The following is a 983,680-nucleotide window of genomic DNA, read 5'->3' on the forward strand; positions in this document are numbered from 1 at the left end:
GCAAACAAACAAACAAACATCGAGGACACAAGACACGACGTGCAGGAAGTAAAATATTAATAGCCAGCTACTAAAATAGAAGGAGGCAAAATCCAAGCACAAAACACAAAGAATCAGTATATTGGGGCCAAGGAACCAACGAGTTTTGAGGTCTCCAGAAGGGAAAGGGAAGTGGTTGGGTGGCTAAGGTTTGTGGGTGGGCACTAAGTTGAGCCACTTGCAAAGTCCTGGCTCAGACCAAACTTGGTATGCAGCCAACCGTGATGCCATCGCCCTCATCCCTCTTTCGTGGAGCTCTGGCTAAACCTCAAAACTGTGTGCGGATGCCTATTAATGTGTCATATCGTTGGAATCGTGTCTTTAGCCTATATATGGAGGTTTAACTCACTCAATTTGTGCATAGCTGGAAGCTGCGGAAAGGTTTCTTTCCGAAACTTTTGAACTAACTTCCCAGACTTGTTAACGTCTTGTTAAAATTTGTTGAATGACAAGCCTTTTGATTTTGTTCTATTTAAAAAATAATAAAATATTTTAAACAACATTTATGTTAATAACAAGAATAGCGAGCATTGTAGTCAAGATTCCCGACTAAAGGATACCAGACCCGCAATAAATTAATTAAATATATACAAATTTTTTATATACCTATTAGTAAAATCTTTTAGTGTCATAAAATTGTTCCTTTAAACAAACAGTGCTTGTATTTCGTTTTTGCTTAGAAATTTAAAATCGTTCACAAATTATTATTTGTACACAACTGGAGGTTGAGCCCATTGGCTTGAACTTTTCCATTTTCAACTTTATTTGTATAACTTGTGTTTCGATCTTTCTAAACATTTTTCAAAACTTTTTCAGCCATGTTGTTATCGCACGGTCCTTTATTTGGCGATTTTAAATATGTATGGGCATAAATTGTCATTCATTGACAACACAAGCGTTAAGCCAGGGGGCGTGGCCATTTGTCATGTTAAACGTTAAACACAAACCAAACAACGGCCAGACTATGCCATATATATTGACATATTGCCGGGCTTTAGTTTCCTGTTTTTGATACGACGGACTGGCCACCAAGCGACCGCGCCATAAAAATAATCAACATAAATTGTGAAGAGCCAAAAACTGTTGGTTGGCTGGCTGGAGGAGAAAGGGAACGGGAAGGGGGGAACAATAACAATAAAAATAATAAAGCAAAACAATGCCAGAATATTTATGGCCTCTACGAGGAAAGAGGGCCTGCTAAAAAAAAAAAAGATTGTTATGTGCCCAAATGACTGTGAAAAAAAGGGCCCCTCACCCGTTGTCTAAATATACTTTTGTCTGCGTCTGGCGGCGTAAGCAAATCAACCAACCAGCACTGGGCCAAATGCTGCACTAGGAATGGGCATCAGCAAACGAACACAAGCGTGGAAGGCACACACACACACACACAGATGTGGACTGCTTACATAGATACTCATAAGGACACTCACCCACACACAGACATCGCAATGCATCGTTAGCGCTAATGCTTGGTTACCAACAACAGTTGGTCCCCGATCTCCAAGCCTCCATATCCACTTCATATATTTTTCACATTTTTTTTGCCATTTTTATTAATAGCAAAGATTTCTTGGGATGGCTAAATTATTGTGTTGAACACTGGAGACAATAATATTCAAGTTACAACAAACATGTTTCTGTTTGTTGTCAACATTATCAAAGTTTCTTAATCACCATACACAGAGTTATAAAATATTTATATTATTAATAGCTTATCAGAACTTACGTTCTTTTAAAATTGATTTATGTTCTTTCATATTTTGTATTCTTTTTGGAGAACATGTAATCATATGGATAAAATTCAATTCACTATCAACTCCTATTTTTTTCTTACTATAACGAAACTTACATTTTAGTTGACACAAATTTAAAATTAAATTTGTTGCCTTTTAAGAATTTATAGACTGGTATATCATCAGTTACTTCTTGTTCCCAAGCATCCTGTGTATATAATGAAATAATTTAAGACAAATTTAATCATATTCAAATATTTGCTAAAGCTTATTGTTTGATCTGAATTGAGATTCAGCGAAGGTTCTGCTGGATCCTTATCTGCTGAGCTGTTAAACATGCAAAGTCACTTTGTTGAGATTGTGTGTGTGTGGGAGTGTGGTTATATGTGCAAACAAATTAAGGCAAAAGCCAAATATACGAAATATGCAAATGCTGCTGCTCTTAATGTTTGTTGCCACCTCAGCGCTGGAATGAGGAATTTTTCCTTGCGGTTTTCATTTTGATTTCAGTTACTTTTTTTATTTTGTTGTTTGTTGGCTGGCAACCTAAAAGTTTCTTTATGTAAATAAGAAATTTATTTTTATGTAAGCGCAAGCCTAAAGTTGTAAAATTGTTTCTTGCCACTGCTTTTCGCTCGGCTCTTGCCACTTTCCTCCCTTTTCCCTCGTGTCTCAGCCAGCTTCTCATCTTTTGTGGGCCGTTGCTTTATGGCCGGGTTCCTTAATTTAGTAGTTGGCTCTGAAGACGTAACTGTACATTTGGGAGTTGGCCCGCTGCTCTCTTGCTGCAATATCTTATGATTGCCGGCTGGATAATGCTTACAATTCTAGTGCTCTTTTCAGTTGCTTAACCTTTGGAGTTTAATTTACATTTTTATGCTGTCTGATTTGAGTGGCATAAGTGAATTATGTTGGTAATGAATGTGATGGCCAAAGTGACTGACAAATTGCGTGCTGTTTAAATATCCATAAGTCGTTTTAACTTGCATCATATATTTAGTTTAAATGATTGTTTGCTAAAGGAATCCAACACTAGTTTTGTTTTACAACTTTTTGTTAAGCCCAAAATAGTTTTAGCTTTCAGCTTACTAAATTATACAGTTTTAGCTTAAAATATTTAAAATGTTTTACATTAAAATATATTTTATGCTATATTTTCACATAATTCTTTTTTTTGTATTCTTACCAATACCTATTTAATATAGATATATACATATCTTCAAGCAAACCTGATAAATTCAAATTCAACTCCATTTCCTATTACTGATATAAAATTAACATGCATTCCATGCCAAAGCCACATATGCTCGAACCCATAAAATTTTGTTGCCTACTTTTTCGGGTAGCATGCACGCAAATTTCACGCAGCGAAAACAAATAGAAAACGGGGAAAAATATAATTTACAGGAAATCAATATGGAAACTGGCGAAAAATACTCAAACGCGCAATCAGGGGTAAAGGCAAAGGCAATTGGCACTTCATCACTTAAGCACCTGAAAGGCATTTTTCACTTTCAATTTCGGCGCAATGCCCCATAAAATCAAGAAAAACGCTGATAGCACGCACACAAGTGCCGGGCACCAATACCATCACATGGCCAGATCCTGTCAATCGAGCAGCTGCTGTGCAATTTACACGCACGGTAGCCAAATTGACAACCGGCTGACAACAACAACAGAAACACAAACAGGATCGACCGAGGAAAGAACCATCGAGGATTGTCAAGCAATGTACGTGTGCACTTTGGGCGCAATCATAAAAAACAATTGAAATGTAAAATATAACATTTGTTTTGCTTTTTTCTTATGCTCTACGGAAGAGGGGTATATGCCAACCAGCATTAGAAACTATGTGAAAACAAAAATGTTTTACATACTTAACAATAATAAATAAATATTTCCTATTACTCAAACAACAAAGAAATATATATTTTTTTTTTTATCTAAAATATTTAAAAACAGCTTTGTATGTATTATGCTTACTTTATTTTCAAAATAAAATTGTTTTATTATATTTAATACAAATATTTTATTTGTATTTTTTTTTTTTTTTAATATTATTTGTATTTATTCAAGAAATTTTTAAGAGGCATAATTATTTGCCTTGTATTTTAGAGTATAGTTTTTATTCGGCTTATGTTTTATTCAAACTGGGGCTGGTCTGTGGAGCCTCATATCACCTGGCAGCCAAAGATTCAGCTGGCTATGTTGTTGCTGTCGAGGCTTTTAGCAATCGCGCGTTGATTGCGTATACGACGAGTCAGCCAAATGCACACACAGCAATTTCTATTGTAAATTGCGCACATTTCTCACACAGGTTCAAACAAAAAACAACGACAAGAGCGGAAAAATATAAAAAATATAAAGGCAGGCCAAAATCGTCTTCGTCATATTTTCCGCCCAAGGCTGGCAAACAAATTTCGGTCACAGCCCTTTTGTCTTCGACTCCCGGTTATTTTTTCCTTCTTTTCGCCCGATTCCTTTCTTTTTTCTTGGCCGCCTGATGGTTTTGAGTGGCGAGGAAGTTGCGGCGACATGCTGTCAATAAATTGACAGCAATTGAAGGTTTATAAAACACTTTTTTGTCCCTATTTGGTAAAAGGTGGCGGTGAGTGTGTGACAAATATTTGACGCAAAAAACAGACCCAAAAGCAATACATTTTATGGTTAAAATGATTTTGTGCACCTTGTTTCGTAGTCTGATAATTTGAAATTTATTGGCTTTTTTTGTTAAGCTTTAAATGCGCTTTAAAAAAGTAACTTCAGTTTTTAAAGAAGGCCTAATCATATTCCCTACTGCTGCTTTTTACCCAATTTTCCAAGAATTAACCTCTTGCCTAAAATTAAAGCTTGATGTTTGTGGAAAATCAAAGAGAAGTCAAAATAACCCCCACTGGCTTTAGACACTCAAAGTCTAATAATTTTGCCTCGAAATTAACATGTCACCGCCGAGAGACATTTGTGGTAAGAGAATGGATGTTTAACAGTCAGTCTAAATGGAAGCCATGTGGATTTTAGGGGTATGTATTTACGTACCATTGTGGACTTTCGAGAAATGTTTCTGCCCCTTCTGCAAGCCCATATAATTTCGAAATATTTCCCCACTTGAACTCTACAGAAATGTTAAATGCGTTCCCCTTTTGTTCTGCGTCGGCAACATGTGGCCCATCAGCATTTTGATTGACATTATGGTAGTTTTACAGTCATCACTTGAACTTGGGCAACTTTCGGAATTGTTGGGAATATTTGGTTTTAATTTAAAGAGGTTCTCTTACTTGTTGGGAATGACATAGTATGGATTAGGAAGAAAAGTAAGCTTGAAGGATATTTATAATTGAACTGGTGCGTTGTTACTCTCATTTTTTGAAATGTCATAGTCAAAAGGTTAAGCAAAGAAATATATGAGTATTGATGAGTTAAATTGAATAAAATCGATTTTTTACTGTATCTTTTACAGGATAATTTATTTATAATTATGTGTTTTGTATGACTTTATTTTACATAAAAATTGTATTGTTTTCTTTTACAACAATTTTTTTATTACAATTTAAAAGGTTAAACTTACTGTATTTAGCTTAAAATCCTTAACCTAATTTCCTGCTAGGAAACAAAACAAAAGTTAATTGCTGGTTATAGCTCATTAAGCTTATCGAACATAGAACCTGGTAATTGGCAATTAATCTTGCATGTCTGAAAACAATTTTCATTGGTTCGGCAGTGCTTACAATTTTATTTTTCCCATCACTAATTGGCAGGCAAACAATTGAAAAAATAAAATGGAAAATAATGTAGAAAACAAATGTTGAGTGCTGGGAGTCAATGTGGATGATTAATTAAACACATAAATGACTCGGCGAATTTGCCTTTCAGTTTTAATTCATAATGAATCGGCATGAAGAGCGAGAGTGTTGTATACACATAAAATTTTGATATGTTTGGTTTTGAGGGTTCTGTTCAAAGCGCTCCATCTGCTGAATAAAACATGAGCCATGAGGTTGTTTTGAGCCTTTCGGTCTGCGAAATTGGATTCGAAACGTAAGTGGCTGCCTGCTGGCCTCCTCCTTGGCTTTGCCAAATCGATGCGAATCAGGGCCACTTCAAATTACACCTGTCCCAGACTTTTGGGCTAATCCCCCAGGCCAAGCAAACATGCACACACTCACTCGGCGAATTATTGGCAAGTCGGGCAGCAACAACGGCTTCATGGCTGTGGACACTAATCTAAGCAATTGTGTTGGGCTATTTGCATGCCTCACTCACACGCAAGGACCCTCCACCAGTGTATCTATATGCGTCGGTTGTTTGTTATATTTGCTAAACTCTTACTACAAATACAGACACAGGCACACACACACAGACCAATACGAACGCACTGGGAGCCGAGGGGCAATTACAAATGGCAAGGACCTGGTAAAAGTCCCCGCCCACCGAAAGTCATTTACATGAATATCATTTAGACGGCCCCAAAATGAGAAAGGCTATTTAAATTCCGGATTTAAAATTTACCAGTATTTATAGTTGGTTGAATTTGATCTGAAAAAGAATACGATGACATTTAAAATGTGAACAATGATTGTGCCAATTCATAATTATTAATTTAAACATGTTGCGAGGTATAATTTTAAATATTAAACATTAGGTAAATAAAACATAAACGAACTATTAATATTTAAATTCTGTTTTTAATTATTCTAATGACAAGGCATTGTCAAGACGTGAATTAAAGTGATAATTTAGCTTATAGTTTTTAGGTATATAATTGTTCAGTAGTCTTCGATGGATTACAATTACCTTTTTTTTCTAACTATGGGTTTTTTAGGAAATTGAACTTCTCAACCCAGGTACATTTTCTCCTACAAATAACTTTCTTATTAATATTTTTACGAGAAAACTATTTTTTTTTCGTTATCTATAAAATTTTGCCAGTGTGGGTAATTATTTAAATCGGTAGTTAAGATATTAAATGTGAATTGGCTTCCCGGAACAACCTTTATTACGGTTAAAGTTGGTCCTGGCAATGTTTTGGCCAGTGGCAATTGCCAAAAATCCTGCCCCCTTGGTGTTTTACACTTTCTCTCTTCGGGAATACAGCACAGGACACGGTGGTGCCTTCGGTGCTTTCTGTTGTCGCCCAGTGGTTTTGTTTGGCTCGTTGTTTAGTTGTCTCTGGCTGCTCCTGTTTGTCATTTGTTTGCAGATTTTTGTGTAGATTCTGTGGCTTCTTTGGCGCTGGCTTAGTTTATTTATTGTTCCCACACCCGCCCTGGGAAGGTCCAAAGGAAAATATGTCAAGGTGCCCCGCAGGAGAGCCGAACTTGTTGCCCCCCACCACCCAACACTTTCCACTTTCCCCATTAAGCTTGAGTAATGTTTGCAGCGGCCTTGTGGCTGGCTTCGCCTCAATTTTTTGGCAACATTGTAAGTAATGAAGACTTTAAGCTGGGTGAAATTAGCGCTGTAAAGCTGTTCTTGTGGCCTCTTGTTTATTTTTCATAATGAACTGAACACAGAGGCTTAATGCCAGGCACAGAATCTGAGTAAAATGAGAATATGGTGAAACACATGTGCATGACTTGACAGGGTAGCCTAAGAACGCCTTTGTCTACGTCCAAAAATGGTTGAAAATTATTGTTCCTGATTCATCCTACATAATGAAAAATAATCCTGTCTGCTGCTTTATGGCCAATAGAGATTAATGGCTTGACTTGTTGATTTTAAGAAGGAACAGAAATGTAAATTTAATTTTTTTCCAAAAAAAAAAACAAAATTTAAATTAAAAAAAATTTTTCTATTGTAGATTTTAAAAAATCGTGCTAAAAAAAAGCTCATTGTAGGAATTTTTCGAGCAATGCCATTTCTCCACAAAAAATAACACATTTGATCCTCTTATGCGCTCGTCTTGCACTCGAATTGCAAATGCACATTGTTTTCCCTTCGAACAAGCATTTTTGTGGCCTAGCTTTGTTTCATTTTCTCCCTACACTACCCCCATAAAACTCCATTTTATTTTACTTTGCGTTACTCCATTCTGTTGATATTTATTTTGACTGTGTGTATTTTCGCTGCTTTTGTTGCGGTTGCCCATCACCCCTTTTTTCCAGCTTTGTATTTAATTTTGTTTATGCACAACTCGAACACATATTTGAGATTTCTTCGGTTCGGTTTGGAGAACAGTTTTCCCCCATATCTGGCACTATTCAGCCGGCAGCCTTGTCTGTTGTCCTGTCATTGTCCTGGATGCTAGAGAGCTTTTCCCTCCGCTACTACTACTACTACTACTACTACTGCCTGTCGTTGTCGCTTTCCCATGTCGACGTTTATTTATGCAAATTTAATTTCCATACTAAACGCTCTCTGAGTGTAAGCGGGGTGAAAGTGTGTTTGTGTGTGAGCGCGTGAGTGTGTTTGTGCTCGAAAAATTCACTTTGCCTTGCCCATTTTGGCCTGATTTTACTTACTCTTGTTGGCTGCAGCTTCTGTGGGTGGCGCAAGTATTTTTCCGTTATTGCTTTTTATCAGCCCTGATAAGTGAAAGGGCTGTCGCTATTTTCCCCACTCTACCGCCCATCCAAGCCCTCTCCAGCCAGGCAATTTTATTACACTGCGGCGTTAAAACTGTTTGCTTGCTAATAGAAAATGATTTTTTTTGCGCCCGGCCACGCTTCTCATTTGCATGCCTTGGGCCGAGGGAGCAATGTCCTTAATTAAGTGGCAACACGACGCAGAAAAAGAGGAAAGATTCGGGCAGGAGTAAGCGCCTTGTCATATGTGCTTGTTCAGTTGAGTGCCTCAGCCATCATAAAGTTAATTTAAAATTTTCAGCATATCCAATCTACCCCTTGCCAGTTTTAGTTTTCCATTTGGTTTAGTTTGCGTTTCAAGTTTTTCCTTGTGTTTTTTCCGGTTATGCCAGGACCTTGCCAGAAATCGGTATTATGTAAATGACGCTCGGCGGCAGATAAAACATTTTAATTTTTTTTTTTGCTTCCCTCCTGGTTGGCAGTTTGAGTTATTGGCAAGCATTTATAGGAGGTTGGCATTGAAGCTCATTCCAGGATAATTCACGTCGCCCACATACATTGACCAAGGGCAGAAGTTTCCTTTCTTTTGCGACTTTTCCCATGCTCTATGCATTTTTTTGTGGCATCCCCAAATGATTCTATTTGCGTGTTGAAACTATTTTGGTCCCAGCTTAATTCTTTCGTCTAGGTGATCTCAAGAAAATTTGGTCATTTTTGTTATAGATGATATTTCCAGTTTATGAACTCATTTAAGTTTGTGTATTTGCCAAAATGTATTTTTTTAAATTTTAAATTTGGCAGACTTTATTGGCAAGGCCATTTTATTAAACTTTATAAATAGTAAACATAATTTTTTTTTAATTACAAATGTATACAACTATAGCATTAATATTTGCCATATAAATTTTTTCTTGTCAACTGTTTATATGAATGCGTTCTTGTGTATTAAACTAATTAATTGTTGAACAGTTTAAGTCATATTCATGGTATTGAATAATGAACCTGTGTTTATTCTTTGGTCTTTCTTTTAAATTATTTTGCCTTTGGTCTACAAAATTTTGAGGGTATTGAGTTAATTTTCATGAGTAATTGAAAAATCGAATTCTAAAAATGCACAAGTGCAATTTGTGAAAAAAACGTTGAGTATATATGAACTAAAAAAGTATTTCTTACAAGAATTATTCCATCAAAAATGTCTCTTATTTAATTACAAATATTCCCAGGAGGGCACTCTGTTTCAAATAGGACTGCAAAACATTGAACTTTCGGCCAGCTCTTGACCTCTCGGGCCTGGGCTAACACATGTGGCAAAGTCCGGGTCCAGACGACAGACAGCCAAGGTCTGTCTATCGCAGCATGTAGCCTCTTTACGGCACATAAGGGATACAAATTTTTTGGCAAGTGCCGAATTGCCGGCTGAATGGCAATGCAGGGAAATAAAGGACTGCGTGTGGCATTCGGGGGATTGGGTAAATAAAAATCGTTAGGACGTCAAGTGGCGGTGCGAGCATTTAGCTGGCGGGCAACTCGAAAGTTATCAACGCGCCACTTTTGCCGCTTGAATTAATTTTTTTCGAGGGGTGGTGGTGGCGAAACGGACGTCCTGCTATAACGCTAACCAAACCGGAAGCGCCAGCAGAAGCTCCTGTTTGTCCTCGCTGCCGTTGAAAGGAGCTCGGCAAAAAGGATTCCGCCGCAATTTGTTTGATGTTTGCTACGTGTTTTCAAATACTTCCCTCAGTTTCAGCTTTATCCTCTGTCCTCGTTGCTTGGTGGCGACAGTTGGTGGCCAAGTGCAGAACATATTTCATATAAAATTCTTCAAACTTTTCAGGTCAGACTTCTTTTTGTGCGACTGTGGTGGATGCGAAGAACGAAAGAAATGAGCATCCTATGGCGTCTGCACATTTATTTTTGTGTGCGGATGTTTGTCTTATAATAAACTGTGTCCCAAAAAAAGATCTGAAAATGAGCTTGCAATAAAATATATTTCCTTTCGTTTCTCTTTGCCTCTGTTAATATGATGAATATGTGGCCGTTTAAATCAATATGTGTGCATCATATTTGAGCTCTACATTTGTTGAACGTGATTATTTTTTAAACTTTAAACTCAGCAGAAGAATGGATGATACAATTAATTTTTTTTTATAACAATAAAAGACATTTATTTTTAAAAAGATACAAATTTTTAATTAAAATCGTCTTTGGCATTTCATCATTCATTTTATTAAATATGAAATAAAATTGGTTTTGCTATTTTTTTAACGAAAAGTTTACTGAACTTTGCTAGTTTGTTTATCATAAATGTATTAAGCCAAACCACGCAATAGAGCAAAGATATTAAAACCAAAATCCTTACCGAAAGAATACACTGTTTCCGTATCGTACTTGCGAAAAATAAATGGTGAGAAATTTCCATAAAATAAAAGTAAATGTAAAAAACGCACACACGCAGGAAGCGGAAATGAAGTTTATGGGTGCCCGTCTATGTGTCGGTATAAATGTGAGAGGGTGTCGGTAGGAAGTAGTAAAACCCCTAATAGAAATGAGGCGTGGCAGGGCAAGGAAAACCGCACAAAACTAATTTCCCCAAGGCGCGCTGCAAGAATAACAGGCATCTCAAATGGGAGAAACACGCCCCGGAGCAGACCAACACCATCAGCTCATTGGAGCAGGCAAGATTAGCGAGGTTTTCCGGATAGGTTGCGAATAGGGGACCTAATGGGGCGTGTTTATATATATACGATATATGAGTGGTGGCTCATCACTTGGTTTCTTTCTGTGGACCCAACAAAGTGTAGGTGTATCCCAAAAGAATTGGGAAAACAACTATAATTAAATTTGAATAACTGCACCTTTGCTTACAAATTTATTAAAGTAATAAGCAATATTAACTGTTTGAAAAATAATCAGCCAAATCTGGTTGTGTGCAATAACGCCCAGTGCTTTCATGCCCACTAGAGTTATTTATTATATAGTTTTTGATTAAAAGATTATAGAATTAATTTAAAAACCATGCATTTTACTAGCACATCATAAAATAATCTGAAATAACGCTGCGTACCCTAACTCCCACTAAAGCAATCATATTTGTTTCTCCACAAAACGGCTGTATGTATTTTGAGATCTTGGAAATGTTAAGCATTTATGAAATGTAATATGCTTAAAAATACTAAAGCATACATATGAGTCCTTAGGACTATGGTTTGTTAGCTGTAGTTAAATAAAATACAAGTTAAATTCACTACCCTTGTTTGCTTTTGAAGCCACAAGAACTTTTGCGCAATTGTTTAATTTTCCCCAACGAGTGTTTACATTCGCCCTTGCCATTTTTTCACGCCTCAAAAAGTGCGACAAAGTATAAAAAATGTGGCAGCCGCACAAAGGACACAGTTCGAGTGGCACATGTTGTATGTGCAACTGTTACTGTAAAAATATATATATATAAATTAGCAACAATTCGTCACCGACTTTGTGAGGTTTTCACCTCTCGTGCCATTTTATTTTTTTTTAGCCCCCACGCTTTGTGCGTCCTGCTCCTTACTTAAGTGTTATTAAAGCCAACGACTGATGACTGTCTGCCTCTTAGGCATAATTGTTGCTTTACTTAGACCGCCCACTTCACCGCCCATTTACCACCTACAATGCCCCTCTGAAACTGCACCTTTTACGCTTTTCCCTGTAGTTTATTTCATTTGTCTGGCACTCGGCAGCATTTTCACTTATTTTCTTTGACTCGCATTTGCTTTTGCTTTTTTTCCTCATTTTCTGGTTTCCTTGTTATTTGTTTTTTCTCTTTTTGCTTTTATGACTTTTGCCTTTTAGTGGCCTCTTAAGATGCCCAAAGTGTTTGGCAGCCCACGCCGCGTATGAGTAATGAGGAGAAATGCCGCTTGATATTACTCATTCGCCCGTTATTCCCATGTCGCTAATAACAAACACCTTTGGGGGCCTATCAAATATGTGCATTAAATGAAGTTTGGCTTGACAAATGACTCGGATTTAGTGGTCTTTAAAATAAGTTTTTACCACATAATTAGTATGATTCAAGCAGTACTACTCGGGCGCAATAAACAGGGGCAGATCAACCAATTAAGCTGTTGAAAACACATTTCAATTATGGCTTTCAACAGGCTCTTCTTCACCTGACATCCCAAATTGTGTGGCATCCTATATATGGCCGAGTGTTTGCTTTGGGTCATGTCGGGCTAATGCCAGTCACGTCATCCTCAAGACGGGGCTTATCAAGGTTCACAGCTGTTGGCTAGGGATTTAAGACTGCTGCGCCCGTATTTTGAATATTTGTTTGTTTGCCTCCGCCCCACATAAAATTACCACTTGAAATTAATTTCTCAAGAGTTCAAGAGCACATGTGACGAGAACACAAACAAGAATATTCCCTTTTCCAAACACTAGCTAGGCCAACAATATCTTGTATATTTACTTGTACACATTTTGAAAATGCGCCAGGCAGAGAGTCTGACATTATGTCGTCGCTTGTTAAATCTGTTCAATCTGTGCGTGCGATGACATGTGTTTGCGTCTAGTCCTTGTTCTTGTTTTTGCACGAGCCCGACAGCTTAGTTATGGGCAAAAATTTGCATTATATTAATAACTCAAAAGATAATTCAAGTTGCTGATGTGCAAATGCCATTAAAATTGTTTACCTCAAGCTAAATGAACCGTGTTTAGCTAGTTAGCAGTTGCATACCATAAGTTTGTTTTGCGGAAGTTTTAACGATACGGGACTTAAATCGATAATAATAATTTAATTATTTCGAGGTTTAATGATCCCAATTAATACTCTTAAAATGTTTAATTTAATAATTAGATAAGGATGTAGATGTATTTTGAAATAAAAATGTTGTGGGTACCTATACGTTCAATCCAATTGTTGATGTTATGTGTATTATACACTTTCTACTATCTGAAATATTACAACACTAGAGATGCACTTCTCAACTAGCCTACTCAAAGCACTAATTTGCTTATTCCGAATTGAATGAATTTTTCAATCATTGTGCCAATTTGTCCAATTGAAAACAAAAGCGGAGCATAAAGAAGATGGAAAAAAATGAGAAATATGGCTCGCTCTCTATTTCTCGATTTCTGGGGCATCCAAAATACGCATCGAAGCGTTTATTTATTTCATTTACCATTGAGCACTTACGTATTGCCAGCAATTTTTCTGCATCAAATGAAATTGAAGTTCCGCTGCCCTGAGTCCTGCCAAAGTCCTTGCCACGCCCCCCGATCAGAGCTATCAATATCCTAGCGTAAAAGCGGAAGAAAAGCGAGTGCGAGGCTAGGCAATCAACAAGAAATACATTTACCCTGGCATTTTCCCTACCATTTTCCCTACCATTTTCCCTTTTCCCTGCCATATTTTCCTTATAAAATCTCGCATGCCTCATTGCTGATGACGTGGGCGGGGGTGGGGAAAATTTCCGGGGTGAAGCAGTCAAAACATTTGTTCATTTCCGTTTCACGACAAAATTCATATTAGCGGCAAATTTCAGTGCCTTCAATCGGAGATTTTCGCTCAATAAACATGACTGGGCATTGGTCCATGATGATTGCTCTGCCCCATTTTCCTGCCTTTTTGTTTATTTTAACTTTGGCTGGGAGTCGGGAAATGAATTTGAAATCCAAACATTTCCATCCATACACGTTATTATTTATTAGGTATTTGTGCTGATGTTTTTATATTTATAGCATTGGGTCGAGATTTATTTTATTGCCAAGTTATTACGCATATCGGTATGATAATAAATTTTGCAGACCAGAGAAAAAGCAACAGAGAGCTGAATATGCTGGCGATGCTCAAGTGAAAGCTCTATTGAAGCGTGCCATTTCCCCAGCATTCAAGTTTTTTTTTCCCCCGAACTAGATTAAATTTTATGCATATATTTTGCTGCCATTTTGCCAATTTTACCATTTTCATTTTATGCATTTCATTTTTAGGGGTAAGCCCCTTGAATTAGTCTGGGTAATTTTGTTGCCAATTCGAGAGCTCTTCGAAAGGCAGAACTCAAGAATCTGTTGTTGATGTATATATTTATGTCCCTATGTAAGTTTATTTGTGTACTCATGCATTTCGAAGAGTTATTGCGTTTCTGAGCATTTCGGTTGGCTTTTTGGGTGTCATTGAACTTGAAGAGTGTTTTGCATTGGCTTGGTAAATCTTCCTTGAATTAAATGCACATAAAATTCCTTCTTGTCGTCTGCTTGTCGCAAAGTCCATTGTTTTCTCTCCGGCTAAAGTAATTGAAATTTGCATTGTGGCATTAGCCGAATGAAATGTTTGCATCACAAAAATTATGGCAGTTTAAATAGACTTGTTGTAGTAAAACTTTTAATAAATTAAATTTTCAACAGTGATTTTGTGTCACAACATGAGTTTATTGACATTCTGTTTGAAGTTTATTTGCTTCATTGTCTTGCTTTTATATAGGCCACAGTCGTAAAAAAATATAAATATATACAGCTAATACAAAAATTAAAAATACTTACTTTTACATATACTTTAATTTCATTAATTTTTTTAGTGTTTCGATTATTCATGATTGTTTTGCCGATATTAATGAAATTATTGCACCTAAATTCTTAAAATACGAGTGTGTTTTATATACTTGCAATTTAAATTTATTTGTTTTCAATCCTCGAATTGTTTTTTAAGACATACACTATTTAAAACAAAAACATTAAACCATATTAATAATAATTTTATACCTTACTATTTTTGTTTAATTTAAAATATTTATAAAGTGATTATGATATAAAATCCGTAGCCAAATAAGATAATTTTCGGGCTGCTGTCCAGTAGTGGTTTATATTCTAATTATTTTGGAAACTACAACCACTGGCTGGAAATCACTATCTCGATTGTGTCCCATACATAATGCAATTAATCAATGACATAAGGCCCGATTGACATACACAATGTACTTGATTGTGGACTCTCTGCCACTGAGAATGCATTTGCGGGTTCATTTAAATGTGGAACACAGTTTCCGTAGCAGAAGCCTCGTCCAGAGGACAACTAAATTTCAATTAGGTTTAAATGTAAGCACAGTAAATTGCGCAAGTGTCCACGTGGGCCAGGCTATCTATTTGAATTAGACTGCGAATGAGAATGTACGGTATTAATGCGTAATTATGCTAACAAGTCAAAGCTCCGATCTCTGACCCCGAGGGCGGGCTCTAATACGGCTAAATCAGTTTAATTATAAAAGATTAACCAGCCGGTGTCTGACAGCCAGTCGCAGTCGTTCTCTATGTGGATTTAATTGAAATGCCTCGCACAAAGTCAATTCAAACCCAATAACAATAACAATGCTGTGGCCGTTGCGGAAGTTTGTTTTCGGCAACTAATCCCAAATGATTAACGAAAATGCGCGTGAAAGTGTTGGGATCCTCGGAATGTCCTGTCCCTCGGCATTCCACTTTCTGTCTTCATTCCCAAGTATACTATAATCACATATATATAGATGGCTTAAGGCACATAATTCAATGCGGCCCGGTTTTTGTTGCCTGGTGTGTGTCAATATTGGCGAAGGGAAATGGAAAGCGTTCACAGTGTATATATATTCGTAATAGAGATGGGTGCGTGAGCGGAAGCTGGCAATCATTATGTCGGATAATCAGGCTAATGGCATTAATTCGCGGCTTGTGAATTGGGCGTTTTAGACAGAATTGATAAATGCGAGCATTGAAATAATATTCTGTTTGTGTGTGCCCTTGTACGCATGAATCACGAAATTTAAATATCTAATAACACAAATAAATTTAATTTAATGAATATCTCAAAGGAAGATAGGTTTAATAAATTGTAAAAATATCTTTGAATTCCAGTAAGCAAACATTGAACAATATTCTGAAAAGGTAATTTTAATACATATCCAAGAACTATCCCCATCTATAACTTCCACCTGAGTTTCATCGCTATTTCGTAATAGTGACAGCCTGTGTCGTCGCGCATTGTTGCGTGAATGTCGGGTAGGCGTTATACGCGTGCGGAATTCAATAAAAATTCTAATGGTTTTCTGATGATAATCCCATGGCAGTGAAAATCAAACAGCCAAGCGTTTCCCGGACAATATTTGCACTTTGGTCTGCGATTGGGTTTTGGTTTCGGTTTCGGTTTCCTGTTGCTCGTACCTCGCTCTATTTCGAGCTCCTATTTTCCTAAATATTTGCCCGCACTCCACGCTGTCAACTTGGTAGCTTCGATTGAATTTCTTTATCTCCAGCTCCACTTCATGCTTCGTTAACTGTGAATTCCTGCCAGTTCTGTGAGCATACGTTTGAGTCTGTCTCCTTTTGTTGGGCTGCACACCTTTTTTTTTTTGCTTTTCTGCCGCCTCTGTTGCTCTATAGGAAGCTTACGTATTTGTTAATACCTATATCCTCGACTGCTAGGGCTGCATAAGATTGGATTTAATCCTATTTGCCGCGTTTGCTGCTTGGTTAGCTTTTTTCATTTCGCTCGCAGCCCTCTAAAACTCCCAATCTCTCCTGTTTTTGTTATCATTTGCACTTTGACATTCTGATTGGCATTGACAATACGCTCTTTGTTTTAAACTTCAACTTTGGCTGACCCCTTTTTTTGTGTTTGAAATTGAAAAATAATATAAACAGCTTAAGATTAAAGTTTTTCCGGGGGCTTACGTTGCGTATGCGCAACTTTTCATTTGTGTTTTCGTCTGTCTGTGTTTTTAATCTAGACATACAGCCGTAGGTTGTAGACGTCTAGATGAATCCGATTAAAATGTAAATAATTTGAAAAATTAAATGAAATGTAATCACAAAATTGGGACTATTTTTGTTTTGGATGAATAATGGCAAGGGGAAAGTTAATATTTTGAATTAAACAATGCTGTTTTATTTTTGTTTTAAAAGTGTACATATTCCAACTTCACAACTTTATATATTTACTTACCACTATTTAAAAGTTAGAAAAATGATTTTCTTCCATGTATTTTTCGACTTTTTCGATTTCCAGCACCTTATGTTCAAAGATTTAAGTAAACACAACTAAAGCACAATTTTCTTCAAAAACAGTTGGCTCGATATCCGGACAACTTTCACTTGAATCTTTGGACCAAAATTGCATGTTCCGACTGTGGTTGAAAGCAGCCGTCGGCGGTGGCGAAAAGTCCACCCAAAAGTCATTAAACTTGTACTCCCAACTTTTTTCGGGGCGGGGACGTGAAAGAGCAGGCTAAAGTCAACTTTTATGCACATGGCCGACGTCAATTCGATTCAATTTCTTGGCACTAAACGCGCCAGATTGTCTGTGTGTGCGTTTATTTCCGGTTCCGGAGTTTGTCCACTTCCACACTGCGTGCAAATAGCTCAACAAATTAGCGAGAAAAGTTTACGGACGCCACAACACAGAGCAATTAAAAACACAAGTAAAACAGCAGCAGCAACAATAATTACAAAATGCTTTCGGCGAAAAGGAAAGTTTTAGTGGCTCAGTGGGTAATACTGCCACATCAGCAGGCGAGTAATAACAGTTTGGTTTCAGAATCCTGGAGCTGGAGCTGGAGCTGGAGCCGTTCCTCATATTCAATTTCGTGCAGCTTTTAATTTTAATTAGAGCCAATTAAGGGGAAATGTTCGCTGTTTCAGTCTCTCATTCGCATCCCATCCCATTTATCTCACATTTTCACCGAAAATGTGCACACGCATACACAAAACAAATTGTCCTGTGTTTTTCCTGTTGGCTCTTGGCATCTTAAGAGGGATTCTTTTAACGTATAATTGCTCTGCAAAACTACAGATTTTTCACAAAGTTTTGTCTCTCCCTCTCGGCAGCGGTGGTGTTAAAAAAGAGGGGAAAACAGACAAAAGCAGTTTCTGTGGCTTAGAAAGAAGGCAGCAAGGCGACAAAGGCGTAATACAGCAAGAAGAGAGATTGCTGCTACTGCAAATTAAAAAGGTAAACAACGAACTTAAGATGCTCTTAAGTACCATACAATTGCATTTAATTTATTTATTAAATAACTTAACTTGTGAGTCAGCAACAAATAACTTTATTCAGTAGCAAGCCACAAATTATTCATATGAATATATGGCATATTATAAATGGCTTATTTAATTAAAAAAAACGTAGCTATTGCGAACATTAAAATATTTTAAATCAATATTTACACTTACCAGCAAAAAAAAGCAAATTAATCTAAAATTAAATTAAAAAACACTAGAGTAAATGAAATTAAAATACTTTATATGATAACGATCTGCTTATCAGGATAAACTAAGCTGTGGCATACTCCATTCTGGCCTTGCATCATCGAATTGCTGGAGGCCAGGACACGAATTCGCATTTTGTGGGGCGTGTGTGTGGGTGTGCGAGTGTTTGCCTATGTTTTATGTGTGCGGTGTGTTTTGCCGGTGAGTGCCCAAAGTTAAATGGTTTTTTCATATACTATCTGTCTCTTTTGCTCGCACTTTTTCTATCTATGTCTCGCTCACTTTGTGTGCTTGTGTGGAGTGAAATGGCATTTGGTTTTCGTTGTTTACCAACAGCGACAAAAAACAAAATGCGAATGAAATTTGGATTTAAATGTGAAAATAATTAAAGCTTTTAATAAACTGATGCATCCTATTCTAATTTTTGTTTTGATTGTTAAGCAAATACAACAACTTTTTTATGAGTTCTTTATTAAACATTATCTGTCATATTAAATAAATATATCAATAAACAAAAAATCATTCAATTTGTCTGAGTGAAAAGTCAATGAAAAGTCTGTAGAAAGTCTCTGAAAAGTTGAAGTATTATGTATCCGCCGTGTTGGCCCAGGTTTAAAGAGGAGTGTTTTGTAGAAATATTTTGCCGCAGCCGCCTCATTGTGATGCATTCGTTCCCTGCCAAATCAACTGTCAAATAGTGAACGGTACTTTTGATTATCAGCCATTTTGCATACCGCCAAGGCCCTCCCCCGATTTTCCCCAACGGGCAATTGCGTGTGCTGTGTGTTTGTGCTGCCTCACCTTTGCTTTGCCTTGGGTACATTTAAATTTCCATTTGAAATTGGCAGCTGTTGGAGGGAACGGGGCGGAAAAGCGGAGCGGAAAAACAGACAGCTGTTACAATATTATTGACTCATATCGCATGCACGGCACAAGCTCACGCCAACTTCTCCAGGACACCGGAATACCAGGATACCCGGACGCATTTCGTTTTCGCTGAGATACAGAATTCGTTTATGCGCTCTCCATTTGCCGAAAATAATGTTATTGCACGCTATGATTAAGGTTAGAAAATCTATAAGTCTGGTCACTCTAAACATTGATTATTAGGTCTGGAAAATTCTAAAATAAATATATTTTTAGCATACAAAAATCTGGGATAAGATATTTTATTTTTTACTCAAAGCAATCTATTATTGGCATTTTAAATTACAACAGTTTCTTACATTCGATCAATACATCCTATTATTTTGCCCAATCTCAATATAGTATAATTTTTAAAAGCCCCTCCGCATAGTCATTTGAAACCAAAGTGAGCAAGCTGTTCCACACAGACCATCCCTTCGGATTTGCCATCGACCCAAAACCCGAGAGTTGAGTTTTGAGTGCGGCGAACTTGGCATAAAATTAAGTGCTCCATTTTAATTGAATTGATGTCGGTCGGAGAGCCAAGAACGTGTTTCAGCCTTCTGTGAAAGGTAGCTTTTGACAATCTTATGTCAATAAATGACCGGGTACTTCAGCCACATATGCTGCCAATTCTGGGGTTGGCATACCTTTTGACTTTGCTTTTTATGTTCTCCGGTCTTGGTCTGCTTTATTTCGTTTCAGGTAATCATCGGGGAACTCGACAGGCACGTCTTCGACTTGGATTCCTTTCTTTTTTTTTTTTTGATTTTATGTTCTCGGAGTGGCAACATCTGTTTGATAATGTCTGCCAAATGTTTATCACTTTCTTCGTGTTATTTTATTTTTGTACTCCTCTTCTGTTTATGCCCTTCATGAATGCATTAGCCGAGATTTACTTTAGTAGAAGGGCAGAGACGGGTCTATAAAAGTTGGAAAGAAAAGATAACTTCCATATTCGAATCAGAAAACATTTAAGGCTCATTAATAAGATTATAAAGTTGAAAGCAATGCGATGTGTACACCAGTAGATAAGCAAAGTTTGAAAAACTTGTGAGTGTTATTCTACTTAATTATTATTTGATTAAGACTTTTATTATTTTATGGCAAACAAGAAAACTTTCAAGTTTGCATGATCACAGCAATAAATGCTATTAAAACTATAAATTTTTGGTTTTAAATTGATAGTTAGAATCTTAAAGCGAACAAATAAAAATGCAAATAAGAGTGGCTATTTTGGACCATTTACGATGCCTTTATTTATAGTCTTATAGTACTCAAAATTAAATGAAACAAAATAATTGTTTAAATTGCAATTTTCAGCATCGATACCGGCAAAAAGTTGCTTCACATTTCCCATCGAATTGGGGCGATAATCGCTGGTGGCATGTGGTGCCCCCCACTTCCGATTCAGTGATACGTTGCGTTACGTAACGTTAAAGTGGCGTTTGTTGAGTACAACACGCTTGACATCATTATCGCGGCTGTCAACAGAAGCTGCTCAGCCCGAATCTGTTGATTATGTTGTTGTTTTCGTCGTTGAGGAGGTCCTGAAGTTTGCCCTCTGATTGACAACTTTCAGGGGTCTTGGTTCGAAGGTCCCCGAAACTTTTCGCCTCCGTTGTCAATTGTCACTCGAATCCAATTTAACAGACAGACACACACGTTGGGTGGCTGAAAGGGAGTCGTAAACAGCGTTTTAAAGAGCCACGCACAGCGCTGCCGAAAAAGGCATCAACATTATTGGCATCGTCATCGTTATCTGACAGTTTGCGTTCGACAAAAGTGTCAAGGCGTTAACGGTGCTCTGCCTGTAACTTGGCGGTGGCAACCCTGGCAACTGCCACAACTTTTAGCATCACGTCACGGACTCTAAATGACAAAGCAAAGTTTCGGAAAACATTAAGCTTAACTTTTACCTTAGAAACCGAAACCTTTTTTTATTGATTGTTGAATAATAAATATACTATAAATTACCCGCCTTATAATTCTGGTAGCCAAAAACATTATTGTTGAACGTTGATGCACTATAAACAGTACAAGCAAGTGGCCCAACGAAACCAAGCACGAGATTGTTACGCGCGAGCCCTTTTAGCGTAGTGTAAAATTAGATAGCTATAAAAAACTAAAACTTAGTACGGAGCAAACATGTTAAAATAATAATAATTGATCAAAAACGAGTGTATTCTGAAAAGTTTTCATAGGAAATTTTTAACTTAAAATTTTAGCAAGTAGCTGATTTAATATTTTAACATAAATTGAACTTGCCTCTTGTTTATCTCTACATCCCCTAACACAATAGAACTATTTGAAAAATCATAAACCTGACTTTGCATTTGATTTGCAGTAGTTTACTTATCTGAATAAACATTGTTATTTGAGTACAAGTTTCCTCGAATTGTGCTATGCAAATATTATACAATTTCATTTTTAGCTTTAACATTTCCCACCCAGATTAAATAACAAAGTGCTTTCCAAACCTAACTCCTCCGAGCAAGCCGCAAAAGGTAAATGAAATGTGCAATCTGTGCAAATCGGAAAATCGAAAAACTTTTAGCTCAAAAAATGTTGCCAACAACCGAACATGGCTAGCTTGTGTTTTCACGGGAATCTGTTGGAGCAGCAAATGTGTTGTTAGTCTTACAAAAAAATAAATCCGTGTTCCCCATACATAAATATTCATTTATTTTATTAAAAAAATTTTCGGCTTAGCCTCCGGTAAGGAAACCAGATTACAATCCTGAAAAGGAAATGCACAGTTCTCAAATTCCCTAAAACATATTTTTTCTGTACAATTATAATTGCGATTTTTGGCAAAGCCAAATAAAAGCGTAAGCTGTATGTTCAAGTGGCATTTCATAAATACAGAAAAATATTTCAAGCTTAAAGCATAGAAATCAAGAAAAATGAGAGTGTGAGCAGCCCATTGGGAGTCATATTGCAAAAATGTGTCAGTTTTCATGCTGGAAATTTGCATTTGGCAACGAGTTGGTCAAACTAACACCTTGCATTGTCAAATTGTATGGGAAAAATATTTTTATTTGTTGTTTAACATTTCGAAAATTTGTTTGTGCATTTGTATGTAGGAGCCTTGTCAAGAGCAGTTGAAATAGGTTGCACATTTCCATAAAATATAATTAAATGCAACTCGCCGGGGACACAAGTCTGCCAGATTTTTGTGTAAAATACCATTGGTAACTTCGAAGATTTCTTGCATATTTTGCGGTGTTGTCTCAACATATTTCGCCTGGGCTTTTATACACAATTATCGTTACGATTATTGTGCAAATGCCTCTGTCAAGTATTTCCCCAAAATAATTGCATATTTTATTGTAGATGCTGTTTGCAGCTGACAAATGCCTTTTGTGCTGTTTGTTTAATTGTAACTAATTCTAATTGGAAGCATCAACACTTGTTTTGTGCAGGCATCTTAATTAAAACACATATATATAGTGCTCCAGAGGGGGTCTGCTGCTGAAGTTTGAATGACTGCCAGCGGAGCTGTGGGAGAAATCGAGTATACGCCCCTTGAACAATTTATCTGACATTTTCGCTCGCTTTGTTTCGAGACGAACGCTCCGCCAGCAGGCAAGAGCCAAAAAGAATTCACGCTCGATTTGAAGCTCATCCTGGGTGTCTATCAGCAACAGCAGGCACACAGAGAAAGATTCGGTAACTTTCGCAAAATGAAATTCGTATAGATGGTAAGTAATTAACTTGAATGTGGGGGATTATTCCTAATCATCAAATCAAAACAAATATTTTTATAGAAAAGCCATCCGAGTTAATAACAACACAATTCTGGATGTGCCCATAAAAAATTATTATTTAAGTGTGATATAAGCGTTGGGTTATGGAATTACTTAAAATAATCCTGTCCTGGAGCTTAGTTAGCAAGTAATCTTTGATTTATGATAACTGTTTTCCAAATTTTTCTCAGTGTAGCCCTCCCAAATCGTCCTCGTTGGCGAAACTTGAATGGGCCCCATCTCAATGAACCGACCCCGAACTACTCATGCCACACTCATTTGATCTGCCCACCGACATTGGCACGGTATGTCCTGCTCTTAGGCTGACAACCCGTTTTTGGTCTTTCTGGTATTTCGTCACTAAGGAGCCCCAGAGAACCAAACCAAAAATTATTTTTACATAAACAGAGGATAGAGAGGGATAGAGCAAGGTCCTAGAATGTTCTGGCTTTTCCGGTGTTATGTCAGTCATAATCGTTCTGCTCCGCATCGCCCTATCTCCACTTGGCTGAATGGATTGGGGAGATGTTTGCCCGAGATGTTGCCCCAGGCCCAGAAAACAGGACATGGCCCAAACAATGGTTAACCAATTTAGTGGAAAGTGTGGGCGGCGAGTGTCTGAGCGTCTGTTTTGTGGTTGAAATCCGGCCATTGTTCGCAATTGATTTTAAATTAGCTTCATTTGCAGTTTGTTTGGTTGCCCATAAGTAGACTTTTAAAGGTTGCTTAAAAAGTGGCATCTGGCCTTATAAAAACTAATAAAAATGTAAGTTTTGGAAAAGATTTTGCTTGTTATTTGTACAACTAAAGCATTTTTATTTTGAGGATTAGAAAGTGAAAGGATATTGTCGATGAATGCTTGATAAAATGATTATATAGAACTTCCTCTAAAAGCTCAAAGTTTCTTTGCTTTTAAAATTTTTAAATTTAATTTACTTATTTCATCTAAATAGCAAAAGGCTTATCACTATTATCTGCCGACTTTCGTGTTACCTCTCAGATTTTTCTGCTTAACATATAATCGGATTATGGGAATTATGCATTCAAAATGCAAAAATTATGGTAGACAATGAAGTCAGACCGAGAGTAGAAAGTGCGAGACGGGACAAAGGCGACTTCGAAACGCAAATTGCATACAAATGCAGCTGATTGCAGAGCACATCTTAGAGCAGTGCTTAGTTTAATGTGTTTCCCCCGAGAACTCGACACTCCCGGAGTGAGTTGACTCGAGTTGGCTCACTTCCGGCACATTGCGACCATTTTATTTGGAAATATTTTCACCAAGCCAACTGCTGCTGTCTGTCCTTCAATCCTTTTGCTATCTCACTTACATTGAAAGAAACTTTTTTTTTGATCTAGTCTTCCAACATTTATAACAAATAAGAAATCGCATAACAAAATGTACTTTCATTATAAAGTCTTTAATGATTTCTTACGGTTTTTTAAATTGGTAAGGTGTCTTTAAATTTTCTTTTAAATTTCTGGATATAATAGTCGACTTTTTTTTGTTAACCCATGGTCTAGAACAACACTTGCTTGAAAATAAAATATAACTCTTAAGTTAAGCAATTTCTGGTATAGATTTTTTCCAGTGTATTCTCTGGGCTCGTGTTTGTTTTTCGTTCGGTTTGTTGTCAAATACTGGCCCCCAGCTAAGGAGTTGCCAATAGAGTTGCAGGGGCACCCGGACAGCTGACAAATGTGCCGGGGTTGAGCAAACAATAGATTAGCTGGGCCATCTCGATAAAAATCGTTTCGTCTCTTCTTGGGGAAATTAAATTTCCCGACTCGGTGGGAGCTGGAAAAGTTATTGAGCCAAGTTTTGGGCATAAATTCTTGAAGTGTCGCGAATAATTTGGGTTTTCTTCAATTTCGCCTAAGTGGCTGCCAAGTTCGGGACTTCCCATGGCACTTTTGAGAGCTGTTAGTGCATTCATTCATGCAGCTCGCAATTGATGTCAGGTTCTTTGACTTACGATGCTCCGCAGCGGGCTCTTTGGCGCATTCCCTTTATGAAACTCATAATTCCTATTTTCGGCCACTTCTTCGTTGCTTTCGGCAGTTTTTTGCATTTTTTCCTGGGTCCACTTTAAGTGGTGCAATGTGAAGAAAAGTGAAACAGCCTCGGTTTTGAAGAGAGTTTCAGGACCTAGAAGCCTTAAAGCAAGGCCAGCAGCAAAATTTGCATTTTCCAGCAAAACGTATTTTATATTCATTCATAATTTAAATAGATATGTACATACATAAAAGCAATGAAGGTTGTGGCAAGGAAGTGAAAATATATTCCCTGATATTATATTATCTTTATTGATCTAATTATAATTCAACGAAACCATAATTTTGAAGAAAATAAATATTCACTAAATAATTTCTTTGAGTGTTTGAGGAGAACAGCGCCTATTGAACATTTGCCAGTTGTTAAATTATACTATTACCAGTTTTGGCACGCGGCCACAGCCTTTGCATAATTTAATTACGCCAACTCTCATGCATATTTAATGTAAAAGCTTTTTAACGCCTTCCTTATTTATGTATTTTGAGCAACTAAAATTTATTCTTTGTTATTGAAATCGCGCAGAGAAAACAAGAATATTTGGACCCAGATTGTTTTCCTAACCCACTTTTTGTCGGCCCCTAATTAAGAACACTTTTCGGGCATAGCTTCTCTTTATGCCGCTTGCTCTAATTGGTGGAAATAAGTTTTTGGTCGCGTTTCCAATTTGCAGGGATCCTGTTTGAATCGGTTTTCAATTTTCCAGTATTGAATTGTGGCCTGCAGAGGCAACTTGACAGCGAATTACTCGGCAGCGGGCTGTCGTTTAGATAGGCCTACCATTTTGCCAGGGAAAATTGATAAACAGAAAGAACGCCATGCTGCCGCAAACGAATAGCCTTCTGCATCTGTTGGCGGGCATTTAAAAAGTGTTCGCGAACCAATATTGATAGCGTTTCCCATGTGGGGGCGGATCGGCCTCTATTGCTTCAATTACTGGCGAGTAAGGTCACAAAAAAAGGAAAATGCTAGCGTTGTTTGGCAACTGCGGTCAGTGGACCAGCATGGTTTGGGTTTTTGGATGCCATTGCCAGCTTTTTCCCTTTCCTGTAACTCTCTTTACATATCAATGGGCGTGGCCACTTTGAAGCAAACAACCATTCATATCCTGCAGAATTTGACTTCAAAAAAGTTAAAAACACGTTCACTACCAAACAATTCGTTAAAAAAGACTGCAAAATGTTTTTAATCGATTGAAATATATAATGGTTAATAAAAAAAACCCATTAAAATGTTTGAATAAATTGTTATAAAAACACCACATGGATTTTTATTTATATTAGTTTAAACTTTTGAAGATCGTTAATGGTTATTAAATTATATACATTAGTTAAATTAGTTATTGAACTCCTTGATTTTGTAAAAAACTAATTGGCCTATCAGCTGAACTTTTCATCATACCCTCGGCAATTAAAGGATAGCCAAAAAACCCATGGGAACATCCCAAATAATTACCACAAAATATATCCGAGGGGGTGGCAATAAAATTAAACATAATTACAACAAAGTGCCCTTTTGCCAATACAATCAATGGGTAAAACACAAAAACATGGATAAACGCGCACACAAATGGGCAAACATCAATAAAGCGGCAAAAACGAAATAATTTGGCCCGGCAAAGAAAATATTCTCGTTAAGTTTTGCATAGAAATCGAGTGGCCATTGCGGATCGTTGGCAAAAACTAAACAACAAATATAAACCAAACATAGACATATGAAATTTACTGGCGTTCCAACACAGATTCAAAGAAATGAGAGCGCAAGCGTTGCTTTTTATTAGCAAACGCGTGTTGTACCAGGCGCGTACGTGCCTCGAATTAGTTTTTTGCGATTTGAATAAAATGGTTTTGAATAAATTTGAATGCCACACCCCAACACGCACAAGTACACAACTACGAGCTCATGCTATTGTTAACTGGCCAATGGATATTCCAACTCTGGGCAAACGACATTCAATTGTCCCCGGAGGCCGTTTTGTAATTAGACAGACGATAATTGTAAAACAGAATATTTGTGTGTCCAAATGAGGTATGTTAGTTTGAGTGCAACAAAAGCTTATAAATTTCATATTTTAGGGTTATACAAATTTTGTTGTTCAAATAAGTAATTCCATTCATTTTTTTATAAGCTTTAAATACTTTTTAATAAATACTTTTTAATAATTTAATCATAGATTAATATGTCTAATTTAATTAACTTTTACAATGCAATAGAGCTATTTATTTATTTTATGAGGGGTCAGCGCACACGAAAAATCAAAATAAGTGCTTGCTAATTAACCGAAGCATAATTGGCTGACCTCTACCAAAAAATATTCGACTTAATTACACGGGCGTGACCGGGTCAAAGGTTAAGGCAGCATAGAGTGGCGACATAAAAGTCAGGAGATTAAATAAAACACACTCGTAAAATTGAAATGGAGAGGGGTCGGGGGCACCAACACAATCATAAATCTAAGTACGCGCTTGTGTGTGTGTGTCGGCATTTAGGTGAGCGTTAACAAGCCAAGGGCTTGTATAATATTTTCTAATTTCTCAATTTCCCGCACATTGACATCCGGAACTAATAAAAATAAATCGCACTTTGATATCCGCTGCGCATTGCGTTCGTTCATTTGGCTTCGTTTTCCTTTTCCCTCCCATTTTTTCAATAAACGTTACTCCCGCACTCATAAAAACGCACAAACAAAAAAAACTTAGTCACAAAATGGTTGGTTTTTAATTTAAGGAATAGATTGTTCAGAATTGAATTTAAAACTGTATAATACGTCCTAAAAGTGTCAATTTCCATATCAGCTCAAAAATTTAAAATAAAAATAAATAATTTAATAAAGAAAACAAATGTTTCTACTGGATTCTACTTTAAAGACAACATTTCATTGGATTTAATTTTTCACTTTGCAACTAAGACTGTAGTATTTATGTGGGTCTAGTTTTGCTTAGTGCATTCACATAAATGGGAAACTCTATCGGCTGTCAGTGTCGTGGCCCACTAACATTTTTATATCATTTTTCGTATTTCTTTCCATTGTTTTTCTTTTTGCTCCCCACACTTTTTTGGCCTGGCGAGTTAGCGCCAACAATAAATAAATACGCTCACATAGAATCGTGCACAAATGCACAAACATACTTTTACACACACATGGAATGATACAGTTACAGGAAATTTATAGATCTGACCGGATGTGCGTCTCTCTGGTGACAGAAACAGCGAGATAGGAGAAACAGTTGGATAGCATATACCGTATATATATTGCACTTTATGTGTGTCTATTACAGTGTACAAATAACAACAAAATGACCAACTAAATAAATAGTTTTCTAACCGCACCGAAGGAAGGCGAAGCAGGCAAACAGGAATGTGGTGGCAAACACCACTCCAATTTCATAGAAGTCGCTTTTACGGCTTTCCAATGCCCTATCATTGTATGTACTAAATTTAAGGGAACCTTTCGTTTAATAAAAGTATATCTGTGGGGGAGTGGCGAACTTAAATTGAGTCTGAGCTAAAAAGGACACAACATTCTGTCATTTATCCTGTAGCCATTTGCGTAGTAATTGCATTGCACCTGAATCAAACTCAGTTTCCCAGTTCCCGCCCCCTAAGCTCAACCCCCTTTGGGCAATTGTTCCAATCGAGCACTTTCGGACTCCTCTGCAATTGGAAAATAGAGACAACTCTGCGCTCCTGCTTTTCTGCTGATTTCCTGCTGCCGGCATCGTAAATCCTGCCGGAGGGATGGTATATATATCACCGGCCCTACAATATAAGCGACTCATGGTAAGACGAGCCAAGGCAAGCGTATTATTGCTTCAGTCTTACTTGCTGAATCTGTATCTATGTTATACACTTGGAAAATAGATATTTTATAAACTTATAAACAAATATATGTTTTGAGTAATTGTTTTTGGTACAATTAATAGTTTTAATCACTTGTGTTACATTAATAACACAGTAAAAATCATCATCACATAGGGAAATCATTTTCAGTCAATCTCGTATATCGTTTAAAGCTTATCAATAATTCAATTTAAGCCAGTTGATTTTTTTTCTCAGTGCAGCACAATAAAATTGCTCAAGTTGATGATGAGGAGCAAAACGCTGCTCATCGTGTGCGAACTCTTAGATATATATGTTTGCAGCAGGAAGAAGCAGGTCAGCAAATGCAACAAAGCTGCTTATCGCTTAACGCTCTGTGTAATGCGTTTAAACTTGATGATTGATTCTGGCCAAACGCCCCACCCCCTCCCGCTGTTGCGACCTTAAAGCCATTTGCTGCAACTTAGTGCAGATACAGATAGAAAACTGAGCCAAAGTTTCTCTGTCAAACTTTAAGGGTACTTCGCATAGTTTTGGTCCGTTTTGGGTCGGTTTGGCGCTATTCAAGTACAGAATAGGCCTTACTACGGGAAATACTTTTCCCCCCTTATACCAACAACACCCCCCTACCCATCCCTTGCAGATTTTCCCCCTGCTGGCGCCATTGTTCCATTAATTTTATGTTGTTGCCTGCGTTTTATTGACTGAAGTGTGGCCTGCTATGGCAATGGCGGCCATTGTGCCCTAAACTAAAACAAAGTACTGTTAGAAGCACTTTCTCCCGCTGTCAGTGTGTGTGTGTGTGTACTGGTTATGGCTCGTTATATGCGTGCGTGTTACTGCGCAAAGATGCCCCATAAATTTCGCGAGTTTTCGCCTTCAATTTTTTTCTCACTTTGGTTTTAATTTTTTTCTTTTTTGGTTTGTTTTGGTATATTTATTTTATTGCAGAGCAAGAATGACACAATTATTTTTTTTGCTCTAAGTTCACTTGTGGGGCAATCTTTTTTCTAAATTTTATGACTTTGGCCGCTTTTGGCCAGTAAATCAAATTGCTACCATTTCTTTTGATACCTAAATTAATTTTACGATGTCTGATGGGGCCAGTCTCTGACGACATTTTTTTCTTTTAGCTTAACTAAAGGGAAAAAGTCATTTTTGCATCTGTTGTCAGCTTATTAGCTGAAATGGCTTATAAGATCGATGAAATAAAATGGGCGGCAAAGCTTGAGAAGAGAACGACGAAATTTCCGCTGTGTGAAATTTGCAAAGAAAAACGAAGCGACAAAGTCATACATTTTTTTCATTAATGCAGACTCAAGTTACTGTGCAACTGTGAATCGAGAGAAATAAATTTCGCAGGCATTGTTTTCTTTTTTAACGAAAGTTTGTTGCACTCAGAACAGGGGTTCTCTTTATAGATAAAATCAATGAAATTGCATTAAATAAAAAATGTTGTAAAAAGCTCAAATATAATAATAAATAATAGATTAATAAAATTTTTGTTTTTACTACATAGAAGCTTGATTGTGATGTTTTCTATTGTTTTAGTGTTTAAGTATTAGTGGAGAAGGCAACAATATTGATTTCCGCCCACACAGTTCATCAGGCTTGGGGCATCCACCTTGTCATTTATTTAAAAATATTTTCGTTTATTTACAGACCTGACAAAATAGCAAGAGCACCCAAACAGCGTATTTACCTGGTAATTCAGCACTAGGGCACACAGTATTTATGGCCCAGTGCTGTAGTCAAATATTATTCCATGCACTCTTCTCACGCACGAACGAAGGGACATTTGCAGTGGTGGGAAAACGAGGCTTTTGTTTGCATATTTTTTGGCATAGCACTTAACGCCGTGGCAGCAACGCAGAGCCCAGATCCGACCACAGGTTCAACATGCCATCCCACCAAACTCCGGCCGAACAGTCCGCCGGATTCTGGATCCCGGCTTATCCCTGGCTCTCTGGTCAGTTCGGTGTGCACTTTATATACTTGCATTTTCCCATTTTCCCATTTCCACATTTAAAACGCCGCATTTCCCTCTTTGGTTTCGGTTTTTCGCATTTGGTTTATGCTCTTGTTTTTCACATTTCCATCGTGACGATGACGGGCTCAGGTAGCGTTAACACTTGTTTTAAAATTTGTTATTGGATTTCTTTTGTTCGCATTGTTTATTTATTGTGGCAGTCGGCGGAATGGAGAGTGACAAAAAGGACAGATAGTGGGGACCTCGGACTGGAAAGTCCGGAGATGGCTGACAAGTTGGTCACCCGTAGGTCGTGGGATTCCCCTTTCACCATTTATATGCTCCTTTGTTTTTTGGTCCACCCAGTAGCCCCTTTGTCACTTTGCTCTGGCTTTATCGGATTCCACGTAATATTCCCGACAAATTGAATATAATTGAGCTTGAGCTGAAAAGCGCATTAACCAAATTTAATATCATCGTCTCATTGAGGAATTAAATTTAAACGCCATATGCGCAAAAAAGAATCCCGCAAACAAAAGTTGCAATTTGATTGGAGGTGTTTAATTGGAAAAGTGTAAGCCGATTAAAACGAAAATATCCTTGTATACAGATTTCTGACGAAGTCAGCACTCATTTATGAGTGAACAGCATTTAGAAGTCGACATGCCCAAAAATTAGAAAAACTCTGTTTGCTAAAACTTTTAAATATTTATTAAATTGTTTATTTCCTAAGCTCACTATGTTTTCCTTTTATGAACTTTACTAAAAGTTTCTAAAAATAACTCAGCATGAAGTAAATATTCTTTTAGGCAAATGTTTGCCTTGGCCGTCGTCGACAATTAAACATTTTATAATTCACCTTTTTCGTATTAGGCTAATTAACTTGTCAGAAACTTTGTTTTGCTCATAATTGAAAGGACAGAACTTGTTACTTTGTCCTCGCCCACACATGGAATAGAAACGAGTACCTCGTTTGTGTTGGCCAGCAAGTAAATTAAGTTAATTACAAGCAAATGAAATATGAGTAAAGTTAGCATTCAAATGCTGCAAAGCCAACTTGAGTGTTGCCATGGTTGTGTCCTTTCTGCTCAAGCATTATATTTCGAGCATTAAACTTGAGGGGGTTCAGAGGTAGGGTCACGTTTTGCACTTCAACAACATTTTCGCTTGTTAATTTAGCTGGCCATTACAATTGCGTAAAATGGTTCTGTTGTTGCTTGTATTTAGAGCTGGCCAATGTCGTCTGGTCTGTGTTTTGGTTTTCGTAGGGTCCCTGTTTCGCCTCTGTTTCGCGGAAAAACAGGAACGGCGAACAGCTGCGAGTAATTTTAATGGGAATATTCATTCGTGCCCACAACTGAGACAAGTGGCGGTTGAAAGATTGCCGAGCACTTTCACCGGCCGCACTTAATGTAATTTAACTCGGTTAATTATGCTGGAAATTTCTAACAGCTTCTAAAATGGTTAATATCAGTTAAACGCACACTTTGATGTCGCGACGCGATTGCCAAGACTTTAGTAAACTAATTTTATACTGTCTCTGGTTTCGGCGGGCTAATTAATGTTCCTGCTGGAAGAACCAAATTCAATTAGTTAAATTTGCCAAGTATGTCAAGTATGTTGCCGGCTTTCTCAAAAAACGAATTTTTCAAAGACACTTTATTTCGATTGTATTCCTTTGACGCCCTAAGCTTTCAGATTGAGACATTCCGCATTAAAAATTAAACTAATTTCCGCAGCACCATTAAGAAAATGTCACGACCAAATTTAGACCAATTTGATTTTGGCTGCGCATTTGATCTAAAAATAATTTGATTTGCTTTATCAAGTATAAGTATTTTCCTATTTTTATACGCTTTTTGAGGCGCTTTTTCTTGTTGCTAGAAGTCAATAAATTTGAAATGAGAAGAAGGAAAGATGTATATGTATGGCACGGAGCTAATGTCTTGAGCTACTCATTTCAGATATAAAAAAATTTAAGAACGCACAATATAAAGACTTATAAACAAATTATAAATTTCACTATTAATATTAGCCATAAAATGGTAATTTACATTTTTTCTGTTATTTTTGTCAAAGTAAAATTAATTTAATGTTTTTCATTGTTATGTTCTCTTGATTTAATATTGTACCGCTAGTCCAGCGAGTCTTGCAAATTCGGGTATACTTTACAAAGCAAAACGTAGAAAGCTTGGCTTAAATAAAATACAGGTGCGTGTCGCTACAAAAAGCGAGAAATAAAAAGAGGAAATTACGGAAATCTGCATTAACCAAAAGGCATTTAGAAGCGGTGGCCACGCCCCACGCCTGCTGCAGAAATTAAAAGCAAATTTCCGACACTCGAGCGGCCTCTCTCCTATCCGTTTGGCTGTTTTATGAGCCGGCTTTAAAATCACGTTAATGATATTTACAACGGTGGCTGGGCTGTGCTGAGCTGAGCTGAGCTGCAACTCCGCAAGTGGAACGGCAGACTCACTTCGGCCCTTTGACCAGAGACGCTTCCGTTTTCCGCCCCCTCTAGACCATGGTGTTAACTGTGTGAATTTCCCGGCAAGTCATTTGCATAACAAAGTCCGCAACACAAACTCACCCGCACACTCGCACACCCACACACACAGTTGGTATTTACAACATTTAAATTAGACATTAAATTTGAAAGATGGGCTGCCAGGGAACTTTGCCCATTTCTCTCTCAGGTGTTCCCTTCATTACCGAGCCTCACATTCCCTTTTTTATATTTTTCTGCCAAATTTATTTAAGCTGCAGATAATTTTTGGTCTCGGCACTCGGCAAATGCCGCCCTTGATTTACTTATTTACTTAGCTTTTATGGCACTTAAATGACATTCCGCCTTTGTTGTTGCTTGTAATTTGGCCAGTTGTCGAGTGTTTTCTTTGGGGTCGATTACGGCGATAAGCGTAATTCCTTCTTTTTAGGCCTGAATGAGACCAGTCTATATATTAAATTATTGGCAATTACAAAAGAAGATAGCAACTGGAAAGTCAGCAAGCTTGGAAATCGTAAATACGTTTCTGGAGTTCTAGTTTAGTGTGAACATAATTCAGAGCGATTTATATGTATTGAATTGGAATTGCCATTTGGTTTCTATATTTAAAGAAAATTGATTGTGTATAGGCAGATACAAGATAAACAAAAAAACGAAGGAAAGTCAGAAGATATTATGTAAAAATTATTAAATATTTTTAGTGGAAAGATATATTTTGTAATTACAAAATTTAATTGTTTCATAAATTATATTTAATAAAAAAGGAATCCAAATTTGTTCTTAGAATTCTCAATGTAACAAAATTAGTCAAGATTTTTCTTTTAAAAATTTAATACTTAAAATTTGTACTTACATTTTGGAAAATTTGTGTGATAATACGGACCAAATAAATATCTTGAGCCTTGATTTCTCACATTTCGATTAAAGTTACCAAGTAGTTTTTGGGAGCAGTTCTATAAGTAAGACCTGCTGCATGCCCATATTCAAAATATGCCCACTTATGGCCATTAGGACTAAAAACATAACAAAGTATAAGAGCCGAAAGCGCAAATTAATTCTCATACAAAAAGTTTATCGCATCTGTCTGTTTTGGGGGAAACCCTGGGCTATACTTCTTTACTATATGGACGAAGGGGCCAGGGGGAGCGGAGAGTACTAAGGAAATCAGCACATTTGGTTTTAACGACTATGTTCCCCGGCGTTTTTTTCTCGTAACAACAAAGAATATGCTCCACTGCTGGCATATCTTCTTCTTGGTTGTTTTCATCTCGTTTTTTTATTTTTTTTGTGTCCAACCAGCTCGTTATTGTTGCTTTTTAATGTGCATTTGTTGTCGCCGGTGGGGCGGTTGGTGGTTGGGTGGTGCTATTCGGTCGCCATTTGAACATTTCAGCACTACAAAACGTCATAAGGCGAGACGCCAATATTCCTTTCAAAGGGTATGTTTGAATTTCAAAAACTTCCGAATCGAGATTTTATCCAAATATAAGCAGATTTCCATTTTGGTATTGTCGCGGTCTTAGATTATGATAGATTTCATCATAATATTTCTTGATTTAATTTCATATGCATATCCATTCGCATTCATAAGGCAATCAATCTTCGGCTTTCCTTCGGCTGGCATCCATTTCCCCTCCTTTTCCCTGTGTGGTGATGTCGGTGTCCTGTGAATTCAAGCAGCTGAGCAGCTCTTGAAATATGCAGACAGATGAGCCGGCAACAGTCATCACCCACAGCAGCAACAATGGCGGTGCGATGATGGCAAACTGTTATTATGCAAACAAATTACATGGCGGATATTTCACTGAGGAAAAGTTAATGCTTTGAACATGGGTTCAAGGAATTTATATGTAGTTGTAACATTCAGCATTATGGTTATAAAAATATTTTAATAAAGTTAAAAATTTAAAACAAATTTAATACATATGTAAAAAAAGGTTATGGTTAGATATAATATTTATTTAGTGTTCTAGTTTTTTGATAACTTCTAACATTCCAGAAACTTCTAAAAACCACTTTAAAATTTTAAAAAATATATATAAAAAAAACTTTAAAGATATGCTAGAATATTAATGCTTGGTTTTAAAAAGTAGCACAACTGTAGACCAATTTTTTTTCAGTGCCTGTAAGCATTTTTAGATCTCAACTAGAATATTCTTGCGTTCTTTTGCGTATTTGAGCAGTTATTATTTGGTCATTTCGGCGGATACTCCGACTTCGTTTATTGCCCAATGTAATTAAAATATCCAATTAGTGCGGAAAGCGATCTGCATATATGAATGCATGGAAGTGCGCTCTAGTGGCCAGGAATTTTATGAGCTCCGGCTCCTGTTGGCCACATAACTAATGACCGAGAGGACAACCCCGAGTTCGGCCAGCAACATAAATTTTCTTTTGGGTAAAATTAATAAAAATGATTGCAGTCGGTTGGCCGTCGCCTGTCCTCCTGCTCCGTACATTGAATGAATGGCGCATGCCAGCTGTTGGCCAAACACGCTTTTGATTGCCAACAACAACAGCCGGAGAGCCAGAAACTACTACAAACCAACATACCAACATGGTTGTGAGCCGGAGTCGGGCCCAAAACAAAACATCAGGAATGGAGGAGCCAGTCACCAGTTACCAGTAGCCCGTAGTCAGAGGAAAAAAAATGGTACCCGTCTTTCATCAGCGCGTGCATAACAAGCAGCTCGGCTCAAACTAAAGCTGGACACCCGCGGAATGGGCCAAAACCATGGAAAAGGAACGGGAAAGGACGCCAACGCCACTGTCCTGTCGCTCGCTTGGCTCATATGGTGAGCGATTTTGGACGGGACGGAAGACCTCTCCGCTTCGAAAACCATTTCGGATGTCCTTGGTGTCGCTTTCCTTGTGTCATGCCACAGCAAAATGACAAACAGTTCGCGGGATGTGATGCAAAGCCAAAGCAAACGCGGAAAATAAGACAAGACCAGTCAATGAGGAATGGACCAAAAAATACCCAATCTATAGTACGTATATTCTAAAAGCCTACAATAATTTAGAAAAATATTGATCCCAAATAAATTTTTTTACTTTAATGAAAGGTTTACTACAAAAAAATAATTAATGGATGTAAGTATAAAATAAAACTCTTTCTAAGCAAGTCAATTATTTTTCTAGCACAAACACAAAAAAAAAAACACACACAATAAAATTTCTGGAAGTAAACACTCTAAAAATAAGATATTTTAGATACCAATATACCCCCTAAAATATTCTTTAGCACTCTGTTTCTCCAAGGCATGACAAAAATTCCATTTGCAGAAGCCTGTCTCCAGTAAAGTCCACCCAGTCTGACAGTCTGTGAGAAATACTCAAGCTCAGCTGCTGTTTAAAGCCCCTTTTAATCCAACATGGTGGCCACAATTGCCTCGGAATTTTAGCCACTCCAACCGCATCGCAGCACCAGCGCTCAGCCACAAAAACAACCACATCGCTTATAAGCACTTCACATCTAATCAATTATGCCATCTGCACATATCGCTGGGGCTCTTAGAAAAGCACATTGGCCAATGGCCACATAACATTTAAATATGCATGAAGACTTTAAAGCACCGTCATGGATCGAGGGTTCAACGAGGGAAAAATGGAGATAACATATAGCCGTGCAGCTAAATGAAATCGTAAAGGATAGCAGCACGACCACCGTGAAATAAACAAAGCGCAAAAACAAGAAAAAACAGAGAATGGCAGCTGCAGAAGACCAAAAAGCGACAGGACACTCCAGCTGGAGTAGAATCGGGATCTGAATCTGAATCAGAATCCTGAAGAGAAATGGAAATAGAAACAGCAGCCTGGATGCGGCGGAGAAACAGGAACCAGAGCCAACATTGCACGGCTGATGGTGCGCTAATTCCGCAATTTCACTTGCCAGCCGAGAAAGCGCACAGAACACGAAGTTATCGCCTGGGGAATGCTCTTTGAAACTGGGTATTGTTAAAAAATATTAGCCATAAAATAGGACGTTTTATGTTTTGTATTTCAATCGTCTTTGCCTTAAAAACTACATTTAACAAAAGCATACAAATGTATGAACTTAAACATTTTTATAGAAGTTTCTTAATTAATTTAGAAGTTACAAAAAGTTAGGTGGAGGAATTTTCATTAATTAAATTTTTTTAAATCCATATATATTTCTAAGTAGTAATAAAAAAATGAAAACCATGTATACTTATTGGGTTAAACATTTATAGAAAATAAAGTTACAAAACTCCTATTTTCCTATGTAAACTTTCTAGTAGTTGAGTCAAATAAACCTAATAAAGAAGTAACATTTTTGGTACTCCAGAAATCAACTTCAAACGCACAAATGTGTTGAGTTCTTGCCACAACAATCACCGCACTGGAATTCATTTCTCCGGCGAACTAGAGCAACTCTCAGTGTTTGAGGGTAGGGAAATAAACAAATCTTACGCTGCAATGAAAAACGAGGCGAAACTTCTTAACGGCTGCCGTTTTCGACTGCCATTCGTCCTGCCAAATGTGCGAAAAAAAGCGGAGCAGGCGAAAAAATACGTGGCAAAACAAGCAAACAAAGGAGCCGGAAAAAAGGCGAATAAAAAGGACAAGAAAATTGTATTAGTGCGGGAGTGTGCTGGCCACATTGCAACAGATTAACGTTCTTTACTTGGCTTAAGCATTAGCAAACAGGAGCGGAAGATACAGACGGATGTGTGGAGGAAAATGGGGAAAAACTCTGCCCCAAAAGTGGACGGCGCACAAAAGTAACGTTAATTGCATTGAGGGCACACATATGTGGTCCCAGCTGCCCCCTCTTCTGGCCACTATTTCACATTTCCCTCCTTTGACATCAACAACAAATTTTAAATAAAAAAACCACCCACTCACTCGCTTGTTTGCTTTATTTACTCTTTCTGGCTGCTTGTTTCTTGTATTTATTTACATTAATTGGATTTCAATGTGTAACGAGCAGATACATCCGATATAAATTGGATACCAGTGCCTGGGAAAAGGCATTATCAAAGGCTCAAAGAGAACCCGATGGTCTTAAAGAACTTAAAAGTAAGGTGGTTGGTCCAGTGTAAGTGCGCGAGAAATATAAAGGTAATTGTATCTTTATAAATGATTTTAAGGTCTTAACAAACACATTTATTATTTTGTCTTTAAAATAAATTAATCACAGTACTCTTCGTTGAAAGCTGTACGATTTCAACCTTAAGTGCAGAAGAAAAGGTTTAAACCACTTTTAAAATCAATATCATGGCAGGACAATCCACTCAATGACGAGATTAAAACTAATGGTCTAAAATAATTAAGCAGCCTCTGCAAACTGGCTAAATCACTGGGTCCTTGTGGGCTTAGCTGAACAGATGATGTGGCCCTGCCAACCATGTTCCATGGAGCGTGTGTGTGTGTGTGTGTGTGTGTGTATGTGTGTGTGTGTGTGATTGCCAGGGCCTCCTGCTAAAAGGATATGTAGGACTTACCCTAAGTAGGGGGAAGCCGCAGCCAAGTGCAGCGGCGACACTAACAAATGAACCTTGTTCGGGGAGATGACAATGGAGAAAATCAGAGGACAGCGAGGAGCGGGAAACTCAAGCATATTGAGCGTAAAACCAGAAGATTTAAAGGTACATGCACAAAGATGATACTACTTAGACATATGTCTTTCGCCCGGCTCCCTCACAATTTATGGTAGCAAAAAGAGCAGCCAGCGAAGCATCATCAGAACTGGGCAGTGCAAGCCTTGCGCCCACCATCCATCATCTTGGCAGCTTTTGCATACCATAGACCAAGTCGAGTCCTTCGGCAGGAAAAGAAGCCAGGAGTTGGTCGAAAAGGGCAAGAGAAAGCCATTTCATTGTGCCAAGTGGCTGTTTATGATGTTGTTGCTGCCCGGAAGATATCAGTTGCCCCGGCTCAGGCCCAAAGAGCCAGTCTTGGTCCAACCAAGGCCTGGTCCAAAAACCAAGACCGAAAGTCAACTCTGGGTGTTGCCCCAAAATGTTGTTAGTTTGCCATTTTGTTGCCCCACTCTTGGCAATTTTATTGCAGGCTGCTTGGCAAGGTCTGCTCTAACTTGGGGCATTTAAACTACTGAAAACAAAGGTTAAAGCTTGTTTATAAAAAGTTTTCTTAAGCATTTAAAAAACTTGTGCATTTCTTTTATCTCCTACAGAATTTTTCTATAAGCTAAAAAAAATGCTGTAGTTAAGACATATTTCTATATTAAAACAAAAAAACAATTTTTTTGAGAATCCTTTTAGTTATATGAACTTATAGGTCAATTAGACTTATTGTTAAATTTCGACAAACAATTTTTTTGGGAGAGTCCTCTAAGTTATATGGATTACGGATTAAATGATTTCTATATTCATTTTTACTTAAACTATTTAGTTAATTAAGCTAGTTTAGATGCGAAAATATTTTCTCTTTCTTCTCAAAACAAGATGGAGTATGTTTATGAGGGCATTATTAAAATATTTCCAGGGCATATAAGCTTCGCAGCTTGATTATAAGCACTGAATCATTTTTTTGGCCACCCTCAGGGCTTAGCCAACAAATGGTTTTCTTAAATGGTTTACCATTCTCTATTTTTGCTCCTTCCAGTGCAGTTGTTGTTGCTGTTGCTGGTCTTACTGCGGCTGTTGAAAGCTTCCCTAAATAAATTTTTTTGTAGTTTACAGTTTCCGGATTTTGGTGTAAAAGACGAGCCTCAACCGAACAGAATAACAACCCGATGGTAGGTGGTAGAAAAAAAGTATCCGCTTGTTGTCCTGGCCAAAGCCAATCATCAGAAGCCTCGCCTATTTGGGCACCAGAGTCGAAAGTCCCAGACCCCAAGCTTCCTGCTTTCGTTCGCTTTAACAATGTTAATAATCTTATTTTGTGCCTCAATAGACTTTTTCCTCTTCTCGCTGGGAAAGGCCTTTGTTCGCAGGCCGAGTGCAAAAAGCGCTGCAGGGGCAAAATGTATGCATGGCATTTTATTGCATACCTTAAATGCAATTTTTGTAGCGCAATTTTTGGCGCTGCTTTTTGGGCACTTGCCCTGGGACGGCAAAAAAGAAAACCCCTTGGCCAGTGATTTTTGTGCCGTTCTGTTGGCCAATTTTTGCCTTTCTGTTGGACCGAACGAGCAGGCTTTGCCATTTTTATCATTCCGCGCAAAGTTCCAGCAACATTTGTCCTTTGCAGCCCCAGCATCCCAAATACAAATGCTTTGAGCCTTTGCAATGACAGCCGACTAGTTTTTTTCGCTGGAAACTGGCAAGCCAGTTAACGGCAATCGCTTTAAATGATTTCTTGTTTACTTTTAGGATTTGGGGAGAATTTAAAGTTTTTTTTTAAGAATTTATTATTATGTTTGTGAATCTATAACTTTAATCAATTTATGTGGTTCCAAGTTGCTTCAAATTTTTATTTGCCTTTTTATTTAATAATTAAATATGTAAATAAAATTTTAAAAAAGAAATAAGCTAGCACAAGATGAAGATAAATTCGTATATTAAATAACTTATATTTTAACTTTTCCCATTACAGTTATTAAAAGTAGCCCAATGCAATCAAACTGAATCAGAATAAAATCAAAATGGGCGAAAAAATCAAGCCACCGCTAGACAAATCCTAAGAAGGGAAAAGGCGACTAAAGTCTTTTTACCAGATGATGAAAGCATAATAGATGAAAGCGGAAGGAAATAAGAGAAAACGGAAAATCGGGAGGTATCGTATCACTGAGGGCTAACCTGGGGTCTGCCCAAATGTGTGGCGGAAAAATTATACACGAGGAATAACAAAACTCAAACAGATTACCAGAAGCATGAAACGACATGGAACGGAACTAAAGCGGGCCAAAAGTAGTAAAAAAAGAGGGAGCCGGTGAATAAATAAATAAATAAAATCAGTAGCCAGCGCTGATTTCGTTAGGAGCATCTCGTCCTTTTCCGACTGGACTGCTCCTGCTTTTGCTCCTGCTCCTGCTTTTGCTCCCACTCGGCTTTCCGGGTACAAAGCTGCAAATAAAACCCAGCCAGGCCAAACTCAAACAATAAATGGCATAGATAATGCCCTAAAATATTCAATTAGTTTATGGCCACGTTCGCCATTTACGTTTGCTCCACGGATGCTCTCGGCCTGGTCAAACTGAAAACTTTACCAGCTGGAAATTTCTAAAAATTGGAGCTCTTTTGCCCATCGTTGTTGTACCTTTTGATATATTGGGTGGGTTTTTCTGTTTGGTTTTTTGTTGTCCAGCCCTTTTAATGGGCCACCGTAAAATGAGAGAATTCGAGTGGCAGACAACAAGAGAAAAAAGAAAAATATTGAATTAAAATATTTTTATTGCCTGCTCAAGTGCAGAAGGAACATTTTCTAAATTAAAGGGCAGGCAAAAATTGAAAATAAAAATTAGATAATGGGGAAAAAGGGAAAAGACGATAGAACTTTTACAGGTCATAAACTCACATTTTTAGTATGCAATGCTGCTGATAATGATATGCTTTAAATGAGAGTCCTGAGAAAAGAAAAATAATACTTTAAGTATAAATAGCTCTTGTGGGAAAACCTTTTTGGAGGGGTTTTTAAATATTTAGGATTTAATAATGCATGTGTAATTTCCTATGAAAAACGGAATATAAGGTGAGGGCTTAAGAGGCTTAAACTTAATTTTTATTTCATTTACATATTTACCAAGCCTTTCAATCATAAAATGGCTCCTAAGATACATTTTTACTGTTGAATTTTTTAAAATTTTTTTTTAGTTGGTTTTTATAGAATTTTTTCTTTACAATTGCATTTCTTTTAAATTAAACGTTTTAGTACATTTTATTATTCTTTATTCGTCGACGAGATTAAGCCTAAGCTGGTATTTATTTAAAAGGCTTATTTCGCACAGGTTCCCTTGATCTGTTGTCAAATCTCTTACGAATCTTATGTGTCACACACACTGTCCCTCTCACTTATCACCCGGCCAGCTACAATTTGCAATCATTGTACAAAGAGGGCACTCCACTCCACTCACTAGTTATTCACGCATTTGACTGCTGTCGCAGACAAATTTGGGTTTAGCATGCACATTTGCCAAACCCCTGACAAATTAATGCACATTTGCGATATCATCTTCAATTCAAATCACGCGACATGACACAGACTTGAGCGCAGACACATGCCATTGAAAATCAAACGACAACTCATTTGATGCAGCGCCAGATGTTTTTACCTTTCCATCAAGACAACGGGGACGTTGACGTTGTCTCCGTCGTTTTTGTCCGTATTGTTTTGAGGCAACGTGTTTGCCATTGTTGCCTGCCACCCAAAACACACTCATTTGCGAGGCTCCAAGTCTACGAGTTCGCCAAATCCACGTCACAGCCTCGAAAATGCGCAACAATTCGCTCAAGTGTAAGTAAAGCCAAGAACGAGACCAGAAGAATACGTTTTCCGGAGATGAGCCTCGCAGGGAATTATCTTTTTTTTTCAGGAGAACTCGTCCCAATGGCGTCTGTGGCGCTAAAATGACAAAAACACCTTGATGGCCGCATGGCAACGGGGCAGGTGAATGCAATTTCTGGCTCCTCGGCTGCTGCTGCTGCTTTTTGGCTATGATTCTCTTACCAAAAAGGCGAGATCTCAGTCCTGCTGGCATGTAGATAAATGTTATGGAATGTTATGGCGCTCAAGGAGCCTTTAAAATGCTCATGAAATGCAAAATGTTCATAAAATTCTAAGAATATTTCAGTGATATAATCTGAGCGTTTTATGCCTTAAAATATATACTTTAATAGAAAGCAATATTGTTAACGGAATCCATAAACTACTTAAATTTTCAGCCCATCAGAAATACTTACTTCTTATTCGTCCATTTAAATAAGTTAGATAATTTTAAACTTATTTCAGGTTTTGGCGGTTCACCAGTGGATTTCACTGGATTTATAGCTCAGTGATTTTTCATATTGGCAAACTACAAATTATTGTGTCTTTGCCCGTGTACTTTTATCAAACATTTATTTCTACAAAAATTAAATACAATTATATAAAAACCTAAAATATTGTTTTGACCTTACCAAAATGTTATTATACATTCAAAATAGATTTACAAACACCGAAAGTGATAAAGCTAAAAGGATTGTTATGAAAATAGCTATATATATAAAAAACGAGCCCATATTTAGTGAGGGTATGCCACCTTCATCACCGACTTTAGGGACTTGTTTGCATTTCTGGCAACTGTTGTCGCCTGCCACGCCCCTTTGGCAGACTGAGACAATCGCATAACGTGTATAAATGCACAGTGGCATAGCTGCAGTGACTATGTGTGTGCACTTGTATGTGTGCATGTTTCTGTGTTTGTTACTGCTGTTGTATCTGTAAATGTATCTGAATCTGCAGGCAAGTCTCGGTGTCGCTGGCTCTCGGCCTTTGTGAGTGTCTGTGTTCTTCGCGAGGTGAACGCATTTGGCGCACACGTGCTTTTCTGGTATTGCCACCCCATTCTCCCCAAGCCTACCGTACTGGCAGGACTCGCTATAATGCCCAAGTGGCTGCAATGAGGCCATGGAGACCGTTTCCAAAGGATGTCGCCATTGTGAGAGGTCCTCGGGTGGACTAGGCAACACGTTGCCACCGGAGAGATAATAAGTCTGGCGTAAATTAGTTTGCCATTTTGAGTTATGAATGCGCATTTCAGCGGACTGCTCCGAGCCCAATTGTGTGTCATTGCAGAGTGCTGCGAAATGGATCAAAATGAGTTTCTAGCTAATGGATGATCAAAGCGCAAGGATTTCAAATCACTGAAACGAAATTGAGTTCAAAACAAAGACATCCATAAAATAAAGCAATTCAAATTAAACTTTACAAACTGATAAATTAGGGAATAATAACATCCTTTAATATGACAAGATCATAAGTAATAGTATAATTATATTTCTTATCTAGACAGCTCTGCTAATAATCACTTCCGTTCAAACAATCCCTTTTAATCCCATTTCTTAACGTCTGTTTGTCTTCTCAATTGGCACTGCCTAATATTTTATGCTGAGAAGAAATACGATGTACGCATAATTAAGCATTTGATGGCGCAAACACCAACACATATACCACACACACACACACACACACACACAAAGGGGCCACTGACTAATATGCCCAATCATAAAACTAATCCTCATGGCACAAGAAAAACCTCATTAAAAAGCGCATACGCAACGTTGTGTGTTGACAGACGAGAGTACATAAAACAGGCAAACAGAAGCCATGGTTAATGTGTTTGCCGGTCCGAAACCGACACTGGTTTTTGCGGCCAAGAAGTCTAACCAAGCGAAATTAACATAAATGAATTTGCAGCTGTCCAAAAGGAAACCCCATACCATTCCAAACCTCGAACCCTTGCCCTCGAAATGCGTAATGCGAAACGCGAAAGGGCCCAGACAAATGGCCAAATCACACTGACCTGCAGTTAAATGTGGCGAGACGTGTGTGCATGTGCGGGGTTAGGCATCGGGTCGGAATTAAAGATGGATGAAAACTTGTGGCACCACACCATATAAATCATTTATGCCATGCTAAGTCCAGGCCGAGAGCCTGAAGGATCCAAAGGTGCCAGGCATATTAAGTAACGTAGGGCTTGTGAGCCTGCGATTCACGCTGGCTTTAAGGCGACGACGAGGCACTAACCTACAGCAATATGAATGCGAAAAGTGTGTCAGCCGAACCCAACCAAAAAAATGAAGAGAGAGTAAAGGCCAGGACATGCGCATTTCGCCTTGCGATCCACAAACAATTCGAACTTCGGGTCGGGTCCTCACTTGGTCAATCCAAGAAATGTTTCGGAATGGCTCACGACAGCAGCATCCCAGCAGCGTCAGTCAAGCGGCGTTGCTGTTACCGAGCACAACACACACTATCCTCGACTTTTGTCAGTCAAATATATATCCTGTTCACAGAAAACCGCGAGAATTCGTCGTGATTTACCGGCAAATTTCCTGTTTGTTTTTTCCGCAATTGGTGCTAAGTCGGGTGTCCATAATTGACAGACCTGGCAGTCGAAATCGAGGCAAATCGAGGCCGAGGCGAGCCGTCGAGGGCCAACAAAGTGTGTGCTTAGTGCTTGACTTGTTACCAGAGTAGTGGGGTAGCCTTTATAAATACCCAAAAGGTAGCGGAGCTAACTGATGATTAGCTTAAGGCGTGGCTGGAAAAAAGCGACAAAAATATTCCAAAAATAGGACAACAAATCCAGTTAACTTCAAAATATTGCTAAATAAAATTACAATCAAAATAATAAAAGCCTCTTCAAAATGAAAATCAAAGGAATAAAGAAATACTGAAAACCAAAAAAAAGGGCATCAGAATATTTTAGTCTGAAGGAAAAACACAGTGTTTGCTTTCCAATCAAAGCCACAAATAACGCTTAAAAAATAAACAAATTAAACACAAGAGTTTATGTAACTATAAAAAAAAACATAAAACAAGAAGTTTTATTTTTAATTTAATAGAGGAGCGTGCATAAATGGTAAACAATAAATTAATAACTGAAATAGCCACAATAAATTCCATGTTAAACGATTAAAACGAAGTATCGGATGCCCATAAAAAACAACAAAGCACAACATAATCACAATATAAATCAAAAATTCCAACAAAGAAGCTTACACTGATAAAGGAATGCTATAACACAATTGTGCATAATTCATAATTCGCACTGAATGCCGAACAACTGATTCAAATTAATCCAAATTAGATTAAGTAAAAAAGAAAAGCATATGCTTATTAAATCAATAATAAAAACTTCATTTAATCAAGATTCATTTGACCTAAATCCATGTTATTCGGGGAAAAAAGCAATTTGATCAAAATGCAAATGGCAGGATGCACGGCAAATTTTATTGACAACAAAATGGCGGAATAGCAAATGGTAAAAATTCAAACGGCAAACGACCATAAATCGATGATACAAATGCATTAAAGTGCGCCGTATTAAAAGCCCCGTTATATACATACAAAATTGTATAACTCTGTGCACTTGTGTCATGGTGTTGGCATCGCTTAATTGAGCATGCATTAAAATAATAGCAAAATATAAATTAATCTCGTCAAAATATTCAAAAGAATGCTCACATAATTTAGACTTGTGAAACGTTTAAAGCCACTGAGCTAAAAAACGAGTGTCTATTCATGCTTAAATAAATATCAGTGTTATTGTGAGTGTTTTAATTAAATGCAAGGCATTAACAATCGGCCAACTTGGATTACCATTGGGAATACGCAGTAAAAAAAGATTCAGCTGGTAAGCTTAGATGAGAAACAACATTATTTACTTTTCATTTGGTTCAATCGAAAGAAAATAAAGAAAAACAAGTAAAAGCAAATTTTTTATTGAAAACTAATTGACTATACAGCCATGAAAATTGTGGAAAAAACGTGTAGCTGACCACTGATCAAATTGGGTTATTGAATTGTTGGTAATTCCAAGCTCATCCTCACTTTATGCAATGAATCGCAATCAAATTTTTACCCATCTATTAAACCACTATGGCTGCATAAAAGAAAAACTCCTAGTTCAGTGGCTTGTATATTATTCATTGATTTCAAAACTTATTGAAGCTGAAAAGATTTGAAAAAACAACATCATAGAAGCTTCAAGCAGCAAAGCGAGTCAGTCACATTTGATGTAATTTTCATTGATTTCCCCTTGGCATTAAAACGAAATTAATTGATTTCTAATGTTGATAAAAGTAATGTAAACAGAACACTTGACAACTTTTACGCAACGTTCCTCCCTCTTTTCACCTACAGCCCGTGTATTTTCCCATCTTTTTTCCAGCTTTTTTCAACGTTTGCCTCCTCCAATCTTGGTTGTCAAAGTTTACTTTGAGTGTTGATTTTGGGGACGAAATAGCAAGCAAGTCTACATCAGAAGAGGACTTTGTTGTGCTATTGCATGTAATTAATTTTCCAGCTCGAAGCGGTCGCGATATTCGCTGGCAGCCAGAAAAAAAGCCAGTGGAACTCTCCTATAATTAAATTAAATTTAGCCAAAAATTTTGTTATATATTGCTTAAAGGGCTAACGATCCTCATTAATTTCCCACTGGCGATTTGGGGCTTAGAACGCTTAGAATGTCACACAATAATTGGGGGCCATGAATTTTTAATTTCATGTGTTCCGTGGCATGACTAAATCCAGATAATTGCCACTATGAATATGCTTTAATATTAGATTGGATGGCAATGAGCTTTTGTCGGGAAGTTGACCTCCATGAAGGCAATGTTTTAAATATGAGAAACAGTAAGCCATCCTCATAATATTTACCAATTAACAGTTAGTCAAAAAAGTAGGCAATTTTTAATTTTTTAAATCTTAATTTGTTGTGGTTATTTAATATTTAGCCACAATATTATTTTCAATAGTCTATCCAATAATAAGGCTTTTTTATTTTCCTTATATATTTCTCACTTAAATACCTTACTATAAAATATCATACTACATATTTTGAGCATATAGCATTTAAAACCTTTGGTTGTTATTTTTTTCAAAAAAACCTTGACTTCAAACTTGCAAAATGTGAATCCTAGATACCATTGCAAATTAGAACAAATTGAAATCTAACTAAGAGCCTGCTGGAACTTAACCTATTTTATAACTTTTTTTAAAGGCAGCCAGAAGCTTCTTTCTAGTACCCGATATATTGATGTTTTCGCGTATAGACTTTCAATTGTTTTTTTTTAATTATCCCTGCATATTTTTACTAACATGAACATTTCCAACATTTTATTGCACGCAATGCTGTCTTTTCTGCTCCCATTAAGATTATCTTTTTAAATCTTACTAAGCACCGGCTTGTTGCACTAATAGTCACAGCTGTCATATGCTGCACTCGCCACCCTTTTCTTGCCCCAATCGGAAACGTGCTCGAGTGCATCACAAATACAGTGAGGTAAGCCGAGCCGGAGCAGAACCAGACGTGGCAGCAGCTCCTCCAAACCATGGCCATTACCAAGAACCGCATTTCTGCCAGCCGGCTGTGTGTGTCTGTGTTTGTCAGTTTAGATGCATTGGAAGACTCGGCGGATGCTTAATGCTTAGAACCGAACGACGTAAACAATTTGTAAGTCATGTGTAAACATCATAAGTTACTTGGCGCATTCGTTCCAATTATAAGCACTTAATGTATCACCGGGGAAAATCCATACGCCCCGTAGACACATCCGACTTACATTACGCATACGCCACGTTCGCGGGCAATAAAAACAAACAAAACACACACACATACATGCGAAGGAAGCTTTTTGAGTGCTGCTACACGGAGTTAGTTAAACAGCAGCCAAGTAATTAGATTTTTCCACATGAAGCACAGACACAGAAAAAGCGAGAGAGAGAGGGGAGAGTGCGGAAGCGAGATGGCCCATTGAGCCAAGCCGTGTGCAAATACGAGTAGTTTCAAGTGCAAATAAAGGGTCTTCTGCCATACAATTCAATTAAAAAAAAAAGCAAGACCGAAAAGAAACACAGCCGCATTCCGTTGGTGAAAAGTTTCAGCGGAAAACTTAATGCATTTAATGCGTGCGGGGCAAGCAAATGGTTTAGTGAGCAGAGCAAACTTTTGTTATTCTCGTTAAAACCGCGACATTTTCCCATCCACCCACCGGGCCAGCCCACCTGTCATAAAGTTTGCGTTGTCATACATACATTTTGCAATATGCCGCATGCCAAAATCTCTCTTGAGCAAAAGGAAAACAAAAATAATCCAACTGTAGACCTTTGGGTATTTTCTGTTTGCTTGTGTATTCGAGTTGAGCTGGTGTTGCTTCACGAAAAGTTATGCCTGAATCTCGCATGGATGTATGCTTTTCGCAACTTTATTTTCGTTTTTATCGCGCCCAACTCAAAAGCACGTGACTGCAGAGTCAGGTGGCAAGTGGGCAGAAAAAAAGAGCATAGCTTTAACCAGTGAAAATTCGACGATGGGCAAAAAGTAAATGACAAAAGAAATAATTATCTTTCCAGCCAATGTTTAATTACCCAATTGGGTTTAAAGTTTAGGTATGCAAGCCGTAATTACCAGTAAGATGCTTTTTGGCCAGACAAAGTAAGCTCCTCTAAGCTGCCACAAAAAGTATTAGAGATGGAATAAATGTGCTTTAGTTTAGCGAGACTGAAAGAGGGGAAACAATGGCAGTGGAGATGAAAAATAATCATATACAATTAAGTGGAAATTAATTAAGGAAATGAATTTGAAACTAGAATTCTTGATTTTTTTACTGCTAGTTTAAAAAGTTATTTAAGAATTAGCTGATGCTTAAATTCTAAAAGTTTCCACAAAATAATTTAAGCATTTGCTTTATTAACAACATATGCTTTGAAAAAACTATATATATATATGTGTGTGCATTATAAAGTACAAACTTAATTGTATATTTTAGCCAACATTATCAATAACTCATTATACAACGCTCGAGAATAAAAGATAACAAATGCCAGGCTCCGGGCGGAATCATGTTAAGCTCACCCATGTTTTGCATATCAGGTCCCCAACTCTTGTTCGATATGTCAGTATATAGAAAATGCATACAAGCTGCATTCGCCGCAGGTATACGCTTGTGTGCCTAGCTGGGTAAATTTTAAAGTCCAATTTATGCATATTTTAAATAATACGGGCTTTGTGCATACGCAAAGTTTATGCGACCACAGAGCAGCCAAGTTTATAGTATGCCTGCGAATAGGTGAGTCGCTGGAAGGCTTTGTGTTTTTGGCTTTGCCCCAGACTGCAGGACTCGAAGCTCCTCTTTTGAGCAGAAACTCGCTTATTCCACTTGTGCGCATGGTAGATAAAATAGCTGCATATAAATCATGTCATGACCAAGATAAAAACCGAAAATAGTCATCCTCTGTGGCAAAAAGTAAAGGGAAAATATTAAAAAAGTGATGCCGTGGACAGGGGACTCTGAAGCGAGCAGGATTTTGTTTGATTTCGACTCGAATGCATTTATAATGGTCAAGTGAAATGTATTTGCAAATATAATTGAATTACTTTCAGTGATTTCTTCTGACAGCATCGGTCAGATCTTTGAAAATAAAATATAAAATATATATTTCTTATTTTTGGCTGAGCACACAAGAAGCTTTGGAGCACTCAACATTAATTGGAGCACAAATCCATTGAAAACATTATACATTTGGTTATTTTTCTTTTTCATTTTATTTAATAGTATTGTCGAACAGAGAATAAGTATATTTTTTTTTTCTATTTTTCCATGAAAGGCAAGAGTTTTCTGGCTTGCGTAAAAAAAAATTTGATTTACAAATAGGCATTTTAAAAATGTTGTAATTATTTACTTGTGACAGAAGAGACATTTGACTTTCAAAATTTAATTCCAATCGGTACAAATACTTTGTTAAAGATTAATTTGTTGTCTTGAATTATTTTCAATTTAGCTTAGTGGGTGAAAATACCTTTATAATTCCCCTTGCGGTCATAACCACTGTGGATTCTTGCTCGTTTTCGGAATTCTACCAAGTTTGCCCCAAGTATGACGCTAATACCCAAGTAATTGTCTGCTTAGAGCTTACTGCCAATTTATTGAGATTTTTGTTTTTTTCGCCTCTATTCTCACCTGTCGCACGTAGTTTAGTGTGTCGATACTGTTTGCACTACCTGGAAATTTAGTTGGAGTTGAGTTGGAAATCCCCTGCACACATAGTTATCACGTCGCTAACTTTGCGCCCTTCAATTTTTATTATGCGATTTTATTTATTTGGATTTTGCCCAGGAGAAAGTTTTCCGGCAAAACGTCTAATGATGTTAACTGCTAACGGCTTATCCGGTGAGCGAATTAGCTCAGGCCTTAATAACTCTGACAGGGATAGCTGCCATGAACATTAAGTTACTGGATTAAGACCGTTGTGGCCTGGTTCTTTCCCAGCTCTCAGTTCCAAACATCTCTGGGGTCCGCTCTTAATAAATACCAGGCATGTGCTGAAATCAACATTTTTACTCTGGCCGAAAACTTCTCAGATGAGGGGTGCTCGACGCAATGAACTGTCTCACTCCTGCGCTTAATATATTTTTCTTCATTTAATGCCCTGTTCCTTGTGTACGAGGATATCCACCTACCCCATGTGAAATTTCAATTTTCTCGTACTCCTCCAGGAAGGGGAATGCAATTATTTTTGCACTACTTTTGCACCCACTTCACGCTGCATGTGCACGCAGATGTATATATAAATGTTTATATTACTGCACTGCAGCTTCTGGGGCCCATTGATGGTCATAAATTTTTAAACAACAGAAATTACAATTACTGGCCGCGCCAAAAGGAAAACGCAACTGCAGCAGCAGCAGCAGCGCGGGAAAATTGTGAAAATGCATAATGAAAGCAATCCATATTAAAAATATAAATCACACAATGTGACAAGGATGCGGAATGTGGAATGCTGGGCGCAGGACATATGCCGCACTCTGGGAACAATAATAATATGGCCAGCTGTCAGTCAATTCGCCTGCGGCATAAGCCCGGCAAAATAATTAATTGGCTGCATTATGGCACTCAAAGACAGGCTCAGACTCCTCGGTTCGGTAAAAGTGTTCGCAGCGTTTAAAGTGACGATATGAAGGGGAAGCCGAGCCTCACTTCCACTTCCATTTCCAATTCCACCTGTCAATGGCAATCATTCGTCGCTGTCATCGGCCATTCCCGGGCATAATTTTCAACTTATTGTGGTCGCCCAATTGGCATTCATTAAGAGCGCGTAATTGTGGGGAAAGTGGTTTGGCGCCATAATAACTATATTCGGTGATCCTGGCCACAATACCACACGAGAGGGGTGTTCTTTGGCCCGCACAGATGCACTCGAGTGGGCTGAAATGGACCCCACTTAATTGAAGCCAAAATATATTAATTCTTCTCGAAATTGAAATGAATGAGATTTGCAAACTTACTTATTTGTGTCTTTGACAATTTCAGTGTAAATAATAGAGCTGGGTTAAACCATTTATCAATAGGTCATAAATTTATGTTTTATTTCATAAATAGAGCAGTGTTTTCAAATGCTACTTAACTTATGCAAAATATGCTTCAATGGATTTTTATATTTTTGCATAAGTAAATGTTATAGCTAGTTAATTATCTTACGAAATTGGTTTAATTACAAAAAAAATAAACCAAAACCAGCCTTTAAGATACTTTTGATTTTTTCATGTATTCATGAAGCTATTACTGCTTATCTTGGGTTTTATTATTTATATATATTATATATTACAATGCAAAGTGAAAACGAAATAGGATTTATGGCTATTTTCTTAAATGTGTTTCAAAATATTTACTAAGGTATTTTAACGATTAAATTTAATACTATTATTAACTTAACTACCATTTTTATGAATAAATTTGATTTATTTCATTGGTAAAATACACAATTTGTTGTTGATATCCAGCCTTCCAGCATCTTGGGCAGCGACCCATACTTATTTATTTTGCTCCTGCCCTAGGGAATCGCTGCAGTTGCCTTGGAATGCACAACATTTCAGAGGCAAGAACAAGTAAAGTCAAGACTTAGGAGTAGAAGGAGGACCCAGGGCCAAGGATCTTAGCCTGCATTCCGAGCAGCTGTTGTGTCATTGTCGCCGGGCGGTACTCTTGTTTTTATAAGCTTTCTTGCATGTAATCAGTTAGGGATATTCATGGACATGACTATGATTTTAGTGCGCACACACAAAAAGAAAAACAAAATGGGCTGCATGTGTTCTACACGGAGAAAAATAGTTCTTCAGAAATAGGCATTGGTTGATCAGTCAATTTAATAAATAAAATATATCCGATACCTATCTGTTTTAAAATTTTGTAAATATTATCTATGTGAAGATTAATTTTTATAATACATATTCCAAAATGTCCAAACAAGCTTGGTTTTTCTTTAGGTAACTTACGACATTTTAAATTCCACCCAGTGTATTCATGTTCGGCTCAGATTTGTGCATGGTATGGCGCCAAGTCGCAGCGAGGAGTCTTCTAAAAGGAAAAAAAGAAATCCCAAGCTAAAAAACAAAAAGCCAAGGAACGCTGAAATGCCATGCAAATGCTGCTGGGCAACATAACTCAACATGATGGCCAAGGAGCGATCCACTCGTGCTGTAGTCCTCGTTCTTTGCCCATTTCCCCATATGCCGTCAACAACTTGCTTGTCCAGCTAGTCCGGCAATGGCGATATATGTGGCTGCCCGGCTTTAAGCCCATAATCAGGCGATTTGCAGGCATTAGAGATGCTTGCCGAGGACACAAGGCCGCCTGTTGTCGTATGTCAGCTTTTGTCTATGGTTGATCATTTGTTAGCCAGTGAATTTGGTTTCTAATACTCTTGAAAATGTATACGACTGTTGTGTCCAGTAGGTTCTCATGTTCAGTGGGATTACCAATGGCAGGAAACTTAAGGCAAGAAGCTTCGCTAATTCCATATTGGTTACAACACGAATTTACTAGCAGAAAAATAAATTTATTTTTAAAATATTGTTTTTAAGAGAAATATTGAAAAGTTCGACATTAAACACTTAGCTAAAAAATAAACTGAATAATATAAGAGCAATTCTAAAAATTTTAAATGGTAGTTAATTAAGACGTTAAGGTATTATATATTAAGATCATTTCTCAATTCCCTTAATTTGCTACAACTTTTTCTATGGGCAAAAAAAGTTGTCTTAAGTTTGATTTAGCACTCTCAAAATGCGCTTATGTTGTTTTCTTACTTAACTGCAGCTTTGTCTTGCGGTTTTTATTCGTCCCTTTACACTATCAACTATTTCTTATCGAGCAAACTAATCTAAGGTAGACCGAAAAAGAAAGCAAATGACCATCTATCTTCAGGCCTTATGGAAATCCGTTTTTCCTCTTTGCCCAGCTTTACTGCCACACGCACTTCTTTTTGCACTTCATTTCTCCATCTCTAATTTTACACACAAAAAAATGAATTATATTTTGGTACCAAAATTTGTTCTTAAAAAATATAAGATACGTTATATTGCTTTAATATTTATTATTAAATGTTAATGTTATATTTTATAAATAATTTATATAAATATTAACTTATTATGAATCAAATAAATATTTAATAAATAAAATAAACAATATTTAACATATTTAATACCAATTTCAACTTTCACCCAAGTGAAATTCCCTTTACCTCATCTTATTTTTTAGATTGTTTAAGGGGAAAACTAAGAAAACTGCCACATTGTCAACGATTGTTTTGTGCATCTTTTTGCCATAGTTTTCTTCGGACCATTACTAAAGAACAGGACTTTTTTATGGCTCTTCAGTGCATATGCTGACGTCTCTTGGCTGCAGCTCGGCTTTCATTACGTCTGTCCTGCACTGCACTGCCATTGCCACTGCCATTGCCCTTATTTTCTTGTTACTCTTGCTCCAAGAATTATTGCCTTTGCATACTCCGTTCCGTTTTCCGGCTTTCTGTGTTGCGCTGCGCTTTTTTTCCTATGTTTCTTGGCAATTTTTTCTGCCGGAATTATTTCCACAAAAATGACAGCTGACACTTGCGTTTAACCACACAGATTTGCTTTTAGTACGCTTTCGTGTCTCGCCCAACCCTACCCTTTTATCCCCTCCTGCGATTGCGGTCCATCTGTTTGTACGTACGTCTGAAGGCAAGTTGTAATTGTCGTTTGTATTACCAGCAAACGACGACTTGGGGCGTTGTGATTGCGGTTTCCTTCTCCACCTTACCCATCAAATGCAGCTTCCCACTGTTTTAATCCCCACCCTTTGTGGTTTTGCTCCAAATCGTTGCAAAAAAAAAATTAGAATTCCATTAAAACGACTGAGTTTGTGGGCTTTTCACCTGAATGCGCTCACAGTTGGCAAAGATTGACTTTTCTTTCGAGTAAGAGGAGAATTAAAGAATCATTTGTATTGTCGTATTTGTGTTGTTGGAAAAAAAATTATTTAAAATAACATTCTTTTTTTGAGTAATCAAAAGTGTTTCCTTGCTTATCTATGCAGGTTTGTAAATGAAACTCGTTGTTGTCCTCGGTGTTGATTATTTTGTTTCTTTTATCGCAATTGGGTTGTTGTTAATGTGTGTGCATAAATCTGCATGTTGTTGGAGTTCTGGGGATGCATTTATATGCGCCACTGACATGTTTGCTTACTTTAGCTGAAAAGCCAAACAGTTTTCAGTTGTCCTCTGAACAGAATTCTGTTCCTCATCCCGCAATCCTATTTCCCAAATCCCATTTTTACACCCCACTCTCATCAATCGCGTTTGCATGGTCCCGAAAAATATATTTCCGATGTTTCACACGGCGCATGCTGAATTTTTTGTAACTGCCACGCCCCATTTCACTTAGAACGCCCACCAGAAGGTCAGCTTGTGTTAAAAAATTTCAGCAATATATGAGAAAACATTTTTGATTTTTGAAGTATTTCGAGCACAGTTAGTTGCAAAATATTGCATAGTTTTCAGTGCTTACAATTTTTTATTTGGGAAAAGTTTGAGTGGTGTTCCATGGAAAATTCATAAATTTTTAATATCCGCATATAGTTTCCATGAGAATTTTTCAACATTTAAAAGTAATTTTAATTTTTCTCGATCTAGTCATCAATGTCAAATGTTTAAGGGTAAAAAATTAAAATTAAAAAATTATTTTAAATAATTCTTTTGAGTTAAAACTTTTAAACATTAGATTTTGTTAAATCCACCCTTTAAAATTGCTTTTGATTTGCACTTACAATGGGAAAACTTTCTAATCATCCACTCGATAATATGGCCAAAAAATGTGGGCATAAAGTCCAAGGGTAAATGGCTTAGAAAATGTTCACCAACAAAAGCCATAAATAAAAGTCACTCTGGGCCACATAAATACAGTATGGAACAAGAAGAAGGACGCCGGACCATTGATGATGACAAAGCTGACAATACGCAAATAAGATTTGGCTCAAAAATTTATTTAATTTCATTTTATTGGAAAGTCAAAGGCGAAGAAAGTCCAGACAGCCAGACGGAGTAGTTCAGGCGGCGGGGAGGAAATGGAAAATGTTTACCAGAGAGCAGCGGATCCGATGGCGAATCATTAATCTTTTTGCGCTGAATCAGCTCAAAGAGCTTTGCCCTCTTTTTTGGCGAGACGAGTGGGCTGAATAAACAAAGCAACCAATTTGATGCCAAGTCATTGGGGCAAAGGCCAACGGCAGAGGCGGAGGCAGAGGCAGACTCTTGGCCATTTGCAAATGAGTCGCCAGCATAATGACCATGAAGCTATTTGCTCGACAACAAATTGCCAACAATTTTGCACACTCCATTGACTTTGGCCTTTCCTCTTTGGCTTGTTCAATTTTCATTAATTTACTTATAATTATTTGCCGACATTTTCATATTGACTCTGACCGGTCGTCCGGCCTAAGAAAACAAGTCAAATTAAAAATTTAAACTCGAGCATGGGGGCATGAAAATTGCTTTTGTGAGTCCATGCCCATGCCCTTTTGCATCCCATGGCAGCAATAAAAAGAAAGCAATGAGAAATATGCGCCTGTTAACTTGTTCATTACCCTAATGGAGCGTTTTTCCCATGCATTCTCCTCCTTAATATTTCTTTTCTCTCACATTTGGTATCCCTTTGGACCTTTTTGCCATTGTGAAGGTCTCCCTTTCTCGAGATCTTGTCCTCCGGTTCGTTGCCCCTGTGTCGTCCCCACACTGTGTCCTTTTTGTTCCATTTTGCGGGGTGAAAGCACAGCAAGCAGTCAAGGAGCCTGTCCCGCCTTAATAGAGTGAAATTCCGCACTGTTATATATTTCATTTAAATGACATTTTAATTAATGTCAACAATTTTGCCATTGTGGCGAGTCGACGCTCTCATCATGATGCCCTGAGAACTCCTCTCTCGCTCGCCATCACTTTCAACATATTTTCTGCAGTCTTCCGCTTTAATGTGATTATTTCTAATTAGATATTTTAATTATGCGTAAGTCTTTGAGTGGTTTTTTCAAGGTCCCCTGTTCATTAAACAATGATTTCGGTGGAGATGGGCTCGTGAGCCTATTTTCTCACGCAGGTATCTTAATATATTTAAAATAAAGTATTATCTTAGACGACGATGAAAACACAATAAAATTCATGCACGTGTTCATCTGTATTTCCTGATACAATTCTCTTTGTAGCTTGTTAAAAATATTTTACCGTAAGCGTATTTCAACAGGTCAGCTCGTAATCTTATATTCAACAGCCATAACCCATGACATTTAATTCCCAGACTGCAGAATGCCCAGCCCTTTGATACTTGTATAATCCCAGATCTTTTCGAGTGTCAATTTCAAATAGAACATAAATAAAGCCAAGAGAGGATGATAAATAAAAAAGTCAAAGGAAAGTCAGCTACTAATCACAGCTTAATGTCGGTTTTAATCCCAACCAAAGTCACTGTTGACAGTCGAATGTTTGGCAAGCCGAAATCTTAAGCTCACCAAAGAAAAAGCATGCACGGAGGCTCTATAAAATGGCCCACCAGAGACCAACAAAATTCAAATGGCAAAGGAAACGAGATCCCTTACTTATTTTTCGGAAGGCCAAAAAAAAGGAACAACTTTTAGTTACAATAAATTATATGCAACAGTTTAAAAAAAGGACCAAAGAGCTAACGATGTTGTGAGCGGCGGCGGTGGCGAGTCCCCGAACGTTTTTTGTTGCCAAATAAAGCACTTGAGGGAATTGCACATAAAACGGCTGACGGATGACAGGGGAAAGAAAAGGGTTAAGGCCATCATTGGCATGTGGCGAAAAAATCGTTTCATTTGGGAAATGCCAAATACTTGCAGGTAAAAAATAGGCGACGGAATAGGGACAAATCCCAATATGCCAGGCACTTTATTGCAATCCTTTTAAACAAGTTTATCAAGCCCCCCTCGGTTTTTTCTCTTTTTTTTCTTTTTAGACATATTTGCTTGGACGCCTTCACGTGCGAATGCGGCAAACAAATGTGAGACTTTTATTTCAAACACTTGAGATTGTGTGCTTATGCGTTAGGGAGTTTTCCCCTTTCGAATCCTTTCTATTTCGGCAAATAAAATATGGAATTACTTAACGGTCATGTCAGAGCGCAGACATTTTGTGCGTCTGTCTATTTGCTGGCGGTTGCCTTTGTGCTGGATTTTATTTGTTCTGATGTGATTTGTTTAGCTTAGCAGTCCCATATGTCAGGTTGTCTTTAAACTCTCGTCGAGAGTTCCCTTCTTCGACTTTCAGTTTGGGGGATTATGCGAAAGTAAGTGCTACATGTGTCTCTCAGTTGGGGCTTTAAAAGTCATTTTCCTTGTTTGTCCAAATTGTTTTTTATCCTTTAAGCAAGCAGCTACACACGCTGCGTATGATTGATTTTTTCGCAGAAACAATTATTAGCAGCACAGTTTAAGGCGGCATTTAAAATGTTTTATTTACCTTTAAAAATATTTTTAATTGATTCGATAAAAATTAAATACATATAGCAAAAAATTATATTCAAGCTTATACATTTGTAATGAAAATATTAAGCAATAACGCAAATGAAAACTTTGCACTTATCTTGAGTAAACTTATGGACAATCTAAAATTGTGTTTGTCAAGCTCATTAAAATTTGGCACAAACTTTCGCATTTTGAGCAATAAATTTTTCTATTAAGTTTCTTCTTGTCTGACCAAATTTTGCACGCCTCATAAAGTCTCGGCGTATAAATAAAATTTTCATAAGACGACAGTGTTTCTGGAGAAGGGTTGATGCTGGGTGAAAAACTCATCAGAAATTCAGCATGCGTAGTCTTATGAAAACTTGATGCCTCCGTGATGACACTCATTGTCTTGAGTGAAAAGTGTGGCAAATGACATGAGCAAAGGCTGGGTGGAGGCCCGGCATTTTCGGCTTTCATGAATTTGGCAGAGCACCCACACATATTTTAGTCGCGGTCTTTTGTTCGTCATTCCCCCAATGCTTTTTAAACATTTGCTACACACATTTTTCATGGGCGGCAAATGACTTTCAAGTTGCCATTTCCTCCGGATTTTCCACCCATTCACCCGCCAGGTGTCCCCTGTCTCTCGCAGTGCACAAAAAAGTTTTCTAATGAAAAATTCAGCTGCTCAGTTAAAGTTTTGCTTATGAAAATGCAGCTGCCAGCCGAGGAGTGACCAGATAACTGCGAAATGGAAATAGAGTATTTGAGTATAACTTCACGAGTTGGATGCGGATGGCTTAAGCTGCTCAAACTGCCTCGAAATGCGAAATGAAAAGTAATCAAATTCTTGTTGCTCGTTTTCCGACTCGTGAAAAGGTTGAGCCAAGTTTTTACTGAACTCTAAAAAGTTCTGAATCCTAAAGGTGACATTTTGCCATAAAGATGAACGTGGAACGGTGATAACCTTGAAATAGCGAACGGAATTGTTACAGCTTAATTAATTAGGACCTCGGCTGTATTCTGTCCATTATTTTGCCATTCATTGTTTTATGCATATCTAATTTTCTTTAAATATTTTTGGTAACTCAAACTACTTTTCATTGGGGCTATTGCTGTTATGTTATTAAATACTTTTTACGAAAATGCTTATGAAAATAACCTTCCTACTTTCGCGAAACTCGATTCCTCTTTAAAAGCATTTGCCCATCGTAGTTCAAAATTAATTTTGTTTTAGTTAAGAGATGGAAAATTCATTAAAGCCCATACCACTGCCGTCCGCATAATTTATAAAGTGTCGAGCTGAAAACTGCCCACCGAGCAGCTTCAGCTTCGGCAACCGTTTCCATCTAGCAACTGGACGTCCAACCAACCGACCAACCAACCAACCAACAAATCCGTCCATTTATCCATTGAAAGTCCGGCTGCGGCCATAACAAGGCGTGACTTACAGCGTACTTGAAGGGCCAGAATGAAGCAATTTTAATTTGCTGCTCTTGGCTTGATAGTAAAACATCAGCAGTAGCAACAAGATGAAGATGAAAGCCGGAAAGAAGAAGGGGCCGTGGTAGCCCGTTCCAAAGTTTTTACAGTCAAAATGCAGTGGGTGGATCTGGATTCCAAAGTGTTGCGCTTCATAAATAAAGAGGGAGAAAAGGACCGGAGCAGAGGATGTGGTGCTGGTGGCCATGGTGGTGTTGGATGAGCGGCAAACTTATAGCTCTGTTGGCCAGTGTAAAAGCATATTTTCTGCTTTTAATTGCAATATATTCTTTTAGACAAAATGACTGATGATGGTCGAGGCGCAGTGCTAAAGTTGCCCTTCTCTCTCGTTTGCTTGCTGGCAATTGCCGTCTTTCCTCGCACAAGCGGGCAAAAATATATTGCCATGAAATTTGCAGATGGCACAGGAAACGGAAACCCAGCGGAGACAGGCATGTCTCCACACTGGCAAACTCCGTTTGACTGCTAAATGAACAAGGGAAACCCATTCTACGCTTTTCTTCGCAATTTCCCACCCGCTTTGTGCTTTTCACTTTCACAGAGCTTCAAGGCACTCGCAGTATTGCTATTCTTGGTTATTTTTGTTATTTTTTATTACGGTACTGCAAACAAATTATAAAACTGTTACAGCTAGAAAACTTTTGAATAAAATATAATAATAAAATCCTATTTTATGATGAATTTTATTCCAATTCTTGTATAGCCTTTATTTTTCAAGTGTAGAAGGCTTTCCTTCCTTCTTTCCAAGTGATACAAATAACTCTGAGATAAAGAGAGAAAGGGGGTCGGAAAAAAGGAAGGAGGGTTGCCTTTGTCTTAGCCAACGCGACCGCCATTTTGATGATGAATAAATGAAGGCCTTTGTGTTTTTTGACGTGGCCGAGGAGAATTTACCACTTTCATTTACTCGACATGCACTTCTCCGCCCGAATGGAATAATTAAAATGTGCTGCAGATCTTTATGCCTTCTTTTGAAGTTAATACATTTAATATTTATGTGCATTTCATGTTTAGTTTTTTTGTTGGAGAGCTTAAAGTGCAGCGGTTATTAGTCATGAAAGTTTTCTCCTTATTCACTCGCCTTGATATAAATTCCCTAATTTATTTCTCACTGAATCCAGAGTTATTCCCTCCCAGGAAAAAGGGGGTGATGCAATTTTCGCTGAACTGCAAAAATTGCAAATCGCTGAGAAATCTCATAATTTTTTCCCTGACCTGCTGTGAAGGCAGCGTAAATTTTATTATTGGCAATGCCAACTGCACGGTCTCCAGCAACTACAACAAAGTTTCCGCCTAAAGTTTTGGTTTTTTCCGCGCCCTATCAGGCGTTCATACACCCCCTCAATCCCCTTTTAAACAGATGATTAATGAAGCTTTGAAAAGTTGAGTGCAAATTTAATCAAGCGCACGGGCAAATCGAAACAATCGACGGAAAAAATGGCAAACTTATAATAAGCTCCAAATTGGCACAATATGCCCAGGAAAAGAGAATAGAGAATCCAATTATGTGAAGAGGGAAACTAAAACAAAAGAGCATCGGGCTTAGAAAATAAATTATGCAATAAGTAGGCCTCTGGCGCCTGTGATTTATTATTTGATTTTTGACATGTATTCGAAATGGTGGAGTGGGCCCGAATAACAAATGGGCTTATGCAAATTATTTGATTCTCATAAAACGACACTACATAATGATTGATCCTTTGAATGATAAGCCCCAAAACAAATTGAACTAAGCATAAAGCAAAATTTTTCTATCCAATAGCAAAATAGTGAAAAATAAAATCTGTTTAGATTTATTTTATTTTAATAAAATCTGTTTAGATTTATTTTATTTTAAGTAACTGTCAAGTAGCCACATAAAAAAGTATAAATGACATATTACCATTTAAATTTCTTAAAGAATTATAGTTGCTTAAATAGATATCAATTTAAATTTCATATTCTCCTTTAATTACAGTTTACTTAATTCCCTTGTCTGCGGACTTTTTAATGGTGAGTATAATATATATAAACTTAACACAGCTAATGAATAAGGATACGCACTCCTATATTTTTATACCCTTGCAGAGGGTATTATAATCTCAGTCAGAAGTTTGCAACGCAGTGAAGGAGACGTTTCCGACCCTATAAAGTATATATATTCTTGATCAGCATCACTAGTAGAGTCGATCTAGCCATGTCCGTCTGTCCGTCCGTCTGTCCGTCCGTTTATATGCAAACTAGTCTCTCAGTTTTAAAGCTATCTGCATGAAACTTTCCCAAAAGTTGTCTTTCTATTGCAGGTAGTATATAAGTCGGAACGAGCCGGATCGGACGACTATAGCATATAGCTCCCATAGGAACAATCGGAAAAATAAATGAAAAAAAATTATAACTTTTCTGTTTTTTATTTTTTTGTTTAGTTCTTCGACATTTAGTAATGGTTAAATATTTCCGATTTACGGTTTAAATTTCATCAAAGTCGGACGACTATATCATATAGCTCTCATAGGAACAATCGGAAAAATAAATGAAAAAAATTATAACTTTTCTGTTTTTTAATTTTTTGTTTAGTTCTTCGACATATAGCAATGGTTAAATATTTCAGAATTATGGTTTAAATTTTATCAAAATCGGACGTCTATATCATATAGCTCCCTTAGAAATAATAAAAATATATAAAATAACTATCAAATAGTTGAGCTGCAAATCATCATAGCTTCAATGTTTTTAAACATATACGAAAGTAAATCATAATTTTAATGTTTTCAAAAATGTTTAATTCTTGCAATAGCTGCAAGGGTATATGAACTTCGGCTTGCCGAAGTTTGCTTTCTTTCTTGTTTATACAAAAATATTTATAATGTTTTCTAAAATATTTATTTTTGAAATAATCAAGTTTTTAAAAAAAATTAAGACAAATAAAATTATATTCTGAACAAATAAATAATACAGTTTCCCTTGTAATCTTCATGAAAATTTTTTAATATTATTATTACTGTCAGCTCACAAGCCTCTAGATGTTATTTTTAATATTGCCATAATCTGATTGTACGAAAGCATCTGATTTACCTTTTCTAACATATAGTTGAACCTCAAAAGACCCCAATATTGTATTTCCTGGGAAAAATGTATGCTTTAGTTGCCGTTACTTAACCCTCTTCAAAAATAATATCTACTCTTACCTCGCAATCCAGTGTAGAAACTTCCTGTACCCTTTTCGCTGGCACGTGTTTCAAATTTGAGCAAAAATGTGCTGGCCCATAAGACGCTTTCATCTTTAAAGACAACTTCATTCATCATGCTGTCCGTTTTATATATAAATTTCATTAAACTTTCCAAGGAGGCCCCAATAATCAAGTGGCCATTTTATGCGTATTTGTTCCCTGACGTATTCATGAACGCCAACTAACGCCATCAATTTGCGAGACTTCCAGCCAGCTCGAAAATATTCTCCCCTGACAGGCGAAGCCCAACTTTTGACATTTCTTGGGCTTGGGGTGACCTGAACACTTGACAGGACCAGGACCTAGTGTTCCGATGTCCCGGTCCGTGGCCCAATTATTATGAAGATGACAACATTGACAGCATGTTGGATGTGGGGCGAGCGAGAAGCGAACTTTTAATGATACTGCTAAGGCCGCTGGCTGAGGGCCAATTAATCACTGCTGCCCAGTGTCTCCGTTTGAGTGTCACTTAATTTTTTATGATACTCCGCCTTGACTTAGCGTCAAACGTTTCACGTTCAATTGTTTTATGCCGTCTGCGCTTTGAGGTTACGAGTGGTTTCTATAAAGTGTTTTCCTCCCTGCACTCTAACCGCATTTTCCCGCCGCTCGAGCGAATTGTTGTCGAGACTTTCGAGCCATTTTGAGTGCCTGGCCAGAAAGTTTTCAGTGCTGCCCGAGAATGAAACCGTCAATTGGCCGCAAATATACGTACACATTGGGAGGAGTGAACAGAGGCAAAAATATACCAACTACGAGTAGTTTTTAATAGCCATTGAGGCCAGTTTATGCAGCAGCCACTCCCGTTCAGCATTTAACAACCACCTCCACCCTCATGGTTTGTTGCTATTATTAAATTAGTTGCGGGCGATTTGTGGTAATTAGGGTTAAATTCATTGGTTCTACGAACTCGGTGGCTAATAGTAAAGTTCTGTCACACCCTTTGGCAAATGTTTTTTAGCTTCATTTATCATTTGATTTTAAATGTCGTTAAAAATTAAATTTGTTTAGAACAATTATTAACATCACACTAATTAACAAACCACTAAATAATATGGTGGAGTGCTACAGAAGTCAAAAGGGTTTCGAAATAATAAAAATTGTGCAATGGAAAATGGAAGCGTTGTCTATCGTAATTAATCTATTGAAATTCCATATTAAAAAAAAAATAGCATACTTTAAGACACATTTATTATTGATTTCAAAGGAACCCCATGTATATTTTTGTATTTTAATTTTATTTAAGCTTCTGCCTATTTTAATAAATTAATTTTAACCAAGATGATTGCCGAGCTGCTTGGGCTTTCATAGGCATTCACCCGGGGACTAATTAAGTCGCATCACTGCATCGATTAGCTCACACTCTAATCCCCGGGAATTACACCACCATCTCCCACGCTCAGGCTTTCCGAATGATAAGGATGCATATCCGTGCAGCTGAAATCCCATCAGGTGCATAAGCCCCCTGATGCCGGCACCTTCAACCACCGAGGTCTCACTCGCCAATCTGTTCGTGCATGATGCTGAATCTTATTTGAGGCATCAGAAGCCGTATCATCATCATTTACTTATGCGAGGCACAGCGTTGCGTGGATGCATTCTGGGCATGACGCCATCTGCTGGATTCACGCGGTGTTAATAACACGTCAACGTTCGGGGCGTATACTTGATGTGTGCATGTTTGTGTGTGCGTGCGTGCGTGAGAAGGCGCATGAAGTATACGCCGTGCTGGCATCTTACACAATACTGCCGCTGGAAGAAAGCCAGTTGACAGCGGCTGCAGCTAAACGCATTTAATGGGCAACATTGTCTGCCGTCGCTGCCTCTTGCAAATTGCAATTAATTAATTGAAGTGCCGGTGGTGTTGCTTCCACATCCACATCCACCCATAAATGTCTGCACAATGCCAGCCTGCACACCGCTTAAATGGCTGTCACGTCTGCTCCTCAAGGAGCAGCCAAAAGAGCCACCCTGCAGCTCGTCTGTCTTATTTATGAGTCTTAATAGCGAACCAGCCCACACAAGTTGGGCAGGTTTTCTTAACAGGTTAAGTAGCAGTTTTCCTTGGCAAATCGAAAAGTCTAGCTGGGAGTGCCATATTGTACGCCAATTAAATTTCATTTTCAGTTTGCAGTTTAATTTCGTAGCTCCATCTTATTGAAGGTAATTCAACAGTCTCGCTCTCTCACCAATTATTAAAGATAATATGATAAGTCAATGGGTAAAATCGCAAATTAATCAGCAGTAATGAACGTATATAAAGCAAATGCTATTAATTATTATCTTACTTTTTTTATTGAATGAACGAAATATGGATAGGGAAAGGAAAATATCCAGAAAATCAGCTTTAAATGCCATTTACAGAGGCCGTCTGAAAAATAGTCAATTATTTGGTATTTCAGTAAAAGGATGCATTTCGCCGATGCCTGTTAGGTTTTACCATCGAAATCAGAGAGTCGCGAGATTTTTGCATGCGTCACGCCTTACAGCTGAATAGTTGAAATGCCACCGACATACTTGTTACTTAATTAAGAAGAAAAGGGAAACGTTTTTTATCCTCATCAGTGTATTTTTGGGCGTGTCTGTATACCCGCTCTCAAAAACAATATTTATTGTAATTTATTTGTAATGATAAAAAGAATCGAATGTCATATAAAAAAACAAAAAGCGTGCTGGTGAATCAAATTAAAATTGCACCGACATTTAATATTCATTGAAAACATTTTGCAACAACAATAATGATACACGCAATTCAGCAAACCGGCTGGCGGAATTGAATGTATATTCGAGTATATATACATATAAAATACAAATACGGGATATACACGTTTGATATGAACAACAAACCAAACTGTCGTGGACGGAATCGCAAACACATTGAGAGCCCTCAAAATCCTGAATGAATTTATTGATGGGATGTGTGGCGGGCCCATTAAGGTTAAACGGTTGGATTGAACAAATATTAGCATGAAAATGATTTACATTTTTTGCAACTGCCCCGAAGCGAATTAGATATTTAAAGGGTGCATTTCTAATTCATATTTCGTTTGAACTTTGGACAATCAAATTACATTTTTAATCTTATTCAAATTTTTATTAGTAATGAGTTGATAAATTTATCTGTGGTATATAAGATTAGATCAGCATTTATCTTGAAGAGCTTACTTGGTTTGTTCAAAGTAGTTTGTTAGTATGGTAGATAAAAAAATTTTTTTTACGAAGTCAAATTCTTTAGCCAAATTCTTACTTAATTTTTACCATAATTTTTAATTTTATACTTGTTAAGTCAATTTATTTTGAATAAAGCACTTGGAATTTTATAATTTAAATTTTATATTTGTAGTTTTCATCTTTTAAAAGGAGTTTAGTTGGAGTTTATTCAAGTTTTATTCTTGAATTGCTTTTTAAACGAACTCACTTTATTTGTTTGATTTCAATTTAATTTAACATTATTGAAAGGTTAAAAGGAAAACTCACTTCGAAAAGCGCTTTAATTCAATTACATAGCAGTTGAGAAGATTCAGTGAATTCGATTCGACTCCTTTGAACAATATATTATTAATTTAACTAAATCACTTAATAGTCAAACTAAACAGTTCTATAGGCAATTCCACACAATTTGAGACTCAATTATTTCAGTGACTTGTTCAACCAATATTATTTTCGATATTTGCGTATAAAGATGAAAATCCAAGTATAATCAGATTACTTGCCTTTTCTTAAGAAATTTTTTGCACAAACAGAAGCAACTTATGACTTTGTTCATTTGGCACGTTAAATTCTGGGCAAAAACAGAAACACACTGGGCATTTGATTTAATGCCCGTTTCTAGCACATGCTTATAAATACACATGCATCTATCAGCCCTAATTAATTTAATTAATTTACTCCTGCCAAAAATACAGGATTATACACACACACACATAAAGGACTTTCATATAGACACCTCTTTCTCATCCTGAACTTTATTCTCGATGTCTGAGCTTCATTATGATGAGTGATTGTTGCTGCTGCGAGTGTCTGCGTGTGTCGAAGATTTTTCTCAGCCGATTCTGGGGCATATATTCTTTTTCCCCAACCTTTTTTTTCTTACATGATGCTATTTTTTTCTTTTGTTCGTCTCACGTCCTTTGCGGTTTTATTAATGTGTGCTAAATGTGCCGTCTACTTATAATATACGATCTACTCATTCATATATACTTATGCACTCCAGACGCAAATGGCTTATTTTTATGGAGCCTCGTGAGCTGGAGTTCCCCCAATTCCAGATGATTTGTTTGCCCACAATGATGCCAAGGCCATCAGTGTGAAGTGTATGTTTATGTACCTCAAGTGCCAACGATTTTCGTTCTATTTTTCACAAGGACAATAACCTGATGACTATTTATTATTTTGTGCATTGGAATTGCGGTCACCAGGTGGTCTGGATAAATTGGCCAAACGGAAAAGATAGGCACTTTCAGCTAATTGAAGCTGAAAAATAGACCCATCTAAATCAAATTCTGGCCATTGATTTCCATTTTGATTTTCAATTGAGCCAATCTAATCGAATGTATTTTAAAAAGCCCAACTTTTTGGGAAACCATTTTCGGTTGCCCATTGCGTCCTCAATTTATATTCACAAATCTGCAACGAGCGACAACATTCGAAAAGCCAATTTTGTCCGCACAGCATCGAAATTTTCCGCCTGAAGCCAAACTAATACATAATTAGTTCAATTTCCGTTGTTGTCGATGACAGCGAGGCATTTTTGAAATTTTCACCCAGCTCTGCAGTGCAGCCGTCTGGATGCCTGAAAAATTCCACCAGCACTGCATTTTGTTGGAAATTTCGCCAGAAAATTTATGTAAGCTGGTTTAATTTATTCAATTAAAAGTTTGTGGTTAATGGTCCATTGAGGTTTATTGGCCAACACTCATTTACCAACTGCCACTAAAAGAGGCGTCAGTAAGAATGCATTTTACACAAAGTATTCGCCTTGTAACTCAAAAGTTTTGGGCCAAAGCGGACGCCAAAAACAAATAAACATAATGCGTCTATTTGCCACTTAATGAATTTTTGCCAGCGAGAGACAAAAACAGGCCGAGATGGCAAATGGTAAATGGCAAATGGCAAACCTGTGTCCAATGTCCTGTGTATTGTTTGGCGTCTTCATTTCTTGGCTTTTGCCAACTTGCAACTTTTAGCCAAGCAAGTGGCAAATAAAATATCGCCAGCACATCTTGAGGACATCCGGGGTAGGAAAAGAGGGTCTCTGGCGCAGAGCGGCAAAATTTTCGCTTCTGACTGCCAAGTTAAATGTAATTGTAATTTTTAATTTTAAGTGCTCTGCCAGCGACGAAAAAATAATAGAATGCGGGAAAATGTTGGGTGCTCCAGCATTACAAATGTTAATAGCGCAACACATAACTCATAGTCTTGTTGGTGTAGTCCGTGGAAAGCGGAAAAGGCATTTCCCTATCTGCATGGCTGCTCGGAATTTCTTTTAGCAAGTGAAGCATTCGCTTCAAGCAAGCGCTGCAGGTTAAAATTTTTTGCTTCAGGTAATTTATTTTTTTTGGAAAATCAGATTTATGTTTAAAGCAAATTTTTATATTTATACAATTATTGATTTTAAAGAAGATAAATTATTCTTTCGATAATACGTGAAAACTATTTAGTTTTGAAATTTATGTACTTGTCTGTCATACTATAATCTTTTCATTTGTACAGATAGTGTAATCGCTTAAATGTAACATGGTCCAAAAATAATTTAATCAATATTGATTTTTAGATATTTGAGTGATAAAAAAGCTTTAATCTCAATCAAGTTTATTAAATGACTTAGTTTAAAAAAACCCCCCAAAAATTTACAGGGAAAATCTTGTTTGTTATTACTTTTTCCCTCTTATTTTGAGTCTCAAGATAAAATTGTTATTTTATTAAATTTTGAATTGCATTTTATGTCCACTTTTTTTCTGGTGTATACATGGCACTCTGAAACCAATTTCTGAGTACTTTTTGACGGTGCACCTGGTATTAAATGAAAACGATGCCTGTCCAAAGGGAACTTGGCATCCTGCATGCTTGCGATTGTCGGTGAGGCAATATAAACTATCCGCTTCCTGTGTCCACAAACCCTTATCCCTTTCGCCACTTTTCACCCTTTGGCGTCGCTGCACTTATGCCTTTTGTGCGATACTTATGGCAGGCAGTGTATCAGAAAAGAGGTACTGTGCTGGCCATCGGTTGCCTTGCAGCATTCGCTGCAGGACAAGGCATAAATTCGGCGTTTAACGGCGCACACATGGGAACGATGCTGGTTTTTCGCGCCACTCCCCGGGGCGGGGATAGCTCCCCTCGGCCCTTTAAAAACCCCCATCCCATTTTCAGACCACCCGCACTGGCCATTGTCCGATGCTCGCATCTCGCTTTTCCAGCAATTGCAATTGTTTTCTATGGCGCCTGCATTGATGGTACGGTCATGACTTGGAGTTCAGTTATCTTAGCCATTTGCCCTCTGATTTCCACTCACATCCCCTCTTCTATCGCTTTTCCCTTCCGTTTTGATTTTAATTTTCACCCTCACAGTCGAAATGGTTGCGATTTTAATCAGCTCGGAATCGTTGATTGCCGGCCAGTTGCAGTTGCCTGTTGTTTTCACTGGCCACTTGCAGTTGATTATCGCCCTCGCACTTGCCCAGCTACTGAACGGCGAAGTGCTTTATGGCCTCCTCATTAATATTCACTGAAGCGTTAATTTATGAAGACTTAGAGGCTTTAAGATTTCGCCTGCTTTAGAGGAATGTTGGGTAGAGATTGTGCCAACATTTCATGCAGCGATGATGACCTTATCTTAAAAAGCACAAATGTTATACAAATTCATAGTAATATTAATGTTAGTTTATTATTTCACTAAAGTTTCAATAAAATTCACTAATTAAATTGCTCAGCGTTAAACAAAATCCTTTAATATGAGATTCACGTTTATTCTCCTGAATGGTTTTAGACCTTTTTGTGCCATGTTTTGAATTGTGCTAAAATCACAAAACCATTTTGCGGAGCGACAGGCTGTAAGCTCAGTTCAAATCACAGCGGCGACAATATTTCCCGGAAATATAAAAAAACACAAACAGCAATAAAAGCAAACAGATAACAAATTAAAAATCTGGCGTGTTTGCTAACACTGCGTCACATGTGGCAGGAACTGAGAATAGCTGGATGGGGCATATGGTGTGGAATACTTTGCTGGTTACATTATTATTTTGGTTTGGCCCCTGGCGGATGTGGTCGCTTAACTGCCGGGGCATAAAACTGCAAAATGCATTTGATGGAAATTTGTTCAACCCTCGTGGCCCACCGCTTCTGCCTTGGCGTCCCATCAAAGCCTCTGTTTTCCCCCAGCACCGAAAAATTCAATAAAATCCCGGCCCTTTTTGGTTTTTGTTTTGGCCTGGTCAATTTTTCTTGCTAATGATTTGGTTTCCGCACTGGCGAATGTGTGCATGCCCCACTGTGGTTTTCCTCAGTGTGTGTGTTAAATTTATGGCTTGCCAAGTGGTTAATTGTGAATGCGAATTCGCGGCTTGGGCGCTGAAATGTGGATACGCTGGTGGCTTATAAGTGAAATGGTTTGTGATTGAATAGCGGAAAGTTGCACTAGAACACTAAATCCTATGACAAAACCGCCAGAATGGCTTTTTATGGCTTTTCACAAATGAGAAAATAAAGCTGAATGTGTTTGGAGCTTCTTAATTGTATAAAGCGTACCAAAACTATGTTTATTGCATACGTTACGGAGTAAAATCAGTGCCTACGCTGTGATCCAGAAATGGCGTCAGTTGTAAGGCAGTTCCAAATATCGTTCCAGTTCTGAACGCATTAACTGTCGACTAAAGTCCACAACTAATGAGCTTTCCCAAAACACGCTGTTTTGCATAGCTTCCGCACTTAACTACTGTTCCTGTCCCTGGGTAGTGAATACTTGAATTTGTGCGGCTTGAAATTAATGGCCAGAGGGTGCTGGCGCTGCGTGTTAGTGGTGTTTGTGTGTATCGAACAAATATTCCGGTTCGATCGTGAAACGCCACCTAATGAGAAATCCTATTAAAGTACAAATTTAATCCTCTAACTAATTTCGCAAGCACGCCGGGAGCAGCACGAACATATTGGGGAGCTCCCTTGTTACTCGGCCACACCATTTTCAGAAACGACAACTGACAGTTGCTGCTGGGTATTTAGTTGCTGGCTTATTACAAACTAGTCAGTGCACTGAACGAAATATATTAAATAAAATTGAATTATTCATAATAACTATTTAAAAAAAAAGAACAAAATCTAATAACAATAAATACTAAATGCTATCTTATTTCATATTAAATGCCATTAAACACACTATGTCTGGTACAGTAGTTTCCGTAAAGACAAACTAAGTTCTCTCTAAACAATTTTTTTACAATATCAGTTCACAATTATATTGTGGGTAAAAATCCAATTGATGTCTCAAAATAAAATACAAATACAGTAAAAGTGAATACTCATATTTGTGGTAGTGTCAAACCAAACTGAAGTGAACCGAAAATATGCACAGGCGATTGAATCAATTAAAAGTTTGCCACAGAAGTACCAGAACGCTACACTAGCTGGAAAAGTGCATAGAGTATGCGGCAAGAACTTTGTGGAACCGTAAAGAGAGGTTGGCGCAGCGGACCGAAACATTTTCGACAAATTTACCCAAAAATTAACAACAAATCTCGAAGGGGGCAGCGCGGTACAGGACACGAACTTCAACTTGTGTGATAGGTAAAGTGCACAAGTTGTGGCAAATATTTTGAGCGCACTTTATAGACCAATATGCGTAGCAGTTGCCAGTCGCAAAATGCGGAAAACGCTTGGGCGGACAGCCAGTCAATTGATGTGGCTCTTGGTGATATTGCAAACTTTGCCGGCAGCTCGGGACAAGTTTTCCGCACACAGCGGAGGAATCCAGCGGAAGTGACTGACTTTTGACAAACTTCAAACGCTTAGAGAGCATTGAATTGGCATTTTTTAATTGCTCTACAGAGTTGGCAAACTTATTAAGTCGTGTGACCGATAAACTGACTGATTAACCAGGCGCTTATACAGTTCAAAGAATATATTTTTCTGATGGTGTACTCTGGGAAATATCATTTGTGCAGAGAAAAAAGTGCAAGCCAAAGTTCCATTTGATAAATTTAAATTAGGCATTAAATAAAACACAGTTTGATATGAATACAAATATAAACATAAATATGTTATAATTATTAATTATACATATTCTTTTTGACGACACAACTGGAAGTAAAGACAGTTAAACCATAAGATTTTTTCGCTGTGTAAAACCCATATAATTTGATTGGCTCACCCAGTTCATATGTAAATAAAATCCCAGACAGTGCATAGTGTCTGCTTAAATGTAATTGTTGGGAATTTTAATGAAATTGAAAGACTCCATGGTGATGCAGCTGCAGCATAAAATAAGAAGTAATTGGCATGCAATAAAAAAAACGGCTAAGAAAACCAAGAAGAACTTAGCTACGAGAGTATGGAGTGTGGCCAAAGGAAAATGGAAAACTTCACATGAGCTGGCAGTTCTCAAATCTATTTGCACTAAGTGTTCGTTAGAAAATGTTTGCATAGCAGCACTCAACGTCATTCAAAACACATGTAGATGCGTCGGGGACCCCTGAAGAGAGTTCCTTGGGCAGGGAAATTGCGTGGGAAATGGGCAAAATTCGTGAAGGGATGGAGTGTGGAGGCCTTGACTGTGCGATTTGAGTGAAGGAAATCAAAGAAAATCAATAAAAGGCAAATTGTCGTAGGAAAACAGAAATGTGCATCATTTTCACTTTATGCAAATTGCAAAATGTGTGATGAAGTCTTTCTTCCTCTCTTCCCTCCCCACCTTTTCCACTTTTCCGCCATTTCATTCCTTCTGCAATCGTCATGAATGAATACAAATACAAGTAAATGTGTACGCCCGCCCCTGCCACCGCCACGCCCCTATCCTCTGTTTGTCATGTGTAAAGGCAATGGCTGACAAAAGGCATTTGCATATTTAATGTTATTACGTTATTTTGCATGGCACACAAAAATGTATGTTTGCATGCGACCAAAACTCTCAGACATTGCGAATGCGCATATTCGTTATATTTCCCACAAATTTCACAATAATTCCCTTACAACTTTTTCGGAAGCCCCAGAACTGAAGGGAGTGAAGTGAAATCTCGTTGCCACACTTGTTCGCCATCGTCATCACCATAAATAATGCAATTATTGTCTGCTGCCAGTTTGAATTTACGCCCATTTCGAGGCTTGGCTAGTAAAGTAAATGTTGCACAGCAACGAGAGCAAAAAGTCGAGAGCGTGAAGAAATGAAAATGCCATTAAAAACACGTTTCAGATTAAAAAAGTTAGAGGCTTTTCTTCCCCGGCGTTCGCGTCATCAGTTCCCACGTGGATAACTATAAACGCAATAATCCGAGAAGGATGAAACTTAGTAACCTAGTTGTATATTTTTTTTCCATTTTGTTTTGGAAAATTACACAAGTAATTTATGTTTATTTTGTGGAGGCCATTATACTTGATACATTTCTATTCATTTCTTTATTTACTGAACGTAATCAATATAATGATTATTTAAAAACGTAAAAAAGTGATTTATTGCATATACGGTACGGTATCACAATCCATTTTATCTTTAGAAATTGTTTGTTTCCTTTAAAATTGAATTAAAATAAAAGATTATAAAGTTGGTAAAGATGGCTCCGATAATTTGTAAGCTTATAATGAAGCCTAAATACTCTCAGTTCATTTTCCAAAATCATATTTATTATAGCATACTTTGTGGAGAAATTTTCCCAATAACTTTTTCCTTTGAAAAATATAATTTACGAGTCGTCGGAATTTATGATTTTAAATTCCATATCATCATAATCAATGTTCAAAGCTTAATGTAGTAGCACACCAACACACATGCCACGCCCCCTGCCACCCCCACAGAGGCGCACAGCCATGCCGCTCCAAAGGACTAAAAGGACCCGGGGACAGCAAAAGGCAGCCCAAAGTGTGACTTCAGTCACTTGACTTGCCAGCCAGGAAACCAAGGGGCAAGTCAGCAGAGCAATGCCATGCGATGGAATCCTGGCCTACAACTGGCAGGATGTGTGAAACAAGGATTCGAATAGAGGGACGGCATGAGGGGAAGAAAGCGGGTGCAGCTGGGGGAGGCTAGCATCTTCTGGCCGACAATCATGGCAACCGCAAATCATCATAGATATTTCGAAAATTTCATTACATTGTTCGGCTGTACTGGGAAACTTGCTAAAGGTGGCAGGAGCGCTTCGTCTCCTGCCATCTCCTCCATCCCAGCCCTCCCATTGCCCCACCTAGGACCTCTCGCAATTCCCCGTACATTGTCGGAAAATTCAACCTTTCAGAGTTGTTTTTAAAGTGATTAGGTACAATTTTAAATCGTAAAAGGACACTGATTGATACTTGGCATAAGCAAGATCGAAATACATTTCAAAAAAATTAAAAATTTATTATTACAAGTATATATACTCAGATAATATTTTTAGTTTTTTTATTAATGAAAGGAATATCATGTAGGTCAAAATTTTTCATGGTTTTTTTTAAATTTGTTTTTTTTTTTAACCTGGTATAAAATATGTTTTGATGAGTTCTTAAAAAATCTTTAAAGCTAATAAATGATTTATAAAGGTGTATAAGACTATGCAATGTAAATGGGACAATCCACTTTCGTATGAATCTAATAGACTTCCAGACCGAAATCATTTTGAATGTCGCATTCTATTTCCCACCCTTGCAGCTTGGAACTTCGTAAAATAAAATTATCCAAAATAAAATTCTCAGTGCACGTGTGCACTTGTCTGAATGTTATCTACCATGCCAAATGATGTCAATGAATGGTTAGATGAGGTGTGTTTGTATGAGTCGCCGTATTATATAACTCTAGACCTACATACACACGCATAACAGTTAATGACGGTTCTGGTTCTGGAAATTCCATGGCAGGAAAAGCTCAAGTCCCCGGCAGAGTCGAGTCGAGCCGAGCCGCCTTTCATTTCCACACTTTTTCCCAAACCAGAATTTTTTCGTGCCGTTTACGTTGTTGTTTGTTTTTTTCCGGCCACCCCTCTGCTGAGCCACTGCCATCCACCCCCTTATCCGCTTGTACCAACCATTCTCGTCTATTGTCTCATTGTCTGTGCGCTCATGTATGATTTTTTATTATAAATAAGCTTGTAGGCATGTGTCAGCTAGGAGGGAAAAAGCCCTGTGTGCCAACTAAACTCTGGCCGTAATCTGAAATGGTAAGGCAACAACAACAACAACAAAAATGCCTGGCAATCATGGTGTAACTGCCAGCAACAACAACAATATAAGCAAAAACGAGAAATTGTGTTGTGACATTAAAATTTAAGATTTCAAGGAAACATTGGCCGGAATTTCATTAGATGAATGCTTGGCTTTAAAAGGAAAGCTGTTGAAATGAAACATATAAGAAATATAGCTATACGTAATGACGAAAACACATCAAAAAATTCAAATGCAAATTATATAATAAAGTTAACTTTAGAGACAAAATAAGTTTTTTTTTTAAGTGACAACTTATAGATTATGAACTATCTTTATAATCTTATGTCTAAAAGAATATTAGTAAAAATAATAACAAAATGTTTTTATATCGTTGACATATTAAATAATATGTATTAAAAATGTATATAAAAAAATATATAAATAAATCTTTGACATATTAAATTGTCATAATAAAAATTTATTAAGCAAAATTTTCTTTTTATTTTCAGATCGCTGAATTAGAGCCAACGGAACGGTAAGTAAAGCTCATAGATTACTCCACAAAAAAGAAAGCTCGTTTAATAATCCTCCATTCAGACAATCTCTTTTAATTTATTTATGAAAATGTCTTGTAGTCCATTTTCATTGTTACACACAAATCGCTTCCTTTGAAGCAATTCAAATTGAGCACCCATAAATACCTCGAGCAATTGCCGTTGGCTTGGTTGATTGTTATCTCAGCGCAAATCTGAGCATTTTAATAAAAAATAAAGACACAATCGAAGCCCACGCATGCTGCCGCATTTGTCTAACGAAAGCAATTTTGTTTTACTTAAAAATTTGCCAGCAGCAAGAACGCAACCTTTGGCTGGCACACGATTTGTATATCTAAATCGCAAACAAATCGAAAGCCGCAGACTTGTGTTTGTGGGTGTGCCTGAATATCTCTCAATTGCAAAAGTAGCCGAGAAGCAAATCCAAGGACCTTTTCCTTGGTTGAAAAAGAATACACATTGCCTAGGGCTTATTTGTCGATTGTGCGGCAATGCAACACTTTCTGCCCCAATCCCAGGTTTAAATGAATAATGGCAAGAGCAATGCCACCTGCGAGATTCCTCGCCATCTGCTGCCATCCACCAGCCCAGCCAATTTCAATTCCCTTCGCCAGCCACTCGAATCCTTCCTGGAAACTGTGGCTGCGTCATTTCCATCAGTTGATTGCCATTATGTTGTTAAGGTGAAAAGCGCAGGAACATTGTTGTTGCTGCCGCTGTGGCAGGAATATTGCGACACTTGCAACACAACACAACAAGCACAACACAAACAAAGTGCAATGAATGGTGTGCTGCCTTTGCTGTTATTGTTCTGTTGTTGAGTGGAAAATGAGTTTACACTTAAGTAAATCACTTTTGCGCTTTCATATTGACAAATGAAATTAACCTAGGGCGGACGGAGGAAATAGTACAACTTTCTCCCCGAAGCACGCACACGTAACACATTGCGTATACGCAATATCAGGCTACAACCAACCTTCCTTCCTGCATTGTTAACTTGTTTATTAGTGAGTCGGACATCCTTTCGACCTGATTCGGAAAAACCGAACCGGTGATAAAGAAAATTTGATTGCGAATTGGCAGCACAAACCTCAGAATTAAGGGGGTGGAAAAAAGGTCAGATGTTGCAGGGCTTACTCAATTTGCTGGCTAATTTAATATGCAGGCTGCAGAAAAACCTACCGAAAAGTAAAATAAAGGCACACACCGAACACATTCAGCTCTCGTAATTGGATTTTGGAAAGTTATTGTCTACAGGCCGCCGCCCCTTTCTTTATCCTTCTTTTCCATCTGTACTCGCTGCATTTGAAATATCGAAAAAGTTTCTGTATAGGAAAAGGGTTTCAAGTCCTGACTATGAGATATGCATGCTAAGTCATGGCTGACCAAGCACACGAAAGTTTTAAATGACTTTTGCTTACTCTTCGGCCCAGTAAGAATAGTACCACTCACACATCTGTATGGCACAATAACTTTCCCCATGTAAGTTTAGTTTAATTAAATATAAAAAAAAAACTAAGCTTTAAGGAGGGCCAAAATTGTCAAAACTGGCAAGTTCCACATTGCAAACAACAATTTCAATTTATGTAACATTGCACGTCGGCTACTTTTCAAATTCTTTACTTTTCTTTTTCGTCAAAGTGTATGTGTGCGCCGGAACATTTTCCGTTATTTAGACATGCAAAAAGTTTCTTCTGTCTGCTGTCCGTCTCTTCTGCAGAGCAATTATTTAGCTAATTTAACTGATTTATGATCCTTTTGACGTTTGCATTAATTTGATGCAGGAAACCTTTAAATTTATTTGCGAATCAGAGTTGGCGAAATAGCATATCTTGTTTCAAATCCAAACTCTTATGGTACTTTGAATAACTTGTCATCTGCAGAAAATTACTTTTACGTCAACAAGAAGAAGATTTCGCCACCGAAAGTTCTTGTTTACCAAACTTATGTTCGACACACACAGGGTAAATTCTTTAAGCTTTTCCGTCAGACGCATTTTACAACGACGGAAGAACGCTTGATTTTTTCAGAGCCTTGAGAATATTCCTTCTTAAAGCTTGTACCTCGTATGGTTTGTCGATTACAGGGTCGCAAAAAAATTAGGAAATCTTTAAAGCAGATTGGTTTTTAGTCGAACGTTGAGTTTTTTTTCTATTTCCAAAAAGTTATTTTGTCTTTAAAGCATATTATATATATTTGGCTTTGAAAATCTATAAACTTTATTTATAAAAAGTTCAGTCTCCCATCTTTAATTAAACTCTATCTTTTATTTATTTTATAAATAAAAAAATATATATTTTCGATTTCTAGCTAGACTTGTATTTCCTTAGGAAGCGTGTTTCATTCTGCGGCGTGTCTAGTCTTACTCGTGAAATCTTGGTTTTAACCAAACACATGCATAATGTTCATAATGAAAATGAGCGGAGTGCAGGCATAAGTTAAAGTTTTGCCAAGCACTCAAAGCAGTTACCATCCCTTTTACCTGAACCACAGCAATTTTCACCGCCCCATTTCCCAACCCGTTTAATCTTTCTCTCAGAGCTTTGAACCTGCACCTTCCGCTGTAACTCAAAAATATTTGTTGGCAGTTTGATACCGTGTGTGTGCGTTATTTCTGCTATCAGCAGCTTCCTGTTGTTAAGTTTTGCTAGACAACTTGTGTGTATATAAACTATAAACTGGGTTAGCAACTAAAAATGAGGAAAGTGAAAATTTAGTGCCACTTATTTAGAAAAATTGTAGTAAAAATCAATTCAATTTCGCAGAGCAAACATTATGCTGATGGCTCGTTGTAATCTTTCCCCACAATCCGCACAGCTCGCACAACAATGCCAAGTGATAGTAAAAATCAAATATTACAGACACAAAGCAATGCTTTGTGGAGGAGTTCGGTTCGGGTGGATAGCACTTGCCCTGGCAGGGCCGAAACAATCTGTCTTACAGAAAAGTCAATATACGCCTGGCTGGTGCATTTCTCAAGTCGGATAATATTGCGGCAAGCTTTGCATAGGGGAGAATGTGGAACAAAGAGGACAGAATTAAATGCACTCAAGAAATATAGGATATTTTCTTATTTTTAAAACGGGTTTTATAAAATAAAAATTTTGTTTACCACTGCCAAATGTTATTGTTTGCCAAGAATGATATTAAAAGTTACTTGATTAAAATCATATTAAATAATTTAACGACTACTGTTTGAACATATATTAAAAATGGGAAATAAATTGACAATTTTTTTAAGATTTTAAAAGATTTAATAAACAAATTAAAAATTTTAAGTATGGTAGAAACAAATAATTTATTTAAATGTAAAATGTTGAACATAATCATAATATATAATACAAATTTTTATAATAGTTTAAAAATTGGAAGTATTTTGTATATAATATATAAATGTATGCAAATATAATATATTTATAACTACATATTAATTTAAAATGATATAAAATACAATATTTTCTTTTCAAAATGAGAAGCAATTTTTTTATGCATTTTTTTTATTAAAACGCCCAAACAAATATTTTTTTTTGTGTTGAAAGAGTACAGAAGCTAGCAACAATCTGCAACGTCTTATTTTTTAGCCGACTGTTGCCCTCTTTACACTGTTAATCGGCTGCAAAAACAAAATGTACTCGAGTGGCAAAAGTTCCCAGCAACGGCAGCCAACTGTGAATGCAAAAACGAGCGGCCTCGGCAGGAAAAAGAGCTGGAAAGGGCACAGGATCAGGCGGCAAATCCGTTGCTGAAGGGAAGATGCCCTAATGCGGTTGCCACACATCAGTTGTTCCCTGGACGGCTTGCAGTTGTTGTTCCAGCTGCAAATTGTGGCCCAGAGTGCATAATAGCAATTCAATTTGTTCCAAAACATAAGCTTCAAAGTGACTTCAAGTTGCAAGGGATTGAACGGAGTTCTTGAACTCTGAATGGTCTAAGAGCTGTAAAAGGAAAACAAAAGCTTGGCAAACTTGAAGGAAATTTCCAAACGCCAAATATGAAAATTGTTTTGGGGGAAAAGTTCTCAAAGCCCACTACAAAATTAATTGAAAATGTATTTAAGATGTATTTAAATATTCATAAATAAAGTACATCATTGACTGCAGGTCTTATACAAAATCTTTATCAATTTATCTCCAAAAGATGAAACAGATTTCCGACCAAAAATTTTTAAAAAATTTCTCCATAATGCAAATGGAGTTTGAAACTTCTATTCAATTAGTCCAGTTTTGTCTGCTTACATACCATTTTGGTAAAAGTGAAATCATTTTTGGCAATCATAATGAATGCTTTAGCAAAATATGTAAGGTACAATAGCAACCGAGTCTGCAAAAATGTTTCCACTGAATTGCAGATACGATTTTCCAGAGCAAGTGTTGAGCTGCTTCAAAATAAACCAAGAACCGGATGGATAAATGTGCAAAAAGCTATTAGTACCTGCCGTAAATTCCACAGTTTATTGGCTCCTTCGCCCAAAGTGCAGCCAAAATATTTTGCTCTCCTTAATTGAAAATGCACTTGGCTTGGAGCCACCCAACAAAATCAACCACTCACATTCACCCACCTCGTCTCTGTCTGGAGCATTTCTAATGAGCACTTACCAATTACATACCTCCTGACAACGTTCGCAGGGCACGTGAATTCTTTTTTTACTCTGTCCTTCTTGAACAAAGTTTAGCACATACTTTGCTCTACTTTATTTCCCAATGTCCTTTTAATCAAACGGCAACTTGACCGAGCCAACGGGCCAACAACAAAGACATCCCATCGACGTCGACTCTCGGAAGGAGCATTCAGCATCGAGCATTGAACAGCAATCGATTTAGTTGGTGGACAAGCCGGAGGAAAAGCGAGTCCTGCGGGAGCTGGCGAAGAAGCAGGAGAATTTACCTCGTCGAGTGCTCTTCAAGATGCACTCATTTAATTGAGTGACCCAAAAATGAACGAGCTGCATGTTTAATTTCTCGCTCTTGTGACTCTCGAGCACTGATTGAGATCCCAGGCCAGTCGATTGCTCTTTAAATATTTAAAGAAACTCCTCTGTGAAAGGACATAAGTGGTGTCTGCCAGGAGTCACCAAAGCCACTTAAGTGGCAATAGAAGGGATGCTCTATGTTGTGTTCATTCGGGACTCATAGAATTGCATGTTAAGCGATAATTTGCAAATGGCAGTTCAAAATAATTAATTGGGCAGTTTCGGGTCGAACATATAGCTGCCAAAGAAAATATTAGAACAAAAATTCTTCACCTTCCCTGCTTATATTTATTTATATTTATATTTCAAAATTAAGAAATTTATGGACGACCTTATAACTACCTTAGAAAAATCAGAAACATTTTTCAAAAGCTACCCTGCTTATATTATCTAAGACTTAATAAATTCAAAACTACTCTACACTTGTAAAAAAAATCCTTATACTTCGTTTGTTTAAATCTTACATTTACTATTGCATTTTTCTGAATTGATTTCAATATTTGAAAATTTTATTTAAAATTAAGCTTCTGTTTTTACTACTCCATTTTTTATCAGTGTAACTATGTTTGTGGCCTTAAGTTTTCTCCTTACACCATAGAGTCTTCATATGAAAATTCCCTGCGGGATATCAGTCAGTTAGCAATTTGCCTATATTTCGCTGGCCATCGTTTCGCAGTTTCGGTGTGCTTCCATGGCCAAAATCAACATGGAGTTTTCCGCAAACAAGGCGATTGCATGTTACCAGCGAATTAATAAACCAAAAGTACACGGCCATCCAGGAGCACTCATCCACGCTGTTTCCCATGGTTCCCAAGGGCAACCACCCACTGATAGCCCCACTCCAAAAATCACATTAATGCGTGTACATAAAACCAAACTGTGATTTTCATTCCCCTCCGCCAAGGTTTCCTCTTCCTTTTTTTATACATCATGAATTTGTGCGGATCGAAGGTTAATGATATGGATACAATGGAGAGGGGCGAAAACTCAAAGTGCTTCAGCTAATTATGCGCATGTGAAAGAAGGAGGGTGGGATTTAGTTGATCTGGCCACATTAGTTGTATTATTCTAATTAGGCGACGGACAAATTAATCGTGTTGCGAAAAACCCAATGAAGTGTGGGGAACAACATACGGGTTGAGTGCAGAGAAAAGCACTTTAGAAAATGGTCAGCGATTAACACCACCAGCTGGTTTTGTGCTCGCGTTTTTTTTCCTTCAGGTAATCGCCTGCAATTTTTTCTCTTACTTCTTAAGCGATTATTGCGGTTTTTATTTGACCCTTAATGCGCAATGGATGTGTTGTTCATGGAATTGCCAGCGTTTCAATAACAATCAACTAGCACAACTCCTTTTGGCCATTAAAAGCACTTAATTTTTAATAACCACACTTAAATGGTCAGACTCAGAACTCATTGCATTTTAATGTCATTCGGACGTCCTTGTTTGAGTCAACATGCGATAAATGTGATACATTATAAGCAGAGTGTATAACGACGTTACGCGAATAGTAATAAATAAGAAAGAATAATTTCAAAATGTTTGGAAATAGCTAATAGAAGTTTATTACTGTTGTACTAGAAAAATATTTGATAATATATATTAACAGCCTCGTTCCTTAAATATAATTCCATAAAATCTTTCTTTCTGATCTTGGTGAGATAAAATCCCCCCTCGTTCAAAAAAAAACAATAATTAATAAAAGTCAAAGCCAAGAGACCTTTAACATCACAGACTGTGTATCCCAAGATACAAGTACCAGGGCATAAATCAAATCAAAGGAAAGGTTATCACGTTGATCACGTAATTGATTATGTAAGCTCTGCAGTGGGTGTGTGTTTGGGTGCTGTATGTGGGTATATAGTGTTTGGGGGCAATGCTCGTTTTTGTTCCACCAAGTGATTTCGCAATTAACAAGGAAAAAGTTAGCTGTCATTCGAGGAGCAAACGAGGGGAAGTTGGAAAAGAGGAGCACGCAATCCCCCAGCACGTGGGCATTAAAAGTCCGGACTCCGGACTCCGGACTCCGGTCTCCGAACAACGGACTACGCACTAAGGGTCCAGTCCGGTCGGATGCCATTCGGACGGTCGGAGTTTGCCATTGTTGAGGCTGCTTCTCTTTTGGGACGTGACAATAAAGCGCCGAACCGTTAAACTATTGTGCGCCATAAGGATTAATGTCATTTACATAATTCGTCCATGTGTGAGTGAGTGGGTGGTGGAAGTAGTAGATAGGACTGAAAACCCCTAAGCCGGAGCGCACGCGTCTCGGCATTTCGGCATTTTGGCATTTCAGCATTTTGGCCACTCGCACGAACAGCTGCTGCAACATGATTGAGCTTTCAAATTGCTAGACCGCTCTCAACGGTCAGATCCTCATGCTCTTACACTTAAAAAAAGGAACACATTATTGAATTCGAAGTTAGAACAAAGCCAAAAGAGTTACATATAAAGGGTTTTTTTAAGGGCTGAATGGCTATAAGTACCCTAGTTATAAGATCAATTAAAATTTCATTAATTTTATTTGTTCTGAATAAAAATATTGAGGTTTTTCCCACGCAATACATTCAATAAAATTTTAAAACAACTATTTAATCTGTAACTGTCTGTCTGTAAATAAATTTACTACTGCTGTTTTTAATAACTCAAATTAAGCAATAATTAGATGCCCAACTTAAACATAATTTTCTTTGTAGTGTATCACCCAGTAATCAGAAAGTGCGAACTAGCATCAATGGCATCTAAAATGCCTAACCAAAACCTGTGTGCTATGTGCGTTGAAGATTTGTTTAATTCGATGTCTATTTAGCTGGGATTCTCACCGAGCTTTCCCCTGTTCCCACTCGTTCGCAATCAGAATCCGCACCTGTCATTTGTTTTCCGGCCATTTTCCTCCATGGTCATAATTATCCCTCTGACTTGTGCTCATCCATGTGCGATGTGGGGACATTGGTTGGGAATTTTTCGACAATTACGGGGACAACCGCAGTGAGCAGCATAGCAGGGTTGTCCATCATCTAGTTGTAACTCCTCCCACTGCTCTGGCTCCGAAATAGTTGGGGCGTTGTCCGGGGAAAATGGCGAAAACATAAAAAATTTCGCCCCGACATTGTCAAACCACATTGGAGTCCCTTTCCCACGCATGGGTTGGGTTTTTTTTGGGTAGGATCAGAGGGGGGGTTTGCATGAGTTGCATCGCCCCCTCGATTCTGGCACATCTCAGTAGCGACAATTGCATTGGAAATTGGATTAAGCACACGCCACAAAGAATTCAACAGCAGCTGCCTGCGAAAATTTAGCTATTGGTTCGGATTTGGCGACTGACACTCAGGGTTGTCAATATTGAAAAAGAGCCTTAGTTTAACAGAAATGAACAAATTATAGAAGATCTAGAAAAATTTTATAAAACATATAGTAAATAAATCTAACATTATTTTATTTTATTTTTTTTAACAATTTATCATTATATTAAAAACTTATCTTTGAACATATGTTGAATATCAGCAGTATAGAGAAAAAAACATATTTGCAATAATAATACAAAAGTTTTTTTTTTTTAAATTATTTATGTCAAAATTGGTTTCACCTCAAAACTGGCTGTTTTTTAAAATGATAAGAAACTAAGTTCAATTTTAAATGGTTGAAATGGTTCATTTTAAAAACCACCAGTATAAATAGGGTCCCAGGCAGTTGCCTTTGCCGTGAGCTCACATATTTAGCTCGTAAAAAATGTTTGCCATGTGCTGAACAGACAGTGACTATTGCACCGCTCCGCAGGCACCACCCACTTGAAAACGAACCACCCAATCCACCCGGCACCACAATCATAAAGAATCATGGAGAGAAATTGTTGAACATAGTCGTCATATCTAGCCATAACTCATGCTTTGTCCCCTTGTTCCTCGAATCTGTCTGGAGCCCCTGCCACGCCCCCATATCTGCTGACACGCCCCCTCCTCTTCCTTAATCTGTAGTCGCATTTGAGTTTTGGGTTTGGGTTTTGGTTTCGGCTTGGGTTTGGCACTGGTTTCGTTGACGTGACATGACGCTGGAGTTTTGGCCTTGTTGGCCAATGACAATGACATGGTCATGTCTTTCGCAGAAACATGAGCTGCTGATGCTGCTCCTCACCCGTCTAGTCTGCTTTTTTTTCTTGTTCTCAGCTCCTGTCGATCCATATATATATACGGTATACATAAAGATGAACCGCACTGTATGGAGATGAAACGTGGAATGCTAAAAGCGCGTGCCTTGGCTTACACGTGTCAGTGGTCATGTCAAATGTCCGAATAAAGTGCAAGAATGCTTCGTTCCATGTGAAAATTTGAGACACTCACCATCCGGCGAGTGAATTTCGGAGTCCTGGCATTGATTTCCAACTGTTGATGAGCTCAATGGAAAAGCAATGGATAAGCTGATTGCTGACGGTTTTATTTGGTCGTCATGTACTATAGTTGAAAAACGGAGATAACGATTGCTAGTAAATGCTAAGAGCTCAGAAAAACAATTTGTGTTGGTGGCATTTAGAAGAATTTATCTGTGCAATTTATGTGGCTCCTTGTAAATTTAAGCCCTGTGGAGAAAATCGAATAAATAAAAGCATAAAAATAGAAAAAAATATTTTTAAATAATATATTAAATATGTTTTATTAAATTCTTCGAATTCATTTTCCTAACATCTGATATTCTTAATCGTGGTGTATTAATCAACAAGTTGTTGGTATATATTGCTGCAATTTCGGTTAAATAGAGCTTACCGCTAATTAGGTAACTTAATAGGTCCTGTGATGATGAGACGCCAATAAGGTCACAGATGATGATCATCACCATGATGCAGCAACTTCCGCTGGGAAATCGAGCAGTACTACAGCGAACACGTTGAGCATTAATAACTTGTGATTTATAGCACAGGATTAGCTTCACCCATCGCACGCCTCGCCTGCAGAAAATGGTGGAAAATTGCTACCAGTTCGATGAAAGTTTCCCACGAAAATGTGTGCGTGTCAGAAGAAAAGTTTTCGCGTCTAATTCGAAAGATGGGAAAAGTGTTTGATAAATGGTCTACATGATTGGCGTATGAATTTGCCTAAAGAGTTTAGTTTTTAAACCCTGTCTTGTGGATTATTTTATGGAAACAAATTGGATCTAGAGTTAAAAGAATATTTATATATATCTTGTATTGTTATTAAATTACTTTAGCATAGCATAAAATTTTTCTCGTATTCGCTGATGACTACATCTGTTATCGGTTGGGATCATTATTCGCTTTCAAGTAGCATAGCCAGAAAAATACTCTCTTAAAGCGACAAACACTTGGCATAATAACTGGCAGCATTTGCATCTATTCCAAAACATAATGACAATGTCGGTCCCCGACCCTTCACTGATTTCTAAACTGTCTTTTATTGTGCCCAGCACAAATAAAAAAAAAGAGGAAAATGGAGAAGCGAGCGTTTCCACACACGCACACAGGGGAAAACACACACTAGCATCCTTATTGTCTTTTGCGGTTGTTAGAAAACAAAACGTCAAGAAAAGTAATTCATGGCATAAAAGAGACAGGCCGCGAAAAAACAAGACGAGACTAGACTAGACTAGGTCTCAAATGCAATGTGACAAAGTTTCTTACAAAGTCTTTTATAAAAACCTCCTCATTATTTATTTTTCAAATATTAAAAAGTTATTGCAATCTAAGAAACGCTTGTAGCTTAAAAACTTGATTTGATTTTATAAAAATTGTATTTGAACATCAATTTGCAGATGACTAAAACATCTTTTAATCATGTTTGTTCATTTCACAAATTTTCAACGAGAAATGATTGGTGGTTTGATTCTAAGAATAAGGAAGTTTGCATATACAATACATATTGAAAAGTAGCAGTTGTTGTGGTTGTTTCAAATGTTTTTTATGCAAAGTAACCTCTAAATTACAATAAACTTGTTTACAATGCAAATGAGAAGGCGATAATATCAGCTCATCGGGCAGCCAAATTTAATGGCAATCATTTTGGGTCGATAAAAGACTTGTATGATATGGCATATAAACGAAACCAAAATAACAACAATGAATGCAAATTAAGCTCTACTTTTTTCTGACTTTGGTGAGCTGGGAGCAAATTTACCAGCTTTATTTAATATTTTAATTATGGCACGGCTACTGTTTAACTCATCTGCTATTTTGACTGTTTGCTTCGCAAAAATGCACGCTTTATTTTAAAAATAGGAAGAAAAATTGTGCCACACATTTATTCAATTTCGGTTTTTGTGTGCTTGCATTTATTGCATTTTTAATCGCACTTAATATTTCAGTTTGTCGCGCCTCGTGTCTGTGCTGGCATGTTGTTATTTTCTTCTGTTCAATATTTATTATGCCAATAATTTGTGCGATGCTCGCCTTTGACTGGGCTTATAATTAATCATTTACACTGGTGGTGAATAAAAATACCAACAAGTTAATGTTGCATTCCATAATTTTTTTTGTGATCTTATTAAGCCGCATACTTTTAATAAAATAAATGCATAAAGGGTAAACATTTTTTAATATTCAATTTAACTCGACTTCATTGTGACCACGAAACAGAAATTAAGACCACAAATTGGATTACTAATTAAAACACATTCGTGCACTTCTGTGAAAAAATCTGTGAAGTACAATACAAAAAAAATATTAAATATAATTTAAGAACTTTTTACAGAGAAGAAACGCAGAAAGTTTAATTTCTGATCATATCTCTACACTATAAATGCCTTAAAACACTATTTTTTCTTTTGCTTTTGTTTACCCAAGTAAGCAAGTCTAATCTTCTTGCTTTTTTCGTTTACCCTTTTACAGAGCTGGGAACAACTTAAGCTGGATTCAATAGGAAGCACAAAATCGCAATAATTGACAAATCCAGTTAAAAACTGTCCAATTCCCCAAAAATGCGAACACAAAACCGGCAGTAAAAATAACTTAAAGTCCTGAAAAAAAGAGAGCGAAATTGCCCCAGAAAATTGCATGAAATTGCAACTGGCCAACAGGAAGTGGAGAAGTGACAGCGATAACTAAGGACACAGACGGGATAAATCGGAGCGGGGTCAGTCATTTGCTGCACGATTGCCGACCCCGACTAAAGAACTGAAAGTTTAATTGCCTCTGTTATTCGAGAAAGAAGAAAGCGACCAAGAGCAAGGATACCAGTCCAGCCAAATGCAACAATTAAAATCAAAAACTTTTGGACAAGATGATGCTGCCTACGCCGTGGCGACAACAAATCCCAACTGCTGAGCGCATCCATCGACAGCTTTTCCGAGCCTAAGAGCCTGTGGAGAGTCAAGGAAGCGGCCAGCAGAGTCCTTCGAGCGAAAGAAACATACTGAGACTGAGCTACAGAGCGACAGAGAGGGGGAGAAAAGCACGCTGGCGAGTGGCGGGGCTTTTAAATCGACTGCTTCTAATTTGAATGGACTCAGCCGCATTCGACATTCAAATGCATATTTGGAAACTTTTGTTAATTGGTAAGTGCCAGTCCGTGTTATTTTATGCTTGATGAAAACGAAAACTTGACCAGTCCCAGATAGTTTCTGAAGGCGAAAATAAAAATGAAATTAGTAAAGTGAAGTGAATTTAATATTCAAAATCTTTTTCATGTTAATACAAAAATAGTAAGTAATAAAAACAGAATTTAAGTAGAGATAGTCTCAAATCTGTAGAAAAAAACTTTAAAAACTTTACACAAGATTAAATTTTTAATCAAAGTGTTGATAGAAAACAAGAAACAAGGAAATCGGGAATGCTAATTTCAAAGTTTCAACGCGTTGCAATTCTTGAACGGATAAAAGCAAAAGAAAAAATGGATAATGGATACAACGATAGCAAAATACTCTAAGAAAAAACTTTTGAATTTCCAGTGTATAAATAAAGAAGCCTGAAGTATTTCACCCCCTTCGAAATGGTTTCCAAATTTGCAACTGCCTTTAAAAAGCGTGCAAAGCATAAAAAATACTCAGCGATAGCCAACTCTTCGAATAAAGGTTTAAAAGTTTCCGCTCTCATATTTCCGTATTTTAATTTTTTCTTCGCCTTTTTCCTCTTTGTCTGTTCATATTTAACTTGGCCAAAGAGTTCTTTCTCGCCGTGTAGAACTTTTTTTTCCAAACCCAAACCCGCCGTGTAGAACTTTTTTTTCCAAACCCTTCTCTTCTTCAGCATTTCAGCAAGGCTGGTTTAAATAGTACTTTCACCTACTTTCTTCCGAGTTAAAGTTGTTGAGGGAATGCCCACGGGAATAGACTCTCCTCCATGGGAGCCATGAAGATTTTTAATTATGAAGCAACATCTCAGAAGTGAATCTCCGGGCGTTTAGTTAATGTGTATTTTTCAGGTTTATTAAAAAACCGAAGTTTGCACTACAAACCCAACTGATATATACAAGAAGCTTTACGGGTTGAGAATTAATTAAGTAAATTGCTTTAAGGTAATCAAGGTGACACTCATGTTAATTTTGAATTACCTGGGTTCTTTAATATTATTAGTTCGGAAATAATACTATTTGTACTTTAATCCATTTATTTCTTTTACTAATTTTGTAGAGCAAAAATAGATGTAGTCTGTAAAAAAGTTAACTAGTGCACAATTTTTAATTGAATTCGGGATACAAATTTCGAAAAACTGTCGAATGATTCTTAGATTGACTGACTTTTAATGTTGTTAATTGTTGAAAACAGAATCTCTCAATTCGAATTTCAATAAGTGTAAGAGGCATCCCAATTTGAAAGTAAATTTGATGCACTTGGCCAAACTTTTAGTTGCGATTGCAATCCAATAGCTTCGCCATATTAACAGGCAATCAACTTTGATTAATATCGAGCACAAAGCATTTGCCATTCGATTCAAGTTCAATATCAATTTGTGGCCCCGCCACATCCTTTTGCCAAAGCAATTGCATTTTTTTCCTTTCTTCAGGGCACTTTTGCCCCGCAAGTTGCGAACTTTGACATGGAGTCTTGCAGCACTTAATAAAGTTATTTATCTAGAGCAGAGTCTGTAGCTTAGCTCGAGGTAAAGAGCATGTGCGCTGAGGTGATTGATGACATCGATAAGTTTTTATAAATTGGAACTGCTTGGAGCGGACATTCGAGTCACTTTTTGCATAAAAGCCAGATAAGCTGACCTCAAGCTTTGACATTTCGGCAGTTATTCTAAATTGGGCATACTAAAAATCTACATGAACTGACAGAAAAAAATGGTAATCTCCCTGCCAAGCATTCCATTGCATAATTACACCAACGCCACTGATTTCGACCCCAATTAAAAGTCAACTGCACTTGAGACTTACTTTTGCTTCCAACGAGCTGACCACACACCGCCTGCGAAAAAAGAGTTCGTAGTAAAAAAACTGGGTAATATAGAAATAAAGCTGCTAAAACTTTTGCGCCAAATACTTAATGAGCGGCTCATAAAAATTCTCATATATATGCAAGTGAAGTTTGTGAGCGGGCGACGGCCAAAAACACAAATGTCAGACGCAAACAGAAACCTCAACAATTAAACTTTGACTGAGTTCAACAAACTGGCAGACCAAACTGTTTTATAATGTATAAAGGTTTTCCGGCAATTGCCAAAACAAAGTCACTGTAAATTGCACAAACAACTCGGCTAGCAGATTTATTCATGTGAACATTTGGCCAAGATCTGACTGACAAAAACTGAATTTGAGTCTTTGTGGCCCAGACGTGTGGGTTACCTTTGATAATAGCAATCGAAAAAACATTAGCAATTTTTTGGAAGTTCTTTTAAGAAATTGGGTTTGAGAATAAAGTTACGTTTTTGATTAATAAGTGTTATAACTTTACATTTTCCTGATATCATATTTGCATCAAATACCTCGTCTTTTAAAGTAATCTTATCATTGCCCTAAAAAAAATACAAAAAAACATTTTACAGCTGTAAATTTAAGGAATATCGTTTCTACCCCTAATTTTTTGTTTTTAAGCGATTATGAAAATTCTGCGAAAACATCTGGGATTGAAGGTTTATGTGAAAAATTAAGAAAACTCTCCACAAAAGCTTTATGGCAGGACTGAACGAACTGATTCTGTACAATGAAAAGCTTTTTCCTATACATTTTTCTTGTTTGACAATGTTTCGATGAGCTTTTTCTTATACGTATACAAGATTGCTCTAATTATATAATTTTGGCGATATGTCGCACTGCATATAAGACTTGAAATTTTCGAAATATATATGAACTCATGTGAATTCATGTGAACAATAAAAACAATAACAAAAAACCAATAACCAAAAAAATATATATTTTACAGCTGTTAATTTAAGGAATAGCTTTGAACCCAGAATTTTGCACAGCTTTTTCCTATAAATTTTGCTTGTTTGACAAGAACGTATAAGAATGTTTCGCAGAGCTTTTAGTAAGCCAACTGAATTCATAACTGAATTTTACAAGCACTCTTATACTTATACAACATGGTCAAGATTGCTATAATATAAAATGAGATTCCAGTTATGGAGGCTACAGCTATCCAATTCATAAAACAATCTTTCGGGAATCTGGAAAAAAGCTTATACAATTTTGTAGTCAGAAAATAAGACCTTCGCAAGGCTTTCGAAAACTACCTTTATCAAGGATATTTTCAACGTTATACAAGACGAAAAGCTTTCGAAATAAGTTATTTTCGCAACATTTTACTTAAATTGCTAAATGAAGTATTTCTTATACTTCCGAACTCCCAATATTTAAATAAAGAAAATCTTTCACATTTATAGCAAAACTATAAAGTGTTATACAAAATGTTTTAAAAGAGAACATACGAGTCAAAGAGAACCTCCAAATGGCTTGTGGGGCGGAAATTTATTTACTAAGTAATTTGACACTACCCAAACCACAATTGAAAATTTACTACATTTTAGTGTCAAGTCAACCCAATCGCAAGTGGATCATGTCTTCACACATCGCACTTAAACAGCATTATTCAATTTAGACGTCACAAATGTCACCCGTAATAGAGACAAACTCAAAAGTCAAGAAACTCGCCGAGAACTGTGGCAATAATACAAGCAAATTAGATTTTACGATGAGACAGAGTTGACAGCAGAAGGGCAGACACAGGAGAAAGCTGGGCCAACTAACCCGCAAAACCATTCAGAATGTTAGCACCAATGATAAGAGCAGCTACTGCGAGTACAAGTATGGCTCTAACTGGAGGAAAACACTGCAAACTGGTGGGGAAAGCCAGCTTAAAACTATAATTTGTAGGTTGTTGCAGTCTGGCAAAGCCACAAACAAACTTTTGTGTGCGTGCTTCACAGTGAAAAAAAAATGTAATTTATATGTGAATGAAACAAAAGTATAAAGTGTAATAGTAGTTGTCATGGCAATTACAAAAAACAAAACAGTGTATATCTTAAAACACAATTTCAAGAAAAAGACAAGATAAGACTATGATTTGCGTTTAATAAATACATTTTTTTACTATCTTGATATTTTAAAAGAGTTTTCCATATTTTCTAAATTGTTTGCTTATGTGCCTTACAGAAAATTTTATTCTTAAGCTTAAATAAAAACATTTTCAGATAAATTAAGTTATAAAGCTATTTAAAATCTGAAAATTAAACTATGGTAAAATGACAATTTCAAAGTTGGCACGAAAACATTTTTGGTGGTTCTGCAAAAGAGAAAACTTAGATCTTATTTTGTGGACGCATCATTTTTCAGTGTACCCACATGAGAGTCTGGGGCTTTTATTATTGTGGCTTCATTTGCAATGCACAAAGAGAGCGGGACAGAGTTGCGAGAGTGAGGGAGACAGAAGGAGGCGAATGCGTGGCAAGTTAGCGACCACATCTAAAATGAAAAATCTCAAGCACACACGCGCACACACACAGCTGCAGAGCTACACAGGGCAACAAAATATTGGGAAAAACAGGCGAGTTACGATCCCAAAAAGGGACAGTACTTGTGGCTTTGCCACTCACACTTACACTCACACGAGCAGTTGTTGCGGGTGCTAAAATGGCCACAGCCACAATTTGTGTTGTCACGGAGTAAATGTTGACACTTGACATAGACAAATACAAATACAAATACGCAAACACAAACACACGCACACAGGCAAAAGGAGAAAGGAGAAAGGGAGAGAGAAAGTGAAAAAAGAGTTGCTAGCTAACCCGTTAGGAGTTTGTTTTATGCTTCCGCACACTTGACATTACAATGCCATTGCACATCCTCCCCCAACGCCCATTTGTCCCATTTCTCGTCCGGCTCCTCATTTTTTTTGGCCCTCTTGTTCCGTTTTTGTAAGGGGTAGCAAGGTTATATGAAAAATGGGGAGCAAGAAGACAGAAAAAATAATCAAATTAATTGCGAGCTCTTAACTCCCCTTTTTTGTACTTGCATTCGACCCCAGACAGCATGGTCACACTAAGCAATATATGTAAAAATGGCTTGGTAACATTTGACACTCATTGAAACATTTAAAAGTTAAACTCCATATTCAATTGAATTTCTTTAAGAAATCTTAAACTTTAAATACTAATTAGTATATTGATATTCGAATGCACCTAGCTGACCCTTTGTGTATTTTAATTCATTGTTAAGGCTTTGCATATAATTTCTGAATAGTTTCGAAAAACTTAAAAAAGGGTAGGTTATATGTCTAAAAATATCAAAGCCCCACTTTGCATATTGAAAGCTCAAAAGCCTCTTCCAGGGTATCCCCCGATGACCTTTCCCTCACCCCAGATTGTTTATTTGGATAAGAATGGCTCCCTTTCCCCCTCCCACCACTTTATGGTTGTTCGTGCCTTTATTCAATTTTACTTTGACTGCTAAGCTCACTCAAGCACCCACCCATCGATCCATCCACGAGGCGTTTAGTTGGCACTACTTCAACAGGGGTACCACCCACTGCCACCCCCTATAAAACCCCTACCAAACCCTCGGGCGCCCTGTTCGTGACACTCTCTGATAGCAAATTATTACAGTCTGATGAGTTCGTCCTGCTGATGAATGAATGCCGAGCCAATAAATTAAGCTCTGGGCCAAAGAAGCTGGACCATTTTTTGTTTCCCTCCTCTCTCGATTCGTTTCGATTCTTTTTTAAGAAGTGAGGGACGAGAATCTTGTTATATCGAAAGTGTGGGTCACATCAATTTGTTTGCTTTATTTAAGTTTCTGTTTTGATAAAAATTGTTTGCATACTATGTCAAGCTAGCTGTCTTAGTGCCTCATATTTGATTGTTTGTCCATGCATTATGGACCCCTCACTTGGGTACACAATTTTGACCTAAAGATATATTTTCTATCCCACACCAAAGACTCGTTCTCAACTTAATTAAACTGCTTGAATTTGCCGAATTAACCAGGTGCATAACTAAGGTCGAAAGCAAAAGTCAAGCCGAAACCAAGGACCGCAAGTGTGCGAGCTTTCGTTTGTGCCAAAATATGTTCAAGGAAATTAATTACGCCGGTGAGAAAGCGGCTGCTTGGGGCACATACCTTATTGGCCATATAATGCGGTAAGTGGGGAAATGCATTCCAACGGCTCCAAGCGGCGACCCTCACCGCAATCCCCGCAAAATAAACTACCTTGCGGTTCAAAGTTGATGCCCGGAAACTTTTGGGAATGCCTCGCGTCCGCAAGTTAATTAAAGTGCTTTATATCCTGTTGAGGCATCCGTGCACTTGGCGGTTTATCTTCAGGTGGTTCACTTTTTGGCCATCGAAGTGCTTAACCTGTATCCCTAAATATCTTCAGATTTACCAAACCTCTTACGGAATGTTTAATATAACTGCGAGGAAATACTACATGGACTTATAGTCAAAATCGTTTGTTGTTATGTAACATAACGTATCAATTATAATATAAAAATATATAACATTTTTTTAAGAGTAATTATTATTATTCTTCTCTTAAGAAGATCTACAGCATTTCTCATAGCGGATTGATAGATTAATTGGATTACGTATACGCGGTGGTGCGTTCAAAATTCGCGACACAGACATAATTTGCGGTGGTATTAAATTGAAACGTATCGACTCCCTCAAAAGTGCCAATGTGCAACCGGCAAACAAGGCGCTGTGAAAAACTTTAATGCGACAATTTGCAGCTGCCACAAAGATGCCGAGAACAAGAGAATCAGAGAAAAACTGGAGAATCGTGGGCGGGAAGACAAAAGCCAACTGGCGGACAAGAGTTGCCGTTGGGAGAGCGAAGCGGAAGCAAAACTTGCAGGCAACTTGCTGACTCCTCTGAATGAAAATGAAGTTGAAAAGCAGACAAAGAGCCAGAGATTTGTGAGTCCAACCCGTAATGATTGCAAGAGTTTTTGATTGTGACAAGGCGCACACACACCCGATAAGTTTAGGCATATATATATATCTATATATATTCGCCTAAACGATGATAAATGTCCAGGCAGGCGACACGAATTTGTCAGGACTTAGAAAATAATTTCTGATTAAGATCTTTCTTCCTATTGTTGGAGCGGCTGCGTGCAAAGGCATAGAATCGGTGAATTATCTTGCTCTTCGGGCTGCAACATTTGTCTTTGATATCAAAATAGCTCGGGGTCAAGAGTGTTAGAACTATATTACTATTTATGCCTAGCCCCAAATCAAAATCGGAAAATGACAAGTAGCAGCTGTCAAAGCATCTGCTAAGGCTTTTATTGCCATAGCCATCGGAACTCCAGGATGTTCGTGTTCTTTTACCTGTTTGTCATTTGCGGAGGAAGTGGCAGATGACTTCCTCTGGCTGGACCACATCCTGTGCTTCCCATCTTTACCATATTTTGCATTGTTTGCTGTAACCTTTTGCATGAGTTGGGTGGTTCTTTGGACTCGCTTATTGACGTACGGAAAAACTTACAATGCTCTATTTTAATTTATCAACAAGTATAAAGCAACTTAAAAAGAACAAAAGATATATTTTTGCCAGCTTTGGAAACTTATAATTTTGGAATTTATAGCTTTGAATAATATTCTATAAATTTATTTATTATGATATTAATAAAATTTAAATTCGTTTAAATAACTTTAACTTAGTTTTAACAAAAGAGATTTCTTTGCACTCACAAAATATAAAATTTTAAAACGTATTTCGTTTACAATGAAATGATTTGTAACGTACCAGCTTGTTTTTTTTTTTTAATTAATTATTAATTTTTTCTCTCTGTGTTTGTGTATTGTCTTGCTTTGGTAGCTCCTACCATATTTCCTGATTTTCTTCTTAACCTCCCACCAGCCCTCGAGTTAAATAAGCTGGCACTTATTTAATTTTCACGTAAAGTTGATGCTTGCTGAAAAAGTTTCTCTCGGCTTTGTTTAGCAAAAGTTAAAGTTAAACTGTCTTCAGTTTTCCTGCGCATTAGAAATTCCAGTACGCAAAGTTGCCGTTCGAGTTGCTGGTGTTTTTTGTGTATTTCTAGATGCTCTTGGCAGCGGCTTCCTTTGACCCAAAGGCGGTGGATTCGGCGCCCTCATCCCCGAGGCGAAATTCCTGCGCTTTTCCATTTACTTGTGGTTGGGCATCTTTGGGGCCAAGTTTTCATTCTGCTTGCATAATTGAATTTCTTTCTGGGGTCAACAAGTTGTTAGGTCGGGAATAAATATGAAAATGATTGGTCGAGATTATGGGATTACAGGGGACTCAATTTAAGGTTCATTAAAAATTCTATTTATATATGTATGTGTTCTTTTGCTTGTGTATTATTACTATATATTTTATGAACAACTTTTACCTCATTGATATTGAACAACAATCACAAACACAACCATATTTATTTGTATTTGAATTGCTCAGAATTGCTTTCATTTCTTCGAGTTTGAAATTATTTTACAGCCGATTGATATTTCAGAAAGACCTTAAACAACAAATATTTTATGTTAATTTAAATTGTTGTTTAAAAATCTGCAGTCTGAACCTTTCTGTCCAAAAGGACGCTCTTTATCAGAGCGATCAATTTCACTGTCAAAAAAATAATACGTTTGCATTTTAGCATGTTGCTGGTATATTAAGCACTCCCTTGGTTGCATTTCAGAGGAATATTTATGTACCTACCATATTTGCCCATCACAATATTAGCATACATATTTTCTAACTATGATATGCCACATAAACATGCCAGTCGCAGGCTTTAGCCCTTGTTGCATGCCACATTTGCATTTTGCTTTTAATTTTACCGCTGCATATTTACATAGCTTCCTGGCCTCAAATGCCAGCGTGCCTGATTAGGCGTCTCATTAGATATTTTCGATAGTAAATAATGCAATTTTAAGGCTTCTATTTATGGCAATTTATGCACCTCATTATGATAGTTGAGGCGCAAATTGCAGACAGTTTTTTCCGCAATTTGTCACGTTTCCCAAAGGGAAGGGAACCCTGCTTTACCGCGTGGCCTTATCAAGGACGTCTTTGGTTGCTAACGAGTGTCAGCTGCGGCGGCGAAATCTTTGAAATTCATGTTCAGCATGCAAACGATGTCACAAAGCGCCGCCTGCAAAGATATTTGCCTTGACGAGCGTGTTTCAAGCTGGGTGAAAATTCTTTGGCAAATCGAATTCTGTCTTCGGCGGATTAGGCTTTAAGCCCTAGAAATGTGGAAATTGTGGACGAGTTTCCCAGGTTCACTGCACCCCCACGTGGAAAACGAATGTCGGCGAGAGCAGAGTCCTTTATTTCAATTCACTGTTGCATAAAACGCGGAGCAGTTAAATGCCTTGAAATAAACAACAGCTATTTCTCAGAGTGTGCGTGTTGCCAGAGACAAATAAACAACAATTCATTTGTCCGGAAAAAGGATGGATGAGAGCGAAGTGTACATGAAGAATTACTTTTAATTGGACCGCATGTTTTTTATTTAATGCAATTAAGTAGTTTTCTCGAAAATTAACAATAGATATTACAAATTTTGATTAGCATACAGCTTTCATATTAATAAATGAATTAATAACTAGTATCCTACTTTTTAAATATTTAATACAAATCAACACTGTGCTCTGGATTGAATAATTTGCCACTAATTGTTAATTCCCATTTTGTATTGTATTTTTTGAGCAGTAGATGAGCTCATTCTTATTTTTGTGAGTGCATAATAAATTCCAGTGAGGGGCATTTATTCAACGCACTCACTCATGCAGTTAGTGTGTCACTCTGCGAGCCCAGGCAACCCTGGATTAGTGCACTTTGCGGGCGACTGTACTCCCCCATCATTCATATGAGGCATCATGCCATTGGCATTTATCTTCGTTCTAAACTGTGCATTGTTCCGACTTGTTTGTGTGGGCCTTCCCTTGTCTTTTGTGGGTTGATTTGGACAGAAAATAGATGGTCAGACAGGACATGTTAATGCGTTGGACAGTTGACAGTCTACCTGAGCGCACTTTTGTCCCGAAGCCCCCTTTTAGCCATGGCGTATTGACCGCATCTTTGCCAATTTTGTAATAGTTACACTAGTTCCAGAACTCTGTTCCCATTGTCATTGTCCCCTAGTAAGTGCATGTATGAGACTGTGTAATGACAGCCCGAAGGCTTTCACTGGGAGCCTCTACAACATTTGTCCATCATATTGCCACTGGTACATTTTCCTCCCAAACTTAATTGAAATTTAGAGCTCTTGAAATTAACTTTTCAATTATGCCTCCGCAATCGAATTCAGAAACGAGCCCCCCAGCCCCTGGCTGCTTTTAATGTTTGCCAGTGCTGCATTGGCGAGTTTATAGCATGTTAAATGTGTTTTATGTTGTCAGTGTTGTCGCTGTTTCTGTAACTTACACACTGAGAGAAACGCTTTGCGAAATTAGGAATATTTATACGTATAAATTGCAAAAAATGTTGTCAAAAAAATAAATATATTAGAGTATGAGCAGCCTTAAGCTTGCAAATGGATTGAAATAAAAAATAAGAAATCTTTTTTCTATATTTCAAGTTTAAGGATTAATACAGTCACTTAACGGAAAGTTTTAGGCGGCCGAAACCTGCCTATTTGAGAAATCCAATTCGAATTTGTTTCAGTGTACCCAAAGTGATCGCCGCCAAGTCCATTACCATCCGAACTGCTTTCTGTGTATTCCGTGCTGTTTTGTTCTCTTGTTGGTGGGCAGCATGTTGACAACAACAACACCGAGTGCATACATGCCTCGTTGCAGAAATTATAGACATAAAAGCTATGCGCCTGCCATTTTCCTTCTGCTCCTGCTTCTGCTCCTGGTCGAGCACACATCCTGCTTAAATATCGTTCAACTAGGCCAGTTCTGACATGACAGTAACTTCAGCTGCAATGCCAACAACGACAACATCAGCAACAACGGCAACAACATTAACTGTTGCACTGTCCTCCTTGCAGAATGACATTCATAGGTGGTTTGAGAGAAGGGGCCAAATTCCGGGCCATACTGAGGGATAAAAATTGCATTTATGCATGTGACGTGTTGCTCGCCCCGACACGCCAGCAATTTGGTGGAGAAAAACGGGGTGAAGTGTGTAGAAATTTGCGGGTTGGACGGAAAGCGGAAGCGAAGTTTTCGGGTCTGCATCGGAGATTTTCCTGTCATTTGGCGACCGCAACGACCAGACCAGCGGCAGTAGAAACAAAATCAAGCTGCTACAAAGCAACTGACATTTTGAATGCAACGGCAAGTTGCTGTCAGAATGGTCACTTCAACCCCTTGGTGCCTAACTCCTTAGGCGTATTGACCTACAAGCAGGTATAAATTGGCAAAATAACTTGTTTGGATTGATTGTTTTGAAAGAATCAACATGGTAAAAGCAGTATTTATTTGTCAAAATTAATTAGTAAAAAAAACCTTTGAGTATGTGATCAAATTGCCTCAAGCAATTATAAATAATTTTGTATTAACATTTAATATTCTTCCTGATCAATCAAAAATATTCCTTAAAAAAAACATAAAACAAAAAATGGAAGGACCTTAAAAAAATTACACTTACCATGAAATCATAATTATTTAGCCAAATTTTTTTATTGTTTAAAGTTTTAATTTGGCTTCTTTTGTATTAAATTAAATACTTTTGAATCGCATGCAGAACTAACAAAAAAAGTTTTAAAAGAGAAGCAGCCGAAAAATACCAAAAACACATCGTTTTTGCATCAATGCTTGGTGTTTTTTGCTGTCAAGATTAAAGGCCGCCAAAACAGTTCCGAAAAAATGGCGAAAATCCACTCCAACGGCCGAATCACTTGAAGTGGACGTGGGCTGCATCAATGCAGGACGTGTAGATCTGGCGAACGCATATAAATTTCTGCCCTTTTTGGGGTCAGCGGGATAATGCCGATGGGCGTGGCAGCTGCCTCTAACGCACATGTGCCAGTAATTTACATGCATGTCTATTTGCCGGCGCTTGGAGGTCGCTGCCTGTCAGGACACTGGTGAGAAAGACAGATGGATGGCAGGGAGTGCGGAAGGCGGAGTGCGGATGGAAAACTAAGAGGAAAAGCGGGAAAAATTCGGAAAGAGCAAGAGAGAAAGGCGCAAAAAATTGGACTTGTAAAATTCGCCAGAAAGACGCCCATTGCCGATGCAAAAGGCAACCTTCAAAACAGTTGCATGCATTTTTCAATTTTAGAATGACGAGGCGATGGTTTATTTGCCACACCCCCTTTTTGCCAGTCCCCTTTTTGCCACTCCCCTCTTTTGCGCCCCACTTTTCCCGCCCTTGCATGCAGGCGTTGGTTATTCTGCTGGCTTAAAATTTCACCGCATGACATTCATCATAGAGCAGGACCGCTTCGACCCCCAGCTGTGTGGGATGGGTTAAGGCTGCCACTGCTTTTTCTCTCTGTGTATATGTGTGCATTAGATATTTGGGTTTGTTTTTGTACTTGCACAGAGTGGGGAGTGAGTGAGTGTGTGCGGATATGTGTGTGTAGCCAAAACAAACATTGCAAAATTTATGTCGTCTCATAAATTTGTAGCATAATTCTGGAACTGCTGCTACTGCCCTCCAGCCGCCACTCGAAAATGTTTGGCTGCAATTTTGTACTTCTGGCCAAGAGCAACCCAACCAGACCAGTTTCGACCCGGATTTGCCTTTGGATCAACTTGGTTTGGCCTTTGAGCCATTTGCCTCGCTTCTTTTCTCTGTTTGTTGGTCTAACGAACCGCGTAAATGCAATTTCTCGGCTTCTTTTATTTTGTTTTCCCTTCTACTTTGTTGCAGGATAAATCAAACATTTCACATATAATATTTAAGGAATTTAAATTGGAGCTTCTAAAACTTAAAAGACTCTTTTGACAAGAAGAAAATATGTTTGTCTAGAAATACAAACGGCTTTTAAATGTGTGTACACATTATTATTTTGAATTGGCAAAAAAGTTTTAAAATATATAATAATTTTTTATACAATTTATACAAAGTAGTTTTTCTAATTAAATAAAAAATAAAGGTTTTCCTTTTATTTATTTGGACAATGTATATTTTTTTGAATGCCGAAGAATATCTCAAAAATGGTTTTTAGCTTTAAGGAGATTTTTTCAAAATTCTCTAAACCCCAAACAAAGCGTCAAGCTGTAAGATCGAATCATATGAATAATTGCCGTTAATTTGACGGTGTCAAAAGCTGGAACGGATTAAAAGTTCGATAAATTGAGTGAAATATTTAAATCTCCTGCGACTGCTGCACTTCCTGCCAGCAATAAAAGTTACGTCAAGTGTCGAAGGCAGAAAAGTAGCCACAAGAGCGTTTTGCAGCGCTGACAACAAATGCCAGTCGACAAAACTTTCTGCATGCTAATCGAAGGCAGTCAAACCCAGAGAATCCATATAATCGGGCTGCAACTCGGAAGCTGGCGTCATCAATTATTTCCGGCTTCGGGGAATTCAGGGCTTAAGTCACTCGGTGTGCACCGTCGCATAAATCAGTTATTAAATTATTTGCACTGCCGGGTGGGTTAATGGCAAGAGTCACAGCTTGTGGAGTGTAATGCGCTTACGTGGAATTAGGCTAAGACCCGAAGACTTGCTTAGAAGATTGCGCATACGCAGCGTATGCCTTTAGCAGTAGCAGTAGCAGCTAAACGGGTCTTTGGCCATGTCACTTAAACAGACCCCCTGACTTATGCATATGCAAGCATGCGGGACCAGCTTAAGCAAGGTAAACCAGAATCCAGGAGCCAGGAGCCAAATCTCATGCCAGTGACAGCTAAGAAATGCAAGGGGAAACTTACCCGAGGCTGTGCATCAAGTAAAGGCATGATTTAGTAATATAAGAAAAGTGATTTTGTTGCTTCACTCAAAAATTACTTAGCAGTCAGATTATTTATTTAATTTTGATTTTAAACTTTAATTCCCATTACAAAGATATAGCAACAATACATTTATTTTAAATAAAACAAAAAAGTTAAACTTGTAATTAATTATAAAGTAACTGAGCTATTTTTTCAATAATTAAGCTACAACTTTATTTATTGACAACATATTGCCCTTAAATCGAATTAGAATTTTAGCTTTCCAATTACATGCTAAAATAGGTATTAGAAAAGAAAGCTAGCAAATAAAATATTTTCATTTCCTGCCTAATTGTTTTTTTACCTAGGGTTTTAACCATTGTGTCCTACAGTTAGTCAACAAAATGACTAGCTCTGGCTTAATAGGATTATGGTGGATAATAGTTTATTATTATCAAATTAACTTCAACAAAAGTGTTTCAAAATCTTACCGCAAACACTTTGAGCTTCAGCTCTCCAACTTTCGGCTAGAGTAAAAACTAAACCTGTGTAGTACAACCGAAATTGCGGCCCTGGCAATTATTTTTGCTGCTCTTTTGGCAAACAAAGGATGGCAAGAGTGAAAGCTACCTTCGTTCAAGCAACATCCTTCCTGAGTTACTTTCCTTTGCCGCTCAGTTGACTTGCAAAATGGCTGAAATTTCAGCAGGCAGCCAAGCGGGCCCAATTTGACCTATATGCATGCCAAAAAGGCTCAAAAGGTGGACAACACGATTTTAATAATTCATTGAAATCAACGAAACTGAAGCATTTTAATGAGTCGTTTTTTAAGCTTGCTTTGCTTATTGAATTTGCATTTTATCCATTTGTGGTTAGCATTCCGGCACTAATACCCAGATTTCAAAATTAAAAAAATAACAAATTCTTTTTGAATAATGTTGAGCAATTTGTGGCTGCGTTTTGGGCAGACAGAACTTAAGCTTTGTCATTAATTTAGCTTTGAGGTCGCCAGCCTGGTCAGCAGATTTTCAGTAGACCACAAAAAAATGGCTTTAAATCCATTTTATGACCATGGCCATTAACCGAAATTTGTTTGTCATGTGAGGCAAATGTTTACGATGATTCGCATACGGCAAATGTAACATTTTTGGGACGAGCGCTTGTAGTTTTATGGCGGACTCATTTGCCTCGAGGTGAAAGTGTAACTATTGGCCATTGAAAACTTTTTTCTTTAGGGGGAGGAAGGAAATCACGCATACGCCGGGGTAAACACAACGCTTTTGGCATTGGGCTGAAAAACTTTTTTTCGGGCTCACAACTTTGCTCATTTTAATGCTTATTAAATATGCCTGGTTAGGTTTTTAGGGAAAAACCTTTTGCAAAAAAGAGGATTGAAGGATGAATCTCGAAACAAGGATACCTAAACAAAAAGACCTTAAATAGTTTAAATTCAAAATATCTTTAAATAAATAAATACTGAAAAAACGATGAAATCAACGATTAACTTTACATTTAATTTATAAATAAAGGATCAAGATCTTAAGCCCCCAGTTTAATGAGGCATATAAACATAAATAGTTCTTTCAGTAGTTTTTGTATTCATAAGCAACAAGGGGTTATTTAAAGTTGTAGAATTCTAAAATCCAGCAAAAAATAAAACCAATATGCCATTTAATGGCTAGCGGCGACGGAGGAAAGAACGGTGGTAAAAATATAATCAAAATAGAAATTGTTGATTTTTCGTTTCGTTTCGCATACTAACGAGTTTTAAAAAGTTTAACCCACCAGCAGGCGAGCGACGCACTTGCACGCACACTCACGGTCACATTAATGTTAACCCATTCCGCCCCTTGACACATTTACTCCCAGCGCATTCGATTTCATTTTGCATTTGTGGCCCTTGTCGCTGCCTTTTTTGTGTGCCCTCGCCAACTGGCGACTCTTGTAATTTCCGCTGCGTGTTTTCCTTGTTTTTTTCTCGTCTTTCCCATCGTTTTCCCAATGTTGTAACCCTTTTTTATTTTCGCTTTTAGGCGGTCGGAGCAGCCTTCTCACAGCCATTAAGCTCCTCGAATTCCTGGGTCCGGGTCCTGGCAATTCCTGCCGCCTGCTAAACTGCTAAATGTCGCATAATTATCGTATTTCACTGGCTGTTTTTTTTCTGGGATTTTTTCGGGGCCTCCCTCCAAAGATGTCTCTCATAATTGTCTGCTCCTGTTTTTGCAAATCCCCTTTGAATATTTCATATATTTTATTGCTTTGAATTTGACAACATATTTGCGGCATTAAAAGAAATGGGTTTTTATTAATTTCGGCAGGGAAAAATATTATTGTTTACGTTCGTATAAAGGTAAATGAGTTCTCTGCAGCTAATTAGAAAGGTTTTCGAAAGGAGGAACCAGCTGAAAAGGTTTTGTTTCGCTTTGCCTTTGCGCTAATCCCTGTATTCATGCCGAATTCTAAGACCCCTTTTTATATTTCCATATCTTTGATAAATTTGGTTGGGTACACATTATCTTTGAGTCATTAAAAACTTTCAAACCACTCCAATTAATGTTGACAATAACAATTAAAATCATTTAAGCCATTCAAGCTCACTTAGGCCAACGTGTATACCATGTATTTCAACTGCAATAACCATAAACTATTTGCACAAAACTTTTCGCTTCGCGGCATCGTTAAAAGGACAACCAGTGGAGCTTCAAGTGTCCCTTTTCCAGTCTCTCTCTAAAAGCCGCAGAAACTTTTGAAAGTCCTGCACTAATCGTTTGACTCATACACACACTAACTAAAGGATAGAGTAGTCCTGGAAGTAGTAGGCAACTTTTTAGGTGCACAAAACACAATTCAAGTTTTTCGTGAAAATTATTTCTGGCTCCCCATGCAGCATGTATTATTTTCCTTCCCTTATTTTTCTTTTGGCTCCACTCCCACATTTTTGTTGGTTTTTTTCTTGTTCTTGTTTATGTCTTGGCTTTTTTTACGAGTTATCCGAGCGCAGAACAACATTTTATTGTTTTGTAACGTTTTATTTCAGCTTACACTTTTCTTTAGTTTATGTGGCCCTGCGAGCCTAAAGTTTTTCAAACAATTCCACCCAGCTGAGTTTGAAAATGATTGCTTCTTGGCTTTGTGGGCTGGGTATCATCTTTATCCCTCGTTTAGCCTAAGCGTTTTATTGTTTCTTAAATAATTATTATGCATTGTAATTACATTTAAGCATCTTATCATCGTTTAGTATCCCTGGTTTATAGGTGTTCGCTCGGGGTCTTATGTGAAAACTAACATTGTAGCCGAATCATGTGTGGTTTCATTAAAGGGATTCACCCGTTTGCCCTTCTTCCATTTCAACTTTGTGGCTACACACATATCGGTCAGAGAACAAGTGTGTGGAATGCCTTTCGGGGCTGGCTAAGTGTGAATTTAATTAGAATTTAACTGGAGAGTCATGTAGACAGCTTTTGAAGTGGGTTAATGCTGTTGAAACGATCCAAAGAAAACCCGAAATTGGGGCTCTAGCAGCTCAGTTTGATTTGACCATAATGTCTCCATTTCATGGCCAATAAATAAATGCCCAAGCCCCTAAAATCCCAGGCTCCATGGGTTGCCAAGTGCGAAAACATTGCAGCCATTTCTATTCATAAAAATAAACATATAAATGCATTTGTATCTACATGTTTATGTATTATATGAAGATAGCAGCACATAACATCACAGAGTGTCTGCGATAAGCCAACAAAACGTAGAGAAGGCGACAAATGCCAACAATGGGAGTAAAAAGTGGGAAAATAAAATCCATAAATCGCCAGACAATGCAACAGACATGGCGGAGAAAGTGGGTGAAATGTAATAAAAACACAAGTCACAAAAGCAAAAGGGACTTCATTTCTGCAGCAAAATGCAAACAGAAAAAAACATACGAAAACTGCATCTTGTAGTGGCAATTTTTGGACTATATCCATCGTTCATCTCGTTTTTATTAAAATGTGCAAAGCTCAACTCAAGTCAGGTCAGTCCGACCGGCTTAGATTCAAAAGCGAGCTAAGCTCACTCAACTGTAGTTATTGCTTCCATACTTCTATACTTCTGGCCAGATCCCCAGACCCTGGCAATATCAAAAGATGTCGAATCTGCCCGCAGACCAGCTAAAAGGACAGGACCTTACACACACACACACACACACACTTGGCCAGCCCAGCACTTGACCACATTTGAAAAGAGTTATGAATATTACAGCAAGGTCTGCACGAGAATCGTTGTTTGGGGGCTCCCCTATTTTTATGGCCCCAATGTGTAAGCGTGTGTGTATGTGTGCGGTTGAAATTGTTATTTTCTTTATTTATTTCAATTTATGAGATTTTTATATGCATGCGCACTTTTGTGGCTTCACTTTTCATGCAAGTCGAGCAGAGTATATTGCCTTCCAAATAAAGTTTTTTTTTAATCAAATTTGTTTGTAAATAACAAGGTTAGGGAAGTCGGTAAATTTATGAATATATATGAAATCCGATATCAATCTAAATGAAGGCATATTGTAGTGGAGAAGAATTAAGAAGATAGGTGATTTTCATTATACTTAACTTATTTAAAATATTTATGAGTATGAAAGTGTAGATGTAACTTGGGAAATGTTAGTTAAAGTAAATATTTGCAGTTTAAATTGCAAGACTTTTATAAAGTATTTTTAGGCTTGCCCCAATTAGAAAGTTAATAAAATTATAAAATAAATAAAATGCTTCATCGAATTTTGATGTGATTATTTTGTTTAATAACAAACCCATTTTTATGAATTGTAAGACATACGCATAAACCTTTTTTTCTGGTTTTAACAAAGTTCAAGTTCCTAACCCCTGACGAGCTAATCCATTCCCCTTTTATGTTGACTGCCAAGATGAGCTGAAAATAAATCGAAAGCCAAGTACTGCCAGAGAAGCTTAACAAATTATCACATCCATTACTTGGCAACCTTCTGAAACCATTCGGAGATTAGGAAACCCAACTGCATTTGCCACTAATTCAATTTCAAGGAACACGCGAAAAAGACAAAACTGAAAAATCGGGCGAAATATATATGTATTTCGCTGGAAAAACTAGATTAAAGCGACTGCAACTCGGTCACGAACTGCCATAAAAAGCGCAGTGAAAATGGGGAAAAGCGAAAAAAAGGGTGGTGCTATTATGGGGGGAAAGGAAAGTAGCTCAAAGACTGCCGAGAGTGTGTACTGGAGTTGATATTTGCGCATCAGTGAGCACATTGAACTGTCAATGCCAGAAAAAGGAGCAGGCGAAGAATAAGTTCCCTGGAAAATGAGGGAAAAACGGGAAAAGCGTCGCCATTGCCAATTTATCAATTGCAGTTGGCAATCGACAATTGACAACGACGAACTCCGACGACTAATGCAGCCATTGCCGTTTGACCCGAAGGTTGAGTGCTCCATAGTCATCATGTGCGTGTTGAAAAAGTAATTACAACGTGAACTGCCAACTATAAATAACAAAAGGGGGGCTTCCATGGAACGACACAGTTTTTATTGCAACTTTAAAGTGTCATTTTGGGGCATAAATATTCCCCACAAAAAGATCGCTCCCCAGTCCCCTTCCCCCCGAGAAAAGCTCCTTTTCCAACTCCAGCCTCTACGGTTTCCTCAGCCTGCATAAATCAACGTAAATGAATGCTATTTAGTTGATGGCACAGGCCAGGAAATGCGCCGCTTAGCCAAACACACTCACAAAGATGCACACGCAGGTTCTTACAAGTGTACACTCAGAAAACAATTATAGAGAGTGCTTCAAATCATTTTTATTAATTTTGAAAATAATTTTAACAATTTGACTTATATTTGCCTTATTCATTATTTGATCTCTTTAATCTTTAATCTTTAAAATTTTAAAATACAAAAAAAAAACCGCCCAAAATAAAAAAAAATAAGTTATTCATTAAATTCAGTACAATATTAAATAAATTGCTTTATTTACTTGTATTTGTTATTTATTATTTTCAAAGTACATACAACAAATTTTTCTAAAATGAGATTAAAATATTATTCTTAGTGCTAATAAAAGGCATTCAAAATATGTGTTTTTTACTCTAATAACAAATTGAATATTGTGTGTTTTGAAAGTTTTAAAAAGAGGTATTCTATCATATTTCTATCTAGCAAAAATCGAAGTATCTTAACAACTTTAAGCATACTCCTTTAATTTTATATAGATTTTTTTCGAATTGGTTGCTAATTTCTCTAAATGCACAAAACTCTTACAGCAGTCTACAACTGGTAACAGTTACAAATGCAGTCAGTGGCTGGCATTTTCCACATGCATTTCTCAAATGTGTACGGAAACCGAAGCCAAGTGCAGGCGGAGCGATGTTGCCAAGCGAAGAAAGATGGCCCAGAAAGAAGGACTGAGGCAGGCCGTGGGCTGAGATCCCAGTGTGTCTGTGTTTGGCAGTTCCGTTTGATATTAGCCAACTCTCTTCGGCGAATTTAGTAAACATTGGTAGCCACGAACACTGGCAAGTGCAGTTACGTCCCTTCGAAATGTTCAGAGGGGGTAATGCATTTCTGCGGTTTTGGCCAGACTTGAGGACATGATTTGGGAGGCATTTCGTTGCGTCTTGAGTAACTGAAGATGTTTGGCCTGCCATCCAAATGCGAGCCAGACAGGCATATTTTGCATACTTTGGGGCTAAATCAGCTACACCCATAAATTCGATGCGGAAATACTTGATGTACAAGTAGTTCAGCATGCCAAGTTGAACGGGTCAAACAGATCCCAAATGATTCTGTTCAAATTTAATGGCATAGCCAAAGGCGATTAGATTTGCATTGAGTTGAGCAGTAAAACTGTTTTAGATTGTGACGAAATATTTAAGGAAATTACTTGTCACTGATTTTAAAATTCTTATTCGATATATTATACATATGCACTTTGTCATTTGTTAGATTCGCATTGAAATCAATGCAGGCGATACCATTAAAAAAATGTTATAAATTTATTCAATAAAAAAAATTGTTCAACCATTTTTATTTTTGCATATTTTTCTTAATACGTAAAAACGTAAGGCAAACTGATTTTATTGTGGCATATTTTTGAACAATTAAAACAACTAAATAAATATAAAAGCAAACACAAATAAATACAAGCCGTTATGGAACATCACATAACAGATTTTTTCAGATACTGTATTTCATTCTTGTCATTAATTAATGCCATAATTGTGTTAATTAAATATATTTTTTATGATTTGTTTCAGGTAAGTGAACTTAAATCCTTGAACGATAATCACAGATGCGTAAGTAGCGGAAAAAACTATGTTTACAAAAGCAACTCTCACTGTGCACTGGTAAACAAAACTAGTTAATACAAATACTTTGTATTCAGTTGAAATATTTTAGCTTTAATTTTTCATCTATAGCGGTTTTTAATTTATTAAAATTTGAAAATAATTAATTTTTGTTAACTTCTTTAAAGCTATATTAAACTTAAATATAATACATTTCTAATATATGAACGAAAATTTTAAATTAAATATTTAAAATAAATAAAAATAAATATATTTTAAATAAATTAAATAAATATTGAATACAAGCTTTTGAATTCATTAGCCACATTTTTATCTTTACTATTATATTTTTTATTCAGTGCACTATAACATAAAGCCAAATGCGCATTTCAAATAAACATAGTGACGAGTGGATATTAAATAAATAAGTTGTAGATTTCTTTTCATGCCCCATGGCAATCCGAGATTTTCCAACAGGCGATGTCCGATATCCAGTGCCGGGGATAATACCTTCCACAGGGGCAAACACTCAGGTTGGGGCGTCGACAACATTGTTTTATTAAATACAAAGTAATGGCCACTGCCGTCCAAACACTCCCACGCACACCCCCACACTCACACACGGATTCACACATGCAGACATGGCCGCACTCTGACTCCGGAACGGCTTAAATCATTTTCCAACTTTCCACGTATTTTCAGTTTTGTTTTTTGTCGTGCTCTCTTTATTGTTGGTTGGACGGCACTTAATTTATGCAACAATCGTTACACACACGTGCTCTTGGCTGAGGCTCGCACACCCACCATCATGAGTTATAGTGACATTTTCAAAGTAGCAAAATTTAAGTCTTTAATTGCCAGCTTAGCCCCGAAATTCTCTTGAATAATGACAGCCGCAGCATTAATTGAAATTTCTTCACAACTTCAAATCACTTTTCAATATGCTTACCTCGCACAAAGGTAACTAAATTAACTTGACATCTATTTGGATTTATGCTGGGCTTAACCCATAACAAATGTTGGTTAAACGAGGGTTAACAGAAAAAGAGAGTCTGGCTTATGTTGGGTATGATAAGAGAACTTACATTTTGTTTACAGCGGCTGAGAGAAAATATATTTTTGTAAAAGTATGTTCGCGTCGACTGTTGTTGACAATTTAAGAGAGTTGCTCTGTAAGGAAAGCATATAAATGTTAACAACTTTGCAGGAGTCTTTTGTTTTCAAATTCTAACTCAGCTATAATCAGGGATACTTATTTATCTAAACTAAGCTTAAGACAAGGCTATTCAGTTTTAAAAACAACATTTTAATTAAAAGAAATCTAGATAAACGAAAGAGGGTTCATTAATTTTTACCAAAATCAAAATATATTTATGTGAGCTAACATTAAAAATAACTCCTTATAAAAACTATTATGATTTACATGTTCTGTTGAAATAAGATTGCACTGTAGCATAATTACATCAGTATTACATTATTCTCCACAATAAAAGCAGTAAATAAAAATATAAAATCCATAGCCTACTTATTGGGCCATGTTACTGCTGCCAACATTTACTCAGTTACTCTGACTTGTTGAGTTAACAGTGCCAATGCTTGACCATTTTCGCTGTTAACTACCAACTACCAACCGGTAAGAGAAAATGTCCCCTTTTACGAATGCCGGCTACTGGCAACCTACTAACCTACTGAGGCCGCTCCCGCTGTCGCTCGTTATCACATTAGGAAAGGTCCTTCACAAAGCATAGCAGTAAGTGCCACTGTAAATGCTACTGTACAGAGAGCCCACTGTATAGGGCAGCATCCCGACGTCGAAGTCGCAGCACACATTTTCAGTACATTTTGAGTTGTTGACGGCGGAGCGCGTGTTCTTCGGCATCCGATTGCCCGGAAATGTAAATGTGTGTGTGTGCCATCCGAGTGGCTGAGTTGTAAAAAGCATGAAAAATTACACCCAAATGTAAAGTTGAGTTTTGGGGAAGAAAAAAAATACAGAGGTCCTTTTCGTTGCCATACGACAACAAAAATAATGAATGAGATAAATTATTTTAATGTGATATGATAGCCGACAATTTATTCGCGACGCGCTGATAACGCACAAATTTCCATGGCAATCGTTTTTAGTCGAAATAAATAATGCAAAGAATTAAATTGAAATATCTGCGTGCTAGAATGTTGTGGCGTCGCGTCGCTTAAATGCCATTTTATCACAATCGATGCGTGCGTGCGACTGCTTTAATTAATATTCAACCGAAACGCGTGGTCCCACAATGATTAATGGAATATGTAATCAATTAACTGAAAATGGTTTAAGAATGGTGTCAAACTATCCACGGAATTTACACGCACGTGCACATTAATTAAGCAATGCTTTGCGCGGCAAAGCGGTGTGAAAAGTTTTGAAAAAGAATTTGCAAAACTTTTGTGGTGCATTGATGTGTAAAAAATGTTTGTGTGATTGTGAATTTAATTGAATATAACAAATAAAATAAAACTATTTAGGCAGTCCGCACGAATGTACACAAAAATTACAGAAACAACAAAGAATAGCATTATACAATTATGAGCATAAATCTTTTGACAAATGACACTTTTAAAGTAATGAATACATTTGTCGAATGAAGTTTATTAGACTATATTCAATTTCGATAATAAAATGATTGGAAAGAAAAAAACACAACAATAAATTTAACGACAATAAATACTATCATAGCCTAACAGTTTTGAGATGTGCAATTTATTAGTCCGAGTCTAATTATGGTATTAAAATAAATTGCACGAAAAATGTCAATAAAGAATAATTGTCGTTTTATAGTTATAGTTTTAAGTTTTAACACTCCATAAAAATAAACATTAGAACAGCATTAACAAACCTTTTTTTTATAAAAAAAATTATTTTTGTAAAATTATGAACTTATTAAAAGAAAAAATTAAAAATTAAAATTTTTTGTTCTTCTTAGGGGCGCAATAAAATTTTTTTCCCAAATTGTGTTTAAGATAAAACGAATGGTTTCTTGCAAATGTCTATAAATTATAAATAATTTGAATAAAACAACACTGAAGACAAGCGTATTAATATGCCCCATAATTTATATCTTATATAAGTGATTTTAGTGGATTAAAGTTTAAATAACACAAACCGCACTAAAAGGATCATCTATGCCAACAAGCTTACGTCTTGTATAATGAACTGTGAAAGATAAATATGTCGGCCCGCGGCGAGTACAAACCAATCTAAGCGACTGCACACGAGTAAATAAATAACAAATTACGCGCAAAACGCAAACAATTATGGACAATGCAGCAACAATGTCACAACAAATCTGAAAACACTAAGCGGCTTAAGTGCCATTCATGTTGTGTACACACACAGTGTCAATCCCGAAAAAAGCCCATCAGAAACATGATTAATCTCAATTTATGACATCAGCATGGGCGGCTCAAAATCAAAACTGCAAAAAATTGGAAGGTCTTCTGCCAGGCGCTAACGATCAAACTAGCAATCAATCAATCAATTTATCAATCAACACTTCACGCTAAAGTTGAGCAGGAGCTCCGAAACTAAGCCATAATTGACATTTATGGCTGAGGGCCCTAAACCCAACTAACCCAAACAAAATTCATGCGTAAATTTCAGTCTGCGATTACGGACAATATGATTTATGCAGCAGCATAATTAGTGTTTCAGCTGATGGGTGCATATATATCATTTGGGCAGTCCCTCTGTCATCGTGGTCCTTATCCCACTACCCTAATCACTTTTCGTATAATACGTAACTTAATAAAATAATAATATTCCCCGAAATTATGCTTTTGCCAATTAGTTGCATAAATCAGACCATAAGCCGGATGGACATCCTCTGTTCCCATTTCCTTGCTGCCCTTGCAGTCCTGCTAATTGATTTGGGTTGTAGACACGATTTTTGCATTTATCCGACTAATTAAATGACACTACACGAGACAAGTTTATTTCGCAATAAACGCCTCCAAAGGGAGAGGTGCCCGAATCTCGGTTATTTCACACCTCAGTTTTCACCTGGCTTTCACTTCAACATTCACTTCCGCTCCACTGGCTGCAAGTGAAATGTCTGCCGCTCTTAATTTATCATCTGGGGTTCATTTGCCGTAAGTGAGTCTGCGGTGTCATTATTTTTTGTGGCTTTTTGGGTCGTGGCTGAGCTTTACATGCCATCACATAAAAAGCGATGCGTGGCATTATGATTAGGGTACGTGTGTCAGCATTGTCTGCTTCTGCTTCTGCTCCATAATGAAGAAGGGAGTATGGAGTTGGGAGTCGAGCTCAGAAAATGTTAAGCCAGGTTAAGAAAGCAATTGTGCGGCCCGGATAACTTGTCCGCATCGAGCGCAAATTTCGTCCTCAGCGAAATCATACGGTAATCCAAAGCCAACAGCCATAAATCCCCCTGATTGCCTTCAATCTTAATGGAGGTCCTTGAATTCATACGCTCGAAATGACTTACTTGCTGAGCTATTCAACAATTTGAAGATAAAGATAAATAGTTGGAACTAATATTGATGATAAAAACTAAGCCCCCAAATAAAATACAAGACTTTGGTATATGTGGACTTAGTAAAATGATATAAGTCAAATTTAAATGCAAAGCTATTTAAGGCTTAGCATTTTTTAATATTTACCGAAAATAATGGTTTCTTAGTTATTTTTTCTTTATCTTAAGGAGTCATTTATTTATTACATACATTTAGAAGGGACTTAAGTTAATATGTATTGCCAATTGGCATTGCTTTTAGGTAGTAACCTATTCCGCCCTCGCAGTTTATATCCCAGGAAGAAGCCCAAAAGAGCGGCAATAAAATAAAATTATTAAATGTGTTGGGTGACAGATAAAATAGTTGCGACTCTCATCGCTGCGCCAGAAAATGGCCATATTTCCTGGGAATGGAAATGGGGATGTGCCATCGCGCTATTTCAGAAGCCAAAAGCCAAAAGGGTCTGTTCTGCGATTCCGCCAAATGTCTCTCGATATGTGGGTGCGATTGGCTGTGGGGAGAGGCAGCCATGTGAGCAATTTGCTAGCGCTCGAAACTGAGGCCCAGGGCATCCAAGCAGATTTGGGGGAATTCGAATCAGGGGCCCGCAGCTCACAGCCAGATAAGCAGCTGTGATTTATTGCATCTAATTGCTCACGAGCAGATCCGCGAACGTGCCCCAATAACATTTGGGGCTTCACACCTCAGCAAATTCATGGCGGAAGCCCAAATGCCCAAATGCCCCAAAATGGCAGCGGAATCCAATGCCATACATTTTGTGGCATTTTTGTGCCATACTGAAGTGTCCACGCTCCATTAAAACCAATTTCAACGGCCATTCTGGCACAAATCAAAAGCTTTGCTGCTTGTCACACTTCAAAAGCTGAAAAAACAAGACCGTTTAGCAAAACAATAACTATAAAATATTTGTGGTATTCCAAAAAGCAACTATTAGTTTAAACAAAATTTAAACAAAACTCGATTTTATTAAACTCTGTACTAAGCAATCATAAATACTTAGCTTTAGCAAAGCTAATTGGACTTTAAGTAAAATATAATAGCTTTACTTTTAAAATATTCTGTTTTCTATTTAAGAATGCATTAAGCTCTTTGTTAAACGACTAAAATTGATGCTATTTTTCAGTAAAGTTGATCGAAGCACTAGAGCTCTATTTCTAATAGCAAAAAAGTAAAAGAAAAGTTAAAAGCTCTGAACTAAGCGGATTCGCGAAGTAACAGAGCAAAAGCAAAATGTTCATGCAAATTTAAACGGCGAAAAAATAAATATAAATAAGTAAGGCAAAATTTGTGGAGCAACCTCTCAAAAATATCTATTCCTTATTGCAACCATCAAGGGACTTAAGAAGCGAGACCAGAAAGCTATCGTCTGCGGTTGAAAGAAAAGAGGAATATTGTTCCAATCTTGAAAATTGCAAGCACGAAAAGAGCTGCAGCTTTTCGTTTCTGCCCTCATTCAACAACAATGGGTGCAGAATTCCAAGGATTTTTCATTAAATTGTTATTAGACACACATGTTGTGAAATTTTTCCACCCACTTAGAAGCGAGGTAATTTATTTAGAAATGTTTGAGCAGCGCAAGTAAACGAGCGACGACTACATGACAACAACAATTTAATGAAATTCACGGTGGCAGCGGTAAGAACAGCCTAATTAAATAACCACGCCCACTTCAAACGCACTTCAAGCGTAACCTTTGCCATGCCACGCCCCCTGCGGATATTTCCACCCACTGAGCTGTCAGGCAATGGATAACTTTATAACTCGAGCTAACTTATTTTTTGCCACGCGAACGCTTTGCTTTGGCTTCGAGCACCTGACCAAAAAAGCCCTAAATGCACTTGAATTTTAAACTTTGAAGTTAGTCCAAGAGCCCGTTTTATTTTTTCTAAAAAATAGCATTTATTTTCATCTTAAAAATAAGTTAACCATTTTAATAAGTATGCATAGTATAAAAATATGTATTTCAAACAGTAATTGAATTAATTTTCATGAATTCACTCCAAGACATTTGGACGAAAAAGTTTAGATATACTTAACGTCTGTTAAAGGTAAAAAAAAACAAGTTAAACCCAACTGAGTAGGGTAATTTGAAAACGGAAAAATAAACTTATCTAACTATTTAACAAAGCTGCTTGTCTGCCTATTATATATTCCCAGTCTTTTGTAAAATACACCATTCATGTCCAATAGAAACTCTAGGTAACTAACGAGCCAGAGTTAAAACAAAAGAGATTTGCCTGATTTTCAATGCTGAAATTTAAGCTACTCATATTTCTGATTTTTGCATTCCAAAATAGTAGACTTTAATATTTTAGAAGTTTGTTAACTTCCCGTTGTTGTAGAAACTTTGCAACTGAACTTTACTCGAACATCTATGGCAAATATCACAGTGAGATAAAATAAGAGGGAAAGCGATTGAAAGTTTTTCAGTGTAACGCAAAAATTGCTTACTTTGTTTTCCGGTGAACCCAAAAATAAAGTTGCTAAAATAAAATTTAATTTGGACGTTTTTCCCGTTGTCGTCATGCAACACAAAAATAAAACTGGAAACGGATAGAGCGAAGTGGGTCAATAAAATGCAAGTGATGCATAAATTTGCAACAGAAACTGGAACTCGCAACAGTCGTTGGGATGTGAAAACCGGGAATTGTGCTGTGCCCCAAAGGAGAGCAGCGGGCAGCATTAAAATAAATAAAAATTAATTGGTATGTTACCAGCCGTGGGGGCGGTGAAACATCGGGTAAATGGAGGAGGTGGTCGTGGCAAGGTATTCGGAACCCACCTGGAGTCCACACAGCTGGACAGCTGAGTCAACTGCCCTCAAAAGTGGGCTATGCATATGCACAAGGGGCGTGGCAAACAGATACAGAGAGCACAAGGGAAAACTACTTTTTCCACCACTTAAGTTCAAGAGTATTAACACGGCAAACAAAGAAAATATTGCAAGAAAATGAACCTTACACTTCAAATGGGCAACATTTTCTCTGGAGTTTTCCCTTTCGACAATAATCCTAAAGACCACACAGAAGAGCAAAGAAAACGTGACGGGCTTTGTTATGTTTCATAAGAAAAACAAAACGTGACGAGATTTTCCCGAATTTCATAGGCCGCATGTTAATTGAGTTAAAGCCAGTAAGGAATACCTTTCCTAAGAACATGGGGTGATACACTAAATGTATCAGAGATTAGGCATCTGATTATGGGCATAAGTGTCCCTTGTTGTTTCACTGAAAGTTATGAATAAATTAATTATCCAATTTCATGTAACAATCACTGAAATTATGAAGTTCAAATGCAAACTAAAAGTCACGTTTAATAAAATACAAATTATGAATTTCTGGCCTCAACTTCTGGTACCAGAACAAGCCTTTTAAACTTTGACTAACTTCTTACCAATAATCTTGTGTACTTATAGAAGCATTCTTTAAAAGTTCTCCGTTGCGCAAACTTGAAGCTACCTTTAAACCTGGTAAAAATGAAATTTTCAAACTTATGACTTGGCCAACTTTTCTACAAAACACGAGAAAAACCTTGAGGCACAGAACTCGTTCATCAAATCATTTTATGGTAACTACGGACCAGATTCCGTTGGTCTAGGTAGGAGAGTAACTGAAATGCATCCCCGGGAAATATCAAAAGTAGCTGGGATAAAATGCAAGGCAGTTGCAGGTCCTTTTCCCTGTGAAAATGGAAATGGGAAAAGCGGGGAAGGAAAAGCTAGGGAAATGGGTCACACGGCTGAGTGCATTTTTGGCGCGTCAAAGATGTCGATGTGCAGCAAGCAGCTGGTGGGGAGATTTCCACCGACTTGACAGCTGGCAAAGAAAAAGGCATTGGGGAAAATTGTGTCCTGTTTGGGCGTGTCTGCCTATGAAATATGCTAATGATCAACTTGAGACATGTTCAAATTATTGTCACTGCTGCGGATCCAACTTGTTTGGCCTCTCTGCTTCTCCCTTTAAAACTGCAAACTTTGTTATTTTTGTTTAAGGGAAAGAAAAACTCTGGCGGGAAAACCGGAAGAGGCCCCAGTTGCTAATTAAGTCAGTTACGGCTACTTTATTACTGGCATCATATTTTTCCAGTCCGCCATTTCTTCTTGAATTCAATTTTTTTTCCTTTTTTATTGTTGTTGACTGTTGCCGCTGGCAACGTTTTGGCACTTTTGTCTGGCTGCGCACATTGCTGGCAAATTAATTCTTATAAATTTAATTAGTTCTGCATGCTGGCCATATTACCCTCAAGCCATTTGATAAATTCCCGGATAATTGAGCGAAATTTTTATATTTAAAGAGATGAGTGTGTGAGGCTCGGCAATATATTAAAAAATGTTCAATAAATATTTGCCAGCTGAAAATCTCGCAGGGCATGAAAGACTCCATGCAGATACTAATGTTCCCTAATCCGTCAAAAACATAATTGGACAAACAACTATGTCATCTCTTCCTTGTTTTATTTTGCTTTAGCCGTTTTAATTGCTATTCTTTTTTTGCACTGCCACTTTTGTTGTTCAGGAGGTAACTAAGGCGCAAAAGCGAAAAGGACCTTTCCCACACACTTTCCTGACCTCCTGAGGATAAGCCAGGAAAATGAACGGAGACAAAAAATGCCACAGGAACAGCAAGGATAGTGTACTGTAAGAAAAAGGAATTTTCAAATGTTAAAAAATCTTTATTATATATAAAATTATTATTAAAAATATGACGTTCATTTATAAACATTTTGTTTAAGAAATACCAAATTTTTTAATATAAAATCTGTTTTATAAATTTATGAAAAAAATCAAATCTCGAAGTTCAAAACATTTCGTAAAATTTAATATAAAGTAAATTTTTGAGGTCTAAAAAATTGTACGAGTATATTAAAAGAGCATTAAGAAGATTGATTTGAAAATCCCCGAACTGTTTTTTAAGCTAAGTCATCAATTCTACTAAACAAAAATACCAGTTTTCAATACTTAAAAGTTTAAATCATTCAATATGCGTGTACTTTCTCACAAGGAGAGAATTTTCCACGCTTTGCCCCATTTTCCCGCCGTCAACTGTGAGCGGGGAATGTGTGATTGTAGCAAATGCAAGGATGAGCGCACAGGAGCCTGCATTAGTTCCCCGCACGGTTCAGTGCTTCAAACTTAATCCTTGCTCTGTTGGCGCCTCCTTTTTCCCGTGGCTCCTCTTTTCCCTCTTTTCCCGGTTTTCCACCGCCGATTTCCCATTGCCCAACTGCATGTGTGAACCGTTAGTGTGTATAATTTTAAAGTTGGATTAAGCAAAGCGGACGGGGGCAAGCAGGAGCAACAAGGATGCGCCCAGAAAGGAATGTGCTGGAAAAATCAGGTCAACTGTATGTGTCACTTTTACAGCTTATTATGGCAAACGAAATGGCCCCGCCCTCCGCCAGCCCGCCCCTTTTTCTGAGCACTATCTGTTTGTCACCCTGCAGCCTTTTATGGAGCTACATTATCGCATAATGTAATCATTGGCCCAAATGATGGCATGTCCTCAAGACAAATTCTTTGTTATATTAGCCTTGGCAAGCCGCGCTGAGAGCACGTCCTTGTAGTTCGTCCATAAAACGGGCAAAACGGAAAGCGAGAGAGCGGGTCCAATAAAATAATAAAAGCGAGTTTAGTTAAAGGCAACGCAAATAACAACACCTCAGTGGCAACAGCTTGTATCTCTGGGCTATAAAACGGCCATTAATTGGCTTTTCACAACGCAAAAGGCACCGAAAGAGAGTGGAAAATGGAGTGGAAAATAAATACTGAAAGGGCTGCACTTAGTCAGCTGTCTTTAATCCACTCCAGCTGCAGTTTAATTAATTTCCATCGATTTGAGGGTATCCAATCAACGGGAAAACTTTTGCGCACTACAACTGAACAATGCAAAATCATTCGTGGCTCAGATGGCTGTGCATTTTCCAGCTGCGAAATGCAGCAGGAAAATTGCCAGTGAAACTAATGAGGTTCCGCTAAAGTTTAAGTGATTTGCGGTCAGCTCTGGCTGCTTCACTTTTACCACTGACTCATTGCTGAGACCCACTATTCCCCTTTAAGAGTCCAATAATGCAGTTTTATGAGTTCTCAGTTTTTTATTTATTCACATACTTTTGACAATCTTCTTTTCTCTGCTCAAGTATTATTTGTGTACTTATTTCTGGCAGGCAAAATTTGCATATTTATGGGACAGTTTTGCAAAGCAAAATAAATCTGCGGGACATAATGCAAAATAAGGTCCGGTCGTAAAAAGGCCCTTTTTCGGAACAAAGTGAGAGCCAAGTATCTGGCTTATTGATCTATCTCGGGAAATATATTAACAACAAATTTGTTTACATTGCGATGGCAATTTGGTGTTCCAAGCAAGATTACACCCGAAAAGTGGAGCCAAGATATTTATTGTGTTTTTCTTGTTGAGCATGAAATCAGAATCCTTTTGTGGCCCTGGCAACTTTTTAATGATCCAAATGCTCGATTGCTTGGGTAACAAACAGCAATTTGTCAGGGCAATATAATGCGAAACTTTGGCTCCACAATAATTGATTTACTTTGCCTCCGTGTCGTCAATCAATTGACGTTGCCAGCACTCATACGCCACGTGGTACCGAGCGACTTCAAGCGCCGATATAACGAGCAAACAACAGCAAACTCGCGTTGGCACCGACAATACATGCTCCGCTGCTGATAACGGGATAGCTCGTGTCTGGTTGTGTGTGTGTATGTGCGAGTGCTTAAGTGTGTTTGTGAACGCATTAGGGGCGTGGTCGGGCGCCTTGATTGATGTCACTTAAGCTGTCGGACCAACTCGATGCCATCGATGATGGAAGTACCGAACTCCCAAACATTACTCTAGAGCACTCGAGGAGTGCGATCTGGGAACTGAGTGATAGGCTTGGAATTGAAGACATAGAAAAGGCATTATCCCAAGTCGGAGGGGTTCCAATTACACTTTTTAGAAATTCAAATGGCTGATGCCAAGTATTTTATTTAAATAATACGCAGAAAATGACTTCAGCAGCAGTTTTATGATTTTCAAATATTTATATTAATATATCAAAATAATAAATTAATAAATTAAAATAATTCATTTAAATCAGAATAATATCAAAATGGAAAAAAGTATAATTTAGTTCAAAATGAATCTTTTCTGAAATTTTAAATCTAAAACAGCCAACTAATAATTTAGGTAGAAGTTTTAAAGCACTATTAAAGATCTTTGAAAAAGTCGAAACATTTATTTATCATTTTATTTCTTGTAAACGAGCTATTTTCCCAATTCAATTTGAGTGAATCACTCTTTTTTGATAGCTATTTTCCGCCTCACCCCACACTCTGACATCCTTAAGTAGAAAATAATAATTCCACATGAGCCCCGCACAATTGCGCCATTTAGATGAGTTCCATAGAAGCCGTTCGTGTGAGAGGGTATACAAAAGTTTTTGCTCAGCACGTGACATAGGGCTGGGAAATGAGGAAAATGGGGGCGTGGCCGATTCGTCTTTAGCTTTTCGCCCTTTTCGCGATGGCGGCGGCCGCAAAATGGCAGCCAGAAATAATGACGCTTATGTTTATGAAATTTATGCGTGACACCCACTTGAATGCGAAAGCGAGAATGAGTTTGTCTTTTGGTGCGAGCAGAAGCGAGTGTCTTTGACGCTTATCAACGGGCCGCCAAGGAGCATGAACTCCCCCTAATTTTGCGCCTTTGTCATTTTTAATCTTAATAAAAGAAAGTTTTTGCACCAAAGTGCCGGGCGAGGCGTTTTTATTGGGCCACTAACAAAAGTCGTGAGACCAAAATGTTTATGTCACATGACAAAATGGCAGGGCAGCCAAGTAAGGGGCGCGTCATTATTATCAATGCATGTTGACGAGGATGGGTGGATGGGCAAACTTTGCGCAAAACTTTCGCATGAAATAAAATCCAAATACCATAAACACTTGAGCCAAGGGCGTGTGTCTGGTCTGGCCAGATATATTTATTTATTTTTATGATCGAAGACGACAAATGCCATTAGATAAATAATACCAAGTAGAATTGCCGAATGAAAAAAGTTATCCCGGTCGTTTTGAGTTTTTCCCACTGGACCGGGCAAAGCAAAATAAATAGAGCCAATAAATGCCTAGAAAATTTATGAGGTTTTCTATTTTCCATTGAAACTCCCAACACATTGGCCTTGAAAGTTACGCACAAGGAAGTTTGAAAAACATTTGATATGCTGCACACAAAATCAATATATTCTTCATCAAATTTACTTTCGATCTGCTGAAAACTGTTCCCAATATTTCAAAGCTTTATTGCCATGCATTTTGATCCTGTTTTGAATTAGGCCACGTATATGCATAAACTGCGTTGCCTCCGTCACTCTAATCCTGTTGAAAAATGCAATACTTTTTCTGGCATTTCACTGAACTTTAGCGCTATGACACCACATAACGTGTGTATGTGGGGAATATAAAAAGAAAGCAAATATATAAATACTGCAATTTTTATTGACTGTCGCAAAAGAGCGGGAAAATCAAATAAACATTCCGCATAAAATAAATTCGGGGCATATCAAACAGCGAACCAGCCGAAAACAGAGTCTGAGCAAATACAATACAATTTTCATGTGCAAAGGGGAATGGGGATGTTTTCCGAGGAGTGGCAGCAATTGCAGTGCAGAGGGAAAAAGCAAATGCTGGAAATCAAATAAATCAAATGCTCGTAAATAAATCATTTGAATTTATTTTCATTTGGCCAAAAACGAAATGTTGACAAAATAAAAGCACAATAAATACACGACGCCCAGAAACACGTTCCATTCACCCGGCCCAGCCAAGTAGTATATTTATTTATAAATATATATGCTATGTACCGGACGAGAGCAACAAGAGTCCTGCTGACTGACATCGGGCAGTCGACAGTAGGAGGAAAGTGGCGAAAATAAGGGCCCTGAGATCTCGTGAGCCCGTCACGAGCCAACGAAAGCTAAAATGTTATTTTCTCACTTCCAGCTTTGCAGCTGCTCCTCTACTCAACTCAGCTTTCTCTAGTGTCCCTATTCCGCTTCCGTTTGTATGACTTCCACTTGCGGTTAGTTATTTCGTCCTCAAGCATACCACCATCGCAACAATCGTGCCTTCGCTTCACTGAACTACATCTAAATGCTGGCTTTTATAGCATTTCATTTTATTAGTCACCGACTGTCGATTGTTGTGTATCCATGACAAACATGACACGTCTGCCGCAGTGTAGTATCTTCATAATAGGACGATTGTGGCTCACTTAGCCAACCTACAGATGTACAATGTATTTCAGCTTGAAAGGTCCATTATTGAGTAAACATGGCTAAAGGAAGCATTATAATTATTACGATTGCCAAAGACTAATAATAAAGCCATTTTGAGATCTCTGCTTTAAAAATATCATAGCACCCTTAATATTAATTTACAATTTATTTTTAAATAAAATTTATGATCCAAAGATCCAAAAGATCCAATTTCTCTCGTCCCAAAAAAGATTTCATTCGACTTTGCACAAAAGTTTTGGACAAATTAACAAGGCAAGCCCTCAGCTCGGTTGCAATTTGCAGCTTTCATCAGTATGCTCTGACGAAGGTGGTGCTGGGAAGTCCTTTAAGCCCCAAAATTGCTTATGCCAAATGCCCGGTGGAGAACAATTTGAACAAGAGTTTCTGCTTCCTGCTTCCTGCTCCCTGCGGTCGGATGTCTTCGGCTGCAGCTCTACATTTTAAGTGAATGTTGAGGAGTGCGGAACTTACTGGAAAAGTTTGCCACCAAAAACAAAGAAAGCGAGCTGTAATTAATTACATTTTATTTAAGTTCTCGCTGGCCGGGAGACGATTGATTATTTCGTGGGCGCATATTTGGTGCTTCATTTGTTTACCAGGCAGCCAAAAACTTAAGCTGAAGTTCCACTACTTTCCACTTTGATTGTACGATGCTAAGAAGTCTTTACTCCTCGTTCCATCCATCCGACAATGTCTTCGCTAATTGAATTGTTAGGTCATTTGATGCGTCTTGTGTAGCTGTGTTGCTGCTAGGATGCAATTTTGCTGGGGATTTGTGGGGGGCGGGCGTGCAAACACTTGGCGGGCTGATAGTTGAGTGGATGGCTGCTTGTCTGCAACAGGCAATCTGCTGGGTTTTTCCGGAAATGCTGGTTATAATTGTTTGCCCATCGCCCAGCCACTTTTCCATCGCCGAGCGACCGCCTTTATTCACTTTGTTATTCTGCAACTGTGAACAGCATCAACAACAATAAGGGCAAACATGTGTTGCCTGCTTGTTTTGGCTTCTCTGTTTTTACAACTTCAAGTTTTCATGTTTTTCCATATAAATAAATTTTTTTTATTTTTCCCTCCTCTTTTATAGCTTTTTATTTTTTATTATTCTGCTTGCCTGTTGATTTTTTTTTAGTTTGGTTCGCCAGATGTTGGCTTTGGCGTTGGCTATGTGGGTCACTCACTTTTTGCGTTGTTAACTCATTTGAATTGCACGTCAACAATTGTGAAAACAAAGCGAAAACTTTTACCATTTGTTCGGGCAACAACAAACATCATTCGACAGCGACTACAACAACAAGAAGAACAACAAGAGCAATAAAAACAACAACAAAAAAATGACTGGGGCTCCAGAATGCAAGGCGCTTAGGGACTTGAGCTTTATCTGTTAATTCCTTAGATCATCCCCAAGAGCAACGGAGATATATTTAATTGTATGGGAAAGTTTACAGATGCGACATGAAAATGCTTTATTATCAACTTGGTTGACTAGCACTTCTTTGTAAAGCATCTTGGTTCAACAAGTTTTGGAATTTGTTTTTAATTTAACAATATGGAAAGGCTGCTATGTACATAATAAAATAAATCATTTAAATATTCATTAAAGCTCACTTCATAACAAATTTTAGAAAAATTTTTGTTTATGCATAAAAAAATGTACATTTTATCAACCAAAATTAATATAAATGTTATTAGTTTACTTTCTATGTATTTTCTCATCTTTTTTTTTGTATATTTACTTTTATTTTTTTTAAGTTTCTAATTACTGACCTTAAGGAAAGCCCAATATTATCTCTTCTAAAAAAATGACTTTAATAAACTTAAGTTGCTAGCAATTTTGCCCAACGTGGCAGGTGGTCGACAAGTTGTGGCAGGATCTTTTCATAAATAAACGAGTTGATTTCCTGTTGCCCTCATAAACCTGTCATTCCAGTTTCATTTGGTAGCTAACACATTTCCTTGGTTCCTTCTGTCAGTTTCTTGCAAGTGAACCCGGCTAATTTACTTGGCTGGTTTCCTCCACCGCCTTTTTGCGGGGGCTTGTGGGATCGGGCAAGTTTATATTCATTAAACTTCCGCCACATTTTGCGCTTTATATTTTGGCGCTTTCAAATGTCGGCCTGGGACACTCGACTGAAGAATTCCCATTCCCCCCTCCATTATCCTGCTGCGGTTAGTTTTGGCCGGAAAGTTTATGCTTTTGTATTTCCGCCGGGGCTGGGCAACAGTTTTACCCACTTCCTCTTCGCCTTTTTTCTCCTTTGGTCGACTTCATCTTAAGCCGGAAAAGTGCAATTTCAAAATTTGTGCTGCATTGAGGCTTTCTTTTCTTCGGTCCGTCTCAAAGTAAAGTTAAGAAATGAGCATGTTTAACTTTTTGGCAGGCAAAAGAACGAGAGACAGCCGCCCGAAAACAAGAAAAAATTCTTGTTTGCCGACTGAAGTTTTCCTCTTCCCGTTTCGATGCAAGGCAGCAGCTGCCGTTTGAGCGGGAGCCTGCATAAATTTGCATAAATTGCGTAAACGGGGGATTATAGAGCTGGCAAAATGACTTAAAGCCGCAACGCCTGACGCTAATTTCCGTGGCCTCAATTCGCGTTTCTTTTGCCCCCCTTGCGCACAGCTGAGAAAATCGTTTTGAGATTAAAAAAATATAGAACTTTCAAGAGGCTTTCAAACATTTTTAGAGAGGTTTTTAATTTGTTTATTCAAAAATAAAAGAAACCAGCTCAACTCGTAATTCTAAGTTTTCGAGAAATTTGTAATATATTGTACATCGGAATTTTGAAATTCGAAAATTTTCTTAAAATGTATTTAACAACGTAGCTTTAAAAACGTTAAATATATAATTATTAGTTTGCAATTAAACTTAAAATTTTGTTAACATTATTTAAAAAACTTTATTTTAATCTTAGTATATTTACAAAATTTTATGTGATAAGCAGAGTGTTACGAACTATTTTCATTTTATACACATGTAAATTTATCGACTGCTTTCAACATTAGCACATGAAAATTCTTTGTAATAATAAGTAATCAAGCTTTTTTCCAGTGATCCCTAAATTTTTATTCATATATGAGAATGCCAGTTGGCTGGCAATTGATTTGGCCAGCTTGTGCCGGCTTACGGGTTTATGACAAAACCACCAATAACCCATCAAAGTCCAAACAGGCCATTTGGATGCGGTACTCAGCGCCAGGGCGAAGCAATTGAGTCACTAATTACTTTGCCTTGGCTTTAATCGTTTCGGCAACGCAAAAGAGCGCGCTTCTCCGCCAGCCAACAGCCAACAGCCAACTGTCCATTAAAAGTCTCTTCCCAAGTGGTCCAACTTGTTAAAGTACATTTGGAGGGGGCGGGTAGCGGAATGCGGAATGCGGAAGAAGAAGTGCCTCGCATTACCCCTTGTAGCATAAACAATTAAATGTGTAGGAGCCTTGTAAACGCCTCCGGATAAAGGTCAAGGCTGTGGCTAGGACTAAAAAGCTCCTTGGGCGAATTCGGCAGCTTTAGCTGCGTTAATTGGCCCGCCTTGGATGGCCCTTTGTTTGGTCTTGGCCCAAGTTATCTAATGGCCAACTGTTTGGGCAGCGTTTGAGAATTGCCAAGGCAGGTTTGGCAATTCTAATTGCTAAGATTTGGGCGCTACCTTGCCTGGAGCTCGTCCGAAACTAGGACAGAACCTTGGCAACAGACTAGTCTTCTAAATAATAAATCCGTGCAAGTGTGGCAGCACTAAACGTAATGAGCAATTTCCTTTGTGGGGATTTTGCAGTGGGAGCTTGCTGAGTAATTTGTTAAAAACTTCAAGTGGTTAAATACATAATGATTTTGATAACTATTTTGTACCTAAAAAGAAAAATTGTCTATGGTTCCAACAAAAGTTTAATTTAATAATAACTTTCTTAAGAGTCAACTTTGCACAAAGCTGTCAATCATTCATGTCCCAATTTTACAAACTTTCAATTTTAATGCTATCAAGACCATAACTATTATTTAGATAACTCAATTACCAACTCATTCAACCTTGTCAATCACTTAAAGTTAATTTCATATTTTTGGTAAACAAAACTTTATGTTCACCAAACCATATTAAGTACCCACAATAACGACTGAAATTGCTGGAAAAGCTTGCTTAGAGTTTTCGACAATGTCAAAAGCGTTTTATAGCAACGGCTTATGATGGCAACGGGGATAATGGGGAAATTGTGTGTGGGTGCGAGACATTGTTGCTGACATAAATAAACGAACAATTTTAATTATCCTGCCAAGGACAAAATTAAAACAATTTTAATTACCAACGAAAATTCTTCAAAAACTGCGCTTAAAAAAAAAACTCGAATGGATAAACTAAAACTCGTTGAAGGCCGCAAACTGAAAGTTCAATTTGTGTAAAATATTTTGTGTGGCTTTTTCAGCGCTGAGTGCCAAATGTTAGCTTGACTTGTGTACGCGAAAACATTAATGCCAACTACTATGAAAAACGCGCAGCGTTTTGATTTATGTAAACGCCATAAAAGTGCACAGCGAAAATTGCAAAAATACCTCAAAGGCAACAGCGAAAGCAACGACCACCACAGCAACTCATTAAAACTAGTGCAAATCAACAAAGGGGCTGGCACACCAACAAGCTGGAGGATCTGCAGGCTGGAACAGCTAAACTTATCATTTTAATCACTCGCGCAGCGGGAAAATAGCGAAAAGGTGTCGCGCGGTGGAACACCTGGCAGATAATCGACCCAAATTAATTGCTCAACGTTTTCAGCCGCTGAAATAGCTACAAACTGCCATTGAAACTCGCCGCTTCGCCTTGCCTCCGCCTGCGTAGTTATGGTCGATCCGTTAAAAATCTTTTGGGTTCTGACAAATAGCACCTATTTGGGTAAGTGTGTTCGGCCATTTGTATAGCCTGTACACTGTGTGTAGCTACTTATAGTGTGAGTGCATATGATTATTTACTCGTGCGTCCCACCATTGTTATGCTTATGTAAATGGTCCTGTGAAAATTTCATGAAGTGTAATTTGTTGGGGAGCCGAGCAGAATGGAGGAGGTGGGCTCAGGGAATCAGAGTCCGCACATGTGTACGTGAGGGATCCTGCCAAACGATACCTTGGGGCTGTGGCTGCTCCTCACTTTAAATATGCATTCAAATCTCCCGGTGCTTCCTAGCGTAATTTTCTTAGTTGATTTCCTCGTGCCGCAATGAAGACGGTAGCCATGGCTATAAATAAAAAATAAATGTTTTCTTCCAAGAAAACTTAAATGCTTATATAGCAATTTAAAAAAGATAAGACCATAACAACAGCAAATAAAGTTTGCCTTCTTTTGGGGCTATAGCAAACTTACCTATAAGGTTAATTAACAATAATTTTTACATTGATTAATAAACAATAATTTTTACATTGAAAATATATTCTTACAATAAATATTAATGAATATACTACATATATTTTCAACACTGTTTCTCATTCATTGCATAGTTAAATTTAAGAAATTTAAATAGATGTTTTCTTTTACCCAAAATATAATATATACCCTTACAAAAAAATGTAATAATCAGCCAGCCAACTTTGCAAGTTCCCAGACTAGATCGAAACTTTAAATTAATTTCTAATTAGGATGACTTTAAATATTAAAACCACTGCCATGACATCGCACACATGACGTATACGAAACATGGCCGAACTGATAAAGTGCAATTTCGATGCGGACCAGCATTTTAATTGCGGCTTTTGGTCTTGCGCCGTCCTTAACCCTGTCATCACAGCCCGAAAAGCAGTCACCATGGCGGATGTAGGTCGTAATTAACACGCCAGTGGACCGTCGTGTTGGTTAATGAACAGCAGCGGCGTTAAGAGGGATGAAAACGAGGACCATAAGCAAGCTCCACCGTACCTTGTCTTCCAGCCCGACAACTCATTATGACTGACAAAATATTTGTCAACTCATCAGCGCAGTGGCGAGGGCACCAGAATTGCGCCATATTTTTTTATATCGGTACACCATACTTTCGGCCAGTTTTTTTTTTTACTGATTATTTTGTTTTGCTGTTTGACGCTTTGTTTGTCACTGGCCGCCGCGCACACTTTTTAATTAGTCCCTGGCTGAAAGGAAACTTCCAGGAATTTTAATGCGCCTCGGAATGTACGGTGTGAAAAAAACCCTCTTCTAAACATTTCATAAGTTTAATTAACAATTTTTATGTTGGCTAACTCGCACAAAAGCCAGGGGGTGAGTGCGGCGGATAAAGCTGAAGTGCAGGTCACTTCCGGCATCGGATGTCGGTAACGATCATCATCATTGGGCAGGCTAATGAATACAAATATTTCGCGCTCTTGGACCCGGTTTTAATTGAAATTTCGGCCCAACAAAGAGGCCCATGCAAAAGGCCCCGAAAAAATTCGCGTTGGCCATCATCAAAGTTAATGAGCTGCACGTTACTGGATACAAAAAAAAAATGGGAATTGAATACGCGGCCAAGTGGGTCCAAAGGGTATTATTTGGATTTCGTGGGGTTCAACGAGTTCATTAAACGGATTTAATTGTACTTTTCTTTCGGCGGTGATGAGCATGAGCAAAATGTTTTTTCCAGGGAGATTTGTTTTTTGCCTAATCAGCAAGGACTTAAACAAAAAGTTAGTTTTAAGTTCAAAAGCTACCTAAAAAATAAAAATTTAAAATGTGTATTTTACCAGTGTGAGATATAAATCAATACTATTTATATTATAATATTAAGTGTAAATGTTACAGTATAGTTTTTCCTAGTTAATATACTATTTATTATTTATGCTAATTACTGAATAAACATTATTATTAATAGTACATTTATATCGAGTGTCAAGTGTCAAACGCAGTTGTGTGCAGGATCAAAGTTAACACACCGCAGCGATAAATTAATGAGAAAACTAATTAAAAAACTCCCATGCGCACACACTTTCCCCCAATTATTTATGTCAGAAGTCAAATGCGAATGCTTTAACTCACAAATCCAGCCAAACAAAGCAGCACCCATGGCTTTTGCATACATCAACATAATGGGCGTGTAAAAACTGTCAGACAGTTTGAACTTTTGCCACATGACATATCACGCATACGCAGTGTTAACATCCTTCCTCTTCCGCTCGCTAACACGTGGCGCATTAAACTAATAATAACTTTTACACGCACAATTGGGTGGTATTTCCGCCCCGCCCTTTACCCATCGATCTCCGTCAATATTTGTTTTACTAAGGATAGCCACAAACTTTTTTGCATATTACACAGAAAACTAAAAGCGAAAACTTAATCCAAAATACATGAGTAAACACAACATGAGATTATCATAAAGTTACTGAAAATTTATTACGCATTGTTTTGCGCTGTTTTTAATGTGTGAACTGAGCCCCGTTAAACGCCTTGAGGATTAAAATATTGCCACAAATACACTATGGATATATATTCATTGGCATTCAGCTTACATACATTTTTGGTTTGGTTTATTTATCTGTTTGTTTGCTTTGTTGTCAACCGCTTTGTCCTAAAAACTAATTAGCAAATTAAAACTTGTAATTTATTTATTTGCGGGATAAGTTTTGAAGGCATTTATTTGACTAGATTTTCCGGCAACCAATACATGTAATTGGGCATTATACCGCCCGAGGTGACTAATAAGACAAATTTGGTTTTCTTTGTAAGCAAATACTCTTTGAAGTTTGTGGCTGAAACTTAATGAGTTAAGTCAACAAAATTGTCGAAGAGTTATGAAAGTTATGTGACTTTATTGAAACGCACTTCATTTTTTGATAGCCAAATTATAACTGAAACCAAATTTTGTTTGTATATTTAAAAATGCATTTATTAAAAAAACTAAATAATGTTGTTTTCGTTTTCAACAAAGTTAAGTCAACCAAAATAAAGCACAATCACATTTGGCTTCATATGTATAACAGAAAACTTAATCTAACAAAAAGCGAATATGAAATATGAAAGCCGGGCAGCTGGGTCCGAAAATGCCACCCCAAAATTGGGATAATCTAGATCCAGTGACAGCAAAGACAGATCCGTAAAAACCTCGCAGCTTCCAGTTGTCAAAGGAAAAGGTCCCACAGTTTTTCCCCTTCCATCCTGTCAGTTTTAATGTGATGCGCTTTGTTGCCTTTTGGAAAATGTAGCTTCCCTTTTTTTTGCTCTACAAAAACTACTTTGACTATCTTTGGCTTTGCGAGCGCGTGTGTATCTGTGTTTGCCATGGCTGATTTGAACAGCACTGACATTTGACGCCACTTTGCACACATTTCTCCCTTTTCCCTCTCCGCATTTTATTTATTTTGCTTTACTGAACACAAAAAAGAAAAGGGGAAAAAATAGGAACAACAAAAACGAATTCTAAAGCAGCATATAAAATAGAGAAATGTTTACGGGGGGTGTAAAAAAGAAGGAAAAAAAAGTAGTGCCAGCTGCCAGTCATTCATGGACTGACATATGGCTCACCAGCAGGTGGGAGGCGGCGGTGGCGGCTCGGCAGGGGGCGTGGCTGGGCTTGTTAGTGTGCCAGTTATGCGGCCATAAATAGCTGACGGCTGCTCACCTGCCACTGCCTTCGGGCCACGCCCCCCGCCTCCAACTGGCACGTTAATAGTTTAAAGTGAGCCCTTTTGACTGCCGCTCTGCCGAGAGTAGGAAAATGGGGGAAGGGAAATGTTGGGAAAAGCGGAAAAGCGAGAGCGTGCTGGCTGGCTGATGACTCGGGTGCAGTTCACTTTGCCGCTCAATTTAACTCCAACAAAAAGGCAGTCACTTTAACCAAACAGCAAGCACAGCTCTTCTACAGTGTAAAACAAGGGGTTAAAGAAATATGAAAATGTACACAGAAGGGTATTTTTTTGTATGAGAGATTTGTTTTATAATCTGTATTTTATTTGATAAAGTCTTTATATTTTCTGAATTTAATGCTTATTACGTTTAAGACCTGATTTAGTCGATATATTTATCAATTCAACATTTATTTATCAATTCAACATTTATCTATTATTTTATAATTTAAATGTAGTTTTAGACTTATATATATTTGAAATTGAATAATATAATTTTCTTGGTTGGATTTAAAATTTAATATTTAAACTGCAAAGAATATTATAATCATTTATTAACATCTCTTCTTGTGTATTTGACCATTTATGTTTAATTTGATTAAAATTACTAACAATAACATACATTTTGTTCACATACCATTAAGCATGTTAAACGAACATATTTTCTTTGTAAATTTGATTTTCCGCAATCTGACTTTCTGTGTTGTTTACCCTTGCCTTCAGTCAGTATTACACAGTCCATTCGATGCCAAAGCTTTCCGTTTACCTGCCCATAATGCCAGAGTGCCAAAAAATTAAGTCAAGATAGCTGAGAGCGAGAGGAAAAAACACAGCAAAATGCAATTTCAACTGCCAGCGATGTTTGCTTTGCCTTGCTTGTGTGTGTATTTGTGTTTATTCAGTATATTGTAGCTACACACATTTGTAAAGGTCCTTGGAGTTTTCTTCTTAAACGCTTTCTACTCGACTCGCCTCACCTTCTTTTTGGGGGTCTTATTTATACGAGCTTTTCGCTTGAGCTGATGAATCCAAAAAAACGAATGTGTGTACATTTACTTTGCTCATTTCTCATTTTCTTTCATTTTCTTGGCCAAAAGAAGGACCATATCATGTGCTAGACTTACCTGAGAGCTAAATACAGCAAGGAGCTAACTTCTAAATTAGATTCTATTTGTCTAACCCCTTACTTGAGTATGAAAGGCCTGAATTCTATCACTTTTCAATGAATAGAATTTTCAAGTTTGACTTCAGCTTTCAAACGAATGAATTTTGTGTGTGAGTAAAGATTACTGAGAGGCCATGTCATAAACACATTTTGCCAAAATAGATTTGGAGCACATTTATTTTCTTCTGTCCAATATTTAATTAAATTCTGGAACTTTTCCCTGCCCTAAACATTTGACAAATTAACTTACAAACAAAGCAAGCCGAGCTGTAATAGATTAAACAGTCTACCAAATTTGGCAAAGTTTGCCCAACACTACCAAAAATTGTTTTCAGAATTTAAGTAATTTGCCAAATGTCTGCGAAAATAACAGCCCTAAAAATAGGGTAAACAGTAAAGAACCTTTGCATTTAGTGTATATAAAGAACAAATAAACTGCATTTTTATAAAATACCGCAGACATATTTTTCTTGGCCACATTGCGACAACTTTAAAGCTGCTTTAAAAACGATTATGGTATATGAGTGCATTTAAAAGCATGCACTTCCAGACGAAAGTATTGCCCCAGCAATTGTCGTCTTTTCAATATTACGTATGCGCAACGAGCGCCTGCTGGCCAAATTAATTCTTCCTTTCCCACACTGCAGCTCTGCTCTTTTATGATGTGTGACTGGCGGACTCGGTTACTTTGCACTGGTTGTTAAGGAAAATATACATTTTATCGTACTTATATTTTCGCCCAAGCTGTGCAATCTTTTTGTGCTTTTTGTGAAAACAGATTATTGCTTTCGTCATGTGGGAACTGATACAAAAGCAAGGCTAAGGACCTTTTGAAGTCATTCCCAGGCTTTTTTGGGAAAATTGAACGCTTAAAACACTTTGTTAGTTACGTTGACAAAATAATTTTATTGAAAATGTTCCGGCAGTTATATAAAATGGTACTTAATTATTTAGGGAAAACTTAATAGCCTAAGAGCATTACTATTTAATGCCCCGATGGAGGAATTTTCATATTTTTTTTTGGAAAACCATTGTCGAGCTTACCGAAGTTTACAAACTCTCTTTGGGGATTGCAAAAATCCACGCTTATTTGTGAAGTGAAATTCCTTCCGTATTTGCTCCGAGCTCCCCTGCTCGAATAAAACTCATTAACGCACGTTCCCGTTTCGAAAACTAAACTACACAACTATCCAGAAAGTTTTGTTTGGCAAGACATTAGCAGAAAATAAGCAAATAAAGCGAGGAAAACAAACGTCGCTGCAGTTTCCGAAGGGAAGGGCGGAAAACCTTTAATTCGCTGTGCACTTTGTGAGAACTTATTTTGCTCTCGACTCCAAGAGAAGGACACAAACTTTTCGCTTTGAGTAGTTGTTTTGTGATTTCTGTTGGCTTTAGTTGCGTTGCATGCTCCTATAGCTGGTTCTATTTGGGTGAAGACTTTGTCAGGCCTAGCAGGGGCCTTGTTCACAATTTACTTAACAGGATGCAAAAATTCGGCAGTCAAGAATTCTTACACCCAAAGAATAGGTTAACGTGAATTCTAAGCAAGACTACAAAATATTATGGTTAGATACAGAACAACAGTATAGAATTTTTACACCTAAAGAATAGGTTAACGTGAATTCTAAGCAAGACTACAAAATATTATGGTAAGATACAGAACAACAGTATAGAATAAAATGAATCTATGTATCTGTAATTGATATAAAATTAGGAACATATTTGGTAAATTTTAAGTATGTTTTGAATAAAATTTATTAAAATAGTTTGTAAATATCGAATTTATATTAAATAAATAAATAAATCTTAAATCTTAATATTTTTTCCGTGTATAGTAAAGTGGGGGATATGTGCGGCATATTTCCCTCTTTTATGCCTGCCACGTTTTGAACATAAACCGACAAGTTTACGACTTCCTCGACCGCAAAGGAGGCACGCGCGCAATTGTCAATCAATAAATATGCTATAATTAATGCTGGTTATTGGCATTTCATACACTAACAGCATGCAACCAAGCAATCTATTTATATAGTATCTATATCATGGCTTGCCTTCTTTTTTCTCATTTGCAGTTACAAAATTTGTACGCATTGGTATTGCCGACAAAAACGATTCGCCGCCATATTTCGATAGATTTCTGTACGAGACTGAAATCGATGAGAATGCCGACTTGCAGAGCACAGTCCTCACTGTCAACGCCAAGGATCACAATGAGTGTGAGTAACAATCCAAGTACCAGACATCAGCAATAAACCATCCCTTCATCTAGTTTAATGTGATTTTGCCCTTGCAGAAAATTGGATTTATGCTCGAGCTAGGGATATTTGTACTCAATCGCTCGAGCAAAAGAATATATTTTACATAAATTGCCAATTGATTTAATTAAGTGTGTCTTTAATTGTAATTGTCCAGGGTACGTGCTCATGTCATGGGTAATGATTTGCATTTAAAAGATATAGACAGTTGATTCAGGTGCTGAATTGCTAATGGATGTCTGTGAACCTTATCTAAAGACATATATACACACGTTGTTTCAGCAACTAGAAAGTAATAGGTTACAAGTTAGGCAAAGTACAGAAATTGTAATTTGTTTTTCATGTATTTAAAACAAAATATTTATTAGGCATAAAAAATTTGTAAAATAAAACTTATTACAATAGTTGGATATATTTTTCCCTAACAACCATTATTACTTAAGTAATGATTTTGTTACTTTGTGTTTCCACAGAAATGACATTAATTAAGTTGCTCGGCCAACTGTGAAGCCATTTAAATGCATACGTTCATTAAATGTAATAAAATAAATTAGTCAACAAATTTTTAAATAAGACTTCATGCATTGATAGCTTCATTTTGCCTACTTACGTAAGACAGCAACAACAAAGTCATCGGAAAACAATCAATTGCTTGAGTTTTGGCAATTCATGCGACAGAGACATTTTCAGTCAGTTTAAGCCATGATTTCTACAACTTCCTTCCATAAAGCACAAAAAATTATACGAAAATGTATATATAGGACGTCATAAACATTTAGAAAAAACCAATTTGGCGATTTCCCTCATGGGGCCATACCAAATTTATGCATAAATGTTAAAGCGGCGTTTGAGAATATTTTTCCCTTCCACGCTGCCATAATATACATTTACAACATTTATTTATTTTAATACTTCGCAATGTATGTGGCTGTGTGCAGCCATTGTCAAATATTATTAGGCAACGGGCATGTACCGCAAATATTTACGAAATATTAACAAGTATAGGCTCATTGAAGCATAAGATTCACAGTAGAAGATACAGCTCATAGTCATGCATAAATCCATAAATACAAAGACAAACACAAAGAGCAAGTGAGCATATAATATGCGTATTTGTATATCTGGCTATTGATTCCCATGCGGAAATTATTATTGTTAATAGAGAGGGGAGATTCGATTTGCAGCACGAAAAACATTCAAAACCCCATTGAAGGCGTTTAACAACTTTTCCCAACGAAGTGAGCGCCAAACTTGCGGGTAGAACTTTGTCTCCTCTTGGCTCAATCTACCCACTGGCAACAGCTCGCAAAGGATACCCGAGAATAGTCTGAGTCCTTGTTGTCGCCGACGCGACGACTGCGAAAAAAAGCATTAACCCGAATTGGAAAAAAGCAGAACTGCTCTCACAACAATAACACAGTGGCACAAAAATAAGGTTAACTTAAATAAAAAAAAAATTGAATATAAAAACATATAATAGTTGGAACATGATGAACATGGTAGCGTTCTAAAAACAAATATTATCGAACAAACTGTGTAGAAAGAATCATAGAAATTTAGATTGGTCGAATTGGTCGAATTGGTCGAATCTAATGAAATCCTACAAATTGGTTAATTTCTTAAATTTTATATATTTTAACTAAGGATTTCCTTACACGTTGATTGATTTAAATCAATTGACAGTATTCACTTCCAAATACTTATATATTTTTTTATAAAAAATCATTCTAGATCATTTTAATAAAAATGTAAGTCATCTTAAAATAAAATGCAGTATAGACCAGTGTAATCTCCGTAGAAAAATAAGTATATCGCCGGCAAACGGAAAAATAAATGGGCACACGAAATTTTGAACTGCTTGCCGACGGGAAAGGATTTCACTTCAATGTGTAGGATATGAATTGAAGGCTGCTTCTAACGAAACAGGGTCAGGACAAATCTTTTATGCGATTCCTTGCGTTGCTGTGTTTGTGTCTACTTCGAAATACGAACGGGGCCGTAAAACTTTGTGCCATTGCGTGCCACATCGCGAATTTATGAGCGAAAAGATTATTTATTTGAAAGTGCGCGAGTGGTTGCCATGTGTTGGCCAAATGTTGTCACATTCGAAGCAGTTCGAAGAAGTTTATCCTTAGCCCAATGCAAACGATGCTCATTTATTCTCCAGGCATCCCATAGCTTTAAGAAATCATTTTTAAAGACCCACCTAAGAGGTGCTGAAAAATAAACAAGGACTTTCACAACCTTTCAGTGTGTGCCATAAAAACACTTAGCTAAAGCCCCCAACCTTCAAATAAAAAGCAAAAGAGAGAAGGGAGCACACGAAGACCTAAGATCAAAACCAGGGCAAAAAGCAAGAATGATTTTCCCTCCACTTCTTAAAATGACTTTTCATGCTAAATAAGTACGCAGACAACATGGCAGAGCATCTGAAAGGCAGGGAGGGATACTTTTACTGCCTGGGCTGCTCCCATGTGTGCCTGGGCCTCTGGTGTCTGTATATTAATTTATTATCATTATCAGTGATTTAAAAATGGCGTCATGACATCGTAAATTGTAAACGTCATTGTCAAAGACTGGGGACTACTTAACACGACTCGCCTGAGCTACTCCTAATGTCCCAGTTGTTCTTATTGCCTGTGCTTTCAAAAAATAAAAACAACAACCTAAAAACCAGAAAAGAGTCATTTTATAGGTTTTTTTTTGAGCACTTAAAAAGAAAAAGAATATAAAATAAGTATCGTGAGCGAGGGCTGCTGCAGAAGAACTTGATCGCTGATTACTAAAATAATACTAATAATTGTATGACAGATAATTGTTAGTTAATAATGTTCAAATATTATCAGATGAAATTATATAGTAGGCGAGGTTAGATATGGTAGGACTCATTTTCCTAAAATGTTATCAGATCATATTTTCACATCAAAGTGAACAGACCTCAAATAATATATAAATCATATTTTAACGCATAAAAAAATCTAAAAAGGACACAGACATGAATTGCTTATCCCTGAAGCGTTTCCTAATATTGGAGGACAATTCGACGGATCATTCCCCTGCAAAACGAAGGCGACTTCGTTGTCAAGAACTGAATATAACAAAATTACCCTCTAAAATATGTAAAGATAAGGATCCAAAAATTCCAAGAGATTTTTTGAAAGGTTTACCAGTACTGCTTGATACCGATTCCAGTGATTCGGAAATAGATTCCCGGACATTTAAAGCTAATGCTACAAAGATAGCTGCTCCGGATAATCAAAAACTGTTTAGCTTTGAGCAATTACAATCAATTTTCTGCGGAATGTTGCAGCAATGTGAAAATCGCGTCAAGGAGGAATTTGAATTGGAGTTGACCCAAAAAATGGCGGAACAATATGACATTTTTATCAAGTTCACCCACGATCAAATGCAGCGAGAAGGTGGGCAGAATGCCAGTTATTTGTCATAGCCCAAATTGTTAAATTTTAAGTTACATTTTACGAAAAAGAATTGTGTTTGTTACTTTAATATACATTTATTTTCTTAAAATGAAAAGCTTTTAATCATTAAACATAACTATGATAAGTATGTATGTTATTATAATAACATTCGATTCTTTATAATTCGGATAATATATTATTAGCTACCATTTTTTTTTTAGGCTTCCAGAGACTTTTCGTTCAGCTCTCCAAAAAGTTGCTTAATTGTGCAGAATGCTGTAAGCCCACAAACAGCAAAAGCCAAATGTGGCCAAGTTTTTGCTCCTCAAAACTCCTGCTGGCTGACGTCCTGCTCATCCAGTCCCCTCCCATCTTCAGCTAGTCGAGCAGGTTAAGCGATTTACGCGTCGCTAATTTGCGCTAATGTTTGCTTTACACATTTTCGCATAAATGCACAGACAATGTGGCAACATCAGCCCCCTTGTCCGCACTTTCCCCCACTTTCCCCAGACGTGTGCTGGTTGTCACATGTGAGAGCATTTCCATATTCCGCCAGCAAATACAACACTTTCGCAGGCTGTTTAAACATGAAATAAGTATATTTCTATATATGTCATCTTGTTGTTGATGGCATTCCCTGGAAACATTAGGGTCTTTCCCGTGGGTGCAAAAGGTTTTTTAATTAACTTTGTTATGTTTCCTCGTGCTGTCTGCATTTTTATTTTGTCACTTTGACTTTGTTCATTGTTTTTAAATCTTGAGACATGAGGAAGGAGTCTATTGCTTTTTATTTTGGATATTTAAAGAGCTCAAACACTGAAACTTAGAAAAATTTTATGTAACCAAAGGTGGTTAACAAATTAATAATAAAATATTTTAAGACGACAATCACCGAAAAAAATAACAAATTAAGACTGCTACCATCTGCAAAACAATACCTTTTTGCTTAGTGAATTTTTTACATTCACTTACATTTTTTAATAAAAAGGGAATTGTTAGAATAGGCTTAGGAAATAATAATTCCTCTTTGGAATACTTTTCAACTTTTTTTATTCTTAATAGACTTAAAGTGGATTAATTTTTGTTAATTATACGCTGGGTATATAAACCTACATAATTACCCCCTCTACAAAAAATGTATATTTATTAACGACTTACTCCTATTATCTCTTTGCAGCGACGAATATTCGATACCAGATCACAGGCGGTAACATAGGCAATGCCTTTGCCGTACAGAACACCACCGGTGTCATTTACGTGGCAAGTCCACTCGACTACGAAGCGCGGCCAAGGGTAAGTAGTCAACTGCTCTGGGACTGTCTACAACTGCTGACAGGCTTGTTTTAACCATGTCACTAGATTAAACTGAGAAAAATATAATTATTTGTAACCAAATCTAAGATAGGCCTCAGTACATGTTTGCTAAAATAAAATTTTAATCAACACAAAATATAATTATTATATTAATAAGTTTATTTTTATGCAATGGTTTTTCTGTTGTGGGTCTTAGAACTAACCCACAAAAGAAAGGCAAGATAAATAATTTATTTCATGCCTAATTTATTTCTCCTTGTGTACCCACTTGTCTACAAGTTGATGCACATTTTTCTTGGTCCAATTTTTTTTTTCCCGGTCCCAACTTTGTGTTGCATGCATAATTTATATATTTTTGTGCTTTGGCGAGGAGCAACAAAAAATAGTGGAAATATGTAAAACTATGCAGAACTTTTGGTGGGCTGGCAAAACTTTCGACCAGGCAAGGCGAGGCGTATAAAAAAATTAATCCGAAAAAAGGCAAATTCGCTTACATGCAGAAAGCATTTCCATCTTGGAGAGCTAAGGGCGTGCAAGGGATATATAGACAGCTACAGCTGTCGTTACATTTCCCAATGCGCATTTTGAACATGATTGTTCACGCACCCATCGAGCACTGAGAAAAAATGCTGATTATGAAAATTATGAATGGTTTAAATATAATAACACAACAATTTCCTTAGTTTCTTTTTTTTCTTAAATATGTTTTTTATTATTATATACACCGGCTACTGAATACTACTATTTCTTTAAAATTTTGCTTTCAGGTTTTAGTTATATTTGTTTTATCGAAAAATTAAATTATTGCAGTGTTGTATTGAAACACCGAAATGATAAAATCCGTTTAAGTATGAAAAAGACCACCCAATTAAATACTATTTTTGGCAATTTTTTCTGTGTGCAAGATAAAAATCCCCTACATCCTGCATCGCGTAGTCATCACCTATACGCAACTTGTTTTGCCCTCCCCACAGGACTGGAAATCCGTGTAGCTGTCAATGCCCAGCCATGCAACAAGCACTGGCAGTGCCACAACCAAAACAACAAGCCACAGCAGCCGGAACATGTGTTGCCAATTTCGTATTTGGTTCTACTTTTTTGCAATTTGTTTTGTTCTACCCGTGGAAAAAAGTTTCACTGACCATTCATGCGAATTTGGCTTTTGTTGCTCAAATTGTGAATCGACAGTGGCACCATTTTTTGGCATCAGGCGCATTAAAAACGTTGGGGCAGAATAAATCTCTTTGCTGGTAGCATTGTCAATTTTTTCATATGTGAAAAATTTCCGTTGGAAGTACCCATAAATGTATTTTTAACTTTCAAAACGTTTTTACTGGATTAGGCAAAAAGTTTGTTTGTTACTAACTTTGCTGCATTAGCAGTCCTTCGCGTCAGTTGCAAGGCACTATATATGTACAAATAAATTTACTATTTTATTTAGTTTTACCTGGTTTGACGTGGAGCGGTTGTGTTCAGAATTTGAAAATATCAAAAGTGGCGGGAACTGTACCGTAAAAGATTTTTTTTATTGGTTTACTATTAATGTTTTGTTATGAAAATATTTTAAATTTAATATCATTTAATATCACACTTACTTACAGTACGAACTGCGGCTGGAGGCGACGCGAAATCGCAAAAACAACTACACCACCGTTGTGATCAACGTTCGCGATGTCAACGATAATCCACCCGTATTCGATCGTCAAACATATCGCACACAAATCACTGAGGAAGACGATCGCAATCTGCCCAAGCGCATACTGCAGGTTAGTTTTCCAATCTAAAACTTTGGCCGCCCTTTTTGGGGCACCATTTATCGCCTTATTGGGTTTACAAAATGTAAATATTGATACTTGGTCAACGGCATGAACATCAGAACAAACACGAGCCGAAAACAATATATTCAATACACGTAATTTGCATAAAAAGCCAAAAACTTTGCAATAAAAAAGGGAATGGCAGGCCGAGGGAAAACAACAGGCTTAAAACTCAAGTGGCGAACGGATAGCACACAGAAAGTGACTGGGAAAAATAGGGAAAATGCGGAAAAGTGGGATAAAGTTCAGAGAAAAGTTCTTCACTTGCGTGGAGCAATTCATCCGTAAACCCAAATAAATACTCATTCATTAATAATAACGTGATAGTTGCACAACGGCAGTAAAAAGCGCACACATACGCAAATACATTCATCAACTACAAGCGTAAGTAAACAGGCATGCTCATGTAAGGAAAAAAACGAAAAAATATATATATGCATATTCGTACAAGCGACTTTTATTCATGCCATTATTTACCAACATAAAGGCCAGTGTAGTGAAAGGCAAGTTTATGACCACATCAAAATTTGAATACACTTTAACTGATGCATTAAGCAAAATACCATTTATATGGATACAAACAGCAATTTGGGAAAAAAATAAAATTGACAGAAAAACGCAAGTTTCCATTCAATTAAGATTATTATTAAAAAATCAAGACTTTTTTTGTTAATTTTTTTGAACACAAAATAATATGTAGAGTTTGTATTTCAATGACCAACATATTTTTTATCGTGTTTAAGAATAGACGAAACTGAAATTAAGAGAGGTCCCAAAGTTTCCGTTTATTTAATTTACCATCAATTATTTCGAAGGGCATTTAATTAATGCCCACTATTTTCATTTTTTAACATTAAATACAAATTAAAAATGCACAGCTCAGCGGGCGTACACGCAACCAATAAACAAGAAGCGGCGAAAAAACAAGGCGAATTTTTAATTACACATTTATGGCCGAAGTGCTACCGGAGGAGCATTGTCACGGCGGGTCCCATTATGGGCGATATTTTTATATACGCGTGTATGCCGCATTTGTGGAGATACAAGCTGAATGGAATGCGTTTGCTGGCGCCGACACCTTTGGACGCAAATTGATTTCTGTGCTTGGAAAATGAAATGCAAATATTTTTATATAAAGTGCAGCACTTGCGAGGATTCTATAGGTGGGTGGGTGGTTTTTGGTGGCGAAGGCCTTTAAATTATGGACATTAATGGGCGACCGGGAATGTGTGTATGCTGGGCGAGAGGACAATGGCACGCAGCTTGAAGGCTCGCTTCCGCCCTCCGAAATGGGCGGGGCAATAATAATGGGCACAATGATGGCACGTAGACAACTCTTTTGTCATATCAAATTGTGTTCAACATTTAACGTAAATTGTCGCATTGTGAATGTGCAGCGGGAAGCGGATGGCTGCTGAAAATGGATTTGGGTATGGGTATGAGGATTGGGATGGGTGGCAATGGCAGGCACTTAACACGTGACGATGATTTAATGGACCAAGGACCCAGAGGATATTGCTACAAGTTTGCTTGTAATTGTCATCTGAAACTCGCCTTTCTTTTATTATAATAGAAAATGGGTTGCACACATGCAGGATTCGTGCATAACTGATTTTGTTTCCATAGATACATCTGCGCAGTCCGCAATCCACTTTGTACAGGCAAAAAAGATACAAAGAGAGATGAGATGCAAACTGAACAAGGCAATTATTGTCTTTAATTGACACGAAAACTGTTAGAAGGCTTTGCAACTCCGTTGTTCTCGGCATCAGTAAAGAGATTTCCGTTTACTGCACGGAAAGAAACAAATTCAGATTTATTCAGAGCGATTCAAATTTAAAATTAAGCTTTTAAATTTAACGATAAATATACTGTCAGATATCAGTATGATTTCGAATCATGTATAAATTTAACGATAAAAATACTGATATCTGACAGTATTTTTATCGTTAAATTTATACATGACTCGAAATCATCGCGTTTTCCTCATATATTTTGGGACTGGCCGGATTTTAATACACTTGACTATTTTGGTTTATTCACATTAATAAAATTATTAATTTTTAGGCTTAATCAAAAATAGTGTTTGCATAACAATTATAAAATTATTTGTTTATGTGTATTCATTTTGTTTTTAATGCTCGTGTATTGTGTTGTGTCTTGTTGTTAAAAAGCGATTACCAGAACTTTTAAGTTTTCATCCTGCTCGTTGCGCTTAAAGGAAAATTTATTCACTCACTTATTATTCCCATTACTGTAAAGAGGCTTAAACAAGTAAATGTCCAAAGGAATTTCTAGATATTTACCATGTATTTTTAGCTTGTTTCAGATTTAGAGAACTGCTTCATTGTATTTTATTTATTTGATTTTATTCAATTGCCCAAACTCTCATTGAACCCAATCAAAGTCCATAACAATTTTGCCTATGATCCAATATTCTCAGAAAATGCTCTTAAATGCTGATTTAATTTACCAATCGCAAACCGAAAACGAAACAAAATAAAAATAAAACAATATAACAAAAGAAAAGACCAAAATCCGATTGAATAATTACATAAATCTCTGTAATTTTAGCAGTTTCAATGAAAATATTTTGTGGCCATCGCAAGAGAGGGCCAAAATAAAATGTGCAAAAAAATAAAAGATCTAAAAAAATCAAAGCATAAATTTACAAGCAATCTGGCGAGTAAAAGGAAAAATACCAGCCACGCCCACAGCCCAGATTTTCCCGGCCCCGTACCGTATTTTTCCCATTTCAACATTCACGTTGCCCTTTATTGGACATTTAAAGCATTTGGCTCATTTGCATATTTGATTTATAGCCTCCAATATTGTAAGCAGCGTCCAGCTTTCCCCAACCTGAATCTTTATCCCCGCCGAATAATGCACTTTTTGTAACCAACCGAATTTCGTTCTCTTTTCCGTTTCGTTGCAGGTCACAGCCACCGACGGCGATGTAGATAGACCAATAAATATTGTATATTTCCTCACTGGCCAGGGCATCGACCCTGATAATCCAGCGAATAGTAAATTTGATATAAATCGCACGACTGGCGATATTTTTGTACTTAAGGTAAGTGAGCGTGGGTCCACAGCTTGTTGTTCTTAAACAGATTCCAATTTCGAGTCCCCTCGTAAAACGAGCGTAATGAAAGCCAGTTAAAATTTCCCCCTTAACAGCAAACCGTGCAAATGGCGCTCAATCCAAAAAAAAAATAATGAACAAAAACCGGGAAACAACTTTTTCGTTTGTACTTTGGCCGGGGGTACTCTATAAGCCCCGGGGGCTATTTTTTGACAGCGGGGCTTTCGCTTTTGCCGTTTACAATTGAGCCACAGTTTATGCTCACACAGTTTATATTGTGTGACGAGTGAAAAGTTAAAAAAATGAGTTCACAGCGACATGGAAATGGGTCTACAGTCTACCCTGAATTTATGCGAGTTGGCTGACCTTGGGAGCTTTGCTGTCAAAAAAGCTGTTTTTAAATAAGTTCTGGGAAACGCCATTTACTTTATAGGTAGTAAAAATGCTTACTTCAAAAAGTACTCCTTAAAATATATAATTTGTTAAATTAAGTTTGGTCAAGAAGCAAGATCAACTTTTTAAAAGATAAATATATTAAAAAGTTTGCATTTGTGTGATAAAAGTTAGTTTAGTTTCGTAAAAATAAGTTTTATTTATGACACAAAAAACTTGAGTAATTAAAATCCGAATTTAAAAAACTATTATTGAATTAAATACTTTTTTATTAATATATCTGTTAATATTTTTCAGACTTCTGGAAACCACATTAATTTAATAAACTACTACAACCAACCAGCGTATAGATGTTCACAAAAAGCGTTGAATGACTTGACACTGCTTTTCACTTTTTTGCCACTGCTTCACTCTTTTCATAGCCGGGCGAGCTTGAAAACGTGTTCAATATTTAACACTTTTTGTCGGCTTCTGATTGCTGTCATCCCTTACCACCCTCGATTGCGCGACTTTTGTAAATTGTAAAGCTTTCCACGCGGTTCGGAGGCGTATGATTAATTTAAAACTGTGTCAAACCACACACACACACAAATGCCACGCCCACTGTTTCATGGTCCATGGCGCAAACAAAAAAATGTCATTTAGATGCAAAAAAAAAGTGCCACTGTCGGTTGTCAGATACATAGACTCCAATTAATTTCGCACAAAGTCCATAAAAACTAACGAGTCAAAGTGGCACCAAGCGAACGAGTGGAAATTAGTGTTGCTCACTATGGATTATAAAAGAGGAGGTATATGGGTTCATAGAAGCTAACTAAAATGACTGGTTAGTATGGGTGTAAATATTGATAATTAAATGATAATAAATTTTAGATTTCAAATTTAATATTGATAATTCCAAACTAACTAAATGTGAGAACAAAAATTATCTACGCTTAGATATCGGTACCCAATCCAGTCTACTTTCTTGTTAATATGTTTCTATTAGCGCAATTAAATATTTCTAATGAGCTAATTTTTTTTTAATCTAAGTTACATCCCAGAACTTTACAAAGTACGAGCCTTTAAAAGCACCACTCCGATTCGCATTCTGCATAAAATGTTCAAATGTTGCCGGTAGCGGTTGGCTTTATTTGTTTTGTTGCCGGCGGATAGGGCAGTTCTCTGATGCGATAGGGTTAAAGTGGGTTGTGGGTGGTGGGTGGCAGTGGGCGGGGCAGCGACAGCATGTGGCATTTGTGGTCTTGACGCTCTACAACCAACCACATGTAAATGACGTTCGTCGTTCGTTATTGGTGGCGCGGTCGCCTCGCATAAAATTGTGTGTAAAATCAGGCGGGAAAATGGGGTTTGGAAAAAAAAGTTGCGAGTCGAGAGGGTTCTGAGGTCGGGGGCTTCTTCGTTTGGCGGATGCCACTTGCCGGCATTTAATTTGTAATTGCGATTGCATTACGTGTCACGAGGCAGAGAAACCATTTTTTCCACTGCTTTAATTGAGCGAACGGAGTTTTAAAGTTCATTTGCCTACAGCTGAGCGAACGGCAATCGAATTGGTTAACTGGTGTGGTTCAAATAAAGCCAAATGGAATGAAAGGAGTTATCCATGTCAGCTAGTTTAAAATACATTTTAAGGATCTATAGATCTATTTAATTAAGACCTAGCTTAGAATAACAAAATTTTATTATTAAATTAAATTAGTTAAGTGAATAAGAAAAAATGTTGAATAACTGTGACTAATAAATTTATAACAAGGCTTTTTCGACCACTTAAATATTCTCTTAGAAATAACACGTTAGAGTCTTCCAAGTATTTATTTTAGCCAAACCAACACATTTCCTGTGTCTGCAGACTTAATGCAAGACTAAGCTTTCATTTACTTCAATAAGACTACAGAATTAATTCATCGTAAAGCAAATTGTCCTTCAGACCGACCACCAACACATTGAATACATTTTGTTAAGGTATAATACTATATGCATTAGCTGAGCCAGCAATGTTTAAGGGTAATTTGAATAGGGGCCAAAGCCAGGCCAAAACCAAAAGGTTGACAGGGCCAACGCACTGGCAAACACAAACAAATCAAACGAATACTGAGGGACGTTCCAATCGAATTGATGGCTTTTATTTTGTCATTGCCAATGCAATCTCGTGTGGATAACTCATTTAATGAGAAATCGAATAACAGACTTGTGTGTGTAATACCACCTACGACCACAATGCCATCAAAGCCAGGTTAGGAGCAAACAACAAACCAGAGGCTCATGGGCTTCTAGGATCTAAAACTCAGACTCAGTTACAGTTAACCGAGGGGCATAAAATAATTTGCAAGCAAACAAACAGCTGCCAAATCAAATCCATTTTGTACACTTTGAGAAACGCAGTAGTTCTTTCCAATTCATGTTAACTGAATGAAACATTTTACTGTAAGGTAATTGTGAGCGTTTCCAGACCCGAAATTGGAATATTTTGTTTTTATAACAATTTTGAATACATTTTTTTGAATATATTAATAATTTGTGTGTGCTTCACAGCCTCTGGACCGTGATCAGCCCAATGGCAGGCCACAGTGGCGCTTCACAGTTTTCGCCCAGGACGAAGGCGGCGAGGGCCTGGTCGGCTATGCGGACATCCAGGTAAACTTGAAGGACATCAACGACAATGCGCCGCAGTTCCCGCAGGGCACCTACTTTGGGAACGTCACCGAAAACGGCACCGCCGGCAGTTCGGTGATGACCATGTCCGCCGTCGACTACGACGATCCCAACGAGAGCACCAACGCCAAGCTAATCTACTCGATAGAGAAGAACGTCATCGAGGAGGAGACGGGGGCGCCCATCTTCGAGATCGAGCCGGAGACGGGACTCATCAGAACAGCGGTCTGCTGTCTGGACAGGGAACGCACCCCGGACTACTCCATCCAGGTGGTTGCGATGGACGGCGGCGGACTCAAGGGTGAGTGAAATCAACACACCTATGTATTGGTCTATGTGCCCCAACTCAATCAGTTTCTCCAGCTGGGAACATTGCTGTGGGTATTTCTAATATGCTTTCATAAGCCCAGAGGCTGGCATTTGTATCTAAACTCGCTTAGCCTTATCCGATTGACACCATAAGTCTGTTGAAATTTATAGATTTGGCATTGAAATTACATAATTTAAGCTTACAAAGTTTACCCTAGAAAAAAAGTATTCCACATATAAAGTATTTTTAAATCAGTTTTTTGTTTTTATTACTAGGCATTTATGGGAAATTTTTAAAAAAATATTGATTTTTATTGGGCAGTAGCGAGTAAAAGAAAAACCAGAAAAAAAACATATTTTTGGTTAGGCAAATAAATTATCAAGTACATAAATAAATTTTGTTTAGAGTTCCTCTTCTAATTTCTCCCACTGCATCTGGGTTTAATCGACTCCCATCTGATGCACTCTGTCTGTTCTGTTCTGTTTGCTGGCTCAATTTGCAGGAACCGGCACCGCCTCGATTCGCGTCAAGGACCTCAACGACATGCCGCCGCAGTTCACGAAGGACGAGTGGTTCACGGAGGTGGACGAAACGAATGGCACTTACATCCCGGAGACGCCCATTCTCACGGTGACCGTTCAGGACGAGGACGAGACGAACACGTTCCAGTACAAGGTGGTGGCGAACAGTGGTTTCGGTGCGGACAAATTTGCGATGGTGCGCAATGGCGATGGCACGGGCTCACTGAAAATCATTCAGCCTCTAGACTACGAGGATCCGCTGCAAAGCAGTGGTTTCCGGTTTCGCATTCAGGTGAACGACAAGGGCGACGATGGACCCAGTGGAAGTGATAAGTACCACGTGGCCTACTCCTGGGTGGTTGTGAAGCTGCGGGATATCAACGACAATGTGCCGAAATTCGATCGCGAGCACATTGAAGTTTCCATCTATGAGGACACGAAAGTGGGAACTGTTTTGGAGCAGTTCAAGGCCAGTGATGCCGATCAGGGTGGCCACTCCAAGGTGATTTACAAAATAGTTCGCTCCACGAATCGAAGAAGACAGTTTGCCATAAGTGATAAGGGAGCGGTGAGCATACAAAGACCGTTGGATAGGGAAACCCTGGATCGTCATCACATTCAAATACTCGCAATTGACGATGGCAACCCTGCTCGAACCGCAACTGCAACCCTAACCGTGATAGTTAAGGATGTGAATGATAATGCACCGTCCTTCGCGCAGGACTATAAGCCGACTTTGCCGGAAAATGTTTCCGGGAAAAAAATTGTGGAGGTGGCAGCCAATGATGCAGATGATCGGCAAAGGGGAAATGGCGGACCCTTTACTTTTCGACTGGATCCCTTGGCCAGCGATGAAATAAGAGCGGGCTTTAAAGTGGAGTACGATCGCAGTAAGTATAATCACCTATATAACGATAGAGTAAAGCAATAATTGATAGCTTATTTTGCTTTGAAAAAAGGTAAACGAACACTTAATTATTTAAAATACAGAGTTAACGAACATTTAATTATTCAAAATACAAATTTAATTTAATAATTTCAACTCCATTACCACTTTGCTGCAACTCAACTACTGGTGCCAATAAAAAATAGTTAAATGTTAATCGCAATCGCAAACACGTGTACGAACTATAGCCGAGGGCGAATCGCATTGCATAATTAATGATGCAAAATATATTTAAACGCTCACTAAGCCCAACATCTGTCACACTGGTGCAAAGCAAAAAACCTAATGAGAAATAATCGCCAACACTTGGAAAAATTACCAAATAAAATGCTGAACATATTTAATGCATTTGCTTGATTAAAAATGCATTCAATGAGATATGTTGCAGCAATTTATACCAATTACGCATATCATTTAAGTAATTATGCAAATTAATATCAATAGCCGACCTATTTTTATTATTTATTTAAAATCTGAATTTGTTTATGGGGAAACAATTAATTCTGTATTTGAAAATCAATTATTTATATTGATACCCCTAAGCGCTATGGGCTTTCGTTTACGGGAGAGACCCTTGAAACTCAAACACGTGCCAGGTCGGCAAAAAATCACAAAATAAAAGGAACAGAAAGTGATAAAAACACATCATTGAGGATGGAACCTAAAACAGAGGGACACACAAATACAAATGAGAAATGAACCCTGAAATTCAAACTGGCAAAGCAGAAAAACTGGTCGAGAAAATTGAAAAAATTTCTGTCAATGTCAGCGACAGCATTCAAGTGACACCTCAAATTTTCTTTCATTTGATCGATTTTATTGGGGGTGCTCTCGAAAGTTTTTCTTTTTTTTGCGTTTTTCGTTCAGAGTTTTTGTTTCAAATAACTCCCAACGATGGCGTAGTGTAGATTAATTTTCATTTTACAAAAGGGGATAGCAGAAAAAAAATTGAAAATTAAGATTGAGAGCGGAGTTGTATTTCGTGCTGACTCTATAAAAACGCTTATCGTTTGGGAATAAATTTAAATATTTTGAAAGACAATATTTAATTTTAAAATTAGTGAAATTAAACATAGTCCTTGAGTGTGGATTTCGAGATTTATTCTTAAAGCTCTATGAGTTTTCTTTCAACTTCCAATGTAAAGGCAAGGTAGTTCAGGCAATATGAGACTTACCTCAAGCAGTTTTCTTGCAATGACATAGTTAAAAAAAATTCCCAGAAAATGTAGTTGAAACTGAAAACCTTTTCTTTCGTGCATATACTCTAAAGGAGAGTCCATGAAAGGAGAACACCAAATCGCAATGAAAACAAAAGCCGGCCGAACATGGTCAACTGCATCAACCGAGATGATGCCTTGAGGCTGGGTTCTGTCCACATTTCCACCGCTCCCCTGTTTCTCTGGCATTTTCCGAACGATTTCTCTATCTCTCCCTGCACTCTGTTGGCTTTTACCGAGCTTTTTTCGGTTACTAACTTTGTGGCACAAACAATGCTGATGATGCTGATTGTCTGAAACATAATTCAATCACCATTACTATGCAAACACAGTTTGGTTTAGCGTTTGATTTCGACTTTGATTGTGTGGCAATTGCCTTGAATGAATGAACTGAATTGGTTGCAGTGCCGAAGAACAGAGTGGCAGTGGTGAAGTGGTTCGGTTTCGAATTGCAAGTTGTTTGATTTTAGCGTTTTCTGGTTAGTTTGGCCAAAGGCAGTGGAACAGATTCGCGTTGAATGGTATTGGAATGTGAAAGTCGATCGATGGAATTTTGAAAATGTAGTCTGTAAATGATTTCAACTAGCCGATTGCACTAAAATGCATTTAAATGCTGGCAAACTTAGTTGTGTAAATGTTTTAAGCAGAAATTTATTTATGTGCTTTTGAATATACAAATAATTTTCAATTATCTTTTTAGGAGGTGACAGTGGAAATGGCGTGGCCATCATTTCATCCCTTCGTCCTTTCGACCGCGAGGTCCAAAAGACCTATGCCATTCCCATCGAGATCAAGGACAATGGAGCTCCTGCGATGACCGGCACCAGTACTCTGACCGTGACCATTGGCGATGTGAACGACAACAAAATGCAGCCGGGCAGCAAGTCAGTGTTGGTGTATAACTACCAAGGACAGTCGCAGGACACGCAGATAGGCAGGGTCTACGTCAACGATCCCGACGATTGGGATGTTCCGGACAAGAAATACTACTGGGAGGTTCAGGAACATCAAAGATTCAAGCTCGATACGGATACGGGAATTCTGACAATGAGGGCGGGAACGAGGAGAGGTCGCTATCAGCTGAGGTTCAAGGTCTACGACCGTGAGCATGGTCAGGAGGATATCCCCGCCAACCTAAGCGTTACAGTGCGCGACATAACAGCAGAGGCGGTGCAGCAAGCTGGTTCCATGCGATTGGCTCACATAACCGATGAGGATTTCGTGAGAACCTGGAACCCAGTCAAAAATCAGGTGGAGCCCTCTAAACTGGAGAGGTTCCGTAACAAATTGGCCGAATTGTTGTACACAGATCGCGATAATGTGGACGTGTTTAGTGTGCAACTTAAGGAAGGTTCTACCTATCCCCTGACCGATGTTCACTTTGCAGCCCGCTCTGCCACGCAACAGCCGTACTTCAAGGCAGTTCGCTTGAATGGCGTTGTGCAAATGCACCGGGAAGAAATTGAAAAGGACGTGGGCTTGAACATCACCATGGTCAATATAAACGAGTGCTTGCATGAGGGCAGGGGAAAATGTGGGTCCACTTCGTGCACCTCCAAGGTTGAGTTGGGCAAAAAGCCCTACACGGTTAGTGTGAATCGCACCGCCTTGGTGGGAGTTCGCTTGGAGATCAGCGCGCAGTGCGTTTGTCGGGCCAGGAACTTCACCAATCAGGATCACAATTGCAGGTCGCATCTGTGCTACAATGGCGGCCGATGTGTGGAGACCCGAAATGGTCCGAAGTGCGTGGCCTGCCCCTTGGGGTACAATGGTCCGCGATGCCAGCAGTCCACTCGGAGTTTTCGCGGCAACGGTTGGGCCTGGTATCCTCCACTCCAGCAATGCCAGGAATCGCATCTCAGTTTGGAGTTCATCACCCGGGCAGCCGACGGCTTGATACTCTACAATGGACCCATTGTGCCACCAAAAGCGGGTGAAACCGTGGTCAGTGACTTCATAGCCATCGAATTGGAACAGGGTTATCCGCGACTTCTCGTAGATTTCGGCTCGGGTACCCTGGAACTAAGGGTCAAAACAAAGAAGACCCTGGACGATGGCGTCTGGCATCGCTTGGATATTTTCTGGGACTCCGAAAACGTGCGGATGGTTGTAGACTTTTGCCGCACGGCCCTGATCTCCGAAATGGAGGATGGCACTCCGCCGGAATTCGATGACAATGCGTGTCAGGCGAGGGGGCAGATACCCCCATTCTCAGAGTCCCTAAATCTAAACCAGCCGCTTCAGTTGGGCGGACTCTATAGGCAGCACTTCGATCAAACGCTGTACAACTGGCAGTATGCCTTCAGTTCCAAGGGCTTCGATGGCTGTATACGCAATGTAATACATAATTCTGAGCACTATGACCTGGCTTTTCCGGCCCTGGCCCGCAATAGTTTTCCCGCCTGTCCGCAAACCGATGAAGTCTGCCTGAAAACCGAACACACGGCCCGCTGTTGGGAGCATGGAAATTGCGTGGCCAGTTTGGTCCAGGCCAAGTGCCATTGTCAGCCGGGCTGGATGGGTCCCGGCTGCAATGTGCCCACCATTCCAACGACTTTCAAGGCCCAGAGTTATGTGAAATTCGCCCTCAGCTTCGAGCCGGATCGATTTTCCACACAACTGCAGCTGAGATTTCGAACGCGGGAGCAGGGTGGCGAACTGTTCCGGGTTAGCGATCAACACCACAGGGAGTACGCCATCCTGGAGCTCCGCAGGGGCCACCTTCAGTTCCGCTACAACCTGAACTCACTGCGAAACGAGGAGCAACTGCTGACTCTGACTGCCATCGCCGTTAACGATGGCCAATGGCATGTGATTCGCGTTAGTCGCTATGGATCGGCGGCCCTAATGGAACTGGATGGCGGGGAGTCGAGGCGGTACAACGAGTCCTTCCACTACACCGGCCACCAGTGGCTCAGCATCGACAAGCAGGAGGGCGTCTATGCGGGCGGCAAGGCCGAGTATACGGGCATCAAAACCTTTGAGGTGCAGTCCGACTTTCAAAGGAGCTGCCTGGACGACATCAGGTGAGGGCTAGTCCCGCTTTAAGTCTTTCACTTTGCTGGGACTTTCTATTACTCTTTCGAATTTAAAACAAATTCAAGCAAAGACATGCGTTTTTAAACAATTTATTTCAGTACTTCAGTTACTGATTATATCGATTCTAATATTTGACAGTTTATTATACAAAATAGAAAATCAAGTTTATTAAAAAAAAAACATTAAAAACCAACTTTATACCTAAAAACATTTGTACTTTGATTTTAAAATAACGTTGTTTTGAGACACACCTTTGAACAATAACTTAAGTCGTCTACCAACTTTTCTACAAACATGTTAACAACATTTTAAAATCCTTAAACTTGCTTAACCATATATTTCTGATAAATTATAATAATGATGATTTGACTAAGCCCTAAATATAAAAAGTCTCTAAAAATAAAACGGCGTCAGTACACATTTTGCAAACTAACAAAAGTATGCGCGTGTCTTGTTATTTTACTAATACATTTAAATAGAGAATTTTGCTTGCTTTTATTGTAAGCTTAAAGTAAATCAGACCTTACATAAATAAAGTCAGCAATTAAACTCTTTGCCATTAGATGGCTTTTCAAATTAAAGAAAGAACTTTTTAAGCCAAGGCTGTTCAAGTTAGTGCGAGTACAAGTGCGTCCAGCTAATCAAAGACAACAGGAAAGGGACACATTTTTAGTGCACTTCGATTGCCGACATTCATGCATAATTTTCCTTTTGCCCCGCCCCTTTTCCGGCCGGCAGGTTGGATGGAAAACACCTGCCCCTGCCGCCGGCCATGAATGGCACCCAGTGGGGCCAGGCGACGATGGCCCGGAATCTGGAACGCAACTGCCCCTCGAATAGGCCCTGCTCGAATGTCATCTGCCCGGATCCCTTTGACTGCGTCGACTTGTGGAACGAATACGAGTGCACGTAAGTACAGCCTTTTCATTTTGACTTCCTGGCCACCACTTCCACTTCCTTTGCGAGCGTTGCATAGTAATTTATTGGGTTTCCGATTTAATTACAGCCCCTTTGTTTGCCTTTGATGGCAAGCCAAAAGACCTAATTAAATCGAAACAAATTACAAACCTACAAATACGTTCATTATTTCCTGATAAGTAGAATTCAACAGTCTATTTTTTGAACAAATGTTGCATAATTTAAACACCATATATGGCAAAGGAAGTTATCACTTGCAAACATCAATTTATGTATCAGAAAACCATTAAGGTGGAAGCGACCTAGGAGTGGTATACATATTTCCGAGAAAATATCCCTGCCATTATCCAGCTGCAGGCACACAGACAATGCCAAACAGCAAATTGACTCCGAATGCAAAACCAAATAATATCAATTGTCATTGCCTGTCTTCGTTTGCTCATGCAAAGCCAGACACCGCAGAAATAGAAGGTTTCACTAAGAAAAATATTACCGAGACGTTGAACAATACAATAGAAATAAGAAAAAAGAGAACCAGATATAATAAAAACATATTTCTCATTAAACGTTTCTCAAAATTATTCAAACTTACTAAAATTCTTGCTTAAAAAATGTTTAGGAACCCAAATAAGATTTTCTCCGTGTTTAACTATAGAGCTTGAAAAAATGTACTTTTTTTCGAGTGTTTGCACATAGAAATGTCTATGTTTGCCTGGCTGGGAATCTGGGGCACGACTCCTGATCCGGGAGCTTCTGCTCTGGCTCTGCAACACCTCATCGATGATGGGTCGCCATCCATGGTAGCGGTGGCAATGGCAGTCCCAGTTCTCTGGCCCGAGAGCAGAGCACATTTTCCACATCATTAGTTTTGCGGAGTGACTCCATTCGAGAGCCGACGACAGGCGGCAAGGACACCCAATCTGGCACTGCATCATGTCCTAGTCGTTCCCCAGCCCCACCATCGTTCAGGGGAAGACTAAGCACCCCCAGCTGTGAGCTTCTCGCTCCATTTGCTTTCGGGAACGGGAACATCTGGGCCTGCTGCCGCTTTTAAAACACGTGTTCGCCAGGCTCGCCTCCTTGAGGTCTTTTTTTCTTTCTTCTTTTGAGATAAATTTAAATAGTGGCACACGCCTTGCCTTCAGGTGGCGACGTGTCATAAATTATGCTTACTTTAGCCCCAATTTCCCAGCAAGTTGTGGGCAGCAGTTAACGCAGTGGCTCGGCTGGAATTTGTGTCACTCACTCAGGACTTGCGACTCCAAAGATGTCGGACAAGGAGCTGCCCTCGAATTGGAACAATTCTCAATTCTCAATTTAAATGTGCAAATTGTGCGAAATTTAAAATATTGCTTTTTTACGCCCTTAAAGCTTTAATTTCCCCATCGCTACATTGTCCAGGGATTCGTGTCTAACCAAAACTTCACGCCCTTAATGCGCTTCGAAAAATATTTGAGAGGGACGCAGCTCATGGGGGAATTACTCTATCCCTTGGTTGCACAACTTTGGGCCAAAATAAAAAAAGTTTTTATTTCGGAAAAAAAATTTAGAGATCTAAAGTTGGTACATACACTTTACAAATTCTATAATACGTTTTTTTTTAAAGGGCGAAAAATAAGAGATTTATTTTTTAATTTGAAACAGCGTTCATAAATCGCCTCCGATTACTTTACCTTTTTATTTGATTTTTTCCCGAGTGTAGGGGCAAAGAGAACTGAGAAAATCTTTGTGGCAGCATGTATTTGCCATGCTGCGCCGTAATCGCCTTTGAATTCGTAATAACTCTCCCGTCCGCCGATTTTTTCGTTCCGTCTCGTTTCAGTTGCAGCGAGGGTCGCATCATGTCCTCGGACACCAAGGGCTGTGTGGACAGGAACGAGTGCCTGGACCTGCCCTGCCTGAACGGAGCCACCTGCATCAATCTGGAGCCCCGGCTCCGGTACCGCTGCATTTGCCCCGAGGGCTATTGGGGCGAGAACTGTGAGCTGGTGCAGGAGGGCCAACGCCTTAAGCTGAGCATGGGAGCCCTGGGGGCGATTTTCGTTTGCCTGATTATCATACTGAGTAAGTACGAGCGGCGGCGACCGCAAGTGAAGAACCCCAAAACCCAAAGCGCCCTGCAAAGCTCCTTCCGAAAATTTCCCATTCATGTGTGACAATTAAGCGGCTTAAGCAGCAACATTGCTTGCGTTCCAACTCTCCAACCCTCCATTCCGTTCCTCTTTTCCCATATTAATGCAATTTGCTGTGGGGGCTGCAGGAAAAAACCACCTCCCCAAAAAGCAAAAAAAAATATATGACGACACTGACATCTGCTTGGACAGTCGCGACCCTGTGTGGGCTAAAAAAAAAATAACATGGAGTAGACCCATGCATTTTGCACAGCATAAAGTGGCAACAAATCCTGTATTCGTTGCTTTATTTTTGTAACACTTTTTTATGCCCAGACAGGGGCAATTTGTTGGTTTAGCTAAAAAAAAAGGGGACAAAAATATTAGCATAGCGGCTAATTAAGCTGAGGAAAAAGGAGGAGGAAAGTTTACATGTTGTCGGCAGGAGAAGTAGTATAAATTGTTGGAATAGTTAAGGAAACACTTTGTGAAATGCCTTTCAGAATTTATGGGAATTAAATGTTGCTGTTTTTTAAATGGTCTATTTAGCATTAACTGAATTAATTCAGACTTACAGAAAGAAGTAATTTGTTGTAAAGTATTGCAAAACTTTTTTATTTAATGATTACGAACTTCCACGTTCTCCTAATTAAGAAGCCTAAAATAAAATAAATTTTGCAAGCTAAAAATCCCTTAAATCTATAAATAAATACATAAAAAATTGAATTTAACCTTTTTGCAAAAACGTATCGAAAATTTACCATAGAGACAATTCAGTTTCATCCCACTTTTAGTTGGTTGTTCATTCACTACGTTGCCTAAGCCAATTAGGGCCATTTTATTGCTTGAAAAAATCGCTGAAAATGGAATAAAATTTCAACAAAATTCTGAGCACTTAATGGATTTCGCGAACGAGTGTTAAGTGGCTTTGGTCATTTGGTTATTTTTCACTCCCGTTATTTGCAGCCGGCCCATGCAAATGCGTTTCCTCGCACGCAATGCGCGACAATCTATTTTCGTTTCGCCAGCTTGTCTGGGATTAGAAGGGATTTTCAATTAGCGCAGCATTTGCGCCCAATCTGGAATGGTTTTCTATGCCCCTCTTTCTCTTTGTGAATTCTGGCACACTGTAGGCCATTTATTTTTGGCCATATTTAATGAGTACTTGCGCCAAAGTTGCAGCTGGGACAACAACAAAAGGCGAAAGGAAAAGCGAAAGCCTAAGCTAATTAGTCGATGCTAAGGCAGATAATTACACAGTTGGCTGCGGGCGGAAAAACAAAGGCTGGAAGTGGCCATAAAACCGCTAAACCGCAAAATAGGCGCAATAAATAAACGACGAGCCAACAAAAGCACTTTCATCTCGTCCCTTTTTTATGATGTGAAAATATCTCAGGAAGCGAAACATAAAATCTGACAGCAGCAGTCTTGTCTTCGGTTTGTGTTGATTCCCCGCCAAGTGGCGTAAAGTTTTGGGTGGGGGAGGTGAAAAAAAACAAACTAAGTAATTATCTAACATTATTTACAGTCAACGCTTTTGCATGCCCTGTCTGCCGAGCGGCTGCTGTGTAATCCGTGAATCGCTGAACTGTATTTTAGTATAAAGTTTCAAGTGTCCGAGTGGAGCTGGAACTACAAAGTCGCCCCCTTGCCTTGATAAGCTGACCTGGTCAGCAAGTTCAGGCCAGCAACAAGATATTCCAAACCAGGGTCCTTCGTCCTGTACAGCTATAGCTAAGTGCAAACAAAGGCCGTTAAAGAGCTTTCGGTCCGGCATTGTTCATCTTACAGGATATTTTTGCCTTTGTTTTTGCTAGTTTTTATGTAGGTTACTTGATGTTCTCCTCTGGCTGTTGTGCAGTTTTTCGGACAACTTCTTGTTTTATTTTCCTGGTCGGAGCGGAGGTAATGTTGATTAAAGGTTGATGAATGAACAGATGGCCCTGGCCTGCTTAGCAAAATATTGTAAGCGTTATTCCCGGTTGCAGCCTTTAAAATGGTCTTTTGTAAAGTATTTTTAGTGCAAATTGAGCCAACGAATTGGTAACACCAATAACTGAGTTGAGTGCTTTGTTCCATAGTTGGATTTTTAAGCACGTTTCATGGGTAATTAAATTTATAACTTTTCTCAGGCACAAAAAATTTATTTAACACGATTAAGCGTTAAAATTATTATTTTAAACTGAATTAGGTAAATCTTTAAAGAGACATTTTCTATTTTTGATCTTTTTAAAGAAAACATTTATAACAAATGGAATTAAGTTGATTTCTAAATTATTTTTGTGTTATGATATTCTTTATACACAGATTAACTTTTAAAATGTACTCTTTTAATTATTTATTTTCACCTGTCAAAACGGAAAAAAAAACTTTACAGAATGCTCATCTATTATTTACGAAAGTTTCGAAAACAGATTTGGTGTGCTTCGCTTTTAGGGCGAATTATCGAAGATTTCTGTTGGTTGTTTTTGGATGGGGGCACATTAATAGTAAAACTTGTGCGCAAGATAATTTAGAAAGTTTTCTCGCTCCTTTCTGCGGCGAGAGACAAATTTAATGCACTTCAAGCCATGGCCGAGATCTCCGGCAGTGAACTATTTTCGGTTCGATTCGGTTCTCGGTTGCGGCTTTGGGTTTTGTCTCTAACTGCTGTTGCAACTTTATGCTGTAATTGTTGCATTAAACTTTCCGGCTCCCAGAGACACAGGACATCTCGAACCGGGGTGGTTTTGGGGAGGTGTGGAGTTTATGGAGTTGACAGTCATTTGCCAGCTAAGCGGATTACAAGTCGGCCAAAAACATTCACATTCCAAATGCACAATTCGAGTGTCCCCGAGTCGTTGTTGCATGAAAACTTGTTAAGTTTGTGTGTCCTTTCTGCGTTTGCCTTTTTACTTTAGTTTGCGTAAGTAGCATCAAGTTATTAATAAGTTTTCCTCCACTCAACCGCTGCAACATGTTCTCGGAGAACTGCCAGCCTTCGCTCCTTCTGTTTGTCGGGTAAACAGGACATTTAACAAAAAATGAAAATACTGCCAGAATCTCTCTCGCAGACTTGCATTTTATCATTTGCGCTTCAGTTGACAGGAATATTAACTTGACTGTGCCGGAGAGTCGGGTTAAGCAAACAGCTAAGTAAAAATAATTAAAACTCTGGCTCGACATCTCCAAAACGACAAGTCAGCCAAGGATGTTTCTTCGCATTTGCCACCCCAGCATTTCTTCTGGGCTAAGCGGATTCATTAGTTGCAATAACTGCCAGCTGACTTTCGCAACGACAGGCACAAAGTTCATTTATAAGGAAAAAGCATAAAACATTTCTCCACCGGCTAGTTGATTTCTCGTAATTGTTGGCAACTTGATGCCGCCTTGAAATCGTTATCTTCTTAAATTTCGAATGCTTTATTTGTTGCCGCACATAAACTTATTGACTTTTGCACCACAGAGCTAATAAACATTTTAACAAAGCAATTATTAAAAAGCCATAGTTCAATAGAATTTGTTTTATATTTCATAAAGTCTTTAAGCTTTAGAGCACTCCTACTTTCTACAAGCACAAAGTTTCCGCTTGCTCTCATTCACTAAGTGTGGGAATGCGAAAGCGAAACAGAACAACATTTTCCCCTACATTTAATTACCTTCATTAAATGTAAATGGAGTTGTTGTTATGGCTCTGACAGTTAACAGACACCCAACAGACTCCCAGCATTGGCTTAGGTTTTTGGTTCACAATTTCAGTGTTTTTTGTGTCTTTAAAAAAAGTACAACGGACATAATGGGCAAAAAGGACTGTTTTGATAATGAGAAGGAGAGAAAAAACAGTGGACTATCTTAATAGATATAATTTAATGAAATGGCATACGAAAGATGACACTATTTAGACCATCTAAAAGAAAATAAACTTTGTAATTAAATAAATAATAATAAATTAAAATAATACATTCTTTGGATAATGCGATAAATACTTAAAGTGATGTGTTTTTTTATCGATGATAAGAAATTCTTAAAAAAATATGGTTGAGTATAATTAAAAGTTAAGATAATAATCTGATTTAATCACATCTGTGACATTCCCGATATATATCTTGATAAAAAAACTTTGAAAAATTAAAATGTTCTCTTTTATTTGGAGAACAGCCTTTCCTTGAAATAAACTAACCCTTTTTTAATATTTATTCCATATATTTTTCAGTTCTCGCCCTAATCTTCGTGCTCTATAGCCGCAAACGTAAGACGACCAAGAAAAAGAAGCGCTCGGGTCCGGAGAAGGATGTCCGCGAGACGGTAATCAGTTACGAGGACGAGGGCGGCGGCGAGGACGACATGACCGCCTTCGACATTACGCCCCTGCAAATACCAATCAGCGCCCAGGGAGGACCGCCGGACATCGCCGCCTGCAAGATGCCCATAATCTGTGAGTAAACATGGCGAGAAACGGGACCGAGTGGGACTGGCCGAGTAATTGGGCGGTTGTTTGCACTTAGACCCCGTGATGACGCTGCTGCCACCTGGCCAGGAGCTGAACGTGGCCTATCTGATGGAGGAGCGCAAGCAGCGCATCGACAAGGACAACAACGCGCCGCCCTTCGACGACCTGCGCAACTTCACCTTCGAGGGCAGCGGCAGCATCGCCGAGTCGCTGAGCTCGCTGGCCTCCGGTAAGGCACTCTTTCGCACTTTAAACAAATCTGGGAAATTGCCATCAAAAATGCTCCTTTGACACTTCCAAACAAGGTCCACAATCATTATTTTAGTAGTTTTAAGTTCTGACACATTTTTGTAATGACATCAGAGCCATAAGCCTGTTTTTTTTTTGTCCCTTTAATAAGATCATTTTGCAGATTAATAACTCATTTTATTTTTTTTTAAATAATATTAAATGCATTAGACAATTTGAATGTTTTAAAACAGTGCTATTCCATCAAGAATTAAAATTATATTTGATTGCTTTTGAAAGCTATGACTTTAGCTTAACGTTTAGACATTTTAAATTTGAAACCTTATTTTAGCTTGCCAAAAATACGAAAATAATGGTTCTAAAAGTCTTGAAAATGTATAAGCAAAATAAATAAATATACAATTTTCAACCTTATTTTGTAATTTACAAAGTATTTGTACACACAATATAGGTCAACAATATATAAATTTTAGCGTATCAAAAACACGAAAAAAATGCATAAGCAATATTAAAAAATATACAGTTTATACATTTCTAAAATAAGAGCTCTACCAAATTAAAATAAATAAAATGTAGCTCCTTAACGTCTTAACTATGAAAAATCTATCCAAGAATGAGTCGAGTTTAAAAGTTTAAATTTAAACCGCCACTTGACCTCGATTTGGAAAACCCGTACCAAAATCGGGTTAAGTATAAATTAGGTTTCTAAGTTCAATCAAATACATAAATTTGATGGCTTTTTCCACCATCCATTTTGCACTTACCGAAGAAATCCTCTAACTGGCTACTCCCACTTGTCCAATTCCAGGCACTGATGATGAGAATCAAGACTTTAACTATCTGCAGAACTGGGGTCCACGTTTCAATGCTCTGGCCGCCATGTACGTGCACGATAAGGCGAAAGCCAAGCAGCTCCCATCGGATGGTGGTGGAGGATGTGCAGATGGAACAGGAGCCTCATCATCGTCGCCATTGGGAGGAGGAGGCATTCCGGGCGATGTACTTGCCGTGGTCGCAACTGGCAGTGGGGCAGGTCCTGGCGGCGGCGGTGCCAGCGGGTTAATGCCCCTGCCCAGCGTCGACAAAGTTGTATTATAAAAATAAATAGTTAAGTTGTAGTTAAAATGATGTTTCAGCTGTAAGCTCGACGGGGAAAACCCTTTAAACGAAACAGGTGTTTTGGGTATTCGTGTGTCTGGTTAGGGTTAAATTGTATGTACTGTGGCTACTGTGGAATTCAAGACTAACTTAAGGTTTTAGGTGTTTTTTCACATATAAGATATTGAGGCGCTTAAATAGGGATTGTCTTCAATTGCTTCTTCTAACTGAATCTCTAAACGTTTGCACAAGGACAAATATTTTAGTTACGCATTATTGCTTTAAAAGTTTCGTTACGTTTATATTTAAAACTTATTCTTTTGAAAAAAAAAAATATATTAAATTGTATATTTTTTACAAATGTTTTTCAACTGGTTAAACAAGTTTAAAATTATTGTTAATATAGGTAATAGTTTTTTCTATGTTATCTTTATAATGAAGATAAATAATTTATTGTATGTTCTGTATTTAAATTGAAAACCTATTAAAAAAAACCCACGGAATGACGTTCACCTATCGAAGACAAAACTTTTACAGACCACCTTCTTGCAAATCTTTCTGTGTCTTCCTTTCAAAACTCATCTTCTCGATGATATTCAACTGAACCAACTGAGAAATCACTGAATAGTTCTACAATTAAAATGATATGAGTACATTAGGCATACTACAATGAAAAAGAGTTTATAAAACTTGCTACATATTAGTTAAAAATCCTGTATAAATACGGCGTTAACTCTCTAGCACGTAAGTTGAACCAAACTAAACCGAAATTTTGCCCATCCTCCTAGAAAATGTTGAGCGTTGCAACTTTTGTGTGCCACCGACAGGGGAACGTGTCCGATTGCCACCAACGCAGGTGGCACCTGCAAACCCTGGAAACCAACGCTGAAAGCTGCCACCGAGCCCACGCAGCCACAAAAGTTTGCAGAGAAAAGTAGAAATTTAATAAGAGGAAAAAATCATAACTAACTTTGGTGAAAATTAAAGGTAAAGGGGAAACTCTACTGTAACATAATTTTGTACATACTAAATTCTGTAATTCTATGATTAAATTAATGGATATTGTAGAGCGAACAAATGAAAAGAAAAAAACTAATAGACTAATTAACTACAATGAAACCTACATCTAACTACCGACAAAGAAAAGCCGAAAACAAATACGAGTGTTGATCAAACCAATTTCATATTTCTGCATTTACTAGCAACTACACAACCAGTACAGAAAGTGAAAGTATTAATAATAATATTGTAATATGTATTTAATTATGAGTCATACACGAAAAACGGTTAATTACATTTACGTTAGTTAATGGACAATTTGTTAGTAGTTAGCGTCTAAGCATACTTTTTTAAAAATCAATAAAGCCACAAAAAAATTCAAGTGATTCCGTAATTTCCGAGTAATTTCCATGCCAATATACCCTGAATTTGAGTACGATTTCTGGATGTCAGCCAATCCGGCAATCCGCTTGTTGACACTGCCTAATGATCCTTGGACCCGCCACTTCCGGGCCAGACATTGCGGCATTTGGTGGCGTGAACGCGCCGTTAGGTCCCGGCAAAGGTGTCCAAATGGAAGCCGCAGAGAGGAAGCCACTTTCGGCGCCTACTCCGAATCCGTATCCGAATCCGAGTTCAACGGAGCGTTTGACAGGGCAACATGCATTGCCTCTTACAGAAAACCAGAAACTGTCAGGGGCACAGGCGGCTTGGGTTGGGGCGCAATCTCCTCTAGGCCGTAAAAAATGTTGAGCAGTGACCTTTGAAATTTTTTGGTTCAGGTTGCTGGTTTTTCAACCCCCACCACTGTGGATTTTCCAGGGGGAAAAAACATTTTACAGCGCATAATAAATGAGCCAGCGTGAGCCATCGATATGAAATATGGTCACCAACCATCAATTTATCCTTACTCCTCTGGTTATCCCACTTAACTTCTCTTTATGGGATGGATAAACGATGGCTTATATTGACAGTGAAAAAATTGGGTTAAGGTACTGTAAGTTCAAAATCATGTTAAATCCACTATGGAGATAAGGTAAATCATTGGAAATTAGCTCGTTTTTTTTGTTGATATGTTTCAGATACAGATAGAAATAAAAGCGGCTTTTTTTTTTAAATTTACAGATCACATCAATTATTTATTATTATATTGTATTTTATATAAATCGTTCCTTGTGCTTTGTATTTTACAAATTCAAAAAAATTAAATGGAAATTCCCTGTTGCCTATTACTTCCTTTAACAACATTAAGCTCGCAGTTCAGGTACCAATCCCAATCGGTATTCAATAGTTCAGATGCATGGAAGCACACAGCCTGGAATTTAGCTAATTAGTTGCATTAGCACCAAGTTCCTAGGCGAGCGGAATAAGCATCTTTAGGCATCGGCAAGCCAACCGAAAGCAGCCACGCAGAGATACGCAAACAGGAATTATAGATGTAAACACAAATTACTGGCTGCATTTCGAATGGTTTAAATTACAGTTTCAGCAGACGCAAACAATAGAAAACCCGTAAAAGGGTAAACTCGGGTTGAAGGAGAATTAACTTGAGCTGCAGTGTCAAATACCAAGAATATATGGTTTTTGTTGCCATTAAGCAAAGTATCTGATTATCAAGTCAAGCTCTTGATATCTGTTAATTTGTGTGCGATTTGCAAATCGAAATTGATTGGTATATATATATATATATATATATATTTAAGTACAAATGAACGGAAATTGCACAATAGAGTTGATCAGACATAAAATGCAAAATATGTCGACATCATTGACCAATTTTAGGTAGCTTACAAAAAGGTTAATATTGAAAGACACTGTTTTTATTGTTATTGCTTAAAATGAAATTTTTATGTTATGGAGGCATATATTACAATTAGAAAAGCAAAGCAACAAATTTTGTGTAATTTGGTTTTATGTGTCCACATCATTTTTAATTAAATTAAGCACTTGAAAATTCAAAATACTTCATTTATTAGAAATATTCTACTTTAACATTATCCGTTATTTATATTTATGTCGATATTTGGCAAACGTAGCGAGACGGAAACACAGCTGCATTTATTGTGTCTAAATTGTATGCTAATACACAGATTCTCGCCTGATTTGACACATGAACTTGCATTTTCCTCGCTGGACAGAATAAATTATTTATAAAAATCATGTAATTTGCTTAATTATTTTTGGCCACGATTTGTTGCAGCTCTCGTCTAAAAATATTTGTGGATTACTATTTAGGCCCACGAACTGCCGCATTTCTCCATTGTTTTTCATTTGGTCAGCATTTCCATTTCCATTGGCCGCTCATTACTTAACGAAAATAGCCAGGAACATTATCATGGATGTTGTTATTATTTTTAATTGAATTTTTGGTCAGGGAGGCAGAGCTATGCGAAGTTTGGACGAAGAGCGAATGCATTAAATGTATTTACCTCGTCATTTGGCCAGCAATAATGGCTTGCCCCAATTACAATTTGTTAAAATTTACATGTTCGAATACCTGTTGTAAAAATTGGGAAATAAATTGAAACAACCCATTTTTAGATCAAATATATAATATATCAATTGCATTATTTACTTACATTGCTAAGTTTATTTTTATTATAAACCTTGAAATCGAATTTGTCAATTTTTTGCTTAAAACAATGTTGTATAGAACTATAACCATGCTACCGCTTTTAAATTTAGCCATGACTTTGGCAGATAGACTACTACTTGGCTCTTTAAGGCGCTGCCAGATGGCCACAAACAGACTAAATTCCTCGAAATATGTCATTATCACATATAGATGGCGGTAAAGTAAAAATAATTTGTTACCGCCATCTGCCGACAGATTTAGTATGCAAAGGGCGCCACAAAAAATATTGATTACTGTCAAAAGCTTATTGCTCCCAGACAGGACACTATTTGCCGGTTAAAAGCGTTGCCAGATGGGCAATAAAAAAACGTCTAAAACGCTAGAGCTTCGTCCTCAATACATATAGGTGGCGCCAAAGCTAACATCTGCCGTCTTTAGTTCTGGAACTTTTAATGAGTAGAGGGCGCCACAGAAAATAGTGATTACTGACAAAAGCTTGTTGCTGGGATAAATATAAGAGTCACTGAATTGCGCTATTTCCCTTGTGAGAATTTTTAACGAAAGTGAGAACATTGAGAGAGCAAGTGAGAAAATTTCCCAAATAAGTGAGAAAATTAACTGAATGACAAATTTTCATAGTGGCATTGAGAAGAGCAGCAGCTGTACCGTGTGGCCATAATAGCCGTACCGTGCCCTATCGAATCGACTGCTGCTCCTGCGGCCGGATCGATTGCCCAAGCCGAAATGTTCACTGATCCGCTCATAAATTAGGCTGTTAACTTATATTTAGCACTACCTGCATTTAAATTTAGCGCCCCATCTGCCTATCAGCTTATCGGAACTAGTTATTCGTTATCATTATCATTATTATCGAAATTGTCCCACCCTCAATTCAGCACCTCTATCCGTCTCGCTCATGCCCACTCATATATCTGTCCTGCTTGGAAGCAGAAGCAGCGGTGTATTTTGAATATACTCGTCGTTCAAAAATTTTTAAATTATACAGCCCGGCGGAACAGTGATCTCCTGCGACTACTATGAGGGTTGCGTTACGGCGGAAGAGGATGATTTAATTAGCATCTTTGGGAAAGATAAGTTAAGCTTCCAACTCAGATCCCAACTGTAAGCTCCAATGTTTTTAAGCCCTCTTTATACATAGTTTTTCAACTAATTTCTTAAAACTCCAATATTTATTTTTCTCGTAAATCAATCGTAATGTTGTTTATGACCCACCCAAGACTTAATTCTACTCTCTCAAAGTGTCCTTTTGGCAGATACTATTATTTTTCCGTTATTTATTGATTTATAGTTCTTTATAAATTAAACGCATATTTAAAATCATTACAATTTTATTTGTCTCACAATAATGTAGAGAATAAAATGAATTTAAGCTGTTCAAAGATTGACATACAAATTTTAACAAACTAATTATAATTAAGAACTAGTATTGTATGTTAATATTGATGCTCCAGAATGGTTCTAGTCCGCGCAGACAGATTTTGTTCCTATAATTAAATAAACATCAGTAAAATACTTAAATATGGTTTGATTTAAACAACTCACCTCGAATGGCTCCCCAGTATGTTAGCAATCATAAAAGTGGTTAGATAAAAAATATATATTTTAGTCAAGGTAACTATATTATTTTATGATCAGTCCATACCATGCATTAGAAATAGTGTATAAAAGAGTGCACAATTAAGAGTAGATGTGACTGAATACTTAATATGTTTTTGGTTTGATTTTAGAAAATTAAGCTTTTTTGATTGGACATTGGAAATAAATAGAAGAAGGATGTAAAGAAAGCATGCCGAAATATTGGGATAAAAGAGGACATTTTTTTACAATTTTAACTTTCCACAAGGAAAAATGAAATGCCTGGTTATACATACACGCAGCATTCCTTCAGCTGTTTAAATCTTAAATCAGTTGTTTGGCTAGCTGGATATATAGTTATTTTTTATATATTTTTTTTTCTGTTATCGGAGTATTGTAAAGAAGGAACTGGTTTTTAATTTCGCTTTCAGCTGGTTGTTGACAAACTGCGCGAGGGAATCAGAATTTTCCGTTAGTAAAATTTGCCAAAATTTTTTTCGAAATTTTACCACTTTGAATATAAATGTCAAACGACTCTGCTTTTTTTGTTTTTTAAGTTTATAGCGTTTCCTTGTCCATTTGCTACTTCGTAATGTAAGCATTTTTTACAGTGTGTTAAGAGTTGTTTTGCTATGAGTATGTGACATTATGAATTTCGTTTAAATGAACATTGATACATGTTTATTTACATTTTTATTTATATGTGACAAATGTGTGATATAGAGTACCTTAATCCTAGCTCAGAGGCGATCGAGAGCATTACACAATTTACCTTTGTGCGTAGGCGGCAGGAGCAGAAACTTCACTTATGTCTTCAGCATCATCGTCCAAGCCGTTGGTCCAAGTGTAATATTTTTGAGAGAAAAAAACCTACGCTTTTTTTTTGTATTTCTGTCAAATCTTTTCTTTTTGAATTTTTATTATTGAATAATAATTAAAATTTTACAATCGCCTTATTCGGGCTTCTTCTTTTCTTTTCTTCATTGTTTCTTTCAACTTTTATTTTATTTTTCTTCTATAATTTACTATTTAGGTCAAAATGACCAATTTAAATTTTCTTCTAATTTTTTATGTCATATATTTTGTGTTTTTGTTTTAGTTATGTATGTTTTTTTATACGCAATTATTTAAATTTAAATACTAATAACGACATAAAAAATCAGCGCTTTTCTTTTGTTTTCTGTGTTCTTGTTTCTTTTTCACTTTTTTTAAAATTAATTTAATTTAAATATTTACTAGGTTACGATTTCATCCCGCTTGATTTGGTTTGCTTTAAACCCTTTTAAATGACTAATTAAATATTAATTTAAAGTTTTGTGTGTTTTCATTTTTATTTTTAATAGAGAAAGGAGTTGGTTTTTTTTTTGTTTTTTAAGAAATATATACTTTTAATGTATATTTTTTAAAATTCATTTAAATGCAACTAGTTGTAGGAAAAAGTTTCATCATTTGCTTCAAATATCTTGTTTTATAATTTATTACATAGTATACTATATATATTTAATATATACTTGTTTGTCTGTGTAAAAAGAAGTATATACGTATGCACATATATATCCATGTAAATATACACATATATGTATACACTGTGTATTTAATGGTTGATGAAAGAACTATTTTCCAAACTGTCCCCTTTATGCACTAGAACGTTATTAGAATTAAACTCCTTCATCTTGCTCCATTGCATGGCTCCAACTAATGTTGCCTATCAATTTTATTCAGCCCAGAGAGCCTTTCTATTTTCTATGTATTTATTTACTGGGGGTGACACTTTCTTTAAAAATTGCTTTTATGAAAACTTCTGTTCAACTTCAGCTAATTGGATATTCAACATAATCCAGTTATTGATTGCTATTTGAAAACGGCCATCAGATATTTCAGTTGGGCTTTTTGGTTTGTTTTCTTTTGTGTTTAAATAAGCACAATTGATGAAAATGTATAAAAGATTTAAAATTAGTTATTGTTTTTATTTTTCATGCTGGCAGCTTGTTCGCTATGTTCTCTATTATTATTTGTTTAATACTCTTAAGCGTTAGGATTGAAATCTATCGTTAATTGTTCTCACTGACATTCGCATTGGAAAAGCATATAAAAAAAAATATGTTTATCAAATACATTAAGAAAAGACCCCACAAATTTATTCCTTCTCCGATCCATTGGCTTTCAAGCTATTTTGTGGGCAGTACAACAAAATGTAAAAGAATTTCACCTTTCATCAAAATATAACAAGTTCTCATATTATTTTACACTTCGGATCGATTATCAAAAGCTAGACCTTAATTATAAATGTTCTTGAGTCATTCGAAAATAAAAAAAAAAACCAAAAATAGAGTAAGTCAGAAATTTGTATAGTTTGGTATACAAAATCTGTATGAAATTGATGTTCGAAATCCGTTAATGAAATCACGTAAAAACCAATTGTGTCAATATGCATAGTTTCTCATCTTGTTTGTTCGTTATTCGAAATATATTTATTGTTTGTATGTAAATCTATTTCTAGTATGTTTTGTGACTTCGCATGCTTAGCGCTTTGGATAGAATCTTAACAATTTATGGGTTTTTGTGTAGCCTAGTCTAAGTTGAATGACGTCATTTAGTAGCTAATCATATTTCCTTTATTTACTTCTGCATTTTTTTTTGCATTTCTTACTGTGTTTGCTTATGTTTTTTTCGTTTTGGTTTTGGTGTGTTCATATTGTTTATATTCAAAGAAAATTCTGATTGTTTACATTGCACAAGATTTACAATTAGAAGCAGAATAACTGTAACTTAAAAATTAAAAAGCTAATTCCATTTCGAACGTTTTCTTTGCTTTTGTGTGGAAAGAAAAGTCAGTGTGAAATTTCGTCCAACACAGTTTTGCTTTTTTTCTATTCTTGGGAACGGGGTCCCATCAGAAAATACGAAGCAGACCCTTTTAGGAGTCTTTCGGTTGGAGTCTCACCAACCTTCCCTTCGCATTTCCTCATTCAACTCCCATTCCGTGTTAATTTTTAAGATTTTTGTTTCTTGTATTTCTTTGTTTTGTTATCGAATTGTGTGCTTGTCTAGTTAGCGGACAGAAACATACTTTAAGATTATAATATTGGGATTAACCGGCCACCGAACAACCGAGTGTGTGTGTTGTGTGGATTCGTGTGTGGTACAAATATATGAAAAGTTGGGTCAGATTGACTCACGCTAAACTCCATCATATATATCTGTATAAAGCTCCTTGGTTTATATGTTTTGGTTGTCGTGGTCTGTGATCAAGTATGTTTTGTGCGCTCCACACTAAAGCAAGCACATAATTACCCATGCACCCGCATGTTAAGTGTTCTAGGGTCTTGTGATGTTCATTGTTATTGGTATCTTGGTATATTGGTATCGCATACTGTATTTGTTGGCTTGCCTCTATTCCAATCGATTGTTTGACTTGTATTCTGTGTTGAATTGCTTTCTGGTGTCCTTATCTTTTAGTATTCAATAATCGAAAACAAAACGAAAGTGTAAATAAGGGAAATCAATACCGAAAGTTAGACTGTGTAGCTGTTCTCAATGCGCTGAAGGAGCGAACTCTTGCCTCTGTCGTGGACCTTGCGCAATAGTTCGATCGATCATCGTTTGCATCACCAAAAATCATGCAATTCATCAACACGCAGATATTATTGCTCGCAACCATTTAATTTCATAAATTCATTTCCTCTTACGGCGCCAGTCAACATGAAATGCAGTCCTTCGGATACATTTCATTTACTGAACGCATTCTGGGCTCTTCATTACCTGTTGTGCCTCGTCTCTTCCCAATTACTCTTATTTTCTTTGCTCTTTTCATCATCATTTTGATTTTTCAAATTTCTTTGTTATATTCCAGTGAATTTTCGTAATTCCAATTTAGATTGGTTATTCTATTGGTTTTGGTAAGCTTTAAGGGGTTTGGTTTTTAGTTTTTAGTTTTTAGTTTTTGGGTTTTGGTTTTGGATTTATCAAGTTTCGGTTAGACATTGAACTTAAGATCAAATAAGGGACTGGGATCTAGATACACAGTTAAGGATATGTAGGGTTAATTGGTTCTGTTTTGGAAATGCAGTTTCGTCTAGAGAGGGGGATGTGGAGGACTGATTTGATTGGCCTAAGTACTAATTGTAAGCAAAAAATTGCTCGGAACAAGTCCCTGGACTGACTTCAATGCTGAAGAAGATTACAAATTTAGTTGTCCTTCTGTAGATCCAAAAACGTTGGGTTTTCATATCATATACACGTTGCAAATTTCCCACCTATATTTTCTACTATAAAGCTCACAAATTGAAGTCTTCCAAAAAGGTCTGGGGTTTTGCTTTTGCTTTGAAATACCGCAATTTCCTTTGAAGTCTGTCAAAAAAAAAGTTTCGAAAATTCGTGTGACTACTTTGTTGAAATCGCCTCGCTTATTCTATAAAATATAAAATTTAAAAGAAAATATACCCGTTTTGCTCGCTTGTCAAACATATATGTATATATATATATTCAATGGAAGAAATATAGATACTGGCTTGTGGTGGCTTGCGGGGAAGGAAGGGGATTTCTTTGATTTACCATTATCTAGATTTTTTGTATAGAATTAGGAAAATTGGAATTAGTTAGTTTTTAACGTTTTAGTATATGATGTGGTTTTAAGTCTCTTTTTTAGTGTCTGTTTGATTTTAAAGAAAGACATTTTAAACGAGAGTTTTATAAATAAATTATTGTGTTTTCAGAGACGAATTTTTAGTTGTTTTTTTTTTGTAGTATATTTTTAGATGTATTATTTAGTCAATGGTTTTTTATCATGTGTTTTCCTATTTTTTTGTGGTTTTTTTATGCTTTTTTAGTTTTAATTTACTTAAAAAGTTTCGTTATTAATTTAATAATTAACAAATTGATTTTATAATAAAACCAATAACAATAACCACCTCGCCCATATGGCTACGAGACAATAATATGTGGTGCTGATAGTAGTACAGCTATTGTGGCTAATATTGTGAACATTGTGAATATGATAAGGCACAGTCTGTCAACGACCATAGCTGCAAATTTCCAATCATTGGCAATGTCATTGCACTCGTCATCTTTACGTAGCTGTATATTCGATTTGATGTTTTCATTTTATTGTTTGTTTGTCATCAATGTTCAAAGAGAAAGAGTGGGTTAAGTTGGAGAGAAAAAGATGAAGCAAACAGTTAAACTTTGTCGATAGCTATTGTTTCGAGTGCTATAACTAGGTTGGACATGCATACTTTTTAAAGTAGAACGCAATTGAAATATTTAGTTAGTACAAGTGGACGGTTGATCTTCACAGTTCGCCTGATCGTCGCCAACTTACCTGATCAGTTATAAAGCGAATTTCCTTCAAGATTAAACCTAATTCATATTCTGTTGATGATTTGATGCACGTATGATGGGTGACCGCATCCGGCATTCGGGTGCTGCCAATTGGTCCAATGCTGCCATCGTCGCCTTGACTGTTGTCATTTGGAGCAGGCCGAAAAGTAGAGATAGACAGAAATGTGGGACGTGAGTGGCTGGATTCACTTAACCCAAATGCGGCCCGGGGGCCAATTGCGACTCGTTACCCGTAGACGGTGCGATAGAAAGCCGGATTGTGTGGCAGTGTTCCGCCGGGCGTCATGGGGCGACAATTGTGCCGGAAGTCATCGTCGATGTCTAGAACGTTGGCCAGAAGTGATTTCGACGAGCTTCATTAGGGGGCGAATAAAATCAGCTTTAGAACCCTCAGTAGAAATAACAAATAAAATATCAGTAACTGCCATACTGTTCCTGCTTTCGCTTTACTCTCAAAGAAAGCAAGAACAAGAACCACAAAGGCACACAGAAAATAAAATATGTGTAGAAAAATGTATTTCTCATAAAACTCATATTTTCCGTATTTAATAGTTTGAATGCTCTAATAAAATATAATAACATCTTCATTAGTTTTATAATTTCTTATTAAAAAAGTTGATTCTCCAACTCATCTTGTTCCTTATATAACATTTTAAAAGCATCAATTATTTTAAACTAAAACTATTTTTAGCATATTAATTGTATTTATTTAGAAATATTAAAATAATTGACAAATTAATTAATTTGATTTTTATTTAAAATGAAAAAGAAATAATAGAATTAATAGAGTTTTTGAACTTCATGTTCTGTTTTTAATTCTTAGCAATTTCAACTCATTTTTCTGTGTAAATATCTCAATAAAACTATCAGATTTAACACCAAGAAAACGCTTTTCTGTGCACATTAATCAATTGCTAAATACCGCTCTTTCAGCTCAACATCGGAGAGTATCTGGTGCTTGCGCTCGGAAGATGTGTCCGAACAGGGCGTGGTCGGGAACTCCAGGATCAGTGGGCGGCCCGGTCGACTCATTCGCAGGATCCATGGCAGCCAGCATAAAAACACGATGCGTATCTAACGGCAGGTGGTGAAATGTAAACGTTTAGTGGGATGGGCCCAGGATAATCCGATCAAAAATCAAATTTAATGTATTTATGCTCCAATTGCGTGTGCTAAAAGTTCGTGTTGCGGATGATGACGATGATGATGATGATGACTGGTGTGTCTCTGTGCCTGGGTGTGAAAGTGTTTGCCGGGCCGAAAAATGTGTGGAAAACTCAAGCGAGCTTTCCACGATTTATGGCTATTTTGCATGAAACGGGCACTCACACTCACTTTTACACCCACACCCAAGCACAGACAGATGACCACAAGTATGATTTATATTCGATTTTGATTACAACTAAGGCAACACTGTTTTGGAGTCGCTGTCCGGAGGGAGAGCAACATGTGGGTGTTTGTCAGTATGCTGGGTGATTTGTTATTACACTTATAATAATATTTATGTGGCTATATGTGTTTTCGTGTGCGAGAAACGGAGTGTGTTCGCATTTCGCAATTCGCCATGGTCTCTGCTTATTTATAGCTACGGTGCATGCAAAATTTATGATCTACAACACAAACACAGATATAGATAGACACATATACAGAGCACGAGGCACAAACACACAGACACAATACTAGCTATAACGACAGCAACAATAACAAACATCTGAGACGATGGTAGTTAGCCAAAAGCTGCTCATGTGTAAACCATTCCTCCCCCCCCCCCCAAAAAGCATTCACACCGATCCCTTGTTTTATCTTTAAATTTGTTGTTCAAAAAGTAGTTTTATGGTAGGAAATTGCAATTAATGATTGAGAACTCAAATTCCTAGGACTATACCTTTTTTTAAATATTTATAACATATTTACAACGTCAGAATTGCTAATAATGCTAAACTGACTTTTGGGTGCGCAGTAGAAATCACTAGCGTTTAAAAAAAAACCCTTGTTAAAACGATTAAGAATTACTACAGCTGGACTTTTTAATCACTAATAAATAACATGTTTTAACCTTTTTCGGCTTAAGTTCGAGAACAAGTTCTTAATCTTAATCATCAATGATAGTTATCTGGTAAACGGCTAAATTGGTTAAACGTTTGGGTGCTATAAGAGAATTTAAATACCGTAAAAAAGAAAAAAACACTCCAATCGATGGGATAGTCAGATCATGTTTCGCCTCCTCGCTGCAGCTTATCCCCAGACATCGGTGTTTAGGCCTCTCCATCCCGTCCCCACAATCGGAAATGCGAAATGCAGTTGAGGAGCTAAAAAACCGACGCTCCTAGCTGACAAGCTCGCTTGCAGTTTGTCTGAAACTGTCGTTGTCCTGCCATTCCCCGTTTCCACTTCCCAAACTCCTCCTTTTGCCTCCTCTATCATGTCGGCTCCTCCTCTCCAGCGGTTTTCGTCCTCTTTCTTTTTTGGCCAACAAGCGAGGAGCTTACATGGAAATTCGCTTCAGGACGTGGCATGCAAACTAAAAGCAAAGTTAACCATCGAGCAACTGGCATTTGCCATATCCATATCAATGCGACCCACCATCTATCCAACCATCTTTGTGCAAATTTTGCGCAAATTGAATTGTTGTTATCACACAAAAGCGTGGGGCAAGCGGTTGGCTCCTCGTGGCACAGAGTCTCTGGGGCCAATTCAAGGGGCAGGCGACAGTCGGCAGGAAGAAGGACTCCTTGGGCATGCACATTTCTAATGCACCTGCCCTCCCCAATTGGCTCAATTTTCGTTGCCGTGTCGGGACAACTCACAACTGGGCCAACTGTCAAGCCCCCAAACTTGGCCGGTTACTTTGTGTGCCCCAGCACCACTCGATTCCTGGCTTTGGTTTTGCCCCCATGTGTTCCAAATTCAATTGTGTGTCGAGGGGCCGACCCTCCACATTCTTGCGCGAAAACCATATAAAAGTTCTCATGTGAGTGACTCCTTAAAAGCCAATCGACTTGGACTCCGACTCCGACTTCGACTACGACTGAGCTGCCCGTATTCTTGATTTTTTCTTACTTTTCTGGGTCTTGTCTAGCGTAACTTTTCATTATGCACTTGGAGGCCATTGCAATAATGTGCAGAAATTGCTTTCCACTTGGCTCTCTTTTGGAAATATTTTCATGAAATGTCTGATATTTTCCCATATCGATATCTGAATTGTAAGTTTTAAGGAAAAAAAAGAAATTTGTGGCTTTTCCATGAGTAAAGTGGTAAACGGAAACTAATTGAACTTTATAACAATTTATAACTACAGGTGACGTTGAATGAAATTTACAAAAACAATATAAGGCTATAAACTTAATTATTACTATTACTATTAAATTTAATTAACTGCCCAAAATTTGTTCATTTCCACAATTTCATTCTGCAATATTTTTCTCGTAAAGACCTTAAACCGATTTGTGGCAAAGTAAAAGAATACTTTTAAATTTGCCATTTTAGGGATATATTTACTATGTAACAATTTGTATTTATTTTATTATTACATTTGTTTTTGCCTAGCAAATTGCCTAACCCCAATAGTTTTTATTCAAAGGTTTTATCAACAATTTCGCACTCAGACACACATTTCACAAAAAAAAACATAGAGACTATGTACAGAGTAGATGTATGGATTAAATATGTACTTAGAGAAAAAATAGATATTGGGGAGGAAAATAGAGGATAGAGTACCATTTACAGAACTTCGTACACCGGCACACAATATTACATAATGCATAATTGGACAGCACTTTTGATGCTGCCATCTGCTTTGGGTTTTTTTTTGTCATCTGTTAAACCTATTCACATTGGTACGAACAGTATAATGATGCAGATACAAAAGCGTGTGTGCAACTGGTGACAAAGTTACGAGCAAAATGGAATTGGGACTGGGACTGGGACTGGTACTGGGGTTGCTGGTTAGTCGGGTGGTGGTATTCGGATTCTTGCTGGGATCGAGGCTGTGGCTGACATACACGTAAGTACAAATTATGGGCCCAACATCAACATTACGATATTTTTCATTACATAAATTATTTTATAGTAGACACGTATAGTAGCTAGACATGTTGGATGGTTACAACATTCATTTCGTACTCTGTACATCCGTCCGTCACTTTTCGGCTCGGCACTCCCTTTCTGGCGCGTTTGCATCGTTATACTTGTATGTATTACGTTCCTCTGGGTTCTTTTGATTTACGTTTTTGGGTCACACACACAGGGTCTAAACCTCAACTCAACTGACATTTTTTTCGGTCTCTGGCTTGGCTTTGGTATTCAGCTAAATTGCAAATACAGTTATGCTTAGTAACAAAATCAAATGGGGCAACACAAAATTGCAGCTTGCATAACAGCCTCTAAGTAGGCAACAAAAACTAACGAGAACCAATAGAAAAACCGAACATCGGAAAAATATTGTTTTTGTGTATGAAACATAAATGCACGACAACATCAACAATAATACAATTGAAGGGTAATCAAACAACATTTATATGTGCAACTAATTGCAAATACGTTTTTAGGTATTTTTAGTAATTTTAATGTTTATTATGATTTTCGGCAGCTTAAGGCTTTAAATTGTGATCTATGGGACGAACACATGAAAATGTTTTATCTTTTTGACTTGAAATGAATGTGGTTTTTACCTAGCTTAGTTTAACTCTCAGTAAATAAACATTAATTTGGACTTCAACTTAAGAAATTTGTTGGATATTTTTTATAAATGACTAATAAAGAGTAGATCTATGTGAATATATTTTTAAGTTAACTATCATATGTATTTACTTAAAAATTATGAATTTGTGACTCCGAAAATAGAGGTTTTTATAGAAATAACTTTTTTGGGTGTTCTGCGAACAAAAGTCTATTTAAACTAGTTAAACAGCCAAAAATTCTTATTATGTTTGCAAAAAAAACTTTTAATATGCACGACAATTGATGCTGATTTAAAAAATGTTCTTTTTATTAAATAGTATTTTCATGGTTTTTGTATTTAGGTTTTGTTTTTACAATAAAGGAATACAACACAAATTACAACAGGTAACTAAACAATGTAAAAATAGCTAACACAAAAACATTTCGCTAGCTAACACATTAATTATCTTAGCATGACTCTCGCATAAAATTTTGCAATTTGTTCTCCTTTGGCAGAGATAAATCATATAAAAAATGCTAATTCTATGCGACAGTGGCCTCAAATCCAGCAGCAACAGAGGACTCTGGGGCATGGACATTGGGTATATGGGGGTAGGACATGGGGGTTCCTCTGAAGCTGCCGTTCTGCGGCCACTGAAAACTAGCTGAAGCTATAAATGATGAGTGATGGTCGCTTTTGCAGTTGTTTCTTATTTTGATATTTTTGTTGTTGGTTGGTTGGTTGGATTGAGAGAGTTTTGTTGGTAGCTGTGATTGTTTGGGATGGTTGTTTGGTGGGTTGACCTATTTGCAACTTACCCATTCGGACATTTCGTGCGTATCAGCATTTCGATGATGATAATTTAATATTAAAATCGTTGACACAACGGATGAAGCTACCATAAACATTATGCAATTGAAATATGTACCTGTTGGTTGGTTGGGCGTGTTGTCAATATATATATATATATATATATAAATATTATATATATTTATTATGTTAGGTGTAGGAATATATTGTAATTGTTGTAGTGGTGCATGGATTAGTGATTAGTTTTGTTGTTATTATATTGTTGGATTGGTAGTTGTTGTCGTGGTAATTCGTTTGGGGTAACGCATATTTCAAAGTTAAGATTTTATTCATAGTGTATGGTTTTTTCGTTTAGTTTTATATGCATTTTGTAAGCACATATAATTTTTGCGGAAGGTACATAGTTTGTTTGAAAGAAAGAAAAAGGCAAGAAATATGTACAAAATATTTTAGTTAGTACATTAAATGCAAAAGTTTTCTGTTTGTTAGCTTCTTAATCGTTCAAGATTTTAAATGGCATAGCAAATGTTGTTTTCAAGAAAAATACATATAGATTAATTTTTTAGTTTTTAATTCACACACACACGATGTTAACTTTAGTTAGTATAATTTAGACATAGGTTAGGTAAATATAAAAGTTAGACACCAAAAAGTGTACGCCAAAAACGGAATGATATAAATTCAACGAGATAACTTTAATATTAATTTTGTAAGCTCTTTTTGGAGGATAATATTCGAATTTGAAGATGGTATAATTTTGAAAAACAAAATTATGAAAAGGTTAAAAAATGTATTTCGGTTGGCTTAAGTTTTGTTTAGAGCTGGATTTTGCTGATATAGTTGAGCTGTTCCTTTTGTCACTTCTTTAACAGTAAATGTTTAATAGTAAAATGTTAAGAAAGATAAATTATTAAAGAATTTGTTTTAATTATGCAATAGTTCATATATAAAGAAAAAAAAGGATATGTATCGTTACAATTTACTTTAAAATCCCAGCTTGACTAGGTACAACCCAACTATATATAAAATATTGATATCTTGACAACCGAAACTAAGAATATTTATAACGTGCAAGAAACTCGTTGTCAAATATGTGTGCAATATTTAAACCAACTCGTGTTTTAATTTGTTTGTTATTACTGATTAGATTTTGGTCATCATGGTTCATATAATATAAAGGGTGGATTAATTAATTGTTTAATTTTTGTCAAAGCTTTTAGGGGCTTATAGTCACATTTATTTGCCCTTCTAGTTTTGAATTATCAGAATTCTTTCGCTACGTTGTTTTGGAAACATTTATTTTTGTCGCATCAGCACGCATTTTTCTTTAAGACTTCAAAGCCAAGTATTATTGTATAAAATTTGACTTTGCTGCCAAAGGAAATATCTTTAGTAAACGGCTGTGCTTCAAAATTGATGAGGTTTCTTTTTTAATTGTGTGTCAAAGTTTTAATATTATAAAATCATCGGATTTTATTCGGATTTTAAAATCATTTTAGAAATGCATGGATATATATAATGAGTATGCGACTGCAAACTTTAGATATATTTATAAACGAGTAAATAGGTATAGGAAAGTATCACAGTATAAATGTTTAGTTAATGGATTGCAATAAGAGAACGGCAAACTCAAAAGCAATAAGTAGACACAGCGATAACATAACTTAGGTTACATTTATGAGAAGCTCTACCATCGACTACTATTGGTAAACAAAATGATCTTACCCAACAATGGCACCGCATCGGAAGTGGCCGGCATTGTCTCGGCAACCATATTGAGAAACACGGTCAGCGAGAGCAAGATGGTAACACCTAGATGGAAAAATTCGATTAAGTTGTTATGGTTATCACATGGTAATTCAAGAGAGGTATAAGTTGTGGTACAAGACTTGGCGGCACAAATTTGTGAATATATTTTGTTCTACCGTTAAATCTCCTTTAGACTTACCATTCTAATTCAATCCTAGTTATAAGTTCATATGGTAAATTAAAACATAAAATATCCATGTTTCTAAGCTTAGACAAACATTAATTGTTTTTGACTATCTCGATGAGCTGCTGAGGGTTTTGAAATTACTGTCTAAAAGTATGCAGTAAGAATTTATTGTTTTTATTCGGAACAAATACATCGGACTTCAGGCCTAAAAATATGTTGTTGCATACTTTTAGTCACCTTTATAAATGATTTCAAATCCTTAGTGATCTGTATAATGTAATAACAAACCAATTTCACTTAACAGATGCTTATATGTTTTAATATTACATTTTAAAATAATTATTTTAAAAGTCATGGAACTTGACTTCCCTCGTCATCAGTCAAACTTCTTCATAGAGTGCTTTTAAAACTTCTGCAACCTTTCCCTTTTAGTGCTCTGCACTTTCCAACACCCACTTGCTAGCCATTTATTTCTATTTCAGTTTTGTGTACCAAAGCATCGACGGTGGAACAGTCGAGTCCCAACTGATTTTCCAGCAACTAATGCTCAGTCCCGTCGATTGACAGCACACTTTGAGGAGCATTCCGTACGCCCGGCTCGTTGAACACTTTTTACTACTCGGAGCCATGGCACCATTAAAAGTTCAATAGTTTGTTTACCAGCGCCGAGACTGTGGCGTCATCAGCACGAATAAATAACGATGGCAATAACGAGTAATGTGCGATGTCAGTCAGCCATTCAGTCAGTAAAGTAAGGCAGCTGGCTGAGGAGCTACAGCTTGTTCTTATCAACACGATTATGAAATTCTCTGCTTTTGCCGCCGACTAGGCTGTCATTATTTAAAAAGTACTTGGCAAATACTTTTCGAGCGGCTCTGAAGCTCTTTGCTTGTATGTATTGTGGGGTATTCTCAAGTATTTGCGTTACGTAAGTGGTTTAAAATTAATGTGGCTTACTTTCCCCCCTCTTGCTTGTTGGCCCTACAGTTAGAAGACTTACCCAGTGATAATTTTTCACCCGAATCCGGCGGCAGGGTGAATCCGAGCAAGGCCATGGAGGCAATCAGTACACAGGGTATGATCAGGTTGAAGAAATAGTACAGCGTACGGCGGCGGATGATGATGGCGAAGGTTATATCTATATAGGGTTCCGGGCAGCAGTTGTAATAGATCTCGTTACGCTTGCCAGGCACACCTGCGATTGTTCAATTGTACACAAAGCGTCATTACACAATATCCTGAATGCGGTTAGTCTGTATATATGTTTTTTTGTCAGATATGTTATGTATCTGTGGCAGTCTTTACTTATTACTCGGGCTGAGCACCTTGTTCTAAGCATATTACAAGAGTTGAGTAAAGTTGGGAGTAGAGTTGGTAATGGTAAATGGTAATTGGTAAATGGTAAAAGCTTATTTTGTAACAGAGCAGAGCAGATCAAAGACTAGAGTGGCTGGTAGGTGTACGAGTAATTGAAGCATTATTGCCATTTACAGTTCTGAATGTTTTACAGATATGAGTGGTGTGGTGTGGTGTGGCAGGAAAATGTGTGCGCAGTGTGGGTGTGCATGCCGGGTGTATGATTCGGTTGTGGGCTTAGTTGAGTGTAAACTCAGAAAGAGTTTTATTTGTCTAGGCAACTAATTGTAAGTAAAGTTGAGCAAGAGCAGAGCAGAGTGGAGTCAAGCCGAGCAATTTACTATGGGGAAAAGTTGTTATGCATTTTGCTTTCCAAAATGTAAATACGTAGTAGAAAGTATGAAGATAAGAAATCGTTTGCGGGTTATTCAAGTATGCATATACAATGTACAAAATCAGAGTAAGTAAGTTGTGGGTGAAGTTGTGCAAACAGAGTTTATTGGCTGTAAATTGAAAGTTCCTGATGTGTCTGACGAATGGTGTGATTTATACATATTTTCTTGTTTTTCTAATAAATATATTTTATTTGATTCCTGACTTGCTTATGTCCTATAAAACATCGTATTTTACTACTCATACAAAGGGGAACTGTGACAAAGAAAACTTAAGAAAAGACTAAAGTAAAAAGTTGTCCAAGCTGATTAAAAATTCCTTGAACATTCTGTTAATCTGCTTTTTGTTAGAAACTTTCTGCTCGAATTCTAAAGTACATCCATTTAAAAACCATGGAATCCCTTCCTCTGATAGCTTCAGCCTCTTAATTGCTTTTCCCTTTCTACATTTCTCGACATGTTCGCAAACATATTTGCAATAAAAACTTTTGGCAAAAAGCATTTGCCATATGCCCAAAAGAGATGCAGAAAGAGAAGATTGGGAGTGTGAGTGGTAGACAACAGAACTTCAAGCTAAATTATCTGCTCAACTTACTCCAAGATTACCAAAGGGATTACCAGGGACAGAGACTGCGAACAAAATGCCTTGGCAGCGTATTTAAAAATGACCTAGCTACTTTGGCCCTTCCGAAATTCCCAAACTCCTCCCCACAAACAGTTTACCTCCTATGTCTGGCAGCACTTGGCCAACTCAAAATAATTTGCATAAGCTGGTAGAGAAAAAAACCGCAAATGCGCATGGAAAAGAAAAACCCGGCGAAAAACTTTTGAAAACTCCCGAAAAATTACGCACAGAAAAATAAAACAAAAAACAGGAAATAAAAGGGATGGCAAACAAACGGAGTTGGCAAATGAAACTAAAATTTGTTGCGAACACTTTTTCTTTTGCACTTTTGTGGCCAGTGTTGAGTTGAAAACTTTCTGTGTCTGTGGAAGCAGTAATTCACAGTGCATGTATCTGCGAGGATGCAGAAGTATTTGTCTTTTAATTTCTTAATTGGTTTTGGTGCATGCCTCTAACGGCCAGCTAAAGAGCATTGCTCTTTTCCTTTTACTTATCCATTCAGTTAGCTCGAACTTTTCGCAGACAAAAACGAGGGTGTGGCTGGATTTTTAGCTGTCATGGTTTTTCACTAGGATTGCTGCCTTTTGCGCATTGACTGCAAACGTATCTGGGCTTCTCTTTATTTAAATTTTCCGGGCTTTGTGCTTTTGTTATTTTACTCTAGTTTGTAAGCTAGTCATTTTCTTGCTCAAACTGCACACTTTCTGTTTATTTGGTTAGTTTGAATTAATTTCTAGTTTTGAAAATGTATGTTATGTTAACATACTTCAAGACTGTGTTCATAACTTAAGAAAGTAAAATTTTCTTTAAAAATGCTCAAAAATGAATTGTGTTGTTTCTGGTATTTAAAAATAAAATTAAGTTGTTTTAACTTAATATGTTGATGTACAAGTTATGCATTCGAGTTAATTCAGGTTTTCCCTTATCTTATCTAATCTTTTAGTCAAAATGCAAAATTCTAAAAAAAATATCTTTAGCATTGTCCCAGTATTTGAAGACAGTTTTTGTAAGGAATATATGTATAGCATTTAAGCGTTTTCTATTCAGCATTCAGATTCTTTTCGTATATGCTATCCACATGCCTTTAGCTGCGATTAAGAAAAGGATTCATAGATTCCGGGAAAAATAATCTAAAGTAAATGCATACAAGGGCCGGGCCTTACCTCTTTATCAGGCTTATATCTTATCTTGGGGCCTGCCATTGGAGCAGCATATTTAGACTGTTTTGAAACCTAAAGTTATGCTCCTCCAAGCAGGCTTCTTACACTGAGAGTAAACGAAATGTTTACGCGGCTATTTCGGACTTAAAAGTTAAAGCGCCCAAAGATTTTTTTTTTTTGCGATAGTTTTGGTTGTTTTTTTGTTTTGAAAGTAGAGTGAGTGGGAGTACACTGGATAAGCGTGTGATTTGGGTGGAGTACGAAAGTATTTGAGAGTAATTAGGTGGGATAACAACAGGGTTCATGGAGTGCCTTACTTAATTCCGTATTCATTGACCTCGAAATTGAATGAATTGAATGAACTATATAGAGAGAGGTATCAAAAAGCAGTGATGTAAACTTTCTCATCCCTAAATGATTGAACGTTGATTTCAATCACATATCGATGAGCAACACAGTCGTAGTTTCGAACGGAACGAGTTCGGAACTTTAGTTCGCAGCTTGAACCCTGCTCAAGAGTGAAAGAGAGTAAGTAAGAGATAGTGGAGAAAGTAGAAGTATGCTGGTGTGTGTGTTTTCGTGTGGGGCGCACCAAAGTATGCTACAAATCAGCCGCAGGGCCAAAACTCCGCGAAGGATCAGCATTTTTGTCATTGTCTTTTCGCTGGCGGAGAGTGCAAGGGTGCAAGCATCCACCTCCACACACACTGAGTTTGGGGAGCATTGCGGTGCAATTTCTCAATTTTAATCTTTTCGGTCTGAAGACCGGAAATCGGAATATCGGAAAAGCGGAAGAACGGAAAAACGGAAGAACGGGGAAGACCGCCTGCTCAGAGTCTGAGTTTGGATGTCGAAGTATGTAGAGAGGAGGGCTGTCGCTCCAGGACGACGTTGGCTTACTCACCCAGTAGTTCCCACTCGCCGTTGAGCACGTAACTGCTGATATCACCGCCAGTTTCATCTTGTAATTGTAAATCCAGCTTTTTATACGATATACGATTCGGGGAGAGGGGTAGAATAATGTAAATATCTCACTCGCATCAGATCAATGCAGAAATGTGAACGAAAGGAAATCATAAATATACACTCGAATCGAATCGGTCAAGCATAACAACTACGAGTTCTTTTTCAGTAAGTTAAGTACTTCCTGGTTGCCTTGCTTTTGTGTGGGAGACTGAACCAAACCTGGAATCCGTCGTAGGTCCAGCTGCCGAACTTCATCTCGCAGCGCTGGTCGTCGAAGGGGAACCACGTGATGTCGATCTTGCATGTCGACTTGAAGATCCCCGGCGGCACGTACAGGCACGATCCGTTGTTCCGCACCACCACGTTCGTCTGGTAGGTGCCGTCGAATCCCTCATCCGCACTGTTGTACATCAGCACGTCCGGCTTCCAAATCCTGTGCGGCGGAATGCGCAGATCCTTCACTCCTCCATAGTCGGAGGTGTTCCAGCGCAGATTCATGTCGTTCCACTCTAGTTTCAACCACACATTCGTGACTAGCAATTGATTTTTCTCGTCCTGTGGGGTCGTAAAAAAATATATATATTAAATTCCATGCCCAACAGGAAGTTAATTACACACGTCGTACGGAATCAAGTATTAATAATTAACGCGTAAAAACTGTATTCATAGAGTGCAAAGTTTGACTGAGAATTCGCACTGGCTGTTTTTTATAAAGTATTTCCTGCCGCAACGGATGCGAGCTGCGGTGGGATTTGGTCGGCAGCTCAGTCACGTGCGGCAAATATGGTAACTGAAAAATGCGAATAAATCTGCAGCGAGTTGTATAAACAGCCAGGGTATGCCTTTTACTTAATAGATTTAACAATAATTCAAGGCTTGATCATATTTTTAAGTCAAGCCATAAACCTTTTTTTTTGTTATATTTATTAAAACCATTTATTGGATTAACATGAATTTATTAAAGTGTGTGTTTGTTTGTTACGCAGCCTTTTATATGTTTTAATTTGTTGAAAGCCAATCAAAAATCAATTTAAAATCTTTAAGGCTTAAAGGACTGAAATGTATTGAAATTCTTTTCCAATTATCATCTAAAAAATTTACGACATATTTAATGCAGTAAAGCTATTACTTTAATCCCCAGGATAATAATAGATCATTAAATATTAATTTTAGCTATGGAAGGAAATAGTGAATTGCAAAGTATGTGAAAAACAAGAAAAACTGGCTGCAAAAATATGAACAGCTTTTTTGTTTAAAATGCTTTAATCAAGATAGTTGAATTTTTTAAATGCAGCCTAGCCTAGTGGCCCAAGGGATGTGGCCCAATAACCGAGTCCGCGCGCTTTACACTGAAACCAGACACCGAATCCGCCGCTGCGGCAGCTGCTCCTAAAAAATTCAACTGCTGCGCACAGGGCGTATGTGTAATTTACAATTAAATGCCTGAAATATTCATGGTTCACTCGGTGAGCAGCAGCGGCCAGCGCAAGCAATACAAAAAAAGAAAAAAAAAACAAAGAACAGTGGAAAATGGAAAACAACTGCTGAAAACCAAATCTCTGGCGCTTAACTAACAAAGCGAGTTCCAAGGACTAAAGGGATCGGATTGGGGGGCAAAAGATTCGGGTTTGGGATGAGCACGGGCTTCGCGTTGCTCGAATATTTTGTCTTAACAATTTCCGTTAGTCAGTGGGCAAGTGCAATCACAAAATGGGCTCAAATATGCGACAGGAATGCGGTAGAGTTGAAATCGAGTTGCCGCCCGCCCCAGTGGAGAGCCAAAAACCCGCAGGTTCTTGCCAATATGTTTTTTCCCACAAAATCGGGCTGGCTGAGGGGCGGTTGATGGCCAACAAAATCGAAGCTTACGGCAAATATAACGTTGCAAAGGGGCAGGACGTGGCAGGACTCGATAATATTGCGGCCATAACGCAGTGCAAGAGCAAACATGAAATGTGACCCAGTGTGTGTGTGTGTGTGTGTGTGTGTGTGTGTGTGCGAGCCTGGCTAAATATAGCCATTACATTATTGCACTTGACTGCAGCGTAGTCCATTTCGGCCAGCCAGCCAGTTATCTACCCTCCCAACGGCAAACACACTGGCAGCCCTCCTGCATACTTATATTTTGCAGTGCACTTTGCGACTGCGACTGCGACCGCAGCAGACAAACAAATGCCTGACGCTAAAAAGTATGCCATGGTTTTTGCGAGGACGAAAGAGGACGAAAGAGGAGGCGGGGGGACTGGCAGGAAACAGGGTCGACAGCGACCTAATAAAATTCCGCTTTCCAAATTGAGTTTCTGTTGACGCTCTATAATTTTGTCGGCTTACACATTGAGTGCGTTTTTGGTTAGTCGCCACTCGACTAATCCGTTTAGCCGGCTACCAAAATGTAATGGAATATTGCCACAAGTCTTTTCAATTTCCTAGTTCATTTACATTTATTAATTTACCCAACCTCAGACACTTTTGACAGGACGTTGCCTTTCTGTCTTTATGTATTCTAAGTGCAGTTGTCGGTGCAACTCCTTTTTGCCACCCATCCAATTTAAATTTTGAATGCGCATGTTCATTTGGAGTAAAAGCGGTGCACACAATTATAAAACTAACAACCGCAAAACGTGAGGGCTTGAAAAAATGTAATTAAAAACTCAGCCAAAACGAACAAACTTTAAAAACTTTATTTTTTAAATTGAGTTAAAGAAATTTGGTAACAAAAACGAGTGCATTGTGTATGTCCGAATTTATTAAACAGACGACTATTATTAATCATGAAACATGATTTTGATTTATAGTTTTCTTAAAACTCATCACAAAAAAAGGGACTAACAAGTTTTAAAAACTTTGCTATAAAATATCCTACAATATGAGTTTTATAAAAATGTAGTTGCACTGTGCGTCTTTTGATGTCTAAACCTAAAGCTTTTTGGTGCATCTCTAAATAAGAAAATAGGAGTGTTTGCTGTTTTTGTGAATTTCTTAGTGCAGCAGCCGTACTAGAAAAGCCCATATATAAATGAAGCTTATTCGCATTCAAATAGTGTGCGTATATGAATGCATATGAGCCTATGTCAGACTACTAAAAGAGGCAAAAAAAAACATATAAATAAATGGCGGCTACGAACGGAGGTTGTTGAATTTTAAATGAGCAAAAAAAGCAAACGGCAAAATTATTACAGCCCAAGAGTTTTTGTTTCCCCCCAGCTGATTTTTTTCCTGCCCAGCCTTCGACCGGGCCAAAGACAAGTTTCGGTATGCGGAAATTTGCATATGTGCGGCGCAAATTCTCGCAAAGTCCACACCACACCACAAACTCATATACAGATACACACACGCAGAGCCGGTTCATTGACATGGCAGGCCAACAACGTTCGGGGGATTTAAAAAAACGGAAAGCCAACTCGAAGCCGACTGAAACTGTAGCATAAAAAGCGGCGCTCGTTCCCCACGCACACACATACACTGACACAGACACAGGCGGGGCCTAGTTTCTCATTGTCCTGTATGCATAAAAAATGGCTGGCCCATCTCGACTTCATTACTCATTTTCCGCTGATATCCGTTGATATTCACCCCGTTCCATTTCGTCGTCCTGGAGCCAACTTAATCACTTCCTCCGTTCCAAACCCAAACCCGCTTCCATATCCTTGGCCTGCGTCTTGGCCCCTATCTGAGCCCTCTTTACCGCCACTGTCTTTCTCCCATTGATGCCAATTAATCTGCGCCTCGCTTTGTCTGCTCCTTTTTAATTAATGCGCCTGGGAGTTTCTTTATTTGTACTTTCACCGCTTTTCTCCTTGCCTGCCCTGTAATTTCACCTCCTTTGCCCTGACAGTCAACTTCTTTCAGTGTCCTGTTTGCCCTGGCCTGTTTTTCACTTTCTTGTTTCATTTGTTTCTTTTTTTTAGCCTAGCATAGTTCTCAATAATCCCCTTTCTATTTGTCATGCTGTCTGTTTGTACTGAACAGGGAAACGGCATGTTCACAGCCTGGTTCTCAATTTGACTTACTTAAAAAATGCAATCCTCTCTTAAAATATTGACATATTTTAGGTACTAAAACCTAACTAATTACTCAATTAATTAAAATCGATTTACTTAAGATTGAGGAGCGTTTACTTCTTTAATTGAACTCCACTACTGCGAAAATCCATCTCTTTTCCATTGAATTGCTTCATTTCTTTCACTCACTGTTTCATTTATAAATTTTTAAGTGGTTTCGCTTATTGTTTTCATTATTTTTTTTTAACATGAGTATCCAACACTCAATATACTGGGGCCTGGAGATTGCTTTCACTCGGTGCATTTAATTTAAAAACACTTCAATATTCATTTCTTTCGCTGGGGAAATAATTTGAACTGATTTTCAGCAACGCTTTTAATTACTTTTCGCAACAAGGGTGATCCTTGGGCATTCGGAAAATGCCATTAAATTGAAACAGTATATATATTCGCGTTTTTCTTGTAAGCAAACATAGCTGAATGTTTATAAGAATTATTGGCAACATTTTAAAAGTCCCTATCAAAATTAAGTATTTACATTGCGATCAGAAATGTGCCTTACTGACCAATTTCCCAAAAACCCAAACAAAACTTCAGAGCACATAAATTAATTTAATAAAATACTTAAATTTACAGCGATTTAGAGGGGGAATGCATCCCAAGTACAGTTGTGCTAGCAGTGGGTCAAAGCGCTGTTCCAATTCCGGCCAAACACTTTGCCAGCCACAAGCCATTGAGCAATCCTCTAGACAGGATTGCCATCCTGCCATCGCTTACATGTGTTTATGTGTGCCTGCCACTTTGTGTTCATTTGACAAAGTCGTTTCTGTACAGCAAAAACGGGAACCTTATGGAGGAGGAGGACACACAGGTACACAGTCATTTTCTCTGCACAAGAACATCAATCACAGTGAAAGTGAGCGAAGCTTTCACCCAAACACAAGCCGAAAATGCATTGAAAGCATTTGCGAAAGTATGCCAAGCATGTCCATAACCATCTATGCACATGGAAAACCTGTTTGTGTTGATGGAAACCTTGCGGACTCACCGCGCATTCGATGGCCAACGTGTACTGGGCCGAGAATAGAAATCCGCTGGCAAGTGTAACACGAAAGCATTCTAATTTCGTTGCCAGGCGTGGCGCATAACAAAGGGAATGCTCTTCCGGACACTTACACAAACTGAGGACTGAAGAAAATGCAATTTCCAGAGGCCAAATTGCCAACAGGAAGTGAGAGGGGAGGCATTGTCCCGACCTCTGGGAAAAGCAATTATGACCTGTGCTTTACATAAATCAAATGGGGATGCAAGCCATATTACACACAATGACTGCCATTGTTTGAACAGCCGTGTGATTAGAATCCTCGCAAGCTCACTTTCTGCCGAAGGAGCTGTTGACATTGCCCGATAAGTGAAATTGATGAAAGAGGCAAAGGGCCCTCGGTGTAGCCGTTTTTTCTTTGTTCAGAAGGACTCTGCCTGTAGCTCTCTGCCTTCAATTGCAATGCCGCTGCTGTTCGAGAATCCCTGCCAGGTGCTTAATCTTTAAATTGCTTGGAGAACCAGTTGGCGGAGGAAAAAATATGCAAATGGGGCGGGAGACACTGCATTTAACAGTTAAAATATTGCCACAGTCGAGTGATGGCGTATCCTCGACGGACAACTAATGGCACTGCCGACTCGCAACTGTCAGAAAAATCGTTTCCTTTTCGCACAAAAACCACCAGCTTAAGGCGAACATTCTTTAAATGTCCACTGCAGATTGCTTATTCAATTGATTGAACAAATGGCATTACAAATTTTGTTTATGCTTAAATTGAAATATACTAGCAGTTTTATTTTAAATACAGTTTCAACGAATAGGGGAATATCTTTCTAAGGTCCTAACAACAATTTAATCAATTAATATGCATTTATATAATTTTAAAGGATAAATAATAAACGGAAAAGCATTTATAAAAAAAACCAAAACTGTTCAAAGTAAATAAATTATTGCTAGACAAATAAAACGGATAAAGATATATTTGTTAAACTAATATAAAATTTTATTTTTCAACGGAAAAGCATTAATAAAACGATCAAAAAACTTTTCAAAATAAAAAAATTATTGCTAGATAAGGAAATGAACAAAGACATGTTCATTACACTAATATGCATTTAGTATTATGGGATAAGTAATAAACTATTTTCTGAAATTTTATTAGGCACACCAATAACTTTTCAACTTAAAAATTCATTGGCAGAAAAGTAAACGACCTCTTTACGATTATTTTTGTAAACGAAGATGCCAACTGCGATGCGGAGTGGCAGGAGAGTAATATCCTTTATTGTCGCACCATATGCAACTAATTTCCTTACGATTACGATTCCCCGCGATGCATTAACAACTTTTGATTGCCGTGACATCTAAGCGGGCCACTAACAGTGCGCAATAAAAGTCTGAGTACACCGTGGGACTCGTAAACTCTAGTTTGGCATCCAAAGGTGGTAACGGCCGTCATTACCTCTCATCTTACCCGAACGACCCGATTTTGGATTTTATGCCTAGTAATTGCTGCCACTGCTGCTTTTTAGCTGGTTTTCAGTAGCTTTTCCTGCTTTTCAGCTCCTGCTGCGTTTCGAGTGTGCGTACTGCAGTTTTTACTGCCACCCAAAACAGCAACAAACAACGACCGCCAGCGCATTGTGCCCATTCGTTCTGTTCTTTCGACTTCATTTCGCACCAGCAGCAACTCGCACTTCATTGCTTTGCCCGGCGCAGCACAGCCAGGAACACCCAGAAACCCACAAAACACACCTCTCCAGCCCTCGGGTTTATATGTTTTGGCACAAGGTGTGAAAAGCACATGTGCAAATTTTATTTATTCATTTTATTTGCATGCCAAGTATGTACGGGTGTATTTTATTGTAAATGCACGGCACAAAATTGGAAGCATTATTCGCAGATAAAATACTTCTTACTTTGAGTAATATAGTATATTCTTAAATTTGGCATCCTTATCGTAATAAATTGACAAGAGCTTGCAGTGGCAAAAAGCTATTATTTGTCAATTAACTTCATTTATTTCGTTATCTTGTCTACAAAAGGATAAAACATGGATTGCTTTTTTCCTTTAACTCCTCAATTAAAATTGTTGTAGCAGCCAACATTTCTTTCAGTGTACTTTGCACTGCTTTTCGCCGTTTGGCTTTGTATGAGTGTATTTGTTTATGTATGTGCGACTTTTAGCGCGTCACTGAATGCGCAGTTTTCTAGCGTCTGGAATCGTTTTTGCTTTTATTTTTTTCCCTAGCCTCATATATAGTATGCCAGCAGCAAATTTTTTGCGTTGCTGTTTTTGCTTTTCGTGGCTCATGTGTGAGTGCCTTTTGTTTGTGCGCTCCATTTTGCTGAATCCGAACTTTGTGCGGGACACCAGGCTTTGGCTCTGACTGTGGCTCTGGATCTGGTCCTGGTTAAGTCCTGGCTCCTGGCTTCTGGCTCTTTGCTCCTGACTGCTGGCTTCTAACTGCTGGCAGGGGATAGGGTTGGGAATGGCCAAACAAACAAGCCACACACACGGAAAAATGCCATGCAAATCTAATATGAATTGAGGTTGTCTCACTAACAAAGGCAAACGCCTCGCGTCGCCTTTTCCGACAGTTTCCACCTTACTACCCAGGTCGCAAACCCCTTTCCCTAGGCTTTTCCACCTACCGACTTTTCAACCCCTACGCAATTGTATGTTAGGGAAAAGTTTTCGCAACTGATGAATGCAGAAAGAACCAGCGAAAGGTGAAAATGAGTCAAACGCCGCACATGCCACATGACGTTGCATGTAATTTTCTCGACACTGCCAGTCAGCCAGGATATGTGTGTGTCCTGTCTGCAAATAGGCCAGAGGGAAGGGGAACCGGCAGCTGCCATTCAAGGAACAGCCACCAGGCAGCAGGACATTCACATACACACATGTGTGTGTGCGCTGCTCTCCGGCAAATAATTAAAATTTCACTTTCTTGGCAATTCACTTTTTACCCAGGACTAAATTGTGTCATCAGGGATTCTTTTTTTTGCTGTTGCCTACTTTAAGGCAACAAATTGTGAAACTGAAAGTTCTTTGCTCACACAGGCCTGGCGGTAATTAAAATGGGAAATTAAAGGAATGCTTTTAATTTCGAGATCTTAATCACAGATTCGATGACTTCCAATTAAATATTTGTTCTATGTTTGACAATATGAACGGTAAGTTAAAAAATTTTATAAATTCATACTGGCTTTAAATGAATGTATTATTTGATTTTAAAAGTTTATAATTTATAAGTTTTACACTTTTTTAAGGCCACTAGGGATCGAAAATCTCCAAGAGTATGCAGTAAAAAATAATATTTAAATATTTAAAGTATATTGTTGCATACTTTTCAAAACCCTAGTGATTTCTATTGAATTTTCATATATCTAAAATTCATCTGTGTTTGTTTTAGTTTTAAGTGAATTACTTTAAATGTAAATTACTTACCACATCGATAATTTGCATTAAAGTTAACCCAAAGCTTAATTGTAACGGGTCCGATTCATTGAGAACGGGACGTTCTAGTGTGTTATAGGGATCCAAAAGATCATGTAACAGTCTCTTTTCATGATATCCTGCTAGGCAAACTGCAAGTAGATAAAATTCGAATTAGTGCATACAACTTACTTGGGAATCTCGATTACGAGTGTGGGTTAAGGAAAAAGGACTGCAGCAACTTTTTGCCATTTCGCAGGAGCGCCGCAAATCAACATCAATAATTCGGCAAATAGGTTTGGTAACGGGGGGTTGGAAGACAAAAACTAAAATTAATTGATATGCAAAAGTTTGCAAGTTTTTGGTTTCTGCAATTTGGTTTTGCTTGGCTCTTGGACTTGTGCTTCTGCGGATGTGTATGCGGGCTTTGCAGCCGGCGTCGGATTGGAAAGGCAACAGAGAAAGGAGTTCGAAGGGTTGGAGGAAGGAGGAAGGCGGTGGGAGAAAAGTTTTTGTTCCTCGTTTTGCCAACACATATGTCTTTCTCAGCCGAGAACTGTGTGTTTTGTGTGTGTATGTGTGTGGAGAGCGACCATTGTTCTCTGGCAGGCGAATAACAAAAGGAAACTTTTATTGAGCAAAACTTTTTCACATACAAATTTTCTTGTTACGTTTTTTCCCCAGCGATAATAGATTGCCTCGCCCACACTCACACAAATGGTGGGACGGACATATTCGCATCGTTATCGTAGAATTATTTATGCATGAATGTGGGCAGCAGAAGAAACTACAAAAGAAACTAGATGAAGTCGAAGGAGGATTCCAAGTTGCTCGCCTGCTCTTTGCCTCTCCATTTGATAATTTCTTAAGTTTTTCCCATTTTTTTCCCAGCGCTAGGGAAGCACTATAATCAGACATTAAGTACCAATAAGTTACGGATTTATCGAGTTGAGCTGTTGAGACTGCAGTTCATCTGGCAAAGGGAGAAATAATCAGCGAAATTGCCATGGATGAGGTTTTTGAAGATTGAATTAATCCCAGATTGATGTGCAATGCAGCATTTGCCCTGCTTTTGAAGAGGTCGACGGTAATTAAATTCTCGAATTATTCCACCTCATTGCTTGTATGTGCATTTGTTTTTTGTGCAGCAGCGAAAAAGTCGCAATCTGTTGTACGTAGAAAAGTTTTCACTTTTAGCAAAGCTTAGCCCGCTTAACCCAAAAGATTTGCATACAAAATGAACAGCGTTTAGAAATTATGCACATGCATTTTTTAGTTTTAATTTGTCTTTAGCCAGGTTCCATCTGGCTTTCTCTAGCCCTGGCACTTTCTCTGCCGTTTTTGCATATTTCATTTGCTTTTCACGCGCTCTTCCTTGTTCATTTAATATTAAAACAAAATGACGAGCCTGCGGGCCAAGAAAAAAGCCGAGAGAGGCCAGATGGAGGAAAAACTGCAGCTAACGAGCACGGGCCCGGGCCAACAATGAGTGTGGGGTTGGGGGTGGGGGGTTGTTTCGGTGGACAGGGCACCTAGTCAGGCCCTTAAGGCAAAGCATTGACACCAGCCGAGTCGTCGAGGAGTGGGCCTAGAACAAAGCAACAGGAGCGCAGCAGTGGCTCAGAAGAGACACAAACAGCACGACAACAAAAAAAGAGGCCAACGTCTGATGAAGTGTCAAAATGAATGTGATAATAAAACAAATATGAGAGCTGCCAGCGATCCTGAGTATCGGCCGGCTATTGTGACCGGACACAAAGGCGACTTTGTCGACTTTACCGACTTTTGACTGCGACATCACGAGCACAGACTTTTGTTTTTATTTGCTTTTGTTGTCTAACCATCATAATCAGAGAAAAAATAACCAAAAAGTAAGATATATATAATGTAAAACAACGAGTTTTTCCTGCAGCTTCAAAGAGTAAGCAGGAAGCCTAATTGGACATTACTGTTCATTTTCTTTCGAGAAAGTGTAAAATAATTTTTCCGAAATATTGTAGTGAGCTTTTTTGTAAGACATAATTTTTAAAAGATGTCTTGTCATTTTTGTAGGAAATAGTTATTGGAGAGTTTGTTAGTTACATTAACAAACCAAACAACAACCAAAATTGTACGCTTAAGAAGAAATGTTAATGAAAAAATAATTTAAACTCAATGGAAAACTTTTCACGAGCCAATTCATGACAAACTTAAAACACAACATATTTTGTTGTCTTCAAACTAAAGTAAAGCCAAGTTCGGTAATTAGTAACCCGAACAAAACGTATAAGGAGTCATTAACATTCCATTTTAGAGTCGTTAACTTTTCGCGAAGTCAAGTCATCTTTAAATTTGGCTTTCTTGTCTCTTTCTCTATTTTTCCAACAGGCTGCGGCCATTTCGAAATGCCTTTTCAATGGCTGCACTTCCGTTTCGTTATTTTCCTTTATTTTGTTGATGCTTCGTTTGTTGTTTTTGTTATTGTCCGTCGGCAGGCCGCATAAAATTGCAATTTTATTGCAGTGAAGCATGAAAAAGTAATTGCTATTTCACAAAGCCAAACCAAGTCGTTGGCCAGACAGGGAAGGGTGGAGACAGAGAAGAAGTGCGGCAACAGCTGCAAGGACTTTGGGTAGCAAGGACTACGGGCGTGGGGCACACTCGAGCTGGCCAATTTAATGTGCCAAATAAAAAGCAACAAAATTGTTTAGAAAATGCAGCTGCCTACGAAACACACGCCGCAACACACAGCCATAATAACGACAGCAAAATGGCCAATGCTTCCAAAAAACCAAATAACAGCGAAAAATAAGAAGTTCGCTGTTCGTATAGGCAATAAAGAAATACTCTTTAGTATAATAAATTTCAAGCCCAGGATAGTTTTAAATCATTCTTTTTTTTTGTCAATGGGTTGATTGAATAATATCCAATGTTTAATAAATGTTTAGAAATCAAAATCAAATTTGGCATACTTTATTTTATTTTTTTAATATTCACTGGCAATAAACCAAAACTTAAATACATTTTTTAAATTGTTATTTTTCTGTGCCATTATTAAAGGACCTCAAGTAAGAGCAGAAAGATGGAAGAAATATTTCGACTCGCGCTGTCCGCCGATATTAAAAATTGAAAGCAAAATGAAAACTGACGGGGCGCCAAACCACTTAAGCTCCTAAAACTGATACAAGATGGGATGAGAGCGGACCCGAAGAAATCGGGGTAGCGACGAAAGTGATGAAGCTTGATGGCTGTCTGCTCAGAAGGGTGAACACTGTACAGCAGTCCCCCGACGTCGCACCTGCTAATGGCTGCGGGGAAGGAAGGGAAAAGGGGCGGGCTTTTGCGGAGGTGGCTGCCCGGCTTTGGGAAACGAGAGAGCTCAGAAGCGAGCATTTTAATAGCGCCAAGGTGACGCTTAACCATTCAAAGCTTAATTTATGCAATAAAAATTCCAGCACTAACCGCCCCTTTGGAATCCCTAGCAAACCACCCAACACACACACACACACACACACACACACACAGAGTTGCCCTTAATTGGATGGGGCTTGGGAGCTGGGAAAGCATTTAATTGCTTATGACTTTCTTGTTTTCCTTTTTCCTGTTTCTTTTTTAAGTGGCACGGATGAGGCAGATAGAGTAACCTGAGACAAGAGTAGCCCTAAAAATGGAAACAAATCGATAGACAGCTTTGGAGGGGACAAAAATGGGGAAAGAGACAAATCAGCGCTACTTAGAAAAGAAGAATGCACAGAAAATATTGTGTTTCCCTCAAAGGTAATGTACAAGTTGTTCTAAATTTTCTACATTTACTTGAATATCTTATTTCATTTTCTAGTGGATTTAAAGTTATTTTGCATACAGATTTGGAAACAATAAAGTAAATAAGCTTTAAATACTTCTGTCAATTTCATATGTTCCTACTTTTTGCCCATCGATCAAAATGCCTTGTGTCCACTATCGAAAATTATGAATGCTATCACATTTAATGATTGATTTTTTTCCAGCCAGCATTTCTGAGTCTCCCCCTCCTCACTTTTGCTTCACATTTGATCCATACTGGATTGGGACGGGCAGGAGATTATCTGTGCTTGGCTTATGGGCCCGGGCCCGTCATCTGTCTCAGCCTCATGTGGGCGATGCCTCGATGGGCTCCATAATGCAAATGCCAGGCATGACATTGTGTTTTTCTTTCTTGTAACAACCCTTTAGCTAATGATGGAAGGGAATTTGTGACATTTATCGTATAGATTGATAGAACCGCTGAGGAGTTGACATTTTGGAAAAATTCCTGAATATTGCCTGCCGTTGTGGGTAAACATAATCTGTAAACGCACAAAAATTTCTTTCACAGATAGAATATAACAATGTATAATATTGTCTTAACTGACATAATAGCTAAAACAGTTTTTTGGGAGTAAATTTAATTTTAATTGAATACTTAAATGTAAGCATAGGAAAAAGTGTCCTTGCCAAAATATATAAATTAATTCTATCATCTCATGTAAGCGCCAAAAGCGAGAAATGAAACAACGGGGGGCTGTCAGATGCGAAGAGTCTTGAAGTCTTGAAGCATGCCAAAAGCCTTTCCGTAGCAATAAATGTCATACTTACAGGACATAACCAGGGAAAATGGGGAGGGCACTTGGCTGGCCAACGGGGCGTATGAACGATGTCATAGGGCAAGCGCATACTCGACACACTCATGAATACAGTAACAACCGCACACACACTTACAGCTGGTGTAAGCAACGTTGACGTTGTGTAAAGTTTAAATCTGATTAGCGATGGCAGCCAGGAGAAAGGCCGCAGAAAGGCGAAAGAAGAAAGGGGAAAGGGGAACGGGGAAAGGAGGGGCTGTACAATATGGCTCGGGCGGAAACGGAAGTGCTGCCATAAAATCATAAACATGCACACGCATATGGACAACGGCAATTGTTGTTGAAACTGCTGCTGCTGTTGCTGCCACTGCTACTGCTGCTGCCTTTGGAGTTGCATGAATCATGAACTCAAAGCCGAAGCGACAGGACAGACACAAAAAACGACTTCGACTGCAGACACACAAGTTGCCCCATCGCCCAAACGTTGCTAAAATTTATGAATACAGCAATTGGACTGTGGAAAATACTGATCAAAAGGTAATAAAATCGTAATAAATGTGTCAATCGATTGGCATTCACAGATGAACATTTTTAGTTATGGCCAAATTTTGCAAAATACCATGGTGTCCATCCCATTCAAGAAGTGCCGGAAAAAAATCATTTTTTCTAAAATCAGCAGTTAAGGTTCTTTGTGCAGCGCGTCTTATTATTGCTAAGTACAAATTGTATTGCCAAACGTCTGAATATCAAATCTATTTTTGCTTTATTTGCCTAAAATCCTGGGAAAATTGATAAAAACTTCTCATGGCATGCTACAATAATATTGCCATACAACACTTAAATTTTGAAGTCATTGCCAATTTTCGCAAAAAATGTATTATGTCAAAAATAAACATTTTTCAAAATTAACTGGGGCTTGATAATCTAATTCTTACTTCACTGTAAGTTACAAAAATAAAAACCCTTAATATATGGGATTTTTATTGTCATAAGTCAGAAAATCAAATCAAGTTTCAGTTTTAGCGAAATTAATATATTTGCTTTCAAAACATATCATTGATATATCAAGACTACGGTTCGTAAGAAACGACTTGATATTAAATACTCTTACTTAAGTACCCCTAATTTAAGATGTATTTAATTTTGAAAATTACTAAAATTAATGAAGAAAAACTAAGTTGGTGTTTAACCACTTGCACCACCGTACAACGTGTGTACTTATTTACGCTTCCATGGCCTGGCATGCTAACCGCGACACGCGAATGCGATTTTACCCTGCGCCAGCCTGAAACATTGGCAACACTTGGCATCCTGTGCTCCTGCCTTTTGCTCCCCCAGCCCATATGGGCAGCCATTAATAACCCCAATATGTGTAAGTGGCAGTCAAGCCATCTCCTCGCCACCATCTTCAGGTGTTTTTTTTTTTGTATGCCACTAATGGAATGGCAGGCATTTTAGCTGCTAACCAAACTTGGTCCTTGTCTCGTTGAAAATATTGTTGCCGTGACAAAGAATTTTTAAGCTTTTAGTGCAGCGCAGTGGGGCAACAAAAAAAAAATATATATATACCATTCAAAAAGATTTTCCAAACCTTCTTTGCCGCAACCACTTGAGATGGGAAATTTTTGGCCAGCAAATGCTTGTTGAAAGTATTTATGGCATTGCAACTTTTCGGCACAGCACCAGCCACACATTGTTCGACATGACTTTGCTTAGTTTTTGGCAAATAGTTTTTGGCAAATAGTTTTTAAGCCAAAAATGTGGGTCAACAAAAGCAAGGAATTTAGTTTAATTAACCGAAAACTTCGTTCCCTAACGGGGGATCCCAAAGTAATATCGTTTTAGTTTGAGGAACTGCCAATTAAAGGTACAAAGGGGAAGCTTCTCAATTATGTTCATTAAATGCTTTATCCTTCAATAGGGCTCGTTCAGGTGCATCTGGCCCAACAACGTTTATGCAGCATGGCCTTTGAAGGGCCTCAACTGCGGCCTGCCACGCGTTAGCCACGAACAAGGACTAGGGACTTCTCAAGTGGGGCGACGGAGGAAAAGAAAAATAAAATAACCTTAGGCGCAGACGCTTTCAAGTGGCTTAGACCGGTCTGAGATGGCTGTTGTTGCCTCACTTGAGGCTGCCGTAAATGTCACAGCTGGCAAACAACAATAACATAAACGGGGGGGGGGCAGCAGGACGACATCGACAACGACAACGCAAGCCCACAAAATATCCCCCACGTGAGTGGTTTTATGTGTCAAAGTGACAATATGTTGCCGGCGTGCATTATGTTGCTGCTGCTGCTGCTGTTGCTACTGCCACTGCCGAACAATGCGATGTGCGGCAACTGTTGCTTGCAATAGCTGTTGCTGATGCTGCACTCAAACACTTGAGATAAACTGAATATGGCACTTACCTTTAGCAGATAAATTCAAATATATCAATAAAAATATCCATGAGTGCTTATTAAGTCCGTTGATTATTTGCGTGCTGCTGCTGCTGCTGTGGTTACTGGAACTGCTGCTGTGATGGCATCTGCTCCTCAGCTGCGCCGCAAAGCTGCCTAAATAGGAAATGAAGGTGGTGGTGCTGATCGCGATCCCTCTGACCAGAAGTACCGCTCGCTGTTGCACGTGAAGTTGCCACTGTTGCAGCGATACCAGCAACACCTGCAACATTCTCACGAAGGTGGCCGGGTACAGGTCATGACTTGATTTCGGACTGCTGGTGTCGTTGTCGTTGGTGCGACATTGCATGTAGGTGGCTATCGGATGCAGATTGCTGGTGCTTATGCTGTTGCTATTGCTAGTTGTTGCTGCTATTAATGTGGCTGCTGATGCTGCTGCTGCTGCTGCTGTTGCTGTTGCTGCTTCTGCTTCGCTTGGGGCTGCTGGTTTTCTTTTTCGTCGGCGACGCAATCTTTGTTTCTTGCGTGCACACAGTCTTATGTTTGTTGGTTGTTGGGTTGTTGCTTGATCGCCGCCAGCAAATGCTATTGCTGCGGCTGACTTTGGCGACAACATGTTGCTGCTGTCTAGCTGTTGCTGCTGGTCATTGCTGCTCACGTGGGTGGCTACATATTCCGCTTTTGGTGCTGGCTTCTGTTCTTGGCTATTGTGCTGCTTGTTTGCAATGTTGCTGTGGTGTTTTGTACTTAAGCTCCTTGGTTGCAGTTGGGTGAGTTGCTGGCTAAGCCTCTTGTTGTTGCTGCTGTTGCTGTTGCTCGGGTTGCTATTGGTGTTGCTGCTGCTGCAACTGCTGCTGCTGCTGCTGCTGCTGCTGGTGGTGCAGTGCGCTAATCTTACTGCCAGCCACAGCTCATCATCGTCAACTTCAGTCAGTTTCAGTTGTGCATTTTTCATAGTCTCTTTCGGTGTTGGTTGTTTCCAGCGGATATGTTGTCTGCTTCCTACTAGATTACTATAATTTAATTTTGTGATTTTTTCGGCCTTATCCAGCTGCTGCAGCTTTCATTGTTCCTTCTTTTTTGAGGGGGTTTAGTTCCCTTATTTCCTTTTGTGTTGTGTGCCAGGGCTTTCCTTAATACCTACTAATCTTATGAAATTTTCACCGCCTTTCAACGTTCTCCTTTTATATCAATATGGCAAGTATATGTTTTATTGTTTGCAACATTATTATGTCTTCTTATTTTCTTTACAACCCGAAGAGCGTTTTCCTATTCTTTTTATGAGTTATTTCCTACAATAAAAGTTTATATATCAACTTCCTTTCCCGTTTTTCGGCTTCATTCATTAGGAGAAACTGGGAGATTTTACAAGTTCTTAATTTGCTGTTTATGTTCCTGTTTTGCGTTTTCTCTCTCATTTGTTCGTGGTCTCCGAGCTTGTATAGTTGTTCTATTCTGTAGTTGCTATTATTATTATGACTCTATACTCTCGTGTTGTTTTTCTATAAATGTTGAGCTATTCAATTAGTTCTCACAATGCAATCCGTTGCAGTTGTATATGGCAGTGCTTTGTAGCATTTGGTTACTATTGATTTACTTGACTTCTTTCTTTTCTGTGTATGCAAAAATGGCGGCTGTAATGAAAAATATACAAATTTATGTTTAATAATATATACAAGTTAATGTATATTAAAATATATAAATTGTCTAGATAACATTTCAGTTGCATGCAAATATAATGCTAAGATTGCCCATTATCTTATTTAGTTGCAATATTTGGCTACTTAATTTATGCTGAACCGTCTGAACACTGATTTGATTGCAATACTAATAGAACTGGTAATCTAAAGTCAATCGACATTAGCCAAGCAATCTCAATCAGCGTTATTGTTCCATTCTGAGCTGTTTGCATTAAGAATTTACCCTTTGGCGTATGCCATTTCAATTTGTCTATATCAAACTGCTTAGCAAATGCCCCAGAACCCGACACCGACCCGTTGACCCATCCAATAACCCCAGGCCATAGCCTTCGAACTCGCAGTTGACCACAAAGGAAACTACAATATGCACACATTTCGATGGAATGCGAACAGCTCTTGAGTTTCAATTACTCAAACTAATTAGTTTTGCTAAAACAATAAGCCCTAATCATTTTGCATGCTAGTCGCTCTTAGGAAATTGTGCAGCTGCCAGCAGTGTCAGGATGTGGCAGAAGATCCTGTATGGCGAAAGGCCTACTTAATGCCAAGTACGAGTACTAAGTTGCACTGATTTTCAGACCTGCAGGACTCTTGGCAGGACTCTCACTGGCATTCTTAATAAATAATGCGTATGCAAAACGATAAACACACAAGAGTCCGCATATCCTGGCAAATGGCCGAGCAGGAATTGAAGCAGCCGTAGGATGCAAAATGCAACTGCCAAACGGAAAGCCATTTGCAAGGGAACGGGATGGAGAGCCTACCATCCTGACGTTGACGGACATGTGCGGCACATTTACGGCACGTCCTGTTAAGCAGAGCTCCAGCAGATCAGATCTGAATTGGCTGGAAACGGACTTGTGAGCTTATGCATATTTATGCCACAAGTTGTTACATATCGTTCAGCTTACATCCGAAAGTTTTTGAATAAGAAAAGGACAACCAAACTTGGACCACGCAATTATTTTGGTCTGACCTCAGTCATAAACCGAGTGGTTGGAACCCGAATGTCAATTGGATATTTTTCTTTCAAAATGCCGAACGTTTTTGGCAGCTCTCAAAAAAAAAAAGTTTCAGGATGCCGGAGGGAAAAACAATAAATGCATAGAAAAGAAACGTCAACAAACAGTCTCGCCGCCTACGTATATTTCATTCCCCCCGGCTAGTTTGCTTCTGTCAAAGTTCAGTTTTGCAAATGTCAGTGGGATTTGAATTGAATAACATAGGAATAGTTTTTCGTATGGTACGAATTGAGGGAGATTTTTCCGCACTGACATGTAATAGGAAATGCTTTTTTTTTTGCATCTAAAACGCTGTCAACGACACACACATCAAGACACTGTTTCACACTGATTGCCAGCTCAAAATATTTGCATGGAATAGTATCCTCTCCGGAAAACTTAGTTAAATTGCCATGCTGAAAAAGGCTTTTTAATTTGACATTTTATATCTTTTTTATTTGCTTCTATTGCAAATAGAAATACTAATATTATCTAATGGCTGGAACCCTGAAGTCATTATCAACAAAAGAATGAACTGATTTATTTTCAATACTGTGAAACTTAAACCGATTTGGACTTAAAATAATTTTAACTAAGGACAGGCAATTAAAATTTTTGTAAATATTAGCTTGATCGCAAAATGACTTATAAATATAGCAATTAAAAAAGAGAAAATATAGCATTTGTAAACATGGCTAACTAAAATTTGGCACATGCTCCTGGTTAGTTGTAGTTAGGTTTTATTTAATAAAAAAACCGCACAATAGGCAAGAAATAAAATCGTTTACGGAAAATAACACTTTCCGGCAGCCTCAAAAATCTTTTTGCCCAAATATCCCGCTGTGAGCACTCAAAACAACGTTTAAACATGCAATTGAACCTGTCCGGAAGGAAGGCGTCCAAATGGTGGGCATAAAACGATGACGCGGAGACAGGGGACCGCTGCCTGCGGTGAAGGTGGAGCGGAGTTGCAACAGTTGGCGGCAAGTTGTGGTGCCACTTTATGGGTCACTTGGCTTGGGGCGTCACAACAACGGCGATGCCACTCAAATATTTAGTTGTGCGATCGCAGGTGCAGGGGCTTTTGCTGCCACAACCAAATACGGGCAGCACTTTATTTCTTGGCCGTCTGCCCAGTGGCAAATATTGCGCCTACGACCCGTGGCCGCTTCACCGAAAAGGTATCGCTTTTATTGCAATCGCTCTGAAATATATTCGAAGAGTTCTACGGTCGTCTAATCAGCTGAAGTGCCAGACCGCAGGAAATTTTCTGCCATTTTCTCGCATTGGGCCCCACTTCAACCAGCCGGTATTGATGTATGAAATTTTATGAAATTTATGCGATGGTCGTCGCATAAAATGAACGACCAGCTCAGTCTCGAATCCTGACCAATGGAGTGGAGTGGCGTGGAAAGGGTGTGTGGTGGGCTAAAAATGGCAACTGTTGGCGTCGCATTGCAGATGAAACCATTTTTTCGGACTCCAGAGACTTTTCCGTTTGGCGCGTGAGCAAATTAATTTTCAGCGCGCAGAGAAAAAAATGGTTTTTGCATGATGATCGAGGGGCAGGGCCGAAACTCGGCTAGAGATGGAAAAGGGCAAACTGCATGGTGTAAATGATAGCCAACGCCTTGGAGTGGTCGCCATTCGCCATTCGGCACTCGCCACAATTCCCCCACTCACACAGCTGGCTCAATGAATTATGAATTCGCTGGGCAAAAAGTGGAAATTGTTTATTTTTCTGTGCTTTGCCCCGGCCTCACTCTTTTCTCTGGACAGTTTTTATTTTGCGGCTTGGAAAAAGAATTATGTGCTGAATGTTCTTAGCCATGTTGCGACCAGACTTTTCCTTGGCAACTGTTATTCTTGTTGTTTCAGAGTTGGCGACAGTTTCGCAATGCTGGAAAATTAATATTTTTAAAAGTGGATTTCCAGTTATATTTATTAATTTTTTTTGGGAAAAGTTGATGACAAACTACGCGAATTTACGGAAGGATAAGGAGAAATTGATTTTAAGTTGTGACAAGAATTTAGTGTAAACTAGACTAAGGAATTTTCGGAGTCTGTTATTAAATTTGTTTTACAATTTAAAGCTTTTAAACATTTTTGCTTACCCAAAATATATGTTAGGCTGTCTTCCAAAGTAAAGCATAAATAAAATTAAAAGCAAACTTCAACAGAATTTTAAAGTTCAAAATGCAGAAACAATTTAAACACATCCTTCGAAAGCCCACACATCGCCGTTAGAGGGCAAGAGTGTGTGTATTTATTATTTATGCTACTGCTACGGATGATTTATGTTCGGTTATATTTGTCGACAGGCGACACATTGAAAGAGACAGAGAGACAACACCACTTTACATGTGTTTGGTTAAAAGTGTTTGCCGTTTTTAATGCAAATATGCAAACAACAATGGTTGCAAAGGCGTGGAGAGGGCCCAAAGAGGGTATGATCAGCCGAAGGCAGGACCGAACATGGCCAACAAACAAACAAGGACCAGACAAGCAGCACATTGACAACGAGAACCAGAAATATTCACGAGCTTGTCGGGAGATACCTACGGGCATACACATATATACTATATATCTGCATGGCATGCAAAAGAGTTCGAACTGCGAGCACCACGCCCAGCTTGGTCCTGTCCGCCCAGAATGTAAAATATTTCCCTTGCCTGCCATTCAAAAAATAATTTATCTGCACTTACACAGCAAAGAGAAGATGCTGGCCATGCCATCATCATCATTATCATCACTAAAATCATCATCGGTAGTAGCAACAACATTTTCATTGACCGAAGTCAGAGTTCAATAGACTTGAGGCTAGAATTGAACTATAAGCACAAGCTGGCAATGAGGCTGGGAATGCAATTCATCACTCTAAGTTTTCCTGCTCTGAAAGGAAATTGAATTGGAATGGTAGACTTGAACGGGCTGAAAAGGGGGCCAAGATGAAATATCTCTATGAAAAGGCTGAGCGAAAATAAATAGAACCAGAAATGGGAAACCAAAAATGAGAGTAAAATATGTTATTCCTAAACTTACAGAAAAATGCCATTTTAGTTTTGCACCCTAAAGAGATGGACTGAATGGAAGCCCATTCTCGAAACCGTATGCTTCCAACTCATTGGGCAAAAGTTTTCGAACAAAACCGAAGGCTGGCATAAACTATGCGATTTAAGCGTCTGCTTATGACCAAAAAATATGGCCTATTTAATGGGCCAGACTGTATGACAACGCACCCCTTTTCTCTGACACATTACCGCTGGGATGAGATGACTTGGGGTTTCCAAACCCTTTCAACGCACCAACGAATCTCAGGCGAAACTAAAAATCATAAAAAACAAACAAACAAAAAGCTGACCAACACAATCCGACGCACAGACAAGGCAAACACATGAAAAGGCGAGCAAAATATCATAAAGCAAGCGATTTTTTAACAATAAAATAAAAGAAAAGCACAACAAAAGGTGCGGGCCTGCCTGTCTACCTCCCACTTTTCCACCCCCAGCCTTGGGAAACTGCGTTAACAACAGCACAGCTTGGCATTTAACATGGCCCATAAGACCAAATATAGAATGTCCAGGACCAAAAATAAATTACATGCCCATTATGGCCAAGAATCCGATTTTCGTAGATACACACTGAGTTCACGGACACACACTGCCAAACAAACCGAACAGGAAGTGGTCTTTTTCCACCCCTTTCCACTGTTTCGAATGACCACCACTTGGGCAGAACGTGATTTACCAAATTAGTGTTGCTGTAAGTCCAAATGGCGTTGGCCCTAACCGAAATCACATAAAATATGGCTAATACAAACCTTAATAGTCCATTCGATAGCACAAATACAACAACAAAAGGGTTTACCAATTGTTCCCTTCTTTCAAACACCTTTTGTTTTTCAATGGGGAATATTTAAGCAAAAAATGCTAATTTAGGAAGTTAACGGTAAGGGTCAAGGGTTTTTTTTCCCAAACACAGAGAAAATATTGGAAATAGTTTTAAGTTATAATGATATTGTTAAATTCGTTCTTATAAAGCATTTGCCAAATTGATTAGTGCAACCTACGTTGTAAAAATGTACATGTTAATCTTATTATTTTGACGTTAGTTTAATTATGTATAAAGTATTTTAACAAACAAACCGAATAAAAGCAAACTTGTTAATTGAATTAAAATATACAAGCGAATTACAAAAGCTGCCCCCAGGGCTTTCACATATTCATTGTTGTATGCAGAAGCCTCCCCCTTGAGATCTAATACTCCCCCTCGATAAACACACGTTTATTTAAGAGTACTCTGCTTATACCAAACAATATAAATTCAAAGTAACTGCAACAATAAATAGGAATCATTTTGGGGGCGATTAACTTGGGCGGAACAAAGAGAGGAAAGGCATTCCCATACATGTCTGTATGTATATTCGCCGGATTAACCCTATAGGATTAACCCCAAATGTGCTGTGGCAATTATTGCCAGGCGGATGCCGTCGACGTCGTCGTCGACTGCAGCTGGCATGCCAACTCAGTTTTTAGCGTAGACGGCAACAACTTGACCCATATTTCCAATGAGCTGACACCAACACCACCTCACTTGGCACTTAAAGCTAACACACCCCGGTCCAAGCCCCTAACACCGCCCCATCACATCCTATCGCACTGCACATTAACGTACTGAAAACTGAAATTTTGTCGTCGAAGCGGCAAATGAGCTGGAAGATGCTGGATGGGGGGTTGGGGATGGTAAGGAGGTCCAGGTCCTGCTAAATAAATATATATACACATAAATCCATATAAATCTGTTTGGGTGTGTGTGTTTGTGGAGGTTTGTTGGCAACGAAAAACGAACGCAAAAGCGAAAACCGAAAACCATTGAAATACCCATAATGGTGGGGGGTTGCTGCTTTTGCGACGGCGCAAAAATAAATTAAGTAAAAATTAATGTCACAACACAACAGCAAAAGCAGCAGCAGCAGCAGCAACCACGTTGCCTTGGCTTTTTTAAATGAATTTTATTAGGCAGATGTGCTGGCTGACTTCCTTGGCCTTATCATCGGTTTTAGTTTCAGTTTCAGTTTCCTTGTCCTACTTGGCCACGCATAAACAAACACTTAAAGAGCGTATACAGGGTGGTTTGGCTTCAAAATCAAATTAAGCGTTGGCTGTTCTATTCTCCCTCCTCAACCACTACTACTTTCTCCGTTAAAGAGAGCCTTTCTCGCTCTCTTCGGCTGGGAAACTCTCTCTTTGAGTGTGGAGAAAGTGCGTGGCAAAGTGTGGGTGGGTAAAAGCTCGCTTTTGCTAAATTTTAGCCCTGGATGCTGCTGGAAGTTCCTTCATATTTCCGCCGGTCCCCCAAAAAGTTGTTGCCATCTTTTAGGCACGCATAGACATTTTAATGTTAGCCTCGTGCCAGCTGAAAAATAGAAAAAAATCTAGGAAAAGCGAGGGAGAAGGGGGTTGGGAAAGTAGAGAGCAGCAGAGGAGCCCATGGAAAACTGCACGCAATTTCATTTTGATTTTTATTGCGGTGGCAGTTGTGAGCAATAAATGCATTTAGATGGAATTTCAATGACAACTTGGCTGTATTGCATGTTATTAATGTTCTTTTGCAACGGTGAGAGGCTGGGAAAATGGAAAAACGACATCCAATCCAAAACAACATCAATTTGGGGCTATTACAATTATAAAAGGTTGATTGTGTGCCGAAGTATTTTATTACGTGTTTACCTATTTGAATTGTATAGTTTTTGCTCTTATTTTTGGGAGAGGGAAATACCTTATTGACTATAAAAAACTCTTTGCTCGAATAAAAAAATTTGTATTTTTAAAGGGATTGTGTGTTTACAATTACCATATATATATCATGCCAGTCTTCACTTCCAACTCATTAAGAAATTAATAAGTTTGTCAGTACGGAAAAATATATTACTTTCGAAAAAACACATTAAAAAGTAATCATACTGTTAATACTGTTTCGGTTTCGCCGGCATATTCCTTTTCCAATGAATTTTTGTAATACAATTTATGCATTCCGTTTAACCCAACAAATTGTGTAAAGCACAAAAAATACTTATCCAGTTCGGCTTTTGTGCTCTGATCGAACCTTGCACGGCTTAAGTGCATTTTAAATGTGGCCCTTTGTGTGTTGCTCTATTTTATCTGATATTCCTCAGCCTTTTGCCTTGAACGAACTGAAACTCCATTAAAACTAATTAATGTTGCGGCGTTTAAAATAGTTGCAGGAAAATGGCGATGAATTGCGGGTGCTTGGTTGCAGCAATATCTGCTTTACCGGGGAGAGTAAATAATAATTACTAATACCCTGGCTGCAGTCCGGCGATGATTATAGTCTGCACACCCACAGGCGGTATTTCAGCGCTGAAGTTACAGCAGATTGCGTACCGTAGACACGACTCCCCCCGAACAGCCCCTTACCTTCAATGGGGCTGCCAGCGAGGCAATTGACCAACATTTTCAATTAATTTTTGCTCCAATAAGCAGGCGGGCTACGAAGCCAGTGAAGAAGTGGGCTCGACTGCCACCCCACCGACCCCTTGACCTCACCCCCAATCCCCTCTCCACGCCGTCCGTTTCGGCATCAACATTTACATGCCCCTCTGATGAAACTCTGCTTTGGCCTTTACGCACAGTTGAGTTATTTGAAGCGCAGTTGGGTTGGCCTAAGTCAACCCATGTACTTTATTTGTAGCTTCTAAGAAATCTATAGCTCAGCATAAATATTTTTATTTGTATACATGGGGAAGATCGTTTGCTTACACAGATGTATATCTTAACTAACAGTAACAGATCTTAAAATATCAACAGCCCCAACAATTTTCTGTACTTTAAAAACTCCTTTGTAATATTTTATTTGTCGAATAAAATGTAAAACTAAATAAACTTAAAGGCTTTTTTTAGGTATTTTTGTTATATTACGCAATTATAATCTACAATCCCAATGATATAGTTTAAGGTAATCGATTCACTTGGGTAGGATTTAACAAACATATACAGCCTAATAATGGTCTAAGTTTTACCATGAAATAAATTCCACTATCCAGTTATCGTTATGAGAAAAACTTGGTGACGTGGTGCGAACTCAACACTTTCAGTCCCAGATCTAGAGTCTATAAAATTCTATTTTACACGCAAAAAACCGCATCTCTGTAGTTTATATAACACACAACTATACAAGGCACAAGTGAACCATGTGCATTAAGTTAAATGCTTTGCGGGCTGGGCACTTTGCTTTCTAAAAGGTAAAACTAAAATAAAATAAAATAAAAGTGTAGAAAAAAAGGGAGGGGGCACGGTTGCGAGCGCTGCGTGGTGGCTAAAAGGAGCTGGGTAAAAAATGCTTTTTCAAACATTTAACGATTTTTTAGGTCAGCTAAGAGCGCACGAATATTTTATCATAAAAATACGAATGTACAGGCAAATCTAAATTTGTGTGTGAGCAGGTGCATACAACATTTTCTTTAGCCTCAGTTCATAAAAGTCAGACACTCACAAATATTCAGTGCAGAGTTTATGGAAATTTCTCTTTGGAACTTGGCAGTTTTTTTTTGAAATGCGAAACTTATTAACGTACTTCAAGTTGTGGATTGGAAAAGCGAGTGCTGGTTTCTCTAATTGCAGCGTCCACAAATGTTGTTGGTAAAAACGTGGCCTTGTCACGACTTGACAATAAGCAGCCTGAAAACATGGCTTGCAAAAATTGTGAAGCAGCTTAAATCGCAGAATGCAGTGGAGGGGGCAACGTTTTGTGATTATTGAAACAGAGCCCTTCTCGTCACTCACATGCACTCATCTTCGTCGACGCAGTCTACCCTTCTCTTTCTAAACGGGTCTCTCCATCTCTCTCTGCCTCTCTGTCTCTCCACGGTGCTGTAAATAATTTCAAAGTCTGCGTACCGCCGAGAAAAATAGGTCAACAGTGTTTTTGCTGCTGCCGTTAAACTGGGCGTGACGGTAAAAGTGGCAAGCTAAAGTTGCATGCGCCACGCCCCTGCATCCCTTTTTATTTCATCCGTCCCCCCAACTGAATTTGCCGCCCTAAAGCTTTCAACCATAAAGTAGCTAGTCCTAAAATTCAGCCAACTTTCGCATACTTTTCCCCCACCTAATTGGGCAGCCGGTGGGCGTGGCAGGGGTACACATTCGCACACATAAATTGCATAGGATCAACTAGTGGTTAATATTTGATGGCTGCTGTTTGCGTTTTCCCGTGCAGCAACAGCAACGGCAGCAGCAGCAACAGCAACATCAGCTGCAACAGCAACAGCGGTGGCATCCGAGCTAACTGCAGCGACCTACTTTCCGACAATGCATTTTTGCAGAGGCTGCAGAGCGAAAGGGGGTGGTACTGGGATGCAAAAGGGATTGGAATGGGGATGGGGATGGGGATGGGGATGGGGACTGGGACTGGGATCGGGGGTGGTAAGAGTTATTCGAGCGCTGCATCAACAAGTACACACTGAATAATTTGCAGGGCCCCCGCTAGGATGCGAAGGGAAAAGAGTAAGGGCTCTGGTTGTTGAATCTACTTCATATCTTCAGCCATGTAAAGTGAAGCTGTCAATAAAGAAAGTCATAGCAATAAATGCATTCCAAAGAACAATAAATTGGCATTTCACTTATCTTAAAAACAAATAACATCTTTTCATATTACAACAACAAAATTTTTTAAGCATATTGCTAGGATAATAACGTATAAATGCTCAACATCAACTACCATTCTTAACTAATCCAAGTAATCCCTGTTGAACTTTGGCTTGGTTATGTATTTCTTTAAAATTCTATTAATAAATAAATTTAAAAAAAGTGTAATTAACATTTACACAAATTTTTCTGAGAACAAACATTAAGTTAGCTAAAACATATATATAACGTAGCTATATACTTTTATATAACTTAAGAAAAAAATATTTTTTCTTTTTAAATTCCAATGTTTAATTTCACATAACTCTTTATTCTTTAGAAGCATTTGTTATTTATTTTTTATCATACAGAAAACCACAATTGATTAAAATTGAATGCACTATATATTAAAGGCTCACGAAAGAAAACTCTTATTTTAGCTATAGTAAAATTCAAGCTCTTATTTTGCTCCCAAGGCTTAAGTTTTAATTGTAATAACTTTTTCGCTTAGTCTTCCTGTATGAACCCTTTCCCAGTTTCCACAATCCTTTTCGCTGGCAAACGAACCATAAAAATGCTCGACTAAAATCTAAAAATTGTCCGCCATTAGCACGAAATCTTTGAGGTAACTATTTTTATAATTCGTTTATGCGTTTTAAAAGTTTGCTTTCAGTTTGTTAGTTTTTCAAGGTTTTAGCGCAACTGTTTAACAACGCTTTTTACTAGTAAAGCTAAAACAATTTTTGCCAGAAACAAATAATAAATAAATAACTAACCAGCGAAAGAGCAAACTGTGCGAAAAATGAGGGAGAAATGTGTAAAAAATGAGGAGCTGGCGGAAGATAAGGCAAAGGCAATTTTGAAGGCAGAGGCAGAGGCAAAGGCGGGCGAGTCCAGTCGAGTCAAGTTGAGTTGAGCCAGGCCATGTCCTTGGGCGACTTCCCACGTAAAAATATTCACCAGCAAAGGTTACCCCAACATACACATGCACACACACACACACACTCGCAAAAGCAATCAAAGAGAATGGCTGAAACAAACTCACAGATACAGATACAAATACAAACATAAACACAGATACAGATACAAATACACACTCAACGCACCGACAAAGAGAGAAGAAAACAACATAAAAATTAAAGAAGCTTTAAGTATGCGAGGGGGTAGCCATTGGTTTGGGCCACCTCCTCTTGCAAGATTTCGTCCTTTTTCTTAGAATTTTGCACGCTGACAACGTTTATACGCTCTCACGCACTCGGCTCGCTCTTCGCTCGCACTTTCTCTGCGGCGGACTTTCTCCACTCTTGCCCGGCTCTGTGCTCCCTGTTTACCTTAAAGCTCTCTGCTCCCTGCCATTGTGCGACAAACACATATAAATGTGCAGCGATTATGGTTAAAAAGATCTTTGTCCGTTGCCATATACACTTTGCAAAGGCTAACATACAAATACGGCACACAAACATAATACTTTGACTACAACAATAAAGCAGCATTGAAATATATAAGACACAAAATAGGACAAAATAGTATCAAAGATTGTTCAATGTTTAAAAAAGTAGAAATAGCATCCAAGAACTTTCTATTTTCGAGAAATTTGTTCTTATTAAATTTAGATTTTGGCAACGTTTTCTAAAAATCAGCGCAAACTTTTGAGAAAAAAGTTGGTTTGTTACAATACAAAATGCCAAGAACAACTTAATTAAATATAACCTAATTAAATACTCCATCCACCTATTTGGAGCTGACACCATAATAATCTCCTTGTTCATTTGTCTGAGTATTTTTAGCCATTTTCAAGTTGGTTTGTTTGCTGGTGCGCTGAGTACCTCTTGCCTCGAATGTTTATGAATATTTTATTTACATATGCCAGTCATCAGCATATGAGTCCATATTACTGCTAAGGGACTCACAATCCGTAAGCGAGCCATAATGGAGTGGAATGGGTAATAAACGGTTTAAATTTATCAGCAGAGGTTAGGAATTAATACTAAAGACCTTAAAACTATCTATAATTTTTTCGGCATAGCGATAACCTTACGGAGAACAATTTCTTATCTGTTCTTTGTTTAGAAAATGTTGGATTAAGGCATTGATTTATCCCTTTAACAATTTCTTATCTACTTGTGTAAATGAATTGGGAGTCCTGAGCTGATAGCAAGGTTTAAAGAAAGAAATTACTTTCTACTTAAATGGAAATTGGATGATTAACGTATTGTTTTTCTCTACATTTACTATTATTATTTTCAGCTTTGGTAAACATAGCTTAATCGAAAAACAACGATAAATAAAACCTGATTTTAGTAAACTTAAAGTGGGTCTTAATGGGAAAATTCCAAATAACTTTATTTTAGTGGCTAACGGTTTTTATTAATGAAATTTGTATTAAGTCGATATGCTTTATTCTCAAATAAAAATGGTTTAAAACTAACAATCAAAGTTGATCTAACACAGCCCAAAGCCAGGGTGAACTTGACCCTTCACGGCACCCACTCGTCCACATCGACGGTCTTCTGCGAGTACTGGCACTCCATCTCCTTGTTAGCCAATGTGGCACGCTCCTGACGATACCGTTTTCCGCCCAGGAGTCCCACTATCAGAAGGACGAACAGTGCTCCGCTGGCAACACCAATGATGGGAATGGTCCAGGGATTCAGCTCGTCCTCGTCGTCGGTGGCCTCGTTCAGGCCAAGTATTTGGTCGAAGAGGCTGCGCTTACAGCTGAGTACTCCACCGTATTCCATACTCTCCTCTGGGACAAAGCCATCCGAGCAGTGACATGTGCCCGATTCCAGGCATGTTTGATGCGGACCACAGCCGGACTTAAGGCAGCCCGCCTCATTGCTGTTGAACTGCTTCTCGCGGCATTCACCGCGGAAGAGGACGTAGTCCTCGGGGCACTCGGTGGCGGTGAAGGCGGCCGTTGAACTGGTGGCCAGGGACTCGGCGCTCTCCTCGGTGGTGTCCAGCTCATCGGATGTCAACTCAGCACTCAGCTCGACGCAACGCTCCTCGGCCTTGTCCCATCGATAGCCGGCGTTGCAGGAGCAGCGGTCTACGTCGATGCACTTGCCATGGGAACAGCCATCGCCCACCTGGCAAACGGGGGCACAGTCGCCACTCACGCCATCGCCAGCTGGCTGGAGTTGGGTGAAACCATCGCGACAGGCGCAGGTATTGGGCGCCACGCACTGGGCTCCGGGTGGGCAAAGGGTCTGGCAGATGGGCTCACAGTAGTGACTGCCATCCAGATGGTTCCTGGCCGAAACGTAGCCGGAAATGCATTCGCAGCGATCAGGGGCGGCACAACTGGCATGGGCTGGGCAACCGCGACTGCAGACGGGCTCACAAAGGCCCGATTCCACCTGCAAGTAGCCAGGGCAGCACTCCCTAATCAGCCGATGGGTCACTCGCTCCTCCTCCGCGTCGTAGGTCTCGGTGTACTTCTCGCTCTTCTTCCACACCTTCCACTTGGGCTGGCTCTTCACGATGGTCCGCGTTTTTGTGACCGGCACTTGGGTGCGAATTGTTTCGTTGCGTTCGCAGAAGTTATCCCGCTGAGCGGTCACTGCAGCGGAACCTAGCAGCAATGTCAGGGCCCAGATGAACTTCATATTTCCGCGAGAGATTATGCTTGTCCGTTCTTAACTACAGTCGGTACAGAACTGAGTTTTCCCAGAACAAGAAGCGCAGTCGAGAGCTAAGCCGGCCACTCAGGCAGCAGAAAGCGGGGAGGATCGGCAGGCAGAGCAGGCAGGCCAGCAGATAGGACACAATAACATCCGCAGCTAGATAAAATCGCTCTCTACACTGACCAAAATAAAGTGTAACTATCTGTACCAAGTAGACAGTATGTGCCAAATAGTTGTGGATAGTTAATTGCTTATCCCCAAAAGATTATTGCATTTGAATATTTGTTGATTATTAACATTTTAATTCATAAATTAAACTTTAAGATGTATCCTTAAATTAACTACCACATCTCCCATATTATTGATATATATATATTGTATATATAATTAACAAATTTACGAATAAGTCTTTATAAAACATAAGTTTTGGAAATAAAACAAGCTTGTATTTGTAATTATAAAATTGTAGGTATACAGTTAAAAAAAATTTTTTCAGTGCCCTTATCCCAGAGGGTTGCAGCATATCTGAGGCAAAGGTCACCCTCGGTTTGACTTTGAACCTCCCTCTCTTTGTCGCAGTACCCCTCTCTATGCAAGTCCCTTTTCTGTTATTTTATTATCATAATGCCCGCTTCATAAGTTGCCCGCATAAAGACAGTGATAAGGCTGAAAACAACATACTATAAAGATGCAATTGTTTTCCATTGAGAATAGCGACCGATATGACTCACAAAGAGCGGAACTAAATGGTTTACATTGATGTATTTTTACTTCACGACTTCCTTTAAACTAATAGCAAATAATAATCAGTTTATGCCATGGCATTTTTTACATATGCATTGGCCTCTTAAGGTTGAAAAAAATGTTTGCTTCTTAGATTTTTTCCACCTTAATTTCCTTAACTGATCCTTTTTGTTACCTGCCTTCCTAGGGTCTTACCTGCCTAACTTGTTAGATCACGTTTATTCTAAGGAAAAATCAAAGAGGTTCCCAGCAGGTAAGATTTTTGAATATAATTTATGTGACAATTTAGTTTTGTTTAGGAACAAAACCTTCTTATTGAAATTTAGAAAAAACCATACAAAATAGAGGTTCAACCCAAAGTCATCCGCTTGTACTTTGAGAAAACATTTCCCATATTCAGAAATATGGGAAATCTATTCCGAACAATTATTTGATTACCCCAGGCATTTTAATATTATCACATGAAATTTTAAAAACAGTATGCATACGATGCTTTTATAATTAACTGTTCACACAAATCGGTCAATCAATTACCCCAATTGAAATATGATCCCCAAGCGTTTAAAAGGTCACTCATTGGCAAGCTTCCTCCGCTTTGGCAGAGCGCAATTTCAATTTGGCAGGATGAAACACATAAATGTTTGAGGCACTTGAAGATGTTCTAGGGCCCAGGAAGCCTGACGTCATTGGGCTTGCGGCAGTCGCACATTTATTACTTTTGTCACGCTCGTTTCGAGTCGGGATCTCTGGGACAATGTTTTGTTGAGCACATTCACAGGGAGCCCGAAAGCCCATATCACAGTGTGTATATATGCGAAGTGTACAAGCATATATGTGGCCATTTATATATGTATGGGCAACTGTCAATGCAGGAACAGGCGGCGTATAGGACACGTATCCTGTGCCGCAAAACGCTCCAGCTCCTCCGCCCCGCGGGCTGCCTTTATGGAGCATATGAACGGATGAATGACAGCTGACATAGAGACAAAAGTGTGTGTGACACAGTCACATTCTAATCTAAAATAATTGAATTGAAGTCAGATTGCAACTGATGCCTTTTTCTCGAGTCTGTGTGTGTGAGTATCTCACAGATACATTTACAGATACAGATACGGCACGACTGTTTTTTGTTTGCAGTGTTAGTGTGCTGGCTGTTGTTGTTCTGGGTGTGCAAAGTGTAGCTGTTGGATAACAGATAGACGGCATGTGCCACTTGCCACTGACAGTCAGCCCGTATCTGTATCTTTTGGCGGCGTATATCTGTATTTTCTTTAGTAGTCGCCAGTTGCCCACAGCCCACAACCCCCAATCGCGTTTCACATATGCGGGGCGCTGCCTAAGATAATTAATGGTTTTCTGGTTTTCGCTAACTGGATTTTGGTTTGTCATTGTCTCCCGAAACGGATCGAAATGGGAAGATATCCAGCTTCACTTCTAGTCGAGATTTCTCACGTCGGCAACTGCAATTAGGCCCGCGGACTAGTCAAAGTTGAGGGCGACCGTGAATTATTGCCCAGCTTCGGCTGCGATTCGCGACTCGCTAATTGCCAGCCATAAATTTGCATTATCTCACGTAGGTAAACCCCCCTCCCCCAAAAAAGCGTCCAAGGAAGTCAGGTGCTCCCTTCCGTGGCCCAGTTAAATTATCTAAGTTGCTTGGGTGGCCCCAAAAACTTTAGGCCCAGGCCGGGTGACATCTGCTGCTCAAATGCACAGGCACGTAGCTGCCTCCGAATCAGTTCGGGTTAAGCTGGCTGGGTCGGGAGTTCGTTTGCTATGGACAGTTTAACTGGCAGCATGTTAGAGCATTTCATGGCTAAGCCTCTCTCAGCACCTAAGCCCTCCTTCCCCATCAGCCATCCCCCATCCTCTTACTCTGCGGGCAAAAGTTTTGGTCGCACGAAAGTTTCCAGCTCCTGAATGATACGACAATAATTTTAATTATAGATTAGCAGACAAATCCTCGAATGAGCACTAAAATTTCACAAATTATGACAGCCGAGGCAAGTTTTTGCCAATAAGGGTGTCAGGTCTATGAAATCTATATGCGGTCACAGCCAGTGCTGCCAAATTGATACCGGACTTAATCGAAAGAATTAGGAAACCTAACAAATGTACATATATTATAAAATATATTTTCAAACTGGACGTTCAAGGGATTTATTATAAAGGACATTTCCTATTTTTCATTGCATACTTTTGGCAATTATAAAAATTATTACAAAGCCCTGGAGATTTCTGTGGTACCCCCTATCATATCATATCAAATCATAAGTTCTTTAAACCATAAAAGTTAAAAAAGAACATGGCTTAATCAAACAGTAATTTCCACATATTTCTATAATGTTTGAGTAATTTTATTCACTCTTTAGACCGATTAATATTAAGCAACTGTTAAAAAAAAAATGCTGAATATTAAATTCATCAATTCTGTTCTTAATACAAAGTATCGTCATTCATAAATTAATTTCTTTGAGCTTTTAAATTTATGTTCTTTACTTTTTTACTTAAGTGTAAGACATCTATCCAAGCCATGAGTGAAATGGTTTAAAGCACTTAAGCTTTTGCCTTCGCCAACTAACCATATCTATATTTCTATTTATATTTACCAACCTCTGCACTGCCCTAGTTTCGGCTAATATTAAGTGGTCCAAGATAGAAAAAAACACGAGAATTGTTAACCTTAAATCTCTTTTTCATCCGCGTAGCGAAGGTTAATAGAACCAGCGCAGAAAGCTAAGGGAGAAGTCCAACAGAAAAGTGAGCATTGTTTGTCAGCTTTTGTGCGTTGGACTTGCCAGCTGCCAGTTGGCCCCCATAGAATGACAAAAAAAAAGCGAAAAAAAGGACATCAAGGATAGAAGGGCTGGTTGGGGGGACCCACGTGAGACACTTTGGAAATGGAAAAGTGAAACTGAAAACTGCGTCGCCGGCTGTGATTAAAAAAGTAGCGACGCCATTTGTTGTATCTGCACACTTATATATAGTATATAGTTGGTGTGTGTATATAATTTGGTTCATGGGCTCCAGCTCCTCATCTCTCTCCGGGCTGCGGCCATTTTCATCCGCTGCAAAGTTTAAGGTCCTTCATACATAAATAAGTAGTAGGCAAAGCGGCGTCGCCTCAAAGCACGGCGGCAAACAGCAGGACGAAAGGAGCAGGAGCAACAACTAAGCGGACATGACACCCACTAGAAGAGCGCTCTTCAAAAGCGGCCAGCAACAACAACCACAGCGACAACAACAACGACACTCATCAACAACGGCCAAACAAGGGCGATAAAAACAAGCGCAACAAGGACTTTGAAACCCGAGACCCGGAGTCCAACATGACACATCGTCATCATACACGAGCGCCACGTAACAGTCGCTACAGCGACTGCCGACTGCCGACATTCTGACAACGCCTATGTCCCTGTGTGTTAGTGTGTGTGTGGGTGTGCATTAGTGTGTGAGAGGCTGGGTCTCCTTTGAGCAGTCACTGTGGCAGTGTGGCAGTCAGTCAGGGCTGCTGGCACATAATTAAGGACATCGTCGGCAATCGCAAGAGGCTGCGAGGAGGGCAGCGCGAAGTGAATTACTTTCGGGGATACTCTTTCCAAATGGCACTGGTCCAAGGACAATACATTTGCGGTTTTCACTTTCAAACGCATTTAAATATTTGGCTAAGCTAAACTTTTTAAAGAATATATATGAGGTGATGTAGCAGGACAAGACAGGAAATCGGCCATTGCTGCCTATTTTTAGAAACATTTGCTTGCCTAAAAAGCCAATAATGACACTGAATAAATGCCTACGGAATTTGGTGGCCTTTTCCATACCCGTTCATAGGTATTTCCAGGGTATTTGCCACAGACTCACTCACAGCTGCAATTTTCATCTCACTGCCCTGCTGTTTGCACTTGGATTTGCTGGCGGGTGGGAGTGTGTGCTTGGGAGTCTGCATGAATGAATGATGAAAGAAATGGCTAAAGACACTGGGTGCTGCCTGGGCCAGAATGGGTCTGGGTCTGGGCCGAAGACGAAGACGAAGACAAAGCCTCAAATGGGCATAATGAGCGTAAGGAGGCGGCAAAGCCGAAAGTGCTCTCGGGCGCTTCCACCAGCTTGAGACAATGCAGCGCGAATTGTGTCATATTGTTAATGAAAAAGAGTCAGGCCAAAATGAGCAGCGAGTGCAAAAAATGAAAACAAAACAGGAAGCCGGAGCACTTTTAATATGCAACAGTGCCTGCCAAATGTGTGTGCGCGTGTGTGTGCTTTCCCAAAATGAAAATGAAAATGAAAATCAAGCCAAAGCCCAAAAACCACGGCACCAGAGCAAATAAAACGACGACGGAGCGAGCGTCAAGTTATTTTTTTTTGCAATTGTGCGCTGCTTTTTATTGTCCTCCGAGTGGCTGCTGCTCTGTTTGCTTTTGGGCATTGCTCCGGAACACCACACCTACACCCACGCACCACGCACGCCACCCACCTACTTGCCAGCTGGCTATTTGAATGTGCCTGTGTGGTCGTCGAAAGGTCAATGGAACAATTTTAAAATGCTTGCCCGAGAAGTGAAACAAAAAAGCAAATCAAGTCCAACTGGGTACACGGGCATGGAGAAAGCAGAAATAATGCCTGCGGTTATGGCGTTGGGTGTACGAACGCTTTCTGTGACTATGGCGATTTTTAGGGGCGTGAATCCAAAGAATGGTTTATAAACAAAAAGAAAAATCCATACAGGACAAGGAGAAACTCAATAGACGTGTACCTCGACTATTAAAAGTACTCTCATCACACTGTCGAGTTACCAATTAATTTTTAAGGAATGACTCACCTATATATTCCTTTTCCGTATTTTTTGCAATCAAAATTTTTTCCAATTGGCATATAAGGATTGAGCTGATCGTGTGGAATAATTGTTTGTAGATTTATACCGTTTACTGATTTGTGAGTTAAACTTGCTTGATTTTTTCTTGCGTTGTTTTATAACAAGTGCTCAACCTTTTTTATTTAATTTTTCTTTCAGATTTTTGGTTTGATAAGTAATGAAGTTAATGCAATTAATTTTAGTTCAATAATAATTATTATTTAGTTAGATGCGATTATTGAAATATGCGTATGTATTGTATCGAGTTGAATCGATTAATTCAATTTCAGTAAATCGAAGATCTTCAAGGAATTTCCTAATTATCCCGTTTTTATTCTTTAGCCAATTGAGCTGTAGTTCTCTTGGGGTGGTCCTTATGCTTTAACGTTTTATTATTAAAAATTTGTATCAATCTTGTGCGCGTTTCAGTTGCTTATCGAATTTAAACATCACTTACAAAATGAGTTTTCTATATAATAGAACACTTCTTATTCAAGTTAATATATGCTCTGGTTTGCTTTTGTTCTTATTTTGTTTTTGTGGATATTAAAATTGTTTTGTCATTGTGTGTTTTGAATTTAGGTATGTATGCTTTTATATGATGTATGACGGTATTAATGTTTACAACTGGCTTAAAGTGTTTTTTTTTTAGTTTTGCAACATCGTTATTTATTAACTACCTTTTTCCGTTCGATTTGTCTTTGTTATAATTACAAAATTGCTTTAGTCATGGTTTAATTTGTTCGCGAAATCAACGATTAAAGAATTTTCACTGGTTGATGTTTATTTCCGCAACTTTTAGACTTTCAACCAAATTAAATATTGCTTAGTTTAATGTATTATATGTAGGCTTATATTTGTTTATGCGGGTATCCGGTTTTAGTTCTGCCATCCATTGCCTGTGTTATGCGTGTCGACGGCTATAAAGTGGAGGAGAATAACATTTAATTTAGTTAATGAAATTAACCATATATTATTCAATGAGCAATAATCACGCGTTTCTCACTTGTTGATAATGGCCCAGAATATCATTCGGTTTTATTCATTCGTACCCCCTTTCCCGCAGCCATCCGCCCACACAATGTGAACATAAAAGTAACCATTGTCATTTATTTTTTGGCACCTGTTATACAGACACACACGCACACACACATGTAAATGGAGACAGAGAGCGATGATAAACGAAAGAGAGTGAGAGAGTTGCACTTGACATGTATCTGAAAGATACTTTCCATTTTGAATATATTGATGGCCTGATGGCCAATTAGCAATTCGCACTCACACTTCCTTGGCAGACAATTCTAAAGTAATAGAAATGACAAAGTCGGTAGCATAAAAATAAAAATAGAATAGAGGCTGGCAGGAAGGATGTAAGAAAATATGTGTACAGCTATAACGTGAATGGTAATGGTTAAACCGATGCTGATGATGATGGAATTTTCACAAACACACACACATACACGAGCTCTGGGCCAGAGAGAGGCTTACAAAAAAGAGCAAAAAAAGGATACTTTAGACGTTTATGTTTTTTTTTTTCTCCAGAAGAAGTAGGAATGACAATGTATATAGACTCCTGAATAGTTGTTGAATGGGTTTACCTGCTGGAATTATTGTACATATTTGAAATAAATTATCTGCTGGCCGTGTGTGAGTGCGGGCCACACTTGTATTAGTATATATATATATATATAAATATATATATGTATAGTATTGTTGTGCACACATACACAGCGCGCGCACCGTTAGCGACAGACAACAGGCACACACACGCACAGGCATACGCACACACACTCGGAGAGAGACGCACACGCACGGAGATACGCACGGACACGGACACAGACGCAGACACAGACCACGGGCAGCGCGGCTAAACTCTCCAGCTCCGTTAGCACACTCTCAACGGCTCCACCGCTCAACCAACCGTCCAACCGTTCAATCGTTCAATCGCTCAGCCGCTGTGCATGGAGGCAAAAGGCAACTGACAGCACAACCCGAAACCGGAACACCAACTGAGTCCGATGCCCGTGCAGCATTGCCAGCCAGGCGGCGCTGGAAGTGACTGCAGAGTCCTTTGGAGGAGCCGAGCGCGAGCTTCGTCGGCACATCCCACGATACATCCTTGTGCAGAAGTTTGAAATCCGAGCGCCGCTTGGGGATGCGATGCCGATGTGAACGGGCTGGAACATAAATACATATTCACATACCTATGCCATGCCACGAGTCCTTGCCAGCCGTCAGGACTCGTGACTCCACGGAGCCTGGAAGGCCTTCGCTTTGACCGTGTGTGCGTGTGGCTCTGGCAACAGCTTTCAAGCTCTTCCCGGAGAGCTTTCCTCGGAGGCTGTAAGAGAGCGCCAGGATGTGCTCCCTCGCTGCACTTGTGTTAGTTAGCCCCCCACCTATGCGTGTATGCAGGGTGCGGGGCGCTCACATCCTGTCGATGCCCATTGCATTGGTAGATGTGGATGGTCAACTCAAGTATTTTCTATGCAAAAAACAGGATGTAGCATACAGATGTTATAGGACTTAAGGAACACTGTGGTAAGTCTTAGAGTGTTAAACAAATGCTCTAAATCTTAAGAATTAATATATGCAAACATTATTTTTATGACGTATAGAATATAACCCGTTTCAAAATTTCTCTCATTACACACAAGCAAAATAGATAGTAAATTTTTACAAGTAATATTTGGATCTATTTAAAAATTTAGTTAAATCTAATAAACAAGCCAAGCGTAAATTCAGAAATTAATGTTCTAAAAAGTCAAGAGATATATTTATTTATAATTTTCTTTAAAGCAGCTTTCTAATCTATTTAAATACATTAAAAGTAAAAAGAATTTTTTTATAAAAGAAAATGGTTTTGTTGAGTATATAAAATATTTTTTATGAATAGCGTTAAAGTCTAGGTCATTAATAATATTCACACAATTTTAATTCATTTATATCCCACACACCCTTGAGACCATAAGCTCGCTTCTATGTTTTCAACATACTGCCACTCTAGCGAAATTGACCTACTGCTGCCTATTCTCACCTTCATCAATTCAATCGAAACTAATTTGAATGTCTTGCGAATACTCGGAGCACATTCATTCATACACGCAATGCTAAATACACGGTACAAGAGCTTACTCCCATACCAATATGGGATTACACGGACACACGAACACACCGACAGCGTGCACCCATACAGACGCAGCATGCGTAGGTCCAGAGCCAAAAATGATTTATGACCCCACAAAAAAATTAATTTAAAGTAAGTTCGTATGAATGAAAAATGGCTTTTACAAACGCAAAACTACAGGGCACCCGCAGAGCGAAAAAAAGAGAGCGAAAGGGGCAGGAAGCGGAGAAAGTGAGAGCAAAGGATGCTGCAAAGCGTTAATATTGGTTCTAGCCCAGTCATTTCACTGCTCTCTTCGGGCCAAGACACTTGTGGGCAGCTGTGTCTCTTAAAAACCTCTTTCTGCCGAGCTTTAAGCTCTTCGGAGCCTTCCAATGCAGTTATTCCTGTTCGTCCTTCCAGTGGCTCCCAAACCTTTTCGGGTCGCGCACCCGACAGCAAAGTGAACGAAGGACAAAGGAGGCACAGGACCTGCTCGGCCTTCCCTGCTCACATTTCTCTCGCTCTTCTGGCATCGGTTGGTATCCATGAATGAAGGCTGCCGATAATGCCAGTATTTTGCGCCGGGAACGCAGCACGGTGCAGACGGGCTGTGGCCGCAGGATATGCATCCGCTCCGCTCCACCTCCCACTCCCCAAGCCCCTCCCCCTCCCTGCCGCACCCAAAAAACCGAAGGGTAGATCTTGCACCAAATAAAAGCACTGTTTTTGCCTGATTTACATTTTTGATTATCTAGCTAAGCCAATCCAGGCAGCCGTGTACTCCTATACGTATACGCAATTTTTGCTTGGTTTTTGTTGCAAATCTCATATGCACGCACTTATTTCAATTAACTTGTTTAAGAGTTTAGAAATAAGAGCTCAAACCTGTCGCCAGTGCGCATTCATGGAAATGTATTATAGTCTACTCAAATTTTTTTTGCTAATTTGAACGATCAAACTTAATGCTCTTGGAATTTTGTCTTCTGAGTTTTAGTTCCTATACTTTTTTTCTGTAGAAATACTCAATAAAAAATTATGGATGCTTTTATAGTTTTTGAACTTTAATAATAATATAATATTTTTTATTTTTATTTTTTTTATTTTTTTTTTTCAGTACTTAAGTTTTTTATTGCTAAATATTTTAAAGCAGGTGTTTGACATAAAGAAAAGTACCAAGATCTAATTGAACCTGAATATTTCCGATTAGTTTCCACACTTTAATCGAATGAAAAATGCTAACTAGAGTTGAGACTAAGCGGAAGGCTAATTAATTTGCCCACTCTACTAGCATCTCATTCCGGCTCAGTTCTCAGTCAGTAGCTTTCGCCCATTGTTGTTGGCATTTGTCGCGGGCACGGGCTGGTCCTGGCGCTCAATTGCTTCATTTTTATCACAAACAAAAACATACACTCACTCGCTTCTTGTGGCTGTGTCAACCGGCATCTAAGTGGCCTGCTCCAGTATCCAGTATCCGGTGTACAGTGTCTCTGTGCATGTGTATCCTTGTGCTCCCATCCTGGTGGCTCCTGCTCTTGCTCCTCCTTTTTGGCCCGGTCCACATTGCTTTGTTTGTGCGGATTTTATTTAATTTGCTTGGCACTTTGTTTGCCTGCCTGTTGGCTTATTTGTTTTGATTTTTCATGCTTCGTGTTTTCGCTGGCGTTTTGGGTTTTCCCTCAGTTTATTGTTTGCTGCCTTTGTGGGCTGCTGCCTTTCGGGTTTCTTAACCTTTGCCTTGGCTGAATAATTGTCTGAATGTTTGCATGTGATTTCCAAGAAATTGATAAGATATCCCAAACCGTAATTGAATAGTTACCTCTTTGAAGGGGAAACGCTCTTTAAATGCATTTTTCAAATTAAATATTTACCGAGAGCCAAACTCGCCAATTAACCGCCCGAGTTGACCCACTTAACCAATGTCCGATGCATGCAAACCAATGTCCATTTGCCTCGGTCAAACTTTACCACCCCCCCACAACACCGCACACCCAATCCCTTTACATGTCTGCTCCACTTGGTAGCTCTGCTCAAATATTAATTCATATCAAGGTTTTGGCATTCATTTTCAATCCAACCCGCAAATCTCTTTTCCCTTGGCTCAGTTCCTTTCGGCAGGGATCGTGTAATGAAATTTAAGCAGAATTGTAAACAAAGTTGTGCAATAAAATCAACAAACCGCAAAAAACTGTAATTTAGAGCGGAGTCCACAAAATGCTCACCATGAGAAAAGCTGGCAAGGCTTTTATTTAAAAAGTAAGGCATCTGGCATCTGTCTGATTTCACGAGCCATTTGCAAGACACCATTTCGCACCGAATGCAGCCGTTGAAAGCAGCCAACTGCATTTGTAGCGGAAAGAAAGTGCCAAAAAAGCGGAAAAAATGAAAAGCAAAGGACGGCAATTTCGTTGCAGAAGCACTTACACAAGGCCACACAGGAACTCCATTTGAGGCTCGGCCAAATTGACAGTTCCAGGGAATTTGCCGTGACACTCAATTGTTCCAATTTGCTGATCTGATTTTTCGATAATTTATGCAGCTTGATTTCGTTTCCCACTTTCTGTTTATTCACTTTTCCAATTGATTTCGTGACTGTCAAATGAATTGTCGCCATGGCGGAATTTCTCTCTCAGATTTTGGCTCTCGGATTTTAGCCGAAAACTGTGTCGAGGACATCGGAGCTTAAAAATAGTTCAGCCAATAATTGAGGAATTTAACTTGTTTGCTTTACGCTTCGAGTTGATTAAAGAATTTCATTTAAACTGTGCAATGTAATGGACTATGAAGTCTTTCAATAGAAGGAAAATGAAAATGTGCTAAATAAATTAATCTTTATTTGAATAGTATGTCATGGCACTTCAAATTTCCATACCTTTGACATTCCCATATTCCTTTAAACATATTACTCAGGGCATTAAACAACCCGACTGACGTAATTGCATTGGCCCTTGATGTTCAGTGCTCATTTGGCATTTCATATCGATGCTCGCTGCACATTATTCATTTCCAACCGAGTCAAACATGATAAATGAAATGTGAAAGAAGGAAATTTATTGGCGCTGCAGTTGCCTTCGCAATTCAGTGCGCTGTATTGATATCGGCTTATCGGCCGAGGTAAAAACTGAGACAGTGTACCGAAAGGGGACAAAGGCTTTATCGGCATTTTAATCCGTATGAAGCAGCCGGAAGTTTAACCAACTGCAGCAACATTCTAGGCGTGGCACCTGTACGCGAATATTCCATTAAGCTCTTCACTGCCGGTCCATCCCTCAAATTATACTTTTTCAACGGGTATCGTCATTTGCTTTATTGATTTCAGCTGATAAATATAAATTTCTCTAAAACAATAAACTCAAATGGGCCTGCCAAACTAATTGGTGTTTCAAGCGGTGCTTTATGAAAATTAAAACAAAACTGAAAAGATTTATTATTTAGCCTGCACAGTTTGGTAAATAAAACTAAACTAATTTATTATTATTAATTGTGCTTAATCTTATATGTATTTAAACACCAAAATGGACAGTTATAATTAGTTAAATAATTTTGGCTCTTTTCGGTAATGGCAAGCCTGTTTAATTATTCATTTTTGATTACATGGATCTACTAAATTAAAAGCTTTCAAGGATAAATAATTGTATAAGAGTATTTATGGCTGCAGTTCTGAAAGCGATATTTCCATTGTCCTGGCTCTCCGCTCTGTTTGTAGTCCGTCTGCTTCGTTCTGGTTACTTTAATGCAATAATCCTTGAATGTCGGACGCACGAACGAGTTGATAACAATTTCAATTTTTATGACAAGTCAACTTGGCTAGCAGGAGCAGCCAGTTAAATGGCAACAACGTAAGGGCCAAACGAAACGAACTCAATCGTGCCGATGGCGAACAATAATAATAAGAACAGCAACAATAATAACATGGCCGATTGCACCATTACCGCTCTGGAAGCCAACCTCCTCTTCAATGGCCATTACTGGCGCCCGCATTTTTCGCTATACGGCTATCCGACTATCCGACTATCCGACTATACGTATATACATGTATATATATTCCGATATATATGCAGCCTGCAGTCTGCAGGCGAAACGTTATGATTTATTGGCATGCAACACGGCGTTCTCCTCCGGAAATGTGTGTGCAGTCAGCCATTTTGACGCGAGAAAGGCGTGGAGTGGGCGGAAAGGCGGCTTTATTACGGCTGTTGCCGCCGAGTAAGCTGAGATATCACTCAATTCGCCTTTTGCACACGACTGTCAACAAATTTGCATCACCATCCATCTGCAATGGCAGAGCAGGACCCAGCTCACATTCCCAACTGTCTGGCGCTTAATGGCTTAATCTAAACTATAAAAAGCATATAAAATGGTCCAAGCACTGGCAGAGATTCAAATAAATATTTTTAAAAAATTATGCAATCCTCTTTCTTTTATTACAACTTTAATTCATAAGAGAACAAACCCAAAATGGACTAATATTCATAAATCTTTCAAGTAATCCGTAATAAAAAATCATTTTAGTTTATAATCTTGCAAAAAAAAGACATTTCCATTAAATTTAACATGAACTTCGAATTTAATCTGGATTTTGTATAATTCCTCTCTTATTCACACAACCCTCGTGTTAGTTATTTCTATTTTCTGAACTGAATTCTGAATTAAAATTTGGATGCAAAACTTTTTACTCTATTCATATTCATTTTATTTTGGTTTATGTCCGACTACCACCGCAAATCCCTAGAAAATTACGTCGATTATTCAATCATTTTGCCATCAACCATTTTGCATATCCTTTTTTAGCAGTTTGCCGTTGGACACAGGACTCTGATTTGTTGAAAGTTTCGTTGTCAGCAGCAATTAAAACAACACCGCCTACGCCCCGGGAAATTCCCCCCAGTGTCCGCCCACTAAAAAATGCACTGAAATTACGAGAGTTGTGCAGCAGAGCAAACAAAAGCAGGGAATCGTGAAACAAAAACAAATTGAAGGCCCGCCTGGTCGGGCGACCACAAATGGAATGTTTTTACAGGCCTGGGACCGGGACCTGGATTGGAATAGGAACTAGGACTCGATTCCGGGGAGCTAAAATGAAATTAAATACGAAAAAGCATGGGCCCGGAAAAGCAAGAGCCACTGGCCAGCGGCACGAAAAACATGTGAATGTGGCTTGAAAGTCAGTCAGATTCGGGGCGATTTTAGGTCCGTGTCCCTGTCCTTATCCGTATCCGCAAACGTGTCCGGGTTCGGGTTTGTTTCCCCGTTCATTGTTGGCATGCCAAAATTTTAACTGCACACCAAATAAATAAACACTGGCATATACTGAAATTGTTGTGACTGCAAGCCCAGAATGGAAACACAAACTTAATGCGGTCTTGTGTTTCCGGCAATGAAAACTTTAATACTTTCTTTGTGCTTACTTTTGCTCAACAAGAAAACTTAGACTGACATAAATTAATGTGCAATGGAAAATACATTTTAGAGTTACTCAAAAAATTACAAGCAAATTAAAGTTTTTTAATTTAATTAAATATATTTATAGAAAGCACACCGAGGGGCCTGTAAAATGATTGTGCCTCACTGCACTTGTTGTCCTAGTAAATAAAGCAAAAATTGTATTAAATGTGAAAAGGAAACGAAATAAGCAAAAATCTTGCTACCCGTTGTGCGGACTTGGCCAACCTTCAGAATTGCAATTACAATGAGCCATGGGTAACAACACAGAGAAAGTTAGAGTTCGGTTGGAGTCCTGTGTGGGCGTTTGGCAAAGAAAAACTCAGTGTACGTTAAAAAAGGACAATGCGCTTATTAAAATATTAATAGAAAAGAGAAAAGGGAGGCTTGAAATCTGATTTCAAGGGAAATTAATGTGCAGTAAGTTTGGCAAAGCAATTAAAAATTTAACAAGGACTTTGAAAAGTAAGGCACGAACAAGTACTACGTTGTACTCAAGAACTGGTCAAGGCATCGCTTTTATTTTTTAAGATAACACCGATTAAAAATAAATTGTAAAGATAACAGTTGTTAATTAGTTATTTTTTTTTACTATTTTTAGTATGACATATAGTTCTGCCAATAACTATCCATCAAAGAAAAGTAAATTAAGAGGAAAAAAGCTTAAAAGTTATTATGCAAATCGGTTCCAAAATGCATCAAAATAATCGCTTTTAAATATTTGATGCCAACTGACTTAAGTTGGATCCTTTCTACAGACTTAATTTGTCATAAATATCATTTGACTAAGTAAAAAAATATCACTTTCATGTTCATCGTATGAAAACGAAAGAAGCGATGGACGGGCAGACAAAACCGGAAGCAAATTTATTTTGCGGAACTAAATTGAAATTATTTTGGCAGCTGAAATATGTAAGAAAATATTCTAATACCCCTATATACACACTCCGAAATGGAGGGTCTCTGCAATAGAGCTTGAATGCCAGACTTGCTGGCAAATAAAAGCAGTTTGGCGAGTGTGCAGATATCCCCTCGTTCCCCCACTTTTGCTGAGCTCCTAACCATCTGCATTGCTTCTGGCAAATGTGTTGGCCGTCCTCTGCCTTCTGCATTCTGCCTGCTCTAGCTGGCATTTGGCCAAGTCTTTTGGTAATTTCTTCTCCTTTTTTATTGCATTGGCCAAAAAGGAAAATGCAGCTAAAGCGTCGAGAAGGCAAACAAACAAGCGGCAGACAAGGAGAACATATTAAATTTGTCATTTTAGCGCAAGGACCGACTTTGTATCTGCGGGAATATTGAAGTCAAAGTTCGTCCGCCGCTCAAAGTTTTTGTGGTAGTAAAATTTACAACCGCATTTAGGCTGGGAAATCGAAATCAATTGGTTCTGCGAAAAGAAGAAAACGTTTAAGAAAATAATAGAAAAAGTTATAGACTGGCGGTAGATAAGTAATATTTGAGTATGATTTTTTGGCTGCCTAAAAGTATGCTTCGTGACTAGTGCAGGATAGTAACACAAAGAATAAATAATTAAATAGCTCTAAAGATTATTCTCAGAATACATTTCTAAATATTTTAAAATAGAAAAAATTAACAACATATTTAATGTTGGTTTATTAATCACCTTTTTATTCGATTGTAATAAATAAATCCAAATTGCTTATTAAACTGATTTGTATTGAATTTGTTTATTTAGATTTTTTATTGTCCTTTTTGCTTTTGGTATTGCTTACTGTCTTTTAGTTTAGAGCTTTTTATTGTACTATTATTGTACCTGAACCCAATAAATTTCTTTATGTTAAAATGCCAGCTTTCTTGGTTTTTCAGTTCAACCGCAATGCTATAATATTGTGATGGCATTGAGATTGTTTCAGGATTGCATTTTCGTTCAGTTGTTAAGCCTTTAAAAATCGCTGCCGAGGATGCATCCCGGTTTCAATTTCAATTTGCAAGCCAACCAAAGCAACAAGGACAGCCTTATATTCTGGCACAGACTCAACGTTTGCATTAATAAACATCGCAACAATGTGGCAACAGGCGAGTTTGTATGGTCATCATCGTTTTATTTGGGGAGGTTCTGGTTTTGTTCAATATCTGTGTCTGAACATTCCAGTGGACAGAGCTTGTTGCGGCTTTTCAGCTGTGGTTATTCCCTTCTCCAGGACTGCTTTCGCACACATCACACAACCAATTCTACCTCCCATGCCACACGTGTATTCATATAAAATCTCGTGAGGCCGTCAAAATCAGCAAATAGGATAAAGTAAATGTTGATATGCAGGTGAAAAACAAACAAAACAAGCCAAAATGGTCCCGCAGAGATAAAAACAGAGAGGAAGCGAAGAGATTTCATCTGTGCCTTTGTATATTTTAATTGAAATATACATATGTGCGATTTATGTAGCTTTGCATTGGCATTTAATTATATTCTTTGAATTCCATTTAAGAATATTAATTTTTTCTGTTATAAAAAATTTGTTACAGCCTTATAATTATTCAATATGAATTAAAATTATGTTGATTTAAAATATAATATTCATTGCCTTGCTTGTGTGACAATAACTCGTGTAAATCTCCTTAGATAGAATTCTAAAAATGTAAGGCCCCAACCTGTATTGCCGTATATCTAGCTGATGCATTTTGCGAGTTCTTAAAACAGTTGTCGAGTTTTTTCCAGCCTTGACTGAAATGTGGGCAAATGTTTTCCCTTGGCAAACGCCGACCAGTTGATTAGCTATCTTGACGGGTTGTCGGCTGGCTCCATGATCTGCTGCATAAGATAGGGGCTCATTTTACAAAGGCCCAGATCCGTGGGCTTAGTCTCCGGCGAATTGTGCCACGCGATGTACCAACTTCCAGTGAGCCTCCTGCTGCTGATCCTTAGCTTCAGCTTCAGGGTGAGTTGCCTGCAGTTGAGCAACTGCAATAAGACCGAGGTGACCTTAATACGGGACACGGAGCTTCTGACTTCACTCACCTTGAGCAACTGCACTCTGCCGCATCTGGAAAATGCCTTCTTCGTGCGCTTTGATCATCTGCTCCAACTGGAGCTGCAACATAGTGGACTAAGTGATTTGGATGACTTTTCGCTCAACGGCCTGATCAGGCTGCAATCTCTCTCCCTCGGCCACAATAATCTGAGTGCTCTGAGGTCCTGGTCCAGTGAACCCTTGGGTGCCCTGTCCATCCTGGACCTTAGTCACAATAGATTGAGCAAGCTGAGGGCCAAGAGCTTCGAACTATATCCCCAGCTGCAGCAACTCGACTTGCAAAATAACCAAATCAACCAAATCGAGGAGAACTCCTTTTATGGATTACCCCATTTAAAGCATCTACATCTGAATGGAAATCAACTGCAAAAATTGGATAGCAGCTTCTTTCGGGGACTCCATCGCCTCTCAAGTCTATCACTTCAGCATAATCAAATAGACAGCATAGAGATGGAGTCCTTCGAGGGCAATACCCATCTTCGAAGCCTACGATTGGATCAAAATCTATTGAGTAGTCTTACATTTATCAGTCAGCGCGGTCTAGCTCGACTGGTTCACCTAAATCTATCGAATAATCTTGTACAAAAACTTGAGCCACTTGGATTCTCCAAAAACTTTGAGCTTCAGAACCTGGATTTGAGTTTCAATAACTTGACTAAACTAAGTAAGGACGCTTTATCGGGCTTGGACTCATTGGAGGTGAGTTTTTCAAACACTTCTCCTTATGATAAGGTACAACTTGTGATTTTTTCCATAGATCTGAGATACTGATAAAAATAGAAACTTAAAATCATTAAACTAACTTTTTCATTGGCGATGTCTTCTTTGCAAATATTTAAAAAAAATATAGGTAGAAATGTATTTTAGCTAGTAATTTGCGACAAAACTTGGGCTTTTTGCACCTAATTTTTTAAATTCAGCGCCTGAACATAAGCCATAACTGTGTGGACGAAATGGAAACGGAAAGTCTGGAGTCTTTGGTCGCCCTTCTGCAAATTGATGTCAGCTTAAATCGACTGACCACATTACCCGAGACCTTATTTCATGCCAACACCCAACTGGAGGAGATTATACTTGCTAACAACCAAATTGTAAAGTTATCCCCTAAGATTTTCCACAAGCAAAATCACGTGAGATATATGAAATTGAACGGAAACGCACTGGATGATGCTGATTTTCTGCACAGACTGTCTCCGTCCCTCAACAGTCTGTCACTTTACGTGGACCTCAGCTCAAATCGCCTTAGTTCAGTCAATCTGAGCAGTCTTCTTCGATTTCGTTACCTAAATCTGGCGGATAATAATTGGAATTGCGCCTGGTTAGTTGCGAATTTGGTGCGTAAACTGCCAAACTCCGTGAATTTCGCACGTCCTTGGAGTGTGATTAATGATTGGAGTGAAAATATAACCAATATTGAAGGAGTGGACTGCTATGAGGGAGAAAGTAATCGATCTATTATTTTGCTGGATGTGAGTGCAGTTCCCCTACAAAAAACAAGCAACTGCGAGTGTGGGGTAAGTGAAAATCAAAATTAAAACAACTTGTTTGGTAATTTAAAATCATTTTTTTGGATCAGCAAACCTATGATGATTCCAATCCGTCGCCACCTCCCCTCACTTGGCCCAAAATACCTACAGATCGATTCGACTCGCGGTCGGTGATCATCTGGATGCTGGTGGCCATTGCAATTGCCTTTGCAGGACTTCGATGGCTGCGACGATTTGTTGATCGCAATGAGAAACGTAAACTCGGGACAAAGGAGCTTAATAATATGGTTTGTTGTGAATATTAATATCTTGTTTACCTTTTGAAGAGTTCTATACTTGTAACCTATTGAAAAACGAAGACGATAAAGTTATGTTATGTTATTTTATTAGTTAGTAGCTTACCAATTCCTTTTAATGTAAGTTCGTTTCAGCCAAGAGAATCATCTTGAGGGCACTTCAATTTGAATCTAACATGATTTTCACATTTGTTTTTATTCTATGTAAAATCAATGTCGATTACCTATTAATTAATGTGATTATCAATAACCCCCTTGTTTATTTCAGTACGTCAGCAAAGTTCAATGGCAGCCCGTCAGAAACGAACTGGAAAGATCGTAGCCCAATCTAAAAATATGTTGTTTGCACCGCTTAAATAAACAAATATATTGAGTTTATTATGTATAAAAATATATTTAATATAAGAGTTGATTACAATGTAAACTTTGAGTAATAAATTCTAGACCTAAGATAAAAAATAAACTGTTAAACTGCATTATTTGTACAGACGCTCTATGACTGTCGAGTATTTGGCGTGGACAATATTTCGCCTGATTTTGAGCGTGGGACCTAGTTCTCCGGTGGCCAATGAAAACTCGTGGGGAATGAGGGCGAACTTCTGCACCTTTTGGGCATTCGAGATGGCATGTTTGTTTGCCCGCTTGATGCCCTCCTCGAGGGCTTCCAGGAGCTTGGGCTCAGCGGTGATTTCCAGGGCAGCCGCCACAGCGGCAGTGTCGTTGGGTAGCTGCAGGTCGGCGGGAATGGACAGGAGATCGGAGAGACGGGTCTCATGGATGTCCAGATCGCGTAGCCACTCGATCGTCTCCTCGCGCAGTGCGTCCAGGGGAACCCCCGTCTTGCCATCGGACTTCGTCTTCAGGGACAGCAGCACCGACAGATACTTACGATGATCGCCGATGAGCAGCACATTGCTCACGCAGGGCAGCTCCTTCTTGATCAGCTCCTCGATGTGCACCGGGGGAATGTTCTCCCCGCCGGCGGTGATGATCAGCTCCTTGAGTCGACCGGAGATCACCAGATTTCCCTTGGCATCGAAGTAGCCCAAGTCGCCGGAGTGCAGCCAGCCGTCCTCATTGATCGTCTCCTCGGTCTTCTCCGGTAATCCCAGATAGCCCATGAAAATGCTGCGACCCCGCATCAAGATCTCCCCCTGGCCATTGCAGTCGGGTTCGTGGATCTTCAGTGTCAATCCCTCGCATGCCTGACCAGCACTATATAAATTGCTGATTTCCACATTTAGGGTGATGGCACCACCGCTCTCCGACATTCCATAGCACTCGCCCAGTGGAATGTCCAGACCAAGGAAGAACTGCTTCATCTCATCCGAGGTTGGAGCTCCACCGGTTAGGAAAACACGACAATTGTCCAGACCTATCATCTCACGAATGGGCTTTATGATGCGAGAAGCTAGCCAGTACTTGGTACTTCCATAAATGGATGGGGATTTTCTGAAATAGGGAATTGAAATATTAGTGATATTATAAAGAAATGGTTTAGTAACAGCGAAAATTATCAGATAATTACTTCTCTATGTTTTTTTCATCTAATTGTGAGAGGCTTTTGTTTAAAATTAGTTTTCAAATTTATGGAATTTATATTAAATAATTAATAACATTTCTGTACCTTACATTTATATGATAACCCCTTTTTATTTTTATTTTAATGGCTTTGAAGAAAAGTTTCCTAAAACCAGCACTACTTTCTGTGATTAAAATTAAAACCTTACTTTAATCACAGACATCTGATTTTAGAAAACAAACATTTAAAGGTTTAATGGCTTACATTTTTTTTAATCCGTTTAAAGGTGTGTGTTTTTTTTCGATCTATTTTCTGACATGCAATTTTACAAAATACGGGAATAGTACTTTTTAGTAGCTTAGGGGTTGATTCAATGACGTTTTTATTGGCTTTGTATTTGAATCTTTGATAAAGTCTAAGCTTTCTAAAAAGTGTCTTAGATAGGTCATGAGCAAAACAAATTTGATAAGTGAAAATAAATCACATTATTAGATGTTTAGCACAAGTAATTGTAGATTAGCTCGACTTACCCCGCCATAATTGTTATCTGGTGTTCGGCCACAGCCGCTCTAGCACGAGCTAGAAGGAGTCTGGAATAGGGTTTCGCCTTGGCCTCTGCGGCTACCAGACGTTCTTGAAGTTTCTCGAAAACGCGTGGAACTCCGAACATTTTCGTTGGCCTGGCCTTGCGAAAGGTCTTGATCAGCGTGCCTTTGAGCGCGTCCTTGTCCGCAAAGGTAACACATCCGGCATGAACTGGAGCCAGAAAGACATCGAAAATCTGGGCAGCCACATGACTCAGCGGGAGGTAGCTGACGAAGCTCTCCTCGCCGACTTGCACATCCTTTAGGCCATTTGCCGCGGATTTGGCGTCGAAAATGATGTTGTCGTGGGACAGCATTACCGCCTTGGGCATACCCACTGTGCCAGAAGTGAAGATCAGCATGGCACACTCGTTGGCACGAATCCGGGATTCCCGGGCCACCAGTTCCTCTCTGAGTTCGCTGGAGAAGGTGCGCTCCTGCAGTTTCTGCCAGCTGAAGAAGCCGGGTTCCTGATCGACGAAGGCCTCAAAGGGTCCGTGCAGCTGGATCACAGCTTTGAGTAGAGGCAAACGTTCCTTAATTGCCCTCAATTTGGCCATCTGCTGGGCATCATCCACCACACAAACGGAGGACTCTCCGGTGGCCAATACGTGATAAACGGCCTCCGCGGAGTTGCTCGGATAAATTCCAGCCACTACGGCTCCAGCTTGTAGAGCTCCAAACTCAGTAAAGAACCATTCAGGACAGTTGAAGGCCAGGATGCCCACCGAACTGCGCTCCTCGACACCAACGCTCAGCAGCATCAAAGCGGCCTGCTCCACTCGCTGCTGGTATTGGCCATATTTTAGAGTGGTCCAACCATCGACTCCCGATCCTGGCGTTTCCCACACCAAGGCGGGCAGATCGGCATACTTCTCACACGCCTCCCTGAAGAACTGGGGAATCGTCTGCGGCAGGACTGACTTCGAAAAGGATCCCGGCTCGTCCAGGCGCAGTTTAACGGCCTCGTGAAGCGAGGTGCTCGTATAGCTCGTGGCTGATTTGAGGTCGTTCATGCTGAAGGCGAGCCCAACGAATAAAAGCGGTCAGGTTCTGGACACGGGTATTTATGCCCTCGCCACCAGATGCTGATAAGGCCGGACTTGCACATCAGCCAGAGAAGGCGGAGTTCCCAGGCGATCACTGTGGTTTTACCAGCTCTGCGCCATATTGGGATTTCAAGAAATTAAGTGAAATCTGCATTTACAGGCGTGGATATTTCGACTCGGCCGACGATCCTTTTGAAGAACACATAACTCCATTTTACTCTTTTATTCTAGATTATAAGTACGCTAAACAATTATGCAACGCTAATAAAATGTTATTTGATTAGAAAGTAAGCTAGCAATTATATAACAAATCGATTAGAACAACATTCAAAATTTTCTTTTTTTCTTTTTACAAAACACACCTTTTTTTAATAAAAGAAAAAAATATTTGATATTAAATATTTAATATTTAAAGCCAACTTACAAAGTAAGTAAGTCATTTTAGTAGATTAAATACTGGGTTTTAAATTAAATGATTTTCGAAATTTAATAAGAACATATACTATTTTGTTGAGCTTTTGAATGTTAATCTTAAATTAAAAGACTTTTGAAATTGAACTGAAATGTATAGTATTTTGTATACTTGAACCACAGTGCCTTTAAGCAATAAATAGGCTACCGGCTTTGCCAATCACTTGAACCTCAAGCAACGATTAGCCAAGATTTCTTGTCTGCCATTTGAAATACATTGTCTGACCTTTAGACGCGTGCGAAGAGTTTGAAGTGGGATCGGTCTTTGACTGATAACGACACATAGTCTTAGTATGTTGCTCTCTGTAGCAACAAACCTTTAAGACTGATGCCGATTATTATTATCAGCGGGCTCGCGCTACAAAATTCAGTCGTGTTTGTCATGGAAGCAGGATTCAGAATGTCATAACCTTACGAAAAATAAGTGTATGAGTTCCATGGGTACAAAAATCTCTTAAAGATAGAGTGTTAGATTATGTATTTTAAAATGTTAATATATTTATTAAGTATACTGGGGTGAACGATGCCACAAAAAAACATTTCGGTTCTAATCGATGTAGCAGTATTGTAGCAATTAGGGAATTTCAAAGGATCCCTGAATGTTGTAATAAACTAAACCTAGTAATTATTAATGAGAGAACACAACAGAAGCTTAAGTGAATGTATTTAAAGGGTCAACAATTCGGGTCACAATTTTTTTACTTTCATTTAATTTCATTTTATGGGATTTGTTCAGCTACTCAACGCAGTGTAGATCCCATACAAAACTGACCTTCGACAAGCGGAGGGCAGGGCTCAGTTTCAAGTAGTTCAGTAGTTCAGGTAGCGGCAGTACATAATTGGGTAACCCCGTGCAGGCCGTCCTCACATATGTGGAAAAGGACCCATACGCCCCGTGGCCAGGTACTGCAGCTGTGTGGGAAACATGGTTTTACGGCCGATATTCCCCCTCCAGAGCCCGGACTCCCCAGTTGGTCGGTCAGTCGGGCGCATTAGACATATGCCATACACACATTACACACACACACACATCAGACACACACGCATTTCGTCACATAGAGAGGTAGAGAAAAAACTTTCACACAGGCCAGTTGAAAATAACAAATCGCAGTCGGGTTTCCACTGGTTTCACTCTTCTGGGCGCCTGCTCAACGAACAGTCATTTTTTGTACAAATTTATAATTTATTGTTTAATATATTTTATTGCTAAGTGTCAAACGGGCGTATGCCATTCGCATACATTGAAATTCATGCACCATATGTGGTGACTTTGGGGCAGGCGATAAAACGAAAATATTATTAACTCAAATGTAATTGTTGCAATTCTCAGCTTATCTTTTGTTATGCTCGCAACAACAACATTATTATGAAATTATTTACCAATGAACAGCAGCTCATGAATGGGTAACAAGTGCGCCCATTGTCAGTGGGCTTTGCGAGGGGATGCCGGGGTGTGGCCGGGGGCTTTATTGCATCAAAACTACAACACAAATAGTTGCAATATTCTGTTTTTCTCGCTTGTTTTTTTCCTATTCTACTAGCAACTATATAAATATATATGTATTTTTGAGTGTGAGTGCGGCATGTGTAACGGTACATGGCATTTATATCGACTAATGCCAGGAAAGAATAAAAATCCGAATATATGTATATGCGGGCAGGGGTTTGAAGGGGCGCAATGGCAGATGTAATCGTATGTACGGGTTTTAGTGAAAACATGGACGCATAGGCATGTAAAAAGGAAAATCTCACCTTAAATGCGAACTAGCAGTAAAGCTAACAATAAAATGGACATTGAGAAAACATTATATTCGGAGAGGGTGGTTCAGAAAGAAGGACGTAAAGACTTTCATTGACTGTTACATAGTTTATGTTGATGATTATTTGTTAAGCAAGGATATTAATAAAAATTTCACTCTGTTAATATTATAAATTACAACACAAAAAAAAAAAAAAAATGACCAGCCCCATTTTTTTTATAGTTAAAAAATAAATTTATTTAATTTTTAAAAAACTGCTTTAAATGACAAAATATCTTTGTTGTTTTTGCCAAACACTTCCACGGAAAAATTTTAATTTAGGATTCCCTAAATATTTTTTTTTTATTTCCTTAATCTAGCGCATATTAAACAAACATGGTCCAGCCTAAATAGAGTGGCACAATGTTTCGGTCAACCATTTGACTCCAAATCGTTACATCCATTAACACAGCTACAGATACTCATTCTCGATTGGACACATTGAAAGTGATTTGCCATATCTTCGGCTCTGCTCGTAGACTATATCAATATGCAAACCCTCGACCATTCATCCGATCGGCCCGGCATGTGTAACAATATGCGCTGTACATATTTACACGCACATCGAGTGACCTAATGTGCGGGCAGTGGGCGTGGCAGAGGGGCGGTGGGCTGGCGATTGGAGTGGGCAAATGGCAAATGGGTGGTGGTGGCGCATGTCTGGGACTTTTGTAGATTTGTTTGTGTACATATAGATATAGCGAAACCACCCGGCGCACAGCATTGATTAGCAGGCGTGAAAGAGCCGAGCCAAAGCAAAAAGTTCATGCGAGCAAAGCAGCAGCACGAGCAACAATAACAACTAGCAGCAAACAAACAAGTACACACAACAATAAGGAAACACATTCGTGCACATACAAGGCCCATACACACACACACACATACTCACACAAACTAGAAGGGGGGCTGGTGGACGGGGGCAAAAAGGGGGCGGTACAGATAAACAGCATTTATATTCATGTATCACCAGCAACAACAACGACAATAACAACAGCTACAGCACATCGCAGACATAAAAAGCGAAACGAAAATCAAATAACATGCGTACATATTGACAAACAAGCGGACGACCGACATAGGTACATATATATGAACCAGTACAAGTAGGTACATATACATACATATGTAGGTACGTCCCCCTGCAACTCATTCAAACTCATTTCTATACAAACATATCATCATCAGCTGTACTCGGAACCCAGTCCTCTCTCTCGATTCTGGTTCTATATCTTTGCCGTTGCCTCTGCCTTTGCCTTTGCCGTCCTCCCTCCATCGGAACCGACTGGTCAGCCACATAAGTAGCAATTACAACGCAACCGGTATTTAAAACTGTTTTTTATAAGTACCGGCACTAGCACGAAACTGATACAAAAACTAATCCAAGTCCAATGGCATGGTGACGAAATCATCATCATCATATCTCACGACTGTGAGATACCCACTACTTCCGGATCTGTTAGAGAATAGTTTTTATAGGAACTGAGCCCAAAATAAAAATTATTGTACTTTTAATCAAATCAATACAAAAATGTTTCTTTTAAATAAAAAATTACCATGTTGTAAAGATTTACCATTTTATGATCAAAATGTTTTTGTTTTGGTATTTTAAAATATGTATTTAATTTATTTCTTTATTAGTTGTTGAACAAAACATTACTGCTAGAAGATGATGTTCTGTTGATTCAAAAATACCCTGAAAAATTTTCCCTTAATCTCATTTGACTGGTGGGAACCGTAATAAAACTAGTCGCAAGCAGAAAAATGCGAGCTCATCTGAATTAAATATGCAATAATGATTTAAATGTAGTATAACGATGTTGGCCCCCTTTCGATTCTGTCGTAAGCAAAGTCACAAGATCAGCTCGAGTGCATTTGACTGATAGTTCCAGAAGATAATCGGTTCGAGTGCACCGGGCAGTGCATTTGAGCAACCCCTGTAATAGTCATCATTACTGTCACTATCATCGGCTTTAGTCGTCGAGTTATCACCCATCATTCACGCACCGATTGCGGAGTAACACTCTCCCTCTCTATTGCTCCTTCTATCTGTCTTTCTTTTTAATAGCCCCTATTTGTTTTCTATGATGCCTCGATTTTCTGTCGTCATTGTTGATCAGTGGAAAATTCTGAAGCCACTTCTAGACTGAATGGTATTAATGGCCGTCAAGCAGAGATTGTGCTCGATCATGGAAAGTGCCTGATGACTGTCGTAATTTTCCCAAATAGAGCAGAACGCCTCTCTTCGCAAACCGAGAAAAGTTTAAAATCATGTCCTAGAAAATTCACCATTAAATTTTTTAGCCCATACAAAAATAGGGCTTTTGAAAATAATTAGTTCAAATAAAAAAGTTTTAACCTAAAACGTTGGCCTTTATTAGTTTCAACTAAAATAATTTTTTATACAATACAAGACAATTCATAGTTTTATTACATTTTAACAATTTTCCTTACGCCGAAAGGAGTAGAAAAATTAGGCCACTTTTTATTTTTAAAAATAGTTTTACCAAAATTTTATAAGGTCGTATCAGCTAGAATGTTTAATTAATTACTATTATTACTACTTAATATATTTTTTGAATAACGGTGTTTCAATTAAAGTTTTTTTGAAACTGGGAACACGTTTTCGATGATGTGGCCACCTTTTCCGACCGTTTCTGTGCGAGACATGTCCCAATTTTTCAGACAGCGTCTGTCGGCGAGTCGCTGAACGCCACCAGCCGATAATCACAACAAATAAAGTTGTTGTTCCTCTGAGGCCGTTGTTGTTGCAGTGCCGCTTACAGCGACGCTGGCTGCGAAACGATGGCGTGCCGGCGAGCAATTTCCATGAGCTTTGCTACGTCATCACCGCCGGCATACAACAACACACATGCTGATTGGCATGCGAACAGGTCGCACTGCCTACATACAGTTACATATGTCGTACTCAGATGCTTATACACGGAGAAAAATTATGTTAATTAATTTCTTACACTTATTTGTTTCTACAAAAACCTTTGGAACACCAGCGCTGTAGTCTTAAACACCGACCTAGCAGCTATGCTTACAAAATTTGTTTAATTTTGTAATTGAATTTCATTGTTTTCGGTGTAGCTCTACATATTTGAATACTCTCCTCGGCGTCACCTATTACATTTCAGTTTCTTTCCATTTCTGGTTTTGGCTTTCGCGTTCCCCTGCTATTGCTCATTACACACACACAACCACACTCGTTGGCGAATGTAGATAGACGAGTATGTAAACATGTGTACGTTACATACCTACGAATTTGTGAGAACGTCGCCCGTTACCGTTTTAGCTTTCATGGGGTAACATTAACCGCCTCTCCCCACCCCTAGTCCGCCCCACAACTACACAATGCCGTCGCAGCAGCAACAACAACAGCAACAACAACAGCAACAACAACAGGAACAACAACATCATCGGAGCATTGCACACTACACACACGCTCCTCTGGTCTTTCGGCCTGCTAATCGTTTCTGCTCGCCTGCTGGCTGCTTATGTTTATTTGTATATATCGAGCAACACAAACGCACAAAGCTCATATGCAAAACCCGCCCGGCACATACAACTCTACTGTTGCTGCGAAGCGATGCGAAATACCCGTATACCCGTATGCCCATGCCCGTACTCATACCGTACCCGTACACCCCCGCCGGAAGCTTCCGCATCCATCAGAGCTCGGCCAGCAAACGAACACGTGTCTGGTTGCCTAGTCCGTCTGGCTGTCGAGTTGTATGTTGTCCACTTGGAGAAACAAACTAATAATCTAATTCTAAATTCGGGTTTGAAAATGTAAATACATTTCGGGATTGATATGATTTAAATGTGTAGAAGGTTGCGTAAATCTGTTAAATTAAAGAAAATCAAATTCGCAATTGATTTCAATTTTTAAAAATGCAATAAAGAAATTTGTTTATTGGTTTTCTGTTATCTATTTTAAGAGCATTTTGAAGTTCAGTTACTTAAAATAAAGATTAATGTAAGAAAAAAAAGAAATACAACAATGTTTTTGGAATTTATTTGTATCTAACTAAATTATTTAGTAATTTTATTCTGCACTACAATTCAAACAATTTAATTGTATTGAAAAATTCTAAGCTTGTTGTTAAGTTTGTAAGGAAAAATACTCTTTTTTTTTTAAAATTCTGTCCTCAATTTTAAAAAAATTATTTTAGACAACATTTGGCGAACTTTACTAACATTGTATCCCAAGTGTAAGTACATGCGTTCGTTCAATCTTAGGCGGATTGTTGTAAGAGCATTTTAGTAGACGACCAAGTATTTACATATTTTTAAGTTTAGAACCAGTTGAAGAAACCCATTTGTTCAGCTGATTTGGTGTAGATAATTGCAAAGGGAGGAATAGTTGTGTACATATGTACCCAACCACAATTGTTAAGTTAGGCTACGAAGTAAACAAAGTGCTTGCGATAGTAAGTCTCGACTAAACTCAATTTTGCCTGCTGCGCAAATTTCTTTCCTAAAAAAATAGTTTGAGTCATTCACAACCAAAACAAAGCAGTTAATATTTAGCTATAATTTGGTTTGTTTTTTTCAATTCAACAAATACACTTTCTAGCCGATATGTTAGCCAGTTAAAATTTAAAAACTAGAGAAAGGAGTATTTTCGAACAATTCGATCAAGAAATTTTTTTTTACAATTTCTTTGTAATATAATTTTTAAATATTAAAACATCCATCTTTCTAACTTTTCGAATGAAATATATATTTCCAACATGTTGCATCGATCGGGTTGTAAGACAAGAGGCCCCAACCCAAACCTGATTATTTTCCCCACTTTGATGCAACGTGCTCGATACAAGAGCGTTTCTCCACTCTCCAAACGGTCGTCTCGGTACATTTCCAATGTTGTTGATAAGGAGGGCAGCCGATGCAAAAAGAAATAATAATAAGAGACCGACAGACTCACTTATCGTACGACTGAAGACTGCCAACGGCCCGAAGTGTAAGATGATGCACACCTAAAAAAACTCAATTATTATTGGACCTTTAAACAAATTTACAAATGCAGCATTTACACCTTTCAAGTCAAGGGGAGACTGAAAATCATTGTACCTTTAAAACAAATTTGGGTTTGTATATCTTAGGGCTGTTTTCTCGTCTTCTTCGTAAGTTGAAAATTACTTTCAAACTAAGAAAACCGTATGGAATTTAAGATTTCAAACACTTTTTTATCATAGCTTAAAGGCGAGAAAACAGACTTAGCATTTGGTTTAGTCATCAGGCATTGCCATTTTATAATTTACAATATATAATTTATTTTTACTGCATAACAGCACCCGAATAAAAAATTAAAAAATTTTTTTACTATTGTTTTTGGGCGCATTCTGGGTTTCGTATTTTTGCCGAGTGAACAATAACAAAAGAATCGTATTGGCTTTCACTTTAATCTCGGGCGGTTGCGTTTAGTGCACTTGCGGCTTCGTACGCACAATCTTCAGCCCAGCCCAAAGTGAGTCGCCATCAATGCAGCGCCAAGTGTTGTGCCCCGTTGTGGTTCTCGTCCTGTGGACGATGCAGCTGGAGGTGATTGGCATGGCCATCACCAACGGTCACTGCCAGAAGAACATCAGTGTCAAGTACCAGGTGCCGGTGGCCAAGAGCCGGATCGCCAGTCCGCTGAATGCCAGCCACCAAGCTGATTTGGACAGCTATGTGGTGTTCGAGGAGCGGGTGCGCTGGGACAGCATCCAGGTGTGCTGTCCGGGATACCGCACCATCCTGTTCGGCTTCTGCGAGCCTGTCTGCCGGGAGGCGTGTCCCGCCCACAGCTACTGTGCGGAACCGGAGCGCTGCCACTGCCAGCGGGGCTACGAGCCGTCGCACCACCACACCACCCACCGCCCCACTGGCCACCAGCTCGTGTGCCGGCCCATCTGCCAGGGCGGCTGTCCGGAGCACAGCCACTGTGTGGCCCACAACGAGTGCGAGTGCAGGCCGGGATTCAAGGACGCGAGCAGCTGGTTCAGCCTGAGCCTGCGCTGCGAGCGGGTGCAGTGCGGCCACGAGCAGCGATTCGATCCGGGACGACGGGCCTGTGTCCAGATCGAGATGAGCATGGAGGAGCTGATGCAGCGCGTCGCCGAGCGACTGGCCAAGGGTCTTGGGCCGGAGGCGGAAGCGGAAACGGAAGCCACCTCCGAACCGGAAACATAGGACTTAAGAGGGTGGAAACCATATATCATTACCCAATTTAAATCTCAAGTCCTAACCCATATTCCTAGTATCTAAATGCTTAATGCAGTAAAGTTGACAATGCTTGTTCTTTAAGTAATCTAAATCTAATTTGCAAACCAAAGCTCAAGTCCTAAACCATACTCCTTACATTTAAATGCTTAATAAAGTAAAATTTGCCAATTATAGCTCTATAAATACACAAATATTAAATATTTTGTTCGTCTCCAAATTTTGTTTTCATAAAAATTCACATATGAAATTAAATAAAATAAGTAAAATATATGTGTCTTAAAAGTTAGACAAGCTTGTGAGTCCCATATACTGGCCTGCAAAGAAGATTTTGGAAGTCGACTAAAATCTAAGCCTACCATATTTCTAATATAATCATTTCAGTTCTGAAAATACACATTTTTATTTGAGAAACTAAAGTCAAAATTCCCAGTTAGAAATCTAGTTACAAATTTATTGTTGTTCTTCAGACAATAAAAAACTTCGTTTTGTTCAGTTGGTACAACCAAATAGCATATACAAAATAAATCTTAGGTACTAATAAAAGATCTGTGGACCTAATCGGAGGCAAGCTACAATGTCTAAGTATAATATCCAACAGTTAACATCAGCCTATATCCAATCAAGAGTGGCACTCGAGTCGCTTGGAAGTCCGATAAATTCAAATTCACATTAAAGCTCAATTTCGATCTCCCAGAAAGGAGTCTAGGCGTAGAGTTTCTCGATCTCGTCGGCATACATCTTGGAGACGACATTGCGCTTGACCTTCAGGGTGGGGCCCAGTTCGCCGGTGGGAATGGAGAAGTCGTGCGGCAGAATGGTGAACTTCTGCACCTTCTGGGCGTTCGAAATCGATTGTTTGTTGGCCCGCTTGATGGCATCCTCGATGGACTTCCACACCTTGGGGCAGGGTCCTGCGGCCAGGATCTCCGAAACGGTCTTGTGCTCCACGCCCAGCGACTTAACCCACACGGAGGAATCGTGGCTCAGCTCGTCCAGAGGCTCACCCGAGTCCTTGTCCACTTCGGTCTGTCAAAAACAATTGATTGATTATGAACATGTAAAATTAACTCGATCCTCAAGCTTACCTTAATGGTGATCAGCACAGTGAGGTACTTGCGCTGTTCGCCCACCAAAAAGGCGTTTGAAATGGCATCCAGCTCCTTCTTGATGGTGTTCTCGATGTGCACGGGCGGAATGTTCTCTCCGCCGGCGGTGATGATGATCTCCTTGGACCGCCCAGTCAACGAGACATATCCCTTGTCATCCACATATCCCAAGTCACCGGAGTGCAGCCAGCAGTCGTCGTCCAGCGACTCCTCCGTTTTCTCCTTGTTGTCGATGTAGCCCATGAAGACATGGCGTCCTCGGATGCACAGCTCACCATGGCCATTGCTGTCCTTGTTGATGAACTTGGACTCGCAGCCGGGCAGCGTTTTGCCAATCGTGTTCAGGCCCACCGAATCGGGCAGGCAGATGGTGTGGCAGCCGGACGTCTCCGACATCCCAAAGGCATCCACAATTTTGAGGTCCAGGCTAAGGAAGTACTTTTTCGTCTCCGGCGACATGGGCGCTGCGGCACTGGCCAGGGTCAGTACCCGATCGAAGCCCAGGGCCTGCTTCACTTTGGACATGATGAGCGACTTGGCAATCTTGTACCGGAATCCCCCGGAGCTCTTACTGCAAGAAGTTGCGGGCAAAAAGTTTAATTAGCTTTCTTGACTGATGAGTTTTGTTGAAGGCTGGTATGCGGTACTGTAGGATGGGTGGTCTTAACGAATTAGGTGCACCTCAATAAACAAGGGTAGGCAACCTGATGGTGCAAGTGTAAATATGCAAAAATGAATGATATGCACACTGAGCAACATCTTCCTTTTTTTTATAATATTTTTGTGTATTTATTGCGTTTGACCTAGATTATACCATGAGAAAAATTGTAAATTTATACATGAGAGAGAGTAGTATCAACTAAAATCCTTTAAACTCTATTTACAAGAATAAATTGCCTACAAGATATTTAATGTCAAGGATACCATAAGTTTCCCCCGTTTCCTCCATATTTTCGTTAGGTTTTGTGAGCGCCTGATGGGTTTCGTAATGCCTCAATCGCTGCTCAAGTATTTGCACTTAACAGGACCTCCCCCTAGCTCTACGCCTGCACTCCGCGCCCCATTCATCTCGTTTTACTTAAGAGGACGTGCCCGCATGGCATGTTTGGTCCTGTTCCTGGTCCTGGTCCTGCTCCTCCTGCATTTTCTATTTGCTGGTAAATGCCAGCAGCAGCACAAGCAGTAAAAGCAACAGCGGGCGCTGGCTGCGTGTTCAACGTGACGTATGAGTAATGTTGTTGTCAGTGATTTTAGCTTAAACCAGAGCGAGGAGCGCAGCCGGCCCTGCTTGACTTGCATAATTTAGCGGGCACCGAAACACACGTACACGGAAAATAAAAATTAATCTACCCCAAATTTATTTACAGAATCTAAGAAATTGTTTGGTCAAAATAATCTAATATCTAATCAATATATTTTGATAATATATTGTAAACTTTTTCATATCAGTTTAGTAACCCTACTCTATAATATTTTCTCAGTGCACCTAAAGCCTGGCAGAGATTTAGCTCCACGGCTAGGAAGCTGGCCGAAAAGCAGGCTGAGCCATGAAAAATGCAGGAATGGGAGTTGGGAATGGAATTCTGTCGTTGCAGCCACTTTAACTGTGCATCCTTTTTGCATAATTTATGCGAACACAATGTCGGCGTTGAAGTATTTGGCAGTAGAGAAGGCCTCATCGGGGAATACTTACCCTTGACTCACCATGTAGTGCTTCAGCGTGATGCCCTTGGCCCAGCTGGCGATCATCTTCTTCAAGCTGCCATTGGAGCTGGCCACGGCCACCATCCGCTCCTGGAACTTCTCGTACACACGCGGCACGCCCATGAAGCGCGTGGGTCGCGCATCCTGCAGCGACTTCACCAGCGTTCCCTTCAGCGCATCCTTGTCGGCAAACCAAATGCAGCCGGCCACAAAGGCACAGGTGTAGATGTCGACCGTTTGGGCGGCCACGTGCGACAGCGGCAAGTAGGAGACGATCGACTCCGAGCCCACCACCACCCGGTCCATGGCCTTGACAATGCCGCGCACGTCGAAGGTGATGTTGTCGTGGGAGAGCATCACGCCCTTGGGCATGCCCACCGTGCCGGAGGTGTAGACCAGGCAGCAGCACTCATTGATCGCCACGTTCTCCAGCCGGGTCTTGTACTGCTCCTCCACGTCGCTCACGTTCATTGACTCAATCTCCGACCACTGAGGATGGCAAGGTAAATAAATAAAAATTTTTATGTGAAAATATATTAAACAGGAGTTAGAAGGTCATATGAATTCCAATTCTTAAAAGTCGGAAGTACACACTTTATAAGTCTAATAAGATTAAAACCCAATATATACATCATTTATAACACAATTAAATAGGCTAGTCCATTTTAAACATTACAAAATAAAATGTTTTGTTCAATTAAACCAAAAAATGAATGAGGTTAACAAAACGTTAATAAATTTCATCTTTGAAGAGAAGACCTCACTTGTTTTTTTAGATTTTGGCATTATTAAAATCCGAGTAGTAGTCAAAGTCTGAACAAAGTGTATTAGTACGTACTCTATTAAAATTATTTATGCCACAACTAAACTGGTAATTAGCTTTTATAGTTTGAAATCATATCAGGATAAACTGCTTTGTTCAATTTAAATTTATTTTGTTATTATACACTTCGAATAATATCAATAACATTTTTAGAAGTTTTTATATTCCTTAAGGGCGGCCGTAAGTTCTACTTAAAACACACTCTATTAAACTAATAACTAATAACTATATTGATGTAAGGAACGAAACTAATTTAAAGGAGCAACTCACCCTATAGTAGCCATCCTCCTTTTTGAGGTACGGAGCATATGGCTCCTGGATCTGGATGGCGGCCTTCAGGTTGGGCAGCTTGTCCCTGATCGCGTGGATCTTGTCCATCTGCTTGGCGTCATCGACGACCACGATCTGGGCATGGGAGCTCTCCAGGACATGGAGAACCGCATCGGCCGAGTTGGTGGTGTATATGCCAGCAATGATGCCGCGTGCGTGGATGGCGCCCATGGCCGAGTAGAACCACTCTGCGCAGTTGAAGGCCAACACGCCCACCGAGTGGTGCTCCTCCAGGCCGAGCTTGATGAACGCCTTGGCCACCTGGTGCACCTTCTCCTCGTATTGTCTAAGGGGGATGGGGTAATCCAGTTGGCGTTAAGTGAATCGGGCACAAATTGGCAATTGGCAAATTGGCCGGCAATTCGATTAGCGCTACTCACTTGTAGGTGACCGTGTAATAGCCGTTCTTGCCGTTCTTGGTGCGCAGGGCGGGATAGTCGCCGTAATTGTTGACAGTGCGCTTCAGAAGGCCAGGCACCGAGATGGGCTCCTCGGCCCCGATTCCCTCCTTGGCGAACCGAATCTTGACGGCATCCTGGCGGTTGGTGGTGCGATAGGCGTCCGCCTGCCTCAGGCGATTGGGGCCAGGACGATTGTAGAGCGCGTCGGTGGCGGACATTGTGATGGTCTGTAAAGAGGGGTTGCATAGTAGTATATTTTATTTAACAAGCTATGATGGAAAACCAAACCCAGAGTGTATTGGCCTTCATTTCACCTCAGTTGGCGTGACTATCACAGTTAATTTTATCATATTTGAGATAGACATTACAAATAAAATTATTATTGCCATTTATCAAGTGGCTGAATGCTTTCCAATTAAATTCTATTGTCTTCCCTTTGGCAGTTTAATATGAAAAGCTTTTGTTTTAAGTTTAAACATTTAATATATATATTTAATGTAATTCTGTGAGCCAAATCATTGTATTTACCACTAAGATTTATCCAGCTTTAAGTCCACCAGAATCATACGATCTGAGACTAAAGTACATACGTTTTGTTTTTTTTTTACCATTCTAGATAAGACTCACACTTTAGGTGGCCTATGTCAAGGCTTCCGTTAAAAAAGAGACCCCCTTATCGTGTACTTATAACTTTGCACCTGATTACAAGCAATGTCAAGGTGGCATAAATGTTTTTAAACAAATTCCACCATTCTGACGGGTCACGTCCTATGATTTTACCTTAATCATAAAAAAACAGATAGATTGGCTTATTAGAATTCCCATCTTTTTCCCGTATTATGGTATAACAACTTATCATGGTGTGGCCCTTATCAAATTTGGCATATCAGAAGTTGCTGCCTTTCGACAGTGGTAAGTTCTTTGAATCAGTTTTATTCTCGCGGTACAAAGGCCAAAAATCGTAATCTTGATATCTACAATAAGGTCTGCTTGTTTTACTTTCCAACGTTCCGTTTTTTATTAATCAATAAATTCTGGGCAACTAAGCATTGATAAGACCCAAAATTAGCAACGTTCTACAGGGAAATTAAGAATGAAAGAACCCAAAAGCTGACATAATAGTCAGCTGAGTCCAAAGGGTCAGCAAATACATAACCGGCTATGACTGGAGGAAAAGTATAGTTATTAGATATACTTTTTTAAGATTTTACCGAGCTTGGCTAGAAGATTGATTGGCATAGACAGCGTAAATGATTGGCAGTTAAATTAAGCTGTAAGTTTTGAGCTGATTCACATGGAAAGACCCCGAGGGCAAAGCATTATCAGGTTAATGGAAGTGCGACTTGCTTACTTTTTGGCAGATATGGGAGGTACCTACAGACATTAACATAGTTTACGTGAAAACCATAAATCGCAGGCAAATAAATAGCAGTCTGCTGATAACACTTAAAAGTGCTCTAAGTGGCGCACGCAAACGGAACATGAATTTTAATTTAATTTTTTGCCAAGTATTATAATTGCAGTACGGGAATATCTAACCATAAAATCAATTTCTTTGCAGTAAAATTTATTTAAAGCAATTATATAAAGTATGTACTAAAATATTTGAACCGGGAGAACTGCTTTATTTATTCACTTTTATTATTATGAATGCTCAGAAAAATGCTGTTTGCCTTATGTTATAATGGTTCATAGTGAGCTGAACGGGAATTTGGTGAAACATTGGGGCAACTATAAAAAACCGGCTTTTCGATAAGAGAGCGAACGCCGAGACATTTGTCATCGCGTGATGATCGGGGTGGAATTGGAAATGTTGGGCGCCCAAGACAGAACTACGCACTGAAAACATTTCACGCCGCTCGGAGAAATAGTGTATGAAAACAAAACTGATAATAGGCCACAGCTTCTAAAAATATTTGGCAAAAATTCGGCATTTCGCTCACCACACGAAAGACATTTCGAAAGTGAGTGCCGATGAGAAGAGAGTGATCCGAAAATGGAGCACTCACCCAATGTTCGACCATGATGTAAAAGAGGCTCGATCGAAGCCAAGGTGAAAAAGAAATTGGCGACTCGTGCGGCGAATTCAAATCGTTTCTGAGGGTGAGCGAAATCAGGCGATGACAATGAACCCACCGAAAAAGTGCACTGACCCACAAATTAGATTTAGACAATAGGAGTCTCACATGTTTCGCGGAAGTCACGAACTATCCAATCAAAAAGTTTCAATTGTTCTCTCTCTGGTTTTCTTACGGGTTTCTTTTCTTTTTTCCCTGGCAAACTTACATATTTAACTATTTTTGGTTTTGGTGAATTTTAGTGATATTATTTCTTCGTTCACGCAAATCGATTTCCGTCAACTTTTGGTACTCCCACTCTTTCGCTCGAGAGACGACAGAACACACACGACCGCAGGCAGCGAAGGCAAAGCGTGAACTGAACTGAACTGAACTGAACGCCGTTCAGGATCGGATGCTATTGAAAAATAGTGCCCTCCGATCGCTCTGCCGGCGCCGACGTCGACGCCCATGTCGATATGGGGTGCTACCTGGTACCCGCTTATCAGCAGCATGCGATCGGCGTGCTCGCTCACTCCAACTCAGCGCTAATACAACCACATCGTTGCGCATTGTTTTAACAATAATAACTGTTTAGGGTGTTATCACTGGGGAGTGGTGGGAACCTCCCAATGGATATAATAACACTTATCTCGGGATCCCTTTTGGCAGCTGCCAGTTACATAATCTTATGGGGGTCTCAATAGTATTCAGTATTTAATCTGCTACTATATTGTTGAAGAAAAAGGTTTTTTGGAATAAACTTAGTATTTAATCTTTAAAAAGAACAATTACAAAAAAATTGTTGTTATATAGGTTTTTGTTCAAGTTATTAGTGAGTAGTTTACATTTTTAATAACAAAACAAAAAAAAAACATTTTGTTGAAAACTTGTATCATGTTTGTTTATATGTTATAAATAACAAAAAATTAACAAAAACAAAATGAAAGGATCTCATTGTATATAACAAATTTCATGCATAAAATAATTCAAATATTACATTTTTTGTATAGACTGATATTTAATCAATACATATATGTAACAATCTCATCGATAACCTCCGAAATCTCAAGCTAATCATAGTATTAATGTAGCTACTACGCAATTAAACAACATAATGAAATTTCCTTCGTACATTTAATCATAAATCATTGTTTGAACTTGGAGGCTTGTCAAGCCTCCAAGACTTTACTAAACAAACAAAAAGGAAAAAAAAGAATTCTTACCTGTGCAACCATTTTTCAATAAGTTGTATCAGTTCTATTCCTTAAAATCCTGTTATATACAGCGTCGCAACTAAATTTAGCTTTCACGGATAGCTTTCCTTATAAATATATTTTTAAACCTTACAGGTGTTCATCTGAATACGGACTGCTTAAGAACTGCAAAGTCAAGCTCTTTTATGCCAATGTGGAGCAAGATAACTGGCATTCCGGGAATGTCAAATAGATAAATAGAAATAAATTAATTAAAAGTGAGGAACAGCTAATCCGAAATGATTTTAGAAAAGTAGGCTGTGAATAACAAGATTATAATAGCCAAATGATTCAGAAAAACTTACCAAATATTCAGTTAATAAGTCAAGGGCTTAATAAATGCTGATATCGGTACCTCGTCAACAAATATGAGGGCTATATAAACAAAAGGGAGATTCGCCTATCGATTTGCGCTTTTACTGTTGCCAATGGTTCTTTGGCTTTCGGGTGGTATTTTTCGGGTTTGTCATAACTCTTATCGAAGTACACAAGCTGGAAAACATTTTATGATCTGATAAACACGGAACACTTGACCAATGGAAGGCCATTAAACTGCTGCCTCTAATACTAAACTAGTATATATAAAGCGGCAATTCCCTTTTAAATTTATGCCACATCCGTGGACGCAGTTCCAGCTGTCCAACGGTTCAACTTCAGTGGAATTTATTTTTTCCAGTCACGGTTCCAATACAATGCTGATTATCCCATGGTCCTATCTGGAACCGATTAGATAGTATAGCGCCCGGCTGGTATAAATCACAGCTTACCAGGATCTCCCTGATTAAAATGCCTGTAGCCTGTCCGTCTATCTGCACTTAAATCTCTGCCAGTTAATCGCCACCGTGCATTTCCCTATAATCTACGTACACTCGATTACGCGAAGCTTGTACTCCCATATCGATTATATAAAAATTGTGCTGTTAAGTGCAGCCTTATCGCCTACACGCTAACGCAACATGCGATAACATTTCTGAATTATTTTTAAAACATTCTTTGGGCGAGCTCTGGGAAAAATGAGCCGAAAATATTTGGTTCTTGTTATCAGCCATCCAAAGCGTGTCCAAAAATTCGTACTGGCTTTCACCTGTGGGTCATCACATTTCCCAAGTCGTTGATAATACTCAATAATACCCCCTAAAATACCAATATATTTTAATGCATTGCATTTTTGTTGCTAGATGCCTGTTTGTTTCTCAACTTTAAAAAAGACTTGCTGCTTAAAAATAAGAAATTGATTTATAAAATCTAATTTCATCCCATATCCATTTTTCTCAAGTAATTAAATCTTGAACAGTGGAACAGCATCCATAACTCACTATTGGAATATTATGAACTTTAAATAAAGACTCGTAGATTACTTATTGAGCAGACTGTAAAAGCTTGCTTAAAGCTTTATACTATAACGAAGATTGCAACCACTGGAAAACCTTACACGGCTCTGTACAAAATGTAAAATATGTAAAATACAAAAGCGAAAGTAAGCTTTTGAAATCATAGATGAATATAAACGAATTTATATTTAATTAACTTAATTAACTTATAGTAATTAATATTTAATTTATATTTATTGGAATCTAAGTTCATACAGTCTTAAACCGTATAATACCGATATGCCTGGAATGAATATCCAGAAGGAATTAAACATTTTATCGAGAAAGTCTATCGCTTATTGAAAGTTATCGATAGTATTGCTTGTGCTATCGATTGGGTTGTCAAAACTAACATACAATTGCCGTAGAAAACAAATTAAATCAGTTGCATCCAGAGTTTAACTGGTAATGGCAATTGGATTGGGAAATGCCGTTTAGTCAGACAAGAGTCGAGCATAAAGCGAGCATCTATCATTGAACTGTCTCTCGGATTTTATTCCCGATTATATGGCAACATAACCCGACGACGAGCTCTGATTTCGATGTCATGTTAATGAGATTGTCATCATCAAAGTTGGCATCGAATTACGTTCGCCTGAGCTGCACAAAGTTCCACTTATTTACCTCCATCGACGCCCACACTAAACGCATGCAAATGATGTGATAATAATGTCGCTGTGGGAAAGGGAATCGAGGAGATGTCTTCCTCTACGGACATATATGTACAATGAGGGTTTATTTAAAAACAACACTTAAGCCCATTTAAACAAGAGGTAAGCAAAGCAATGAACGTGTCCGGGCATTGCAGCAAGTCCTGTTGGTGGAAAGGGTTCTTTGGAGAGGGATATAACGGTCGGGTTGGCATTACAAGTGTTTGGCTAATTAGCTCCGTTTAATTGTGCGACACCAGCACAAAGACAGAGTCGCCAGCCAAGTCAGACAAACGAATGTGAACTGCACATAATTGACTTGACACGCCCCCAAAAATACCAAACAAAGAAACTTAAAATATGTTTAGGAGGAGAAAAATAACATTAGTTCTGCTCGAATTATTCCCGCTTTTGTTTGTGATCAATATTGTCTTTCTATAAGGAATATTTATATAATATAAGAACTTTGTTTGGAAATATATACAGTTTTTATTAATTTAATTTGATGTATGAATTTGTATTATCCATATTGAGCTTCTTAAAAACTTTTATATTTTCTAAAAGAAAAGTACGATTATAAAATGTATAAAAATATTTGAATTCATAGTGTATTATTTAATTTTCGTATGTTGTTTTGCTCTCAATAGTTTCTTTAAATTATAAATATGTTAGTAAACAAAAATATCCATATTTTAAAACGTATTAATGCTTTTTTATATTTATATCTGATTTTCGTGTATATCAACGCGAAAAGGCTATAAAAGCTCTTAAATTTGGTTCGCCTGAACCATCCCTGTTTCAGGGGTGAAACTTTTTGTGAGGCTTTCACCTGGTTCTATGGTGTAATGGTTAGCACTTTGGACTCTGAATCCAGCGATCCGAGTTCAAATCTCGGTAGAACCTAGTGTTTTTTTTTTGTTTGCCAATTTTTTTTATTGCTTTTAATTCATTTGAAATAGTGGGCTTGGAAAATCATTGGTTACCGCTTGCAATCGTACAATTGAACGGAAAAATCAGGAACGGCATTCTCTGGCCACTGAGTTTTCTGCTTCAATTTAACATCCAGGCTTCAACGTAAAATCAAACAAACCAAACGAATCGCAGACAGCTGCATTTGCATATGTATGAGGGCTTGTCTGCGCTTCGGTTTCAGTTACAGCTTCTGTTATTTCCTTTTAGCTTTAACTGCACCGAATAGTTTTCGGGTCTCCAATAAAACGGCATTGGCCATAAAAAGGGGCAACTCATTTCGCGCTGAAAGATACGAAATGCCTGAGAGCCAAACAATTGAAAATGTGAAGCTCTTTCATTAGCCTCTTTGGCTGCCAACTTTGGCCCCAACAACATTGTTTTGAATAATTTGTCAGCTTTAAGTTTTTTGGGCAACATGGAAGGCATCTCTGGCACACAGTGTAATAGAGGCTACCAGGAGACTGGGCAACTACTTGACTTTAGCCGACACTAAGCTGGCCATTATGAGTGTTTAACCAGCAGCACAGTCGCCACTAAGTTTGTATCTCTGGGAAGCAGTTAAAGCGAGTGAAAAACTGGCGTTGAATAAGAATGGGAAACTTATGTGGTAGTGATAAAGGTAACAGACGTTATACTGAGTTTTTAATGCTTTCAATAAGTTTATATATATTAAAGAAATAAATAATATTTGGTAAGATTTTATATGATTTAAATCTTAATACATTAATTAAAAAACATACTTTATTCAATAAATATGAAATGGTCTTTCTATACATTCTGCATTTATTGGCATGCAAATAAATTTCTATTTTTACCTACTCAGTCTTCCGCCAATTTTGCCACAGTCGACCTTTGACCTAGGGTTCAATATTAACAGTGCCCCTACAAAGGAAACGAGGCATCAAATACTGGATGCTAATAATAGAACTCAGAGGAAACCTTAATCAATAATCGATATTTGACAAATTGCGTAACAATTGCTACAGCGCTTGGCTTTAATTTCATACCTCGAGTGTCGCCCTGTCAAGAGTTAATTAATTGGATTGGGTAAACTGGAGAGCTGGCCACTCGACCAGCAGCACAGCCAGTCCATCCACTCCTCTTTCCCTCGTGTTCACTTGTCAAATTTCAATAATTTAGCTCATTGGCTGTCCCAGACAAACTGAAGCTGTCGGCGATAAGCCAGACAAGCAACAAAGACGAACATTTTACAGCAGATTTTCTTAACCCCTTTGGTGAACTTGTTTGGCAGATAGAACACAAGGGGAGGGGGGGTTCGGGCCAGTTAGGTGGAAAACTGTTAACGTTAAACTAAACGAGATACGTCTCGTGGCGTTTATTTAATGCGCTTCGCTGACTCTCTCCCACATAAAAATTCACCGAAAATTTTGTTTGATTGCATTTAATGTGGCGAGGTGGGATTGTTATGGCTTTCCTACCCATTCGCGCTTTCCGGATGATGCAATGAGAAGTGAGCATTCGCGGTGTCCATCAAAGCCAGAATAGGTCTAACATCACATGGTTTATTAAATTTAATCTCTAATGTTTTAGAGCCACACTCGCACTTGACGACTGAATTGATTTATAGCTTTCAAGAGAATATATTGATTATTTTAGTTAAGTAGATAGTTGAATTCCCCCTTTTTGGGGGATGTGACTTTTTAGTCAAACATGTTCTTAAATTTAATATTATGCAATTCGGTTTTTATTTCATAAATTATAAAAAAAAATTGGTGCTTGGAATTTTTAAAGATGCACTTCTTTTTATCTTTTCCTATTAATAACTGTAAGTATACAAATATAAAAATCGTAGTGCTTATGAAAAAACCGCCTTAATGTCTCATGGATATATTGAGGATGTATACCTAATGCAAGCTCCTGGGAGCAATTAACATTTCCTCCACGACTACCGACTTGATTATTGCAAATATGGCGAACATCAAGTTGCTGATTTGCTCAATTGGTCCCTGCTGGAAAAGCGTTAAGAAGAATTGACCCACCGTTTGGGAAGGCCGTTTATCCTCTTGGGAAACTTCCGCCATCTGTAACTTTGGCTCAAAGATTTTTCTTATGATAAGTCGCATGCGTTCAATCTTACTGCTCTGATTATCTTCGAAAGTGTAAAGCATTTCGATTGGGTTTTTGGAATTTTTTGCCAAATTTCTTCCAGAGCTTTCGGCCAACTTGTTTTCTTCCCCTTCTGGTAAAGGAAAATTTCAAATTTATCTACAATTAAAATATTTAAATATGCTTACTGTATTTTTTAACATAGCCTAGCCAGTCCTTTTTACTTTGATCTCCCATACTTATTAGGAGGCCTTTGAGAGACTCGGTGTATTTATCCCGCTCCTGGCCAGCACACATTGCTTCTTTTTTGAGTATTACGCAATTGTTCATAATAAATATTTTATTTCAAAACATGCACTTATAGACTTGATAAAAATGTAGAAAAAAAAACTGCCAATTTTTTTTTACAGATACTACTTAAAATTTTGAAAGACTTTGTAGCCTTTTGATTATGAATGATATACAGCTCCACCGCATGACATTTTATTCTACCCCTACTCGATTCAGGATAACTAGTCTTATCTTTTTCAGTTTTTTTGCCAAGAGCTGTCGCATTCAACTTTGACCAAGCACGTTTGGCTTTTTTTTCAGACATGAAGGCAACTTGGCCATTTACTTTGCATAAAGAAAACATTTTGCTGCAGGTTTCCTCGCACAACAATTGCCTTTCATCTGTTCACTTTGGTTAAGTCAAATATTCTTTCTTTCTTATTTTTGAATTGATAAATAGCGCCGATAAAGAATTATGAAGCGTATCTACAAAACAAATATGCGGATTGACCGAAAAAACGAGCCAATATACAATAACAAAAAACTCAATATAACAATTTTCATAAAAAATGAATGATGCAATTTTTCGCTGTGGCCGCTTTTAAGTGCTTGTAAGTGAATGCACATGTATGAATAAATATTTGTTGGAGTTTTTGGTACGAAAACTTTTATTCGAATGCACAACTTTGGCTTTTATGAGTAAACAGAAAGGATTGAAAAAGGGAAATTATTCATATGGCGAAAAGCTTGTTGAGAGTAGTTCAGTGGTTTGGTAAGTAAATAATCCTTCTAGAAATTCATTTTTAATTGTGATTTTTGTTTTTTGAGCAACTTTGATTTCAGACTTAGCCTTTCACAATTTTCTAATAATAATTATTTTTTCCAAACCACACTGGGCTTTATTTAAGGGCCATTTATATCTCGCTTGCCAATTGAATTGGGCTCTTAATCTTAACAATCTCGACATCAAATGGTAAACATGTCAACCCAAATGTGTGTCGACATTTTCATTCCGTTTTGTGGCTAACTAAAGTTCAAGTTAAATTAATTAGCTTTTTTATCGCGATTATCAGTGTGACAAATTTAATACTGCCATAAAACTGTCGCTGCGGGGGATTTGTTAAGCCAGGAGCTTTAATCTTTAAAGGGCCTAAATTGTTGCCTCTTTGAGCTGCGGCAATTTATCAACAAATTAACGCCCCCTGGAAAAGAAGCCACAAAGTGTGGAAAAAATTGCCGCCTCATTTGGGCCAGAACTTCAGAGGTTCGTCTTAGGACAAGGTCAATGGCCAAAGGGCCAGTTCCTAAGCTCCTTACCAAATCCGCGGTAGGCTCTGACCAACCATAATAATAATCAATATATGCTCTCGTCGGGAAGGCGACCAAAGACACTGGGAAGTAGAAAAATCCCAAGTTGCGTGTTTGACTTGTCACTCGAAGCCAACCAACTGGACAAAGTCAGGGGTAAATTTGGCTTGGAGCTTAGGAAAACGAGCAGCCAGCAAAATTTCACGATTCGGCATCGTCAACAGGAAGCACATTAAGCATAGGACTCCGCACCCCCACCAAATTGGGGAATTGTGGGGAAGGATAATGGACGAGGTGGTGGCGTGGACGATTTCGGGGACATTTAAATTGAAATGACCTATGATTTGGCAGATTTTTTTGGGCTTGACTTGCTTAAAGTTGAGCCTCCTCAAGGACGTAAAAACACGCAGCACGCACACAGAAAAAGAGCCACACAGGAATAGAATGCGTTGGGTCAGATGATGCTCAAACGATTGCTTTTTATGGTGATGGGCATAGTTTATAAGAAGATAACAACTTTCAGTTAACTTAAATGTGAGTTCGGTAAATTCACATATATCTATTCAAGGACGACTGTTTATTTGGCCCCAAAATAGAACTTGTGTAGTAATCTACTTAAGCCTTCTTTAAATATTAATTTAAAGTGAAAACCCTGATGGCTTCAAAATGTATTTATTTTCAAAGTCTTCAATTGATAAAAAAAACGAACAATTATTGCAAATTAAAAAATAATCGAAAAAACAATATATACCTCATTTATGTACATGACCGAAACCCGCTTTTAAGCAACCACAATCCACGTCTAAGCTGTACAAAGAGAATGAATTCCCACAAACATATTTCTCTGGTATCTGCAACATCTTAATGAAAATCACAATATGGCCATGTCAAGACTTGTATAATCAGAGACATGAAAATCTTCATGAAGAGGCTGCTTTTTAGTCTTTCACGTTTGGAAAATACATTTACCTCGCACCAACAAATAAACATAAAGTTAAGTTGGGCCACACAATTTATGCAGCCGTAAGCAATCTACATGTAAAACGTTCAAATATATGTCTTACCAACATTTTTGCTATTTATTTTCAATTTGAATTATGGCTCTCCTCCCCAAAATTACGAAATCAAACTAAACCAAGCCAAACGCACAGGAGAAGTAAATTAAAAAAATAAATAAATAAACCACAACGGCAGAGGAAACAAAAAACCAATATAGTTATACAAATAAAAATAGAGGGACTTATATAACGCCGTAAAGGAGGCGGAGTGGTTGTGACATGGGCCCGGACCTTGACGTGCGTGGGCCCGATAAAAATTGTGTTGTGTTGCCTACTTTTTGGCCGCGGACCCTCCGCAAAAGGGTAAAACGTATTCATTTAAAAGTTTTGTAGTCCAAGGCGCGTGTGTCGGTCAATAAACTTCTTTAATTAGCTTCCACATTGGCTTGTTATTTATGAATATGTCCGATATGAAATCTTGACAATTCATTGTGTGGCACACTCTGAAGTTCCGGGCTAATCGCAGTTGATGTGCAAAAACATGTCGTATACTTAACATTAACCAGTAAACACTGGTGTGGGTGGAAAGAGGTTCTGGCGAAGGGCTTCGTTTGACTGGCATGCAGGCTATTTGCATATTTATCTAGGACTAGGAGCTCCAACTGGTGACAACATCCCAACTGCCCTTGTCGGATTTGCTGGGGGTAAAAGTAATGGCACTTTGATGAGTTGTTCACAGGGGCGGGTGGCGGTGGGCGTGTGCACTGGATGTGCAAATGGGGGTCAAAGGTGCAATGCCAGCGCTAAAATACTTGGGGATTATGTCGAGCCAGTTTCAGTACAGATGCAAAGCTAAACTAAGCTGCATTAAAAATGGACACAGAGAAAAAAAAGGAGGCGATCCATTGAATTAAAATTTTGTAAAAATGAAATGCGTTAAGCGCCAATCCTATTTCATAAAAACAATCAAAAGCAAATTAGGAATTTAAAAATAAAACCACCCAATTATTGTTATACGAAAAGCTGGTAACCTTACATTTATCCATTTTGTAACTTCTTTATTTCGGTGTGCACAACTGTTGAGTGGACTCAAATAAAATTGAAACGAAAATTCAAATCAAATATTTGTGCTAAAACCAAGTGGAGCCGGCTGGGGTCAGCCTCGTCCACCCACCACCCACCACCCACCACCCAAAACTCGCCCATTTGCAGGCGCTGTGGGATTGCGGGCTTGACAACATCCTTAGATTGGTTTGTGCTGAAGCGCGCCAGGAACGCTGCTCGTGGATAGCGTGGAAATTGGCGCACAGCACAGACATGACAGGGCAGCCTGGCCTGGCAGCCTGGCATCCTGGCAACCGGGCAACCGGGCATTAGGGCAACAGGGCAACCGGGCTCAGGGCAGACAGCATCCCCAGTTAACCCGGCTAAATGGCAGGGACCGAGCAGCACATGCATTGGCATCGGCAAACAGGATCAACAGGAATTTGCATTTTATGGCGTCTGCGAATGCATTACCCCAACTGCCAGCCAACAAGCTCCTTGCGGGTCGAGCCCACCACGCCCAACCCTGTAATTGTTTAAATTAAGTTTCGTCGAATAGTGCTAAATGCAATTAAAGTCAAGCGAGAGCCACAAATTATGTGGTGGCAGTGTCACTTGATTCGCAGGACGTAGAGCATCTCTGTGTCCTTGTCGCAGCTCCTTCACATTTCGGCGGGCAATTAAAATGTCAGAAATGTTGTGACACCACTCTCCTCGGTGTTACTTTACAGTTTTAATTGTCTCCGACAATGCAGCTTGTTTATCTTTTGCTCGCCAGATAGAACAATACGTCAGACAGAAAAGTTTAATGGTCAGCAAACTGTGACACACAGTAAATTTAGCTAATTTCAAAAAAAAAGTCTTATAAATATATGTATATAGGATTTGTATTTTAATAACTTTGTAAAGAAAAAAAATGTAGTAGCCCCAGTTATTAGAGATTTGATTTCCATTTCTAAAGGAAGTTTCTTGCAATGAGAGCTAAAAATGTATTCCCAAATATAAAAAAAAATTTGTCAAATAAAACCGAAATGCATTTGGGCGGTTGGTTGAGTTTCCATCATATCCCTCACAGCTTAGATTGCCGGACCTTTTTTTGTTGGCAAGCGATATCCACAAATTTTGCTGTAATTCGAGTTTTATGCAGCACTCGACATGCAATATTGTGTGCTCCACGCTCATCTTGGTTGTCTTGGGTTACAATTCTCCATGGCATAGTCTTTTACTCATGCCGAGGTCCTCAGTCAACTGTCACACACACATAACGAATGAGAGCTAAATGGTGCCGTCTTGGATATTTTCCATCCTGGCCATCAATATGCCAGTTAGTAGGTCGATGTGGGTGAGAAGGCTAAAATGTTGTCCTTATGCTGCATGTTTATTGTTTGGACATTGATCCCTTATTTCCCAAATGAACCAGCACTAAGCGAGTGCTGATATACATTTCGCTTGATAATTGTATCTAGAAGACAACATACGGTATTGCTAGGTCAAATATGTGCAGCAGCCAAAGATGTAATAGTAAAATAGGAAGTCCACTTTCAATTAAATATCTTTTTGCTGTCTTAGTTTTTCAGACGATGTCAATCAATCATTTCATACCCCAACACCTTGTTAACCTTGCCTAATTTATGATAATCTCACAAACACACATTGGATTTCCTTGGCCAATGAAATGTTGATGAATTATGGGTAAAGTGCGCGCTTTTCTGCATTTGGCAGTTTTTCCAATGCTAATGAATAGTTTATTATGCTCGATGAATGGCTGCAAGTGAAAAATATGTCAAATGAGTTGTGTGTCCTTGGGGGTAATTTGTCAAACCATGGGCGGCATTTAATGGCAACTATATAAATTGTGAAATGTGAATTTTAAAAGCTGCCTTTGGTTAACTTTTAAGTGGAAATGCTGTTCGCCTAATTGCATAATTGTGGGAAAACTCTGACCAGTTTTTTGCAAAAAGTGCTCAGGGCAAACATCCTTACAAGGTCATTTTAGACACACACAAATACACAGAAGAACACACTCACGAGGGCTTTCGCCTGATTTAGTATGTGTAAATATTTTGCTCTCGAAAGGTCCCCTTCAACATGAAAGGTTCCCTGTTGTAGTTATCGTCGTTATCCTGTTTGAGTGTGCATGGTCAGGACTCTTGTTACGAGGACAGTCGGGCAGAAACTTCCTCTTCTGACCCCCTTTCCACCCTTCTGACCACCCCTCTGCTCCTAATGTTCTATATCCCGCACTAGCACTTTTGCACACACACTCAATCTCATACGCCATTTGCTGCAACTTCCGCTTCCGTTTGGGTTGGCTGAGTTCAATGGAGGATGGGGTCGAGTTCTCAGCATGGCAAGCAAGCTCTTGTAAATTTACGAGGCCTTTGGTCCTCTGTTGCATTCCTCAAATTACCGACACGCATATTTTATATTGGGCCTGCATTAAGGGCCAGATCTCCATCTCTTGCCCCATTTCTATTTCTCTGCCCCATGCCACGGCTATCTCGTGCACTTTGTGGCGCTTTTAATTAACGGGAATATATGCATAATGCGCTCGGCCAACCCCTTTCTCAGCCCTTTCATGGCTGGAAGCTATGAGCCGTCAGCGAAATGTGAAAATTTGCAAATGAAAGGGAAAAAACGGGGAAACTGGGAAAGTATTTAATTTCGATTTTTAAATTTGAATGGATGGTGGTGGGCTGTTTTCATTAGATTTATTGGAATAATATGCTAATGCTAGGTGAGATGAGATAATAATAAATCTTCTGGCTGCACACGAAATAGATATAAATTTAAAATATTTACTTAAAATGTACAATAACTGGGTGACATAAAGCGATAATTGAAAATAATGTGTTGTAGAAGAAATTTTCTGATAATTACGCAAACTTAAAACATGCCAAACTTTTATTTACACTGACCGCAAAAAGCATTTTCAACTAAATGCTTTTCAATTAACAAATGACAGTTTTTCCTTTTGACTTTTTGACAATTTACACATTTTTTGGTGGCACTGCCGGCCCGTGAACTTTTTCTGACCTCTGTCATGGCCTAACAAAATAGGAACAGCGAGTCTGGGAAATATTTCCAGCGGCTGGCAATAATAACAGCAGCAGAACAAATAAATTACCCAGCAATAACACAATTTTTTAGTTTCACATAAGCCGCTTTGAGATGACTAAAAATAAAAGAAAACTTTTCTTATTTTTTTTTGCATGGGGGCCATAAAAAAGTTTTCTTTGTAGCCAGCAGATGTAGCAAATGTCGGAACAGCGACAAGCAGACTCCAACAGGAGCAGCAGCAGCAACAGGTGTTTATGGCCACTCAATGAATGCCAGCGTAAATCTTGCATTAAGCAGTTCGCCAGTTCGCCCAGCCAGGCTCGCCGAAGGACTTGCCAGCATTTACGAGCCGGGACCGCAGCTACAACGGCTAAAAAGGCTACCGGAACGGCACAGATTGGAGACATACCACTGCGGCTTTACTGCGCAATCTCTGCAACATTTAAGTGGGACACAAAATCTAAAGTTAAATCTAAGATCGGTTTTGTTTCAGTTCAAAGCCATATAATCCTTTACTATTTATGAACAATTTATATAGATTATTATTATGAACACAATGATATTGTTTAATTGTTTACAATCTTTCGAAAATTTTGTAGATTACCTGTATAAGTACAATTTTTATCTAAATGTTATAGAAATGTTTAATTTTGAGTTGCTATTTCTGCATAGTTTTGCCTTGCAATTTCATGAAAATATGGTTTTTGTCAATGCCAAGCAAACTTATAACCGAAATGAAGCCAAAGGAGTGACGCAGTTGCAGGCATTTTGGCAACATTCCTGTGTGTTGCTGGCAACCTGCGATATATGTTGCTGCTGTCGCTGTTGCTGTTGCTGCTGTTGCTGCGTTTGCTGCTGCTGCTGGCTGGAGGCTCCTCCGAAAACGCTTTTCGGTTCAGTTCGCTTTGTGCGTTCGACGCGTGCGGTTGTCTCTGACGGATAAAAATTAATTGGGCAGCGGACTGGCCAGTAAACGGATTACTTGACTCCAAAACTGAGGTGCCACAAAGTTTTGTAGGCGCGTGAACTCGTTACGCATAAATTATATTTCTGGGCGCTTTGACCGCGTTTTTAACGGATCGTACTTTAGCGGCAAATTGCGGCAAGGAGTCGTTGTCGTTGTCGACAATACCGCTGCCGCTTTCCTCTCCACTTGTTTCCACTGCAGTTATTGCCAATGTTTCGGTGTGTGTTTTTATTGGCGTTAAAGGTCGTTTACTTTTTGGCGGCATCAACAACTTTTGTTGCTGTTTTGATTTTCATCTCCCCTGCGCTTGTGTTGGTACCTGCATTTGTCACTCCAAGTGTGTTCGTGTGTGGCTGCGCGTGTGTGTGAGTGTTTATAACACACTTTCAATTTTCAATAAAAACACAAAACGACCAGAACCACAAAAATATAATAAAAGTTCGCACACTGATCTATGACGTCGATTTATTTAACGCAGCAGCTCGTGACGCTTTTAAATGCCTAGGGTATCGTGATCGTGATAGCATATATAAAATCGAAAGCATATGTGGAAACTGTGCCAACAAAAATTGATAATTATTTCAAATCTGGTATCGTAAAGTGATATGAAAATGAAATTTACATTTAAATTAATCGAGATAGTGCAAGTTTATTCATATGTTAATTAAGTGTCCGACATGGAGAACCATTTAACATATATCGTTGAAGTACATTAAACGAAATTACTAGTATCATAGAAAAGTTCATGTTTTGATACTCCACGTTTTTTTTCATATCTTGTTATGTATAAAAGTTAAATATATTAAAACGATTTAAAATTTAGTTTTAAAATAGTTATTTAAAGAAAATTAAACGTTTGCATCTGAAGTTATTTTAAAATTCCCGACAAAGCTCCCATCTACACCAAAATGAAAGATTTATTTACTCCCTAAGCACACTTTGCGCACATTTGAATGTCTTTAGAGTAAATTTCCCAAGGCGAGCATAATGCATGTGAACACTTCTCATTCATTACGTCTATCTGTAGTCAGATTTCGTTTACCCATGGAGGGAAAACCCCGAAAAAGTGTCAATGCACCCGGGGCAGAACGAGTCGCCGAAAGCCATCAAAAATGGTAACATCAACCTAGAGAGCGCGCCCCGAGTGCAATTGTTAATTATGTATGCCAATCTGGTAGCCAGAAATGTTCACAACACTTTAGCGCCAAAGATATCAGCAGACAGCCGAAATCTCATGCATTTCATTAAGCTGAACACAAAGAAAAAATTCCAAAAACAAATATAAGAAAGACTGAAATCATCACCCTAGTCAGCACCACCCACTGACCACAGACCACTACCTCGCGGACCACAAAGTGTTGACGCGTGTTTGGATTTCCATTTCCATATAGGCCCTGGACACAGCAACCGAAAAAGCAAACTTACCCACGATTCCGATTCCCACTTGGCCAGCATATTTAATCAGAGCCAGCGAGTCTCTTCGTCGATGCAGGCCGCATCAGTTTCAACGTAATTTGTAATCCATCAGCAGTCCCGAGGATGAGCGGTCGGAGCGTAACCCTTTTTCTTTTAATTTACGAGCTCAAACTTTGGCCAACCCACAGAAAAAAGGTTGCTCCGAGGCGTCATCAATTTTGGCAAATGTTTCATTTGAGGCAGCTGCCCCTGCGATCCGCAAATTGCAGCTAATTGAAAAATGTATACAAAACAAATAACGCAAAGCGAAGCCTAAGTGCATTTCCAAGGCAAGCCGGGGCAAGTTAACGAGCCGCCTGCGTTGGGTGGAGAGCGGGGTTTTCTATTGATGACGACAGTTTATAAAATTACGCACGAAAAAAATAATTTTCATTATGAAAAAGCCTCAAAGAAAAAACAAAAGCCTTGCAATGACAGACAGAAGTGCATGATTGTCTATAAGCGAATAAAGTCGACTAAGAGATATTCTTTCAGCTTAAAATAGCATGGTGATTCAATAAAAAAAGGATTTCCCTTTTTTCCTTTTTTCCCTATTATCTTTTATCAAAATGTATTTTGAAAACGTGATTTATAAAAAAATATTTAAACTTCGGTATTATTTTGAAATACATAAAGAATTTATTTTAGTGAAAATAATGTCCATGTCTAATCTATAAATATAATACCTATTTTTTAAGGATTCTAAGACCTCAAATCAAACTCAATGTATCAGCTTAACTTATCCTCCCTACCAGCAATCCCAAACAGAATTAGAGTATCTTGCTAGCAAACAAGTCTTTCGACTGTAATCACAAATTGGTAGCGCAAAAATAAACATTTTCATTTAAAATGTTATATTTATTGAATGGCACCATCGCTTTTGAAATGATAACTCGAGCGTGGGCGTGGGCTCTCTCAGTTTTTGATCGTCATTGGCGGAAATTGTCGTACAGTGGGAAAAAGAAGTGCACACGCAATTGACACGATTCCAGAAATATGTGTCGCAATATATGGAAACGCTCAGCCATAAACTCGATATGTATGCTTTTCATGGTGTTAATCAAAAAAGCAGTGCAAGTTTTTTAATGATGTTGCCACATTGGTGTAATTAGGCAAATGGAACGTGGTGCTGAGGGAGATGGAACCAGTGGAAGATGCTGACAAAATCGTTCAAGCTGAAAGGAAAACTTTTGCCCTAATGCAATTTGCGCATTTGCCACAAATGGAAAATTTTCTACTTGGCTTCGAGTAGCTCCACAGCGACCCTTAGCCTTCAAGGTGTGACGATGAAAATTTACCCTTCATTGACTCAAAATGAGGTTTCACTTCCATTACTCCCATTAAAGTGTGTCTTAAGGAATGCGTAATTAAGCTGTTTAATCAATTTATTCTGCTACACTGATAAAAAGATTAGTTATTTTTCTCTGGTAATAATAATATTTTGGTTTTTCTTTAGTTGAAAATGAAAACCTATTAATATAGCAAACATATCATCTCATATCACCTGTCTATGAAGTCAGCAAAAACAGATTTTCCCTGTTGTTTTCAAGTACTTAAAGTGCCAGCACCACTCGAAGTGGTTATAAGCAAACCACAAGTGTCAGTCAGCAATTACGCAGATAGAGGGGTGCTAGAAAGGGGAACCTCCTCCGTTTTCAGTGGCCTGCTAGTGACATCTTCACCCACCCATTCGACCGTTACCAATTTGGGTGCTATAAAAATGTCTGCAGCAAAACAAAACACTGAAAGAAGAGGGAGAATGGAAGTTTTGGGGTATTGTTGTCTAGTGCAGTGGTCAGAGTTAACTGGGTTCAACGGGTCGTATGCGTATTCAATGGTTGCAGCTGTGACACGTTCTTCTAAAGATAGCCACATTTTAGTAAGCTCCGATCTCTTTGGCTCCCCCCAAATGCTACGATTTACTTAATCGAGTTTTGGACACATTTTCAGGTCAGTTGCCAGTTGGCAGCCGCCTTTGTGCTCGATATTCTATTGATTGCCAGCCAAGAGAACCGAAAAGTGATACAAATAGCAATAATAAACAAAGTGGCATTTCCATTTGCCAAAATGAATTGCTTGCATGCACGTAATTTCTCCAGAAATAATAAGAAGGAAATGACGGGGAACAAAAGTTTAAAAAGCGAATCAAGGGTCAAGATTTCAGGCATTAATTACTTTCGGGGGAAAATCCCACAGAAAACGATTTCTGAAACATTTCGGTTGCCAGACAATTGACCCAAACTGCCAATAAAACTGAGTAGCATGAAATGTAAATAAGAAGCCTTCTCTCTTTCTGGCTAATAGGTCGATTATGATGGCGATGACGCTGCCAATTTGCACACAGCTGAGGGGAATGTAATGAGAAAGCCATAAAATAAACAGTTGAATAATCGCCAATAATGAGAGCTGCCAGCGAGTTCTTCCCTGGGGCCATCTTAAAGATACACGAAATCGATTCGACAGCAATACCCACAACAATAACACCGCATAATACATGTGAGTATCTTAACAATGGGCCAAAGGAGAAGAGCCCGAGATCAAAGCGATCAAAAGTGCCCCGATCAGTGGGATAAGGCCACAAAATAAGCGGCTGCGAGGTGTGAACTTTCGTGTGGCCTCTGCTTCGATTGGGGAAATTGATAATTGCTTGGCTGGTCTAAAAAACAGCTCTGCATATATAAACATTTTTTTTGTCAGTTTATGGGCTAAAAATTGTTTATAATAATATTTGGATTTATTATACAAACTCGGAACAATTTAATTCATGATAGTTATCTTAATTTCATGCTCAAATTCACATCAATTTGAAATTAATTATTGCTTGGTAGGTTTGAAGCCTTTAAAATATTTTTAATCTTACAATTTGTTTTTGTAAATTAAAAAAAATTAACATGTTAACTGTTCAGTATTTTATTTTTGGATCATGGCAAATATGTTTCATATTAAAAATTAGCAAATACCTTGCTTATAAGAATAGAAAACTATTATATTAGTTAAATTTCATAGTCATCAGCAACGTTTCTCCTTTGTCGATTTAGTAGAAAATTGATTTTCTCCTTAAACAGAAATCACATTTAATTATTTTGCTCTTAAAACAGATTCGAGCGCGCCAAAAAATTAAATAAATTATGCAACAGCTGTCATTAATAAAGTCGAGCGCGAAAAAGCCAAAAGCAACAAAAAATCGAAAATATCCCACAATGAATCAAGGTCAGTGTAAAACAGCATAAATGCAACAGCAGCACCAGCAACAACAGCGGCAAATTGAAGTTGCATTTTGTGTTGAAAATCCAGTTTTGTATTTGGTGAGGTGCACTTGGAAAAAACACACAAGCAGCAGAGATATACGAAAAACGCACTCACGTTCGAGTGTTTTTCGTATTGGCTATTGATTTCTTGTACATATCAAGTGAGCTCAAATTGATTAAATCAAGCCACACAAGTTTGCATCTCATGTTGAGAGTTTACCAGCTCTCTGTTATTGGGGAAATATAAATTCACTCCATGTCAAAATCAATTTTCGACAAGAAAATTAAACTTTTGCCATATCGGGTTTTATATTTTTCATATTTCCCACAGACGCACTCACACTCACAACGTTAAAATGCTTTTTTGAGGCGTGTCAGTGTCTGGGTTCTTGTAATTAATCGCTGCGTATGCAAAAATTTATGAGATTTTCATGAATTTTTGAAGCCTTCTGCAGAGTTATGTGGGTTGCCCACGGATTGGCATTGAAGTGCGTGGAAAACCAAAAAACACTCTCAGCTGACTTTGTGTTAACTGACCATATATCAATTAAAGTCACAGTCACAACAAAATCGTGTGACAATTAAATCCGCAACATACCGAAACGATTGACTTGGCAATCGTTCAACTGTGAAAATTTGCATGGCTCAGCGAAAACTGCGATAAACCGCTTTAACGATTATGTGATAAACAGTGAGATTGATCTGTCACAATACTCACTCAATGTGAACTAATCAGCCAGGCGACTAATAGCGATATAATTAGTTAATTAAGACCTGTTCAAGATGAATAGAAACGGAAAATTGACATAGTCGAGATTAGAATCTTTGAAACTGAGAGAAGTTGTGAAATAAAAGCTAAAAGTTAAGAAAATAAATATTGATAAAATAAACTCAGATCTATATTACTAAACTATTTTTGGGGACATTTTTTCTGAACTACCGCCTTTAGTAAGAATATATTTTTCAAAACCTTTTAAAGCCTTTAAATATCATACAGATTTTGTTGAGCCAGAACCTAGAACCCATTTATGCCATTTAAGTCATAAGCAAACCAAGTCCTTTTAAAGGTTATCGACAAACAAACAAACAACAGCTAGAGACACTTTACAGCAGCCAGAATTTTTGCGGTTATCTACTCCAGAGTCATGGAAAACGATTTCAGCAGTCTGCCAATTTTCAGCCCAAGAATCCCAATCCGGAAAACGTGTGCTTGCATTTGCCTGCCGTTTGGTTTTGACTTGGCTTCAACCTATTTTATTTTGTTGTTTTGCTTTGCTTTACCTTTTTCTTTTTCTTCACACCCAACTCAGGGTGTAAATATTTGAATTTTCCCATTCGTTTGCAGATGGCTTTAAGTTTTTGGTTGGGGTTGCTTAAAAGTTTGCCTCAAAGATTTGTTGCTAAGGGAGAAAAAAAGAAGGGAAAGTGAAGAAAAACAATAGACTTCTATGAAAGCAAAAGATATTCCATTTATTTTCTATTAATATTTTTATTGGCCTTCTCTTAGTGTACATAGACATTTTCATCACCTTGTCGCCAACCTGTTCAAACTCTTTCAAGTTCCCATAAAAGATACTAAATATCAAAGTGTTTATAATCGATATTCATAGTAAATTAATAACAGTCGATGTTTGTTTACAATTAACAAAAACGAGAGGAGTGAACAGATTATTATTCATGAATGAGAATTGGCAGGGCCATATAATACTCCCCAGATTCGATTAGAGGCAATTGAAATCATCGTCGTCATCATTCGCGGTATTTGTGTGCTTTTTTTATTCTAGTGAATAGATTAAAAGAGGTATATTGATTTTGCATATTATTTGTAACAACTGGGTAAGAAAGGGTATAGCATTTTATGCCATTGAACCAAAGTGTTTTTGGTTTTATTTTTATTATTATTTCTGATCATTCTGTTCACTTAGAAAAATGGTTAATCAGAACAAATAATATAAATAAATTGAATTTAAATTAAAATAAATAAGAGAAATATGCCTATAAAACAGGTATTATATAGTCGACTCTGACAACTTTTTTTGCGTGTCTTTTTCGTATTATTTTTGCCTTATCCACGGGCTACTTTTCCGAGGTGCCCAACTATCTGCTCAGTTGTTGCTGTTTTCGGTTGCTAGTGGCGAGGTCAGTGGAACATAAACATGCCATAAATCATCCGGCAAAAGTGTGAGGTGCAAGTGGTGGTGGAGGTACTGCTGTCGGTGGCTCGTGCTGGGAAATCTCTTTTATTTTTGGACATATTTTTGTCCTTCCTCATCCTGCACAGAACACATCATAGTGACATAACGGGCGCGCAGAATGTGAAGTTAAGATTCATTTAGTTGGTCGGCGCACATTTACGAAAAAAACGATTCGTCGACACTTTAGCCCATCGCAAATCTAAAACTGTCAACAGACTCATTAATTATGACTCGGGCATAGTGGTGAAAAATGGGCCTTGCCCCCGAATTCTGCAAGAAACATTCTGTGTCAAATTTGTCATTCATCAGCTTTATGTGTGCTGTGCTCTTAGCCTTTTGTTTCTGACAGAAACAAGGCTCGGTCCTGTGCCCACGAGTTTCAACCAACTAGCGATTTGGGTCCATTGTTTATATGAAGTGTTTGATGGGCTGGTGGCTAATTTTGTACGTTTTGAGCTTTGGGTTGAAAAAAAATTTTTTTTTTATGCTGCTGTGATAAGGGTAATGTGACAAAAAGTTTATGATAGTGCACAAATGAGGCGGTTGACAAAATATATTTGTCGGTTTTAACAAGCTTGTATGGATACTATGAGCATTTAAATTAAAAGTGCCAATATGTTGGCACAACGAACTTTAAAATCTGTTTTAAATTTGAATGTATCAACACTTCTAAATGAAAATAAACTTAAGTGTTATAATATCTACCTAGCGTTTAATATAAATTGATTTAGCTAGTCAATTGGCAGTAACTACCTTTTGCTTTAAATTCTCTAGACAAACCACACAACTACCGTAAAAAGCCAATGTATAATAATTTAAGAACTGTGACTGACACCTTATTATCGCATCCCCTCAGACAGCATCAATCACCGCGATAACCCAAGGAACTGCTGCATTTGAGCTACGTTAAGCGTAAAAACGCAAGCAATTCCATTTGCTGTCGTATAATATATAAAAAAAAAACAAAAGCAAACCAAACCAAACCAACAATGAAGTGCAACTGAAGCGGAAAGTGAATGCAAAGTGAATGAAATAAATTCGAAGTGCGACAGAGAAGTGAGTGAGGCAAGTTTCAGGAACCGCAACGGCAGCCGAGAATCATGAGCGAGAAACGAATCGCACACAAAACTGTCATCAAATGACAAATGCTTGACGGCATCAATCAAGAAAAGCGACGAGCGACGATGGCAGTGCGTTGCCGGTGGAGATGCCGGCGGAGCTGGAGCTGGAGCTGGCGCCTGGCGCTCTGTGTTCTGCTGTTGCGACTGCTTCTGCTGCCAGCAGCAACGGGCCATGATGAAACCAAAGAAAATCGAGCAACAGCCGAGGAAAATCACGTCCACCTGCAGGAGCAGCAGCAACATCAACAAGCCAGCAAACAACTTGTCGTAAATAGAACCGCCATAGCATCCACCGCCACGCCCTCGGGCATCAGGGAGAATGTGATGCTGCCCTCGGCCGATCCCGAACGGGAGGCGCAGATCCTGTACGAGAAATCCTTGCAGGAGTACCACGGCAGCCAGCTGACCACCGCCTCCTCATCATCCGCCTCCTCCTCCTCTGACGGCATCGGCGGCAAGCGTACGTTGCACGCCGTCTGCGAACGCTGGCTGCAGAAACACTGCCACTGCAGCGGCAGCCTGGAGGTCCTGCGGCTCAGCTGCCGCGGCATCGGCATTCTGGCGGTGCCCGTCAACCTGCCCAGCGAGGTGGTCGTCCTGTGAGTATATAAAAATGTAGTATTCGATATTATAAGCCCATAAAATATTCCAAGAAACTAAGAAAAACCTTTAATATTAAATCTTTTCAAGCCATATATAATTATCAACAAATTATAAACATCATAATAATAGTTTAAATATTAAACGAAAATATAGACCAAAATAACAAAAATGGATTGAATAATAATTTCTTTAAAATGAAAGCTTAACAGTCTCAGTGTTTGATTCCATCCTTTAAGCTTGGACAAATCTTAAATGACTTTCTTAAAGTAAATCCCTATTGCCAAATACCCATGATAGCTAGCTTTTGATATCGTTTAATAATTCCAAAGCTTCCCCTTATTAAGCGATTAAACAGGCTCACAGTAAGCGATATTGAACCATTTGCCGCTGCTGGAATTCCGCAAATCGCATAATTACAAGTCAATTTCGCAGTCTTCGGTCCGATTCGGTTTCGGACGATTTTGGCATGCGGTTTAATCTAATTACACATACGCCACGTTGTGCAGCGTTTCGCAATCGTCATCACCGTCACCGTCACATAGTCATTGCTCACGTATGTGAGTCACGTTTTCTTGCCGCCGACGGGCTCTCTCAAAGGAGTTGGGCACCGCTTTTGGCTAAGCCAAAGTTTCAACTGATTAATGGCCAACTCGAACGGTCCATAAATAAATAATTTATTAATTAACGCATCGCTCGGAGACACAAGTCATAAGTCATTAAAATCACTTGCAACCTAGATGGTAAAATTCACTTTCAATGGAAATCTTCTGATTTCGCCAAAAAGGTTGGCTTTCCTAAAAACAGTTCATCTTCATTTTTATGCCATTTTGCGCTGCTGTGAGATCTAGGGTTAGCACAATTTGTTTTTACGCCATTTTCAGTTTGATTGATGGCCCACCGAGATTTTCCCTCATCTCACCAAACGTTTGAGCCTCGTTTTCAAGTCATGGCAATGGCAAATGTTTTCCTTTTGCCTTATTGATAGATGAAATGTTGGCATCCGAGGATGGTTCAATACAGTTATTAATTTGTTTATTGTTTTGTTTCTGTCATTCATTTCACCAACAGAGATTTGGGAAACAACAACCTTACCAAGTTGGAGGCCAACTCATTTTTTATGGTACCCAATCTGGAGGAGCTGTGAGTATAAATGCCTGATTAATGTTGTAAAAATGTTACATAAACTCCGTTCAGCACTGCAGTTTTATGGTTCCATTTAATTAATGATAAATTTACCAATTTCATTCATGGTGCAGATTATCCTGCCCTTTCCAAACTAAGCCGCAGTGAAAACCACTCTAAACACCCACCCAACTCCCTTGGGGTATTTTTAGAAACCGCAAAACTTCCCCATTTTAATCTGGGCCCGGACTGCAGCAACAAGACTAAAAATATGACAACAATATAAAAACTTTCGTCATTCCAGCAGTCAAAGTTGCCATCGCCGGGCTTGGCAACTCATTATTCAATTTCACAGCGAACCCATGCTCAAAAAAAGAAAAATCACAGCGGTCAACACACGACCCAATCCTGACCAAACCGCTGATTCCCAGCCCCCGATTTAGGTCCTGCCCCTTGGTAATATAAATTACTTGATTACGCTGTATATTTCAGCGAGTTGGCACGATTAATTACTCCCGACTTTGCTATCCTTGCAATTTCCTGCACTTTGGCCCTCGACGACTTTAGTTTGACTTTATGCGCCGGTTATACTTGTACTATCATTGTTGACCAAGGGAAGGTTTATTTGCAGAACTTTGTCCGACAATAGCATCATTAATATGGATCCAAATGCATTCTATGGCCTGGGCAAATTGAAGCGATTGAGCCTGCAGAACTGTGGCCTCAAGTCCTTGCCGCCGCAGTCCTTCCAAGGACTTGCTCAGCTGACCAGCCTGTAAGTATGCAAGCAAAAATGTTTAAAATAATAATATACACGCAGCCCCTGATGTGTGTGTGTGTTTGAGTGTAAGTGTGTACGTGGTGGACGCTTATGTTTGCTTTTAAGCACCGCAATTAAGTTGAGGATATCGCCGCGAGAGAGGATGTAGCTGATGGTAGCCCCGCGAGGACTTTTCAGCCGGATGAATTTGTTTGTTTTCGGGCAAACGAACACACACACCACGCACATGCACCCGCCGAGCAATTACACGCTATTTTCTCATATTTTTCGCTTTTCTGCGCTGTTTTCCCCGTTTATTTTGATACTTTTGCAATGGCTAAAATAAAAAAAAACACAGACAGCTGAATGGCAACGCCCTGGTCAGCCTGGATGGCGATTGTCTGGGCCACCTGCAGAAACTGCGCACCCTGCGATTGGAGGGCAATCTGTTCTATAAAATTCCCACAAATGCGCTAGCCGGACTCAAAACGCTCGAAGCACTGTGAGCCCTTTGTCTTCCCTCAAATGAAGAGTTTTTTTAAACTAATTATCATCCTGCATGTTCAGAAAATTAGTAACCAAATATTTTACCTTACGTTGGTTTGATATCTTAATCCATGTTGCTGTTGGCGCATTCTAAATCTTTTATTATGTTTTGGCATGCAATTCGGTAAAGGTTTGTGGCCAATTAGGCTAATTATTTAATTAATGTGCGGGGGAAATGGAAAATTGTATTGAATCTAATTCCATATATACATGTTTACTAATTTATGGGCTTAGAAAATTGGCTTGCAAGCCAAAACACAAAGCGAATTATTTAATTGAAAAACCAATTGATTAAATACCCCACATAACCGACAGCCATTCAACAATAAATCCCATATAAACTAACCTCAGCCAATAATAATAATTTTATGTGCATGTCTATGTCGAACATTGACCCCATAACTTCCTCTATACCAAGATTATTACCATTTTTAATCTATAAACTTACTCAAGCCACAAAAAGCATTGAATTTTAAACGAAAGTTAAGGGATCATTAAACCATGCGATTGCTCATAATTTCTGTTTTCTCCTTACACTTGGACCATCGACAGCAATTTGGGCAGCAATTTGTTGACAATAATAAACGACGAGGACTTTCCGCGAATGCCAAACTTGATCGTGCTGTAAGTAATTGATGTCTCCTGCCACCCATGTTCATGTGCATAAGTTTAAGCATTAATTTTTCCACATTTTTACAGTTTGCTGAAGCGAAATCAAATCATGAAAATCTCCGCGGGAGCTCTAAAAAATTTAACCGCCTTAAAAGTTTTGTAAGTAGCAACAACCATGCGAAGGAACTTCGAATACTTTAAGAACTTTATGCAGGAAACCCAAACACATACATGGCCAAAAAGGACATGACATAAAGCCACTGACACCAATTGATATCAAATAGAAAATTTATTTCTTTTCAAATGAAGAAAGCCGAATTTTAAATGCCCTTAATTTTATCTCTATAACATTCTAAAAATGAGATCTGAAATAATCTTCAGTTAATTCACCATTTAATTTTATAATAACCTTAAATTGCTTTTTCACTTTTCAATATATTATGTATCGAACTTACGAAATCTTCATAAGTCAACCACTTTAAATTTAGACCCTTTTTAAATAAATATTTTAATATATAGTGGTTGGAATCTTTGTTAAAATCGTAAGCTTTTTTTTATCGAAACAAACTGATATACCCCATTAAAAATGCCGAGAGTGGAGAAAAACGATGATACCTCAAGCGCGCACCAAGTGGCAAGTGGAAATGGTGTTTATCCGTTTTGCGGCCATGGATCGAATAAATTTCAATTTTACAGCAAAAGCGTGGAAAACTTTTCGTTTTTCTTTCATTTTGCCCCTTGCGCGTTGAGTTCAGCGTGCTTCGGATCCGACAGCTTAAATTGTCGTCGCCAGCGTTGACGTTCTGCGCTGCTGTTTACCGCACATTTTGGGCTTTTGCGCTGCACGCTTTTCCGTGGGCCCATTAAAACCGCTCGCTCGGCTCCTTATCCACCACATATTCGTTTTGGTATTCGCATTCCCACCCACAGCAGACAAATATGCAAATTTATGTTGTGGCTGACAGAGTCCCATTCTCTTTCGAACGGGACTAAAAAGGGGGCGTAGAATGCATCAAGTGAAAGTGAAAAACTTCTCCCGTGCAACGCGTAAATCTAAACGTTCACCAAGAATGGGGGAAATATTCCGTGTGCAAACTGGCGTTTGCTCCTAGATTTATGGAAGCCAAGTCACGCCCACCAAAAGTGGAGTCGTAGTGGGTCACATAAGGAGGTAAACGAGATCGAAAGTTGGTGGCGAGAGCATCTGTTGTTCTCGGTACCCAGTGGGCTTAAAGTTGCTAAAAAAAAAGGTCAGCAGAAACAGAAAAAATTCTTTATACTAAATATACAAAAAAATGTTTGTTACTTAAATAACAATAACAGTAAAACTTATTTCATTTAATGGCGTAATAAATGTTTAAATGCTTAAACCAAATATTATTTAGTATTTATTCATTATTAAACGTAAAGGATATTTGTGTATAATACCACTATATGTGAATTCCAAATCTTATTTTGTATTTATTGCTTTAATTATACTGTTATTATAGGCCTTTTTCAGTCTACGATATCAAGTTTGTCTTGCAAAATTTCATAAATAATTGAAATCAAAGCAGTTTGCTAAGGAATTCCCATAAACTTTATGTTTACGCATAAATTTGCATCTTCTACCACGAGTCGCCCCATCGGAAATGGAAAACCCACCGCTTGGAACTACGTGATGTCACGTAGTAAAACTGACCACCAAACAAAGTCATGCAAATGGCTGTGATTTCTTAGGAAAATAAAATGCGAGAACAAAATTTGCAACTCAATTTCTATAATCGAAATCAAAGAATGTATTTCAAACCAACTCCAACCATTTTTTTCATTGCAGAGAGCTGGATGATAATTTAATAAGCAGTCTGCCCGAGGGACTCAACAAATTGTCGCAACTGCAAGAGCTGTAAGTATATCAGATGAATGAGAGCACAGGTGTTGGACAAATATTAGCCATGGCATAGAGTGGGGAGCAATTGCAGCTGCCAGTGGCGATGTTGACTTGCCACAACATTTCCTACTTTGTGGGGCGGCAAACAAGCGGAAACCGAAAATCATAACGCATCATTACTTGGCCAATTTATGACCACATCCGACCGCAGCCTGCTTGGCTCTCTAGTCGATATCCTGCCAGATATCCTGCCAACCACGATTCGACGAGAACTGCGAGTTGCATTTTGTTTTTGTCACACGCCCGCCATCTTGAGCAACTTCAGAAGGAGCACAGCAGCAACATCGCTGGTACAGCAGCAACTGTCATTGCAATGCTGACATCGTTTGCGATTGCAAGAACTCGCCGAGGAAATTCAATTTCTGGTAAACAGGATAATTATGAGCATGTTAAATGTTGCGATAAAAGCCACGCTGTGCTGCATCTGCAGAGCCAGTGCCAGTGCATCCATGATTGGGGAATTAAGCTGGTAAATAAATTTGTACGAGTGTAGAAGCATGTATGTGGTTCCACACAAAAGTGGCACAAACAAAAAATCAAATTTAAAAGGATTAAAAGCACCAAGTAAGCGTCTGCATTTTCTTGACTCGAATCGTAAAAGAATGGGAGTCAAGCCAAGTCAGTGCAACAACCTAGAAGAGATAAACAAAAGATTTTTCTACCCGCAGAGTTGCTGAAAAAGAGCCATTCTAAATGGAACTTAATTTGTGTGCTTTGAAAATTTAAAGATAGTGTCGTTGAATTGAGTAAGCATTGTGGTTGATGACCGAATTTTCGCCCTGCCAGCTTGCCTTCTAGGTTAACATTTCTTGACACTTTGCAGTTTCATTTCCTGCCCTCCACACAAAAATGTTGGCCAAGAAACACAAAAAGACGTTAACAATATGAGCGCCCAAAAGTATGCTCTATCGCAGTTTATTTTTGGCTTTGTTGGCTTGTTTGCAGAACTTGACTTTTAAATGCAGCTGCATCCGAGTACCACTTGCCAGCAGAGTGTATCCAAAAGATACTTTTCTTGGCATTGGATAAACGTTATTATTAAATTTCTCCCCCTCGACCCTCTTCCAGTTCCGTAACCAGCAATCGACTGCGCTGGATAAACGACACCGAACTGCCGAGGAGCATGCAAATGCTGGACATGAGGGCCAATCCCCTGTCGACCATTTCGGCAGGCGCCTTCCGGGGAATGACCAAGCTGCGGAAACTGTGAGTACCGTTCGGGGTCGACTTCACTTGGCCATTTCACACACTGAGGTGACAGGAAAATTAAGCTCCTCGATTTTTTAGGATCCTGTCGGATGTGCGAACTTTGCGCTCGTTTCCGGAGCTTGAGGCCTGCCATGCCCTGGAGATACTGAAACTGGATCGAGCCGGCATTCACGAGGTGCCAACGAATCTGTGCCGTCAAACGCCAAGACTGAAGAGTTTGTAAGTAGACGGAATGAAAATAACGGGTGTAGCTTATAATTACTTCGTTCACAGAGAACTAAAAACCAATTCCCTAAAACGAATCCCAAATTTAAGTAGTTGCAGAGACTTAAGGCTGTTGTGAGTATTACAATTTTTAACTATAGAAAGTGCCTTAGAAATCACTAGGGTTTTAAAATTACTTTAAAAGTTGCCCAAAAATTCCCCCAATATTGTTTTCCCCTCATTTATTTTTCTTATATAACGACTGTTTCTTTCCAACCAGAGATCTATCGAGCAATCAAATTGAAACGATTCAGGGGAAGCCCTTCAACGGACTGAAGCAGTTGCACGATCTTTTGCTCTCCTACAATCGAATCAAGGCGCTGCCCCAAGATGCCTTTCAAGGCATTCCCAAGCTCCAACTACTGTGGGTCAATTTCAGCTGAAAATATGCATATTTTATTATAGTTTATTTATAACAATCACAGTGACCTGGAAGGCAATGCAATCTCGCACATACACAAGGAGGCCTTCTCCGGTTTTACCGCTCTGGAGGATCTCAATTTGGGCAATAATATTTTTCCCGAACTGCCCGAAGCGGGACTGCGTGCTCTGCTCCACCTGAAGACGTTCAACAATCCAAAACTTAGGGAGTTTCCGCCACCCGACACATTTCCCCGGATCCAAACACTCATTCTATCGTATGCCTACCATTGCTGTGCTTTTCTGCCCCTGGTGGCCATGTCCTCGCAGAAGAAAACCTCCCAGGTCCAGGAGGCAGTGCTCTTTCCCTCCGATGCGGAATTCGATATGACCCTTTGGAACAACAGCATGATGAACATCTGGCCTCAAATGCGTGAGTATAAACTCGAAGAAGACTTTGGGTAATAAGATAATCAAACTAGGCATTATTAAGCAAGGCCTTTTGATCAATCATAGCAATTCTTTAAAAATATTCTCTAACATTAACTCTTGTTTTTAATACACTTAAATTTATTAATTTTATAGTCCTTTGATTGTTTTTAATTTAAAAAAATATAATAACATTTTAGAAAAATCCTTATGAGATAAAGTCGCGTAATAAGTAGAATGTAATATAAGCAACGTACTATCAACTATACTTCCCCCCCTCAGACAATCTCAGCAAGCAGTTAGGTGCAGCCATGCACGATCCCTGGGATGCGGCTGCGAACTTTAACGAGGAGCAGCTGCAGTCGCAAACTGGAGGTCAAATCGCCACCAGCTACATGGAGGAGTACTTCGAGGAGCACGACGTGAGTGGTCCGGCCACGGGATATGGCTTTGGAACAGGTCTATTCTCGGGCATGTCCACGGAAGACTTTCAGCCGGGATCGGTGCAGTGCCTGCCGATGCCAGGACCCTTCTTGCCCTGCGCCGATCTCTTCGACTGGTGGACCCTGCGCTGCGGTGTGTGGGTGGTCTTCCTGCTGTCCCTACTGGGCAATGGCACGGTGGTCTTTGTGCTACTCTGCTCGCGCTCCAAGATGGATGTGCCGCGGTTTCTGGTCTGCAATCTGGCTGCGGCGGACTTCTTCATGGGCATCTACCTGGGCATTCTGGCCATCGTGGATGCAGCAACCTTGGGTGAGTTCCGGATGTTCGCCATTCCGTGGCAGATGTCGCTGCTCTGCCAGTTTTCCGGTTTCCTCGCCGTCCTCAGCTCGGAGCTGTCCGTTTACACGTTGGCGGTGATCACCCTGGAGCGGAACTACGCCATCACCCATGCCATTCACCTGAACAAGAGACTTTCGCTGAAGCAAGCGGGCTATATAATGAGTGTGGGCTGGGTTTTCGCCCTGCTGATGGCCTTGATGCCTCTTCTCGGCGTTTCGGACTACAGAAAGTTTGCCGTGTGCCTGCCCTTTGAGACGACCACTGGGCCTGCGAGCTTGACCTATGTGATCTCACTGATGTTCATCAATGGGTGTGCTTTTCTCACTCTGATGGGTTGCTACCTGAAGATGTACTGGGCCATCAGGGGCAGTCAGGCGTGGAATACCAACGATTCGCGCATTGCCAAGCGGATGGCCTTGTTGGTATTCACGGATTTCCTCTGCTGGTCGCCCATCGCCTTCTTCTCCATCACGGCCATCTTTGGCCTGCAGCTGATTTCGCTGGAACAGGCCAAGATCTTCACGGTTTTTGTGCTGCCTCTGAACAGCTGTTGCAATCCCTTTCTATATGCCATAATGACGAAACAGTTCAAGAAGGACTGTGTGACATTGTGCAAGCACTTTGAGGAGTCACGCGTTGTGGGCGGCGGTGGGCAGGGTGGGCGTGGCGCAGTGGCGCGAACGAAGAGGGGTGAACTACCGCCACCTTTGTTGCCCGCTGCGACAGTTGCACATCCACCAGGTTGCCGCTGCCTGCGGATGCTTCCCAGCGAGATGCCCAATTGGCATAAGATGGAGCAGACACCGAGTTTTTGGCAGCGGCTGAGGACCTTCTGCTGCGGGGAGAGTAGAAGGCGCAGGAAGCAGCGAAGGCAGCCGCAGCAGAGGCGCCAGCGAGCCTACACCGCGGCAGCTGCGAATCCCTATCAGTACCAGTTCGCCGAACTGCGACAGCATCGCCAGAATCGAGCCAGCTCCATTTCCAGCGAGAACTTCTGCAGCTCGAGGTCATCCAGCTGGCGGCACGGTCCGCCCTCGTCCGCCCCCGTACCGCCGGGCAACTGTAGCATGCCGCTGAAGATGCTGGAGCCCCATGGCCATCCGCACGGTCATGGACGGAGGCGCCACTCCGCCTGGCTGATCACCCGCAAGACGTCGCAGGACTCCAACTTGTCCAGCTCGAGGAACGACTCCTCCGCCTCGGCCACCACCGCCAGCACCTCCACCTTCCGGCTGTCCCGCTCCAGTGCCGGCAGCAGCACACCCCTGCCCTCGATCATAGGTATGTAAATTCAGTAATAGTACTTAGTACAATCTTATTTCTTATATCTCTTCGAACTCGAAAAAATATTCTAAGTCTTCGCTCACATCATTTAAGCATTAAATATATTGATCTTGATATAAAAACATGTGGTATTGATCTTAAAATGTAATTTACATTGATCAATTCAAAACGATCACATTAATAATTGTAAATATTAATTAATTATTTATGATATTGGGTTTTATATATGAAATAACTTACCCTCATTATGTATAATTAATTTTTTTGTACTTGAAAATATCATCTTAATTTTATCATACATTATTTTGTCATTGTAAATATACAATTTCGTCATTAGTCATTAATTTATTGGATGAATCTGTTTTCAGCCCACAACGGCAAGGCCCAGTTGGATGCTGTGAAGCCCAGACTGGTACGCCAGGAGGCAGTCCAGGAGGAGGAGGACTCGTCGCCACCGCGCCTGGGAGTGCGTTTCCTGCCAACCATTCCCTCGGCTGCCGACAGCTCGGTCATCATGGAGGACGGCGACTCGGCCAACACGGGAGCAGCCGGGTTCCTGGGCATGCCACTGCCTGGAGCATCGAGTGGCTTCCTCATTGCACCCACCACAACCGCAACAACCGCCACAACCACGACGACACCACCACCGGTGGTGCTTCAGCCGGTGAAGCCACCACCCGATCCCAACGACGCACCGCCATGATGGTGGGACTGGCGCTGGCGGAGAATGGGCAAAGCCAACCGGGAGGAGACCTTTCTGTAGGGTCAAGGGAACAGGACAAAAGCTGACTGTGTTCATAGATTGTATACGGGGCGGGACGGGGTTGGGATGAGGGCTAACAACTGTTTGAAATGATTTGGCATTTAGGCTAGTAAAGACACAAAAGAAACGAAAACCCGCTTCAGGCAACTAAAAACATTATATTAGTAGCATTAAGTAGCCAATTTGTTAAGTTAGATCACACCGAAGATCAGGATCCAATTGAATCACTTGGAAGCCAGCTCTTGAGCCCAAAGGATAACAACGATGAAAGGATCAGTCACAAGTCCAGTTTCTTAAATTATTGTTTTAATTACCACATGTTTTATAAGGCACTCATGTATGCATTATTATAATCCACTTTACAAATTTTATTTCTTAAATTATTTTTATAGCGAAAATAAATTTACACCCTGACAATAATTTAAGAATCTGGCCAAAGTTGACAACGAGTATTATGTATTACATAATTTATTACGGTAGATTACGTTCTTAACTTTTAACCATACATGTTTAGCATAACTATATATATATATATATTTATATATGTGTGTAATATTTTCGATGATGCCAAGCATCCTTCGTTGTAGAACTTTATCGAACGAGACGATTGTAAACGAAACCAAGCCATAAACATTCAAATTTAACTATTTCCACATACAAGAAAATGTATTTTTATATCTGAGGCGTTACAAATTTTCGGGAAACTACAATTTTTTACAATTTGGAGATACATAAAATTACAGAAGCAATATTCAGCTTTAAACCATTTAAAAAGTTAAAATTTTTCTCAACAAATTAAGTTTAAAGGATATTACAAAAAATATAATGGAAAATCATTTGGAAGAAATTGATTTTAGCCTTTTATATTCTGTTTCGATTTTTTAAATGAATGATTACATATTATCATATATATTAGCAGCTATCATTTCTCTGACAAATTAAGTTCAAAAACAGATCTAAGCTATTGAATCAAGGGCTAAAAATGTATTTTACACTAAAATATTTGAGAAGGTTCTTAATGTTTACGTGAATGGCTTTTCGAAAAGATTTTCAAGGAATTTTAGAGGTCCTATAGATTTTCTTACTTTTTTAATCCCCTAGTCCGATTCCCAGCTCGCTGGCTGCCTCCTCGCTGTTGGCCTGAACCACTCCGTATGAGGGGTTTTCGATGAGATGGGTCCTTTGCTTGTCGCCTCCACGACGTCGTCGCTGCAGTTCCCTGAGCACCAGCAGCGGAGTCATCACCAGGGCCAGGCAGAGCAGAATGGCCAGGAAGAACATGAACCAGTGAAAGACCAAGTGCCTGCCAGTTGTGGGACTAATTAGGGAGTCGGCGCCCTCGCAGGTTTCTGGGGCCACGCACTCCTGGCCAGAACGACAACCCATGGAGCAAATCGGTTCGCATTCGGTGCTGCTGTTGGGTATGAATCGATAGCCGGGCAGACAGACGCACTTCTCCGGCTCCAGGCATTCGGCATTGATGCACTGCTCCCGGCACTGGGCACGACATGAGTTGGGCTCGCTGGAGTTGGTGACTAAATGACCGGGATTGCAGTCACAATGTCCGGGGGCAGAGCATCGTCCATTTTCGCACCTGGGCCGGCAGGTGGGTGCACACTCGTACGGCACCTTGGTGTCCTCGTAGCCAATGAAACAGGCACAGCTGTTGGGCTCCACGCAGGTGCCATTCCGGCATCCCGGCGAGCACTCCGGATCACAGATCGAAACAGATCCGGCTCTCATCTTGTAGCCCTCGTAGCAACGGCACTGACCCGATCCCTCGCAGTGGCTGTTCACGCACTTCTGCGTACAGTACGGCTCGCAAGTTCCACGGGGCCACCTTTTGGCGTAGCCCACATCGCACTGGCAGATCTCCGGGGCAATGCAGTGACCATGGCCACAGTCCTGGCTGCAAATGGGCTCGCACACGCTGGCTCCTTGGGTGGGACTTGGTCGGTACCCGTTGAAGCAGCGACACTCGTTGGGCGCCACACAGCTGCCGTGAATACAGGACCTCGTGCAGATGGGTATACAGTAGAACGAGAGCAGGGCCTTGTAAAATAATAAGATATAAGTAATAATAACAAGATATAAGGATCGAGGGTATGGAAACATAATTTCCTAAGAGGCTAAATGAATTAAATCCATTTTCTTAAATAATCCTTTAAAACATTCAAACATACTGAACACCAAATGGGAATTCAAAAACTTTTAAAATAAAAATTTCTAAAATAACTTCGGAAAAAAAGGTTTTCTTTATATATTACTCAATCCGAAAGAAAATTCCTTAGTATTAGGGAAATGTAATGTAAGTAAGAAAGATCTAGACATGACCTTACTCCGCTCATAGAACCGATTATATATATTACATAAAGAATTAGGGAATTTTAGATGTTAATGTTCTCCCGTTAAAAATCAGGAAAACTATTTGAGTGCCCACCTGGTAGCCTTCCAAGCAGGTGCACACGCCGGGACTGCTGCAGATGCCGTTGCGGCAGCTTCTGGGGCAGAAGGGCTCGCACTCGGTGGTGCTGCCGTTGACAAAGACGTAGCCCAGTTCGCAGGCGCAGGTGTCCGGGGCGGTGCAGCGGGAGTTGCGCCCACAGAGCGGTTGGCAGGTGGGCGAGCAGCGGTGCGGCGAGGACTTCTCGAAGCCCTCGTGGCACTCACAGCGGCCGGGGGCACTGCAGAATCCATTCTCGCAGCCGGAGCGACAGCTGGGCACGCACTCGTGCCGAGACCCCTCGGCGAAGACGTGTCCTTCGAAGCAGGAGCAGTGGCCGGGCGAGATGCAGGTGCCATTCGAGCAGGATGGGTTGCACACGGGCTCACAGCCCGAGGCCAAGGCTTGGTCCTTGTGTACATAGCCGATCTTGCAGTGACACGTCTCGGCATCCACACAATTTCCGTTGGGACAGCCGCTGGAGCAGACCGGATCGCAAATCCAGGGCTGGCCCAATCGCTGTTCGTGGCCGGGATTGCAGCGGCACTCGTTGGGCGCCACACATTCGCCATGGTAGCACGCATCTTGGCAGACGGGAACGCACTTCTTGCGGCTCTCACTCCGCTGGAAGCCGGCATTGCACTGGCACTTTCCCGACTCCAGGCAGCGCCCATTGGTGCAGTCATCCGCGCAAATGGGCTGACACTCCGTCCGGGAACCATTCACAAATCGATGGCCCGCCAGGCACTCGCACTCGTCCGGAGCCACACAGCTTCCGTTCACGCAGGACTCGCTGCACTCCGGCTCACAGTGGCTGCGAACCCGGCGGTTCGAGAAGCCCTTGTCGCACAGACACACATTCGGTGTAAGGCATTTTCCCGTGAGCCCGCAATCCTTGCACTGCGGCACACACTCACTGAAAAATGATTAAGCAAATACTTAGCTGTTTAATTAGTGTGTCCTTATATAGACTTACTTGTCATCATTGCGTATATAGCCTTCGCAGCAGATGTCGTGGAATCCCGTGTATGTCTAGGTTAAGAAGAGCAAATTTTTATGCTTTAGACTAGAAACAACCATTTTAATATGGAAACTTTTCAATTGTGCTACAAAATTTTATCTTAAAATCGTGCTTTATTTCCTTAACAGATATTAGACTTAAAAGTTGAATATTTTGATTATTGCATTCAAAATGCTACAACTTCATGTTTAAGTTCAGTTATCTGGCTTTTATATATATTTTTTTAAACAATTTTAAGATTTTATAATTTTATTTTATTCAGTTAAGCCACTCATTAAATACAATACATAAAAAACATATTTGTAAAAAATTTACAGTCACGTTCAAATTTCAAATTCATTCCAAATTTTTTCGTTCTTTGAAATAAGATATTTTGTTTACAGATTTTAGGGAATAGCTCACCTCCGTTCTGGTTCTTCCCACCAAGGGACCACAATTTGATGTGCAGTTGGCCGAACTCTGGTACTTGCGCATTGTTACCAGAGTGCCACGCATTTTGACAATTCTTGGGATACACAAAACAGTTCATAAATTTGTGGGAAAAATTTAGAACTCGAAGGTTTTTACTCACGGAACTCGATTCACACAGGCCTGCACCTGCAGACCTCCCAATAAAACCAACAACAGCACAAACATAATGAGATTTAATTTTAGAATTAAAACTTGGCTCACGACTTGAAGCAACTGATCACATTAAGTCACACTTCACAAATGACCAACCAATTGACTTTCCATGGATTCAATGGGCAAGTAACTCAGACTTAAGCGCTTATCATTTAAACGTATTTCTTTCCTCTCTCTATCGGCTTTCATGTGCGTTGTATGTGTTTAATGAACCCAAATGCAGGGAGAACAATAGCCCCAGAGATTGCGATACGAGTCCAAGTGCAGTCCACTCGCATTGAGATCCTTAACATTGAATTTGCCAATTAAATTGTGCTTATCGTGCTATTTTAAATCACACTGGGCTCGATCACCTATAATTATGCTCTAACTAGTCTAATGATTTTTACAACATAATTAAAGTCCCATTTAACCCATGAAATGCAATTGAATAATATTTGTTTTTTTTTTTTGTAAGTTCATAGTAGCCAACACAGATACGCACAAATGCAAAAATATGGTTTCATTCAAACAAACTACATTTACTTATTCTTTTCAAAATATTTAAGATCTAAAACTTAAGAATTCTGAATTGCAATATTTTGAGCTTCCTTATTTTTTTCTTTCAGGATGAATTGTTAGGATATTATTTATTATCAGTTTTATAAAAATTAATATTTAAATTTAAAATTACTTATGCCAGTAATTTTAGGTTCATTAACATTGGCCCACCTTACCAAGAAACTTACACTCCCAATTTCAAACACATTGTGTATGCAGTAGCAAAATATTGTAAAAACAAAAATATATTCAATAACGAAAAGCTTCAATATAAGTATACAAAAAACAGAAGCAAAGTCAAATGCTGTTGTGAGCTTAACAATCGCGTTGGAAGTATATACTATAGCGATGCACTGGGCAACTGCTCATTTTTGTCCCTTGGAGGGGACTGATGAGTAAATTGCATCTCTAAAGCTTTTCGAGATCCAACCAAATTCCCCCATGCAGACTGGTGATGATTTGTACAGGGTCGTATTTATTATCTTTGCGAGTTTTGGCGTTGATCTTGACATTGAACTTGGAGATTAGTTCCACAATGGCTGCTTTTATCTGTACTGTGGCGAATCGCATTCCTGCGGGAAAATAAAATATTAATAATACAATGAATACAACGTTTTAGTACTTGTGATTTTAAAAAAGTGGTATCAGCTTCATAAATCATGAAAATATCATCTAAAATTTATCTTTTACTTTGGGGTAATTTTAGTTCCTAAATTGTTAACAATGTCTAGTTACCAATGCACACGCGAGGACCATCTCCGAATCCCATGAAGACACCCCGTTCTCTGAAAGTTTTGGCCGCGTCGGGCTCCATGAATCGATCTGGCAGAAAGGATTGTGGATCGGGGAAGAACTCCTCATCCACCATGAAGCAATAGTGGGGCACTACAACGGTGGTGCCCTTCTCCACCACAAAGCTGGGGCCATCCTTGTTGGGAATTTCGATGGATTCGGTGCACAGTTTGTTGGACATGAAGGCCGGCGGGAAAAGGCGGATGGTTTCTGCAGATAAAGAGATACAAAATCTTAGTAAAGTAAAACAATGCATAGAATTTGCTTCAGCTCACCCTGGACACAGGCATCCAAATAGGGCAAATCGTTGAGCCTGTCAAAGGCAATGACGCCATCCTGCAAATGGCCACTTATCTCCTCCCGAAGACGCTCCTGAGCATCGCCATTTCGTCCTAGATTGAGCAGCAAGTGGGCCAAAACCGTGGCCGTAGTCTCAAAGCCGTCCAGCAAAAAGGTCATGGAATAGGCCAGCAACTGGCGATTGTCCAGGGACCGTTTTTCTCCCAGTTGCAGGATATAGTCCAGGAAGTCCGATCGCTCGAACTGTTTTCCATTCGCCAATTGAGAGCGACGGGCCTCCACTGCACTGCCCATCAAATCGATGAAGAATTTTTCCACTTTGGGCGGTACAAAGCGCAGCTTTATCAAATGGCTCAGCGAGGGAAAAGTGCTGGTTAGCACAAAAAACAACACGAATGTCCAGGGCTGATTGAAGAGATCTTTGATGTGAGACATAATGGGAGTAGGCTTGTCTGAGAAGCTTTCGGCGCTCAATCCCAAAACACAATCGGTGACCATTTCTGATGTGAAGCAAAGGCTCATCTGTGGGTGTGGAGCAAAGCAAAACGGATTTTATTACACATATTATAAATATAATCTTTTCATTATGAAAAAAGCTCTACACGGTACACTGAACACAGGCGAATTAGTTTATCTAAAACGGAATTGATAGAACGAAAAACAAATTAAAGAAGATAAAAAACTTTAATTTTTGGTGGATCGTTTATGAAACATCTCATAATTTTTTTTAATTTAAATTGTATAGTTTTTTTTCTATTATAATTTAGATTAAATTGATAGAGCGACTTCCGAAGTCTATGTCTCCGAAAATTTTTGTCCCACGTAAAAATACTTTGAATGTGTTATGGACAATAAATACGTAAATAAAATATTGTTACAATTGGAAAGTTATAGAAACTATAAAGAATAGTTTAAGTTACAATTATAAGCCTGATCAATAATACATTCTCTTAATAAGGTATACATAGATTTGTAGGAGCACAAAAAAACGTTTTACTTACAAATAAGGGGTAATAAAAATACATACATGCTTAGCATTAACACCACCTGTTGAGCCCAGACGTATTTGCTTTTCCACCCACTCACTCAGGCTTTGGCACACCTTGTTTGTCACCGGGTAGACCGTTTTTATCTGTGGAAGGCATTGAATATATTTATTTCAAGATATGCTAAAAAATGACAATCTCTTACCCGTCCCATTGTTAGACCAGGGGTCACGTCAGCCCGCCTAGACTTCCACTTTTCGCCGGCCAGCGAAAAGGGATTGTTGGCGAAAATATAATCGGTTTTCTCGTCAATGTTCTTGGCCAGCTCGTTGTCATGGAAGTTCTTAAAGTTGGACACGAAAACGCGACGAGCCAACTCCGGGTTGACCACCAGCAGTTGTGGAGCTCGAGAGCCGAAAATTCCCACTGCGTCGTACTTGTGTTTGTACTGCCTGAAAGAATTATCAAATTATAAACATTTGATACAAATTAATCGATAAAATCAATACAATTTAAAAATTGTAATAATAATATAAATAAACTAAACCAAATATGTTTTTAGGCATGTAGAACTCATTATACATATTTCCTGAGCCTTAGGCATGTTTTGTTTTAAATATTTTTAAACTTAAGTTTACTTTATAAACATTCTTGGCAGAATGTTCCATATCCGATTAGATTGGATACTCACCTATAGATATCGTCTATATCGTAGATGGCATGTCGCTTCATGGTAAACATGTTGGGGTAGTTACCGACTAAAAGCCTGGGCTTGGGACCCGGCACTCTTCGCTTTCTCCAGTGGTCGTAGTTCCATGTGAAAACGACGTACATCAGCCAGACCGTCAACAAACCCAGGGTCAAAGTAATCAAAATCATTCTCGCCGCGTTCAAATACACCTCCACTCGCGAAGAACTCAGTGCCGATTCTGCGAGGGCACCAGCAATTCCGCTCTATTTTTAGCTGCTCATTGGGCTTTGATACCCAGTCCCCAGGGAGAGATTTCCAGCCACAACATGGACTGGCTTGCTCACAGTAATAACAATCGCTACTGAGGGAGAGGGAATGTCTATATATCAGATAAGAGCTAATCATTATTGCAGGCGGCCAATTTTCATATCAAGCAATTAGTATTTGTTTACAATTGTGTTTTATAAAAACGGGTTTGCTGTTGCAATCTGGGGAGCCTTAATGAAATTCACTAATAAAATCCATGTTGGATTGAGAAAATGGATATTTCATGATACAATATTTGTAAAAAGCAAGAACGTTAGCATAATTATGTGTGTATGATGAAGTGTTTTAAATAACTAGTGTGTATCTTACGAACTATGTTACGCAAAAAAATTTTATGAAATATCTACATGATTTGCAAGACTGCAAGAGTGACAATGCATTTTTTAGAAATCAACAAAAACTGTTTGACTTCTTATTTGATGTTTTGACATATATTAAAACACTTTTTGCAAGAGTGTCTATGATTTTTGTATTAATATAAAATACCTCTGATTAATAGCCGATCTGCTCGGCAACAGAAGTTCCAAATATAAAGGTTATCAACGGTCAACGTGATCTCAAATAATATTTAGCACAAAATTATTTTTTATTGCTCCGGACCGTTTCAAAACAATACAAAAACATCATTGAGAAGCGCTGACAGACGCGTATAAAGCCAAGAAAGTAAGCAATATAATTTCAGTTGCTTTCAAATACCGATCTTAAACGCTTCAACTGTTTTGAAACACACAGTGATGTCAAGTCTTCAAGCTCTGTTGTTTTTTGTTTTAATTGCTGGCGTTTGTTATGGATCTTTGACAGGACCCCAAAGTGGTGAGGATAATGAAACTGTGCCGAAAGACCTTGAGACCCGCTGCATCTCAACCGAACCAAAAAGCTTTAATGAAACGCTTTCTAAAATTGAGAGTTCACTGGAGAGAATCATTTTACAGATCATTTTCAAGATCAACTAAAAGCGGTACTTAATAACCCATCGTCGTCCCGAAGTTCCAGCTGATAGGATCAAGGAGGTTTTACATTGAAGAGGATCTTTCTCAAGACTGGAAAACTGCTGCAAGAACCTGTCGGAAAATGGGGGGCATCTGGCCTCGATTAAAGACGAAGAAGAGCAAAACGCTATTAGCAAAAAACTCGAACAATTAAATGGCTACTGGCTGGGCAGTAACGATCACGTAGAAAAGGGCAGTTTTGTGTCATTGGCCTCTGGTAAGCCAGCCTTTTTGAAGTGGTCAGATGGAGAACCAAATTACCATTTCGGATTTCCGAGCTGCATTGCATTGGGCGGACAAGATGCCCCACTGTGGCTGTCGGATTGTGAGTTCACAAAGCCCTTCATTTGCCAGGCTGATGACGACGTTTAGTTTGAAAAAATCCCAAAGAAACTCGGTTTTTCTGAATACAAGAAGCACAATTATTACTTGAAAAATATTATTTAAATACTTAAAACATTTTCACAAAATAAAAATTAAATCTAAATAAAATGTATGTGCAACATTCCTTGGAATATAAACTTTGCATTTCTTTTTATTTCTTTTGTAGACTGCATAATCTCAATCTTTGCCCATCTTTTTTTTTATATACGAAACACATCAACTTAAATTATTAAATTTATGTTTTCTGTTTATTGTATAAGTTTAATGTAAATACAAAATGTATATATATATGTATATATATGTAATTGAAATGTAATACCAGGAAAAACTATTGTAAAGATAAATACGAGCTTTACAAGTCTAGTTTATCTGAAGCTCGACAGCTGCAGCTGAACTTCGAGTAACTTAAATAATATTAATATATTTTGAGCTCAGTTGAAATTGGATCGTTACACAGAACTTATTTATAGAGATAGCGACGCTACAGAATTTTGCACAATGTCACAGTTTCGATGTGTTTGGGTGTGGCTGGTCTTTTTGATAGTATTCGTTGGCTCCATTAGAGCCCACGGCCCAAACGTTTGTAATAACCCGCAGATGGTTACATATAAACGCCCGACCCAAAAAAGCAGATTGGTATCATACCAGAAACACTCTTTTTGGAAAGGTTGGGAGACAAAATATCGCACTGAATATTACGTTGAAGACGAGGTTAGTAAAATGTTTTTGGGCATTCAATGATGTTCAATGCAAAACTATTGATAAAAGTGAAAAAGCTTTCTTATTTAGTTTACAACCATCAAATGTCTTTTATGTTATTGGAAAATTCCAATGTTTCAATTTTTGCCTTAAAGCTACCAATTGAGTTAAAATTACGTAATTAAAGCTGATAATAATTATTTACGAGATGAAATTCAATCTGCGAAAGACGGATGTGCTTATAATCTGCCACCACAAATTTTAATGGTTCAGTTTAATTTGAAAAATTGTGCCGAGTGGTTGCCAAAGATTTTCATTCAATTTAAAAAATTATATAAATAGGAAGCCGCATTAGTCATGATTCCGTTTTCTCTGGCTGTTGTGTGGTTGGCACTTATCTTTGTCTTTCCTTATTGCCGTCTAGTGGATTCTTTGAGTAATGTTTGCGTTGGTCAGACAAAAGTTTCGTATATGGGAAAAGTTTACAAAACTAAACTTGTACCATATCAACAATATTCCTACTTTACTGGTTACACGACAAAATATAGGCACAGTGGCGGATATGAAGATCAGGTAAATGGGGAAAGTTAATAATAGTCAATAAAACTACCTTTAGTTCAAAATTCTTAGTAATGATTATGTTAATTGAACTATATGTTGTTCTCCAGGTCGGCTACAGATTTGAACCGAAATACTCTTGCTGCTCCGGCTACGAGGGATCCATATACGACTGTAGGCCAGTCTGCCTGAAGAAATGTCCTGCCAACAGCCGATGTTCTGCCCCCGAACGTTGCACCTGCGATGACGGCTACGGCGGATCAGAGTGCCAACCAATCTGTCTTGCAGCTTGCGGAAAGAACGAGTTTTGCCAGCGACCTAACCAGTGCAGCTGCCAAAATGGCTACAACCGGAAATCGACCAGTGAAAACTGCCTGCCCGTTTGCGACGAGGGATGTGGAGATCATGGCTTCTGTGCGGAACCAGGTAAATGCCAGTGCGCACCCGGCTACGAAATGGTTGAAAACGCCTGCCAGCCAACTTGCGACCCCGAGTGTGGTGAAAACTCTTACTGCCAGGAGCCGCACTTGTGCGCCTGCTCGAAAGGACACAAGGCCGATGAGCAGGGCAAGTGCTTGCCCATCTGCGAGGAAGGCTGTGGCCCACACAGCCGCTGTGTGAGGCCAGGAATCTGCGAGTGTGAGCAGGGATTTGCCGGCAGCGAGCGGGGAACCAATTGCCAGCCAAAGTGCTCGAGCTGTCCGGAGAACGGGAGTTGCTTCGCTCCGGAAGTCTGCATGTGCAATCCCGGCTACGTGATGAAGGACAATCGCTGCGAGCCGCACTGCGAAAAAGATTGTTCAGACTACGGGCGCTGTGTGGCACCAAACCAGTGTGAGTGCTACCCGGGTTACGAGGAGACCGGAGTGGACAAGAAGTGCCAGCCCAAGTGCAGCAAGGGCTGTCCGAACGGGTTCTGCTTTGCGCCGGAGAAGTGCGTCTGCAACAATGGCTACCTGATGGGTCGCAACGAGACCTGCGAGCCAGCTTGCAGCGCCATCTGCGTGCACGGCACTTGCACCCAGCCGGATACGTGCTCCTGCGATCCTGGATATCGCTTCACGGACAACTCGCAGCACGTTTGCGAGGCGATCTGCGAGGGCGGCTGCCAGAACGGCGACTGCATGGCCCCGAATGTGTGCATATGCCACGAGGGCTACCAGCCGGACGACATGGATCCGGCCAAGTCCGTATGCAAGCCCATCTGCCAGAATGGCTGCGTAAACGCAACCTGCACGGCACCAGGTGAATGCAGTTGCTTGAAGGGACACACAAAGTCCTCGGCCAGCACTTGCAAGCCTGACTGTACCGGAGGCTGTGAGTTCGGCGACTGCGTGGCCCCGGACGAGTGCCATTGTCGGGCGGGATACGAGAAAACCGATCAGGGCTGTCGGCCACAAGCCACGACTACATCAAGTACCCCACAGCCTACCACTGTAAAAAATTCAAGGGACACAACTCTAGAACCCATCACAACTCCTGCCACATCCGACAGCACAACTTCAGAAAGAGCTCAGGACCCAGTGACCACTCCTGCCGCAAAACTCAACAACTCCGTTGACTTCCTGCACCAATCGAATTGCAGTGGCAATTGCCTGTGCTGGATCGAGTTCGATGACGAGGGCATCCTGACCACGGCCAAGTGCGCCAAGGTGTGCGTGGACCACCAGGACAAGCCGTGCCTTAACTTGGCTAACTGCCACTGCGATCTGCCAAGTGGCCAGCTGATCTGCAAGAACGACGATCCTGAGGACGAGGATTCAAGCTCCGAGGAGACGCACTACGTCTGCCGCGTGGTCCAGCCCATGAAAGCGCAATCGGAGGCGGAGGTCAGGTTGGTGGCCAGCAAAACATCCAGTCCCAAGTGGATGGTCATCATGGGCTCCTGCGCCGGAATCGTCCTTGGAGCGGCCCTTGCTGCTGTAGCCACAAAGTACTACCGAGCTCATACCTCCAGGCGCAACTTCGAGAACGAAGCCATCTATGAGGACTGCTTGTAGACCATAATCTTATCTATACTATATATCCTTTAAATTTACACACAACAACTAAAGAACTTGATCTTAATAAAACATTCAGCTAGCCAAAACAAGCCATATCTCATTTATTAAAAACGTGAATGCTATTTATTTGTTTTTCAAGCAGCTTGAACAAGCTCTTAAATGGAGCTTAGGGTAATTATTATTCATCCAAATTTGTTTGCAAAAAAAGGGGAAAACCCAGTCATTGCTTTAAAGGGAAGTCAGTCTGCATGTTTCCGCTGGAAATATTAAAACAGATTTCGCTCTCTTGTGAAAAATTTGTCGTACAATTTTCACTGGAAGTTTTTGGGCTGCTTTTATATGTATTTCAATATTTAAGGCATAGTGGCACTCACATGTACGTAATGACTAATTAAATTCATGCACATTATTTTATCGCAAAGAACGGCTTATGGCGATAAAATTAATAGTGGAGTCGAGTGGCTCGACATTGAGGTATCCTACACTCAAATGAACAGATTAACGTAGAAAAGAGGGCGAGTTAAAGCAAACAAAGACTCCATGACGTGTAAAATGTTGCATGTGCCCCTTAGAACATAGCATGCCCTCAAACAGTACAATTACCCTGTGTCTAAATGAGCTCTTTAGAATGCAGGCAAATTTGAAAGTTTAATTTTGTTCTTGTCGGACAACAGAGAGGTTGACTCCAAAAAGTGCTCGTTCGTAATAACTTAAAAAATAAATATGATTCAAAATCACCTGATATTGGTCTGCCTAGTATTGTGCGCTTCTAGCTCTCTTTATGGACACAATTTAAAAAATACTGACAAACCGTCCAGTGTGGAAATAAAAGTATGTATTCAGAAAAAAAAAAATCATACACCAAAAATCTTATATATAAATTAAAATATTCTCGTAGGAGAAAATAGTTTTAACTACCGTTTTAACTTCCGCTCCAACTACCGCTCCAACAACCGTTCCAGCTAGCGTTCCTACTACCGATCCAACTACCATTCCAACTACCGTTCTAACTACCGTTCCAACTAATTTTCCAACTACCGGTCTCACTACCCTTTCAACTACGAATTCAGCTATGGATTTAACTACGGTTTCAACTACTAATTCAATTACGGATTCAACTTCAGATGACTCAACATCGGATTCAACTACGGATTCAACTACGGATTTAAGAACGGATTTGAGTACAGACGCAAGAAGGGATTCAATCATGGATTCAAATATGGATTCAACTTTGAATTCAACTACGGATTCAACAACGAATTCAACTTGGGATTCAACTACAACTGATTCAACTAAAACTATTCAACTAAATTCGAGTACTGATATAAGATCGACTTTAAGTACGATATCAACTGCACGCTCCAGTAAAGAAACTGAAGATGGTCGCATAACTTTCCTTATTTTGTGTTTTACCATTTTGCTTTTTGGGATTTTTGTATTGCTGGTCATTTACCTTTCAAAAAGCCTCAAAACCCAGCATGATGTAATACCCGTATAGTAACAAATAATTAAACTAAAAAACTCTCTGATGATTTTTGATTAAGTTACGGTTATGTCAAATCATTGTGTCAAAAGACCTCCGATTCCCGAAAAATAATGGGGCCTACAGGTTTTAGTAATATTGGTTTTCAAAATACACCTAAGAAACCTTGTGCATTATACTTTAAAGTTCCCGAAATAAAAATTAAAATATTTAAAACATGAATCGCAAACTCCAAATGTCAGTTATAGATTAATGCCTACTTTATTTATCATCCCAAAAAAAAATACAAAAACGAAAGGAGACATCCCCACAAACAAATTTTTCAGTTTTAACAGTTCTTGTGAGAAAATTGTTCAGTGCGTTAGAGGAATTTGAAAATTCTGCATTCTGTTCAAAACAATTTTAACAAAAAGCGATTGACATTAACATTTATCATTTCTGTACGAGATTCTATTCGTCATAGTTCTAACAATATTTGTTGTCATCACAATTCAAAAATAGTAGACTGCCCTACCGATATAATCTCCGTTTTCAAAACTCATAAACTGTAAACATAATATAAATTTAGAAAAAAGCTTAAATAGCATTAAAATTTGTTTTCGTACATTAAAATACAATTATTTTATTTGCATGTTATTATTTAGTTTATTCTCTTTAATTTTTGCCTATTATGTTCGGGTGATGCCTAAGTGCCACATTTTCCAAATTTATATTTGAGATAAATAATAATGAATAAATGACAAATTGAAGTATGCGCAGAAATTATCGCATAAAAGCTTCACAGAACCTCTTTAAAAGTTTAATTTACTTTTGGACACTGGACGGAGCAGTTCGCCTTTCAATCCGACCTCAGAGCTCAGTTATAGCTTAACACAATGCATTTCACATTCGCGATGGTTGGAATTCTCATCGTCGGCATGGGTATCGTGCCACCCACTCCCACTGCTGCCGTGCGCCGGAATCACGATCAAAGGTGGGACTTTGAGTCCTTGGTGAAAACTACGGATTCAACTACAGATTCAACTGCGGATTTAAGTACTGACTCAACTATAGATTCAAGTACGGATGCATCTGCGGACTCATCTACGGATTCACCTACAACTGATTCAATTACGGATTCAAGTTCGACTTCGACGGAACCAGCAGCGTCCCCACCTAAACGTGGGTGGTCACCTTTCCTTCCTTGGATCTTTGGCATTTTCCTTGCTGTGATTATTGCAGTGCTGGTCATATACCTCATATTGCGCCGCAATGGGTCCTATTCTGTCAAAAGTCAGTGCAGATCGTCCAATCCAAACAACGTTCAATTCAGTTCAAACCATTTTAGAGACGTTAATTTAAGAACTGTTTAAACTACGGTTATTTTAAAATTTTGGATTTCCACATAATCATCTAAATGATTCTAATAAAACTGCAATGCAAATACCAAAGTTAATAAGTGTATACCAAAAAATTTATTAAAATATACAATAATTAATTTTTACAAGTATGTATTAAATGTATAATTTCTGTAAAAACTTAAAAAAAAGTTTGGTTTTCAATGAGTTAATGGGCATTTGTAATATTCGCTAACATCGATCAAAAAGCTAATTATTTAAAAAACTTTGATTTCCTTATACGCTGGTCCTAAAAAATTCCTATAAAACTGCATTGCAAAATGTGTAAGTATATGAGCGTTGAAAACTTTACCAATTAATTCGCTTTACATCAGCGTTTCCAACAAAGTAATAAAAATTTATTAAAATGTGCAATAATTAGTTTTCACAAGTATATTAAAATTGTATAATTTGTATAAAAACTTAAAGAAATATTTTGAGTTTTCATGACTCAATTGGCAATGCTAATATTCTCCAGTGCCGGCTGGTACAGGATGTAGTCTTTGGGCCTTATCGCTGCAAAGTAGCTTAGCGAGCTTAAAAAACAAAATCTTGTTCGATAAGCAAATGTTTTCTTTGACTCACTTTTAAGACAAGGTCACTTAACAAAAAAAATGGGTTGAATTTTTGCTTGGGTCGTTTTATTTTTGTAAGGGAAAGCTCGAGATCATAACCGAATACAAACAATTTGATTGCCTAGACCGGAACGCACATGGTAGATTGCTCATGGTAGGTAAATCCCGCATCGCAGATACACCGATTTCGGCTGACACACACGCCATTGCTGCACTTTCTGAAGGGAAGAAATGAGTTAGTGATAAATGGTAGATTTTGCTACCTATTCGATGACTCACTGGTAGCAGTCGGCCTGGCAGACACCGTCCTTGAGCTTGTATCCCGGTGCACAGTCGCACACGTTGTTGTCCTTGCAGAGACCGCCGATTCCGCAGTCCGGTTCGCAGACGGGCTGGCATCCGTCGTCGGTCAGCTGGTATCCCTTGGAGCAGCCACACACCTCCGGCTCGGTGCAGTTGTGCCTGGAGCTGCTGCCACACCCACTGCTGCAGATGGGGCGGCAAAAGCGACGCGTTTCGTCCAGCTTGTAGCCCGGATCGCACTGGCAGCTGCCGTCCAGGAAGCACTGCCCGTTCTGGCAGCCCAGCGGACAGGCAAACACGCAGTCGCCGTTGTCGTTCCGCACGAATCCGTCGTAGCACTCGCACTCGCCCGGCGACCGGCAGCTCCCGTTTTGACAGCCACACTGCGCCCGGCACACGGTCACGCCCATCAGCCTGCTGGCCGAGTAGCCCGTGCAGCACACCTCGATCATGGACAAACGGTTGGCCTGGTCCGCCTGGATTACGCTGGGATGCGAGTACTTTTCAACAGTATCGGGTCTGCAAAAATGGGTGAGAAAGAGATTAAACAGATCTCCTAAATTCGACGTTTTAGGTGCAATAAGAGGGTAAAAGCACTTAAACAAGTAAATCAAAACGTTTAAAAAATATATAGAGTAAAACACATTTTTAAAAAGAGTTTTACATTTTTTTAAACGAATGTTTTTAAATTTTAAATAAATTGTTTAAATATTTCGATCCCGTTCTTGCCTTTGTAACTTAAGCAGGTATTCTGTCTCTGGTCTAAAATTCAAATATACACAAACATATATAAATTTTAAATGGAATGCTAAAAAAAAAGTTGGTTCCATAAACTCATTAAAAAAAACTATGTTTTAAATCATTTAAAATGTCAAGGTATATTAAAGCAATACAATATAAAAAATATTTTTCTTAAATATTAAAATAACTGTAATACACATTTGCTTAGTACTCATACTTTGAGCAGCTATTACTTTGAAGTCAAGCAACATGACACGAGCCAGATTTATCAGAACCAAATTAATCTAAAATTTTGCTAGAAGTCAGACAAAGCTGGCCTTGTATTTATGATAAGCTTAAAGTTGGCTTCAAAACGAAAAGACGTCATAGGTTTTTTGAAATGAAAACCAACGTGTAGCAACGTGTAGCACATCCCAAAGTCGAGGGTTATTTAACAAAATATATACGCATAAACAATAGTTTTAAAATATTTTCAAAAAGCGTACAAAACTGATTTATAAATCTTAATGATAATTCTTCAATAATTATTGTAAAGGATTGTTACTCAAAAACTTCTGCAGCTTGTAAGCTGTCTATTTTTGCAGTGTACTTTCAAAAACTTACGGCACCCAAATGCGGCACTTGTTTTGCCCTGCTACAGACGGCGTTTCATGGGCTCGAATCAAATACTCGCGACGTTTCGGTTGCGGTTCACCGATTCTGGGATCTTCAAATTTGACTGGTCCAAGTCGATTAAATGACAATTGCCTGTTTTCGGAATACTCGCGGCCATAGGAACCCGCACCTGGTTGCTGAGATCTTCTATTATATTGATCCGAATAATTGGGCACATTGGTGTAAATGGTGGGCAAGCACATCATTAGCTGAAAAAAGCTCAGACGAAGGCCTACATCTCGTAGCCACATTTTGAGAGTCCGCTCGATTTGGTTCGATTTTCAATGTGTTTACAATTTGCCAGCTGAAATTCTACTATTTTTTGCCGCTTCAACAAATTATATTTTGTTGTCTTATCAGAAAAGTTATATTCTATGCATAGGCGAAATAGAGAAGATCGACTTATTTGTACCCACTTAAAAAATAGTGTTTTTTCTTTCAATTCGACCTAATTATAAATATTTTTATTCATTAAATTGAAATATGATGCCTTCCAATTAAATACACCTTAGATATATAATAAATAATTTTATACACTTACTTTTGAAAAATGTTCTCTTCAAAAATAAAAAAGTTTTTTGATCCAAAAAAAAGAATTTAACAAATTTTAAACATTTTTTTTTCGTCACCCTTAACTACCATCTCTATATACTTTTGAGAGATCACATCAAGTCTTGCAATTAGCAATGAAACCCCATAAAACAATCTTTAGTTCGTTCTGGCTTGACATACATTGGCCTGGCAAGCCCTGGATCTCTCCCACTCGATCCGAATTAAAAGCAGTGAGCTGTGGGATGTGGGCTACGAGTCCTCTTATCATTGCCTCCGGCTGTGATTAGACGCTGGCCCAACTGCGTCGTCGGAGCAGGCAGTAAACAACTGCGACTTGAGCGTTTCGGTAGCGAGGCACAAATAAGTCTGTCCGGGGCCCACCATGTCGCCACTTCTGCGCTCACTGTGCTTCCAGTCGGTGCTCCTGGTCCTATTCCTCTGCGTGCTGCAGGCCCTGGAGCTGCAACTCCACGAGCAGCAGCTTCAGCAGCAGAGGGACGAGCAGCTGCGCCTGCGCGAGGAGCAACGCCAGCGGGACCTCCAGCGGGAGCACGAGGCCCATCAGCGGCGCCTCTCCTCCTCGACCACCAGTCGCAAGCCCTATGTGATCCCCAACGGACTATCGCTGCCCCGGCGGGGCGAGCATCCGGACAAGTGCCACCGGGAAGTGCCGTAAGTGGGTGGGGCACGAAAACAAAACAATCGTTCGATGCCCCTTACACTTTACTTAAAGTACAAATTACTTAAGTTTACAATATTTTTAGTGATAAAAACAGAAATACTCTTATCAAATAAAAACAATATTATATCTACTAATGAAAGGTCCTTATTATCACACAACATATTATTTTTCTAAAATCAAATTGTTTTTGTTGATATATCGTACCTAAAACATAAAGAAAAATATATAATTTATGATATTACAATAATTAGAACATTTTAAAATTTATATAATTGCAATCTTTTATTTTTTAAAGAAATCAATTTTTTTTAAAGATTTAATACTACCAAACTATGATGGCCAAGGTAAATGACTAATATTAATCCATGGTCCAAAAAGTCAACAGAAACACATATTTAAGTCGGAAAAATAAACCATAAACATAAATAACACTCTTAAACTATAAATTAGATGAGTAAAAATATATAAATTTAAATAGTTTCAACCACTATGTCAATTCAATTTAAAATGCTTCACATATATTTATGTTTTCGTTAAATATATGTTTTTCTCACCAAACAATGTGATTTTTTCAGGGCCGTATTCTTCCAGTACGACAAGGAAGTGAAGATCGTGGGCAACAGCACCAACAATCGCTACTTCAACGTGATCGAGGTGTGCTGCAAGGGCTGGCGGCGCTACGAGTACGATTGGAGCCAGTGCGTCCCCGACTGCGGGGAAAGGTGCCAGGAGAACGGCTTCTGTTTGGCGGGAGGAATCTGCCAGTGCTTCGAGGACTTTGTGCTCAACTACCGCAACAACTGTGTGCCCACCTGTCCGCTGGGCTGTCCCCATGGTCGGTGCTACCTGAATGGCACCTGCAAGTGCGACCGGGGTTATGAGCTCGATGGATCGCGGAGGTTCTGCCAGCCGCAGTGCAATGCCACCTGTGGCCACAACGAGGTCTGCCTGGAGCCGGGCAAGTGCTCCTGCGCCGAGGGATATGCCCGAGGATTGAGGGAGTCTGCGGCCCTCGGTTGCCAGCCCATCTGCATTCCGGACTGTGGCTATGGCCACTGCGTCGGACCCAACGAGTGCCGGTGCTTCCCCGGATATCAGAAACGAGAAAACAGCAGTTCCTGCGAAAGTCCCTGTTATATGTGAGTTAACTAACTACTTCACTAAACCACAAATTACTAACACAAATTTGTATATTTATGATTTATAATATAATAATTATTATAATAATATAATGTTTATATTTATATATAATATTATTAATGTTTTTGGACTATTAAGAGTGAAGCTTAAAACAATTTGAAAATCTTTTAGAGCTGACATGGTTCACCCAATTCTAATGATCTTTTAGGCGATGTGAGAACGGCTTCTGTGCGAACTACACGACGTGTGTGTGTCAGAACGGGTATCGTTACGACGTGAACACCAGCAGCTGTCTTCCGGATTGCGGGGACACCTGCGCGAACGGAGTGTGCATCTCGCCGGGCAACTGCCGCTGCTTCAAGGGCTACGTCCGGAATCGGGAGCGTTGCGAGGCGGTCTGCACCGGTGGCTGTGGCTTCTACGGCAAGTGCATTGCGCCGAATGTGTGCGGATGTGCCGTCGTCCCTGGACCGGATCAGACCTACCAGCGGTGCGAGTACGGGCTGTGCAACGCCATGGGCAGATGCCGCTGCCAGGTGGGCAAGACGCGTTTCATAGACAGATGCATGTCGCCGGACACGGTCACCACATACGCCTCGTTGAACACCATGCGGGTGAACAGCTCGCTCATTCAGGAATTCAATCTGCTGCTCGGCAGGCACTTCAATTTGACCACTCACAACGAAATGTGGTGGTTTTAAGATAAGCCCTACAGTGTTCTTCCACTAACGCACACTTACTATTTCAGAGTCACAAAGAAATCACAAATAAATACTCATACATTTCTCAACCGCCGCGTTCTTATCAGTGGGTTCTATCACTAACCATACAACATGTTGTATGTTGTAGGGTTAGTGGTTCTATGCATATCTTGTGGTTTCATCGAATAATAACTACCCACTACCCACTTCACTAAAATAATAAATGTATTGCATTGTTTCTAAGGGGAAATGTTTTTCAATTTATAAGGCATTTGTTTCAAGTTTGTTGCATTTTCCTCTGCCAAATCAATATACCCCACGATTGCCGGGTACTGAAATAGTAATTATCTTCATAGGAATATAGAACATTTCTTTCTCCGGACACTTAAAAAGCCGAGCTTGACACAAACGACAATTTAGTAGCTCCGAGACGTTGACGAGCGTTGCGCTCGCATTCCAAGAGCCGACCTCACTCTCAGATTGAAACCGACTCGGCGAAATGCACTTGACATCCACGCTGATTGGCCTTCTTATCGTCGGCTTGGGGATCGAGCTACCCACTCCCTGCGTCGCCCAGTTTTGGCTACTGGCAAATCCCGCTCCTCAATGGTGGCGCAATGAGGCCCTGGCCAAAAGACCCTCCGGAATCTGCTACAAGTCTGTCACGTAAGTAACCCATTCGAATGGAAGAAGTAGTCGTAATATCCCATTCCCTTTAGTGTGGATACCGTGAATCCGAATTCCCGAAGACGACAGATCTCCTACTGCTGCGATGACTATGTGAACGAGGGCAACAGCCAAAACCTGAACTGTGTGCCCATCTGCAGGGAGGATTGCTCGAATGGCGTGTGCATTGCGCCCGGAAATTGCGAGTGTGCTCCTGGATACGACCGGAGGGACGGGAAGTGCCGAATTGAATAATTAAATAAAAATACATAAGCAAAACAAATTAAGTTACTTATTAGCTGTCAATTAATAATCTATTTTGATCTAAGCAAAGGTCAAGACAATTTAAAAGATTTGAAACAAGATTGTGAAGTGATGATCAATATTTTCGAAGGTATAGAAATATCTTTACTTTCTTAAACAACTTATTATTTTTATTTTTTATATATAATTTTTTTTTTTGTGGGTTAATCAGATGGATGATATTTGCGAGGAAAAGAATTATACCATTTTTTTGCGAGAAAGAAATACTGATGAAATGAAAAAATATTCATTCGCTATATTTAAACACAACAGTCTGCTTAGTTATTAATTCACAAGAAAAAAACGAAGGTTTTTAAATGTGTTACATGGTTTCATTTATATATTGTGTACTTTTTATCAATTTCACAGTCTTAGAGTAAGAGTCTCATAATATTTTTTTTCCTAATAAATTCGGTGATCGTCATTAAATTGCTCTGCGACTTCAGTGCTCACCATTCATCTCCACTCAAACGCTCTCGCGAGTACCTGAAGTCATCAACATTTCTTGGAATTACCCAAAGGCAATACATTTTGTTTACGAGTCGCAAAATATAGAAGAGACTTATTGCCTTGCCTCATCGGCTTGAGAGCAAACCTTCGCTCCGTTTGCCTCATTGATAGATCCCAATGGCAATGGCGAGGTGCTGATTAGGAGGGGGACAAGAGGTCGTCGGAGGCGATATGCGACTGAGAGACCGGCTGCTTCGCATCGGAAGTCGATTAGTCGATTAGTTGAAGTGCAACTACAGCCGCCAACGGACGTGGTCGTGGGCGCACTATTAATTTCCATACCCAATCCGTAATCCGTAATCAAGTGACTTCACCATGAGGTCATCACTATGTCAGCTGCTGTCCCTGGCTATTCTGATGGCCATCTGTGCCCTGGTTCAGGGGCAATTCAAGACGTCTGGCATCAAGACGCGCCAGCCGCCATCCGGAAACCTACAGCTGGCCGAAAATAATAGTGAGTTTGGCTGGAGCAGCTACAACCAAACGAACTTTGCCTGGAACAGCAGTCACAACCAGATTAACAATGGCTGGAACAGCAGCCAGAACCAGGGTAGCCAGTATGGCTGGAGCAGCCAAAACCGTGTGGGCCAGGAGTCGAGTGGATTTGTGCCCGCCGAGACATACCAACCGGCCACTCTGCCGCCACTCTATGGACACTATGTGCAGGCAGTGACTCCGCCGGCCTATCGCACCCCTGCCCCCCAAATCCTCGATGCAACGGCCCTGTTCATCAACAAAACCCGATCTGCCATCGCCAGCGGCATCTGCTTCAAGGATGTTCCGTAAGTTTCGGGGAAAACACACAAAAATAAAACCAATCGGGTGGAAAACATATGTGCTTTAAGTTATCACCCAATTCGGAAATCATTCGAAAACAAGGCAAACAATTAAAATAGTGAACTAACGACCTCAACTTCCTCCGCTGGCCTGATAATTAAATGCGACTTGATTTCACCAGTATATGTATGCCAAGCTAATAATGTAAATTAATTTAATGTGCAACGAGCAGAAAGTTGGTAGATAAGCGTTAAGCTAACAGTCTGGGCTTTTCAGTTTATTTTTGGAATTAATGGGCAATGTGTTTGGAACTTTTAAAATTATATACTGTATAAATTAATTTGTGTTTAAAGAAAATTGAAAACAATTGCTTGGAATTAAAGCCAAAACACTAATTATAATACAAAATGCTAGCTAAAGCAAACACCGTATTAAAAATACTTGTATACAATTGAACTCTCTTTTTACGTTCTCTTTAACAACTCATTTACAGCTTAATTTAAAGACTCAATATACTAAAAATTGTTTATTGACCGTAGGTAGTATAAATATACATTACAAAAATTCCATTGCTTGAAGTTATGAGAAGACGTAGGTCCCTATTTTTAATTTTTGGTGCATAAACTTTTGAATGAATTATTTCTGGTAAGAAAATGGATAAAAGGTTAATTAAAAGGTTTGCTCTTATTTTCATTTTATTTTGAATTCTAGCACCTCTTCGCTCCTGCGCAATTCCCAGGATAAGTTCGTGGGCAATGGCACCACGCCGGACATGAGTCGCATCGAGGTCTGTTGCGAGGGCTACGAGCGCAACCCGCACATTTACCGCCGCTGCGAGCCCATCTGCGCTGACGACTGTCCCAACGGGATCTGCACGGCGCCCAACACATGTGTCTGCATCCCTGGCCACGTGCGCACCTCCGAGGGCAAGTGCATCTCGACCTGCCCCCTGGGCTGCGGCAACGGGACTTGCGACGAGAGGAACGAGTGCAAGTGCCGCGAAGGTTACTCCTTGGAGCCAGTGAGCGGCAAGTACTGCCAGCCGGAGTGCAATCCGGGCTGCTCCTTCGGCCGCTGTGTGGCGCCCAACAAATGCGCCTGCCTTGAAGGCTACCGCCTGGCCGCCGACGGATCCTGCGAACCGGTCTGCGACTCCTGCGAGAACGGCAGGTGCACGGCCCCAGGACACTGCAACTGCAACGGCGGCTACCTCAAGCTCCAAGGTCGCTGTGAGCCCATTTGCTCCATGTAAGTAGTGTGCCTTCTTTGTAACATGTACTCAAGATCCTTTGATCAAGATTTTAGAACAGCTTTCAACTAGTCAACTCTAGGAAAATATCAATCTTTTTATCTTTAAATAACTTAATATCTTTACGGGTTAAGTGGTTTAAAAAAGGCCTTCGACTACAGTTTTAAACTCTTCGGTATAAAAATGAAACTAAAAAGACCTTTTTAAGACCCTTTTATTAAACCTATACTTTAATTTTAAGGTGTAGCAAATTTATAAAAATATAACAAACTGATTTTAAATTGTTTCCCCCAACCGCAGTCCCTGCAAGAACGGACGGTGCATTGGCCCGGACATCTGTGAGTGCGCCTCCGGATTCGAGTGGGACCGGAAGAAGTCCGAGTGCCTGCCAAAGTGCGACGTGCCGTGCCTGAACGGTGTCTGCGTGGGCAACAACCAGTGCGAGTGCAGGACGGGATATGTGAAGGACGAGCACCAGCGGAACATCTGCCAGCCCCACTGCCCCCAGGGATGTCCGAACGGATTCTGCAGTGCCCCCAACTTTTGCATCTGCAGGCCGGGATTCATTAAGAGCGGCATCAAGGGACGCCTGACATGCCAGGCCGTCTAAGTAGGACTCTAAGTTTTTATTGTTTTTCTTAGTTGAAATTAAATAGACGTCCGATCAGGGCATTGAACTCGTAAGCTAGCTGACCGTTGAAATGCTTTCTCTTCTCGCTGGTGTACAGTTGCTCGCCAAAATGGTCTGCCTTCCAGCAGCGATCGATGGTGTGAGTTTCGCCCGCAGGGCAGGTGCAATGGCCCACATCGTCGCACCTTCCGTTCAGGCAATGCTGCTGGCCCTGGCCACAACCGCAAACTTCGGGACTCAGACACCGACCGTATTTGCCGCAGGATCTGTGGAATAAGAAGGACATGAAAGCGAGAAGCTTTGGCCCCCCGACACGGACCTCTCACACTTGGGCCGACACTCGCTGCCGTGGGCTTCGTATCCTGCAAAGCAGCGGCAAACTCCGGGTGCTAAGCACACTCCATTTCCCTGGCCACAATTGTCGCTGCACTGCGGCAGGCAGCTGGTGGTGTTCAGGTCGTAGCGATATCCTTCACGGCAGTGGCACTTGTATATCGACTCACAGAATCCGTTTTCGCAATTTCTGGGAGGGGTTTGAAATTGAAAAAAATTATTGTTATATATTAAGAACTAATTTATTAGCATTGCCGAAATTTAAAACAAAATAATTTTAAAATTTTACCACATGTTAAAACTATTTTAAAAATAATATATAAAAGTAACGTCTAAAGCCATTTAAGTAAGATGGTAACTTAAATAAAATTGATCATTTTCAAAATAAGAAAAAGAAAGTTTTAATAATGTTAAATTGCTCATCACAATACAATCTCGTTACCTTTTTCTGCTATTATGCACAATAATTTAAGTGTGATTAAGTCTATCTATCTACTTGTAAATTGTTTTAAAAATATAAATAAAAAGCAATGAACTTACAAGTAACACTCCGCCTCACAGACATTCCGGTTGGGACGCTTTATGAATCCAGCGAAGCACTCGCACTGATTGGGTGCCACGCACTTGCCAAACCCGCAGTCCGGAGCACAAACTGGTTGACATCCCAGGTCCGGGGTTCTTCGGTAACCGGGGGAGCAGTCACACTGGTTGGGGGCCGCACACTCCTCGTGTGTTCCACACGCCTGCGAGCACTGCGGCCGACAGAACTGACGGGTGTCCTGGTCCAGGGCGAAACCACGGTGGCAGATACAGGTGCCGTTCAAATAACACCTGCCGTTCTGACAGGCAATCGGACAAGTGTGTATGCAGGCACCGTGCTCGTTGCGAACAAACTCCTCAAAACACTCGCAATTTCCCGGACTTCGGCAAAAGCCATTGCGGCAGTTGTCCGGCGAAGTTTCCGAGCAGTCTGGCACACAATCGTGGGAATACGCATCACGACGGTAGCCCGCACAACAGATCTCTATGCGATGAAAGAAGATGGTGGATCCATTGCCGCGCACAGGGGAATTCTTTTCGGTTTGGAAAAACACAGTGCTGCAATCAGAGAATCTCATAAAACGAAAGGGGAAACCCGTAGCAAAATTACCTATGTACTACAATTCATATTCTTATAATAAAATTAGAAGCCATTGAATGGGATCTTTTTTTATATTAATATATATATATATATTTAAATTTCACAAATTGAGAAATTTAATGTTCAAAGAGTTTATCCTCTAAAATGATACTATTTTTACTGTACTCACGGCACCTCGCGATGGCACAGATGTTGCTGGCGTTCGCGGGTCAGACTTAGTGACTCAAACTCGCCCGGATTCTCAATGTCCCCGTAAAGCTCCGTGGAGTCGGCCTCAATCGGGGCAGGAAATGCCACCAGCGTCAGCAGAGCGGTAAACACGACCAAAGGTCCACTAAAGTGCATGCCGTCTTATTGTTCTGAGCTTCGCTGTCGAGGAGCGAATGAACGAGCAATGCCATGGGATTTCGATGTACTAACAAAGCGTTATCAGCATCGGCTCTCATTCTCATAAAACAAATTACAAACACACTTCAGAGAAATACACAATTTGAGCTAAAACTTTACCCTAAAGAAATACTTTAAATTATATTTTCAGATTTACTTTATTTAAGGAGTAAATTGTAATTGCAAATTTGTTGCTATTTATAAACCACAATGTATACACATAAAATATGTCTTTTAATTTTATTTCTTCACTGGCTAAATATTTCCTCTCCAATTCTTATCGGTCATGATTCCTATAGTGGTAGTTTAAATATATGCAGTGGTTCCTAATCAAAATCAGTTACCAGTTCTCATTTTGCACCCAGTGTGTCAACAAGGTTTTATTATACTTCGAAGTATAAATATAAAATAATGGTTTCACTAAACTTATTGTTACAAATAACTTGTGTGACTATTATAATCCAAGTGTATCAATTAAATGCAGTCGACTTCATACCAAAAGACTTTTCTGTGAAAGATTATGTTACGGCATCAAAATATCCTGTTAACATACCTTTGGCAACTGGAGAAAGAAAAGATATGCTGTCAACAACAGGAATATTCGGATTAATTGGACTAGGCCTGGGTATTACGGCCTTCGCTGTTTACCTACGCTACAAATATAATTACCGTTCCACATACAATACATAAATATAATTCTTTTAATCTTTTTGTTTAATTAGCTTAAGAAAAATTATAAGGAAAATAACTATATTCATGAGTGTCACAGAAATATTTTCCAACCAAACTCCCAACCAAATAAAATCTTAGAGTCACTAAGACTTGTTTCTAAGATTTGGTAGCATAGAGGAATTTATCTGAGATTTCAGTGACAAACCAGCTAGATAGGGATTATATAATTTTCTTTAAAAATGTAATCAGATTCAGGCAATCTAGCCAGCATTACCTGTTCAACCAAACCTTAAGACAGAGAAAAATGTACTGGAAGAATTTAAGAAAGAGTTAAAATCAATCAAATATATTTAAATAGATTTGTACAATTTTTGAAATTTACCATATATGATTAAAGTATTTTATTGTGGTAAAGACTGATGGCTTAGTATTTCTGCTCATCCTCACAGGTGGGCAATTCGTTTGGCTGTGATTTGGGCAGGCACCTGCAAGAAGTTGGAGTTCTGTGGCGGAATTATCAGGTGGGTGACATGGTGCGATCGCTGATGGGGATGATGATTTCCGCTGGGGAACTGCTCATTCACTGGCATCACTTGCGGTCTGGCCGGCAAAAAGGCGGAGGCAGTGGTGGAGTGCTGGACGTGTTGGTGGTTCCGTGGGTGGTGCTGATTGTGGTGGTGCTGGTGCTGCTGGTGGTAGCGAATCTCATCGTACAGATGCGAATCCAGGCTGCCCTTTCGCGACTTTGGCGAGACCACCGAATACAGGGACTCCTTCCTAGCGTAGGCGTAGGGCGGTGTTTTAATCGAAGAGTTGTTGCTGGGCGTGTCATATAATTCTGGTGGTGCTGTGGAAGAATTGAAAGAGATTTATTAATAATGCCGACTACTACTCAGTTTAGTACTTGTTAAATTTAGTAATTAAATTACTCTTAAAACGAAATCCCGAAAAATCTTTGGTGTATAATGTAAACTTAATAAATATAATTCAGAACCAGCCAGGAAATTATAAAGATATTCAGTTTGGTTGTACATAAAAGTATTCATTTTAGTCAAAAAAAATTAAGATTTTATTTTGATGGTGTACACAAAATTAAAAAATTCGTCACTTGGCCAAAACACTTACTGTTCGTTATCAGCCGACCAGTGATCAAACAGTCAGTTCTAGCTGTTGGTCTTATTTTGGCCAATTCAAAGTGCAAAGGCCTTCAGAAAAATCCGTTTTTTGGCCAAAAGCCTGAGAAAACAAGGTCACTGTATAAGTCCTTTAAAAGCTGTCTAAAAATTTTCAATACGCCCGCATTATAACATAAACATTTGTTTACAACTATTTATTTACAGATTTATCAAATCTAACTTATATTTTTATTTTTGATATTGTAGTATATCCCTTATTTTTTAGATGGTAGATAGAAGATAGCTATTTTAAGGTCGGCAGAGACACTTACATACCGTCGTTCGATTGGGGCGTGACCGCAAAGACCACTGGCGGTTCGGGCAGTGGTTCGTGGAAGTTTTTGCCCAGGGCAGCGGCTTCGGTGAGAACCACCTCTGGATTTGAAGGCAGAGTGGTCACAGTCCCGTTGGCATTGTATACGGCTGAATTTTTGTGGTGATACCTCCGATAAACGTAGAGTGAGCCCACAGCAATGGCGACCAGCAGGAGCAGCATAATGCTGACTAGAGTGGTAACCAAACCGGACTGATGATTTGCTGCCGTTTGGCTTGAGTTGGAGTCGCCGCCTCCCACAAATCCGGCCAAATGTTCCTGCGGCGAGGTTATCCCATTGGTGATAACATGGATGACCTCCGGAGTGGGAACTCCAGCGGCTGCAGCCGAGTGCAGATTCTCGAGCAGTTCACTGCCCGACTGGTGGACAATGATCTTCGGCGAGTGCTGGGCATTTTCGTGGCTCACAGGTTGTTTAATCACTATAACTTCTGGTAATGGAAGCGGCGTGGTCGGTCGTGGAATAATACCCATCTTTTCTAGCGTTGAGTTGACAGTCTCCACGATGACATGGCTCACATTCAGCTGCAGCGGATGATCCTGTAGAATGCAGGAGCCATTTTGAGGATGACAAGGCTTCTCGTCGCAGTCGCAGGCCTTGCGGCACATAATGCCATGGGTTCCCTGGGGACAGGCTTGTTCACAACTACAAAGGAACATAACATTAATTTAATATGGAACAACTATTAAGCTTAAAAAAATAAATGCACAGAAATATTAAACAAATAAATCAATAGGACTTTTAGAATTAAACTACATTATTGAGTACTTGTAAACAGCTTTATTACTACATTTAAAGCCCTAGTGATTTTTGTTTTGCTGTTTTAATTTCACAATATAAACAAAATTTAATACTCACAACTGCCCAGTCCAGCCGGCTATGCAGTGGCATAAGCCAGATTTGTTATCGCAGGCTGCTCCATTTTGGCACTGGCAGAGATTCTTGCAGTCCAGACCCCAGCGATCGTGATCACAGCCTTCGAATAAAACATAAAATTACTGACTTAGACGGCCATCTCTATATACTCACGCTGCGTGCAATGTTTGCCTATATATCCCTCTTCGCAGCTGCAAATATCCGGCATTACGCAGCTGCCACGCCCACAACCGCCCCGGCAAATGGGTTTGCAAGTGGCCTGACTGTCGGAGAGATTTCCCTCGTAGCCTTGGCAGCAAAAGCGAACTTTTCGCGTCTTGTTCAATTTCTGAAAACGGTTTGGACAATTTAAACTGGCGTTGTACATAATTTCATAGAATTAGCAAAATAAAATCCATTGAAACAAATTTGGAACTTGTTTATATTCCAAATGAATTCCAAACTTAGCATTGTAATTGATTTTTATTAATGCTATCTCTCTTTAAACTTTACAGAAATCAATCTCCGTAATACAATAGGAGACATCATTTTATTTTATATTTATGCTGAATTTGGCTCTAACGAGTTTCTACAAAAATCTAGGAAAGAAGATTTGCTGTAAATTTTTAGTTATACAATGATTTAAATTAATATTAAATAATAATAGCAGATATATTTAAAATATTAAAGCAAGGATAGATAGATTTGTGAGGAGTGTATTATTATATTATTATATTATCTAAACCTTAAATAAAATACGTGCTATAACAATGAGCTTTTAAAAGATAATAGTTTGAGCAAAGCCAAAAAGTATGCCGTAAAAACGCCCGCACGCATGTGGGCTCTGACCCGTTTGCTAGGAAGTCTCAGAAATGCCACGAAATCTCTTTGATCTGCGACACTGAAGAGGCATCAACGCAAGAGTTCATTAATTGGATAAACTTGTGAAGGGCTCTCCATCAACCCTGTCAACGCCTCAGTGTCACTCTGCCCCTGTGGCCAGTGGACTTTGGCCCAGCTCTCGTCAGTTACAAATTTAAGATGGAGATTATTGTAAGTTGTCGAGCAAAAAGCATAGTCCATCCCCAGATATATACGCCTCACCCTCGAATACCCCTTGAGTTGACAATTTAATTGGATAACTGAATTCCAGGCGAGCTTCTCACACTCATTTCGGTTCCAGATTCATTCCCCAGACCATTTCCCGACTCACGCATTGTTCGCTGATGGATTCGTATCTGAATTGCGGCTTGTGTATTTGTATCTGCCTACATATGTGTGCCCACCACAAATTAATAAGGCGGAAATTTTAATATAAACAGTGAAATTCGATTCGAGTTGGGTCTTCTGATTCATTGTGTCTGCATAATTACGGTTGGCTTTTCAAATGTTTGTCATAAATAGTAATTGAATACAAGTTGAGCAATTTTTTTTACATGTGCCACTCGAATAACCGCATGGCACACTCCACCACAAAATACCAAATCATTTTTTCTATGGAAAGCCAGATAATATCGTTCGGCACTTTGTGGCTAAAGTTACTTCGAGGCTAGAGATCACATTGGGTTACCACTCAAATGCAAACTTCTTTATGCGTTAATTAACTAACTTAAATTGCCGAATTAGTGGCTACATTTTCGCACCAAAAAAAACTAAGAGTTGGCCAAGCAGGCGATGACCAAAATCGCCAGGAATGCCAGCGGCAGGGTTAGAAAAATGGTGAAATATACTTTTTGGGGTGCAGGCCATTAAGGCGATTCTCCGCAAACACCTTCTCGGCAACACAGAAAGCCTCAAGAGCTCCAATTAAAATAATTATGAAATTAATTCGAGCCAAGCAGCGATCTCGAGCGATCTCGACTCGCACAAATCATTAGACACGAAACCGGGGAAAAAATAAACTAAGCCAAAACTGGCTGCCTCTTGTCATGGCGATTGCAACGCGGCTTAGTGATGCAATCGAAACTGTGTCAACGGCTTTGGCATCAAGTCGCCGCTCTGCGGTGCGCACAAGTGGAGCTCTTAATGCTGCTGATCGGTTGGTCCTCCGTCCACAAATGGTTGATCCAGTCCGGCCATAAGTGCTGGATTTTCCGCTTTTCATTTGCACTTTCCATCACTGACACCATGACATAATTATTTTGCCTACCCCCACAGCCAACCGTAAAAGTGGTAAACTAAATAAATGAATAGAAAAAACCAGCCGAGCCTGATTAGGCCCCTCGGTTCAGGCAACTGCAACCGGATTCTGGCCAAGCTTGGTCAACACTTGGTCGCAGCCGTTGTTTTCCTCGCTTTGCGCACTTTTAAGTGACCGGGCAGTGGGCATTGTGGACTTAATAGTTTGCTTGTGTGCTACCAAATAATTGCCTAAAATTAATAAAAATTTATTGACACTAACGGAAAATCAGTTATCGTCATTTATCACAGTAGCATTTACAAAGATGTGTTGTAAGTATCTGTGTGTTTAAAATAAGATATGATGGATAACCATATTGACTGTCATTTATCTTCTTTTACTATCTGTCAAATCACAAAACAACTTGAATATAAATATATTATATTCATGCATGCAGCGGCAATTATAAAAAAATATAGTCCATAAACTTTACAATGTAAAAGATTTACGTTTATTAATTGCTAATTTGTTTTGAGTTCCCACTTTTACATTTTTATATTGGAGCTTTGATTGTAAATATACTATACAAAATCTAATAAATAGCAAAATATTTTAATATTTACTTATTTAAATTTAAGTAATTTTATTTAAATAGTGAAAATGCGTATACCCCGCATGTGCCCATTAGTTCAAGAAGCTTGACAGCCAAGGACACTCTTGCCGCTCAGATGCTTTGGGGTCAAAACCGGTCGCTTGCGTCTGGGCCAAGTGAAGTGCATCAGCAGCTCCTGCGCCAAAACGCAGCTGCCACCAAATGCCACTCAATTCGGCTTCCGTTCTCCATGGCAGAAGGACAGGAAACCCCTGCTACAGATTGACAAGAATTGCGCCATCCATCTGATTGCGGACAGAACTCATTTAGCGAGCGATATAAATGTTTATGCGAGAAACCCAATCAAAGTCGGCCATCGAATCGGGGCAATTTATGGATATCGTGGTGAGCAGCTTCCTGGTTGTGCAAATCGCAAATCGCATATCGAAATCAGGTTTGTGGCGCAGGCTCCCCAAGATGGTGGAAAAAGTGGCCACGGCGAAGGTGTTGCCACTGGCTGGCTGGGATTACGATGATGACGCAATTAATGCCCGCAAAGGCAGAGCCGGCAGTGAAACACCTGCGACCATTTGGATGCAGTGCAATTTCGGAGGCAGAGCAACTCACCTGGACCCTCATCACCTCGCGCATTTCCGTCTTGTAGGTGGCACACCTGGGCGGGATCTCCATGCACCAACTGGAGGTGCGCACGCGCACCGGCTGCATCTCCGGCACCTGGACATGCTCCACGTAGGGCTCCTCGCGGATGCAAATGTTCCCCGGGCCCTGAATGGAGGGCATGGCCACGGCCCCAGCTTCGACATCTTTCAGGTTTGTATTTATCTTTAGGCTGCTGTTCTGGCAGGATACCAATGGAAACACAATCACCAGGAGCAGGAGCAAATCCCTCGAAAATTCTTCTCGTGGCATGATTATTATAATTTTTTTTAGATTTCGATTAAACGTTTTAAGCAGTTAACTGCACTATTTCACGATTAACACATTTATTTTGTAAGTTGTCCTTCTAGGTTATTTTATTAGTATTTAAAATGGATTCTTAATTCTAAATTTTAGAACTGAATCATTTTTATAAAATATTCCTAAAGGAAAACTTTCTCTGAAAACTATTTAAATTGTTTAGCTATAACTTTTTTGGATTGGTGCTAGGCGTCAGCTTGATTTATTCCTAAGTTCCTTAAAGTTTATCAAAACCATTTTATAATGGTTATACACATAATGGTTAACAACCTTTTTTTTAGAGATTTACTTTGTTTAATATTTTATTTTATTTCACTTTTATTTACTAGATCCAGTTCTGCTCCAAAAGAGGATCTCCTCTATTAATAATTAATTATTCTATCCGCTCTATATGCGCTGCGTGTACGCTTGAATCGCGAGTCTCGTGAAAACTGTTTCCCCGTTGGCGGCGATTCTGTTTACTCACCCCGAATGTTCCTTCTCGAAATAAAGTAAACTACGAAAACAGCAACAAAATACAGTAGTCATTGCAAATTGTCGTCGAGCCAATAAAGGCCGACCCGGGGTAGCGGGGACTTGAGATCGGGCAACGGCGATCGGAGAGCGGAAGTACGCACTGCTCACACTGATTCTCCAAAGCGAAAGTGAAATGTAAAGCACCCCGGCAAACGCACAGCAAAGTCTCCACTGCCAGTGAATGAAACTCAACTCCCCAAAGCGATTTTCCCTGCCCCCACAACCCCACAATCCCACCAAAACCAAAAACCCGCAAATCTTGCCGAGGGCGATGATTGCATCTAATTGAAATGTTGATCATGTCCTTAACATGCAACTGTCATTGCGGGGCAAAAACCCGACTCCAACTGTTGTTCTCGTTGTGACTTTTGTTTTGATTTGCCTTGCGCTTTTCTTCAGCCTACGGTGTTGATCCCAAACTGGGGATTAAATGGCATAACAGAAATGTGGGAAAGTGCAACAGAATAAATAGGGGGCAATAAAACGTGCTTAAGTAAATATATAATAAAATAAATTTAATTACACAAAACATGATTACAGAGTAGAAATTTACAACAGTACAAAAAGTCGTAAATAAAAAAGAATCTGGAATTCTTTTTACGACTGCTAATAATCCAGATATCTCAAAAACATAATAATAGGTTATAACGTACTAACTTTATTTCCCAGACAACGTTTTAGTTAATCACCGTATAATCTTCAGACACCTAAGCCATCAGCACATTTTATCAAGCATAAATTAAGCTTAAATTTACTAAGTCAACGTCTGTGATATCTTATTAGATTAATGATGGATGATACTTACTTATCCGGCTTGAGCGAGTTTAAAATACTTTGCTCGCCTCACGCACTGCGTTATAATATCCATTTAAGTTGATTACAAGTGTGCAGAAAGTATGCGGATCCACTCGACTCACTTAGCCAAAGTGTCATATTTCTTAGATAAACTTTAGAACAATGCCACTGCGATGACCGTGCCAACCCACACAAGTGTTGATTGTCTTGTTTACACCGAAGTTGCTGCTGTCGTTGTTGCTGCTGCCGCTGCTGCAATTTATTAAATCAAATTTATACACAACAAAAAACCAGTTGGCTACTCCACCAGAAACCGCTGTCGGGGCAGCAGCTGCAGCAGCAAAACAAAAGCACAACTACGAAATTGCAGCAGGTTTATTTATTTTATTTGATTAAATTGTAAGCAGCAACGTATCCAGCAACCAACAAATGAGTGAGCAATGTGCGTGCGACGCCGGAGTTCCAATGACCCGCATGGGTTGCACTCACCATCGCACTCTGAGTTGCCCCAAAACCCCCTCATTTCCCCATCAATTTGATACTGGTTTTGCAGAGAGGTATCCAAAGAACAATAGTGCATGTCAGGATCTCGAAAATCTTCAGGGTGTTATAAGAGTTTAAGACACTCTTAAACTAACTTTACTACATTTTCTATAATTTTGTAATAAACAAAGAAATTAAATGAAAATAAGATCCCTTCCTATTTCATATTTCAGCTTGTATTCATTATATAAACATACAACCAGGTATCCCCCAGTCGATCAATCTTCTACATTTATTATCTGTTTTGTTGCAATTTTTAGGGTGCAGCCTGTCGGGCAATTTGTCAGATTTGCGTTTTTTTTATTATTCGTTTATTTAATTTTAGAATTGTGTGTGTATTTTTTTGGCATTGATTCAAGTTCAACTTGGTTATAGGTGCGACTTGAATAAGCGGAAGTAGTAAGTGGAACAACATTTTGTCTGACTGTTTGTTTAGGGGCTCTTAACATAGGCTCGCCAATACTGGGAATTCAAAAGAATTGTAAGCTCAAAAAAGAGCTGGTTAACAAGGTCAGAGAATACAGGTAAATCGATGATCCTAGGCCCATGCCACCGTTGTAGTAACCTCCAAAGATCTGCAGACCGGCAGTCTCGATGCTGCGTTTGCAGTAGTCGCCATCGTAGTTCCATCCCACATACTCATTCGTCCTCAGATTCTCCTGACGGAGCCATTCCTCAAGAGGAGCGAAATATTCACGGAGGGCACTGCCATCCAGGCGACCATCCCTCAATGTCTCCTCAAGGACCTCTTGCCACGGCTGCGAGGCGCCCTTGGACATAAGGGTTCTGCGGGAAAATACGAGATTATTGTTTTAAGGATGCTCTAACTATGCCATTTTAATTTAGTCTTACAAATATCTTGTATATTATTTAATAAAAACTTTAATCTTTCATCTTTTTGATTAGATAGTCACAAATTTATGTATGATTTGAATAATTTGTATAATTTGTATACTTTGTATAATTTGTATGTAGGTTATTGATCTTGAAACCTTTTTTCTTGTAAGATATAATTTTTAAAAGTTGAGATTAACACAAAACGCAATTACTTTTAAATAAATACATCTTACAAAAATTTGTAATCACTTGTTTTCAATATTTGCCTTCAAAATTTGCGTTTGGATATGATTTAGAGTGTATGATATTAGTAGGAATAAATAAAGAAAAAAATCAATCATGTATTTAATGTTGTAAAGGAGTAAAATAGTAACCCAATGCTCCCAAGCCTTGTTTTTGTACAAAACGATAATGTATGTTTGTGTAATGTTTATTTAAAATGTAAATCTATGAGAATACATTATAAAATACCATTACCTTTGGGCAATTACAATCATTATTATAGATTATAATACAAAATCTGACTAGAACTTACTTGAGAATATTGCCTGCCGCTGGCTGACGGTAAATGTCGCACAGGTGCAGCGGCTTCCTGGGATCGCCTGGGATGTACTGGCCAGACTCGCGACACAGACCTCGATAGATCTGGAACTGCAGAACCGTGGAAAAAAAGTACCTGAAAGTGGACGGAAACATGGCTTTATTGCGACTGGGGCAAATGGGCATTAGAACGGACGACGGTCACGCTTCTTGGCCGACATAAACATTGTCAATTGTCTCGAGTGAGAGTTGTAAGTTGCGAGTTGAGTCAGTCCGTGTTTTTGGTGTTGGCGGTTGGTTGTTGGTGGTTGTCAGTTGGCAGTCAGCTGCTGGTCGTTCGATCGCATTCTGGCTCAAGGTCGAGCTCCAGTTGAAGCCTTAAACTAAAGCAAGTCGCTACTGCCGCACAGCCAAAGTCGTTCTCTTGCAGTTTCGAAATCATGCAAAAGTCAAGTTTTGTGGTCTTGTAATTGCCATTTGCTTTATGCTCATTTAATCACAATTATGTTTATGGCATTTTTATTGTATTTTTATGGTGACGACTGCGCAATCAAGTAGCAATTATTCAAAATATAATTTCGAATTGGTTTTACCCTAGGCAGCTTTTAAGATCTAAACTTATAAATATAAATTCTGTTTTCTGCATTGTCACTGTTTTTTGATTTGGATTCATTATGCAATATGTTGGCAAAGTCCCCAAAACTTTTTTAGCATGCAAAACTACTAATAATTTGGGGGCCAAGAACAAGTTCAACTAATGGATTTCTTTTGTTAATTTTTTTATGTTTCTTTCTAAATGAGAGGGAAGAGCCGATAATTTGTTTCGACCTTCTGCTAGGGGATTCTCCAACGGAAGAGCTTGAATGTGAGGCGTTGAACCAGATATTTTGGGTCTCATTTAATACACATTCCACCCAGCGAGAATGTTGCAAGTGGGGGCTTGAAAAAAATGGCATATTTAATGCTCACTTTTCACAATGTTCGATCACGGCTGCAATACTCCCAGACGTAGAAACAACGTGCCCGGGCACCATTAAGTGCATCAGCTTCAGCCTCTGCAACTGCAACTGCAACTACTTGGCCTGGTGGCTTGGTTGTTTTGGTGGGTAGGTGGCTTGGTGGCTAGGTGGCTAGGTGACTCGGTGGCTCGGTGTTGTGTTATGTTTTTGGCACTTGGCAGCGGTTGCCACATTGCCACATCGTCGCCACATTTTCCCAGAGACGCGACATGACCCAATAACAGGGATTAGGCAGCTGCCTCGCCGTCGTGGTGTTGCTGTGTAGCTGTTACGGTATTGCTGTTGCTGTTTCAACGGCTGCCATTCATTCGTTCAATCATTCAATCAAACACTCGGCCAGTCTGGTAGTCTTGGTCCAGTCAATCAGAGCCAACATTGTCGGCAATTAGTCCAATTTTTGTTGCTGCCACAGCCACCGCTTTGTGCTAAAATTAAATGTTGCGAAAATTCTTTTTCAACGTCTGGGACATGGGACATGTGTTTCTTGAAAAATATGCGAAAAATCTTTAATTTTCGGCGACCACAAAGCGAGTACGATTGAACGGCAGTTGCCTCGGGGCGTATGAACGATGTCGTTTATGCGATCGCCACTAATGATCGGTTTTTGGTTTTTGGTTTTTGCTTTTTGGTTTTCGGGTTCTCGTCTTGTTTGCCGCCAAGCCAAGCCATTCATTTGGCCAATTGAATGAATGGGCCAGCTGAGCTATCGATGGAGATTTTCCCCTAAGCAGCCAATCGACGGCAATTGACATTTCTGCTTCTGTCTGCTGGTTTTCGGCGGACAATCAAAAGACTTGGGCCGAAAACTTCTTGCACAATTCCAGTTTCGCTGGTGGGGACTTGAGCCCAGTTGAACTCAAGGAAAGAAAAACGGTGAAATTCAATTTTATAGCCTTTTGAGTGCTCGGCTTACCCACACACAAACGTACTAAAATCGTACTCTAGTTTTCTGAAAATGGCATGCTTATAGTTTTCTAGTTTGAGCTTATAATTTAATTCAAACTCGATTCTTCCAACTGATGTGAATGTCACCTGTTGAGGTCACACTGGGTTAGTGCTGTCTCAGATCAGTTTCAGTTTAGTTGGTAGTAGTAGCTGCTTGCCATGCCCCTAAAGTGGTTCAATGTCCCTGACTGACTGATTGAGCGGCGGACCCACGAATGCATTCAATCGTTTCGCGAAATCTTTTCAGTCTGCCTCAAATTAATGTGCGGCCTGTAATTTGCTGCTAATGTCTGTTACTCTTAAGGCAAATATCACTTCTTATTGTTTCGCTTGACAAAGCAAAAATTGGCTGCGACTTACAAACATTTTTTTGGGTTTATTTTTTTTTACGACTGACCTTGACTTTCATGAGCATGTTCATCATGTGGAAACGGGTCAGGTTTTGTAATGGAGCATTCGGGGGAAACCGAGAGCAATATCAATTAATTATATCACACCAAGTTCATGACTTCCAAGCTCAAATTTTGCGATAAGATGTTTGGCTCATGAGGTTTTAAAGTTACGATTTTTCCCACAATGATTTATTAAGAGTTTTGTATCTTAAAAGATTTTTATTTTCTTATTTTATTTAGTATATGAGTGTTCTATTTTATAATTAAAATATTTTATTTTAAAAATTTAGTGTTTAAAAATATGGTTTCAGTTAATAACAGAAGAACTATCATGTTTTTTAATTTAAGAAGACTTACAGTAATTAAACACTCACAAAGTGCATCTAGTTTTTTATGTTTATAATTGATAAATCCACTAATTTTAAGCAGCAAATACAGTATCTTCTACAATTATTATTGAAAACGTTGACTTTTTAACAAAGTTTTAGCCAAAACGTAATCATTAATTTACGTTGATGACAAACTAATGTCGTTAAAAAATTGATTGAATATTTTTCCAACTTCCCGTAGGTCCGTACTAATTCACAACTTTTAGATTTATTTAAATATTACCAAAATTTATGCGCATTTGCAATGTGCATTTTTTGTACACAAAAATCAAAGCAAAAAAACTGGTTACTTGTCGGAAATCGTTTAGGCTTTTCACTTGATATGTCAAAATGCCAAAACTTTGCACAGAAAACGTGGCCAGCCCCATGCCGATGCCGATGCCGTTGCCGATGGCCGGAGTGGGGTATTAGACATACGCCCTGTTGTCCACGCCACTCTCTTGGCCCGGCCAGCAAATCATTTAAGCGCCATGGGCGTGTGGTCTAAACAAACTGTAGTAAGGCGACCACGACAACGAATACAGCTTCCTTCAGAGATCGCGACTCAGATGGCTTAGTTTTTATTTTATTTTTTGCCGCTTGCGTTAACTGCTGCTATTTTTCTCTTCTCGTTTAGAAACATTGCGGATGCAGTCGCTCCAAGTCAGCAAGAAGTCGGTCCGGTTTTTGTCTTGGCCATAAATAGAGTTCGAGTTGATGTCGACGTGGATGGCGATTCAGTACGTTGCACAATGCACTTTCAGTTTCAGTATCGGATTCCGATTCCGATTTCAACTCCAATTCCAATTCCGACCCGTTCGCAGCAGCACATTGCTCATTTTCAAAATACGACAGTGCTATGTAATTCCACTCTTAATTGTATCATTATTTATTGTTCTAGATCCGCTTTTTGGAACCTAATTAGCATTTAATACGCTATCACTTTTGTTTGTGTCTCGATTGTCGCTAGATCCGTGCGCATAAATCAATAATCTGGTGAGCCCAATCGCCAGACAATCCACTCGAGGCAACCCAGACTCGTGGCAGCGAACTTGATCTAATTTCTTACCGAATTGCCATAAAAGTTGTTCGCCGTAATGATTATTTATTTTTTATTTTTATCATTTAACGTTATATTTTTAGGTTGGCTTGTTGGCAAAAAGTTGTAAAAGGTTTTTGTGGTTTTGCCAGGTTTGAACAGACAGCTCGTTACTTTTATGATGATGGTAGCTTGGAAAAGTAGCGAGGATAATGTAAATGCTGAGGTCAAGCTGAATGTTTTGAGCCCCAAATGTTTTCATAAAATCGTAAAACAGATTCAAAAAGGTTGAATGCAGATGCATCAGATCAATAAAATTATTGTTTGTTGTACACTTAAGCTGTCGGTGTCCATAAAAAATTATTTATAACTTAATTAAACACTTTAAGTGGTGTACAATATGAAAAGCTACAATTTGGACTTTTAACAAAACATCTTGAAATTTTTAGAAAAGACATTGGAATATTTAAATTATTTGCTGGCTATAAACATAATTTAAAAAAAAAAGTTTTAGAGCCTCTTAGCAAAATTGTTACAAAAACTAAAGTTGCAAGCGATGCACAGAAAAAGTTATTTAGAAATTATATTCAATTGTTTGTCTTTATGAATTTATTTTTCGACCATTTAGCAGTTTGATAGGTAATTTTACCAAGAGAATTATTATTTTGCAATACCATTATGCATTTTCTCTGTTAGTCATCTTTTTGCAGGCAGCGTATTGAAATTTCCCAGACCGTTTTCCAGCTGGCATGTCATGTCGTTCACTTGCTTACAATTGTGTGAATAATCGCATGCCAGTCGACGTGAGTGAGTGAGTAAGGACTGCCACCCAACGCCAGCCGAGCTGTGGCCCTCATAACCCCAACTATTATTTGGCTAATTTGGGGCCTCTTTGGCACGCTCTGTGAATGGCTCAAGGAGCCTAACCGAAACTCCAGAAACAGACCGCAACAGCGTGCACAAGAGTCAGAACAACCAAACATTAACACACTCCGAACAATTGGCCATAAATCAGCAGGGGGACACTGGGCTAACTGCAGTTATTGTTGTCGTTATAATCAATGAATTACGTCGCATCGGTTGACCAAAATTTATGGCGACTTCGAACATGAGAGTCCGCACGGCGAGTAAAAATGCAAACTGAGCCCAAAGCCGAAACCAATGCCGAAACGCAACTGCAACAGCTTGCAGGTCGGGCAACGGGGGTCAAATCGTCCGGCTTTAATGTTGCAACCACATCTACAAACAACCTGCCACGCCCCTTTCTGTACACCCAAACCCCAGCCTCCCCCTCAATCGGAGTATCTGGTGGATACGTCTGACAGAATTGTATCGTTCGCTGTTGTGGGCCAAACAGCTGTAAACTTGGCTCAGTTCCAAGTGGCCAAACATAGAAAACCACACATTTTCAGCAGAAAGTAAAAGTTATTCAGGCTACAGGGGGAATCCCTGAAAATACCAGGAATAGCACTGATTAAGGGCAAAATCAAAACAGCAGATCCAGTTTGGCAATTAACGTATTCGACTTCGTGTTGATTTTTAATTTTGGATAATCTGATAAAGCTCGCATTAGAATATTTTATAAAAATATATATTCCTACGTTCTCTATACGAAAAGATTACATAAATATATGCAAATTTATTAATTTAAATGGAGTATATTGTATATCAGGTCTGTTTGCGAATGACAAAGATTCAAATCAACAAACGAAACAAATTTTTGGTAGACACTAGAATATTGTAAAGAAATATATATTAATACGGTCTCTTTTTTAAAAGGTTACTTAAATATATGCAAATTTATTAATTTAAATAGAGTATATTGTAAATCCGGTTTGTCTGCCAATGACGTAGATTCAAATAAACAAACGAAAGACATTTTTGGAAGCTAAAGATCTTTGTGATGTAAGAAAGAAGCTAATGAAAATCAAATGTTAATTCTAAAAAAAAAATATTTGATTTACTTTGATTTTCTAATTTTATGCTTTAAAAAACTATGAGTTCTTTGAATAAATTCATAAGATTAAAAAGAAAATACGTTGGTAGATTTTAGATATCAAGATATGTACAATAATGCAATTAAATTGAAATTTATTAGAAAAATATTTTAAATGTGTTTTGGAGTTGCACTAATAGCGACAGCTGAAGTGTGATATATTCTTGATAGTTGTCAAACGGGTCAATAAGGAATAAACAATTAAAACTGCGCTTCCCAGATGCCGTGCCTCTGCAGAAATTAAACACGCTTTCAGACAAGCTTCATTTTATTGGTTCAGCCTTTAAAAGCTGAAATGTTGACAAAATGTTTTTTCGAATTGGGAAAGCTGCTTTTAATGCCGCTCGCTAAATGTTTGTTTTAGGTTGATTGCCTTTGTAGAATCTGAAGTAGACAATAGGAAATGCAAATATCTTTCCCGCCCGGCAAAAGGCAGACAATGGGATTAGTCAATCACGGTGCACGCATATCATTTGCCTGTCAGATGGTTAAAGCCGGAGTCCAACATCCAACAGGTTTCATTTTGCGCATTTACAAATAATTATGCTGGCAATTGCCAAATCACGGGCTCAGCCCGGCTGATATGTAATCTGATTTTGTGCAAATGCAACGGCGAGGCAACTACTCCGACCCATTAAGGCCTTTCACTTTTGCGGCAGAGTGCAGATCTCACGCATGCCACCCGATCCACGATCACTGTTCCAGATGCCGATCCATTTGCAATCCCAGTCGGGCTTCCACTCCGCAGTGTCTCCCGGCAATCAGCATTCGGGTGGCCGAAAATCGATTACAGATATGAAACACAAGCCCCGAACCGCACCGTTTTGCACCGCAGTTGCATCAGTTTTCACCACCCTCGATTGCAGATATCTTTTCCGTCATTAGCCATCAAAGAAGCCCAGAAATTCCAGCTACGCAGCTTCCGTTTTCACCACATCTGGGCAGGAAGTGTAAACTGGCAACCTGAGACATCTGAAGGTGCCCAGATAACCCATCTATGACATCAACGGAAATCAATACAACACATATTTTCTCCCTTGTGATATCTTTGTTTACCTTTCATTTTTCTTAAAAATGAAAATCCAACATTTTCCTTCGTTGAATTTTTCTATTTTCTTTTTGTTTTGCTTAACACAGATTTTGTTAGCTTAAAAGAGCATTAATATTAAACGCAAACAAATTGACATGATACAGTTATTTTTAAAAATATACAAAATATAAAGACTTTATTTTTTTGCTAAGAATAGAACTCGATAATTATAATAAATTTAAGTGAATTGTAAATCGATTATTTGTTTAATTAAAACATAAATCCACACACTACGGTTATATCCAGTTTTGTTTTATTTATTTCAAAATAAAATTCCTGAGGCGTTTTAAGATTAATTTCGCTGAAACAAAAATTATTGGTTTGCTTAATCTTTTGTTTATTAGGCCGCAAATTTAAAACGTTTTCATATAAGTTCTATAAATAAATGTCGCGTAATATATTTTTATAAAGAAATGATGGTCCCTTTGCACATTTCCAGATTTATGGCTTATTTAATTTGCAATCCTGATTTATACATATGAAATTTATAAGCTTTTTTATTTTTGTTGCCTAATGGAGTCATAACAAAAGCTGAACGAATTTGCATTGGGTGGAAACTATATTGTTAATTTAAAAAATCAGGTTCGGCAAATCATTTGACTTCTGAAACTTGCCAGTCAAAACATAACAATTTTGATAGACTTATGACCTTTTGCAGAGATATATTTTGGGAACAATATAGTATGCTAAGTAACCCGACGACTGCTTACCCAAATCAAAACATAAATAACAAAAAATCTTAGTACGTTCTCTGGGACTTTCCCAAGATAAATTTCAATTCAAGCTTTCGTTAATTTATTTAATTTGCCTTTTTATGATACAAAATTGATCTGATCAAATTTGCACCAATATTTTATGAGCCACTTTCAAGTCGGTGGCTAAAGTCACCAATACAGACAGAGATGAGCAGCAAATGCTCGAGTATTGGTTGAGTGTCGATGTATTGGTGAGCTCTTCCGCTTGAAACTTTCCGAGCTGCACCAATACTATTGCATTGCCAACTAACATTGGCAAAAACCAAGCCGAGCTCAAAGCTTTCAAGAGAGCAATTTACCTGGCTTTTATTGGGAAAAGCTTTTGGAAACCGCTCGGCGACTTGGTTTGGCGGCGTTTTCAGTTTCGTTTTGACACAAAAACTCTTTGGGGGTATAAAAGCGCGCCACTGACCACAGACAGCATCCAGTCAAAGGTTTGGAATCGCTAGTGATTCTACAATCCTTCCACAGTCTATTTCGCTGTAAGTGAATCCAATTGTCAAGAAAAATTTTGTTTGTTTCTAAAATATGTGTAAAACTCTATGTGAAAATAAAATTAAAGTTTAAGCTGTGTTTTGAAAAAGTTATAACTGTGTCCAGACTTGTGCTTTAGTTTGACTTCTTTAAGAACGCTTCTTAAAAAATGTTTTTTTTTAGCTTAAGTTAAGTTAAGTTATCTAAACTAATAATTGCTGTTTATAATCAAAAAAAAAAACGATGTTGTTTTTCGTATAAATAATTCAATTGATTTCTATGTTTATTTACAGCCTTGGCAAGTCCCAACAGACTCCACAATGAAAGTATTCGTAAGTACAATAGACAAGTAGAAATTAATTTCAAGTTAGCCCATCAATCAGAATGCAAGAAATTCAATTTGATATGTAAATGGGTGCGAATGGTGAATTAATGGGATCGGTAGCATATCTAAGTGTGGGAAACCTAGAAATCAAACAAAGAATTGCAATTGATTGCATTTATAACAATCAAAACTTGAACTATTTTTTCATGTAGCAATGTAGCTGGGAATAATGTGAACTTTTTGCAATGCAAAAATAATAAAAATAAGATATGGTTAACCTGGCCATCTTCAGTCACTTCCTTAAACAATACAATCCGTTCAATTGCATGAAACAAAGGTGAATTGCTTGCAAATGACCAACTTCAACTTGAACGACATGGCTAATAAGCGTCTATTAACTGAGCGATCATAATTGGAGTGCCAGCCACGTCTTGTACCGGGCCGCAATCAACTGGGTTTATGTGCTCAATTAAAGCCAACTCCAAATGCACTCGCTGCGTCCCGCACTGCGTATGCGTAACGTGACGCGGAAAGTGGGCGGCGGGCATTGGAAGTGGGCGAAGTCTACTTTTGGGGCGTAACTCTGCACTGCATCACTTATTCACGGCACGCACGAATTTCACTTGACCATTTGAATCGCAAAAGAGGGCGATGAGACAACCGACAACCGCTCAGCCGCGATTCAGGCGACATATCGCCTTCGCTTTCTAATGCGATTAGGTAACCGATCAAACTAGGCAATGGGTCATAAAAAGTCTGCCCGTCCGTTAGGTAATAGAGTTGCACATACTGAGGCAGAATTGGTTCAACAATGGTGGGGGGCTTTCAAAACAAATAAATGGGATAATTAGTTTGGTAATAAACCAAAGGATTCTTATGTTCATATACTTTAAGGCATTTTGAGTTTAGGATTCATGGTTATTAAAAAATAATTTTTTTTAACCCTTCCAGCTTTTTGCAAAGAAGCAATTACAATTTCTATTTAAAGTCAATCCTCTTAAAAGTAAAACATTTTGCAGAAACTTATTGTTTTTAAATAACTATGTCCCACAAATTAATATAAAAAACTAAAGGTTAAGCCCAAAATAAGAAGGCTTATTAAGGAAATACCAAATTAAACCGAGGCTTCGGAAAAAATACATATATTAATAAATGAAATAACCATTATTCTTACCATGTATATTTTTGAAAAATGTGGGGTTGCAAATAAAACAATTAATACAAATTTATAAATATTTGAGAAATGGGACGTATTATTAGCCTATATCAACTCAAAATCTACACCATTATTAAAAGAATTGATATAAGACAATGGAAAATATTACACTAATTCGACAGGTTTTTGGAATGCCCTAGCCTATACCCACTCTTAATCAACCCCATCATCCCCCGTTCCGTTGCAGATCTGCTTAGCCGCTCTGCTGGTGGCCTCGGCCTGTGCCAGCAAAACCGAGGGTGAGAAGGTGCCGCTGGAGAAGAAGCTGGACAAGCGCGGCCTGCTCGACCTGGGCTACGGCTACGGCCACGCTGGCCTGGACACCGGCTACCTGGGCCACGGCTCGATCTCCGGACACGGCAGCTACGGACACGGTGGCTACGGCCTGACCGGACACTCGGCCCCCGCCGCCATCGCTGTGGGTCACAGTGGACCGGCGATCGCCGTCGGACATGCCGATGTCCACCACGTGCCAGCCCCCTATGTGATCAGCAAGCAGGCCGATGTGCACAAGACCATCACCATCACCAAGGGAATCCCGGTGCCCGTGCATGTGGACCGCCCCTATCCCGTGGTCCATGAGAAGCGTGTGCCTGTGGAGGTCAAGGTGCCCGTGCCACAGCCCTACGAGGTCATCCGCAAGGTGCCCGTGACGGTCAAGGAGTACGTGAAGGTGCCTGTGCCAGTGCCCCAGCCCTACGAGGTGATCCGCCACGAGAAGGTGCCCGTCCATGTGCCCGTCGACCGCCCCGTGCCCGTTGAGGTGCCCAGGCCCTACCCCGTGCCGGTGGCCAAGCCCTACCCCGTCTACGTGGAGAAGGCCGTCAATGTCCAGGTGCCCGTGCACGTGGACCGTCCCTATCCCGTCTACGTAAAGGTTCCCGTCGTCTCGCACTCCGTGGTGAAGCACGCCCCCACCGTGGCCGTCAGCAGCTACCCGGTGATTGGACACAGCGGCTATGGACACAGTGCCATCGGACACAGCGCCATCGGACACGATGCCTCCGTCTACGCCGACCATCATGGCTACCACAAGTAAGAAGGACGGACGAACCGGAAGCGGAAGCGGGCGATTCCATTGGAGCGAGCGGACTACCTGGAAATGAGCCGAAGGATGTCTCTAGCAACATTTTCAATTCTCTACCAACTCCATCACCTCCTGCACCCATCCGAAACAAACCCTAAGCCCCGGGAAGTCGAACTTCCGCCCTGCCACTCTCTCCCTGTAGCTGTTAAGAACCCAAGATGAACAACAAGCAATGCCTTTTGTAAATTATTTCCAATCCAGCCATCCAATGGAAACCATTGTGATTGGCTGAAATCGCCAGGTTTAGGATAAATACCAGCTAACTGTTTGTACATTGCAACATTTATGGACAGCTTAGCCGGCCGTGTTTATCAGTGAAAGGTTTTGGCGCACAATGAATCGAATGGATAGCAAAAGAAATATCTATGTGAAAATCTATTAGGGACAAATAAAAAATAAACTGTATAAAATAATCCCTTTGCATTTGTCACTGGTTCGCTGCTGGAAATAGTTTATTATCGGCTTTTTTGTTATTGAATATCTTGTATATATATTTTGTAAATAAAGAGTATGTCGTTATTAAACTCTGGTCTTATTTAAATGGGTGGATTTTTTAAATAAAAACATTTAAGCACATAAATATTTTAAAGTTAAATTCTATGCTCATTTATAATATAAGTGGCTTAAAAAAATAGGTATACTAATATCACAAGAAAGTAAAGTTTTAGTACTATATGCATTCAATGGTTTTTAACCAAATATTTAAAATAAAAACCATTTTTAAGATATTTTCAATTAAAAAGAAGAGTACCCAAAATAAGTTCAATCTTTTACCAAGACCTTTTCAATAAAATATGAAAACCAAAACCAAACAAAAAATACTTTCAAAACTCAAGGTGCTTAACAGGATACCAATAATTAATTTATAACAGTCAGAGGTTAATCCTTCATGCTTGTAATTAAGTGCCACTTAAACTTTAATATATCAATAATACTTAGTCAAAATAAAAGGCCTTCCTGGTCTTTAATTCCGAAAATCCTCTCACCATGCCAGTCACCTGGGGTGACATGACCCAAATTGGCATTGCAATTGCATTGAGGCGGAAGGAAATATCAAGTCGAGGATGCCACCAGCAGACGAGCTCATAGGCTAATCGATTACAGGCCAAGTGATGTAAAAAACCGAGATGAGCTGTGATCAGATACAGATACAATACAGAAAAAGATTCAGATACATTTGCAGATGCAGAGAAGACGTGAGCAAGGTCGTCGGAAGATGACGTGCACTTCTCCATTCCCATCCATTCCCAAGTCAACGTCAGTTGAGTTCATTTAAAAGTCGCTCGTAAATTTCGAGTAACATTTAGCCACATGCGTAGGACTGGCCGACGGACAAAAGAAGAGCAGACACTTGATATTTAATGACGGTTTTCAGTTTTTTACGACAAGTGAACGAACTTAGCGGGGTTTTTCCTCATCAAATACCAAAATATCAACTTTCAAACTGCAAAAACTTCTTAGCTTAGCATGTTTGCTTTTGATGAATTGAATCAATTAAGTTTAGGGCTACTTAGCATTTGTTTACTTCAAACAAGAATCCGGTTTGTCCATCTTACTTATTACCCAAACGAGGGCAATTAAAACAGTTTTTCTAAACATGCTTACCATATATTAGAGATTAGCACATTTGTTTTCGGGATGATCCGTTTGTATTTTGTATTTTAATGTGTAAGGCCAAAGCCCTGTGGATGACTTTGGTCTTCGATCCCAAGGACGCTGATCGCGCCAAAGACGGAACTGAAACAACTTTCTAATAAAAAGTCACCCGTTCTTGTTAATTTCTGACTTAATTTCCTTCGACTACGATTTAGAAACAAAAGAGAGCCGATCCGTCTCTGGACAGAACCAGTTCCAGGCCAAAGAATTCATTTAGCTTTGGCCGAAGGTCGGCGACTTTGCGGACAACATGAGCACACCATCCATTTGTGGGCGTGGCAGGTGCCCCAGCCGCACTTACATGCACTCGTAATTCTGTATTTTCAACCATAATTTGTTACGAATTATATTCCGCTCTTGACAATTGCCACTCGAAGGTGTTGTGCAAACGTGCATGTTCCCATTCTTACACCCATATACCAACATTTGTTTCGTTCTTGACTTGGTTTGTGTTTCGGGTTATGCAACGCTTGCAATTACAAAGCGGATCTCTCTATCAAGCTTAATTGTCGCCGAGCTTACGGTCTAATTACTTCAAATTAGTTTGAACAAGAATTCCCCATAGTAATTAAATACAAAAATATATATTAATGGCTAATAACTGCATAAAATGCATAAGATTGTATCAAAGGGTACTTCATAGTAATGGTTTTCTCTTTAACTTTAGGGACTTTGATTCACGATGCACGTGAAGGGGTTCGCATTTCCAAAAGTTATAATAACGCAATAAACAAATTTTTTGCATAAATATATATGCTACTGTATTCATAAATTTCTTGTCGTTTATGGAATTGGCAACAATAAATCTTTTTTCAATAACTTAATATTATCGCACAAAATAAATAAAATCAAAGTTAATTTTTAGCTCCACAATTGCTTCTTCTTTAAAAATTGTACATGAATATGCATAAGTAACATCCGCAATATCAGCGAAGCTCATAACTGGAGCACTGTCAACTCATAAATCATCGGTTAATGTATCCGCCCATAATCGAAAAAGAGATCCCACACACGCCGCATTGATTGGGTCCCAGACATCCGAAGGAATTGCCTGAGTTGCAGCATTTCGCAATGATAACCATTCCGGCCGAGAGACCGACGCCAACCGCCAATGGTGGCCAATTAAAAGAATATTTCATACACCGATCGGTGGGAACGATTTGATGATGGGGGAGGTACGCATATTTTCTGAAGCTTAATTAATTGCCACAAAATAATGGAGACACAATCGCAACATCGAACGACAAAAGATAGCTAGCTTAAACCGCATTTTCGCAATTATCTGAGAAAGGCCACCGAAAGACGATCCACATGTTGCCAAATGCGAAACTTTTGCTCTAATGAACGACCATCCAGTCGGTGGCGTTTTGAAGGTCACCACCAACATGTCCATCGCCAAAATCTAAGTCGAATGCGTCTGCAACGTCAAACAGTTGTCGACCGATTGCGAAATGAATTGGTTTAGTTTTAGTCTTTGATTTTTTTTCCATTTTGCTAAAATGCCTGTCTGTTTGCCAGCAGTTTGCACAAAAAACCTGCACCAGTTTCTCGATCACAAAACTCAAAACCCAAAACCGAAACCAAAAACCGAAACTCAAATTGCAAACAAACGTAATCGAAGTCGCCGGTGCGCAAGTCAAGTGAAGCGAATGTCTGAGGCAATCTGGAAATCCCAGTGACTCCTATTCAATCCGAGCCCCCTCCAAAGACCCTCCCACAAGATCCCCCCTATATCGTATCGTATGTGTCTTCTGTTGCTTCTGCACAAATGCTTGCCGGTTGATTTGGCCAGCCAACGGCAAACGAAATCATTTTTATGGCCACAATGCAGCTGACATGGTGCATGACCGCATTTTAGCTAAATGCTAAGACTGTTGACCCCAACGGCGATGAGTTGTAACTTAAGACAGCACATCAGAATACTACGAAAAACTATAAAAAAAAATAGGCATGATTAATTCAGTAATTACATATTTTACTGCTTCTTCAAGTTTTATGTTTCAGTTTTGTGAGCTAACACCATGGCATTTCAGTTAAAGTTTCCAATTAATTTAATTCAAAAACCAACCTTATTATACAAAAAAATAAAAAATATTTTTTTTTTTTGGTTTTTTCTTAAATTTAGCCCCATTATGTCCCCATTATGAAAATCACCACAATTTATAGCAAGGTGTTATTTTTAAATACAGAAACGACAAAACTAAACTAAACTAAACTAAACTAAAAGTACTTTTAAATTAAAGTGTCAAACTCCATAAATGCTATCCTTTCCATTTATGCGGAGCTCCAGATCATATCTTGACAGCGAGTTATGACTTCTTGGACTCCTTGACTTCTGCTTAACTACCTGACCGTACCCATCTCCGCCCCATCTGATACATTCAAATTGCAAACAATTAAGCGCACAGTTGCTACCGCATCGCCTTCAATCCGATTATGCAATTCCTCTTTTGAGTTATGGCCGTAAATTGTGGTCTGGTCTGGCCTAGTCTCTCGAACACGGGTGTGCTTTATCCCGCACGAAAGCTGCGCGAATCCTTTCACCTGCGTCCAGCGAACGAAACAAAAGACTCAGGCAACGAACTGGATTCCAGCGCGATTTATCCCCATTCAACTGGCATTTCCGTATTGAAAGTGTTTCTCTGGGCCTGTGGACACTCCTTCAAGTTCTCTATCTATCTTTGGTAAACTGTGTCAAGCGTTGGCCAACAAAGTTGGGCCAACGCCTTTATAAGGGCATGACAGTCCCAAATTGAATAGGAAAATCTCTTGGAAAATATCTTGGAAAACATCTTTCCCAAAAGCCAAAGAAATCAAACAGCCCCAGCGGCAGATTCCCAAATCTGGCTGCAGCGGTGACTGCAGGAGTCCAAGTCCAGCCAGCCAACTACCATGCTGCGACTTGCTGCAGCTGCTCGAAAAAGCGATACTTTGGATAAGTTGCATAATTTTTGTTTTTGCATTTAGGCAATGTTGTTGTTGTTGTTGTTGTTGCTGCTGCTGTTGCTGTGGCGGCTTTTGGAGTCACCCAGTTAGTGTGTCACTGTGGCATTTGCAGCAAACTGGCTCCGTTTTCTGTCCATTCATTGTCTTCTGTGGGATGGCTGCTGTTGATATTAGTAATTTTTTATTTCACAAAGTCGACTCGAGTCATGACATGTTGTTGCACTCGAATCATTTGCCTAATTTTTCATTGATCCGTGTGGGCGTGACAGGAGTGTACTAGACTAAATGTCAATCGACCAATTGAAACTGTCTGTTAGTTTGGGTTAGTTGGGCAAATTAAGAAACAATAGTCTTATTAAGTAGAATTTTTATTTTGATGTTTTACCAGTTAATTATTATTTGATACAATTACACGTAGAATTTTACAATGTTCATTAAATTGTTATGCAGAAAGGTTTTTACCATTTTAGAAATAGAAATATTAACATTTTCATTTTTTTATTTGATTAATAATTTTAAAGACATTTCAGTTGAGTTTTGGGTGTTGACAAATATATGTGGCTTGGGAATTACTATGCTTGCTTCATAATACTCTAAATTAACATCTCTGCACAGGGTGTTACACACACTCTCACACTCTGCCGTCTTGCATAAAATGCAAAAACAAAAGTCGAGCAAATGACATAATTCCCAGGCCTGCAAAACTATTGTCTTTCGTTCTGTTTTTCTGATCTTATTGTTTGTAAACTTTTTTGCACTAATTGCTGCTGAGTTTTCGTACAACCGAACAATGGCCAGAGTTCAAAATGATTTATTTATTTTTATTGCCAAACACGAGTTCGTTTCAAACATGGAACCAAGAATGCCGATTAAGTCGGCAAGCAATAAAAAAAACTGACCACAAGAATGGCTTTCAAGACGTCTAAAAACGTTTGTCAGGATCTAAGATAAATTAATTTCCATATTCCCAATTAACTTAAAATGGTAAATTCGGAACATAAAGAGCACTTAAAATTTGAATAAAAATTCTGTACCTCTTCAATATTAAATACCTGTATTTGCTATCTAGATTTTAAATTTTTTATATAGGCACTCACGACGAAACTCAACTAATATCTTTATTTGCATTATTTACGATTTTTGGGGAGCCAAACTGGCTGCTGTAGGTGTTTGTGTGGGCGTTGCAGTGGGCGTGCCAGCCAGTTCTTCACTGGATTCAGCCGCCAAGATCGCTGGGTTACTCAGGTTCTCTTTTTTTGGGTCTATGGAGTACAGAGTCTGGTTCCGTGTGCACTTCGTGTTCGGCGGCGATCGAAGGCGGTGCTGCGGAATTATTTTCTTGGTCTGGTAATTCAAGGTTCGAAGCGGGGCCGGGCCCCTAACCGCATTTGGCCAATTACATGGAAAATGTCAAATCAAGAGATTCGTTTTGGCCATTTTTTGCTCTGCTAGCCATTGTTAAGCTAACTACGAACTGGAGTTTTCCCAAAAATATTACAGCCCAGGGAGATTTAAGTGCGAACTGCCTGTCAGAGGTCATTATTGTTGTTCATTATGAGGGTGTTGAGGCCAAAACAGTGGCGAAAAATAATGTCCATCAACTAGCGAATCAAAAAATTTTTTTCGCCTCTCTTGTGACCTTTTTGCGGGCAATTATCAGACGAAAAAAGAAGCAGCAAAAATTACTCCATGTAAACTGTTTTTTTTTTTTTTTGCTTTGGTTTTCTAGACAATTTTCTTTGCTAACCAAACGTGCAGACCAAAGATAAACAAAAACGAAACAAAATTAAATGTCGAAGGTTTTGCACGATTGTCTTCGACCCGCAGTGGGTACAAGTTTCTGTTTTTCTGGCCATTTCAATTGACAAATGTTATTTGCCCGAGCACAAGCCCCAAGTCAAACTCGGCTCAACCTCAAGCTTAGCTCCAAAAGACCTTAGCTCCAGCACGAAACGGTTTATGACCGTCCAAAGAAAACCTTTTGCCACTTCATTCGCATTCCAATTTCAATTTCCAAAATTTGGGTCAAATTATGTCGCTCGGCGTCTCTTTAATTATGATAAATTTCTGCTTGATCTACGGCCGAAAAAAGACCCTGACTGAATGTTGTGAACAGTTAAAAAAAGTGCTCAATTATATAAAGCACTTACTTTTTCAGTGCTTGGTAGCATTACCTTCGCAGTTTCCTTTCGGAACTGTTGATTATGATAAATTAACCAGTTTAAAATCTGATGATGAGCAGGGCGAAATAGAAGTGGATGATAATATGTTTTGATTGGTAGCAGCTTCCTTATGCTAATCAACTTTGATTTGAAGAACTCAGCAACTCTTCACTACTACAGTATATTTGAGTTTACTTTCGGAGATCCACTTTAGACAATTTAGAAATCAACTCGAATTAAGCCGCAATTAGTTGGCTGCAGCACAAAAAGTGGTTCCACACTTTTGATTGGCCAAAAAAGCAAAGCAAACTTAATCAGTTTGGGGCATATTTGCACGGATCAGACATCAAAACATGTTCGGCATTCGATTGACAAATGCGTGGCATCTCAAAACTGGAGCAAACGCAATGAGAGAATGCTCTTAGGGGCAAAAAAGTTGCTAACAAATGGCTAATGACAAATGTTAAGCAGTGCTCAATAAATCGAACTTGCTTGAATGAAATCCATGAGTGCTTCTGCCCTATAACAAATGACCGTCTGTTGTGTTCGGCTTGTTAATTACCATCTATATAAAATGTTTTATTCCTTTTAGCAAACTTCTTGTTTTCGGGGTTTTTGCCTTTGGCTGCCGAAAGCCGATTAAAGCTTGCGAAAAAGCGGTTAAGCAAATTTGAATAGCTTTATTTTGGTACTTTGTTTATTGCATAATTAATGGCCTGCTAGCACGAAAGGTGTTTGCTGTCTTAGATCTAAATCATTTTTAATGACACAATTGGCTGGCCGAGAAGAACATTACTGAGCAGCATCACCGACTAAGAGTATATAAACAAATCTGTTTTTAACATTTTTATTTCGTTTGGTTATATAATCTTTACTTTTCAACAAAAACCCCCAAAATATCCATAAATTTCAGACGTGATTCCTCTAGAACAAAGGTTATAACAGAGGGAGACAAGTTTATTGATTATATTGATGGGTGTAAATACTGTACCAAATCAAATTATTAAAAAGTTAATGTATGACAACCAGTTCCCAATAGGAATATTAACGACATATTAAAACAAACAAATTTATAATTCAGTAGATTTTCATGAATTTTTTATCAACAGATCTATCGCTAATAATTTTTTTAAGAGCATCTAAGCTTCAAAGTGCTCGTCTTAGTTTTAAACATTTCTTTTTGATTATAAGCCGAGCTTTGACGTCACTTTCGCATTAGTTAATTATATTGGCTAGACTGCCAGCCAGTGAACGCGAAATGTCAAACAACAAATTAACTAATAAAAGACCCTCCTCTTTAACAGACTCCGATATAATCATATGCAAATGACTTCTAGATCTGTGAACTGAAAATAACATTATTTGAATATATGAACGGAAATTGAATATTCAAATATTGATTTTTTATTTCTCAGTGTTATCATATGGTTCTTGTAAAAATCGGCTACTTTCTAATTTATTTTGAGCCTTTCATATTGATTTTCGTCTGATTTTAGAGATCATTTAAGAAATGGTTTTGGGTAATTAAAAATTTGTGAAATAAATAAATATATAAAAAATGAATTAAAAATGTTAATTAAATTAAAAAAAAAACCTCTAATCATTGCGTTATTTGTGTTTTTTCATAGTGGTGAAACAGATACAAAGAAGTTAATGACATAATAACTTTAAATATTTTTATTTTTTTATAAATAAAAAAAGTTTTCTTGAGAAAGGAAATAAATTAAAATTAAAAATAAGCTTATAAAACCCGAGTACCCGAGCGCTAGTTGCTTTTAAAATCAAAAACCACTCTTTGAGTTAAGATCTTCGATCTATCTCTGTCCGTTTATTCAAATGTTGGCGAATCAACAACAAAATGAAAGTGATCTAGAAAAACCATAAAAACCGAGCGATGAATAAGAAACCGCACCGATCAAAACACGATGCATAAACTTGAACTTGAGCTCGGTGGTCTGGGCTCTTTTGTTAGCCGTTGAATTCGAGTTTGGTTTGCATATTTTTGTTGAGCCGCTTAAGTCATCCGCTCGGCTGCAGTGCGGAGATTCTGCGGCTCTGTCTATGGAATAGCCTCCCATTAGTCAACGAGCTGGCCACAAAAGAAGCTTTAGCACATGGGCAAGGCCTAATCACCGCCACCACCAGCACCACCCGGAGCTCACAAAAGCCACGAATTTAGTTCAACTTTGACTCAGACTTTGCCACCGTTTGTGATGCTGATGATCGTGATAATCGCGATGATCGTGGTGATCATGGTGATGATGTCTGCCGACCTTCGCCTTCAACTGCACATTACAAAGCCTAATACGCTCGGCTGCCATTATGTCCGGGCATAATGCCCACAATTAATTTAATGCACATAAATCCAACATGATTTGGCCGGCATTTGTTCTCCTTTGTGCGCGTTTGCGGTCCACTCATTGTTCACACGTTCCATTTACATGGCCATTGGCGAGTATTTCCTCTGCAGCATTAAAATGTCAAATTACCCACACCGCCGCAGCATTCAATCAATGCACCTATATCAAGGCTTGAGCTGAACGACTGAGCCTGGCCAAAAAGCAACAGAAAAGCGAAGCAAACAAGAATACTGAGCACCAAACACAAATCAGAGATCAAAAGTTCAGTCACGAAGCCACACAGAATCAAGCAGACTCTGCGGCGCATGTTTTTTTTTTTTACACCCGAGCAATTTACATTGAATATGCAACTGCAACTGAAACTGCAACTGCAGTTGCAACCTGAAATTTTTGGAAAATGTGTGGCTAATGTGAATTTGACTTATGGCTTTGGAACATTTTGGCCATTGCGCCTAATTTAATTATGTGACTGAAGTGCTCGTGGTCAGGTTTTTATGCCCCATGGCTTTGAAAATCTGAATAAAACTAACGAAAGTGAGATTTTCGCGTCACTTAAAAAATATTTGGTTTAATTATTTAATAATTTTGATTATTATTATGACATATTTTTTTTAAGCTCTATGTGTTAATATTTCTAAGCCGTTTTTAGGTGTTAGGCAACATTTTTCTTTGAATGATTTAGTTGTGTGAGCTGTTTAAATGTGAAACATTTTTGTGTTTAATTATTGTAAAAAAAAAATGTTTATCTCAACAATTTTAAACCAAACAAAACACTTTTTATTAATTGTGTGTTTATAATTGTTTACATGTAAATATTTATTACTGGTCTAACCAAAATAATTGTATTGGGGAACTGCAGGAAATTATAGAGATTGAATAACCGGGCAAAGTATAAACCATATATTTAATAATTCCACACATAGAAAATTCTGTAAACTTAGCGAGCTACAAATCAAAAAAAAACTAGTAGTGATATATAAAATAAGTTGCACTACTATTTTTTTATTACTCTAGTGAAGGTTACAAATAATTGAGATATACCGATTTTTGGAGCAAGGATCAAAAGTCCTTTTAGGCTTATTAACTTAAATTATTTTCGTAAGGTTTTAATCACAAGCTCCTTTCCACTGCGCTGTGGCCCAAGTACTTTGTATTTGAAGCGATTTTATCCCAAAGATTGCTATAGTTGAGGCTAAACAACTCACAGATACGCACGCACACAGGCGCAGATCACACAAATGACACGGACGCTGTCCGTGTGAAGCACCCTCGCGAAAAGCTCGCCTGGTGACGCATTTCCTTTGGGCCTCACACGGATTGTTGGCCAAGAGAGCGAGGCTAATTCAGGCTAACAGAGAGAGCGAGCTTTTTCGCCCGGCTGCTGCGATCTAGATGCGACGCGACTGCGCAGCCGCGGCTGAAGACAATCCCGCCACAGCATCGGCCATATAAAAGCTCGCTGCGTTTGTGCGAAATTATTCAGTTAACTGTTGCGGGTTGGTTGAGACATACAAGCCCATCTTGATCGCAAAGTGTTGAGGAGCTAAACCTAGTGCAAAATGAAATCCATGGTATGTCCGGTCTGAGCTCAGTGTGTTCTCCTTCAAAGTGTTACTTAGAATAATTGTGCTTCAAGAACTCGATTTCAGTTAAAGTGGTTAAAAAAAAATATATTTTTGGTGTAGCAATTAAAAGAAATGTATAGAAACAAATTGTTGTTTGATTAAAGCAGCCTGTTTCAACTCAAGGAATAAATGGATATTCTAAGCTGTCACATATATATTTCATTTTAGTGTCAGGACTTCTTAGTTTCCATTTTTTAAATAGCTGAAAAAGCTATATTTAGACAAATAATATTTAAAGCAGTAAAAACTATACAAGTATTTTTTGGTAAATTTTTGCTTTAAAAAAAAATAGTTCTTAGAATATACCAAAAAAAATTATTTAAAACTATAATCAAAAAAACCTAACACATATCAAAAAATAGTTTCTCGAATGTAAACAAATTTTTAGAATCAGTGAAACATAATTTTTATGGACCAAAAAGTTATTAACTATTTAACTGCATTTTAGGAACAAAAAATTTCAAATATATACCTTTAAGAAACTGAAAATTTTATAATACTCGACATTTCGTTTTGGCCACCTTTGCTAATTTGAAATTTACCCAAAGCATTGCGAAAACTTCAATCCACATTAAGTATACGCCGCATGCCCAATATGTAAGGGGGCCTAGGCCGCAATTGAACTTGGCTGATTGCCCAGCCAACTTTCCAGCCATTGCATAATTGTCATATTCCAAATTATGGAGTGACCGGGTAGGCGGAGGCGGAAGCGTCTGCAGTTGCATAACGTGGTCAACCCCATTTGGGCTCCAATCGAATTTACCATATAATTTTCGTTTGTGCCATTGCAGCTCATTTTCGGCCTTGTGGCGATGTGCGTGCTGGTGGCCAGCGCCAGCGAGGAGGCGCCCAAGAAGCTTGTGGAGGCGGCCGAGCCCGCTGAGAAGAAGCAGGAGAAGCGCGGCATTGGCCACGGCCTGGGCTACGGCTACGGACCGTCGGCGGGAGGCGGCGCCATCCTGGGATCGGGCATTGGAATCGGAGTGGCCCCCGCCGTTGCCGAGCTGCCCACCCAGGTGCACACCAACACCGTGGTGAGGACCGTTCAGGTGCCCTACCAAGTGGAGCGCCACGTGCCCTATCCCGTGGAGAAGACCGTCACCTATCCCGTGAAGGTGCCCGTGCCACAGCCCTACCCCGTGGAGAAGATTGTCCATGTGCCCGTGAAGGAGATCGTTAAGGTGCCCGTCGAGGTGCCCCAGCCCTACCCCGTGGAGAAGGTGATCCGTGTGCCCGTCAAGATCCCCGTCGATCGTCCCTACACCGTGCACGTGGACAAGCCCTATCCCGTGCCCGTGGAGAAGCCCGTGCCATACACCGTTGAGAAGCGCGTCATCCACAAGGTCCCCGTGCACGTGGAGCGCCCGGTGCCCTACAAGGTGGCCGTGCCCGTGCCCGTCCATGTGGAGAGCCATGTGAAGCCCGCCGTGGCCGTCACCCACACCGTGGCCGCCGCTCCGGCCTACGTTAGCCACGGCATCTCCGGACACGGCATCTCCGGCTACTCCGGACATGGCCTGTCCGGCCATGGCATCTCCTCGTACGGCGTCTCTGGCCACGGAATCTCCTCCTACGGCAGCTCCGGCCACGGTGGCTACCTCCACAAAAAGTAGATCAATTGATGCACTGCTGTCGAGGGCCAACTGAGAAGTGAAATCGGGTGAAGGCGAGCCAACCAACAACACAAGTCGAAAGTATCCAAAAATGAGAAACGAAAACATTAAGATTCGAGCACCCCCAATCACCATCTTTACCACGCCCAGCAACCGCCCACGTACGACTTACAAATTTAGTTTTAGTTTGTGATACCAACCGAAATTCTAGGCGGAATCCCGAAGCAGGAGAAAATCACGCGTCTGACGCAATCCCATCTAGAATGCTTGCCAAAAACCCATCTCTGGGGGCGTTCAGAAAGTGCCTGTCTCCTGGCTTCCGATTCCACCGCGTGTACAGTGCTTTTGTAGACAATCACTGAGAAATAACTGCTGACGAGTTGCTCCTTCGACTTTTTCATGTCAATTTCTTTTCTATGAAATGTTTGTACATATTTAAATAATGTAAATAAAACGAAAATTAAAAAAAGTGCCAGTTTTATTCAATTATCTTTAATATTTTGTATAACGTCCACCATCAAGACGATTTAAAGCCAATGTTTGATTGAGGATTATATTCAGGACTTTCCCACTATTTTAGCTAAGTAAATACTATTCGTTGATTTTTTCCAATAAATTCACAGATTAGCATATATTTAAAGCTATCTTTACGAAAATTTGTATAGGCCTGATATTCATTAAAATATAAACATTATTTAGAAACAATAAATATAGATGCCAAGTAAATATATAGGCAATAAAACTAAAAACAAAAAAAATACTAAAAAGTTAACTTAAATATACAAACTTAAGGAGACTTAATCATTAAATGGTTGCACAGTTCAGTAAAAAATAACCCTAAAACTATGCGATGTTAAAATATGTAAAGCTCTTTGGATTACTCAAAAAATTTTCAAAATGTTTGTTTGATAATCCTCAAAAAAATTTTGATGACGCTACTAAATTTTATCTCCAGTAGAACAAGTCATACATATAGTTTTTTTTAAATGCAACAGGCAGTATGTTTTTAAACGTTTCCGAGAGCGGATTAAATAAAAATAATGTCCAAGCTTGCTATAATTTCTTTGCTGGGTTTCTTAGCTTTAAAAATTGTTAGTGGCGATGGAGATTCTCATTGGTGCTACCAAAACAAACCTGTTAACAATACGTCTCTGGATACTACTACAAAAGATGTTAATAATTTAGGCACCATATCCGTTTATTACCAACTTCTTTTTAAAAAATATACGGTAAGCGCTTTTTACTATAAAATTATTCTGAAATAATTTAAAACTTTAATTTCTTAGACCGACACCGTACTGGAAAAAAAGAAACGTGTTTGTTGCTCTGGCTATAAAGAATCCGATGGAAAATGTGAACAAATAGAGACATTTTTTGAAAAGTATTATATATATATTTGTACAATTACGGCAATTTTTATATTTATAGCCTTAGTTTTAATTGTTGTCTATATTTGGAAAAATTCTGAGGTAACCTATATTGTAAAAGGCAGTGACCAACATCCCGTGGATACCGAAGTAATTGTGTGAAAAATACATAATTTTACATTATAAATTTACTTTTTTTAAGCCTTTAATTAGCATTCAATTATGTTGCAAGTTATTCATAAAATTTGAGTTCTAAAATATTTTATTCAAATTGTTGGTTGTTCATTTCTTTGCTTTTAATGATTTATTTATCCTCCAAATCAGGGTTAAAACTGTTTAAAAAATTTTTAAGTTTGATCGTTTTGTTTTAAAAAATGCACAGTGCATTTAGCCAGACCGTTAGCAAAACCTTACGAATACGATTTTTTAACGCAACATGAATTTTTTGACATAGTTTGACAGTGAGTTGCAATTTGAATAAACTTTAAAAAAATAGATTTGTTTGTAATACGTCAAAAAATGGTTGACATGGTATGAAGAGTAATTTAAATGATGACTAATAAAAATTTTTTTAAGCGAACGGCTTTGTCACCATTGGAAAATAAAGTATGTGATAAATCGAATATGAGGAATGGGAAAAAAATAAAAACTGGCCTGACATCCGAAGCAATCAATAAACTAGAATTCAAGCAAGAATTTGTTTTACATTTTTTTTTTCTAAAAGTCTAGAAAATAAACTTTTTGTAAAAAATATTTTAAAGATACATTGTTGCCGTGTTTGCAAGTTTTGCTCAGTATTACTAAGCCCTTAAATATATTGCTTTTTCGACTGTGTGCATAACAAACAAATTTTATTAGAAGCTTAACAAATGTTGTAGTCAATTTTGTGGTCACAGTAACTCTCAAACTGTAAATTATATGGGCAACCCTGAAGCTATGCAACAAATATCACATTAAAATGTTTAAAGCTTTTGTTCTTGTAAAAAATATATGTATAAAAGCTTTGAAGAAGATGATCTTTATGCAGTGGAGCTTGTCGAAAAGGATTTTTAGTATGCCGCCTAGTCCTATGCACTTTAAAAGTAAATTAAATTTTAAGGAGATTTTTGAGGTTACCATTTGGTGAGTAAGAAGTCATAAATAATAAATGAGATATGATTTCTTAACAAATAAAATGTGGTTACCTGAAATCACAAAACTGATACCAAGATGACTAATATATGTAAAAGTCATTTAAAAAAAAAGATAATTACTTAAAAAGTCAATAAGTTTAAGTACCAATAAAAACTACAAAACTTACAAATTTTTAAAAACTCCCCAGTTATTTTTATAAGTTCAATCGTTGTTAGCACTTGTCCTTTCTAGTTTTCTGAAAAACCGAACTAACTACTATATGAAATTAAGGAAATTTAGAAACAAAAAATCTACTATGATTTAATGATTTACTATTTTTTATGACTGAAAAAAAAATTATTTTCTTATATAACTAAATACAGCTTAAAGTTGACAGAAAGGCGACATTTTAGAATATCGGAATGACTTGCGCTTGCCAACCGAATGTTCAATAAGCCTAGCACTATGCATCAAATATAATAACAATACATAAAGCTCAATTTATGATGAAATCTTCTTTCTTACCGAATTTAAATAAGAATTCACTACTCCAGCTTTCTTTAATCTTTGCAAAAGCTTTCCTATCTTATTCATACATGTAATCCCTTTGAATTAATTTCTTTTTGCTCAATTTGTTAAAACAGTTGCATTCTATTTGTTCCCCAGAGCGGATTGCAGTAGCAAAAATGTTTAAGTTATTAATAATTACTGTGCTAGGCATTTTGATGTACCAGATGGTTAGTTGTGATCCAGAAAGGTATTTGTGCCGTCGACAAGTGGTAGTAAGCTATACAGAAAACGTAGTTAAGCCCATGAACGACTATGGAAACTTTGCCAAATATTTTACAAATTTGGGAATATCAGCAGGGAATAAGACAGTGGTAAGCACTGAATATCAAACACCGTTCGAGTGGAACTTCAAAAATTAAAATTCTTAGACAAAAACAAAAATGCAAGAGGAAGAAATTTGTTGCCCAGGCTACGAAAAGTTTCCGGACGGATTGTGCGGGCCCGTTGAAACCACAACTGACACCGCAACAACGATCTCAACGTCTACTTCAGAAGAACCCGATTCAACCACATCAACTGAGTCAAATGAAGGGGATTCATCTAGTCCTTCTAGCTTAATTAATCCAGCTAAACATTCCAAGGCAGAAAGGATAAAAAATAGCCATAAACATCTAACGTTAGGAATAATTTTTGGAGTTCTTGCACTGATCATTGCCATTGCTACTGTTATCACTTGGCAAATTCGGAAACGTAGAAATGTGTCAATTGCTGAAGACCTACAAGTAAAATTTGATGCTGAAATGCAAAGAGCTCTTTTGTAGAACTTTAATAATTGTACATCTCTCAACACACAAAGGAAATAAGTATTTGCAAAATTAAAAGATACGTATACGTAGGAAAGAAATTTCATGTGAAGCACCGTTCTTATCAGTTTGAGCAAAGTGGAAAAACGATAAAATTGAATTTCACAATAGTTCGACACGCTTAATAATAAAAAACAAAGTTCATTTTTTCAGAAGATTAAAATGTATATTGTTGCGGGATGATAAAAAGGGCATCCTTTGTTTGTGAATGAATGTCGGGTTTGATTAATGTATATTTAGTAATAATATGAATAGATATTTCGGCAAACGCGGTTGTTTATGCTTATAAGATATCTGTGGGCATTTATTTTACAAAATGTTAGATACATTTCTTGTAAAATATTGTTTTTGATGCTTTGTTCTACAATTTGTTTGTTTGTTTTAGGCATTCTTAAATTTAAAATAACAATATTGGCATTTTTCTTAAGTTTAATTCAAAACTAATAAAATAACAATAACAATCCAATTAATCAGATCATAAGATACATTTCTCACTAAATGTAACAAAAAAAAATAATTCATATATTATAAATCTAAAATTCTGAGAAAATAAAAATACTTTTAATAAATAATTTACTTCATTTTTGTATTTTAAAATTTTCATGGACTATCAAAACTTTATGCAAGTTTAAAGAAAAAAAAACACACTAACTATGGACTAGGAAATAAGAATGGTAAAATGATTTGAAGTAGAATTTTCCATAATTTAAATTATAGTTAATTTGTAATAAAATCTTTGGTCTGCCACTTCACTATCACTACGCAAATTTCTCACATAATCTCTAAGGCACTTAAGCAAAACCAAGAAATAGCAGGTAAATTGCCAAAAATAAAATGAAAAGTGGGCTGGAGAAGAGTGACGCAACAATTAAAGCACGTGAGGTAGGAGCGTGTGCTCGGCAATCGAGAGCCGGCAACATTTATCGGTGCAATCAACTGCAATGACAGGCAGTCCAGAAAGAGCCGATACGGTACGCGTTTCAAGTTCGCTGCCTGAGTCTTTCGTTTTGGGAGAACCAGTTGCCTGTTGGATTGACCAACGCCAGCAACATTGATCTTGTCCTAACCCGAGAAACTGAGCCGTGGCTCGTGTGTCGGCCCGATCGCAAGTGTGTGGGGGAATGGAGATTGGCGCGACCCAAAAAGCGCAAAAGCAAAGTGAATGCAACAATAACAGCAATAGCAAGCAATGCAGACGCAATCAATTAGCGATATGCTGATGACGTCGACTTGGCTGATATTATTGTGGCTGCTAACGGCTGCCTGCTTTGTCTGCGGCTGCCACATGTGGCGATTGCGTCATGGCGCCATGCAAACCGTCTAGCGGTAATTGACTTGCAATTTCTTTTGAGCGCAACTTTTTGGTTGCAAAGAAATTTTCCGAAACCCCAAATGTGTTGCCACATTTCAACAATCCCACAGAGCCGAATGAGCAACGGCGAATGCGACGAAACCTAGATGGTAACTTGTCTGTGCAATTTTTGGCATTTATCATAGAGGAGATCTTTAATGTGTTGCAAGCTGGGCTAACAGCAGTGCAAAAATATCGAAGTATTTATTTATTGCATAGTTTTAAACTATTTTAAATAAATATTTTTGTTAGAACTCTGAAATATATTTATTTATGACTATTTGGTACTTTGATTGTTTTTAATATGCTGTTTTACAATCGTTGTTTTTAACGACTTCATTACATTTTATTACATTCAACCATGAGTTGCTTTGCATATTTAATGCGTAATGTTTTTACTTTCTCTGTGCACGAATTTTCTTATTCGGAAGTTGTTTTGTCCATTCCACTTTTTAGTTCGTTTTTTGCATACTTTTAAGAAAAAAAAGGAAAACCAAAAATTTGATTGATGAACCCATATATAAGCAGTTATTTAGTCTCAACCGACAACTATAAATTCTGCTTTTATGTTGAAATAATATTTTTATTTTTCAGTTTAATTCTTCAGTTGCTATTTTTAAGCGCCTTTCGTATTTCCTTTGGCTAAGATCGTTGCCTAATAAACGTATTTTTGTTTTATTGCTGTTGTTTTGTTAATTACAGTCATTTAAGTGCTGCCTAATTACGCTCCGCTCTATATTTTTAGACTGGCGGTGGTTGGAGAGAAAAGTTTCATTCGATAGTAAATACTTTTTACTAACAGTACAAAAATATTTATTCATCATTATAATTTATAAATAAATAATACTTTTTTTTCCTTATGACAAGATAGAAAATGCTTTTTCAGACGTATATGTCGCTATTTATTTAAATTTACATATATAGTAAGATTTAACATAATATTATCATCTGCTGATTAATCCCCAAGCTGGTACATCTGGAGCACCCCTCGCTTTTCCATCCACACTCACATTAAATATAAACCTCGGCTTCGCCTCAGTGCGGCTGAGAAGGCAACAAAGCCAAGAGCTGCCAAAACAGATTTACCAAATGTAAAACGAAAATGCCGACAAGAAACGGACCAGCCCGAGTGTGTCTACTAGCTACACTATAGCATAATGTTTATTCAATTTACGCAATTTACACCAACAACAACAACAACAACAACAGCTGGGCATTTGATTGCCAACTTTGTTTTGGACTTTGTTGTTGTAATTATTGCCACAAAAACAAAGGGGAATGGTGGTTAAAAGCTAAATTCGAAATTAAAGTCTTTATCTAAAATAGTTTCGGCCAAAGAAGTGACGAAAGCATGCGGATTTTTCTCACTATATTTGGCAAAAGTTTTTTTCGGAAAAGCAAAATTTGTTGACTAAGTCAATGGGTCAACTATTACACCCGATTACAGCTGACTAAACCGAAGCTGGCCCCTAGGCGGAATTATTATGCTAATAAATAGTTTTCCATTGACTGGTTTTTCTGGCTTTCTCGCTTAAAAATCAGCATAAATTCGCAGGTGGGTCGCAGGCTCAACTTCCTTATTAATAAGTTTGGCTTTAAGCCTGCTACCCACAAAAACAGAGAGACTCTTAGCCACGATTTTGATTAAGTGAACGTCACGGCTAGCTGCAGATGCACAAAGAAATATAGATATTTATGTTTTTCTTTGGCTTAATTGACCGCCGCCAAAAGCATTCGTCGGCGCGTGACAATGTGACCAAATAGCGACTTGACTTCTCGAACAATACAAATGCCCAAACATTTTCCATTTCAAAATAAAAGAAGGCATAACACACATACGCTACGCCACAAAAAACAGAGGCAAGAGTTCAAATGCTTTTGCCATTGACCCCATTTCCTGGCTTTTTGTTTCTGAGTGTTATTTCGCCGATTGGTTCAGAGATGCGTTAAACCGAGATCGTAAACCCCGATCGAAGCCTAATTGCAGTGATCATTGAGGGGAGCGGTTGTCCGAAGTGGAAAAAGTGAGCTGATCTCAGCCAACCGATTGTAACAGGGCAGTGTCTGCAGTATACACGTCTTGCAAGTTCATTGGAATGGTCTTTAACCTGAATAGCAAACCGATCGTGGGGATAGTAAATATTTTGTTGGCCTAATGAACCTTTTTGGGTGGGCAATCTAAGATTTGGCATTGAATTTCGGGGGTTTCCCATTTAAGCTTACTGCAGATCGCTTTCAGCTACCATTATTTGTATGTTGGCTGGCAATTTACAACATAGATTTTAGTAAACGTGAAGTATTTGATTTGGTTTTAAGGCATTGATAAGAAAGCATAAGGAATTATTTAAAAATATTTTTTTAAGCCTAATTTTTTAGCAGAAACAAAGTCCGTAACTTTAAAACTAGGTTGATCGTGTATTAACTTTATAAAATGTAATTTCCCGCATTAAATTGTTGCAAATTGCGAAGGCCGATTTCTTGGAATCAAAATTTTCAGTCAGCTAGGCAGGGTAACGAGCCCAAGCAACGACCTTGACCAGTAATGCAATGAACCCTGTGGTGGTCCCATCCAAAATGGCTGTAAACAAGACGCGAAACGGTTAAACCACCGAGACCCAAAAACAGTTATACGAACAACTTGGCAGGTGGAAACCACAAGCGGAACAACAACCAACAACACTAGGTGACAAAGAGCTGAATGGGACTTTGGTAAACGGCACATAAAGTGTCATAACTGTCATTTTCGCCTACCTGGCATACAGCTCTACTTATTGTTGGAAGTCGTCCAATATTTAAGACATCACAAGTCTAAAATGGGAACGAAGTGGAATGAAATGCTCAAGTGACGACAATAAATTGCTACACAAATCAGGCAGCGAATGCAAATCGCATATATGGATGATCAATCGACAGCTGGTTCAACTTTGACACCTTTGTCGGCGGATAAAGACCCTCCGAATTAGAGGAATGAATTTATGTAAAGCTTAGTTTATCGCCAAATGCGGCAAGGTCAGGCCACAACAATGTAAACAAACGATCAGCAGCCTGAATATCGGCACAATGAAACTAAGCTTCAATCGAAAGATGATTTTCAAAGGCATCGCAAAACAATGTGGGATGGGGGAAGAAAAAAAACAAGCAAAGTGTGGTATGGATATACGAAGTGAGGCATATGGTAATTAAGTCGAGGAAGTAAGTGCACTCCAAGCGATTATGATGGGGCTCAGACAATGTACTCGAAATCATCTCTTTCTGACGGTAGGTGGCATGCGCCACAGCAAACGATCACATATGACATAATATCACCATCAGCTGGGGCAGGCAGCCTCCAAACCCTCGCTGCCTCTCTTTCTTCTGGCCTTCCCTCATCTCTTTCTGTCGGCGGTTGGTGGAAATGTGCATCGAACAATGTGGTCAAGACATGCAACAAACGCGAATCGAAACGAAATCGAAAGTTGCATGCATGCAACGAAAGCGAGAAAAAATTTGCTATCGTAACAAGTCTTGGATTGTAAGGTGCTAAGCATGATTGTAATGTAAATCCTGAGCAACATTCACTTACGAGAATTGGTACTTAAATATGTTATATAGAATTCTTTGGATTTGCTTTACCTACGATAAACCTATAAAAGTTATCTATTTTAACCTAAGAAAAGAAAAGTAAACTGTTACCACATATATATAAGAAGCTCTTGAGAACTAATATTTATCCAAGGTTTATATCCTAACAAATTAAATCAATTGAAACTTTTATGCCAAGAAAAAAGATATTTAATGTTTAAGCATTGTGTTATTGTGTTGTGTTATAGAAATAGATTTAAATTATTGTAGATTTTTAAATTGTTTTATTAGTGATAATTTTTAGCATAAATAGTCGTCAGATGAATGTTGACTTGTTAAAATATGAAATACCGACGCGATCGGTATGGTCTGCACCTTAAACTAGTATCCATGCTATAAGTGTGATATATTTATACACGATATGTGTGCCAAGCCGCAGCTGACTGAAGACCCATTGACATAATAACGAGGAAGGTAATCGGACTAAGACTGGACCCGCCCAGGCCAGGGTCCACTTGGGATATGGTAGCGTTACTGTTTGTGGCGCTGGCGGTATCAATTACGCGGCCATTGGAAGTGGAATCAAATGGCGAGTGGATTGGACTGGCGTCTCGGTTCGCCGGCTTCTATTACTTTTGCAATTACTTTGCTGGTGTGACTGCTCTTTTGTCTTAGGTTATGGTTGGTGACTCGAATGTGGAGCAGTGACACAACCGAGTGACCGAGTGACACACTCTCCGCCTGAAATCGGGATTGGGGTCCCCAACCTCTCAGAAAAACAGGTCCGGAATTATTGGGGCTGGGCCCGGTGATTGGGATAATGGCATAATGCGAGTGGAGGAAAAGTAAAAGGATGCAGATGACAGCCAGACAGCCAGACAGAGGATTGTCTGTGGTCAGTTGAGGAAGAGGAAATTCAGGTGACATGAGACAATAAAAGGGGGTGTAGCCAAAAAGAGAGTCGAAATAATAAGAAATACGAGATATAAAACTCACTAGGATTTAATTAGGAAAAACTTTCAAAGTGGTGAAAGGAGAAGCTGAAGTAGATTAATGTTTTTTAAAGGTATGGTAAAACACAATTAGATTTTTTGAGCTACGATTACTTTACAACTATTGAGTTTAGGTGAACTAACTTAAGAAAAAGGCAACAATACTGTTTATATTTTTTTTTCTAGCTTACTAATTAAACTCTCTTATTCTAAAATATATAATTCATTTTAAAAAGTAAATTTTCTTAAATTAAAAAATAATTAAAAGGATTTCTTTATCATGTTAACTAAACTTTCAATTCTGAAATTGCTATTTACACTCAACATTTTTACATTATTTTGCAATTGTCATTTTAAAATCCTTTAACTAAATTTCTAATTACAATCAATCGAAATTTCCGTCGCAGAACAATCCCCAATCATGAAGAGCTGGCAAATAAAAATTCAGCAGCAACAAGTACATAATCATCTGTGATTAACATGAAAACAACATTGAAATGAAAACCGCCAACAAAGCGAACAGCTCATCACTTGAAGTGGCTTGAAGGCGGCTCATCCATTTGGGTACTAGTATTATTCAATTACCAGCCAGAAATTGTGGTGCCTGCTGCTGAAGTTGCCGTTGTAATTTCTCAAGCCTTTTACGTGCATTGACTTGCGGCAGCCACAAGAAGCCAAAAAGTAGCGAAAAAGCTGCGAAAAAGCAGCGAAAAAGCGGCAGCTGACGGTAGTCGAATTAAACAGCAAAATGGCACGCATCCATAGACCCTCGTCTGCTCCTCCACCATGCCCCCTGAAAATCCCGCCCCTTTCTCACCCATTCGCGTGGTCTCCTCTTGATATTGCAATCTTATGTCTGTATTTATACCTGTCTAGAGGGTTTTACAACTTTAATGATCGTTTTGCTACGCCTACTATTTTATACTAATATGTTACAATAAAAAATATATTTTTTTACTATGTCTGTGCTCTAAATTTTACCAATTAATTAAAAAGTTATGGGTAGGAAATTTATTGGTTATCTACACTATAATATTTTTTGATCATCATCATCTATCAATTAATTTAAAGATTATTAATAGTAAATTTATTGTTCAACTACGCTACAATATTTTATTTTTATTTAATATAATATCTAAACTGAATATTAAGCGTGAACCCAAAAATGGTTTGCTTAGAACTAACATTAAATAAAACGAACCAATGGGATGGAGCCTAGACTATCTGATTCTGGTAATTGAATCGGTTGATATCGAAAGATCCAATATTATTTCATTAACCTATTTTTAAAGCAATATAAAATCCTAAAATCGATCACCATGCCTAGCATATAAATTAATCTGCGTTCTTTATACCGCTTTAGTTTGGTCCAACTAAACAAATTTATATTAAAGGGTATGAAAAGCTTCATATTGTTAAGCGCACCTGCTATTCTTGTCTTTATTTTTTGCGGTGACGGTGGCGCTGCATTTGGCGCTTGGCTGCGTTGCCTTCGCGCCTCCGAAATCGAAAACCCAGCGAAGCCAGCGGACCACCGAAGGCAAAGTAGACAGGCAACAGCAACAACTACAAGAGTACCGCTCACCATTCGCTGCGCCGCATGTGTTTTGGGCCATTGCGATTATTATTGGTGGTTTTGGTTTGGGTTTTGGTTTTAGCCACCGTCTGCTCTTCGGCTTGAGCTGCTTCGTGCATCCATCCATTCGGCGGTCTGGCTTGTCTTTTGCTTTCGATTGGGAACTATAAAAGTGCGCGCAGGCGCTGCAGTTGGCATCATTAAACCGTTAACCGTCGAACAGTCTACAGCCTAGAGTGTGCGGAACGTGTGGACTAGTGATCAATAATAAACCCCCTCGATAAAACACGGGATCAGTTCTCGCCCAGTTCTCGAGTCGCGTGCCACAAGACCTGGGAAAACGGATTTCCATTCCCGTCCATCGAAGGATAAACGCAGCAGCATGAAGTTGATGGTAAGTATAGAAGTGCAAGTGGTCATGTGGTTAAAAAGACTCAGGAATAAGCAACAAAATTACGTAGTGAACAAAATGCATAGCAACGCATTAAAACATGAAAATCCATTAATAAAGACCAACTATCAGTGCTTCAACAATATGTTTTCAAATTAATCCCAGCTTTACAAGTACGTTTTTAAAACAATTATCAAAATTATGAATCATAACAAAATATTTTCTATTAATTTTCAAAGCATTTGAATTTAGATTAACCTTTTTTATTTAAACCTTTTAAATAAGTTAAACATTTTGGCTTGTAAATGTTTTCCAGTTTCAGTATTTCCCTGAGTTCCAAACATGGAACAGTATTTTAAATAATTTCTAAAGAGAGTTCCGCATGTCAACAGATTTATTTTATAAAGCTATTCATTTTATTGCTATTTAATTTAAAGTAAATGTAAAGGCAAGCCATAAATTTTGTATAAAAATTTATAAAAATGTATAACAAAAACTTCTTTAATCAATAGCGCACAGCGACATCGCTGGCTTTGGTCCTGCTCCTGGCCACCAGCTACGCCCGAGCTGAGGACGAGAAGGCCGCCGCTCCTGCCGAGGAGAAGAAGGCCGAGCCGGAGGCCAAGGGAGCCGAGGCAGCGGCCAGCGAGGACACCACCAAGTCGAAACGCGGCCTGCACCACTACGAGGACTACCACCACCACCACGTGCCCCACTTCCCGGTGCACGAGGAGAAGACACTGACGGTGATCAAGAAGGTGCCCGTGCCCGTGCCCATCGAGAAGATCGTGCACGTGCCGGTGGAGAAGCACATTCATGTGCCCGTTAAGGTCAAGGTGCCCAAGCCTTATCCCGTGATCAAGCACATTCCCTACGAGGTCAAGGAGATCGTGAAGGTGCCCTACGAGGTGCCAGCGCCCTATCCCGTGGAAAAGCAAGTTCATGTGCCCGTCCACGTGCATTACGATCGCCCAGTGCCCGTTAAGGTGGGTTGGAATGGTGGGAATCTTATTCATTCTTGGGTTCTAAATCTTTGTTTTGTCGTACAGGTTCATGTGCCCGCTCCTTATCCAGTTGAAAAGAAAGTCCATGTGCCCGTGAAGGTTCATGTGCCCGCTCCCTATCCCGTCGAGAAGATTGTCCACTATAATGTGGAGAAGCATGTCCATGTGGACAAACCATATCCCGTGGAGAAGGTGGTCCACTATCCCGTGAAGGTGCCCGTCGACAAGCCAGTGCCCCACTACATTGACAAGCCAGTGCCCCACTATGTGGACAAACCGGTGCCAGTGCCCGTGATCAAGAAGGTGCCCGTGCCCGTCCATGTGCCCTATGACCGTCCCGTGCCCGTCCATGTGGAGAAGCCAGTGCCGTACGAGGTCAAGATCCATGTGCCCGCCCCATATCCGGTGATCAAGGAAGTGCCCGTCAAAGTGGAGAAACACGTGCCCTATCCCGTCAAGATCCCCGTGGAGAAGCCCGTCCATGTTCACATCGAGAAGCACGTGCCGGAGTACCATGAGAAGCACGTCACCTACAAGGAGCCCGAGTTCCACCACAAGCACATCGAGGAGGACCACCACCACGCCCCCATCCATCACCACTCGCATCACTCGCATCCCATTGTGGAGCATGAGCACGAGGTGGAGCATGATTTTGCCTCTCATGATTATCATTCATATCACGGCTACTAAACCGCTGAATCGTCCTCTTCTCTCTTTCTCTTTCTCTTTCTCTCCCCTTCTTTCGCTTTTCTTTACAGCATTGAGAATGAACTGGGATGGCAAGCTAAGACACTTCCATTACCACAATTTCCCAAGAAAATAGAAAAACCGAAACCCACATACACACACACACATTACTGAACCATCCCATATCATGAACCATGAACCACATACCCAAACACACTTTGCTATGTAGAACGTGATAACCGACAGAGATTCAGAGAAATCAGAAATCCAGACGAGTAACAGACGAAACTTAGCTTTTAGACCGAACTCTCTTCTAGCCCTAAGCCATAAACAAATCAAAACAAAAAAAAAAATAACGCAGAACTCAAAAGGATACGATTGAAAAAAAACGTTGACGAAACCCGTGAGCACTGTGAATGAGTGGATTGCAAAGGAACCTTAGTTTTAGACTTTTAAGCGACACATTTGGGCCGCACAGCCCACACAACAACCGAAAGAACACCAAAACCCACTTCCCGCCCCTCCAAGACCTCCAACACTCGATCGGAAACAGACACACAGTTGCCAAGATCCAGGATACCAGGATGATAGGATATCAGGATATCAGGATAACAGGCTTGTTGTACTGCGATGACGATGTGGATCCTTGGATGGACGGAAGCGACACCACCTGGGTGCATCATCGATGTGGTTGCTGCTGCTGTTTTGTCCTCCAGCCGCGGCTCCTCCCTCTTCTGCTCTGGTCCACCCCGACTCGTGCACCCGGTCCGGTTCCCAAATGAGATCGATGTATTCCGATCCTGATCCCAAGAGTGGGATTAGGAATTCATCAGGATACCGATCCAGTTGTGTGCAGCGTCCCAGCGTTGTGAGCGTGTGATAAGACTTCAGATAACGTTTAAGCCTGTGCGATATTCGAGATATAGGGAGACGCCTATTTAAGTCAGTTTGTAAACGATAAACGAACATGTATTGTATTAGTTTTTGTAATATTCTTCGCTACCTAGTTTGTAAAATACGTCTATTGTAATTTGCTTGTTCGCATAAGCAGACGAAACGGATTTATAAAAAGTACTTAATTTACCAAATATTTTCTGACTCTGTATAAAAAAGTTAACAACAAAAAAATCTCATACAAAATGAAGCTGATAAATGATACACAATTAAATAAATGAAAAACCAAGTGATCAAAACGAATATCAAATTGTTTTTATTGGTATAGTATATACCATAGCAATCTACAAATGATTTAAATCGCATTTGGCAGCAATTTAAATAGTAAAGAAAATCTGGGAATTAATAAATATTAACTTAAATGGCTACAAGATGCTTAACAAAAAAAAAACATTTGAATATTTCAAAAATTTCATAAAGCATGAGAATCAAATTCAAAATTGACTATAAATTTTGGATATGTGCCATTCGTACTTGCTAAAGTGTTATTATTATCATAAATATTATTTACTATTAGACATTATTTGGTTGCAAAGTAACAACAAATATTACATGTTTAATATTTGATATATTCAAGAAATAACGTAAAACCAATTAGGACGGAAAAAAAAGCAAGCAAATGCAATTTTTGGGCAATTTTAATCTTAAGCAAGATACAAAAGTTGCAAAGTAACATAATACCAGTGAAGCAATTTTTTTTATTTTATGGATTCCGAAATCCATAGCCAAATGGTTATTAATAATCATATTTAACTTAAAAAAATAATGTTTATTTCATATTAAAGTTTGAAAGTTTAGAAGCACGACATTATATAATTCTAATAATTCTATTAAAATGTTTATTAAAAAAAGTGTTTAATTTAACTTTGGTTTACCATGAATGACTTAAGCTTTGAAATACTAACAGTGAGACTACTACCTGTATCCCCTTTAGTGTAATTTTCCTTGTTATTATAATTGCATTTAACCCCAACATTTCCCACATTCTCCACCTATTTGCATTGGCCAAATTCACTTTCAGTTAAAGTCGCTTTACCCACAGACAGGCAGACATGGAGGGCGAGGAGCTGAATCAAGTCGTTCCTTCATTGCCCATAAATGTCTTATCTAATTTTCAAATGAGGTAAACATCGCCTTGCATTCATAATTGCATATTCAAAGTGTCTCGCCCACAGAAAGACAGCTAGACATTGGTAGTTTGCGGATTGGGGGATTGGGGTAATGGGGGTTTGCGGATTGGAGGACCGGCAAGACAGTTGAACATGTTTATTACATTTTCCACACCATCATTTCGCTTTCCTCGGGCTCGAGCTCCGGCTATCTGCACTCGTGTCCATTTCCTAGCGTTTACTTTGCGGTGCGGGCATTACTTTTTATTAGCACCAAGCGACGGGAGCTTTGGTTTTTTCGGTCTCGGTCTTGGTTTTGGTTTTGTTTGCAGTTTTTGCACTCCTTTTTTATTGTTGTACTGCCGCAAAGCCTGTTGCAGCGACCACAAAGATTTGGTTTCAATTTGCATTTTCGGCTTCATTGAAGCCGCTGCAATTTGCAGAGTGGGTTAACTAAAGTGGGCCATGGATTTATCACGTTTTTTCGCCAGTCGGTTTGTAGGACATGTGCTGCTAACCGATATTTGAGCCAAAGACCCATAGACCCGTAGACCCGTCGGAGTCGAGAGCTGTGAGCTGAGGCACACAGCTCTGTTTTATTACCATATTGGGGCTAACTCTCTTGGTGGCTAGTTGTTACTGGTAGCTTTTGTTTATGTAACTGTAGCGCTTGCAGTTTATTGATTATGCAATAAATAATCGCCAGCACAATGCCCGAACTGCGAACTGGTGTTGTAATCGTCATCCTCCCTTCCCATTTTCCGAATGTGTGGCTAATGCCAAAAGAATGGCTGCAATAAAAATCTGGCTAATGGCTTCGATGTGGAGCCGTGCTAGCACTTCATTAATTTAGTGGGGCCGAAGTACAGACAGTCCGCGTTTAAAGAAAAATTAAATTGAGAAGAAACACTCTTTAAAAAGTCGTGGAACATGTTATATCCTCTATTAAAAAGTAATTATAGGTTGAATAATCAAGCACTTGAGTTAAAACTGCAGCACTCCTTTTGATCGGTAAAATGTCTCTGAAAAATCACACTTTTCATTGTAAATTAATCAAAGGTTTTATATATTTTAATTATTTACGAATTTTGTGTTTATAAAATTAGACAAATCAAGACAGTATCGCATATTTTTTTAGTTTAATTTAGCACTTAAATAACTTGGAATTAGAGACCCCAATGATATTGCCTAACCACCACTTTAAAAGAACCAAAACCACAGTCGTTGGCATGGCTTGTAGTGAAACCTTAGACAAATGGTCTTAAGCAATATAAAAGAAGAAACCATAGAGATTTTTGTTTGGAAATATGATTCGGCATTGACATCATATTTCTTAGTTGGTATCGAAGCGGCAAGTGGAAATTTGAGCAGAAAGCATTTGTAGATTACTGGGTCAACGCCTCCAGTTTTAAAAGTCGAGCCTGCACAGTTAAAATCGTCTGGCCGGGATTTTCGTAACAGTTTTTAAACCGGGCTTATTCAAATGATGGCCAACTAAACCCGCTCCGTTTGGCGATGCCAGCCAAGTGGAAAGTGAATGCGGGAAACATTGCAGACAACATGTGAGTTTTCAGTTTCAGTTTCATTTCATTTTCTTTTCCACAGTCCCGAAGCTTGGTTTTCTCTGTATTTGTGTTTGTTGGACATTATGTGTTAGTGGGCCAACTTTATGGCCGGTTCGACGATCCCAGCGATCGCAACGCGTAATCGCCGGCAATTTGACGGAAAATGTTTGAAATTGTGTGTAAATTGTAATCAAAAATAGCAAAATTAATAACACGCCACTGCTTGAAGCTTTAAATGCTCTGGTTACGCAGCAAATAATTAAATAGGAGAAATGTTTGCCAAATAATTATGCAATCCAACTTTTGATATAGAACGTTTTTAGCACTCACTTGATGTAGGGAATATTTGCTGGTATATGATATTTGGCTCCCATGTCGAAATCCTTTTCCGATCGCAATACTGGAGGCTTTATACCAGAATACTTTTCTCTGGAATATAATTTTAATTCATAAAAAGACAAAGAGATTTTGTAATAGGCGTATACACTTACCTTAAGTTCCAGTAGTGACAGTTCATAGTTCGTTTATTCGCATTGCCACTGAAGACATCATATCGCCAATTGTCCAGAGACAGAGCAAAAGGCAAAAAGGCCACCTGAAAGCAACAAAAAAAGCGTATTTTACTAATTTTACTAATTTTGAACATTTTTCAACTTTTTAAACGAAGAGCAATTCAACTTGGCATTCATTAAGCAATGTCACTGTTTTAACAAAATGTTTAAATTTCTCTATTTTCTTAGAACCGGCTCTCCGATATCTATTAAAAAAATATCTTTATATATGTCTTAATTTTAAGGCCTGTAATAAATTCCACTATAGCAAGCCCAAGTCGTCGTCTTGTTTATCATATATCCGCTGAATAATGCCGTGCTCGTCATATTGAGAAATCTCTTATTTTTAGCTTATTACATATGTAGCCATGTGGCAATATCTGTACAGTTATTTAGCTTCGGAAATACTATGAACAATGTTGTCGCATTATCAAAGCTTTAAAATAAGTTTGAAATATTCTTATAAATGTATCTGTATAATGTTTTCCCTACCTTATCAATGGCCATTGTGAACAGATAGTTAATATCGTAGCTGGACTCATCGAGGGACCTTTGAAGGAGTCCCAGGGTCTGCAAGTGCCTTGGTGTGGATACTGAGAGGCCAATGGCATCGCCCACAGCCTGATGAAAGGCTGGATTGGCGCCATTCCTGAAGATTTTGGGAAGGTGACGGTACTGCAGGAAGTACTGAATGTGTGCCATCTCATGATGCACACTAATCAGACTGCGCTGATTAATGTCGGTGCAGATTTTCACCCGGAAATCGTGTCGATTGCAGAAATCCCAGGCGGAGGGCTCACACAAGACTCTCCTGTCCAAGGGCTGCTCAAAAACGGAGTTTCGATAGAATTCCGGACCCACGGCGGACATGTTAATGGAGGTGAAGAACTCCTCGGCCAGCTGGAACATCAACTGCGGCGTGTAGCCCTGCTCCACCATACGCGGAGTGACGTCGATCAGCTTGCGGCCCGGATAGGGTATCAAAATGTCCAGCACATTGGACCACGACTGGCCGTACATGTTGCCCAGAATGTGCGAGGGTATTGGAGCTATGCGGTTGATGCGATCCGGACCATAATAGTCCCTCAACTTCCGGCGAACATACGCATGCAATCCCTCGTAAAGCGGTCTAATCTGCTCCCAAACAATGTCCATGTCCTGACGAAAGTTACCCGATTCGTAGCCCAAGTACCAGTACTCTCCGCCATTCGTTACATCTGTTGGGGATAGAATTTTAGATTGGGGCTTTCCGTTTTTGGATACCCTACTTACTATTCACATAGGCCACCTCTTGCATCACGTCGATCAACTGCTCATAGCTATCTCGCATCCCACGTCCCGCTTTCCGGTGGTACTCCACCCAAGTGTGCTGCAACTCATCCCAATCCCTGCTCTTGGCCATGATGTCCTTCAGCTGGGGAATATAGTGAAGATCGCACTGGAAGGGCTGCTGGTAGGCACAAATCCCAGCGCTGTTGTACAGGAATAGCATCTCATTCAGCAGTCGGTTGTACTATATAAAACATATACTTAAAAATGAGTTTTATATAAAATTCACAATTACTTTACCCTGTCCAAAACATCCAGAGGCAGAGCATTGGGGCCTACTTCAGATTGCAGCATCAGCTGTCTATACAAACGTCGATCAAAGATAAGGTCCTTGTTGATCCGTTTGGATTGCTCGGCAGTGATGCGCTGGAACTCAACATATCTCTGCTGAGCATTAAGCTGGTAGATTTAAAAAGTATTTATGATGGTAAAAATTGTTTATAATTTAATTATTTTCATTAAAAAACGAATTGGAAGACTATGTTTGTATTCTTAGCGATTCAGCTTTGTTTGAATACATGTACATGCCATTTAATCTAAGCTAAGTAAAGAATATTAAATAATAAATAATAATAACAAGCTATTTATTTTATTTGTATCTTCATACTAAAATATCTACACAGTTTTACAATGATCAACTTTATAAGTATTCAGTTGGTTTATTAATAATTAAATTAAAATAAATGTTAGTAAAGCAAAATGTTTGACCAGGAAATGATTTATCAACAACGGGGGATTTTTTTTTGGACATGTTTGTTTTAATATAATCTTGGATGCCTTGGTATACATAAATTACAAAACCCATGATATTTATACGAACTTTAAGATTAATTCTGTAGTAAGACAAAAAAGCAACTCATATGACTACCTTCGAGCAGCGATTAGTCCACACAGAGTGTGGTTGGGAAAACGCAGAGACTACAGTGCTTTGACATTGGCATGTCTGCCTGGGAATCTGACAAGGCGATTCGACCTTCAGAATGCGACTTTTCTGACTTGTTCGAGTGTGCGTGAGTATGAAAACTACCAAAGCGAACCACCATGAGAAAACTGCACCATTACCACCACCACCACCACCATTCCGCAAAGATCGCGTGCCGTTCAACCACAATTACGCGATGTATTTACTAGTACTAGTACTATAACTATTATTCGTATTTGGTTAAAAACGCTCACTCACCGCTTCCGTTTGGGTAAAATCGTTGACGTTCGTCTCGAAATTCCACTGGGCAGCCACATTGGCGGTGCACTCCAGCGATCCTTTCTGATCGGACTCCACCAAAAGAATACGCAGTTTCTCCAACTCCTGTTGATAACGACGATCCTGCTGATACCGCTGACGTTCCAAATAACCTTGATTCAGGTTGAACCGATCCTGATTCGGAAGGAAAGGGTTTTCGAAGCGATTGCGATTGTTGATGCCCACAAACTCCACATTGGGATTGTTATTGTAGTTGAACTGATCGTTAGGATTGAAATTACGTTCTCCTTGAGTCGAATAGGGCACATCCGAGTATCGGTTATTTAGATTGGGATCATTGCCGTAGGTACGATCGGTAGTACTGGAAACGGGGCCGTAGTTGTGGTTGGAATACCTATCCCCACTGAACGGTGAGTCACTGAAGTTCTGGCGGGGCGAGGGATAGGAGTATCCGATCCTCATGCGTTCGTCATTTGTCTGGCCATACTGTAGTGGAAAGGTCAAGGGTTAACGTGGCAATCGGGCACTGAGCAAATATCTTTCTAAAACCAAGAATGTCAGATGAAAATGCTTAAATTTGTTATTTTAAATTTAAAATCAAGCTAGGTTTCTTCAAGGCCATGTTTAGTGAACTATTTCTTACATTTGGAAATTTTTCCTAAAATCAAGTGTTATTTTATAAGTGTATTATGGTTGGGTACTTCGACTTGGTATAACAAGCACATATTCTTGGTTTTAGACAGAATCTATTCCAGTTTAAAGGCCCCACCCTAAAGTCGTCCAGTCCATCGTCGGTATTGCCACTTCTCCCCTCATCGGAGTACGGAGGTCCATAGCGCTGATCGCGATCCCGATCCGCTCGAAGCTGGGCGGGAGTGGTGGCCACATTTGGTGTGTATCCATTGTAGAAAATCTCAGGTTGGGGAGTGGGCAGATTCAACTGGGGATCGGCCCAACTTAAGCTCAGGCCGAGGCAAAGACAACCTAAAACCGAAACACTCTGCATTGCGTTTATCTTAAGATCTATATTCCACACTGCCAAGGTCGCCGCTGACAGCTTAGTTATTAACTCTTTCACAAGCAATTAAATATTTTAATTGCCAGCCACTGGCAGTATATTTAGCACACAATATCACAAGATTCTACGATGATTTTGATTTATTTATGAAAGATCTCTCTATGATCCTTGGTAAAGTAAGAACACTTGCAACAATGGAAATCTTTCCGTTTTTACTTTCACTTAACACACGATTTCCTTAGCGACTTTTCGTTTATAGTGCCGCCTACGTAACGTCCGGTAACGCGTCTAAAACTCTACTGACTAGACAGTAAGAATTTTTTTCGAAATTACTTGCCACTTTTTTTTAGACTCGAAAATGAATTCAAATTTGAACGCAGTCGCCGCTGTCGTTGCAGTTGACGTCGCTGCCAACTTCTCTATATATTTTTGTATATTCGTGTGAGATAATCGCAATTAGCACTGCCAGCGACAACAACTACAATCGCATCTTCCACAAACCTGGGAACAACAATGAGCTGGCTCCCCAATTGTGTGAGTGAGTGAGTAGTATTAGTATGTAAATGTTTTTGCCATGCATGTTGGCCATTTAAAGGGAGGGCAAGGGTGCCCCTAAAGGTGCTCATGTATGTACTCGCGAACTTATCAGGGAAAAAACTCAACCGCATAAAAATAATGGTCGACTGTGAGAAAGTACACGGCATTTGAGTGGGTTGCATGGGGTTGCAACTCACTCGAAATGAGTTAGAAGTTGCTTAATATTTAAATTCACAAACAATATTTAGAAATATTAGGAAACGAAATAAAAGTTAAAAAAAAATTTGTGTTCTATTCTACGATTATTGATAGCAAAATGGTTAAAACATTAGCAGTAATAAAATTATTTACATACAAATATATCAATTTATTTATTGGTATTGTTTTAAATTCCTAGAAAAAAATGGTAAAGAACATAAAATTCAGTGAAATGTAATCAACAATACAATTCCAAGCCATTGCCGATAAACAATTTTCTTTGCTTTAGGTTTAGAATAGGCCTAACAGCGGTGACGTACAAACACTTAGCATCCACCCGCATTTGTAGAGTTTTTATTGTCGCTCTTGACCCAGCGAAATGTGGAAAATGTGATTTGACTCATGCTGGCAAATGCTAAATACATGTGTGGTTGATGCGACTGCAGCGAATGCGTTCCACATGAAACTCGACCTAGCGGCAAGAGCAAATTACTATTTCAGCACTGGTTAATGGGCAGATGATGCACTGATGCCTCTAAAGCTTTACACATTAAACTAATAAGTATAGTAACCCTGTAGAATTTCATTTAAATTCTGTAAATGTTATGTTCGATTGATGTTGATTAAGTCTTATTTTTACCCCACACCTTCCTATCCCTTTTGTGTATTGAAAACTAAATTAGTACCCCAGAAATTGACTATTCAAAAATAAATAGTTTAGGGTCGATTCATAAAAAATTATTTAAACAGCAAAATCAGAAAATGCAATTAAAATGCAGGGTATTGGCTCTGATTTTTCCCACCCTCTCTTGTGGAATGTGCACTTTTTACAAACGCTCTTGACCCGACGACATGAGAAAAAACTGTGACTCATGTCAACCGAACGGTAGAGTATCTGGTTAAGATCGAAATGGGATATAGAAATGAGGAGAGAACTATCCCCAAAGGTGTTAACTGGGGTTGCATGACTCTCCACCCTGAAATGAATTGAATGACTGGGCATGCTGATTGATGCCTTGATTGCCAATCAACTGGCATACAAATGAGAATGCATATAATATATACTAATGTGTGGCGAGATATGTGATTCAGGCAATAATTAGATTGGGATCTGCGAAGTCTATCTGTCTCGGATATGAGCTCATAAATATTAGACATTTTATGATGTGGTTGGCTGCTCCGTGATTTTGTACCTGGAACTGATCCCTGCAAAACAAAACCATATTTCGGCCAAAAAGCTAATTACCAGTCAAGGTCAGGCTGGGTTCTATTAGCACTGGGGCTATACCATATCTTATACAAGTTGTCTGGAGTGCTCAGAACCGTGGGAAAAAAGCGGTAAGTGCCTGTAAGTAATTAATTTACACGAGTGAATAGTTTGAGTAATTCAATACGCCCAGCGAATCGCTAACCGCTTTGCATGACACACATCAAGCACGTACTGTAGTAACTTTTTATTTTTATTTTTTTAACCATAGCCATTTGCATGGTCTTAATAAGTGGCTATTGAGTGAAGAGCCCGCGAGAGTTATTATAATCAAGTGCATTTTAATTACAGAGCCCGCTTATGCCAGGCATTTGCCTTATATTATTTCCGGTTACTTAAGGTAAACAATGCTGTCACTATGCACAAGTTAATCATCATTGAGAAGGCGTTGACTGGTTGGCTTCAAATGGGAACCCACCGAACTGTGACTCTCCGCATCACAGTTTCATTTCCTACAATTCGAGGACTTTTTGAAATCATTACAAATTCCTTGTGATTTATGCATATCTAGATTAGAAATTGCGTCTTATGTCTTCTTGATAGTGTTTAAGTTGTATTCAAATGTGCAATTTATGTGCACTTTCCAAATATTTCAAATTCTCACAATCTTTACCAAGAATTTAACTTTTAAATTGGAAACAATTTGGTTCACCTTTTATTTTATTGTTCCGCCAATTGCCACTAAGATACGTCCGTATTGCTGGAACTATTGTCTAGTCTCTCCTTTCCTGGGGCTTCCTCGTTCGGATCGGGTTTGATGTGAAAGTTGGTATAGCCATATCGATCGCGCTCCCTCTGAGAACTAAACTCGACTCTTTCGACGTTGGAGAGAGGACTGCCCGTGTTCCTGAGCCACTCCTTCATCACGTCCATCTCGGCGGGGCGACCCTCGATGTAGCCCTTCACGGTTCCCCTGCCGGAGTTCATGCACCAGCCCCGGAGTCCCAGGGTTTTGGCCTTTCGCAAGGCATGTCGCCGGAAATTGACGCCTTGCACCTTTCCGAATACCTCGAATTCACAGGAGAAGACACCTTCGGCTACCATTGCGAAAAACTTCGGTTTGACAAGAACACGACAGACAAGGCTTGAACTTTTGGCGGAAACAAAAAGGGCTCAAATTTCGGTTACAAAATACATTTACGTTACAAAACACATTTTGAGTCGAAATTTATTGACTTAAAACAAAAGGAATATGTCTGATTTAGCGTAATTTAAAATAGGTCATTTAAATTAATTTCAATGCCGTATTGATTATTATTATTGTTTTATTACTAGCAATTGAACAATTTCTTTATCGTTGTTAGCTTATGGCATACTTTTAGGTTCTTAAAACCAAGGAATAAATAAATATTATTCAGCATACATTTGGGATGTTTTTTACTTAGATTGCTGATATATTGTTTTATTTTCATTTTATGATTAAACAGGGATTGTAATGCGATAAAAGCTCCTCTTCATATTTTTTAGTATTATTTAAATATTAATATGAAGGAAAAGCAAAAACAAATTCCACTGTCACGTCTAAGTTTTATACTTTATATTGCCAGTGAATAAATATCTGAGTACAAATTTCATTTTTTAAAGTATTTACAACACAAGATTCAAGTCCAACCTACATCCAGATTACTCTGTATATTTTGCTGTTGCAACCAATCATGAAGCGGTTTAAAGTAGCTCAGTAAGCCATCTATGCTGATTTCAGGCTCATCCAGCAGCTTCTGCAGTACTTCCCTGTAGTGAACTGAAGATCCCAGGGACATGGCCTTTTGGAGAATCTCCCCAATGCCACGCTGATCAGATAGATCGCACAGATCCAAAGGTTTCCTGGGATTACCATCTTCGAATTGCCCTGTTTTGGTGCAGAAGTGTTTTAACAATTGGAACTGCAACACAATGCTCAGAAAGTGACTGAAATATATGGTAATTTAATTTATGTATTTAAATATGTGTGTTATTCTACCCACCTGGCATACTGGTCATCCACCTCCATGAGCAGCTTTGCCGGCACATCGAACTGTTCGTTGGTCCTTTTCGTTGGAGCTGCTGCACCTGTATAGTGCTCCGTAAATTGCCAATAGGCCTCATTATTATCCGCCTTAATATGTCCGCTCAGCACTTCGATTCGGTAGCGATCCAGGACATAGAAAACGGGCAGGAGGAAGACAACCCGCAGTCCCTGAACGTACAGGCGATTCAGGCGTGCCGGCAACTCCTTCCACTTGTCATCCCTCAGTAAGCCCAGTTTTCTGAGGAAACGCGGTGAACTGGCTGCCAAGGAGAAACACTTTCCAATGGCATCGCTGAAATTGGGAAAGGGCTCCTCTTGCAGTAAAGTGGGTTGAACCGAGGCAGCTCGGTAGTAATGCAGGTCCGCCTGTGTCTCAAACATGTTGAAGAAACGCTCCTCGTCGTTCAGCGGACAGTATGTAAAATTGGTTCTGGGCAGGGCATAATATCGCCAAGCTTTGTGCCAGCAGCGATCGTCGTCATCGGAGGGTACTTTTTGGGCATATGTCCAGAGGGAGCTAAAAGATTTACATGTATGATGATATATACAAAAGTGGAAAAAAAAATATTTTTAAACATTTTTTTTTAATAATATTTTGTATTATAAATGAGGAAATCTATATTTAGTCTTTTTACTTTAATTATAAGCTTCACGAAAATACACGAAAGATTTTTAAAAAGTGTCTTCTGAGCTATGTTTGACTTCAGTTTCTATGAGCTACTACTTATTTTGTCCGAACCTGTATATATTTGGTTGTTAACTTACTTCTCCAACTGGGGCAGACCCAGTGCCCTAAAGTACTCGGCCACATTCCAGAACACCCTTTGAGTGGTGCTCAATCCCCGACGATGCAGTTCCTGGGTAATATTGGCCAAGCCTGTTTCCGGCGAAGGCAAATCCACATACCACTCGGCCTGAACCCTCCGGAAAGCATTGCCAATGAAGACCTCTGCCAGATGTTGGGGATAAGGGGTGTTCCTGGGCACCAACCTCTCGCCATGCATCTTTCTCAAGGAACCCCTGACATGAGCGTGAAACTGAAAAAACAAAGGTCGCAAACCATGCATTATTTTATCCAACAAGGCCATGGTCTCCTGTCCATTTAGCTCCAAAGAACGAAACCAATAGTCCTCGGCACGAGCATATCCATTCAGCTGGGCTGTCTTTTTATACAGATCCATGAAATCCACAAACTGAGATCTGGTGGCCAAGCCCGTACGCCTTCGCCACTCAAACCAGTAATATTCAATCTCGTCCAGATCACGGCTTCCTTGAACTATCGATTGGACCTCTGGTATAAGTCTCAGAGTGCAATTCTCCGGCTGCCTGTATGCACACAGCTTGACGTTATGGTAATTATCACTCATATTGGAGGCCAGGGCATAGACCCGCTCCAAATCCTTAAGTGGCAGTGCCTCATATCCCAATTTTGGGAATTTAGAGAGCAGCCTCCTTTGGTGAGCATTCCCCAAACCCAACCGCTTGAACTTGGCCTTGCGGGTGGTTAGAGTTCTTACAAACTTTAGTAGCTTTTCATCGGTGACCTCGATCTCCAAAAGAGCCACCAAGTCATTGGGTCCGCGCAGTTCATTCAACAACTTAGCCAAAACAGCCTGATCATAAATAACTGCGAGTTGTTGATTGGTTTCATTTAGAAAAGAATCCAATTTAGGATCCGGCGGGGATTCAGCCTGAATAAATCCTGCCAGGAGCTAAGTAATATGAGGTAAGGGAAGTTCAATTGACAATCTCAATAATTTGACTTACGAAAACCACTAAACAAATCCACATATTCCCACACTTTCTACAAAAATCACTGTCGCAACACAGTTTATTAGCTTATTGATATTCCCGGCACTTTTCTACTTTAACTTTAAATCAAACGTTCTGCGCTTGCGCAGCTCTCGAACGCAACTGACTTGAGCCAACGACAATCAACATCCACGGTCAGTGAAGCAAGTTGGTGGCTGACTGGGCGCCCAGTTGGCCATTTGTAATTATAATGTGTTCCACTTAGCAAACACAGCAACGAGTTCACTCAGCAAATCTAGAAACTCCGTGCCTCTCTATAACTCTTTCATACAAACAATTATAACTAGCTCCCGTGTTTTATTGGGGCCTTTTTACATTTCTTGGAAGCTCTTAAGCCTGTTATGTACCAAGATGTTAAATATTCAAAAAGCTACCAGAAGTGTTAAGTCAGATCTATTAGTTATACTTCTTTGCAAGGTTTAACAAGTTTTCCTTATACATCTGGTAAGTTAAAAGTAAAAGAAAGTTTTATAGATTTAAGCCAGTAAGGCATTGTGAAACTTTATTGAGCAAAGAAAAGTGTGAGAACACAAAAATCATTTCATTCAGGAAGACACACACTCTGAAATTGAAAAAAAAATAGATTTATAGATCATATCCCAATGATCTAAAATTTTCTTAGAAGTCGAAACTTACTATCTGAAGTAGTCCAGCCAATGTGGACATTGTTTTTGATATTCTCCGCCTCCAGCCAAACGCGCAGTGGCTCAAAGTATTCGGCAATGGCCTTTCCGGTCATGACACGCTCTCCGTTGAAGGCTTCCAGTGCATCGGGCCAGGGTTTCGAGGCCCCCATGGACAGCATGTTGCTAAGGGGTTTTAAAATATATCAAATCATAAAAATAACTATTTGCCAAGACCTACTGGAAAGCAGCTCCAGCTGCAGCACTGCCATAGATGTCACAATTATCCAGGGGCAGCTCCGGATTGTTGGCATCATATTGGCCAGCCTTGATGCAAGCGGACTTGTAGAACTGGAATTGGATGATGAAGGAGACCAGGTACCTAAAACAAATACAAAATAAAATGAAGTTAAAAATATGATATTAATAAAATAAAACCAACCTTAAGTACTCCACATCCGCGGATACGTGATATTTGGCCGGGGCATCGAAGTCCTTCTCGGTGCGCACCACTGGTGGCTCTATGCCGGAATACTCGTCCCTCAGCTTCCAGAAAGCGCAGTTCCAGTTGGCCTTCTCGACCTCGCCGCGGAACAGCGACCAGCGATACTTGTCCATGGTGAAGGCGAAGGGCAGGAACACGATCTTGTCCAGGGCGGTGAGGAAGAGCTGATTGATGCGGGCCTCCTCGTCGCGAACATAGTCCTTTAGCAGGCCGATCTTCTGCAGATGCTTGGGCGTGGACACGGACAGGGAGAGGACATCGCCGACGGCCTCATGGAATCCGGGATTGGCACCGGTGCGGTAGACGAACGGCTGGTGCTGATACTGCAGGAAATACTGAATGTGTCCCAGTTCGTGGTGCACGGTGAAGAGCTGATCCTGGGTAACACGGGTGCACTGCTTGATCCGCACATCGTCGGTCAGGTAAAAGTCCCAGGCACTGGCATGGCAAACCAGATCCCGGCCATCGGTGGGCTTCTCAATGATCGACTTGTCCCAGAAGTCCCTAAAAAAAATTACAAGAAAATTCTGTAAAATCCGAGTTCGAAAATGGTTACCCTAGTTGCAGAGCTAAAAAATGGCTGTATTCAGGATTTTTCATGTTTACTTACTGTGGCAGTTTGGTGAGGTTCATGGAGGTGAAGAAGTCGTCGCCCATTTGGAACATCTTCAGGGCAGTGAATCCCTGCTTCTCCATCTCTTCGCTCACATCGACCAGCGGTTTGTCCGGGAATGGCGATACAATGTCTGCGATTTCGGACCACTGCTGTGCCCACATATTTCCCAAAAGATGCATGGGTATGGGTCCTGTTTCGGAGACCACAGATTCGCCATAGTGTTTTCGCAGGCGGTAGCGCACATAGCCATGGATCTGCTGGTAGAGCGGACGAATCTCGGCGAAGATGTCCTCCAGCTGCTGCTCGAAGGTCTCGTCCTCGTACTCATCCAACCAAGCCTCGGCGCCAGAGGTAAAGTCTGGTGGGAAAAAGGTTATTATTTTGGTATACTTTAAAAGCCTTAGTTATTAAACGATTAAGTTTTTAATCTTGATTTTTAATTGCTTTACTCGGGTATGTAAAGCAATTAAATTAACTATTAACATCAACTAATGTGGTTGACAAAAAGCAGTGCAATTATAATTTATCAGTTTTCAATTTACATTTGGGTAAAAACTAAGCAGCATTTAGTTATTGTAAGTTCAACTTCGGTTAAGTGCATTTTTTTGATGACAAATTGCACTGCAATTGTAACTTATTACCTATGGAAATAAACATGGGTCCAATATGCTACTTTTTTAAGATTTAGTTTTAAGATTTTAACGTTTTATGAAAGTATATAAAAATTTTATAAAATCACATTATGGTTCGCACTTTAAACATTTTTAGTATAAGGCGAAAGGGGAAACTATTAACGCACTATTATAATGTTAAAAAAATTGTATCACTTATTCAAGATAAATAAATTACATCACAATTTAGTTCCCTGTTTAGGAATTTTTTCTAAAATCAAGGAAATATGTTTTCTAAGTGTAGTAATAGACATTCAATTGATAAATGTATTCACTTACTATTCAGTTTGGCTGCCTTGGTGTTGAGCTCCACGTAGCGCTCGAATTGGGAACGCACGGCGGTTCCGGCCTTGTCGTAGAACTCCCGCCAGTAGTAGGCGAGTTCCTCGTGATCGCGGCTCTTGCTGAGGACCTCCTCGATGTCTGGGTCCAGGGCGAGGTCGCACTTGGTCTTGTCCTTGTAGTCGCACACCTTCACCTTGGCGAAATTCGACTCCATGGCAGAGACCGTTTCCAGGAATTCGGCGTAATCGGCTTCTGGGAGTGCCGCATAGCCCAGTTTGGTCAGCGCCTTAAACTGGCGCTTGATGTCCTCCGACTGGAAGCTGCGCCAGTGGAACTTGTTGGTGTCACTGGCCACCTCCTTCATGAACTTGGCCACCTCGGCAGAGATCTCGTTCTTTTTTCGCTCGTTCTCGTCGGTGATGTTGGAGCCATAGGCCCAGGCAGCCTCGGTTTCGACATTGGTCCGCTTGGCAATCTCCTTGTTCAGATTTTCCAGATACTCCTTGGCCTGGATCTCCTCCTTGACCAAGGCTTTCGCCAGCTGAAAACCGGAGGGGACCTTCATTCGAGTTCATAACCCATCTGATGCCCAGCATTGAACTTACCGCCAAAGTAGCCAGCAGGGCTAGCAGAAACAGTCTCATATTGAGTTCCAACTTTCTCGCCTGGAAATTATAGTAAGCATTTTTGAATTTTGATTAGACCTGTTCCAATTCCTATACGACATATTGTTATGCCAATTCGATGACGTAGTATGCCGAGATGAGGTCTCCCGCGTAATTGATTAAAATGTCTCATTTTCGGTTGACTTTGGGGTCAGATCGACACGCCATATACCATATACTATATATACTGCAGTGAGCGTGCGGAATCGTTAAAATTAGCTAGAAAACACTTGAATTGGACAAGTAAACCAATAAGAGATAAGATATTCCCATTGATTGGCTTTTCGTAATCAGATACAAAATCAACCTATAAAGCAGAATGTTGTAAAAAGTAATCTTGGGGTTTTCTTGCTAGACAAGTCTATTTCATTTATATAATTTAATGTCACATCTAGAATGCAACCTAAATAAATATCATGTGCCTTTTTGGGCATGGAAAGCCCTAAACAAACTTTACACACAGATGCGTATCAAGATCATAAATAACCTCGATTAGATGGACTAACCACCGCAAAAGTGTGTGAGATATTTAAGAATTTACAACCATGTCCACCGAAATGAGTGCGGCAAATATTATGGGATCCAAGCCGTGTATTGCATGATCCAGATAAGATTATTAAGGGATTTAGTGACTGGTTAAATCGAACAGTTCGCAAAGCCATTATATCATAATGAGCAATTACGATCCCAATTAAAGGTTACTAAAGGCTATTTGAAAATACGCTAATTGCGATCAGGGGAACGACTTGCTTCAAGTTCTCCAAATCCCAAAGCGAAAGAGAAACTTACGTTCTGTCCGATGTACGATGTTTTATTTTCCCAGAGTATCGAGCGTGACCGATCCGCTAGCGGTCTGAACTAAAACTGAGAACGCTCGAGTGACATTGCGCGAGTTTTATAGCCAAGCCCAGAGAAGCGGCCGGAGAATTGGCCGGCAAAGTGCACTTAAAGAAATATTTAAGAAAAATAATAATTATAAGAACCTACGATTTTTAGGATTTTATTAAAAGCAAATATTGTATATTTTTCTACCCTCCTAGAGCTTTTGTTTTTAATGCTCGTCCTAAACAATCATATAAAATGAAATGGACAAAATGTTTACTTTTATTAAATTTGTTTTTAAAAATAATAAAAAAAGATTTCAAGTTTTTTCTGTGTTTCCCTTGAGCAAACTTACTCCGATATCAAAAAGCACTTGGGATTTTATGGTATTTTCAAACTAATCGCAATAGTAATCTCCAGAGGGTTATGTGCCATAGCAAAATGAGTTAACGATAACAGATTTAATTTTTTTTTTAATTTTTAATAGAAACCTTAGTATTTAAAAGAACTATGGATTGATGTATTTCATTTTTAGGTAAAACCAAAAATAATTGAAATAATTTCAAGAAAACTTTGTTTCATATAAATGTATTAAAAATATCAATATAATCATATAGAATATTACTAATATTATTATTAATATATATAATATATTATTTTTTCCAAAGTTGTATCGTAATTGAACTTGTTAAATCAAGAACTGAATTTCGTTAAGTGTGACACTGCCTATCTGTCCCTCGACGTGCCCAACGCTAATCGAGTGACCAAACGACACAAAGTCGTCGAGAGAAATGTCCGATAAACGAGAGCATTATTTATTTTTAATGCGAGCTCGGCTTAGCTGCAGCTGAGGTCTCCAGACGGAATTAAGGTTCTCGGCCAGGTAGGAGCGAAGATAAGCCGACATATGGAAGATCATTAGTATGCCTGACACATTTCTTCACATTTGGCGGCTTCATTGGCAAATATTGAAGGCGCCTCAAAAAAACCTGAGTTGACAAAAAGAGGTGATAATTTTTAATATGAAAATAAACTAATGTGCATGAATCTTTCTTTGTGTTACAGAAAAAAGCTTTATGAGGTGGCGAACAATAGTCTTTGTTTGTTGTTTATTTACTCTTATATTTGTAGGTATAAATGTTTTTTTTTTCAATGTGACATCTATGTCATTCAAAGATTCTTAAAAAACAGTCAACAAATATTATTTTCTTTTAAGATACCCATAGCTGCATAGTCTATAAGTTAGGAGTAAATAATTAAAATACATTAAATAATTTAAAAAACATGTATTCTAATTTTTCAATTTTTTTTAAGTTTAAAAACCAATGTACTGCATATACTCAAAATATATGTTTGGAGCCAAAATTTTAAGCTCATTGGTCAAAAACTTTGATGTTAAATGTAATAGGTCATTTTAAAGGCCCGCCGACTACAAAAAAATCGATACAATATCGTAATCGAAAGCTGGTTTTCCAACACTAAAAAGTGTAAGAGAAAAGTGAACTTTAATAATTACTACTAAATTATTCACCGTTTCTGAAATGGACAATTCCAGCGAAGGCGATAACAGTCAGACTCGACGGGGCAATTATGACATGGTTAAATGGCCGTTAATGCTCAGCATATCGAGTCGTGGCATAGGATTTAACGTTGCAATGACTGTGTACCAGGGAGTATCGCAATCTCAAACCCTATGGACCCCGGATATCTACGCTCTATATCGCGTTAGCCTGGCCGCTTTTGAAGCCAAGTTACGGCGGGTGAAGGAGGCTTGTCCAACGATTTGCCGATATATGGAGCACGTTGCATATCTGAAAGTTGATCCAAAATTCGAATCCGCAAGTCGTAGCATTCAACTACCGGAACCGCTTAGAAAGGTGATTAATTACGTGGGCATATTGCAGGTTAATGATGTTACTTACCTACCGGTTTTTCCCGCCGATAAAGTCGACTCCAAGGGGCACTTCATCCCACGCGCCGAGAATGTGATCTACTCGAATCTACGTAGAACCGTCGTAGCGTTGGCTTCGCCAGAAACTCCATTGCCGTACAGGATAATCTTTGAGCAGGACAATGCGATTCCGGGAGCAATTTGGAGCGATCATGTTCTGCTGAATGCCGACGAGATAATTCCTGAAGCACATTCGGCTGATGATCTCGACAGGGATTACCGGGATATAACACCATGGCTACATACCTTGCAGACACTCGCTCCGAAACTCTTTTCTGGAAATCTTACCCTCGACACAACTGGCAATAAAGCCATGTTTCTTTGTAATTCCCAAAATGGCCTACGAATACCGCCTAGAAATGGTGATGAGGACATTGAAGTATATGCCAGGCGCATGATGCCAATTGGGAACATAGCATCATTTTTTTATTCTCCCGTTGAGTTGGTGGCAAAAGAACAGTTTGAGGGCATCGCATGCTTACTTGGAGAACGCACCCGATACAAGGATTTACTTTTACCACTCGGAGTACTTCGGCTTGAAGCGGCTTGCTCTTTTGTGATTGATCGGCTAGATTATCGATTAGCCACTGAATGGTCCTATAGGCTTTCGTCTTAAGAAAACTATAGATGATAAAGCTCCAGCTCTTGACATTTAATTGCCTTAAGTTATTTTTTGATCATTTTTTTGTTCATTAAATGATATAAACCAAAAACCCTTGAAACCGTTTTCCACCAGACCATATTTTTAACAACTGTAAATAGTTGTATTTAAAAATATTTGCGATTAACCATGTTTGAATATTACAAAATACGTATAATTGCCAAATTCTTATACTAGTATTTAAAAAGCGCGCCGATCACAAAATAATCGATAAATCGCCTTAATCGATAACTGATAACCATCGTTAACCAACACTGAAAAGACAGAGGAGGAAGTGCACGATCAAGCTGCATGACACGATGTAAATATCAAAACAACCCAGAAAAACCAAATCAACCTAACCAAAACCAACGCAGCTGGTCTCATTTTGTCAGAATTTTTCAAGGCTTGTTTCCTGTCACTTATGCACGGAACAGCAAGCCAGCCGAAAATTTATTAGCATTCCATCATATGTCGCAAGCGGAGCATTTTTGCTGCGCAGTCTGACCGTGTAAGCGCCATTTTGTTGTTCAACAAAGGAAAAGAGCGAAAACGTGAAATTTGCAGAAGCGCACGCACAACACAACAGAAACTGAATCGAATAAAAGGTAATGCAAATCGCGCAGGTAATCCAGTTTTAGTTTTTTTCATTCTACCTGTGTGCCTGAGTGCAGCTGTCAGGAGTGCATTGCATTGGAATATTTCGCAATCTCAATTGCAGTATCGAAAATACCAGAGCATCGAGCAGATGCAAAGTGGATGTATGTGTGTGTTTAATTGATTATTCAATAAAACGAAACTACGCCATAATACCAACTCTCCCGCACACTTAGACACAACGCGCATGTGTGGGTGTGCGTCACCAGTTGAAACAAAAACAAAAACAGAGCCGTAAAATAAAGCAAAGAAATTTATTTCGAAAAACAATTCGTCAGCAAAAAATCCGGAGGGGAATTCGAGAAACAGCTGGAGGAATCGGGCATCGTGTTTTTTTTTTTTTGGTTGTTTATTTCCCGCCTCAAAGTTGCCAGCTGCGGAAAAGAACCAGCTGCGTGGATATTAATATTGTTAACCTTTATTTTGCAGTACCTCTTGAAATGGAGGCGACACTCAGCTCGGGAGGATCGAATACCTCCAGCGAGTGCGCCATGGACAGTGGGACAAACCGCTGTCGGGGATTGGAGCCCAATAATGGCACATGCACCCTCAGCCAGGAGGTAAAGGATCTATACAGGTAAGAAAACCATGTAAACGATGCAGCGGCTGTACATGTATGTACATGCATTGATTCATGTCAGTTCATGCAAGGATTCAGGTCTGTACATGCAAGCATTGAGATTGCCTGAGGGAAACTACCGCTGCACCCTTTACAACCAGCTTTCCATAGAAGAAATCACTAAAGTATACTTCAACCTCGCCAAACAGATCCCTCTACACCGCCTCCAAGCAACTGGACGATGCCAAGAAGAATGTCCAGACCGTGGGCCAGCTGTTCCAGCACGAGATCGAGGAAAAGCGCTCGCTGCTGGTGCAGCTGTGCAAGCAGATCATCTTCAAGGACTACCAGTCAGTGGGCAAGAAGGTGCGCGAGGTGATGTGGCGTCGTGGCTACTACGAGTTCATCGCCTTTGTCAAGAAGAGCTGGCACAAGCAGTGCCAGGATGCGGCCAACGCCCAGGAGAACATGCAGAAGCTAGAGCGATTCCTTTGCGCCGGCATCTTCAACTACAAGAGATTGTCGTCCCGCATGGAGGAGATCTACGACCTCGACTTAAAGTACCTAATTGATTTCTCCATCATCAGTGATGGCTACATCAGCGACATGATCGGGGACACCAAGGAGGCGTCGCATTCGGGCACTCAGGCGGTGGACAAGAGCCTGGAGGCGGTGTCTTTTGCCCTCGACACCATACATTCGTCGCTGCTCAGCCTGGGTGATCTGCATCGCTACTTCCTCGACTTCCGAATCGACAGCAAGTTAAGTATTAGCAAGGAGCAGGTGGCCAAGTACTATCTGGAGGCCTTCAAGCTCAATCCGGCCATTGGCATGGCCCAGAATCAGTTGGGAACACTGTACTACGGCCAGAATCACGATTTGGACTCAACATACCACTACTTGTACTCCCTCGTGTGCATCATACCCTTCGAACTGAGCGAGAATAATCTGAACAAGCTGTTTGGCAAGCACACCGAATACCTGGAGCAGATGGATCCCGAGAAGCTGGACTTTAGCATCGAGGACTTCTTTGCCCGGTTCTATCTCATCGTGGACATATTCTTCTTCGACAAGGAGGTGCCGGACTTCAACGCCCTGTGCCACTGCGTGCTGATCGATCTGCGCAAGATTCTTTGCTCCCAGCAGCTGCGCGTTCCGGAGCCAAGTATCTTCAAGATAGTCTCCATTCTGTTCTTCTGCCTGTCCAAGCTGAAGATGATCAACTCACCCAAGGTCTACTCGCTGCACGCCTTCCTGGTGGCCGCCTGTTCCGATCTGATGGACGCCTGCATTGTCAGCATCGAGCAGACCATCTTGGCCCGCGCCCAGGACAACGAACGCTTCCAAAAGGAGTACGAGCAGCGTTTCCAGGAGTTCGACACGGTGGTGCGCAAGTCTCGCAACGAGTACAAGAACTGGCTGGCAGCAGTGGGCGAGTGTGAGCGCAAGGACAAGAAGATGATGCCGCGACCGCATTCCCTCAAGGACTGCAGCTCCGATTCACGCGACAGCCAGCACTCCGGCGAGGAGGCGAAGACCCAGGAGGCAGCCGACGGCGACAAGATCGGCGAGGCCGTCTCCACGCGCTCCAGCGACGAGGCAAAGGAGTCGGACCTGAAGACCCCGCTCTCCTGCAAGAGCAAGCGCCGGGGAATGCGTCTGCGCCGCCGGCGTCGCAAGATCGCCCAGTCGGACGACAGCTCCTGCTACGACAGCGAGAGCGATCTGGACACGGACTTCTACAGTGACGAGGAGGACTACACAGATCTCAGCTCGAACTTCGACACCGACTTCAGTGACATCGATGCAGCTGATCCTGGGGAGCCATGTGGCGAGGAGCACTATGGAGCAGGTGAGCGTGCATTTGTGGTAGCCATTTTTACTATGGGAAACTCCTTAAAACTTGACCGTATTCAACTTAAATAGTTACATTTGTATTAACTTTTGCCATTTATATTTTCAGCTTCATACATCAAGAAGGAGCGCAAGTGTGGCGGCGGCTTAGGTGGTGGCCTAGTTTACTCCGACAACGAAGACGTTGTTATTGAAGAGGAGAAAATCGTGTACCCCGAGGAAGTGGAGCGCAGATCCAACTCACAGGAGGTGGACTCCGAGGAGTTGCTGCGTAGCTTTGAGGTGCTGCAGCTGAACTTCAAGAGCGCAGAGGAGGCACAGACCAAGAAGCCAGTGGAGGGTGTCCAGACCGCTCCGCCTGCTCCCGTCAGCTTCTCGGAGCCGCCCAAGAAGCTTGTGTATCGCAACAAGTACACCAAGATCAATCCCAACATAGTCATCGACTGTCTGCACAATGAGCCGACCATCAGAGCTCTGAAAATGCTGTTCGACTGGCTGCGCATCAACCCCGAGATCCTCATCGGCTGCTACCACTCGAATCCGGAGTTCGTGCACAAGATCATGAAGCTGCTGAACTACTGCAACATTGATGTCTTCACCAGAAAGGTTTACTTTGAGCGCGAGCTTCTGACCACCGCCAATGTGCGCGATTCCCTGGTCGAGCTGTTCGATGTGCGGGCCAATGTGCCACTGACCGAGGACTTTGCCTTCAAGAACTTCGACATCTTCCAGAGCACCCAGATCACGCTGGACTGGGAGACCATCATTCGGGAGCGCGTTACTCCGCATGAGGAGTCTATACTCCGTATTTTCAAAATGGTTGACTTTGGCTTCTTCATTTGCAAACAGAAGAAGTTCAACTACAGATTCTGCGTCAAGACGCGCCGTTTCACCGAGACCCAGAAGAAGAAACAGCGCGAGGAGAAGAAGGGTGGCGGCTCCCGACGTCGCGAACGGCGCACCGCCCCAAAAACCAATCGCACAAAGCGGAACGAGGGACGCACGCGTCGCTACTCGGATCGCAAGAACGGCATTGTCCGCAAGAGCTACACCAGCAACGAGGAGAAGGACACCGTGGAGGAGTGTCGCAAGGTGCCGCGCAAGGGCTACCTACGAAATCGCAACGCTGAGAAGGCGGCTGCGGTCATAGCCAGTGCTACGGGAACCTCCGTGGCCGGTGGAACTTCCGCCTCCACGACCACAAACAGCGTCATCGAGAAACTGAACGTACAATCCAGCTCGGGGGCCGACGAGGAGCGCTCGGAGGCCAAGTCGAAGAAGTGCGAGCTCATGGGCAAACTATGGCTGCAGAACGAGGTGGAGACACTGGAGGAGGAGCTGCGGGACAGTCCCGCCCATGTGGTGATGTCCCCATTCGTTGTGGTCGATTCGAAGGCATTGACCGAATACAATGGCATAGTCAAGTCGTTGGTGAGGACCAAGAAGTGCATTGTCCTCATCCCGAATGCAGGTGAGTGCGCCAACCGCAGGGTGGGTCGCTTAGCTTGACACCAAATCACCGATGTGGAAAGTCACATTTGCACAACACAATGGAGTGTGGCCTTAAAGAAACTTTAATCTTTAGAAAAACCTGTAAAATCTCTTTCTAATTAGTTTAGAGTACGCTATTTTATAATTATCCAGACGATAGTAGTTTGACTATTAAGATATGAGGACATAACATTCGCATTTGGCATTCCCAAAGTTTTTTTTTTTGAGATATGAAAAATCCCTTGCTAATCGACTATCTTTTAACACTTAGTGCTCAATGAATTGGATGACTTGAAGAAACGCAGCGAAAATGTACGTCATGTCATCCGTTGGTTGGAACAGGAGTTTAAGCAGGGCAATAGGCACTTGCGTGCCCAGCGCGATAACGAAAGTCAGCCGCTTTCCCTGCTCAAGATATCACGCAAGATGGGTGAGTTTGGCTAATTAAGTTTATCGCCATAGAGAGTGCTAACTAATTGTTTGGTTTCGTTTGTGCTTCCGCGGCCGCAGATCGTGATGCCTCGGTTTTCCTGCAGATTGCCCAGTTCTGCAATCACCTGGTGGCCAACCACTCCGATCCGCACGTAAGCGAGCTGCAGAAGAGCGTCGTCACGTACTTGTCGGGCGATAATCTGCACGAGAAGAACCGCCAGCAGCAAAACTTTAGCTACACCGGCATCCTGGACTCGATACCCGTCCGCTATGCCCAGATCCAGAGCTTCTACGCCAAATTCAAGGCCAACAAAAAATGAACGGGCCCAAGGGGAGCGGCAAAGGTAGCGGGCGGCGCTAAGGCGGCAAAGGCAACTGCAGACCAGATGCAATGCAAGCTAAAAAAGGGTACGAGCGTGTTCTCTCTGTACAACCAACACAAATCGACATGGAGTTCCAAAGTTAACGAAGCGAAAGCCGTGGATGACGGCAAATCCAAACCAGCTGCTGCAGCCTCGGTTGTGGCCCCGTGTTTCCCCCAAAAAGTAAACAAATAAATGAAACCGAAACCGAAACTGATGCCCAGCCTAAGCAGCAGCAGCATTGCGTGGAATTTGCTTGTTGTGTTTAGACCAAACCAAAACAAAATACCAATCAAAATCGTTCACTTTCAACTCGATGGCAAACAATGATGACAACTTCCCAGCTAGTGTTAAATGGACAAACGGCAAAGCGAAACAACACAAAAGAAAAAACACATGGAAAAAACCTACAAACAAAAAAAAAAAAAGAACAATTTTTCAAGATAACAGCAGGCGAGGCGTGAACGGTTCACGACGGACAAGAGATCTTCGTGGTGGAGCAGCAGCTGGGAGGACGGATGAAGAGCGGGATAAGGCGGCGACCAGGATCGACCCTCTAATCTCTAATCGGTTATTAACTTGATGTACCAATCCGTATTCAAGATTTCGCCCTTCCCGCTTCGAGTTAGATGTGGATGTGTGTGGATCCCACGCCTCCCTCTCGATCTTTCCTGCAGTTAAGTTCCGTTCTCGGTTTGGCAGACGGAGTTAATTTCAATTTTCACGCTTCTGACTAGGCGAACCACGAGAACTTTTCTACAAAAACAAAGTATATGGTATATATATAACACAACCTACAACTTACATTTTAAAGCAGTCTTAACTAAAGTCTCGTTTATGGGACACGTTGCAATTTCCCATCAACAATGAAGGAAAAATGCCGCACCTATGTAAACAAATTCTACATCATTTTAAATGTTTCCAAAATTGAAAGCTTGTTAGATTATGTTTGATTAATAAAGCGCCCGACCACATCTATATTGTTTTAATTAAAATTGGGCTGGTAAATCGTTTACTTATGTAACTGAAAGATGGTTAAATAAAAGTATAAAACTTAAAATGTTTAATAGATTTTTATTGAAGGGTTTTTCTTTTGTTGTTTTTTTTTTTGTGATTTTTGTGTGCTACTTTTCTTTCCAATTAGATTGAGTTTGTCACGTTGTGTGGTTTGTAATTCGTACAAATAGCGTACACAATATAGGGGGGTGTATACATATAGTAATATTTATAGATTGATTTATAACTATTTTGTATAATAGTTTTGAAATACTTTCAATTACATTTTTGTCTACTCAGATTTAATACCATCAGAATGTTTAATTCCGCAGTATAGTCCGTTAAACGAGTTCTCTTTTGTTGGAATTTATATAGCAAAGAATTTTGTGTATTATGAGTTTGGTTCAGCATAAGCTACATTGTGGGGCGTGTTCATTTGATTTAACCGATTATCAAGCAATTTCAACTATGTATGTATATAATATATATATATATATATATATATATATGTGTTCGTGTATATTGTTTAGTATAAGTTTGTTTTTGGCTTTAATCTTAGATTCATTTCGTTTATACGTATATTTTGCATCAGCTTTTATCTATTGTTAGATGTTTATAAGTATGTTTTTTCTTTTTTGCGTAGTCTTTTTGCAATCTGCTGATGGTTATCGAGAGTTACAAGATAAAATTACTTAATAATTGTTTTGCAAACGATATAAAAACCTGCACATGATAAAAACAATAATAATAGTAATAGTACGTAATACGAAAATAATAAATTATACACTTGAGATTACAACAAGGCTGTACAGGTTTTTTTTTGGCTTAGAAACTAAACAAACTAAAAAAAAACGTAAATAAAACTTGTGAATTTCCATTCAACGTTCGCCAAATAATAATAATATTAAAAACATTTGCACAACATTTCTAAAACCTAAACACTAAAGGCTATACAATTTTTCCGTTCAAATTTAAACTAGTTCCTTTACGAACAACAAAATCTAATGAATTGTACAAATTGCTACGAAAATTCACATACATCTTATATCAAATTTAACTAATTCAGATCACACCGGAGACGGACTTCTCGTAGGGCGTGCCCAGGGTGTCGCGTCTCCTAGGCAAAGTGCCACTGGCCGTGAGAGGAGCTGCCTCTGGACAGCCCAATCCCTCGAGCAGCTCCACCAGCGCCGTCGTGTCCTCGACATTGTATTGGGGAGCAGGAATGCCACCGTTTGTGGGCGGAGCGGGAGCCGGAATCGTGGTGCCCGCCTGGGCAGCTGCCGCGGCCTTGATCGACTTGGCGGTGGCCAGCGACTGTGCCGCCCGAGCGTAGGCCAAACAAGTGCGACCCTCGTGATCCGTGTGCTTAATGTTGGCGCCGTTCTGCAATAAGAACCAAAACACATTAGTAACAATTCAAGTTTTTATACCCCTGCAGAGGCTATTATAATTTCAGTCAAAATGTTTTCATAAATTTCGGCTTGTTTAACGTTAAAGTTCTTGTTTAATATTAAAGTTAACTTACCCATATGAGCAGCTGTGCTATGGCCAGGTTGCCTATGGCACAGGCCAGCAGCAGAGGAGTGCGCACATCCCGGGCACTCACATTCGCATTGGTCACCTCGGACGGGCAGTTGGCCAAGATCGACACAATCGACTTGATGTCAGCCCTGATCACAGCCTCGATCAGCTGCTGACCCGGACTAGGGCTGGGGTGCGCTGAGGATCCATTGCCCAGTGGGGTCAGGAACTCCTTGGCCTCGTACTTGCTGCGCACCCATCGCTCCTTCTCCTCCCGACTGGCCTGCGATGTGGGCTTCACCCGTTGCCTCGTGTTCGACTCCCACACGGAGTTGGCCAGACTGTTGCCAATGGCCAGCATCACACTGAGATGGGGGGATCTGGATAGGCATTAGGGAATATGTTAGTCTGATATCAAGTCATAAATAAATCAATAAACTTACGGCCAGTCATCCAGGCCCAGAGATCGAACCTTGGATATATGCGAGCCAAGATTGCGATGCACGCCCGAGCATTCGATGCACATCAGTACGCCCAAGTTCAAGCTAGCCCATTCAGGATCTGAAAAAGAGGATAACACAATTGTTACTTAAGGTTTTCGGAGGTGTCAGTTACAAGCTAACCGAATTTCTACCCAAAGAGAATTATAAAGTATTTAATCAAAAGCTTCTTCATATACTCGGCCACCATAGTCTAAAGAATTCGCGGTTTTACTAGCTTGTTGGTCACAAAGATAATAGAGTGAATTCAAAGTTGAACCTACTTGGCGCTCCACAGTCGACGCAGAACCCATTGCCGGGCACCCGCTGGCGAATGGCCAGCATGGCGGCCAGATCCGTGCTGGTTGCCTGCTTGGTCTTGCTGCTCTCGATGCTCTGCAGGCTCTTGAAGATCTCCTGCTCGACGGCTGCCACCCACTCGTCGCGCTCCTCGGAGTTGGCGGCCTCGAAGTGCCACTGCTTGGAGTCCAGCGACACGATGTAGAACTCGTAGCCATCGTTGTCATCCGCCTCGTTGGCCTTCACACTGCTGCTCTTCATGCGGCGATGTCGCTTCTTCACGTTCGGCGTCTGGGCCTCCAGCTTGTTGGCCGCATTGGCCGCCTCTCCGCCGGCAATGAAAGTCTGCGAATTTGAATTGGACATGGCTATGCCCTCGTCCCCGCTCGTCTGCTGCGAGCTGTTCGACTTCAGCGGTTCGCCGCCGGCTCCAGTGGCTCCGGATCCGGCGCCCAGCAGCGACAGCTTCTCGCTCAGCTTGCGCTGATTGTCCTTGGCCAGCGTGAGGCACCCGATGCCATCGCTTAACGTGTTCTGAGCCCGCTGGCCATTGGCCATCAGGGAACTGGTCAGCGCACTGTTCGTGATGATGCTCTTGGAGCCACGCGGCTTCTGGCCGGGCACCTTGACGGTGACGTACTGCAGCGGAATCTCCTTGCCGTGCACATCGTCCATGTAGTCGTGCAGCGAGGGGTGATAGGTGAGCCGGCCATCATCGCATAGGGTCACGTACTTCTTCTTCCACTCCTTGTTCAGGGACTTGCTGGATCGCTTGTACAGGTAGCCCTGTTTGATGGGTATGGAGCGGCCACTGCCCAGCTCGCTACCCTTCGGCTCCTTCTCCTTGTCGGCCTTCTTCGAGGAGGAGGGGATGAACAAGTTGGAGCGCCGCCTACTCTTGCGGCTCGTCGTGGGCGTGGAGGTGGGCGTGGGCAGCTCCTTGCCCGGCGGTGGCGCCAGATCGCGCGGATCCCTTAGCTGCACTTGAGAGCAGTCGCCCTGCAGCGAACTGGCCGCTCCCGGATTGTATTTGGTGATGTTGTTGTTCTCATTGGTGGTGGTGTTGGGGTTGGTGCTGCTGGTGGTCGCCTGCAGGGACCACAGCTTCTGCTCCGCCTGGGCGAAGTCCGCACTCATCCGGAGTGGCAGCTGCTGACTCCGCTGCCCATTGGTGGATGGCGGCTGGTAGGGAGCCAGTCCCAGGCGATTTCCCTGCGGTGTTGTGGGTCTCGCCGGCTGCACCTGAGGCGGCAAAGGCAGGCGCTGCGAGAGTATCTTTTGACAGGCTATAAGGTATAAGACTTCGGTTAGACATTTGTAACTGCAAGGATTGGGTGGGGAAGGACTCACCATCCTGAAAGACACGCTCCACATTCAGGCCGTAGGTGGCACAGGTCTCGTAGTAGGAGCAGCGCTTCAAATCACTGGCCAACTTCCTGGCACGGGTGTCGTCAATCACGCGAGGATTGCGCTCGCTAATGGCATCTGGAAAAAGATTAAAAAATTGGTGAAATAAGAACTTTTCATATGTATTCCTTAAAATTGCTAATTAATTATCATAATGTTACATTGATATCTTGGTGAAAATTATGTATTTTATTAACTAAGTTTTATTGAAATATCTAAAAAAAACCTTAAAGGTTATGCCTTTTAGCTTAAGAAAATAATGAATTAATTAACATCTCTCTAAAACCAAAAATTGGTATACCAGTATATATATATATGTATGCATTTATGGCTCATATTTAGTTTTGAATCAATAAATCTAAAAATCAAATAGAACTTTTTGTTGTCTTATAATGTGTCATTTAAATAAATGTTACGCAAATATATATATAGGACATTAAGTAACGAAACCATTGGTTTTTGTAATACTTAAGTATAACTTACCTTGAGTCCCCACCAAAATCATGGGTATGTCCTGGCCGTTTCGAAAATGCGCCATTTTCGTATAGTAGTTGTAGACGGTGTTGAAGCTGCCCTCGTTCTCCAGGCTGAACACGAAGATTACCGCATCCACCCAGCCAGCGAACTGAAAGAAAAAAGACGAAATGCAATGAGCAAAATGGGGGTAAAGGGTTGGGATTGGAATTGGGAAAGCAGAAACAAAGAGAGTCCTGGCGAAAACACAGCGCGTTCTGGGACGCCGCGTCGAGTCCTTGACTTTGCGAGGGACTCCAGGGAGGAATGACTTGGATTTGCCATCGAGACGGGATGGGGAGTAAACAAAATGCGGCGTCTGGCGGAAGCGCGCAAAACAATGGTCATATGCGGCAAGCTTCTTGCTCTTTCAAGGATCTAGAGTTTGAGTTGTTTTTATTTTTTTTTTGTGTATTTTTTTGTATTTTTTCAGCTGGGCCGAAGGACTCAACACACACACTTGAGAAAGTCGCTAATGAAGCACTTGAAGCCTTCTTCTTTCCACTCTGCTCGCCAGTCTCACAAACGTGTGTGTTAAACTTTTTAATGATTTTTGTATGCCCCACACACACACACAGTTTGGCAGGATAATGAACTTTTATGTGGCATGTAAACAGCCTTTGCCGTTGGCCGTTTCTGCGCAGGATTCCCATTTCCCATTCAAAGGCAACGCCAGGAAATGGAGTTTTCCCACTTTATATTGATTGACTGTCCTTCGATTCGATTCGAATCAATTAATAATGCATTGCAGGCGTTTTACCTGGACAAAGTAGCTGAATTATTTATGTAACTCGCTCATGGAGTTCGAGCCACGAGCCACGAGCTACGAGCTTCGAGCTTCGGTTATCCTGTGTGAGTCAGCAGGAGCAGCAATTCGGCAATGGAAAAAAAGCCGCCCGCACGCGACGCCAGTCGACAAACAACTGGCTGCTAGAATGTCCTGGCAACGAGGACACTCGTCTGTGTTGCTGTGTGCAATGTGTTGTGGTGGGTGGTTGGGTTGGCTATGTTGGCTATGTTGGCTATGTTGGCTGGGTTGGTTCCTCTTTTTCCGCCTGGCGCCGCCGCCGCCATCATTGCCACTTTTTATGATTTGTTGTGAAAATGTATGCAGAGGAAACAGGAAAGCAAAAACGAAGCATCATCGCAAAGGGGGTCGCAAAAAAGTTGCACCAAATGGCGACGAAAGGCTCGAGCTCACACAGATATACTCGATGTAAGGGTGTGTGTGTGTGGGAGGGGGAGCGGGATCCTGCGATGGCTTACTGCACATATGTATGCTGATGACGAAGAAAAACAACTGCAGATGTAAGCACCACAATAAGGAACACAAAAATAAGGCAGTTTACAAAAGTTAATTGATAAGAAAAAAAAATACAAAAAAATTTAAAAAGCTTAACAAAAAAATGTTTTTTATATCATATACATATATTTCTAAATAACTATCATATTATGAAATTTATATTTAGCTGGAATTATATATTTTATTCACTCAGTCTAAAACAAATATCTGTTACTTATCTATAAGAACTTAAAAATCTTAATGTTTATAAGCTATAAAAAATCATTTCATGTTTCCTTTTCTATAAGAATTTGAAAACCTAAAGCCAGCATTCATCACTCTGTATCTACAAAAATGTTAAAAAATTCTTTTAGTCAAGGACTATTTGTTATCTATATATAGCACCGCGAGTGTACACCCTCCGTTTAACAATAAGGAATCGACCACTCCTGGTCGTATGCAATATTGTTGTCGCTGTTGTCGTCGTCTCGTGCCTCGTACATGGTAATGATATCCTTCGCTGGGGAAACCGACAAAAAAAGCAACTACAAATGCGACAGAGTGGCGACGAGTCGTCCATTGAATGAGTGATTTCACCCAAAGTTGGGCGACTGTTTTTGCTGCGAGGGTGGGACGCCTTTGGGTTGTTCACAGTTTTTGGGTGGGTTGCTGTTACTGTTAACTGTTGGCGTAACTTTTGCCGAGTCCGACACAAATGAGGGTTATTTTGCTTATGAAATATGGGTTTATTATGTCCCATAAAGATGTGACTGACACGAGATGGCCAACGAAAGTGGTATAAAATTAGTTGGTTTTGTGAATTGGAAAGAATTACAATTGTAACAAAAGTGTGGGGGTCGACTGGAGTTTGTGCACTGAAGTGAAAGGGCTGATTGACAGTTTGACATGCAGCGATTATAACGATTATGCAATATGCATCAGGAGAAAGTTGCATTGTGGTGCAGTGAAGCGCGAAAAATCGTGTATTAAATTTGTTAGTTGAAGTGTCTCTCAAACTTTAATTATGCTAATGTGAGACTGTGTTGTCTGCAAACTTTTAAGTGGGGGAAAAAACTTATAAGACTTATCTTTTGCAATATAACAGCAAACAAAAAAATGTTTACCAATAAAGCAATAAAGCAATTGTTCACTAAAAACAATATGACTTTAAAACTGTAACTCCAAAAACTGTTCCCAAAACAGAACTGTTCCCCTTTAAACCTTTTAAGCCCTAATCCTTTGTTATGTATCCCAACGATAATTTAGGTCAATCATCTGCTTGACTTGCAAAATTTCTCCAAGCCTTATAATTATAATTATATAAAAGAATGGAAATAAAAAAAATTCCAAATTTGAATGAGAATTGCTAACAACGGGAGAGTGCAAATAGTGAAAGACTGTCAGTCAGCATTGCTAGAGCAAGGATTATAGGGATATTATTGGGATTTCGAGGGTCGCGTGTCAGGCACATTTTTTATAAGCAACCCCCTCTAAACAACCCACCGCCCCTCCACCCTTCCCTTAGGGCAAGAGTCGTGTAAATAGAACCGCAAATAAAAAATGAGAGAGACTAGTGAAAAGCAAAAGCAGCTTAAAATTTATAATCCTCACTTTCACCCTTTAAGCCGCAGGCGCAGAAGGCCTCAGCAACTTGGTCATATGGGGTAGCGAAAATTGCAATTGCGAAAATGCAAATGCAAATGCGAAAGCACACATACAGTGTATAGTGTAGTATACGAGTATATCAAAGCCGAGAGCCGAACAAAAGCTCCTTGAGCCACCAGAAGCCTCGGGGGAATCAATGAGTCAAGGCCCCGTGTTCAAAATGTAAATAGCCCGTGGTTAAGTTGCCTTTAATTACGCTACCCAGTCTCGTATATTGACAAAAGACGAATTCAATTGCACTCGGATCGGGGCTGGAGGAACTTTTGATTGCCCAACTGCAGCTCAGGGGTTGGCAGCAATCTCGGGGCATTGTGTGTATTGTGTGTTTCGCTTTGGAACTGGGACTGATTGAGACTACTGGACCACCTTTTAACCCTTGGCCATGCCGTGGGCCCAGGCTCATTGGCTTTTGGCCAGGAGATGAAGATGATGATGATGCTGCATCACGTTCTGCCATAATGGCCAACAAAAAGCAGACACGTTGAAATCGCTTATCTGGCATTGCGACAAGTCCAGAGGCTGCCAAAGGTCGAAGTTCGATGGCGAGTGACTCATGCCGTGTGTGTGTGTGTGACCCATCCAACTCCCCAATGTCCAGCAGTCAAGGCAAACTTCGGTGCAAAGCGAAAAGAGTCAACAGAAAGAAAAGTGGAGTGGCCGAAAACTTGGATAATTGGTTGCCAAGAACTGTGAAACTGTCTAAATGCCTGCAGGCCTCAAAAGAAAAGTTCTAGGCTTAAGTTCTGCGCATTTCAATCAAATTATATTGATAAATAAAAACCGAGTAAGGGCAACCAACCCCCAGAAATGCTCCCAGTTGATCCCACGTTGACCTCAATTCAAATATTTACAAGATGATAAGGGAAAATTTATTTGTCTACGGCACGGCAAACTTTTATTTTTGTGACGGCAAAGTGCTACCCCCGGCAATACATCATTTTCCCATTCCCATGAATATTTCATGGCAAGGGGAGCAAAAAACCAGAGAAAACAAACCCCAGTGACTTACCTGCATTTCGGGAGCTCCACCCTCGTCTCGAATGAGCAGCAAGTAGCTCTGGCCGTCGATGAAGACCTCCTTCTTGAAGCGACCTCCTTCGGGGGACTCCTCCTGCATATAGGATCCCGTGAGATAGCGATGCACCAAAGCCGATTTTCCCGAGTTCAGAGAACCCACGATTCCCAGCCTCAAATCGGGTACCGAACGCGAAATTGTCCATTCCTGACTGTTCACAAACGAATCTGCAAGGGAAAACATCAAATTATCATTTTTGTTAAGTTTTACAGTAATTGGGAGAAAAGGGAAACAAAAAGAAAAACAAGTTCAAGCAGTGTAATTAGCGATCTCGGGAAGGCCAAACCCGTTTCCCTTTGACCTACATGTCGCGGCCAAAAGTTTCCAGCGCTCAAGAACAAGAAACCATCCTCCCATCAGTATGCAAATTAGTATGCTCCCCGAAGGAAACCCTAACACAACGCAACACATATATCATCCTTCGAGCATATGTTTAGCCTGCTCGCTTGATTGACAGCAGCAGCACAAATGTTTGCCGGGAAGCTTCCTTTTCAATTTTCGGCAATTGTCTGGCGCTTTTAAATTGTCAGTTTGGTCGAACACTTTTCTGATTTAAATTAGCTCATTGTCAGGTCGCAGTCACTCAATCAGACTTAAGGTATTCGGGGCTTTCAAGGCTGCATAAAATGGTCCATAAATGGGTAGCTAATTGAAATGCCTGGCAACTTGATATCAAGGTGGACCAGCTGCTTGCGGCAGAGCTTTTTTCTGCTGCTCCTACGGAGGATCACGCCCGAGTGCGACTACGTGCTAAGCACGAAATGAAAACACCATCAAGGTGCCACCATAAATCTTTTCCCAAGAGCGGAGGGCCAGGCCAAGCCCGAGCCATTAGATTTCCAAGTGCCCACGATCAATTTCACTTCAGGCAAAGGGGAAGGCTTTTGGCAGGGCTTACTCCTTTTTATTCAATCCAGAACATGGAAGGGTAGAAGGAGTGACAATGGCTGACCAGTTGAATGGTTGCCGGGCGATGATTTACTGCAAGCAGGCAGAGGTATACGTGAAAATTGCTCTATTATGAGTTGTTAAGAGCTGCTTAAGTAAACACGAAGGATTTCTTACCGACTGGTAGATGGACAAGACACAGACATGGACATGGACATGGATATGGATAGGTTGTGTCGTCTCAAGGAGGGGTTGTCTTAGGGAAACAGGGAACTTGTTTTCCTGCCGCTTGTTAATCGACTCAGACAAGACAAGTTCAACTGGTTTGCACTCTTGCCTTGCTGACCAGAGCGCAAAATTACAAATTAAAACGAAATAAATATGCCTTTTGTTGTATAATACTGGAAACACCGAAATAAATCTGGACAGGCAATTGTTGAGTCCAATTGAAAGCGATATGGCAGGAAAAAATTAGCGCGGTTTTGCAATTTGCATGCCTTTTTTTTCTTGTTAAAAAAAATAGAAGAATGGAAATGGGTTTCGGATCAAAGATGGCGTTTGTAAACTGGTTCCCAGTGATCGGTGCTCGAATTGTAACAAATTGCAGACCGAAAGACAGACAATCCCGCCTAATTAATGGCTCGTCATTAGCCTAAAGCGCTTAGAGTTACAAGCCAGTTACAAATGCGTCTTTAAGTTTGACTAATGATGTCAAATGTCTGGGGTTAACTATCACCTGAGAGAATGGAATCGGGATCCGGGGCGATCGGCTTATGTGTGAAGTTCAAACCGCTGGGCCCAGGGGCAACCCTTTGTTGTAACTATCCCTCAATCCTCAGTGCTGCATCTCTATCTCTGCGGGATCGTAACTCAAACTCATGTCAAATGTCGCCATCGTAGTCAAAATTCCCGAAATAATTACGTATGCAAACTAGCTAGAGCCCAAAAGATTCGATTTCTGAATTTTCAATTTACATTTCTTGTTCTAGGCCCAGATCAAGGGAGAGAAAGTGTTCGTGTATGTTGTTGTTCCAAAAGGGGTTTTGCCTCGGTTGGGATTTGTTTGGCCTTTCTTTTTGGAGTTTTATTTGTTTGTGTTTATACACTTTTGCCATTGAGGCGATAAGAAGGCCTGGGATTTACAGCTCTTGATGTGGGTAAAGCATTTTAATTAGCGAACAATATGAAATATTCATTTCCTATCTAAGTCTCCTGGAAAACATGTTTTCCCAACAACCAGCTGACCTTATGACCCAAAACTTGAGGATACAGATAGCTTAGTTTTATGACTGACAGCAGCTGTAAGTGTAACTGGAAAACCAGGATGAGTTTTATCACCAAGAAGTGTGCCAGGCATCCAGGAAAAGGATATATTATCCCTGAATTCTATTTGACCAGGAGGCGCCAAGGATTGTCAGCGGAATGGTCGTAAAAATTTTTATAACCGTTTAGTTGTTTACGGTAGCCACAACAAGAAGCAGTTAGAACTGTCATCGCATATAGTTTACGACTATCCTTTACCCAAATACAGCTGTAAGATGTCATCAAATGGTTTGCAAGGCCATAAAACCACAAGAAAATTGATAAAAACATCAAATAGGTCTCACGTAATCATTCTACATCATAATGTTACTTAAGAACTGAATAAACAGCTTTGGCTAAGCCGAACTAACCTTAACCAGCTGCCACATGCTAACCTTGAGTACAGTTTAAAGCAACCCCGAACCTCAATTTACGCTAATTAGAGATCCCACAAATGGCAATGGATGTTTTGATACTTTGGGCTTGCCCCTAAATGGTCAAATAATGTGATTTTAATAAGCCATAACCATAATAAAAGAATATTTTTCCATTTGCCCTGCCTTTCATAGAAATATGAAAAGCAATAGCGATGGCGAGAATAAATCACATGGATGCGAGCTGTGTATTTGCATTGGCCCACGAAAAACCTACGATAATATTTAGGTAGGCTGACCGTGTCGACAGTGTCCAGTCTTACATATAGTAGATCTGATCTGCAGGACAACAAAAGGCAATAAATCTCTCCATCTCTACCAATTCCCTTCCTTCACCCTGTTCTTTAGCTGATCTTGGTGTTGGCGTTTCCTTAGCCCTCGTCCGGCACATTCGGCACATCTGCTCCAAAACCAGATTTACTTTCTTTTTGTACTATTTGCCCAGAGATCAGTGAAAGAAGATCACGGCGACTGGTGGCAAAGTTGCCAGCAACCGGCAAGAATGGTTTTCTTTTCCAATTCCTACTGATCCTCTGCTTCTGTCGACCCAACAAAGGCAAAGAAAATTAGCAAAGCCCACAAATGATTCGAGGCAAAAAGGGCGATGGCACAAACAAGATTACCAGAGGAGCTGGCGAAGGAGGAGGAAGTTGCAGACAGACAGGAAAAGGTAACTAAAATAACGAATAAATAAAGTGAAAGGCAACCAAAAGGTTAAGAGAAAGAAATACAGAAATTTACAAACATTTCTATTACAATAAAACAGTAGTAACAAGTTCCTAGATCTTGAGTTACTTTGATTATTACTTTGGCATTCCTTATTAAATCATTTAGTGTTGTTTATTTATTTAAGGCGCACTAAACCTGAACTTTTGTAAACAAATTACTTGTTTAACACTACCCGATTCTATTCTATTCTATTCTATAATTTCATGGGCTCACAGTTACATTAACCAATTAATTACAAGTCAAAACAAACAAAACAGTAAGTTGTACACCTGAGGGGGTATCCAGTCGTCCAACTGTTGTCATTTTCGAAGACGAGACCCATAGAAAAGTTCTGCACGAATGATTGCGACACTTCAAGGTTCGCCATCAGCGTCACGCAACCTGAGATGGAATGGCATAGTATAGAATGGGATGGGTGTGTACCAGAAACTGTAACCGTCAGATACAATTCGCCCAGTGTCACGTGCATTCACACACACACACAAGCCAATTCCATATGAATATTCCTGGGGGTGGCGGCAAAAACATGACTTCATCGACAAGAAATCCACGGAAAAAACAATTCAAATTGACACAGAAATTCACGCATCATTAGCGAATGCGCCAACATCCAAACAAACAGACGAGCAGATGGCAGCAGCCAATGAATAAATGGGAAGATCTCTCGTTAGCAAGATCTTTCGGAATGGAACATGTGCTGGATTTTGATAAATTAGATTGCGGAGCAATTTCATTCAACTCGCTGTCCAAACACAGTTGAAGGTTAAACCCATACACTCAAAAAACCACGCCCCGTGAGCCAGGGAAAGGGTTAGGGAAGTCCTTTTCGATTCAGCGATCCCTTAAGGATGCTCTGCTTAGGATGCTGTCATTGGCTGAGAGATTTATGTGCTCAGGTAATAAAGCATCTTGATGCCAGTTCTTCAGCGTCGTACTCCATTTTTACTCCTCGCTAAACTTGTTCGCATTTGCACCCAAAAATATATATATGCGCATAGGCATAGACGATTTCTTTGTTGACGCTTTTTTCTGTTTTTGGGTCGTTTATCAGTTTTGGGGCCAATTTGAATTGGTTTCTTTTTTTTGTGTTGAAACTCATTTATCATGCCAGCGCACAGGAAGAGTAAATTGCAAAACACGCGGCAGTAAAATAATACAAAATAACAGAAAGCAAATAAAGAAAAAATTACTTGGCTGTAAGCTATGATTTCTTATCTTTCAGCAGTGAAAATCCCATAATGAGGGAAGTGCCGAGTACAAAGTGATGTCTTATCAGCCTTCATATATTTGTAAAATCAATTTCCTGCATTACAAGCTGAAGTTTTAGAGCAAATAGCTATTTATGTACTGAAAAATCAAAAGAACTTTATAAATGGACAAACCGTTTTAAATGCATTACATTTTGTTGAAATATTTTACCTATACTGCACTTCAGTGGAAATACAGTAAATCATGCAAGAAAATTTCAACGACGAAGTTATTTCCTCAATGTTCTCAACAATCTTATCAAAAACAATCTAATCTGAGCCATAAACTTTTCAATTGAAATGTGTGAGTCCTGTATATGACATCAGAGCGTGTATTTTAACCTTACTCAATAGGCTTAACTTATTGAGAATTGAATCATGACGAATTTTCCCCCGCTTCTATTGAGAATGTAGGCAAATGTAAATTTTTCTTTTCCCATCCCAAAACGATTAAATGTCAAATTTATGACATGACTCTGTCCCAAGATCATCTTACAACGATCAGAGAAATTACAAAATTTTTTCTTCTCATTTTTCCTTAAAAAAAATCGTTTCCGCCACCCCAAACATGATTTTTTTTCAATCAGAAACAGCGCAAAAAAAAAGACACCCGGCTGAAGAATCTTTTCAGCTCGTGCGAGTCAATCAAAAGTTGACAATGCCAGGAAAGGAGAAAGGAGAAAGCAAGTGAGAGAGCGCAAGGACATGCAGGACATCATATCCCGGTGGTGGCTTCTTTCACTTACTCTCCTCCCGTTTCCTCAGTAGCTCAGCTCACTGTACTCTATTAAATATGACATATTTATGAAGTGCCAGTCTCGAAAACAATGAACGGGCAAAAATCCAAGGAAGAAAGCCTGGAAAAAATGAAAGAAAAGTGCAGTGGGAAATGGGATTTTTCCAGGGATTTCTCTTATTATTGTCAGCTGCTCCTGGGCTGATGGCCGGTCGTAAAATCAAATAAAATAAAATTGAAATCGTATTTGTGTTTAATATTTATGCGGTGAGATTGTCAATGATGAGCATTTGATTGTCCTGCGCTTTTGAGGTTTTCCCTTTGCGGTTGGGATTGCTGTTTTTAGCTAAAAATACAAATATGGTTACAATCTGCTGTGAGCTGGGAAAGGGATTTCCGTATGTCATTTGTGTCCCATAAATTTCGCTTCAATTAAATCGATTCGGAATGGTCAGGCGCCTCATTAGAGAAGACGCAGCTGGCCAAAGCCAATAATATTCCACGATCCACTACGATCTTCGATCTCTACTACGACTACTGACCAACTGACCAGCTGACTTTTTCCTTTCTTTTCCGCTTTCCCAGTCGCTCAGGCGCAACAAATTATTAAATTGCTTACTTTTACTTTTCCTCGTTCTACACGAGCTATTTATCGCTCCTTTTTTGGCAGCCTCCTTAGCGGTAGTTTTTGCCATTGACCAGTTACCTAGAAATCTCATCTCATCTGCCATTGTCCGAGCAGCTCGTTTACATCTTTTCTTTGCAGAGCAAAAAAAATTATGATGACCATTGTTCTTTCGCACGAGTCTTCGTCCATTACAATCTTATTTATGGGTGTTTTCGGTGCTCCAGAGTGTGAGAGTGTCCTGGCCCAAAGTGTCTCCCAAACAGGCATCGTGTGCGTTCGCAACTTAGGCTAGAAATTTGTTGCATTTTCCCTGGCCGTCTGAATTAAATTAAATTCTGTGCTGAAAGAGTTTTACCCGTGGGTACCTGCGATCTGAGTCGCCTTGTCCCACTGTCTTTTTGCGGTTCAATGACTTGCTGGCTGGCCATTAGCTGTTGTTTGTGTTTCTGCCAAGATACACCAACTGGCTGAAACTTACTGCTATCAGTCAGACGCCAATGCAATACCTCGTGTAAGAAGGCTATTGAATTACACTCAACAGCAGGTTACAGTTGTAGGAAAAACTTACACATTTTGTGCAACAAAATTTACAGAAAAAACATAAGATTAAAATAAACAAAAATATATACCCAGATGGTTTTATAAATATATGATTCATAAAAAAAATGCGCGAATCTTAACATACCCTTTCTTTTTCCAATCATCAACAAATTAACTATCTTTTCGGTTAACAAATTTTTTTTTTCTTCAATATACCTACCCTTTTAAACCACCTTTTTACAGTCCCATATCCCACATATTACATTTTAAACTAAAATGTATACTTTATGACTCTTACGATGGTAATCTTATGAGAAAACCCGCAGCAAAATGTTGGATAGTGTAGAGATAAATTTCCAGAAGCAACCGACAGATCATAACTACCCACAAAGCAACCGAAAATGCGAATAAGATGAGGAAAATACGAAAAACAAAAAACATAACAAACCTGAACCGGTTATGTAAGATTCATGTAAGTTTCCGAGAAGAGAATCACTTGAGTGTGACTGAACTTTTGGCCAGGCCGAAACCAAAAGGAAATCAATGCAATAACGAAGGGCACGGCTCCAAATGGGACGTACAATACTTAACTTAATGATCATGATCGGCGACAGACGCACACGGAGCCTTGGAATTGCCATTGTAAAAATTATGTTGGAATTTTATTATTATTTTGTATAGCCACAAGGGAGCGTTCGGCCCCATCGCCATCAACAATTTGGCGGTGTCAACGCCACATTAGAATTTCAATGGGCATTAAACCTTAGATTGAAGCGGAGCGGGAACAAAACCTAAATAAGAACTTCCGCTGCTGAATGCGTTTGCCATATAGGAAAAAGTAACCACTGGATGTGGGGCCTTTGGGATTTGTAAAAAAACAAAGGGCCGGCAAAGCAAAACGAAAATGCAATCCCTCTTTGGTCAACCTGCTGTTCAAAATTCAATTTTCGATCGTTTGGCTTAGATACACTTTGCATTCTGAATGGAGTTTTGACCAATAAGCCAGTCAGTCGCCTTTTCCGTCTGTATTTGGGGAGAAAACTCAAAGCTAACTTTACTGAATTGACGCACTTTGGTGGTGGATAGATAGGTATTTTTGTTTTCTCAACAAGTGTCCCACTGTTTGAGGCGGAAGCGGCATTTGAAACGTGTCGGTTGTCATCTAATTTGCATATTTTTCCAGCTATTTTCTCATTATAGGCGAATGCATTCAAATTTCCCCCATTTTCCTTTGGCATTTGACAGATTGTCTTGAGACAGGGGTGTTCATATGATTTAATTGAAAATACGCAAATTTACTTAAGGTCGTCGTTTTTAAAAGTGTCGAAATAAATTTGAATAGTTTCTACAGCTTGGCTGGGAATATTCTATTTTTGGAGTAAGTCTGGATTGGATGCATATCGTCATGGACGAAAGCGTGTGTGTAGATTCTATTTTCCCAGGCTAAGAGTTAAAATGATCAACAAATTAAATTGCTATTTGGGAATTAGCTGAGGAAAAAGTGTAGAAGAAAGAGGAAGTGTTTTATGGAGTTCCACTTGAAGTGATATTGGCTTATAGGGTGATCTCTGGGAACTTTGCAATGTCAAACACTTAAACTTTAAGACTTTCCCCAATAGTTTAAATTCTTGCATGAACACAAAAAAACACAATTCCATCTGCCTCAACTAGCCAACCAAAAACCATGACTTGCTTTCAGTAAGAAATGCCTCAATTTTCAGCTATTAATAATATGTTATTATCATACAAGATAGAGACATCATAAACGAGATACGCAAAGAAATTATCATATTTTTATGATTACTGCGAGAGATCATAAAATTTTATTAATTACATGTTAGCCAAAAGGTTTCACTTTTCAAAGACAATGTGGAAAATAAAGAGGAAAAGTCGTTAGATAATTATAAGGCGTGTAGGACAGTTAAAAAGATACCGAATAAGAAAAGGTGCATTTTGTTAAAAAGGTGGCGCGTGCGTTACGGCAGCAGCAATAAGAAATATGCTTAACACCATTTAGAGAGAAGACCATATAGAGAAGCGTCCCAGTCTCTTGTTTTCACGGTGACCGTGAAGTGGAGAATGATTAATGGATTTATGCCGATTGTGGAACCGATCGATGAACTCCCTCTGATCGCCTCGCGTGCCGCCGGCTCGAGAGTCTCGCCAAGATTGACACCATCTAAGAGTGACACTTCTATACAGTCATATATAATATATAATCCAAGTCGTGTTTTGATGACTCAGCTTGTGGGTCTGACCAAAATCAGCAGTAAAACCAAAAGTCTCTCTCTAGTTGCCTTTTAAGGTTTGCCAAATACTGACTGATCTATGCTCGGTGGGCGGTTGGTTAATTAATGTAGGCTGGGTCATTAATTCAACTGGCAAATGCTGAGACTTCATCGCTCATAAAAGTCACAATTTGTGGGGACTAATTAAGGGCACGCGTGAGAGTTTCCGCATCTCTGTGGGTCTACAAAAGGTCAACGAGTGGGTTGAGGATCGAAAAATGCTTCTGTGATTAAAGTACAAAATAATTGAATACTTTCTTCGACCAGATTAGCCACTGGCAACTTAGCTTTCCCACAAATATCCACACGCAAGTTGGGGTCATTTGTCCCAGTCGCAGAGCGAACGAGCCATGATCTCATCAAAATGATTACCATCTCCGCATAGATACAATATGCAGATACTATATGTCTAGATGTGTGGATATAGCTACCGAAACCAGTTCACACATTCATGCTTGCCCACAGCAAATACAATTGCGTTTTAATTTTAATCATATGTGCTCCTCTTTTTTTTCGTTAAAACATTCTAAATTTCGTTGGATGTATTTGCTTTTCGCACAAAATGTGTTGAGCGTATTATTTCGCTCTTGTTGCTGTTGACTCTTTATTTATCTTGTCTAAGCGCTGAGTGCTCGAGCGGCTAAAGAAATAAAAAGTTTAAGTATACAAAAACAGGAACAAAAAAAGCAAAACAAATAAAAAATATACAAAACATAAAAAGTGTTGCGTGAGCGAACGTCAAGAGAATTGCCTATTGAAATGGCTTGGAAACTGCGATAGTCCCTCCATATAACATCTATAGATCTGTCCAACGTTTGACGTGATACTTCGGGGATTTTGAGCAAACCAGAGGGGAGCAAAAGGCTGTCAAGGTCTTTGAAAAGTCACAGAACTGTCAGTTGAATAGGAAATTGGAGCATATGGGCTCTAATATTTCGGAATCGCAGGTATTTCGTATTCCACACTTATCTCCACCTATCTCAGTTGGTATAGGCTAGAGACGCTTTTTTAATTAAACAAAGTGAATGAACGGAAATAAATAGCAACACATTTAACTTATTTATAAATCATGTACATAGAACAGTCCGTCCGTTTCTTATCTTATCAATACATGGCGCGACTTGAGGCCCCAATAGGGGCAGCAAAAAAAATAAACAAATACACAAGTAAGAATAGAACACACGCTGAAACATTGTACAGTAATGGGATTCCGAATGGAATTTGCAATTTGAGTAGAAATTAATGAGGCGATCAGGAAAATTATTTGCACACACATGCAAGAATGCGTGGCAGCATGAAAATTGCAAATTGCAATGAAGCAAAGAAGTAATCATTTTGCTTTAAAAATAGAAAATGATCGGCAAAGGGATAGATTAAACTTAATGTTACTAGTGGTATGCGTTTCCAAAGAACGAGGAATGAAAAGTATTAAAACATGACGATGTTATTTCGTTATTGATGAGCCATCGCAAAAGAGAATTTCTGATGCAAACTGTATAAAAAGCATGGAAATTCATGGAAGATATACAATTTTGTAGAACTTAAACCGCATTCTGTATTATAAGACATTAAGAGTTGGCAAAAACTTGGCATAATTTTGTATTTTTGTAAACTTTTATTTCTGATAGTCCAATAAAGAAAAGTTTATATATGCAGCCGCGGTGATTCATCGCCTGAGCAGATGATATATTAAAGTGTAACCGCTTATAATCTCTCACAGATCCATCAACACAATCTCTTGCCCAGATCTCTGCTGGTAAGAACCAGTTGACACATTTTTCAAATCCCAAGACCGACTCTCGTCAATTCTCTAGCCTGTATCCCATCTTTAAGCATCGCAACGTGTCGGATACTTAACAAGCCAACCGATTAATGCCCGCGATAAGGCAGGGACATCGAAACGCCTCTGTACTTGGCACCTTCCACCCATCCTGCCTACGATTGACGTCATTAAGTGGCATTGATTGCAATGTGTCAATGCTACTTTCGTTTGGCTTCTTCGTAGGCCCGCATTTTTCGAGAATCGATAATTGCATGCTAAGTGCCAAAGTGAGAGGTAGACAAACTTTCGTTGTTCCGTTGTCACGGCTACTGGAAGTCAATGTCGAACAAAACGAATGTAAGTCAGTGTTACAAAACCCATACCTTCCCCAAAATCGGAATCCCTTTGTATTTACCCCCTCACTTTCGCTCTCTACTTATTTTTTATCGACCTTTCACTCTGTTTCACGCTTTTAATAGAAACAAAGAAGTTTGGCAAACTTTTGTGTAGTTGTAATTTGCATGCAAAAAAGCTTGAAAAGTAAGACATAATGCTGTCATAACTTTGGCATAATAAAGCCCAAAGTTGAGTCGGAACTGAGGAAGTATCGGAGTGAAACTATGCCAAATTGCATTCATTTCGTTGTGGCTGGTTACAACACCCCAAGTTTGCCTCACACTTTGACACATGACACGCGATGTGCCATATTCAAAAGGTTGCAACTTTTTTCCCTCTATTTTTTGTACACTTTAATAGAGTTAAATAAAAGTTTATTTGGACTGTTGCACATTAAATGTTTATAATAAAGCTTGCGCAAGGTCATCGGTTTACGATTTTTCTTGTTTCGACTGATGTAATTAACGAAATTGCAAGAAAAAAAAAACTTAAATCATTTTTGAGTTATAATAAACTAATTAACCCAAAATCTAATGAGTATGAGTGGCGAAATAAATGTGTGAGAAAGGCTTAAGTTTGGTTAATGGTGATTAGGAGACAAGGTCTGCAAAAGGGGTGTACTTAAGGTAAAACTGTGGGAAAAGCTGTTGAGTGGTGTTAAATAAAAATGGCATTTTTTATGAGGGGTCTAATTTACAGCAAGTGATATATATTTAAGCTTTTAAGGTGTTTATTGTTGACTTCATTAAAAGTATTTTTAAGTTTGCAATGAATTTGCAATGCATTAGAGACCTAACTCTAATAAGTTGTATAATGTTGTTAAAGAGTTATGCAAAGATATCAAATAATAAAGCTTTTTATTGTGAACCTTAACCCTTTATTTCCCATATTGGTCGCTTTACGTCGACACTGTACCTCACCTGATTTACGTTTCTCGCTGCGATCGGGCACCACCAGGCTCTTGGCCCTCTTAACCCTCAGGGATCGTCTTCGGATGGAGCGAAGAAAGGCTTCTGGCATCCGGGAGAATCGCTGAGGAGTCTCCGGAGCTTTGGCCCGCTCTGGCAGAAAGAAATTCTTAACCGCCAACATTTTGCTGCTTCAACTGTTGCTTCTTCTCCCTTGGCGGCTTTTCTTGGCCCTGTTTTTGTTGCTGCTTTCTGCGCGTGTTGGCAATGAAAAGTCTTTTTTTTTTTGCGCGTTTGCTATTTTTATGCCGCTTCTGTGTTGTTTATCTGGTGTAATCCTTTTTGTACGCCTTGCCTTGCTGCGCTTCGTTTATTTATTTATTTTTATTTGCACTTATTGGCTTCCTTTGCCACATTTTAGGAACTTGTTTGGTCTTGTGATTTTGCATTTGCATTTTAGCACATAAATAAACTGTATGATGACTAACACATTTGGTCACTTTGCATTGAAAGCACAAAAACTCTGGCTAAATATTTGTTTATTGTTGGTATTTATTTATACAACTGACGACATCGATTTGCTGCTGCCGCAAGTAATTTGTTATTGATGACGGTATTTCATCAAGTATCCAAAAAAAATGTCAAGCCGAAATTATTACGCGAAAATGTACGCGAGGGCCCTAACGCAGATAAAACTGGTGAAAATCGAGTGTCCGCGCGGAACGTCTACATCGAGTGCTGGTTCGGAACCGAATGCGAGAGTCCAAGTCGAGGAGAGCTCGCACTCACCCCAACGCACTGGCAGAGGGTTAACGAATAACAGGGCTCTGTTAGCCAACAGCAGCTGTTGCTGTTGCCACGTGCTGTTAGCAGCTGCAGTGGAAAACGGAGGTAAACAGCAGGTAAACCAAAAGGTAAGGGAGTCCGGTTTCCCTGACAGCTTGTTGCTGATACTCGAAACATAATACGCCGGCTTCCGGAAGCCACCCAACAACTTTGCACCATTTATGGGCAAAGAAAAAACAATTAAGAACGCTTTAATCGGGCCTTGTTATAATATTTCATAAACTTAAATCTTGAGATCTTTATTCAGGTGGATCACTCAAAATATTCAAAACATTTATAGAAGTTTAAATTGGTATTGCTCCATCCATTGCACAAAACTATTCATTTCCGATCCTTATCTTAGTCCAGGTATGATATCTAGACCAATAAAAAGCCACCTTAAAATTGTAATTTAAAAGTTTAAGATTTGAGAAATTAAATACACCCTACACCCTACACGGTACCCCTGTGTATAAAAAATTAAGAACGCCGCATTTTAATTTGGCTGCAACGCAATTTGTGACTGATTCAGTGCTTTTAAAAATAAATGCTTGCTTACAGTCTTAATTATTATAAGGCTCAATTAACGATAAGACAAAGCAAGCTAATAAAGGCCAATAAAACACGATCTAATATAAGAGCTGTAAAAGAATGTGAGATCAATATCAATAGTACCTGGCTCGGATAAGTTTAACAGTAACAGCGCTATGTAAAATACGAAATTAGAGCGAGTGGAAAACCAAAATGTTTTTCACTTTGGGGATGATGACGCAAAAAAGAGAGGGTCGAAGAGAAACCGGTGACGTAAAGAGTGAAGCTATAAAGAAAACATCATACGGAAATCAAAATGCAATAATAAACATTTTGCCGCTGTTGACGATGATGATGCTGATGATGCTCATGAGGAGATAATACTGCTGGGGGGATACTGCTCATGGAAGACCTGTGCATTTCCACCTCCTCCAACTTCAACTTCCGCCCCGTGGAAACTGTGCAGACAGCGTTTTGTGGTTATTGTTTTTAGCTGGGGTTTCGGTTAGTGGGCCGCTTGGGGCCACCCGTATTGTTTTTGTTATTATGCGAATTCACTTCCTACAGAGCGAGATGCTGTCGGGCATTTTAAGCATCGAACATGTGCTCACAGTATTTTATCATGCACAATAATTTGTCGATTGTTGTTTTATGCAATGTGCCAATGCACAAGGTGTAAACTGAAATTTCATGGAAGCTGCCACGCAGAGTGGTCAGTGAAGAGCAGGGATTAAACTTGTATATGCAATCAGGTGTAAATTTAGCATGGCTACCAGTTCCTCATTGATTTAGTGTTATAACATACGGCTTTTCACGCAAAATTAACATATTTTCGTTGCATATGATTGCATTAAACTATAGAAATTAGCTGGTAAATTAAGTAAAGTTATAAATTGCCTGAGTCATATTTTGGCAGGGGTTTTATTTCTGAATTTGACACATCCACAAATTAGTAGCAAAAACCAAACCTAAGTCGTTTTATCTTATTCCCAAGATCATCTGTGTTGCCCCAGTTTATCAAAAGCTTAATATAAATTATAACCTTTTGTTGAATAACAAAACTGCAGTTTGCTTTCAGATTACATCTCCACCATTCCCGCATAGATTGCCTTAAAATGCGAATCCCGAAAGCAGCCAGCGACACGTGAACTGCATTATATGGTCGATAATTGGACACGCTCGCCACTTTTGCTCGACTCACTTATCGGGGCCACACTCCGCACTTTACCGGCCCATGGAGAACCGGAGCAACCAACCAACCATCCAACCAACCAACCCGATCCGAATCCCAAGCAGGGACACACTTTGCGACTTAATTAGACGACATCAGCAGCGGCAAGCGACATTGAAATACAAATCAGCAGAGTAGGTGGGCGTTCGGGAAGTAAAAGCAGGGATGTACAGCCATTGATGGCAAGACATCGCACTCGATTGCAGTGCAACTTGAAGTTGCTATTCCGATTTGGGTGGGTGGGTTTCCTCAGATATAAACCACCCTCAAAAGAAAAACTAAGCACTCAAAAAAACAAAGACAGGATGAAAAAATGAGAAAAAAAATCCTAACAAATCATGAAAACAATTCAGAATTTTATTGAAGTTCAAGTTTTTAGCAAGGTTACGGTAAACAAACATTTTTCCTATAAATATAATTACTATTTCTTCAACAACAAAGTGCTTTAATTTTTAATGTTTTTTATATTTTTTATTTCTTACTTGTAAGAGATTCATTAAAAATTAAATTTAATTATTTTGTGTTAAACAGGGAATATTTACACTGTTTAATATTTAATGCAGTGTAATGACAAAATGTTTTTACGTCTAATGAAAAAAAATGATAAATAATGTTGTACATTAATGATTTTCTTTGCTAAACACTCTATTTATAAGTGTAATGAAAACAGGAGCTGGGAGTGGCTGCCACTGTACGTACATTTTTTTATGGAATTTTAATGGAATTTCTAATCAACCTGCGACACAAGACGCGGCTGGCAAAAGGGCGCGCCCGTCTGGGTCGCACCCCGCGAGGATTTCTCCCCGGGACTCGCCGACCTGCCCAGATTTCATTGAAGAATGTTGCACGAGAACCACGCAACAACGTATTCGCCAGGGGGTTGCACTTGTGGGTGGGTCAAACTCTGCCCTTTGGCATGTGCGACACTTTCCATTTCAATTGTCCCAGTTCAGCTCGGTTAGCCCCCGAATGAAATCATCGAGATAAAAAGAGCCAAGGAAAAAATAGTAACTTTAATGACGTTAATAAAACTGCTATTTGTGATTTAAGGGTTAAAAACTTTCAATCTAGTGGCAAGTTCTACACCCCCTCCGAAAAACAGCCGCGGGCTAATTATAACATGAGGGTGCCACGGTTGATGTGGCTTTAGGGTGTTCCTGGTGTTCCCCCAGCTCCTGCCCAGATCTCCTCCTCTTTCACACAAGAGCAATTCGTTAGCGATTTTAATTGCCTGCAAATTTTTTGGTCAAGGGTGTAGATGGAGTGGAAAAGGTTAACCTAGCTAAATATATAAGTAGTTAAGTAGTTAATTGTATTTTATACATTTTTAAAAAATAGTAAATGGAAATTTACATGTTTAAACTTTTAGTGTACAAAATTTTGCCCTAGTAAAAAAAGCTCCCAAGACAAACTTGAAATAAAAAATATTTTATTTTCTAATAAATAACTAGTAAAAACAAAATTAAATTTTGAATTAAGTTTCCCAAAATGAAAAACTGATAGTTTTTGTCGGAAATCTAAAAATAGTTTTGTAACTATTTTCAGAAAACAAAAAAACCCCTTTTTGAGAACGAATCCTGTAGACTACAACCCTGCTCGGTTGTATCTGCAAACAAATTAGTCCTCCCTCCGTGGCAATGGCCAACCACGAATCCTGCACCCCTGCACTGACATTTGATACTTTAGCAGGAGTCCGTCCACCCACTCGGAGCTTGTTGGGCAATATTTGCCGGGCTTAGTAAAGTTCATTGTGGTGACTTTGACACCCCCCCTGCCAACCCAAAAAATAAGGTCCTCAGAGGGTTGGAGGCGGAAGCATACGATTTGTCATGATGTATGGACAACCCATTTATTTGATTTAGTTGAGTGCATTTGAAGTTTATTTGATTATATTTAATATTCTGATTTGCTATGCAAAAAAAGAAAGGAAACAAGTGAAGAAGGGAGGAACTATGTCTCATTTGCAATGGAAATACATTTTTTATGAGCGTTTTTTTAGTGGGTCAGCAATCGCTTCTCACATGTCTTCGTGCGGTCGGAAATATGATTCATGATTTGTTCCAAAATTTCAAATGAATGTTTCGCTGGTCTTTTTTAAACACATTCTTTGCGTAATCTCTCTTACCCAAAGTTATAAATAAACTATGGCCTGATCGAAACAGAAAGTTTAATAAAATAAAAGTAAGCAAAAATGGTTGTCATCAAAGGATTAGGAGAATTACAAGAAAGGATAACAAAAGTATTAGCTTCTGCTTTCCTTTGGCAAATTTCATTCAATACTCATCGTCCAAAACTAATTTCGTATTCATAATTTTCATAATTTGCATGGAAAGTCATTTACAGTTTTGAACCCTAGGGCCCAACCTTACATTTTCCATTTTCCTCGGCTGCAATTACAAGCGAATTAGTTCTCACGCCCAAATGCGCTTACACATTGGACATGGCCCACAAAGGGGTGCAGTGGAGAGTCTCACTTAAAACCCTTGCCATAATTAATAATTCATAATTTCTTCGAAAATATTCCTTCTGGTTTTGGCAAGTTCGTGCAATTGCCAATTTTTTACGAGCCTCAATAATGAAGCGTGAAAGAAACATTAGCGAAATTTGTGAAATCCATGAAATTGCCCAGGGAACAGGAGCACGGCGATTTTTCTCGAGACATGACATAATTATTAGGGTACGAAGAGTTACGGCCACTGAAGGGAGAAAAGTAAGGAGAACTTCCCCTTCTTTCCTTTAAATTGACGTCGCTGTCTGTTCCCATAATCAGCGTTCGTTGTCGCCACTCTCCACATTGCACTTTTACGCAAATTGAGTTGATTAATTTAAATGTGGCGTTCCATGGGGGAAAAATGGAGCGGGGCGACGAGCGGGTTAACTGTGTTCTGGCCAAAGGGCAGAATTGCAGACGGCAGAAAATCAATAATTTTAATGGCCCAGCCTGCAGAGACATGCTTGCCCCCAAATCCCAAAACCCTGCTCCATCAAATGCAGACATATGAATACCGAGAATACCTAAAAAACATGTACATTTTTGTGTACTAAACGTGTGTATCTGTATCTGTTTGTGGGGGTCCGCTTGCTAATGCAAATATGTTAAGTACCGTTGAAACGGTGGGGATGATTATGTGGATGAAGTTGAAGGAACGAGGGAGCACGGTTTGTATCTCTGTGGCAGCCCCAAAACTTCGTTCTTAGCTCCTCAACTTCAGGAACCCATATTCAAAAAAAATACAGAAAACTAAGTTGGGGAGTTGCCTAAGGCGAGAAGCAGGAAAATTCAATTTTGTGCTCCAAAGGAAGATTTTTAGTATACAATAAATTGTAAAAGTAGAATGCTTTGACACTCTTTAAAGACATGAATAATTTAGATGAATATTATAAATAAAATTGTTAAAAAAGAGTTTATTTTCTTTATTCAATAATTGCCTGATAAAAATAATTAATTTAATTTGATACTCAAACTTACTAAAAGCATCAATGTTGTGTAAATTGTAATTAATTTTTTCATTAAGATTATTATAACATTCGCGATAAAAAATCAATGTTTTTGAATGATATTTTTACATTTCTTATTTTTAAATACTTAACTAATAACAAATTTGTAAACTTGTTTTTTAAGTTAAAAATATAACTCAAATTCAAAATATACTTCAAAGTGTTATATTTGTTCCAAGTTGTGCCTAAATCTTTCAAATTCTTTAGCAAACCGAAAAGCTTTAAGGGTATATTTCCTAAACTCCGCCCGTTTGATGTACCAAACTCCACTCAAATATTAAATATAATTTTCATCGTTTGCTTCTTTTTCACTTCTTTTCACCTTGCGGCAATTTTCACAAGAGGAGACGAACGGGAACTGCTGCCAATTCATGCCGAAATATCAAGAAATATAATTATAAATTGAAAGTGAGTGTGTTCTTTTTTGCGTTTCTTGAAACAATTAAATTATTTTCGCTTTCATATGCAAAACTCATTTATTTACATACGTAAATTCGGCAAGAGCACATCTGACGCAAGTTGCCAGCAACTGAACTCAACTCAACTGAATTGAACTGAACTGAAATCATGTAGTGGAGGTGTGGAGAGGCTAGCCCGTAAATTGTTCTTATTCAGGGTCAGTGGGTGAGGAGGGCAGGGGGCGGGGTGGCGGGTGTGCGGCTGTGTTTTGGCCCTTGTATTTGTTTTCCTATTTTTACTTATTTTCTGTTTAATTTATTTCTGTAAATAACGCATCACAATTGTTACAGGCCGCGAAACAAACATCTTTCTGAAACTGTTTGTTGATGGATTTAGGGGGGCTAAATATCGAAGTATATTGTGTAAGCAGCGATATGCGAAACGTCATATTCGTATTCGAAAGCGCCTTCTAAAATTAGATGCGAAAATGATAATTGAATATGCTAAGTGGTAATTGAGTTTAACGAATTGGGTTACATGAATATGCATAAAAAGCAAAGGGGGTATGGGTATGAAATCTTAAATCGTTTAAATTTCTTGGAATAAAAATCATTTTAGAAAGACATTTGTTAAAGGTTTTCCAGAATTATTGTAATAAGAAAATATGACCTAATCATTATACATTTTTGTTTTTTAAAATTTCTATATTTACACTATCAATTTCTATCCTCTTACTTGACTATCTCTTATTAAATAAGCTATCCCATCTTTTTCTTTCTACTTGTACTGCAGCAAATTTGTTTCCTGGTCGAATGTCGATCACATGAAAATTAATTAAAATTTCAAAAGTATAGTTTTTTTTGGGTGTTTCTCTACCAGATCTTGGTGGGCTCAATCGAAATCAAGGCGCGCTCGAGTGATTTTTCTTTTCCAGAACCAGGACACGGTCAAAGTTCAAATGGGAAATCGTACTAAGTAGGGGTAAGAATTTCGCAAGAAAGAAGATCAAATAAAAATGTTTCCAATATTTTTGGACATAAATTGAATTTCGTTCCTCTTCTATTATTTTTTTGGCCCAATAATTTTGAGGGGTGGAACGGCAAATCCTTTTTGGCAGATCTCTCAAGGTTTGCAGTCTTGGGGGATGCAATTTTTAAATGGCGTGCAAAATTTAATATTGTAAAAATGATTCTGACATTTTGATGCGAATTCTCTTTTTTCTTTCTCTTTTTTATGTGGTGTTGTGAGATCAGATGACGGTTTTATGATCGTATTACCAGAGCAGAAAAGTATCCCAAGTTGTTCACTTTTTTTCTCAGAGGATTTGTTGCGGCTGTCTTTGGCAGATAATTTTGCCACAGAATTTATGTAGGTACGCATTTTTTTTCCTTTTGCTTGCTGAAATCGACTATGGATAATTGGTGATTTCATACAATAAATACAACCTTTGAGTAAGCTTGTCCAATGACATCAGTATTTAAGAAAATCGATTGTAAATGCATAAGTGTTGTGAGTCACGGGGTGACTAAAAATATTCAAATCTCTGAGTAAGTAATTGCTGCAATCGAGCTTACCTGCAAAAAAAAAAAAAGAAATGAAATTAATTAGACTCATGAGAAGCTGCTTTTGATATATCTTTGGGCTATAATAAATTACAGTAAATTATTCAATATCAGCTATTCAGGAGGAAATCCATTCCAAATTTTCCATTCTCCCGTAGCCACCCCGCAGTAACCTAAATCAACATTGAAAATTGCAAACAAATTGCCCGAAAAAAGAAAGAAATTTCAATTCCTGCCAAAAGAAAACCCATTTTTCATGCGAAAAGGGAATTTTCAGTGCCAAAAATGTAGCAAATTTGTTTGCCAAATCAATCAAAAGGCGGAGAGAAACGAGGCCTGTGATCGGGGGATCATTTCTGCGTAGAATTTTTCACTGTCAAGATCTTGCGGGACATCTGAGGAACATTATGCAACCCTCTGAAACCGTCACATTTATCTTGCGGCTTGCCAGTTGACTTCTTGGACATGCGATAAGGCTTTATGATACAGAGATCCTAAACTACACAAAAAGACATGCAATTGATACTTTTACCCCTAAAAAAAGGAGGAGGAAAAACCACCACAAGAAAGGTTTTTCCGACTACTGTCCACAGGACACATGACGCGTGTCCTTTTTTCGGCCAGTCATCCTAATGCATAATTGCGGGTTCCACTGACAAATCGCTGGAAATTAGTTAATTATATCCACGAAACGAACAAATTCCCTCGCGGCGTAATTAAAATAATTGAAATTGAAAGTGCAATTGCAAAGGGAGGAAGGAAGGACAAAAACCCACGAAAAAAAGGCAATTAAACAATAAAGTTTACACGGCATTAAAAATGCAGCAAACACCAACAGAAAAACACCATTTAAAGCTGTCCGGTTGAAAGTTAGGGTAAGGATCTGCGTTCGGGACAAAGGATAACTGGATGAGCGGGTTGAGTTCTGGTTTGGGATTTAGTTTCCAACCCCGCGCTCTGTCGTTTTGTGTGATTTAACTTGATGGACATGCGTCGCTTTTGTCGCGAAAGGACAATGCAATGGAAGTCCTGCAAGCGGATACCAGTACTCCACCGCTCTTCATTAGCGGACCGGGCAAACAATGCAGCCGTGACTCGCTCAAGTGTGCTCATTAGCGGAGGAAGGGTTGCAACTGGAACCCCTAACAACGCAGCTTATCCTTATCAAATGCCGTGCACGTTTTTACCTCGGAATTATTTATTTTATGTTTTTTTTTTTTTTTCGCTTATCAAAGAGACACGTTCCATCGCCCAGCTCATCCCTCGGGGCAATCTGAGATAATTCAAAGCTCATATCTTGATGTTGTGAAATTTCATGTCCACCGCAGCATCAGTTATGGAAAATCATCGAGCAAACACAACTGCCCAGCATCCGTCCATCCATCCAGCCCGATTCCATCACTCCGTTTGGTTTGGTTTCCTTTTAATGTTTGCATAAACATCACCTACTTCAAAGTGCTGGTCTGGGTGGTTAGGTCATAGTTGGGTCGGCAGCTGTTGGTCTGCAGGATTGAAAGCATCTCATCTCTGGTCTGCTGGTGTGGAAAGTGTCGGTGAAAGTGATGAATAAAAACGTATGCAGATGAGTCCACTGATAGGCCATTGCGGGTTTGTTATGATTATTACAGCTGCCGTTGACCAGAGCGAGGAGGTCCTTTGCCCTACTCAACTGTAAAGTAAAACACGCATTATGCAAACTAATTGTTTGTGTCCCAAAAGTGTGCCATGAAAGCATTATCTTTAACCAGCTAAGTCCGGAGTATGCTTTAATGGGATAGTCATATATAAGGTGTTTAAAAGAGGAGGTCCTAAATTGTAAGCTTGTGACTTGTTGGGGAGATAATTGTAAGACTTAAAGAGTTGAATTTGTAATTTTTAGAAACAATAAAATATAAAAAGGCAATCAATTTAATATTTAATCTACCTATTTATTTTGTTTTAAAAACATTTTTTGCATATAGCCTCAAAAAAAATAAAAAAGTGATTTTAATTTATACAATTATTTATCTTTCATAAAATTTCTCAGTTTCTAAACTTGATATTTCATCATTTTTATTATTTATCATTTTCTTTATTAGTTCATATTTAAATAACTGGATATTATATCATTTTTATTTTAAGCGTTTTATAAATCAAGTCTAACCAAGCAGTAAAAAATGACGTACACTGTCCATTAAGACATCGTTTGTTTTATGAATCACACCTCATTTGCAAGTCCAATTACGACCTATACCTATCCAAGTCTCGCTGACCCAACCTTCTACTTTGCTGGTATGCCGAATCGGGCGACATCTAAATTGCCGCAATCAACTTTGTCCTTTGCCGCATATATATGTCCATCACACTCTTCGGCTTCGTTTACAAAAAAGGAACATTTTCTTTAGCCATTTCATAGGCATAATAACTTTTGATTTGCGGCAATTTCCGTTTACAATCTGTATAATTGGCGCATGCTAAAAGCGATTTGCTGCAGTTGTCCCAGTTGCAGGACAATGACTGCCTGGCCGGCCATATTCATATTTACTATATAGCATAGACCATTGACCAGGTCGGCATGCGGCTTCTGTTGCTGATGTTTGCGTGTCGAATGGACGACTGGACGACTGGCAACTGCCAGGATACACCGCTCTAGCCCCTCACCCCGTCGAGCAATTGTCCTGTGCACGAGACACGCGTCATATTTTAATTATGACAGCCGACCAACACAACAGAGCAGTCCTGCCTCCTGTCGGGGCGTCCTTCGGTCAGTAAGTCAGCCTGTGAGTCCGTGAGTCCGGAACAAGGACACGCAATACAGCAACCAACACAAAAAAAGGGGTTGATCGGGAAACAGGAAATGCCTCGATTCACCTTTGTTGACAGATTAGTGGCGATCGCCGCGTGGTCCATAAACTTGACATTTTTATTTGACACCTTGATTGTGTAATGGTGGTCCTAGTTTTGTGTGGGCTTATTATTCGAACAGGATTTTCGGTTAGGCAAATGTAAAGCCCACATTTTCATAGATCCGGCACGTTCCACACACCGCAATCTACTCAATGCTCCCGTTTATATTATTACCTCATTTTCTTTTCTTTCTTTTTTTTTTTGCATATATGCCGGAAGCATTGTCCTGGCTAAACAAACTAGAACTAATGAGTGCACTTTCTGCACGCTGAGTGGTAACATTTTTAGCGAAAATGTTCCATTTATGCGGGCCGTTCGTCGAGTCAAGGTGCAAAAAATAGCGCGGCACTTGACAAATACGTATGCCAAATGGAGGGATGATGGGCATTTCGACTTCCGACATTGCACATGCCTGAGCAGCGGGCAGTCCAGTTGGTCCCCTATTCCTGCCATATAGTATATGACTATATAGCTGTAGCTCGCACTCTTTTCGGACCTTGCGTGCTCGCATTAATTTCATTACGCTGCATTTTCCTCATTACAAGGCTTGCATTTTATTTTAATGAACTGCCCAAGTCGCGTGTCCTGCGCCGCCGCCGCGTATCCTGTAAAGGATTTTAAGCGAAGCGCAGGCGCAGACAGTTTAAATTGCAGCACGCTTTTCAGGGGTGGAACTGGACTTGAACGGTCAGTCAGTGAGTCAGTTTACCAACGGCCAACTTTCGTTCGCGTCCCAGTTGCGAGGGGCTGTGGCTCAATTCTGTGAGTTTGATTGATTACTCAACTGACCGTTGAGTGGACTTAATGGCTATCAAAGCCTAATGCCATTTGTCAATTGTAGTTCGCTCTCATTTGCATGCATTTCAGATTAGTTTGACAAGGGGGAATCGAAATAATAGCATTAAACGTAAGAGGGGTTCGAGTTCGAGCGCTAAGTACATCGAAAGTTTAAGCATTTAGCAAACAAGGTTGGTAAGTAAATAGTACAGTTTTTTAGTTGGAAAGAAAAATTTTCTTATTTACCAATAGCTAAATTATTAATTTATTATAGTTGATTTTTTTAGGGTAAACAGATTTTGATAAACGTTTTAAGTATTCCTTGGTAAAGTCAGAAGAGCTTTCTCCAACATTTAATTTTGAAAATAAAAGTTTATCTGAATTTGAATCTGAATCTGAAGATAGCAACTTTTTTTTTTTCATTTAAAATTCGATAAATCGAAATCCCGATTCTTTTTAGACATTTAATCTTTGGTGAGCCCCGACTCCCTTTTAAACCCAATCAATTTAATGTTTTCGCTTTGCAATTTTTCACAATTTCCACAACAGGGCGTGCTCTATTTTGGCCTACGGTTGCAAGCCAAAAGATTTTTCCACATTGACGTTGACAGAATGTCAGCCCGGGATTTATGTCCTGGCAGGTAGGCTGGGTTACGAACAGTACAGTTAAAAAAAAAATAGAATAAAAGGGAAAACAACGTGCGACGACTGTCATTCATGGACTTGTCCAAATGCGGGAAATTCCGTAGCGTTTGCGAATGCGAATGCTGGCCTTTTACGGAATTTGATCCTGTTGATGCCGAAATCCCTTTAGCTCTGCCATGGCGAGTAATTAGTCGCCTGTCAGCGTTTGGTTTGTGCTGCGACTTAGGAGGGATCCTGCCAGGATTTGCCACCTGCGCACACACAGAAGTGCTGCTCGAATGGCTGAATGTCCTGCGGCAGTCGTAATCTATCAGCGGCCAGAGGCAACAATGTGCGACAGATTCCCCTTCCTGGGAATGGCCTACATTTGATGAAATGTCTGTGCCACATGAGGAATCGCCATGTGCTCCATTATCTTCAGGGGCCAGAAGTAGGCTCTGCCCCCGTTTTCGGACTGCATGAAAAGGATGACACATAGTAAACATCAACATCAACGACAGCCAGCCACTAAATGAGTTTCGCTCTACATTGAAGTTGATGCAGAGCAGCTCCTCTTTATCCTGCATCGCCTCTTTATCCCGATGGTATTGTGTGGCAAAGTGGGTCGGCGGTTTGTTGTCGCAAAACTGTCGCTTGTTCAAAGCCCAACTCACAATGCCCCGACATACATGTACAGCATGCTGTCGCTGTCGCTGTCCCATCATCGCCATAAAGGATGGAACTCTTTCCATCTCCGGCATACAAAATTACGACACGTCGCAGGCCACATCAGAACAAATTAGCTTAAAGGAGACGGCTGGGCTTTTGTCCATCATCTCACACCTTCTCCTCTGATTTACGAGACAGTCACAATCGCCCAAGGCTCACTCAGCTGTCTGTGTAATTGGCTTAGATCGATTTGATGATCTGTGACGATCGATTTTATATAATTGGCCATAGAGCTCAGAAAATTCTTAAGAACAGAGGTTAGGGCTCGAAGATCATAAAGTATGGTAAACTCTTAGTTGCCAGTCCAGACTTGGGTTGTAATATTTATGGAGCCTAAGCACAAAGCCCTTGAAGACATGAAATTTGGTATAGTTATTTATAAGTAATTTTTGGCATTTTAATTAAGTAATAATACAGTTTTAGGAATAAAAGATATTTTAAGATAATTTTCTTTAAAGAGCATTGGCATTTAATCCCGTAGTACTTTATACCGGCGTAGTAGTAGTAAACTCCCTTAACAGTCTTAAATAGTTTTTAAAACATTAAACACTTTTTTAAAGAACTTACAACTTTTGTAAGTAACTCCTAATTTATAAAAGTAAATTAATATTTATTATCCCAGAAATAATACTTAACATTTCATGAAACTATTGTATTTTAAAACATAGAACACTATTCTAAAGAACCAAAAGCTTTTGTTATTTCCCCCTAATTCATGAACGTTAGTATTATTAGTATTTATTATCCCTAAATTAATACTTAGCATTTCATGAAACTATTGTGGCGTTAAGAAGCCCACAAAATCCAGCTTAAATGCTTTCTGTAAAATCCCCAAAATAGACGACTCTGAACCGACAATTCCCAAGGCGACCATTGTGAGCTGTCTGTCACACAGTCACAACTGCAGTTTTTAAGACTCCAACAAAAAATGAGACCAAGAGAATTGTAAATGAAATGAGCTCGTTGCAAGAAGGCAAAACATTTCCAGCCTCAATTGCAGTCGTTGTCGGGACGAAGGAACAACAACAAGACGACGGGAACAGGAACTGCCGGCAGGGAAGCCAATGGCAGACATTCAGGCGGCTACTTCCTTGATACGGACATAAAAACCTAAATAGTTAATCCTTTTCCTTTTGGGCCCCTCCACAAGATTGCGAAAACCGCCCGAAGGACCAAGAATCCTGTGCGAGCCTGTGAATTTGTCAAAGAGTTGTGCAAACATTCGGGGGAAGGGCAGCCGAAAACAAGAGCAGCAACAAATCGAATGCAATCAAAATTAAAGCGCTTAGAGCTGTGACAACAGCGGGGCAAACAATCGCGGAGCAGAAGGAAGCAGGGCAATCCTTTCGGGATTTCGCACAAAGGTCGGCCCTGGGATGTCCTGCCGGCAATTTAAGCGAATTAAAACAGAGTTCGTATTGATTTAGGTTTTGGCTGAGCCCCGAATAAAAATACGAAATACCCAAAAACGAAGGACGAAGACATCTCCTGCTGTGGCTTAAGAAAAGGAAACAAATATATATAGAGCGAGTTGGTTGGCGGGGGGAAAACGACACGCAAACAAAAACAAAAATACAGCACTCGAGGCGTTTAACTTTGGCTTAAGTGTTTGCCAGGACGTGCCAGGACCAACCAGACCCCTTTTACCTGACAAACTTTTTCGAAAAACGTGCAACGTTGCAATGGCTGCGGTGAGCAGCAACCGAAAAAATCCCTCCAAGTGTCATCGACACTTGTGCGGCTGCCTTAAGGGTTGTGCCCCCTCGCGGGGCAGCGGAACTGGATCTGTGCAATCGGAACAGGATCGGTGGAGGGAGCATCCAGGCAACCATACGGACCCACGGAGTAGGCCTGAATGTGTCGCCTAAGTGCTAATAATTGTGCCCTTGCACAGTTGGATGTCGTCTTGGGTTCAAAAAAAGGGGTTATCACGAAAAACCCAAAGACTTCCTACGGCTCTTAAATGTTTCAAGGATTTGCACATTAATAGGAAAAGAGCGAAACTCCGCCCAGTCAATTTGAATAGACTTTGTTGATCTTAAATGCATAATAACTGAGATCTGATCTAGAGGCGGAATATTTACATAGCGATGCCTATGATTGGTGTACGCTATCGTAAATTGTGGTTATATAAGGCTAGGAAATGAATGATTGGGTTGAGAAAAACATTTTTTTAAGGAAATATATTGATTAGGGTGTGAATATTTGAAAAGAAAATGGTAATTTACTCGAAAAAGGCATCGTTTTAGTTCTTGTTATAGGAATACCTATAGCATTGATCACTTAAATAAAACTTAATATTTTACATAATCCTTTCTTACATGCTATTAAATACCATTTGCAGCATACAAATTTTAAGATATTAATTTTCATTTATGTTACAATCTCTCATTCTGCATATTACAACATGAAAATCCATTTGGTGCAATTTTAATGATTAAACTCTCATTGAATGATTAATGATGATCAAAATTCGCACTAAACTGTGAACCCTATGAATGTAAGTTCAATTCATTGACCAGAATTTGCTCATTAATGGTCTGGGCCATTGGCACATCCTGATCCATGTTGAACATCAAAGAAGTCGTACAGTGAAATATTTTTTGCCTGCCTGTCCACTCCATTAGTGGCGAAAAAAGATCCCCATCATTAGCCAAAAACTCGACACATGAAGGATGATTAATGATCCTTGGTCCTGGGCCAGGACATGCGCCGGAGTGCAGCACTCAAGTGCAAACCACTGAACCGAATCGAATAAATCATATCCGAAACCGCAAATTGATCGAAGTTTGATGAGATTCGGTAGCTGTTTCTTTATTTTTTCGAGCTGTCTTTCATTTTTTTCGATACTTTTTTGTATCTTAGTCCGGTTTCTTTGTGTCTTTTATCTATGTGCTCTCATCTAAGAAATTACTTTCACATAATTTGTGTTGTCATTCGGCAGATCGATTGTGTTAAGTTTTGTATGATTTATTCCCATTTCTTTGGATTGTTCTCATCCCTCTGAAGAGATAAAACAGATCGATTACCGTTGTCTTGAGTAAAGCGTAATCGGATCAGATATGGCCGCATAAGAAGGAAATTCAAAAACACTTAGAAACCAGCCGCTCGTAATGGAAACTTCAGTGACACAATACAAAGTTAAACTCCTCAAATCTGATGCCGAGATGAGTGATCAACCACAACCACAACCAAATTGATTTTAGATGATGAATCAAGGGCCTTTAAGGAAATCAATTTGTATTATCAGATTGCATATCAGAACTGTGTATCACAATGGTCAACTTGGTAATATAATTTAAAATTTTAAAAGGGATTTTTAAATTAATCAACGTGGACTAGATTATGTTACTTTAAAAAGATAATACAAATTCAAGTTTAAATAATGATATTACAGTTGTTATCTTAATAAAGAGTATTTAGAATTATACAAAAATATATATAAAAAAATTCTATAATACTACAATATGTATATTTTTAAATCATTGACGAAAAAGCAATCACCCAACTTTCTCTTAAATTAAAAGGACCCAAAAAAGTAAACTGCAAAATACTTTTTACCAAAAGAACTTTAACCTAAAAAGAATGCAATTAAATTCGATGCTCAAACTTCATTCACACCTTTCCATGTGTGATATGTATTTCCTCATCATCCGCAGGATCTGTCGGCAAACATTAGATGGAAGGAAGAAATCGGCTTGACTCCTAATCCCGACAACACGAAAGCTAAACTGAGAATCGTGTAGTGAAAGGAACTTTAATTACGTCTAATTATTCAAGCGTAACGTGACGGGATGAGGCGTCCCAAGACAGCCAGGATTATAGACACTCTCACACGGGGCGGGCAAAACGGACAGCTATTCGTCGGACGTGTCAGAAATCCAGGATTAAACATATGTAGATCAGAAAGGAAGACCCCTACACCAGGGGGCTGATTTTCTTCTTTTTTTTCCGCTGGCTGACTAAGATTTTTTTCCATCTTGGCTTGCAGCTTGAGTAAAACCGCACGGAGGAAAAAAAAATACATCACAATTCGAAGGACAATGCCTGGCAGCACATCCTTATGAGATTAAAAATGCAAATCAGCTGAAAGCAGCCGCAAGGAAAATATGAAGAGTCCAGGGACAAGGAATGACGTTGCAGTAGTTGGGCGGAGGTAAACTGTAATTGTTGTCTGTCGGAAGAGGATGAAAATGAGGATGAGGACGAGGATGAGGATGACTGCGGTGTGGCCTGCCCAGAAACATGACAGCTTCATGTGAGTGGTTCTGAGACAGCTGCGCATGCGCCGTGTATGATGCGACTGCTGGCTTGTCTTGGCGGTTGCACGGAATTTTCTGCAGTTTTGCATTGATTTTCATTAGCATTTACCGCTTTCCCTTTCCCTTTTCTTTTTTTCTCCTGCATTTTTTGTTTATCCTCATGCTGGATTTTTGGGAATTTTTTTACAGCCGCTTGCATGATTTGACATAATTTTGATGAATGACTCGAGATGGGTTTGAAATTGTTGCCTTAGCTGCTGACAAGCGGGGATAACTTTATTTCGTCATGGTTGTGTGGTATTGCAAATGAGTTGGACGAAGTTTGTACAAAACTTTTCACAGCAACATTATTGAATAAAAGAATAAACTGATGAGGATAAAAAAAAGTATGTGTTACAATTTGCAATTTTTGCAAATAGTATTTCAGTGACAACGATGGTTTTTTAGTAATAATTTTTAGTAATAAAAAATATAAAACTACAACCGTTTGTATATATATTCATTTAGATTGTAAATTTATTTTAAAATTGGAGGTATTAATATTCACATAATCTATATATGCACTACCCATTTTTTATTATGCTTTTATAAATACCTTTTGCATTCAACTCAAGTTGCCAATAAAATCCCAACAAATGCCCCTAATGAAACATAAAATTAACAAAGCATCGTAAACAATTCGAACACGGATTGTATTTTGTAGCATTTTTCGATTCGAGGGTCTTAACCCCAGGACCCGTAAGACAATGGCGCCAAAGGGTTAAAGGTGTAAACATTTGACAAAAGTGTCACATCAAAGATACGAGTACGAGTGCGAGTATGCCCTGCAACAGCTGTCCATTGCTGGAAGTTCAAATGGTGGTAGAACTCGCAAGGAAAACGGCAGGACACCTACTTCTTTGTCATGTTAATGGAGCAGCTTGCTGTGGCTCGAGATCTGATTTGGATGTGGAATAGGAACAGGAATAGGGAACAGGGCACAGGGATTCACAATCGCGACCAACTGCAAGTGTCTGCATTTCTTGGTTTGACAGCTGTCAAAAGACTAATAAGTCATATATTCAGTATTTGCGAGGGCCTCCTTGTGCATCGCAGGCAAGGATTAAGGAACGTAATTGAAATGACTGATTGATTGATGGATGGCTGGATTGTCGGAGTGTGAAAGAGTAAAGCTAACGCACATGTGGGCTGGCTTCATTAGCGGTACCAGCAGATATGAAACTGATACCGTATATTATTTAGCAGTGAAACTGACTCCAAGAACGAGAGAAGAAATAAATTTAATATTAAAAAAACTTTTGCCTAAAACTTTTGGGGTTTCTAACTCTTTTTCTTGGTTTAAGCTTAAGAGATTACTTTAAAGTAAATTAATGTAATGAAACAAATTGAATGGGCTCAGCAACTTCAATTCCTGGGTAGAAAATAATTCATTAATTCCCTCCCAAACTCCCGCCCAAACCCACTTTCTAGGAATTTCTCAATTAGAGCAGCCAGCAGAGCAACAAATTGATTGATTCCCATCATTGCCACCTCGGGGAAGAGAGACTTAACTGCGGAGATAAGCCCAACTTGCAGACGAGACGAGCAAGTTACAGCCTTACAGACGACTGCAAGTAGAGGTTGTAAATCCTGTTAGGCAAAACTTTGGACGGGCTTCGAGGATGAAACTGCCTTGGCAACCCATCTGCAACTCGCAGCTCGCAGCAAATGCGCAATTTTCAGCTTGACTTGGCTCATGAAACAAATTCGAGACGAGTACACGCGGGGCATGTCAACCTTAATTGAAAAAATAAAAGTAAAGCGTAAGAAACGGAGCCGCATCCTTGCAACCTTCTGCCGCATCCTTTTCTTTTTTTGCCTACTATACTATATTTCTCTTTTACTGGTGGCGGCTGTTCATTTACAGGACAACGCACCTTTTCTTCGCGTGCGATTTTCAGGAAATTGCGCTGCTCAATTACAGCGAAGCCTTGAGCTGGGTATTTTGAATTTTCTCATCTCGTTTTCACCGTTGACTTGGCCAGGACAATTGCCACGGAAGGGGGCACAGGACGCAGAAGTCGCGATCTTACTACGTTTCAAATTAAAACCCATTTAATGCGCAACAAGAGGGAAAAACAACGACTCAGCTTCTTTGAGTATACAAAAGGATATGCCATATGGAGGTACTTTCTTTGTTGCAACCCATTTTGTATCTTATCTCATCCTATGATTTGGCACTCTATGATTTATGTGCCCCCCCCCTTCAGAGCTGCTCCCTAATGAATCCTAATTCGAGTGTTCAACAATTCAGTGCATCATAAATTTTAAATTAACCCCAATTTCTGGCAGGCAGTCAGTCCTTGGCGCAAAAGGGTTGCCCAACCGAGAATGCAAATATTTACGTCTTTCACCAGAGTGGAAAATGAAAAGCAAAGCTTTGCTCTCGGTCTTTCAATTAGCCCTGTGGCAGGATTGGTGGAAGCAGGTGAGGCCTGAAAGCACTCTGAAGGCCCAAAAACAAGCGTAGGCAATTAAAGTTGGTCTAAGGTGAGCTCCGGCGATGTGGGGCACTTCAAAGAGGGCATTTCGAGAACCAGTTAAGTGGTTAAAACTCGTTTGAGGGGTTGGTTTAAAGGGCAAGGAGGTAACTATGAAGGGGATTCCATCTAATTATCTTACACACTTAAAAGCGACCAAAAAAGTTAAGTTAAAGAAGAATAAACTTATTTAAAACTTGAGCTGTCAAGTGAACAAGTATTTTGTGAATAGATTAGTTTTTAGTTTTAGTTTTTCTTTTTTTTTTATTAAAAAAAAACTTTTAATCAGAGCTATTAATATTTTGTATACCCTTCACAAAATAACATATTTAAAAATGATTTTAATACTTATAGGGTTGATATTTAAAATAATAAATGTAAGCAAAGTTGAAACCTGCATAATTAAAGGTTTTTAAGGTTTATTTTTAAAATATTCAGTCTATAAATGTCCATTATTTTACAAGAAACTAAGTATTACTCTTAAAAATAATATTATTCAAAACTTTAACAAAGAAAATACTACATATATGACCGAATCACCAATAAAACAAATACAACAAGACCTTCAACCTCCCCTATAACATAGCAACTCATAAGTTCTTTCCATTGTGGGGTACCAATAAAGGATGCTTGAGATTCCTTTGCAAAATGTGCCTACCTCCAGCTGAGATCCTTAAGCAGTCACCCAGGGAGCCCATAGCATATGCAAAAAATAAACACTTAAGTGTCTCCCATTGAAGATGAGATGAGAAGATGAGTGCAGTAGATTTTTTGTGGTCATACACACAAATCGAGGCTAATCAAACTAGGCCAAAGCGATGCTCCCAGCAGTGGGTTGGCGGTACATATTCAGCTAAAAGAATTTAATGGCTTTTCGAAAATTGCCTCGTAAATGTCAACAAATGGATGGGATGGGGTTGGGTTGCCGCTGCTAGTAGTTTTCAGTCTCGAATGGCTGCTTGGCTTCCTCGGGCTGGGATTGTGGCCAAAAAGTCTGTAAGTCGGCGAGGACAATGCACAACGCAACAGACTGTCCGGTAGGTCGTAAAACTTCTTTCGAGACAATGCCACAAGCGGCAGGACATCTCACAGATGGGCACTGAGCACGTACTCATGACAAAACCCAAACGACTTTTTGTTTATTTTTGCATTATGACAATCTCTTGAGCAGTAATGCAAGGTGTGCCCAGAAATACGTTAGGAAGGGAGAAAGATGGCTCGTAAATTGCAAATGAAATGAGCCAAAACGAATTTCATTGCGGTGAAAGAATGCCAATGAAGTTGAAAAGAGACTTTTTAGAGTGATACTCTACAGTACTCTGAACTAATTAACAACAAATAATGACATTAGACCGTAATCTAAAAAATAATCTCTACAAAATCGGAAAAAAGGGAATATAAAAAGAGTCTGTGTCTGTGTCAAAAAAAAAGAAAACCAGCTGCTGTCGAAGCCACTAGCAAATCAGAGCCTAGAAAGTGTTGGACCGAAAATCGTAGGACCACCCGTCGAAGTCCTGCTGTGCCAGGACTCGTGCTTCGGTTTGAGCCCGGCGACTGAGATGTCCTGCTGGCGCAGCTCGTCAGCGTTTTCCACATTTCCCAATCCGATTATGGACTTTGCTTTCGCCTCCCCTCAGCGCACAAAGATCAACATTAATTTATGGTTGAAACGATTAGAACACTAAATGGAGGTCCCCAAAAATAGAAATTGATGATGAAGGCCGGGAATACTTCATATACTCACTGCCAATTAACGGGAAATCTAATCGAGCTTACCTGCAAAGAGAGTTAAAGAACAAAATGATTTATTAGTACTGCAAGTATAATTAGAAAGTGAAATGTATATCAAGTTTCTATAGTTTAAATTAAGTAAATAAACACAAATTAATAGATATGTTTTAAATCACAAAAAAATACATCTTCTATTTAGTAATATATTAAAGGCTAATCAATTTTCACCCTCCAGTTTTTTAAATAAGAAAATATCTAAACAAATATTATAGAGCACCTCGAACGCCAACCAAAAGTAAGCACACATCATTCCAATTAATTTGTTATCAAATGCTTCCTTAGCCTTTTATTCACATTTAAACACTTGAACACCTGGCAGTCGACTTCCTTAACAGCAGCACTTCAACAAATCGGCTCCACTGGTAGAATTCCGTTGGCCAAACCCATAATGATAGCGGTAATCTCGTACCAGGCAATGTTATCCAGCACCAAGTTCATGGGCGGCACAATAAGTTCCTCCATGAACTGGGAAACTTCTGTGGGGCTACCGTTGATCATGACTTCCAGATACTCCTTAACCAAATCGTTGATGAATTTCGAGTAGAGACGACTGTTCATAACGCCCGTGATCTGGGATTTGGCCTCCTCCAGCTCCCAATCGACCTTCCAGCTTTTAACGTGCACCCCACTGGTGGCCGACTTTGGGCGAAGAATGAAGCTGCCATTAGCTCGGAAGTTGACCAGCTCCAGATTAAACACACCATCACCCCAAAGGGAGAAGTCGCCACCAAAAAGACGAGCCAAGATATTGAGCTTATAGTTTGAGCTCTTCAGCGATATCTTGGGGAAGTTTATATCAAACTTGATGGTGTGAAAAATGTTACTCCATACAAGCTTGGAAAACTCGTAACCATCCAGACCTTCGATGATCAGTTCAGTGAAGTTTCCATTGCAACTGTAGATTGATATTATTCGTTTTTCAAAATTCTTTCAATAGGGTCATAGCTTAATTACCCAAAGTTCTCAGTTCGGATGTTAATATCCTTGTAGGAAATCTGAGCTGGGGCCAAAATGGGAACCCCTCTAGCCGGATATCCACATCGCAACTGCAATCGCAGAAACTCCGTCAATTCGCGCAGCTCATCATCGAAGAGCTTGGCGGAGCCCAAGGAGAAGCAAAGAAGGACCACAAAAATAACACAAGAAGTTCTCATCGTGAAAACCAAACAGGAACTGTTAGTGATTCAACTAAATTAAGTATTTTTCCCCTTACCCAATCAGCAATAACGATTAGCCACTTAAGTGGCTAAAATCGATAAGATTGGATTAGGCAGGTGCAAAGGAGATAAACGTGCGTGTTCCCAAATTCATACGATACTTAAATACAAAACATATTTAAAAAAAAAATTACAATTTGTTTTGCTACATCATTTCAATATAATACCTTCCTAATTTTTTGAAATATGGATTAAAACAACATTTCGATGTATATTGAAATTGGGAAAAGGCATGTAAATTTAAACATATTTTAAACAAATCCCTGTAATTCCGTTACATCTGCTTAATTTTGTGAAATGTGGATTAAAACTTCAGTTTTTAGTTCACAATTCTGTCTCCAACAAAATTTCAATTGATATTGAAGTGGAGCCTGAGAAAAGGTGAACCCCCAAAAGTAGACCAAAGATTGAATGTATCAACAAGTGTTTATTTACACCCCCCTGCGAACTTAAGCCCAGGGATCGGCGGCAGGATCGCAGTCGACGACAATCGGATCGTCCTCGCTCTCGCCTTCGCTGCTGGACAGGATCAGGTCCACGAGAGTCCAGAAGTCCTTGCCCTTGAGGATCTTGTTCACTGGCGGCACAATGCTGTTCTCAATGGTATCCGAAATGGCATTCTGATTGTTGTTGATGGCCTTGACCACAATGTTCTCCAGCTGACGGTTGATGGCACGGTTGATCTTGCCGTTGCCCATGAATCCGGTGATGTCCGACTCCACGGACTCCAGCGAGATGGTGGTCTTTAGCGAGGTGATCTTGGCGGAGCCCCACAGCATGGGCAGCTTGTACTTCAATGTGCCGGCGATGCGCAGGTTGACCAGGTCGAACAGCAGCTCTCCATTGCCCTCGTACTCCACGGACAGACCCAGCTGGCGCAGGGCATCGATCATCGTGTCGGTGCTGTACTTCTGGGCGGTGGTGTCGATGTTCTTGAAGAGGAAGTCGAAGGTCACCTTGCTGGTGATCACGTTCAGCTTAAACTTCTTGATCTTAAAGTCGTCCAATCCAGCGACCTTGAGGCGGAACACATGGTTCAGGGTCTCGAAGATGCCCTTCTTAAAGTCCAGGTTGAATTCGTTGACGCGCAGTGGAGCCAGCACTGGGATGCCATACTGGGGCCATCCGCACTCCATCTGCTTCTGGAACTTGCGGATGAAGCGACGCGCCTGCCACGACAATATGAACTGCGGGGCAACTAAGGAAGTGATTTTGATATTTAGTTGATTTATTTGTTAACCAAGATAATAAGATCTAGCCCGAGCAATTAGAGATTAATAACGTAACGCCATTTTAACTTGACTTGTAGGTTAAATATTGCTGAGAAAGACAAAATTAGGTGGTAAAAAAAAATTTTACGTCTTATGTTTGATCGTTAGGTAGTTTTCGAAGTAGATAATTAAATGTATTTATTAATTGCAACTATTAAAAAAAATATGTTCCCTCATAAGACGTAATTACATTCACCGCAAAAATAAATGAATGACAAATTAATTTATCAATTAAACAAATGTGTACCTAAAATGCCCGGAATTATCCCTGAATATGCGACCTTCTCTCACCTTCAACTCCCTCTTGGGGCTCCTCGAACAGATTGATGTCGCCATTCTGATCGGCCAGCTCCCTCAGACGCTGCTCCACTTGGTTGGGCAGAGTGCCGGCGGCGCAAACGGCCACCAGGCAGGCCAAGACTACCAGGAAACGCATGGTTGATTGTGGCTTTTAGTAACTAGAATCGCTACTGAATTGACTAACGCCCGGGACAGAGTCTTATATACCGAAACCAATCCCGGGCGATAACGCCAAAGAGGTGATACTGTGCGAAGATAGCAGGCGGAATGGAGGCTAATTAAAACGTAGATCGTGGACTGGCTTGAATTGCTATTTATTGCGGGTTGATGGTGCTGCTACTCTACTCTATCTTCCTGGACTCCATGGCCAACCAGGGGGCGGGAGTGGGGTTGCAGGTGCCGGTGACGGCGGAGAGCATGCTGAACAGATACCAGATCTTGTGACCCGTGAGATGCGAATTGACCAGCGGCACAAAGATCTCCTCGATCTTGGCGCTAATCTGCTTCTGGTAGCCATTGATGAAGGCCGGCACCTCCTTGTCCACCATGTCGTTGATGAACTCGTTGATCCTGCCGTTGCCCATTATGCCGCCAATGTTGGAGGTCACGCCACCCAGTCCGACGATACAGCTGAACTTGTAGATCTTGATGGAGCCGAAGATGAAGGGCATCTTGTACTTGAACTCGCCCTGAATCGACAGATTCTCCAGGCTGAAGGACAATGGACCAGAGCTCTCATACCGCACAGACAATCCCAGTTGCTTCAGCATGTCCATAAAAGTGTTGGTGTCCAGGAAGTGGGCGCTGGCCTTCAGCTCCTTGAAGTTGAAATGGAACTTGACCTTCTTGCTGAAGGTATAGCTGATCTTCAGCTTCTTGATCTCCATGTTCTCCAGGCCATCGAAACGGAAGCGCAGGAACTGAAGCAGCATACTAAAGAGGACATTTAGATGACACCATGACATCCATACCAATAGAATCATAAGTTACTTACTCCACGACCGACTCGGCCAAGTGGATGCGCAGATCAGCGTTGGTGTAGGGGGCCATTGGGGGGATTCCATACTCGGGCCAGCCGCAGGGCATTTGGTTAATCAAACCCCTGATGGCCTTCTTGGCCGATCCATTCAGGATCAGGCCCTGCGTATCGGGCTTGGCAGCTGTGTGGCATTGGGAATTACAGCTCTATTAGCCCTCTATCTTTACAAAAGAGGCAGCCTAGGACACTTACGATTACGTTCGACCAGCTGGTTCCACTGCTCCTCGCTGAGAAGCTCCACATCGTAGGCTGCTACGCAGGCCAAAAGGGCCAAAAAAACACAAACGATAGCTTTCATTGTATAGCCACCTGATTGATTGTTTCAGCCAGTCAGTGGCTTTTATAGCAAAGTTTGGGGATATGAGCAGGCGGGAGGGGGGGGCTTACATACTTTCATGCTAATCGCTTGTACTGATTAGCAGAACTGCGATCACCCTAACACGATAGTCTCCCGATTTAACGCAATGGCAAGAAGTGGGTTGTAAGACCACAAAGCAAAAAGAACACTTGTGTCGCTTAAGTGGCTTGTTTTGGCCTAATCTCGACACCCAATTGGCCAATCGAAGTCAAAATCGTTTAGAGAATGTATATGGTCTATCATTGCGAAACACATACAACTGGGATTATAGGCAAATAACCAGGCTACCGGTGGAAGAAATGCGTCAAACTCTTTGCAGGTGTCCGCGGATTACCCATGTTGACTGATTGCTATCACTCGATTGGGGGTAAATTCTACTGTCTTTAGAGCTTACAGACTGGTTTGCTACTCTTCAAAACGGTGAAGGCGTCTTAAAAAGTGACTTATTGCTACCTCGATTAAGATTTTATAATGGGAACTAATCTATTTGGGGGACAATTGTTCGATATTTCTGTTGGGTTAGGACTGGCGGAAACTTTAGGGCTCATAATTCATTCATAGAGTATTTGGCTAGCCATCTGGTCTTGACCGTCTGACTTCGCTTATTAATAGATTCATCCATAAGTCCTTCTAGTTATCAGCCATAAATCACTCAATGCACTTCAAAATGTTTTGATTGTAAATCAAATAACAAACTTTTCGCAGACTTTAGATCCATAGAAGTGCATAGGTTATTTTAATCCAAAACAATCAAGACTTTGTTCTTTAATTAGTTCTGAAGAATTTTTATCAACCTGCGTGATTTCTATTATAATATTTATGAGCAACATTTATTCTTAAGAAGTCTCTTTCGGTTCAGACAGCTGCATGACCTAAAGATAAATATGAACGGAAAGTTTTAAAGGAATAATAATTTCCAATTACAGATAGGTTTTAAGTGCTTAATAATTGTTAAAAAAAATATATAAAATAATTATAAAGGATGATTTGAGATACCAGACCTTAGAGAAAGACTAACTGCTTGTTTCCAAGTTATATTTTTTTCAAAAAGGCCTTAGTTGCCAAAAATCACTACACACTATCATAGGAGACGCACCCAAACCGACTATCCACAGGAAGGGAATGTTTTTGTTTGAAAACTTTCTAGCTTATTATCCTCCTGACAGATCTCATAATTTCCTCGGGATAAGTACCCCGATGTATATATAACTAATCATTAAAATTAAAAAAATTGCCCACCGGCGAACGGTTGGCCGTGATAAGACAGCAATAAGGCATCGATCGAAAGCCCGGTGGCTAATCAAATCGTTCTCGGGCCCGAAGCCCCCTTATCACCACCCCACCAGAAAGGTGGATCGTCTATAAAAAGCAGCTCATGCGACCGGACGATTGAGTAGTATAAATACAGTGCGTACTACGATCAGTTTGTAGGACTCTCAGTCAGAGCAATAATGAAAATCTTCGTGGCTATTTTGGCTTTTGTGGCCGTTGCCCGTGCGGGTACCGTGGGCCAGCCCATTCGTGAGTACTTTAAATGATCTTAAGATCATAGATCTGAGATTGCTTACTTATCCATTGCCCAATAGAAACCCAATCGATCTCCAGCACGATTGTGGACTTGATCGAGGGCCTTAAGGAGCAGATGCCCTGTGGTTTCACCGGCCTGGGCATTCCGCCATTGGCTCCCCTTAGGATTGAGCACAAGACCGTTGACATCGATACCAGCGCACTGAAGGCTCAGGGCACCGTTGACCATTTCCGTCTTAATGGCCTGAACGAGTTCGACGTCGATGAGATGAAGGTCAACGCCATCACCAGCAAGGTCACCTACAAGTTCACCTTCCGCAACGTGAACGTGGACACCCAGTACGACTTGAGTGTGCTGCTCAAGAAGTACGGATTCACCATCAACTTGATCGGTGCCGGACGCGCCAAGTTCGCCATCAAGGACATGGTTATCTGGGGCACTCTCAAGTACTCCCTGGGCATGGTCAGTGGAAACCTGAAGCTCAAGTCCCTGGAGGTGCGCACCCACTTGGGCGAGGTCGACTCCGAGATCGAGGGCATCCTGGGCGATGGCACCATCAACGAGAAGATGAACGAGTACCTGGCCGAGGCCGTGGAGTTGGCCATCAATGAGAACGAGGATCTGCTGGCCGATACCATCGAGAGCATTGCCCTTCCCGCAGTGAACAGCATTCTGGACGAGATCAGCATCGCCGAGGTCATCGCTGGAGCCGGCGGTGGTGAGGGCGGTGAGAAGGAGGTCTGCATTCCTCCCGAGCTCGAGTGGTAATCAAATCATCGGTGATTAAACAACCGTTTTGAATCAAGTATTCGTCACTCTGATTTTTCTCTCTGAAGAGGGGGGTTTTAATGGTTCGAAGGCATCCTCAACGGTAGTGGATCATAATTCAAGTCCTAACAGGCCAACAATTTACAATCACTTATCGTCTTATTTCGAAGGCGGGCTAATCTAAAGTTGTGTCTTATCTGTCATAAAACACTTTGCCAAATTATTTGCCGATTAATGATGGTACTTCAGTACTAACACAGAAAGGAAACTTAAGTCAAAACTAGAAAAATTGCCAAAACCATTGTATATTTATTAATTTGTCCATTTATCTTGACAACAAAATATTTTGTGTGTCAAAATCTGTGCTGAAAATGTAAAGCTACTAGATAATGGCTGTTAAAAGTACAGCAGCTAATATTTTTAAGATCCGAAAAATGCCTCTTAAATAGTTTCACAAATTAACTCTTTTAAAATATAAGGTACTAATTTTCAATGTTATTAATCTAAAAATGTAGTTTTAATAACGTAACCAATATTTTATTCCAACCATTCCTTTTTTTGTGATAGACTCTTAAATTTTTTCTTAGTGTAAAGATAGTTTATCTCAATGGACGATTTCCTATATAAGAGGAATGCTTTTGCCAAGATTCGACTAGTGGATTTTGTTTGCTGAAAGGGTTAACTAGTGTGTTGTGCTGAATAAAAATGAAGTCTGTGCTCCTGATTGCACTTATCGTGGCCCTGGGCAGCTGTCAAGGTGCCGAAGTCGCCGAACCTTTGGCAGGTGAGGCTTAAACACCAGAAAATTCGAACAAGTTAATTAATACTTTACATTTTTTAGCTCAAGACCGCTCCTTTTCCAGCGTGATTCTGGAACTCGTGGAGGAGTTTAGAGTAGTCCTGCAGAATGGAGTCCCGAGCTATGGAATTCCCGTATTGGCCCCCATGACGGCAGCGAAAAGATCGTTCGAAATCAATTCGGGGGAGTTCAGTGGCACTTTTGGTGTTGAGGACTTTGTTCTGGAGGGACTTGATCAGTACGAGGTTATCACCATGAACATGGACGTCTTCCGGAGTCGCCTCACCTTCGAGTTTTTGTTCCGTAGCCTAAACTTTACCACCAACTATGAGGTGGACATGGGCAGTGGTTATCGTATTAAGCGCAATGGTGGAGCTTTCTTTGCCCTCGAAGACCTGAGCATTCGTGGCAGGATCAGCTATTCGCTGGGCGTGCTCACCTCGAACCTCCGCGTAAAGGACGTCTTGATATACCCGTCGGTGGGCAATGTCAACTCGCAGATCGAGAACCTGTCCAAGTACCGCATCTTCAACCGCAAACTGAACGAGGTCATCGAGGAGTTTGTCACCCTGACGATCAACGACAACACCGACTTTGTGGCCAAGTGGGTCAGCGAACAGGCCACTCCCGTGTGCAACGATCTCATCGGAGATCGTACTCTGAGTGATATCATTGCTATTATCACAGGAGGATTCTAGAAATCCACAATAAAAATGATCAAATTTACCAACTTAATTACTGCATTTAGAGGAGCGGAGGGAGAAGTATTTGGAAACCATTAAACATGTGCGATCGTTTTATTAGTCTGCTCACCAGCAGCTGGGAAACGCACAAAAGCACCCCAGCGATTTGGTTAATCTAATCACTCAGATTAAGCTTATAATAGCATTTCCTTTGTCAAAATTGATTAGCCCACATAGCTGCTCAGGTTCCATTAACTTTCAATTGTTTACTAACGCCTGCTTTAGCTCTTCAAAGTATTTTTGATCAACAGAATATTATTCTTCTTACACATAAACAAGGCAAATATGGTATAAATATGGTTGCAGTCTACAGTAAGAACATAATGATTGCTTTGCCTTGTTATTTCTTAAACTCCTATTAGCCTCAAAGGCAAATTTTCTATTTTTCAACATTTTTAAATATGTTGCATACTTTTGGGCAGACCAAGAATAACATTTTACAATGTTGAATTGCCTTATTTTAAGGTGAGTTTATAAGGCCATGAAGTGTTCAAATTTTATTGCATACTTTTTGGTGCTCAGATGCACGTAAAGCAATGTAAATACAAATTTTTATAAAAGAACTGTAGAGTTTAATTTAATTAATCGTTTTAATGCAGTTGGATTAATTACTTTTATTTAAAAGACTTACGGATTAAGATTCCATTACTATCAAAACTGAATTTTATAAAGATTGGTTGTATAAAATCATGTTAATATCAAATATGAAGAAAATAATATTTAAAATCCTATTATTCTATTTCTAACAAATAAAAGGAATAACTATTATTTGTAAAATGTTAGCTTCTTGCAGCGAAAGCACTGAATATTTTAAAAATTTGGTTTGGGTACGCAAACATATTTACCATACCCTTGGAAAGGTTATAGCAAATGTTTGTCAGAAAGCTGATAACAAAATCAGGCGTCTGACATTCCACCCTTGCCAAAAAAAAACAAGAAAGATGCCAATATGCTCTCCGTTAAAAAAAAAACGTGTCTTTAATGCTTTTGCTAAAACGCAATAAAAATGACTTAGAATTCTCAAATTGGGAAAAAATTATTATTATCCGCGCGATCAGAGAGCGATTCAAAATTCACGAGCAAGAGAAGCCTTCGGCAGCTTATCAGCTTCTTTAGAGATTGGAACATCCCACTCTGCTAATCAAAGCATGTCTATTATTTCCATCAATTAGTTCAAAAATAACATTCATTGAGTGTGGAGGCTTTAAACATATAATTTTAAAAGATGTTGCTAAAATGTATTCCCTTACTTTTGCTGGCCCAGGTGAGCTAGGCGATAAATCATCCAATATTATCTTTTAAATACCTTCACTTTTTTTCTACAGATTTTAATAGTGGCAGCCAAGCCAACTCATCCAGAGTTGTTCAATTCCAATGATCCGCAGCAAAAGGAGCTGGAAAGGCAGGCTAAGGAGGAGACAGTCAATCTACTGAACTCCCTGTTCCGTTCTCAAATCGCTTATTTCACGGAGGTGAAGGCTCAATTGAATCCTCGATTGAAGAGAGCCCAGGATATCAATCTTTATGTGACGCGCTTAAACCAGGCCATTGCAGAGAAGGACATGGACAAAAAAGATCAAATGTGGCTGAACATTTTTGATGAGGTGATTTTTCGATTAAATATATATTATATACTTTTTGAATTGAAAAACAATTCCGCTTTCCAGTTCAAGGGCTCCCCATTACTGCTCAACAGGGAATCTGAGACAGGGCTTAGCGACATGCAATACAAGATCCTGCTGACTGGTCAAAAACTGCAGGATATATCCACAAAATTCGTAACCGATGTGGCTGATTATTTCTGGAAAATGACCAAGATTAGTGGAAAGGTCATTGATAATAGCATCGCAAACGGTAACAACGCATAAATTCAAATAAAACACTAATGAACAAATCAAACGGTATATCTTATTTCGCATAGTAATTATGTCAACAATTTATCAACAAACCCACATCAAGCTCATATGACACACAATAATTTCCAATAGCGGGTTTCCGAATACAATAATCACAGATTTACTTTAGGTGAATTTTAAGCTGTGAATCAAAACTGTAGGACGCTTGGAATAAGAAATAAAAAATTTTTTATTAACACTGCACTGTGGGACCATTTTTATTTTTTTTTAAAACCATACTTTTAGTGCTTTCTGGTTTTGTAACCCACTGTATTGCAAGGGAGACGACTGAAGCGAAATGAAATGATAAATTCCTATACACCCATCACGAAATCGTGAATCACTCGAAGCGGCAACCAAATTTGGACACATTATGACTTAATTGCAAAAACCGCAAAAAACTCTCTTCCGATTTGGCATTTCTTTTGTTTAATTTTTTGCAGTCAATCGAGAACGAAAATAATTTAGCGAAATAACAGCAACAACAAGGTGTTTTGCAATTGCAATTGAAATAGCAAATGCAAGCAAAGTGCAAGATATTTTTAATGCAATTTGCTTTAAAAATAAACGGGTACTTGATGGGTGAAGGGGCCAGCCAGGGAGGGGGTGGCAATGCGGAGGGGGGCAGACGACGGACACGCATGCCTTCCACTCTGCCGGTTGCACATGTGTCGCTGATATTTGAAAATCCGCTCTTGTACACTGGAAAAAATATATATATAATTTCAAAATATATTAAAATATATTATATTATATTTTAAGTCGAGATCGAAATTGTCTTCAAAAACATTCAGCTCCTACGGGAGTAATTTTATTTAAAAACAAAAATATATTTAGACAATTAGTAAAGTATTTGTCTTTATATTTTGAAATTTTTGTAATTAAATTGTTCTTTAAATAAAATTTTTATTGTTGTTTATAGCGGTTTTTATTAAATCGGTAACTTAGTAGTCTTAATTTTTTCAATTGGATATTTCCTTCAAGTCATATTTTTTTTTAGTGTACTGACATACTGTTGGTGTGGGTTAATACATGTGTTTGAGGCCCCAATGGCATCTCCATGTCACGCTCTCGAGCGTATCGACGCACAGCAACAATTTCCACTTCCGAATGACACAGACAAAAAGCCATATCAAACAGCAGCTCGAAAATCAAAAAAAAAAAAAAAAAGTGATATGCGAATGACAGTGGCAAACAATTGCCTTAAAAATCCGCCTGTCAATATTATTTTACAATTAAAACTAAATAAACAAACGTTGCCCAAAGCGAGGCGGCAATAAAGACAGCAAGCTAAACCGCCGACAGATAAGAGTTCACAAGTTGAGATGAGATTGTTCAATTCAGAATGGGAGGGTAGATACCAAAGTTTTGAACAACCTCTCTGTGCTTTTAACAGTAGCAAAAAATTATTCATAATAAGATAAGATAACAATGATATCTTTAGGAGTCTTAAATAAAAAACAATGAATGATCTTATTGGCAAAAGCAACACAATTATTTACCTTATTATGGAACTAATGGCTACAAATAAAAAAAAATTATAAATAGGTAAGCCACAATACAAACAATGCTCTTCGGCCAAAAAGTAATTAAACTTCAATTAGATGAAAAATAGGTTAAAATCAGAACGAAACCATTACAAGATAATGCGAACTAGGTCGTTTACGGTAAAAAGTTTCCTCTTCTAAAGGCTGTCATTTACAATTTCCCAAAAGCTTTCCAAAATTTGTTGTGTAATTATTAAACAATTTAATTTAAAATCGCAAAATAAGTAATATGAAGATGAGTAATTTGGAGAAGGAATGAATGTACCCACTTAACGAAAGGGTAGACCAACAAAAATTTCGTTTGGGGCTAATTGCAATCGCTTTAATGGGGAGGCCCACAGTCGCAAGCCATTTGAGATAAGAGCGGAAATTTGTTTTTCACTGCCGCCAGCGGCATTTCAGTTGACTGTTGTTGTATCTAGGGCCGACTATTACTTGGCTATTTACAAACAAACAGACAACACGCCTTTGTGTTTGTATAAACACCGCGGACCAACGAACGCGCATTCCAGGTAGATTATTTATGTCCAGCGCTCATTGAACACCCCCCAATACGATTATCAATTTGTAGAAATATTGCCATTGATATGCTGATATCGTGTAATCGATTTACTATTTATGTTCTGTCAAAGACGAATGAAAAGTGTAAACGACTCCTAATGCATAATCTGTTCTATTGTTTACAAAATCCAATTTAATAGCTTCATATGCTAATTTTAGATGGCACATGTAGCCACACACAATAGTCGGATAGATTACACATTTGAGCAGCTTTTGTTGCTGAAATTTGTCTAAAAATACCAGACCTTAACCCTCTTATTTAAAAACATTAAAGAGACAACATCTACAAAATATTTAAAATACATAACAACCCATTACGCATTTAAATACGAGTCTTATGCGTAAGAGAACTATATAAAATCGCATTAATACTCAGTAATCCCTTTATAAAAGTTACTTTGCAAAAAAGTTCATCGACCTTTTAAGCATTTTATTATGGTATAAAACTTGAAATAATATAAATGGGTCATTAACAAAAGATATAAATGGAACCTTTAGTATGAGTTTTTGACGATAACAAGTCTACAGATTATGTTGATTCTTTTATTACCAATATTCTAGATATGCCTTCGTTTGTTAAAGGTAAGCTGCTGTAGGCTTAATTATACCAAAAAAGAGACACCAAACGAAAAGGGTTAACGAACATGCATAGTTCCCAATTTCTTTTATTTATTTTTCTGTTCATCTCGAAGCAAGACACTTTTGACCTTCTCAATTTAATGGTCACCGTTACCGAAACCTATAAAACGGGAAAAACGGCAATAGGAGTCCAACGAAAAAATCATTCATCACGCTGACAGCGAATTAGAATCGGCATTTCGGCATAGCTATATATTATACTGATATATCCAACCGATCGTGCTCGCGTTGCGGGTCAATGCCAATAAGAAAGTCGCGTGCAAAACGGTTTACGAGATCGAGATCGTATTCTCGGGTTTCATATCTGGTTTGCACGGAACGGAGTTTGCGTTTGAGTTTGAGTTTTCGTGTTCGGGGAAGGCTGAAGCCAGAAGGCACAAGCAGAGGCCTCTGACAATTTTGTTTACATTTTTGGTGAGTCTTTTGTTGTTGCTGCTTCTGCCTCTGGCTCTGCCTATGCCTCTGCTGCTCGACAAGAGATTTTCTAATAAACCATTTTAGAACCGGTTTTCGGTTTGATTTCGTGAACGGTTTCAGTTTTGGTGGCTGCCACACCGAGGAAGAGGGCATCAAATTTCAGGCCCCGCATATATATACACACACACACACTACACACGCTGGAAATTGGGCAGAAAAGCTTGTTTTAAACAAAAAGCGAAGCTCTTTCTTTTGAGCAGAGGAACAAGAACAACAACAACACTTTCAATGGCCCCGGTCCGCTTGAATGGACATTTTGGCAACAATAATCCTCGCACGGGGGTTGATGGCTGATGTTGCCTCATAGATTTTCGGTCAGAGATTAGCATAAAGCACTCCAAACAAAGGCAACCACAAGTCCAGACGCTGAAGATAACAAACAACAATGAAGGTGTGGATACAATTGCAGCGATAAACATGTTTAATCAAAGGATTTCCATCCGTTCCTGCCGACATGACATTCATTGAGTTCAGACGACACTCCTCTTAAAGTCATTGTAGTCATTCCCAACTGCGAACCCAATTTCTCTGTGTGTATACATAAGACTGGCCGTGAATTTTCATTCTGTTCAATTTAATAACTAATGATTACTGGGCACACCTCTAAAGCCCCAACAAATTGGCATAAGTAAAAAATTCACAAGACAACCATTTCCTTGTTATGGCAAATAAACTGACAAACCAATAAAAGAAAGGAACGAAACCAATATTTTGTAAGAACCATTTATATTTATAACAGCTTAAAGTGTTCATAACGAGGCAAAATCGATATAAAAATGGTGTATTCGGGGGTAACACTTGTGCAGCTGTGTTTGAAATAATAGTATCGGATCAATAAAAATATGCTTTAAGCATTCCTTTTAGAAAAATATAAAAATCCTCTAAGCCAAGATAATGCAAATATTTATACCTTTTGCTGTGATTATTATTTTAAGATTATCTATCTGTATGAATAGTGATATAAAGCTCGAAATACACAAAACAACTTTGATTATAGAAATTTAAATAATTTTAATCCATTTCTACTCTTCATAATGACTAAAACTAGTTCAAGACTCACCTTCAATGCAGACCACATGATCACGGATGGACTGGGCTATCTGGGCATCGGCCAGCGGCAGCAGATCGATCAGATCGTATATGGCATAGATGGATGGGTGGACGCTCTCGAATCGCTGGATCTCCTGGCGGATGGCCAGCGAATTGCTGATCAGCGGCTGGGGAGGATGGGCCACCAGGATGGATGATGATGATGCTCCGGAGGCGGCCGCTGTGGGCGTGGCATGGTTATGGCGATGCGGGGGCGGCGGCAATTGGTTTGGATGGGATTCTGCAGCTGATTCTGGACCTGCTGCGGATGCGGATGAGAGAGCGCGTGCGGATGCGAATGCGGATGGTAGTTACTCATGGCGGGGGCGGCAAAAACCGAGAGTTAGCTGGCTTAGTTTTTAATTAACTTAAATTACTGGCACTGGCACACACACACTCTCGACACGCACACACTACGAAAGAGCGATGGCACAATTTTCCCAAACGAACAACATTTTCCCAATAACAACAATCGGGGCAATAATGCGCTAACTCGGCCGATTTGGAGTCGCAGTTTTTAGTTCACCAGATCGATTTTGCACCTGCACAAACAATCAAAACACTTCGGTTTACGATATTACAGTACACTTTGAAATAGCATTTTTCGCCTTTAATATTATATTTGTTTTTTACCTAGTTTTTCGTTTCGATTTATTCGTTTTCCGATTGAAAGCTCTTTGATTTGAGAGCGAAAAAGCGAAAATCTACGAAACCAACAGAAAAGTGCGACAATTTAAGTCGAGCATTTTTTTTCTCCTCTGCTGGAATCTGCGTCGAGTATGACCGTATTGCGGTAGTGGGAAAAAGTTGCCCAGAGGCAGGTTGCCACATGTTTCCAATTGGAAATGAACGAGCAACAGAGGACCTGCCAGAAATAAACAATAAACGTTTTTTGCTAGTATGGCAGCTCAGTTCGATAATAATTAAAAATAAAGATTATTAAATAATTCGAAAATTCCTTATATTAGACAAATTTTAAACATGTAACAGATTTCTTATAGAAAATGAATCATTTACTTTTCCAACGACAGCTTTGTAGTTATCGATTGTCCACCGGCTGTTAATCGATAAGCCCCCACAACGCATGTCGTAATCGTAATTTGTTAAATTCGTTTAAAATCAATTAAAACTTAAATAAAATGGCTCAGAGTAGGCTGGAAAAGATCGGAACCATCTTCACGAGGTGAGTGGCTATTATAGAGTTTCCTTACCCTGTTTAAAACATGACTTTTTGCAGAGTTCAGGGACTGCTTCGTGGTGGAGCAATGAAAACCGAGGACAAACCCATTTGGTTTGATGTTTACGCCGCCTTTTCACCAAAACTGGAGCCCCGATTCGACAGACCCGCTCCCGAGATTCCAGTGCGTCACATATTCTATGCCGAGGATGTGGTGCGAGCGTATGTCACTTGATTAACAAGCCAAATGCAACAAACATTACTTAAATTCATGTTTTGACAGGAAGCTCCATAAGCAGAATAAGCCCCAGGAAACCATATCCTTGTTTGATCACAGACGCAGCACTCAGTCGCAGCAGTTTGTGCAGATCTACCAGGACTTGAAGGCCCAGGGAGCACTGGATGAGCAGAAGATCTACGAGACGGCTCTGGATCTTTTGGCCGAGCAGCGCCAACAATCCCGCCTGGAGGCCACTCCAGAGCAGTCCCTGCCGGAACTGGACGCGGAATCCAAAAGCCAGCTACTGAGCGACTTTAAGGAGGCAGTGGGAAGCCAACCGACCACGTCGTCATCCTCTCCAGCTCCGCCCAAAGCGAAAAAGGACACGAGCGTGGGCATTAACATAGACAGCTTGTTCAAGGATTAGGCGGAGAAACTTTTATAAACTAAAAATAAACTTGTTATACATCAAACGGCCAAGGCATCGTTCTGGGATTCGTGGCTGAGCTGCGTCTGCAGGTTGGACAGCTTGTTCTTCAGCACCTGCACTCCCATGATTACGATATTCTCGGGCTTGAGGGCGCCGGAGGATTCCACGTTGAAGAAAAACTTGTTCGGCTTGGCCTCCCAGTTGTAGGGCGCCTCGTATTGGTCGTCCTCCAGCTCGGTGTGCTCGCTCTTGGGCCACTCGTCTGGTTTCGGGTACAAGGTGTGCCGCATGGAGTTGTCCGGGTCGTACTCGAAGCACACGCCCGCCGTGGGATTCCACTTGGCGTGCTCCTTGCCGAATCCCTTCTTGGCGTAGGCGCGCAGCTTCAGCTCCTGGCCTTTGCGCAGCTTGATGATGAGGATCTCGTCGTTGCTCTCGCCGTACTCGTTGTCCTCTTCGCCCTGGTTGCGCGACGTCACCGGCAGCACCTTGGCGTTGCTCGACTTCAGGTCGGCGGTGGTCACGTGGCGCGTCTGCTCCTCGCTGCACTTGACGTCCAGGGTGAACTCCACGCTGCACTCGGGGCAAAAGTCCAGGCATATGCAGTCGCGCGTGTACTGCAGCCGCTCGACCACGTCGTCGGAGATCAGCGGTATCAGGCCGATGCGGTGGGCCAGGAACTCGTCCGACAGCACTGTGGAGTTGGCCTCCAGTTGCACCCAATCTATGGCCAGCGTCGGCGTCTCCGCGATGAACACGCGTCGCAGGCTGTTGGCCACGCTCAGCTCTGTGTCCTCCAGGACGAACTTCACATTGTCGTCGGTCAGCTCGGTTATCTGCACGGACGGCTGGTTGGCGTACGGCATGGCGGCCTAGTCTTAATTTAATTACTTAAAAACCACGGAAAACCTCTGAGAAAAATAAAGCGGCGAGATAGTGATGGCAGTGCATCGATAACAGCCGGCGATAAGTCTGTGGATTGCGACAGTTAGTGCTGGCCAATCCGATTTTCTAGCTAGTTTTGCCTAACTAACTTTAGTTCCATCTCTAATGTTTGCCTTTCAGAAATGTTGCGCCTGTTGAGTAAACGTTTTTATTGCAAAATTGCAACCAAAGCGAATGAAAAACCTGCTAAATTGGACTTCAAGCAGCTGACGCATCCCACCAAGGTGCCGCAGAAGCCAGTGGACACTGAGTTTCCCGACACCAGCTCCCCAGAAATCGAGATCGACACGAAGACCATACAATTGCTGGAGCGCCTGTCTCTGGTGGATCTGGACAGCGAGCGGGCACTGGAAACGCTGAAGAGCAGCATCCAGTTCGCGGACAAGATAGCCCACATCGACACGGGGCACGTGCGTCCGCTGTACACGGTGCTGGAGCATCAGCAGCTCCAGTTACGCAACGACCAGGTGACCGAGGGCGATTGCCGGGCGGAGGTGCTCCGGAACGCCAAGGTTACGGACGAGGACTACTTCGTCTCGCCGCCGGGCAACATTCCGCTAGAGCAATGAGCCGGATACAGCGCTGCTTCAAGTCTCTGGTTTCCGCTGGCTTCTTTCGCACCCAGGACGACAAGAAATTGAAACTGCTCGGTCACGGGAAGGAATATGCTGAGCTCCTGCAACAGCATTGGCTACGATTACGTCCCCTGGCTGCTCATCTGGGGGAGGACACCAGCGGATCTAGTTCCCCTTCCGACCAACAGCGTTTTTCCTTTCCCCAAAGCCAGCAATTCCAAACCAATTTCCAAAAGCTCCTCAAAGATCACCCCCGCAAAGCTAAATGCCCCACTCTCATCAAGCACCTGAGCAAGTGCTCCTCCAGCAAAGCCAATCCCTTGTTCGTTGTAAAGTCTCCGTCCACGCTTTTAACCACAGATTTCCTGGTGGAACCACATCGCGCCCTGGAGCACTATTACAACATGCAGCGCGAGAGCAAGATCTGGTGGATGCGGCTGTCTTCAAATCCCAGCCGCTTCCGCATCGTTCCATGCGATTTGGAGGAGGATCTTAATCCCAAAAACTATCAAGCCATCGACATACGATCAAGCTACGGCGATGCGGGAGAAGTAACAGTGGAAGAACTGAGTTTGGTGAAGATTGAAGATGACAACCACTTTCGGCTCACTGATGCGCGAACGGGGGATTCGGTGCAACCGACTGTCATACGATCTGTGATTGAGCTGGAAACGGCCACATGTGGTAAGAGTTCTTTAATATAAACCTTTTTAATCTAGCTTAATCATCTTTTTTTAAGCTCTGCTTTTGGACGGCTGTGACCATGGCCGAGATGCACAATCCCTGCTGCTTCACCGCGGACTGGCGCCTTACCAATGTGGAATAGCCTGTGTGAACAGCGATTCCAAACTCTCCGAAGACTTGGCTGACCTTTGCCTTCACCTAAAGCATGTCATTAACCACGCAGGACTGCGACTTTGCCAAGGCACTGGATTTGCTTCGCCCAAGGATGATTCACAGCTATCAGAGCACTTGCTGGAATCGGATATGCTGGGCGTACCCTATACACTAGTCTTAAGCGAACAAACGCTCAAAAACGGACTGATGCAGTTGCGCAGCCGGGACACCAGACTGGCGGAGACCATACACATAAGCGATGTACCGGACTATTTATTGAATATATTTAAAAACTGAAAACAAACAGGAGGCTACATAAAGTCGCACAGATACTGGCGGACATTGAAGCCCACCACTTTTCCGATCTGCATCACAAACTCCAGGCCAATGGTGCACTGCAGCCGAGCGGAGCCGTCCATGATGTTCTGCTCACCGGAAACGAAGCTCAGCAGCTTGAGGTGCACCAGCGTTGAGATCTGGGAGAGCAGGTTGCAGGTCAGGCCCACTTTCTCCTCGAGAATGGCATAGAAAATGGCCAGCAAACGGTCGATGCTAAAGGATTTGGGTCCCAGCGTGGTGGACATTTTCTCGGTAGTCTAAAACGGGGTTTAAAAGCTTTTAAAACTACAGACTATATCCTCGTTAGATTACAAAACTCACCTTGGCTCTGGCGTTAACCATCTGCATCCGCTTGCGCTGCTTGCCATGGTGTTTGACGAACAAACGCTTGTCCTGATTGGCGGCATTGTGGCTGGCCAGAAAGGCGGCAATCAGCAGAAATTTGGCATAGTAGGGAAGCTCCAGCGACTGGGCCAACTTGCGAACACTCTGGTCCTCAATGGCGGCAAAATCCTCCGTCTCCTCCGGCGGTTTCTCTATCCGCATATAGATCTGGGTGAGGGCGGAGCGCAGAGGACCGGCTATATGTCGCCACAGTCGGGAGATATCCGTGGCCTCCACCGTGCCATCTAGAACAGGCTCTAGATAAATGGACAGACACTTCCGGGCGGTCAACTGGAGCTCGGGCACGTCCCTACAAGCCTTGTAGAACACGCTCAGAAAGAGATTCAGGTAGTTATTGTAGAACTCCTCGGTCACTGCTTCCTGGCAAATCTCCAGGCGCTTCGTATCCTGGGCAAACTGCTCGAGAAGCTGACTGCGCACCTGCGCGAAATCCGATCCCAGGATGCGCTGTGTTTCCGCCTTGTTGTACTGGGCCAAATGCAGGCTGATGACTTCACTCAGGCCAGTCTTGTTGTAAAACTTCTCGAAGGGAAGCTGCGACAGGAGGATAACGCACAGATTCAAGCTGGTGAGCTGTTGCAGTCGGAGGAGCACGGGCAGCACATTGGCATCCATGTCACGCAGGCGTTCGGCATTGTCCACAGCGATAAGGAATCCCTGAGACTCAGCACCTGGAGCTCCATGCCATTGATGCAGTTGCTCTACGAAATCCAGCATATTGTCCGCCTTCAGCGCATCCCCTTGCCCCGGTGCCAACGAGTCCAGCAGGATCTCCAGCATGATCTTGGTGGTGTAGCACTCGATGGCATTTAAATGGGCTGTCCGAACATTCTGTTTTCTTCCGCATTCCTTGAGAAACGCTCTGGTCAAAGCGGTTTTGCCGGTTCCACTGTGTCCAAATAGGTAAATGGCCGAGGGATAGGCCTCCTTGGAATCTCCTATCAGCTCCCCCAAGATGCCGATGGCCGCCTCCCGACAGGGAAATAACTTCTCCATGGAGGAGCAAATAGATTCCATGTCCAATTTGTTTGTTTACAAGCGTTGCAATAGTTTGGAAGTAAAGGGCGCCAAACTCGTATGTCAGCCCTGGTTGTTTGGTATATTTATAGCTATCTATTTATTTTAGTATTTTTTTTGGAGATCGATATAGTGCTGACATCTCTTTTTAGGCACTTCCAGCTTTTTTAAAGATACTGATAAAATCGTTTGAAGAGGCATTTCCGCTATTCAACAAAAATTGGATAAAAAGACTACTCTCTGCCCTTATTTCAATTTAACTTTACAATTTGTAAATAATTTTGCTTCAAAAAGCAATTACCTATTTTCCCATTTTCATAACTACAGAAGCAAATAATAAGAAAACAATGTAATAGAAAAATATATTATAAGAAAAATTGGTTGCAGAACTTATAGGAAAACAATATAATAAAATAAGCCCTTTTTAAACTTATGGCATAAATTGTTTGCGATATAAATTTCTCTTGACTGATTTTCAACCAAAAGTTCACTTTAAATTCATCTCCCAAAAAACTATCTTTCTGCCAATAATTTTTACTTTTAACATAGCAACGAATTTATTTCTTTAATATCCTATGAATGAAGTTTTATTAGCTATAAGTAAGCAGCACTGATGCAATGGTTGGCATCTCTGGTAGTTCGGTATATTTACAAAGTCCCTCTGATTTTTTCGGTATATTTGCAGTGGCTAAGCCGATGTTAAAAATTAACTCAGCGCGGTCACACTTCGGGTGATTAATTTTTTACTTTTCCAAAGTGTTATTATCCACAACGCTCTGCTCGTTCCGCCCAGGTCAACCGAGAATCCCTTCCAGCAACGCCAGCTTAATCGTGTAGACGGCCCAGAGTCCGCGATTAAAACCCGAGCGAAGCACAGCCAGCAGAAACAACGCCCACTTGGTCACTTGGCGAAATCCGGCGAACCGAACCAATCCGAACCGAAGAAACTACGTGTGTGGTTGAAAGGGACTGCATTCCGAACGCATTTAGCCTCTCACGATGGCCGAGACATTCACCTTTGGCACCTCGCTGGCCTCCATCACGTGCCACGCGTGGAACAAGGACCGTACCCGTAAGTGGTGCCCCCTAGATTACTCACCCGAAACCACAAAACCGTGACTCACCCACGTCCACTCCCACAGAGATTGCCTTATCGCCCAACAACCATGAGATCCACATATACAGCCGGGAGGGCAGCGACTGGAAGCTGGCGGACGTGCTCAACCAGCACGATCTGCGCGTCATGGGCATCGACTGGGCCAAGAACACCAACCGGATCGTGAGCTGTGCCGCCGACCGGAACGCGTATGTCTGGACGCAGGGCGAGGATGGCAAGTGGAAGCCGACGCTAGTGCTGTTGCGCATCAACCGGGCGGCCACCTGCGTCAAGTGGTCGCCGGCGGAGAACAAGTTCGCCGTGGGATCCGGGGCCCGGCTCATCTCCGTGTGCTACTTCGAGTCGGAGAACGACTGGTGGGTGTCCAAGCACATCAAGAAGCCGATCCGCTCGACCGTAACCTCGCTGGACTGGCATCCAAACAATGTCCTCCTGTTGGCCGGCTCAACGGACTACAAGGTGCGGGTTTTCTCGGCCTTCATTAAGGACATCGAGGAGCCGCCGACGCCGACGCCGTGGGGCAACCGTAAGCCCCTTGGCCAGCTGATGGCCGAGTTCCGGAACTCGCAGACTTCCGGCGGCGGTTGGATCAACAGCGTTAGCTTCTCCAGCGAAGGCAACAAGGTGTGCTGGGTGGGTCACGACAGCTGTGTGAGCATCGCTGACGCCACCAATAGCAACGCGGTGATCCGCTGCCGCACCGGCTACCTGCCGTTCCTCTCCTGCGAGTGGGTCTCACCCACATCCGTCGTGGTGGCCGGCTACAGTTGTGTGCCGCTGCTGTACAGCCTGACCGCGGACGGCAAGCTGGTGCTGAGCGGCAAGCTGGACAAGTCGCAGAAGAAGGAGTCGAGCGGCATTACCGCCATGAGGATCTTCCAGTCCATGGACCGCAACATGCGCACGGAGAACACGGACACGGTGGTGAACTCCATCCACCAGAACGCCATCACCAGCGTGCGATTGTATGCCGGCGACAAGGCCAGCGCCACCAAGGTGTCCACCTCTGGCGTGGATGGGCAGCTGGTCATCTGGAACGTGGAGCAGGGCGGCATCAACGGCGGCATGCGCAACCTGCAGATCTAGTCCAGCGTTACGTGTTATTGTCTGTTAGCGAGTGTGTTGGCCTGGCCAGGAGCGCAGTATTTGCCAAAATGTTTTCCAAAATCGCTTTTCCCATTGTTCTACTTACTATTGTATACCGTGCGAAGGCTTTTTTACATAAATTAACCGAAGAGATTGTTCTTTTCCCCCCAAACTTCCACTTCCATAATGGTTCCGAAAGTCTGTGTGTGTGTTTTAAAGTGTTTCACCTTTATAGCAAACTGAATAAAATGTTTTTTATTCGTAAAATCAAAAGAAAGTCTTTTGTTTAATAATTTTTAAATGGTTTCCAATTTTGGCGCGAAAAAATTCAAACATTGGATTTACATATGTAGTAGCATGTTATAGATACACCTACTTTTTGAATTATACTTTGGCCGTTTTTTAAAAATATTTTATAACAATCCACACGATTTTGCTTAGTTTTGTGGTTTATTAAGATATTTTCATAGATACATTTATTTTTATTGATTTTAATATTTGTAGTTTTTTAAACGAATTTAAAAAAATAGTTTTAGTGTGACCGCTGCGCAAGCGCATAAAAATACCCAAGTTGCCGGCATTCTAACGGAGGAGAAGGTGGCTGCCAGTTGTTTTGTTGCAGCTTTAAAAGATGTTTATTCCAATTAATTTAAGATGCAACTCCACCTGATCAGAAAGTATGCCAGCAAGGCCACCAGGGAGCACTATGCCAGCAGCAGCCTGAAGATCTACCGCCGGGTAAGGCCACTGCCAAAGCTAAACAGACCAAAGAAGCCGGAGAATCTGGAGGAACACTCGGAATATGCCGAGAATCTGGTCAAGGTGCAGATGATCTCGCGGAATCTGCATGCACAGCTGTTTCCCCAATCCCCTCGCAGCGTTTCGGAGCAGCAGGTGGCCTCCGCCAAGGTTTACCAGGATGAGCTGCGCAGGCATGGCGTCGACATCGAAAGCTGTGCTTCTGTGCCGGATGTCCAGTTGAAACTACCTCCACTAAGGGGCGCCAACATTGAGGAGCACTTCTACAACATAGCCAAGGAGCAGGTGCAGCCTTACGAGGAGCTACTGCTGCCACTGGTCCAATGCGTGGAGCTACCAAAGCGTCCCAAGCGATGGGCCTTCTTTGCCGGCTGGACAGCCTACGATCCCGCCGATGGAACAGCCACTCCTGTGGATCACCCACTGGAAAAGGGTCTGATCTTCGATGTGGAGGTGTGCGTCAAGGAGGCACAGACTCCTGTTCTGGCCACCGCTGTAAGCACCAAGAGATGGTACTCCTGGGTGAGTCCCAAGCTCACCAAACACCGCCTGAGTCTGGCCAAATCAGAGCCCCTGGACGTGGACACGGACACAGAGCGACCACACTACTCCCCCGATGAACTCATACCCCTGGGAACCAATGGACCTGGTCTCGTAGTGGGTCACAATGTCAGCTACGACAGGGCTCGCCTAAAGGACCAGTATTTGATCGAGGACACGGGCACACGGTTCGCGGATACCATGTCATTGCACATGTGCGTCAGTGGAGTGACCAGCTACCAACGGGCCATGCTCAAGTCCAAGAAGGAACCGGCTCCCGAGGATCTTGGCTGGCTGGAGCAGAGTTCCCTCAACAGTTTGGTGGAAGTCCATAGGCTCTACTGCGGTGGTGAGCCCCTCTCCAAGGAGCCCAGAAACATTTTTGTGGAGGGAACGCTGGAGCAAGTGCGCCAGAGCTTCCAGTCGCTGACCAACTACTGTGCCGGCGATGTGGAGGCCACCCATCGGGTGCTCCGAGTCCTGTATCCCCTGTATGCCGAGCGCTTTCCGCACCCTGCTTCGCTGGCCGGCATGTTGGAGATGGGCTCCGCCTATTTGCCTGTGAATTCCAACTGGGAGCGGTATATTCGCGAGGCGCATCTCACCTACGAGGATCTCAGCATCGAGGCCAAGTACCATCTGGGACGCCGGGCTGAGGAAGCCTGCTCCCTGCTGCTCGACGATCAGTACCGTCAGAATCTGTGGCTCTGGGACGAGGACTGGAGTGTGCAGGAGCTGAAGTTGAAGCAGCCTCCAAAGCGCAAGCCCTTGCCCAGGGAGGAGCGGGAGGATCATGGGGACGCCGAGCAGCGTCGCCTGCAGGCCAAGTTCCAGCACCTCTACGATCAGCGGTCACTGCTCCCAGCTCGAAGACCCTTGCTTCCTGGTTATCCCCTGTGGTATCGCAAACTGTGCCGCAAGCCACCATCCAACTCAAAAAGGGATGACGAACTGCTGGAGGAGGAGCAGGAGTCCTGGTCTCCCGGTGCCAGCGAAATCAGCACCGGCATGCAAATTGCCCCCAAACTGCTTTCCCTCTGCTGGGAAGGTTATCCTCTGCATTACGAGAAAGAGCAGGGCTGGGGCTTCCTGGTTCCCTTTCGCAGCGATTCGGAAGTTGCAGACCATCTGCCCATGGAACAACTTTTGGCGCGTTGTCCAGTGCCGGAGTTTGCCAAGCAGTGTGCCTCGAAGGCGGAGAGTGATCTGGCCTTAGACATGCTGCCGGGTGACCTAGAACAACATCTGGGCAAGCGGGAGCACTACAAGAAGCTGTCCCAGAAACAAAAACGCTTGGAAACTCAGTACCAAGGTGGGATTCATATTAAAAGTACTATAAAATAACCCACTATCTTCACTTTAAGGCTCTGGTGTGTGGTGCAACAAAGTGCTGGAGGACTCTTGCTTCTTCCTCAAGTTGCCACACAAAAATGGACCCTCGTTTCGAGTGGGAAACCCTCTGTCTAAGGACTTTCTCAACAAGTTCTCCGACAACGTTCTGAGCAGTGGTGACCCATCTTGTCAAGCGGCCGCCCGCGTCATCGACATTGCTCGCATGATGTCGTATTGGCGTAACAATCGGGATCGGATCATGGGTCAGATGGTCGTCTGGCTGGATCCCCAGCAATTGCCAGAGGAACTCATCGGGGAGAACGCACACCTGATATCCTACGGAGCCATTTGTCCCCAGGTTGTGGCCTGCGGCACATTAACTCGCCGCGCCATGGAGCCCACTTGGATGACGGCCTCCAATTCGCGGCCTGATCGCCTGGGCTCGGAGCTGCGCTCCATGGTGCAGGCTCCGCCCGGCTACAGGCTGGTGGGTGCCGATGTCGACTCGCAGGAACTGTGGATCGCTTCCGTGCTGGGCGATGCCTACGCCTGTGGCGAGCATGGCGCCACGCCCCTCGGCTGGATGACTCTCAGCGGCAGTAAGTCGAATGGCAGCGATATGCACTCCATCACCGCCAAGGCGGTGGGCATTTCCCGAGATCATGCCAAGGTGATAAACTATGCCAGGATCTACGGAGCTGGTCAGCTATTTGCCGAGACGCTGCTCCGCCAGTTCAATCCCACGTTCAGTGCCTCCGAAGCCAAGGCCAAGGCCATGAAAATGTTTTCCATTACAAAAGGCAAAAGGGTGTATAGGCTGCGTGAAGAGTTCCACGATGAACTGGAGGACAGGGGGTTAGTAGTCCTCTATAACTACATACATACAGAATAGTCTATAAATATATTTTAGTTATAGCAGCTACGAGGCCTCCCGACTGTCTGTCCAAAGAAATCGCAGCCTGACCGAGGTTTTCCATCGTCCCAGCTGGCAGGGCGGCACCGAGAGCGCCATGTTCAATCGTCTGGAGGAGATTGCCACTGGGTCACAGCCGCAGACGCCGTTCCTAGGCGGACGCCTCAGTCGCGCACTGGAGGCGGATGGAGGCCCCGACCAGGAGCAACGATTCCTGCCCACCCGCATCAACTGGGTGGTCCAGAGCGGAGCCGTGGACTTCCTGCACCTGATGCTGGTCAGCATGCGGTGGCTCATGGGACCACACGTTCGCTTCTGTCTGAGCTTTCACGACGAACTGCGCTACCTGGTGAAGGAGGAGCTGTCGCCAAAGGCGGCGCTGGCCATGCACATCACCAACCTAATGACGCGCTCCTTCTGCGTCTCCCGCATCGGACTCAAGGATCTGCCCATGTCGGTGGCCTTCTTTTCGTCAGTCGAGGTGGACACTGTGCTGCGAAAAGAGTGTACCATGGACTGCAAGACGCCATCGAATCCGCATGGCCTGCGTATTGGCTACGGCATTCAGCCAGGTCAAAGTTTGAGTGTGGCTGAGGCAATCGAAAAGGCTGGCGGCAATGATGTCAGTCAATGGAGTTGGATCAAGCAGCATTAGCGTGCAAATACTCAAGATTTGGTTTTTATTTCTTATTTAATTCAGAGTGACTTGGAGGTCATTAAGTTAAGTCAGGTTACTAGTTCCTCTTAATTGTTTTTTCAGAAAAAAAAATTAAATTAATCTAAATAAGTTGAAAACAAAATGAAGTTTTTAAGCAAGTTGTGGTAGAACTAACAAGCAGTTAATATTACTTTTAGGGAACAAAAATTAATTCAAACTGATAAAATTTAAGTCCTTGAACCAATTATGGTATAATTAAGTGACAGTCAGTACCAAACATATTTAATATTTTTTGAATTAATTTAATTATTTTAAAAACAAGAGACGCCCAAAGTGAACTTAATTTAAGACCTTATCAATAAAATGTTATTATTTATGAGAGACCTCTGCGAACTAAGTATCTACCTCAAGGAATTTATCTGAAAATAAAGTTGTTCCCTGAACTTTTGATTGTTTTTCCAGTGCCCAATAAAAGACCGCAGTTTAATCTAAATCAAATGACCTATAAATATGTATTTTTGTTCTTTGTTTTTAGGTAATACTTAACATCCGAGAGAATATACAAACGTGGGGAGTAAACGATACACTAGAAGATACAAACGGCCTGGGCCTAAAGAGAATGTTGTCAACACTTAACCTCATAACATGCTTTCGCTTCCATATCCACATCCATTTTTGTCCATTTACAAATTCTGGGCCAGCGACTCGATCTCGTCCAGGAAGTAGACCATGTCGGACTCCTCCAGACAGGAGTTCTGCAGCACCAGGCGAAAGAAGTTGGGCAGCTGTCGCAGCGGCTGATAGGTGATCATCATGGAGCCCTTCTTGATCATGCCCTCCTTCACCTTGGGAGCCACCTTGTGCAGCCGGTCGTAGAACTCCCGATTGCGCTCCATTTGCCGGAGACCAGGTGGCACATACCAGAAGCTGATGTTGGTGCACTCGGGGCTCTCGAGGACCAGCTCGAATCCCGGTCGCTCCCTAACCTTGCCGGCAAAGAACTCGGCCATGCGGAAGACCTTCTCGACATGGGCCTCCAGGCCCTGGGTGCCCTTGGCCTTCCACATGAACCAGAACTTGAAGACATCCGCACGACGACCGCACTGGATGTGCTTGTCGCCGGTGTCGAAGGAGGTGTCATAGAACTTGTCCTTCTGGAAGAGGTAGGTGGCATTGGTGGAGTGGCACTGGGCCAGCACCTGCTGGTGGCGCGTCAGGAAGGTGGAGCACTGCTGCGAGGCAGCCAGCAGCTTGTGAGGATTCCAGGTCACCGAATCAGCCCTGTCAAAAAAAAACCCAATTTAGTTTTCCTCTTAATTAATTTGTTTTATATCGAAACTCACCTTTCAATTCCGCTAAGCAGATGTCGATACTTCTTGGACATGAGGGCACCACCACCCCAGGCCGCATCCACGTGCATCCACATGTTGTACTTCTTGCACAGCTCCGAGATCCCAGCCAGATCGTCGAAGGCCCCCAGCACAGTGGTTCCGGCTGTGGCCGACACCATCAGCGGCTGGCAGTTGTTGGCCAGGCACAGCTTCACCTGATCCTCCAGGTCACTGAGACGCATCTTGCCCACCTCGTTGGTGGCTATCTTGCGCACATGCTCGCTGCCGAAGCCCATGAACATGGCCAGCTTCTCCACCGAGTAGTGGGCATCCTCCGAGGTGAAGATGATCAAGGGTTTCGCGTTGAAGAGTCCGTTTTTCTGCAGGTAAAATATATATACGGTCATAATAAATTTATGGGTAACAAATTATAAAAAGAACTGCATAAATTATAAATATTATAATATATGTTGGTTTTAACGAGCTTTCCAATTTTCAAAGAATGTTTTTTAATTTATGTTGTTTTGAATTTTCTGTACGATAGATCAAAAAACGATCGCGCTGTTATAACCTATATTTTCTAATTAAATCCAATAATTATTTTGTATATATTTTTTAAAAACAACGGATTTTACTATTTTTTTAGTTGCTTTAATCACAAGCTAATTAATTTTATATGTTTACTACTTGACATTGGAATATATGCAAAAACAGATTCTAAACATTCGATTTCAATAGAACTTAAGTAAACACAAATTTTGTTGTTATAAAAACATAATAAAACTTGAATTAAAGTTTACATTTAATAAAAAAAATGTCTATCCAAACAAGGTTTGCTTCAATCAAATATTCAGATAACTGCTTTACATATATTTCGATATATATTTATTACGCTTTGAAAACTATCTTTTTGTTTTAGTTGCCATTTTGAGCTACATTAAGTAGCTACAAATTATATTTCCATTTAGTCTTTAAATGAGAATGTCATAAAATGTTTTTTTTTTAATATTGCCTTTAAAATGGTTTGTTTTATATGACAGGCATTATATCTTATTTGATTATCTTGCGTCATTGAGTTACCTAAGCAGATGACGAAATTAAGTTTTTCTTTAATTTATATATGAAAATTGTATAAAATGGCAGGCATTTAATATTGCAATTAAAAGTTCTTTATGCAAACTCTTTGTTGTTCAAAAACTAATATATTAATTATTTGATTTGTTATACTTCAATATATGCCAATATAAGGCTTTCAGTTCCATTTGATTTTATGACAGGCATAAAAATCTTATTTGACTATCTTTTTTTTAAGCCTGCCTCATTGAGTTACCTATTCAGGTTACGATTTTTAGTTTGTCTTTAGTCTCTATATGAAAATTTCATAAATTGACTTGCCTTAAATATTGCTTTTGCAAGTTCTTTATAAAAATATAACTTGGAAACGTATAAACCCTATTTTTCACCAAGGGTAATCCACTCTTTGGTGTACAAATACTGATCTTATTATTTGATTTGTCAAGCTTTCAGTTTCACTTGCCCATATGACAGGCATGACTAACGATCTGGCCAGCAGTGTTGGCGCCAATCACTTCGGTCGTCGGCGGATTGCGGACTTCCGTGTGGATTGGATTGGCGGTAAACCACTTGGCAAGGGGCACTCACCTTGGAATCGGGCGAGTGTCTGTAGCGGGCGCAGCTGATTGCATAACCGTTGGCTATCGAGCCGCCGGGACAGAAGATGCCATCGCCCTGGCCGCCGTTGGGAAAGCCCACGATGCGTCGCATCTCGGCCAGCACCTGCTCCTCCATGAGGGTGAACAGCGGCGCCACTTCGTAGGTGTACACACTGGGATTGAGGGCATCGGTGAGCCACTGGCCCACCAGGGCATACGGATCCACGCCCGAGTACAGCTGGTTGATGAAGTACGGATGGCCCGTCTTGACCGAGAACCGAATCGTTTCTCTCAGCAACTCGCGCAGCTTGTCCTGCGACTCACCCTTCTCACGCAGCTGAAAGTCGAACAGCTGACGCAGCTCCTCCGGCTCGTGCCACTCGACGACCTTGGAGGAGCGATTGGTGCCCTGGAAGACGGCCAACTTGATGATCTCGTCCACGCAGGCCCGGATGAAGCCCTCAAAGTGGGCAGCCGGATGACTGGCCACAAAGCTGGACAGGTTGTCATTCTTCGCATCCGTGTCGATATTGTTATTGCTGCTCCCATTGGCGGTGGTCAACATTTTGCTGGCCGTCTCGAATGCAACTGCGGAGGCGGTATCAGCCGATGACGACGTGGCCACCACCGAAGTGGCCGCTGATGTTGCCGCTGTCAATGGGCTTGCCAAATCATCGCCACTACCCGTACTCGTACTCGTACTCGTACTGTAAGGCTTAAATATAGATTCCTTAAAGTGATGTGTGGGAAAAGTCTCGCTGGCCAGCATTTTGTTGGCTCTCGACTGATGTTTATACTGTAAAAGATTTGGCTACTGCTGTGACTTAATTGCTGCCGATTGCTGGTGGGCAATTGCTGATGTTGCTGCTGTTCCTGATCCTGTTGCTGCTGCTATTGTTGCTGCTCGCAACTGATCTTAATACTGTAAAAGACTTGGTGATTGCTGGCGGTCAATTGCTGATGTTGCTGCTGTTCCTGATCCTGTTGCTGCTGCTGTTGTTGCTGCTGTTGCTGCTGTTGCTGCTGCAGATTGCACTTGACAATGATTCTGAATGATCTCGCGGTCGAACTGAATGAACGGGCGCCGTTGTTGCTGCTTTTATAAAAACTCGCCGACTTGCACAGTTCAGAATCCGAGAAACCGAATGCCGCTTACATTACATAAAGACAATGCCGCTTGAGAGCCGAGCGCTTGCCCCGATCTCCACCTGGTCGATCGTCGGCTCGTGGATGTGGATTCTCGTTCTGGTTGGGATTGGGATTGCGACTGGGAATGGTATTGGGACTTCCCTGGTCCACTCATCGCAGAATTCTCAGAAATTGCTGGTAGAGAAGGGCGTAATTGTCTGGCTAATTGATATGCTCATGTAATACAATTATGTGATGATTATCATGATGATTATGCGCAGAGGTCTCCTCCGGCAATTTTCCATGGCGGTTTCTCTCTCATTAGCTGCAATCAAATGCATTAAATGCAAATTCATTGAGTAATTCTTTGCAAATTGCGCAATTGAAACGTGATAACGAGAAAAGTTGGTGTAGGTCGTCGTCTACTAGCTGCCGATAATTGCCACCTTTTTATGTTGGTCAAGTTGAGGGAAAAGCGAAAGGCCTCAAGAGATCACCATGTCTAGATGAGATCCATAACTGATCTCGGGCAATGGCCTTGTCTCTCTATAAATAAAAGTGCACATTCAACGGAAATTTCCCAAACGTCTGCAATGATATATTAAAATGTGTTCATAGGATTCAAATTGGACGTATGACAGATTGCCCAACCGATCTGTTTGCGATGCGAGAGATTCCTTAAATTGCTTGAATGACGTTTTTCAGTGGTTTGTTCACCTTGGCAACCAGTACGATCTGAAAATGAAATCTTCGGTACTTTAGCGAACATCCAAATCGGTTCGTTTATGTGACACATCACTTTTAAGGAGGAGTGCGGTTTTGGGGGGAATTTATTGGATGCAGATGCACCCATAACTTCGCCAATAACTTGCGATAATAAGGGGCTCGCGAGCAAATACGAAAATAATCCAAAAACAAAAACCTGTTTCGGCGGGCAGCCCAAATTTCAGGAAGCATTTTTTCAACGATCATGACGTTAGAAAAGCGAAAGTCAAAAGTGCTTTCAAATGCATTTGCATTTAATGCAATCACACAACAATTAGCTAGCGCACAACAATCGCCTTAGTTTTTCATTCCAACCGAAACTAATTAGCAATATATGTTGATGTGTAATGTTAATGTTAATGATTATCAATTGGCAATTATGCTAGGTGTTGTGAGTGTGCCAGGTGTTGCAGTCGGATGTAAAGTTATGCCGCTTTTGGGCTATTAAATCGGATGTGTTAGCTCAAGGTCGGTTCGCTATGCCTATAAGGAATACCATGAAAAGTGTGAGTAAATCAAAAAAGAGCTACAACAAAGCCTTGACAACATCTAATTTTATTTGAGTTTCCTTGAATTAAACATGAAAAACCCATTGAAGTCATTAAAAAGACATCGCCAACTGTCTAACAATAGGGTTATATTTTATTGTTTTACGTTCTACGATCAATACAATTTTCTCGATATTTACAAATATTTATAATAATAATTATATAATAACATAATTTCTTTTTTGCCTTTGTTGTTGTTGTTGTTGTTGCTGTTGGGGTTGCTTTGCTTTGCGTGTATTTATATGCTGTGCTTTTTGTGTAAATGAGACTGTTTCGTTTCGTTTTGTTTTGCTTAATGAGTTTCGAATAATAAAATCATCAGATCAGATCAACTCGGTCCATAATCGCATATGTATGTATGCCAACTAGAATACATAACTCTGCCTACGTATGTATATATCTCACGTTCCGTTCATATATATATCTGCAACTTTGAATCATACGTATCATACTCGTAGTTTTTGTCTTATCACATCGCCAGGCAATTTAAATTATTCTTGGTTTGTACTTGGGTAAAGAAACATCGTACCTTTATCTACAAAATAGTAAACACTTTTATAAGTATATAACATTTATGAGAGGAAAGAAGCCAGTGAACTCACCTGGATTGTTATAGAAGTTAGCGCTTAGACTAGGTTTTGGTGGAAGTTTGGGGGTGCCCTGCCGCATTCGCAACTGGTGGGCATAGCTGCTCGACGTGCTCTCCACCGGATGGCTGGGAATGTTGGGGGACATGGGTGTGGCGGGTGTCAGCGGTGATGTGGTCGTCGAGGAGCTCAGTGCGGGCGAGATCGATGGCGGCGGCTGCTGTTCACTGTCCATGGCAATGGCCTGCGAAACCGTGACCAGCGTGGTGCCGATGCACCCCATCCCAGCCGGATCCGACTGCTGGCCAACTGCCGCCGCCCGCTTCTCGATCGCCGAGTTGCGGCGTATCATAATACTGCTGGTGTTGGGCAGGAGCAGGCTGCTCTTGCCCACAAACTCCTTCGACTTGCCGTGGCTGTGTCGCAAGTAGCTCATGCCCATGGAATGGTTGAGCCGTGGCGGTATGGGCGGCGGACTGGGTTCGCCATCACGCGGGGGTAACTGCAAAGGAAAAAGGAAGGTTATTATTTAATAAATTAGTACAAAGTATATACTAAGGAGTATGTAGGTTTGTTATACTTCTAGAGACCGTAAAGGATTCCTCTACATGTCGAATTAATTTGTTTATATATAATATTCCAATTATATTAGTAAGTGGGTTTTTTAACAAAACTTAAGATCTGAATCAAAATAACAATACAAATAGAAAAAAGTTGTATTTAATTTAATGATTTAACTTGCCTTTAAAAGTTGACAATCAGATCTAAATCTATTAATGCTGAATATGGTGTAAAATTCTAAGGTATAATACATATATTATAAAATATAAATTTTAGCCTTTTAAATGTTTTAACAACCATGTTGTACTATACTATAAATTAAGATACCAATTAAACCTTATACCAAGGAGAATGACAAGAACAAATAAGTCTTAAGATCAACTTATAACCCCACTTTAATGATCCTGATATTCTGAGATCTGACTGTGGTTTCATCATCCTAAATCCTCATCTATGGGATTCTACTGTCTGTCTATTCAAGCGAATTATTTCATATGAGCATCAATCTATTCCAATCTCCCATCTATTTTCCCTTTTGGATACTTACTGTGGGTGCGTCAGGCGCCTGTCGCTTCTGGGCCATGTCCGCACAGCTCTCCGTGCGCTCCTTGCGTCGCGGCGGCAGTGGAGGGGGAACGGCTCGGTACTCCAGATTGGAGGCGGTCGGGACGTTGACGTGCGGCGATATTGGCACTGCCCCCGGCTGTCCCTGATGGGCGCTGTTGAAGTAGAAGCCGCCCGTTTGCGGGCTGACCTCCTCGCCGGTCATTCCGGCTCCAGCCACTCCTGTGAGGGTCACCGTGCTGGCTATGCTGTGCGTAGGGCTGTACGGCAGACGCCCGTGGAATGGTGATCGATTGCCGGTCTCGTGGCGCGGACTGACCACTAGCTTGGGCAGCGGCGAGGGCGGGGCGTCGGGGTCCGACATGGCCAACGCAAAGGGATTGCTGTCCGGCAGGGACTGTGGCGGCAGATGCTCCGGCAGCGCTGGACTGAACACATCCTGCGCGGAGGCACTGGCCAGCGAAGCGTTGTTGGCCCAGACATGCGCACCCGGTTTCCTGGGAAGAAGTGGCGCCGGCACCGAGACTTCCCCGTTGTTCTGATCCGTTCGAGTGTGCTGTGGCGTTCCGCTCCAGCTGTTTGTGTTCCGTTCGGGTATGATGACTGGCGCGAAGACGGAGAACGCGTGCGGATTGTGCTGCGGACTTTGTTCGCCGGCGAGGGAGCCAGACGTTCCAGACGCTGCCGGTGGCTCCATTGTGCTGGCCGGATGCACGGATGGCGCTGCCGCTGTCGCTATTGTGGTTGCCGTCGAGGATGCTGCGGCTGCGGCCGATGAAGTGCTGTTCGACAACTTGCTGCTGCTGTTGGACTGATTCTGACGACGCTGCTTGATGCCCGGCGATTTGAGCGGAATGTGCGGCCATTTGCGAGGCTGAAAAAAGAAAATTGTTCTCATGAAGTGTTAAGCTAGGACTTAAGTTAAGAAACTTACGAATTTGGGCACCGTCTTGCATTTCCTGGGCTCAATGCGCAAGCTCTCGTTATAGAGATAGTCGGACATCTGCTTGTCGGACAGTCCGTTGAACGGATCCAGTTGCTCGAAGAACTGCCGAATGGTGGACTCCTCGTTGAGGCAGTACGGCTGGTTCTGGTACTGTTGAATCTCGCCAATAATCTCGGCCACTTTCCGTCGCTTGGAGAAGTTGATCAGCTCCGTGTTGGCTAGCAGATCTGGATTGCCCTCCTCCAGGTGGAGGATGTTCGTCAGGTAGCGACCGAAAAACGGAACACAAGGCGGATTGATGGATCGCAATCGTTCCTGATACTTCTTCAGATGATCATCGCTGAGTTCTCGGCACTCGTCCAGGAATTTCCTGTAGCGTTCTGGCAAGCCCTGGAAGGTCCAACGCAGGCGATAGACCGATGCCGTGCCCATGGCCGCGACAATCGAGAGGATGCCATTGAAATTGTTCAGCTCCAGCATCACCATCATCACTTCGATGGCCCGCTGCATGATCGCCAGGCGCTCCTCGTAGTTCTCCGCCTCGGTGATGGACTTCTCAATCCAGCGGGTCACGTTGGTGGTGTGCTTCATGATTTTCAACAAGTTGGGGCTCTTCACCTCCTTGTCCTTCTTCGTCCAGGGCGAGCCGACCAGCTCCGACGGCTTCACGTTCTTGTACATCTCGAACTCCAGCAGGGTGAGCTGGCGGGCCAGTTCCAGGGGATGCAGGGTGAGCAGCGTAATCTCGTCGTTGGGTACACATAGATGATGCTCAATGGGCGGCGGATCGTGGCCATAGGCGTACACAATCTTTTTATTGCTTTTCTCCTGCTCGTTCTGCAGAGGAGGAAGTAATTTGAAATAAATAAAAATAAAATTTGTAGAAATGCACAGTTTACCCACCTTTCTTTGAACAATCTTAAGCACCGAGTCCACCCACTTGCGCATCGACTTGCCATTCACGTGCTCTAGAAAGTTGAGCAGCTTCTCCAGCAGCATGGGATCCTTTTCGAAGTCGTAGAAATGATGATCGACCCAGTGGCGCAGCACATTGAGCACTCGGAACTGGACTGGCTGCACATACTCCTTGCGATACCGCTTCCAGTCCTCACGGTGGGTGTTCTTGTGCTCCTTGTCACCGCCCCCGCCGCCAATGCCGCCCGGGCCTGCTGCGCCGGTGTCCTGGTAAACCAAACTGGGGTCCGGTATGTTGAAGCGCTCCACCAGGAGCTGCAGCAGTTGCTGGGGCGAGCAGAAGTAGCGATATGTGGTGAGGAAGGTGCGCACGAAGGTCGGATCGGCGTAGATGTGATAGGTGAGCCGCTCGATCAGCTTGCACAGCGTGGCCCCCTTGATCATCGGCACGCCGGCGCTTTCGCGCTCCTCCAGAACGATGTTGTCGCCGCTGTCCGGCACCGCAAACTTGTAAATCTCCGGGCTGGGCATGCGCAGCGGGTGCTTGCGCTCGATGTCCTGCAGTATGCTGTCCAAATGTCGGTCCAGCATCGACTTGGTGTTCACCATCAGCAGATCGGCCATCCAATCGTGCTTGTGCTGCGCATTCTTGGCCGTGAGCACAATGGCCGGCTGCATCCTGGGGGCCAGCTCAAAGCTGTTCTTCAGGTCGTCGCTGTCCGGCCGATCGATGATGTCCACGCGTCGCATGAAGAACTTCTCCTTCAGCCGGTAGTCGTAGGCCGTTGCTCCCGCCGACGGCGTCTGCTTCTTGGTGTTCGCCTTGCACAGCACCATCAGCCCGTCGAAGAGAAAGACCTTGCGCTCGCTCCAAATTCGTTTGCCAGATCCCTGCTTGCTCAGCGAATCCTCTGTGAATTTAGATTGGCACATTATTAGATGCAATAATACTTTGTTCTATGTAAGGACCCTAAAGAGCATACCATTTGGTAATGGATATTCGAATATGTTTAATATTTGTTATATTTCTGTGGTTTAATATTCATTTTGTTCTTTAGGCTTACAGTTTGTAAACAAATAATAAAAAAATATGAGGCCATAAGAAGCTAATGAAATAGAGAGTTACTATTGGTTTGCTTTCCAAATTCCCAGTTACAATATGAATTTAATCTGCATTTGTAGGTTTATAAGAATAAAGCGATTGCTAAATATGTTTAATCTTTAAAACAACAACAACGAACCGTAGTCTGGTTCTGATATTTGTAAAGAACGATCAATAAAAGAATATTTATGGCTGATATAAGGAATTTTAAAGTATTTTCTCCATTTGAATCTACTACCTGCATATTCATTGCCCTTTTAGTGTTGTGACCCACGCACTCACCGCGAATAAATTCATTGCAGTTCTGGCCCACGTCCTTGTCCTCCCAGTGCTCCACCTTCATCTGGAGTTCCCTTGTGCGCTCGATGGCCAGCTGGCGGCGCACTCGTCCACTGACCGGGACCAGTCGCTCCTTGGACAGCACGGCCATCACCTTTTCGAGATCGCAGTGGAGTGGATGCAGCAGGCCCTGGACCTGTTCGAAGCTCTCGATGTCGTCCTGCGACGAGCTGAGATCCTTGAGATGCTTAATGTAGTCGAAGTAAACGAAGGCATGGCAAATGGGCACTAAAAGCAACTTGGGCAGATAGTACTTTACGGCATCGCGAAAGCCATGGCCAGCGGTGGTCAGTGATGATGCCTGAAATGAAGACATTACAAGGTTAAGAGTGGAGTTTCTTAAGTGAAAAGATGGAAACTTACCCCTGGCTTGGACAGGAGATTGCTTAGGGCATCCCGCGAGGCCTGCGAGGTCACATCGTGAGCGTACTTCTTGTAGACATCGAACTCCTCGGCCTCGGCCAGTTCCTCAAAGCAACTGCCCACACAGGGGGCACTCTGCTCCTGGGACATTTCGATCACATCCTCGAGAGAGCCCAGCAGAGTCACGGTGACCTCGTAGATGTCCATGATGTTGGAGAATATGGGCTCCAGCTCGCGCGGATCCGCCACGATCTTCACCAGCTCCTCGCGGAAGACGCGTATGATCATGTGCAGGTCGCGCTGGTACTGCTTCTCGTCGTGGATCAGCTCCTTGACCGTCTCCTCGTAGGTGGCACTCGCCCGCTGGGCGGGCAGCGACAGGGGGCTGGGCAGGATGTGGGCCTCGCTCTGGTTGAGCATGTCCATGAGGACACGGTCGGCGTTCATCACCACCTCGATGTCCTCCTTGGTGATCTCGCAGTGGGCGATCTTGATCACATAGTCGCCGGCCATCTTGAGGATGTCCGCCGAGATGTACTCGAGCACGGCCACCAGGAAGGCGGACACGGAGCTGTCGATCTTGTACTGCAGCACGTCCTTCTGCAGCAGCGTGTGCACCCGCTCCGTGGGCAGGACAGACTTGCGTTTCTTCGAGTTGATCACCTCCTTGGCCTCGTTGAGGGCCCACTGGTCGATGGGCGCCGGGAAGGACTTGTTCACCTTCTCCTCCACATCCTGGACGGAGTGGGGCAGCGGCTTGGCGCACAGCATGGCCAGCAGCCGGAGGCAGAGCTTCTCCACGTACAGCAGAGCGTCCTCCTTGGCCGTGACGCGCGGATGCACTTGCTCCAGCACTTTTTTCAGCGAGGGCGTGAACAGACCGCGCCACCGCGCTGCATTCTCGCATTTGGTAAAGTCGTAGCCATCGCAGTCCTGCAGCCCAGCCCCACTGCCTCCACTGAGGTTGGTGGAGCCGCCTCCATGAGATCCGCCTCCTCCTGCGCCACCCAGGCCGATCCCGCCCCCGTAGCTAATGGTGTGGTGGGCATGACCGCTGGCTCCGGAGAACATTCTGTGCGCCGTGGGAGCAGGGATACAGTTGCGGTGATGCAGTGCAGCAGTCGAGCAGTGGAGCACCTTGGATGTCCGCCTAGCCTTTTCCTCCGCCTCCCCGCCCGTTGTTTGTATTTGTATTTGTATTCGGGTGGCGAGCGGACCGGAGTGGAGCGTAGAGCGGAACCTGGGCGCACAGGGATCACCCGGGCGAGCGTCGCATCGCAATTCGCACACTTCGTTTTTCGCTGAGCACCCTTTTAATCGCGATTCGCTTAGTTTTTAGCAATTGTTTTCAGAATATGTATCTTCTTTTTTTTTTGGCTTAGGTACCGATTTATTTGGAAATCGCCAGTAGGTGGAGAAACATCGATGCCAACATCGATGTTTTTTGGGGCAACATCGATGTTTTCCCATCTCTACTCTGCATTTCCACTGTTAGGAAATGTTAGGAAAACGACTATTTAACATTGCCGTTACAAAATCGACGATTTTGAATTTTGAAATTCGAACTTTGAACAAAACTGATCAGGGCAATGGATTATGGCCCCATCATCGAGAACAGTTCTGGAAATGCAACCTGGGCATCGACCAATTGTTTGGGACCACTTAAAAGAAAGCAACTACTTAGGAAAATCTATAAAGACGACCGCAATTGATCGCATCGATGTTTTTCCCCCTCTAATCGCCAGTCGCGGAGCAGAGAAAATCGTAATTTTCCTAACGGAATGCTAACATTTATGTTAAAAAAAAGTCATTTTCTGTTAATAATCATCGTTTTGATAACATATCTGTTAGGAATCGTTATTTTTCTTAACATAAATGTTAAGGTCATTTATATATGTATGTATCTTCAATATTTTTCTCTGCAAATTCTTGCAGCAATGACGTTAAGTTGGTTGCGCTAGTGTTGACTAATGCGTGATCAGCGACGAAAATAGTGAATGGCATTCCGCGGCAAAAGGAATAGATTTTAAATTCAAACTGGAATAGTTTTCTGAATTTTTAAATTAGAAACGGTTTATAAATGTAAATTTCCTGCATTTCTTGCCTGTGACTGTGACAGGACTTCATTAATTGTCAGTAAAATCGACAGAATATATAGAAATAAAAGATTTTCTTAAAGAAACAAAGGCAGATTTTTAACTATCGATTCCCAGAGAATTTTTATCAAACACGCATAATATAGTTATTATTTTGTTGAAAAAATGCATTTCCAATAAAAGTTGTCTTGTTATTTTGGGGTTTGCACACAAACCGACATCTGATAACAGAACTACCCTTAAACGATCCTCGGTGAGGCCTGTATTTTACATATGTCATAGTGTTTAATATGAAGCCTTTCAGTTTGTTGTTAAATTTTCAGTGATTGAGAGCCCGATTTTTGTAGAATGTCAGCATTTGGTAACTTCAGGAGTTCGGAGGTGGATCCCACGGAGTCCAAACGTTCCAGCTTTTTGGACTCCGATGCCGTAGACCAGCTGCGAAATCAGTGGTGCGTTTATTTATTAAGCCTTCCCAAGACTCCCTTTGAATTGCATCTGGCCAAAGCTCGAGCGTCTCGAGCACTTGAGCTGGTCAGGAGCAAACAAAAGACAGCCTTGGAACAGGTGCCGAAAAGTCTTCGTCGTCCCCTCACGGCTCTACACAATTCGCCGCGTACCATAAGTCGAATGAGGGAAGTCGAGAAAAGAATGCAGACATCCAAAATTAAAGATCCAAAGTCGCAATACAATCTATGTGCCAAATGTGGTCTCGTCAAAGACTCCATTTTCAATAATAAGCATGCGGAACAGCGACTAAAGAAGCTTTTGGCACAACACCCCAGTCTTGTTCCAAAGGGAGTGCATAGGAAAAAGAGACAATTGCAAATGTAATCTTTAAATGTATTAAAATAGTGTTCTTAAAGATATAATTGTGACTATCTCTCTAGTAGTGTACCACGCTGTTTCTTTTGCGGCGGAGGCGCATCCTCTGTTTTTCCTTTGACTCCCACATCGCTTAGTTTTCCGCCCTTACGCTGAAGTTGCTTTTCGATGATCCGAGCATTGTTGGCATAGCTGTCGGCAATCTCGCGCTAATTAAAGGAAAAAATGGTTAATGTGGTAGGATTACATGGTAGTTTTAAACTGTAAATGGTGACCAACTTACCGCCTCGATTTCATCCTCCTCCTCGTCGATGGTGGACACCGTGACGGAGCTGAACTTGCCCATGTTCTTGGTGTGCCTGGTGACCATGACCTTCTTGCCACTGGCATCAACTATGCCCGAGTCCTCACCTCCGCCCGCCGAGGAAGCTGGCTTGGCAGCTGGAGCTTTAGTGCTGCCCTTGAGCTCGGAACTTAAGAGCTGGCTGAGAGGACTCTCGCCCTTGTTGCGGATCAGGGCATTGAACATGATGAAGGTCACCTGGGAGTCGGGGCTGTGGCGATAGTAAAGTGGCAGATTGCAGCTGCGGCACTGGAACAGAACGATTGAATCAAGTGGGTTATATAGTAAAAATACTAGGGATTGGCTCACCTTATAGCGATACTGCTTCTCTATCGCATTGCCTCTGCTTTTCCGCTTTATGTAGATCATCTTTGGCGTGGGATTGTAGGTGAGTTTGTTGGCATGGTCGTTGGCATTTATCACACGGGCGTTGTCCACCTCCCGAAGGGGCAACTGGTCCAGAGTGCAGTCTAAAAAACAGGGTAATTCAATGACCATCTCTGGTTGAGTATTTCAGTTAATCCTACCCAGAATCAAAGCCATCTTGTTGCACAGGCAATAGTAAATGTTTAGGGGTTTCTCCTCATTGTACTCCTCCTGATCCTTGGTATCGGAGCAAACGATACTACGTGATACTACCTTGGGCATGGTTATTTGTTGGTTATTGTTTAATTAAGCTAATTCTACCGATTTCAGTAACGCATGAAAATGTAAATAAACGAACAGTGTGACCAAATCACATTGCCCAAAAAATGCATAAAATGTACTTACTTTAATACCCAGTTACCACTAAATGGTTGCTATTTTAAATTTTAATTTTTTTTTAATTATTTCCATAAACATACTAAAGTGTAAGCTAAGATCTTAAATTACTACTTATTTCAAATACTGCAGCTGTTAAACGATATTGGCAAAGTTTAAATTTGCGATTGAAAATGCATATCAAACGCAATCGGTATTTTTCTAGCAGCTGATCGACTTTCGATAGTACTGACTTATCGAATATATGGTATTGTGAAATGTGATCGGGTTAATGTTTATATTTACCAAAACAGCTAAAAAGCATTTAAACAAACCGGAATTCCTCTGTTTTCAATGCCTACAACGGAAAATAGACCGTCCGTTCAGGATATAGCTAAGCCTTGTCTCGACAAATTTGAATCGTTGCCAAAAACAGGAAAACCCACTGCCAACCAATGGACAGTTTTGGCGGGAGTTTTGGAGTTCAACCGGAAAACGGGGAACAGTCAACTGGTGGCCCTCGGATGCGGAACCAAGTGCATAGGACCATCCAAACTTTGTCCAAAGGGCTTTATTCTTAACGATTCCCATGCTGAAGTGTTGGCACGACGGGCGTTTCTCCGCTTTTTATATCAGGAATTGAAGCAGGAGAGGATCTTTAGGTGGAACAGTGACCTAAAGAGTTACGATATGGATGAGCACGTGGAGTTTCACTTTCTAAGTACCCAAACCCCTTGCGGAGATGCCTGCATTTTAGATTTAGAGGAACCAGAAATAAAGGCCAAACGCCAGCGACTGGATGAGGAATCAGAGATGGTTTATACAGGTGCCAAGCTGATAGGTGACCTAGATGATGTAGATCCAATGCAGCAGACGCCGGGAGTTCTGCGAACCAAACCAGGACGCGGAGAACGCACCTTGTCCATGTCCTGCAGCGATAAAATTGCCCGTTGGAATATCCTTGGAGTGCAGGGAGCCCTACTCGACTCCCTGATCTCGAAACCCATCTATTTCAGTAGCCTAAACTTTTGTTGTAAAGATGCCAAGCTGGAGTCCTTGGAAAGAGCCATCTTTAAACGTTGGGAGGCGAAATCCTTTGACCATGATCGCTTCCATCCTCAAAAACCACAGATTCGCATAGACTCTAACATCACCTTTGAGTTTTCCCAGCGCTCCGACTGGCAGCCTTCGCCAAATGGCTTAGTTTGGTCTCAAGTTCCTGAGGATTTGAGGTATGTAGGTTCTCTCTAAATATTTCCCTAACGTAATAATACAATTATTTTCTTTTCTTTGCAGACCCTATGAAATCTCGGTAAATGGCAAGCGTCAAGGGGTGACCAAAAAAAAGATGAACACTCCACAAGCTGCCTTGTCAGTTAGCAAATACAATCTGTTCCTTAGTTTTTTGGATATACTTAGGTTCAATCCAAAGCTCTGCGAGAAGTTTAATGAAAACATTTTCAATCTTGAGACGATGTCGTATGCTTCCTGTAAAGATTTGGCTGCAAATTACCAGATGGCTTGGCGTCAATTAAAAGATATATACTTTATTCAGTGGACCAAAAAGCCAAACGAATTGCTAAACTTTACTCCAATAACCAATAAATGACAAAGGCAATTAACAGCCAATTAAACGAGAATGAGAACTATAAAGTTCTACAAATTAAGCTTTCATATATATATATATATTAATCAAGCGGACATTTATAGTTGCTATTGGATAGGAATTTCTTTCTTTTTAAGAAAGGGTAAGAATAAATCCTGCTGATACTTGATATCCTAACAAAATTACCTATTTTCCATTTTAGACACCCACTTCTCTATACAAGTTCTTTTCTCAAAGAACAAAATTCACGAAGAAAAGGTTATCCAAATGAAAGGGTCAAAGAGAATTTGTCTTGCACAATTTCTCTGAAGAAACCCTTGAATTAAAACACACACTGGTTCATCATATGCAACATCTAAGCGTGTTATATTTATTTTATAATACCATAATAACATTAATCTAATTGTCATTTTGCAAACGTTTAACGAACAAACAAACAAACAGGCGTACATTAACAATTAAGGTTACAGCTACATATCCACTGATGCGAATACGGATACGGATGCGGATACGAATGCACATAAAGGAGGTATATTCATATGCTTGCTGAGAGTACGAACTAAGACGAGAATTGAACAGTGGGATGTGCCGGTCCAGTCCGAGGCGTACGGATGTGATGTGTGGGTGCGAACAGCTAACAGCTAACAGCTAATCATACGACTCGAATCCGTTGACTATCCAGGGATTATGACCATTTCATTAAGCGGAATCAATGGCCCCCGATCTCGCGCAGCTCACGCTTGCCCAGCGGCAAGGGAGGACGGAAGTTGTTGATCACCTTGCCGTTGAACTCGTTGCAGGGACACTCCTCCTTCACGTCGTAGGCGTTGAGGTTGCGCATGGCGTTCAGCTGGTCGTCGGACACCTCGATGGGCGTCTTGAACACGATCCAGATGACGCACTCGGAGCAGGGCGGCGTGGTCAGGGAGCCCTCGTACGTCCAGTAGGTGTGCACATCGGGCAGCAGCTGGCCGGGATCACAGCCCTGGGGCAGGGTGACACGGTCGCCCTTGTGCAGGACGAACTGCAGCAGGCTGCTCACCTTGTCCAGCTCCGCGTGATGCTTGCCAGCCTGCAGGAACACCCCCAGCACAGCCAGGCCATCGGGAGCGGCTGCCGCCTCGCCAAACGACTTGTACTTGGTCGTGTTCCAGTGCACCAGGTGCAGCTCGCCGGCATAGGACACTCCGTCGACCGTGTGCTCGGATCCCTTGGAGTCCGTGCAGCCCCAGTGGCAGTGGAACTGCTCCAGCTTGAAGATCTGGTTGCCCAGGGGTCCGCCGGTCAGCTCCGACTCGGCGCCGTTCACATCCACGCGCCAGCAGTAGCCTGTAAGTAATGAACATAATTTATTAACAATTATAGTGAAAATATTAAAAAAAAGAAATGGAAATGATTTATTTATTCTAGTAGAACCCGGCTTAAAGCCTATTTTCGTATAATACAAATATTTAACTATTAAATCACGCAAATTGATATGAATTGTATTTAGTATTCTGACTTTATAATTAATTATAATATTCGATATGGAATTTTTCAATTAATAGCCAAATATTATTTTAACTATTTCTGTTTTTATCATCCTAGCAATAATGTATTACAAATAAGAGGTAATACATTACTAATAGTACATTCTGTTTTGTTTTGTAAATAAAAGTCGAGGAATTAAAAACAGAGAGAAGTCTATTCACAAACAATGAAGAAAATTGGGAGTTATAAAAAGGAATTCCCAGAAGTTTTTAACCAACTTCTACTGGATAGAAATGTGTTCATTAAATCAAAACTATATTAAACTTAATCGAATAATGCTTTTATAATGTGAGAATGTTTAGAATCTGTTTTGCATATAATCCCACAGATATTAATAAGTCTTATGATGCTTACCAGGATTGACCAGGCTCTTGGTGTGCTCCGGCACATACTTCCACTTGAGCGGAGAAACCTTCAGGTCGCTGCCCTTTTTGGCGCTGGAGGGCGTGATGTCCACGGGCGACTGGCGATGTCCAGAAGCTTGGGGGTAGTCCTTGGCCCAGTGGGCAGGTCCTGAAAGAAGAATATTGAATGGGGCTGGGATAAGTACACTTCCACTAAAGTCATTAGGTATTTGTTCTCCCAAATTAACCACCCTAATTACGCGCTAATCCGTCGATAAGATTCAATAAATCAACTAAAATCAATTCAATCAAGTATTTCATAGGGGATATTTATGGCTAGTCTAATGGTTAAACACTCAGAAACTAATTCTTTGTTTGATTATACAAATAAAACATGTCGTAAGAAATCAATCAGGGATTTAATTCTTGCATTCATGTAGTTAACTTTATAACCACAATATCATTTTAATAAATCATTAAGTTTATTTAACCACATTTAATGCAATAAGAATGTTAACTTAAATATAATGAAATAAAATGTTATGGGATTTGAATAAAAAAATAATAATAAAAATAAATTAAAAGAATTACCATCTTCAACTGAGAAGATACTTTGACTTAAGAATGAGTAAATGAATAAAAAGTAATTAAAGTACTTGGCATTTTTATGACTGGATAATACTTGTGTTTGCCGAAGCATTGACTTAGCATCTTATTTATGAATATGTCGCCAACTTAAGCGTTTGCTCAACTGGCAGTCATAATATTTGCATAGACCTTTTATCTGACCAACCGGCTGAGGCAATACAAGTATTTGCACAATTTTCTGTTCCCCTGTTTGCTGCATTTTACGATTTATGTGCGTGTGTGTGGATTCTTTTTTAATTACTGGCGGTGGTGTGCAAAGTCATGGCAAATATTGACACAGAGAACCACGTCACGTGCCAGTAAAATCACTCTGAAGACCGCAGGCCCAAGTCATGTGATAGGATCGTTGTTGCAGATAAACCGCAAATGTGTGGTCGACTTGGGTTGGGTCGAGTTGTGTTGTCTTGGGTGTGGGGTTGTTGTTTGTCTAAACCAGACCAAAAAATATAGACCCTGGCAATGCAGTGTTAGCTGGTTAGCTGGTTGGCTGGTTACGTTGCCCAGGAACAGACGGGGATTCTTATCTAACCCGAAGACACCGGGCAAAGCCTCATTTGTCATTTGATAGATCGCCCGGCTCAAGGTGTCAACAGCTTTGTAGCTACTAGTATTTCATTCACTGATTCCCAAAGTCCTCCATAAAGTATTGATAATAAATAGCCCAGTCAGGTGAAATGCATTTATCAACGCCGAAATAAAGTTCTTTAGGTGCAAAAAGTTTATGCATGTGACTGGCATGGCCCACATGTCGTATGAAAGTCACGTATACGCCGTGTTGAGCATATAAAAGAGACTGGATGCACGATCCTTTCATAACTTAACAGGCAAGTGCAAATTTCCGGTCGTATTTAACACATTGCCTTTTATAATCAACAATCAGCAGGCGAATAAATCTCCGAAATGGGAGTTATAAATAAATAAAGAACTCGAAGCTTTTGTTGATTTAAATGTCCCAGGCACAATGTCTTTGTCTACCTAACAAATATGCTGCTGACTTTGGCCGTAAATACTTTAAGATCACCTGGCGACATTCTCGCAGTGCCTGTGATAACAATAAGCAGACTTAAAAAGCGTAGGAGAAAGCAAACAAATACGAGGAAATGGCACAGTTGTGCAAACACAGAGCGAGATCGGAAATAACCAGTTGGCATTATGAGACCCTTGAAGCTGATCAAACGAGCCTTTGTCTTACTTATTTAGCCACTTTACTAACTGCAAACTCTTATCGCTCTTGTCGCACACTCCTCAAATAACTCATCATCGTTTTACACTTAATTCTGTTTCAATTTGGATGACAGAGAACAAAAGCCGCAGCGTAATTGTGACCATTAATGCTGTGATAAAATCCAAATGATTTTTTAATTGAGTTACTGCAAATGAATTGCCCACAACCATATCGCCGTAAATGCCCGAATAGAAAAGTAAAAAAAAACAAAAACAAAACCCCGAAGCTGTATGAGAGAGAACTTGTTCCGGAAACGTTTACCCCGCCAAACGGAATCTATTATGATCTTTCGTTCGATTCCCCATAAAAGATTTTCCTTAGCATTGCAGTCTCGAGTTCTGGATGTTCCCAAAACAAGTTTTGTGTGTCACAAACAAAGCAATTTTAACACAATATGGATTTCGGCATTTAAATAAAGAAAAAGCGTATATAAAACCCTGGAGACAAATAAAGAAATGCTTTAAAAAACACGACAAAATAAAATTTAGCAATTAGCATTTACGAATTTACGAGCTAAGCGATTCTAAGCGAGCCTTGCATGATAAAATCATCCGAATTGGAGGGAGGCATGAGTTAGTCGCGTGTTTTTTTGTCTTTCCTCGGGACGATCGTAAGGAAGTACTGGCAAAAACTGGTTGGGGGAAAGTACCCACCCCACCGAATGTCGAATTGTGAGTCAGGCGGCAGTATCTGATGATATATAACTTGTCTCTGGACTATATTGCTTTTTATAGCCACCCAATTGACCGGGCTGAAAAGCAACAACCCCCGACTATTTCTATCGGCCACCTTGGCTGGAAGAAGCCCCAGAAATGCCCTCTACCCTTGGTTTTTACCACGACATTTATCTAACTACCCAACCAACCCTTCAATCACCTGCTAAAATTTTTGCCTGTAATTATTTGTTTGCATGTGGGCAATGGCGACAATAAACTGCAAATGGAATAATTGAATTGTCGTAAAAGCCAAGGAGTACGTAACCGAAATGCATTTCGGCCTAATGAAAAGCCTCGTCGAAATGTTCCCTTTCAGATGTTTGGTCACGTCTGAAATCCGAACATTTTAAAATGATTTTTTCAACCCATTGGCATATATATCATATATACATATTCAATATAAATAAAATCTGATTTATCGAAATAATTTTATTAGCGCGACCAATAAAATCAGGTGTTATATCTAAAGAACTGGCCAAAAATAATATCAAACTGACGATTTTCCACACGTTCCTTTGCCTGAGAGATCGTTTTTGCAGTTCTATTTTTTGTTTTTCCAACCCACTAATAAATATTGAATATTATGAAGGGGTCTGGATTTGATCTGATCTATGAATTGCATATAAAAACACGTACTCAAAGTACACTTTGATGTTATTTTGGTACAATTATTTCGTAAGTAATTTTGATCCAGCCAACTGATAAGTCACCACGAAATATATCATTTTAGAACATTATAAATCCATCGATCATTCTGACTATGACAATTTAATGATATAGACTTTTATTTTGTTTGCTAAAAAATGGTTTTATCATCGCCAGATAAAGTTAAGTTTCCATAAAGATATAGACAGCGGGTTGCGGTTTGAACCAGTAGAACCAAGAATATAGTTACGGCACTGGCGATTTAATCAGCTAATAGATAGATAGGAAATCGGTTTCGGGACATTTGATTGATCTTCGCACATAAACACGCGAGCTGCAATCAATAGTGTCCAGATGGAAGCGTGTCGCTGACCATTCAGACAGTTCTAAAAGTACCCAGGGGTTAGACTCAACCTGTGCGATTTGATAAGGATGGCTGTGGCATCACTGATCGCACAATCTCTACACTGATAAAAAACCATAGTAAATCCCACTATTTTATAATCACTTTAAACTTTGCAACATTGCACTTTATATTAAATTTGATATGTAACTATTTATAGTAGAAGATCAGAAATATTCAATGTAAATTTAAGACATAAAACCTAATGATTTTAAAACAAATAAGAATAAGTTTAAATTCTATAATTTTTACACTTGTTTCAATGTTTTAACGTTTAACCATGCAATTTATATATAATTACATGACTGCATTTAATTTAAACATGCTAAAAGCTAATTTTTTACAATTAAATTTTTTTGATCACTGTACTTAAAATACGAATATATGGCGGAGAGTTTCTCATGCTTAATAATGGGCAATCTCGGCTCTGAAGGAGGAGCTTGCTGATAAGGTTCTTCTTGCGTTGGAAAGTTACCAGAACAAAATCTGTATATCAGTATCAGAATCAGCATCGAAATCGAAATCAAATCAATCAGAGCAATCACAACCAGTTAAGCAAATCAATTGAAATTGTCAAAAATTGAAGTTTTTGATTTCTGAATTGATATGTTGCCAACGCAACTATGTGTTCCATTAGTGTTATGTGCATGGTGAATATATATATATATATATATAACGCATTACGTATACGCCCAAGACATTGGAACCGGTCATGTGTCCTTAGCAGACGAAGAACATGCACTTGACTAGCCTTCAAAGCGGAAAAGACCGAGGGGCACCTGGTGCTCAGAAACCAAACACAAAAACAGCAGAGACAAGGCAAGAAAACAATCGATCGGTGGAGAATTTTTACCATAGTCGAACTCGTTTTGCGGTTCGGCAGTCGAGGCGGTTGACTCCGCCGGGGACTGGTTACTGGCTACTGGGAAGCACCAGATCACGATCACGAGACCCAGCTCGTGCGAAACTCCCCGATCCACAAAAAACCAGCTCCCCGGCACCCGCTCCCCTGCATTTTAATTACTGCCCATTATTCATTAGTGTCCAAGTCTGTTTGTGCGCTTCAGCTTATGAGGCATGAAATCGAAGTGCAGGGCATTGTAAAGATTGTGCAATGAATACAGCATGGTAATCCCCTACTTTTTTGTCTACTCTGTAATCTAAACTCTTAGACTGACTGCTGTAACTTGTTAAATTATCTGACTAATTGGCTATTTATTGAGGTTTTACTCACATTTCGCTCTGATAACTTGATTGTTGTGGCATTTTATTGGGTTAGGTTTACCCCTATATCTTTATCTAGCCAATATCTTATCGCTTTACAGCCCTGTCTGATTCGGGAACGTGACGTTTACTTGTCAAATAGATCAAATTTGTCATAAAAACAAAATGATTAAAAATTCCTCTAAGATAACATTTTGCACCAAAGATAAATATAAATTCCTTTTTCAAGAGGGATAAATCTTGCTAATCGAGACACGCATGCGCAGCGTGTGCATATGAGTCAAAATACTTGGAGCCACCGCAGACGGCGATGTCTGATTAGACGAAGGCCAGACTGGTAAACAAACCGAAAGCGGGAACTTGATTTCGCCGGAGGCTGCCAAACCGCTGCCACTGCCAAAATTCAAAACAAACAAACAAGCCCAAAAAACTGCGCGCTTACCATTCTCTTCGGTGTATCCCCAGTGGTGGCTCATCTTGAAGCTAAGATTATTATATATCCTGTGGGATCTTTGAGTTTCTAAGGGATGTTGCACTCGCGGTTGATGGCACGCGTCTGACTTTCGCTGGGGATCGCTCCGTTTACTTTATAGGGAATACCTATATGTATACGGTGAAGCGGGATTCTATGGGAGCGTAGAGCAGTGGAATCGCGAAGCGGTGTGGAACGTCGACTGTTTAGTTAGTCCGCCGATTGTAGACTGCCATACCGGACTCGGGGCAGCGCTGCTGACTTGAAAACCGGCAGCGACGTCAAAGCGGGCAGCACGCACCTTACGAGCGGCAGCGGCGGCGGCGGCAGCGAAAGAGAAAAATGTATGGGCGAATACTGTAGCACCGGAGAGCGTGAAAGTCATCGGTAGAGCCAGTGAACTAAACTACTGTTTAACCCCACAAAGCCGGTTAGGGGTTAAGGGGGGCGGGGGCGGTGGAGCGGTACCACAACGGCGTCATTAGAACCGTTGACAGCGCGCCGCCGGGTTCAATAGTTTAGTTTGGCCGCACTTGAGTACCCGGCACAATGGGGCGCATACGTAATGAGTTCGATTTCGTTTTCGCAGAGCCTCTAACACTTAGCATTTGGTTTATTTGCACTACCTAACTACTTGACCTTGACTCTGGATTGAGTGCTGGGCGGGATCGGTGGTCAGAAAGCGGAAATGTAAGGAAAGGCAACAATGCATAACATTAATCGATTATTGTCAAGTACGATCGATCAATTTCTAGGAGTTTCAGTAGCAAATCTAGATAGAAAGATACTCAACTATTATATAAAACTCTAGGTTCTTGAATTTGTTTGGTTTTTTATTACAGTTAAGTGTGCTACCTTAGTTATTAAATGTATTTTAATATTATAAATTCACGTTAGGTATTGAATGTAAAACAGAGAGTTTTAAATTTAACTTTAATCTATTTTAAAATTCTTTAACTAAAATTTACAGTGACCAGATCTATATCTTAAAGTTTGTTTTATCAATAATTTGTATTATTATTATTCAGACTTTATGCACAGAAATTGCAAGGTGTCCTTTATGCTGAAGTATTCGCGTTTTCTTTTAAGTATTAAACCTTACACTTTGGAAATGTAGAACACGATATAAAAGGCAAAGGTATCACTTTTGGAGATCGACCACTGCTCAACTACTTCTACTGTGCCTAGACATTTTGTAAATTGCTCCATACATGCGGTAATTTTAATTTTTTCGTTTCGGTTTTGTTGTTGAACTTTTGTGCATTGTTTTTGTTGGTGCTGTGGGACTTAAAGCGTGATCGCGATCGCGCGCTCGACAACGCACACAGATCTACATATTTGTACATATATCTCAATATATACACATATTAGACGGATCGTGGTGGGGGAAATGGGGATGGGCCTGGTGGTGGCGACACGCTAATCGCAGCATTTTTGAGGGGAACTGCTCTCTCCCTTCGCATGCGACTTGGCCGGTAGAGAAGGTGGGAACTGGTCATGGGGGCAAAGGGATCCATAATTTCCATCAACGCGCTGCTCATGTTATTCCATTAGTCCATTGGGCACAGTCACCGCGTAGCACGTAGCCACTTCAGCGAGTTAAGCACAAAATTTGTCACTAATTTCAATTCTGCGCCGCTTTTGTTTTGTGTTCTCTGCGCTGCACAATGGGTCAAATTGGTTGCACGGATTCACAGACTAACACTTAACCATTGTTGTTCGGCAAGCTTTGCTATCCTCACCGTTTTTTTTTTTTGATCAGGGCTATCTTTGTTGCTCCCCCTGGGACAACACTGCGTATGCGCAATTAAGTCGGCGCGTGTGAAATCTTCGTTTGTTTGCACTTGGCTTAAATCTTATCGCCCACCTTTCCCTATACCGAGCTGGTTTTTTTTTCTAATTAACCATGTATTATTATTTGCGCTTTACAGCGTTCTGCCCCCTTGTTAAACCCCCTCGTCCACCCACAACCCCCCATCATCTCATCGACCCCAACTCACGTGCAATTTCTAGTCGTTCGCTTCCGCCTTTTGCCATTCGGCTCGACGTTTTTGCAAAATGGAAATGGAAATGGAAGTGAAAATGGGAATGTATCTGGCTGGAATTTGATTTAAGCTCCCGCTCGGACAGCCCACTTCAAGGTCGAGTAATTATTGTTAATGACAATTAACTGAACCCATGTGACATACAAAGTTTTTTGGTCGGGAATGGGAGCACTTAGAAGAAGCACATCTGATTCATAATTTTTGTAGCTAAACACACTGATTAAATTTAAAAAAGCACCAAGCTTTATTTTAATTGAACAACCATTAAATTGGTGCACATATTTGCTTGTTCATTCCCTTCCATAAACCGATTTGAAATTCATAAAATAATTATCTTTTTAATGCTGTCTTTTCAAAATTTTTATTTATATATCCATAAAGTTATGGTAGACCAATCCTTTTTCATATAACTTTTCCTAATTTCAAGCACATGAGATTATTTATTGCGTTGTAAATGAAATCTTAAAAACATTAATCTTACATAAAATAAATACAAAACAAATAAGCATCAAGAAAAACAAAAAACAACAATAGTTTAAAGAAATATTTACCAGAATGTCGGAGGATTATGTTTGGGCATTTAGTTAGATAAATCTAATCTTGGGAGGTTAACTATCACTTCAGACAGTTCAACCAACTTTTCAAGGTAAAGGCGAAAAGTCGTGAACTTTCTCAGTGACACAAAACCAAAATTGCTGCGCTTTTGTTAGCTAATCATCATCATAAGCATTGTTTGCCTTCTTTACCTCTCGTATAATCGGATCATGTTTATTTCTTTAATTATTTCTGGGATGGAAACACGCGTGGCTAAGGATTTCATTTATTTTGTTATGCCAGCAACTGTTTAGCGCTATAATTCTCTTTTTATAAGGCATATAAAGTAAGTGACTGCGTGTCTTGTCATAGATCGCGAACCCAGTTTGTTGTTAGCACAACTGGGATTCGGCGGAGATTTTTGGGATATTAGGTGGTAAAGATATAGAGATACTCATCTATACAAAATATTTGTCTTCCTCTATGTACGTAAGCGCCCCCAATTAACACCTACCAATGTGAAACTTCGCAAATCAAATCAGAAATCGAGAGCGTGATTAAGTTTCCACTGGAATTGACATATTAACAAGATCTATTAGCATATGCCTTAGAATTTCAAGCTCACACACTTAATACATACGGAAATCCAGCAATCCCAGAAATCTTTTTCGCACAAAGTCCCATTGATTTCTACCCGATCATCTCAGATTCGGGCAGTTTGCAGGTGGTGCGTGTTAATCGATTTATTTAACCGGCGAACAAACAAAGCAGCACGAAAAATATCACTCCGAGTCATGTGGACACTGACTAAGGTACGAATTTTGGCAAAAACAAAACGATAAAATTGACTGGGAATATTCCAATGGCCTCTCTTACTTAAACAAGGTATAAACTCATTCCCTCTATAGCGAAAATTACCTTTGAAAGCTATTAAAGAGCTGTCACCAAAGACTTTAACGTTGGTTTATTGCTAAAATAAATTAATATTTAAATTAGTCTTGATTGGCTAAGAATTTTCTCAAGATGTATAATATATTGATTTTATAATATTCCAATGGCCTCTCTAACTCTAATAAGAAATAAGCTCATTCCATACAGAGAATATAATTTTTTAAAGGCCATTCATTGTCTGCTAAATTTCATTGCTCAAATCATTTTCAGGCACTTCGAAGTGAAGATGCTTCACCAAGACCAATACCCATTTTTTCTGCCGATATCCAGCCAAAAATCATGAAGCTCTCGCCATCATTTAAATAAATTCGTGGCACATTTGGCGGGTGCAATAAAAATGCCATAAATCTGTGCCCAAAGACTGGACAGATGCCGAGAGACTGCAAAAGAATATTCACCCATTCCCAAGCACTTAATTGGGTTTGTTGTAGATTTTTGGACAAACTGAATAACGCGTGATGTTTTTTGAATTGAATACAATTTGGAATTTAGGTGATGCTATAGATTGTTGCTTATAATCAGATCACATACCTTGATCTTAATATGCACGATGAGTCCAATCGAAGAATAAAACAAATCAATGGATCGCAACTCGCATTGCTAATAGAATTATATTGTATATTTGAAATATATATATTTATATAGATTTTGATTTAAATTAACACTAGCAATATACAGGCTGCACATAATGCTGGTTTAATCGGTATTTAGACTACACTCTAATCGATAATAGGTGAATGTTAAAGTGTGGTTACACCAGGGAAAACAAAATCCAAATTCGTAACTGAAGGAAACTATACACACGCACACAATAAAGCCTTACATAGCATACCCATCAGTATGATTATATATAAAAAACAACAACATTTCTTGTTAAGCCTAATAAACATTACATTCTGCCTATGTATTGTTTATAAATATAATAAAAATATATATGTACTCGTATGTATGAATAAGTGCCAACATAACAACAAAGCCGAGGGAACCAATTGGGTGCTCTATGAACTACGATTTGAGGGGAGTTGGGAGTTTCGGAGTTTGGGACGAGAGGATCGATCTATTAACATGGCCGAGTCAACTAGCCAGCTGGCTGAGGCTCCTCCGTGACTATTTAACGCTCATTATATTGAATACTGGACCGATGCGCATGAACACACGCCTAAGGACACTTCTCAGTTCGGGCTTGAGGTCGAAGCACATCATATCGCACAGCAGGCTGTAATAGTTGGACACGTGGGTGGCGAACTGAAAGAAGAAATGTTATACATTTTATTACACATTAAATTGATTTAAAAAGGTACAATTATGCAATGGTTCAAGTGGTTAAGCATTAAATTGCTAGATTATAAATTAAATATTAGAACGCTAATAGTTTAGTCAAAAGTTCATGAACTCATTCTTCTTGTATGGTATTTAGCAACCATTTAGGATATGGTTTCTAATTATTTACGAAGATAAAACTATATACTGTGATATTCTTTCTGTGCACTGATAAAATTTTTAAAATATTTTAATTAAAGTGAAAAATATTAGATTCCAAATAGTTGCTATTTGCTTAAAGTGTATTTTAGTTAAGTTAAAAATGGTTAAAATTTTAGATATTAGAATCAATTTCGAAAAAATTTTTATTAAAACCCGCGTTTTGAATTGAGAATATATTTGGATACACTATTTTTTTTATCAGTGCACTTTCTTTGCATTTAATCGAATGCCCAACTCACCCTTGCATCGGACATCTTGAGCAGGCGCGTCAGGATGAGCAGCAGCAGCGATGTCCAGGCATCTCGGTGCGCCTCGCTCTGCAGACTCAGGTAGTATCCCAGTGCCTCCTTGCAGACCTGCACCAGCTCCTGCTCGATGCCGGGCCAGTCGCTGCGTCGGTTCTCGTCGCCGTACATCTTGAAGAAGATGCGCAGGACGCAGGCCAGCGACGAGGTCTCCTGCTTCAGCAGATTGGGCTTCACGGATCCCTTGAACCCGGCCCGCCACAGCAGACTGCGCTGATCGTGGTCGGAGTTGAATCGCTTGGCGAACCGGTGCGACTGCATCAGACAGTCGGCCAGAGTAAGCAGTTGCCGGGTCCTCAAATAGCCGTACATTCCCTGCTCCTCGCGTTGGCACTCGAGCAGTTGTGACTGCGATCCGTTCCGTCCGCCTGTTAAATCGGCGGCAGCCTGTGCCAGCGTTTCGGCATCCTCCTTGCGCGATGTCGCCGGGAAGAAGACAATGTTGTCCATGGTCTGTATCAGCTCCAGCTGCACCACACACCGGATGTGCAGCGCCTCGAAGTGGTTGTGCTCCTGGGGAAGATTGTTACTGGAATGTGCCTTCGGCCGCCAGCTGAGCAGATCCTGCGGCAACGTGGCATTGAAGATGTCCAGGATGCACTGACACGTCTTGTCCCAGGTAGACTCGTTGAACTTGAAGCCATTGGAAATGACCAGGTTCTCCAAGCAGTTGGTGCCCGATCGCGCCAACTGCTCGTTGCTCTGCTGAACGCACCAGTGCAGCTGGGCAAAGAGCTCCTCCAGCAGCAGATGGCCCAGGACATCAAAGTACTGCGTGAAGACATCGATGATGGCGTACAAGGCGTGATTGCAGGTGGTGGTCATCCACTCGGACTTCTCGGTGACATGCTCCGGCAGCTTCATGTTGTCAAAGATGCGGAAGATCACATTGAACAGATCCTTCCACCAGTTGGGCTTGAAGCTCTCGCCATATGTCTTCACGATCTCAAAGAGAACGGTCAGTGCGCGCGTGCGCACATCCAGTTTGCAGCGATTGACGACGCAGGAGAGGGAGAACAACATGGGGAACCAGCCGCGCACCCACACACGATCCTCCTCCGCCACCGAGGCGTCGTTCTCCATGCCCGCGTGCTCCGCAAACAGTTGAGGCGCCTCGTGGACGCACTGGGCGCAGGTGCGCACCAGGCGGATGGCCTCCATGCTAGTGTCCGGAAAACGGGCGGTGGCGAACTCCGACAGACACTTCACCGCGTCCTGGAACGAGTCCACCATGATGGCGAACTGGCGCTTGTACAGGTCCCCAATAATCTTGCCTGTTGTCTGGAAGGCCAGCTCCACAATCGGCTCCTCGTGATCCCCGGCGGCCAGGTGGAAAATGCTGAAGATGTTCTTCCAGCCGGAACGGATGTTATGCGCTTGGGAGTTGACCATCTGGGCGATGCAGCGCACCACCATGTCCCTGATAGCCGGCGAGGCGTTCTTCTTCATGATGTGCTCGAAGGGACGCAGGAAATCCTTCTGGAAGCGGAAGTTACTGAACTCGCCCTTCTCCATGAACTTCATCGACAGCTGACGCAGTGAGTCCAGGGCGAAGAAAGCGATCTCCTCGTTGCTGTTGCACCCGACCGCATTAAAGTGCTCCCCCAGGACTTGCCAAATGCGCGACCACTGCAGACGAATGCGCTCCATGTTGTAGTAACTGATCTCGACAATCTTCTGGAGGGAGAACATCCGCGGTTGCTGCTGCTGCAGTTCATCCACCGACACCTGACAAAGGGCCTTCACAAAGTCCACGATTGCATCACCATCCAGTCTCATGGAGCCGGTGAAAATGCGATCGACGGCGACTACCACACTCTGACTGCTCGTCTCGCCGATGTGCTCCTTTACGCTGGGATTCAGCGAATCCTTGAGCGTGGTCTGCGCCCCGGAAAGGAACTGCGGACGCACCCCAGTGCCAATTAGTTGGGCCAGCTCCAGCTGGCTTATGCACTTGACGATGTCCAGCCAACTGCTGCCCAAATAGTTGCCATCCGTGTGGGCCACCATGATGAGTGTCTTGATGGTGTCGATATTCTTGGCCTTCATCTCGTTTATGGGCGAGTTGGCATTCAGAAGCGTGAACCTGGCCAGCGCCTGGACATAGGCATCCCGCTCCAGGGACATGTGGAAGATGCAGGCGATGCGAATGGCGCATCGGATTCCGTCCAAGCAGAGCGTCGCGATCTCCGGATCATCGCAGTCCTGCAGGCCCACCGAAAAGGCGGCCAGAAACGGGGTCCAAGCCATCTTGAACATGGGACGCACATGCTCCAGATGTTTCGCCGAGGTGAAGGGCGACTTGACGTGCGACACAGACTGCATCAGATTGGTGGCGGTCAGCGAGATGACCTCCATCTCCATGTTCCACAACAGCTTGCGGCGCTTCTCCGTGATGAATGGCTGCTTGCCAGTGGGTTTCGGCTGCTGCAGCATGCCCGAGTTGTTCTTCATCTTGATCTCGTGCTCGGATATCTCGTCGTAGATGGAGGACAGATACTCCTCGGGCAGATCGGACTTGCTGTCGCTGATGCCGCGGTTCATCTTGATGTACTGCTCCTTGGTCATCTTGTGCTTGACCTGCGGCGAATGCAGATCCGTGGTCAGCATGATGATGCTGAAGGCCAGCACGTAGACGGTGTCGGCGCTCTGGAATAGCTGATTCTGCGGATTGCACTCGCAGTACCTGCTGGCGAACTTCTCCATCAGGCGATCGATTTTCTGTGCCTCTCCAGGCAGCCGGAACTCCTCGAGCAGGATACGCAAGGCGGCCACCACCTCCAGCTGGCGAAAGTCGAAGGCGTCGATATAAGCGCACATCACCTCCTTCGAGTGGTCGTCGTTCTCGCCCAGGTAATTGCCAATCACCGTCTTGTCCAGTCGCTCGTCCTCGTGCAGCCAACGGGCAATGTCCTGGCATGTGGCGCCCAGCAGCTGCTTCTCCTGCAGGAACTGCACGCCCTTCTGCGGTTTCCGATTGAACAACTCGATGCCCGTCTCCATCACCTCCTTGCGCATCTTGCGCTCCTCCAGCGCCTCGGGCAGATCTTGCAGTTGCTCCTGATTCGAGTTGAGGCTGTGGCTGGAGCCGCTGTGTATGGTCTGAATGGTGGTGTCCGCCTGATCGTGCTCCGTGGTCGTTGGCGACTGCACCTGCATAGCGGGAACTGGCATGTTGGGATTAACGTACAGGTCCTTGCTCCACTCCACCATGCACTTCAAGATGGAAACGAGACACTCCAGGCCGCGAATGCGCATCGACTTTTCCTGCATGGGATTTGCGCCCAATTCGAGGGCCTGCCGACCCTGGGCGATTTTTGAAAGATCGTTGACTAGTCGCTCGAAAAGATTTGCCGCCGAAAAGTCACAATCGTAGTTCACATAGATATCCACCACCGACTGGGCATCGGCGCAAATCCGTGTCAATGCCTGAATAACCATCCATTTGTGCTCGAAGCTGCTCGAATTGGCCTCCAGAATGTTGAGGAAGATTTCCTTGAAGAAGACCTCGATCTGGCGCTTCAGATGCACTTTGAAGTTGGACAATAGAGCCACAAAGATCGAGAGCGACAGCTCGAAGACCTCTGGCACCAGGCTCACTCCATTGTTGGAAAGGGCCACGCAGAGGTACTGCTTGATGGCCATGATAAACATCTCGTTGGAGCGGAAGACCGGTCCGGCGTTCTGGAGGATGAGCAGCAGCAAATGCAACGACAGCACCTTGGAGCGCAGCTCGTGCGACTTCGGATCCGGATGACCCTCCGGCAGGGGCTTCATCGAAAGCTTGCACAGCGCGCGGAACACGAGGAATGCATCTTTCTGCAGGATGTGCGTGAACTTGGCCGTGACCACTGCATCATTCTCGCTGTGCAGCTCGACACTGTCGTGATCCGAGTGCGAGGAGTAGTCGTTGCCATTGACAGTGGGCTCCGGCTCTCCCAACGATTCCTGATCCTTCATGGCCTCATTGTAGGCAGCTGAAATACGAAATCGTCGTTATTGTTGCGCAATGATGAAAATAAAGGTGGGGGTGGGGGAGCGGCAGTTAATGTTGCACCTTATCGTGGAAATTTCTATGCTGACTCATGGGGAAGACAATGAAATGCCGTCATAGACTATAGGGCAATACACATAAAACATTCCCTTTGATAAGCCCAATTTTATCAAATTAATTGATCTGCCTATATAAATGCTCTCTAACATTTTCTAAGTTTAAAATTTAAGAATTTAATGAAATAAATAAAAGCTAAATTGTGTTCTCCTTGATTAGGAATAAAAATCGGAACATTACTGATATGAATACTAAAAGAAAACAGCTTCCGCTGAAGAAGCAACATTGTATCTGCTTCTCAAACTCCCGCCACCGAGTGCCACGCACCTGATATGATCTCCGCCAGCAGTTCGGAGGCAATGACTTCGTCGGAATCCCCCGCCGTCTCCTCTACACTGCCATTGCAGTCCTCTGAGTGGATACTTCCATTGATGGTTGCACTGGAATTGGAATTTCGCGGTGGCAGCTCGTACACCTGGTTCTCCATGCGGGCAAAGATCACGTTCAGCATCTGGGTGAGGGTAGCGCGGGCCGTGGTCTGGTTGACCAGGTTCTTGCTGGACAGGTAGATATCGTAGCAGGTGCGCACGGCCTGCAGCAGCGTGAACTCGTGGATCTCCACATGCTGCGAGGTGACTACCGTGAGCAGGGCCTTGATGATCTGCAGCTGGACACCCTCGTCGGTCTGGGGACCGCTGAAGCAGCCGTAGATGGTAACAACGATGCGGTCGATGAGCAGGTGCCCGGGATTCGCCGAGTCCTGAATGGAGCCCGTCAAGTGGCCATAGGCAATAAGCTTCTGCAGGCAATCCAGGGCGGTGACCACGATCCTGGGCGAGCGGCTCTTGCAGGCCAGCTCGAAGGGCAGGAAGTAGGTCTCCGCATTGATGATGCTCGCCGCATCGTTCTTGGGCAGCGGGAGTGCGGCGCAGGGCAGCTCATTGCCCTCGGCGATCTGACCAGCGCTGATCAGCTCCGCCTTGATCTGCTCGAGAGCCGAGTCGCAGGACTTCTTCAGCTGCGAGTGGTGAGAGCGCCGTATGTCCTTGTCGGCAAGGATCTTCTCGAGAGCACGCACGATGAACATTTCCTTGGTCTTCGTGGAGTTGTTGTGCATATTGGGCCGCTGCCACTCCCAAGGTCGTATCCGCTGGGTGGTGGTGGTGGTTTCTATCCCTCCTCCTCCTCGTCCGGACCCTCCTCTTCCGCCTCTGCCCTCCGATTCCGGAAACGAAAGCCACGCAACTTTCGCTGCTGCCTTCTGGGTGCTCCGCCAGCTGCGCGGAGTGCTCCTCACGGTTGCGTTGTCGTCTGACGGCACTCGACGTGTTTTCTAGCGTCTCGTGGGCGTTTGCATATTGCAAATCTATCACTTTTTCAATTATTTTTACTTCAAAATACAATGCGAAAAAACGTCATCAGTAGTGTGACCGTGAAGGGAAAATGTGTTGACCCAAAATTACTGAGCCAAGCAGTGTTGAACAATTTCTAGTATGTTTCGGTATTTTGTATTCTAACATTATCTTTTGTTATTGCCTGGTAACACCACTATTTAAACTGTAAACGGCTTTTTGTGATAACAAAAAATGTGAACTGCAATAGAATTAAAAATATTTTAAATTTTATAATTGGCAAACAAAGTAAGGCTGATTTAAAATACTATGATTGATGTTTTTATTTATACAAATAAGTAAAAGATTCTTGATTTTATGTCCATATGTGTGTATGAACATGTTTTATTAAACGAAATCGTTAAATATTACAACAAATTATACCACACTTAAATTACAGATACATTTGCTATTAATAAGAGATATCTGAAGAGTGGAAAACTTAAATGCTACAAGTAGGGCGGGAATTGACTATGCCTACGCTATATCTGCCACTCATCCGTCGGAACATCAGCCATAAAGAGGACGTTCTCCATGTTGTTCTCAAGAAGTCTGGCATACTGTTCTGTCACCACAGCCCCGTCTGCGGTGAAAAGTCTCGATGGGGACAGTGCGGTTGCCGGAATGTGCAGGTACTTTTGGGCCACAGAATACAGGAAGGGATGTGCTGGCGCCAGCTCCTGCCAGAGCTGAAAGGGATCCGCCTGCAGGGTGCTCAAGCCGGCGCAAAAATAGGTGGATATCTCATCGTCGGCGTCGGCGACGTTGTTACCGTTGATGAGCTGCTGCTTCTCGTGCGAGAAGGTCTTGAACGCCGCCCAGATGTCGAAGTTGCCATGGTCTACGGATACTACTGCCTGACCGCTGTCCACATGCGCCTGCATCATGTCATACAGCTGCGTTATGTACTTGGCCACCAGGGCTCCTCTTTGGAAGGGAATATTGCGAAACCGCGGGTCCAGCAGACTTGACATGGCCAAGTTCAAGTTCCTCTCCATGCCCTCGAAGTGCTCCTCCAGCTGCTTGCCCATGAACAAGCGCACCTCCTGGGCCACCTTGTGCTCCGAACTCTTCTCCTGCTTTAGTTCGTTGATCAGGGTGTGGGCCATGGGCAGTGCCTTGCTAGCCGCCGGATAAGGTGTTCGACTGAGCTCACGCATGGAGCTGGTCATTGGTCTCAGCACGTCTAGCAACTGCTGGCCCAAGTCCATCTGCTCAGGCGAAAGTGGAGGTGGCTCTTCCACATGAACGGATGAATGTTTCAGGTACTGGTCTAGCATATCGTAGGTACTAAGGGGTCGCTGCATCGTGTCCAGCTGAAGCTTGATCTGTGAGCTGGGCTCTTCAGACTGTCGGTCAGCCTCCACATAGGTACGGATTTTCTCGCATAAGCCATGGATCTCGGGGCGCTGCAGCACTGCTTCCAAAAGCAAATTCAGCTGGTCAGCGAAACATGGCACATGATGTTTGGCGCTCAGAAAGGTGGTCACTGCGTTTTCTAGCAGACGATTACTTCTCGTCGTCACGCAGGTAATCTTTGACTTATTGATGTCGAAACGCTGACACACACGCTCCATGCAATCTACTAGATGGCCGGATGTCAAGGATTCAGGTAGTGTCTGCACAGAAAGCGTTCGAGAGATTAGATGCCGTCCATCGTGAAAGTGGGCCACCAATTCAAGCCAACTTTGACCCTCGGCCCTTGTGTGCATCGAGCAATTGAGGCTAAGGGTGGACACAGTGGCCAATTGCTGACGAAGCTTGGACCTCTGCAGCTGTGTCTCTCTGCAGATGAACCGCTCCAGTTCCGCCACACTGGGAGGCTTGTAGGTGGGGCAGAGTACTTTCAACAGGTGCTGGAATCCTTCGCCCTGGATAATTTGCAGCGGATGGCGGTCGCGGCAGACGAAAAAGGCCATCTCTTGGTAGAAGGAACGCCGGCTTAGCACTGGCATTTCAAGGCTAAAGTTTATGGAAAAGCAAAATTGAGACGCTGTCATGTTTTCAACCAGAACAAGGCTAACTTACTCATCTCCTTGGAGTGGTAGATCCTGAATCTGCTGAAAGGAACTTTTGGCTAGGTCTTCCTGCTCATTCTTGGGCTCGAACTCGATGATGTCGTCGGCGCTAACAGTCTCTGTTCCAGAGATCGCTGCATCCGGACTAACCCAGGCGTATCCGACGCTCTGCACGGCGATGTGATCCTCGGAATTGTTTTTTCCCGGTCCATGGGGCTGCAGCTCGATGAAGCCGCCAGAGTCCTTGGCCGGCTTGAACAACAGCTCGCTGTGGAAGTCGGTGGACTCCTCTTTGAAGGGCATCACCGTTCGCTTGAGGTCATCCTGTTCGCGTCGCTTGTAAATGCCCCGCACCACCACCGTTTTATCATCGAAGAGATCACTGTAAATTAGGCAGAAATAAGCAAAGGCTGCTTCAACTTCGGATACTTCCTACACTTTCGGATGAGTCTTCATGTGCTTCATCAGGTTGGATGTGTTGCCGCAGGTCTTGATAACCTTCTCGCACAGCTGACATTGGGCAGAATTTCGATCCAATTTATCGTAGTATTTCCAAATCTTACTTCGCGACATTATCGGTTTTAAACAGGATTTCGGCATTTATTTTGTAAACAAACGCTAAATTAGTGTGGCCAGGTGCCAAAAGTCTAATATAACCAATTATTATTGGACTAACCCCTAGGGCCACTCTACACTAGCTGAGATTTATTTGACTTTAATTTATTATTTTATTATTAATTATTAAAATGTACTAACATATTAAAAAAAATAGATTCCATAAACACGCTAAAAATATATATTACAATATATATAAAATAAATTATAACGTGTAAGGAGGTCTTATTGAAAAATATGGATCTGGATCTGGCGCGTAAATTTAAAAATTGGTAAAGTAATGGTAATGTAGCACATATTAATTTATATTACTTTTTGTAAAGTAAATGATTATAAGATTTAATGTTTTAAAAATTGAACACCCACTTCTTTTTTTTTCTAAAGTCGATTGTGGCATTATCAGATTCATTTGGAAATTAAAAATATATAATTTAAAGTTTTATTTTTCCTAAAAACTATACATTGGCTTATTAAGAAATAAATATAACTAGTTAAGTTTACATATAGTTTTGTGAAAACCATTTATGTTCTAGATTTAAAACGACTATAAAATTTTCAAAATTTCTTTTTTATTTTGTATTTAAATATTTATAATTAATATTAAATATATTTGTTTCACATTTCATGCGCACAAAAATGATGTCTCTGTTTAGTTAGATTAGACTTTACACATACATACGTTAAGTAGAAGAGTCCCGGCGACAGTGCTGAGCCCAAATGACCGCCGTCGCGAGGATTAGCTAGTTATGAGCAAAGAGATTCTTAGTTGAAGTGAATACTGGCCGGGGAACGCGGTTAAGTGAATTTTATACAGATGGATAGATGGTGTCGTGGAAAGTTCGTGCTCGATACCCACGACGGCAGTCTTGTGCTCAATCCTTGTGATATTCGAAACCGCCCTAAACAAAGTTGTTTACCGGACTTCGTTGCACCGACGATTGTCGCGACACTGATTGCGACTTGGCCTGCTTCTCGTATTTGAGAAAGATGTCCTCCAAGGTGCACTCGTTTACCGAATAGTCCGCCACGAGGTCACCTAGCCGGTCGGTCAGGTAGTCCTCCGCTATCTTAAACACATCCGACCATTGGACTGCTCTTTCCTGGGTGCTCACAAAGTAGGTGAGTGTGCCGGCATGGCTTTCGCGCAGTTCCAGTCCGGCAAACTGAGCCTTCAGAGTGCCTGTGATCGTGTTCACATTCTCGTCCGTTTCCGTCTCCTCTTTCATTTTCAGTTTTATGGTAAAGCCGCTCAATCGCTTCAAAGCACAGATGTTATTCAGGCATTTGAATTTGCCATGTGCCATGATGGCTAACCGATTGCATAGTTCTTCACACTCGTCCATACTGCAAAATATTATAAATTTACTTATGAGAAAAAACCCAAGTCAATTTCCTTACCTGTGCGACGTGAGCACCACAGTGCGGTCCTCGCCCTGAAAGTCCTTGATGCACTGCCAGAGAAACCGTCTCGAGATGGGATCAACGCCGGTGGTGGGTTCGTCTAGGAGGACCAAGGTGGGTGATCCGATCATGGCCATTGCGGCCAGCAGCTTGCGCTTTGTACCACCCGAATAGTGGCGCACCTGCACCTGCTGGTACTTGGTCAAATGCATCTTCTCCAGCCAGTACTTTACGTTCTCCTTAACGCTGGCTGGCCCCTCGGTGGTGTTACTCAGGCCTCGCAGCATGGCCATATAGTGCAGACACTGCTCGGCGGTCATGAACTTATTCAGGGCATCGTACTGCGGGCAGTAGCCAAAACATTGACGATAGGCTACCTCATCCTTGCGAATTTCAATGCCCTTGATGTGTATGTTGCCTCCATCGAGTGGCAAATTGGCTGCTATCATCTGGAACGTGCTCGTCTTCCCCGCTCCATTCACGCCCAAGAGACCAAAGCACTCTCCGGGGTCTGCAGCAAAGCTCAATCCGTCCACAGCCACCTTCTCCTTGTAACACTTGCGAAGATTGCTAACAATCAGTGGATTGTTGTGCGGCTCCCGCTGAATCAGCTCCTTAACCCGCTGCTCCTCCTTTGCACAATCATCGATGACCGAGTTCGGAGTGCTGGGCATGGTGCCCGTTGAGTTGCTCTTCTTTTGCTGGAATGTCCAATTCCAGAGGCCATCATGAATGCGTCGACGCAGATACTTGTGCTCCAAGACGATGGTAAAGAAAGCCATGACCAGGACACACACGGCGATGGCATAAGCAAAGAATGTCTCCTCGCAGCCCAAGTTCTTAACCTGTGCTGAACGACGTCGGGCAATGAAGTTCTCGTTGATGATTCGCAACTGGTGGTTCAGATTGAAGTCGGGCAGAAAGCAGAGGAAGGCGATCTTGGTCTCGTGCAGTTTCATGGCCGCCGCATTGCTGGAGGTGATCAGGGGGGCAATTGCTAAAGGAAAGACATCATATTTTATACTTGTTCAATACCAATTAAAGTGTGAAAATGCAAATGTTACCGGAAACAATCAGCATCAGCAGCAAGTACGTAGATATCGTGGAGATGGACTTAAAGTTGTTGCCCAGGGCATAGAGAATGGGCAAGTAGCTGCAGCCGTAGAAGAAGATGCTCAACACAATGACCCTCAGCTCCACCTTGGAGTAGAGCTCGGCGGGCATTATCAAGTATTGCAGAAGAAATAGTAAGGAGCAAACAAAGACCAGGAGCAGCATATCAAAGACGAAATGGGCCAGCCAATAAGTAAATCGCGACATGGTTTGCAGCTGACGGAATCCATTGGCATATTCCCGAAACGGCAGCGAGATGAAGTAGAACATGAAGAAGAACATGCCCACGGACACGATGACCGCATAGTATTCCAGCCGTGAAGGGCTAATATCGCTAACGAATCGACGTATGGGCACGTAGGTCGTCTCAATATCCGATTGTGGAAGCTGTAGCTTCAGCATTGCAGAGTCCACCAGATTAATGAGCTCCACAGAGCTGTGGTACCGATTTCCCGAGTAGAAGATCTCTATTTGGGGCGTATCCGCCGTGCCACGGCCACCGCCATACATGTCTATAATGCCAATCACCTGTTCCAGGAAGTCAGCCAAGTTATCGCGTTGCAATTCCAGGGATTCTATAGCAAAATAATATAGTAATTAATATTTTTAGCACGATGCGGGAGTACCCACCATTTTTCACATCATTGCTCCCACGCAGCTGCATTGTTTTCGCCGTGATTCCACTTAGTTCGATCTGTTGACGCAGCTGCTGCTCCACCTGGGCATGGTGGCCCGTCGGATTGTGGATGTATATAACCCCAGTGCCCATCTGGCTGAGTCTCAGGGGCAACGCCTCCTCGTTTTCCACTATGGACATGGCGTGCATCACGAGTATGGCGCAGCAAACGCTAACAAAGGGAATGCACAGCTGGAAAGGAAGGGGGAAGAGTACATAATGCATTGCTATCGCTGTTCAAAGTTCCCTTATCATGTAACTGCACTCAATAGTCCCATAAACGACTGTTGATTGTATAATGCATACCATTATCAGCGAGTATAACCACTCATTGGATATAAATGTCCATTTTTTGTAAAACACAGCCATCCAAAGTTGCTGCAGACTGGGTTGCATGGGTTGGTTGGTCAATCGTTTGTAGGGGGTCAGTAGAGGTGCATCATTTCGAGAGCCATCCGGAGTGTCAACTTGATCCTGCTCCCCAGCGCATCTGCAAATGTCAAGGCATTTGTTATGAATTATGTCTGCTTTATTCCCAAAAACCTACCGTAGGAAAACATCCTCCAGGGAAGTGTCGGTCATTGAAATTGTATTTATTCCCAGCTGATTGGTCTTTGTCTCCAGCTTGTGTAGCATTTCTGAGAAGCACCTCTTATAGGAGTACGGCAGACAAATATAGACAGTTGGCTTCACCACATTCTGTTCGAAGTTCAAAGAGCTTAGGCATAGGCCCATAAATAAAAATATCAATTTAGTATCTTACCAAAACTCTGGCTGTTGGTACAAAGTCGTGGATTATTTCCATTATTTCGTTTTCGCGGAATATAAAGTCTTTGACCTCCAGTTTCAAGCGATAACCAATGCCCGATTTGCGCTTTAATTCCAACGGAGCCCCAGTGGTTTGCAGCTTGCCATTGGCCAGTATGCAGATGGTGTCCCCAAGGACTTCGGCCTCCTCCATGTAATGGGTGGTGACCAGAATGGCCTTTTCCTTGCGCAAATTCAAAAGAATATCCCACAGTTCACGTCGGGAGTTAATGTCTAGTCCCGATGAAGGTTCGTCAAGGATTACAATTCTGTGAATGAAATATACGAATTTTTAGAAGTTTTCCTTAAGAAAATAGATCTAAAGTTTACTTGGTATTTCCGGCAACAGCGATACCCAGGGATAGACGTCTCTTCATGCCCCCCGACAAATTCCGACCGTAATTGTCTCGCTCATCATATAAACCCAGTTTCTTTAGCTTCTCATATGCCCAATCACGGGCATCCGAGCGACGAGCTCCACGCAGCTGGGCAAAGAACTCCAAGTGCTGGTGACAGGTCATGTAGCTCATGAATACACTGTGCTGGGGACAGAAGCCAATCAGATGGCGGTAGGAAGCCACGTCGCGCTCACTGCACACTATAATCTTGCCCGAATCCTTGGGCACCAGTCCTGGAAAAGTCAGAGGATCAGCATGAGTTGGTTTATTACTAAGATTTGTTTTCCTTGCTCACCCATTATCATGTTCATCATCGTGGTCTTGCCAGCACCGTTGTGGCCCAATAAAACTGTGATCTCCTTGTTGTTGATTGTCATATTTAAGTTGTCCGAAATTAGCGTTTCACGTTTACTTGTCTGGAATTTTTTGCACAACTCGGTGATTATAATGGCGTGGGTGCCACGGGGTGCTGTCGTGTATTCATTCCGTTGTCGTTTCTGGTATGTCTTGGGCTAAAATAAAAAAGAAAAATATTTAAAATTGGTAAATAACCCTCTCGAAGAACATACCATTGACTCAAACCGTAACCGAAACCGTAAGATGTCCGATAATAACCGACATAAGAACACGCAACCGATAAAGGAACTGAAATAAAGTAGTGCAATTTTACCGAATTCAAATAAAAGCGAGATTTGTTCGTCTTACCGGTGGCGAAACTAAATAAGAAGCAAATTCAAAGCAACCAAAGAATAGACTTAATTAATCTTACCGAATCCGAAAGACCGACGTTAGTAATACCGACTTAAAACAGCGAAAAGAAAAATGCGACATTCGACCGAGCTCTTTTTAAAATTATATCCAAGATTTGTTAGCTACAAAAAACCAATCTAAAAATATACCCGCATAATAAAATTATAGGAGAACTGGGAGAGAAGTACGACAATTCCAAACCGAGACCGACATTCAATTTTACATTTGGTACTTACGTCTAGGAAAAACAAAATTGGTCGCTTTAGGCCACCAGGCCCGGGATACACACAACCCAAGTAATTGTAGAGCAGAGCGTACAAAAAGGATTGGAAAATGAGCACAAAATAGACCGAAAACATCCTATAGGAATCGTATTTGATTTCACGAAAAAGATCCGCAGCCCCAAATTCGCGATCTGCAAAATAAAGCCAGTCGGGAAATATAATGCAAAGCTACAAATAGCAACTCAAGGAAATCCTTACGCTTATTTGAGAATGTCTGAAAAACATCTAGTCCCTCCAAGAAGGCATTGGTGCTAAAACAGACAAAGGCCAGCGATGTGGCCCAGCTTCGAACGAAGGAAAACACATACGGAATGATTAACATCACCAGGCCGCCGATCTTGGCATAGAAAACTGCAAGGAAAATAAGAAAAATCAATAAAAACAGAATGGATATCGAAGATATCTAGTTACCTGAATGGAAACAAACAGAGATCAGATATGCATACGACATGGTGGACAATATATACAGCAAAAACAACACCGCCACATAAGCGAAACAGATCAGTCCCAGTGCCTTGAAGACATAACCGACGACCAAGACATAAATTATCAGCGCTATGTAGCACACGAAGCGAATGAGGAAGAAGGTGAGGCCGTTGAGAAAACTCATGGGCGTGACCAGGTTGAGAAACTCCTTCAGCCCGTTCTGCTTCTCCTCCACAAAGGGCACCACAAAGGTGCTCAGCAAAACCACTTTGAAGAGGATGCTACACAGGGTACCGAAGTAGATCAGCCGATGGCTATCCATGCTAGTAACCTCAAGATTCGGCATCGAGCTGACCAGCACCTCGTAGTTTTTGTCCAGCTCCTGGTATTTCATGTACTGTTTGTCCAGTATGTGCTGAAGGGTCAGGAACCCCGCCCGTATGTAATCATCGTCATCTGAAAGAAAAGAACAAAGCGTGGAATCGTTAACAAGGGAACACAAGGGTGATCATTTCGGGGAACGCACCTTTCTGGTGATTAATCTCCTCGTCGTTTACATAGCGCTTCTTGGGCGAAATTCGCATTTGGTTCGAGCTAAGGCTGAATTGAAACTTTCCTTCAGAGCCTCGATTTGGCACCTGGTTGAAGTTGATAGCAAAGCAGCTTTCCCGACACTGCTGCTCCATGTCCAGCTGCATCTCGAAACTGTTGTTGTAGGCCCGAAGTCCTAAGGGAGAAATTATAAATTAATTAAAAATGTGTGAATTTAGAAAATTTCTCTACATTAGCTCAACCCCTACAAGAATCGCTGATGGTAAAACCAATAAAATAAAATTAACACTACACGCAGTTATCATCACAAATATTGCATTAAAAAGAATTTTAAAAGAATTTTTTAGCTAGCACTAAAATTTAAAACAAATTTAAACATTGAAATTGGAATTTAAAAATGGTTTTAAGGAGACATTTTATTTTAAAAGATGGCAAATTCAAATGCAAGATTATAGTCCAACTTATTCATAAAATAGACTATCATTAACATATATTTTTTTGGACTTACGCTCCGGTATGATCCCCAGATCCAGTCGGAGGAGGTCCACGATCTCCTCCACATTCGAGGAGGTGGGTGCATAGTATATGTAATCTAATTCATTTCCGGGGAAATACGTTTCTTTTAGTACTATCTGACAAGTGAAAATGATCAAATTAGTGTTAAATTGCGGTCATGGGTTTTCATATAAATTGCAGATAGCACCTAACTGTTAACATATGTGTGTATACAAACATATATAAATATATTACAGCCAAGGGCAAATGATATCATTATCAGCTAACCTCATTTTTGGGCTCAAACTCCTCCAATCGGTGCTGTACAGGCTTTGTTGACCAGTGCAAGTAGCCAGTGAGGACTCCAATGAAGCCTGTGAAGATGCACAGCAGCGGTAGGAAGTTGCATCGCAAATAGAGCAGATTCTTACGCAGAAACACAAAGAACAGCGGGCTGCAACTGCAAGCCATGTTTGATTAATGGCACAACTTTCCCCAGCTTTTTCCTATTTTATTTTCACTCTATTGTTGTGCTGAGGCGTCAACTTTATCGCTCCGCTTGTGATGAGCGAAATGTTTTGAGCGAAAAACTTATCGAAATTTACATGGCAACCGCACCCGCTACACAGTTCCCCTTCGGGGATTCAGACATATATATATATAACGGTGCAGTGTTTGCAATGCGATCATTGGCTGCAATCTAGTAAATTAATATATACGTAGCGCAGATTGTTTGTGCACCCCATTCATAAGTGATGACAAAAACAAAAACAGCTAGCTGACTTCAACATCTGAAGTAGAATAGCAGTTTTTAAAATTTACAAATCCAGTGATATTTAAAAAAACAATCTTTATTAAATAAAATAATATGTTTACCAATCATAGTTAAGTTAATTAACTAATTTATATATTATCAAGTGAAGATTTTTACTTTATTACATCTTATATAAAAAAAAAGTCCAGATTTGGCGCGAAAATAGCCATATTGACAGAATGTCTATCGATACATCGATAGACTTTGCTTGTAATCGGAATCTCTCGGCACAAAAACAAAAAACAATAAACAATGAGCGGCCCGCAATTATTTCCCGTGAATCTGAACAATCTGACGGCCAAGGAGCGACACAACTATATCTTAAACAACTACGTGCTCAACTCCCCGTCGGAGGCGGAATCCCGCCGCCACAAGCGGGACATCGATGTGATCCGGGAGAACCACCGCTTCCTGTGGGAAGATGAAGAGGTGGACACCGACTCCTTGAGCTGGGAGCAGCGTTTGGCCCTGCGCTACTACAAGAAGCTGTTCAAGGAGTACTGCATAGCGGATCTGTCGCGCTACAAGGAGAACAAGATAGCCCTGCGCTGGCGGACGGAGCAGGAGGTGGTCACCGGGACAGGACAGTTCCAGTGCGGCAGTCGGCACTGCGGGGAGCGCACGAATCTGCGCAGCTGGGAGGTCAACTTCAAGTACATCGAAAAGGGAGAGCCCCTGAATGCGCTGGTTAAGGTAGGTTGTGGGAAATAACATAAATTGCTTCACTGATAGGCATTCCATAAATCTGTAGGTTCGCCTTTGTCCCACGCACACGGATCAGCTGAACTATCGCACCAAGAAGAAGGAGTTCAAGAAGCAACGACGCCGGGAAAAGGAGGAACGCAGAGCTGAGCGTAAAAGAAAGCGTCGCAAATTGGATGCCGATCAGGAGAGTTCCACAGATAGCGAAGCGGAGGAGGAGACGCCTCCCGAATCCCAGCCAGAAACCCACAAGGAGACCACAACAGAAGAGACCACGGCAGACGATCAGATCTGGCTACAACAACCCGATCTCGGCCAGGAGCAGACCTCTAGGGAGCAAGAATTCGAACGCTATCTGGAGGATCTCCTCTTTTAAAATACATAGCACATTTATTTGGATTCAACGTAGACAATAGTGCTCTTTTTATAGTTACTGGCCGCGAGATGCGTTCGCTTACGAACTAGGATGTACATGTACACTCACATTTACAGGATTATTCACAAGAACTGTGTGTGTTTTAAAACCGACACCAAATCTAAAGTTGAACTGGACATTAAGGCTGTGACTTTGTTTTGAAAACATTTCCAAATCGCTACAATATATGCATATGTACCTAGTTCAACCGCAATTTCTGTATTCATCGAATGCTAATTGGAGGTTCGAAAATACATGTTCGAAAATACATTTTCACCTTACGTTTACGTGCGCCTCTGTGGTAACAACAAATCGTTAAAAAACCAGCCACTGAAGCACTTCTAAATATAAACCGCTCTAGAATAAATATCTCCGATTGTTTACACACGACGAATAGAGAAAACACGACTGAGCACAACATCCGCTTGAACTAGGTGTAAAGAGGACTCATCTAAATGTATATATAGCATCATTGAACGGACAGGGACAGCAGCGACAGGGACTGGGCTCCCTACTGCTCCTTGGGCAGGAGCTCGGCGAAGGCGGCTGTGGGTTTGAAGGCCGTCACCTCGGTGAACACCATCTCCCGCCACTTCTCCACCGGCAGCTCGTTCTCCTCGAAGCTCTGGTCGTAGAGGGCAGCTGTCTGCTCGTCCGTCGGATCGTGGTACTTCTCCATGTACGGATGGGCCAGCGCTTGCTCGGCCGTGATCCGCTTGTCGGCGTCCAGCTCCAGCATCTTCTCCAGCAGATCGATGGCCAGCGGATTGGCGCCGCGGAAGATGTCGCGGAAGTTGCGCCGCGGCATCACCGGCAGCGATCGAATGTAGTTCCGGGCGCTCTCCGAGGAGATGCGGCTCATGAACTCGTCGGCGGGCGTGCCCAGCACCTCCATGATCAGGTTCAGCTGGTGGATGTGATCGGTGCCCGGGAAGAGGGTGCGTCCCGTCAGCAGCTCGGCCATGATGCAACCCACCGACCAAATGTCCACCGTCTGGTTGTAATGCATCCAGTTGAGCATGATCTCGGGCGCCCGGTACCATCGCGTGGCCACGTACCCGGTCATCTCGCTCTCCGCGGGACGAGCCAACCCGAAGTCCAGGATGCGCAGCTCACAGTCCTCGTTCACGGCGATATTCGAGGGCTTCAGGTCGCGATGGATGACCCCAGCGCTGTGAATGTACTTCAGGCCGCGCAGGATCTGGTAGACCAGGAACTGGACATGGTCATCGGACAGCTTCTGGGTGCGTATGATGTTGTTCAAATCGGCGTCCATGAGGTGCGTCACCATGTACACCTGTTGGAATTGCTCCAGCGAATCGGCGGGCTGGCCGGGATGAAAGACGTCCAACAGGCCGATGACGTTCTCGTGGTCCATGTGCTTCAGGAGCCGGAGCTCGCGGTAGGTGCGCTTGGCATGCACCGCCGACTGGAAGGGCCTGGCCAGCTTCTTGATGGCCACCTTAGTGCTGGTTCCCCGGACCACGGCCTTGCACACCTGGCCGTAGGCACCCTGACCCACGGGCTGCAGGTTCTGGTAGGTCTCCGGTATTTCCCACTCCGTGCGGTTGATGTCCAGCTTATAGAACTTGGCCATTTTACGTGACATCTCGTTATGATTGTTTTTCGCTACTCAGGTGTTTCTTTTTTTTTTTGTCAATGTTGTTATCCACTGGCTCTTTTCTGGTTGCTCTTCTTCTTGCTGTGGGATTTGTTATCTCAGTTTCGGCCTCAACATTGCTGCAAATGAGTAATCGTTAGGGTAATTAGTGAAAAACGTAGCTTTGTTCCCGTATTTCTTTAAATATTGATTTGTATCTGCACAACTGCAGCATAGCTTACATCTTTAAGATTTTATTTATGCTATTCGTCTGCGCCTACACTTTTTCTGATTGGACAACAACGCTGCTTTGCCTATCGATAAGCCGATTTCCAATCAGCTGTGGCTCATTCTTGCGTTAACATTACCAATTGGAGCTGCTCCCCTGCTAAATTCAAAGTCCATCAGGTCAACGGGTTAATTTGGCAAGATTTTCTGCGCAGTATCGTTCAAAGTTGAAGTTTTACCCTTTGTAATGTATAATATTTGTTTGGTATTTACCTTTGGTTTTGCTTATTTATACGATTTATTTTTTGATTTCATGATTACCGAAAGGCATTATAATGCCTTATTTATCACTCATACGAACTGTTGCCTTTGATCAACTAAATTATTCCAACTGACACTACAAACTGGAACTATTAAGCAACGCCTAATTAAATAAATTATAAATATAATTAATTAATTAAATCAAAGCAATTAAAGCATTAATGTTTTATTACCATTTCCCATAGAAAAGGCATCCAACAGTCGACCATTGATTTATAGCCCCTTTTGGGGCCTAACATCTCCTGTTTAGTCTGCAACAGAAGGCGGTCAGTTGGCGTAAGCTGGTTTAGTTCCAATCGGTCGCTCGGCGCTGCATCCAAAGTCCGGATCCACGACACTTTTGCTGCCGACGTTTTTTGCACGAGTTTTTTCCATACGTATTTGTTCATTGACAAAAACTCAAGCTGCGCTCTGTGCGTGCGTGTGTGTGCCCGTGTGTGTGTGTGTGCGTGTGTGTGAGCGCGCCCATTTGTGTGAGTGCGGTGCTTTGTGTGCAGAATAATTTTTGCAAACATTATGTAAATGCGCAAATTAAAGTTCAATCGACGCCAGTTTTGAGTACGAAACCAGATCGCCTTGCTTTAAGTGCCACGGAGCAACAGTTTTATTTTAAATAAATATCTAAAATAACTCCTAAAACTCCCACACACACAAAGCCACACACAGTAAGGATCTTGAAAGATCCGGCGGATATACCTTTACCGTAACGAAAATCTAAAAATGGCCACGACAGCGGCCGCAATGGCCGCCACCAGTGTTGTTGTTCTCGATCGCGGTAACAACACCACTTGCACCATCAACTTGCACGGTGAGCAGATATCTCTAGTCTTCAAAAATACTAAATAAAAAGACAACAAAAAAGAGTAAAGGCACAATTAATCATAATTAACGAAAACACCAGCGGAGTTTGCCAAAAATTGACTGGCGTTATTTTTAGCGCATGATTGGCTTAGACTTTCGTTCCCTGCGAGATTTCGAAATCGAAACCCGTTTCGCCCCCCATTTGACGTATTCGCGACCTCTGGAGGTTATCAGTTTGTTCTCGAAACAACCTTGTTTATTTTTTTCGGTGTTCTACGCACCAACTAGCAGAGCTTTCGACTATCTTATCAGCCAAGATCACAGCGATATAGGGGGTAAATGCTACACTCGACCGTCTGGGATCAGTTCCGTTTGGTTTTGGACCAGCTTTGGGCTTAGACTGGAGCTTGGAGCTCCATTCCCAGCTCCTACTCGCAGCACATTTCGATTAGGCGTTATATATTTGTACGTACGTATATACACATAGGTGTACACAACAGGCCCCTCTCTATGAGCACCTCGGTGTGTTGGTACGCCAGTACCCAGCGTACTTTCAACAATTACGACTGCCTGAGTCTGGCCTGCCCACGTTAGTTTCCAAGTCGCAGCCGTTTGAGCAACAGTCAGACAGTCAGAGACACAACAGCGTTTGGCACAGACTGGGGTCGTACACCTGAAAAAAAATCAATAACTATGGCTGAAACTATCATCTAACAGATTGCATTTTTAAGAAAAGGCTTTTAAAATGGGTATCTTTAAGTAAAGAAATGAAAAAGGTGCATTGGTTTATGCAAGAAAACTCTTTTTTTATTCAATGTTCGCGTATTGTAGAAATAATATTGAAATTAGTAAGTTGAGTAAGTTTTTTGGGAATGCCGACTTATTTCTGCGCTTAAAGCAGTAAACCTTTTTAAAAGGTTGCACCTAGCTGAATATATTCTCGCTAGTTTTTCTGTATATAAGTATATTTTATTTAAGAATTAGTAACTTAAATTCTACATTCTGGATTGGAAATACTTTTCTAACATATAATTTACATTCCAATTTTTATTTTAGATAGGCGGGGTTTTTTAAGCTTCAGAAAATATATTGTGTATAAATTAATTATTTGGCTAGGTGTAATTTAGTTCTAGAGACTTCTTTGTTCTCAGTGTATCTTATCAAATGTAATTCAAACGTTGGTAATTATAAGTTTTCGAATGCGCTAAAACTAAACTTCACATAAAGTGTTGCCCAAATCCATTCGTAACATGATCGAAATATCAGAGTAGTGTTTTTTGGCCTGCCAAAAGCCCATCGCACATTGGAGCCAACGGAGCGAGATTTTGGGAACAGCAGCAGCTCCACCCACGCACTCCAAGTGCTCACCCACCCATTGGCCGTAGGCCATCGTCTTGCCCAGATCCATACCCATACCCGTACCCTAACCATACCCATACCAGTATCCCAGTCTTTAACTGTACCAGAGATTCGGTCCCAGCCAGTTTACTTACAGGCCAGTTACTTACTGGCTCACTACGGTGTGTGCAAATGTGTGTATCCGCCATGTGGGTTAGAAGTGTGTGCGTCATGTACTTGGCTTAGCCGTTTGTTGTTGTATAATTCCCACAATTGATCCAGCTTCAATTCATTCATTGATCAACAAGTTCAAATGTGCTGGATGTGCTTCAGGCTTTCCTGAATAGCTAATCGTCATCACAGAGATAAAGCAGATCACTTTTATGTTTGTATATGAAGTACGCCTTCTTATTTAACTATTTTGTTATAATTGAACCATCGCAAAAACTATTAACTCTAGGCATAAAGATTATTTATTTTTTAGATTAATAGTACTTGTTTATTAGATTTTTAATAATCTAAAGAAATGTCCGTAGTTAACAATCGCCTACTCAGTATATAAAATATATGATTTGAAATAAGATTAGATATTCATTTAATTTTAAGAATGACCAATAAATTGGTAAAATTGTTTACAAGTGGATTTTCTAAGGTACCTTTTAAAGATTTTAGGAAATTGTTTTATATGAACTTCATATAATAAACTAAATTTATATATTATTAAATTTTATATATTTTTTTAACTCAATAATTTAGAGAAGTTTTGTTATTCAATTTTTTTTAAATGACTAAATTTATATAATTTTAATGTTATACATATATCACTTGATTCACTTGTTTTACATTACTTTCGTGCAAATATTCTTGAACAAAGCCGACTATATTTGCCTACCTTCTATTTGCAGGTGCCACAGTTGTGTCCTGGCGGGTAAACAATCAGGAGCAGTTGTTTGTCAGGTGAGTGGACTGAACTTTGCAAGCTTTCCCAGCCAGTAGCCTTTAAACATTGCTCATACGCCGCGTCGGCCGAACTTTAAGACCAAACTTACGCAAGCCCACGGTGTGCGTTTGGACATGCAACCAAAAAAGTGATTCGCAAAGTTTCCAGCACACAGTGGCGTGGAGGGCATAGAGGGGGGTCAACAGAGAGTCGACAGGGGGGCGGCAAGGGGGGCTGACAGGTTGGGCAGGAGCAGCCTTAGCCATTCTGTTTGGCGGCAAAATGTTTTTGTATGACACCCAAAAAAAAACACGTCGGGACCGAGCGGGCCCAAACGTCGAACCAGCGAACCAGCGAACCGAACCGAAAGCGACCGAATGGCAAAAACACAAATACAAAAACTCGAAAACACAGGGGCGGGGGCCGGGGGCGGGGTAACCCCCTTTCTGGGCAACTAGGAGCCGTTGCACTTGCATCAAGAGCTGCCTCCATTGATGGCCGTTTTTTTCGCCCTGTTGCTGCTGCCTACTCCTGGGCCCCCCTTTCCCTTTTCGGTCCACCCCACCTCTCCCCACCCCCCTTTTGTGGCAAAACAATGTGCAAGTTTTTATGAATGGAGTTTTTGGCGCGGCCAGCTAGATCGATAAATCCCCACTACATGGCCAGCCCTCCACTCGAGGCACAGTGGTTCGGAGCGCCAGCAACTTTCGGCCAATTGCCGGGTTCTTGGCTAGATCCCACACAGAAATTCACTTGGAACGTTAGCCCCTCGTCGGCGCTCCTAACTTCTTTTTTCTTTCGTCTGCCGGAAAGTTTTCCTCGGTTTTTGTGGCCACCAGTCGCATTCGCATTCGGAAACCCACTAAAAACTGGCAGTGGTCATGGATAGAGCGAGGCACTAGAAAACTAAATTAATTATTTGCCCGGTTTAAGACTGTCCGGTTTGCATATCTGTATTTCGAAATAAACATAAATTGAAAGGCTGAAGACAGAGACACTTAAAATATAAATCATTAAGTTGCCAGTTTGAAACTAAAAGTATATATATTTTTTAAAGAACTTTTTTATTATAGATTTACGACTATATAAAAGATTAATGATAATGATTTATTATAACAAAGAAAAATTATTTTTAAATAATATTCATTATTAAACAATTTTTTGTATATTTTTCCACCTTATAAAAAATTAAAGTTCTGATTTTTTGATGCCTAAAATTCGAATTGTTTATTTAATATATTTTTATGTTTGACTTTTAATCGGATAAAAAATTTGAGATAATGATTTGAAACGTACTTAATTTTTAAATTAATTTGATATTGTTTTCAAGCAGAAAGTGTAATCATTTAATAGTTTAAAAATATAAATACTCCATCACACCTTTTATGCAACCACTTTTTTTTGTCTTTGCGTCAACTACTACCGGACTTAAATCTCTTGAATATTAATGAAATTCGGCAAGTCAAATGCGTTCCACAGCTGAAAGCGTTTACAAATGATGCACAGAAACTGAACGAGAAACAAAATCAGCAGCTTAGGTAGATCCAAGTCCAGGGGCAGAAGGAGTTGCTTGATGGATGCGTCGGCAAATTAGCTGAGACGAAACCCAAGGCGAATCCCGGCTCGGGGCAACGTCATCCTCAGCGACACGAGAAAAACAACACACAAAAAAGGGGCAAGGAGCATTTTGCCAGACAATTTTTTCTGCTAATAGCATTTCTGAATTTCTGAATGTCTGTCTCTGTCTGCAAGCGTTTTTATGGCTGGAATACTTCTTTCGAGTTGCGTCTAACCGAATTAATCGAGCCTTGTGCTCTCCAAACCATCTCGCCTTCCCCCCAGCAAACTGGCCTCGTTCGATGGCAAGAAGGCGATACGTGGCGGGATTCCCTTTGTCTTTCGTAAGTTTGCCAAGATCCTGGAAATTTAACAGTGCGATAAGCTAATGATTCCATTCCGCAATTGCAGCCCAGTTCGGAGCTTGGTCCTTCGGGCCGCAGCATGGATTTGCGAGGATTACTAGGTGGCATCTGGAGAGACCGCCGGACAGGCTGCACAATGGCGATGTGGAGGCCATATTCTCGCTCATGGACAACGACTTTACACGCTCCGTCTGGAACTATCAGTGAGTTTTCGAAACAAAATGGTTGAAGTGGCAAATATCTTAGCTAAATTAATCTAACAAGAACTCAGGCTTTAATTGGTCAGTAAATTTTTAGATCCTTTTTAATGTGTTTAAATTATTAGATCCTTTAAACTTAATTATAATAGACTTAATTATAATAGAAATCCCTCTTATTTTACATTAAAAATTTGTATATTACTTTTTGTACTTAAACTGTGTTTCTTCGGTTTCTGTAAATTAGATTAAAATGGAATCGTAACATGGCATTTTTGGGCTTACAAATTTAATTAATCCTATTAGAATATATATATTTTATATCGCTTTTTGCAGTTATCAATATGTCTTTTGACTAACGATCTTTTCTTTAAAGGTTCCGCATCACCTACCGGCTGATCCTGCGCGAAAAGGAGCTCCACTTCCACATCGGCGTCTATAATCCCAGCAAGGAATTGAGCTTCACCTTCAACATGCTGCTGCACACCTACCTAAAGGTGCCCGATGTCCGGCGGTGTCAGATCACGGGTCTCCAGGGCTGCCACTTCATCGACAAGACGCGGGAGAACGCGCTCTACCAGGAGGGACGCGAGGTGGTGACCGTAAACGAGTGGACCGACAGGATCTATCAGCACACGCCGCAGGAGCACGTCATCACGAACGTGGTGTCCGGACGCAAGATGAGACTGCACAAATACAATTTCCCCGACACGGGTAAGTCCAGGATGAATATAACGTTTTAACTAAGTCAGAAATTCTCAAACTGATTACTGAAAATTTTTGATGTTTTATAAGCACATTTTTATTTGATTTGTGTAAATACTTGTGAATTATATATTTAATATATAATATTTTTAGTTCATGGGCTATTTATCTTTCAATAAAGAATGTTGTCATATTTAAATGTATGTTTCAGTGATCTGGAACCCTTGGATCGATCGATCGCGTGAGATGAGTGACTTTGGGGACGACGAGTTCCCCAACATGTTGTGCGTGGAGGCCGGCAATGTGACCTCGCCGGTGATCCTGCTGCCGGGCACCGCCTTCGAGGCCAGCCAGATCCTTCAGGTAGAGCAGCCGGTGCTGGAGTAACACCACCCCCAATCTAACCCATCCTAACCCCCTCCCAGCAATTCAAGTGTCCCTATACTATAAACTCATCCAACTGGAAAAGCAATCTAACTGACTTCATAAAATACGACTAGAGTCACTCTATCCACCTCCATATTCCAATTCCAATTCCAATTCTTTACTTTGCATGCAATCAGATCATCATCGAGGGCAATGTTAGTCGCAAGACGAAGAGGAATCGCTAGCGTTTAAAGAATCGGAACCCAATGAGGTAAACCGATTCGCAATCATGTCAAAGCGCACTTTTTCACAGAGATCCTGGGCCGATGGATGGCTCCACCAGATGAGGATCAGCTTCGGAAGAAGGAGAAGGAGGAAGAGGAGGAGGAGAATCAGGATGAGGAGGAGGAATAAAATGTTTGGTTGTTCCCGCACGGTCTCTAGACTCTAATCTATTTCTTAAGTAATCGTAAATCCCTCTCTAGCAATATGTGTTGTGCAAGCAATTATAAAGGAATAACTTCGTTGACCATCCTTAGTTTGTGCCTAATTGGAATTGACTTTAATGACATTCCTAGCCAGGGAAAAAGACCCTAAATTAAAATGTGCATTGGTAGTTATTTAATCGGGTTTTATGAAGGGTTTTTGATCGAATTGCAGTGGCACTAAATCTTTGTTACTCCAAAAGTTATTTCCGTTCATTGTGATGACCTCACTTTCTGCTTCTAAATCTTACTTATTCAACAAATATAGATGAACTTAACTAAAGAGTAATGGGCACTACTAGCTCTGGTCAGCACCCACTTCATAAACGTGTATACGATTGAATTTAGATAACTTACATAATGTTGTAAACCTAATATGTGTAAAATACTAAAAGCAATTATCTGTACCAATTAATGTAATAATCTATGCAATTAAATGTAATTATAACTATAAAATCAAAGTATTTTATTTGGTAAACTTTAAAAAGAACAAATTTAATTCTACCAATAGCTTTTCCCTAAAATTTTTTAGGAAACGAACTTCTGTTCAAAATTGTTTATATATATATTATTCAAAAGCAAACCCCACAGCTTCGCCATCACCGGCGATTGTCTCCCACTCGACATCATCTTTAACTATTTCAAAAGGGAGGTACTCATGGATAAACCAATAAAGCGCCATGCTGACGTTGGACATTATCCGTTTCTTTACAGTCTTTTTTCGTGCCTTAAAACAAAACATTTAAAGGTTTGTGGACTCTTATAAAATATCAAGCTTACTGCGTCACTTTCAAAAGATCCCTTAATAAAGAAATGGTCAAAAGATAGAAAATAGATTACTGCCCATATGGCATGGATTACAATGCGGAACATTTTGATAACTGAAATTTGTGATCTGGCCTCAAGCAGAACTTAAATTCAACTGAGTTGAGAATGTAAGTCCGCGAACGATCAAAATATTTCGCTTTCCTGCTAAGAAACTTACACTTGCAGGTGTCTCGTACATTAAGCTTAGTTTATTAGATTTTTGTTTGTTTTATATCAGTTGCTTAGATTAGATTCTTTACATACATATATAAATTAGGCATTTCTAGATTGATCCTAAAACGCAACGCTCTCGCAAATCGAGCCACTTCCAGGGGTCAAGAGATATATGCTGAATATCATGTTTCGACTTAGTACGTGGTTGATCAATGGGTGCTTTTTGAAGCTGGGACAAGAAGGGAAAGTTAGCTCACATGGCTGAGTCGTCGAGTTTTTGTTTTTGTTTTAGTTTCCGTTTGTGTTTCTTTTCATTTTCATTTTCATTTTCGCAGCTGAACGAGACTTGGTACAGTTGCTCTATAAATATATTTATGATCGAATGATATTGCAAGGATAGTTTGGTGTACAGCGTAGCGAGTGGATGACACAGCTTCCTTAGTCGATCTTCACAGCTCCGTAGATTCTCAGAATGAAAACGTAGGCGGCGAAGAAGCCAATCGAGCCAGTCAGCAGCCAGAAAGTGAGCACCATGAGGCCTTTTTTTTTATAGATGGTATAAGCTTAAGTTATATCTCTGATTGCAGTTCATAACTTACCCGTGTAGCCCAAATACAGCAGCGTCGGTATAAACTCTGTGATCTCTAGCTTAGTGAAAAAGTAAAAGATGCTATAGAAAAGCACATAGACGGCCGAGCCGCCAGAAACAACAAAACTGCGCCACCACCAGCGGTAGTCCTGTAATTAAAAAGTTGTTAAGATTTGCCTTTTTAAATGGGTTCGAGAAATCTCACCTCGCCACAAAGCTGGAAATATGTCATAACTATGGAGATCTGGGCACAGCTAACCACTAAGATGCAAAACACCAAGAACAGAAAGCCAAAGAGGTAGTAGAACTGATTCTGCCAGATGGCCGTGAACACAAAGAAGAGTTCAATGAAGACGGCGCCAAAGGGCAATATACCAGCCATCAGAGTGCTGCAAATATGCGGTGGAAATTTAGCTAGCAAACTGGGATGCTTTTTAAAAATAGTGCTCACCTCAAAATCGCATTCATATACCAATGCTGTGTGGGCACTTGCCGCGGAATCATGTTGGTGCGAACCGGGTGCTGGTACGGCTGTTTGCGGTAGCCCAGATAGAAACCCAGGTAAACCAGCGGCACCGAGATGCCAAACCAAAGTAAAAGCAGCGAGATCATGGTGGTGAAGGGCACAGCACCGCTAGACGATTTGTCCCAGATGAAGAAATTCAAAAAGAATCCAGTTCTGCAGAGAAATAAATAAAATATTATGAATTGGAGTAATCTAAAGTCTAAAGCTATGCTCAACTAACCCAAAGACAATGCCTGGATAGAGAGTTGCGGTGAGGAAGGCCGCCCGCTTCCATTCGCGACCCTTCATAGTCTTGTAGAGACGCGCAGCATAGTATCCTGCGATGGTGCCCATAAAGACGTACATAAAGATGCCCGAGGTCATCAAGGCACCTCGTGACGAAGGCGACAGCATGCCCAGCATGGCAAAGAAGATGGTAATCAAGGCCATGAAGAAGATCTGGATGCCGCTGCCAATTATGGCCGAAAAAAGTCTCGTATTCTTGGGCGGACGGAACACATCGCCATGCACCAGCTTCCAGCCGGTCTCCTCCAGGGTATCCTCAATATTGTCATCGGTATTATAGCGTGCAATGTCTCGACGCAGGGTGCGAATCATGATCATGGTGAGAATTCCGGAGAGGAAGAAGACCACCACCAGCGAGTTGATGATGCTGAACCAATGGATCTGGACGTCGCGCATGCCCAGGTAGATGTCCCAGCGCGAGGCCCAGCTCACCTTCGACTCCTTCCACTCCACGGAGTAGGTGAAGTACAGCTGCGTCTCCCCGCTGGGATTGACTAGCTGCGGCCGAGCGCTGTCCGGGAAATTGCAGGTGTCGCCGTGGAACTTGAGCTCCTTGTGGCTGACCGAAACCGTCTCCACCTCGAAGCCGACCACACGGTACTTGTCCTTGGAGTGCATGTGATAGGAGAGGATGAACTTCAGGTGGTTGTTGATGTAGATGTTGTCCCCGTCCACTTGGCCTAGCCGATAGCCATGCTCGTAGGTCACCTCGGCGGGATTGTTGACGCTGACGATGCGCGTGGCCACCGGCAGGTTGTCCACCAGCAGGTGCACAAAGTACTCGTGCTGGATGCGCTCGGCCACCAGAGCGGAGTCCTCCTTGCTCCAGGTGAGCGGCCTGTCCTTCTGGTTGCAAAGCAGGCGGCAGTTGACCTGCTGATTCATCCGGACCTCGTAGGGCGTGTTCACGATCCGGTCGCCACGCAGCACCTCGCCCAGATTCTCCGACTTGAAGATCAGAGTGCCGTTCTTGGGATAGCAGAACTTCAGCGAGTAGTACTGATAGGGCAGCTGGGTGCGGCTGCTGGTCATCTTCACGGCCTTCACGTCGATCTTCTGGTCCTGGACGAACTCCACCGGCGCTACGCCAGGCACGTAGAAGCAGTCGGCCACCAGGACGAGGGCCACCAGCAGGACCATCGCCAGCCATGGCCTAGCAGCAGTCCCAGACTGAAAGAAAGTTGTGGGTGGTGGTTACATCCTGGTTTACAAATCCTGCTTAGTAATCCCATGGCCTGTGTGTATATCTGCCATCGCTGGATTCCCCCAACTCACCTGCATGGTTGGACGTGTTCGGTAGAGCTGGAGAAGATGCCGCTGGACCAGTTGACTGCAATTCGCTGGGAAACTATATATATTCGGTATATATAATTTATAATTTTTGCGTCTCCCTGCTGGCAAATCTTCAGGCCTTCGGTGCTGGGTAAGTCGTGGCTGGAGCAGTGTTGGAAAGTGCCGGGACCTACCGTTAGTACGGTCCTACAAAAAATCAACTATCGATAACATATGGTATCGATTAAATTGATAAAAGGCGCTAAAATTCAAAACAGGATTTCGTTATTCACGGTACTTGTTGGCCCTTGCAATGCACAAACAATTTTAGTTGGTTGTAGGAAAAATATATTTCAAAATATGCTTAAACGATCAAATTAAATGAGTTATCTAAAACTTGGCCAGAACCTAATGAAATGAGAAAGAGTCACAAACAGGCACTCTTTAAGAAGGTTCTCTTTATATATTTTTTTGTTCTTTTATATTCGCACTTATTCAGTATTTATTAGATATTTACCATTAACAAAAATGTTTACAGAAAAACATTTTTTGGTTATTGTCACCGACAGGATGTAAGAGGTTTTGACCATGTGTTATAAGAATTAATAGGCTGATTTTTATTTGAGTAGGCAACCGAAAACGTGTAATAATTAATATACAAAGTTTACCTGTAATGACAAATGCATTTAATTAAATCAATTTAAAAATCTGATAATCCGTACACACTTATGGACAAACAAATGTTTTTTTTGTTTGGGAGTGGGATACCCTACAAGCGCTTGTAAAACACATTTGACTTTTGTGTATTTACACAATGGTGTTATTGCTTTCATGTGCGCAAGACCAGCAAAAACAGGACAGGACTGGCAGGATCAACAATACAATAAACAGTAATGCTTAAACACAGACAAATAAACATAAACATTTATGTCAATAAAATGAACTGATGCTTGACCCGCTTGGTCAGATAAAATGTCTGGCAGAGGCACCCTGCTCGCATAAAGATATATCTGTATATATATAACCCCACATGCGTTCACACATGCCCACACAGCGCCCAAAAAGCTGCAATAGTTTCGTCAGTTTTCTCCTAGTTAAATGCTGACGTCTCCTTTTTGCCATCTAAATGTTATTTGGTCAAAAGCCAAATACGCACGGGTGTCAAGGTTAGGTCAAATGCTTCATTAAAGAATTGTATTTTAAAAGTGTGCACCCAAACAATTGTCGTATTTCATAATGAGTCCATCGGACTTCCATATACAATATTTATTCTTGAGTACCTTTAAACCGCAATAAGTGATTTTAGAGCTCAAATCATTACTTATCGTTAATTATCCAAACACTTATAATGCTCAAGCTATGTACATTAAGGTCTGTTGATTAATGTGGGTTGAACTTGGTGCCATGAAAAAATGCTGCAACTTTCGCGGTTTTTGTTGGTATTTAATACCATTAAAATTAATTAAACTTAAGAGCGGCTTATGCATTGGTGGTGAAACTAATTGCGTTTGCACTTTAATTTAAATGAAATGTGCAAAGGTGTATGAAATATCTTTTATACAATTTTTTTGTATACAAATTAAAATAAAGAAAAACAGCTACTATTTTAAAGACTTAATACAAACTGTACTATGAACAAATATTTGTAGTAATAAATAATGTATTCTGCTCATTTGAAATCAGACTAGCTCCCCAATGACTTTCTCTCGGCAGAGCAAACAATTTTCCCGAACTAAATAATAAAAATTCATCAATAAATATTGAAATACTTATGCAACTCGACATGTATATCATGACGTTGGTCTTCCGCTCCCCAGTGTGGCATATTCATCATTTCAACACGAGTTAAATTACATTTTTAAATATACCGAGACGGGAAAAGCGAAAAACATTTGCAGTAATAAATAAAAGAAAACAATAAATATGGTGCGCCAAAAACTTACAAATGCACACAGAATGCAGCAAATAGACAAAAAACGAAACGAATGGAAAATATTTGAAAAAGCTTTTAAGTGTTATTGATAGTTTAGCTTGGCTCCTTTTCATCTGGAGCAGCATTTCGTTCCATTTGTTTTGTTTCGCTTTCCGTTTTGCATTTGCCGATACTAGACTGTTTTTTTTTGCTCTGGTTCTGTTGCGGATTCATTGTATCGCTTCCGGTTATTTGAATGCTAACAAATACAAACTGCTGGATGTTTTCTGCTAAGCTAGGATGCACTGATGGTGGCCACACTCAACAGTTGTTTGACACCATTTCCATTGTCCTTATGTCGGAACGCAGGAAATCTTGGTTCTAAAAATCAATGTTTGACCATTGCGGAATAATTTTTTCAAACTTTAAAAAATAATACTTTTGTTATTTAGCGCATAAAAAGTGCGAGGAATTAGTTTTCAAACATTTTTTGAAAATCAGTTGTTTTTATAAAAAAAATAACGGACAAAGTATATATCGTGTTTATTTGATATTTGCTCTAAACAAATAGTGTCCATTTTTATACAATATTTTTTTTTACAATATTTTATTTTCTACGGGAAAAGGAATATGTTATGTTGGTCCTATTGTTTTCCCCACAATAGATACGAAAACATAACACAGAACTCGATTTAATAAAAGCATAGTTTGGTTCAATAGTGGCGAACATTTAAAAGTCGGGCTCACCATACTTCGTGGCATTTTTAATGTATTTGTATGATTTTGGTTTCTGCAGTTGCCATGTGTTGTGCTTTGTTTTCTACATTGTTGTTTTTTATCATGTGGCTAGTTGCTAGTGTACAGCTTCAATAAAAGCTTCTATAATGGCTTCGGTTTGTGAACCATTTTGTTTGAAATTTTCTAATTATGCTCTTCAAACATGCGGAAAAGTTTGTTTAATTTAAAACATTTGATTTAAATTTTTTTTTTTCATGTACATTTATTTTTTATTTTGCATTTTTGTTATTCTTAACACTTAAGTAAAATGGCGGTTTTAACTAATGACTTTATTTTTCAAAACATTTAAATTGATATTTGCTTAAGAATACCTGCTTTGCGGACCTGAACAATTTACAGAATAAGTTCGCGGCGACGAGGTATCATGGTTAATCCTTAGAGCTTCCGAAAACGAAATCGGTGACCCACATGGCGTGCTTAATGACTAGTTTCTCCTCCGCCCGTTTCCCCAATCTCAAACTCGTTATTGTATCCACTCAGTCAGTGGAGGGTTGTCGCTGCCACGGATTTTTATAATGTGAGCCATCGCAGTGGGTGGGCGTCAGAAACAAGGACATGTGCCACAACAAGTGGCGAGAAGTTGCGTACTTTAAGGCGCTTAAATGCGACTCGCTGGCAGGACCATAAATAAAGTGGCATATGCGCCGTGAATATGCAACGCCAGCAGCATCACCAGCAGCCGACTAATGCAGTTAGATGACGGTTGGCTGGCTGGCTGGCTGGCTGAGGTCCTTGAGTCCTTGCAGAACTTGCCGCGTTCTTCGCGTGTGGCAAGATAAATCTCAACAAGTTTTTATGCGTCTCCTCTAGCTTTTTACATTTTTTTTCCTTTCCCTCTGCATTTTTTCTTGGGCATAACAAAAGTTGACTGCATAAGCCGGGCCAAGTCATAGCGTAAGAAACTTGTTAACAACAACAAAAAATATATGGAGAAGAAAAGTGCCAAGTCGAGCAAATACGGAAAGCAGTGAGCAGCCTCTTATATAGTGTATTTTCTCATTTGATAGTGCTCAGACACTTACTTTCTTTGATTAGAATCTGCAGGCATCCAGTGCTGTTCTTTTCGCTTTTCGTCCTTTCAATCCTTGCTGAAGTTTTCGAGGTGCGAAAAAAAGAAACTCGGTCTGGGGGCTCATTAAAGCCGGTGGCAGAGACATTAAGCATACGCCGCGTTGACCCACTTTAACCCTCTGTTTCACCCCTTTTCCTACGACATTATTGCTACTTTCGTCACCTGCCTGCCAGTCTATCTTTTCGTTGTTGTTATTTATGCGCTTTGGATGCACCTTTTGGCCATGTTTTTGTTGGTTCCAATAGCCCTGTTAGTGTTTGTGCACAGATGTCTGGTGTTTATGTTCGAAAATGAATCCGAAATTCGCTCTCTTCGCTTCGCACTGGAAAATTAAAGCTTAAGAGAACCACTTGGAAAGTAGTCTTGCGCTCTCTTAAAATTTCCTTACGTTTGTAAGAGGAGGTAATATTGTTGTGAAGAACTGCTGATGCATTATAATTTTTATAAATATTTTAGAATTTATCGGCTTAATAAAAAACGGCCTTTTTTGTTTAATAAACAAATAAATATACTAGAACATGTAGCCAGTGAAAGATTGTTCTTATGGCGAAATAAATAAATAAATAAATATAATAATAAGTAGTATTAATAACGGGAACTAAAATTTTGTAAACAAAAATTTGTGTATAAATTTAAAGTTAAACACAAAATTATCAAGTATTTTAATTGCCGATTCTTTTAATTTTTCACAACACTTTATCTAAGCATTAAATAATGAAATAATTAAATATTTTTTAAAATATAAGAAAAAAGAAATCCAATTTGGTATGTAAAATTATACCATCTAAACCCATTTTTGTTTGAACTTAAAGTTTTATTTAAGCCAACAAAAGGCTGAAAGCTGCGGACGCTGAAAGCTTACATAAAAATGTTTAATTCCAAAGCAAGCAGAAATTCAACTTTATCAGATTGCCATCTGAAGAGCACTTAAAGGATTAGGGCCAACACATTATTGGCACAATTAAGTTTGGGCAGCGGGTGGGGGAATACGAAATGGGCTTTAAAAAACACTTTTTTGTAAATGTTTACCCAGCCATGGAGAGATTTTTGTCTTGGTGTCCATCATCAGAAAATAACAAAATTAGTTGGCATCAACTGCAGCTGTTGGCCATTTTGTTGTTGACAGGCTGCAGTGGCCAAAACAGGCACAATTTCCAGCACATATAGTACAGTGAAGCACTCATACACATAAACTGGGCATAGGCTATATGATTATGGACCGACTGGGCTCACAAGATAATTGCCTAAAGTTGTATAAAACTTTGTGCTCTCTTTTTTTCCCATTTCTATTTATTTTTTTGCTGCTTCTCAAACATTTTTCAGCTAGTCAAAAAGTTGGCCCGTTGGGTCAAGCTGTGTCCTGATCCCCACGAACTGGACTGGAGGGTAGGGCCGGTATAAAGTTAGCTAAACATTTTATTTTATCTAATTGAGTGTGTTTAAAGTTTAAAGTGTGCCAAAGTTTGTTGTGCTGTGCGAACTTGGCTTGATCGCCTCGAACCTACTTTAGAAATCGGTGGTCCGGCCACAAACTGTTGCACAAAACGTGTAACAGGCGAATCCACTTATAATGATTCAATTTAATGCGTATCTCCAGCTGTTGTACACTGGTAAAAACAAACCAAAATGACGTTAAACATGTTTTAGGAAAGCTTTTTGGTTATGTATCTTACATTTAAAAAAATGCTGTCCATATATCTTATCTAATTACCCTTCTTATTATATCCTAATAATATCTTATCTACATCTGGCTCTAAGCTAACTTATTTATATATACAATTTTTATCACAAATTTAAGGAATAAAATAGCTACTTTTTCATTTTCATATTTCAATTTAACAAAGTTTAATAAAGTTTAAAAACATTTTTCAATACTTGATTTCAATCCTTGTCAATTTCTACCGTGTATTGGTGTTATTGTTATTTCGAAATGCGCAGCCTTTTGATTGAGTTTCGCCAATTATTAATTTATTTCGCTCATCGGGCGTGAAAAGAAGGCGAAGCATACAAATTTCAGCCACTTCTGGTCAATAACAACCAAAAAAAAAACATATCCACGGTATGGTGAATGAGAAATAATAAAGTAACACAAATGCCAATTTCCCGTGAATGCATATCGGGCATTTCGCATGCACATCGCGTTTACGCAATGTGCGCACCCACACTGATGCTTTTAAAGTTGTTGTCCCGCGGTGTGCAAATATGAAAAAGGACAACTCAAATTTATTTTGTTGCCACACACTCGATAGGCGAGTGCCATAAAAACTGAATCCATATTGGCTGATCACGAGACATGAAAATGCATTCCTGAAAAAGCATATTGAAGCGGGCAAATGTGGAATTTTCCGAACTCATTCTTTTTGGTGCTGAAAATTTTATGAAATCGACAAATATTATGCACGGTCATTCGAACCAATAAAGTACTTACTTAAAATATCCAAACCAAATATTATTCAAATATTAATTAGTTAAGCGGTTTTAAAAGTTTTTTTTAAAGGGAGATACTTTTAGTGAATCAAATCGATTTGTGTGGTAGCTCAAATTTTTAATTTTAATTTGTGATATGAGGACGTTTTAGATAATTAAAATTGGTGTTTATATATAACTAGTTTTAGTGTGCAAAACCATTATAATTGCAAATACTTGCAAATGTATTTTCATGCTTAGTTTTAATCGATTAAAAACCAGAAACATATTTTTTGTGTTATGCTAGCTTAAGTTTTGGTGACAATTTCGAAGGTCATCCGATCCTGAAGTTGGGATTAGGCTTCCAAGTTTCGGACCACAACCTGACATTGATAACAAATAAAAAAACTTTTGCATATGATTTTAAGCTTAACTGTAATTAAAGTTTCCTTCCAAGTGCAAGGCAGCAACAAAAACCAATACAAAAAGCGAGCTGGAGGCAGAAACTTTGCTGGCGAACTCATAACTTTTACTTTGAGATGGAGCCAAAGTGCAACAACAATAACCCCAAAGGAGAGCAACTTTTCTCCATTGAAAAATACCCCTCGTATCCCCGTACTTTCATTATATAAATATATATATATATATATATCTTATGCTCTGTATTCATGTGGTGTTAATAATAAACAAAGCCAAAAAAAAAGGGAAACTTTTAACGAAAACCAAATAAATTACTTTGGCTGCCCCTGTTGTTGTTCTTGCACTTGTTGGCATTGAAGCTGCAGCTGCGATTCTTATAGCAAAGTGTTAAGCGTGTTGGTTTTTGGTATACCATATGAAATAGCATGTGCCTGGACACTGAAAGAAATTTGAGCTCATTACAAAAGATACTAAAATTATTATTGTTTTGGGTGCAAGGCCGATTCTTTTGAAACTTAATTTTTTTTTGGAAGTTAAAAGCTTTACACTCATGCTTTAATTATAAAATTACTACCATAAATAAAAATCAAAAAATATGAAAACATTTGTATACAATATATAAAATATTTTTTATTTTTTTGGTGAGTTGCTTATATAAACTTTTTTCTGTATTGTCATTGTTTTTACCAAGTATTTTCTCTGTAGTTTTGTGTGTGGGCAAGTGGAAGAGAGCAGCAAGTTTTAAGAGCGGCAACGGCAAAACTTTATGCTCTAATTTCCGAAAAGGAAAAATTAGCAAACTATTTGCACCATCGCCATATCATAAACATGGCTGGCTGTCTGGCAGAAAGGAATTGCAGCCAGCAGGACCCATGTGGGTACAGTTGGTCACAAAAGTCGCATAAATTTGAAATGACAGCACCAGTTTTACAGTTTTCGAGGTCCTGTAGCAATAAAGTGGTTGTACTTCCTATTATTTTTGTTTTTTTCCGACAGTCCGTCAAAGTCTCAAAGTGACGAGAGAAAAAGGGAGTGAGTGTGTGGAGAAGAGGACCCAACTCGTAAAATGTGTTTATGTTTGTGTTGATTCAGCCATGGATATACTATATGTACCATAGGCCTGCAGACAAAATTTGTCTGTTAAACTTCTCTATGAAATTGTGCAATGGGGATTATTCCAGTTAAATTGTCCGACTGCGATTTGTGGTTTTTATGGGTGTGAGAAAATTATAGTTTAGTTGTGAGAGTAATAGTTGGGATTTTATTTCGAATAGTTTACTTTTTTGATTTAGTAAAGGGAAGCGGCGTTTTCTGTATTGGGGCCATTAGTGAATAATTCGAATTTTTCAATTCCCCATTTAATCTTTTGTTCTTTTTAAATCAATAATACTGTTCCCAAAATTTTTTTTTTTTGATTCATATTATTAAAACATTGAATTTATAATCCACATTTTTTAAATAAAATTTTGAAAATAAAAGATGGTTTTTACATCAATAGCTCGATGGCCTTTATATCTTTGTTAATTTAAATTTTTTTAAATTCAAACAATATAAACAAGCATCTCTTTTAAAAACATTAAAATAATGTTACGTATACTGATGGTTTTAAATTAAAATCAGTGCATATTTGTATTTACAATTGCACTTATGTTTTTATAAGAGCATTCTGTTTATTTGCTGGCACTTTCCATTAGAGCGGCACTAAATTGATCAGTTAGAATAATATCTTTATTTATTTGGTCGCCAAATGAAAATTGATTCTTTTGCACCCACGAATGAAAATCAGATAAACCAAACGTGAAACCACGACACAAATCAAACCACTCGAATGCACGGTGAGTGCTGCAAGGAATTTCCCCGACTATTTGCCACAAAACAAAATATGTTTAAAATAAATTAAATATTGTGCCAAAGCGCTGACCGCACAACATGCGATTTGCCTGTTCTGGTACTAGTCCAGAAAAATGCCGAATAAATTGTAATTAAATTGACAGACGAATGGGGGGGAAAAAACGCCGCTTGGAATCCATGCAATCCACTCCTTTAGCCCTCTGGGAATTATAGATATGAGTTTTCTGTTTGTTGCGTAAAACGATTTGTACGTTAATTATGGCAAACGAGCGACATGGAAGTTGGTCACAAAACGCTCTCAAATGCCCGGGAAAATCAATGGCCAATGACCAGCGGATTGCGGGAGATTTGGCCTAGTTGAAGTCCGCTTTTAGGCTTTCAGACGGATGTGGCCACAGTTCGGCTTTGCGATTTGATCTGATGCTGACCGGAATAAAACACAAGCTTACACATTGACTATTAACAAAATTTGTTCAGAAAGGGCCAAAATTTTTAGTTTCAACGTTTAGAAAAAGAAAGATTAGGTACATCCTTTAGGACGTTATACATATGGCGATGACAAGGTTTGATTTACCTTTTAAAACCACCACCACCTGATTTCGAGAAACAAATTTTTTAGTAGCTCAAGTCAAAAAGTAACTTTAAAATTATTTCTTTTTTTTATTGTCAGACAACTTTAAGTGGTCAGCCTGTTGTGTTTCTTAATTAAGCACAAACACAAAAGGATAAAAGTGGATACTCGGCGAATCTGAAATGGGGCTAATTAATGCAAAATTAAACCAGATATTTCACCCCAGCCACTTTTAGCCGCGTAAAGAAGATTTTCAACAACAAAATACTCGTGGTACAACATAATTGGGCTTACGGCAGTGACTTTTATGCTCGAAACAGGCCACCAAATGGAATCGCCGCCACTTATACAACTCCGCCCCAGTCACCGATCCATCCCCATGCCCATTTCCATCCGCCAAGCCCCAAAAACCGTCGAAACCACCCACTTACAACGCCCATTTTCACTCGAAAAGCCGCCCATTTGCGTGCGTCGCTAATTAGTGTAAAATGTTTCCTGTTATTTACCTTTTTCGGTTTTGTAAGCAACAAAAACAACTGCGACGAGGACGAGGATGAGAAAGAGTAAATTGTAAATGAGCAACTGCCTCTTTTATATATATATAGTATAGTATAGTATAGTATAGTATAGTAAAGTGGATACGTTGTATCACTAAACCGTTTCGGTGTCGATTTTTATTTGAGCTCTGTTACGTGACCTGTTTGGTCAATAATGAAGTACGCAGCGCTGTTTGCTCAGCAGTTTGTGCACAAACGAAGACAAAATCAACGCTAATTAACTCGTTTTAGGGCATAAACAGGCACCAAGGACTCGACTTTCCTTTGCTATTCATTAACGATGATCGTTCAGTCAGCCTTTCCGCGCTTAACATGCACACCATCAGCTAGACGCAATTCAACTGAACTTAACTCGTTGCCGCGTAAATTGCATTTTAAAATAAATTATAATGATTATTATGTTGCAAACAACAGATGTCAGTCCCGCCGACTGTCCTCCTCCGACATCCTGAATGTAGGTCGGATCTGAGAAACTCTCGCTCGGCCTCTCTCTTTTTCTCTTGATTTTCCGCTTTCTCCTGCTTTTTCCAATTTCCCAGCAGTCCTTCCGCCACTTGCCACTTTGGTCTTATGGCGCAAGCATAAAAATTTTAACTGAACAACATTAACGCAAGCACTTTATGGCGTTGATCTTAATATTATTAAATCAGCGACGAGTTTATGAAGCGCTAAACGGATGGGAAGGACAACGTAGTTGGGCGAACTTAATCACTCGACAAATCCTGTCTTGTACATAAGAGAATCTGACGTTATTAGTACTGGTTTATAAATAGTGATATTTCTTGGTTTGGAATAAAATTCCTTAAGAACAAAATACTACCCTTATGGTGTGGAATAATCAAAACTATTACGTTTATGATCCACAGAAACAAATAATAATAAACTAAAAAATTTCCTTTAATGAATACAACGAATATAATACATTAAACACAGTTATAAAAGCTTTTAAAATATTTGAAATTGATCGTATATTTATTTGTTTACGTACATGGAGACTCAATTTTAAGAAATAAAGAAATTTAATTAATTATTATTAGTGTAATACACAGTTAATATATTTTAAGTGACGGATCCGATGACGGTATGCAAAGTCACTTCACAAGGCATGCCAATAATAAGTATACGCCATACGCTCATCAACTAATGTGGGTCAAGTTTTAAGTGGAATGGCCTTTTGCCAACTTACCTTGTTAATTTAAGTAAAACTAACCGACTTAGGGACCCTACAGCTTAAGGTATTTAAGAAAAATTTCAACCCCAAACACTTCATGTCGACCCTCAGAGGTGTGTGCTGGCAAAGTTGAAGCTAAAAACACGTCCCATCCCGCCGCAGGCCGGTGTGTCTTGACGTTTTGAAGACATTAAACTGAAACTGCTGGCAGACCGCAGGACATTCAGGTGAGATGGAATGGGATCAGGTGGGCTGGTGGGTTGCTGGGGAGATGGCTGTGTTGTTAGTCTGGGCGGCAGATTTCCCCAAAGACAAAGACAGCGTCCGAACAGCAGCTCTCGACTCGGTCCTTCGACTTGCAGTTCGAGTTATGAATAATTAATGTCTGTCTAGGTGTGTGCGTGTGGCCGTGTGGGCGCTCTCCGACCGGAACCGGAAACTGACTTGGCTTTTAGTGTGTGTTTGTGTCTGTGTGAGTGTTTGTCTCTCCCTGTTTGCAGCAATGTGCGTTTGTGTGCCCGGTTTGTGTTCGTGTGAGCGAGTTGATAATTTGTTATAATTGCCGGGGGAGGCCAGAGGTCAATTTTGTGGGCATTTATATAAATTTTCCCAGACAAGTCAGCAAAAGGAGGAAAGGCCCTGACTGCAGACAGCAGCACGAAAAAAGTCGAAAAGTCGGACGACTAATCAAATTACCATAATGGTGAACAGAAAATGGAAAGGTGAGAGCTTAAGTGAATCACAAGCTTTAAGATGTCGCCTAGCTTTCGAATTTGGTGAAATATAAAATACAAAATTAAATTATAAAACTTTGATACATTTGAAGTGCGAAAACATCAAAAGCATGTTGAACAATAGCATGAAAAAAAATAATATAAAAAAATATAAAATAAAATAACATCTAAAATATAAATTTAACAAAAAACTACATTTTTTTGTGACAATTAAAGCACTGTAGTGATAAATACCAGAACATCAGCAACATTTAGTAGGTATGGGGAAAGCAACAATATATTTGTTTAAGCTTTTCAAGTGCAATAAAAAAAACTAAATTTAATAAACAACAAAAATGTTTGTTTCTTTGTAAGCCCAAGAAATTAACAAACATTTTATTTAGTGTGGTACTTGCTTAGGTAAAAAATTATGTTTCTCAGCTAAGATTCCTTTAGTTTATTGTATAGTTTTAAATATGTAAGCAAGCCAACAAATATATCATTTTATTGATTGTATTGTTATTGAACTTAAGCACCAACTCAAAGTCTATTCCATATCCGACTGCGATTCTGTCTGACTTCGTAACGCCCTCCTGATGACCATAAATACCTTAACGGCTTTCGCCTTAATTAAGTCACCTCGGCAGTTAAGAGCAAAAGTGGAGCTCGGGCACGGAATTCCTAGGACGATGGCGGCTGTACCCGCCAGTTGGCTATGTAAGCACATTAAGCGCTTTCCCAGGTGGTCTCTCGGTGGGTTGGAATTGCATTTAAGGCCCATATTACGTTTAAACGCGCACAAAATGAAACTTTTTTCGCTGAGCCGCAATGAAATAAGCGAGTAAACTCAATAATGCACTTGGCGGGCACAACACACAATTGCCAGGCTCTGAGCTCCATTTCCACATCCCCAGCCTTCACACACTTAATGCTGCTGCAGCTTTTATTTTTGTTTTTATTTTTACTCTTTTTTTGTTGTTTCCAAACTCTTTTAAGCCCACTCATTGAAACATATGGCAGATGTCGTAGCCATTTAACAGCAGTTGTTGCTGATGCTGAAATACACTGTAGGTTTTTTTTTTTCAATTTCCCCTTTGTTTTAAAAGTTTCTCCACTCAACTGCGAATCGGTTCAATTGATAGTCACTGGGGCGCATACTTAACACCTGAAGTGCAAAACTGACTGCGACAGCTGCGAATAAGTGGACTTACTTTGATTTCGCTTTAATCACAATCATAACTAATGTAATTTTAAAATATGGTAATAATTTATCATTTGAGATATTTAAATTTGTTCCTAAAATAAAATTAGAATTCCAATTAAGTTATATAGGAATTTATTAGTTTTCCAATTGATAAAATTAAATAAATTTAAGATCTTAATTTCCCAGATCAATGAAGAAATTAATTTTTTTTTAACTCAAAACCAAATGAATTCTAGTCGAATGTTAAAGTCAACGCATATTATATAAATGAAATTAATCTAACTTTTTTTTTTAACAGACATTAAAAAATGCTTATTTTTATTTTAAAATCAAAAGAGTTTGGTAAAATGCCATCACCACCTTCATCACAACCAAAAAACTCGAAGAGCACAAAGAAACCTCAGCGGACATCGACACGTTATAAATTCAAATTTGCGTTGCCATTTAAAACGACATAAAAATTACTATAAATTTATAACCGCCAAGACCGCAAAATATGGTTAGCCAGACAATAAAAGCTTTGCTCCGATAGGAGCTGCCAAAGTGCGAAAAAAGCGAAAAACCGAACAGACATCGAACATAAATCAATTTGGACAAGAAACATACAACAAAAAACAAGGAAGGGTGAAAACGAACTAGTTGGAAAATAGTGGGCAAGCATTTAACTTTCGAGACTGTCAATTCAATTGAACTTCATTTTTTGCTACATGCAAGCGAAAGAAACGAAATTAGAACAATTGAATTGTAAATAGTAGAGCAGATGAAAGCAACTGAGGGGGGTGTATTGGGGAAAGATGATGATGATGGCGACATGGATTGGTGGAGAAACCGTAAAGATAGCCGCCGAATTGGAAATGTTTGTCACGTATTTTACAAATTCACTGCGACGACTTGTCCTCCGAAGGACGAAACTGTATCTGTATCTGCAGGACGTGCATGTGAATCCCTATCCATCGTCGATAGTTGCCTTTTTTGCCGCATCTAAGGTATGGCAGCAGTCCTGTGGTTAGTCTGCAGCATCGATTGTTCATTGATATCTTTTGCGGCTTTATGGCAGACTTTCTTTTCAGTCCTCTCCCATTATTCGGTTGTGGTCGCCTCTGGGCAGCTACTGCGACCTCTTGGATTATAATGCAAGTCGTGTCCTCTCGAGTGCACACACAGACACACATTCTTTTAGAATAGACACCTTTGACAATTTTGAGTTGCAAAGCAAAATTAATTGGAACTGACATGCAGCTTACAAATTCAACAGAAATATTTACGGTTTATTTTTAACAATATTGGCACTGACTTTCCTAATCATAGTACAGAGAAATTGGGCATCAACTCTGCTAAGAATAAAATTGGTAGTGGCATACAAGTCGAAAGAAGCTTTTGAGTCTATCTAGCTTTATTTACTATTTAGATACTAAATCAGTTTAAGAGAATTATCTACTTATTTAAATGCAAATCCATTACTCATAATATTTAAAGCCAAATGTTAATTATTTTCTTAATATTATCACACTTATATTTTACACTTCAAGTTTCCCACGACACTGTAATCATTTTGCGGCACTTCCGAGCCGGTAAAAGTTCATTTGAAACAATTAGAGAATGGTTCTTGCTTGTCGCACTCTGGGGAAATTATGACAGGAAGCAAGATGACGCAAAGAGTGGAAAATAGTCGAAAAAAATCACAGAGAAGTTTGACCAACTGGCACTAATAAGCGCTAATTTTGTTAGCCCTGTAAGCAGACGACCAGCTACCGCCGATGCTGATGGCATGCCAAAAGTTGAGGCAGTGGAGCTGTGAGTGGACTTCCGAGACGATGCTCGGACGATTTAGCAAAGTCGCTGCAGCTCAAACACTAATTCCATTCATTAAAAAACTTTTTATATGCCAATTTTTTTCCAGCTTCTCCCCGCTATTCTGCAAAGTTTTCCACGAACGTCGCTTCTTGGCGGCCATAAAGACAAGCTGGATGTTTCAGGGGGTCCAGCTTCCGTCCACTCCTTCACGCGCTGAGATAAAGACATCAAAAAGGGGGTGAAAAAAAAACCTGATAACTTCCCCCGAACTGCGCTGTACATCATCAGTCACATAATGAAGTAGTGCAGCTGCTGAAAATACTCGCAACTTTCGAGTTTATGGCTTGTCCTGGCCATGAGACAACTGCTCGCAGGATGACCAGGCGGAGAAAATTAATTAAGTTTCCCTCTCAGGCTACTTGGTATGCTAAAGAGCTGGCTGTTGTTCTGGCCATCCAAGAGGTTGTTATTTAGCTGGTTATTGTGGCCCGGGTGGCAAAAGTTTTTAGCGAGCGTTGTTTGTTTTCCAAACGAATTATGACCTATAGTTCGTGGTTAGCGAAGACACTGAACAAATATTTTAAACTAAAGAAGAAATATCTAGGAAAATAATTGTATCGCTGGATTATTTATAGTCTTTTTTTCATCTCATTTTGCAGTGCACTGTGAATATGGGCCATAAATTATTATATTCACTATCTAATCTTAAAGAAAACAAAAGTACAAAATTTCTACATTAATTTGTTAATACACCAAAAATAATAATTTACATGTTCCTTTTTATAGAAAGGAATATATGTTTTTGTAGACCTTAAAGAAAAATAAAACATTCTACTACACAGTGATAAATTCACCTAATGTAATGTCTTCAATCGTAATATTATGTTTGCTAGTTTAAACGTTCGAAACCATATTGACTCAAAATGTCAATTTTCTTATAAAATAATTTTTAATGTCATTGCCAATTTCACACTCTCAAGCAGTTCCACGAGTGGGCACTAATGTGCAAGTGAGTGTGGATAAGTACATCATTCGCAGCACACTTAACGTAATCGGGAAACAACTGCAATGCAGTCATAAACTCGCACCAAATATCAATTTATTCACTTAATTAAGCACATATGTGACTGCGACATTTTGCGAAGGGCAAGGAGTCGGTGCGATGGTGGGAATATATGTATAATATACTCCGGGCAAACTGAAGAGCCAGCTCAAAGTCAATTGCAATTTTATGAGCTGTTGAAAGTGAAGTACGTGAAAGGAGTGGCGGCGGGAAACCCACTTTACTTCACAACCCATTACGCTGATTGGCTTTTAATGTTTATCAATACGTTTCGCAGTCAGCGGCAGAAATGATGCTGATGAGCAGCGTGCAGGTTGCCAAAGCTGATGGTTGAGGTTTCTGTGGTTGCTATAGAGTGCTCCTTAAAAATGCATGACCCTCCAGGCCCTGTAACGTACTGCCGACAGAAAAGTCCTGCTGCCGTGTCAGTGCCTCATAAATTTCCATTCTCACATGCAAGACATTTAGGCTGCTGTTATTTTCATAAAAGAATTATAAGATGCACCGCACTCCATCTCCATCTCTCTGCGCCCCAAAAGCGCAGTACCCTTTTCCGTTTAGCAGTTGGAGTCAACTGCTCCTCCAAGGCCCCTTCTTTTCCCTCTGTGCATAATTTATTTGCCAGCGAGGGCAGCGCCACGGGTCAGGTGACCTCCTCCAGGCACAGCGAAAGCTAGGAAAGTGACCATATTTGACTTTGCGAATGTACAGTGGGGTGGAAATTTAATAACATTAAGTGAAGAAATAAATAAATAAATAAAAAATACATGTTTAATACAATTTTCTTAATATGAAGGAAGGGGGTTCGAAATTAACTGGCATAAATTGTTATCTTGTCTTGGGTGTTGTCCATTAATATTTAGTTACATTAAATACCGAAGCAGAAGAAAACGAAAGTACTCAAAAAACACATTCTTATGTGTTTCCAAATATAATAAATTTGTTAACTTTATTTATACATTTTTGAACTTTTATTTTACTTAAGGTAAATCATAAGTATGTTAATTTTGACTTCCCCTACTTCGTTAATATGGAAAAATATTTATGTGTTTAAAGTTCCCAATTTATTTCAAATTAAACTAAACACATTTATTTATTTTAAAGGTAATTCTTTGTTTCTTTATGGCTTCTAAGGCTAAGTTTAAAATTCCTGAAGTCCATTTAAATTTTGCAACATAAAACTTAAGCCAAGTTGTGCCTAGAAATTGTCCCGACCACTCCACAGTGCCGTGTTTGACACAGAAATACAGAGGAGCAGCCAGAGGAGGAGCGACTAGGACTGCCATGCATCATCATCATCATCTTCTCTAGCAGGCCACAACCATCGGTAGCAGTGGCAACAATGGCAACCAAAAGTGCTGCAACAAGCTGTACCAGCTAAATCCTATTACGAACTTTGAGCTTATGGAAGGACTTCAAGCGGCGCATGGAGAAACTAGGCAACCCTGCAACCTCGTACCCCGTTTACATTTCTGCATAATTAAGTTATATGCACTGCACTAGGGCAGACAAAAACATATGCATTCATATATATTACAATATGTACATGAGTTTGGGATTCACCTTTTTCCTGACATTTTCCAGCTGCCCGCAGATTTGTAATGCGCATACGCCGTGTGGGCCAGGTCTGTCCGCTTTAATTTTTATAAACTATGCATAAGTTAGTGGGCCAAATTAAAGTATCCCACTTAAAGTTTAGCAACTGCAATCTGTAGGTTAAACCAGAAGCGAACCAAATTCGAAATTTCCTGCTTGGCTTAGCACAATCTCCCTTCCGTCCGTTCTCAATTTATCAGCTGAATATCGATGCTGGGCGCCGAAAACAATTGGCAGCTAATTTTCCTGAAAATTCGAAGCTATTTTTTACGTTCGGTCTCGCACTCCAATCGAACTGAGATGCCCAGGCACAGGGTCTTTGGTTTTGCCAGGCGATTGCCTCCGGCGAATCCATTCACATTGCAGTTGTAAAATGCAAAATAAATTTCTAATGAATATTGAAGTGTGAAATTTGAATTGATTGCATTTGATTTGTGGATTTACAGTTGGATATTTACTTTGAGGCTGCCGGTCGACCAGAACGTAGCGGAATGGAGCCCGATGAGAAATGCAAATGGAAATGGAAAAGTGGAAACTGAGCTGCGTTGTTGTTCACTTGCCAATGAAAATTCAATTGAACAGCTGACTGTAAGAAAATTTAAAAAGTACGAGAAATGAGAACACTGTGGTTAGTATAGTTTCTCTTCAGACAACTCAGATCGAAATGCTTTTAAAACTTCTATTAAATATTTAAGCAAAAATTAACCCGGACTTTGCAGTCGTTGGTTCTTTATAAGTTTTAGTTACATACCAATATAAATAAAATCTAAAAACTAAAATGGTGAAAATAGTTTATTCTGTCCCACAATAAACAAGATAAATTTAATTGAGGTTTGACTATTTAAGCAAATATTTTATTTAAAAACGTTTAGAATAGGTAACTTAAAAATTTTTGCATACTTTGGTTTAAATATTTTAGTTGTATACTAGTTACCGCTTGGTAAAAATATCAAAAAATTGATAAAAACGTGTGTGTGTTACCGTTAAATATTAAATATATAAATTGTCTTATTTAATTCAAGTTAGGTGTTTTCTTAAGATTGTTTGGAGTTTATAGCTTAACCCATCATAAGATAGCAACATTGAAGGGGCTCAGCACATAGCACTGATTCAAAAAACATACCACAATTGGTACTGTTTGGCCTGCAAAATCCATTTACGCCACATTCCCACACTAAATATGAAATAGTATATATATACCTTTAAATAGTAAATTTAATGTCTCTACTTACGTCTTGCCCCGCAGGATAATGTTGCAAACAAGAAAAGATTTGCCAACAAATATTTATAAACCAGGTACATGCTATATTCCGTCAAATTGTAAATTGAATACTATTCTTTGATTGGCTTTATTATATCTTAACAAGAAAGAAAGCAAACTTCGGCAAGCCGAAGTTCATATACCCTTGCAGCTTTGCAAGACTTAAATATGTATGAAAACATTAAAATTATGATTTACTTGCTTATATGTTTAAAAACATTGAAGTTATAATGATTTGCAGCTCAATTATAAGAAAGTCTATGGGAGCTATATGATATAGTCCGATTTTGATCAAATTTAAACAGTAATTCTAAAATATTTAACCATTACTATATGCCGAAGAACTAAAAAAAAAAAAAAACGACAAAGTTATAATATTTGCAAACTTCTGACTGAAAATATAATACCCTCTGCAAGGGCTTAAAAAGTAAACGGAACGAGTTAATTAACTGCGGAGAATCGATTTGTAGTATTCTTAAATACATATATTTAGGAGTATGTTATATCTCAAGATCTATAAACATTCCCATACATTCCTCTTTATACAACTAGGGTCTGATTAAAGCTTTTTAATAACACTATTAAACAAGCAATTAAATATTATAAAATTTAAATCTTATTTTTTATTTTTTAACAGAAATTGTAAATTCCATTAGTGAACCATTCAATGCCGTCAGCTTTAAATAACGTTTCAACTAGCATATTTTATAAAATTAAATGATGTAATACTAAACCAAGCCTTCAAATAATGGTTACTTAAACATAATCGTTAGCACCCAATATTAATTTCAGCAACCGGAATTTAAACATCAGAATCCGACTGTGATTTCTCATTTAAAACTTGCTTGTACACCGACCCTGGCAATCAGATGCTGCACCAAATTGTTCCGCATAATTGCAATTTGCTGTCTTCCGCTTTGTAGTAAGTCCTACTTCAGAACTTAATTGAATTATCCGTGTGGCGTGCCGCAACAAAAAGCTCGCCAAGCCGCACAATGAAATTGTTGCCGCAAAGAACGGAGAAAGCCCAACTAGAAATCCCGGAGACATGTTTTAATAATTTTGTAAAACCCACAATGCGCTGGCGAAATTCAATTTTATTCAATAATATTAGCTGCTGGCATTCCGAACATTCGGCTTGTGGTCGCCAACTTTTGCCTTGGTTTTGCCATGGTTTTGCCTGCAACCGCATTGGGAATCCGAATCTGGATTTGAATTTGAGCCTGAAACCCCCGAAGAGGACTCCATGTGAGCAAGGAAGGAGTCCCCCAACACTTTCCCACTGTGTAGGATCTGCACCTCCGGCTCGATTTGTTTGACTTGGCACGCAAACTTTGAGCCAAGTTTTGGCTAGTTAAGCCAAAAACCGCCATCTGCCGCATATGGAAATTGGGTCGCCGAGGCGAGACCGAAGCAAAATTCACTCCTTGGCCCAGGAGTATGGAAAAGGAGCTATTGTTGGCTCTGTAATCCACTTGGGCTACGAACACAGGCCAACACTTCGAGCCGCCTTTTGTTGATTTTATAGTATACCGCAGCTGGTGCGAACTTATATCGTAGTCGTCCCTTGAGGCTCTGATTTCCTAATTTGCCATTGGCCATCCATTGGATTTGAGGTGGCAAAACTTGCTGTTGGTGTTCGCTCATCGAAAATGCATATTGAATTTAATTGGCTCACAACGTAGCTAGCATCATTTTGTGTGGGCTTAATTTAATTGGGAATAATAAAGTAACAGATTTCCACTTTATGAGCTGAGAATGTTTAATAATTCAATTTGCCAAATGCAATGCTGTTTATTCGAGCGTTTTCGATTTATCAACGGTGTTCATAAACTCTCGAAAGTCTTGAAAACTTAATTGGACCAAGAAGTGGTTTAAATTAATTGGTGTCTAATCTAACAAAGCAGACAATTGATTATTAATTTGATTATAAATGGAATTATTTTAATATGGACTTCTTATATTTATGATGTCTTTTTAACAGCTCTTATTAAACATATATAATAAGCATGCTTTTAAATTTTTTAGAGTAGCCACAAAAATTTTCTTCGATTTTTTGCAATAAGCATGCTGATATTTGAGCCACCCCAGCTTCTTGCCATTTAAATGTTCATTTCTGGGCTCCAGCCAGCTGCTGCGAAATCCGAGGCGCTCACAAATTATATGTTAATGCAATTGTAATTGATACAAATTTGATTTCGGAAGGAATAAAAATGTGTTGCTCCAGCCGCTGCGGCTGTCGGCATTGGAAATGAGAAATCATTTGGAAAAACTGTGCTTGGGGAAAAAGGGGGAAAAGCGGAAAACTGTGGGGCAATCTCGTATGCCCGGCATATTGTGCCACCACGTGTCAGCTGGCAGTGGGGCGTGGATTCCTGAATGCGTGGTTGAGTGGGTGGGTGGTGCTCTTTTGGGGTGAATGCTCGAGATAACAGCAATAATTTATATGAACTTTACAGGGTCATTAATTTAAAGCTTATTCAGTTGTTCAAGATTTATTAAATTAACTCAAGTTGTGGCAGCCGAAATGCGGATGAGTTTGTAAGGGAGTTAAGAAAATTAAAGACTTTGTGAGTGGGTTGGTTGCGTAAGTCGATTGGTTTTCATAGGAAGTTGGCTTAAATGATTTTGGTTTTGTTTCTCATTATTTCTCGATTATGTGATAACATCAGTGCCAATTATTTCAAGTGGAACTAATGGTCTAATGAAATAAAATAACAACAAATCAATTCTATAAAGGTATGAAACTATGATTCTAAGCTTAAACCATTAATGAATGCATTTGTTAAATAACAATAATGTATATTAAATTCAGAAAATTAATTTAATATGTATTATATCATCAAACTAACTTGTAGATCTATTATTTTATTTAAATTAAACGATAAGATATTTTTTTTACTTTCAGGATTAATGTTTTCCATCCAAAACCGCTCAAAATGGCAGCCTTAGGTTAACCTCTCCGAATTGGCCAAATATAATTAAATTAAATACGTTGTAATGTCAGCAGTTAAGAATCAAATAATAGTAATAATAAAGTTACCTGCTCAGTAACCTCAGAAGCAAACCAAATGCAATCCAATTTATTGCATTGACCGCGGCATTTGGCTTCGGATTGCAATTTGCTTTCCCAGGTAAATTTTGCTACAAAAGCAAAAATAATAGCATCAGCCAGACGGAGCTACATTTTGATGGAAACGCTGGACCCACAGAAAGGATATCGAGGACGAGAACGACGACGATGACGAGGATTCGGCAGTGTGAGCAAATGCAGAGGAATATTCATGGCAATGCCAGCGCCTGAGTGGCAACAACCACAAAAACGCATTGAATTGAAAATGTTTGAATTTATATTGCAAGTTTGACTTGATTGAAGCACTTGATATCGTTTCCTTTTTGGCAGAGCCAAAAGCGACGCCACTCGACGCATTCACCACCCTGATCCAACCTCCCATTTCATCCCCTAGGATCATCTCCGCCGTTGGATTTCCAGAGGACCAGCCGCATGGTGGGGCAAACCTCTTCACTAACGAATTTCCATTCATAAATTCAAGTTGGTTCAGTACTGCTAATGGTCTTAAAGTTGACTTTAATCAATAAAACCATGATACATTTCAATTAAACTTCCCTAGACTTTAAATTTAAATTGATAATGAAGGTTGAAATTATATGCATTTAACACAAACATCAGCCCTTTAATTTTGTATTCCTTGTATATTGTTGTATACCGAAAAAAGAATTTTAATATGTAACAGATAAGATATAATAGATAATATTTTAAAGCATTATATACTAATTTAATATTTTTTTTCTCAATGTACATAAACAATAGAATTGTAATACCTATATCAAAAATGAATGATGTTTGACACAACATATTGTGCGATTACCAAGAAGAGGTTACAATCATTATTTTAAATTTCTTATTGATGTACATAAATTGAGATATTGGGCAAAATAACTATCACAATAGTTGGCTTAAATTTAAGGTATACCTAACTCTCTCATTTCGGTCATTGAACATTAGGGCCGAGCAAAAACCATTTCACCTTGCGATACTTAGTTTTTATGGGCAGAGCGGACGTCCCATGGCAGCGGAGTCACTGAATAATAAAAGCCAGAGTTTAAACATTAATTAGAGCCATCGATGCGCAGCCAGCGAAAATACCCATTGATAGCGCCGCAGTCCACGTGTCCTGCATGCGAAATACGCATCACGTAAGCGACGAATCCGCAGGATACGCAACTGCCGAAAAGTTGCGGCGACCTGTTTAATGTGGATAACAATTTTGGGGCACTTTCTGTGAGCTTTCCGTGGCCGTGTCATCCGCAGAATTGGCGTAAAACTAACCGCAAGACAAAATCCGTCGCAGAAGTTTGTCGAGGAGTTTAGCGCCATTTTTCGTATGCGTGGCCCTGCGTTGATTTTACGACATTTTTGGCTGCGATTTCCATAAAGCAAAGACCCCACGACTAACTCCATAAAATTACAAGATACTACCTGTTAGAAGTTCCTCTTTTGCCGAAATTCCAATAAACTCTCTGCACAATATTAGTTTTTATGCGGCGCCCAGAGAAGGGAAAAAAATAAAAGTACATGCAAAGAAAAGGAACAAGTACACTTGCAAACAAAAAGGAAGTAAAGTTTGGGGCGAGTGGAGAAAAAAACTGCGAAATCATTTAAGCAAACAGTCACAGACTTTGGCAGTCTTCCGTTGGATCTACGATACCTGCATGGAAAACTTTCTGCTATGTGACTTTCAGAATTTTTAGTTTTGATTTCAGGAGTTTTCTACGTTGCCATTGTTGTTGGCAGCTTAGTTTTGGTTTTGGCCTTAGCTGCAAATATTGCAAGTTGGGCCAAAGTCACGTGCAAGTTTACAGACATTCGGTTTGGTTTGGCACTTGGCACCCGTAAAATGGGATTTCAGGACCCAGGCTGCCTTTTCTTTAAACTGGAGTTGCTTTGCTATCTCTTTAGTGGCATCGAAAACACATCGTTGACAAACTCCACATTAAAATGTGTTAAAATTGTTCGGAAGTAATTTTAATTTTACGCTTATTTCTTCAACCGAACAATCAACCCCATGTTTACAGAAGAGCATAGCTAAATGGTCTAGAAGTTATGAGATAACTTGGAAATAAAATCTGTACTTACCCTGGCTTTATTCGGGTAGATTTCAAATTACAAGTGTGTTGAGTAAATAAAATTCAGGAAACAAAAATACAATAATGCAATTCAGGGACCTTATTTTCATCAGCACCTATCTATTCCACTTTTAAAGTTCCTGTCATAACAAATAAATTTAATACTAAGAGCAATAGCTATGCTAAAAATACTTATAAATTAAAGAGAATTAAGAAACTTTACTGAAGTCAAGGTAGAAGCAGTCTTTCAAAATTATTTTTATTTATTTATTTGCTACGTTAAATAGTTATTTAAATTTTTAACATATATCATTAAATACATATATTGAACAAATAAGTAAAGTAGTGAGGCGTATTCTTCAAAAGGGGAATGTCTTATTTATATTACTCATATTATTATTATAGGACAAGCTTAGATCATCTTAAATAATAAATAATTATTAATTAAATAATTGTTTTTTATTTAAATCCATTACACAAACTAATGTTAGCTTAAGTACAGTCATTTAGACACCAATTGCTATTTCAAGCCCTGCCTGAGCACAGTTTTCCCCGACTTGTTAATTTCAATGGGCACATTCGCCTGATTTTTTAAGCCCATCGTTGCCACACATCCTTTCGAACTCTAAGCGCGTGAATGGAGCAACTGCTCAACACCTTTTGCAGTGAATGGAGCATAAGAAATCATATCAAGTGCTTCAGCGTACGGATATAATATATATAACAATTTTCACGCCATTTTCCTAACACGTTATTTGCGCGTATTTCATATATCCTTGCTGCCAGGATGCCAGCTCCTCCAATGTGTGGATGTAGATGTGTGGATGTGCGGATGTGTGCGTGTGAATTAGCGGCAAACGGATGTTGAATTGGTTTGCCTTCGCCTTGGCTTGCCACTCAAGTGTGAAGGTGTGTGTGCGCTCGTTAAACGTGTATGAGTGAGTGTGTGTGTGTGTTTGTGTGTGGAGGAGCATCTTGTGGCTGGTTTTTCCTTGTCCAATGTTGACTGCTTGTTTTTATTCCTATTTTTTTGAGCGCAGGATGTGCGCAGTCCTGGCACGTTGGCGCGCTTAAATCAAAGCAATTTGCCAAGCACAATCGTGTTGTAAATTATCGCCGCAGGATTTTGTTTTATTAAACCAAGAGTGTGTCTGTTTGTGTGTGTGTGTGTGAATATGCGATAGGGTGTGCCTGCCCGAGATTCATCGGGTTCTGGCTCAGCCTTACGCTGATTGCTGTTGGGATTATGTGGAGGGCCGAATTTAAAGTACTGGTGGAACAAAATTTTTTGAAATAAATTAAACATCCATCATTTAAGCTAAAAAAGTTCAGTCTTTTAATAAAGTTATTTCTTAAAGAAAATCTCTCTCTCTTAAATCATACAAACTGAAAAGCTTGCCACAATAAGCACAAACATATCAAATAGTTTGGGTTTGTAATTTTTTACTACAATAAAATTGTGTTCATATTAGATACAAATGTATAAAAAATAAGTGTAAAGTAATTAACATTAATTTTATTTGGTACATTGTTTTGTAAAGGCATAAGTAAGCTTTTTCCTATATATGACAAATTTGAACTGTAATTTTGTCAGCTAATAGCACATTTCATATCACAAGGCAGCAAATCGTTATTTATTTAGGCACAGTTTAAACAGGCAATTGGTGATTTCGCCTGTGGATTAGTAGAGATTACGGGAATCGTTGATAAGCAATAATCAGTTCAAGTAACACGCTGATTTGCCTATAAATTGAAGGCCTTTTTCTTAAGCGGTCATCAGTTTCCGATAGTTAGTGAAGTGATTACCATAAGAACTGCAGCTTCCTTAAGTAGTAACCATTAAAGGGTTGTCAAAATAATTGAACCAACCATTTGATGTACTACTTTAAGAAACTCCAGACAATGCCAGCGTTTAAAATACAATAAGAGTTTCAGTTTTGTTTAAAAAAATCATGTATTTAAGTAGTGGATACAAAAGGCGATTTACTAAATAAATGTTCGCATTGTATGCCCTACTTAACTAGCTGATTTTTCCAAGCGACATCAAAATAATTGAGTTACAAATTACTTGCGATCTTGTTTCAAATTCAGAACTCAGAAGGATTTCATTTTTTAAATAAATAATTTTATAATTTTTCCTTTTAGTAAATCGATTTTCAAAAACCTTAAATTATAAGCAATGTATATAAAGCACAACGGCTTATTTTTAAATACAATATGATATTATATGATTATCAAGTTATATTTGTACACAGAAAAAAATTTATATAAAATTATTCAGTAATAGTAAATATACGTTTTAAATGGACTATTACGTTTTAAATTGACTGTTAACAATTTTTTTTTTCTGCCTCTGCCAACTTCACGATCTATACATTTAGTTGATAGACACTTTGGCATTAGATAATTCAAATTTTAGTTTATCTCGATGGAAGCTTATTGAAATCTTAACCAGCAATGTGTACTTTGAGAACTCATTAGTAAGTCTGTGCCGATGGTCTTGACACGATCGATTTCTTGACATCCATCGCTCACTGTGTTTACATGCATAAATCAGAGTTGCGATAAGGTTAATACAATTGCCTGCTTAACACCTCGTTGCCGGTGCGAGTTTGGCTAAAAGAAGCTGACAGAAAGACAAGCAGACAGGCGAAACGATTTAGCCGACATACGTAACAATGTTGCCAAAACAGCGTGACAGCCCCACAACAGTGGCAACAACAATGGGCCAGTGGGACATTGGGACACTGGGACAGTGTCAAACGAGCAGCATCAACCCCCAGCCACCCATGTGGTGTTAAAGCCGCATCGCTGCCATTTTCGCCATTTCTGCCATTCTTTCGCACGTGTGTCAAAGCGGCGACAATGAAAAGTGTGTGTGCGAGTGTGCGGGTGTGTGACTGGGTCGGTTATGTGAATGATTTTTCACTTTTGCCGAAATACATTTTTATAAATTCTGACAGGGCATTTGTTCAGCTCGTCGGTGTCGATGCCGTTGGCAAAGTTGATAAAAATGTTCTCCTTCTCCAGCTTCTCGGCTGGAGTCTTTTCTGAAAAGAATATATAACACTATAGTAAAGCGGAGGAATGTGTCCATCGTCGGGGGCCATGACTTATCGATGCAGCTGGAATATTGATGTCGGAATAATAAAGATACGCTGCTCTGTATTTATATTATATTTTATATTATATTTTCACGGCAAAGGAAAAAATCCGATTGGATTGGTGAAGGACAAGTAAGCGATTTTAAATTTTATTCAAAATCTCTTCCAAATTTAAAGTTATAAGGCAGTTCCGCCATGCCCTTAACATGCTAGAATATTTTTAAAGAGAACTTTAAAGAATTATACTTTAAAATAAATTTAAATATAAGTTTGATTTTGTCGCCAATCGATTTATTTTGCAAATGCGTTTTATGGTCTGCGTTTCCTTTAATCCTAGCACATTTAATTAATTTCCGATTAAATCGTTTATCCTATTAGAACATCCTTTTTACCTTTAATTTAATTGAATCTATTAATATATATTGATTTTAAAGCGCTTTTAAAGTAACACACATTTCTTAACCAAATTATTTGTATTTTAAATTCGGTTTTTCCAAGAAGCGCTTTTCAGTCGTCAAACGCATATAAACAATTTAATAGCTTATAAGTTATATCAACAATTTAACACATTCGCTTCAGTCTCGTGTCATTCACTTTTACCATTCCCATTTCGAGGTATAAAAATAAGCTGTCAACGACTGTCTAAGCAGCGCCACTCACTCTGAAGACCGCAAGCAGTGGGATAATAAACCAAATAAATATTATAACTTCATCAGGGCTCAGGAGTCCTCAACTCCCACAACATCCTCAAAGTGTTGAGGCGCAAAGATTGATGATAAGGAAAATGTTTGAGGAAAAGACCCCCGTCGAGATGGACAAAACAAGCCGTCTTTCCCGGGATTCGCAGCTCAAATACTTGCCCGAATTTCCCCGCCTATCTGCTCATCGACCGCCCTATCATCAAACTCATAATGTTGACATTTTTCCCACAGTTCAATGGGCATCGGAATACAAACGTGTCTGTTTTGGCTGGGCGTTATCTGTAGGTAGGTGGTGGAAAATATCTGAGGGGGGAGATGAGAAATGAGACCGTTTTTTTGTTTGATTGACTCGACTTGGCCTTTGTTTCAATGACTCGAAACATCTTGATGATAACTTGTCCAAGTACAGAAAACGTTGGAAAGGCGGCATGGACACAGGCTGAAAAGAAGACGTGCTTTTTGATTTCCTTTTATTTTTGTCATTTCTTGGTTCAGTGCGCGGCAAGTAGTTAAATATTTCCAATGACATTTTCTTGTCATTTACTTCCATACCTATATATCTATGAAATAATGTCATCAGATCATTAGGTAACGACACCCGCACATCTGGAGGAATAAAAGAAATTCTAAGAAAATTTCTGGGCTTCTGTGTTGATTTGTTTGCCGGGCAATTATTATCCTTATCGTTGACACAAATCGCCATTTAATTAGTTCAATGCCTTTGTGTCGTGTTTGTATTGCCCATTGATTTGTTGACACAGCCCAAGTTGGACGGCAGAAAAGGCCACTTGTCGATAATGCTCGAGTAGGTTAATAGGGATCATGGGTCTCCTCTGCGGCTGACAGCTGGCAAATATTTCCCCACTTAAATATCATAATTGGCTCGCTGGATTTCCATGACAACTGATGCGAAAATTAAGGTGATTAAATCAGTTCGGCTGAAATTGGTTCGGTAATGCAATTAAAGAAGCAACGTTCCTTTGCCTTTAAAACTGTATTAATTTCGCCATTTAAGTATTAAAGCTGTCCTTAATTAAATAAACGGTCAAAAAGGTGTGCTAATAGGTTAAAGATACGTTCAGAACGATTTAATCGGAAATTAATTGAATGTGCTCGGATTAAATGAAAACAAAGACCATCAAAAAACATTTGCAAATTAAATCAATTCAATGGCTAAACATATATTTAAATTTATATTAAAGGCGAATTCCATTAAACTTGTTTTCTCAAATATTCTAGCTTATTTAGGCCTTACAATAGCAAATTTCAATAAATTTCACTCTTTAGGTGCAACACATACGGCCAATAAATCATGGGCTTGGCCAGGACATAAATTACAATTAAAACTGAAATATAATTATGTTATCTGGGCCACTTTTCATTGAGGCAGCAGCACACCGAGGAGCTCTCAAAACATTTGCCACACAAATGTGTGTGCGACCTTTCGTGGGAGTATCTCACCTTTTAGCAACTATTAATTATGTCTCCGCTAGACGGACACAATAGCCAAAATGTCGCAAAAGTTTTGCTGTTCGAGCAGTTCGGCCCCAGGGCTCGTTGGCGGCTATAAATCTGCATAAGCCAAATCCCCAAATCTCTCCGCTCCGGTACATGTTTGTCGGAGCTTAATTAACATGAAAAGTGGCTGCAACTGGCCGCTTCTCTTGCGTATTTTCCTCATCGGAGGCATCTTAAAGACAAGCATACCAGATGCACTTGTGTAAGGCGATTAATGTCGGCGCCAATGCGATTAGATTCGAGCGTCGACTTTTAGCACTTAAAGTGCATTTGCCATAAACTTGCCCACTTTTCAGCTCTACATCGCAGTGGCGTAAGCATAATAGAACCAGGTGGGGGAATTTCAATTCTTCTTCATTCTATTTTACTCTTTGACGTTAATAAGCAAACATTGTTCCGAGTCTTAAAATACAAATTTTAATGCTATACTTTGGAATGCAAGATATTTAATATGAATTTTAATTTGCGATATAAAAAAGTACAACCTCTATGCTTACAGTTTTAAAGATAATACAATTGCTTAATTTACACATATTGTAAAAATATACTTGTAATATACCCTCTACTGCCAAATACTTATTTCAAAAAGAGAAAATGACAGCCTTGAAAAGTTTAAACGTCATATATAGTTTTTTTTTTTTAATAATTTTTGGTAGCTTTAAAATAACGTTTTCTTGTTCTTCATTCTATTTTTTCTGAGTAGAGTAAAAGGGTTTATTGTTTTCTATGAAAAGTATGAAACAGGTATACCTGCTTTTTCCATCTTAGTTCAATTAAACAGTACTGAAAACCCTTTCTCTGCGTGCGCCACTGTAAGGTCCGATCCTTTTGCCGCCTGGTCAGTTGGCTTAGTTGTCGGTATCTGCTGGATGTGTCGCAGTATTTTATAGTTAAACTTTCGCCCGGCCACGCCCTCCTTCCGGACCCTCTGACATTCCCATGCATCGTTCATTTTGTTTTCCCTGCAATTTTCTTCATTGTTCTACACAATTAACAGCCATTGCCGTTTGGCCCATCGCACCGCGTTGTCCTTTGGTAGGTAACCCTTGCGTCCCTCACTTGCTCCCAGCTCCTTACTATGTACTTTGGCCTGTTTGTTTGTTTGTGGGTCCTCCGTTTGCTGGCTTGTTTGCCTTGTTAGTTGCCGGTGGGCGTGGCTCATTGTACGAGTAATATGCGTTTTAGGTAATAGCCTCTCGTCTTCCGTTGCTGCTATAATCCTCCGCAAAGTCCCTTGGCCAACCGTATACTCCCCCGAATCCTTTGACTGTGACTTGCATAATGAGTAACATGTTTGTCGAAGGCCACTGCGGTTTGGCCAAAAACGAAACACCGTTTATGGTCAACAATTGAAAATGTTTAAAGTTGTGTCGAGGCTTTGAAACAATTGCCGAAATATACAGAAAGGCAACTTTCTTCTGTGATTCATAATCGAATCGTTTAAGGTAGCCGTTTAGATGATTCGCTTTTTATTTAAACATTTTGAGAGTCTCATAAATTAACCAGTTCTAGCGGTGTCAAACCACTTTGTTAATGTAAAACCACTTCGAACAGACTTACAACCTGTTCTAAATTTCTTTTTGTCTTTTTTTTTTGTGTAATGGCACAATTGGTTTGGTGTAATTTCCTCTGTCTTTCTTTTTTGAGACACGTCATGTCACATAGTGCTATTGGTGCTCTTTCTGAGCGATTGGCCTCACTTAAGCTATCCAACCGAAAGAAATGGAATGGAATGGAAAAAGTCTGCAGCCGGACAGAAGACTATCGGGGCCATCAGCAGCAGTTGCAATTCTGGGGGAGCAGCAACAAATGATTTAGAAAATGATTTATGGCACACTCATCTAATTACCAGGGCCCGCAGAGTGGCCAGGATCTAGGACCCCCAGGAACAGGAGCAAAAAGCCAGGGCCAAACTCCTGATGACAATTGTGTCCCATTTGTAGCCCATGTTGCTGCTGTGGGTGTGGCGTGGTGGCATGAGTGTGTTTGTCAGCAACATCATTGGCGACATTAATGACGTACGCCATCAGTCGAAGGGATGGGAATTTCCGGGGGCATTACGTACGTTTCAGTTTCAGTTACAGTTCCAGTTCCAGTTACAGTTGGCAAGCCTTTTTCCGCGGCTGCATATCGCATCAATCGTCATCAGTTGCGAATGTTGCGGCTGTAAAATGGGTTTCGTATTAGTATCGCATCAATTATAATTTCCAGCTGACATGCGAATAGCTCCCGGATTTGTTGCAATTTTTCCCCCTTTTCCGCCCTCTGTTTTGCCACTTTGATTGCCAGTGTGATTGACGTTGTATGGCCTGTTGTAGCTGCCATTGTGGTGTGTTTGTTATCCCGGACAACCGACATCGTAGCTCTAAATTCGAATTTAATTTACGTTGCCGCTGGCACGTGAATAAAAAGCCAGACATTAGATGGAATTGTTTTTCTTTATTGATTTACCATTATGCGTTTGGGCCTGTTTTTAACTGATCGGGAGGGGTGTGAGTGTGTGTGTGTGTGTGTGTGAGTGGCCAGTGTCCGGGGATATGTTTTTGGCTAATGATTGTTTGGGCCCCAAAGCCATGTGATTATATGGGATATTTGACTGCCTAACGCTGATTATCCACTAGCTGCCATTGTTCAATAGACAGGCGAAAAATAAGAATTAACTCTGTGCATCTGGTATGCAACAAACTACCCCAAAAAAATAAATTAAAGTTTAGTTTTAATAAGTGTTGCTTGAAAATAAATTACAGACAGTGGTAAAGTATAATTACTAATTCAGTATTAAATAATATATCTCCTACACTTTAAGTTTCATTTCTAAAAACTCTTGTAATATTTATTAATTTTATTATTTAACCACATAAGTTTTATTTAGATGCTTTTGTGGTATTAATTTAATACTCATTTTATTTCATACCTAATAATGTAAATTAATGTATCAATAGATTTCAATATGAATTCTTTTTTGGGTGTACCGAGAACATGTCAAAGTCATCAGTAATTCTAGTTTGTAATCTGTTTTATTACTTATTTGAAAATTTGAATAATTTAATTTATTGTTACTCAGTTTTATAATTAATTATTTGCTTAGAATTATTAAAGCTTTGCTGTAACAACCATTTTTATGACAAATGAATTCCCCTTGAGTCTTAAATCGATGCTTTAATATTCCGAGCAATCACCTGTCCAACCCAAAACCGAGACAGGAACAAATCAAAAACTAATTCCAGCTCACCAGTCAGGAGAAACATCCTTGAACAAACCGAGAACAGGATTTCAAAGCTTTTCATTGCCGACGGCAACCTTCCTTTCCCTTGGCATCTGTCAGAAAAATAAACAAAACTGCAAATTTTATCGTCGTGAACGTTTATGCACAAATTGCTTCCAGGTTTTAGCGCTGTCGTGTCTGTCGCCTTATCGAATTTCAGGACAAGGACGCCATGCCGCAGACTCCGACAAGGACTCCGGCGGATCCGACAATACGGCAGAATCGGAATCTGTAGATTCGTTGGATTCGGCGGGGTAAAGTTTTCCTGCTCAAGGCGTAAAATGAAATCGACAGTAATTTGTGTGTGTTATCTGTCTCCCTCTGACGCAACGCTACATCTGTTGGAATAACAATTGTGACAACTTTTGCTACTCCACGCGTACGACTTCGAGTATGTAGGGAAAAGTTTAGCAACAGCAGGAGCAGAAGCAGCAGCAACCAACAGGAAATTACTTTAATTCGAAAAGTTGACTTTATCAAACTATGATATCTAAACGACGACTGGTATTAATGTGGGCGACAAATATTGTATACTCCCTGACTTGGGTTCAATAAGCCGCGTCTTCATCATATTGTCATATTGCTGGGAAAAGGGGAAAAAGGGCGCGGGATTGGATGAAATGAAGAAGCCCCAGCAGCCCTTAAGTCACTTTGATGGCGCATAAGTAAGTGCCAATGAATAATTCATGTGCTATTTATACAAAATCGAAATGATAATCGTTCGCTTTAGCATTTAAATCAGTTCATTCTGCTGGCGTTTTTGGGGGGTTGAGATTTTCCCTCTCTCCACCATTTGTGACTTCAGGCCACCCGGAGTTTGTGTTAAAAACAAATTTACATCAGATGGAGTGGGAAAAGCCAGCTTTGGGTTAATTTGGAGTTGCTGGGACTTAATAATTGCGGAGTCAAAAATTGCCATTATTCTTTTGTTATATTTTAATCAGATTTTGCTATGCAATAAAAGATTTAAAATTAAATTATTATATCATTAATTGATAATTTATTTAGTACAAGTTTTTTGAGAATTAAATACTTGCAATAAATAAAAACTAAACATTCCTTAATTGATAAACGTTGCATAGTTGCATATTTAAAATTAAAAATAGATGTACAGAAAATCACTAGGGTTTTCATAGCTAGTTTCGATTTAACTTTTTAACTTTATTGCTCTTGATTTAAAAGTGTGTGTTACTTCGATGGCTCTTTCACAGCTTATCCGGCGAAATAAAGTCGCTTTTCTCAGCAGTTTGAGCGTTCTTTTTATTTACTCCTTTAAGTGGATTTTCTTATCGCCTTAATAAAGTGATAGCCATCTATAATTATGACACCAGCTGCGGTGCTTTTCATTTCCTCGCCACTTATGTGCTTTCGCTGCCACTTGCCACTTGCTTCTCGAAAACCCGCTTGCCATGCCAATTGACATTTATGGCTTGTGCAAGCATGCAAATCCGACGATAACACGCCTCACCACACGCCAATGTGTGGGCGGAATGGGTTAAATGGGTGTGGCACAAGAGGCCTAGAACGAGAGGCTAAAAAACGAAAAAATGGTGGGGGTGGCACTTAAGCGGCGGGACGTGAAAGCCTCAAGCCGCCTATCTGTATTTATTCATAACTGCAATTGCAATGCCCTTTCTGTGCCCCCACGCATTGGCAGCATTGCAAGCTGTCGGGCATGAATTTCTCTGTTAAATTGTCTTGTTGAAAGAAATCGCACACACTTAGTGCCCGGGCAGAGGGATAAACCCGATTTGCATGTCAGTGCCACTGTCAACTGGCGGAGGTGAAATGGCTGAGGAAATGGAATGCATTTTTCGCTGGCAGTTGATAAACGACGTGCACTCAGTTCTTAGAGCTGCTGAGAGCTGGATTTTTCCTATTTTTCTGTATATATATATGGGTACTACTATATGTGTGGAAACAGCAAACTGGTGGATGACACTCCCCGTATGATTTCAATTCGCGATGAGTGGTGAGCGCTGCGAGTGAGTGATGATTGTCAGACAAAAACACACACTCCCACCATTCGCTGGGCTTATCGCCTACTTGTTGCCGGGCCTTGCATAATTTATGATATTTGCCGTAATTGCTCTATTTTATGTCTTCACCCAAGCAGGGTTTAAGGGCCCAAACCCCCACACTCCGCCTCTGCGTCCTCTTATCAAGGCATTGGATAGAACTAAGGCTCGCCTAAGACAGGAACTTCGCCACTTAAGCCTTTTAAAATTTATGTCAAATGCATTTGTAAAATACGGCAAACTTACGAGTGGCAACACCGATTTCTGTGCCATTTAAACTGAGGCAGTGCACAGTGATTTCAAAGCCAACAGTCTTTGAACTAAAGTGTTCCATAGTTAATTTAATATTTCTTATTATATTTAAAATATTTTATTATACTTTAAAATATTTCAAACTATTTTATTTTGGCTTACGTGTTTTTTTTAAATATATACCCAATCAGAAACTTTTAAGAAATATGTAACAATTTTTAAAATGAGGTCTATTTGTTATTTGGGTTGGTATATTTTAATGATTTTGTTTGCATATTTGTGTTTTGCCTTATTAAAATTTCTACAAAGAAAATAGTGCGATTTTTAGGCGCCCTAAAATTGAAACTTTGATGGTGATATAAACCCATTTGAAATTTACTTTTATGTCTCACTGTGCAGCCACGTCGATTGTGAAGGAAGAGGGCAAATACAAATGTGGGAACAACGAAAAAATCGTGGCGCATTTTCGTGCAGTTGGTCGTGGGAAATATTCGTGCTGGGAAAATGTAATTTCAGCGCACGTTGGCGGTCTCCAGTTTTGCTCGTTTTCTTGTAGTTCGCTTTGGCTTGGTTTGGTTTGGGTTGGGTTCGGTTGGGTTTTGCTCCTCGACCACATATGCATATAAGTTGCAAATGCTACAAAATGGCGACAGCGGTCCCATGCTCCGAGTAACTCCCTTCAATATGTGTTGTCTTTATCAAGTTCGCCATCGCCGCCGCCATTTCTTTTGGAGGGGACTCTGGGATTTGCTTGGCTTTTATGGAAAATACATTTAGGACGTTTCTGGCTGGTAAGCACTTGGTGGCGGCGACGGAGGATCGAGCGCCTTAACTCAGGTCTGTTTTTCATCTTTTATCTTATGCAAATAATGCCAGGTGCATGCAAAAAGTACCTGACGCCATTCGAATGGCAGTTAGGGCAGGTGTGTGCACTACTATTTACACTCGAGATAGTGTGCTCCGAAATTTGGTCACGAAGTGCTGAAAATATTTGCGGGCATCAAACAAAGTGGGCACACGAAGGTGCCACCATCAAATGGGCCAAAGGCAAGGCTCATTTTAAATTCCCAATTTTTTGTATCGAGAGGCGGAGGAAACATTTCACATGCATATGCCGCAAATCAATACGCACTTCGTTGCAAATATGTTGTGTGTGTGTGTGTGTGTGTCCATTTTCATACACATCTGTATATATGTTGTGCAAATAAAATGGCGCCAACAAGCACGCACCATATTGTATTTATGTAAATTTATTTCCGTTACATTTCCGCCGCTCAATTGAAAATCGGCAAGTGATTTTCCATTTTTCCACCCCTCCAGTTGCTGTTGTTATTGTTGTTGCTTGCCAAAGTAACAGTGGGCTTAAAAAAAAGTATTAAATAAAAGGAAGAGAAACTGCAAATATGAGTTTTCATGGGCCTCGAGGTCGGCCTTTGTGGCAAGTCAATCTGAATAACAGATTTTTGTTTTCATCCTGTTCAGCGGATTTGTATTAAGTCCCATTCAGGGAAGGCAATCGAGCTGGCAACCATTGTGGAATATTCAATTTATTGAATAATATTCTCAGTTCTTTTTTTATTTTAACATAGCATATTTGGCTTAAGCCAAAGTTTCAAGCTGTTTATTTATGAAATGTCAATATTATGTTGTTTATTGCCATCCGAAAGACATAAATTTTGAATAAGATTTAATAAATATTAATTTTTAAAGCACTCAGGGCTTATCCAACAATTAAGTCAGCAACTTTGAGAGTGAATTTTCATACAATTCCTTTAAATAAATGTTCATGAACCAAATGCAGATTATAAATAAGACCAGTTCTTAGATAAATAATGATAATTATGCTTTCACTTGAACTTTGCCCTGTTCGTTTGAAAGTTTAATTTAATTTCGTTTTAAACAGCTTTCTTTGCTCTTGAGACGAGAGGGCGGAACAACTATGTAAACTAGAGCAGCCAATTTAATTTCCCGTCGGCTTATTGTCCTATCTAAATTGTTTGGCTCTTTTGGCTTTTGTTGCTGCTAAAAGCCAAACAATGGCCGTCTATTGTTGGCGCTGGCTTAACAGACACTGACAAAGGCCAAACTTTTTGTCTACATCTCGGTCGGTGTCGCTTAGTGAATTCCAATGAATATATGGACACATGTTGCAGCTGCAGAGGAAATTACGTAACTTCCCACTGCACAAATCGCATGGTGCCTGGCTTGGCTTAATTAAACATCATCGTATAGCTCATTATCCGTGTTCCCTGGATTCCAGATGGATGGATGGCTGGATGGATGACAATAGAAAATTCCCATCAAAATGTGCAGCATGACAGTGCCTGGATGATGCTCCGCATTCACATGAGTTTAATTTCCTGCAGGCCACAAACTATTTGTGGCTTAATGCGACTCGTTTGCCATTTATGCAGTGCCTACACTTGGACAAACTTCTGTCGTGATGGACTGGCGGCGGAGTTCCAGCTGGAGTTTGCCCCGACGAATGTGGTCGCGGGTGTGGCACGGCGGCTCATGTTGCACCAAATGTTGTCTAATAATCCCAGATTGGGCCCGAAAACTTGGCGGCGGCCGCAAAACTTTCGCCCCGACTGCAGTCGACAAAGCCAAGGAAGTTTGGCAGAGTGTAGTGAGTTGTGCTGTGGGCCAAGTCCGAGGATGTGGCAACAGCAGCATTGGCACATTCATCATTTTCGGGCCCTGTAGCCAGGACCAAGGATCTCGGCCGGCAGGCGACAGCAGCTGTTGCAGCAGCGCCGCGGCAACTTCTTGTCACATGTCACGTCGCTGCAGGGAAGGCACAGGACGAAAAGGACGAGAGGACGATAGGACATCGCAAAGAATGCGACACAGGCCCAAAACTCTCCTCCTCTTTGCATTTTTTTTCAGAGTCTGTTAAAAGTTTTCTGCCTCTGATGGGTGTCTTTAAGCAGGATTTGGGTTTAATAGAGTTGCGGGTCTCACAAAGTGGCGCTTTAATTGATTCATTTTCAGACAGCTTAATACAGATGATTTAACAACAACGCCTTAACTTAAAAAAAGTGCATCAAAAGATAAATATAGATATCAAAAACCTATTATCGGAGCTATGGGTACTAAAAAATACTTATAAGACATCATGATCTTTCTAAATTGATGCAATGTCATTCTATATTCTGATAAAAAAAACCGTGTAATACCTTAAGTTGAATACTGGCGATTGCTATAAAAGAATTGGGACTTTCCTAATTTTAAATTGATAAAAATGAAATAAATAAAATAAATAAAAAGCGACCTCAGGATTGGTTAATGTGGTAAAATATTGCATTTATTTGAGTGTATTGAGTCGTTAAATCGGGCTGTTAAGTTGGTTTCTTGGGTAAGGAGTCCTTAGGCCTTGTTGCCTTTGCCGGAACGCCTCTTGACGGAGGTGCGGCGACGGGCACCGGCACGACCGCGACGTCCACCGCGCCTGCGGCCACCGCGGCGTCCGCCACGGCGACCAGAGCGGCGGCCACCGCGACGTCCTCCACGGCGACCACCGCGGCGTCCGCCACGACGACGACCGGCGCGAACGATGCGGCGGGCACGGGCGTCGTCCTTGTTGGGCTTCACAATGGTGTCCTTGTCGTCCTTGCTGGCCGTGTCCTTGTTGTCCTGCTTGTTATCGCTTGCCACGGCATCATCCTCGCTGCGACCCTCCAGCTCGCTCTTCTCCTGCTCCTGCTCCAGCTTCTGCTCCTGGGCGGCCAGATCGGTGTCCTCCTTGCTGTCCGAGGTCTTCTCGACCAGCTCGGAGCCACGACGAGAGCTCAGGACACGGCTGCGCTGGGCTGCCGCCTCACTGGAGGCCACCAGGCAGCAGAAAGCCGCCAGGGCAAAGATCAGGGTATATTTAGCTGTCATATTATAAGACTCAGACTCGGATCGAACTGTTGCTTGTGGAAGGCCGGAAGTGGTTGTGATGCTTTCTAGGTGTCACCTCCGGTTTTTTATACTCTGATACCCTGATCCGCTGGAACTAACGCATCTGTTCAAATGTTTTTCCACTGCAAGATGTTGCAATACACACATAAAGTACACCTTTCTCCGCCCCCTCCAATACCCAGCTGTGTTTGCCCCCCCATCATATCAATATCGATACTGTGGGGCTATTAATTTGATCTTTTGTTTACCCTTTCGCCTCTCAACTGCTGCGCACATTTTCCGGCTCCTCTGCTCACGCTTCATTTCCTTACAAATTGCTTGCCCTTCGGCTGGTTTACTCCACTGCATTGCTCCTTCCGCAAATAATTGGTTTCCAGCTCCTTGTGCCAGACGGGAAATATCATTTAAAAAGAATAAACGTAAATAATCGAATTGTGCACAAAAGCGTTTTAGCTGCGCTTTCGTTTGATTTAGTCGAGCAATGTTCGTGGCCCCTTTGGCTGGCTGGGTAATTCAGCAGGATTCCGTCGCTGGTGCTTCCGGAATCTGCACTGCAAAAAATGTAGCTTTCTTCTATATTGGTAATGCAATTGGGTTTCACTTACCATATTTTGAGAGGTGTGGATATGGCAGCTTAGTAAGAGAAATTTGTAATTTGAATTTTTTTTTTTTTTAATTAAATGAATGTTGAGTCAACCCAAAGATTCATAAATATTAATCTTAGAAAATGTCCTGCAAAAGTATTGTATACAAATTTAATTTACATTTCAGCAGCTATGTGCCTTAACTTATAATAGTTATAATAATGCATTCTTTATTTTTTTTAATCCTTCCTTAAATATTCAATTTGTCACAGTGGACCCGACATAAGTGCAATCCGCGACTATTAAAAAGTGCAGAGCAAACAGCTTGAAGCGATTTAGTTGCGCGCTTAAATGAATTACAAATTTGCGCTGAGCCCGGAGCTCAGTTGTTGTTGCGCGGGAGGAACAGGATCGCAGGAAGCTCAGACCCTGCGATTCCGCTCAGCTTATATATATATTTATCTTCAGATGTATATCTTTTGGGCAACTTGCCAGCAATCAAACATATTTATTGCGCTTAAACGCTTTGCCAATATTTTCTGCTTCGGCAGCTGTTGGCGGAACCGGAAAAAGATGGGCGCCGTGAAGGTGGAGCACGTGCCGCCGGAAATCACGTGGCCGACATTTGTTGAAATGATTTACAATTGTTGATTTTTTGGCCTAACCAGCAGTTGCCGAACCGAAGCGAAAAAATGTCTCACGAACTTTAATTTGATTAAAGTCAGATTCAAGGGACGATTTAAAGCTAACTCTAGAATATATTAAAGGTATTATTCTTCTTAAATATTGATAATAACATTTTGTACAATGCAGAACATTTTCAAAGTGAATAAAGTAGGAGAATTAAAAGAAGTAAATGCCAAATCGGTCCAGCCAGAATTATTCAATTTAAAATTACCTCAAACCCAATTTTTTCAAAGAACAAATTAATGTGAATTAATAAATTAAAATAAATTAATGTGAATTTAATCACTTTTAAAGTTTTTTCAAAGTTACAACTGATTTGATGATTGAAACGTAATATAGAGCTTTTAAGCTAGCACCGGTCTCAGATCGCAGATCCCCGCATGGCAGACTGAAGCCAGTCCAAGACAGGGGAATCACTTGCTCGGGGCCACATCCTGACAGCTACGCTGAGACAGAACTCTTTCGGCCTTTGCGCATTTGCCTAAGTTATTTGACTTTCTCCGGGCACCTCACAAAGGCCCCTGAGCAGCAAAAGGGCAAATATAGGGGAGTTGGGGGTGGCGGCGACATTTGCTTGCCCTTTTTGCTGGTGCCTTGTTGCCAAAACATTGGATTCTGGTTTGTGCTATTGTCAAGCCCATCGCTTCCCACTCCAGGATTATTTTGGGAGCAGAATCAGGACCTGCTCCTGCTTCTGCCGTGTGCAGCTGGGGGCCTGAGAGCGTGTCAGAGTTTGCATTAGAGCCTGACATGCCTGCAGGGACAATGGCAAGAACACTACGGAAAAATAATTAAAATTAAATAAAAACGATTATAGAATGGTTATAATTTACCATCAAGAAAATAAAATCATGTTTAAATACTTTTAGAAAATTGTTAATTAAATCTTACCATATCTTAAGGTTAACATATATCTAAGACATAGCCCATCTCTATACACACATTAAATGAATAGAAATGGTAAGCTGTAAGTTGTTTTATTAATATTAAAAAAAAATTTAAATATATCGTGTTAAGGTATTTATTTCTTACCCCTTGTTTATATGGGATCTAAAGATTTTGATGGCACATTTTGGCGAGTGCAGGGCAGACAAGTATGTAAAGGCCATTGATGTGTGCTGGCTGTTGTCTCGACTTGATTGAGTTTTATGCACAGTTTACTCCCCCGCAGCCGTTCCGCTCCTTTCCGTTCCGTACCGTTCTGTTCTGTTCTGTTGCTGAGTGTCGCTTAATAGCCAGCGGGCTAAGCACACGTGCTGTACATCCTTAATTTGGCTGACGAGCTGGGGCTGCTGAGGCTGCCTCACATTTTTAGCCAGTTTTAAAGCAAATAAGCGGCGTGTCCGTGTGTGTGTGCAACTTAAACTTGCTTAACTGGAGTGGAGGTGAAGTGGAACTCTGCAGCGGCAGCACACTTATGCGTACTTGGGCGGCATCATGGCTCATTGTTGTCTGCTTGCTCTCTGTTCGGCATTCACCTTTATTTGCTCTGCGATTTATTTATTCAAAAGCACAACAATTTGGCAAATCTCTTTTTTCTATACATTCATACTTGAATGCATATATTGGTGTGTTTATTTATTTATCTGGCTTTTAGCTAAACTTCGAGTCTGGTCTTTTGTGCCAAGTTCCATTTCAATGGGCTCAGCTCAGCTCGAGTCGTTCGTTCTATCGGGCCATTCATGCTCCGTCTGGCATAATTTCCTTGGTCTTTCACTTCTGACTTGCCAGCTTTTCCTTCTCGGGTGGGCGAGTGCAAGTCATTGCTTCCATTTGACGTCATTATAATTCGGTCGCCAAACATACTTCATGAGGTGGTATATGGTATATGGGAAGATAATACCTAAGTATTTGTGATGCTGCCACTGCTGGAGGAGTAATTCAAAATGTGATTGAAAACATGGGCAGGAAAGGTGGCCGAAAAATAAGTGCACATTTTATTCAGCCGAAAGAAGCATTTCCTGTCGCCATATATAATCGATATTTTTCTCTGTCAGCCCAGGGCCACTTTCCACTTTTTCTTTCGTCGCTAAGCCGGAGCAACACTTTCAAGTCGACTTCAATTACACAACCTTGACAGCCCAGCCTTCTGCCACCTGCCCCCTGCCCCTCCCCATCTCAGCTGGAAAAGCGAATAAGTGCTTTTCTGTTTGCCATCGTCTTTTGTGCAAATTCCCGACGCTTATGCAAAAGAAGACGTTGCCCATTATGCAAGGTAATCGAAGCGCAAAGACCGTGTTCCTGGGCTCAGAATCCGCTTCAATTCCCGTCCGCTGTCATCCAATTGGATGGACCTTGCCAGAACACCCACAAACTGTGCTGGCCATTTAATGCATCGAGAAATAAAGAGCTAACCGAATTAGCTACATGATACCTACCCAAAATACGGCTCTAACTGACTGGCCCCTCAAATTAGGCCACAAAAATTATGATTATGATGTGTTCATTGTTTTTATGCGGCGCGCTTTTCCGCTTCCGGCAATTTCCCAAAGACACCACATATACATGCGTACGTTTCACTGCAGACACACGTGTAACATGTACTTGGCAAGTGCTTACAAATCGTCTTGGCTTTTGCCCTGAATGCCCTGTATTTTCGGAAATATCAAGTGAAGGATTTCCTTCCTACTAGCCCATACAGAAAATAACCAAAAGAAACTAAGGTCTTTGTTAAATTTCGCAATATATATATATACTTTACTAGCTATAACTTCATCCTAGCTATTTATGTGTACTTTTATGCTATCTTCTCAATTTAAATCAATATTTAACATTGCATTTTGAAAATACTAAATAATCGAGGAAAGAAGCTTCATGTTTGGCCAGTTTAATATATAAAACAAAATATTTTAAATTGTATTATATATATTTTAAACTGTATAATGTGTTTTTTTTTTCAAATTATGTTATCTATTTACCATCAACTTTTCACCTTTTAGTGTACAAGAAACTCGTATACAAATTTGGAAAAATAATAATAAGAAAGTATTTAAATATTAAATTTTAAAAATATTAATTTTGGCAAAAGCTAGGTTAAAGCTTTGCAAATATTATAAACCATTTGTGTAAATAATTTTCAAAAGGGTATTTAGTAGTCGTTTTAAGCCGTCCATACACAAGATGTTTTTGTCTTTTGGCACACGAGTTTTGTTTACATTTCGTACTGCTAATCACATGCAAATCCTTTTAAGTCGCAATGACTTTGTGACTTGAGCGCATAATAAGCTCATTTGTAATGGAAATAAGTACACACATAGGCATCTGAGTTTGTGTGTGTGTGGGGGTGTGTGGCTTTGAGCGGGTGTGAGTCTGTTTATGTTTGAAATAGCTGCAGGTTATTTGGCAGAAAACCTTTTTTTGCGACTCTGTTGTTGGCATTCACGGGAAGGATGGGTGTGTGAGTGTGTGGAGTTTCTGGCTTTTATTTATGCCCTCTTATGTACGGTTTGCATATGTGAGTGTGTGAAAATGAGTGTGCTGCCCTAACCCACACACACGCTGAATGAGGTATAAAAATATGAATCTAATGTTCATTTTATACGCGTAATTTACGCTGCGAGGCATTTTAAGTGAGGTGCGCGAGCTTCATTTGCACTCGCACTCCGTCGGAAACTGATGAAACTCTGGCGAAAGGACTCCGTTGGCTGTGTGTGAATAATGTTTCTGGCGGGCTTCCATTCCCATTGCATATGCTTTAATTTAAATGATTCCCTGACTTTAAGAGTCCATGCCTGCAGGTCAAATCACATAAAATGTGGCCTATTAAATTATAAAATAATATCCATAAAAAATATGTTTTTATTTTACTGACAATTAGAAATGGTAATTGTATTTAATATTTCTTATTGCCTTTTTGTTGTTGTGTTCAAATTAAATAAGCGCCCATAGCTATACGACATGTATTTTGAAATATATGATTTATTTTTGCAGAGTCACCCGCATATGTTTGGCCCCGCCAATTTGGGCCGCTCTTGAAATGCCAGCTAATTTATTAGCAATGCCCGAAGGCAGCACCTTTAAAATATTGTAATAAATGTCACACACGCCATGGCTGCCAGCCCAGAAAGTTATGGCCACGCATTTGTCACACGCGTTTCGCTGCGGCTAAAAATTGCGAAAAAAGTGGCAGTGCAATCCGAAGAGAAGGAACTCAAATAAATACGATAAATAAAAATATTTTTAATTAAAATTCCAACTGAAGGAAGCTTACAGTTGAGCATGTACAAGAAGTGTAATTCTGAGAAATAATTTCTACCTAATTCGCCAAAACAAATAAACTTTCAGCGTAAAATTAGTAAAAAAGATTATGACAAAAAAAATATAACAAAATTGGTTTAGCAAAATTATCAGTCCTTGAAAGACTTAACAAAAATCTTAAATAAATGAAATGTAATTGATATTGATATTTTATTTTACCTTTCCACCGTGAATATTTTTCTCACAATTCTACAGAAACTAATAAACAGGTTTATTCGCCTATTTAAAAAAAAAACCCTTGAACACATTTCCATCAATTTCTTCTTCGGAACATGAACGAATCAAAATTTCGTTCAAATGGCAAATTAAAATGGAATGCGCGAGCGAACCAAGCTGCCAATTATAAACATGTGAAATTTATGGTTCAAATTTATTTGTTTTCCTTTCCCGGTTTTTGTTTTGTGCGAATTTAAATGAGCAGTCATTTCTCCAGCACGTTTTGTTCCATTGGCTGAGTTTCTGGGTGGGTGGCTTAAACGAAGGGAAACAGGAAAAATTGCTGCTGTTTTTCTCCGATTGTTGCAGCAGCTGTTGCACTCCGTTCGCTGATTATATAGTTTTCGCTCCGATCTCGGACCGTTGTCATAAAAGTCAATGCCATTTCCACATGCCTTGACCCTTTTTATTTCCGTCAGCCAACAAGTTTCGCCTGATCCCTTCACACATATGTGCCGGGGCATATACAACTTAATCGCAGCATTTTCATAAAATTTTATTGAATTTAAAAACGAAGCCCAAGCTACTTGGGCAAATATCATTTATTTTATTGTTCAATTCCGGCGTAACGTATTTCTCTGCAACATGTCCTTTCTTACAGGATGTGGCAGTGGCTGTGTGTGTGTGTGTGTGTGTATAAGTCCTGCTTTGATTTCCCGGCCGTCTGCTTGCGAATGGCAGCTGGGCCATAAGAACTAAGGCCCTTTTCGCCCCCGACTCGGACTTGGTGTCCGTTTGGCCGTATCCTTCTCTGTTTGTGGCACTTTGGGCCATTCGTAATGAATGTTTATTGCACCGGACATGTACATGTTTTTGCTCTCTGTGCACCCGGCCAACTCCTATCTCCTTATTGGCTGCTTTTGTGTTTTTCTAGTCGTTTCTGGTCAACAAGACTGCGTAATTGCTTTTGGTTTGCTTCACCATGTACCGGACTTGTTGTCTTACCAAGTCTCAAATTGGGAGTACGTCTTGAGGAGCCGGCGGAAGACCAACAATTTGTGCGACAACATCTCGGCAGATCAGCGGAGCGATTATGTTGCCTCCATCAAAATAAGTACATGTTTACCTTGGACCAGCATATTGCTTTAGATTGTCAATTGCCTGTAAGTTTGGAGAAGATAAACAGATAGATAGTATTTACTTGTTAAATTTAAAGTTAAAGACTTTTACAATTTAATGTTTATCGTTGAAAGAGACATTAAACGAAAAATACTATACCCAAACTAAAAAGTGATATATATTTAAGTAATAAATACCTAAGAGATGAGGCAATATATTGTCTTGATTAATTTTGTATTTTCGTGTAATTATAAGGCAAAGTTTAACCTTTGATTAGTAATTCCTAAAATGGTAGGATATTTTGACAATATTTTTACTTCTATAAAAATCAAACCATAAAGACATAATGTTTATTTTAAGCACTTTACTGTGCCATTGCTTACAACGATTCCTGTACTTTTAAAGTTTAAACAGATTTATGTCGACAGACAGCAAACCTAAGCAAGTGCTCAACAACTATCGAGAAAAGCAAACAACATGTGTAACATTTTAATAATCATAAAGGCAAACAGGAAGAGCCAAAGTGCCAACAAAGACGCCCACAACACAATCTGGTTAAATAAGAATAAACGCTACCACATATTAAAAAGCCAGGCCAACTTGAGGTTCGTCGATAAAGACGAACGTCAAGAAGGAATCCTTGGCAAGAAGTAAGTCATTGTTATGCATGACGCCAACTGCCAACTGCGAAAGCCAAAGAAAAGTCGAGGGTTCTGATTTCCATAAACAGCAAGAGCAACAACAAGTGCCCACCGAGTCTGGCAAGAGGAGAAATATTAAAGATTCTGGAAACCATAATCTTATTGACGTGATAGGATTACACTTTGCTAAGTGAATTAATAAAGTATGCTGGCTGGCTAAAGGCAAGATGGAGGTGGAGGTGTGGCCAACTACTTAGGGCGACCCACTCAATATGATATGCACACAATATTATGGTCGAAAAACGGTCGAACGGGGCAGCAGCATAATAAGTGCGGCTATGGAACGTGGCCTGATTCCTGACAAGGGATGAGAATGAGGATGAGCGAGGAAACTTTTGTAGCTTTCAACTTTCAGTTGCCAAGTTGCCCACTCAACGTTATCAACATAATTTATCACGACGGCGACACCAGCCTTCCAACGTCCAATAAGGTAACACTTTTGTTCGCCTCCTCAAAGTTTTTCCCGCCTGCAAAAGTTTTTCGAGAACAACATATTCATTACATAATCATTATGGCCGAGAGAATTTCCTTTCTGTCAACGATTTTATTAGCAGCCACCGTTCAAACTCAATCGCAAAATAATTATGTAGTCCAAGCAATGATTAATCATTGTTCGATTTGCCTGCCGAAACTCTCGATTGGAATGGCCCTTTTGCGCAGCAAAAAAACAGCGAAAATAAATTGGCATTTATTGTGATGACTTGCTGTGTCGTTTTGCGGGGGACAAGCCGCAATTTTGACGACTATACATCAAAATGTCCAACAGTTGGCGAGCCCCATGCTGATTGGGCCCCAGGGAGCACTTAATTCGGACGGATTTGATTTTTTCGGTGGTTTTATTTTGGCATGGCAAAATTAAGTTTGATTTGGGATGAATGTATTTTAATGGAGTAGGCTATTCAGGCTTAGAAGTCCATTAAATGGATTTTGGCATTGGCTTTGCGAATATTTGATATTTGATGTCGTCAAGCGGTGAGTTAATATATATATATATAATATAATTATTTAAAAAAAAACATTCATACACGTTTTTTGGCGCTTCGTTTAAAAAACATTTCAGTAAGGCTTGGGCTTTGAAAACTTTAAACAAGATAACCACTTAATTTTTATTTCCAACTACTTATTGAGAAGTAACTTTTGTTGTAAGCCAAAAAAGTTTTCCGATTAATTCGGAACGCAGACTGCAGTGACCTTGACAAAAAGGGCTAGGATTTAATGTCGCAGACATTCCAGTGTGCTCCGTTCGCTTATAATTCGAAAAGTTTTGGGGCCAGTCAACTGGGTAGTGTCTTGGCCAAGTTCCCCGAGTAGCTGGCCATTAAAAAGTTGTGTACTCTCATTTCAATTGCTGGTGCCAACGAAGTTGCTAAGCAAATTATAAACTATGTGCCAATTTGAACTTGGCTGTGCGGTACAAGCGACACAAAGTGTTGCAAGTGTTGCATGCAAAGTCCAATGAAAGATTCTGGCCAGAAAGTTGGTCATTTCAATTGTCATTATTTACGTTTGCAGTTGCCAATAAATGCAAATTGCCTGCCAATTAGATGGCTGGTAAAATAAGGGGGTTTGTGGGCCATGATGAGGCTTATTAATTGACATGGAAGGGGTAAATATTTCCTGGCTTAAAGTCTATTGACTTTTTGGTCAAAACCAAAAATAGCCGCAGAGATTGCACAAATAATTCGTTACTCATTTATTGTGTTTTGTTGTCGCCAGCTCGTAATTAATGCAAATTAGATATGGACCGGCGACGAAATGAGTTTTTCATCAAGTCTAACAACTTAATTAGCTCATAAAAATGACGCCCCCAAGCTGTTAGCCCACCCTCGGCCCCGAAAATTCCGCCGTGTTTCTGCGTGTTGCGGCCACTTAAGCGCGGCACAGATTGCCAATGCCGGGGAACCCCCAATCCCCCATTCCCCCTTCCCTTTCCACTCCCCAGACTCGGTTCCGTTTCCGGAAATGCCGCTCGGGTCGTAGGTCACGGCGTAGGCGCAAAGCTAATTAGTATTAAGTGCTCTTGCGGCACTTGAGGCCATTCCCTAGCCCGGCATTCCGGCTCCAAATGTTGTGGTTGTTGCCGCTCCATCCATGGGCTCCATGGCTCTGGACTTTTGTTGTCGCCTCGGGTGAGGCAAAAAATATTTTTGTGTGTGCGGTCAGTTGTTAAACTCCAGCAAAACGTTCACAGCAAACAATTTTGATGCTTTATGATCATGTGACTCAAGGCGAAGCATTAATGCTCTTTTGCAATATATGTTCTGGATGAAAACCAATTACAACCTGCTCAAGCTGTAAACTGGTTTATTGTTAAAATATATACATTTTTATTAAAAAAAATGGCTACTAAATAGGCCATTAAAGATAGCATACTTTTGAAGGCGTTATCGCCAAACAGCACAATCCGCTTAGTTTGTTGAATTTAATTTTTACTCTTGCTTTTTTAATAATTCTGTAACTTAGTTTTAATTTTAAGCTTTTTGTAACTTACAGCAATATATTCTCAGAAATTACATTAATACATTGGCGAATAAATACATAACAAAATATATTAAAAAACAATATTTGTTTTTTTTTCATAAAATTTGTCCATAAAGCTTTTTAGGATTGTTTTTTCTTTTTAACATAAGCAAGCATATTAAAAATTTGTATGCTCCCGTTATGGACTCATCGAAAAGTCAGGAAGGCCATTGCCATTGGCATGGTTGTACAAGCGATTTAGTACCGCTTGAGCGAACAATGAAGCCAGAGCCAAGACCACGATGAATTCGTATTTTTTGCCTAATTTATGCCCCACTCCTGTCAGTACGGCTATGATGACAATAATGATGATGATGATGATGGCGATGGAAACTGGCTAAGGCTGCGGTTACAATGCGAACCCAGGGTCAGCAGGTCGTTTCCAAAGCAAATGTTTGATGGCTTTGTTCATGGAGCTGACACACTTTGAACCGTTTCATTTTGTGATATTTGATTTACACTTTTAGGCGCCTTTTGATTTAAAATAAAATGTGAAATATTCATAAAATATACACGCCAAATAATTCCACAATTATCTGCGAAACAATTAAACATAATTCAAACAAGCATCTAACCCATTTTTCCGGAAACTTTTCTCTAACCATTTTCCAACCAGTGAATTATGATATTAATTTACTCCCAGCCCAACCCCTTAACTGGTATCCTGTCGAGTTGCCACGCCCATTTGCTGTCTCAGCCTCAACCCCGAGGCACGTAGTCGCTTTACTTTAGTTCAACTCATTTCCGCTGCTCACATGACTTTATGCAATAACATCCAAATAGAATTATCTTATCAGCCACTGAAGCATCCTGCGTGCGGAGTGTGGAGTGTGGGCTAATTTTATTGCATAAAACTTGTGCTTATTGCGTTCGCCCCGCCAATTCCCCTTGCTCCTTGAACGAAAAATTGCACGTTCCGGTCATACAATGCGAACGTGACCGCTTGACCATCGCCGGACCGAGAAGAGATCGGACCAACGCACCATATCCTGTGACATGTCCCATTTCCATGTAATGGACATGGCTTAGGGCCAGAAGCAGCGTCCAAGCTGAATGACTGTAATTCATGGTAATTTTTTGTATCTTTCGGCGAGTGGAGAGGTCGCCACAAGGATGATGACAATTTGCTTGTTGCTCTAGGAAATGGATCGTTATTTAAGTACAAAAAGTTAACACAAACATGCCTGCTGCTCTGGTCCTTAAGATTTATCAAAGTTATCTTACAATTATATATATCAAAATATATTAGGATTTAATTTTATCATATACCCTGCCTATTTTTAAGCCGACACTGACTCTGTTTCTATTAAATAACAACTAAAGTAATTGTTTTGTGAACAATTGAAATATTTCCTTTTATCAAGATATTAGGTAAACAACCCCAAAATATTACAATGTTATTAATCAACAATTTTGTCAACTTTAGACAAGGTTCTCAATTTGAGCAGAAAGCTCCTTGGCCTCAATCATTAATGATTATACTCGAAGCTGAAGGAATGTGGCACCAGGATGCTGACTACTTGCGCACAATGTGGCACGTACTCCGGTTGCAATGAAATGACAACGACGAAAGACGGAAGAACAGCAGATATAAATGCAAATAAACATTGTGTGGCAAGTATTGTGGCTCGTTACATGCCAACGCAGAAGGACTCACGTAATGACTGTTTACACGTTGGTTACCTTATTAGTTGGGTATTCTGAATAGATACACTTCGAAAAAGACCAGCTCAGCATAAAAACAACCAAGAAAACATCAATAATTGCGTTTAACTTATTTTATTCTAAAAAAAATTTAAATATTAATAGCTCAAAATTTGTGGAACTTTTATTTAAAAGAAAAAATACAATTGAATTAGAAGTAAATAAAAAAATAAATGATTGAACTTAATTAGGAAAGAATATTAGGTAAATAATCGAAGGTGTTTTTGTAGTTCTCGATATTTATTAATTATGTATGGCATATAATCAAACAAATATTTACGTGATGCACTGTGTATTTTTGTGTTTCCTGGCTTTTATCTGTGTTATGTTTAACTTATTAAATTAGCCCGCTTGAGTGGTTCGGCTTGTGTGTGGTTGATGGTTGATTGTCTCTCTGCTCGATTGTTTTTATCCGAGCCAAGTCAAATGAAAATTGTTGATTATTTTCAAATGCGCTTCATCAGTTCAGAAATATGAAATATTGGCATTGATAGACATAAAGGCAACATATAGATATGAACTTAATTATTTTCACTGAAATTTATTAAAATAATATCACACCACTTGAAGGATGGAAATGCAATAAACCAATTGTGATTTATTCGACTCTTGAAGGCATTCAGTTATCAAATGAAAAAGTGTAAGGGGAAATTAAGGGAAACTCAAATGCTTAAACGGAAACTGGGAGAAAACTGAAGTGTTAGCTCCGACTGACACTTGCATTCTGAGATAAGCAACTGGAAGTTTTTGGTTCGGGTCACTCCCACAATGCATAGCAAACTAAAATTGCAATCCAACGAAAAGCCTTCGATGCAGCAAAGTTGTCACACAAAATGCAGAAGGCAGACAAAAGCAAATGCCACTCTAAGGAAAAACATGAAATTTAATATCTAAGCGGATGGCAAGGCCAAATGAAATTTAAAACCGAAAACGAATTTCCAGTCAAACATTGTGCCATCTATACAAATACGTATACGAATACGAGTTTGCATCCAGCGCAGCGTTTGCATAGAGCAGTTGATATAGTGTAAATATTTTGACATGGCAATATGTTGTCACAATCATGCCTGTGTGTTCCGTCTGACGAGTGTTCGTTCCAAATTCGGCCATTGTCGAGCTGAAGATGGAAAGTTTATTTGTTTGCCCATGTCCCAGCATTTGCTGTTAATTTGTTAAAATTTCACTTTATAAATAAAACTTAGCTCCTGAATTCGCTTTCTGACCATGGTTGGATGGTGGTGCTGTTGCCCATTCCGGGTTGTCGTACCATAAGTTTTCCAATTTGCATAACTTCCGCAGCAGTTGGGACTATAAATATGCAAAGGGTTTTACGACCGCACTATATGCAAGTGCCTCAAGAAAACGTTTTCTTGGCCCCAAGCCCCAACCCCCGCAAGTGGACGGAAATGGATAGAATGGCTCCCAGTTTTTTGGTCTTCGTTTGTTGTTTAGTTGGTTTCAGTTGCGCTTGAATTGAAATTGAAGAGTCCCAAATTGTAGGAGGCGCAGTGAAAGCTGTTTGCATAGCAGATGAGCGATAAGTCTTTTATTTGTGGAATAAACAGAAAAGAGTCAAACAAAATTCACACAACAAGCAACTAAGATGTGTTTTATGTGGTTATTTTTAAGAAGGTTTTTGCCAGACAAAACGAATTTTAAAATATAATTATGGGAAAAATATTTTAAACTGTTTTTAAAAAGTAAATGATTTATATCTTTCAAAAATTGCCTTAGAATTTGGTTACCATATATTTATGTTAGATAGCCACATTGACATTAATTTGGCAATTTTATGAACTACACCATGTGCACAATATGTAAACCTCTTTTAACAGCATATACCAGCAAATTGAAATAATAATTATAGATCTGAAATAAAATTCAAAAACATGGCTGCTAATTTTAAATGTAGAGACTAGCCTTAAATCTAGTTGACTTTTCAACCAGATGTCATCACTGACAATACACAACCCTGACGTAAATATCACATTTTGATTGGAAAATTATTAAAATCGAGTATTTCGGAAAGTATCTAAGCTTATATCAAGCTAATTGGTAAGCGAATAGCAGCGGCAGGAATATCAACTATCAACTAACTGCCGAGTATCGCCAGCAAACAACAACCTCGGAATCGAAATTGAACCTTCCAGCCATGGGCTTTGACCTCAACAGCATTGTGGGTTTTGTAGACGAGGAGCTGATCTGTCCGATTTGCGCCGACGTCCTGGAAGATCCTGTGCAATCGTCGGGATGTGAGCACGCCTACTGCCGCGCCTGCATCGACAAGTGGTTGCTGCAGAAGCAGACTTGCCCGGTGGACCGCTCCGCCCTTCTGGCCGCCCAACTGGTTCCGGTGTCCCGGCTAATGCGCAACATGCTCTCCCGGCTGAAGATCAAGTGCACCTTTTCCCCGAACGGGTGTCCTCAGATGCTGGCCCTTGAGGACTTCCGCACCCATGTGGCCGCCTGCGAACACAATCCCAAGGTGGTCGTCCTGTGCAACAATGGCTGCGGGATGAAGGTAAATCATATATCCTACTACGCCTCAAAATTTAAAAATGCTAAGAAATATATACATGCTTCTTAGGTTCTAGCAAAATTTCAAAAACATTTGAAGTTCTTGTTTTTTTTTTTAACTTATATATTTTGTTATTTATAATTTAATATTTTATTTTGGCAATTTAAATAACAAAACAAAGTTAACAATTTTGAAACCTCTTTAAAAAAAGATTTTTGTAATAATAAAATAAAGGTAAGATGGTAATTATCAAAAAAAAATTTTCTTTAAGAACTTCAATGCTCTAATTTTATCAATTTTAAGAACAAAATTGCTCGAAGCTACAATGGTTTATGTAGACATTTTAGTTGTGTCAAAATATCATATTTGCAAATTTAATTTTATATAATTTATATTTTAATATTAAACCCAATGTGGTTACTGATGACAATATGAAATTTTGATGTTCGATATGTTTAGCAAATACCTAGTTTAATAAACCCACCCATTAAAGGTGCCCAAGGACGAGCTGGCGCGCCACAATTGTGTGTTCGAGCTGCGCGAGCTGGTGCACCAGCAGATCAAGGAGATCTCCGAGCTGAAGGAGAGGCAGATCAATGAGGAGCTGCTCGTGGTGAGCCAGCGCCGGGAGCTTGAGCTGCTGCAGTACTACATAGCGGCGCTGCGGTCCACCAATCCGGTGCTGCGGAACATTGGCGAGCAGCTAGACCGCTTCTCGCTGATGCAGTGGGGCAATGGTCTGCCGCTGGCCACCGTCCACACGTGGGGCAGCCTGATCTCCACGCCGGACACGGCCATGCATGTGATGGTGCGCGACGGACTGCGCTCCTGCGGCTGCCCGATGCACATGCTCAACTTGATGGTGGACCGCTGCCACGAGGACCGCTGGCCCGAGGGCCTGGTGACCCTGGACGTCCGGCGGGAGAACCACCACCGGATGGGCCAGTATGTGACCCGCCTTATCCCGCCACTGGCCACCGGCAAGCCGTGCGTGGTGGTCCTGGGCAGCGACAACACCCACATGCCGGAGAACCTGCGTCCCAGCCTCGGACTGGTCATGATCTTCGTCGACGGCGTGGATGAGGTGCAGCAGGAGCCGCTCCCAGACATCGAGTTATCCTAATCACATCCGTATATTCCACATCTAAATTCACTTTGGTAACACGACACACACAATCTACAACGGAAACCAGTTTCCCACGTAGTTGCATTGGCCGTTTTGCTTTTAATATCTAAAAATTACACGATATACGTAAGTTCATCATCTGTCCAACGGCTATCAGTTGGTATTTCTCGTCTACAGGAAAATACACTTATTTTAAACAGATATTTAAAGAATTCTTGGATATAATTACTCAAAAATGATGCAAAAACTCTACAGAACTTGCTTCTTACTTACAATAGTTATTTTATAGCAACTTTTTAATAAGGTAAAAAAAGAAAAACAATGACTTAATGTGTAACATGTTATAAATTGGAGTACAAAGTAACTCAGAGTTTAAAGTTGTCATTAGAGCTGACAATTATTATTCTCGGCAATTACGCGGCAATTACAAAAGCTCAGTGAACACCACGGCGTATGCGTAATGCTCAAGCGAAATTAAATAAACGCATAAGCCGGGATTGAGGTGGCTCCTTCGCGTGGGCTGGTTAGATGGTTGAATGGGCTGCGGTGGGTGCATCAAGTAAAACTTATAATGGAAATGGTAAAAGTTTGCTGCGCTCAGTTCGCGGCAGTTGGCGACACCATTTCGAAAAGTTTTACAAATTGTACAAAATTTAATTTCCCAGCTGTGATAAATTTTCGGGGCTATTACAATTTTAGCTTTTAGCAATTGAAAACAAGATCTCAGATCAAATGAAAGTTAATGGACTGCGAAGAGGACTTGCTACGAGGGCAAAGACTGAGTGTGTCGCCCTCATCTGTGCAAATGTTGTCCATTGAATGTGTACGCAATCTGAGCGAAGTATAGTATACACCGAATTAGTGTCAAATCAAACACGACTCTTTGAACTAATTAAATGGCCTGGCAAACACAAAGGGCATGTACGGCTAACTTGATTAAGCCAAGGCGACAGTACAAAGGACCGGCTAACTAACCACCTAATGCTGCAGCTAATGCAATGATAAAGTAGATGCCGGCACCTGGGAGCCTTTAACTGGCTGCAGAACCTGCCTCTGCAAAAACCGAAGCCTAATGCAACAAAAGCCAAAACTTAATTAATATTTACATGGATCCTCCTTCGTTGGCCGAAGAAAGCCAAAGGCTCAGGCAGAGAGCTGCTGTTGTGGCCTTATCTAGTGTGTTTGGGGCTGTCATGTTTGCATATGTGCAGGCGTCGCTCTTCCTGCAGGCTCCACCACGATTCCTGCCCGGCAGGACTCCAAAAGGCGTTGATGGCGACGAGGACGAGGATGGGCAACTCCTCCTGCATGGCTGCTAGAAATCAATTCGCATTGTTAACCCATGATTGGATATTATTGATTCAATTTGCAGCCAACCGACCAAAACATGTTTTATGCATGCCCATGTCCTCTTTTTCCCCCTCGCCCTCTGTCTGATGGTGCATGTGTGCCGGTAATGTCCTTCGGTATCGATAATGGTGCACATGCACGCTCGCACACTAACACCAACACCCTCGTCCTCGCACACACACACACATACATACACACGCACATGTAGTTGGCCAAACTTGAAGCTCAACTAAGTTTAATTTATGCATGTGTTGCACTTGACTGTGCTTTACCGTGGGTCAAAATTGTTGTAAGTATCATTTAAACATTTCTGTTGATTTATTCCAAGTACTAAAAGAACACCAAACTCTTCAGTTCCTACCACATGTTACGGTGTTCAGCTTAATTAAATATTTTCTGTAAATTTTAACTTAAATTTTGTTTGGTATTTACATTTCTTTTAAACATTGAATTGGGTATTTTTGAAAAGGTCTTGAAACTTTAAAAACTAAAACTAAAAAATCATTTTTATCTTCAACAGTATTTTAATATTTGCTATAAACTAAAAGCAAAGAAAATGCCTTTATCTGCATTAAATGAAAACCACAAGCCTTTTTCGTAATTTACTTACATTTTCTGCATATTGTTTTTATAAATTGTTTTGACTTCATTGCCATACAGTTAAACGTATTGTTATGTTAAGCTCAAAAGCTAACATTGTCTCCACAGTGATGACTTGTTTTGAACCATTGATAGGGTTAACAATAGCTATTTCGCTTTCCACATCCCTTGTATTTCTCTGACAACGTCTGAATTGTCGTCGCACCTTATTATTTCGTGTTGCAAAACAGGCTTTACAAGAAATCAAACTATTTTTAATGTTACTGGATTAGAGTATTGATCAAGACAGCATCGTTAAACTTCTAGTTGGATGCAAGTTATGTTACCAATGAAATTTTGTGCCTTATGAGTACTCTCGACTATACAGTGTTATATTACTTGCCAAATCATCAGCTGATTGTCGTAAATCGATGGCTGCCCAGGACAACATAGTCCGATAGCACAATACTAATCACCCTAAGGTAAATCACCGGGGCAGCACAATGGAAAATGTGGCGAGAAAAATATGCAACAGCAACGGCCTTCTTTGCCAAGGCTAAAAATGTGAAAAGGCCAGAAGCCAGTACCAGTACAGCACAAAAAAGCCAGCAAAAACGGGGAAACAGCAGTAAATTGGCGGCGATAAAATTGAAAACCGCTGGAAGCTGCGCTAACCGACGATTTGGGCCAGTCTTTGGACCCGGGACCACCTGGAAGTGCAAAGGCAAGGTGAGGAAGTCGGCGCGTTGAGTTGTGAAAACCGAACGGAAATAGCGGCCATAACTCGCCTGCTAGGGCCAGAAAATCGCCATGGAAAAGCTATTTCGTGGGCTCCTCCTTGCCCTGGTCGCCGTAACCGGCGAATTGAATCGCCCTTGTGGGCGGCAATATTGGGTAGCTTTGATTAGCGGAGATTGGCAAAGGTAGCAAAAGCGCCGTATGACCGATGTGCAGAAAGCTGGGTGTATTAGCGGCCATGAAAAGAGTGTGGGCGAAACTTTTGGGCAGGAAGTAGGAATGTGTTACTCAAAAAGATAAGTTGCGTAAAAACAGAGCTATTAATTACAAATAAACCAAGTAGTTTAAAAGTGTATGCAGTCATTGGAATTATTTTTAATGAGATTTTTTTTCATATTTTAAAGTGAAACATGAAAAACTTTTCCTTGAAAAATCTAGAAATTCCACTCGCTATGAGAACATTCAAACATACAAAGACATAAGCGGTGTGGCTGTGCCACACACTCGTGCAGACCAGATCCACTTGTGACCAATTGATAAATATATCACCTGAAGTGTCTGTGAGCTGCTAAACGATTTATTCAATTTATGTACCTTTCCATGGACCAGCCCCACTACCATCAATTTAATGCTCTTACGGGGAAAAAATGTAATAAAAATGTAATGGCATTTATTAAGTATTCATTAATTTGATTAACGACCTTGCAGAATATTTTTATTTGAGTTGAAGAGTTTTTCGCTGGCAAAGCTGTAGAATTTATTAGTGGCAAATAGTATCTATATCCTTTTCGGTGCCGTGTCTGCCCTAAAATATTTGTTTTTGCAAAGGTTTTTATTGAGAGTCATCTGTTATTGGGAATTTAATAACAGGGTAAAATGTTGCGCGACGAATTTAGAGAGTGATATAAGTAGAAACCAGCTTTTTAAAAGACTCCTTTGTTTTCTGGCTAATTTTTAACCCGGAACTCAAATACAGAAAATCCATGGACTCGACAGTTGCATTCTTTATTTTTCGCTTTGAACATCGTTTTGTCATTTGAGTATATTTGCCGATCACTTCAATTTTCAGCAGCAATTTTCGCACTCAATGCAATCAGCTTGTTTTTCCTGCAGCGATTGTTGCTAATGCGCTTTAAGTAGCAGCATGCCACGCCCATGCATTCGCCCGTAGGAATCAATTGCCCCTAGATGGTCCCAAAAAGCCATTCGGTGGGCCATTGGGAAGGGTTTTGTTTCTTCTACCCAGCTTCTCTTTTTGGCAATTTACTGCAATTGCATCAGGAGCAAAAAAGTGGAGAAATTTTCTTTTAATGCCCACACTTTTGGGTGTCGTTTCCAGCATGACACCAGCAGAAAGCAGAAAATGCTCTTGGATTTCAGCTAAATGCTGATCCCTAAGGGGCAATAGCTGGCAAGCTGGGAAAAAAGATTGGAGAGGATTTTGAGACAATATCCATGCAGTGAAAGCAATTCACTCAATCTCGAAACCAGCGACTGGATTAGTCTTAAATTTGTTTCTTTAACTTTTACTAAATATGTGTTGGATAAAACAAATATAACTATATTTTATGTTTTTCTTTTCCATTTTATACCTTTTGACAATAAGTTATAAAGTTTTCTGTGTACTGCCCAAATTTAAATTTACCAATCTTAAGTCATTATCTTTCGCTGAGCATTGTGTTAGATATTCTAAGACTATAAGAATTTTAAAGATACCTAAGAAAGTAGTCCTATTCTGTTTGTATTTGTAAGCAAGACCCTGAAAGGCACATTTGACGAAACGTTGAGTAATGCGCCTTTTGTCAACTTTGCCAACGACCTCGTCATCATCGGATTATCCTTTTGGCCTTTTTTTGGTCTTTTCAACCCGCTGCTATTCCCAACACCCACACTTTTGTTAATGTGCCAGTTTATGGAGATGGTCAAGAGAAATTTGTGTCAGCTTTTGATAAAGCAGTCGGTCAAGCTTTAACTATAACCATTCTAACCACTTGCGAAATTTTGCGAGCTCTGGGACAAAGCATATTAGTTATTTTACTTTTCGGTTTTATGCAGTTAGTGCTGTTGCTTATTTTATTCATGTCCGAAACTACTTGCCTGGGAATTTAACTCTCTGTGTGTGTGTATGTGTTCCACGTTGGTCAGATGCTCCGTCCTTTCCGAACTGCCCCCGACTTGGTTTTAAGTTTCCGAGTTATGTTTATCTAAATGATGCCAGCAGCCAACGCTGCGTATGTGGAATATATTTTTTATTGTGGTTAGCAGTCCGTTGCTGCCAGTTTCCAGTTGTATTTTAGCTGCTTTTGACATTGGCCAAGGGGATGGAGTCCGAAATTTTAGTGTGTTTCACCAGATAAGCCAATTTATGCAGTTGTTCTTTTTGAATATGCGTGTTAATTTGACTGTGAAAGTTCTGCGTGGCTTGGAACAGGAGGAGTTGGGGCTTCGCAATGCGGAAACTGGTCTATGGTCCTTTGACGGCAGTGGTAAGGGCTGACACTGTTGTGGTCGGTTGGTTGGTTCAGGTTTAGAAGTCTCTGCAGCTCTTCATTGAGTTTAATGCGTACTAGCTGTATATTTTTTATGAGTACAAAATATAAAAAAATTTAACTATAAAGTGAAAAATTTGAAAGAAATTTATTTAAATTACTTAAGACATGGTTTAAATTCAAGTACATCTTCAAATATATTTAAAATACTTTTTTATAATAATGTTATAATATTTTTTATATCAATGTGTTACTTTTGGTAACTTTTCAAAAAGACAATTCTTCATAATTATTTGTAGAAAAACATTAAAAGCCAATCGTATTTGTAGGTTTTATAACAGGCTTTGGGTAAAGTTATTTGTGAAACTACATTCAAGTATTCTGATAGTAAGGATTTGGGTTAAGAATATAATTATCCTCCACAGCGGCATCAGTTTAAGAGGAAAGTCCCCCAGTTAAGGAAGTGGAACTTCCCGAATGGCCCTTTCCAGTGGAATTCTCTCTGAAAACGAGAGTTCACCAATTCTCTTGGCCGATGAATTTCGAAAAACCGAATGACGGCCGAAAGCCGAGGCCATGGGACCACGAAGTGGCATCGTCGTTTGGGCCATGACTGGGGCTTTTCCACCAATGAAGTCCTCCGCCCGTTCAGTCGTGAATCGGGCTTTCAACTGAACGGACGGTCTGCGCCCAGCGAGGGTCGCCACGAAACTATCTGACGTGCGTTTGGCGATTTGCGATTTGCGATCACACGCGAGTGTCCACCGCGAAATGTTACTCGGTGCGTTGTCGTTATCCTTGCCGCTGTCGTTGGTCCTGCCGCTGTCATTTGCCGGATTTTGGCAGCCCTCGCCAAAGTTGTGAGCGAGTGAAAGTTTTGTGCATTTGTCGTGCGGCGACTTCGGTTTACTATTACTCTTGCATTCGCATTTGCGTGCTTAATTTGAAGTAATTACCAAATTTTTGTTGTCTTGCAAACTGTTTTACAGTAGCTCTAAGCTGCTGGTCCCACCTTTTGACGACATGTGCCACTTCTATTTGCACTTTGAGAAAAGTTTAGATAAGGTTTTTGCTCAATGATCATTTGTTTGTTTGGGTTGATTGTTCGGGGTCTTATTGAAAAATAAAATAATAATATAACATTCAACTTATTGTGGCTTTAAAATTTTTTCTTAAAATCAATTTCCTTCAATCATCTCTGAAAAGTCAATGCATATTATTTTTGAGTAAGAACCCATACCATATTATTTTTTTTAGCTTTGTAACATTTAAGAAAAATTTCCTTAAAGCTTAATAATTCAGTTACGAAAAAGTTTTGTTTAAATATAATGTTTTCAAAAATTTCTCTAGCATAAAATCTCTGAACTATTTGAGGGTTACATTTTCAACCCTTGATTGGCAAACTATTTTCTTTCATGACGAAAATACTTTGCACTTGCCACGACACAGCAATTTAACCATAATTTATGGGTTTTACACTCGAAATAAATTGAATGCAGCTGTAATACCCTAATTTGTCAGCAATTGTGAAAAAGCCCGCAAAAATCCCAACACCAAATCCTTTTACTGGAATGCAACAAACTAAATGGCCATAAAAACCGCTTACGAACGGTGACTGAGGGCAGCTGGCCAAGGGAATGAGAATGGGAAAGGGATGTTGGCCATGTTGAGACACAAACAAAAAACCGCCATGTAACCAGCAAAATAATTTGTTGCAATAAATATTTGAAAATCCAGTTAAGCGAAACATTTTCGTCACGAAGAGGGCAACTGGCCGCAGGGTCTAAGAACTCCGCAAAAAATGCACTCTGAGCCAAGAGGGAGGAGGAAAGGTTGCCTACCAGGGCTGTTACAGAAGTCCTCGGCCCAGGCTTTGAGTTGGTGGGATGTAGTCGCCGCCTGGAGGAATCTGGATATTATACAGGGTATCCAGGTTTACCTCGGCAGGCATCAGCAGCACACTTTTAATGTTTATTATTTTTTTAGACACCTTTTAAAGTAAGGTAGAAACCAGAGTGGTATCTTAGGCACTCCCGATAAACTTCCGCTTACATCATATTTGAACTTGGCTTAAATTAAAGAAATAAAATATATTTCAGAAAGCAAATAAATACAATTTTAATTTAATTAAGCTTTCAACAAATTGGTTTTGACTCTAGTAATCTCATTGTATAAAGTCAACTAGGCGACTAGTGTTGCCTTTGAAAAATATAGTGATTTTTTTTGGCACTTCGTAAACATAATCTTTACTTACATAATCGAGTACTGGGTAGCACAAAGATTGATCAGAAAAATTCCCACCTCCCCACTAAATACATATATTTTTGTGTTTTGTGTGGCACTTTCATGCAGTTTCCGCTTTTTGCATGCCCCGCATGCCTTTGGCTATTCTGCTGCTGTTCCACGCCGTGTTGCATTTTGTTGGTGGTCCTGTGCTGCCGGGTCCTTTGGCTTTTGTGTCTCTATTCCGGACGCTTTAATATTAAAAGCGTTTAAAATTTTCGTACGTTTCGTCGCCATTGTTACGTTTTTCTGGGTGATGCCCCGCAACGAATCACGAAAAAAAGGAGATATCCGCAATCCCTTTGTCGGGGGGAGAATAAAAAGGGGCGACTGTTGCACCGCTGTGGGGCAGAAACACTAACAAGCTTTGTTATGTTTCGCTGTTGCTTTCGAGTTTGCGTTTGAGTTTGCTCAACGTTTTGCCAACTGTGCGAGAAAGTCGCCCGCAGCGTCGGAAGCGGAAACGGAAGTGTTGCCATTGCCATTTTGCTGGCATCGCCATTGCATTTTCGGTACGCTCCGTTCGCTGTTTGTACTTGCGTTATTGTTTTGTGCCAGTGCCTTTCGATAATACTCCTTTCTAGCTTTCCGCCTGCGAAAATGTAGCCAGGCACTGTCCGCTTTTTGCTTCAACTTTCACGGGCTTTTGGGGGCAGAAAAAAGTGGGTGCACAAAAGTTTCTGACAGGTGGTTTGTGTGTTACGTGCCTGCTGTTTACTTTGTGTAATCATTTCATTTGTCAGACTTGATTTGCCAGCAAACAGAGCGTTGACAGCTTGACGTTGCAAATTGAGATTTTGACGAAGGGAATTTTGCAATGGGGCCAAGAACAGTGCTTGAGTCCATAAAAACTAATTGAACAACTTGTAAATAATATTTGAGAAAAAAATATATTTAGACATTTGAAATTGCAAGTAATAAATAATATTTTATATAAATTAATGACCTAATATCTGTTGTTGTTAAAGTTTTTTTTTCCAGATTCCTTTATGTAGAAACAGGACTCACAAAAAAAACTGTAATATAAAACACAATATAAAATACCACTTGAAATCTGCGCTACTAAACTGCCATTTAAACTTTAAGTGTTGGATTTCTTCTTTTCCCCACTCCTTAAGAAAAACAATCAAAAAGTTAAAGACCAAAGTTAAACTAATGGTGAGATAAAATAGAATTTCCGTCGACAAATCAAATTACTGTCTGCCTGCTGTCTGAAGATATTTAATCCGGCTGAGCCGAAGTCTAAAACGCTTCAAATTAACGCACCGAGAATTAACTTCGACGGCGCTTGGGGGGAAATGAGGACACAAAATTCAAAGTAAGCAAACAAAAGTCGGCGCAAAGTCAGAAGTCAAAAGGCAGGGGCCAAACTATGTACGAAAAGCGCGTGTAAACAGCAGTAGCAGCAATGGCAGCAATAGCAACAACTTTTGCCACGCATTCGGATCCGGATTCCGGATTGAGGGTTCATGTTCGGGCTTTGGGTGTCCTGACTTGGGGCAGATTACCCCCGTAAAGTGCTGGCAAGCTAGCTCGTCATCATCATGACGCTCCATTTCAGTCGCGTTTGGTGTTGATTGCAGTCCCTCTGTAGTTGTAGTTGTTGCTGCTGTTGATTACGCGACGTTTAAGTGATTAAAGGTGAAAACGTTTGTCGCCAGTGAACACCGCCTACTCCCACTAATCCTCGAACATTTTTGGCAACTTGACGCTGTAGTGTTGAACACTTTTCCCATTACCCATTGCAGAAGGAACGTGAAGGTAAAGGATTTCCAAAGCCATGGCCGAGCCACATTGGCTGCCACGCCCCCAGTTTCGCCCACGCCCTCAGGTTAATGTCCTACAATTGGCCACTGCGATATTGGCCACTGTCGCGGTTACCATGCTGGTGACAGCCACGCCCACACTAGCCGAAATCCCAGCAAAAGGTAAGTGCTTTGATAATTTAATGAGCCGCTCTTAATGGGCTTCTTAGGTTGATTGATTGACTGTTGGACTGGCATTGAGCAGTCAAATAATAGTGGAAGGCACTCATTTTTGAAAAATATAAATAGGTTAAAATCAATTTTAATTGGGTCAAAAGTCTTTCACAATTTATGGGGTTTCACTATAAGCTAATTAAAATTTAAGCTCTTCCAAGAAAAGTTTTTCATTTTCCAATTTAAATTTTTGTTGATAAATAAAATATATAATAAATAAATTAATTTAAAAGGAGTTGTTATAAAAAAAGAAAAGTTTTTTAAAAATAGTAATATTGTTGACATAGTTTCATATTGATGCCGAGTTGTTTTGGTATTTTAACCAAAAGTAATATGAGAAATGATTTCGAATTCTAACTCTATTTCTATATTTTTTTAATTTTATGTATAATATATTTTGTGTTTTTTTTCCTATTTTCTTCTCTCTTTTTTCCGAACAATTTGCCACACTTGCAGCTAGCACTTGCTCACATATTTCACTTTACTTCTATTAAAAGCTAATGGACTTCGTGATTTGTCTCCGTTCAGAAAAGTGTTTGTTTACCTTGGCCATTAAAAGCCATTTCCGAAAGAGAAAATAAATCTAGACTTTGTTTGTTGCTGTTATGGCTGTTTTCTAAGCCTATCTAAAAAGTTGTTCACGTCAAAATGGCAAATGACAAAATTGTGCATATTTGAAAAATTTATGAAAACAATTTTCCATTTTGCTCCGCCTGCCGTTCTAAGGGGCGTGTTTTATTTGCATATTTGTTAAATTTATCTTTGGCTAAGCAAACGGAGAGGCACACAGATACAGATACAGCAAAGTATGCTCCGGGATGTTTTGTGACATAATCAAATATGCTTTAAGCCAGAGCCAACAACTCAACCCTTTTGAAGTTGAAGTCGATGCCAACAAAATGAATGAACTGCAGATAAAAGATGTTGGCCCCTGCCATGTCATGCTTGTTCAGTTATTTCCACACATATACATACATATATTTTGCAACAACATTTTCCCCGACCCCGAGGGCGGGAATTTTCTTATTTCCTTCTTATTCCTTCTATTTTATGAGCAAGGAAATGCAAATGCTTACAAGACGTTTAACAAGTCACCTGCGGGCAAAAGACGCTCGCAAAATGCTCTCCACACTTATCTGACAGTTGTGCATCTCTGGCCCTCGCCATTTCCCACATAACTGAACATCGGGCATACGTATAAAACACACATTTGTTTGTCCTACCATGTTTGTCACTTATCATTTGGTTCAATGTTTTGCAGCTGAGTGCCTCTTCCCCGACACTCCATCTTCCCGTTTTCCACTTCATCTGGGGACGAGATAACTGTGTTTGCGTGTATGTGGAGATATATTATGATTTTATGCATGGTTTGGCCAAGAATTACTATTTTCCCACTGCTGAAAATATGAAAAAGTGCCTCTGCTAGCTGGCGATCTTATTTGGGAAGACGCATTTCTCTGTGCAAAAATGGAATAAGTAATTTACTGGTTTTTCAAAAACTATTTTAAAGCTTTCTTTACTTTAGTTAAATATTTTATTCAGTATATCTTAAAATACCGCTTTAAATATTTTTGCTTTTAAAATATTACTAGGAACCCTAAAATAACTTCATAAATTTAACTTGTTGGATTTAATATTCCTGTGACACAACTTTTGCATTTTCCACGTTTTTTCAGAAACATAAATTTATTTTTTATAAAATCGCATTTTTACTTTTTTTCCTGGCGATTTCTACTCCCAACGTACTAAAGCATATTTTATGACACACTATTTTCCTGTTATTTCCGTTTGTCGCCTCCCATTATTTTCAGCATTTTATGGCATTGCTTCCGTCATACGTTTATTTCATGATCCCCATTTTCGGCTATTTCATTGCTATTTAAGGCGATATTTCTTATTTAATTTTTATTTTTTGGGTAGCTCACTAAATGTCCTTGACTGGGTTAAAAGAAGTGGCGAAAATTCCTTCTCCAAGAATTCTTATTATTATGAGCTCGCGTGTGCATCGCCTGCATATTTCCCTATTACTTACTTCCTTGGACTGCTGGCCCGAACTTATTAAAATTGTTCGACGCCGCAGTGGAGGTTTTTGAAGGGGGGCGGGAAATGGGGTGGCCGACCAGCCCTTGGTATTGCAATTTATGTTTCAAGTCTGAAATTCCCCAAATAGTTTCGCGTGCTGCAAATTGTTAACTCAACTAATCAGCATAAAAATGCAGCCCAAAGACCGCAAAATGGTTTTTGTAGGAAAGTGTGGCGAAAAGTGAAAGTGTTTCGAGTTTTATTTGAGGCACGAAAGTGTTTTTCAAGCCGCAGGAAAATAAAGTGCAAAAACGATGTGTAAACCATAAGCCATTCCAGACAGTTGGATTCTGCTCATTAGTGTAATTCAATCGATACTTTCATTTAATTCTTTGCGTCATAATTATGTGCTATTAAAGGAACACAATTTTTTAAAAACCTTTATCATTTCATTCAATTTATGATAAGACATCACAGGTATATTTTCCTTTAATTTCAATTTAATTTCCACTCACTTTAAAATATGTGGCCATAAAACGCTCATTTACGTGGCTAACGAGCGACGGCGGGAAAAATGTGGTGCTTATGTAATGCCGCCCACATTCACACACATTTTCAGCCCCCCTCCCCCTCAATCAGCCAATAAAAAAGCAATACATGAACGATAAGCATATTCAAAGAGTAGCAAATAACAAGAAATGGTTTTTCAGCCCCAATAACAATAATTCAAAATGGGTCACCCCAATACGTTTCCGAATTTTCCCTCCCCCTTAGCATATAAAGCTAATTTATATAAACAAACGACAGCAACAGCAGTGCTATATTTCCAAAGTAACGTAAAGAAATCGAAAAACAAAAAATCTTTAACGACTGTCGAGTGTTGCTATTGCTTTTTTTTCCACAGAAGTTCAGGAAGCCATATGGACGGAATGAATTATTACACTTTGTTAACTTATTAGAGTAATTTGGGTACAACTTAACGATAAATTGGCCAAATTTTATCTTTAATTAGTTTCCATTTTATTTTTGTGTGAAAAAAAGGGAAAAAGAAGTCTTTAATTCTTTCTAAAAACACGTTTATAGAGCCACTAATTACACAAAAATTTTTATGATCCCCAAGCAGAAAACCATAGTTGTCTATTAGGCTCAAAAAGTAAGTTAAAAATTACTTTTTTTTAAATCAATCAACTTGCCCAGGCTTAGAAAACCTCTTCTTGTCATTATTTTGATAGGAAAATTATCATTATAGGTTCAACAATCATTAATGGGCATTCATATATTTCAAAATTTAGATGACATAATTAGCTTTGCCAAATGTTGCTTCCTTTCTTGTTTCATATTTAATTCAGTTTAAACAAAAAGGCAATAGACTTTTAATACGTGCCCGGTTCTTTATTTTGGCATATAGAACCCAAACAGATCGAAGATATTTGCTTATTCAGCTGTGGTTACAACCAAACTAGAACATAATTGAGAAAGATGTCAGCACATGAATTTGTTTCGCCAAAGATTGATGATGAGGTCCCGTTTCCTGTTCGACCAGACAGTGGGAATAGATCTCGGTAAATCGGAGTACGCAGGACTGTCCTCCACAGCGCAGTGGGTGATGCCAGAAGTGGGGAATAAGTTGGACACTCTCTTGCAGGATCTCTGGTTGGAGAGGAGCAATGAGTGATCCCTGGAGAAGCTCCTTGCCTCCTTGCGAGCCGCTGCCCGGCAGCAACATCCCTCTGCGGAGGCCTTCATCGGCTTGCTCTTGCCCGTAATCTTGGGTCGGACTATAAAACCTAGGCCCATTTGCCGCACCAAAAACTCCTGAGCAGCCTTCATCTGCTGCTGCTGCTCCTCCTCCTCCCAGCCCTTCTCCTCGGCCATGATCTTGAGGATCTTAGGCAGCATGTGCAGTGCGGCGGCAGCATCCACAAAGGCAATGCGCAGGCGTCGGGCTATGATGTCCACCAGAGTGCAGGCGTACTCGTTACGCACTGCATACAGTACCTCCGCCTCGATATAAGGGAAGTTCGGATGCAGGCGCTTATTCAGTTCCGGTGCCTGCGAGAATAGAGCATGCCCATTGTAGCCATACGAATCGGATATATGCTGAGCCACATCCATGGGCACATCGTAGTCCTGAACGAACTCCAACGGCAGCATGCAGCACCAGTACTCGGCGCCGTCCAACTTCAAATCCTGTGTCCAACTGGAGGTCACATGATCAGCGCACAGGCCACAAGATTGGATGGCTATATCGACGGCCTCGGCGGCCATCACGCGATAGCTGCTCCAGCGGCCACCGGCCAGGGTGATCAGACCCCCAGCACCCACCTCGATCAGGTAGCTGCTGATGGGCGAGCCCCGCATGGCCTCCACCTCGTCCTCCGATTTGTCGGTTGGGCAACTCACACTGGGCTTAATGCCCGTCCAGGCGCTCAGCACGTGACACCTACCCAGTTCAACGCAGGGTGCCATTCTTCGCTTGGCTGCCTCCAGCAGGCAGTCCACGTCATCGGGCTCGGGACTGGGACTCCCGCGACCCGTCACTTCGTCCAGCTCCACCTCGCGAACGCCCAGCACCATGTGGTCTTCGAAAGGCACCATGTAAATGGTGAGATCCTCCTTTTTCAGCGCCGGACTTAGCAAGCCATAGTGGCCAGAGCCAAAGTACTTGGGCAGCGAGACCTGTGTGCCCAGAGTGGGCACCAGAATGGGAGCAGTGTCCTCAGTGTCCAGCTTGCGAATGGCATCTGTGCTCGAGCCCGTGGCATTGATCACCGCCTTGGATTGGATGTAGAACTGTTGGCAGGACAACTTGTCCTTGACTGCCACCACGCGGCAACAGCCCTCCTGCGGCAGAAGGTCCACCACCTCCAAGTGGTTGGCCACATTGGCGCCCAGAGCCACTGCGGTCATGACTAGAGCAAGGCACATCCGGGCATCGTCCACCTGGCCATCGTAGTAGACCATGCCGCCGCGCAGGCCCTCTGTTTTGAGCAGCGGAAACTCGTACAGGGTGGCCTCCCGGGAGAGAAAGTGCGAGCCACGGATATTCGAAGCGGCAGATATCCAGTCGTAGACCTGGCATTGGCGTTAATAAACTTGAATTTAACATTAAATATCCACCCACCTTTAAGCCCAGCCAAGTACAGGGCATGCTCAGCACATTGTAGATGGGAATGACCATGGGCTGGATGCGGTTCAAGTGCGGAGCATTCTTCAGCATCGTAACTCGCTCACTCATCATCTGCAGCATGATGTACAGCTGCTCGACGTCCTTTTCCCGCAGGGCAGTGCCCAAATAAGACCCACTGCCATCGATCAGTTTACTGGATCGCGAGCTGGAGCCACTGGCAAAATCATCGGCCTCGATCAAGGCTGTTTTGAGGCCACGACAGGCTGCATCTACGGCGCAGCCACAGCCCACGGCTCCTCCGCCGATGACCAGCACATCGAACTCCTCGCCCTTCAGCGCATTCAGGTGCTCCTGGCGCGAGGGCACCACCTTCATCCTGCAGCAGTTTGAACTTTGACCCCGAACTTTGACCCTACTCCCCTGATGGGCAAACAATAGAGCCTGGCTCAGCAAGTGCCTCTTCTCCCCAGAGGATCGAACACCCATTTGGGCCAGGATGGCACACACCTTGGACATCATTCTTGCAACACTTTCGATTGCAGGCAACACGAAATAAATTTAGAATTTGGTCGGGTCGCGTTTTTTTCCAAACGCTACCCAAATTTACAAAAATATTTCCAAAGGTCACAATATAGGCTTTAAACAAACAGCTCTAAAAATTTCTATACATTCTGCTTTAGCAGACAATGCAAAAACTACTTTGTTAGAGAATATTTTCTGAAATTCAAGAACATTTCTTTCTTAAGGTTGTGGCTAACAAGCTTTTTTATTATATATGAATGAATAAGCGTTTTGAGCGTTAATTTAAACTAAGTAAAAACTGATATTGCATTAATTAAATAAATAATTAAATTTATTAAGGTGCTTAAAAGAATGCAATATAAATAGGAGGCATGAATCTTTAAGAATTACAGACTATAAAATATATTTTATATTGCATAATCTTAGATACCGTTTTAAATGATGTGAAATCATTTCTATATAAGCCCTTTAACACGATTTATTTTCTCTGTTTAAATGGCAAACCGTGAAAACTTCGTTTAACCCTTTAGTAGGCAGAACAGCCCATCACAAGTTTAATATTCAATAAAAAGTTGAATACATTGTAATTGAGCGACATCCACCCACAGCCACAGCCAATTAAAATTAATGAAAATTATAGATATGCGGCTTGTCGCCTCGCCATTCTCCGTCTCCACACCTGCGCAAAAGTTGTAGAGGTGTCGGGCTGTCACAGTTTCTGACAATTTAAACTCGTGACTGGCAGGAGGACAGGTACCGAAGGACCTCCTGCGGGGCGATGGGAGTAAATTACTATGCTTAGCACATTAAGGTTGGAAAATTTAATTACATGCGATGGCGAAGCGGGGAAAAACTCGCGAGTATTCAATGGACAATCGCTAAAAGGCGTTGGCCAGGGATAAAAACACCGAACACCGAGCGCAGAACACCAAACACCGCCCATCGCAAGCCAACGACATTTGCGCCAGAATATTAGTGCTTGTCCAAAGGATCCCAAGGGGATGAGCGCCCCAATAATGTCAACTGGAGCTGCAGAGCTCTCTGACACGCCGACGCCTAATGAGTTTGTTTAAGTAATTTCAATTCATTTGTTAATTTTCAACTATTGTCTCTCTATTGACTTTATTAATGTGCCCGGGGGCGACTGGCCCATCGGTCTGTCATTCCGTCACTCAGAGTGTCGGAATGTTGGCCACCGTGTTTCCTTCAACATACCCATGTTGTTCTGTTCTGTCTATTAACCCAACTGTCTGCCGCATGTCCTATGGGAATGCGGTGCTTTAGACATTTGCGTGCCGACGACTCCTGGCATTGTCCTTTTGTCATTGGCTTGGTCATTAACACAGAGCTTCGGCATAGATACTGATAAATATTCAATTGCCGATTGGCCACATTATTGATATGGCGCACATTAACTTCCAAAAGTCATCGATCAAAAAGGCATAAACTTATTTTGTTGGTCATTGAGAATTTAACGAGTTGTTCGAGTTATAATAGAAAAATGATGAAAATTTATACAGGTCAAACATTTTTAAGCAGAAAAAACTTCTCATTATAATTATTTATATGTAAATAATGTCCTAATCAAGAATTTTTTAATACCTTTTCTTTCAATCACCTTTTTTCATGGCCATGTTCAGAAAAAAATTATTTTAAAATTTTATATTTAGTTCTATCTTATAATTTTTGAGTTACCTATTAGAGAGTTTTGGTTTTTTTTTAAAACTTTCTCGATACCATTATAAGTTTTCCCCTAAGCATCTAAAAGTTTTTCAAATATCATATAACTTTTTTTCTTCGGCCAAATAGTGCTCAAATTAATTTACATTTTATTTATTCTTCCTCTTAAGGTAATAAGTGTGTTGTTATCTGAATATTAAATATTCTTGTTATTTTTGAAATTTCGGTATCGGGTAAACAAAAAATGGCTATCTTAATAATCATACCTTTTGGGGCCCCAAATTTCTTGGTAATCACATTGTTAAGCCGCCAATCAAAAGCTTGAGATGAATCTTCCGGATCTTGTTAAAAAGTTAAAATTAGTTGACCATTTCAGGGAGTCTTATCCCTACCCTCGTTGGAGCCATGAAAAGAGCAACAAGAATAGCACCGGCGGCGGCCTTCTAAACACAAATTTCCGGTGTAAGCCACATAACAAACCTGACCCAAAATCCCCCTCCCCCTCCCCCTCCCATGCATCATTGCCACGCCCCGGCACTTTGTTACATTTCGTTACCTCGCCAAAGTGCCTCAACACATTCGGCGGGATACGGCGTGGCCTTGTTGCTTCCTGCCCAAAAAACCACCCAAACCCCACCCCCTGCTGGTTGCAACTGGCTTTGTTTTGCGGCTCGCTGTTGCTGTTGCTGGCGTGTGGCTCACCTTTTTTGGCCCTCTCACCCACCAAACGCCAGTTGGCCTACAGGCATTATTGCAGCTATAAAGTCAGTGCCTTGAACTTTTCCTCTGCCCGTTTTTTTTTTTGTTTTGTCCGTTGTTCTTTTGGTCCGGCTGCTTTTCTTTTTTAGTTTTTTTTCTTTTCAACGTCCTTTTTTTTCAAGCTCTCTTTTTGTCGCCTTATTGCCATTGAAGTTGGTTTTTTATGGCCTGGCCGAGCTTGACAATAAGCACGGCGGCAGCAAAACTTTTCCACTTCTCATTTATTATTACGCTACCAGCTTGTTGTTGTTATTATTGTTGTTGTTGTTGTCGTGACAACCGAGCGACACAAATTGTCGTCTGTTCATGTTGCCTTCCTTCGGCAGCAACAAAAGCTAGAAAAATGTATAAAAACAACTAGCAGCAGCTGAAGCATATGCAAACAGGATCAAAAAAATGTTCTAAAAAATTTTTTTAAAAGCAAATCGCAAAAAAATAAAATCACAGCAAAATGCTAAAATTAAAGTAATTCTAGATAAACGATTTGTTGTGCTTCGTCTGGCAATCAGCGAGGTGTTAAGTGGCCCAAATTGTCTGACAACGAGGAACTTTCATCTCCCCAGACACCCAGACATATGATAGAACTTTCTGTTCTGTTTTTCGGGGACTTTATTGGCAAAAGTTTTGATTTATTTGGATCAATTTTAATTGCTTTGCCATGTAATTTGTAATCCTTCAGTCTCAGTTGTGCTGAAAGCTTGAAAATAAAATGTTGCTATCAGAACTTAAGCTAAATTTTCAGCTTTTCAGCACACCCAAAATAAAGCTTTTAAGTTTAATTAACCTTATTAAACAGATTACTTTCAAATGTTAAAATATATTCTATTATTGGCGTACATAAAATTGAGTGTTTTTTTCTATTTTGCAATCAGTCTATTACTAATATCCTTAGTAAAAATTGAACAAAGTCGGGGTTTCTCCCCTAAAAATTTAAAATTCCAGCGTTTCGAAGTGCTTCACCAAAGAGCATTCTCAATTGTCAACAATCGAGCCGAATTTAGCCGCTCTATTAATGTGTATTGTGGCATAATTGAGTTGCACACGCACACCAAAGTGGGAGAAGGTAGAAATGGGGCAAGGACCTCCCAAGTCCTGACAAAGGGTCAGGAAATGCTCAGCCAGGCCAGTCGTGGTCTTTGGCAGATTCTCGAAACAGTTGAGCCGAGCATAAAGGCGCTAATTTGTAGCAATTAGTTTGGCACTCGGCCATGGCAACAGCAACAGCAATGGCAATGGCAATGGAAATGGAAATGGAGAATTGAGAATGGCCTGTGGTAAATGGCGAATGGGTTTAGCCAGAGGACATGCACACACACACAGGACTCAGGACACAGGACTCAACTCGCCGTATGGCACGGCCCGACAACTTTCGAAAGGAAAATTGATAACAATTGAACAAACATCACGCGGGCAGCTACGCGTTTAAGCGAGTAAAAATGCCACATTTTTAACGGCATGACATCAATTAAATTTATACCTTTTCTGCCACCCAGCAACACACGCAGTGTCAGCCACATGATATTTTTATATTTTTCCAGCTGCCTGTATATTACTCAGTAAGCAAAATACAGCATATACGTATTTTATTTAATCTGGCGTGCGAAATTGCAAAATAAAATTTAAATTTTCTTTTGTTGAAATTATATGGTCTTTTTTGAAAAAAATATCCCAGCATCAAAGTCAAACTTTCGTAGTAATGTAGTCCAAATGGTTCGTTTAACCAATTAATATAAATTTAAAATAGCGAATTAAAAATACGTAAATATGATAAACTTTAATGCCCATGGGGAAAAAGAATGTAATATGTTTATTTTTGTTAATAATTGATTTCCTTTTTACTTGAAATAGCTTTTATTATATTAGAAATGGATATCTAAAAATATTTTTAATGTCACATTAGAAACTTAAGAAACATTTCCCATAAGAAAGTCAAATATAGCAAACAAAAATAATTAACAGTTTCGCCAGTATCACTTTCACATCAAATTAAGTTTAACAACTATTATTTCTAGCTAAAATAGTTTTGAATTACTTAGCACAAAGAATAATATGCTAATTTGTTTAATAATCTTTAAGAACATTGATTTTGTTGAACTAAAATTCCTGGCTCAACACTGAAATAGAGTATAACCGAGTCGCTTCTGTTACCTTTTCAATTTTCATTCCTATCCTTTAGCTTTCACCCATATCTTAACAATTGTTGTTCTCCTTGTTGTAGGCAACACTATTTGTGTCATGCAACAATGTAATTGCCACTGTCGTTGTCATTTCCGCTGGACACACGTTTCAACGACAGAAAAAAAAGGGGCCGGGCTAGAAAAAAAGAGGGAAAACATTAAAGAAATGGCAAAAAAAAGAAAGGAAAGTGGGAAAGGGGGTGGGTAAACGCCCTTGACAGGGGGTGAGAAAGTGGGGCGTGGTCGCCGTGCGGCGGAAGGAAGTGAGTTGTAGGTCGGCCATTGTGCAGTTTTGCGGTGAGCAAGTCGGATTGTGGCGCCCTTTGGCTTTTCGAGAGGCAGTTGGTGGAGGGGAGGGGGTTAATGTCCTGGCCAATTGTCAGAGGCGCGGGCCATGTTAAGTTGAAAATAATAGACGTGGACATGGCTGTCATTCTGTCAGTCCGAGACGATGTGCTCCGGACACTAATCGATGTGGACAAATTGCAAAGGTTGTCGGCTGCTGACCCACCGCTCCCAAATCCACAATCCACTATCGCCTATCCACCATCCACTACAAACTGCCATCGATGGCACATCTTACCTTGTGTTCGCCTTTGCCTGCCTGGAAATTAATGGCTCAATGAGGCAGGGCATTAGCTGCTGGCTTGTTTGCCCCCAGGAGGGATTTTTAATTGCTGCCCTGGATGGCCATTCTGTGGTCGCTCCATTTATTTGTGCTTTCCGCAAGCAGCAGGTTCAACTCCTGCGGTCAACCCATCCCCCATCCCCCATCCCCGATCGACCAACCACCGATACCTCCTCCCTCGATTCCCCGTTCGTTTTTAGTTATGCTACAGTAAACTTGCGGTTGCCCAGAGCATAACACTCGCATCCTGATCCTGTCCAACCCACCCACTTCCCATCGGAGTGGCTATCCCCATCCCAATGCATGTTAAGTAGCCCCGGGGTGCGGTTTATTTAAATACGTTGGCAGTGAATGAAATCAAGCGATGGCCAGTGGATGGGGTGCTGCAATAGAGTTTCAGTTGCACCTTGTTATTATCTGTATTAATGAGATAAAACAAAACGTTTAATACCCCTTAGCAAAACACTTCAAATTTAAGTATTCAGCTAGTATTTAAGGGGATTAATATTAATAGTTCGATACAATTCAAAGTGAACAACTTTAGAGAATAAATCCACATCATCTTCTCCACTTTTGAATTGTTTTAAGCCCCAGAATAGAGAACAACAAAATTATAAGAAAAAATGTTTATAAAAAAATAATATTTAGTTTACAAAATCTTAGTAACAACACAATGATAAACCTCTTCCTTTTAATTCTACTTAAATAATTGCTTGTAAAAACTATTGACTTTATGAAGCACCTTCGAAAAAGCATACAAATAAAAACCGATTTTAAATGTCATGTCAAATTTTTTTTTAAAATGTACTATTAACTTTTTTTAATAACCAAAGTATTTATCCTCTCTTTCAGGTAAGTTCGTGTCCACATCAGAATGTAATTTTGGCTGCCTGTCAGTAAGTTTTCCCTTTTTTTTATAAGCCAAAAGTGACACACACCTCTGACTGCTATTAAACTCTGGCATGCCCAACTTTGGTCAATCGGAAAAAGTTTTCTATTTCAATTTTTGTTTTCAGCTTGAAGCGTTGAATGCAGTGGGCTTAAACGGCTAGCTGCTGGCCAACACCTCCACTTTCCACTGCTGATAGAAGCCACATTCGACACTTTATCACCTGGTTGGACAACGGACAGCGGCATTCAATGGCTCGTGTTTGCCACACGACCATAACATTTAATGGCGCTCCGCTTAACGCTTGTAAACACGTCGGGGCAATCAGAGTTCGGACCACGCCCCCGCATTCTAAATGTGCAGGAACTGCTCGGTGTAACTTTGGCTTTCTTTTCACAAATTATGCCCATCGGGCATTCTAATTTCACTTTGGCTCTTGGCCCCTCTAAAAGTCTACAATTACCACTAATAGCTGGCTGCTGAAATCGAATGCAGCGGCCCATTCATTATCGCTAATTGCGGTAACCAGTTGGCCGCCATATTATAACAAATTAACAAATCACTTATCCGCTGAAGGCAAACACAAGGCAAACACAAGTTCCCGGCGTAACTGAAGTCCCTCAAAAAACAACAAAATTAATTAACCAACTTGTTCAACTTTAACAATTTTAGGGAAAAGAATCTGGAGAGCGCACTTTATATGAATTTATCCCGAAAAATTATAAAAGCGAAAGGAAAACTTAGATGGTGGTTGATCGACTAAGTGTCTACCCTGTATTGACCATAATTGTAATGTTAAAATAAGAAAAGTATATATTTTTAAGGAGGTTTTCCTTTTAATTGCAATTTAAATGTTATATAAAAATGTATTTCCATTATGATTATAGTTACAAGCTCTTTCAAAATCCCGTCATTGCCATTTGTGGCCGAAAGGATAATGGCCCATAGGAATCGCCTAAGTTGCCATTAGGCCTTAACGCTTCGCTTAGCTCGTTATTGGAGCTGATGCTGAAGCTGATGTTCATTCGCACAAAAGTTTTCAGCTGGCGGCAGTTCTCGTTCCGAAAGCAATTATCCTCGGGGAAGTGTATTCGACTTAATTGATTTTCTTGTCGGCAGTCGCTACAGTTTTAAAAGGATTTTAATAAGCGCATTGCGAATGTCTGTGTGTGTGTGGATGTGGGCGTATTTGGGCCAGTGTGTTTGGTATATCCTTTGTCCAGGGGTCCGCCCTTTTGTGTTTCACTCTCCATCCTTTCGCTTGAAAAGTTGAGCGCGCATTTAGATAACAACATTTCGTCGGCTTTTTCACACTTTGCCTACTTTCGGGCTAAGTAAATTTTGCAGCCGGACGTTCCAAAGGTCCTGGGGCCAGAGACCCAGCTGAAGGTTGCGGATTTCGTCGGTTGAAGTTCAAGTGGATGTATCTGGCTATTTGACCGGAAGTTAAGCGGCCTTTTTTCTGGCCGACTCGTTCTCTAAGCAGCTGTCTACCGCCTAAGCCGATTCGGGTTAAGTTGGAGTTCCAGCTCTCTTGTACTTTAAATACAATTTGAAAATTGTGTTTATTTAATTGCCCGGAAAGCATTCAGTAACGGTTCCCTGCCATTGGTAAACACTTTAATTTTCGCACCTGATTGAGTTTCTTCGGCCTTGAGCATTTTAATTTTGTTTTTCAAACGCCGCAAAGCATGTTTTTAAATGTAAGTGTTCATGGCGTTATGTAGGCCATTTAGATGAGGATTTTAAAACTCATATGTGGTGTGCAGTAAAATTTAACTATGCAAAGCATAAGGAAATTCGATTTCATACATATTCCTTACATTCTTAACCACAATATTAAATACAATGCTGATTAAATTTCATGATTTATTGTTTTCATATTTTAAATAACTAACAAGTACAAAATAATTTTATTTACTATCTCTAGCAGTGCAGAAAATTATTTTAAAATAAACCTTCCGACTTATAGAATTTTCTAGTTAGGAAGAGAATTATTAATAAATTTTATAAACAATTTTGCAGAAGGATGTAAAACTCTCAATGTAGTGTGCAGTAAAATATAATTATATTTCGCATAAACTACTAATTGGAAATGAGAGCTAATGAGTTTTGCGTTTTACGGAATTTTCATTTTTAAAAATACTAAATCAGGCTACAAAAATATTCTGAATGAGCTCTTGAAATGCAAACTATCGCCCCTGTTAAGTTCGTGGATGCTGCATAACGTGAAATTCCATCTTCCAAAGGCCCCATGAACAAGAGCGGTCCTCGAGGGGCAGGAATCCATGAATTCTCGGCAAAGACCGACTTCATCAGCAATGCGAGTAGCATTTCCATTCATTTGCCGCACATGGTGGGTCCTTCTACAAGGCGCAAATTTCTAACTATCTCTCCCCCGACGCCCTTGGCTCTATGTTAATTTCACTGGGTCCTATGGCCAGGACGGCTCTCATGTTTTTTGATGATGAAGAGGTTTTTGGCATGGAGCCAAAAACAACAGCACCAGCCACAAAAAAACAACTCCAAAATTACGGGAACCTTTTTTTTGTTTTTCCAGACGCATAATGCATTTGAGGCTGGAGCAAGGGCGAGTGCCACAGAGATGGCCGAAAAGCAATAACAATAACGACCACATGTACGCCCCCGACCGATTCACCTACTCCCCAATCTCGCTTTATTTTCTATTTTCCTGCTCGGTTTGATGAACTTCCCAGCGCGGAAAAGCCGGAGAAAATGGAGTTGCCTTCGGTTCGGCATTCGCCGCTGCATGGCTTCGATTTTTTTTGTCGACGATTTTGATTTTGATAATGTGCATGGGGATGATGATGTAGCAGACACGGATGATGTTTTTAGGGGGTGAAGCACATACCGCCTTCGTATTTTCCACAGTTGATTTCGTTAATAGAAAATGTAATTGCTGTTATTGATATTTTTACCAACTCGATGTCTGGCAATGGTTTTTAATGGAATCACACAAGTGGAAAGAAATTAATGGGCTCCGCTTAAAGTACTTATTTTGTTTGCCAGACTTTTTGTTCTTTTGTTCGGACCAATTTAAGGTAAAGTGTTTTGGTATCCAATAGACACCCGGGCGACAACCATTTCTCCTGGCCTTGCGGTTCACCACAGTAGCCATTGAATTCCGGGCACAGACCAACAGTTGGACACTGCCTGCAATTTGCATTCGCACACCCACCCACCCACACTGACGAGCCAATGGAGCGAACGTTTCCTTTTTCTTGTGCTTGTCAATCAGTTCATCGACTGCCAGACTTCCATGACACTTTGATTGACTAGACAGACAAAATGGAGCAAGGAAGGAGACCAGAGTCAAGTGGATGGCAGCCACACACAGTTGAACTTTAAGTGCACCAAATTTAGTGGAGCAATGAAAAGCGCTTAACGATTTCGATGGATGGCTAATTACGTTAATACACTCGAGGAGAAAAGTCAAAGCGAAGCTCATCAATAATTACTTTACAAAAGGAGGAGAAAAAGCCAAACTGTGGAAAGTTGAAAACGAAATCGAACTGTGACTTTCAGGCACGAATGGTAGTAGTGAAGTTGTTAGCTACACAATCGCTGCAAGAGTCGACCATAAACACATCAATCTTAATTAGAATCCGACATTGAAGTGCCTTGGCACAAATCGAGAGTGAAGCTAGCAGGCTTCTTTGCCAAGGGATATCCTGTTTTTCCACCACCTGCTCCAATTTCCGACTAATTGCAGGTGATGTTTTCTTTGAATCGCCCTTGCGTTTCTTGCCCAAGTGCTGAGTAAATATTTCTGTTGTTCGAGTCAGAAACAGAGCAATTAGGTAATTGTGGGAAAATAGGTGCTCAATTGTAGTTTGAGTTCTTAAGCTTTCACTGGTATTTATACATTTTTGTTTGACTTTAACTATGAAAACACCTAATGGCACCCTAGCAAAACTCCACTGCTGCAGATGCAGATGCTGGCATTAACCGAGTGCATATACCGAAAAATAGAGAAGACTGCATTCAGTCCAGATGTTTGGACTCTGGGTAGAGCCTGGCCAGATGGCAAGACTTTTTGCACTTCGGGGATAAAGTTTCATTAGGAGCAGTCCTGCCTTGCAAGGACTGAATAAAAGGGACGAGGATGGGCTAGACACCCCAACTATCATGCTTTGCAGATGTATGGCGCACTTCACTGCAAATAGCACTTGAGGCTTATGACACTGCCACCAGAGCAGTTCCCCGTAGCACCTCAGCCACCTCGAACCCTAGGACCCTCCAAACCATGCACCCTGACCCCAAGTCAACCCCTTTTCTACCTCCATTCGCCGCCACTCCACTTCAAGTGCATGTGAAACCGCAGTTGAAAGGCATTTATTGTACTTGTCATTGTTGTTGTGCTTGGAGTTGCAGCTCAGACTGTGGTTAGCCGGCAGCACTCGTTACCGCCCATCGCCACCCACAAGCATCCTCTGGCACCCACAACCACCCACCACCCTCGCGTTGGGCCGACAAAAATACTGGGCTCACTCTCATGAATGCCAATGCATGCAGGACTCATAAAAAGTCGGTGGCCGTTTTTCTGGAGATGACTTCGTGAGTTTAGAGTCACGAAATGTGTGCTTAAAGTCACGAGAAATTACTTTAAAAAACCTTAAACCTTTTTTATTTTTTAATTAATTTTGAATTTATTAATTTAAGAAACATGTACCTGCTAAGCGTACCATTTAATCTTTATAAATCGATGTTTTAAAAAATATGGGGAGTATTGATAGGCATTTTAAATAGTTAGATACATTTTAAAAAGGGATTTTTTAAGTTTTTGTTCTAAAGGCATCGGAATAAATTTAATGTAGTATATACCCTACGGGTGTTATAAAATGTTGTAAAGAAAATTTAGAGAACATAGATTGTGCTTTTAATTAGAAGCATGAAAAAAAAATTAATTTTGATACAATTTTTTTCCATGCATATTTTCTCCCACAAAAGATTTAATATAAAAAATATATAAATAATTAAAAAGGTTACAATTCAATATTTGTGTTACAATAATTGACTTATGTAACATTACTATGTTTTGCATTTGTGACTTACTGACAGAATATTACTATTTCATGAATATTTCACTGACCAATCTTATAATTTAAGTTATGTGATGAATTATATTTAAACAAGTAGAGGTTGTATGTCCTTTTTTGCAGCATATCTTAATTAAGTGCTGTTGCACGAGCTCAACTCTAATTCTGCTGCGTCTTTTTGTGGGTTAGGCATTTGCTAAACGACCCTAGTTAACCTCCGGGCCAAATAATTTGCATCAAGCACTTGCAGAGAAACTTTGCCAAAGAAGCCATGCTCGGAATCTGGTTGCGCCCTCCGGGATAATATGTTTCACCCCCTTAACCCTCCTCCCCCCCTCCCCTTTTCACTGAGCATCCTTGGCTGCTTGCTTATTTTAGTTATGGCATTTGGAGCATTTTTGCCAAGTTTACAAGATTATGCGCTTAGTGGCTGCTCCAGCATGTTTGAATGGAGCACCTCAAACTTCCATTCCATTCGGGCGTGTTGAAAACTTTCTCGGCGAGGTGCAAAACGAATATGGGGCTCGCACTTTGCCTGGGGTGTAATTAAATGGCAAACCTCTTTCTAACGAGTGTGCGGAACATTAAAGTTGCAGCTTACAATTGGAGCTCCACTAGCAATTGCCTGGCTTAGAACAAATCTTTGGGCCATTTCCAATGGCTCCCAATGGAAATTCAAACTTCCTATCCAGTGATAACTTAACTAGTTGGCAAAACCCCAACACACTGCATCCATCAATGGAAGCCGGACATAAACCATTTATGGAATTTATTAAATTGGCCAAGGGGCTGCCTTTGTTGGCCCTACAACAACGACCCTCAAGCGACTGACAAACAAGGCAAACAAACAACAAACACGGCCAAGGAAATCTTTTCTTTTTCTAAACTCTCACTTTTACCGGATGGGCCGACCGGCAAACACTTGGGGAAATTTATGACAATGAGCCAACAACTGTGAGTGGACATAATATAAATAACAAGTGGGGCAGTCTTGTGGGCGTGGCCCGTGCGTAACTGGTAACTGACCGTGGCAAAGTGTTGTTTTATGGGGAGGTGCGTGTGTTTGACGAGGTTGGGGGGCGGTGGGAGTGATTCAGACGCTTAAGCGATTCAACGGCCCATTGTGCTTGATTGAAGAGGGAATCCAGGCCGAGAGAGATGTGCTGAGAGATGGCTAAAGGGATTTCCCATTGACTCTGTGTGTCTGTGCGTTTGTTTTTGTGCGGCACATGAGCCAGCAATTGGGAAATTATGCCCGGCGGACTCACACACACACAGAGAGAGAACTGGGCAAAGTGAAAAGCCGGCTCCTTGACTTTTTGGCCTTTGCCACCTCAGTCAGTGTGGAACTGGAGACTGGAAACTGCGTACCATCCTCTTGCCAGATTGGAGCCAACTTGGCCACATTCATTTTTTATGCCTGCTGTTGCTGCCGGGCACTTCGGTGACAGCCTGTTGAAATTTAAGGCAGTTTAAGTTAAACGTTTCGAGCCAAAAGAAATTTACTTTTGCCCTTCCCAAATATTTGGTAATTTGATACTTCTCCAAGGGCTTGCAAAGAAACAAAGTATTTAGATAAGTTATTTATGCCTCAAGATACACATTATATTTGAAATTCTGTCTGCTTTTTTAGATATATATGTATTTGGGAAAAGTTTTATGTTGATATAGGAGTTGTGTGGCCATTTGCCAATTGCTTATATTTTATTTTTTATTTAGTCTTTAATGCTTCCTTTAATTCTGAAAGAAATATGTAATAAATACATTTTATCTGCTATAAATATTTATGTTCTAAGCCTTTCCCTTCCACTGTTGATTTTTAATTACCAAACGAGCTTCACTTAGCCTGCTTTACGTGGAATCCCTCAAAGACATTAAAACAGATGTCGCGCAAATGAAAAGAAAAAACAAAACAAAAGAGGGGGGTAAATTTACATTTGCCTTTAATGAAGGCAACTGGCTGCAAAATAAAAAGCCAAAGAGTTTGTCCGCAAAGTTACTGAATAATTCAACGAATGTCCTGCCAACATTTTAATTTAAGTTTGCGCTTCGACGGTCCGCAAGATAAGGAAATGCCGAAGAAGCAGCGGGCGGAGCTGGTTGTATTTATTTACACTTTGCTGGCCGCCAAATGACGGCCACAAAAATTAATAGAAAAGTTTCCCCAAAGACACTTGGCAAACAGCAATGAAGACGCCAGGCGGAAAGAACAAATTATGCAGCAATTTCATTTTGATATTTTTGTCAACACAGGATGAAAGGATGTTAATGTAAATGACTGCCCCCAAAATAGGTCCGCAAGAAGGGGAAAAAGAAAAACTTTTAATAATGTCTCGAAAGGCGCACTTTTTCCCCTTTTGTTTCGGCCGGACTCTGGCGAAAATGCCAGTAGCCACAAACTCTTGTTCACACTTCATTCATAATTCTGGGGCAGAACGGACTGGGCCTTTGTTGTGAGTCAGCCGCTAATTATTATTTCCACGAATTCGAGTCGAGACGCCAAATTATGTTTACGATGGCAGACTAGACCCCATTCGTTTTAATATGGTCCGAGAAGTTTTTCTTTTGGTTTTATGGCCCACTAAAGTCAGTTGAATCAAGCAAATCTTCGCTTTTCTCAAAAGATTATTGGGGTTTAAGTAATAAATTTAAAGCTTTCCATGCTAAAAAAATATAAAATAAAAAAGATTTTAGACTTTTTATTCATACTATACATTCATGCTTTTAAAATGACACAGCTTTAGTTCAAATTTTAAAGATTCAACAAGTTTATACAAGCTTCTAAATTGTGCCACCCAAAGCACTTTGAGTATTAATTAGCTATAACATAATTACCGATCATTGCGACAAAACAATACCAATTGCATGCTAAATATTTTACTCAATGAGTATGGAAGCTGTAAATAGCGTTTGTTAAAAGACCTATTAAAGTCAAAAGTCTATTTAATTACAAATCAAAACAATGCGTTCAACCGTTTCAGCGATATGAATAAATTTGAATATTTATCTCATTAAATTGAATCAGCACAATTCACACCTATTCCAAACGAGTTCGTAGCCCGAAACCGAACCGCACAATGCCATTTGGCCCGCAATCCCAACGCCAAGGCATATGTTAAATGTCTGTACGTGCCAGACTGAAAATGGCGACTTCATGGCTGGCAAAATGGCTGTGTCTCGAATCCATTTTACCCCCATATGCCTGACTGTCTGACTGTCGACATATCTTAATTCCCATAACCAGGCGAAAGGCTGCATGAATTTCAAATTCAATTTGGCGCATTTTACATAATTTATTAAGCAAAAGGCTCAAACAACAGAACAACAATATAGCAGCTGAACGTTTTATTGCATGAGCGTCGGCTAACAAGGCACTTGCGTGTGTGTGTGTGTGTGTGTGTGTGTGTAGGGGAGGTTTTATTTTCCAACGAGTGTGTGTGTGAGTGGGGTGATACGTGGTTTTTGTACGTAAATAATTTAGGTGTGAAGATTAAATCGTTGCGATATGGCTGAAATTGTTGACAACTTAATTTGTGGAGTGGTTTCTGCGGCCGGAAATGCACGTCATTTATTTCGCCTAGAACTATGAAAAAAAACAAGTGATTCCGATTCAGTGCATCAAAAATGATCAACCACTGGGCGGGCACTTAAGTCACGCAACACCATCCGGAAGGAAACACGTCGCATACGTAATCTGCACCCGAAGTGAAGGGCGAGCGGGCAATTGAATTATTGAAAAATTAACCAGCTCGCAATAAACGGTAGGATGACACGAAGTGCATTTCTCGACGCGCAAGTGTATGAAATATTGCCTGAATAATGCAGCACATTCACGAACTCACTGCTGCCGGCTGTCGATTGCTGCACTTGACACAACTCGACTTTGTCCCGGCACTTCCCCTTTTACCCTCTGACCCCTTATACCCACCGACTGGCTGGAGTTTAATTGCCGTCATCTGTTTGTTAATTGCTACATAATTGTTTGAAATAAATTCACTTACGACTCGTTTCGCTCTGTAGTTCGTTTGCTCGCTGTGTTCGCTCTGTTCGCCATCTTTACCGTTGGCAAGATGTCGCCGTTCGTCGAAGTGCTGACGGGACGTATGAGTAATGCGATGCACAGTGTCGGGCACTTTTGATGATCATGCAATTTGCATGTAGTTTCATTTTCCACTGTCACAGCGCCGAGTTGAGTGAGTGTTGCTTGGCAAGTGAACGAATTGAGTGAAAGGCATTCGCATGTTTAATTCAGGTTTGGGGTGGACTTCATTGCACCCAAAAACAGGGAGAAGTACTACCGTTCATTAATCGGTGTTACTCAAAAGTCACCTGAGCCTTTGCTTTTTTTAGAAATTATGTATTGCTTTTTAAAAAGCTTTCTGCACTTTTTTTTTAATTCCTACCTTTTTAAAGTAAAATATGTTATTAAGAGAAATATAAATTCAAAAGGTTTAAAAAATTTCAACTTTATTTCAATTTATTTATTTGTCTAAAATCTTTGACATATAAATCTAAATTTAAGACATTAAAATACATTACTAATTGCGTTAAATTGCGTTGATATTGATAAAAATTTACTTAAAAAACAACAATATTATAAGTTTCTGCAAGCCAGAAGACTCATATGACTCTAACAGGAACAATCGAAATAAGGAATTTAAAAAAATTATAACTTCGCTGTTTTTTAATTTGTTTGAATGTACAGTTATGATTTGGCATCGTTGTTTTTTAAGGAATATATATTTGTTTTATATTTGCAAGGGTACATAAATTCCTGCTTGCCAAAGGTTGCTTCCTTTCATATTTTCAACTGCTATTTTATACTGTTTTTTCACCATTTTAAGTGAGCAAGCCACAATTATATTTGCATAGTCTCGTTGGCCCGTAATCCATTCTGCTGCGTTTGTCACAATCATTTATTAAAATGTTAAGCGTTGTTTAAGTGTAACTGCTGTCAGGTGACTGTAGCTATGGCCAACACCTAAAGGACCCCGTCAGCCACTCCGCAGGATCTGAGTCCTGTATCCGACGAGCTGGCAACATAAGTCATAAGGATACAGGACTGCAGCTGGCTGGCATGTTTTATATTTTCGCTCACTTTCCGACACATTTTCGCACATATTTTGTTTTTATTTTTGTTTTGTTTGTGCAGCGTGCTGTGGGGGGCATACTGACTTGAGCTGGTGCAGCTGGATCCAGATTTTCAGTTTCAGTCCTGTGCCTTCGTGTCGTTATGAATAATGAGATTTCCAGCTGCACACCACTCTTCGCAGCTTCTCGATTTAATTAAAGTTCTTAATGAGTTTTCTGTATCGCGCGCCATCGATCAGGTCGAACCTGGAATTGAACCATTGTCTTGTCGTGCAACAAAGAACTTGATACACTGGCTGGCATTTTTAGCCGGAACATACATAAGTATCGTCCTTAGCATGTGTACATGAAGTTTGTTTCGAGTTCATTTGGCTGCCAAGCTGGCGAGATGCACTTTTGCCGCATCTGCAATTTGTTCTGCGGTCTCCGCTGTTTTCCCTGAATATATGAGTACATATATTGTCGGGTAGAGCTTTGCTTTGCATTTTTAGACACTTTTTTCATGCCATCACCACCCCCTACTCGCCGTGCACAAATTCATAGCATTCTACGGCTTGGGTTTCCCTCTGTCGGATTTTGTGGGAATCTGGTTGGTATTCACTCTATGACAAAAAGTAAACAATTTGCACAAAGCATTTCATATGCTGCCAGCCATAGTGTGTGCATTTTTGATTAACAGTTGGGTTTGTAGCGAAGACTCTATTTAAGTTTATTTAGGGAATACTTAAAGCAATAGAGATAAATTAACAATAGTTTGTGCATAAGTCATTATTATTATTTTGCCGTCGCCAGATTTAATTTACAGATATTTAGTTTCCCAGAGCGCATTTAATTACACCGTATGGACTAATGCATCGCCCAAAGCTAGTTAGTTAATCGTCTTTCTGTTAAAGCCTTTGGTAATCAAAATTCAATATAATCATCTTGTTTTGGTGCTTAAGCTTTAATGTAAACAGGCCAAACTGCCTTCGGTCACCTTATTAAACGCACCTACTATACACGCACATTCACATGCACAGAAACCGAAACAGAAACATCTGGGTGTTGGGCAATAAGCGCTGCCCACAGAGTCAGTTGCCAGTTAATTGCATAATGACGGAGAGCCGGCATTTAATCAGCTCGTTTGTCAACAAAGTGCAAGTATAATCAATTTATGGAACGTTTGTACGGCGGGGGTTCATGCTAAATAGGACTCGGCGGCCGGTGAAGATTTGCTCGCCTAGTCAAACGCTAAACTAATTACGTATACGCAATGTGATTATGAGCTCGAGACTGATTGGGTGGCGCGGTTGGCAAGAGAATGGATGAGTGGGTGCTTGTAATGGTCTGCAAAGTGTCCTGGACGATGCTATAAGCCGCAATAATGACCCGCACAAGAACCATACACTACCAAAAAAAATACAGAAGCAATGTGCTCGTTGTCCAAACATTTGTTGACATATTGCGGATTTAAAATGATTTGTGGCTGCCAATCCCCGAGAATTAAACAAATACATTTGAATAATGGCAGGCAATCAGCAAACAAAACGCAAGACTGATTGCCGGCAATAAAAGTGGACCATAAAAAGCGATAACATCATATTTATAAGCCCCGTCAAGACCCACGTCCCTGCCATCTCCATCTCCCAAGGCGCCGGCGAGCGTTGAAAGCGATTATATGCGTAAATATAAAAATGGCAAAAAGACAAATAAACGACAATAAACGGCCAGCCAAAGTATTCCTCGAGTTTGCTTCCTCCGTCTCCCAAAAGCATGCTTGGCTAAATAAACGGAAAAAATGGCCAACAAAAATGATGGGCCCATAAAAAGGGAAACGTAAGAGAAGCTCAGCGACGAACTAAGCAGCTTACAGTGGGAAAAGAAGAGCAAATAGCAAGCATAAATATTTTTGAAGATGTATGCTTGTTTATTAACTGCGAAAAGTCAAAAGAATTATTGACTGACTTGTCCAGCTTAAAATAATCAAAGTTTTAATTAACAACGAATTATTACTCTCTTTTTTTTGTGTTTATGTATTGTAAATAAGTTCTAGTGAAACAATTTCGGATAATCTCAATTGGCACAAAGTAAAGTCGAACATTAACATTTTTCTCAGTTATTTGCATTAGGCAACCACTGTACCGGAAGTTTATTTGCGGGCATTGCCGAAAATCGAGTAGGCGGCACGTCTGGCCAAAAGTTTTCTTTTGTGTGCGTTCTTTGTTTATGACGACCATTTGGTTTGCGGAGACCGTCGAGATTAGGTCGGAGAATGGGAAGGTGAAAGCTGCTTATGGCCTGGCTAACTTACCATCACCGCAACCTGGTGGACTTTAACTCTACCAATAACCAAAAAGTGACTGCATTGAATGCATTTTGAATTCGCGACATTGAAGTCTAATCTTCCGAAATTACATTTAAGAGCCAGCGAATGCAGTTTATGAAGTGATTTAAATGATTTAAATTTACCTACACGTTTAGGGCACTAAAGTGCCTTTTCTAAAAACAAAATAAATATCACAAATAGAGTTCTGTTTGCTTTCAACGTGTGTTTAACTTTATATATATTTTTTTAGTTCTAGGGTATTTTGGATCATGTCGGGTATAACAAATTCTCTCTATATTTTCTGGAGAGATTTGAGTTTTATTTTTAAGCCCTCAATGCAAAACTGTGTGTTAATACAACCATTTATTTTGGGACATATACAACTTAACATGTTTTACTTGCACTGAGTATTAACACAGTGCATCACACTGAAATTGGCTACTATTAAGCTCGCAAGGCTAGGGTCCATTGAAAGTGCCTGGCATTTTTCAGCTCAGGCATTTCCCGCTGCGTTTTGTTTGCACAAAGTTCAAAAGGCGGTGGCGGTTTAGGTTTTAGGAGGCGACCTGCCGCCAAACTGTCGAGCCTGACAAATTGAATGGTTGCCTGCGTTTGCACAAAGAGACCAAATGGGTGCAGGTGGACGTGGCAGTGGACACAGGACAAACAGAATCTCGGACGCCAGGTCGTGAATGGAGCTCTGACTGATTGACTGGCGTCCAGATTTCAGAGTTAAAAGTCGAGGCCTGTGAGCCATGTTGACACGAGGGCTAAATAACAAATTAAAGGCAAAAAGAATACTTACAAATAAATTGCGAGTGCAAATGGGGTTCATTTTACTCAGCTGGAATGTTTAGCCTAGCTTAGTGTGGCAGGTGCTGTCCTGCAGAATTAAGGGCAAACGAGTCAGGGATAAATCTCGGTGGCGATAAAAAGCTGCTCATTAAATTGCAAAGGAAAAGTAAAACACCATTCAAAAGGCTGAAAGCTGGTGACTGCAACCTGTCAGGTCAAAGTACATACAAGAGAAGGGGGAGTAAGAGAACCTTGCCAAAAGAAAGAATGCAGTAAAAACGGCAGCTAAACTGTACGAAAAACGTGCTAAAACGTAGATCAACAGCGAAAATCGTGTTGAGCATTTTTTTGTAGCTGAAAAGGCATAAGCAGCAGCTGCTCCGGGGGAAGTGGAGTTGAAAAGTGCCAGCACAAAATCCAGATGGGAAAGCCAATGGCCAGAGTCAGGCAACGGTAGCAGTTGTCCTGCTGAAAACTGTAAACTGAAAACTGAAAAGAAGGACTGGCTGGAGTGAACGTAATTCAATATGCGGAGCCGTGTTAAAAGCTGTAAAAATGCTTAAGCGTTTTTCAATTTACCCGTTTTATGTTACTAGCAACGCTTGCAGCTTTTTCTCCAAGGCGAATGCGATTTGCTGCCAGCTCAAATTTCTCGAACTCATTTGTAAAGTGTCTAACGTCCATAAAAAATGTAAAGGGGTAAAGACGAATGTCCCCCCGATATTGCAAATAACAGTCACAAACAAATTTGATTTTTTATTCGCTTCGGGGCAAAATTGTTGAACAGAGCATCGCTAGTTTGCAATTTCCGTCAAGTTTTTATTTGGAAAATTTCCTGGCCAACACCTTTCACCTTTGTTAGCGCAACATTTTCCTGCCGTGCTTGAGCAGTAAAAGTTTCCACTGCAGCTGGGGAAAACGTGGAAAATGTTGAAAAAGTGCCAACGCAGTCAGAAACAATTAAACTTGAACTTTTGTCATAGAACGAATGCAATAAATGAAACTAAAAACAGAAATCTGAAAGCGCAGCAGGAAATTTTTGCCGTATCAGCAAAACATGGCGACAGACACAATTTCGGTCCAAGACCAAGTTTGGATGGCGTGGCTAATTAATTTTTGTTTATAGCCCATATGGAACGGGCAGTTGGAATTTGAACGGAGATATTAAATTAATTAAATGTTCTAACGCTCTTAATTACGTTTCTTTTCGCTTGCAGGCAAACACACGCGCCTGGACAGCCAGCAGACGGCACAGGATGGTAATTAATAAGCTCCCATTTCCCCCTTTTCCTTATTTTCCAGGGGTCACACGGGACGTATGCGCAATGTGCCGCAGTGCAGCGGCCACCAGATGCAAGGAAAATATCTGTTATGTTGCCTTTTTTCATCTTCTGGCAAGAAGGGAGCATTGAACTTTTAATGAAATGGACTCTTTGTGTTTCTTTTAGATTCCGATTTTCCGCGATTTGCAGAACCTATTGCCAATGTGACTGTTTCCGTTGGCCGAGATGCCTTGATGGCCTGCGTGGTGGAGAACCTCAAGGGCTACAAGGTTGCCTGGGTTCGAGTGGACACGCAGACGATCCTGTCCATACACCACAATGTCATCTCGCAGAACAGCCGGATAAGCCTGACCTACAATGACCATCGATCGGTGGGTGTTAGTCTTAATTACTAAAAGCTTGAAATATGTTCCGTCAAAATAAGGATTATCATAAAAATTGAAATCATATAAAGTCAATAGGACGTTATTTTGCTTATTTGAAAATTATAACAAATAAGCCATGCAGTGTAAATTTATGAAACTAACCGTTTGAAACCATAGTTTTTATTTATTTGATTTTTATTTAATTACACCGCTTTGTATTCTAAAAAGTTAGTATAACAAGACATTAAATACATAAATTTTTTAAAAACAAACACCTATAGATAATAAAACCTTATTTAAGTTTGAGGCTGATATTGTGGTTTCTATTCGCTACAACTATTTGTGTTGCAGTGGTACTTGCACATCAAGGAGGTGGAGGAGACGGATCGCGGTTGGTACATGTGCCAAGTGAACACGGTGAGCTCGAGTGCTGTGAGTAAGTTCGTGGATTCAACTAGCTAATCTCTTTATTCCCGACAGGATCCCATGCGCTCCAGGAAGGGCTACTTGCAGGTGGTGGGTGAGTACGAGAACTAATACCCAACTATGACTCCAGACCCCGAGTGTGACCCCTTGGCCTTCGATGTTTTCTTATATCCAACAGTTCCCCCCATGATTGTCGAGGGCCTGACCAGCAACGACATGGTGGTGCGCGAGGGTCAGAATGTATCGCTGGTGTGCAAGGCACGTGGCTATCCGGAGCCCTACGTCATGTGGCGTCGCGAGGACGGCGAGGAGATGCTAATTGGCGGGGAGCACGGTAAGCAATCCTATTCCGGCGCATTGCACTTGGCTTAACCCATTGCCCATTCCCCATTCGGGATTCCCTAACCCCGCAGTCAACGTGGTCGACGGGGAGCTGCTGCACATTACCAAAGTGAGTCGCCTGCACATGGCCGCATATCTGTGCGTCGCCTCCAACGGAGTCCCGCCATCGATTAGCAAACGGGTCCACCTGCGTGTGCAATGTGAGTAAATGTCAACTGTTTAGCTAGCGAGTCAAAGTTGGCTAACTGGCTAGCTGGCTGACTGACCCGCTGGCTTAGAGAGAACTTGATAACTCTAACATTCAGGCACGTAGCCAAGAAGGGACTTGCCTCTGTGTTTATAGGTGGATCTATATTTCTTATTTATCAGCATTGAAATGCTTGACTTTTTGTTTGCAATGTTACTGGTGTAAGCCATTGAAATATTTCAGAAAAATAAATGGAATTTTCGCTAGACAGTTTTTAAAAAATGTTAAATGCTCCACATTACAAATATTTGTTTTGTTTTTCAAAATATAGGTATAGAAATATACTAAAACATCCAAAGAAAATCTACTAAGTTGAAAGAGAACAAAACCTTGCTAAAAAATATTTTTGCAAATATGACTATAATTTAAAGCCATTAAAAGTTATTATAAGCAATATTTTTACATATTTGTTATGCATTCAATCTATTTTTGTAATGGTCAAATTGATTTTGCCTAAGTATTTTTAGTAGTTTTTGTTTTTAATTGAGTTCAATTTCAAAATTTCTATCAGTATAACCAATATCAGATAAAATGAATTCGGTGCAACAGAATTTTCCGACTGCTTTTCCTGGGGTGCGTAAAACAGTAAAAATAACGTAAAATCCATTTTGGGCTCAACTCTCTTGCAATATTAATTGCCAGTTTAAGTGGAAAAGGGGTAGAGATTGGGGAATGTTGCTGTGACGAATGCGTAAAATACACAAAACAGTCCGCCTGCCTGCCACCCACTTCATAGCCATACTGCATGTTGCCAATGCAGTTTTTGGGGCAATAACCGCAACGCGTCCTCAACATTGGCATACCCAGCGGAGATGGACGGGCAGTGGGTGGAAGTGGGTGGCGATGGGTGGCCAACTACCCACTTGGCCAAAATCGACCAAAAGCTGCAGTCACGTTAAATTAATTTACCTCTGAAAATTTGACTGAGCGTGTCCCACTGCCTGTGGCCGAAAGTGTTAGTGATGGACAGCTTATGCAATTATCGATGTGATATAACCTACATTTAGGTTACAAAGTTATAGCGAAAAGTAAATAAAATACCTAATTTAAGAATCTGTTCCTTTTTTATTATCTAGGCATTTATATTAATATTTAAATGTATCAAGCATTAAGCAACCATCTCCAGTCCTGATATGCTGAATGCACAGCGTTCGTTTCGCTTTGCTTGTGGGCGTTTGTTTGTTTGTTTGTCGGCAGGTGTTATTTTGTGCCCCCGTGATGTGTGCGTGGCCAAAATGCGTTCACCATTCGCAGAGCAGCTTTTGTTGTTACTGCGTGGGGCTGGCTTTCCCACGCCCACAAGCAGCCATTTTCTCCCAGTATCAACAGCAGCAACAGTAGCAACAGCAGCAACACCAGCAACACCAGCAACACCAGCAACAAAAGCTATTTACGCACACACGCCCTGCCCAGATGGACGTCCACCTCCCAGACACAATCACTCGCTCCCAGGCGCACTTTTAATGACTGAGTGCATTTTAATCCAAAAACAGTTTGTAAACTCACGTAAAATGGTATGCAAAATTCTCGGTAAAACTCGGATGGAGCCGTAGAGCTGATGAAAAGTCCGTGACGTATTCTGGCAGTGGGATGGGAAAAACTGTATAGTTGTGGTATGGCAGGGATGAATGGATTCAATTCAAAGATAATGGAAGTGGATTACTTTGAGGAGTAACAAGCTTTCAGACTGCAACAGTTTCAACCTTATGAAATCCTGTTTCAAAATGCTAACGAAGTTATATGAATGGGCTTAATAAGACTTGATAGATTAGGTAAAGTGATAGGAAGAAAAAAGCAATTTCGGTAGTAGGGTTTCATAACAAGTGGAAAATATTAATTTAATTTCTATCATCTACAGTTCCACCGATGCTCTCCATTCCCAATCAGCTGGAGGGAGCCTATGTGGGTCAAGATGTAATACTAGAGTGCCATACTGAGGCCTATCCAGCATCTATAAACTACTGGACTACGGAACGCGGCGACATGATAATATCGGGTAAGTTAAGAATGTAAATCTACTAGGCTTACTTCTCTTTCGATCTGAATAAGAATTCTTGTTAAATAAAATCGTATTTATTAACTGATAAACGTTGGTAAATAAGCTTACAATGTAATCGCCATGCGTACCAACATCTCGAACTCCTTTTCTCGCTTAAGTTCAGTCTGCGTAAAATTGTCATGGGAAATGCCAAAAAGGAACACAGAATGTGAACTTGCTTCTGTAGCGAACGCGAAAAGCCCAGTGAAGCTGATCCCATTTATTTCGCTTTTTCAGATGCGAGGGAGTGCAAGTGAATGTTGATGTGGTGTACTTTTTTACTGCGTTACATGGAAGTTTTCGACGTTTTTTTACGTACTTTTTCCCGCGCAGTGGTTGGCCATTAAATGCGTTGCCCATACGCACAGTGTGACAGGCTTAAAATGAACATTTACATGCAAGTGCACACGAGGACACAGAGAACCGCCCTGCCTTAAAGTGTCTCGCCTTTATGGTCTGACACTGTAACAGTTTTCCCTTGATTGACACTGGACAGTTTTACAGAGCGAGCCGAAAAGTTGAAACCAGACACAGATTAAATATGTGTCAGAACAATCTGACCAGAAATCCAGCCAAAGCCACTCATTATTTATATATGCTTCGTACTTTTAAAAATTTCCTTAAAGAGTCCTGGGCTTAAATGTAATTTACTCTAATAAAATGGCTTTGAAATTGTCAATTTATAAAATAACAATCATTACATTAAACAAAAACTTTAGTGCCCTATATCTCAACATTTCCATTTAATCAAAACTCCACTTTAAGCCTCAACTTTATGATGCTTAAAATCAATATTTCAGAGCACAATTATATTAATTAAACTCAGAGCACTCAAAATGCAGTCCAAATTAAATATGGTCAAAATTGAAATAATCAAAACTAATAAATAACATATTTGATGCGCTGGAAATGGGCAATTCCAACATAATATAAAATCGCAAAAATCGATGCACAATACAAATTGAATAAAGAAAGTGGAAACTGTCAGAAAATATTATTTTGTTGCGGAAATTATTTAAACATAATCACATTGGCTGGCATATTTGCATGGGCGCCAAATTACCGGAGGGAGTTGAAAATGCCGGAACTCATGGCATCGTGCTGAAATAAATCGGAAAATAGATATTATTGTTCGGATTTCATCCCAATATTCTGTGGTAATATTAACTTACTTTTTAGTTGCAGCCAAATTAGTATTCTTCTAAAGGGAAACCTGAAACTACTGCACAATACTATTTGAAATTCGGGCTGCCGTCGAGCACAAATCCAATTCAATCCAATATAAGCCAACCCCCATTACTCATTGATGGGAGTTCATATGCATAAAAATTGAGCTAAATATAGACGAGCCTTTGATGGACTGTCATTCGGTTTCATTTTATGCTTAAATGTCACTTTGTTTGTTCGATAAGGAAGACATAGCCATGCCCGACTCAAAGGCAAAACTAAGGCCATGCTTTGGTTTCAGCTGGCTCAGGAAGCCAATTCTGAGGCGGAAATATGTCATTTCATATGCACACACGCACAGGCGACAAGCTCAGCCACAGCGAGCAGAATTCGAACTGAGATATGAGATATGAAAGCCATGGTCATGATGTATGGCAAACAGCCACCAAAACTTGGGGTAATAAATTTTAACCGCTTTTCCAACTATCTATGAGCAGAGGTACGAAAAAGAAAGTTGCTGAAAAAGTAGAAAAAAAATGTTTTCTTAACAAATTGTTTCATAAAATATCATATTTTATCAATCGAAATACACACGAAACAACGAATATATTTTTGCCTTAAATGTTTTTTAATTATTATGAAGATAAATTTATTTTTATCTCACTAATGAAATGTATTACAAGAATTTCTTCGGTTAACCCGATAGAATTTTGTTCTTTTAATGTAAAATAAATACAGTATTTTAGCTTACATACAATACATACATAAATAATTAAAAAATATTTTGACTGGCTCAGAAAAAAAGACAAAAAAGTTTTTCCATTTAAATGTTTACAAACCACCCTCGCTTAAATGTCTTCAGCAGATGCCGTATATCACAAACGTATACAGTATGCCAGTCGGCAGGACAAGCAATTCTACAAGCAGTTTAAGAAACCGAAACTTTCGTTTAATGTGGCTGGTATTAAAAGTATAAGGTTCCTTGCAAGACTTGGCAGCCAGGAAAAAGAATTGCTGCCGCCGATGGTTATGAGAAAAATTATATTTTTGCGTGTCGGAGAGACTTACATGTGGGCCTACGGATAGTTGTGGCATGTGGGGAGATGGAGAAGTATCACAAAAGGTGACTAGGGCTATAAAAAGAAGTCGCAAGAGCGGTTCACATGCACGTTGGCCGTTGCTTGTGGAAAATTGTTTTTGCCCCCCCTCCCCCACCCCCTTTGTTTGGGGCTGACAAAAAAGAAAACAAGAAAAACTAAAGACATTTGTCACAGGCACACATACGAATACACGCTCATAGACAAAGGACAACATGACGTATGGGTAACATGCGATATCGCCTTACAATGCGCCAAGCAATCAAAGTGAAATTAAGTTTATATATTTAATGCTACTTACTGCCAGCTACTTGTTCTCGATTTCGTATTGCTAGAAGGGGCCCCAAAAAGTAGGCAACACAATACGAAATGAAACGAAACGAAATGGAACGAAATTAAAGCCGCAGAAGAACAAAAGTTTTTCTTTTAGATTTTCACTGATTAATGAGAAAAGTTTTAGTTGGCGATGGCGATGGCAATGGAAATGGCTGAGGAACTGCGCCAGTTTTAATTACACACACACTCACAGAGAATGAGGGTGGGGGTGGGTGGTTGGACAGGGCGTAATTAGTTGGATTCCCGATTGAGAAAGCGACTCACTTCACTGCACATGGCCAGCTCTAAAAACAGCCACCACAACCCAGTGCAGGTGACATTAATTAATTGATTTTTTCCCCTTACATATTTTCCAACCCATAACGCTATTGCTGGGAAATTGTCACTGTAATTTATGGCACACCAGCTTTAAGGACCGTCACTTTATTCCCATTTTTCGCACTTTTCAGACACCTCGAGAGCCGGCGATAAATACGAGACCACATCGACCGTCAGCGGTTACACAAAATACATGAAGTTAAAAATCCGAGCCGTTGGTCCCAACGATTTTGGCACATATCGCTGTGTGGCCAAAAACTCTCTGGGCGAAACCGATGGAAATATAAAGCTGGATGGTAAGAGCATTTATATTATCATTTAATTTATTCGCCAGCTCTTTACTTTGCAACACAATTGTTTAAGGCATATTAAAACTATTTCAGTTAACGACTATATCCCATATTGTTTACAGAAATGCCAACACCAACAACAGCTATTATTTCAGAGATGTCCTTGCTCAACCGCAGCTATGGTAAGAGTTAATTTCGTTATTAACCATCAAGTACATTTCACTTATTAAAGTTTGCTGTTTAATGTGCACTTTAAAGTGCAAACTAATATGGCAAAGAGCTTAAATTTGCATTATGTCCAGTTCAGAGCCATTCAATCGACTCCCTAATTGATTAAATTTCAACCATAAGCATCGCGGCATCATTTTTTTTGCTTGGTCATGAATTTTATAACACAATAATGGGTTTTTAATTTTATGCACTGCAAAGCACGAAATCACAGTCAGCACTTAACACTAAATTGGTTCATAAGGGCAATCAATCATGCATTTTTTTTTAAACATTTAAATTATCGAATTTAAAGTAACCGATTCGTAATTGTTCTCGTTTTAAACTTCTTTTTAATTGTACCTGAGAAAAATCACTTATCTTCGGCTGACAAGCATTCTAGATTTGCTAATTGAAAGCGATAAAGGCCCACGACATGTTGAAATTACAGTAATCATCGCAAATTGCCGAAAACACAAATCATTGTGAAACCACACCACATAAGACCGCACCCCATTCCACATCCATTCGACCCACCTCGTTTCGTTACTCCATCAAGTTTAAATTGCATGCAATCTTTTTTTGTTCCGTTTTTGCCCCTTTGTTGGTTGTTCTTCGGCTTTGTTGCCCCATCAAAGGGCTATTAAATGCAAATAAATGCAAAATTAAATAAAAATACCTTAGCATACAATTACCCCTAGCATCTGTGTAAATGTGTATAACTAAATTCTGTTTTATATGGTTTCTCTCTTTATTGTTTCCCGAAAACCTTCCCCCATTTGAATATTTCTTTCATGTTATGCCCTTCTCCAACAACCTACAACAACCAACAACAACCAACAACCGACAACAACAACCGCCATTACTCACGTACCGCGTTATCCCGATCTCTCCCTGAACTATATCTCTCCTACTTGACTGACGCTTGCTGCATAAAATTAAAAATGTGTAAAAAATATAAAGATGGCAAGAGACGTCATAGAAATAAATTTGACTCGGCTAACGCTTTGCCTGATTATGGGGTTGAGGAGTGGCGTGACGGTGCCCAAGGTAAGTACTATGTATATCTCGACGACCAGCCTTTGCCTTTCATCCATCCCAAAAGTCCGCCCCTCCATCACCATTTTCCTAACATCAATTCCCCCTTTTTCATGGCTATCTCTTCTTTAGTGGCATTTTATGGACCAAGCTGCATTCTCTACTTTATTTGCACATAGCGAGGCCAAAGTTGCCCCTCGTGGTTGTATTTTCCTTTCATGGCATTCACATTTCAAGTGCGTCGCCGTGTGATCTCATAATTTCAATATTTTTAATGTTTTCTTTACCTTTTCCTTGGCCGAAAACTTGGACTGCGCACATAACATTGCCAGGCACTTTGTTGGGCCCAAGTGTTTAGCTCAAACGTTAAAAATTAATTAAATTTTGCTCGTTCTGTGCGAAATGACGCTTTCAGTTGGCTGCCCCGTTGTTATTTTCATTCATTCGCCTTCCGTGGCAAATACAAATTGCACTTCGTTGCTGCCGGCATCTTGGATTTGTGTAGTGCCATAAGCATTGACGGAAAAAGCAATAAATGGGGCTTACAGCACAATAACTTTGGTAAACAAAGAGCACAAAATTCGCAAAGAGAATGGCAATGGCGGATGAAGAGCAACTTTAAATGGCAATAAAGGTTTTTATTTCAGTCAGACTAGGAAAAGATAAAGTGCAAGCTTAAAGATTTCAAGAAGATTTCTAATGAGGATTAGGGGGATTATCTTTTCTCGTTTTAAAATAAATGTAAATTAAAATATTTAAATCAAGTTATTCAAATTATAATAAAAACTTTAATAATGTCAATTGAGGACTTTACAGTTTACATTGATTCCTTTTAAAGTCGCAATCAGATAACTTAGCTGACCATTTAACCTAAATATCTAAAAGAAACAAAACAACATTTAAAACAATGAAACCATGAGAACTACAATGTATCAGCATTTTTTTTGTACCAATTTGAATGCATGTTAGACATTTCACCCAATTTTTTCTGTCGCTTTGAGTTTTGTGGTTTGTTGTTGATCTGCAGATTCTTCTACTGCAAGTCAAATAAAATTTGCAGCAATAAAAATGCCATCGGGCGACAGCAACACAAACAGCAACACCAGGCGAGCAATAAAAACTAGCGACATTGTTGATTGACACTGACATTTTGGCCATGACAACGACAAAGTACATCTGGTTGCACATCTAGTATCCATCTAGTATTTGCGAATGTGTGTTTTGAACGGTGTGGTGTGGGCAAAACACGTGTCCTGTTGCATTCGCACTGTCACATTTGTCGGGATAAACGCCCCCCGGATATGATAGTACAGATATGGCGTCGAACCGACCGCAGTCAGCAAATTAGCCATAAACATTGGCTTTCCAAATTTTCTGCTGCTTGCTTTTTGGCTGAATTAATCCTTGCGGAATCAGCAGCCGAAACAACAGACTGGAATTATTCCGGTTTTCTTTTTTGTTTTATTTTTGTCTTATTTGTGCTTGTGTTTATTGCATTTTAAATGCAATTATTTAAGGCACGCGTCCGTAAAATGCCGTTCAACCGACTGCACTAATGAACTGAGGCCCGAACTGCTTCAGCGGGGGCGTGGCTGACCCTTGTCCGCCCACGCCCCAACTCCGATCCAGTCCCCTTTCGGCTACAAAGTCCTGGCTCCGGAGGCATTCGTGCATTGCAAGTACCAAAAAGGAGAAAAGCGAAGAAAATGCAAAAAAAAAAACAGATAAAATGCCTGTTCATTGTGGAAGAGTTCGCAAAAAGAGGGGAATCCAGGCGATTGGGTATCTGAGTAGGAGTAGGAGGGGAAGGGGCTTTATCCTTGTGGGCCGTTGACTTTATTGATTCAACATTGAAGCTTGGGGCTTCAAGTTTCTGGGAAAGCTTAATGAAGAAGGTCAGCCAGAGATGAAGAATTTTAGATGCAATTATTAGAATAATTTTTGCAGGGGGTTTCAAATAGCTGATGCGGGCAAGGGAAGTTATAAAATTTCAAAACCAAATTCTTTATCCTAAACATCTAAATAAAATAATAATTGATTAAGAAAAAAGGAAATATCAACTTAATGGGTTTTTTAAAGTGTTATTTAATCGCTTATAAAATATTTATTATTGTTTTTCGATCACAACTTAATTTTTAATTAATTTATAAAGTATGCTATGAATTCCCGATTAAGAATATATTGTATAAGCCATTAAAAAATATTTAAAAGCCCTAGTTTCTAAAGCACACCCAATTAGCATGGTTTTTTAAAGGGGAATTCCTTGGCTAAAATAAAAATCTGACCTGGATCCTAAGAGCAATAATGTATAACATATTTTTTCATTGCTACTATTCATAGCAACATACTGAAAGCTTTTTTTTAATACCGACCTAAACATTTTCCGGTCGTGTGACTTCCACTTTGGTAACTTTTATGTCCATTTAGTAACATATATGGATAATAAAACCAAATATGTGCTAACGACGCAAGAAATATGGATTTTATTTGCATGCCGAAAAGAGAGAAAAAGAAATATTGTTGGCACTCAATATTTTATTCAACTGCATTCAAAACAAACGGCAAGCAAAGTATGCCGCAAAATGCCATTGGGAAATGCTTTTTTTGATTGATTGTCGATTGGCAGCTTCGACGTTGATTTCTCTGCGAATCCTCGCTGCTTATTAATAAAATATCAAAAAGGTACGCCGGGGCCAGGCCAAAAGGCAGAATCAAAACAAAAATCGGGACAAAACGGAAATATTTATTGGCTCACATCAAATGAAATATGCCATCAAAATGGTCTGGCTGTCGGGATGACACCTTTTCACTGTGCTCTCAGTCAAGCGTAAATGCGGGCATTGACTGTCTGCTTCCTCTGACTCTTTTACCCGGCCTTAATCTATATTCCGCTGACATCAATCAAATGCCAAGGGGAATAGATGGCACTTTTTGCTTTGCCTTTAAGCAGGCAGATGTAGGTAAACAATCAGAGTGATGCTGGAATCCATATGTGGGTCGGAACTTAAGGGATTTCCTCCGGAGCAACACTTTTGAAGTGGGCTTATCAACCGATTGGATTCCCAAACCGATTCGCTCCCATCTGACACTTAGCCTAATGATTTTAGATGGTTTTTTGTATAAATATTTCAGCTTTAGCTTGTACGATTTCCCAATTTCTTTACGTAGACAATTCAATTTCGCGTTTGGTCTGCCAACCCCCCTGCCATTGTACGCATCTATCACTTTATATTTATGACTCTGACTGACCATTCAGAGCCTAGGGAATGCGCTCTTAAAGCCCACTTTGTGGTTATTTATGGGGTCAGCCGACGAGAAGTCAAACGCCAAAGATTAAAAACGGGTAAAATATATTTAATAGCCCCCGCAGGTCCAACCCATGACAGTGGGCTGTACCCCGAGAAATAAACCCGAAAGAGGTTAAAAATTAGAAGCATAATGATGGATTGACGCAATTAGTGAGTGATTTTTCAAGTGGACCTGTTATTACTTTGCCACCAGCTCCGATTTCGACAGACTTTTTTCCCCGTTCTCAACCACTGTCCCTGCCGTAGAGTCGTATATCCGATATTGACGTGCGGTCAACAAAGTGCGTTCAATGACGTGCATAAAAACCAACAGCAGCAGAAACAGCCACAAAGACACTCAATCAGCCGGAGACTGTGGGCTGTGGGTGGGGCAAATGGAAAGGGGCGGAGGAAGTACCGTGAAATATGGCCAAGTAATCGCTGTCCAATGCCTTGACGATATAAAGAAGTACAACGACGTTATAAAACGGTGCAATGCGCTGGTAAATATGTGTATAAAAAAAACTGTGAAAAGGACAACTGCGGGAGGTCAACAAGCGGAATGAAGTAGGTGGATCAAGTGTTATAGATTAATATCGCAGTGAAACTACAGGGCGTCCTTTTAAAAGAATTATTTTATGTTTGTGTAAAGTAAAGTAATGTACATTTTGCAAGTCAATCATATTTACAATTGTTTGTTTTTTGTGCAATAAGAAATATCTTCAAATAGAAACATAGTCTTTGAGCCAGTGTTTTTAATTTACACAAGATTAAACATTTGTAAGCCAATAATAAACTTTTTCTTTGCAAATGAAAATCATATAAAATCGTATAACGAAGCTTATATACATTTCATTTGAAATTCAGTAAAAAAAAATCTATTTGTTGTATTTAGTTATTTATTAATACAAATAAACTACCCCAATTTTAAAATTTACAAGAAATGAATGTCAAATTAAAAACTCATAAAACCAGCAAAAGCCCTTTAATAAAGACCAAAGCCATTAATGCGATGGATGCTTTAAGCTGGGGACACAAAATCAATGATTAAACCAGCAAAGTAACCCTCCCGTGCACACAATAAACTATTAAGTGCACAGCATACTTTCCGGCAGGGAAGAGCAATTTACTTTAATGCCACCCGAAATCCATATCCCATATCCCACTCCATGGCACTCCACCAATCCCCATCCCCTCGTCTCGTCTCTTCTCGTCTCATCCTGACCAGACCCCTTGATGATAATGTATCCAGTGCCAATTTGGTATTCGCCGAACGCACAAAATAAATGAAAACATAAACCCGACTAACCAAAAAACTGATTACTACATGCTGTCCCCCTCGTTTTCTCCCTCTTTCCCCGCAGGCAACCATGCTGGGAACAATGGCGATAGCAATCAAACGCCCGTGCGTAATCCGCCCGGAGCATTTCACAATTCTGCAGGCTCACTGGCGCAGCATAATCTACTTGCTAAAATAATGCTCGGCATTAAAACGCAATCATTTGGGATTTTCAAACGTTTATCGAGTTCTTTGCCAACGGCGACGGCGGCGGCGGTGGTGCAGGGCTGGCCGTGGCTGTCGACGTTATCGCTGGTCTCGCCAAGTCGGTGGCGTATGAGTAATATGGAAAGCCAGCCGAACTCACCGGAGACCATTGTCAACAACGATACAGGCATGGGCGCTGGAAGCTGGGTGAGCAGAGGCCATTGCGGGAACAACAACAACAACAACATCACAACGAACAGCCCACAAATGTGGGCGCGGCAATTGCGCATATTTCACATTGCTCATACGCCGTGTGGCGCGTCAACGCAGCACTCGAAACGCCAACGCCTATGCGAACGCCAGTGGCAATGGCTGTGGAAATGGAAGTGGCAACGTCAATGGCAGTGGCAGTGGCAGTGGCCAATGCTCATTTGCATAGTAATATTGGCTGGCTGTTTTGTTCGGTGGTGGCTCCCAATGCTGCTGCATTTTATCGGTCGCCACATCGGAACATTTTCTATTAGCGCGGCGCATAGGCAACATTTAATGTGCCCGTTTTGGGCCACCCGTGGCAATAAGGTTGTCGCCCAAAACCCCTCCCCATTCGCAATGCTCTGCCCCTGGAAGTTTTCAAGATGAAATCAAATAATTGCAAAGGCAAAAGAAACTCATTTAGGGCACAAGCAGCTTGAAGAATGAAATCAAACCTTGGCCAGACGAGGACAAGGATTGGGATGAATAGAGGCCAGAGGCGGAAGTCCAGACAACTGCAGCGGTGGAATATACATACAAACACGCATGGGGTTTGACATATAATAGTTATGTTTATACTAGAGCGTAAAATGAAAATCATGTTTGGGACAAGCTGGCCAAAAGCGACAGCTGATGTGCAGCAAGAAATGAGAGCTGCATCCGACATTTAGCAAACGATGTGGCTTCGGTATCTTTGGCTAGTGTGACTAACAAAATGTAATGTACCTATGAGTATCAAATTTCAAATATCAAATGTCTTCATTAATAACCTTTTTTTTGGCTTTTGATTGTAAAAATAAAAATGTTTTCAACAAAATTTAAATGAATCTTCAGCGAATACAACATCAGAATTTTAATTGAGAAATATACAATATTTAACTTTCTTAAAATTCATTAAATAAATAACACTTAATCTTAGGTTTACGTTCAGGACACACACGTTTAAAGCCACATCTGATTACAAAATTTTGTATTATGTATAAACCATAATAGTTCCAATTAAATGGAAATAAATTAATTATATTCCACAGAAAAAATGCAAAACAGAAACGGTTAGAAGTGGAAAAAACGGTTAATCAAATTTGCATTTAGATGAAAGTATTTACGCATACTCGTACATAGCGAATTTACATAGTAAATTTAGCAGAATTATAAAAAAAAAAAAATAAATAAAAAAAAAGTGTGAGCCACAACATAGCAAAGCAAAAAAGTGTTGGATTAATTAATTTATTGGATATAATGTTAATACTAAATACACAAATGAAATTTATTGGCCCATGTCTTATCAAAAAAAATGAAGCTGTTAACAATATGTTTATTTAATTAATATGATTTTGATTGCATTTAATTTGTTTCACTTAAAGTCATTTATGGGCAAAAATAACATGAAATGGTTATTAAGTTCCATAAAAATCATATTAAATTTAATTACCTTTATTTCTCTTGTTTTTATCTTTTTATTGAGAATTTTTTTAGAGCATTTGTATACTCCTCTCAAATGTAAATATTTCAATAGTATAAGGGTTAATAAGTATTAAATGAATTTAATGAAACTTCGCTGTACATATGAAAGAAAACTATATGTGTAAACTCCGACTAAATTTATTTATATCTAAGGCTCTTAGGGCTTACAGGGCCCTGTTTAATAAATAAAATAAGATATACAAAATTATTAAAAGTGCTTTAGTTTTCATTTGTAAATAAATCAACCACATAAATTTATACAAGTTGAAATGAATGTTAACGCGTTAATGAAATAAAGTATATATATAGATGTAGGTCGAAACAAAAAAAAAGCAAACCAAAAAACACATCTAAAACTTGCAGTTAATATATGATCAGACCTATTTATTTAAGCCTACTTAAGAAGCTCAGAAAGAATAACTATAGATACGAAAAATTATACATAACTCATAAGTTAGTTATAACATATAAATATATGTATTGAGCTCTATATATGTGAATAAGTGGCATATCTATGTGACGTATTTGTATGTAAATTTACGCAACAGTTTACAGCAAAAATAAAACCAAAAAAACAAGCCCAGCCCACTTTATTATAATTCCCTTTCAAGGACAAAAGGCAATGAAAACAACCAGCTCCCGGGTAACACAAGTAACCAAGCAGAATAATTAAATAAAATGCAGCTGGTAAATACAGGCCTGGATTCAAAGCAGAAAAGGTAGCAAAGTATATTTTTAACACTGAATAATTGCTAATTAAAATATACATCAACAAATCCTATAGGTATGCAAAAATTATGAATTTTAAAAACGAAGGCCACAATTAGTCCACTCCTGAAAAAATTCCTAATTGCCCCCACATTCAAAAAATTAAGAAAAAAAGAAAAGAAATACAAAGGATTACAACAGAAGCAAGGCCACAATGAAAGAAAACGAATGTAAATGCCTACACATGCATAGACTTTATTTAAAACCAGGCCAAACCGATTTTCCCCTTTTTTTCGGTTTTTGTTGCAGCATGTTTATAGGGATTGTTGCAGCTTCTTGTGCCTCTGTGGAAATTGTTGCGGCTGCCATTGAAATGCCGTCGTGTGGAAATGAGCGAAATTTCCAAGCAATTAGCAATGGAAGAATAAGCGACGTATTGTCGTCATTTTCAACCCGTTCCCAGTTTTTCCGGCTGACAGTGCGTATGAGCATTGCAATTTCGATGAATAAAGTAACTTAGGCTGGAGTGAGTACTTCGGTCTTTTCTAGAGATTCTGACCTTGGTTGATTTTAAAATCGTTTAAATCAATTATCAATCTTTATTAACTATTCATAAGTTTGCTTGTTATCAGAGCGAAAAATAATTGAATTGCCTAGTCTTAAAGTTTATGATATTTTTGTGATGCACTATTTATATTTAATATTTTGCCAAATGGAACACAAGATAGCGAATCAGTGTATAGCAAAAACAAATGTGCATATGAACTAAAAGAAACCATGGCTCTCGTACAACAAAGGGTGGCTAAAAAGGTGTTGGTAACAAAGTTGTCAGAGTTACTCGCTCCCTTTTGTCTTCCACGGGGCTTCTGCAAATGGAACAATCCTGGGACGAATGCATGTGGAAAATTCAATTTGTAAAGTGCATAAAAGTAGCGTCAGCCGAGGCAGACCAAAAACGACGGGGTATGAAGTGGTGGAGTCATATGTGCGGCAGCTCGACGCTAAGGGTATTTGTTGTTAAACAAAGGCGGCAGCTACTATTCCCAGCCATGGGTATAACCCTACTCCGCTCCACTCCAGCCGGGAGCTGTTTACACACACTGCCATAACAAGGACGGCTGCGGACTCCAAGTTGCAGTGGCATAAACGAGAATGCAGCACAAGCATTGTAATTAAATCTGCGTCAACATAAACGTTGCCTGCTGCGAAGAGGGTGAAAGCAAAAATGGCCGAGGAGGAACAAATGTCGACGACATTTTTCCGCGCACGTGCCTGTGAACGGCCATGTGTTTGTTTGTCTTTCAGGTTGCTCACTTGTTGGCCCAGACGAGTAAACATGTGGATGGGCCTGGAAATCTGGCCAGGCTCTATCAAAGATAGGTAAGGTCATAGCGGCTTAATTCACAGGAAGCCAGCTGCATATCTCATTCATTGGTTTGGTAATTACAGCAACGTGAAGGTAATATAAAAAGAAAAATGTTAAGTTCTATCTCATTTCCAAAATGTGAAATGATATTTAAGATGTAAAACTCCAAATTCAAGAGAAAATCAAATTTACTCACTCCAAAAATTGGCTTTAATTACAACCAAAAATAAAAGTTGCTTAAAAAACTAAGTTTAACAACCAAACATTTGAATTTACAGCCTGCAAATAGCGGCACTTAAGCTCTATAACTGTACTTGCATAAACTACGGCCAATAATTGTAAAAAGCGCAGCGCATATTAAAAATATGAAAAGAACGAAGAAATATAATACCAGTCTCAGCCACTTCTCCTTCACATCCATCTTCCTTGAGCTATGTTTATTATCATTGGGCCTGCACGCATATTTGCGGCAATTAAGTCAGACCAGTATCGCATAAATCAAGCAAACGCCCCATTGCGCCCACCATTTCCCCCGGACCGCCCGCCAGACCTGATTTGCTTCGATTAGACAAACGATAAATATCCATGGCTGGTGCCTTTTCCCACTCGAGTGTTTTTATGTCTTAGAAGGGTTAGCTGCCCTGCCCGAGTTTATTAAGCTGTATAATATTTTGACAAAGGTCTGGGGCGTGAGGATGAGGGCAATTACCAGGTCCAGGCAATGTGAGTGGTAAACCAACAAGAGGAATCGGACGAGTAATGGCCGGATGAAGGGCATAACTTAACGTTCGCCAGTGTTGACGCTCACATCCTTGGGCGGCCACTTATCATAACGCTCGAACGTCTCTGGAGCGACACGCACATGCGCCGGCAATTATGCTAAAAGCGTTGAATTTATAGTTTCCCACACTCAGTGTCAGCGAGTGTTGGGCCTTTGAGCGTTTTTAACATGGCTCAGCCTGTCCGCATTGGCCACTAAATAAATGGCTTTTAGAGCACGCGTTAATGATGTTGATTGTGGCCCAGGGAGCTCCGCCCACCTGCGATTCATCCTCCGATTTCATGTTTTATGCTTTATAACCACGGCGACGAAAGGGGGCAGACTGCACGTTCCTGTTGGTCTCTGTCCGGTCTACTTTTATGATGATAGATGGCCCGGCCTCCCCTATTCGCTATCTCACCGGTGCCTGTTGTCAAAAAGGATTTAATGCCATATTTATTAGAGGTGTAAATGCATATAAACAAGTGTGTGTGTGTGTGGGACAGCCAGGTGGGCGCATCCTTTGGCCGCAAAAACTTTGTTAATGGATAGTCCGGTATCATTTGAAAAGGAATGGAAAAAATTCCAGATCATAGCACAGTCCATAAAAAGATGATAAATTTGGGCTTTTAAAATGTTGAATTTATTTTTAATTTTAAATTTGTTTAAACCTTTATGAATTTCGCATTACAGTATCAGTGCTATTACAGAAATCCGTGCAGTATTGGTGGCATTTAATTTTTGTATTTTTCTAATACCATTTGCTGTTTTATAGAATTTTAGTTTTAAATAAAAGAACGAAAAAAACGTAGGAAAGAGACTTAAAAATATAAGTATAATACCAATTGGAATTCTCTCGACTAAACACACAGGAAAGACCACCCCTGGGCAGGAGAATAATACAAAACATTCTGCACTTAAAATGCAAAGTGGGCATAAAACCGAAACTAACAAATAAAAATTGCAAAAAAATTAAAGTGTTGGCAAAGCGTTGCATGCTCCCCAGCTTCCCAGTGAATGAGAATGAATGAAAAATAAAGTAAAACAAAAAAAAACTGAAGAAAAAAACGTTTGCAGGCCAAACTCATCACTCAAAGGCTTGTGCCATGCCCACTCTCCTTCCCGCTCAGTCTGGGCAACAAAAAATCCACATAACCAATCCGGCGCAAAGAGAGCGGAGGCGGGAATCGGGGCAGACCAGCAAAATGGTTTAAAACTCAATTAAAGTTTTAGCCGCAAAATAAATGCAAAACCGACGACGGCAGCGTCGACAGAAGGAAAAAATACTCAAACACAACAAGCAAAAAACAAACAAAACAAAAAATAACAACGATTTGGGAATACCCGAAAATGACCTCCTGATTGGTGAAATACTCTTACCCAATTTTTTCAGTGTAAATATACTTGCATTCCAGTTATGACACAAAACATAAACATGAAAACAAAACCAATTGCTTCAATTTGTTTAAACTCATAAAATCTCTTGTTTTTCGAAACATTATATTTAAAAGAATCTTTATTTGCTTAATCTATATTTATGTTAAGTTAAAGCCATTATATAATTTATATACCCAACAAAAAAGATTTTTGGTTGCTTTTTAAAAAAGTTTGTTATCTTTCTTCCCTAACAACTAAGTAATTACTATCTTAAGTATAACTTTAAAATAAGATGGCTTAAGTGTTTTCCCATGTAGGACAAAGATTAAGCCTTGAAACAATTAGTTAAACAATTATTAGTTTTTTTTTAAGGCACACGTTTAATTATAGTAAAAAAACAAAAGTTTCAGCAATTCAAATGCTAATAACAATTCAATGAAAACTTATTTCAAATTTCGGATTCAGTTAGAGAAACCATTTTCGCATTCTTCGCTTGGCGAAACCTTTCAAAGTGCGAGCCATCAGCGCTTGCCACGCCCACCGGAATGGCCGCCTCCTCCTCTAACCATGGCACTTTTGATGGCTGTAATTCAAATGAAAATTACACAAATGAATTGAATTTCCGAAAAATGCAGCACCAGCAGCAGCAGCGAAGAAACTTTGATGAGCCCCGGATCTGTTTTTTTTTTTTTTTGGAACGGTCGTAATGATTGTGTGTGGGTTCTAGTGGGCTGGAGTGCGAGTGTTTGTTTGTTTGTTTGTTTGCGATTAGTTTACGCGCCCCTGGTGCCAGAATGCCTTTGGCCACGGGCTGCACCTCGTTTGACTCGCTGTCGATTGGAGTGCAGTTGGGCTAACGAGTTGCTCGAGAGTTTCACGGCAAATGGATTTGGGTTGGGTTTTGGGTTTGGGTTTGCGTTTGGAATTTAATGGCGCATTCTGGCCGCACGCCGCCTCTACCGCAAGAGTTTAAATTTGTTTTATTGGAGCGTGAAATCGGGTTTTGTTTTTAATTTTGTTGTGTTCGTAAGAGCACTGCTGGAGGTAGAATGAGTATCGTTTTCAAATAGCCCCCAAAGTATACTTACCCACGGCACAAAAAATATTCCCCGCACTGAAGGGAATCTGAGAATCTGCTGTTAGCACAGATACAATCGCCAGGCACCTAATTTGAATGCAGAGATTTCATTAAAATTAAGGCATTTAAGTGGTCGACGGGCATTAAAATGGAATGTCCCGAATGCGGCAATGTGTTAATGACTCATTACACATGCAACACCACCAAATGGACGATTCGGGCAACGGCAAAACTTTTGCCACAATTTGTGGAACGCGAATGTGGCTAAAATGCGGCAAAACATAAAGTTGAATTATGCAATAAAAATAATGCAATAATAGTTAAACTGGCACATGCCCCACAAAAACCCCAAACATGGGTAGAGAAAATGAGAAATTGAGGCTTCACATGAGAATAGTGCATGTCATTACTTTAAGGCCTTGAATGCAACAAACCTATATTTTAAAAAACCTCACATGCTAAGTTGTTAAATTAAATTAGTACTTGAAAAACTGAGCTAGTATAAAATATACAATAGTGATGGGATTCTTTAACTTTAAAGGTGGAGATTCAGTTTTTTTTTTATATTTACCAAATTTAATAATACATCTATTTATAATATCCTAAGCAAATATTTGGATATTTTCAGCAACTAAAATGTTTCGAAGAAAAACTGAAAATGAGGAAGAACTCTTTATTTATTTAGTATACCTTACATGACATTGAACTAAAAAATTTTCACAATTTTAACACACAGAGTTCCGATTGTTGGGTTAAATGATTAAATGAGGCACAACATATCTAGTAACGATACTGAAAACTGGGATCCGAACCATAGACAATGCACCCACATGGATAACCTGTAAGAGGTGTTCAACAAAAGTTAACATATAGAATAAATAAGCAATGGATGACAGTTATTAAAAGACTGACAATTAATTAATACACGTTCATAGGTATATATTTGACATTTATTTGTGACACCAACAGATTATAAGTATTTTATTAAGAGATATTTGTACAAGTCTTATGTTAGAAATTCATTCGCTTGCGTTTGGTAAATATAATATGCAGTATAATCTTTTTGAAATAATAATATCGAAACGGCTTAGTATTTCAGTGTGTCATCAATTGAAATCGTGTAAGGGATTGGGTGTTATTGTGGCCAACAACCGGCTAAATTTCTAGCTACCAAACAAGGGGAATCGGGTCCAAACTACTTGGCCAATGCTGTTTATGGCCACTGTATTGTGTACAATTTTGGAAGCATGAAAAAAACATTGGTTGTTAAAAATATTTCACTTGGATTAATTGAGCACACATATATGTAGTTAGGCATAGAAGAAAAAGAGTTATTGAGTAGAAAAGAAGTAGAAACTTTGTCTCAGCCTTAGGGGCTTACATCTGAAACGAAAGAGAGTTGATAGATAAAAGACGGACTGCATTTATGTACAAGCTCGATCGGGTCGAAAATAAATACGGCAAGTAAATTCATGGGTATATCGAGAAGGGGCTCAAGATGGCCCTCGGTAAATTCATATAGTAACAGCACACAGACATTCACAACAAGCTTTTAATCATTATCGTAGCGCTCAGATGCCATCACCCAATGCACAAAATTGCAACACTTGAACTTGCCTCGCGGTTTGCACTGCAGATGCTCTTTGATGTACTGGCAGGGGCACTGGAACTGTCCGCAGTGGCGTCCCGGCTCCAGGGGCGTCACGTCCACCAGACCCCTCAGGGCCTCCATGCCCCAGCGGGATCCGTAGCGCAGGAACAGCTGCATGCCGCGCTCCTGCGGAGATTCAGATTTGGGGGAGATCGGGGGGGTGAGTCACGGGGCAAACAGATAGGGTGCAGGATGATGGTGCGGGTGCGTCGGGTTAGGAACGTGGGGGTAATGGCAATCGAATGAGGCATGAGATTAGTGCATCAATGTTAAAGTCCAAGGCTACTACTGCATACTTTCCGGCAGCAGCCGATATTTCACTCCAATAACATACATAAGAAACTATTAAAGAGACAATAACTTAAAAAAAAGAGGCCTAACATTAAATTCAATAAGTTAAAATACCTAATCAAATACTTTTTTTTTTATTTTACATTGTTGTTAGAATTTTATAACAACAAATACATATCTTACTTTAAAGAAATTAGGACTCAATTTCTATAGCCTTTTAAAATGTAAACTTAAAATAAGAGACTCTTAAGTAACAGAAATTTCTAACACCAATTCAAAGTTTTAATTTTTTAACAGTAATCTATTTTAATTCAGACTAGGGGTAACGGTGTGCAATCTATAAAAAACGTATAAAAAGAGAAAAAAAATATTTTTAGTTTCAGTAATCGCTTAGTTCTTTAAATTACGTTGCAATTAAAAAGAATATACATTATATTTAATACAGGAAAATCAACACATTATAATTATTTGCATTTTCATCAACATCGAAATAATAAAATTATATTGTAAAATAAATTTCGCTTTTATCGATTTAAGTAGTATAAGAACACTAGCAATATTTGTGACAAGCACTTAAAGTAGTGCAATGCTAATATAGCTGAGCAAAAGCTTGTGTCAGATAGCTAAGAAAAAAGGTTAATTAATAAAGTAAACACTTTTGTTTTCGCTAAAATATTTAATAGATTCTCGGCAATCTAGGAGAGGGAATATTTCGAGGATTACATGTCAGGGATTAGAGCCAGCAGCCCATGCAGTTGATGCCGCAGCAGTGGCGGTGCTGCAGGCTGATCTTGATCTTGTTGCGCAACAACTCCTCCTCGTATTGGCACGGGCAGATGGACGACTGCAGATGGCGGGGCGTCTCGTGGACGCCGGCCTCCTGGACGGTCCAATCCAGACGGCGGCGCAGGAAGTCCTTGCCCCAGCGCTGCAGGTAGCTCAGAAACAGCTCCTGGGCCACGGCCTAAAGAGAGCAGGTTAGACATTGGATCATGAGGGGCGTGAGTGAGAGAAAGGCGTGGTTTGGGCTGGCGAGTGCGATCCCAGGAAGATGGAGATGAAGTCAACTACCCCTACTTAGGAACAACCCCCTCCGAAAAGTAAGTAAGTGTGAAATATCATGCTCACCTGCTTGCGAGGCATTCGCACCGGTTGGCTGCCCTGGATGACAATGTCGTTGAGGTCAATGTCCAGCTTCGCCTCCCAGCCCGCCTTGATGGCATCGCCTCCGGTCTGCTCCGTGTGCTCCAGGAACTCGTTCAGGAAACTCACGCACTGCGTGGCATCGAAGTACATGAAGCACAGGTTGACCTTGTGGCACGAAATGCGACCCCGGTCGTCCAGCACCAGCAGGATCTTGTGCCGCATCAGCTGACGATTCACTCGGGCCAGGCACTTTTCAAGGCCGCGCGACAGGCGCAGCTTCACCCACATGCACACGAAAATAGCCGCCGCATTTAGGAAGAGCCAGCCCACGCCAAGGGCGAACAATGCCACGCCCTGCAGACCGGAGAAAAGAAGGGCCAGCAGAACGGCGAAGGCGAAGAGGATCCAGCACACCAGGATCCGCTTGTAGCAAATGTTGTACACGGTGAAGCGGTAGTCGTTCACCAGCGTCTCCATCGCATTCACGTAATCCTCCACCGTGAGCTGTGTGATTTGGGACGTTTGTTAAAATATTGTAATCAGGATTGAAACTCCATCTTACCGTCAGGCCCTGAGCCATCAGCTCCTCGGGCACCAGTTCCGGCCGGAATATGGCAGGCGTTATCCATGGCCACTTCGTGTTGGCCGGCAGAAGTGTGACAATAACATCGCCATTTGCTGTCGGAAAAGATAACTTTGATGTATAAGAACCCTAATCTCACATAATTTAACAACACTTTTAAAAGTTTACTATTTAATCTTACTTATTACATAATCAAATTTACTATCACTCTTGTGTGACAATTATTTTATCTACCATCAAGTAGTGCTGAATAAAATAATTATTGTAAATCAAAATTAGAATTATTCAATTTTTCAATGCAGAGAAAAAAGTTTTAGTGCAATAGTATTTTAAAAAATAAGAACTTTTTACACATATATTTTGACATAAATTATAATTTATTCTTTATAAATTTATTTTCGTTTTTATCGTGCTGCAATTTATTGCTAGCTTCAACACATTTAACACTAGGGAAATTCATATGACAATTTAAATAAAAATGCATGTTTGTAGTAAATTAGAGGTAAATAAAAAAATGCACATATAATGCACATCGTATAATACGATTCTGGTTCATTAACCTAAATATTTAATGAGCGGTGAAAACGCAATGACAAAAACATAAACAATACTCCCATTATTTCAAAATATTAAGTATTTTAGTTTTGACTAGAATTTCACTTAAAGCCTTAAAAAAAATGTATTAAACAGACTTAATGTTTCTGAACAATTTCTTCCCTAAGAACAGCTCCGTAATATTTACTCACCGAATCCTTCGCGGATGCGACCCGTTGACAGCTCGATTGTGCGCATCCCGGATCCCTGATCCGCCGGCTGGCCAATTCCAGTGCCGTTGGCGCCGCCTCCATTATGATGGTGGCCAGAAGATGCCGCTGCAACCGGGGATGGGGAGGGGGCAGCGGTGGCTTTTTGGTTTATTAGCTGCGCGGGATGTCGGGCCGGGCCAGATGCAGAAGTACTTGAACTTGCACTTGCACTTGCACTGCCGGATGCACTCAGATTAACGTGCGTGCTCTCGGTTGTCAAAACAGCGGGTGCCACATCCGGCAAGGGGGCCTGGGTTTGGGCTTGAGCCTTCACTTCGCCCGGTGTGGCAGCTGTGGCCGAGGAAACGGCCGGGCGCTGCGAAATGGCAACAATAATGGGTTAATAACAATGCAATGGTCTTGCCCTTAAGACGGCCATAGCCCCAGGGGTCAGCCGATGGCCAGGCACCAAGACAATTATGCAAATTGTCAAGGAAAATCAATTTTATTGATTTCTGCTCTGGCTTTTAAAGCTCACAAAGGTAGTCAGAATCGGCATAAACGTATAAACTATAACTATAAGCTTAAGCAAAATCGCAAAACGAACTGAAAACAATTTCGGGCAGGGAACGTGCTCAGTTGACACAAATAGTTTTGTGAAGGCAATCCACTGGCTTTAAAAAGCGCCTGCCATTAAAAAGCCAAATGTGATTTGTTCAGCTTAGAAGGAAATACTCACGTTGATTTAATTCTTAAACGCACAATGTTAGCATCAGAAGTTTCTGAAGTATGCAGTTTGACAATCTCTTTAGATAAGCAAACCAAATACAGATAATTTTTGGAAATTTAATATTCATAATTAAGTAAGCTCTAATGCAAACTAAAAAAGACTGATAGTTTAGGTAAACACTGTAACAAAAGATAAGTTGGAATAATATTGCTGGTATTTAGTCAACTAACAATCGTGCCTTAATCTAAACTAAATGTAACTGACTGTGACTAATGTCGCTTTTAACCTAAGCTAAAAAACGTAAACAAGTAGACAAGTGAATAAAGCAATTGCATGACTAGCGCATTAAATATAAGATTCTCCTGTAGCACCAGGATAGTTATACTTGTAGAAAGAATAAACAAATAAATAAAATACAAAATAATGCTTAATTCACTAAATATCGAAATTAACCTTATTTTTTCGAAAGTATTCTTTAGAAACATCATCGTATACCAATCAAATTAAACTGAAATTCTGTCAGATAATAAACATTCTCGAAATGAAAGTGTCAGGGTTGTGTGAAGTACCCGAAGGCCACAGCCTGTTGACAAGCACCGAAGTGAGCGAATATAAAATATACACAGATAAATGATAAATATTTACGACAAAAAAGCAAATTACCAGCATGGCAGGTGAAATATTTCAAGTTGGCATCGGAATACACATTTTGTTTACATTTTCTTACTGAAGGAGTCTTGTATGAGTCGTGATGTAAATAAAAAAAATTATAATACTGCAAAGAATTTTAATAAAAGAATATTATTCGCACATCGACTGAACGAACTCGGAAAAAACACCCAAATATCTGGCCTGTTATGTGTTTACATTTTTTGTATAGAACTTTTGTGACATGTTGGCAAGCAACCAATCCGAAAAACATCGCAAGTAAAGGTAAGTTGAGTCGAGTTTTTCACCGGATGGGACCCGTTTCAGATTCAACTCTCAGCTGGACCCAAACTTAATTTGTCATGCGTGCAACGTTCCGAAATCCAGCCAAAGAAAGTTAAGAACCAAAACTACTTCACATAACAACTCCATTAAGCGGCATCAGCAAAACTACAGTAAACATACTTAAATGAGGGAAGAAATCAAAAATATCGGAGAAAGGGGATTTCCATTTTAATGTGAAACTTTGAAGCAAGTACCAACGAAAAGTTAATCACTCAGTCGATAATATTATGAATACTAAAATCATTATAATTTGGTGTAAAAAACCAATACAACAACTTTTTTAATAATGTCTGAGTTACAGTCAATTTCATGCTTATTGAATAAATACAATTGTGGTTTAAGTAATTCGATTCTCCTACAAACATTCAAAAATAATTGATTATTCCACTTATGTTAGAAAATCTACCTGTGAAGCGTCGCTAAGAGGTACTTTCGACTTTTTTATTTATTATTATTTATTTGTTTGTTCTCAAGAAAAGTCGATTAAAATTTTTACCAGATTTTTTAAGCAAAAGTTGTGTTTATTCTCTGTTAAAATGTCTAAGGCTTCTTAACTCCTTTATTGGAAATGTTAATTTCAACTATTTCGAGAGTTTCCTGTACCGCCAAACGGGTGTGAGAGCGAGAGGTCTAACAAGGGCCTGACTTGCATTGGAATGCGTTTTGTTGCGTTGGGTCACGTAAAAGCGAGAGGGAGTCAGAGAGAGAGATGGAGAGAAACAGGGAAAGAGAGTGAGAAATAGTGAGTAAGTTACCTGGACAGGTGTTGTTGTTGTCGCGGGACTGCGTGAGCGCGCCCGCCTGTTGTTGTTGCTACTAACCACCGACGGCGGCGGTGGCAGAGTTAACTTGTTTTGTTGTAGCTGCTGCTGTTGTTGTTGTTGTTGTTGTGATGGCTGTGTGGCATTGTCGTCGTTACTGTTATTGTTTTTTTCACCGCTATCCGCCTCGTCGTCGAATTTAACCCAATTTTTGGGCGTCTGCTTGTCGTCATCGTTTCCATTGAGGGAAACGTCCTCCAAAGGATGACTTTGCGCCGGCGCCTCTGATTTTTTAATTTTTTCCTCCTCCATTGCGAATGCGCGTTTAACTTAAACGATGCGCGTGCTTGGAATGAACGGTTTTTATATTTTTTTAAGGTGAGCGTGTGATTTGGCTAATGCAACTGCGTTTTGTTTTCGCGTTTTCCATATATTTTGTTACATAACCTCAATATGAATTCACACTTCAGTTGCGCCGCTGCCTTTTATCGAGTTGGTAATTGTTGTTTTTGTTTCGCTGTCTTTTTTTCCCAGCTGCACAACCCGCCGCTTACGTGTTGGCCGCTCGCGAGTTCACGTCGAACTGCCGCCGCTGCCGCGCCCAGCAACAAAAACAAAACAGCGTTAAAAAAAACCCACACCATCGCACACTCAAGCTGGCAGCAGCAAAAAAAGTATGGCTCAGAGCGGAAAGCTCGGCTCAAAGGCGCGCTCAGTCCGCGTTCCACTGCGAAACGTAGCGCTCTGCAAGCTCACCTGTTGCCGAGCTTTCCCGCTTTCACACTCTGAAAAATAATTCAAGTTTTATATGTTTCATAAAAAAATGGCAACCTTAAAAACAATGTAAAAAACCTTTATAAGGTAGAAAAAACAAATAGTTTTCTAGGTATATTTTGAATATTTACTCTAAGATGAATATTAAAATTTGTTTCTTAGAAGATTTTAGAATTATTACTTTACCAAAATTAAAAAATCCAATTGATCTTTAAGAACCTTAAGTTTCTCTCTATGTAATTGAATATTTATCTTAAAATATCAGCTGCACACTTTACTCTTTTTTTTCTCAAAACTACTCTCTCTCACTCTTTGGAGTTTCTGTTTTGGTTGCTCACATGACATGTCTTGAGCTTTTTCCACCATCTTCGGCTCCCCCTTATATCCGTATCTCAGTGTGAGTCACAGGTCCACCGCAATGATCACTTTTTTGTCTTTGCTTGTTTAGGGATCGTCTGTATCTGAATATTTCGCAAAACAAACACCGCCTTCCGCTGCTGCACTTGAACGATAAGCAACGCCGCGTTGTCTCCGATTTCGTAACCAATAAACACCTCTTATCGTTCGCAATTAGAGGATGTCATTTTCACACTTGGCTATTGGTCAGATTTGCAAGAGCTTGGGTAATTTATGCCACCTGCAAAGTCAATTTGCCGAGACAGATAATCCGCGTAATTCACTTGCGAATGAAAATGCAGTAATAAAATTATGAAGCCATTGAACTATTAAAATATATACAAGATTTATTTAATAGAATAGTACACATATTTGCTAAACAACCAAATAGGTCATAACTCTACTTATCTAAAGATATTGTACGCCTTAATGATCAATTAAACAAGTAATCAATCAATGCCTCAATATATATTTTTTCCTTATATCCCTTATTCATTAATAAAAATGCACAATAAAATAAAAATGTTGGCCCAACAATTTAGCAGGCAAAGTATAAACATTACACGGCTATCCTTTCAATACTTAAAATTTAAATTGGCTTCGCCATGTTTTCTATTAACCATTCCATTTCCCCCAATTTATGGCATTATTTAGTGGAATACCAAACGAAGAATGCAATTTAAAATCAATTTTGACGCTTGCTATGCCATTTAGTCCGATCGGGTCCTGCTTTCCATGTCCTCCTTTCGATAAGCAGAGCAGCATGAATTTATGGCATCACGAGGAAAGGGGAAGGATGCGGTGGAAGGATGGCTGGACCGCATAGTTCACGCCTGGACGGAGCAACAAACATTTTTTGGCTCGAATAATATGAGAAATGCTAGAGCCCACAACATTATAGTGGCAATTGTTCGACTGGGCAGCCACAGAAAACTTTTGCCGTCCATAAATTATGCTGAAAAATTATTATATAAGCGTCCAGTGTCGAATGGCGCCGAAGAAATTGGCCCACAGCCAACGGGGAATCGCAAAAAGTTCGGAAAAGGGCGGGAGGAGACAAGAGTAAAGGGGTGTGCCAACTATTGGCAAAAGTTGTTAGGCAAATTATGGCCTGGCGCACACAGGCATTCGAAACTGTTTCGGTTCAAGTTGTCCGCAACATCTTTAGATGCTGGGCTACAGGGCCGTTAAATGCAGCTGACAACTTGAAGAAAGCACAATCGTTTTTTTTTTTTTCAAATGAAAAATATTTTAATAATTATTTAAATTTTTGTATGGAGTCTGATGGGATTTAAGCAAATGAATATTTTACTTTTAAATGCAAAGAGGATATAAATGAGCCAAAACGAAACAGACAAAAGATATAAAATATTGTATAAAAGACTTTTATTGCTTAAAGATTGAACTTTTTGTAACCTTAGAAAAAAAATGTATTTAAAAATTGGAAGGTCTGGGCAATGCATCCAGCTCATATATAACTTACTGTTATCAGTTTCAAGGCAAATTATAAATTAAATTCTTCACTTGACTTGCAAGATCCACCCCTTTGGCACAACCCACGTAAACTTACCTCAAATAAGTCTTTTCCATTAAGCCATAAATCGCTCAACAGGCCGAAAATCCTTTGTGGCTCTAACAGACTGAAAAGCCACAAAATCTGCAGTTTCTTAAGCAGGGGAAAATGAGGGAATGGCGGCGGGGAAGCCAGTGAAGCGGGCAAGCAGCCAGCCAAGAGTCTAATTAGGCCAAATTAATTGCCTGCGCTTTTGACACTTGCAAAGACTGAATCGGCCCCAAACCAAAAGAGTCAACAAGACAAAAGCCGGCAAGACAGGCTGCTGGCGAGGCGAAACCAAGTACAACACTCAAAAGTCTATTTGCAACCGACCCAGTATATCCCCCTTCTTCTGCCGGAAAGAGTAATGTTGGCAATTTGTTGGTCGTCGTCTTATTAACCCGCAACAGGAGACGAGGAAGTTGGCGGCAACTTTTTGGCCAACGCGAGAATGTCCAACGGGCATATAAATTAGCCGAGACAGAAGTTTCCCCCCCCAAACTCTTCCGTTTCTCACCACGAAAGCATCTTCTGATGAACAGACAGGCAAAGTTTTGGGCATCAAAAAATGTTTTCAAATTAAGCTAATTTATATTATATAAACACGCCTAATGAGTTCCCAGCGAAGGCGCTAAAAAAGGGTGGTCATAATTTCTGCGGCACATCTAGAAGGCCGAAAGCAGTGAGCAAACATACTACTCGCCCACTATATAAGTATTATATTTTGCCCTGGCATGGTAAGCATTTTGATTTGCCTCGTCCACCTTTTTAAGACCCTTTGAAAATGGCAAAAGTTTTCCCCCAAACCCTCAGTTGTTGTTGTTGTATTTATTGTTTTTGCTTTTGTTTTTGTTTTGCCTTCACAGTTGGCTGGCAGAATTAACGTGACTTGCATAACGCCCGAAAGTATGCAACGCGGCTGTAAAGTGTCACCATCACCATTTGCTGTGAACCTTTTTGCTCCTTGGCGCAAGGAGTCGCTGCTTCTGCTGCTCCTGCTGCTGGGCAAAAATAAAAACAAAGTGCAACTGGGGAAACGTGTCACAAACTTTATGCTGCTGCCACGCGTCACGCACGCGATTTTCGCTTAGTTGTTTGTCACTTTGTCGCCGCCTTTCAGCCGCTCCAGAATCCTGGCTCCCTTCGACTTGGCCAAGAAAAATGGCTCTGGAAATTAAGTGAGCTGCCATGGCCGGAGCGGCATAAATTAGTGTGTTGAGATTTGAACCGAAGCGGACCTCAAACTGCATTGAAATAACACCAATTTTCGCTTGCGACAAAGTTTTCCGAAACGGAAGTTTATGATGTTTAGACAACGAAATGGATATATAACTTAAGAGACTCAAAATTAACTTTAAATAATGCATTTCTGTAAATTGGGAATAGGCCAAAGCAAAACAAAAATTGGTACAATACTTTATAACTTTGCTCTTAAAACCAATAAATATTTATATTTTAGCAGTGAACAACCATCAATACCTAATTAGATTAACAATTACTAGATCATAGAAAATTAATTAATATTTACTTTTATTTTTGCCAAACTTATCGCAAACATTCTAAAACATTGTTAAAAATCTGAGTAGCAAAGTAATAAATTAAATAAGTATCTGCTAAACTACGAGTTTCCATTTAAGTTTGCTAACTGTTGCCACACTTGAACCCACTCGAGTTTATAATAATTTACAACATGTTGCAGAAGAAACCACAAGAACACACACGCTGGGACCTAAAATGAGCTACACGACCGGGTCGGCAACAATGGAACTGACATCACAATGGGCCAAGAGGTCGACCAGGAATGTGGCAAGGGCCCGCACTGTTGTTGGCTCATGTCACCTTTCATAAAACATAGAATCACTTTGGTTTTGCAGCTATATGTCCCTTCACAGGGAGCATTCTGGCCCAGTGTGGAATGGAATGTGGCCAGCACAGGGCTGCTAGCTGTCTTGAAGGAAACAGCGGGCAGCTCCTAAGTGGGCCAATCTCAGCACTTGAAAATTGAAATGTTCAAATGTGAGTGCGAATGAAGGAGATGTATTTACCAAAGGGCTGACCGCCAAGTAGCCATATTTGACAGAGGTACAAGTGGACATTTTCCCCTAGAAAAACCCTTGAGAAAGTGTTAAGGGCCACATGCCAGAAACGTTTGCAAATTTTCAATAAACATAAATGGTGCTTGCATTGTATTATAAGTTTTGCATTGTATATTTACTTATATGATTTTTTAGGTATTTATGCAGGATAAAACCATGTGACGAGAAGGAAAACGATTTTATTAAACAAAAGGGTAATTTTGTCAGTACTATTATATATATATTATAGATTATTAACAAAGGTAATAACCTAAAATAAGAATTTCTTACTATAAAGTAAGCTTCTAATTGATTAAATTCAAATTCAGTTTAAAGTTAACAAGCCCAAACCCCAAGTTTAAACATTTTTAGGCAGACAGAATGATTCCAACTCCTTGTCATTTTTAGCTCTCCCTTAGCAACTGCCACTTCAGCGTAAATCATTATAATAATTTAACTAGAGGACCCTCGCGAAATAAAGTCAACGGTGAAAGTTTTCCAGAAACCAGACACAGCAGGCAAATGGAGGGGGTCCAGACAGCTGGACATCTTCAGACCGACCAACGCCAAATGCATTTAAGTAGAAAATCTTGCCAAAAAAGAAAAGAAAATCCAGAGGAGGACATGCCATGATTCTTAAACGTTCTGGCCGTTTTTTAGCTGTGGGGCAACTTTTCTTGGTCTCAAAACGTAGACTAGAAAAACAGTAGTTTGCTTTATTTAAAAAATCCCATGGCAACAACTTTACCAAATCAGTTGCGAGCTGACCAAATAAAAACCTCACAACTTGCAGTAGCAATAATAAAATCATATTTAAAACTTTCACACCAAAGCGAAAAAAAAAAACACGACATGGAAAGAAGAAAAATATGAAAAAATAACAAGAACTTGCCGCATTTCCATAACAAAACTTTTGCGTTAAAAACAGAAAAGTGTTTTGAGCTACTCGACACTGCGCAAAACAACCCAAGAAGAGTGAAAAAACAATATGAAAGTAGCCAACTAAACTTTTATTAAAATTGTAAATATTTATCAACATTCAGAAACCACAACAAAAATGTGGTTGTATGGTTGCGCACAATGAATATTCGTGATGAATGTCAAAGTTTTAAAAGGCGAGTGAATTTTCTTAGGATCTTTTTTAACACAGAGTGGCACTTTAGCTTCTATCATACTTTGATTTCCAACTCAAAATAGCTAAAGTATAGCAGATCATCCACAGCAATGTTAATTAGACACAGTGGGAATTCATTTGATATACACCCAGTCACTGCAGGCTTATTTGAGAACCAGATGTAGTTTGTCCGCTGCAATGTTGAAGAGGGAATAACTCGGTATCCTACTTAAACAACGGCAACAATGTGCATCCGTGCTCAACCCAGTTCTCAAGCATTTTTCGCCAGACTCGAAAACAAAGGAGGTAAATTTGCATTGCATAAAATTAAAGCAAGCTGGGTGTTTAACATATGTAATTTTTGACAAACAGAAAGATGAACGAAGTAGGTGAGAAACCGCAAAAAGAAAACTGGCAGCGGCTCGTGTTAATGCAATTTAACAAGGCGTATGCATAATATTTAGCTAAGCCGAAGCCAAAAGGAGATACAACCAGGCGGTGAAACTTAATTAAAAATATGCGCGCATAATTATAACTATATTTAGCAAGCAACAGAGCCACATGTGCATTAATTTCGCATGCAAAATGAGTAAAAAAAAAAAACGAAAACGAAAACGAGGAGCATCTGCACACAAAAGCCCAACGCGAAAAAGTATACTACAATATTTTTTTTTGCCGCCACTGTAAGCGGCCTCGTCGTCTGATGATGATGATCCTGTGCCGGGTTTTGTCAACACGCCGCCAACATCCTTCTCCTGGTGTCCTGCCTGGTGTCCTGATGAGCGTCAGCAGTTACCGTAAATTATTTTATTTATTCCGTTAGCCGGGCGATGGGTGGTGGGTGGTTGGTGGTAAACTGCAGCTAGCTGTCTGTGTGCTTGACTTAATAAAATAAATTTAGAAGCTGCTGTCCTGTATATCTCTTTTACCACCCGCCGCCCCTCTCACGCCTCAGTTGGGCGCGTTTGCAAAACGGCAAAATGTGCATAATGCCACCGTGTGAGTGTTGCTGTGTATGTTGGTGTGTGTGTGTGCTGGCTTGCCGTTTATTATTTATGCATGCTGTGCAACATTTTCACCCAGCAGCTGCACAACAAACACGAAAGCGTGGCACGGCTGCCTGGCCAAAAGATTTTTTTCGCTTTGAGCTTGGTTTTGTTTTCAGTGCACAGTGGAGCGAAAGAGGGCTACGCCCTACTCTCTTTATAAAGAAGATATTAATTATGTTAGATTTTACCAGGGGATATAGATTTGGGTTTTAAGCTTATGAACTAAGAGCTATCACTGGTATATTTACATTTTTTAAAAAGTTATGCAAAACCTCAAATTAAAATCAAATAAAAATATTTTTTATTGAATTTTGATACATTTTTAAATTAGTAATATATCTGTCAAAATGCCAATCGAAACTGGCTTTGAAAAATAAATACTAGTTTCTTAGCCATTGGGCAAGCCTATTTAATAAAAAGTCGCTTGAGACCGCATTTTTTGGCGCCTAACCCATGATGAGGAGTATCACGATTGGGGCTGGAGGTGGTGTAGGCTCTGGAGAAACATTGCCGAATCAAGTTCGGTTTTGCGGATCTAAAGAACGTCTATAATACTGATGGTCCCGGAGATGGAATGCAGGGTAGTCATTAGCGAAACCCTCAAGTTCCTGCATCTGCTATTCTCCAAGAACTCATTGCTGCCTCTAAGGAAGTGGGTGTTTAACATCGCTGGCCATCCGCTGTATGTGAATGTCTCAATTAAGATCAAAAAGTTCTGTCTGCCTTTTTAGCAAAATATTTCTTAACTAATGCAGCAATATCCAAAATATTTACAAAAATAAAAAATTATAAATAATTAAACAGTGGTTTTGTCGGAGCTTAACCCAATTTAACCATTTTATGCACACATTGCCATGGATTCAGTAAGCCCAAGTGCGCAAAAAGAAATACAAAGTCAAGAACATAAAAATATAATTTTTGCTATTTAATTAGCTGTCGTACAAATAGTTGTGTAAGCATTTGTGTTTTCTTTTGTAACAATAGTTTTACATAATTGAGTTTGACAACAATTTGCAAATTGAACGCAAAACGACCACAAAACGTTGCCATTTAAATATATTTTTCACAGCATTTTGTGCACTGGATTTATTTTTACCTATGCGGCTTTGTCTGCCTGAATCATTTGCCATTTATCGTTTCATTGGATTCGGTTTATGCTTTTATTCTACCACCCGCAATTGTTGGCATTTAGATAATCAAAATATATCACAATATTTTTCATTTTAATTGGCTACACAAAACCAGAAAAACAAGATGCACACAGAACGTATACAATTAGAGGTTTAAAATACTGCTTTTTTAAGCAAAAACTGATAATAATTTAAAGCAACGAATTTAATAAATTTCTCTTAATATTAAACGCAAATTGATAAACCTAAGCCTGTATACACAAATTTATTTTTGAAAATTGCTTTAAAACTCTATTGATATATTGTGGCCACAAAGGAAAGACGGCAGTGAAAATGCACAGCGACCACAATGTAACTAGGACAACCTGCAGCTATTATTATTATTATTATTATTTTCTGTTATTTTAGGGAAGCCGTCCTTTTCTATAGCCCTAGTTGAGCCGACGACGACGAGCGCTTCATCAAAAAAAAATAAAGAGGTCGGTTTAATAAATGTGGCTGGTCCAAAGCAAACAGGATACAAAATGCCGTATCCTTGGACACTCCATTGTGGCGTTGCCAAAAAATTAAAGCTGCGCCTTTGGTCTGGCTGTGTGAGTGTGTGCAAAGCAATTTATAAAAGTTTTTCCATCAAAAATCCGCTGTCAGTATAAATATCCTTAAACTAGCCAACACGGCTGCTAAGCGGACACACACACAGACACATGGATGATGAAGGATCCCGGCCGCTTCCTGGCTGCCTGCACTTTGCTCCTGCCTGCAGCAATATGATTTATGGATGCATGTGCTGATATATGCCATGTGCCTCCCGTCTGTGCCCACGCCCACCACCACCCGATCCGCTCTACGTACGTTCTATTGTTGGCGCCGAAAATTATGCTTCAAAATTTTTCTCTCTTCATAACTTGCTCACACACGCCTTTAAATTGCACTGGTGTTGGTCTCATCTATTTGCAGTTCAAACAAAGAGAGACGTGTTGCCCACACACACACACTCACCCACATACACACATTTCCACTGGTAAATCAGAGCCACTTTAAATTGAGCATGTTACGTTGCATATACCGTCCGAAAGACCCTCTGCATTGCTTTCCCCAAACATAACTCCACTGGCTTACCGGCAAAGTGATGTGCTCACTGTTTCTTTATCCTTCTGCCTCTCTCTCCTTTCAGATGGAGTCCTTTTGAAAGCAAATCTGTTTAAATGTTTGAGATGCGATTATATCTACTCCTATTGTAAAAGAAATGTGGATAGTCCTGGCAAGAAAAGAATCGTTTTGATTTTCTTGCCAACTTTACTTTTTACGGTCAAATGTTTACAGAAGGAACATATAAATAATCTTTTTGCAGAGTCAATATTAAATATCCATTGAGGATGTTGTTGGTAAGGCATTTAAATAATCAAATATAATAAAATACTTAAAAAAACCGAAAATGTGTCAATTAGAGTCGAATACTATTAGCTCCTTTAAGAACATACATATTCAGCAATCTTTCTTCTTAGCCATAAATTGCTACCCCTCAACAATTGCAAATATTTTTATGCATGCAAAAGACAAGCCCAATCGGTAAAGGGAAAACGTTGAAAAGAAATCCTAAAATCCGTGTACTTGTGCACGTTGATTGCTTGGTCCGTGATGGAAAACCCTACTCCCTGCCATCCCGATTCTTCACAAATCCTTTTGCCTGCTTTATCGATCGTTCGACTTGCATTTACAATTCCTTTCGATTTTTCTACAGCCACTTTATCAATTTGGCCAATGAAATTCAACAGTTCTGCTTTTAGATTTTATTCTTTCTTGTTTTCGTTTCAAGTCAGAAAAAAAGGAGGAAAAACATAAAACTCAAAAGCAAATGCATCATTCATCATCTACGGACTGTGCAAATTGGAACGAATTTCTATTGTTTGACTCAAGTACTTGACTGGCTGCATTCGAAATGTGTTCAGTTGAGAAGTCAATTAATTGGATTGATTGTTGTAATTGCTGCAATTATTGTAATCAGTCGAATCACTTTTCTCTGGTCATAACTTGTGCAAATAGTTCATGTTGTTTTGTAGTTAGCTTGTCAAAACTTTAGTTTGTTTGTGTCAATTGCTATGTGTAAACAATATTTTAACTTGTAGAAGCTGTCAGCTGAGCTTGTCATATCAATAAAAAAGATTTTTCCATTACTGTTTCATAGTTTCCTATCTACAAACGTTGAACAACAGGTGTTCGTAATCATTGTAACTGTTTGATAACTTTTGCTTTGTGAGCACTGGCTGAAAAATGTAACAATAATTAAATTCCAGATATTTAACTATACACCACATACATAATTAAATTTATATGGTTGTTCGAAAAGCTTATATGACTTACCTTATTGGTTTAGGATCATTTAAGTTTATGTAAAAAGCTTGGACAAATTTTTGAGCGAACACCCATGTTCCTTAATATATTGTAAGCATACAAGAACAAACTTTTCTTTACAAAATTAATTAAGTTAAATAAAAATAAGAGCTTGAGCAAATCTATTTTATAAAACACTGTGACCAATGATGTCGTATTGATACAGTTGTAACCTGTCAAAAAATGCACACCTAGCAACAGTTTATGCCAAGTCAATTACCCGTTGATATTCAATGACTTCGGGGCTGAAGGCAGATGCATAGATGGGGCAGCAGCCTGTCAGGATTCCAGCTCAATCTCTGCCCGCTGCTTGTTCTCTCTAACGAGTTCCAAAACATTTCGCCCTGCTAAACGAAGTTCAACGCACTGAATATCAAGTAGTTTTTCCGAGCTCGCACAATTTTCCTATTTTCCGTGTGTCTCTTTTTGTCTGTTGCGGCTGGCGAAGCGGAAGTCTGGAACACAAAAGCTGACTTGAGACGAGATGAAGGCAGCGGGACTCAAACTGAATCCTAATGAGGCAGGTGCTGTTGGTCATATGCGGCGTATACTTGATGCAGGTCGGGCTCACACTGTGGGAGAACGAGAACTAATGAGCAGCTAAATATCTGTTGACAGTCCAAATGCCAGATCAGTCAGAATTTGAGCCCTTTGTGCAGCTAATAAATTCGCAATTGTCAACAAATTAATATGGCATTCTATTTATTTGCAATATGCATAATTATGAAATATGCATTTTACATAAAGACAAACAAAGTCCACAATTAAATCCGTTTATCTAACCTTACCCCATCGTCTGACTTCAATAATTATTCCCATTTGATTCGGTTTTTTGTTGTAATGCTTTTAAACCTTTTTTTTCTCATTTTGTAATGTTTGCATAATCCCTCTGTGTGCTCTGCTAACCACCATCACTTTGAAAGTACAATTTTATTTACTTTAATTAAAATGGATTAGTTTTCCCATCGTTTGCATGTGCACATTAAATTATTTTGTTCATCTTCTTCTGCTTCAACACATTATGGTGTTGCATTTATTTAATAATTATTGTTGCTTTGATTTGATTTTAAAATGATTTAATGAAATACATTGGTATACAATATCAGCGAAAAAATCTTATTTAATAATGTTCTTTACTCATTTTACATTTTGTACATATTTTATTAAAAGAAAATAAGAGATCATTAAATCGTTGATAAGTCTTATATAAAAAATAAGTGTATATAAGAAGGATTCAAAATTTCTTTAAAACCTTCATAGCACCAAAAATCATCAAAATCTGAACAAATTGGACAAAACCTGAGACGAGTACAAAAACCGATGAAGGAGCTCACAAGAAGGATTTATTTAACAAAAAAGGAATAAAAAGAATACGCAAAACAAAAACAAAACCGCGTTGATGTATGATGTTGCCAATTGTTTGAAGTAAATCAAACGGCACGGAGCTGGTAGCTGGGAAATGGGAAATGGAGGATCGAAGGAGGGCTGGCTGGGATGCCTGGAAGCCGGATAAGTCAGTGCAAGCCGGCAAAAGGCACATCCTGTGGTCGAGGCCTCAATGAAGCTACAAAGCAACCGTTGCCAATGATTGCCAAGGCCTGGCTGGTCCTTAGGCTATCGGGCTTTATGCCAGATGCCTTGGGTCCGAGTAAACAAAGCGCATTGAAAAATTGCCAGGAATAAAGTAAGCGACCAACTGCCGGACAGTGCCGGCCAGAAGTATGCGCCCATGTCCGTGTGTTGACAGCTCCGAGGGGGGGACCGTCATTTATATCTCTGTTAGCCTAACCAGTCCCGATTTCGTCCCAGTTTGAGCCCACTTGGAGCCATTCAATCAGCCGACAACTCATTCTAGCAGTGGTCACTGCCAGGAATAGGGGAACAAATTAGTGGGGGCTAGCATAACCGTCGACAGGCAAACGCCATCAATTCATTGGAATTCAAATCGATTATTTGCCGCCCCACACACTCGGACGTTACTGAAGGCCTAATTTAAATAAGGTTAGCACTTAATGCAAATTTATGGCCGCCAAATGTCCCTTTTAGAATTTTAAACATAGCATTGGCAATGAACAATTTATGGTTTCAGTAGGTATTGCGGTTCCATCTTACATGCTTTGTCTTACAGCTGAATTAAGGCCTAATAAATTATCAAAATCCGGCTAGAGAAGAGAAGTTTTACTTCATTTTGGAAAAATTAACAAATTTGAATTACACAATCAACTTTGCCTTGAATATATATCAAATTTATTTAAGTGGTAAAAATAGCTTCCTAAAAATTAGCTAAGACAGAAATGCCAAGCAATATACATTTTACTTAAAAAAACAAAAACAACTTTGGAAAACGGAGAAAAACAAACAAAAATATAAAAAATATAATAATAAATTTAAAAGAAATAGCTTCATAAAATGTTACTTCTAGAGAAAGGCCAAGCAATATTCTAAACAGTAAAACATTATTTAAGATAAAAACTACTAAATATAAAATTTGTTTTAAGGCCCTACATTTTCGCACCGCCAACTGTAATTCATATCATCCTAACATCAGCGACCCTTAAAATTTCTGAAAATGAAAAATGTATTTCCAAACATTTTGTTGCCCACCATTTCAAAATTAGCGCAATTTGCACAGATCTGCAAAACTTTGGGAAACGGGAAAAAAGGCAAACAAAAAGTTAATTAAAACAAAAATTACGGACAGTGGTCGGTGGCCACCATTTCGGTTGATGGTGATGGTGGTGGTGGTGGTAAATGGTGCCTTAGCCTGTGCCGCAGCATTAGCAGTGCAGCCAAAAATGCAGCCGAAAAATCTGCGCGCCATCTAAAACAAAAATTAATTTTGGGCCAGGGAAAGTTTTTATTTGGTTTCTATTGTTGTTGCTTTGCGCTGGCCAGGCGAAAGAGAGTTTGCATTGTTTTGCATATTTTATACGGCGGAAGTGTGTGCGTCCCGCAACAGCAAAGGCACTCGCCATCATTCCGGCCAGTTCGCCCCAAAAGGCAGAACTGAAACTGCAAAATAAAAAAGTGGATGCAACACGCAAATTATGCAGGCGCATAAGACAAACTTTCTGTTTTGCGGATTCGACAACCGGCGAAATGAAAATTAATACGAAAGCCAAAATGGTAGGCATCCACACAAACATCGGAGATCCACAACGGCATCGGCAACTGGAGCACAACTGAGTAATTAAAAATGCAACAAACAGGCAAAGCGGAAAACCCCCGGCAACTACTGTACTGAAGGAGATGATATCAGACATGTACTCAGCCAGAATTTTGTGCCAATTTTACGATATTTCACGCACAACTGGAATTGTGTTCCAAAGGCTTTGGTGCTCTAACTGTAAAAAGATTATCGAAATGTCTTGGGATTCATTTAAATACAATTTTCATCAGATTGGACTTAATCGCTTTATGTTATTGTAGTTTAAAAGTAACCTATTTTAGGATTATGGTATTAAAAAACTTCATTAAATTCCTTAAAAAATTATAATAATTAAAATTATAACTTTAAAAAAAGGACTGTCGCTTTCCTTTGGAAATATAGTCCAGAAGTATCAAAAATATTTATTTAGTCGCCATCACCATATATTTTCAGCGGTGCTAACTTAATTTTGTGTGAATATATTTAGTTTATAAAACTTCCAAAGTGTTAAAAATATTCTTCTTATTTTGGTTTTGAAGTGCTTAGTTGTTCGCTTTGCGGAAGGGTGGTTAGATAATCAGTTTCAGTTGCTGTTGTTTTCTTCTTCATATGATTTTTTTTCCCAGGATTGTCCAGGAGGGAGAACACAGCAGTGGGCAATGGGCGAGTTGCAAACACGATTAAGATGGATTACACCACGACATTCAGAACCTTTTATAATGCAGCGTCCCCAATTTCTTTCCTTCCTGCGCTTGCAAACTAACTCAGTCGATTAGTATTGAAACATACAACCTTATTACTTGATCCAAAACTTACTTATATATCGGAGTTTACTTTCAGTGTCGTCAGGGGCGAGGAGTAGAAGTAAAACCAGAATATAAAATATCTCAAAAATAACCATTCCGACTCTAATGAGAAGCAAATGTGTAATATTTGGTTCTTTGTTAATTCCTTTGTAAACTGTGGAAAAAACTACATTAAATAAATTAATTAACTGTGGGAAACTAATTATTTTTTATTTTATTTCAAAAGTTCTCTTCAATTTATTACGTTGCACAACACACAGTGTTGGCTTTGCAAAATCTGTCCTTATAGCGTCTAAGTTGACATGTCTGATTCATTGCCATGCAATGGCCCCATCCCCGTTTTCCTTTGCAAACTGAATATAAATATTATGTATATTATTTGTGTTATATATTCGAGCAGCATTACGACTTACAGACTCGGGATCTTCTTACGACTGCAACACTGGCGAAGACTGGCAGTAAAATTAGGATAACGATTAATAAGTATTTTTTAGACATTCTATATTCAGGTGTGCAGCTTTGTTCTGCAACCCATACATCTCTGGAATATGTTGTGATTTGCTGTGTTAGAAGCTGTGCAAATTTATAAGCCGAAAATAATTGTCGATTTTATGCTTTAACTATGCCTCGAAATTGAGCCCTATAATCGGTTTGGAATTCAAGTTCATCACTACATTTCAAACTGGTTTTCCGCACTGTGAAGATGCTGCAAAAAAATAAAAAATACGTTTAATGAAATCAACCAAACAAAACCCAATATCGGGTTTGGGTTTGCTGCTTTTGTTTTTGCCGGCAGTGGCGACAATCAGAAAAGGCAAAACCAGGCACCATCGCCCCAAACTCGCCCCAAACCCCACACACATCCACTTTTGATCGATCTCGCTGACGCTGCGAGAGATCTCTTTTTAGTTACTCGAGACGATCGCACGACGCACGACGCATTCCGCCTTTTGGCTATTTTGGTAATTAATTTCGAAGAAGCGGAGACATATTATAATAGAACATGCTTTTCATTCTATAACGTGAATGCCTTATAATCCGTCTTGACATTAAAACGCGCGTGGATATTCAATCATTTTTTGCCTTGTAACAAAAGTGGTTTTTGTCTTTCCAACCAAAAACTAGGCCAAGTGCATTGTTTGTGTAACATAGTGACCCAAAAAGTTGTAAAATCTATATTAATGTGACGGAAAAGTGCTGAAAACGGCCCACACAAAAACATATGCAAACGAAAAGTGCAGTAGGTACAGTTTTGGAGCCATTATGAGTGGCAAAGCAAATAGTTTGAAAGTAACTCAGTAGGTGATTGTTTATAAAAATAATTATTAATGAAAGGTAATGAAAATTGAAGCTCAAAGTCAAACACAATTTATATTTAACAAATTTAAATCAATAAATTCTATTTTAGACAAAATTTGAAAATGACCAGAAAGCCTTATCATACCAATTAAAAACTAAATGTTTTCGACGAAGCTATATATATAAGTTTAAAGTAAAACTTATATAATTATAAAGTATTAATTCAAAATATAATTTTCAGAAATACAGAATAATTAATATTATTTTAAATTGAAATGTTGCTGGAGGTATAACATACATTATTTTTACATGTCAAATGGTCATGTAATTATTACACATGTTATCTTTGTGTCAAGTTTAATTTTTCTCGCTCTCTGGCATCCATTTAAAATGCGAAGTGAACGCTTGCAAAATGTATGTTTTTTGTTTTTCTTTATTGATATCTAAGAACTTAATTCTTTAATTATCAACGTGTAAGAAACTACAATTTTTACAAGACCTTTTGGTTTTATTGTATTTTTATATGCGATTTTTCCGGCTTACAAAAGTAAAGTAAAAAATAAATTGTTTAAGAAGTAGATAAATTACAGTTTTAAGATTAGATTATTGTACCGTTAAAATTTGTTTATTATAATTTATAATATATAATATTTTAAAATGTTATTTTCAGTATTTTTTGTAAATTTGTGATTATACTGAACCAAAATGAATCAGTGTTTACCAGTAAGCGCAAAGGTGAGTCCCAACAGAAATGTTAAAAATTAACGTTTTCCTACCAGAAATGTAAAAATCATAATTTCTGTTAACAATCAACACTCGCAAACGCAAAGATGTCGAAGGCAAAGAAAGTTTTGGATGAGGCAAGGGAAACTCAAAACCGGGAGTTGGACCTGGTGGATAAAAATCTGTCGTCCTTCGAGGAGTTGCCTGGATTGTGTAAGTATCGAAATGCATGAAGTTAAGTTTACATTGTACGAAAGTGAGTCAATGGACAGTAGACACTCCCACGCAAAATAAGACCTCGCCCAGATGTTGAGAAAAATTCAAGATTAGTTATGTTCTTTTTTTCTAAACTCTTAAGTGTGCTAATTAACTGAAGCATTCTGTTTTATTAATTGCGATGACGCCAGCACCAAAATAGAAATCATGTAGTGTACAGAATGTAAACAAACCCTTTAAAAACTGTATTGCGATGCCGAAGTGGTTCCTGAAAGAGAATTAAATTTGTCAAAGTTTTCTTCTTAATTTATTTATTTTATTTTATTTTTATTGTTAAAATGAATTATATGGTTTTTATCTTTTTAATTATCAAATTATTTTTAAGAACAACGATGCGCATGCCTATGTTAATATAGTTATCTCGCTCTTACTTCTGGCGTCTATACTTGTTGCGTGCAGTCAGCTGTTTACATTTGAGCCCAGTGCGAAATTTGCAGCGAATACAATTTAAATAAATAATTTAGAATAATAGCAAAATGTTTTTTAAATTGGTGCTATTATATATGAAAATAGTTTGTAAAACTAATTCTTAAAACAATAAAAAATTCATTATTTTGTTGGAAAAACCTTTTTCGTTTTTTAAAATAACGTTGAACTTAATACATCTGTTTATTTTTGTTTTACAAAAAGCTTTTCCAAACAAATAAGATGAGATTTCTATGACGCTATGGTCAATCACAAATATATATATTAAAATAAATATTTTCTAACCCCTCAATTTCTTTCTCAACAGTCAACATGGCCAATATCACGCGACTGACCCTGTCCCACAACAAGATCAGTGTGATCAGTCCTGGAATCGCGAACCTTCTGAACCTGGAGATCTTAAACCTCTCGAACAACCAGCTGGCCGAACTGCCTGTTTCGCTGTCGTCCATGCCCAAGCTCCGCATCCTTAATGTATCCATTAATAAGCTAATCAACTTACCTCGAGGCTTTGGAGCCTTTCCCGTGCTGGAGGTGTTGGACCTGTCGTACAACAATCTAAACGAACAGGTGCTTCCGGGCAACTTCTTCGGCATGGAAACTCTAAGGGCATTATATCTGGGCGATAATGATTTCGAATATATACCCAAGGAGGTGGGCCAGCTGAAGAATCTGCAAATTCTCGGACTGCGCGACAACGATCTGCTGGAGCTTCCTCGAGAAGTTGGCGACTTGTTGCGACTCCGGGAGCTGCACATTCAGAATAATAGGCTGCAGGTCCTGCCGCCAGAAATTGCCCAACTGGATCTGTTGAGCAACAAGTCGGTGATGAAGATGGAGGAGAATCCCTGGGTCAATCCCATTGCCGAGCAATATTTACTAGGCATTAGTCATGTCATCGACTACCTCAAAACGGAGACCTACAAAATGTGAGTCATCAAAATATTCAATAGAGTATTCCCTACTTATCAGTTTTATCCTCGATAGCATCTACAATCGTCATATGCAGGCAGGACGAAGTGGACCACCGCCACCAAAGGCCGACAAGAGCAAGAAGACCTCTAGAATTCGCGCATAGTTGTCCTCGAAAAAAAATCCCATGATGTTATGTGTTCGTCTTGCTCGTTCTTAACCAAAACCGTTTTTGTATACTAATTTATAAGTATGTGTAAACAAATGTGTAATTTCGCAAAGTGCCTTGACCATTATCTCACTAAATAAAATTAAAAAAACAAATTTTGAAGGCTTTAAGTGGGTTGAAACCTAATATTATCGAAGAATATATTACCAATGAATATAAACACATTTATTTATTTTATAAAATAGTAGGTTTTCTTGTTTTTTATTATCTTTTCTCATATTCATTCATTCTTTTTTAAGAAATTTTGTTTCCATAATCATAATTAATTAGTTTACTTAAAGTCAATTAATTAATTCTTTATTTATTTTAATTAAATTAATAGTTAAATGTTTTTTGTTTTTGTTCTTTGTTTACTATGTTGTTTGAGAAAAATCAAAAGCATAGTTTTGCTTTGTTCGCTTTTTGTTTGTTTCGTTTCTTTGCATTATTCACTTGTCAATTTGAATTGAATACATATTTCATATATCAATTTATGTAATTTAATTATTTTGTAAACTTATTACGCTTTTTCTGTATATGCAATTCATTTTTAATTTATTCCTTAAAGTATGTTTTAGTATTTATATTTATATATATATATATATATATTTCATAGAGTTTATTTACAAGAGTTTGAAGATGTTCTTTTACGTTGAGTCTTACAGGAATTGAAAATAAAGCTACCACAGAACACGGGATACATTTTAGAAGCAATAATTTTAGAACCGATTCGAGAAAACTCTATGGTAGACCATATTTTAAAATTTGGATGTAATAATGGAATTGAACACAAGGATTTCCAACGAAATAATTAAAAATATTCCATCCTATGAATGTCTTTTCTTGGAGTAGTTCATCAGTCGGGACTCCGTGTGTTGCACGTTACAGTTTTGAGCATGCAAATACGAAACACAGACAAAAACAAAAAACATAAACTAGTAAATTAAGAGACTTCAACAAAGTAAATTACAAGCACACATAGACTCGTATATGCATGACCTACGTATTACAAAATACGTACATAAAAATAGATTTCAATGTTGGCAGATATACACATATATGATAGATAACATTAAACATAATCAGTGGTGGTCTTGCTACCAGATTGCTAAAACATAAAGCTTTAAACCTAATACTAATAAAAATTGACAATAGAAAATTGTACCTAAGATAGTAAAAATACGAGAAATATAAAAATTAGTTACTTCGTTTGCTTTTTCTGCACAAGGAAAATGTATACGGAAAACAATCAAAGCGACGTTCGAAAGTCATACAGCAAGATGCGTTTGGCAACAAATTAAAAAGATTGGATTGTTTCCACCATTAGTTTTAAGTCTCGCTCTTTCATTTAATATTTCTGGTTTTTATACTTTTTGGTTTTCATGGTTGTGTTTGCTAGTTTACAAATGCAATTTTGACGGCTTTAAATAAACACTTAGCCTTCGGTACAGATAAATACAATTTAAATGCTTTGTTGTTTCCGCTCTTTTTTCATGTCGCTTAATTAATTCGCACTGTTTTTGCATTAATTAATTTTTTGTACAAAACACATTTTTCTGATTCAAGTGTGTAATTAATTTTGTATACATGCTTCCCGTTTAGAAATCTCACCGTCATATAGAATGCTTTTTGCATACAATTAAACTTTAGTTTTTCTTTTCATGTGTCATAATAATTTTTTGTGGCTGCTGCTATTTAATATTTGTGTATGCATAATAAATATATACATACAAATGTATATATTCACCATTCGATTTTATATGTATTATGCATGTTGCCGTTTTTAATTATTTATATTAACCATACTTTGCATTCGTATTTTTCATTTCAATTTATTTAGTCAAAAATATCATTCACTTTTAGCTTTTTCTGTTTTATGAAATTTGTCTGCATCTTTTTTTTGTGTTTTTGTTTTTTTCTGGCGGTTTTCCTATGTGGCATACAAACATTGCTTAAATAAAAATAATTAGCATAAAAATTACATTTACATTTAATTTGAGTTCATTTGATTTATGTTGTTTTTGCTTTTGTTGCTGTTTGGGCTGTGTTGTTTGCTGTTGATGTTGTTGTTGTTGCTGCTGCTGCTTGAGTCGCTTAGCCTTTGGCCTTTTATGGCGCTCCATTGCCACTTTTGGCTGTCAAACTTTGCTATTATTGGGCGCCCGCGTAGTGGATTCATATTGGCCCCGCCCCAAGGCCGCATAGGCATCGGCGTAGGCGTGTTGCTGCTGCGGCTCCAGTTGTTGTTGCTGCTGCAGATGGTGTTGCTGCTGCTGCTCGTGCAACGATGTCGGCCGACTAAAGCTTACTTGTAGCGGCGGCGGCGCGACGCCTAAGAAAGCAAACAAATTAAATATTAATATTTATCAGTTAATTAATTGTACTTGAACATTACTTATTAGTTGCGTAAGTAAATTAGTATTTTTAAGAGACATTACACTTAACATTTTTTAATCTGTTAATCGTTACTGAAATTATAATTTTTTGTAATTACTTGCAATTTAAATTTCCAATAAATAATAATAAATAAATAAATAAATTTTATATTTATAATAAAGGGAATTATACTGCACTTATAGGCTTTTTTAAAAATTATTTTTGACATTTCTGATTTTTTGTATTTTTTTTTAAATTTAAAAAATAAATATATTTATAAAAAAAGGTATTTAGAAACGCTTTTGCGATTAAAATTAATTAATCCCATTTAACCCCTTTTGAGTGATTTTATAATCACAGAAATCGGAGTTTTTAAGTCAATGTTATTGTTAATAGAGTGTGTTAAATAAACCATTTGAATGCACATGCAAAAACATAACAACAACAATACAAAAACATTATCCAAACTAAACGAAAATGGGGCAAAACCAAAATCAAGGGAAATCAGGAGAGAGTACACATGCAGGTGAAAAAGTACGACCAGATTATAAAACAGGGACAAAAATGCATTCAAAAAAATAATTAAAAAAGGGATCTCAAACCAAAAGAGGAAAAAACTGGGAAAAAATCACATAGGTCATACCAATTGCATCGGTTAATAGAAAATATTTTTCATATTCATTTTCATTTCTTTTTTTGTTTGTGTTTGGTGATGGGAAGCAACAACTCATGAATCGATGACTAGCAGCGGGCGTTTTTTTGGTTTTTTATTGGGATACATGGGGGTCTGTCTTTCAGTGTTCTCTGTATGGCAATGTGAGATGGATCCACACACACTCATCAATAAACGATATTGCGGCGCACTGGCTTGACGGCCTTCTCCTTGCTGCTGCTGCGGCTGCTGCCCTGATGCTGCTGCTGCTGCGCTTTTTGCGACTTTGAGTCTTTGGCTTTGGCACTTTTACCGCTTTTGCTCTTACTACTACTGCCGCCCGCCCCCGATCCCGATCCCGACCCACTGCCGACTGCCGCGGTGGATGAGTTGGTGGCTGTTGTGTTGGAGGTGTTGTTGGTACGTGATGATCGGGACTTATTGCGTGGTGGTAGTTCTGAATTTGTAGCGTTTCGCAAACGAAAAGAAAAACGACAAATTAAATGGGGGGTAACAAAAAATGAAGAGAGGAGCATTTCTGGGGGGGCAAAAACTACCAACTCAGGGGGCTCACTCTTTTTTTTTTGGGGGGGTGGGGAAACGGAGAAGACACACACCTTTCGGCGTGTAGAACGCTTGCTGCGGTTGCTGCTGCGGCGATAGTGCCGGTTGCTGTAGTTGTATGTGTTGTTGTTGGTGCTGTTGCTGTTGCAATTGCTGCTGTGCATTTGGCGGCGGCAATGGCAGCGGCAGCTGGGCCCGAGCCACCACACCGCCGCTGCTAATGGCCGCCTGCACACCACCACCAATGGAACCCGGTATCGCCTGTTCGGCTCCATACCCGCCACCGCCGCCGCCATGTGATCGCGATGCTCCACTGCTGCTGGCTGCACCGCCTCCACTGCCGGCCGCCTGTGGTCTTCCACTGCTGGTGGAGCGTGTGCCGCGACCATCGCTCCTTCTCGCCTGATTCGCTGCCGAATTGCGACTGGCGTGACTGCCGCCAGTGGGCAGTGGCACAACTGAGTGACCGCCCTGCTGGCGATCCCAATCATGCGGATGCGATCCTTGGTGGTGCGGCCGGGAGCCACCATTGCGACCTCCTCCTCCTCCTCCTCCGCCGCCTCCTCCTCCTCCTCCTCCTCCACCACTGCGTGGATAGTGCTGCGCCTCGTGCGCCGGCGGTGGAATGCTTCTGGGTCCTGCTCCCCGCTGATTGGGATGTCGTTGCTGCAATAAATTATAAATAAATAAATTAAAATATAATATAAATTAAAAAACAAAAGCTACTGCCAAACCCTACCATTCTACGCAACGTATTCATGGGAGCTCGCAATGTCTCACTGATGCGACGAGCCCGCCGCTTCTTTGGATTCGAACTGGGCGTGTGCACGGCACAGCACTTGATAAAGGCTCCCATGACAACGATGAAGGCCACGCCCATTAGCACAACCAAATACCAGTTGTCCACGATCCATTCGGCCACCGTCTGCAGGGTCTCCCGATTGAGCAGCAGATTCTTCAGCCGCACCAGCGGACCATCGGCGTCCACGGCTCGACACTTGAGGAACACATCACAGTAGCCCTGGAAATTATCGCAGGGCGATCCTGGCTGCAAACTAATGCCACCCTTTTGTATGTTGTACTTCTCGGCGAACTCGCTGGTGCTGCGACAGGTGCTGGTATCGTTGCCATCCTGGCAGGCCAAGTCGCAGAGTTTGCGCTTATTGACATGCGGCAGCGTGGTGGATGTGAGGAAACACTTGGTCATGTTCCAGAGCAGACAAGGTGATCCACTGCATTCACCACGCATGCATAGTGCAGTGCCATTGTTGCACATCGTCTTGTCATCCCGATGCCGTGGCTCTGGACATTCGGCCGTGGTTCCATTGCAGGTGCTCGACCAGCTGCACTCCGTCTCCTCCTTGCACTTCTGATGGTAGCTGGTGGGCACGAAGGCGCAGGAGTTGGACAAACAGCAGGGACCCTGCGACGGCGAACACTGCGTCTTGGCACGTCGTGTGCAGCCCTTGGCACTGGAGTTCAGCGACTGATCGTACTCGCTGATCAGACGTGGATAGCAGCATTTGTCCTTGCATTCCTCTTCGTTGAAGCCACAGTCGCATTCTTCGCCGGACTCCACGATCTTGTTGCCGCAGAAGGCTCCCTCGGAGGCCTTGAAGCAATCCCGCTTCGTATTCCCCACCAGCACATCGAGGACATTGGAGATATTCCGTATGGAGCAGGGCGAAAACTTTGAGTTATTTGGTCGATCACCGGAGGTGGCACTGGCAAACATAATATAGTTGCCGTTGAGATCACCAGGACGACACTCCTGCGGATAGTCATGCTAGAAATAATAATAAATATAAAACAAAGTTAGGAAGGTAAACAGAAACTTAAGAAATTTAAGAACTTGGTTTATTCGTATCCCAACTGGGAATCAAATTTGTTTCCCAAACTCACAGGTGATCCAAAGTTATGTCCAATCTCGTGGGCCAATGTCAACTGCGATACCTTCGGTGGCACTCTGCTATTATAGTTTACAAAAGTGATGATTCCCGTGTTGAGGGATCGCTTTGTGCTTTGATAATGTCCGGCCACCGTTTCCGTATAAGTCTTATATTTCTCGCAAATTCCACCAGAGGCTCCCGAAGCACTCGCCACCCAGGCCAGACCCAAAGTGCCGCCCGTGAAATCTCTGTAAAAGGGGTAGTCGTTTTAATAAATTAAAGAATTTTCTAAATTGTAACTAAACCAATTACCAACCTGTAGGTAAAAACATAGGCCAGACAAAAGTCCGAGTGGTCTTCCAGGGAATGGAGATTCAAAAAGTTCGACACATCCATATGCTCATTGCAAAAGGCGTTGTGTGGGCCATTATAGGAATTTCGACAGGCCGAATCGTCATCGATCTTAATGCGTTGCACCTAGCATAAGAGAAATAATATTATGTTATATAAATATAAACAAAAACAATTATTGAATGCATTTACATGTTAAGAATATAATAGTACATCAGTAAAATTCTTTACATTTATTTATGATATTGTACTTGGTAAGCGCTCCTGATAAATTGAACATTGTTAATATAGTTTTTGGACTATATTGTCAATATTAATTATTAAAATTTTTACATATTCTGTCATTTGTATTTAATTGAAATTAGAACATAAATAAATAAATTTACTGTTCTCAAACATTTATTTAAATTCTGAGATGTGTCCTTAAATGAAATTTGCATATAAAATTACGTGATTGCGTAGCATTTTGTAATCAGAAAGTGTGAAAAACTGACCTGCATTTCGCAGAAATAATATTATATGTATATTGCAACTCAATTAACGCAATCAATTAGTCGCGTGTGACACAAAAACTGTAGTCTAGGAAACCCGGATCGTGATTTAATATACACTGCACTAAAGACCTGTCCCCACACGGTTTAACCAGCTCCCAATGTCCTGCTGTGGTCGAAAGGTGCTGTGGGGCGGGTCCTGCCGCTTTGTCCTTATCCCATCATCATTGTTTGTCCGCCGGACTGCCGCTATGTGTGGGCGTGGTCGTGGGCGAGTGCGTTTGTGTACTCACCTCAAAGCGTATGTTGCGATGCTCGGTGCGTCCGTCGAACTTTGTGTTGCGGTAAATGTAATTAACGGCCGTCACGTGATGTGCAATCAGCGATGTGATTTCCTCGCGCGTTTTCACATCCACCTCGTACTTTCGTCCACGATCATGCTGTTACCAAAAATAGGCGCAATGAAAAGGTGTTGACAAAATTCAAGGGAACACTGGCTTCCAGCGTTTAAATTTCAATAGCTCAAAAAAATTGAAAACTGCTCATATTAAACATTTTGTATGTAAACATTGATCCTTAAATAAATTTAATAATAAATGAATATTAGAGTTCAACATAAATTTAATCATTAAACTTTGGAAAGCTAGGCTACATTTTAAGGCCAAAACCAGCAAGCCTTTCCCTCCAAATTTTATTTAGAATTAAATAAAAAAATATTTTTTAAGCTTCAAGGTAAACAGATTTAATTAACGTGAAACCACTTGAAATTTTTGTGGGATGGGGTAATAAAAACCTCAAAACCGCAATGTGCTGGAAAGCGGAAATGCGGCTGACATCTGTGTAAACGGGTCCAAAAATCCCCACACCCCGCCAGACAAACAAAAACGCCCCTTTCATCTAAAGCTCATCCAATCCAATCTATGCCAACTCCAACGCCCACCCAACAAACACTCTTCAAATATATTTGTATAAAAATGCAAATTCAGCTAAGCCCGACGAATATTTCAGCTGAAGTTTATAAGGCTTTATGCGCACTCCCCAAACATCCGGGGATCCAGCATCAGTCACCCACCGATTTTGGTTCAAAAATCAAAATGCCGCGGTGCCCAAGAGACAAAAACAAAGGCGGACGAAAAAGGATGTGAAACTTTGACAGACCGAAGTTTATATTCCCTTGCAAGTATAAAAAAAAAAAACAAATATTCATTCCAAACCATGGAAAAGTTGTACAGTTTTGCATGACTTATTCATAGCTCATAATTAAATTAATTTATAGTTCCATAGGTTTTTATATAACTGATAAGCAAACTTCTATTCAAAATTTGTTTACCCTTTAGAAGGATTTAAAAATGTGAACAAAAATAAAACGAGAAACGGAAAAAAGCACGAAATAAAACGAGAATCGTTGGAAGAGTGAGCGAAACAAATACGCGAATTATGCAAAACTCATTGCAAATAAACATACGTGAGGAAACGAGAAAGCGAAGACAAGGAGAAAGCCGGAAAGGACGAGGGGAGTGAGAGTGGCAGTGGGCGTGGGCGGAAACGGAAATAAGGCTGGCACTTTGGTGACGAGGATGTTGACGTCGAAATCATCTCGCGTACAATGCGAAAAAAACGAACGTAAACATAAAAGTGCGGCGAAAGAATGGCTCTAAATGGGTGGGGTGGGGTGAGGTTAGGTAAGGGGGACGGAGATGAGGCGGTGGGTGGTGGGTGGTTTAACACGGTTTCGGGCCATAACGGTTGATTGCATACACTGTACGAACCGAAGGAGGTCAGCTGATTGGATGATTGCAAAGCTATGTTCGCTCTGCAGATGCCCCGAAAAGCAGGCAATGCTGTGGAATGCGACAAAAAAGGGTTCGGCAAGTTTATGGAGCGAGAAAATTCGCTGAATAAGTAGGTAAACAAATATATTTTCCAAAGAAAAAATGCTATGGAAGTATCACTAATTTGCTTTTCTTTTAAGTAAAAAGTAACCGTGCAATCAAATTTCAATGTCTATTAAATTGTTGTAAATTATTCTTTTAGAAAAAAAGGAAAAATTACTTAAAATGATTGCACAAAATTATAAAAGGAAGTTCTGTTTCCCATTTCTATTTAATTTGTCAGCCCTGTGAACAATAAAACATATTGATCTTTTATTATTTTCTTTTTCACAGGTATTTTACAAATTTCCACGAACCATGAACCATGTGCCCCTGAAAACCAGAACTTTGAAGTTATTGCGTAGGACACCAGTCAATTTCTGTTTATCCATATCGCATAACATGGAAAGTACATACAAAAAAAATTGCTTGACAACTACGATGTCTATGTGCCCCTGTCATCTCCCTATCCCATAAACTATGTGCCTCCTTTTGTTTTATGCGCACTTCACGTTCGTGAGAAGTCTGCTGTCTCGTAAAAAATTGCAAAATTCATGGTCTTTTCTGCTTTTTTTTTTGTTTTCGGGCACGTGCCCCCATTTTGTCAGCATAAAAACTTGTAGCTTCATGGCCGCTTTCTCTACAATGTATACTAAAATCCAAGTATATACCAAATTCAAATTTAAAAAAAAATAGTAATTTAGAAATGTATATACTTTAGTGTTTTATGTTAACAATTTTCTAACTTTTTTTAAGTGAGGTGTCTAATTATAGCCCAATTGTGTTTTCGGGCTTCATTTTTTATGTATTTAATTGAATTTCGTTCCCAAACGTAGACAATTTTCTAACTATATTTACGTTTTGTGTGTGTCTAACTTAACTTATTTCATTTAGCCATGGCTACTTACATCAGCGATGCCTTCGCGTATGTGGCGCCAAATCAATGGATCCGTTTGAATGTAGAGCGAGCAGGTATTCTTGTTGTCCTCGCGACCGCGACCAGGTCCGGCGGATGAGCTCCCGGACCCGCCTCCACCTCCGCCGTCGGTGGCACGGCGCACTCGCTCGTGGACGAGCTGATGCCAGTCGGCCACGTTGGCGGATGAGCCCAGGCGACGTCCGGTCGAAGGATCGTAGAATGCACCCTCGGCGAAGTTCGCCTCTTTCGTGTACTTCTGATGGGGATACTTGAAGTCCTCATCGCCACCAATGTATTTCTTGGGCGGATGGGGCTGCTGTTGCTGCTGCTGTTGCTGCTGTTGTTGTTGCTGCTGCTGTTGCTGCTGCTGCTGTGGGGCGGACTTTTTGTGCAGCTGCTTCCGGTGGAGCTTTTGGTAGTCCTTTGACATGGGCTCCGGCAACTCTTCGACGGCTGAATTTTGTATGTTCTCCATCCACTGAGAGACCTCATCCGTGATGCCACAGCCGGCCACGTGACCTGCAAGGAAGAACAAAAGCAGAGAATGAATGCGGGAAGTAAGTTGGTAAGGAAAAAAAAATAGGGTCAGAATGAGGAATGTTAATTTGCTGATGCAGTCCGGCATTTGGGGCCTTCCCCATCTTACTGAATTCAATGGGAAAATTATTTATGACCTGCCCAGTGAAAGCCACAAAAATGTAATTAAAAGCAACCCCACGCAGATGCGAAATATACGAAGGGAAAAATTTAAATGCAAATGCCAAAGTCAAATGTTTAAGTAAAAACGGTGTAAATGAAAAAAAGTTGCTTTGAAAAATCGCAGTGAAAAAGTGGAGTGTACTACATCCTTTAGCGCCTGCTGCACTTTAAAAGTGTATCAACAATTATATTCACAGCTTTGCCGGGACTTCTGGCGGAGCATTGTCTTGGCCAGCGGAAACTGTTAATAGCCGCTAGCCGGTAATGAAAATTTATTGTTTTATTGTTTAAGCGCGCAGCCAGAGAAACCCGGTCGGTCGCTCTGCTGCCTTTTATCCACAATCGGAGGACGCGTTTCGCACGCGATTCGCTCGCGTTTTCATTTTCACCCCTCATCGCGACTGTCAACATTAAATAAACCAAAAAAACAAAAAAGGGGAATGCAACAGGGCGGAAAAGGGAATAAAGAACTGCACCGCAGAGTGGTGCACATTTTTAAAAGCTGCGAAGGTTTATGGTCCCAGCCATTTACATTCATTTCCAGAATAATCTTCTGAGTTACGAGAACTGCCCCGAATCTGGGGCAATGAAACGAATTTTTAAGCTGAGCGAATAAATGAATTAAAACTTTGCCCGGTATAAAACGGCGGACCTCTTTTATTAAATCAATTGATTGATGGAAAAATTTAATTTTTGTTTATGTTTGCTTTTTATTATTAACATTATAAGTTAATTAAGTCATATATATTAAATGCCAATATATTATATATTTTTAATTAAGTTTTTATTTATTTGGGTACTTTTTCTTTTGTAACGTTGGGAAGTCAAAAATCATTACATATCTAATTATTGCTTTTATTTATATATAAAACTTCCTTCTCCCGTTGAAAAGCAAGTTTATGTAATTACTTTTGGCGCTTTTTAAAAGGGAGCTCAACAGTTGCAATATCGAGGACAGTCTGCACTTTTCATTAAACATCATTTATGCCACTCGCCTGAATGCTTCTCGAAAACACCATCTTCGCCCCTTTTGAGAACCCTTTCAGCCAGCCAGCCAGCAAACGAATCGCTCGAAAGTCATAACAAGGCAACAGGATTTCCCCTCTCCGCTGACACTATTTCTTGGCGCTGGCATGCCGACGATATTCATACTGGCGCCAGGACGAGGACCGCTGTCCAGTCCAGTCTCCAGTCAGCTCCCGGCTTCCAGCTCCCAACTCCCAGTTGCAAAAATTGCAGCTTTCAGTGGAGCTATAAATTTTTATTTGGCTGATGCTATTGTGTCAAGTAAGCGGGGGCGGCGTGAAGTTGCTGGGCTCTGTTGCTTTTGCTGCTGCCGTGCCATTACCATTATGCATTTGCTTATTCTTCTTCGTTTTCTTCGCGCTCGCTTTTTATTTGCCAACTCCCCAACTGTTTGTCTTTATTACAAGCATTTTGGCGGCGTTGTCGTTCTTCAGTGCAGGATGGCAACGTTGCCCGCCAAGCACGCGACCTACGCCAAATTTATTGCACTGAAAAAAACTTAGCACACAGCATTTTTAAATTTATTCTAGAAAAACAAGTAGAGCAAACAAGCTAATGCCAAGTTTAAAAGGGGTGTGTAATAATAGACAAAAGGTTTACTGCTCTGAAAATAATAACAACAAAAAATAAAAAATAAATAAATCATTTAAATTTAAATTAAAAATAAATAAATAAATAAATAGCTTTACAAATAATACATAAAACTCAATTGTTCTGCCGACATTTAATAACTACTTGTAAATATTTAATATCTTGTTTTCTGTGATGACAAAATTAATATCAAGGGTTGAGGATTAACTAATTTTCTATGCTAATTTCCAACAGTGTAGGCAGCGGGTCGTGGATGCAGGTGGAATGTTGCTCCAGGAAAAGCCGTAGTCATAGACATAGGAGGCAGCCACTAAATACGTAAACCCTAGAGAAGCCAGAAAAGCCGCAAGAGGCACAGCTTCCCTGAATGTCCCGCTCTCCTCGAAGGCCCCACATAATCCACAGTGGCATGCAATTTGCATATCAAAGGCAACCCCTCGAGTATGCTGCCTGCTGCCTTCTATACTATATATCCCTCGCTATGTTTTATTTGGTTGCATGCCGCTCCTTACTCCAATGACCCGTTTTTATTTCATTTTGCTGCATCGCCTTCTGCTTGAATTTTCTTTTCGTTTTTCCCACTTTTAGGGCCGGCCTTATTGTTGCTGCCACTCTTATGAGCTTTCGAGAGTGTACGAAGATGCTGATCTGATGCTGCCTAGCCAACCCCAAGATGTTGTCTGATTTTCGGTTTTTATGCCATCCCACCAGCTAGCTCGCTTTGACCGACGACGACAGTGCCCTGTACTCATGCTCTCCACCTTCTCCCCAATCCTTATCCAAACTCAATACTGCCCTTTGCCTTTTGCCCTCCGCCTTCTTCCAATTTCCCATTTCAATCAACAGCTGTTGAGTCGCCATCGCCAGCGTAATAGAGCGCGCGTCTCCGGCACATTTCATTTTTCCAATTTCTCCGTGCCACTCAACGGCTGCTTTTTGCCTTCTTCTGTCCTTTTTTCCACCCTTTTTTCTTTCTACTTTCCTCCACGACAACTTCTTTTGCTACAGTCAGAGAAATTTTTAAGATTGGAATGAAGATCTACCAATCAGTAGTAATTGGAACAAAATGGTTGTTTTGCTTGAACCAATATAAATAATATAATATATTCAAAAGGACAAATGGGATTCAAAAACTGGAACATTTGTTAAAAAACTTTAAAAAATTAAACAGCAAGGCTACCTTTTCTAAATAGTAGTAGAATTCTGACAACCAAGTTTTGTTCAGAAGCTATAAACTAATAATCATCATCAATAATACATTTTTAATCACCATTTGTTTGATCACTTCTTGGTGTCATGTTATTTCTACCAAGCATATGTTTTAAAATGAAACTAAAAAAAATAGTTTTGCTTACTTTAGTTCAAAACAAACAAGTGAAGGTAACGCCTTTATAGCTTTGAACAAACTATAAAACATTTGTGCATAAGGGTTTAAAACGAAAAGAAGAAAATATAATGAAAACATTCAGAATTGCATTTGTTGCGTTTCTAAGTGCACTCGACACTGGCTTCATTCGCCGGCACACATTCCTTGCCCCACCGCTTACCCATCCTTTGGCCCCCTTTTGGCCCACACTCACACACCCACACACCCCCTCTCTGGCGACACCACTTCAATCATATTTCGCTTTGGCTTTGACTGCATCGCCCAGCGCCTCGTCGAGATTTCTGCACAAAGATTAAAGTGCACTTTTGTGTTATCTTTTTACTGGAGTTCAGATCAACTCTTGCACTTGTACAAGATTTTTCACTGCGACTTCGATGTTTTACGTGTTTTTTGTCGTAGCATATCTATTTTATTTTATTTGTATTTTTTGTGGTCCTTTTTTTTTGTTGCGCCAATTGAACAAAAGCCACGCGCGCGCTTGCTCGACTTATGAATTTTACAACTTCCGTTGCCAGTCGAGCTGAGGGCAGCTGGGATTTTGTCGTCCTGGAAGCATTACACATAAAAAAAAAGAAATAAAGAAAACTATAAAACCGTTGTAAAGCTACTTCGTACCCAGTAATTGCTGCCAAACCTAAGACTTACTTGGATTATATATGATATACTGATGAAATTTAACATGGAAATTGCGAATGCGAAAGTTTGTAAAAGTTTGGTTTCGCCAGTATTAAATTTATTTGAGTCAGAAACACCCATCAGAACTAAGATTACTGGGTGTTAAAGTAGAGCACCCGGGAGCAGGAAAAATTCAGCTTGAGTCGAAGACAAACGACATTCAGACATGCAAGCGGCTTTCGTAGTTGGGCTTTTGCCTTCCAACTCCCTTACTTGATCCTTCTTGCCACTCCCCCTTTACCCCACCGTCTACCGCCCATCGCCCACTTTCGTCTCCCAATTACTGGCATGGACCCATTCAAGCCACTTGTGGCCTTTGCTTTCTGTGCAAGTGTGTGTGAGATGCGCAAGCAAAAATGAAAAATAATTCCAAATTCAATTGCAAATGAAATTGAGGGCGAAAGACGCCATAAATACACACACAGTCCTGCACACAAAGAGCATTCAAGCCCACCCCCTATGAACCTCAAACTGAATCAGCACCCCAAAAGGCCATAACAGACGCTTTATACAATTTCGACGCTTTAAAAGCAAAATAAGGGAACAACCAAAAACGACAAAAAAAAAAAGCATAACTGAATAAGAAGCACCAAATATTTGAGCCAACAAAAGTTCACACACATACACACACAGTTGCAACCAAATACTCTTACAAAAGAAAATATAAAAATGGGAATATTGCATTAAATGTACAGCGGAGTTCAACATAATAGCATTGAAAATAATAAGTACAGAAAGACAAAGTAAAACATAGTACGTAAATATTTCTTTGATAAGGATTTCATCAAATTAAAGATAAATGTATTAAAAAAAAGGAGACTATCTTTTAAATTATCTTTTTTTTATTTTATTCTTATCTTTTCAGCTCGTTTGTACTTTAATTTTTTGCTTATGAGTTAATCCGTTAATCAAAATATTGAGCACATGTTTTTCGTTAAATAGTATTTTATGCACTTGTCTTATTTTCAAATGCTTGTAGTAGCATAACAAATAAGGACAAAAAAAATTTTTTTTAAATGCATAAAATAAAATAACACGCCTTGTTGTTTATCGTATTTATATTTTGTTGTTTTAATTATTCCCTAACGAAACTCAAAATTCATGTTTTTGGTCTTTTCACGAAAATATAAAAAGTATGTAGCATACATCTGGACGCAATAAATGCTGGGGCCCCAAGTCGTGGGCGTACATTATACGGGCGTGGCATGTGCGTGCTGGCTGCCGGCGTTGCTTTTCCATTAACAAGTGGAAATCATCGGAAATGTTTCGCCTTTGCTGCCACTGCTCTTAGTGCGTGGATGTCGGTCGGCGGCAGGAGCACAATTCATACAATTTTCCCTAATTTTCCTTTATTTTGTAAATGATTTGATTACCACGTTGTTACCGTTCCCGCTGCTGTTTATTTATTTAATCATTTATTCCTTTGTTTATTCAGACCCTGTCCTCATGAGCATCGTCAGTTGCTCGCCAGTTTAGTCTTAATTTGTTTACACGACAATTTTAACGCTCTTTTTTATTTGCCTTAATTAAAAATGTTTTAATTTGCGCAATTGTTTGACGGTTGAACGCTATGAAGAGCAGAATTTTGAGTTCCTTCAGGGCTTATGATGTAATTATTAATCCCGCACCCAGGATTCCTGAATTTAATTTGAGGAATTAAAGTCGTTTTAAAAATGTATTTAAATTTAAATGCTTTTGAAAATTAAATAGGTTTTAAAAGTATTTAGGATTAAGTTTGTTTATAGTTAAGAATGAATTTCAAAACCATTTGAAATGCTATAATATCAATAAGCCCTTTGATATTCCTACTCTTTGGGTAGACAGCAATTTAAGTGGATAACTAGTTGTTCAAAGCCCACGTCCTTTTATAAAGTCTTAAAGGGCAACATCCCTGACCTACCATTCCTCACACCCATACCCATATGGATAACTAATGTCTTCTGCCCGTGGCGACAGCCTTCCGTCGTTGTCACACTTTTGCAGAAAAAGTGTCGCCGTCATCGTCGTCACCTGCGCTTTGGCACTTTCGCATAAAGCCACACTCACAGTAGTGCGCCCACGTTGGGCAAGAAACCGAAACAGAAACAGATTACGCATTTTGGCCGCGTCCATGGCACAAGCAAAACAAAACGCCCGACAGAACGAGTGTCCGTCCGTTGGCGACACCCGCTGCCTTCCGCATACAAATTAGTTTTTGTGGCGCGGCCTTTTGCCCTGCTTCTGAATGAAATACACCCCCCCATCCATCCTTAAATACGATTCTCATTTCCGTGCTTTTTGTTTGCCACTCTTGGCTTGCAAGAACACATTAATATTAAATACATTGATCAAAATAGTGATACATAAACATGTGGTTCTATTCATGAATTCAATATATGTTGGTGACTCGTAACTTTTGGGTCTAAGGAAATGAGTCTTTGAATAGCATCAGTTTTGTGGTCGAAAAGAATAATTTATTTAGGTTTTCTTATTAGAAAAATATGTTATATGAAAAAATATATATATACTTGTAGATTATTGTTTTATCTACATGTTATAAATAAATGTTATAAACGAAATACCACTGTTTGAGGTTGTATATAAGAAAACAATGAAATAAACCAAAAGAAATAAATTAATTTATTTCAATTATTTAAAAGTAAATAATGAAATTGTATTCAAATACTGTATTAGTTTGTTCTTGGCAACAAACCATGATTGATTTGGTATTGAGGACCTCACACAAGGTGTCACAATCAGCTCAAATCAAGTTATTCAATGCAGGGCTTACGATTGACAGACGAAGCACTGAAAGGCAGGTAGAAGTCTAATTGTCGCAGCTGTTAAGACCCCACTTGGCATTCATATTCACATTCGCATTCGCATCTCAACTCCCAACCATCCGTAACTTTGCACTCAGCTCAGCTCAACTCAACTCAAGTGCCAGCAAAAGATAAACAAAATTTGTTTCTGTGCGAATGGATGTTGAAGTCGAACGACAAAAGCTTAGTTAGAAGGCAAAAGCAAACCGTAGCCAAGCAATTTGTGGTCAAGTGCAAACTAAAGGCGGCCGATGACAAGGACGATGATGATGATGATGATGGTGATGGCTCCAGGACTGACTTTGGGCCAAATGAAAAAGAAAAATTCCTAAACGATAGAGCCAGAGCTCTGCCGCCTGCCTCTAAATGGGCTAAAAATAAGCCAAATGTATGGGCTCGACTCTCTGTATCGGCCACTAATTAACGACGGAATAATTTCCCCTGCCAGGGAAATGGAAATGTGCCACAGGACTCGGAATTCGGTCGTCCTGATTGCTACTGTGGATGAGAGATGAAGAAGGTTTAGGAGCGAGGAGTGAGACAGGTGGCTAGTGGCTCTGGTTCTCCGGTTGCTATGCTCTTGGAATTAGAAAAGTTCATTCGACAGTGCAACTGTTTGGCTTTTGACCTGCTCTGCTCCTTTGCCTGTGCAGCTGATGCTCCTTGTAGGCAGCGTTTTGCATGCAAGGCAAAGTGCAATATCAACAAGGTCCCCAAAAACCAAGAGAAATATGTCGACTTGTCACACAAAGCCCAAACTTCCACTGGGCCAACCGCCTGACATTGAACACACGGGCACACACACACAAACACACACACACACACGTGAGAATCCTCTTGAAAATACGGGCCGGAATTTTAAACTAAACTATGTTCGGAGCACTGTGCCCAAGGACTGGCACTGATAAGACAGCCGAGAATGCCCAAATGTGGGGCTATTGGAACACACCAGCACCATATGCACACCAAACTGTGTGTTGGGAATTTTCATTGCATGCAGCCAGGCCATAAAATAAATGGAGACCCTTGTGCAGTTGTATATTTGAAAACCCACGCAAATCCATCCACACTTGTATATCAATGTAAGGACAGGTGGCAGAAGGGGGGCGCCGAATACTGGTTAGGACACATGGAACTTATGGCCTAACTGATAGTGATTGACAAAATGGAGTGTTGTGCAAAGTCAGCTGAAAATAACGTTGTATACTGTACGAAAATATCGTATTTTTTAAAGGAAAAAACGATTTTAAGATTTATTATGGTACTGATATATATCTCATATCAGTACAGCATACACAACTATGGAATTTTTATTACATTTTTGTTTATGACTATAAGCTAAATATTAGTATGTATTTTTCAACAGAGAGTGTTTACCAACCTGAATTAAGCATCATGATCTCATACTTAATAATATCTTTAATTAACTCTTTAGGCTTAAATTTCAGCTCACTTTAAGACAACACAGTGTATTGTGCCAAGTAACTGTATAAGCCTCATTTCCTCAGCTGCAAAACCAAAACGGAAGAAACAAATATCATCAAGCGCAATTGCATTTGTGGCCGAAAACTGGAAATATTTACTTGCCCGGTCGGTTTGGGCTGGTATTTCGGCATTGGCTTTTGCTAGAGGGAGACGACAGATAAGCAGAAAGGAGTTTCCTGCCCATTTGGCCAAAAGAGGAGTTGCCAAGTCGGGTAGTCGAAATAAAGATGGACACTGAAGATGGGTGGAAGTGGGAGTGGTAGTGGGAGGTGTGTACGGGTGAATCTTCGTGCTTGGCCATGATAAAAGTGGTTTATGGCTGTGGTTAAGGACTGTCTATAGGTTCTCCGACGTAATCCACTGTTAAGAAGTGCATTATGCTCTTTGTCATGTTGTTAACTTTGTTGGAGGTGATAAGTTTATGAAGTGCTGAGGCTCAACTATTCATCGTGACTGAAATGCATTTAGGGAAATGTGTATATCTTTACTGAAATGATGTAACTTATAATATTTACAATTATAATAAAATATGAAAAATAAAATAAATAAACTAATGGACTTTAATAAAATTTTGTACTACCTTTAAAAAATATTGTTCTTTAATAAAATGTTATACTACAGTTTTAAAACATTTTTATAAATAATTAATTTAAATTTAATTTCATGTGAGTTTTGTTTTAGATTTCTTTACCTATTAAGTTGTTGAGAAAACTATGTTACAAGTTGATTTATTTAAAAACTTTTTTTTTTTGTAAAAAAAAAATTAATGCTTAACTATTTTAAACAAACGTTAAATAACAAGCAAGATACCCTATATGTTCGTTGAGTATTACACACAAAATCAAAGACACTCAGGGGCGTTCAGACCAATGCGAATAATTTTGAACTTGTTTTAAATTCAATTGGAACACTGGAGAGGCTGCTCCGTTCCCGGACTCATGGACCATAGAACATAGACCACAGGGCACATGAGGCCGTGTTTGTGTGTTCGCCAGCAGTTACAGTCGCCTATAACAAAAGTGTTGCCGTTGTCCTTGTCGTTGTCATCGTCATTATCAAGTGGCTGACACCCTTCCGAAATGCCGCCCACCAATGTCCCGAAAATAACCCGTAAAGCACTTAAAAAAGACCGCATGACAGCCAGCGGGCGACTAACAATCCCCGTCGCTTTCAGATTTCCTTTATATTCTGCTTGACAGTGTGGTTTGAGAGGTTGCCTACCATAATCGATGGTTGATGTTGTTTTTGTCGTTACAGGTTAGTGCTGGTATTTAAACACTTACCAGGGATATCAGGGATTAAAAAAAAATTTTTTAAAAAGTGTTTGATTATTTGAGTTTTGGATGGCAAAATTTAGGCATTTTATCAAATCTTAAGTTAACTTAGCGCGTATACTTAAGTATATATTTTAAATCAACAAATACAACTTTTTAACAAAAAACATTTTTTAGAATATTTTTAAAAATAAAACATTGTTTTCAAGTGTAAAAGAACTGTCTTTGGAGTCCCAGCCAACCGCAATGTACACTCCTATTTCCCGTTAGCCCTTCCTGTTGCTGCCCCTTTTCATCGGATCCAAGGATGTCCTTGCCGCGCTCCTTTGGCCTCAGATTTACCACTAGGCGGAGACGGAATGTATGGGAGACATGTTAATTAGAGCCTATTGATGGAAATGACTGCATGTGGGCTTGAGCTCCACTCCGGTATTTGCTTATTCTGGTCCTCAGATCAAATTACATATTTTTATATATATTTCTGTTTGCGTACGCATATTCGGTATGACTCGGCCCTTGCCCAGCCTAATGTCCATTTTAATTAAACTCAAACATGTGCGTATTTATAGATGTCTGTGTACAAACAAACAGATTCCCCAAATGGCCCATTGAACTGACACTGGGCTCCCACGGCGGTTGGTCACTAACAAATTTACGAGCACAGCAAACGGCAGCAGACAGCATACATGCCCCCACATGCACACTTGCACACTGACTAGCACTGGCGACCATTCAAAGGGAAATTTAATATTTTAGCAGTTAAATTATTTGGCACTTGTAATAAAACAAACAACTTGTAGCACCAGAAGCACCAGCAGCAACATCCTCCCAAAGCGCAGTGGACAAGTGCAAAGTGTTAGGACGCAAAACTTTCGGAAGCCGCAGAAACTAAAGAGGGGGCAATGCAGAGGAAGCCCTATATAATGCGCCTGGCCTGGTCGTGCTGACCAAATGTTGTTAAATAGCAAAATGTAAATATACATTTTCAGCACAAGATTTATGCATATTTTGAAGTTTGGCAGAGAGAGCAATGTCCTTGGTCAACAGAGTGTGTGTGAGGATAAATTTTAAAAATTGTTTAAATTTCGTCTGCTATTGCAGCTGTTGCAAGGACATCAACTGCAGGCGCAGTCATTTTGGCCGGATTCCACACGAATTATGCTCCAAGACTTTGGCCTAAACTAGCATCTTCTGGCTGATGTTTGCCATGTTGCATATATAGATACATATGTGTACAATTCCCGCCCACTGGGTGAGTCATGTAAGCTTGGTAAAATCCATTTGGCCACATTACGCATTCGCCATGTGGCCGCCTGACATTATAAACTTCTGTTTAACTCGTGATTCTGAAACTTTCGGGTGGGCTTTTTCGTACAAATGTTTATACAGCTTGTGTTCCAAAACTAATTTCACGAGAAATGTATTTGTAATAGAAAATAAAGTATATTTTCAATACTTATAACAAAATATGCATAAAATTTCATCACTGAGAGGAGATTATTTAATTGTAAGAAAAAGGAGCATTCCTTTTTGTTGTTGTTACCTAGTAATTTGTGCTGCTCGATTTTGCTTTAAGAAAATTAATGAAAACAACGAAAACTTTGTCTTTATGATTTCAATGAAACAAACAAAAATTCTTTCTAGTGTAAATTTCTGCGAGGGTTCTTCAATTTCCTTTAATTAAACAAACAAAAATTCATTCAAGTGTATATTTCTGCGAGGGTTCTTCAATTTCCTTCAACTAAATCTTTATCAAGTTTTATCAAGTCTTAAATTTCCTCAGGAAAAGCATCGTAGGCAGAGTCAACCGCAACAATTAATTTAATATTTCTCGGACAGAATCACGAACGTCCCACACCCAAAGCCTTGAACTCTTTTCGCCTCCACTCCAACGCATCTCCACTGTGCTGCTGTCACCTGGACAGTTTGGATAAGAGTGGCAACAGCACTGCACAGCCAAACATTTGCATAAATATTTGCAAAATTCGCAGAGTGGGCTCACAACCGGCCCCCCCAAAAACCAGAAAATGTCCCCATTTCGTTGATGACGACGACAGATTTTAAATACATTTTGCACCCTGCACCTCGGTGTGCGGTCCACACACACATACACACACACACACACACTCATACCCGTCGGCAACAATTATTGGTTTGAGCGCTGTCCGCAGACCAGGTGCCAGAGATGCGGATGCGGATACGGGCATGGGGTTTACGGGTAACGATTCACGGGGTCCTGACCGGATTCCCCAAAATAACGAGTTTGTGGTAAATTGAATTGTTCAACATCCACACTGAATCCCCCACTCCGACTGACATTCCCACTCCCATCCCCGATGATCCCATTCCAGTCCATTCCGTCAATAAAATCGTTGCACCGTTTCATTTCGACCTGATATGTTGTATGATGCGGTTTTGTTATTGGTACTCCTTGCTTTTAGATTAAATTGGGTGTATAGGACTTATTTAATTTTTTTTAATTAAAAAAAATAATCCTAAAATTATATATTTAGTATATAAAATATACAATCTAGAGTTTTCAAATAATAAACATCTTCCAATCACTAAGTACTAAATAGTCGAAAGGTAAATATTCAAATCGATATTTCTTGTTAATTTCCAAATGCCATTTTCCTTTGATCCTTCCAAAAAGCGAGTCTCACGTCGCCAAAGCTTAAAATAGTTTTTAATTCGAGTGTCTACCTTTTCGGGATAAAATTGATGGACCCACAGAGTATAGAAATTATGATGGTCATAAATTTAATTTCCGTCCATTCCTTTTTTATTTGTTTTGCTATTATATCCGTTTTTGCTGGATGCTGAAAAGTGCAAACTGCGCAAATTGTTGCGGTCAAGGCACTGTTATTTGCGCTAACCAATAATATTGTACACAAAAAAAAGGGTTAATAATCCAAATTGCTTTGCAAAAACCAGGCAAAAATACTATAATAATCTGAAATAAATACTAAATACTGTAACAATCATAATCTGTAAATAAAAGATTATTTATTTTGTCGTAGTATGTTAAACATTAGATCCACATTGTACTAAAAACAAAAAAAAAAGGTTTTCCACATTTTAGTGCCCTTTAAAAAAATAAAAACTTATTTCCTTGTTTATGTCAAAACGTCATTGTTTCTGACGACTACATTAAATGGAGTGGAAGTTGCAATCCCTCATCATTCCATACCCATATCGGACGATTATGATGACAGATTGCTTGATGTGGGGATATATCCGCAATAACAACCCAATTCGCAGACATGTTGCATTTCGGCAAGGCAATCAAAGTGGCATGCAACACAAATGTGCAATCTAGTTGCAACCCCATCCGGAATAGCTGCTGAAAAATAAAAGCGATCCCAGTTGAAGTGGCAAACACAATGTCATGGCTGGGGAGCTTCGCGTCAGGTGTGTTGGCCGTGTGATGACGATGACGATGATGATGATGCGGGGGACCAGGAGAGCCAGCCTGCTAGACAAAAAAGCCATTAAAAGCGACTTAAATGTTGCGAAATGTGTTCACGCTCTCTGCTCTGAAATGCACTGCCCCACGGTTGAAGGTGGAAGGTTAGAGCAGGTGTTGCTACGTGCGTTGCTTATGTCACATTTTCATTTGCCTTAAACATTTATTAAATTTTAAAATCTAATTTGAATTTTCACGCCACACAGACTGAACACAGTTACAAAACCATGAACAACAACAACGGCTATAAAAACATCAAACAAAAGGGAAACGAGTAACGAAACCAAACGAAGTGTATCACAAGAAGCCGTCGCGTAGAGAAATTCAGTCAGACTGTCGAGACCAAAGAGGGTGAAAGGGCAAAAGGGTTCACAAAAGCGACATTATGGATAAATCCGGAGCTCGCAGGATGGCAATGCAGAGTCGAGGGCAACAGCGTGGAACTGAACGTAACATCATGGAATATATTCGAACGGATGAAGAGGGTGTCGCAACTATGAAACTGACACAACATCATAAAACGCCTCATAAATAGAGATTTTCTAAGTAAATACAAGTAAGTAGCTGGGTTCAAGTTACACTGGGATTTTTAATTCTATAAACAAATTATATATATATCATATGAGAAATTTTTGACTGTAAATTTTTAATTGAAACAAATGAGTGCTTAAAACTTCTATTCTTAAGATGACCTAAAAATTTACAACTGCATATAAATCTATAAAATATAGATGGGTAATTGAAATAGCGTATAACATGATAGAAACTAAAAATATACATTTTGCCGATGTTGTTTAAATAAACTAAAATATTTTATTCACCCCTTTCTCATACTCTCTAACTATCTGCATTCAGCTGACTCATTTCGTTTTAATGATAAAAAAAAAAAGACGTACGTTTAACCAAACATGAAATGTGAAAAGTTGGCATGTTGAATATCAGCGATTCATTATCCTTGGACAAATGTCAATTAAAAGTAAAGCGTAAAAATAATAAACACTGTTGGACATTGTCATTTCTGAGGTGGTGCTCATAAAAACTGGTTCGGGGAGTTCTCATAAAAAGTAAAGCATAGTTGGGGGTGAGCAAGCATAAAAAGTTAGTCATGCGAGATTTTGGTTGTCGTTGCCGTTGTCGTTGTAGTTGTCGCTGTTCTGCGTTGGTCAGCGCTGCGAAGCCCCATAAAACTGCACAACTTCAATTAATTTTCACATATGGCGACGGCGGTGGTGGGCGGCAAGGAGGTAAAGTTCACCATCGTCATATAGATGGGGCAGCGGTCAACGGCAGTAGCAGCTGACTCTGAACCCTGTTCAGTGAATTCAATTAACCGCAATTTCCATACCGACGGTGCGGGGGGCTCTCTATCAAATGCAATTGTTGTGCGGTTGGCAAACAACAATTTCCAGACAACTGGCATACAACAAAAATACAAAAAAGTTAGCAGAACACAAATTTTCCTCATGTCAGCTAAAAAAGTATGAAAAAAAAGAGGGTCGTTGAAGGGACTCAAACAAATAAAGTTTCTGAAGTATGAAAATAATTAAAACAGTTTTCTGAAATTTAATATGCATTGTGTAACAACAAAAACATACATATATTGCATGTTCATCTGGCAGATTGTACTTTTTGGTTATTGCTGTCATTTGTAATTTGTCACTTCTAATTGCACTTTCTGTGTCTGCGTCTGTCTGTGTGTGCACTTGATTTTTGTTGACTTTCCCATTGTAATTATGCGTTCAGATTTGAATTGAGATTCAGAAGCAGCCGATTCGACGAGCTAACGATGCAGATGACCCATTTCTGGCGAACTGGTTTGTAATTAGCTCTTGTCCAGTTCGGTTGTTGCCCTATTCGTTGTAATAGACAGGAAACTGACTGCGATTGCCGGGGCTTGTTGATTTGCATGTTCGGATTCGTATTTGATTGGAATTGGTCGGTGCACATTCCATTGGCAATTGAGTAGAAAGGGTACTATTATGGTTAAATTATAAGGAGATCGCATGTGGCAGACAATTCCAAAAGGAAGCTGATTAATCTGAATTTTGCACAAGGCTAATTATCTCAAACGAAGGTAGTTGATGGGTAATTTCCATCATTCTAGCTTTTGAGAAATTTTAAATACCTGTCATGAACATATTTCTAGGAAAATTGCAATTCTTTTAAAATTCAGGGTTCTTTTGTCGATAAAACATAACATATTTTAATAAAAGTTAATATATTTCCCAAATTGTTATAAAAATATTTCAGCCCGATATTTTCTTTTACTTTTGTATTGTATTTTAGCGACCTGTAACTAAATACATTAACCGAAGTTTTTGCTTGAATTTTTAGAGAACAAAAAAAGGAATTATGTTTGATACTTTGTTTTCAAAATTACTTAAAAAAAAGTCATTCATAATTAAAAATCAATGACAACTTGTTGCTCAATCATTCTAAATTTTCCAAAACCATATAATAATCATTCTAATCAAATTTGCTGCCCTTTAAGGAAGGAATTGAATGCATAAATAAGTCACTTTGTGAGTATTCCGCAGCTCCAACACTCCCTTAGCAAATAACTGCTGACCGCAGAGTCAGAAAAATTGCGGTAGACTGTATGTGACCGCGGGTTGAATGACCAGCGATAACTTAATAGAAGTTGACACATGTCGCCACGCATGCAAAATGAATTCATCCAACCGCAGCTGGACTTTGCCGATGGGGTTCATCCACTCACTTCACCAGGAACAGTGCGACCATTGCTACCATCACCACATGGCGGAGAGGCCATTGTGCTCAAACGCATTTGATTTCAATATCTGTGCCCACTCACGCCCCCTTTTTATAGCCATTCACAGCCGGCAGCGTTGCCAATTAACATGTCCATTGGTTGGCTCCAGTGCTACAGTCTGATTTCAATCCGATCGGGTAACAAAAAAATCACAAAACTTCAGATCAACTTGTTTAATCTTGAGCCTACTAGCTACCCTGTTTTGATATTTATTTATCTTGTTTTTATTTTAGAGATTTGATAACAACAATGGGCGATAATGATTTTTGAACCGTAGGTTTTAGCCCGTAAAATGTGATCTAGACTAAAGACATAAAATACGACTGAAATTTTAAAAAATTATCAACGATTTTAAAACATTGTAAACAAGAATGGGTAGACTAACAGATAAAATCTAATTTCAAATCAATTGTAATTCATTTAAAATAAATACAATTTCCTTACTTCTCTGCACCTTCAGAATTTTCGATTTGCTCTAAATAAATAATGACGCAATTAGCATAAAATATTAGCTATCCCTTTAGAAATATTTGTCTGCCAGTAATCAACAAATACTCTTTTACATTTGCAGAACCCCAGAGCATTAAAAAAAAAAAAAAAAAAAAAAAAACTATAACAAAAGAAAGCAAAGAGAGCGACAAAAGAAAAACGTGTTTCCGGCCATGACTGTCGCATGTCAATTTGGGCACTTTTTTTTTTGGGGAACTTTTTCCATCTCTCCCTTATCAAAAGAACTATGGGGAGTGTAACGACAGGCGGGTGAACTTTCTTGTGCAACCTAGCATGAAATTTGTTTGTTGACAATTGCAAACTCCATGCTCCTGCATAGGGTGGCTCCTTCCACGGCTGTTGTTGCTGCTATCAAATACCGGAAATTATTGTATGTTATGCCAACGTCAACATTGGCCCCGCGGCATCATCGTTATCGAAACGCGGCGTAAATCCTGTATTTATGTATTTTTGGCTGCTTATTTCATGCATCGTTGACTGATACATATTCATAAAACGATAGCGACGAGCAGCACAACGGTGGATAAAATTTAAATCAATTACTCTGGCGATGACGCCAGTTTTCGTTGAAAGTATGTTTCCCAGAATTATTTAAAATTTAGTGGAATCTGTATGCAGAATCCCTGAAATGATGTATTTATAACTGTGATATAATATAAATGAAATAAATTCGATATTTAGCCTTCACCTTTTTGATTTTTTGAATGGGTTATTAAACAAAAACATATGAATCACGATGCAGTTCGTTTAACACAAAACTACATAATTGGAAAATCCAATTTATTTAAGTTTAAACAACGCACCGCAACAATTAGTCTTATTTGTTGTAAAAGTCATTGACATTTTTGCTCCAATGAGTTCGCAGCTCAGCAAAAGTTAATGGGCCTAAAAGGAATGGGTGGTGGTTGGGTCGAGAATGGGAACGGGGCAGCTGCTGTGCGAGAGGAATTTTTCTATAAATTTGCATAGTGTTACCAAGTGCAATCAAATAGTCGTAAATAAATGTGAGCCGCATTGCATTTATGGCAGTTGCAGCAACTGCACATAAAGTTCCCACAGGCATGGTCAATGCACTCGAGGGCCCCAAGAATAACCGGAAAAAAGGGAGTGGGAGTGGGAGTGGTAGGGGCAGGTCCTGGCGAGGAGTAGTACATAAGGAGCAACAGTGACGCCAGCAAACAATGTGCCACTTGAGCAGCTCTCTCTCTGTTTTGCTGTGCAAAAATTATATTACAACATTGTGTATAAAATGTGATTTCCAGGCAACAGCAGCTAAGGCAGCATTCAAGAGAACACACATTGCACTTGCGTGCACAGAGAAAAAAAAGGGGTCCAAGAAATAATAAGAAATGCGAGTAACAAATAATAAAAAAAAAATTCTGTGAATGAATAGGAAAGCAGGGTAAATATTATAAATAGTTTATTTGTTTGTTTGACGCTGCGTTTTTTATTAGTAATTTTTTTTTGTTTTGTTTTTAAAGATTACAAAAATGGCTACGAGAACAAATTTGTTAAGTTTTAAGTCGAAAATGATTTTAAAAGTTCAATTCTTAACTTAGTTCATAATTTATTTTCAAATTTTTGAGATAAAAAGAAAATATTAAGCATTTAAAATGAAAGTTATGGGCTCTAGGCATTGACTAATTTTAATTAAATTTTTATTTTTGCTTCCAAAATAAAAATTGAATGTTTGAAAATAAAATCAAAATATAAATACAACAAATTTTAATTCTAAGAATGTTACATTACTTTAAAACATGCTTAGCTATGGTTAAAAGCGTTTTTGTTTCAATTTCTGGACAGTGTAATTGAGTACTTGTGTTGTGGCGTATGTTAACCCCTTGGCTGCTCCTGGGGTTCGGCGGGCTCACGCTTCGTTACTTGGCTGCTTGCAAGTGAGTGCGACAGTGCGCTAGGGGCCATAAATGGGCTAAGAGGGAGAATCGTATTGGGTGGGATGTGGGCTGTGGGATGTAGGGGCGGATAAGCAATGTGCGTGCGCCGCTTGGTCGGTTTTAACACGCACTTAACGCACCCCTTGACGCTGCCACCCTCAAAAGGGATGAACGAGTGTGTACACACCAACAATGTAATCTAGGGTCCGTCGACGACTGCTCATTTCCACTACAAAAGTTAATATGCTGCTAAAATGGCATTAAAAGCGTGGTGGCGAGTTGGGGTAGAAACTCCTGATAACTTGGGAAGCATAAACACCTCGCGGCACAGTTGCGTTCTTACCGAAGCTAATAAAGTTGGACAGCCAAAGGAAAAACGGGGGAAAACCATGCGAAAAATGTGGGTAACTGTGAAGTGGAGTAGCAATAACTCATAAATAGAAAATGAGTAAGAGAGCTGCGCGAGTGGCAACGAAGACCGTTTTGCACTTTTCACAAATTAATGTTTATGTAATGTCCCCCCACGACTAAGTGACCAATGACAGCCATATGACAACCTTTGACACCGCTATTATACTTTCCAACTTTGTCATGGCAACTGTGAGCATTTAATTGGCCCTTTTAAGTGTAGGGACTTGAGGCACTCAAACAGTTGAGAGTTTGGTTCATGAAAAGTGATTTCATTAAAGCAGTCAGTAAAAGTTGAAATATCTTACGGGTTTTTAATAGCTGTAAACTAATTTAATTTAAAACCTTTAGTGTTGTATTATCTCATTCTTGTCAATAACAATGTAGGGAATTAAATTTAAAAAAGATTTTCTTTAGTTTACAAACTGATTGCTTTAATCTCTAGGTGTGGGGATTTAAATCGAAACCAACTTTAAATTGATTGAGAGACAGTTTTAATTAGCATAATTGTGTGGGTAACCAGAAACTATTGGGCAATTTCAAATGTAAATTAATTAAAAGTCTTCAACATCCTGTCCTAAACTAAATGAAAACCAGCGAATTAATGAAACGGAATGTCAATTTCGGTGTTTTATATGGAATTTATACTCTATATCAATCAAAATGTGCAAGGGCGACAACAAATTAGACAGCTGGTGGGAATGGGCATGTAAACGGCTTTTGTGTTAGCTCATTAAAGTAATTACGCCACGCCCCCAACGCACAGATAAACTTTCAACCAAGCTAAATGCGCCCATGACAATAGTTTTGTCAAGTGTTGTTCATGATTCTCTGGCTGCATGTGCATGTGCATGTGTGCAAGTGTGTATGTTTTTGTGGGAATGTCAAATTGCATACAATTTTTGCGAGCAACAACAATGGGTAGATTGTCGAAAAAAGTTGGCCAACAAAGCGCCCCTCGTGTACTCAACAAAATACCCACCGTTGCTGTTGCTCCCATTTCAGTTGTTTAGCTATGCATTAGATTCTACTTCTTTTGTTGCAGCAACAGCAGTGACAACTTTATATGGGCGTGGCAGCCGCCCATTGTTATAGCCATGGCTATAGGAAAATGTTAATACACAATAAGAAAATAAATCGATTTACCTATGAGTACATATTTCTAATGCATTCATTCCATTATAATACACTTTTTCTGATTGGATTTGAATTGTTTAGTTTTCATACAAATTCTGATTTTAATATTTAATCTACACATGGATGAAAGAAATGAAAGTTTGGTGAAAAATAAAAAAAAATAACATAAATAAAAAACTGAAACTATTACGATTTTTTAACCCATTGCATCTTTAAACACATCGCAAAAAAACGAAACTTTTACGATTTTTTGACCAACTTAAAAATGCTTTAGAAACCATTTACAATGAAAGGTTATATAAAGATTTAAAAAAAATTTTGAGATTTACAAACTGCATTATTGTAAAACAAATCCACTTTATAGACCAAGACTTTAATTTTTAAATATCGTATTCAAGAAATGTAATCAGAGAAGCACATTTAAAGTTATTGTTATGGAAATGCAACATTGTTTGCCGTGCATGTGTGTAAAGCAGCCGGCGGTCTGGAACCTGATGTCGTCATAGTTGGAGCTGCCTGCACAATAACAACGGCGATGCATCCGTTTTTTTTTTTTTCAGTTTGCAGTTGCAACTTTTCATTGTCAGTGTCATTGTTGCAGCGATATTACGTGTACGAGTGTGCGAGTCTGGGGCACACCTTCTTTGGTTGCACCATTGTTGCCGAGTTGCATAAAAAATTGACCATTGAACCGGAGAGAGAATATTCCTCTTATTTTCTTCGCTTTCTACGGGAAGCTTCATGCGTGGCTTGCTTTTAAAATGAAGTCGCCGGCTTGCCTTTTTTGCATAAACCATGAAAAACGTTGCCACGTTGCCCGTTTTCATTTTGGAATGAAAGTTTTTCCGTTTCTTCTTTGTCGGCACAGCTGACGGATCAAAGTTCCCACATCGCCATTGGCGGGGAAAAACTGCTGCGGTAAGTCGACAAATTGTAATTGACCAGAAAAAACATTCTTTCATTAAGAGTTATCGGAAAAGGGAGAATTTTATATAATATATATATCATTTATACCAATAAATGAAATTGAAAGCAGATAACAACGATTTGTTTGGTTTAAGGGTATTAGCAAAGATTTTACAGAACAAGAGGATTAAGTTACTATATGGGCACTCAAAAAATTTATTTAAAAACTAGAGTAAATATTCTTGCTATTTGCTTTTGTAAAGCGTATTAAAAGAAGCTTCCACCGTGACATAAGCTTAGCTCTACAGCCCCATTTCTCACTGCTCCGATAAACAAGTTGTTAAGCTCAACAGCTTCTGAAAAACGTGAGCCAGTTGACAAACTGACAGCCCAGCTTGAAAGAGGAGCATAACTGAAATGATTAGCAGCCAGCTACTCGCGACTGTCATAACTCAGGTGTCAAAACAGTAACGAAATGTTATCAAACAATTTCAAGGCTGACTTGTGTCCTCCCCCGAACTAAATCCAAAAGTACAGAATAAAGTCGGAAACTTCCAACGATGCCAGCCGGCAAATAAATCACATTTAACAATGTGCTGGGAGTATTTTTCATTTCTGCATCGGCAACTTACTTTTGAAGACTGGCAACTGGCAGGGGGATGAAGGATGAAAAGTGGGAAAAGGAACTTATTTCGACTTACCTTCGCGCACATTTTCGTAGGCGTCCTCGACATGTGACTCCTTGTAGATAATGGAGTGAAAATCAAGTTCGTCCTCGGCATTATGCTCCTGCTCCTGCTCGTCCTCGGAATTCTCCGTTGTTGTGGGTGGGAATGTTGTCGACGACGACGACGACGACGATGACGACGATTCGGAATGCTCTGGGAGCTGCTGGTTCGTCGTCGTTGTGGATTCAGCAATTTTCTTTATGAAGTTTTCTGTCTTACTATCAACGGCAGTTCTGTTGTTGTAGCTATTGTTGTTATTGCGTCGGGCCAAAGGCCGCGTTGGTTGTGTGTTCTTTGTGGTGCTGCTCTGTGGAGCCGCCGTTGTTTTCGAGTAGGATGTTGTTGTCGGAGTTGGTGGTGTTGTCGCCGTGCGATTTGTGGGGAAATAATGTTTGGCATGTTCAACATAATAGGCATCACGTTCCGTTATAATTTTACCCTCGAATACCCCGTTGTGTATGGAACCAAATACATAACTATTACGATCCCCTATCACTTCGCCCTCATAGATATGATCCGTGGAGACATCAATGGGACCTTTGCTATCATAAATCTGAAAAAAAAAATACAGCCATGTTTTACATTGTAGTGTTTATGTTTTTTAATCATTATGGTAATACTCACGTCTAACTTATTGCTAAATGTATTTAAATCACGTTTTAATCTAAGATGGAAGTCTCTTCCATGTGATGCAAACTTTAAATGTACATAATGATCTTTGGTCACTGATCGTCGCGCTCTGTTGTGACTAGCTCGGATGTGCTCGTGATCATAGTTGAGTGTTTCATAGTGGGATATGTATTCGTTAAGTCGTTCATGACCTGTACAAATAGAGAATGTATATGAGAAATTAGTTTATAATCCACTTTGGCTATGACAGATAAATAAGCTTATTTTCTAAATATTCTAGAACCTAAAACAGAAGACAAACTTGTATAAAATCAAAGCCAATTTAATTTAAATCCGGTATTAGTTAAATATACGTTAAGTAAAATAAAAAATTTTGAAAAATAAGTCTCAACAATCTTTTCTTGTTGAATTCTGAAAATCGATTGCAGGCAAAAAACCGAGAAACAATTCGATAACCGCAATTGAAATTAAATTGAAGGCCGGAAATTGAAACACAACATCGGACCAGAGCTCCGATGTGTTTATGTCCACTTCAGGAGATGCCAGAACTGGCCTGAAAGTCCTCTGAGTACTTTCATTTCCTTGTCAACGCTCGGACACTACCTGCACTTAATACTTTTAACATTTGATTGCATTTATGTAAGGGGTATGAATGGTCACTGGGCTGCTGCTGCAGTTTTCCGTAATGCATTTACTGTTGAAAGTCGTTTTTGCACATGCCACAGCCAACAGCCTAACTGATGGCAAGTGGCACTTGTGTGGGCGTGGCAGGATTGCTCTACGACTGCCACAAACATATTTATTTTGGCAGATGGACTGGAAAAATGGAAAGCAAGAAGAGGCGACAGGACGACGGGACTTCTGGGAAATGGCATGCAAGGCGTCGCTTGGGGTCCGCAAGGCATTTTTCTCTCCTTTCCTATTCGCATTCCCCTTTTCCCAGATTAAACTTGCACAACATTTTTAATGCACTTGCAACGCACACAGTTGCACGCATAGTTGCATTACTTAAGAGGGTATTTTCGTCTGGCAGTTTGGGATAAAAGCGTAGCCCGTCTGCTTACCTAATGGAGTGTGTGCTAACAAGAGTGAGGAGCTCAAGGAATGCTGAGGTCACATAAAAAAAAAAAGGCAATTTTTGGCATATTTTTTGACTATTTTATAAATTAACAATTCATTGTATGGGCTATTTTTTTTAGAAATACATACCATTTTAAAATGGAACATTTAAAAAAAGAACATTGGGTTTTGTAAGCATTAAAAACTAAAACTTACATAGCTTTATATGTTTGGTTTTGGATACAAAAAAAATGTTTATTAAATAAAAAAGACATACCTAGTTGGGTCAGTGTCCATTCCTTATCAAATTAATTAAAAACATGCCAAAGCAAAATAATATAAAATAATAAGCATCATAAAAGGGAGCCGCGGCAGGATGCGGGTTCAACTTCAAAACGGCTGTCGGCAAAAATTACACAGAACCAGAGAGTATCAGAAAAAATTCTCAACACGAAATAAATGGCAAAGGTTCTAATAACGACGAGCATTATATAGGGGCAGGGGTTGGGTAATTAAACTGAATGTTCAAGCAAACATTAAACAACGATTTTTTTACGTTCTTTTTGTGCAAACGACATGATGAATCAAGCCAGAATAAAGGGAACGTCCTGCAGAGGGGAACGACCAGAAAAAAATATAAGAGATCCCTTGGCCAAAGGGGTCATTTTAGTAGTTGACCCACAAAACGGTACAAAGGTTTACCCAGCTTGAGTCCCTATGGTTCAACAATGCGGAAAGCCCTCTTAGTAACTGATTAAACAAAGCTAAAAACCCGAGGGAAAGAGCATTGCTTGGAAAATAAGCGAAAGGTGGCATCAATAGATTTAACGAATCTAAAGAGAAATAAGATGTGGGTTGCCATGATATTGAGTACATTGACATTTAAACAGCAATTAAACCATTGTATCTTGTATTTTAAATGCATGAAATAAGCAAAGGACTATACCTTTGTCTCTTTAAATTAATAGATTTTTGTACATAGATTGCATTAAATTGAATAGACAAATCTGTCGTTTTAATTAGAATAAAGCACAAACAATATAAAATCTGAAATTATTAAGACGATTCCCTTGTTAAAAGTTTTATTGGTAAGGGCCTTTTTATTTATTTGCCTTAGCAACTTAACATCAATTCAAAATGTATATTTTTTTATCCCAATCAGTGACACCTTGACTTACATTTCGCCTGTTGCTTTCTGGTTTTTCCGGCCAACTCATTTTATTTCCCATCGATCCCCTCTATCTCAGCTTCTCAGCTGCTGCACAACTGGCACAAATAAATAGAAAAAGAAAAAAAAAAAATGTGGTAGAAGAAAAACCAGCTGGTAACTACTTTCACTATTAGTTTTTAGGGAAAGGGGGGTGTGTTTGCGGAAAATTGAATATGGCAAAATGCGCTTGACCAACGAAAAGGCCAGCATAAACATGAAGTAAACAACAACAAATGCCGGTGACTGGCTGTGCCCAACTTTTCCAAGCACAGAAAAAAAAACTTTTCTTTTCAATGCTTTTTTTCTTTGCTTTTCTGCCTTGATTTTCTCAGATACATTTGGCAAGTTTGCCACTAAAAGCGAAACCCAATACAAAGATATTACGGAAAAACTGGTTGCAGCTAAAGATAATAGCTAGACGGCAAGCTAACTTTAATCGCATTGACGAAAATCGGACGAGAAGAAGAGCGATTTTTGTTTGTCTCACTTATATTCCATTAACCCAAATTCTCCATCGCCTCATCGATCCATGTCGCCAGTGCCAGGACAAACGAGAATTTAATGCGCGTCACTGGAGATGAAGATAAAAGTCCATCGGGAGATGACTACGAAAACCCCGTGACAGTCCGAGCTAAATCCCAGTAGGAGTTATTCATTTTTAAACAGCGTGACCCACACAACTAGGCGATGCGTTTGCAAAATGATGATTCAATTTTGTTGCAATGTGGGTGCTTAAATGGCTCTCGAGCTTAAAATCCAATAGTTTTGCTCAGCGTTTTTAGGCTTTATTTGCAAGTTTTTGATTGATAGGCTTAAGAAGATTTTTCCTGTGTGTGAGTGGAAAATGGAAAGCCTAATTTAGTGAAATTGGTTTGCATTTGCGATTCCAGCTCAGTTTTCAGGCTGTAATTGATGAATGATGGTTGTCAATGTATGACGAAATCTGAATAGTTGAAGTCCAAATGTTTTAAGAAACCACATTCATTATGCATTGAAAATACTAAACGTACCCTACACGTAAATATTTAAAATCTGACACTTTACCTGAAATTACTTTTTTTCTTGTAAGAAATAATTTAATTCTCAATTAGTTATTTACAATCAATTCTCAAAATATTTATTCAAATCAAAATGTAATCAATATACATTTGTATGTTTTAGCATGTCAATTTAGTATTTATTTATTGTTTCAGATTTAACGTCTGCCTCTCATGTGCTGGCACAGCTTCAATTCAAGTAAATTGCCCACAGTTAAACGTAAATGAAAAATATACAACTGCCAAGTTTTGGCAGGAGCAAAAAGCAGTTGGGGGACATGCTCGTCGACTTATTTTGGTATTATAATATTTTATGCATTTTACGAGCAAAAAAGCGTATTTGCTATTAATTCTATAGTTACAATCAACAATATAATTGTTTTAAATTTTAAGTTATTTCTATTTACAAGTGTAAGGTATGAGGGCATATGTGGCCAACATTATGCCAATTAAATATATTTTTTGCAGTCTAGTGCAAGGTCTTTATATTTCAATCTGATAAATGAATATAGACATTTTTTGTGCTTACTTTTTTGAGTGCTTTACACTGATATAATGATTGCAGTGCTACGTGATTTATTGCAGTTTTCCAGGATTTTATTTGACAACGTTTCTGGCAGTTTCTTTATGCTTTATTTTCGTGTTTCAAAGCACCAAGGCCGACATTTCTGCGGTCCCCACCCAAAACTCCCAAGTTGCAAGAAAAGTTTTGTTAGACATTTTTTTTGGTTTTGGGACGAAGACGAAGATGTCAGCCAAGACCATGACATGCACCCCATTAGGTAGAAAAATTGCAACAAAATAAAAAAAAATCTAATGATGGAACTTTAAAGAAGTTTGAAAAAAAGTGGAGGTAAGGTCTCAGAACGCGCATTATGCGGTCCCTGAACAACACGTCTTCGGGTGGATTGGTCAACTGGAAATGTTTTAATCGCTTCACTTGCACAGTTTAAAACATCTTAAAAGAGCATTTAAGCTTGATAAAATTTTTCAAAGAACAACAAATTAAGTTTAGCTCTTCGCATATCGGTTTAAATAGATTTGTAGTTTAGATAACAAGCCAACAAGGATTGTTTTCTTAATTTTAGTTGTCTTAAAAATTAGTTAAAGCGCATTATACTGTACAGAGAACACAAAATTGTTTTTCCTTGTAAACAAATAAAATGCATTTTCTAATTTAAAGTAAATGTATTGGTAAATGCAACAAAGGAATGACCTTAAAAGTACTCGCATGCATGTGTTTATATTTTTTTTATCCTTTAGGTATTGCAAATTTTGTTTCACAAAAATTTTCTCTTACATATTTTTTGTTTGGCTGAGTTTCAGATTATGTTTCCGCAAAGGTAAATGCAAGCTGTACTTTGTTGGCCCAGTAAAGCGCATTAAGTCTTTAGCTTAAAGGCAACAAACAAACTGTAGCAACTTCAGAGCCCAACGAGTACAAACATGCAAACAGCTGTAATAACAGCAATTACAACGTCAAAGCTGTCTTACACCCAACCACCTGGACTCAGGTCCTTTGTACCAAAACAAAGGCTACGAACTAAGGACAATGGTAGAGGAACATTAGAGAATTTCCATGGATCTACATTTTGATGTAAACAGATTTAGGGCTGTAATCAGACTTATCAATGTGAAACATGGGCGCACTACTAAAAAGAAAATGTTATCAAAAAAAAAACCTTAGCCATGGTAATGGTAAATTTCATGCATTTTAAAAGCCAGGCAATTATAAATTGTGCCAAAGTTGATAGTTTTCAATGATTTGCTCTTACTCTACTTGGGCAAGAAAATAATTACCATATTAAATTCGGCATGTTAAACTTTGTGAGAAGTCTAAGGACAAATTTGACCACTGGATAGTTTAGGCCATGGGCATGCATATCGATAGATAGCGCCCAAAGCCAAACTGTCAGTCCGTTCCGGGAAGGGCTGATGCATAAACCAGCCAATAATCCCCTAGACTGAACAAAAAGGGAGTTGGGCTGCAAATGGGAGTGTGGGCTATAACTTGGCAGCCAACTAAGACGACCGAGGACAACAGAGCGGGCCAATAGTTGGCCAAGTCCTTGGAAAAGCGCCTTAAAGGCTACACCAAAAATGGCAGTAACAAGAACAACATGATGGTGAAAAAGTTTTCCATGTAATGCATTTCAAGTAATTTCACTTGCTACCCAATACACAGGCCAACTTTGTGTGCAAACTTAAAAACCAAAGCCAGTCAACTTTCGAAAAAGAAACGCCAGCAACAAAAATCCATCAGATGAACAACGACTTTTTGGAGACGTGCGATGGCCCAAGACTTTGTAAGGTTTTGAACTGGGTCAGACAACACGTTACCCTACTAATACTTATTAAGTAAAGTTTGAGAAATATTAATACCTTTTTTTAAATGATTTGCACTTAGTTTTACTAATCTTCCTGTGAACTTTATTAACTCCAACCACAATCTGCCTGGAACATATTTTAAGCTACGAAGATTTTTGTATTTATTTACTGTATTGCCAATAAAAATAATGTAACTATGAACAAAAAATAAGATAGACTATAGTTCTTAGTTTCAAAAATTACAAAAACTGATTTTATTACTTCCATCACATTTATAAATACCCCACGCCATATTTGTACTTGGATTTAATGTCAAAGAATGAATGAAAAATTTGTGCGCCCACATACTTTCCTGCAATCGCGGGCTGACTTTTGCGTATCTTGTTGGCTTTTTAACAGTTTGTTTACAATGGGCCGGAACGCAGATAGGCTAAGGAATGCTGACAATGCGGAATTCTTATTGACCGAAATATGAAGGAGTATAAAAAACATTATCTCTGAAACGGTTGGCTGAAAAGTAACCAGTCAAAAGGACTGCGTTTGCATGAGCCAGATCTAGATAGGGTGTTGAATGGAAAACGAAGGGAATAAGTCAGACATAAAATATGTTATTATGTCAACAGCAGAACAGTTTTCATAGCAATATAACGACAAGTTAAATTATGGCTCTATATAAAAAAAAATTTGTTTAGTAAAATTTTTGTATACTACGCTTCCTGCCAGCAGGAAAATAGGAAGAAGAATAGCAGGCGACATTGCATTTAATTTTGAATGGATTTGATTACACTTTGTCTTACATGAAACAAAAATAAATAAGAGACAAGAATAAAATGTGTAACGTCAACAGCCACAGCAGGAGGACATGGACAAGGATGCAAGTGTTTACTCGAATTCCAATTAACATGAGAATTTCGGATTTTCGATATCAACATGAGATAAGGCAAAGATTTCCACAAGTCAGTTGGAGCCTAGTCGTTATCCTAGTTGCCAGCAATTTTAACATTTAATATGATTTTACCAACTTGACAGCGGGAAAATGCAGAGGAATGCCAAGCACATACACATCTGTAATCAATATTATACGAATTTTTGCCCAAGGCTTTTCTTAAGCTTGCAATCAGAAAATTATTTAGCACAATCAAGAGCAGGAGACATTTCTATTGACGTTCTGCAATTATTTAAGTGTTCAAAATATATGTCAGCTTTTAATTTTAATTTATTTAAGTGTTAAGCCTATAAATGGATTAGCTTTTTAAGTTTTACAACCAAAAGATAAACAGGAAAATATAAACAGAAAATAAAGAAGTTATACTTAAGTTAAATTAAGAAGGTATTAAATTAATATTGAAACAATGGTTTAAATAGTTAATAAGACCTCATACAGCAATTTTTTAATAGAAATCATTACCAGTAAAAATCTTTAATGTGCCGGCTGATGGCCTTTAAATTAGCACATTATCATCATTGTTAGACATCAGAATTTCTCATATGATGAAAATATTTGGACTGATCCCCAACACCCATTTTGTATTGGGGCCTTTTTGGGAGTGCGTCCGAAAATGCGGGTCAGTAGATAGCGGATAAAAAAAAGAACAAAAAGCGAGTAAAAATAATCATAAATTGCTAACAAAGCATACGCCTCCTTTTCTTTTTTTTCTGCTGTCCGCCTCGTTAGCTGCTGTCCGTGGAAACGTTTAAAGCAACTTTGACCCTTTAGTTGGGTTTCTAGTAGGCGAGTGATTTGGGTTTGTTTTTTGGGGGAGATTTTGTATATGTTTTGGCTGAACCAAAACCGCAAACTGGGCAATGCGGAAGAGTTTGGGGGCGGCGGAGGGGATAGCGCAGGATCTGGGCAACCGACAGCCGGCGACCGCCACACAAACACAAACCCAAGCCCATACCCAAACCGTTGAGCTTAACTTATGGATTATGGGCGTGCCCTGTTCTGCGGTGAAACAACTAAAGTGTAGTCTACATTTGGGCGTTCCAAAACAAGAGCGCGTAAAAACCGAAGAGGCAACGTCAAAATGGCATTAGCACCCAAGTGTGTTTGTGTGTACGGGCGGTTTTGTGTTAGCTGCGGTTAAAGCAGCTGAGTTGTGGATGCTTCAGTATAGTCGTCTATCAAAGAACTTTTTTCTTTCCTCCCTCTTTAGCCCTGAAAGCTTCTCATTAGGTAAGTGAAAAGAAATGGAAATTGGGCCAGCAGAAAGCTAAGCACTGCGTAATTTAGCACGTATGCACAGAAAATATTTCAGTCAAGGCAAAGTAGCTTACGGGCGAAACTCTTAATGCAAATTAACGATTTTGTTTGCCCATACTAATGCGATAGGGATTAATAAATCTGGCCACTGCCATGTGAAAAATGAATATATCATAATATTTTACACATTTAAGAAAACCTTGTTTTTAGATCTCAATCATTTAAAAATATATTCAAAAACAAATACAATAATATTATCTGAGAACCTCCTTATAGGTAGTATTTTACCACTTAAAAATCTGTTTATATATTATATTATAAATATGCATCGCGGAAAATCTCAGAGAGCTTAATTTGTTCTCATTACAGATTATACCCCTAAGTCTTGGGCAAATACTTTCACTTCAAATATTTACCATAATCAACAACAACTTTGAAACCATAATCTGCAATCTCGACCCGCATTCACTTAAGGCGAATTCTCCCCACTAAAGTATAGCCACAAAAGCTACCATTAATAGGCCGAAGCACTGGGGTAATTTTTGCATAACAAATTAACTTTAAGTAGCGCTTCGCCACTCACAGCACAAAGCTAATCCACTTTGGCGCCCAAGGAGAGTGAATGAAGACCGAGGAAGATAGCCATATAATGGATGTCCCAGGCAGGTTAAAATTACGGCAAATTAAAAAAATGCCAGTGGATGAGGTATGGTGGAAACAAAAAAAGAAAGCCCTGCGCTTTATAAACTAAATGAAGCAAGCTATAAAGTAATTTGAGCTATGCCACGCCCCTTGAACAGCAGCCAACGATCGAACAATTTCCATACGATGGGAATGGCAGAGAAGAGAAAATCTCGTTAAATGCGGAAAAAGGTAGCAAAGTTTCCTGAAGCGGGCGACAACATTCATTCGCAGGATGTCGAGAGGACATCGGACGTGGCCATTGTTCATCGGCTGTCGACGCCAATCATTCAACTGATTAGTTTGATTTTCCCGCTGCGCTATTTCCGTAGACAATGGCGAAAGACAATACCAACTGATGTGTCAGTAATTTGGGTGCGCGAAGCTCAGAATAAAAGGGCCAACCGGACTTCTGCGGATATGACTATTGGGAAAACCAGGAACTCGCCCCCATTAATTGCTTCACCAGTTCTCGTTGAACGGACGATGCTGTATTTCACTTAATTAAACTATTGATTCGGTTATTTTTAGACTAAAATTTAAAAATTCAGGCTCAGATAGTGTTTGAAATATCTCTGGCAATTATATTTTCAAGTAATTCCTTCTCTCCTTACCATTATTTTTCCCTCAATGACAAATTACTAGTATAAGAAACTAAATAAGTGGTATGTTGCTATCTTTTATATAAGGACAAAGCAAAGCATTTTCAATTGAAGTCTATAGCAAAATAACGGTTGAAAACCATTTCATTATAACGAGCTGGTTGAACTGAAATGAATACCTATACCTAGCCCACAAAAGCCGACATTGCTGTTTATACACCAAACTTGTAATGAGCTTGAAAACCGCTACAGAGAAACACACACAATCCGGGCAGCAATCATTTCAGTTACCAACTAAATCCATTGAGTGCACCCAAATCTACTTGAGACGTAGGCAAACACAAACAAACAATTATGGATGTTTGTTAGTTTAAGTAAAATGGCAGACCAGAGGGCTGAAGAGATGGCTGTCAGGCTGACAAATGAGGGAGAAATCGACGTTCAAGTAATTACATTTCATTTCTAAATAATAATTGATATTTATCATTACACAAACGAATCAAATTACTTTGAAATAAATTCCGGTCCACCTAGATGCTCTAAAATAGTTGAATATTTTCCTTTCGTTCAATCGTTATTGCAAATCATTAACTGTTCTGGTATCCTACAAATTTAAAAATTCAAGATTATGGTCTTAAAGAGGCTGTCTAGTTAACTTTAAAACTTTACAGAGAAAATTAGTTTGGATTAAGAAGATAAATTATTCCTTTTATACATAATCCGGTTCCCAACAATATCACTGGTAAGCTGGGATAAATTAAAATTTGACCTCGACTTCAAGCCCAGTTTTTTTTGCCTTTAAGTTTTCCATCTAAGTGGCCCAAGAAGTTCCTCAAGATTGGGCCATGGGCCAAGAAACTTGGAAATGGCAGCTGCGAAACTATTTAATAGTTGCACATTGCAACACTTATCAGCAGAGTGGAAGGGAACAAAAAGCTTTGCTCAACTATGTTGCAGGCACATCGAGCAACAATGTGACATGCACCGGAATTGTTGAGCATACGCATTACAAGCCTCCCAGCAACCATGCCAACCCAAACTAAGCCAACCAAAATGCCTTTCAATCACAAAACTGAAGAATTTCCACAGGCCAAGGACGAAAGGAAACAGCAAGGTTCCGCCGATAGAACTGGTGAAAATATTCTGGTTGTTAAAATATGAGGACACACGAGCAAAATAACAACAACAACAAAATTGAGAGACATTCGCTTAGCAGCAAAAATTGTGAGCAAAAGGAAAATATCCAAAACAAAAAAATAATAATTTCCCCCATTCTTGTATTTTTATTTATTTTCTTTTGAAACAAACAACATATACTGACAGAGCAGTGACATGGAAAGGCATGAATAAAGTTTAAAATACTGTCGAGCGAGGCAAATGGATGGATATATATACACATAATAAACATAAAGAAAAAGTTTCATTTATGCACTTAATATATGGTGAGCAGTGATGTTGTCAAACGTTGGGTAAGGCATAACGAAAGCAAAATGTATACGAGTGTTCAGTTAAAACTTAAGTCAACTTTAGCTTTATTATTATGCAATATCAAACAGAAAAGTTTAGAGAAGTTTAAAGTTTTAGTTTATAAAAATCTAAATTAAATTGTAATGTTTTTGTATCGTGTTTCCCAAGCCTTTTTTATTTTTTTGTTCACTGTATACAAAATAAGTAATAGCTTTTCTTGTTGCAAGTTTACAATAATTTATTTACTAAAAAAAGGACTTAGTTTTTGTGGTTTTGACGTCAATAACTACGGACAAAAACATTAATCTAAAGTTAATGTTCTTGCTTTATTTTAACTTAATTTCCATCATTTCCTGCATTTCTTGTGACTGACGTATTTTTTTAATGAACTTTAAATAACATGAACAATGTATGCGCTTCATAAAATATTTCTCCTGCCATGGCCTTTGACTGTCATATATTTTTTTATCGCGAACCTTGCTCAACGTCAGTCACTGGCCAGTCAGTGGGTGGTAAGTGGGTAGTAAGTGGGTAGTAAGTGGGTGGTAAGTGGGCTGAGAAGGTGAGGAGTAGTGGAAGGCGTGGCATGTGCGGAATAATTAAAGGATTCTTTTTTTTCGTTAGGGCTTAACCCGCCGAAAAGTGAGTCAATGTATTGCTCGCAATATATATGGTATAAAATACAGGAATGACAACGCCGCCAAGGCTATTGACATTTTAACTTAACAACCCCACATCTACTGCTGAGCTAAGTTTTATTTTTGATTTTTAGGATTATTTAAAAACAAAATCAGTAAGGATTTGTAACTTTTTCAGTTTAAAATGAAAACAAACAAAAACTGCTTGCAAATGACATGGGTCATTGAAATGTAAAGCAGAGTATGTTTTAAATAGAAAGATGGCTAAAATTTTAAAGGAAATATATATTTGAATTTATTTTGTAAACTTTTTAAGAATACAATTTATTAAGCTCTAACTTTAATAACTAGATAGTTATTATAGTAGATAGTAGATAGTTATTATATATTATTATCTGATGCCCAAAATGTGTAATGAATTGCATATAATTCCAACTTTTTGAATTAAATATATAACATATTTCAATTTTAAGGGTAAAACCAAAAATCCCAAAAATGAGCAATTATTGTTAGCTCCTTTAGGGCAACAAACAGGAGTTTGACCCCGAAACGAGGGCAAAAGAGAAAAGTTGATATAATACTGCACTGAACTGACCTGACCTGCATTTCTGGACTGGAACGGATAAGACCTGACGAAGCTACAAAGGAAGTCGAAACGGAAATGAACAAAAAATGTTAGTAACAGTGTGGAGAGATGGAGGGGTGCGCAGGAGGATATATCGTTGGAGCGGAGCGAAGCGGTGATTGAAAGCATAAGCCATAGCGGATAGCAGGGAAAACTTTTTCACAAAAGTAAGCTAACTTAGACATGAAAACAAACAAACAAAACAATCCCAGTCAAGCCAAAACCGAAGCAAAGCAAAATGAACCACAGCGACGAACAGAACCGAAGCGAACTAAACTGAACTGAAATGAACTGAGCGTAGGTAAAAGTTTTTGGCCCTCTTCGCACTCTGTGTAGGTAAACAAGTCTTCCGAAAGTAGTTGGCCTGGGAGGAGTGTTGCGATGGAGCAAATGGCGTATGAGGTGCAGAGAATGGAATTGAAAATGAAAGACAACTTGACGGCGACTTCATTTCATGATTAAGTTGCCCATATCGATTTCCTTTCAACAGACTTTATGATGATGAAAATGGAAGCCTTTCCACGGTTGGGCCACCGCAAGGACCTGCGCCTGCGGTTGTCAAAACCCACCAACATCCCATTCTCATCCTGCTGCTCAACAGCCACACATGTGACTGACTCACTCACATTCAAAACAATAGATGACGCCAAAGACGCAGGCGAAGGCGAGGCTGAAGAAAAAGGTTGCAAAACATACATAAATTGTGAGGGAAATGTAATTGTTAGGGACATCTTGGGACTGTTTTGTAGGGCCAAGTAGTCGGGCAAACAAAAATAAAAAAAAAAAATACACAGATGGCGAGAACGGGCACATGGAAACAGGAAGTGGGTTATTCCGAGGGCACAACTTTTCTGCATATGTGGTTGAAGTGCTGAGCTAAGTGCTTTAGAAATGCCAAAGAAAAGTTGAAAAAAATATAATAGCTCTGCAAATAAAATCAAAAATTATACACCTGAAGAAATAACGAAAGTTTTTATTATAAATGTGTTTTTAACATAAACAAAGAACAGCATATAAGTGAGGATATAAATATTATATTATTATTAATTTAATTTCTTCATAGCTTTATTTATACACCAAAAAGATTAAACTATCTTTACCATAAACTAAAGGCAGCATAAAGTATAAATGAGGATACTAAATAAATAAAAATCTTTTCTTTGAAACGACTTGTTTAAAATTTTTTTTTTTAATACCTAACATTTCTTGTTGGCACTTTTTTCAAGCTAAATTGTTTAAAATATAGGCAACCATAGTTTGGGGTTATGTCTTTTTTTCGTTAAACTTTTTTGTGAAATAATTTTACTCAGTTTTGAATTGTATTGCTCTGATTGTACTGCCAATTTAAAATACCTAATCTAATTTTTAGTAATCTAAATTTTAGTAGTAGAAAAAACAAAAACTACAAAGATGGATGATGTGAAGGAGCAACCGCAATGGGGTATAATGCTGTCCAAGTTCTTTGTTATACCACAACGCTGGATACTAGCCATCATGGGATTCTTTGCCATCTTTAATGCCTACACCATGCGAGTGTGTCTTTCGCAGGCCATCACAGTGCTGGTGGTCAAGAAAAACTATACAGGCAGCGGTGCACACACCGATGCGATCTGTGAGGTGGATGAAGATGATGCGGCTCCAGTAAGCCGCGAGGGTGGCGACTACGAATGGTCTGAGGAGAAGCAGGGCCTGATCCTGGCCTCTTTCTACATTGGTTACATCGTAACCCACCTGCCCGGTGGCATTTTGGCGGACAAGTTCGGCGGAAAGTGGACACTGAGCATTGGAATATTTCTCACTGCCGCATTTACATTAATCACACCGGTGTGTATCGTTTACGGCGGTGCCGATGCCTTGATCGTTCTGCGTGTGCTAATGGGACTTGGCGAAGGGACCACTTTTCCAGCTCTTAGTGTACTACTGGCTTCATGGGTGCCGGCAACAGAGCGAGGAATGCTGGGCGCCCTGGTTCTGGGCGGTGGTCAGGTGGGTAGCATTGCTGGTAACCTCCTATCCGGCTTGATACTTGACTCAATGGACTGGCCGTGGGTCTTCTACATCTTTGGGATCATAGCCCTAGTCTGGTTTACTGTCTTCACGCTGCTTTGCTACAGCTATCCCTATAAGCATCCGTTTATCAAACCAAATGAACGTGAGTTTTTGAAGCAGGAAATACCACCAAAGGACATGAACCAACCGAGGACGCCCTGGTTGGCCATTTTAACAAGCATACCCATGTGGGCTCTGATCAGTGCCCAGATCGGACACGATTGGGGCTTCTATATCATGGTCTCCTATCTGCCCAAATACATGTCCGATGTGCTGCGATTCTCGATCAAGGCCAACGGTCTGTACTCCTCATTGCCATACGTGACCATGTGGATAATGTCGCTGCTGAGTGGCTGTGTGGCCGATCAGATGATCAAACGAAACTTTATGAGCACCACGAACACGAGAAAAATCATGACAGGATTGGCTGCCTTTGGACCGGCTATATTTATGGTTGGAGCCTCATATGCCGGCTGTAATCGCATATTGGTCGTGGCCCTGTTTACGATTTGCATGGGTCTGATGGGCACCTACTACGCCGGAATGAAATTAACGCCCCTGGACTTGAGCCCCAACTACGCTGGCACCCTGATGGCCATCACCAACGGAATAGGTGCGATCACTGGAGTGATATCACCATATCTGGTGGGTGTCATGACACCGAATGCCACCATGATGGAGTGGCGTATTGTCTTTTGGGTGGCCTTTGCCGTGCTTTTCATCACGGCGATTGTCTACTGCATTTGGGCCTCCGGGGAAGTGCAGCCCTTCAATGACGGCACCAACTCAAACAAGAAGAAAGATCAAACTTCATAATCTTTGAAGTTTTAAGTTCTTACTACACTGCACTGGCGCGTGATGATTTTTCTTAACTCATTTTGTGACGGAAATTTGACAAATTTTATCGTTTGTTTAAAACGACGATCGTGTTTTCTTCTTATGTATTGATTTTAAATTTTAAATATTGTTCCTCATGAATCTCTTTTTAAAGGTGCTGGAATAAATGAATCACTTAAAAAAAAAATTTGGGTTTGGTTTTATATGTTATGTATAAGGAGTTACAATTTTATTAATTAACAAAAAAGAAACAAGATTGTAACAAAATTTTAAATGACAAAAAATATATTTATTTTTTTTTTATGTATAATTGTATATAAAAAAAAAATTAAATAGAACAAGCTAAAAAAATAAAGCTAAGCTAATCAAAACGATGTCAAAAATTTGCAATATGCGTTTTCCCCAGTATAATTCATTTTCAGTTTAGTCTATTTGATACACTAAAAGAAATTAAATGTCATTCGACTTTTAATTCAAATTCAACTACTTAAATGTTAGGCATGTGTCTTATTATTTATTCTGCTTTTATTTCGGTTTTTTAGAAAGCATTCATTTGTTTGTTTCGTGGTGATAATGCGAGATTTGCATATATTATAAGCTCCTGTTCTGGCCAATGAAGCGCACTCATCTTCCTTTATCCATTCATATAAGCGCTTCATTTGTAGTCAACACGAATATTAAATCAATTATTTATGCATTCATTTCGTTCGACAACGCATGAAATATTTTGTGGGCTTGGTCAGGCGGCCATGATGTTTGCTGTGCAACTCTTTATATCGATTTAATTGTGCGCAGATTTCGCTTCTTCTTATGTGGCCTCTGCTGTGCGATGGTGTGAGCAATTAATAAATTATATCCGTTTTATATATGCGCGGCATGATAGATAGCCAACGCAGTTGATCTTTAACCCGACCTTTTCAGCAGTTGGTCGTTGCCGACTTGATTATGATGTCTCTTAATGAATAGCTTTTGGTCATCGGTCAACCAGCTATGACAGTTTGGCTGACTTACTTTGCCTGACCTAACCAAACAAGTTTTTTTTTGCAATATAAGATTTTAAACTGTAATCGTTTAGCTTTAAATATTTAATGAAAGGCGAATTAAAGATTTATGAGCAACGCTTTGCTGTACTCGTATACATTTTCTATTTTTTAATTCATATTTTCAAACCTTCCCTAGACAGTAAGTATGCAATTTACTTTACCTGTAACCTGTAATATTTGAACAGCACCAGAAAAATTACCTAAAAATAAAGAATACAAATTTTAATTAGTAAATATGTTTTTTCTTAAAGGTAATTTTAAAAGGTATTGTTTTAATAATTTTAAAAAGAAAACTTAAAAAACCCATTAAGTGCCATAAAAAATGGTTGCCTACCTTTGTGGGCACTTGAATAATGCTGTCGGCTCTCGACTGTCAACTAAAAAGCCATAAAATTTGTCTTTAAATACCAGAATTCACATTATAAATTTTACCTTAGCACGTGGCCCACATGGGACGGTAAGATCGTTAAAAGTAAGTTAAAGCCCCCAAAAAAAGGACAAAAAGTAAAAGGCCAAAAAAGATGCAAGAGACAAAGCCAAGAAACCGAAACGAAGAAAATCGCACATATAAAAGACACACAGTCAGTCAGTCGGTGAGAAAAAGGTAATAAATAAACAACAGGTATATATTGGACTTAAGGAATCCGAAAGGAAACGTAGAGCGGTTATAAAAATGCAATTTCCTTTTGCTATTTCTTCTTCTATTTTCTTTGCAAAGTATGATTGTATTGCACAAAAAGTACCTAACATACATATATTCAAAGATAGGTACAGATATTAATATGTATATGGGGGTAAAGAAATAAATACCAATAGAACAAGCTGAAAGCCGCTTTAGCCGAAATAACAAATGTCTATGCAATTTGTTTTAGGGCCAACACCTAAGAAGTAATATATGTGCATGCATGATTCCGAGAGAGAAAAGTGAAAATCTACCGTTCAAAGAGGTGGCACTGGCCCCAAAGGTGAGTTTTGAAGCAATTTCTTTTCATTTTCCATTTTCCTTGAGTTTCTGTTTTATTTCCGCACGTTAACAAAAGGCTCAAACAGGGGCGCGTAAATTGCAGACGGGATGCCGCAGGAGCCGAGTGGGAAAATTGCAGGCTTTTCCTGGCGCAACGCTCAAAAGAATGCAATGCAAAAATGTACGGTTGAAATTGAAAGGCGGTTCGTCAGACTGTGGGCGTGGCATGTCATTCCCATTTTGGGCGTGAAATGTGTGAAAGGATAAAAAGCCGCCAGCTGAGAAAAGAATTATTGCGCCTTCTTTCAAATGGTTTAAGAGAATAAGGGAGTGTCCGGAAACCTCCTTTTCCGGAAGTTAGGAAGACGAGAAAAATTCTGTTTTTGGGAATTAAAATTATATGCTGTATGTAGCTTAAACTAAGTTAGGTAATTAATGCTTTGGTTATATGGTGCTAGAAAACCACATGAATGTAATTGAACTCGAACATTCATAGTTCAAATACTCAACCATTTACAACAAACAGTGGTAGAGAATTTCAATTTATTGGATGACTTATACGTAAAAATAATTTAAAACGTTAAAAGTTTTCCGACTAAATATAATGCATTTAATTTACAGATTCAAATGCCAGTCTTTGCGTAAATCCGTTTACTTATGTAATGTAAACGATTCCCGACTTGAGGAACTCCCCTCGTTCAATGGGTTGCCAAGGAAGATGTGCTTGCTCAACAGTTTGCTCTGCCATTAAACTATCGCCTCATTGTTGGCTCGCTCTTCTTTCAGGCAAACAGAGTAGCTGAGGGCTCTGAATGCGCGTTGGCCTTTATCTGCCCTGCATATCAAATGAGCCAAGACGGCGCAAGGAGCCGGGGGACTTGGACTGAACTCGTCGCAGCCCCAGTTTATGGCATTTCTTTAGCTACATCTTGATAATGACCAGTGACCCCAATACAGGCGCCAAGATTCTCCCCACACACTTTCACTTCCCGTATGCCGACCACGAGTCACGCCCACTTCTTACTTGCCGCCCACATCCACATCCACAACCACATACACAAATGGGCACAGAAGTGTGCAAAGGATTCTGTCGGCAACACTTTCGCTACCATGTTGTATGCATTTAATGTAAATTTTTCACACTAAACACGTGCATAAATCATCATCACGGGGCCGGAGCTCAACTTTTGCTCAAGGCTAAGTTTGTTGCTGTTGCCTCATTCTTCTTCCGCAGTAATGTCACCTGCACATTGAGGCCAAGCCAGATGAATAAAGCCGGCTAAAGAGCTCCAACAAAGGTAACTCCCATTTACAGGCAGAAAAATTATGATAAAAGCGTTATTTTAGGTTAATTAAGATATTTCAAATCACAGTTCAAATGGCTTAAAAAATATATTTTTTAGAACGTTATTTTAATTATATTAAGATACTTAATATCTCATTCGTTGTCTTAAAATCCAATTAATCGACTTTACTTGTTATTTAAATAGTTTGTTCAATGTTAATTATTCATTAAGTTTAAAGCTTCCAAGAGGAGTAGTAGCTCCTTATCGAACCACTTTTATTTACACCAATTAAAATAGCTACTAAGTGTAATCTTTGTATACAGCCTTGTTCTCAATTTCACTTCCGTACTAATTATATGAACGCTTGCGTGACTAGAAATAAAAGTTTTGGACAAATATATTGGCTGGTTTAACAAGCAAAGAATGTTTGAGTAACTGACGACATACAGAAAAATAATTAAGAACTGTTGAAGCAAATAAAAATCATTTAAGGGAATTAAGCATTTACAAAATGACAAAACCCTTCTAACAGCAATCTCTTTGTTTCAGTGCATAGATATGCATGGAAAATAATAATTATAATGCACATGCAACCTGGCAGAATGTCGCACACCCTGGATACTTGTCCTGATTATGTGGCATCGCAACAACAGCAGTAGCAGCGGGCATGAGCGCATCACCATAACCACCAAAGGACAGTCACAGTTGGTGGTTGCAACCAGCAGCTGCAGCTGCAACTTGCATAATCGCAGTTGCCCTGCATTCCGTGTGCTCCTCCTGGCAAACATTTGTTTTGACAGACTGGTTGGTTAGATGGGAATGGCAATGGGAATGGGAATGGCAATGTAAATGGGAATGGGGAGTGGATGCGGGGATGCGGTATTTTGTGGGCAGGGAGATCACAAGCCCAAGCCCAAGCCCTTAGCCATTTAAATTTATGTCTATTTGTGCTGCCGTCTGGCATTTTCCCAGGGATATCGTCTAGCCCTAAAGGGGTTTTCCATTCGTCCTTAATGATACTCAAAATTGTTATCTAGGCGTTGATGTGTTTATCGTTATATTTATGCTAAAATGTTGAGTTGTCCATTAATTTACACAAATTGTGCGAGTGGCTTTGAAAGACAATTTACCATAGAGTATAGTAGACATTTGCATAAGCGGAGTTTTGAAAATCATTGATGAAGCAAAATGTAGAAATGTGATAATTGAGGTAAAATGGAGAAATTGATTTATTGCATTTCATTCAGGCTTAAGCCTTTCTCTTATCTTAATCAACACTTTCAGCACTTTATTTCATAAGAAAAGTTTAATATTTAGCAACCCATATTTCTTAAACTCCCTGCTTTACCACAAAAATTTAATTAGCCTGATCTTTGCGAAATATGTTTACCTAAAATAAATTGAAAAACTTTTATACTTCAGCGGCCAGACATATTTGATATTTGCTGCCAAAAACTAGCTCATCCTTCCTTGGATGATACAGCCAAAAACTTCAAACTTTAATTAGCCACTCCCACGTTGAAAGGATCTGGAAAGAGGCTTTGGGATTTTTCTATTCTTTTATGCAGCATAGCAAGCACTAAAGCACTGGAAGACTATTTGAAATAGTTAGCGGCATTAGCCATCAAGTAATTTTAAAAATTAATCAGCTAACACAGACGAGTACGAGTACGAGTACATGTGCTCACTGCGAAGGGGACTGAAGCAGGGTGATAAAATACAAGTAACCCAATTAGCACTTAACACATAGCAGCAAACAGTTAGGTAAATAAATGGCAACAGAAGCTCAATTGATGGCAGGAGCACGTGTCCTGGCATTACGTTAAATGTTTTCAAAAGAAGGAGAGGAAAGACTTTCAATTTCCAAGGCAGCCAAAAAGCCAGACATCAGCGAAAAAGGCAGCAGGCAACTTGGAAACTAGCACAAGGACGTGAGCCAAAGCTCCACAAAAACAAGCGCAAACACACATTGGCCGGGAAAGCTGTATAGATATGTGAATGTATATATATACATATATATATATATATATATATAAAAGAAGAAAGGGCGTACGAGTCGCTTAACCCACCATTACTTCATCCTACAGCCTATTTGTTCCTTTGCGAAAATCTAAGCACTCAAGTGGCGCACGTGCTTTTCGCGAAATCAATATTTACACCCAGCGAGAAAAAACAAAACTGTTGGCTTTGGATTGAACCTACAGCACAGACAGAAGATTTATTTCACTACTTGTATTAGCGATTGGAATAAAGAGTAATAAAGTAAATTCCAATGGATAAACCTTATGATAAAGTTTCGCAAATATATTTTAATTTGTTAATAATATAAACAAAAAAAATGCCTCTGTTCTAGTAAACCTCCCAAATTAAATTAAATGTAGGTTTAAGCAAAAATCCAACACTTGACCAGTGAATTTCGCATGGGAAAACGAATGCAGCCATGGGGAAAATCAAGTATAAAACGTATATTGGGAAAATCAACCATTGGCAGGCAGCTGTCAGCTGCAACCAAACGCGAAAAGCACAAGGAGCTGGGGAAATAAAAAGTGAGACGAAGTCGGTTGCTCAAACAGGGAAAACAAAGGAAGGAAATTGTTCAAGGCTTCTGTCCAAAAGGGAAAACTGTCTAGAAAAGCAACGTCTCTTCAAACAAGGGACTCCTAGGAGGAATAAGGAGTACGAGAGCTTATAAAAACATTACATCATAAGCAATGGCCGTAAAATGGGGAAAAATATCGCGAGTATCCTCCGACTGTCTGGCCATGACGCCACAACTTCTGACAGTGAAATGCGCTTCTGGCAAAATATTTGCCAAAATCTAATAAATTACACACAGTCGCAGGCAAACAATAGCAGCGCCGAGGTCTGTTTGAGCACTTGGCCAGACCTCACATCCCTCGAAAATGTTATTCAATTGCAGTCCATGTAACTGACTGGCGCGCGTCAAAGAATATCATTCTAAAAATAGTCACACTGGTTTTGGTAACTATTTAATCAGCCCTCGAGCCTGCCACCTTTTAATGCGATTGTTGTTTTAGCGCCAGACATTCTAGGGCGTTAAGGCTTTGGGTGCTTGTTGGATTTAAAACCATCAAGGCACAAATCACTTTAATTAGATGAAAGCTAATAAGGTTGTTGAAAGAAGTTTGCGAAACTTGTGGGGGGAATATGCGTAATTAAAAACTTGGGAGTGAACGAACTTTCTATATGAAAAAGGGGCAAAAGAGGTTTGCATAACACTGAATACAAAAAGAAATGAAACCATAAAAAGGGAATTTTATTTTATCCAATTAAGGAATTAAAATTGAAAATTAGCTATATTATTCTTCCTCCGAAATTATAAATAAACGTTTAAAAGAGTGAACTTATTTGACTTCCAACCATCAATTCATGTCCTCTTGTCCCTCAAATAAAGTTTGACTTAGAGCAAAAACATATCCGCCTCAGCTCATCTCTTTCAATACTTCATTATGTTTATTTCAATACACAAGCTACGACTATCTGTAGCCCAAATTGTCGCTCAATTTAATTCAAACAGCAAAACGAACTTCAGCCTCATTAAGCATATTTTCTACTCTTTCTTCGTCATTTGTTGTTATAAAAGTTGATGGTTCAAATGCTGGCAGCTTTATGATATTTCAAAGGTTATTAGTTTTGATGAAAGTTTTGTCTAGCCAGTGTATTTTCTGCCCAGCAGCCAGCATCGTCATCTTCGTCATTCGTCTCGTCCAGGCCAAGGACAAAGTTTTCACTTCTTACGGATATATATATGCAAATTGTTTTGTGATTCTGTGAGGTGGCAGCGCGCGATTGTGGGCAATATGTTGTGAAACACGGAACTTTTCGACAGAATTCGTTTGCAAGACTCCCAAGAGGCACAATCCCAAAAGTTAACAATAGTTTCGTTCAATTCGACTGCGAATGCCTCGATGTTCAAAAGTTTTGTAGATGAGTTACTAATATGTTAATAATATTCGCATAAATCGGACGTGTTTCACTTAAAACACGCGGGGGTAAGTGCCGAGGTGCGTTTACTGACTAAACTTCAAATGGAACTGGCATAGGAAACTTTTTTAATTGGGAAAAGTTTAAAGGAAAAAGATTGCCCGGAAGTTTAATAAGTGCAATATGACGCGTAGTGGGTTATGTGGAGACGGTCTGGACACCCCATTCAAAAAGTCAAAGCAAGTATTTTCAATTATAAAACTTCGACAGCCAGCACCTTTTGTGAATGACGCTCCAAAGTAATTATAAAATGTTTGCTTTATATGAATTGAAATGGATTTTTTTTACATTTTTTAAACAGTTTTTGTAGACTTTAAAATAATTAAAATCAAATAAATTTGTGCAGTCGATAAATGAAATGTAATTTTGTTTAAATTGTTGTAATAACACCCTTTAAGCGAAAATAAATTTACTGAAATACATTTTCATTTTGGGTTTCAAGAATTGTAAGCACCAATGGAAGTTGAAAAACATAGCCAAAAACTTTCTAATTACACAGATTTATTTGCATGCCAAAAACTTACCTAAACTAGGCTTCATTTAACTAACGATTTCACCGCTTTAACCCTAGCAAGCACAAACGCCCACACGACTAGCACCGAAAACCACATTCCCCACCCATCCACTTGGCAGGCAGACCAAGACCAAGAGCCAGACCCACATCATGTCAAGTACAAAATTGCCTTCACCACTTGGGAAACTTTATGCGCTCTTCGAGTGCAACATAAATTGCCAACAGTTAGGCGGGGAACTGGTCAAACTCAACGAGACTTGTAATTAAAATTCGTTACCCGAAAAAATAAATTAGGAAAAAGTGGTATAATTAAAAAGTTCACAGGCAAAACGAACTTCATGGGCCAGAAACATGTGAATATTTCGAAAAAGACTATTAACAAGCCACTGATGATAGTCCAGGTACATTTATTAAGTTTTAAGTAATCTTGAGCCTCAGCTTATATATAACAATAGATGACCTCTGCCATGCGATTTGCTTTACTTTACGAGCCCTTGTTGTAAAGTTATTAGGTTTACTATTTAATAGGCGTGTTATACTTTTTCATGGAGCATAAAAAACATACATGGCTTTAATTAAAACAAATGCTATATAACAGAAATATGTTGAAAAGTTAACTTATGACAATAAATTTGCGAAAAAGAAACCCCATCGCTCAGGTCTTTTTTTAAAACGCTTGTTAAAAACTTCAACTTTAAGAGTGATATCTTTCCTTCTTTATTAATTAACACATGCACGTGATATTTTTGTTGTTTGTTCAACAGAAAGGGGTTGACTGTTTAAGTACTGAGAGAAGCTGCTTTCAGTTAAGTTTAGTTACTTGTTCTCCATTTAAAGTAGGGTGAAGCCGTCAGCTTAGCGCCAACTACTAACTGGGAGTAAAACGTAATAAGAAATATGTGAAGCGACAAATAAACAACAACAAGAAGCTCAAGTGAAAAAAAAGAAGAAACTACTTAACAAAGTTAAATACACTACAGATTTATTGTTTATTTACAGACCCCTGTAATCTTTTTGTTTTATAAAACCTAAAAAAAAATAGCACAAAAATGTTGTCAGTTATGAGAATTGGATTAATATATAATAAAAACCTGATAAATTAATTTCAAACCTATCAATCATATATTTTCTCTCAAATTTTAATTACATTATTAGTGAGAAATTTAGCACATTTTAAATATATAACATTGTTTTTATTTTATTTACTTTAAATAAGGTATATAACATGCTTTGTGTGGATGCAAACTTTTTTCTTTTCACTTTTGTTGTTTGTTGTGGGTGTCGAAGCGCATGATGGCTGAAAACATGTGAGAGTGTGTATTGTAAGCTTAAAGTACGGGAAACTGGGTTAATAATGTCATTTACTGCACTAGAGGGCACAACAGCCATGTTGGTAACAACGCCACGAACATGAGCCATGAGCGTTTGGGCATTAAAATTTAAAGCATTCTATTTAACATCGAATGCCATAAAAGCAAATTTTATTGCAAATTTTCCGGCTACCATTGCAGTTTTCCATTTGCTGGTTGCGGTTGGTAAGTGCAATCCACAAAATGGCTAATGCAGTTGACATTTTACGATTGTTATTTGAAAGAATGCGTTTTGTTGCATCATTAGAAAGATTGAACTAAAAGGATAGTTCAAATAGTGGCTTATTTCGTTTATAAGCTTATAATCTACAAAACTCGGATATAACTAGCGCAAAGAAATGGCATTATCGTATTTTTAGCTCATGCGGATTGCGAATACGTTCACCATGCTGATAAGTAATCTTAACTTGGAGGAAACTTTTATCTTGTTTTTTATGTTATCTTGTTTACGTTTTAATGACTCATTCAAAAGACAGCTAATTTTTCAAGCATAAGACAAAATATAATCTTGGTTTAACAATGAAAATAAAAAAGGACTTTTAAAGCCATTACATTTTGAATGCCTTTTGATGATTTTCCAATAGGTAGGCGTTGAAGAAATACAATTTTCAATTAAATACGTTCATAAATTTATGGCGGCCCATCAGTAACAAAGGGCTGAGTCTGACCTAGGAAGCCGTAAAACATTTTTCATAGTCAAAAGCAATGAATAACCTAGAAAAGGGGTTTGTGGTAAATGGAACCGTTCCCATCCGCCCATTCCACATACATACCGTTCCATTCCGCCCAGTCGCATATGCAATTTTTCACATATGGCACATATGCAAATATCAATACTGTTGCCATTGCCGCATATAAACCAGAAACTGGGTTTTGTGCGAACTGAAATATCCACTTGGAATATGTTCCACTCGCATATTTTGTAAAAATTCGTTACGCTTTGTTGATCCTCTCGTCCCCATTACTTATTCTGGCCCTTATAAATGTGTTTGTAAGGCCTCTGGGTAATTATAACAGGCTTTGACAACCTTTTCAGAAATAAAATGGTCACGACAAAATATAAAAAACTTTTAGGGGGTATCCGCTAGTTACCAAATAAGAGAAAGACTTATTAGTGTCATTAAACATTTATGTAACCAATGTTACTTCGTGAAGCTATCCTAATTATTTGATTAAATTAAAAATTTATAGATAAAGTGAGGTTTTTTTACAATTCGATTCTCAGTTAAATCAATTATATTCGTTCCTGATGTTCTATAAAATTAATTAAGTTCCTTTCTCCATTAACACAAAATATCGATCGATTAATTTAAATAACAAATTGAAAACGGAATTTGCAAAAATGTGTAACCATTTAAGACCATTTTTTTATGCTTTCAATTTATCCAAGAAATTTATTTTTAAATTGTTTATGAGCCTGCCAGCATCGTTTAGCACTTTTCCAGTGCTTGGCTGAGCGTGTTAACTAAGCCATTACAGCTAAACCCCAACTCCACATCCATTCTGATGCCATCAGCCCAGTTTATATGGGGATTTTGTTCATACATAAAGAAGGAATCCATTATCAAATGGCGTTGCTAATATAGCTACTGCTCCAACAACAACCACAGCAGCTGGGTAACCATGCCTATGACTATGGCAACACCAACAAAAAAAAAAGCAAAAAAGAAAAAAAAAACAGAGACAATGCGAGAAGAGCATTAAAAAAGTTGTGCTCTTCATTTTTTTTAGCCAACTGACTTTAAAAGATGGAAAAAACGAAGTATAAAACAAAGCGTGTATGCATGTAAGTTTATGAATATTCTTACTTTTGATTTATAACTCTCACACACAAGCTCTGAAAATTTGTAATCAGCATATTGCTAAAGCAGAACTAAGAAAACCGCCAAGGAAATGAACACAAGAACTGCGTTGGCACAGTGGATTTAATAAACAATTTACATGGAATTGTACTGATTTTTTAAAGTTTATCTTAACTTTATGTTAAAAACAAAGAAAAATAATACGATTTTACGAGAATTTATACGAAAACGAAATCTTATGCTACTATTATCTCGAATACATTTGTAATATATAAGCAATAACTTCTTTTACTTTACCTACTATTACTAATTGATATCTTTTTACATCGTTTACCTTTTAAGTACGTTCAATTTTCGTGCCCACTGTACGGTAAACAGTTCGAAACTTTTTCATTATGCTGATGGTTCTGCCCCCTACCCAAGTTCTCAATGTACCAGGTAACTGCGAGCCTGAGTACCCCCAAGAGTTTCAACAGGCAGGCCCAAAATGCTGTCTAAAAGTTAAATAAAAAAATAAATTAAAGGAAATGAAAGGAAAGGAAGAAAAAACAACTATGAACCGTAGTTGGGAATTGTCGTCGTCTGGAAGTTGGCAAACGGTTTGTGACGATGACGACAGCGCCAACACTAGCAATTAAAAATTTTCACGAAAAGTTGCAGGCGGCCAACGACGCCCACTTTTGGCACTGAAAATGTGGCAGCAACAGCACGGCAGCCACAAACTTATTAATTTTACAATTACAAAATAAATTGTGAGTGCGCCAATTAATTTGCGGTCGGTAAAAAGATACACACAAAAGAGGGCAAGAGGAGTTGGGACAATTCGGTAGGAAGATGAAAAAGTCGTCAACATCATTAAGAGACGTTTGTGTTACTTTCATTGACGTTAATTGGTAAGGAGCAAGTCTGGGGTAGGCCGGGTTCGTCTGGTTGGCCAGGAAAAACATTTCGTTGAGGTTGGGAAACTGCTATTAACTAAAAGCTTGCCATAATTGCTGTTGATTGTTTGCCAAAAAATAGCAACCGAGGGCCAAAAGCAACCCAAAAATGGTCAATAGAAGTAAAAAGATGAGAGGAAAAAGTTGGGATAGAACTTGAAACAAGTGCCAAGATTGATAAAACCTCCAAGGATTCCTATAAAAATATCCTACTAAAAAATAAAAGAAAACTAAGGTATTTTTCCAAGAAATTTAAATAATTTTTGGCTAAAACAACTGCTACAAGTCAGTTACAATAACATCAAAACATGATACAATAAATTGTAAATGTTTTTTAGCTTATTTTAGGTTGAGATTCCAGTTAAAGAAATGTTTAAACAATTGAGTAATTTGACCGTACGGATCTATAAAAAGTGTTGGGGAAACTATCAAGCATTCAGGAAAGCTAGAAACAAACAACAACAAAACCATTAACATGAAATTACACAGAATAAATAAAGTAGATTCCTGTTTCGGGCTGTATGGTTAGTTTTCTCGTTCTCGGAGGAAGCCAGCGCAAATTTATAGGCAACATAAAATGAGAGCAGACAATGCCAATAACAATAAACGCAAATAAAGTTTATGACCGTGCTAAACACATCGGCGAGCCAGAAAATCCCCAGCAGAACTATAGATGAACAGATATAGATTATGGGCGAATTTTTGTCAACGCCAGGGTAGGGTCGTAATGGAAACGGCCCCTTTAACAATTGCCCTTCGGACAAAGAAAAGTAAACAAAGTTGAGGCTATACAAGACTTTGAAAACCTCATCTTCACCATCATCCCCGTAATCATTTTAGCAATCTGTGACGAACCTACAAGTGACGTGCAACAAATGCCCTAGTTTGTACAATTTCTCAGAAAAATGTATAAGAATAAAAATAAATGAAATAAAATAGTTTCTCAAGTCGCGGCTTACATTACTATTATTTTACTTTAAACCTAAATATTATATTATATGAATAACAAAAGATCATAGATATTAATTGGAATATAAAACAATAAAAATATTTAAAACAATTTACCTATATTTATTTTATAAATCTACCTATATTGCCTCGTTGTACCCCTTTAAGGGGCGTTTGCAAGACTGACTGACATGTGTACCTCAACTGGAAACAAAACCGCGTAAATATTGTTGCAGGGAAGTGTTTTGTTGTACACGCAATCAGGAGTGCCACAGGCTTCAAAGTGTAGCATACACATGAGGGCGCCTTTTGTGCGTGTGGATACGGAGATGATAAGTGGGTGGGTGTAGTGATGATGTGGTTATGCCAAAGTTTGTTGTTCTATTCGATTCGTTTTGCGCCTCAGTATTATTTACGTTTCACTTGCTCAGTTATGGGATCGTCCGTCCTTCGGCATCGTCCTATTCGCCTTGCCGCTGCTTTTGTCAGGATGATGTAGCACAATGTGCAGACTTTCGAGTTGTGGCCCAAGGAGCGAGCTTGTCATGTTACACGTCGTAACGACATTTTGAATTAACGAAGCATGAGATTTGATTATATAAACTGCAACAAGATAGCCAACAACAGCAGCTTCCACAATGACAACGCAACATGGACGGTCGCAAATGGCCATATGGAGTCAACTTGCCGACTGTTGTCAATGCAAACGCGTTGCGAGGACCTCTTCGCATCTCCTTTTGCCACTGAAATAGTAATCGCCATACTCATCATCGTCATTCTCGATTGTCGTCGCATTGCTCTTCCGCTCCCTGCACTTGCTACATTTCCCATTGCAGCAACAACTTGTATATTCTATTCTCAGGGGTCTGGATGAGTGTTCATTATTACAATTATGAACATTATAACGAGGAGGACCGGATACTGCATTGGCATTATGATTTTCAATAATATTATTTAACTAAGTAGATTAACTCTTTCCTCCTTGAAAATATATTATTTTTACTTTAATTGACTATAATTTGTTAAACGAAAACAATTTTATTGGTAAATATTGTAACACCTTTTTTTATTACTTGTAATATAAAGTTTATATAAAGAACAGTATAAAGCAAGGCAATGCTTATCTTTATTCATATATATTTAAACATAATTTTAGAAGGACATTAAATTACTTAAATTATGTTTTAATGAGCAACAACTGAGCTCCAGTTAGTTGGCCCACCTTGCACGCAAAGGTAACTCATTAGCAACTTAAAAAATCACATTTTACATACGTGGTTTATGTGTTGAAGAACCTATTCCGAAGACGTTGTTTTTTCCACTGGCATTGTAAGTTGCCGGTTGGTTGGTTTGGTATAGTAGTTGCTAGCTGTTGGTAGGTAACCTTGCAGTTCGTAACCTTGAACTTGCCTTTCTCCACAGCATAAAAGACTAATTTTCTTTCTTTCGCGTTTGTTTTGTCTAACTTGGCATTTTAATGGCTGCTGATTGTCAATAAACACAATATTAACATATATATATATATATATATATATATATATATATATATATATATATATATATATATATATATGTATTGTTTGTGCGTTTTTCAATATCAAAAGGCAGAACCTTTTTGCCTATTGTGTTTTTACGGCTAAATTATGGGCGCATGATGACATTTTTGGCTTTCCCAATTCCAGCGAAACTTTTTATGGCTTTTATGGGCAAGCACTTTTTGTTATTTTTTTTTTTCTACTTTTGTTGGTTATTTCTGATATCCATTTTTTTTTTGGATATAAAAGGTTTCGTTTAAGGCAATTTCTAAATTGATGGCAATATTAATTACAACCAACTGAGAACGCAACAATAACAAGTAATAGAATGAAATTATTTTAAAAATTAAACTTTCTATGCCCGTCACTGCTTGTTGAAATATCTTCTGTTATTCATAAAACAAACTTAAATGAAACTTGCGTGCACAATGTACAAACATAGTATATATATGAAACTACAAACTTTGTTCAACTTAACGCTCGTTTTGCCCATAACAGAGCCAGATTTAAAGCGCACTGCTTACTAATGAGAAATGTGAAACGAAACTCGGCCGGTGCCATAATCAGGCTGGGGGTTCTGGGCTCCTCTTATTTACGCTGCAGCTAAATTAATTGCATACAAATTATTTAACAGTAATAAACATAATAAAACAGGCGTGGGCGATGAGTGGGTGGATTCGGCAGCACTTGTAATGCCAATGGCAACGACCAGGCCAGGCCAGCAAAAATGCATAATGAGCATTAAAATGCTCCGGGTAAACCCATGAAAGCAAAATGAAACTGCAATGGCACTGCCACGGCTGCCATATACATATATAGTCCGGAATTATACAAAAACACACAACACACGTGCATAAATTACACTAGTCAAGGTAGCAAAAATGGGTTTTGGGTTGGACAACATTTTTCCCGCACACATTTCCTGCTACTCACGTTCTATTTGCTTAAAATTCTAAACGAATCCTTTTCATTAGCAAAGCAAATGAGGACATAAGTGGATATATCCTGAAGAACATCGGATGCTCTAATATAAATTTTGATAAACAAAAATTTCGAGAACATTTCACTTATTTAACTCAGGTTGATTTACGTGTTCAGAACAATGCTTTGCAAGTAATTTTCAAGTAATTCTTCATGTTACATATATGTTTTTCTTTTTAAGTTACATTTACATGCTTGTTAAGCAATTCCCTCACAGTCTATAACCAATAAGCTTTGCCATACACTTTTTTGGTTGTATTTCCAAGTGTGGGACTAGTTGGCCGCACAAACATGGCCAAATGGCGCCATGGAAATTTCCTGCTAAAAATTGGCGCATAAAAAAACGCCGAGCCAAAGGGAGTGAGCATGAAATAAAATGCAATTGCACTTTACACAAAAGTTCAACGCATTCAGTGAGCTATCCGCCATTAATCCAATGCTCTTCACCCAAACCCACCCACCGCCCCCTCAGTCCCCCCTCAACCCATTTATCCTTAGCTCTCTCTTTCCGTCTGCCATACATATATAGTATTGCAATGCAAATGCAAATGCAAACTCGAAATCAAAGAGCAAACGGCAAACGGGCAGCAAACTCGCAACTCAATGACGGAAGTTTGCATTTTCGCAACGAATTCATAATCATGCTGAATACTCCCTCGACCAGCCACACCCCCCACCGCCCAGTAGCGCATCTAAGCCTAGAGAGCAAGAGGATTGGATGGCAGCTGAAAGCACAGTTTATCCTTTTTGATTTGCAGCCAGTGACGTTGGGAAGAACTCGGCCATGTTTTTGGTCCCTGCCGTTCATTCTGCTCCCTCAGGCCATAAATATTATTTCGTTTTCAGCGAATAAAAATGCCATATACACGTACGTGGGAGCTATGAAAAAAATTTACTGCCGAGTTTGCATGAAAAAAAAATACTAATGATAAAATTGTGAATAAAAAAACAAATATGACAACGCCATTAGCAACTCCTATTAAATCACAGGAAGCAAAACGCGCCAAAAGAATAACAAAATACATACACTTTTTAATTAATTAAATTATTATTTGCTACAGTTGTGGATATTTCAACCTTATAATATTTCAATATATGTGTTGTTATATAATGCCAATTAAGTGAGACCATTCATTAATTTAAACGCCTTATCAACTTAGTCAGTCATAATTTTTTGGAATATGTAAATTAATCATTTGAATTTTCATTCTATGTAAAATCATAAAATGTATATAATTTAATTTATAAATTCTCTTTTGAACCGTAAGTCGTTTTAAACGCTTGCAGTATCTAACCGTTTAACTGCTCAAAACTAAGCGATCCAAAAATTAAATTATTTTAATTGACAAAAACCGAAAGGAAATTGCAATTATCCTTTCAGGAAACCTTCCTGAAACTCCCACATAAATCCGAATGCAGCCTACAGACATTCTAAAAGCCATTGGGGAAGGTCAGGCAAAATGTGAGGATGCCTGCAAAGGTTACTAACTGCTGCTGCATATCTAAAGCACATGCACGCTGAAGGACCTTAGGGATTTCTGCATAATTTACACGGCCTGCCCACAGACGAGCTGCTAACCATTTTACATCGTTATGTGCCAAATGCAACATTTAATTTTAAATTATAAAAGAAAACATGGAACGAAGGGAAAGAAAGGCCGAAGGTGTGGGGTCGATGGAAGGTACGCTGGATGGCGGAGGAGCAGCACACAAAAGCGATTATTTATGTGGCCATCGTTTGGAAAATGGAGGAGAGGAAATGAAGAGCGGTACTCGGTATATACCTCCAACTGCCAGGACCACAAAAAAAAGGAACCAGTCATCCTCGTCTACTGTTGTCCCTGTCGTGTCTGATAATAAAAGCAAACTTTACCTGGAGCAGCGAACTCCGTTTTTATGGAGTACGTTTTCTACGTTAGCAACTGAGCACTCACCTGAAAAGAGAAGACGAAAAATAAACATTACAATATATTTGATTATGGTTTATTATGTCTTTGTCTGCTCATGGCTCAGAGCAGAAAAACTTAACGGAAAATAAATTATTGACATTTTCAAAAGAAAATCTTCTTAAACTTTTGGGGATTATGCTAAAACCATAATGTGCTTATACGCAAAGAATTTTATATTTAACTGGGCTGAAATCCTGCCTGAAAGATATTATACACCATTTAGGGCCGTAATTTCGAGGTAACATTAGAATTAAAGGATTGTATAATATCTTATTACTAAATTGTAACTTATTCTGATTAAAACTTTAACTTAGAACTTATCAAAGCAATAATGATTTTTGTTGATGTCAAGAAATGCATTACTGCTAATGTAAAAGATGGGTGTAAATGTCCCACTCAGGGTACACATTTCTCAGTCTCATCTTTTTCAACATCTTGATCTGCCTACGCAAAATGTTTGCATTTTTTACAGACCAAAATGAGGGTCGGGCACTTAGATACAGCAACAACTTACTTGTACATCTGTGTGTTTTACATTTTTTAATGGCATTTTATCAAATGCAATTAATCGTAATTGCTCGTTTATCCATACAGCCCACATATGGCGGCCTAAAGGCAGCAAAACGTAAAAGAAAAAGAAAGTAAAGTAGGCAGTGGCAGTGCTCACACATCAACGCCCCCACAGTCCCTCGATCTGCGAAATGCTTGAGCATTTACTTCAAGTGCCACAGCGGAACAAGAACAAGGGAGTCGACTCTCGACACATTAACATTTTAGAATTTCTTTATTTTTTCTCTCTCTCCTTCTTGGCAACGTGACAAATGTGTTCGCCGAACAGAAAAGTACAAAACAGAAACATACAAAATTACACTTAAATGGGCGAGCAAAAGAAAAAAGGGGGCGAACATGCACCGCGCACATACATCAAATTACACATGAAAAGTAAAAATTGTTGCATCCCACCCCCTTCCCCCACAAGTGCCCACCCACCGAGTGGAGAATACTTTATGAGGTCAATTACCTGTCATTTGCATGACGGGCTAGGCAGAAAAGAAGAGGAAAGCTGGGGGTTGGAAACGGAAATGGAAATGGAAGGTTGTATTTGGGGCCGAGTTTTGTCAGGGTGTCAGTTTTCATTGGCTGGTTGGTCGGTTGGCCCGGGCAATTTACATCTGAACTTTAGGCGAAGGTCATCGGTCTTGTCTCTTTTGCTTTGGTTTTACTTTTGATTTCGTTTTTCCTTTTGCACTTCTGTTAATTCTCTTTATCCGTTTCCTTTTTGCAGGTTATGTTGTCACTGGTCGGTCAGGCAATGAACCCGATTAATTAGGGGCATTGACATATGTTTTGCCTCAGCTTCTCCTTCGTATTTTGTGTGTGCACTGCATACTAAGTTCAAATGTCAAGTGCGGCAAATTAATAGCCAATCTCTTATCGATTTAACCGAAATTGTCATCTAAGATTGAATTTACTGCGTAAACACAATGGAAACAACAAGATAAAATGGAGTATTTTATTTAAATCAAGCTTTGGTTAAGCATCCATATCAATTTACATACATTTTCGACAAATTTCAAAACAAAGCTGGCAAAATATTTTATTCTCCGGTTGCGGAACGCTCTCTTCACAAACTGTATTTTAATGGTAGTTTGCTACAAGTTGTGCTTGTTATAAAAATAGCACTCCCAGTCGGTCAATTTATATGCTCCACAAGCAATGAACGCGTTGAACTGATAAGAAATACACAAAACCAAAACCACACATAAATACGCCATGAGCTGAGAGGCAGGCGATAGAAGAGGGTCGGATCCTAATCCCTATGGACTCACTGACTGGGAAAACAGTAGCATCCATATGGTGGCTGCATGTGTCCAAGTTTATCTTAAACTGTACTGAGTCATACTTTGGCCACTTCAAGTGGAAAATATGGGTATTTCGTGATGCAGTTGAGGTCTTTAACTTTCGAATAAAAAATGTGCAAACAAACGTGAAAAGCTAAGACAAATAATTTTATAAATAAATCCAGATACTTATCAGACTTTGCTTAAGTACTGCGTCAAGAGCATATAAATTTCAGCTTTATCAAAGCCTTTAACATACCTAAATAAATAAAAAATTAAGACACCCTATTTAAAATAAAGAGATGAAGATTGCATTTTGTAATTTTCGTAACCATATTTTGTTTCAAATGATTAATTGAATACAAAGAAATAACAATCATTTCCATTAATCAGTTTTTAGCTATTTATTGAGCCTATAATGAATTTATTTACTTGGCTTAATAACAATAAATTTTGATTTGGTGTATATATAACAATTAATTATTCAGCATATTGAGCAATACAAATCGAGCACTTATTTCTCAAATTAATTCATCTGGTGAACTGAATTGTGTAAATCAAAGAAAATATATTAATGTGGTAAATTGCATATATAATTTAATCTTTATTGCAGTACTTTGTCAACATGTAAAGTATAAATGGATTCCGAATTTAAAGCCAAATTGGTTGGACAAATAGACAGGGAATAATAAATTCATAGATTCACGCTGAGAACTTGGCTGCACATTTTTGTAACCCAGCCAAAGCTATCATATAGATAGTAAAATAGTAAAAACAATGGACAACAGCCAGAACTAATAAAAGTGCAAAACACACACGAGCGTGACTGTAGTTTGAGTTGACAAAAAGAGACCAACACAAAAGCCAAAAGCACTAAAATCAAATACAAATTCGGCTAAAAAGGGACAACAGAACTCTAGACCGGATAGTCAAGAATGTGGCATTATTTTTCGAAATGAGGAAAGCAGAGAGGCACCTCGAAAAAGCAGCAGCTGGGCAAATGGAACAGGACTGAACAGTTTGGATGCACGTAGCAAAACCCATCAAGCCGAAACCCCTTCGGTTCCACATTGCCCCATTTCAAGCCAATCCCTGTGGGGTTGTCAAGCAGCAGCTGCATGGGGGTTTGGATTCTGGTTCGCCGTTGCATTAACATGTTGAGCAGGTTGCTATGACCATAACGGAAGTCACAGTCCAACCGCCCACAAATGCACTGTGAAGCTAAAATTACCTGTATTGGCTCCGTTTTTTACTTTGAAGATTTATTTAATTCAATGAGTTTATGCTGAAACTAATCAAAAATAATCAAACTTATTTGCTCGGCTGAAAACCAGCTTAGTTATAGCAGATGAAATAATATATTTGCTCAATGTGTTATTCACCAAATAATATTTTATATTAATTTGTTTCTAAATTCAATTTAAAGACGCACTCAGATATGAATGATTTGATGAAATCCCAATAGAAAATTTTTGTATATACCAACATTAAAACCCTTACGCATATGCTTTGCATCACAGTGGACAATGTGCCTGTGGGGAATATGTGGTGGTTGGTAGGTGGGTGGAAGGGTGGAAGGGTGGAGGCCTTGGGCTGCTCGCTAATGCACACGCACAATGAACGTGCACAATGCTGAATGCAGGATGCACTTGCAGTTGGCGATGCCGTTGCGCTAGTTAATGAAATGCGGCATTCAACAGACGACAAGACGTCGCCATTTGGTGCGTGTGTGTGTGTGTGAGTGTGTGTATGCAGATTTTTGGCAGAGAAGGGAAGAAGTGGGGGCCGTTTTTGGGTTATGGTCACGTGTATATATACGGTGGCATCCATCCCGCGTATGCCAATCAAAAGCAGAACTCTACCCAGAGGAATGGGTGCCGGTTCCGACAGTTTCGAAGGACAACAACGGCGTTAACTAGCGTACACACGGAGAGCGTTGACGGTAAAGTCAGGCCAGAGTCATCGTCATCGTCATCAAAGGTTCTCTTCTCTATGTCCTGCTACTACCTCATCCAACCAGCGCTTACCTTTAATTACCGGGTTGATGCAACATTCGGTTTAACGGTCAATTCGCTGGCCAAGTCACGTAACTTGGGAAATTCGATGCAGGGGGTTGGCCCGGAAGGGATTCGTTGGTGCAGATACGCTGGCAACTGGATGCTCACTGTGGTCTGATCATAGATAACTTGACTTACTTAGCTTTAATTAATTTTATGTAACGTTTCTTGACTGAAAAATCATACAACTTATTCATTAACCAAATTAATTAACATTAGTGCAAAATTCATTTTAAAAATTATAATAGATTAGCAAAATACAACAATATTGAAAACAAGGTTAGAAAAAAGTTCACATATTTATATTATAGTTTATATTTATAATCCAGCAAACAAATCCATTAGCTTAATTAAAAGAAACTAAAAGATCCTTAATAAATAAATATATTAAAAAAGAGAGCAATTTAATAAAAGATAATTAATATTCTCAGATACATTTTCCAACGCCATAAATAAACGCAGCTTTCACTTTTTTCCTATATTCCTTTTTATACATTTTACAATTGTCGCTATCAGCCATGGCCATTGTACAGCAGTAGCCTTTTGTATTCGAGGTTTTTTTGTGGCACGTTTAACAAAAAATAATTACAATAATTGCATTTTGCTAGCACATGACGGCAAAATTACCCGTACCATGACTGCCAAGTGTCGAGTCGTGCGATGCCAAGTGTGGCAAAAACACGGACACACATGCTCCGTATAGATAGGGGGTACCATAGATGCGTATTTTGGATTCAAAATAATTTTACAGGGGTGGCGGGAAAACGGATGGCCAGGAAAGGAAATGAGTTACGCCTCGCGCACACGTTAAGTTATGAAAATTATAAACAAATTAGCCACGCGGTCTGAATTATGCGGTGTGGCATTGTTGGCCTTGCATAAATTAGTGCCATCAAGTGCGCCAAGTTCGCAACACTTCAAAGTTAGAGAGTCACCCAGCTACCACCCCACCGCCAACTACCTCCCACACTAAAATTCACACCATCCCGACGCCGCAGCATCCAACCTAATTTGTAATCTGTGCTAAATCTGCTTGTAATATGTTTAAAATAATTGGAGCGATGGGCATTAACGGTGGCAGCAAAGCGTTATAATAGGGCTTATTAGGGTTACCGACAATGGGCGACGGGGGCGTGGCAACTGCCAAAGGGAGCAGCAGAACCCGTCATGGCAGCAGATTAGCATAACAAAAGTAAATGACGATTGCTAAATGTGTCAATTTTGCGACACGACATTGCCGCAAAGGGAGCTAAGCCACAAAACTAGGGGAAGAGCAAAAAAAATTAGAAAATATAGTGATAGAAACTAATTTAGGGAAGATTAACAAAAGCTGCTTATCAAAACTTAGCAGCATTTTTATGAATAAATAAATACATGATATTCATTTATCTTAAATAAGTAATTTATTAGAAAAGTTTAGGCATTCAACTTAATTTAAAGAATTATTTTTTAATTTTGTAAATAAATAAATTTCTGTGTATTAACTAACCACATTATCGGTAAAAAAAATGGAATTAAAAATAGTAGAAACCATCACAAACATAATTGTTGCTAGGATTAAACTGATTTATTAATATAATGTGACAACAAAAAATAGTCATATATTGCAATTTAATTAATTTTTTATTGTAAATTATAACTTTATAATAAATTGTATGATTTAACATGTTTTTTAGCGAGCATTTCATAGTTCGACAAATATTTCTTCACAACCTTCCCACAAACATCTTCCGATCCATTAGACATTCAACAAATTTTATCCTCAAAAAAAAACATAGTGATATATTTCAACAGCTTAAAATGTCGTGCTAGCTAAATCCCCCGCTCGAATTTATGAATTTTATGCGTGCTTATCAGCATAACATGCCGCTGGGCTCGGCTCAAAAATTCCCCCGATGGGGGAAAAGGCATAAGCCGCCCAATTCCCCAGAGCGAACTCAAAAAACACAAAAGCTCAATGGACATGTAGCGCTGTCGAGATAACATACACAACCCACAGCCAGTCAGCCAGCTAGTCACATAGATACAGAACAGAACAGAAATTGCGACATGTACATGGGAAACAAATGAAATTCTCAAAACAGTAGCTGAAGCTCAAAAGCGAAACGCAACGAAACTTAACCAAACGAGGCGTGAAAATCGCCAACAAATCATACAAAATAAGAACAAAGCAAATGGCTGTTCGACCGTGAGATACCGGGTAATCAGTGTTCGGAAGCAAAACATGCTCTGGTCAAAAATATATTGTAAGATAGCCCAATTTCTTTTCCATAAAATAATGGTGGCTTCACCAAGTGTAGAAAACATAGTATTACCTATTAAAAATATTATTGAGGGTGTAAAGTTTTAGATAAGGGAACCTTCATTAATTGATTCTTGAAAATTTCTTAGTAAAGTAAAATTAACTTGAACAAGATTAATATTTGTTTTTAAACATGTATAACTAGAAATTTGGTTACTAATTTTTTTAGTTTTAAATTTTAAATCACTAAAGGATAAGCCTCCAATTGTTAAATTATTTCTTTCTTACTAAAAAATTTAAGCACTAGTCACAAAGTCTTTATGTTAAATTCCTTATGTCTATTTTCAAAATATAAAATATTTTTGGGAATATTACATGAACTGTTGGATACACAGTCTACCCATGAAGCCTAAATGTAATCGGTATAAAAAGCGCAACAAGAAAATGTTGTGTGCAGAACACACACGCACACATATGCAAATCAAGCAAAACGTCAGAGGGAGTGGGTGGGTAGAGGGGGTGGGGAATGGGTGTGGAGACCGGTGACGAGAAATGATTCATAGCTGTGTTTATCAACAAACACGTTTCACGAGGCGTTCTCAGCTGCTAAGGAAGCCAAATGGGCACATGACAATAAATAAGCCAAAGTCAAGTCTGCTCTTAGTTTTAGTTGTGTAGTTGTGTTGGTGGAAAAAGAGAAAAGGATAGAAGGGGCAGGGAAGCTTGAAGGAGAAGAAGTAGGAAAGGCTTTCCGGGGTGGGGAATTTGGCCGACAAACATAAACAAGTGCATGGAACTTGACACATGTTTCAAATGCCATTTTGTTGTGCCATGCATGCAAGTTCCCGGCCGGACGCAAGAGGTTTGCTTAACAAGTTTAAGTTATATTCTAAAGAAATCGCACTGTAACTTACTTAATTTTAAACAAAACACACAAATTCTTACAAGTTACACAACTTCATCTAAATTCTAACAAAAAAATAACCTAGATAACAACGGAAAAGGTGGTTTAAATGTATTTAACGTATTTCTTGTAAGCTTAAAAACTATTTCAATTGAACCCACGATAACCAGGAAAATCAAATTTCGTTGACAATGTTGAATAAGTTTCTCTTCAAAACTAATCGCCTTGAAAGAGTTTCAATACTTTTTAGTCCATCCTCGTATGTATGTAAGTATAAACATATGTATGTATTGGGATGCATATATGGGGAGGCGCTAATCAAATGCAGCTGGCGATGACGATATATAACAAACATGGAGGAAAACTGAAGCCTGCTCCTGCTGAGTTCCGCTGGGTTCAGGGTGGACCTGATTACGTTTTATCAAAAGCAAAGATTTAATAAGTTACTTGTTAGAAAGAAAACCTGGCTTTAGAAAACCCAATACTTTAGGGCTTAAGCACTTTTAACACAAAATATTCCCCTTAGATTTGAATGTTTCATGGTCTTTAAGGTTAAGTAATTTAATCCAAACAACAGCTTTGCTCGGTTATAAAGCAATGCACACATGTTATGCAAATTAGTTACCGTAGTTCCAACTTTTCCGCCTGCCTGCAGACAGAAAACGAGATTCGGCAAAAACTTTTTCAAGTTCAAATTTAGTTTGGTTCATCCCAATCGTGATTGTGCACATGTGTGCATTTGACACTCGCTTTCGGCCTCCTCAGTGTTTATGACTCATTTGGGCAAACGAGTTCTCTGCTCCGCACACCCCACTCCCTGCTTCTTCGCCCTTATTGGCCAACAAAATGCAAATAACGCTGAAACTGAGCTGTCGCAGTTGGGAGCCTATGGAGTACGGAGACTCTTTGTGTTAGTTTCAAGTAATTTATATGAATTTTATATGCAATTGCATCAATCTCAATTATTTTGTGCTCGAGGCAACTCCAGTCCTGCTGCCCTCTCATACTGCAAAGTGTGTATGACATGCAATATTAATTAAGGTTTTTATTTAGGTAATTGCTTTGAACCAAGGCAAACTTCAGGAAGTTTACACTACCCAACTCAGGTATGGGATTGGTTTGTGCTGACGTCAATATCGAAAGATATCGGCTCATAAATCTGCTTGTTTGTGGAGTTCATGGAGTTCAACGACCAGGGGAACTATAAAAGTCAATTTGAAGGACAATTTCGGATCAGGGAAAGTGCCAGCATAAAGCATTTCTTCTTCCCTTGAAATACGGCCTGCAGTTGAGCCCATAAAAAGGTTAAGATGCTTATCCCTATCAATGTCTGGGATGGCAGTCAGTAAATTCATCAATTAAAACGAAGCATGAATGGATTGCGGCATTGAGTTGAGATGAGTTCAGTTGAGTTGAGCGCAGTGGAGGGCTGGATTCAGCAACGTCAAAAAGAAACGACAAGAAAAATCAATTTAAATGATTACAAATTGAAGGAGACAAATAGTCGGACCAACGTCGGGCAAAGACAAAGATTTCAAGCAACAAGATATGCCAGATGTTTACCCAGAATGCACTGAGAACAATCGATCAAATGGAGAGTGTTATAACCTAGAACTTTTATGTTGATTGATATAAAAATCAAGGTTTGTTTGTGGAAGATAAAATTAAATTTACCAAGTTTAGGTTGTTAAGAACCAAATTTAAGTTTTTTTTTAACAAATAAATTCCAAGTAAATATATGTCCTCTGTGTAATTGCTTTTGTATCGGGCAAAGACGTTGTATAACATACAAACGCACCCGCACAGAAAATGATGCGCCACGTAAACAAATTTTAATTTTTATTTTGCTCGTCAGTCATCACAGCAGCAGAGATGACAGAACAGGAGATGCCTTCTTCAGCCCAAACCCAATACGGATCCCAATCGCAATCCCAGTTGGAAATCCGACAGCTTCTTCCCATGAACTCAGAGTGCACTAACTGACTGACTGACTGACTGACTGAGTCAGCTTCTTCGACAGGCACTTCATCTTTATTTCATGTTTCAGACTTAATTTCTTTTCTCCTCTTTTTTTATGGGTGGGCCCCCAACAATTTAAGTTCTGTGTCGCACAAAACAGGCGAATGCCTGCTCGCTTGCGCCAAGAGAATTGTGGAATTGGAAATCCTCAGCTCTTCTACATCTGACACTTTGGATATATCCTGAAGCCCGAGAGCTGGTTTTCACTGCCATTCTATTCTGGACGACAACAGAAAATTTCACTGAGATGCGCTTCAATACTTTTTTCGCTTTTTCGCTGCTGTATCTTCCTCTTCTTCTTCTTCTTCTACTTCTTCTTGTCCCGACAATATTGCTTTTTTTCTGTTTCAAGTTGCTTCACTTGTCATTTTATTTTTTTGTTCAGCTTTGACTGAATAAACAATGGGGAACGGCGGTCCTGAATAATAGATTTTTAGCTTTTGATTGTATTTGGTGGCGATATTTTTCGCAACCCTAAAAAAGGAAAAATCATGAACTGCAACGGTCGGTCGGGCGGCTTAAAAATTAAAATGTTCAAAACACAAATTGAAATTGCCAAGGCGGTATTAACGTGACTTTTGCGGGTGTTTTATTTCCCTTTTATTTGTTTTTCCCTTCTTGTTTTATTGGCTTTTCGCAGGCAATCCCGAAAAATTGGCTGATTGCAAAAAATTGTGGGGTTGAAAAGGAAAATCGACGAAAACAAAGTTGAAATTAGAACACAGTGAATTGTTAAGAGGAAAATTCAATAACGAAAACGTTGGAGCAATTTAAGCTGCAGAATCAAATGAATTTTTAAGCCCTCGGAGTTGAAGATTATGGATTAAATTATTGATGAGGTAGTATTTACAACAGTTGTTTGATAAAAAACTACTCCCTTATTGATTACTTTTATGCAATAACAAAAACATCAAAACATCATTCTTCGCTTGTAATCCGTTGTGCTTAGTTTAATTTAGTCCAAACCGTATCGTTGAGTGGCTCTAATTGTAATTTATCGATCTTTTGAATTCAAACTCTCTGTCCGGGGTTAATAACATGCAGCATAGCACAATGAACACAGCGAATGCTCCATCGAACCGAAAACAGAAAGAAAGAGGTTGGAGCGAGCTACAGATTGCAAAACGGACAGCAATGAACGCAAAAACAAGTGGACGATGAAATTGTGAAAATAAAACTCAAAACAAAGAAAAAATGCTGTTCCAATTGCAGGAGAAAAACTGCCGTAGTCAAAAAATACATCAACGTAAAATATTGCACTGTAATATTGTGTATTCCTAGCATTACAAAAGCGTTTTACAAATATTTCTCCACTTGCTTCAGAGCATTTGCATGAAAAGAACTCAGGCAAAAACCCAGACCAGAATATTTTGTCAAAATATGAATAAAAAAAAAGCCCATTTTCGTTTATTTGAAACATAAGCAGCTCTTAATCCCTGTAACTTTAACTTTTCTTAAACAGAAAAAAACCCATTTATTTTTTATGTATGTTTTTACTTAGCTTCACTTTCATTTTTTTTGTTTCTAGCACAGACAGCACTCATAAAAGACCTTTATTCATTAAAGATGCGTTAAGTTATCCCCCTCCAGTCGAGACGTCTCCTGTCTGATGGTCATTACTTATATTGAACATCCCATACATAAGTCTGCGATTTTCCTTTGATAATTAAGTTGTGTACATTAGTTCGCTTGCGTGTTTGCGCCCCACTGCGTGAGCTATATTCTCAGTGACCCCATCTTCTTCGGTCCCTTTTTACTCATTTCCGGAGGCGGTCCGGTCCTGCAGTATAATGCTTATATTAGCAAGCTTGTGTCTGATAACTGAGTTATTCGTGGGTGGGTCAAATGGTCGGTTGGTCCACCCCGTTGGCACTGTCAACATCCTAATTACCCAACATAAAAACGTTTGCTGGCCCAGTGCGTGTGTCTTTGATTAGCGTTGGGTAATGAGTTTTTAGATTGTCCTAGAGAAGTTGTCACGATGGTATTTCCTTAGTGAAATGAAAACGACCTCATTTGCGACGGAAGTCCGTAAGCTAATCATGATTATCTTTGTATTGCTCTATATCTTGATTTTGCGGGATAAGTACAGTGGCTGGTTAAATTGGTTAAGAGCTGTTGATATTTATGCGAGAAGATGTATAAACTTATATTATTTATTAAATGGTTTGTTTGGTGATATAATTTAACGATAATTTATATCTGAAAATATTAAAAATTTCTTTTTTTTAATTTATCAATTCTTAAAGTAAAAAAGTTTAACACTCTACAAAAAATCGATTTCTCCCATCTGCTCTATCATATTTGTCCAAAAGATAGTCCGTTGTTTGTGATAACAATGAACCGGCCATAAAAAGGAATTACCACAGCGGCATTGAAAAGCTCACAAAGCGCAAAACCGAGACCAGAACGTGGCATGCAATAAAACGCAATTTAAGAACCTTTTAACAAGCAGATGGGTGGGTAGAACAACTGGAATGGGAGTTGCAGCCAAAGCAGGCATTTATGCCTCGAATTTGGTAATCAATGTTCCCCAATACGCCAAAAATCCTTTCAATATCACCAGGCAAAGCAGAGCACAAAATGGAATGAAAATCCTGTTGGCTTACAGAAAGGGTCCCATGGCTTATGCAGGACAGATCTACTCGAATAAAAGGATTGGCCAGACTTGGGTGCAAAAATGAACAATAAAATAAAGTTGATTAAACCCCCGGCGACAAAGTTTATTAGCGAAAACGTTGCTGGCAAAGTGTTCTAGCGAGCCGACTTAGAGTGTATACATATGTACATTTTTCAGTAAATATGTATTGTAAAGAAGACAGAAGATTATCCGTCGTCTTTTGCCAAACATTTGCCAGACAATGCCAGCCAAACACAGACAGTACGCTTTTTAAGAATATTAAAATGGAACTTACACTTTTCCACTTATTATGGTAAGTTAAAGTTCTTAAGATATGAGTTATAAAATAGTTAATCTTATCAAATAAATTTGGATTTTCATAAATAAAACTCTTCCAAAAAATGTTTGTTAAGAGTTGTTCATTAACATTTTATTGTAATATTTTATAATTTTTGAGCTGACTAGTGTAATCAGGAGCGAATTGTATGGCGGCAATGCACAAATATCGCTCCAGCCAACAGTGCCAACATCCGTCCTCGAGCTACTCAGCTCCCAGTTCGAGTATTCCTATCTAAAAACACAACGGATATGAATATACCCTAAAGCTATCAGACAGCGTAAATGAGCGTGTATTGAAGATAAAAATGGCTGCAAAGCGAATAAGAACACTGAAGGAGGGATATACTGGGATATATACAGAATGGCAGCGCTCAAACTGCACCAAAGCACAAAAACAAACAAAACACGGCTAAATAGCAGGATGGCCATGGGAGCAGGAAAAGCTAAACCATCTATCCCATAGCTTCACAGTTTTCCACCACTTCGCATTCAGCTCAAACTCCAGAAACGTCTGCTCTGTCTCTGATACGGGCAAATCTGTTTGGCAAAAAAAAGAGGGGAAAATTTAAAAAAAAAAATGAAAAAAGGGGCAACTGCACAATACCCAGCAACAGGAAAGTTTTTCAAGCGCAATGTTTGCAGCTCTTTAGTTCGTTGAGGATTGCAATTCGCTTCACAGAAGCCCAATGTTTTTGTGAAGCAAGGAAGGTAGATTAAACTGCGAAACAAGGAAAATCAAAACAGTCCAGCTAGCGATTATTATCATGCTGCATAGGATCACGAAATGGTTTCGTAAATGAACATCGCACTAGCATGCATGTAAACAAATCTTTTTAGTAGGGATTTAGTGCTCTACGTTATGCAACATTACCAACTTTTACTCGAAAATTTTAATAGAACTGAAAACCCACTCAACGGATTTATTTTTAGGTATTTGTATAAAATTTACATTTATTTGTTGATACGGTATATGAACATTATAGTATAAAGTAACCATATTGACACTTTTTCTTTATTCACATTCAGTAAGAGCAGCGAAGCGCAAACTAATCAGTTCGTCTACCAATCCTTATACGAATTCGTTTGCATATTTTTCATTCATGTAACCCTTTCATCTTCCAAGATACATTTTTTTCAGTAACTGTCTCTTCCCTTTTTGGCCCCAATTTTTTTGTCCATCCGGTGGTGCAATCAACTCTTCATATTTCCCTCATTTTCTTTCCCGTAGAAAAACTGCATAACTCCAGGTCCAGCTCGCGAAAAAAGGGAAGAGCTACAAGGCTCCGCAAAAAAACAAATAAAAAACAAAGAGCAGAAGCTGTTGCACACACTCGCTTGAACATTGTGTCGATTGCGTGGGCGTAACCGGTGGGGGAAATGCTATTAACTGGTCATACTCCACGGAATAGTAAAGTTTTTTCCGCTTTTTTACGACCCCTCGCTTCAAGGCACATGGATATATACGCCAGCTATCCCATTCCCATTCCCATTTCGATTTCTTTTTTTTTTTGCCACGTCTAGAAGGCCGCCACATAATCGTATCAGCAGAAGATTTGTAATATGAAGCGGAAGAAATGGACGATAGTTTGTATGCCGCAGACGGTTTTTATGTTTCGTATATTTTTTTTACCAGTTGAATGATAAATGCACACTCATTGTTGGTCGGTCAAATTTCCGGGGCGATTTATATGCCAAGGTGTTTTAGAAGGTATGAAGCATTTAAAGCTGTTTTAAATTATTGGGGTCGTATCGGGGATTTCAAAATTTTTGGTAGTTTAAAAGTGGTATTTTTTTTTAGACGCATAAAGAACATTTTATTTTAGTTTGTCATTATTCGAGTTTCATATTTGTTTATTTCATACCGCTTCCAATTTAACTGCAAACAAACTAGCTCAAAATGTTCCAAATCCAACAAGAAAATTATAATAAATTAGAAATAATATCACACAAATTGAGCTTCCCGCCAACATAAAGAACACTAAAAAAGGACAACCAACAATATTCCTCCAGCACAGGGGCAAAGTTCAAGCTTTTGGCACACAAAAAAAACTTTGGAGGAAAGTTTGGCTGATTTAACCAATTTAAAACACACACAAACTCAGACGTGCAAACAGACAGACAGACAGCGAGGAGGCAGACACAAAAAGCCATTCCATTGACCGCAACAGAAAAACAACACCCAAACTGTTGAAAACCAAGGAATGGGAGTGGGTATAGGTCGGGAGAAGGTGTGCGGCGGCAGCATCTGCAGCTGTAAACCGGCGGACCACAGCTCCCTTGGCCAAGTAAAAACTCATCAAACTATATTTTCAATAAATAATGACAATCGACGGGGTGAGGGTGCTACAAAATGGCGGCCATTTTCCAACGCCCGACGACCAACGACCAACCACCCAAAAGCACCACAGCTTCATTGATTTTATGCCATTTGGCCAGGAACCACAACCGCTACAAGCATAAAATTGAATCATAAAAACATCGAACATATATATATTTAATACATGTGTGCCACGCCTTGTCGTACGGCCCAAACATTTGCATGAGCGGGAGAAAAAAAACACTACTTTTACAGTTCTTCCTAGTTGGATTTTTTTGTTCCCCCATTTTTTTGTGCCTGTCAGTCAACTGACAAGTCAACAGCGATGCAACCTGCAAGCCAAGAGCTGAAAGAGAAAAAAAAAGAGTTATAAAGGTGGAGAAATGGTGGAGAAACGTGGCCGAGATGGGGTTTCGAGTGGCTTGGCGGGTAAGTGTGGGACGGCCTAAACGAATGCTAGAGCTACTCGACGTCGGGCATTTTTCCAACTACTCTTTTTTCGACGTCCTTTGTCGGCACATATTATAAATTGCACTACGGGGAGCCGCCGTGCCGAAGTGCAGAAGTGCCGGCGTGTGAATGGGCCAAATGCGCGGGCCTCTAAAAACTGCACAAATGTGAAAAGATTGAGGCTGTGTTCAGGTCTGTCCACTAAGGGACAGAATGCGGGAAGTGCTTGCAGCTTTTTGCTTTCCATACTCAACGTTTAACAGCCTCCAAACGCAATGGATGGAAAAAATCATTTTCATATGGAAACATAAAACCACAAATTAATAACGATTGAAAAAGACAATTTAAAACCAATTACATAATTAATAGTAAACAAAACTACATACACAAAATTTGCCAACAAAAAACAAAAAAAAAACGTATCCTCAACCAAATCCAAATAAAGTTATTTTGTTTTTTAGCTGTTAAATTTGTTTTTGCAAAGTTATATAATTTATTTTAAATTATAAATTTTAGTCTGTTATAATTTTAATTTTATTTTAAACAGCTATTAATAATACACTTTTTCTAGTTTTCTGTTTGTTAAAATTACAAAATTAACAGTAGAATAGACATTCTATTGGTTTATTCCCAATTTATTAACTTAACTACTTAAATTAAATCAGCTTCAGAGCAATGCACTTACCTCTTTTAACTCCAGAAATATCTTTTGCGTAACCTGCAAATAAAAACAACAATTTTCAACTTTAGTTAAATTCAGAAGTTTATTAATTGCACTTTTCTGGTATTTTTTAATATTTTGTTGAAATGTTCAAGGACCAAAATTTGCAAGCAGGCAACATAAAACAAGAAAACCGGAAAAGCGCTAAAGAGACCCCGCTCATTCCTTTTTGTGCTGTTGCAGCAGGGAACACCCAAAAGTATTCAAATTAAAATCCACTCGAGTAAGCAGAGTGCAGGTTTTGGGGAAGGGCACAACCCAGCAAGATGGGGAAAGGCAAAATGTTTCCTTCCTGACCAGTCAAAAGGCAAAAGGAAAAAGTGTTAGGGGTTCGGCTTTAGATTTTTATAAAAGTCATTTTTGTATGACTTGCAAAACGAACAAAGACAAAACTTATCTGTAACTCAGAACCGAAAATCATGCAAAAACATCATAATTTAAATATCTCTATGATTATGTACAAACTTTTAAAAATGGTTTAATCCTGAGCTTAAAATCAATGAATGTTCATAGTTTTTATGTAAGCAAGCTCTCATTAATATTCCCATGCTCATTTAAATGTTTTGTTGGCCTGGTAAAAGCATTTTCATGCACAAATAAATCTATGCGAAAAATGTTTTTTGTAACCAATTATTTTTGTTTGGCTCTTACAATGTTAAACGCACCGTAAATGCTAGCATTGTTTTCTGGTAGTATTTAGTGACACGAACAATTAACGCAAAACTATATTTTTGACAAAAAAAAAATGTTTACATAGAATTCGTATAATCATTTGATTTAATAAATCAAATACAAAACAAATAAATAAATTAATGATTTGTTTGCTCTTTTAAAACGAAATAAAAAAGGTGGTTTCGATTCTTTACCATCTAACTATCTTTGCGACTTTTTTAAAACTTCTCTTTGATATCTACACACGCATTCAGATATGGCTTTATATTTTAACACAAAGCAAGCGCCAGGGGCTAAAAAATTGTAAGCTAAATAATGGACCAAAAAAAAAGGCATTTTATATTTTAATTCATTAGATTTTTATACCGTCAGCTTTGAGAAGTTAGACAAAGGCGACTTTTCATTGTTCCTTCTCAGGACATTTTTTTAGCTCAAGGGGCATTAACCCAGCCACAACAACCTGTCGACAAACGCGGAAAAAATGTGAGTTGCTTATCTTGCAAAGCTTTAAAATCACCAGTTTTATTAATTGTTTTAATTAAGGTAAGTTTACAATACTTGCTCAATTTTTGAGTTCTTTCTTTGGGCATAATTTAATTGACACAAAAATGTCACTATCTAAATTTTATGTACTGTCGATTTTGGGGTTAACTTTTGGGGTGGTTTTCCTGGTGGTGAGCCGCAGACTAACGAAGCGTTTATAAAGGGTTGCATTTATCAAATAAATCAAATTCGGTTTGTATACTTGCAAAGCTTTTTTCAATTAAGGAAGTACAATTTATTACATTTAAATTATATTTTTATATGTTTACATATTTTAAAATTAAAAAATGGTTTATGGTTATTTCAGGAAGATAATGCTGTAATGGGTAATTGTTTATCTATTTTAAATTTGCCTGAACCGTCAAAGGACAATTTGCATGTGTAACGGTCTCTTAACTATCATAACAATGCTAAAAGTGATTATGAAACTCTACGCCTTGTTGCAGGAAACGCCACTCAGATTGCTACACTTTCGTTTCTTTTAATTTCGGTTTCAACGTGCCCCCCATCACCCGTGACAGCCTTATTTATGGTGCATAAATCACATTTAAATGAACTGAAGCATAGCTAGAACACCTACCTCTAACATTGCCCATTCACTGACTTAATGGCATTTGGTCCGATTTTAGTAAAAATATATTTGTATGTAAAAGGGTTTGTGCAGACGAATATTTTATTTTGAAAATTTGCAATGTCTCTTTAATTTGATTTCATCCATTTTATATCGATGAACAAATGCTAATCGATACGCAGATAAACGACCCAACGGTTGAGAATAATTTAGTTTTATATAGCTATTAATCTGGCTGTTTGACAAAATCAATGCCATGGTATATACACATGTAGATGTAGAACAGATTAAACTATCAATTTAGAAGATTTAATGCCTCGTAGATTGGTGATTTTAACAGAGTCTCACAATCTGTCTGTATCAATTAAAATATTTAATTTCTTAGTAAATAACCGATTTTTCAATCACATTTTAATTATACTATGCCAGCATATCAAATTGAAAATATTAATGCCAGCTTGGTTTTTGTTCCCTCATTGTTTGTATACTCTAGTAATCGAAATGTTCCTCAGACATTCATGTGTTGAGGCCTTAAAAAATTGGAACGATGACGATGTCGAGCTTAATGTTTTCTACTACTACTATTTTTTTGATAGTTCTCCAAAACCATATAAAAATGCAGTTAATTTCAAAATTTTAACGAAAACTATGTTACAAAATTCTTTAAGTGGGTTTGAGCCTAGCAATTTATTTACATTTTAATGTTATTTTTGATTGAGGAAAAAGAGTGGCCTGGACAGTCCTATTTTTCAACAAAATAAAATGCTTTTCCGACTACGTTTTGCTAAATGTTTGATATTTGTTTGCTGCATATTCAATCCAGTATATTGGCAAAAGAAATGGCAAAAAAAAAAGGAAAAAATGACATATGATATAGAAATGTCGAAAAACTGATGCAACCATTTGCTTTTGCATTTTGCAATATAAATGTACGTACGTAAGAACAAATACGTACATATACATTCATGAACAATACATTGTGGCTGTAAAACAAATAATAAGACCATTAAGTGAATGAAAAAAATCTTGATTTAAATATACAATTCTTGAAATGTACGAAACTGACACATTCATTTTGATAATTTTGCCAATACAGAAGACATATACATTTGTTGTTATAGTTGCAAGCCAATAATAGTAAAGTATTATATACATACGGTTCAATTAGCTGCTGAATTTTTTGATATTCCGACTTCGTTCTATCATATATGGGAAAACTTTCCATATCCACATACATTCCCCTGCATATCTGGGTCCCAAATGAAATATTTAACCGCACACAGGGCAGCCAACTCTTTGCCCGAAAGTTTGCCTTTATTGGCAGCAATCTGCGTGCGCGGTAAGTCTGGGATGTGTATGTATGAGCCCCACAGGCGGGGAAAAACAGATAGACAGAGATTCCAGACACAGACAGACCGAACATAATGAGCGGCATTAAAACTAATGAAAATCAACTTTGGCACACCGACGAATAACGCCGGGGATGCCGACTAAAAGGGCGCATCCGAAGGGGATGATAATACCCCCACAGAAGCGCGCAGCATAAAAATGTCGACTTCTGTGGCAGAGTGGAGGCACAATAAAAATAAAAGCAAACGCCGCCCCATCATCACCGACCTCCCCACAACCCGTTGCCAGCAAACTTAAGACGTCGTAACCCCGAGCAACAATAAGAAAATTACGAGACAGACAAAGTGGAAAAACGCATAAAGATGAATTCGCAGCAAATGAGGTAAATGGAATAGTATAAATCTCTTGAATGCCAAATTTCATTTCCTCAAAGGTAAGAAATACGAAAAGAACTTACTACAAATTAGAAAAAAAATTCAAATCAGACAGAATTCGTCTTAAAAATTCAGTATTAAATATATTTTATATTGTAATATAGTTACTTGTTAGCAGATTAATAAAAGGCCTTGAAAAATGTATTGCAATAGAGTTAATTTACTAGAACACATTTTAAAAATGATGTAAATTCTTTATGTTGAGAAACTTTTGCCAAGCACCTGAGCAGTTGTCTCCAGGTCTTCATATTTAATTTATTAAAATGTGGGCTCCTTTTCATTCACTGGAAAAACGTATCTGCTGTTAAAAGGACGAAACTATATATATGTATTTACGCTTGTGCTCACGTATATATGCAAATAATTTTGCGCCCGAGTCAAATGAATGTGAATCTGCACTTGAATGCGAATGCGAAAAGCGAATGCCAACACGAAAATGTGCTTTGACTTGGTCTTGTTCTCTTAGTTTTCTCCTTTATCTGCGCTTCCCCGTTTTCATTTTTGTTTGTTTTTCCATTCGTTTTGTTGCTGTATCTTGTATCTTGTATCTGTAGCTGCGTCTGTGCATAATGTATCTCCGTCTTGGCGAATCGTTTGCCTCAGTTTGTTTATGCCTCGCAACTTGACTTGGGGAAAAAATGGGAAATGGGAAAGAGGAATGAGGAATGAAAAGAAAAGAAAAGTTTTTATGCCTTTGTCTGATGCTCGTCTGTTTGTTTATGCATCCCCTCGTATTTCTGTGGCTTACCGCGTAACTTTAATAATTTAATTAAATTTTACCAACCTACACCCGTGCCGCTGGTGTCATGCGAGAAGTCCCGCTTTGATTGTTATTTAGGCCATTTGGCATAATGAGGCAGCATAATTCTCACATAAAATCCAATTTAAGCGCATTTTTAGTGGCCAACTTTGGGCTTGCTGATTGAATTAAAGGCTAACCAAACACACATTAATCAGAGTGTCAAAGGAAAGTAGAAGGCCTTCCGGAACATGTTTCAAATAGCAAAGTCAAATATTTTGTTTATCAAATAACAAAATCCCGTTTCGCCATTTTAGTCATTGTGGATGACTCAGATAAATAACAAGTCATTCTTCACCAAAAATAAACAGCATTTTTATCTTTGTATAAATTTCTTTAAAACTTTGCCTTTTATTCTTTTTAATTTTACCAAGAATCAAAACCAAACCAGTCTTGAACAATGTAAAAATATCTGAAATTAATGTTGATATTTAATGTTTATATTTTTATAAATTTAATATAAACGCTTCCCTTAGGAATTGTGAACTTAAATATTACAAAAATTGCACAAAGAACTTGAAACACAACATAAATAGATATATACAATACGTAATATTAATGCGATTAGAAATACAAAAGTAAAGGTATAAAATAATTATAATAACATTAAAAGAATTGAAGAAAATATATGAAAACCATTTAGAGGATAATGATAATGAATACAGTATGCAAACACACACGCAATAACCTTTAAGTCGGTTACGAAAATGGGCGAATAGGACATTACAGTCGCGAGTTCCACCTGCTAGGATAACGACGTTTACCCGATTCCACCTTGGTTTCACCCTCGGCAAATCCATTTACATTTCTCTGCATGTGCAGCACCATAGAAGGCAATTTACATCAAGTCACGCCCTTTCATTAAAGCTACTCATCAATTTGAAGTGCCAGCGGCTTCACTTATTCAACAAGCTTAAGGGATTTATTCGCCACATGTACGTTCGTATAAAAATACATGAACGTATATTTTTATTATATTTATTCGGTTGCCACTCGGCAAACAATAAATGTCATCCGCATGCCTGGCGACTGGTGATAGTAACACATTTTGCAATGAGAGATACATTTGTATCTGGCAGATACGACACCAAATACAGGACAAGCCCGTCTATCATCTGTGTGCGATTTTCCAAATAAACCATGCACAAGAGATATCTCTGTTCACAGTTTTTAGGTCATTTTTTCGGCATATTATGAAAGAGCACGAATCTTTTCGTCAGCGGTCACGTTGTCATCTCTAGTTCGGATGGTGGCTTCATTATTTGTTTGTTTACTATGTTGCACTTGGCACGTACGGGAAATAAAGCAAAGGAAAATTGCATAAATGCCCAAGCAAAGTGTCCATTGTTCTGGGCCCTATCATCCAATTTACCCCTGACCACATCTCATATGTGATTTATGACCGCTCTTTGCTTGGCTGAAATTATATTTGAACGAACTTTTAGTCAACAGCTTATCAATAATAATAAAAACCAGAAAAAGCCAGATGTGACTCTTGAAATTCATTTCACTTGTGAGTAGAATATTGAATTCTTACATTGTTATTTTTTGCTAAGCCTCAACAATAAACGAGATAAAAACGAAACCAAAAAGATGCAGATAAGGTTACGTAAAACAGTAGCCATAATTTTGAGCTGAAACTGAGATATAAATACGGGTGTTTGATGTTTAAGTATCTTTATCTTAATTCCCAGCTGTATCTTGTTTCTGTACCGCAGAGCTAAGAGCAACAGCTCTGCAACAACTTTTTCATATATGTGTATGTATTTTTATTTCTTTCGCTTCCGGTGCTTGTTTGTGGGAGAAAAACTTTTTTTTTCTGATAGCTGTTGCATATTTATTTTTATAATTTTGTGCTTTGCAACTATATGTGTTGGGTGGCCACTGCCCAGACTGATAATGCCGAGACATTGACCTTTTTTCGCTGAGACTAAGAACAATTTTTCGTTTTTTGCCTTCTCTATTCAGCTCGATTCTCGGGGTTCTTGAGTCTGCTCTCCTTCTTTGTTGTCAGATTAGCCGGCCAAGTGGATAAACCAGTTTTCGTTTCTGCCACTCTGCCATCTCTTCCGTCCGTTTCTTGGCCCTCTCAGTGTTGGCCCATGCTCATGTTGCTTGACTTTGGCTAATTAGCCAAGAGTGGATGTTGTTGTTTTGGCTGTGGCTGTGAGCCCTGCCCCGCCTCGAATTTCGTAATGTTGAACTTTGGAAAATCTAGCCAAGCAAACAAATTAGTTGAAGTGGCGAAAAAAGTCCCAAGGCGTGATGAGGCATTTAAATATTTAATTTAATCACAATTTTTTTAATTTGAATTTTAAACATTAAGAATGCTTTAAAGTTTTTATGATTTGTAGAAATATTAAATATATATTGTAACTTAGAAACACCCACGGCTTTTTTATATTTTTAGGTCAAATTATAATTTTCTACAATTTTTGTAGCCCTCTTTGTTCAACCTTAGCTGACTATTTCACAATAAAAATGGATGAGTATGAGTCCCCAGAGGTCTACTCAGGTTTTCATGACTCAACTTATGCTTTCTACCTTTTTCGCTCTTTCTGCTTCTCAGCTCAACAATGGATTTGCTTTGTTAAAAGAAATAAGTAGAATTTGAATCAGATACATACATGTAAATGAGTAGCTAACTTATGTGAAAATTGAATTCACAGGTAGATAACTCAAATACAATGTTATTAGAGTCGGGCTAAAACCTTGGAACCTGAAAGTGAGAATAAAAGTAAAAGGCAACCACAATGACTTGAGAAACGAAAACAAACACTCTGAATTATTAAACAAAATATTCTGTCGATTTAATTGAAGTGACAAAAGCGAAGTTAAATTAATTATCATGAGCAAACCCATTTGTTTAATAACAAAATACACCCAAAGGAAAATACTGGGGTGGAATAGCACAGACACAATTAACAAAATTGTCTACTAAAATTATAAGAGAAGCGCCACCCTTAAAATAATACCCTCCCAGAAATCCTTCTCTCGTCAATTATCCTGGCAAAGTACGTAATAATTTTTGTTGCTCGAAGGGTTCTGGGTGAAAATGTTAACTTTGTTTCCGCCTGATTGAGCATTTATTTCAATGCTATTGTCTATGGGTCATTTGCACCACCCTGGGTTGTATTTCATTTTAAGCTCTGATTGTTGTGGTTTCTTTTGTTTCTTGTGAGTCAAGTGCACAATAAAATATTGTAATACTTTTTTTGCTGTAAGAATAAAAAAGAAACTGAATTTATTTAAGCTTACATGAATGGCTTTGGCTTTTCAAGTTAAAGCACAAGGTTACTCAACTAGATAAAATATTTTGTTCAACAAGAAAAATTACGTTCAGAGACTGTAGGGATTTTAATCTAGCAGTAGTGAATTAAATGCTACATTCACCATTTTAATATTGCGTATAAATAACAATAATAGACACACAGTAATATTTTTAGTATCTTTAAGTTCGTGATGATTCACTCTTTCTGATTAACAATCAGTATGCACTTAAGGTTTTAATTAGTTTTTTAATAGCTAAATTAGTAGTCGTAAAGGAATAATTCGTTTGTTAATTGGAAGATTTCTACAAATTGTCTGGATACTCACCATTTACGATGATGATGAAAATGATCGATACGAATGCAATCTTGAAAGCACATTTTGATGACATTATATGCGATGGGGATCCAACGTGGATGGTGTCGATTAAACAGAATTAGCACAAATTTCTGTTTGATTAGTTTGTTCGGAGGTCGTTGTATTCTTTAAATAATTTCCTTTTGGCAGTAGTTTGTTGCGTTTCGGGCACCTAAGTCGCGCTTCACTCTTCGCGGCTTTTTAATCAGAGCTTTGCACTTTCCATGCCATTTACAAATTTAGCACTTTTGGCATGGGCCATAAAACTTCGCAGCACTTTTTCGCACGCACGAATTATTTTCGCTATTTTTTGTGCACTTTTATCGAGCTCTTGTCACGTACACTTTTTCTTGTATTTTTATTTTGTTTCCAATATTTTGTCGTTAAAAAAATTAAAATTTAAATTAAAAAACGAACTTTTTTATGATTTTCTTTGTTTATTCACTGGATTGTATATTTCTGGAGATTAAGGAAAAAAATAATATTAAATAACAGAAGGAAGGTAAACTTTTCTTCTTTTTTTTTCCTTAACACTATTTTGCATTCGATTTTTATTAAATAACGGAAATAAAAACTTTAATTTTTTTTTTGTGTTTGTTCCAGGTACAGTATTTTGTAAGTAAAATTTGTTATTGTTTTATATTCTTACCGTTGTTTTCTCTTAGACATCACTGTCTTTTTTTTTTATTTTATTAAAATTAGTTGTGTTGAAAATCAAAACAAAAAAATGAAAGCAAAAGACACACAAAATACAAACAAACTGAAAATCACAACACAGCAAAGCCAAGAACAGGTATTGACCTCTCCCTCACTCTTCTGCAAATTCAATGAGCAAGCGCAGAGAGGAGAGTGAAAGAGCTAATGCAAAGGCGACAACAGAGAGCGAGAAAGAGAGAGGGACAGCTGCGGCGCAAACGCAACGAAATGCATTAAATTAATTATTGTTGCTTTTGAAATTGTTGTTGCCACAACTGAAACATGATGTCGACTTAAAACACGAAATATTTTTTAAACACACAAACTAAACGCCGTTTTGATGTATTTAATACACAATTTTGTACTTTGCATTGTTTTGTTGGGCTAATTTAACAATGTTTTTCCATGTTTACTTTTTTAATGTTCCTTTCCCTTACGCTCTCTCCAACTTCTTTCTGTGTTATGTTCTCTGATTGCCTCTCCCGCTCTCTCGCTCTTCCGCTTTGTGTTGCCCGTAAATTAAATGCGTTGAAATGCAGCCATTTTGTCTCCGCAATTGGCACTCACTTGAATTTCCGTCGATTTTTCTGTTTAGCCGCAACTCTCAATTGGCCAAAATCGGGGGCAATTTATTAGATTAGCGCACATTTCATAAGCCTGGCTTGGCGATTTATTTATTTATGCTTGCTCACCGCTGCACACCCACACACACGCACGCACACAAGCGCAGCGAACACGCGTCCAGCGATTTTCCGACTTTCCGACTCCCACGGCGTTCCGAGATCCGTTTCAAAGATGCACGTCCAAGTCGTTCGATGGTTTTTTTTTCGACTGTGAATGGCCAGAGTGGCCAGAGCATAGATTCGGAAATATAGTATTTAGTATTTACTCTATGGCGAAACGCCGAAGCCAACATCCATTGCTCGAATGGTTAAGAACTTCGATGGTAGAGAACTTGGACTGCCTAACAGAAGACATATCGACATTATCAAGTGATCGATTTCCCAACCGCAATGTTAAAATATAACTTTGTCTGAACATAACATAAATTGTTTTCTTAACAGTATGTAAGTGTTTTCGCTAGACTCAAGCTCGATGTTATTGGTAGTAGTATGTTTGCGGGGTCTCAAATTTTTAGTCAACCGTGGTGTATGTCTTCACTAGTTGCGGTAGGTGTCCTTACTAACGGAAGAAAGAGTATTCACAGTGTTGCCAGTTAAGCTTATTTCAGGCTAGATCTAGCATTTATGAAATTGGAAAAGATTTTAAACAAGCAACAATCCTAAACCTAGCATATTATGAAGTCCATATAGGCCAAACACATAAATAAGTTTATATACCTTTGCAGCGAGTCCAATAATTATTATAACATTTTAAATTGTTTATAACCACTATTTTCATAAATTTGTTGCCGATGTTAAACAACAGCCAGGCTATGATGATTTTCCAACTAATTAATTGATCGTAAAAGAAAAACCGTAATTCTGACATAATACCCCTTAACTGTATGCCACAGTTTGTTAAAATCAATTGGAACAGTAATTTCAAAAAGACCGCTAAAATTAAAATTATGCAGCATCCCTGGTCGATAATAAGGTTTGCCCATTCAAACAGCGTTGCCAGGCCTGCAACTTTTTGAGCGCGTAATAGAAGTTTAAACTCGTTTTGATAAAACTAAAATGATTTATTTTATGATTTTGTTAGCCAATGAATCACTTACCTCCATAAATCTAGATGCACTCAAACCAAGCTTTATAAACTACACGGGAACAGTTAACAGTGCGAAAGAACATGTTTTAGTGTGACCATTGTAACATTTTTAAAATATTCAGCTGTGTACTCATTCAAGTTCTACACCAGTCGATTTTACGATACGGTATCGATACTGGAGATATCGAAGCTGGCATCGATGTCTCCCCACCTCTAGTTGTTGCGGGTGGACGTGCATTTTTTCCGTTACCGTTACTCCGCGTATCCGTGTGTCTGTCCGAGTTCCCCGTCCGTGTGCGTGTGTGGGTGTAGGTGCGAGTGCAAGAATGTGTGTGTGGCTTTGGTCGCGTGTCGTCGCCGCTTTCATGTAAAAATTAGAATGTGCAAAAGGTAAAACGAAAACAACGCCAAAAACGGTGGCAACAACAGTGAATGATAAACAGACGCGAAACGCCAACAACAGAAAAACGCGAGCAAACAAAAGTTGGGAAATATTTTGGTTTTATTTTTTTTTGGCCTGGTCTGGTGGCAAGTGGCACAAGCGATAAAAAAAAGCACTTCTCAATACAAAAAAACAGGTTTACTGAGCGAGCAATAGAGTGGTGTGGAGGGGGGAGAGGATTTACTGCAAGTGCGAACTTAGAATCTCATTTGCTGCTGCACAGTGGTCACTTTTGAACTTGCCCCACTGTGCGCCCAGAACTTGTTTTCCTCTTACTGCTCCCCCTTTCCCTCCCCTTCCCCCCTCCTCTTTTTACCCCTTTCATTGGCTGTTTTAGAATGCATACGTATATTGTTTATGGGCATCTCACATGCAGCGCCCCGAAATCAATAGGAAAAACTGTTCTCCCCGAAAGTGCCGTTGCTTTTTGGGAAAATCCCCGCTCCATTTCCATTCCCTGCCAGCAATCAGCTGGCTCTGCAGTCAACGCAGCTCGGCCGCCGTCGGCATAGGAGGGGCAGCAGAGGGCGCCTAGCAACAGCGGTTAATCAGGGACGGTTCACGGTTGGGCGCCCAAAATCTTGCACAACAACTTGTTATATAAGAAAACAGCATTTTGACGCGCCAAAGTTTTGTTACCAACTTGTACTTGCAACAAATAGCTTGTTAACGTTATGACTTGGACAGAAGCTTTCTATTTGAATAAAACTTAATGAAATAGATTTCAACGCTTGTTACATCTTAGCTTTTTGTAAAAATTCTAATTTGGCAAAGCATCATCAAGTAAAATTTCCTATATTAACTCGCTTATTTGATAGTGATTAAGAATCTAAAATATCTATGAAACGGCTTAAACATTTTTCAATATTTTACCAAATTTTCGGATTTAAGCTAGAAATGTTTATCTTATGTAACCTCTAGAAGAAATTAAGGCATATTTCATTGAAAAGGTAGGATTCGGTTGGTTCTGACGAACAATTTTGTCCTTTTTAGACAGGAAAACGTATGGGTTTGAATAACAATCATACATATATGAACAGTACCATCACAAAGAATCCCGTGGTATCTGATTTTTTGGATCCTTCCCCCCGATGTCTTAGTGATTCCGTCCCTTTTCTTTTACTGCCGTCAGCTGTGCGGTCAGTGCGCAGGCGCCACACACGCATAGCACACAACAGCAGTATCAGCAGCCACAGGCAGCAGCAGGATGAAGACCAGCCTGCCAAGTTAACTGCCTGACTTTGGCCAGCGAAATTGCATTGCTGGCGTCTCGCTCGCACGCACTTACTTCGGCAGTAATGCCGGAAAATGGGGGAAAATGGGAAAAGCGATGTGTGGGCCTCGTGCGCCGCTCGAGGTTCGCTTTTCGCAGTTTGCAAGTCGGCAGTCAGCAGTCGGCAGTCGGCTTTACATAAGTTGACGTCCGTGGCAGACGGCCTGCTCCTGGAATAATTCAGTGCCCGGCTGCAGGTCCTTTGCTCAGGTTGTGTGGACGCGCTTTCAGTTTTTCCGGATATCAGCTGCTGGCGCTTTTGCAACTGGTTCGGATTTTCCTTTTTTTTTCCTATCCTGATTTTTAAAGTTTTTAATTTTTTTTTGCTTAAGTTTTTTTAAATTGGTTCTGCCTGCAAACCGGCTGGATGGCCAAAAGGTTTGTCGACAGTTGGTGTTTTTTTCAGCTGTTCGGCTTGTTGGACACCAAAAAAAAAAAGTGGTTAAACCTCTTTTTTATTACACTTTAATTTCGATATTTTGCCATTATTTATCTCATTTCTCAACTATTGCTATTTGCCGCCTGCGTGGGCCACTTTCAAAAGCTTTTGTGGGGCTTCCGTCGATTAATTTTGGCGTTATTTTTTTCTTCCTATTTTTGTGGCTTTATTTATTTATTTATTTCGTTTTCGTCGTATCATAAAGCCAAAAAACTTGATTTGTGCGCACGGCCAGCCGTAAATCAATTTAACAATATCAATTCGGTCGTAAAACCGTTTGAAAAAAGCACGTCTAAACGAATTTATCCATATATATATATATACAAAAACCATGCAGCCGAAGTGTTAATGTTAATCGAGAAACTACAACAAAGCCAAAAAAAACAACATGTGAGGCGACTTTAAAAGTTAGCTCTGCCACTCGAAAAGATGGCCGCCAGGATGTGCAGCGTCGTTTCCAGCGTCATCATCATCTAGTTGCAGCAGCACTCACAGATACCCACAAATACAGATACAGATACAGCTACAGCTACAGCTACAGCGACAGACACAGATACACACGCACACCAATGCCGCTGGCAGCCAGACACTCGCACACCAATGCCAGTCCCTCTTAAAGGTGAGTCGCACTTAAAGTTTTACATTTTAAATACTCTGCAGTCGTAAAATTGGGTGAACCGAAAGTCCCTCGAATTTCAGGAGCAGATTGTTAAAACTTTGACCTCACTGGGTTTTATTTAATGCAAATACTGAGTTGAAATCGCAGTGCAATTAAATATATTCCCATATCAGTGCTCAACTTTGATTTATGCTGTAAATTTCACCTGTAGAGATTGGACTTTAGTCCCTGAAAACCCTTGTGCATAATCCTAGTAATTGAAAATGGTGTGCACTATAATTATCTTTTATTTTCTAAAAAAAAAAATGAGACGCTATAAAGCAATCAACTCAAGTTTATACTGTGGTTGCTTAAACAATGCATTTTAAATTTCAGAATTCTTATGACATATCAGAAATAACGAAGGAAATTATTTATTTAAGGATTTCTATAAGCTATGCCTGAATACACAGAAAAAATGGTGACAATGTAATTATTTTTATTAAAAGGTAACCAAAATGGAAGCCGTACGTCATCGACAATAATGGTATTCTGCTTATCTCTCGTAAAAAACACTTTTGCAAGGTCATAAAACGTTAACACATCACACCGGCATTGTCAAGGGAAATTATTTGAATTTCTTTTTTATTAAACAGTAGTGGACATTAATAAAATGGCGAGATAAGATTGCATATCACATTTATGGATTTTTAACATGTTTTACCTAGATATTTATATACCAAATACTTTATATTTTAAGTAAGGTGATTTAAGGATTTGAAGCGAAAAATGTATTTTAATGGAATCGTTAAGTTTTTATCTTTCAAGGAGTTTTTGCACAAAAAAAAGCTCCCATGATAATGTGTTATTTGGGTGCCATCAATCCGATTATGAGCCATTTCTTTGCCCTTTCTGCTCCCTTTTAAGATAATCTTCAATAAATATATGTGCGGGCAGATGTATTTTGAAACCTTCGTCTATCAGGCCTTGTGAAATGTCCAATCAAGACGAGAATCGCATGATGAATGACCTCAGCATTCCCATCAATCTTACACAATTGTCCCCCCTCGTCTGCCAGCGAATTTTTGCTTGGATTTCTTTGATATTTGGCGACTATCCGTTGTCTTTCGTGAGTTGATTTTTTGAGCTTGCGTGCTTAGAGCATCTCAAAGTCTAACATTTCTCATTCGGTTTTGGTTAGCAAATAAAGAAAAAAAAAAAGAAAAAAAACCCCAAGCGCGAACTTTTATTACCGCTTGGAGTTGAGTCCGAATTGGAATCGTATTTGAACCCGGGGACGAAGCTGGGATCTCTGGCCAGAGGAGAGTTCAAACCGAGTAGAGGGCTCTGTCTTTTTTTTTTATTATTTTATATATTTTTTTGCTTTTTTGGTTTGGTTTTGGTCGCGAGCCCATTGAAAAAAGCTCGTCAAACCAGTCGCCGTTGGTATGTTTTGTTTTTGCTTTAGTTGGCTGTGTTTCCTAGGCCTGGGCAGCAAACTGGCCCCCGTTGATGACTTTTTACATAGACGTTGGCCCGAAGAGATACCGACTGAGATACGAGAGCCAGTCAGCCAGCCAGACTTAACTAACAGACAAAACACACGTATCTAAACTTGTTTCAAACGTGTTACATTTTAAGAACGTTCGCCGCAAGCGGCAAGTGGCAATAATCCTTTCAAACTTGACAGTGCTGCCATGTTTGAAAACGCGAAGGGCCTGCCCCAGTGGGAGTGGCATGGATTCTCGCTTTTCTTTTTTTTATTTTTTGTTTTTTCTTTTTTTTTTACAATATCATGTGTATCGATGTATCTATGTAACCGGAACTCTATATGCTGGCTGTCAGTCTTTTTGGCTCTATGCAGACATTTTGGCTGCCTTTGTTGTTATCATAATGTTATTTGTGCACAACACATGGGTTTTTGCTCCTTTTTACCCAAATCCCACACAAAATGGTCATAAAGAACGGACGGAGCAAAAAGTGAAATTGATATTTTCGCACAAATTGCCGTTAACAAGGATTGGTGAATATGTGGGTGGGTGGTTGGTAGAAACCTAGGCAACGTAAAAAATTTGCCTGTCAAAAATTGGTTGAAAATATGCAGCACAAATGAAATGGTTGAAATAAAATAAAAACGGTTAGGTGCAAACGGGAAATTGTTTACCGTGGTTCCAAAATGATGTAATTTCGCGTGTTCGTGCAATTCAATTTCCTGCCAGCGGAAGCCCGTGTCGCTCTGTTCGCCCATTGAAGTCAAACATTCATTCCCGACCCCATCATCAGCCTCCCGTTTTTCCAGTAGCAACACCCCCACAACACCAAGTTTTAAATATTGTCCAAAAATTGTTTGGCAATTCCAGTCGCTCTTATGTTTTTTTTTTCTCCCCAAACTTTAATTGTCCCCCGACCAAAGTTTCGTTGAGCATACAGTGCCAGAAAAATGAGAAGATATTTATGTGCATGTGTATGTTCTCGGCTACAAGAGTGGACATTTTGTAAAATTCAATTTAGCTGACTATGCTTTCTTAACAACTCATCCGTTCTGGACCGCCACCCCATTCAAAAAGTCAATAAAATTTGGCGTATATCTCGATTACTAAACGACTCTGCTGACTCAAATTATGTAAATGAGATATTTTAAGTGCCAATCAATTCCATTAGTGTCTAACAATGTGTGAATTAATACTCACAATAAAAAATTAAGGTAAATCTACATCTTTCAACTAAATTTGAATAGATAACGTGAGCAAATTTATTGAAATAATTAAGAAAACATATTTAGTGAAATTTAAAAACCATTTACCAATATATTTGTATGTGGATTTCAGAAATTTATAGCATAGTTTTTTTCAGATATTTTTAGTTTGTTTAAAAGACTTGAAACAATATTAGATCTTTAAGTCCTAAAAAATCATCTCAATATCTTTTATAATAAATTTGTTTTGGGATTTTAGAAATGTATAGTATATTTATTTTCGGTAATCTCTAATTTTTGTAAAGGTTTTAATTAAACATAAGAAATTATAGAAAACTTCTCAATATCTTGCAAAAGTGTATAAAAGTTTGCCATTTGTTTGGCTATAGAATTTTCAAAAAATATTTGCCATATTTCGCATAAATAAATTATATTGAATAGACGTACCCCGGCCAGCGACTGCCTCTCTAGCCGGCTGGCTTTCGTTTTGGCCGGGCCTGGCAGGCATTGCCTATATTAACAATAATTTCTTTGTGCCCGGGCATCTTGCCAAAAAGTTGGGCGACCGCCTGCTCCTGGCACAGCAGGCGACGAACGTTTTGTGGCCAATTTCCCGTACCCAAACGCCGACTTTTTGTGTGACCCATTGTCAAGTGAAGTCAAGCCGGACAAGGCCTACTCCCTTCTTTTCGATTCTCCCGTCCTGCAATGACGTTTTGTCCAGAGTTAAATCCAAAAGTTTGTTTGCTAGAAAAAGCCAGTACCAAAGCGACGAACAGGGTGAGCGAACTGCAAACTTTGGATTCCATGCAAACCAGTAAGACTGCTAAAAGACCATTGATTGAACCTGGTCATGCGGTTACTTTGGACTTTTCAAGTTGCACAATCTCTGACCTTGTTCGAGGGCGCATGAAAAAAATGATGTTTTTGAAATGTTTCGAGTATGGAGTTCTTTGTGATTGTTATTTAAGTAGAAATAGTTAATTAAGGCACAATATAGCTGTGTAAAGATTATATGAAACATACTTTCAGCCATCACATAAATGGAAACATGACTGACATAAAAACTTTATGTTGTTGAAGCTTATTTTCAATTTTCTGCATTTATTTCTCTAATAAATAAATGGTATTTTATTAAACTAATAAATTCGTGCGCTAGTCACAGATTAACTTCCAAAAGATTTTTTTGATTATGGAACTCTTTAAACACTTATGTGGTCATTTGTCTTTACATATACAAACTCTTTTCCGTGCTAGTTTAAATACCTTACAATAGCAATAAATAATTTTGACTAGGCTGACCCCGCACCAAAATAAAACACAAGACCAATTAGACTAAGGAAATTAATGTTGGTTGCTGTTGTAGATGTAGTAGTACCCCCCGTTGAACCTCAGAGTGACCAGTTCGTAGTGCGCAGTGCCAGTCACCGGATTAGCGGCCACCCGCACTGCGGGTGACGCGGTAAAGCTGAGCGTTCGGTAAAAGAAGGCGGTGAGGAAACTGGCACTGATCACGAAGGCCACAAAGAAGCCCAGACAGAAGACACAGTCCTTGTTGACCTGCAGGCACAGGCAAAAGGCGCCGGCAAAATCACAAATTGATCGACCAATTCTCGCGCAGAAAGTCTGCCGAAGCTGGGGACGATTGGGCGGCAGAGTATTGCCACTGATGGTGATGGTGTGATGGGATCGTTCGCAGGGCGCACGATTCGGATCAGTTCTCAAAGTGGTCAGATCCAAACGACAACGCCTGGGTGCTGATAGCACCTCAGCGGTCTGGGTGCCCAGTTCGTAGTATTGCGGCACTTGCAGAACCACCGCTGGGCGGGCATCCTCCGTTAAACGCGCCTCAATGACGTCCAAGTTGCGGGCGAAGCGATGAAGTAATTCCAGTACATTATGCATTCGGTTAGGAGCCTCCACATTAGCCAACTTTAACTGGGGATTTCCTATGGACAAAGACTTCAGTTCTTCTAATTGCCGCCTTTCTTTTGACTGGGCACTTGTGCTGGGAGCATCTTCTAACTCAAAAGTCTCTCGCCTGTCCACCATTTCATCCCCTTGATCCGATTCCAACTCCTGGTTGTGATTACCAGAATCCTCCGTCTCAGTGGCGCCCAAATTTGCATCCGGCAGGTACAAAACATGAGCAAGATCTACGACGGATGGCATATTTATTATCACTTGACCCTGCGAATCCGACGTTGATAGGCTTTCATCTTCATTGTCTTTCTCATTTCGTTTATTCATGAATTTTTTTTGTTTTTGTGGGCTTTAAACTGGGAATTTTTGATCTGCTAATACCAAATTTGTAGGTTGAATTTATGTTCGCCGCTGTGATAGTTGTCAACATCGTTTGGTGTTACCCAAAATTATGTTGGCTTTAGTTGCTTGTAAAACCTTTTTCGAACATTTTCTAAATTTGACCTGTGGACGCTATAAACTTAATGGCGTGCAGGGAGCCACCTCAAACTGCGATCGTCATTAACTTGTTGATTGGCGATTTGGTTCAGGATGCCGTTAACGAGCCGCTTAAGCTTTCCGAGCAGAAGAACACTTGCCAGCGGCTATTCGACATTTTGGGCTTTCAGGCCGACGAGTGTTTCGAGGACGTGGAAGGCAGTGATGTGGCTACTACACCCAATTCGAGTACCCTTCCGACCAATTTAAAATCGCATACAGTCGAGCCCAAGCAAAGAAATTGGTACGGTTGGATGTCAAAAGCATTGGCAGAAGGTAAGACACAGATCATCTAAATAGAATTTATCGTTACAAAAGCTGCAAAAAAAGCAAGTCTAAATACAAACAAGTTTCTATCAGTTTAGAACAAAAATAAATTTGAATATTTTTTCATATTGATAAAGGTGATACCGCTCAATTAAACAGTTGGTTTTTCACATTCATATTTAATTAATGTTAATTGAAAATAAAGAAATTCGTTTTTTTAATGGTAAGTTAAACAATTTAGTTTACAAAATAAAATGTATTAATTTCTTTAGCTGTGCTTTACCAATATTTATTTTGTTTTTTACAACAATTTTGTTGAATTTACCATCAAAGAATATAGATATAATATAGCGGCCAAATTTTTAACGTTTAACACAAAAAAATTTTGTAGCAGCTTTTTTGACCTCTAACTTTAAAATAAAACAAAAAAAAAACATTGAAAGAAAACTAGCTACTAAAAAAATTTTAAAGTATAAATTTTTGTTGTTTCACGTTAGAAAACTCTTTAAATCAAACTCAAACCTCCGATTAATGTATTAACCCACAGAAAATTCCGAGGACGATGTTGAGATATTCAGGAAGGATGAAAGGGGTGCGTTAAAAACTTTCGATTCGATTGCGGTGCAGACGGAGCAGCCGCGACTGCGGATGAGATCGTGTCCTGTGGATCGCCTGCCAAACTTGGCCCCCTGCGAGCTGTCTCGCCAAACGATCTTCATCGATGCTGTGTCCGTGCCCATACCAAATATTTTGGGTCGGGCGCCATTGGCCGACCGCTTCTGCTATATGTTGACCGATTTCGCATCTGCGCTATATTGTAGTCTCGCCATCATGTGTTGTTGCACCCCCAATGTGTTGAGATAAATTAAAGTGCAAGGCGTTTGCCAAAATCGCCAGTGGTTTTTCATTTAATCAAGATTAAAACGAAATTTCGGCTATCACAACTGTTTGGCCTGGGCCCCTTTTACCGAATCGCGCTTTAATTCTGTCTGCTGGTTGACATTGGTCTGCAAGAAGCTGTAATAGTGGCAGATCAACAAGAAAAGGCACCACAGGCACAGGACAATGAACAGGAAATAGATGAAATTCTCAAAGATCAGGGATGCGCAGGCGGCAATCGCATCGCCCGTCTGCACCAGGACATGCCACATCCTTTGACCCAGGGGTGCCCTTTGCATATCCGTGGCCGATGTCACCGACTCCACCTCGATGTGGATCGTGTGCTGCAGCACTTTGCTCGGCTTCTCCCTCTCCGGACCAGCACTTTCTCCTCCCACGGCCGCCAGTTTTGCCTCCAAATCCTTGGTGTCGGCCTGCTTTTGATTCACTGCACTCCAGGATGTCTGGCTGCTCACCTCACAGGTGGGCTTGAGTGTGGAGTCCGACAACTGCGTGGCACTCGATGCTCTAAGCTCCACATTTTCATCCTCTGTGAAGAGCAAAACAATGATATCAAATACGCTCAAATCAATTCAACCATTTCTACATTAATAAATGTCAGTTGACGATCAAACAAAACCTAAATTGTAATATGTATACATTACCTTTCTTCAAGGCAAGCTGTTCGGAAAGGACTCGTTTTAGCCGAGTAGAACCGCCAGCATGATTCTCATGCTCACTGTCCAGGACTTTGGTGTAATCTTCGAACAAATTGAGTAGCTCTACAAAGCGATTGGTGATCTGCCTGTGACTGAGGTGGATTTCGGTCAGGTAGCCTGGTATTTCGTTGTTCCGTAGCTGTCCACTGTCCCTAATGTTCCAGCCAATGGGTGGTGGCGCTCCGGTTTTATTCCCAAAACCATTTTCCGCCTGCACAATTACGGTAGAGCTATCATCTCCAGTAGGGTCACTCTTTTTACTCAGCATGGGTAATGGGTGTCTATTCGGTCCTTGCCGCTTTGATTTTGTGTGTGTGTTTTTTATGTGAAAATCATGAGTGTTTTTGGGTATAAAGTGAATAACATTTATTTACCACCATTTCTGTCTGAATTTTAATCAAAGGGTTGCTTTATCTGCTTCAAACGACTCTGGCAGCCCTGCAGTTGAGCCTCCGTTGGCCAGTGAATACTGTTTGCGCTAAATTAAGCAATTTTCTATCCTGTCTGGCCGGCAAATCCAGATGCTTCTGTCCATCGACACTTCAGGGTCGGCTCTCGTCTATGGATTTTCCCTGTCTAAAATGACAATTATGACGGTCTACTGCACCAATGTGATTTTGCATAAGTGCATTTTAAGAACCAAATCAAGCTAGATGGCTTTGCTTTCGAAATGAGTGTTCATTTAACAGGTGAAATTTGGTCAAGATTTTTGCTATTGGCAGAAACTTATCCACAGAAGAATTTTAGTGTATAAATAATAACACAAAATTGTGAAAAATGTGATTTATTTATTTATTTATTTCACATTTTTTTTCAAAATTTAATTTAAATAAATATTAAAAGTATACCTCCACAAAAATGTATCTATCATTTTCTATCATCATCAAGGAAAAAGTTTAAAATAGTTTTCCATTTGCAGCAAAAATGCAGATCCAATATCTGCTTTAATGTGCAAGCACAATAAATTAATGAAAATAAAAACTTTTGCTCCTTCTCCACCCAAAAACTGTGATTTTATTTTATGAGTTTTTTTTTCCATTTTCGCTTTAGAACCAAAAATTCATCCCCCAGATTTAAGCCACAATTTCCGTTCAATGGCAAAAAGCTGTCTCCGTATATTTCATAATTTGTTCGAGGGAAACTTTTCGATGAAACTCTATTAAAGCGAAGGACATAATAAATTCATGGAATATCTCGGGTTGGCTGTGAAGCGGTCTGGCAGTATGGTATGTGGACAGTACGCACATTGGCAGCGGGTTGAAAAACTGGTGGAACTTTTCCGTGGTAAGTCCTCTGGCGTCCATTGCGCACCTGCTACTCAGTGGTCCTGTTTTTTTCGAGGGTGGGATGTTTCTTTTGCTACAACCATTGTTATCATTTAAAAGGCTCAAGTGCGCCGAAGATTTATATTTATATTTGAAAGGGAAGGAATGAGAGCAGCAACAGCATTGGTAGTACATAGTATTGCCTGCGACAAGAAAATAAGATAAACGTACACTTTATTGATTTTTCACTCGCATGTGCCGGCCAGAATGTGTGTGTTTGCTGCTTTGGATGCTGCTGCTGCTGCTGCTGTTGCCATGGACTGCTGCATCTCGTTTGCCCTTTGTGGCGCAGTTTTGTCGCCTGTCCAAAAAATGGTGAGTCGAAACGGTGCGGAGCGGGGTGTATAGAGTCGGCTTAAATGGGCAGCCAACGCCTGCGCTTGATTCATCTGCCAGTTGATTGGTGTTTGTGCGAAAGTGTTGAAGCAGAACAACTGGGATTGAGTGGCCGCTATCCGCCATCCGCCACCCGCCACCCGTCATCCTTTATCCTCAAGCCCTCCTCACCCAAACCCCTGGGCTGTATGTTAAGCTTTATTTGTGTTGCCTACTTTGAAGCTGCGTCGAGGGGCGCACAAATCGATCGTGCTGTTGCTACCATATATTGGATTTACACAAAGCCCATTTTGGAAATGCATTTCATGGAAATCCGTTCGATTTATAAAAGTTTACCTTAATGTCACTTCATTTTAATTACTTTATGAAAACCGCCCAGTACAAAGTCCTCGAAAATAAAACGAGGAAAGATTTAGTTGCGAAAAATATATTAAAACTTACAAGGGAGTATTTTCCATTGATTTTTTTTTTTGTTGTGCGTTAGCATCAAGGCTTAAAGCTTAAAAGAGAAGGTTTTAAAAATTAAACTATCCCGGATAAAATGTAAAATTAATACTAATGATGTCATCGTAAAAAAAGGTTATTTACTCATTTGTTTAGTACAACCAATTGTATCTTAGATTTATTTTTTTGAAATTTAATCCTAATAATCATAAAATTTGGAACTACAATGTCACAGTTTTTAAAATGGATTTCAGCTGTTTATATAAAATTCAAATTTGTAAATTCAAATATTTGTTATTAGTGTTTAATTTTTAAAATTATCAAATCGATTTTTCCAAATATCCTTTTTTACCCTAGACATTCCGTAAACTGCTTTAAATCCTTTAACATAAAATGTACGTAAAACACCACTAGCATAATTATTCCCTTTTAAAACGATCATTAATTAAATATACATCCTTTGTCTTCCTGTCCCGTTTCCTTTGGTTTTTTGGCAACCTTCCTGATTGCGCTGTCTAAAATTGTGTCGGCTTCTCTTTGGATTTATGAGGTGTTGCTGATTATCCTTGGTGCCGCAAGATAAATATATATTATATTATTATATATAGCCCAAATGGTGCAACTAGGCAAATATAGTAGGCGACTAACCGTTGCCAAAAGTTCTAGACCGCGCTTCGGGCTTGGCCAGCTCGTAAATAATATTTGTTTAGAGATATTTTTGCCTTAATGCTTGTTTGTTTCCTATTACTCTTGGCCGGCTCGTTTATCATCTTGGCCAGAGTTTGCAACCTCGGATGCTGCAGGAGCCAAAGGACTGGCGACTGGCGCAGCATGCATTCAATTAGCGCTTGGCATGAATTGGATTTTCATCGTGCCCTATTATCAAAGAGCTCATAATTTCTCAACTCGTTTGCTGGAATGTTGTTCCAGATTGGCAAGATATGGAGATTTTGTGGCTAAAGATTTTATTTAATTTATTTAAAATGGGTTTTGCAATTTTAAAATCAATAAAAAACAGTCAAATTAGATATAGTTTGTATTATAATTATAATAAATGTAGTAAATAGATCAACTTTTTGATTTATAAATCTAACAAATCAATGACATGATTTTGCCTTTTAAAAAGTATATTCCTAGTCACTATATAAACTCTAATCTCTAATGAACACTGTGCTGTTGTAGAAGGTCCATTCTGTTATACAAACAAAATAGAAGTTGATGTCATGCTCACTTACACCTGCCAGAGCCTTCAAAGCGTTGTCAATGCTCTTGCCACTTCTGTCTATGGCAGGAGGTAAGTGAAATTTCCGGGTGAATCCCCAACCAGGAGCAAACCCCTCCAGTTCCTCGTCCTTGTGGCAATCAGTAGCTGGCTATTTTCTCACCTGGCCACTTGGCGCTTAGACATGGCCCGCTGCTGGTTAGTTGGCATTTAATGGCATTTGACACTCTTCACAGTGTCTGCCAGCAAAAACATCAGAAGCAAATACAAAATAGAAAGAAAAAATGACTAAGAACGTTATATTGCGGAGTAACCCGACCGTAAAATACCCGGCACTTGGTTCGTTAAATAAGTGCCTAAAGCGAATATTCTACAGACAAACCAAAATTTACCATTAGCGAGCTTAAATTTGATTGTTGGTCAGAAATAACTTTTAAGACATATGTTTTTTTACCTTAGAAATCCATATTGTTAAAAGTTTTACTTTTAGCTGAAAAGGAATTAAAGCAACGATCCTGTAAAAATTTAAGTTATTTATATCAAATAATTTAAAGGGTCAGAAAGACTTCATCCTGTTAAATAAATTTGACGGAGTGCAATATACCCGTGAGAATACCGCGTAAAAAATAGGATAAAGAAGAGTAAAATAGACGTAATGGTAATATTGCTAGGAAAATCAATAGAAAAAGATAAAGAAGATAGAGGGACAGGCACCGGGCTGCATGGAGCCGGTCGAGCACTTGCCTAATGAAGTTGTCCTTAAATCGGGGAAGGCATCGCAGAAGGGACACCGAAGCCGGGAGTGGAAAAGGAAGCGAGTGCCTGGGTCCCAGACAACAGCAATAACAACATCAATGCACTTAATGCTCTTGTTTGCTTAACTTTATTTGATGTCCTGGCCTTGCTTATTTTGCCCCACACTCTGCTTACTCATATATGTATGAGAAAGAGCCACGCAATTTGCCATGCTTTTTGTATCTGCCATATGTACGAAGTCAGGAAATGTAATTTGAAGACAGTAGAAAACTCCGATTAGAGGCCACTGATTTCTGATTGCTGATTTTATCTGCGGAATGCTGGGCTTGTCATAGCTACACTTTCCAATCAGAGTTATCTTAATCTAATGTATGTAACAAAGGCATTTTCGAATAAATTCTTACCCTGGTATCCTGAATAAAGAAGTGCACTTTATATGATGAGGAGCCCCAAAGCAAAATTCGACAGAATAACAATTTTTAAAGAGCTTGCGAAGAGTATTTAATAATTCAACATATCTTAAATATTCTAACTTTTGCTGTTATTTTCCTCGCTGGGCTTGTTTTTGTTTTCCGAGCCAGCGATGACTATGTTGTTTACAAATGAGCGCAGCTTACGCAGCACGAACAGCAGGACAAGGACTCCTGTCACATTCTGACCAGTGGTATTAAAAGAAAACAAGAAGGAAAAAGGAGGGGGAAGGAGGGATTAAATAAAAACAGGACATCAACTTGCTGGTCTTGAGTGTAATGCATTTAGCGTTGGGTAACAAAAATATTCGCCGTCCGATATGGCATTTTCCATAGTCCTCCTGGACCGTCATGCCTCCTTCTAGCGAATACTTGGCTTATTTTGCGGTCAAATTAATGCAGCTGCAGGAGGCAGAGCAGCCAGGAGCTCGTCTGGAACTTGTTCACGGTGCATGTATTTTTAATTAATTGCAAGACTCCCTCCTCCTCCTCGCTCGACTAGCAGGAGTTGAGTTTGCCATAGCATGCCATGTCCTCCCATGTGGTCAGGACCGCCTCTTGTCCTTCGCTCATGTCCGCTCGTGTCCATGGTTGCCATGTTTACTCCTCCTGTTTCTTGCCACCGCCATTGAATGTCTGTGTGCGGGCACTCCTGATACATTAATAGGTTTATTTCAACTTTTTTTTCGAATATCCTGCATTGGCACGGTTGCCAGAGACGTCGATACAAATTATGGAAGACAGCACTTAATTATTACTTATAACTTAAGTAATTGATTTAAATTCGTCTGCTATTAAATCAGACATAGCCAGTTAAAAGTGACTTTTGAGTGGTTCATATATTATTATTGATATGTATTTCAAGTTGTATCAGTATACAAATATATTTTCAAAATGTGTTTGAAAGTAAAGTCTTAAAGTTTTTGTATATATTTAAATTTTATATGTTCCTACAAAGTGTAGATTACCAAATGAATTTGTTAATCATATATTAGGCGGAATTAAAAAAAAAACTGGTAGGTAAGTTTTAATAATAAGTGAGTCTTGAAAATTAACTACAGACAGTATTAAAGTAGTATTAAATCAATACTTAATAATAATAATGCCTATACTTTTTACTTTAATTTCTATACCTAAGAGTCAAAAATTGTTATTTTGATTTTTTCATACCCAATAGTTTAGAATTAATGTAACAATAGTTTAGTTTTTATAACAATTTTATTTGAATGCAAGCACTCAAACTAATTCCAACTTTAATCTTAATAGTGAACATAAATTTCTTTAAGGGCATTTAATATGCGTATTGAAAAAAAAGATTTTACACTTGTTGTTATAATTATTTGGCCCGATATGACCGCAAGTCAACGCCACCACCTCCTTTACCAGCAGCGCTACATCATTTGCGGTTGATTGTAATTAAAGTTCAGTGGTATGCTCCAGCGCACACATGTCGGCCCCTTCTGCCGGCAAACTTTTCTGGGTGGCCACCACCACTGCCACCAGCACCACCAACACCACATACCAACGTCCAATGGACATCCTGTGCAAGCTAAGCATTCCGTGTTCATGATGTCACAAGTAAAGCAAACATTTTGAAACAATTTGATACGCAACACACATTGTTGTAATTTTGGCAAACCAAATTCCTGTGACGACAATTTGAAAGGATTACTACTAATCGCCCCCAAACCCCAGAAAAACAATGCCGGAAACAAAAACGAAGACGCTTTGCAGCCCTAGCAATGGTCTTGAACGAGCGGATGAGGCTGACGTCATTGCCGCCGCCAATCGTCTGGTCACTCGCACCCCCAGACAGCCACACCCACACCCACAGCCACACCCACGCCCACGGACCCATCGCCAAGGTCGTCGAGATGCCGCCGGCTTTACGGCCAACCAGGAGGTGCGGCTGAAGGCCGGCGACATGCGCATGGCCCGCATGCAGATCAGTCTCTCCCAGCTGCGCACCCAAATGGAGGAGTCGAGCAAACAGCTCAGGGACCTCTGCACGGCGATGCGGCTCGACGTGAATGCTGACTAAAATCTTCTGAACAAGTCCTGTAAAATGTCTAGTTGGCATCCTGAAAAACACATTCTCATTTGTAAAGTCCTGCCAATAATGTGCAGTCTGGTTCAGTAACTGAGTTAACTTGTAGTCAAATTGAAAAGTTTAGGAATGCATTTTTGTGATCAATCAATTTTGTAATATTACAAGTATTCTATTGAAAATGTACTTAAGAAAACATACATATATTTGTATTGTAAACATCTTGCAAATTAAACCATTTAAAAAAAAATGATCATTACCTGCTACTATCAGATTGTTTTATTAATTATAATTATAATTCATTAAATTAACTTCTCTAAAATACATTTATAAGCTATGGGTGTTTTATATATTACAGGCCATAGCATTGCCTAACGGTATATTTGTCTCAAATGGGATTATTCCCTTCTATAAACCAAAGTTTACATAATATAGAACATATTATTGATATTAAAATTTGACATGGATTTTTCTTGAATGAATGTCAAGGACTTTCTCTAGATTTATATAAAATTTCAGTTTAATCCCACCACGAATTATGGCAATCAAATATACTAAAATACCATCTTCCCTGTTTTTCTTTCAGGCTGGATGGATCCCATGTCAGTTTCATTTATGAGTTTTAGCATTAAAACTACCGAAGCTCACTCGAAGCCCACCAAAAAGCATTCTACTGTTGTTCCACGAAGTCTGAAAAAAGAGACAGGTAGATATAAATAAGCTGCATTCATATGTTAATATGTACATATATAAACCCAGATTTCTCATAATATCGCGATCCCAAATCCCATTCGCACTTGGAAGTTTGGAAGGGGGAATCGTGATGGCTTGATTTAAATTAAAAATTTATTGCATTTTTATTTTTTTTTGCTTCACCCATTATTGCAGATTGCCCTGAAAAAAAAATGTGCAAGTTTGTATTTAAGTTTATATAGACGTGTGTGTATAAATTAAATTTGTGAGCGCCTGTGAACGCGCACAGGGCCAACAACCGGCAACATGCATGAACATGCCATGAACTCGAATTTCCAACGCCAACGGGTTAAGGATGTCCTGGCCCGGGGAAAACAGAAAGATAGGGTGGCAGTGGGAGTGGGAATGGGTGTGGGATGAGGCAATATGTAGAGTACCTTTGGATATGCCGAAAGGCAAAGGAGCCCCGGTGGGTGCACTCTGTTGAGTTAAGGGTCTGGCGGTCTGGCACTTCAGCAACCGTTTTGATTACTCGCATGTTTTCGCGTGCAACTAAATTAGCGCACGTGTAATCAAGTTCTTTTCGCTGAAAAACAACGAAAAAAATATAGAAAATTTACATTGAAGCTCGTATGAACCTCCTTCCTCCTTTGGCACACAAAATCCCCATCCATTAAAAGGGGTTCATATTTTACTTCTCTGGCGTTTGTTGTTGTCGGCAGGATGTTTAAACTAAAGTAATTGATGTCCCCTTGGATGACATATTTTACGAGAAGTAGAAATTCGGCAATAAATCATTGCAATCATGTTATAAAATATTCAACAGAATGATTAGAAAAAGGGTGCATTGGGTTATATTTTGTACATTGTGGCCAACAGTTCGTTTCTGAGCTTTAAATATTTATGTGTCATGAAAGGACAAAAACACAAAATAAATCTTAATGTTTTCCTATAGTTACATTTTTTTGTTTTTGCAGAAAAAACACTAAATTTATTATCCATACTTTCTGATGTATACTAACGACAATAAACTAAACACTTAACTCATAAAACTAATTTAAATTCACTCACTACCAGATAGAATCAGAAATTGTACCATATTGATACTATTAAATTTAGAAGCAAAACTGATTTATCCGCTATAAGAAAAATCTTAGGTCCTCAACCCTGTATCAAGTTTGATAATCAATATTAACTCTGTTTTTAGGGCAACCTAATAAACGATATCATGTACTAATAGAAAACATCTGTTGCAATATGAAGAATACGGGTTGCATACGCAGTTAATCTATAATATTTCTAAACGCTACACAAATATTTTTCCGAAACTGCCTTTTTTTGCGATAAGATAAAAGTACTTGAACGTGTTAAAACTAATGAGGAAAAGGGGTAATTTTACAATGAGCTTCGAGAAGTAATATTACTTCGTTATTTTATTTGATCTCCTTTATGGATCATTTAAATAAGAAACAATTTTTCCGCTTGCAATGACTCGGGCAGCCAATTTCTGATCAATTATATACTCAATTACGGAACGAAATTTTCCAAGCGGTACAAACGAAGGGAAATCCTGTTCATTCATCGTCATGTTTTGCACTTCATAGCTTATGTTCTGTAAAAAAGCGGTAAATTATTTACATTGTTGTATTTAAAAAAAAATACTTACAGCTTGAAACGGACACTTAAATTTCGTATTAGCATGTTTTCTCAAATTTTTGATATATATATTAAACAATTTGTTTTTGCTAGCATTGTCCAATAAATAACATGCATCTAACCGAACATCAAAAAGGGTCATTTTCTGTCTACTCTTAAGCTTCCAAAAATCCAGAACGGCATGCACTTTTAAATCTGAAACCGTATATTTAAAAGTATGACTCGAGTCCAAGTAACTGCGATTGTTGAACTGGAACACCTTGCAATCAAAACTTTCATAAACCTCTGGATCAACATGGGTGATGTTGACTTGGTCAATGAAAAGTCGAAAGTTTCGTTCTTCGGTTCTCATACATTTAAGTATGAGAAAACAGCAGATCCAAAACCATAACTTCATGACTGTGGGTAAAAGCAAACTGATTTATTTCCATTGATTTGACAGAAATAAAAACTCATTTTTGAGGCATTTAATTGTTGCACAGTTGTTCTGTTATGTTACTTTATGATCCGTTAAAATTTATTGTTCGTTTTGTAACTTTATGATCCGTTAAAATTTAGGTTTACAATTAATTTAATTTGTTTAGACGGGATGCTATTAATATGGTAAAGATTGTTTGTTTTAGCGGCCCGAACAACACGGCCATGGATTGTTAAATGCAGAGCTTTTCGTTTTAACAAATGTAATTCAGTCCGATATAAAATTAATTTCCGCAATATAGCTGGGTGTTAGCTTTGGGTTGATTGGGAAGTCGTTTATATAATACATTTTGTTATTTTTATAAATATAAGTTCATCAAAAATCGGTTGATTGGGAAGACGTTTATATAATACATTTTGTTATTTTTATAAATATAAGTTCATCAAAAATCGGAAAAGAAAAGTTTTGGAACAAATAAGTCATGATTAAGTCGAATATGTTAAACTTTAATATTTTGAAGGTCTAATAATCTTGATAAGCCTGACCAGATAAATTTTCATATAAGTACAAGACGAATCATTCTTTGCCGAATTCAAAGTTTAAATGAAAACAAGTTAAATTTTAATATTTGTTTCAATTCTCTGGTTACATGATTGATTAATATACAAGGTATATTATTATTGGCTATTACTTTCCGCGGACTGTAACGCGGCATCCTATATTACTTTGGTTAACATAAAATTCGGTTAAGCTGCGATACGAACCAAGCGGTACAAATGAGGGAAAATCCTGCTCGTCCAAATAGAGCTTTTCTAGTGTGTAATTAAAGCCTGCAGGAAGATGTTATTTATTAATTGACATTTTGTATACTTGAAATTATACGGACCGCTTTGAGGGGACACTTTAGGTTTGAGAACTTTTTTAAGTTTTTTGCATATATGTTAAACATTCTGTTTTTATGCGCACTATCCATGAAAATGCAGGCATCCATTCGAGCATCGTACAGCTTCATTGCTTGACCATTTGACTTCCAAAATTCCAAGGCGGTGCGAACATTCAACTTGGGAATGCTATGTCTTACCCTCAATTGGCAATCAGCAAAGCTCCGATTGTTAATTTGAGAAACCTGGCAATCAAACTTTTCGATTGTGTCCGTGTCGTAAATCCTAACGCTTATGTCGCCGTAGAATATTCGAAAGTTTCGCTGCGCTGTGCTAACGCATTTGAAAATAATTAACAAACGGATCCAAAACCAAGTTCTCATGGTAAACGCTAATATTGCAATGCTACAGTTCTATTTAATGTTGATTTGGTTGACTGGATGTCAAAGTTGTTACGGTATGGAGCCTAATTATTTTCGAGTTAAATATGTTTTTCAATCTGCGATACACTACTAATATAATAGTTAACAATTGCTTTCTTGCCAGTAAAAACAAAAGATTAAAGTAAATTACTAATTGATAAAAAACTAATAAAATACAAAAATTTTTTGTTTTACTGAGTAATAAATTTAACCAAAAAGTAGTCCAAGTTCATTTGAATTTATACAAGGTTAAATATATTTTTTTAATTTTCGAAAGCTATACAAATTCATATAAACTTTTACCCATTTTAAATTTTAAAATTTGGTTTGGAATTAGTTATACTTATTGGCAACTACTTTTCCTTGAGTGATAATTCGCAATACCAGCCGGTCTTGTGTAAAATATTCAGTGACTGTGCGAAATTTACCAAATGGAACAAACGGAGGTAGATCATTCTCATCCATGTGCCACTTTGTCAACGTATAGTTGTAATTCTGCGGAAAATTGTTAATTATTGGCTATGTTATGTCGAATTTAATTGTTTTTTGCTTACCGATTTTAAGGGACAAGCAAGATTGGCATTCGTGTGTTTTTTAAAGCTTTTTACGTAAATTTGGAACAATCCAAAACGGTGAGCAGTTCTCAGAAATAGACAAGCATCTAATCGACCATCGTACAACTTCATTTTCTTTTTATTTGAGGCCTGCCAGTAATCCATACTTGTGTGCATAACTAATTCCTCCACATCAGACTTTAAAATCATCCCACCGTCAACATAGGTTCGATTGTTAATATTAACGATGCGAAAATCGATATAATCGATCAGATCGCGTAACCTATATTTTACTGAAAACTCATCCATCCTTATGCGAAAATTACGCTCCTCACAATTTACGCAAGAGTGGAAGGTAATCCAAAGTGTCCAGATTAAAGTATATGAGGCCAACGCTTTCATTTTAATGCCAGTCGATTGCGATTAGGAGTGCTGATTTAACGATCATGGACTATGCTCATGCTACATCCGGTCAATTAAGAACTCGTTGTTTGATAATATAATAATTTCAACAAATTGGTACCGTTGTAGTACAAAATGAAAAAAAAAAAAAAAACTAGCAAAAATTAATGAGTTGAATTTGGCTAGATTAATTCCGATAGCAATGATTTTGTGTGAATTAACTTATGGTATGGGTTGGAAAAAAATTTTCTATTATATTAAATGTTCGAACTGCTAAGCTATTTTGAAATTTAGAAAGCAATACCATAGGCATACGTGGCATACGGTATTTTTATGGAAACCTTAAGAAAATTTTACAAACACGATTTTTCAGCTTTCAAAAAGGTATTCATGTGGTATGCGTAATTTTACTAGAAATTTTGATATACTAAGTAGTTTTCCATTAGATGTTGTATATATGTATATGTTTTTTGTTTATAAATAAAGTCATATAAACTATCTGTATAATTGTATTTATTTTCTTTTTTTTTTTCCTGCAGTGTTTTTATGATTTTTATATTGCATTTTACTGATTTTCCAAAACTTCTCCGTGTACTACAATACGTATTGCCAATCGCTGTTGTGTAGAATATTCGGTGATCGTACGGAATTGACCAAGAGGGACATACGGAGGCAGATCCTTTTCATCCAAAAACCAATTCACCATTTTGTAACTATAATTCTAAACGAAAAAAATGTCTTAAGAATGGTTCAGTTTCAATTTAATTTTACCTACCGCCTTAAATGGACACAGCAAAATTACATTAGAATGCTTTTTAAAGCTCTTCACATAGAGGTTAAAAAGTTTATTTTTATGAAGACTTCTAAGTAAGTTACAACCATCTAAACGAACATCATATAACTTCGTTTTTATTTGAGAGTTTGGTTTCCAAAATTCCATGATGGTACGAACATTCAAATCTCCAACACTTCTTTTTAGAATCATCTCGCCGTTGACGTAGCTTCGATTATTCAATTGAACCAAATGACAATCCACCTTTTCGAAAATGTCTGGCACCTTATACTTTATCGCAAACTCATCAAAGTAGATTCGAAAGTTGCGTTTATCACTATTGGCCAAGTTTATTAGGACATATAGTCCACACAACAAATACGACGTTTTCATGGCCAATGTCTTTACTATAATGCTGCATGATTTTTAGCAGAATCTGTAGACTTTTTTGTGCCGAGTTTCAAGCTATTTTCAAATTTATTTAATTTGGTTCTGGTTGATATTATTGTAATTACGATAAAATAAGCTAGGCAATTTTGTATTTAACTGGTTATTACTGGTGTTCGAATTGAGTTAAATTATTGTGATTGTTCATGCGAAAAAAATCAATCCTCTCAGCTAATAATTGGCCACAAGTAGAGTCCTTGATTTTATTATATCAAATATTGAAATATTCCTCAAATTATTAAATATTTAAAATTATCTGACCAGAAATTATTTTTTAAAAGTTGCTAGGCAAAGTTTTCTGTAAATATATTCAAAAGCTTCTTATTTTATTTAAGAACATAATTATTAGGATATTATTATGGTCTAAAACGTTTCACAAGCAATCTTCCATCAACTTGCATATGAGCCAGTAGCTTTGATTTGTGCTGAAATGCCATTTTCATGCGATAAGTGCACTCTGGAAGGAGATCTGGTAGTAAAGCCTCGTCGATATAGGCCCTAGTCAGGGTGTAGTTATAATTCTAGAATAAATAGAAAAAAGAATTTTAAAATTTTTTTAAAAATATGATAACAGTATATTTTTTAAATTCTACTTATCGTTAAGTAAAATTACTTTCGAAAAGTATAGTAATACATACATATGCTCAAATTTAAATTATTTATTTTATTTTCAAAACTCACCGCCTTCAGTGGACACTTTGGTTTAGTATTGAGAAAATCTGCATAATTATTGTACATCATTTTGATAAACTTATTCTTGTAGCCATTATTAAAGATCGAGCAGAAGTTTAGCTTAACGTTATATAGGCGCATTTCCGGACGAGACGGGCGCAAAATGTCGATTGACGAAAGAAGTGTTAGCTCATTGATCGGCCGATTTATCATTATGTGACCCGAGAAATAACTGCGATTGGACTCCTGCTCGAGAAAGGCACTTTGTGACACAAACAGGTCCTGAACATCGACAGTGAAGACGAACCGATCCACGTGCACCACATGGGCACACAAAAAGCAGTTTACCAGTAAACCGAAAACGAGGAGGCTAAGCTTGTGGAAAGACATTCGGAAGACGCTTGACTTGGCCACTGGATAACTTGCTGGCTACGAACCAACTACTAATGGGGGATTCCATTGTGCTTGTAATTATGTGCTGACGGAGCGAACCCTAATGGCTTTTTAAATGGTGTCGTCTGGTCTAAATTGCCGCAATCTCTCAATATGTCAACAATACGTATTCATATACACATGAATTATTTTTTTCCACATGTTTTTTTTTTTTTTTCGACGTTGTTTTTGGGTCTTTGAGTCGCTTTCAGAAATGCAAAAAAAAAGAAAAAGATTTTATACATGCACACAAAAGTAAAATGAAAATGTTTCACGTATGGAAAGATTGAGTTGAGAAGGCGGCTAAGTACATAAAAAGAGTAAAAAAGAAAGAAATGACAAGAGGGGAAAAAGAAAGCGAAACCCCATTTTATCGACGACTATGTTACCCAGTGTCAAATCAGAAACTAAACTTTGTAGACAACTTTACCTGAGCTAAAAAAAAAAGCTGTACAACTGATCTTATAATGATTAAAGTATAGAAAAATTGGTAATCTGTTGTTCTCGAGTAATTCTAAAATGAATATATTATCTTAATATGAATGTTACAATTTTGTGTTTATTTTTGCATTAACTAGCGCTAGTGATTTGACTCATAAGACCTTTTAAAATAGAGTTTAGAACTAAAACTTTAAATAAAGTAAAATATCCGAAATATGTAGTTCTTCTTTTTGAGGACTAGAAATAGTGCATAACTTGATGTTCGCATCTCGAGTGTACACCTTTTCATATCCCACCGTGTTCAGGGCGCAAAACGCGACCCCAAGGATGTCAACAGAAATGTTAATAACACCAGCGATACCGAGCTGCAGCTGGATGCAGATGGAGTTGGGCAGGATTGCCTTTGCCCGGCAGCCAGCCGAAGCAAAAACAGTGGCAAAGCGCAGCGCAGTGGAGTGGAGTAAAATAAAGGAAAGTACAGACGAACAAGGCAAACGCAGGCGACCGGCCCAGTCGAGTGTAGTTCAAACATCACACCTACCGTCTGGGATCTGGAGAGTCTCCTCGACTCGTCTGCGGATGGTGCTGTGGTCCATATTATGTAAACATTTGCCGGGCTTCAATCTTTATTTTTCCTTCGTTCCCTTATCCCGGCTCACGTTTCCATGGTTCCTGGCGGATTGCGTGTGGGTGATGGGTTTCAGCCGGCTTTGAGGATTCCTGGCTCAAGGCTCTCAATCGAAAAAGGGTGCAAGTTTTTTGCATGACACAACAGAAAGACGTAACTTTCTTTCAACTAACCAAAAATATTTTTGCCAAACCAATTTTGTTAGCTGCAAACCCAAAGAAATGGTCAAATAATACATTAGGAATCAACCTACCAAATCATACTCAATTCCACTCTATGAATTACAATTTTTTTTTTTTAATAAGGTTTAATTTGTTTGCTTTGTGGGACCAGAAAATTGAGTTTGTGTGCTTTTCATTATGTACTTTATAACTTACTTAATTGCCATATAATTTGATTGTCAGTTTATAAGTTTCAATTCACTGCAAATGACAAATCAATAGCCTTTAGATTCAATATGCGTGCTGAGCTGCTTTATGTCCACGACCTATAATTGTTCTGGCAAGGAAAACAATCTAATTTAACCATTTTCATATGCCAATTTCCCTAAGTGACCAATTTGTTCAAGTGCAATTAACACAGCCCATACCCATCCGTGTTAATGGGGCCAGGGAAAAGACTCGGACTTCTAAAAAGATTGTTGCGTTGCATTTTAAATATCGAGGTGTATATATTATGCAAATTTGTGCAATTTTCATTCATGCCTCCATATGTATATATATATATATAGATATATATATATAAATATACATATTTGATGGGACCAGTAGCAAACTACAGCTCTGCTGAACTGAACCACAGCGCCAGGCCTTAATTAGTCTTTGTGAGCGTGTGAGGCTCATTTCATATGCAAATTGCAGTCGATTGGTTTCGCATTACATAATTAATAATTCAACGAGAATGCTTGTCAATCACACGCACGAATACGCCACCAAGGAACCCACACAACATACGAGCTAAGGGAAACCCATGCAGAAATCCTGCGGATTCTACCATTGTGGTCCGTTAGGGATATTATTAGTATAGTTAAATATAGGTGCGAATATTCGCAATGTGCAATTATAAATGTGTAATAATAGGGTTCTGAGCTGAAAATCGAACTACATACCAATGGTGTAACGTTTAACGCCCGTTTTCACATTTTTATAGTAAGCTAAAATTAAGTCTTAAAATATGGAAAACCCAGAAAGGCAGTGTTAAATTAACCTTTACGCCAAAATTCATAATAAAATCTATGGTGCTATACGATAGGACTGCGTACAAAATGGCCACTGGCCTCGATACCGATGTCTATATTAATATTTACGTCATTGGCGTTGGTTTTCGGCCTATTTGTGCAATCAAATAAATTTTACAGTCGAATGCACAGGTGCCTGGCATCATCAATTTACGCATCAAGTGGACGCCTGCATTGGAAACCAAATGGGAGTGGCAGCCAAGAAGGAGAAATTCGGTTTTCCGAAACGAAATTGATTAACATTTTCCGATCATTTTCCGCCCATTAAACTGTTTCCCGTTTAAAAGACAAAACGCGTTGGAAGGTTTAAAATGTGTTTTTGATTTTTTTGGTTATTTTTGATTTGAATGTAATGAATGAATTTAAGTTGGTTACAGTCGCTACAAGTATTACAGCTGTTGATGAAACTGCTATGCAGTAGTATATTCGCTGCCCTCACCCCATGTCTGCAAACACTCGTTAAAAATCACTTAAAATTCCATCATCATAAATTTGTCAAAAAATTCACTCACTTGCTCTGAGCGAGGCTTTAACGTGTCGACATTGATGCTGTCTTTTGTCTACTATCACACTCCCTTCCTCTTTTGGGATTAGTTTTCCGACAAACACCACAATGGTTTTCATTTCCCATCCAGAAATGGCTCTTTAGATTCTGCGAATATCATTGTATAAAATTGTCTGGCAAGGTCGTAGGAAAGTTACGTTTTTTACGTAATTTAAGATTTTATTATCATGTTTGGAAAGAATTTTTTTTAAAACATTTGTAATATCTAAAATCATGTTTGTTAAATATGGGATGAGAAAACTTAAAAAACTAAATAGATAATAAAAAGTAAAGCTAAGCATTTAAAATCAAGTTTAAATTGTATATTATATTTGCCTTTTTGCCCTCGGTGTATTAAGTTTTGGAACAACTATATACATGGGAAATGGCGCTGCCAAAGCAGAAAAAACTTCTTCAAGACAAATGAGCTTTCCTTTAAGACCATTCGCCGTCTAAGTTTTCTTATGACAACCTTTAGTTTATTACTTTTGGTTTATGTTTTCGTCAGTTGGCCGAATGTTTTATTTTAGCGGCCGCCGCAACAGCAGGGGGCAAGTTCCGCCGAGTACCGCCCCAGCCACTCCGTTAGGGCCCCAAAGCCAACAGCTTTTTGTGGCAAGGTCTTTTTGGCCACCATGGCTCCATGGTGACTTCAATTTTTGGCAACAAAACGCAGCTAAAAGTTGCTGCAACGGCAAAAAAAGGGGGGTTAAAAGCAAAAAAAAACTCTTCGCCCATGGCAAAAAGCAATAACAAAATATTATTATCAAAATCATTCATCATGTGGCTGCAGGCAATAAATTTTGGGCTTGCTCCCAAATGCAACAACAACAACAACAACAGCAACAACAAGAATAAAAGCCATAATGTGCCAGCTGAGAAGAAGAACTACAATTATTGTAGCACAGTCGGTAGGTACAGAGGCTTTTGGCTAACTGTTAATAAATCGCAGTGCCAGATATCAGCGAACAGTTAGCACAGTTAGCTTGTGGGCCAAAAGCAGCAGCTGCTGATGTGGCGCCCCGCCCCATATCCACCCCCCTCCTTTTAAGCTACGCCCCCGTCTTGCCCCGCCCCACCGCAGACGCATAAAAGTTCGGGGGCTTTACCCCCGTAACGAACTTTAACTTTAAGCGAGGCGTGGCCAGGGCTATAAGGCATTAACATAAAACTCCCAAAATACAAAAGACTGACGGGGAGTAATAAGTAAAACGAAATGAAAATAGTAACTGCTAAGAGTTTCCACTGTTTTAGTAGCAAGAGGCAGTCAGCTGCTCAGCCAAGCTGTAAATTTGCGCATTATTTAAGCTGCTCTTTCTTTTCTTTTAAACTTTTGTCTTTAGACACCGGAGTTAAGATAACTCAGCATATAACTTTTCCTATGATTAAAATTCGCATGTTTTATTTTTGTTTGCCTTTGCACTTAAACTTCTCAATTTAATATTTAATATTATTAATATATGATTAATATCATATGCTGCAAGTACATGGAATATTCATGCAGATTCTGCATACATACCTATCTATGTCTATAAATAAATGATATCGTTTTGTGCCACCCGGAGAAAACTACGCAACGATATTAAAACTTAAAGATATGAAAATATGAATTATATATTTAATTTGAAATGCATTTATTTCCTTTGTTCATAAACGAACTTACCCTCGCCTCATTCTCTTCTTCTGCCTAATGAATAAAACAAACTAAAGAAGTGGGAACACACAAATAGAGTATGCCGACTATTAAATACCTTTTTTTAGTTGAAAGCATCTATACAATAATTTCATACGAACGTTGAAATTAGCATTGCATAGTCTTTATAAAACATTTATAATTTAATCTGCTTTTATTAAAAACATTTGTATATTTTTTCATTTGAGAATTTCCATGTGCCACAAATAAATGATTGCTTTAATACAAAAATACTATTATTATCCACTAAATAGCATTTCTGTAATATTATGCTTTGAAACTGTAAATGCGACAAGTTTATTTATGCGCTATGGGTTCCCTAAGAGTAGTCAAACAATATTCTTTTAATAATTTTAACTAACACTGGGTTTCCTCTTATTTGCCATTGCCGCTTCTCAAGTTCCTCTTTGAGACACATTTTGCAAATTGCATTTCATTCCTGCACTTCCTCTCAGCCAGGTCCCGTTCTCATTTGCAATCATTATTATGGTCAGAATAAACGAAATCGTCATCTCCAACGTGCCCAGCCCAACATCATAATCAATTCAGATGCAGTTCCAGGTGCCCTGCCCCCCTTTTCACATCCCCGCCGCCACTGGTGCTCGCTCATCGTTATTCTCTTTGCCACTTGTTTGATAAATAATTGTTCGTCGTTTAGTAGGTACATACACTATAAACATGCAAAGTAAAGAGCACATTGTGTATTCTCGTGCCAGTCCAGCGGGTGACCACATGCTGTGCCTGTGCCGCCCCAGAATTCCCCGCTTCCTTGGCTAACGGCATTGGGGAAACCGCAAAGCTATAGTAGCCATAAGCTAGGCCATGTACTTTGAAAGCCCCTCGCTGGGCCCTGACCACATCATCGAATGCAAAATGCTAAATGCGAAATGCAAAATGCAAAATGTGAAATGCGAAATTCGAAATGCAGAAGCGGCGTAATTGCCACCGCAGCAGAGACCCAAAGCTGAAACCAATAAACCAGCACACGTCGATTAGTTGCACATGAGTGCGGCAACATCGGGGATTGGGCATCGGGTGTGGTGGTCAGGTGGTCAGTTGGAATCCCGCCTCCGAATTAACCTTCGTTACTGCGGCTGCTGCCAAGACTGACGGTCGACAAACTACAGACAGTAAGTCCATTTAAGCCACGTCTTAAGGACGCCGGCTTACGGCCATAACAGTTTCCAATGCTGTGACATGCTTTGGCTAAAATGGTTCTAATGGTCATCTAATAAGACAGAGTTTTCGTTTTAGAAAATTTAACAACCTCAGCCATCTTATCTTTACAGATAAAACCACTTTAATTTACTAATGTCCAGGTACTATAATTTACAGTCCTGCTAAATTAACTAACCTGTTAGGGTAATCAATTATCTCAATTCAGAGTTGACTTTACTGTTTTTTTTTTTTTTAATTTTTAAAAATAATGAGGAACAAAACTGATTGATTTCATTGATTCAATTTGCAGAGCGAAGAAAATTTTTTAAAGGCTCCAAAGAACCATGTTCAGTTCTGTTTTGAGACGATTCGTTTTTGTATCCTCTTCATCTTTAAGATCTTAAAGCAAATTTAGTTGACCCACGTTAACCCAAGCTCTTGACCCATTTTAGCCTGAGCTTTTGAGCCGACTGTCCCAAGGTGTTGCTGCCTGTCTATGATAAAATAGATGAAAAGGTGGTACCGCTGGTGGCACGTTACCCGGCAATGGATTCTCAATATTTGCGTAACAGGGGCGGCTTTTGGGCACGCCGCTCCACCGCCTCCAATGGACAGACTACGGCCAACTGAACCCAACTAACCGGCGATTGCTCATTTGCTATCAACGAGGAGCGCCTTCGCCGCATTCCATGCGATGGAGCAGAGAACGGCCATGAATTTTGCATTTTCAGTTTGCGTGTATTTTTAGCTGGGTCCGCTGTTGGGCAGGCCTGTGATTCATCAAAAGAGCGGCGACAGCTGACAGGCCGACAGCTACGCATAGAAATGAATTATACAAAAACGAGATAGACAATGGGCACTACGACGACCGCCTCACCCCATGGGGAAACACCTGAGGCGTCGGCTAGGACTACGCGTATTGCCTACGATTATTTTTTATTAGTTGAACCCCCAAACCAGTTGACAAAAGGCAACGAACGCCGACGACCAGAACAAGCTTAAAATCAACGCACACAAAAAGACCGCAGCCTTAATGCTCTTTTTCGAAAAGACATCAGTTATCGTTAGATAGATTAGATAAAGACTGAGTCAGCTTTAAAGTTCAGATTTATTTTAAGGCGAAACTTAAGACATTCATGTCCACCATTTATTGACACATCTATATTTAAGTTATTTATTTTTTATTTAAGAAATTAACACCTTTACAGTTTGGTGCACCCAAATTTGATTTCACTATTTTATTTGTTTAACAATTATTTTACCCTTCATATTTCCTGGTTTATATCTTTTAAGATTCATTGATAAAATAGTTAGGAGAAACAATACTAAATATTTAAAAAAAATAATTGAAAAAGTCAATTAAATTTGGTTTTGGGTGTTACTGCGTTGTTTATAATTTGATGTATATGTGCATTACCACATTTCCTTATGCATTTACGCGGCAATTATTAATTTATTTGCGTTTGCCGATAAGATGCATTCAAGGTTGATTCTAAAGTATAATGTGCATGCAGTTATTACCGATTTGGAAATCGGACTTGCTTCAAGAGTCGATGTGTGAATACTCTATTAGCTAAAATAATGCATTCGGCACATACATATAAAAACTCGTATAAACTACTAAGAGTTCGCAGCTGGTGCTTTGACCATTCTCCCAAGTTTTTAAAAACGTAAGAGCTTATAAGGGAAAAACGTTCTGAACACCCCGGATACAAAAAGTCCACTCACATTTTAATTTATATCATATGCACATCTGCTTCCGACCATAAGTACTTCTATGCGGCACATATGTACATACAAACATACATTCGTACATACAAATGTATTAACGTATGTACAGCATTTTGCAGATCGTTCAACTTAATTTTGATAGTTTCAATAGAAAAGCTTGACATAGCAACCCCCAAAAATCATACATTGTATGTAGATCGTTTGTTATGCCCCGTCATGCTGATCAAAATACAAGCTTAAAAACATATGTATATATGTTTATGTACACGGAAAAAAATATATTACCATATGGTAACGTCTACGTACTAGTATTTATTAAAGAAAAATTGTTTGAGTTCAAAATTTTCTATTTTTTAAACATTAAATGCATGCCATAAAGCTAAAGTTAATTGGTAAACTGACTTTTTACAAAACTAATTTTTTACAGATATATGAAAAGAACATGATTCGCATACTTTTTGATATGGTTACTTATTGTACTGCTTTTTAGTGTGTATGTAGAAACACATGCCCAAACTTTTGCAACACTTTTTTTAGGTTTTTGGCTTGCTGCCTTCTGGCATTTGCCTCCGCCGCTCGAATGGTTTGCCAACATTATGACAAAGTTATGATACTCTTTCCTGGGAAAGCACATAAAAAGAGCCAGGCAAAAAAAGAAAACAAAAACGGCAAATAAAAGCAAAATACAAACCGAAAACGTGCTGAACAATGAGTACTATGTGTGCGCAAACAGTGGCGGAGATTGTTGGGGGAACTTTGAAAGATGGGGGAACCAATATCGATCGGGGGAAAGTCTCTTTCTATAGAAGAATTTTTGTTACGGAACTGAGTTTGAAGAACAAGAACTACATGCATTTAGTGACATTTTGTTAGATTAAAGATTTGCTGTCTGGTTTTATTCAAACTTTGAAAATTTTGTTTGTCCACGAAAAAGTACATTTTTTTCGCTCACAAACCAAATATTTTTTATCCACGAAAAATTGCAATGGACTACGGTGTTAAGTTTATTTACTCACTTTTTTGGCTTCAGGGGATCATTTTTTAATAATATTATTAATAATATATTAATAATATATTAATAATATTCAAATACCCGAAGAAACTTTGTGTGGCCGTCGATGATAGTGAAAAGCTGCCACCCCCTTTTTTATAGCTGTCTCTGCCTTCACCTAGCTATCTCGCTCACTCTTCTAACAATCTCACCGATTACGTTTTTCTTGTCGCATAACGTTTGAAGATGACGCGCGCTTGTTGTTTTTGCTGCCAGTGCCAGACGAACTGGCTCTGCTTTCTAAGCTTTCGCGAGCGGAGTGGGTGGGGCAGTGGGTGGTGGGCGGTGGTTGGTAGGGGAGCGACAACTGAAAAGGTGCGGCGACATTGAACAAGCCAACGAACGGGCGAGAGAGCGAGAGAGAGAGAGCCAGCTGACTTTTCTGATAACATCGTCATCGTCATCGCAATTTTAATTTATGCGCAACACACGCACAACTAGCACACACAAACACAATCAGCAGCCCTCAACTCTCAATAGCGATTGAGATTTTTTTTGTAAAGCTCAACATCTTTTTACACATTTCACAATTGTTGTTGTGACTCTCTGGAGCAGGGGTACACGAACTCGATAAAAAAAGTTTGCACAGTCGGATCATGCATTGATCATTAGCTCAAAAGAAAAAAAAACAAAAACATATCAGTGGAAAATAAATGCTGCCTTCGAAATCTTGTTGAAAACTCATAGCAAGCGAAATCTATGTCATCTACCCCTTGTTACAATCTCAATAAGGAGCATCTGCCGATCATTAAAATTACATGTTTTACGATTCTGTTCCAAGTTCATTCTGATTCAAAAATTTAGGTACATATTCTATTTTGGAACATAAAAAATTAATAAAGATTCTAGCTAACTTTTGTATTACACAATTCAAATCTAGAAATTCAAAGAGGTTCAAAAGATGTTCTTGACATTCACAAGTAGAACAATTCGTTAAGTAATTAAACAATCGACTTTTTTTAATGACTCATAAATTATTTACTTCAAAATTTTCAACAAATGTCTTTTCTGAAACTTAGTTATTTCTGATGAATAGATTTTAGTCCGAATTCTTGTTAAAAAAATGATTTCTTATTATTCCGTTAAAGCTAATTCTTAATCTAAACACATGAATCAAAATGGTCCGCAGCAATCTGTCAAATTATTATGCGTATACATATGTTAAATACGATGCTTAAATGTTTTAATGATGTTAACGATTAAACATAGCGGTTAACTATGTTAAAAAGTCAATGAATTAGTGAATATGAAAAAAATTGGGGAATTCTTAAAGTTTTGATACATCTGATAATATTCGACCCACACATGCAATTTCAACTGATTCATATCTAGGTAGCACAGAGGTTATATAGTAGAATTCTGGCAGAACTAACCAAATGAAAATCAATAAATAAGTAGGTATGGGATAAACACGTTAAACCGAGCAGCTTGTTAAATATTATTCATAGATTAGCCGATAATTGTGAGAGCGTCCAGCTGTCCAATTGGGGCCACTGTGCGAATTTATTTCCGCTGCCGCGCGCTCACTTATGTAAACACGCTGCCCACTGTGCGCGCTCTCTTCGCCGCTCTCTCTCACGCTTTCTTTCTCTCTCTCTCTCTCGTTCTGGCTCTCTCGTTACAGCAGCAACGATCGACGACGACCAACAGTTGGAAAGGTCCGCTCATTTGGCCGCTGAAAATCGACGTCGCGACACGAGACGCATCACAGTGGGAATATTCGACGGCGGCGACGCGTCGCCCGTTGCAGTGGCGCATTTTTTTTTCGTCGGTTTGATTGATTGCGATTATGAACGAGACCTTCAAGCTGTCCGGAATGCAGCGCACCAATATCGAGCTCGAGCGGCAGAGGCACCTGGCCAATTGGCTGGTGAAGAGTAGTCCGCACATGGCGGCCGCAGCAGCAGTAGCAGCCACAACAGCAACAACACCCAACACTGCATCATCAACGACGGCGATGGCATCGGCAACAACAAATCCTGGCTTAACAGTGGGAGGAGCAGGAGCAGCAGCAGGCGCAGGCACAGTGGGCGGCAACGGAACTGCAGCAGCAGCAGGCGCGCCCAGCAACAGCGTCGCAGCTGCAGCTGCATGTAACGGTAAGCTCGGCGGGGGCAGTGAGAGGGAGAGGTAGTGGTCGAGGGAGACAAGGCACGCGCTCCAAACAAGCGGGAGAGGAGAGAAGAGAGCGCTGAGGTTTTTTTTGTTTGCTCAACTGACGTCGTCTTACTTTTTTTTTTTGTATTCCCTTCTAAGGGGTATGGTAATTTAGAACATCAATGTAGACAATTTTTTAAATGTTCTTGCAAAAGTAAATTTAATTAAAGTACTTACCATTTGCGGAATTCATTATAGTAATTTAGACCAACAGATTGCAGCTGCAAATAAGATTAAGCCATTATAACACCCACACACATTGGAGTACAAAGTCAAGTAGAACAGTAATTACTTTTTTTTACGCCGAGTAAAGACCGTATACTCCTACCTCGTATTCTGTACAAGTTTACCTGGCAAAGATTTTAATGACAAGTAATAAATGAGCCAAGTTTTGCATCTACACTCGGAATTCTGTACTAATAACTGCACTGCGCTGCCAACCCAATTTCGAGTCATAGAGTCTATTAGTATAACCACTAAAATATCTCCATTTAAATATATTTATTTTCATTGCCAAATCAGGAATTCAATAGCCTAGTTGGAATTCTCTTGGTCGAAGTAATTTTATAGGCAAGATTAAAATATAAAATTTTGGTTATGGTTCGACATATTGAAGTTTGACTGTACTCAGCTTTAGGAAAAGCGAATCCAAAAAGTATAAATATTTATTTTGGTGCAAATCGAATTCAAGCAAAACGTTTGAAAGTGAAAACCGAAACATGTGCTATTTTTATGGCCAGCTAGTTTGGTTGAAAGAAAAATCAATACTCTGAGCAATCAAAAGTTTAAAAGATAAATCTAATGGGTTTAAATTTAAAAAGAACACTATAAATTGGAGAGGACTGGATTTATGTGAACCATAAATGGTTCAGGTTTTTTGGTGTTTTTATTTACCAAAGATGAACTTAATAGTGGCGGACGATAAAAAATTTTTAAAAGACCTACATGTGTGTAATTTCACATGTTTTGAATAAAAAATAATCTGGTTAATTGAGTACTAATAAGTAATTTTGTTTACCTTAAATTGTGTACGTATTGAATATTTTACACACTTTAGACAATTATAGCAGTACGATCTGAGATAGAAAGAAACATAACTTTGTATACCTATATTTCACAAAAAACTTTGCAGTTATACCCCCTGGGAATTCAAACCCTCACAATGGATTTGCCCTGAAAGGGTATTTTAAGCCTCGAAACCAGAAAAAAGCTTTTTTCTTTTTTAAGCTAACTGGTGGGTCGGTGTCGCCCTTATGGTGAATTTTTTTTGCCAAGGCGCGCGCGTCGTTTCGCGTAATTTCACACGAAACGTGACGATTACACACTGCCTCCTGATCCAATCTCTCCCTCCCTCCCTCTCTTTCACTCACTCTCTCTCTCGCTCACTCGCAAACTCTGCAATTGATATTTCGCAAAAGATAAGCACAATTTCACAAAACGTTTTAGCCCCTTCCCGGTGTTATGCTGTGATTTTTGCCCTCGCCTGCATTTATTAAATGTGTGTTGTGTGTGGGGCGAAAAATTAAGCCAAATGTGCGCAATTAAAGTGAGTAATGCGCCGCCGACCACCAATCAGCGGTAGCAGTGGATCCAAATCGCACCATGGGCCCCAATCGAACAATGAGCAATCAAAAATCGCGATATCTCTTTTTAATTGCACCGCTTGAAGTTCACTCACACACACACACACACACACACTCAATCCTATCAAAAGCAAAAGAAATAAAAAGGCTAAGTGATTTCATGCGCATTGTTGGGGCGACAGACAATTGCTCTTTTGGATGTCGGTCCGATAACGAAAATAATATATGATGTTTGCCCATGGGGGTGTTATCTTTTTGTGTTGTCTGCGTAGCTAGTCCCCGTTAATCGCTTCCAGTTGTTGACTCTTTTATTAATACCTCGATATCCGATCCGATCGGATCTGTTGCGCCTTCAATAACATTTGACCTTAAAATGTTCAAGTCATAGACCTCAATGTTTCGAGGGTTCTTCCTTAGTATTAAATTCAGTGCACCGCATGAAACAAAAATGAATCTGTTGCTGCGCAATCAAAAATATCAACGCAAAAAAAATTCTTTACAAATTCACATTCAAAAAATAATCAAAAAACCGGAAGTTCGGGATGACGTGTATTGATCGATAATGAAATTTATTTGATAATAGCTCACAATAGAACGTTGACCCGTCTTGATTTCGATAACGAAACATTAATGCTATGTTGAAATAAAAAAATGTTAAGATTATTTAGTTGTCACTTGGAGGTTTTTTTTAATTGACAAACTTGGCATAAACCAAACGAGCTGTGTAGTTAGTTTTAATGAACCATAAGAGTACGTCGAAAGCAAAGATTGAGTATCAATTAGCTGATAGTAAATATATTTTTAGTGCAAATAAAGTCTTGTTAGTGGGAAATTTGTTTGCGTAGACGTTGTTATTGAGTGCAAATATATACTTTGAATTACAGAATCGAGATCAAATATAGCAACTTAAGCTGTATTCAAAGTTAAACTAAAATGGTAAATAAATTGTCAATTCTGTAGTCTTTAAATTTAAACTATTATAATAAAGAACTGACAATGTAGTAATCAAGAGTAAAGTAGTCAAGAATTCAAAAGCAACTTTTGTGTGATCTGCGAAATTGCAACTTTTAAATTATTCAAATATTTTTGATTCGGTACATTTTTAGCCTTGAAACTTTGTATTACAAAGTCGAGAGAGAGAGAATGCTATGTGCTGGTGCCAGGTATTCAGTAGTTTTAATTTATTTTAGTCTAAAAATGGCCGTCTTGAGAGATAAAAGTTCGATTTTCCCCACTTAAAATTCAGCCCAAGATCTTTCGACAATTCTTTCTTTTCTATTGCGAAAATTCTTGTTAATTTTTCGGTTTCGCTTTGTGGCGATATTTGCCCACTGTGTGTCATCGTCTCGTTGACCGTTGACTGAAAATTAGCTGCGCTTAGCAACAGTTTTGAACCACTTGCCTTTCAGTTGCGTCACGCCAACTGAAATTGGCTTGGGGAATATAGCTCTGCTATATTCGTTGTATTGTAGATGTGGAAGTTGATACGACGGTGTGTGGGTTTTTCCCACTGCAGACAACGGGTGGCAATTAGACACTCACATGTGCATTTATATTTATGCGATTACCTCACCGATGCACAATGTGCTACTCCTCGTTGCGTTTCTTATATGTATGTTTTTCCTACCTTAATTTCATTTTGCAGGTGGAGCGGCGGTTGGCGCCCATCACGGCCACCATTTGGCCGCTGGGGCGCGCAAGCCGAAGCTGCGTCGCTTCAACTCCCACGACACCAGCTCCAATATGTTCTCGGTGGCGGATTTCGAGAACGCCCGTCTGGCCCGCCGCAATGAAATCGAGTTGAACAAGCGCTTGGAGCGACGCCTGCGCGGCAGCGCCAACAACAGTATCTACGGATTGGGGGGAGGAGGAGCGGGTTGCGGAGCGGGATCAGGTGGCGGCGGCTATTCCGGATTCTGTGGCGGGCTCAATGGCAGCGGCGATTACTCCACCGGCGACAGCAAGGCCTCCAAGGGCAGCAGCGAGGTAAGATTTAATCAAATTTACATCAAAGGCATACGACTTGATGCAGAGAGAGAAAAATAAATCAATTAAAGTCACAGAAACATATTTTAACCAAAATTACTTCGAAAATCGCATTATGATAACCCCGAGCTCTGAGAACAGTTTTATAAATCCAACAAAGATCATTATTTGAATATATTTTTCTGGATTTTTTTTAATGTTAAGTTTGGCTTTTTATTTATTTTATTGATCTTTATGATCTTTCAATTTTTTGATTCATAATAGTTATCTTGGTCGTTTATTTAGTAAAATTAAATAATATATTTTTAAAAAACAGTTTTAAAATTAAATTAATCAATAATTTGTTTTGGTGTAAAATGTATGATGTCAATTGGTTTTGTAATCTTGCAAAAAATCTTTAGCTGGCACAAAACCTTAAGACACGTTGGGAGTATTCATTTCACGGCAATTTAGCTTAAGGCTTGTGCAAATAGTTTTAATTTGGGTCAGTTAATTTTTTAATTGCTTTAAATTTATTTAATATATTTTTTGTTTACTAATGGTAAAATATAATGTTATACATAAAGCTGATGGATTGATTTCATTGTTTATACATATGTATATATACTTAATTGGATTAAAATACGAAATAAGTATAATTACTCCATAAAATTGTTTTAACACTTTGTAATTGTCTTTCAGTCGCAGCAGGAAGCGCTGCCCGCCGATGTGTTTCTCGAGCGGAATCCCCTGCCCCGTGTGGTCCGCATCTTGCATGCCGACAAGAACTCCAACGAAACTCTGCAGTCCAGCTCATCGCATGGCTCCTCCACGGCGGCTTCGAGCAGCTCCTCGGCGGGAGCGAATCCGGTTGGTGGTGGCGGTGGCAACATTGACACCGGCACCGGCACCGGTACCCATTCATCGTCCAGCGGAGGAAGCGGGACCGGAACCGGAACTGGCTTTGGTCCTAGTTCTGGGTCTGGTTCTGGTCCTGGACACCAAATCAACAACAGTCGCCACAGCAGCCATGGTGGCACCCCACCTGGCCACGATGAGCTCTTTCTGCTCTACAGGCTGGTGCGACAGCGCAACATCTACCACGGACACAATGCCAAAACTCAGGCTTCGCAGCGCAAAAAGACTGTGCTCATTCCACAGGAGTTTCCGGGTGAGTTTTAGAAATTGATGATTTAATTAAGCTGAACACTAAAATGTTTGACATCACTATTTTAAAGTTATTTTATGTTTGGAGTATGAAAAATATTTGGTTTTTAATTATAAACTCTAGAAGTCAACTAGTAAAACTAATTTGATAGAAAAACCACACGTTTGTATAGATATAATCAATATTTTATCCAAGCCAAAACTCCTAATAATTAAAATAATAGTTTTATTATCAATTAGCAAACCAATTATAAACAAACTCACAGTCAGATTTTCAATAATTAACTCAATCTAGTCAAAATATTAAAATTGGAAACATTAAGAAACCTGATTGTGTCTGATCTTATGAGAATGCTGTTTAATTACCTGTAGTTAATTATATTCTAAAAGTTTAAGATACATTTTTTGCAGCTGAGATGAGAGAATAATTTTCCTCTAACGAGGGCGTCCCCAAACAAGTTGTCATTTGCATGGGGGAGGTTAATTTGTTGCTTATGGTAAATTAACTTCAATGACCCACTGATTGATGCGCTGATTGGCAGTAGCTAAGGGCTTAACCGGCAGGTTAAAAAAAAAACCGGTGACTGATTTGGCACGCATTCCCCCCGATTTACATAATCCAGACGGAGCTCTTTGAAGGCACAGTTTAGTATTCTCATGACGAATGCATTTAGATACTTACTAGCGCCTGATTACACGGTCCAGTCGTAACAAACTAACTCACTTAGTGAGTCACTCAAGCGAACTGCGATCTCCCAGTGCGAGGGTTACTAAGTACACCATCCATACATGTTATATTTGTATAACCCCCCTACCCCCGCACTCCGCTGTTTTTGCAATTTGCGTGACACAGTCACAGTTCAACAATGAAAAGTAATCGCAACTATTGCTCATCAGGTGTTATGCAATAATGGGCTCTACACTCGGGGTTCCAGTGTCGGTTGTTTTTTTTTTTTTTGGCCCAGTCAGTCAGGCAGGCAGCCAGTGGTAACTTCTTTGGTGGCACACCACCACCACCACCACCACCGTCACCACCACCCACTTCCTGATCCCCCGAACTGCGGTCAGCCATTGTTTCAACTCGCTACGCCATGTGACTTTTCACAGCCGTTTGCCGAGGCGCAATGTAAACCAATGTGTGCAAATATTATGCAATCTGCCAATTTATAGACTCACTTACGCTGGGTATAATCATTTTATTCATTAGGCTTGCAATGTCCGGAACAAAAAACTGGATGGCAAATTGGAGTGATTCAATTTGCACATCCATATTGGATTTTCCTTGTGTTGATTCAATTGCTCCCGACATTGATTGCATTAGTATCTTTACGATACATTTTTTTTGGTTTTTTAATTTTTCTCACTCAGTGGCACGAATTAAACTAAGTGGAATGATTAATAGACTCTTTGGTACATGTACTTTACAATTGGGGCATTTAAACGGACTTTAAATAAATTTTTTAGTTTTTATTATATTATAAATTGACTAAATATTGTCAAATGCAGTTTCACTTAGTAAAATGTATGTCATTCTTGCCTTTTTAAATCACTCAAAATTTGTCGTATGATCCGTTTTAAGCAATATTTGTATAGATAAAGCCCAATGGTATACTGCCAGCCATATGTCAAGTTATTTGTTTTATTTTCATTGTACTCATTTTTGGATTGCAAATTCAGTGCAAAGCTGTCAGCTGTCGAAAAATTGGTTTTAAGATTTTAGACGTTAAACAGATTTGTTCAGTGGCAGAAACCTAAATATCTGCCGTGTTCAAAGAGATTTCAAAATCGAACCAATTTGTGAATTTTTCAATTTTTTTGCTATGGCTTGAAAAAAAGCAACGATTTTTTGAAAGTGAATTTCGTAGTAAAGACTGCAGTCAGAATAATTTTGTTATAATCATTCTTATCAGTAGTTAAATAAGAATATACTCAAAAATAAGATTAATTAATATTTACTAAAACTCATTCTTATCAGTAGTTAAATAAGAATATACTCAAAAATAAGATTAACACTTCAAACACTTTAATATCGATGTATTTTAATATAATGAAAATGATGAACATTTACTAAAAATCATTCTTATCAGTAGTTAAATAAAAATTAATGTTTAAAAAGAAGAAAGAACACTGATCGATTGCATTTTTGCTAACTAATCTTTTACTAAGAGTAAGAGTTCTAATACAGTGTTTTCTTAACGACTACTTAAACTTATGTTACTTTTTCTTCTACCGCAGGTTACTTTTCGCTGCTGAGCGAGAAGGGTCTGGCCACGGCCACGCAGTACGGATCTCTGATACAACTGGTGCGGGAACGGGTCTACAAGTTCGTGTCGGTGGACAACATGCCGGCGTTTACCGAATCCTCGCCCAGCAGTGCCAGTAGTCCCACGCACGAGGGCTGCCTGCCCATAATCAAGGGTCGTCCGCAGTATGTTAAAACGACGGCCAGGGGCGGCCAGGTGTTCCGTCTGCTGGCCGTCTTCGAGGATGGCAAACAGGAGCAGGGCCAGAACAACATGTCGCAGCACGGCAACATTAATGTGTCCAAGTCCCATGGCAGTGGCTACATGGGACGCGAGAAGGAGAAGAATCGGTACGCTCAGTTGCTGAACGAGAACCGGCAGGTAATGTACGTCCCACTGTCCACCAAGGGCAAGTTCTACGAGATCGAGCCGGGAATCCCTCAGCTGCTGCAGAAGTTGGGCGATGCCCAGCGCAAGCTGAATCCGGAGTGTGTGCATCGTTTGGGTGCCTTGGTAACGGCGGCCAAGCAGTTGCCGCTGACATTGCGCTACATTTCGGGTCCCGGCGCTCCCGACATCCCCGACCAGCTGTGCATTAGTCAGGTGAGCAAGGAGGATGTTGTGGTGGGCTGTTCCATTGAGGACGTTGACACCCAGACGCCGCTACAGCTTAGAAAGTTCTATCCCAGTCGAGACATGCAGCTGGTAAAGAGTTTTCTGGGCTTTGATTCCGAGCAGCGGATGCTGGCCAACACGAACGTGCAGAATATGCTCAAGTTTTGCCAATTCAACTGCGATCCGTTCCTGAAGTTGGTGGAGATTGAGTTGATTCAGCGATCGGAACGTTCGGCAAGCAAGAATCGCGAGGGCCTGCGCATCCTGAAGCCTTTGCATTTTCCAAAGATCTTGAGGCGTGAGAAGAGCACAATGGCAGCGGCGCACGAGAAAGAGGACTCCATTATATTCCTCAGCAAATCCGATCTGGAGAATCTGGAGGCCAAAGAGGCGGCGGCTGCTGTGGCAGCTCAGTCGGAATCCAGTCTGAGCCGCATCTCCGAACGCATGAGCGTGTTCCAGTCCACCAAGAAGAAGTGGTTCGGCAAACATCATACCCAGCAGCAGCACCACCAGCAGCAACAGCAGCAGCAGCTGGTGGAGAAACAGCAATGTGAACTGGATCTCGATGAGCAGGCCAAGCGAATGAGCATGGAGCGCTATACGGACATGTCAAAGCTGCTGCAGGAGCGTTTCGGTTCGGATCCCGAGCAGCCGGAGCAGGATGGCATCTCGCTGAACAGCACTGCAGCCTCCGACACCGAGACCACAATGCTGACCACCATGGAGCCCAAATCGCTGGACACACTGCTGCAGAAGTCCATGTCCCTGCAGGACATCGAGCTGCTGAATGGCCAGTGCAAACCGCGTCCCGACCTGCTGGCCAGCCACAATCACACTGATGCCATCAGCGAGGCGGGTACCGAGCTGGAGGATGTGGAGAACCAGACACCACCGCCACAGTCCTTCATTACGGAGAAGCTGTACAATGAGTTCCATGTTAAGACGCGGCAGTACAGCAAGTCATCGTCGAGCTTGCATCAGTTGCGCCTTTTTGCGTTGCCACAAAAGTTGCAGCTTCACGAGGCGGAGAAGGAGAAGCGTCATCTGATGCTGCTCAAGGCGCAACAGCAGTCGCTGGCCAAGGAGCCCATCACTGGCAGAAGGGCAGCGGGCGGAGTTTGTCTTTTGGGTGGCGGACTCAATCACCTGCCCATTTCGCCAGCCTCGCTGGTAGAAGACGATCTCCCGTACTCGAGTGTGCGTGATTCGCTGGTAATTTCCGCCGGAGGATGTCTGCGATCGGAGGCAGCCAACAGACCAGTTCCGGCCGTGGACTACACCAAGGAGAATATATACGCGGAGATCTGCCCCTCGCACACCGCGGACACCTTCTCGGGCACCACTCAGCTCACCCATGTGCAGGACGATGACGGGGACTACGCTTCGCTCAAGTATTCGGTCAACGGCGGACCACAGTCCGTCAGTCGCATCGAGGTGAATGGAGCGACGACGACGACGGCGGTGAAGAGCAGCGCCATCAGCTACCACACCGTGTACCTGGGAGAGGAGCCGCTGGGCGAGAGACACGCTGCCCACATCACCACCGTGGAGCTGGCCGGCGAGGATAACATTTACAATACGCTCAAATGATGACTCATGTGATTCCGGCGACGTAAGTTTGCCGGCGCCAAGGGCCTGTTTTAAAGACGCCAATGAAAAAAGGGCAAGCAAGGGAAAAAATCATATCCAAGGCCTTCTTATTGTCTTGTACTCGAAAGGATTTTTATTTATTTTCATAGTTACCCAATCTCAAGAAGGAAACTCTAATACACTTTAATTTATGTTATTTGATACTCTTTGTAATTTGCGCTTAATTTTTAAACAAGGAAAAAATATTTTACTCTTAATTTGTTTTTAATGTGTAATTTTCAGTAAAAAAAAAACACTTTGTATAAGATATGTTATAATTTCCATGAAGAGTTAAAATCAAGCATTATTTACCTTTTATATTGCCTTATAAATGTCGTATTCTTCAATTGAATTGAAAGTTAGTTGAGATTGATTTTGTGTTTGAACAATTTTAAACTAATACCCCTTATTTTGACTGATGGCAGGATTAAAGTCATATCCAAAAGAAATTTTTCGAGTATAAGATAATGAAAAGATAATTTTTAATCAGACAATATTGGAATAAAACCATTTATTCGTTGCAAGGCTTTGTGTAAGATCTGATCAATTTTTTGGGATAGGCTTTAAGAGCTACGAGCCACTAAATCAAATGAATTTATATTTTAATTTGTATACAATGTTAAGAAATGGTTGCAGCACCATTGTAAGAATGTAGTCATAAATCTGTGAAGGCTCTTCCCAATTTAAAGAGAATTCATTCTCCTGTCTGCCCTTTGACCATGGCTTAGAGGAGCTTGGAGTAATATTTAATAATATAAACTATATTGAATGCAAGTCGTATGGCGCTGATGCACAAAAAACACACACACAAGAAGAGAAGAGAAAAATATCTTATTTTGCGTTTCGTTACAGTAGACACTAACACGAAACGAATTATGTATTGTTAGTTCAAGCAGAAATTGAATCTGGTTTATCGAACACCTTAACAAAAAACGAAAAGAAAAATCTCTATCGTAACATATAATTACACATATATTTGTAGCAAGTAGTATTAGCATAGGGATCAACTTTGTAAATGAGACGTCGCTGTGGACGACGAAAAACGCCCTTGAAATGACAACAGAAATTGTAATATTATTATTAACCAAGTGAAGACAAGCAATTTTGTATTGTAATCTATATATGGGTGGCAGCATTGCGCCCCCAGTTCACCACCTTCGACCCATTTAAACACCCCGATCCCTAACACATACAAAAAACATCATGATGAAACTGAACATTTGGAAATTGCAATATTATACAATTGTATACATTACTTATATATAGCTATACTTATACACATATACTTACATACATACAATATGGAAATCTTAGTGCAAACCTAAGGTATTATTAGCTTGTAGGCAATCAACAAGTCAAATCAAATCATAAGAGATATACATCCACATATGCATATATTGTATATTTGTAAAATAGTATAAACTTTTAGGGCAAAATGCCAAAATTTTACACGATCTCTCGTATTTTGTCGTTCTTTTTTGGAAACCCATTAACTTGGATTTGTTGGGTTCACTTGTTTGTACCGTCCCAACAATTCCAAGTTGATCAAACAAAACGATTACATCAAAGTGCGGGCATGTCCACATAACATTGTAAATATTTAAACAAGTCTGTTTGTCCGCTTCGTTCGATGCCTGTTAATGAAATTTTGCCGGCCACCTGTCACAGAACTTTGCCTACAAACACATATTAAATATATGAATAAGTAACTTTATCGAGCCATATAGAAGTGCAGTCTCAAAGTAGAGTTTAGACATTAAGATCAAGTTTCTAGTCTTAATTTGAAAGCAAATATGGAACAGTTTCGAACTAGAGACATGCCGAACTTTAACTTGTGTAATGAATGACTTCGGTGTCACCGGAGGATTCTTCAATATATACACTTTCAATTGGGTACTACATAAATAAATATTTAGCAAGAACTTATGATTTTTTATTTTATTTCTTTTGCTACCACAATCAACAAAATAACTATATCTGATTAGAAACGGAAACCTAATTATCATTTCACCCCACCCCCCAGATGGCTTAAGATCAAGGTGGAAGGCAATTCAATAAATATTGTAAGGAAAGTCTAGCGTAACCAAAAACCCTGTATAAAATCGAAGCAATACTCACAAAATAGCTATGATACTAGTTGTAAAACCTCTCTGACAAAGCAACAATGCGGCAGCAACAAGTTCAGTCAGTGTGTGTGATAGTAGCTAAGTAACGAGGGTACTGGCTATCTGAATATCGGTGTTTTGTACATAAATAGGAACGAGGCGTAACCCAGCCCCAGGCATTTTATGCGAAATGTGTACTAAGAGTACTCAGTGGCGGTTACTTTGCATTTCATAGTTGGTAGACAGGCTTCGCTGAAGCGCAAGGGTGATAAAATGTTGAAAGTGAGCGTTGACACGCACTCAATCTTTTTTGTCCTCTACAAGATCAGCTTTGTGTTATATAAATAGGTGCATCACGATAAAGATAACAAATACTTGACAACTAACAACCCGCCAGCATATAAATTGGTGTGATAATAATGTATAACAGAAAACATTGTGAAAAACAATTGAAGGTCAGTTTTAAATTTTTTTTTAAGATATGTGCAAATAACATTTTAAAGGGAAGGAATGTTTTATTAATTGCAAACAAGATGTAACAAATCATTGTCGAATGTAATATTTACTTTTAGCAGCTTAAAATACAGCCACTAATAACACGGATACAAAGCGAGAATGTTATGGAAATCAAGCATTATCAGGAATTTTTAAGGAAAGGAAGAACAAACAAAAGATTGCACTGAATGGGGCCCCCAGAATGCCGCCCGAACAGGCCTTCAAAATACTTTATTGCAGCTGCTTATATAGTGAGGCAATACAAATTTCAATAAGAATTTAATCGATTATTAAAATGAAATGGAGAACAAGCGAAGAAAACCAACCAATTAAGTAATCATGTTTTTGGTGTCTATGTTAATCCCTAGAAATTCACACACGATTAATCAATTAGAAATCAATGTCAAACAGTAGTAGTGCCCACACAGCAGCAAATATAGATAAACAAGTATTTAAAATATGTATTCATAAATTTGAACAAAATATAACCTTGTAGCACTTTTAGATCCTCAACAATGAAACAAAGACCCAACTTTAGGTATTCACGAAAAAAAAGATGATGATTTTTGGAACTGAGCGCTGATCGATATTTTAGAAGAGCCCTGCTCTGGCTTGGCATGACTGAATTGATAAGATGAGAACTAAATTGAAACGAATTGAATTCTAATGAAATGTTTGGTAATGGGTACACAAATACACGCATAGAACACACACATATAAGGAAAACTGATACGATATTATTGTTATAGTAGATCTTTTTCTAAGCGCTGACCATGGAAAATATGCGAGAAGTTCTGCTTAACAGCAGCTTAGTGACCTCAGCAAAGGCAGCTCACTTCAACAGATTAACTCTAATCGAGGCCACCCAATCAAGTCTAGCATACAAATTTATATTTCACGTTGTACTTATATTTACCTAGATAAAAAAAAAAACAATTACGAACACACAAAACTCCCTTTGGAAAACATGTTTAAACCCATACAAGTGAAATAAACTAAAATATCTTTTCAAATTCTTTGGAAGTATTTTACTTTGGCAAGATGGGAATGCAATGCTAGGCTGGGAATGGTAAGGATATACAGTGAGCAAAAGAACTATAAGTATAATTGCATACTTTTTTTGCCCACTCTAATTTAGTTTTATACATTTTTTGGAAATTTATTTTGAATAAAAGTAACCATTTGTTAAGTTGTTAGTGATTTAAAACCTCTAGAGATTTTGTGCGACACCTAGCGTTGACATAAAGAACCAGACGTAAAATGTGAGTAAAATGAAACATATGTCAAATAAGGCGCCTTATCTACATAAAACGTAATAGAATACGTTAGTCGAGTTTCAAACTACAAAGAAAAAGTGTTGCCTGTATTTAGGCGTTATTTCTGAAATTTTTAGATAACTCTTCCAATCCAATTCAGTATTTTTTGAAATTGGTCTGATTCACAAAAATTCATCTAGATTATTTGACAACTGACTTATTGAGATATTTCTCTACCATAAACAAAGTGGACTTTTTGATAGATTGAAACGTCTATGCGCTGAATTGGATGATGATCAAGAAGTTAAGTTCCTAAAGATAACAATTTTTTCTGTTAACCCCACCTAACCTTTTTAGTTTTGTAATTATATTCTGATACCACGCTAGAATAATTTCACACAATTTGTTCTTTTATATTTCATTTTAATTTCTGCACATATAGTATACATACAAACTAATTCATAATGTTTGTTTATAATTTTCTATGTCTTGCTGCTGCTTTGTTTGCTGTACATGCATTTTACACATTTTGTTTCAGGGATGTTACATTTAATTATTTGCGCTTTATTTTGTTTTTTATTTAACGGCCACATTCAATTCTATTGGATTCGGTTTACATTTGTTTTTATTTATCATTCGGCCCACTTATCTGGCGGACATACCAGTTGAAAGAGCAAGCCATTACCTATTTTATGTTGAAATTAGCAAAAGCTTCCAAAAAGTGACATGAACAATTTGCAAAATTTACAGTTCAGTTAAATAGTTAAAAATATAGCATAGTTTGAATGGAAATTACTGCAGAACTAAGAATTCCTATTTTGTAACGTTGTAGAGCTCTTTCAACACCATTGCCTAATACTTTTTGAACTCTTTGGGTTTTTAGATTGGATTTTATAGAAACACGCACCCGTACATATTCCATATATTGTTTGCACATTTAAATTTGCTTGGGTCTAGCGGTCCTCTAAAATTTTTCAATACATATCTAATTTGTTTAGTTAGTTGTTTATTTTCGGCCCTTTTCTTATAAGTTTCCTGTCAATTTGGACGTAGACCATCTCCGTTCCAAGTTTCTTCTTTTTTTCGCTTCGTATTATATTTAGTGTTAGTTTGGTTTGTTTATTTAGTTAACGATATGTTTGGTATACAAACTTTATAATACCCTGGCTATGTTTTTGGTTTTTTTTTATTTGGGATAGCTTAGAACAGAGCAGGTTGGCAACTTTTTTTGCTGAGGACTTGGGCGATCGTTTTGCCACCTGAAGCCTGAGGAAGAGATCTAAAAAGTTCGGGAATGAGTCGCTACAGAGCTATAGAGTGGATGATACATCCAAAAGAAGGGCAGAGAAATCAAGGTAAACCTCGGAAAATAGACAGTTTAGAAACTGAATGTGTTTTGTGGTTGAAAAGAAGTGACAGAATAATGTTCTAAATGGGAAAGTCTGGCTTAGGTTTAAATAGCCAATTAAAAGTTTTGTTAGTTACGGTTTCAGAACATAATCTTTTTTGGAGGTTCAGCTATTCTTTGTGGCACATTCAAAAGATAGATTTTAGGGTACATATGTAGGTATCTAAACTCTATTCGTTCTTATTCTCAAACACACGCAGACACAGCACTAAAACACTCATACGCACACTCTCACTTTTGTTGCATACATACTCGCGCCTAGAACATAGACATACATACATATATAGACCTGGTGGCTAACTAAAATCGTAACTAAATCCCATTTAATTCTACTGGCCAAGTTTAGCCGGACTGAGCACCAATTCTGGCTCGAATTTGCTCGATGACGCCGTTGAGGATGTTGCCGCCGCCGTCGACGCCACCGCCGTTGTGGGCAGTAGGCTGCTGCCACGCCCCATTAGCGATCCGGCGGACGACAGATGTGATTTCTGATGGTCAGCGGTTGTAAACGATGAAGTGGTCAGTCCGCCCAGAACCACACCGGATGCGGTGGCCGGTCGCATTAGGCTCAGACTCAGACTCGTGGCTCCGCTGGACTCCAGCACCTGGCCGGGAATGCTGGCTGCTGCTGTTGCGGTGGCCGCCGGTGGCGCCGGCAGCGGCAGCAGGCTAATCGTTGTGCTGGTGTTGGTGAAGGCAGTTCCGCCCACCACTTTGCCGGCGGAGCTGCTCATGGACATGCCCAGCGGTCCGCGGACCGTCGCCGATGCGGAATAGGTGTGCGGCAGGGCCGGTGGCAGGTCATAGCTCGTCGGATGCGACTGCGACGTGGGCAGCCGGGCCGTGATGGTGGGCGTTGTCGTCGTGGTCGTCGTCTTGGGCGTGGCCCCCGTCGAGATGCCCGGCCGATTGAGCCGTGGTATCGCCCCCGTGCTGCAGCTACTGGGCAGTGCTGCTGTTGCTGCTGGTGATGCAACTGCAACTGCAACTGCAACTGGTTGCAATGCCTCATCGCTGGCATCTATCAGGGACGTCTCCTCCACCACCTCCAGCGAATCCTTCACGGTAGAGGAGGAGGACAGTGACTGCGACTTGGGCACCTGGTGCTGCTGCTGCTCCTGATGGCGCTGCTGTTGCAGGGCCACCCTTTGTCGCACCAACTTACTGTCCGGCTTCTCGTCCACCGTGCTCAGTGTGCTAACTCTCGTTATCCTCGATGTGGCTGCTCCTGCTCCTGCTCCTGCTGCTGATGTTGATGTTGGGTCTTTGGTGGTACTACTCGTAACGGCAGTTGTGGCTGTTGTACGTTTGGCAATCTGCTTCTGCTGCTGCTGCTGCTCCTGATCCTGATCACGATCCTGCTCCTCGTCACTCATCTCGCAGGCATTCAGAGCCGTCTGCAGTTTCTTCATCTCTAGTGGAGCATCTGTTTAGAAAAGAAAATGTTATCAGAAAAGCTGTAATTAATCTAGCATATATCCTTAAAATTCTTTCATTGCAGATTTTTGTTTTCTATATATTTTAGATTTTTTAAGATATCAATTTCCTTGATGAGGTCTAACATTAAAAAATTTAAAAGCAGTCTTGACGAAAATTTTACCACCGCTATCCGGCTCGTTGATGATCGGCACCACGCGATTGATGGCTGTCTTCTGCTCGTTCTGCATGAACAAGGAGGTGGTGGCTATCTGGCGCAGTGCCTCCATTCCCTCGTTGAGCATTTTGCTCTGGCTGCGTTTGTGAGCTATGGGATATTTGGGCTGCAAAATAGATGAAAGCCGATTTATCGCACTGCTGGTAGTCCAAAATACGAGATATTACAACCTGAAAACTGGGTCCTCTAGCTATCGACACTCTTTTGCTCTCGTTCCGCAGCAACGAAGTTGTATGATCCGCATCAATCTTGTTGCCGTTTTTCTTGCGCGTCTTTTTGCTGGATGAGATGCAGTGCGATGGACATATGCAGAAGAGGATGCGTAAAATGCAACAGATCAGGCCCAATCCTGCAAAGAAATACACTATGAGTATACGATAAAGTGGAGTGTTTCATGAACTATTTCATTGCCTATGAGAGAGGGGCCTATAAGTCTTAGTTCCGTGGTTTTGAAGCCCTTCTCGCCGGTGCCAACGAATGCGATGACGAGGCCCAGCGCCACCGTGCCCAGACCCACGTAGAGGAAGGCATTCGCAAAGGTGCTGGGACCGCGTAAAACGCCCAGGAAGTCCTCATCGTCCGACGAGCCGCCCAAAGAGGCGTCTTGGATCTGCCAATGTAAAGGGACTTTATCAATATACGATCTTAAATGGTTTAAACGAAGATTTCGTTATAGCAGCACAGCTCCAGGAAGTCAAACTAAAATGTTTTCACTTGAACTATAAATATACATTAAACATTTTAATTTTTTAAGGGCCTTAACATATGACTTTATTTATCAATATATTCTTTAAACACATTATAAATTCGTATTTTTTAAATGCCCTCACATTAATTAATCACTACATTTGTTTGATGTGTTTTGGAATAAATTTTTTATATTTAAAAAACTATCCTACCCTTTGATTGATTGTAAATCAGATTATATTTAACTTATTTAACATTTTTATAAAATGTAATATATAAAAAAATATATGACGAATTTGATTATTAAAGAAAAAATCTCTGCAAGGATATAAATTTTCTATATTTTCTGTGTTATAAGAGGTTACCTTTCTAAAAAAATGTTTAATAATAATATTTCTTTTTAGAAAACATTTTACAGTTGGCCTTCCTGGAGGTATGGATTTTTTTGTGGTGGTTCCTAACAAAATGTTGTCATTAAACAAAGGGTTTGTCATGAAAATCATAGATCATTAAACTGTCATAGTAATAAGAATATGATAACTTCTTAGGTTACTGAAATTAGGGATTATCTGCCTGCTTCACCTAACAGAGAATGCGCTGAACATTGAGAAAGTGGTGCATGAAAGGAAGGTGACATTGAGGAGAGCGAGTGATAGAAGGTCAGGGGTTACAAGTAAAGGCATATAATTATAAGAGTATTATGTACACGCCGTTTTCAGGTCCTTTGTGGTGGCACTTACTCGGTTGCGCTTCACCCAGCGTCGATGGCAAGTGGCCTGCTGCTGCTGCTGATCCTGGACGCTGCAGCGTCGACCTCGCTCCAACCAGGCGGCGCGTCCCTGGGCACACTTTTGGGGTTTTCGGCCAGGAGGTCAGATGACCGGGAGGTCAAGAGGTCAGGTCAGGTGATCGAGTGACAACGATAGCACGGAGACCAACACCAAGCGACGATGACAACAACACACACAGTGGTTGCGGTGGCGATTGGAATTTTATTGTTTTGGCGGTGGTGGTGGGGCAGATGCATAGAAAATATATACAGTTCAGTGATTAGTTTGGGCTGTGTGAGATCGTCTCTCGTTTGTGGTTAAAGGGGAGTACACATATATCTTCAAAATATATATATATAAATATAGGAAAATTTTTCAAAAGCATACAATACAACTCATCACAAGAGTAACGTCTAATGCAAAAGCAATCAAATTTGGTTATCAAACCGAATACTGAATTTATATTTGGTTCCAAGAGTTTTTCTTCTTGTCATCAATTACAACATCAATGAGAAAAGTTGGTAGCCAATTTTGTAGGGTTTTTTTTTTTGGGTAAGTTCAAGGCATAAACGCACATCGGAGTAAAACAGTTAACAGTTAGGTAATGAAAACGAAAAACAGTTAAACAGCAAGTAATTGGAGAATATAGTTAAATAGAGAGGAAGGTAGACGTAGATATGGAAAATATGGAAAATTAACTGAAAATCGAGAACACTGAAAGGAGTTAAACACTTAAATGGTAGATGGGGGAGCACGCTTCAAGACACAAGTCAAGTATAATTCGTAATATTTTCCAGAGCAATCAATCAGCATGCCCAATGCAGCTCTGCAAACAGCTTAAATTCTCAATATAGTTTCTGTAGCGCAGCCCATGCAGAAACAAGAGATAAATAAAAAATAATCCTTTAAAAATGTTTATCTTTGTCGAGATAATAAAAAATAAAATTTTAAAACAAATAGAACAATATAGTTTTACTGCCAACCGAAAAAGGTATTGCAAGCCAAGAAATATTCTAACGATAGCTAAATAGTAAAGACATAGACTTCAAAATATATATTATTATTTCATTAGAAAAAAATGCTTCTCCTTAATTTTTTCTTAAATTTTTAAAATTTTACTATATAGAAATTGACTTTAATGGCAAATAATTACAAATTACTTTTCATAAAAACTTTTAATTAAATTGATGAAATTTTTTTATATTTATTTAAATCCATTTTTGTATAAGGGAGAACGTATAAAATAGAAATTTTACTTTTTATTTAGAAATATTTGATTTGAAATGAATTTTAAATGTATTGTTAAAAATCCTAGACGTATATCAATAACTATATGCACTTTAATCTATTTCCTACGAACTGAAATATAATTTATTATTTGGAAAGTACTTATTTCGCCCACTTTATTTTTGTTTGAGAATTTTAATAATTTTATGAAGCCAAGACGGTTTGTAATGACCAATTGCCAATCCGCGAATTATACTTAATGTTCCTGAAAATTAATTGGCCGTTAAGCTACTTGAAACTTGTCGCAAATCAAACAAGCACAAGTCAATGTCAGTTCAAGTTGCAAAGACACCGAGTCATAGATGCCATCATCCACACCTGCCCACCCACATTTGCATACACGTGCACTAACCAAACACGTAGACGGGCTAATGAGCGACTAGACCCCTGAGTTCAGAGTCATCCGCGACTATAAACAAGACAATGTCACTAAGCCAGCCACTAAATATGCTGCGTGCTGGTAATAAGGCAAATAAAACGACACACAAACAGGCTGCCCTATATACGATTGAGGAAGGAAACCCAACAGATATATATATAGGTGACTATATAGTGTAAGTATATAAATGAACATGATGGACTTTGTATGTAGAGCCACGTTCTCTGGTTTCGTTTGCTTTTCGTGTGCAAAATCGCAGTCACACAAAGCGAGCGCCAGAAAAACAGAAAGCTGGCGAAAGGCAAGTGGAGAGAAAGTATCGATCGGCTGCTCCACATAACTGTAGCTGTAGCAGTGGCAGTAGCTGTAGCTGTAGCTGGAACTGTAACTGTTGTCCTGCCCTTGACTTAATGTAGGTGTAATCAACAATTTGCGACGCTGATTGACGAACAACGAGGAGACTCCAACGAAGGCCACTGGAGAGTCAAAAAGGCAACGCACGTACTCAGAGGCGATGCACGAGAAGTGCGGAGTATCGGGAAGGATTTGGGCGAAAAAGGACCAAAGGCTGAGGTGTGGCCCCGTTGGGAAGTTTTCAAAATATTTGGCGAACTCGCCATCCGAAAGTTAAGGGGCCTTAGCAGCTGAGTGCAATCGAACTGCTCTAAATTACAACTTTTAAGCCCGAAGAAATTTCAACTTTTAGATTATAATGTTTCTAAAAGTAGTAAGCATTAATTAATAAGAGAATATTATCAGTTTATATTTAATATTATTTTTTGTTTGAAGTAAACTATAATTGTGTTAGTATTTTGTAATATTTAAGTTATCTAATTGCAATCGTACTTCTCTAAATTACAACTTTTGAACCCGAAGAAATTAAAAAAAAAAATAGACTTAAATGTGTCTGATTATTTAATATCTATTTTAAAAATGTATTGTAAGTTTCGTATGTGTTTTCAAAGTTAAATCTTACTAGGCTTTAGAAAATGTGATATAAAACTTAATTTCAGTCATTTTATAAAAATTTAAAAAAAGAACTAACAAAAAAAATCCAAAAAGCTTATATTTTTACTTTTTTCTTTACTAAAATTATACAAAATTATTGTTCTTAGTTTTTGTTACATAAATTGCTGAATATGGATTTAGGATAGTTCGTTTGTTGCTTTGCTTTTGTTTGATTTCTGTGAATTATTCATATTGCGCATTAGCCCATGGGGACACGTGGCTTACTGAATATTTTCAGCAAATATTTGCCATTTAATTTGATCAAAATATGGCTGCGAATACGCACACGCCATGTGTTCATTAAACTTTCACCTTTAGCCAATTTTCAATATTTCGCACAGCGAAGTTGTAATCATGAGGTTAGCCGATATCTCTAGGCCCTTCGATGGATTTTTGCTATTTATACGGGGCCCCAAGCTCCTGTTTACAAAGTAGCTTCACCTTTACGAGTAACGAAACTCACGCAATGCTGGCGGATAAACAATAACAACAAGAGGTACGTATAATAGAAATGTTGTAAAAATTACAACAAAGCGTCGAAAATGCTTTCAATCGGGTCTGGCTTATGGAGGCGACAAACCGCTAATGAACACCGCACACGGAAGCCAATAAAAGGAAAGTGGGCTACGGTATGTGTAAGGAGCTTAATGGAAAATCGAAATTCGCCAAAAAGTCAGCAGAAAATAGCTTCTCAAAATCGCGTATTTTTAATCTTAAAATAGGACTTGTCTCTTTTAAAAACAAACCAAATCTTTTTTTCAAATCCCTTTTTTTCTAAGCCTGCGGAAAGTTTTTAAACAACAAAACAGAACAATTTATTGTTTCAGAATTCCTGGGAAATGTTTTCGCTCGATAGTTATTCTGTCATTTTTCTACATCACAACTAGATCCCTAATTAAACATGTCGGCGTCGCAATAATGCCCCTATAATTAATGATAATTACGGGCTGAAGGTCTCTCCAGCGTTATCCGCAGAGTGGTTACATTTATATAAAGATTAGTGAGGAATGGGGTTTTTCCATTGTGATTATCGCCATTGATTTTTGTTTGCATTGTATAACAATAAATTGTTTTGCCGCAGTTGGCTGGCGGCGTCGAAAATTAACATGTACTCGTCGACGATTTTAACTCGGCGAACAGGAAGTGTAGGCCATTAATGACGGCAATTTATTCGTGCTCATCGATTGTTTGTTCAAGTGCAGAATTTGGTTTGCTTTTCTGCCCGCGGCTGGCTGTTAATTTGTGTTTTATTCGGCTGTAATGTGTTGAATCAATTAAAACATATTTTACCGATAATGGTTTATTGTTTGCTCGGCTATTGACGTCTTGTTTTGGATTTTTATTCTCTTGCAGAGGGTACTTACTATCAGTAAGTAATTGCAAGCAGTGACGGGGTGATTATCGACCAAAAACTAAAGACTAAAGCTGATATAGGAATAATCGGAATGTAATTTTAGTTTTTGATGTATTTTAACTCTAAACGATTTTAGAAATACGGTTTAATCCAATAAAAACCTGTCAGCCATAGGTGAGCATTTAATATAAAATTCTGCAAATATATGTTTTCAAAGGATAAAATAAATACTTTTTTTAATAAAAAACGAAGTCACCGCATTCCCCAATTTTTATTTTTGATATACAAATGTAGAAGCATAAGGAGTTGTTTGGCATATAAACTTCGTCTTTCCAAACTAACGTCCTTTTAATTTAAAACAGATTTTTTGTGATGTTATGAAAACATCATTTAAATTTTAGTTTTTTGGTTAAATGAAATGCCCGTAATCCAACTACTTTAGTTGTTCCTGTTTAAATTCTTAAATGTTGTGAATCTAAATACAAATCGCCCCAACAGCCTTAACACATTGCTTATTTAGTATATAATGCTCCTCTTTTGCTCGCTGTTCTTATTTAAAATTCCAGATTATCTGTTAGCACCCACATCTCTGTCTTTGGACAATTGAAAACAAATCTGTGACAGCGCTCGTATAGTCACATCCCAGCATATATAGCCAAGGAGGCAGTTGCCGACAGCCCCAGCGATTTGGCCCGTGTACAATTTTATTATGCAGCTGCTGGAGAAAGCAACCGACTTGAGCCGAGTGGCGCAGAATCAAGTGCAAAATGCACTTGCAGCATGAACGCAAGGGGGCTGTTGTGGGGTGAGGAACGGAAGTAAGGGATGCTCGGACAGGTGGGCCGAGAGCCAAGGAACGTGGCCGAAAGGAAAAAAAGTGCGCAGGCTAATGAAAAATGCAGGAGCAGCCGCAGCTGAAGCTGACACACGACCAAGTCGTAAAGAACGAGCCAGTGGCAGTGGCAGTGGCAGTGGTGGTGGCAGTGGCAGATACTGAGGCTAATGCTATGCTGTGGTTAGACAATGCAGCAGCAGCCAGCGAGAATTCAGGGACAGGGGCACAGAGACATTACAGGCAATTTCACTAAGCGACACTGAAAGGCCAAAGCTGCCCTTCTCGCCACACTTCAGCCAGATGTTTCTTTGTTTCCGGCCGATGTCCTGCAGCTCAAGGTGCTGCTGCTGCTTCACGGCCTATGCGGCGAATCGGTTGAGTTGTCCCCCCCCCGAAAACTGGCACATGGCCAGGGCCACGGGGCGAATGTGGAACAGGACGCTCTTGGTACACAAATCAGCATTAAGCCTCGGCTCGAAACAGTTCATTTGGCCAAAGAATGCCCAGGGCCCTTTTCCACTTTGGACACTTCAAAGAGACCGCAGTGTGATAACCCAGTCAAGGGTCAGATAACGGCTGGAATACAATTTAAAGTATCTATTAAGGGTATCTATCAGTATGAAAACTTTGGCTGATGGAAAAATCACCAGATTTTTTGAAATCATTTTAAGAGATGTCTAAAATTATGCACTTAAAAAATTTTGAAATAAATCTATTGCACTCTTAGATTTAAAAAATATTGTTGCATACTTTTACACAACTTTATAATAAGTATTAAAATTCTAGAGATTTCTGTAGCACACTCACTTAACTTAAATAATGTTATAATGCAGTTCACAAGACATCTATATTCCAACTAAATATGCTTAAAATGTATTTTCTAATCCAACCAAGTACTCGTTGCACTTTAAAATGTGTGTTGGCCCTTTTGTTCCAGATCTTTTATCCCCATTTTAATAAAAATTGATTTCATTTTAAATTCAATTCGCGTAAGACGCACAAATCGATAGGAGTACATGCAACACATGGGACTGGGCTCACAGGAACCAACGTTGAGCGAAAATCCCCATTCAAGGACCAAGAAAACCAACCGGAGAGATTTGCCCGACTGGCCAACAAAACAATTTAAAGGCAAAGCCACAAAGGAAAGTGGCGAAGTTGCCCCAAACGGAATCCGGGGAACCGAAAAAGTTAGCATTTAAGCGCAGATTGTGTAATGAAATCGGACCATCCAATGGCGACTTGGCCAAAGGAAACGAAGGGTGGGGACTGGGGACCGCCAGTGGCACCGCAAATTAAAGTCGTTTTGCGGCTAAATGTGAACTGTGTGTTTGTGTGTGTCAGTGTATGCGAATACCGGTTTAGCGGACTTCAAACGGAAGCAGACATTTCTTTCGCTTTTTCTTTTTGCAGCCGGATATCCGGCCACGAAATGTAAACGTCGCAGCCGAGTTTCTTTTGCTTTTGTTTGCCTAATGAAAATGTCAAACGGTCTGCCAGAGACCCGGGTTAATTGAACGCATGTCGCTGGCTTAAACTAAAAAAATGAAGAAAAAAGAATCCAAAGAAATAGCGAAAACCATCGATCAGGTCTCCGTTCTGCGCTCAATTTCACATTTGGCGACGACACTATAAATCAACCCCCGAATATCTAGAAAAGTGTGGAGAAAGCGCGCTGAAAAATATGCTACATAATTTGTTCGCAATAAAATGCTGAAAGTGCTGCGCCACTCTACGACACTCGAAAAGCTTTCGTAGCGGAAAACAATGGAGCGGGACGAAGGACAAAGGACGTACGAACGGAAAATGCATGTCGCTGGTTTTCGGTTCCGTTCGATTGCATTTCATTGCACTGCAAAGTTTCGCCCTTCCGGAGCTCTTACGTCCCTTTCTTCCTTCCTTCGACTGCCGACTGTTGTTGTTCTTGGCCAGCATGCTGGCTTAGGGGAAATAGTCTATGGCAGTGGCAGCCGAAACTTTTTGGCCACAAATGGCAGTAAGTCAAGTTGACAGAAGAAACCAAGTTTTAGTCGAGCCTTTTCAAGTGCACACACGAGTGCTGACCACAAATTTTGCTATTCTCGGCTGCCATTTCAAGGCTTTTCATTAGCCACCGAAAATTGATTAAGTCCTCGTCGTATTACCATTGATTACTTACTGCGACCTTTATTTTCTTTGTTTGTTTCTTTTTTTTGTTTTTAACTTAGCTAAGCTTACCACACGAACGTATACAGGTTGCGAGCGAGAAGAATCACATCGAAAAGTTTTTGGGAAAATTATACGAATGGGTTTTCAGGGATGGAAGACTTTGAGCTTGACGATACATACACTTTGAGCCTGTTTTGTAGATCTTATTTGAGTCATTATAATAGGGTTGGGAAAGAAAACCTGACTTAAGTGGGTGCTTAACTGCTTTGGCAAATGTTAAGTTTTTTCTCATTCAAAATTATATTTAAAACTGTAAGAAGATTATTGTCTTTAACATAAAATGTAACCCCATACATTAAAAAAAATCAAGAAAAAAGACAAATGTGGCGAACTTTCAATTTAAGGTTTACATTTTTGTAAGTAAGGCTTTTTTTGAAAGACGGAAAACCAAAATATTTTAATTTCTTTGCCCCTAAATTTGCTCCAAGAAACTTTGCCAAAACCACAAGCCATAAAAAAACATTTAGAAAATATGTAAGTATTAGTATATTAAGGCATTGTGAAGGTTAGTCGATAAGGCATTTTAGCAGTGCTTAGTTCAAAAATACTTTTGATGAACTCACTCTTGTGCTTTGGCTTACGGTTAGTTAGCGATTAGCTTGTTGGTTACACGAAGCAATTTTATGGGTGGTGGGTTGTTTTTTTACAGAAAGTAAGTAAATTTATAGATTGCCCTTCGACACTGCAATATTGTTAAAAAAATGTCATGCAATCGCTCGCGGACCCAAATGTAAAATATTAAATTAAACAATGGAAAGTAAATAACGTAATATCAAATGTATTTTCTTGTCCGTAATTAAGCGCATGCGATAAACGCACAGACTGAAAGATAAATGAATTAAAGAGAGCGAGAAAGAGTTGGCTAGAGCGAAATTAGAGCGAGACCGACAAGACACTTAAAATGCACGCAGCGGAAGAACATTTTTTTGCATTCCATATTTTATACTATAGACGGAAAGTTCAGATACAGAGGGAAATATATATACATATATATATTTATAGAGAGTGAGAGAGAAAGAAAAGAGCAGGAAAGATAATAAAAAATGACGAGCAAGGTAATGCAAACATGCGAGGAAAAAAATGTTGAAAATTATACGACAGTTTTGTTTGTTGTTCAAATTCCGGCTGTTTTACGTCCCAATATGCTAGAGTTCAATTTGGCGCACATACACACAATTGCACGCGCACACACACTCACACATTTACATAGATAAAGATATTTATATGGATTTAAGCTACTAAACCTAGCACGCTACTAAGTTTTTTAGTCACACATAGCACGGGCCACAGCACAAAGAGATATATATATATATAAATATATATATTATATATAATGAGAGACAGAGAGAGAGAGAGAGAGAGAGCATTATGATTACAATTTTAGACACCAATATAGGAATAGAATCGTTAAATTTGCATGGATCACAATCACAATAACTTGAGTCCTTAAATTTAGACTGTACCTAATTGTCGATCTGAATTTTTCATTGATTTTCATTTTAGCAAGCGTTGCATACTTTTGGGTTGATTTCTTTTTGAGGGTGAAATAGGTGTACTTAAATGTCGCGTACCTGCGATTGAAAGAAATGAATAGAAAAAGTGTTCAACAGGAGTACGAGTGTGTGTGGGTGTGTTTCGTGTGGTCATTTTGGAGATTTAGTGCGTGCTTCGCATTGAGTAAGAGAAAGTAGGAGAAAAAGTAGAAAGGAAACCATAGGAATCTTGTCTCGTGTGTATGTGAAAAAGAAAGGCTTAATTTCAAGCTTAAATAAATATTAAAAGCAACGATTGAAGCTCGTAGCGGAAATATTCCCAGAACAGTGCCACATGTGTCAACATTGATAGTAAAAAACCGAACGAAAGAAAATTAAAACAAATGATTTTTATGTTAACCTATCAATTTCGGTTTTGGCTTTGTTGCATACTTTTAAGGACCTTTATCATTATTTGAAGCTCAAGTCTGCCCCAAAAGTATGCATGGAGTATACATGCCAAATTTTTTATATTTCAATGGCAAAATAACAAGGATAAATGTATTGTTTTTATCAAAAAATAAATATATTCTCATTATTATGCAAGGTATGATGAAATGCGCTCAATTGGCTTTGCTAAGTGGGGTTCGGTATTCAAATTTTATTTTGGTTGGGTTTTTGGTCGGCATTGCTAAATTCAAAGGCTTTCTAAACTACGAAAAACATTTCCTTACATTGTATTTATAAATTGTATTTGTTATAGAAAACACGCCAACTCTGACTTACCCAGACCGCTGGAAATGTGTTTGCATTATGACTTACAGAACCCAAATCTAAGGAACAACATTTATTCACCCAAAAAGCCTTTAAACTCACAGCCAAAATTTCTGCTGTGTACACGTTTCGGTATTTTCTCTTTTTTTTTTGTTTTGCTGCCTTTGTTTTGTATTCTCTGGTTGTTTTTGTTTTTAGCGCTTGCTTCAACATGTGAATGTTCCACAAAAAAATGGTTTCGGGCCGAAATTAAAATGTGCATTTCAATTTAAGGCAAAAGTTTCGCTTTGGCAGCCGACTCGACGCGAATCGGTCGGCATTGTCAAAGGGAAAATTTTTTCACTTTCATTTGCCGTTTTTGTAAAACATTCAATTTGATTTTTTTCATTTTGATTCTTTGTTTTTTTTGTTGCCAAGCGTTTTTTGTTGACTTCTTGATTGGTTTGACTTTGTGGAACAAATTTCGCAATTGAATCAAGTTGAGCTCCTAGATCGAAAACGGGAATGAGAGGCAAGTAAGCTTTACAGAATCTTTTGGGAAAACTTGATACCATTTTGTTTATTTTTTATTAATGCATTTTGTTTGAGTGTTTGTTTGGCGTTTGATTGTTTTGTTTTTCTTTTGTGGTTGCTGTTTGGTTGTTAGTTAATGTTGCATACTTTCTTTTTATTTATCGTTTGATTGTTTCATATGTCTGTTGTTTTTTTGTTTTTTGATGACTACAAATGAAAAATTAAAGCCAACAAAACGAGAAATAACCAACTGAAATTCGGTGAAACTAATTGCTAATTGATATAGAAGAGAAGGAGAGAGCACAAAATGTATTTTCTATGTTAATTAAGCTGAACTGGCAAATGGCAAACTTGTTGAGTTTTGCAACTGATTTATGCTAATCACTGGCCGATGGTATGTTAATTAAACCGCTCTAAATTTACAAGAGGCAGTAATTGCGTTAATTTACGATTTGGTGGACTCAAATGTGACGCCCAACATGGGGCCTTAAATTACTCATTTATGGCGCTCGACAAGAGGCCTTAAATTTGTGAAATTAAAGCTTAACTTATTTCATTTTGTGGAAACTCATTCTCTGCCTAGGCATGTATATTTGATGTGGATGGGCACTGGGTTCACACGTTTGCTCAAGTTAAGCTGGCAGTTCTTGCAGTACAGTCGCTGGCTCCTTACACAAAACGGCTTGGAGGGGTCGTTCAAATCAAAGCAATGAAAATGCTTGTAAATATTCAATGCAATTCTTTTGGTAGGAACCTTTTCATTCGCTAGCCCCGCTTTGCAGTTAATAAAATATTTAAAATATTTTATTGGCTTCGGCATAATGCTCAAACACACACCAATGCAGACCAAGAAAAATATTTTTAATATTTCATGTGCAAATGCGTACTGGGCGTACGAAAACTAATGAACTTAAAAAGAAAAGTTTCAGTTTCAAATAAAAAATGTAAAACAGTTTGCATACAAAAAGAAAAGGAAGCAGACAGATAGAGGATTAGGTATTTCGGGAAAGAATAGAGATCAAATGCAAAGCAAGTGAATTATTTACAAGCATTTTCATTGTACTTTCAAATTACAACCAACTGCAAGACGGCAACGTAAGCGGCACAGCGCAATTGCATGGAGGCAATCACGCTGGTGATCATTACGTTACACATATACAAAGAAACACGTGAGACACTTGCACGTGATGAACGAACGATAGAACGGAAAAAAGGGTTTGTTTCCATATTTTTTTTTTGGTATGCAAATGTTTTTTTTTTTTTTGTTTTTTTTTTTTTTAATGGATGCTTTGACACTTACTTCCGGCGGTGGCGGAGGCGGCTCGGGCGGCGCCACTGGCGTGGTCACGTATGTGTTTTTCTAGTTACGCAATTGGTGAACGATATCGGTTCGTTAACGGATTACATCGACATTGGCGAACGTTGGAAATCAAAAATGTAAGACATAAGACACATAATTCGTGGATGTGTTGCGTGAAACTTATGCATTATCGGTAGGCGAAAATTACAGGGTGAAAGAATATAGTAGTTTCGACAAGAATGACAGCGAGTGAAAGAAAGGATAGTTGAAAAACATTGTGTTGTTTTAGTGCGTGTTTAGCCAAATAAAGTGTATAATCCGGTTGATCCGTGGAACTTCGAGAAAACCGGAGATCCATGGAGCAACGCCTTAGAAACTAAAGCATAATCTGTGTACTTGTTGCTACAAAACTATAAACGTGTCGTTTAAATCATATATCAGTTGATGTGCTTTATATTTGTTATGTAGGTAATTTGTATTTGATATTTCATAGCTCGTTTTGGGTTTTAGTTTATCTGAGTTAGGTTTAGTGGAGAATAGTTAGAAGCACTTGCTTTGGATACTGTTGAGTACTACTCGACTAGTTTAACAGGGTGCAGCGTGTGTTGGTGGGAGGAGCGCACTAGTTATGTCTGATTTGGTAGTGGTATTGTGGGTGAAGAACTACACACGTCTTTGATTATACTGGTTTTTATTTATACTTTACATATAGTTTAAGCAAGTGCAAAGTAGACGAAAGTGGGCTGGTGATAAGTAGGGTAAGGTCTCTTTTTGTGGGGGGGTTTATTTTGGAGGTGGGGTCTGTGCAATGTTTCAACTACAGTTGAAGCTAAGTGCGGGACTGGGTGACAGACAGTTGGTTATTGGTTAGAGCGCTTATAGAAAGTTACACTTAGTGGGATAGAGACAGAAGGTTAGGCAGAGATCTAGACAGAGAGAGATAGTTATATAGCTATAGACAGAGATAGAGATAGAGAGAGGTAGAGGTAGAGGTAGAGAGTTGAGCAAAAGCACTAATAGTTTGCTGAGAATTGAATAAAGGTGGTTAAGCTAGTTGTACAGCGCATTTAGTTGTTGGCTGGCAGAGCTCTTAGACTTGAAATATATAGTATCTATAGATATATCGCATATTATAAAAAGTCTACTGAGTTAACAGTTAATTCAAGATTCGTTCCAAAGCGGCTCTACTTTCTAAAATCGGGGATAGTTGGGCACACGCTAAATGAACTGCAAGATCAAGTAAAGAAGAGATTGAGAAAAAGTTGAATTCTATTAAGTTAACCTAGCATAGAGTTGCCACACTACTTAAGGAAAAACTTATGCTCTGGTGGAAGTTAACTCTGGGGCGTTTTTAAAATCAAAAAAGAGTTTGTGTCTTGGCCTCGAAACTAGGGAGGCTCGAATAGAGAAGGGTTGACAGGTTGAGAGATAGATAGATGGGTAGAGAGAAGTACAGATCGGAAAGATAGTCAGATAGCGGGGTAGTACTGGGGTGGGTATTCGGGTTGGATTGGGGCTGGAAATACAAGTAAGAATTTCATTTAAGCTGATGATTTTCATTTGACGACTTTTTAGAAACTTGCGCTCTTTGATTTAAGTTTGGGTACTTAGGGGGTCAGAGATTATACTTTTGCTTTACTGAATTGTTTTCTTTTTTTCTTTGGTTTTTGTAGGGGTTCTTCGCTTCAGAAGAAGACTGACAGAGAGATTCATAGAATGTGATTTAAATTTAGGTATTTTGTTTGGTATTTTATATTATTACCCATGACTCAGGTGGATAACGAGGAAATGGAGCTATTTCTTTAGTTGCTACATTACTAGGCAACTCAAGTCTTCCACCTAATTTTCGTAGCTTTCTTCTTCTCGCCACCCGAGATTTCGATCTTAGCATCAATGCGGCCTGCATCTTGGTGTTGTTTTTTTTTTCTTTTTGTTAACGGTTAAAGTTTATTTTTTTTTTTTGGTTTTTTTTTCTTTGCTTGTCTGTCAACGGTGCGTATGCGTCACGTCAGTGGTGCAGTGGTTGCGTTCACAGTTCGAAATCAATGGGATGACACAGGTTACGTTTAGGAGCTTAATAACGTCGTCCAAACTAAATGTCACGTCTGGGCGTTACGTGAGTCGTGAGGGCAGCATCCAAAAGGCGTGCGTTCAGTCCGGTTACTTTCTCAACTTTCTCAACAACTACGAGAACGTACTGATAGGCACAAAGAGGAGGAGTATAGAAATAGAAGCAAAGAGTAATAATTTGATTGGTTTTTTTTTTTTTTTTGGTTGGTTTCTCAACAGATTTCTATGTGTGGTGCTGTAGTTCTTGTGGTGGTTGTTGTTGGGGTTTCTGTAGCTGTGGCTTTTGGTTGGAAAACTGCGTCAGCCTGGAGTGGCTGGCGCAGCTGAGTGGCGGGCTGAGGATGGGCTGCGTTGATCGCCAGTGGTCGGCTGCTATTCTAGCTCCGTTAAGTCGTTGTTGTTCTTGCTGTTGTTGCTGTTGTTGTTGGTGTGGTTGTGGCTGAGGCTCCGGTTTCCAGCGGTGATGCTTCTGGCTGCGCCGGCGACTGCGAGTCCTGCGGCGCTCCTGCGAGTCCTGGCTCATAAACGTGTGGAGTGGTGATCGGGAATCGGATGCGGGCTCTGCTATGGATTTATATCGTTACGTAGCGGAGCGTAACGTAACGCAACGCCTGGCCTTCTGCTACGTAGCGTTCACGTCACGCAGCATTGTATTCGTAGGCGATTTCATTTTCGTTTGGATTTTGGCATTGAAAGCTATAAACATTTATTAATATCTATAAATTGACCGTTGCCGTTAGCGCAGCGTTAACGTAGGCGCACTGCGTCGTTAAGGTAAGTGATTGTTCGCCTTAGTCTATGCATTTCCTAGATTTATCAATTTTCGGTTGCACGTACAAAAGTCTTCGAGTTTAGTTATTAGTTATTAGTTTTATAATTTTATTTCGTATTTTTTATTTTATTCCGCTTAGGCTAGTAATTAACGTTAGTGGCAACGAAATTGAGTTTTAGAGTTAATTTCGTTTAGGCTACAATGAGAGAAGGCAATGTCGTTGTCGAATTTTATTGTTGAAGTAACTCTTATTGGTTGTTCAATATCAATATATTATTTTGGTTCGATCACATTTGGTGCAGTTAATTTAAGTTTTAGTAAGTAGAAAAAATATTTAAAGCTTTCTTGTTATGTTCGGTTGTTGTAGCACTAAATGTCGTTATCGCTAGCTATACAAAAGTCAAGCCCACACAATATATGCTCTTATTTTTTGATTTCTTGTTTTCGTCCGCTGCTGCCATATTCCGAGGCTTAATTAACGTTGATTTGGTTGCTTACTAAAAGTGTCTTTATTTATATTTTATTAGTGGTTTATATCACATTTTTTGCAGTTTTCCAATTCATGGCTTTCGTTTGTTTTATTCAATTTTTATATTGCACATGGGAGTTATTTTTGTGTTCTTTGCTGCGGCTCCATTTAAAATTTGCTGTTGAATGGATAAATAACGCTTGATTTCAATTATGGGTTATTCAGTGAGTTAATTTAAGCTTTTTGTTTCGTTATTTTGTGTACATTTGTAGAGCTTTAAATCAATGGCCGACAGTTAAAATATGGTATGGTGTTATGAATAATATTTACTTTTGCTTTAAATAATTAATATGCAGTGTTATTTTTCATCTTTTTATTAATTTCATTTGTTAAAGTTGGTTTGTTGAAGTCGTTTTATCAAGTAGTTGATTTAAGTCCATGAATATAAACGAGAGTTCTGGGGATGGGCTTGCCAACAATGAAGTCCATGTCAATAAACCAAATTATTCATTTATGAAGATAGCTCCACTTGAACGCACTCTTGTGCACTCTTGGCACATCTTAGAAACCCTTTGCCCTTCTGACTGAAAAGTTAAGACATGTCGAGTGCAAAGTTTCCAGGCCGTTGCAAATCACTTGCAAAAATCTGGTGAGTAATGCAAACATAGGAAATATTTATGGCATATAAGCCATGTTGCTGCCCTGCAATGCCATAATTCAAATGGCTGCGTTGAGATGGAAACACGAACACGAGCATGAGAAAGGAAGGCCGTGGCAAAGTTAGGGCAGCCCAGAGCTGCAGCTGCTGGAATTCATATGCAAATCCGCAGCAGGATGCCTTTGTTGGGCAAGTGGAACGGCGACCTAAGCAAAACTGGCAACTGCGAACCGAAAATTTCAATAATTCAACAGCGCAAAGCGGAAAAAGTCACTCGTTGAACGATGCAGATGAAATTTTAATGAAATACAGATTCATGCAAAAGCCACACACGCTTTTAGACGACGCAGCACGTATACACTATCCTTCATACAGTTGCTTTCAAAATTATAGCAACAATAAATGGCGGGAAATCTTCTTTTAAGATCCAAATGCTTGTGCTGCACATAGATAAGCTGAAAACTGTTTTAGTAAAAAAATACAAAATACGTAAATTGCTGTTCTCAGACTGTAAATGAAATCATTTCTTCTGTAAAAAGTTCTTAAATATCTACTAAAAAATCTAAGTAATATCAGAGTTATTTTCTTTAACTAAAATATGTATAAATCTTTTTTTTTTACCCCAATCAATCTATTTGTTAAATTTATCATAGTTGACAAAGAACCGACTTCCGTTTTGAAAATCATTTATAAAGATGTGACAAAATTATAATATTTTTAAAGGTAATTCTACGCTGTAATAGTTTAAATGTTTTCTTATATGTGGGGTTTTCCCAGTTGTAAATTGAAAACTATTATTATGGCCCACACTGTTCATATATATCCTTACAATACACAGACCTCGTGGTCGTTAATAGAGAAAAACACGATACAAGCGCAGCTGACATAACAAAAGCTGGATGGCTGACTCCGACTGACTGGTTGCAACGCCTAAAAGATTGCTACATTTTCGCAATTAAACACAGACGCGGCACACACTTGCAATGCGTTGACTGTATGTGCATATATGTGTGCTTTGCGTGTGTGTGTGTGAGATGCTACACATGTTGCTATTTGGCAGCTAGTCGCCAACAGCGGCAGCAACAATGTCATGCTGACAACATAAGCGCATAAAAAGTATACTATGAAAATTAATTTGTGCTTCATAATTTTGCCAAAGAGATATATATATAGTATAGCTTGGATAAAGGGGCAAAGATGGGGGACAATGGATTTCGGAAGAGTGGAGATAATATATGACTCTTTGCTGTAAATTTCATTAACACTGAATTGCCCTATTCTTTTGTGAGAAATTGTCTGTCGGGTACCATGCATTTTATGGCCAATTGTGTCGAGTGCATTACACCGAAATTTATACAGCTCTGCGGATAAAGTTAAGTGGATATTCCAACGATTTTTTCAAAGGGCACTTCAATTTCATCAGCACTGCAATGTCAGATGGTCGATTATAGTTTAACTTAACTCTTTCAATTATAAAATGCCATCAATAACTCGGTGAAGGCAGAGGATTTACAGCTTTGAGACATTTTCTTATTAACGACTGTAATAACTTAACTTGACATCTCTTGTAAATTATGAAAAAATTTAAAAACCAACCTATTCTAGCAGTAATGCCTTTAAAGCATAAATAATCAATAATTTTTTTAAAGTTTTCATTAGGATTATTTAGTATTATATAATTTATGATAATTAAATAACGTTGTTTTCTGCCTTTATCAATAGAATTTCATAAAAATAGAATTGCAGAATTATTATACAAGTAGGCTTTTGAAAATCTCAACCCTTTTTAGTTTTCATTATGTTTATTTAGTATTATTTAATTGTTGTTTTCTGCAAGACTGTTTTCTCCCCTTCATAAATACAAATATAAGTGAAACAATATTTTCGTAGCTTAAACCATCTGATTTACGAAATGCCACGACAGTTTACCTTTAACCTTTTATCCGGTGCCAGTAAGCTGAATATTATAGAACATTTTAATGTTTGAGTTTATGGAAACTCAACTTTCACATTTCGATGCCAGTGGAAATGCAGCTAGGGGGCAATGCTAAATCAATATGATGGTAAGCAGGAGGCACGAAAGTAGCCCAGAAAACCGCAACCAAGTAGCCAACCAACCACATAGCCCCAAATCGACTGTTGCTCAGGTGGCATTGCTGAGTGCATATATCTCAGGTTAATTAATGTGCATGGCGAAACCCTCTGTCGGCTGAATTTTTGGCACAACGCCCGCTGACTTGTTCACCTGATGTGCCAGTGGCAGTGGCAGTGGGTCTCTCGACGGGCGACTTGTCTGCTGGTAATTAAAGGCGAACGAGGCGCCCCTCAACGAGGAATTTGCATATGCCACATGCCGTGAGAAATGGCAACTGTCCTCGTTGAGAGTCATGTTATTTGATTGTTGACAGCCATCGAGGCGACCGAGTGTGTGTCTGCGTGCCTGCTGTTTCTGTTTGCTGTTTGCTATTTGCTCGACATTGGCTGTTAAATATACCCTGTCCAACCGCTAACCAACGTTAATTGAGCATAAGTTATTGAGCTGTTTCGATTCGGGGGCAGGCTAAAACAACACGTCATTTTTTAGTGGAAAATAAACTGTTTATTACTATTGAATAATATTTAAAATCTTGCCATTTTACAGTGAAACTGAATGGCCGCATAGGGCTTGGATATAAATAAATGTAGGTATAATTTTTTCAACTGTTTTATGAAGTTTTAATCGACACGCAATTGGTGTTGAATTTTTTAGTGAATAAACAACTTTTTACTACTATTTGTTAATATTTGAACATATCACGATGTACGAGCTTTATCTTGCCATTTAAGAGTTAAATTGAATAGTCGCATAAGGTTTAAATTTAAACACCTGTAGAAAATATTTTTTTAACCTTCTATTAAATCAATTCACCATAAAGTTGTAAAAAAGTATGCAATATTTTTACTCATATAAGTCTGAAAGACTTATTATTTACTCAAAGCTATTTGTAAATGTTGGTCAATTTACGACACAGTTTTATGGCCAAACGAATGCAAATCGGCGTATGTACCACGAAACCCCCTTCTGAATAAATCCCGTTTTCCAATTTCGCTAGTAATCGCCCTTTTGGGACTGTCGTTGAAGCTGTAAGAGTAATTTGTGTCTTTTTAAATGATTTTTATTGTCGATGGCAGCGGCAACAATCAACAAGAGCACAACGCTGGCCAAATTTCGAAGATAAATGTTGGCTGCATGGGGATGAGCAAACAGAGAAAAAAAGCATCGAGCCAAAATCGAAAATTAATTTAAATGCGGCTTTGTAATAAAGGAGAAGAATTTCTCTTTGTCTGTCTTACTTTCTCTTTTTCTTTCACTCCGTTTGTGTGTGTGTGTGTGTGTGAGTTTGAGTGAATGAATTATGCAACAATAATTCAATGAAGCCGCCGCAAAGTATGCAATAAACAAGAAACTGTCGTTGGTTTTTGGTCGGATTGGTTTTTTTTCGTTGTGCACAAGGATGATTACCACTTTATTTGCGAGATGGCTTTTGGGAAAGCCAGAATACATAGTGGCGAGTGGAGAGTGCAGAGTAGGTCTGTGCACTGGCAATATGTCAGTTACAATTACGAGAACAGGCCCAGACCGACGTGCCTGACAAACAATTACCAGCAACCGCCGAGAATTGGGAAAATTGGGCCAGTAGGATGTCTCTGCTCCGGGCGAAGGAAGCTGGCGCCGGATCTGGGTGACAGTTTGAGTAATTATCGAGACTGCATTCTGAGGCAACCAAAATCGCCAGCGTCGTACTTTTTTTTGTACATCTCGTGTAATTGGAAATTAAATTACGAGTACGATAGACGACGAAGCAGCGGCTGTATATCAAGGCATCTTGTTCATTTGGGCGTAAGCGATTTGATTCATCAAATCGAAATAATCCACCAATCGAACGGCCTCGAATCCTTGATTGGATCAACAAGCTTTTATGCATTTAGTCTAGTAGCTGTGGCCTTGACTTGGGTTTTCAATTAATATCTACGTTGCCTTAGCTAGATAATTGGGAAAACTAAATTGCAATAGCAATTATGTTGTTAAGCCATGATACCAAACAAAAAATGTTTATGGCAATTTAATGTTTGATGCTTAACATTTAAAAATTCAAAAAAGTTTATCTATTAAAAACTCTTAAAAATATCTTCCTAAAATAACTATTAAAATTTAAACTATTTAAACTACTATAAATTTAAAGATAATGAAAATTAAAACTATATGTAAATTTTAAAATACCGAAAGCCATGTTAAGTTGGAATCCCCATCTATGCACTTGTTTTACAAGTTACTGCCACTAAATCAGTTCTAAATTCCCTGCAAAGATCTCACACAAACATGGGCAATTAATGCTAATGCAGTTATTTATCTCAATGTCGCCATTTTGTTCATTCATAAATTCTAGAAAACCCCCTTTCCTTCGCCGGACAAGCCGCTGCGATTGTAGCACGTTTTTTTCCACCTTTATTACAAGTCTTTCACCCATTTTCATTTCACGGCTTTTAAGGAGAGTGTGGGAAAAAGGGGGAGGGGCGAGTGGCGGCGTGGGCGGTGGGGACAAATGGTGATGATGATATTTTTTCGCATTTCTGGCGTCGTCCGCCATTTTGCCGCATACTTTTTTCTCTATTTTCCAGCTAATTTACTAGCTGTTGTTTTTGTGCACAAGGCGCTCGGGACTGCATACACATACATATACGGGGAAACGCATACACATACAAATACACATACACATTAAAGTCCATTCCATGTCTCTCTTAGCGATTCGAGTGGCACCGAAGGAGACTAGAAATGACGCTGGCGTGGGTTCCAGGGAATATAATAAATTTCAGCCGCCGCCAGTCGCTTTTGCTGTTTACTTTCTTCGTTTTTATACTTTCTCTTTGGCCCTTTAATTTTTTACACCCAGTTTTTGTCGAGAACACAGGGTACCAAGAGCTGTTGTGGATGTGAGATTTTCCTAAAACCTCAGAGGTACGATCATTTAATCGTGCTCATAAAGTTTAAGCTTATTGTACATTAGAATATTTTAATAAGTTTAAAAGTGCCTTAAAATTGACTATTTATTAATATGCTAGCCCTCACAAAAAACCTTTAGTGCAAGTTAAAAATATGAGATAGAATATTTTTAAATTTATTTATTATATATTTTAACACCCACTCTTTTTACCGTATTCAAACAAATGGAGAGTTCTATTTATTTTTTTGGTTTTTATAGAAGTCCCTGCAGAATTCGCGAATCGATCCATTTAGTAAATAATAAAAATGATAATTTAAAAGTGTTTTTTGAATTTTATGTTTCTTAAAGAAGTACTGTAGTAAATTATACTAAGATATCGAAAAACATCATTAATTTTTGTAGTTCTTAAATTGTGTACTATAATGTTGACTTGTATAAGTACAATATAATATGTGTACCGGTAGTTTCTCATCATCTAATACTTATATCCACTTGTATTAAATACAGTTAAATACAGAACGGCAGTTTCTCATCTGCTAATGAGAATAATTTTGTCGAATTCGAAAGATTTATTTGTTTTGCTGAAATGGTTTTGTGTGGACTTGGTTTTTTTCTTGGCCAGGCGCTTCCGCCTTCAGTCCGGCCTTACAGAGATTTTCTTTTGTGCGCACGTTTTGTTTAATTTGTGCAAGTTTTGAGCTTTATCCCGCATAAAGACATACATATACATAGTTGATTCGCTGCTTATGCAAGTCAAATAATAGCGCAGTGCTAAGTTTTTTAATTTACCGCCTCTCATCCGGAGCACGTTAAGTGAGTCGTGAGCTCAAAAACCAAGTGCAACTCGGTGGCAACTTTAAGGAGGCAAACTTTAAGTGTAGCGCCCGCCACCCGTCACCTCTTATGCACTTTTATGGCACACATTCAGTGTTGCCATTAGCCTTTTACACAACATTTGGCAAACGGCGCCAGTTGAGGGAGGTGACCTGGCTGGAGAAAAAAAAAAACTGGCAGAGGAGTTGGAGGCGGGTTTGGGCTTGAGTTTGGGTTTGTGTTTGGGCCTGCCAAGCTTTTTCGGGCAGCGCATTATCGGGCCGATACAAAGGCACATTATGCGCTTCCGATTCTCGGATTGTTGTTATGCATGCACTTGCAGTCGCTGTTCGCTGCTATTCTCTCCTGCATTTGGCATTTTTCTTGTCGATGCCGCCGTTATGGCATCGCCTCAAAATGGGGCTAGTCGAGAGGAAAGCTGCACGGACATATCGAGCTTGTTGACTCCTGCCAAAAGCTACTTGTCCTTATTAGAGATGCCATACGTATAACAGTGCGGGGGATGGCCGGCTGTCAAAGCTACTTGAATAGAAGCGATAGAATATTTAAAATTTGTATTGTACGACAAAGGAAACATTCTCTGTATCATAACTACATTGGAAATTCAATTGAAGGACCGCAAGAATCTCTCATAGTTCAACTGCGGAACTCTTTATAATGTTTCGTAGAAAAGACTTTTAGTTCATTCAATTTTTTTTTTTATTATTACCCATACGACACGTAAGCCAGACATTCTGTCGAAGAATATAGTGCCCTTAATTAAAAGCTTGGTTTTAATGTCATATATAATCTTAATTTTGAAAAATTCAGTTGTCAAAACCTCTTTAACATAATGGCAATTAGAACCTGTCCCAATGACTCTTTTATATATAAACAAAACTAATGCAGTGCTAAAGTCATTTGGCACTTTACCAAAAATGGGTGTTTATCTTTCAAATTAGCAAATAATTCAAATAATTTTTAGAAACAACAATTTAAGTACTCTTTCTATAAATATCTGTAAAAAACACCTTATACTTAAACCTTTGTTTGTATTACCCAAGGAATTATGCACATATTACTCATTACTAATATGAAGGCGATATTGCTAAGATGACAAAAATGAGTTGGTTGTTCCTGGTTATATAATATGCTGTTAAAAAAACCATTTACCATACTTTTTAGGCGACACTCTAGCAAACAATCCACTCATAACATTCATACACGCATAATAGGATTATTGGGCATGCACAAGACACATAAGCAAGCAAATAATCGTTTTTGGGAATACAGTTAGCATTGGGATCAGGATCTGGATGGGGGCAGGCCAGGATCGACCCAGAATTACCATTACCTCGAGGTGCTCACACACGCAGATGCCCTCCTCGCAGTAGGCGCATATCTGCATCTTGCGCCCGTTGACCCCCAATCCCTTGAAGATCAATTGCGGCTCGTCGGCGAGCAGCGGTTCGTACTGCGTGGTCTGGACTCCGGCGCTGAACTGTAGCTCCCGCAGCTGCCGCTTGATGCCACCACTACCACCAGTTCCGATGTCCTGCTCGAAGGCGTCGCTCCGGCGCATCCTGTAGACGCTGCACTTGCGCTCCAGCTGGCCCGGTGCCGGCGGATGCATGGGCTCATCCTCGTCATCCAAAGCCTCTCCAGCGGTCAACGGTTGCCGCTCGGCCGAGGACTCCAGCAGCTCCTCGGGTCCGGGGCGTCGCAGCTTCACCACGTGGCCCGGCGAGGCCATGGGCGTGGCCGGCGTTACAATGATGGCATCATGGTGGGGCACAAACATGGCGCCGGCGCCGGCACCGGCACCGACTCCACCTCCAGCTAACTCTGCCTCCAGGGCGGCGGCAGCGGCAGCGGAAGTGCTGGCCAGCGGCGGAGACGTGGGCGTGGGTGTCTCCAACGAGGTCACTGTCGTTTTAACGCCGGCCACGACCGATGGCGACTCCACCAGTTCCATGGCCTCCATGGCATCCATGGCCATGTGGGAGACGAGCGGCAGGGTGGCCGTGGCGGACTTGTGCAGCTGTCCGGCCGAGATGACCGGATGGAATCCGGCGGTGCTGCTGCTGCTGCCGGAGTGCCGGTGCACCAGTTTCGGTGAGACACGTCCGTGGGAGGAGGCGAACTGTTGGTAGGGCGTCTGGCCGTGATGGATGCTCAGCGCAGGCGCGTGGGCGGGGCCGTGGGAGTGCGAGTGGGCGTGGGCGTGGGCGTGTGCATGGGCGTGGGCATGGCCATGCTGCATGCGCAGCTGCAACACCGATTGGGTATCACCTTCATCGATTGGCAGTAGGAGCTTCGATTGCGTCGTATAGGTGGCGCTCAGTTTGCGACCATGTGGCGTGGGTGCCCGCAAATAGCTGGTGGGCAGCTGATGGAATTGGCGCGACTGGCTGCGTGTGGGCGTGGACGCGCCCTCGGCGGCATGATCGCCGGATGCGAGTCCGGCGGCTCCGGCCGCCTTCGGTGGATGTAGTTTCGCCTGGAGCTGTTGGGTCTTCTTTTGCTGGCGCTGGCGTTGCCGTGCTTGGCGAGAGGCCAGCGAGGCGCCACCAGCAGCTGCATACATCTTGGTTTTTTAGGGTGGGGGAAAAGGAGAACGGGTTTCGGGGAGCTTTACCTCTAATTACAAACTAAGTACAGGGGGTAGATCCTAGGATTACATTCGGTTTTGCAGTTGTTTTGCCGACAGACCTAAGCTCAAGTTTACTTTAAATAAATTATATAATAACTATGATAACACCACTCTTTTATTTCTTCCTGTTCAAATTAAAAATAGTTTCTCTCTAGCTGCCTATCCTGAAATCCACTACCTATATAAAGCGTATGTAAAACCAATTTTAAAAAAAATTGTTAGCAAAAAGTATTTTGTTTTTCGTTTTATGTCCCTGTAGAAACGACTCTTTAACCGTATCCGTATCCCCTTGTGTTACTCTATCTCATCAGAATTATGTTGCCCCCAAATATTTGGTGTGTTGTGGTGTCCTGTTTGACATAAATGATTGTACTTTGGATTACTTGCTTAAGCTTCAACCGAATGGCGTACAAAAATGGCTCAAAATGAATTGTTGTGAAACCATCGAAAGTAAACTTGTCAACTTCGAAACGAGAAAATGTTACAAGCTTTAACTTAGGCTAGGGTTATCCGAAAGATATATGTTTTGTGCATATTCGCAGTGTTCAACTTTCCGTCTCTTCTCCTGGTTTGTATATAAAAAAATATGTTTCAAAAAATTTGTTGTCCTTTGGTTTTCGGTGTCTATTAAAATATGTTTTACAAATATTTCAATCTCTGCTTATAAACATTTAAAAAATATTCTATCTGCACAATCAAATTGCATACAATTGGGCGTATTGTCTGTGTGTATCCATCGACATGTTTTTAGTTAGAGCTGTGCTTGATTTCCTTGTGGGATTATGACAATATAAACGAAGAGTTTGCTTTTTGCTTTTTAGTTTTTGAGTATATGTACGTTTTGCCAAAGGTTCGCTGCGTTGTTGCCTATAAAATTTTCAATGCATATTTTGCCTTTTGCCTAGCTAATGTCCATTTGGGGTATCAAAAAGCATCTAAATTCTAAACTCACACATATATATTTATATTTCATATGATTTTGTATTTTTTTGGATCTTTTAATGAATTCCTGCAGCTGCTCGTTTTGTTTGTTCTTGACCTTGGAAGTGAATTATTTTCGGTAAAATTCTCTCTGAGCTTCTTTCGTTATTTTCTGTTTTGTTTTAACATGCGCAACTGTTGCAAACATACACCCATAGAATAAATCAGCTAATCATTTTCACTATTCTACATTTTCCCTCTTTTTTTCTCTGGTCGAGATACCATTTTGAGCTCGCTCCTACTGGCTCATTGCACAACATTATCTTAACTTGGGTTTAGAGACGGATTTACTGCAAGGAACATGTGAATAACATATTATGCATAACCGGACTTAAGACTAATCCATATTGAATATACACAAATATTACAATTTATTATTTAAGCAGCGCTGAAAATAAATCAATGTGTATAAAGATATAGACAAAAGGGAAATATTAATAAAGTGCTTTAATGATAGTGGGTATTAACATTAGCATTGCAAAGTTCTCACTGGCTCTTCCTCTATTCCTAAATTTTGTTTAATAATTGAAGTATTATATAAATAGTCCAGGGCTTTAGAAATAGTTAAAAAATATTTCTAAATCTTAAAGTTACAATTTTAGATAAATTAAATGCTGTGGAAACCATCACCGAAAACTTTGTTTTATCAAGAGAAATGTTGCAGTATTTTTTGGAAAGGTTTAAATTCATCCTCCGTTTCCAATGTCATTAAATGAATGCCATTTAAAATGTTTTCAGGCAAATAAAAATTACGGAAATTTCCTTCTCTCATATTTTATGTATTTTAACGTCTGCATGCCATTTTGGCGTAAACATGCAAATTAAAAAAAAAGGGGAAACAAACACAAAAATGCAAAATAAGAAGGGCAGGCCACCGCCCGCATTTTGCTATAATTTTTTTTTTAAGAACACATAACCTTAACATTTGCCAAGGCAAAAGAACTGTGGGGGCCAAAAAAAAAGTACGTTTTCAGGTCTGCAAGCACGTCCCTTTGAGAAAGTTCTCCACTTTCCCTTAATTTCATTTCCGCTGCCATTTCAAGACTCTTCAATAGCTGGCTTTTACCAAACAGCACCTTGGGCAACTATTTTGCTCGTGACCTGCGTAGTTTTCGTGTTGGCCAACTTCATTTGGTTGCGACAATTTTTTTAGGCTCTCAAAAACACTTTGTTGGGGTGTGTATGTGTTTATATAACAATTTGTACTGCTTTTGGCTCAGCCAAGCACGCACTCAGGGCTAATTAAAACTCAGCCACGGCAACGCCCCAAAAAGTAAAATAGCAGCTAAAAGAGCGAGCAAAAAATATAAGGATTATAGGGGCCAGCAATGCCTGCTACCAGGTACATGCTAGTGCGACAAAAACAAAAACCAAAATATCGCGACTCAATTTCCAGTGTAGTTGAAAGTTGGCCCAAATGTGCTGACGCTGACGTGTTGCTTGGCTCTGCATTTTATTTTATTTTTGGCACACACAAAATGCCAAGCCGCGAGATTTTACGATTTGAAACAAATAGAACACTAGATAGTAAACGAATTTGTTTAAATTGTATTATTACAAATGATTTTAAAGCTACTTTTTCGAGTTGTGTTGTAGGTTTTCTTGTTAAGTATTCAAGTCTCTTTTTTATTAAAAAATAGTATGCCAACTTTAAAAAATTAGCTTAACTTAATTTTGTTAAAAATAATACAAAGGAAGCCTTTGCATATTAATTTTAAAATTTAAAAAAGAATAATTCACTACCTGTTTTACTACAAAAAAAAAAATAATTGCTTTCAGTAATATAAAAAGATTTTAAGCCTGTAAAACCCAAAGCCTATTAGATATTTTTTCTTTGCTAATTAACAAAATTTACCCTGCCAGCATTTTAATTGCTAGCCTATTTACAAATTGACCATTTGTAAGCAAAAAGGTCAACACACGCCTATTGTATGTTGCCAGTAACCTGGGCCACAATGTTGTGGAGCAGGAAATATGAATTTAGATGGCAGCAATTAACGCTGCATCGCAGGCAGGTGAGAAAAGCCACAATGAAAATCAATATGATTGCAAAATAATAATAATTTCCTATCGTAGAGTAGGATATCAAGAGCAGCAAGGCAGGTTCTTTAATTACAATCTAATGACATTTAACCGTATTCCCATTATGCTTAAAGGCCCGCAATTGTTTTGCGGCAAGCGCGCCCACAAAATCGCTTATATATAGTATACAGGCATAGTAGACCCAGTGGATGACTCAACATGTGCTCGGTTACGCAAATCGTGCGGCCCGACTGCCCACAGGAGACATTGCATCAAAAGGCTGCCGTTCAGTGTCAGACAACCCGGCGTATACGTCATATCACGAGGGGGTGGTAGCACCAGCAGCCAAAAACTAAAAGGTAGAACGAACCGAAACAGCGCTGTTCTCTTTATTTATTCATCCTGCATGCATATATAAAAGCCTCTCGCAAAATCCCCAGTCGCATTATTTCGGTAGGGTAAATCGTGAAGTTTTCCAAAGCTGATTTTTATATTCAAACGGAATCGTAAAATTAATGCTTAATTTAGTAAAAGTAAGATGATTCTATTCCAGATAAGATATAAGACGAATTACCTTTTTAACAAAAAAGGCTTGAGAACAAATAAATTCCAAAAATATTTGAATGCTTTCAGACAACAGTTTTTAATATCAAAAAAATCGACCCAAAACTGGACTCCAAGATTTTAACTCAGGTTTCAGAATAGTTAAACTACAAGCTTCAAATGGTATAATACTTTGAAATAGGACATTAGTAAGAAATGTAATGGGTCTGGAAGGGCAAAGCTTAGGTAACTTTTATAAAAATACATACTTATTTATGGATATAAATACATGGCCATGTACTGTGATGTGCAGCCTGCACATATCCCACAGATACACTTTACTCACGCAGAAAGCCAGGAAGCCAAGGGACCTGCCAATGTCTTCCATCAGACCGCACTCACTTGCACACAGAGACAGCAAATGGCAGACGCGCCACTGTAAGTTGACTTCGCAGCAGTGGCAAGGATGTGCAGGGATTGGCATCCAGGGATGCTGCCACACCAAAAAAAGAAAGGGGAGAAGGGTAACAGACTTTCACCGCCGCCGAAACAGTTGGCTTTTGTGTGTGGTGATGTCGAGCGAGTGGGACCGAGATTGAAATTAAAATTTAAATTTATTTTAAGCTGTTTTTTGTGGCATGGCCAACGGGTTTGGTTTGTTTCGCGTTTTATGGCCGGTTTGCCACGCCCCCTTCGGTTTATTTTTGGTCACTGCTACCGTGTTTGTGCAGGATAATTACTGATTTTATTGCTAATTAAACGTACTCGAAGCGAGTATGGCCTTGTTGAAGGCAAATATTTGTGGTGCAGCCATCCATTCATGAGGCTCTATGAAAACACAGAAAACGTTTTAAACTGTTTGCATTTAGCGCTTAGAAAATATTTATTTTAAAGGCGGCCCCAAGTCTTCTCTAATGAATGCAAATTGCTTTTCTATTCATTCAGATTTTCTTTCACCGATAAAAGTGACATCTAGTGTTGGGCTATAGAATCAGTTTTATAATACACTTAACGCTTTCTACGCATACGCAAACATATTCCATATTTGAGTGGTTCAATAAGGCGGAAGTTTGTACAATTTCGAGGCCATTGCCATGCAAATTTGTCAATAAAATAATTTTCTGCAAATGTGGACTTCTTGATTAGACACGAACACATTGAGGCAAATACCGAAATGGAATCGAATAGTTTGCCGGAGTCAGAAGGCATACACCAGCCACACCCGGAAATATTATTGATTATCGCAAGAGCAAATGTCAATAAACGTTTATTTTCGTTCGGCATTCTTTTGTCGATTTCAATTTCAGTATAGTGCATAGTGTTTTTCCGCGATTACCGCTCGCGGAAAACATTTATATTTTATAGCCTATCCTCCTTTATCCCTTTTTCTTTCACCTAAGTTTGGCAAGAAGCCTTTACTTCAATTCGTATATAAGTAGGGCAAGTGCAAATATTTCCCCATTCTCCTTGCGATTTCGATTCGGGTTTGGTCTAATAAGGAGCCATAGTCAACATTTTTCTCTTTCCTCTACTTAGCAGGCTGTCTAGTTCTACTTTCTCGACACTTTTAGTTAAGAATTCATAACTTTAGATTTTGTTTCTTTTGTTCGGATTTTTAATTAAAGTGTTAGGCGAACTAACTGACACCAGGCTCGTGTGCTTGACTCACTGACTGACGTGCAGGGGTCGCCGCCTTGGCATCAGACACTTGCCCAAAATGTCTAAAAACTCATTGGCGAACTGCATGTCAGACAAAGTTCCGGGAGTTCTCTGACATTCGCAATGGGTCGCTTGTCAGTTTATAACGATGGCTGAACTTGAACTGGATTCATAATAGATGTTAAAGAATTTTAAAGGAATTTATTTGAATTTATCTAGGTATTAATATTCTGACAGAGTACAAGGTTACCGATTTCAGTTCTTACGGTATGAGTAATACACTAATTAGTTTTTGATTTAATTTATTTAAATATATATATAATTTTAAACCCATAGGAAGGCCGACAACTCCAGTTTTAGAGTATATTTCAAAATAACTAATTCATTCATGATTTTATTTATTTTATTATATAAATATATATTTCAGTTCTTACAGAATTTGTTTTTTTAATTATATCTTCTTTTGATATATAACAGTGCTATTTAATTTTGTACGTTTATTAAAAATTATTTTAACATTTTTAGCCATTTCTCTTGAAGAGCCCCAGCTCTTATGAGCTACGCTCTAGTTGTTCCAGCTAACCTGGCGTATACGTAATTTGACCATACGGCATAATTTCCGCTTAATAGAAGCCATAAAAGCCGGACGAACGCAATGTTGCGTAGCATGAGCCCCAGATTAAGACAAAGTACCCAAGCCGTTGCAACAGGACTGCCCATTTCCACCTCTCTGCTCCATAAATTACTAAAAGAGGTACAAAAAGGAAAAAATGCAATGGCTAGGAAAAACTTCAATAAAGTGGCCGAGTGGTTTTGAGCTGGAGTTGGCCTGGTAGCCATTGGCCATTACGCTGGCCCCCGGAAATGGCTGGAAAAAAAGAGCGCCCAGGCCGAGAACATTCGGTCCGCTTAAAGCGCACATGGAGCCCGCTGCAAATGACATAAACTGCAAGTGAAGCCCGTTGTGTTTATTGCTTTTTATGGTGCCGCTTAATGACTGCATTCGCATGCGGCCGGCACTGCCAGGGGATTTTAGCGGCGGATGAGTGAAAACCCATTTGACGCTACTATGCAACAGCGTGAGTACTTAAACGTCTGCATATAGCTTTTAAGCTTTAAAGATATAGTTTTAGTTTCTTTTGGCCCGATTTCTCGGGAGAAAAATTATTCTAAATTAAACTGTAGAACTTTGTGATCAAAAGTTGCACTTCGCGAGGCCTTAGATAATTTGTTTTTAAGGTTGACCTTTAAAGTTCCCGAAAAATAAATATTATAAAATTAATCAAAAGCTTAAAAAAGAGTCAACCTGCATTCTGAATATGTTTTTATTAATTTAAGACGTTGACAAATAACAAAACAAATTTCTGGCTTGGGGTATTGCAAAAAATCAAGACATAAAAACATTTAAATTAAAATCACATGAAAAAATCTGTTATTTAATTTAAACAATTGTTTTCTCATATTGTAATATATGATTTAAAAACTCTCATCAAACATCAATATCCAATACTTATAGCCTCCTAAAGTCTGATTTTCGCTGTCCCAGTGAGTTAGTCTATTATAAAAATTTTCTTAGTATTTCAAGTCAATTTTTCATTGTGGAAAGCTTTAAGTTACAGATCCTGTTATGTTAGAGTTGCAGTTGACTTCTGACTAAGCGAATGCCTTTTTTTGCCTCGCGTAGATTATTTATCTTGCGCTTTTCCGCTTTCAGCTGTCTCCCTGGTGGTTGAAAATTATAATAGCAACTTTTTATTTACTAGCTGTGCTGCTCGTCCACGAAGCCCATAAAATATTACGGCTGGCCTGTTCAGGTTCTACACTTGTACTAGTAGAACTCATAGCCGAAGAAGTTTGCCACTAAGCGGACCGCCCCCACTTGAAACTTGCACTGGCATTTTGTTATTTTGCTCCAGCCATCTCTCATGCACTTGCCGCATTACTCAGCTGACCCCTTTGTGTGCGGGTGTCGAAGTCTCTGAAATTTATTTTTGCATCTTTGCATTCTCAACAATTTCGCAATTTATTGTTTTCCCTGTATTGGGGTCAGTTTGTTTGGAGGAGGCGTTTTGCCGTCGCCGTCCGAGGAAAAAAACAGCAAAAATAGCAAAAACAGCAAATACAGCAAACAAAAAGGGCCAGCAAAATGAGGTTATTTTTGTTTAGACAACCTGACCCGAAGGCTAAATGAGAGCAGAGGATAAGGAATATATATTTATATAATATACAAACTTATATTAAAAACAGCAAAAGACAATGGTTGGGTCAGCACAAAGTGCCTGACATATTGACACACTTGGCGTATGATTGATTTTCGTCGGTTCGCCTCGTTCCATTAAATATTAAGCGAAATGGGGGGCGGTAAAAGTTAGGGACTTGTTGATTCAACGCACCACAGGGGGCGGTTACTTTTCTGACTTGTGCCCTATTCACACAATCAAATCACAAAACAAAGGCCCCGCCTCAATGATAACAGCCCATTATTGCCGTTGTTTATTGAGGTGTGTGTGTTTGTGGGTGTGAGTTTGTGGACGAAAGAGTACGGATAGAGAGAGTCACTTCTGTGATATACAAATACGGCTGTGCAAATACATCGAATGGCAACAATCAAGACCCGTCATTGTCATTGTTATCTACTCCGTGTTCATGTGTCCTGGTGGCAATGACAATGACAGGTCGCTGTGACAGGCCAGTCAGCCAGGTGGAAATCGGAAGAGCAGCGCGTTATGCAAATGCAAATACAACTGCTAGCTGCTAGCTGCAAATGGAAATGGAAAATGTAACATGCACATAACACATTGTTGACATCGCGCCTTTCAGGCAAAAACGGTCTGATCAAACGGATGGCTAACCACTGGTTTGGAATGGCAAAAACCGCAGAACTAAGACTTTTCATTGGTAGATTTTTAGCGGCAGTGACAAATTTATACGTTTAAATGGAAATATTTTGATAAAATTATACTTTATTTTGGGGGTCGCCACCAAATTTGCTATACACCTTAATAAGCGATTTAAAAACACTTGTTATTTCCGTAAGAAATGCTAAAAGAATTGATTTCTTATGGCTTAGAAAGAATTTATTAAATATTTGATTAGGGTTTTCTATTTTTATTTCACGTGCGAACGTATTAAGCCCTAAAGTCTGCCCGATAAAAAATTTTCAGCTAGTAAAAACTTGTTTTAATAAATTGAATAGTCTTATGGGATTAAAGTTTTCACTGCATTAAAGAAATCCAAAAACACTAAATGAATTTTACTCATAAAATCTGTAGCTTATTCAGTTCTCTTTTGGGGTGATAAATTCAATTGTGGTTTTAACATGGATTAAAGTCTACATTGCCTAATAGAAATCCGGAAAACCGCATTAAAAAACACTCAAAACAAGTGGCATTCAACTGTCAGATTGCAGTATCCAATGCTGACCACAAAACAATATTGGCAACAAGAAATTGGGCCTAACCGCTGGCTAAATTATGCAAGCCACTGGACACTGAGCAATAAACACTGAGAAATGAACACAGGTATCCAGAGCACGAACGCGGAATCAGTGTCTGTGTGTCTTGCAGATTGCAGATACAAGGCCCATAAACGGCTGAATGCCACTGTTAGGGCTTAGATTTGTATCCCAACCCCTGTTGCCACTTTGGATAGCACTGTCGAGTGTGTGTGTGATGTAGGTGCTGCAAATGAAGAGCAGTTTAAGAGGCATCAACGTCATGGGCAATTGTTTTAGGACAACGGGCAGCACTCAGATGAGAACGAGAACGAGAATACGCTAAGCCGGACTGAGCTCGGCTGACAACGAGCGTCTGGGGAGGACATAACCCAATTAGTTTTAGACTTTTGCCACGACACATGCCAATTCGTTTGAAATGCCCAGTAGTGGCAGTAGTGATGGTGCCTCTTTCATTTGCATTTACATTTGCATTTGCGTCACAATTTTTTTAATTATTTTAAAGCGGAATTTAGATGGCGGGACAAAGAGAGAACTAGGAATGCTAAATGCATAAAAGATGCAAGTCTAGCGAATGCAAATGCAAATGCAAATGAACAAATGACCCTGGCAGGCATTTTTCGAGGACAGCCACTCGAGCTGGAGGCCCGAGTAACTGCAGCAGCCACCAGAGTCGAAAAACAAAGCAACAGAAAGGCGAAAAGGACGAAAAAGCTGCCTAAGTAGGCGTAGAGTGTTTGCTTCCTGGCGCACAACAAAACACAACAAAACACAGAAACACAGCGACACAACAACACAACAACACAACAACACAACAACACAACAACAACAACAGCAATAACCGCACACAATGTCAACAGCTCGTCGAGCAAGTCTGAGTCTGAGGTCCTTACAAGTAGGCTACAGCTTTCGGCCCAGAAAAACTGGCTCAAAAATGGTGGCTAAGTCGGGGAGGGGGCTGCCATGGAAAACAAAGCACACTTAAAAGTTAAAGCAAATGGAAAAGTGTGCTGGCGTAGCAGGCTGGCAAATCTGAGGGGCCCCCATAATTTAGGGGGTTCTTCAAAAGAGTTCTGCCTGCTCCAAATTAGCTACTCACTGAGTTAACCCTTAACTTAACCAGAATTCATCCTAGATCTTGATAAATTTGTGTGCGCTCAAATATCTTTAAGATCTGCCTGCATACTGTCCTTAACTTGTTGTCGTAGCTAATGTTTTCTTAGGCCGCCGCCTTGCCAGCCTCTCTCCAGCCCAACAGCTTAAATGCAAATTCGAGTTAATAAATGACAGCCCTATCGCCACACAAGCTGAGGCCATAAAGAACCTTAAACCGGGCCAAAAGCTGCTGGCTCCCTTTCGTCCTTACCCCCCGTCAATAAGCGTAAATTTGCCAAATACAAATAATTTTTTTTGTTAGGGCTCTCCCTTTAATCTTCCGGACTTAAAATCTCAACAAGAAACTGACAAATACTGAATACGTATATTTTTCACTGCATCAGATGGAGCGGAGGAAAATTCGCTCAATTTATTCACGCCTCGTGTGGAAATCCCTGAGTAACAGAAATTGCATTCCGCTGCCAAGTTGTCTGGAACTGCGTTCCGGTTCATGATTCCCCACTGGCACTGTGATACCCCCATCCATTGGTAGATTTGTAAAGGCACTCCACTGACCCTCCAAAAGTTGGCTAAAACTTTTAAGTGGCGCACATTGCCTGATTGGCTGCTTCAGCTAATTGAAATCTTGAGAACAGGGCGCCAAGGATAACTCAAAAACCTGGCGGAGATATTTGTTGCAATGCAAATGAGAACAAACTAATGAGCCTCACTGTAGAAGTTGGCCGTTCATTTTCAGAAAACTTTTTTATCAACAAATTTATTTAACAACTTATAAATCAAAGGCTTAAAACTTCAAGCTCATTGGTTTTTAAAAGAAGGCGAGTAGCAAATAAATATTATAAATATATATTAAATACTATTGGCACAGTTCATTTGATAAACATTTACGGATGATAACAGATCAATAAATATAAAGTCTTATTTAAGCTTGATTAAAACTTCAGAATTTTAGCTTAAACTGAATATTTCAAGAATTTAATGTACGTTGTCATGTTTTTACCTGAAAATATAATTTAGCCTTAAAATTAAAATTCTTTTGTTTTTGTGTATGTATTTTTTCTACACACTTTTACTTTTATGATAAACTCTTTTTCCCGTTATTTCAAATTAGAAATGTTTTTTGCTACTCAGAGAGCCAAAAACATTCGTCTCGCCGAAGAAAGTACTATATATAAACTCCAGACAGCCTGGTTGTAAGTCCACAAAAACAAACGTCAAGTGTCAGAAAAACAGAAAGTAAACGAGAGTAGTAGAACCACTTGCACAGAACGAAATGCGACAGGGTAACAAATCTAATAAGTTAGCCAGCAGAAACGCTGGAGCAAACAAACTGAGCCGCATTTATCTCAACCGCAAAAAAGTCTGCCATATTTCATTTTAAATGCAGCACCTGCAGCTAGGCGAGCCAGAAATGGCTTGGGCTTGGGTTTGGGCAAAAAACAAAAAAATAGAAGTGAAATACGCACATACTCGCTCACATGAAAAATGCTGAAAACGAAATGTCAACGACGGAAAGTTGAGGACACAAAAAATTAAAAAAAGAGGCAGAAAGGCGGCCGACCGACCACAGGAGCGGCAGCTGTAATCAACAACATCAGCATAAACTTGGCCGACACAAACATACGACACTGATGGAAAATCCGTGCAAAAGTTTTCCCTCCCCCAAAGCTGCACTAGATGGAGGCGTGGCTAACAGGGGGGAAGGCGGCGGAAGGCGGTAGGACGACGGCCCAAGAAGACATATCTAATAACATTAAGTAGTTTGCGCGTCGTTTGAATTATGGCCACGTTCGCCGATGGCAGCCTGTGCGAGCGATGAGTGGTAAGCAGTTTTGAGCTCCAACCAACCTACCACCCATTTGGGCCTGGTTTTTTGCAATCATTTAATTCGTATGCGTTTGTTGGTTGGCCACTTTGCACTACTTTCGCTTCCTTGGCTAAACTAAGCTAAAACTGAATTGTGAAAAATTGTTGCCAGGCACGACAGGTAACCACCGGGCTAAAGTGTGGGCGAAAGCGGGGCAAACGCTCCCAGAAGGTCAACTGGAAGAGTAAGGAAGGTCCTTGGCTCGAGGTCTAAATAAAAATGAATTTGAAACATGAAATATGGTGCAGGAGTCATTTGGGCACCTTTAAATTATCAAATCACGAGGTCAGCAAAGCAAACTTGATTGTATTGCTTTTACAAATAAAATGTCATAATATTTATGACTTGGAATACCGCGTTGAAAATTTTTAGATTCAATTATATAAAGTTTTCTTGGGAATAAAAAAATAAGTGAATATGTATTTTAATTAAATTTAAAAGCTTAATAAAGAATTGAAGCATGATAAGTACTGAATGCTGAAGAAGTTTTGAGCACCACATATTTTAAATGGAATCATATTAAGAAATAGACCAAAAAATGTTACCCTCCTAACAAAAAGATTAAATAATTTAAGCATTAAAAATATACATAGCGTTCATCTACATTTAAATATAAACTGAACATGTTAACGGACGGATGACAAAATATAACTAGATACCAACCGCAGTTGAATTTTAGGTTATTTAAATCACAAACAGATGTACATTGTATCTTATCTTTGGGCCACACATTTTTGATGTCATATTTTACAAATTTGAATATACGTAAATGTCTTAATATAATGTGATATATTTTGAAAATTATATCATATCCTTTATGGCTGCGTTACTTGCCAAAAACAAACTACGAAAGGTCAAAGGTGGGTCCGCCCGGAGCAACCCTCAACACTGTAGTGAGAAAACACGAAAAACGTGTGCCGCAAACAACCAACAACACCTGAACAAAGTTGTCTCGACTGGCAGACAACGACGACGACGGCGATGACGACGCCAATGCCAAAAGCGAATAAGGGAAACTTTCGCAGGAAAACTTTTTATTTGCATATTTGCATTTTTGCATATTTTTCCATATTTTTGAAGATGCGAGAGGCGAGATACTTTCGTGGCCCACTGTCTGCAGTGTGCGAGAGTGGCCATGTGCCTGGCCTAATTAAAACGATTGCGACCCTAATGTAATTACTCGGAAATGAGTAACGCTCCTGTGGCAACAAATTAGCAGTACATTACAGGTGAACAGCAGCGGCAAGTTCTGAAGGATGTGTAATTTATCGGCATTAGGACTTTGACACGACAATCAAAAGGCAACTTCAATTAATACTTCAGCCCCGATAATCCGCTCGATTGCATCAATGAATCAACCGACGATTATGGGCTGCTTATGCTGATATGTCAGAACCTATATCTATATATATATAATCACTTTTCACGTTTGGTTTGCGGCGGCTGTCATTATCATTTTTCATGCTGCCCCGTTGGGATGTGTTTGGTTACTTATTGTTAGCAGCTGTATATACACATGGACATTCCTCTCTTTTCTCGCTCGTTTGTTTGCCTGACTTCTTTTCGCAGGGCTCAGGTTTCCTTTTATTATTACTTATCCGTAATTCAATTTATCATTATTTATGCATTATGAATTATTGTGATTATATAAGGGCCTTTTCAGATTGAAATTCGCAGATTGGTCTTGGTTGTCGTTGGTTTGCCAGTTGGATTTATTATTCAACTGTTCTTATCTACGAAATATATATTTATTTTCTTAGTTATTGTGATTTTATTAAATGTTATACTAGACATTTAAATAAGTTTTACAGATTACCAAAATAAAATTCTTCTGTTGCTTTTTATTCAGATTTTATATATTTATATTTTATGTAAATTATTTGCAATATAAAAATTGTATAATTATTTAAATCAATTGAATATCAGTTACAAAAAACGTTGGCTGTGGCCTAAAATAATAATTGATTTCTCTTTATAGTGGTTTATGTTGTTGTTAACTATTAATATTTTTAATCTTTTTATTGCTTTTATTTAATCATTTGTTTTTTGCATATAATTTATATTATGTAGTTGTTTGCTTTATAAGGAATAATTATTTTAATTAAATATTTGGCATTCAATTTCGTTTTTAATTGAATTTCTTTTATAAGTGGGTCACCATATTTATTTATTTGTATTACTATTCAATTTGTCGGCCCTTGTATTTTGCTTTACAATGCACACATGCCAATCAAAGTAATTGACGGTGGAATTTAAAAGGTTCTGCTTTCAGTCGCATTCCTTTCTTTATTATTGATTGATTCCGATATTGAGTGTTGTTAGTTTTGCGTTAGTTTTGGATATTTGCAGTTGTCACTCAGGCGACGCCGCCGTGCTTGGTGAAACCGGATTCGCAGCTCCTGATTTCCTTACCTGCAGGACACGACTGGTGGACAATGCGAACCAGAACAACGGCAACGGAGCCCAGCGACGTCGGAGTGACAATTACAGGACTGCCGATCGGATTGTTTTGGTCACCTTGATACGGTTGTGATTGTAATTCCATATTACATTTGCACTGCAATTTTTGCATTATTTATTCAGCACGAAACTCCCTTCGTCGCAGCCAGTTGGGAATGGCAATCGAATCAATTATTAACCGCATTCTTTGCACACAAACATCTCGCGTGGGCGTTAGTCCTACGTTTTTTGCGTATCGCGTTTTTTTTTTTCGGTTTTCCGTTTTCTTTTTTTTAGTGCTGCCGACGAGTAGAAAAATGGTAGAAATTCATATTTTATAGGCGCGGACGCGTGGCGAACTGCAGCTCCCGAGCTCTGCTCTAGTGTGCGCTGGGCTTGGGCTTGGGCTTGGGCTTGGGCTTGGGCTGTTTAGCTGTCAAGCGGCGAGCTGCGAGGACGACGGAGAGCAGCCAGCAGGACACGCGCGAACGGGCACAACAAAAAGACGACTGAGGCCGCCCAACGGCCACCAACGAATAACGAGGCGAAATTGAAAGCGAGCACCGCAGCCGAATGCTCGTTTTGCGAATCGGACTCGTTTCCAGGATTCACTGGTTCACAGGACTCAGAATTCAGAACTCAGAACTCGGCACTCAGAATTCAGGTTGAACGAAATTGAAAGCGCTGGCCGCCGCCCGAAGTGGGTCGCTCGCTCGTCCTGCAGTTCAGCAGGAAAAGGAAATCCAGGAGCGGCTGAAGGCATGTAAACAAAAGCCAGGACGAAGCTCGTTGGCCAGGTAGGGATGCGGAGCCGAGCACCGAAAACCAAAAACCCGAGAGCCAAAAGCCAAGAGCTACGAGTACCGAAAGGACGACATCCCGCTCGCAGCTGAGCGCTGCGCTCTGGCCAAAAAGCTCGCTCTTCCGCTGTACCACTCAGCTGTGCGTGGGCGTTGCAAACAGCTGATGGCTGCCAGCGCTCTCTCAGCGACCCCTCTTTTTTGGCCTAATTCGCTGACATTGCTTAGGCACTCAGAAAAAAATTATAGCTCTAAATATAATCGGTAGCTTAGATTTCAGCTCATACGAATTTCTTTATCAAAATTTTTTTAGATGCATGCTCCTTGAAAAAAATTTAAACAAATGGTGGGTACTTTTAAAAAATTAAAAAAAATTAATTTAAAGCAAACTGTACCTTTCATTTTAGCTAATAACATTAAAAAAGGCTTACAATTTTGTTTTAACAGTTGTATCTTAAATAGCTTATATGTACATAATTAAAAAACAATATTTCTTGTTACTTATCCATTTAAACTTAAAGTTTAAAGAGCATATAAACAGTTTTTCAAGCTGTGCTTATATGTCATTTTATAAAGTTTCTGTTCAAAACATAAAAGTAAATATGCTTTTATATGGTTTTTCCATTTGCTATTTTTAAAATCAAGGGAGATAGAAATAAATTACATTTGTAAGCTCGCTCCAACTGTACATGTAAGTTCATAAGATAATTATATTATTTAAAAAATAAAAATGTACTTTGCTTTTGTCCAGTGTAAAAGCTCTTTAGCGCACACTTACACAACCGAATGCAATCCATAGTGTGTTATCCTAGCTGACATTGTAAACATGACCGAAATGCATGTTCCCCAAAGTGCCACAGTATTTGTGTGGGCCAGTGTGGGGGTGTAAAGCCACATTTGACGTGCCAGTGCCACATTCATTTGCATATTTGAGAGCCCTTTTTTGGATAGCGCGTGAGATGAGCGAGAGGGTGAGAGCCGTGCGAAAGAGAAGAGACGCTCAAGTCTCATGTGTAAGGCATAGATAAGTTCAACTTAATTAAAGTTTCAGTGGGGGACAAAACGTTGACTGCTTGCTTTTTCGGCTCCTTGTTGCATAAATTATGACAATTGGCCATGCGGCTTACAAGATGCACACGAGACCTTGCCCATTTCGCCTTATCATCATCATCGTAATTGCCACCAGTGGGTTTATTATTTACACCACCCACATCGTTCATATATAAATCCGTGTAAGCTTTTAGGTCTTTTTGAATCAAAAATCAGGGTTTGGTCAGACATAATCCCATGTTTTGGATATGAAATCCTATCTAAATCAAGATTAAATTTTGATTGAAATGCGTAAATTGCGTTGAGATTATTATATGTAAACACATTATCTCAAAGCCTAATTTTCTTAGACATACAACTTGCATAAACAAATAGATAAATAATCATCTTCTCGTTTGAAATTCCCTAATATCAAACGCAGCAATATAAACGTTTAAGCCTTTAAGACACTTTATTGAATAGATTCCTCGTCATCTTCATCGCTATTCTCCTCGTTTGAAGCGATTTGTCCCAGCAGAACTCTGACGTCCTCATCAAATACTTTTCTGTTTCGGACAAAACTTCTGGGTAATGGATTAGTCAACTCCTCCTTCTTGCGTAGTTTGATCGCGGTCATTACTTGTTGAAGGGTACGGGCCTCGTGCTCCTGCTGTGCCAAAAAGATGATAGATTGCAACTCGCTTTCAGCTCTTTGCTCGGGTGTTATTTTGGCAGACACACCCAGCTGACTATCATCCACTTCCTCATAAGCAGCCACATCATCCCTCAAATAAATTGAATACATTCTCAAGAAAAACTCGGATAAGTCAAAAATGATCAGAATACTCGCCCTTCAAAAATGAAATGTGTTATGCCATTTATTTGTGACAGATTTATCAAAGTTTGCTTAGTCACCAATAGTTTTGTGAATTTATTTTGTGCATTTGACTTTTATTGATAACTTCTTGATGTATTAAAATATCGAGATCCCTTCATTAACTGACAGCAGCTTGGTTAAGTGGGATCCAAGAGAAAGACTCAACAAATCGTGTGAGTTGAAAACAATCACATAGATTTTTTGAACTCAGTGCAGTCGTACACTTTTCAGGCAAAAGAAACCAACGGCAAACCGCCTTAAACATAAACAAATGGAGAATTTTTAAACGCATCAACAAGTTGCACCAGAATGAAAGCCATTGTGTATTGCATAGCTAAGTAGAGCTTCGGAAATCTTAAGGTTCAATTATTGGGGTAGGAAACCATGGAAACGAAGCACCAAGTTAGTAAATGTCGGAAAATGAAGGCTTACAGAAAGCTGTTGACCTAGGTTGCTTTTCAGGGTTTTTAAAGCTAACAGGAAAAGCTTTTCTTGGTTGTTGTCCTTTTTGTGGTGAGTTTCCTGTTTGATTTGAGTTGTTGGGCTAGGTTCTGGAAATTTTCTTTTACAAAAAACTAAATAAAATGCCAACGACAGGTGGGTTGGTCATTTTAAACCTCTTAGGAAAGAAAAATTTTATACCTTGAACACTTTACTTTAATTTTTTAGAACTTATTTTTTAACAACCGAAAAAACCTTTTCAAATCCTGCATTTAACGCTATTAAAAAAAAAGCCCTTGGACTCAAAACACGTTTAACTGCAATTAGGATTTAGAATAGAAAAAAACTGATTACCAATTTTTTTACCCTCTAATTTCCTCAACCGGCTAAAATGCAAAGGAAATTTGCTAAATTAGGTTGATTTTGTATATTTATACCATGTCAAGGCCATGCATTAGAGCTGAACTTATTGATTAGTGAAACCGGTGTCAGTCCCGCCACCCCCACACAACCATTGCGTTGAATAAATTATGGGCTTCTGCTTACTGATGGCCGGCGACAAGTTCGTCACGCATCGTAACTGCAAAATAATGAAAAATACCAGTGGCATTGCGTCCGAAAAGCAAAACAAAGCCAAAACACAGACCACCACCTATTCAATTATGGTCATGGGCCATACCGGCAGGGATTAAGAATTCCATTTGTGGCCAGCGGTCACTTAAAGAGGCGTGACAAACACGCACCCTGGTACTTAAAATGAAATACCGAAAATCCAATCACAAACAATTTGTTTTAATCGTTTTACTGAGATATAAATATATATATTAATCATTTGTTGGAAACATTTAGTTTAATCAAATTATAGATGTTTAAATATATATGTTTTCATGTCTTTTAATTAGGTAATTAAAAATTAAATATATGTTAAAAACATTGTCCCCAGAAATGGTTTACTATTTTTCAATACCATTCTTCACACTCAAAAAATATTACCAGAATTTAAAATATTTATACAATTAAAAAAGCTTTACCAAAAATATAGCAAAATTACATAGAAAAATGCTGTTGCTTTAAAAAAACGAAAGATTATGGAGAGTAAAAAATATCTTACAAACGGCTTAGGTTTTCACTTCGCAACTTTAACATTTCCGGTTAGCATACACTTTAATATTCCGCAATCCTTGACGGCCACATGTCGTATACGTGATGGACTAACAGAGTTTTTTAATCCGACCATGACCAAGAACAACAAAACTGTAAGTATTGAGGGACATAAAGTTGGCGCCAGCCAAAGGAAAATAAAACAGGCGAAAAACAAAAACGAAGGAAAAAGGAAAAGCGTTATATCGAAGCTGCTTTTTGGGGGAAATCCCCAAAGGAAATTCCATTCGCATTTTTTTTTGCTTTCGCATGCAAAGCCAAGTGAATCCGTGGCCGTTGCACCGACTTGTTGCACTCACTTTTCCATTGTTGCCATCGGCGGCTGTTTCCGTCGCATCCTGAGGCAGATGCATTTGCGAACCGGCCGGAGTGGGCGTGGCTGCTCCCGGGGGCGGTGGCAACTCGCCAGCGTAATAGTCCGCCACACTGGGAACGAGCAAAACGCCCACCTTATTCCGGGCCACCTGCTGAGTGGTGCTTTTTCGATGCCGCGCGGGCAACATCATTCGGTGGGCCACCAGAGCCATGATCACAGCACTTCTCACAGAGTCAAACAGATATTTTTGAAATATTTCCGAATATCCGAGTAGCGAAAAAAAGGAACACGCGGAGGGCAAATCAAAGCAGCGTTTGCCTTAAGGAAATGCTCGACGCCAACTGAAAGATACCACAAAAGAAAAAAATGAAAAACAAGCAGCGAACGAAAAACGAAAAGGGAAACTTTCAACGCACCGGAAAGAGGCGAAAGACGAAAGGAAGTGGCCGACAGCTCTCTCGCTCACTCTCACACACACGCAGCCATTTGTTGTTTATGTAAGTGTGTGTGCTTGCGTACTAAACGCCGCATGTTTGATGAGCGTTTTGTTGTTGTCGTTGTTGCTCCTTTAACGTTAATATTAATGGCGGAATCACATTGTCTGCTCGAAACGTGTGTCTGTGTGTGACGACGGTGTGCGCCTGTGTGCGTGTGGCGACTGTCGTGTCTATGTGAGTGCCGTCGACTGTGTGTGTGTGTGTGTTAGTTTATCAACACGTGCACGCCACATTTAATAAACGAAAGCCGAAAAACAAGCAGGAAACATGGCGCAAATGTAATATTTGTTGTTAAAATAAAATGACGAAACGGAAAACAAGTTGGAACATAATAAAATGTCACTGACACACGCGCAACTTTTCAATACTCTTCTAGTTTTTATTTTGATAATATTATTACATATTTTGAGTCAAATGACAAAAGGACTTTACTGTTTTGTTTTTTCCCTTCTTTAGGTTTTTCATAGCTATCTATTTCAAATAATTGTTAATTTTGTTTATTCAAACAAAATTAAAATCTTAAAAGCAATAAACAAGCAAATATTGGTTGCTTTCATAAAAGTTTATTAGTTTCAAGTCCGCTGTATCGACTTATTTAAGATTTTGAAGCTGAAATCAATCACTGTCATACTTTATATATTGGAAAAAACTTAAAAATATGACAGAACTTAAAATCATTTGGCATATTCCTTTGCCTAACGAACAAAGGGTACTAAATTATATAAAAACATTTAAAAATTAGGAAATAAAACCCCGCAAAATTAACGACCAAAGATCACGTTCAAAATGCTGAGTAGATTGGGCCGGAGTGGTGGCACTAGCGTGCGCTCCTTTACCAAGGACGTTCGCTTTGGGGTCGAGGCGCGCAGCCTGCTGCTGCAGGGCGTGAACATCCTGGCCAACGCGGTGGCGGCCACTCTTGGCCCCAAGGGCAGGAACGTGCTGATCGAGCAGTTGCTAATATCGCCACGGATCACCAAAGACGGCATCACAGTGGCCCACAATGTGCAGCTGAAGGATCGACGGCAGGACATGGGCGTTCAGCTGCTGCGCGAGGCAAGCAATAATACGAACAACAATGTGGGCGATGGCACCACCACGGCCACGATCTTGGCCCGTGGAATAGCCTGCCAGGGGATGCATGCGCTCCGCCAGGCAGAGATTAATGTTCAGCTGCTGCGTGAGGGCATTCTTGAGGGATCGCGAGCGGTGTGCGAAGCCTTGGGTGAAATGTCCGTGCCGGTGGACACCATTGGCCAGGTGGAGGCTGTGGCCAAGGTCGCTCTAAATGGAGACGAACGACTGGCAGAGCTTATTGGCGACACCATATTGGAACTGGGTGAAAGTGGCGTCATCTTACTGAAGGAATCCCAAAGCCCCGTCGATGAGGTTAAAATCCAAGAGGGCATTACTTTGCCCTTGGGCTACTGTTCACCCTTTTTTGCCTCGAAAAGTGAAGGCAAAACCCTGGAGCTGGGCAACTGCCTGCTGCTGCTCACTTTGGCCAAAATTGAACAAGCTGAACAGATCCTTCCCGCCTTGCAACTGGCCAAAGTGAGGGAACAACCTCTTCTGATCATAGCTCAGGATTTTTCCAGTGATTTGGTAAAGATTCTGGTACTGAACCATTTGCAAGGCCGAGTCCAGGTGTGTGCCGTCAAGGCACCAAAATTTGGCGAGGATCAGCGGCAGGAAATGCAGGATCTAGCTCTGGCCATGGGTGCCCATCTGCTGGAGGATGCCACCTGGCTGGCGGAGCTCTCTGAGGGGGATCTTGGCGAGGTGGTATTAGCGGTAGTGGACGCCAAGGAAACGCACCTGCTGCAACCCATCAAGGTCAACGAGGCGCAGGTTGAAGGACGCATTCAGCATATTCGTGAGCTGATCGATGAGGCTGTCACCGATGAGGAACTGGATCGGCTAAAAACAAGGCTGGGCAGAATGCAGGGCCACATGGCCACCATCTATGTGGGCGGCACAAGTGACCTGGAAATCAGTGAGCGAAAGGATCGCTTCAACGATGCCCTGCATGCCGTGAAAGTGGCCATCAGCGATGGTGTTGTTCCCGGAGGTGGCACAGCCTTTTTACGGTGTATTCCTGCCTTGGATAAGTTACCTCCTGCTAGGGTCATGGAGCACCAAGTGGGCAGGGAAATTGTGAGGGACGCACTGCGTCTGCCCTGCTACACAATTGCCCGAAATGCTGGAGTAGATCCCGACGAGGTACTTCGTCGAGTGCTAGCTGGTAATGGCAACTTTGGATACGATGCCGCTGCCGGTGAGTATGGAGATCTATTGGTACGCGGAATCGTAGATCCCACAAATGTGATGCAATCTGCCATAACGGATGCCGCCGGAGTTGCCTCGCTTTTGGCCACCACTGAAGTTCTCATCACCGAGCAGCCGATTAAACGAAAGATTCCCAAAAATCAGATTACCCAGGATCTGGCTAAACTGGTTGGCATGTAGAAAAAAAATTAAACAAACTCATTTTAAGTAGGCTATGAAAAATGTATTTTAGATAATCTTTAAATTAAATGTTTAAATTAGTCAATAATGTTTAATTAAATTACCTTTTTTATCGATAAACTAAAATTTGCAATGCATAAAGTTAAGCCAAACTAAAGTTAATATTATACAACAATTATTAAGTTCAATTTTTGGAACAATAAAAAAAAATTAACCATATAAGCAAAATTAAAAATTTTCTTAAAACAAAATTTAAACGAAACAAATAAAAATTAAACAATATAAGTAAGCGCAAGGAAAATACATGTATAATTTTGGTAAAAATTGTATTAAACAACATCATATCAGAATAAAAATTTCATGTACGGTGCCTTAAAAATCCAATAAACTTTCTATTCCAACGGCGCTTGTAGTGTATATGTGGTTGCCTTCATTTATGACTTGTCTCCTTGTCGAATCCCTAATTTGAACATATACGAACACGCATGCCGCGTTCAATAGACCCCGACTCCGTTGGCAGCCACACTCAGTCATAACCTGACGTCCTTCGGCTCCTGTTCACTCACCCACCCACCCACTCACTCATACGCCCAACTTGACCTTAACCATTTGCTGCGTTTTGTTTGGGCGCCAATGGAGAAATGGGAAGAAATGTCAGCAGCCGCATTCCTATTTATCTTGATATATTTGGGCGTTACATACAAGTGCTATATGTCATTTGGGTAAGCGTATAGCGTTGTCATTAACGGTCATTAGGCGCACACTTAAGAGCCAGTACGTATACGCCACGATGGACTGGCCAAGTGAAACATCTGTTTATCAGGGATTTTGACCTTCCCATCATACGCGTATTGCATAATTAAACAGCATGTGGGATATTTTCGGGTCAGTGCCATCAACAAGGGTCGTTGTTCGTTTTCGCTGGCCACAAAATTGCATTCTAAATAATGCAACAGGGCCTCTTACAGGTAAATCAATAAAATTGGCGGACAATGAATTAAATAAGTTTTTCAAAGTGCCAGAGAACTTTGCAATACTAACGATGTTTTGAAACTAAGAGTTATATTGGGGCTTAAAGGTACACTTACCTTGACACGAAGATACAGATACAGATACACAGATACAGCTAAGCATATAAATATATATAGATGGGCGGTTCGATAATGGTGCCTGGGCAGATGCCGGGTCTAACGATTCTTGAGAAAGCGCAGCATTTTGCACCGCCCGATTCTTGTGCCTTTTGCCTGTGTGCAAAATGATATGGAATAATGCTGGTGATGGCTGCGAAAGAAACACACAGAAAATACTCATCGGAATTAGCAATTGTGATTCCCAAAGCCCTAGCTCACGTATGCTCCATTGTTGTTGCTCCAGTTCCAGTGGGTTTATTGTTCGTAAATACAAAATCCGACGGCAAAACAAGCCTGACAAGTTGTCGCCTCTTGTTTTAGCAACGGCACCACCCCCACCAAAAAGGAAGGAAGTTGAAAGGACAACAGCAGCGCTGCCATGTCTGGCCATACAACAGGGATATACCCAGTGCTCCCAAAACGAGCCCACAAGAACACACACCCGAGGTCCTCGACTGTGCCGAGGGTTTTTCGTTTATTCTGCTTTGTTTTCGCCCTTGTCAGACAACACAACTTCCGAATTTGCGGTGGCGGCCCATAAATCAAAATGACCCAAAACGCGCAGCAAGGAAGAATACACCACAAAAAGCACATCAAATGTAGCCATATATTCGTATGGAAATTTTTTTGTAATTTTTTGAAAACTAGGATTTAAATATTTGGACTACTGAATATACATATTATAAATTTAAATAAATGTTTTTAAAACAGCTTCAAGTCATAACCCAAATGAGCCTGTTAAAGTAAGAACGTTTAATTACCTTTCAGTTTTGAGAAAAATGTTTCTTAGCACACACAACGATAATATAATACTATTTTTAATTAATTTTCTTGGCATGTGATAATTTTTATTTTTTTGACCAACCGCAATAAAAAGAAAGCTTTCAGAATTTTGGCTTGAGAATATCCTGTTATAAAAAACCAAATATACAAGCATATGTTTTTTATAAAACGAATGTAACAATTGTTTATACATTTCTTAATTAATAACAAACTGTTGCATTTAAAATTTTAGAATTCCGAAAAATTTGATTAATTCCAACTAAACATCTTAAAATAACATATATATTTATAATTAAATATTTAAAATATCCGAAACCTAGCAATGTGTTTAAAAATTTTAGAAAAATAACGACTAAAATTTAAACCTAACAAATTTAATCTGCAGCAAAGTTCTAAACCATTTCTAGCGAAGTTTCCCACCCGATGGCTAGTTTATATTTTCGGTATGTGACATATATTAAACTCGTGGTATTTTTAATGGCAGCGCCACGGTCACACTGACAGTGTTGCAAAACGGCGGCAAATCAAAGGTCGGGTATTTATTTTAAGGGAGAGATGTTTATATTTATTTGATAGAGTCAAATGGCAAACCTCAGTCCACTGGTCTACTGGTCGCAGACCAAACAAACACTGCTGCTCAAAGTCGACCTTAAGGATGCCAAGGTAAGTTAGGAATGGATTTGCAATGGGTCGGAGTACCCCTGTGAAAAATCAATAATGGTAACCGAAAATTTTCCCAGGGCGCTATTGCGGACTTTTCGCCGGTTTCCGTGAATTTCAGTGCCAATGGACATGGAGCCCGTGGAGTGCATGCCTACAAATTCGAGCTCCACTTCTATGCCCTCATCAACGATGAAACGGCTACCTTTGTGGTCAGCGACAACAAGATCGAGCTGCAGATCCGCAAACTGGAGCCGGAGTGGTGGCCCCGCCTGGTGGCCACTCCACAGAAGCCCCACTGGCTGAAGATCGACTTCGACCGCTGGCGCACCGAGGACGACGCCGAGCTGGAGGAGAAACCTCGCGACGTGCGCCAGGACTACGGGAAGGAGTATGCCGAGCTCCAGAAGCGCGAGCTGGGCTATATCAAGGGTTGGTACTCCTTACTCCCTATATCTGCATTCAAAACATGTGGTCAAAAGAGATTTTTTCAGTTTTGCCATAGTTATTTGATTTTTTGTTGACTTGGAAACCTTTTTAAGTAGAAAACCTTATTCAGAAGGCTTTTTCTTAATCAACAATTAAAAAAAAACTATTTTGACACCACATCATCAATTTTTTAAGTGTCTTAATATTTTATAAAGAAATGATTTTCCGAATGGACGTAATTGAGTTTTATAGTTTTTCCAAAGTTTTTTTTGATTTTTTGATGATAAAGAAACTTATTTAAGTAGAAAACCCCTTTCAGAAGGATTTTCTTTAACAAATTTTAAAGGCTCAACCATTTTAAAGGTTATTTTTTACCCACATAATATATTTTTATAGAGACTTAATAATTTAATTTAAAAGATAGGAAAATTTGGTTTCTTACAGTTGTGCCACACTTTTCATTTTGTTGTTACTTTGAAAATCTTATTTTGTGGGAAACCTTTTTTAAAAGGCACACCTTTTAAGGGCATAACATTTTTTGAAGAGATTTAGTTATAGCATTTTTTAAAAAGTTGGAAAATTGATTTTGAATTTTTACAAATCTAAATATCCGCTTTCCTTGCAGAGAAAACCAAGAAGGTGTACATGATCTTCTACAACCTGGCCATGTTCGTGGGCTACCTGTATATGATGGTCGTTGTGGGTGTGCTATACTACCGCGATGGAGCCGATAGCATTGGCAGGACCTACGCCAACGTGGGCAACGCCTTCAAGTTCATCCAACTGCTGCAATATCTGGAGGTGATGCACCCCATCTTCGGCTACACCAAGGGCAGTGCAATGATGCCCTTTTTCCAGGTGTCCGGGCGCAACTTCATCCTGTTCCTAATGATCGACATGGAGCCACGGATGCACACAAAGCCCGTGGTGTTCTACGTATTCATAATTTGGTCAATGATCGAATTGGTTAGGTAAGTCTCTTTATCAAAGTGTAAATTAATGAATATCTAATCTAGCTATGATCTTCTCCCCACCAGATATCCCTTTTACTTGGCCCAACTGCTTGGCCGCGAGGTGGGCCTGCTTACTTGGCTGAGGTATACCATCTGGATACCGCTCTATCCCATGGGTATCCTGTGCGAGGGCATCATCGTACTACGCAATATTCCCTACATCGATGAGACGAAACGGTTCACCGTGGAAATGCCCAATCGCTGGAACATCACCTTCGACATGGTTCTGTTCCTGAAACTATACCTCCTGCTGCTGATCCTGCCGGGCAGCTACTTGGTCATGTCCCACATGGCCAAGTTGAGGTCGAAAAAGCTCGGACGGGGACGCGCCAAGCGCCAGCAGCATCTCCACGCCGACTAGTCGACACAGACTGCCAGGAGCAAGGTTCGTCCGTCTCATTGCTGCTCGTTTTCCTATTTTCGTTTAGCGTAAGCAAATAGTCCAAATAGTCCAAAGAAATATCTACATCCACCTTTCTATTCTACATTGACGTTCATTAAACTTTTCTATCATATTGCAAATGTAAATTGTTTCCATTTCATCGCAGTGGGCTTGGGGTCAGTTTTCTAGATACCAAAAAAAAGAGCTTACGGAACATTCCCATACGAATTGACAAACAAAACATCTTGAATACACTTAAGATTTAGATTTGGTATTTAGAATTACGGTCAGCATTATTATTATTATCTTGTAAATTTTGAGATTTGAGAATCAGAAAGCCTTTATTGTACCGCTCAAAAGTATTTGCCCGGAAAAAGAAACGATTCCTCAATTCAATTTCTGAATATAGGTGCATACAATAGATTTTTTCAGAGCGATCTGTATATGCCCTATATTGCTAATCACAATATCCAATCATGTTTTTGGCACACTTTGTATAGCTCTTTTTATAAGTGCTTATTAGAATAAAGTTTTTGATAAAGTCACATCACTACGAAGTGCACACTTGAGGGGAATTTGTGTATTTTTGTGACAGATCTAAGCCAACATACCAAAAGAGCCCGCGCACTGAGTTTTAGCATCCTGTCAGGCATTGGCTCTTGTCCCTCTTTTGCCGTTTGAGTTTGAGTTTGATGGGTAATCCAATTTGCACTCGAGGACGATGCACAAGTAGCTGCTGATCCACTTGACCCACTACTGACTTTGAGTTCTGGCTGGAGCTCGCTGGCAGCTCCCAACTTTGTCATTTCTTCGAGGCTTACCCACATGCCGGGCGTTATTATTATTTATGAGAAATATGTGGTGGTTAGACCTTTAATTATGTTCGGATTGCCGTTGTGTTCCGAACATCAATTGGTTGTGGGTGGGAAAGCTGATAGCTGCTAGCATTTATGTGGCACCTTCTTCACTTGAGTTGGACAAAGTTGAACACTAATGGATTTGACGATAGTGCAGCCGGCATATGTCACCTGCTGAGCGATGCTAATGGCTTCGGGCCGAGCCGCCAATTCGTCCAACAAGCCAGCGAAATTTATCCCCATCAAGTCCCTTTTCGCGTGAAATATTCATTGCAATTTGCACTCTCACTCGGCATTCGCCTGCACTTTTTTTTCGGATTTTTAGTTTTGGCCGGAGCTCACGTATACGGAACTGAACTAAGCCGGGGTTAACGCTCAACTAATCACCCCAGCGTGGCCAGCTAATAAACCTCCACGAGAAAAGGCCTGGGCACTTGCTGATAAATGGGTTTTTGATTAGTGCCGAGCGCGATTGATTTTCAGCCTCTGTGGAGCAGTGGAGCGCAGAAAAATATGCGGATTTATGCCATCTGACACCCATGCACGGCATGATGCAGAAGAAGCGGAAGTGCAGGCATCAGCAGTTGGCTGCAACCATGATTTACAACCTTCTGTAGTTTTTCACTACCCCCCCCCCCTTCTCCCCATTCGAAGCGGTCATTTTTCAACCGCGCGCCTCTGGCAAACCAAAGCCAACCCCCACTGGGGAAGGTCAGAAACCAACTAAGCCACCGAGGCTCGAGACCAGAAATATGAACAATTGGCCCAGCGTAAATTGCACGCAATCAAAGATAAGTGTTGCCCGGTTGCCAGGCAATGTGGAAAAAATCCAATACCAAGTCTGCCACGAGGACAGCAAACAAAGGGGCATTGAAACACTTAATCAACTTAAATACAAACCATAAAGGACTATTCAATTTAATGAAATTATAAAACTTTAGAAACACTTGTAAAAAGAAATATTAAGTATACGTATACGCCCATTTCCACATGTGTCGGTACTTTTACAAATAACAAATTTGAAAGCATACAAAATACTTAAACTTTTAGCTTTTAAATTAATTAGGTTAAAAATTAGATTGACAATTCAATATCAAGTCATAATTTCTTTTAGTGCAGATAAATTGCATTTTTATAAAAGGAAATGTAATCTTAATATCCCCACTTGTATTGCAGGTCATCTATATTCCATGGCAAAATGTGTGATTTCCGCCCAATAGATGGACAGAGAAAACCAAAGAAAAGGAAACCGCACCCCGAACACCTCAGCACTTGTTAATGACCTCTTTGTGTCGGACATCGAAATGCATTTTCTGCCCGGCCACATGGCACGGAAGTATGCAATAAAACTTCTACTAATTGCAGGACACAACCGCAGCGAGGTTGCTGCCACACACCACAGCTGAAAGTGCCCAAAGTTTCACCAAGTTTTCGGAATTTAAGGAAGTGCACAGAAACATTTGCCATCATAAAAATGCCAAAGATTGAAACGTATAATACACCAAGGCACACACACTTTAAAGCTCATTTTCAGTTAATTAACCCATAAAACATATTTGTTATCAGTTGTAATATAAAATGCATAAAATGCTGCTTTGGGTTAATATATTTTCATGGCTTTAAGCTTGCAAACGCAATTGAATTTACAAAAAACCGAATTTAAAAATTCTTTTGTATTGAATCGACCAAATTTGGTAATGTCATAGTTTAATAGTTAAAACTTTATTGCACAAACTAGCAATAAAAATTATGATTTATTAGTTGCTTTAATTTAATCACTGAAAAGCTATATAGTTTAAGCCTTATGATGTGTATTAAAAGTGTCTGAAAAAGGCGGCAATGAAAAGCAATAAAAGCCAATGTAATAAAACCCATATATTGTGTGCATGAATACGGGCAAGTATCAGCAAACACTATGCGAAATGTATATGCAGTATGCACTTGGAAGGATTTGTGTGCTCAAATAGCTGGAGACATCGACAATGGAGCCACCGAAGGCTGACTCAGAGCCAGCAACAATTTTGCATTCTGCATCCGCTTTCGATTTGAATTGCTGGTGGCGCCAGGCCAAAAATCCATTGATGGCATCCACACCCGTTAACTCACACACACACACTGAGATCTTAACCCCTTGTGAGCCACACATCCTTACTTTATGGCTACTAAGTAGTTCAACGCCAGGGAATCCTCGTTTGAATTTCGGCTGAGGGAAGTGGGTAAACTATTGGTCCTTGGGTCACGTAGCTGAAAGTCCTCGGAACGGGCAGCATCGGGAACTTTCAGCGGCTACAAGCCGGTTTTTATTATACTTCACTTTCGCCAAAGTTATGATAAATGAAAAGCAGTGGCAAACAGATGTTTGTGAGAACTACTCTCACTACCCAGACCGGCGCTTTCGGACTTCAGCTCTGACTATAAGTTTATGAAAAATGAGCCCAGATGATTATTCGATGGCAGCTGCAAAGTGTTGGGGCAACAATCAAATGTCATTACTTACAAACTTTCATTTAAAAGGGCACCAAGGCAAAGCGAAATAGAATTCAACACTGGCTGGAAAAGTGATGCCGGAAAATTGTTACAATAGCAATCAAACTGGATACCGCACACAAAACGAATTACATTGTAAAATGGCTAAAATATTGAATTTCTACTATTCAGCGGACTGCAAAAATGTATCTTTTACAGGCTCGCAGTTATTGAATAGGATTGGGTTTCGATAAATTTAGTGATTATTAAACCTATTGTTCAATATTGTTCTTGAGAACTTTGTGATAACATTTTTGTTTATTATTATTTTAATATGTTAAAATTAGCTAATCTTTAAACAATTTACAAAAATATTCTTAAATTTCTTTCAAAGTTTTGAAACATGTTGCTTAAAAAAACAGTAATCAAAAGGGTCGTAATTGATTGGTTGATTGATTAATATTTGCCCAGAAAAAATATTATACTTATTTATAATCAATTATATGTATTAACAATTTAGTTTCAATGGGTTTGCGTGTAAGTTGTCTTCCTACTTGCTTTCTATTTTTGTGAAGGCTTAATAGTTTTCCAAACCAAAGTTTACAAATAAAAAATGGATGTGCAAACATTTGGTTGAGTTATTTTTCGTTTAACGACTTAACTGACCTTCCCTCTTCTTCTCCGTTTTTGCCCTTCGCCCTTTGACCCTTACTCTTTTAGGCGCTTCGCCCACAAAGTGTTGGCCAGCGGGCAAGCAATGAATCTTCAAAGACGCTCGACAGAAGACCCCAGGCCAAACTAACCAACCACCCACTTTGGGGTTTATTTTTTGTGTTTGATATTGGGGGGCGGTGGTGGGCGTACAAAGGCCACGCAATCGTGTGGCGCAAAAAAAAAGGGCTGACAGCGAAAAGAGCCCAACTGGCCAAATGCTTTTCTCTGCCCCTTTTTTATTATTACATATATTTTCACTTATTTCTGGCTGAAAATTGGCTTGGCCCGCCACTTTGGGCCTAGATGGATATCCCGACCCAGCTGAACAATGAAGGCCAGCGCAATAACTGAAGTGGATAATTAGAGTTTGCAGCGGACTATGTGGGCTGGTTAAAGCATGTGACTGAATAAATATAATATTTAAGCTAGTTAATTGAACGGCAAGCTTTATCCATTTTAATTGCAAATATTTTGACCTTCATTTCCCTGATACTTATTATGTGGTGTTGTTTGCCCAATGAATTTTCCCACATTAATGCGGAATAACAGCTTCCGGCGTTGGCAAAATTAATTTGTAGTCATCCGAAACAGTAGCAATTTATTTTTAATCAAGCACACATCCTCTTCCTCTGTTCAAAAATATTTGTGTTCTAAATGGAATTTCACACCGCCCTGCCAAGCATAAGAAAATAATCAAGAATGTTTTGAAGTTTAAATTTAATTAAAATCTCATGCGAAAAATGACACAATCCACGCACAATACATTGAGGGAAACAAAAGGCAGCAGGACACCCAAGGACCATCTCGTCAAAAGCCTAAGCCTGCTGGGATATTTGGGCCTGGGCCCAAACAATGTCCACTTCGTAAGTCCCTCTGGTAAATTAAAAATTTAAACCGAATGAAAAGCTTTTTTAAAAGTGATTAATTTCGTTTTCATTCACATTTCTTTTTGTAGTCTTATAAATTGTTTGTTGATAACTCAGGCAACTGTAACTTGTATACTTAAGCTGATTTATTATGTTCATACCCATTATTTGATGGAATATACTATATTGAACTAAAAAGCCATTCGAGACTGCATTAATCAGTTGCTATCAATTCAATTAAGGTAATTAATGCACTTGAGGCAAATATGTGCTTTAATCTTGGATATAGTGTTGCTAATGTTGTGTTAATTACCTCAAGTTTTTAATTGAATTCGGTCAAAGAACAACAAATCGAACGATACGTATATGCAACACATGTATTTGAAACTTATTTTGGCACATGGATTTGTTAAGGAAGTTACTCACTGTTGCCATTAAGCTTAATATTTATTTTCTTATTTTTATTATTAAATTATTTGTATTTGTTTTTGTTGTAAATATTACTTGTACAATTATTTTCTGAAAATAACATCACACAATAATTCGAAATAAAAGCTCAAAGCGTCCGAATATGCACTTAAATTTAGACTTATGTTTATAAATATAATTTTATGTTATTGTACAACTTAACTATGTTACAATAGTTGCAATATCATGAAGCTTATATCTGTATAAATACTTTACTTTTTGTTAAAAATATTTATTGAACTCTAAGTAAGTATTCGCGTTAATCTGAAAAGTTTAGAAGTTAAAAGAGTTAACTTCTAAATTTTTAAAGACTTTTTCTGAAGAATTGAATGCGATTGAGTATACTTCCGGTTACCTAGATTTTTAAACTTAGATGAGGGGACCAGCATGCTTCTTTTGGCCCTTCAGAACCCTTCGATTGTGTGGCATGGCGTAGCACAACTTGCTCCAGAAGAGCGGATCGCCCCACTTAAGGTAGGTGTTCAGCTTGAGGTATGCCCGCAATTCGCTATCGATGCCATTCATGTGCTCCAGTTCGCGGTACAGAATGATGATGATCCTCTTGCGCCTGTCCTGCAAAGTGGCCTGGTAGGCGATCCGGAACTCCATGCGCGCCCACACCGAGTCGATGAAGTGCTGCGACAGCACAATGATCACCCGCTTTGAGTCGTCCACGGTGCGCACAATCTGCTCCGGAATGCAATCGCCCACCAACCAGTCGCGATCGTGCAGGCAAATCCGGAACGGATGCGGACCACTCTCCAGCTTGGGAAGCAGCTTGCCTATCAGTTCCTCGTCCTTGTGCGAGTACGAGATGAAGGCGTCGTAGGTCTTGTCCTTGTCCAGCTCCTCCTCGGACACCCACCACAGGCAGAGGTTGTTGTTGTACAGCCAGATCTTCAGCTCCTGCCGGAACATCAGGTAGAAGACGGTGATCAGGCAGCCCACGACCACGAGGCCACCAACCACGCAGCTAATGAGCAGGACATACGAGGGGCACAGCTCGAAGGCCTCCATCTGCTGCAGGGCCTTCTTCTGCCTGGCACACATCACACTCCCTATGTCATGCACCCTTTGCGGGTTTGTGCGCACAAAAAAGAGGAGTGGCAGGGCGGCACAATCGCAGGATATGGGATTGCCCGACAGCGAAAGCGTCATGGTGTTATTCGCCAACTGCATGAACTCCAAGAACTCCTCGCTGATCGACTGTATCTGATTGTTGCGCACATCCAGGCGGGTCAAGTTGACCGGCAACTGGTCACCGGATCCCAGACTGGTGAGATTGTTGTCCGCCAGGAAGAGACCGCTCACATTGGCATAACCACGATGCTCGTCGATGGTGGGCAGACGCGTGAGGCTATTGTTTCCCACCTTGAGCTCCGTGCTCACCAGTGTGGTGTGTGGCAAATCCGGGAGTTGCCCCAAATTCGTGCCACGACAGTCCACAATCAGGGCTCGAATGTGCTGCTGCACCCAGCAAATGCAACGCGGATCACACTGCCAATCCGCCGACTTGTACTGGCAGGTCTCCTCATTGGTGCACACCACCGCCTCGTAGCTCATCAGCAGGGTGGCCCCGTAGAACTGCGTGTTCACCATCTCGATGTAGTTCAGACTGACCACCTCGCGGAACACACTGGGCGACATGGCGGTCAGGGAGTTCTTGTTCAGGCGTAGCACATTTAGGGAGGACAGCGGCGCGAAGATGGTGCTGCAGTAGGGAGGAGATCTCAGAAGGATTAGAGTGGCTTGTACAGTGGGGCCAACGGGAACTATCACAAACTAAACTAGTTCTCTAATGCTGTATGTTTACAGGGGCTACTGGGAGGAGTTTCTCAGAAAGTATGGTTCCCATTTCTAAACAAATTTCAATTGATCTCATAGTTTTTCTTTTTACAAATGTTATATTCAAACCAAACTTAAGGAAGATAATTTTAAACTACATTTATAGAAAATGTATAAATCTACTGATAATTATACAACATTTTAAGCTAATATGTATAATAACCCTATCATAATATAATAAGAACATAATATGAACTACGATATATTCAGCTGATTAGCTGAAAATGTACAATATTGCTCAAAACTTTTAAGATAATAGTCCAATTTAAAGAATGTATACAAACATATACAGCTTAATAACTGACCTCTACAAAGTCTCAGAGTGCCGTGACAAAATTGTTGTGGGCGTTAGAGTGGGCGTGGCCCCATTTTGAAATAAACTTGCGCTGCGTGGGCATAACTATGTAGAATCTACATTTTAAATCCCAAATCTCTCCCGACTCAACTCGACTATTGATCGTGATTAGGAATATATATACTGCTACATACTTTTCAACAAATACATTATTCTATTTTTCTATTAACGGGTATAATTTAATTAATCTTAATTTTTATAAACCAGGCTTTATAATTAAATTGGTTTTAAATTTACTGAAGTACGCCAGAAGTTTGTGTTCTACATGTATTGGAAAATTTAAGAAATACTTTTTAAACTACAAAACAAAACAAAATAACAAAAATATGTTAACTTTCTAAACAAACACTTAAAAATTTCTTTCCTAAAATAAATGACAGGAAATATCAATACTTTCCTTATGCTTCTAAAAACAAACCTTCTGTAATACACTTTTAAAAAATACGTGTAACTTTAAATGTTTATAATAAAATTTTTTTTAAATCAATAATAAATTTGTCGTTGCTGATATGTTTTATATTTACAATCAGTAGTCAAAGACAGTAAAAATATATATATTTATACAAGTTGTCAGACAACTACAAGATTGCAAAAAGACAATCAATAAATTATAAAAAAATAGTGTATGGCTTTAACTTTTATGAAGATATGAAATATTTGTTTCATGGAAACAGAAAGGGATTCCTAAAAGTCATAATGATTATTATTGTTCAATTTTGATGCCTCGGCTGAAGTACATCCTATCCATGCTAATATACGTATGATTTGATTATACAAATAATCACAATCACCGTGTGGATAAGAATCAAGCAATTAATAATATTTGGCATACTTTTTGGTGCCCGAATGCTAACAATAATAATGCTGCAATTAGTATCTGAGAGTGATAACGCCACGATAACCCCACTTGGCTGTCAATTGAGAGACATAATGGTATTTGAACTGTTGCTTGTGCCGGAATTGATAAACAGAAAGGCAGCAGCGATAAGGCCAAGAAGACTCAGTCCAATGAAAATCGATTAATTAATTCTGGCTGGAGTTCTCGAGTCAGCAGACCCGATCGCTGGGCGGGCCATCTTTTAATCAGCACCAACAAGTGGCAAAAACAACAGCGGAACCCTCCACCGTTCACCCACCTTGATAAGTCAGTCAGTCTATTTCTGGTTAGATCAAGAAGGGTTAGATTGCGCAGGCCTTTGAAGACGTCACTAGTGCAGTTTGTTGATCGCATTGCAGGATAGATCCAGGGTGACTAAATTAACCTGATCCAGGAATATTTCGCCGGGCAGCTCCGTCAGATCGTCGTTGCCATTCATCTTGATGAGCTGCAACTGCTCGGTGCCCTTGAACATTTTCCGGTTCACACGACCCGTGGCCTGGGTTAAACGCACCTCCACCAGGTTCTTCATGGATCCAAAGAAATGCGGCTGCAGTTGGTCCCGTCCACGTTGCGGACCAGTTAGTAAAATACTCAGGTTACGCAACTGCTGCAGTTCTCGAAGCAGGGGATCTTTGAAAGCGATCATGGCGGGACTTTCCATGGTCAAGGCTTCCAAAGTTCCCTTGACCGTGGACAGTAGATTGCCCGGCAGCTGTTTCACTGCCACATTGAGCCGCAGTTCCTTGAGACTATCGATTTCGTGGAAAATGGACTCCTGTATTTCCTCCACAGCGCTGAAAAATTTGAACTTTTTCAGGCCAGGAACGGCTCCGAAATGCCAGCTGGTTATATTTCCGGCCACCGTTGTCTCCTGATATCCATCGCTTGAATTGAGGACATCTCGCTTGACCACAGTCTCTGCTGTGCGATCCCTAAATATCACTGATTTAACATTCTTCACTCCCAGGGTCTTAAACAGATCGGCCAGGAATGTCTCCGGCCAGAAGCTATAGGCATCGAACTCGATCTTAACAACCTCACTTATGTTAAAACGCGGCAGCCACTGCAACTCGCCTGAGGCATAGTAGCTCAGGTATAGCGATGCCCCCGGTTCGGAGACCTCCAGCAGCATGGCATACTCATCCGGGCAATGGAAACGCACCACATTCGCCTCCGCGGTACAGGTGCACTCCGGGCTGTGGCCCTCGCAAAAAGTGGGCAGCGGTATTATCTGACCCAATACCCGGTGCACTGGCACCGTCAAAAGGGCCCAAAGTAGCCACACTACCGGCAAATAGCTAAACATTTTGCAGACACTTCACTTCATTTATTATTTATAATTATATTGGGGCTGGTTTTTGCGACAATCGCGGAACGTGAAACGCGCGGCGAATAAATAGTATGTGGACACGGCAAAGTTTCGGCTATGACTAAACGACAGCTGATTGGGATCCCTGCCAGCCAACTTGTTTATCAGCACGGTTTTGTTTTTTATTTGTGGCTTTTTTTTCAGAACTCATATCGCAGTTGGGACCCATATTGAGTTGACATGGCAGCCATGTGAGGCGAATGCGAAGACGCCATTATCAAATTAAAGATGGCAATAGGCAATCTCGATGATATCTTAATAATGGGTCGCAAAGTTCAAGACCATTGTGAAATAGCTAGGGCAAGAACACCGGCAAGTTGAAGTTATTAATATAAAGGTGTTAAATTTAGTGTTAGTGTTAAACATAACAAATATCTTAATTCCTTTAATATATCTAAAATATTTACGAATGATATAAATTAATTTTTACTTTCTGTATTTCTTTTCTTACAACTAATTCGACATTCATCAACACGTCATTCATAACGTTTTTTAATACCTTCGATTTTGTCGATCTTGCGGAATTTATTTATGTCCAAATGTCATAATGCTAATGGCAAGCTCACTTTCGTTGTTTTTGAATTTGCAGCCGTCGATAAGAAGTGCATATATATATATTTGTTGTGCTCCGAACTGACAACTTTGAGCGGCAACTTTCAAGTGTTTGCAAGTTCATTAAAGCACTCTTCATGAGTCAACGAACGCAAAATACTTTGGGAATCAAACTAACTTTGTTTATGTCTTAGCTGCATAATTTCAGGCATTTTAAGTTTCAGAGAATTATAAGTTTGTTTGATGGCTAAATGAAAAAGTATCACTTCGCTTTATAAAAAAGATAAGTGACATAAAAACATCATCATAAATCAATTAAAATAAATTCCTTTATCGTTTTATTGGATTTCCATGAAATTATCAATTTAAAAATAAATCCGCGTTGAGAAATATTGGTAAAGGTGCTTTGACGTGCAAGTAAATAACCTATGGGAATTAAACTGTTTTTCATCCATTAAAAAAAGGGCCCGCCATGAATATTCGATGAGACGACCCAATATTGCGCCCTAAGCCGCGCCTTGAACTGTCACGCATGCAGCATATCCTGACATGTCCTGACAGGTGTGTGGCGGCCCACGATGGAGCTTATCGAGCCTCGACATCTGGGCTGGCTGTGTAGCTGTGTAGCTGGGGGCCCGAGTCAGACACACTCAAAAATAAATAGGGGCCGTGCTGGGCCAAGTCAATCACTTAAACTGAAATGGCTGCGCCAAAGTGGCGGCCTTGAACGCGCCAAGGACACACAGCCAGTCATTATGGACTTTGGCACATTGTCGAGTTGTCAAACTTCGAGCTGCGCTCAAGTTGAACCGTCTTCATTATAAGTTGCTCATAATTCATTTCGCGTCGGCGGCCGAAACTCAATTAACAGTTTTTGCAACATTTGGGGGGCCAAAGTTTTGAGCGACATTTTAATTGGGTGAACCCCGTCCGCTCATGCAGTGCAGCATATCGCCAACGCCATTGCCATCTCCATCGCCATCTCCATCGCCACAGGACACACACATCAAAAGTGACCTTTTCGGTCCTGCCTGGGCTGGCTGAATGTGAAAAGGCAAACACAATTACACGCCCAATTACACAAACGGCAGGCGAGAGGATGGCAAAAGGGTTCTTCTTTGGCAGTCGTACACATATTACGCATACGCACTGTGGTGCGTTGGCAATGTGGTGCACCTTTTTGTCTGCCTATGTTGTTCCTTCGGTAATGATGGCAATAACTGACTTGTTTAGTAGAATTTCCTCAAAATTTTATATCTTTACCTTCTATTTGTTAAACTCCATAGATAAAATTTTAAAACTGATAATTAATAATAATTATAATACCTATTTTAAAACTTTTTTAAAAAAAGTAACAAATACAAAAATAAAATGTGGAACGCTTGTTTGGAAAATGATACTATTTGCTGCGAAAAACCTATAGTTTTTGTAAATAAAATAGTATTATCACATCCCACACAGCTAATTTGAAAACTAACTAATGGCAATGCGATCAAATGAAATCCGATTATCTCACATTAAACACTCGCCTCCGCTGCCGAAATGCGGGCTTATCTATGCATGTGCATCTTTCCATTTGGCTTCCATTGGAACGGCAAACTGACTGCTGGTTAAACGTCAGTGGGCGACAAAAGGGCGCTTGACTTTTGACTTTTTGCCCCCGGGACAGGACTGGTTTTTGCAAATGATAATGAGAAGACGTGAAGTCCCAGTCACATCAATCAGAGCTGAACTCGCCAGCTTTTAAGGGGTCGCAACACATAAATGTCAACAGCAAATTAACATCATATCCGCACACACGGCCAGTGGGAAAATGTATGCTTTTGGACATGGCCGAAACAGAATTCGGAAACCTCTGTCAAATGTCAGCCATGGCCATTGTGTTGGCAGCTCAGATTGGCCCAAACCCATTTGACATTTGGCAAATTGCATGCCAAAAGGAAATGCATTTTGAGTAGCACATTCCAAATTAAATCAAAATACACACACACATACACGCACATAAACCCCGACCACAGCTAAGCTCACTAGATAAATAAGCGAACAGCAGCGGCATAAACAACGGCAACAGCCAAATTGTGCTTCCCTTACAATTCGGGAACCGCAAATACATTTTCCTCTTCCTATCCGCAGAAGAGTAGCTTTTCTGTGCCCCTAACTCTGTGCAAGTGTGTACTTGGAAAATCAAATCAAATCCCCATCCGCAAAAGAAATCGTACAAATGGAATAGAATAAGAATGGTGAACAAGATCAACTATTAGCAACAAATCAATGGAGTTTTGTATGTTTTGCCAGTGGATGGCTGGCATCGAAGACATCCTTAGATTTGGTCTTGGATTCTCACCGAAATGTGCAACGTTGCGTATACGCAATCTGGGCCATTCGTGGGTGCAAGGTTTGGGGGTCAGCAAACAACTGGGTAAGTAAGTACAATTTGTTTTGTTGCCAGCGGCTTAGTGCTCGGTACAACACAGAATGCACTTAAGTCGAGTGAGTTGGGTGGGCAATAGAAAATGCAAAAAGGGAATCGACCAAAGTGAAAATGTGTTCCCCTGTGCTGAGTCGAGAATTTGTCAAGATTAGCAGATTTTATATGTACGTCGGTGTGTTGTTTCTATTTCAGAAAGGAATTGTTCGCAAAGTTTATTGAAATATCCTAAAAGCTTGTTTTTGGAGGCTTCATGGTAAAGCCGTTTTTAAAATATGTATTTTCTTTATGAATAATGTTCATTTATAATAGGTTACTTAAATTTAAAATAATGTTCATTTAGAATAAGTCATTCAAACATACATTTTTTTCTCTAAATATGCTTCATTTTTTTCATACATTTTAGGATATTAAGTAATCTAATTTAGTGTTTTATGGTTGTTATTTATGATGAATACCAATTGATGTGTGGTTAAACATAACATAAAAGGGGCAGCAATAAATTAAGCTTAATAATGCCATGTTTTTCATTAACTTGAATAAGTAGAAAGACATAACCGAAGCTCCCACTATTTCTTCTGGATCTTTCGTACAAACAGATCATTTCTCATTGTGTCCTAAGGCTGTATATTAAGCATACGCCCCGTCTGCCACAGCCACAGTCACCACATGCGCGAGACATGGATCTTCCTGCCATCCACATACACATCCACATACTACTGCTTGCGCCACATTAAATGGCAAAATTGTCAAAATGCCGCAACAAATGGTGACCGTGGCACGTCCGGTTTGTCTTTTTGTCCTGTCTCTCCCAACATTTTCTTTTTTCAATTTTTGTTGTTTGAGGTAGGTGTTGCTCATTGCTCCTCCTAACTGGTTTGTTGGTGGAAAACGCTGAGGGCGGGCATGCAGCCATGTGTGTGTTTTTGGGCCCGTTGGCGATTGTCGTTCCAGTTTGCTGGCTGCTCCAGCATTGTTGTGTGCAACAGCAGAAAACGTCGTCAACATTATTGTCAGCCGCATGTGTGCATGTGTCCTTTTGTCTTAGTCTCCTTCCCTGTATCTCCTTTTGGCAGGATTGCATTTTGTAATTTGTTCGCTACATTAAACGCTTCTTTGGCATTTTGGCAAATGCGGTTGCGAGAGTTCCTTGAAAGTTTCGCTTGAGGTATACCCCTTAACAAATAGCATTTTGCAGTTCACATGAGCTATTTCTCTCCAAATTAAACCACGAAATGTTTAAACTAGTTGGAAGTATCAAAACATTCTGCAAGTTTTCAAAGAAATTAAGCAGATGTAGAGCCAAAAGTCCGTTTAGCCCCCTCGGATTCCCTGCCATGGTGGATGTCAGCTATTGCTTTTTATTTTTGGATCCAGATGCAGGCCAGGCGACATCGCAAGTGCTCGAATGCATCGGGGCATGAAGCAACTACGACAAAATACTGAAAAATCCAACTGCAACAGAGGCACCAGTAGCAACAAATTCGACAAAAAACTCGGCGAAATGAAAAGATGTATAAAAAAAATTTGAACATAAATAATATTGCACACGACTATTAAATACTTGGTACTTTATTTCTTAAATATGAAAATGTTATTCATTAATAAAACTAATTGCATTGCGGTATGAGTAATAAATTCATATATTACCCATACAGCAAAGCTGTAAAAGCTATTTAAAAATTAGAATAAATGGCTAACTTTAAAAATCTAGCTAAATATATAAAATTATTTAATTTATGCTCAATTTGTATGTGTCCAATCTCTGTTCTTAGAAGGGAGTAAGAAGCGTTGGCTTGGCCATTCGTTTTTCTAAATGAAAATAATAATCATCAGACCAGAGATGTAGAATCGAAAATACTTTATTCCCCATTTTATATACCCAACATACCCTTGCCCCGTTCAAGTAACGGGTATAAAAATAGCAAAAAGTACGAAATGCCAGGGCAACAAAGTTGCAAGTTGAGTTCAGCAAACAGCGCACAACGGCAGCTCTATATAGTGCAGTTTTTTTATATATTTTCGCATACACATTTGTATCTCTGTATCTATGTGAATGCTGTGCTCTCCTCTACCTGTGGCGCCCCGAAGATGGGGCAGAGATAGAAGGCACGAGGGCAACTTTTCAAGTGCCTGGCTGTTGAGTTCTCCATCCTCGCCTTTCACCCGCCTGCAGCTCTTTACTTTCCTCCTCCATTCGAGTAAATGGGGGGAGGTTCTTTCGTTCTTTCCCATTTGGAGGCCAAGTTTAAGCAACTGCATGGACAAGCTCTTCGTCCATTCGAAGGATAAACTTTTTGGCTTAATATTCGACAGGCAGAAAGTAATAATAATAATATTGTGTTCAGGCATTGGTCAAGCCTCTTCTGCTGTGAGGCACGACCCCTGTAACTTGAAGATGGAAATACTTTGCAGATTCTTACGACAATGGTCAACAAGGACCAATTAATGCAATTGCAGTTAGATAAATTAAAGTAAAAACATAAACTTAAGCATTGCATTGCCTGTGTAGCTATTATAAATCTTTATTATTCGTCGCCTAAGCTTGCAGTGTCATGAAGAAGACAAAATTGTTTGTGAAAACTAATAATTCATATTTTAAATATACAAATATAAAAATTTGACAATTTGGTATATCTTAAAATAAATTTAAGATTTTCCAATACTTTTGATTTACTTATATGAAGGTAATTTATAATTTGATACTTTTTTTAACAATTTTTTTTTAATTTTTTCTATATGTGTTTTTTTACATTTTTAAACCTTTTAGTTTAAGTTATTGCCCACAGTGCCGCGTCGAGAAGTTGTCTTCTCAAGCACGCAAAGATTACTTTTTGCCCGTTGCCCAAAACAACTGCAGCGCATAAAATATGCAAACTTCCAGATGTGTATGTGTGCAGCTTTCAGTCATCTGCATCTTTATGCACTTTTATTTGCATAAGCCGGAGCAAAATTTGCTCGAAAATCGGTGCGTGGCCCTTACTGCACATTTCACATATCGCATGCACTCGAGTGTAAAGTAAACATACAATAATTTATAAGCGACCGCCCACACACGGTGCCACGCCCACATGGCCCCCACACGGCACAGGAAAAAAGGCACTTGGAATGCCAGTGAAAATTAATGAGACGTGATGAAAAGGTGCGCACCGCAAAAATGCTTCAATTTATGCAGTTTAGCTGCAGCATCATTCGATTCAGCGAACCGTAAAATGTTCATTGCCAGAATTTTACATTTGGCTTTTGCGCGGGCGTGGGAATTGCCTATCTCAGTAAATTTTAGTGCAGCAATAATTCAAATTGGGAACCCAAGTGCAAGAAATGGGTCTTCCACTCCTTCCTGTTTGATAACGGACGGATATCAGACTAATGAGCATCTTGTGTAATTGCCAAATGACCACGTAATTCCACTCAATGATTTATAATTAAACCACTCATTTATTAATAGCTTCGTTTACATGTAAAACAAAATTATTCATGTTTCCAACTTTTAACATTTTACTGCAATTCAATTTAACTCGAATTGTTCCCTTTAAAATGCGTTTTCATGTGTAACACAGTATGAATGAATGTTAATTTTTAATCACATTGGTGCGTTGTGCATATGTAAAGTGTTGGTCAATATTGTATCCTTGTATTCATTGGTTAAAACAAAAATGGTAAAATGTTGTTTAAATTTCAAGCATATAAACATACTTGTAATTCTTTATTTTCTGTATGAAAGCAATAAGGATGGGTCTTTTTGCTCACTTTGAAATCAATATATACCCTCAGATTAATTCAATAATGCATAGTCTATATGTTTATGCAATTTTAAAAATTGTATTAAAAATGTTTTAAAAAAATGTATGCCCTTCACCTAAATTATTGACTAAAAAGAGTAAAGAAAATACCAACACCGTAATGCGAATCGACTTAATTTTTGTTTATGTAAGTTCCAAAGTTTATTTCGTTAGCCATGAGAACTTTTTGGCAATAAATAAGAACAATAAGTTTGCCAACACTTCCAATATGAGAGACACCAACTAAAAGCTAATCAACGTCAGCCTAATCATTATAATTAGCATTATCATCTGCAGCAACTCCAAATGCAATTAGCAACATGGCAAAACTTTGCAGCTTTAATTTTGTTTTATTTTGTTTCATTCCTGCCGCTTACACACCCAACAGCGCCTAATTAGGAACTTTTACACATGCAGGCAGCGCAGAGGAAGGCAGCACATAACATTCTGTGTTTTATAATGGAGGAAACTGCCAGCTTTCGGCAGTCATCAGCTGGAACTTGTGTGTCGTATCGTCATAACAGGAAGCAGCCTGTCAGCAGCAGCAATACATCCTCGTCCTGGTCTACATCCACCCATCCAGGCATCTGGCAATCCACCATCCACCTCCAGCTTTCACGTTCCGGACCCATTATGTCCGGAGTGCGGAAACTGCAGCGTCGATTATGTCATTCGAGAGGCGCCCCAGAGCCAGAGTTCCCAGTCATATTTGTTATATCGCCATAATGCATGCCTTATCGCCAGCAAACCAACTCCATCGACAACAAGAAAAAATACCTTAAGGAGCATATTATAATGATGAAATTAAAGGAGGCTACGAGTTTTTTTTTTGAATATTTTCTTAGTTTACAACTTCATTAACCAAACAGTCATGTTACACGAAACGTCAATCGTTTAGGAGCTGCCTAAGGATGCGAATACTATTATTTGCATGATTTATAACTCTTCTTGGAGTGAACGACTTTAATTATTTTATTTATTTATTTTAACAGCTCTTTATAAAAGCCGAAAAACTTCTTTTCATTATTTATCTAACATTAGCGAAGTGTTTAAATAATTTTTTTTAATTAGTTAGTTAGTTTATTTTTTAAAAGAAATATAATTGTATTGAATATTTTATTATAGCGCTTGTTCTTTTTTTAGTTTTGCCCCAGAATTAGTTTTGTTTTTAGTTTTACAATTAACTTAAAAACGTATTAATTTGGGAATGATTTACATCTTACACTTTATCTGCTTGAGCAGGATAATGAAAATATTCGATTTCTCATTAAGAAATCATTTAAATTCAAGTGTTTTTTTGTCATTGCAGTAACTTTTTCTCTTTTATATAGTAAATTAGTAAAACTTTATTGCCTTAATGGTTACTGGACCAGCACGATTGACGCCACTCGATTGAAGGCCATTTGTAGTCATTTCAGCACTGCCAATGGCAAGCTTCATAAATTCTCCTATGATGAGTAGTTGCGTATACGCGACGACATTAAATTAACGTCAACATTGTTATTATGGCCATAAACAAACATCAATTAAATTTGAATAAAACTGCAATGCACATAAATCCGAATGAGTGTGGCAATGGGGCTGGCCAACAAAGATGCATGGAGTGCCGAATGAGGCGCAACCACTTACGGCTTTCGCCGCGGATTCGGCACCATTTCGCACTTGCTGACACGCTTCCTGTCACGCATTATAAGTTTATGGTATTATGTGCCCGTTGGCCTGGTTGCACTCGGTTCCTGTTTCTGGCTCCGTTTCGGTCTTATCCTGTGACTCCGTCCGGCTTTGGCTGCATCATTCGCTGCCATTCGCTTTTATGCTGAAATAAATGTGCATAATTTGTCGACATAAATCGCCGGCGACTGCTCGTCGGATGGGAGTTTAACTCCGCCGTGGCCAGGCACGACTTGGATCCGATTGGATCGATGGGCGATGGGATTGTGGTCTGGCTGCAGTTAATTTGCTGCCTAATTGAGCGAGTTGCCAACAAAATTTGTGCTGAAGTAATGCAAAAGTTTGCTACAACTTGCAAAATTTGCTACAGCGAACAGAAAATGAAAGGTTTTTTGAATCAAATCGATTCGGTATTAAAAACCTAATTAATCTGAAGTTATTATATTGCTTGCACCTTTATTTTAACACAGCCAACATTTAAATTATTAATTTAAATTACAGAATAAAGTACCATAGGTCTTGAAACAAGTAGCTTGGTACATTATTTTCCTTAGCTTTATAAAAGGAATACAAACTTAAAATCGAAAATGTTGAAAATTGTTGTTTTTACTTTAGCTTATGATCAGCTAATCGATTTAATTTAGCCTTTTAATATTTTCTTAAAAGATCCCAAAGAATATATTTCAAAATGCAATGCAAATTTAAGCAAGCTGCAAAAAATTCGTGAGATTAATCGGTCTTAAGGAAATTACCTGCATTTCATTTTTTGAATTTGCAATGAACTCACAAGTTTTTGCCATATCTTGAATTTACATTTGCCTTCGCCTTGGTTCTTGCGTGGTTCGGACATGGCTTGGTGGTATTTAAAAGCTGACTTTTTGACTTTCCAAATTGTTCTGGCCGAAGGAACACCCCATGAGGTCCTGTCAGTGGGGGGAAGTGACCTTCAAATGCCAACCAGAAACCATATCAACAAACCAAACCAGAAATGCAACAGTTCAAACAAGGGAGGGCAAAAAGGTAGTTACCCAAACGAAAACTTACTTACTCTGCCTAATGCAAGGGTAAACACGCAGCAGTTGCCACGCCCACTCCTCCTCCTAAGGGTATAAGGATTGGGGGCGGGGAGGGGACCGGGGCAGGACTCCAGCCGGGGAGCATAACATTTCGAAATTGAGGCGCAAGTTTCTGATGGCATGATACGAGTAAGTTCAAATGCAGCCTCGTCTTGCCTGAACGCTTCGCATGACTGCCACACAATGCCACACATGTGGAGATTAGAAAGGGGGTGGTGGTGCAGCGGGTGGGTGGTGCAGCGGTGGGTGGCACACCGACGGACGGGAATGGACGGAACACGAGACGCCAACGCGTCCTTGAGCGCACTTTTCTGCCACTTGCCTTCTATTTGTAATTTTAACGAGCTTGCTTTTGGCTTTGCTTTTGTTTTTTACCCGCTGAACTGCGCTCCACTGCTGATGTTGCTGCTGTTTTGCTTACTGTTTGTATGCAACTAGACGAGTGGCTAGCACTTGTGCAATATTTGCAGCAGGCGCTGGCACAGAAATGCCTTTCCACTGGACTTACTTGTCTTGTTTTTGCCAGCCATCTCTTCTCAAAAGAAAACGAATTTCCTTTAGCATTTCCTGGCTGTCTCGGCTGTGCATTTGAAGAACATTTGATATGGAATACACACTTTCCCTGCCACTCCCACTCCCGCTCCCACCTTCAACTGAAAAACTCTCTCTTTTCGCTCGCCATCTCCGCCCTCGGCAATTTCCGGCGGAAGCGCGAAAAACTTTTGCAGGTATTTAAGTGGCCTCTCCCGTTTGGCAACATTCCCTAGGCCAACTACTTACTTTGGCCCATTCACCGCATTCAAGATCCTGGCGTCTTCGCCGTCTTGCGCCATTCCTCAATGTGCACACTTCCGTTTCCGGCCTTGGGCAGCGAGTTTGGCAACAAAACAACCAGTTCAAAACGAAAGTATTTTTAATCGTAAGAGACGTTCCAGTACAGTTCATTAAAAATTAAATAAAAAAAGAAAACTTTCTAACCAGCAGGGCGTCGAAAGTTAGGCTATAAAATTCAAGGGGAAAGTCAAGTGACTTATACTACAAGGGTCATGGGTAAATAAACAATTTTTATTCAAACATTTTTAAAACCGGAAATAAAGTATAAAAGTTTTTTATTAAAAGTTTCTAATTATAAAAGAAAGATATACTGTGTTTTTTATATGACATTTCGTATTTGACTTCAAATGTATTCCGAAAATAGTCAAATTAAACATTGAAACAAATATTTACATAGTTAACATTCCCAAAAACCGCAATGAATTAAGTGTTTCTAAAGTTTTCCTAAAAGTTAAAAATTAAACGAAAAGTACAAGTTTTTAAATTTAAGCTATAACAAATATATATATATATATATATATATATATATTTTTTTTAGTTTTCCTAAGAAGTTAAAAATTAAAATATAGCTCCCATTAACTGCTACAATAACAAATTATTTTCTAAGGACTTACAAGGTAGTAAACACCAAAAAACATATGGCATATAAATTATGTTCCCCAACTAAGGCTAACCGACACAATTTTCAACTAAGTGCATACACGAATACGTACAGCCAAACTTCCTTAAGTAGGGACTACAGAAATGATTTGCATATGTCTTTCGGCTGTCGGGCCATGGCATGAAATACGATTTCGTATTTACTTAAACAGCAAATTGCTTTTAGTGGCTGCGACTTGGACGCGCCTAACAAATTATGTAAGCGTTTTCGATGTCCTCGCAGTGCGAGTCGTGTGCTAGTGGCGTGTGATTTATGTGCAAGAAACGTCTGAGAATTGCCTCCGAAATAAGCCCGAAAACCCAAAAACCCAAAATCAACCGCAAGTCACCTTCTCACGCTCATAAGCCAATTTTAATTAAAGCAAAACATTTTGTGTAAGGTAGATATTGCAAGAAGAGAATGCAATAAAAGGGTTGAAATTGGAGGAGAATAAAATGTGTCATGGAAAATGCGGAATGTGCCATTTGCAGGGTGAAAAGTGAAAGCGGAAATGAACGGAACGCAAAGGTATTTAACTATGCACTCTGCTGACACGGTCTGAAGGTGTGTCCTGGGGCCAGATGTCCTGGGAACCAGCCCCAACTGAATGCAATGAGCCGAAACCAAAAGAAGACCTTCGTCCTTTACCTTTAAGCTCATCAGCTAACTTTTCCTCCAATTTGTTATTCATTCAAATTTCGAATTTCCAATGCAAATAAATTGGTCTTGCAAATTGTTTTTGGCGAAGCTAACCAGCCACCGTAGTTTGCACTGCATAAAAAGCAAGAGACCATAACCAGGAGTACATATACATACTAAATGGTTCATTAAAACTTCAAAAATATATAAAACGATATTATTTACCCAAACAACTTGTTAGCGTCTTTGAAAATTTCTACAAAATTGTTGTATTCTCTTTTGTTATTAATTAAAGGCTGCCGAGGTAAATACGTTGGTTATAAATTCAGATTCGATTTATGAAAAAATTTGTCGAGGATCGGTTTTTAAAAATTTTAATTTATTTACGATCCTCAAACTAAGGTGTTTATTCTTGGATTTTTAGATTTGTCACTCAAACAAAAATGATTTCCAAAGATTTTTTTATTTCACAATATTTTAATAAAATTGTATTTAAAACAATGAATTTGTTATTTTGAATAAATACATTATAGGAACTCAGCATAGCATTTTTCTGATTACATAAATAAACACTCACCCTGGGGAAAAGCGCGTACCTCTTATGCAACGCTTTATTGTAAAAAAAAATAAAATCATTGGGGCAACCAATAGCCCAAATTTAAGTACCCACAAGCATTCGCTATAACAGCATTTGTTAAATGATTACGCGCCCAAAATTCCATCGATTTTAAGGGCAGACCACGTTTACTTTTACAACGAATGGGAAAAGAGAGCGCAAATCGATTTTTGTCCAGCCTGGGCGGTCATTAAAGGTGTGTTCTATTCTGCTAAGGACAGGTGAGCGTGACCTGGCAAATTACTTAATTAACGCACTTCCCTGACAAAGGCAAACTCGGTATCCGTCCGTCAAGTTTGGTGAGTATTCTGAATTGTGCAGACTTCGACCTTGTTACTCTCAGACGGAATTGTGTGTAAATGCCATTGAGTTGGGTATTTCACTGACAACTTGACCTCTTGACCTCGCCGAATAACGTTGAGCCGTTTAAAATTGTGGGGAAAATCAATGGAATCCGAGATACTCTAATCACAGGCTGCTACCCCGAATGCCAATACCTTTGGTGTCCCCAATTGACAGGCCTCCATTAGTGAAATCAAACATGCAGACTTTGCCAATTAGATGAATTTTTCATGTTGCCAGCCAATAAGCCATAAAATGTGTCAACATGTCCTGGAGACTAGCACACATGTATACCTATGTGTATCCCGTTCAGTTTCCCAACATGTAAAACAAAAACAAAGTTTTTTTTTCCCCATAATCTTGATCTACTTTTCATGTACCGCGCACCGAGCTCTTTGGCTTATTATTTATTGGGGTTTTGATAAGCCAAATTGCCAAGTGAGCGTCTTTCTTTATTACTTTATAATGCCTGCTCTGCTGAAAGTGGCATTCACATAAATCTTACGAGTGAAGTCGGAGCTGTTTTGTCTGCCAGTTTGATTTGTTTGTGAGTCCTTCGAGTGCCATAAAACAATTACCAGGACCTGTTTAAAATTGCATTTGCTATTGACAGTGGGCAAGCTGAAAAAGACAAATAGCCAAAAGGCACACACAATCACAGAAATGGGTCCCTTGTCCTGATTCTCAATTTGAAACATTCTCGCATGTCTGTCAACATATTCCACAAATTTGCTTTGCCATTCAATATTGTTGTTTGTTAAACAGTTTCAGACTAGCCGTGATGATTCAAGTCCACATTACGCATACGACTAGTTGTTAAACAAAGTGGTTAAATTTTACTTCGGTGAATTTCGACAACTTGCCGGCTACTATTTGCCTAAGGGAATTAACTAATTTTGATATATTTTCTAGGGGTTCAATGGAGCATACGTATGAAGCTAGATACATTTTATATATTTTCTAAAGGGGTTTAAATCTAAATTCTATTCAATTAAATATTTAGCAATGAGCGTTTCAACGAGTTCAGATAAGCAAGTAACATAAACTCGTATGTTTTTAGTCTATCTAAATAAATTTAATATACTTAATTTCCTTGTGGAAACAAAAAATACTTTAATTTGAGGGAAATTCTCTTTGAAATTCTCATTGCAAATCATTGTTACAAAATCCATCCAAAACATTGGAAATATAAGCAAGTCTAATAAAAATAGTTAAGCAAAACAGTTGTACTCACTTCACGTTTGTATTATTTATATAAATTATGCCACTTGCTGGATCCATTCGATGATTTCATAGCCCAATGATGGTGATTATTATAGCTGCTACAGGTTATTTGAATTATTGAATGCTTTGCAGTTAAACATATACTTTTCAATGATTATGGATAAACAATTTCACTTTGCACAGACACAAAAACTTCAGCTTATATTCTCTCTTTAAGCTAGATTTGAAAATATTTAACTTTTTATTAAACTATACATATATATTTAATTCATTTGATTTGTAGTAACACACGCATGTAAATAACAGATGGTTAATATTATATAGACACCAATCGAAAGAGAACTGAAAGTAGAAAAAGGAAAATATATATTAGATTTGGGTGTTAAAGCAATCTCGTTAACATTTTAGTCACATACACGCCCAGCCCACGCAGAACCCTTTATCTAAATTCCCGAAAAGTCAGTCCGTGACCTTGCCAAAAGCATTAATAACAATTCTCCGCATATAATTTGTTGTAAATGCATGCGTAAGCGACGCTAACCCAAAAGCAACGCCCACCGAACAATTTGATTGCACAATGGCTAAGCCTAGACACACTCTACAACAACATTTTCACAGAACTGGTATAACAACACATAAAGGATATTAAGGGGTTTAGCTACGCATGCAAACAACAAAATACGTGTGTCTGTCTGAGGATTTTGTGGAAAAATGTTTGATTTATGAAAAATAAATCTAGGTCTGGAATACAAAAGCTATGGTATCTATCAGAAGAATAAAAGCTGTTTTTGTTTACCTAATCAATATACCCACCAAATAAGCTTCTGTAAATAGAGTTGAACAAACAAAAATAAATATGCCATATTAATTTAAGAAATAATAAAAAAAATATATATATAAAATTCAAACATAAATTCAGCTTAAGTTTAGAGCAAGTAGAATAAATCAAATTAAGTTTTGTGGTTATGGGAAAGCAGAGTTCCTTAATAGAAGACATGTTGTGATCTAACCGAAAGAAAAGCAATTTCCCTACATGTTCGCAAATATTATATTGTGTGTTAATGGGGTCTGTGGTATTAGAGTCACAAAAGGGTCAGAAAATTTTATTAATACTTATATTCCTGTTTGTCCCTTTTGTGTTAGCAGCTGTGCCAAAATCTAGCCAAAAACGGGGCTAAAAGCGTATTCTTTGGCATTTAATGCACGTTTCAGGAATATTCGACAAATTTAGAATACATTTCGCTCAAGACACATGGGTAACGACATTAACATCTAAAAGAAAAAACAAGGATTTAGCATGTTCCTACGAGGATTTAAGACTCGCGTAAAATTTGTAAGCTAAAGAAAGCAAGAAAACTGCACGTTTACAGTTGCCATAAAATCCGATAATATAAAAATAAATTCAATGCTGACAATATCAGCGAAATAACGACTGCCTTCCTTTTACGAGCTGGTCCTGCTGTAAATATTTTGCTTGCGAACAGACATAAGTACAAAAATGAAAGAAAATAATTTAAGGTAGAATAACACTTTAAAGTGTACGAATATATTAGCTTATAAAATTGGACCTTGTATAAGTGGCAAAACTTATTTTTGTTTTTCTTGTTTCCGATTCCTTTATCTAAAATAGTAATAGTAAATTTCTTTTATCGCAAGTATACTACAACGACAATTTCCTTTGCTAAGATTAGTTTTTGAGTTTATTTTAAGATTTTCCCATGTGTATATTGTGAAATATTTGAACTAAAATTTTATTTAGGTGTAAAACTAACTGCAAAACTTTCAAACGTGATGAATTATTTGCAAACCGTTTAGACTCTCGTCTAACTTTAAACACGCCTTAAATTATTCATTGGAAATATTTACAAATTTGTGGGTCTCTGGATTAACTAATTTCTTGGCCGTAAGCGAATAAATTATGGCCACTGGCAGTTATTCTCTATTTTTTACAGAAACCTGTGGCCCAAAAAGCAAAAACAATAAAAAAAGCCAGAGCCTCACCCACGCAAAGTGAAAATGTAGGTCAGCAATGTGAATTGAAAATCAGAATCAACACAAAAACAAACACCACATACCACATACTCAAACCCACACACGCGGGCCGGAAATATGTGTGCTTTGTCGCAGTGTAAAATCAATTTTCATGAAATGTGCCACGCGTCGTATGAGTAATCAGCGGGGACAAGCCAAACAAACAAAGCCTGGAAACGAACAAAAAGCAAAACGTATGCGTAATTCCTTATTGACGGCAGTAACATATTGTGGTATAAATCAATTTAGCGCTAATTTCAATAAACCAAAAAGAACCATAAAACACCAATAGATATAATTCGATAAGTGGAAAAGATGGCTATTGAAAACTAATCGAACTAGTCGACCAGTTTATGACTCGTCACTATTTGCAGATGACCTTGCTTACTGGATGGACACATGCGGCTTATAAATGATGGTTTGTTGATACTAAATGAGATTTAAAAAATCAATTTAAGTTAAACACTTAATCAATAGCTTCTACATAGTTTCAAACTATAATAAGAGTTCTCAAAAATTACTCATGCCCCACTAAGCACCATTGTGCCACACAAAGCAAATACAAATAAATAATAATTTAAATAATGGAAAAAGTAATAATAATAAAATTTGATATACAACCATTTTTATTTTTTATTGCCTATAATTTAAATAAACTTAGACTGGCAGATTATCTTACTAGGAGCACAAAATGTTAGCATCTTAAATAATACGTTTGTAGATGATACAAATAAATAAATAGAAAATACAATTGATATACATTTAAGATTAACCCCACCCAAAAGAAGGCAACAATAAATTTTTACCTTGTTTATGTGTTTGGTTGAACTTTAATTTCTGGTACGTTTTGTGGTTTCAGTATGTTTGCATTTATCTATATAATTGAAGCATTTTTGGATGAAATTGTAGTTTCATAGGTTTGGTAGTTTTTGCTTGTCGTTTTCATATCATCAAGACAATGATAATGAAGTAGCAACAGCACATGAGAATCTTAAAGTTGGGCAATTTGTAGCCTTTATGCTTTTGTTTGTTTAGCTTAGCCTGCAGCTGCAGATGAAGTTGAAAGTGCTCGTAGCCCGATTTGGATGTGCGGATGACGTTATTTTTTCCACCTTCATGGCCTCCGTCGCTATTGTCACCGAACTTGATGTCGTCGCAGGTTTTTATGCACATCTTCTACGGCTGACCTTTATTCTTCTGTTCGGATTATCCAGCTATAGAATTTATTTGATTACACTTTCACAGTTTCACAATGGCCTTTCCTTGTGTGCTCATTTCCCTTTGCAGTTTATACGCGCAGTTTGTTATCAAAGTCAGGGGTTTTCATGGCTGCCAAACTTTGCCTTTAGCAATTTCCATAAAATATATGAAAAACCAAAGAAAAACTTCAGTTAAAGTTAGTTGATCACACATTTGCTGGCCAAAAATCCAAGAGGCTAATAAACATAAAACGGAAGCACCAACTCAAACTGAAATAAATACAATGATTGCTCGTTGAGCAAAAAACAACAAGAAGAAACCCATTGACTACGGTTAGCAGAAGCAAAGCTCCTTCTTTGGACACAAAAAGTTTCTGATTTTTTGGTGGGTAACATTTTTAGCTCAATTTCGGCGCGGTCAATATGTTCATTGCCATTGTTTATTATCTAGATAATTTGAAAAGAAATAATAAAATTCTCAAATAACAAATAATATTAGTTTAAAGAAGTGATCAAAATAATAATAAATAATTTTGATTTTTCCTGACAAACTTTTTTATATGTCCATTGAAATTATCTATCTAAATAAGGTAACCAAAAACCAACTTTTATAGTTATAAATTATATCACCTATCGAGTTTGCGAATAAAAATGACTAAATTAATTAGAATTTGTTTATTTAAGGCTTTAAATTTTTCCCATTTTAGTTTTCAGCAGCTTCCTCCAAAATTACACAAGTATATAAACTTTGTAGTTAAACTTTTAAAAAGAAATTTTTAACAATAAATGTTGTTACAATTATACCCTATCCAAACATTGAATTGCACTTTAAGTTAGCATTTAATTAATTGCCCTCCACTTTATTACATTTATGTATGGAAAACAAAATGCGCAAACTGATTTTTACAGTTAACTAACGGCAATTAATTCTTTAAGCAAGGAAGTGAAATAGATTTCGGCTAAAATTAAGTTTTTCAGCAAAGTTTAAGCCATACTATTCTTGGCCCTGAAATTCCTTGTTTTTCGAGCAGTTAACTTAAACACGCACCCGTTTTTAAAGCTTCGCAGCAGTAAGGCGAGGCATAAAACGATTGTTATGGCCAGGGGTGAGGATGCTCCAGGGAGTGCTTCGGGCTGAAACGCGTTTAATTCAATCTCATTGGAAAATATCGCACATACGCCACGTGCGCCCGTGAAACGACAGGCCCACCTGGACAAGAACTGGCGAATAATTTTGCACAAGTTTGCAACTTTCACTTTTCACTTTATTTGTCGCGAACTTTTGGCGCTGATATTGTTGCTGCTGCTGGCACCGCTTGTTGGAATTTCAATATTTTAGCCGTGTGGCTAACGCTTCGCTTGCTGCCGTTTTGTATACTAAAGGACATGGGTGGCCACTAAACGCCAAGCAGCTGCGTCCTCAGGTCCTGTGGGAAGAAAACTCTCTCGTCTCTCTGGCCATCTAACTACTTGGCTCTCCGGATTCAAATTATGCGCGCGCATAGAGCGTCCGGAGAGTTGCCAACTTGGGCAGTTTCTGGCTTGTTTATAACAACAACAGTTTGGGAGTATGGCTCCAAAGTCGTTGTCGTTGTTGGCCATGTTTTTGAGCTGATGTGCTGCTGGTATGCTGTTGCTAATACTCGCTGCACTTAACTTGAACTTTCTGAGCTGGCTTGTCGAAAACTTGGCAGCGGACAACTTCAAGGCTTTTTAAAGAGATTTCACTTCACGCCGAGACATTCAGGCGTTGGCCTGGCCAAAAAGACGCACACACAACCAACCATATGTGGGCACTTCTTAGCCACATCCTTGCGCCACTCACACGCCCACCAAACGACTTTGAAACAAATTCACGTTGGCCTTTGGCTTTGGCATTGGCTACTCTCATTAAAGCCAGAAGTTATTGTCTTGTTTGGCATACAGCTAGGAATATATCTACATAAGAAATACGGCCCATCAAGTTGACTAATTTGCTGCTTTCAGCTTAGTGTCTGTCAATGAGTCTATAATGTAGCCCAATGACGGATGGAATTGGGGGTTACCATCAAAGGCGGTCTTGATAAATATGAGTTTATCTCTTGTCATTGAAAAATTATAAATGATTGCATGTCGTATTTTGTATTCTATGTTACCTAATCAATTAATCCGTATTTAAGAATTGTGGTTTATAAAATATTTATATGTTTTATATTATATAAAAATATATAGATCCCATACGGTTTAATGTTTATTTATTAAAAATGACTTTTAATCCTGTGCAATTGTTTTTAAAATTTCTTTATTGCTATTCAATTTTTATTAGTTATTTCATTTATTTTAATTTTCAAATTTGTTCATAGATTATAAAATGAATTTGTGCCTCCGTCCTTGAATTCCCTTATATAGCTTTCCTCTCATCAGCATATCTATCGATATACCTAAACAGAATGTGGTTTGGTTTTGGCCATTGCAGTACACATAGCTGCTTTGCATATCAGCTTAACACTTAGCACTCCCTTAGTCCCCAACCCCCTTCTCCTTCTCCATCTCCACGTACTGGGTGTTCAATGGAATAAATTCGAGGCTGACTTGGGTATTCAGTGAAATTATCATCTCGCTGTGCACGCTTTTCAGCCGTACGTGCCGTCGCCTGTATATCCATGGCTTTGGCTTTCGCCTGTCCTTGGGCCTTAGATGGGTAGCCATGGAAGTCCTGCTCATCCAGCTTCCGCCCATCCTCCCCACTCACACTCCCCACCCAACTCACAGTGCCCACGGTCAAGCTGCTTATCTCACACAAAACACTGGTTGCTTTGGCGAAAGAAAACGGCGCGACTTGCCAAACAGGAATTGGAGCAAAAAATCGCAAAAGTGAAATGTCGAAATCTTTTCTATTCAAAGCAGAGAAAGAAAAACAGATTTATAAAAACTATACACTAGTTTATAGCGTGCCAAAATTTAGCTTTTTTCCTATTTAATTGTGTGTTCCGACTCTGCCTCAACAAGTTTCTTTTTGAAGAACAACTATTCGCTTGGGTTAAAGCCTTTAGGTTGAGAGGTCGTAAAACAATTCAGGATAAGGAATTCGCAATTCTCTCGGACATGCATAAAAAAGCTGACAGGCAACTGAGAAGAAGGATTTCTGCCAAGGCAGTTAAAAGGCAGTTTTGTATTCATTACAAGTCAGGGTGCATGGACAACCAAAGGAACAACAGTAACCGACTGCAGAAACTACCAACATAATGGCAACAACTACATCAACAATTTACGACTCCAAACGGAGTGGGTCGACTTTTTTATTGTTGCCACAGTTCACCTCGCAAAAAGCAACCTTTGCGCTGCCACCCACACTCGCAAAATGGCCGCCAAAAAAACTGTAGAAGAAAGTACAAAAAAAAGTATTCGATTTGATATCTTTTAACCAATGTCAACGTACTTGTGTTTCATAAAATAAATATAGCACCAATTTTATATCTTTTAAACAATATTATAGTACTTATATTTTATAAATTAAATATATAAAAAATTTGTGTTTTAAGTTTTAACAGAATCTTGTAGAGTTGAAGTGAACTTTACAACCAAACCAACACACAAAAATGAAAAATTTTAGGAAATAAACAAAATTATTTGATTTTTTATATTTATTTATTTATCAATAAATTTATAACATTTCTGTTTTCTATAAATTTCCTCTTCAAATGTTAATAATATAGCTGAAGTTAAAATTGAAAAATTAAAAAACAAGTGTAATTTGATATTAATATTTTTTAACGACAAATTTACAAACAAATAAAGTCATTTTTTTATCGTTCGTTAATAAAACTGGAACTAGGGTTTCAAGTAATGAAGGTTTCCCTTTTTATTTGACAAGTAAAATCTAACGGCAAAATTATTGAAGGACGAGTGCGCGCACTACCATTTGAACCAGCATATATACATAAACACATATATATATATTTATGGGTGTATGCTGCAGACACACCTAAGGTGAAGCCCCAAGTTGGCTTAGACAACGGCAGAAATATTGCAGTGGCGAACACGGAAAAAGCTGAAAAAGTGAAAGTAATGGGCAGGCTGAAACTTTTTCTTTCTCTTAACTAACCTGGCTGAAACTCTACTCCGCTCAGCTCATTCTGAAGGACTTTAGGTCCGCAGTTTTTCGTTTCTGCTTTCTGCCTTTGGCAAATGCTTATTTGTTTTGCGCTAAAAATTAAGCGGCCACGAAAAGTTTGCGGTTTGGTAAATTACTTTACACGCCACTTGAACACGCAGGCAACGAACAAACCAACCAACGAACATGAGCCAAAGACATTTAATTAAATTAAAAATAATAGATAATGCTGAACAATGTAGAAACTTCATAGAAACTAAATTGTTAAAACTTTGCGTTTAAACTACAGAACGACTTCTAAAGACTGTGGAAAGTTCAAGGGAATAGAATTATTTATACCAACACCAACTAAAGCCAAACAAATAAAATTACCAAACACTTTGTTTTGTGTAACTAAAATAAATAATAAATATCTAGAACAAAAAGAAATTGCTACCACCATTTAGACAATTCAAGGTCTTGTCAATTTTCACAATTTTCCCTCACTGACATCAGTTGATGTTCGCAACCCATCAATTATAATAACGATTGGCTTTCAATGGGAATAACTGATTGTTATCAGACACCGAGCTCAGCAATTACTCTGCACATATACTACAACCCATAGCCTTCGTTTCTTAACTGATAAGTGGCAAAATTGTGCAGGGAATAGCGAAAAAACAGGATACAGAAAGTAAAATGGATATAATAGTTAAAGTAAAGCGAGTTGGTCGTGTTTTATCAGGCCATTTCTGTTGCTGTTGTTTGCATTAAAGTGGCACGCATAAACGAAACTGCCTGATAAGAGATACATTTTTTTACATACTTTCGTTTAAAGTTACAGGCGACGACAGCCACAACAACAAGTCGGGGGATTTAGATTTTTGCACTAGACACGCACGTTGACATTCAATTTCATTAAATGTGGTTTGATTATATATGTTTATCAGATTTATAATAGTCGGCGAACAACACACGGATTTCTATTCAAGCTCTTTAAAATGGCGTTTTTTTTGGTTTCGGAAATGATATATGTATTTACAGATATCTATTCGTTTTATCTTTGGGTATTTAATTTAGCTACTGTTGCTGTTTGTTGCTTTAGTGGAAATTCTTCTGTATATTATTGGAACGCTTGAAGGTGCTGTGAGTGTGTTAACGAAATGAGGAAAGATTGTCTACTGAGTGTGCGAAAACGGTTCCGAGTCCTGTCGAACCCAGCGAGAGTTGCCCTCGCCGTACCACGGCGCGTATGTGTAATATGCGTTTCGTTTTGTCTTAGGAAAGTGCGCGCGCAAAATGCCAAACAGCTGTGCAGTCTCAGCTGCTGTCAAAGGAGAGAGAGAGTTAGAGAAAGTTGCCTCTCCGGCGCACGCTCACCGCATGAGGGGGGTTGGTGGGTGGCTGGTGCGGTACACACATGTTAAAGTGAAAGTAGCCTTGTTGATTAACATCCTTCAGAGTTTACCCACATTGGAAAGGTCGCAAATTTCACTGATAATAACATTCCTCTGTGTTGGCAATGCTGCCACAGCTGTTGCGAGAGCGAAGCGGAAACGGAAAGAGAGCACCGGAAGTGACGGGGCCAAGTGGCATTTCCCCAAACAAATTCAAAATGCAAATACTTTTATTAGGCACAAACTAAAACGGAAAGTCATATTATTGATTAATCAATATTAAAGACAAAGTAACCAAAGCTTCATCGACTATGAAATAATTTACATAAACTTTCAAAATCTTTTAATCCCCTTTAATATTTACTTAACAAACTTTAAAATAAGAAAACAAATAATTCATAAAAAAGTTTTAAGCTTTCAAAATATTACATTTATTCGAATGAAAATCGATAACTATATACAATGGTTTAAAATTATATTTGTAAACTAAAATGTGTTTCTAAATAACTAAAAACTAACTATTATTAAAGTCTTGAAAATGACTGATATGAAATACCAAACTTATAAGAAAACTTATACGGGAATTTGGTTTAAACCTCTTGAAAAGCTGTAACTCAAGCCAGATACGTGACAGTATATCGCGAGCATTAGCTATCTGAGAAGTTCCGTTTGTCAAATCGAAATCATTTAAGCTACATTTACATGACGCTTTCTACGCCGAACACGAAGCCAGAGCAACCGGGAAAAACGCCAAAGCAAATGCAAAAACTATGGGTGCGCTATATAACCCAGTGAAGTTGAAAACTTCTTCGCACTCAGTGAAAATGGGCGAAATAGGAATAGTAATCTTCTGTTTGATGGTCAGCGGTGGATTTGCTGTACCTACAGAGTTGGTTAGATACTCTCAGTTGGGGTAATTATTTGCATGTTTAGCTAATTGAAATAAATAAAATAGATAAATTGTATCACTTATTAGAGATGGACCACCACCGGAGGTGAATATCAGTTCAGTGACTACAACTGATAATCTGATATTGAAAACGGAGACATCCTCGGCTGCTCCAGAATTTGAGTACGCCCTGATTGGCGAGGATCCGCAGGATCAGCAATGGTTTCGTGTGAGTCTTACACCAAAAACCAACAAAACGGGCTATCGGGCACAGTTTGCCACTCGAAAACATCCGCCCTTCGATGCGCAAGTGGCCCATCGGCATGATAAGACCATCCAAGATCTACTCAACTGGCTGGACCGCTCTGAGGATCAGAGTCTGTGGAAAGTTTATCGGGACCTCTTGGAATACACACCACAGGCACAAAGATCGCAAGAGTTTCCTATTAGTAATGAAATTGAAAAAGAGGGTAAGGTGCCAAGGAAGCAGGGATGCCGAAATAACAATCATCGTCTGCTCCTTGAGGGAGAAGAACCAACCAGCACTTCTCCATCACCATCACCAAGTAAAACTCAGTCGCCGAATAACTTGGTTTACTTCATCAAGGGGCTTCAATAACCACAAAGAATAGTATTACGAAATCCAAAAATTTCGCGTAATGGTTCATAATACAATAAGAATTTAAATTAAACATTTGAATTGATTTATTTATCTAAAATAACCGCCTACTTTCAACTAAGTTCAAAAAAATGTATTTATTACTCGTTATAAATTTTGCCAAACCTTAAACAAAAATAATTTTAAAATATATTGTATCAAAAATAAAATTAATTAATTTTAACAAAGGTGGAAATGTAATACTTTAGTATTTCCTTTTATAATAAATTATTTGGTTTTAATATAAAATATGTTTATGAATAATTTTTCTTTTAATATTTTCTCCATCACGGCATTTAGGAAGAGTTCCTGAGCTTTAGTCTTAGCTTTCACCAAAATCACCTCTTTTCTGCAACTTTCACCATTTTTCTCTTATACACCGAAGCCAAACGTTTATGAGGGGCTAGGCCGGGTTGTTGAAGTATTTGAAATTGTCTGATAAGCGAAATGTGGGCAACTGAAATGGGGTCTTGAACAGAATTGTCGGCCCAGTTAGCTGACACTTGCTGCTCCACTTTGGCTAACATGGTGTTGGGCAAAACACAAAAAAAACAAACGAACAAGTCAAGAGCAGAACAAGAAAAACTTTGAGCTTGACCTGAACTGAAGCTAATGATTACTGCTTGGACTCGGTCACCAGGGTCACCTGGCCGTGCTCATCCCTATTGGCCCGCTCCAGGCGGGTGTCCTTCAACTCGTGGGCCGCCCTGTAGGTCATCTTGCCCAGCTTCTCGTCGTAGACCAGCAGACTGGGATTCAGGCGCGTTGAACTGCGATCCCCCAGAGATGTGTAGCCCTGATCGTAGAGACAGCAGTAGGGCAGATCATTGGTCCGCAGATAGCACCAGATGTCGTGGTAGCTCCACTCGAGCAGCGGGAAAATCCGCATCATCGCCGGCCAGCCGTTATCGCTGGCCATCATCTCGGAAAGATTTGATCCACCGGGATCGCTGCGCCGGCAGCCGAGGAACATGGCCTTTATCTGAGTATCCTCGGCCAACAACTGCTCGAAGGCCAGTTTCAGATCTCCCTCGTATCGTCGCAACTGCAATCCATAACGCTGAGCACAGCTATCGACAAAATTATCCAACTCCTCGAATGGATCTGCGGTCTTTACGTAAACCGCTCGCAATGGCATCGATTGGGGCTTAGTTTTGGCTAAAATATCTAGCAACACTGTGCAATCCTTACCACCATTAAAACACAGCATCAACTCATTCGGTTTATACAGGGTCATCGCCCGTTTTATTAGTTGTTCTGATTGTTCAAGTTTTTCTTTCAATCCGTCATTCAATCTGCTTTTTTCGACTGGTGGAACATGTAAGCCCCGGTTTTTGAACTGATGATGCCACATTCTCTGCCATAATTGCGAAGCGAAATTCATTTTAACAAGCTCAACAAAAACTCAACTTCTTTGGCTTTCTAAATTACAGTTGTAATTTCGATCGGTTTTTTAAATAAATGTAAGCCAACTTATTTCCCAGCTGCTAGATTGCTTATTTTATAATATCTAGTTTATAATGGAACAAAGGGTATGTTGTATTGGTCCAAAAATATATGTTCATATAAAAAAACAGAAAAAAGCACACACCTATTTAACTATTATTTCTCAAAAATCTATTTTTTTCTCAACATTAAAGCTCAACCCACAAAAATTGTATTTATGTTTAAAAAAAATTAAAGTTTGGTAATGCAAACTAAGCTCACCCAATAAACCCATTATAAGAAATTGAAATGTTGACTGAAATCGATTTTTGCTATGCATGTAAGCGAAGTTTTTAGCTATCCAATGCATATTTGGGCACGCGAATACAATTTTCTGAGAAAAGTTAAACATTTCCTGAGGAAAACAAAACTTGAATAATTAACATAATTGAAAGGGCCAGTCTGAAATTTTTTTAAAATCGATTTTGCTCTTAGTTATACACTTACACTTTTTAAAATATTTTTGTATCTTATATAGTTTTTGAATGCCAATAAAGTTAAAAACATTCCTTAATATGTACAAACACTTAAAAACAGTCTATTGAGTTCTTTCTTTTAATTCTCAACTGTGGACTAGTTTTCCATGGGTATGATTACAAATTTTTAATTTTTTTTAAGTTTATGATGCTTACACTTATTTAAAACACTAATAATTCTTTATCTTCTTTCTTTTTTTTTGTGCTTTTAACATTTCCGTCATAGTTTGGTTCCGTTTTTACTATAATTTATGAATTTGGCATAAGACAATTTGTTTAGTCGACAAGTTCAGTGGCCTAAAAAACTAGAGGAAATGTATGTTCTTTTCGCTTTCTGTTGGCCATGCAGAAATAGCCCCACACACGATGACTTCGAGGGGTCGTTGGGCAAACTGAAAACTTGGTCAGTGCTTACCTCTGCAGTTTTGGTTGCACCGAGCTCCGTGTATATAAAGACCAAGTGGCGATGGCAGAAGCATCGCAGTCTGCTACCAACCAGTCTAAGAAATCCCCAGCCAATCAACATGAAGTGCATCGCCATCATTTCCACCGTCTGCCTGCTGGCTGCTTTCGTTTCCGCCGACAAGGAGGACAAGATGGTGGGCTCATCCTACGGAGGAGGCTATGGCAAGCCGGCCGCTGCCCCCGCCCCGTCCTATGCCGCTCCAGCTCCTCAGTCCTATGCCGCTCCAGCTCCCCAGGCCTACGCCGCCGCTCCAGCTGCTCCGTCCTACGCTCCGGCCTCGATCCCGGCCCCTCCCTGCCCCAAGAACTATCTGTTCAGCTGCCAGCCCAACCTGGCCCCAGTGCCATGCAGCGCTCCAGCCCCCAGCTACGGATCCGCCGGTGCCTACTCGCAGTACGCCCCCGTCTACGCCCAGGCCCCACTCCAGTGGTAATCAGTAGATGCCCCTGACAACCTTGGAACAATGACAATTGCTAAAAAAAAATTACAAAAAAATATACAATTATGTGAATGCATAACAATTGACTTCTTTCAATTTTTTTTTGGCCTATCTGGGGATATATATGTACTTTGGTCACTCCAAAGAGTAAGCACTCACTTTCGTGAATCATTTGTAGGGTGAAAAAAACGGTTGTACTTTGTAAACTCTGAAGAGTCAAAAGTTGTAAATGCTAGTATAAAACAAGTTAAATGCAAACAGAACCCATTAATTTAAATATTTTATTATTGAATACGCAATCTTAAATGCATTTTGCTTTTTATTGAGTTTTTACTTCCATTTTTGCTATAGGAATTTTGTGCACTTATGTACGTATTATTTTCACTCGATTTAAGCTACATGTTTACCCATCTTGTCGTTTGAGAACATTGCCTGAATTATGAATTGCATAACCAAATAACTCCCCATGCTTTTTTTAAATTTACTGTTTCGAGAGAGCATTGTATTACAAAGAATTATAAAAGACCAAAACACCAAGCTTAAAACCTGTACCAAGAAATTGTCTTTGTCTTTACAATGAAACAAATTTTATATTATAAGACCACGAACATATTTTAGTTTAGTCATTGAAAAACTTTCGAAATCAATTATTTTCCTAATTTGCCAAGAGAGTCAGGTTTGAAAGCTATATATTGTAAATAAAATATTGTTAAAGAATTATAAAATTTAAGTTGCAAACTTCAAATTGTTCTAAAGAAAACGTTTTAAAATCGACGAATTCAAAACCTATGCAATCTATTTAAAAATCTATAAGATAACAGATTTAACTCATACAACCAAATCAATGTCGTTTCAATTTTACTATAATTTAACCAAATGTAAATTTATTTAAGATCGTTTAGATCAGTTTGTCTTAGTTCCTAAACCCATGTCGATTTATTGTCCTCAGTGCCTTCCGTAAATCAAAAAAATTAAGGTATTAAGGCCGCTAAATAAATCAATAGAAACAGCTAAAATCTACTTACTACATGAATACTTTACAATAAGAAGTACAAGAAAAAATGCTTTAAAATGTGAACACATCAAAAAGATTTTAAATCGCTTTGCTCATATTAAAAGGTAGCCCACACATTTATTTTTGCTGTTTAAAACAGAATAGTTGTTGGTCAGTGCTTGATTCAGCAGTTTTGGTTGCACTGCCCAGAGTATATAAAGCCGAAGTGGCGAAGGCAGAAGCATCGCAGTCTGCTACCAACCAGTCTACAAATCACCAATCAACCAACATGAAGTGCATCGCCATCATCTCCACCGTCTGCCTGCTGGCCGCTTTCGTTGCTGCCGATAAGGAGGACCAGATGCTGGGCTCATCCTACGGAGGTGGCTACAGCGCTCCGGCCGCAGCTCCCGCTCAGTCCTATGCCGCTCCAGCTGCTCCATCCTATGCCGCCGCTCCTGCCGCTCCATCCTACGCTCCGGCCTCCATCCCGGCCCCGCCCTGCCCCAAGAACTACCTGTTCAGCTGCCAGCCCAACCTGGCCCCAGTGCCATGCAGTGCTCCAGCTCCCAGCTACGGATCCGCCGGTGCCTACTCGCAGTACGCCCCCGTCTACGCCCAGCAGCCCCTGCGGTGGTAAACTGATCAATTGATGCCACTGACTCACATGGAACAACAGCAAAACTAAAGAAAATAAAAAAATATTTATGTTAAACCATAACATATGAGATGTTTGACTTTTTGGCTTATCTGGGGTGATTTTATAAATAATTGAGAAGTATAAATAGTTATAACTTCAGTAGTCAGAACACAAATTTCAGTTGAATAATTGTTACTATTCTAGCTAAAACTAAGATTTAAAGTTCTTTAGATACAACTTTAAATATTCAAAAAAAAAATGTTTTAGAAAAAACAACCAAAACCTCGATCTATTAAGCTAATGATGGTGCCGCGCCAAATTTATTCTGCTCTTAATAAGCTGTTACTTTTGAACAGTTTAGGTAAGAAACTTTTGAAAGTTTAGGTAAGTTTGTCTTTAATTGTATCCTTTTAATTAACACATTCGTAGTTAATAAATTTACGTAAAAAAAGAACAATAAACGTTAACAAACTTTATAACTTACGTATTAAAGTTGCTGATCGAAACAGCCGAAGCACTTGGAATCAGCTTACTATAAAGCTATAACTACATGAGTTGTTTACAAAATGATGTTAAAGTGAAATAAAAATGGCAAATGTTTTAAAATGTGAAGACTTCAAACAGAATTAAATTCGTTTTGCTCGGATAAAAAGGGGGTGTCAACGCAATCACTTTGCTGTTAAAAACAAAGGAATGGTTGACTTGTCATCAATAATCTTCCGGATCAACTACATCATCAAAGAATCGCGCTGCCTGTAGCTGTTTTCTTATGGCACCCACTTGGGTAAGGATTTTAGGCGATGTTGTTGAAACGGTGAACTTTTGCACGGCAGGAACCTAAAATAGAGCAAAAAAAAATATATATAATTTAAAGATTTATGAAACTTTTTAAAATATTTGAACCTACCTCCCAACGCTTTTTAAGGTTGTCCATTTTTCGCTGTCCGTTTTCAGCCAGGGCTGCTCCAGTCTCCTGCCGCGTCATTTTGGGCATTTCGCGCAGCAGCGGCATCGATAGATTGTGGCCAGCCGCCTCCCTGAGAACCACATCCCGTCTAGCCAGCGATTGAGGTGTCGTCTGAGTGCCTCGATTGCGGGACTCGCTCTTGCTGCGCTGCAACTCCAGCTGCTGCAACTTCTGGTGCTGCTTGGTGGCCAGATCGCCGTAGTTCTTGAGGTAGCGCGACAGCCGCTGATCCGTTTGGCGTCGCATCCGCTCCACAGCCTGCTCGTCGGCGCTGTCCAGCTCGAAACTGGTGTTGGCACTGCCCGAGGTTGTCGGCAGCTGCTCGAGGAAAGACGGTTTCACAGGCGTGGCCTTGTAGTCAGCATGGAACACCGAATTACGCGCTATGTTGACAGAGTATGGTGGCGATATATCGGCTACATTGCTGGCCTTTGAATCGTTAGCCGGCGGCACAGCATAGTTTAGTTCCAGAACTTGAAAGGAATTACTTGAGGGCGGCTCCCTGTTTGTTTCCGTGTCATTGACATGCGTACGTTCCGTGTCCCTGCCGCAGGCCACCTCCTCCAGGCAAAACGAGCACAGATTGCGGCGACAATTCATGCAGACATTCCGCTCCCGCTGGCATGCCCGGCACACATCGCTCTTGGCCAGGCACTGGCTGCACATGGCGTACAGGCGCTCGCATTTGTGGCACACCAGGGCGTAGCTACTCTGGCAGTTGTGATTGGACTCCTCCGGACGATCATCCTCCCGCTCCTCCTGCTCCTCCTCTTCCTTGCCCTCCTCTGAGTCATCGCTTGGTTTCTCTCCAGTTTCTCCATTCCTCTTCGGCTCCTTTTTTTTCATTTTTAAAGCCAATTTCCGCTGGCATCGCAGACAGCAACTCTCGTAGCTCTTGAGCGGCTCATCGCACAGCGGACAAATCTTGTCGCACAGGTGGAAGCACTCGCGTTCGATCTTGGCCATTTGGGGCACCTCAAAGTCCAGCTCAACGGCCGGCGGCAAAGGCTGACCACGTCTGTACTCGTGATGGGCAGAGTTACTGAAATATTTGTACACCCTGTTGGCGTTGCCTTCTGTGCTGATATTATTGGCGTTGTTGCTCTTGCCTTTGGTGCGCGTTGTCCTGGGCGTTTCGGCTAGATTGTTGGTCTCCTTGGCGTGCAGCAACTGGGCATCCTGTTCCAGCTTGGCCAACAACTGTTCACGCATCAAGCGGTTCTGTTCCGAGTCGATGCGAGCCTGTCAGCACAGTGAAGAAATGTTAGAGAAGGTTTAGCTTAATTCAATTACTTAAACAAAGCGCGATAGCAATTAACCATCATTAGATTTGGATAGGCGAAATCGGTGGTCCTAATACTCCTATCAATTACACTTCATTTTCTCTGTCCAGCCATTTATTTTGGGGCCAAAGATTGTGAATCTAATGGTAATACCAATCAATGGGCAATTACGTCTAATCGAATATTCGGTATTACAATCTGATTGGAATCACAATCTACTTATATAAATAAACTCAAGGTTCTTCGATCGGCTTGTTACCCTCTTGTTTATAAATAAAGTGTGTGGTTTGGTAGAGTGATAGAAAGACTAAAATATTGGTTATAATGGCTCCAAAAATATAAATATATATTTCTTTTCAAAATCTATAATGTATAGGAAATCAAAATTTAAATTAATATATTTCCGATTGAATACCATTAAACATTTTATACAAATATATTTAATATTTAACAAAGACATGTTTCTCAAATTTAATATGGCATCATTTATTAAAGTAAACTAAAAGTAGGTTTTAAACTAAGAAAACGTATGATATCGCCAATTAAAACCTACATTTAGGTTACCTAACAAATTTCGTAGATTTCTTTGTGCAAATATGTTATTTGCTTTTTTCTTTAAAGAGTCATCAAAATGACTTTAAATAATATCAGCACTAATATAGGTATTGCCATTATTTCTTACCTTTTCAGCTCGCAGGCGCTCCTTTTCCAACTGCTCCTCCAACTGTATTGTCTTTAATTGTGCCTCCAGCCGTCTGTTGGCAAATATCAAATTGTTTTTTATATAGTGAAAGGCATGTATTCATCCAATGGATTACCTGGTCAGAGCCGCCTCCTGGCGACGCTCCTTTTCCCTTAGCAACTCTATGGACCGACGCTTCTCATCAATTTGCTGCATTAAATCCCGCTGGTAATCCTTCTTGCGAGCCGTTTCCAGCTCGGCACTCCGCAGATTCCGCTCCATAATGCCATCCCCAGTCACAATGTTCGACAGCTCCACATGTCCCAGATCGTGGAGGAGCTTTTGACGTGTTGTACCGGGCCGAATTTTGGGCGGCACATAGTTGGGATTACTATTTACAATTAACTCTAAGTCAGTCTTATCCGTTGTGCTGTGATTGGAGGTGCTTGTGCTGGATTGGCTGGAGCGGTTTTGTGCCGGAACCGCGGCTGGCTGTGATGTCTTCCTCACTTGTCCCGGTCGCGGATGCTTGGTGACCGGCGGATGAAGCATCTACAGGGTATGCAAACAAAATAAAAACATTTATTATTATAAGCTCATAAATCTAACACTGCCTAGCACTACAAATGTTCCGCACATAATCAAAATATTTTCGCATGGTAATATCGAAACGCTCACCTGGTGCTTGAGAAAGTTCTGCTGGTTCTCGCGCTGTCGCTCACGCAAATAATTCTGCCGCTTCTGATTTTCATTGTTAAAGCCGGGAAAGTACGAATAAAATGTGTCCGTAACCCATTGCTCCATATCATCCTGCGTGCGAGAGAGAAAAGAAATGTGAGTAATGAGTGGTTCATTGGGGGGTAAGTGTATATATTTTCATATATTCCTTATCGGGCGCTTTCTTTTCCTTTTCTTTTTTCTAATTCGCGTTGTGTGTTTCGTTCGGCGACACTAACCACCAGCAAGAAGCTTGTATACATTTTTATATGTGGCTAGGGCCACAAATTATTCCGGATCCGTTCTCCGTCCGCTTTTTGGGGTCAGCAGCACCAGCACCAGAACTTCAGCACTTCAGCAGGAGCTGCTCCAGCGAACACTCCACAATGCCTACTGCCATTTTTGCACATAATTTTTATGCCGTCGACATCGCAAATCGCGTGCACCGATGGCATCAACAAAATTATATATAATCCAAACTACAAGTTGTAGACAAGTTGCCGACTATGCTGCTACCTAGTTACTCGGATACTAAAGAGCTAAAGCTTGTTCTATAAAAATAAATAAATTTAATTCCACATGAATAAGTGGCTATATTTTTAGAATTATTCATGGTTTAAATGCTACGTTTTTTTTAAAAACACTTAAAATATTTACATTATTCTATTGATTACTATATTTCAGGAATAGTATAGTACAGTCTGAACAGAAATTCATTATATATATTTTACAAGTTCTAAGGCAATGTTGTTGTTATTGATTGTGTTTCTTTATCCTCATCCTTCAGCTATATATACTCATTCCCATGAAGGGTAACAAAAATAATAACATAAAGGACGAGACGCTTCGTAAAACGACTAAAGGCGCCTTTGGCACTCGGCTGCGACGCCTTTCCACGCCAGTTTATCAACAAGACCCAGCTGTTTCAGCCTAGAGCTGTTCCTCCGGCAGTCGAAAGGAAACCTGCACTTCAATTTATTAGCTGCATGAATTACGCTTCGCTCACTATTAGCCCTGATGATGTGCGCCTTAATTAAAGTACGTTTTAACTTTTTCATCATTTGAGGTGAGTGCTTGAATAGACCGAGGATACCAGAGTAACTGCTTCTGCTTTGCATAATTAAGACCAATTTAAGCTGGCGATTGTTAATAGTTGGCAAAACGTTGAGTCCTACAATGAAAGCTAAAAAGGCAATAGCTTTCCAGCAATTCAGGTCAAGGAAAATATCAAAATAAAGACTGCAAATCAGTTGACTAAGTGTTGGCAAGGAGGGACCTGAATTAAGGGTCACGCAGTTTATCTTAGTTGGGGGGAAAAGGAGGCAAGTCCGGGTTCAGTTTTTTCCTATGCCTTTAACCAAATTCTAGAGCCTAGACAACAGTGGTTTGCAATCTGAAATCCTTAGGTCTTTAAGAAAACCAATTTATTTATTATATACATTTCTAGATCTTGAACCAACCAAATGATATTTGTTTTAATTTGGTATATTAATATTAATATCTTTTAATATTTAGTTAGACATATTTGTAAAGTTAAGAAGCCCACTGTATTTCGGCAATTTCAACGACTCTGTTTACTACGCCCATTCATCGCATTTTGTTGCGTGTCGCCTGGAAATTGGGTTAACTAAGTGCCAGCTAGTTTGTGTACGAAAAGTGCGAAAACTGATGAAAATGCGCGTGAAAGCTGAACGGGAATGGATGCCTTTGTTGTCGCCACGCATCGTTGTAAGTTCAAGGGCAGTTCAATGAATTTAAAAAGGTATTATTAAAAGTTTGTTGAATACTTTGACAGTCAAATGACCTCAATTTACCCTAAGCAACGTCATGAAGAAAGGAAAACGATAAGTTCGGCAATCCTCAACAAGCAGTTTAATAACGACTTGTCTGCTCACAACCTTTTGTCCAGGTCATAACTTTCGTTTACAACACAGTAGTATAATTCTAATGGTGTTCAAGTTTCCGTGTGTGCCTCAATTTTATTAGCAAAAAGTTATCTATGTATGAATGTATATACACGAAAATGCATGCAATTCTAATACAATTTTGATAATATTTGTAATTCAGCTTGGAGTTTCAGTTAAACGGAAAGAAATGAATTGTGTTTGTTTGATTGACCTGTTTTTAAATTTATAGGAAAGGAAGGAAGCAATAGTTGTATCCATTATCATTAGCAATTTATGAAATTCATCGCAGGGCGGAGTTGACTGGTGGGCGTGACCAGCACATGTAGAATGTACACTTTCACACCAATGAACGTTGGAAAGGGAAGTGAGTCGACAAAATTATAGTTATAAGCCATACACGTTATAGAGAAAAAATATATAATTTGGATTTAAGAAATAAAAAGTGGGAGAGAATTTGTTAATCTATGTTTAATTCTTTAAAAAAAAGTTCGGTTTATAAACATTAGTTTAATTATAATAAATGTTACTGAAAATCAAAGCCGAATAATTCGTTGGCGAATTATAGTTAGACAATTTATTGATTGACAATTAAATTTAAACTTCCTTAGGGTTAACTGAACCATGTCAGTTTTGTGTATTTTTAGGATTCGTTCAATATTTGGTTTACGTCATTTAGATTTTTGGGTTAACTTGTTGGCGCTTGCTTGCCGGCATTTGCCAAATCAAGTCAATTAGACTGCCCATTTCATTGTGTTCCATTCGATGGGTTTTAGATTTGCCGGCAATCAGCGGCACACCCGCACATTCCGCTCACCTCGTGTGGGTAAATTTGGTGGGTTTATAGAGAACCGAGTGAGTAGTGTGCTAAGTAATTTCAAGTTCAGGTCAGTCAACAATAGCAAACGCAACAAACGAGCTTCGAATTACAACTGAGAGCGGTGCCAGCAAATTCATTAGGCGAATGGCTATGGCTATGGCTCGTTCACAGAGCAGAGCCGAAATGGTTGGTAACTGGAGCACGGAATGGACTTACTACTTGTACAGTAGCAAAAAACTACAGCCATGCAACATTGATAGCGGAAGGAAACGAGGCCAAACTCAAAACGCAACAAAACACGGAATAGTCAAAAGAAATTATGTGAATAATTAAAATGCCCAACTAATTTGGCTGTTTTCGAATCCACACAAACACACAGCTGAGGGTGCAAACTGATAGGCCATGCTATCTAAACGGTAGGGTGAACTATGGACAAGCAATTATTGACTAGCCCTGCGAGAACTCACAGCATTTAAATAATGCAAATTGAAAAGTGAAAACGGGAATGCCCAGACATCTATTTATTATGCGCCTTAAGCAACTTTAAATTCTCTAATTACAAATGCAGCTAGTATAGTAAAAGTAAATGCTCTAACAACTACAACTCTGATAAGCTTAGTTCTATGATTTCAAGTTTTACAACTGAATAAGTCGGAAGATGACAATATAAGTTATCTACTAAAATGGCCATATAAAAATATGTTAAAAATAGATTTTCAATTACAGTTTAATTTGTCGAGCTCGAGTTTTTTTTACCTCGAAGCTTCTTATTTGGAACTGGAAGCAGAAATAATCGCAGGGAAGGGTGTAACATAAAAAAGGAAAGCCATATTGAACTAGTTGTTGAAAGCTATTCTAAAATATTTACTTCTTAAGAAAAAAAAACAATAAAAATAAATGAAAACCTATATCATGGTTTAAACAGGTACTAGGGCTTTAAAATCTCGATAAGCTTCGACTCACTGAATTGCACACAGCTAGTTAGAACTGAGAATAAGAACACTTTGAAATCGCATGTGCCACTGATATTAAGTTTTGAAAAGATTTTGGGAAGTGCTCGAAAATACATGATTAGCTCAACGAGGCGTAGAGAAACAAATTTCGCACATTTATGGCCAGCCGCTTGACTAATTGGCAATGCGATGCGGTAAGAGGCGCCAGTGAAGCGCAACGCACATTTTGGAACTTAAAAGCGGATCACTAGATGTGCACAGAAAAAATTTATATTAAACCTAGATTAAATTTATATTTCCCAAAATATGACTTTATAGATCAACTCTTATCGTGAACTCTTATTGTGAATAATATGCTTATTAAATCAAATTTACTTAGTTTTGATATTAGTTTAGTGAATATCAACTACTACATTCCAATATAGCGATTTGTTATTTTGTACATATGCAACTTGAACAGTTCATGTACATATATGATATTTTAAAAGTTTATTATACTATTCTTATTTCAGTGTACTCACCGACCGACGGATTGGGAAGCGGTTCTCACTGAGCGGCCGCTCGTTCTCCAAATTGCGCCGCATCGACGCATCCGGCGACTTGTACTGACGAGCGCTGCCGACGAGCAGCTGGCGCTGATTCGCGAATTCCTTGGTCGATTTCGAGGGGCTGGGGTGCAGTACCTCCTCCACCGCCTCCTTCTCGGGCATTTCCCCCCCATCCACCCCATCCAGGTGCAATTCCAGGTGAAGTTCTTCGTTTTGGCTGCCGGTTGCCAAGGAAGACGCCTCGGTGGCGGGTTCATTGGCCTCCATAGACTCCGTAAACTCCTTGGCCCTGCGACATTGCACTTTGGGGTCAGTGGAATTTATTAGCAGGGCGGCGGGGCAAGGGTTTTGGTTGGCCAGGCGCTGGCGCTCCTTTTCCAATTGCTGGCGCTCCAAAGAAAGGAACTGTTGCAGGTCCATCTCTGAAACAAAAGATATGGCTATCAAACACACCACAAAAATGGGCTAATATCTAAAGTTCTGGTCTTCCTGGGAACCCACCATATTGCAAATTGATCCAAATCACTTTTGGACACTCAATGCCAACGCAACAATGCTTTTGTTCTTATTTGCGCACTATTTAATTGGTTAATTGACGCTACGCTTTCAAAAAATGTTGAATGTTTTCCGCGTTCTTTTTTCTTCAGAGTGACCGTTTTTGACTACCTGTTACATCTCGTGCCACAGACACTAACGCGTTGCACTAGTACCAAAAATGGTCACCCTTAAGCAGCAGTGTTGGAAAATTTCAAACCGGAAACTGTTGGCAAACTGTTAAGTTGTAATTTAAAATTTTAAGTTTAAATATTTGTAATTTTTGGTAAAGATTTTTGTACATGTTAAAAATGACTTTTTTACTATTGCCTACAAATTTTAAATACAAAACCACTTTTTTCAAAGTTTAAAAAGTAAGTTTGAACAGAAATAATGATTAATCGTTATTTACTATTTAACATTGTACAAAGAAAGTATTCCGAGCCACACTAGTCAGAGCTATTATTATATTCCTTCATTCTTTTTGTGGTAATTTCATAAATTTGTTTAACAAAAGGAAAACACAGTCTTTAGAGAAAATTTGTGGCAAATGTATAGATATTTTTTAAACCAGGAAACTGTGTATATTTTTTCTAAAATCTCGAAACCAAGTAAATAAGTAAAGTAATCCAAACCAGATATCGCGATGGGCTCTATGGGCAACCAGTTCATCCTGTCGCGGGAGCGTCGCCGCTTTGGGAGGCAGTGCCTCTTCTCCGACCACAACGAGATGATCCTGAGTGTGCAGTCCAGTGGACGGCTGCGCCTCAAGTACATTCTGCGCAATCCGATCAACGAGAAGACGCAGCTGAGCGAGCAGTACGCCGTGTCCACGGCTCTGACCCACAACGTGACCCTGGATTCGCACGGGATCAATCACTTCGAGGGCGGCTGGAATGTCAAGGAGGTGAATGTGGCCGACGAGGAGTCCACAATGCGCTACCGCAAAAAGGTCGAACGCGACGACTCCTGGGGCATCGAGGTGAACGAACTGATGCACAGCGTTATGGACATCAGTTCGGCCAACAATGCTGTCAACATCTATCAGGACTTCTTTGAGGATCTGCCTGCGGATCTGGGTAGTGGGATTAGCATGAAGATTGCGGCCAGGGGCATTCACATTTTCCACGACCTCTGGATTCCCGCCCGCACTCTCAAGATGTGTGAATGGCTGAACAACGATCCCAATCAGTTTCTCCTGACGTACTGCAACGCGAGGAGCCTGTCTCCGGATTACTCAAAGCCGTTGAACATTTTGCCGGATTTTGGCAACAACAATGCCAATGCGATCTACATTTGGGACTTCGACGACGCCATTCGTCCGGTGGCCCACTTCGATACGAAAAGCGTGCTCCGGATCGCCAAGGTGTGCATTCGGGATGAGAACTACATGGTGGGTGGACTGCAGGAGGGTCAGGTGTGCTTCTGGCAAACGGACAGCATGGGCGGCGCCAAGGCGATGTGCCCCCTGGAGGCTAGCCATCGCGAGGAGACCTCGGCCCTCTGCTGGGTGCACTCCAAGCTGAACACGGAGTTCTATTCCGGCTCGCTGGATGGCTCGATCAAGTACTGGGACACCCGGGATCTGCTCATGCCGGTATACGAGGTGCTGGCCGAACCGTATCCCAGGCAGGAGCAAAACCGACAGGACGCACATGGCGTCACTGTGCTGGAGTTCGAGTACACCATCCCGGTGCGCTACATCGCTGGTACGGACATGGGCTACGTGTTCGTGGGCAACCGCAAGGGAGCCACTCCGCCGGAGACCCTCGTCGGCTGCTACCACCTATTTGCCGGCCCCATTCGCGCCGTGATGCGCAATCCCTTCTTCGTGAAGAACTTCATCCTGATCGGGGACTGGCGGGTGCGCATTTGGTCGGAGGAGGTGAAGAACTGCCCCAGCACCTTCTACATCCGCCGCAAGCACCAGGTGATCAGCGGAGCCTGGAGCACGGGACGCTGCTCGCTCTTCTGCATCGGCGATGTCCAGGGCAACCTGGAGTTCTGGGACCTGCTCATGTCCCACTCGGAGCCAATCATGACCATCAAGTACAAGCACGCCATCACCCATTTGGTGTTCAAGCCGGACGGATCCATTCTCACCGTGAGTCTGGCCAACGGCGACTGTGCCATGCTCCGTTTGGAGGAGGGCATGCGCAATGCCACTGTCAAGGAGAAGTCCCTCATGATGGCGGTAAGTTCTAGTAATCCTTTCCAGAAATCGTTCTTTTTTTTACCCTTGTTGAGAGGGAAACTCACTTTTAATTCTACTAAAAAATAGGTTTCTTGTTTTTATTATTATTATTTTGGTTTCTTATTTATTTTTTCCAAGTGCAGATGTTTGAGCGCGAGATATCGCGCTGCAAACTTTTGGAGGCTCGCGAGGAGGAGATTAAGCTGAAGAAGCGCTTGACCTCAATTCATCTGGAGGAGGAACGCAAGTCCAAGGAGAAATTGGACGCCAAGAAGAAGAAAATTCAGGCCAAGAAGGAGCAGGAGCCAAAAGTGGAGGATGAGGCCACCATGTTCCTCAGGATGATAGAGAACGACACTGAATTCAGCCGGGCTCTGTTGGATTTCAACGAGGTCATCGAAAGCGTCACCAACAAGCGATCCAAGCGGGTTTTCGTCACGGAACGCACTGTTTTCGAGAGGGATGCACCGATGCCGGTGCAATAAGGAAGGAATTGTATTGTACCAATTGTATCTTGACATTTTCATAGAGAATTATGTAACCAGTTTATGCATCTTAATAAAAGCAATTTGAACCAAGTTTGGGCTCAAGAAAAATCGCTTTGTGATTCGATATTTAAAAAAAATAAAAAAAGTTTGATATAATTAAGAAAAGTAGGCTGTTAATATGACATTAAACAAATAAAATCAGTAACTGAAAATTTGCCGGGTATATTCAGGAAGCTTAAACATCTTGTTTTGTTTTTTTTTTAATCCATTCCAGACTCTTGATTTCAGAACTTCAGGATGGCCAGCAGTTCCAAGGTTATGGATAAGAGCTTAGCCTGGTATTCCAGCTTCTTCAGCACCATTAAGCAGATGCCGATTAATATAACACTCGTGATTATTTCCACCATCGTGTTCTACAAGGTTGTGAGACTTACCAGGCGTCGTCATCAAGGTCATCGCTATGAGAGTCCAAGGGAAGGAGGTCCAATCGATGTGGGAAAGGATAAGCTTCCACCTCTACGGAAGGACTTTACGGTCCCTGAACTTCGCGAGTACGACGGAAACCGGGAGGACGGTCGCATCCTGGTGGCCATCAACTTTAATGTCTACGACGTCTCGCGATCCAAGCACTATTACGGACGAGGTGGCGTTTATCCAACCTACGCCGGACGGGATATTTCACGGAACCTGATCCATTTCTCGGTGGAGTCGAATGAGAGCGAGGAATTCGATGATTTGAGCGACCTTTCGATCAGCCAAATGAACACTTTGAGGGAGTGGGATCAGCAGTACAAGGAGAAGTATCCACTGGTTGGAAAACTTTTGCGCGAAGGAGAGCCGCAAACCAACTATGCGGATGAGGAGGATTTTGAGTTGGAACAGCAGGTTCAGGATGGCTAACATTTATATAAAATTTGTGGAAACTTTAATAAAACTCAACTGACTTAAACCGCACAAATAAAAGACTCCGTTTCGAATACAAATGAACTACATTTAAATAGTTGGGTCAATTGATTGAATTGGGTCTAAGGAAATCTCTCGAATAAAAAAAATTTAATTTCGATTAAATACTTCTTCAAAAGAGCTCTTATAGCTTTGTTAATTGCTAATCTTCGGTACATTTTTTTCTGTTTTGGAAAGCTTTGTGGATATTAATTTTAACTAGATTTTATATAATTACTTTAAACAGAAGTTCGTGTAAATATTGTAAGGAACAAATATAGGAAGTAACCCAAAACGACAAATTCAAATAAAAAAATAAGTGCCAGAAATCATCCCAATAAATTTAAATTTTCAAATTGTGTGCGCCTAACAGCACGCACTTAACAGCACGGTGTCGGCACGTGGAAGTATTTTTTAGCCCCTTTTCTGCGCACGCGGCAGCCACACTAATTTGGCTCTGCTTTTCGTTTCCACTTCCGTTTTCTTTTCTTTTCGTGTTTCTACGCCAGCAAGATGAAGTATGTTATCGAAATTTGTGCAAATACACGGTTAATTGTGTTATTTGGCATAGGCCAAGCCTATTTCGGCAATAATATAGAGTGCCCCCGCTAATAAGTGTGTTTTCATTTACAGAATTGGCTTGTGTGCATTCAGCGGGTACAAAATCTACCCCGGCCATGGCAAGACCATGGTTAAGGTCGATGGCAAGGTAAGAACTCCGGGGATACTCCGTGGACTCCAGTGACTAATGAACGCTTTCGTCCTTCCAGTCCTTCACCTTCCTGGACAAGAAGTGCGAGCGCTCCTACCTGATGAAGCGCAATCCACGCAAGGTTACGTGGACCGTGCTGTACCGCCGCAAGCACCGCAAGGGAATCGAGGAGGAGGCCTCCAAGAAGCGCACCCGCCGCACCCAGAAGTTCCAGCGCGCCATCGTCGGCGCCTCGCTGGCCGAGATCATGGCCAAGCGCAACATGAAGCCGGAAGTGCGCAAGGCGCAGCGCGACCAGGCCATCAAGGTGGCCAAGGAGCAGAAGCGTGCCGTCAAGGCCGCCAAGAAGGCTGCTGCCCCCGCTCCCGCCAAGAAGTCGGCGCCCAAGGCCAAGGCCGCCAAGGTCACGCAGAAGGCTGCTCCCCGCGTCGGAGGCAAGCGGTAAACACCGGTAAACCCAACCAACCATCTCCTCCTCGACGGTAGTGATGTGCTAAAGTTAATCCAGGATTTAAGGAACCACAAGTGAATTGAAAATTAAACAAAAAGCCGCGAATGCGAATTCGCGGTGATCAAAAAAAAAAAGCTATCGCGTGTTCTTGTTTTCTTATAAAGTGGAATTAATTAAAAAAAGAAAAATGCACATGGTGATTTTGCAAATCATTTTGGATCAAAAAACATCAAATCAAATAAAACATTTTAATTGGATATCAATATAAGATTTACCAGAAGTACTTGCTATGCATTTGCCTCTTTTAGCATCTTAGTGACTAATTCACATTTGAAATATCCAGAATATTTATGAGTAATGTTCGATAAAAGTGTAACTTTCTTTTAATTAATGATGGCCTAATTTTAAACTGAAAATTTATGCTAGACTTCATTTTAGTTATCCAGAATTAGTTTCTGTTTAATGAATCCCAATATTAATGAATGATACCTGTGAATATTTAACGGGAGGCTTTTAATCTTTTTTTTTTGTTATTGTGCATAACACAAACATAAGTTAACAAAACTAGTAATCATTTAAATTCTATTTTACAAATTAAGTTGAGTTCATAGTCATTAGCTCAGGAGTAATTTAAAAAAAAACCCTAAATAAATTCGGTGCTATATTTTTTGAGGCCAATAAAGTTGGTGAGCCTGCCGACGGCGCTTCCATGCACTTGAACGTAGGTCTGCATCGGATCGTAGAGCTCCGTGACTGGCTGCTCTTCGCCATCCGCGTCATCGTCCTCCAGCAGCGATTCCACGTGCACCTTGAGCGGCCGCATCTCCACGAGCTGTACACAACCCAGATCGTGCAGGAGTTCCAACAGGAACATGATATCCACCGGCACCAAGTGCGAGAACCTCAAAAACAAGCTGTGCACAGTGCAGCCGACGCGGGAGATGCTCTCACTGAGGATGGCTCCCAGCCAGCGATCGAGGACGCGGCGGTTAAGTGAAGCATTCACCCGGATCCACGGCTGTGGCCTCATGGCAATCGCATCCCGGGAGGCCTCGATCGCAGAATTAGCCACTCCAGTGGACGTATCCTTGCGCTTTACCCTTTTTGGACGCTTGGCGGCAGATCCTCCCACCTCATCGCTGTCACTCCCTGTGCTCTGCTGCTCCATAAGTTTGATCTTCTTCTCCGGAATCGAACTGGCCGTTTCCGTAGCCTCCAGTCTACGCTTATGACCAACGACGGCTAACAGTGTTCCCGGTGCCGCCGCCACCTGGGGCTGCACTTTCTCACGCTCCAAACGCTTGATGTGAAAGGTGTGCACCACCCAGTTGCGTATGTGGTTTTTGTGGACGTACATGTGACCAACTATGCCCACACGCTTGATGAGATCATGGTCCACGAGAAGGTGCAGCGTTTCCAGCAGGAAGTCACCCAGGGGAAAGATCCTCCGCAACTCCAATCCTTTTGCACCAAGTGGTTGCTGTTCAATATGATTGAGTATGTCCTCCATGTGGCGAATGGCACGGGCATCGAATCCTCTATCATGGAGGACGGGTCGAAGGGTATCAAAGGTGTTTTCGGTATACTTCCAGTAGGCTGCCCTGAAAGCAATATACTTATTACTGAAAACTGTAGTAGAAAAATGTTGTTGTCAACACATACTTGAGCACCTTGTCCAGGACAAAGGAGCGCATGTTGTCAATGGCCTGTTTTCCCTCTGGTTGCTCTACGATCTTCATGCTTATGGTGGGCAAGTGAACCACGAAGACATCTTGCGCCCGCGCTCGCTCTTCCTTATTTAATGCCGGCTCGTATTCCTGGACGCGATCCGCTTCCCAGGAATGTGGCTCGTCATCGAGCAGCTCGGCGCAAATGGAACGCCAGTCGGTGAGCTTGTGCAGGGTTTTCTCGGCCAGCTGCTTGCCCAAGTCCTTCAGCTCCATGGCCTGCTGTTGTCGCCGCCAGTAAGCCTCCAGTTGCTGGGCGAATGCCAGCAGATTCGAGATGTTCACAGTGAGCGGACTGCCCGCCGGGTGAGACTCCAGTTGGAACTGCTGCGACGAGGGCAGGGCATCGGCAACCAGTTGCCGCAGGATGGGCCTCTGCTCGTGCGCTATCCGCTCCACGGCGTTCAGATAGTTGCCGCTGCGCATGATGCAGTTGGCAAAGGGGCAATCGCCCTGATCCAAACGCGCCTGGCTCACAGTGATGGCCTCACCCAAAGCGTCCAAGGCGCAGAAGAAGTGCATGGCACGCAGCGGCAGCTTGGAGAGCTGATTGTACGCACTGGCCGGGAGGCGGTAGCTCAGATTGGCGGGATGGAAGCGAACCCGCGACGACTGACGGGCACTGCTCTCGCCCTCCAGCCTCTTCGAGTACTCCGTGTGCGGAGCGTTGTCAAACATGCAGCTGTAGTGATCCAGAATGCGGTCCGAGGCAGAGCCACTCTGGCGACCCATGGTGGAGGTGTCCACGGTCAGGATGTTCGCCGGCAGCTGTAGCGAAAGGCGCAGCCTGTTCTCCGACAACCACTCGCTCATCACCAGCAGTTGGGCAAAGTGCGGCGAGGCCAGCTGCATCTCCTGCTCATCCCGCAACTTCTTGTCCAAGGCGAAGTAACCATCGTAGACGAAGTGCGTCAGCTTGGTGTAGGTCAGGCGGTACTTGTACTTGGAGCTGAGTAGGTGGCCAGGTCCAGAGATTTGGCGGCTAGCCGCCGACTGGATATTGCGCCGCTTCACCGCCACCAGCAGCGAATCCGCCCGGGCCTTGTTGAAGGCTGAGTTGAGTACTTCCTCGGAGAAGTGCTTGTAGATCTCGAAAGTCTGCAGATTCAGCAAGGTCTTGTCCTTGGCACAGCATATATTGCTGTGCAGCACTCCGTGGGCCACGGCCACCTGAAGATCCGTTTCCGTAGCGGGATCCTGGAAGAGCAACTGCTGCTCCTCGTGCGCCGACCGACACTCGCGTAGTTGGTTGCCAAAGGCATCCAAGGAGTCGGGCAGTAGGAACTGCCGGGTGACAGAACCTTGCTGGAAGTGGTTTAATGTGTTTCAAGGTGATATGATATTGTTTTAACCAGAGATCGTACATAAGAGTTATTATACAAATTAAAAATAAAACTTAATTACCAATTTGTATTTTAAATTTAACAAATACAATAATTATTACGATTTTGTGGTTGTAACTCACCGACTTGGCGACCATCCGCTGCAACTTGGCCATCATGAGTGCAAAATGAACCATCAGCGCCCCTTGGAAATCGGTCTTGTTGGGATAGTCCCGCTTCAGCTGGCTCAGGAATCGATCGTTGTAGACCTTGGTGAACTGAGGCTGCGTCTGCATGGCGTAGATCCAGCCTGGCACGTCCGGAATGTCGCGCCTCATCTTCACCAAGAACTGCACGCGACGCACACATGCCTGGGTGGTCTTGTTGCAGATGCCCAACCAGCGGCGTATTAAATCCCGGCAGACCAAGGCCAAATCACACAGAGTCAGCGTCATTGTGGGTGCGTCTATGAACATGTAGACAGCACGGCCCATCTTGAGCAGGCGATCCTCCTCCGGCGCCCATTTGACGCGCAGTGTGCGCATGTTTCGCAGGGCATCCCGGTCGATGTCGTCGCGCGGACCTGTCGTCTTGTTTTTTGTTGTCTTAGTGGCAGGCAAATCGCGAGTTTTGCGTACCGCTAGCCGGGGACCAATCTTCAGACGCATAATGGTGGCCCGTTTCCGGACTGGTTTCTTCGCCCTCTCCCTCGCTGCAGCCGATTTGCCGCCGTTCTGGCGCTGCACCCACGACCAGTGGCGAAACTGGTGGGCAAACAAGTGCGAGCTCAAGCCAGCGGCGCCCAAATGATCGCCCGGAACCGAACCATTGTCCAGCTCAACGGCCTGCTCAAACTCAACGGTGGGCTGGAATACGAGGACCTTCAGGCGCGCCGGTAGCTTCTTCTGCGAACTTAAGGTCTTGCGGTAGCCCAGCTTTGTGTAGATGCAGATGTGCTGCAGCTTGGCCCAGTAGTTACCCACTTGCTCGGCGTTGAAGAACTCGAAGTTGAGCTGTGTGTACGAGCGATCGGCGCTGACCTGCATGTAGTTGTGCTCGGTGCTGGATGTGGTGTCCAGTAGGCGGGTGCGCTGATTGAGGAACACCCAGCGATGCAGGGAATCGCGACCCAGCTTTTGCTCGCTCACCTAAAACAGAGTTTATTGTAGCTTTAAATCGATTAAGCGGTTAAGTGGAATACCTGAATCAGACCCATGTTGTTCAGTAGCCGCAGAGTGCCCACGTACAGCTGCTGCAACTTGAGGCGCGGCACAAGGGTGTCCAACTTGAGCTGGGAGAGCAGGTAGTGCTGGCGGATGGGATGCTGCAGCTGGAGACGCAGCTCGTCGCTGGCCTCGCGTTCAATGCGGCAGATGCGCAGGAAGAGGGAGAGCGGCATCCGGTCCATGGCGTCCATGAAGTACAGCCAGCCGGATGGTTTGTCCTCGTACCGTGGCAACGGTGGAATAAAGGTGCGCCAGCTGATGTCTTCGGTAAAGGGCTGGACGGAATCCTCCTCTGCCTGCCACTCGTCTAGAAACTGGCGCGGCTGCAGCGCCGGCTCCGACTTCTGCCACTGCTGCACCAGTTCGGCCGTCATGGGAATGGGCTTTTGATCCAACGACAGCTGATGATACAGATAGTACAAGAACTCGTGCAAAGTCCGGGCCAGCAGCAGCTTGGGCGCCTGCGTCTTGCACACTACTGCTGGACGCTCTGCCACCAGTTTTCGGCGAGCCAGCACCTCCTTGCGTTCCCTGGGATGCAGCTGCGACGGTCGCTTCATGCGCTCCTCGGTGAGCAAATGGAAGTTGCTCTTGAGCTTGAGTATTTCGCGTTTCATAACCACGTGCTCAAGTCCAATCTTCAGGTGCGTGGCGAAGCGGTAGACGCGAACTCGCTGCTGGTAGTGAAGGGTGATCTCGAACACGTTGATGACATGATCCTCCACCAAAGGACGCAGCAGGCGCAGCAACGAGCGACGGCACAGGCTGTCCTTGAAGCCAGCCTGGCGCTCCTCTTCTTGGAGGTTCTTTTGCAACCGATGCAGGGCCACCAGGCAGTGCTCATCGATCTGGCGTGTAATAAATCTCTGGCGGCCAAGTTGGCGCTGCGTCTGGTTGGTCGTCCTGGTCTTCTTTAGCTTAAAGGCTATGGGTCGAGCATTCATCACGATTTCGGGCATGTCCTTGAGCGTGATTTCATTGCTTTCGGTGAAATTCTGGGAAGGAAATAACATGTATTAGAGTGCACTATTATTAAAAGACCATCAATTACCGGCTCATCAGCGCACTTGATTTCCTTCTCCTTCTTCTTGATTACATCATCCTTAGCAAGGTCCTCTAAGTGCTCTACGGCCACCAAGCGGAACTGTCGGCTCTTTCCCACCTGCTCCGAGTATTCCTTGACCTGGCCATTTTTATTCATCCGCTTGACAAAGTGACGCATTGAGTTTGCATTGATCCCCGTGTAATGGGACAATTCGGTGCTGTTTAGGCCACGTTTGCCAAACCTGGCCACAGCGCGGAGCACCTCCTCCTCGGGAGGCATGTCCAGGTAGCAGTGACCCACATCCAGGAACTCGGACACCGGATTCTCCTCGCTTTCCTCGTTCTTGTACAGGTCTTCAAGCTGCATATTGGGATTGCGCAGCTGTATTACGGTCACCTTGCGTGTGGTTGACTTGGACTGCTTCCCCGACTTGGTCAGCACGTTGACGGCCTTCTCCACTTGCTTGGTCTCGAAGAACTTGCGAAAGGCATGGGTGACCAGCAGCTTCTTCGGTTTGAAATGGGTCGGTCGTCCGAGCAGCTCGGTCAATTCGGTGACGGGCACATGGCGACTGCTGGTCCGCATTATACCCAGGTAAAGCTTCTCGAGGTTCTTCTGCGAGTGGTTTTTGTAGATCCGGTGAAAGCGCGGCAGCATCAGCAACGAAGAAACCAAGAAGCGACCCTTGTTGATTTCGTTATAGTTCTGGGCTGTGATCAACTGCAGGTTTAGCAGCTTGTTTCTGTGAAAAACGATATGTTTGAATTTAAATCCATAGAACTTAAAGACATAAAGGTGCGGTCAAAAAAATACGTTTAAGACAACTTTAATTTCATTTACTATAGTTCTTTATAACTAATAACAAAATAGGGCTTAAACAATCTTTTATATTGATGTTTTTCAAATTTTCATATAAATAAATATTTAAAAGTTGCTTTAATAATGCTTTTCCATAAGCTTCTATTATTTTGACCGCATCTGTACATAAATAGAGCTGCAACTCACTTGATATAGAAGAGGATTCCAGTGTCCTTGCTGTAGTTGATCAGCGACCAAGGGCCTCCGGTGGTGTGACCGCTGTAGCGCATCCGTCCGATGGCCTCCAGGAAGATGTAGTTTGGCAGCGGCAGGCGCTGGGGCAGCATGAGGTTATTGGGGGTCAGCGCCGTTTCCCGCAGTTCCTGGGAGGCCACCACGACGAGCCGGCCAGCCCACTGCTCGGTGGCTTGGGCGGCATTCAGAGCCTGCAGATCGCTGGCCGGGATCGGCTTGCGGGTTTTGAAGTCACTACAATTACCCATGATGCCGTCCTCTTGCACGTAGGCGGGTGGGTACAACATATAAGGGCACTGCTCCGGGACCACGGGCATGCCCAGTTGCTCGTCCATGTCGTTGAGGCGATCGTAGAAGGGCATCAGGGGACGCTCTGCCGGCAGCTCAAAGAACTCGATCTTGTGGAGCGGTGTGCGTAGCAGCAGGGTCCACACCTGCTCCAGAATCCTATCGGGCAGCGGAGAAGGTGCAAACTCGAGGCGCCTAGCCAGCAGGTCCCAGAGATCTGAAAAGGGCATGGGGATTTACTTGATTTCTTGTGCTTATAGCGAGGGAATCTCTTACAGGGCAGTGTCACCCCCTCCAAGCCCTCGAGAGCCACCTCATCGTAGATGGCATTTATCCAGGACCCTCCAGAACTGGCACTCATTCTTAACAACTTTGTTTCAATCTAGTAAAAACGATCAAAACAAATAAATTGCGATTTATATAGGTAGAGTTGCCAGGCCCTGCATAGTTGTCGATAATAAGAAAACAGCTGTTGCTCAATCGTCACCATTCTTTCGTAAATTACCAAAAAATATACTTTAAATACAAAATATTCTAGGTTGCAAATAAAAAAAAATGTTCTGTAATTTATTAGTTTTTAATAAATACATATTTTAATTTTATAGTTATTTTTTATATTAATTGTTATTTCTTGCATTACTCTTTTTCAGAGCTGTCAACCACTGTTCAATTATCGATAACCAAGTTAGTTAGTGAGTTATCGATAACAAACCAGCCCACGCACCAACAGTTGCTAAATCGTAAATATACGCTGTTGTCTTCTTATACAGCCTAAATTTCTTGTTAATAACTACATTTTGGTTATAAAATGTCATCCGCTATATATTTGGAGAACTATCTGGATGGTGGGTGCATAGTTATATTTGAAAACAGGCGGGAAACCTCAATACCTAATATCTACCATTTCCAAACAGGCCTGGAGAGTTTGCCCACCGAGCTGGAGCGAAACTTTAAGCTGATGCGGAAACTGGACGATCGCGCCCAAACCGCAATGAAGAGCATCGACAGCCATGCCAAGGACTTCATGCGAAAGCTGGGCGAAAACGGGGCCATGAGCGACGAGGAGCGCAAGGAGCGCCAGGAGGACATCAAGGCGCTGTTCGGAAAGGCCAAGGAGTACAGCGACGACAAGGTGCAGCTGGCCATCCAGACATACGAGCTGGTGGACAAGCAGATCCGCCGCCTGGACAACGACCTGGCCCGTTTTGAAGGCGAGATCCAGGAGAAGGCTTCCTCCACGCGTGCCAAATCCGAGGAAGTGGTGGCTAAGAGTAAGAGTAAACTTTCTTGTTCCACTTTCCATAAGCTTAACCTCTACATTGACTCCTTCCGGCAGAGGGTCGCAAAAAGACCAAGGACAGCAAGGCGGCGGGCAAGAAAAAGAAGTCCGCCTCCTCGGACGAGGACACTGGGCGTGGCAGCAACCAGACCAACGCCAATTCCAGCCTCAATTCGAGCAGCAATGCCGGGCAAGGTACCAAAAAGAAAAAGTCCAAGGTAAATCAAGAAAAAGAAACTCGCAAGGGGGGCGCACAAAAGGTAAACCATCCACATTCTCATATACATTGTTAGTACTCTAGTTTGTTTACCCGTTTTCCCAATTTTAGTTGGCCCGATGTAGAAGAATTAGTTCTTATTTTGTAGCTTATTCCCCGTAGATATCCTGCATTCTCCATTGTCTTCAGACTGTCGTTTGCATTTTAACTTGTGTATCTGCAAGTCACTACCATCTGGAAACCCATTACTTATGCTCCTGTTAATTCTCCACTCAGAAAACCGTCGAAGTGGATGACTCAGAAAAGGAATCATGCCACACGGCCGCCACGCATCCCAGCGACGTCATGGACATGCCCGTCGACCCCAACGAGCCAACGTATTGTTTGTGCCACCAGGTGTCCTATGGCGAGATGATTGGCTGTGACAATCCCGACGTGAGTATCCGCTTTTCACTCATTGAGTGCTCAGTTCTTAAGGGTTCTCCACCACTTTTCAGTGCCCCATCGAGTGGTTCCACTTTGCCTGCGTTGGCCTCACCACAAAGCCGAAGGGAAAGTGGTTCTGTCCCAAGTGCACGCAGGACCGGAAGAAGAAATAGATGCCATCCTTTATAAGAACCTAGAATACAACTAGCTTAAGCACTAATTTACTAATTTAAATAAAGTTCTGGCATGTAACTGTCATTAATTTATACTTCCAATTATGTTAGTATTTTAGTAAGAAACAAAATAGACTCAATTGTCCAAAACTTTTTCGATTATTAAGGGAATTTTATGACCACAAAATTAGATTTTATTTTGCATCTCTTGTTTATAGCAGTACTACAATAAAAAGCAGGAACAGGAACAATCATATTTCAATAGGAGAGCTTCTATCTGCTAGATTAGTTACTAAAAATTAAAAAAAAGTATTGTAGAATGCTGATTTTCAGTTGCGTACTAATGTTTTCCAGTGATAACCTCCCAAGTATAAAGTCATTTCAAGTTGCGATTACCGAAATACCGAATATATTCATAAGCCTTATCACCTCCGAAGAGCAAACCACGCGATCCATCTTAAGCCTAGTTAGCTAGTGTTATTAGATTTTTTGGGCTTTGATGTGGCTTTCGATTTGCTAAAGTTATAAACAATTTCAAAGCGACAATAAGATTCCAATATAGATTACACACTTGTCTGTATATGCAAGTGTACATACGTTGTTAAGTGTACATATATGAACATTTACATATATAGTAAAGAAAAGTCAACTGCCTAATCAAAGGAATCGTGAAAGAAACAAATATAAATTATATCGCCATTGCTCTGAGCCACAAATGGAGCTTGGACACTCCCGGTAGAAAGGGAACTATTTGGTTAGGATAACTCTTGAATCCGTAATTGGTAGCGCCATATCCTCGTGGTCGTGGTGTGCGTTAAGATTTTGCTATGCAGTTGGCTGCCCCTCCTATTTTTTGGTCATGATCTTCAAATACTCGAGCGCGTTCTGGGCGGCATGCCGCTGGGCATCGGCGGCCGTCGGACCGCTTCCATGGCAAACGCCCACGGGCAGCGTGGAAAGCTGAACCAAACACTGGAACTGGCCAGTGAAGGTCTTCTCCTCGATGTCCACGTAGGTCACCTCAAACTGGTTCTCGGTCGCGATCTCGCCCAGCAGCTTGATGTAGTCGATTTTGGTGCTCTTTAGGCAAGTCTTCTGAAAGCGAAACATAGGGAACCACATTAGAGGAGTCTCAAAATAAATGTGCAATTAGATAGGGCTCACAGAGAGTAAGATTTACTATACACAAGTATGCACAAATGCATTAAGCCAAGCTTCTGAATTTTAAGACATAAATGCAATTTAAAATATTAAGTAAAAAAAAAATTAAATCAAATCTATACTCAAAGTGTAGGCTTGGGTTTGTAAGATAAAAAAAACAATATTAATCACAGAGAAAACCCAAGATAATCATTTAAAAAAAAGTACAGGAGACTAAGGTAAGTTATAAGAAAGAGTTAAAAAATTTGACAAAAATAATAAGTACATTAAAAATCTGACAAAAATATGAACCAAATTTTAGCAGTCTGTAAAATTACATTTATTTAATATTTAAATGAAGAATACAGAATACAAAATGTGCAATAATATCAAAATTGAAGCTGTGTAACATTTCCTAGCCTTAATGATTTAAAGGCAAATAAACTTAATTTATATTAATGATTTAATGCAATATATTTTAAGCTTATAATAAAGAAAAGCAAATCAGAATTTAGTGAAAAGCAGATTACGATTTGTTAAAAATTAACTTTAATTTAAAAAGCTGATTGGAGTTTTGACAGTTTAAATTTTATTAAATCTTGAATTTTTCTTTTAATTCGCAAATAAGTGAAAAATAAGGAAAACAACGTTAATTCACCCCGGATTTCGTTTTATTTGCAAATTGTGTGTGTGATTTTGTGACAGTGAAATTACCTGTAACTTGAGCAGTTTTTTGCCCGTCGCATTTTTGAGGGTCTTATGGAACTGGGATACTTTGTTACTGTGCTGCGTGGTCAGTGTCGGCACAGAGATATCTTTCAATTCACCATAATAATTTTCGCTACTGCGGGGCTGTAAATAAGAGCGCAAAGTGGTTGGTTTCTTTTTCTCCGTTTTATGATGCACACAATCGAAATCACCCACGCAAATGGTGAGTTGAAACATATCACTTGGATGTGGGATGGGTGCAAAGGTCGAGCTTGAAGTTCTAAGTACTTGTTCTGTTGTCAAATAAAAAAGAAAGAATCGAAAGAAGGCAACCAATATATACCACAATAAATAAATCAACGAATAAAACCAGGTTTACAACTTTTGGCAACATTTCTATAATTGATTTAAGATTGCTAATAATAATAGCTAAAATTCAAACTAATGCAACTTTGTACGATGGCGGCTTAGACTTAATTAAGGTGAAACACCAATCCAAAAATCGGTTAATTTTGACATTTAAATGTTAAAAATTCGTAATTATTAGTTTAAACGTCATACTTGGTAAATGTAGAATTTAGGTTAGTTTTTAAGATTTTAGAGTGGTGTTTAAAAGCAATTAAGGGACATTATACATGTGAGAAACTACTAGGTTTAATAGATCATATATTTAATTTGCATTTTTATAAAAAATATTTTAGGTTTGTAAAAATAACGGTCATAAAAACACAAGAATAAGATTTTCTACAGTAATATACAAACTAAGACAGTCCGCAACCAATTAAATTGAATTAGTCTGTCATGAAAGGCATGCACAAATGCGTGATAGAAAAGAGTGGGGCACTTGGCTCCCCGGGTTAAATCTCAAGCAACTGAAAGTCTTCAGCGATGCGCACATATCGATCGCTAAATGTGCTGCTCGTGTCTTGGATGGTGGTACTCACTTCGCCCTCCAACTCGCCGCAGATGCTGTCGCTGATCTTGGCCGAATCGATGGGCGTCTCCTGCAGCCGCATCCACATGCGGTGGGCGGCCAGGCGCTTGGCAATCTTCTTGCTCTTGCCCTTGCCCATCTCGCGGTAGTTGAGGATCGAGCAGGCGATCGTGAAGAGCCGCTCGTGGGGCAGACCCACTTCTGTTTCCGTTTCGTACGATGGTGGTGGCCAACGCCGCTGCATGCACAGCTCCTGCAGCCAGCCAATGGGATTGCCCACGATCTTGTCGCCGGCGCTGTAAGAGATTAGAGGGATTAGATGGGGCATAACTCCCAGCAGGATTCCCAGCAGGCAACTCACTCTCCTCCGCCGGTGGCATTGGCATTGCCGTCTCCACCACTTCCGGCGACCGTGAGCCCACTCACCGACGGACCGGCGGAGCTGCTGGGCGATTCCGGCAGCTGTGCGCCGATCAGCTTGTCGATGAGCGCACGGGCCGCCGCATGCTTGGCCTCCTTCTTCGAGCGTCCCGCACCCATGGCCGTGAAGGGTGTGTCCTTGTCCTTGAAGGACACACGAAACCGGAAGGTCGGCTCATGAATGGCGCCCTCGATCTGGACGAGCTCGTAGCCGGGCGTAATGCCCCGCCTGCTGAGCAGCTCTTGCAGAATGCTAACGGGCGTCTTCATGGCCAGCCCATTGGCATCCGTCTCGGAGACGAACTTGAGGGCCTCGTCGCTGGGCATGAGTCCACCCAATGGAACTCCCATTCCTGCGCCATCTCCCAGCTCCGACAGCTGCAGCTGGCATGGCTGAGACGGCTGCTGCAACACCTTCTCCTTCTTGATCTTCACAGGGCGCTGCCCCAGCGGAGCACCCTTGACGGGACTGCCGGCACCGGGATTGCCATTGCCCAGGCCATTGCCACCCAGATTCTCGTACTGCCGCCGCGGAGCAAATCCCGTTTGGACGGGATTCTGGAGTGACTGCTGCTGGGGCGCCTGCTGCTGTTGGATGTGCAGGTTCTGCAGCTGCTGCGGCAGGTTGTGTCCGTGGAAGTTCTCCTGGTCCATGGTGTTCCTGTTGCCTACGGTTTTTTACGGGAAAAGGACTCGGTGTGTATCTGTTTGGGTTTGGGTTCTTGGGGTTAATATGTGGCCAAAAAATCGATACAAATCCGACGAGCAGCGGGTTTCGCACAAAAGTGGATAACTCCCGCCGCTCCGGACTTCTGGACAACACTCACGCTTGATTCGCGGTTTTTAACTGTTTTTTATTTAATAATAATTTATTAATGGTTAGTTAATAATTCATTCTTAAATAAAAAATACAGCAAAATCCAGACGCACACACGAATTGTATGTATGTATACTGATGAACGTGGTTGCCGGACTTTTGACAGGTGGCCTACTCAATTGCTGTTATTCTCACCCCAAAAAAACGGGATTTTGAAATATTGAAATTTTGATAAATGTCAAGTATACAAGAATTAATGAAAATAAATTACAAATTATAAAAATACCACGATTTATAGTTATGTATTGTTTTCTTAAACCATAAAAACGGGATATAACCATTGCCAAATATTTAATTTTTATAATTTAGCTTACAATTCACATAAGTCATATTAATGATTACATTGTTGTTTTATTTACACCATAATTACTTACCATTACTCATGCTATATAAAAATCGGGTTTTCAAATTGGACATTTTTTTGTTTGGAATTTAAATTTTTTAAATTTGTTAATAAAAAAAAAATTAATTTACGATATTAAATCCAAATAAGTAAATTGATTTTCCACTGTTTTAAAAATAAAAGTAATTTCAATATATATAGTTGAGTTATTAACTTTAATAAGCCTACTGCTTTTTTTTTTTAACATTCCAACTTGTAAGTTTATCACGCTATTATTGCTGATTAAAAAATTTTAAAAGACTATCTTTCGCATCACAAGAATAAAGTAATAATAAAAGACTATCTTTCGCATTACAAGAATAAAGTAATAACTTTTAATGCGAAAGATAGTCTTTTAAATTAACAATATATAACAACATATAATAGGTCGTCTGTTTTTTGATTTTCTTGAAGGGTGGGCGTAACATTTAATCGATACCCACGTTATCGATTTCCTTGTGGGGGCAAAACAAAGGCCCGCTTCATTTGAATTTTTTGTATAAGTATTTATTGCATTTTTTGCTCCTTTACTGTTGTACATAATATTAATAGATATATATTTAAACAACATTCAATCAAATCAAATGTGAATGTATGCGCGGAATTCTGTGGCTCGAAATGCTCGAAATGTGGGACTCCCGTAGCAGTAAACGATGGTTTTAGGTTTTAAATGGTATTCTAGATCTGGCTGCGATCTCGGCCCGCCCTAATCGTCGCTCAAAAAGTCGTCATCCAGGTTCACATCTGTCGTATCGATATTGTCATCCAGCGTGATGCCATCGATCTCCAGGTCCAGGTCGTCGTCGTCATCCGCGGCAGAAGAAGGCTCGACCACCTGGCTGCTGAATGCGGCAGCAGCAGCTTGAGCGGGAACAAAAGTCGGCTTCGCCTTCTCCTCCAGCTGTTGGCCGGCGCCGCCCTGCTCGGCGGCCTGAAGTTCCTGGAGGGGATTACGCTCGCTGTTCAGGGGCAGTTGCCCGGCCAGACGCGCCGGTGCTTTGCGAGCCCGCTCCTCCTGCAGATGTTGCTCCACGCGCAGCGCGTCGCCCAGACCCGGGAAGAGATTTGTGTACTGAGCCGGATCGGCCAGCGACTGGCCCGCCTTCTCGTTCACCTTGCCCAGCTCCTCGCGCCACAGCTCCACCACTCTCGACATCTGGCTGGGCAGGTAGGTGCGGGCAAAGAACGCTGCCTCCGGCAGGCGGTTCGTCTCGATGAGAATCTCCAGGCAGCGGTTCACGTCCGACCGCAGGAAGGCTGCCAAGAAGGCAATGTTGTGGCGTCCCTGGGCGGAACCGGAGCTGCCCACCTCTTCGAGCATCTGAGCATCGCCGGAAGCGGTTGAGAGCAGCAAGAGTCCACTGAAGTCGTTCGCCTTCTGCATGCACTCCTTGACAAGGGCCATGTTATTTTTACGCGCCGCCACATCCGCCAGTTGGGACCACTTCTGGGAGTTCTCCGACTCGCGGGCCAGAGTAAGAGCGATGTCCAACTCCCCGATCTGCAGGGCCAAATCGAACTTGTGGTCGGCATCGGTGGAGACCTGCAGGGCCTGTGACTTGAAGCCCTGTTTCTCCAGGAAGTGGGCCACGCGAGTGCGGTGCTCCTTGGGTATGGTGGGCAGCACAATGTCCGCGCGCTCAAAGTCTCGCCGCATCACCGCCGTCTGGTACTCCAACACGGACAAATGCATGCAGAAGCTTATCACGTTAAGCTCCTTGTCGCCCAAGTACAGGCGGTTGTCCTTGGGCACATAGCCCAGCAAATACATTGTGCGATCCAAGTGGGACACTGTCACGATCTCGCCGCCCACGTAGTAGTTGATGCGGTTCACCGAGTTGGTGTAAATGAAGCAGTCGCCCACCCACAGGCCCGTCTTCACGGATTCAGCCACCTCGCCTGCAAATAAAAAGGGTACAAAATATTTTCTTAATGTTTACAAGTCAGCAGACTTCAAGCTATGTTTAAAAAGAAGCATTAAAAGCTTAAAATATATTGTTTGTATGATGAAATAGAAAGCAATAAATTTCCACTCCCCCAACGTTTTGGACAAAAAGAATGTCAATATCATGAATAATGGAAAACGATGAAAAAAATGATTATTAAACTAAAGAAAATTGAAATGAATTCAAGACAAACCATTTCATCAGACATGTTTTCAAGATAAGATCTTAGATAACTATTTTGCTCCATTTAATGTGTGATATCTGCATTTATGTTTTCCTCTTCATTTGTATTTAACTCACCCAACACATTGAAGGCACTCTCCACGCCGTCATCTTCCAGGCCCTCCTTAGATTCCACAGCATTGGCAACCTGGGCTGTGTCCACTCCCAAAACGAAGTAGGAGTCATCTGTGGCCAGGCAGACCAGGCTGCCGCTCTCGTTCCAGAAAACGTTCTTGGGCTGCACTTCTATGCGCCGCACTAGCTGCAGTGTTTCCCAGTCGTAGAAGGCCAATCCGGAGGAGGTCTTCACGCCGAAGTAGTAGCCGCCGTAGATGCTCTCCGCCCCGTACTCGGGCGTGAAGCTCTTGCGCTCCTTGAAGTTGCGGAACAGGCGGACGGTGCCGTTGTTCTCGCGGATGGCATACTCGTTGCTCTCCAGCGCCCACACAAACTCCTGGGCGGAGCCGAAGGCCTTGTTTCTCAGCGCCATCGATGTGTAGATAATGTACTCGCCATCACCGCAAACGACGACGAATCGACCGTTGGGATTGTGGGCAATGGTCTGCGGGTAGATCTCACAGGCGCCCATATCCTTAACCGCCACTGGCAGGCGTTCGCCATCCTTGATCTCTGTGCCATCGGCAATGGTCTTGAGGTTGACCTGCAGAGCAAGACAAGTGGGTTAGATAAACATATAGATCAATGAAATGTTATCTCCAGCTTACTGACCTGCTGCATTTCCGAGTGCTTGGCCCAAACGATCTTGCCTCCCACCACGTCCATGGACATTGCTGGCTCCTCGCGACCAACCTTGATGATGATGGAACCCTCGTCGTAGCCCAGGGCCACGTTGTTGGTGCCCCGCATGCTGGAGATGGTCCAGACCCGCTCAAATCCGTAGTTGAGGCAGGTCTCCAAACGATAAGTGCCCGAGTGCCAAATGCGCACGGTGCCATCCTCGGAGCCAGTCAACACGATGGGCAATTCCGGGTGGAAACAGACAGCCGAGATGTTCTGGGCGTGTCCCTCCAAGGTCTGGACGCAGGTCTTGTTCTGGTAGTCCCAGATCTTCACCAGGCGATCGTCGGCACCGGAAATCAGATAGGGTTTATCGCCTCCGTGGTAGTAGTCCACACAATTGACGCCCTTCTCGTGCCCCTCCAGCGTAAAGTTGGCAAAGTTTGAGCCCAGCTGCCACACCTTCACCGTGCGATCCAGTGAGGCGGAGGCGAAGGTGTTGTTGTCCTTGGGGTTGAACACGATCTGCATGACGTAGTGGGTGTGGCCCTCGAAGACGCGCTGGCAGGCCCACAACTTCTCCCAGTTCCAGAGCTTGATGAGCATGTCGTCTGTAGGGAAAATGGTCGGCAGGAGTGAGACACAAAACCAAAGCATACTTCCCAGCGGACGTGTAAGGTAAACACACACGGATCGGGTGACGAAATGGGGGGCAGAGATCCTCCCGGAGATTACTCACCACTGCTGGTCAGGACCAGCGGCTGTGTGGGATGCACGGCAATGCAGCGCAGGTAGTCCGAGTGCGCCTCGTACGAGTGCACCTTCTCCAGCGTGTTGTAGTTGAACACACGGATCTGCATGTCATCCGAACCGGTGAGGATCCAGTTCTTGCGCGCCACAAAGCGGGCGGAGCGCACTGGGACATCGCAAACCTCAAAATCCTTCACCATCTGCTGATTCTCGTAGTTCATGATGTGTACGTGGCCATTGTACAGGGCGCACAACATCCACGGCTCCGCCGGATGGAGATCCACGCACTTGACCCGATCCGAGCGCGACGTCAGGCGACGCTTGATGTCCAGTTTGAGAGGCATCTTTCACGGTTTGGGCAAACTGCGGCTGTCTGCGTAAACACTAATTCAATTGCGGCGAGACCAGGAAAACTCTTTTGCTGCTGCCTCGGCGGCTCTTCTTCTTTCCCTTGTTAATGTGTCAGCGCTGGCCCAGGGTTGTCGACTGCCACGTACAAGCGCTGACGATCGACCTATCGATAGTCGACAATGGGTCAGTGCTGGCAGATATTAATATTAATATAATTAATAAAACAAACATTTATATTGAGCTAATTAATTATTTTCTTTTCAAGAAGTACAATTTTTATTCTGTATTTTTACACCAGCTTTTCAATTTTTAATCGTTTGAAATATATTTTGTTGGAACTTTATAGTAATGTTTTGGCTCAGATAATAAATCTCTGTTCAAAAAAATTTTTTTAGGTGTTTTATTGAAAAAAAGAATTATTCAATTGTTTATCTATTAATTTGTACGATTTAAAGCTTCAGTTATACGTATATCTCTTACTACCATAACTTATTCAGGCGATAACCTGACATAATGTATTTGTTGCTATTTTAAGCTAAGCCTGTTAAAAGTCATCACTAACTAGTGATGGAACAGGTGCTTCTCCCAAAGCCGGCACTTAGAAGTTCGTTCTGAGTACCATGCCTGCCAAGCCAGCTATCGATAAGTTTTTCGGCAAGTCCACGTCTTCTACCTGCGGTTTTTGGTGTGAAACTAAAATGCCGCTTTAAATCTGTATTAAACATGCAATTATTTAGTACACACGAGAAAATATAACTGCGGACAAGCCTTTCCATTACCATTAAGTGCAAAGTTTGAGAGGCCCGATGTGGTTCACGGGTCAGTTTGTTTTCCTTCTGCTGGTGGCACTTGTTGCCGCTAAAACGAAAACTTCAGCGGTGCAGGATGACATCGCGGAGTACAAGGACTTCAAGAAGCTGCTGCGCACTAAGAACAATGTCCTGACGCTGTATGTGGCCAGTGCCAAGGCCGCCGCCGCCGAGTTGAAGGTGTTCCGGGAGGCGGCAGAAGCGATACGGGGAACCGGGACGATGCTGCTCCTGGATTGCGGCCAGCAGGATCGCAAAAAGCTGTGCAAGAAGCTGAAAGTCTCACCGGAACCCTACGCCATCAAGCACTACAAGGATGGCGACTTCCACAAGGACTACGACCGCCAGCTGAGTGTCGGCTCCATGGTCACTTTTATGCGTGATCCTTCCGGCGATCTGCCCTGGGAGGAGGATCCCGCCGGCGAGGATGTGCTACACTTCAGCGATGCCGCCACGTTTACGAAGCACCTGCGCAAGGACATTCGGCCCATGCTGGTCATGTTCCATGTCCCGTGGTGTGGATTCTGCAAGAAAATGAAGCCTGACTACGGAAAGGCGGCCACGGAGCTGAAGGCCAAGGGTGGCTATCTGCTGGCAGCAATGAATGTGGAGCGGCAGGAGAACGCTCCCATACGCAAAATGTTCAACATAACTGGTGAGCCAATAGTCATATATTTCTTAGATTCATTTTTAACCAAACTTGTCAATAGGCTTCCCCACTATGATCTACTTCGAAAATGGAAAGCTGCGCTTCACCTACGAGGGAGAGAACAATAAGGACGCCCTGGTATCGTTCATGCTCAACCCAAATGCTAAGCCGACGCCGAAGCCCAAGGAGCCCGAATGGTCGGCGGACACCAACTCAGAGATTGTCCACCTAACCACGCAGGGTTTTGAGCCAGCGCTGAAGGACGAGAAGGCCGCTCTGGTCATGTTCTATGCCCCCTGGTGCGGGCACTGTAAGCGCATGAAGCCCGAGTATGAGAAGGCCGCCCTAGAAATGAAGCAGAAAAAGATTCCCGGCCTTTTGGCCGCTCTGGATGCCACTAAGGAGCCGTCAATTGCCGAGAAATACAAAGTCAAGGGCTATCCAACGGTGAAATTCTTCTCGAACGGCGTCTTCAAGTTTGAAGTCAATGTGCGCGAGGCTTCAAAAATTGTCGAGTTTATGCGGGATCCCAAAGAGCCGCCGCCACCACCACCGCCGGAGAAGAGCTGGGAGGAGGAGGAGGACAGCAAGGAGGTGCTCTTTCTAGATGATGACACCTTCAGCTCGACGCTGAAGCGAAAGAAACACGCACTGGTCATGTTCTATGCTCCCTGTAAGTTAATATTTAGCTTACATATCAAAGCTCTACTGAAATTAATCTTTCTTTAAGGGTGTGGACACTGCAAGCACACCAAACCGGAGTTTACAGCGGCTGCCACGGCTCTGCAGGATGATCCTCGTGTTGCATTTGTAGCCATCGACTGTACAAAGCTTGCCGCGCTCTGCGCAAAGTACAATGTCCGCGGTTATCCCACCATTCTGTACTTCTCCTATCTCAAAACCAAGCAGGACTACAACGGCGGACGGACCAGCAAGGACTTCATCGCCTATATGAACAACCCGCCAAACTCAGCGGACCGCACAGAGCTGTGATACGCTGCTGCCAAGTGTAACGATATAGTTCTCCCTCACTACTTTGCAATCTCACCTCTTGTATTAGCCCTAACTGTATTCGTTTCGTTATCAATCAGCCCTTAAAAGTCGAATATTTATAAAATGTATGTGCATTTTCTAACTGGATATCTTACTTATAAATTATGTTAAAACTTATAGAATAAATTCGATTATCATAATGCTTTTACACAGATGCCTCTATTCGAATAACAAATTATTAAAATGAACAAAAATAATTACTTTTACATCTTTGATTTCTTCAATCCTCTAAATTAATTTTAAAATTTCCCTTTAATCTACAAGTATGTAGATATGAAAACAGACCAAGATAAGAATAACAGCAAACTAAGGTGAGGAATTTGAATAGTAATAAAAGATAATGGCGTACCAGCATGATTTGATAAGCACAAGCAATGGACAACAAATAACCTATTAATTTGTTTTGAAAAAACATATAAGCAACCTCCTCCATCCGGTGTAGATATTGTTATGCAAGACTGGAAAAGATCGACGGAAAATTTCATTTCTTAGGCATTCTTAATGCTCCCACTGGGTGTCTGTTTGCATTTCTTTTATTGTACAAGTAATTTCAATAATTTCTATTTGCGTTTTAAACAATTTCTAAACTTAAAATATTTTGGTTTAGCTACATAGCTAAAGTAGATATATATTTATATTCAAAGTTTCTCATCAATGTGGCACACATTTTAAGAGCAGAAAAGCTATTGCACACTTTCTCTGGTGTTCTGTGGTTTCGATACATCTTGCCTGAATTCATTTCAAAGTTAAAAGAAGGGTTGAATGGAAGGTGAAGCTGGTCATGTGGGTGGTTTGATTTGTGGCTCTCCAGGGCAGGTTGGTTTGATGTGAGCGGTAGGGAACAAGGATATCAAAGTTGGAGACTTAGCGCTCTGCACCGGGTTTACTATTCGCCTTGCGCCTGCTTAAACTGCCCAGCCAACTGCCGCGCTGCTCGTTGGCCGTGTACTCATCGTTGATTAACGCGAATCCGTGGAACATGTCCTTCATCTTGATGGCCCGCGAACAGGCATAGTTCTTGGTGGCCACGTACATCTTTGTGAGGAACTCGGGCATCTGCTTCTGCGTCACCCATGACTTAATATTCTGAGGTATGGGTATGCCCGGATCATCATAGTACGTGAGCACAAAGTGCAGCCCCGGCTCGTGGAAGCCGCGGAAGGGTTTGATGACCATCAGGCTCCAGTAGTCGGTGACGCGCACTTTTCCCGACAGCGCCGGATAGGTGTTGTGCTTGGCCCCGCGGTTGCAGATGAAGATCAGCTTCTTGTTGTCATCCTTGATGTAGCGACGGCAGTAAACGTAGTCGCGATTGGCGAACAGACGCGGCCACTGCATCTCCCAGTATATTAGATGCGAGTTGCTGCCCGGCACGGGATCCTCGCTAATGAGCTCCAGTCTCAGGGCCGTGTCGTCCCACTTCCGGCGGTAATCCAGATCGGTTTGAACATGGAGGAAATCGTCCGCTGTGATGTCGTCGAAACGGGCATAAACCTGGCATGGAAAGCAGGGAATTAATAATAATTATCCAATTATAAAGAGCAGCCTTATCACCTTGTATGAGTACAAGGAGGAGCGTTCCTCGCGCCGCCAGATGCTGAACTCGTTCTTGCTGAAGTACGGCTCCCACTTGTGCTCGTCCTGGGCCTGAATGCGAACGCTGCCGGCGGGGGCTTTGCCCACGTCCAGATCCAGCGGTCGCTGGCAGTTGGCAATGGTGGACTCCGCATCCGATTCCGCCTCCTTGCTGGTCGATGGCTTGCTTTGGCCCTTCCTGCAGCGCTGGTTGCCCAAGCTGACAGTAGCAGTACTTCATCTTCTTGGACTGGCAGCGCTCGCAGAGCTGATTGTTGGGCAGGGTGTTGATGAACTCGATGTCCCGCCGGCACAGGTCGAAGTTGGAGAGGGCCAGTACGCTCCTTGTTCCAGTCGAAGCCATCGCTGCCCAGCAGCTTAATGTTAAGCCCCACCAGACCCACCGCACTCATCACCATTCCCCGGAGCGGGGGCTGCAGTTCCCGGCGGTAGTAGGCGCGCCACAGCTGCTTCAATCCCTGGGTTCCATAGACCGACTGGTAGAAGCACAGGAGCTGCTGAATGCGGCGCGACCGCTGGGCGAAGATCGACTCGCATTGGTAGCTCCAGGCGCGCAGCGTCTCGCGAGACTGGTTCTTGATGGCCAGCACGAATCGATTGAGCAGCATGCCGGCTAATTCAATTTGGCTGTCGGCCGCCCGCTTGCATAACAGCCCACTCAAAGTGCGGCGACTTAGTTAATGGCGCTCCTACGCTATTACTACTTATTGGCACATTTGTCGCCTCGAAACTTGGGGAATTTAGTACTTGTGGCCAGGACACAATCGATCGGTTTGACGGAAGCCTTACTGCACGAGAGCTGGGTTATGTTCTGGCCGGGCTTATCATGTTTGACCGATGGGAAAAAACGTGCAACTTGCAATTTGTCTGCTGCTATGTATGTTATTGCTGCGCGCTCTGGTTGTCACGCTGTTGTTGTTCTTCTTTTTGTTGTTGTTGTTGCTGTTGTGTCGTTACAGGCACAGTGTTGGACAACTTTTAAGAGCCTGCTGAGAGTTGACAGCTGCGATCAGTGGATCAGAGATCACATTTTTTCAAAAAAAGCTTAAGAACCATACCAACAAGATACAAATATATAATTTTTGTGCTGACAGCTTTCCAAATATATTTCTACCAAATTTGTATGGGTTTTTTGTTGGAACAATTTTTTAAAGAATTTTTAACTTATTTGTCTATTTGGTGCGCTAGAATGGAAAATTTAAGATATACAAATAGTTATTTAAAACAAAAATAGTAATGGAAATATAAGATAACGATTTAATGAAACGATTTAATTTAAACAAATTTATTAGCAATGTACAAAAAAAATCAGTTTGTTTTTCTTATAAAATAGAAGCTTTTATACAGGTTGATGTTTACTGATATTTCGGAATTGTTTATCTTGGTTGTTCAAGATTATCTCTTATCAGTCCACTTTACTGCGTGCTCAGCCCACTGTCCTTGCGGTTTGACGTTAGCCAACACTTCATTTGAGAAACTCGTGGTTGCACCGCATTGTTTTTGTTGCGTAGATTTTCGATTCAATTTGATGTGTGAAATCGCCTTTGAGCCTGGAAGAACTATAACAGGATCCAGGCAGGATGTCCATGCGGCGGCAGCGCATCAAGGCTCCGGCCAACCTGTCGCTCATCAAGCGCAAGCCGCGCAAGGAGGAGCAGTCCGCGCCGAAGAAGGAGCCGGAGGAGGAGGAGGAGGCGGCGAAGGCAGTGGAAGTGGCTGAGTCCCCGCCCGCTGCAACGACCCCTGCGGAAAACGAGCTCGAAGTTGATGCAATCGCCTTCAAAATGCCCGCCAGTTCGGCTGGCCAACTGGAGGAGGTATTCCACTCGGACCTGGAGGACAACGTCATCCAGATGGACTTGCAGAAGACCACCAGTGGCTTTCCCATGTCGCCCAGCAAGGCTCAGGCCCGCCAGCGCGTCCGACCCACTCCGGTTTTTGGCCAGAGGCGCAACAGTTTCGTCGGCTCTCCGATGGCCGGTGACTACGAGGGCGACTACCAATCGCCGGCCACGCCCACGCGGCGGGAGCGTTACCTCAGTGGCTCCTCCACGGGCACACCGCAGCAGCAACAGGTGGCCTCGCCCATGGCTCAATCGCCCTACAAATACCTCCCGCCCGTCATGAGCCCGGGCATGGGACGCATTCGCACCGAGTCCACCTGTTCCACATATTCCGAAGGTGGCGGCAAGCAGCGCAAGGATGATAAGTCTCAAAACCAAGGGGGACATCGGTTGAATGCCCGGCGCGACTTTGAGACGCGCTTCAACAAGGGCGTGCCCGACAAGTCCACGTTCAAGATGATGGACATGATCTACTATAATCCCGAGAACAATCCCATGGTGCCCAAGCAGTCGGTGACGACCATCAAGGATGAGTCCAATGGCGAGGATGCCAAGCCCTCGTCGGATCAGCTGCTGGAAGCCAAGGGAGAGGGCGCATCCGCTATGCTGGTGCCTCAGCTGAAGCTCGATGCCAATGGCGAGATGATCATTGATGAGAAGACCCTGGAGATTGAGACCACAGCCGAGGTTGAGGCCCGCAAAGTGCTGGCCAACTCATCTCTTATTCTAATGGACGAGACAACCGGTGGGTATCATTTTTATATAATATAAAAAGGTTTTTGTTATTGATATCTTCGTACCCGCTTATCAGGTGACAATGGATTCTATAAACGGCACAAGCGAACGCCTTATTGGACCTCCGATGAGACAGTGCGCTTCTATCGCAGCCTACAGATAATTGGTACGGACTTCTCGCTGATGTGCCAAATGTTTCCCACGCGTTCGCGTCGGGATCTGAAGCTCAAGTACAAAAAGGAGGAACGCACCAATGGGCAGCTGATCAACAAGGCGCTGCTCTATCCCAAGGCCTTCAACATACAGGAGCTCAAGGACCAGTTGGCGGAGGAGGACCGCGAGCGGGAGGAGAATGATCGCCAGTGGAGGGAAATTTCGCGCGCAATGCCGGGGAATCCTAAAAAGGTTGGTTAAAAAGCATTCCTATGCTAATGGTATTTTATTTTATTTGAAATTTGTTCTTTTTAGCGGTCACGATTACAGCAGCAAAGCAAGGCATCTCGTACACTGAACGATGGTGATGTAGTCTACGAAAACGAGCATGTGACAAATAAGAAGCTCGGCAAGCAGGCGTGGGCCAAAAGACGCAAGGAATTGGAAACGGACGAGAACGACGGAAGTGCTCCCGCCAAGCGAAAGCCCAAGGCTAGACGACGGCCTCCCAAAGTTCCAGTTTCAGCAGATGCAGCGGGTCAGGCGGATCTGACGCCCATTAAGCAGGAGAAAGCTATCAAAACGGAACAAATTGGAAATAATGTACCTTCCGGAGGAGAACTGCAGGCCGAGCTAAATGGACTTCTGATGGATGATCCAATGGAATATGAAGTAGATATAAGCAAGCCCCGTGATAAGACCATCATCAATATGGATGACGGTTCCCTAACTTATGTGAGCGACGTCGAAACAGCCACTGTGGCGCCCAATCGACAGTCGGAAACATATTTAATCAACTTCATTGGGGAAGAGCAGAACCATGAAGATGAAGTCATAACACCGGATGACCCCATTCCGCCCCCCACTGCCGAGCCGGATATCGAACAAATCCTCGCCGAACTGGCTGAGGGATCCCTAGCCCTCGTCTCGTCCTTGGATCCAGAGCATGAGGACCGAGTGCTCAACGAAATCTACATGCTAGACAAAAAGACGGGCGAATTGTGCGAAACACCGCTGAATATACCAGAGCATATTGTTCAATGCATAATGAATGTTATGCAGCTAGAGGACTAACAACATTTTATATTACTAATTTAAGCATATTTGTTAAACATTATAATTTATTAAAGCATTTCGATAGATGCATTTAATTAAGCTGATTTATTTCTTTAATTGGATTTATTTTGAAGTGAATTCTTAAGGGGATACCATTTTAAGGACTGCTTTATCAGTTAGGCTACAATTCTGTTTTTTAAAAAAACGGAAACAGTTATTTTGCTAAAATATATATTTTATTTTCATTAGAAACTTAGCTTATGTTAATTCAGGAAAGAACATTTTAAATTTATTATTAATGTTTTATTTTGAGAATAAGCTCTATGCTGATAAATTTAGCTTGATAAGCATGTGTTTAGCTTTAGTCTTACAAATGTAAATATTTTTTGAAAACTCAGTTAATTGGCGCCAGAGTTGCCGCATTTCAAAGACATTTTTTCGCTTTCCAGCACTTTTGTCCAATCAGCGCGCTTAAGAACACTACACTTTCCACAGCTGTTTGTTGCTGCCGAGGCTGCGAAGCAATTTAATAGAATTTAACGAATTAAGGCGCAAACGATGGCCACAGTCCCCTTGGCAATTGTCTCGCACAAGCGCCAGGTGTGCAGCCTGTACAAGAAGGCGCTGCGCAACCTGGAGGCCTGGTACGACCGACGGTGAGTGCAGCTGTCGAGCAAGACCCGAAGATTATATAATGAGCAAGTGCATTTTGTTTGGTTTAATCCCCGCCAGCCACGACTACCGATACCGCGCCGTGCAGCTGCGTGCCCGCTTCGACGAGAACAGGCGCAAGGATATGGGCGAGGGCCTCCGCCTCCTGGCCGCTGGACAGAAGGAGCTCTTTGAGACGAAGCATTTCCAGCCCCGGAACTGTAAGCAAATGGCCTCATGCTATGTATACACTTGCTAATGTTTTATATTTTTAGTTGCCAATAGTGCTGGTGGCTGCGCATTCGAACGAGAGGTGATCCCGCCAGACTGGTTGCTGGACTACTGGCATCCCCTGGAGAAGGCCCAGTACCCCGAGTACTTCGCCAAGCGGGAGCAGCGCAAGAAGGAGTATGTCGTCTGGTGGGAAAAGCAGTACGGCAAGCCGGACCCCAAGGACCTAGGACACCACTAATCTAAGAGTACAGTAGTCAAATCACATGCAATCTTTGTCTTTAAAAGTAAATCTATTGGAGCTCAGAGTATGTGCTATAATATGTGTTTTGTACCAGGACTCAGTCGAACTTCCTTTAATCAAAGTCGGAATTTTTTCAACTGAATTAATATTCTACTATCTTGAATTCATGATTCTAAATATCTATTCTTGTTATATAGCTCACAACTATCTGAATAAGATAAACAGTTGTTTCAGAAGTATATTCGTTAAATGTAACATCAAGTTAATTTGGTTACATTTAAAGTTACAAGAATAGATCTAGAAGTTTATTTTTCTAGGTAAGTACAAAGTACTCCTTAGTTATGGCCATAACAAAGACAAGAAGTTTCATTTGTTAAAAGAATATTAACCTGGTAACGAATTACAAGAAAAGGTCGTTTTTATCTCTATAAACAAAGGCAAACAAATTATTGAAAGCGAATTCTCTATGCGACTTCAAGTATTGGAAGTTTAACTGCTACTCCTTTGTACTTTGTGTATTGTAAATTAAATGTGTTTATAAATGAAGGGTGGCTCGTGCTGGCGAAGCTCTGGGGCGCGTGTTCTGTGTGGGATGTCCCTCGTGCGGCTGGAGGCTGGTCCTGGTTGGTCCTGCCGCTCAGTTCAGCTCGTTGGGGTCCAGTCGGGGGCGCTTTTTGCTGCTGGAGCCATTGCCGTTGGGCGTGGAGCTGTTGCCGTTGCCAGTTCCGGACTCGTTGCCGTGTTCCCGCTTCCGCTGGAGCGTCTTCTTGTCCCACTGCTGGGTGAGGTAGCGCAGCAGGACGCAGCGCTTGTCCATCACGATCAGCTGCTCGGAATGCTCGTCCTCGGTGGGCAGGTAAACAGAAGCCCTCTTCTGCGAAGTCCGAATCCCGTGTTCGTTGCTCAAGTGGGTGAAATTGGTCGAATCGTGGATGGGCAGGCCCTTGATGAAATCTCTCACGGACATCCTGCTGACAAGTTGCTGCGGAATACGGACAAACGGCTTAGAAACTCGCCAACAGCAGGCAATAAGTGCACTTTCGATACTTTACTGTGATTTGCGTTGATTTCTTAGTTTTATCTGCGAATATTTCCTTTTGTGGACCGTTTTTTTTTAACAAATTTATGTGTGCCCTCGGGTTGGATCTTTTGTTGTTGCTGGTGGTGGAATTGGAATGTGATTATCAGTGTTGCGAAACCCACGATTGCTGCTCAACGCTTTTCAGCACTGAAATGGTGAGGCCAGTCTAGGGGATTTTTCAAATGACAAAATTTATTTTGTTTGAATTGAAAAGGCAAACACAAATTTTTGTTAAATTTTGTACAAATCGATGTTACCGGTGACAATAGAAATCACTGTTAATTTATACAAATAAAAGTAACTCTGATATTTTAAAACATAAAATCGAAAAGAGTTTTAAAAATGACCTGCAAAACTTTTAAACTCTTTGAAAAGATTTCATAAAATTTTGATTTTAAGATATCTTACGAAAGTTAATTGGGGATTAAGATTTAGGAATAATAAAAGTACTACTTTTGTTTAACAAACTGGCTAGTAACCCGTCCTGTGGATTATCCATTTTATTAGTTTTTAGAAAAGTATATAATTTTTAAGTGAGTTTCTTAGCTACGGTTATGACGGTTTCCGTCCCCGCGACGCACCACGTCCTTGTACTCGTCCATGCGCCTCATGCGGTCCAGATACTCCGGGTCGTCCTCCTCCGCCTGCAGTTCCTCGGCGGCTTTCTCCTCGTCCTCCTGCTCGTTGGGATCGCGGGCGGCGGCAATGGCCTGTGCCTGATTCATCTTGGCCACCTTCTCCTCGTCGGGAAATATGCCCTCGTCGACGCGCTGCTGGTAGAACTCATCCACCGTCATGATGGGCAAACTGGGGTAGCCCAAACCGAAGACCGCCTTCTGGGTGGCGTTGCGAGTGATGATGAAGGGCTGCAGGGGCTTTGGCTTAGCGGCCTGCTGATGATGATGGGGGTGATGATGTCCGGGTCCATGACTGTGACCATGACCACGGGATGTGGAAGATGCAGAGGGCTGCTGATGCTGATTTGATGGACGGAAAGAGTCCACTTCGTTGTCGGCTTCGCCGCCGGCCAATCGGGCCAGACGCATTTGGGCCAGCTGCTTCATCACGCCCAGCGATTCCAATTCCTGCTTGGAGTCTATGATGCTCTTGTCCAAATACTTGAGGAAAAACGTGCGTCTGTCCTCATCCTCAGCCGATTTGTTCTTGACTGCATCCCGCATCTTGGCCATATACTCGTCAATTTCCTTCATCCTGCGATACTGGGCAATTTTGTCGTTTCTATTGTAGGCTGCCTCCATAAGCTCCCGCTGCTCACTTTTTCCAGACTGGTTATCTTGAGTTGCCACATGTGATTTGGGTGCCGCACAGAGCTCGTACTCCTGGCAGCGCTGCAGGTGGTCCTTGAAGTAGATCTCACCCAGCTCCAGGGACTGTGTGCTATTGGGGCTGTTGATCTTAGTGGTCAGCTTGCCCAGAAAGTACGGGAGCAGCATGAAGGGCAGCGATTCCGTGGACACTTCGTCGATCATCTCGTTGGCACTGAACATGCTCACCTGGTTCACAATGACGGTGGCCTGCTCGAAGAGACCCATTGCCGTCTTGACTTTGTTCTAGATATGGTGGTGTAAGCTTTAAAAATAGTATTTCATTTGGATACACTATGTCTCACCTGAAATTCGCTGCCATTAAAAGGCAGGTCGGTAACTTCTAGTTCGTCAAAGATGTTCCAGCCACTTAAAAAAATGTCCGACAGCTTCTGATCCTCGCCGCCAGCTGTATTACTCTCAGCCATTTAAGAATACTGATTGAATTCCGGTTTATATGTATTTTCAATATAATAATAAAGTTGCGAACAAAATTTGCAAGCCGATGCGAGACAGCTGTTCGTATAAAATGTTTAGTGTTGCAAAATACCAGAGAAGCCAGTACAGATTCAACGGCTATTAACATTTAGCTATTTCTAAAGGCTTTTTTAAAATTAAATATTATAAATATATTTAGTTCAATTTTACAAGCATTTTATTTCATAGAAATATGAAATTCGCACTCTAAGAAAGAATAAAATGTAATCTTTAACTATTTCAAAAAAAACAATGCGATACCCACATCCTCTAAATGAAAACCGATTCGATGTTAGCAAAAATCCTTTATTAAACTATATAAAAGCCCAAGGACTTAGCAAAAGTTTGTTCATGGTTTGAGGTGCCTGATGGATAGGTCGCAGTCCGATGGAATTAACCCATGAGTGTGGCCTCCAGCTCTTTGTTGGCCAGCAGTTCCTTGATGATGTCGAGGCCGCCGATCAGTTCGCCCTTAACATACACCTGCGGATAGGTGGGCCAGTCGGAGAAGGTCTTCAGACCCTGGCGCACTTCCTCATCGCCCAGGATGTCAAACGTTTCGTACGGCAAGCTGTTGAAGAACACAGTTTGTGGTTAAAAAGGTGCAAGTAATGGCCAAGCGAACATTTTACTTTGTGTCGTTGACAATGGCGATGAGTTGCTTGGAGAATCCGCAGCGTGGGCCATCCCGGTCGCCCTTCATAAAGATCATTAGTGGAGCCTTGTTGATGAGGGCCTTCAAGCGGTCCTCCAGCGCTTGTCCCGTCGCCGCCGCACTGCTGGCGCTTTCGGCCAACTTCCTGGTCTTGCTGGTGATTGCGGCAACATCTACTCCGTCGACGCGGTCCACAGCGGAGCCCTTGGCAAAGAAGATCACTGTGGGCACGGCTTCGATCTGGTTGCGGTCCACAAATCTAGTTAGTAGCTCTCTCTATCCAAAAACTGCGGACAAACCTGATGTTTCATGGAAATCTCTGGAAATTGTTCGGCATTTAGGCTGATGAACTGCAGTTTCTCGCCAGTAATCTTGGACAGTTCCTCCAGCGCGTCCTTCACCTGACCACACTGCTCCGCCCAGTCGGCGGCGAAGAGCGCTACGGTCTTCTTGTCGCCATTTATGTACTTCTGGTACTCTTCGGCAGCCGTCACATTTACCACAGGCATAATTTCTTTTGTTGTTCACTCAATAGCAAAAATTTATAAAAAGCAGACCGATTTATCAGCTGGGGAAGAGTGTTGCCAAGCGACCTTCTCTAGACAGTGTTGGTAAGCAGCAAAATTAAATCATTCCATGGTGATTTTATTAACAATAATAATAAGAAACGCATTTAAATTGTTAAAACGTATTAAAAATATTATAAAACTTATAAATAAAACTCATAGAAAACTCTTTACATCCTTAACAATTTAATTATTTATTTGAGCAAATTTCGAAAATAGTCGATGCCTGCTGGGAAAATGCTGTCAAATCTCTGGCAACATCGATAGCATCGATAAACGTTGATTTTTGTTCCAGCTCTAGTGGCAACACGTGCAGGCCGCATATTCAATATACACAGCTCACTTATTTTTCGCAAATAAAAGTTGAATTAGCCGGAGCATGGTGACGCGCAAGAAGCCAACCAAGCGCTGCGCGGAGGCGGTGGCCATCGAGGAGGAGGAGGCGACCCAGCCGAAGGTGTCCAAGGAGGAGCTGGTGGTCGCCCAGGAGGTGAAAATCGTGCGTGCCCTCGCTGGCAACGATGTGGCCCAGCGGAATCGCCAGATCCGCAAGCTGCGCAAGTGGTTCAAGCTGCGGGCCAGCAGCTCCTTCCCCTTCACCGAGGAGGACTTCATGCGCATCTGGAAGGGGTTGTACTACAACATGTGGATGTCGGACAAGCCGCTGGTGCAGGAGGAGCTGGCCGAGCAGCTGGCCCAGATGGTGGACAGCTTCGGTGGGAACACGGCCTGCAGTCTGGCCTACTTCAGTGCGTTCATGCGCACCATGTGCCAGGAGTTCTTCGGCATCGACCAGTGGCGCATGGACAAGTTCCTGATGCTTACACGCCGCATGGTGCGCTATGTCCTGCGTCTGCTCAAGCAGAGCAAGTGGTCGCCGGACCTGATCGCCGCCTTCAACAAGAGCATGCAGCTGTCCGTGCTGTCTGAGCAGCCCAAGAGTCGCGGCATGACTATGCACTACTTGGACGTCTTCTTCGAGGAGTTGGCCAAGGCGGCCGATGGCGAGATCAGCGCCGCCCAGGTGAATCTGTTCTTGCGCCCGTTCGTCACCTACCTGGCCACGCAGCGCGATGCCAAGCTGGTGGCCCAGTGCCGCACAAGGGTGCTCTATCACCTGCTCTACCAGAGCGACTTGGGGCGCGAGTACAGCGAAAAGTACAATGCCTGGAAGCTGATGGGCTTCCCCACCGCCTCCATCGATGATATTGAGAAACTGGACTCGGGCTTTGACGAGGAGGACGACGAAGGCAATGCCGAGGAGGAGCCGCCGCGCCCCACATCCCTGGATCCTCGCGCGGGCGACGTGGATGTTCACATGCCCGAGCTGCCGCTCAACGCCGACTGTGTCCTGGACGAGCTGCAGACTCTGCTGCGCACCAACGAATTCAACAGCAAGCGCCGCAAGGGCCTGCGCAAGCTCATCCAGATCTTTGAGACCTACAAGGGCGGAGAGTTTCCGCTGGGCGTGCGGACCATGCCAAAGGTGGAGGGCCAAACACTGTCGGAGATGGTGGAGCAGAAGGTGGCCGCCATCGAGGTGATGGAGGACGAGGTCTTCGGCACTGGCAGGAAGCTCAAGAAGCTCAACAAGTCCAAGCGCAAGCGCCTGTTGCAGTCCATCAACTTTGAGGAGGTGGACGAGCACAACTACGACGAGATCATTGGCAAGGCTCTGCCCCCGGAGCTGCAGAAGAAGGTCAAACACAATGCCAAAGTGCGTTCCAGCATCAACAACGCCTGGGTGGTCACTGACGCTGATGCAACAACGGAGGACAAGGACGAGAAGGTAGCCAAGCCCAAGGCAAAGAAAGCAAAAAAGGAGGAAATGCCCAAACCGAAAAAGGATGACCAGTCCAAGGTGAAAAAGGAAGGCCAGCTTAAGGCCAAGAAGGAACAGTCCAAGGTGCAGAAGGAAGAGCAGTCCAAAGCCAAGAAAGAAGACAAATCCAAGCCCAAGGAGGATCAGCAGCCCAAGCCCAAGAAGGAGGAGCAACCCAAGACAAAGTCTACACCCAAAACTGAGACTGCTGGTGATGATGAAGCCACCAGCGCCACACCGCAAGCAGCCAACGGCTGGGATGACCCTCTGAAGCCCGGAGAAGAGGAGATTTTCGTTCCCTCGCGCAAACAACAAATGAAGCAGGCTAACAGCAAGCTGCAGAAGTCCACACCCAAGCAGGTCCCTCGTCTGCAGTTCTCCACCCCTCAGCCAGTCGGTGCCAAGCGTGTGAGGATCATGACTAAGAGCAACTGTTTCTATCCCAAGAACGACTACTACCGCCAGCTGAAGCTGTATCCGCAGCTGCCCTACGACGCGGATCGCCAGCCCGGCAAGAGTGCCCTCAAGCCTCACGTGTTACCGGGTCCGATTCATCCTAATTTCAAGGGGGCAAGCAAAAGCCTTTTTAACGAAACCCTGTGACGTTGCGTCCAGTGGCTGCGACTGGGATCGGGACAGGAGCAGGAAGGTTAATGTGGACTTGGTGCTCTAATGGTATAACCCAACAAGGACTGCACTCCGGCTCTCCTTACACATCAAAAACCATCCCACTTCCTGACATTGCTTTGGAGATTAAGATAGCACATCCACCATAGACATGTCTTATGCTGGTTTTAGAATACGTCTACATATAAATACACTAAAGCTTCCATGAGATAATTTGCTATTTTAATATGTCAAAAACCTTTTGAGCTGTTCTTTAGAAATTTCAATTTTCCGGAGCAATTGAAATTTTTATTGTATTGCAAGTTGCTTTGACTAATCAACTTATTAGGTTTTTAATCCTCCACTTCAATAAAACCCCCATAAGACATGTACTAAATGTAACCCCTTAAACTTCTAGTAGTTACAATTACGACTTAATGTACTATTGCTTGTAGGCCATTTTATGTTCAAGCTATCCTTTGAGTTGATACTGAAATAAAAGCAAACGTAGTATATGTAATATGAAATACAAAACACTATTGCACTATTGTTTTTCTTTGGCGGAAATATCACTCGATTTAATTTAATTTGGTATACAGCTAACAATTGGGTTAAATTAGCAAATATTTGCTTCTTCACTGCGTTGCAAACTTTTAACTTAAACTATAAAACCCTCTTCAATGGTATAAAAGTCAATATTAACATTTTAAATATTTGTTGGAAAAAAGGTGTTTTAGGACTGTGCAATGGCTTTAAATTTTATTACTCATACGACCCGTGGCCTTTTTTAAGTGAGAGTAAGGTTTTACATTTTACCTTTTTCTGTAAGGTGGTTTTTATTTATAAATTTTGCAGTTACGGTTACTTTTTTTTTTAATTACAAAACAATATTAGTTGTGCTAACCTAATAAATAATATAATAAATTTGAGGTTGCTTCTGCAAGATTGAAGCTGATCAGATACACAGATATACATCAAAGTTTGGCTTTAACATATGGTAAATGTTTAGAAAACTAAAACATTTGTTCTTAAAGAAAAAATTGAAGACCTGACGCTTATATCCTTCAAATGTTAACTCAAAGCGCTCAATGTTCCCAATGTTCAGATGCACTCACTTGCTTACAGTTTTCAGTCTGTAAAGTTTCACTTAGCTCGCAGTTGAGCTGAACCAATTGCATTTAAGAGAGCAATATGAATGCAAGAGAACAAAATGTACTCACTCATTGCAAGTGCTCGAATTGCATTGCACTCAGAATGTGTTAAAATTGCTCAATAAAAAATGCTCAAATGTTTAAAAGAGTCGAGTGGCATTCAAGCCTTACAATGGTTAATGGTTACAAATTTATGGATATGTGTAATATATTCAACCAATATTTTGTAACATTTATTTAATTTTGATGTTTTGTAATTTATGTATATAAAAAACATTTTTCATTTATTTATTTTTCGTTAGTACCATCAAGGACCGGAAATATTTGTTTTTTTAACCTTGTAGTTTTAAAAACCTATAGTGGTTTTTATCTAAAATTGTCACAAATGAAATCCTATTAGTTGGTTTAAAATAAATGTCTCTATTGAAACATGAATTCTTTGTTTAATATGTAATACGTATTTGGTATTTATTTCATGATATTTTTGCAGATTTCTCTGATTCTTAGTATAATAATTTTAATTGAAATGTTTTTTCAACAGAACTGTTTAAAAAAAACCTGACCTTTTTTCGATTATGACATTTTGTGGTTGGCGGGCATTAAAAGATATTCTTACGGGTGCACAACACAGTCAACAAACAGCCTTCCCCTCATCCGTGCAAAATGAACTTCCGATCCACAGAACACAATTGGTTGAACAATAAATTGTCATAATAATTGAATATTTGCCACCGCAGAAACGAATCGATGGCTGGATGGACATGGCATGTTCATAAATCTGTTTAAAGTGGATGGCCAGCAACAATAACAGAATTCATTTCCTCGAGGATAACATCTGTTCAGAAGTGTTGCAACACGATTGAACAAATTAAGTTTCACAGAGGACCAGCCGGCACAGGACACGTTAACTTTCTACACATTTGACGCATGTTTTGTCCTCCTGATGTCCTCCATCCAGCCCACTTCATCGCCCTCGATTCGATGCCATCTCATGCCTCACAATTCCTGTCGACAATCTGTTTAAGTTGCGTAAATCCCAGCCAAACAAGTCAGTGCAACAAATACGTCCAAGTACACACAGAGCACTGCTCCACTTGAGTTGTGTGTCTATCGAACGGCAGGGAAACTGCCCACCCCTCCGGAAAATCCCCACCTGTCTTGTCGCCACCTCATTTTCCTCCCGGAGTGCATGTCTTGTGTATTAAAACTTGTCGAAATTTTATTCAATTTAAGTGCACTTAGGCGACGATTGTGCATTAAGATATGACGCAAAACTTGGGGCACAGCTGATGCGGATCAGATCCCCCACTTTTCGTCTTTTAGACGACCCATTCGAATGCTCGGTAATGGATATGGATACGTGTCAGTGTCGGCAGACTGAGCAAAGTGCTAGGTTCGTATGCGTAATTGGGCATAGAATGGTTACCCCATCCTCTGACAGTAAAATGCCCTAATAAATTAACTAAATTTAACAAAACCATTTCAAAAACCTTTTCCTACATTCATTCCCAAATTTAAAAATTTATTAGATATAGGTAATTTTAATATAACTAATTTAAAAAACATTTACTACAAGTTAAAATTCAACCAAGGAAAACAAATTTTTGCTAAAGTGAAGAAAACAAAATCATGCTAAATATAGGACTATAATAAATAAATTGTTTTTTTCAAATAAATATAATATGATGAAGCGTGGTGCATTTTAAACACAACATTTTGTAAATGATTTGATTTTAATTTTCTAGTGCAATGTCTCATATATTTCTGAGTGCATCGTCGTCTGAATCATTTATTTGATTGCTCCAGGTCCAGCCCCTTTTTCGCAGCTCATTGCCGACTATTTTTAGCACTTTAATGGGTCGCAATCTATTTTTTACCCAATCAAATCGGGGTGTACGGCCTGAACTTTGGCGAGGCTATAAAAGCCAACGGTCGGCCAGTTGCGCAGTTCAAGTGCAAGGTAACCCGTTTCAGGGACGGAATTCGCGGATATGTGGCTCCATCGGGTTGTGGTGCTCTGTTTCTTGGCCATTCCAGCACCTTCGTGGGCGGCATTCAAGAACTGCGGACCGGAGAAGCAATGTGTGCCCTACGAACAGTGCAACGAGGGCCTAGTGGTCGAAGGGAAGTTCTATCCGGATCGCAGTCGAACGACTTTGGACGAGAGCTGTCACTATATGGAAAAGTGCTGCAATATACACGATACAGTGAGTACTTAAGTTTCGATCCTTCTTATTACCAAAAAAAATGTTCAAAGTAAAGCTAGTGAAAATAAAAGAAATTTGCCATAATACCTCATAGGTATCTTTTTAAATTCGATTCTTTTGTGAACTCTTGTGTATAATAAAACAAAAATAGTTTAAAATTTCGACACCCATAGTTTTTTTTAATCTTTTAACAATTTTTTGCTACTGGCTTACACTTTGATTGATAACCACATTTCAATTCACTTTAGTTTTGATTTAATCCCGTCAAAAAATTCCTCGCTTTTTAATTGAACAAAATTTCTTTGTCCTTCAGTAGGAGAGGAATAAAAACTACCTTTGTTGCGTTTTTTCTGCAAATTTATAGCAAACAACCAATTATTTTAATATTAAATATAATTTAATTAATTAGTACATGACAACAAAGAACTGTTTTATCAAATTGTTTTTAGATACCAATTTAAAAGGCTGCTACATGCGTTATCCATTTCATAATCATTTTTCCCTTTGATAAGATTTTTCTGAGTAATAATATGACCTAAAGCAGCTGGCGACACCGGGACTCCTGGCGGAGGCCACCAACTGGCCATGTGGGGGTCGTCACGACCTCTGGTATTATCTGCGACCCTTGGGCTACAAGCAGCAGGAGGCCAAGTTCGGTGAGTTTCCCTGGCTGGTGGCGGTCTACGGGGCGGAGGGATACCTCTGCAGTGGAGCACTCATCTCACCAATGGCGGTGGTCACCACGGCTCATTGTGTCCAGGGTTTTGAGCCCGAGAAGCTTCGCCTGGTGGCCGGCGAATGGGATGCCGCCGTGGAGCTGGAACCGCAGCCGCATCAGGAGCGACCGGTGGTGGAGTCTGTGTTGCATCCGAATTTCACGCAAATTCCACTGGCCAACAACATGGCCATTATCCTGGTGGCCAAGGACACGCCCTTCCAGCTGGCACCAAATGTGCAGCCCATCTGCCTGCCGCCTCCGCAAATGGCTTACAACTACAGCCAGTGCTATGTGTCCGGCTGGCAGAGAGGCGACTTTGGGGCATCCGCGATCCTGCCCAAGCGGTGGACGCTCTACGTCCTGCCACCGGATCAGTGCCGGGCCAAGTTGCGGCTGTCCTTCTTGGGACGGCGCCACGCCCACAACGACACCGTACTGTGTGCGGGCGGGGACAAGGGCGACTTCGTATGCGGCGATGTGGACATGGCCGGAGTGCCCCTGATGTGCCCGCTCTCCGGCCACGACGACCGCTTCCTCCTGGCCGGCCTCCTGACCAGAACAACCCGCTGCGACGGCCCCCAACTGCTGGGCATTTACACGAACGTCAAGATCTACCGGCAGTGGATCGATCTGAAGCTCAGGGAACGCGATCTCGACATACGGCAGTACATGGTGTAAGCCGATCCGGAATAAATAAACGTAACAAGCTGTGAATCTTGGTTTGGTTTTACTCAGCGAACATTTGTACTCCAACTTTTAAGCTTCAATTCCATTCTGTTGAAAATAAGATTTTGTTTTTGAATTTCTTGAGGGGTAAGTAAAATCAATATATAAAACATTTTGTTCATATAATGTTAATATATAATATATACTTTTTTGCCTTTAATATTAATATTAAAAATATATTTAATATAATATTAAAAAAATATGTGTTTTGTAAAGTAAAATAATATATTGTTTATACATTTTAATATATTAATAGGCTTATTGCTTGCTTGTTAAATAGATCAAAATGTAATTAAATTACATTCTTGTACTTAAAACAATTGTTTTAGTATGTTTTTTCGGTTGCTGCTGACTTCTAATTGTACTTAAAATAATTTGTTCAGTGTGTTCCTTTCGTTGTTTATTTATTTAACGTATGAATTGACCTAATCATATTACTTTTCAGTGAAAATAGAGGAATTGTCTCGAACATATGGTGGTTCCAATCAGTACTTTCAAACCTTTTGTTGCACTTGGCTATAAAAGGGTACCCAAAAAGGGGGGCCCAACTCAGTTGTGCTTCACCTGCCACACACCTGATTTTCAGCTCCCATGGGCCTCCAACTACTTTGCCTGCTGATGCAGTTACTGGGTTTCGCGCTCTTCCCAGCCCAATGCAAAATAATCCTCGGGGAAGAGCCTTTCGAGGACGACTTTGTGGATGTGGACTTCACTGGCTGCGCAAAGTGCGAGCAGAACTACAGGAACTTTGTGTTCGTCCTGAAGAGTTCGAAGGGGACAGAAGAGGCGGCTGCTTCCGCTTATCCGTATGTGGCCTGTTTAATGTGGCTCATTTTGGCTGCTCTGGTTATTGGCCAGCGTTGGCGGCAAGGTAAAACCTAAACTATAATGATAAATTATTTAAATAAAAAATATAGTCAAAAGGACTTTCTAAACCATCCTAAATTCCTGCCAAAAACTGAGTCGCTGTTAATTAATAGCGCTTTACGCCCGACTGACGCCGTGGGTCCGTCGCAGGACACTCTCATTTGTCCTTTTTGCACAATCGGATGCTGGCGACTCGCGGTGAATTATGGCTGGACGATATGTGGCCGCTGTTTTGCATATCCTTGTCCACCCGCTGCCTCGGTGCCTAAATTGAAAATTGAAAAATTGCTTATTGCAAATTTGTTGCCCGCAATCGCATGGCCATTCGCAATCGCATTCGCATTCGACTCGGGAAAGCAGAAAGTAGAAAGTAGAACCGAAATATCGTTACATGCTCTTTGCTCTTTTGAACTTCCGCTTGCCATTTTGGCGTAGTGCACGTGCTGGACAACGGACAACGGACAACGGACACTGGACTACAGACTACGGACTACGGAATATGGATTGGGGACTACGGAAAAGGTCCTGTCCACCCGCTGGCTGTTGCTGTTGCTGTTGCTGGTACTGCTGCTCCTGCTGCCGTTTCCTGTGCTAGAATTTAGCAATATATTTTTCTTACTCCGTTTGACGTCCTTCGTATCTGGCCAACTGCAATAGCCCACAGCCAGCAGCAATCAGTGCTGCCACCAACTGCATTAAAATGGTCCAGATATTTATAAAATATATAAATAAAAAGAAAATAAATTAATTTATATGAAATAAGTAAATTAAAATAATTAAATTAATGTATTAAATTGATTTGAATTTCTCTGAAAACATCAGAGACAATTCAAAGGCATTTGTAGATATAAAATCAATCGATCATAAGATTGCTGGTATATATTAAATTAATCTTTTCAATAATTTTCTTAAGAAATCATATAACTATGTAACTAACTATGTATTTTTAGAAAGGAGAAAGTCCAATATAATAACTAAAATTGTAGGAAATCCAAAATATTGCGATTTGAATTCGGTTAAAGGTACTGCTTTAAATTTAGTTTAATTTAAATCTGTTGTGACTTAGTACTATATATATTTTTTTGGCTAAAAAGGACAACTGGACAGCACTACATCAAACTGCAGTGGCATTGGCAATGGAAACGGCATTGGCCAAAGCGAACAGAACGTTAAAGGAAAATAGGAAACTTTTGCATATTTTGTACTTTATGCTTGAAATATTTATGATATCATGCAATTTGTGGCTTACTCTGCTGCTTGGGCTCGGTCTTGGCCATCGTTTGGTCGTGTTTGGTCTGGTTTGGGCCGGTCTGGTGTGCTCGACTGGCCACGGGACCACATCTAGCGACGTGTCTGCCAATCTGTGAAATATGCTGCTAATGCACTTATTGCCATCGTTCTATTGAATTTATGTCGGAATCGTCTCAGACTTGTGGTCTCTGCATTTGATGGTTACTTCCCATCCCCAGTCTAATTTAGGGCGAATTTTTGTGGCACTTGCACTTGGGTACAAAGGCCCACGCCCCTGGCACTCAGCCTAATTGTGCTTCCGATTCATCCTGAACTTAATGGTGTCTCGCACTCGACAATCGGCGTAATAATACCTATTTTCAAACTTAAACTTTTAATGAGGTTGCTGCTTGATTGCAATAACTGCAGACACTTATTTAATCTTGACATAAGCTATCCAATTTAAATCCCTGCTTAAATATAGTTCAACTTATTTAATTTAAAATTATCATATAATCATATGCATTTAAAAGATTGAGCCTGAGTTGAGCTGAAACCATTTTTTGGGAAATGTAGTTAACAAAACGATATTTTTTCATTGTACCAAGACGGATTTTTAAAGTAAACACTTGAATTTGCATCACAACCTATTCGATTTGTTTTACATTTCCCAAGTGACCGATTTAAGTAAAAGGATGCTATACGTTCCAGACTTTTGTGGTCTTGTGTGCTTAATCAATTGAAAATTGGCCTTGGGAAGTGTTCAATGCTCATCGATGGCAGTTTTTGCAAATGGTTTTGCTGTTGGTCTTTTATTTCTGCGGAATTTCGTGTAACAAATTTTGGGCCACACACATTTTTCCAGGCCAATCGCCTGAATAAGCGAAGGAGCGAAGCTGACAATCCGACACACACTGATTAGCCAACTTCCTTCGGTCCTTTGCCGGCGGCCAGGATAAGGATGGATCCTCCTATTATGGTCCTGCAACTGCATGCACTTCCGTTGAGGAAATTACCAAACAACCCGCGCATCCGGCAGATGTGCGCCCGCAGAGCTGCTAGCCATTTCCAGACATCATTGTCCTCATCCTCATCCTCATCCTTATCCTTATCCTCATCCTTATCCTCATTCCCATGCTCATGGCCATGCTCATCCTCTGCCCAGGATAACGAGAGCATCAAAATGAAGTGAAATTAATAAAATGCCTGCAAGCATGCTACGGTACGTACTTTTCTCTACGGATATTTGCTGGTGCACCGCAATGGTGGTTGGATAAAAAATCATTGCCAGTGGTAGTTGCGGTTGTTTTATAACGGAAATTCAGCGAATTAAAATAAACATTTTGTTTTATCAATTTTATCTGTTTTAAGATATATATGATATTTTTGTTAATTAAAATTTATCAATTTTATGACTAAATTATATGTGAGGCCAAAAAGATTGTCATGTTTATGTTTATTGAGGTAAGAAATTTTTATTTAATTAGCAAATAGGTATTTAAAATTTTTTAAAAATCTCACCTGCTTTGCTAAACTCCTAGCACTATTAACTTAAATTTTGTATAATTTTTGAACCTGTAATTAACGACGATATTCAATCCCCAGTTTCTATGGTATATATACAACAGAAATGCCAGTATAAGAAAGCGGGTAATAAAAAGTAAGATAAACTGATTTCAATAAACCTCTGGCATAACGCTTTGAATGACTTTTCAAACCAGAATTGTTCCACAATCGCTTTATTAGTTTCCGTATCCATGTTAATACCTACCGCTGCCTCAGAGAAGCCAAAACTGGGCGAACCCATCCTTTACGTTATTTTAATCATAATTTTAGGCACACCCCGCCGCACATTGCACTCAATTCGGTGGATAAGGTAAGTCCTCGGCGCCTTATTGCCTTGCCACTTGCCACTTGTCCCTTTCCCCAGAATTTCACTTTGCAAACTCATCAAAGTTAAGTTGCCTATGCCTGGGCAATAGCGGTAGGAGCTGAGCCGAGATGGTCTGGCTCTGAATTGAGGGCCTGAGTCTGGTTCAGGTAGTAACTTAAGCTGCCACAGCGGCACTTCGACGTGAAAGTTGCCAGCAAATATATGTAAGTGGGTTCTAGCCGTATAAATGAAATATTTTCGGCAAAGCGGAATGGATTGCAATGGAGGCGGGGTAGGGATTCCCATAGATAACTTGTCTCGAATTTGTGTTTGCATTGCCGAATTTTCATTTCAATTTTCTTGCAGTTTTATTTAATCTCACTTGAGGAGCAGCAGCGAATGTACTCGAGTGTTGCCATCAGTTGGGGTTTTCTTGGCTACTAGTACTTCAGCATTTCTATATCTTCATATATTTTTGTTATTTGGCAATTTACACAATTACCTGTATATCATTAAATTAATTGAAGTACTGGTAATATTTATATAATATAATATAATATTTTCATTTAATTGAATAATGTTTTACTTTGGCTAGGATATCAAATTTCATTCTCTTTTATTTAATTTATTTTAGGTTATTGGGTTAAAACTTTGCTGTATTTATTTTCAGGCACTTGTTTTTCTGTATTTCTATCTTTTTGTTTACTCTTATTATTTGGAAACTTTCACAGTACCTGCACATTATCATAATAATTGACCAAACAATCCAGAGATACTTAGTTCAAAATTTAATAATTAATTGAGCTCTAGTTTGCCAGGGGTCTCTGTAGTATTGACTTAGTTTGCACATTTCAATTACAATTTTACCATAATTAATTTGTCTACCTTGGGGATGTTTTCCTTATACGTTCTGCCTTAAACTTAAGTATTCTTTTATGTTTATTTTCTTGTTAGAGAAGCTAGATTCGAACTCGAATTTATTCCCTTAGACGGCTGGCGATTGCTTTGCTATTGTTGCGCGTACTCAATGACAAAAGTTTAGCAAACAAAACTGTTTGCCCCCACCACTTGAGCACCTTTTTCTTTGCATATTTGTCATGCAAACTCCACAATTGCTTGGCAGAAATGTTCACCCAAATATAAAGTGAAAAGGAGAAATGCCATGAACGAGAGTGAGTACATATAGATACGCCTTTGGCCAAGCACACATCCCACACTTCCCATCACCTTTTCTTTTTTGTAGTTTTTGTCAGTTGCAATTTGTTCCCAATTGATTTCCAAACACTTGGAATTTATTGGTTTTCAAAAGTTTTCCAAATTTTATTGTTTCCGCTAATTCCTTTTGTCCAGCCGATGCAGGACTCTCGATGTGGAATGCTCTAAAGCCTTTTTTTGGTCGAAAAGTTGGTCCGGAAATGAAAGCCATAGAATTGAAGGACCTTTGTGCTACGAGTGTGAATAAAAGCATTTTTGATTTCTTGACTTTATTTACTTAAAGCAAGCATGGGTAAGCCTTTCTGAGAACTTTAAATGCAACCTAGGAAATAATTTTGTGGGCTATGAAAATTACAGTATTCTTAAACTCGGTAGTTATAGGTTAAGACTTTATAAGAAAGAAATATATATATAAAATATTTAAAATTTATTTTAGTCAATTTAAATATTTTTTCAATTTTTTTTTATTTATGTATTTAAGTTGTTTTAAAAATCAGATATAAGTTAATTATATAATTCTAGAAAATTATCATACATATACAAATAATAACAAATATAACTGTATTTAATTTGATAATACAACAAAATAATTAATATTTTCTTAAAGTATTTCATCCAATTGCTGAGTTAATAAAATTGAGTAATTTTATTGAGTAAATTTTAGCCATGTAAAAGAATCTTTACAAGCATCTAAAAGTTTATTAAAGTGAATTTTTTTATCCTAAAGCATTGTCCTAAATCGGTCGTGTTTGGTTATAAATTTCTGTTTCTTTATGTTTTTAGTTAAACAATTTCGAATGTCTGGCAATGTTTTCCACCATCTGTTGGCCTCTTATGTCCTGTGCGCATGTCCTTCGCCCTGAGTTGCTCAGCTGTGCGGCATTGTTTTCCTGCTCTGGTCGACGCGAGTAATTTTCTTGTTAAAATGGCAAAAAAGCACAATAACTATTAAATTTAATATTTATGCTATAAGTAACCAAATTTAGAAATAATCAGAGCGTTAAACAACAAGTGGCTAAGAAATAAAGTTCGTTTGCCGAGTTAAATGCATTGAAAAGGTGATATGCGTGTGATTGAGGCACCTGCAAAAAACCATTGAGTGAAAATGAATAGAAAATGCAACGCTTGAAGCACAAAGTTGATTTGAAAATATATAACATGGATTACCTAACGCACTCTAGTGAATTGAAGCAGCTTTCAGCAAAAGAACTCAAGCCAATCATTGCACAGATTTTATTGATTTTTCCTTTGTAATTGGCCAACAAGGAAAAGTGTCTGAAGAGCGCAATCTCAGTCCGCTCGCTGATTTTCATATTTGTCTCTCTCACAAAAAAGCCGCTCTCTTTTTTGTCACTTTGTTTTGCTTAGCTTTTTCGCAAATAAACAACAGGAAAACTCAAGAGTCCTTTAGGCTATCCCTCAAAAAGACTAAATAATAAAATAAAATAAAAAATTAAAAAAAAAAAAATGCAAATCAAATTAAATCAAATCAGAAAAGTAAATAAAATTAAATAAAATCAGAAATGCAAATAAAATAATAAATCAGAAATGCTAAAAACAATGCAAGCCTCGATGTTAATTTGCACATGAGGTATTGAAGAATAATCGAAGGATAGGAAAAGTACCGCCCTGAGACCAACAAACTAATCCCCCGCTCCCTGCACTCCGACATGCTGAATAGCCGGAGCCCCCCTCAGTACAAGCAGCAATCGCCGGGGGGCTCCGTCGGTTCCATCGGTTCCGCCGGCTCCGTGAACTCAGTGAACTCCACCAGCTCCGCATCCCACTTACTGGGTCACTACCAGTCCGCCTACGCCCAGCAAGGACACTCGCACGCCTGCTACCAACACCAGCTGCAACAGCAACACCAACAGCAGCAACAGCAACAGAAACTGCAGCAACATCATCACCACCACCACCAGCACCATCACCACGGAGGACGCACCTCACTGACCCCCACCATGAAGCGGGGCAAGAAGCAGTGGGGCACCAGGGAGAGGTCCGGCATGAGTTTCCTCATCGTTATCACATTCTTCGCCGTCTTTGGATTAATCATTCTGACAGAGGTGAGACAGTTAAACAGTCGATTTAAGGAGAATAAGTATTACATTAATGTTGAAACGAAATAAAGAAACTAAATATTTGCCTACAAATAATAATAAATAATCAAAAATGTTTATGCCATACCTTCTTGTCGAAAGGCAAGAGTCAAAAGTAAATTCTTTACTTTTATACTTACATTGATCAAAAAATATAATAGAAAAAATAAATATATGACAATTGAATTTCAAATTTCTATATTTAATAATCAAATTAAATTTTAAATCATAATATTAAGGATGGTGCCTATTAAATTTCGTTTTCTGATTTTCGTTAACTGAACTGAGCTGAAATACAGTAATTTTAAAGTAAAAAAAAAATATTTTATTAAAAAAGTAAAAGATTCATTCAACATGAAATTATAGAAAACTTGCAAATGCAAATGTACTTTTTGCAACTTAGTTATTTTAATTAAAAATGCAGGCATTCCGTTCCTAATGAAAGCCATTTGAATTTCAATTTGAGCAAGGTAACCTTATTTTTCCCCTCATTTTTGCCTGCAGGTCTTCATGATCGACGAGCGGACCCACAGCGGCATGTTGGCGATGCGGGCGGGCGGCGGCGGAGGGGCCAGTCTGGGCGGACGGATGGGCGACTCGATGCCGGATTATGATAATGTTAAGGTGAGTTTGGCTATGCAAATCGGACCGCAGGCGGCTTAGTGGACAACTCGTTAGTTAGGTGCATTCGAAGGCGGTGGGAACCCAGAAGATGTGCTGGGCAAAAGGATTTGAATACTTAAACAAAGAATTGGACTGCTTCGTTTATTTTTGGATTGTGGGACAAATATTCAAATTATGAAGTACCAAACCTACCGTAAAAATAGCTTTTAAACTAGAATTGTTAAGTGGAATAACAACTAAACACATACTTAAAACAAATGTGCTGTATTTAACCTTTATAAAAACCATTACCACCTTTTCCATCATTTTTTTATTATCTATATGTGTTATATTACAACCAAAACTTATTTCTTCGCAGGACGATTACGATCTATTGGATGCCAGCATTCTGAGTGATAATAAATTAGGATTTATACAGCTGCGGGACAATAAACTGAAAATTCAAGGTGAGTATCCGAATACGAGGCCATCGCTTCTTGTCGCACAATGAGCCGATGACAAAGGCGGAGGCTATGACAATGGCACATTACGTATACGCCGCATGTCTCATGCATTTTCCAATTGCCCCAAACAGAAGCCGCAGGCGCCGATGGCCAGCGTTTGGCAGGAATGCTCCTTAATGGCGGCGGTGGTGGAGGCGGAGGTGGAGGCGGTGGAGCAGGGGCCTTTGGTGTGAATGTACCACTAATACCCTGGGGCCAGGTGCTGCCCGGCAAGGTGGAGGAGACGCTGCCCCACTTCCCATTTGGCACGAGGCCCACCGACGGCGCCTGGCAGGTTGTCAACGGCACCCGCTTCAAGTTCTTTGTCTACTCCGCCTACTTCGATCGGCGCGAGGGAGCGCGTCTGGTGCGAGTGGTGGGCGCCACAAAGACCCGGGGACCGGAGCGGGTCTGGTGTCGCTTCTGGTACGGACCCAGTCCGTCCAACGTCACGGATACGGCAAGCTCCTCCTCCTCCGCCCACTCGACACGTGCCAAATACTCCTCCGCCACGGTGATGGCTCGCGTCAAGGTGAGTCCCGTTTTCCTTTTTCAATTTTCAGCTTTCCCCATGCCCGCACAAATAATGCCTTGATTATTTAACCAAGAAAGCATTTGTCCCTACACCCAAAAAAAAAGTGTCATATGTAACAATGCTTTTGATTTCAAACCTTTACTTGTTATAATTTTAGTCAGAAACTGTTAGACTTGAAAGGAAAACACTGTATAATTAGATAAACGAAGAATTTATGTAGTACGTAAGCAGTATATTTATATTATATATTTAATAATTTCATAATCAACACTAAACACGATTAAGAAAGAAAACCATATCGAACAAAATAAATATATGAATTTTATGATATATGCTGATGGTAATTGTAATTTTCTTCGATGATATCAAATTAATTTCATCATGAACAAATGAAAAAATAAATAATATGAAATTCGGGAGCGTAATTAATTTTAAAAAAAGGTTTATAATTATATTATTTTATTTAAAAGAAATGCAAAAATGTTTGATTTCCTATATCAATCCAAACATTGCAGATCATTCGCTGAGAACTGGAATCTGAAATACAGCGCCTGTTTTATCCTGTGTCCGGTGCGCACTCCTCCCCTGGCCGTTCCCCATTTTGTCAGCGTAGTGTCCCGCCTGCGGGCTCCGCCGGGCAATCTGCTGACCCTACGCAATACCGACCAGGATGCGGACTTTACTGCCAGTCCGGTGAACAATGCGAGTAGCAGGAAAGGATCGCCGGTGGGCAGGGCTCCGCCAAGTGGCGATAATATACCCGATCGCATTGCCGTCTGCGTGAAGCCCCTGCACTTCAACTACGATCAGGCGCTCTATCTGATGGAGTACCTGGAGTTCTACGCCCTGCTGGGCGTCTCCCACTTCACCTTCTACAACCACACGCTGGGACCACATGCCTCCTGCGTCCTGCAGAGCTACCAGCAGGGCCTGGTGCCCGGCAATCTCACGGCCCACGATTTGGAACCGCTACTGCCGGCGGAGGCGGCTAGCAATGCCACGCCCCGCGTTCTGAAATCGACCCACTACCAACGACCCACTGTCAGCATCCTGCCGTGGAACCTGCGCATGCGCAGCCAGAAGGAGATCCGCACCGAGGGACTCTTTGCGGCCTTGAACGACTGCCTCTACCGCACCATGTATCGCTACAAGTATCTGGCCCTGGTCGATCTGGACGAGTTCATTGTGCCGCGATACTCGGACACACTAAACGAGCTTATTGGGTGAGCTTTCCAATATTCTTAAATACTTTTTTTTGATTTTCACACTCCATGAAATATTTATTAACGTTCCTTAACGACTCAAGCATTTCATTAATATTTTAAATATTTTTTTTTTAATGGAAAAATATTTACTCATTTTTTAATCAATATAAATTTGTATTTAGTTTTCATTTTGGCTATTTAAAAAACAGTTTAATAATGTTATATATATTCTTTAAAATACTATATAAAATGCTGATGCCTTCTGTTACAAAAATACAATAGTAAATATCATCAAATAGTTATTATGAGTTGCAACGTTTATGAATTTGTAAGAAATGTGTAAATATATTTTGTTTAATATTTTAAAAATTTTACAACTTAAAGTTTACTAGTTTATTATCTAATGCAAGCAAAATTAAATAAATTTGTGTATGTAGTTCCCTGAATCAGCGCTTTCGCAATCGCAACACGGGAGCCTATTCCTTCCAGAACGCCTTCTACTACCTTCAGTTTGCGGATGATAGCCTGGCCAGTTCGGGAATAGAAGGTGGCAATGACCAGTTGGCCAGTGTGCGGGCTTCGTTGGTCACCCAACGCAAGACACGCAGGTGAGTGGACCCTATGAATGACAAAGGATCAATAAGTATATCCTCTGACACCTATACCTTTTCAGGCGCTATAAACTACACCCTCAGAAGCAGCGATCCAAGTACATTTGCAAACCGGAGGCTGTTGTCGAGGCGGGCAATCACTTCGTGTGGGAATTTGCGCCGGGCAAAGGATCCCTCAATGTTCCGCCAAAGGAGGCCATTTTACAACACTATCGGGTCAGTATAAGAAACAGAAAATAAAAAGAGTAACTTACTTATTTTAATTTCATTCCAATCAGGTGTGTGAATTTGGTGGCAACGACTGTATCAAAGCTCCATCGATAGTGGATCGTACTACCACAAAATATGTGAATCGCCTGGTTCAGCGGGTGGATGCCGTGTACCGACATCTTCGCCAGCGATGCGATCTTCCGGCTCTGCCTCCGCTACCCAAGATCAAGGAGAAGCCCCAGGAAAAAGCCAAGGAGATGAGCAAGGAAAAGCCGAAGGAAAAGCCCAAGGATAATCTTAAGGAGAAAACCCAGGATAATCATAACGAAAAGCCCAAATTGCTGCAGCAGATGCGTGAAACGCATGCGAAGGACACTCGGGGTGTCGGGGTGCAGGGTGTCACAACGAAGGCTAACTTAATTAAAGTAGTGGCTGCCACAGGAGCCACAAAAACGACAACAACGAAAAGAGCGGCAACGAAGCAGAAGCAGCAGCAGAAACCCACTCCACCAGTCACCACGCCCATGATCACCACGGCCAGGACCTCATCAGCATCGAGGCAATTGCATCCATTGGCCAATGTCCGCAAGAAACGGAAGCTGATCGTATTCGAACTCAATGATTTCGGGATACCTGTGGCCCGGGTGGAGTATCAATGAGATTGGGACTTGGTTGGCAACATTTAGACAGCGCTTTGGTTCATTTATGTGCCAATTAGTTTGAGGATTCATTTTGGTTGTGTTCGTTCCGTGCCGTTGATTAACTTCATTTGGCCATTGTCAGAATGCTCAACAAATGAACTGACCTTTTCGGTTTAAGTACATTTGTTTATTTGCTCACCCTAGAAATAAAACAGCGCACACAATTAAGTAAATCCAAAGCAATACCACAAGATGTAAGCAAGTAAGATCTCAAAGCAACGATATTAGCAAAAATCCAGTATAAAATACATATTTGGTTTGTCTTTCCAACAATTAAATTATCTTTTTCTGATATTTATTTTGGCGACCTTACTACATATAAAACTAAACACATAATAAAATACTGAGTGAATATTTTACAGTTCTCTACATTTTATAGTTACCAAAAAAATGAAAGTCGCATATATTATTTAGCTATTTGTTTTCCAAATGCACAAAAAATACTCAAACAATGCTAGATAGAAGCAACTAAAAAATTATAATCACTAAACACATTTTTGTTTTTATTTTTTTTTTTTGGAAAATGTTTTCCCGATTTTGGTAATCCTAATGCAAAATTATTCCTACGCAAAATTCAGAAAAATTCCTAAGGCGAAATTCATGTGTAATCTAAGCCATTGTTTCGTGTTGTAGACTAAGCAATAAAATATGAAAAAACGAAAGTAAAGCAAAGGCATACAGATAATAAACAGGTATACTGCTATTTTCCCTGTGAACTGTTAGTGCAACATTACCATTTAGTAAGGGAAAAAGTCCTCCGAGTTACGCGCTTAGACTCTGAATTAGTGGATTAATGAGAGCTTAGGACATATCTGCTAGTCCTCAGGCTTGTGCCGGCAGCAAATTTATAACTCAAAATAATACGTTAAGGCTTACTACAAAACTGAAACGAATTTTTAATGCTTCAAAATTAATGTACTTTTTGTTTGGCTTAGAGCGCAAAAAGTATAAAATAGTAGTTAAGTAAATAACATATATAATAAATAATTAATAGTCGGTCTATAGCTATTAAGTGGCTATTTCAGATACTTAAGAGGTCTATTAAAATACAAGAAGTCAATAAAATTGCAAATGAGCAATGATAAAAAACCTGCTTTTGATTTTACTGTGAAGTGAAGTTCATTCAGTTCCCCTTTTTTGCTTTTTTGGAGGGGCGATTGCTGTTATACGCGGCGTATGAGCTATAAATGTGTTATATCTGAGCATTATGGTGTATGGCAGTACACAAAATAAAATTAAGAAGCGCAAGAGTTTTTGTGTTTGTTATACAGGGCGTATGAGCTATAAATATGACAATTTTGATTTTGCAATCTATAAAATAGAAAATTATTTTGGAATATTGTAGTACACAAAATTAAGTATTACTTGAAAGTAGAAAAGTTCAAACGGTCAATTGAAGCACAAAATTCGTGTAAATGTCATACAACAAAAGTTATATCCTTTTCAACTTAGTTGTTATACAAAAGTTCAAAAGCTTAAACGATTGTTTATGGCACTCAATGCTTTTAAATGCCATGCCATACAAATTTTAAGCGTTTTAGTTTAGTCAACCCTTTTAAGGGGTACCTATAAAATTCATTTGTAAAATACATATGTTCAAATAGGGGAAGTGTTTTGAGTGCAATGTATTTTCTCCGTCAAAGAATAAGTCAACGGAATTCATTTATAGAGCTTCAGGTTATTGTAAATATTATAAATATTCACCTTAGCTTGACCATTTTCATTAACCCATTTAAATTTAGGCAATAAATTCTTAAATGTAAAATGCATTGCCTTTTAACCATTAAAATTAATTCCAAAAAATTGTTATCCATAAAATGTACGAGACAGATAATCAATGTTTTCATTTTTTGTTGCATTAAAGAAAAATTTATTATGCTGCTTTTACCCCACACCTAATAAGTACTATACGATTATGTGATTAATACGACGAGGATTCGTTATCATCACTAGAGTTGTCATTGCTGGAGTTGTCATCATTACTGGAGTTGTCCCCTTCCTGTGAGTCGGATCCATCCACGGTGGTATTCTCCTCCTCGGAACTTGAGTCGTCGTTGTCGTCGTTGTTGTCGTCGTCGGTGGAGCCCTCTTGGTCCAGATACCGCTGGATGATCTCGTTCAGCTTTCGCTTCACACTGGGCTTCTCCAGTTCGTGTTCGGCCAGGGTCTGGCCCACACACCCGCTGGCATCCAAACCGATGACCAGGAGTCGCAGGCCCTGGAGCTTAAGGTTGACCAGGTCCGAGGGAGCAGAGTCGAGTTCTTTGAGGGCCTGATTGATGCCAATTTGGCAGTTGAGGACTCCCAGGGGACTGCGCAGACAGGACTCGATCTTGGAGCTCAGAACCTTGGTGGCACTGTGGTACTTGGCAATGGCCTGGTGCACACTCTTCTCGTAAACGGCCTGTCGCACCTGCCATTCCTCCACGCAGCTCTGCAGATAGCTGGAGTACCGGGTCACCAGTTCATTGAGGACCTCCTCGGCCTCCTCATTCCCAACGCCATTCGTCTGCTGATCCACTCGCTCCAGTTGGTCAGCAGCCCAGTTGCTCCACTTCTCCTGGATTTCGGCGGCATATTCCTGTTTCTTTTCATCCATCTTATCGTTGAGGTTGTTTACGGCACCTTCGAGATCGGAAACGGCGGCATCTACGCTTTGGAGCGTGGCCAGAGCATCCTTCAAGGCCTTTCGCTTCAGGACATTCCTAACCCGATCAATGCCACCACGCAGCCGACCGATGACGGACCGCAGAGTGGAGGAGAAGTCCGAGATTCCTTCGTTGACAGCATTGTGCACGGCTTCGGCGATTTTCTGGGCAAACTCCACCGTTTCGTGGGAGAACTGCGAAGTGGCATTCTTTACGGTATCGAGGAACTCCTCTGAGATGGCCGTTCCATTCTTGGTGACGTCCACGAGGCCATCGATTATTACCTGGCCGGTCTGGTTGAGGCTATCCCAGAGCTCATCCAATCCCAGTTCCGGCTGCGGGGTGGACACCACACAGCTGGCACTCAGGGCCAAAGCGATCAGGAGCAGGGCTGACTTGGTCGAGTGCATCGTGCGTCGACTGATAGCCTAATCGCCTTCACCTCGCCCGTGCTCCCGTTTATATATCTCTTCCAAGTCCGCTTACGCAAATACATTGGCTAAATATTGATAGAGAGTTGCATTTTGTTAAATTAGTTAATATTTATTCAGCCGCTTTCCGATTGACGACACCGCTGCTCACAATGACCGATTGGATAAGTTTTCAAAGAAAGCTTGTATCACTATTATTTGATAAAAACATTCTACATTTGGTGGCTTAAATGAACAAATAATACAATAAGAACTTGTAACAAAGTCACAGGCACAACTATGAGCTTGGTTATCAATATTAACTAAGACAGTTAGATACAAAATTATATACAGTAAAGGAAATTGCTTTCCATATTATTATTTGCTAGTCAGAACAATTTTGTCTTACAAAAAATAATCAGACAGTTAAGTTGAAATGAGTTTCGGGAATTGTCGATCCCCTTAGTTAAATTATATACAAATATTTCGCACATTTCATGTTTAAAATGTATATTAGTATTCTTGTTTTTATACCTTACCTGTTTGCTGTTCAACGCTTTCAAATTTTTTGCAATTAAGTCTCGCATATTAAAAGATGAAAATAAATAAAATAATTCACAATTTTAAGCCCTTCGAATTAAAGAGCTCTCGATGCGGGCCTCACACACATTGCCATAGTGCACAGACAAACAAACGGCGATTCAATCCCTCGTCCTCCGCATTTGCACAAGGACAAAGGTTGAACTTTGCTTTAATTTTGAAATTTATATGCCTGCAAAACAATGGAGCGGGTGTGGGGGGTGGTCGGTCGTCAACGGTATGTTTACGCTCAGGTTATACCCTTTTGTGGCGAACTTTATGCATAACTAACCGAAAAGATAGGGGGTGTGTGGATGTATGTGTGGCTGTGGATGTGGATGTGTGTGGGCCCTCGCATAATGATTGTCTTCAGCTTGCCTTTATTATGACTTTAATTGTCGCTTGACAAACGTTGACACACACACACACACACACACACACACACACACACACACACACGAATACTCGGCAGGTGGAGTGTGGCAAGGCCTTAAGCAGTGTGCAGTTGGAACATTTTATTAGTCTGCTGTTAGTTTTGTTTAATTATGCTGTCATTAACTTTGTCGCACAGACACACGCACAAACTGCAAAACAAAAGCTTACATGTCGCAACGCAATTATTGTTGGAGTGGCCAACAAAGAGCCGCTCCGCAGGACGAGTCGCCAAGGAGGGGCAAGGACAATGAGTTGGCTGTGCAACACCCACACCCATACCCACAGTCATCTGGCTTCCCTTCCCTTCAATTGCCACAAACCCACTCTTCCCATGCACAGACATTTAATTTTGCATTTTCCACTAATTGGCTTGCATACTTGCCATACTCTCGCTTCGCTTAATTAATTTAATTAGAAATATGTTCCAGCTCAAAAGAAATTCAAACCTCAAAACCGTTTAGCTTATGATAATAATGGTTCTGCAATTGCAATTACGTCTATAGTGAGAGGTCGGTTCGGCTGAGTAGTAGTAGTAGTAGCTCGCCCTCAATTCAAAGGTGTGGTGTACTGCTTTATTTATCGAGAATAATTACATGCGAACTTTCGAAAAGGTACAACGAATTGGTCAAAAAGATTATAAAATTAAATTTATTTCCAAAAAATTCGGCTGATAAAATTATTATAATCAAGCAAATCTGAAATCATAAACGCATTTAAACTTTTCAGTTAATAAACATTCCCAAAATGCTAACTATCAATAATTATAATTGATCAAGATTAAAAATATTAGTTTTTCTAGGTAATTTAATTTCATTACAATTTCATACAATTTTCCTAAATTTCTTAGATTTTATTAAAATTTCCTAAAGGTTTTAAAATATTTTTCTTAATTTTAGAACTTTTTTTAAGACAACTGGATTTGATTTACGGCTGGAAATAGTTATGTTGTATGTTAAGACAACATATTTATCGAAATACTCATCTGCTAAATATAAGTTATATACGGTTGATCTGCGAAAGGGCATTATATCGAGCAGCACATGGCTGTGACATAACCATTCCTTTATGCTTTTATGCTGACCTCTGCAACTGCCATGAATGCCAGCAGGACATGGACCATGGACCATGGACCAAAAAGCAAGGAGCAAGGAGCCAGGAGCAAGGAGGAAGGACGATGCCTGAAACGATTCCATGCCGTTGCAATCGCGGCCATTAAGTCATTTTGTTTCCTGTAACATTTCCGGTATCTTTTTAGCGTCGTCGCCGATTCGAGTATTGCGGACTGCCAGGTGGAGAGGGAAAAGGGGGAGTTGAGGTCAAAGGGCGGCGGATTGCTGAAAGTGCTGCTGATTGGGGGTGGAGCGGATGGCTTGGGTGGCGGTGCGGCAACAAATGCTTTTAAAGTAGATGATGGCGCGCTGGCTGCTTGGTCAATTTATTGCTTACCAAATGTGCTGCTGACCCGGGTCCGAATGCAACTGAGTCGCGCTCCAAATTGCAGCACGTAAAGTGTTCTCTGAAATTAACTTGGCCCGCTTTCAAGACTGCCTCAGATAAGGCGAAATATATGTGTATAAAAAAATGTGAAATAATGGTTGCATTAATGATGGCCATCGAGCTTTAGGGGGCTTCAAAATGTATTGCAATTTCAGCGAAATATGGATGGAATCAAGTGAACCACTCGTTTTCTCATGTGTGAGATTAAAATTAATCGAACTACTTCATGAGAGCTTTTTTAAAGCTATTTGCTTAATGATTAAAAGAAGAAATTTAAAGAAATTGTATATCTGTGCATTTCTTCATTTAGTATATGTAAACACAAATAATTTCCCAGTACACCGTAAAACCATAAATATAATCAGCATGAAATGCATGTGCAGTGCACTTCCGTATTTTTTCTAAAATATCTTGCCTCTAAGTGAAGTCAACTGGTGTAAAATGTTTGAGAGCATTATTTTGCATATGTGCATGGAGGCCATGATGAGGGCCGTTTGCCAAATCCTTGAGGACACATGCGGATACTTAACGGGCATTGCTCATACGCAGCGTGGCCAAGAAAACAGTGCGACAGAGAGAGCTGCAGTGGAGGATTGCTGCTGCTGGTGCTGCCCACGGTGTCCCATGGCGCACATACAACAGATTTAGTACGGCAGCTTTTATCTTGTCGCGCTCCTGGACGCTTTGGGGATCAGGAAACGGCAGGTGGCAGCGAAAAGAGTCGTGTATGTACATTTGTACACACCGGGCACTCTCGGCTCTAACTGCAAACGTATCTCTGGCCATATCTGCTACTGCTCCTCCATATCGCCCCGGCAATCCCATCAGCCCCTTGCTAAATGTGTAACAGCAGTCACTTAGCGCACTGCCACCGTCTCTAAACATCCAGCTCCAAGCTCCAAGCTCCAAACTCCCACCTCCATCCTGCAATGCCAACCTTCGAGCAACATTGTGTGCGGTCGTTACTTCATTGGCACAATCCCCAGACTCGAAATGCTCGCTCTGGCACTGACTGCTTTTGTTGCCTCCATTGTTTTGCTGTGCATTTCATTTTATTTCACTTTTTTTCGCCACGTATTTTCTTTTAATGCGCTGCGGATTTGCTGTGAAATATTCAGAGTGGGGGGGTGGGGGGTATGAGCAATACTTATACCCATACCCATACCCATACCCATACCCATGCCCACCTGGCCTCTATCTGTCTCCCAGTTGGCCCAGCACTCTTATGCTAATTAAGTTTATGCTAATTTAACTTATTGCCACTAAGTTGGCCCACATATGCGGCCAACCGCCGGTGCCATCACTTTATTCTCCCGCTTTTAGCCCATGGAAATTTCGGAAAGCGATCTGGCTGCTGTCACAGTCACTGACAGTGTATTAATCCGCAAAAAAGAAGGTAATTAAGCTAATTTATATAATTAAAAGTAACAGTAATCAAGTAGCTATTCCAAATGGGGCAGAGATTTTGGCTGTTCCATGCGGAGTATTTAGAGAAGAGGACGGAAATTAAAGATAGTGAACCATAGTACTTTTTTTCGCTATCTCATATCAATGCGAAACTTAACTGACATTAAAACGATATATATATATACACTTAAAAAGCAATCGGACTTTGGCGTAATCATGATTACAACAAAGACTACATTGCCGCCAAGTATTTCCCATTGAGTAATATTTTAATTGTAATTAATTATAATATATTGTGCATCAACTTAATGACATTTTCATTGTTGCGGTCATTATTATTGAAAAGCTAATACTTTTTGTTGAACTGAAAACTGATCAAACTTCAGTCTTCTTAAAGCAAGTATTACCATAATTGTTTTGAATGGTAACAAAATAATTTGAAATTTTGCCCAAAATATCCAAATAACTAACCCCAAAAAAGTGAAATTATTTAATGTTTCTGCGCTTCAAGTGATTGCACGATAACTTTGTCTCATTTCGAGGTAAGCACTGAATATTTAAAACATACAAAGTGAAAAGCGTACCGCTTGTCTCCGTTTTCTGCAGAACTTATTGTCTGATTTTTATGTAAATTGCATTTAAAGCAATAAATCAGTTTTAATCAGCCCACGAGTCCAGGCAGCTGAGCCGACGTCGTTGTCGTTGTCGTTGTCGCTCTGTGTCGTTGTCGTTGTCGCTCTGTGTCGTGTCTGCTGGACGCCCGATAGGCCTTAATATGTGGAGCCATAATATGTGTGCCAGCATCCTGTGAATCCTGTGTGCGAATACTGTGGGCCCACGCTCTCGTCCGTTCATATATCACAAAGCAAACGCAATGCGTGTGTGCTTGTCGCTTTATTAAAAAAAAGTCTCTCCAATAAATGCGTTTCGCCGTATGGCTGCTTATTGAAATTCGTTCATTAAAGTGTACAAAATGGAAAGTTGTGCACACAGGCCAGAAGAGTCGATCGATAATGTCATCCGTAAGACAGTAAAGTAATAATAAGAGATTGAATTTTATTTACAACACTCGGGGGATGCTTTTGTTATGAAATTCTTACACAGACCTGTGCGAATTTCTTTACAGCTGGAGTTTTTCGAGCGCATTAATTAATTATTCTTGAAAGACAACGAAGGTAATTTTATACCATCAAATTATTTTTGGATTTTATAATATCCATACATATATCATTGAAATGATAAACTTATTAATTTTTGATAGGACGAATGTATTTGATTTTAAAAAACCTTAATTATACCCAACGTGATTTCAACACTTTAACCAAAAGTTATTGTCTAATTGTCATTATTATTATTATTTACTGTCACAGGGATTAAAAATTTTTAAAAAACTTTGATATTATCAAAAAACACAATTGCTCTGTGCAGCACAAAAACATTTTTAAATATTAGGATAAATGGCTTCTTTTATATCACCTTAGATGTACCTAAATTGATTTGAACTTTTTTATCAAAAATTCCAGTCTAGTCGTTATGGCCATGATAATTTATATCAGAGGGAGTTCTGGTCAAATAAGTTATTATAATGATTAGAAAGAAGATTAACAACTTTTAAATTAATCAAAAACAGGTAGCAGAACAGAAAAAAAACTTTTAAATCTTTCCCAGTTCACTCATAATATATGTGTTAGTGCTAAATAAATGGCCTATTTGCCCGGGCAAATAACTGACTGTCAAACGGCCATGGTGGACCAAATGTTGGAAAACTATTCTCAAAAATGGGGACCCATGAAAGCCGCTAATTAAATTAGCAAGCGCAGACAACTGCGTTGGCATTTAATTGTGCAGAATAAATCAACGCAGCAAACAGCAAAACAAAGCAGCCAGAAACCAGCCAAAACAAAGCCTGACACAAGCTTTGGTCCCAAAATATAATCAAACTTTGCCCGAGCCAAATTATTTGGCACATGTAAAATGATTCAGCTCGCACCAGAATAGTAAAACACCAACCAGTGCCCAAAATGCTGTAGCTTGTAAAAGGCTTTGGACGGCAAAAACGAAAAGTTAATTCGGGGCAATTATGTTGACATGCCAAATGTCCTGGTGAAGGTCCCAATCCCGGTATAAATTTTGGCATTGGGTTTTACGCTGAAATTAAATAAAGTCTTTTATTAATTTCCATCAATCGAACGATATGTGTTTTTTGAAATTAATCTTGTGGCTAAAATAGTTTTTGACGATTTAAAACTGATGGTGCAAAAATTGTTGTGAAGAATATGTTATTAAAGTGATTAAAATATTTGGTATCCCGCATACATTATTGTTATTAGATTTTAGGTGTTCCGATCTAGCACTTTTTTACGGTTTTTTGTTTGGTTATTTTGCGTGTTTTTTCGCGTTGTTACTTTGGTTGAGCTTTTATTTAACGCTGCTTTATTTTAGTCGTAATTTAAGCCTCTGACTAGGCAGGTTTTTCTAGTGCTTTTCTCTAATACCCTTTTTTTTAAATTACCATTAAACAAGCAGGACATTAATTAAATATAAATGACTTAAGGACAAAAATCTTTGAATATTAAGCAAGACTTAATCTTTTTCTTTTACATACAATATAATTACTTAATTCAACATCTTACTGCAATAATTCGACTGCAAGGGTATTAGAACTATCAGTTTTAGAAACAAACCACACATTTTGTTTGTTTTTTGTTGGATTTTGTGTTTTCCGAAGTTTTTTTTTGTTTTTGGGTTATAGCTCAAATGTTTCATTATTTATGCGATGTAGTGGTTGTCGTTTTTATTGTTGTTGTAGTGGTTGCTAGTTTCCCTCGAATATTTGTTGCTGACGTGCCAAACTTTTTGGCCCAATAACGTTTTGATATTTTTGGCAAGTGGGTGGATTGGGTATCAGACAAGGCAATTACATGAAAATGCATTTGTTATTTCTACCATTTTGTTGTTGTCATACTGTTTGATGGTCATGTTGCTGTGGACAGAATATAGGTTGATTAAAAGTCGGCGACCTTGCTCCTACATTTATTTATTTATTTAAGCCATGTTCTAAATTAGAAAAATGTCTGTCATTTATGTTTAATTAAAACTGTTAATCATTAAGAGTTCATCTGAAATCAAAATTTTGTCTGCAAAAGCTTTTAATGTTTTTCTCTGCCGCGGTTATTCATGCATTCTTTTTACACGGCACTGCACATTGTCATAGATCATTATTAGGAAAAATAATAAAGTCACCCGAAGAAAATTTATCAAAATCATAAATCATTGCAAATTGCTACAATTTTTTACTCACCTGCATTCATGTATGCAGTGCATTGTGCTCCGTTGTCTGCATGCGTTTGTGTGAACGCCATAATTTCCCAATACAAGCATGCGGCGGTGCTGAAATACTGAATTCGCAAGCTGGCGCTGAAATGATATGAGAAATGCGTTGAGTGGGAAACCGAGGGCTCCATTCGCGACCTGAGTTGAGTCAAAAAATGAGATGTCCTTTGTTGAACTCAATTCTCAAGGAGTGTGTCGAAAAATACTCAAACTTTAACAGAATGCCAAAAATGTTGCTCTTTGCTTGATTTAAGAGAAATTGAGTAGAAATGTTAGCTAAATTGGTTTTGAGTTAACTGTGCTGCAAAGTGAGTTACTGTAATGTTTGAGTGGAGTATTTGTAATGGTCTTAGTTTAAACTAAAATATTAACTTATTTAATTAGGGGGTACCACAAAAATCAGAAGGGGCTGAAACAATTTTTAAAAGATACACTAAAAAAGTTAGCGTCACCTTTCGAATCTGATAGTAACTTCTAAGACCCAAGTGATTTCTTATATAAAATACGTCTTTATTCCTTCGTTTCCATATAATACAAAACATTTAAAAAAATTGTTACAAAGTAGTTTAAAAAATTTGCCATAGGTGTAACAGAACTAACGAGACCACTTAAAAATCTTCTTTCGTCCGCCCCCATAAAAACCATCCAGAACTGAATATATTTTCAATGTTCTGTAATGTAATCAGTTTAAAAATTACTGCAATTATCATCAGGATTTATAGTCCGAAGGCTCTTTAATTGATCAATGCACGAGTGGGAAAGCGCTTGAACATTGACTAACGCACTGGTGGGATCTCAAAAGAGCTGGGAAACAAACAATCGAACAAAATGAAGCCGTAAATACATTTGGCATCGGACGATGGCCACTTGAATTGAGGCATGGTCTCGGCCGATTCGCTTTGTGATGACGACTTTTTAATTAAAATAAAAATGCAATCCACACATTCCACGGATGATGATGCTGCTGACGATGGCGGTCGAGATGATGACGAGGGTGTGGGGGTAGGGAAATCACGACAACAATAAAAATTAAGTTAAAGCGCGATTTAAATGGCATCGCGATGAAAGGAATGGGACGAGGCATGAAATGAATGCGCATAAGTTTGATGCAATTCACACGAACATGTAGATGTGTAGTACATGTACGCGGACAGACAGACAGAAACAGTCATAATTTATCGGCAATGGCAAAAAACAATTGAAAATAAAATGGGTAAAATGAATTTGCCGACATTGTTTTAATTCTTTGCATAATAGGTTATAAAATATCTTAATTGGTGATTTTAAAGTCATATGGTAAGTAAGTTTGTTGAGCTACAGTGAATAACAGCCGAACACTCAAAATGTGAAGTATTTGCGAGGTACTTAAATTTATGCAAATTTGTTTTTCTTTTTAGAGATTTGATTTTGTTTGTTTTGGAAGAAATATCTGTTAAATACAGCTTTTATTAAGGTTGCCTACCAAGACAGTACACAGTTGGTGGTCATTCACCATTGCTAAAGACTCCAGCCTCATTCATTGAGTCGACAAGTACAAGTACAAGTGCATTTGCATCGAAATTGATTGCTTCCAAAACTGCCGATACGGTAAAATTGCCAATTTCAGATGCCCTACTGCATTGTGTTGCCCCCATTGTGGGCGTGGCAACGGTGGGCGCTGCTTCCTGAGCCGAACGGATCCACTGCTGCATCAACAGTTTGTTGATTAAAAGTCCGTTGAACCAAAATAAAGGGCTCTGCAACCTTTTCAGTGGTTATCCTACTTGAAATCTTTATTTATTAACCAGTATAATATATTTTATAATGCCATATGAATAATTGCTTAAATACCTACAAATTTTGAAATATTTTTGCGCATTTGGATGATAAATCAAAATTGTCGAGTCTTCATTGTTGATTAGTTGATAAAAAAAAACTTGTTGCAATTGATCCAAAACTATTAATTTTGTAAGACATTTTTTATTTAAAACTTTTATCTTTATCTCTTTATAGGGAAAGTGAAAACAGAAGCAATAATTGAAAAAATTTTAAGAGACAATAGTATTTGTTTTTAGACATTAACTGAGATAATAAATTTAATTTATTAGTTTGGCTTACGCATTTTTTTCTTGGTAACAAATGTAGGTATGTATATAAAATATATATTACCTAACTGATTTGCCTGCTGCACCATATGATAAATCAAAACAATTTGGTATCGATTTAATGAGTTCGATTAAACAACAGGCCATCTTTGTTCCCCTTTGTGGCATAACATTGTGAATTAAAAAAAAGAAAAACCACTTGCCACAAACAGGAACTGCAGGACCTCCTAGTTCCCGGGTCATCCTCATTAGCATTCAACTGCAGATGAAAGTGCAGCCGTGGGCCAGCGTGGGTAATTAGTTTTTGGCGTGTTGTAGGGCAGTTTTTGAAAATTTCTTATTTAATGCGCCTGCGGGGGGACATTTTGGTGGCCATATTGGGGGGCATTGGTGGCCGGCTTTGAAGCCTGCCAAAATCGTGGCGCCTAATTGCGAGCAATCATATTTTGTTTGCCAAGAGCTGCTTGAGCGGAGTGCTGGGTGGTAAAGGGTGGCAGTGGGTTGGATGCAATCAGGTTGCTCTGTCAGTGGCAGGACTGCACGTCCTGCACGTCCTGCTCATGTTTGCATGTGCACTCCCACGCCCACACAGGCAGACACACACACACACACACACACAAATATCTAGAGGGAATTGCGCTCTGGTGGCGGCTTATCGCCTCGCCTAGGCAAATCAATCAATTTAAAAGCAATTGCTGTTAATGTGCAACGTTTGTTTGGCAGCTGTCAAAAATTTGCACACTCGCTTACAGGATGGCCAGGACTCGAGGCTCCAGAGTCCTTGAGTTTGCGAGTCCTGGTCTATTAGTTGGAGGCCAACTGATTCGCCGATGTCTGGTTCTTTGGGGTCAATCGTTTGCCGCCTTGATTGATGATCAAAGATGCCATAATTGGTCTTTTCCCACAAAAACTAGTCAATCTGCTCCATACTATATATACACGGGCATGGGCATATATTTAGAAATATGCAAGAATATATCTATGTGTCTACTTGTGTGCGCGAAGCGATTGACGGTGCGGTTCAGTGCCTCCAGCCTGATTGATGTTTGCTCTCGACTGAGAGGCCTCCAATGATGAGCCATCATGTCTGAGTTTGATCGTAATTAAGTGCTGCCTCTTCCCCCAATTTTGGCTATATTCGTCCATCAGCAAAAGGCTTGAAATGCTAAGGAAAATGTAGGAGCTTAATATGTGCATAATTTAATTTGTAACCAAAAGACAAACATTTCAAACAACTTAATAGAAAAGGTCTCAAAAACAAGTCTTACTTTACAAAGATATTTTTATTCATTTGGTTGGGATAGTTTTAGTTATACATTTATTACTACAAATATAAGAAAGTATTTCATATTTTAAGATTTATATAAAATGCATTAGCTTTAAAGTCAAAAATATTTGAAACATTTCAATAAATGTATAAATAAGTTTTGATTTTCCTTTTTTTGAAATCATAAGCATGATAATATGAAAACAGTTAAGACTTCATAATATTAAAAAATAGATGAAAGGATATTACTTATTTTAGCTCAATTTAGCTTAAATGACAATTAAGTTTTAATAGCTCTTAATTAATCACTATTTTTTATATTATTAATAATATTTTTCAAACTAATTAAACAGCATGTAAAGATGAAGTATCGATTTCACAAGTCATATATGACAACATGTGTTTGGCCCAAATGGTTTTTTTGCCTTACTCGGTAAAAACAATGGGCTAAAAACTGGCGCAAGGTGGCAAACAAAAAATCGAAGAATATTGTATGAATAAAGGATAAAGACCATCCTGTTTTGTGGCGCTGTTAAGGGGGAGGGGGGATAGGCGGCGGCGGCGACACATTTGTATTTTACAAACAATTGAAAAAGTAGTTAAAGTTTTTGCCATGGCCGTATGCAACATGTTTTTACTTCTTCTCCTCCTCGGGAACGTGGTTGTAGGAAGGTTTTTGGCTTTGGCTTTGACGCTGGCTTGCGTTTGGCACATTACACTCAATGTCAGTTGCCCCGCCACACCTGTCCACGTGTCAAGGGTCTTGCCGCGCTTTTTGTTCTTCCGCAGCCAAGAGTACATGGTGGCAGTGGCATGTACATCATATGGCGATGCATCCCCACCCCCATCCCCATCCCCATTCCCATTCCCATTCCCATCCCCTGCCCCTTGCCCCCGCGCCCTTTTGGCTCAGGGCTGTGCACACTTTCGCCGACGTTCTCCTTTTTCATGGACAGACCCCGTCTGAGCTGACACATTTCCGCCGTTCTTTGATGTTCCAGGTGCAGGTTGCAGGTGTCACTTCTGCTGCACAACCGACTTAACGGATTTCATAATGAGACGTTTTTTTTTGCGAATGCGATTCTATTAAAGATTCTTTGCAGAATGAAGACAAGCTTGAATCTAACATTTAAGCCTAAAGTAAAATGCAAAATAAAGTTTTAAATGCAAAATAGAAATAAAGTGCATTAATATTTCTGAACCGTTTTTAGAAAGCTATTAGTTAAAGCCTTACAAATGATTTATTTTAAGTGCTGAGAGAACTTAATAAATTTGTATAAGCTGTGTAAATCCAAATCTCAAAGTATTTAAAGTAGTTCCTAAGTGACAAGAGAAATACTAAAATTATACTTATTTGCTTTAAAGACAAAGCATTAAGTTTTCCTTTCATAAATTACTACCTGTTGTTAAATAGTTCAATACATATAATTTAAATTAAAATAATAATATTAATTATTTTTGTAATACAGCTTAAGAATATAAGAAATAAATAAAATAAAAGCGAAATCCACTTTCAACTTAACAAGAATACATAGACTGATAGCCTTTAAAACAACTATAAAACAAAACAGAAACCGCAAGGAATGAACGCGATGCAATAGCAAATCGTTCATTACTTGGGCTATCAATAACTGATTTACATTCCCTCCAAATCTGCACCAAATAAGCTGAAAAGCAGTGGGACAGGCCATGGCGCACCCCCTGGGGATTGGGATTCGGGATTGGGGGTTCGTGATTCGGGATTGGGATTGGGACTGTATGCGTAGCGCGAACTGAATGCGGATGCGGACGCATTGCAAACAATGGCAACAAAATATGCTGCTGCGCTTAAATGAAATGCCAACAAAACCAAACAGTTAAATCGCCTGGGTAAGGGCTGCAGTTGGAATGCGAAGGCGCCATGGGGTGGCAAATGGGGTGGCAAATGGGGTGGTGAATGGGGGGTAAGTGGGTGGCGAATGGGTGAATGGGACTGAGAATGCTGGGACTTGGCTGGACTGACGTTGGCCTCCGGGCGCGACTTGAAAAGCAGCTTCATTTTAGCGTATAATTGAGCGAGCACAAAATATGCGACAAGCGACAGAAGCCAGAGGGCGGTCGATGGCACAAAAATGTGGGCGTGCGCGGGGCTTGGGCGTGGGCGTGGCTGCAGCCCCCAAACTTTGCGTGCGAACGGGGAAGCGAATAACACAGATTCTGCGGAAGTATAAAATTTTACTATTACTTTGTCGCAGCAAATAGAGCGGAAGTCAGTCAACGAATGCAATACCAAGTTCAGGCGACTTGATTGTGTCTTTGACTCGAAGAATGCAGTCGATTTGGAGGAGAAGGGGCATGGAATTCGGATTTGGAATAGCTGGAGGACAGGATTCGTCTGGGTGGAAATCAATGCAAGTTGCTGCTGCCACTTTCGCAGTCTTTACTTATTTTTCGCGATTTTGCGGCTTATATGTGCAACATTTTGTGACACAAACAACATTTCACATATCTTTAAGGCACCCATCAAAAATACGTATACGTGATATGAATATTTATTAACTGTTTTTAACATTTTCAACAATTATTTTTTAAATACTCAAAATAATTTGTTAATTTAAAGATAGTTTTCAGAAAATTAAATAAGTAATAAGTTGATTTTATTAAAAATATTTTTAAATTGTTTTTAATAAGTATTAAATTTGTCTACCTTCCCTACCCAACCAATACAAATAACTTTATGGCTGTTGAGTGATTTAAGCATGAGATATTATAATTACGGCTATAGGTAAACGATTGACTTTAATTAGTTGATTGAAGATTAAATCTCTTCGGATTAGAGTAAGTTGAGTTGTGCCCATTATTTGTTTTGTCTACAATTTACCGATGAAATGGAAACCATCCACCCTTCCGTCCAAACGATTTGGTTGGTATTCAGTTTAATAGTTAATTAGTGACATTTGCGCAAACGTTAATTGTTCTCGTCGTCTTGTAAATTCACTTGGCGGTGCCAAACGCTGCCATAATTGTTTATCGAAGCTCAATGGCCGCGCAGGGACAATGGTCTACATCTGTTTGGCCACGGCTTCGGGGCAGCTCCTCCTTGTCCTCCTCCAAGGAGGATCCTCACAGCCATGTCTACGCATCTTCGAAACCTTTGCCTCCTACATATACATTTGTGCACATAATTTGCTGCATGCCGACAGGCGCTTTAAGGCATTCGAGCATGGCGTGCTGCGGTCTGAAGCCTCAATTGCATAGCAATCTGGGCCTGTGTGTGTCTTAGGTTTTGTTGATTGATGGTTAGCCAGAAAATCAATATCACTATGCTAATGAGACTGGCATAAATGCACAAACATGTGTAGCACTTAAGAAAGATGGAGGGCATTGGTAATGAACTCTGCCGGCAATTAGCCAAAGAACTTGGTCGATACAAACGGTGACATTCAGTTTTGATTTAGTAAACGAACTAGTTTAAAGGGAAGCCGTTTCCTGTTATCTAAATTTAGTTAGGAATATATACAAAATTGAAATTATTTTTGAAACGAAATCGTTACAATTCTAGAAAATTTATTCAGGTTTGTATTAGTTACGAAATTGTGTATTAATAATATATTTCTCATTCCTATTTACGGTTGCGCGTATTTTGTGGCTTTAAATGCATTAGCTAAATCTGCTTAAAGAACTTTGTTGTGTAACTACTACTACTACTACTTACAACATAACACGTAGAACATAATTTCTTTGTTTTAAGAATAATGAATAACTTTTTTAAAGTCCATGAAATTTTAAATTCATAAAACTATTAATTTAATGGTATTTACGTCGTGCTCTATGAATCATGCTGGAATGCAACGCCATTCTCACACATATTAAAAGGACCAAAAACTCAGTATTTTTTTTTAATACTACACCTGAACCGTGAAGTGCAATCAAATGTATAAATTGGGCTCTGTGACTTATTAAATTATTCAATTCTTTATGCATTGCCATTGGCGCGTGATAGTGTGTCGGTCATCGCAGATAAACCCTTTCACTCGCCTTCTCTCTTCAAATCCTATTCAATCGGTTTGTCAATTGCCGGCCCGACTGCTAATTTAATTAGATTTTAATATATAATTATAAACTTGCATTCATGCTGTGTAATTATCCACCTTTTTTTGCGCGTGCCTTTTTGTTTCAGCGCATCATTCCAACCTAATAATTACAAAACGTTTTGAAATGCGTAGCTCTAGTTACGCAATTGTCTATTAATAATAAATTTCTCATTCCAATTTACGGTTGCGCGTATTTTGTCGCTTCACTAAATACATTGAAAATCGGCAGTGAAACGCATTAATTAAATCTGCTTAAAGAACTTTGTTATGCAACTATTTTTATTAAATTTTACCGAATTCTTGTCACCAGAACCCTTACCGAAATCGTATAAATTACAGCCAATTTAGAGAGAGTATTGCGATTCATGGTGAGACCTACAACATATATTTATATTTAATTTATCGCTAAGCGGCTTTGCACCTTAATCGGTGCTGACAGTTGACAACCGCTTGTCAATTATGCTCTTATATATGCAGCACCAACATATCGATTCCCCTTCGGCTGAACAGCTTTTACTGCTGCGCTGTAGTGGCATTTTAATTATTTTGACATTTCGCCATTAGCTGTAAAATATAATTAACTACCGCAAACACAATTGAAATGTGCATAAAAAATGTACAAAGCTGCACGGTCAATACAACAGACGTGCAACTTATCTTGCGGCGAACAGAAAAACTGTATTAACTCATTCTCATTTGTTAATTTACACACACAAAAAAATTGTTGTCAAATATTCATTAACATGCTTATATTCAGATGTTTAAGAAGCATATTTATTTTAATTTCGGGCAATTGAAATTCTCTCTATGTCAACAAAACTAATATAGTTCTGATTAGTACTTCTTTTATAGCTCCCATAGGAACAATCGGAAAAATAAATGAAAAAAAAATTATAACTTTGCTGTTTTTTACTTTTTTGTTTAGTTCTTCGACATATAGTAATGGTAAAATATTTTCCGATTTACGGTTTAAATTTCATCAAATCGGAACGACTATAGCATATAGCCTCCCATAGGAACAATCGGAAAAATAAATGAAAAAAATTATAACTTTGCTGTTTTTAATTTTTTGTTTAGTTCTTCGAGATATAGTAATGGTTTAATATTTCAGAATTACGGTTTCAATTTCATCAAAATCGGACGACTATAGCATATAGCTCCCATAGGAACAATCGGAAAATAAATGAAAAAAAATTATAACTTTTCTGTTTTTTAATTTTTGTTTAGTTCTTCGACATATAGCAATGTTTAATTATTTCAGAATTATGGTATAAATTTTATCAAAATCGGACGTCTATAGCATATAGCTCCCATAGAAATAATAAAAATATATAAAATAACTATCTAATAATTATCCTTAAGATAAAACGGTTAAATTGGCAAAACCCAAATGTAGCATGTTTATTTTTTTAATATAGTTTGTTATTTAATTAAAAAACGAAAGAGGAATAGAAAAACATCGTTAACGAGCAAAATAATATATAAAATTAAAGACCAAATTAATTGCTTCAATAAAATGTTTATAATACCAATCAATACAACTGTTTGATAATTTTATATTTTTAAGTAAATATATTCTCTGTGCATAAATATCTATGTATTTTTACTTATTGTAATAAAAAAAATCAACTGTAAAATACCAAGCACCAATTCCAGAACACTTTAATTATATTTTCCTCTTTTTCACTTGCGACAAATGCGAAAATTAATTGCATTAATGTGAACACACTACGATGGGTGGGTGAACATAAATACACATACTGCTATATTTATCAATTAATTGAGTATTACGAAATTACATAAACATTTGGCTTGTTGTCACCCGTAGACATAAGCCTATTTAAGTGCCACCATGATAGAGCTCAACCGAATCGGATGAATTGATTTTTAACTTTGTCGATAATTAACTACAAAAAAATGTTATGAAGTGAAAAGTCCTATATTTACTTGCAAAATTTGTATTTAAATGTTATGGTCTTATAGTACACGCTTAAAATTTAACTTTTCTTCTATTTGAAAACAAATTATTTTGTTGCACTCATTAATATTCTTTTTATGCTTTTGATTTTTATTAAAATCCATAATTTTGTAGGTACAAAAATACAGTTCTTAAGAGTAAATTAACAAAATAGAAAATTATTTTAAAAAGTAGTTGTTTACGATTTTCTAATGTATTAAACATCAATTTCTTGAACGCATTTACAAGCTTGTAAAAATTTTACAAGACCCCCATAAGGTATGTGAAAATGCTTTAAGCTGAAGGCTTTGTTAACCAAAAGCTGCGAAAGCTGTGAAAAATTTGGAGTCACCGCTAATGAGGCGTCCATTGAACTTTTCAAGCAGTGCATAAAGCTCTACGTATACGTAATGAAAAATGGTCGGTTAAGTTTAAAAAATACAACTTTTTTCAATTTGAAGAATTTGCACATAGCAAAGACTACTTATTTTACAAAAATAATAAATAAATATATATATTAATAGCTGAAATTACTTTCCAAATGTGTTAAAAAAAGGTTAAGAAAATAAGAGTTTCTGAAAAACTGAGATAGATATTTTCGTTGTGTCCAGAATAACATTCTTTGTATTTAAAATATACATTTAAACACATATTTAAAAGCAGTTAAAATTAATATTTTCTGAATAAATAGTTTCGTTGATAAATAATGACAGCTAGAAGCAGTTAGACCATGAGTGGACAACTTTCACTTCACGTGAGTCATTTATAGACTCTGGTGGTAAACAATCCTTTTGTTGGCCATCTCTTTTTGACTAGGGTCTGTTTACCTTTCCTTTGAACCTTTCGCTGTTGCAACTGGGAAGCGCTGCAACTCCGGTCGAGTGTCGATTTTGCGGCCACGCCCACGCCTTTTGCAAAAAGCACATCGCGCAGCTTTTGTCTGTTTAACAGTTCACGCTTGAGAGACAAGCGGGCCAAAAACAACAGCAGCAACCACAACTAACCTTTCCTAATAAAAAATGATTGCGACGGCCTTCAGCGGCCGCGAAGGCGAGGCGCCACCCCCCGATGGGCAAAAAATACAGGAAGCGCCCTGCATTCTGCATGGTAAGAGTATGAGCCCAAAAAAAAGCTCTGTTACATCAATCCCGCAGCGGAGAGGATGCTCTCTCGCCGAGCTTTTCATTGAGCACGCACATTGAGGCAGGTACACGGCAGGTCCTTCGGCGGGAGAGCGTTCTGGAGAGCAGGAGAGAATGGCATTGAGGGTCCTGATTGAGATTTCGATTGGGAGAGCAGACGCCGCTGTGTCTAACTAAACGGAAGGGACTCAAGACGTCAAAGGCTGTTCCGACAGTCATCTTAAAATATATTAATCAAAAGTATGGTTATAAAAATCATGCATATTTCATCAAAATAACTAAAGAGCATTCTATATTGTGTTGCTTTTAATTATTTAATATCACTTTATTAAGACTAATTTGAGATCTATTACATTTTATATAACTAAACGAAAGGGGCTTATTAGTAATTAAAAACAAAAACATTATAAATGGTAAATAAATATTTCAGCTTTGGCTAGTAAAATAAATTCTAGGGTTCATAATTTTTATATGCCTTTGAATTCTTTACATTATATAATCAAATTGTAGTATTTCCAAATTTTTTCATATCATAAAAAATATTTTTAAATATATTTCATTTAATTTAAGTCAGTTGAACCAGACATTAAACATAACATACAAATATGCAAATTTACCGTACTTTAATAAACTAAACAACATTTTGACTAGAACTAAAAGTTATTCTCTTATCCTAATTTGACATAATATATGTTTTTATGTTTGCATTTCTTTCGTGTCCAGAATGCTGTTCTGAATCGATTTTCGACGTTTAGCGCGAAACCCTCGCATCTGACAAATGATTCATCCATCATTTATGAGCCCACCTGGATGGCAGCGAAGTAGAGTGAAGTTAAGTCGCGGACTATGCGGACTAACCCTCCGGAGCCAGCGAATCGTTGTTGCCCGCAGGACACTCACCACTACAGAGAGGTGGAGGGTAAAAACCGGCTTTTTCGCAACAAACAACAACACGAAAATAAATAGAATGAATTGAAGTGAAGTGACGCCACATCAGGTGACGTGAAGCTCGGAGAGCAGAGCTTTTGAGAGCGGCTTACAGAGCGGCAATTTATGCTGCTTATTGGCGTGGGACAGCTGACGCAGGTTCACGTGGCTCCTGGCACCCATACACTGCCATTCCACTCTCTCTTTGTCCACACACAAGGGCCACACATACACACACTCACGCACACACACTCTGGGGGAGAAATGAGGCAGCTTTTCTGCTTTCTGCTATTCTGCTTTTCTGCTTTGCCGACTCGCTCGCCATTTCAGTTGGGCGACAGACTCTGGACTCGACAGAAAATCGAGAGCTTGGAAATTTTGTGGTCCGTGTGATTATTGCCTGGAGTGAATCTTTGGTGAAAACTAATGCAAACACCTGCACCATTGCCATCACCAAAAAAGGATACTCCCAAAAGTGTGTGACCCTAAAAGCAAGGGGAAAAGCTATACGCCAAAATATAATAAACGCAATATACCTACGTATTTGAAAAACATGCAAAGTGCTTCGATTCGAGTGATAAACTAGTGGAAAATCCATTTAGCAGCCGGAGACGACAGACGACTGTGTGTCTTCAATCAAATGTAGCGCCAAAAGTCCAGGTAAGAACGGGAAAATCCTGCAGGACGTAATGAAAACACGGCCAGGGAACAATTGGCATTGCAATTGCAGAATGTAGCATGCAGCATGCAGCATGAAGCATGCAGCGGGCAGCCAATCAGCGTGTAGCGTTCTCTGACATTGGTGGCGTTGTTGTTCTTGCTCGTCCTGTAGCCAGTGGCTCGTATGAAGCTTAAATGTCAGGGGCATGTGCACCCAGCAGCCGAGGGAATTAGGAGCACACTTTCCCGATCCAATTTTTCTGGCCCTTTTCCGGGCAGAATTTTAAAATTATCACTTCTGTTTCACCAAAGCCGTTTTAAGCAATTTCAAAAGGTGTTTTGGTGTATTTATACACAACATTAGGGATTAGACACCTTCCCACAAAAGTTGATTTAATTAGTAAAATATTTTGTGTTAATATTTACCTGCAGGATAAGTAGGCCGTTTATTTCCCAGTTATTATTATTACTCTTTAACAGAACCCTTAACCATTTTAAAATTTGTATTATTTTATTTTTATTATTATTATTTATTTATTATATGTATTTTTATTATTTTCATTTAATAAAAAGCAAATGAAAATACTCAGCAACAAAGATTTCAAATAATTAAAATATGAGTTTTGTTATGAATTTTAAGAATAAAAAAAATACAAACCTATTTTTCAGATATTACGAGTTTATGTCAACTTTATTCATAATTAAACCTTCGTTTAAATCTTTTTGTTAACCGCATAGACAATTAGTTGCACATGTTTCCGTTTCATTAACTTCCGAAAACACCACCGCAAAATACGTATCTACAAAGGTTTCAAATTGTTTTAATAGGTGTATTTTTTTATTTGAAACGCGTTTCTCTTTTGCCGGCTGCGGACCAATAACAAAAGAAAAAAATAAAACACATAAAAACAAATTATAGGGGAACCTTTTTCTGTCCAGCAGAACCTTCCCCAACCCCTCACGCTTGAATGGCCAACAACGAACCCTGTTTAAGTCCTGGACAGGTTAGCACGCGACTTCTTGGCTGATTATGCCGAATAATTGTGAGTCAAATTCGAGACGCAACAGAGACGAGCCAAGAATGCCGAAAACTTTTAATGAGATTTTGGCTCAAAGTTAATTTACACTCTATCCGGATTGGGTATATATAACATCACACATAATTCAAAGTTTATAATGCTACTAACTATCTTAGTTTTGTATTAAATTCATAATACCCATGGAATATTTAGTAAAGGGTAGTATTTCTTTTGTCTACAATTTACCAGTTATGGAATTATATTCCTATATCTACCGTTAGTAAAATAATACTGTTTCTTGGTAAATATGTAGTTTTATTAACAAGCGATGTATCTTTTATTCGTTGTTATTCCCAGCAAATTGAAATTCCTGTTTTGTTTTGTTTTCTTTTTTGTTTGGCGATTTTCGATGGCGAATTCTTTTAAATGACTTGCCAGCAATCGTCAGCTGGCGAAAACTGCGCGATTTGCATGCGTAATGAAATTAGACCGGGCTTCGGTAAAATTAGGTGGCTTGGTTTTTCCATGGTCGTGATAGGAAACAAAGATAAGCGCATAATTACCCTAAGAACGAACTTTTCTTTTTTCTGCTGAATTTCTATTTGGCGTTTTGTGTTGCACAGCTGCCAGGAAGTTTAAAAATGTAAAATAAATTTTAAACTAGTACCAAGAGTTTTGGTTAAAAGCTGGAAAATTTGACTTTAATTAGATTTAATGAAGAAAAGTTAAGGTTTGTATGTTGAAAACAAAAGCAGTCTGTAATTCAATTACAGCAAATCAACCTTGATTTTGCAGTATAGCTTTGATTTCCAAATAATTGGTATAGAACATTCAAAAACCATCCTCAATTTAAAATTGTATATTTTTTACTATTACAAAACATTTATTTTTATTTTAGCGGTATACTCATTTTAAAGTTTATGTTGCAGCTAAAGACACATTTTAAAAAAATCAATTTATTGAACAGCTTGTTTAAAATGAATAGTACAAAACATATACAAACATTTAGTAAACGACGTTCTTCTTTCAAGCTTAAGACTTGTAAGTATAAATTAAAACTGCCATAAACATAGTCAAAAACAAAAAAAAATCTTGATAATTTTGTTCAGGTTTTCTCTTACTGCAACAGCATGTTCCTCAACTCTTTTAGACTATAAAAAAAATCTATCCTTGCACTTAATGCATTTTAATGGACGACAAATGAAACCGAGATGTTTTGGCAGAGCGGGGAAATCTTTCTGTTGGTTCTCGGTAATAAAATGCGGTTACGGGAATGGAATGGCAGAGAACTAAAACAGAAAGCAAAACAAATTAGTGAAGCGCGTTGCAATGAAATTAAAATGGCATTTTATTTTCGGTGCCTGAAACATGCACACTCATGTACACAGTATGGCTGTGTGTGTGCTCTGCAACGTTGCATACTTCGGCGGGTTCTCGCTATTTCTGGACCCACGCTGGGGCGATGTCCTTGAGCAGCCCACACGGCTTGAATTATTTAAGTGGAGAGCATAAATTCCGTGCAGGCTGCTGCGCTGCAGCAGCACGTTGCATTAATTTGGTTAGTTCTTTGGCTCTATTGGTCTATGCACACGCACTTTCCACATCGCACGTGTGCTGTGCTGTGCTGTGCGGTGGATCCAATTGACATCTGGGCGACCTTGCGGCACGCATCAATTGTGTGGCACTTTCTCCAAACCAACGACATCGAGATCTCATCGGAGGCGGCTGGGCTCCCACGCCGATGAGTTTATTGCATGTGCGACGTCACCAGCTCGGTCAATTAAATTGAACCAAGGCGGCAATAAACGATCGCGACGCGATCACGATCACGATCGCTCGATTGATCAACGTGCCCCAAACTGGTGCGTCTTTGGCATGAGTGTGGCATCAAGCATCACCTCCAATTGACACAGCCACTGCTCCAATGCTTACCTCTCGGATTCGAATTCGAATTCGAATTGGATCCCAAAGGGGCAATGTCAAAGTCAATGCATCCCCAGCACTCCAGCGATCAACTACCTATTCGAACGATCGGACTGCATAATTGGTCTGATTTTAAATTTATGAGGGGCACAGCCAACTGATTCAATTGAGTCAATTAAATATATATTGAATTATCTGTTGATATTGACAAATGGCATACAAATTGCAATCAAAATTGTGGGAAAATGTTCCCTGCCCATAATCAAGTGCGTGCGATCAGCGCTTGAATTTCAATTAACCGAAAAGGTCTCAAATTTAATTGAATGACTTACAAGATTTTTCTGAGGAACTTATTGACATCGTAGAGGTGAAATTCTCCCTCTATTTTGTGATTTTATTTATTTTGTAGATAATGATAGTGCTGTCTGTGAAAGTATATAAGATCTTTGGAAAATTGTATTTATTTTAATATATTGTTTATTTAAAATAAGTTTACATAAATATATTTATATATATATATTTATATATCTGACATCATTAATATTTTATTTAAGGCTTACATACTTGGTTTGAAATTAAAAAAAAAAGATTGAAATAATAAATAACATTAATAAACAAAATGTGTAGTTGTAAATTTATAAAACTTAATTTTAAAAATTACACCAGAAACCATTTTTAATGGTAAAGGGCGTAGACTTTCACTCGGTTAACTTTGGTAAAAACCTCGGATCCAAAAAAAGATATTATTCAGTGAGCCAAATGAATAAATAATTACTGAAAAAATATGGCGAGTCCTTAAGCGCGGACACGACCAGGCTAAAAATAACCAACATCAGATATTCCGGCATGAATATTTCAATTAATGTTGAAGCGCAGTCGCAGTTCAGAACCAATGCGAATTTTCTGTGTGAACAATGATACCCTTTAGATTTATTTATTTATTTATTTTTTTGTAATTTAAATTTTTAAATTAATGTTTTTCCAGAATTTTGAAACGGTTGCTAAAACTATAAGTTTGTTGTATTGACTGGAACATAGTCCGCGCCCAAATAAAAATATCCTTTCGTGGAGTGAAGGCATTAGCCTCTACCTTTCAGACACATTTAATGGCTTCGCTTTGGCCGCTGTTGTTATGCCTGGCACGCGTTTTATACAAAATAAATATTGCACACTTAACGGCCCACCAGGCAGTGCGGAGAAAAGACTGCGGCTCGTTTTCAGGGAAGTTGACTTTTCGTCAATGCTGCTGGCTCTCTTTTGTGCGCCTGAAGTATTTCCATCTTTTATGGCCCAACAACGCAAGGAAAACAGAGAACAGAATCGGAAAACAGGGGCAGCGGCAGCGGCAGGAAGTGCGACAACAATGTTCATTATGCTATGTAAACTATGATTATGTCTGCACCAGTTGGCGGGATTTGTTGAAAACGGAATACAGAATAGTTATCCAAAATCCAATTTCCATTTCTAAAATTCTTTAGGCTTGATAAAAATAAGCTCAAAACAAACCAAATGGTAAAGAACTTTCCAAAATAATAGAGAAATCAAAATTCTGTTTCCAGTCAGAGTACAAGAATACTTTAGCTCAAAACATACAAAATAATTAAGGAAAATGTAGCAAATCAACTTATAACTTATGTTATACTTATTTAATAAAACATTTGTATACACAAGATACCGCACATAATTTTATAGTTCATTAACCTAATGAAAGTTACCTCATAAGACCACATCATCATTGCTAATTACACCTTAAGTACTCAAACCCTGCTTGTCTATTAAAAGCTGCACTCAAGCGTTTAAGTACGCCGAATAATTCAAAGCTAATGTGCCGTTATATAATTGACAATAATTTAAAACAAACTTTCTGCTATTTACCATATACATATTTTTTTTGGTCAATGATGCCTGAAATGACCGGCGGGCTTAACGAAAATTTTGCCAACCCCAAAAAGATCGGGTCGATGGGCAATCAATCATGAGAGGGCTGACTTTCATTTTCCTTTTATCTTATTGTAATTAAAAACCCAAGTCTCGTTAAGCTCTCAATTTGGTCGCTAAAGAGGACATATTTTTTGCTTAGAAAAGCAAATTTGTTTTGCAGCAATTGAAATGGGAAAAATTATATAAAATGCAAAGTTGCACATTAAAAAAGATTTTAGAGCTTATATTAACAATAAATACTTTTCAATAAGTAAATAAAATATGACTTTTTTAACCAAATAAAGAAATAGTAAATTCTGTATCTTTTGTCTTTTTATAATGCTCAATATTTAGACACATTTTTTCACAATATTTAGATATTTTCTTTGGGTAATCGCTTCTCGCTTTTTAGACGCATATATCTTATTTTGATTGCCGTGTGAGCAAGGGTCGAATTTAAGTCCACTTGAATCTCTGCAATCTCTGGACTTGGTGTGGTAAACAAAATCGTTATTTCACATACGCAGTGTGCGTAATTGCTATTTACACATTTTCCGCATGATTTGCCAATTTTAATGAGCATTGTTTGTGTCACTGCAGCTTCTGCTTCTGCTTCACCTCCAGCATCTGTTAAAATAGACAAGCCCAAGGGCACTGCGATGGAGCGATGGTGCGATTGAGCGATGGAGAGCTGGGATGACATTCTGGGGAACTGAAACTACGCACTTCCATCACTGGTGTGAGTGTTTTCGTTCTTGAAAATTGATTTCGGCCATGATTGATTGCGCAGCAGCCCGAAAATGTAGGCAACATTCTCAAGCGCTTTAAAGCCGCCAGCTCATCGGCATCCAGCTGGTCCTCCATCCAGGACACCCCCTCCTCGCAACGGAATTTGTTTACATTTCGTTTCAATTTGAATTTATCCGTATCTTTTCGACGCCACCGAATGTTTGCACAAAAAATTGCTTTAAACCAGAGAAAAGGGGGTTTTTGTTGTGAGTTTGAAAGTGTGTATTGAACTTTTATTGACTTATATTTTGTGTGTGCCCTGTTTTGGATTTGAATTGTGGTTAATATTGTTTGCCTTGTGGCGTGTGCATTGCGCCGATGGCTGATGGAACCCAGTCAATGCTGGCGGACTTTTGTTAATTTAATTAGTTTTCGGGGCGTGGTTGATACGGGGACCACAGGTTGTCAAGGCAATGACTAAACAAGAACATAAAAAAACTCAAAGCAAAGTCTTTTTACTTTATGACTGGTCCTATACATGTATATATTCAAATATGTTCCCTTTTCGGATCTAACTTCTAGTCGAAAAAAATTAGTTTTTAGTTGAGACTGCTAGCATCAAAATATAATTTAAAAATAATAGAATCTATTAAATTTGGATAACCAAACCCGAATATTCATGCATTTTCATGCTTTCATAAAATTATTATTAGAAAGTTTTGCACTACCAATGTTTACACACCTTGCCTATAACAGTAATCATTTTTATTCAGCACCATTGAATAAAAATATGAAGGCCATAAAATCGTAAAACAACATTGTTTTATTTTATCAAATTTGTATTTGTTAATTGATTTTTGTAAACGTGTTTACAAAGGATATGGTTGATAAACCCTTTTGGTAAATGCGTCCATAAAATTCCATTTTTTTACCTCCTGCTGAATAGTCAAATATTCGTATTGGTATGTGCACTCTTGTTTTTCAATTGGTCTTGTCGGTGTGGCAAATAATTTAAAGCATTTTTACTGTGCACTCTCAACCAAAATTTGGCACCTACACGACTGAATATTTCAGCCACAGCTCAGACAGTACCTGTCAATTTTTGTTGAATGTTTGCCCAGATATGTAAAATGTGGTGGGTGGATAGAACGAGGAAGTGACATGGCAGTTGTGCGTAAGCACAGATAACCTCGCATCGCAAACTTGTCCCCATGGGCCACTACAAATACAAAAATTTATAGTTAGACAGACAGAAACATGCATTCTGTAGAGATACATCTCTATAAAAATCCCCCGTCCTCCGAACGAACTCATACTCATGCTCATACTCATGTGGGCGCCTGTACAAATTTTCCTCGCCGCATTTACTGCGGCTTTTCCCGCTCCACGTTGCCGTTTTGCAAAACTTTTGCCTCCGATGGCTAATATTTGACGCACTGTTTCATTACGCAGGCACAACCTCAACCTCAACCTCAGCCACCGCCCCTCATCAACATAGTGCAACCGCCAAGGATAAACTGGTTGCCATCCGCCCACGCCCACATCCACGTCCACGTCCACATCCACATCCACATCCACATCCACGTCCTAAGTCCCACTGCCAGTTTGCAGCTGGCTGTCGCAATTCGAATTGCATTTTAAATTGACATACGTAAAACGCAAAAATGGCACAATTTACATATAACATAGCACGGCGCAGGGAGAAAGTCCATTGCATTCGCTTGTCCTTCACAGCAACTTTCCCCGAGGTATAAAGCGTTTGCCAAAAATAGTGAACTAAAATCCATTTGCCAAATTTGTTGTCAAGATATACAAATGACCTGCAGGCTAAATAAATGAAAGGAAAGCATTTAAAATGATTGTCTAATTTTATAATAAAATCTCTGGCCATCAGAATGCCTCAAAGGTAAAATTAGACGTTAGCTAAATGTTTATAAATAAAATTTTTCTTTATATTTGACATAAAACATATGTCGATGATCTATTACTTATTAATTTTAAAATTAAACATAAAAAATTTGTATTTTTAAATATTTTCTTTATAATTTATAATATCGAAATTAGTATATAGGATATTATTTGTTACTGGGAAGACATACCTTTACTTAAAAACATTTTTAATTGGGAAGTATAAGAAGTTTTGAAATCATTTCTTGATTGATGTTTTTTGGTGTTTTGTGAAGACGCAATTTCTGTGGGAAGAAGGCTTACTTTAAGAAGCGAATGACCTCTTTTACTTAGATGGATTGTAAGCAAAAACTCCACCATATTTTCTGCTTGTGTATGCATCCACTCCATTCCTTTCCCAACTGGCCACCTGTCGCTCATCTGAGCCATATTGTGCTTGTGCTATATCTGGTCGTACGAAATGATCCATGCCCGCACTTAAATAGTTTTAAGGCCCAGCCAACGCTTTTGTGATTCTCGGTGGCGCCTCCTTCAAATGCGTCACAGTTGCACTTGCCTGTTTATTATGAGGCCACTCGAGTCCGAGGGCTGATGCCGAGACGTCTGGGTGAAATGGTGAAATGGGGGATGGGGGATGGGGATGGGGATCCTTGAGCCTGCCACTCGGGATACTCAGTCGCTTTTGACGTGGTGGCCCTGCTCCTCTGAATTTAATTTATTGTTTTCGTTTGTTGCCGCTGCTTGTGTTTCCATTCCCTCACCCTCCCCCTCCCCGTTTCAAGTGTCACAACAGTCGCTTTTATTGCAAGTAAATTTTAATTCTTTTTTTTTTTGCCCTCCTATTTGCGCTAATTTAATTTCTTGTGTAATTTTATTTTTATGTAGTCAACAAGGGCGGGGGCGGGGAGCGGGGTCGGCTGCCTTGAAACTGAGACTTCCCAGCCCACTCTGGCATTGTGTGTGTGTGTGTGTGTGTGTGTGTTTGCCTTGAGGCAAACTTTGTCAACAATTTCGCGTACAACATTGAACATTTTCGCTGTTGTTGCGAAAAAGACAGCGCGAGGAAAAAAGCATCTCATCATTATGAGCCCAGGCAAGTGGGGGCGGGCGAGGAGCACGGCGAGGGCGTGGCACTTCTCGCTGCGCTGCGAGTAACGAATTTTTCTCTGGCGACAAACATGTAGCCCATCGCCTTCGTCCTGTGAGTGGCACTCAGGACAGGACTTGCCTTTTGCGCCCTAAGGTCAAGCGTCTTTTTGTCATCTGCCATTGGGCGCGCAGTCCGCGCAAATAAATACAATTGAATAGAATGGCCTGGAAAAGTAGAGCAGCGCAGAGCAGCGCAGGGCAGAGGCCCTTTCACTTAACATAACTCAAAGGGCCGCCATTTGTATGGCGCCAATTGTCTCTCACCTGTTATAGTTCAATGGGCCAGGACGAAGGGTTCGCGGAAAGCTCCTTGAGCCGATTTTAGTGGGCGCCGCGACGTCTGAATGCCTTCAAAATGCTGCTGATTTAAACACTGATTACCCAATAGCTTGGCACAAAAGGGCTCCAGAGAAATTCATAATTATATCTAGACGAAAGTGTTTTTTCCTCTATAACCTTATCCTTGTTAAGAATATTTTATAATAATAACTCAATAAATTGAAACAATATAATTGATCTAAAAGAAATATAAAATACTATTACAAATTTATAGCTCTATAAGCAAAAACAACCTTCATGATATAATAAATATAAAGTTTACTAAGCTTTAACAATCACAACTTAATTCTGAATAATAACTATTGTTATTTGACGCTCTAAAGGATTTCTTAGAAGCTTGATTTTTGCTGCACTGAAATGATTTAATAAAATTCAAATAAATATTATTTTCAGTTATATTATAAACTTATTCCAACGAGCAAAGCTCAAAACTTTTCCCCTAATTAGCATTGAGTTTGGCATAAATTGAAATTTAAGGAATTAATGCTTTAAACGCTTAAGTATAGAAAAACTGGGATTGCTCCTGTGCGCCGTTCGTTAAAACTTTCTTGGCATAGAGTTTCTACTTTTCCCTGACTTGGTTTCAATTTATCCAGTGAACCACTTGGCTTCTGCCTTTTTTAGTGATTGGCAATCGACTGTTATTACACCCACTCGTTGTCCTGAAAATGCAGAAGTAATGTGTATACGTTGCATCTGAAAGCGGTTTTTCCAGAAATTGCTCTAATTCCGTGAACACTCGATGATCATTAAGACGACATTTATGATTGCTTTTCCTCGAAGGCACGCTTATAACGTTAATGGATTTTAGCTTGTGGTCTTAGATAGTTCTGGAAAAAGAAATTAAGAAGCATAAGTTATTTTTCGCTTCATGGGAGCCAGAAAAGTTTATTTATGTATATAAAGTTTATTGTATTTTTAAATAGATAAATTACTAAATTAACATAAAGAAAAAAATTTAAAAAATGAAGCTACGCATTTAGCTCAGTTAACAAGTTATCAGTTATGATTAAGATACATATTTTGCCTGCTGACTTCAAGTGGAGAAGCAACTTAATTAAAACCCCCTAACAGGTACACACAATTGGCAAAGAAACTGGAAATGTAACCAGGACGTGAAGACTTTTGGCCGAGTATAAGCCTACTCGGACCAATAATCGCACAAAAATCACTTGACACAAGCGACAGTCACACGCAGAATAAGGAAAAATCAAGGCGGGGTCACGCCAGTTGGGGGCGTGGTCCTATAAATTGTCGTTCCTTAAAGACGGTCCCTGACACAAACAGACTCAAAGTGTGTGTATGTGCTTGGTGTGTGTTTGGTGTGTGTTTGTGGGACACACAAAAAAGCGTAGCACACATTTTAGCGCCAAGCGGAAATGCTTGAGCAACAACAAACGGGGAAAAGTACAAAAATGTCAACAACAAACAAATGGCTGGCATGTCGACTTAGACAGCTTCAATAAATGGAAAAACAAATGTTAGCCCTTTTATAGTTTTTCGCCGTTGTTTTTGGTGCTGCTATAAGTCAAGCGTTGTTGCCTTCTTCTTCGTCTTATTTAACTTCTTGACATATATTACGCTTACCTTTTTATGTACCATAAAGTATATATGTGCAAAGCAATCAATAAAAACTCATTTCTACTTTTTGGTATAACTAAAAGACAAAAAAGTTTGAGCCTTCTCTGAAATTTTTCAGTAGATACTTGGCTATGTGATAACGAACTTTTCGCGGAACTTTTTATTTCTTTTCCGGGCAAATAAAAATAAGAAATATAAAATGCAAAGAACATTTAGAATTTCTTATGAGTGTATGACTGATTTCTATTGCCCATTTTGGAGCGTATTTACTTTTACCACTTTTGTCAAATCTTCGTCAACGGCTCTCTTCTTTGCAGCCCCTGGGTCCTTTTGCATAAATATGTTCTTATTTGGGGTTTTTATTCTTTCCTCTGGTTTTCCTTGGCATTTTGTTGCCTTGTAAATAACGGTCAGCAGCTGCAGAAACAAAGTCCAAGCGGAAAAAATGGAAAGAAAACGGAAGCCGGATGTTTATGGACCGCCATTTTGGCCACTGGTCGCCATTTTATGCAGTTTCTTGTGTGCCAACGCATCGGAGACGCAGTCATGGCCGTATCTCCCGACCAAAGCCCCTCCTCCAGAAGCTGCACAGTGATTTAGTGCTTATGGCAAGTTTATAAATTAAATTTAATGAAGCAGCAAGTCGAACTTTTTGCCATTGTCCCATAGCCGAAGAGCTCAGAGCATACAGCACATAGCACACGGCCCACACACTCACAAAACTTATTGATTATGCGACCCCGGATGCTGTAGTTTTAGCCGTGCGAGAGAAAATTTGATTTAGTTGCTGGCGGTAATAGAAAGTTGGGCTGGCCCAGTTGTCCTTGCTCCTTGGCCGGCACTTTTATCTCGCAAAATGGATCAAATTACGCATTTAAGCTTTGACTAACAAATGTCGCCAGCTCTAATTGGCTCTCAAATCGAGAAGAATCGACTCGACAAGACTCGATTCGACTCGATTCGGTACAAAGCAGCAATTAGTACACAAGAATTTTGAGGGTAGCTATCCCTGCACAGAATGTTACATATAGCCATCAATTTTCAACGCAAATGTAATTATCGGCTTCGGAGGAGGAGAGGTTTTTCTGCTTTAAACTGTGTAGGCATCGGCATCTATTCACGACAAACAATAACAATGAAGCAGGCAGGCTTATGCAACATAATCCTAGTTTATGACAGTTGGGGGTCCTCGTTTTGCGGCTGTGTGTGTGTACTGGTGTGCACTGGTGAGAGTTCCCAACGTCCTTTGCTACCAGCAGCTGCTCAACAAACCATATCCTCGTACATACACACGGTCCCACGATTAAGACATACAAACACAAGAGTATAGATGGCAAAACACAGTGGTTTGTGAAGAGAAAACAAAATTCTGAATAGGCCTTTCAGTTTATGTGATTTCTCAAGAAAACCCTTTATAAAAACACTACTAATAATAAATAATTTCAGACAAAATCCGTTTGTTAAGGAATGACAATAAACATAAATATATAAATATTAAATAAAACCATATATATATATATATATTTGGTACTAAAAACTGCAAGTCAGTAGTGATAAATAATTTCATTGTTATTTCGTCTTAGCACGCGCAATAAAATACTATTACTTTTTAAATATTACTGTAGATAGCAATTTAATATTTTAAAATATTTAAAGACTTTATTAAGGCATTGTAGTTTCTATTAATTAAAACTCCCCAAAAGTTCAAGCTATTGAAAAACTTTGTAGTTATTTTGTCAGTGATAAATTAACTATACCATTGGCAATGAGCCATAAAATGTGTACTAAAGTAGAAAACGTTTTTCTCACACTCTGAGGACATGGTGGGCTGTCGACTGATACCGACATTGTTTATTTCGCAATTCCTATAGCTTTGACAAGTGTCAGAAGCACAAAAGACGCGCCTTCGATATGGATGTGTGCATATCCCAATATATACATGTGTATGTATAAGTGTGCGACCCCGGATCGGATCGGAGATTGCCAATGCGAATGCGACCCGACCTGCCCTGCACCTCCTTTACTTACCCCACTGCAAATCCTTTTGAGCGAGCGACTGGCTAAATTGAAGACTTCTTTGTGCCGGGTCACAAAGTGGGTCCCTGGATCTGAATGCTCCACAAAGGTGTGGGCTGATTGTCTGAGATGAACCTATACCCATGTTTGTACAATCCCAATCGCACTCACCAATTAGACTATAAATATTTGCCAATTGTTTGGCAGGCAGTTCGGGGTATTCTTATATTTTTTAAGGGCACTTGCCAGCAAAAGTTTTAAGCCGCGAGAATTCCAAGGCTGTGAACCGAAGGCAAAAGTTTCTCTGCAGAGGGCACTCTGCAAATATGCGGGCCGCACACAAATTCATGGCATACATTTGGGCGCCAACAAGCCGTTGACAGTTTTCGCCATTTCTCCAAGACATGGAAATATTCCCGACAACAAAAAAAAAAAAAAACTTGCACTTTTCGCATCCATTTGCATGTTTTTAAGGCGACTTGTCGATTTCCAGGCAATGCATCCGATTGGAAGACACATGTTTCTGCGCCAAACTTCGAATGTGCCATGTTGACTGTCCAATAAATTCGAATTTACGGATATGTATCTCTTTGAGCGTATTTCGACCACAATTGTTCCCACAATCGCAGTGCGAAGAGCTTTTATGCCATGAAAACTGATGTTCCGGCCATCAGCTGCAGAACTTAAAGAACGGTCGTTAACAACAGATAGTTGCTTTAAGTCATGGCCATCAGTGTGCACGGTTTGCAAGTTCATCAACCTCCGTGTTTGCTGGCCCATTCTATTTTGGGTTGGTAGCTGCTCTACATTCGTCGACACCACCAATTTGCCTCTTCTTAATTATTTATACCATAAATTGCGAAATTTGGCCGAACGAGGCGACAGCTGCCGCAGCCCCAATGCGATTTTACAGTAGGGTTAACAATTTTAATTGCAGCCCAAACTGCTCGCATCCAGGGCTCGCAAAGGACGTCTAACAAAATGCCAAAATGCCAAGTAGGCCGAGCAGCTGACTCGACTCACGACTCACACAATATCATATGAGTGAGATGAGGAGAAGGGCTGTTGGTCGCCCAAGGGGCGTTACTTGGCTGGCAGTCTGAAAGTGCAGCCATCTGTCGGTTCGGTAGCTAGTGCACCACAATGACTTTCAATAGATGAACTTAGATATATCATGTTTGTTGCCCCCGCCTGGCATCGCATGCAGATGTCTCAAGAGAAGACACTTGTCCTCCGAGACTATTTATCACACACTAATTGTATTCAGCGTAATCCTTCCATTTTCATGAATGCGGAAGCACATACATTGAACTAAATACAATTATGTGGGAAGGTTGACATGCAAATATTATGTGGAAAAGTATTCAATAGAAGTCAATATATTAAATAAATTTAATTTACTCTATAAAAGTGTTTTAATTCCCTAGGATAATGTATAAATAAATGTGAGTGCTAAGTTAAATAGAGTTTTGTATTTCATTTAAATTTCAGCAGTATCAGTTCCTTTAGACAACCACCGTCAAAGTCGAAGAAAAAATATCCTCCTCGGGCTATGACCACATTGTCCTGCCATTTCCTGGCGGCTACCTTTGTCTTTTAATTTCTTGCTGCCACTGAAATAAGTTCCACCGAAAAAAAGTTACTCTCTTTTTTCGCTGACAGTAAATTTCTTGTGCTAAATTTTCAGTCAACTGTCAGGAATAGATGTTCTCTCGTCCTCCTCACCCCCCTTTCCCTCTCACTGTATGGAGAAGATCCTTTGTAGCTGGTTAGCAAGGTAGAAAAAACGCTTCCACCTGCCCCACTTTCTCCCCTAAACCATCATCATCCGAACATTTCGCTTTAATTGCGGTCAACGTGGTGCGTCTTTGTCTCCGCTTCTAAGCGGCAAATGGAGAAATTCAAAATAATAAAAACCCAAACCGCAACGTGCCACAGAGAACTCGGTCCCCTGCTGAAGCATCGTTGCATACTTTTAGGTGCACCTCGTGCAACGGGGCGAATATTTCAGCAACGAAGCCTACACTCAAAAAATATTTAAATGTTCAAAAAAAAATAAATCTACCTCCTCCCTTAATACGAAATATATTTACACTTGTTAAGCTTAGTTTAATGAGGCTTATCTTATCATGTTATGCAAGAGTTGCTAGCAAATTTACATTATTCATATTTTTTAAATCATATTTTAGTTTCTTTTCTGAGTGCATGGTAGGTATCATTCCATTGGGTTTTTACTCGTTTTCATGGTCTAGTTTGACGTTACTCAGTATGTTGTTATTGTTGTTTCCCCGTACCCTTTCGCTTGGCTCGCTTTCATATTGATTCGCAGCGAACGCATTTGCTGCATTTGTCGGCCCGTGTTCATCCGCCCGTCGTTCTGTCCAATGTTTTTGCTTGTTTTTATTTTACCTTTTTTTTTAGTTTCTGCTATGCATTTGTTACGCTTGCGGTTTTTGTGCTGCAACCTCAGTGCCACGTTGAGCTTCGATTTTACAATGAAAACTATTTTTTAAACATTCATGTTGTCTTTAGTCTCTGCATCCCTTTTTTGTATTTAAATTATACATGTATGTATTTCGCAAGCCTTGCCCTTAAATAAATTAAATTTATTATTTCGAACGTAACAATCATTGCGCCTGGCATCTGCATTTCAATGGCATTAAATTAAATCCGATTTTTTATGAATTCATGATTTTTATAGATGACTGAAAGAGATTGCAGCATTGGATTCTATTTGTATGCATATGCAAGCTGGAAAAATTACCAGAAGCCAACAGATTGTTAATTACATTTATGGAACAATTGGATTTTACGGATTCAATGAATCCTTAAGCTTTTTATGGCCTTTATTTGCCATAGAAAACGGAGGTGGCTTTGCAGAATCTCCAAAATCCATTTGTTTGATCCTTATTTAACGGTGTAGCTCATTATTGTAATCCCTCTTTCTGGCAAACGCTCACATTATCAGAGCTATAAATTAACATAGTCCCTTAGTCTCGAACGCCATCCGTGTTACCGCTTAATTGAACTAAAAGTTGATGTTGGTATTGCGCTCTCGTCGTTGTTTCGCCTGTTTTTTATAATTTTTTTACGTTTTTTTCTGGATGCTGCTGATGTGGCCACACATTTACGTGATTTATGGCGGTTGGGAGCAGAACCGAACAGAAAGAAAGGGTGACCTGCATGCCATATTTGTGTTTTCAGCCATTTATGCCATTCAACCATATTGCAGAGGCAGCGCTGCATGATTTTTCAAGAATGTCAACCACTAACATCTGATTTACGATAAGTGGAAGTTAATGGCTTTACAGTTCACTATGCAAGTGTTGAACGGCCGTCAGAAGGTTAACCCTATACCATATATAGTATGTTCATGTGAAGATAACTGGCGGCATATGGAAAGCATATTTCATTAAATTATGGGCAAGTAATTTATTATTGATCAAACGCTGAGTTGCGCATGAAAACTTTAATTTCGATTTACGAAGTTCAAATATATGTCCTTGCTGAATCAAGACTATTCCTGTTGTGAGTTTTTAAAAATATATTCACATAACTACCTTAAAAACAAACATTTCTACAGATTGTTACAATTCAAAAAAAAAACATAACAAGTAAAACTACATCGAGCTGCACAGGCACCACCTACACTGAATGCAAAAAGTCAGCTGACAAGGAAAACGTTGTAAGGCAATTGTTTGTGAATCCCCCGCAGCTCATGTACAAAAGTGTTTTGTTGCCCGGATCCTATTCAATTACTAGCTTTCTCAACTGTTTGCTCTTCAACCCGCTTGAAGCAATCAAGCTTTTGATTCGTTAATTAAAATACCATCCCTTGTTTACTTTGATTAAACTAGATTAAACTATTTAAACATATGTGTTTTTTTCTTTGGCAAGAAAATAGTATACTGATTAAACGATTTGTCTTGTAGCTGCATATATACTTAAGCACTCGATTCCCCACTAGAGAATAAATAAATTTATTGGCGGAAAAATGAGATTCCACCTTCGGCAGGGCACCTCGTAAATTTTTCGCTGGTTTCGCGTTCACAAGATTAATTTCTTTTGAAGGCTTCTGGGGAAAAATCCTTGAAATTATGTAGATGGTTCGCTCTGGAGAAAAAACGATGTGAAATGCCAGTCGTGGAAAAATATATGTCCATCGTTGGTGCGGTGGAACAATAAATAAAAAAGGGGAGCCTGCTGAAGCCTCCAGCCGTGAAAAGTTTCGTCCAGAAATTAATGTACTTTAAGAGCCTGCACAGACAAGTTGGACCCCGCCCTCAATTAGGGTCAGAATGTACCCCATCATCCTGCCAAATGGCGTTATTTCTACCAAAGCCCTGACCAGAAAATGTTATCAGAATGCTTTGACAACTTCCTTGACACTTTTTGCATTTCACCTGATTGTCGTTGGCGGAAATATATTTACATTCTATTTTTTTTCGCCTCCGTCAGCCACAAATGTGTGGTGGAACATTCACTTTTCCCCCTCGAAGTCGTTTCTCAAACTTTCATTCTGCTGCTGCGGCAATATTTGTGTTGGCCCACTCACTTTTTCCCTCTGATTTATGGCAGCTATGACTTTTTTCGGCTTTTGGCCAAACTATTTTGTACGAATGCCATAAACAAGATTTCAAGATTCCTGCCTCTTTTATTTTCGGTGAAAGAAATCAAAACGTAGTGTTGGCTTAAAGACTGACAGACTTTTGTTTAAGTATTTAAAAACAAAAAACCACTTTAAGTCTTAATTGCTGGCTCTTATCTTACTGTTAATTGAACTGCCGTATAACTATTTATTTCCTTTCGGCTTTAAATGTGCACTTATCTATTCGATCAAGGCAATTGACCGTAATTCATCACATAATCGAAGCCTGAGGCTTTAAGCAATAATTTCATATTGAATTATTATAAGGCTAATCACAATTTATATTTTATAGCTTTTTAAATAAAGAGAAACTAAAATAAACAGGCATTAGCATGAAAGCTTTTGACTTTGCGATACAGTGCGCAACATCCACATTCACCATCCGCCTACCAACAAGCACTCATGTTGCAGTCCCTACTTTAGCTCATTAAAAACACACACAGGTGGCAGGCCATTCATTAAATGGTGCCCCCCTATAATTTCATGTAAGCAAATATTTCTGCAAAATCCCCAATGGCAGACAGAAATGTGTGGTGGGGTGGGAAAGGGGTTTAAGCCAACACGGCCGTTGATTCCCCTCCCGTTCATTCGACGGGCTATTTGTTGCAACATTGCCTGCGGCGCAACACTTCCTGTTTGCATAGACACACACACACACATCACCTCTCTTCGTTTCCCTATCAAATGTCCACCTCCTGGCATCCTGGCTCTTGGGTTCTCTCCCCCTTCCAGTTTTTCTAGCCAACACAAAAATGTACATTAGCTCGGCGAGGTTTCTATTTTCAATACAAAAGCCAGACTAGGATATGCCTACATATATGCAAGCTTATTTACACGTACCTACACTCAGAAAATAGTTAAAAAAAACATAGATTGAAAAATAATAAGCCTGTATAATATTTCTATCTAAAAAATTGCCATTTGAAAAATGTTCTTTTATTTACAGACCCTAACTCTTTAATCACAAAGATAATGTGTGTGTAACAAAGTCTCTGATTCGTATAATTTTATTTTTTGTAAGATTATTGCATTTTGTACTTTTTTTACAAATGGGAAATGTAATGTTTTCAATTTTTACCTGAACACTCTTTAATCGCAAAAATAATATTTGTATAACAAAGGCCCTGATTTGTATTGTAAAATTTGTTTTTTATTTAACAGGAAGTGCGTTTTTTTATAAACAAAACAATTTTATTTTTTTTACAAATGGAAAATGTTATGTTTTATATTTTTTTAGACTTGGTTATATTGAATAACAGTTTAAAAAATAAAATGTGAGATCTTTTAAAAATTGTTTCCAGAGAATAGTTAGCTTTTCGTGGTTATAAAATCTTTCTGAGTGGAGCATTTATATTTAGCAAATGGTGGTTTAGTGTGTGTTAATGCTAAAAAGACAAGAGAAAGTTAAGTGCCATGATAAGCAAAGCTGTGAAACTGGGATTTATAATTTGAGAATTTTGTTGGTTTCATTTGGGATGCGCTAATAAATATGTTTGAGAACATTGGATAATACTATGTTATTGATGGTGAGTTCAAGTTATGGCATATAAAACCCGCCTTGCTCCTGTCATGCCCAGATCTGTGTGCTCTGGTGACGCATTAATTATCCTTTGAGACCGCATCGATTTATTCTTGGCAAACACATGGATTAATTGCCAACGACTCTTACATATATCAAGTAGGATATGAAATATTCCATTCCCATTCCCTCCATTCGGCTGCGTAAAAGTTATGTAATAATTTTGTACAATTAAGCATTTTCATGCTGAACGCTGCTGAGTTTGATTAACAGAAATTCCAAGCCAGCCAAGTGTAAGTATTTCAAGAGGGAGGTTTGCTTAAAGTACTCTTTGCCGGCGCGCCAGATGAAAGTGGCATTGTGAAGAGAATGCAATTTAATTAAAACGAACGAAATTTCTTTTCGTTTTCGCTTATTTTAGTGAAGCAGAAAAGCGGATGCCTACTAGGAAAATACAGTGAATTTCTAAGCCTACATGTGCTTGGCAAGTTGTTTGCAAGAGTTGCTGATTATTTTGATTATTATGGGAAATCCATTCAAATATTAGAAGGATACTTTTCAAAGAATTGGAGCAGAGATTTAGTTAAGAAGAAGGTAGCAGTAAATAAACAGGAAGTCTTTAAGAACAAAATTCAATATGTGTATATTTGGGGCGTAAAAGAACATGACAGAGGAGCAAACCCAGCCACGTTTTTGTAATTAAATTAGCATTAATGTTATATTCCTGCTCTTTTTTTGACATCGCGTATACGACATGTTGACCGCAACGTGTGTGTGTGTCTGCCGACCACTTGAGGGAATTTATGATGCAGCTTAAGCACACAACAGCTCGACTATTGAGCCATCCCCACACTTCGTTGTTCGTACTTCACGTTAAATGCTGCCACGGTCTCTCTGCTCAAAGCCATTAAATTTTCAATTTCCATTTCAATTGCAACTTTGTTGGGTAATTCATTCTCGGCTTTATGACCTGCAACGTGCTGCGTGTCCCTAATTGCCGCTGCAAAAAACTATTGTCAAATTTCTCATTTTTCTTTTCTGGCTACCAAGTGGGCTATAAATAAACAGCCAGCGCTGAAACCCATCAAAACGGCTTAAACTAAATGTTCAACAAAACTTTATTCCCTTCTCTTTTTGGTTCCCCTGTCATTTTTTCCTTTTTTTTTATGCCACACAGAAGAGTCTTAAAGTGATGGAAGCAAAAAGTTTTCACACAAGTTTAACGAAGTTTTCACACACAATGCGTGGCTTAAAATCAATGTAACAAAGAGCAAAAACATAAGTTGAGCTTTATGGTTAAAAAATCTTGAATGCTCTTTTCAACATTGACATAAATTGTTATTATTTACTTTTGTGCTTTACATCAGGCATAATTGTATTGAAGAGGTACAAAATTTTTTAAAATTGAGAGTGGGAAACAACTGCACTTTGATATATATATATTTGATATATATATATATATATTACTCCAAGAAAAAATGATTAATTTTCCTAGAAATTAAAACAATTCTAATATATTATATTAAGGACTATAATGCAGATTGTAATTATAAGAAAATCTAAGGCGTATAAGGTTAAAATTCAATCAACAAGATATTTTCTATTGCCTACAGTTTAGATAATCTCTAAAACAAGTTGGACAATTTGAACAATTTAATTATTTTATTTTGACTTAAAAGTTTTATGTAATTACATGAAAATTCAAAGCGTATAGCCTTTAAATTTAAAAATGGTTTGTATTGTGTTATATTTTGAAAATATTCACAAAATGGTAATAAGGTTTATTTGGCTGATTTTGTATTGGAAGCAAGGAAAACGAAGGGTATGGGTTTGGTGGCAATGTCGGATGTTCGGGTTAGGCCAAAAACACAGACTTGTGGCCGGAAGTGTGCACGCTGGCATCTGTGTTGGTGTGTGCTCCGTATAGTTCGTACAAGGAGGATGATGGTGTAAGTGCTTTTCCAAGCAAATTGCCAATGTAAATGTTGCAGCAACTAGCGGCAGTGGCAGTGGCAACAACTAAATGGGCCCCCATAGCAGCTGTGTAAACAACGGCAACAAGAACAACAAACCCGAGCGTCAGGAGTAAAGTATTTGCTGATGACGTCAAAAGGCATGCTCACACACACACAAACACACACACAGACACCACCCAATTTTTGCACCACTTTCCCCCAGTTTTCCACAGATTTCCACAGTTTTGCACACTTTTCCCCACCAAGCAGACAACTCAACTAACTGCAACTCAATTCTGCAGCGGAAAAGCAACGCAACCAAAATGGCCACAACGGCGCTTCCTGGTCGCCGTTTTGCGTTTTGGGTTTTGCTGAGGCACGCGCAATTTGATTTGATTTTATTTGCCCGCCTACTCCTGCAAAGGACGTTAATGCTCGTCGGCGAAAATGCTCGTCTGCAGCTAAAGGATAATGATGTGGAAATAGTTTAACTCTCAGGCACTTGTCGGAAAATGGGGGGGAATTTGCCTAAACGCATTCTATAATTTCACAAATATTTTAAAAAAGAAATTACATTTAAACTATCTGCTGATTCTGTATTTAAATAATATAACAATTTTTTCTAATGTCCATAGGAACATTGGTATTTTGTAACATAATTAATTACATGTAAGAGAATTATAAATTTACAAAAAAAAAAGGTTCAACTGAGTTACAAATCCTCGAGTAAAACTCCTATATATTTTAATGCATCTAGTTTGATATGCAGCGAAATTTAAATGAACATCTTTGCATTGAAACAGCCTTCGTGGCTCTCCTTTTTCTTTCCCTTTACTTTTCCAATCTTTTCCTGCTTCTTTTTTATACCTCAAAAGATGAGAACGTCTGTGCTGGCGCTGCAGAAAATTAGCGTTTCCAAGAAAAACGATTTCTGAGCGTTCAGTGGAGCGCACCTTTCTGCCTTTATCTTTTACCATCTCGGCCAGGCCTGTAGTTGTTTTTTAATTACAGGGGGGCAAACACAGTTTTTTTTAAGAACATATTGAAACTTTAAGCCAGATAGTTTTTTAATATTTAATAAGTTAACTAGTAAACTTGATTAAAATCAAAACAAATATAATAAATATTTTTATGCTCCCAATACAAACACAATAATTTCCAAGCTTGACAAATGAATTTAAATTAAAAATTTTTTGTATAATTTAAAATTGCTCAAAATAATCAAGACTTTATTCTTAACTAATTGAAAATTATAAACAATTATTTGAAAGTACATTTTTTTTCTAAATAAGAAGCTTATGTAACCAGCCATTTCGAGCTGAGTGTTTGCCCCTCAGATTGTGCCACGCGGCGTATGCTTAACGCCCGCCTAATTAGTACATTATGCACTCGCATGTGAAAAGCAGTCGACTCAACTCAATGCCTCTATGCCTTGCTCCACTTACAGGCTCAGACGTCTTGCCACTTGCAACTGCAACAGGAGCAGAAGCCACAAAGGACATAAAGGACAAAAGCAATAGCAACAGCAATAGCAAGCAACAGCCTCAACAGCAACAGCAACAACAGCAACTGCAGGCAGCGACGCGAACAAAAGCCAAGCGTGATTGTGGTAGACGCGCGTCGGAGTTGTAGATCAACGCCTTCACATTGGATTACGCGCAGTTTTACTTTAGAGCGGTGCCAATTAGTGGCCAACAGCAGCAACAACAGCAGCAGCAACAGCACCAGCAGCTCGTGCAGCAGCAATTGCTAGCCCAGCAGCAGCAGCAACTGCAGATCCAGCAGCTGCAGCAACAATTGCTGCTGCAGCGACTCGAGCGTGAGTTGCAGCAGAACTACTCGTGTCCTGCGGCAACGTTGGCTCACCGACTACGCAGCCCCCCACCAGCAGCAGCAGCATCTGGTCCAGCAGCAGCAGCTCTTCGCGGCCCAGCAGCTGCAACTGCAACACCAGCAGCACCAGCAACTGCAACACCAGCAGCAGCAACAACAGCAGCAAGCAACAGCAACAGTATAGCTACTACTTCAGTCGCGGCAGCACCAACACCGATCTGGGTCTCGGACTGGGCCTGGGCTTCGGTCTGGGCAGCGGCAATCTAGCCAGGTAAATTCACAATCACTTCATGTCGAGGCCCGAAATTTGTCACATTTTATCAACATTATCTTAGCCCTGAATTGGGCTTTACAACCGTTGCATAAAAAGTGATTAAATCTTACGTTACTTGAATATTTTTGGAGATTAACTACAATTAAGTCAATTATATAAGTACAAATTGGTTTGGCTTTTCAAATACTTAAATAAACTCTTAATATGATTCTCTAAAA

General features: G+C 39.6%; 106 protein-coding genes, 3 long non-coding RNA genes and 1 other non-coding gene across 179 annotated transcripts; 52 read left to right on the plus strand and 58 right to left on the minus strand.

Annotated features, from left to right (window-relative positions):
* Positions 1-35,193: 35,193 nt before the first annotated feature.
* Positions 35,194-35,322, plus strand: LOC128263519 (uncharacterized). Its single transcript, XM_052998606.1, has one exon. It carries the CDS (start codon positions 35,194-35,196, stop codon positions 35,320-35,322), a length of 129 nt encoding a protein of 42 aa, XP_052854566.1.
* Positions 35,323-45,353: 10,031 nt separating this feature from the next.
* On the plus strand, positions 45,354-164,600 carry LOC128263064 (putative neural-cadherin 2). Of its 6 annotated transcripts, XM_052997725.1 has the most exons (16): positions 45,354-46,759; positions 62,359-62,393; positions 76,438-76,463; positions 88,283-88,947; positions 135,536-135,679; positions 140,315-140,430; positions 142,053-142,217; positions 145,204-145,341; positions 148,279-148,699; positions 149,211-150,119; positions 152,093-154,418; positions 155,170-155,340; positions 157,172-157,413; positions 161,653-161,874; positions 161,945-162,118; positions 162,947-164,600. In XM_052997725.1, the coding sequence occupies exons 4-16, from the start codon at positions 88,893-88,895 to the stop codon at positions 163,234-163,236; spliced, it is 5,373 nt and encodes a 1,790-aa protein (XP_052853685.1). In that variant the 5' UTR covers positions 45,354-46,759; positions 62,359-62,393; positions 76,438-76,463; positions 88,283-88,892; the 3' UTR covers positions 163,237-164,600. The 6 variants fall into 6 exon arrangements, with proteins under 6 accessions (XP_052853685.1, XP_052853687.1, XP_052853690.1 ...); XM_052997727.1 differs by lacking the exons at positions 45,354-46,759; positions 62,359-62,393; positions 76,438-76,463; positions 88,283-88,947 and adding exons at positions 111,445-111,911; positions 128,146-128,609; XM_052997730.1 differs by lacking the exons at positions 45,354-46,759; positions 62,359-62,393; positions 76,438-76,463; positions 88,283-88,947 and adding exons at positions 111,445-111,879; positions 128,146-128,609.
* Positions 138,600-139,246, plus strand: LOC128263066 (akirin). Its single transcript, XM_052997737.1, has one exon. It carries the CDS (start codon positions 138,714-138,716, stop codon positions 139,164-139,166), a length of 453 nt encoding a protein of 150 aa, XP_052853697.1. The 5' UTR covers positions 138,600-138,713; the 3' UTR covers positions 139,167-139,246.
* A 4,198-nt stretch (positions 164,601-168,798) lies between the features above and the next one.
* Positions 168,799-223,746, minus strand: LOC128263283 (neuronal acetylcholine receptor subunit alpha-7). Of its 6 annotated transcripts, none has more exons than XM_052998236.1 (13): positions 223,512-223,745; positions 221,654-222,606; positions 201,128-202,752; positions 194,149-194,288; positions 185,871-186,206; positions 185,590-185,665; positions 182,153-182,347; positions 180,942-181,028; positions 179,225-179,334; positions 174,669-174,820; positions 173,977-174,099; positions 173,727-173,865; positions 168,799-173,482 (listed from the first exon to the last, which is right to left on the minus strand). In XM_052998236.1, exons 3-13 carry the CDS (start codon positions 202,071-202,073, stop codon positions 173,330-173,332), a joined length of 2,457 nt encoding a protein of 818 aa, XP_052854196.1. In that variant the 5' UTR covers positions 202,074-202,752; positions 221,654-222,606; positions 223,512-223,745; the 3' UTR covers positions 168,799-173,329. The 6 variants fall into 6 exon arrangements, with proteins under 6 accessions (XP_052854196.1, XP_052854195.1, XP_052854199.1 ...); XM_052998235.1 differs by having other exon boundaries at positions 223,285-223,745; XM_052998239.1 differs by having other exon boundaries at positions 223,616-223,730.
* LOC128263284 (epidermal growth factor-like protein) lies at positions 214,838-216,131 on the minus strand. Its single transcript, XM_052998242.1, has one exon. It carries the CDS (start codon positions 216,070-216,072, stop codon positions 214,939-214,941), a length of 1,134 nt encoding a protein of 377 aa, XP_052854202.1. The 5' UTR covers positions 216,073-216,131; the 3' UTR covers positions 214,838-214,938.
* A 2,207-nt stretch (positions 223,747-225,953) lies between the features above and the next one.
* On the minus strand, positions 225,954-227,628 carry LOC128261830 (uncharacterized). Of its 2 annotated transcripts, none has more exons than XR_008268293.1 (3): positions 227,217-227,628; positions 227,015-227,132; positions 225,954-226,900 (listed from the first exon to the last, which is right to left on the minus strand). It is a non-coding gene; the product is annotated as an uncharacterized LOC128261830 (long non-coding RNA). The 2 variants fall into 2 exon arrangements; XR_008268292.1 differs by having other exon boundaries at positions 225,954-226,613; positions 226,664-227,132.
* Positions 227,629-233,047: 5,419 nt separating this feature from the next.
* On the plus strand, positions 233,048-235,396 carry LOC128262418 (insulin-like growth factor-binding protein complex acid labile subunit). Of its 2 annotated transcripts, XM_052996669.1 has the most exons (4): positions 233,048-233,920; positions 234,142-234,735; positions 234,798-234,995; positions 235,273-235,396. In XM_052996669.1, exons 1-4 carry the CDS (start codon positions 233,075-233,077, stop codon positions 235,324-235,326), a joined length of 1,692 nt encoding a protein of 563 aa, XP_052852629.1. In that variant the 5' UTR covers positions 233,048-233,074; the 3' UTR covers positions 235,327-235,396. The 2 variants fall into 2 exon arrangements, with proteins under 2 accessions (XP_052852629.1, XP_052852630.1); XM_052996670.1 differs by lacking the exons at positions 234,142-234,735; positions 234,798-234,995; positions 235,273-235,396 and adding an exon at positions 233,979-234,135.
* Positions 235,357-238,165, minus strand: LOC128262416 (long-chain-fatty-acid--CoA ligase heimdall). Its single transcript, XM_052996662.1, has 2 exons — positions 237,057-238,165; positions 235,357-236,456 (listed from the first exon to the last, which is right to left on the minus strand). Exons 1-2 carry the CDS (start codon positions 238,124-238,126, stop codon positions 235,481-235,483), a joined length of 2,046 nt encoding a protein of 681 aa, XP_052852622.1. The 5' UTR covers positions 238,127-238,165; the 3' UTR covers positions 235,357-235,480.
* Positions 238,166-245,849: 7,684 nt separating this feature from the next.
* Positions 245,850-247,149, plus strand: LOC128262426 (uncharacterized). Its single transcript, XM_052996678.1, has one exon. The coding sequence runs from the start codon at positions 245,920-245,922 to the stop codon at positions 246,607-246,609; it is 690 nt and encodes a 229-aa protein (XP_052852638.1). The 5' UTR covers positions 245,850-245,919; the 3' UTR covers positions 246,610-247,149.
* On the minus strand, positions 247,073-259,827 carry LOC128262413 (very long-chain-fatty-acid--CoA ligase bubblegum). Of its 5 annotated transcripts, none has more exons than XM_052996655.1 (7): positions 259,567-259,827; positions 259,312-259,508; positions 250,986-251,233; positions 250,546-250,891; positions 249,442-249,941; positions 247,728-248,319; positions 247,073-247,668 (listed from the first exon to the last, which is right to left on the minus strand). In XM_052996655.1, the coding sequence occupies exons 1-7, from the start codon at positions 259,706-259,708 to the stop codon at positions 247,345-247,347; spliced, it is 2,349 nt and encodes a 782-aa protein (XP_052852615.1). In that variant the 5' UTR covers positions 259,709-259,827; the 3' UTR covers positions 247,073-247,344. The 5 variants fall into 5 exon arrangements, with proteins under 5 accessions (XP_052852615.1, XP_052852613.1, XP_052852618.1 ...); XM_052996653.1 differs by having other exon boundaries at positions 259,312-259,511; XM_052996658.1 differs by lacking the exons at positions 259,312-259,508; positions 259,567-259,827 and adding an exon at positions 259,177-259,199.
* Trnaq-cug (transfer RNA glutamine (anticodon CUG)) lies at positions 257,171-257,242 on the plus strand. The gene has a single exon. It is a non-coding gene; the product is annotated as a tRNA-Gln (tRNA).
* A 7,119-nt stretch (positions 259,828-266,946) lies between the features above and the next one.
* LOC128262412 (leucine-rich repeat-containing G-protein coupled receptor 5) lies at positions 266,947-286,405 on the plus strand. Its single transcript, XM_052996652.1, has 15 exons — positions 266,947-267,390; positions 274,698-275,643; positions 276,716-276,787; positions 277,401-277,544; positions 277,888-278,031; positions 278,628-278,699; positions 278,775-278,846; positions 280,504-280,572; positions 281,686-281,823; positions 281,905-282,045; positions 282,100-282,165; positions 282,311-282,454; positions 282,516-282,883; positions 283,162-284,943; positions 285,315-286,405. The coding sequence occupies exons 2-15, from the start codon at positions 275,069-275,071 to the stop codon at positions 285,647-285,649; spliced, it is 4,122 nt and encodes a 1,373-aa protein (XP_052852612.1). The 5' UTR covers positions 266,947-267,390; positions 274,698-275,068; the 3' UTR covers positions 285,650-286,405.
* A 202-nt stretch (positions 286,406-286,607) lies between these two features.
* Positions 286,608-289,904, minus strand: LOC128262414 (multiple epidermal growth factor-like domains protein 10). The gene is made up of 5 exons (XM_052996659.1): positions 289,745-289,904; positions 289,576-289,678; positions 289,129-289,184; positions 288,150-289,068; positions 286,608-287,761 (listed from the first exon to the last, which is right to left on the minus strand). The coding sequence occupies exons 1-5, from the start codon at positions 289,807-289,809 to the stop codon at positions 286,799-286,801; spliced, it is 2,106 nt and encodes a 701-aa protein (XP_052852619.1). The 5' UTR covers positions 289,810-289,904; the 3' UTR covers positions 286,608-286,798.
* A 647-nt stretch (positions 289,905-290,551) lies between these two features.
* LOC128262419 (probable cytochrome P450 28a5) lies at positions 290,552-293,364 on the minus strand. Its single transcript, XM_052996671.1, has 6 exons — positions 293,107-293,364; positions 292,621-292,867; positions 292,457-292,561; positions 291,405-291,951; positions 291,073-291,339; positions 290,552-290,909 (listed from the first exon to the last, which is right to left on the minus strand). The coding sequence occupies exons 1-6, from the start codon at positions 293,292-293,294 to the stop codon at positions 290,746-290,748; spliced, it is 1,518 nt and encodes a 505-aa protein (XP_052852631.1). The 5' UTR covers positions 293,295-293,364; the 3' UTR covers positions 290,552-290,745.
* Positions 293,365-295,229: 1,865 nt separating this feature from the next.
* On the plus strand, positions 295,230-298,149 carry LOC128262415 (multiple epidermal growth factor-like domains protein 10). Of its 2 annotated transcripts, none has more exons than XM_052996661.1 (2): positions 295,230-295,517; positions 296,174-298,149. In XM_052996661.1, exons 1-2 carry the CDS (start codon positions 295,305-295,307, stop codon positions 298,061-298,063), a joined length of 2,103 nt encoding a protein of 700 aa, XP_052852621.1. In that variant the 5' UTR covers positions 295,230-295,304; the 3' UTR covers positions 298,064-298,149. The 2 variants fall into 2 exon arrangements, with proteins under 2 accessions (XP_052852621.1, XP_052852620.1); XM_052996660.1 differs by lacking the exon at positions 295,230-295,517 and adding an exon at positions 295,779-296,078.
* A 3,400-nt stretch (positions 298,150-301,549) lies between these two features.
* Positions 301,550-303,527, minus strand: LOC128262425 (epidermal growth factor-like protein). The gene is made up of 3 exons (XM_052996677.1): positions 303,148-303,527; positions 301,780-302,322; positions 301,550-301,718 (listed from the first exon to the last, which is right to left on the minus strand). Exons 1-3 carry the CDS (start codon positions 303,447-303,449, stop codon positions 301,622-301,624), a joined length of 942 nt encoding a protein of 313 aa, XP_052852637.1. The 5' UTR covers positions 303,450-303,527; the 3' UTR covers positions 301,550-301,621.
* Positions 303,528-303,992: 465 nt separating this feature from the next.
* Positions 303,993-306,362, plus strand: LOC128262420 (epidermal growth factor-like protein). The gene is made up of 3 exons (XM_052996672.1): positions 303,993-304,422; positions 305,008-305,571; positions 305,781-306,362. The coding sequence occupies exons 1-3, from the start codon at positions 304,133-304,135 to the stop codon at positions 306,271-306,273; spliced, it is 1,347 nt and encodes a 448-aa protein (XP_052852632.1). The 5' UTR covers positions 303,993-304,132; the 3' UTR covers positions 306,274-306,362.
* Positions 306,363-306,679: 317 nt separating this feature from the next.
* Positions 306,680-307,312, plus strand: LOC128262427 (platelet endothelial aggregation receptor 1). Its single transcript, XM_052996679.1, has 2 exons — positions 306,680-306,939; positions 306,993-307,312. The coding sequence occupies exons 1-2, from the start codon at positions 306,773-306,775 to the stop codon at positions 307,192-307,194; spliced, it is 369 nt and encodes a 122-aa protein (XP_052852639.1). The 5' UTR covers positions 306,680-306,772; the 3' UTR covers positions 307,195-307,312.
* Positions 307,313-307,955: 643 nt separating this feature from the next.
* On the plus strand, positions 307,956-310,462 carry LOC128262423 (epidermal growth factor-like protein). The gene is made up of 3 exons (XM_052996673.1): positions 307,956-308,534; positions 309,241-309,777; positions 310,079-310,462. The coding sequence occupies exons 1-3, from the start codon at positions 308,068-308,070 to the stop codon at positions 310,386-310,388; spliced, it is 1,314 nt and encodes a 437-aa protein (XP_052852633.1). The 5' UTR covers positions 307,956-308,067; the 3' UTR covers positions 310,389-310,462.
* On the minus strand, positions 310,386-312,269 carry LOC128262424 (epidermal growth factor-like protein). 2 transcript variants are annotated; one of them, XM_052996674.1, is made up of 4 exons: positions 312,053-312,269; positions 311,283-311,840; positions 310,729-310,932; positions 310,386-310,675 (listed from the first exon to the last, which is right to left on the minus strand). In XM_052996674.1, the coding sequence occupies exons 1-4, from the start codon at positions 312,226-312,228 to the stop codon at positions 310,417-310,419; spliced, it is 1,197 nt and encodes a 398-aa protein (XP_052852634.1). In that variant the 5' UTR covers positions 312,229-312,269; the 3' UTR covers positions 310,386-310,416. The 2 variants fall into 2 exon arrangements, with proteins under 2 accessions (XP_052852634.1, XP_052852635.1); XM_052996675.1 differs by having other exon boundaries at positions 310,506-310,675; positions 310,736-310,932.
* Positions 312,270-313,317: 1,048 nt separating this feature from the next.
* On the minus strand, positions 313,318-320,342 carry LOC128262417 (uncharacterized). Of its 5 annotated transcripts, none has more exons than XM_052996667.1 (5): positions 320,318-320,342; positions 315,482-315,656; positions 315,311-315,428; positions 314,394-315,097; positions 313,318-313,789 (listed from the first exon to the last, which is right to left on the minus strand). In XM_052996667.1, exons 2-5 carry the CDS (start codon positions 315,534-315,536, stop codon positions 313,386-313,388), a joined length of 1,281 nt encoding a protein of 426 aa, XP_052852627.1. In that variant the 5' UTR covers positions 315,537-315,656; positions 320,318-320,342; the 3' UTR covers positions 313,318-313,385. The 5 variants fall into 5 exon arrangements, with proteins under 5 accessions (XP_052852627.1, XP_052852628.1, XP_052852626.1 ...); XM_052996668.1 differs by lacking the exon at positions 320,318-320,342 and adding an exon at positions 319,286-319,408; XM_052996666.1 differs by lacking the exon at positions 320,318-320,342 and adding an exon at positions 319,267-319,406.
* A 724-nt stretch (positions 320,343-321,066) lies between these two features.
* LOC128263402 (angiotensin-converting enzyme) lies at positions 321,067-366,749 on the minus strand. Its single transcript, XM_052998433.1, has 9 exons — positions 366,189-366,749; positions 365,399-365,905; positions 364,459-364,617; positions 364,162-364,402; positions 363,382-364,106; positions 362,830-362,933; positions 362,669-362,767; positions 322,223-322,363; positions 321,067-321,636 (listed from the first exon to the last, which is right to left on the minus strand). Exons 1-9 carry the CDS (start codon positions 366,423-366,425, stop codon positions 321,321-321,323), a joined length of 2,529 nt encoding a protein of 842 aa, XP_052854393.1. The 5' UTR covers positions 366,426-366,749; the 3' UTR covers positions 321,067-321,320.
* Positions 330,192-333,346, plus strand: LOC128263405 (zinc finger protein 512B). Its single transcript, XM_052998436.1, has 3 exons — positions 330,192-330,313; positions 330,599-330,637; positions 332,034-333,346. Exons 2-3 carry the CDS (start codon positions 330,626-330,628, stop codon positions 332,883-332,885), a joined length of 864 nt encoding a protein of 287 aa, XP_052854396.1. The 5' UTR covers positions 330,192-330,313; positions 330,599-330,625; the 3' UTR covers positions 332,886-333,346.
* Positions 343,469-345,771, plus strand: LOC128263406 (MAGE-like protein 2). Its single transcript, XM_052998437.1, has 2 exons — positions 343,469-343,628; positions 344,474-345,771. Exons 1-2 carry the CDS (start codon positions 343,617-343,619, stop codon positions 345,293-345,295), a joined length of 834 nt encoding a protein of 277 aa, XP_052854397.1. The 5' UTR covers positions 343,469-343,616; the 3' UTR covers positions 345,296-345,771.
* On the plus strand, positions 348,405-349,311 carry LOC128263407 (uncharacterized). Its single transcript, XM_052998438.1, has 2 exons — positions 348,405-348,656; positions 348,714-349,311. The coding sequence occupies exons 1-2, from the start codon at positions 348,462-348,464 to the stop codon at positions 349,104-349,106; spliced, it is 588 nt and encodes a 195-aa protein (XP_052854398.1). The 5' UTR covers positions 348,405-348,461; the 3' UTR covers positions 349,107-349,311.
* On the plus strand, positions 356,816-359,907 carry LOC128263404 (uncharacterized). 2 transcript variants are annotated; one of them, XM_052998435.1, is made up of 4 exons: positions 356,816-357,022; positions 357,532-358,005; positions 358,069-358,662; positions 358,782-359,907. In XM_052998435.1, the coding sequence occupies exons 1-4, from the start codon at positions 357,011-357,013 to the stop codon at positions 358,785-358,787; spliced, it is 1,086 nt and encodes a 361-aa protein (XP_052854395.1). In that variant the 5' UTR covers positions 356,816-357,010; the 3' UTR covers positions 358,788-359,907. The 2 variants fall into 2 exon arrangements, with proteins under 2 accessions (XP_052854395.1, XP_052854394.1); XM_052998434.1 differs by having other exon boundaries at positions 358,069-359,907.
* A 2,315-nt stretch (positions 366,750-369,064) lies between the features above and the next one.
* LOC128262585 (acylphosphatase-1) lies at positions 369,065-369,661 on the minus strand. Its single transcript, XM_052996925.1, has one exon. The coding sequence runs from the start codon at positions 369,481-369,483 to the stop codon at positions 369,121-369,123; it is 363 nt and encodes a 120-aa protein (XP_052852885.1). The 5' UTR covers positions 369,484-369,661; the 3' UTR covers positions 369,065-369,120.
* Positions 369,662-369,961: 300 nt separating this feature from the next.
* Positions 369,962-372,504, minus strand: LOC128262584 (angiotensin-converting enzyme). Its single transcript, XM_052996924.1, has 4 exons — positions 372,215-372,504; positions 371,213-372,159; positions 370,404-370,964; positions 369,962-370,347 (listed from the first exon to the last, which is right to left on the minus strand). The coding sequence occupies exons 1-4, from the start codon at positions 372,236-372,238 to the stop codon at positions 370,041-370,043; spliced, it is 1,839 nt and encodes a 612-aa protein (XP_052852884.1). The 5' UTR covers positions 372,239-372,504; the 3' UTR covers positions 369,962-370,040.
* A 221-nt stretch (positions 372,505-372,725) lies between these two features.
* On the minus strand, positions 372,726-376,511 carry LOC128262134 (angiotensin-converting enzyme). The gene is made up of 8 exons (XM_052996221.1): positions 376,414-376,511; positions 375,565-375,624; positions 374,954-375,500; positions 373,998-374,361; positions 373,325-373,891; positions 373,124-373,264; positions 372,896-373,068; positions 372,726-372,821 (listed from the first exon to the last, which is right to left on the minus strand). Exons 2-8 carry the CDS (start codon positions 375,601-375,603, stop codon positions 372,805-372,807), a joined length of 1,848 nt encoding a protein of 615 aa, XP_052852181.1. The 5' UTR covers positions 375,604-375,624; positions 376,414-376,511; the 3' UTR covers positions 372,726-372,804.
* A 1,390-nt stretch (positions 376,512-377,901) lies between these two features.
* LOC128262145 (uncharacterized) lies at positions 377,902-379,102 on the plus strand. Of its 4 annotated transcripts, none has more exons than XM_052996238.1 (2): positions 377,902-377,933; positions 378,002-379,101. In XM_052996238.1, the coding sequence occupies exon 2, from the start codon at positions 378,042-378,044 to the stop codon at positions 379,011-379,013; it is 972 nt and encodes a 323-aa protein (XP_052852198.1). In that variant the 5' UTR covers positions 377,902-377,933; positions 378,002-378,041; the 3' UTR covers positions 379,014-379,101. The 4 variants fall into 4 exon arrangements, 3 of the variants coding, with proteins under 3 accessions (XP_052852198.1, XP_052852200.1, XP_052852199.1); XR_008268320.1 differs by lacking the exon at positions 377,902-377,933 and having other exon boundaries at positions 377,945-378,288; positions 378,351-379,102; XM_052996240.1 differs by lacking the exon at positions 377,902-377,933 and having other exon boundaries at positions 377,945-378,323; positions 378,394-379,102.
* Positions 379,103-379,423: 321 nt separating this feature from the next.
* LOC128262127 (nonsense-mediated mRNA decay factor SMG5) lies at positions 379,424-385,366 on the plus strand. 2 transcript variants are annotated; one of them, XM_052996209.1, is made up of 6 exons: positions 379,424-379,645; positions 380,124-380,271; positions 380,463-382,105; positions 382,217-383,578; positions 383,870-384,028; positions 384,109-385,366. In XM_052996209.1, the coding sequence occupies exons 2-6, from the start codon at positions 380,135-380,137 to the stop codon at positions 384,348-384,350; spliced, it is 3,543 nt and encodes a 1,180-aa protein (XP_052852169.1). In that variant the 5' UTR covers positions 379,424-379,645; positions 380,124-380,134; the 3' UTR covers positions 384,351-385,366. The 2 variants fall into 2 exon arrangements, with proteins under 2 accessions (XP_052852169.1, XP_052852168.1); XM_052996208.1 differs by lacking the exon at positions 379,424-379,645 and adding an exon at positions 379,659-379,798.
* Positions 385,367-385,446: 80 nt separating this feature from the next.
* Positions 385,447-442,134, minus strand: LOC128262129 (centaurin-gamma-1A). The gene is given in 9 exon segments (XM_052996211.1): positions 385,447-386,774; positions 386,917-387,292; positions 387,356-387,473; positions 387,676-388,977; positions 389,042-389,176; positions 389,582-389,723; positions 393,568-393,800; positions 441,328-441,594; positions 441,597-442,134. Coding segments are annotated over 9 exon segments (2,976 nt in total). The 5' UTR covers positions 441,676-442,134; the 3' UTR covers positions 385,447-386,450.
* LOC128262155 (uncharacterized) lies at positions 427,381-428,302 on the minus strand. The gene is made up of 2 exons (XM_052996253.1): positions 428,080-428,302; positions 427,381-428,020 (listed from the first exon to the last, which is right to left on the minus strand). The coding sequence occupies exons 1-2, from the start codon at positions 428,277-428,279 to the stop codon at positions 427,468-427,470; spliced, it is 753 nt and encodes a 250-aa protein (XP_052852213.1). The 5' UTR covers positions 428,280-428,302; the 3' UTR covers positions 427,381-427,467.
* LOC128262147 (uncharacterized) lies at positions 428,750-430,101 on the minus strand. The gene is made up of 2 exons (XM_052996243.1): positions 429,905-430,101; positions 428,750-429,540 (listed from the first exon to the last, which is right to left on the minus strand). The coding sequence occupies exons 1-2, from the start codon at positions 430,047-430,049 to the stop codon at positions 428,792-428,794; spliced, it is 894 nt and encodes a 297-aa protein (XP_052852203.1). The 5' UTR covers positions 430,050-430,101; the 3' UTR covers positions 428,750-428,791.
* LOC128262149 (uncharacterized) lies at positions 430,209-431,287 on the minus strand. Its single transcript, XM_052996244.1, has 3 exons — positions 431,145-431,287; positions 430,908-431,073; positions 430,209-430,846 (listed from the first exon to the last, which is right to left on the minus strand). The coding sequence occupies exons 1-3, from the start codon at positions 431,248-431,250 to the stop codon at positions 430,255-430,257; spliced, it is 864 nt and encodes a 287-aa protein (XP_052852204.1). The 5' UTR covers positions 431,251-431,287; the 3' UTR covers positions 430,209-430,254.
* LOC128262153 (uncharacterized) lies at positions 432,683-433,646 on the plus strand. Its single transcript, XM_052996251.1, has 2 exons — positions 432,683-432,831; positions 432,897-433,646. Exons 1-2 carry the CDS (start codon positions 432,762-432,764, stop codon positions 433,604-433,606), a joined length of 780 nt encoding a protein of 259 aa, XP_052852211.1. The 5' UTR covers positions 432,683-432,761; the 3' UTR covers positions 433,607-433,646.
* On the plus strand, positions 434,242-435,140 carry LOC128262158 (uncharacterized). Its single transcript, XM_052996255.1, has 2 exons — positions 434,242-434,390; positions 434,448-435,140. Exons 1-2 carry the CDS (start codon positions 434,312-434,314, stop codon positions 435,101-435,103), a joined length of 735 nt encoding a protein of 244 aa, XP_052852215.1. The 5' UTR covers positions 434,242-434,311; the 3' UTR covers positions 435,104-435,140.
* On the plus strand, positions 436,282-437,059 carry LOC128262160 (uncharacterized). The gene is made up of 3 exons (XM_052996257.1): positions 436,282-436,412; positions 436,474-436,752; positions 436,816-437,059. The coding sequence occupies exons 1-3, from the start codon at positions 436,374-436,376 to the stop codon at positions 437,014-437,016; spliced, it is 519 nt and encodes a 172-aa protein (XP_052852217.1). The 5' UTR covers positions 436,282-436,373; the 3' UTR covers positions 437,017-437,059.
* Positions 442,135-442,390: 256 nt separating the features above from the next.
* On the plus strand, positions 442,391-443,226 carry LOC128262159 (probable 28S ribosomal protein S23, mitochondrial). Its single transcript, XM_052996256.1, has 3 exons — positions 442,391-442,539; positions 442,594-442,755; positions 442,817-443,226. Exons 1-3 carry the CDS (start codon positions 442,496-442,498, stop codon positions 443,178-443,180), a joined length of 570 nt encoding a protein of 189 aa, XP_052852216.1. The 5' UTR covers positions 442,391-442,495; the 3' UTR covers positions 443,181-443,226.
* LOC128262151 (DNA-directed RNA polymerase II subunit RPB3) lies at positions 443,166-444,142 on the minus strand. Its single transcript, XM_052996249.1, has one exon. The coding sequence runs from the start codon at positions 444,047-444,049 to the stop codon at positions 443,222-443,224; it is 828 nt and encodes a 275-aa protein (XP_052852209.1). The 5' UTR covers positions 444,050-444,142; the 3' UTR covers positions 443,166-443,221.
* Positions 444,143-444,235: 93 nt separating this feature from the next.
* Positions 444,236-444,697, plus strand: LOC128262162 (glutamyl-tRNA(Gln) amidotransferase subunit C, mitochondrial). Its single transcript, XM_052996260.1, has one exon. The coding sequence runs from the start codon at positions 444,251-444,253 to the stop codon at positions 444,695-444,697; it is 447 nt and encodes a 148-aa protein (XP_052852220.1). The 5' UTR covers positions 444,236-444,250.
* On the plus strand, positions 444,694-445,887 carry LOC128262143 (DNA polymerase subunit gamma-2, mitochondrial). The gene is made up of 2 exons (XM_052996236.1): positions 444,694-445,387; positions 445,443-445,887. Exons 1-2 carry the CDS (start codon positions 444,694-444,696, stop codon positions 445,835-445,837), a joined length of 1,089 nt encoding a protein of 362 aa, XP_052852196.1. The 3' UTR covers positions 445,838-445,887.
* LOC128262138 (origin recognition complex subunit 5) lies at positions 445,799-447,378 on the minus strand. Its single transcript, XM_052996230.1, has 2 exons — positions 446,201-447,378; positions 445,799-446,136 (listed from the first exon to the last, which is right to left on the minus strand). The coding sequence occupies exons 1-2, from the start codon at positions 447,299-447,301 to the stop codon at positions 445,852-445,854; spliced, it is 1,386 nt and encodes a 461-aa protein (XP_052852190.1). The 5' UTR covers positions 447,302-447,378; the 3' UTR covers positions 445,799-445,851.
* Positions 447,379-447,946: 568 nt separating this feature from the next.
* Positions 447,947-449,781, plus strand: LOC128262141 (actin-related protein 2/3 complex subunit 1A-B). 2 transcript variants are annotated; one of them, XM_052996233.1, is made up of 3 exons: positions 447,947-448,032; positions 448,095-448,373; positions 448,444-449,781. In XM_052996233.1, the coding sequence occupies exons 2-3, from the start codon at positions 448,301-448,303 to the stop codon at positions 449,502-449,504; spliced, it is 1,134 nt and encodes a 377-aa protein (XP_052852193.1). In that variant the 5' UTR covers positions 447,947-448,032; positions 448,095-448,300; the 3' UTR covers positions 449,505-449,781. The 2 variants fall into 2 exon arrangements, with proteins under 2 accessions (XP_052852193.1, XP_052852192.1); XM_052996232.1 differs by lacking the exon at positions 447,947-448,032 and having other exon boundaries at positions 448,048-448,373.
* Positions 449,782-450,085: 304 nt separating this feature from the next.
* On the plus strand, positions 450,086-454,099 carry LOC128262128 (DNA polymerase subunit gamma-1, mitochondrial). The gene is made up of 3 exons (XM_052996210.1): positions 450,086-452,115; positions 452,168-452,990; positions 453,046-454,099. The coding sequence occupies exons 1-3, from the start codon at positions 450,159-450,161 to the stop codon at positions 453,701-453,703; spliced, it is 3,438 nt and encodes a 1,145-aa protein (XP_052852170.1). The 5' UTR covers positions 450,086-450,158; the 3' UTR covers positions 453,704-454,099.
* Positions 454,100-454,188: 89 nt separating this feature from the next.
* LOC128262135 (cysteine sulfinic acid decarboxylase) lies at positions 454,189-457,786 on the minus strand. Its single transcript, XM_052996222.1, has 3 exons — positions 456,700-457,786; positions 455,050-455,417; positions 454,189-454,987 (listed from the first exon to the last, which is right to left on the minus strand). The coding sequence occupies exons 1-3, from the start codon at positions 457,477-457,479 to the stop codon at positions 454,390-454,392; spliced, it is 1,746 nt and encodes a 581-aa protein (XP_052852182.1). The 5' UTR covers positions 457,480-457,786; the 3' UTR covers positions 454,189-454,389.
* A 1,437-nt stretch (positions 457,787-459,223) lies between these two features.
* On the minus strand, positions 459,224-465,953 carry LOC128262125 (protein son of sevenless). 2 transcript variants are annotated; one of them, XM_052996204.1, is made up of 7 exons: positions 464,529-465,953; positions 464,109-464,466; positions 462,713-463,635; positions 461,798-462,646; positions 460,847-461,737; positions 459,754-460,240; positions 459,224-459,686 (listed from the first exon to the last, which is right to left on the minus strand). In XM_052996204.1, the coding sequence occupies exons 1-7, from the start codon at positions 465,597-465,599 to the stop codon at positions 459,643-459,645; spliced, it is 4,623 nt and encodes a 1,540-aa protein (XP_052852164.1). In that variant the 5' UTR covers positions 465,600-465,953; the 3' UTR covers positions 459,224-459,642. The 2 variants fall into 2 exon arrangements, with proteins under 2 accessions (XP_052852164.1, XP_052852163.1); XM_052996203.1 differs by having other exon boundaries at positions 461,798-463,635.
* Positions 465,954-466,866: 913 nt separating this feature from the next.
* On the plus strand, positions 466,867-467,458 carry LOC128263520 (uncharacterized). Its single transcript, XM_052998607.1, has one exon. It carries the CDS (start codon positions 466,973-466,975, stop codon positions 467,456-467,458), a length of 486 nt encoding a protein of 161 aa, XP_052854567.1. The 5' UTR covers positions 466,867-466,972.
* A 16-nt stretch (positions 467,459-467,474) lies between these two features.
* On the minus strand, positions 467,475-468,522 carry LOC128262156 (STING ER exit protein). Its single transcript, XM_052996254.1, has 4 exons — positions 468,320-468,522; positions 468,102-468,262; positions 467,733-468,041; positions 467,475-467,658 (listed from the first exon to the last, which is right to left on the minus strand). The coding sequence occupies exons 1-4, from the start codon at positions 468,438-468,440 to the stop codon at positions 467,503-467,505; spliced, it is 747 nt and encodes a 248-aa protein (XP_052852214.1). The 5' UTR covers positions 468,441-468,522; the 3' UTR covers positions 467,475-467,502.
* Positions 468,523-468,812: 290 nt separating this feature from the next.
* On the plus strand, positions 468,813-470,357 carry LOC128262139 (tRNA-specific adenosine deaminase 1). Its single transcript, XM_052996231.1, has 3 exons — positions 468,813-469,765; positions 469,830-470,281; positions 470,342-470,357. The coding sequence occupies exons 1-2, from the start codon at positions 468,888-468,890 to the stop codon at positions 470,140-470,142; spliced, it is 1,191 nt and encodes a 396-aa protein (XP_052852191.1). The 5' UTR covers positions 468,813-468,887; the 3' UTR covers positions 470,143-470,281; positions 470,342-470,357.
* Positions 470,358-470,477: 120 nt separating this feature from the next.
* On the minus strand, positions 470,478-477,588 carry LOC128262152 (carbonic anhydrase). The gene is made up of 3 exons (XM_052996250.1): positions 477,317-477,588; positions 472,024-472,182; positions 470,478-471,468 (listed from the first exon to the last, which is right to left on the minus strand). The coding sequence occupies exons 1-3, from the start codon at positions 477,348-477,350 to the stop codon at positions 470,849-470,851; spliced, it is 813 nt and encodes a 270-aa protein (XP_052852210.1). The 5' UTR covers positions 477,351-477,588; the 3' UTR covers positions 470,478-470,848.
* Positions 477,589-481,485: 3,897 nt separating this feature from the next.
* Positions 481,486-488,170, minus strand: LOC128262123 (brefeldin A-inhibited guanine nucleotide-exchange protein 1). Its single transcript, XM_052996198.1, has 3 exons — positions 487,042-488,170; positions 482,598-486,640; positions 481,486-482,121 (listed from the first exon to the last, which is right to left on the minus strand). Exons 1-3 carry the CDS (start codon positions 487,829-487,831, stop codon positions 481,984-481,986), a joined length of 4,971 nt encoding a protein of 1,656 aa, XP_052852158.1. The 5' UTR covers positions 487,832-488,170; the 3' UTR covers positions 481,486-481,983.
* Positions 488,171-488,544: 374 nt separating this feature from the next.
* On the minus strand, positions 488,545-490,769 carry LOC128262131 (E3 SUMO-protein ligase ZBED1). The gene is made up of 3 exons (XM_052996215.1): positions 490,560-490,769; positions 490,134-490,505; positions 488,545-490,067 (listed from the first exon to the last, which is right to left on the minus strand). The coding sequence occupies exons 1-3, from the start codon at positions 490,721-490,723 to the stop codon at positions 488,588-488,590; spliced, it is 2,016 nt and encodes a 671-aa protein (XP_052852175.1). The 5' UTR covers positions 490,724-490,769; the 3' UTR covers positions 488,545-488,587.
* A 558-nt stretch (positions 490,770-491,327) lies between these two features.
* LOC128262124 (ATP-binding cassette sub-family A member 2) lies at positions 491,328-498,379 on the minus strand. Of its 4 annotated transcripts, XM_052996199.1 has the most exons (15): positions 497,929-498,364; positions 497,654-497,777; positions 497,120-497,320; positions 496,579-497,049; positions 496,366-496,518; positions 496,120-496,298; positions 495,429-495,645; positions 495,066-495,366; positions 494,692-495,004; positions 494,476-494,627; positions 494,235-494,418; positions 493,883-494,120; positions 493,204-493,827; positions 492,137-493,136; positions 491,328-492,082 (listed from the first exon to the last, which is right to left on the minus strand). In XM_052996199.1, exons 1-15 carry the CDS (start codon positions 498,109-498,111, stop codon positions 491,638-491,640), a joined length of 4,785 nt encoding a protein of 1,594 aa, XP_052852159.1. In that variant the 5' UTR covers positions 498,112-498,364; the 3' UTR covers positions 491,328-491,637. The 4 variants fall into 4 exon arrangements, with proteins under 4 accessions (XP_052852159.1, XP_052852161.1, XP_052852160.1 ...); XM_052996201.1 differs by lacking the exons at positions 496,366-496,518; positions 496,579-497,049; positions 497,120-497,320; positions 497,654-497,777; positions 497,929-498,364 and adding an exon at positions 495,703-495,778 and having other exon boundaries at positions 491,329-492,082; positions 496,120-496,156; XM_052996200.1 differs by lacking the exons at positions 496,120-496,298; positions 496,366-496,518; positions 496,579-497,049; ... (1 more) ...; positions 497,654-497,777; positions 497,929-498,364 and adding exons at positions 495,703-495,778; positions 495,903-495,979 and having other exon boundaries at positions 491,329-492,082.
* Positions 498,380-498,652: 273 nt separating this feature from the next.
* On the plus strand, positions 498,653-499,569 carry LOC128262154 (protein FRA10AC1). The gene is made up of 2 exons (XM_052996252.1): positions 498,653-499,147; positions 499,206-499,569. Exons 1-2 carry the CDS (start codon positions 498,707-498,709, stop codon positions 499,530-499,532), a joined length of 768 nt encoding a protein of 255 aa, XP_052852212.1. The 5' UTR covers positions 498,653-498,706; the 3' UTR covers positions 499,533-499,569.
* Positions 499,522-501,601, minus strand: LOC128262142 (mitogen-activated protein kinase p38b). Its single transcript, XM_052996234.1, has 2 exons — positions 501,414-501,601; positions 499,522-501,311 (listed from the first exon to the last, which is right to left on the minus strand). The coding sequence occupies exon 2, from the start codon at positions 501,178-501,180 to the stop codon at positions 500,083-500,085; it is 1,098 nt and encodes a 365-aa protein (XP_052852194.1). The 5' UTR covers positions 501,181-501,311; positions 501,414-501,601; the 3' UTR covers positions 499,522-500,082.
* A 363-nt stretch (positions 501,602-501,964) lies between these two features.
* Positions 501,965-508,929, plus strand: LOC128262146 (uncharacterized). 2 transcript variants are annotated; one of them, XM_052996241.1, is made up of 7 exons: positions 501,965-502,528; positions 504,765-504,816; positions 506,642-506,700; positions 506,768-506,924; positions 507,295-507,632; positions 507,835-507,986; positions 508,049-508,929. In XM_052996241.1, exons 1-7 carry the CDS (start codon positions 502,441-502,443, stop codon positions 508,121-508,123), a joined length of 921 nt encoding a protein of 306 aa, XP_052852201.1. In that variant the 5' UTR covers positions 501,965-502,440; the 3' UTR covers positions 508,124-508,929. The 2 variants fall into 2 exon arrangements, with proteins under 2 accessions (XP_052852201.1, XP_052852202.1); XM_052996242.1 differs by having other exon boundaries at positions 501,971-502,528; positions 508,187-508,926.
* Positions 508,930-509,042: 113 nt separating this feature from the next.
* On the minus strand, positions 509,043-509,362 carry LOC128263521 (uncharacterized). The gene is made up of 2 exons (XM_052998608.1): positions 509,255-509,362; positions 509,043-509,201 (listed from the first exon to the last, which is right to left on the minus strand). Exons 1-2 carry the CDS (start codon positions 509,345-509,347, stop codon positions 509,043-509,045), a joined length of 252 nt encoding a protein of 83 aa, XP_052854568.1. The 5' UTR covers positions 509,348-509,362.
* Positions 509,363-509,470: 108 nt separating this feature from the next.
* On the minus strand, positions 509,471-512,305 carry LOC128262133 (transmembrane 9 superfamily member 4). Its single transcript, XM_052996220.1, has 6 exons — positions 512,131-512,305; positions 510,791-512,025; positions 510,496-510,723; positions 510,250-510,433; positions 510,055-510,193; positions 509,471-509,994 (listed from the first exon to the last, which is right to left on the minus strand). The coding sequence occupies exons 1-6, from the start codon at positions 512,134-512,136 to the stop codon at positions 509,894-509,896; spliced, it is 1,893 nt and encodes a 630-aa protein (XP_052852180.1). The 5' UTR covers positions 512,137-512,305; the 3' UTR covers positions 509,471-509,893.
* An 11,509-nt stretch (positions 512,306-523,814) lies between these two features.
* LOC128262150 (ras suppressor protein 1) lies at positions 523,815-646,500 on the plus strand. Of its 3 annotated transcripts, none has more exons than XM_052996248.1 (5): positions 523,815-523,825; positions 644,528-644,581; positions 644,677-644,782; positions 645,579-646,200; positions 646,259-646,500. In XM_052996248.1, exons 2-5 carry the CDS (start codon positions 644,552-644,554, stop codon positions 646,347-646,349), a joined length of 849 nt encoding a protein of 282 aa, XP_052852208.1. In that variant the 5' UTR covers positions 523,815-523,825; positions 644,528-644,551; the 3' UTR covers positions 646,350-646,500. The 3 variants fall into 3 exon arrangements, with proteins under 3 accessions (XP_052852208.1, XP_052852205.1, XP_052852206.1); XM_052996245.1 differs by lacking the exon at positions 523,815-523,825 and adding an exon at positions 643,371-643,509 and having other exon boundaries at positions 644,517-644,581; XM_052996246.1 differs by lacking the exon at positions 523,815-523,825 and adding an exon at positions 643,597-643,882 and having other exon boundaries at positions 644,517-644,581.
* LOC128262164 (uncharacterized) lies at positions 528,780-530,101 on the minus strand. The gene is made up of 3 exons (XR_008268322.1): positions 529,714-530,101; positions 529,223-529,643; positions 528,780-529,158 (listed from the first exon to the last, which is right to left on the minus strand). It is a non-coding gene; the product is annotated as an uncharacterized LOC128262164 (long non-coding RNA).
* Positions 549,834-550,484, minus strand: LOC128262161 (protein nemuri). The gene has a single exon (XM_052996259.1). It carries the CDS (start codon positions 550,405-550,407, stop codon positions 549,892-549,894), a length of 516 nt encoding a protein of 171 aa, XP_052852219.1. The 5' UTR covers positions 550,408-550,484; the 3' UTR covers positions 549,834-549,891.
* LOC128262144 (E3 ubiquitin-protein ligase NRDP1) lies at positions 564,068-566,001 on the plus strand. The gene is made up of 3 exons (XM_052996237.1): positions 564,068-564,211; positions 564,270-564,677; positions 565,168-566,001. Exons 2-3 carry the CDS (start codon positions 564,309-564,311, stop codon positions 565,795-565,797), a joined length of 999 nt encoding a protein of 332 aa, XP_052852197.1. The 5' UTR covers positions 564,068-564,211; positions 564,270-564,308; the 3' UTR covers positions 565,798-566,001.
* On the plus strand, positions 571,622-616,496 carry LOC128262132 (lachesin). 3 transcript variants are annotated; one of them, XM_052996216.1, is made up of 13 exons: positions 571,622-571,904; positions 574,988-575,167; positions 601,494-601,535; positions 601,725-601,930; positions 602,276-602,341; positions 602,405-602,444; positions 602,529-602,684; positions 602,764-602,892; positions 604,798-604,935; positions 608,027-608,191; positions 608,308-608,367; positions 609,356-609,442; positions 614,082-616,496. In XM_052996216.1, the coding sequence occupies exons 2-13, from the start codon at positions 575,020-575,022 to the stop codon at positions 614,840-614,842; spliced, it is 1,998 nt and encodes a 665-aa protein (XP_052852176.1). In that variant the 5' UTR covers positions 571,622-571,904; positions 574,988-575,019; the 3' UTR covers positions 614,843-616,496. The 3 variants fall into 3 exon arrangements, with proteins under 3 accessions (XP_052852176.1, XP_052852177.1, XP_052852179.1); XM_052996217.1 differs by lacking the exon at positions 609,356-609,442; XM_052996219.1 differs by lacking the exon at positions 614,082-616,496 and having other exon boundaries at positions 608,308-608,373; positions 609,364-609,432.
* LOC128262130 (probable glycerol-3-phosphate dehydrogenase, mitochondrial) lies at positions 578,603-581,068 on the minus strand. Of its 2 annotated transcripts, none has more exons than XM_052996212.1 (2): positions 580,365-581,067; positions 578,603-580,315 (listed from the first exon to the last, which is right to left on the minus strand). In XM_052996212.1, the coding sequence occupies exons 1-2, from the start codon at positions 580,887-580,889 to the stop codon at positions 578,723-578,725; spliced, it is 2,118 nt and encodes a 705-aa protein (XP_052852172.1). In that variant the 5' UTR covers positions 580,890-581,067; the 3' UTR covers positions 578,603-578,722. The 2 variants fall into 2 exon arrangements, with proteins under 2 accessions (XP_052852172.1, XP_052852174.1); XM_052996214.1 differs by having other exon boundaries at positions 580,013-580,294; positions 580,366-581,068.
* On the minus strand, positions 620,571-628,712 carry LOC128262136 (uncharacterized). Of its 6 annotated transcripts, XR_008268319.1 has the most exons (7): positions 628,104-628,712; positions 625,626-626,001; positions 624,859-624,974; positions 624,279-624,800; positions 622,826-622,985; positions 621,219-621,295; positions 620,571-620,713 (listed from the first exon to the last, which is right to left on the minus strand). XR_008268319.1 is itself a non-coding variant. In XM_052996226.1 (6 exons), exons 1-6 carry the CDS (start codon positions 628,419-628,421, stop codon positions 621,989-621,991), a joined length of 1,551 nt encoding a protein of 516 aa, XP_052852186.1. In that variant the 5' UTR covers positions 628,422-628,712; the 3' UTR covers positions 621,893-621,988. The 6 variants fall into 6 exon arrangements, 5 of the variants coding, with proteins under 5 accessions (XP_052852186.1, XP_052852187.1, XP_052852188.1 ...); XM_052996226.1 differs by lacking the exons at positions 620,571-620,713; positions 621,219-621,295 and adding an exon at positions 621,893-622,047; XM_052996227.1 differs by lacking the exons at positions 620,571-620,713; positions 621,219-621,295 and adding an exon at positions 622,141-622,430.
* On the minus strand, positions 642,161-643,156 carry LOC128262163 (uncharacterized). The gene is made up of 3 exons (XR_008268321.1): positions 642,961-643,156; positions 642,558-642,900; positions 642,161-642,500 (listed from the first exon to the last, which is right to left on the minus strand). It is a non-coding gene; the product is annotated as an uncharacterized LOC128262163 (long non-coding RNA).
* Positions 646,501-647,916: 1,416 nt separating the features above from the next.
* LOC128262126 (disintegrin and metalloproteinase domain-containing protein 10) lies at positions 647,917-735,017 on the minus strand. Of its 6 annotated transcripts, none has more exons than XR_008268318.1 (13): positions 734,861-735,017; positions 733,443-733,821; positions 725,441-725,473; positions 677,890-678,086; positions 677,239-677,818; positions 655,494-656,023; positions 653,008-653,154; positions 652,189-652,349; positions 651,886-652,120; positions 650,723-651,769; positions 650,037-650,649; positions 649,411-649,876; positions 648,588-648,723 (listed from the first exon to the last, which is right to left on the minus strand). XR_008268318.1 is itself a non-coding variant. In XM_052996206.1 (12 exons), the coding sequence occupies exons 2-12, from the start codon at positions 733,504-733,506 to the stop codon at positions 648,530-648,532; spliced, it is 3,801 nt and encodes a 1,266-aa protein (XP_052852166.1). In that variant the 5' UTR covers positions 733,507-733,931; positions 734,736-735,017; the 3' UTR covers positions 647,917-648,529. The 6 variants fall into 6 exon arrangements, 2 of the variants coding, with proteins under 2 accessions (XP_052852166.1, XP_052852167.1); XR_008268316.1 differs by having other exon boundaries at positions 733,443-733,931; XR_008268317.1 differs by having other exon boundaries at positions 734,736-735,017.
* LOC128262137 (sialin) lies at positions 691,054-692,811 on the plus strand. The gene has a single exon (XM_052996229.1). It carries the CDS (start codon positions 691,156-691,158, stop codon positions 692,608-692,610), a length of 1,455 nt encoding a protein of 484 aa, XP_052852189.1. The 5' UTR covers positions 691,054-691,155; the 3' UTR covers positions 692,611-692,811.
* Positions 735,018-736,088: 1,071 nt separating the features above from the next.
* On the plus strand, positions 736,089-781,366 carry LOC128263268 (uncharacterized). 9 transcript variants are annotated; one of them, XM_052998203.1, is made up of 6 exons: positions 736,089-736,268; positions 738,238-738,651; positions 752,837-752,956; positions 773,468-773,808; positions 774,490-774,958; positions 777,190-781,366. In XM_052998203.1, exons 2-6 carry the CDS (start codon positions 738,633-738,635, stop codon positions 779,403-779,405), a joined length of 3,165 nt encoding a protein of 1,054 aa, XP_052854163.1. In that variant the 5' UTR covers positions 736,089-736,268; positions 738,238-738,632; the 3' UTR covers positions 779,406-781,366. The 9 variants fall into 9 exon arrangements, with proteins under 9 accessions (XP_052854163.1, XP_052854168.1, XP_052854164.1 ...); XM_052998208.1 differs by having other exon boundaries at positions 738,370-738,651; XM_052998204.1 differs by lacking the exon at positions 736,089-736,268 and adding an exon at positions 736,343-736,361.
* LOC128263269 (uncharacterized) lies at positions 742,591-743,660 on the minus strand. Its single transcript, XM_052998211.1, has one exon. It carries the CDS (start codon positions 743,573-743,575, stop codon positions 742,670-742,672), a length of 906 nt encoding a protein of 301 aa, XP_052854171.1. The 5' UTR covers positions 743,576-743,660; the 3' UTR covers positions 742,591-742,669.
* LOC128263271 (uncharacterized) lies at positions 743,766-744,942 on the plus strand. The gene is made up of 2 exons (XM_052998213.1): positions 743,766-744,061; positions 744,600-744,942. Exons 1-2 carry the CDS (start codon positions 743,773-743,775, stop codon positions 744,914-744,916), a joined length of 606 nt encoding a protein of 201 aa, XP_052854173.1. The 5' UTR covers positions 743,766-743,772; the 3' UTR covers positions 744,917-744,942.
* LOC128263270 (uncharacterized) lies at positions 744,991-746,030 on the minus strand. The gene is made up of 2 exons (XM_052998212.1): positions 745,597-746,030; positions 744,991-745,481 (listed from the first exon to the last, which is right to left on the minus strand). The coding sequence occupies exons 1-2, from the start codon at positions 745,916-745,918 to the stop codon at positions 744,991-744,993; spliced, it is 813 nt and encodes a 270-aa protein (XP_052854172.1). The 5' UTR covers positions 745,919-746,030.
* Positions 751,747-752,459, plus strand: LOC128263275 (uncharacterized). Its single transcript, XM_052998218.1, has one exon. The coding sequence runs from the start codon at positions 751,906-751,908 to the stop codon at positions 752,242-752,244; it is 339 nt and encodes a 112-aa protein (XP_052854178.1). The 5' UTR covers positions 751,747-751,905; the 3' UTR covers positions 752,245-752,459.
* LOC128263272 (uncharacterized) lies at positions 754,356-755,216 on the minus strand. The gene is made up of 2 exons (XM_052998214.1): positions 754,610-755,216; positions 754,356-754,555 (listed from the first exon to the last, which is right to left on the minus strand). Exons 1-2 carry the CDS (start codon positions 754,994-754,996, stop codon positions 754,391-754,393), a joined length of 552 nt encoding a protein of 183 aa, XP_052854174.1. The 5' UTR covers positions 754,997-755,216; the 3' UTR covers positions 754,356-754,390.
* On the minus strand, positions 755,705-756,488 carry LOC128263359 (uncharacterized). The gene is made up of 2 exons (XM_052998386.1): positions 755,900-756,488; positions 755,705-755,847 (listed from the first exon to the last, which is right to left on the minus strand). The coding sequence occupies exons 1-2, from the start codon at positions 756,279-756,281 to the stop codon at positions 755,705-755,707; spliced, it is 525 nt and encodes a 174-aa protein (XP_052854346.1). The 5' UTR covers positions 756,282-756,488.
* On the minus strand, positions 756,654-757,362 carry LOC128263276 (uncharacterized). Its single transcript, XM_052998219.1, has 2 exons — positions 756,875-757,362; positions 756,654-756,815 (listed from the first exon to the last, which is right to left on the minus strand). The coding sequence occupies exons 1-2, from the start codon at positions 757,274-757,276 to the stop codon at positions 756,654-756,656; spliced, it is 564 nt and encodes a 187-aa protein (XP_052854179.1). The 5' UTR covers positions 757,277-757,362.
* On the minus strand, positions 757,819-758,494 carry LOC128263273 (uncharacterized). The gene is made up of 2 exons (XM_052998216.1): positions 758,052-758,494; positions 757,819-757,997 (listed from the first exon to the last, which is right to left on the minus strand). Exons 1-2 carry the CDS (start codon positions 758,439-758,441, stop codon positions 757,842-757,844), a joined length of 546 nt encoding a protein of 181 aa, XP_052854176.1. The 5' UTR covers positions 758,442-758,494; the 3' UTR covers positions 757,819-757,841.
* On the minus strand, positions 758,843-759,748 carry LOC128263274 (uncharacterized). The gene is made up of 2 exons (XM_052998217.1): positions 759,177-759,748; positions 758,843-759,016 (listed from the first exon to the last, which is right to left on the minus strand). Exons 1-2 carry the CDS (start codon positions 759,555-759,557, stop codon positions 758,852-758,854), a joined length of 546 nt encoding a protein of 181 aa, XP_052854177.1. The 5' UTR covers positions 759,558-759,748; the 3' UTR covers positions 758,843-758,851.
* Positions 781,367-783,711: 2,345 nt separating the features above from the next.
* Positions 783,712-826,194, minus strand: LOC128263078 (uncharacterized). Of its 5 annotated transcripts, none has more exons than XM_052997769.1 (8): positions 825,526-826,194; positions 800,712-802,438; positions 798,950-799,009; positions 787,790-787,897; positions 786,774-786,972; positions 786,533-786,711; positions 786,309-786,468; positions 783,712-786,134 (listed from the first exon to the last, which is right to left on the minus strand). In XM_052997769.1, exons 2-8 carry the CDS (start codon positions 800,853-800,855, stop codon positions 785,038-785,040), a joined length of 1,947 nt encoding a protein of 648 aa, XP_052853729.1. In that variant the 5' UTR covers positions 800,856-802,438; positions 825,526-826,194; the 3' UTR covers positions 783,712-785,037. The 5 variants fall into 5 exon arrangements, with proteins under 5 accessions (XP_052853729.1, XP_052853730.1, XP_052853731.1 ...); XM_052997770.1 differs by having other exon boundaries at positions 825,421-826,194; XM_052997771.1 differs by having other exon boundaries at positions 800,712-802,459; positions 825,421-826,194.
* Positions 826,195-827,723: 1,529 nt separating this feature from the next.
* Positions 827,724-828,200, minus strand: LOC128263083 (uncharacterized). The gene has a single exon (XM_052997777.1). It carries the CDS (start codon positions 828,079-828,081, stop codon positions 827,749-827,751), a length of 333 nt encoding a protein of 110 aa, XP_052853737.1. The 5' UTR covers positions 828,082-828,200; the 3' UTR covers positions 827,724-827,748.
* Positions 828,201-829,788: 1,588 nt separating this feature from the next.
* LOC128263084 (uncharacterized) lies at positions 829,789-830,539 on the minus strand. Its single transcript, XM_052997778.1, has 2 exons — positions 830,055-830,539; positions 829,789-829,848 (listed from the first exon to the last, which is right to left on the minus strand). The coding sequence occupies exons 1-2, from the start codon at positions 830,280-830,282 to the stop codon at positions 829,819-829,821; spliced, it is 258 nt and encodes an 85-aa protein (XP_052853738.1). The 5' UTR covers positions 830,283-830,539; the 3' UTR covers positions 829,789-829,818.
* A 702-nt stretch (positions 830,540-831,241) lies between these two features.
* LOC128263081 (60 kDa heat shock protein homolog 2, mitochondrial) lies at positions 831,242-833,218 on the plus strand. The gene has a single exon (XM_052997774.1). The coding sequence runs from the start codon at positions 831,355-831,357 to the stop codon at positions 833,035-833,037; it is 1,683 nt and encodes a 560-aa protein (XP_052853734.1). The 5' UTR covers positions 831,242-831,354; the 3' UTR covers positions 833,038-833,218.
* Positions 833,219-835,443: 2,225 nt separating this feature from the next.
* LOC128263082 (very-long-chain (3R)-3-hydroxyacyl-CoA dehydratase) lies at positions 835,444-840,161 on the plus strand. Its single transcript, XM_052997776.1, has 5 exons — positions 835,444-835,613; positions 835,691-836,042; positions 836,665-837,010; positions 837,077-837,437; positions 839,468-840,161. The coding sequence occupies exons 1-4, from the start codon at positions 835,533-835,535 to the stop codon at positions 837,411-837,413; spliced, it is 1,116 nt and encodes a 371-aa protein (XP_052853736.1). The 5' UTR covers positions 835,444-835,532; the 3' UTR covers positions 837,414-837,437; positions 839,468-840,161.
* A 2,873-nt stretch (positions 840,162-843,034) lies between these two features.
* LOC128263080 (protein toll) lies at positions 843,035-847,318 on the minus strand. The gene is given in 3 exon segments (XM_052997773.1): positions 843,035-844,516; positions 846,142-846,215; positions 846,217-847,318. Coding segments are annotated over 3 exon segments (2,391 nt in total). The 5' UTR covers positions 847,192-847,318; the 3' UTR covers positions 843,035-843,174.
* Positions 847,319-864,021: 16,703 nt separating this feature from the next.
* LOC128263085 (uncharacterized) lies at positions 864,022-869,520 on the minus strand. Of its 3 annotated transcripts, none has more exons than XM_052997779.1 (2): positions 869,187-869,520; positions 864,022-864,432 (listed from the first exon to the last, which is right to left on the minus strand). In XM_052997779.1, the coding sequence occupies exon 2, from the start codon at positions 864,260-864,262 to the stop codon at positions 864,032-864,034; it is 231 nt and encodes a 76-aa protein (XP_052853739.1). In that variant the 5' UTR covers positions 864,263-864,432; positions 869,187-869,520; the 3' UTR covers positions 864,022-864,031. The 3 variants fall into 3 exon arrangements, with proteins under 3 accessions (XP_052853739.1, XP_052853741.1, XP_052853740.1); XM_052997781.1 differs by lacking the exon at positions 869,187-869,520 and adding an exon at positions 865,499-865,646; XM_052997780.1 differs by lacking the exon at positions 869,187-869,520 and adding an exon at positions 865,337-865,646.
* A 922-nt stretch (positions 869,521-870,442) lies between these two features.
* On the plus strand, positions 870,443-871,418 carry LOC128261912 (uncharacterized). Its single transcript, XM_052995851.1, has 2 exons — positions 870,443-870,670; positions 870,734-871,418. The coding sequence occupies exons 1-2, from the start codon at positions 870,528-870,530 to the stop codon at positions 871,263-871,265; spliced, it is 675 nt and encodes a 224-aa protein (XP_052851811.1). The 5' UTR covers positions 870,443-870,527; the 3' UTR covers positions 871,266-871,418.
* A 174-nt stretch (positions 871,419-871,592) lies between these two features.
* LOC128261483 (FAD synthase) lies at positions 871,593-872,770 on the minus strand. Its single transcript, XM_052995206.1, has one exon. The coding sequence runs from the start codon at positions 872,686-872,688 to the stop codon at positions 871,921-871,923; it is 768 nt and encodes a 255-aa protein (XP_052851166.1). The 5' UTR covers positions 872,689-872,770; the 3' UTR covers positions 871,593-871,920.
* A 979-nt stretch (positions 872,771-873,749) lies between these two features.
* On the plus strand, positions 873,750-874,256 carry LOC128261767 (vitelline membrane protein Vm34Ca). The gene has a single exon (XM_052995621.1). The coding sequence runs from the start codon at positions 873,790-873,792 to the stop codon at positions 874,162-874,164; it is 375 nt and encodes a 124-aa protein (XP_052851581.1). The 5' UTR covers positions 873,750-873,789; the 3' UTR covers positions 874,165-874,256.
* Positions 874,257-875,393: 1,137 nt separating this feature from the next.
* Positions 875,394-875,885, plus strand: LOC128261799 (vitelline membrane protein Vm34Ca-like). The gene has a single exon (XM_052995663.1). The coding sequence runs from the start codon at positions 875,454-875,456 to the stop codon at positions 875,802-875,804; it is 351 nt and encodes a 116-aa protein (XP_052851623.1). The 5' UTR covers positions 875,394-875,453; the 3' UTR covers positions 875,805-875,885.
* A 308-nt stretch (positions 875,886-876,193) lies between these two features.
* On the minus strand, positions 876,194-884,335 carry LOC128262108 (uncharacterized). 3 transcript variants are annotated; one of them, XM_052996172.1, is made up of 7 exons: positions 884,180-884,335; positions 883,652-884,100; positions 879,415-879,546; positions 878,873-879,288; positions 878,737-878,809; positions 876,712-878,013; positions 876,194-876,641 (listed from the first exon to the last, which is right to left on the minus strand). In XM_052996172.1, the coding sequence occupies exons 2-7, from the start codon at positions 884,096-884,098 to the stop codon at positions 876,513-876,515; spliced, it is 2,499 nt and encodes an 832-aa protein (XP_052852132.1). In that variant the 5' UTR covers positions 884,099-884,100; positions 884,180-884,335; the 3' UTR covers positions 876,194-876,512. The 3 variants fall into 3 exon arrangements, with proteins under 3 accessions (XP_052852132.1, XP_052852134.1, XP_052852133.1); XM_052996174.1 differs by lacking the exons at positions 883,652-884,100; positions 884,180-884,335 and adding an exon at positions 883,141-883,191; XM_052996173.1 differs by lacking the exons at positions 883,652-884,100; positions 884,180-884,335 and adding an exon at positions 882,175-882,381.
* A 316-nt stretch (positions 884,336-884,651) lies between these two features.
* Positions 884,652-887,002, plus strand: LOC128262518 (dynein intermediate chain 3, ciliary). Its single transcript, XM_052996822.1, has 2 exons — positions 884,652-886,406; positions 886,550-887,002. The coding sequence occupies exons 1-2, from the start codon at positions 884,859-884,861 to the stop codon at positions 886,889-886,891; spliced, it is 1,890 nt and encodes a 629-aa protein (XP_052852782.1). The 5' UTR covers positions 884,652-884,858; the 3' UTR covers positions 886,892-887,002.
* Positions 887,003-887,066: 64 nt separating this feature from the next.
* Positions 887,067-887,868, plus strand: LOC128261593 (membrane-associated progesterone receptor component 1). Its single transcript, XM_052995373.1, has 2 exons — positions 887,067-887,114; positions 887,183-887,868. The coding sequence occupies exon 2, from the start codon at positions 887,192-887,194 to the stop codon at positions 887,792-887,794; it is 603 nt and encodes a 200-aa protein (XP_052851333.1). The 5' UTR covers positions 887,067-887,114; positions 887,183-887,191; the 3' UTR covers positions 887,795-887,868.
* A 350-nt stretch (positions 887,869-888,218) lies between these two features.
* LOC128261280 (60S ribosomal protein L24) lies at positions 888,219-889,191 on the plus strand. The gene is made up of 3 exons (XM_052994893.1): positions 888,219-888,354; positions 888,470-888,545; positions 888,607-889,191. The coding sequence occupies exons 1-3, from the start codon at positions 888,350-888,352 to the stop codon at positions 888,991-888,993; spliced, it is 468 nt and encodes a 155-aa protein (XP_052850853.1). The 5' UTR covers positions 888,219-888,349; the 3' UTR covers positions 888,994-889,191.
* A 388-nt stretch (positions 889,192-889,579) lies between these two features.
* LOC128261279 (general transcription factor 3C polypeptide 1) lies at positions 889,580-896,102 on the minus strand. Its single transcript, XM_052994891.1, has 7 exons — positions 895,937-896,102; positions 895,325-895,877; positions 894,326-895,061; positions 893,250-894,269; positions 892,192-893,196; positions 890,662-892,031; positions 889,580-890,600 (listed from the first exon to the last, which is right to left on the minus strand). Exons 1-7 carry the CDS (start codon positions 896,019-896,021, stop codon positions 889,643-889,645), a joined length of 5,727 nt encoding a protein of 1,908 aa, XP_052850851.1. The 5' UTR covers positions 896,022-896,102; the 3' UTR covers positions 889,580-889,642.
* Positions 896,103-896,367: 265 nt separating this feature from the next.
* On the plus strand, positions 896,368-897,857 carry LOC128261669 (inhibitor of growth protein 5). 2 transcript variants are annotated; one of them, XM_052995460.1, is made up of 5 exons: positions 896,368-896,505; positions 896,575-896,931; positions 896,997-897,199; positions 897,433-897,591; positions 897,654-897,857. In XM_052995460.1, the coding sequence occupies exons 1-5, from the start codon at positions 896,469-896,471 to the stop codon at positions 897,753-897,755; spliced, it is 858 nt and encodes a 285-aa protein (XP_052851420.1). In that variant the 5' UTR covers positions 896,368-896,468; the 3' UTR covers positions 897,756-897,857. The 2 variants fall into 2 exon arrangements, with proteins under 2 accessions (XP_052851420.1, XP_052851421.1); XM_052995461.1 differs by having other exon boundaries at positions 896,997-897,157.
* Positions 897,858-898,141: 284 nt separating this feature from the next.
* LOC128261668 (interferon-inducible double-stranded RNA-dependent protein kinase activator A homolog) lies at positions 898,142-901,943 on the minus strand. Of its 5 annotated transcripts, none has more exons than XM_052995457.1 (5): positions 901,785-901,943; positions 900,899-901,661; positions 900,548-900,833; positions 899,610-899,747; positions 898,142-898,847 (listed from the first exon to the last, which is right to left on the minus strand). In XM_052995457.1, exons 2-5 carry the CDS (start codon positions 901,609-901,611, stop codon positions 898,602-898,604), a joined length of 1,383 nt encoding a protein of 460 aa, XP_052851417.1. In that variant the 5' UTR covers positions 901,612-901,661; positions 901,785-901,943; the 3' UTR covers positions 898,142-898,601. The 5 variants fall into 5 exon arrangements, with proteins under 5 accessions (XP_052851417.1, XP_052851415.1, XP_052851416.1 ...); XM_052995455.1 differs by having other exon boundaries at positions 898,142-898,850; XM_052995456.1 differs by having other exon boundaries at positions 898,142-898,850; positions 900,899-901,625; positions 901,785-901,929.
* Positions 901,944-902,701: 758 nt separating this feature from the next.
* Positions 902,702-906,359, minus strand: LOC128261768 (coatomer subunit beta'). The gene is made up of 4 exons (XM_052995622.1): positions 905,862-906,359; positions 905,114-905,733; positions 904,463-905,045; positions 902,702-904,115 (listed from the first exon to the last, which is right to left on the minus strand). The coding sequence occupies exons 1-4, from the start codon at positions 906,214-906,216 to the stop codon at positions 902,923-902,925; spliced, it is 2,751 nt and encodes a 916-aa protein (XP_052851582.1). The 5' UTR covers positions 906,217-906,359; the 3' UTR covers positions 902,702-902,922.
* Positions 906,360-906,827: 468 nt separating this feature from the next.
* On the plus strand, positions 906,828-908,940 carry LOC128261604 (protein disulfide-isomerase A5). The gene is made up of 3 exons (XM_052995384.1): positions 906,828-907,687; positions 907,743-908,354; positions 908,412-908,940. Exons 1-3 carry the CDS (start codon positions 907,030-907,032, stop codon positions 908,672-908,674), a joined length of 1,533 nt encoding a protein of 510 aa, XP_052851344.1. The 5' UTR covers positions 906,828-907,029; the 3' UTR covers positions 908,675-908,940.
* Positions 908,941-909,251: 311 nt separating this feature from the next.
* Positions 909,252-911,367, minus strand: LOC128261605 (stAR-related lipid transfer protein 7, mitochondrial). The gene is given in 4 exon segments (XM_052995386.1): positions 909,252-910,228; positions 910,289-910,528; positions 910,530-910,646; positions 910,648-911,367. Coding segments are annotated over 4 exon segments (1,278 nt in total). The 5' UTR covers positions 910,939-911,367; the 3' UTR covers positions 909,252-909,598.
* A 394-nt stretch (positions 911,368-911,761) lies between these two features.
* Positions 911,762-914,217, plus strand: LOC128262251 (transcription factor TFIIIB component B'' homolog). The gene is made up of 3 exons (XM_052996406.1): positions 911,762-912,919; positions 912,986-913,314; positions 913,378-914,217. The coding sequence occupies exons 1-3, from the start codon at positions 911,911-911,913 to the stop codon at positions 914,134-914,136; spliced, it is 2,097 nt and encodes a 698-aa protein (XP_052852366.1). The 5' UTR covers positions 911,762-911,910; the 3' UTR covers positions 914,137-914,217.
* A 362-nt stretch (positions 914,218-914,579) lies between these two features.
* LOC128262349 (NADH dehydrogenase [ubiquinone] 1 beta subcomplex subunit 9) lies at positions 914,580-915,323 on the plus strand. Its single transcript, XM_052996539.1, has 3 exons — positions 914,580-914,774; positions 914,851-914,990; positions 915,045-915,323. Exons 1-3 carry the CDS (start codon positions 914,677-914,679, stop codon positions 915,239-915,241), a joined length of 435 nt encoding a protein of 144 aa, XP_052852499.1. The 5' UTR covers positions 914,580-914,676; the 3' UTR covers positions 915,242-915,323.
* LOC128262350 (DET1- and DDB1-associated protein 1) lies at positions 915,275-916,541 on the minus strand. The gene is made up of 2 exons (XM_052996540.1): positions 916,297-916,541; positions 915,275-916,226 (listed from the first exon to the last, which is right to left on the minus strand). The coding sequence occupies exon 2, from the start codon at positions 916,209-916,211 to the stop codon at positions 915,882-915,884; it is 330 nt and encodes a 109-aa protein (XP_052852500.1). The 5' UTR covers positions 916,212-916,226; positions 916,297-916,541; the 3' UTR covers positions 915,275-915,881.
* A 247-nt stretch (positions 916,542-916,788) lies between these two features.
* Positions 916,789-918,170, minus strand: LOC128262491 (immunoglobulin-binding protein 1). Its single transcript, XM_052996770.1, has 2 exons — positions 917,956-918,170; positions 916,789-917,896 (listed from the first exon to the last, which is right to left on the minus strand). Exons 1-2 carry the CDS (start codon positions 918,076-918,078, stop codon positions 916,868-916,870), a joined length of 1,152 nt encoding a protein of 383 aa, XP_052852730.1. The 5' UTR covers positions 918,079-918,170; the 3' UTR covers positions 916,789-916,867.
* A 247-nt stretch (positions 918,171-918,417) lies between these two features.
* Positions 918,418-919,390, minus strand: LOC128261315 (glutaredoxin 3). Its single transcript, XM_052994947.1, has 3 exons — positions 919,082-919,390; positions 918,760-919,022; positions 918,418-918,698 (listed from the first exon to the last, which is right to left on the minus strand). The coding sequence occupies exons 1-3, from the start codon at positions 919,289-919,291 to the stop codon at positions 918,521-918,523; spliced, it is 651 nt and encodes a 216-aa protein (XP_052850907.1). The 5' UTR covers positions 919,292-919,390; the 3' UTR covers positions 918,418-918,520.
* Positions 919,391-919,628: 238 nt separating this feature from the next.
* LOC128261924 (ribosomal RNA processing protein 1 homolog) lies at positions 919,629-922,315 on the plus strand. The gene has a single exon (XM_052995870.1). The coding sequence runs from the start codon at positions 919,728-919,730 to the stop codon at positions 921,771-921,773; it is 2,046 nt and encodes a 681-aa protein (XP_052851830.1). The 5' UTR covers positions 919,629-919,727; the 3' UTR covers positions 921,774-922,315.
* Positions 922,316-924,893: 2,578 nt separating this feature from the next.
* Positions 924,894-926,659, plus strand: LOC128261448 (phenoloxidase-activating factor 2). Its single transcript, XM_052995159.1, has 2 exons — positions 924,894-925,134; positions 925,679-926,659. Exons 1-2 carry the CDS (start codon positions 924,919-924,921, stop codon positions 926,528-926,530), a joined length of 1,068 nt encoding a protein of 355 aa, XP_052851119.1. The 5' UTR covers positions 924,894-924,918; the 3' UTR covers positions 926,531-926,659.
* Positions 926,660-927,143: 484 nt separating this feature from the next.
* LOC128261961 (uncharacterized) lies at positions 927,144-928,140 on the plus strand. The gene is made up of 2 exons (XM_052995938.1): positions 927,144-927,449; positions 927,881-928,140. Exons 1-2 carry the CDS (start codon positions 927,170-927,172, stop codon positions 928,045-928,047), a joined length of 447 nt encoding a protein of 148 aa, XP_052851898.1. The 5' UTR covers positions 927,144-927,169; the 3' UTR covers positions 928,048-928,140.
* A 5,106-nt stretch (positions 928,141-933,246) lies between these two features.
* LOC128262121 (uncharacterized) lies at positions 933,247-939,318 on the plus strand. The gene is made up of 8 exons (XM_052996194.1): positions 933,247-933,829; positions 934,367-934,486; positions 934,845-934,932; positions 935,061-935,504; positions 936,024-936,726; positions 937,146-937,316; positions 937,382-937,535; positions 937,598-939,318. The coding sequence occupies exons 1-8, from the start codon at positions 933,434-933,436 to the stop codon at positions 938,186-938,188; spliced, it is 2,667 nt and encodes an 888-aa protein (XP_052852154.1). The 5' UTR covers positions 933,247-933,433; the 3' UTR covers positions 938,189-939,318.
* Positions 939,319-940,070: 752 nt separating this feature from the next.
* On the minus strand, positions 940,071-941,319 carry LOC128262115 (uncharacterized). Its single transcript, XM_052996185.1, has one exon. The coding sequence runs from the start codon at positions 941,286-941,288 to the stop codon at positions 940,152-940,154; it is 1,137 nt and encodes a 378-aa protein (XP_052852145.1). The 5' UTR covers positions 941,289-941,319; the 3' UTR covers positions 940,071-940,151.
* Between the last annotated feature and the right edge of the window lie 42,361 nt (positions 941,320-983,680).

Source organism: Drosophila gunungcola, unplaced genomic scaffold (assembly GCF_025200985.1).
Source record: "Drosophila gunungcola strain Sukarami unplaced genomic scaffold, Dgunungcola_SK_2 000001F, whole genome shotgun sequence".
NCBI lineage: Eukaryota > Metazoa > Arthropoda > Insecta > Diptera > Drosophilidae > Drosophila > Drosophila gunungcola.

Bases quoted from the DNA above. Each gene is read 5' to 3' on its own strand.
- LOC128262146 (XM_052996241.1), top strand. From the start codon at position 502,441: ATGGCCACGACAGCGGCCGCAATGGCCGCCACCAGTGTTGTTGTTCTC. The intron at 504,817-506,641 runs GTGAGTGGACTG...CCTTCCCCCCAG, and splicing joins CAGGAGCAGTTGTTTGTCAG to CAAACTGGCCTCGTTCGATG. The intron at 506,701-506,767 runs GTAAGTTTGCCA...CCGCAATTGCAG, and splicing joins CGGGATTCCCTTTGTCTTTC to CCCAGTTCGGAGCTTGGTCC.
- LOC128262415 (XM_052996660.1), top strand. From the start codon at position 295,863: ATGATTCCGTTTTCTCTGGCTGTTGTGTGGTTGGCACTTATCTTTGTC. The intron at 296,079-296,173 runs GTAAATGGGGAA...GTTGTTCTCCAG, and splicing joins GTGGCGGATATGAAGATCAG to GTCGGCTACAGATTTGAACC.
- LOC128262412 (XM_052996652.1), top strand. From the start codon at position 275,069: ATGCTTGACGGCATCAATCAAGAAAAGCGACGAGCGACGATGGCAGTG. The intron at 278,032-278,627 runs GTGAGCCCTTTG...GACCATCGACAG, and splicing joins CTCAAAACGCTCGAAGCACT to CAATTTGGGCAGCAATTTGT. The intron at 278,847-280,503 runs GTAAGTAGCAAC...TTTTCATTGCAG, and splicing joins TTAACCGCCTTAAAAGTTTT to AGAGCTGGATGATAATTTAA.
- LOC128263085 (XM_052997779.1), bottom strand. From the start codon at position 864,262: ATGTGCATAAAAACCTGCGACGACATCAAGTTCGGTGACAATAGCGAC.
- LOC128262418 (XM_052996669.1), top strand. From the start codon at position 233,075: ATGTACCAACTTCCAGTGAGCCTCCTGCTGCTGATCCTTAGCTTCAGC. The intron at 233,921-234,141 runs GTGAGTTTTTCA...TTTTAAATTCAG, and splicing joins CGGGCTTGGACTCATTGGAG to CGCCTGAACATAAGCCATAA. The intron at 234,996-235,272 runs GTTTGTTGTGAA...TGTTTATTTCAG, and splicing joins CAAAGGAGCTTAATAATATG to TACGTCAGCAAAGTTCAATG.
- LOC128262349 (XM_052996539.1), top strand. From the start codon at position 914,677: ATGGCCACAGTCCCCTTGGCAATTGTCTCGCACAAGCGCCAGGTGTGC. The intron at 914,775-914,850 runs GTGAGTGCAGCT...AATCCCCGCCAG, and splicing joins GAGGCCTGGTACGACCGACG to CCACGACTACCGATACCGCG. The intron at 914,991-915,044 runs GTAAGCAAATGG...TTATATTTTTAG, and splicing joins GCATTTCCAGCCCCGGAACT to TTGCCAATAGTGCTGGTGGC.
- LOC128263081 (XM_052997774.1), top strand. From the start codon at position 831,355: ATGCTGAGTAGATTGGGCCGGAGTGGTGGCACTAGCGTGCGCTCCTTT.
- LOC128262134 (XM_052996221.1), bottom strand. From the start codon at position 375,603: ATGAGACTGTTTCTGCTAGCCCTGCTGGCTACTTTGGCG. The intron at 375,501-375,564 runs GTAAGTTCAATG...TCCGGTTTTCAG, and splicing joins CCCTGCTGGCTACTTTGGCG to CTGGCGAAAGCCTTGGTCAA. The intron at 373,265-373,324 runs GTTGGTTTTATT...TATTTGTTTTAG, and splicing joins GCGGATGTGGAGTACTTAAG to GTACCTGGTCTCCTTCATCA.
- LOC128262420 (XM_052996672.1), top strand. From the start codon at position 304,133: ATGTCGCCACTTCTGCGCTCACTGTGCTTCCAGTCGGTGCTCCTGGTC. The intron at 304,423-305,007 runs GTAAGTGGGTGG...TGATTTTTTCAG, and splicing joins AAGTGCCACCGGGAAGTGCC to GGCCGTATTCTTCCAGTACG. The intron at 305,572-305,780 runs GTGAGTTAACTA...ATGATCTTTTAG, and splicing joins TGCGAAAGTCCCTGTTATAT to GCGATGTGAGAACGGCTTCT.
- LOC128262413 (XM_052996653.1), bottom strand. From the start codon at position 259,708: ATGAACAATTGCGTAATACTCAAAAAAGAAGCAATGTGTGCTGGCCAG. The intron at 250,892-250,985 runs GTGAGTAGCGCT...CATCCCCCTTAG, and splicing joins TATTACACGGTCACCTACAA to ACAATACGAGGAGAAGGTGC. The intron at 248,320-249,441 runs GTAAGTATTCCC...AACTTCTTGCAG, and splicing joins CACTACATGGTGAGTCAAGG to TAAGAGCTCCGGGGGATTCC.
- LOC128262156 (XM_052996254.1), bottom strand. From the start codon at position 468,440: ATGCCCAAGGTAGTATCACGTAGTATCGTTTGCTCCGATACCAAGGAT. The intron at 468,263-468,319 runs GTAGGATTAACT...CCTGTTTTTTAG, and splicing joins CAAGATGGCTTTGATTCTGG to ACTGCACTCTGGACCAGTTG. The intron at 467,659-467,732 runs GTAAGTTGGTCA...TCCTTTAATTAG, and splicing joins AGGAGGATGAAATCGAGGCG to CGCGAGATTGCCGACAGCTA.
- LOC128262152 (XM_052996250.1), bottom strand. From the start codon at position 477,350: ATGAGCCACCACTGGGGATACACCGAAGAGAATG. The intron at 472,183-477,316 runs GTAAGCGCGCAG...TTCTTCTTTCAG, and splicing joins GGGATACACCGAAGAGAATG to GACCTGCCCACTGGGCCAAG. The intron at 471,469-472,023 runs GTAAGCATCATA...CATTACTTACAG, and splicing joins CAAGAGCCTGGTCAATCCTG to GCTACTGCTGGCGCGTGGAT.
- LOC128263276 (XM_052998219.1), bottom strand. From the start codon at position 757,276: ATGAAAGCGTTGGCCTCATATACTTTAATCTGGACACTTTGGATTACC. The intron at 756,816-756,874 runs GTAAGCAAAAAA...AATTTTCCGCAG, and splicing joins TTGCTTGTCCCTTAAAATCG to AATTACAACTATACGTTGAC.
- LOC128263273 (XM_052998216.1), bottom strand. From the start codon at position 758,441: ATGAAAACGTCGTATTTGTTGTGTGGACTATATGTCCTAATAAACTTG. The intron at 757,998-758,051 runs GTAGGTAAAATT...TTTTTCGTTTAG, and splicing joins TGCTGTGTCCATTTAAGGCG to AATTATAGTTACAAAATGGT.
- LOC128262155 (XM_052996253.1), bottom strand. From the start codon at position 428,279: ATGAGAACTTCTTGTGTTATTTTTGTGGTCCTTCTTTGCTTCTCCTTG. The intron at 428,021-428,079 runs GTAATTAAGCTA...ATCAATCTACAG, and splicing joins ATCCGAACTGAGAACTTTGG to TTGCAATGGAAACTTCACTG.
- LOC128263064 (XM_052997725.1), top strand. From the start codon at position 88,893: ATGGACTCAGCCGCATTCGACATTCAAATGCATATTTGGAAACTTTTG. The intron at 140,431-142,052 runs GTAAGTAGTCAA...ACTTACTTACAG, and splicing joins ACTACGAAGCGCGGCCAAGG to TACGAACTGCGGCTGGAGGC. The intron at 150,120-152,092 runs GTAAGTATAATC...TTATCTTTTTAG, and splicing joins TAAAGTGGAGTACGATCGCA to GAGGTGACAGTGGAAATGGC.
- LOC128262426 (XM_052996678.1), top strand. From the start codon at position 245,920: ATGCAGCGCCAAGTGTTGTGCCCCGTTGTGGTTCTCGTCCTGTGGACG.
- LOC128262137 (XM_052996229.1), top strand. From the start codon at position 691,156: ATGGATGATGTGAAGGAGCAACCGCAATGGGGTATAATGCTGTCCAAG.
- LOC128262423 (XM_052996673.1), top strand. From the start codon at position 308,068: ATGAGGTCATCACTATGTCAGCTGCTGTCCCTGGCTATTCTGATGGCC. The intron at 308,535-309,240 runs GTAAGTTTCGGG...TTTGAATTCTAG, and splicing joins ATCTGCTTCAAGGATGTTCC to CACCTCTTCGCTCCTGCGCA. The intron at 309,778-310,078 runs GTAAGTAGTGTG...CCCCAACCGCAG, and splicing joins TGTGAGCCCATTTGCTCCAT to TCCCTGCAAGAACGGACGGT.
- LOC128262416 (XM_052996662.1), bottom strand. From the start codon at position 238,126: ATGAACGACCTCAAATCAGCCACGAGCTATACGAGCACCTCGCTTCAC. The intron at 236,457-237,056 runs GTAAGTCGAGCT...TCCCTATTTCAG, and splicing joins CAGATAACAATTATGGCGGG to AAAATCCCCATCCATTTATG.
- LOC128262135 (XM_052996222.1), bottom strand. From the start codon at position 457,479: ATGCTGGCCAGCGAGACTTTTCCCACACATCACTTTAAGGAATCTATA. The intron at 455,418-456,699 runs GTGAGTGCCCCT...TTTTACCTGCAG, and splicing joins GACACTCGCCCGATTCCAAG to AAAAACGGACTCTTCAACGC. The intron at 454,988-455,049 runs GTGAGTTTCGAT...TTTTTTTGACAG, and splicing joins CTGCTTAGCGGAATTGAAAG to GGCTGATTCGGTGACCTGGA.
- LOC128262427 (XM_052996679.1), top strand. From the start codon at position 306,773: ATGCACTTGACATCCACGCTGATTGGCCTTCTTATCGTCGGCTTGGGG. The intron at 306,940-306,992 runs GTAAGTAACCCA...CATTCCCTTTAG, and splicing joins ATCTGCTACAAGTCTGTCAC to TGTGGATACCGTGAATCCGA.
- LOC128262150 (XM_052996248.1), top strand. From the start codon at position 644,552: ATGAATCAGTGTTTACCAGTAAGCGCAAAG. The intron at 644,783-645,578 runs GTAAGTATCGAA...CTTTCTCAACAG, and splicing joins CGAGGAGTTGCCTGGATTGT to TCAACATGGCCAATATCACG. The intron at 646,201-646,258 runs GTGAGTCATCAA...TATCCTCGATAG, and splicing joins AAAACGGAGACCTACAAAAT to CATCTACAATCGTCATATGC.
- LOC128262132 (XM_052996216.1), top strand. From the start codon at position 575,020: ATGGCCGAGCCACATTGGCTGCCACGCCCCCAGTTTCGCCCACGCCCT. The intron at 602,342-602,404 runs GTGAGCTCGAGT...TATTCCCGACAG, and splicing joins ACATGTGCCAAGTGAACACG to GATCCCATGCGCTCCAGGAA. The intron at 602,893-604,797 runs GTGAGTAAATGT...TATCATCTACAG, and splicing joins GGTCCACCTGCGTGTGCAAT to TTCCACCGATGCTCTCCATT.
- LOC128262424 (XM_052996674.1), bottom strand. From the start codon at position 312,228: ATGCACTTTAGTGGACCTTTGGTCGTGTTTACCGCTCTGCTGACGCTG. The intron at 310,933-311,282 runs GTAAGTTCATTG...AACCCCTCCCAG, and splicing joins TGTGAGGCGGAGTGTTACTT to AAATTGCGAAAACGGATTCT. The intron at 310,676-310,728 runs GTCCGTGTCGGG...CTTATTCCACAG, and splicing joins TGTCGGCCCAAGTGTGAGAG to ATCCTGCGGCAAATACGGTC.
- LOC128262131 (XM_052996215.1), bottom strand. From the start codon at position 490,723: ATGCCGAAATCCTGTTTAAAACCGATAATGTCGCGAAGTAAGATTTGG. The intron at 490,506-490,559 runs GTAGGAAGTATC...CCTAATTTACAG, and splicing joins ATGAAGACTCATCCGAAAGT to TGATCTCTTCGATGATAAAA. The intron at 490,068-490,133 runs GTAAGTTAGCCT...CATAAACTTTAG, and splicing joins CTACCACTCCAAGGAGATGA to CCTTGAAATGCCAGTGCTAA.
- LOC128263066 (XM_052997737.1), top strand. From the start codon at position 138,714: ATGAATTGCTTATCCCTGAAGCGTTTCCTAATATTGGAGGACAATTCG.
- LOC128262584 (XM_052996924.1), bottom strand. From the start codon at position 372,238: ATGTGGATTTGTTTAGTGGTTTTC. The intron at 372,160-372,214 runs GTAAGTCAAATT...CATATTACTTAG, and splicing joins GGATTTGTTTAGTGGTTTTC to CTCCTGGCAGGATTTATTCA. The intron at 370,965-371,212 runs GTAAGTTAACAA...TAAATCTTTTAG, and splicing joins GGTCTGCCCCAGTTGGAGAA to CTCCCTCTGGACATATGCCC.
- LOC128262161 (XM_052996259.1), bottom strand. From the start codon at position 550,407: ATGACAGCTAAATATACCCTGATCTTTGCCCTGGCGGCTTTCTGCTGC.
- LOC128262419 (XM_052996671.1), bottom strand. From the start codon at position 293,294: ATGATTTTGATTACTTTGACCCTGGGTTTGTTGACGGTCTGGCTGATG. The intron at 292,868-293,106 runs GTGAGTATCCAA...TAATTCTTTCAG, and splicing joins GATATAGACGATATCTATAG to GCAGTACAAACACAAGTACG. The intron at 291,340-291,404 runs GTGAGCTGAAGC...CTTTATCTGCAG, and splicing joins TTTGGATGCCTGTGTCCAGG to AAACCATCCGCCTTTTCCCG.
- LOC128262141 (XM_052996233.1), top strand. From the start codon at position 448,301: ATGGCCGAGACATTCACCTTTGGCACCTCGCTGGCCTCCATCACGTGC. The intron at 448,374-448,443 runs GTAAGTGGTGCC...CCACTCCCACAG, and splicing joins GTGGAACAAGGACCGTACCC to AGATTGCCTTATCGCCCAAC.
- LOC128263270 (XM_052998212.1), bottom strand. From the start codon at position 745,918: ATGCTGAGTAAAAAGAGTGACCCTACTGGAGATGATAGCTCTACCGTA. The intron at 745,482-745,596 runs GTAATGTATACA...TGCTCTTCACAG, and splicing joins ACAGCTTGCCTTGAAGAAAG to AGGATGAAAATGTGGAGCTT.
- LOC128262158 (XM_052996255.1), top strand. From the start codon at position 434,312: ATGAAGTCTGTGCTCCTGATTGCACTTATCGTGGCCCTGGGCAGCTGT. The intron at 434,391-434,447 runs GTGAGGCTTAAA...TACATTTTTTAG, and splicing joins AGTCGCCGAACCTTTGGCAG to CTCAAGACCGCTCCTTTTCC.
- LOC128262139 (XM_052996231.1), top strand. From the start codon at position 468,888: ATGCCTACAACGGAAAATAGACCGTCCGTTCAGGATATAGCTAAGCCT. The intron at 469,766-469,829 runs GTATGTAGGTTC...TTTTCTTTGCAG, and splicing joins CAAGTTCCTGAGGATTTGAG to ACCCTATGAAATCTCGGTAA.
- LOC128262251 (XM_052996406.1), top strand. From the start codon at position 911,911: ATGTCCATGCGGCGGCAGCGCATCAAGGCTCCGGCCAACCTGTCGCTC. The intron at 912,920-912,985 runs GTGGGTATCATT...CCCGCTTATCAG, and splicing joins TCTAATGGACGAGACAACCG to GTGACAATGGATTCTATAAA. The intron at 913,315-913,377 runs GTTGGTTAAAAA...TGTTCTTTTTAG, and splicing joins TGCCGGGGAATCCTAAAAAG to CGGTCACGATTACAGCAGCA.
- LOC128261961 (XM_052995938.1), top strand. From the start codon at position 927,170: ATGGGCCTCCAACTACTTTGCCTGCTGATGCAGTTACTGGGTTTCGCG. The intron at 927,450-927,880 runs GTAAAACCTAAA...ATTTTGGCGTAG, and splicing joins TGGCCAGCGTTGGCGGCAAG to TGCACGTGCTGGACAACGGA.
- LOC128262417 (XM_052996664.1), bottom strand. From the start codon at position 318,948: ATGCCACGAGAAGAATTTTCGAGGGATTTGCTCCTGCTCCTGGTGATT. The intron at 315,098-315,310 runs GTGAGTATTAAA...GTTCCTTTGTAG, and splicing joins GCCGGCTGGACTGGGCAGTT to TTGTGAACAAGCCTGTCCCC. The intron at 313,790-314,393 runs GTATGTAAGTGT...ATTCTTCCACAG, and splicing joins CACGCCCCAATCGAACGACG to CACCACCAGAATTATATGAC.
- LOC128263519 (XM_052998606.1), top strand. From the start codon at position 35,194: ATGCAGACAGATGAGCCGGCAACAGTCATCACCCACAGCAGCAACAAT.
- LOC128263083 (XM_052997777.1), bottom strand. From the start codon at position 828,081: ATGTATTCAATTTATTTGAGGGATGATGTGGCTGCTTATGAGGAAGTG.
- LOC128263274 (XM_052998217.1), bottom strand. From the start codon at position 759,557: ATGTCTTTCCACAAGCTTAGCCTCCTCGTTTTCGGTTTACTGGTAAAC. The intron at 759,017-759,176 runs GTGAGTTTTGAA...TATTTATTCTAG, and splicing joins CAAAGTGTCCACTGAAGGCG to AATTATAACTACACCCTGAC.
- LOC128263275 (XM_052998218.1), top strand. From the start codon at position 751,906: ATGCCGGAAACAAAAACGAAGACGCTTTGCAGCCCTAGCAATGGTCTT.
- LOC128262414 (XM_052996659.1), bottom strand. From the start codon at position 289,809: ATGTTTGTGCTGTTGTTGGTTTTATTGGGAGGTCTGCAGGTGCAGGCC. The intron at 289,185-289,575 runs GTGAGCTATTCC...TTCTTAACCTAG, and splicing joins TGGGAAGAACCAGAACGGAG to ACATACACGGGATTCCACGA. The intron at 289,069-289,128 runs GTAAGTCTATAT...ATCATTTTTCAG, and splicing joins TATATACGCAATGATGACAA to TGAGTGTGTGCCGCAGTGCA.
- LOC128262160 (XM_052996257.1), top strand. From the start codon at position 436,374: ATGTTGCTAAAATGTATTCCCTTACTTTTGCTGGCCCAG. The intron at 436,413-436,473 runs GTGAGCTAGGCG...TTTTTTCTACAG, and splicing joins CCTTACTTTTGCTGGCCCAG to ATTTTAATAGTGGCAGCCAA. The intron at 436,753-436,815 runs GTGATTTTTCGA...TCCGCTTTCCAG, and splicing joins GGCTGAACATTTTTGATGAG to TTCAAGGGCTCCCCATTACT.
- LOC128263520 (XM_052998607.1), top strand. From the start codon at position 466,973: ATGTCAGCATTTGGTAACTTCAGGAGTTCGGAGGTGGATCCCACGGAG.
- LOC128263078 (XM_052997768.1), bottom strand. From the start codon at position 811,300: ATGTATGCAGCTGCTGGTGGCGCCTCGCTGGCCTCTCGCCAAGCACGG. The intron at 787,898-810,067 runs GTAATGGTAATT...AAACCCCAAAAG, and splicing joins GCGTGTGTGAGCACCTCGAG to TGTGCCCAGGGACGCGCCGC. The intron at 786,135-786,308 runs GTAAAATTTTCG...TTTTCTAAACAG, and splicing joins CAACGAGCCGGATAGCGGTG to ATGCTCCACTAGAGATGAAG.
- LOC128263402 (XM_052998433.1), bottom strand. From the start codon at position 366,425: ATGCAGAGTGTTTCGGTTTTAGGTTGTCTTTGCCTCGGCCTGAGCTTA. The intron at 362,768-362,829 runs GTAAGTGTATAC...ATTATATTCCAG, and splicing joins TGTCACTACTGGAACTTAAG to AGAAAAGTATTCTGGTATAA. The intron at 322,364-362,668 runs GTGAGTGCTAAA...GTCCACTTTCAG, and splicing joins GCAAATATTCCCTACATCAA to GTACTTTTTTTCCACGGTTC.
- LOC128261768 (XM_052995622.1), bottom strand. From the start codon at position 906,216: ATGCCTCTCAAACTGGACATCAAGCGTCGCCTGACGTCGCGCTCGGAT. The intron at 905,734-905,861 runs GTGAGTAATCTC...TTTTCCCTACAG, and splicing joins GCTGGTCCTGACCAGCAGTG to ACGACATGCTCATCAAGCTC. The intron at 904,116-904,462 runs GTGAGTTAAATA...TTTTATTTGCAG, and splicing joins GAGTGCCTTCAATGTGTTGG to GCGAGGTGGCTGAATCCGTG.
- LOC128262143 (XM_052996236.1), top strand. From the start codon at position 444,694: ATGAGCCGGATACAGCGCTGCTTCAAGTCTCTGGTTTCCGCTGGCTTC. The intron at 445,388-445,442 runs GTAAGAGTTCTT...TCTTTTTTTAAG, and splicing joins GCTGGAAACGGCCACATGTG to CTCTGCTTTTGGACGGCTGT.
- LOC128262138 (XM_052996230.1), bottom strand. From the start codon at position 447,301: ATGGAATCTATTTGCTCCTCCATGGAGAAGTTATTTCCCTGTCGGGAG. The intron at 446,137-446,200 runs GTGAGTTTTGTA...ACCCCGTTTTAG, and splicing joins TGGTTAACGCCAGAGCCAAG to ACTACCGAGAAAATGTCCAC.
- LOC128262130 (XM_052996212.1), bottom strand. From the start codon at position 580,889: ATGATGTCCAAGGTGTGTGCCATCCTGGCCCAAATGGGTGTTCGATCC. The intron at 580,316-580,364 runs GTGGGTGGATAT...CGCCAATGCCAG, and splicing joins GTACTTGGCTGGGCTTAAAG to GTCTACGACTGGATATCTGC.
- LOC128262151 (XM_052996249.1), bottom strand. From the start codon at position 444,049: ATGCCGTACGCCAACCAGCCGTCCGTGCAGATAACCGAGCTGACCGAC.
- LOC128262491 (XM_052996770.1), bottom strand. From the start codon at position 918,078: ATGGCTGAGAGTAATACAGCTGGCGGCGAGGATCAGAAGCTGTCGGAC. The intron at 917,897-917,955 runs GTGAGACATAGT...CACCATATCTAG, and splicing joins TTAATGGCAGCGAATTTCAG to AACAAAGTCAAGACGGCAAT.
- LOC128262126 (XM_052996206.1), bottom strand. From the start codon at position 733,506: ATGTCATCAAAATGTGCTTTCAAGATTGCATTCGTATCGATCATTTTC. The intron at 653,155-655,493 runs GTAAGTAGCCAT...TTTTGGTAACAG, and splicing joins TACGCGAAGGCATCGCTGAT to CATGATCGTGGACGAAAGTA. The intron at 650,650-650,722 runs GTAGGGTTTGGC...AATTTATTGCAG, and splicing joins TGAATACGTTGCGTAGAATG to CAACGACATCCCAATCAGCG.
- LOC128263271 (XM_052998213.1), top strand. From the start codon at position 743,773: ATGGCGTGCAGGGAGCCACCTCAAACTGCGATCGTCATTAACTTGTTG. The intron at 744,062-744,599 runs GTAAGACACAGA...ATTAACCCACAG, and splicing joins GTCAAAAGCATTGGCAGAAG to AAAATTCCGAGGACGATGTT.
- LOC128262350 (XM_052996540.1), bottom strand. From the start codon at position 916,211: ATGTCCGTGAGAGATTTCATCAAGGGCCTGCCCATCCACGATTCGACC.
- LOC128261669 (XM_052995460.1), top strand. From the start codon at position 896,469: ATGTCATCCGCTATATATTTGGAGAACTATCTGGATG. The intron at 897,200-897,432 runs GTAAACCATCCA...TTCTCCACTCAG, and splicing joins GCAAGGGGGGCGCACAAAAG to AAAACCGTCGAAGTGGATGA. The intron at 897,592-897,653 runs GTGAGTATCCGC...ACCACTTTTCAG, and splicing joins TTGGCTGTGACAATCCCGAC to TGCCCCATCGAGTGGTTCCA.
- LOC128262153 (XM_052996251.1), top strand. From the start codon at position 432,762: ATGAAAATCTTCGTGGCTATTTTGGCTTTTGTGGCCGTTGCCCGTGCG. The intron at 432,832-432,896 runs GTGAGTACTTTA...ATTGCCCAATAG, and splicing joins TACCGTGGGCCAGCCCATTC to AAACCCAATCGATCTCCAGC.
- LOC128261279 (XM_052994891.1), bottom strand. From the start codon at position 896,021: ATGAGTGCCAGTTCTGGAGGGTCCTGGATAAATGCCATCTACGATGAG. The intron at 894,270-894,325 runs GTAATTGATGGT...TTTCCTTCCCAG, and splicing joins TCAAGTGCGCTGATGAGCCG to AATTTCACCGAAAGCAATGA. The intron at 892,032-892,191 runs GTGAGTTACAAC...AACCACTTCCAG, and splicing joins AGCGGATGGTCGCCAAGTCG to CAAGGTTCTGTCACCCGGCA.
- LOC128262133 (XM_052996220.1), bottom strand. The intron at 510,194-510,249 runs GTGAGATTTCTC...TTTTAATTACAG, and splicing joins ATTTCCAGCTTTGTGGCGAG to GACTACCGCTGGTGGTGGCG. The intron at 509,995-510,054 runs GTAAGTTATGAA...ATAAAAAAAAAG, and splicing joins GCTGTATTTGGGCTACACGG to GCCTCATGGTGCTCACTTTC.
- LOC128262136 (XM_052996224.1), bottom strand. From the start codon at position 628,421: ATGGAGGAGGAAAAAATTAAAAAATCAGAGGCGCCGGCGCAAAGTCAT. The intron at 626,002-628,103 runs GTAACTTACTCA...GCCATTTCGCAG, and splicing joins CAACAACAACACCTGTCCAG to CGCCCGGCCGTTTCCTCGGC. The intron at 624,801-624,858 runs GTAAGATGGAGT...CAAATCACACAG, and splicing joins TGATGGCTCAGGGCCTGACG to CTCACGGTGGAGGATTACGT.
- LOC128262154 (XM_052996252.1), top strand. From the start codon at position 498,707: ATGAGCGGCCCGCAATTATTTCCCGTGAATCTGAACAATCTGACGGCC. The intron at 499,148-499,205 runs GTAGGTTGTGGG...ATAAATCTGTAG, and splicing joins CCCTGAATGCGCTGGTTAAG to GTTCGCCTTTGTCCCACGCA.
- LOC128261593 (XM_052995373.1), top strand. From the start codon at position 887,192: ATGGCCAGCAGTTCCAAGGTTATGGATAAGAGCTTAGCCTGGTATTCC.
- LOC128261912 (XM_052995851.1), top strand. From the start codon at position 870,528: ATGGGTGCGCTATATAACCCAGTGAAGTTGAAAACTTCTTCGCACTCA. The intron at 870,671-870,733 runs GTAATTATTTGC...ATCACTTATTAG, and splicing joins GTTAGATACTCTCAGTTGGG to AGATGGACCACCACCGGAGG.
- LOC128262123 (XM_052996198.1), bottom strand. From the start codon at position 487,831: ATGCACAACAACTCCACGAAGACCAAGGAAATGTTCATCGTGCGTGCT. The intron at 486,641-487,041 runs GTGCGTGGCACT...TTCGTATTTCAG, and splicing joins GCTGGCGGAGATCATATCAG to CTGCCTACAATGAGGCCATG. The intron at 482,122-482,597 runs GTGAGTTGGGCA...TTCTTCTTTCAG, and splicing joins TCAAGATGTCCGATGCAAGG to TTCGCCACCCACGTGTCCAA.
- LOC128263521 (XM_052998608.1), bottom strand. From the start codon at position 509,347: ATGTTCCGCATTGTAATCCATGCCATATGGGCAGTAATCTATTTTCTA. The intron at 509,202-509,254 runs GTAAGCTTGATA...TTTTGTTTTAAG, and splicing joins GATCTTTTGAAAGTGACGCA to GCACGAAAAAAGACTGTAAA.
- LOC128262149 (XM_052996244.1), bottom strand. From the start codon at position 431,250: ATGAAAGCTATCGTTTGTGTTTTTTTGGCCCTTTTGGCCTGCGTAGCA. The intron at 431,074-431,144 runs GTAAGTGTCCTA...AATGCCACACAG, and splicing joins CCAGCTGGTCGAACGTAATC to CTGCCAAGCCCGATACGCAG. The intron at 430,847-430,907 runs GTAAGTAACTTA...TGTCCTCTTTAG, and splicing joins TTGGCCGAGTCGGTCGTGGA to TATGCTGCTTCAGTTCCTGC.
- LOC128261315 (XM_052994947.1), bottom strand. From the start codon at position 919,291: ATGCCTGTGGTAAATGTGACGGCTGCCGAAGAGTACCAGAAGTACATA. The intron at 919,023-919,081 runs GTTTGTCCGCAG...GACCGCAACCAG, and splicing joins AGATTTCCATGAAACATCAG to ATCGAAGCCGTGCCCACAGT. The intron at 918,699-918,759 runs GTAAAATGTTCG...GTTCTTCAACAG, and splicing joins GCCATTGTCAACGACACAAA to CTTGCCGTACGAAACGTTTG.
- LOC128263272 (XM_052998214.1), bottom strand. From the start codon at position 754,996: ATGAAGTTATGGTTTTGGATCTGCTGTTTTCTCATACTTAAATGTATG. The intron at 754,556-754,609 runs GTAAGTATTTTT...GCTTTTTTACAG, and splicing joins TTAAGTGTCCGTTTCAAGCT to AACATAAGCTATGAAGTGCA.
- LOC128261924 (XM_052995870.1), top strand. From the start codon at position 919,728: ATGGTGACGCGCAAGAAGCCAACCAAGCGCTGCGCGGAGGCGGTGGCC.
- LOC128262162 (XM_052996260.1), top strand. From the start codon at position 444,251: ATGTTGCGCCTGTTGAGTAAACGTTTTTATTGCAAAATTGCAACCAAA.
- LOC128262124 (XM_052996199.1), bottom strand. From the start codon at position 498,111: ATGGCTTGCAGTTGCAGCCCGCTGTTCTTTGTGTTTCTGCGTAAGAAT. The intron at 497,050-497,119 runs GTGCGTTCCCCG...CTTTTCTTTCAG, and splicing joins GGAGATTAATCACCAGAAAG to ATGACGATGATTACATACGG. The intron at 493,137-493,203 runs GTAACATTTGCA...TCTTTCCTTTAG, and splicing joins GCTGATGCTGATTGTTTCCG to CAATTGCCCCCCTGATCACC.
- LOC128263269 (XM_052998211.1), bottom strand. From the start codon at position 743,575: ATGAATAAACGAAATGAGAAAGACAATGAAGATGAAAGCCTATCAACG.
- LOC128261668 (XM_052995455.1), bottom strand. From the start codon at position 901,611: ATGGACCAGGAGAACTTCCACGGACACAACCTGCCGCAGCAGCTGCAG. The intron at 899,748-900,547 runs GTGAGTACCACC...TCTTATTTACAG, and splicing joins GCGGCGAGTTGGAGGGCGAA to CCCCGCAGTAGCGAAAATTA. The intron at 898,851-899,609 runs GTAATTTCACTG...TTTCGCTTTCAG, and splicing joins AAAAACTGCTCAAGTTACAG to AAGACTTGCCTAAAGAGCAC.
- LOC128262425 (XM_052996677.1), bottom strand. From the start codon at position 303,449: ATGTGGCTACGAGATGTAGGCCTTCGTCTGAGCTTTTTTCAGCTAATG. The intron at 302,323-303,147 runs GTAAGTTTTTGA...CCATTTTTGCAG, and splicing joins AAGTGCCGCATTTGGGTGCC to ACCCGATACTGTTGAAAAGT. The intron at 301,719-301,779 runs GTGAGTCATCGA...TCTTCCCTTCAG, and splicing joins TGCCAGGCCGACTGCTACCA to AAAGTGCAGCAATGGCGTGT.
- LOC128261448 (XM_052995159.1), top strand. From the start codon at position 924,919: ATGTGGCTCCATCGGGTTGTGGTGCTCTGTTTCTTGGCCATTCCAGCA. The intron at 925,135-925,678 runs GTGAGTACTTAA...GACCTAAAGCAG, and splicing joins GCTGCAATATACACGATACA to CTGGCGACACCGGGACTCCT.
- LOC128262108 (XM_052996172.1), bottom strand. From the start codon at position 884,098: ATGGACCTGCAACAGTTCCTTTCTTTGGAGCGCCAGCAATTGGAAAAG. The intron at 879,289-879,414 runs GTGAGCGTTTCG...CATACCCTGTAG, and splicing joins AGAACTTTCTCAAGCACCAG to ATGCTTCATCCGCCGGTCAC. The intron at 876,642-876,711 runs GTAGGTTCAAAT...GCTCTATTTTAG, and splicing joins ACCTTAAAAAGCGTTGGGAG to GTTCCTGCCGTGCAAAAGTT.
- LOC128262127 (XM_052996208.1), top strand. The intron at 382,106-382,216 runs GTGAGCGTGCAT...TTATATTTTCAG, and splicing joins CGAGGAGCACTATGGAGCAG to CTTCATACATCAAGAAGGAG. The intron at 383,579-383,869 runs GTGAGTGCGCCA...TTTAACACTTAG, and splicing joins TGTCCTCATCCCGAATGCAG to TGCTCAATGAATTGGATGAC.
- LOC128262142 (XM_052996234.1), bottom strand. From the start codon at position 501,180: ATGTCACGTAAAATGGCCAAGTTCTATAAGCTGGACATCAACCGCACG.
- LOC128263359 (XM_052998386.1), bottom strand. From the start codon at position 756,281: ATGAGAACTTGGTTTTGGATCCGTTTGTTAATTATTTTCAAATGCGTT. The intron at 755,848-755,899 runs GTATAATTTCAA...ATCTTCCTGCAG, and splicing joins GTGTCCCCTCAAAGCGGTCC to GCTTTAATTACACACTAGAA.
- LOC128262121 (XM_052996194.1), top strand. From the start codon at position 933,434: ATGCTGAATAGCCGGAGCCCCCCTCAGTACAAGCAGCAATCGCCGGGG. The intron at 935,505-936,023 runs GTCCCGTTTTCC...ATTGCAGATCAT, and splicing joins GATGGCTCGCGTCAAGGTGA to TCGCTGAGAACTGGAATCTG. The intron at 937,536-937,597 runs GTCAGTATAAGA...CATTCCAATCAG, and splicing joins CCATTTTACAACACTATCGG to GTGTGTGAATTTGGTGGCAA.
- LOC128262159 (XM_052996256.1), top strand. From the start codon at position 442,496: ATGGCTCAGAGTAGGCTGGAAAAGATCGGAACCATCTTCACGAG. The intron at 442,540-442,593 runs GTGAGTGGCTAT...GACTTTTTGCAG, and splicing joins ATCGGAACCATCTTCACGAG to AGTTCAGGGACTGCTTCGTG. The intron at 442,756-442,816 runs GTATGTCACTTG...ATGTTTTGACAG, and splicing joins GCCGAGGATGTGGTGCGAGC to GAAGCTCCATAAGCAGAATA.
- LOC128263082 (XM_052997776.1), top strand. From the start codon at position 835,533: ATGGCAAACCTCAGTCCACTGGTCTACTGGTCGCAGACCAAACAAACA. The intron at 835,614-835,690 runs GTAAGTTAGGAA...AAATTTTCCCAG, and splicing joins TCGACCTTAAGGATGCCAAG to GGCGCTATTGCGGACTTTTC. The intron at 836,043-836,664 runs GTTGGTACTCCT...CTTTCCTTGCAG, and splicing joins CGAGCTGGGCTATATCAAGG to AGAAAACCAAGAAGGTGTAC.
- LOC128262518 (XM_052996822.1), top strand. From the start codon at position 884,859: ATGGGCTCTATGGGCAACCAGTTCATCCTGTCGCGGGAGCGTCGCCGC. The intron at 886,407-886,549 runs GTAAGTTCTAGT...TTCCAAGTGCAG, and splicing joins AGAAGTCCCTCATGATGGCG to ATGTTTGAGCGCGAGATATC.
- LOC128263407 (XM_052998438.1), top strand. From the start codon at position 348,462: ATGTTTAAGTTATTAATAATTACTGTGCTAGGCATTTTGATGTACCAG. The intron at 348,657-348,713 runs GTAAGCACTGAA...TAAAATTCTTAG, and splicing joins CAGCAGGGAATAAGACAGTG to ACAAAAACAAAAATGCAAGA.
- LOC128261280 (XM_052994893.1), top strand. The intron at 888,546-888,606 runs GTAAGAACTCCG...TCGTCCTTCCAG, and splicing joins TGGTTAAGGTCGATGGCAAG to TCCTTCACCTTCCTGGACAA.
- LOC128262115 (XM_052996185.1), bottom strand. From the start codon at position 941,288: ATGCACTCGACCAAGTCAGCCCTGCTCCTGATCGCTTTGGCCCTGAGT.
- LOC128262125 (XM_052996203.1), bottom strand. From the start codon at position 465,599: ATGTTCTCCGGAGCCAGCGGTCATGCCCACCACACCATTAGCTACGGG. The intron at 461,738-461,797 runs GTAAGTTTCTTA...TTCTTTTTTCAG, and splicing joins GCAAGACGGTGCCCAAATTC to CCTCGCAAATGGCCGCACAT. The intron at 460,241-460,846 runs GTAAGTATCCAA...TTTCCTTTGCAG, and splicing joins AGGCGCCTGACGCACCCACA to TTACCCCCGCGTGATGGCGA.
- LOC128263084 (XM_052997778.1), bottom strand. From the start codon at position 830,282: ATGGCTCTGGTGGCCCACCGAATGATGTTGCCCGCGCGGCATCGAAAA. The intron at 829,849-830,054 runs GTGAGTGCAACA...CAATACTTACAG, and splicing joins CCGATGGCAACAATGGAAAA to TTTTGTTGTTCTTGGTCATG.
- LOC128262128 (XM_052996210.1), top strand. From the start codon at position 450,159: ATGCAACTCCACCTGATCAGAAAGTATGCCAGCAAGGCCACCAGGGAG. The intron at 452,116-452,167 runs GTGGGATTCATA...CTTCACTTTAAG, and splicing joins CTTGGAAACTCAGTACCAAG to GCTCTGGTGTGTGGTGCAAC. The intron at 452,991-453,045 runs GTTAGTAGTCCT...AATATATTTTAG, and splicing joins GATGAACTGGAGGACAGGGG to TTATAGCAGCTACGAGGCCT.
- LOC128262585 (XM_052996925.1), bottom strand. From the start codon at position 369,483: ATGGTAGCCGAAGGTGTCTTCTCCTGTGAATTCGAGGTATTCGGAAAG.
- LOC128263283 (XM_052998236.1), bottom strand. From the start codon at position 202,073: ATGAAAAATGCACAACTGAAACTGACTGAAGTTGACGATGATGAGCTG. The intron at 194,289-201,127 runs GTAAGTGCCATA...ATCTACTTGCAG, and splicing joins TTTGAATTTATCTGCTAAAG to TTTGCCTAGCAGGATATCAT. The intron at 186,207-194,148 runs GTAAGTAATTTA...ACGACCCCACAG, and splicing joins TAATGCAAATTATCGATGTG to GACGAGAAAAATCAATTGCT.
- LOC128262144 (XM_052996237.1), top strand. From the start codon at position 564,309: ATGGGCTTTGACCTCAACAGCATTGTGGGTTTTGTAGACGAGGAGCTG. The intron at 564,678-565,167 runs GTAAATCATATA...CACCCATTAAAG, and splicing joins ACAATGGCTGCGGGATGAAG to GTGCCCAAGGACGAGCTGGC.
- LOC128262147 (XM_052996243.1), bottom strand. From the start codon at position 430,049: ATGCGTTTCCTGGTAGTCTTGGCCTGCCTGGTGGCCGTTTGCGCCGCC. The intron at 429,541-429,904 runs GTGAGAGAAGGT...TCACTTCCTTAG, and splicing joins GCCCCAAGAGGGAGTTGAAG to TTGCCCCGCAGTTCATATTG.
- LOC128263268 (XM_052998201.1), top strand. From the start codon at position 769,872: ATGAACGAGACCTTCAAGCTGTCCGGAATGCAGCGCACCAATATCGAG. The intron at 770,182-773,467 runs GTAAGCTCGGCG...TTCATTTTGCAG, and splicing joins AGCTGCAGCTGCATGTAACG to GTGGAGCGGCGGTTGGCGCC. The intron at 774,959-777,189 runs GTGAGTTTTAGA...CTTCTACCGCAG, and splicing joins CATTCCACAGGAGTTTCCGG to GTTACTTTTCGCTGCTGAGC.
- LOC128261604 (XM_052995384.1), top strand. From the start codon at position 907,030: ATGTGGTTCACGGGTCAGTTTGTTTTCCTTCTGCTGGTGGCACTTGTT. The intron at 907,688-907,742 runs GTGAGCCAATAG...ACTTGTCAATAG, and splicing joins CAAAATGTTCAACATAACTG to GCTTCCCCACTATGATCTAC. The intron at 908,355-908,411 runs GTAAGTTAATAT...TCTTTCTTTAAG, and splicing joins GGTCATGTTCTATGCTCCCT to GGTGTGGACACTGCAAGCAC.
- LOC128261799 (XM_052995663.1), top strand. From the start codon at position 875,454: ATGAAGTGCATCGCCATCATCTCCACCGTCTGCCTGCTGGCCGCTTTC.
- LOC128263404 (XM_052998434.1), top strand. The intron at 358,006-358,068 runs GTGGGTTGGAAT...TTTGTCGTACAG, and splicing joins ATCGCCCAGTGCCCGTTAAG to GTTCATGTGCCCGCTCCTTA.
- LOC128261483 (XM_052995206.1), bottom strand. From the start codon at position 872,688: ATGAATTTCGCTTCGCAATTATGGCAGAGAATGTGGCATCATCAGTTC.
- LOC128261767 (XM_052995621.1), top strand. From the start codon at position 873,790: ATGAAGTGCATCGCCATCATTTCCACCGTCTGCCTGCTGGCTGCTTTC.
- LOC128263284 (XM_052998242.1), bottom strand. From the start codon at position 216,072: ATGAAGTTCATCTGGGCCCTGACATTGCTGCTAGGTTCCGCTGCAGTG.
- LOC128262145 (XM_052996238.1), top strand. From the start codon at position 378,042: ATGGTTAAATGGCCGTTAATGCTCAGCATATCGAGTCGTGGCATAGGA.